The sequence below is a fragment of the Schistocerca cancellata genome, chromosome 7 (assembly GCF_023864275.1).
Source record: "Schistocerca cancellata isolate TAMUIC-IGC-003103 chromosome 7, iqSchCanc2.1, whole genome shotgun sequence".
Taxonomy (NCBI): Eukaryota; Metazoa; Arthropoda; class Insecta; order Orthoptera; family Acrididae; genus Schistocerca; species Schistocerca cancellata.
The window spans coordinates 356773464-357898463 of record NC_064632.1 but is presented as its reverse complement, the minus strand read 5'-3'; the positions used below and the strand labels follow the sequence as shown (position 1 = coordinate 357898463).

The 1125000-nt window shown below is 41.8% G+C and overlaps 5 protein-coding genes and 3 non-coding genes across 8 annotated transcripts in view; 3 read left to right on the top strand and 5 right to left on the bottom strand.

The window, feature by feature from the left end:
• Positions 1-220944, top strand: part of LOC126092273 (microtubule-actin cross-linking factor 1) — a 497641-nt gene extending 276697 nt beyond the window's left edge. Inside the window, exons 23-97 of the mRNA XM_049907790.1 lie at positions 8745-8895; positions 13587-13670; positions 15908-16150; positions 18460-18569; positions 19446-19717; positions 20956-24116; positions 25415-25693; positions 26588-26947; positions 27119-27309; positions 28143-28411; positions 28504-31355; positions 32991-33150; positions 34202-36417; positions 39282-39428; positions 41454-41677; positions 44283-44481; positions 48112-48477; positions 51900-52123; positions 52743-52943; positions 53479-53779; positions 56474-56680; positions 56850-57015; positions 60837-60974; positions 64471-64703; positions 66544-66713; positions 68317-68464; positions 69186-69506; positions 70588-70784; positions 71450-71582; positions 71961-72161; positions 73386-73671; positions 77413-77582; positions 77711-77929; positions 78017-78145; positions 78524-78757; positions 82796-83035; positions 83128-83298; positions 85577-85789; positions 86862-86975; positions 87707-88033; positions 90425-90607; positions 90764-90899; positions 98105-98277; positions 99005-99202; positions 100445-100711; positions 103224-103418; positions 103886-104126; positions 108118-108368; positions 108931-109131; positions 111910-112064; positions 112412-112423; positions 115604-115877; positions 122652-122981; positions 125286-125507; positions 125620-125942; positions 126486-126630; positions 135572-135790; positions 135885-135962; positions 136427-136624; positions 137406-137536; positions 139565-139727; positions 139999-140288; positions 143738-143800; positions 154991-155065; positions 157184-157355; positions 157461-157578; positions 160718-160950; positions 161219-161336; positions 186337-186491; positions 197800-197962; positions 201139-201252; positions 203839-204055; positions 206965-207042; positions 218727-218777; positions 219200-220944. Coding sequence (XP_049763747.1) covers positions 8745-8895; positions 13587-13670; positions 15908-16150; positions 18460-18569; positions 19446-19717; positions 20956-24116; positions 25415-25693; positions 26588-26947; positions 27119-27309; positions 28143-28411; positions 28504-31355; positions 32991-33150; positions 34202-36417; positions 39282-39428; positions 41454-41677; positions 44283-44481; positions 48112-48477; positions 51900-52123; positions 52743-52943; positions 53479-53779; positions 56474-56680; positions 56850-57015; positions 60837-60974; positions 64471-64703; positions 66544-66713; positions 68317-68464; positions 69186-69506; positions 70588-70784; positions 71450-71582; positions 71961-72161; positions 73386-73671; positions 77413-77582; positions 77711-77929; positions 78017-78145; positions 78524-78757; positions 82796-83035; positions 83128-83298; positions 85577-85789; positions 86862-86975; positions 87707-88033; positions 90425-90607; positions 90764-90899; positions 98105-98277; positions 99005-99202; positions 100445-100711; positions 103224-103418; positions 103886-104126; positions 108118-108368; positions 108931-109131; positions 111910-112064; positions 112412-112423; positions 115604-115877; positions 122652-122981; positions 125286-125507; positions 125620-125942; positions 126486-126630; positions 135572-135790; positions 135885-135962; positions 136427-136624; positions 137406-137536; positions 139565-139727; positions 139999-140288; positions 143738-143800; positions 154991-155065; positions 157184-157355; positions 157461-157578; positions 160718-160950; positions 161219-161336; positions 186337-186491; positions 197800-197962; positions 201139-201252; positions 203839-204055; positions 206965-207042; positions 218727-218777; positions 219200-219365 — 22135 coding nt within the window. The 3' untranslated portion in view covers positions 219366-220944. The remainder of the gene's footprint in view (positions 1-8744; positions 8896-13586; positions 13671-15907; positions 16151-18459; positions 18570-19445; positions 19718-20955; positions 24117-25414; positions 25694-26587; positions 26948-27118; positions 27310-28142; positions 28412-28503; positions 31356-32990; positions 33151-34201; positions 36418-39281; positions 39429-41453; positions 41678-44282; positions 44482-48111; positions 48478-51899; positions 52124-52742; positions 52944-53478; positions 53780-56473; positions 56681-56849; positions 57016-60836; positions 60975-64470; positions 64704-66543; positions 66714-68316; positions 68465-69185; positions 69507-70587; positions 70785-71449; positions 71583-71960; positions 72162-73385; positions 73672-77412; positions 77583-77710; positions 77930-78016; positions 78146-78523; positions 78758-82795; positions 83036-83127; positions 83299-85576; positions 85790-86861; positions 86976-87706; positions 88034-90424; positions 90608-90763; positions 90900-98104; positions 98278-99004; positions 99203-100444; positions 100712-103223; positions 103419-103885; positions 104127-108117; positions 108369-108930; positions 109132-111909; positions 112065-112411; positions 112424-115603; positions 115878-122651; positions 122982-125285; positions 125508-125619; positions 125943-126485; positions 126631-135571; positions 135791-135884; positions 135963-136426; positions 136625-137405; positions 137537-139564; positions 139728-139998; positions 140289-143737; positions 143801-154990; positions 155066-157183; positions 157356-157460; positions 157579-160717; positions 160951-161218; positions 161337-186336; positions 186492-197799; positions 197963-201138; positions 201253-203838; positions 204056-206964; positions 207043-218726; positions 218778-219199) is intronic.
• Trnaa-cgc (transfer RNA alanine (anticodon CGC)) lies at positions 885-959 on the bottom strand. The gene has a single exon. It is a non-coding gene; the product is annotated as a tRNA-Ala (tRNA).
• On the bottom strand, positions 1186-1260 carry Trnap-cgg (transfer RNA proline (anticodon CGG)). Its single transcript has one exon. It is a non-coding gene; the product is annotated as a tRNA-Pro (tRNA).
• A 19504-nt stretch (positions 220945-240448) lies between the features above and the next one.
• LOC126092276 (THO complex subunit 3) lies at positions 240449-295051 on the bottom strand. The gene is made up of 5 exons (XM_049907792.1): positions 294714-295051; positions 275142-275298; positions 274843-275047; positions 269240-269401; positions 240449-241176 (listed from the first exon to the last, which is right to left on the bottom strand). Exons 1-5 carry the CDS (start codon positions 294897-294899, stop codon positions 240918-240920), a joined length of 969 nt encoding a protein of 322 aa, XP_049763749.1. The 5' UTR covers positions 294900-295051; the 3' UTR covers positions 240449-240917.
• A 229-nt stretch (positions 295052-295280) lies between these two features.
• On the top strand, positions 295281-363580 carry LOC126092274 (intraflagellar transport protein 52 homolog). The gene is made up of 7 exons (XM_049907791.1): positions 295281-295326; positions 295454-295587; positions 295665-295882; positions 314700-314835; positions 338512-338776; positions 362761-363006; positions 363125-363580. Exons 1-7 carry the CDS (start codon positions 295312-295314, stop codon positions 363401-363403), a joined length of 1293 nt encoding a protein of 430 aa, XP_049763748.1. The 5' UTR covers positions 295281-295311; the 3' UTR covers positions 363404-363580.
• Positions 363581-414021: 50441 nt separating this feature from the next.
• On the top strand, positions 414022-509890 carry LOC126092774 (protein phosphatase 1 regulatory subunit 42-like). The gene is made up of 7 exons (XM_049908501.1): positions 414022-414153; positions 414244-414410; positions 428830-428968; positions 454247-454481; positions 478531-478683; positions 489961-490092; positions 509673-509890. The coding sequence occupies exons 1-7, from the start codon at positions 414022-414024 to the stop codon at positions 509789-509791; spliced, it is 1077 nt and encodes a 358-aa protein (XP_049764458.1). The 3' UTR covers positions 509792-509890.
• A 24174-nt stretch (positions 509891-534064) lies between these two features.
• On the bottom strand, positions 534065-1035596 carry LOC126092080 (protein FAM110B). The gene is made up of 10 exons (XM_049907501.1): positions 1035534-1035596; positions 572762-572920; positions 570244-570578; positions 555972-556150; positions 550823-550950; positions 547684-547747; positions 544855-544950; positions 543346-543525; positions 541957-542188; positions 534065-536679 (listed from the first exon to the last, which is right to left on the bottom strand). The coding sequence occupies exons 1-9, from the start codon at positions 1035571-1035573 to the stop codon at positions 541966-541968; spliced, it is 1404 nt and encodes a 467-aa protein (XP_049763458.1). The 5' UTR covers positions 1035574-1035596; the 3' UTR covers positions 534065-536679; positions 541957-541965.
• Positions 978981-979087, bottom strand: LOC126093528 (U6 spliceosomal RNA). The gene has a single exon (XR_007521670.1). It is a non-coding gene; the product is annotated as a U6 spliceosomal RNA (small nuclear RNA).
• Positions 1035597-1125000: the final 89404 nt, after the last annotated feature.

The window sequence follows — 1125000 nt, the reverse complement described above, 5'->3', positions numbered from 1 at the left end:
GAAATCAATTTGTTGACATCCTGAAAAAAGCTTCTTATCCCTGCAGATGCCCTGTGAAGACCGTGTGTTAGGAAGTTCATTTGCAGAATTTTTGGAAGTATCACTCTTGAAGTTGTCCCATTCCGTTTCACTGTAGGTGTAATGTCTGAAGTGAAAAGTAATCAATTGTCGTACTGAATTTCATGAAGTTGCAGTGCATTTTTGTGTTTGGTTGTACTGATATGTTGAGAAATGAAATATTACTTTTCTTAGTTCACTGACTGCTCACATATTTTGCACTGAAGTAATTAACCATCAGCAGAAAAAAACTTAAGAACTGAAAGTATTAATGTAACTTGGCAGTTTACTGCATAAAGGAACACTGAATTTCGACGTGTTACTAGATTGGAGAGCAGCTACGAAGGCGGGTGAGGGCTGTGTTCTGCACAGAGAGAGAGGGAAGATACGTTGCTATGCTGCCAATTCCCTTCAGTCAGTTTACGCACTGAGGCAGCTGACGGCGAGCTAGCATAAACGTAGTTCCGCAGTGAACTTTAAAAACTGCATTCTTAGTAATGAGAATTGTTACGCGCGCGCACACACAAGCTACCACATAAAATTAATTAATATTGAACTTAATCACAACATTCCCAATCGTATAAAATATTGAGATAAATAATTTCTGTACGTCAAGTTCTATATGGTTGAAGACGACAGACTCTGTAAGTAAAACAGCTGTAAAGAAAATCATTTAAAAGGAAAACCACTGCATGTGGTAACAAGGTATATATGCAAAATTTTATGCTGTTTTTCGATTTGTAACAACTTCCTTGAAAACTCTAATTTATATAAGTGTAAGTAATAATGAATATTTTTCATGAAACTTCCTGGCAGATTAAAACTGTGTGCCCGACCGAGACTCGAACTCGGGACCTTTGCCTTGCGCGGGCAAGTGCTCTACCAACTGAGCTACCGAAGCACGACTCACGCCCGGTACTCACAGCTTTACTTCTGCCAGTACCTCGTCTCCTACCTTCCAAACTTTACAGAAGCTCTCCTGCGAACCTTGCAGAACTAGCACTCCTGAAAGAAAGGATATAGCGGAGACATGGCTTAGCCACAGCCTGGGGAATGTTTCCAGAATGAGATTTGCACTCTGCAGCGGAGTGTGCGCTGATATGAAACTTCCTGGCAGATTAAAACTGTGTGCCCGACCGAGACTCGAACTCGGGACCTTTGCCTTCCGCGGGCAAGTGCTCTACCAACTGAGCTACCGAAGCACGACTCACGCCCGCTACTCACAGCTTTACTTCTGTCAGTACCTCGTCTCCTACCTTCCAAACTTTACAGAAGCTCTCCTGCGAACCTTGCAGAACTAGCACTCCTGAAAGAAAGGATACTGCGGAGACATGGCTTAGCCACAGCCTGGGGGATGTTTCCAGAATGAGATTTTCGCTCTGCAGCGGAGTGTGCGCTGATATGAAACTTCCTGGCAGATTAAAACTGTGTGTCCGACCGAGACTCGAACTCGGGACCTTTGCCTTCGAGTTAGAGTCTCGGTCGGGCACACAGTTTTAATATGCCAGGAAGTTTCATATCAGCGCACACTCTGCTGCAGAGTGAAAATCTCATTCTGGAATATTTTTCCTACTGTATAACAGAAAGCAAATGAAAGTCCAGCGATGATGCTGAAACCTCAATGAAACGTCTCAGGTTGATAGCGCAAAAAGAAACAATTGTTTTGCTCAAGGCAGATCCCTTTCAAAAGTACAGTTTATTTGTAAAGCAAACACAGATGGAAGAGATTCAATCTCCAGGCGATACTCACACCATTTTGTCAGCAATCATGATGTATCTTCATTCTTTCTTTAAATACTGTCAGTGTTTAATGTTACATCTTTTGAACAACAAGGATTTGTTTCATTAATCAAATGAATTTTTGCATTGCTTACATTAGGTACCCACAGTGATAGAATAAATTTAGAGCGTTTTCAAGTTTTAATAATTTGTGACCATAAGGATATCAGAAACAATCGTTTAATGTTTTACTAAAAGCTAATTTTCTTTCATTGTGCAACCTGCTATGGGATTACAATATGTGTTCTTAATCGAACAAAATATGTTTTATGAAGAAAACAAATTGAACGAAATATGTTTTATGAAAAAAACAGCATCGTTATGAGGTCAAAGATGAAACTTGAGCTGCTACTAATCTTTCTCAGGCAGTCACACAAAGCCATAAGTAGCAGTAATTGGTACTTACATACTTCACAGCAAGAAATCCACTCCATCGTCTTCGCTGTCTTATGTAGATGAGTCAGATTCAGCAAGATTTATGACTAATGGTTCCATAACCATGCCCCTGCCAATTTCTCTCATCATCTGCAATTTTGAATGTATTGTTCTTTTCTGCAATATATGCTTTCATCTTAGCCCATACCAGCTTGATTGGGTTGTAATGGCAATGGTATGGGGGTAATTTAACATTACGGTGTCAATACTGCTTTGCAATTTTGTTTGTCTCATAAACTCTGATGGAGACTTATGTTGATTGACAAGAACCAGCATTTCTGCTCTGGTTTGCGACAAGTTAAGAGGTATTCCGTTAGATGACAGTCATACAATAATGTCTGCATTTTTGGAGTTCGTATTTGGAGCTTTGTTCACTTGTACTGAGTGGCTGCTCGCATTGTCCATGACTATAACTGAAGACGCAGGAATATGTGGCAATAATTGTTGTGTAAACCACCTTTTGATGATGATATATGTCATTTCAGAGTGGTAATCTTTAGAATTCTTAGCTTTAGATGCCTTAAAAATAAGCTTATCCTGGGGAATAAAGCCAGTATCTGCTGATCCGATATGAGGCAGTATAATTCTGTTACCCTTACCAAGAGGAACTTTTAATCCACTGTACCCGTCGCTCATTTTCCAGCACATAGCCCTTGCATGGTTCTGAGTAACAAAAGGTTCATCTAAGTAATAAATTTGAGCTGTGCCAACTTCTCTGATCTCCTGCATTGTTCTCAAAACACAGTCCTTGCAGCTACAATATCGCTTTGTTCCATTAATAATTTCCTACCATCGTTTGTTTTCTGATACCTGAACCTCATGTCTTTCAGTATCATCAACATGGTCCATTTGCTTCTGTTAAAATTTTCAGCTTCTTTCATACGCGAAATTAGTTTCTCTGCTGTTGGATACTCGCCTTCAGCGAACATGCTGAACACTATGCACCGCAAAATGTTTTTCGCAAAATCGTCTAGCTCACCCACTTCTTTTTTGCGGTTGTGTTGCTTCCCTGGTGATTTGAAAACAACTGAGCCACAGGCTTAAATAGATGTCTTAGCTTCACTGGATATTCTCTGAACAGTCCTCAAACCAATACCACAGGCTTCAGCTGTCTGCTCTCGGCATTTGGCAACGGCGCGACCCACACCTGGTGCCGGCATTGATTCAGTGGAAGATTGTCTCTTAGAGTATTGGTACACACAGAACACTGTTCCTCTTGCCTATTTGTGTAACACTTGGTGTGATTGCTTACCATGACTCATAATGAACACTATGAAGACAGTCGGCACTCAGCATTGAACATAAGTGACTGAAATAAACAGTTAAAACTTCTGAACACAGCACGACCCGCACAGATCGAAGGCAAGAATGTCACTGACTACAATTGGCTGAGTGTAAAGTGGTACACTTCCATATGCTTCTGCACATCCTACCATCACCCACCTTCGTAGCTGCTCTAGTCACCTTACACAACAATGTTGCAATGAAAAACTGAGAGAGAGAGAGAGAGAGAGAGAGAGAGAGAGAGAGAGAGAGAGAGAGAAGAAAATTTAGAACAATAATGAAACCAGTCCAGCAGTCATTGTTTCTTTTGAAGGAGGTATGTTCCATTAGGAAGCCAAGTAAGCATTAGTGATTATCAAAACCCTTACATAAGCTTACCTTCTTTTTATGGTGATATGTTGTTTTTAATAATAAAAGAACAAATCACAATCAGAAAGGCAGAAAAAGCATTTATACTGGCAATTGGGTATTTATATGAAAAATGCAACAAAAAATTGTTGTATATTAGTCGCAAAGAAATCATGAATATGTAAATTGTACGTATTCACATTCAAATTGAAGATGGGTAATATATTTAAAAAGGCATTCTGCCAAAATTCCAGTCTCTGCTTATGAGTTTTTATTATAATAATAATAATCTCCTTTCTGTACTGAACAGAAAAGTAGAAAGGAATATAAAGGTGGCAGCTGCAATGAAGGTTACCCAAAGATTGTCAGAAAGAAAATATTGGGTGAGATAAATTGCATGTAAGTTGTTCTGTAGGTCTGTGTAGCCAGTAACTTTCCCAATATCATTTTCTTTTTTAACTTACAAAGATTAGAAGTGCATTGATGCAGTGCACAATGGCAATGTGAAGGGGTTGCATAGGGAACTAGTGCTCAGGTGAAGGATCCACATGGCAAGGATTCTGAAGCAGTCATTGAAATTGAGCAGCATGTTCTGCCGCAAGGTGAGCAGTTATTCTCTTAGTCACTATTTGGTAATGGCCATTCATTCTGGCAGACAGCTGGTTGATAACCATGCCTATATAAAATGTAGTACAGAAATTGCAACAGAGCTGGTATATGAGACACTTGCTTTCACAGGTGGCCCTGCCTCTGATGGGATAGGACAAGCCTGTGCTGAATGGCTGAATTGAGCAAGTCTTGCACCAGGGCCCTCATAGGTATACGACCACAGTGGCAATGAGCTGGGAGCGGAAGTGACATAAAGCTGGACCAGGATTTTTAGGTTGGGCGGGCAACGAAATACCGCTTTAGGAGGGGTAGGAAAGATCGTGGTTGGTATGTCCCGCATTTACAAGCACAGTGGTGGGGAGTCAAAGCTTGGGCGACGGACATTTTCAATTGCTCCAGTCCAGGATGATGTCGGGTGATGAGGCGGGTGCTCCTTTAGAGCAGTTTCGTTGGAGTGATGAGAGGATTAGGGGCAGGTGTGAGGGTATGGTGTGGGAAATCTGTTTACGGATTGGGTTTGGACAGTAGTGGCAGTCTGTGCGGCCTTCACCATACTTTAGATAAGGGAATTCTAGTCACAGCAGATAAACCACCCATGGTTGAGCAGGTTGTATGGAAGTAATTTTTTGATGTAGGAGGAATGGCAGTTATCCTCTGCACCTGCTGCCTCTTCTCCCTCCAACTTGCCTAGCTCACACACTTGCGGCCTCTCTCCCAGCCATCAGCTACCCTTCTTCAGCTTTCCCTCCCACTCTTTTTCCCCTCACCCACCCCACCTGACACAACACGTCACCACAGGCTACTTGCCAAACTGCATATATTCATCCAGTACAATGCAGCTTTACTGGTGTGTGTGCATGGGTGTGTGTGAGAGCAGGGGTGTGTGCTTGTGTGGGTGAATTACTTTTCTGAATAATGATTAGTAGCAATATAGCTGATCACCAAAATCTTTTATCAGAAATAATTTAACAAAAAAAATTGGGAGTTGCATTAAAAGAACAGAAGATTCAAATTATGGCATTTCAAGAAACAAGAGTGACAGACAATAACACCATAGATTTCAGCAGTTATCATTTTTTTTAAAGTAAAACTGATAAAAGAATACTTAACAAAACACCACATTTGGGAGTTGATTTTAAATTCAATAACAGAGATAAAGCCCATTAATAATAGATTAATAGCATTTTTTCTTAAGTGCTCAAATAAAGCATACATTTTAATTAATACCCATATGCGAGTCAGTGAGGATAACCATAAAAAAACCTGAAGAAGTTAATGAAGCTTGGGAAACATTAGAAAGCATCTTCTTGAAAATTCTCTCAAACCATGTTAAAATATTAATGGGTGATTTTTATGCTCAATTAGGTAAAGAGAAAAAATATAAGAAAATGGTGAGTGGATTTCCTGCATATAAACGGACAAACCAGAATGGCCAAAGACTTGTTGAAATGTGCAAAAATTTTAACCTTAAAATCATGTCAACACATTTTAAAAAGACCCCTTCTAGACAAAAACCTTCATGAGTATCCAGTACATTTATTGAAGAATTTCAAATTGATCGTGTAGCAGTTTCATACCCTAACTGCAAAGAAATTTTAAGTGTCCAAGTTAGGATACAATTATTTAATACAAATAAAAGTAAAACTTCAGCTTCAAAAACTCTTCAAAACAAAAACAAAAAAAATGTTATCCCAAAATTTGACACTGCTGAAACTCCAACTCTAAGAAGTGAACTTGACAAAAAACAATCTAACAGTTGGCAAAGCCTAAAAGAAAAGATCATGAAAACAGCACAGAATTTAATTCTGCTTCAAAAAGAATAAAAGCACCCTTGGTGCAACATGGATTGTAAAAAAAGTAGTTCAGTGTAGACATGAGGCATTCAAAAATTGAAATAGTAACAAAACTGAAAATGCATACATGATCTTTTTAACTGTATGAAAAGAAACATCAAATTAATCTGACAGATTAAAAGAAACTACAAAAATGCCCAACTTTTGGAAATCGAAAGAGACTTCCAAAAGAACAGTACAAGAAACTTTTATAATACATTCAAATCAGGACTAACCAGTCACTGACCTCAAAGTCTTTGCTTCAAAAATGAAAATGTCAGTTGGGCTCTCAACAACCATGAAAATTGTGAAATACTGTCTAATTATTTTGAAAAACTATTAAACTGTCCAGGGACTGGAGCAGACTGCAAGCAGGGGAAACGAAATTTCTCAGAGCAGTTAAGGGAAAGCAAGAATGGACAGAGTAAAGAATGTAGAGATTAGAAAGGACGTTAAACAAGAAAATATGAGAGAAGAAACTGAAAAAAAAAGAGATTAAGATGATATGGGCATGTTAAGAGGATGCATGGGCAGAGACTCCCCAAAATTATGGAAGAACTAAAGATGGGTGGCTAAAGACCTAGAGGGCGCCCAAGAACACAGTGGAAAATGGGAGTGAGAATATCTGTGGAAAGGAGAGGTGTGACCTGGCAACAAGTGGAGGAAGAAAAGTGGTGGGAGGACCGAGCCAAATGGAGAGGACTCGTCAGCACCCAGATCCGGCAGTAGTTGGAGTGGGATCCGGATATAGATAGATTAAACTGTTCAGAACCAGCAAATAAATTCCAATCACAGCAAGCTGCTAATACTAGCCCTAACTCTACAGAATCTGATGAAATTGAAATCACTAAACAAATTAAGAGACTGAAAAACAATATAGCATCCCGAGAAGATAGTATAATTGCAGGACTACTAAAAAATCAGCTGTTCTTAACACTATAGAAGAGACCATTTAACTAATAGGACATATCTTCCAAACTGAGAAAATACCTGAGGACTTGAAACTGCCCTAATTCATGTGTTGCATAAAAAAGGGAATACAGCTGATGTTGATAATTACCGACGAATCTCTCTTCTCCTAGTAATATACAATATTCTCTTGCTGTGTACTTGATCAAGCCCAAGAAATGTGTAGGTTTATTAGATTACAAAACACAAACCGTTTCACTGTTTCAAAACAGCGTATCGGAACATTACATTGTACTGTTCCATTTGTTTCGAAAACAGTTACGTGTCTCAGTTTGCCCATCTCTACTATCAGCAAATTGGACCTCAGGCCGTGCCTCCAGCCTCCCTGATGGGCGTCTCAAAATTGGTAAACACCAAGTAGGCTGCAGACCAAACAGATCCTGTCTGGAACAAATTCTTAATTTAAAACTAATCCTTAGGCAACAAAGGATTTCTTGTAACGATATTATATGTAGATGTGTGGATTTTTTAAAAATGTTTACCATTCAGTTGATCGTGAATCTGTTTTCCAAATTTTAAAGGAACAAGGGCTGGATAGTAAAACTCTTAACACTGATTAAGGAATGTTAACTGACACTAACATTAAAGTTAAATTCATGAGAGAAATTTCTGAACCATTTGATATAAAGAGTGGTGTTACACAGGGAGGTGGACTTTCCCCATTACTGTTTAACTTTGTTTTGGAAAAGATAATTACAGAATGGTAAAATCAAAAGTTGAGTCAAAATATAGATCAATCAGTTAGGTAGAAGTGATATTAGAGTAGGTTGCCTCATGGCTGCAGATGATCTGGCAACTTTAACTAGGGATATTACGACAGCTCAAAAACAAATTGAAGTTCTTTAAGATGGTGCAGAAAAAGTAGGACTACAAATACCATTTGAAAAAATGGACTATATGACCTGCAACAAACAAGCACCAATTTTTTGAACACGAAATACGGAAAACTGAGCCATTTAAATGGATCACTGCAGTTAAGGAGTATCTTAAAGTAGCTGGTATAACTCAGGCAGACGTTATGAATACAAAAACATTCAGATAAAAGATATTTAATCGGAAAATTTGGCAGAGGGAAATTAGAAAACGGACTGGAGCCACTGTAGTCTGATGAAACAAGAGACTTCGTTTTAAAAGGATGAGACAAAGTTGGACACAAAGGAAGGCCGACCATCAAAAGCAACATTCATGGATTGTACCTTCTGTGGTCCTATTGGGCCCATACATGAATAATAATTATAGTTAACAAAAACCAACACACAAGTTAGTTCCAGTCAGTTTATAATTTCATGTGAGTAAGTTTTTGTAAACTGTCTAAAGAGTTCATTCCCATCACATCAGTGTATTCTACTGAATGAAGAGTATTGTAGCATTAGACAAGGGACTTTATCAGCATAATGTTAATGCTTGTCTGTGTTTGCCTCGGTTTTTCAGATTGCGCAGCTGCGAAGCTGCTTATGGATTGCTGCAGACATACAGCAACTCGTATGAGAAAGAGGTTGCATGGGTGGATGAGAGCTATGGAAAACTAAGTGGTCTTGCTCCAATTGAAGACCGTGCGAAGGAGCAGTTGGAACCAACACGAGTAAGAACTTCATTTGTGTATTTATGAAACTGTTTCTCTGTAGAAATGTTTGTGTCTCTTTTGTAACTGATGTACATTGTTTTATCTCTGAACATTTCTATCTCCATCTAACATTGTGTTCAGTTCATGGCACAAATGCAGTGGCATAAACGGCAAATGAAAGTACTCAGTCTGAAATCCATATACACTCCTGGAAATTGAAATAAGAACACCGTGAATTCATTGTCCCAGGAAGGGGAAACTTTATTGACACATTCCTGGGGTCAGATACATCACATGATCACACTGACAGAACCACAGGCACATAGACACAGGCAACAGAGCATGCACAATGTCGGCACTAGTACAGTGTATATCCACCTTTCGCAGCAATGCAGGCTGCTATTCTCCCATGGAGACGATCGTAGAGATGCTGGATGTAGTCCTGTGGAACGGCTTGCCATGCCATTTCCACCTGGCGCCTCAGTTGGACCAGCGTTCGTGCTGGACGTGCAGACCGCGTGAGACGACGCTTCATCCAGTCCCAAACATGCTCAATGTGCTGGATGTAGTCCTGTGGAACGGCTTGCCATGCCATTTCCACCTGGCGCCTCAGTTGGACCAGCGTTCGTGCTGGACGTGCAGACCGCGTGAGACGACGCTTCATCCAGTCCCAAACATGCTCAATGTGGGACAGATCCGGAGATCTTGCTGGCCAGGGTAGTTGACTTACACCTTCTAGAGCACGTTGGGTGGCACGGGATACATGCGGACGTGCATTGTCCTGTTGGAACAGCAAGTTCCCTTGCCGGTCTAGGAATGGTAGAACGATGGGTTCGATGACGGTTTGGATGTACCGTGCACTATTCAGTGTCCCCTCGACGATCACCAGTGGTGTACGGCCAGTGTAGGAGATCGCTCCCCACACCATGATGCCGGGTGTTGGCCCTGTGTGCCTCGGTCGTATGCAGTCCTGATTGTGGCGCTCACCTGCACGGCGCCAAACACGCATACGTCCATCATTGGCACCAAGGCAGAAGCGACTCTCATCGCTGAAGACGACACGTCTCCATTCGTCCCTCCATTCACGCCTGTCGCGACACCACTGGAGGCGGGCTGCACGATGTTGGGGCGTGAGCGGAAGACGGCCTAACGGTGTGCGGGACCGTAGCCCAGCTTCATGGAGACGGTTGCGAATGGTCCTCGCCGATACCCCAGGAGCAACAGTGTCCCTAATTTGCTGAGAAGTGGCGGTGCGGTCCCCTACGGCACTGCGTAGGATCCTACGGTCTTGGCGTGCATCCGTGCGTCGCTGCGGTCCGGTCCCAGGTCGACGGGCACGTGCACCTTCCGCCGACCACTGGAGACAACATCGATGTACTGTGGAGACCTCACGCCCCACGTGTTGAGCAATTCGGCGGTACGTCCACCCGGCCTCCCGCATGCCCACTATACGCCCTCGCTCAAAGTCCGTCAACGGCACATACGGTTCACGTCCATGCTGTCGCGGAATGCTACCAGTGTTAAAGACTGCGATGGAGCTCCGTATGCCACGGCAAACTGGCTGACACTGATGGCGGCGGTGCACAAATGCTGCGCAGCTAGCGCCATTCGACGGCCAACACCGCGGTTCCTGGTGTGTCCGCTGTGCCGTGCGTGTGATCATTGTTTGTACAGCCCTCTCGCAGTGTCTGGAGCAAGTATGGTGGGTCTGACACACCGGTGTCAATGTGTTCTTTTTTTCATTTCCAGGAGTGTATATAAAGACACAGTTGTACAAAGAACAATACACAATGATACGTTGCCAATGTTGAAGACTTTCTCTCACACATCGCCCCTCCCTCCTCCTACCCTTTTCCCATCTCCCTTATGTGTTCATGTTTATAACAATGAAAACCATCATTTTTTGACAATATAATTTAACTGGATGGATAAAAATATCTACTCACCAAGCTTTGGTGGAATACACATATAAAAGGAGGTTATAATTAAGCAAGCTTTCAGACCAAGTGACTTTTTTTTCTGGCAGAAGGATTGAAGAGCAAGGAAGAGGTTTGAAAGAACAGAACTGGAGAGATCTAGGAAAAGGGGTAGATTTTGGAAAAGTCACCCCAAACCTTGGGTCAGGGGAGGCTTACTAGACAGGATGTGAAGGAAAGACTAATTATTGGGGACTGGATGAGATATGAAAACCTGAGAGCTTCAAGGTGGAAGAAAGGGTAATATGCAATACAGAGGTTACTGCTAAAACAACATGCATGAGTTAATAGGATTGAAAAGCAAAGTGCATTGTACATAACAGAGGTAGGAGGGGGACAGCGAAAAATACACTGGTAAGAAAATGAAAGATGTAGAAGTGAAGAAATGTTGAGATAGACGAAATTAACATAAATTAAGCCAGTTGGGTGGTGGGAACCAAGGACAGATTGTAGCGCTAGTTCCGCCCTGCAGAGTTCTGAGAAACTGGTGTCTGGGGGAAGGATACAGATGGCGCATGTGGTGAAGTGGCCTCTGAGGACATGACTGTCATGTTGTAGAACATGCTCTACAACAGGATATTGTGTGTTGCCAGAGTACACCCTCTGCCTAAGCCCATTCATCCTAACTGATAATCTGTTGGTAGTCATGTCAATGTAAAACGGCGAACAGTGTTTACATAACAGCTTGTATACGACGTGTCATTTCATAGGTGACTCTCCTTTTGATAGTGTATGTTTTGCCAGTTACGGCGCTGGCATAGGTGGTAGTAGGAGGACGCATAGTGCAAGTCTTGTAGTGGGGACGATCACAGGGGTAGGAGCCATAATGTAGGGAGACGGGTGCAGGAGCAGCGTAGGATCTGACAAAGATATTGCGAAGATTGAAAAGCTACTCTTGGTGTGAGAGCAAAATCTCAGAAAGAATGAATCTCATTTCAGGGCATGATTTTAAAAGGAAGTCACAGCCCTGTCGAAGTAGCTGATTAATAAATTTCAGACCAAGATAATACTGAGTGACAGGTGATGTGCTCCAAAGTTGTTTTTTTGGAGGGATCAGCAGTATGAGGACTGGATATGGTGGCCTTGGAAATCTGCTTTTGAACTAGGCTGGTGGGGTAATTATGCTCAGTATTGGCTGAGGTGTGGATGGTGGTGTATTCATGGAAGAGTTGGGATCCAAACAAATGTGTTTGCCTTGAATGCCAAGGCTTTATTCATGTTTATCATTTTTCTTTGTTGTTTGGAAGGGAAAAAGTGACAAGAGAGAACATACATTGAGAAGCAATTCACCACACATTGTCTTATTTGATGAGCAGCATGTTCAGCTACTTGGCATCTGCCACTCCGCCTGAATCTGGTGATAGGTCAGAAAAAAAAAAAAGAAAAAAAAGTACTAAGACTCCACTAATCAAGCCATTATCCTTTTCTTGAGCTCAAGTGCTGTGACTTGGAACAAAGGTTTTACAGCGAGTCCTTCTGCTTCCACATTCTATGGACAATATCCACAACTCGCCCTCAAAATGTACACACATGTGACAGTTGCTGACATAAAATTCTGATGCCATTTCAGCTAGCATGATTGTTTGATTGATTGGGGTGGATGTTTCTGATGCCATTTGTAAGTCACCCATAGATGTGATATCATTAAATACTATATATATAGTGTGTGTGTGTGTGTGTGTGTGTGTGTGTGTGTTTTGGAGGGGGGAGAGGGGGGGTTGTACTGGAAATTTATTTTTTTTTTATTATTTTTTTTATTTTTATTTATTTTTTTTTATTTTTTTTTTGCAGCATCCAAGTTAGTATGTGTCATCATTCTAGTTTGTAGCACTGTGCACTTTTTGAATTGAAAGATGAACATGAACTTTCTATAAGCAGCCCCATCTGTTTTCACTGAAACTCATAACAATATTCTGAAAAACATAGATTGGTACTCTCTGTATGGAGGAGACATTGAGTCACATCCAGGCATAACAAAAAGAACTGTCGAATTGTTTTTGTACATAGTGGTTCCACGCATTGTGACTATTTGATTATGCATTTTTTTGCCTCTAATATCACATAAAATTAACAAATCAGCTTATTTACATGCCTTTTTTCTCTTGCTGACAGGTATCTAGTTATTAAAAATTTCATTCCATTTAATTAATCTTACTATATTAATGAAGTATTAAATTCAGTTAGTAAGAGTGGTACTAAGTAAAGTTTGACTGTGTAAAGCTATGCTTGAGATGAAACATTTTGGTATCTAGTTCCAAAGAGCTGCAGCATAAAAAAACAGATTGTTTCCTCTTGAATAAGTCTAGAAACCAGTCTAAAAATGGAGACTACCCAGCTATGATCAGAGAGGCATATACCGGACCATTTGCGTTAAGGTTCCTTATCTTTATTTTCTTTGCTTGATTGACTGTTGAAAAAATAATGGATTGTGATTTTAGAAATATAGTGGTTAACACTCACTTGAGAGTTCCATTTATTTATGACATGAACATATTCATATCATTTGGTGAAACGATTTGTATCGGAATTATAAGGGATACTTGCTTTGGGAAATAAAGCAGTTTTTTTCTCCTAGTCAAAAATTTTTGAGAGGTATTTCTCATACTGTAAAGCTGCTATTAGCTCTTTCACTACTTCGAGTAAAATTATGAGATAAATAAAGAAATAATTTGTATAATTATCTACAGAAATTAAAATTTTTAATTTCATTAATTGTTTTTCTGTTTGTCACAGGTGCTGTACAACAATGTATTGGAGAAAGCACCAGCAATTGAGCAGGTTAATGTTGTTGGTGGGCGATTTATCCGGGAAGCGAAGGTGAGTTTTATGGCACAACACAGGTAATTGGCTAAGTTTTATATTAGGTTTTCAGATTACTAGCGATGTAGAAAATGCAACATGTGGCATCAAAACACCAGGCAGCTGTTAGAGACTGTAGTTATAATTCTACAAGGTTTTGAGTCCACCTTCATGTTTTGAATGTGTGTGGTGTGAGTGGATTTACTATTTGTAAATAGTAATTGTACATACTATAACCTATACAGATATCTAATGCCATATACCTACTGACTCTCTGTTACATGCCTTTAGAACTTAACTTCAAAAACATTTTGTGGGTAGCAGTAACATTCTGTTAATATTCTCAAACATAACCTCATTATTATGATCACTCTTAGGGAAACACAACACCTATGTTGTTGCTTTGCCTGTCAGTTAATTGATATATGGTGTAATAGTGGGTGAGCTAAAATAATGTTAGATGCGTATTTGAAGATAATGCTAATCTATCAGGCACAATATTTATCATCATGTTAACCTTTCTTTCTGGTACATCAGTTCAGTTCATGTGGAGTCTAAATGTTCAGTATTCTAAATCACCACTTTTTAAATTTATTTTTGATCATATTAGTCAGATATCATCTTCCAAATGATTTATAAAATTGGAAAGGCACAGAATGGCTGGCCTTTATGCACCCCCATGAGGTGAAATTCCAGTACTGCTGATAAAAACATTAAGCAAATTAAAAACAAAAAACTATGAAATATGTCTGCTGACAGTACTGGAATTTGGTTTCTCCAAGATAAGTAGTGGCAAGCCGATCTAGTTATTGATGATCTGTCTTTTTGCAATTTATAAAAATGGTATTTCACATTTTTAGACCAATGTATTATTCAGTTACATCAAAATGCTGACACTGTTCTGGAAACGCCACAGATTGTCATTAGCGTCATGCAGTACACTGATACTGTTGGCATGATCAGATTGTTTACAAGTGATTTGCATTTTTCCCCTTTCACTGTGTTTGCTCTTTGATTATATCTATAGGAGAGTGAAGTATAAGTGGTGACAGATGTTTCCACTATGTTGCACTCTTCTTGCTTGCTTGCTGCGAAGAAGGAACAAACACAACAGAAGGTCATAATTCATCCTCCTGTGTACACAAAATCTATTCATGATAACAACATAACTTTCCTGTCAGGAGGGGGGGGGGGGGGGGGGGGGGAGTTAAATAAACATAATTATTTTATGAATGGTGGCCTCTTGCACTGCAGAAATGAAATGTTTAAAAAATCAAATAACACACTATGGTCCATGAACTTTGAATTTTACATTTAATACCAGAGTCTTCCTTCATTCGAATCCTGTATTTTTTATTTTGTGCCTGAGATTTTCTTCACTTCATAATTTTAGCTTGTATACTCATTGTTTTGGCTTAGTATTTTCAAATTTTCGTACACTTCTGTTCTCATTCATGAAATTTTTAATGAACTTGTTCATTATATTCAATACTGTATAGTGTTGTTGATCATTTATGGATATTGTGGTATATTTCTTGTGTTTGGTGATGGTTTCTAGAATGTGTTTGGGATTTGCACCATCTTCCCACTCTGTCTTCTTGTTTTTCACAGTTTTTATGAGTATATAACACATACAAACTTCAAATTATGTGAAATTGTAATGATTTAAAATTCTTTTCAGTTCAGCACTTACATTGCTGTGTATCAAAGTCAAACTCACAAGTTCTACCTACTGCATCAAAATGCGTAGCTTAGAAAGCTGATAGTTAACAACTAGCCAAACATTTAACTACTGTTTTGTCATTAAGAAATGAGTTACACATTTTCATGCAGTTTTATTATTCCTGATGTAAAAACATTTAACAGATTATATAGATGCGCTCCTCATGTGACAAAATTGACATTCATAAAGAGTAGTTTCGTAATTTTGGTGGATATATTCAACAAATTCTTTTCAGTAATTGTTCGTTTGAGTTGCTTTACATTTAAATTCCTGATATATATATAAAAACTGCTGATAATGTACATTACAGTGCAGAACAGTCTAAGAATCAATGTAAAGAAAATAAAGAGAAAAGAATGAGAATTTTTGGATTTCACATGAGGATCACTGGTTCATTTTTTGATATATGTCATATTGGGGAAATACATTGGGTGGCACTCCATATTCATTCATGGGTTGGTGATGGCATGACTGACTGAGGTGAGGGGCCAACTAACCTGACTAACATGCGGCCGGCCCCGCACACCCGCAGATCTACGACCTGCGCCTGCAGCACTATGCGTCGTGGCTGGTTGATGAGGTTCACCCAAGCATGGACACAGTGATTGGGAGAGGCAGATCCAATGGAGACAATCGTGCTGACCGCATTCCTGGTGCAACTGCTGTTGCTGCGCAGCTGGATGCACTCAACCACCGCTACCGAGCACTGCTGTCTCTGCTGTACGATCGATTGAAACAGATTGCAACTTTGTGCCCCAATGAACCTTCAGTGCAGGTAATTTCTGTGTATGTAATTTTGTTTATATCCTATGTTGTAGTTTGAATAAACATGAAATGTAATGTGGAGGGTCAAGGAAAAGAGTTTTAAGATTTTTATTTGTTGCAAGATACAAAAGATAGAAACACATTTGCAATGTTTCTGGGCATAGAGTAGCTCGAAGTATTGAATCCTCTGTGTAGAAGTTCAGTATGAACCTGTAGTGGCATTATTGCTTGTCAGTAGGAAATTACAGACAATAGCACTGTATGCACATTATGAATAAATTTTTAACTGAAACTACATTCCAGTGTGTGCTCAACAGGCAGCTATTTCCTCACAATAAAGAAATTTAATAGTAACACCAAAAATTCATAGAAGATTATTGTAACTGCAAATGGAAAATTGTAGGTTTTCAATACCTTTTGGATACAAAATTATTTAACATATGTGAAATGTACATTGCAAGCAAGCAATTTACTTGAAGTTATTCAAGCAAGGGTTTTCATATGGAGCCATACAAGACACAGTTAGTGCAGTTGTGACATCCTGCTGACAACAACATGCAGTTCAAATTTGCAAGTTTCTAGAGGATGTGAAAGTCGAAAATTTTGTGGAAATATTTTGTTTTCTGGCTGACTCTATATTGGAACTTTATGGTAAAATTAGTCACCATAAAATCATAATTTCTGGTTTTGAACATGCTATTATAACTGTGAACATGAAAGTGAATCTACACTTCGTAAAAAATTAAACCTTTGAAGTATTATATTTTGAAATGCAATAGATTAACACTAATAGTTAATAATTAGAGCATACACACCAGTATATATTTCTAGAACTTCTTTGAGAGATTTATTGGTAAGTTTTTTCATGTATTTTCGCAAAATCGTTTATAAACGTTCGGTCCCCTTTTTCCTTGATTAGGGTTGTATAATTTGGCATCACTAAACTTTTAGTTAAATTTTTCAACAGTATTGTGGAAAGTATAGAGGAGACACTGCGTCACAGACAGGCACAACAAAAATGCTATACGCTTTAGCATTCGGCCTAAAGGCCCTTTTCTGTAGTAACATCTACCTACCTTTCCCTTTTAAGTTCACATTCACATTCACACTCACACTAAGTGCCAGAGTCTTCTTTTAATAGTATTTGCTATAGGAAGAGGCTATTTCACTGTGTCCTTGACACAATATAATATTAAGTTACAGCCTTGCAATTTCTTCAGCTGACCAATTTGTACACCACCCTCTCATAGCCAGTTATCATCGACAGAGAAAGAACAGTCAATCACTTTTTGAAAAGTTTTATTTTTTAGTAACTCAGCATTACACTAAGGGGGATGAACCTGTAAATCTGTATTCTTTTACCTAAGTTCTTTTATTTCTTTGTCCATAGTTTTTAATTATTGTCACAAGCCCGAATTATAGCATTTACTGCATTGTTTAATATTATGTTTTCTTCTGCTTGTGGTTTCTTCATTAGTTGTACTTTTTTTATGGTAGCTTCACTTCTGTGCTCGAATTTCTCATTACTGAGCCCATTACTACCGCCTAAATCAACTCTGTAGCTGAAACAGCTGAAACATGAGCCATAAGTTTGCACTTCCGAGGAAGATTCAACAGCTCACTTTTCAGCTCCCTTTCATAAACCGAATCAGCAAGATGTATTGAGTACACATAAGCATTAACAACTGAAAACAAACCATCTTGTTTAAAAGCATTTATCCATTTTGTTTTTTGCCTCTTTGTTGTTAGGAAATATATGAAACTTAATTCCAAACTTTTTTGTTCTCTGAAGTTCTTACTATACCTTGTGATAACACAGAATCCATTATTTTAAACCGGAAATAATTCAGAACATGTTCTCAGAAGCCCTCAATACACTAATAATGGTAGCACAACTTTACATTTAATTGACAGTCATTGATAAGAACTCACACTTACTTGTACTCACTCAAAAATGGAATGACATCACAATAAATTAATGGCAATGACGAGCTACTGAGTAGTGACTGGGTGGGTTACGCTGTCAGTAACACAGCCTGCTATAGCATACATACCCGTGATCCGCACCATGTATTCTAGTAACCATGATTTCAATCTCTCTTTTTTTTAAATACCTGTTGCCCACTGAATGAGTTAGCTATACAGAGAGTGGTTGCTTTTTCTCTCTACCTTATGAATATAGTTCCTTATTTGTCCTTCAGGCTTTTTCTTTCAACTCATCTTTTATGTCTATTCAACAAGAAAATGAAACGAGGCGTTCTTACTATAAAGTAAATTATGATTGCTAACTCATACGCTTATTACTTCCTCATCTTTCAGGTACTGGTGTCACAGATGGAACCAAGGGACCTCAAAACATTCCGAACAGAATTTAATATATATGAGTCTACGGAGGAATCTCAGTTCAACAGCAGACAGTATACTACAAAGTAAGAAATATGTTGTCAATATCGACACCTATATGTTGATTTTAATGATTGTACTTGTCCATTATTGTAAGTAAAGAAAAACACTATTGAAACCAGTCTATTGAGCGTCATAAATGATTTTCAGTTGATGTGGTAGAAGCCATTTTTTCCCCTACAGAAGTTGTGCTTATGCAGTAAAAAATGCAACAGAGATCCAAATCAAGGTCTACGACGTGGCACAAAAATGTCAGTTTAACCTGAATTCGATTATGAACTACTCTAAAACATGTGGCAGTCTTGCACAAATGGAAAACTCAGTTGCTTGTGGCACATTACTTTAAGTATTTCAAATTTGGTTACTAACGACAGGGTACCCATTGGCTTAGTGCAAAATCTCTCCTCTATTTTAGGTAACACTGAAATGAATAATCAGTTTATTTAATTTTTTTCTGTGTTGGTAGAGCTCCCCTTTTAATTCTAAAACATTTGTTTTCTTGTTTAGTGGTGGCGGTGGCTGGTCGAAAAACATTACTCCCTCCCCCCTTCCTCACCCTCTATGTAAATCACCCCCCCCCCCCCCCCCCCCCCCCCACCGCCACTCCTTTCCAAAACTTCTTCTGAATTGGACGTCTCTCAGCCATTTAGGTTGGGCTCATGACTGCAATCATTGGCTCAGTTGGTTTATCATTTATAAGAATTTTACATCGACAAAGGTTACTTCTCTCTCTCTCTCTCTCTCTCTCTCTCTCTCTCTCTCTCTCTCTGCCCCCCCCCCCCCCCCTCCTGATTTAAAATCATGATACAGAAGCAGGTACTTTTTTCTTTTGTTGCAAGCAGACATACACCTTTAGGGACTGCTTGTTTCATTTTAAGGAAAAACATAATAAATCATTTCAGGTACCAAGAGATGAGGGATGGCAGCAAAATTACGGTGACCACACGAGGATCTCGTGATGGATCACCTGCTCCAAAGAGACAGGCAACAGAAGTAGATGGAGGTCGTCCAGGTGTGGGAGGGACCGATGGTAGTCCTAGTCAGACTGTAGGAGTTCCTAGTAGCAGAGGAAGCAGCATGCATTTCTCAGAAATTCGATCTTTACGTAGGATTCGACAGGCTGATGAGGGAACAGATGTTTCTGATCTCCTTGGAATTACTGATCCTGCCACAGGTAAGACTCCTTTTCTGAGTTCGTTTTTCATATTTCGTATAAATAAATTGCATGTGTTTTGTTAATGGCTTGACTGCTATGTGAGTAAGTACCATGCTGCAAACACAATATCTAAGTTTTAACTCCCAGTTTGCTGTAGAAACTTTTCTATCAGAGTTTCATCTCAGTACATTGTGAATATGGAGCAGCATTAGTAAATCTGTTTAGGGGTTTTGATTCCAGTTTAAAAATCTTGTGATCCCCAAACTTGTGTGGGTGGACCAGTTATGAAGTTGATGGCAGGAAAAAATAAATCCCACCCAGTCGAGCACTGGTATTTAAATCAACCTTCAGTTTGATATTGGCTTCAAGATGGAAATCCTCTGTGTTTTGCTGGATTTATGTATTACTATTTACGTCAAGAGGACAACACTAAATTGTTTCGTAAAATATGAAGTATATAGAGACTATTATGAATACAAAGTGCACTGTAAACAGTATTTTCTTTTGCTCAGCAATATGTTCTGCCACTGGATAGTAAATAAATTTGCTGTGGCCCCAAATAAGATTTAGCTGTTGTCACTTTCCTGATTACCTCCCATGATGACTCGAGCAAGTTGGCATAGCAGTTAGCGTACTGGCCTCACATTTGGGAAGGTGATGGTTCAAATACTTGAATAGTAATTCAGATTTAGGTTTTCCATGTTTCGTCTATATCACTAAAGGTTGATTTCCTTCCCCTGCTCTCTCCCATTGAGATGATGTGCTCTGTCTCTAATGAACTCATTGTCAACAAGATATTTAATTCTCCTCTTTTCCATCCTTCATTTTTCTTCATTATTATTATTATTATTATTATTGTTATTTGAATAGTAGCAATATTCAGTGTATTTAACTATGGATCACTTAATGCAGTGTTCGTTTCATGGCTGTGTGACAGTATTACAATAATTATATCAAATAATTTTGCACATGCTTGGCATTTCAGTTCATACCCGTCAAGTTCACATTTTGTGTTTAAACTGGATTCTTGTGTGTATTTGGTGCTCAGTTGAGGAAAGGTTTTTGTGATTTTTTAAATGTATGTTTGTGATTTGCCTTCTTCCTGAGAAACAAATACAATAATTAAGGCAACTTTTGAACCAGTTATCTTTCAGTTACTAATCTGCAGTAAAGATCTCTAGTCTCTATAAATTAATGGATTACAACTTTTGGTTATGTGGTTCCCTATGTATAACTAGCCACTTATACTGTGGCAGGTCGTGTACTGACTGTGGGTGAAGCAATTGCACTACGTGTGCTGGATGTCCGGTCAGGCCAAGTGGCAGGGACTCCACTACAGGAAGCTGTAAAATGTGGTTTGGTGGAACCTGCTTTGGCCACGCGTCTCCTCGGCCCTTGTGGTGTTGGTCAGCTGTCACTGCTGGAAGCTATCCAGCGAGAACTAGCAGATGCTGAGAGAGGGGTGCCATCTACGGGACCAGAGGTAAGGTACACAAGGTCTTTGGGAACAGGGGCGAGCGGGGTTGTTGCCGGGCTGCCACTGTCACTGTCAGATGCACTAGCAAATAGACTGGTGGATGATAGTGATGGCCGTGTGCTGGATCGGTGCTCTGGTGAGTGGCTGACTCTGGCCGAGGCAGTCGCTCGTGGTGTACTGGACGGTGAGGTGCGTGAGGTGGTGGACGCTGCTGCAGACGTACGCCTCACATTATCTGCTGCCTTAGATCGTGGTCTTATTGATGCCGGTGGTCGCTATCACCACGGTCTATCAGGTGAGGTATTGCAATTAAGTGAAGCACGCCGCAGGCGACTCGTCTCGCGTGCTGCTACACTTAAGGATGCTGTCGATTTGGACCTACTGGATGAACGTGGCTGCATTTGGTCACCAGCTCATCGCAAGCGTCTTACACTGACGGAGGCTGTGCAGTGTGGCTCACTAGATGACAATTGGGCACGATCAGTAACAGACACACGGTCTGGAGAACTGGTGACACTTTCTCGAGCACTTCGCGATGGCATTGTATTACCAGATGGTGCTCGCTTTGTTAACACTGCTGAGGGTGCTGTGTATTCCGTGGCAGAGGCAGCCGATCGCGGTCTCCTTACTTCTGTTGCTGTAAAATCCATTTTTGACATTGACGGTTTCAAGGAACCTGATGGAAAAGACTTTGTTAGTTTTAATACAGCTGTGTCAAAAGATTTCTTGAAGATAAATCGCGGTAAAGTTTCTGTTGTTGTTAACAGCAAGACTGGGGAGGCAGTGTCAGTTCCTGAAGCAACAAAACGAGGACTAATCAGAGCTGAAGTTCTCGAAATGCTTAATCGACCTATTGGAATCTTTGATGGTAACAGAGAACTGAATGTGCTAGAGTCTGTTGCAAGGGGTAAAATTGACACCAGATTGGGATTGCCACTTGACACAAAAACTGGAAAACCAGTGGCATTTAATGAAGCCGTGAAATGTGGCCTAATCAATGCGGAAGGTGCAGCATTGTTGCTCAGCATGCTTACAATAACTGTAACAACACAAACAGTTACAAAGACTGTAAAGAAATATGTCACTATAACATCATCTGGGACAGCCACTACAGCAGAAGTGAGCTTGGCATATGGCCGATCTCCACGTATGACATTACAGGAAGCACTCATTCGTGGGCTTTATGATGAGAAAAATAGAACAGTTCGAGACCCAGAATCAGGTAGAATTCTGACACTAGAAGAGGCTGTCGATGCAGGATTGATTGCAGCTGAAAAAGTAGAAGTTTGTGTAGATGGAACATTACCAGATAAAATGGATTCACTTCGTAAACAAGAGTCAGTCCCCAAAGAAAATAGCAGCTCTCCTTTTACAGATCGTGTTCCCAGAACTGTGTCAACGAAAACAACAGTGGAGGAAGTAACAGTTGATAAAAGTTCAACGAAAGTGACAGTCATTGAGAAAGAAGATAAATCTTTAAGGAGAGGAGAGTTGGTTCGTGAAGATTCATCAACTTCTCCTCAGAAAGTAAAAACTTCCCCGATGGAGGTAGATGTCCATAGCACCTCTCCTAAACAAGCATACCCTGATGAGAAGATTACCGTCTCTCCTAAGAAGGCTAAAATCCATCCTTCGCCAACGAGACATATTCCAACAGAAAGTGATTTAACTACGTTTTTACAGAAAGAAGCATTACAGTCATCTTTAGAGAAATTCCCTCCTTCATTGCCAGCCAGATATGGTGATACATCACCTTCGCATCTAAAGAATGGCACAGAGCAGTCTCAGCAGCTTATAAAAGATGAAATGGGACAAGACATGGTTTTGGGACTATCACAGGTTCCCCGTGATCTGTCTGTTAGTAGACGAGACCAGGCAACAGTCCCTAGCACACATACAGCAACATTAGAATTGAAACCTACAGATGAACTGCACTTGGAGCAGCATACACAGGTGTTTGAGCTCCCACGGGATGGATGGCTACTGTCGGAAGCAATAGAGCGGCGACTGTTTGATCCTGTGACAGGGCTTTTTATTATTCCAGGTACTGATAGGCTTGCTTCCTTTGAGGAGTGTATAAAACTGCAAATAGTAAATCCAGAATCAGTCACTGTCATTGATCCCAACAACAAACGCCATCTGACTGTAACACGTGCTCTGGAAAAACATGTGCTCGATGCAACGGGCCATTATGTGTCACCAGACGGGAACAAGATCACTATGAAGGAGGCTGTTGATCATGGATTGGTTATCTTGGAAGGAGCTACCCCTGTTGTGTCTACTCAGTTAGACGGCAGTAGTGCGTCCTCACGGCGACTAATTCAAGTGACTAAAGTTAGTGGTCGCCCAGACAAAGTGGAAGTGTCAGAATCTGTAACAAGTTCCGGTCGTCCCCACACATTTAAAGAGGTGTGTGCAGATGTTCAGGATATAGAACCTCTACAGGTCGCACCTGGTATTGTGTACGATCCATCGTCAGCACTAGTGATTTTCACACAGACTGGGAAGACTGATAACCTTCTTGCCGCAGTAAAGGAGGGCAAGATTGAACCGAGAATGGTCAAAGTTAAGGATCCGTACACTGGAAAATCCCTCAATATCAATGAAGCTCTGAGAAAGGGCTTCATCGATAAGGACACAGGTGAATATAGAGATAAGGCTGGACGCCGAATTCCGCTTTCTGAGGCATCCAAATTTGGTGTAGTGGCAGTGATGGGAGAACCCCTCTCTGTTGCTCCTACTGCCGAACAGTTGACTGTTTCAGCTGAAGTGATTCCAGCAGATGGTGTTGTGAGGACCAGGACAGCAGTTGTTTCGACTTCCATTGTGGTGAGAGACCCTACAACAGGAGCTGAGCTGACTGCCGAGGAGGCCGTGCAGCGTGGCTTGCTATCGCCAGAGCAGGCTGAACAACTCGCAACCGATGCTGGCCGTTTGAAGGTATGCTGTCCATCAACAAAAGAATAATAAATTGCTATTTTGTTGCTGTTTTTATATTAACCAACTGTAAACCATAGATTTCAAACATACACTATTACAATTAATGCCTTTTTTTAGAAACAAAATTAAGACTTCATTAGAAAAAAACATTTACTAATTAATTATGAGACAGAATTTCTGGGCAGTACTTACAATTAGGCATTTAAATGTTAGTACTATTGACAGCCACATATAAAAATTATGCCACAGTTTTAGCTTTCAGAAGTATTTGTTCCTTTCTCAGGGAGAAGAGTGGGGCAGGTTAAAAAGGAAGGTCGAGTCACTCAGATCCCAGGACGTGTAGCTACTACAGTTGGGTCCCTGTCATCTTGGGGTTTGAGTGACCTATCCACCTTTCCTTCTCGAGTAAGGAACTGATAGTTCTGAAAGCTAAATTGTGTTATTTTACTGACAGTAGTCCACATTTTGCCTTCTGAAGGTAATTGGTGGAAACTCCAGATTGGAATAACAATAATATAGACTGCTACTCATCATAAAGATGACACCTTGGGTTTCAGACAGCCTCAACAGAAACACTGTCACATGTTGTCTTTTGACCAAAGCCCTCTTTAGAAAAGGAAAAGCACACACATTAACCCACACAAGCAAGCACACCTCAGTCGCACAAGACAGCCATCTCCGGCTTGGTCCAAGTTACTGGAGATGGTGGTCATGTGTGCATGATGTTTTCTTGCTTGTGTGAATGAATGAATGTGTGTGTGTGTGTGTGTGTGTGTGTGTGTGTGTGTGTGTGTGTGTGTGTTTCCTGAAGAAGGCTTTGACCGAAACCTAAATGTGTAGCAGTCTTCTTGTTGTGCCTCTCTGCAACTCGGCATGTCATCTTTACAATGAGTAGCAATAGCAATATTGCTAACTAGTATAGAGGCATTGACAGTGTAGTCATCATCAGCCCTACTACTCCTGCTGCTGCTGCTACTTTTACTTCTACTTCTACTTCTACTTCTACTGCTACTCCTTCCCCTCACCCCCTTCCAAAGAAAATGATGCTTACTATTACTAATTTTGTATCTGTTCTCAAAATCTAACTATGTAATGGTTGCATACGGTATTGTTGTTAAGTCTGTAAGATTAGCAGTGACCAGAGAAAAAGTACTAGGGAGGCCAGTGATCAAGAAAATTTTGAAAGGTACTAATATTTGCGTATCACATTACTTGCTGCTGTATGTTTACAGTAATTGCAGTTTAGCAGTTTCCAAAAACTGATACTAATTGCCACACTTTCCTTTGCAACATTGCAGATTCTGGGCTCAACAAGCATTTCATTGGACGAAGACGACGACGATCGACCCTCGGAGGGAGAACGAACACGTGGCCGTGTCACTACAGAACCCAAATACCGAGTAGCAATTGGGCGTGCCCGTTCTTTCTCTTGCTCTCCAGATCGTGAAGCTAGGCCTGTTGTTTTGCAAAAGATGCGCAAGAAAGTACTACGGCCTCGTGAGGCTGCTGCAGCTGGCATTATTGACCGGGAGACAGCCGATGTGCTCGATCGCCCGGAAACTTATGTTGGTGAACAGGTATGTTTACATGAATTTAGTCAGTCCTGCAGCAGAGACTGTATTTACTGTGAATGCATAAGTAAAGAATTATAAAATTTGAGTTATGTAAAATTTATTTCCATTATGATGAATCAAATTTGTAGCTTTAAAATGCTGCCCAGTGAAAGTGATTGAAGTGAGCAGCACATTTTGTAAAGCTTTATCACTTTATTAAATAAAATGTTTGATTTAAAGCAGCCTAATATGTAAGACAAATTGCATGTAGGAATCTGTTTTGAATATCTGTTCCTTACTCAAGCTTGTAGTGAAGAACAAATAAGATTCATATGGAGAGAAAGTACTTATTAGATGGCAGTGATTCCTGTAGTCAAAATTATTAGCTCCCTCAGAGTTTGCCACTTCCTGTGTACAATACTTTATGTTCACTCTGCATGTGTAAATGGGTGTAAACTGTTCTTTTTGTTCTACATCAGGGGGGTGTACAGAATTGTTAGTACCATGGGCCACAAACTTCTCACTGTCATTACAAGGCCCACAAGGAAAAATGCTCGCATCATTTGTTTCACAAATATTCATTGTATTTAACAAATATCATTACAAAAATGTATTTTTATAGAAACATTATGTACACAATTTAATTTGGAAAAGGAATCTCAATTGATTCAACAATTGCTCTGATGTCTTGGTCAATTTTTGTCAATTTACAAGAATGAGGAAGCCCACAGGCTGCAAGCTGTGCATCCCTATTCTGCAGAAAAGTATCCCTTTTAGCTTTTCACACCTCCTCTTCCTAGTTTTGTAGCTATTTTTTGAAATTCAGTAAGAAAATAATCATTATACTGTACCATTATGATACTTTTGTTTTCTGCTGGAAGTGGTTATTACATTAATTATTTTTTTCACTTTATGCAGGGAGAGTCTCTGTCATTATCTGAAGCTGTTGTGCTAGGACGTGTGAATGGAGATCATGGTGCAGTGGTGGACCCACAACGTGGAGATGTTTTGACAGTGCGTGAGGCACTTCACAGAGGAGTTTTAGACCCATCGAGCCCAGGGGGCCGCATACTCGTGCCAGTTGCTCGCAGTCTCTCATTACCTGAACTTGTGCATCAGGGTTTGGTTGATCCTAGGACAAACAAGGTTGTTCATCCAGAAACTGGAGCATACCTAACTTTGAAAGAAGCTATGTTGTGTGAAATAGTTGACCAGTTCTCTCCCATTGTTGTTCCACACACAAATAAGAAGATCACTCTTGAGGAGGCAGTTGCTGAGGTGTGTATAAAACATAATGTAGTTTTAATAGCATAGTAGTTAATTATCTTCAGTGAAGAATCACTCGTGAAGATTGATCAGAAATAGCTATTGAATATAAAGTGAAGATCTAATTGGTTGCTCATGTGACCAATACTTAATAACATTGCTGATGGTGTTTTTTTCCCTCAGGGAGTCATTGATGATGAAAAGTGTCTAGTACAGACATTTGATGGCCCAGTTAGTATTGTGACAGCTTCACAGGATGCGAAGCTTTTCCCGAGTCGAAAAGGTAAAACACCTCCACCAGGTGCCCAGCCACTTCCACCAGCAGGAATGACATTCCCTGTGGCTCTGAGGCGTGGACTTGTTGATGTTCAGAGGTATTCAGCTCACATTCCTTTTATTTGTTTGAAAAGAAATTGTTTCAGTTGGCATAGTGTATTGGTTGTTCTCTGCCAAATTTGTTTGGGCAAAAGTTTACTTGAAAGGAAATAAATATGTTGGACTGACTCAAATGATTATTGTGTGGCAAATAGAAATATGCAACAGTGAAGACTTGCTGTAGTGCTTTTATGAGTAGATCAGTGTAAATTTTGCAAAATTTTTAGTCTGGAATTAGAAAGAGCACACACTTTACGTGTTTCTGTTGACCTCTTGCAGTGTGATGACCTAGAAATCTAGTTACTTCCTCTTTTTTTTTCTCCATTTATAGATGTGCTTAAAGGAGAACCAACTTGTGAAGTTAAGAAGATAGTACCTAAGTTTCTTATGATTCCTTTGCTGTTGAACTTTGATATTGTTTGCCGGCCGGTGTGGCCGTGCGGTTCTAGGCGCTTCAGTCTGGTACCACGTGACCGCTATGGTCGCAGGTTCGAATCCTGCCTCTGGCATGGATGTGTTTGATGTCCTTAGGTTAGTTCGGTTTAAGTAGTTCTAAGTTCTAGGGGACTGATGACCACAGATGTTAAGTCCCATAGTGCTCAGAGCCATTTGAACCATTTTGATATCGTTTTGCCTTAAATCGTGCATGATATTTATTTTATTTTATTTATTTATTTATTTATTTATTTTTTTTTTTTTTGTGTCAGTCAGGAGCAAGCCAGGAAGGATTAAATGTTAATAATTTTACAAAATATCTGTTCGAAGATTTTGGTGTGTGCAACGTGTTACATTATGAGGAAAAAGGTTGATATGCATTTATTTTTATTTGTAGGAAGGAAATTCGTCACCCTGTAACAGGTGACAGACAACCTCTGGAACAGGCCATTAGTTCAGATTTCATTATGGCTCTTCCATACCCTGCTTCACCATTAAGTGTGGATGTGGGGGTGGCCCTCGAAAGGGGCCTAATTGATGCAGAGCGAGGTACCATGAAGCACCCACAGACTGGTGAGCAAGTCCCAATTACAGAGGCTGTTGAGAATGGCCTACTCATTGTTAAACCCGGTCAGCATGCACTGACATTTGAACCTTCAGCAACAGGTTATTTAACTGCTTTTCAATTGTGTTTTGAGATTTTAATTTTCATGTTTATATTTCATTACAATGATTTTTTTTTTTTTTTTCCTCTCCAGGTAGTTTAACTGCAGTTACAGAAACTGTAACTTCCTATCATACAATAACAACAAAGACAATTGAACTCCTCCAGGGGTATACACTACTTAGCCCATCAGAAGTAAAGAACTCCTTGACAGGTGAAGTTATGACACTAGAGGAAGCAAAACGCCGCGGCATAGTTCGTGATGAGTCCGAGGTGAAACAGCAATTCACAACACGTGAAATTAAGGTATCTTTTGGAGATGCCATCGCACGTGGACTCATTGATCTAAGTGCTGGCACATACACAGATCCAGAGTCAGGGCGTGTAATGCCCATAGCTGATGCAATTCGTGATGGATTGATTGAAGCTGTGCCTGACAGTGTCGATGGTGGTGATAAAAGAACTAAAAAGCTTAATGTATTGGAAGCTTCAGAGAAACTGTATGATGAAGCTGCAGGATGTTTCAGAGATCCAGATTCACCAACAAAAGCATACTCATTTGAGGAAGCTGTGAATGCTGGCCTTATTGATAAGGATTCAGTTGTGTATGATGTGGTTCGTTCAAAACCTATCACTGTAAAGGAAGCTCTAAGAGAAGGATTGCTAGACCCAAAGACGGGTCAGTTTGTAAAAGAACCAGAAACGGGCTCAAAGATTTCAGTGAAGCAAGCAGCTAAAATGGGACTTCTGGCAGTACTTGGTGCTCCTGTTTTAGCAGGAATGGCAGTGGTAGGAGCTGTCAAAGAGAAACTCGAGAAAACGACAGGTGATGAAAATGCAAGGAGTGCTGTTATGTCAGACGTGAAGAGTAATCGCATGAAAGTACAAGGAGGAGAGATCACCCCTGGGGAAAGCACAGTACAGTCTGGTGAGCAACAAAAAAGTCCTGTGAAATCTGAGAGGGGAAAGATATCATTGATTGGTGGTGATAAGCAATCACCATCTGCAGCAAAATTAACAGAGGAAGGGACAGAAGCACCTTCAGTTTCACCACTGGACAAGCAGAAACAATTAGACACACCAACCCAGCCGGAAAAACTAATAACACCAACTAGAGGTGTATTAACAGAGAGAAACAAACAGCCACCAGAAATTAAAATTGAAAGTAAAACAAAGTTGCCTGTGGTTTCCATCAGTAAAGCAGTGGCAGATGGCCTCATAGATCCCAACAAGTGTGTAGTGAATATTCTGGTGCCTAATGACAGTAGGTTATACACAGTGCATGAAGCACTATTGAATAATGTCATTTCACAGGATAGTAAAATTGAAGTGTTAAGCAAGACTCATGTTAATCTTGTAGATGAAAAGAAGCAATATAAGGTGACTGTTGTTCGCTATTTGACTCCCGAGAAACTACTAAATGTTGGTGCTTACAATGTGGCACTGGAGTCATTTGTAAGCCCTGCTACAGGAGAAGTAATTAGATTTGATGATCTGGTTTATCAGTGTGATGTGCTCAGTCCACATCTAGTCCTCGTCAGAGATTTATTGAGCAAGAAGCCAAATGCATATGTCACACTCCGTGAGGCACTCGAAGTTCCCGTCATTGACCGTCATACGGGTCACATGGTGGATCCTGGGACAGGAAGAAAAGTACCATTTTCTGAAGTTGTCAAATTAGGTTGGATTATTGAGAAGCCACACACATCTGAATCTCTTTCGAAGAAAATGAAACCAACTATAACACTTCAGGAAGCTGTGCAAGAGGGACATTATGATCCCCAGACAGGTGACATAGAGGATCCAAAAACAGGACAAAAATTTAGCTTTGTTGATGCTATAAAAATGGGAGTTTTGGATCCGGAGTCTGTGAATATTCGCAATCCAGAAACTGATGATATAATACCATTATCAGAAGCAATTGAAGTTGGCATTGTTGATCTTAATAGGGGAGTCATAGTAAACGTAGATACAAGAACCGAAATAGAATTCAAAGTGGCATTCCTTAAAGGATATGTTATAGCAGGCCACAGAAAACCAATTTCTCTAGAAGCTGTGATTCGTAAAGGTTATTACAATCCCACTACTGGCTTAATAAAAGAACCTCTTACAAACCAGAATATAGATGTTGAGGAAGCTGTGAAACGTGGAATGGTTGATGCTTTCATTACAGAGTGCAAGGACACTAGAGCTGACAGTTTAATCTCACTGGACGATGCTTTAACAACGAAGCTTCTGAATCCCAAGGTGGGTAAAATGCGTGACACATTTACAGGCAAATTACTGACTTTAGATGAAGCTCTAAGTAAAGGTCTGATTGTAACAAACAAAATCACGCTGTCACTGATTGACGCTATTTCTGAAGAGTACTATTCACCTCGCACTGGACTCATAGAAGATCCTGCTATTGGGGAAGATGTAACACTACAAGATGCAATAGACAGTGGTCTGATTGATGTGTCATCAGTAAGAGTGAAGGACAGTGTGTCAGATCGACTTGTGCCAGTAAGAGATGCAATGGTGATAGGACTGCTAGATGCTCGGCGTGGGATGCTGACACGGCCTGCTCCGGGTGTAACTCTGGATGTTGCACTTAGCAAAGGTCTGCTATTGAGCACAAGAAGGCCGTGGTCCCTTCCTGAAGCTCTGGCACAAGGCTGTTATGAACCACAATCTGGTCTCCTGTTATTAGATGGTGAACGTATAACTCTGGAAGAGGCATTGCGACGTGGGGATATAAGCAGTGATACTCTGGCTGTTAAGGACCCACGCTCAGGGGACATAATCAGTCTACGAGAAGCAGTTTGTGCTGGCATCGTAGATCCTAAAGCTGGCACAGCAACAGATCCAACCAGTGGAGCTGAAATGCATTTCTATGATGCTCTGGAGCGAGGGCTGATCATTCCCGCAAAGAGAAAATTTTCGTTGCCGGAGGCCGTGTTCAAGGTAACTACCTTCCCTGTCTCTCTGTTTCAAATCTGTATCTTTTAGATATCTTGTACTATTTTTCACTTTGAGATTAGGTTATCTGTCAACAGAAACGTTATAGAATCATAGAATCGCATTATTATCGAGTTTTCATTGGATTTGGTCACATGACATGTTGGCCTATGATACAGTGCATATTTGTATAATTATTGATAGTTGTAAAAATCAATAAAGACAGTTTTGATCATGTTTTCAGATTTGTTTTCATTAGCAACCGGTTTCAGCCTACTTCAGACCATTTTCAGGCTTTTCTCTGCCATTACGGCTGCTGGTGGCGGCAGATGGAGAAGTGAGAATGTCACTGAGGTCATCCTCACTTCCTTAGGTCTCACTCTGTCTGCTGTCACCAGCAGTCATAACGGTGGGGAAAGGCCTGAAGATGGTTTGAGGAAACGGCTGAAACCAGTTGCTAACTAATAAAAATCTGAAAATGCGATCGAGATTGTTTTTATTAATTTTTAGCCTTTTATACTGATTCCTACTTTGCTCCATTTACAAAATGCTTTCTAAAATTTTAAACGGACAATCATGGCAAGTTGGTGCTTCAGCAGTGTGATTTGTACCACCATTGAATATTCGCCTCGTCACCTTTGCCACCCCTGGCCATCATGATTTTAAAGTAGTCTGGGCAGTGACTCAGTTTACTGAGCAGGTTTGAATGTCTATGGTAACACCGCTGCATATCTTCTCTTTCAAGCAATATTTGTGACCTGCTCATCTGTCATACTGTTTCTAATAAACTCGTAATTATCAAATCTTAATCAGAATTACACAGAGTATTTGCTAACTCAATAAGAATATTCGTATATTAAAAATTCCAAACCTACCAAACGTAATACATCACAAGATGTATCAATTTATTTTTGTCCAATAATTTGAGATTTGACTGTTCTGTTGTTCTTGTTGGAAGTGACAAAATTTCCCTGAGTTGTAGAGTTATCTAACAGAATGTGCGAAAGTTTCTGTTATTGGCAAGAATACAGCCAGACATGGTTTAGCGTTAAGAAAAATCTATATGTAATTAAGTGAAGTAACAGGTGTAAACCTATTTGTGTGTTGGTGGCGGTAGTCATGGTGCTGTTGCTTCTGCTGCCATGCAGGATCTCAAAAATGTTCACAGATTATTCCAAATTTTATGCAGTTTATTCAGATATATAAATCTCATTCTTATGTAGCCAGATTGTGTTTACACTTATGGTAATTACATTCTTGATTATATTAGAGGTTTGTTATTCGTGTGTATATTTAACCTGCTACCAACAAGGCATGATGTGAGCTTTGCTGAAGATTAAGCACGATCACTGCATACGATTACTGAAAGTGAGAATGTAATGTATGACAGAATAGTAATTTTGAGTTTGTCTTAATTTGAGATGGGAGCTATGGTGTAAAGCAATACTGAAGTTTTAAATTAAATGTGCAGTTGGTATACTCTGTTGATTGTGAAAATTTGAGAAAATTTTAATGGTTTCGTGTAAGGAAGATAAATTGTTTTATTCATTTTTGTGTATACAATATGAGTATTTTAAATCCACTGCACATGCACATGCACATGCACATGAAATATGTTACTTAGTTTCTCTTTCTGTGCAGGGCTTTTATGATCCTAAATCTGGTCGATTTACAACTCCAGAGACCCATGAGAAGTTGCCCACTGATAGAGCTATTTACAAAGGTATTATAGACCCTGCTTCAACTCTTGTTCGAACAGATTCAGGAAAGGTAGTCACATTTGCAAGTGCTGTTGAAGAAGGTAAGAATGTGTTTGTGCTATGAAGTGCTGTGTGAATAGCTGCTGCTGCTGCTACCCCTCCTCCTCCTCCTCCTCCTCCTACTACTACTACTATTATTACTATTACTATTACTTGAATTTTATTTTAAATTTGCAAATGAATTGTGTCAAAATGAGTGACATTTTCTTTCTTATACACTAGCAGTTCTAACACAAATGCAAATTAAATGTTTTATACATATGGTGTTAATAGATTATCTTTGCTGACTCATCAATAAATTAATTGCAGTCTTTGACCAGGTTAACAACAGTATATTTCTAATAATCTTGGGAGTTTTGTACTATGACCACTGTAACAAAATGAGGCCGACTGCCAAATGCTTTGGGTAGAGGAAGGTGAAAAACTTAATTTTTCTGTCTCTCTGGTCCTGATTATATGAAATTGTTCTTTCATATTTACATCTTCTGAACCAAAGAAGTGTAGTAGAGAAAAGAATTTGCTTAACACCTGTCAAAAATACAAAATGAAATAATTTTTTTTCTGCTGAAATAAAAATCCAGTGATAACTTATCTGTTACAAGAACCTTGAACAGACAGCTCTCTTGCCAGAGAACAACATAATTTCCAATTTGATTTTTGTAATATTCAAATAATGGTAAATATTTTTTGACTGTTTTTACAATGGCAGAAACATAACATAGGTGAGTGGCCATTGTAGTCTTATTATAACTAGTGTTTTATGATTTTGATCCTTAGTTTCCATTATATTTATTTGCTTTACATTCGATGCATCTGTTTGTATTTGTAATGCTCGTATTACATCAAATAGCGATGCAGGTACATGTTAACTTCAAATTGATTGTTCTATGGAACTGCATTGGAATTAATAAGGAGAGCACAGCTTGCTGGTTGAATTTTTTTGTGTAAAATTGCTATAGTATAGATTTTTTATAACAAGAACATGGGCATTCACTTTTTACGTTTACAATTACAATGTAACTTTAAACTGTTAGGAAAGATGTACAAAAAAAAATCATACAAATTTCCTAATTTGTCTGCTTCAAATTTCAGGTGTTGTGGATGCAAAAGCTGGTGCTCTCAAAGGTAGAGATGGAAAGCTGGACTTCCAAGAAGCTTTTGAACAAGGTCTGCTGATAGAGGCTCACCCGCCTTTAACACTAAGTGAAGCTTTAGTCAAAGGAATCTTCGATGAGGAAACAGGGCTGTTTCTCGATCCTAGCACAGGAGAACGTGTCACATTGGTCTATGCTGTTGAGAACAACCTCATAGACTCGGATTCAGTTCATGTGAAGGATACAAGAAGTGGGTTTTGGAAGAAACTGTCTCTTGCAGAAGCTATAAAATCAGGATTTGTTGATGGACAGACAGCAAAAGTGAAAGACTTTACTCGAGGTGACATCAGTGTACCAATATCAGAGGCATTTGCTACTGGTCTGTTGGTGGATAGTAAAGCAGCTGTATCAGTACAGAGAGCTATTCATCAGGGCTTGTATGATGAGGCGAGTGGTAAGCTAACAGATCCAAATACGGGTCGTAAAGTGACATTGCACGAAGCTATACGGCGGTCAATTATCAATCCTCAGTTACCGTGCTATTGGGACCGTCGCTCTGAACGCCTATTGTCACTGGTAGAGACTTGCAGAGCTGGTATAATAGACAGAAGGGCTGGTGTTTTTCGTGAACCAGGATCTGACTGCACAATCCCACTTTCACAAGCTATGGAACTGGGTCTTATTGTGGACATTGAGAGTGCAGCATTTGGGTTGTATGAAGCAATTGCGATGGGTCTGTATGACTCGGCCACTGGTCGTTTTGTTCATCCATCTACTGGTAGGAAGCTGATTTTAAGTGATGCTTGCAAAGAAGAACTGATTAATCCAATTATCTCAATTGTGAAGCACTCTAAGACTGGTAAATATATGAAACTTGAAGAAGCTATTCTGAATGGGTTAATTGATGATGAAAAGGGTCTCTACAAGATCCCTGAATCAAAGAAGACTCTGTCATTGAAAGAAGCAAAAGAGAAAGGTCTTATTGTTACTTCTCGCAGGCCACTATCAATTGAAGAGGCTGTAAAGTATGGCCTTTACCGACCAGAGGCAGGTTGTTTCGTTGACCCACAAGTTAATGATAATTTGGACTTGTCACAGGCACTATTACATGGTCTTTTAGATCCAAACACTACAGCAATGAAGGATCCTGTTAGTAATAAGCTTAAGAGTGTCAACTCAGCTATTGAAGATGGTTCTATAGATGTTTTGAGAGGCCGTGTGGCAGATCCGAAAACAAAGCGGTCTTACACTATTGATGTTGCTTTTGAAAGGGGGCTGCTTGTGACTGTAGATCGTCCAATAACATTTCAGCAAGCTGTAAGGCGTGGATCAATTGACTTCCAGCGTGGTACATTTAAGGACCCCAGGACGTCACACGAATGCACCTTGGAAGAAGCAATACGCAATGAATTGATTGATCCTGAATCTGCTGTTATTAAAGACCCTCAGACTGGACGCTTCCGCACTCTAAAGAAGGCTATAACAGATGGGCTGATTGACATGAATCGGCGTGCAGCATTTGATCCACAGACAGGCAAAGTGAAATCGCTGTGCATTATATTTGAACAGGGAACTGTTGTGTTTTTAAGGGAACCACTGACTTTTGATGCAGCTGTAGAAGGGGGTCATTTGGACATATCAACAGGTCGTTTTACTGATCCACAATCACATGAAGTTCTAACACTAAAAGAGGCAGTTACATTGGGCTTAATAGATCCTGATTCAGCTCTTGTGAAAGACAAGTTGAAGAAAAGACTTGTTCGTTTGCCAGAAGCATTCCGCAAAGGGTTAATTGATTCAGAGAAGAGCAGTGTCCTCGACTCTGAAACATCTCGTCTTTACACCTTAGCTGCTGCTTTAGATACAGGGTTGTTGACAACACCAAGTCGTGCACTATGTCTGATTGAAGCTATAACTTTCTCATTGTACAATCCAACTACAGGAGGTTTCCGTGATCCATTCTGTGCTGCAGGTGGTGTAACAGAGCGGCGGCGCTTAACTCTTCGTGAATCTCTAGCATCTAATCTTATAGATCCCTCAACAACAGTGGTGAAAGATGCATCTACAGGGCGCATATTGACTTTGTCTGAGGCAGTTGGTCCAGAAGGTCTTGTTGATCAAGATGCTGGACGATTGCTTGAGACGACAACAGGAAAATCTATTGATTTCACAAAGGCCCTAGAGCGTGGGTACATCCTGCCTGCGCAGGCCAGAGTAAGTCTGCATTCAAGTTTTGTTTACTGTTTTATAACTGTAATGCTAAACTTTAATTTCAGTAGCATTTGCTTAAAATCATTTCTAACTTGACATGTTGCTGAAAGAAATATGTTTAATAACTGAGCAGCATTTTCAGTCATCTCCAGTGTTTTCATTTTTGAAGAATATTACACTTACATAATAATAATAATAATAATAATAATAATAATAATATAGTGAATTGCACCAAATCATATTCCAAACAACACAATGCATCTTTCTCTTGATTGTCACATATATAATGGAATGAAGCCGTAACAGGAAATATAAGGTTTTATATGTTGTTCTAAGGAAACAGACCTGTATTTTATTCACTGGAGGCATGCTGTTTTAAATGGCAACAGTAGATATTAATTGGAGCAACATTTTTGAAGCTATTGTTACACTCTTTCCGGATTGTGTGTAAAATACTGATAATAATCACTTACTGTTTACAAGAAAGAATGAAAAGAAAAAAACAAAACACCAGCATTAAATCTGATGATGTTTGACATTAGTTGACATTAGTTTTAATTTTTTATTCATTTTTTAATTGTGTTTTAAAGTAACCTGCTAAATTATGTATAAGATCAGGCACAGGTCTAAACATTTTTAACTGCAATTAGTTGTTGACAGTTAACATGCTGGAGTGCAATAAAAACTAAAAGTGCTTTGCATTCATTGCCCATCCAAACTAATGTGATAAATTATGTCATCTTAAGTAATATAGAGTCATTTACACAGCATGCACATGTCATAAAGAGCTAATATCTGTTTTCACTAGTCATCACAAATAAAAAGAATCCCACGCTATTTCTTTTTTAACAAATGGCACTGTATGTGTGCATGCTTATGCTTCAATGTGTGTGTGTTCAGGATAGCTAATGGAATGATTCAGCTTCGCAGTGTTGGGGCAGCTTTGCACTAATGCATGGCAAAGAGCGGAAAGTTTTGCAGGACCTCTACAAAATTTACCGTGTACTTCAGCACAAGTGGAACTTTCTGCCTATAAATTCACATAAGCATCTTTGAGAGTTGTGAGCAATAATTACTTTCGTCTGACTGTGTTTTTCATTGAATGGTCTTCCTAAATCTTTTTCGTCCCTTGACATGTTTCATCTCTTGTAAAACTTTCCTCATTTGCATTTGTGTGCTGCTTCATATTTTTCCTTCTCTGTATGAAATGTGTGTCTGGAAGTTGAATCTCATTAAATTTGATAGTTACTATGACTTAATTTTTCAGAAGTAATACCTACATTAGCAGTGCTAATTTTTTGTAATTCTCATCTTGTTGCAGATGTCTGAGAGCAGACGCTTTGGCTTATGTGATACTAATTTGTTTTTAATGCGTGGAATGAGCAGATGATTAAATTATAGCACATAATTGATGTGCAGCTATAAAGTGAAATTTCTGATGTGGTTGTTTGGGATGCTAATATTTTAATGATTCTGAAAATATCTGCTAGTGACTAACATCATTTAATGTATTTCTGTTCTTTTAATGCTAATTGCTATGCCCGGCAATGCTGTAACCCGCTCCTCCTAACATTACTAATAGCACTTAGGTTTTAGTATAGTACCTCTTTTTGTGAATGAAATGTTCAAATTAGAAATGATCTATTTTATATTTTTGTATCTTTTGTAGCTTAAAAATAATCATGTTAGTAGTCATTTAAGTTTTTGCCTTGAATGTTTTGCAGTTTTGATCTATTAACTTCTTTCATTAAAACTGAATTATTCAAATTTTGATGTTTTAAAGCTAAGTCTAGTGTTGAACTGATGATCATGACCACTAGTATTCCTTTCTGTTGTGTAATTATTTTTGTTTGTTTACAGGCTTTTACTATATGTACAAAGAATTTCAAATTACATTAAGTACTTAACGATAATACTAAATTATTATACTAACTGTAACAATCTGTGTGAGTGGGATTGAGTGGTTTGTTGCCGTGTTGTCAGAATCCTCTCATCTGTTGCCTCTGTCATTCTCTATACAAGTTATTTTCTTCTGGATGTGGGAGTTTCAGAAATTGGTTTGCAAACCTGCCTTCAGAAGTTCTCTGCTCTCTGGAGTATTTGCTTGTTTTGTCAAATCTGAGAAATTGTTTAATTGCTGTCTGGTTTTAAGGAACTGTAAAGAAATTTCTGTGGTTACTGATAGTATTGCTCTGATTCTTTGTGTTGCGTGCAGTGTTGTTTAGTGTGTAGATTCCTGCCAGTTTTTGAGCATGGGAGGAAATGCATTTCAAGTAAGCCTGCATGAGTGGTTATGCAAACTTTTTGCAGATGTCACATTCTCTGTTGGGGCTTTATGGTTAGTTATGTTCTGCATGAGTTATTCTTTTTTATGAATTAATAGAAAGATATTTATTTTGAGCAGCATTAACTGATTCATTACTTGATTGATTTCTTCTTTCTGACACTAGCACTCAGTCTTAAAAAAGAATCGTTGGTCATATACATAACAAATAAAAGTAAAAAAAATTTAAAAAGTAGATCTGAATTTAATGCTGTGTGTTACGGAGATTAATTGCTTATACGACATTCTTTGCTTTTATTAAATAAAATAGAAGATGAGTTCTTGATTGTAGTCAAATGTTCTTATCATCTGTAATTTCATTCAGTTATGTTGGTTTATGTGGGGATAGTCTTCAGTGCCAGTGGATTAACTTGTGAGAGTATAGATTTACTGATACATGGAAGAAGGGAAAAAGCAAATTATTAACCTTTGAATTTTTAAAAAGTCGAAAAGTGCGAAATGTGGATATAAAAATGTTTGAAAGACCAATTTAAAAAAAAAAAATATAAGGTTAAAATTTTGTTATTGTGTGTTATCTGCACAGCAAGCTGTGGAAGAAAAATATAAACATTGTGATGAGACACTGTCAAAGTTGCTGATGTGGCTCTCAAATACAGAGAATCACATTGCAAGTCAAGGAAATGTTGCAGAAAATACTGATGATCTACGGAACCAAATAAACACTCTCAAGGTCAGTATTGTTTTGTGATAATCACAACAGTTCCAAGTAAATAATAGATTTGTTGGTATGAAGATGAAAAAGTTGAAGCAGTATCTTTTTTTTATTGTCTGCTTTCAGCATGAACTGATGAATACTTGGGTGGCCAATAAAATAGTTATAAAGGAAATAATTCAGGGTATATCTAAATACCTCTGGGCTTTCAGAAGATGATTGTTTCATAAAACTACAATGATACAGAAAAATGACACAGAACAGTGGGTGAAGTGTCTCAGAGTTTCAATTCTTAACTGACGCTGTGGCATAGTTGCAGTCAGGGGCAGGCATTCAGAACATGTAAACAAATCGTCTGCTCGGTACTGTAGCATCCAATTAGTTGATGCTTGCAAATAGGCAACGTAATGAACAAGGCTTACAAAGCTGGCTGCTGTTGCACCTGCCAGGGCCCTTTAGTCGGTAACTTGAATGAATTGTATGCACATATTGACATTTTCACATCTTAAACAGTTCCTATAATTGAGAACCTGTAATGTAGGTTAAAACTTTTAGGGATGCTATATCCACTGATATGCTTTTTTCCAAATGTCTTGTAGTTTTTGCGCAGTTGTCTTCTGAAACCCCAGAGGTATTTATCAATAACCTTGTAGTATGATGACAGAAAGTTGTGCGTTGAATATAAGAAGGTATATTGCCATTTCCTTATAAAACATAACAAGGAAACTATCTATATATCTCTCTTGCTTGACCCTTCCCGAGCATAATCACTATTGAGATCAAGGCATTTGGGTCAACAAGAAGCTACGTTACATATACAGCACTTATAAGTTACTCATTCTGTAAAAATTAATTCTCTACAAGTCATTTCTTGAAATTAGGAAATTAAAAATGGCCAATTTATTAACAGGCACATTGTTCTGCCACAAGAGCTCTCTTCTTCTTCTTTTTCTTCTCCTTCTTATTCATTTTCTTAGACACCACTTACTCAGTGTGCTGTGGAAATGATCCATGGATGTTGCTTAATAAGAGCCACTTACTGTTCTAATGTTTTCAGATAGTCAGTATGTCAATCACATACAGTAGTTGTGTACAATTACATTGCATCATATTTGAAAGCCTGAAAAAAAAAAAAAAAGAAAAGAAAAGAAAAACTAAATTAAGAATCTTGGCTAAGAGTCCTACTGCTTAATATGCACTATTATAGAAAGATCGTTACATATGTTTTGAGTGCTCCATAATGAATGAAATGTATTCCTATTTATATGGATAGATGATGAATTTCTCCTCTTTTTAGCTCTTCCTTGAGTTTTGCACTCGCCTAATTTCATGTTAAAATGCTCAAAATTGCTTTGTAGGAACAGCATTGACCTTCACAATTAAATTTAAAGAAATCTGAAAGTTTCTAACACAAATCAAAGTATATTCAGCTTTGTTGCCATAAAATCTTTGATTTTGTAAATGAATATTAATAAACAAAACTCTAATCCTGCACTGACTTATTCTCATTGGTTGGAAGACAGGAAACGCCATTCATGTGACAATATTCTACTATGCATTACATGGAGAGGAAAATCAGTGACGACTGGTACAAATGAGGAAATAGTATCTTTGCTCAACTTACATAGTTGTATGCATTGTCCGTATTGTGGAAGCTTTTTGTACACTTGCAATAAGAAAATAAGTGTAGGAACTAGACTTCTACACAGATTTCCTCCTGGAGGCTTTTTGCATGCCACTGAGAATTTATAAAATATGTAAGAGATATATATTGCCACAATAATTTATGCTTCAGTTGTCTTAAGACTGCCAGACGAAACTTTAGTACATATTCATGTAAGATGTGAGGATGATTGCAGATATATCCTGATTGGAACAAATGATGACTAGTGTGAAATAACATTAAGCATAAATTGGAGGAAGAGGGAATTTGTCATATTTGTTGAAATGTAGACAAACCTTCCTGTTTCCAACAAAATTAATGATTGTGTCTTCCATATTCTGTGGTATTTACTAGCATTTATTTTATTTTATATGGTGCAGCAAGTGAAGGATGACCTGGAGGCCCACTCCCGACCGATTGCAACATGCTTGGACCAGGTACGACAGCTTGTTTCAACTGGAAGAGATGTACTGTCAGCTGATGAGGTGTCAACAGTTGAAAAGAATGGACGTTCCTTGAAGACACGCTATGACTGTGCCACAGAACGTACAGAACGCCTTCTTAGAAAACTTGGGACTGCGCGTGATGAGCTTTCAAAATTCAAGTAAGTTACAGTGTGCACTCCTTATTTAAAGAAAAAAAAATTGTGAGAGAGGCAGAATGAAAAAGGAATGTTAATAATAATAATAATAATAATAATAATAATAATAATGCTTCAACAGAAAAGTAACAAAGGCAGGCAGAAAACCTAAGAAAATGGAATTTAGTGTGCTCTGACACACATTCCTACAATCAAAGTTGAGAAGGTGTAGAGTTCCCCAGGGATCCTCTGTCCAAGCACCATGTTACATTCACATGACCCTTTCCTGTTTGTTTTTTACATATTAATTTCCTGTAGCCTACATAATTTGTTTTCTCTTTTCTTCTTTTGTTTCTGTTTATTTGGCTTTTCTTCGTTTCCTTTTGCCATACTTTCTTCTCCTAAAAATGGGAGAGGAGAAAACAAAAACAATTCTTTTACTTGTGATCATCAGCCCATGCATATCTGCTGCTTTTAATGTTTAGTTAATGGCACAAACAAACTTAAAAGATTGTCACTAAAGGTATATACGTATATATTTGTAAAGGTAATTTGCTGTGAAAATGCAAATTATAAGGAGTGCACCCCAGTTTGTAGATATGGCAAATAACAAGCCACTAGGATTTGAAATAGATTCCCATCCAATATCCAACTGTTGAGTCATCAGCAACATTCCTCCTTGCAGGGGGTCCCTGATATGTTGAGATAATGGCAAGGTGGGAACTTATCACAACTCTAATATGAAAAAAAATAGGGAGTAACAAATTTACTGGTATATTCTGAAATTAGAATTAGGAAACATACAATATTTAGTTGATGGCAGTCTTCACTGGCTTTATGCAGTGATAAAGTGTACAGAGAACACGAATTGAAACCATAGCTAAGTATGCAAAACTACTATCAAGTTGGAGAATATATTGAACCATAGGGAGCAGACCAAGTGACAAACAGAGATTTTGGTGAATCTTACCACATATCTGGCACTGCTGGTTTGCAGCCATAGCATGAGATACTTCTGTTTCTGGGTGAACGAAACAGAAAACATACATGAGCAACATTGCTGTGTTCTGTTCCAGCTGATAAAGAGCTAAACTCCAACTAACTGGAAGGCAGTAGAGTCCACACAGAATAATGTGGTACAATAGATGTGCAATTGGCAGGGCACGTATGGGGAGAGTGGTAGTGGTGGGGGTTGCGGGCAGGTGCTGTAAGGGAAATACAGAGCACTGGAGGGGAAGTGCCATTCTAAACTGAAGCCTATGCTCACAGTTTTTGTAAGTATTAGGTGGAATCCCTTCACACCCACACTGGCGTGATGAGCATTCAGAAAGATCTACTGTCACCTCTGCTTTTGTTAGTACCATTCATTGCAAACTATTTTGAATTTTGTGTTGTATCTTACGTAAATTGAAATATGACACTAAGTATGACCATTAATTAACAAAATGATGGGCAGATATTCGTGAGGCTGACATATAAAGCTATAAGAAATGCAAAACTGAATTTTTTGTACTGAATAGTTCCTGTAAAATTGTTTTAGAAAAATTGCAGGGCATGCGCTATGATTCTGTTATTGCAGCACGTTGCTGATTGGCTGAAAGTGGACAAACAAGGTCAGTCTCCCCTTCTGAACAAACAGTTGAGCTCGACCAGTGCTTTGGATGAAAAATGGCCACTGCGCATCAGCCATCGTATCCTGTGTGGACTCTGAATGACGGTAATGAGAGACACATGACAATGACAAAGTTGGGGCTGCTTATCAGACTCAAAGCTCAAACTGAATGTGCAGAACATGGCATTGGCTATACTTTTCATATCTTGGTCATTGCCACAGTCCTCTAAGCATCTGACTTCAAAAATATAACCTTGCCAATTACATAGGAGATCAGGGGCCAGTGCCTTCCTGCTGATATTTAGGAGCTGACAACATCGTTTTGCTGACAGGTTTCTTAGGCTGGCACAGTTCCAATCTGCAGAAATATCATTCTCACTGGATTCCTACGTCTCCTCAAGGAAGAAGAAGAATAATTGTGTAAAACTTGAGTAGTTTTTAGCAATTGCTGCCATTTTAAGTAAGTTATCAACTGCTACCAAAATGACAGCAGCTGAAATCTGTTTCCTTTCTTCCTTTCAGAAATTATGTTAATGGTTTTAATCACTATAGAATTTTCAAGGAACTTGAAGTAAAATCTGACCGCTCGCTCATTAATCCTTATCAACTCTTTTTTTCGTTTGCAGCTTTGTGTGGCCACCCATGTGGCTGTCCTGAGAAGTTCCACTGTATTACATTACTTTGAAACTTGATTTGTGAGATTCTAATGTCTGCAAAACACTGTTTCATTGTGTCAATTCTTACAAACTCTTTAGCTGTTGGCACTTGTCTTAGGATCTTTGGCTGACAGTCATGTAGCGGTTTTCTGACTTATCCCCAACCCGAGTTGCTGGAATTGTCTATCTTAGACATCAGAAAAACTGCTCAGCTATAGGTGTAAGACAAGTGACAACAAGAACCAAGTGAAGGAGTGGCCACCAAAGTTTCAACTGTTTTATTATACACCTACACTTGATAATTAACAGTTTCAGTCATATCATTTATACAGAACAGTCATATGTGTTTTTGCCATTACAGGTCTGAGTTGTTGACATTTAATTCGTGGCTGGACAAAGCATGCAGGCAACTTGAAGATAAGGAGCGATCTCTGTCCAATCTGAACAAATTACACAGCAGCACTGACAGCACTAAGGAGTTTGTTAGTGATGTGATTGCTCATCAGGCAGACTTGCGTTTCATTACTATGGCTGCTCAGAAATTTTCAGACGAGTCAAAGGTTTGTGATTAGTTTTCAACTATTAAAGCTCTGTTATGTGAATAAATTACTGGTTTGGCAGTTAACAAAGGTAACTTCGCTTATTTATGGTAATTTGAGTATTGAATCTTGAAGTGTTTGCTTCTGCAATTGAATTATTCTTTCTGAGAATTGTAAGCAATCTTTTCAGCGGTGGACATGACATTCACAATTGAGTGTAATGAAAATTTTAACTGGTCATATGATATGAGGGTGCATCAAATATAAATTATTTAAAGTCATTTATTGAAAAAATCAAGACAATTATAATTTATTTTTCCATATAGTCTTTCCTGCTTTCGAAATGCATTTGTCCTAGTGTATGGGCAGCTTTTTGATGCTTTCATCATAAAAAGAACTGGGTTGTGTCACCAGCCAGTTGCGCACGAAGTCATCCAAATCCTTGTCATCTTCAAATTGTCGCCCTCCTAGAGCTATTTTAGGCTGTCCGAATAAATGGAAATCACAGGGTGATAAGTTCGGGCTGTGAGGATGATGATCAAGTGCAGTCCAGTGCATTTCCTGTAGCTTGGAGACAGAGCTGCAGTATGGGGTCACGCATTGCCATGGAGGAGGATGACCTGTCGAATCGATTGCTCTCATCTTTTGCAGTGATATGCAGCTCTCGTCTTGTTCAACAGTTGACAGTAGTAAGCAGCATTGATTGTGTGTCACTCGTGCAAAAAATCAATCAGCAAAATGCCTCACTGATTGAAACACAGTTGAAAGAACTTCGCCAGTTGACAGTCTAGTCTTGGGTTTCACTGGTGCTGCCTCCCTTTTCCTCTGCCACTCCTTACTTGCTTCTTTGTATTCTGGAGTGTAGTGGTGAACCCATCCGACTAAAAAAATGCATCACCTTCTTTCGTAAATCTTTCTGTAAGCCTCTGACAGACCTCCAAATGTCTCAACTTCATATTTTCGGTCAAAAGTTCAGGGACCCATCTGGAACACTCTTTACAGAACTGTAGGTTATTTGTGATGATTGCTTGACTGCTCCCCTAACTGATTCTGACTTTTAGTGCAATTTCTGATACTCTCGCCTGTCGATCGTCGTCAGTAATGTCTTTAACCGCATGAACATTTTTGTCTGTAATGCTGGTCCGAGGATGGCAATCATGTTGCTGATTTTCCACATGTTCTTTTTATGCCAGGCAGTCACAAGCGTCCTTGATAATGTTTTATCACTGACCTGTGCGTTCAATCTTTGGCAAATTTCCACTGCTGTAACTCCTTCATGAGCAAGAAATTTGATAATTATGCATTGCACAATGGAGGGGTGCACCTGTTGCTCCGACATCATGATGAAATGGTGGAAAATATATAACAGCACGCCCTCCTCATTTCTAACAGTCTTGCCTAAGTATAGCAGAAGTGCGGGCCAGTCCTACCAACTGTTGATGTTCAGGAACAAAAATCCTGTTAATATTTGATCCCCCCTCATATGTATCAGAAAGAATGGTCAAATTTGTCAGCAAGTGAGATATCCATTGTAGCATGTGACACTATTTTGAACAGGCAAATTTGAGGGTTATATAATGCTATCAGTGTTTATGCTTCAGTACTATAAGACTATCAGACTAAACTTTGCTTGCATAGTTAATGTTTCATGAGACCCAGTGTAATGTGTAGTAGTGGTAATGTAAATTCTTTTAGACCCATGGCATTCGTGCGGAACAAGAAGAGCAAAAGAGCTTGTTGGAGTAGTTATGATATAATTTAACACTGCAACCACTACAGCTTAAATTTCATGTTCATATTATTATTAATTGAAGTGGTATGTGAAATGTATTTTGTTTAACAATTTAAAAATACATTTTTAAAACGTTGAGTGTTAACTGTAAAAAAAAGTGTTGATAAAGAATTTTGTTATCATATCAAAGATTCAGCACATTAAAAACCAAAAGAATAAGCTACGTTCATTAAGAGCATTTTCAGTGTTACAGTGTGTAAGTTGCCTGGTAAGGTTATAAAACTGAGCTAGAATGGGAGCCAGTTTGTGCAAGAATGAGGCAAGAGTTTGTGTAAAATTTATTCCAAACATAGTCATAGTGCTATAACAAAGTAGTAGTCTGAATCAGAAATAATTGCTGGAGATTGTTTGTCTCTTTTCATCTCTTAGACTTACCCATTCTCTATAGGCAGTAAATTAACTTGGTCCTGTAGAGTAGTACTGAAAGTGTTCACCAATGATTTCATTATCTTTTCTCACAGTCCACAAGCAACAAAAACATTCTAGATACTCTGCTAGCAGTGTTGTGGAGAAGATGGAAATTGTCAATCACAACATTATTATATTAATTAAGCATAATAGAATAGATGCCATGTTATTTGAAACAAAATTATGTTGTTACGCAACCATTAATGTTCATCCCAGGAAATGAAATTGGAACAGTGTCCCACTTAAGTTGGCATAACTTCTGTGTTATGATGAACAGGAATAAAGTGCTGTTATTGTTTTCTTGGCTGCCCACTGACAAACACTGGTAGACATCCACTGAAGAGTGAAGACTGTATATGGGGCACAGTAGTGGTTTTTGACAAATGTGCTATCCCATATGCATTCTTCATTCTTCGATGGATGTCTGCTGGTGTTTGTCCTTTAGTATCCAAGAAAAGAATAATAGCACTTTGGTTCTGTGTGGAAGCATTTGGTAATAATGTCGCCACAGATCACATTTGCACATGCGAGTCAGAACGACTGATTCCTTGCCTACACGTTGGTGCTTGTATACCAGCATCGAAGTTGCGCTAAGTTGCATATATGCTACAGCAATCCTCTCAAGTGGAAACTTTTTAATCGTCTCTTATAGCAAAGAAAAATAACACAGTCTGAATATTGTGAAAAGGATAGTTACTACTCACCATATAGCGCGCGCGCACACACACACACACACACACACACACACACACACACACACACACACACACAGCTGGAGTCAGAATCTGTCTCCAGCTGCCAGAGACACTGTGTGTGTGTGTGTGTGTGTGTGTGTGTGTGTGTGTGTGTGTTGGGGGGGGGGGTCTATTTTTGACAAAGGCCTTATTGGCTGAAAGCTAGCTTTTTATTGGTCCTTTCTGTGGCTCAGCATCTCTGCTATATGGTGAGTAATAACTATCCTTTTCATAATATTGTCCATCCTACATTTTCCATTTTTTGAAAAATAAGTCTGCTATTCAGTCCCCAGTCTTATAGCGACTGGGTTATGGGAGGGCTTCTGGTTTGACATGTCGCAAAATTTTCTGGTTTTAAATTTTTTGTAGTTTCCCCAAGTTATTGTATAAAAATGCCTGTACTAGTTGTTAATTATCCTAAGTTTTTTCCTGTTTACATATCTTTTCTACTGTAACTGTATTCGTATATCAATGTATTACAGTATATTATATAAATACTTGTTATTTTTCTCTTATTTTGTCGTTGTTCTTTTCAGTTCTTACTTATTAAATTATGAACAGTTTTTCTTTTAGTGCAGATATGGCAGGTCTGTAGTTATGCCACTGCCATTTCTTTCTTATACAATGGCTATTCATTCAGACAATTTGTTTGTTTTACCTTCATATAAACATTAAATAAAATTTTTTTTGATCCTGTTATGATATACTTTTATACAGGAATATCTGTCCATACTGAACGATTTCCGAGGAGGACTGCCAGAACGCCTTCCACATGTTGAGCATACTGCACAGTCATTAGTAAGCCACGAAGTTTCAGAGGCATCTGTGCGATATCGGGATCTGTTGTCACGTGCAGAGGGACTATCAGACCGGCTAAGTGGTGTTGGTGGTCGTCAGCGTGAACATCAGGATGCACTGGAAAAAGCAAGAACATGGATGCGCGAGGCAGAACCTCGTGCACACAAGACTTTAGCAGAACCAACAGGAGCAGACCCTCGTACACTAGAAGAACAGTTGATTCGGGCACGTTCACTCTCGTCAGAGTTTGTTGCTCAGGGAAGACTCATAGATGCAGCCAAGCTGGTGAGTTCTGAGGGAACGTAAATTTCTCCATGTCTCTCTCTCTCTCTATCTCTCTTTTTTTTTTTTTGGGGGGGGGGGGGGGTGTTAAACGGAGAAAAAGTTGCCAATCTTGATCCTATAGTCTTATGTAGACTATGTCAACATTTAATTATTAAGTGTGGTAACTACTAATTCTTGTTCCTCCTTGCCCATCTTTGTAGCCAAACGAGAGAGAGGTTGACAAGACACATCCTGTGGCTTCAAAAAATGGTTAATTTGCCATGGGAGTTTCAGTTTCTGCTTTAGAGAAATATGGAAGCCATGTGTTGACATCAGTTGACTATGATTAAGGAGAGAGACAATATTTGACCCCAGGAAATCCAGATTTTAGTCTAAAAATATAGACTTATGACCACAGCAGTTGAGTCCCATAGTGCTCAGAGCCATTTGAACCATTTGAAGTCTAAAAATATATATAATAATTTTATTAATATGAATATGGCATTTTAAATTCCCTTAAATGTATTACTATAAATTGACCATATTTACCCGATTGGAAGATGAGGTTTCTCCCAAACTTGTCATTTTAAAAATGCAAGGTCATCTTATATTTGCAGATTAAACTATTGCTGCCGAGGTTAACATTTTAACATCATTTAATAGAGTATATAGGAATAGTCTTACATTTACGGATCACGATATGGCTATGGAGATAATGTGCAGATTTATCTTGAAGAATTCAGAAGGATGGGCAAATGATACTTGCATTCCTGATACGCTTGTTACTGTATAGATGTTGCTTGAACAATCACGTCACATTTGATTCACAAAGTGCTAGTACAAGGATTACATGAGTAACTATGAACTAGCCACTGCAACAGTCTATTGCTCTGCTTAAAATTTGACAATTTTGTGAAACACAGGACAAAATAGCACTAAATTTGATGGTATTACGAACTGTTACTGTATTTGAATAGGTTTTGCAATAAAAGCTCTCATACAAGTATGGATATTGTGTACAAACATTAATGCTGCTTTTTAAATAAGGGTAACTTTCAAAAGCGTAAATGTTGTCATTAAGAAAACATTACTTGTTCTGAACTCAGATCAATATTTTATTTGATAATGAGGGACTGTAAATGATTTACTAAGTAGGTCACAAATGAGAAAATCGGTCGCTGTTCACAGACTAGAATAATGGGTAAAATGTTATTAGTGTTTAATCAGCTTTAGAACATGATGGTGACATTCAAATGAAACAAGAAGGAAAATTAATCCTGATTGAAATGTCTGACAAACAAAATAAATCATATTAAACTGACTGTAATTGTTGTCTTGAGAATAAATTACAGTGGCTAAGACCCATTGTGGAGATTGTACCAATAGATTCCAGTAGATCATTGCATGAGCAGAAGTTCAGGAATTGGAATGAATCATGATTTCCATCTTTTATATAGCTATCAGTTACTGTTATTACTCAACAGCAGTATTCATTTCTGCAAGAAACAGCAAAAGTCCAGATAGGGGCCATTGGTGTGCTTATGTATTTCGTGGTGCAGTGTTGTTGATGCTCACCATGGTGTTTTATCTGTGGGACAGTGTCACAGAGATACTGAAGGAACTGAACTGGAAGACTCTTCAAGGTAGACATGAACTACCCCCAAGAAAGCCTATTAACAAAGTTGCAAGAACCAGCTTTAAATGATGACTCTAGGGATATAGTACAATCCCCTATGTATCACTGATGTAGGGATGATGAGGTTAACTCGTATGTGAATGGAACAGCTAGAAACTCTAAGAACTGATACAATGGGTCGTACCCTCTGCTATGCACCTTATGATAGTTTGTAGAGTATAGATGTAGATGTATTACTGGAATGAAAGTGGTTATGTCAGTGGCTGGTTCTACGCAGCCAATGAGAGAGCAGCGAACAGATGATATATTTGGAAGCAAGAGACATTGTAACATGCTATAGCATGAAAATAATAAAAAATAAAGGCTCTTTACTCGGGTGTAGTTTGTTATAACGGTCACTATAGCATGAAAAATACTTTGTGAATATTGTCTTTGGTGTAAATGTGTTGTAGGTTAAAAATGCAAACAGTAATCTTAACAACTGGACTTTTAAATAAATCATAAGCAGAACGGCTTTCAATGTTGCTATTAAATGTCCTTGGAGAGCTGTGGAATTATTTTGTAACAAGCAATCCCTTTTTTTTTTTTTCTCCCACCAGGGGCTACAAATTCTTTGAAACATGACTTTATTAATAATCTCTGGTATCTGGTTCGATGTATATGTAGACAATACACATTTTATCTTATTGAGCTCATTGAACATTATGTATGTAACACAGTGTAAAATTTCCTCATTCTAGGTGCTGTCAGGTAATGTACTTGGTATATGCAATCCAGTATGAGTGAAAGTTTAAGCAAAATCTGAAAATTATTAAGACTGTTGTTCAATATTTCATGAGATATTAAGAATTTATCACTCATCTTCAGCAAAACTTGGCTCTCTGGGCTGTATTTAACAAAAAGACAGCCAATGGTGGGAATAGTCCACTAGTTTTAATGTCTTATTACCCAGGAAAGGCCATTACTTTTACACTAATGTTGGAGTATTCCTTTAAACTTAACAATAATAAATGTATTTTCAAACACAAACAAAGAAATTATTAATTGTTACAGACCTTGAGAGATATATGTTGAGCAAAATCTTGGTGCGGCCATTCAATTCAGCGAAACTAGCCAAAGGGGTGAAACATTTTATCAAACAAAAAAATTGCCATCTATTTTTTGCAGTGTCTTTGTTTTTTTCTGTGAGATCACCTACACATGGTACTCAACATTACATCTTTGGTTCAATTCATTAGACATGAGTATTTTTTTACGTACATTTAACATCTTCACTAAAGTCAGTTCCAGGAAATGGTATAATGCTCAGATCAGTATAGAAGCAAAATCCAGCTTGTATTTGAATAAAAACAGCTCTTTTCTCAGGTCCGACTGTAACCACAACCTCAGAAATGGCAACTTATTCAAAAGTAGTAGCCAAATATTTGTGACAGTGAAGATATAAATTTCACAACTCTATTAGGATGGTGGTGATGGCGATTAAAAATAATATTCTCAAAATGTAGAAAGTCTATAAATGGCATAATTTTAGAACAGATATAATGTTAACTTTTTAGGCAGATATGTTGTCAATAAAACAGTTTGTAATTTTGATTAGTGTGAATATGTTAAAAGTAAATTTTTCTCAAGAAGCCTCTTGAAGAAGTGGGGGTCATCTTATTATCAGTGTCTTCTTATACTCGGGTAAATATAGTATGATGACAATTTTTTACAAAATATTGATATAAAAAATACACTTGTTATTGTATACACTTAGTTTTTTAGGGTAATCTAATCAGCAGGTTACTAATATGTGATACATTTTCAGTCTCTTGGAGCACTCCTGCGGTCTCTTGAAGGTCAGCAGACGCAAGCAGAGGTGGTGTCATTGGAAGCACCTGTTCATGAATTAGAAGACAAATACAAGCAACTCTCAGAGGCTCTTTTGGAGAAGTGCCAGGAACTAGACACTGCTCTTGTCCAAAGTCAGAGTGTGCAGGACGCACTTGACAGCCTTACACAGTGGCTGAACAGCGCTGAGAATAATGCCAAGTAAGCATATGTGATCTACTAGAAGTATCAACATGTTAGTTTGAAATTGCTCAGACCTGTAAAATGTGCCAACAGATTTAATACTTAAAGCCTCACTAAGATGCGGGAAGAACCATTAGAGGAATTACAGTTAACAGCAAGAAGGTTAGTACAAATAATGGATGGAGTAAAGGGTAACCACTCAAGATATGGTAAAGATAGTTTACAGGCATACAAACTAGACTGAAATCATCACTGAACTTCAGGGCAATTTCTTTCCTTAGAGCTACTAAAGCACGATCATACACGTGCATGGTTACAGTGTCCCAGTGATGTAATTGGACTGCAGCACCAGGAAGAGTGTGTGTGTGTGTGTGTGTGTGTGTGTGTGTGTGTGTGTGTGTGTGGTGAGGGGGGGGGGGGGCATTATTTCTCTTCCATCCAGAACTTTCTTGTGCTGTAAGAACAATGGCATATAATGTTTACAGACCCTATTTGACCATTTGATAGCAGTTGTAATTCTAATGTATGTATCTGATGTATTATGGTCTTGCTTTTAGTCTGCTCAGCTTCATAATGATTGTCTTGTACACCGAATGATAATGCGGACACTACACTACACACATTTTGTCCATTCTAGGAGTCTTCAGCGGCCAGCAAGCCTCCACAAGGAAAGACTAGATGAACAACTTCGTGAACATAGGCTACTACAGGCAGATGTCGACCAGCACAGGCCTAGCATTGAAAGTGTCTCTCAGTCAGCTCAAGAATTAATAGCCACTGCATCTAATCCTAGGCTGGCTAAGAAAATAGATGTGAAGCTCAAGGATGTAACATCAAGGTTTGTGTGAGACAATAGTAATTGTTCATCACCAACACATTTTTGTCATTTGTGTTTGCTTCCACAAGATGTTGCCCAAATTATCATTGCATATATGCTAAGAGAAGTGTAATTGGGCAGCATGTTTCTTATAAAATGGTGTAGTTGTATTTCTCTCTCTCTCTCTCTCTCTCTCTCTCTCTCTCTCTCTCTCTCTCCCCTCATAAATGTCTCCTTCATTAGCTCCTCATCTGCCCTTTTGTCTGGTACGTCTTACCCCTTCCAATTGCCACACCCCTTTCTAATTTTGCTTGTTAATTTTCATCAGGGGTCTAAAGGGAACTTCTGCAAAGTATAGACAGCTATTACTTGCAGTTTGGCACTTTGTGTACACAGATGTGTAAAATTCTTTTTTACGCATAAAATAAGTCTTATGTCGCATATTTCTGACTCAGTCCTCTGTTTCCTTTCGAATAACTCTCATACAGTTCACTCTTAGTTTTTTTACTGTGAGCATCTCAGTGACATTTTATATTCAAAGTTTACAATTTTCCAGATTTGAGAAGCTCTCTGAGCGAACATTACGCCGTACAGAATTGTTAGAAGATACACTGGCAGCCTTGACGTCATTCTCGACACGTGCAGGCAAGTTGGAGACTTGGTGTTCACAGACCGTGGAAGCACTCGAAGCTTCTGCTGGTCGCTTGGATGCTGAAGAGTTGCAAGTTCGTGTAGATACACTAGCCACACAGAAGGAAGCACACAGACCAGAGTTTGAGGAGACTGTTCGAGCAGGCCGTAGTCTTGTGGGCAAGAAAGATGTCACCGACACTGTTCCTCTAAGAGACAGAATCAAGGCAAGTATTATCACAATCACTATCAGAATATGTTAGTGGAATTTACGTGTTTCCTTAGCCTAGATCAGAATACGCAAAGTGGGAGATGCGTGGATATGCCAGCTGGATTGTGTTCTGGTTCAGCTGATATTTAAGTTGCATTATGGACAGCAAATGTACTGAAATGTAGTAGTGTAGTAACCATGTAGTGGCAAATAATAGACTGAAATTAAAAAGAATAGAAAAAAGATGGACAATATGGGTGAGTGAGTGCTGATTAACTGGAAAAGTGGGTAATAAATAGCAAAAGGGGGTTGGAATGTGCAATATAGAAGGAAGTAATTGAGCCTGTGTGTCCACTATAGGTAATGCCTAAGCAGATGTAAAATTCTCACGAATAGCTTGAGAAATTCGTTTCTGGTAGACAGAGATACAGTGAGGTAAAATAAAAATCACCAACCGAACATTATAGATTATATGTCCCTTATTTTAGAATGGAAAATCCAGTGCAGATTTCCTCCCAAAATAGTGATGTTAAATGCTGCACTTTATGATGAATGGGGTACAGTTGCTAGAGAAGTAATTTACGAATTGTGTACATTCATTGCCCTGTGCACTCCTGAAATGATTGTGCCTAGCTGCCTGTCTGCTGTCATGTTGAAATTTTGATTATTAATTCAGATGATAGATTTGAATTGGATCTAGCTCGACACTTATTTGTGAGAGAGACTGCAAATTTCCTTTGCCTTACACAGAGATAGCACGATGGGGCTGAAAATATGATTTTTAGAAAGTTTGATTCTTCGGATGGGAAACTGTGAAGTTTAAGACTACATTTAGTTGTGTGCAACAGTCGTAACCAGTCAAGTGAACACTGTATTATATTGAATTATATATTGTGATCGAAAGGCTCAGCACCTACGAACATAAACATTTTTGAATTCAAACTGCCTCGAAGATCTTTCGTGTATCGTACACCGTAGGCTATATGCCGAAGGACGTCGTGTATTACCGGCAGATCCAGTTGTCGTAACATCTGGTGTGGAACATTAGTGACAAGCGAGCACTATCTCGGGCATTTGTTTGTGAGTGGGCAAAGCTCGTCTTGGCTGTATAAATAAATATAGTGCAGCTGTTGCTGATTTTCTTCCAAAATGATTTGACTTGTTTAATTGCTATTCTAGTGTTTCACTGAAGTTTTACACTAACAGATGAAATACATACAGGGTGTTTCTGTAAGAGTGTGCAAAAATGCAACAGGACATAGAGACTTCTCACTGAACGGTTTGAGGTGGGAACCTGGGGTCAGAGAAGCCAGCTTAAGGAAGTACGGAAGTAAACTTTTCTACTGCGTTGTCTAGCATTAATGTTTTCCAGCTTATTTACGACTAACTGTGTTCTAGTTTGCACATACTGTGCTGTTTACTGACGTGTACATTCTTTATTACCCGCAAGGAAACGAGGAGGATGAGCCTGATTACTAGGAAGTCGTGATGCGATAGGCCGTTTCAATAGCCACCGGTACTTGAGGGTTCTACCAGAGTTGATGGAGAACATACCCTTGGCTGTTCGTGAGAGGATGTGGATACAACATGACAGTGCACTGCCTCACTTCAGTGTGAATGTCCACAACCATCTCAATGCTGTATTTCCTGGTCGCCGGTTTGAAAGGGGAGGTCCTATTCCGTGGCTCGAGAGGACACGTGACCTGAATCTCCTCGATTATTACCTATGGGGATATCTAAAGTCACGTGGATATGAGAGACCAATGGATATGGAGCTGGAATTAGTTGCCAGAATTCTAGCTGCCTGTGAAGTGATTCAAAACACACCAGCAATATTTGTCAGGGTGTGTCAGAATCTTGTTTGTTGATGTCCTGCTTGTACTGAGCTTGTTGTCAGTCAGTTTCAGTACATTTTGTAAGACACAGTACAAGTGATACCCTGATTCTGTCAGTTACCTGTAACTAATGTAAACAGAAAAGTACACAGTGATATGTTTTTATTCCTATTATCTCCTCAAGATGGTTTCTCCGACCCCTAGTTCCCTACCTCAAATTCTTTAGTGGAACATCCACTATGTCCTTTTAAATTTTTGCACACTCTTACAGAAACACCTTGTATGTTGAAGATGAGGATGTCATTTGAAACAGTGAGGAACCGTGGTAAAAGTAGAACAAATGAAGGAAGGAGGGTGAGGAATATTGTATCTGCAAAATAAATAAATAAATAAATAAATAAATAAAGAGAATAAAATAAAATTCATAGCCTATGCTTTTAGGGATTTGCATGTTATTCAGGTTAAGTCACCCTATCCTGCAAAGAAGAAAGTTCTTCTCCATCATTTTAACAAATCCTCAGATTGTTGCTGCAAACTTTACGGTCTTCGCTCTTCAGTGTGTTTCCGTATCTGCCGTATTGATGAAATGTGACTCGTAGCAATTGCTTTGTTTCCGGACGTGAGGAAATTTGTGGATGGATGTCAAATGAGTAAGTTGGAGCTGAGACAGATGTGTAGTTCATACAATCAGATAGATCCTTATGTATTAAGGGGATTGAAAAGTTGGAAAGTCATTAAACTGCCACTTGTATCTTACCTTTTAGGTGAATATTATTGCAGAGTTTGGAAAAGTTAGTAATTATACAAATCTGACAGGACTTTACAAATTTGTGTAACATCTACTGTAGCCTTCAACTTCCTTTCCTTCATTTTAGTACCTGGAGGGTCAATGGAAAGAACTGGGACTTCAGCTCGAAGAGAAGCAGCGTCTAGGAAAAGCACGTGTTGACCAGCTGAATGCGTATGAGCGACTTCATGAACAAGTTATGGAGTGGCTGACAACAATGGAGAGTCGTGTACAGCGACTTGATCCTGTTGCTGTCGATACAGATGTTCTGCGTGCTCAAATTGAAGAACTTAAGGTTTGTTAGAGAACTAGTCTTTTTTTTTTAAATTCATACATGAGGAGTGTCCTTTGTAGGTAAAGAATTTATTTATGACCCTCACTAGCTTTCAGATGTGTTTGAAAACACTCGTGTGACATGAGAAGAACTGATTATGAATGATCAATTTGGTTTTATTCACTTGTAGCCTCTCCACAAGGAGTATCGAGAATATGTTGGAACAGTGGATCGTCTGAATGACTTGGGAAATGCTTATGACAACCTCCTTCGTGGCGATCGCCCTGAATCACCTCAGAGACGTCGATCATCTGCATATAGTCCCACAAAGAAGACTTCAGTTGCAGCTAGCCCACGTAAGTTCCTCATATGTGCCTACTTAGAAAGCTATTTTCTAGTTGAAAGTCCTGTAAACACGTGAATGCTTTCACAAGGTGTTCTATAAGGGAAAAAAATTACAAACAAAAAAATTGCAGGGTATCTAGTAGGGATGATTATAAATTTTTTAGTGAATAAGTGTAAAGAGGGAGTGATTACAAAATGATGATATTAGCCTCATACATGAGAAATACAAAATCTTTTAAGATCATTTCTTGTCTGTTATTGACGAACTAATCGTACGTTTGTTGCACAATACCTATTACCTAGTTTTTCTACAGAAAGATTTAATGAAGCAGCAGACTGAGCTATTTGAGTCAGATAGCAAAGAACTTCAGCCATTTGTTAATCAGTAAAGGGCGAAGATTCCTTCAATTACAACTATATACCAAATAGGGTAATAATAATGTGTGTACCTAACATTATCAGTCTAAGTAATTATGTAAACAATTTTTCATTCTAGCATTTTACCTGTGCAGACTTAAATTTCAGTGGGAATGTGTGTACAAAGGAAGTGGGAAAAATATGAAGTTGAAATCAATAGACAGTTTCCCTCATGGCCATTTTCTCAAAAATGAAAAAAGAAAGTGAAAGGGAGGGTGGGTGTGAGGGGGGGGGGGGGGGCAATGTAGAATGGTGATGTAATCAATTTGTATAAACAGAAGTTATCAACAGATTCTCAGTATGGTTTCAGGAATGGTTTATTAATTGATAAGTCACTTTATTCTGTCTTACACAGAGTAAAAGAAATTGATAAAAAATTATGTATCTTCTGTAACTTAAAAAAGGATTTTAGATACCAGTACTGTGTTATCGAGTTAATGGTAACTCGGGCGGCAGCGAAAACAGATTCAAGAGAACAAACAATACAAGTTGAAGGAATGTAAACTGAATTGTGTAGTTCATGTAGTGAGATGACACTGTTGGCAGCCATGTAGTAAATGAAGTACAGATGAAGTGGCTGCTCCATGTTGCGTTGCTGATTTTGTACTATGGCACAGAGTAGGCTGTGGTGTGTGCTCGTATCATCCTGTGCAGTGGGCATCCTTAGGATGTGAAGCTCAGTGTGCTCTGGGAGACTGTCTCAATTTATGTTGGTCCAAGACACCAGACAGATATTTATGAGATCATGCAAAACTTTGCACAGCTTTCTTTATGACTAAAATTAAAATATTTTACGAATGCTCAAAATGCAGGCAGACACAGCCATGTGCGATACTTATAAAAAACAAATTTTCTTACGCTGACATCTCGGTACACATACTTGCTCATGAAATGTATGCTTGACAGCATGGACCTTTGTTTAAAAAAGAATAGTGTTACCTATTTGGTTAACAGGACACAGAGGAATGTCCTTTATGTTGTGAGTACATTCACTGTTAAAACAAAAAAAACAAAAAAAATTGCAGTACTAGCATGATTTCTTAGTATGCTCTCACAAGAGCTGAAGAATCACTTCTTGAATGTTTTTTCTCTTGGAGGACTACTTTTCCCTGTAGGATTATGTTAAACCATTAATTGTAATTTACTAAATGGAATAGAAGAATGGGGAAATACTGTATACGAAACGTTATGTTCATTCGATTGTATTATTGTAATTGTGACACTCTGAAATTATAAAAACAATACTGGCATGTTTAGATGGTCCAGCCAACCTGATTCAAAATTGCTGGTTCAGATAAAAAAAAATTCCAGGTTTATGCTGGTATGCTTTCTATCAACAGGCCGTAGTCAGCACCATCTTTGTGCTTTCGTTCATTGTTTGTTGTTATTATTCTTGTTGTTATTGTTTTTGTTTTGAAAATTTATGGTTAAAAGTTATATTTCTCATTTCTTACATTAAAAACAATTGTGTAATATAATGAGCATTTACATAATGAATTTTTGCTCTGCAGCAGTATGTGTGTTGAAGTTGAGAAAGTAGGAGGTAGGTAGTACTGGAAGTGAAGATGTGAGAGTGTGTTGTTAGTTGTGCCTTGGTAGCTGAACTGGTAGAACATTTGTCTGTGAAACCCAAAGGTTCTGGGCTAGAGTCCTTGTCCGGCACACAGTTTCATGGAGAGACGTGTTTCCTGATCATACATCCTAGGGTAGAGGTTCATTGGAGTAAAAATAGGTAATATTGTGATTGAATAAAATAGAAAGAAACATTCCACATGGGAAAAATATATTAAAAACAAAGATTCCATGACTTACGAAACGGGAAAGCGCTGGTAGATAGGCACAATAAAACACACACACACACACACACACACACACACACACACACACACACACACATATACACATATACAGACACAAGGAGACATATGGCCTTTAAATATGTCTGCTTGTGTCTGTATATGTGTGGATGGATATGTATGTATGTGTGTGTGTGTGTGTGTGTGTGCGAGTGTATACCTGTCCTTTTTTCCCCCTAAGGTAAGTCTTTCCGCTCCCGGGATTGGAATGACTCCTTACCCTCTCCCTTAAAACCCACATCCTTTCATCTTTCCCTCTCCTTCCCTCTTTCCTGACGAAGCAACCGGGGGTTGCGAAAGCTCGAAATTTTGTGTGTGTGTTTGTTTTTTTATTGTGCCTATCTACCAGCACTTTCCCATTTGGTAAGTCATGGAATCTTTGTTTTTAATATTGTGATTGGTATTTCAAGTCCTGACAGAGGCTATTTCATTGTATTTGATAAGAAGTGACTGTTATCAGTGGTGGTGGTGGTTGGGGGGCGTATATGAAATAAAACTGTATTATGCTTCAGGAGAGAATATTTCAGGAGGAGAGAATATTTGGTTTGTAAAGACCTTCAGCTCTTCTCAAAAGGCATTATCCATCACTGCATATGTAGTGTGAATAGTTTTTGAAGGCTATAAAACATGGAGGTTGAGCGCGTTCCTTTAGAAAGTCCATGGATTGCTTCCTTTCCCACCTTCAAATATCTAAGCTTGCACTCATGCTCTCTAATGACAACAGTATCGGACTGAGATTGGGTGATATACCAACATTGCTTCATATATGGTGCTCTCGGAAATAGTAATGTGATATTGTGGTTGTAAAGGCTATACCACCTGTCATTTACTGATTACTTGATGTATCTAATTAAGCTGTAAATTTTTGTAATGATTGACTCACTACGTGACATTTGTTGCGAGATTTCCATTTCTAAATGTTTGTATACCCTTCATAGCCGAACACAGCAGGCAGCGATTGCTTACTAGTATATCACAAATTGGCCACATATATCAAAAACAGTCATTTTCAAAGTGATAAAATGAAATAAATCATATCAAAATGCATTACATTTGAGAGTGTTTTTTTCCATAGTGCAAAAACTTTTTACATTCTCCTAGTTGTCTATGTGGCTATTAAAGTTTATTCTCACAATACCATCATCTTTCAGTTCTCTGAATTCATGGCAAGTGCTTTGGCACATTACAGTTATTTATATCTGTCTTTGTGGGCATACTTTTGATGATGTGATTGAACCAACTGTTAACTCTGTAGTTTTGAGCATCATGGAGGAGAAAAATGTTTTCTAATTATCTTTTCAGTTGGTACTCGACATTCAGTTTTATCTCCTCTTCCTTTTTTTATTACTCTTTGTCTAACCTCTGTGTCAGAACAGTTTGACTCTCTGATAATTTGAATTGTAGATTGCAATTTTCTGTTATTTTAAAGGGCTACCATACTTGTCTGTTCTTTCTGCTATTGTTCTAATATCAAAACTTATGAACTACAGAACTCTTTCTACAAATGTAGTTTAGACGAAAGTTCACTTTGTCAGTCATTTGGGAAACATTTTATTCAGTTCGTCGATCTTCGCAAGAAGCTCGGTCACCATCTCCCACAAAATCTGTTGGCTTCAACGCTCAGAGCCCTGTTTCTCCTGGAGGTTCAAGTGGTTTCAGCAGCAGACGGTCATCACAGGATGGCTTCCACCTTGAAGGTGAGACACTTCTCCTTCAAAATATTAAGTTTGGCTCTGTGCTTCTATCAAAAATGTAGGTATGGTGCTGTGCATGGATCATTCATTTGCTGATTTGCTGCCAACATTATGTAGTATCTGAGTACACCTTTATGTAAATATCTCTCTCTCTCTCTCTCTCTCTCTCTCTCTCTCTCTCTCTCTCTAATTGTACACCATCTGTGAAGCACATCTTTGAAGATGAATGTTAATCATTCATGTTCAGTTATATGTTTCAATCCTGTAAGTTTTAATTTTTTTTGTTACCTAATTTGCATCTTTTTCTGGCAAATGTGTAGCTTTATTCGCTTTCTCTTTTATTTCTTTCCATTGTTTGTTTAGTTTGGTTTATGATAGCAAAATACTGATACAGGAAGGTACACATCTGCATTTTACATTCTAACAATTCGCTACAATATTGTCAGTAGCAAGCAAATACTACCATTGCTAAAATTTTCATCTAAAACAAATTTTCATTTCGTGAAGGCATACAGCTTTAATGTAAACCTTCTTCATTGAGTTATTCATCTTGTAGATCTGCAGCTCTTGTTTTTCTTTGTGTGTTTGCAGCTAAAGTACAGGATATAGGTTCTGCCTATTATGCAAGAGCACTGTTTTTTTTTTCTTTTTATCCAGACATGTTTCGGCACCTCTATGCCATCATCAGTGGGTTTTGTTTATTGAAAACTGTAAAAAGTGAACATATTTTTGGTTGTAGCTGATCTGACAAAGTGAGGCGTAAAGAAAGTTTTTAGGCCTAAAGAAAATTTTTGTTCATTTTTCTCCTTACCGTGATTTTACATTATAGGTTTTGCAGGGCCATTTGTATGGTGCCCTGCACTGATAGCCTGTCATCTGCAAACCAAACGATGTAAATATAAATGTCAGTGTCAATTTCATCGCCGAGTAACACATCCCTTTATTTTTAAAAAAGATGATTTTTGTTTGACAAAATGTTTTGCGTAGTACTCAACACATTTTGTGAAGTGGAAAGGCGTTTAGAAAAATGAAATTACATAAAGTACATTAATATGTGTGTGCAGTGCCGTCAAACGCAAAAGGAGGAGGATCATCCACAAAAAATTTGAGTAATAACAAATATATATACAGAACATTTTGCCACCAAAATCACCTTTTTGAAAAATTAAGGGATGTGTTAACTCGATGATGAAATTGTCATTAACATCATTTGGTTTGAAGATGACATGCTATCAGTGCGGGATGCCATATAATGTAAAATGATGGTAAGAAGAAAAACAAACAAAAACTTTCTTTTGGTTTCACTATGTTACATCAATTGTAACCTAAAATACCTTCACTTTTTACAGTTTTCAATAAACAAAACTCACTGGTGATTGCACAGAGGTGCCCCAACATGTTTTGGTAAAAAGAAAATAAAAACAGTAGAAAAATAGTCCTAAAGTTTGCCTGAAATGCTCTGTTGTCAAAATGTGACTTTTGCTTTCAACCATGGTTGCTTCTAAATCTCCCCTTTGTTAGTATCAATATATAATGTGCCTGCGAAAAGCTAGTTTGTTATTGTGAACATTGCCTTATTTATTGGAAGCTTCGGTAAAATTGAGGAAATGCTGGTGAGCGTTAGTTTTTGGTGGTAGCTACCATCAATTTCTGTGCCATGCAACTACAATTAATGGCATTAATATGTGGTCTTGTCATCCCACAGAGCATCTGGAGAGCCTGCCATACAGATAAACAAAGAAATCTCACTATTAGTGTGCAAGTAAAAAAATTGAAGTCAGTTTTGATTTCTTTGTAAAATGGAAATTGATGGTCTTTGTATGTTCCTATGTAAAACCTTATTAAGTATTAGCATTCTAAAATCTGTGGGAGTACATTTAATATGATCCTCAGAGGGGAAGCAAGTGGACATAAAGTAAAGGAGATAAGAAACGGCAAAATTGTATAGTCATCAAAGCATGTGAATGGGTTTTCTCTCTTGCCAACTGTAATCGGTTTTACAATAACATGTTGCGATAGAGTTATAATATTTCACAAAATTGGCTTGGATGGTGACCAAAGCTACTGTTAAGTTTTCACAGTTGAGAGACACTCTTAATTTGTACATTTAGAATAGATTCATTTTGTACTTAAATCTTATAATTTTCAGTTGTTTGGTTGTGTGATAATGTGTGTGCTTCTGTGTCTTCCTGATCAGTATTTCATCACAGCATGAAGTAAAATAAAATTAGTTTTCCGTTAAGAGCATTCTGCTGCTGTTACTACTACTACTACTACTACTACTACTAGGTGCTGCACTCTCTCCCCCTCTCGCTTTAGTTTTTCCATTACTAGTTACTGATTCATGAAGAATGAGTTGCACTGTGTACTAATCAGTTACCCATGCTTGTTAGTTTCAAAGCTAGGATCTTTATCCAAAACAATGGAAACCCAATGTGTTTTTCATAACAATTCCTTATTCCCAAATGTGATTTAAAAACTAGTAAATTCATAACAAGCCCCGTTAATTCAAAACAGAAAACATTGGCACGCATGCACATGCGCGCTCCCGTGTGGGTGTGGGTGTGGGTGTGGGTGTGGGTGTGGGTGTGGGTGTGGGTGTGGGTGTGGGTGTGGGTGTGGGTGTGGGTGTGGGTGTGGGTGTGGGTGTGGGTGTGGGTGTGGGCGGGTGGGCGCGCGCGCGCGCGGGAGAGAGAGAGAGAGAGAGAGAGAGAGAGAGAGAGAGAGAGAGAGAGAGTTACACCAGAAACTCAGGCATTGTGTGTCCTAAATTTGTTCAGATGGACACACGTTTTCATTAAGGATCACAAAAGATGCAGAAGGAATGTACGTAATCTGTAGTATAATTTTTTAAGATGCCTGGCTGTAGTATATGAGGGAGAATCGGTATGTTCCGTGCATTAAAAAAAAGAAATTAGGTGAAGTCAGCATTGACTGGTGGAATTTTTTAGTCGTGATATACTACTATCATAACAGGCTTCACACACAATTATATATTTTATATGTGTATTTTCTAATAGGGACAGTACTGTTGATTGTTTCTCATTTGTTCAAAAACTATTTGTTTTAAACGAAACCTAAAGATAATGTACTCCATCACTTTAGGTCACGATGCCAGAGTATATGCAACAAACCACCCAGGGTATTTTAGTCTCCTAATTATCTGTGGGCTTTAGTATTAACGTGTGTTGTGTAGAAAAGAGTAATGAATGTTCTATAAGCACAGGTGTTGTCTCTATGGGAAGACCAAGATGCATAGTTAATATTTACCATTGTCAAAATGAGTACAAAAAATTCAGCATTTACAAGTTCGACTATTCTGTGGGCAGCAACACATTTTGTAATTATAATTTTTATTTTTTGTATGGGACATTATGTCCCTATGGTGTTGCTATTCTTGAAGCATTCTGTAGCAAAAAATTTGTTGCTTTTTAACTTTATGTTCTTGACTTTTTATGTACTAGGAATACTTCATATGTTCAATACAAATCTCTTACAGAATTATCACCAGTTCAGCAGCAACTGACAGAGGTTAATAATCGTTATGGGTTGCTTGGTGTACGTCTATCGGATCGCCAATCAGAGTTGGACAGCACACGTGAGGAAGTACGTAGGCACATGGATAGTTTACGTACATTGTCAGCATTCCTGGACAAGGTACAACGATCTCTGCCAAAAGAAGTAGTACCACAGACAAAAGATGAAGCTAACAAATCTGCTAAGAGTATAAAGGTAAATATTTATCTCCACTTCTAATCTGAAATGTGCATAATTGATTTGCTTCAGAATTGTGAGAAATAAACTAGTTAATTTATTCTAAATTTGATGCAATCTATCTATAATATTGTTGGATTGGATTATGTAATCTGTAGTTAAATTCCAATTCAGAATATTAATAGGGTTTTGCATCTCACAAGCAGTAAGAGACATGTTGTTGTTGTTGTTGTTGTTGTTGTGGTCTTCAGTCCTGAGACTGGTTTGATGCAGCTCTCCATGGTACTCCATCCTGTGCAAGCTTCTTCATCTCCCAGTACCTACTGCAACCTACATCCTTCTGAATATGCTTAGTGTATTCATCTCTTGGTCTCCCTCTACGATTTTTACCCTCCACGCTGCCCTCCAATACTAAACTGGTGATCCCTTGATGCCTCAGAACATGTCCTACTAACCTGTCCCTTCTTTTTGTCAAGTTGTGCCACAAACTCCTCTTCTCCCCAATTCTATTCAATACCTCCTCAGTAGTTATGTGATCTACCCATCTAATCTTCAGCATTCTTCTGTAGCACCACATTTCGAAAGCTTCTATTCTCTTCTTGTCCAAACTATTTATCGTCCACGTCTCACTTCCATACATGGCTACACTCCATACAAATACTTTCAGAAACGACTTCCTGACACTTAAACCTATACTCGAGGTTAACAAATTTCTCTTTTTCAGAAATGCTTTCCTTGCCATTGCCAGTCTACATTTTATATCCTCTCTACTTCGACCATCATCAGTTATTTTGCTCCCCAAATAGCAAAACTCCTTTACTACTTTAAGTGTCTCATTTCCTAATCTAATTCCCTCAGCATCACCCGACTTAATTCGAATACATTCCATTATCCTCGTTTTGCTTTTGTTGATGTTTATCTTATATCCAACTTTTAAGACACTGTCCAGTAATGTCAAAAATACGGTATTCCAGATTGGGTTACCCTCTGAGAGAAAAAAAGAAATGACAACAGTTTCATTACCCATCTAGATTGAATTCATTTTTAAAATAGTGGCTGATTTCAGTTCCATATGAACCATCTTCAGATTGATTGTATTGGCTACATGAGTAACCTATCCAGTTCATCAGCAAAATTTACATGGTATGTTGGTTGTTTTTCTTATAACCAATCCAAAGATAGTTCATGAGAAACAGAAACAGGTTAAGATTTATAAAAATGGATGCGTTGTAAACTGACAATAAAACCTATTGTAAAGCAGTTTATTGTGGAAAAATGGATGCATTGTAGACTGACAATAAACCTATTGTAAAACAGTTTATTGTGGATTTTCACCAATGACAATTTGTAAATTTTTCTCAAATACGCTGGCTGAAGAATTGGTAGACCTGTAATATAAAGGAGAAAACAGTGGAAAGAAAGATAGACATATGAAATTGTCAGTTAGTAAGTCATTTAAAATTGTTACAAAGTGTTGCACCATAACTGTGTATTATCCTTTATTTAACAGCATATATCTTGTGTAAGACAAGCATTATATAATTTGAGTAAGTGGAATACGCCAGTATATTGTGCTATATAAACAGTAGTCAATGAGAGGTTTTCTTCGTTAACCAAATCATTAAGAAAGTGATGTTGACAGATTTTTTAAAAATTAGGATCTCCCATATTTTCTCAAAACAGCCATTATTAACATCACTTCCTATTCATATTTGTGAACAACTGTCACAAGGTTATTTCACAATTATTTTCATTTACTCATTTTTCTATAACTGTGTGCAATATTTTTAAAAAATGCAGAAAGGCCTTGGTTGTTGATCACTATTTATTTGTTGAACGAAAATTGGTATTTTTATAGGCTATCATGGAGGACATGTATGAGAAACAATCTCTTCTGGATAACACTCGAGGACAAGTTGCTGATCTTCTCAAGAGAAAACCCAGTGTACAAGGGTCTGATACACTGCATGATGAATTAACAGATGTTGTCACTCGGTGGAAGAGTATAAATGATAGATGCAAGGACAGGTTAGTTTTTTTTCTTTTTGTGTGTGTGTGTGTGTGTGTGTGTGTGTGTGTGTGTGTGTGTGTGTGTGTGTGTGTGAGAGAGAGAGAGAGAGAGAGAGAGAGAGAGAGAGAGAGAGAGGGGGGGGGGGTGTATATTACTATAAACTGGAGTCAAATGAAAACCTGAAAAATGTAATCAAAATCAAAAATCCACATTTCTCGGCAACAAAGTTGGCCGTACTGTTACAGAGATGTAGGGAATGCCCTACAGGTGGCAGCATACTAAAGACAACTGAAACATATCCACAACACTGTTTCATAGTGGCTGCCCAACTTTCAAAATGCACCATGTAAGTGCAGTGTTCTGTCATACATTTTCTGAACAGCCTATTGAGATCCATTGGCAAATGAAGGTCCAGTTTGATAATGACTGTCTGTTACTGCAGCAAGTGTATGAGTGGAGCAGAAAGTTTGAAAATGGTGTGACTTCTGTGACAGGTTGTCAGTGCCCAGGTCAGGCACACCACGTCGTGACACCAGCTGCAACATTGAAACCATTGTGACCGAAAGTCGCCATGTGTCGATGGTTGAGATAACTGCAAATCTGAACATTAATCTTGGTCCAACACCTGAAATCATTCATGAAATGATTAAGTTTTTCATAGTGTTTGCGAGATGAGTACCATGGCAGCCCACTCCTGAACCGAAAGAGCAATACATTGACGTCTGTGAAGAACTTTTGTGGCACTTTGAAGCAGAAGGTGATGACTTCTTCACAAGAATCATTACAGGAGGTGAAACCAGGGTAGACTACCACCAGCCCAAAACGGAGAGCAATCAAGGAAGTTCTGGGCACACACATATCTGCAGGGAAGGTTTTGCTGACTGTTTTGGAATGACTGAAGTACAGTCTGGGAACACTACATGATTGTGAGAAACACCATCAACAGTGTATCATGTTTGACTATGTTAATAAATTAGCTTTGGCCTGCAATAAGATCGAAGTGACATGGACTTCTGACTACAGATACTGTTTTGTAACATAACAGTGCTCAGCCTCATACTGCTGTGCAGTGCTTACAGTCATCAGTGACCTGCACTTTGATACTCTGCCATATCCTCCATAATCACCAGATCTCACACCAAACGATAACCACGTGTTTGGACCACGCAAAGAGGCGATGGGAGGAAAGAAATTTCATATTGGTGAAGAGGTGCAGCAGGCAATGCACAAGTGGCTGCCCACGTGATCAAAAGAATTTTATTTATTTATCGCCGCCGCCGCTCCCCCCCCCCCCCCCCCCCCCCCCAACCAAAATTATCCATGTACTTCCTATACACTGAAGGAAGTGTGTTGAATGATGAGGAAGCTTTGTCGAAAAATGATATAATTGTGTTCCACTTCTTGTTTAATAAAAAAAGAAAAATTAAGGTTTTCATTTGACTCCCCCCTCATGTAACAGATATTTTGTAAGAGACTGTGAGTTTACAGGTATTAATAATTTTAAGTAGATCATGAAGTCCCTTTATTATGAATTGTAGAACTTTAATAACGAGATTGTAAAGACCTGGGTGCCTATTTGAGACACTGAGATTATTACAATGCTTTATTTTCTTTTTGCAGAATAAAACTGATGGATGATATCAAAGAATTCTATGATACACATGACAACCTTTCAGCCTGGCTAGGAGCTAAAGATCGTATGATGACTGTTCTTGGTCCTATCTCTTCTGATTCACGAATGGTTCAGAGCCAAGTGCAGCAAGTACAGGTATGTTACTTAGCTTTCCTGTCTCTTTGAGTCTGTGGTTTAATGGATATATGCCACTGTCTGTTTTACAATTAAAGGTACTAAAAAGGTATGACAAGTGATAACCAGTAATAATTGCAGTTTAAGTTTACAAATAAAAGAAAAGGAGTGTTACAGGTACTCATTCATTATACAGTATTGTTGCAATTTTGAAACTTTGGCAGGCACCTAAACAAAACTGAAATGCTTCATAGCTAAAGCAAATGTATATCTCCCCCCCCCCCCCCCCCAATCACCAGCAAACCCCCCCTCCCACTCACACACACACAGAGGGAGAGGTGAAGAGGGGAGGGGTAGTGGCTGCATCATCACATAGGATACTGCAGTTGCCATAACACTAAGTAGCCATGTGACACACACATTGTGTGTGTGTGTGTGTGTGTGTGTGTGTGTGTGTGTGTGTGTGTGTGTGTGTGTGTGTGTGTGTGTGTGTGTTTTGTACTAGTTAGCTGTCAAGATTCTTACCCTTCATTTACCTTTACATTGATTTGATAATATATGTGATTTTATACAATCTCCATCAAACCTGCCATTCAAAACCAACTAACAACTGACGACTGTAATCAGCTGTAAAGGTTACTGATACTAAACATTGTCAGGCATAAAACTAGTGCAATACTAATTTCTTACTCCTCTCAGTTTGTCTCTGTGATTGCTAATGTTGTGCTTCTGTTTATCACAGGTTCTACGGGAAGAATTCCGCACTCAGCAGCCACAATTATCTCATTTGGAGGAAGTTGGCTCTGCCGTGCTGTCGAAGTTGGACATGTCAGCACCCGATGCTCAGCGCATATCAGTGAAGCTGACATCTCTGCAACAACGATGGGCGGAACTCCTTGCGAGGCTTCAAGAACGTGCTGACTCGTTGGGTGCTGCTGCTGATACTAGCCGTGAATTTGATGCTGGGTTGCTGCGCTTGAGAGATGCATTGCAAGCTCTTTCAGACCAGCTAGATGAGGTACCCCTTGACCGGGATCCAGAGGAGCAACTTCGTAAAGTTGAGGTTTGTGTAATGTTTCGTTACTAGACTGCTAGCAGTACACAGTTATTTTTACAGTATTGTTGTTTCACTCATTGAGCAGTAACTGTTCATATTTGTAAATATATTCAGATGATTTTCTGTTTTGTACATAGTTTATAAGAAATTTAGTAGTGTCGATGTAAGAAGATACCTGTTGGAGTGAGATGAGCACAAGCTTCACGTGCCTGCTTGAACCAAGCGTGTAATGTGACTTTGTACACATCTTTGTACCAATACATCAGTGTTGCCAGAGGTCTATAGGTGACTGCTGTTTTCACCTGCTTTGCAGCTGAAGTCTGGCAACAGTGCTGGTGGGATCATCGTATGCCGACTCAACTATATGATCTCATACTAATCGAGAATTGTTTCCACTTTTTGTGGCATTGCTACACTCTTGAACACATACTATAATCAGGATGCAAAATGGTGTGACTACAGAAAAATTTCATGTTGATTTTTACAAATAAAATATGGAGAAAATGTTTGCCACATGTTGAACACACAATCAGTATATAGAAACAGATGTATAATTTTAAGGAAAGTTCTGGCAGAATGTAAATACTTTAAGAGTGAAAGACCACTCGCTGAATAGCAGAAGTGAAGGGTCATCAATATACACTCACAAAAGAGAAAGGAGGATGTGCTCCAAAATCTAGCAAGTTGTCTTTTTATCTTGTGTGTGTGCTTGTCACTGACTCAATGCTACTGCTTTTCCACAAGTAGATATGGAATTAGTTTGTTCCGTTACATTGTACATCAGTGTGAATGTTGATATAATAGAAGGTTATGTAGTTCCACCACACATACAGCTGTGTTTATCTGTTTACTTAACATGCTCTTGTTCAGATTCATGTTGAATATTTTATCATTGCTCTGTCATTTGAATGTAAAGATAACTGACATTTATGTACTTCAGTATTCAAAAGTAAATGTTACTTACAGTTAAGTTGCAGACAGTAGAAATGAAAGATACAGAGACAGAAAGTAGAATTTTAATAATCATTTCTTAAGTTAACCAGTAATGAGTGTTAAAATACTTTTGTCGTACTTTTAAATTTTATAGAATCTCGAACGTCAGCTTGAGGGCCAGCGTCCACTATTGGCAGATGCAGAATCAACAGGGGCTCAGCTGTGCGATGTACTTAGTGACCCTGCTTCTAGAGCAGAGATACAGGGAAAACTTGGTGCTGTTGGTCGTCAATACAATACATTGCAGAAGAAAATGGATCACCGCAAAGCAGAAATTGAAGGCAACCTACGGTAATTAATTGATATTGTGGCTAGACGTCTTTTAAGTAATGAAGTCTTTGTTCATATACTCTACTGCAGACCTTGGAAAACTTGTAGTTCTGTATTCTAGCACTGCTGATGAATTTGAGAATGAAATAATCACTGCAATAAACAAGAACTGAATGGTTTTAACTTTATGTTCTCCATAATATTTTACTTTGTTCTCATTGTGTTAGTGGCATTGTTGGTATCGATACCCCAAAGCTTCATGGGTAGAGGGCACAGGGGCTACTAAGAGAGAAATTTGCGTGATTTTTATACATGTATGCAGTTTTTGAACATTCATAACTTTGTTGTAGTGTTAAACAAGCCTTAGGCCTTTGTCATACATGATGTAGTCATCCTTTTGTCTCTAACAGAGTCAGTGTAGATATGACACTGTAACAAATGTGTTATATTACTATTGTGTGATAGCGTTGTCTGTTATAATATTACAGAAGTCTTTCCATAGATAGAACCATTAGCAAAAATTTGTGATGCAGTTCAGACTCATTTTATTGATTCTTTTTATTGTTTTGAAAGAAGTTCGGATTTGTGCTCCAGATTTGCAAGAATATGTTTTACTTTATAGAAACTAATATCTTTCTGGCTGATGTTGCAATATGCATACTTTCAATTTGTTTGGTATATTTCAGAGATGGTAGACAGTTTGAGGCATCATGCGCACGCACTTTGGGATGGCTGTCTGATGAACTTGGAGCTATGTCTGAAAGGTTGTTAGTGTCTGCTGATAGAGAAGTATTACAGCAACAACTTGATCAGCACGAGGTGAGAATAGACTTACATCAGTTACATTTTAATCATGAGTTCATACATAGAAAAGTAAATATTGAAGGGGCTAACATTTTTGTGACAAGTTAAAATTGTGTGTCACACTGGATCTCGACTCTGGAACCCTTGCCTTCCATGAACAGGGCTGCACACCCTAATGCTATCTGTATTCACCTCTTGGACCAAATTAAAGTTTTAACTTGTTACATGTTTTCCTCTTTATCTTCCAAGCTTTTAGTAAAAAGTGTTAATCATTCAGTATATTGTTGAAGGAATAAAATTCGTGTGATGGACGACATACTTCTTTATAATATGTGCCACTTTTTAGACATATCAATAATGTTTTTTTGCTGATGTTGTGTTTTACATTTTCAGCCTGTTTATAAGGAGGTAATGAGCAAAGAACATGAAGTAATAATGCTGTTAAACAAGGGGCGGGACATGTTGGCAAGATCTTCACAGATGCAGCGCAGTGATTCACGCAATTTGCAGAGAGATGTTGATAAGATTCAATCTCAGTGGGACCGACTGCGCAAGGATATTATGGAGAGACATACAAGACTGCAGACGTGCATGGTGAGTGAGCAAGATAATATTTTTACAGGTTTTTACTCTAGTCAGCTATGTCATTCTGCCCGTGATTACTCTTGCTTTGCCATCCTTTATAGTGTAGTACTTTGTTTCTTTGTAACAAAGGAAAAATCAGTCTAGAAAACTAATAAATTAAGGAGAGACTTTCTGCCCTGGACTTGCCTTCAAAAGACAAAATGTGTAGTACTGCCATTAGACTTATATAATGGTAGAAGTGACAAGCTAGCTAGCTTTTGGTAGTAAAAATTCCTTCCTCAGAAGGGGGAGATGGATAGCTTAGGCACAGTTACAAAGGAAGGACTATAGGGACCCACCTATGAGGAGGACAAACATAAAGTAGCTTTTAGTAAACTGTTCTAACAAACGGTCTCAATTGGGCTGCAATTAACCAATCGTGTTTTTGCGGTAAATATCAGTAATTGCAAATTAGTACATGCTAACTATTAATATCAATTTCCTACACCTTTTGCAGCAAATTTCAATAGCTTTAACACCATTATGTTATGTAGAGGAAGGAGCATGACAGCAGTTTGACATCATTTTAGCTCATGAGAAAGTTCTTCAGCCACTCGTAACTAGATCATTCCAGGAAAAACTAAAGGCCATTGGGATTACTGTAGTTGGTGGAAGCGGTAAGGAAGAATCTCTTAACACTTTGAAATAGGAATGAGAAGAAACAAACCTTTCTTTTTTTTTTTTTTTTTTTTACACTGCTCTCTATTTTTCATAGAAACAAATTATACTGCAGTAATGTGAAAGTTTCCAGCACATATTGATAGGAGTTATATCTTTGTACCAAAGGTTCCTTCTTGTTATTCTTAAGGGGGAAGAGTTAACACATGAAGGCAAGAGCTGAACCACCTGTTCAGAACTTCTGATTTAGAATAGCAACCAGAAAGTTGAGTGCTCTAAAACAGAAGTCACATTAGCAGGAGAGGAGGGGGAGGTGGAGAGAAGACTTGAAATTCAGATGAGAAAGGGGGAGCAGGGAGGTGGATGAAGTGGGGTATGTGCTGTAGAGGAACTGCGTGTAATTGATTTGTGTTACCTCTTTGCCGTAACATTAATTAATCAAGAGTAATAAAGCAAGAATGACAACTAATATTGACAGCAAAAAGATGTTTCTTTCAGTTTCAAGTATCTGTAAAATGAAATTTATCTGTAGTTCTGTTTTAAAACAAGTAAATCATCTCTTCATCTCCCTTCCAGGAACATTGCCGCAAGTATTACAAAGCACAGGAAGCTTTCCTCCCTTGGTTGTCACAGGCAGAGACCAAGCTGGAGGCTTTGGCACCAGCCTCATTTAAGCGCAAAGACATAGAACGTCAACTTAAAGATCTTTCCGCCTTCCGTAATGAAGTATGGAAACGTTCTGGAGAATTTGAAAATAACCGTACCCTTGGTGACACTTTTGTAGCTGCGTGTGATATTGATAAAGATGTTGTTAAAGGGGAGCTAGCACAGATGAAGAAGAGATGGGATCGTCTGAATAATGGTGAGTGGACTTGGTATTCCTATCTACCAGCGCTTTCCCGTTTGGTAAGTCATGGAATCTTTGTTTTTAATATATTTTTCCCATGTGGAATGTTTCTTTCTATTTTGAAAATGTCTGCTTGTGTCTATGTATGTGCGGATGGATGTGTGTGTGTGTGTGTGTGTGTGTGTGTGTGTGTGTGTGTGTGTGTGTGTGCGCGCGCGAGTGTATACCTGTCCTTTTTTCTTCCTAAGGTAAGTCTTTCCGCTCCCAGGATTGGAATGACTCCTTACCCTCTCCTTTAAAACCCACATCCTTTCGTCTTTCCCTCTCCTTCCCTCTTCCTGATGAAGCAACTGTTTGTTGCGAAAGCTTGAATTTTGTGTGTATGTTTGTGTTTGTTTGTGTGTCTATCGACCTGCCAGCGCTTTTGTTTGGTAAGTCTCATCATCTTTGTTTTTATATCTATGAGGCTGATTACCAAGCCCCCACAGAACGCATCTCTGCCTACGTAGATCAACACCTTCAACCCATTACATGCAGCCTCCCATCCTTCATAAAAGACACTAACCACTTTCTCGAACGCCTGGAATCCCTACCCAGTCTGTTACCCCCGGAAACCATCCTTGTAACCATTGATGCCACTTCCTTATACACAAATATTCCGCATGTCCAGGGCCTTGCTGCGATGGAGCACTTCCTTTCACGCCGATCACCTGCCACCCTACCTAAAACCTCTTTCCTCATTACCTTAGCCAGCTTCATCCTGACCCACAACTTCTTCACTTTCGAAGGCCAGACATACCAACAATTAAAGGGAACAGCCATGGGTACCAGGATGGCCCCCTCATACGCCAACCTATTCATGGGTCGCTTAGAGGAAGCCTTCTTGGTTACCCAGCCTGCCAACCCAAAGTTTGGTACAGATTTATTGATGACATCTTCATGATCTGGACTCACAGTGAAGAAGAACTCCACAATTTCCTCTCCAACCTCAACTCCTTTGGTTCCATCAGATTCACCTGGTCCTACTCCAAATCCCATGCCACTTTCCTTGACGTTGACCTCCACCTGTCCAATGGCCAGCTTCACACGTCCGTCCACATCAAACCCACCAACAAGCAACAGTACCTCCATTATGACAGTTGCCACCCATTCCACATCAAACAGTCCCTTCCCTACAGCCTAGGTCTTCGTGGCAAACGAATCTGCTCCAGTCCGGAATCCTTGAACCATTACACCAACAACCTGAAAACAGCTTTTGCATCCCGTAACTACCCTCCCGACCTGGTACAGAAGCAAATAACCAGAGCCACTTCCTCATCTCCTCAAACCCGGAACCTCCCACAGAAGAACCCCAAAAGTGCCCCACTTGTGACAGGATACTTTCCGGGACTGGATCAGACTCTGAATGTGGCTCTCCAGCAGGTATACGACTTCCTCAAATTCTGCCCTGAAATGAGATCCATCCTTCATGAAATCCTCCCCACTCCACCAAGAGTGTCTTTCCGCTGTCCACCTAACCTTCGTAACCTCTTAGTTCATCCCTATGAAATCCCCAAACCACCTTCCCTACCCTCTGACTCCTACCCTTGTAACTGCCCCCGGTGTAAAACCTGTCCCATGCACCCTCCCACCACCATCTACTCCAGTCCTGTAACCCAGAAGGTGTACACGATCAAAGGCAGAGCCACGTGTGAAAGCACCCACGTGATTTACCAACTGACCTGCCTACATTGTGAATCCTTCTATGTGGGAATGACCAGCAACAAACTGTCCATTCACATGAATGGACACCGGCAGACAGTGCTTGTTGGTAATGAGGATCACCCTGTGGCTAAACATGCCTTGGTGCACGGCCAGCACATCTTGGCACAGTGTTACACCGTCCGGGTTATCTGGATACTTCCCACTAACACCAACCTGTCAGAACTCCGGAGATGGGAACTTGCCCTTCAGCATATCCTCTCTTCTCGCTATCCGCCTGGCCTCAATCTCCGCTAATTTCTAATTTCAATTTGCTGCTGCTCATACCTCACCTGTCTTTCAACAACATCTTTGCCTCTGTACTTCCGCCTCTACTGACATCTCTGCCCAAACTCTTTGCCTTTACAAATGTCTGCTTGTGTCTGTGTATGTGCGGATGGATATGTGTGTGTGTGCGCACGCGAGTGTATACCTGTCCTTTTTTCCCCCTAAGGTAAGTCTTTCCGCTCCCAGGATTGGAATGACTCCTTACCCTCTCCCTTAAAACCCACATCCTTTCGTCTTTCCCTCTCTTTCCCTCTTTCCTGACGAAGCAGCCGTTGGTTGCGAAAGCTAGAATTTTGTGTGTATGTTTGTGTTTGTTTGTGTGTCTATTGACCTGCCAGCACTTTGTTTGGTAAGTCTCATCATCTTTGTTTTTAGATATATTTTTCCCACACAACAAAATTCAAGCTTTCGCAACCAATGGTTGCTTCGTCAGGAAAGAGGGAAGGAGAGGGAAAGACGAAAGGATGTGGGTTTTAAGGGAGAGGGTAAGGAGTCATTGATCGCGAAAGCTTGAATTTTCTGTGTATGTTTGTGTTTACTTTACACAACCTAGTTGGACGCTCCTTCTCAGTGGCTGGAATTTTTTCTGCAAAGTGTTGTCCTAGTAGTCTGTTGCTGTGAGTTTCACTAGTTGTCTAGTGCCAAATTGGTACCTTTGTGAATTAGTCCTTCACCAATTTGTCGTAGAAAAGTGGAAAAATGGCAGCTCTTTCTTTAAGCAGGAGTCCTGGTTTCCCAGTATAAGACAAAATGCATTTGTTGCAGCCATTACAAGCATGTGGAAGAACAATTTCTTCCACCACTTCACCTGCTTCCTCCTAAATGCTTAGTAAGAAATCATTTGATCACTCCTACAACACCTGTTTTGTAAATATTGTAGTCAAGAATAGCATCTGGTTTTGATTTTACTTTGATACTTCCTTTGTATGACCAGACATGTCCGAGCTGGTCATTTTGTGCACAGTGGACAGGCATAGTAGCTTTCACTTCAAACAAAGCAGATGATTCCTCCTCATTGACACAGACTCCTACCTTTTCAGTTTTTGGAAACAATTTCATATGGTAGTTCTTTCTGGTTAGTCATGCTTGTACCTACTGCTTTTGTTTTATGTTGCCACAGAAAATCGAATACTGCTGGTGAACTATAAAGTCTTTCCAAGTAAACAGTGTGGCATTTTCCCAGGTAATCTGCTAGCAACCTCTCAAATAATGGTATTACGGAGTTGTCCTGTGTTCCTTTCCCGTCATATACCCCCAATCTAAGAACATTACCAGTTTTGAAATCCCACTCAATAAACCTTTTTTTCTCCATACTTGTCAGGTTTATTTTTTAGGTAAACCCGAAATACCACTCTTCCATGAAAACCACACATGCCTTCATCAATAGTGAGGTTTTCTAATGGGTAAAATGATTTTTGTGATTCTAATAAGAAATGATCCAGGACTGGCCTGATTTTATACGTGGAGTCATACTGAGGTTGACTTTTCGGAATGTAAGTTGCAATGTCATTCAAGTGTAGGTTTGATAATATTGCCTTGAATCTGTTTCTTGCCATAATGGAACCAGGGAAAGGGGTTGAAATAATATTGTTAGGTAGAGTTGACAGAATGTGAATTTTGATGTGACTTCTTCTTATCAGAACTTGAAAAACTGAAAAATTAAATTACTAAATATGACTTAAGTAATCATATTGAGGTAGCAATTAATAACATCTTATCTCTTTACAGAGTTACTTGAACGCACACAATCCCTCGAAGATACGTCTCGCCGACTAACAGATTTCTCTGAGAATCTAAGAGACCTGACACATTCGCTGCAACGCTGTGAAGATAGGCTAGCATCTCATGATGCACTTGGTGGTGCAGCAAAGGATCCAAAACTGCTTGATAGAATAAAGGTTGGGACTCTGAAGATTACTTTAGTGGTGTTGAAGTGAAGTTGCCTATCTACACTGTCATGTTTCTCGGAAGTGCCATCAGTGATTGGAGGTATTATTTTTATATTTCCTTTGTTTATCTCTTTCAGACCTTACGTGAGGAGACAACTGCATTACGCAAACCTCTGTCTGCTGTGCGACAACAAGCAGGTGATTTGTGTCATGAAGCAGGAGAGTTGGGAGTTGATGCATCTCATCTGCAAGATGAAGTGGATGGCATTGGGGATCGTCTTGATGATCTGCAAGCTAAACTTGATGATCGTTGCAGTGAACTTCAGTCAGCTGCAACTGCGGTCACTCAGTTTACCGTGAGTATTTCAGCAACGTGAGGGCTGAGATATTCTGATATTGCTTTTTACTTAAATTCCTCATGGGCTTCGTGTTTGTTAATCTAGGACCAAGTGAAAGGTTTGAGCCACGACTTGTCGAACCTTGAACAAGAACTAGAGAATATGAAGCCTCCTGGCCGAGATCTGAAAACAGTTCATACACAGCAAGATGAAATTGCCAAATTCATCAGAAAGGTATTAAATGCCACATACATAATTGTTCTTTCATTCTAAAGCAAATATCTCTGCTTTTACTGTGGGTTTTAAAATTAGTTTTCAGTATGTATCATGTTGATCTGCAGCTAGTGCTGAATTAAGTTTATGTATTTCAGTCTATGGACATATTATCACACAACTCTTTCTGGTACAAACTATGACATTATTACTTAAATATGGTCTTGCATTAACAATCATATAAAAATGATTGTGTACATCACACTAGAATTTATTATAAATTAGTGGCATTTTCTTCATACATTTCAGGAGTCAGAAGACTTATTCCACATTATTCATTTCTGCCTTAGTATTTTTGTTTATTCATAATCATAATTGTAAAAAATGAATTTTTAACAGCTGTCACGTGTGTCGGACAATGTGGGGGATACAGTGTCTGCCGGTGAACGCCTTGTAGATTCTGGATTTGCACCAGACACTGCAGCCACTCGGGAACAAGCTGATCTGTTACGTAGGCAATTGGCTCGGCTCGAGGAGAGAGGTCGTGCACGTGAAGAAGACTTAGCAACAACCCTTGACAGGCTTGAAACATTCTACCAGGCACATTCTGGTATCACAGAGGATATTCGACATGTAAGTGTGAAAGACAGTAAGCATTTCATGATTTTTGTATGTGAAGAGATTTCTTTTGACAAAGTAGAAGAAAGAAAGAAGGTATCAATAATGCAATTGAATAAGTGTAATTTCCCAGAACTGTTTGAATTTTCCAGCAATATATTAGTTAAGTGTGTAATATTTGTGAAATGTTGTATGAGAGTTCAGTAGGAAATAGATAAGTGGTGATAAAAGTATATAATTGGTTGTAATTTAGTGATGAAGGTTTCAAAGAGTTGCAGATTGTTCACTTAAGGTCCATAGTGATTGCTTATTGCAAATAGTTTGAAGGAAGGCCCCCAGGTCACTACAAGAAAAGCATCATACTTACATGCAAAGACACACTTAGAGTTTTTAAAGAATCCAATTTCGTTGAGTAGTTTAAAATCATTCATTCACCACTGAAGGACTCCTTTGAAAAATACAAATAAAATGATATTTACAGTCACACAGACCAGCATTGATAAGAAGTTTAAATTTTAAATTATTATCCCCAATTTTCACCTTAAATTCATCACCTTTTTTATCTTGTCTTAGTTTATTCTTTGTTCTCATTTTCACTTTATTTCTTCCAAGCCAAGCTCACATTTTTTAGTTACAAAAAGTCCTTTGTTATCAGTAATCACACCATCAGATCTCAATTTTATTTGTGTAATTTATTAATTTCATTTTTGTTCATTGGGGAAGAGGAACAAGAATAGCAAAACATGGAATTTTGAAATACCTGGATGATAAAGATGGGTTATTGTTTTTAAATCATTTTCTATATCCTGTGTTTCTCTGGAGTCAGAGATTAGAACAACTATCTTCATTTTACTTGTGTTAGGTTTGTTGCTCCTACTACTATTCCTATTGTGCGATGTGGTACATTGATTATAGACTAGGGACTCATTTACAGGAGTAGTAGGTTTTATTCTCTGACTAATCAACCCAAACTGGATTTCCAACAGGGTCTCAGAATCACTTCACTTGAGTGAGTGGACTGTTACTTCAATATGCCAGTACCTCTTCTGTCAGTGTGGTGTTAAATGTGGGTAACCTTCATGTTAAAGGTCATCCATAAATTTTAAATCATTCACTGTACTAATGCAGACATAGACAGTGACCACAAGCTGGTCCTAATGAAAAGTTCATTCAGATTCAAATGTCAGAAGAAAAAGACACAAAAAATGGAATTGGGAAGTACAAAATGTGAAAACTAAAGAACTGGCAAGGCATTATGCACAAGAAACAGACTATCTAGATAAAAATTTACAAAATGGCAGAGTAAAAGAAGACTGGGAGCAAATAAAATCTGGTATATATAAAGCAGCAGAAAAGAGGGTTGGCAGAATTAAACCCGAAATCAAGAGGAAATCGGTTGCGTTAGGTTATCGAAAACAGAAGACCATGAAAATGTAACTGATGAATTTCTTTAGGATGTGTGCAGAGATGCAGAAGAAAGTATGTGAAATGGAAGAACTGATAGTCCACAGGAAACCAGATACATTTTTTAAAAGATGTTATTTAATGCAGACATGGTTAAGAGAGGGAAAGAATACATAGTGGAACTGTATGACAGAACACCTTTAGTAGAGGATGTACCAGGAAAGGAAGAGAAAGCAAATGAAGATGACAAAGGAGACCACATTTTGCAATAAGAATTTGAGAAAGCCCTTAAAGATCTTTGGGAGAACAAAGCAATGGGTACTGATGACATTCGAGCAGAACTAATGAAGAATGTTGGTAACTGTGTGGAAATGATACTGATTAGGTCTGTCTGTAACACACGAGAAATATCAACTGACTTCAAAGAAATACTTTGTGATCTCTATTCTGGAGAAGGAGGCAACTATAAAGTGTGAACAGTACCGAACTTAATCGTAATATGACATGCACCAAGAAATCTCATAAAGATAACTCTGGGGAAGATTGAAGAGAAGTTGGAGGATATGCTGAATGAAGATTAGTTTGGATACAGGAGAGGATTAGGAACAAGGGAGGTGATTCTGGCACTGAGACTTCGTTTCGAAAAGCAAATACAGAGAAATAAACCAACTTCTATTCCTTCATAGACATAGAAAAGATATTTGAAAATGTTATCCGGTAAGAGATGTTCAGAATGCTAAAGATAGCAAGTGTAAAATACAAAAACATGGGCGTGATACTAAGTGCCTATAACAAGGAAGTGGCTGTGATTAGGCGTTTCATCAGAAACAAGGAGCAAAAATTAGAAAAGCTATGAGAGAAGGGTACACTCTTTCTTTTCTTATATTCAATGCTTGCATCTGGGAACTATAGTCTGCAAAATTACTGAAGTGAGGACAAAATTAATGGGCAGAAGATAGTCATGCTGCACGACACTGATGATATTGTTGAGAGCACAGAGACAAAAATATCTAGAGAAGGCCCTCAGCACAGTGAAAAGAATTTTTGAGGATCAATACAGTATGAGAATACACAAACAAAAGACTAAAGTGAAGATGTGTGGTACTGAAGGAGAAGATGAACCTTGAAGAATAAGAATTGGAAGGGAAGAGCTAGAAGTTATAAGAGGAATGTATTTGCTTGGGAAGCAGGGTCATAAGGGATGCTAGAAGGCAGAAAGAAGTTGTGAGTAGAATACAGCAGACTGAAATTGCATTTAATTTGAGTAAAAGAATGTACTCACCAAAAAGAATATTAGTCTGGAAATAAGGAAATGAACCACAAAAACATTTGTTTTTAATGTAATCCTACATGGGTGTGAAACTTGGACAGTTGGACACCAAGAGAGATGATGGCTAGAACCACTAGGGATTGGGTGGTTTACAAGGACGATGAAAATCATCTGGAGAGACACAGTTATGAATGAACTGGCGCAGAGAAGAGTACAGAAAACAAGGTATCTGTGGAGGCAAATCGAAACAAAAACAGCCGGTCTCGTAGGAGGTGAATGATATTGCTGCAAACCACAAACCAACCTGCCTCAGGTTTGAATACTAGAGATTGGAGAGGGGCAAGGGTGTGTGTGTGTGTGTGTGTGTGTGTGTGTGTGTGTGTGTGTGTGTGTGTGTGTGTGTGTGTGTGAACAAAGGGGGGGCTGACAGCTGGGTGGGGGAGGGATAGAAAAATCAAATGCCAGTTAAATACGTTTAAATGTTTCTTAACGCTTTTGTGAGCCCTGGGAAATATACTTACTAGTAAGTGTATTTCTTTACTTCGTTTATGGAAATATGTCTTACTGTGTCAGTATGCTCTAGTGGTGATCAATTGAACCACCTGTTGTTTGTTTGTTGTGAAATATAACTTTTAGGACCATGAGAAGTATACATCATACCAAATAATATTGATTTAAAGACCCTTTGGAAATATGCTCACAACCAAAATAATCTATCTCCGTGGTTTGGGTTATTTGTGGGTTTTGGGAAGCATACTAATTACCACCAACTTAGTGATTTTACAAAGGTTTTCGAAATTTGTCTTTCCACTTCTCGATGTTCCCACTACTATACCAGGCGTATAAAAACTGTTGCAACCATCAGTTTCTGTTCGTCATGAGATCTCTACTGTTGTCTCGTGCGAAGTCGGAACTTGGTGCTTTGTTTTTACGGGTATATTATTGTTGCTTGCATCTGTTTATTCATTTATGGTGTGGTCAACAAAGCTTTTGGGATTGTTTTCACATAGTGGTAAGTAAGCTAAAAGGAAAAAAAATAGCCTTTTTTATTTTTTTCGTGAGTAATAGCTCACAAGAGGTGAGTGGGAAATCCACTTGCCACCATACTTTAACAGCTCACAAAAGGGTCGGTGTGAGGTATATGTATCACCGTAGTTTTTATTCCTAGATCATAAAAGTAAAATTGTAAAAAACAGTATAGTCAGTTGACCATAATTCCAGTATGATACAAAAAGAAATAATTTCACTGTGTTGCTACAAAAATACACTCACATAAGAGTTAAAACTTTATTGAAACTAGGAAATTCTTCTTTAGTTTTGTTTGCAAGTTTACATTGTTATATGCAGTTTAATAAACCAGTACTGTTGCCTCTTTCTAGGTAAGTGATGAGCTTCACCATCTGAAGCCCGTTGGTTCTGAAGTTGATACCATTCGAGCTCAACAAGAAGAGTTCAGAATATTCAGAGACAAGGAAGTGGAACCATTAGCTTCCAGAATAGATGAATGCAATCGCCTGGGTCAGGGACTGATACAGTCGGCTTCTGGTGGTGTCAGTACTGTCAACTTGGAAAAGGATCTGGAAAAGATGAATGACAAATGGAATGATCTGAAAGAGAGAGTATGTCATAAAGATAAATGTACCTCCTAGTGACAAAATTTTCAGTCTCTTTTTACATAATGCTTCAAATAAAATGTGCTTGAAATTTTCAGTTGAATGAGCGTGACCGTAAACTGGATGTTGGTTTACTGCAGTCAGGGAAATTCCAGGAAGCTCTTGATGGTCTATCCAAGTGGTTAACAGATACCGAGGAAATGGTTGCAAATCAGAAACCACCATCTGCCGACTACAAAGTCGTTAAGGCACAGCTGCAAGAACAAAAGGTGCATCTTTTTATTACTTTTTTTATAGTTAATGTGCGTAATGTAATTGATATTAAACTGCTCTTTTGGAATGTTGTATTTCACATCATTATGAACTAAAAAAATCTTGTCTCCAGACGTGTTTGAGGTTTTGTGATGTACCAAGAAAGGTTTGGGTGCTGAAAATTTGAGATATTAATAAAAGATGTTAGAGAAATTAATGGTATCATCTGGAAAAAACAAATACATTTGGTTATTTGTGTAGAATTCCTGTTTCTCATCATGTGTCCTAGTACAAATAACTTGAACTTTTGGATGGAATTGTAGAATCATAGTAAATGGTGCAAAATTTGGGAACAGTGATGTGGAATTGACAAAGGTTGTGCCATTTGATAAACAGTTAGAAATTGAGGGGAATTATAATTTAGTAAACCACAAAAAAACAATATGAATCTTGTGACTCTTCAAGCTTTCCGGCAGATGTGTTGTAAATAGTTTTCACAGGTTTGCCCTTGGATCACATTGCGCAAATTCCACAACATTTCCTCAGAGCAACTGTCCAACATCTTCAGGTGGTTCAACCTTGCTGGTGGCTAGGTACAACTGACGATAGCCGCACATCGATGCCCTATTTCTAGATAACGCATGCAAAGAATGCGCAGGCGCGAAAATCGTGTGCGCTATGATCTGCAGATAGATGGTGCCTTATTCAAACTCCCTCTGTTGAAAATTGCAGAGCGGCTCTCCTGCGCGTACGCCGCATTTTCCAACAGTGTGGCCAGACGTTACTCATCAATGGCCGTACTAGACCAATGTTATGACAGGTCTCTTAGCAAAGATCTTGATTTTTCGCATTGTGATTTAATAGCAGCCAATGCAGGGTTCCAGGCTGTGCTCAGTTGGAATCCTGCATCCTTGTTGATGAGATTATCGGCTGTGTGGATATGTATTGCTCCCTTAATGATGCAATGCCAGAAAAATGATGCGGGGATAAAACTTCTGTCTTTTCATAAATCATGTGATGTCCTGTGTTCAGACAGTGTTTCGCAATTTCCGACTTTTCCGATTGACGAAGGTGTGTATGATGCTGACGTTCATCGCAGTGTTCTTGTACTGTGTGGCATGTCTGGCCTATATACACTGCCCCACATTGACAAGGAATCCTGTACACACCACATTTCTTCAGGCCAAGGTCATCCTTAACTGAACCCCAACAGGTTTCTCAGTTTTGCAGATGGTTGAAAACACATTTAATTCTGTATCTTCCAAGGACTTTTCCGATTCTTGACGACATGGCACCAAAATACAGCAAAAAGGCCAAAGTTTTGGGTGTCTTCGTATCTTAATTCTGCTCTATAGACTGAACTTGCCTGGGCCTGAATGCATTGCATATCTGTCTCTCAGAATAACAGTTTTGTTGGAACACTGTCTTCAAATGTTGCATTTCACTCGACAGGCTTTCAGGATCAGATACCACATGTGCTCTATGAAGTAACATACGTAATTCACAACACATTGTACAGGATGATGGCAGCTTGTGACCTGCAGATATATGTATCTGTAAGTGATCCGGAGGCAAACCTGTGAAAACTATTTACAACACATCTGCCGGGAAAGCTTGAAGAGTCAAAAGATTCATATCTGTATGTGTTGGCTTTCCTATGTACCAAAACATCAAGAAGAGGTAAAGTACCATCTTTTTCCACTTCCATTGTGAAGTTTATATTCAGATGGAGCAAATTCAGATGCTGAAGAAGTGTACATAGAGTATAAAGTCCATGTGGCCACACCACAAATGTATCATCCATATATCGCAGAAAACAAGAGGGTTTGGGAGTTGGCTGACTGTAGTGCTTTTTCTTCAAAGTCCTCCACAAAATAATTGCCCACCACAGGAGACAGAGGGCTTCCCACGGCGACATCACCCGTTTGTTCAAAATATTGGTCATGAAATAAGAAGTATGTGGAACTCAAACTTGTTGCTAATGATCTCCAAAGAGTCCTGTGAGGACACCTTTGTAAATAAAGACACAATAGCGAAACTTACTAACAGATCCAGTGATTGCAATCTAAGATTTTTCAGAGACCTATGAAACTCTGAAGATATTTTAACTAAATAAGATTGTTAAGTGATGAGTTTATTATTGATGAGATCTTGAATTCCAAATTATATATGCACAATGAATTTCTATTTGTTCTTCAGTTCTTGCATACATGAATTTAGTCATCCATACATGTTGTTTAAGTGGAGACAAATGCAGGTACAATTTCAATATGGAATTTATTTTTACTGTTACAGTTCCTCAAGAAAATGTTGTTGGACCGGCAAAACTCCATGTCTTCTCTGTTTGCAATGGGCAATGAAGTTGCGGCAGGTGCAGACCCAGCAGAACGGAAAGCGATAGAGGGGCAGCTACATGAGCTCATGCAGCGTTTTGATAATCTGACAGAAAATGCAACGCAGCGTATGAATGCCCTCGAACAAGCTATGGCTGTTGCAAAGGATTTCCAGGTTAGTTTGTAACTTCAACTGTGAATCGTGGTTACTGTGTAATTTTTCCTATCATATGAGAAGCATTTTTTTTTTAAATTATTTCGTGCAGAACACCTAAGCATCACTGTGGCAATGTGTTCTAATCAGAGTGTGTAACAAATGTGCTAGTTGCTGTTAAAACATCAGATTAAATAAGTTTGAATTTTGAGTCCAGCAACTTGTGTGTGGGACCAGTTTTCATGGGAAAATGCACTAAAAACAGTAGAGGAAGAGGAATTTGAAATATAATAGATTTAAGAATGGAATTGAAATATCATTAAGGAGATAATTATCTTTAATGAGAGTAAATGAATGCAACAAGCAAGTTTTAATGTGAAATCTCCCATGCAGGGAAACTAGAGTAATATCCAATAGGTGATTTGCTCTTGAGTATTGCTAGTTTGCCAGGCATTGTTATCAAACAGAGCTAAAGGAAACAATATAAGGAGATGGATAGGTTGCAATTTACCATAAAGATGACACATTAGGTTGCAGACAAGCACAATGAAAAGACTGATACACATTTAGCTTTTAAAGCTTTCTCCAGAAAAGAAAACAAACACACACACACACACACACACACACACACACACGACCATCATCTCCAGCATCTCGGACCGGTCTGGTGGAATTATTTGGCATTCTGGCCAGAGGTATCGGAGATGGTGGTCATGTGTGTGTGAAATGTGCTTGTTGTGTGTTTTCTTCTCTGAAGAAGGCTTTGGCCAAAAGCTAAGTGTGGAACAGTCTTTTTAGTGTGCTGCCTACAACTCAATGTGTCATCTGTATGGTGAGAAGCAATCTACCCTTTTCCTTATATTGCAGATCTTCTAACCTGGAGAGCGTGAACATCCCACCTGTAAGAATTTCAAACTGATAATGGAACCCTGTTATAGTGACTCAAGGAACTAGTGGAAATATTTTAAAGCTTGTATAATATAGCTTAAAAATAAAGATTTTATTCTGCCTGTTTTGTGAGTTAGTGTGTCACATGCCGAACATACATTTATTTTAAGTCCGACATTAAGATGTAATACATATTATTTTACAGGATAGGCTGGTTCCTATTGTGGAATGGTTGGACAAAACAGAAAAGAAGGTAAAAGACATGGAACTTGTGCCTACTGATGAGGAGAAAATTCAGCAGAGAATAAAGGAACATGATGTGAGTATACACATGTTTAAATCCTGTAAAACGTGTCGCGTGCCCCCCCTCCCCTCCTCCCCACCTAACACACACACACACACACACACACACACACACACACTTTGTTTTATAAATATTTGTTTTCTGTAACAAATGTAGCAACTGCTATGTATTATTATTGGAACATTATTTACATAATTTAATTTGAAATGGGAGAAAAGATTGATTTTGTTATGTTATTTACTGATAGTCATGAAGGAAACGCCTACACATTCACAGAAATACCCAAGGAAATTGCGATAAAAAGTTGAATTCACTATCAAGTAGGCTGATGGAATACCCTCTGATCACTAAATAATGTCATTACTTATGGACTCGCATGCCACTTTTGTTGCAATGACTGCTTTCTTGTGCAAGTGTAAAAATTACATGCTGTGACATGTGGAACACAATCTGTGAATCCCTGCTGTAGAGTATTTGACATTTCGTTATTTTCTTTTTGTGTCTTTCTCAGTTTTTAGTTTGAATTTTAACTGTAATTTTTGTAACATATGTTTAAAAATTAAAAAATGAGAGATTTTTCATGTCGAAACCATTGTTCATGTCTGTGAGGTTGTGCCATTGTGAAAATGCAGTGAAAAACTTAAATTGCTTTATGAATCAGCTGCAGGGAACTACAAAATAATGTGTGTCTGTCTCTTAATGGCTGTGGATGTAGCGATTTCTTATTTTGCTTTATTTAATTTCAGGCTCTTCACACTGAAATCCTTCGGCACAAGACTGATTTGTCAGAGTTGACAGATGTGGCTGGGGAACTAATGGGCTTGGTCGGGGAGGATGAAGCAGCTGGCCTTGCTGACCGGCTGCAGGCAGCAGCTGATCGTTACACTGCACTTGTTGATGCTTCTGAAGCAGTTGGTGCACTGCTGTCTCAGTCTCGCACTGGCCTAAGGCATCTTGTACTTGGTTATCAGGATCTACAGGCTTGGATGGATGGAGCAGATCAACGTCTTTCAAAGTTCCGCATTCTTGCTGTGCACACTGAGAAACTACTTGCACAGATGGAAGATCTTGCCGTAAGTATTGTGCCTAACAAGCTGATTCCTTGTGTTTAGCATATTATTTATTGAATTATAGAGATTTCCTTCTTCATATTGGTTCGTAGCTGAAAGCTGCTCAATTAAATGCAGTCGTATGAGTTGGATTGATGTGTTCGATGACCTTCAGTTGCATGTGTGCTACTGAAGACGTGTACAGCACCATAGGAGGTTTACTGTTGAAATTTCAAGAAGAGTTGGGTAATGCGTTATTTTCTTCTTCATACATCTTGTGAAGTAGCCCCAATAAGAAAATCAGAGTTATTTGAGCTTACACAGAAGTTTACAGACACTTAATTTTTGCATGTACCATTCACAATTGGGGGGTGGGTGGGGGGGAATGGCAGTGGTGCCAGAAGTACTCTCTGTCGCGTTCAGTAAAGTGGCTTTTGGAGTATAGGTGTGGATGTAGCAGCATTTTTTATACACGAGGAACACTGTGTGAGACGTGTGTTGTGCCATGTATGCTGATGAATTAAAACATTATGACCACCTGCTTAGCAGCTTATTTGTCTGTCTTTGGAATGAGATACATCACTGATTTGGTGTATCAGGAATTTGACACTTTGTTGGTAGTTTTGTGGAGATATGTGGCATTAGATGTCCATGAACAGGTAATGTAATTCATGTAAATAATGAACTGCTGATTTGAATACCCTGTGACGGCAGCCGATTGCAACCCAGATGGGTTCCACAGGATTTACATCAGGCAAACTTGATCACCGAGGCATCAACGTGAGTTCACTATAATGAACCTCAAACCACTGTGGCATGGTTCTGGTTCAGAGCAGACAGTTATACTGCTGAACATGTCATTGCCGTCAGGGAAGACATCGAGCATGAAGGGATGCAGGTGGTTTGCAGCTGTCAGCGTATCTTCGACTACTACCACAGGTCCCATGCAAGTGCAGGAGAATGTCTCCTATCGCATAATACTGCTCCCACCAGCCTGTGTCCGTGGCGCACTGAACGTTTTGAGCCGCCTTTCACCTCAACGACAGTAATTGTGGAGACGACCATCAACCTAGTGTAGCAAAAATATGATTCACCCGAAGAGCCAACATGTTTCCATTGATCAGCTGTCAAATCTCATGGCCTCATGCCCACAGTAATTATAATTCACCATTTCATTGGGTCAACATGTGAAGAGGTAGGGGCGGTCTGCTGATGATCTCAATGTTCAACAATGTATGATGAATGGTGTGCTCCGAAACACTTGAGCATGTACCAGCATTGTGCTCTTTCAACAGTGATGCCACAGATCACCATCTATCCTACTTTAGAGGGTGTCAAGCGTCCAAACCCCACATTCTGTGAAGAGTTGTGCATGTACAACCATTTAGCACCTAATGTGAGTTTACTGTCATTCTACCTCTTTATGTATGTGCTCATGACAGTAGCACTTGAATATTTGACTAGTTTTGCTGTTTTCGAGATAACGTTCACAGGCTCTGCATAATAATAATCTGCTCTTTGTCAAAGTCACTTATCTCAATGGATTACCCCATTTGCAGCTCATATCTTCACTAGGGTGATCCCCCATCCATGTCTGCTGTGCTTACATACTTTTAGTACTGCGTCATGTGCCCACAATGCCACCAGGCGGCATCCGACATCGTGGTGGGCAGCAGTCATAGTGTTAGACTTATTAGAGTGCACTTCTGTTTAAACTAAATAAAATGATGATAAAAAATATTGCAAAAATGTGATTTTTAACTAAATAAGACAACTTTGGCAATTTTTTTGAAATATCATGAAGGCAATTTCTCTGCAATATCATGGAATTTGTTATTTTCATTCATAAACAATGGTATAAATCTGAGGATGGCAATTTACCAATATTCATAATAGACACTTATTGAATTTTGAAATTTTGATTTGGCTTATTATTTTCTCAATGCTGAGGATGGTGTATAACTTTAAAATGCCAGTTCATTTCCTTCATAATTTTGTGACGCCAAAATAAACACTGAACCTGGCAAAAAAAAGCTCTGAAATTTGGAAGAAGAAAAAGAAAAGAAAAAAAAAGTCAAAATTGGAAAAATAACACCAAAGATGGAAATTTTTATACGAGCTACTCAGTATTATCTGCAAGTGAGGAATAACCTATCTTCATTTTTTTTATTGTTCCCAATCTGAAAGTTAAATTACCATTATATAAACTGTGACTAGCTATTTTTAAAAGGTAGTTAAGTGAACCTAAAAAAAACATTTTCAAATTTTTTAAAATATTTTTCCTCATTAATGCATGACAAGTGAATTTACATTGCAGTTATGTAATGCATTTAAACATTAAGGTACTGTTGCTCAAGGATCTAAAATTGATGTGGGAATGATACTGCATTTTCATGTGTACTTTTCTTTTTATAGGACCTAACTGAAGAAGTGGCAAATCATCAGAATCAAGTGGATGGTACTGTGGATACTGGCTTGGAACTCATGAAACACATTTCAAGTGATGAGGCTCTGGCGTTAAAAGATAAACTGGACTCACTACAGCGGAGATTTAATGATCTTACCAGCCGTGGTGCAGACATGTTGAAACATGCACAGGTGTGTTTCTACTGTACACAGATAATTCTTGAAACATGTGTAAATAACTTAGATACTGTGCTTAATTGATTTCCTTGTTCCTCAAATTCTGCTGTACATGTATAACCCATTATTTTTTAATTTCGCTGACAAGTGCAAATGTTAATCATGTTTCAGGAAGCATTGCCACTTGTGCAACAGTTTCACAATTGCCACAACCGTCTGGTTGACTGGATGATGGGAGCTGAAGCTCAGCTGCAGGCAGCTGAACCTCGCGAAGAAGACATACAGCGGCTAGAGCTTGATATACAAGGTAAGCCTTGTGTCTCCTCTTATTTATTCTGGGGCCAGTTGTAATACATGCAAGCCAGTGGCGATGAAAGATGAATAGCACTGAAATATCTTTTAGAAAAAGCTATAAAAAGTGTATCATTTATTAGATTGTCTGTGTAGTAAGGTAACTGAACATCTTGTCAAATGATTTGGATATTTCTAAAATATAGCTGAATGACATAGAAAGATTAACAGGATCTCGTTGCAAGTTTGTGGCACAAAAACTGATTACAGTCTTCAAGAAACATGAAAAATATTGTGTTGGTAGGAAAAGAAGAGTGCGGTAAGCAGTAAGATGGTGAGGTGAGGTAGTCTCACTTTGGTGCATAGCTGATGTTGCTATCAATCACTTTTTGTTTTAGTTATGCTGGTACACATTCTATAATGTATGTATAACTATCAACTATGTGTGCAGACTATTTATTTTACACTGAGGTGGCAAAAGTCATGGGATAGTGATATGCAGTTATACAGATGGCAGGAGTATTGTGTACACAAGGTATTAAAGGGCAGTGCATTGGTAGACCTGTCATTTGTACTTACATGATTCATGTGGAAGGGCTTCTGACATGATTATGGCCACATGACAGAAATTAAGACTTTGGATGCAGAATGGTAGTTGGAACTAGATGCTTGGGACATTCCATTTCTGAAATTTCTAGGGAATTCAATATTCTGAAATCGACAGTGTCAGGAGTGTGCCAAGAATACCAAATTTCAGGCATTGCCTCTCACTATGGACAATAGAGTGGCCATTGGCCTTCACTTAATGAGAGAGAGCAGTGGCATATGCATAGAGTTTTTTGTACTAAACTTGTGTGAAATAACCACAGAAATATATGTGGTTGTAGGACAAACGTATCCGTTAGGACAGTACAGCGAAATTTGGTGTTTAATGGGTTACGGCAGAAGATGACCGATGTGAGTGCCTTTGCTAACAGCATTGCTTGCAGCACCTCTTGTGGGCTTGCGACCACATCAGTTGGATCCAAGACAACTGGAAAACCATGGCTTGGTCAGATGACTCCTGATTTTGATTGTTAAGAGCTGATGGCAGAATTGGAGTGTTGCACGGACCCCACAATGTCGTGGACCCAAGTTGCGAACAAGACGCCGTGGAAACTGGTGCTGGTTCAATAATAGTATGGGCTGTGTTTACATGGAATGGAGGGGTTCTCTGGTCCAACTGAACTAATCATTGACTGGAAATGATTATTTTTGGCTACTTGGAGAGTATTTGCAGTCATTCGTGGACTTCTTGTTCCCAAACGGTGATAGAATTTTTTGCAATGTCAGTGTGCCGTGTCAGCGGTCCACAATTGTTTGGGATTAGTTTCAAGAAAATTTTAGGCAATTCAAGCGAATGATTGGGCCACCCAGATCACCCGACATGAATCCCATTGAACATTTGTGGGACATAAAGAGGTCCATCCATGCACAAAATCCTGCACTGGCAACCCTTTCCCATTATGGAGAGCTGTAGAGACAGCATGGCTCAATATTTCTGCAGGAGACTTCCAGCGACTTGTTGGGTCCATGCCACGTCGAGTTGTTGCCCTATACCGGGCAAAACGTGGTCTGACATGATATTTGGAGGTATGCCCTGACTTTTGTCACCTCAGCATATGGAGCTCTTTGAAGCAGTAATGTTGCAGGTTTTTCATTCTAATTGATAAGCTGGAATACTATGCCATCATAAAATTCCTTGTTTGTCATGCTCAGAAGGACCAGAGATTCATCTATAAAGCATTTGAAATTCTATAAAGCAAAACTTATTTGTTATTTACAGCTAAGAAATAGATTACTAAATTCGGATGTATTTACCCTGAAGGTGACCCATTAATAGGGTTTTTAATACTACAACCACAGATGAGAATACACAGAATATGCCCAATATGGTGTTGGTGTGGTTGATAATTAAGGTCTAGGATAGCTGACACATTAGGAATCCAGAAGAAAGGTTGTGAACTTCTTATATGAAGAATTAACTATGAGAAAACTTTGTGCATGATGGGTGCTGCGTTTATTAAACATTAGATGAAAGTAATGTGAAAGCGAATCTTTTTACCTCTTCAAAACAAATACAATTGATTTTATGATTAATATCAAAGCATTGGATGCAGCAAATGGCACTGCATCAAACACTATTAAGTGGGCTCCATCTATAACAAATGTTATGATCAGTGTTTTTCTTGGCTTAAAAATGGATTTTTGATATTATCTTACAAGTGATAAAATTATAACTAACAAGTACTATGCAAGTATTATGCAGAAATTGGAGAAATAAGTATCTGAGAAGAAATCTGGATTTCATAAAAAGGCATTACTTTCACTTCCAATTATCAGAAATAAATAAATAAATAAATAAATAAGCCTCAACAACTTTTTGTTGCAGGACTATGTATAAAAAAAAAAAAGAAAAAAAAACCATCTCTGATGTAAAAAAAGCACAGTTGTTTACTACCATGCTGAGAAACTTTGATCATACCCTGGTATATAAACAAGTTCAGAATTTTATCAGGTGGATCTGTGTGATTATTGTACGAGAGTATTTCAGTCAATGCAAAAATTAAGTTACCACCAGACAGTGTTTTTTCATGAAGTCTTTTATGCAACAGAAAGTCTGAACTGCATTGGAATTGGGTTACTTAGGAGGCTAGACCTTTTAAATGAAAGATTCTCATAAGAATATCGGGAACTCGGAGAGAAGGAAACAGTTGCTATAGAAGAAAAGTCTACAAAGGACTGTGAATGAGAGGATCTTGGACACTATCACTATATTACACTATCACTATATTGTTCCGACACATTCCTAGAAACAGCAAGGGGAGGCAACACTTCAGATAATGTAGTTTCTTGTGAACAGTAGAAGCATATTATATTGGCTCCAAGAGGGGAGGGATTAAACGATGTGGAAGAAATGGACGTACATAAAACAAAGATTTACAGCAACATGACTTTTCACATGTAAGTTCAAGCTGTCATATGTTTATACAGGGCAGTATTAGACCCAGGACAAAAACACCATGTACAGAAGAGCAAAGGAGTTTATAGAATATGAGAATGAAAAATAATGGATAAGGATAAAGGCCAGAAGAAACAAAGCTGATCCAAATTAATGTGGTCTTAGATGACTGTGCATGGCAAAATGACACTTTGCAAAACCGGCTCCAAGGCAATTGTAGTGCAACATGGGCCATAGATGGCAGGAGTGAACAATGATTGCAGAGATTTGTATAGGCGATTAGACAGGCAACTGTTGAGCAACTGACCATCCAGATGAACAAAGTGGCTGACAACTCTTCTCTCCTTAATAACTCTTCAGTGAACATTGCTGCGTATGGGCCTTTGCAGTAGGTGCCTTGTTCATGCACCCGTGCTGATTGCTGTTCATCAGTGACAAAAGCTGGAATTTGCACACTGATACCATAGCTAGATGCTCACTGAGTGGCAACAGGTGGCCTCTTCACGTGAATCATGTTGTATGCTCCATCAGACAGATGACCATTGGCATTTATGGCGTGAAATATCTGAAAGCAAACATACTGCATGTATTATGGTGTGAAGAGTGTTTTCATGGTATTCCCTGGATGATCACATCATTCTGGAAGGCACAATGGATCAAAACAAGTACACAGCTATGTTGGGGACTGTGTCTATCCGTACATGTAGTAGGTATCTACCAGCAGCATATCACACAGCTTGCAGTGTACACGCACAGTTTGAAGAGCACCAGGATAAATTTACCATAGTCCCCTGGCCACCAAACACATCAGATGAAAACCCAATCTGAAATCTGTGGAACTACCTCGGTTGAACTATTCACACAACAGGTCCACAACTTATATGCCTAGCACAGCTGACCATGGCTCTGGAGTTGACATGGCGCCCCATCTCTGTTAGTACCTTCCATATCCTCACTGATACTCTCCCAGCACATTTCCCAGCAGTCTACACTGCAGAAGGTGGATGTTCAAGCCTTTGACAGGTGGTGCCATTAATGTGACTGGACATTGTAGTTATGTGAGTGGGACGATTATGACAACTGGCTGATTTTACTTTACACGTCCAGTGCCTATTATGTGAAAGTGTGTATGCTGTTTGAGACTGCTTTAAAACAGAAGTCTTTATAGAATGAAAGGGAGGTAACAATAAAGAACACTATACGCCTCAATAACACTGCTGTTAAGAGTTGTTTGACCAAAGTCACTTCTTAACTGCATTGATTTGTGGTGGAGACAATTTAGATGATGATGATGATGATGATGATGATGATGATAAAATCTATACATTGTTAGTGGCTCAACTGGACTGAAAATTGTAGCCTAACAGAAGAATTCTAATATTACAGTGCAATAAAAATACTCAGCCTTAACATTACAGATATTGTGGAATGTTTATTTTAAGTGATTATTGTGATTATTGAGTGATTATTGAGTTGCTCAATGTAGGTGAAAATGTGATCAGTAATGTTTCAGATTTCGAGGTAGAATGGGATAGGAATGATGATGGAAATAGGATCACATTTGAGGAAGTGGAAAAAATGGTCAATAGATTGCAGTGATAATTGAAATGGCCTGGGAGTTGGGACAGGTTCCATCAGACTGGACAAAAGCAGTAATCACACCAATCTTTAAACATGGAAACAGAAAAGATTGTAACAACTACAGATGTATCTCTTTAATCAGCGTTGTGGGTAAAATATTCGCAGGTATTGTTGAAAGGAAAGTGCGAGTATTAGTTGAAGACCAATTGGATGAAAATCAGTGTGGGTTTAGGCCTCTTAGAGGTTGTCAGGACCAGATCTTTAGCTTACGGCAAATAATGGAGAAGTGTTGTGAGTGGAACAGGGAATTGTATCTATGCTTTATAGATCTAGAAAAGGCATATGACTGGGTTCCTAGGAGTAAGTTATTGTTGTTCTACAAGATTATGGAATAGGAGGCAAACTTTTGCAAGCAATTAAAGGTCTTAACATGGATAGTCAGGCAGCAGTTAGAGTTGACGGTAAGTTGAGTTCATGGTTCAGAGTAGTTTCAGGGGTAAGACAAGGCTGCAACCTGTCTCCACTGTTGTTCATATTATTTATGGATCATATGTTGAAAACAATAGACTGGCTGGGTGAGATTAAGATATGTGAACACAAAATAAGCAGTCTTGCATATGCGGATGACTTAGTTGTGATGGCAGATTCGATTGAAAGTTTGCAAAGTAATATTTCAGAGCTAGATCAGAAATGTAAGGACTATGGTATGAAGATTAGCATCTCCAAAACGAAAGTAATGTCAGTGGGAAAGAAATATAAACGGATTGAGTGCCAAATAGGAGGAACAAAGTTAGAACAGGTGGACGGTTTCAAGTACTTATGATGCATATTCTCACAGGATGGCAACATAGTGAAAGAACTGGAAGCGAGGTGTAGCAAAGCTAATGCAGTGAGCACTCAGCTACGATCTACTCTCTTCTGCAAGAAGGAAGTCAGTACCAAGACTAAGTTATCTGTGCACCATTCAATCTTTCGACCAACTTTGTTGTATGGGAGCTGGGTGGATTCAGGTTACCTTATCAACAAGGCTGAGGTTACGGATATGAAAGTAGCTAGGATGATTGCAGGTACTAGTAGATGGGAACAATGGCAGGAGGGTGTCCACAATGAGGAAATCAAAGAAAAACTGGGAATGAACTCTATAGATGTAGCAGTCAGGGCGAACAGGCTTAGATGGTGGGGTCATGTTACACGCATGGGAGAAGCAAGGTTACCCAGGAGACTCATGGATTCAGCAGTAGAGGGTAGGAGGAGTCGGGGCAGACCGAGGAAAAGGTACCTGGATTCGGTTAAGAATGATTTTGAAGTAATAGGTTTAACATCAGAAGAGGCACCAATGTTAGCACTGAATAGGGGATCCTGGAGGAACTGTATAAGGGGGGCTATTCTCCAGACTGAACGCTGAAAGGCATAATCAGTCTTAAATGATGATGATGATGATTATTGTCTTCCTTTCATTGTATAGTAATGGAAAGAATGGAAAATAAATAATATTTCGTGCATGAACATCTCTGCAGCAAAATATAAAAATACACAGGGGTTTGTTAAGTTTGATGCTTATAATAGATAGCAAATGCTAATTTGATAGTTAATTTTTTGTTATTGTGAATCGCTTTGAAACTTCCTGGCAGATTAAAACTGTGTGCCTGACCGAGACTTGAACTCGAGACCTTTGTCTTCCGCGGGCAAGTGCTCTACCATCTGAGCTACCGAAGCATGACTCACACACAGTTCTCACAGCTTTACTTTTGCCAGTATCTCTTCTCCTACCTTCCAAACTCACAGTAAAGCGTGAGTCGTGCTTCGGTAGCTCAGATGGTAGAGCACTTGCCCGTGGAAGGCAAAGGTCCCGAGTTCGAGTCTCGGTCGGGCACACTGTTTTAATCTGCCAGGAAGTTTCGTATCAGCGCACACTCCACTGCAGAATGAAAATCTCATTCATGAATCACTTTTATGAATAAAATAAAATTTTAAGGAAGTCTGTGAGGATTAAGAAAAACTACTTAAAAACCTGTACAAGATGATGATAAAGATATAATTTTTCTTATCTGTCACAAGAAATTGGGTTCCAGTAATAGTTCCGCACACCTATTCTCCATCCTACTCTCAGTACAAGATGACAGTTTGCTTTCAAGCTTTTGGTTCTCAGATATTGTTTCCAGAAAATATAGTTGAATGTGATGTGCATATCAAAGTAAAACATAGTCTCAAGAAATGGAAAGTCCAGGATGAAATGTAACAATATTATGAAAAGGGTAGTTGCTACTCACAAATAGCAGAGATGCTGAGTCACAGATAGGCACAACAAAAAGACTGCTAGAAAGTGAGCTTTTGGCCAACAAGGCCTTCATTGGAAGTAGACAACAGGCCTCAGCAGCCAGAGACTGTGGTCGTGTGTGTGTGTGTGTGTGTGTGTGTGTGTGTGTGTGTGTGTGTGTGTGTGTGTGTGTGTGTGTATTTTCGACAAAAGCCTTTTTGACCAAAAGCTCACTTTGTGACAGCCTTTTTGTTGTGCCTATCCGCAACTCGGCATCTCTGCTATTTGGTGAGTGGAGTAGCATCTATAACTTTCATAATACTAAAACATAGTCTCCATTTTTAACTGATTTTAAGCAATGTTTTGTATTATTATGTTTCAGAGTTCCGCCCAGTTTTGGAAATGATCAACTTAGTAGGTCCACAGTTGTATCAGATATCACCTGGAGAAGGTGCTTCCACCATTGAAGGCTTGGTGACACGTGACAACCGTAGATTTGATGCTATAGCAGAGCAAATACAGCGTAAGGGTGAACGTATTCAGTTATCAAAACAGGTAAATTTTCTTTCCTAAGATAAAGGTATTTTTAAATAGTTTTCATAATAGGATGTAAAGATATCTTCCAGTGTCCCAGTACAAGTCAAGAAACATATTACCTCTTCCAGCATAGATCTTATATAATTACCTCAGCAGTAAAATTTGAGATTTTAATTACACACGAGATTGCCAGTAAAATGGTTCTTGTACAGTACCATCTTTCAGTGGATTAGGAGGGGGGTTAATGATTCTGATACACTGTGAGATGTGTGCCACACACTGAGTGATAAGTTGCAAATTACAGAAGTTTATGTAGATAAACTATTGCAAAGTGCTTATACTTCAAAGTAATGTAGACAACAAAGCATCTTGTACACCAAATGTTTAAAGATGTGCAATTATGAAAAAAATACAATACTTGACATTCATTTTCTGAGAGGACAAGACTTCCCAGAAAGAAATACATCTCTTGCTTTCCTTGCGACCCAGTCATTTTATGTTCTTCACCCATCTGTAGTGCTTTTGACAGAGGACTGTCAGAATTTGTAAGTCCAAAATATGATTACCAATACTGTGAACACTGCATTGCTGAAAGTTTCATCTCGTAGTTTATAATGACTCCTCTTCTCTTATCTACAGTTTTGCAATGAAGACTGTCTTGTCTGATGACTTTGAATTCATTTGCAGCAACTTACATAACATCAACATTTTAGTACAATTTCTCAACAATGTCTGTCTTTTTCAGAGGTCACTTGAGGTCATAGGAGATATTGATGAACTTCTTGATTGGTTCCGTGAGGTTGAAGGACAAATTCGAGAAGCTGAACCTCCCAGTTCAGAACCTGATGTCATCCGCGTGCAATTGAAAGAGCATAAAGCTCTGAACGATGACATATCCAGCCAGAAGGGCCGTGTTAGAGATGTTCTTTCTACAGCGAAGAAGGTAATTTAACACTTTAATAAAAATGTGGAGTTTTACATTTTAAAATGATTTTTAAATGGATTTGGTTGAACAATTGTATTCATATGTCTTCTTATTCAGCTTTGTGCTGTCTAACCCTCAATGTCACAAGTTTTTGGAACACACATTGTCAGTGTACAACCCCTTCGCGACATGGCTCCCTACCTATGAACTGAAAGAAATTTGAAGACTTCGGAAAGAAAGTGTGTTTTCCAATCCTGATAGTGAAACTGCTCTGTAGTGCAGTAGCACCCACAATATCATGTTGAACACTGTGTTTTATTTATGATGCATTTCAAGAACTTCACATAAAAAGTGTGATGTGTCAGTTCCCAGTCAGTCACAGGTGCTACCAACATTTGCTCGCACAAGTATTTAACTTTGGTTTCATTTAAATGAAAATTACATCTGAATTTTCGGTGCATTTCAAAACTAGGAAGAACACAGTTCAGGTACCATTTCTGTTGGTGGCTAGCATTATGTAAGGGGGTTGCAACAGGCTGTTCACAGGTTTTTGAACTATGACTTACTTCCTCTGATCTTCACTTTACACCCTGTAAACTTTGATTACAAATTTATCTTGGCAGCAGAAAGTTAGTCATTCATTGTAGACGTGAAGTCTTGAGCTGTAATAAAGGAAATTTAGTTATGTGTTTCAACAGATTTTCTCTCTCACTCTGCCTTCTGTAAGGAGATATTTGAGGACTTCTACTATTGTCTGTCTTCCATGTTTATTTTTCATGCAAAGACATTCATGAAGATTCTCTGTATGGTGTGATGTATGGAATGTGGTGAATGAATGGTCAAAAATGGATGATGATGATGATGATGATGATGATGATGATGATTGTTCTCTTACCTTTGTCCCTGTGGCACATGAAATAATGTATCTGAACTCTCCTTTAGAGTAACGTATAAGGACAGAATTGTTTATGTTTGGTGCAATAATTTGGGCCATTACAGTAAAGATGATACGTTTGTGGGTGTGAATAGTACTAATGTAAGATTCCATTCTGTAAGGGCACATATTCCTTTGCATCTCAGGGAACTGAGATAGATTATATGGGACAATATGCAGATGTATTACATTTATTTCAGCATTGATTTAAATGGAGGTACCATAACTTAATACTTCATACTTATGCAAGGAGTGATAAGAACTTTACATTTGTAATGAAGATATTGTTATTGTTGGTAAATCTTAGACTACATTGTTTGTAACAGGTACTGCGGGAGTCAGCACAGCATGAGGACACATCAACAATTCGTGAGAAGATGGAAGATCTACGTGAAATGATGGACACTGTGTCAGGACTGAGTTCAGATCGACTAGGGGTGCTGGAGCAGGCCTTGGCTCTGGCTGAACACTTCAATGAAACTCATGATGGGTTGGCTAGTTGGCTGACTGACACTGAGCAGCAGTTAGCTGTTCTTGCCGCGATGCCAACTCTTCGGCCTGATTTAATTGCACAGCAGCAAGATAGAAATGAGGTTCTTATCACATTTGAAATATTTATATTGTTGATGTTCAGCTACAGGTTTCCTATTATCTTCTAATAAAGCATAGAAAAAACAGTGACTGTTGGTGCTGGCCATAAGATTTTTGTATGCAGAAAGCAATGACTAATGTACATAGCAAGGGTTTAATAGTGTTTGGATATTTCTTGCAAAATGCTTTAGTACTGTTGCAGATTACAGTGGGCACAGATTCAAGAGCAGGTCTCTATGGTTGTGCAAACAAAACATGAGCGCTTGTTGCGAACATGTGTCTCTTAAGTATTTGGGGAGCATAACTATCACTAGGGATTGACAACTAAATCTCATTAACCTAAAAGGTTTTCAGAGACACATGAACTGTACACAACCCCAATCAGAAGACAGTGATTGTTCCCTCTTTGTGTCCTAGCAGTGTCCGTCCTATTTTCTGTTACTTTTTTTTAGCGTCTGTGTTCAAAAATAGATTGAATCGAGTATAATGGAAAAATATTAGAGGAGCCTTGGAATCACAATGTACACATAATATCATTATTTCCACTATGGATTGACTTGAACTATTAATTAAAAGTAATAGATCAGTATGTTTCTGTCCCAGTCAGGTAATAGGTTCCAGAAATACATTAATTATTAAATAGATACCATGTAGCCTGTGAAGTATACTAAACCCAGCAAAATAGTTTGCGTTAGTGTAGCAATATTTCTTAACACAGAGAGGCTGATGAGGGTGAGATGGAAGTTTTAAAACCACTTACATTGTAGTGTTGGTTATGGACTCAGGTATCCCATCCTGCAGCCCTTCATATTGGAGCCCCCTCATTTGTGAGTAATTGACAGAACAATTTCAGAATTTCTTGTGATGCACTAGTAACTTAGAAATAACAGTAAGTTTCAGAATGGCGCCATAATTTAGTGGTTAAGCCAATTGATTAATATGCTGTAGTGTGGGTTCCAGTCACATTGTTTTTTATTTTATTTATTTTTTTATTATTATATGATCAGTATTTTTATCCAGTTAATTTTGTTTCTAATAGTGGAAACTCCAAGTTGACATTGAAATATCAACAATATTAGGAAAAGGGTAAATTGCTACTCACCCTAAAAATGACACTTTGAGTTGCAGACAGGAACAACAAAAAGACTTTTATACACTGAGCTTTAGGCCAAAGCCTTCTTCAGGAGGGAGGGGGGGGGGGGGGGGGGGGACAGTCACACAAGCAAGCACACGTCATGCACACATGACCCCTACCGCCAGCAGCTCTGGCTGGATTGCGATGTGAATAGCCATCTAGAATGGGGTGGTTAAGAGGGAGACATAGCTGGGTAAGAGTGTGGGCAGAGAAGATTGTTGTCTGGCAGGGCATGCTGGGACTAGATGGCAGCCTGACGAGACTGCCAGGTGCAGCATTGGGAGGTAGGATGTGGAGGAAAAGCAGGGAGTGTAAAAGGGGAGAAGCAGGGAAGAGTATAGGAGGGCGAGTGCTTTGGTTGATGGCGGCACACAATGAGGGGGAGGTGTGGGACGGGGGGGAGGAGGATGTGAGAAAGGGAGGAGCTGATACGACGGGGCGGAAACTGTTGGGTGGAGAGCAGGTTAATTTTGGGAGTGTAGAATGTCCTGTAAGGATAACTCACATCTGACTGCTGGTGGTGGATCCAGATGGCCCGGCTTGTGAAGCAGCCATTGCAGTCAAGCATGTTAAGTTCAGCTGCATGTTGCAGGGTGGTCTACTTTTCTGGTTAAGACAAACTTTATGGTAATAATTGATGTTATATACCAATAACAAAAGCTCCCATTATCACATTGATAAAGTACATTTAACATCAAAACATAATTGAGATTTTTTAACACCTATGTTCACTCTGTTACTTATATCTGCTTTCATTCCTCTTGCCTTTCCATTGATTTGTATTTGCAGATACTTCTCATTATATGTATCCCTTGTAAACTACCCCCCCCCCCCCCACCCCCTCTCTCTCTCTCTCTCTCTCTCTCTCTCTCTCTCTCTCTCTCTCTCTCTCTCTCTCTCTCTCTTTGCAGTTTGACACCACCACCATATCTAGCTCACTGTCTTCTCTCTGCTTCTGGATCCCCTACCCTCAACTTACCTACTCTTTCGTCCCTCACTCCCTCTCACCTACCCTTTCCTCCCTCCTTTCCTCTCACCTACCCTTTCCTCCCTCCCTACTTCCCTCTCACTCCCTCCCTCTCACGTACTCTTTTTTCCCCCCTGCCTTTCATCTACCCCCCCCTCCCTATTTCCTTTCTTTCCTCATCTTCTCCCCTCTTCTCTTTCTTCACATTTTGCCCCCTTTTTTTCACCTCTGTTATCTACATCTACTGTCCCTCTCACCCTTCATCACAACTTCTATTCTCAATTCCACTTTCCATGAGCTGTTGAAATCAAATTAAGAATTGTTGTGGGTTTTCTGTTGTTTTCAAGCAAGTAAAGAGTTTACATAGTATTGGAGTAGAGTGATACGGACTTAAGGAATTTTTTATTTACAGCTATTGATGCAATCAATAAATGAACATAAACCTCTTGTGGAAAAGCTCAACAAGACGGGAGAAGCTCTCATAAAACTTGTAAGTGATGATGAGGCAGCAAAAGTTCAAGAGATTGTAGAGAGTGACAATTCTCGCTATGCTGGACTACGTTCTGACTTGAGACAGCGGCAACAGGCTCTTGAGAAAGCTTTGCAGGTATGCATGCATCTGTAGCACAGTAACAACCCTAATTGTGTATTTCATCTGAGACATTACTGTGCATCTTTCAGTGTTGAAGAACAACTCTCATAATTAATTTTGTACTATTTTCTGTTGACAGTTCTTAAATAATATGGACTTTACCATTTTCTGAACCTTATTCAGCAGGTTTTGAGTACTCAGTTATTCCCTTATCAGAAAAATGTCTAAATTTCTTCATTTAAATGCTACATTGAATCACACACAAAGCAAAGATTGGATTATTTAGTCATTTTTCTTCTTAAAGATTATATAATGACATAAATTCTGCATATTTGTGAATTCCATAATATATTGTCCTAACTTGCCAACTCGGCAGTTAGACTTGTGCAACAAGACCACCCTGTATTTCCATTATGTAAATGATGTGTGTAGAGTTGTTGCTACCAGGCTCAATCGTATAATTTTTTTTCTTCAACTTACAGGAATCCAGTCAGTTTTCAGATAAACTTGAAGGAATGTTAAGAGCTCTTGGCTCAACTGCAGATCAGGTGCATGCTGCAGAACCAGTCTCAGCTCATCCGACACGCATTCGAGATCAAATGGAAGAGAACACAGCACTTGTAGAAGACCTTGATAAACGTCAAGAAGCTTATGCTGCTGTCAAGAGGGCTGCAGATGATGTGATCAGCAAGGCAGGAAATACATCAGATCCTGCTGTTAAAGGTGTGTACAGTTTTTGTTAATACTCCCTCCACCTTCAGTTTACATAATATGTATCACAGCTGCAGATTCTGCGTTGTTTCTGTTCTTTCGGGCACAAATTTCTTATAGAACTAAATGTTGTGCCTAAAATATTTCATTAACTAACAAAATATTTCTCAATAGTCATATATATTTTTAGAACTTGTTTTTCTTATGACAACAAAATTTTTATAGTAGTATTTCCTGAACCACAAAATTTTAAAGGAGGAGTATTGAAACGGGCTCTTCTTAGCAAACCAAAATTTAGAGTGTGAGTGGTGTTTCTAATCTTAAATGCTCAATATTACTTAATGGAAAATGTTTATCTGCACAGTATTAGTATAACTATCATTTGATTGTAAGTTATACTTCAAATAATGAAGGTTGGAAAAATAGTGCTTGTAAAATAACTTAGGAATTTCAGCTTACTACTGTGTAAATATGAGAAAAGAAAAACAGTATTTTGGTTAGTAATAAGAGAACAAATGGACCAGTTCCACTTTGCTATGTTTTAAACTACCAATACTGTGCTTGTAATACTATAGTATATTCAATCAAATATTATATCAATAAAGTAATCAAAACATCATTTTCTTTTGGTTGGGTACCACAGCCTTGATAAATTTGAGGAAAGGCATTATTATACCCTGTTGGATTTTGAACTTGTACTTTATTCAGCACTATTAGTTTAGGACATGGCCCATTTTTAAGTGCATCAAGAACAGATGTTGATACAAAACCCATGTATTATCATACAAAAATTATAAGCCATGCGTAATTGTGCAGTTAGTTGACAGCGCTGTGCACAGATGTGCAAGACGAAGATCGTGTATCGACATCTGTTCTAGGTGTGCTTGAATATTGTTCATGCCCAAAACTAGTAGTGCTGAGGAAAATAAAAACTGAAAATACAATGTTGTGGAATGAAAGCTTGTCACTTTTAAACCAGACATTATTGACCAAGATCAGATCATATCAGTATGCATTTATGGAACAGTTGCACACTAAATTAAGTAAATGAATTGTGGTAAGAACATGATGGAAACTACAGCCGTAATTTTTCCTGAGGGCATGCAGATTTACTGTATGGTTAAATGATGATGGTGTCCTCTTTGCTAAAATATTCCAGAGGTAAAATAGTCCCCATTTGGATCTCCTGGTGGGGACTACTCAGGAGGACATCGTTATCAGCAGAAACAAAACTGGCATTCTACAGATTTGAGTGTTGAATGTCTGATCCCTTTATTGGACAGGTAGGTTAGAAAATTTAAAAAGGGAAATGGATAGGTTTAAGTTAGATGTAATGGGAATTAGTGAAGTTCGGTAGCACGAGGAACAAGACTTCTGGTCTGGTGAATATAGGGTTATAAATACAAAATAGAATTATTGTAGCCAAGATAGACACGAAGCCCACACCTGCCACAGTAGTACTAGCTTATATGCCAACTAGCTCCATAGATGATCAGAAAGTTGAAGAAATGTATGATGTGATAAAAGAAATTATTCAGGTAGTTAAGGGAGGCGAAAATTTAATAGTCATGGGGGACTGAAATTCGACTGTAGGAAAAGGAAGAGAAGGGAAAGTAGTAGGTGAATATGGACTGGGGCCAAGGAATGAAAGAGGAAGCTACTTGGTAGAATTTCGCACAGAGCATATCTTAATCATAGCTAACACTTGGTATAAGGTTCATGAAAGAAGATTGTGTAGGTGGATGATGCCTGGAGTCACTGGAAGGTTCCAGATACATTATATAATGGTAAGACAGAGATTTAGGAACTAGGTTTTCAATTGTAAGATGTTTCCAGGTGCAGATGGGGACTCTGACCACAATTTATTGGTTATGAACTGTAGATTAAAACTGAAGAAACTGCAAAAAGGTAGGAATTTAAGGAGATGGAACTTGGATAAACTGAAAGAACCAGAGATTGTTGAGAGCTTCAGAGACAGCATTAGGGAACGGTTGGCAAGAACTTGGGGAAGAAATACAATAGAAGAAGAATGGATAGCTTTGAGGGATGAAATAGAGAAGGCAGCAGAGGATCAAGTAGGTAAAAAGACGAGGGCTAGTAGAAATCCTTGGGTAACAGAAGAGATATTGAATTTAATTGTTGAAAGGAGAAAATATAAGAATGCACTAAATGAAGCAGGTGAAAAGGAATACAAACGTCTCAAAAATGAGATTGACAGGAAGTGCAAAATGGCTAAGCAGGGATGGTTAGAGGACAAATGTAAGGATTTAGAAGCATATATCACTAGGAGTAAGACAGGTACTGCCTACAGGAAAATTAAAAAGGTGTTTGGGGAAAAGAGAACCTCTTTTATGAATATCAAGAGCTCCGATGGAAAACCAGTCCCAAGGAAAGAAGGGAAAGCAGAGGTTGTTGAAGTTGATAGAGGGTCTATACAAGGACAATGTACTTGAGGGCCATATTAAGGAAATGGAAGAGGACATAGATGAATATGAAATGGGAGATATGATATTGCGATAAGAATTTGACAAAGCACTGAAAGACCTAATTCAAAACAAGGCTCCGGGAGTAGACGATATTCCATTAGAACTACTGATAGCCTTGGGAGAGCCAGTCATGACAAAACTCTACCATCTGGTGAGCGAGATGTATGAGACAGGCGAAATACCTTCAGACTTCAAGAAGAATGTAATAATTCTAGTCCTAAAGAAAGCAGTTGGTGACAGGTGTGGAAATTACCGAACTATCAGTTTAATGAGTAATAGTTGCAAAATCCTAACACGAATTCTTTACAAGTAAATGGAAAAACTGTAGAAGCTGACCTCGGGGATGATCAGTTTGGATTCCATAGAAATGTAGGAACCTGTGAAGCAACACTGACACTACAACTTAACATAGAAAATAGGTTAAGGAAAGGCAAACCTATGTTTCTAGCATTTGTAAACTTAGGAAAAGCTTTTGACCATGTTGACTGGAATACTCTCTTTCAAATTCTAAATATGGCAGGTGTAAAATACAGGGAGCAAAAGGCTATGTACAATTTGTGCAGAAACCAGGTGGCAGTTGTAAGAGTCAAGGGGCACGAAAGGCAAGCAGTAATTGAGAAGGGAATGAGACAGGGTTGTAGCCTATCCCCTATGTTATTCAATCTGTATATTGAACAAGCAGTAAAGGAAACAGAAGAAAAATTTGGAGAAGGTATTAAAATCCATGGAGGAGAAATAAAAACTTTGAGGTTTTCTGATGACATAGTAATTCTGTCAGAGACAGCAAAGGACATGGAAGAGCAGCTGAATGGAATGGGCAGTGTCTTGAAATGAGGATATAAGATGAACGTGAACAAAAGCAAAACAATGATAACAGAATGTAGTTGAATTGAATTAGGTGACATAAAATGTATACTGGCTATGGCAAGGAAAGCATTTCTGAAGAAGAGAAACTTGTTAACATTGAGTATAGATTTAAATGCCAGGAAGTCTTATATGAAAGTATTTGTATGGAGTGTAGCAATATATGGAAGTGAAACATGGACGATAAACAGTGTAGAATAGAAGCTTTTGAAATGTGGTGCTTCAGAAGAATGCTGAAGATTAGATGGGTAGATCACATAACAAGTGAGGAGGTACTGAATAGAATTGGGGAGAAAAGGACTTTGTGGCACAAATTGACTAGGAGGAGGGATTGGTTGATAAGACACGTTTTGAGGCATCAAGGGATCACCAATTTAGTATTGGAGGGAAATGTGGAGAGTAAATATAATAGAGGGCGACCAGGAGATGAATACACTAAGCAGATTCAGAAGGATGTAAGTTGCAGTAGTTATTCGGAGATGAAGAAGCTTGCGCCATATAGAGTAGCATGGAAAGCTGCATCAAATCAGTCTTGGGACTGAAGACCACAACAACAACAACAACAACAACAAGAGTATAATTTCTAGCCATATGATATGCACTGTTCCTCTTTTTAATTTTCATATGTTGCATTATTTAACTATATATTGCAGACATCAAACGCAAGCTAGAACGTCTGAACAGCTTATGGAATGAAGTACAGCGGGCAACAGGAGAGCGCGGGCGCTCTCTGGAAGATACACTGTCTGTGGCCGAAAGGTTTTGGGATGAGCTGCACAATGTCATGGCTACACTGCGTGACCTGCAGGACAGCCTTAGTTCTCAGGAGCCAGCTGCCGTGCAGCCAGCCGCTATACAGCAGCAACAAGAAGCTCTGCAGGAGATACGCCACGAGATTGATCAGGTACTTACCCAATGTATGCTCATTTCATAGCTTTCTGGATAGTGGTAATAGGGTACTTTTATTTCACTACCTTTGGCCAGTGTTATAAATAGCCTATCTGTCTGTGCCGTAATCAATTGATAAATTAATATACAGACCTTTCAACCTAGTACTATGAATATTTTCATAATCTACAGAATCATTCCTGTGGAGTAAGATTATTTTCCTGATCTATCGTAAACATTCTTAGTGTGTTCCGTCTTTCACAACATGAAGAATGTGCAAGTTGAATTCTATTTGGTTCCAGAAATAAACTCGGATACATGGTATTGAATGTTGCTCATTGTTATATATTTTTGCTTTAATTAGGTTTTGCTTTTATTCTGGTCATTATAAAAAAGAAACTTTGAAAGTGCATATTAAAATAAAATGTAAAGGAAAAGATATATCATAAGTTTGAAATGAAAATATTTGTTGAGGCACTTTGTATATGGTCTTCTCTACATAACTGTTTTATACCCCTAAATTCATTTTGATGTCTTTTACTCTTTTTGTGTAAACATTTTTCTGTGTGTTTTGACAGACAAAACCAGAAGTTGACCAATGCCGTCAAACTGGTCAAGAGCTGATGAGCCTCTGTGGCGAACCTGATAAACCTGAAGTGAAGAAACACATTGAGGACCTAGACAATGCTTGGGATAACATTACAGCTCTGTACGCTAAACGAGAAGAGAACCTCATAGATGCAATGGAAAAAGCCATGGAATTCCATGAGACATTACAGGTTTGTATCTTGTTGGACTAGAAGATTCCCTTCTGCACATCTGTTGCATGAAATTTTTTGATGTCGTGGTTGATACGCATCTTCTAATAGGTCAGATCACCTCCCTTGATCCCTTGAAAACACCACAACCAAATTTCTGCTCCTTGCTCATCCAGTCAAGACTACTTTCTGTCTCTACCCCGTCATCAGTTACACAGTAAAATGTGAATGTCCTTGAGAATTTTTTATCACTGTAGCTCGTAAAAACAAAACTTCTAAATTTTTTAATCTTTCATACAAATATAAAATTTTCTGTTTCATAACTTCGATATCCCCACCAAACACAGGCATGTAAGACCAAGAGTTGTTTGTGGTTGAGAGTCAGAGTTATCCGTGACTGCTATGAGCAGCATGAGTGTTGCATACATGGGACAGTGCCTCTGGAATCATAACCTTTCTGGTATGGCTGTGCTGAGTCTGGAGTCACTCGCTTGCAACCTTCAGTGTGTGTTTTTGTTTATTCGGCTTAAGCGCATTGCTTTTTCGTATGTGAATGCTTGGAGCTGGCATGCTATCCTACTTTCGTGTTTGACCCTGGTGCTACAAGTGTTTGTTCACGGGTGCCACAGGCACAATACTGCCCAGATAGCAGGTCATTACACAAGAGGAGATAATGCCCCTAGTCTTTGCAACTTTTTGTGCCTGGTTTATGCTAGGACACACAGCAGTTGTTGAAACCATGGGTGAACTGTACCATGGAATAACTTTCCTTTGTTTGAATTAGTCCTCAAACACATCAGGAGACCTACAGCTTCACCATATAATGGTAGACTTGGTGATAGCCAAGTATTGCATAAGTATCAGTAGATACAGGGGTCTTGGCCTCTCTGATCAGTTTGGATACTTATATCTGGCTGGGGTGTCACTCCCCCTTACAATACTGTCAGTCATATCGTGTAGCTCAGCACCATATAGTATCGTGTAGCGGACAACGGATTGGCCTGTGGGGACAAATAATAGTCATGGCCAAATGCAAAAAACTGTGAAATGCCAGCTTACACTTCTGTTCGGGAATTGTTAATTGGCCAAAAGTATTTTCAAACTTGATACTTTATCTGTTTTTTAAATCTGAAATAGTCAATAAAGTTGTACTGGTCTCTCAGGTAGTGCCATTTCTGAGCATGGTGGCTCCTTATGGATCTGGGTAGAACCAAGACTTTGAGGCCCAGATTCCTAAGTTCTGCTGTGCCCAACCTATCCTCTTCGCTGTGCTAGATAAAGTGAAGATGAATCTCAATGGGCGGCAGAATCTTGGAGTGTGTTGCCAGTTTCATGAAGCCAGTGGACCATTCCCATTGTTATGAGACAGAAACTCAGTGACAATGTTAGACTTTGTGACTATTTCAAGTACACAGTCAAGGCACAATGTGAAATAGATATTTATCTCATGCTGTGAACAATGACCTGTTGTCCATGTACAGGGTTGTTCCAGCAGTCCAGCAGGGATGGCTGGAGCAATTTACAGTGGGATAAGACTCAGTACTCTGAGCCTATTTTGATGTTTGAAATATATCCAATGTTGCCAATAGTGTCTGACAGATAGCTATGGAAGATCAGAATTGCTGCATTGTTATTGCCCTGGCAGTGCATCAAGGCATTCTGCAGATGTTACAAGCATCTCATTGGGGGTTCTCCTGAATTAAAGCGCCGGTCCGATGTGCCTAATAGACAAGCAATTAATTGTCCCATTGAGCACATTGTGAGAGCCTGTTCAGCATCATCTTACAACCAGACCGTCCCACCCAAAAATTTTCTCAAAGGCCTGCGCCATAGCACCCTTGGGACTGGGTGCTGCATGTAGATTTCACCATTCCCTTGTCAGGGGACATGTGGCTGGTAGTGATAGAAGTTGTACTTCAAGGAAGGCAGATGAACTACCTTGGACAAGTGAACATATGTTTATTGCTTTCCAGCATTTCAAGAAACCAAGAGAAAATCTCTTTAAATAATAGAAACTGATAAACAAGTGTCCATTGTTCATGCTTAGTACTGAACAACCTACACACACAATTCCTTATCCGCCACTTCCAACAATAAATGCTACTAATATTCTCATCCAAACCACTTTGTAAATTACCTCTTCCACTCACTTGTCCCAATTTATTCCCTTTATTTCAATTAATATATTTTCAGTGCCTTGTTAAAAATATTTTACTTAGTGTTATTACTGTTATTTCATGTAACTGTTTATAAGTCTCATTTCTAATGTTGTACCCATTCATAATATTGGATCTTTAAGGACAAGTTTACCTTGTTCAGTCATCCCTTGGAATGTGTCACCAAATTGTCCTATAGTTTGATATTTAACGTGTCATATATTTTATCTAACCTAAATATTTTACATCACATTTTCATTGAAATAATCTCCTTTTAGTCAAGCATTAACAACTGTCATCTTCAGAACCAACTGAGATACTCTGTAGTTGCACTATTTAAAATGTATGATCTCACAAAAAAATCTCACAGCCACATTTGTTTATCTTAGTACTTGATGTTTGTGTGACAGCCGAAAACAGGTTTGTAAAATAATACACATTGCAGAATATTACACCAGTTCTTAAATATAAAATATTCCACCAAAAACCAACATAACAGCCAGTTAATGCAGTTATATATTAATGTAACAGTTTTGATAAAATGCTGGCTTAACTAACGTTGTTATATACTAATATAACTGTTTTTGATAAAATGCTGGCTTAAATGCTCTAAATTAAAAACACTTTTATTTGCATTCCCTAGAACTTGGTGGAATTTCTTGATAGTGCAGAAGAGCGCTTTTCATCAATGGGAGCACTTGGGTCTGACATTGATGCTGTCAAAAAACAAATTGAACAGCTGAAAGACTTCAAGGCTGAGGTTGACCCACACATGGTCAAGGTTGAAGCCCTGAACAGGTAAAGTAACTCAGTGCAATCTTCTTTATCAAACTGTGTAAAATATTTTGATGAAATTTGGGTGTAGTACTAGAATATCTTTGAATATGTTTAACTTCCTTAAGAAAATATTAATTTTACTGTTGAGAAGAATTACACAGTATTGCCTCTATGAATAAAAATCATGTAAAACTTTGTAAGAAAAACACAAAAGTAGCCACTGTGCAGAATGGATTTAGTAAGTTCTTTTTTTGTGTGTAAAATATAGTTGATTTTGTATTCTACATGTATTTGTTAAATAGTAGTATGAATAATCTAATAACGGACTTTTCTTTTCTTTCCACTTGATGACATAATCTGGCCTGCAGGGCTCTGAGAAGGCAAGTTACATTATTATTGATTTTGAAGCAGAAATGACTGCTTGCTGATTAGCATGTTTTGTTTTTGGAAAGTGCATGGCTGTTTTGCGTGAAATATATTTGCCACTGAAAGAATGAACTAGTGATTATTCATATGAGAACTTATTTCCCATGATGTGTTAACAAAAGGAGAAAAGTTCATAAATTCCCTGATGACAAGTGTACAGGTTATTTCTGCCAATTGTGTTACAACTGTTTGTGATTTTCTTGTGAGTGCTTGACTAGACTTTACACAACCATGTAAAATTGTGATGTATAGATTGTTATAAGCAGAAGTGGTTGAAAACTGGTTTCCTCTCTCTTCTGCTGATAAAACCATGATTTATCTTTGTCACTTTTATTTATTTAAAGAAAGAATCTGATGGAGCCAAAATCCTGATACATGACACAACAGTTTTAAATAATGTGCCACTTTTGAATTAACCTTTCTGAAAGCTTAAAACTGTGTGCTGGACTTGCACATGAGCATAGATCTTTGTATTTTGCTTGCCTTCTTTTTTGTGGGCATTTCATGGATAGAGAACTACTTTTCCAAACTGCGGGATTGGTGCTATTCTAAGATTAACAGGTGTGTGTCAGTTGAGTGTGACAAACAGTGGACTGAAGGTTCAAATTTGTCAATGAGGACTTGTCACATGGTTTTACTGTAGAACATTATTTTGTGTGCGAGAGAGCGAGCGAGCTCTTGATTTGAGTTGTGGTTCAACATCAGCAAGTAATTTGTCAGGAGAGTTCATTTTACTAAACTGTCCACTGAGGAGCCACATGTTTCATTTATTATTATGTGGTCATGTACAGTGTATAAAGTATGGTATGACAGTTTATTTGAAATGTAATGCTGCTATTGAGAGGCTGTAGAGTTTGGCCCATGTGTGATCTCAATACCATGGTTCAGGTTTCATGTTAAACCATAGACCCCACATAACTGGCTGGGTTAGCTGTTTCTCAGGTCATAAGGGAAAAGGGATGTGCCCTCATGCCTAGTAAGGTGCTGTGGTGTCCAGTTCAACGTTCAGGTTGATTTTTAAATGTTCCTTTATTTTCACATTAATGTCTGCTCTTCTTTATCAAAATATTCCTGTTTCTGTTAAATTCTGGAGAAGTGGTTTTTTGTTTTATCTAACTTAATACAACACTAGGAAGTTATAGGTGGGTAAAAATAGTGGGAACACTAAAGGTGCCTGCTCATTGTGTTATTAAGACATTGAGCAGTGTCTTCCCTTGGAGTTAACTGTCAAAAATACATGAAACACACATGGCAGCAATGGGTCCATGAAGCTGGCCAGCACAACATAGTGGTGATCATATATGTTTTTGTTACTGAATTCCGACAAAGATTAGCGACAGTTTCAATCTTATTCATATGCCTTGTTGGTCGCTCACTTTACCTGCCTTCAGGTCTCAGTAGTACTGAGTGAGGTGGTAAATATAAAGCCTTGGGGCTCATGTTTGGAAAGAGTGGGCTTGAATGTCCACGTAACCATTCTGATTTAAGATCACAACAGATGGATGCCAAATGGTCCCTTAAGTAAACTACAAGTAACTCTGTAAGGTTTCTTTTCCATCTGAGCAAGTGCTGCATCTTTTATTCGCCTTACTGTGAGTAAGACTATTCATCATTAACCTGCCAGTCTTATTTTCTTCAAAATTTCACGTTGTTTCCACTTTCATTTTGGAACATTTGGCCTGTGATTGCTTGTTTTAATAATAAATTCTGCTTGTAAACCTTGTATAGTTGCTTCACATTTATTGTACAGTAAATACAACATTAATAAAATAATGACAGTATTATGAAAAAGATACATTGCTACTCACCATATAGCAGAGATGGTGAGTAGCAGATATGTACAGCAAAAAGCCTATTGAGCAAGTAAGCTTTCGGCCAAAAAGGCGTTTTTGTGTGTGTGTGTGTGTGTGTGTTTTTTTTTGGGGGGGGGTCTAATTCAGATGAAGGCCTCTTTAGCTGATAGATTGCTTGTTTGACAATCTTTTTGTTTTGCATATCTGCGATTCAACATCTCCACTATATGGTGAGTAGCAATCTATCGTTTATATTGTCATTATTCCATCCTGGATTTTCCAGTGTTAATAAAATAGTGTTCCAAATAACTGAAATCCGTTTGTTTATGACTTTATTTCAGTTGTATCACATACTGCGTCCCTAGCTTCTGCTTTATGCTAAGTGAGTGCATAGACTTATACATGACATGGCTGTAAAATATTAAAGCTTTAATATTCAGTCGTTAAAATGCTCTGAAATATTTACATTCATCATTGAAGAATTTGTTAATGTTGCATGACAGATATTGTAAATTTTGCATGTCCAACAAAATAGTATATGACATGCGAAAGGCTGTGGTATTTATTAATTAGTTTTGCTGTGAAATTGTGAAGTCAGCCTATTATTAGTCTCCTACACCCCCCCCCCACCTCCCTTCCCCAATCTTTTGGAAATATTTATGGGACAATGTATTTAACAGAATAAATTCCCTGATTAGTACTTGTAGCATTTCTTTTTCTGTAAACGGAAGATGGAACAGGGAATAAAGGAGAGGTAAGGGAAGGAACTGTTGACGTCAGCTGCATGAGGATTTTAAGCAGAACCAGCAACAGTGAATCAAATTGTGTGCTGGACCGGGGTTCGAACCCAGAATCGCCTGCTTAGTTGGCAGTCGCGTTAACTAATGCGCCATCCAGACACAGTGTTTATCACAGTTGTGCGGAATATCTCAGCACACCTCCTGGCCAAGCCACGTTTCCATCTGGCACTGCCTATCCGCAGTCCCTGCCCATGTCCTCCATGCTGGCTACTTTGAGATTCCCACAGGAGGAAAAACACATTTGTACACCTGCACTGAAGGTAGTGGATTCACTGCCCGTCAAGGCCCATAAATTATATGATGCATGATGTTTGTTCTTTTGGACATGTCTAAAAGAACAGACACCATGTATTCACATATTATTTCATTTTCATTTCTAAGCAGTAGGGAACATACTTCTTTTACATGTAATGTATGCTATAAACATTTTTTGTGCCCTATTACAAAATAAAATTAATGAATTTGATAATTTCTCTTGGAGAAAAATAGGTTAAAAGAGTGAGTGATAATTAAGATTTCTAAATATTGATCTAATTTTTAGGCAAGCACAAGAACTAACAGAACGGACTAGTGCAGAGCAGGCAGCTGCAATAAAGGAGCCTCTGTCAGCTGTCAATGTCCGATGGGATGAATTACTGAGGGGTGTCGTGGAGCGCCAGCGCCAGTTGGAGAATGCTCTGTTGCGGCTGGGTCAATTCCAGCATGCACTGGCAGAGCTTCTGGTTTGGATTGATAAGACTGATAATACACTTACTGAATTGAAACCTCATGCTGGGGACCCTCAAGCACTAGAGGTTGAGCTTGCTAAGCTAAAGGTCAGTATAATGTTATCATCAATAGCTAATTTACAAATTATATTGTAACACAAAGAGTACATAAGTGTGGCATAAAAAATTGAATTTTCTGCTCACCACTCAGCTGTACAGCGTTATAGTTGTTTGCAGTCTAGAATCTCATTGTCGTTAGGGAATATCAATGATATATTCTGTTTTTCATTAATAAGGTCTTAGTTGCTGACAGTGACACAGGGATTAACCCTTTCACTGCTGCAGACATACTGCTGTTTGCGTCCCTTGCTGAGGCAGCTTTCATTATGGCTGTACTGCTCGTCAAATGCTGGTATCTGTGCTTAGAGATGGCATTCCAGCTGATGTCAAATACTTATCACATGACTGTTTGAAAACTGTTAGGTCAAATTTTTTATCTTTGCATGTCTTACAGTCTGATATATTCACTCGATAAAGAACTGAGGTTCTTTTTATTATGTAATACTTAGTGTATTGCATCAAATTAAGTAAAACATTGTACAAAATTTAAAAGTGTTCACAGCGGTAAAATCCCATTGCGTAAACTTCGTGTGTGGTTGATTTTACAAGGTGTGTAAAAAAAAAAAAAAATAAATAAAATAAAAAATAAAAAAAAATTCGCGATCTCCTGGTTAAAAACCACTTTTTCTCACGTGAAAATTCACTTCTTACAAGGTGAAAATACACTTTTTCCATGATGAGCAACAACGTACTTTCCTTCAGAGCCGTAAATCTATAAATCCTTTGAATGGTAAAGGTTTTATACACTAGCATTGAACTTCCCAGCACTTTATAAAACGAAACTCGGAAAGAGGGGGTGGAAGGGGGGTGCATTTTGCAAAGATTTTTGATATGTAACAGCATGTATGCTGCATATTATCATATTACCATACGCTGCATATTTCCATATTATGAAAATATAAATTCGAATTCCACCATACACAGCATGTTAGTTTCCGATGTATTGAAAGAGAGATTGCAATGCGCTTTTGGAAGCTAATCATAGCTTATTTCACTGATTTCACCAGTCAGTGACAGCAGATATTCAGAGCATAGGACATGTGATGTCATCAGCTAATAATAGCATCACTTTTAAGTAGCGTGAACACAGAAACAAGAAAAGTTAATGGTTTAAATGAATGTACATAGTATAGCACAAGAAAAGCTAAGCTGTGATTTAAGAAAATCATTACACATTCTGAAACGTAACATAATACATCTTGCATAAAAGGAAATTTCGTTTGAAAATAATGCTTTTCAAAGAATCATTTGCAATATTTTCCTGCGATCTCTTAGACATGGGTTCGTTTCAGTAGGTGCCAGAGTGCGCCAGAAAACAGGCGTTACTGTGCATGGGCAGCTAAGATGTCTTAAGAAGCCCGTATGTTTGTGCACATATAGCATTAAGAGATATTACATGACATCATAAAAGAAATAGGACATCAGAGGATACTCGAAGAGCATGGGAATTTCGTAAACCGTACTAAAATGCATAATTCAGCTTAAAGGACATGTTCATATGTCCAGATTCACAATGAAGTCAGCACCAACCAGATATTAAGCTTTTCAGTGTGCTTTTGAGAATGTAAATTTTCTTGGAGTACCAGTACTGTATTGTCTCATGTTTGGTTCTTTTTTGTGGCATAATACCATATATGCCAGAAGACGAAAATGTGCACTTGAAATTGAGTAAACCGTTGAAACTAGCCAATAATTTGGAATGAAATACTTCAGTTTCTTATAAATTGACTGCATCTGCGGAAAAGATTAATAAAAGCCACATTTATTTAGCAGACCGCCAAAAATAACTTCATTATTGTGCAAGGCAATTAATGCTTGACTACCAAAAACATGGAAAGAAAATTAGACAACTGAAACCAATAACATATTTTAGCTTTCTGTAATTATGTGAATGTTGAATGTATTTTAATTCAGTTGATAGTTTCCAATCACAGAAATCCATTTTGTTTTGAACTGTAAACAAAAAGGAAACAGTAAACACACTAAACATAAACACAGGTCACTATCACCCACCCCACCACAACCCAGACATTCTCTGTGCATGCGCGAATCTGGCAGCTTGGATGCGCCAAAAACATTTTCCTGGGTTGTGAGACTGCCTCTTGCTACTGCTGCAGCCACAAGCAGGAGAAAATACTGCTCATACACAGCTCAAGTGCGCATGCGCATGAGTCCCCTGGTGAACAAACTTAATGTAAACAGTTGTGATGCCACACTCATCAGATGTTATTAAGTATTCCATAGTCTTTGTCCTAAAGCATCTGACACATTTTGCTTTTGGCAGGCACTTGTGTGTGCACTGTGTTTTGTTGTTGTAAATGGCACATTTCCTTTGCAACTTAAGTTTTATTCTCTCATTTATGTTTTATTGCTGCAGTAGCAGAATACTGTAAAATTCTTTGTTAGACTATCAGTTCTTAAGTCAAATACAAAAATTTAACTAAAGACTAAAACAATGAAAAATTTCCAGAATTACAAAAAATTCCCGGTTTTCTCCTGGATAAAAATATTCCTGGGTTTTTCCCAAATTTCGTGTTTTGTCCTGGAACGTATCCACCCTGTTTTAACACATGCATTACAGTACATGAAATGTAGATAAGATATCTTAAAATGATTCAGGATATTGAAATGAGGCTATTTGCAAATGGTATCATCGAATGAGGCACATATCAAACAATCGGAAATTCAGAATGGAATTTAATAACATTGTGAAAAGGAAAGTTGCTACTCACACTTCGTGTGATCTCGGTTGGCTGAGACCGCAGTTTTGTGTGTGTTTCTTTTTTTAAATGACTTAAAACTTTTGTATTCACTGAAATATGAAAGCAACTCATTTGCAGCAGTGAGAGAGTGGCAGCTCACGATGCATTCAGATATCCATAGCACTGTGGGAAAACCCAAGCGGCGCACTTACACATGTCCACGATGCCTGGGGAATAGCATAGCAGGACATGTATACATGCCTACAGCAGCAAAAGGATTAAGACTCTTAGTTGCTTAGTAGTTTGTGAATCTACACATAATTGTACAATGATACTAGAAATGACAGCTTGACACAGCAATAAAATGTAATTAAAAGATAAGCAAACATACAGGTGCATAATTACTTACAGATATAGTTGATTTCAGAACTAAGTTTGCAATATTTATTCTATCACAACACACACACATACACTCACTCACTCACTCACACACACACACACACACACACACACACACACACACACACACACACCGTTTTGTTTGAGGTCAGGACCATGTTGATACCCAGCCTCTGAATAACATTCATTAGTATGTTCTTGAATCAACAATTCCCCTGGATTTATCTGAGTCGATGTAGTTCTGAGCAGGGGTATAGGTCCACAGCATCCTTTAGCAATCTGAGTGAAAACTGAGGTTTGAATTAACAAATCAAAACCTTATGGAATGTTTGTTTATTATGAGCATAAAAAAAATGCAAATCAATGCACTCGGATATGGTTGCCCTCACTATAAGGACAGATTTTCTTTATATTTACCGATCTTAACCTTTTTGATTATTTAGGTAATTGTATGCTGTACAGTGCATATTGTTTAAGAGAGATGCCTTAACTGCCTTTTAAACGTGTATGTATTAGTTACCTCATTTATTTACTTGGACAATTTATCATATAGTTTGGTTCCCTGACAGAAAATATTGTTCTGACATTTTAATTTGTCCAGTTTATGTAAGCTAAGATAATAGTGTGATGATTACTAATGTTTCTTGTGGACTATGTTGATATTAGAATTAGTGAAACAGATCCACTCTTAAACATAAGACAATAGCAGCATAATAAAAATGACTGAATCAACCAGCTTAGCCGCACGGGGTTAGCCGAGCGGTCTAAGGCGCTGCACTCATGGACTGTGTGGCTGATTCCGGCGGAGGTGTGAGTCCTCCCTCGTGTGTGTGTGTGTGTGTGTGTGTCCGTCCGTCCTTGGGATAATTTAGGTTAGGTAGTGTGTAAGCTTAGGAACTGATGCGCTTATCAGTTAAGTCCCATAAGATTTCACACACACACACAACCAGCTTGTCCTGATTGTGAGCCAGAAAGAAAAATAGTGAAAAACAGTGCTATGTTTCATCTTTGATTTAAGCAAGAATTCACCTGTCCAGTATTGTCATCTCAGGACTCCGTCTGTAAGACCAGTCATACAGATGCTGTACTCTATTTTTTTGCTTAATAAATTGATGTTGCCTTATATTTACTTCGTTTACTTTTTTTTATGTGAATGGAATTTTGATATTAATACTGTGTGGCAAGTCTGTACAAGTTGTCACACATTAATATTGCAATTTTCTGATAGCTCATCCGTGTTGGATGGCTACTGTGTCTGAGCAAGTTTAAGTTTGGCGTAGAAACTGCATGTTGCTCTTTCACTTATGATAATGAGCAATAATTTTCTGGTCCTTTACTGGTGCTGCACATCATTTCACTGTTTGAGACCTACTTTCGGAGCACAATATTAGAGACAGATTTCAAGTAGTCACTGAGAATTGAATGAATCCACAAAGTTGTCCTTGGATGTGAGTGAAGTGATTCATGAATTGTTTGTGGCATTGGTGTTAAAGATGGTTTGAGTGAGAAAAGATAGTTTGAAATGTGCATGTAGAAAGCATCTTAGCAATTTAAATTGTAAATCCAGCTGGAGAAAGTGTTGACATAAAGTTAAAAGAAAAGGCTACCTGAAAATTATTTAGCTTAATACCCTCTTCGTATTTTTCTACTCTTCACATTCTGTTCAGCTGGCCTCTGGTGAAATATTATTCCTACTCTCCCCCTATCAACCTGATAATCTTTTGTAGTTTTAACATGAATGTAGCGTTCTCATCCTCCAGAGAGATGCATTTTATGGATTTTTTTATTATAACTGGGCAAAAGATTTGTGGTAGTATCATGGGTTTGTAGTACAATAATTTGAAATTTTTCCAATGGGATTAGAAAATACCCGAAGTGTACAATATGTGATTTTCAATGTTATATGTCACCTTTATTACAAAAATAAAAACGTGGCAACAATGTACCTTCTCAGCCAACCAATTTGTACAAAATACATAGACGTGCATGGTTGGAACAAATTCACAGTTAGGAATTGTAATGTGTTGAAATAAGTCATGGTATTGTATATTATTTATACTGGTATATTATTTATACTGGTATATGCTTTGGAAGGGGCTGTGGGTTTGAGCAGGTTTTAGCAGATATATGTAAGAATGATAGTGATAACAGATCAATTCTTGGAAATGGAGATGGGAGTGATGCTGATGTAAATGTGACAGGACGATATACAGGTCAGAGATGAGGTGGGTGTTAATGAATGTGAAGTTGATGATAATGGTATTCAGAAAACTAGTGTGCCAACTCCTCTATCTAGAAGAGAACAGATATGTGACATAGTACCACCTGACATTTGCAAGCAACATGTGCAAGCAGACTTTGAGGATGCCGTCTATCACCAATCATGTGCAGAGTGTTAATAGTAATGCATACCAATAATCATACAGAAGACAGTAAAATTCTATACCGATATCTTGAATGCTGGATTGAACTTGACTCTACAGAACTACAGGCATTTTTTGGTCTACTAATAACTGGTTTACACAAGGCATGTGGGAAACCTTTAAGCGAATTTCGATGAGTACGGCTTACCCATTTCTCAATCCACGGTGAGCTTTTCAGGATTTCGTGGTATTCTGATGCCCTTCAGGCTCAGTGATATACTTGAAAGGTAACTGATAATGATAAACTTGCTGGACCTGTACGGGCTGTGTTTGAAATGTTAATTGATGCATGCATTTCATCTTAAGTCTCTGGGTGTCACATTACAGTTGCTGAGTACCTCTGAACTTTCAGGGGACAGTTTGCATTCAAGATGTACCTTCTTTCCAAACCTGAACAGTGCAGGATAAAAGTGTGTGTTGCTGTAGTGTGTGAGATGAATTATCTCATAAATGCACAACTGTATACAGGGAAATCTGCTGAATTAAGTGACATAAAGCATGAGAAACAAGTGGTACATGATTTAGTTGATCACCTGAGGGGGAGTGGTAGGGTCATTTCCACTGACAGTTTTTTTACAAGCTTGCAACTTAATTATAGCATGCAACTTAATTATAGCATGCAACAATGGAATTATAATTTCTACCATGTATATGGGTCTCACAATAATTCATTACTATTTTTGCGAAAATATTTTACTCTTTATTGCCATATTGTTGCTAGAGTCGCTTTGGGACAAAAAAAGACCCCATACATGTAATATGTTTTTCCAGAACTCATACCATGCGACAACTAGGTCAGGAACCAGACTTGCATTTCAGGGTGCCAGGGCTCAAATCACTGCCCCAAAATCTCTTCAGGCGAATGCCAGGATAGGTCCTTTTAAACAACCATGGCAAATTTCCTTCCCCTTCTTGCATTGATCAAAGCTTGTGCTCTTAATGGCTATTTAATCTTTGGTGTTCCTTTGACCCCTTTTTTTATTCTCTCCAGTTCAGTTCCACTCCAGTGGAAGCATTAACATCAGTCTGCACAACAAAAACTTCAACTTGCACCCAGCCCTACCTAACATATTTTCCAAAATTATAGAAAGTAGGTTTAGTGATCTATTCACTCATTCGTGCTAATGCCTCTTCATCTCTTTTTCCTTTACATATAAAAGCCAATATTTCTTAGTGTGTTTTTTTTTTTTCACTATAAGAAACAAAAAAGTTATGTTGTTTGTGGTTCATCTTTCTAGGTATTGGTGAATGATATCCAGGCACACCAGACGAGTGTTGACACCTTGAATGATGCAGGCCGACAACTGATTGAGCAAGGGCAAGGTTCAGCTGAAGCAGGTGCTACTCAGGAGAGGTTGTCACAGCTAAATCGCAAGTGGCGTGATCTGCTGGACCGAGCAGCTGAGAGACAACGTGAGTTAGAGGAGGCACTAAGAGAGGCTCAGCAGTTCAGCGCAGAACTGCAAGATCTGCTCTCGTGGCTAGGTGATGTTGACGCAGCCATTGCTGCATCTAAACCTGTCGGTGGTCTACCTGAAACTGCGTCAGAACAGCTTGAAAGGTTTATGGTAAGTATAAACTATACATAATTTTTATGTAGTGTTTCACATGGCTGCAAAAGACAGTTAAGCTGTAAATGAGATTAAAATGTCAGACATTTTTGATCAGTTTGGTTATTGTAAATATTTTTTACGGTGCAGAATGTGTCTGCATTATGTCAGTCGTTAAAACAAACTGTGGTATTGCTAGCCATATTAATGGCGAAAAAAAAAAACTTGCATGTTAGCAGCCATTCATGTTTTTCCAAGTCATTGTGAATGCGAGTCCATAGTTGCGTGTGAGTTTTGTTTAGCACTGTGGGTATTTGTGTGTATGAATAACCTTTCTCAACTTGTTCACACATTCAAAATTATGACTGGATGATACTGTTAGTTGTTGGTTACTGTGCTGCAGAGAAAAGATAAGAGATGTGTGCTTCATGCTGTGTTTATATAGAATATACAGTTTACACTCTTCTCTGTGTGCAATTTTATAATAATTTGCGGAACTCTATAGAAATTGCATTACAATATCATGTGCTAAAAGCTACAAACAATAATAAATAATAAATAATAAAGACTCTCCTGTCACTTTGCGAAATTTATGAAAATATTAGGAAAGTATTTCTTATAGAATACTTTCGTTATGTTCTACCAAGTACCAACAGAAAATTCAGTTAAACATACAAACTTTTATTTTTCATTTGCTAGTAATACTGTTGGTTATAGTATCATGAAGTGTGCATTATTAAAACACCTACTTTGAGACAACAGAATAATTTAGTGATGTTTTTTGAGAAGAAATTTTTAGACATTGACTTTAGTTCCTATTGGAACTTGTTTAATGTGCAAATACTGTATGTAAGATATTTGGAAGTATGTCACCTGGAAGCAAGTCTTGATAAGCTATGCCCGACACATATGCAGGATTTATTTATTGATCAAAAGTTTTGAACTGTGGGAATTCTGCTTTAAAAATAAAATCCGTGTTCCAATAAATGCGTGGTTAGCTGAAGTACACATCATACTGTTGTCATTTATTTTTGATGCGTACAGGTCATCTTAAGTTTAAATGGGTGGATCATCATTTGCAAGAGATATTTTGAAATCCATTATTCTCTCTGCTAAACCAGCAAATTCCTCTTCATTTGAACTAGATTTCATATTAGTGTAAAAATTGTACACGTTTGAGCTTCTTGCTTCATGATGACAAAATGTCTTTCAAACTTGGCAGCTGTAGCACTATCACCGCAGTTAGTAAGAGATGCTTCTTGGCATTGTTAATAAAAATAAGCCAGTGATATTGATCTTTGGATTTTCCTTTGTGTTGGTGACAGAGATGTACCAAAATCTTCTGCTCCATTGGAAAAATAGGGTAAAATAATGGCAGCTCAATTTGATTGACACAGGCATTTTTCATCATAGTTTTGTGTTGTAATTAGATTGTACTTAGTGCTAAAAGCATTAATACAGTTACCAAACACATAAAAATGTAATGGCCAACACATGGAGAAAAGACTTGATTGTAGAAATGAGGTAGATTTTCAGTTGTTAATAAACTCTTGAAACTGAGTGTTAGTGCATATTATGCTGGTTTCCATGTTGTTTATGTAAGAAGAAATCTCTCTCTCTCTCTCTCTCTCTCTCTCTCTCTCTGTCTGTGTGTGTGTGTGTGTGTGTGTGTGTGTGTGTGTGTGTGCGTGCGTGCGCTTTTCTTGTGCACCACATTTCAAAAGCTTCTTTTCTCTTCTTGTTTGAATTGCATCTCATCGATTTTTCATTTCAGCATAAGGCTACACTCCAAATATCTTCAAAAAAAGACTTCCCAATACTTACATCTTTATTGGAGGTTTCTCTGCTATGCGTAGTAAAATCTTGACAGCTTCATAAAAATCTTAATTTGAAATAAAGTCATCCTCTCATTGCTTTCTGTGTTCAATATGATACAGGTTGCTTGTAATTTGATTATAACATATGATGTGTGCAATGTGTAGTTAAAATTGAGTACAGAAATATTAATGCCAGATATAGAATGTGTAAACAAATGGGTATTAAGTAGAGTTATCGTTGATGATTGAGGTGCATGTATAAGAATTCTAAATTTAGTTGACTAGAAAGGTCCAGAGAAAATAGACAGATCAGCAAGAACGCACAGTTATATTTCCTGGTGTATATGCAAAGCTCTTGGAAACAGTTAACCAGTATATCTGATAATGTTAAAAAATAAAGTAAGTAAAACCATCATGTAACTGACTTCACAATGGTATCTTGAGATTTAACAGGCAAATATTCATTTTCCATAACTAATTCAATATTGTTTGAATTCACCCACAGGAAGTATTTAATGAATTGGAACAGAATAGACCAAAGGTTGAGACTGTACTACAACAAGGCAATGAGTACTTGAAGAAATCTGGTGCAAACACAGGACATCTTCAGCACAATCTGAAGACACTAAAGACACGCTGGGACAGTGTTACTGCTCGTGCCAATGATAAGAAGATAAAATTAGAAATTGCACTGAAGGAGGCAACTGAATTCCATGATGCATTACAGGTATGTTGTTTTACATAAAATTGATTGCAACAATGATAGGCTGATTTTGTCAGTTTTTCGTTGTGTGTTGTGAAATCCTTTCTGATGATGATCGTTTCTATCTCCATTACAGTCATTTGTGGACTGGCTGACAAATGCAGAAAAGACACTGGGTGGCTTAAAACCTGTGTCACGTGTTATGGAAACAATATTGGGGCAGATAGAAGAGCACAAAGCATTCCAGAAAGAAGTGGGAGTTCGCCGCGAAACTATGTTGAATCTGGACAAGAAAGGAACTCACCTGAAGTATTTCAGTCAGAAACAGGATGTGATCCTCATAAAAAATCTGCTAATTTCAGTTCAGCATCGATGGGAACGAGTTGTTTCTAAATCAGCTGAGCGCACAAGAGCTCTGGACCTTGGATATAAAGAGGCCCGTGAATTCCATGATGGCTGGTAAGAATCTCCATCCAGTAAGAAACTGAAGTAGTCCCCCCTTATTAAGTCTTTCTGTGCCTTCTCCATTGGTTGTTGGTGTTTGATGGTGATGGAACTTCCTGTCCAGAGGTTGATTACCTTTTTTTTTACCTCATATTTTGTCACTTTGACCATTAGATGCTCTTCCCCCCTCACAGCACCCCCCCCCCCCCTCTCTATCTCTCTGTGTGTGTGTGTGTGTGTGTGTGTGAGTGTGTGTGTGTGTGTGTGTGTGTGTGTGTGTGTGTGTGTTTTTTTTTTTTACAATGTAAAAGTCGATTAAGACACTATTTGAAACTCTCAATCCTCCTTTCCAATTGATACTTTCATTTTTCATAACTACGTGTACAGTGGTGACTAGGGTTTGTGTTTTAGTAACACATGCATTTATAAAAATTTATTTGGTTTTGTATAATGATTTTTACATCAAGAAAAGTGAAAATGTCTTTTTCAACAATATTAAGACACAATTTTTCTGCAGTTTTTAAAATTAGGTTACAGTGATGAATAATGTGGTTTTAGGTCTGCACTGATGACATGGCTGGAAGATACAGAAAGAAATTTAGATGAGCTTGCAGAGGATGTTGCTGCTGGCAATGATCCTGAAAAAATTAAGACCCGTCTTGCCAAACATAGAGAATTCCAGAGAGCATTGGCAGGAAAACAGGTACATTTTAAAAGCTGATAACAAATACTCCAAATGATTTATTATTCTAATAATAACTTTCCAGTATTTATAATCCACTCAGGACTTTTCATTATCAAATTCTTCTGAATTAACTGTATGATATTACTATATATAATGTTCTCAGTCTTCTTGCCGTGTCAATTTAGAGTAAAAATATGAGCTTCCAGTGAATACCACAATTGTTTTTGTCAACAACAACTGACTGTCATGGCTGCTACTGTAGTAATCTTTCGTAACCAATAAATTGCCTGTGGCAGTTGTTCTATGTCATTTTGATATGATATTGCCAAACACTGAGCTGTGTATGTAATTGAAGGACACCATACTCTGTTCATTGTAAGAATAAAACTGATGTAAACATTATGCCATGTGTTCTCCCATGTTTGATTGAATCTCACTGGATTTCGTTTCACGTGGAGCGGAAGCCAAGCTGTGTCCAGCACAGTCAAGTAAAATTATAAGGATACATTTTATGCTGTGTTACACGCACATAGACTGAGCGATAATGTAGGACAACAGCTGTACCAATGTATTAAACTTTGACAGCACTGGCCAGCCAGCTGGTCCAACTAACCTGCAATGATATGAACAGTTGCAGTCCATACATAAAAAGAGATGAGCAGAGAAACAATATTGCTTCAAATGTCATTTAATTTTTAAAGTGAATGAAATAATATTCGGTAAAACTCCAGCACCTAGGCTCAGTTTTTAGGCGACCAGATGGAGAGCATAAAATGCTCTTGTTCTCACCTAACATAGTATTCTAATTACAAACAAGAGTGATCAAAATTCCTAACTTAAACAAAGGGTAATTTTTCTGTGTGGCTATGTATGATGCTGAAGCATATTGTAGGGATTTCACCTTACTGTTGAATACTGAAGCCTCTGGAGGTGTTAATTACAGTCAGTTGTCTGATAATCTCTCAGCTCCTTTCTTATCTGAATCTGAGATATACATTTCAGTTCTGGAACTGTCATGTGTTATGTTGATAATGAGTTAATCAATAACAGAGTCCACAAAAACTTTCAGGTGCTGCATTTTTTTCTCTTTTTGTATAATGTGCCATTCTATATCTCGCCAGCGTTCAGAAGTGACATGAAAAAGCTGAATGTGTTAGTTCCAGTACGTTTGGCAGCTTCACAGTCTTGTTATTTCTTGTGACAAGTCCCTTAACTTGGCTCCAGATCAGTTTTGTTCGGTTCTTATTGTGAGACTACATCTATGATATAAAACAATGGACATAGTCCAAATAAAGAGAATTTGGTTTTTCATTTTTGCCCTAAAAAATTAAGCTGTTATGTTTTCGTAATTTAAGCAATCTTTATTAACAGTCTTTCATAAAATATCGATAATTAAGAATTTATATTTGAAATGAAAGCAGGAATTTTGAATGCAATATGTAATTAGAAACAAGATGTCTTGCATTATTCATAAAAAATGATGATGATTTTTACAATTATGAGATGCAGGTATTTCAGACGGGATTTTTTTTTTTTTGGGGGGGGGGGGGGGGGATGACTAAGTGGTGACTTGAACCAATGACCCATGAAGTGCACAGGTTATCAGTCTCATACATACCAATTCTGCTGCACATTCATTGCTTATTTGTATCCAGTACAGTTACTCAGAAATGGCAAAGCTGATTTTTTTCCCTGTAAATTTGTGAAAAACATTAAGAAGATGTTATAACCTTTAATTCACTAATAAATTGCGTGGATATACAAACATAGAAACAATAGTGGGTTTCATGCTACCAACTCCGTAGCTGTCACTCCACTGCCGTGCCGTGACATGCGGCTGGCGCCGTTCATAGCCAGGTGGCGCTCCCGCGCTCAGCTGAGCTGCGGAGCGCCTCTATCGCCGTGTTTGTGTACTGACGTAGCGGCACTTTTAAATCTCGTGGCACTGTCACAACACTTTTCCCCCCTTGAAAAAAAAACTCTCACTTTCTTGGAGACACGGACAATGCGGAGACATCCATGGCCTCTTGGGAGACCCCGAGAAGATCCCGCGGAGAAACATGAGAATATGGTCGAAAAATGTCCAGGACGGAAGCCTGTGCGTGGAACGTGCCTCCTGGACGAGATGATGGGTGAAAACTCCGGAGCAGCATCCATAGGTGTCGTGGACCTGGGGGTGTGCTCCAGCCAGATGGGTCCCGGAGAAGGCGGCGTCGCGACTGGGGCTGGTTCTGGCGTACTCGGAAGCGGCAGCGACGTTGGCTGCAGCGACACGCATGGGAGTTCGGCAGCAGCGACAGGACTGGCTTCTCGGGCTGGTGGAGGCGAAAGAAGGGGCGGTGGCACCGGCGTGGCCACCACTCGTGGGCGCATCTGGTCGTAATGACGAACAACCATGCCGTCGTCCGTACGTATTTCACAAAGCCGGTGCCCGCGAAGAGCCTTGACCACCCCTGGAATCCATTTAGGGCGAGATCCATACCCTCGTGCCCACACGTCGGCGCCCACAGATTATTTTCCCGCACGAGGGGACACAGTACTAGGCCTGACAGAGTGAAGCAGGTGCAGTAGTGTGCGCGGTTGGCGGCCATGCAAGAGTTCAGCAGGGCTGCGATCACCCAGAGGCGTGAAGCGATAAGAACTCAGAAATTGCAACAGAGTGTCATCGGTAGAAAAATCAGTAAGGAATTTTTTCATCTGGCTTTTGAAAGTGCGGACAAGGCGCTCGACCTCCCCATTCGATTGGGGATGGAAGGGCGGTGCTGTAACATGAAGAATCCCTTGTCCAGTACAAAAATCACGAAAGGCCTGCGAAGAGAACTGAGGGCCGTTGTCCGTGACAATCGTGGAGGGAAGACCTTCTAGCGCAATAATTTTGGACAAAGCCAGCGTCATCGCCGCAGTGGTGGGCGACGGACATCGAACCACAAACGGAAACTTCGAGAAAGCGTCAATCAACAGTAGCCAATAAGTGCCGAGGAAGGGGCCGGCAAAGTCAGCGTGCACCCGTTCCCATGGCTGCGCCGGATCAGGCCACGGAGAGGGCATTGTACGAGGTGCAGCCAGTTGTTGAGCAAACTGACCACACGCAGCAACCATGTGGGCAATGTCTGAATCAATACCGGGCCAATAAACATGCCTGCGGGCCAGGGAATTAGTCCGAGAAATCCCCCAATGGCCTTCATGCAACAGTTTGAGAACATCTTTGCGAAGAGAAGCTGGCACCACGACCCGTGGAGATGCGCCATCCGTGGCCAGAAGAACAACACCCTCACGAACAGACAGACGAAGGCGCAAGGCATGGTAGTTGCGAAGGGGATCCGATGCCCGGCCCTTGGTCCTGTCCGGCCAACCCCGTTGAACAAAACCGGTCACCTGACGCAGGACCGGGTCCCGCGCAGTCGCCGACGCGATCTGCGAACCTGTAAGCGGAAAACCCTCGACCGCACAACGTTCTTCCTCATCAATGTGGAAACAGAGTAGTTCATCTCGATCGAAAACTGGGTCGGGGCCCATCGGCAAACGCGACAACGCGTCAGCGTTGGCGTGCTGGGCCGTGGGGCGATAGTGAATCTCATAGTGAAAACGAGACAAGTATAAGGCCCAACGTTGCAGACGGTGAGCCGCCTTATCCGGAAGCGGCGCCGAAGGGCTGAACAGAGAGACCAGCGGCTTGTGGTCGATGATGAGGGGAAACTTAGAACCATACAAAAAAACGCTGAACTTTTTTAGAGCATAAATGATAGCGAGCGCCTCCTTTTCGATTTGAGAGTAACGCCATTGGGCATCGTTGAGGCTCTTTGAAGCATAGGCGATGGGTCGTTCCGACCCATCCTCATACCGATGGGCGAGAACAGCCCCTAGGCCATACTGTGATGCGTTAGTCGCCAGAACCAAGTGCTGACCCGGACGGAAGGTGGCAAGACAAGGCGCCGACTGCAAATGAGCCTTCAGGCGAACAAAAGCTTGCTCACACTCGTCGGACCAACAGAAAGGTACATTTTTGCGTAACAGCTGATGCAGAGGATGAGCCACCGCCGCCGCGGATGGAATGAATTTGTGATAATAAGCAATCTTGACTAGAAACGCCTGAAGTTCTTTGACCGTAGACGGCCGGGGGAGAGTGGTGATGGCCGCAACGTGCTGACGTAGAGGACATATACCTTCACGGGACAAGTGGAAACCAAGATACACAATGGAGGGTTGGAAGAGCTGTGACTTGTCCAGATTGCACTTCAACCCAGCCGAATGCAGAACCCGAAATAATGAACGCAAATTGCGAAGGTGCTCCTCAGTGGAGGCCCCCCTGACAACAATGTCATCCAGGTAGTTGATGCAGCCAGGAACGGAAGCCGTGAGCTGTTCCAAAAACCGCTGAAAAATGGCCGGCGCGCTAGCGACACCAAATGGTAACCGCTGTTACTGATACAACCCACAAGGAGTGTTGGTGACGAGAAATTCCTTGGAAGACGCATCCAACGGCAACTGATGGTACGCCTCCGATAAGTCAAGTTTGGAAAAGAACTGGCCCCCAGCAAGCTTGGTAAATAACTCCTCAGGACGGGGAAGAGGATAAGTGTCAATGAGACTCTGAGCGTTGACAGTGGCTTTAAAATCGCCACACAATCGCAGACTCCCGTTGGGTTTAGAAACCACCACGATTGGCGATGCCCATTCGCTGGAGGTAACAGGAAGGAGAATCCCTGAAGCTGTTAACCTGTCTATCTCAGCCTTGACAGGTGCCCGCAGTGCCATCGGAATAGGGCGTGCCCGGAAAAACTTAGGGTGAGCTGTAGGTTTAAGAGTAATGTGGGCTTCAAAATCCTTGGCACGTCCCAGACCAGCAGAGAACACGGACGAGAATTCAGAACACAATCCATCCAGCTGTTGATTCGGAATATCCTCAGATATGAGGTGCACATCATCATCAATGGAGAACCCAAACAACTGGAAAGCATCATAACCGAACAGATTTTCAGTGCCCGCACGATCCATCACGTAAAACGTGAGGGGCCGAACAACAGACTTGTAAGCAGTGGAAGCATCAAACTGGCCAACGATAGGAATTTTCTGTTTATTATAAGTTCTCAGATTTCGCGTAACTGGAGACAAGGGAGGGGAGCCCAACTCCAAATACGTGCGAGAATTAATGAGAGTTACTGCAGAGCCAGTGTCCACTTGCATGCGAATGTCTTTATCCAGAACACGAACAGTAACAAACAACTTATTTGTTTGAGAAAGCACACAGTTAACATCCATGTCCGATGCCTCGTCCTCGTCGACAGGAACGCAGCATAAGACTCATGATGAGTGTCCATGACAAACTGACATTTCGTACTCAGACCGTGTAGTTCCGCCGCCCAAGCCCGGTAAGATTGATGGGGCTGTTTACGACACCGGTAGAACGCCACGCAGGCAGCAACGACGTGGGTGTTTTTTCGGTAATAGTTAGACAATAAATCACACATTTCTTGGAAGGACAGAGAGGCAGGTTCCCGCAGACGTGCTAACTGAGATAGCAGCTGATAGATCCGTGGGGAAATCCAAGATAGAAATAACGACTTACACATCGGAGCGTTGACAATGCCGAAAGCCAAGAAGTGTTGCCGCAAACGCTTCTCATAATCCTCCCAGTCTTCAGCGGCCTTGTCGTAAGGAGGGAACGGAGGCGGAGAAGAGGACGACAGACGATGAGTAAGCGACGTCGACAACACCTGAAATGCAGCCGTCAGCTGTGTTTGTTGTTCAATGAGCGCTTGCATAAGCTGTTCCATGTCTGCCCAGACACGAACGCGCAATACTCCAACGCTGGAAAAAAAAAATATCCGACCTCGTCGCCAAAAAGTGTTATAACCTTTAATTCACTAATAAATTGCGTGGATATACAAACGTAGAAACAATAGTGGGTTTCATGCCACCAACTCCGTAGCTGTCACTCCACTGCCGTGCTGTGACATGCGGCCGGCGCCGTTCATAGCCAGGTGGCGCTCCCGCGCTCAGCCGAGCTGCGGAGCACCTCTATCGCCGTGTTTGTGTACTGATGTAGCGGCACTTTTAAATCTTGTGGCACTGTCACAACAGAAAACCTACTTCTCAGGCACTTTCTAATCGTGTTCCATATGTGTGTTTCTCTACAAAGCAGAAAGCAGCCTCAGCCACTTTCATGCTGCTTATTAACAGTGCGACAATCGGAGCACAACAGTACAGAGACTGTGACTGTACACTGTTTTTGAAGTAAAAACTACATAGCTAAAGCATGATTAAGAAAAATTTTGATGGCTGTTAATACATTAGAATATCTTAGTTTCTTTTAATGTAACTTAGTAGTTGGATATCTAATACATAAGTAGGACTTACTTCCAAGAGCATAACACCACCAGTGTATGAGTATTACGGCTTTGACCAAGCATCGTGTTTGTGTTTCTTTATGTTAGGTTTGGTCTTATGATGAACAGAGAGAGTATAGTAGCACCACCACTCCCTTTGTAATACAGACAACTTTGTAAATTTCACTTTAGTCTTTAGTCTCCAGTTTTGGAGAACCTGTTTCCATACACCATTAAGATTATAATTGTATATTGGAGTGGGAAATACTGAAAGTGCAGAATGTAAGAAAATGGAAAAAACTGTGACACAGTTACATTACAGGTCTTTTTATTTGAGCGAGTGTAAATTAAAATATTGCATAATTTTTAATGTCTGACAAAAAATTTTTGCAAAATTTTAGCACATTTAGAATTTTTAAAAAATGTGTATAAAAATGAAGGTTTAGATAAATACATAAGTACCATGCTTTATTTCCAAGGAATCACTAAATGTACACAGCATCACTTCACTTACATCTGAGCACAAACAAAGGATACAGTATTGACATTTCAGGCACAGTTAGAAATAAAATTGCTGTACTTTGGTAATGGATCCTTCATTTGTTCAACACTTCATTTGCTGGTCAATAGAGGCCGAAGAATATTTTCTAGTGTAGGAAGGTCGTACAGTTTGCACCTCAGGATAACATGCTACTTTTTTTTTTTTTTTTTTTTTTTACATAGCACAATACACAACTAAATTATCATTTTAGCTTACATCATGTTATGGTGGATGTTTGTGAGCATCAGCTGTACCTTTGTTACATATAGCTTTTGTTGAGTTCTTAGTTCAGGATTTTTCTTGATGTTTTTTATCTTGTCTTGCCTTTCCTTTCTGTCGTAATGCAGTGGACTCAAAAGATTCAAGTAAAAAATAACTGAAATGAAGTGAAATGTATTATTGATTGTTGCTTGCAAGTTAAAAAGAGGTTATAACATGTTTGCCACCATGGTCAGACACACGTAGCACATTCAGTGCCCCTCATGTCACAAACAAATAAATTTGCCCACTGCTGCACTTAATGGAGGTATTTTGAAGGACAAGGAGGCTTCTGCGGCTTGTTAGCCATGACACATTTAGCGATTTTCATAGAAAATAAAAATATCAAATTTTGGCACTTTCAGTATTTCTTATTTTCAGTCTTCAATTATTGACCCATTTAGAGTTGCTGTTGTACCATTCCGATCTGTGTCACAAGAATTACAATAAGTAGATAAGTATGTGAAGATTTTGATTTCATCAGACTTAATTTTATATTCCAAACAATGAAAAATCAAGGTACAGAACAGATAGTGCTACTCACCGTATAGACAAAAGTTGAACAGCAGAAACGCGCAACAAAAAAACTACTTTACATTTAAGCTTTTGGACGAAAGTTGTTAAAAGTAGAAAATGCACACACATTCACGCAAGCACAGATCATGCACACAATCACTGTGTCTGGCCACAGAGGCTAGACCGCAAGCAATGGATGCCTAATGGGAGTAACAATCCATGGGTGGTGGGGGCAGGTTAACTGAAGTTCTCTTTTACTTGTACTGGAGATTGTTCAAGTGACTCTATTGTGAAAAGGATAGATTGCTACTTAACAACCCCCCCCCCCCCCCCCCCCCCCCACACACACACACACCAACTTACACACAACTACTGCTCTGGCCTAGGCGGCCAGAGACAATAGTCGTGTGTGTGTGTGTGTGTGTGTGTGTGTGTGTGTGTGTGTTTAATTCACAGGAAGGCCTATTGGCCAAAATCTTACTTGTTAAGTCTTTTTGTTGCGCATATCTGCAACCCAGTGTTTCTACTATATAGTGAGTAGTGATCAATGCTTGTCATTATTGCATCCTGGATTTTTCATAATTTGTTCAGGTGGTCATTTATAAATTTTCCAACATAAGAAATATATTCATTAAAATGTTTACAATTTGTTACTGGCATTATGTGACATATACGTATTATGGTTAATTGTAGGGACAATATATAATTTTTTTCTTAAAATATCTAATGCTGGGAACCAGGAACAAAATAAGTTCATTTGAGTCCTCTGTCATGAGACTGTAAGTCACTTGTCTGGAAGCAAAATCCATGTTGCAACGAAATCTTTTTTTTTCCTCCTTTTTGTGTTATATCAGCAACAAAAAAATCTGGTTTTATCGTGGTAGCAGTGTGCCCAACACACTTTCTTGCAGAGATCAAACTTTGGCATGTGTTTCAGTCAGTGTTGTAGATATACAAATTGTACATAATGTTGTTAGGTGTTGTATCGTGTAGTGTGGAAACTGCACAGTATTTTAATGAGGTAGCTACTCATCATTTTCAGGTGCAATTGCAATATGTATATTGCTTGAGGTTCCATGTTGAGATCTCGTCTTTAAAACAATTTGTTGATGTTTGTATTAGATAGGAACAAACACTCTTTTCATCTGAGAATGTTCTGAAAGCACCTTTCAAAACACCTTTTTCTCAGGAACAGTTATCAAGTATTTTTCTTTTGGAAATGTTAGCCACTACATGCTGAAGAACCCTAAAAGCAATAAAGCAGTTTAATGTCTCTTTCTCTGTTATTTTTTGCTTTACACAAAACCTTACATTGCAGACGGCATATGACGCAACAATGAGAGCTGGAAAATCCTTGAAAGAACGTGCACCAAAGACTGATGAACCAGCTTTGAGACAGATGTTGACAGATTTGAAGGCACGCTGGACTTCTGTCTGTGCAAAGTCGGTGGACAGGCAGCGTCGCTTGGAGGAAGCGCTGCTGTTTTCGGGCCAGTTTAAGGATGCTGTACAAGCTTTGCTGGATTGGTTGCACAAGGTGAGCTGTAATCACTTAGAGAACTATATGACACTATTGCATAGCCAAAAATGCCATTCATTTTTGACAATTATTTTTTCTCTATATTTAACAGGTGGAATCAACCCTCGGTGCAGAAGGTCCAGTTCACGGAGACCTTGACACTGTTGTTGCATTAGTGGAACAGCATAAAGTGAGAAAACTTAAGTTTTCCTTATTTAGAAAATTAATTGTGGTCTTAACTGTGTCTCGTACCATAGTTCTGTAGCTCATACGTTTGAAGAATGTTGAATTGTTAAATCAGATAATTTATTGACTGTATAGAGTTCTAGTGAAACAATTAACATTTAATTCCTTTGGTTGCTTTTTTTTCTTTTTTTCTCAATTACATTTTTATTGAAATTATGTAAACTAGTTTGTAATTAGGAAGTCATTACATAATTTTTTTTATTGATGGAAATGAATATACAAATTATGAAACTGGCAAAATGTTGCCATCTGTAAATCTAGAAAACATCCATAAATATCACACACACATTATATATTATGCGCAAACACTGTTAAGAGTTGTGGACATCTTGAGGAACTTTCATGTGCTCAGTACGTATGAAACATTACACATTTGTATGTTTATCAGTCTATGTTCTTTCTCGGTAGACCTTCGAAGAGGATTTACGCAGCAGACAAGCACAAATGGAATCTGTGCAGAACACAGGTAGAGAACTCCAAGCAAAGGCAACAGCAGCGGATGCAGAAACTATTCAGGCACAACTTGTCGAACTCACAACTCTGTGGGAAACTGTCACAGTTCTCAGCCATAAGAAAACACAGAGGCTGGAAGAGGCCCTTAAAGAGGTGAGTGATTTTGTATAACAGAGTAAAATGGCTTAAAGGTGCCCATTTAGAAAAGAAGGATAACTGTCAGTGTTTTGTTGTAAACAGTCTGTGCTACTCAATTGCTTTATAATGTAGCAGGAAGAGGTGCAACATGCCAGACAAAATTTTTGGAGTAGAATCTTGGTATAATTCTCACCAAGACAGAATTTTTTTTCTTTGAATGTTCCAACTATATTTTTTCTTTTTTTTTCCCAGTAAAGAACACTGTGTAGTACACACCTTTTTTAATTTTGTGTACAAAAAGAGTATTCCTGATTTTAGTAACAGCAGTATGTTGGATGCTACTGTCTTAGTGACAAGTTTTAAAAGTTACTGCGGGGAAAGGGGGGGCAAATAAAATTGAGTTTGGGGTGTCAGTTCTTCGCTGGTTAGCCGTAAGTAAATTTTGGTACAAAGACTAACCAGGAAAGCTGATAAACGATTTCGTGCAGTTTTTCTGTCCACCGGCTGCCTAAAACTTGAATATCTAGTCCAACACCATTTTGATTTCAAAACGCTGTTTTGATTTTTGTATGTTAAAAAAAGCCAGTACGATTCTTAACATAATTATGTGTGGTTTTTATTGGAATGTAATTAGACGCAGAAATTGCTCATGTATAGACTGGAAATAAAGAATGATATACATTAATTCAGCTTAAACCTGTAGCATTATTAAATAAATGATCATGTATAACAGTTATCTGTTAACAAAGAAATAAAAGAATTACATGTCAGATACAAATATTGTTTTTGATTATAGGCAGAGAAATTGCACAAAGCTGTGAACATGCTCTTAGAGTGGCTGTCTGATGCTGAAATGCGACTCCGATTTACGGCTGCCCTGCCAGAAGATGAACAAGATACACGCAATCAACTTGCCGAACATGACAAGTAAGTTGATCAAGTCGTAAAAAAGCAAATTTTCTAGAACAGTTACTTTATATTTAAGGACCTGAGAAAGTAACATCTGCAATAAATATGGATATAGATGCAAATTCTGACTAAAAATATGAAAACTTGAAATTATATAATAAATGCTTTTTTGTAGAGAGAGTTTGAAATAGCGTTACTACTTGCATACAGATATCAAAAATGTAACCAGATTTTCTATTATCAATGTTACATGACATCTGCTGAAGCTTAATTTGGGAAGGTAATGTATGTAAGAAAATTTTGTAAAATAAAGTGCATGAATGCAATTGTGTATTAGTGTGCACGATGCTCTGACACAACACCAAGTGTGGATGGTAAAATTGTGTTTATAATATGCTGCATAGTGCAATATAGGACTTGGCCATGTGATCTGGCATCTTAAAAAAAAAAAAAAAAAAAAAAGAAATGTGTATTTTTGTCTGCTAACTAATAATGGGGACACTTTAACAAGGCAGTTTTAGGTGGCAGGTGTGTTGAAATGTGGTTGTGGCCAATACTGTTATAGGTTGGGCCTGAACTACTGCATATATGACAGTTCCCCTCTTTCCAAGCCAATGTGCAATAGCTGTTACTAAATGCTGTGTGTTATGCATTGTGCTTGTTTATTTCTTTTCTTGTTTTCTGGCCCATTACAGAGCTTGATCACCAGATAGGATCAGCGGTATGTATGACCTCATATCAGTTTTGCTTTAGAAGAAACACAGAATACCAGTGTACGCTGATTGCGCTGTGAGAGGTAGGCAGGGCTTGTTTCCCCACATGACTAACCTCTCCTCTGGTGGTCTTATTCTAATTTGTTTACACTTGTAGCTGACTGTCAGTACATGTTTTGGTGTTCTGTTGGGTTCACAGTCTGGACAATAGCAACTGGAAAACAAAACCCACCAACATATTTAAAGCCCACCAGAAGTCTTCCTCTAACGTGCAGATAAAGTTATTTTTGGTTTCCACTTGTACGCTACATACTTCGTCAGTCCTATCTTTAGCTTTGTCAAATATGGGTCGCATGGCTACGAGTGCCCACAAAAGGTCAAAATCAATATTCTGCAGATACTGCAATTATTTTTTTTTTGGGGGGGGGGGGGGGAGTCAGGGAACACCTTAAATTGGAGAAGCACGCTCTTCACCTGTGGGAGAATGCTGTTGCTTGTCAGCAGAAACAATTGTTTGTTGAAGGTTTGAATAGAGCAAAAAGAAGATAACAGTCAAAGAACATTTTGGGGAAAAACCGTTGAAGTTTTTGTAAAAGCTCCTCAGTCACCACTTTAACAGTTAATTTCAAAGCACTAAGGCTTTGTCTTGGGACAAGTAGCATGACAAACTTTTAAATGTGTATGTCTAGTCATTTACAAAGAAAAAACTTTAGATGCAAATTTCAACAAAAACAAATGTGAGTTTTACCAAAAATAGGTACTATATTTTTGGGTCCTATATTTACATAGCATTAACTAAACCCTCCCGCTCAAATAATGCTTACATTGCAGTGCAAATGCTTGTACTTGTTGCATAGGGTTGTCCCATATAATAATCATTGTGCATTTGATTTCCTTTTTTCACTGTAAGGTGATTTTACATGCCATGAACAGGCACTTAAAACATTTCTGGGTTACTAGAGAAAAGGCACTGTTTTATTGGTAGAGGTCATTGAGAGATCTGTTATCATCCATTGTGCAGGTTACTACTCACCTTGGTTTCAACCACAAAAAAATTTGATTTTGGTGCATTCAGTTAGAAATTGTCCCTCCCCCCTCTCTCATCTCCCCCCCCCCCTCCATACACCTTCCCTTTCTACCCTCCTCCATGTGTGATAATTTTATTTGGACTGGGGGTATGAAGGGAGTACTGAAAGTTTGCATTTACCCTACATTTTGGTTTGGGTATAACTGTGAGTGCTATAAATGTCAATGTGTTTGTTATAGCTTTGCCTGTCTATTTGAGCTTTGTCTGGCTTTCAAAATTAGTGCTTAACAATAATGTTTGTTTTAGATTTATGAAGGAGATGATGGACAAAGAGAGAGAGAAGAATGCTACAATTGCACTTGCACAAGAAATTTTGGCCAAGGCTCATCCAGATGGTGCTGCAGTAATAAAACACTGGATAACTATCATACAATCACGTTGGGAGGAAGTTTTTAGCTGGGCAACACAGGTGACTTTTAAGATACTTCTACATTTCCTGCACAAAATATGATCTTTTCATATCATGTTTTTCTCTTTGTGTTAATTTCTTTTTGATTCTGTACTGTCTATGACGGTAAAGTATTGTGAATGATAGAGAATGTCATACAAAGCCTGTAGTTGGATGACTACTTGAGAGAATGGGCAGAAAACTTCCAGACTTTTGCTGTTTTTTTCCTCATTCCGAAAAGTTTTGAGCCAGGAAGAGTATTTAATTATTATGTTAATTTTTCCCATTTTAGCGGGAACAGAGGTTGAAGGATCACCTGGCAGCATTGAGAGACTTGGAAGGGCTGTTAGAAGAACTGTTGGCATGGTTGGCTGGACTGGAAGGAACACTTGTTGACTTGGAACGAGAACCATTGCCAGATGACCTTCCCACATTAGAGGCACTTGTTGCTGATCACCGACAGTTCATGGAAAATACAAGTAAACGTCAAACAGAAGTTGACAGTGTCTGCAAATCACGGCAGGTGAAACCAGCAGAAGCACAACGTGACCGTAAACTGTCACGGCCCAAGACACCATCTAGGTGAGTAGCCTCCCTCTGTTTGTTTGTCATGAATCAAATGAAGATATCAAATTAAGGTTTTTTTTTGAAGGACACAGTGTACCAAGCACGTGTTTCATGTTAGTGCAGAAGAGGGAGAGGAAAGTTCTCAGAGGTAAAGGAATGCTCAGCAGATTGTCACTTCGTGTTCTGTCGTGAATGGAAACACACGTCTCTTTCTTCTGTTGCTTTTTTTTTTTCCACTATGTTGACTTGTTTTTCTTGCACAACATTTGTTACAGTGCGTGATTATTGTATGTGGCTTGATGTATGTTGTCAGTCAATAACACTCTCTCTCTCTCTCTCTCTCTCTCTCTCTCTCTCTTTCTGTGTGTGTGTGTGTGTGTGTGTGTGTGTGTGTTCTATTAGTGCAAATAAAGGTTAATACCAATCTCGCAATATGACAATCACACTTTCTGAAGATGAGACACATTTGCTGGCTTCAGAGATCTTATGCCCCTTCTCTACACGAACAGTGCAAAGATATAAAACAGTACATTGGCATTAATGTCACTTGTCACTGCTATTATACTGCTAAAGTGGGACAGGAAGTGTAGATGGAAACTGTAAATGACTACAGCAGTATTGGCATGGCACAACACAGTGTCAACTCAAATCAGTCACTCTTTCACATACACATATGTGTTTTGTTGAATCACATAATGAAGGAAAGCTTTCATGGGACTGGAATGAGTCAAGTTGAACAATTATAGGCAGAAGGGACCACTGCTAGCTACGTCTGTAAAGTATAGTTTGACTAGTGTTAATTACTCAGACTGATATTATGACAGTTAGTTCTAGATTACATTATTTTTCTATCAAACAATGGAAAATCAAGGGTTGAATGTAACAATATTATGAAAATAAAAGTTGTCACTCCCCATATATTGGAGATGCTGAGTTGCAGGTAGGCACAACAAAAAAAAAACTGTCACAAATAAAGCTTTCGGCCATTAAGACCTTCGTGAATGACACACACACACACACACACACACACACACACGACTGCAGTCTAAGGCAACTGAAACCAACTTATTTTCGTATGTTAGATGAAAAACAGCTTCTTTGAGAGAATCCATTACTCTTCCTCCTATACCACGCAGCTACTGTTTTTACCTTATACTTCAAACAAAGCATTTATGTGACTTTACAGTCAGTTACCAGCTTTCTGTGTACTAACAGTCGAGATCAATCTAATACAAGTGTAGTAATAGGAAAGCCGTTATGGAATAACATTAATATGGAAAGGACAAATTGCTACTCACCCCATAGAGAAGGCAGTAAGTCACAGGCACCATGAAAAGAATACAATAAATATTTAAGCTTTCACACTAAGTCCTTCCTTGAAGTAGACATCTCACACATTCACACAATAACAGGAGGAATGATAAGAAATTGGTGAAAGGGAAGGTCAGCCCATGGATTTCTGCAGAGCGTAAGAACACTGGTATGGAGGTAGGATGTACCACACAGAATCAGGCAAGTGTTATAATGAGCACATTATGATCTAGTACTCACATTTGCTTGAGAAACATGGGTAATGAAGAAAATCCGAGTGAGTAGGGTACAGGCTCAAGATAAGACATTTCAAAGAAGCAGAATAGGACTTACTGGAATGGATTGAGTAAGAAATGAGATGGTGAGAGAAATAGTGAAAGAGAAGACAATACTAGAGACCATAGAGAAGGCAAGAGTTAGATGATATGATCATGTTAAAAGAATGAGAGTTGGCAGGACACCAGGACAGGCTCCTGAAATGACAGTATGAGGCAAGAGATGTAGAGGAAGACAAAGAGACACATGAATCATTGGGATGAAGGAACATGTCAAGATGAGAGGAGAAGGCTGGACAATGTGGAGAGGGGAACATGGTGGACAGTAAAAGAAAGAGAGGCGTATGTTCCGAGCAGACCCAGCCAGCACCTGGAAACAGTAGGTGGTGGCGGCAGATGTGGCGGCAGCAGAAGTGGTGATGGTGGTGGTGGTGATGATGATGATGATGATGATGATGATGATGATGACTGCTGTTAGGACTACAGTTCTTTTTATAGCAGTAAAAGCATTTTAATATTGTTACTGACAGTAGGATGTGAAACTGAAGTGCCGTATTTTCCCATATTCAGCTTAAGTAATTACCTCTTCTGTAGTCAAAATCCTACTGAAGCCAACACACACATCACATGACAGTAAATATATACTCATTGATTTCAGAAATTAATGACTGTAAAATATATCTTTCAATTGTGGGACTTGCTTGACACCATATCTGAATTTATAGTATACCAATGTTGCTCTTGCATGTTTCACCTATTGCTCTTCTCCCTCTGTCGCTCCCTCCCTCCCTTTGTACTAATTATTTCATTCTGCTTTGAATGGTGAGGTGTCTGCCACACATCCAAAGATGTATTTTGAATGTAATACTGCACAGGAAGATGCAGAGTGCAGTTAAAAAAGTTACCATTTCATTCTTTGTTTGTGAACTGTGACTGAGACAACATCTTTTAAAGACATATTCTGATCTTCTACTTATTTCTGCATTTAGTGTAAATTGTCTGTATTTCAAGGAAGATGGACTGATGGTTACGGCATTTTCAGTATGCAGTAATGTGCAAGGACGCTAACAGAACTTTGGTATCCTTGACATAATTTTAATTGCAACATAAAAAATTTTACTTAGTTATTGAGCTTTGAGACTTCCAGTGAAGCTACAGGGAGCTCAAGGAGATAGCAGTGGTCAAAAAGGACTATTGCCCATATTTTGTAAAGAATGAGAATTGTTTCACTCCCATGGTTTCTCTTCCTGAAAATGTTCCTGAATGACAGCTCTTCCTCAGTAGTTGTTTGGTGTGTGGGTGGTTTTTTGCCCCCCTTCAAATGCTCGTTATTAGAATGTGATCTCATATTCAGTTTCATCAATTCAACTAGTGGACACAGTTTTTATTTTATGTCATTTGTTGTTGTTGTTGGTGTTGTTGTTGGTGTTGGTGGTGGTGGTGGTGGTGTGGATGAAATTTTTAAATATATTGATCCTTTAGCATAGATGTTTTCAGTTTGCTGAATTTTCTCAGAATAATATTTTGTAAGGGAATTCCATAGAATACCTGTGAGCGTGTTATAATAGAATTGTGTGTGTGTGTGTGTGTGTGTGTGTGTGTGTGTGTGTTTGTTGGAATTATTTTTTGTGCATGATAATAGTAGGCAATGAAACACTGATGTAATTGCTCACATTAATAGAATATTGTATAGAATTTCGCTCATATTGCAGGATTGTGGTGAAATTTGAGTCACTTGACAAAGTTTGTTTGTTTCTCCTTAAACTTTTGTCTGTCCATGTAACTGTTGTCTGCACTACCAACGAAATCATTATATGTGGTACTAAATGTTGCTTGCATGTTTGTGATCGCATGTGTGTGTTGGTGTGTTCTTCACAGCAGAGATGCAAGAGAAAATCGAGAGTCATCACCAGAGCATGATCCAGCCTCTCGTAAGTCAAGGTTAGTTCGCACCTGTCGTCTTTGTACTTCATTGTGTATTTAGTTTGGTAGCTTTTAATGTGCATAGATGACAAAATATGTCAGTATGTTTATTGCTGAAGTTCTCTTTTGTGTTGCATTGTGAGACTGAAGTTTAAGTTTTGACACTTCATAACACTGTTGGGCCCAATTTATTAATAACTGTGAGCCCTTTGCAATTTAACTGTGAGTCATAGTCTATCAACAGTTTTGAACACATGAAGTAAGTGATTGAATTTACTCTTTTTAATTTTGGATTTTCCCCACTAAGACATTATTTGGTGCATCAGAATGTAAGTATCTGATTAAAGTTAAACTGTCTCTATAGCTGTAGTGAACCCCTGCTACTGTATGTACCTGCTTTGTGAGTGCAGTTTGTCCTAGAATTTAGTGTTGTGGCATGTATGAACTAGTTATGTATGACTGATAATTTATTTGTTTTATTTTTTTCTCCATGGAAGAACATATTCATTCTAAGCATTCGCTGTCAACTTCAATGTGATTGTGTTGCTTGTCTGTTGGTAGTTCAGTCATTATGACAAAAGTGAAGAGGGTCATAGTACCATTGCTGGGTAGATTTGTTAGTTAAATTTAGTGTGGTCTTTACCTCTAGAAAAGCAGGTTGAACGTTAAAAAAAAAAATGGTTTTTGGTGAGTAGGCAACATGGTTCTCCGTGATAATTCCGTTCAGCTCTGGATTGGTTAGTTCATTAGTTTGTTTGTTTCATGTTACATGGATTATTTGCATGACAGGTCATAGTGGTGTGGAACATGTGATTATGCTGTCTAGTTCCAGAATGAAATTTTCACTCTGCAGCCAAGTGTGCACTGATACGAAAGTTCCTGGCAGATTAAAACTGTGTGCCAATGTGAGACTCAAACTCTGGACATTTTCCTTTAGTGGGCAAGTGCTCTACCACCGAAAAGTTGTTTGCCAGTCATTACAGTAATTAAAATGTATTCATTGTCTGGAAATTATAAGTACTATTGCATTGATATTACAGTTATACTTCTTATGCTGTTTTTCTGCAAGTGTAACAGATCATCATCATTATCATTGTCAATAGTTTCTAACGACAGGTTGAGTCTGTTTGGAACATAAGCTTTGCCATCTAGTCCTGTTTTCACACAATCTTTCTGTGATCACTCTGGTCCAGTCCTGGCCTCTTTTCTTCAATGCACTCCTCCACATCTTTCAGCCATCTGTCCCTTGTTTTTCCTCTTGGTCCTTTTCCTTTGCATCTCCATTTTGTGTATCCTCTTAGGAATCTACTTGTTTTCTGTTCTCTTCAAGTGCCCATACCATCTTAGCCTTGGTGTGTCTATCTGCCCTGCAAGGGTTTCTCTTTCATTATTTTCCTTACTCCCTCATTCCTCATCCTGCATCTCCTTGTTACTCCTATCCTACTTCTGAGAAGCTTCATTTAACCTGCCAGTAATCTGCTTACATTTATATTCTTCATTGCCTATATTTCAGATGCATAGGCCAATATTAGGATGTAGTACTTTCGATGTCTTACTTCTTTGCTTTTTTTGATGGACATCTTTGTTCTAAATGAGGCTTATATTACTTCACAGGAATGCTTCTGCCTGTCTGCCACATTCCCTGGTCTCTTTCTCACTCCTTCCATTTTCATCTATCACACTTTCCAAGTTCTTGGAACTTTCCACCATCTTCAGCTTTTCACCTCCAATCTGTGTTCTGCTAGTTGGTCTATCTTTCTTTCTAGTCATAATCAGGATCTCACATATATTTACATTAAATTTAATTCCATTAAATTTGATACTATACTGTTTCACAGTTTCTTCTCAAGCATCCAGCTGTTCCTGAACCTCCTCCTCACTGTTTCCCCAGATCATTAAGTCATCTGTGAGCACTATTGCTTTTTCCAGTTTTTTCTGCCAGCTTAGTCATTATCTCAGCCAAGACTGTGATGAAGAGGAGAGATGACAATTCTCTGTCCTGTTCCACATCATTTGTTTGCTGGAATCAATCCATCCTTTCATTTCTCACTTTCACACAGCTCTGGCTTCCACAGAACATCTCCTCCATTCTGCTTATTGTCTATTTTTTCCACACCCTTCTTTTCTAGTGCTTTCCAGATGCTATCAAATGCCTTTTTTGCATTGAGAAAGGCAATCACAAGGTCTTCCCCAAATTCATAGTGATGCTCCTGGAGTTGCCGCACAGCAAATATGAGGTCAATAGTTGACCCACCAGGTCTGAAGCCATACTGTTCCTCTCTGTTTGTTCCCGACCCTCATTCAGGGTCTGTCCTCCAGGGTTTTTTCATTTATCTTGGCACAGTGTGGTATCAGCATGACTTCCCTGTGTAGTTTCTACAATCCTTCATAATCCTTTTCTTCGATATAGGGACAGTTATTGCCTCTTCCAATATTTTGGAGTCTTCTCATTCCACACCACCCTCGTTATGCGGTACAGCCTCTTTCCGTCCTCCCCTTGCTGCCTTGACCATTTTGACACTTACTCCTTCCTTACCTGTTGACTTTCATCTTTCTGTCTTGTCCTGTAGCGTTACCATTTTTTTTCATGTCAGGTCCTTCTTCCCCCCTCCACCCAGAATTTACTTCTACCACCTTAAGTCTTTCGTCCTCACATCCAGATCTGTTCGGGTTTAGCATGTGCTCAGAGTTCTCCTTCCACACTATCTTCACAGTCTCTTTGTTATTAACTTCTTTCTCCTTTCTATCCATCATCGTTGCATCCTCTTTCCAACCTCTCCTCATGCTTTTGACCATTCCATACAATACTTTGTTACTTCCTTTGCTATCTTCTTCCATCATTGTCCATTCTTCCAACCACTTTCTTCACTCCTCAGTCACCACATTATTTGCTCCTTTCTTCGTTTTCTTATATTCCTATATTGCTAACCCAATTCTTTCTTGGAACCACAGTATGAAGGCCTTGTTCTTCCCTCCCACTACCTCCTTGACTCTCTCATTTCACCATGGTTTCTCCTTTCACCAGTTTCTGCCACTTATCCTTCTGCATGCAACTACTGTAGCTAATACCATAGCACTTTTAAATTGTCCCCATTCCTCTTCCCTCCCCCCCCCCCCCCCCCCCCCCAACCTGTGATAACCTTTTACTTGTAATCTCCTGGTATTCTTCTTTTGCTTCCTTTTCTGTCAGTTTCCATACTGTAATTCACCTTTCCTGGTTTGCTGTCTTCTTCCATTCCTTCATGATTCTCATGTTCACCAGTAGCCAGAGGTCACTATCCAATGCCTCAGATGTTAATACCTTTCCAATGCCTCAGATGGTAATACCTTTATATCTATCAAAGTGCTTGTCATTTTCAATTTGTTGATGAAAGATTTCTGTGGTAGATTCATGCTGTATCATATTACTTTGTGGTGCTCTTGCAGAATTCCAGCAATCTGTTTCCATCTTCCTTTCTAGTTTCCTCCTCCCAGTACATCTTCATACCCTTGTCTTTCAGTCCCTATATGTGTATTCAGTCTCCCATGACAATCATCCTTTGTCCATCCAACTGCTTTTTGTATTTCTTCCCCAATGTCTTCCTCCTCTTCATGTACAGCTCACTTGATGGGCTTAAACCTGAAACCCCTACATACTTCTTCCCTTTGTCGTTATTCTGATCTTCATTATCCTGTCACTTATTCTCTGTACTTCTTGTGTTGGACCATCTTTTATTTTTAACAGTAAACTTTTTAAATAGCATTCAGAAGCCCTTGAAAAGAAGAGTAAAGTGATATAATGGTTGACACTGAAACTTTTCACAAAAGTGTTAGAGAAATGAACTATAATTAAAAGGCAAGGCAGCAGGAATTTGCTCTCACAGTATAAACACTGCCAAGTGGTGCTCTCATGCCAGGTGACAAAAATAATGTTTATGTGCCTGTCTGTGACTGAGCACGTCCACTATTCATTGAGTCATTAAATTATATACATTAAAAGACCACTTGGAGGAGATTTATTACGAAATTGAGACAACAGTGCTGCACACTTTCACATAAATAAAGGCCATATTGTGGATAAATAACAGTTTGGGTCTTAAGGATTGCTGCAGTTGAGTTACATTGTGCTGTCTATTCCTGTGGGTCACAGTTTCAACACTATAATGGCAAAGGGATAAAAATGACTCATTGTACATTTTTCTTCAACGTATAATCCATTTTTTACTCTATTCATGAAATTGTATGACTTTCTATAAATTTTTCTCCTCTGAAATCATATGACATGTCTTAAATTTTTTTCCCTGTATGATTATATATTAGATTTAACAGAATATTCGTAAATAATTCAACAATGAAGCAGCAACAGTTGTAAATTAAGGAGAATTGCTGTTCATGGCTGCATACACCACTTTGCCACAACTTACGTGTCACTCAGATAAGTCCATGAAAGATGTTGTCGAACAAGTCTTGTTAGCATGAATTTTCTGATAAAGAAAATGTTACTTTGCTGAGAGTATTCCAACATTGAATTGGAAATTGACTTCACTGGTGAAGGTAAGGATTTTGTACCAGAGAAAAGTGGAGATGAATACATTGTGACTGGGGAGGGATTAGCAGAGGAGGATTCAGATGTTAATCTATATCAAATTCTCACCTCACCTTGTCCGTCACAGCAGGTTCAGTAATATGCATTCTCAAAGATGGTTGCTAGAGACAGAACTGAGTGGAAGTTGTCAGTTTCTTATCTTGTGGAAGTAGGTTGGCTGTGAACATTCTAAAGGAGATGGGAGCTCTCACTACTTACACTTGCCAACTAGTAGGCAAGACTCTATTAGTGATACAACTCATGTAGTGATACAACTCATGTAGAGATACATAGCATCAAACACCTGAGAAGTACTAAAAAACAATGATTGGTCTGTGTCACTCGAGAATCTGGAGAAATTGATGGTGGCCAATTATGCTTGGGGTATCATTTGTACAAAAGGTGTGCCTGCTGATCTTCAGTCACAATCTTGGGGATCTACTTTCATCAAGGATGTTACGTCAAGGGACAGATTTTGGGAACTTCTGAAATTTCTCCATTTTGTTAAAAAATCAACCTGAGCCAAACAACTGCTGGCCAATAAAGTTGCACTTGTTTCTGAAATTTGCAGAAAGTTCATGGGTAACAATATTCATTCGTACTGTCCTGGAAAAGATATAACCATAGATCAGCAACTATTACCAAGCAAACTAAGATACAGGTTCACTCAATTCTTGCCCAACTAGTCTGACAAAAATGTGGTCTCAAATTCTGGATTGTTGCAGGTATAGCAACAAAGTACATATGTAATGCTTTCCCATTCCTCAAAAAGAGGACATGGATAGAAAGAAACAACCAATTGGAGAGTATGTCATTCTGAGTCTCATGTAGCCATTTCTGAATCAAGGAAGAAATGTGATGACAGACAACTTCTTCACGGTGCTTCAACTTGCTAAGAAGTTCAAAGAAAATAAACCTTAATTAGATTTTCAGTGATTAAGATATGTTGTGAAATCCCTGATGAGATCAAGAAGCCAAATGCTGAAATACACTCACATCACCATCCTGTGCCAGACTGGCAACACAGACTGCACACTGTCACTGTATACCAAGGAAGGAAGAATAAAAAATGTATTTCTTCTGAGTTCACAACATGCTGAAGTGGCAATGAGCAAAGAAGGAAAGAAGAAATCTGAAACAGTAACATTCTACAGTGCAACAAAGTATGGGGTGGACGTGGTTGATCAAAAGGCCTTTAAATTTACTACAAAGATTGCATGTAGGAGATGGCCAATTCATGTCTTCAACATCATTTTGGACTTGGTGATAATAAATACATGAGTCATTTATAAAATAGTAATGACAAAAATGGAAAGAAAGTAGTTCATTCTGCAGCTGGTGACTCAATTCAAGGGAACGAAAGAGCTGGAAGATGAACCAACCAAAGAAGAGAATACAGGGCCAAAATTATCTAGAAAGTGGAACAAGTGCCAAATAAGCGTCTGGAAAGGCAACAAGACCAGAGACAACTGTGTAAAGCACCACAAAGCTGTGTGAGGAAAAAATGTGTGATCATAGAATTCAGCTGTGCGAAATGCACCTAGCAGATTTCAGCGACTTAAGTGAGTGAAGAGTACAGAAAAGCCATGTGTAAAATACTTGAGAGTATAATATGACACATTGATACTAAATGTGTCTTGAAGGATTTACAAGTAGTTGCTATATGGAAGTCTAAAGTTTTAGGAAACTTGTTGGCATGAACAATGAAAGATCGGTAAGATAATTTTGTTGTTGTTGTTGTTATTGAAATAAGTAAGTAGCATGTTAATTGTCATGATAAATAATTATTGTTATATCTCAGAGAATGGTAGAGGTTAACATATATCAAAATATATCCCTTGTTTAAGTCAAATGTGAAAATATTTTATCCGGGCTCAAAATGACACTAGTCTACCATTTTAGGTATCTCAGAAATTCTGCCATTCTGATGTTAAAGGTGATGATCAGTCCTGGCTGCTATTGTTGAAGTTGTCCCAAACTTCTTTGAATCTCTGTTGTAGCTTGGAAGTGATTACATTGTTATGAAATTTCACTTTGGAACACTGCTCAGGCATTGGCTACACTACATGGTGACGGGCCTATTTGTTCCTTACCAGTGGCTTGCCGTGTCATACATTTTGGTAAATCAAATTTCTGAGACATTGGACCACCATTACGCAAACTGTACTTGTTAATACCTCGAATCACAGATTTTTCCCTCATGGGGTTAGCAAGTCTCCTACAAGGATTAAAGAATTTTGTGTTCCATTTTTATGGTTATTTTATTGTCTTCTTTTGTTCAAAAGTTATGCTCTAGATCTTCTCCACTACCTCAGTGTTGTTATATCAAGTTGATAGTCATCAGGTCACATTAAACAGTTTGTTGGTCCTCTGCATGTAGTATGGCTCTTCAAATTTTTGCTTCTGTAATCTAATGATTGATAATATGTTAAACTGTAATAAAGTATTGTAATAATTAGGTTAATGATGGTGGTGGTTACTATTATTATGTATTTCAACATGACATAATCAATCTGTTTCTGAGGTATGTATGTCATTGTAATGTTTCATCTGCTATGTCTTTTTTATTTATATGATGATCTAATTTATTGGGTTTCATCCTGGTGCTACTGTTTTTTCACCTCCTTTCTAATAAGTATCTGGTGCATTAAGTTTCAGTTTTTTGCTCTTTTGCTGCCTGTTAACAAAACATTCTACATTATTTCTTTTTTAGCATGTAATTCTACCTACATAAATGTTGTGTAATTATTAAAATACTTATAGAATACTGTATTTTGTAGAAATATACAGCCATGTTAATAGTTTCCTTACCAGCTGTGATTTTTCTCAAGAGCAGCCTGGAAACCTGTGCACATGATGGTCTGCTAAAGAGTTTTTTGTGCAGTGTGTACTACTCTATAAGCAATGCACTATTTATTCTATAACAAGAACCCTGTATTTACACTCTTCATAGTTGTTTATACCCTGATGACATAAAAAAAAGCAAGGCTGTCACAAGTACTCTGAACTCATTTACCCACAACTCTTATCTGCAAGCACATTCTTGAAGAAAAAGAAATTCAAATGTATAGGTGTAGTGTAGTGACTGAACAGGACAAAAGTACTTAACATTAAATAGGTTGTAGTGCATGCCAGAAAGATAGATCAGAAGACAAACTAGGATGCAGCAAAAGATGTTAAAACATGGTAGTTATCTGGAAACAGAGATTACCAAAAGAAGCACCAGAGCAGATGACAAGTGACACTGCAAAGTATGCTGTGAATTTAATTCTTCGTTTTGAATGACATCTAGGCAGTTTGTTAGCTATTAATCTGTAAGGACAGGAAAAATAAAACATTGGCCTATAGCAAGCTGAGAATACCTTGGTGAGGTTCACTATGTATTTCTGGCTAGAAAAATGCATATACGTATTCTCATACTAAATGTATTGCGAAGTACTTCAGTGTATTCTGCAATCAAATATTTGTTTTACATTGTTAGCCATTTTGCTCTCTCTAGGATGGTTTTAAGAGTACAAATGCCATCTGTGTACAGCCTAGAAGTTTTTATTTGCTAAGCCACAGTCATGTTGGCATGAGTGACAGGCAATTTATTAGAACTGTTCAGAAATTTGCCATATATAACTAAACTTCGTGTGAAAGCACATATTGGTAAATAAACATATAAATACTTAATGAAATGCTGTACACATGCCCCATTACAAAGTGATACGTTTTTAACTGGCAATTCTAATAAAATGCAGACATTTTTTCCCTACCAAAATTTCACTCCTGCCTCTTCTGATCAGAATTTCCACCTGCTAAAGTTATTTGCAGTCTTTGTACAAACTTGTATCTATTGCTCATATCTTTTGTGTATCGATGTTTGTATCATTATTGGGCTGAGTGAAACCTACCCCACTTAGATTAGTTAACACATTAACTTATCTTTCATTTTCCTAATGCAGTTTCACTGCATGCAAAAAAGTTCTTAGTTCACAAAGCGAATTACACTTTTTTAATAATCAGTGTCATTGTTGCATAGATGTTCACACACTGTATCATTCATAGATTTTTTTTGATAGATCCCACTTTGAAGGGAACTTACAGAGATGCGAAATAAATCTGTATGCTGCCTGAACAATTAACTATTGGTACAGAATGTTTGGTTTTTTTGTAACTAAGTGAGGGAGTTTACTTTTTCAAACAATGGAAAAACCAGGATGGAATGTAACAATATATGAAAAGGAAAAGTTGCTACTCACCAAATAGCGGAGATGATGAGTCGCAGATAGGCACAACAAAAAGACTGTCACAAATAAACAAAGCTTTCAGCCATTAGGGCTTTTGTCAACAATAAACACCACACACACACACACACACACACACACACACACACACACACACAGTCTCAGGCAATTGAAACCACACTCAACACTCAATGTGGCTTCAGTTGCCTGAGACTGTGGTAGTGTGTAAGAGTTGTGTTTGAGTTGTGTCTGCAACTCAGAGTTTTCTTTCCTATACTTATTAATGATTGGGAAAGAATATTTTACTTGGTGAACAGTTTTACGAAAAATTCGCTTTTGTTTCACTGAGTATATCTATCTTTGTTGTAATGATCAATTTTTATATACTGCTGCTCTTGAAACTGGACTGAAAATTTTTGCAGTGAGATCTCAGTTACTGTGGACAGTATCCATTTAGGGAGAATAATAAAGTGGGAATGAAAGAATCATAATAAAAGAAAGGAAAAGGGAAAAATGAAATGTTTGGACCATGGTTTGGAATGTTAGAAAAGGACACAAAATAACAATTTTGTGAAAACTTGGATGTCGGAAGAAATATTGGGTAATTTGGAAAAGTCTAGTGTACTCGGCTACTTTCGTTGTGTAAGGTCACCATATGTAGTGAATCTGTGTGCTTTACTTATCATAGTATATCTCATTGAAGGAATATTACTCACTGAAATTTAAGACACTAGCCATACTGATGAAGTAATTGTGTTTTTCAAATTTTTTGAATTGGAAGAATATTTCATGCTGATATCAGATGATTCATATAATATTAATCAATACCATCCTTACTGCAACTGTAGATAAGACATAAACAGCATTAATGAAACAATCTTTCCAATCATCACTGGACGAAATATGTGACCAAAGTAACGGAAAGGTAAAGCACCATTTGTGAATAGTATGAATAATGTATGTACCTGTAATGATGAGTGAGAGGGTGCAGAATACAGTAGTTGAGAATTAATGTCAAAGAAGTTGAGAATTAATGTCAAAAGAAACAATATTATGTCCCTTATCTCAAAGTCCACCCTCTCCAACTTAGTTTTATATTCCTCTTTCTGCGATACTCTCATTAGCTTTCTATGCATAAGTTACTACACAGTACAGTGCACAAGGTTCCATGTCTGTCTCCAGCCACTGTTGTGATAATATTCATTCATTCATACATTTTCAAAGAAACTGATGATGATGAAGTCCCATACTCCTTGACAAAGCGTAGGGGACAATGCGGGATACCTGCACTGCCGTACTAGGCAAGGTCCTAGTGGAGGTGGTTTGCCGTTGCCTCCCTTCGACCATAATGGGGATGAATGATGATGATGAAGACAACACAACACCACCCAGTCATCTCGAGGCAGATGAAAATCCCTGACCCCACAGGGAATCAAACCTGGACCCCGCATTCGGAAAGCATGAATGCTACCATGAACTGCGGACTCAAAGAAATTACTCTTTTGCAATTTGTTGCCCTCTGTTATTGACTTGCCTCGAGCTTCTCCTCCTTAACCCTTCCCCCCTTTTATTATTCTTCTCCTTCTCCTTCTCCGGACGTAACCTCTTTGCAATGTCAATTTTACTCTTTAAAGTCTATACAGTTGACTTATACTTGTGCACCCCATTCAAATCTTGCTCCTGCCATCTTCTTTCTGGAAATAATGCTTTAGGTAGGATCTTGATGGTAACTTAGTGCTCATTCTCCTCCTCCCTTTTTACTGCCTGTGTTAATTATGGTTCCAAATGATGAGTACTCATCTACTCTCTCTGTCCAGTCTCTCAATTTTTAATGAGACATATTCATTTAATTTCCTTCATTGCTTGTGCGGTGACAATTGTTGTATCAGTATTGATTCTTTCTAGTTTGTTATACAGTGTTCCTTGTTGTAATAGTCAGATTGGTAGAAGTACACCCCATCTTACAACTCAACCTATGGGTCATTGCTGTTACAGTATGTATTGTGTGTAATGCATGTTGCTGTTGCATGTAATATAACGAAGTATGTGGCGCAGGCTGAAATAATTTGATGTATGCAACGTTTGTGGTGTTTGCTAAATCAATAGTAATTTTTTATGGTGTTACTGAGTTGGAGCAGTAGTTGGACTGAATAGAACAAAAACTCCTGTTAGTTTAGTTTTGTGGTTGACATAGCACTCGGAACAAATAAATGTGGTATGTATATATGTATGTCCGTCTACATGTCCGTCTGCCAGTACAAAGGTAACATGTTCAATCATTGTAGCAGCATGGACAAAAAAGTACTATTTGAGATAATGAAAGACAATAGTCAAACTGCTCAGGTTTCCAGACTGCCTAAATCACCAGCTGTAGTATTTATTATTCCCTTGCATGATGAGCTGTTTTTGTCTCAGTCGTGCGAGTCCTGGACGAGAGAAGGCTCCGGAACTACAACCTCACATTGGCCCGAGGTTTGCCGCCAAAGGAAGGTTAGCTATGTTATGTCTTCCAAAATGCATTTTTGTTAACTACTTGTTATAGTAGTATGAAAGATTAATAGCACTTCATTTAGTTTTTTATTGAAGTAAATCTTTTTAACAGACAAATATGAGGAGAGCCAAACAGGATGGCACAAGGTACAGTAAACGTAACAGAAAACAGATAAGAGTAATGATTTAACAAATATATTGATTTACACTCAGTATCCAAGGAAACAAAAATGGATAACTTTTTACATTCAAACTAGATGGAAGTTTCCTGTTTCAATTAGAATGTTTTGTAATTTAAAAAGTGAGAGTGTCCTCTCTCTCTCTCTCTCTCTCTGTGTGTGTGTGTGTGTGTGTGTGTGTGTGTGTGTGTGTGTGTGTGTGTGTGTGTGTACAAAACAAACAGAAGCCAGAATAAACACTGGTTTCATCTAATTTGAATTACTAAGGTTTATTAATTTGGAATTGGTTTTAGTTAACGTGAACATAATGTGTTCTGAAAGATCTAAGTGGAAGGTCCTTGGAGTAGATGATATTCCTTCAGATTTAGATCCTTCGGAGAACCAAGCATTACAAAGTTATTCCACCTAATGTGCAAGATGTATGAAACATGGGAAATACTCTGACCTAAAGAAGAATAAAGTATTCCAATTCCAAAGAAGGCAGGTGCTGACTGTTGTGAATACTTCCAAACCATCAGTTTAATAAGTCACAGTTGCAAAATACTGATACTAATTATTTACAGACTGGAAAGACTTATAGAAGCTGGCCTTGGGGAAAATCATTTAGGGTTCCGGAGGAATTTAGAAACGTGTGAGGCAATACTGATCTAGGTCTTACCTAAGAGATGAGTCGAAGAGAACCACACCTATGTTTGTAGATTTAGAGAAAGTGTAGACACTCTTTGAAATTTCAAAGGGATAAAATAAGGAGAGGAAAGCTTCTTGACAACTTGTTCAAAAATCAGCCTATAGTTAAATGAGTCAGAGGACATGAAAGTGAAGCAGTAATTGAGAAGGGATTGAGGCAGGGTTGTAGCATATCCCCTATGTTATTCAGCAAGTACATTGAGCTAGCTGTGAAGGGGACCAAGGAGAAATTTGCAGTGGGAATTAAAGTTCAGGAAGTAGAAATTAAAATTTTGTGGTTTGCCGATGACATAGTAATTCTGTCAGACAGCAAAGGACTTGGAAGAGCAGTGGAACGAATGGAAAGTGGTTTGAAAAAAGGATATAAGATCCACATTAATAAGTATAATGGAATGTAATCAAATTAAATCAGCTGGTTTTGGTGACACTGAATTAGAAAGTGTCTCACTAAATATGGCTGATGAATTTTGCTATTTGGGCAGCAAAATCACTAATATTGCTTAAGTAGAGAAGGTATCAATTGCAGACAGGCAATAGGAAGAAAAGCATTTCTAAAAAAAAGAGGAATTTGTTAACGTCAAACACAAATTTCAGTGTTAGGAAGTCTTTTCAGAAGATATTTGTCTGGGGGTGAGTGTTGTGCAAAAGTGAAATGTGAACAATGAGCTTTATGGCCAGGAAAAAAACCGAAGCTTTTGAAATGTCATGCTGTAGCTGAAGGCTGGAAATTGGATGAGTGGATTGAATAACTGTTGAGGAGAGACTAAATCAAATTGGAGAGAAAAGAGGAGACCAGTTGATAGGACACGTCGTGGGGCACAAAGGAACAAGCCGGCAAGTGTGTGTGTGTTTTTTGTTTTGATGGGGAGGGGGGGAGGGTTAAAATTGCAGAGTGAGACCAAGAGATGATTGCAGTCAGCAGATTCAAATGTATATGGGTTGCAGTAGCTATACAGAGACAAACAAGTTTGCATAGGATAGAATAGGGTGGAAAGGTGCTTCAAACCAGTCTTTGAACTGAAACCCCAGCAGTAACAAGAACAGTGAGTTCTAGGAACACAATATATCACAAGCATCTGATAAAGAATTAGATATACTGACTACACATGGTGCTTCATAACTACAGATAATTGCTATTTGAGCTTAAAATGTTGAGTAGGGTTGACATAATGTGCAGCCTTTCTTTATGAAAGTGTAGAGGACACTGGATTTCAGCATGAATTTAAGATAAGTTTTTCATTTTCCTTTATAGCAAAGGTGCTGAACCTCAGTTCCGCAATCCTCGTGTTAAACTTCTATGGGATCGCTGGAGGAATGTGTGGCTTCTAGCATGGGAACGGCAACGTAGACTGCAGGAAAGATTAGCGTATTTGCAAGAACTTGAGAAGGTCAAGAACTTCAGCTGGGACGATTGGCGCAAACGAGTAGGTTATCAGCTCTTATAATTGCAGTAAGCAATTTTTGGTGAAAATTGTCTCTTAATTGTTTCCGTTAAATGAGTACTTAACATTGCATGTTGGTTTTTTTAGTTCCTGAAATTCATGAACCACAAGAAATCGCGTCTCACTGACCTTTTCCGAAAAATGGACAAGAATAACGATGGCCTCATTCCTCGAGAAGACTTCATTGATGGAATTATGAAGACAAGTAAGCATAACTTTTTGCTTTCTCAGTTAATATCCAACATACAAGCTGCTAATAAAAGTATATATTTGTGTGCAGGCTTGTTGTTGCTATTTACATAAATAGTAATATAATACTTAAAGATAATATGTGGATAACCTATATCCAGGAAATAAATTGAAACAAGCAGAATTATATATGAATCTCAACGGATTTCAGAAACTATGATTTTATATTATATTGGTTACTTTATGTTTGTCGTCATTTTCAATGTAATGTCATAGGGGGGTTAGATCATAAGCTGTAATTGAGAACTGAATTCTTTTGTGTGCCACTTTAAAGTGTTACATAATCTTGCAGTACAGAATGTTTTCAGATGGGGCGAAAAATCAATTTACCACTCATTTTTGTATTGTTGTTGGTTGTTGTTCCCCTTACCATCTATTTGTTCCTGTTTGGCTTGTATGGCTTTCAAACAGTCATTCATCATTACAGCTTTATACTAAATTGCTAGTGAATCACTACTTCATTGAATTGTAATAGTGGACGAAAGACTGTTAGTTCAAGAAATGAGAAGCAAATGCCATTCAAATTTTTGACTGACCTTTATTTATTGTTTTCCTTTACTTTGGGTTCAAGGACATTCACTGTGCTTCTTGTTGCAATCCATCTGCATTCTTACGCTCGTGCACACTCTCTTGTTTCCAAACACTCTAAAAGAAAACGACTTCTCAGAATGATGTTAAATTTATAACTGCATATTATTAACATGGGGGAACTGTCGTGAATCAAAAATAAATGTAACAAAAATTTTACCAATAGATGGCGCTGTATGTGTCTTAATGTAATTGTGGTCAGCTACCCATGACAGATGAATTTCAATACAATGGCTATGGTTTGAGTTGCATCTTACACCATCTGTACTGTTCATTGTGCATGACTACACAAGCTCAGCAGTCAACAATTGTGGCACTGTTAGGTAGCCCATCCACTATGGCAAAGTCGTACCATATTGAATGGGAAAAATCGATTTTTAATTGTCCTGTGGCCAAAAACCATATAAAAAACAGAATGACACCTGTCTTTAATTGTCCTGGGGCCAAAAACCACATAAACAGCAAAATGACATCAGTTTTGATTGTCTCAAGACTGGTGCAAGACATCTTCAATAAGCTGTCCACCATTTTCTTCCACAAGTTGAAACCAAGAAGCAACATGTACCACTACAGGTCGGAGTGTCTTGAGGGACAAGTTCAAATGCTGGGCAAGAATGTAATTGGAGCACTGAACACAGCATCTTTCAGCTGACTCCACAGCCAGAAATCACACTGATCATCAGGTGATCTGGATGACCACGCTGTAGGAAAATGACAGCTGATAATTCTAACATTTCAGAAATGCCGCTGCTGCAGCCACTTTACTGGCTGTGCAGTGGGTGGAGGAGCGCCATCTCGCATAAAAATGGTACTACCTGCACATCCACCGTTTTGAAGGGTTGGAATGATGTTGGTGTGAAAAAGGCCCTTGTGGCCTTTACCAGTAACAGTACAGGTAACAGGACCTTCAGGACTCATCTTCTCCAAAAGATGTGAGCCTACGATAAATGATGATGTCAAATCATACCATACAATCACCTTTGCAGAATGAAGTGGTACCGGTTGCTGTGTGTACCCATATTCTGCAGTTCTGTATACTGACATGTCCTTGGAGATGGAACTGGGCTTTGTCTGTCCGCTGAATATTCCATGACCATTCATTGTCCACTTCCATGAATAAGAAATTAGATTGAACGTTTGGCTTGCTGACAGATCAGCAGGAAGCAACTCCTGAACATGTGTGATTGCTGTATGGATAGCAATGCAGGATGTTTTGTAGGATTTTATGCACCGTGCTTGCAGGCATGTCAAACATACAGGCAATTTGCCATGCACTGCATGTTGGAACACAACCGCTTCACCCCTCCTTATGATGCTGTCTCCACACATTTGACAGCTGTCAGATCAGCTGCTTTCCTCTCTCTGCCACATTGCTTGTCAAAAGATCCTGTCTTTTTTTTTAATTTTTTAAATAATTTTCTCCAGACGCTTAAGAGACATCAAACCAAAGCCTTTTTTCATACCCTTGTCAGGAGTATCTGCGGGGATACTGGTGCACAGTTATTGTTTTTTAAAAGCTTTGCCAGCAGCACATGATTCTTTATGAGGACAGTCATGTTGAGCTGTGTGTTTCGATGCTTACAGTACTTTCTATTGGTCAAATTTTTGTGGTGTTCCACCCACTCTTTCCTGCATCAACAATGTGCTTTTCAAATTTGATATCATTTTGAGCAGTGGTTCTCTTCTCACAGTATTTTGAAACTGGAATCTTAATTATGGACACCCTATATCAGGGGTGGGGGATGGTGAGTTGTTGATCTTACAATAAAGTTGTAGACTTCTTCTGTATAGAGAACTGATGCTGATGTCCAACCTGACAACTATTAGTAATTTCAGCATTCATCTTCTTCTTCTTCTTGTGGTCTTCAGTCCAAAGACTGTTTTGGCACTGCTTTCCACGCTAATCTGTTCTGTACAAGCCATTGCATAACTAATTTCTCATTATAGTGTGTCCTTTGCCCCCTCAACAGTTTCTTTGCCCAGACTTCCCTCAACAACTGCACTGACTATTAGTTTATGTATCATTGTGTTGCTTGTCAGTTGATCACTTCCTTTAGTTAAGTTGTATCATAATGTTTTTGCCCAATTTGGTTCAGTAACTCTGTATATTAATTGAAATTTATTGTAGCCTAAGTAGATATTTAACCAAATGATTGATTTCTTTGCTGAAACAGTTTTTGTTTCTTTTCTCTCTTCCTTTCTGCCACCCTAACTGCTTCTTTTTTGTATTGTGTTGGATTTGCATGTGTCGTCTTATGACTATTGTTTATTAAATTGTTCCTGTTCATACATCAGCTTAGTGTAAGGGACTGGTGACCTTAGCAGTTAAGTCCCATAGGATTTCACACACATTTGAACATTTTTCCTTTGGACTGACTATTTGCTTGAAGATATTCAGTTAAGTGGTTAATTGCTTTCAGTTTTAAAATATGTGTGTGTTTCATTTTTTGTAATGAACACCCGTACTTACTGAACTACCATGAGAACTAGAATCTTTGTTTTTACAGAATTTGATACGAGCCGGCTGGAGATGAATGCAGTCGCTGATCTTTTCGATCGTAATTCAGAAGGTTTCATTGACTGGAAGGAGTTCATAGCAGCATTAAGGCCTGATTGGGTTGAGCCAACAAAACCCGTTACAGATGCTGACAAGATTCATGATGAAGTTAAAAGACTTGTTATGCTGTGTACATGCAGGCAAAAATTCAGAGTCTTTCAGGTTGGAGAAGGAAAATACAGGGTGAGTTGAAACAATCATTTTGTTTTGAGTCTCTCTTTTTTGATATTCAGTGTGTGATCCTGAAACTGTTGTGTGATGTACTCGAATCTGTAAAGGTTGGCCATCAGACAGCGAGGTAAACAAGTTTTTTTTTTTACCCCCCACCCCCCTAGGGAAACAATATAAACCAGTTCATAGTCATTAACTACAGTACTAGGCAATATAAACCAGTGCGTAATCATTAACTACAGTTCTAGGTTTTCCACATCCCTCTTTATTTCTCTTCCAGTTTGGTGACAGCCAGAAGTTACGCCTGGTGCGTATTCTGCGATCAACTGTGATGGTGAGAGTTGGTGGTGGCTGGGTTGCACTGGATGAGTTCCTGCAAAAGAATGACCCTTGCCGTGGTATGTATAAGCAAAATTATGCTTTAATTTTTTCAAAAAGTCTTTCTGAGAATTTGCATGTGAAATATCTGATGAAATGGTGCACTGTTGAAGGCATTTTATCTTTTTTTTTTTTTTAGTTGTGTGTAAATATGTTGTATTTGTAAATTGACTATGATGGTAGCAATACCAAAAATGTAAGACAGGAATGTCAGTGTCCACGATTAAGTGGAGAGACTTCAGGCAGGAACTAAGAGAGGCTGCCCCATGACATGAGGCAGTTTTAATTATGAAGGAAAATAAAAATGATTCTTGGTTTCATCTTTTTAATGTTTTATTTTATTACAGCACTTCTTTTCTGTTAGGAATAATGTCCATTGCTGACTATACCTTAGGTGTGAAGTTACTCTTCGTACATCATTATACTTCTCCTAAAATTTTGTCAATTTATTGATTTTTTGTGGAATATTCAAGTGCTCTATCTACAGTTTTAGAATAGTGTTTGTCCAGAATTTATTAACCTTTCAGATCAGAATTTAACTGTCACAGTTTTTAAGCTGTTTGTGGTGCATAAGCAATTTATTGTTATGAGATGCAGAATCTTTTATCTAGATTGCTACAGAAAAACTAGTAAAGTCATTAGCAATGTTAACAAAAGATGTTATAAGCCTTAAGATATATAAGATTTCTTAACCATTATTGACTGTGTAGTATATTTTTTGGAGCAGCCTCCAGTGCAGAGCTAGACCCAACTGCTATTGCGTCAGTGTCGTGTACCTGTCCTTATTTCTCTGTCTTCTGGCAACATTCTGCTGAAGTATTTCTGCCAAGTAGTAAGCAGCTCATGCAAATGTTTTTAGTGCTGTTGGAATTGAGTTGAAGCCATGTTCTTTTTATGATTTTCTGCTAGTTTCCATAGAAATCTTAGAGGCTCCCTTTCCTATCTTTACTGTTAGTTACATTCCATTTTCATTTCTACTTGCCATTTTTTTTACAACTTTTTGTTGTTTTGTTCTTCAAATGATGCAGTCAACATGTCACTATATAAATGACTGCCATTATCACACTTACTGACACTGTATATTTGTTCAGAATGCTAATAATCTGGTAGGGGCATTTGTGTTGCTAGAGTAAAGGCATTTCTGTGTCTTGCTGTGAAAGTAGTCCAGATAGAAACAAGCAGATGATACAGTGAATCATATTTGTATGTAAGGCTATTTAACAGGTAGCATTTGAGATACATCATTTAAATATGTACTTGTTTTTCACCAGTGCACTTACAATTATGTAGCTTTGTCAGATATTTCACATACTGTATCATGTTCATGAATAAGTGAAGTGTGGTACTTGGAAATAAATTTTCATTATTTTTATGGGTAACAATAGAAGTTTTTGGATGGAGTAATACATACAGTAAGGGAAAGGCAACCACTCGCCTACAGTGGATCAGTCCATGGAGCACAGAAACACACAAGTCTTGCTGAGGCTGTGGGAATGTGTATTTGGGTTAGAGATGAAAAATGAGTTCCGTGTAATCGCTTTAAATTTGCCAGCAGGTTCCATGGCGTGATCTCGGAACCCTCTGTCGAAAGGAGCACAAGTACCAAAGCTCACAAGTGTGACCGTGGGCTAGCAGTGTTTCTGCTACATATACAACTATCTTGAAAGACATTTCCACCATTAAACTGTAAATTGGTATTTATTTATTTGATGTAATCATGATTTCGGCTTCACTGCCTTTCTCGGGTGCAAGTTGAAATGTCACAAAATGTCCGACCTGTCTACATGAGGGAAGCAAGTTATGTACCAGTATAACAAATGATTGGTTAGCAGCGAATATTGTTCTGTTTATACTTACATTTGCGTAGATGAAAAATTTTGAAGACTGCTGTAAATTTATTTTAATACCTATTCAGATAATGTCTAACGATTATTTTAACATGTACACAGTTTCAAGGCATTGTTGAGTCTGTAATAGCAGTACCAGAAAACGTGACATTTTGATGAAGTATATTCTCTCAGTGGTGGTTAATTATCAAAATAAATTACAGAAATGAATGATAAGCTACACAACTAGATGTTGTGCCCAGGTTTTGTTTGACGCAGCACATATATTTTCTCATGGTGAAGGTGGAATGGACAAGAATGCAATCATTTCATTTGCATTGAATGAAATTTGTACACATTTCAAAATTTTATTTTTGTCGGGGTCCATACCCTCAATGTTGCCTGGTAATGAAAACATTGTCCAAGTGGGCCGTGTATTCTTTTTATTATACCTGTCCACATGTATCAGTGATTAAGTGTGAAGCGTAAAATACTTGCTTGAAAGTGACCCACGATTGAAATTGGTCAATTGCGTGGATGATAAAAAGAATAAAACCTGCTTTGTCCACATTTTCTTTGTCAAAAAAGAAATATATGATTTTCATCTGAAGCTTGGACTGCAGAATGAAACTTATTCCAGGTATCACTCCTCCTCCTCTAATGGTAAACATTTACAATTGTGTACTTTGGATAAATTAAATTTCTTCTTGCATTCTCGAAGTCTGACAAGAGACAGCTTCGTTAAAGGCCATCCGATCCCAATAGTTGGTCATTTCGCCTTGTCACTGCTACTCTATAGCAGCGAGATTGTGTACGCATCTTCCTTACTAACAGTAAGTCATGATTAGCGTTATGCTCCTGCATGCTTTGGTAATACAGTTTAAAGCGACCACAACACCACAGTTCTCACATTTGTATTAGTTGCGGAACAATTGTGGGAACAAAGGAAGTCCATTACAACTGATGTAATAGCGGCATCTTGATTTGTGGATTATGCGACTTGAACATTAGACTTATACTTGCTATATTTCTGATCTCTAGTTTGGGTGTCTGTGTGTTTGTGTGTGTGAATGTGAGTGCTATTGCTAGAACAGGAATCAGTAGTTGAAAGCTAGAGTGAATGCTGTTTTCTGTTGTGTGTTCCTCTTCCCTGTGTATTGATCTGCTGTAGGTGAGTGAGTGACTTTCTCTTCTTTCACATATTGCTCCATTATTTTTATGGATTACAGAGATAACACAATGTTGTCAATGGTAATTAATTTTCTGGATGTCTTCTATTTTTCAAAATGTTAGGGTATTGGTGTAAAACAAATGTGCATCTTGATATTTTCCTTACAGGTTTTATATCCTTGAATTCACGTAACTTGAGATCTCTTGTTCAGCATGTCATAAATGGTTGATATCACAGTTAATGAGGCCCCCTGCAATCCTATTGACAGTAATATCTCACTACAGTGAGATTCTTCCTAGGATTGTTGGCAACTATGGCTAATCAGTGTAATACTGCCTGTGTTTTAACCTAATTCAGTGCAACAGAAAGTAGTCAGGCTTTTTCTTGCAAGTAGATAAGAACAATGTTGCTCAAATTCAATATCTGGTAAATGAATATTAGAAAAAAGACATCAAGAATGACACCAGACTTACAGAGTTACTTGTTGAGAGAAAAGTGATCAAATACTTGATTCTGAGAATTTTGTTGCCCTTTTGTTGTAAATCATTAGGGGAATTAAAGACAAATGAGAAAATCTATTTCACTTGGTTGTCTACCATTTGTTTTGTTGCCCATTTAATATTTTACATAGTTAGGATTCAGAGATGGAAAATATATGGTGTACTGTGTCATTTATGTTAGTTGAGGCAATATGTATTGTGGGAACTAAGCATTTGCTACAGAGCAAATCATTATATGTAAGTTTCTGAGGTACTAGTGTTGGGAGGAATAACCCCAACTGAAGGTCACAATCACATGAGAAGACACACTAACCTAACAATCTAGGCTACCCTTCAGTTCATAACTTCAAAGAACACACTACCTGTGGATTTTCATTTATTGATAATGGTATGGCCTATTGTCCAAAACCCATCAAATATTAAAGGTGCAAACAATTTCCTGCAATCTGTACATGTCTCACACTCGCCCCACATCCAAGCAGTCTCCTGTATTCCAAAGAAAACAACCAGCTCAACTTGACATCCTACTTGACCTTCCTGAACATCACATTACTTGGCTTGGTAGTTTCCAATAACTATTTCACCTTTGAGGGGTAGACTCACTGACAGATCAGTGATACAACTGTTGCAAGCCAGAATTGCTCCCTTTCACATTTTAATCTCTAAAGATTTGCTGAAAACCAAGAATCTTAAGATTTTTTGTGGCTCCAATTAGTCTTTAAAAATATTCATCATATGTGGATGCGCAGCAGGACTCACCTTTTGATATTCCTAAAATAATCTGAACTTGTTGTCTATTTATAAATCTCACATAAAGTCCATGGATGTTGACCTGTTACTGATGATCAACTCCATGTATTAGTTAAGGAGAGAAGCTCAGCTGTGTTTTTCAGTCTTGTGTGTATGTGCTTCTTAACTGTTCAATGCCCTAACTATATGGAGAATGGTTACCTTAACACCTATTATTTGTGTACTTCACAGGACTTTTCACTCATAGTTGAATAGTATTCCAGTTAACATGCACGCGCTGTCTGTCTGTTGACATTATGACCACAGAACAGAAATGAAATAGACATACATAGAAAGTATGTATTTTTTAATGCATGCTAAGCAGTCGCACCACAGTTACTGGAAACTTTGATCGGTGCTTGTTTTTATCAACTGACGTTATTTCTATGACATTGCTGAACAGGAATGTTGAGTTCCCATTTATCAGATATTTACAAGTGCCACACTGCTGACTTTTACAGTTTTCTTGTGAATTTTTATTATTTCTTATATTATGGACAATTTTTAGATCAAAGTGTGCTATTTTTAGAAATGTCTCATATATTTACCTGAGCTTTCATTTATAAAATTAGTTTAAGTGATAGTTAACCTGCAGTTATTTGAATTGACTTTTATCTTTTAGGAATTGCATATCATATTTGGGCAAGAGCAAGGATGTAATGAAAGAAATAAAGAACAGATATTTTCAGTTGTATGTTGTTAGTTAACCATAACTGTGCTGTTGCTTTAAGCAACTAGGAAAGTATTGTTTCTGAAGCTTATCTTAAATTAATTGTACTTTGTCCTGCTGTCTTTCATTATAACTTTTATTTCTTTTCATTTGCTCTCTTTTTATGCTAAATTCCCATTGTCAAGGTGGAACAACAAGTGACAGAAAAGGGAATTATTGCCACTGAATTAAGCTAACTTGCAGTTCTACTACTGAGTTCAGCTAACTTGCAATTTTACCCCTGAGTTAATCCAACTTCCAATTGTACAGTTTTATATCTCTGTTTCTCCCTTGAGTTACAAATAATTTAATAAAAGACAACAGTTTTATTTTGAGAAGGAAAAGAGTGTGTAAGATGGCAGATTAAGCAGTTTACTCTTTAATTGAATACTAAGGTTAATTTTTGGGTTGTGATGTTATTTTTAAGTGTGCACTTTGGTTGCGATGATGTTGTCAGTTGAGCGAAACTGTGCAGAAAACGTTATTTTGTATGTATATTCTTTACTAAAATTATTGGGAAGGGTCTTAACTGTTGTCGCCAACAAGCACCAAGCACCGGTGGGTGGTGTTCGTCTCATGAGGTAATTAAAAGTGTGTTTGATATGTTATGTTCTTGAGCTTGTGCCTTTGCTTTTGTAATTGTGAGTTGGGGAGATGTAAAATTGCTATCTGTTATGATATGAGAGCACAAACATTTTTCATTATTAAAGCATTCACCCTAGTTCATACAGTGAACACAAAGCTGTACCAAGTAAACAATAATTATTTTTAATGTTGATGATCAATCAGCTGTTGTTATTAATGGTGTAACAACAACATTGGTAAAGCTCTCATATTATGAAAGACATTTTTTGTGAAGAATTTTGTTAAACTCATACTAATGAAGACAAAAATGTAATTATTTTACCCGTGTTTTTCTCTCTCTCTTTCTCTTTGTCCTGTACCCGCTTTCCATTACTGTGCAACTGAACATTTATGCTTTGTTCCATCGCACATTTTTGTATTGTTTTTCATTGCAATGTATCTTTTATTTCTGATATTGTCGGCAAAATCATTTTTTCGACCTATCCCGGACACTTTGGTCCATTTTCTTTCTGTTCACTGGCATGTTACGCCTATTTTTATTTCTTCTATGCATTTGCATTGTTGTGGAACATATGCAGTTGTTCTGCTTCCGATACCTGACCCCAGTCGGCCTGAGGAGCATGAACCGTGGTGTCCTCTCAGTGTTGTAGCACTTTTCTGTAAGTTTGCTTCACCACCAGACCCTCGGAATGCAGTGTGTGCTAGCTGTGGGCTGAAGTATTTGACTGTCTATTTTTTCCCTTGCAGAATTTAATTTTCTAGAATTATAGTATAACAACAAATTTTGGATGTTTTGGGAGTCATAGTATTTCTGTTTGAAGCACAGCTACTTGCATTTGCCTGTTGTCATAGTAATAAAAAACTTAATTTTTAGAAAAAAAAAAGAAAGAGTAAGATAAAGTTCTGCAGTTCAAAAAGATTGTGAGAACTCACCAGAAGGGGAAACAATTTGTAGAAACGTTTTGTGTGTGTTTTTTACTTTCCATTGATTTGTGTTACAAATTAGTCTTGTGTTGTATAGTAGATGTATGACCATATGGCATATTGTTTGTCTTAAGCAAACTAACATGATTCAAGTAAGATATTTACTGGTTTTGTTTTGAAGAACAAGATAACATGCAATATGCATACTGACTGGATGAAATCCACGTGGACTTCTGAATTGCAGACCTTATTTTGTCTAAACTGTCTTGTCCACTGAAAGTGGGGTCAGTGTTTTATGGAACCAGGTATTCTGTTCATTACAGTTTGTTAAATGTGCAGAGCAATTTGTGGTGGGTCAGTAGTGAATTGTTTTCCCACCAAAGACTAACCATTCTACCATCCAGTTTTTTCTTTTCATTTTCCCTGTTGTTTGATTTTTACTGTTGTACTTGCAATAGTTCTGCAGTACATTTTGTTGCTTAATTAAGTTCCTAGAATAATATAGTCGAACAATTTATGTATCCAAGGAAGATGTAACTTGGCAAAACTACTACTACTTTGAAGTATACACTGCTTGATCTTGGTGATCTTCAATAGTTTTTCAAATGAATTTAGTTTCATCAGTGTAAGGAAATTACATACAAACTAACTGAAAGGCCAATGGAACATCATAAGTAGTGTACAGACTGTGTACATCCCTATTTGATAGGTGTCTGAATTAGACTAAGGGTGTGCTTGCAGCATATAAACAGGTTCTACACTTTCTATTATATTTATTACAGCAGGAGTGTCTAGAATCATTTTAAAAGAGTGACAGTCATGAAACACCAGTGCCATTAAAAGATGATCACTGATTAGCTACTTTCTGGCATCCAAGAAAAAAATGGCCATGATCACATTGTAACTTCTGCTGTGATGAATCTACACAAGTTTTTAGTTTGTGCAGAGCTTTGAAAAAGTTGGTACTACTTATTTTTAAATACTGCACTTTCCGTCATCAGTTCATAGTTTAAAGGATCCAATTTTTTGTTATGTTGTAGGTTTATGCTACCAATGAAACAATGAGATCAGATGGCTTGAGGTTGATACTGCATATTCTGAACAAGAATTGATGATAAAATGACATCAGTAACTTTCATAGCCTCTGGTTAATTCTTTGAAAGCTATAAATGGTTTCCAGCCCCTTCATGTTGAGCAGTAAATGATCATATTTATATCTCTGTCCAGCCATCTAACTGAAGTTTTAAGTAGTTCACCTATCTACATCAACCAAGTGGTGGAATGGTTCCTTCAAGAACCTCAAAACTATTCAAACTGAGCTGACATTCCATTTCCAGTAAAAAGATATAAACATTTGCTGCTCTGTTCAAAATTACTTTAGGATTGAGTTTTATGGAGGAGCATGTGGAGGCCCAAAGTCGTTGTACAACACGGAATTTGCTCTTAATATTGTATTGTGTTCAACTTGCTCAACCTCGTAATCTATTCATTATAATATCACAAATGGAGTACGAGATGAAACTGGTATTAATATTTTGTGGAATAGCTGTACTATGTTTTTATTTTAGTTTTATTTACTGCAGTAACTTTTCTCTACTGACCCTGTACAGCTATCTGTGGCCAACAGTATGTGACAAACTATTATTTCCCATTCACAATTTCTGATGAATATGCTTGTGACATTATTCATTATCACACATCATACCGCCAAATAGTAATAACAGTTAATAAATGCTCATAAGCACATGAAACCAGAGAAACGAATCCCATTGCATAACAAATGCTCTCACTGGACATTGAACTGCTTGGAATTGGAGTTAAATGTAAAATGTTGGTATTGCAGTTTGTCAATGCCTTTGCTACACCTCCCATGTGATTGGCTGAATGTGTGGCATGCCTCCCATGTGAGCCTCATCACCATACTTCTTCCATAGCTGCCAATCCTAAAGCCTTTTTTTTAAACAGTGCGAAACATAGCAATTGTATTAACAAACACAGAGAATATTAACATCTCTAAGTTTGTAGTACTGTCCTCAGTTGCATATAATGTTAAAGTATGTTGATGATTTTTACTTTTGAACTGTCTAATTACAAATTAATTAAAGACAATTTTCGTGCCATACACATTTCACCTTTATTATTTGCAAGTCATCTTCAGTGACCTGGTATATGTACATATATATACTATACTATTATTATACTATTTAGTTTGCATTGACTACATGTATATATAGGTGGTAAACAGAACGGCAGTTTGCTTTTCTATGATTTAGTAGTAATATAAAATTCTGCCTACAGGTTTTATGGATGTTGTTCTACATGTTGTGTTTTGTTCCATTTTTGATGCTGTTCTTTTTGTAATTCCATTTCAAATTTTGTTTTTGAGACTTCTCAGAACTAGGAACTGAACATTTGATTGATGTTATAATTTGGTTGGGGTTGCCAGCTGTTGAATGTTATTACCAAAGGTTGAATGTTATTATCAACTATTGAGTGGGTTTTTGTGATATCTGCAATCGGTTTGTGTGTGCGTCGTCGTCCCCCCCCCCCCCCCCCCCCCCCACACACACACACACACAGACGTACAAAATTTAAGGAAAGTGTATGTACAATCATCTCATCATACCAAAACAAATACTATTTTACATACACACATACACACACACACACACACACACACACACACACACACACACACACACAAGCAGATCACCAGATATTACAAAAATACACTCAATAGTTGGCAATAATATTCAATCTTTGGCGATAACATTTGGCAGTTGGCAACAGCAACAAAAAAATAACATCAAAACAAGTGTTCAGTTCCTAGAGCTGTGAAGTCTCCAAAACAAAATTTCAAATAGCAATTATAAGAAGAAAAACAGTGCTAAAAATGGGCAAATAGACAACATCCACAAAATCTTTAAGTAGAGCTTTCAATTATTATTACATTGTAGACAAGAAAACTGCCAGAACTGTTTAGAACCTATATGTACATTGTCCCAAAATGTAAACTAAATAGTATAGTGCGAGTATTAGTTGAGGACCAATTGGATGAAAATCAGTGTGGGTTTAGGCCTCTTAGAGGTTGTCAGGACCAGATCTTTAGCTTACGGCAAATAATGGAGAAGTGTTATGAGTGGAACAGGGAATTGTATCTATGCTTTATAGATCTACAAAAGGCATATGACCGGGTTCCTAGAAGGAAGTTATTGTCTGTTCTACAAGATTATGGAATAGGAGGCAAACTTTTGCAAGCAATTAAAGGTCTTTACATGGATAGTCAGGCAGCAGTTAGAGTTGACGGTAAATTGAGTTCATGGTTCAGAGTAGTTTCAGGGGTAAGACAAGGCTGCAACCTGTCTCCACTGTTGTTCATATTATTTATGGATCATATGTTGAAAACAATAGACTGGCTGGGTGAGATTAAGATATATGAACAGAAAATAAGCAGTCTTGCATATGCGGATGACTTAGTTGTGATGGCAGATTCGATTGAAAGTTTGCAAAGTAATATTTCAGAGCTAGATCAGAAATGTAAGGACTATGGTATGAAGAGTAGCATCTCCAAAACGAAAGTAATGTCAGTGGGAAAGAAATATAAACGGATTGAGTGCCAAATAGGAGGAACAAAGTTAGAACAGGTGGACGGTTTCAAGTACTTAGGATGCATATTCTCACAGGATGGCAACATAGTGAAAGAACTGGAAGCGAGGTGTAGCAAAGCTAATGCAGTGAGCGCTCAGCTACGATCTACTCTCTTCTGCAAGAAGGAAGTCAGTACCAAGACTAAGTTATCTGTGCACCATTCAATCTTTCGACCAGCTTTGTTGTATGGGAGCTGGGTGGATTTAGGTTACCTTATCAACAAGGCTGAGGTTATGGATATGAAAGTAGCTAGGATGATTGCAGGTACTAGTAGATGGGAACAATGGCAGGAGGGTGTCCACAATGAGGAAATCAAAGAAAAACTGGGAATGAACTCTATAGATGTAGCAGTCAGGGCGAACAGGCTTAGATGGTGGGGTCATGTTACACGCATGGGAGAAGCAAGGTTACCCAGGAGACTCATGGATTCAGCAGTAGAGGGTAGGAGGAGTCGGGGCAGACCGAGGAAAAGGTACCTGGATTTGGTTAAGAATGATTTTGAAGTAATAGGTTTAACATCAGAAGAGGCACCAATGTTAGCACTGAATAGGGGATAATGGAGGAACTGTATAAGGGGGGTTATGCTCCAGACTGAACGCTGAAAGGCATAATCAGTCTTAAATGATGATGATGATGATGATGATGATGATGATGATGATGGATAGTATAAACAAAAATATGTTCATATTCCAGGCCACTGAAGATGCCTAGCAAGCAATAAAGGCGAAATGTGTATGGTCCAAAAATTCTGTTTCATTCAGTTGTAATTAGACAGTCCAAAAGTAAAAATTATCAACATACTGTAACAGAGAATGTTAACATTCTTTTAGTAAATAAAATTTGTACTGCTCGCACATCTTACTGCCACTACTCTTTGTGAAATTAGAACGACATGACAACGACTTATCAGGCGCACTCAATTTCAACCTCACTAAATGTAATATTTTTGTAAATTACATCGAAAACAGTGTGTGCAAAACACATGAATTATTGTAAGCTTTGCCCTTCATGCCAGATCCCACAGCAAACTGTGTAATTTATGTCTTTGCTTGTTCTGCAAACAGCTAAAAGCCCGATCCGACATGATGCCATGGTTGGCAGCAGTTAGCATTCAAAGTCAAATCAACTGCACCACCTAACGACCTACACCAAATGGCCATGAATAATTACCTGCTGAAAGATGCATTTTTATGATATTAGTAATAAAGATAAATACAACAGTACTATGTCTTGAAACTGTACTACCTAATTACACCAATTACTGCTTTCTTAGTTTTCTAGGCCACTGATGTGGTTAGCATTCTGTGTTCAGGAACCTAAGCACTAGGGACATAATTTTTTAAATTTTTGTTTACACCATCGATAACTGATTTATTTCGGTGTTGTTTAGCTGCAGAGAAGTTCTTCCACTTCTTTCCCTCCATTTTTACAACACAAAATCTTCATTAATAAATACTGCAAATCAATGATATACAATATGTATCTGCAGTTGAAGCACGGTAATCGTTTTTATAGTTGATTTAGTATTGTTGTCGAATGTGTACCATGCTAATTTAGACCAAAGCTGAATCTCGTTTAGGTGATTCACGTTTTTACAACTTAGCAAATTCATGAACCAGGTTCATTTTTTGCACTAAGGTCAGAATTGACCTCCAGTCAACGATGGATGATACTGTCAGGGTAGACACTACTCAGGATCTCGTAATGCCTCATTGACGTTGCAGGGACCAGGGGTGTGTGCGATCGTGGTTTGAAGGTTGAATAATGATAGATGCTCAGCCTGCATGACTGTGACTTGTCAGATTATTAAATTGCAGTCTCTTTAGGTCATGATATCACTATGGTGATGGATAAGTCAATGAGAAATTGATTGAAAAAAGCAGGATGAGTCATCAACTTGAATTGTAATCACTACAGGGGGTGACACATTCACCTTATTCTTATGAAGAGGACAGGCCTTTGAACTTCATGCAGTCTGTTGGCAAAAAATGATGTTACTGCTGCAGCTGCACAATTCCTTGTTCTCAGCTAATTGATCTCTAATTGGACGATGAATTGGTCCACAGGTTTCTTTGTGAAGGATAGACTTGATGCCAAACCAAATTTACTTGTGGCTGCATTGATCTCATCTTTGTAGTCAGGGACATGCATGGTGTCAAAATACAGGGTGTACATAAAGTCCGGGAACAATTTCAATTATTAATTGCACAGGAACCAAACTGTCTACAGTTATCACACATATGTCATTGTGAAGAGAAACCCTGAAAAGTTTTTTTTTAAAGTATACCGCCACAGCGTAGTTCAATAATTTGCCGATAGTCAGCCCTAGTCGCAAACGTGGTGAGTTCCGGTGTGCAGCGAGCTTTCTCTGTATTGAAGTTTGACAAAAACAAGTGTGCTACAGCTGTTCAACAGATGTTTGGAACCAAGTACGTTAAGAAGCCACCAACAAGCAAGGCCATTTACCATTGGCACAACAAATTCGTTAAAACAGGTTGCTTGTGTCCGACAAAGAGAAGTGGACGTCCCGTGTGAGTGAAGTGAATATGGAGCGCGTATGAGAGACATTCATAAGGAGTCCATGGTTTGCTTCAGAGTTTCTCTCCAAAATGCAATATGTATGACATCTGTACAATGTTTAGTTCCTGTGCATTAAATAATTGAAAATGTTCCCGGACTTTCTGCACACCCTGTTCTATTTTCTTGCAGTTTAACTCCAGGTGTGGCCCAGTGACCAGGCTTGCATCTGACATTATACAGAATGTTCTACAGTTATAGAGTAGACCTAGATAAAATTTCGGTGTTGCATGTCAGAAAACGTATCAGTTTCCTAGTTGTACGGAAAAGAAAACTTGCTAATGTTTTTAGTTGAATGCTAATATTGATGCTTATTACAGACAGTATTGATGTTTCTTATATACAATATTGATGCTTCTTTTGTACTTAATGAAGAAAACTATTCAATATGATGGCCACCATGTAGCACAAATTGAGCCTGTACAGTAAATTCTGATACTCTTGGTTAAATATACACGGTGTACTTTGAATCATTTCTGCTGCATCCGTAAATGGGCTAGATTTTCCACTGACAGTACTAGAATGACTTAAAAATGGGTCCCCATATAGCCATACAGGAAGGGAAAAAAAAAAAAAACTGGGGAGCTTGGCACCCAAGTTTATAGTTAACCTCTACCTATCCACCTTTATCTACAAGTTTCATGTTGCCCTCAGACCAGAAATATTTTTTTTTCCTGACAAGCCATTGTTTTGAAACAGAGTCCACTGATCATATCAGTGTAGCCTGTCGTACAAGACTGCTAAGTAAAAAAAGAAATTGGCTGTATTATTGAATAAAAGTACAAAAGCCATTTAGTCTTTACTTCCACGTAACAAGGAAAAGACTGATCTGGACCTATGTTCCTATGCAAAACTTCAATTGTCATATCATCTTTACAACCATCAGAAATGTGTAATATTGATAGTAACTGTAATTATGTGGCACTCTGTTAAAGTTCATTAGGTTAGTCAAATGGCCTACATAAAAATCCTAGATACTTCCTCTTAAATAACACCATTCCATTGTTTACCTGTGCACTGAATAAATTACTATTTGAGAGAGCAGGAACTTATGATAAGTATCTAAGTAGCTCAAGAAATACTTTACTGATAGAATCCAGCATGATGTACAGGATGGTAAATGTTTGAAGCTAATAATATGAAAGTCATATAAAATAAATTAACATGTGATATTAATAGTATAGAAGGTGAATTAAAAATTTTCATTTGCTGGGAGGATTCTGTGAATATGTGGGTAATTTGTAATGGAATCTGCTTTATACATGTTAATACTACCTATTCCACAAAACTGAATTAGGCTCTAGGGTCTTAGTCAGGTAGGGGTGACAGCAGACATTGAAGGAATTCAGAGGTCATACAAAGTTAGAATAGCCTGTGTAAATTTTCTTGGAACTTGAATGTTAATCTTTGGAATAAGGATGCTGTAAATTCCACAAAATCCCCTTTACTAAAATACTGAATAATTATTCATGAAAGGCCATGCAACAACTATGTTTCTGCCATTCATTAACTTTTTTTAACTTCAACCTTAAAATCCATTCCTCAACGACACTTTAAAGACCTGTTCAATTTGATATAATAATATGTAGAGGCTGCCAAAATTGTAATTTTATATATCATATTTCCCCCTTGTTTTATTTCAGACAGTAGTGTTTTTTATACAGTTGAAATGAAACCTTTAATAAAATGGGAAGTCCAAGTTGGAATATCAATAATATTATGAAATGGATAGATTGGTGCAGATGATATGTTGAGTTGCAGACAGGCACAGCGGAAAGACTGTAACACGCTGAGCTGTTGAAGCTTTTTTCTGAAAAGGAAATGCACACACGCGTGTCCGCACGCGCGCAGACACACACACACACACACACACACACACACACACACACACACACACACACACATTGCGAGCAAATTTTGGCCCTCATTGAAGAACACCTCCAACCAGTCGCCCAAAATCTAGCCTCCCAGATCGAAGATACCGACCAATTCCTTCACAAACTCTCCACCCTACCCACCCTTTTACCTCCAGGATCTCTGCTCATCACTGTTGATACCACTTCCCTATAGACAGTCATCCATCATGCCCATGGTCTTGCTGCTATTGAGCACTACCTCTCCCGGCATCCTTCAGACGCCAAATTCATTACCTCATTCTCATATACTTTACTAACTTTATTCTCATACACAACTTCCTCTTTGAAGGGAAGATATACAAACAAATCTGCAGCACAGCTATGTGCACCTGCGTTGCACCCACCTGTGCCAACCTATTTATGGGCCATCTAGAGAAAACCTTCCTAGTTTCCCAAAACACCTAACCCATGGTCTGGTTCAGGTTCAATGATGATATCTTTTATGGTCTAGTTTCAGGGCCAAGATAACCTTATTCTCATTCTGTCACAACCTCAACACCCATCTCTTCCATCCCCTTCACCTGGTCCTCCTCATCCCAGCATTTCAAAATCCTGGACATCGACATCCTCCTATCTGTTGACTCTGTCCACATTAAACCCACCAACAATATCTGCACTTTGACAGCTGCCACCCCTTCCACACTAAAAAAATCCTCCCATGCAGCCTAGCCACCCAGGGATGGTGTATCTGCAAACTCCCATGCCGAATGTGTCTGAAGGTCTCACAAATGCCTTCACAGACCTAGTCCGCAAATACATTACCTATCCCATACACACACACAAACACACACACACACACACACACACACACACACACACACACACCCCTCGCCAACCCAACAACCAGCTTCAAAGTATGCCGTTTGTTACCCAACACCACTCTGGACTGGAAAAAATGAACCACAACCTTCATCAGGACTTTGATTATGTATTGTCATGCCCTGTAATGAGGAGCATCCTATCCACTCGTTCTGAAGTGGTGTCCCATCATCCCTACGCTACTCCCAGTTCTAACACCTTGCCACTTGGATTACACATGTGGAAGACTAAGGTGCAAGATCTGCCCAATCCACTAACCCAGCACTTACTATTCTTGTCCTGTCACAGCCTTACCTTACCCTATCAGAGACCGGGCTGTGTGTGAAACAGCTGTGTCATATACCAACTGTGCTGCATTCATTGCCCAGCTTCTTATATTGTTATGACAACAAACCAGCTGTCTACTAGGACGAATGCTCTGTACGGTCTTCTGTTCCGCAGTGAGGAACCGAGTGAGCACACACTTTTGAGTACCCCAACTGGGTGATGAGTATGTCAGCACTACCAGAGAAGTCCATTTGTGCAGCGAGGTGTTTGATTGTGATCTGTCAGTCGCCTCGAATGAGTGTGTCTGCACCATCCAGTATCGTAGAAGTGACTAATGCATTTGGCTAGCTGACATGTGGGAAATTCGGAGAGGTCTGCACGACCTTGCTGCAATGTCAGATGCCTCACCCAGACTTGCCACGTTTCTTTCTCACTGACAGGTCTCTGTAAACATTCTGCGAGCACCTGTGAATATCTGCAATGTTCTGGCTTTCCGCCAAATGAAACTCTATAACCTTTCTGCTCGGAATGCACCTCTGTTACAGATGCTATTTTAAAAGTTCTCGTAGTGCCGCGATCTCTCGGAACTTCGTGAAACTGTAGGTACTGAAATGGGAATGTTCCACAATGTCTCACAACAAATTCGGCATTTTTTTCAACTGAGACTGACTGAGGGGAAAAAGTGTTGCATTTTTTACTGAAATCCATTTTCATGTTATGTGTATGTTGAAGATCCGGTCTCTCAGCTCAGCTGATAGTATTTGTTTGGTACGCTTTTTATCCCACTTATACTTTTGTAATAATTGATGCACGTAGTGCTCTTAAGCTCATAAGTGAGTCACACTAACAAAAAAAAAAAAGGCACTATAAAGAAAAGATAGCTTGAATACTTCTGCTTTGATTTATCACTTCTGAACTCAGAGTTACGAACATAATATGCTGTCTGCTGAGCTTAATTTCTACAAATGCTTTACTTGAAGTATTTTTCTCTTCTGTCTTGGGCAACATGAAATAGGTGGACCGTGCCACCTTTACACCACCACTTTCCATCGAGAATAGCAGAAAAAGTTGCAAATGTGTTCTGTATAGGAAATTAGAAGCTTAAAATTGAAGATTCTATAATTTGAGGTTGCCAACACCAACATGGTTTATTTAGGTAAACCTTCTCTTTGTGATTAGAGATAATGTCAGGGGAAGACACACACACACACACACACACACACACACACACACACACACAAAATAATTTTTTTTTCATGCAAGCTCAACTCATACAAACATGACCACTGCCTATGGTGTCTGAGGCCTCAATTGTGATAGCGTGAATGTGTGTGTTTGGTTTGTCTGAAAATTGAATTTATAGCAGTTTTTTTGTTGTTCCTGTGTGCCACTCAACATATCTTCTATATTTTTGAGTAAATATTATTGCATGAATACCAACAGGACTTGTTAGAATGTGTCAGTGGTAAGGAATCAGAGTCCTACTGTCTGAGTTGTATGTTTTTTGGTTCTTTTATGTGATTAAGGCCATTTCATTAGGGAAAAGCAAAGTTTAAATGATGATAAAAATATAGCTTATTGTGTTTTCAAAAGTCACACTTAGTTCAGATATAAGAGAGAATATCTTTCGTGAAGCTGAGATTGAGGTCTCAGTGTGCGATACTAAACATAGACATATATTATCTCCAAATGAGGTGTCATAGATTAGTTGATGTGAATTCCATTTATTGATGAACTACTTGTATTTATTTTGTAACAGTTGCCAATTTCACTGTGAAGTGAAGGAAAAAAAAATGACTTGAAGAGTGCCAGTGCTTTTGTTAGAGATATATGGAATTAAACTTACTGAAATTGCTGGTATGAAAATCCTCTCGTGAAAGTTACCACATCAGTCGTGGCAGGGATGGTGATGATGATGATTGTATAGTAACTTTGGTGGGGAATACACGGCTCATGTCAGGACCTTCAGTTCTTTGTTTAGCACAACAGATGCTATGTTTTAGCAATTCAAAAATGGCTGACTCAACTCCTTTCCACTTCTCAGAGAGTTCAGTATCTGATGAGGCCCAATGCAGTGACGTGGTTCCTGTATAAAAGGTGTCTGAAGTCTCTGCTGAGAAACCACTAGTTCTGATTCAGTTAGTAGTATAAACTGAGGGGAGAAACTGGCAAGAGATGCAAATCCTCGGGCTATGTGCTGTAGGCTATTTCAGTGAGAGTCAATTTTCCTTTCAATGGCATAGATTCATCTACTTTTAATTTCTATTGGTCTGATAGTTATCTTTGTCAGTTGGCAGTGCCTTTAGTTTCTCTTGTTATTTTTCCCTCACATTTGTGAACTGCATGCCGTCTTTTCCTTGGCCTCTTGGTGTGTTTAATCGTAACTTGGCAGAAACGGGAAGGCTTTGGATGAACAGTGTGTTCAGTAATCTTTGTAACCAAAGAATATAGCAATGCAGTAGCAAACACAGCACTGTATTTAAACACTATTTCATGTGTTGTGATGATTTAAAGTATGTTTTGCTACTTCCAGTTGGTCACAAGTACAATCGACACTTCCAGCTATGAGAAACAATTTCGTGAAGCATTTGAAAGTTTGTTACCACTCTGTGGCAGGTGATCGATAGAAAGAACAAAACGCAACTTCCTTTTCTATTGTTAGCAACACTTCATGGATAATATGGAATTCACTACTTCAGGCTTACCATAACCCCTGTCTGCAGCTTATGGTCTAGTGGCTAGCATTGCTACCTCTGAATCACGGGGTCCTGGGTTTGATTTCCAGCCGGGTCAGGGATTATCTCCGCTCGGGGACTGGGTGTTTGTGTTTCCCCATCATTTCATCATCATTCATAAAATTGGCGAGTATAGACTGTGTAAAGATTGGAACTTCGTGTGGTGTATGGGCGCTGATACCCATGCTGCTGAGCTCCCCACAATCCAAATATGATCATCATCATTATTTATCACAACCTCTTTGTGTTACGTCTAGCTTCTGCTCCCAGTTTAAAGTGTTTTGTGATTCCCAACACTCTTCCATTTATCTCTCATATTAGGTCGTAATTTCAGACTCGCCAATGTCTTTTGCTGTTGTCTTTAGTCCAAAGACTGGCTTGATGCAGCTCTCCATGTTACTCTCTCCCAAGCAAGCCTCTTCACCTTGGAGTAATTACTGCAATATACAGCCCTCTGAATCTGCGTACTGTATTCATCTCTTAGTCTCTCTCTACAATTTTTACCCCCCTCCAGTATTAAATTAATGATCCCTTGATGCCTCAGAATGTGTTCTACCAACCGATCCTTTGTTCTAGTTAGGTTGTACCACAAATTTCTCATCCCCCTAATTCTATTCAGTACATCTTTATTAGTTACCTGGTCCACCCATGTAATCTTCAGCATTCTTCTGTAGCACCACATTATAAAAGCTTCTGTTCTCTTATTGTCTAAACTGTTTACTGTCCACATTTCACTTCCATACATGACTACACTCCATACAAATACTTTCAGAAAAGACTTCCTCACATGTAAATCTATACTCAATGTTAGAAAATTTCTCTTCTTCAGAAATGCTTTTCCTGCCATTGCCAGTCTACATTTTATATCCTCTCTACTTTGACCGCCATCAGTTAATTTGCTTTGTAAATAGCAAAACTCATTTACTACCTTAAGTGTCTCATTTCCTAATGTAATTCCCTCAGCATCACCTTATTTAATTTGACTACATTCCATTGTCCTCATCTTGCTTTCGTTGATGTTCATCTTGTATCCTCCTTTCAAGATACTGTACATTTTGTCCAACTGCTCCTCCAAGTCCTTTGCTGTCTCTTAACAGAATTACAGTGTCATCAGCAAACCTCAAATTTATTTATTTCTCCTCGCTGAACTTTAAAACTCCTGCTCCAAATTTTTCTGTTGTTTCTTTTACTGCTTGTTCAGTATACAGGTTGAATAACATTGGGGATAGACTGAGGCACGGTCTCACTCCCTTCTCAACCACTGCTTCCCTTTCGTGCCCCTAGACTCTTTATAACTGCCATCTGATTTCTGCACAAATTGTAAATAGCATTTTTCTCCCTCCCACCTTTAGAATTTCAAAGAGAGTATTCCAGTTAAAATTGTCAAAAAGTTTCTCAAGTCTACAAATGCTATAAATGTAGGTTTGCCTTTCCTTAACCAATCATCTGTGAGAAATTTTAGGGTCACTGTTGCCTCACGTGTTGCTACATTTCTCCGGAATCCAAACTGATCTTCCTCGAGATCAGCTTCTACAACTTTTTCCATTCTTCTGTAAAGGATTTGTGTTAGTATTTTGCAGTCGTGATGTATTAAACTGATAGTTCGGTCTGAGTGTATTTCGCTGTCTCATACATCTTGCTCACCCAATGGAAGAGTTTAGTCATGATTGGTTCTCCCAAGGCTATCAGTAGCTCTAAAGGAATGTTGTCTACTCCCAGGGCCTTGTTTCGACTTAGGCTCTGTCAAATTCTTCTCGCAGTATCATATCTCCCTTCTCATGTTCCTCTATGTCCTCTTCCCTTTCCGTAGTATTGCTCTCAAGTACATCTTCCTTGTATAGATCCTCTGTATACTCCTCCTACATTTCTGCTTTCGCTTCTTTTCTTAGAACTGGGTTTCCATCTGAGCTCTTGATATTCATACAATTGGTTCTCTTATCTCCAAAGGTCTCTTTAATTTTCCTGTAGGCAGTATCTATCTTACCCCCAATGATATATGCTTCTACATCCTTACATTCTTCCCCTAGCCTTTCTTGATTAGCCATTTTGCACTTCCTTTCGATTTCATTTTTGAGACCTTTGTATTCCCTTTTGCATGCTTGATTTATTGCATTTTTATATTTTATCCTTTCATCAATTTAATTCAATATCTCTGGTGTCACCCAAGGATTTCTACTAGGCCTTGTCTTTTACCTACTTGATCCTCTACTGCCTTCACTATTTCATCTCTCAAAGCTATCCATTCTTCTTCTACTATATTCATTTCTTCTGTTATTGTCAATCGTTCCCTAATGCTCCCTCTGAAACCCTCTACATCCTCTGGTTCTTTCAGTTTATCCATGTACCATATCCTTAAATTCCTGCCTTTTTGCAGTTTCTTCAGTTTTAATCTGCAGTTCATAACGAATAAATTGTGGTCAGAGTCCATATCTGCCCCTGGAAATGTCTTACAATTCAAGAGCTGATTCCTAAATCTCTGTCTAACCATTATATAAATAATCTGAAACCTTCCAGTGTCTCCAGGTCTCTTCCACGTACACAGCCTTCTCTCGTGATTCTTAAAGCAAGTGTTAACTATGATTAAGTTATGCTCTGTGCAAAATTCTGCAAAGTAGCTTCCTCTTTATTTCTTACCCCCAGTCCACATTCGTGTACTACTTTTCCTTCTCTTCCTTTTCCTACTATGGAACTCCAGACTCCCATACTATTAAATTTTCAGTTCCCTTGACTATCTGAATAATTTCTTTTATCTCATCATACATTTCTTCAGTCTCCTTCTCATCTGTGGAACTAGATGGGATATAAACTTGTACTACTGTGGTGGGCATGGGCTTTGTGTCTATCTTTGCTACTACTTGATTTTATTTTTTTACTCATTATTGAGCTTACTCGTGCAATATCCCTGTTTGATTTTGTATTTATAACCCTGTATTTGCTGGACCAGAGGTCCTGTTCTTTCTGCCTCCGAACTTCACTAATTCCCACTATATCCATTTCCTTTTTAAATTTTCTAACCTACCTGTCCGATTAAGGGATCTGACATTCCACAATCTGATCTGTAAAATGACAGTTTTTCTTCTCCTAATAACGACGTCCTCCTGAGTAGTCTCCACCTGGAGATCCAAATGGGAGACTATTTTACCTCTGGAATATTTTACCCAAGTGGAAGCCTTCATCATTAAACCAGACAGTAGAGCTGCATACCCTTGGGAAAAATTACAGCTTTAGTTTCCCCTTGCTTTCAGCCACTTGCAGTACCAGCACAGCAAGGCCATTTTGGTTTATGTAACAAAGCCAGTTCAGTCAACCATCTGGACTGTTGCCCTTGCACTACTGAAAAGGCTGCTGCCCCTCTTCAGGAACCACAAGTTTGTCTGGCCTGTCAACAGATACCCCTCCGTTATGGTTGCATCTGTATCCCAACAAAAGGGAAAACTTGCAATGGGGCATTCAAATCTTACCCTCGCTATTTCCTATGGAGTGAATTATTTTGTTTGATGAGTTCTTCAGTTACTGGACCATTCTGCACCTCTTCATTTCATAAATGTTTTCAAATAATATTGGTATTTCATGTCTTGGTGCATAGGGCACATTCATCATTCTGTTTTAAACATTGTGTACACCCCGATTTTCCTATTCTGAGAGGATTTTTTTCGAACAATTAAGAATGCTTCTTCTTGTAATTATTGATGATGTTGAAGCAGGTCTTATTAATTTTGACACCTGTTTCCAAATATTTCTCCACTTATTCACTTGAGTGCTGAGCCATATAAGTCTCTCATCTATTTTGAAATCGGAGTCACATGAATATTAACATTTTTCATAAAAAATATTCCATTGGTTATCTTAATGTCCAATAAAATTATGGTTAGAACTGTCATTCTTTGATTCCAAATCGTATTCCTCACGTTTCTGTTTTTCATTGCCATAGCTGGGGCACTCCCAGTTTTAAGAAATCAGTAGCAATACGAAAAGCAGGGGTCTGGGTCACATTTGACGCTGTTCACAAATTAATACTCTCTAGTGAAACTGCTACATGATTTGCGACTGCAAGTAAGCTTTACTTTTCAAATAACTTCTTTAAAACATTGACATTGGAAAAGCACAGATGGAACTAAGCTTCAGTTTAATTTTACTACATTTGCTGTTGTATTCAGACTACTGATACTCTCGATAAAATTGTCATTTACTTATAACAAAATATTCCCAGAGAATATCCGTGTATTCTAGGAAATTACTACTAGGTAAAACTATTTCCTTCACATTGATCACTGTATGTGCGTCTCCAAATGCTACAAAGTGTAGAATTGTTAATGGTGAAATGAATATACTTGATAGACATTTCATTTCACTTGTGAAGTGTTTTGAAAATTCACATCTTGCAATTGTTTCTAAATTGTAGTGTCTACCTCAGATCTGCCCCAAATTAATGACCCTGTGCAAAGATTGTGGCATGTTCTACCATAGTTAAATATATTTATGAAGAAGGCAGTGAAGAATATTCCAGAAGTCTTTTGTGCATGCAGATGTTTAAATGTTGCTAAGTAGTTAGCAATATTGGTTTTAATTTGAAAATGTTAGTACTTGTGTTGATGAACAAAGTCTTTCGTCTATGGAGAACATGTGTAGAATGTCAGAAAATTAATTTAGTCTTCTCAGGGAACCCCTCCTACAGACCAGTTCATAACAGGACCCCACCACGCACTCGGTCATTAGAGTTCAACTTGCATCCCCCAAGTCCAGAACCAGATATTGTCTCTGGATCAGATCCAGGACATGGATTCAGATCCTGATACTGCTACACAGGCTCAGGTGAGAACTATAATTCTTTCTGTGGCCCCTGTAGCAGATTTTTTTGAAATAATAGTTTTGTTCATCAGTTAAGTTGCCTTTCTTTTTTACATCCCTCGAATTATTGAGTGTAATTTTATTGCTTTGCTTTTGTATTTTCATCAAGATTATCATCACTGTTGTTTATTGTGTTTCTATAAATATTTTGCACAAAGAGAAGCTGCAAATGCTGTTATGACAGCGTCAGTAGTTGGAGCTTCATGTGAAGACTAAATAATTTATTCATTTTGTTGCTGAATGCATGTACTCTGGCATTACAACACATGCTGCACCTAACTTATTTACATGTTGGATGTATTGACAGAAGCCCAAAAAGTTCTTAAAACCTAGAAGAAAAGGTTTAATAGAATTTTACTAATACTCTGCACATAAATGCTGTGGTTCTCAAATGGAGTTAGTTTGTGTGTGTATAATAATGAAGGAAATGAAATGCTGTTGGAATGCTCATGCTTATGGGTTTTTGTTTTAAGAAGCAACATGTGAAAATATTGCAGTATTTGACCTATCATCGTAGTACATGTGCAACTATGCTGACCTTACTGTATGTGGTGGACTTCTTGTCTTGTCATGTTGTGCACACTCTACTGGTGAAGTAATTTTCTTAATACATTGTTCAGTTCAGTTTTACACTCCCCATCTCAGACTTGCACTATATCTCTTGCTTGGGATTGCTGGAGTAAATAATTTTCATGGTGCAGTGTTTTCTGTTAGTGTGTTGTGTCATCATCCACTGGCATGAAAAAGTAGTTAGGTTTTGTGTAAATATTTTGTGTGCTATTCAGTATCTTATACTTTTGAGTCAGATGCAACTGTTAAGTGCTGTTGTATCAGTTTCAGTATTATACATTTTCAGTTATTAAAATTGATGTCCCATAACTAGAAATTATTTTAAATTACATAAAATTTCATAGGTTATTTGACCTAATATATTTAGTATGTAGCTAATTAGTTATTTTAAGTGATATCAAAGGTCAAAACTTGATGATATTCTCTGTTTTTTGGGTCATTGATGTAACGAGTGAGAATTTTTTGGTAATAGTAGTCCATCATTTTTAGTGCACTTCAATTCTCATCATTATGACCAAGAGTTTCCAACTAATTGGGAAATCCAGCACTGTGCAGTTGCATTTTGGTCTGTAGTTGTACAGTACACACATGTGCACCTATTTTGGTTAGTCAAAACTTAGGATGCTTTTGTTTGCATTTACTTTGTCATTTATGTCTTTGCCTGCATTGATCTGTTATGAGACAGATTTTATGCAGTCCCCAGAATGTAAATTAGACACATGATATAATTTAATTGTGAGAGACTGAACAAGCACACCATTACCTTGCACTTGGGCTTGTCTGTCACAGAACATAGTTCTTGGTTGTTAGCAAAGAGATGCTGTTTGGCTTTGGTTCTTTTTCTAATGTTTTATTGTTTGCAGTATTTCTGCTGTTCACCTAGCATTTTTATTTAGTTTGTAGTGTATTTTGTTGTTTTGTTTATTTGCTTATTGTTTGTTTTCTGTCTACCTTTCTCTTCACATCGTCACCCTGCCTTCGCCTGGTCCCATGTGCACGTCTGCTTTGGATTTGACCTTCCCTTACCACTTCCGACCCGTGCACACGAAACACTGTTGCTGACACCGCTTGTGGGGGAACTGCACACCCCATCCTATGTCCCGTCCGATCGGAACACACCTCGTTCGGACATTAAGCAAAGGGACGTACGAACATCGAGCTGCGTGAGCAGTTCATCCTGGCTGAAGGCGTGTCCCAGAGCATGACAGCATTCAAGCCGAAGGCCAGCCCCGGATCAGGATCAGGATCAACTCCGCAGAGGTCGCAGTCTTTGGCTGGCCCCATCACCAAGGTTGGGCATCCCCTCCTAAGCACAGCCTGCAACAAAGCCCTTACTGCATGAATCTTTCTTTCACACATCTCTTTCCTTGAAAGTACTTGTGTGTGTGTGTGTGTGTGTGTGTGTGTGTGTGTGTGTGTGTGTGTGTTTTAGAGAGAGAGAGAGAGAGAGAGAGAGAGAGAGAGAGAGAGAGATAGAGAGAGAGAGAGAGAGAGAGAGAGTTGAGTATGTAAAAGGGAGTGAAAGGATTTTTCTTATTTTGTGGTAGTGCACTGTGCATTTTCTCTTCTTTTTACTAGTTAATCACAGTTATAGAGTTATTTGTATCACAGTACACTGACTGTTTATTTCTTAGGTTCTTCCCATGCTTTCATTAATGCTTTCTCTTTTGATATCATAAGCTTCCATATATTAAGTAGTTTAGAAAAATACCATACACTCAAACATAGATTCTTGCTATCTTGTGCCAGCTATTCATTTTATTCAGTTTGGCATTTACATTTATGACTTCCATACATTCACCAGTAAACATGTCTGAGTCCACATATAATAATAAATCTAAATTCCCTGTGCACATGAGGAGAAACAGCAACTAGCAGTCAAAATTCTTCAGGCTCTGTTAATGTTACCTCCACAAGCGGGTGCTTTACAAGGTGAGTGGGTTTCCTGTGTACAGCTTTTGCACAAGGATGTGGCAGCTTGTATCATCAGTTCATAAGGTAATGTAATACCATGCATGTCTATTTTCTGGATATTTTATACAGCTCACCATACCCGTGCCTGTTGTAAAAAGTGAAAAAAGAGGTTGCTCATGGTTTGGGCTTTGATAAGGACTTATCCCTTTAGATATTGACATAAACTTTGGGCCCTCGAAGAGAAGCAAGGTACATCACTGAACCTGTGTTATTACCATCATATGTATATGAGGAAAAAACAAAATTTCTAAATTGGATACTTTCTTTAATCTTGGGGTTCTCTGTAAACCACTGAAACTGATAAAAATGTCTTTTTTAAGAATTGGGTTGGGAAGGCACTATTTGACATTTGAGAAAGTGTTGGAATTGAGAAACTTACCTCATCTCAAGAAGGTAAATGAATGTAATGTGTGTTGCAGTGTTTGGTTATTTGTCAGTGACTGTAGAAGTCTGTTGCATTAATGAAACTCACGTGAACATTGGATAACATTTGAAATCAGTATTGCAATTGTTTGCAATGCAGTCGTTTATGTGGGGTCAGTATGCTTCCCCTTTTTGTTCTTATATTACTTGCTTCAATATTTGATTTTGGTGTTAGATAACAAGATATGAAAGTGGCAGCTTTTCCTATCGTCTTTCTTTGCATGGATGTTTAGTTTGTTTAATTGTAAAGAATTATTTTTTGTTGGTGGCGCTCCTGAGGGTGCAGAGAATAAGAAAATTTGTATGCTATCAACTGTAGAACTTTTTCGACATGCTTCTTACAGCCGAGGAATATATGAGTCAGCTGATGCCCATCTTTGAGAGCCTTCGCCAGAAAGAAGATCTGCCTTGTGCGTATCCCCTGGCTGTGGGCTCTTCTTCCGGCCCTCACTATCACTGGGTAAATAGAAAGGCGTGTGGCTGGCTGGCAGAGTTGGCGCTTTGTTTTGTAGTGTGGGCAGTTTGGCTTTTTGTTACACACTTGCACCACAGTGTGGTATGACTGGAACTGGAAAAACTGCAGTATATTACATATAGAAGTGTGACTTCTTAAAATAACCAGCAAAAAAAAAAAAAAAAAAAAGATAGCCATTCAGGAAAAATTACAGTGAAGCTCAAGTTTTTGCTTTCTGTTTATTTTTTAACTTAATTGTTTTTGTTCTGAATTGTTTCCAAATAAATTCCCCTTTAATATCATTTCATTAGCTGCATGGTGTAGTGCCAGTTGTATGGTTCATCATTACCTGGCCTATCTGTGACTATTAGTCTGTAGATTCAACATAGTGAGTGACCTTTATCTTGTAGGTTTTTTAATATAGTACAGGTCCATCTGCTTTATGGCAACCTTTACTACTTGCAGGAGAGAAATGCCCTGACCACATGCCTAAAGTGCTCTGGTTTCTTCAAAATGACATTACAACTTTAAAATGGATTTCTCGCTGTTGGTACTCAAACTGCAAAATGATATTTTTAACAAAGAAAGACAATACTATAAATTGATGTTAAATTTGATGATCTAGCAATCAGTCAGGAAATAACCTCAGTAGTTTCTCTATGTGTGAAATAAAGAAAAACATTGTTCTCTCAGTCACACTGCTGGACATTCAAATTGCAACATGCAGATGGCAAGCAACAAACATGAAATTAACATCATAGTATAACATACTTGGATATTCACAACCATCAAAAGCAGGTATGAATAAAAAAACGCCATTTATATTTTGTATACCAGACAAGAATACACATTGGGTTTCTCATATAGAAATCACATTTGAATGTAGGATGTGAGAATATTGTGTTATGCCTCATTCAAGAAGAAGAAACATCTGCCAGTGTATGCGAGAATTTGATAGTTGCAGGACTGTGTCCTAATGACATGGCAGTTTATTGTTCCACAACATTACAACTGTAGTGCAGATGTGAGTCATCGGTTTTGAATGGCAGTGTCTTGTGTCCTGAGAGGACAGACATGTTGCTCACTTGGCTGTATCTTGAACCAAAACATTATCTTGTTTGCAGCAGGACAAGTATTCACATGGACAGTATAGCAATATCTGGAGGACAACAGTCTGTTGCCATGGCAATTTTACAGATCTATCACCCATTGGAAACATCCGTACATGGGTGGCCAAGAGACTGGCATACCACCACTCACTGACGGCTACAATCGATGAATTCTGGCATACAGTTGAAGCTGCATGATTTAACGTACCCAAAATTTCATCCGAGCTCATTTGAATTCAATGCCCAGCCAGGTTGAAGCCATCACTGCTGCCAGTGGTGGTGGCTCTGCATACTAAATTTTGCACCCTGTTCACTCCCAAATCACCTGTACATTTAATAAAGTGTTCTTCCTAGTAATCTGTATAAGCACAATAATGTAAAATTTTGTTACTTGCCATTAGTCGAGCACAATATTATTACACCTGGGATTCAGGGCGTTTTGGTTGGATCATGTTTTTGTCTGCACACTCAAAGCTGATCAGAATGTGCTCTTCTGTTGTAATGACCAGACAGCTTGAGCAAGAAGCAATTCGAACTTCTGCAGTGTACCTGATGGTCGAAAAAATGGTTTTTGTTACCATAATGACACCATGCCTTTCTGATAATGGCCGTGGGAGGCCAAGGTGGAATAATATCACAGTTGGCTGGTATCCAACTTGGTGTTGTAGGTATAATGGCTAGCAGTATATTAACCTATCTCTACATGTTTTTAGGGTAAGAGGAAAGGAGATGGCTTAGCTGAGAAGACAACCAATCACCCACCAGATAAATGAAGCATTGAGTGGTAGATATGCACATAAATAAGATGGTGAATATCATATTTCATTTATTATTTCCAGTTGCAATGGAGTGCAAATATATATTGCACTTCCTTCTACCTGATTTTCAATTAAACCATTGGGTATAGGAAAAATTTACTGAAGTACAGTATCGAAATTTAGAATATTAGAGTCCCTGTCTGTGATTGCTCTAAATCGCTTAAAGTTAATGCCAGGGTGGTTCCTTTGAAAGTACCTGATTGGTTTCCTTCCCCATCTGAGCTTTTGCTTCATCTTTAATGAGCTTGCTATCAGCAAGCTGTTGAACCATTATTCTGCTTTCTACTTTTAAATAGGTGAAGGTATTATTTTAATGTAACTCCATTTGTCAGCCATTAGTAGGTGATACTCTCTCTTGACTGATAATATTTGTATGATTCAGTTTCTTTTCCATTTATGTCATTGCTGCTATACAGTAGGCAAACTGTTCCTGTCTTGTTACTCTCTTTAATTTCTATGTTCTAATTAAAATGACTTTGTGGTAGGAAGTTGGAGACATTGTCTGTAGTATCTGATATAGACACTTAAGCAGACAACTTGACAAATGTCGCAAGAATGCAGCTCTCAGCATTCGTAACATAATTCATTTGCTTGCATTCAGTATCTAACTCTTCATCATAAATGTACTGTTGTAGATCCCATCTTGCTGAACTGCAGTCAGCAATGTGAGTCCTGTATCAGTTTTAATGTTGGTTTATAACTGAAGATAAACATCCCTTGGTGAACTGGTGCTCTTATTTAGACTTGTGATTTTAATTGCTGGCATTATGGTCCCATTATTTGCAGCCCAATTTCACTTTACTACATGTTAAAATAATTATTTCAAATGAAAGCAAATATTTTTGTCTGTTTAAAGTATATAACGTAGAACCAGTAAGGCATTTGGTGTTGCTGCACCCTCAGCCTTGATATATTCTCAGTGAAATTTTCTCCAGTATCTAATGAGGACTGTAACACACTCCTAGTCTACTTCATATCTACAAACTATTCAAATAATAGTGGAAGTTAATTTAATTTTGATCTGCTGAAGACGTTAATTGTTCACAAGATATACCTGAGTGGAAAGTTGAAATGATCTTTTGAAAAAAGGATAGGAATACAAGAGAAATAGCTATAGAACATACAGTGCTCGTCACACTGTTGCAAACGAGCAGAAATAATCATAAATACATCTGGGAGTACAGTACAGCTGAATTACATGGGATGGGCTGGAACCCTGGATGGGTGTGGCACGGGAAATTGGCAAAAATTTGTGTGACAGTGAAAAGATGAGAACCAGATGTGAGAGTTGTAGAGAATGCAGACATGACCATGTTCAAAACGCAAGGAGGCGGGGGGGGACTGAGAATAGATAAAATATCAAGCTGAGAAACAGCGATAAATAAATGTAATGGAAGGACTTCGAATGCAAATGGGGTAATGACAGCAGAGGGTACTGAACTAGCTGAGATTGAATTTAAGTGAGGTAGTTTATAGCTGTAAAATTTCTGTATTGTGTATAATTTCATATATTCTTTTCCTTCTGAACCACCTATTTCCTTCTGTACTGTTTTTTGCCCCCTTCTTTCATTGAACTGTTTTGCTGTCCACCTCTACTTCATGTGGACTTCCCATTGTATTCATGCACCTGGATGCTATACGCTCTCTCTCTCTCTCTCTCTCTCTCTCTCTCTCTCTCTCTCTCTCTCTCTCTCTCTCTCCCCCTCTCCCATTCCTGTCACTCCAGGAAATTGTGTGCATATGCATGTGTGTGTTTTATAATTGTGAGGAAGAAACTGGGTTCAGTAGCTTATTTAATTCCATCCCCTTTTTCTGCATATCCATTGCTGAGCACTTAATCTTCAAGCCACATAATGGTCTGTCCCATAATAGTACATGCTTTGTGTATTTCTCATTTATATAGCACATTTCTGACATCCTTAATTACAGCAAAGGGTGTGGATAGAGTTCTTTCTGTTTCAGTTTACTTTTATGCCCTTATTCATAATGGACTGCTTATTTAAACTGCTGTGCTCAGAGTTACATTTATTATACTGCTGGTGCAAGTGTTTGCTTTGTGTTTCATGTGTCATAGTCTGTAGCTGAAACTGAGTGACTTGAAAAGCTTCTTGACAGTATTGTCACCTGAGCTGTTGTGATGTTATCCTGTTGGCAGTTTGTATTGCATACACAAAAGATCTCACTTCTTTCCTTGTGTCAGGGTTTTCCTCATTTTATTTCTGCTCATATAAAGATTCCCATGTGCACACAGATTTTATTCTTTGCTTAGGCTATACGTGGAAACTAGCCACATATACCACCAGGATATTTCAGTTAATTATTTATTTCCTTCTCTGAACCTGTATACTGATCATAGCACATGACAGTGGACATGATATTTTGGGTAGTTGGTTTATTAGTGGAAAAAGTGAATAAGGTATTGATTTTATATGAACGTCGTTTCCCTAATGTTAGACACATAAGAATAATTATCAAAAATGGAAAAATAACTTGTTCTTGGAGGAATTCTTTCCATAAATGTCATGTTCTCAAGGGCAGAAGCTTACTGTCAGCCTCCACCCAATCTGCATACTTGGAATGAAAATTACTATAATTCCTAGTTTTCCCATTGCTTGTTGCTGTAACTTGGTTAGATACTTGCTACTAATAAGTGGACATGCCAGTGTCACACAGGACAATTTCTTGTTATTAACCCAACTTATTTAAGTAAAAATAGTGTCCCGTTGTTCCACCATTAAAAGGTTTATTATTACTGAATTCCTTTTCTTTGGTTAGTTTTTCTTACTTTTTTTTAAAGTGTTGGTTTATTGCCCCAAAAATGTCTTGCTCATTAGTTTGCCTTGATTTATTTACTTCTTTTCATTCATTTCTTTTGTTTTAAAAGAAGAAAAGATGTGTTGCACTTTTCTTCTTATGGGATTGACAGGACACCCGTTTTCATTATAGATACACCATTAAATATGATCAATTATGTTTAGAGGAAGTTAGTTGCTCTTAGTTTTAAATTTAGAGTGGCAAATGGTAAGTACAGTTGTTTCATTACATGTCTTTCAAATCATAACTGTTTTCATATGGCAACAATTTCAATCATTTTTGCTCAGTTGTGGAATTCAACCGAGTGGATGCCCGGCAAATGTTATCACAAGTGGTGCTGGTGAGTTGCCTTGTAGAATATAACACTACATTTATGTGTGTTACATTTAATTAAGAAATGAATAAGTCAGTGTTACTGAATTTCAAGAAAATTGGATGAAATATTACTTCCTTAAATTATTGCATTGCTGTAGTTTTAATATTAATCACTTTAATAACAACACAAGGTGATTTACATATCATTTCTTATTTAACCATGTTACATAGAATGTCATTTTCTTAATAAGCTCCTCACATGTTTGTATTGTCATAATTGAGTACTGATTCGCTGAAACTGCATGGTACACTGTTCTGAAAATGAAGCTTATTGTTGTTAAACAAGAAGTAGTGTATTAAGAGAAAAACACCTTAAATAATATTGATTTGTATTCCTATGGAGAAAGATGAAATTGCAGAAATTCTCAAAACAAAGTAGTTGAGCATGACTTCATTTGTTACTGCTTGAAATTCCTTCTTTTTGGATAAAGGGAAAACTGAACTTGAAAAAGTGTGTTAAGTTAACAGTCATAGTAATAAAAATTTATAAAATGCAGTCCAGAATGAAAATAGTGACAAAACATTGGCAACTGATAACAAGAAAATGCAGTTGTGGCAGTATTTTGTACTACGAAGAGGAGACAAAGTAAGCTACTGGGAAGTGAGGTGAAAGGGAGTAAATAAATATTGAAATTGTTAATATAGGACTTTCACCTGATTTACATGGTGTGTGTTTACAGTTATATTATGTTTCTTCTTTTGCTCGGTTGCAAATAATTTATCCTTTGATTTCACTTTATTTTCTTTGTTTAACTTTGTCCTTGGATTAAGGGAGAAAAGGAGAAGAATTAGGAAGAGCATTTTAAGGATGACGAGAAAGGGAAAAGGAAGCTCAAGAGAATAACTATGACATTCAAGAATTTTTTGTCGAGATGTAATAATTTCACCTGCGAGACCCCTTGTTTCAGCTATGCATATTTACTTTGAAATTGTTTGTGGAAGTTTTGATGTGATGTTCTCAGACCCGTGACCATGTTCATACGTCGTATATCATATCATTCATAAACTATACCACTATCATCCATAATTACACATTCATTATGGGAGATTTTTGTATACATTTTCCAACACTTTTGTCAAAAATTGTTGTTTGTTTGGTGCTCTGGGCAATTGGCTAATTGGAAAGAAATGCAAAGGGGGGGGGGGGGGGAGAAATGATCAATACACTTAGGTGATAAGTCATGAGATAGTGTTATGCACATATACAGGTGGCAGTAGTGTATACAAGGTATAAAAGGACAGTGCATTGGTGGAGCTATCATTTGTACTCAAGTTATTCATGTGGAAAGGTTTCCGAGGCGATTATGGCCACACGATGGGGATTAACAGACTCTGAACATGGAATGGTAGTTGGAGCCAGATGCATGGGATACAATTTCAGATATTGTTAGGGAATTTAATATTTTGTGATCCATAATGGCAGGAGAGTGCCAAGAATACCACATTTCAAACATTACGTCTCACCACAGACAATGCAGTGGCTGATGGCCTTCACTTAATGATCGAGAGCAGCAGTATTTGCATAGAGTTGTCAGTGCTTACAGACAAGTAACACTACGTGAAATGACCACAGAAATCAATGTGGGTCATATGATGAACGTATCTGTTAGAAATGTGCGGTGAAATTTAGTTTAATGGGCTATGGCATCAGACGACTGACATGAATGTGCCTTTGCTAACAGCACGACATCGCCTGCAGTGATTCTCCTGGGCTCGTGACCATATCAGTTGACTAGATGACTGTAAAGCTGTGGCCTTGTCAGATAGGTCCCAATTTGAGTTGGTAAGAGCTGATGGTAGGATTCAGGCATGGTGTAAACCCCATAAGGCATGGACCCAAGTTGTCGACAAGACACAGAGCAAGCTGATGGTGGCTCCTTAATGGCGTGGGCTGTGTTTATGTGGAATGGACTGGGTCCGTTGGTCCAATTGTAACAATCATTGACCATTTGCAGGCATTCATGAACTTCATGTTCCCAAAAAAGACGAAATTTTCACGGATGCTGAGGCACAATGTGACCAGGCCACAGTTGTTTACGATTGGTTGGAAGAATATCCTGGGAAATTTGAGCGAATGATTTGGGCACCTATATCACCCAACATGAATCCCATCGAACATATAAGAGACACAATCAGCAGGTCAGTTTGCACACAAAATCCTGCACCAGCAACACTTTTGGAATTAACTATGGCCATAAGAGGCAGCATGGCTCGATATTGCTGCAGGGGACTTCCAACAACTTGTTGAGTCCGAGTTGCTTCTCTACGATTGGCAAAAGAAGGTCTGACACAGTACTAGGAGGTATCCCATGACTTAGCCAACTCAGTGTGTAGCACTGAAAAATATTAAGAGATAGCAGATGTTTTGCATCTTCAGGCCCTCACAACAATTATGTGAAAAATTAACAGTGCAGTATGTGTCTGAAATACTGGAAGAAGAACCTAAGATGTATAAGAAGTACAGTAACTTCAAATAAGAGAAACAATAATTGAAAAAGTAAGATGAATAACAAGAATAAGCAGAAAGTTGCACATATAATAATGAAACAAATGTCAGATTTGAATGTAATAAAATCATGACTGCACCTTTATGCTCTTTGTTGTATTTGTTTAAATCCTGTGGCAATTGGGGACCAAATTTTCAACACACCAGATGACGAAAATCTCTTCAGTCAAGTTGGGTGTTCACATCAGTGTTTTAAGAGGATGTAATGATCTTTAATTATGTAAAATAGTACAAAGCGTTCCTTGATTGGTAAAGGACAGTAAGATTTATTATGAACTGGCTGATGAGAGATTCATTCTTCAGGTTAGCATAATATATTTACAGGCTGATGCATTGTAAAATGTGCTTGAGTTCATACATAAAATTCCCTGTCTGCTGAGCCACAGCTCTCACCCCCATTCCCCACCTCCTCAACAATTCAGTCAAGAAAACTTGCAAAATTGTAATGAGAAAGAATGTGTGGCCAGTACTTACCTTCAGGAGGCAAAATTGCTATTAGTGTCTACAGGAATTCTTAAAGTAGCAAATAGTACACTGTCCTAGCTGACTACATAAATATAAATCCTACTTCTTGAGAGCAAATGTTTCTTCTACCTCCCAGAAATACTGATAGAACTGTGGCAACAGATTGCAAGGGAGTTCAGAAGTGCCTATTATACTAGGCGTTCCTTTGTCCTTTCTGAAGAGGGAAACTTTTAGTTCTAAAAAGCTTGATTATTACACTCTATTCTTGAATGTTTGCATGAGCTTTACTATGAATTTTGCCTCCTAAAGGATAATACTGCGCGATTGTTCTGTCTCATTGTAATTTTTACTGTGAAGTTGTAGCATTGGTTAAATCAGGAAAAGATTATCTATGAGTGACAAGTTTAATAAAAGAAAGTGTTATAGTTGATGTCATTCCTCACCGACCACCTCTCACCCTATTCCTTCTGCATTTTTTTTAAATAGCAAATTATATGGTAGTTTCCTTAGACAAACATATTATTCTCTCCCTACATGTGTCTGTTGCAATAACAAACATGTATTTTAATGTCATGAAAAAACTGTGTTTATATTACTGTTCCTTTTTTGTTATATGTTAAATATTTTTACATTAAAAGCACTGTTTTGAGGATGTGCAGTGGTGTTGATGTGGACAAGCATTTATAAAATCCCCCATATTTTACACTCATATGATATTTCATTTTTTGGGCTCAATGATTTTTATGTGGTTAGACCAAATGCACCTTAATATTATCCAAAGTTTTACTTCTGTTAAATCACAATCAGTTACTTGAGTGAGCATTTGTTAATGGTTGTATGTGTATGACTTCAGCCACTTCATGTCTTATGAGTGAAATATGTAGAACAGTTGAAGAAATAGAGGAAAAGATTATATTGTGATGTAACTCAAATAAAGAGACTTCAGCTTTGTGTCAGATTAAGCATGGTAGAAGTGTTTGCCATACCTTTTTGTAAGAGTTAGCTTTGGACAGAACATAGTTGTGAGGGGCTTGCTGGCAGTCGTAATGTATGCAGTCTATAAACACACATTGATAATGAGAACGTACTGTGTCACCATTCCACTCCAGTTACATCGTTTCTATAGCCTTTTTTAAAAATCGCTATTTTTGTTTGGAAAAATTGATGATTACCATTAACATAACTGAAAGAACAAGCATAGAAATGAAATTAGGCTTTAGGCCTGACTTCAAATGGCAGCTAATACAATTCCCAAAGCTGGAAGATGGAATGATGAACTACTGAAGTTCACGTTGACATGCATACCATTAAAAAGAGCATGGTGTTAGTAAGTTTCCACAGTAGCAATACACTATATTTGGTGCCAAAAGAGTCGTGGGCTAGATTCCTGTATTGCCAGCCTGATGAGTCAACCAGTCAGTCAGTCAGTCATTTAATTTCTTAGATCTTGTAAAATTTTGTTTCCACTTCTATTAATCTGGCAGTGAAAAGATAGTTAAAAGTATCAAAAATAACTAATCTAGTCCTAACACACCATTGCACATCTTGGGAGCCTCTCAATTTTATTTATTTATATATTTTATTTTGTGTATATGTGTTTATACTATCATGCATGAAGGTTAGTGCATAACTCAGTTATTTCTTTGATACTCAAAAATTAGGTGCGAGAGAGAAGTGCCCGCAGTGTACCTATGGGTCGACCATCAGGACGCTCGTCATTTTCTGGTGGTGCGCGGACACCTGACTCACTGAGTGACAATGAAAGCACTCTGCCAAGGCCTTTGCGGAAGGGGTCTGCTCCTCCTAGATCCAGCTTGACACCAGGTATCATAAAAACAGTCCTGTGAAGAATATTTACGTACGCCTGAAGTGCTAGAGTGTAGGAAGGTGAAATACTGAAGAAAAAAGTTGATGTTCGCAATGATTTTCCTTAAACTTGGTAGCAGTAATCTCAAAAGTTTATTGATGTGTACCTAGTTTTTATTGACTTTTGTTTTTTGTAATAAATATATATCATTAAATAAATAATAATTAAATATTGTTATGATCCTGAAAGTTTTGTTTAATGTTGAGGAAAATCTCAATACTTAGAGAAAGTTTTCCATTTCTACTCTTCAATTATTGATCTTTATTCCTAAGTGCCACATCTAACATTTGTCAGGAAAATGAAATAATGATGTATCTCTGTTTCTACATAACTAATTTGTATCTGAACAATTAAGATATTGCAATATCACATCATCACAAATAAGAATGAGACAAGCTAGAATATAAGTACTTTATTAAGAACATACCATGTGCCATGCCAGGAAACTTAACGGATCTAAGTGCCAGTAAGAAAGTTTTTTAAATTGTTTTTTGCAAGGACACAGTTACTAACACTATAGATTTACACAAATAGCCAGTTTATGTTACATTAGTTGTTGACCATTTTCTCCAACATCTAATGTAAATGACAACAATATAACATAAATGTGAATAGCCACCTGAAGATGAACCTGTTGGTTTGCAACTGGTGATGGTAACTGTAAATAAATAGCATTAATAACAGTGGCTGGTCGTTGTTTTCTTCTTTGCAAGAATCAACTTGTATTTCACAGACAGTGCCATTCTCAGAAATGTCAGTTTATGACAAAATAGCAGGAAGAACAATTTCTTCTTCTGCTTCTTCTTCTCGTTCTTCCAAGTTCTGTTAATGCTGGGGCTTTACATTTTATTTGTGGTATTGCATGTACAGAAATGCAGCATTAGGTTTTTAATGAGGGGAATTGTAGTCAACAAAAACCACTTCTCATACTTTTAAATCTTTGGAACCCCAGAGAGGTACTTGCAGCAGAGTACTGAAAACACAATAGCATTTGAAATGAGTTTTGTGAAAAAATGACACTAGGAACATTTTCCATTTCTACTCGTCAAATGTGGGCTTATGAAGCATTTATTGATAACAGTGCAAGTGAACCAAGTAAGGCGATAAAATTTGTTGTTGGCCTTGGTGAATATATAATTCTTTTCAGTTGAAAAGTTCTGGTAGACCTCAAAGGAGACCACTCACTGAATAGCAGAAGCATTGAGTCATCGACAGACAGTGCAAAACAGGAAGTTGGCTTGATAGCATTTAGAATGAATCCTTTGTTGATCTACAGGGTGCACGTGCGTGCGCTTGCACACACACACACACACACACACACACACACACACACACACACACACACACAAAATATCCCTACATTGTGTCACACAAACAGTGCTGGGATCGCATATTGGCAGATGGATTAGGGTGGGTTGGGGTTTGAGTCATGTTGGGTGGGTAGAGGACAGGAGAGGTAGGAGACAGGAAGGGGGTTGGAGATGGTTAGCTAGCAGCTCAGAGGGAGGTTGCAGGTTTGCTGGTAGGGAATACGGGAGGGAGGGCCGGCAATTGGATGGGCTAGGCATGTGACATGCAAGGCTCGAGTCGGTGGTGTGTGGCACACGAAGTGATGTGAATTGAAAGGGGGGGGGGGGGTGAACAGAACAGGGGAAACTGTTGGGTGAGGTGAGTGAGGACAATGGGTTAACTGTAATTGAGGCCAGGAGAGTTACAGGAATGAAGGATGTGTTGCAAGAATAAGTCCCATCTGCATAGTTCAGGAATGCTAATTGTTGAGGAAAGCATCCAGGTTGCCTGGTTTGTGAAGCAGCCTTTGAAACTGAGTGTAGTGTTTTCAGCACCAACATAAAAAAAACTGTGCACTGATTGCATCAGAGTTGGTATTTGACATGGCTGCTTTCACTGGTGCTCCAGCCTCTGTTGAAATAGAATAAACCTGTGATAGGACTGGAGTTGGAAGACTGTGGATTTGGGGTTTTGGGAGACAAGGAAGGTTTCCTCTAGGTGGCTAATGAAAGTGTTGGCATAGGAGGGTGCCATGTGAGTGCCATACAGCCTGGCCATTTGTGAATGGCATATCTACAATGACGAGACTTCCCTTGTCCTGCATGCTGGCAGTCTTTTGAGGGCGTTCAAAGACAATCCTGTAACCCAACTCGTCTCGATCTCCATTAGCCCGCTGCCCCCACTTCCACTACCCAACAGTCTCCCCTTCCTCTGTCCTGTAGCCCACTCCCAATCCATGTCTCTGCATTACCTGCATTGTGTTCCACATCCCACCAGCTCCACTACCTGTGCGTCACAGGCCTAGACTTTGCACCTGTCACCCCTCCCTCCTCGCATTCCTAGCCAACAAACTTGCTCCCTCCAACCGAGCCACTAGCACTGTGTATGTGTGTGCAGGCGCATGTATGTGTGTGCATGCATGCTTTGAACAAAGGCTTTATTCTGAAAGCTAGCGAATTTTTCGCATTTGTGTGCACTTAGTGACAACTCGAAACTTCTGCTATTCAGCAAGTTGTCTCCATTACTTCTAAATGTTTGTGATTGACATTCTGTGATAATGGATAAAAATTATGTTTAGCGTACTGTTATTAATTTTGTAGCATTGTAATGAATTATAAGGATAGTGCTGCAGAATTCTATCAATTTTGCAGATAGGCTGTTACATTTGATATATCTATTTTTGCCAGACTTTTCATATTTCCAGGATGGTGGTCAAGTTTGTTGTCAGAGTTTGATTTTATTACATGTCTTTTTGTCAGTACATGTGGTGTAATATGTGTACCTTCTGTTGACTAGTTAAAGATAGTAAGGAATGTGGGCAACCAAAAAATAATTAGGAGAGTGAAGTATCTGCCATGAACTGTTTTGGTATTCCACAGTTCTAAGCAATTAATACCAATGTTCTACTGATTCACTGTCATTTTGATGAAATTTTGTTTTTACTACTTGAATTTTACATTAAACCAAATTACTGTACTGTTTACTGGTTTAGGAATTTTTTATTACTTTTGTTTGTATTTAAGTGCTATTCCTGTGCTCTGAATGTATGTATGTGGTTAGCTTTCAGACAAAAATAGTTATGTCAGCAGATGAAAAGATCAACAAGAAGTATGTTATGTTCCAGGAGGAAGCCTGCCTGGCAGCAAGGCAGGAAGCAGAGCGGGTTCGAGACCAGGCAGTCGCCAGGGCAGTAAGCCTCCCAGTAGGCACGGATCCACTCTCTCTCTTGACAGCACAGGTAAAATACTTCTTGTTGAAAGTTTTCTGAAGAAAGTCTGCTTTGGTGTAGGCACTTGAAAGTAATCACTCTTGAGATATGTAAGTGACAACTTATTTAAAGAAAGAGATTTTGAAGTTGTGGGCATAAAAAAGATCAAATAACCTAACTACTAGTAATAATTTTAAGCAACGCCACTGGAAACATTAGAATGTATACCAATGTTGTGTACTAAATTCTAAACTTCACTGCTGAATTTTGTGAAGTGTGAGCTTATCGAATTACTCAAGGTGGTCTTGTTGTTTGGATGGAGCAATAATCTTGATAGAGTATTACGTTATTTGCTCACTTTGAATTTCAGTCTCCTAATAATAAAAATGATGAGACACCTACTCAAATCAATTACTTAAAAATGTGTCAGGTTACTATACTTACTTCAGCAAATGAAATTGGGTATCCTGCCAATGAACTGAGGTCTGCTACCTGCCTTACTTACAGTTCATACTATGCGATCACTCCGTATCGTAGCACTACAGAATGTTGATTGATTAATTCCAGTTGTAATTCATTCATGTTGTAGTCATAACGTGTTATTTTTCTGCATTTTGTCAAGTGTGTAGTTGTATATTTCTGAACATTTAAAACAAGTTTCCAGTATTTGCACCACTTTAGAATCTTTTCAAGATATGACTGGATGTGTATGTGCAGCATTTTTAAGGTAGTATTTCATTATAGGTAACTGCATCTTCGGCAAAAAGTCAGAAATTACTATTAGTATTGTTCATCAGGTCGTCTGTGTACAATACGAACAACAAAGGTCCCAAAACACGTGCCTGAGGCATGGCTGAAATTACTTCTACTTCTGTCAGGGACTAACTCTCCACCCAAGACAACATACTGCACTCATCATTTCAATCACAAATTTTGTTTGTTGTATAATGAGCCATCTGTTTGTTAAGACAGCAGCATGTTCATCCTCTGCATCCCTCCTGTACTGGGTGGTTTTAATTAAAGTACAGCCACTCACAGAGGTCCAGTATGGGCTGTAATTATCATGTGGAAGATATTCTAATGTGTCGATGCAGAACCAATATATGCTAAAAAGGTCAAATAAATGAGCAAGCCATAATGTTGATTTTATTATTAACTTCTGCTTACACAGTTTATTCAGTATGAGTATCAGAGATGTCAGCCAAGTACTGCATCTGCAAAATGATGTCACGAACAGTTGCTCGCAACATTTCTGGGGCAATCTGAGCAAGGTGTTCCTGCACACTGGCCTTCAGATCAGGTAGGGATGGAAAGTGTTCTAGGTAAACACATTCTTTTAGATGTACCCAGAGCCAAAAGTCACATGGGTTCAGATCAAGTGATCTTGCAAGTAATGCATTTGGAAAACCATTGGAGATAACATGTTTGTGGAAGTTTGCGTTAAGCAGATCTTTCATTAGTAGAGCGATGTGAGGTGTTGCCCCATCTTGCATGAAAACAGGGGTTTCTACACAGTTATCCTCTTCTGCAACAGGAATCACATGCTATGTAAGAAGGTCTTGATAACATTCAGACGTCATGGTACACTTGACAGTCCCTCTGGACATATCCTCTGCAAAGGTGAATGGACCAAGAATAACAATGCATGTGAATCCACACTACACAATCACATACAGTGAGTGCAATTGCTCTTAGTACGCAACACACTGTTTAACAGTGCCCCAAATTTGGCAATTATGCATATTCACTGCACCTGGTAGTGAAAAATGTGCCTCGTCACTTCACAGAATTTTGCCCGGCCACATGTCATCAACTTCAACCTGTGCCAGAAATCAAAGAGCAAATTCTGAATGTTGTGCTGCATCATGAGGTTTCAGTTAGTTCCAAGTCCGGATCTTGCATGGGTACTAATATATATATAGACTGCAAACTGTTCTGTACTGTTGACCATGGGATGGACATTCCTCATCGCACAAAATGAGCATTAGCATTACCAAGGTCATGCGGTTCATAGTCAGTTACATCTACAGAAACTTTGTCAGTAACTTCCACTGGGAAAGGGTACCTTGGTCTTCCAGGTGCCACACAAAGCTCACTCATGTTTTCCAATTTAATGACATTGGGCATCTCCTCAGATTGTTCAGTCATCAATACCATCTCAGTTCAGCACTCTCATTGCTGCAGTTCATATAAAACAGTTTCACTAATAGCACACAATCTCTCTTCTCAGTAACCAACTGTTCAGTCACATTATGGCTTCTCAAATGACAGTGCTGATGTCGGACTGCCATAAAAACAACGTAACATGCCAGATTTGTGTTTGGTGGCCGCAATTGTAGCTAATTTGTTTTCCAGTGTAAATGTGTTCCACATTTATGTATTAGTGTACTACAAAGCTGCACTGCCATATGACAGCCCACACCAGATCTCTGTGAGCAGCTGCACTTTAATTATAACCACCCAATAGTTCTGTTCTCATATGGAGTAAAGTTGTTACTATGTATCGATTGCCATGTTTCTGCCTTAAATTTTATTCTCGTGGGTAGTTAAACAGTTTGTGGGTACTAAGGATCAGAACATTATCAGTATTGTTATTGTGCATATTTTGTGTTTCAGACGAAGGTACACCGAGCCGTATTCCAGTACAGAGGCGAACAGTTGGTGCTGCAGCGACACCACCAGCCAGGGGTGGAACCTCTGGTAGCAGTTCGCGTAAACTCACAGCTCCTGTGAATGGCACACCTGGGGGCAGCCGGCCTCGAACGCCGACAGGGGGCAGCAGGCCACGAACGCCGACGGGGCTTCTCAGTCCTGCCAGTGGTTCTTCCTCGAGGTACAAACACACACATTTTACTTGATACTTTGAAAGTATTTAGTTGTACCTTGAATGACCAAAGATTCTTATTCTTAAATGTTACCAGAATACCACATTTGAAGAGAAGTAATGGCACCATTACGTGCCTTCATTTCTTAGTTGTCATGGTGTGTAAAGGATATGGAATAGAATAAAGGCCACAAGTGTTGGAGTATTTGATTTTGAAGGAAAGCAACACACTCGAGTCATTTAATTGTCGTGCATAGTATCTCATGTTTCTGGGACAGATTTTCCAATTTTCATTATCATGATGATCGTAGCATACCAGGAAATGAGAAATTCAGAGGTGAAAGACTAGTTGGTCATCTAAATTTTCGTGATAACATTGTACCGTTTGCCTCTATTGCCAAATAGAAGAACTTAATAGACAGAGTTTTCAAGCGGGGTTAAATGTCTTAAACTGTAATTATTACATAAAAAGAAGACAGAATAAATTAACAGCAGTGTTGTAGAATTACTATGAGTTTATGTAAGCTCATCAGACAAAATACTAATCATTGCCTTAAAAGAGCACATTGGTCAATTTGGAAATGGTGAAGCACCACATGACTGGCTATCAGCCAGTTGTGTGACACTCCACCTCTGACATAAGTCTCAGCAGTGATGTAGTGTATATGTGCTAGTAAATTGATTGGAATCGGTGCAGTAATATGAGTAAATATGCAGATGTGACAGTGGTAGAGAGGAGCTATTGTGCCAATGATGACTCAGTGAATGAAGTTGTGCAGTAGTAATATGACATAAGAATATGGTCATTAGAATATCCCAACTGACAATAACTCACAACAAGTGTAATACCACGTCAGGGACAGTTCGTCTCAAACTCGACAGGAATTGCTGTTGTCAGGGTATGCAGATCAGTTTCAACAAGTTTCTGAGTGAAGATTACAAAGGGAACTGCATGCAGTTGACACTGTGGGTCGAGTCCCTAACAAATGGCCATTGCTCACAGAGGCATAAAAAGCTACATGACTTCAGTGGGTCAGAGAAACTGGACACTACCTGACTGAAGGTGTGTTGTGTCATCTGACAAGACTTCTTGTGCACTGATGACCCATTGAGGTGTTTAACTCACATTGTGTGGAGGGTGCTACTCTTTCGTTGTCCATGTGATGCTTTTTCACTATGACTTGAGCTCACTCGTTCTGGTTATGGCGAATATGAAGTAAGTGTTTACTTCAGCATTCTTGGTGACTGAGTATTGCTCCTTCTTCTATATCTTCACAATCTGTATGCTGTAGACACATCCGTTGTTCTGAGGCAATAATAACGATATATTAATGTGAAACTTCCTGGCAGATTAAAACTGTGTGCCAGTCTGAGACTCGAACTCAGGACCTTTGCCTTTCGCGGATTTGACCATCTGAGCTACCCAAGCATGACTCACAACCCTATATATTAATGTGATGTCTCCTGAGTTGAATAATTTTTTGTCTGGTGTGCTTATGTAAGGCAGTTGAAGATAGTGAAACAATGGGCATCAAAAGACATAAATAGAAGAGTAAAAGTGTCCAGGAGTGCTTTTGTGAAACAAAACAGAGTTTTCAAAGTGAAGAATCCAATGTGCCTGAAGTGGAAAGTTCACGATCTGTTTTGATGTACAGTTAGGAAACATGAAATTACTATGTGAAAACCATTCAGCTTGGCAAGCAATGGGGAGTTATATTGGGCATTACTGGAAGAGGCAGAGAAGCAAACAAATGATAGAGGCAACATAATTGATAACTAATAAAATTGAATTAGAGGTGGCTGGGATATATAGCAGGAGATAGTATTGGATGGTCAGTGCTCCAAGGAATTACTTTGCTAGATCTCAAAAAATGAAGAGAAAGAAGAGAAAGTAATGATAGTGGAGAGGAGGACTATATTAGCCAGTATTGTAAACAATTGCATGTGGTGGAATCGGAAGACATCCCTCCTGCCCCCCCCCCCCAAAAAAAAAAAAGAGTATATGAATGGTAAGGGAGAATTGCCACTTTATCCATTATCTTCCCTCCATGATGTTCTTTTGTACTCACTTAGGATATATGAAGCAGTATGTACAAAGTTTCAAAAATCTCCCATCAATTTTGAATAAGACAGTGACTGTATAAAACTCTTTGTTATTCATCAGTTTGTAAGTTGAGTTGTGCGCTTAGGTCCATGGAAATAGGGAACTTAAATGTTGAACATTTACGCTTTGTACCAGATGTCTTTATGTTCATACATCAGATTCTTATATTGAAGTTAAGAAAATAAGATTTTTGTTTGTTTTTGATCATTGAATGTACAGATAATATTGTAATTCAGATAATAATTTTTAGGTTAGAAACAGTTCACACAGCATCACATGTATCATCGTCTACTGGCACACGAAATAGGTAAATAAAATTGGGTGATACATTGTGCAGAGGAATTAGATGGGTTATGACTGTGGTGTTGGAATTTGGGTTCTGTGGCTGTCCTCGTGTATTTGTTGTGCCAAACTGTTGTTGGTCTTAAAGTGAACACAGTTATCACAAAATTTGTTTTAATGTGATCGTTGATTTCCAACAACACAAACAACATATGTGACAACTGCTTATATTTTATGGGCACTTGAGTATACATATAATTCAGCACTTGCACACTCAAGTGGAAGGTCTTTGTGTTTTCTGTAAATGAAACTGGGCTTCTAAATTTAAAAAAAATCACTGCAATCATTGAATGAGTCTAATCAAACCAATTTTTGAAAACTCTAACTTTTCTGATTTGACATTAGATTTATTGAGAAAGTTTGAATATTTTCGCAAAATCTGCACACTCAATCACTGTTAAGAGAATATTAAATTTCTTGCAAACTTGAAATCTCACCTACAAATATCACAGATTTGATTTTGTTTTTGTAGCAAACACTCAAGGATTCCAGTTTATGTAGGTTCACCAGAAACAGATGTTACTTCACCTCCTTCCTATGCTTCTTCAGGGTAAAAGTTTATGACTTCTTTGTATATATGTGTGTATGTGACTTTTTCCTGCCTTTAATTGCTGTGAATTTTTTTCCTGCCTTTTATTGCTTCCATTTGTTTGCTATCCATTTTATTTCTGCGTATTTAATTTCATTGCACCCCCTTTTGTATTGTGTAACAAAGAAGAAACTCCTTGCGAAGAGTAATTTCTGTGCATTGGGTCCTGCAGCTCTTGTAAACTTAAAGAAAGACACCATTTTAAACAACAGTAGCAGCAACACATTTTATTAATCTTCCTGCAACTAGTTTTGAGTGCAAGTTATCATCAGGCAGTACCAGTATTATGAAATCAAGCTGTTTGGGAAGTATCTATATTACTTAAAACCACCCATTGTATTTCAGTAAGATGAAATGTTTCCAACATGGTTAAATTTTGCAGAGGTATGTGAATCAAATGCTATTCCCGTGAAACAGTGATGTCCTCATTGTTTTGTATCTAATGCATTAAGTTAGTTCTTAGTTTTTTTTCAATGTGGTCTGCTGCGAGAGTCATCAGAAATAAAGGTATAAGGCTGGTGGCAGCATATTATGTTCAAAGACATGGCAGATAAGCCGTAGAGATACATATGGTTAAACAGTTAATAGTTTACCTATCACTGGCAGCCAATTCATGTCAAAGTTGTCCTATCGTAACTGTGAATTAAATCTACTGATTTAAGATATTATCATTAACCCCCCCCCCCCCCCCCCTTTCTCCCATTCTTTACAGAACTGAACTCCCATGTATAAATTAGCTTCAGATGTCTTATCACCTTACAAATGACTGTTAAAAGTGAAAGATTCGTTTATCATTCCATTGACATCTAGGTCATTAGAAACAGAACACGAGTTCATTTTTGGGAGGGATTGGGAAAGAAATAAGTCATACACTTTCAAATGTTCCATCCTGACATTTGCCTCAAGCAGTTTAGGGAAATCGGGGAAAACATAAATCTGGATGGGTGTATGTGAATTTGAAGCATCATGTGTGTATGATGTCATATCTCCTGAATGTTGTGTCACACACTGACATATCCTGAATGATGTGTCACACAATGACATAATTTTGTAGGTATGACCTGTGGTGTATTGGATACTATCAGCGAAATTAGTAGTAAAGAAGTAAGTGCTTCATGCTGAACTTTTAATGTACGAAAATGTTTTTCCTTTCATTATTTCACTGGAAAAAGGGGGGGAGGGGGGGGGGGGGTTAGGCAAGGAAAAGTTTCAAAACGGTTTGAAAATATGTTTAAAATTTATTGAAACTCGTTAAGTGCTCTCATTCTCAAAACATACAGTGAAACCTCTATATAACGATTTTCAAGGGACCACAAATTCTGAACACTGTATAGAGGAAAACACTATAAAGAGGAAGGCTTCCAAATAATAATTATAGGGTGTTACTGAAGATTGGGATACCACTAACCAGCTTTGACAAATGGTGCCAGATGACATTTCAAATTTTCACAACACTGTAATATGATATTCATTGAAAATGATCAATGTATAAAATGATTAGTTTTTAGTAATTAAAACATGGGGCCCGGTAGGTGGATGGGTGAAAGTAAATGGATCAGTTTGTACTGTAAAAATTTATAACAGATTCTTAAGATATGACATCATCATCCAAAGCTGACAGGTGGTATCCCATTCTTCAGTTGACCCTCTTATAGAATATGAGCCAAATTTTGTTTATGATATACTGAACATACTACATAAAAACACAGTAAATGGTACAGTTTAAAAAAGAATTAGTTACAAAAAATTATTTTAATAATTAAATTATGAAACAGAACTTAAATTTGCATAAAACTCTAGGAACCCATGCAATCTGAAAATCGCATACCTAAGATTTTTTAAAATATTCAAACAAGCATGTTTGTTTTCTATTTCTTTTAGACTCTATGGCAATCATTTCTTGCTCCAGATGAGCAAGTTGAACTACTGTTCTGTCCTCAAGTCTGGGGCCCATCATGTATCGCCTGAATGTTTCAAAGGCTTCAGCTGCCTTAGTATATGAGGGCACAGGGTCATCTTCCTTGTCACTGTCACTTTCACTACCACAATAATTCTCCAAGCTTCTCTCTGCAGTCAGCTCCTCAATACTTCGTACTCCTGTGGTTGCCACATTGTCATCCACAGCCACAAAGTCCTCAAAAATGACAGAGTCACTGCCTATTAATTCCTGAAACTCACTTTGCAACATCTTCCACAGGAGCTGCCATCTCATTCTCACAGAATCCCACTTTTCTGAAACAGTTTTTAATAGTTTCAGCACTCACTTCCCTCCAAGAGTACTTAATTAAATTCATTACCTGTAAAATATTCAGCTTCAATTGTGAAGTCTGCTGGCTTCCTGGTTTTTTTTGGTCCATCAAATTAAAGGCCTTTTCTAATAACAGAAACCTTCTCTTCCACAGAGATGTTCCTCCACTTTTCACTCATGTCCACTGATTATTTTAAAAAAAATTATATCGAAGACACACTCTTACTAGACAAACAAACTGTTTGCTTCTCAGCTCACACAACACGCTACAAATACAAAGCATCAATTGAAATGGCGCCAAAAAGATCGCAAGCAGAATGTGTGTCATGTCACATGACCGGGTCGTGCCGCTGACATATGGGCTTTCTGAGCCGGTGCACACTGTGAATCCAGGGAATGGAAAATGATGCATCTACATCCAGTCACTTAAACATTATAAAGAGCTAAATAATTGACCAGGGTTCCAAACATATGAGCGTTACATGGAGGAAATTGTAATATAGAGGAAATGCAGAAAAGAGGAAAATTTAACATTGTTTATATGGGCTTTTAGTCGGGACCGAAAAAAAGGACGTAACATAGAGGAAAACATTATATGGGGGAATGTTATAAAGAGGTTTCACTGTATATTGTTTCTAACTTAAATACTTGGCTTAGTGTAAGGTTATACTGCTCAATGAATAGATTGTGACACATTTTAAATTTTTAACTTCAGTTATAATTACGTGGTCAATAGCCTTGTTGCAGTTGTGACACAAGTTCCCTTCAGATCACCGAAGTTAAGCACTGTTGGGCAGAGCTAGCACCTGGATGGGTGACCATCCAGTCTGCTGAGCACTGTTGGCAAGCAGGGTGCACTCCGCCCTTGTGAGACAAACTGAGGAGCTACTTGATTGAGAAGTAGTGACTCCGTTCTCATAAACTTACTTACGGCTGGGAGAGTGGTGTGCTGACCACATGCCCCTCCGTATCCGCATCCAGTGATCCAGTGACACCTGTGGGCTGAGGCAGCCGGTCTGTACTGTTGGGCCTTCCAAGGCCTGTTTGGATGGAGTTTAGTTTAGTAAAAAATATGTGAAATACTTGGATATTAAGTGAAAGCAGAGACGGAAGCTTGGTGCTTGTAGGGATGTGGGAGCATCAGTTTCAAATGTGCTGCTAGCTCTTCTTGCCGCTTGACGTCATTGGTCTTGTGGTTGTGTTCTACTTCTGATGATGACTGTGGAGACAAGTGTCAAAAAGCTAGACTCCTTTGCTCAGAGTGACACAGATTGTGAACAGAAGATTTTAGTTGCACATGTCTCTGTGAAAGGAGAGGCATATGAGGTACTAAAAACCAGAGTTTTATTGCCCATGGAAACCATTCCGTAAACAATCTGCAGTTGTGACCAGGTGACTGTGTGACCATTTTAGCCATTTACTAATGTATATGTGCCTGTTTAGTTAAATTCGTATATATATTCTTGATTTCTGATAAATAATTTAGGAGTAAAGGTAACAACTCACCCAATAGTGGATGCTACTAGTAATTGACAGACACACAAACAACACCGAAAACTGGCTAGCTTTCAGGTGAATCCTTTTTCAAGCTAGAGTACAAAGAGTACAAATATACATACGTGCATTGACACTTGTAGGGGCCACGTGTCCTCTAGTTCAAAAAACAATTCATCTGAAAGCTTATAAGTTTTCAGTGTTGTTTCTGTGCCCATTAACAACTCAATGTCACCACTATTCAGCAAGTTGTTACCTTTACTCCAAAATTATTCATGTTCTGCCACACCTTTCCATTATCATGTAGTTTTGTTTTAAAATATTCAGAAAGTTCCATCCTTCTCTTTTTATAGGCTTGTAAGATTTGTTTTTAGGTCTACACTGATATGTCATTCTCTCCCAGATTTGTACCAATTGCCATGCTGTCATGTTAGGTAACTTTTTCGTAAATAAAAAATTCTTGAATGACAATGTTCATTTAATCAGGAAAGTTATCAGTTAGGGATGTAATGTCAACATTGGTTTTATCTATTTTGGTGACAACAACAATATCAAAGTTCAAAACAAAACATGTAGTAAATAAGAACATTCATTTCTTAAAGTGAAAGTGATTAATAAAATCTCAATGCATAAATTTGATAAATTCTGTAAGCCAACAAAAGCCGATAGTCTTACACCCAACTGTTCACTTCATCCGCTAGTTGACAAAAAGGCCTATTTTCAGGCCCTGATAAAACATTTTAGCAAATTTTCCCTGTGCAAGAGAAGCTTAACATTTTATTGGTTACCTGAGTACAGAAGCTTCCAACAATGATCTTCATTCTGGTGTTACCCTTATAAAACATACAAAACAACGTTAAAAATGCCAATATTAATGAAGAAATTATATTAGAGAGAGAGAGAGTATACACTAAGGAATTGTTAGTTTATTATGTTATCGTATTTGGGGAGCATTTTGATAAAAACCAGGTAAGTGTTCTGTAAAAGAGATTATCTTTTATACTTCTGATATGCCTAAGATTAACCTGTAACACAGTATTCACAAGACTCTATAATACGCACAACCGACTATTACAAAAATAGCTGTGATAATTGTAATAAGTTCTATATGGGACAAACAGTGCATAACTTTATTACAGGATATGAGGCAGACCACCAACACTCCCCCCCCCCCCCCCCCCCCCCCCATCCACACCAGTATTTTCTTCATTTTACCAATTATAATGGCTGGTTTTAGGTGTTATGGGTTCTTCAAATTGCTCATTTACAATAAAGGTACTACCTGACTGTGATATTCTCTTTTAACTAGTTGCGGGAAATGAAAAAGATAAATTGAAATGATGACATATTAATTAGTAATTGAGAAGCTGATGTTCCATAAATTCAACCCTATATTCTGATATGCATGATTAGTTTGTTTCATATCTGTTTAATTGCACATAGGTTTGCATGTGGTGCGTGTGTTTTCACACATTAGTAATAAATAAATTGGGAGCTGACGCTTGCAGATGTTTGTGTGTGTTCCTACTGTTACTTAAAACTTAATGTGCTAACCTAGCACTATTGATATGAGTGGCATTCCCTCTACTTTTCATTATTTTATGGTCGGACTGGTGTTTAATATTAGTCTTATTGATCTGATGACTTAATGTGCTAACCTAGCACTATTGATATGAGTGGCATTCCCTCTACTTTTCATTATTTTATGGTCAGACTGGTGTTTAATATTAGTGTTATTGATCTGATGACAGAGGAATTTTCACTAAGTGGGAAGTATTTCCTTTTCATTGCAAAGAAATAAAACCGTTCATTTTAATATATAGTCCTTTTATTTGACCTGTTTTCTCAGGTATGGTAAATTTGTTTTCGCACCTAAGTGAAAGAAATTTTGGCCGGCCGAAGTGGCCGTGCGGTTAAAGGCGCTGCAGTCTGGAACCGCAAGACTGCCATGGTCGCAGGTTCGAATCCTGCCTCGGGCATGGATGTTTGTGATGTCCTTAGGTTAGTTAGGTTTAACTAGTTCCAAGTTCTAGGGGACTAATGACCTCGGCAGTTGAGTCCCATAGTGCTCAGAGCCATTTGAACCATTTTTTTGTTTGGGGTGGGGGGACTCTTCATAAATAAAAACACACAGTTGCAAAATATTTTTTCTTGGAATAATTCCTCTGTACCGCTATTTATTTTTGTCTTCTCATAAAAGAACTAACTCATTTCATGAGGTGGAATTATATATTACATTTGCAATACATTGTAATTTTTTTTCTTTTTCCATTGTACTAATAGAGCAGTAAAGACAGTACTGCATTGTCTGCATCTTGTAAAATGCACATGAAACAGGGAAAGAAACACATTTGTGTGATTATATAGAAATATTTACATTGATGTAAAATATTATGAATGTTTATCCATTGCCATTTGGGCAAGAAAGAACATATTGCTGTTGCCATTACTTGGAACACTGCATGTTTAAATGATGTTGGTTTCTGCATTGGGTTGAGCTGAATTCATGAAATTTTTGGAGAATTAAGTATTCACTCAGTTCAATTTAGGTGGGTTTAATTATTGATTAGGATCAATATAATATCCTGTATTGTTAATATGTTGTATGTACTTTCCAAGTAGCATTATTAATAATCTGAAGTCACCACATTTTTAATTATTATTTTGTTATTAACTCTTAATATTCATAAATTGATGACCGAGCGGGGTGGCGCAGTGGTTAGACACTGGACTCGCATTTGGGAGGACGACGGTTCAATCCCGCGTCTGGCCATCCTGATTTAGGTTTTCCGTGATTTCCCTAAATCACTCCAGGCAAATGCCGGGATGGTTCATCTGAAAGGGCACGGCCGACTTCCTTTCCCATCCTTCCCTAATCCGAGGAGACCAATGACCACGCTGTCTGGTCTCCTTCCCCAAACCAACCAACCAACCATCATAAATTGATCAATGATTTTCTTTACACTAGACTGTTATGTGCACTTCACAAACTTCTTTTTGTGTCAAATGTGTGTGTGTAACCCATGGGTGTACAGTTTTTTTTTTTTTTTTACATAATGACACAGTGGTACACTTATTTTTCAGCAATTTTCCTAATTTTTACAGCAATGTACTGTAAGGTATATTAGAGCAGTCTATTTATTGCATTTCTCTATTCTGCTGTGAAATATAATCATACATAGTTTGTCTGAGTGTGATAAAGCATAAACACTTATCCAGGTGTAGGCAAATCATGCACTCTTCACACTCAAAGCAGGATTCCCCACACTGTCCTCTGTTGTAACAGACCTTATATGTTCTAGACAGTGCTGCTTTTTTTTTTTTATAGTCGGAGGTTATTTTTGTGGGAAATTGTCCCCAGTACCTTTCCTGTAGTCTTAATGGACTTGTTCCTTGGCATGGGCATCTGTAACCTGTAATCAGGAAATCTAATGTTTTTCAGAATTTTTTTCTGCCAGGTTGAGACAAAAATCTGAGAGCCTCGTTCTTCTTTTACTGGAGTTCATCGTATAGTGTACTATACTTGCATTGAGAATTGCCTTGTCTAACATATAAAAATATACTTTTCTTATATCTTTTCTCATATCTTCTCATGAAAGACTTAAGTTGCTAAGCAGTGGTTGTGTGCATCAACTCTGTCCATCCTTTGTTGTAATCACTGATGCAATTAGGTTTCAGCTTAGTCTTCCCACTTCTTGCTGTCTTTCATAGTCATGAATGGTTGGCAGTATGCAATCCATTTCACAGCTAGAAATTTACTCACTGATGCAAAAGTCAGTTTGCTTTTTTTCAGCACTGAGTTCTTGAACTGTGTTGGCGCATTCTTGTTTGGTGTTTCAGTTCCAGCTGCATAAGTCTTCCTCTCCAATAGCCCTGGAAACAAGGTGGGAGAACTATACCAGTTCTCCTTTCATCCAGTAAAGTTTCTCACAAATCCAAAACAACTTTCTCTCTTATTGTGGTGCTGAATACTTTTTTTGCCTCAAGACCTGTATAAATTTTAACAGTATCTATTGTCAGATGAGAATACTTTCTGTACTTTTAAACCAGATCTTCCCCTCTTAGGAGGGTTGTATTGTACATATGACAATCTTCCATGAACTTCATCAGGCTGTCATCAATAAAAAAAACTTTTTCCAGGCTTGTACACCACCTGAAGTCTGTCAAGAAGAAGATTAATAGGTCTGACCTTCCTCAGTTTGTCATGCTTTTATATCTGCAAAGTCAGTAGCAAACTGAAGATACCTTGAGATAGCTTTAAATCTCCTAAAATGCATGGTTTTACCAAAAATAGGAATCTTCATTTTCTCTTCAACCAATTATCTTGTACAGAAGGTTTCTTGTTTTGGGACGTAAGTGTGCAGAGCACAAAGTGGGCCTTCATCTCATCTACTGTCACAGGAAACCAGCGTGCTTTGCCAACCATTGTTCTTTGTCCCACATTTACAGTTGTTTCTGCATGTGTTTTATGTGCAGATTAAATTTGTTTCCTTGACCAACTACTCCCAGAACTTTGGTGTTAAAAACAGATCAGTTACGTTTAATTCTGATGGGTTTTGGTATAGGGACCTGCGAAAAGTAACATCAATATCGCCATCAGTGCTGCTCTTGGTAATGTAAGGGTTATGACAAACATTATCACAGTTCCACTCATCAGTAATTATCGATATACTTTTGCTGGCTCTGCTACAGTGTCTCGATTGCTGAGGAAAAAAATGTTTTTTGTCGACACAATCGCTGTCCTCACACGCATCAGATTCTGTGCTTTTATTGTTTTTGGAATCAATTTCACCATCAGTATCACTCAAATCACTTTCTTCAAGAAATTGATGTATTCTTTTGGGTTGCATTTCTTATGGATCAGCCATGTTGCACTGCTGAATCTGTGTAAACATGACAACTTTGCATCACAATGTTTAGCTGCGTTTGAAACCAGACATCATTGGTCACTACTCATCAACCAACAAGAAATGATCTCAGGTACAATTAGATTTCTTGGATAGTTCTTGTGTGCTATGAACATGACAGTAGTGATTTTGTGTATTATATTGCAATTTACAAATTGTGGGTCACGATTTCTTCCCATAAATCATAACAGACTGGCAAAGAGCAGTAAAGGAATGGTGAATTTGGGCTAGGAATGATGGTAATGTTTTTAATGTTGCCTTCATGCCTCCAGAAAGAATAGTGAACTGGCCGGTATTGTTATTATTATGATTATTACTAACCAAAAGCAGCATATTGTAATATTAAGTAGCACTTTTGACCAAAGCATACTGTCATCTCTCATGAAACCCATGCTTTTAATCTTCTTTATATTTTCTTTAAAACTCTGAATTAGTTGTGTTTTTCAAGTGGCTATTAATGTGCACAGGTTCCATAATTTTCTTACCAAAGAGTTAAGAAATTCATGCTGCCACTATTAGTACTTTCAATGTTAGTGTTCTGTGGTAAACTGGTTCAGTGGCAAATTTAAAAAAATCTGGTAGATAACTGTAGTGCACTATCCTAATTTGCATATAAAGCCCAACTAATTGGGAAAATAGGTAGTGTCACAATTCGTTCTGGTACATGTTTTGGAACAGAGTTCAGACTAGAGCTATATATAAAATTGATAAACATCTTTGACATTTTCCATGGGGAAAAATTAAAAGGGAGTCAGTACAGTCTCTTGTAGCTACTGGATTAATATTAGATTTATTAATAAGAGAGATGAGAGGTGTCAGGCTTAAAATTGTGTGTGAAATAACAGATGGCCAAGTGTTTGCTGGCTACCTAAATTATGTTGTATATATTACACCATTCTGTTTCATTTTCCACAACCTTTGTCATGAAGTATCTGATATTAAAAGTTTAGACTCAGTTGGTTATTAGTAACAACAGGTTTAGCAATTTGCTGAGGTTAGAAAATTAGCTTTTTCCTGTGCTGACATTGTCTGTGCTTAAGAATGGAATTGAGTTAGTTTTCCACCCAAATTCCACAGGCATAAACTATTTGCATGCCAAGGCTGTTATATTAACACTTTGCTGTCCACACGTCTCGCATAAATTTATTCACTTGACACTGGCAGCGCTAATTCAGATTACTTGGTTTGTCGCCGGCCTTTTGTCACCTTTCGTTGATGACAAACTTCAAACACATTGACTTCTGCGCGTTTAATTTTTCCAGAAATCCTCTATTTTGCCGAATCGTTCCACAAACTCAAATTTTCTTTTCAAGTAACTTCTCTGCAAGTTCTACACTGGCATAATAATTATCCATGTAGAGGTGATGCCACTTTCCGTAAGAGGGTGTCAATAGTTTCATCACTGTTTTTGCTATAGGTTGTCCAGCACCGGAATGTATCTTTAATGGGAAAATGTATCCCGTACTCGAATCACACAGCATCCAAATGAGTATGCCGTGTTTCGTAATTTTCGACAGCCTGTAAACTTTAATATTTAACTGTCCATGCCACGGTATCATTCCTTCATCAGTTGAGATGTTTTGACTGGGATTAAACATTTCTTTAAACTTTTTGGAAAAATAATCAGTTATGAATTGCACTTTGAAAAGCTGCTCGGCATTATTCAGTTTATTGTTGTCATCGGAAAAAAGTAAAAACGATATTATTTGTCTGAATCGGTTGCGGGACATCATTTAGCGAAATATCAGTGTCTCCATCAACAGATTTGTTGACCATTAATCATCGATTGCTTTTTTTTTTTACAATTCCCATAAGGAAAACAAGCTCAAACCATTTTCTAAGTTCGGGTCCCATAATGTCGACAAATTTGGGATTTTTTAAGATCCAGTTTGCTAATATATTCAAATACATCATTCCCAATATATAATTCTGCGATATCCACAACCTTCTGTGTATCTTTGGGAAATATGTGTGGACCTGGAGAGCCTTCAAATTTATTATTGGTCCTCAGTAAATCATAGTCTGTCTTCTTCATCCAGTGCATCTGAATCAATTGGCAACTGTAGCGTTCGCCGAATTCTTCCGACGATTCTGCTTCACTTTCATTTTTTTTTATATCTAATGTCTTCTTCCCAATCGGCCAAGTCTTCCGGAATGTCAGACAAGGCATCCGCGCATGCGTTGTAAATAATCGTATTGTCTCTTTTGTTTGCCATAATGAAAGTGCACAAGTACTTATAAAAACAAAAAGACTTGTTGACGTGTGTAACTCATTGTTACCTAAACAAAACACCAACAGAATGAAAAAGATACTAAAGTGCTGTCACTGGCCACTGAGCGATGCTATGCACACGACACCACTGTGGTGTCACTGGCCGTTGATTGCTATTTCACGCACGACACCACTGTGGTGTCACCGGATGGCAAAGTGTTAACAAGCTGCTGTTTTCTATCCATTGTTGGTGTGTTTTAAATGAACCATGCAATAGGTAAAGTTAAAATTTTCAAGAGCGCTTAAATCAAGAAAAGTATTGCTAACGTATAGCATACAGTCTCAGGGAACAATGGTGTCATCGTTGAAACAAGTAGTGTAGTTTTGCTCCATATCAGTTGTGGCTGTCTACTTGTAGCTCTGACAATGATAGCTTTGTATTGTTTATTACTGCATGTTATTGTATTTGAATACTTAACGCTTTTCTCTTTTACTATAAGCAGCCTTAACAAATATTTGTAAATAGAGTGTTTTAATTGTTTCTCTTTGTTCTTGTATAAAGGTGCTTTCTTTTTGGATGTTGTGTCCTTAGTGTTTTTCTGGTGGTAAAGTAGTAATGACAAATATTTAAATTTAGTCCTAACAGTTTTTCATGAAATTTATTTCAAAAAACGATTTATTTGGAATTGTTAAAAAAAACTTGCATAAAACTTTGAAATTAAAAATTCATGAACACTTACATTGGAACTGCTTAACTAACGCTTAATAATTTCTTCCAATACAGCGGATCCTCCACGTCTTCTAACATCCCTGTTTTAATAAAGGGCTTCTATAGGTAATGCAAATTATGTTACTATATTTGTCAGTAGCTGTCACTGTCCTTTTCCCTCTTGTCGAAGAATGCCTTTGATACGGATGTATCAACGAGTGTAATTTTGAATACAAGAAAATGGAACAACATTTTATTTAAAATGCATTAATTTTGTGTCATCTCGTCAGTTTACTTCTAGTTGTAATTTAGTTGAAATTTACTGTGCTTATTCATATTTGTGATAGCTAAACTTTTTGCAGCAAAAGAGGAAACAAAAAATTTGTTCTTAAACATCAGTTATGAATAGTGTTAAACTATAATTGTAACACTTAAAATTGATTACCCCCAAGTCTCGTGACAAAACATTAAAGATTTTGCATACCTATTGCCCATTATTCATTTCAAATCCTAACTGTGTTACTAATAGCAACAACTTAATTTCACAGGGCACGAACTCCATCAGGTTCAAGCACTCCAGTTCCAGGTGTTCCTTCCAGTGGCACCAAAATAACACGGAGGTCATCAGGAGCATCAGACACAGGAACAGCAGCAGCGCGAAAGGGTTCCTCTGCTAGCACACCAACGGAAAAGCGAGCTCCTTTCAGACTCTAGAGGAGTGAACGAACCATTGTACCCCATAGTCTTCAATTTGTAACCTAATCAAATCCATAGAATATGGTAATTCATGTGAAATACAAACATATTCCTATGCTGAAATGAGCATAGGGAATTGAGTTTCCTGTTGCCCTGAAGAATTCTTTGAACTGCAGGCAGTGAATTGTAATCAAATTTACTGCTGTGTATATTTTGTGCTGTCTACATTCTAATGTTTCATATTGTTTTTCCACTGATTTCTTTCCTTTTTTATATAAGGGACCATACCACAAGCCATAATATTCTTTTGTGAAAAAGACTCAATCATATTTTTCATTGTAACAAACTGTAACCTATTCATTTGTGTGTGTGTGTGTGTCGTATGTGTTATTTATCTGAAGTTTGTTCATTGTACATGCTCATCAATGAATTTGTTTTGTAATTATTATTATTATAGCTTTAGGTAACATGTATTCCTTGCCAGGAAAGCCATTTTTTACGTCCATGTGTATAGTGTTTCTCACTACTACACAATCTATGTACAATTAACAAATTGACACTGTTGTGATTTATTTGCTCACTGGTGGAGCTCATTTAAAAGAAAATACAATATTTCTACCTTCATTAATTATGTTTAACAAATTAAACTATTCTAATCAAATTTACTGACTGAAAATGATAAACAGTATTTTGATTGTGCAAATCTTAGGGCAGTTCTCCCCCTCTTGCCTTGATTGTCTGTTTTACGGCAAGTTGTAGGAAACGAAGGTTTTGTCTATGGATATCTTGGAAGCATTGAAATGGGGGAAGAGTTCCACGATTCATCTTAACTAGCAGCTGTGCAGTTTTGTATGTCACGAAATAACTTCATTTCTCTTAAGGTGGCTGGAAGTACTGAAGAATCAAAGAAAATGTTTCGAAGATGACTGAGCTTGTGAAAACTATTTTACTAATCAAAATGTTTCCTATAACGTGTACAGTTTTTGAAATAATTTTGTTAAAATATAAATACAGGTCATAAAGAGAGCTAGCTTGTTTGCAAGAGAAAGGAAAAGTCTAAAAAAATTCCTTTTTTATTTTAAAGCAGTTGTATTTGCTGTACGAATTTTTATATTCATTTTTACTGATACATCAGTTACTGCAAAAATGTATTTGTTGCCATGAAAGCAGTTACTGAATTATGTTGTAAATATTTTGATCCTTTCTAGCAGCACAGCTTTAAGGAGTGTGCATTCTTTTGTACAAAGCTCTATATATTACTTTTGTAATAAAAAAAAGAAAAAAGAACTTTGTCGTCTACAGCGAATTGTGAATTAGCACAAAAACTGCTCCTTCATTTTATTTATTTTAAACATGTATTTTTTTATAAAGTGGTAAATTCTGTTACCAATTTAAGAAACATCATTCAATAATTTATGTATCTCTAATACATTTGTTGTCATGTTGACTGAAGGTGTTCTAATTTATAGAGACTGTACCAAACATTTCCTTTTTTTTAAAAAAAAGAAGACACACTGTGTCAGAGAAAAAGACAGTTTGGAACAGATATTGATGTATATTAATATATTTGCTTATTAAAAAACTCACTTCAGATCAACTTCTTATAATCAAACTCCTCAATTTGAATGAAAAGTGATTACCACCAATCCCTCTACTTCCACATGTCAGTATACCATTAATGCTAATACTGAAAGTACATGAAGAATCGTGTATGTTTACAAGAGAGAAATTGAAACTGTACTTTATTGAATTCTGCTGTAGCACGGAAAACTGCAAAACCTAGATTGCGTGTAATTTGTTTGCTGTGTGTGTGTGTGTGTGTGTGTGTGTGTGTGTGAGAGCGTGAGCATATTGCACAACTATTGATGTGAATACTGTTATATCGTGAGTTAGCTATCCTTAATTTTCAGCAGATTGTCAACAATCAGTGAGCAACAACCCTGTTATGTCTTTTGACATTATAATAGGTTTCATTGTGAATAGGTATACCGTCTCATGTGGTAGGAAATCCAGATTTTTTTCTTCTACACAGAGAAGGCATTCTGTTGTGTGACACAGACAACATTGGATTATTTGATTTCAAAAGAATTCTGCATCCTGGCTGTGTTTTGTAATAAATCAGTCAATTATATCACATGGATAATTTACTCAGGAAAATTAAAATAAAGTTGAGTGGCTGACTAGTACTGTACTTCTCTCGAGGAGACAAAATTCCACAAGTCTTTGCAGGATATTATGGCTGATGTGCAGTGACCAGTTTTTATCCAAAGCACTGGGCAAGTTCAATAGTTTGTTCAGAAGGAGAGGTCGACATAGTTTGTCCTCTTTCAGCCATTTGGCAAAGCACTGCAATGGCAGTATCGAGGGGTGCACACTTGGCAGTCTTTCTCAAACTATTTTACAGAAATTATTTGGTGATGTGCCCATAATTTTGTTAATGGTCGCAGTTTTTGTGATACTTGCATTTCAATAGGACACTGTGTGAAATTTGAAATAGTTTGCAATGAAAAATAGGGGTTGCTATGATTTTGCATTTGGTGCATGTTGCATAATATGTTGCTGCTTATGAAATTTATCTAAGATATCAATTTTGTGTTAGACTTGGATGGAGGTCTGTCATCAATTTCAGAAAATTGATCTGATGTAGCACACCCATTTGCTTTCGTGCACACTAGTGATAAAGCCGGAATGAAATATACACAACATTCCTCATATTTCATAAACAGTTTGCAATACCGATATGAGATTTTGATAAATGATAGCATTAAATGACAAGAGTACTTTGCCATCTGGTAGTTACGCCAAAATTCATTATTTGCCATTTTATTCCACTAACTACAGACTTTTTCAATGAAAGAATATAATTTTTAAGTGCCATCGATAGCTGTGAGTTTTGAAACAACATAAAGTGGACATTAATTGTTTATTTTTGTGCCGAGGATGTGATTTTTCATAAGCTATTGACTCACTTTTCCTCAGTTTCTCATTTAACCCATTGACTTACTCATATTTTACCCCATAGGCAGCCCTATATTTACCAATTAAATTTATGTCTTACTCACTTTTCTCAAAATTGTATAACTTTTTTGATAGGATCTCCCTGTAAATCTTTCCTTACTATTTACTGAAGTGGTGAGGAGTGAAGATAATATTGTTTTAGAAGTTTTTGTTGGTGTGGTACACCCAAAGAAAGGTATGTACAATAATACCATTATACTTTTCTCTCACTCCTACTGTGATCACTTTTCTTCTTCTTTGCTTTACACATTACACAATTCCTAGAGGGTGTTTTCTTGGAGGAATTTGGGAGATAAACCTAACAAAACCTGAAAATGATTGCTTAGAACTGACAAAATATCGAAAGGAATTGAGTATGTTATACATTGCTAAATATATAGATTTCTTGGCTTTCCAATGGTAAACAACACGCCGAGCCATCTATTAACAGAGAAGAAGAAACACTTACGTAGAAGCTATAGCCGCTGCCCGCCTCAGGGTCGGCATTGTAACAACGGACTTGAAACCTTCAACCAGTTGTTAGCAGGCTGTATAGGCCAATGATTTAATAAACCACTTTCAGAATTCTCTCACTATTTTGTCTACACAACATAGTAGTGGGGTGACATTGTGTAAACTCGGCTGTTGTTTAGCAAAAGAAGCAAAATTTTAACATGGAAGCAAGAGAAATGTTGGTTTCACTCAAAATTCACCACTTGTTAACAAGCCAGATGAAAATAAACTGCTGCTTTTGTTGCATTTTTGGTGGGAGTCTTTTTAGATACTAAACAAAGCAGAGGTCAACATACAAGTGTGGGCACAATAGGGCTCTCTTTAATATTTACAAAAAATATGAGCACAGGCTTCAGTTTAGACTGGCACTTCCCACCTAGCACTCGACATTTCCCCTACAGCGCCTGCCCACAACCCCGACCACTATTGCTGTCCCCGTGCGTGCCCTGCTGACTGCACGTCCACCGGCCACATTATTTTGTGTGCGCTCTACTCCCGATAAACCAAACTGTGTAGCCCACGGTTCTCAGTTGTATTTTATAATAATATGCATCTAGCAACCAGCATCCCAACCTGCAAATGTCAACTAACATTAACATTAACAGCTGCTCAGTAAATGAAAAAAAAAGACTTACACAGACAGTAATATTTTAAGATTTGCGTTATTTTTAATTGATGGTGAAATCGGTGTGAGCTAAGTAAAGTGGGCCGCTTACCTCCGGTGCAGAGTGGTAGGTAGTGTGGTGACTGATTAGAGGATGTGAGATAGCGAATTGGTATTTATGTGACAGCATGTGCTACCTAATATGTTCCAAAATGCCATGCACGAAAACTGGATTCTGGTGCTCATACCTTGGGTTCTGTTGGTGACAGAAAGGTAGGATCAAGTGTTCTGGATAGCCTTTGGGCTAGGGACCACTTGCATACCCAACAGAAAGGGATGGTCTTAGTCTACATCTACATCTACATGGTTACTCTGCAATTCATACTTACGTGGCTGGCAGAGGGTTCATCAGACCATTTTCATACTACTACTCTACCATTCCACTCTTGAATGGCACGTGGAAAAAAGGAACACCTAAATCTTTCCGTTTGAGCTCTGATTTCTCTTATGTTATGATGACCATTTCTCCGCATGTAAGTGGGTGTCAACAAAATATTTACGCATTTGGAAGAGAAAGTTGGTGATTGAAATTTCATAACTAGATCTTGCCGCAAAGAAAACTGCCTTTGTTTCAGTGACTGCCACACCAACTTGCGTATCGTATCAGTGACACCCTCACCCATATTGCACGATAACACGAAACGAGCTGCCCTTCTTTGCAGTTTTTTGATGTCCTCCGTCAATCCTACCTGGTAAGTGTCGCTACCCTACAGTGCAGGGTCAAAGTACGAATATTACACACTTCTTCCTAGTTGGAGAAAATAAGTTGGTTCCTTTTGCATTTGATGTGGTCAATGGTGGGCCTTAAGGAACTTTAGTTGATGGACGTTTCCATAGAAACCCCCCTCCAGAAAGAAAAAGGGTTTTTACCATTTTTCACACCAAAACTGAGCTGCAGATTCTGAGATAACTATGCACAGCAAATGGCTGAAATTTTTACAATATATTCTGAAGATTACTATCTCGGAACAGCAAAGGACTTGGAAGAGTAGTTGAATGGAATGGACAGTGTCTTGAAAGGAGGATATAAGATGAACATCAACAAAAGCAAAACGAGGATAATGGAAAGTAGTCGAATTAAGTCGGGTGATGCTGAGGGAATTGGATTAGGAAATGAGACACTTAAAGTAGTAAAGGAGTTTTGCTATTTGGGGAGCAAAATAACTGATGATGGTCGAAGTAGAGAAGATATAAAATGTAGACTGGCAATGGCAAGGAAAGCATTTCTGAAGAAGAGAAATTTGTTAACATCGAATATAGATTTAAGTGTCAGAAAGTCGTTTCTGAAAGTATTTGTATGGAGCCATGTATGGAAGTGAAACATGGATGATAAATAGTTTGGACAAGAAGAGAACAGAAGCTTTCGAAATGTGGTGTTACAGAAGAATGCTGAAGATTAGATGGGTAGATCACATAACTACTGAGGAGGTATTGAATAGAATTGGGGAGAAGAGGAGTTTGTGGCACAACTTGACAAAAAGAAGGGACAGGTTAGTAGGACATGTTCTGAGGCATCAAGGGATCACAAATTTAGCATTTGAGGGCAGCGTGGAGGGTAAAAATCGTAGAGGGAGACCAAGAGATGAATACACTAAGCAGATTCAGAAGGATGTAGGTTGCAGTAGGTACTGGGAGATGAAGAAGCTTGCACAGGATAGGGTAGCATGGAGAGCTGCATCAAACCAGTCTCAGGACTGAAGACCACAACAACAACAACAACAACAACAACAACAACTATCTCGGACAAGCATAAAAATTTTGGTGATATCTTTATCTAGTTCCAAGATACAGAGGTTCAAAGTTACCCTGCTTGTACATACAAAATCCAGTGTGAGGCGAAAATGTAGTTTATAAAGAGATATGACACCGAGAAGTATGCTGTAAAATGTCTCCGATATCATCAGAATTGTTCAGAGAAGCCCATGTCGTAGTAGTGAAGCACATGTAAAATCCGGTCTGAAGTGTGAAATTAGTTTTGTATTATTTCAATTTCACATAAGTAAACTATCAACATTTTACTGACCCATAAAGTTCTTTTCACATGAGTTCACATGAGCCAGTGCAAAAATTCTGCTATCAGAGCACAAAAAAGGCAAATATACTCCTGTTTTAAAGACTCTGACTGAGAGGTGGAGTACCAGTTGCCTCATTTGATGTTCCTCAGCATCCACAAAAAATTTAACAAATTTTGGCGTGCGAACACATTCATACTTTTTTAAGTTGGAAGAGAGGAGGAGACAGTGGCAGTGCGAAATAAATAGAAAAATAATAAATACTGGAGCATAGTAGGCAGTGGTTGTTGAATGCAGTGTTTGTTGTACAGAAAGAAAGAGAGAGAGAGAGAGTGAATGTTTGTTTGTGTATGATAGTTGACTGTGACAGAACAGTATTAGGAAAAAGAGTGAAGGAGGCAGTGCCAGAGGGAGAGGAATAAAGAGGAGGAGGAAGCAGAAGTGCATGAGGTCCAATAATAATGAGAGAGTGTCTATGGCTATGACAATGTGGAAGAGAGGTAATGACAGTGAGAAGAGACAGCAGCACTGGGAAGGAAGGAATGAGGTACTAACAGTATGGGAGAGCAAGAGGAAGACAGTGACAGTGATAGGAGAAAGTAGTACTAGGACAGAACGAAGGAGACAGTGGGTTTGAGATAGGAGGCAGTGACAGTAACAGATAGAGAGACATGAGGAGATAATGGAAATGAATTGGGTTAAATGTGTGAGTGAGAATGGGCAATAGGAGTGGATGTGTTATGAGTGACTTAGTGATGGACTAGTGGGTGTGAGGAAGTTACAGTTAGGGGAACTTGTGGGAGTGAGACAAGTTGCATGTTAACAGGAGTACAAATATGTCCACATTCCAAATATTTTGAGAAGATTTTTAAAAATGCTAAGAAAGGTAGAATGAGGCAGCCGGTACCCCACTTTTCACTGGTGTATTGTTTGTTTTCCAGTGATGACAACTCACGAGCGTTGCTACGGTATAAATTTCCATGGATTAATGAATGCATATTGTAGAGGCTGTCGTCATCAAATGCGGTACATATTTGAAGTAAATAATTAAAGCTCTTGTGATATAACGTGATGAGTAGAAGGAAAATGACATTCAAAACATTTAGTAATCATTTGTGATCATGCTTCACATTGAATAATGCAATTAAATATGAGTAAAATTGCTACTGTTAATCAGTTATCATCAGCACACACTGACAACACAACAACACATTGTCGGGCAATTAGTCACAACTTTGGGATCACTGAGGGGTGCAGCAGTCTGAAACAGCACAAGCAACATGAAGTGTTCCGAATGGAGCCAAATTGTAACAACCAGTATTTGGGAGCCGGCAGCAATCTCTTCGCGCCCTTACTATAACTAATGTATTGGAAGCTCATAACATACTAATTTATTTACTTAGCTATTAATAATAATATCTACACATATGCACCCCTATGTGCCGCCCCACAATGTCAGTATTGCCTCTTGAGCAAAAAAGTCTGATGACCACTGTGATACACTCATTAAAAGTTGAAAAAAATATTCATAGCTGTTGGTTGCTTTCTAACAACAGATGGGTTCATCTTGACCTGGTATATGGGTGATCTGCCTTTCCTTCTCAAACCTATCCCTCTTTCCTCACTGAGGAAGGAACTAACAGTTCAAAAACATAGGATCACATTAACTTTTTAAATATGTCCTTCCTGCACACGGTGAGATTATCTGTTGTTCCACACCACACATGTGTCCCATGGCTTTGAGGGCTGTTGTCTCAGTTGAGTTGCAGATGTGTCAATGATATAGTGAAATAGCAGTTTTATTTCAATTTACTTTATGAATGAACTATAATGGCCTCTCTCACTGCATAGTTACAGTCATGCATCATATTCACACTGCAGTCATCCCCTGTTTGAAGCTGTAAATTCTAATTAGCACAGACATATTGTACAGTTTCCTGCAAAAGCTCAAAGATAGCTCTTTGTGGAAGTTTCCTCATATCCACATGTATTATTATAGAATGGGTACCATCTTCTAGGTGACATTTTTCTCTATCTTACCTCAATGAGATAAGCTTTTGAAGACGGTGGAAAGCTTTGACAGTTACTTAAAGTAAATCACAACTAATGTACTGCCTGTTAAGCTTGACTCAGTAGATAAGACCAGTAGAGAATAAACTGAAATTGTCATTCTTTTGGATTTTAGTTTCCCACCACATATGTATTCTCTTTTATTTGCTTGTACATTGTGGTAAAAATGTGAATTGCAGTCAGTATTCCTTGGAGTAGGTGAAAGGTATGAACTAGCTTCTGCATAAAGGTTCTTGGTTCAATATTGCTTTTGTGAGCTGCAACAGGCTATAAAAGTAAATGGGGAAAACTTTCACAATTTATTGTTGAACTTAGTATTTTTTCTAGGTTTATTATATAATATTCGTACAACTTCCCTTCTAGCATTCACGCAGCCTTAGAGTAGACATGGCCATTTGAGCACGGGATGCTCAAACAAGCGTGAAGGAGGTTGAATGCAGTTGCTACCCATATCTTAAGCAATAACATGGATATCTGCTGCATTTTTGTAGACCTGCCACAGAGAAATAACCTCTTCGGTATTACTGTACAGGAAGTAGGTTTCTTCCCTGATGTGAATGAAAGCTTTAAGCAGCTGTACACTTCTGTGCCCTCAAATGTGGGATAACACTACACTGCATGTGACATTATCAATATTGTAAATATTGAATAATGTGTCCTGTAGTTTAAAAGTATCTGGCAATTATTGTATTCACCATAATAAAATAATTTCTGAAGAAAGTATATTTTCTTATGACATTAAGTACACAAACCCTTAATATTTTGCTTCACACATAAAATTTCATGTTTTATTATTGTTTCTTTATTTCACAGAAAGCAGGTAAGTTCCCACCAGCATTTTTGAGTGGTAGATGCTGCTGTGCAGCAGTGACAGTCGTGTGTGGTGATCTCTCAGATTTTCTTGGCATAAATGATTAATGGTCTGCTGGTAGAAAGCAGAAATGCTTTATCCTTTTTATGCACAGTATTGCTACAATGGACCCTGTCACATTCTTCAGATGCTGATTTGAATTTTCAGGTTGCATGTCCATGTAGTATCAGCTATGGGAGTAATCAAAGCGTCAATATAAGTAAAATTACTAAAACACCTTGGATACGTAATTTGTGACAAGTTGATGCCTGCTGGGTTTGGATTTTGGATAGAATAAGCATAATTATAGAGGAAGTAGATCAAGCAGAGGATGTGCAGAATAAAATATCAGTTCAGCCAACTGAACAGTTCAAGATCCTTACAGTTTAATTGTCCTTTTCCTCTGTAAATAATCAAAACACATACACTTATAACAAATTGCCTAACCTTTGTTATGTGCTGGAGTAATTTTACTTATATTGTCGCAGAGCGTATGAATTAAGGAGCTCTTTAGTGCGGTTTGCTGTGTGAGGTCAGGCATTGTTGTGCAAAAACAAAATTTTGGACGTCAGCTTTCCTGGGCGTTTGTTTTGAACTACTCTTCTAAGGCTGTGCAAAGTTTGACAGTTCTGGGCAGAAGTTATGGTTGCTCCCCGTTCGAGAAAATCAATAAGAAACACGCCTTGTGTATCCCAAAACACTGTCGCCATCAACTTCATTGCTGACAAGGTTTGCAAACATTTTCTTGGTGTTTGGAGGACCTTGTGTACCCCCACTCCACGGACTGTAATTTTGTCTTGCAATTGACGTGTTTCACCCGAGTATCGTCACCGGTTACTATTCGATGCAGTAGTGAATCACCAAGTTCGTGGTAGGCCTCCAGAAATATCAGCGTGCCCCCATTCACTGTTCTATGTGGTGCTCTGTAAGCATTTTGGGTACCCACCCTGAACAAAATTTGTGGTAGCCTAGCTTTTGAGTGACAATTTCAAACAACAAAATCTGTGAAACTTGTGGAAAAGAAAGCGAAAGCTAGTTATTGTGAAACGATGGTTTTCATGAATCATTTCATCAACTTCAGCGACATCTAAAAATGACAGGGAAGATTACCAGCAGTGACGCCCATTTAAAAACAAAAATTGGGAAGTTTTGTGGAAGTAAAAATACGAGGGCTATTCAGAAAGTAGGGAACGTTTTCGTCTGACGCCACTAGGCGCACACTGCTCACATATATTTTGGTAAGTGCGTGCTCGGCAGCTCAGTCGGCATCCATCTGTGACAGCGGGAACGTCTCTGCGTGTCTGGTTTTTTCGATATTCGAATTTGAAACGTGCACTGCAATCGAAAATCCTGCCAGTTGTGGGGTGCTGTCTGTGATACGGTTTTTGTTGGCGAAAAACCTAAAACCTACGGAAATTTATCGTGAACTGGGCAAAGAGTACAGAAACAACGTAATGAGTGAATGTTCTTTCTGGAAATGGTGCATTCGGTTTAAAAATGGCCGAACCAATGTTCATGATGAAGAGAAGAGTGGACGCCCGAGCATTGTGACTGACGATCTAGTCGCTGAAGTTGATAAAATGATTCGTGAAAACCGTCGTTTCACAATAACTAGCTTTCGCTTTCTTTTCCACAAGTTTCACAGACTTTGTTGTTTGAAATTGTCACTCAAAAGCTAGGCTACCACAAATTTTGTTCAGGGTGGGTACCCAAAATGCTTACAGAGCACCACATAGAACAGTGAATGGGGGCACACTGATATTTCTGGAGGCCTACCACGAACTTGGTGATTCACTACTGCATCGAATAGTAACCGGTGACGATACTTGGGTGAAACACGTCAATTGCAAGACAAAATTACAGTCCATGGAGTGGGGGCACACAAGGTCCCCCAAATACCAAGAAAATGTTTGCAAACCTTGTCAGCAATGAAGTTGATGGCGACAGTGTTTTGGGATACACAAGGTGTGCTTCTTATTGATTTTCTCGAACGGGGAGCAACCATAAATTCTGCCCAGAACTGTCAAACTTTGCACAGCCTTAGAAGAGTAGTTCAAAACAAACGCCCAGGAAAGCTGACGTCCAAAATTTTGTTTTTGCACGACAATGCCTGACCTCACACAGCAAACCGCACTAAAGAGCTCCTTAATTCATTCAAACGGGAAATTTTCCCTCATCCGTCCTACGGCCTCAATATTTTACCAAGCGACTTCCACTTGTTTCCCAAGATGAATAACTGGCTTGCAACGCAGAGCTTTGATGATGACGTGCAACTTCAGGCAGGCATAACTCACTGGCTGAAGTCTCAGGTGGCAGAATTTTACGCCGAAGGTATTTCAAATCTTGTCCACCTCTATGATAAGGGCCTCAATGTGTTTGGTGACTATGGGGAAAAGTAGTATGCCAGTCGCTCTTCCAGATGTGTATAATAAATTGTATTTCTTGTACTTGGTATTTTTTTAAATGCCAAAACGTTCCCTACTTTCTGAAAAGCCCTCATATAAAACACGACTATAGCTTTCACTGTCACATAAATTCTGTGTGTTGTTGATTGTGTTCCAAATGCTGCAAATACTTTATAATGTCACTATGCTGTCAAGTTCTACAGTATACTGCTGTGTAATACCCAGTGGCCAAAATAAAATTGCCCAGAAAAATATTTACAGTAAGACTAGTATGGGGTAGACCTTGTTAATGAACATCACATCATTGAAGATTCTGAAAGTGGCCATCCGTTTCACCCCATTTTGCTACTAAGTTTTGCATTCCAGACTTTGCTGGAGGATTTACTAAAACATTCATAGTCTTAGTCTTAAACTCTTCAGGAAACAGTAACATACACATTCCATCATCTCCTCAGCACATATCTGGGATATTATTAATTCTTGTTCAGATGTTTTGGTTCACAACCATTGTTAAAGTCAGTGGCTTGCAAGATTTTTGGATCACTTTATACAGTACGTGGACTAATCATGCATAAGTCAGAGATAAAATTGTTGGTAACAAGAGTGTCAGTCATGTATAAAACCTTACGTGTATCAGAGTAAATCAAAGCAAGTGCTGAGTCTGTGAATCCACACTGAATGTGGTTTCAGTTGCCTGATTACTGCAGTTGTGTGTGTGAGTTGTGCTTGCGTACACGTGTGTGTGTGTTTGTGCCATCTATTGTTGACAAAGGCCTTTATGGCTGAAAGCTTTGTTTGTGATAGTCTTTTTGTTGTGCCTATTTGTGAGTCATCATCTCTGCTATATGAAGGCTTAGAACAGTATTTCCTTTGAGAGCACAGACATGAAATGAGGGCATGAGCTGCAAACCATCATCTCAGTTAAGCAGACTGTATTGCCACAGTTTCCTTGACCACTGAATCCCAATGTTATGCTTTACATTGGGTAAAGTGATTTAAAAACCTTGCATGCAGTTCACCTACAGAATGGTTGAAAAGTTGTCAGCCAGAATATCTGAACAAGATTTAATAATACTGTGGATGCACACCCAAAAGATGATACAATATTCAGTCCACCAGGAAATCATAAAGAAACACAGCTCTGCTCTTATTTTCCACAGAAAAATCATTAGCACCATCTTGCGTTGCATTCAACTGCTCACTCAGGTTTGCTCTTCTCTCTCACTCAAACAGGACGACAGAATGAAATACTTGGGATGTTGGAGATGTTCATGTGTAGACATGTGATCACAAAAATTGGTGCAGTAAAATCACGATCAGCAGCATTTTGTGTGATGAGCTGTTCTCCTGTTCGTTAACAAGGATCAGTGACGCATCAGCCTTACAATTATTTTCCAGGCCAGTTTTATTGTGCCCCTCCACACGCGCACACTTTCAGAATTGTTTTATTAATGATGCACCCCATAACGGATATTGCAGTTACAAACACTATTTAGGTTTATTTTTGTGGAAACCTCCATCCATGCTGTTGGCCCCACAATGACCTGAATTTATACATTGTACTACTAAAATTTTCAGTATCCATTGCACATAAGGGCAGGTTCTAAGACTACTACTACTACAATCACAGCAGTATAAGATCTCACCTCAGATTGCAAGTACATGGCTGTAGTGATACTTAAGTGTGGAGCGTGGTTTTATATTGTGGAAGACTGCAACATTTGTCAGTTGGAACTAACACAGAACTCAGGCTATGCTACAAATCTGTCTGTCACCACAAGCAAGCAGGGGAGGGGGGCAGCAATATATGCTGGCCAAAAGTTTACATACTGTATCTTCTTTCTGTTTCATAATCATCTACTTATTAACACCAAAAACAAACTCCGTGATAAGATCTATAGGACACACACCTATGGCCCTGCATGTTGCTGGCTTGTAGTGTAACAGCACCATGTAGGGGCATATGTGTGTGTGTGAGGGGGGGGGGGGGGGGGGGAGGCACATGTATGTTTTACCCAGGCTCATCAAAGGACAACTACCAAAGCTAACATGTTTTCCTTCTTTTGTGTGTGACTATCAACTACCCAACACTTCTGCTTTTCAGTGGGTGGTCTCTTTTAATCCTAAAGTGTTTACATTCTTCAAGAACTCTAGGTACTATATTTATCTGCAGTTGTCACATTTCCTGAGACTTTATCACCATAAATCTTACTAAAAGACACATTTTGGAGAGATCTTTAATCCCATGTATGTTAGCTTTACTACATCCTTAATATTTTTCATGTTCACTTCTAAACTTGTGCTGTGTAATGCTTTGTGTATTTTCAATCTACGACATTTATGAATTCGCAGGACAAAACAGTAATATTTGTGTGACATCACAGGTCTTGTGCTGTGACTGTGATTTTTGAATGAATGAGTAAATAAATACTGAATGGTGAGCAAATCAAGCAGTGATGTACAAAGACAATCTTGTAATTCATTGGATCACATTCCATGGATTGTTAAAATAATTCTCACTCCGGAGAGAGAGAGAGAGAGAGAGAGAGAGAGAGAGAGAGAGAGAGTTCTAATATGTACATAACTTCTTATATTACAGCACATGCCTCTGTTAAATTAATGAGGATTCTCAGATTATTTTCGAAAGATTCAAGGTGAAGTTAAGAAATCTGGAAAAAGCAGGATCCACTGCATTGCTGCAAACTCAGCACTATGTCTCTTATGTAATACCCTGAAGGCATTAATTGGTTGTGTGTTATTAATTGACATTTATTTATACCAAATCATATCAAGAACGACACATTTATTTTATACATCTTCAATGCACACTTGCCTCAAAATGGCATACTTTCATAACATGCAAGTTATAATAGGAAAACAATGAAATACGAAAATTCTATATCCGCCAAAATGACATTTCCCATGATTTACTTACAACAAAATACTTGGTGTTTTGAAACAGCATATATTCATAGGCTGTAACTTAAAATACAAAACCCACCAAATATTGGCTTCATCTGAATAGGACAAAGTCCAATATGATCTCTCTCAAGTTCTGCTTGTGACACAAACGTGACGTGGGATCTCTAGCCTGAATAGACTGAGCTTTCAGGAGGCTCATCAGAGCTGTACTCTGTAGAAGTCATGCCCCCAAACTTCTGCTACAGAGAGCTAACTGACATTTCAAGGTTCAGCCTTACGACAGGCTACTACTCGGTTAAAAATCATCTCTCAATATCAACAGTTCCAAAAATGTTAACTGTCATTATGTAAATTTGTGTGACAAATACTCGAAATGTTTCTTGATAATTTAAATTCTGTAACCCATTATTGAGAAATGTATCTTAATAATTCTGTAATCCATTCATTATTGAGAAACGTATCTCAAAATATATTTTGCGTTGGCTCCACCTCAGATACATAATACGAAGTTAACAGTCCAAACAAAGATATCTGCTTTTTAGACAAACAGACAATGAATTGTCTTGCTCCTGTTGCAGTGACCCCGAGTCAGGGCAACAGAGCCCAAATCACTAGCTAACCAGTCCTTGGTATTGGCCTTACGGCTGTCATTTTTAAATAGATGCAGTAGATGCATGCACACACAGGCGTGCACGGTCATGTGCGCAGCCGCGCACGCCCACACCCGCACACACACACACACACACACACACACACACACACACACACACAGAGGCACTTAACACACTCTTCGCCAGAAGCTGGATCCATGTACCCCTCCATTTAACAGTGGCCGACACATATGCCAGTTCATGGATGTCAGAGTGCACCTCGTGGCAGCCTGGTGGGTAGCTGGTTGTTGGTACTTTGCTGCCTTCTCCGTATGACACCAGCTGAGCTGGACATAATCACCGATGATCTAGTTCTTGATTATCCTCATGCAGCTGAACTCAACCACCCAGATGTCTGCTTTGCAGACTCCTTCAAATGTTCAGAGGAGGAGCAACTCCACTGTGCGTTGAAGCCCTGCTGCACCAAGATGCATGAAATATACTTCACAACAGCATTGTGACATGAGGTCTTGCAAAGGTCCCATGATTCTGCGAACAAGCTTGGACGAAATGGTTGGCTGTCTCAATGACGCATCTGATGCAGCATCTGGTGTCTGCCTCCCTTGCATGACTTGCCCTGATGCTGCCCAGGTGTTACAACATGTGGAAAGTGCTACCCTGTTGGAGTTGACATACATGCGGGCTGCCCACACCTTGCTGAGCTGTTCAAAGGATTTGAGGAGACTGCCGTTCCACACGAGGTGCTGGCAGATCGAGCTTTCTCAGTGCCAGTAATCTGTTTTGCCGGATGGTTGGTCCTCTTCCAGCGGCGAATGGAACGCCCATGGCTGTCTGGCCTACAGAACAGTGGAAGTAGCTCAGAGAGGTGTCTGCCAGGTGGTGGAACCCTCTTCTTCTGGCAACTTGGGTGCAGATGTCCAGTCCTAGCACCAATGCATGTGTGACCCAAGTCCGGATCATTGTACAGGCCCACAAATAGGACATTGGTAAAGATGAAAATCATCATTGTGGCTTCAGTGCGAGCCCAGCTGATGACATCGAGCTGCTGCTTGAAGTGACACTTCTGATGAATCGTGTATCGTCCAGCTGAGAAGAACTGTGGCCCCATGTATCCTGCATGTGCAAGGCTGGCATGATGGTGTGGCCAGAACTGAAGGTGATTGTTTCGACCACCTTCATCTTTTCCTTGCGGTTGGAGGACACCAGTGCAAGAGAGCAACACTTCTCGGCTTTGAGGTGCAGTCTCATGTGGTATGGGGCTGCTGATGGTGGTACTGATTGGGGCTGCAGACCTCACCACGTCAGGGTGAGGGGCAAGACATCAGCAAAGGCTGCAGCACTAACTCTATGACCAAGGGTCCGCACTCTGAAGTGAGATGGAAGCTGATCTAGAACAGTGCCTATGGCCATGTTAAACTGCAGAGGGAGAAGCAATCACCCACACAACCCTTCGGAAGTATATACGGTCATGGACTCACAGGCACTTCCTTCTGCATCTGGCTTACTGCCCTTTGACGCATTCTGCGAACTCCTCAAGTAGGCCATATGCTCTAACCACTAGGTGAAAGACGTCACTGTCCAGTGAATTGATCGCTTTGATAATGTCCAGAGATGCCACAAAGGCAGACTAACACAAATGGACTGCATCAGAGCGTGCGTGTCTGAGATGAAGGTATTCTCCAGTATCCCAACCAAAAAGATCAAATGCCTGTTAATGATTGTCCACAGCATGTGCAATCGAGAATCATAATCTGAGTTGCCAGTGCCTTATGAAAGGTCCTGACATGCTCAGAGCAGACCGTGATAGAGTGAATATCACTGGGGAATGCTGGGGCAGCCTTCTTGGGGAACACAATGGTTTGGGCAGAGAGGAGGGAAGAGAGAAGTTTTCTCTCCAGGAGGAAGACATAGGTGTGTGGGTGTCTCCTTTACAGCCTGCAGCAGACCCTCTGGGTGGCAGGGAAGACACGACCCCTTCTGTGACTGACCTCCCGATGCTCTTGAAGTCAACCAGCTCCAAGTGCAGTACGAGGCGGTCACTAATAGAGCTAGTGGTGGAGATCAGCTTCTTGATGAAGAAGTCTGTTCAGAAGTCCACAAGGCCCAGGATTTCAGGTGGTGGCTGCAGCAGCAGCATGCCAACCAGAAGTTCGTGCCACAGTGTGCTCAGTTCCTGTATTCTGGGAAACTCCCATCAGTGGCCCATACACCTCTGCCGCATTGGTCCCCGAGACCTCTGAGATGGTAGCCACAGTATCATCTTCTTTGGCATCTGCTTCGAGCCTACTGCCTTTAGCACACACAGGAGCATGCTCAGGATGGTTGGGGGCAGAGTCCCCAGCCCCAAATTGACGATGATGTCCAGAGCTGAGAAATGCAGAGCAGAAGCAGGAAGGCCCCTATATGGTCCCAGATAATGGAGTCAGTAGACTACACTGGTTGTGTCATGCTGTCCCCTCCATTTGGGCCACATAAATGCACTATTTTCCTTGGTTACACTAATAATATACAAGGGGGGAGGGGGTGACTGGGAATCAGATGGTGGCTTAGGTCTAGGCCAGTCTGAGAACTGTAGTAGGCAATTAATAGGGGAAAAACCATGGAAATAAAAAAAGGAGTCACGAAGGTTCGAGTTTAAAGCGTCATTATGTCTAAGCCACTACTACGCAGCAATATCTTATACAAGGGTGTGGAAACAAGTAAATCAGGTTTGGTGCATGGTGATTTGAACTTTGGTTCTCCAACATATACATCCAATGTCTTTCTTAGTGACAATTCACTGGGTGGAAAGCCATCAGAAGAAACCCCTAACAAAAAGTATGAAATAATTTTTCTCCTGGTAAATGCAGTACACTATTTATGTCTCTAGCACAAGTTTTTATTATTTACAGTAACATCATGTCACTCAAACTGGATGCTCTCTGCTGGCACACTCTGAATGCTGTTGTTTGTAGCTCAGCTTGTGAAACAATGGAAAGAACCTCTCTCCAACTTATCAAATGTGAAATAATTTGTATTTATCTTAATTTACATTATTTTCACACTCTGCAGTCCAGTGTTTAGTGGAGGGCAGTCACATTCAGGCAAATACATGATTTGCACTAATAAAATATGGAACTGCATTCCAATATCAATACTTTTTTGAGAGGTGCATATGGGGCCTGTTGATGGCTTACTGAACTGCTGAAACTGGTAGCAATGATAAAATAAAATAACTTCTAAATCTGCATGGCTGTTTGGCAGATTTGTTTGTTAAATAAAATGAATTATAAAATGTTAGCAGCTGTCCTTTCTCAATTAAGTTCCTACTCAGTGTACTGTGATACCAACAAGAATGGGTATGGTAAGCTGAATTTTACATTTCAGTTTAAAACCGTGTAGCACCTATCTTAAACCCTTTAGTTTTAAAATTGCACAATCATTAATTGCAATATTTACTTCTCTATGTCAATTTGGGATATAAAATGTAGACTGGCAATGGAAAGGAAAACGTTAACATCGAGTATAGATTTAAATGTCAGGAAATCATTTCTGAAAGTATTTGTATAGAGTGTAGCCATGTATGGAAGTGAAACGTGGATGATAAATACACTCCTGGAAATGGAAAAAAGAACATATTGACACCGGTGTGTCAGACCTACCATACTTGCTCCGGACACTGCGAGAGGGCTGTACAAGCAATGATCACACGCACGGCACAGTGGACACACCCGGAACCGCGGTGTTGGCCGTCGAATGGCGCTAGCTGCGCAGCATTTGTGCACCGCCGCCGTCTGTGTCAGCCAGTTTGCCGTGGCATACGGAGCTCCATCGCAGTCTTTAACACTGGTAGCATGCCGCGACAGCGTGGACGTGAACCGTATGTGCAGTTGACGGACTTTGAGCGAGGGCGTATAGTGGGCATGCGGGAGGCCGGGTGGACGTACCGCCGAATTGCTCAACACGTGGGGCGTGAGGTCTCCACAGTACATCGATGTTGTCGCCAGTGGTCAGCGGAAGGTGCACGTGCCCGTCGACCTGGGACCGGACCGCAGCGACGCACGGATGCACGCCAAGACCGTAGGATCCTACGCAGTGCCGTAGGGGACCGCACCGCCACTTCCCAGCAAATTAGGGACACTGTTGCTCCTGGGGTATCGGCGAGGACCATTCGCAACCGTCTCCATGAAGCTGGGCTACGGTCCCGCACACCATTAGGCCATCTTCCGCTCACGCCCCAACATCGTGCAGCCCGCCTCCAGTGGTGTCGCGACAGGCGTGAATGGAGGGACGAATGGAGACGTGTCGTCTTCAGCGATGAGAGTCGCTTCTGCCTTGGTGCCAATGATGGTCGTATGCGTGTTTGGCGCCGTGCAGGTGAGCGCCACAATCAGGACTGCATACGACCGAGGCACACAGGGCCAACACCCGGCATCATGGTGTGGGGAGCGATCTCCTACACTGGCCGTACACCACTGGTGATCGTCGAGGGGACACTGAATAGTGCACGGTACATCCAAACCGTCATCGAACCCGTCGTTCCACCATTCCTAGACCGGCAAGGGAACTTGCTGTTCCAACAGAACAATGCACGTCCGCATGTATCCCGTGCCACCCAATGTGCTCTAGAAGGTGTAAGTCAACTACCCTGGCCAGCAAGATCTCTGGATCTGTCCCCCATTGAGCATGTTTGGGACTGGATGAAGCGTCGTCTCACGCGGTCTGCACGTCCAGCACGAACGCTGGTCCAACTGAGGCGCCAGGTGGAAATGGCATGGCAAGCCGTTCCACAGGACTACATCCAGCATCTCTACGATCGTCTCCATGGGAGAATAGCAGCCTGCATTGCTGCGAAAGGTGGATATACACTGTACTAGTGCCGACATTGTGCATGCTCTGTTGCCTGTGTCTATGTGCCTGTGGTTCTGTCAGTGTGATCATGTGATGTATCTGACCCCAGGAATGTGTCAATAAAGTTTCCCCATCCTGGGACAATGAATTCACGGTGTCCTTATTTCAATTTCCAGGAGTGTAGTTTAGACAAGAGGAGAATAGAAGCTTTCGAAATGTGGTGCTACAGAAGAATGCTGAAGATTAGATGGGTAGATCACATAACTAATGAGGAGGTATTGAACAGAATTGGGGAGAAGAGGAGCTTGTGGCACAACTTGACTAGAAGAAGGGATCGGTTGGTAGGACATGTTCTGAGACATTGAGGGATCACCAATTTAGTACTGGAGGGCAGCGTGGAGGGTAAAAATCGTAGAGGGAGACCAAGAGATGAATACACTAAGCAGATTCAGAAGGATGTAGGGTGCAGTAGGTACTGGGAGATGAAGCAGCTTGCACAGGATAGAGTAGCATGGAGAGCTGCATCAAACCAGTCTCAGGACTGAAGACCACAACAACAACATGTCAATTTGTATGAAATACTTGCATTACGATCCAGAAACTCTGAATGCTGATATAACATAGAGATACCACCTCAAATATTTCTAGGCACTCTGTTCTGTTCACCTACAGCTGCTAAAACACGATCATTATAACTCAAACTTCTACTTACTATATTACATGGAAAAGTGGCTGAGATAAAAAGTAGTCAAAACAAAATTAGGCTGTTACATAGTACTATAGATTCAGCCTGCCCGTGCTAATGTGCTGCTTCCTGAGCAGGAAGGTGTGCCGGTCACCAGCATGAATCTGCCTGGAGGATTAGTGCCGAGGTCCGGTGTGCCAGCCAGCCTACAGATGGTTTTTAGGGCAGTTTTCCATCTGCCTCGATGAATGCGGGTTGGTTCCCCTTATTCAGCCTCAGTTACACTATGTCGGTGAGTGCTGCGCAAACACTGTCTCCACGCACCCATACACCACTGAGCATACCACTGAGGACTACGGCGAGACAAAGCCTCTCCGTCGTTTCTAGGTCCCTGGTTCAAAACACACTCAATGTAAATTTACAAGCAGGCACTACAAATTATATGAAATATTGTAACATGTATGGGGTATGGGAGGGAAAAAGGGGAGGGAGAGGGAGAGAGGGGGAGGGGGAGAGAGAGAAAGACTAGTGACAATCTGTAACACATTGAATATTTTTTTAATTATACAAGTGTAATCAGTGTGGAAGAAAAGCATTAATCAACTGGCTGCAAAAGTCAAACAACTAGGCCTGAATTTTTTAAATATATAAAAAGCTTTTAGTTATAGCATGTACCTTCAAATTTCCATCTTACCTAATTATTAAAATACTACAAGATACAAACAGAACAATTACTCAGTTGAACTATACAGGCAACCAAACAACTGATAAAAGAAATATGACAATTATCTGCAATGGTACATGTACTATCCATTTTTCACCAATAATCAATTAAATCACATTAAGACAGAATATTATCAAAATATCTCTTTCTTCCAAAAGTTCTTCTGTATTTCACAACTGCATGTAAAATCAATTTGTTTCCAACATTTTTCTCTTTAAACTGCTTTTGTTACACACTGAGCTCAGTCTTCAATCATCACAGGTGAAAAGCCAGCACTTATCAGCTGCCTATTCAGATGGGAATCCAAAAACTTTTAATGTGCCAGCATCTCTTTTCCGGTCATAAGCTTCCTTATCATCACAAGCAAAGGCCAGCAAATACTGAGATGGGTGCCAGGCAACTGTAAATGTGGCTGCTTCAACTCCAATGTCCACCACTTTATTCCCTGAGCAAACTTCACCTATGTCAATCACCAAATCTTCTGATGCTGAAGCCAGGAGCTGGCCGTCATGACTAAAGCTGATTGTGCGCACTGGCCATTCTAATCTGGAATTCAGAGAAATTCCTAAAATGTAACTTCAATTAAATAACACCAACAGCAAATAGAAACAAACAAAACACAAAAGCTTTAATTTTTCACCAAGCAGCAGCAGCAGCAGAACACACACATAAAAGACGGTTGTAACTGGCAAGCTTTTGGAACCAGTGGCGCCTATTTCAGGTTGAAAATGGGGTGGGGGGGTGGAGGGGGTGCGGGATGGGGGGGGAGTTCTAGGAAAGGGGTAGATTTCGGGAAAGCCACACAGAACTGTGGGTCAGGGGAGAATTACGGTACGGGATGAGAAGGAAATAAATTTATCAAAATTTAAAAAAAGAATAATAATAATTATAATTTTGTCAATAATTGATTGGTTTTGTTGTTATAAAAGCTATATTTTGGAATAACTGTTTCCTCCAACAGACAAAACAAATGATAATTTCAGGATTATGTGGCAAAGTCACCCAGATTCCAGGGTCAAAAGTGTCTCATCTGACCTGAGGATTATGAGTTACATGAACTTAATCACTTACAGACCTATTTGTTTCAACTTTTTTCTCTTGCTTACTAGTTGGTGGAACCAATCATTTCAAAGACTATGTTTTATGTTACATATGACACATGTTACATTGGCATGCAAAGGTTTCTACAATTAAGACTCGTGTCAACACCAAGGTTAACAGGGTTAGAAGGACAGCTGAGGGGGGTCTCCCTCTACAATTCTGAGCCCCCCCCCCCCCCCCCCTGCTCCCACTTTCTTTTATTATCAAACTGACAATTCTTCGATGCCTCAGGATGTATCCTATCAACCAATCCCTTGTTTTAGTCAGGTTCTACCATAAATTTATTTTTCCCCCCAGTTCAATTCAGTACCTCTTCACTTGTTATTTGATGCCGATATGATCTTTCTTCTATTGTGCCACTTATGAAAACTTCTATTTTGCTGCTGTTGTCTGAATAATCAATTTCTATACTTCACTTCCACACACAGCTACAGACAATTACTTTCAGAAAGCACTTTCTAACATTTAAATTTAAATTAAATGTTAACAAAAGAAATACTTTTCTTGCTATTGCCATTCTGCGTTTTGTATCTTCCCTACATCATCATCAGTTATTCTCTTGCCCAAGTAACACAACTCATCTACTACTTTTAGTGTTTCATTTTCTAATCTAATTCCCTCAGCCTGATTGACTTCGACTACACTCTATCACACTTGTTTTAATTTTATTGATGTTCATTTTTAATCTCTTTTCAAGACTCTACCCATTATGTTCAACTGCTGTTTCAAACCCTTAGCTGCCTCTGATGGAATTACAATGTCATGAGCAATCAGCAAAGTTTTCATTTCTTCTCCCTGAACTTTAGTTCCCTTTCCATATTTTTCCTTGGTTTCCTTCACATCTTGTTTGAATAACATAGGGGACAGGCTACAATCCTGTCTCTCTCCCTTCTCAACTACCACTTTCCTTTCATGACCTCTGACTCCTATAACTATAGTCAGTGTGCCAATCACTACGCCACTTTGCTCGGTATTTCTACTAGGCTTTGTCCTTTTATCAATTTGAACATCTGCTGTTGTCACGATTTTATCTCTTGAAACTACCCATTCATCTTCTACCGCAACCCTTTCTCCAGTTGTAGTCAATCTTTGCCTATGCTCCCTCTGAAATTCTTAACAACTTTTGGTTCTTTCATTTTGCCCAGATCCCATCTCCATAATTTCTTACCTTTTTGCAAATTCTTCACTTTTTAGTCTGCAGTTCATAATGAAACAATTGTGCTCTGAGTCCACATATCTACCTGAATTGACTTAAAGTTTAAAATCTGGTTTTGAAATCTCCTGTCTTATTGTTATACAATCAATCTGAAACCCAGGAGTCTTACAAGTAAACAACCTTTCTTCATGATTCTTAAACAAAATGCTTCATCATCTATGCAGCTAGTTGCCATATAGACTTGTACTAATGTGGTGGGCATTGGCTTCAATAATTTCAATATGCTGTTCATAGTAGCTTGCCCATGTTCTTATTTGTTATTAGGCCTACTACTGCATTATCTCTTATCTGATTTTGTGTTGGTAACCCTGTACAGACCTAATAAAAGGTCCTGTTTTCTTGTCACCACACTTCAATTATATCTAACTTCAAATTATCAATTTAACTTTTTACATTTTCTCACCTATGTATCTGATTATGGGGTTTTAACATTCCACTTTCTGATTCACAGAATGCCAGTCTTGTCTTCTCTGATGACACACCCTCCTGAGTAGTCCCCTTGTCCGGAGTTCTAAATGGGGGATTATTTTACTGAAGAGGATGTCATCTTCATTACACCATATAGAAGAGCTGCAGGCCTACAGGGGCAGGGTGGGGGTGGGGTGGGGGGGGGGATGCTGTAGTTTCCCCTTGCTTTCAGCTGTTTGCAGTACCAGCACAATAAAACTCTGTTGGCCAGTGTTACAAGGCCACAAGGTGTGGTCGGTCAATCATTCAGACTGTTGCTCCCACAATTACTGAAAATGTTGCTGCCCCTCTTCCAAAACTAGAGGTTAGTTTTTTTTAAAAAAAGTAATCCTCAAGGCCTCGGCTATAACAAGGGAGAATTAAATTAGTGGATCTCTTGTTCCTTTGAATCTTTCTTTATATGTCAAGTTAATACAGATTTTCAAAACAAGACATTGTACAGTAAACATAATTTACAACAGTAACTTTTTTTTCTGAACACGGAACATATACACTCCTCTGAAAATTGGTTAAATTCTTCCAGTTGACATTTCAGAATGTTCAACACCAACAAGCATGTGAAGAGTGGACAAATATCATCTTGTCTTGATTACACAAATTTTACACTTCACTATTACCGATGTGGTTCATGGTGTGGGTTCCTGTAGTCATGTCCTAGTTCATGAACCACGGGCAATGTATGAGTGGCCAAGTAAGTGGTCCCGACAGTCGGGATACCAATTACTTTGGAATAAGGCTGGGCATCTCGGACATATTCTGAGTCGTGGTCACCTTTGTGCTCATACGGCAAAGACTACCAAATCCACCGATTAGTCCCTCAGCCGTTAGGGGTAAAACCCAATGGGACTCAGGGCAAGTAAAGGCTAGCAACCTGCTTCCCTGGTACTTTAAATATGATGCTGGCAACAATCAGAGCAAAATGCCTCGGACCTTTGGAGGTGACGGAGTCCCACCTCTAACTGACAAACCAGGGACTCCTAAGATACGACTCGGCAAACAAATGGTAATGAGATGGGGAGCTATTAATATCAATGGGGGCTACTCTGGGAAGAAGGTAGAGCTGGCAGAGGCTGCAAGTAAGATGGGGCTGGACGTTTTAGCTGTTAGTGACATTCGGGTAAGGGGTGAGAAAGAAGAGGAAGTGGGAGAATACAAGGTCTACCTGTCAGGAGTCAAAGCAGGAATAGCACAATGGGGTGTAGGGCTTTACATCAGGAAAGAAATGGAACCCAGCGTAGTTGCAATAAGGTATGTAAACAAACGACTGATGTGGATAGATTTGACAGTGTCTAGCAAGAAAATTAGGATTGTGTCAGTATATTCGCATTGTGAAGGGACAGATCAAGATAAGATGGATAGTTTTTATGAGGCACTCAGTGATGTAGTTGTTAGAGTAAAGGACAAGGACAGTGTTCTACTCATGGGTGATTTTAACGCCAGGATTGGAAATCGAACAGAAGGGTATGAAAAGGTTATGGGTAAATTTGGAGAGGATATGGAGGCCAACAGGAACAGGAAACAACTCTTGGATTTCTGTGCCAGTATGGGCTTAGTAATCACAAACTCCTTTTTTAAACATAAGAACATTCACCGGTATACTTGGGAAGGCAGGGGAACCAGATCTGTCATTGACTATATAATAACAGATCAGGAATTCAGGAAGGCTGTGAGGGACACACGTGTATTCAGGGGATTCTTTGATGACACTGATCATTATTTAATCTGCAGTGAAATTGGGATTGTGAGGCCGAAAGTGCAGGAGGTCAGGTCCATGTGTAGGAGGATAAGAGTGGAGAAACTTCAGGATAAGGAAATCAGGCACAAGTACATAACAGCGATCTCAGAAAGGTACCAGTTAGTTGAATGTAGCCAATTACAGTCATTGGAAAAGGAATGGACAAGGTACAGGGACACAGTACTAGAAGTGGCTAAAGAATGTCTTGGAACAGTAGTGTGTAAAAGTAGGAAGAAGCAAACAGCTTGGTGGAATGATACAGTCAAGGCAGCCTGTAAAAGGAAAAAGGAGGCGTATCAAAAATGGCTACATACCAGAACCCAGGTAGACAAAGAAAGTTATGTTGAAGAAAGAAACAAAGCCAAACAGATAACTGCAGCATCCAAGAAGAAATCGTGGGAAGACTTTGGGAACAGGTTGGAGACTATGGGTCAAGCTGCTGGAAAACCATTCTGGAGTGTAATTAGCAGTCTTCGAAAGGGAGGTAAGAAGGAAATGACAAGTATTTTGGGCAGGTCAGGAAAACTGCTGGTGAATCCTGTGGATGCCTTGGGAAGATGGAGGGAATATTTTGAAGAGTTGCTCATGTAGGTGAAAATGCGATCAGTAATGTTTCAGATTTCAAGGTAGAATGGGATAGGAATGATGATGGAAATAGGATCACATTTGAGGAAGTGGAAAAAATGGTCAATAGATTGCAGTGCAATAAAGCGGCTGGGGTGGATGAAATTAAGACGGAACTCATCAAATACAGTGGAATGTCAGGTCTTAAATGGCTACACAGGATAATTGAAATGGCCTGGGAGTCGAGACAGGTTCCATCAGACTGGACAAAAGCAGTAATCACACCAATCTTTAAACACGGAAACAGAAAAGATTGTAACAACTACAGAGGTATCTCTTTAATCAGCGTTGTGGGTAAAATCTCCTCAGGTATTGTTGAAAGGAAAGTGCGAGTATTAGTTGAGGACCAATTGGATGAAAATCAGTGTGGGTTTAGGCCTCTTAGAGGTTGTCAGGACCAGATCTTTAGCTTACGGCAAATAATGGAGAAGTGTTATGAGTGGAACAGGGAATTGTATCTATGCTTTATAGATCTAGAAAAGGCATATGACCGGGTTCCTAGAAGGAAGTTATTGTCTGTTCTACAAGATTATGGAAGAGGAGGCAAACTTTTGCAAGCAATTAAATGTCTTTACATGGATAGTCAGGCAGCAATTAGAGTTGACGGTAAATTGAGTTCATGGTTCAGAGTAGTTTCAGGGGTAAGACAAGGCTGCAACCTGTCTCCACTGTTGTTCATATTATTCATGGATCATATGTTGAAAACAATAGACTGGCTGCGTGAGATTAAGATATATGAACACAAAATAAGCAGTCTTGCATATGCGGATGACTTAGTTGTGATGGCAGATTCGATTGAAAGTTTGCAAAGTAATATTTCAGAGCTAGATCAGAAATGTAAGGACTATGGTATGAAGATTAGCATCTCCAAAACGAAAGTAATGTCAGTGGGAAAGATATATAAACGGATTGAGTGCCAAATAGGAGGAACAAAGTTAGAACAGGTGGATGGTTTCAAGTACTTAGGACGCATATTCTCACACGATGGCAACATTGTGAAAGAACTGGTAGCGAGGTGTAGCAAAGCTAATGTAGTGAGCGCTCAGCTACGATCTACTCTCTTCTGCAAGAAGGAAGTCAGTACCAAGACTAAGTTATCTGTGCACCGTTAAATCTTTCGACCAACTTTGTTGTATGGGAGCGAAAGCTGGGTGGATTCAGGTTACCTTATCAACAAGGTTGAGGTTACGGATATGAAAGTAGCTAGGATGATTGCAGGTACTAGTAGATGGGAACAATGGCAGGAGGGTGTCCACAATGAGGAAATCAAAGAAAAACTGAAAATGAACTCTATAGATGTAGCAGTCAGGGCGAACAGGCTTAGATGGTGGGGTCATGTTACACGCATGGAAGAAGCAAGGTTACCCAAGAGACTCATGGATTCAGCAGTAGAGGGTAGGAGGAGTCGGGGCAGACCGAGGAGAAGGTACCTGGATTCGGTTAAGAATGATTTTGAAGTAATAGGTTTAACATCAGAAGAGGCATCAATGTTAGCACTGAATAGGGGATCATGGAGGAACTGTATAAGGGGGGCTATGCTCCAGACTGAACGCTGAAAGGCATAATCAGTCTTAAATGATGATGATGACTATTACCGATCCCCCCTCCCCCATGACCATGGACCTTGCTGTTGGTGGGGAGACTTGTGTGCCTCGGCAATACAGATGGCCGTACCGTAAGTGCAACCATAACAGAGCGGTATCTGTTGAGAGGCCAGACAAACGTGTGGTTCCTGAAGAGGTGCAGCAGCCTTTTCAGTAGTTGCAGGAGCAACAGTCTGGATGATTGACTGATCTGGTCTTGTAACACTAACCAAAACAGCCTTGCTGTGCTGGAACTGCGAACGGCTGAAAGCAAGGGGAAACTACAGCTGTAATTTTTCCCGAGGGTATGCAACTTTACTGTATGGTTAAATGATGATGGCATCCTCTCGGGTAAACTATTCCGGAGGTAAAATAGTCCTCCCATTCGGATCTCCAAGCGGAGACTACTCAAGAGGACGTCATTATCAGGAGAAAGAAAACTGGCGTTCTACGGATCGGAGCGTAGAATGTCAGATCCCTTAATCGGGCAGGTAGGTTAGAAAATTTAAAAAGGGAAATGGATAGGTTAAAGTTAGATATAGTGGGAATTAGTGAAGTTTGGTGGCAGGAGGGACAAGACTTTTGATCAGGTGAATACAGGGTTATAAATACAAAATCAAATAGGGGTAATGCAGGAGTAGGTTTAATAATGAATAAAAAAATAGGAGTGCAGGTAAGCTACTACAAACAGCATAGTGAACGCATTATTGTGGCCAAGATAGACATGAAGCCCACGCCTACTACAGTAGTACAAGTTTATATGCCAACTAGCTCTGCAGATGACGAAGAAATTGATGAAATGTGTGATGAGATAAAAGAAATTATTCAGATAGTGAAGGGAGACGAAAATTTAATAGTCATGGGTGACTAGAATTCGAGAGTAGGAAAAGGGAGAGAAGGAAACATAGTAGGTGAGATAATTTACATTGGGGGTAAGAAATGAAAGAGGAAGCCGTCTGGTAGAATTTTGCACAGAGCATAACTTAATCATAGCTAACACTTGGTTCAAGATTCAAAAAAGAAGGTTGTATACATGGAAGAATCCTGGAGATACTAGAAGGTATCAGATAGATTATATAATGGTAGGGAGAGCATAAGGGAACTGGAATGGGGGGAAAGAAATACAGTAGAAGAAGAATGGGTATCTCTGAGGGATGAAGTAGTGAAGGCAGCAGAGGATCAGGTAGGTAAAAAGATGAGGGCTAGTAGAAATCCTTGGGTAACAGAAGAAATATTAACTTTAATTAATTAAAAGAGAAAATATAAAAATGCAGTAAAAGAAGCAGGCAAAAAGGAATACATCATCTCAAAAATGAGATCGACAGGAAGTGCAAAATGGCTAAGCAGGCATGGCTAGAGGACAAATGTAAGGATGTAGAGGCTTATCTCACTAGGGGTAAGATAGATACTGCCTACAGGAAAATTAAAGAGACCTTTGGAGAAAAGAGAGCCACTTGTATGAATATCAAGAGTTCAGATGGAAACCCAGTTCTAAGCAAAGAAGGGAAAGCAGGAAGGTGGAAGGAGTATATAGAGGGTCTATATAAAGGCGATGTACTTGAGGACAATATTATGGAAATGGAAGAGGATGTAGAAGAAGATGAAATGGGAGATACGATACTGCGTGACGAGTTTCACAGAGCACTGAAAGACCTGAGTTGAAACAAGGACCCGGGAATAGACAACATTTCATTGGAACTACTGATGGCCTTGGGAGAGCCAGTCCTGAGAAAACTCCACCATCTGGTGAGCAAGATGTATGATACAGGCGAAATATACTCAGACTTCAAAAAGAATACAATAATTCCAATCCCAAAGAAAGCAGGTGTTGACAGCTGTGAAAATTACTGAACTATCAGTTTAATAAGTCACAGCTGCCAAATACTAACGTGAATTCTTTACAGACGAATGGAAAAACTGGTAGAAGCCAACCTCGGGGAAGGTCAGTTTGGATTCCGTAGAAATGTCGGAACATGTGAGGCAATACTGACCCTACGACTTATCTTAGAAAATAGATTAAGTAAAGGCAAACCTAAGTTTCTAGCATTTGTAGACTTGGAGAAAGCTTTTGACAATGTTGACTGGAATACTCTCTTTCAAATTCTAAAGGTGGCATGTGTATAATACAGGGAGCGAAAGGCTATTTATAATTTGTACAGAAACCAGATGGCAGTTATAAGAGTCGAGGGGCATGAAAGGGAAGCAGTGGTTGGGAAGGGAGTGAGACAGGGTTGTAGCCTCTCCCCAATGTTATTCAGTCTCTATATTGAGCAAGCAGTAAAGGAAACAAAAGAAAAATTCGGAGTAGGTATTAAAATCCATGGAGAAGAAATAAAAATTTTGAGGTTCGCTGATGACATTGTAATTCTGTCAGAGACAGCAAAGGACTTGGAAGAGCAGCTGAACGGAATAGACAATGTCTTGAAAGGAGGATATAAGATGAACATCAACAAAAGCAAAACGAGGATAATGGAATGTAGTCGAATTAAGTCGGGTGATGCTGAGGGAATTAGATTAGGAAATTAATACACTCAAAGTAGTAAAAGAGTATTGCTGTTTGGGGAGCAAAATAACTGATGATGGTCGAAGTAGAGAGGATATAAAACGTAGACTGGCAATGGCAAGGAAACCATTTCTGAAGAAGAGAAATTTGTAAACATCGAGTATAGATTTCAGTGTCAGGAAGTCGTTTCTGAAAGTATTTGTACGGAGTGTAGGCATGTATGGAAGAGAAACATGGACGATAAATAGTTTGGACAAGAAGAGAATAGAAGCTTTCGAAATGTGGTGCTACAGAAGAATGCTGAAGATTAGATGAGTAGATCACATAATTAATGAGGAGGTATTGAATAGAATTAAGGGAGAAGAGGAGTTTGTGGCACAACGTGACAAGAAGAAGGGACCGGTTGGTAGGACATGTTCTGAGGCATCATGGGATCACAAATTTAGCATTGGAGGGCAGCGTGGAGGGTAAAATTTGTAGAGGGAGACCAAGAGATAAATACACTAAGCAGATTCAGAAGGATGTATGTTGCAGTAAGTACTGGGAGATGAAGATGCTTGCACAGGATAGAGTAGCATGGAGAGCTGCATCAAACCAGTCTCAGGACTGAAGACCACAACAACAACAACAACAACAACACTACCGATTTCGGCTATTGCCATATTCAGATCTGTTACAAGCAAAAACAGGATATAACCAACTAAGTTCAGTTTGCTGACGCTAAATCTATAAAAGGCCTGGTGCTAGATAAGAAAAGTAAAAAGTGTTTACGTGATTAACAGCCATGCATGCCACAAAATTTTCTGATGTAGTATCAACTTCAAAAAAAGCTTATAGGTACATTGTAAGTGTCGCTGATGAACAGAATGCATCTAGTAATTTACACAAAGACGCTGAGACCAGCATAGGGCACTATAGCAAGGGTACATGATTAATCAGTATCGCAAATGTAATGGTTAAAATGCAGTATGCATAGTCATAATCTAAAACTACTTCACATGGGAAAACGAGCATCTGACAATAAAACATGTACTGACATACCATACTAGGAATTACATCCGTACTCAAAACCCACATAAAAAGTGCAAATACTAATCATGTGAAGCTCCTAGCCTGGCAAAGTAAAACATACAATTGTGTAAAAGCCAGTATAAAAAGTATAGGATTAAAATCACATCCATGAAACTACATCTTCCAGTGTGACAAAACAATAACCGTAACCGTAATTGTAAGGTAATTAATGAAACAGTAACTATTAATTAAAAAAATGGATAGGTGATAATACATCCAGAATGGGATCTCAATCGCAACACGTCGTGACTTCTCTGTGTGACATTTTTGTTTTCCTATGGCGGAACTTGTGGAGAGAGGACCACTCTCCCCATCACCGGCAGCTGGTGCACATGACCACATGCTAAGCTGCTGGGGTGATCGATGCTGCTCAGACGCCAAAATAAGCATTTAGGTTAAACTCATTCTGTCCATTCAGCAGTAATTCTGGTTGTCATTATCTGTGTACATAAATCTCCATTTCCTCGAGTAGGTTCGGTAACTTCCCCTTTGGCACCATATGCAATTCTTTCATATTATCCTCTATGTTTCCTGTCAAATGTTTTTCTCTGTCCAAATGTGTACCAAAAGTGCTCTTATTTTTGTTATACGTATGCTCTCTAAAATGAGTCTTGAAATTCTTTCCTGTCTGACCCACATAAAACTTGTCATAGTCTTGGCATTTTATTTTATAGACACCAGATTCCAAATATTTGTTGTTGTTGTTAGCAGCTTTGTGGCATAGCCTACAACAATTTGTACTTTTCATTTGAAATCACAATTCTGTTGGAAAATGCACCGCTCCATGACACAGCAACAAACTTCTTGCTCTTTGGTTCTGCTGTCTCCTTCTTGTCACATATTTTTGTCTTTAGTTTATTATAAGAGTTTCATTACATCATGGTCCTGATTTGCGTTTGGCTCTGCTACTTGTCTGATCACCCTTAATTCTTCCACCTCGTTCTTAGGGGTGAGTGGCAGTTTTAGCATCCTGTAGATAATGGCTCTGAAGTAAGCCCATTTATGCTTCTCAGGGTGACACGATTCCACATTTATAATCGTGTCAGTAGCTGTCGACTTCCTAAATATGCTAATATTATGCTGTCCATCTCTTTTAGTTAACCTAAGATCCAAAAAACTTATTCTTACTTCTTCTTCCGGTTCCACTGTGGAAATTTTTTCATGCATCCCACCAATTCTTCCTGCTACCTCACGTATTTCAGTTTTATCATCTTTGTACAGTAGTATAATGTCTACATAAAGTCTGTAATAAACATTTTCTTGCAGATAGTGTTAACTAAATATATGTCACAATTAAATTTTATTACAATGAAACAATAAACCATTTAAATAGGCAACAGCCATAAGATCAGTTGTAGAGTAATGTGAATTATCTCATTTTCAAAACTTCATATCTTTTTTCACAGTCAGATATCAATGTTGAAATTTTTACAGTACATTGTTATCATATAGGTGTACAAACTGTGCAAAAATCATATTTTTATATTCAGTCCCACCTGAGATAACTAACTCCAAACTCTACAAAAAATGAAAATTTTCAAATTTCAAAAATTCATAAAAAAACTAAGGGAATATTTGTAAGTATTCTTGCTCTATATGAGGCTAGTAATGTATGATATCTAACTACAGGAAAAGAAGTAGACTCTCATAAATCACTCCTTGTTTCTTATTTTTTGGGCCTAAAAAGTGGATTTTTGAAAATTTGGATTTCAATCTTTGGTGGTCATTTTAACTGGTTATTTTTGAATTTAGGGTATTTTGTGTAATAGACAATGGTGTAAAGGACACTTTTCTAAAAACAATCATGGCAACTGCAATGTTGTAACTTAATCCAGTGCAGAGATATTCATATTTTTGCTAATGTCTCTAACCTGAAACATCGTCGTGTTCTTACAAACGAAAATGGCTGCCATTCAGTAAAAAAAAAAAAAAGTGGTAAAGCAACCAAATTAATTTTTACTGGACCACTTCATTTGGATTGATCCTAAAGGTATACACTATTTTTTCTACGATTTTCTACGATTTTCTATATAGCTACAAAATTTCACATCGTTTGAATGGTAAATAAAAAACTGCTACTTTATTTTCAATGTGTTGGCAATATTGCTTTGTTGAAAGTGATGCCAGAGATGAACAAGGGGGAGGAAAGGAAACTGGCATGTTCTTGTGATTTGTTCCTAGTAGTTTAATGCCTGTAACAAAAATACACGAGCGCAGGGATGCCACTAATTTTACTATTTTGTTATATGCAATAAAGCAAGAACGTATACTTTCGAAGTACAAGTACTTTTGTTAATCCCACACTACCTAGTTCAGTTCTTCATATTGGAGAGAGAGACAATTGTAAGGACACAGAGAATTAAATCAGTTACAATAACTTCTCAAAAAATTAGAATCATTGGTCTAGGATACAGGTAATGTGTGTCATTATTGAATTGAACATGTAACTATCTCATTTTGCAAAAGGGAAGGTAAATATTCAATGTAAGGTGCTGGCAATTAATGTAACTGTTCTGCCTCAGGTTCACCTGTGATTTGTTTTTATTTTCTTTATTGTAAATCTGATTCATAACACGTTTTCATGGAAGAGGTCATTGTCAAAGTGCTCACATCAGGGCTAGTGAGTGGCATGTGAATGCATCCATTCAAAATGAGACGAAGGAAGATAGATTTGGGATTAACATCTGATTGACAATGAGGTCATTAGAGGCAGAGCCCAAGTACAGACTGAGGAGCGATGCCGAAGGAAATAAAAATCAGTGAGTAGGATCCCACGAGGAATGATCAAGTGTATAGCCTCACTCTATCAGGAGAAGGGGGGTGAGGGGAAGAGTGAAGTGAAGCAGATAGACAGAAGCTATTGAATCACTATTAACTGTGCACAATGCCGATTTTGTGTGTGTGTGTGTGTGGGGGGGGGGGGGGGGGGCAGCAGGGGGTGGGGGTTGGGTGAAGAAGGGACCAAACTACGCGGTCATCAGTCCCTCCGACCTTCGATTAACTAAAACCGATTAAATCCCACTTTAGAAGAGGGAACCACAATGTTCATAAAATGATAAACTATTGACAGGGAAGGACGGAAAAGGGTGGAAGAAGAGGTGAGGGAAAGGAAGTGATCTAATGACAGGGGCATGAAGGAAGAAGCAAAGGAGACAAGAGAGATGCTCAAGACATAACAGACCCCATAAGGAAAGGACTGGGAAGGCAGAGGGCTGGGGTGAACCACAAAGCCCAGTTGAAGCCAATCCAGTCGGGACGAAGGGGGGAGCAAGAGGGCCTGCCATGCCCTCCACTCACCGATAAGGTGGACGGTCCCTCCCTTAAATAAAATGATAAAAACCCCTATCATGAATAAAATGTAAAATGAGATCCGCTGCTGAGGCATTGTCAGCCAACACCAGGGGTAGCGAGTCTGGAAAGCTAAAAGTCTGTGGCAGGACGGCTAAGTTGGGGCAGTCCAATAATATGTGAGCCACAGTCAGCATCGATCCACAATGACAGAGAGGGGGGTCCTCATGACGGAGGAGATAACCAGAGTCAGCAATCTATGGCTGATGCGGAGCCAGCATAGGATGACAGAGGCCTTATGAGAGGCCCGTAAGGAGGACCGCCACAGAGTTGTAGAATCCTTAGTAGCCCTGAGCCCAAAACCTGACGACCTAATGCTGAGTGAAGGTCTATTTCTGGAATGCCAATAGCAAGAGATGGCCTGGTAGTAGCTAATTTAGCCAGTTGATTGGCAAGTTCACTGCCAGCAACACCAAACTGACCTGAGGTCCAAATGAAAACCACCAAGCATCCACGATGAGCAAGGAGAGAAAGGGAGTCCTGAATAGCGATGACCAAAGGGTGGCGAGGGAAGCACTGGCCGATAGCGTACAAAACGCTCAATGAGTCACTACAGATAGTGAAGGATAGTCCTGAGCAGGAGCAGATATGGTCCAGTGCGTGCAAGATGGCTACCAATTCTGCAGTAAAAACACTACAGCTATCTACCTATACGTCGCGCATAGGTGTAAGCAAAACCAGTGCGGCCAGCAACCATGGAGCCATCAGTATAGATCATTCTGAACCCTGAAAAGAACTGAGGAGACAGTATAACTGGTCGTGAAGAGCCATTGGAGGAAAAGAATCCTTTGAATCGATTGAGAGATCGAGACAGAGCTGTGGCCGAGAGATGCACCACGGAGGGGTACATGCGTGAGTGGAGAAAAGAGGCAGTAAAGGGAATTGCTGGAGCTCAGAAAAGAGTGACTGAATAAGGACAGCCATGGTAAGCCCATGTCGTGGCTGCCGCTGCGGCAGGGTGGTCTCTGTGTCTGGATAAAGGAGACCACAATTAGGGTGCTTTGGGGTGCAGTGAATGCAGAGCACGTAAGATATCAGCTGTCGTTGGTGCAAAACTCGCAGTGGTGGAATCCCCGCCTCTACGAGAAAGCTAAGTATGGGGTTAGTCCGGAAGGCACCAGTCGCAATTCGGACCCCACAATGGTGGATGGGGTCTAGTATCTGCAACGTCGAAGGCAACGCCCATAGACAGGACTTCCGTAGTCTAAACGAGACTGGACCAATGCTTGATACAATCGCAGGAGAACAGAGCAGTCTGCACCCCAGGAGGTATTGCACAGACACTTAAGAACATTGAGAAGGGACTAGCACGTCCTCTTCAGCTGGCGAAGATGAGGGAGCCATGTCAACTGGGCATCGAAGACCAGACCCATGAAGTGATGGCTGTCCACCACCTAGAGGGGCTGGCCACTGAGGAACAGTGCCGAATGGGGATGGACTGTACGGTGATGGCAGAAATGCATGACACACGTCTTGGCCGCAGAGAACTGAAAGCCACGGGAGAGAGCCCACGAGTGTGCCCGGCAGATTGCCCTCTGCAGACGGCGTTCTGCAACGCCCATTACAGAGGAAGCGATGCAAATACAAAAACCATCAGCATACAAAGAGGGGGGACACTTTCGGCCCAACAGCTGTCACCAGACCATTAATGGCTATGAGAGAGAGAGGGACGCTCAGCACGGAACCCCATTTTCTTGTCGATGGGGAGTGCTGTAGGAGGAGCCAACTTGGACCCAAAAAGAGCGACAACAAAGAAAGTTACAGATAAAAATGTGCAGAGCGCTACGAAGGCCCGATTCATGAAGAGTGGTGAGGATGTGGTGGCGCCAGGCAGTGCCATAGGCTTTATGCAGATCAAAGAACATTGCAAGGAGGTGTTGCTGATGGGCAAAAGCCAACCGTATAGCAGACTCCAGGTGGACCAAGTTATCCACTGTAGAGCGGCCACAGCGAAAACCACTTTGAGTCGAGGACAAATGGTCGCAGGGTTCAAGGATCCAAAACAGCCACCGACTCATGATGCGTTCAATGAGCTTACAGAGGGCTAATTGGATGGTAGCTATCCCACTGAAGAGGTGGCTTCCCTGGCTTCAACACCGGAACAACAATGCTTTCCTGCCACTGGGTAGGAAAGACTTCCTCATCCACAGACAGTTGAAGAGGGTCAGTATACGATGGTGGCCAGCCACCGGTAAGTGCTGGAGCATTTGGTTATGTATCTGATCTGGTCCAGGAGCCGTGTGGGGGCAAAGGGTGAGGGTGCTGGCGAATTCCAACTTGCTGAATGGGGCATTATATGGCTCTGAGTAGTGAGAAACAAAAGATGAAGGCAGTCATCCTGAGCGCTCTTTCAGGAGAAGGAACATGGGTGGATACTGAGCCGATGCCGAAGCTTGAGCAAAGTGTTGAGCAAAATTTTCTGCTACAAAGTCCGGATTGGTAAGAATAACACCATGCACAGAAATTCTTGCAACACCAGTGGGAGGATGGTGGCCAAAAATCTGCCTGAGTTTCGTCCAGACTTGTGAAGAGGGGGTGTGTGGTCCTATGGCAGCTACATATCATTCCCAGCAAATCCGTTTCTGAAATTTGATTAGATAGTGCGCCGGGTGCGGAGTCATTTAAAGACCAGAAGAAGAGCAGTAGAAGGGTGCCACTTGAAGTGTTGAAGAGCAAGGTGGTGGTCTTTTATGGCTGCAGCACTTTCCGGAGTCCACCAAGGGACCATCTTCCGGCGGGGGGAATCTGAGGAAGAAGGGATTGCTGAAACTGCCGCTGAAAGGATGGTGGCAGTCAAAGCCTGTGTAGATTCATCAACACTGCTGTGTGGCAATACAGTGGGGGGGGGGGGGGGGGATGGGAGCAGAGGAGAAGGCACCCCAATCAGCCTTAGATATGGCCCACCTGGGAGGGTGACGGAGCGAGAGACACTGAAGGAAGGTCAAAACAATCGGGTAATGGTCACTGTCACATAAGTCATCGTGGACACCACACTGAATGGAGGGAAGAAGGCCGGGACTGCAGATGGAGAGGTCAATGGTAGAGAAAGCGCCGTGTGCCACACTAAAGTGTGTGGGAGTGCCTGTGTTTAGTAAACAGAGGTCAAGCCCTGCCAGAAGAGATTCAACTGCCCTGCACAGCGCAGTAGTCATATGACTACCCCAGAAAGGGTTGTGGGCGTTAAAGTCCCCTAGTAGCAGGAAGGGAGGAGGGAGTTGTTGAAGAAGGGTGGTTAGGGCAAGGGATGTGGGCAGTCTGTCAGGTGGAAGGTAGAGATTACAGATTGTGATTGGAGTGGCCAGATGGACCCTGACAGCAATGGCTTTCAGAGTGGTATGGAGGGGAACCCATTTACTAATAATGTCCTTTCGGACCAAGGTGCAACACCACCAGAAGCCCGCAAGAGGCCAATTCGGTTCGGACAGAAAGCGTGGAGCCCATGAAGGGCAGGTGAGTAAGAATTGACAAAATGGGTCTCCTGGAGCGCAATACAAGTGGCAGAGTAGAAGGAAAGAAGGAGCTGCAAATCTGGAAGGTGATGCAAATATCCATTACAAATATACTGGAGGATTCTCAAGCTGGAGTCCAAATGGGAAGCGAATGGACCAGAGTTGGTCACACTGCTGAGTTGCCATCCATCACCGATACAGATGGGGTAATATCCATATAGGTGAGGTCAGACTCTATTGGTTCATTAACTGGAGGAGGGGAAGGCTCCACCTGAGGGGGTATCAGAGGGACCTTGCCCTTGTTCTTGCGTCTCTGCTTCTTCTCTTGGGAAGGAAGAGAAGGGCAGACTTCAGCGAAGGCGGGCACGGAATTACACTGGGCAATCTTGGCACCCACCTGCCGCGGATCATGCTGCCGATTTGGAGCAGCAGATCGCCTTTCAGGGGGTTGCCGGTAAGAGGAATCCCAGGAGGGAGCTCCAGTACCGGCGGACGGCGAAGGAGGGGAGCACTTCTCCTGCGGGGGTGGGGGAGCAGCACCCGAAGGGGTGGGTATGGGTACTGATGGGGAGGGGGAGTTGAAGAGGGAGGAGGAGGCAGAAGGCATGGGGCAAATGGGGTGGGGCTGGGAAGAGGGGCGGGTAGGAGGGGGAATGGACGCAACTGAAGCAAAAGTAGAAGTCATAGACACAGGATGGAGCTGGTCATACTTTTGACGAGCCTCAGTGTAGGTGAGCCAATCTAAGGTTTTGTACTCTTGAATTCTCCTTTCTTTCACAAACACCGGGCATGCAGGCGAGCATGGAGAATGCTGTCCATGACAATTTACACACACTGGTGGGGGAGCACAGGCATTCCCCTCATGGAGAGGGTGCCCACAGTCAGGACAAGAGCATAGGGAAGCAGATGCAGGAATCCCACATTGTTGTTCTACACAAAGTCCTATGGGAGGAGATTTGCCATTGTCTTTCTCCAACCTTTTATGAAGTGTCAAGTGTGTATCTCTGCCCTGTGATGAGTGCTTGTACAGCGTAGTTTTGAGTTTATGTTGTTATGGATGAAGGGAAGGGACAGGGTGAAACCTGATGCCGGCACACAGCCTAATCCTCTCATATGGCACCAAGGCAGCCACAGAGCTGAAAGTGCTCATCCAACGGACAAATCGCCATCAACAGAGTCACATGCCCTCGCTTTATGTGACACTGTAGAGAAGTCTGGAATTTAATCCGTCACTGGCACAATGACTTCCTCTCCTCCACTTGCCTGCCAAATACAAGCAGCGAAAATTTTCTACCACCAGGATTCAAACCACAGGGTGTATACGTGGACAACGAAAAAAAAAATTCCCGGATTTTTCCCGGTTAAAAGTACACTTCCTCCTGGGTGAAAATACACTTTTTCCGTGTTAAGTGAAAGTATACTTTTCCTGGGAACTGTAAAAGTTATCAGTCTTTTGAATGGTTATGGTTTTATTCACAGGCGTAGAATTTCCCAGCACTTTAGTAAAAGAATCTCAGGGAACAAAACACATTTTGAGAAGATATCTGACATGCAGTAACATGTACACGGTATTTTCGTATTATGAAAGTATAAATTCGAATTCCACCAAACATCATATGTTACTTTCCAAAGCATTTAAATCGAGATTGCGATGTGCTTTTGTTAGCCAGTCATAGCTCACGTCACGCGATCTTGCCAGCCGACAACAGCGGATATTCAGAACATAGGACACGTGGTGTAGTCAGCCAATAGCAACATCACTGTTAAGCAGTGCGAACACACAAATAGGAAAAGTTAATGGTGTAAATTAATATACGTAGTGTTGTTACAAGAAAAGAAAAGCTTTCACATAAATTTGTTGCTGCTTTTTGCACGTGTTACACTTTAAGATATATCACACAAATGTGCCAGTAAAATTTTTAAGAACAACATAAATGTCAGATCTTCAAGACTCGAAATTATTCTAAATAATCGTATTCAAAGAGCTGATTTTTAAATGAGAGTCAAACGCCCTTGTGATTTAAGAAATTCATCGTCCATTCTCACACACAGTTCATCTTGCGTAAAAGGAAATTTACTTTGAAAGTAACACTTTTCAGACCACCATTCGCAATATTTTCTTGCGGCCTGTTAGAAATAGGTTCGTTTCAGCAGTTACCAGAGAGCGCCAGATAACAAGCGTCACTGTGCTTGCGCAGTTACGATGATGCAGGAAGCCTGTATGTTCGCATGTGTACAGCATTAAAAGATCTTACATTATGTCATAAAGGAAACAAGACATTAGAGGATACTGCAAGAGCATGGGAATTTTGTGAACCATACTAAAAGGCATAATTCAGCTTGAAGTGCACATTCGTATGTAAATTTTCTTGGATTACCAGTACTGTATTATCTCATTGGTTCTTTATTATGGTACAATGCCATGCGTGCTAGAAGATGAAAACGTGCACTTGAAATGCAGCAAACAGTTGAAACTAGCCAATAGTGTGCAATTAAATGCTCCGTTTCAAATAAATTGGCTGGCTCAGCGGAAAAGTTATTAAAGCCAAATTTCTTTAGCAAATCAATAAAAGTAACTTCATTGTTCTCCAAGGCGATTAATGCTTGACTGTCAGAAAGGGGACATAAAATCTGAAACTAATAATGTATTATAGCCTTCTGTAATTATGCAAATGTATTTTAATGGACTTCAAAGCTCCTGGCCACAGAAATCCGTTTTGTTTTCATTTGACGTGAGAGCAATAAACGAACAGGAAACAGCAAAATCACTAAACGTGAATATGGCTCAAGTGGAGACCACCCCACTACGGCGCACACTGCTCTGTTTATCAGTCCTGGATCTACGATATTTCCGAACTGGGGCAATACTAGATAGTGGCCGCCCCTCCCTCCAGTGTTTGAGATACGACGGCAAAAATTAAATCGACTTTCCAAAAAACATTCATTTTGTAGCGCACATCTTTCTGAAGAGTCTGATACATAAAACCTATGTATGAGAGGAAATGAAGACATGTTATTTGGTCTCAAGTGTGCCAAAGTGCAGTGCCACGCATATTCACACAGCATTCTTCTATTGCACATCACTGTACTTCACTCTATCGAATTCAAATGTGTATACTTTGTAATGGATGTATCAAACTATATTCAGGACAGTAGACATTAAAATGTCCTGTGGTGCCTCTCCTGCTCCAAGTCGGCCGTTTTGACATCTTGTCCCTCTTAAAAAAAGAAACATGCAATTAATACTGGATGGGATTACTTGTAACCAGGAGATCAAGAATGCTTCAGAAAATCTGCACTCTTTATTGCCTATTAGCTAATAAGTTGCTGTTTTGTGTGACAAAATTTAACATAGGATACATAAAACCAGTAAACATGAGAGACAAGCAAGATGGTACACATTTCTCAATCCTTAAGTCCTAGCAAATTTTTCTCCCTATTCTTGCTTCGGGTTTACATAGTGTGCTTTCCTTCCTGCGAAAGAATCTATTACGTCATGAAAGTTAGTCAAATGTTTTGCTACACGGAAAAACGAAATGTTGTCTAATACAGAAAAAGCTGTTAATACAAATAGTACCCAAGAATGGTGTGGTTTCTCGATCTGATTACGTGTATTTTGTCACTGTGTACTAGATAAAATGAAATAGGGATGTGTAATATTACAGAAGTTTTAATACACACCAAATAAACAAGACTGTTTTGGAACAAATGGTCATTTTATGGGACAACAGAATATGATTTACGAAGAACGAATATCAAATGCCAAATAGGCTTACCACAAGCATAAAGCTTTATGTTAGGGAAAAGTTTACATTTCATTCATACGCTCCAACTTCTGAAGCATGAGATCGAAAAGTAGTAGTACGAAATTTTTATATAAATTTGGAATCGTCATATTCTTCTATAATTTGTGTGATGTCCCCGTTTCTTCTCCTTCCTCGTTCTAATGAAGAACTTTGTCATCACTAATTCTAAAAACTATTCCTGCCAGTGTCCAAACTTATTCTCTGATTAACTTCACTAACCCTGCCACGATCACCGGTTTAGTTATCCAGCATTTATTCTCTGGTTAGGCGTTATTACGTGTTCGTACAACGCGTTTTGCGCGCTCCTCCCAGAATAGAACTTATGCGCCTGCTAGCTGGGGACTGTACAACTAGCCCTTACTAGTGCAGAGGTCTGGCTAAAAACTTTGTCTAAATTTCATTTTTTTGGATACACCGAGAAGATACCACGTAATCTTTCTTACCTGTTAGTAATTTATTTCCACTCTGGTAGTTTGAATCTATGCTTTCACTAGTAATCATAACAATGTTAATCATTCACAGATCCAGTCAACCACATAAACAGTGATTGGCATTGACCCGTTCGGCTTTATTCCGCTCAGCTCGTATAGCCCTGCCGCCTTTTGTCTGCAGGAAAGTTTATTCCTACATGCAGGGATTCCCGTGGCAGAGCCATCACGTACTCTGTGCAAGCATTCAAAAATCAACTTATGATTTATTCAAAAGTCAACTTAGAATGTGTTCAAAAAGGTTCAAAAACTAACAGGGATGCGTTCTGGGGCAGATACTCTGGTTTACCTCCGTCCCTTAGAACCAAGCCTGTTGCACATGCGTGATGCTGATAGATTAGGCACACCAGTAAAATTTTTCCGGGTAGCACCTGGCCGCTTGCTGCTTTGCTTATACAGTTAACAGCCACATTTCTGTAGCCAGAAACCGGAGAAGGTACTACACACAATGCTACTCAACTGCTCAAATGAATCTAATGTAAACAGTTGTGACGTCACGCTCACTGGAGGCAATTTGTTGTTCTGAAGCATTGCATAGTCTTCCTAAAGCCTTTGACACATTTTGCTGTTGGCAGACGCTTGTGTGAGCACTGTGTTTTGTTGCTGTGTATGGCGCATTTCCTTGCCAAATTAGTTTAATTTTTGTTTTTCTCTCTTTCATGTTTTATTGCTGCAGTATTACTCTGCTGTAGCGAGATACAGTGATATCCTTCGTTACATTATTGATTCTTAACAGTCAATGTTACAAAAATTTAACTGAAAACTAAAACAATGAAAAATTCCCGGAGTTCTGAAAAATTCCTGGGTTTTTTCCGGATGAAAAAATTCCCGGGTTTTTCCCGGATCTCCCGGCTGTCTTGGGTCGTATAAACCCTGAACCAGCTTATGTCCAAGTTGAAAATCACCACACAGGTGTGCGTTAGTGACCTCAGCTACGGAGGTTGGTAACATCATCTACAACAGTGAGTGATTACTGTCTGGTGGGTAAAGTGAAATTGTCTGAAGAGTAAAAACAAAAAAATTCAAGTACGGCTGACCCAATACAAATTATTTACAAAACATTAAATCTAGTTGATTATCTAAATTTTAAAAAAGGAAATTAGTCATATCTGATGCGAGGGAAGCCACAGATTATGAAACTGATATAGGAATCATGTTTATTGAAATTAGTCCACACTCAGTGGTAACGAAAACTTAACATTACGAGCCACAAGCTTGGTGTGGCATGTCCAGTTGTTCAAACTGAGTTATCAATTTGTACATCATTCAACATTCTGCTGTAAGTTTTTCACTCACTGACAGTCAAACGGTACACAATATGAAAGGCATGTATAGTTGTTGTCCCCAATTTCACTACTGTCTCAATATAATTTGGCCAGTTCTCACACTTTCCTGTTCCAGTGCCAAGTACTGGGCAATAAATCGGTAATTTTAAGCAGTGCTTTCATTCACAATGGGTCACAAATAGCTGAATTGGTAAACATTTTTTTGTATGACCATCTGATAGAAAATGAGCTAAGAACAGGAGGCTCTTCAGAGAGAGTTTGGTTTGCTTCTAAGAAGCATGGAAAAGGTGACAGATTTACTTGCCAAAGTAAGTGGATTTCTTCAAAGATACAAATACCCTTGAACCCTCTTGGCAGATAAATGTGATGAATATCTTACCACTGTAAGACACAGCTGTCTTGCTTTGAAGAAAACTGGAGCTTAGCAGACAGGACAAAGGTTAAAACATTTAGATATTCCCCCAGAACTGACATAAACAATGGAAAATGCTTATTCACAGCAAATTGTATTGCTGCTATTTTCGTACTGGTTTCTAAGATCACTTTCACTGAATGTCTAAATTTTTCACATAATGAACTTGACATTTGAGTACAATTTCTAGGACTCTGTAATAGCAACATACTGAAAACAGATTTTGATTAAACAGAATTAGAAATATGTAGGTGGAAAACTGCTGGTGAGCCTCCACCATCATAGGAAAAAGCATTAAGTAAACTAATACCATTCGCCCAACTCAGAGGTTTAAAAATAAATTAACGAATATGGTATCAACGGCAACATAGTCAATGAGCAGAAAAAACTGGTACATGAATTAATAAGAGCACTGCACTTGGCCAAATCTAACATAAAAAAAACTGTTAAACATAGCAGTGTCAATCTTCTTATTGATTCATTATGTCTCATTTTCATAAAACATTTACAAATAAAAGTGAATTTTATTTGTTCAAACATTAACTATGTATTGTTTATTTTGTCACTGTAGAAATAAGAGTGTAGTTTTTATCAATCTAAAGACGGTTAGATGCCAAAGAAGTTTTGGTCTTAACGGATCAAAGCCATCTGTCCAGACATTCTGTGACAACACAGAGAAGGCCAAAATACTAAATTTCTTTTTCCATTACTGTTTAAAAGAGGAAGATCACACTGTAGTTCCTCCTCTAAATTGCCGCACGAATGTCAAAAATAATAGATATTGAAACAAGTGAGCATGTGATAGAAAAGGAACTGAAATTGCTCGCTAGAAGAAAGGCCACTGAATCTAACAGGATACCAATATGATTCTACATGGAGTATGTCAAAGAACTTGCTCCCCTTCTAGCAGCCATGTACTGCAGGTCTTTGGTGAAGCGAGATGTTCATACTGATTTGGAAAAAGTGCATGTCGTTTTCATTTTCAAGGAGGACCACTGAACAGTTGCACAAAACTATAAGCTTATATCTCTGATGTTGGTCTGTTGTAGAATTTTGGAACATGTTTTACGTTCGCATATTATGACATTTCCAGAGACTGAAAATTTTGCCAGCAGAAATCAACATGGGTTCTAAAAACAACAAGGATGTGAAACACAATTCACCCTGTTCACCCCAGAAAGTAGTAGATACTGGCATCCAAGTTGACATTATTCAATACACACACACAAAAAAAAGTTTTCCATCACTCCGTTTCCCAGAACTCCTGAAGATAGATGTTGACTGTGGATATTGTATCACAGACAAAGTCCCTTTGACTATTCAGAGATGTCACTAAACCTGCCCAAAGATGTAAACAACCATGCATGTGCAGTGCCTAATAGACGGAGGGGGTCGGACAACCGATCAGTTCCAGTCATCCCACCGGGAAGGAGGTACACAACTCGTGTTGTCTGCAGTTCAACCATACCTAGACGGTCAATACCGCGGTTCGATCGCATCCGCATTGTTACTTTGTGTCAGGAAGGGCTCTCAAACAAGGGAAGTGTCCAGGGGTCTCAGAGTGAACCAAAGCAACGTTGTTCAGACATTGAGGAGATACAGAGAGACAGAAACTGGCGATGACATGCCACCCAAGGTCTATGACTGCAATGGATGACTGATACCTACGGATTATGGCTCGGAGGAACCCTGACAGCAACGCCACCATGTTGAATAATGCTTTTTGTGCAGCCACAGGACATCATGTTATGACTCAAACTGTGCACAACAGGCTGTACTCCCAACATCCATGGCGAGGTCCATCTTTGCAACCACAACACCAGGCAGTGCGGTACAGATGGGTCCAACAACATGCCAAATGTACCGCTGAGTATTGGCATCTCGTTCTCTTCACTGATGAGTGTCGCATATGCCTTAAACCAGACAATCATCAGAGACGTGTTTGGAGGCAACCCGGTCAGGCTGAATGCCTTAGACACACTGTCTAGCGAGTGCAGCAAGGTGAAGGTTCCCTGCAGTTTTGGGGTGGCATTATGTGGGGCTGACATACACTGCTGGTGGTCATGGGAGGCGCCGTAACAGCTGTATGATACGTGGATGCCATCCTCCAACCGATACTGCAACCATATCGGCAGCATACTCTCAAGGCACTAGTCTTCATGGACGACAATTTGCTCCCCCATCGTGCACATCTTGTGAATGACTCCCCAATAAAAAGGGTGGAAATGATGTTTATGTTGATCTCTATTCCAATTTTCAGTACAGGTCCCGAAACTCTTGGACTCAATGTGATGGAAAATTATTTTTGATGTGTGTAGTTGTACAGTGCTGCTTAATGAATAAAATATGAGCGTACTGAATATCACATCAGCAGTGTGACTGAACTGAAGAGTTTCTAGCAAACAGAACATGGCATGTCATGGATAGAAATCTTCATATAAAAGCAACATCGGGCATACTCCAAGAGAGTTTTACAAAGACCATTATTTTTCAAAATATATGTTGCCATAGTGGACAATGGTAATGACATGTAGGAAGACCTGCAGACGGTCAATACTTGGTGCAGGGAGTAAAATTGACTCACAACATAAGCAAATGTAAAATACTGCCAATAAAGAAGCAGAGAGACTCATTACTGTATAATTAAATGATTACAGAACATTCTATGGAAGCAGTTATATCCATAAAATATCTAGGAATACGTGTACAGAGTGATTTAAAGTGGAACAGCCCTATGAAACAAATCGATAGAGAAAAAGAGAAGATCCAAAGAAGAGCAGAGCATTTCATTACAGGTTCACTTAGTAAAGGCAAAGACATCATGGATATGCTCAGCCAAATCCAATGGCAGATGCTGAAAGAGAGGTATTCTGCATCACACTGTGGTTTACTGTTAAAGTTCTGAGAGCATATGTTCCTCGAAGAGTCAACCAATATATTGCTTTCTTCCTGCACATACCGTGCGAAAAGATCATGAAGGTAAAATCAGAGACATTCAAGCTCACGTGGAGGGTTACCAACAACTGATCTCCCTGCAGACCATTTGTGATGGAACAGGGAAAGGGGGAAGAGATGGTAATATACAAAGTACCCTCCACCACATGCCATAAGGTGACTTGCGGAGTATAGATGTAATTATAGAAGAGTATGAACACCATATAACACCCACTACACACCATATGGTTTGTGGAGTACAGATGCACATTTAGGAGGTAACTCTTCTAATTAGTGACAAAATACATAATCAACCTCATTTACACAGTTGGTCAATGGGCATAATCCATTTGTATATGTGCTTCCTTTTTAATCCCTTTTTTCAACAATACATTTACTGCTCCTGTAAAAATGGGTTACTTCAGCAGCTTCAATTACTTTTCATTGCACAAGATCACACATCAACTTCATTTCATTCATAATATCATGAAGTGCATAACATCACTATCTTTACAATTCTTTTGCACTGGATATTCATCATCATTTTAATTCGTGTTTGCCTCTTACAATTCTACTCCATTTTAATATTCAGGATTCTCCCCTTTATTTCTCCATAATTCTAATATTGTCTTTATTTTGTCTCTAAATCTTTAAATTTACATTTCCAATTTTCCCACAACAGCTTTTTGTTCATTTCTTACCAGCGACAATTACTTCCTTGTGCAGAATGCTAAGCTACATTGTGTTTTCATTTTTGGTAAAGTTTTTGCTACAACAATAAACCAAACTTGTTGCTTGCAGAGGTATCTGACAGCATTATTACAAAAGAAAAAGAAGGCTCTACATAGGCTGTCTTCAAGGGTGTTCTGCTTTTCCACTTGCAATTAAGACTACACAAGAATATGTCTTTACCTTCATGTCTAGTGATGAAAAATGCCTGGGCATCTATAAGTTGAGGCAAATGCCCTGTATAAGTGCCTGTGCAAATGCTCAAAATTCATAAATGCCTGGACATTTATGCAACACTTATAAAAAAAATTTAAACTGATATTCTGTATTGGAACAAGCTTTTTGCAACATATCTAAACATTTTTAATGAGGTCAATTCTTGGGGTAATACACAAGAAAAAAGAAAACAAAACTCAAGTTTAAAAGTAATTTCTGAAATAAAGTATAGTTTATATTAAGTAGATAGGCTGCAGGTAGTATTTTTACTTATAGCCTACTACACTACTGCAGAAAAAAGTTTATACATGATTTTAATTAGGAATAAGTCATGTGCCGATTCAGATTCTGTGACTCCAAGAATCGCTGGTTCTCTAGGAATTGACTAGTATCGGAATTGAACAATTCCAGTGTCTTCGGCATCAATTCTTTGTTATTAAATCTTTTTTATGTTAGTGTTCTCATTTTATCTTCCAGCAGTGCAGTCATACGAAAGTAGATAAAGACAGAAACAGAACAGAAAACTATAGTCTGTATCAAATGTCACTAAATGTCACAATAAAGCTTCCCCCCTCCCCTCTGAAAACAGTTTAACATTTAAGGATACATTTATTATCAAGAAACACATGCCAGCCGTTTAATATGTTCAGTAATAATTTTGCTATCAATAATCATTCTTCAGTAATATTCAGACATGGATTATAAAGTGTGTTGCATTACAAAGTGATGACGTCACAGCAATGCATTTTTACACCAGCTTATCATAACAAATCTGTTCAATGTAGTGAGTGTGTATGTGTGTGTCAAAGAGAGAGAGAGAGAGAGAGAGAGAGAGAGAGAGAGAGAGAGAGAGTAGAACTAGTAAAAATAAAAAGGACACTGTAAATGATAAGCTGCTGGAACACTCGTCCTTCCTTGGTACAGCAAGTTATAATGCTAGTAAAAATATATATACCTTCTCCCTTCTTTCCTCTTGTTCTTAGTAATAAATGTAATGAATGATATAAGTATGTGCTAATTTAAACATCTACTAACTTCTAATATTAGGAATATTGTCCCAACCCTTATTTTAATTGGTAACTTATACATTCTAGCAATACAAACTTTAAAAAGTGCTTTTTTTAAATAAATGTCCATATTTTGGACATTTAAAGCTGCTTTGGGCAATTTCCCGAGCAAATTCTCATTTATAAATGTCCATTTGCCTGGCCCACATCACTATTCATGTCCAAGCATTACTTATTTATTTGAATAGCAGAATATAGAACCTTGGGAGCTGTGAACAATTTAAATCAAGCCTACTACATAGGAGAAAAAAGCACTATGAATGTAACAGCACAGCTGAATGACAATGCACTACTGTTTCCTGAGGCAGCAGTTTTAAATAAAGACTACAAATCAATTATGAGTTTGTTGCACAGTATGACTGTCGTTATACATTCACCCTGGTGCTTAATGTACAGGAGTTTCACATGAATATAAGTGATGAATGTTTTACACATTAAGAGCTGTTTATTTTATACAATACTGAAAGCTGATTGGATTGTTACATAATGCTTAGAAAATATTGAAATTCTGAATCCTTTCAAAACAAAGTAAAATGAACTTGTTTAAAAATGGAGCGCATCTGCTAAACTTACCTTGAAAAAGTCCGCAAACATGCAAGTTCTTCCAAATCCCACAGTGAAACAAGAGCATCAGCCGATCCTGTAGCAAAATATTTGCCTGTAGGATCTAGTTCAATGCAAATACAAGTTCCAGGATGTGCTTTCAACACATGTTGTAGTTCTAGGTCTGGATAACTGTCAAACAGAATTTTTAGCTATAGGTTAGTATAAACTCATGACTACAAAGATGTCAACTACAGCTTATTCACTTGCTTTTTTGATGTACAGTGTGTATCAGATGTCCTTCAACAAACTTTAGGGATGGATTCCTCACACCAAAGCAATAAAAAACGGCATATAAATATAAACAAGTGAGGTTTGTAACCAACAATTAAAATCTTTTCTGATAGATAATCAAGTTATATCATCAGTACAAGTCGTCTGCTGACACCACATTGTCTCAGTAATACTGTCTTAACAATGTAAGAAAACACAGATTGCTACTTACCATAAAGAAAACATGTTAAGTTGGAGACAGGCACAATTAAAACACACTTACATGAAGCTTTCAGCCACAGCCTTCCCCAATAAAAGTGAGACAAAACCATTCATACACACAAGGGTGTGTCTCTCTTTTACTGATGAAGCTGTAGCCGAAAGCTTTATATAAGTGTCTTTTAACTGTGCCTGTCTGCAATTTAATGTGTTCTTTATGGTAAGTAGCAATCTGACTTTTCCTACATTGTTGATATTCCTACCTGGAGTTTCCATTGTTTGATACTGTGCTGTTATGGAGACACGATCACCTCTGACATCTGAAATTAGTCTGTCTTGCATATTTCGTGTGGGGCCGTAGTGGTGGTGGTGGTGGTTGTTGTTTGCTGACAGTGCTGTACTAACTGCCAATCAGGTTTCTGCACTTTCAGTCATATTTAAGCAAATTTTCACCAACATTCATGGACAGATCAAAATTCTCATGATACCATTAAGACTAAGTACCATCAGCAGTGTAAGATTAATGTGTGTCTTGCAATTGCAGGTGACCGTCTGGTAAGTTACATATTCTCTCAGAATGTTTTATGGGTGCTGTCTACAAGCACTTTATTTAGAACACTTCCAGACTTGCAACAGGGCGAGCCCCTGCATGTAAGAGGAAGCATGTGTTTTATGCTCAATGGAGTTCCAATACACTGCAGTCACAATAATCAAGATGCACTGTCCTGATTCGTATATGTACTTAGTATTCGTACTGAGTAAGAGGACTAACAGCTTACTTAACTGGCCTAGTACACACCAACCAAAACCCCCAGCAGCGCTCAAATTTCTGAATTCACGGCCTGAAATTTGATCCACCTTACACACCCAAAAGGGAGGATTTGAGCCGCATGGAATGAGTGAAAACGAGAACTGACATATTTATAGCATTCTTTTTCATTATACTTGCCTGCGACTCAACACATCCTCTATCAATCTACTCTTTCCATATTTCTGTTATGCCATCCTTAACTTTCCATTATTTGATTTTACTCAGCATTCTTATGATATGAGGCACATTTCGGTACCTTCCCTATGTAACACTTGGAACCTCATGTCCCTCCAGTTCAACTTTGTATTTGGGCATGACATTTACCTATTTTCTTTTCTAATTTTTGTGGGTGCTTTTCCTCTTTTGCATAGGTGTGCTTTATAACTGCTTCCAAGTATTACTTATAATTTTCAGATCCCAACAACACACTAGGTTATAGACATCACATTTTTACTTTCCCTGTTGATTTACAGTGTTCCTCCTTCCCAACCCACAAGGCTTGAGGAGGTCCTTGTGACTCATTCTTAATTCCCGATAATTCTCATGACAGCAGCTAAGCTGACCGTGTTAATGAATAAAGACAGACAGAGAAATCTTTACTGTTAGTAAATGGTCCCTAGTCACAAAATACTTTCCTCAATTAGTTGGAAGAAGAAACTCTGCTTGCGACAGCTAGGAAAATAGTAAGAGTCCAGTTTTTTTTAACATCAATGATCAGGGAACACACTTTAAATCTTTAATGACACATACTTTCAGAAATTATTTCACTGTTATGTACTTTTTTAACAGTCTGGCACTAATATGATAATGAAACGGTGTGTATTGCACAAATGAGCCAAAGGAAACATCCAAGTTTGCCAGTAAAATTGTACATGTAATCTGTGTTCCAGTGTAACATCAAGTTACGTCGGCCCAAAATGCTGCAGCAGAGAAGGCTATGAGATGACATAAGCCAATAGGACGCTGACTGGGACCACACCACGACCGGAGCGGCCCCTATATGAAGAGAATATAAGGGCTGTTCTGCCAAGCCTTGGCCGCACTAGAAAACGAGCCATGACTTGTGATCTATATTAGTTGCTTGCATGGAAATTGTATCTATTGAAGGACATTGATTATTTGCATATCGCTATTTGCTTGCGACACCTACTGCAAAAAGGCAAAGTTAAGTATTGTCAATTAAATTTACTGTAATGAACTCCATTAATGAGATTTGTTTGAACGTTGTCTAGTTACCTGAGAAAACAGTTTCTAAGACACCCTATGTTAGACACGCGGGTAGGATCTCACAATCTGAATCACTGAATGTAAAAAGGGGTCCCTGAGATAAACCCAATGGACTATTTGCTAAATAACAACATTTACAATAATGCTCCTTTCATTAAAATTAAAATTGAGCACTACTCATAGATGTAAGTACATCTAGGGGAAAGGTCTCTTTTGGGATTCTTACATCCCCGAAACCCTAAGTATGCAAAGTCAAAAACTGCAGTTTTCAGAAAATGTGGTGCTTTCTGAGTAAAATCACATTAATATCGTAAAAGGTAAAAAATACACAATTTGTAAATTAGGTTGTTTGAGCAGTTTAAATACATTGGAAAGAGAAGCTGGCTGTCACTCACCTAACAGACAGTGTGATGCAGGGGGCAACTGTAAATGAAGAGAAACAACATAATTAGCTTGCACTTTTCTCTTTTGCTTAGCAAAGAAGCAATGTACGAAAAAAGCTGAATCTAATGGAGAGGAGAGTCTGTTTATAGTGAGAATAAATCACTTGCTTGTTATTTATTAGACTGGCTTACTGGAAGTCTGAATCAGTACATATTAAGAACTGGGAATTTGACGAGTAGTTTGCCCATTCAAAGATTACAGAATGAACAGCTGCATTTTGGTTTGAGCACATCAGTAATTAATTGCAGTGAGGAGAATGAGGTTCTGAATAGTTTGGTAACTTGGACAGACAGTCCAAGACGGGAAAATGATCACTAGGGAATTCCTGAATGTGGGTTTCAATGTGGTACAAAATTCCAAGAGGGAACACTGAATAGAAAGCACCTAAGATGTATGATTAAAATTTTGAAGGTGCTAGTTTGCAGTTTGACTTAGGAAGCTTTTGTGGTACCTCCTTTACAATACACCATGTCCTCTGTGTGTAAGTGGGACCACAGGTCTACTACATTTCAGATGCACTCTGTTATGCTAGTAGGAGTGGTCACAACACGTAATAGCTGGAGCAGGTACAATGGCAGCTAATCTGTGATAACCCCACAAGGCTTCGCCTGGGGGCTCCAGCATGTTTCCACATGAAACTCTCACCAAATGTGATCGAGTTGGAATTTCCACCAAATCATACTTACAAACATTTAATGCACACACCAGTGCATGCAAACCTAGAGTACCTGATTTTCTAAGCTTCAATATTAGTCCTTAATGTTAAAAATGTGCAGATTATTTATGTGTTTGGCCACAAACAAAATAACCAAGCTAATGTAATAATTTGTGAGTAGATATTCATTTTAATATTTAGTGTTTGATGTAATTTTGATAAGCATTTAAGTGTCATCTATATAAAACTCTTTTAATTAATATTGGCCAATTGGTCCACAAGTTGTATAAAATTGGAATGTAATTACATCACTAGGACAGAGTGGCATAGTAAGGAAGAGACAATACCAACAGCCAATAGCAAGGAAGTTAAAAGAATTAGTAGGGCAAGACACGATAAGATGGGCTCGCTTTTCGAGATGTAGGGGGAACTTTGTGTTTAGAGGTTAAAGGGTGGGGAGCTCTATCTTTAGGATATGATTTGGTAACATTTATGTGACTGATTCTGGGTGGTAAGCAGCTGCGTAGTGCAAGTATCGGGACTTTGATTATTTCACAATTCCATCGCGACTTGGAATTTTTTGCAAATGAGACCACAGATGCACTTAACAGTTTTCCTAGGGAGGTACACTGAGAAGATATCAAGGAACTAACAGTGCGATCAGTTATTTGTGATTCACAAGTGGCATTTTGAATCTGTTTCTTGTGAATTTGGCTGCTAGTCCGAGTTTTTACTGGGATACCTAGTGGCACTACAAAAGTTATGATTTCTTGAATTAACTAGTGAATTTCAAATGTACACCTTGTGTACAATAACATCAAATACAGCTCTACTCATTTATTTATACCGCAGTTGACAGGTCTGCAAAGAACTTATTAACTTGCAATTTTTTTTAAAAATCGGAACTGTTTTGCAGCGGTTTGTGATCAGTCTCTAGACTACAAGTGGGCCAAAATCAATACACGTAAATCTGATAGTGTATTAATGTCCCCTCCCAAAGATATGTTTATCTAAACATAGTGGTAGCTAGCATGGTGACGTGTAAAGATATAAGAGCCCTCCACAAGAAAGGTGCTGTGAGCTACAGAATGTTTTACTGGGCACAATTTGTGTTACAGTTTGTAGGCACTTACGGCCTTCCAGCCTGAGAATCATCTAACCTTAATAGTTATGAAGCTTGAGGATTAATGGAATGATTTTTTACATGTGGTAAGGTATTTGCAAAGGCGAAACTTAAGGAAATCTTCCTGAATTCCTCATTTTAGTCTGTGTGTGTGTGTGTGTGGGGGGGGGGGGGGGTCTGGGGAGGGGGGGGGGAAGGGGGTCTAGAGACACACACAGAGAGAGAAAATAAGTGACTTCAATGGAGCGAAGGTGGGAGTGGTGTGGGAGTAGTGCTACATATAAATGCCATCATTCAGAAACAGTCAAATGTGTGATTGGGAGTGTTTTAGAAACATTATAAATTACCATTTATCTTCTAGGTAAATTTCAACTCTATGAAACATGTTTTGGATCTGTGTGTTTTTGACACTTTATATTTCCTTTGCTCAACAGTTACAGCTCTAGATAACTGTGTTCTGCGCATTTAACTATAGCATGCTTTCAATATACACCTCAAATTATTTAAGAAAACCACATAAAAAAGTTAGGAGAGAATACTGGTATTTCCAAACAAGTCATTCTCAACAAGGCTTAAACCCATTAACTAGAATACTTCATTGCCAGTAGAGACCACAAGCACGAAATATAATTATTATTGACATATTGCTTTTGTACTGACCATTCTCTCCATTAGACTTTTGTGTTCCTATTATGCATCTTTACCTGTCAAACAAATCCAAATGATGATTTCATGGGGCTTTTGCTTTGTTTTATTATTATTTTTTAACTAACTGCGTCTCTCTTGCCATAAGCCTCAGCTGCTGTTGGAGTGGTGACTTGACTCACTTCTCTTTCTCAGAGTATTATGTGTAGGGAGACAGCCATATAATACTGATGTACCTTAATATATGTATGCAACCTTGGCCATTTGTTAGAAAAAACAGATTACTTTCTTTATTCCATGCAATTTCATTTACTTCAAAATGAAACTGTTCTTCCGCCTTTATCTTGTGAGTACGGGTATCTATGAATGTTACCAAGTCCTCTTTATTCCCAACAGCGATAGTATTGCCATCTGGTGCCCAAGCAATGTTGATGTTTTCACCTAGAACATTTACAAAATGAAACAAAATGTCACATGTGAACGCATTATGCACAAAACATTTACAACTGTTTTTGTTTTAAGATTTTTTGTGTACCCTTTGTCAAGATTGTAGCGGCACATTTCTGGGTTCTGGTGTCCCATATTCTAACACTTTTATCACCACTTGCTGTACTTAAGAGATCAGTATTAGAGGCATGCCAACACAGCTGGTCTACGCTACCACCATGCCCTCGGAAGGTGAACTCCTTATTCTGTAAAAGAAAAAGTACATTTATAACTTTTGGTAAAATATCAGTCCTGCAGTGAAAGATAAGTGATGGTAGAATCAAACACTGGAAAATCCAGGATGGCATGTAACACTATTGTGGAAAGGATATTTGCTACTCACCATATAACGGAGATGCTGAGTCACAGATAGGGACAACAAAAAGACTGTCACAGAATAAGCTTTCGGACAACAAGGCCTTTGTCTCGCATCTAGGTCTATACCTACACAATATACTCGTCCATTCCCACACAACTCCTGCTCCCAACCCCTTATCTCATGGCTTACATCCCTGCAATAGACCTAGATGCAAGACATGTCCCATACATCCTCCCACAACCACCTACTCCAGTCTGGTCACAAACATCACCTAGCCCATCAAAGGCAGCGCGACCTGTGAAACCAGTCATATGATCTACAAGTTAAGCTGCAACCACTGTGCTACATTCTATGTGGGCATGACAACCAACAAGCTGTCCGCATGAATGGCCACCGACAAACTCTGGCCAAGAAACAACTGGACCACCCCGTTGCTTAACACACTGCCAAACATGACTTTCTTCATTTCAATGACTGCTTCACGGCCTTTGTCATATGGATCCTTCCCACCAACACCAGGTTTTCTGAACTGCACAGGTGGAAACTCTCCCTGCAATATATCATATGTTCCCGTAACCTTCCCAGCCTCAACCATCGTTAGTCATTGTCCCCACCCATATAGCCCCTTCCCTGTTCCCATTCCAGCACTACACAGCCCCCTATTCCACCAATGCAGCCAGTCTTCTTACTTCTCTCATTTCCCATTAACCCCCCCCTCCACCTCTCCCTCGCCCTCTGTCTAACCTCCCAACTGGACCTAGCTGCCTTACCCTCTCTCCACCTTGTCCCTGCATGACCCCCACCCCTACCCTGCTATCCCTCTCTCCCTCCCCATCCTAGCCTCCTCCTTACCCACACCTAGTTGCCTCTCTCATCATGCACTGCTGCTGCTCATAGTGTGGTTTCTGCTGTCAGAGGCTGTGGTCATTGTGTGTGTGTGTGTGTGTGTGTGTGTGAAAAATTTTTTTAATCTGCAACTCAGCATCTCCGCTACATGGTGAGTAGCAACTATCCTTTTCAAAATATTACAAGTGATGGTAGATTGGTTGGGGTACCACTGATACTGGAATGTGTTGCCATAGTGCATCACTGGAACGAAAATACATTTTTGCAATGCAACAAGGACTGACAGTTTTCTTCCTTCAATGTTAATCGATCATTTCTGCTATACGCCTCCAACAGCCTTAGTTTTTTTTCTCTGTATTTACCCTAATTGGGGAACCCTAAAAATATCTTCCTTGTTCCACTAACTTACTACCCATAACAAATTGGAGAGACATAACAAAGAAATGCAAAGCAGCCATGATGTAAGAGGTGACTTGAGAACCTCATTGCTGTTCATTTTAGTTACAGAAACATATCTGGGTGTAAAAAAGAAGCACTGCAACTCCGAAAATTCCAGTTAGTGGTAATGTCACACTGGATTATAGATAGGCATCACAAAAAGATTTTTCGGTCAAAGCGGTGTTCAGAAAGGAAAACACATATACATTCACATAAGCAAGCACACCTCCCACAGACTTGATCCTCATCTCCAGAAGCTCGGATTGGAATGCAACTGTCACATTTAATAAAAGCAACAATCTGGAGGGGGCAGGGATAGTAGGGTTCAGGTGGGAGGAGAGAACTGTGCTGTCTTGGGGAGCGCGCATGGCCTAGATGAAGACATGACAAGACTGTCCCCCAGGCGCAGTGTCGCGAGGCTGTGTAGCAGGGAGGTGGGGAGGGGAAAGATGGGCAGGTGTGTTGGCAAAGGTCAGCACACAATGAGGGTGAGGGGACGTAAATAGGGAGGTGGTAGGACAGAGGGGCGGAAACTACTGGGTGCATGCATTGGGGCAGTAGGTTACTGTACGTTAAGGCTGGGATAATTTCAGGAGCAGAGAATGTGTTGTAAAGCTAACTTCCATCTGCACAGTTCAGAAATGCTGGTGGTGGAAGGAAGGATCCAGATGGTCTGGGTTGTGAAGCAGCCACTGAAATCAAGCATATTATGTTCAGATGCACATTTTGCCACAGGGTGGTCTCCTAAGCTCTTGGGTACAGTTTGGTGGTGGTTGCTCATGCTGGTGACAAGCTGATTGGTAGTCATACCAATACAATAGCTGTGCACTGATTGCAGCAGAGCTGGTATATGATATGGCTGCTTTTACATGTGGCCCAGTCTTTGAGGGGGTAGGTTAAATCTGTGACAGCACTGAAATAGGAAGTGCTGGGGGGGGGGGGGAATTGGGTTGGTCTTGTACCTGGGTCTTCCACATGGATATGAAACCTGCAGTAAGGGGTTGGGATTGGGAGTGGCATTGGGATGGACTAGGATGTTGTGGAGGTAAGTTGGATGACAGAAAATCACTTTAGGAAGGTTGGGAAGGATGTTGGATAGGATTTCCCTTATTTCAGAGCTTGACGATATGTAATCAAAGCACTGACGAAGGATGTGGTTCAGATGTTCCAGTCGTGGGTGGTACTGGGTGATGAATGTGGTGCTGGATGGTACTGCATGATGAATAGGCACTCATTTGCAGCTGGTTCTTTGGGGTGGTGGGGGGATTGGAGGTGTGTGGGAAAATGACAAAGGAGAAATGCTTGCAGACCACGTCTCGGGGTTAGAGTTTGTCTGTGAATGCCTTGGTGAGCCCAGCATACTGGGCAAGAGAGTTCTTGTCACATGGAAGGGATGACAGCTGTCAAAACATAGGTACTGTTTGTAGTCGGTAGGTTTAATGTGGACAGAGGTGTGGATGGAGCCATCAGAGAGGAGGTCAATGTCCAGGAAGGTGGGGCATTGGGTTATGGAGGACCAAGTGAAGTGGCTGGGAGAGAAGTGTTGAGGTTGTGAAGGAGTGATGATAGAATGTCATTGCTCTGAATCCAGATCATGAAGACATCATCAATGAAACTGTACGAGACTAAGGGTTTGAGGAAGGTCTCCACTTAGATGGCCCATAACAGGTCGGCATAGGAAGGTTCCAACCACGTGCCCATGGCTGTGCTGCAGATTTATTTGTAAACCTTCCCTTCATAGGAGAAGTAGTTATGAGTGAGAACAGAGTTGGCAAAGCTTAAGAGGAATGAGGTAGTGGATTTGGATTCTGAAGGATTTGGGATAGGTAGTATTCAATAATGGCAAGGCCATGGGCATAAGGGATGTTAATGTATAGGTAAGTAGTGTGAACAGTGACAAGAAGGGATTCAGAATGTAACAAGGTGGGAATTGTGGAGAGTCAGCGAAGGAAGTGGTTGGTATCATTGATGTGGGAAGCTAGATAACGGACTATTGGTTGGAGGTGTTGGTCAGTGAGGTCCAAAATTATTTCAGTGGGGGCACAATAACCATCTGTCGCCTCCTCTCCACCACCAGCTTTTCTGAACTGTGCAGTTATCATTACAACACATTCTCTGCTCCTATAATTATAATGGCCTCAACCTACAGCGAACTACTGTCCCTACAGCCTCCACCCAACAGTTTCTGCCCCCTCTGTCCTATCACCTCCTTCCTATTTTCATCCCCTCATCCTCATTGTGTGCTGTCCTTTTCCACCGCACCCACCCATCTCTCTCCTTCCGCGCTCCTCACATTTTCCACTTGTTGTTGTTCCCTGACCCTCTTCCTTGCCGCACTGCCTCCCAAAGCTGCACCAGTTGGCAGTCTTGTCATGTCTTCATCTAGTACCTGCAGAGGACTCCTCTCTCCCTCACCCTCCAACATGTGTACCCCCTATCTGTTCCCCTTCCTCACCCTCTCCAGACCACTGCTTTCGTTGAACATGACAGTTGCATTCCTGTCCGAGTTGTCAGAGATGGTGGTCACATGTGAGGTGTGCTTGCCCGTTTGAATGAATGTGTGTGTGTTTACTTTTTCTAAGAAGACTTTGACTGAAAGCTAAATGTGTAACAGTCTTTTCATTGCGCCAGCCTGCAATTCAATGTGTTCAATGTGTAAGTTGCAATCCATCCTTTTCTTACACTGTTGACGTTCCAACCTGTAGTTTCCACTGTTAGAGAGGAATGTGAACTAGACAGAATAAACAATAAAAAAGACAAAAGAAAGGACAGGAGGAAAGTACTGAATAAAATACTATGAATTTGTTGAGCTCCTGCAGAATAAGAAAAAGTTCACAGCTCACAACAATAAAGTCATCTCATTTACAAACTGCACAGCTCCGCCTTCAGTAGTTACTCTGCACAAAACGCTTGTCGATAAAAAATTAGAGAGCTCATGCCACGTCAAGTGGGTCACATTTAGGAATAATCCCAACCAGACCATCTACAATTCAAATGACATTTTGTAAATGTTCCAAATAAAATAAAGCTAGCTTTGCAAACTTTGATGTCCAGATACAGAAAATTGAGTGTTATAGGAGGTCTTCGGTATAGGATTACAAAATGTGTGACCTCAACGACAGGTTTGGCCAAATTTATGTTGTCTCAAAATGGAAAATAATATTAGTTAGCAAAATAGCTTAAAGAGATGCACAGTTATACCAAACTGCAGTAGTTATTTGTGTGTATTCAAAGTGCTATTAAGAATTTTTTCCTTCTTCTTGCCAGTTTAAGCTTACTAGCTTTTACTGAGAATTCTGACCAAAACTGTAAATTCAGAAGCCTCTGCAACATCAAACCAATTTTTTTAAAGCAAGTGTTAACATCTGCAAATTTCAATATTTGAAGAAACTCACTCTGTAGGTTACCATTATTACCACACTACTGGCATTGCTGATTATTAGAATTTTGCTGTACATATGTATCTGACTTAAACCTACCTACACTACAATCTGCTGAAAAATTTTACATTGTACTTGACAAATCTTGCACTTTACGTAACCTTATGACTCTTATTTTGAGACTTTCTTAGATTTTAGAAGAGAACGGCCAAACTTGACACATATGAGTTGACGCTTTATACAGTTTCCATTATTTCATCAGCATTTGAATCCTTTGAAGAGGATAACAGAGCAGCAAGTTTCTTATGAACTGCATTCTGGCAAACTGAGCATAACTGCAGGTGAATTTTTTAAATTCAGGTGCTCTTGCTTTATCAAGAGCACATCATCTATTTTAATGACAATATTTGTTTTTGAAAAAGGATTGCAGCAGTGCTTTTTGCAAAAATTCAAATTGCGTGAGAAGCAATGTTCCACTATAAAAGTGGATCAATAAACTGTTGGTACGTAAACAGGCCTGATGAAAGTAGGCTAACTTCAGAATTTGGCCCAGAGGGCAACACAATACCAATTGGCCACTGTTTCATCCTCTGCCACATGGCATCAGTTGGATGCAGTATGGAGTTTCATCTCATTGCTTTCTGAGTCGTCGTCAGCTACCGAGACCATTGGGCTGCTGCTTCTCAACTGGTCTCTGCTTGGCTCTTCCGCATGCCTGTCAGGTATGTTGGTCACGCATCTACGGAGGCAATACAAATAAAGGATGATCACACTCTCAATTAGCCAAACAACCAAATGTGAAGTCAGGGCAAACATCTGGATCTACTAGTCTACCACTGAATAATTTTACTTAGACAACCCTGTGCTATAACACACTGATGCTGCCTAGTAGACACAACATTCTATTTTTATTGCAGGCCAGACAAGTTAATTGACAACAAACTACTCAGTGCGTTCTTCAACTCGAAAGAGACTAATTTCTTGGTAACAATGGTTCTGCTAGATACACATAAAAAGTAAAAATACTAGTATGTATCAAAAATTACAGCACGTTAAATGTTAAGTTGATACATTTAGGAAGAGGGAGCAGAGGAAGCCTGGCGCCCACACAAGACTGCCACAGGATGGGGAGATGTGCAGGGGGAACAAGCCATGCCTGGCCGCTGCAGTGCTCAGATCACAAACTGCACTTCGTGCTCCCATGAAAGAAGTAAAAAAATTCACTTACATCTTGTTCATAAATAAAACTAAAATCGCCTTACATACTGACATGAATAATAAAGATCCAGCAATTATGTACACTTACTGCAAGGAAAGATCCTTCTGAATCTGCTTAGTTTATTCATCTCTTGGTCTCCCTCTATTATTTTTACCCTCCATGCCTCCCTCGAATACTAATTTGGTGATCCCTTGATGCCTCCGAATGTGTCCTACCAACTGATCCCTTCTTTTAGTCAGGTTGTGCCACAAATTCCTCTTCTCCCCAATTCTATTCAGTACCTCCTCATTACTTATGTGATCTACCCATCTCATCTTCAGCATTCTTCTGTAGCACTGCATTTCAAAAACTTTCATTCTCTTCTTGTCTAAACTATTTATTGTCCATGTTTCACTTCCATACATGGCTACATTCCATTCAAGTACTTTCACAAAAGACTCCCTGACACTTACATCTATATTCAATGTTAACAAATTTCTCTTCTTCAGAAATGATTTTTTTGCCATTGCCAGTCTACATTTTATATCCTCTCTCCTTCGGCCATTGTCAGTTATTTTGCTGCCCAAAAAGCAAAACACATTTACTACTTTAGCTGTCTCATTTCCTAACCTAATTCCCTTAGCATCACCCGAATTTTATTTGACTAAATTCCATTGTCCTTGTTTTGCTTTTGTTGATGTTCATCTTATATCCTCCTTTCAAGACACTGTCCATTCTGTTAAACTGCTCTTCCAAGCCCTTTGCTGCATCTGACAGAATTGCAATGTCATGGGCAAATCTCAAAGTTTTTATTTCTTTCAAAGAACTTTAATTCCTACTCTTTTTTTTGTTGTTTCCTTTACTGCTTTTTCAATATACAGACAGAACAACACCAGGGATAGGCTACAGTCCTGTCTCACTCCCTTCCTCCCTTTCATACTCCCTGACTCTTATAACCGCTGTCTAATTTCTGTATGACTTGCAAATACCCTTTCGCTTACTGTATTTTACCCCTGCTACCTTCACAATTTCCAAGAGAGTATTCCAGTCAACATTGTCAAAAGATTTCTTTAAGTCTAAAAATACTATAAATGTAGGTTTGTCTTTCCTTAATCCATCTTCTAAGACAAGTTGTAAGGTCAGTATTGCCTCGCATGTTCCCACATTTTTCAGGAATCCAAATTGATCTTCCCTGAGATTGACTTCTACCAGTTTTCCAGTCATCTGTAAAGATTTTGTGTTAGTATTTTGCAATCATAACTTATTAAACTGATAGTTCGATAATTTCACACCTCTCAGCAACTGCTTGCTTTGGAATCGGAATTACTACATTCTTCTTGAAGTCTGAGGCTATTTTGCCTGTCTCACACATCTTGCATACCAGATGGAAAAGTTTTGTCATGGCTGGCTATCAGTAGAGCCGACAGAATATCATCTACCCCTGGGGCCTTGTTTCGGCTTAGATCTTTCAGAGCTCTGTGAAATTCTCCTTGCAGTATTATATCTCCTCTCCCATCTTCATCTACGTCCACTTTCCTTTCTGTAATATTGCCTTCAAGTTCATCTTCCTTGTGTAGGTACTCAATATATTCTTTCCACCTTTCAGCTTTACCTTTTTTGCTTAGGACTCATCTTCCATCTGAGCTCTTGTTATTCATACAGCCGCTTCTCTTTTTCCTGAAGGCCTTTTTAATTTTCCTGTATGTGGTATATATCTTTCCCCAAGTGAAATATGCTTCTAAATCTTTACATTTGTCCTCTAGCCATTCCTGCTTAAGCCATTTTGCACTTCCTTTCAGTCTCATTTTTTCAGTGCTTGTACTCCCTTCTGCCTGTTTCATTTGCTGCATTTTAAAATTTTCTCCTTTCCTGAATTAAATCGAATATCTCTTGTGTTATCCAAGGATATCTACTAGGCCTATTCTTTTTACTTATTGATCCTCTAGTGCCTTCACTATTTCATTTCTTAAAGCTACCCATTCATCTTCTACTATATTCCTTTCCCCTGTTCTAGTCAACTGTTGTCTAATGCTCCCTATGAAATTCTCAACAACCTCTGGTTCTTTCAACTTATCAAGTCCCATCTCCTTAATCTTCTACCTTTTTGCAATTTCTTAAGTTTTAATCTACAGTTCATAACCAATAAATTGGTGTCAGAGACCACATTTGTCCCTGTAAATGTCTTACAATTCAAGATCTGGTTCCTCAATCTCTGTCTAATCATTACATAATCAATCTGAAAACTTCCCATGTCTCCAGATCTCTTCCACATATACATCTTTCTTTTATTATTATAAAACCAAGTGTCAGCGATGATTATGTTATACTCTGTGTAAAATTCTACCAGGTGGATTCCTCTTTCATCACTTTCCACCAGTCCTATTCAGCTACTATTTTTCCTTCTCTTCACTTTCCTATTATCGAATTCCAGTCCCTCATCACAATTAACTTTTCGTCTGCTGTAACTATCTGAATAATTTCTTCTGTCTCATCATACATTTCTTCAGTCTCATGACCATCTGTGGAGCTAGTTGGCATACAGTCTTGTACTAACTGTGGTAGGTGGTGGCTTCATGTCTATCTTGACTATGATAATGTGATCACTATGCTGTTCATAGTAGCTTACCTGTATTCCCCTGTTTTTTATTCATGATTAAACTCACTTCTGTATTACCCCTATCTGATAATATATTTATAACCGTGTATTCACCTGACCAGAAGTTCTGTTCCTCCTGCCACCACACTTCACTAATTCTAAGAGATCTTAAGGTTTGCATTTCAAAGCCCTTTTTACCAGACAATCTTTTCTTGTTATGATCTGTGCCACCTCCTCCCACAATATGGAAAGCAAAGAGTTTGCAGTAGAAGATATTTGCTTCACAGTGACAAACATGAAGAAGCAACGAAGCACTCATAGCTCACTAAGGTATGCCCAGCGTTACTACACATTTTTAGTTGAAATCATTCCTGTCATAACCCTAAGTATTGAACATTCCTCCTGGAAGACCCTGTAGTATAAATCTAAAACATCTATCAAACATGAAATACAATTATACTTTGGAAATACTTGACAGTATTACCCTCCAACTATTTTCTTAAAAATTTATCCTGAGAGAATGCAAAAACAAACAAAATATTTTCTGGTACAAAATCATCTACTCTTTATAATTAAACAAAAATAAAAATACAATGTGATAGCATATAGTTATACAACATAAAAGTATACACACAACTGATAATTTTTTTTGATAGTTTGATTATTAGTTAATAACTTCTAAAATAATAATAAATAACTGCTGTCCTTTGGCAGAGATGATAACAAGCATCTCTACAACTACATCTACATCATACTCTGCAAGCCACCTAATGGTGTGTGGTGGAGGGTACTTTCAGTACCACTATCTGATCCCTCCAACCCTGTTCCACTCGCGAATATTGCGTGGGAAAATGATTGTCAGTAAGCATCTGTATTGGCTCTAATTTCTCGGATATTCTCCTTGTGGTCAATACGCGAGATGTATGTGGGGAGAAGTAATATATTGTCCGACTCCTCATGAAAAATGCTGTTCCGAAATTTCAATAGTAAATCTCTCCATGATGCACAACACCTCTCTTGTAACGTCTGCCAGTGGAGTTTGTTTAGCATCTCTGTAATGCTCTCTTGCCAGCTAAAAGATCCCGCGACAAAACAGGCCACTATTTGTTGGACCTTTTCTATCTCCTCTATCAGACCTACCTGATAGGGATCCCATATAGATGAACAATACCCAAGAATTGGGTGAACAAGCGCCTTACAAGCCACTTCTTTTGTGGATGACTTAAATTTCCTTAAGATTCTTCTTTTTTCATTAAATGGCAATGCAGGATGGTGTCAAATGCCTTACTGAAATCAAGGAACATGGCATCAACCTGAGCACCGTTGTCCACTGTGCTGTGGATCTCATGGAGGAACAGACCAAGCTGAGTTTCACAGAATCTCTGTTTGTGAAATAAATGTTGATTTTTATAGAGCTGTTCATTTTCCAGAAACGTCATAATTATTGAGCACACCTAGCTGCAGAACTACTAAAGAGCACTCTGTATACTTTAAGTTTGTTCAAAATAAGGGCAGCCACAAAACAGTTGAAAAATTGTTGTATTAATTTTTCCCCTACATTGACCTCATGTTGCATCAAAATGGTGAATGACACTGACTTAAAATTTCAGCAGTGTGTTGAATACAAAATGCCATAGGGCTCAAACAAAATTCTGCTCTGTTAACCGACGCCCAAATTGTCACCTGCCAATTTGACCAAGATCTTGGGCTATGCTACACATTGGTCTGACAAAACACTCAAGATTTCTGGCCAGGGTATCCCTATAGATCCTAGTCCACTTTGCAGCCACCTATCGAACACCTGATACAATGTGAAAATTTTCATATGCTGAGATCAAATTTTGTACACCTTATTGTATTCTATGCCCCCCCCCCCCCCCCTCAGTGATACAGATAGCAGTACCATAGGTACAACCACAACGGAGCGGTATCTGTTGAGAGGCCAGGCAAACGTGTGGTTCCTGAAGAGGGGCAGCAGCTTTTCAGTAGTGCGGGGGCAACAGTCTGGATCACTGACCGATCTGGCCTTGTAACACTAACCAAAACGGCCTTGCTGTGCTGGTTCTGCGAATGGCTGAAAGCAAGGGGAAACTACAGCCGTAATTTTTCCCGAGTGCTTGCAGCTTTACTGTATGGTTAAATGATGATGGCATCCTCTTGGGTAAAATATTCTAGAGGTAAAATAGTCCTCCATTTGGATTTCCGGGCAGGGACTACTCAAGAGGACGTTGTTATCAGGAGAAAGAAAACTGGAATTCTATGGATCGGAGTGTGGAATGTCAGATCCCTTAATCGGGTAGGCAGGTTAGAAACTTTAAAAAGCGAAATGGATAGGTTAAAGTTAGATATAGTGGGAATTAGTGAAGTTTGGTGGCAGGAGGAGCAAAACTTTTGCCCAAGTGAATACAGGGTAATAAATACAAAATCAGATACGGGTTTAATAATGAATAAAAAACTAGGAGTGCGGGTAAGCTACTACAAACAGCATAGTGAACACATTATTGTGGCCAAGATAGACATGAAGCCCACGCCTACTACAGTAGTACAAGTTTATATGCCAACTAACTCTGCAGATGACGAAGAAATGTATGATGAGATAAAAGAAATTATTCAGATAGTGAAGGGAGACGAAAATTTGATAGTCATGGGTGACTGGAATTCGATAGTAGGAAAAGGAAGAGAAGGAAACGTAGTAGGTGCATATGGATTGGGGGTAAGAAATGAAAGAGGAAGCCACCTGGTAGAATTTTGCACAGAGCATAACTTCATCATAGCTAACACTTGGTTCAAGAATCATAAAAGGAGGTTGTATATATGGAAGAAGACTGGAGATACTAGAAGGTATCAGATAGATTATATAATGGTAAGACAGAGATTTAGGAAGCAGGTTTTAAATTGTAAGACATTTCCAGGGGCAGATGTGGACTCTGACCACAATCTATTGCTTATGAACTGTAGTTTAAAACAGAAGAAACTACAAAAAGGTGGGAATTTAAGGAGATGGAACCTGGATAAACTGAAAGAACCAGAGGTTCTACAGAGTTTCAGGGAGAGCATAAGGGAAAAATTGACAGGAATAGGGAAAAGAAATACAGTAGAAGAAGAATGGTTGGTAACAGAAGAGATACTGAATTTAATCGATGGAAGGAGAAAATACAAAAATGCAGCAAGTGAAGCAGGAAAAAAGGAATACAAACGTCTCAAAAATGAGATCGACAGGAAGTGCAAAATAGCCAAGCAGGGATGGCTAGAGGACAAACGTAAGGATGTAGAGGCTTATCTCACTAGGGGTGAGATAGATACTGCCTACAGGAAAATTAAAGAGACCTTTGGAGAGAAGAGAACCAATTGTATGAATATCAAGAGCTCAGATGGAAACCCAGTTCTAAGCAAAGAAGGGAAAGCAGAAAGGTGGAAGGAGTATATAGAGGGTCTGTATAAGGGCAATATACTTGAGGACCATATTATGGGAATGGAAGAGGATGTAGATGATGATGAAATGGGAGATATGATAGTGCGTGAAGAGTTTGACAGAGCACTGGAAGACCCGAGTCGAAACAAGGCCCCAGGAGTAGACAACATTCCATTAGAACTACTGACAGCCTTGGGAGAGCCAGTCCTGACAAAACTCTACCATCTGGTGAGCAAGATGTATGAGACAGGTGAAACAGGCCTACCATCAGACATGAAGAAGAATATAATAATTCCAATCCCAAAGAAATCAGGTGTTGACAGATATGAAAATTACCGAACTATCAGTTTAATAAGTCACGGCTGGAAAATACTAACGCGAAATTTTTACACACGAATGGAAAACTGGCAGAAGCCGACCTTGGGGAAGATCAGTTTGGGTTAAGTAGAAATATTGGAACACATGAGGCAATACTGACCCGACGACTTATCTTAGTAAATAGATTAAGGAAAGGCAAACACACGTTTCTAGCATTCGTAGACTTAGAGAAAGCTTTTGACAATGTTGACTGGAATACTCTCTTTCAATTTTGACGGTGGCAGGGGTAAACTACAGGGAGCGAAAGGCTATTTACAATTTGTACAGAAAGCAGATGGCAGTTATAAGAGTTGAGGGACATGAAAGGCAAGCAGTGGTTGGTAAGGGAGTGAGACAGGGATGTGGCCTCTCCCAAATGTTATTCAATCTGTATATTGAGCAAGCAGTAAAGGAAACAAAAGAAAAATTTGGAGTAGGTATTAAAATCCATGGAGAAGAAATAAAAACTTTAGAGGTTCGTCGATGACATTGTAATTCTGTCAAAGACAGCAAAGGACTTGGAAGAGCAGTTGAACGGAATAGACAGTTTTTTGAAAGGAGGATATAAGATGAACATCAACAAAAGCAAAACGAGGATAATGGAACGTAGTCGAATTAAGTCGAGTGATGCTGAGGGAATTAGATTAGGAAATGAGTCACTTATAGTAGTAAAGGAGTTTTGCTATTTGGGGAGCAAAATAACTGATGATGCTCAAAGTAGTGAGGAAATAAAATGTAGACTGGCAATGGCAAGGAAAGCATTTCTGAAAAAGAGAAATGTGATAACATCGGGTATAGATTTAAGTGTCAGGAAGTCGTTTCTGAAAGTATTTGTATGAAGTGTAGCCATGTATGGAAGTGAAACATGGACGATAAATAGTTTGGACAAAAAGAGAATAGAAGCTTTCAAAATGTGGTGTTACAGAAGTATGCTGAAGATTAGATGGGTAGATCACATAACTAACGAGGAGGTACTGAATAGAATTGGGGAGAAGAGGAGTTTGTGGCACAACTTGACTAGAAGAAGGGATCAGTTGGTAGGACATGTTCTGTCGCATCAAGGGATCACCAATTTAGTACTGGAGGGCAGTGTGGAGAGTAAAAATCATACAGGGAGACCAAGAGATGAATACACTAAGCAGATTCAGAAGGATGTAGGTTGTAGTAGGTATTGGGAGATAAAGAAGCTTGCACAGGATAGAGTAGCATGGAGAGCTGCATCAAACCAGTCTCAGGACTGAAGACCACCAAAACAAGAACAACGACAACAACAACAAAAACAACATTGTATTCTATATGGAACATCTGTAGAATAAAGAGAAATATTCAAAATGAGTCACTGCCTGTGACAAAGGGAGTGCATAACCTGTGACAAACACCAAAAGCATGGCAACGATAATGTTATATCAGTGGCAAGTTTTTCAGATAGGCTAAGCGGGTCAATGGAAGAGTCCGATTCCACCTGTCTGCTTTGACCCTCTGACGTAAGGGTGTTGCGGTGTGTGACGTCATTACAGCGCGGAGCTGGAGTTGGTTGTGTTTGTAGATGCTATCTTGTTGAGTTTCATGGCATCCTCTATCTGTGTGTGTGTGTGTGTGTGTATGTGTGTGTAAGGTGGCCGGTTGAAATTTGTTGGTAGTAAGTAACTGTTTTTTTGGGTCTATTTTTCTCAAGTTGTAATGTTTTGTGAATTTGTTGTGTATTGAATGTGTTTTAATTTACATAAGGATGTTTCAGTTTTTAATTTTTGAGGTGCTGTGGTTTTGGTTTTGTTTTTAGTAGCTGTAGCTGTTGGTTTTTTTGTATAAGTAGGCTAGTTATAGTATAGGCCTGTATAGGTCAAGGGAAATGACCGATTCCAATTTTCGTTTTTTTATATGTAGGTATAGGTGTTTCAGTACTGTCAGCTGTGGTCAAGGGAAATGTCTGATTCCAATTTCTGTAGTTTTTACTGAAGGCGCTGGTGTTTTGGTATCGTCAACTGCCGTTGACCTATATAGGTCAAGGGAAGAGTCCGATTCCTGTAGATTTTGACCTTTTTTTTTTTTGTTCGTCATCTTGTGTGTTTTGGGATCGTGGTGTATTTTTTACTGTTATATTTAGCTTGTCCACTCCCTAAAACCACCAATTTCCCGCAGTTGTCCCGTTAGTTTGATTGTATTTTTGGAGGGAGAGGTTATTACCTTATTTATATGTATTTTTGTGTTTGTTGCTGTGTGTATGTAGTGATATCATATGCACCATATTGGAGACGCTTAGAATAGCCATTTCCACCATATTGATGACGCCATGGGTCAAAGCAAACAGGTGGAATCAGTCACTTCTGTACTCCCAGGCTAAGCTACAATTCAGCATGTTAACACAACCAGGTTCTTTTAGTTTCACGTTCTTTGGATTCACCAACTCACAATCAAACTGTCACCTTCCAACATACCCCGACCTCAGGCTAAGCTATAGATCAGAGCAGTCACATTTATTGGCCTCGCTGACAAGCAACAAAACTGTGAATATACATAGAAAAAGATGTCACAACAGTCATTAACTTTACATCACCAGTCAAACTTTGGCTCAGAAGGGGGTAAATTATGCTGCCACAAAAGTCTTTGGTCACTTACTTAATAGCATCAAAACTCTGACAGATAGCCATATAGCATTCAAAAGGAAATTAAAATAATTTCTGAATGGCAACTCCTTCTACTCATTAGATGAATTTTTGGATATAGTAAGTGGATAATTTCCCCCATCCCCTACCCAAAAAAAAGAAAAATTATTGTCATGTAATATTTTGTGTAATGTAACACAAGGTCCATGAACCATGGACCTTGCCGTTGGTGGGGAGGCTTGCGTGCCTCAGCGATACAGATGGCCGTACCGTAGGTACAACCACAACGGAGGGGTATCTGTTGAGAGGCCAGACAAACGTGTGGTTCCTGAAGAGGGGCAGCAGCCTTTTCAGTAGTTGCAAGGGCAACAGTCTAGATGATTGACTGATCTGGCCTTGTAACATTAACCAAAACGGCATTGCTGTGCTGGTACTGCGAACGGCTGAAAGCAAGGGGAAACTACGGCCGTAATTTTTCCCGAGGGCATGCAGCTTTACTGTATGATTAAATGATGATGGCGTCCTCTTGGGTAAAATATTCCGGAGGTAAAATAGTCCCCCATTCGGATCTCCGGGCGGGGACTACTCAAGAGGATGTCGTTATCAGGAGAAAGAAAACTGGCGTCCTACGGATCGGAGCGTGGAATGTCAGATCCCTTAATCGGGCAGGTAGGTTAGAAAATTTAAAAAGGGAAATGGATAGGTTAAAATTAGATATAGTGGGAATTAGTGAAGTTCGGTGGCAGGAGGAACAAGACTTCTGGTCAGGTGACTACAGGGTTATAAACACAAAGTCAAATAGGGGTAATGCAGGAGTAGGTTTAATAATGAATAGGAAAATAGAAATGCGGGTAAGCTACTACAAGCAGCATAGTGAACGCATTATTGTGGCCAAGATAGACACGAAGCCCACACCTACTACAGTAGTACAAGTTTATATGCCAACTAGCTCTGCAGATGACGAAGAAATTGAAGAAATGTATGATGAAATAAAAGAAATTATTCAGATAGTGAAGGGAGACGAAAATTTAATAGTCATGGGTGACTGGAATTCGAGTGTAGGAAAAGGGAGAGAAGGAGACGTAGTAGGTGAATATGGATTGGGGCTAAGAAATGAAAGAGGAAGCCGCCTGGTAGAATTTTGCACAGAGCACAACTTAATTATAGCTAACACTTGGTTTAAGAATCATGATAGAAGGTTGTATACATGGAAGAACCCTGGAGATACTAAAAGGTATCAGATAGATTATATAATGGTAAGACAGAGATTTAGGAAGCAGGTTTTAAATTGTAAGACATTTCCAGGGGCAGATGTGGACTCTGACCACAATCTATTGGTTATGACCTGTAGATTAAAACTGAAGAAACTGCAAAAAGGTGGGAATTTAAGGAGATGGGACCTGGATAAACTGAAAGAACCAGAGGTTGTACAGAGTTTCAGGGAGAGCATAAGGGAACAATTGACAGGAATGGGGGAAAGAAATACAGTAGAAGAAGAATGGGTAGCTTTGAGGGATGAAGTAGTGAAGGCAGCAGAGGATCAAGTAAGTAAAAAGACGAGGGCTAGTAGAAATCCCTGGGTAACAGAAGAAATATTGAATTTAATTGATGAAAGGAGAAAATATAAAAATGCAGTAAATGAAACAGGCAAAAAGGAATACAAACGTCTCAAAACTGAGATCGACAGGAAGTGCAAAATGGCTAAGCAGGGACGGTTAGAGGACAAATGTAAGGATGTAGAGGCTTATCTCACAAGGGGTAAGATAGATACTGCCTACAGGAAAATTAAAGAGACCTTTGGAGATAAGAGAACCACTTCTATGAACATCAAGAGCTCAGATGGAAACCCAGTTCTAAGCAGGGAAGGGAAAGCAGAAAGGTGGAAGGAGTATATAGAGGGTCTATACAAGGGAGATGTACTTGAGGACAATATTATGGAAATGGAAGAGGATGTAGATGAAGATGAAATGGGAGATACGATACTGCGTGAAGAGTTTGACAGAGCACTGAAAGACCTGAGTCGAAACAAGGCCCCCGGAGTAGACAACATTCCATTGGAACTACTGACGGCCTTGGGACAGCCAGTCCTGACAAAACTCTACCATCTGGTGAGCAAGATGTATGAAACAGGCGAAATACCCTCAGACTTCAAGAAGAATATAATAATTCCAATCCCAAAGAAAGCAGGTGTTGACAGATGTGAAATTACCGAACAATCAGTTTAATAAGCCACAGCTGCAAAATACTAACACGAATTCTTTACAGACGAATGGAAAAACTAGTAGAAGCCGACCTCGGGGAAGATCAGTTTGGATTCCGTAGAAATACTGGAACACGTGAGGCAATACTGACCTTACGACTTATCTTAAAAGAAAGATTAAGGAAAGGCAAACCTACGTTTCTAGCATTTGTAGACTTAAAGAAAGCTTTTGACAATGTTGACTGGAATACTCTCTTTCAAATTCTAAAGGTGGCAGGGGTAAAATACAGGGAGCGAAAGGCTATTTACAATTTGTACAGAAAGCAGATGGCAGTTATAAGAGTCGAGGGACATGAAAGGGAAGCAGTGGTTGGGAAGGGAGTAAGACAGGGTTGTAGCCTCTCCCCGATGTTATTCAATCTGTATATTGAGCAAGCAGTAAAGGAAACAAAAGAAAAATTCGGAGTAGGTATTAAAATCCATGGAGAAGAAATAAAAACCTTGAGGTTTGCCGATGACATTGTAATTCTGTCAGAGACAGCAAAGGACCTGGAAGAGCAGTTGAACGGAATGGACAGTGTCTTGAAAGGAGGATATAAGATGAACATCAACAAAAGCAAAACGAGGATAATGGAATGTAGTCGAATTAAGTCGGGTGATGCTGAGGGAATTAGATTAGGAAATGAGACACTTAAAGTAGTAAAGGAGTTTTGCTATTTGGGGAGCAAAATAACTGATGACGGTCGAAGTAGAGAGGATATAAAATGTAGACTGGCAATGGCAAGGAAAGCGTTTCTCAAGAAGAGAAATTTGTTAACATTGAGTATAGATTTAAGTGTCAGGAAGTCATTTCTGAAAGTATTTGTATGGAGTGTAGCCATGTATGGAAGTGAAACATGGACGGTAAATAGTTTGGACAAGAAGAGAATAGAAGCTTTCGAAATGTGGTGCTACAGAAGAATGCTGAAGATTAGATGGGTAGATCACATAACTAATGAGGAAGTATTGAATAGGATTGGGGAGAAGAGAAGTTTGTGGCACAACTTGACCAGAAGAAGGGATCGGTTGGTAGGACATGTTCTGAGGCATCAAGGGATTACCAATTTAGTATTGGAGGGCAGCGTGGAGGGTAAAAATCGTAGGGGGAGACCAAGAGATGAATACACTAAGCAGATTCAGAAGGATGTAGGTTGCAGTAGGTACTGGGAGATGAAGAAGCTTGCACAGGATAGAGTAGCATGGAGAGCTGCATCAAACCAGTCTCAGGACTGAAGACCACAACAACAACATGTAATATCTTGGATAGACACCTTTTATTAACCTGACACGTTCCACATCATTACGTAGTGTCAAATTCATGATCTATGGAACAAGTACTAACCTAATCTAATCTTATCTATCGATTACTCTCCTGATTGTACCTGTTCAAAATTTCATTCAGGTTGGAGATGGTCACCTGGGGACCACTAATTCACTTGATGTAGAATAACTCAGAAACAAATTAAGTGTATATAGTGCACATGAGAAACTGCAGACAAAGTGTTCTTATAAAACTGAACGTCTACCTTATGACAATTTATTAATTGGAGTGGGGGGGGGGGGCTGTATTACAACAAAGACTATTATTAAAGAGCAGTTGCATAGAAAGCTGCAATGAACACGTCAAAAGCTATTAGCATTAAAAAATACGGCTGGCATTAATAGGAATAATTACAGAATATATAATAAATGGGTCGGTTCGGTAACTAACATGTCTACATCACTATATACAAGGCAACGATCGGTCTCGAAAAACACTGGATGTTTGTACCCATGCACGTTAAGGTGCTTCATATACAATGAGTAACGAACTATTAAGCAGTGACCAGTACCTATTTGACAATTATACTTCAATTTAACTTTAACTGAAACTGATAAAATTTTGTACTATGAACCGCATCATAGTCGAACTGCAGCAGACTGAGCGGAGGGGCGCAGTGGTTAGCACACTGAACTCGCATTCCGGAGGACGACAGTTCAAACCCGTCTCCGGCCACCCTGATTTAAGTATTCCTTGATTTCCCTAAATAGTTTCAGGCAAATGTCAGGATGGTTCCTTTGAAAGGGCACAGCCGATTTCCTTCCCAATTCTTCCATAATGCGAGCTTGTGCTCCGACTCTAATGACCTCATTGTCGACGGGACGTAAAACACTAATCTCCTCCTCTAACTACAGCACATCAAACAGACACCTTAGATCTACTATAATCAAACAATCATTAGTTTGAACTTACTAGTCTGTCTCTATCCAAGGTAAATATTGACACACATTTATCAAAAGAGCCAGATGCTAATCGTCTTCCATCGCAACTCCAACCAACAGAATGCACTTTAGAAGAATGTGCCTGATATTCTCGTGTTTTATTGTGTGTTTTGAAGTAATTCTGCAATTCTTCAATATTGCTATAGAAATCTACCATCGTTACAACGTATACTGACAGAAAATTACAAGTACTGCTTTCAAACACTGTAACTTTCCGCGGCGTCGCTATCAAAATCAACACAAACACAAACGCATGCTTGTTGACGTTGGGTTGTCGTTGTTGGCTTACAGTATCAGAGATGGTGACAAATCTGCAGAAGACGAATCAACCAGTGGATTTTTTTGTATCAAAGCATATATGCAGTAGCATGAAAGCTATGTTCTTCAGGTAATTCACACCGTTAATCAACACAAACGTATAATATTTGCTCATATATAAGAAAGTAGAAACCACAGTCTAAAGTAGAAACTACGGCCCAGATCGAATCATATCGATATGCTTTAAAGCTAAAACTGAACGAAGCCACTGGCATGTGAACATGTGAAGATCGGAAAGTGTAAACCAAAGTATGGCGCCCTCAGAGGTAAACAAACGCATGATAAAATGTCAAACTGAACATTCTTAACACTACCATTCAGTAACGGAAGTTGTAATTCATATAAAAGGCAGGTCAAACTTTTCAATTATTAATGTCTTTCTTTCCTTCTAAGGATCTCTCAACTGGCGTGAAAGATAGGAGCAACAACACCATCCTTTTCAATTCTTGTAAGAATGAATTGTTTAAGTTAACAGACAATTATAGGACGCTGCATCGTAAGCTGAAGGGGACATGGAAGGTTATGCTGTAAGTAAATTCGGAATATTTAGATCGTACCTGAAGTAAGTTTTAATAGTTTCGTATTGCTGTATTTTGACATTCAGGAATAAGGAAGAAATAACCGACGTTGCACTATCGGATACTTCTGTATTCGTTTTGTCTGGACCCCGAGAAAAGTTCTCAGAAGCAGAATTCAACTGCATGAAGAAATTTTTGGATTCCGGAGGATATATGTTAGTAATGCTTGGCGAAGGTGGTGAAAAGGCATTCCATACAAATATCAATTTTCTTCTTGAAGAATATGGTATTATGGTTAACAACGGTAAGTTGATTGATATATAATAACAATGACTAAAATTTATACAGTAGCCCCTGTATGTTGAATTATCTTATGCCTGTGAAATTCATTGTTACTAAATCAGAGTAAGTGCTATTTAAGTATTTGTGTTTTTGAATGTTGGGCGAAATGATGAAAAGCTTGTGTTTTCATTTGTACTGAAAGATCTTCCTTCAATTTATGCTTATAATCTGTAGTGGTATTCTGTCTCAACACTGGTTTGATGCAGCTCCCCACACTAATGTATCCTGTGCAGGCCTCATAATCTCCGGATAACTACTGGAACCTAAATCCGTTTTAACTTCCAATCTTCCACTCCCCCTCCCCTAATTACCAAATTGACGATTCTTTGATATTCCAAGTGGTGTTTCATCAACCAATCCGTTTTTTTTTTACCCATGTTATGCCACAAATTTCTTTTTTTGCAGCTTGATTCAATCTTTCTTCATTAATTATTTGATCTCCATACCTAACCTGTAGGTTAATGAATTAATTAAATTAATAAATAATTAATGAAGATAGATTGAATCAAGCTTCTGTACCATCACACTTTTTGAAGCTCCTATTCTCTTCCTATCTGAATTACTTGACATCTATGTGGTGCAATGTTTTTGAGTTGATTCGTGTTTGTATATGTTGTGTTGTAGTATTTGGTGGTGCACACTCGTGGTGAATGTTTAGGTTTGGTAGTTGGCCATTTGATCCAGGGTAATCATTGCATGAACTTTGTCCTGGAAGAGTATGTTTTGTCACCAGAGAATTACTTCGATTTATTAGTTCTGTGTTTTGTGTGTTTGAGTTTTTTGCTAGGTGTGATAGGTGTTGTGTTGTTTTTTGTTAGTGATGGGTGTGATTGATATATTCAACAATTACTCTGTCGTGAAGACACGATGACTGAGATTAAATTCTTACAGCTGTTTGTATTGATTGCTGAATATGTCAGACGTCACGTTTGTGGTGAGAATATGAAGTTGACCAGAGTCCTGGACTTTCATATCTGGGATTTAAACACGTGGAGGTGCCGCCTTGATAATATTTGGAAATCGATTTTGGCATGGAACCTGGTTTGAGAGATTTAGATTTGCCGTGATGGAGATTGTTTTGCTGACTTATTATTTTTTGTCAGCCCTCTTTAAATTTTTGTGCGTGTGGGAGTGGAGTGAGTGAGAATTGTGCTTGATTGGTTTTCTTTTTGTGGGGAAGTATGTTCAGTGTATGTTAAGCTTAGGGGGAAGTTGGGGGGGGGGGGTGAAGGTCTGGGTTTGTGATGTAAATTGATAGTCTCAGTTTAGAAAGAGGAAGTATGGGAGTGGCAGTTCACAGGTTTGTGGGAGTTGGGGAGGTCTAACTATTTTTTTGGGGTGAGGGGAGGAGGGGCTATGCAGACTGTGGTTTATGGGTGTTTGATAATCGTACCTAGAGGAGCTTGGATGAGAGGTTCAGGTACGTCATTCCACACTGTGTCAACTCAATGCCAGAGTTCATCAATCATAGTGATAGATGATTGGTGGTGTGCCAATCTCTCTTGACAAGCCACAACATGATGTTTTCCATTGGAGAGAAATCTGGAGAATGTACTGGCCAAGGCGTCAGTCAAACATCCTCATTGTTGAAGCCTTTCAGGGCAACACAGGCAGCATGCAAACTACAGTTATTTTGTGAGGGACATCTTGGAGACCTTGAAAATAGGCCACAGCTATCAGCCTTAATACATCAGAAGCATAACGACTGCTGTCCAAACTACTGGCTATGCAAACCAGACGTGTTTGTGTTCTGTATCCAATGATGTTCCCTATCATCACATTAGGTAATGAGCTCCTATGACAAATGGAATGTGCAATTTGTTCTTGTCGGTGGCTCCACGTGATTATAAATCAGTTACGATGCTACTCTGATGAACTGGAACTCGTCACAAAAGACTACATGGTATCACAGTAGTCTCCAGTATTATCAGTAAGCACATCACTCTTTGTGTGCATATCTCTGCAGCTGTGTCAAGGAAAGATGCAACAATGGTTGCCTTTCTGACAGTCTGTGATGCTCCTGAAATTGTTGCCCTATCTAGTGGATAATTGCTTTGCTTCAGACAACCTCACATCCTGATCTGAGGAACATGATGTGGTTGTGTGATCTGAGTACCTAAGCAGATCCTGGTTGAGTGGGGCTATTGAGATCCTGTATGGTGTTGAATGTGCCCCACCTCAACTCATCAGTTCCATATTTGCACGGCAGCACAGGTGTTCGTTGGGGGTGGGTTGGGGGAGAGGGGTGGAGGAGCAGTAGTAGGACTCTTAAATTGTTGTTTCTTATGTAAACAGTTTTGTCAGTTTTGAGATGTGTCATACCACAAGAACTAAATTTTGTACATAGTGCTACAGGTGGCTAAATGGCAGATTTAACGGAATTCCAGATATTATTTATAGAAGGGTTTGAGACCTCTATAAAGAATAAAAATTTTCAGATACCTATGCATTACATTTGTTAAATCTTTACCAATCCCATCCGCTATATAATGATGAACTGCACTGTTGATAGGCCATGATCCTGTCAGCGTCTGATTTGGACAGATACTGACAGATGTTTCTCCTTCTTACACAAGGTATAGAGCTCTTGAAAACAACTAAAATTCAAATGTGCTTCTGAATGAGAAATCAGCTGCTTAATCTTTCCTTGTATAAAGAATGTAGCTACCATTTATCTACTTATTTCATGCAGTTACATTGAAATTCAAATTGTTTGCATATCCCAGCATATAGTAAAAGTTATATAAAACTAATGTATGTTGCATGTTGCTTTCATGGTGTTGCAGTTTTTATGGCTAGCAGTGTAGTTGTGAGTTTCAACAAGAATTTTTTCATAAAAAGCAGATGTACTCATAATGGCCATTGAACTTTCTTACACAACAACAACAACAACAATGTAATTCAAAGGATGTTGTAGTTACATTTGTGTATTTCATAAAGGCTTTTGATTCAATTAACAGAGAGGCTATAGATAAAATAATTCGAGTATTTGGCATAACGTCTAAACTGACAAACCTAATTTGTGGAACACTTAAAGGTACAGTCTGTAAAGTAAAATTTATGGGAGAAATTTCATAGCCTTTTAAAATAGAATCAGCTGTATGACAAGGTGATGACCTGTCCCTAATTCTTTTTAATAGTGTGTTAGAGAAAACAGTGAGAATTTGGAATGAAAAACTTATTGAACTCAACACCGCAACTATAAGGTTAGGAAGTGGAAGCAAAAGGATCAAAATCATCTGTCTCGCATTTGCAGATGATTTTGCTATACTTTCCAAAAATGTGGCATCTGCTATAACGCAAATAAATCTCCTGGAAGAAATAGCCAGCTGAATGTCTTAAAAATTTCTGCAGGGAGCAAAAAAAAAAAAAAAAAATTGTAACAAATTTTAAGGATGCTCAAAAATTCCTGAAATCAGATATTGGCCAAATGGAGAGGGTAAAAAATTTCAAATATCTAGAGGAGATAATCCAAGAAAATGCTTTGGAAAAATCAGTGATAGAGGAAAGGTTGCATAAAATGGGGAGAGCATAGGGTATCATCAAAGACCTCTACAATAAAAAGTACCTATCCAAAAATGCAAAAATAAGGCATTAAAACACAGTAGTGAAGCCAGAAAGCCTATATGCAAGCAAATGCCTGGCATTAAATTATAATTTAGATAAATTAGAAGTACTGGTAAGGCCAATTAGAAGGAAAATATTAGGAACATGAAACACAGCAGAAGGTTTGAAATTACAAAGGAATGCTGAAATATACCAAAATGTAGAAAATATATCAAACATAATGAGAAAACTAAGGTTCACATCTTTTGGACATTTTTTCAGATGCAAGACAGTAGATTAACTAATAAGATTTTCAAATATTTGTGGGGTAAGATGTCCACAACAAGCTGGGTCAACAAAAGCAGAATTTGGTCAGATCGAAAGACAACAAAAAACACTCATGGAGACCAAATCCAAAGTAAAATTTATGGGAGAATTGAGCACAGAATTTGAAATAGACACAGGAGTACGACAAGGGGATGGACTGTCCCCAGTAATCTTCAATTGTGCTCTTGAAAAAGTTGTTTGAGAATGGAGAAAAGCAGGTGCACCAGCACACAGACTGGGACCAAAATCTAAGGGCATAGAATTAGACTATTTAGCATTTGCTGACGACATGGCACCTTCTGATCTCAAAAGTGATAGTAAGTACATCTCTTGAGTAAAAGAATTTAAATATTTAGGTGAATGGACTGCAGAAATTTGTAATGAAAAGAAATCTCTCAGATCAAGAGCCCAGGAAATGGAGAAGGCGTTTCAGTTAACAAAAAACGTTTACAACAAAAAGAGTCTCTCATGGAACTGCAAAATACAACACTACACAACAGTAATTAAACCCGAAGCTCTCTATGCATCTGAGACACTAGATCTTCAACACAGAACACTAAAATGGGAAATAGAAGTGAAAGGACATAAAATAATGAGGGAAAGGACCAAGAACTAAAGATGGTGTGCAATATCCAAAACCCAATGCAGAAATATATAAAAATATCTCCAAAATAACAGACACAATGTGCATGAGAAGAAGCCAATTCATGGGACATATAGAAAGAATGGGCTCAAACAGATTAAAGCACACAATCCATACATTTTTAAAGAACAAAACTACAATAGCGAACTGGTACAAACAGATAGAAAAAGACCTGAAAGAATTAGGGTCTCCAAATCTACATGACAGAAATGAAATCAGAAAAATACACACGTGGTTTTGAGGAAGAAGAGAGAGAAACTAGCCGACATACGTGGTCTACGCAATGAAAGCTAGCCCTTTTTTTGCTTATGAAGGAATACTGGGTGATAAGGAAGGCCAACAAATGTCGATTACGGTGGTCGTAAGTGATCCATCCGCGAAGAAGAAGAAGAGGAAGAAGAAGAATATAAAAGCAGAAGATATAACCAACAAAGAATCCTTTTGGGAAAAAGTATTGAAAATGGAAGAATTCCAAGGCAGGGTAGCTAAAAAGACTGGTTCAAAATTGTCTGGAGACAGAAAGAAGAAACAGTGAACAGATGAAAGCATACTGGGAGAAAAGAAAAGAACAAAGAATGAAGAATTGAAATTGAAATGTGGTCCTCAGATGGCGTATTCGCACTAAAATAGTAATAATAATAGTAGTAGTAGTAGTAGTAGTAGTAGTAGTATAATACGGACACTAAATCGTGGTCATTTTAGGCGCGGACTGTTTTGAACAAAAGTCGCGTAAAATACTGGTGGAGGTCGGCCCTGAACTACCACTGCCAATTGCAGCAAACAGTTGTGTTGCAGTAACTACCAAATGCCTTGTGTACTCCAATTTGTTTTGTCTTGTGAACTGCTTAAAAAGTGGGGGAAGAGAGAGAGAGAGAGACAGAGAGAGAGAGTGGAGAGGCTAATCCTCATGCTCAAACGGATTCAAATGCGTTTCTCACCACAACAAAAGGACTTGGCAATCCCCATGGCCATTATGTCAGTTCTGTTTTCATGGAAGCACATAACACAGACATAAGATAGCAGCCATTCAGGAGAGAGGCAAGGATTATTCTTCTCCTCTAGGGTGCCCTAGGTTCTCATTTCTTTACGATTGCAGCCGACTGCCATAATATACTGAATGAATGAATGAAATTTTATTGTCGTTTAGCTATTACAGCAATTGACAAAGTCAGGTTACATATATACAAGTTATACAGCATATATACAAGGGTTAAAGATCAATATGTGACATAGGTTTTACATAAAATACAATATTTAAAATGAAATGATATGAAAACATTGCATCATAACTGATTCAGTTAAAGAAATTATGCTGCACTCTCCAAATCGGAACCACTATGATATTTTACAGTCGTAAAATTCCTGAAGTGAGTAGTATGGATTTGCAGCTAACCAACTGAACATTTTGTCTTTAAATAAATCAAATGGAGCTTCTACCCATTCTAGTGGCAAATTATTAAACATCTTCATACCCACCACTTCGTAGCTGTTCAATGACTTGGATAATCTGTAGTAAGGTATGTCAGGATTGCTACTATTTCTAGTTCCATGAGAATGTACATCTCTTCTACGCTGGTATTCTGATAAGTTGCTCTTTATATGCAGTTGGGCAGTGTAAATATACATTTTCATAACAGTTAATATTTTTAAGTTGATAAACAGTTGTTTGCAGTGGGCCAGTTTATCACTGTTTGTGATAATTCGAATTACTTTCTTCTGAAGTACCAAAATGTCCTAGAGGTGTGAGCTATTGCCCCATATTAAATGCCAATAAGATATAATACTTTGAAAAAAAGCAAAGTAGGCTGATCTTACATAGGCCGCAGGTACATGGTTTATTAAATTCTTTAACAAATACACCACTCTGGACAGCCTTGCACTAATGTATTTAATATGTGGCTCCCAAGTCAATTTACTATCTATAACAATACCTAAGAACTTAACACTATTCTTGAAGTCTTCTACTGGCGGATCTCTCAAACTAAATACAATCTTTTGAGTTTTACTCTCATTAAGCAGGAACCCATTAGCTCGGAACCAGACTGATGCCTGTGATATTGTGTCGTTTGCCACAGTTTGGAGCATATCAATGTCTGAGCTGATATTGAAAAAAGTGGTATCATCTGCATAGAGAATGGAGTGAGTATTTATGTAGGATGGTAGATCGTTTGTCATTAGGATAAATAGCAGAGGTCCTAATACTGAGCCTTGTGGCACACCGCACTTAACTTCAGCTAGCTGTGATCTCTGTTTACCAATACAAACAATTTGTCTACGGTTGCTGAGGAAAGATTAAAAAATGTTGTCAACTTCACTGTTTGTGATTCCGTAATAAACTAGTTTGTTGAGGAGTGAAATATGCTACACAGAATCGAAGGCTTTGCTAAGATCACAAAAGGTAGCCTAGCAAATTTTTTTCCTTCATAAGCATTAAGCACTTTTTTAATCAGGGAGTCAATGGCATGGACTGTGGATTTGCCCTTCCTAAAGCCAAATTGTACCGCAGTAATAATGTTAGTACGTGTCAGATAATCACACAACTGGGAGTTGATGATGGATTCCAAAACTTTAGATAAAATAGGTGTTAGGGATATTGGGCGATAGCTAGATGGGCAATTTTTGTCTCCTTTCTTGTAAATGGGCACTACCCTAGATAATTTTAATACTTCTGTAGCATATTAATAGCAAGTGCTGCATCAGGTGGCTTTGTGGAGTCACTGTAATATCCTAGCACTGGCCTATGAAGTGGTTGTTGCAAATTATTCAGAATGTAGCTAAACCAATGAATGCGAAAACAAAATATTAGTTATTAATATGTGGATCTGTAGCACATCTCGAGGTCTAGGTTGGATTGGAAGGTGACTGATTGTGAGTTGCAAAGCCTATGAATGTGATGACATATGAATTAACTTATCTCTGTATACGTTGATTTGTGGTGTTTTATGTTTTCCATTTTGATATTGGGGTTCAAGGCAGGTTTCTTAACTTGATCATTTCATCAATTCGACTGTTAAGGCTTAAAGGAGAAATGTAACTAGCCCATTTCCTTTAAGGTTAAATGATATTTCAATCACATTCATAAAGAAATCAAATGTATTCTATTTCTACAGATTTATTAAGTAATATAATACTCGTTAATTTGTGAAATTGATGGCCAGGTTTAAATATAAAACATCAGTGTATCTTCTTTAAGATTTGTCACAGTATAAATTATCTTCACTTTTGCTAGTAATTTGGCACTTTCAGTAACAATTTTCCTTCAACAGTATACAAGGTCATACAAGTCTTAATTATGCTACATTTTGTTAAAGTACTTAACAGCCATACTGCTTCATTGATATGCAGGAATCATTTTTTAACCAAATTCAGAAATCCAACACATAGACAAAATTATCTATATTTTATTCATAGCTCTTATTTTTCAGAAACTGTAGTATATATTTCAGAATAAAATTCAGTCATCAGTTGCACATATATTTTTATTTTGTTTTACTGGTTTTGACAAACTGATTTGTCATTTTCAGAAGCATACAAAATTAGGGATATTATAAATCTTTGGATCTTCGCTATACGTTTATTTAAATTGTGTGTTACAGAAACTTACTTAGTGTTGGTTTAGTATATGTCTGTATCTTCCTCATAGAACCATAATGCCATGATATGTCTGAAAATGGCATATTGTATATGATCATTGTAAACACAGATCAACAGATTGTTAGTTTACAGTAACTAATTCACATCCTTGTACACATCAGGCTGCTGTTCCAGCAGCAAGGAACATATATAAAAGCATGTTGTTGTTGTTGTTGTTGTTGTTGTTGTGATGATCTTCAGTCCTGAGACTGGTTTGATGCAGCTCTCCATGCTACTCTATCCTGTGCAAGTTTCTTCATCTCCCAGTACCTACTGCAGCCTACATCATTCTCAGTCTGCTTAGTGTATACATCTCTTGGTCTCCCTCTATGATTTTTACCACGCTGTCCTCCAGTACTAAATTGGTGATCCCTTGATGCCTCAGAACATGTCCTACCAACTGATCCCTTCTTCTGGTCAAGTTGTGCCACAAACTACTCTTCTCCCCAATTCTATTCAATACCTCCTCATTAGTTATGTGATCTACCCATCTAATCTTCAGCATTCTTCTGTAGCACCACATTTCGAAAGCTTCTATTCTCTTCTTGTCTAAACTATTTATTGTCCATGTTTCACTTCCATACATGGCTACAATCCATACAAATACTTTCAGAAACGACTTCCTGACGCTTAAATCTATACTCGATGTTATCAAATTTCTCTTCTTCAGAAATGCTTTCCTTGCCATTGCCAGTCTACATTTTATATCCTCTCTACTTTGACCATCATCAGTTGTTTTGCTCCCCAAATAGCAAAACTCCTTTACTACTTTAAGTGTCTCATTTCCTAATCTAATTCCCTCAGCATCACTTGACTTAATTCGACTACATTCCATTATCCTCGTTTTGCTTTTGTTGATGTTCATCTTATATCATCCTTTCAAGACACTGTCCATTCCGTTCAACTGCTCTTCCAAGTCCTTTGCTATCTCTGACAGAATTACAATGTCATCGACGAACCTCTAAAGTTTTTATTTCTTCTCCATGGACTTTAATGCCTACTCCGAACTTTTCTTTTGTTTCTGTTACTGCTTGCTCAATATACAGATTGAATAACATCGGGGAGAGGCTACAACCCTGTCTCACTCCCTTCCCAACCACTGCTTCCCTTTCGTGTCCCTCGACTCTTATAGCTGCCATCTGCTTTCTGTACAAATTGTAAATAGCCTTTCGATCCCTGTATTTTACCCCTGCCACCTTCAGAATTTGAAAGAGAGTATTCCAGTCAACATTGTCAAAAGCTTTCTCTAAGTCTACAAATGTTACAAACCTAGGTTTACCTTTCCTTAATCTATTTTCTAAGATAAGTCGTAGGGTCAGTATTGCCTCACGTGTTCCAATATTTCTACGGAATCCAAACTGATCTTCTCTGAGGTCAGCTTCTACCAGTTTTCCATTCGTCTGTAAAGAATTAGCGTTAGTATTTGGCAGCTGTGACTTATTAAACTGATAGTTCGGTAATTTTCACAGCTGTCAACACCTGCTTTCTTTGGGATTGGAATTATTATATTCTTCTTCAGGTCTGAGGGAATTTCGCCTGTCTCGTACATCTTGCTCACCAGATGGTAGAGTTTTGCCAGGACTGGCTCTCCCAAGGCTGTCAGTAGTTCTAATGGATTGTTGTCTACTCCCGGGACCTTGTTTCGACTTAGGTCTTTCAGTGCTCTGTCAAACTCTTCACCAGTATCATATCTCCCATTTCATCTACATCTACATCCTCTTCCATTTCCATAATATTGTCCTCAAGAACATCGCCCCTGTATAGACCCTCTATATACTCCTTCCACATTTCTGCTTTCCCTTCTTTGCTTAGAACTGGGTTTCCATCTGAGCTCCTGATATTCATGCAAGTGGTTCTCTTTTCTCCAAAGGTCACTTTAATTTTCCTGTAGGCAGTATGTATCTTACCCCTCATGAGGTAACCCTATACATCCTTACATTTGTCCTCTAGCCATCCCTGCTTAGCCATTTTTCACTTCCTGTCGATCTCATTTTTGAGACGTTTGTATTCCTGTTTGCCTGCTTCACTTACTGCATTTTTATACTTTCTCCTTTCATCAATTAAATTCAGTATCCCTTCTGTTACCCAAGGATTTCTACTAGTCCTCGTCTTTTTACCTACTTGATCCTCTGCTGCCTTCACTACTTCATCCCTCAAAGCCACCAGTTCTTCTTCTACAGTATTTCTTTCCCCCATTCCTGTCAATTGTTCCCTTATGCTCTCCCTGAAACTCTGTACAACCTCTGGCTCTTTCAGTTGATCCAAGTCCCATCTCCTTAAATTCCTAATATAAAAAGTATAACTAAGGTATATTAAGAGGAAAGTTGCTGCTCACCATATAGCGGAGATGCTGAGTCGCCGATTGGCACAACAAAAAGACTCTCACAAACAAAGCTTTCGATCATTAAGGCCTTCGTCAACAATAGCGCACACACACACACACACACACACACACACACACACACACACACACACACTCCGACTGATGCATGCAAACGCAACTCTCACACACGACTGCAACAGGCAACTGGAACCAAACCGCAAGCAGCAGCACCAGTGCGTGATGGGATTGGTGACTGGGTGAGGGTAAGGAGGAGGCCGGGTCAGTGATGGGGAGGGATGTATGGTGGGGTGGTGGACAATGAAGTGCTGCAGGTTAGATGGAGAGGAGGAGGGGGGGAAGTAGGATAAAAATAGAGAAATAAAAAGATGGGGTGTGGTGGTGGAATGATGGCTATGTAGTGTTGGAATGGGAACAGGGATGGGGCTGGGTGGGTGACTACAGTGACTAATGAAGGTTGAGACCAGGAGGGTTGCAGGTATGTATTGCAGGGAAAGTTCCCACCTGCGGAGTTCAGAAAAGCTGGTGGTTTTGGGAAGGATACATATGACACAGGCTGTGAAGCAGTCATTGAAAGGAAGGATATCATGTTGGGCAGTGTGTTCAGCAACAGGATGGTCCACTTTTATATTGTCCACAGTTTGTCGGTGGCCATTCATGCGGATAGACAGCTTGTTGGTTGTCATGCCTACAGAGAATGCAGCACAGTAGTTGCATCTTACGAGGGTAATCTCAAAAGTAAGGTCTCTTATTTTTTTATAAGTACATAGACCTGTTTATTTCTACAATGGTTTACATCAGTTTACAGCTTGAACATTTAGCTATTTTTTGACATAATCACTATTGCTGTCGATGCATTTTTGTAGACGCTGTGGCAGTTTTTGTATGCCCATATATCATCTCGCCGCCAGCTCCGCAGCTTTGGCAAAGAAGGATACTGCCACTGGCGTGATTGTTGCTTGGTCTCAGATGTAAAGTGGTATGCCCAGGTTTCGTCACCCGTGACAGTTGAGTCCAGAAAGTTGTCCTGTTCGGCTGCAAGGCGGTGAAGAAATGCGCTGGAAGCATCAACTTGTTGCTGCATGTGGTCCTCAGTCAGCAAGTGTGGCACCCATCTTGAGCACACCTGGTAGTTCAATGTTTCCATTAAAATTCTGTGAGCGGTGTTTTGGGAAACCTCAGGAACCAACGTGCTGAGATTATCCAGGGTGATCTGCCGATCTTCATGCATGCTTTGCTCAACCTTCAACACTATCTCTTCACAAATTGATGGTCTCCTGCTCCTCTTTTCGTCGTGAACTTCAGTCCGACCAGCTGCAAACTCTTTACACCCATTATGAACAATTTTGACATCCATGCATGACTCACCATACACTTCTGTCAATTGGCGATGGATTTCAATTGGTGCAGTGCCCTTTGTGTTCAAAAACCGAATAACTGCGTGCAATTCGCACTTTACAGTAACATTCTACGGGAGCTCCATTCTCAAAGGCTCAAGCCAAGACAGCACCTCAGCGCGGTGTGCGCGTGTTTACACAGAGCGCGTGAAGCACTCTTCATAACAGTGTGGCCAACTGCCACACAAACAGAGTTCTGTACTTATAAAAAAAATAGGAGACCTTACTTTTGGGATTACCCTCGTAGCTTGTAGACCACATGACTGGTCTCACAGGTAGCCCTGCCTTTGATGGGATAGGTGATATTAGTGACCGGACTGGAGTAGGTGGTGGTGGGAGGATGTATGCGATATGTCTTGCATCTAACTCTGTTACAGGGTTATGAGCCATGAGGAAAGGGATTGGGAGCAGGGGTTATGTAAGGATGGACGAGTATATTGTGTAGGTTCGGTGGATGGCGGAATACCACTGTGGAAGCGGTGGGAGGATAGTGGGCAGGACATTTGTCATTTCAGGGCACGACGAGATATAATCGAAACCCTGACGGAAAATGTAATTCAATTGCTTCAGTCATGGGTGGTACTGAGTTATGAGGGGAATGCTTCTCTGTGGCTGGACGGTGGGACTTTGGGATGTGGTGGGAGACTGGAAAGATAAGCCACAGGAGAATTTTTTTGTACAAGGTTGGTAGGATAATTACTGTGAGTGAAGGCTTCAATTAGACCCTTGGTATATTTTTTAAGGAACTGCCCGTCACTGTAGTTGTGACGACCATGGGTGGCTAGGCTGTACAGAAGGGCTTCTTGGTATGGAACGGGTGGTAGCAATTGAAGTGGAGATATTGCTGGTGGTTAGTAGGTTTGATATGGATGGAGATCCTGATGTACCCATCTTTGAGGAGGAGGTCTACATCTAGGAAGGTGGCTTGTTGGATTGAGTAGGACCAGGTGAAACAAATGGGGGAGAAGTTGTTGAGGTTCTTGAGGAATGTGGATAGGGTGTCCTCACCTTTGATCCAGATAGCAATGATGTCATCAGTGAATCTGAACCAGGTGAGGGATTTAGTATCTTGGGTGTTTAGGTAGGATTCCTCCAGATGGCCCATGAATAGGTTAGCATGGGATGGTGCCAAGCGGGTGCCCATAGCCGTACCCCAGATTTGTTTGTAGGTAGCGCCTTCAAAGGAGAAGTAATTGTGGGTGATGATACAGTTGGTCATGGCAACTAGGAAGGAGGTTGTTGGTTTGGAATCTGTTGGATATTGGGAAAGGTAGTGTTCAGTAGTGGTGATGCCATGGGCATTAGGAGTGTTAGTGTAGAGAGAGGTGGGATTAATAGTAATGAGCAGGGCACTGTGTGGTAAAGGTACAGGAACTGTGGATAGTCAGTGGAAGAAATGGTTGTTATCTTTTGTATAGGTGGGTAGGTTCCGAGTAATAGGATCAAGGTGTTGGTCACGAGAGCAGAGATTCTCTCAGTGGGGCCACAGTAATAGACCACAATGGGGCATCCAGGTTAGTAAGGTACGTGGACTTACGGAAGCATATAGAAGGTAGGAGTGCAGGTTGTGGTAGGGCTGAGTAGAGAGATTGACTCGTGGGAGAGGTTCTGGGATGGGCCTAAGGATATGAGTAGTGACAGGAGATCCCGCTGGATTACTGGAATGGGAACACTGTGGCAAGGTTTGTAGGTGGAAGTATCTGACAGCTGGTGGACTCCTTCTGCCAGGTAATCCATGCGGTTCAAAAGAAGAGTGGTGGAGCCTGTGTCTGCTAGTAGGATTATAAGTTTTGGATCTGTTTTTAGATGGTGGACTGTGGTTCTTTCTGCAGATGTAAGGTTAGTTTGCATGTTGAGGGATTTGGGGAATGATGGTGAGGCATGGTTCGAGGTTAAGAAATTTTGGAAAGTTAACAGGGGGTGGTTTGGGGGCAGTGTGGTGCATCTTGGTTGGATGGAGGAGTGAACTGAGTTAGGCAAGGTTCTATATTGGTCTTTGTTTGAGTCTGATTGGTAGCGTTGGTGGCGAAAAAGTGTTTCCACTGTAGGGACCGGGAAAAGGAGAGAAAGTCTTAACAAGTCCTTCATGACTGAATTTGGGAGTGGGGCAAAAGGTGAGGCCTTTGGAAAGGACTGATATTTCTGTGGGGCTAAGGCTTCAAGGTTCATGACTGTGTTGTGGGTCTGTTTACATTGTGGATTCTGTGTGGTGGAGGGAGGGAGTTTGGAGAGTGGGGTAAGTGACCTACTGCCACTGTCGTTTTGAACTGCAGGGATCACCTGGTTGAAGGACTCTGCCAGCTGTCAGATACTTCCAGCTACAAACCTTGCCACAGTGACCCCTTTCCAGAAATGCAGTAGGATCTCCAGTCACTAATCAAATCCTTACGCTCATCCCAGAACCTCTCCCCAGAGTCCACCTCTCTACTCACTCCTACCACTGCATGCATTCCTACCTTCTATATGCTTCCTAAAGTGAATAAACCTAACCATCAAGGCACCCCACTGTGTCCAGTTATTGTGCCCCCACTGAGAGAATCTCTGCTGTCGTAGACCAACACCTTGAACCTATTACCTGGAACCTACCCTCCTGTATAAAAGATACCAACCCTTTCCTCCACCGACTATTCACAGTTCCTGTCCCTTTATCACATGATGCCTTGCTCATCACTAATGATGCCACCTACCTTTACACTAACATCCCTAGGGCCCAAGGCTTTACTGCTATTGAACACTATCTTTCCCAAGACCCGGCAGATTCTAAATCAACAACCTCCTTCCTAGTCACCATGACCAACTATATCCTCACCAACAATTACCTCTCCTTTGAAGGCACTAGCTACAAACTAATCTGGAGTATGGCTATGGGCACCCGCATGGCACCATCCCATGCCAACCTATTCATAGGCCATATAGAGGAATCCTTCCTAAAAACCCAGAATTCTAAGCCCCTCACCTGGTTAAGATTTATTGATGACATCTTTGCTGTCAGGATCGAAGGTGAGAGGACATCCTATCCACATTCCTCCAGAACCTCAACGACGTCTCCCCCATTTGCTGCACCTTTTCCTACTCAACCCAACAAGCCACCTTCCTACATGTTGACCTCCACCTCAAAGGTGGGTACATCAATACCTCCATCCGTAACAAACCTACTAACCACCAGCAATATCTCCGCTTCAACAGATGTCTTCCGTTCCATACCAAGAAGTTCCCTTCTGTACATCCTAGCCACCCATGGTCGTTGCATCTGCACGAAATGTACTGAGGGTCTCACTGAAGCCTACCAACCTTGTACAAAAAAAATCTCCTGTGCCGTATTGTTCCAGTCTCCCATCACCTCCCAAAATCCCACCATCCAGCCACGGAGAACCATTCCCCTCGTAATTCAGTAGCAACCAGGACTGGAGAAACTGAATTACATTCTCCGCCAGTGTTTCGATTACATCTCGTCATGCCCTGAAATGGTAAATGTCCTGCCCACTATCCTTTCCACCCCTCCTACAGTGATATTCCACCATCCACCAAACCTACACAATATGCTCGTCCATCGTTACACAATCCCTGCTCCCAATCCCTTTCCTAAAGGCTCATACCCCTGTAATAGACCTAGCTGGAAGACCTGTCCCATACATCATCCCACCGCCACCTACTACAGTCCAGTCACTAACATCACCTATCCCATCAAATGTAGGGCTACCTGTGAAAATAGTAATGTGGTCTACAAGATAAGCTGCAACCACTGTGCTGCATTCTATGTAGGCATGACAACCAACAAGCCGTTTGTCCACATGAATGGCCACCAACAAACTGTGGCCAAGAAACAAGTGGACCACCCTGTTGCTGAACACACTGCCAAACATGATATTCTTCATTTCAGTGACTGTTTCACAGCCTATGCCATATGTATGCCTTCCTGTCGACACCAACTTTTCTGAATTGCGCAGGTGGGAACTGTCCCTGCAATACATCCTACGTTCCTGCAACCTTCCTGGCCTCAACCTTCATTAGTCACCCAGCCCTGTCCCTGTTCCCATTCCAGCACTAGACAGCCGTCATTTCACCGTCACACCCAGTCTTTTAATTTCTTTTTATTTCTCTCCTTTCCGCTACTGCCCCCCCCCCCTTCCTCACCTTCTCTCCTGCCCTTCATCTTAACTGCAGCACTTCTGTCTGCCACCCCCACCATACTATGCCTCCCCCTTCCTGCACCATCTCCTCATTACACCCAATCAGTCGCCACTCCCATCATGCACTGGTGCTGCTGCTTTCAGTTGCCTGAGACTGCAGTCATGTGGTGTGGTGTGTGTGTGTGGGGGGGGGGGGGGGGGGGTGCGCACCGCATATGTGTGTCTCTTGTTGACGAAGGCCTTAATGGCCGAAAGCTTTAATTGTGAGAGTCTTTTTGTTGTGCTACCTGCGACTCAGCATCTCCGCTGTATGGTGAGTACCAACTTTCCTTCTTGTATATTGTTACATTCCATCCTGGGTTTTCCATTTTTTGATTGAGGTATATTAAGAAATCATGTACTGGGTGGATCACCTAAAACTTGCATCGCAAATATTGCACAAATGGAAAGTCATGCATGGACAAAGAGGTTTACCAATGCAGAAAAAGCTGACTTGGTCATGGTTTATGAAGAGTGAAGGGAGAATGCAATTCATTCTTGTATGGTGTATATGGCGAATTATCCCAGTAGACGTCAACTTTCTCAACAGTTATTTATCAGCCTTTCCAACTGCTATATGAAAGTGGTAGTTTTAACACCTAGACAATGTTACAGAAGGAAACAGTTGATGACAGAAAGGAGGGGAAATTAATGTTCTTGCTGCTGTTGCAGTTCATCCACATGTTAGCTCTTGCACAATTGTACGAGGATGTAGCATGAGTCAGACAAGTGTCTTACACATTGTCCATTCACATAGGTTCCATCCCTATCACATCTCTCCATCAAGAGCTGCATGGAAACTGTTATGAGAATCGTTTTAACTTCAATACATGGACATTAAGACAGCATACTCCAGTGGTATCACATATCTTGTTTAGTGAAGAAGCCACATTAACGAATCATGACCAGGTAAACTGCCAAAACGTGCACTGTTGGTAAGTTGACAATCACCGCTGGCTTTCTCAGGGGATATGTCAGCATCCATGAAGTGTAATCATGTGTGGGATAGTGAACCATCAGCTCATGTTCTTATGTCTCTTAGGTGGAACACTGAATGCACGCAAGAATCGTAACCTCCTAAGAGACTGTCTTCTAAAGATGCTAGAAGACATTCCTCTGCAGACTAGGATTAACCTGTGGTACCAATATGATGGCCGTCCAGTCCATAGTGCAAATCATTGGATTAGGGCTCAGGGGGCCTTTACCTTGCCTGGCCCGTTCCCCATATTTGATGCCTTTAGCTGTTTTTCTGTGGAGAAAACTGAACGATGCTGTCTACAAGGAAATACCAACTACACCCAATGATAGGCAATGACGTATTACAGCAGCCTGCTTGGCCATCTCCACTGAAATGCTGGCATGTGTGCAGCAGTTGTTCCATGCCAGACTGAATGTTTGTAGTGCCCCTACCAGTGGACAATTATAACACGACCTGTGATAGTCAGTTGTCTTGTTAGTGGTCAGAATCCACATAACTAATGTATGCACTTGTGTTGTTCTTTAGTGTGTACTACCACAGGTATTCTACAAGTGTTGGTGTGGGAACTTTTCAAAATATGACATGTTGTAAACAAGTCTCACTAAAATCCTGCAACAGACACCACTACATTCTAATTTACCTTATTTTTAGTTTGTTAATGTCTGTAGGCACTGTTTATTTAAAAAAGTGTATGTTTGCAAAAAAACTCTTTCTAAGTATTATTACAATCTACTGATTGGCTAACAATACAAGCCCATAACTACCAATCCATTCTGTGAAAACCACACATTCTTAGCACTTTCCATTTCCACAATTTCTGTTGTGTATGTTTTAGGTGATTCACCCTGAATGATACATTTGAAGAAAAAAAAAAAGAAGCAAGTTGATCATTCAACAAGTCTTTTGAATTGAAGGGGGAATGTTCATATATTTCAAATTCTTCTAAAAGGTTAATTTTGTTGTCCTTGTCAATTGTACGCAAAATTTCCATGTTCAGCAATGGTTGAAGTAGGAAGAATGTGTTTCTTACTTTTGAGATTTTCTGCAAAAGTCAACTCATTTGAATTCCCACTGTTCTTGTTGAGCAAGTGCTCATGAATGAAGGTCTTAAATGCCCTCCCGATCTGTTCTGTATAAAAATTCAGACATATATTACACTGTTTTTTATAGACTCTAGATCTGAGAAATTTTTCAGTCTGATGTTTCTCTTTGTGTATAAAGAGCAACTTGGTGATATTGTTGGTGATAAAGGACACTGTGTGTTTTTTTACAAATTAGCTGTACGATATAAAATGTCACCTAAAAATTCAGTGTAGAGTAATTTATGTTTTTGTTGGTTTTATGAGTATAAAGTTTTTGTACAATGCTTGCTTGATATATATTTTTGACAGCTAAGTATTTTAAGTTATTAAGTTAAGTAACAAAAGCAGAAGGATTTAGGAGCACCTCAATAATGTGGTCAATCATAGCGTGAAAAAGTCCCAATTTGTGCTTGAAGGCGGGGGGGGGGGGGCAAGAGGAGGCATGGATGGTGTTATCGATTATGGTGAGTTTCCTGTAAAAGTCAAAGTTATGTCGACATTACCTGCTTGAGGTAGTTTGTTGTGGTGCATAACAGCATTTTTGTTAAAAAAACTGAAACTATATTTTCGGAAAGCAAAAAATATGTGAAAAAGATTATTAGTTTTTGATAATTATTTTTTTATGTAATATGTTTCTTTAATTGCAAATAAATTATTTTCAGATTGTGTTATTCGGACAACATACTACAAATACTTCCATCCTAAGGAATGCTTAATTACAAATGGAGTTATAAACCGATCTATTGCTCAAGCTTCAGGGAAATACTCAGCATATCAAGATGACTATTATAGTTCCCAGTAAGTGTAAATATGCATTGTGAGAATAATAATGTGTGCTAAATTAAGCTTGTTTCTTTAGCATGAAATTAGATTTACAACAACTAACATCTGCATGCATTTTTTTATGCATCTTGCTTCTTTTCTTCGTTCCTGGCTTAACAGTACCATAGTCATTTAGTAGCCAAAGCACCATTGGTGTATGTGTATTTTAATTTGTGTTTTTGTGAGTCCTTGTATCTACATTGGTGCAGTATATAATATGGTGTATATTTGTCAATTTATAATGAACACAGTTTCAACTGCGACTACATTAAATTCCACATTGAAGTTCAAAATATAAGGAATGTTTGTTCTTGTTCTATTATTATTATTAGCATAGCAAGGAATTTACAGCCTGTTCTCCAGTTGACAGCTACAAATGGTTTGCTTAATAGTGTGCTTCTGGGTGTTCTACGGAATTGTTGTTTTAGTTCGTAAAATCGAAACAACAATTTGGCAAAATGCCTGGAAGCACACTGTTAATCAATCACACTGAGAAAACATGAGACATCACCTCACTCTATGGGGAGATGATATTTCACAGTGTACACTAGTTGGATAAGCTCCACCAAGGACAGGTCATCTTCTCTGTGTGTTGAGATGGACAAGTTGCACCCAAGTTCACTGAAATGAAATATCATATTAACACATCAGCGGCAAATTGGATTGTGCACCATGCAAGCAAGCCAGACTGTAGTGTGAAAGAGAATTTGTGATGCTCTACAAATGCTAGACGTCATTTCAAAAGAGCACAGTGAAGATCATTGTCAAAGGGTTATATTTCGTGCCCACTCCAAAATTGCTACCAGCAGCAGAGTAAATAAGCGCTGTGGAGCATATAGTGTATCTTGTACTGGAAGTAGCAGGAGAGATTTGCCATGACACCTGTGGAGCACTTACAAGGTGTCAAGGCTAAGATCAAACATCTTTAAAGGAGAACTAGCATTAAGAAATCTGCCAGATGACAAGAAAGCTGTAGTTCTGCCAGCACATTCCTAATGTCACATGTGAGCTACAGTAAGAAGATTTTCGATCTATTGAATGACATTGCAGACCGCCGGACAAATGTTGATCCAACAAATAAAATTGAGAGGAACATGATGGTGATTTCTCAGTGAGTCTGGCTTGCCACATAATGTCACTAAGGGTATTAAAACATAAGTGGCAATGCCACCTCTACTGAGTAACCTTCCTAAGGTACATAAGGAAGTCTGTAAGAGTCTTAGTAGTATTGGTGTACCTATGTACCTATCGGCAAAATACCTGAAACACATTCTCAGTGTAATGTGGGAGGTGTGAAGACCACATCTGCATCTCCACTGACTTCGTACAATGCCTCATTCAATTGCGGTTCCAGGATACAGCTATAATGGTCAATATCAGTGTGGTCTCTCTCTTTACGAGGTTCCATTTTCTGATTCCTTTGGCATTTGTTCCCCAGAACTTTTTAGACACATACTGACATCTATTTATCTCCTACCGGACGGAAAATATGATAAACAAACTGATGTGTGACAAATGATAGTCCATTATCAAATGTTGTGGCGAACCTACACATGGAACACTCTAAAGCAAAGGCACTACAGTATGCCAACCTGAAACCAATGTGTTTCTGTCAGTAGATGGAGAACACATTTGTGGTGTGACCATATGGAGCAAAGAAAGCTTCAAGGGTTCCTGGAATATTTAACCCCTGTCCATCATAATATCAACTTGAAAAATATTGCTAGCCACCTTCCCTCGGCGTGTTAGTGAAGAGAAGAATGGATGGATCCCTGGTTCACAGTATATGTAATAAAACCTACACACACTGACCTGTATCTCCACACCTCAAGCCAATACCGTCAGTCACAAGGAAATTCGGTGTTAAAGACTCCGTTATTTAGAGCTTGAACACTTCTGGACAAGGAGAGCCTCACCAAAGGATTACAAAACCTGCAAAAAGTGTTCTGAAGGCATTTGTTCTCAGGTTATCAAACTGAACAGGTGGTGCAGTCAAAATCAAGAATGCCTCAGAAAGAGGATGAGACTGAGACTGAGGAAGAATGGAGAAATATTGGTATGCTCCTTTGGAAATATGCATCAGTCCCTTAACTAAGATAAAAAGTATTCTTTTTAATGTTAGAGAAGATCTAGGTCTCTGAGAGACAGATGTGTGTCACATTCCATGTGAATGTGGCATGTCTTACATTGGGTCGATTATCAGAACAGTCGAGGAGAGAGCAGGCAGTATCAACGACATACTTAACTAAAACACCCAACAGATCGGTTGTCGCTGAACACTGCCTTGTATATAATCATGAAGTGAAATGAAATTTGATGAGACAAGTATCATGGTGCAGGTGCCATGTTTCTGGGGCAGCATAATTAACCCGTCTATCAAAATAAAGATGTAAGAAAACCTAATGAACAGGGACAATGGTTTCAAGTTAAATAATGCTTGGTGCCTGACACACTATTACAATATCTCCATTCATCACAACCACCCTTGTTGGAAAATACTAAAAGAACTTACTTTTCAGAGTATATTAGTGCTAGTTCTGGAATAAAAGAGCATCGAAGAGTGTAGTCTGCTTCGGGAATCGAACATGTAACAATATTATGAAAAGGATAGTTGCTACTCACCATATGGCAGAAATGCTGAGTCGCAGATAGGCACAACCCAAAGACAGCCAGAAAATGAGCTTTCGGCTGACAAGGCCTCCTTCAGAGACAAAACACACACAAGACATGCATGCAAACGCAACTCACACACGCAACCACAGTCTCTGACTGCTTAGGCCTCAGCAGCCAGAGACTGTGGTCGTGTGGAGTGTGTGTGTGTTTTGCCTCCGACAAAGGCCTTCTTGGCTGAAGGCTCATTTTCTGACCGTCTTTTTGTTGTGCGTATCTGCAACTCAGCATCTCTGCTACATGGTGAATAGCAACTATCCTTTTCATAACATGGTTATATTCCATCCTGGATTTTCCATTGGGGAATCAAACGTAGCTATAAATAGACCAACAAGGGTTCAGCTTGGTTGGAGTTTAGGCGGTGAGTACCATAACAACAAAACTCACAGCGCCTGAAGAGGGACTTGGGTCAGCATTTAAATATGATGTGTAAAATGCAAACAACAACTCGACAGAATGCCCAGAAGCACACTATCGATCGGTCATGCCAGAAAACCTTGTAAGTCTAAAAAATGAGCTGTATTACATCTACTCCACTGTCGACTCTTGGTGGTTAAAGTATCAAAGAGAAAGAGCAAGAATTAAAATGTAATATTTATTTGAAGTTTGGTAACATGTTAAGAATGGTGTAAGTTTTGCCTTGTAGTTGTTAAAAGTGGTTCATGTTTGTCTCACTTACTGTGCTTGTTCTGATATGTCGTGCGTTGTTGAGGAATGTGGTATTTCAAAAGTTCTAGACTTTCATTTTTGCACACACTTTTATTCTGATGATGCCTATATGTGAAAGCTAAATGTATATGTTATGTTATTACTCGTCTCACTCAAAGGCCCCCCCCAGGGGGTCCACAACTCTTTTGTGGATATGTGCGTAGCGAGCACGGGACCCCGAGCTAATGTGGCCTTCCTTCCTTTCCGGGCTGCATACCTTCCCTTTCCGCATCCTTCCCCATCCCTATCTTCGCCCCTCCTCCCCTCACCTCTGGCTCTTTCCTTCCCTTTCTCCCCATCTGGGAGTATGGTTTGTGCCTACGTCCGGAGACGGACACTCGTAAATGTACTGCATTCTTCGCCTTCCTTGTTTTTATGTCTTCTTCCTTCCTTTGTCCTTCTCTTTTCCTTACCTCTTCTCTTTCCCTTTTCTCCGCTGCGGCGTTTGAGACCTCTCTTCTTTCCTTTCCCTTTCTCTTTCTTCCTCCCTGTGCGTGTCTGAAGGCCGACCCACGCCTTTTGTGCGTAGCCGGTGACGGGGTAACGCGTAATTCCCCGCCCCGGGTAGACAGGTAGGACACGTACGTACCCCCTGGTAACGGCCAGGCCCAGGGAGGGGTGATTACCCGAGCTGATACCTTCCGAAAGTGCCGATTGGTCCCTCCGTCCGTTTGTCGGGGGGTGTGACCTGAGGTGTGAACAATCACCTAAGGCGGGAGTGCCCTCAGAGAGGGCCCCCACAAGGGAGGAGCGCGCCATCGGAGACGCCGGTAATCATGGGGGATTCTTCCGCAATGGTTTCCTCACCTTCCACTATGTCTGCTCACAAACGTAAGTATACTGAGCCCCCTGGTAACGGCCAGGCCCAGGGAGGGGTGATTACCCGAGCTGATACCTTCCGAAAGTGCCGATTGGTCCCTCCGTCCGTTTGTCGGGAGGTGTGACCTGAGGTGTGAACAATCACCTAAGGCGGGAGTGCCCTCAGAGAGGGCCTCCACAAGGGAGGAGCGCGCCATCGGAGACGCCGGTAATCATGGGGGATTCTTCCGCAATGGTTTCCTCACCTTCCACTATGTCTGCTCACAAACGTAAGTATACTGAGTCTCAGCCACAGACGATTCTTCCATCGTTGCCACAGTTCCTTGTTGTTTCTCAGTCTGATGAAGGTCACGACTTCTCCACGGTCAACCCTTTCATTATTCAGAAAGGTGTCAACGCAATTGCAGGTCCTGTAAAGTCTTGTTCCAGATTACGGAATGGCACCCTGTTGTTAGAAACACATAGTGCCCTCCAGGCACAAAAATTGCTGCGTACTTCTCTGCTCCACACCTTCCCTGTCCGGGTGGAACCGCACCGTACCTTAAATTCCTCGCGTGGAGTCGTTTATACACGCTCCCTCGATGGATTGTCTGACGAAGAAATTCAGCACTATCTGTCTGACCAGGGCGTAACGGCAGTTCATAGTTATGAAACGGGTTGACACGAACATCATTCCAACCTGCACTGTCTTCTTGACATTTGACAAAGTTCAACTCCCATCGAAAATCAAAGCAGGCTATGAGATAATTTCCGTTCGCCCTTACGTCCCAAACCCTACGCGTTGCTATCGATGTCAGCGGTTCAATCACACCAGCCAGTCCTGTTCCAATCCGGCCAAATGTGTTACGTGTGGCAAGGATGCCCATGAGGGTGCTTGTCCACCTCCATCCCCTCGCTGCATCAGCTGTATGGGTGACCACCCTGCTTCCTCTCGAGATTGCCCCGTTTTTAAGGACGAAAAGCTCATCCAGGAAATAAGAGTGAAGGAAAAGGTGTCGACCTTTGCTGCTCGAAAATTATTCGCCAGTCGCAAGCCCACCGTGCCTCAGACAGGAAAATACAGCACTGTCCTTGCTTCTCCTCGGCCAACAAAGGAGGCGGCCACGCAGACTTGCGACCTCACCTTTAGTGCCACGGTCGTCAGATCGGCCAGCGCAAAGATCGCTCGTTCAACCTCAACACTTTCGCCTGCCCACTCTATGGCTCACCCTTTGTCGGGTTCTGCTAAATCTCGAGCCCAAAAGTCAGACGCCAAGTCTTCAAAAAAAGAGCATACTCGTGAAGAGTTTTTGCGCACCGCAACTTCACAACCATCGGTTCCTCCTTCATCTAAACATCATTCTTCCAAGAAGGCTACAAAGAAACCCAGTTCCTCTCCTTCTCCGCCAAGGTGTGTCCCATCTACAGCACCACCTGGCGGAAATCGCCCTCGGCCGTCTTCTGTGTCGCCGAGGCGCACTGCTGGTGGCCGGTCAACCGGCCGATCGCTGGTGGCAGGGGCTGCTCCTGACCAACCTATGGATCAGGATCTTCTGCCTTCGGCTGAATGCCATTCCATGCTGTCGGTCGCTAGCTCTGAGCAGTCGTTGAGTTGACAGCACCCTTGGTCACATTCCTCCATTTTCTGTTCACCCTATGTCCATTATCCACTGGAATATCCGCGGCATTCGAGCCAATCGGGATGAATTGTCGGTCCTCTTACGATCCTACTCGCCGGTCATCTTCTGTCTTCAGGAAACAAAGCTGCGTCCCCATGACCGCTTTGTTCTCCCTCATTTTCAGTCCGTCCGATATGACCTCCCCTCTGTTGAAGGCACTCCAGCCCATGGAGGACTCATGATTCTTCTCCCCCTAAACAGTTCCTTCCAAGCTGTCGCCGTCCGTCTTTCCCTTTCTGGATACACGTTCTCTCTTTCTACTGTATACATTCCATCATCCACACCAATGGCACGAGCTGATCTCCTTCATCTTCTTGGTCAGCTTCCACCCCCCTATTTGCTGGTTGGGGACTTCAATGCCCACCACCCGCTTTGGGGATCTCCACATCCTTGTCCACGTGGCTCTCTATTGCTAGACGTCTTCCACCAAGCGGATCTAGTTTGCCTCAACACTGGGGTCCCCACATTTTTGTCTGCCTCCACGACGAATTTATCTCATTTGGACCTTGCGGTCGGTACTGTTCCGCTAGCTCGGCGCTTCGAATGGTTCGCCCTTGATGATACACACTCGAGTGACCACTTTCCATGTGTCCTTAGACTGCAGCCTCCACTGCCATATATGCGCTCGCGATGCTGGAAATTTGCCCAAGCCGATTGGACACTTTTTTTCGTCTCTAGCGACATTCGATGACTGTCGCTTTCCCAGCGTCGACGATGAGGTCACACATATTACCGACGTTATTCTTACAGCTGCGGAACGTTCAATACCATGCACCTCCGAATTGCCCCGGCGCCCCCCAGTTCCTTGGTGGAACGAGGCATGCCGTGACGCAATACGTGAGCGGTGGCGTGCTCTTCGCATTTTCCGTCACCATCCTACTTTGGCCAACTGTATCTGCTACAAGCAGCTCCGTGCGCGATGCCGTCGTGTCATCCGCGATAGGAAGAAGGCAAGCTGGAAATTCTTTATTAGCTCATTTAACACCTTCACTCCCTCCTCGGACGTTTGGAGTCGGCTTCGACGGTTCTCAGGCGCGCCAAGTTTCTCCCCGGTCTCTGGGCTCACTGTCGCGCATGATACCTTAGTGGACCCCGTCGCAATTTCTAACTCGTTGGGTCAGCACTATGCTGAGATTTCGAGCTCTTCAAATTACCCGCCAGCGTTTCTCCCGAAGAAACGTGCAGCGGAAGTGCAACATCTTGCTTTCTCTCTCAAAATCACGAAAGCTACAATACTGTTTTCTCCATGCGGGAACTCCAACATGCCCTCTCTTCTTCTCGCTCCTCCGCCCCAGGACCGGATGGTATCCACGTCCAAATGTTGCTGCATTTATCAACCCATAGTCTGCGTTACCTCTTTCGCCTTTATAATCGAATTTGGACCGACAGTACCTTTCCCAGACGGTGGCGAGAAGCTGTTGTCGTTCCCGTTCCGAAACCTGGGAAGGACAAACATCTCCCCTCTAGCTATCGCCCCATTTCTCTCACGAGTAGTGTCTGTAAGGTTTTGGAGCGTATGGTGAATTACCGTTTAGCTTGGTGGCTGGAATCCCGCAGTCTTTTAACACCAGCCCAATGTGGATTTTGGAAGCATCGTTCTGCAGTTGACCATCTTGTTGCTCTCTCCACTTATATCATGAACAATTTTCTCCGGAAACGCCAAACGGTAGCAATATTTTTTGATCTGGAGAGAGCATACGATACCTGTTGGAGGACAGGCATCCTCCGCACACTGTTCTCTTGGGGCTTTCGCGGCCGGCTGCCCCTTTTTCTTCGCGAATTTATGGCAGAGCGCACTTTTAGGGTGCGGGTGAACACTACTCTCTCCCGTACTTTCTCCCAAGAAAACGGGGTACCCCAGGGATCCGTGCTGAGTGTTGTACTGTTTGCCATCGCCATCAATCCAATAATGGATTGTCACCTTCCTGATGTCTCTGGCTCCCTCTTTGTGGACGATTTTGCAATCTACTACAGCTCTCAACGGACCAGCCTTCTTGAACGGCGTCTTCAAGGATGTCTCGATCGCCTCCACTCGTGGAGCATCGAAACCGGCTTCCGTTTCTCACCCAGTAAGACCGTTTGTGTTAATTTTTGGCGACGTAAGGAGTTTCTTCCACCCTCCTTACATCTAGGTCCTGTCAGCCTTCCGTTTTCAGACGTCGCTAAATTCTTAGTTCTTATGTTTGACAGAAAACTGTGCTGGTCCTCCCACGTTTCCTATCTTTCGGCTCGCTGTCTGCGATCGCTTAACACCCTCCGTGTCCTGAATGGTACCTCCTGGGGAGCGGACCAAGTGGTCCTTCTCCGCCTCTATCGCGCCTTAGTGCGCTCGAAATTGGATTACGGAAGCATAGTCTACTCCTCTGCTCGGCCGTCTATTCTTCGGCGTCTCGACTCTATCCACCACCGTGGATTACGTTTAGTGTCTGGAGCTTTTTACACTAGCCCTGTGGAAAGCCTTTATGCTGAGACTGCTGAACCTCCGCTGTCCAATCGGCGAGCAGTCCTCCTGAGTCGTTATGCTAGCCATCTGTCTTCCATGCCTGCTAATCCAGCCCATGACATATTTTTCGACGCCTCCTTTGATGTAGGGTATGCAGGCCGCTCCTCCTCCCTACTACCCCCGGGAGTCCGCTTCCGTCAACTGCTCCATTCTCTTTCCTTCCGCTTTCCTAAAACTTTTTTGACAACTTGGGGTACAGCACCGCCTTGGCTCCGTCCCCGGATCTGCCTGCTCCGTGACCTTTGTCAATTTCCCAAGGATGGTACCCCTACACTTGTTTATCGTCGGGCATTTGCTGCTCTATGTGCACAAATGACGGACGCCACATTTATTTACACCGACGGCTCAAAAACATCGTTAGGTGTAGGGAGTGCCTATATTGTTGGCGACACCCCAAATCGCTTTCGGCTTCCCGACCAGTGTTCGGTTTATACTGCGGAGCTTTACGCTGTTCTCCAGGCTGTCCACTACATCCGCCGCCATCAGCGGATACAGTACGTTATCTGCTCAGATTCTCTCAGCTCTCTCCTCAGTCTCCAAGCTCTTTACCCTGTGCACCCTCTGGTCCACCGGATTCAGGACTGTCTGCGCTTGCTCCACCTGGGGGGCGTCTCGGTGGCATTCCTCTGGCTCCCGGGACACGCTGGTATCTGTGGGAATGAGGCGGCCGATATAGCGGCCAAGGCTGCAGTCTCTTTTCCTCGGCCAGTTATTCAGTCGCTTCCCTTCACCGATCTACGGAGCGGTTTATGTCGCAAAGTTGCTCATTTATGGCATGCGCATTGGTCGGCACTTCCCCGTAATAAATTGCAGGAAGTGAAAGCCCTTCCTTGCGCTTGGACCTCTTCCTCCCGAACGCGTCGTCGGGAGGAGGTAATTTTAGCTAGACTCCGGATAGGGCACTGTCTTTTTAGCCATCGACATCTTTTAAGCGGCGATCCTCCCCCACTCTGTCCCCACTGCTCTCAGCTGTGGACGGTTAGACACCTTTTAATTGAGTGCCCCTATTTTAATCCGTTACGCTCCCGTCTACAGCTCTCGCCTGATCTATCGTCGATTTTAGCAGATGACACGCGCTCAGCCGACCGCGTTCTCCAGTTTATTAGTGACAGTGAAATGACGTCAGTCATTTGAAGCTTTTTGGTGACAACCACCCCCTTTCTGTAGTGGATTTTTAAGCATTCCTTTTATTTTTAGTTTCTCCAATTTTATGACTTTGTTCCCATTGCTGCTGGTTTTCAATTTCGGTTTTTTACTGTCTTAAGTCATGGGCTGGGCGCTAATGACCATAGAAGTTTTGCGCCCTAAAACCACAAAAAAAAAAAAAAAAAAAAAAAAAAAAAAAAAAAAAAAAAAAAAAAAAAAATCACAATCACTCAAAGGCCATACATACCCCTCTATATTGCAGTTGAAACTGCTAATGAATGGAATGGAATGGAATATTGTAACCAGCACTTAGAGAGACCACCATGCTTTTTGCCAGCATGTGCTCATGAGAAAACATTGTTAATTAATAAATAAATGAGGTACCAATCAGGGCAATTTCATCAGTGAATGCTTCATGAATTATCACAATTATAGTGTAAGCAGAGTGACCACAAGGGTATAATCATCACTGTCCTCACTGGATTTTGATCTGGAGCTGCTGTTGACAGGAAGGCCATATCTTTGATCTTTTCTTTCACAGGTACATCACGATTCCATGTCTTGTGGACTTCCTTTTTGATCAGGCTGATAACTCGAGTCTAATCATGCAGGGTAATGTTTACAGTAACTTCTTTCATCAGCGTGTCAACTACACTGAAAGTTTTTATTTTTCCTAGCGAAGTCGCTTTTCACCTGGGTCCCAGGCAGATTGAAATGAACACTGACTACACAGTTCTCTTCCATTGCAGTCAATTAATCAACCTGTTTGGGTATGGTTTCTAATTTGTACAGCAAATAAAGTCCTAGTAACACTATTCTATTTGTGTGTGGCTTGGGATTGTTCAATGAAACACAAAAATTTGAAGACCAATCCATGAAGATTTTTGGCATTAAAATCCTCATGATAGTCGCCCGGCTTTCTATTCTAGAACAAAAAACCAATGAGCAACTTGGATTAAAGTCACAAGCTGAGCTTGTGTGAAAGATGATTACGCGTTATGCTTGCCTGCTGGCAAGTTTGTTGTTCCTTAGGCTGTGTAGTCCTTGCAGCTTTTATTAAGGTGTGTCTTGCTGTAACTACAGCCTCTTCTAGACACGCAATATGTTTGAGCAAATGTTCCTCTTGGCATGCAGATACTGGCATGTCAGTCTGATATGTCGCTCACCTCTCTCAATGAATATCGGGACAAACCAAGTTCACGGTCAGTTTCAAAGAGACTGCTTAGGCCCATTAATAACTTTGAACAATGGCAACTCCAGGTAAGAATGTCAACAGTGTAGGAAAAGTTAGATTTCTACTTACCATAAAGATGACAAGTTGCAAACAGGCACAATTAAAAGACATTTACACATAAGCTTTCAGTGACAGCCTTCATCAGAAAAAGACACACACACACACACCATTCATTCACACAAGCAAGCACACCTCACGCGCACATGGCCGCTAATTCCAGCAGCAGCTCAAGCCATAATGCCAGGCGTTCATTTGCTTCCTTTTGTCATGAACTTCATATCCACAACTATTCGTGATGCATTTTGGAACTTAGAAAAAGAGTGTGTGTCACAACTGAAGTATCATTCATCCTAACTACTCCAGTTAGCCTAACTACCCTCCCGAACTATGAGACATACCATCAAATAGGGTGTACCAGCAAGTTCAAAGTTACTACATGTGTTGCTGTACAGCCTCAAGTCTCAAACATCTATCATGTATATGTGGAGACTGAAGCAATGAATGAAAATTTGTACTGAGGCTGGGATTCTGGGATTCAAACCTGGGTCCCATGCTCACTCGGTAGATGTGCATACCACTGTATCTCTCCCAAGGGGCTCGCCGCTCTTTGGTGGGTTCATGTTTGGCTACCTCGGTGCCCTAGCCCTTGCAGTGTTTTTTCTCTTCCAAGCTGCATGTCTGTCCTCTTGCTATTCTTCTTCCCCTACCTTGGGGAACATATCTGGGATGTTTTTGGGAATGTATTCTGCATTTTCAGTAGCCGACATCAGAACAGTCTCTCCACTGTTTTTTATTCCCCTTCTCCTGTGCTTCCTTTACATCACTAATTGAGGTTCCTCTTTTTCTTCTTCCTCCCTGTGCACTCCTGAAGGCCGGTCCGCACATCTGATACATGACAGGTAGTTGGGTAACTTGTAATTCCTAGCCCCGGGTCGACAGGTAGGGTTCACATGTACCTCCTGGTACAGGCCAGGCCCAAGGAGGGGTAATGCCTGAGCTGCTACCTTCCAAATTGTCAATTGGTCCCTCCATCAGGTGTTAGGGAGGTGTGATCTGAGGTGTGAACAATTACTTAAGGCAGGTGCACCCCCCTCTGAGGAGGTTCCCAGTTGGAAGGAGCCATTGGAGATGTTGGCAGTCGTGGGGGATTTTCTTGCAATGAGCCAGTCATCTTCTATACAGTCAACGTCTACTAAACGTAAACAGAATGAAGCTCACAGTTCAAAAGACCCTCCCAGCTGCACTACAGTTCCTCATACTGAAGATGGTCAGTCCTTTGCTACAGTAAATCTGTTTATTATTCAGAAAGGTGTTGCTGCAGTTGCCACCCCTGTGAAATCCTGCTCTCGATTATTCAATGGCACTTTGGTTTTGGAGATTACTTCTGATTCTGAAGCACAACAACTGCTTGCATCTTTGTCCCTCCACAGTTATCCTGCTCATGTTGAGGCCCATCGGACTCTGAATTCTTCCCATGGTGTTATTTACTCTATGTTGCTCGAAGGTCTGACTGAGGCAGGAATCCAAACCTGTCTCTCTCTGATCAGAGTGATCAGAGTGTCGTTGCAGTCTATCGGGTGATAAAAAAGGTAGATGTATCATTAGTGCCCGCACCCACTCTTTTTCTCACTTTTGATAGAGTGGTGCTTCCAACAAAGATCAAAGCAGGCTATGATGTTATCACAGTGTGACCATACATTCTGAACCCCCTCCTCCCGAGTTTGTCCCCTGTATCTTGATGAGTGGGTGGTCCAGGAGATCTGGATGAAGGAAAAAGTGCCTTACCCAGTCGCTCATAAGTTGTTGGCTACTCGTAAACCCTGCATTCTACCATCCGTCACTTACAGTACTGTTCTTGCTACATCTCGCTCCATGAAGGACATGGCCAGTGCAGACATGCGACCTCAAATTCAGCGCTACGGTTGTAAAATCTGTCAGTATCACGTTAGCATCCCCATCTCCTCCTCCACATGTGCAACAAGCCACCAAACTTTTGCCTCATCGGGCGAAGTCACCTGCTTCACATCTGGCAGCCTGGAAAGGACAGAAGGAATGCCCCCCCGAAGGCTTCTTATGTCCCTCGAGCCAACATATATCTGAGTCTTGCTCTGCCAACTGGAAAAGCTCCAAGAAATCAAACAAAGGCAAATGGTCTCCTCCTTTGCCGATTCGGAGATCCTCTTCGATGGTGTTGCCACGTGATACCCCAACCCGGGTCACCTCTGTGTTGCTGGTGCGCAGTGACAACCATTTTCTTGCCCTGGACACCACAGACCAACAGAGGGAGAATGCCGAAGCCTCTGTAGATCTCATGGAGCAGGATCCTCCAGCCTCTGTGCCCCGTAACGGTGAGTCTTTGAAGACTGGCACTCATCCCCTCTCCTCATCACGACTCTCCTCCAATGGAACATTCGCAGCCTCAGATCCATCAAAGAGACCTTTTGGCTGCTCTTGGAATCACGCGGTCTGCTTGTTCTCTGCCTCCAGAAACAAAATTGTGTTCTCACAACTGCTTTGAGCTCTCGCATTTCTTTCTGGGCTGCATTGACCTTCCTCCCAGAGGACTGCATTCCTTCTCGTGGGGGAGTCATGCTGCTCATGTGGAGTGATGTTCATAGTCAAACCATCTCCTTGACTACCCGGCTTCGAGCTGTTGCAGTCCGCATTTCCCTTCCTCACTTCACATTTTCCCTTTGTGTCGTTTACATCCCTCTGTCATTCAATGTCAGCAGGGTAGACTGCCTCCAGCTTATTGGGCAACTCCCTCTCCCCCTTCTGCTGCTCAGTGACTTCAGTGCTCACCAACCCCACTGGGGCTCTCCCACAACCCATCAGAGAGGTGCCCACTTGGCTGACCTTCTCAGTCAATGTAACCTCATCTGCCTTAACACGGGAGCACCCATGTTCCTTTCAGACTCATACACAGCTGTTCCCATTTGGACCTCTCCTTCTGCACTGCCCATTGTGTCGAATGATTCATTCACTCTGACACATAATCAAGTGACCATTTCCCGTGTGCCATCTATTTGTTGACTCCCACTCCATCTACGTGCGCACCCAAATGGCGGCTTTTTAAGGCCGACTGGGGCCTATACAACTCCCTGGCGACCTTGACCAGTTGTGACGACCAAGTAGAATGTCTTGCAAAGGTTATGCTTACCACCGCAGAACATTCCATTCCATACATTTCCTCTTTACCGCACCATGTTCTGATCCCTTGGTGGACTGAGGCGTGGCACGATGCAATTTGCGCACAGAAATGTGCTCTCACGTTTTTAACTGTCATCCTATGTTTGCATTCATTATAAACAGTTGCGTCCACAGTGTTGTTGTGCTCTTTGGGATAGCAGAAAAGCTAGCTGGATTTGATTTGCCAATTCTTTCAACAGTTCCACTTCCTCTTCCATTGTGTGGGCCAACCTCCGACAGCTGTCTGGGGCCAGGCTCCATCCCCCAATTTTTGGCCTGATCTTAGCAGATGTTGTCATAGTGGACCCCATTGCTATCTCCAACACAATGGGATGCTGTTTAGCAGAAATTTCAAGCTCCATCCGCAATCATCCTGCCTTTCTCCATCAGAACAAGTGGAGGAGGCTTGGGCAGTAATGTTCTGTTCTCAGAATGTTAGTGCTACAATGCTGTCTTTACTATGAGGGAGCTAGGTCATGCTCTCACTTCATCACGATCCTCTGCCCGAGCCGGATGATGTTCGCATTCAGATGTTGCAGAACATTTCTCTGGCGGGCAAACACTTTCTCCTTCATACGTACAATCTCATCTGGGCAGAGGCATGTTTACCAGATGCTTGTGTGAAGCAACTATGACACCTATATCTAACCCCGATAAGGATAAACACCTTCCTTCTAGTTATCGCCCCATTTCTCTTACCAGCTGTGTTTGCAGGGTGACAGAACTTACGATTCAGTCTGGATTTTGAGCACACCATTCTGCATATGACTATCTCCTCACTTTTTCACCCACATCACGAGCGGTTTTCGTGGAAGTACCAGATTGTGCTCGTGTTTTACGATTTGGAGTAAGTCTACAACACCTGCTGGAGGACTGGTAATCTCCATACTCTTTACATGGGGGGCTTCTGGGGCTGCATGCACCATTTGCTTCAGGAAATTTTAAAAGATTGAGTTTTCAAGGTATGTCTGAGTTTTGCCTTGTTGGACACCTTAATCCAGGAAAACGGTGTGTCTGAGGGTTCTGTCCTGAGCGTCATCCTCTTTGCTATTGCTGTTAACACTGTTGTGGCCTGTCTCCTGCCGGACATCTCCGGCTCCATTTTCGTTGACAATTTTGCCATCCATTTCACTTCTCCACAGACATGTCTCCTTTAGCAATGTCTTCAGCATTGTATCGATAGTCTTTACTCGTCAAGCATCGACAATGGCTTTTGCTTCTCCATTGACAAAACCATTTGTATGAATTTCTGGCAGCGCTGTTGGCTTCTTCCACTGTCTTTACATCTTGGGCTTGTTGCTCTTCCATTCATTGAAACTACGAAATTCCTGGGGCTCATACTCAATAGAAAACTTTCTTTTTTCGTCTCACATGTCTTATGTCTTACCCGGCCGCCTGCCGTACGTGGTCCCTCAGTGATCTGTGTGTCCTCAGCAGTACTTCCAGGGGAGTGGTTCGAACGAACCCCCTCCTTTTGTGCCGGTCCCTTGTCCATTCAAAACTAGACTATGGGTATTTTGTTCGTGCATCTGCACGTCAGTTTCTCTTACACTGTGTCAATACTGTCTAGCATTGCGGCATCCATTTGGCCACTGGCACCTTCTACACTAGCCAGGTTGAGAGTCTGCATACAGAATCTGTCGAACTACTGCTCTCGTACCGCCGTGATTTTCTCCTCTTCAGATATGCATACCATTTGTCTGTCATGCCAGGCCATTCGTCTTATGCCTTCTCCTTCAATAACTCCTTTGATTGCCAGTATGGGGCGCATCACTCTTCTCTGTTACCTCCTGGAGTTCACTTTCGGCTATTGGTCCGGCAGCTTAACTTCACACTACTGGCTACTTTACCTTAATTCGCTTCCTAAGTTTACTACTCCAGTCTCGCTCTATGGCCATAAGTTTCTCATCCTTCGCAATAATACCTTTGTGCACACTGATGGCTGTCAGACTGACCGTGGTGTCGGGTGTGCCTTTGGCATTGGCTCCGACATTTTTCGGTATCAACTTCCAGAACACAGCTCAGTATTTACAGTGGAGTTCTTCACTGTGTATCAGGCCACACAGTACATCCGACAACACATGCTTTTCAATTGTGTCATCTGCCTCGACTCTCTCAATGCTCTTCAGAACTTCTGTATGCTGTATACTGTTGATCCCTTAGTGCAGTGGGTCCAGAAAAGCTGCCATTTGCTCACACTTGAGGAAACCACTGTGATGTTTATGTGGGTTCCTGGTCACTTCAGTCTGATAGGAAACAAGGCCGCTGACACTGCTGCCGAGGCTACAGTCCTCGTATCTCAGCCTGCTAGTTTTTACATCCCCTCCAGTGATCTCTTGTGTTGCTGTCTGTTAGCAGGTGGTGTCACTTTGGCAACACCACTGGTCTTCCCTTCATGGGAACAAGCTGCGGGTTCTTAAGCCTCTCCCAGTGGCGTGAACGACCTCCTCTCAGCCTTCTCGCCATGAGGATATCATTTTAACTAGGTTGCATATCAGGCACTGTCTTATTAGCCATGGCCATTTGTTAAGTGGTCCTCCCCCACCAATTTGTGCTCTTTGCGCTCAACCTTTGACAGTCTGCCATTTCCTGATGGAATGCCCATTTTTTAACCATTTACGTTCTAGTGTCTGTCTGCCATCTGAGTTATTGGCACAATGTGTGGGCTGTCGACTGCATTTTCCTTTTTATCCATTGTAGCAATATGGCATTTAATTTTTAGTTCAGGACCTCCATTTCTCTATGGCATATTTTATAGACAATTCTCCACATCATTGTTTTTAGCTGCCTTTTCTTGCATCGATTGTGATTATTGTGTAGCCATTTGTAACTCCTCTCCTTGTCTTCACGTTCTACAGTTCTGACATGGGCGCGCATGACCCTAGCTGTTTTTGTGCCCTAGAACAAAACAATACAATACAATACATTGTCCATCCCCTAGTGCAACAAGTCCAGGAAAGCTGTCACTTGCTCACTCCTGAGGGAGCCACGTGATATTTATGTGAGTCCCTGGTCTCATCAGTCTGATGAGAAACAAGGCCACTGATGCTGCTGCCAAGGCTGCGATTCTTGTACCTCGACCCGTTAGTTCTTCTATTCCCACTGTGTTGCCATCTGTCGACAGGTGGCGTCACTTTGGCATCACTGGTCCTCACTTCTTACTGCAAGGAGATTATTTTAACTAGGTTGCATATTGGGCACTGTCTTTTTAGCCATAGCCATTTGTTATATGGTGCTCCCCAACGTCTTTGTGCTCACTGCCTGCAACCTTTGGTGGTTCACCATTTCTTGATGGAATGTCCTTTTTTTAATCACTTAAGTTCTCATTTATGTTTGCTGTCTCTGTGTTATCGGTTGCTTTAGCAAATCATGTGTGTGCTGTTGGGCACGTTTTACTTTTTATCCATCGTAGCAATATGGCAAAGGACATTTAATCTTTAGTTCAGGACCTCCATTTCTCTATGGCATCTTCATGTTCTGTAGTTCTGACATGGGCACATATGACCCTAATTGTTTTTGCACCCTAAAACGCAACAAACAACAATGACCACTGTTCCATTGTTACACAATGGCTTTGCGCAACTGTGTGGACTACCTCAGCGTGCCTCCATCCAAATTCCCACTCACGCCCTCCACCTGTAGACCCGGGGATTAGAGTCAGCCCGAGGTATTCTGCCTGTTGTAAGGGGCAACTAAAAGGAATCTCACACCTTTCGGCCTTTATGTGATGGTCCCCTGTAGGGTTTTACCTCCATTTCCCAAAATTTTCCTGAAGAGAGAGTCAGTTGGGGAAGGGCGCCTTACATGGTGCCTCGTGTCCATTGTGCATTGAGACCTTCAGCCCACTTTCTCCTCGAGGCTTTGCAATCCCATTCTTCCTCCATCTCTTGGGCGAGGACACCTTCCTGGGTGCGTTTTCCTCCACCCACTATGCAGTCTCGTTTGCTGCGCCAACGGTGACCGTGGAATTCTTTGCACCTCATATCCAGCACGGTAGACAGTCCGTTGTGGTGGGGCCACTATGTACCCTGTTGCATGTAGCCCCCTGACTACGCAGGGATTGCTCTGCTGATGCCTGTGCCGTTAACTCCCCACATGCCAAGGAGTAGATGCCTGTCACCCTGTGGCATCTGGACTCCTGGCAATGGCCATCCTGCCAGGTGGCCTTTGCTGTGGCTGGGTGGTGCCCGTGGGGAGGATCCCTGGTCAGTGTGGGTGGCATCAGGGCAGATGACACTTGATGAAGCGTACCATGTCATCACTTGCTGGTGACCAAATTCCAGCAGTCTCTAAGCGTTCCAAGTCTCAGTACAATGTAAGGAAGTATGATACTAAATCATTCCCCTCCCTGACCACACCATGGGAGGAATGCCAGGCTAAGGGTGGCAGCAAACCTTATTCGCCCCGGTACGTCATATGTACGAGGGCTGATGGGGACTCCTTTGTCTCGGTGAAGCCTCAGTTTCTTGTAGAGCATTTAGAGGACAAGTTTGGGAAGATGGAGTGCTTGTCCAAAATGCGATCAGGGTCAGTCTTGATAAAAACAGCATCCTCTGCCTAGTCACGGGAATTACTCGCTTGTGACAAGCAGGGGGATGTTTCAGTTACCATAATGCCTCATAAGAGCTTGAATATGGCACAGGGTATTATATTCCATAGGGACCTTCTTTTGCAGTCCGATGAAGAGCTGCACGCCAACATAGAGTGACGAGGAGTTCCTTTCGTCCTGCACATCCATGGGGGGTCCGCGGTATAATCAGGTTACCACCGGTGCCTTCATCTTGGCCTTCAAGGGTGACACATTGCCCTAGAAGGTCAAGGTGATGGTCTACTGCTGTGTTATCAAGCCATATATCCCTTCCCCAATGCGGTGCTTTAATTGCTGGAAGTTCGGTCATATGTCTTCCCACTGTACTTCCAGCGTCACATGTCTAAATTGTGGATGTCCATCCCATCCCAATACTCCATGTGCCCCGCCTCCCATCTGTGTCAACATCGGAGAGCATCATTCCCCATGTTAACCAGACTGCAAGGTTTTACAGCGAGAAAGGAAAATCGTGGATTACAAGACCCTGGACCGACTGACCTACACTGAGGTGAAGAGGAAATTTGAGCGCCTAGATCCTCTTATGCCACCGCTACAAGAACAGTTGTAGCCCCAACAGTTCCATGCGTTCCAGTCGGCTCTCAGAGCTGGAAGAGTACACCTGCACCTTTGATGGTTGGGGGGCACTTCCCTCCCTGTTACTCCCGCACCACCTACCTCGGGAGCACTACCACCCCCCTCCCCCCACCCAACCAACGGTCAGGGACACCAGTCTCCACTTCTCAGCCGAAGAAGCATAAGTCTTCTTCGGCTCCTCCCGGTAGGAAGGGGTCCCTTGGGTCACTCCCTTCCCAGGTTTCCTCTAGTAGGAAAGATGATACCAGTGGCTGAAGTGCCCAAAAGCAGCTGGTCATAGGGCTTCACGATCATCCTCTGTTCCAGAGACAGAATCAGTGACACCCTCCCAGCCAGAGAAATTCAGAAAAAAGACCCCCAAAATCAAGGGAATTGTGGTGGCACCCACACCACCGCTGCCTACAAGCTCTGCGTCTGAGGATGAGGTGAAGATTCTGGTGTCTGCTGATGACCTAGATCTCACCAGACCCTCAGACACAATGGATATATCCTGTTCTGGAAATGAGTCGGTGGCAGCAGGTGACCCTGAGGTGTAGACTGCCTCATTGAGTGTTTCATGCCTTCCCAGTCTCATAATCATGTCATCCTCCATTGGAATTGGGGCGGTTTTTTCCACCACGCAGCTGAGCTATGGCAACTGTTAAGCCTTACACCTGCTTTCTGCATTGCCCTCTAGGAAACCCGGTTCCCGGCAATGCGAACCCCTGCCCTTCATGGCTACAGGGGATATTACAAGAACCGTAGCGAATATAATAGTGTGTCAGGTGGAGTTTGCATCTACGTCCTGAACTCAGTATGTACTTAACCTGTGCCCTTTCAAACTCCTCTTGAAGCTGTGGCTGTCAGGATACGGATGACACAGGAAATAACTGTTTGCAACGTATATCTTCCTCCAGATGGTGCAGTACCCCTGAACGTATTGGCTGCACTGATTGATCAATTCCCTAAACCTTTCCTACTTTTGGGAGGTTTTAACACCCGTAACCCCTCGTGAGGTAACACTGTGCTTACTGGCCGAGGCAGAGATGTCAAAAATTTGCTGTCACAACCTGACCTCTGCCTCTTAAATACAGGTGCCCCACATGTTTCAATGTGGCACATGGCACATATTCGGCCATTGATTTCTCGATTTGCAGTCCTGGCCTTCTCCGATCTATCCACTGGAGAGCACATGATGACCTGTGTGGTAGTGACCACTTCCCCATCTTCCTGTCACGGCCCTGGTGTCAGGCCCACAGACACCTACCCAGATGGACTTTAAACAAGGCAGACTGGGACACTTTCACCTCTGCTGTCACTGATGAATCGCCCCCACATAGTAACATCAATGTGATGGTTGAACAGGTAACTACAACAATTGTTTCTGTGGCGGAAAAGATGATCCCTCGTTCTTTAGGGTGCCCCCAGCGAAACACAGTCCCTTGGTGTTTGCCGGAAGTCGCTGAGGCAATTAAGAAGCGTTGGCGAGCTCTACAGTGGCACAAGTGGCACCCTTCCCTGGAGCACCTCATTGCCTTTAAACAGGTGTGTGCCCGCATTTGCCTGCTTATCAAAAGGCAGAAACAGGAGTGTTGGGAGAGGTACGTGTTGACCATTGGGTGCCATACGTCACCTTCCCAAGTCTGGGCAAAGATCAGACAAGTTTTGGGGTGCCACACCCCGACAGGTGTTAATGTAAATGGTGTGTTATCTATTGACGCAAACGTGACTGCTGAGCACTTTGCTGAGCACTATGCTCGCGCTTCTGTGTCGGAGAATTACCCCCCAGCCTTTCGCACTCTCAAGCGGCTGATGGAAGGAAAGTCCTCTCGCTCACTACATGCCACAGTGAACACTGTAATGTCCATTCACAGAGTGAGAGCTCCTCAGTGCCCTTGCACATTGCCCTGACACAGCTCCTGGGCCAGATCGGATCCACAGTCAGATGATTAAACATCTCTCGTCTGACTACAAGTGACATCTCCTCGTGATCTTCAACCGGATCTGGTGCGATGGTGTCTTCCCATTACACTGGCACCATTCTACCAGTGCTCAAACCTGGCAAAAACCCGCTTGATGCGGCTAGCTATCGGCCCATCAGCCTCGCCGACATTCTGTGTAAGCTGCTGGAACGTATGGTGTGTGGGCAGTTGGGTTGGGTCCTGGAGTCACGTGGCCTACCGGCTCCATGCCAGGGCAGTTTCCACCTGAGTCGCTCTACCACTGATCGTCTTGTGTCCCTTGAGACTGCCATCTGAACAGCCTTTTCCACACCCCAACACCATGTCTTTTTTGATTTATGAAAAGTGTATGACACCACCTGGCGACATCATATCCTTGCCACATTATACAAGTGGGGTCTCCGAGGCTTGCTCCCGATTTTTATCCAGAATTTCCTGTCACTTCATACTGTCCGTGTCCAAGTTGGTTCCTCTCATAGTCCTCCCCTCCCCCATATCCAGGAGAATAGGGTCCTGCAGGGCTCTGTATTGAGTGTATCTCTATTTTTAGTGGCCATTAACAGCCTAGATGCAGCTGTAGGGCCATCCGTCTCTGACTCCTTGAACAGCCTACAAGCTATTGACCCTCGTCATCCTTTGGTAGCAAACATCCAGGAGTCCATCTATGCCCTATAATGGTCCGGTCATTCAGTTGTGTTTGTGTGGGCCACAGGACACTTTGGAATCCCAGGCACCGAACTGGATGAGAGGCTGATCAGACAGGCTACACGGAAACCACTTCTTGAGATGGGCATCTCTGAAACTGATCTGCAATCGTTTTTACTCTGCCAGGTTTTTTGGCTTTGGAAGACGGGATAGCATAGTCTCAGTACGCACAACAAACTGTGTGCCATTAAGGAGACTACAAATGTGTGGCAGTCTCCATGCAGGCCTCTCGCAGGGTCTCTGTGGTTTTCTACCAGCTCTGCATTGGCCATGCATGGGCAACCCAAGGCTACCTCCTGTGCCGTGAAGACCCACCTCAGTGTCAATGCGGCACTCAGTTGACAGCGGCCCATATTCTGTTGGACTGTCCCACTTCGACTGCCCTGCAACGAAATTTTCAGTTACCGGACTCGTTGCTGCTAATTTTATCTGACAATGCCTCATCGCCTGATTTAGTTTTACGTTTTATTCGTGAGGGTGGGTTTTATCATTTGATCTAAGTTTTAGCACATGTCTTTTGTCCTGCTGTGTCCTCCACCCTAGTGCTTTTAGGGTGGAGGTTTTAATGTGTAGCAGAGTGGCTGGCTTCTCCTTTTTATTCTCATGGTCAGCCAGCCATGGTAAGCTGTTTTGTCGTTTTAATCTCTTCTACCTGTTTTTTGCGTTTCTGTGTTTTTGTTCTCCACTTTTGTCCATTTAAGTGTTTGTTGCCCTTCAGTCATTCTTGTGGTTTTTTCTTTCTCTCCATTTTGTGTTGTCAGTCTCGCTTGTTTTATCCTCACCCTTGTGGCATTGTTTTATTCGGAAGAAGGGTGTTGTGGCGTAGCAAGACAGCCATGTCACTTGGAAGTAGCCGAAATGCACGCGTTACACACGCCGGCTGGCGTGAGGTCTGAAACAGGATACGTGATGAATGCTATAAAGAAAAGTACGTAGCTTCTGGAATACTTAACTTTAATTCATCATTTGTATACAGCATTCTTGATTATACAAGTGAGACTCTCTCTAGAAATGGTTAATGGCGCCTTGCTAGGTCGTAGCTATGTACTTAGCTGAAGGCTATTCTAACTGTCTCTCGGCAAATGAGAGAAGGGCTTCGTCAGTGTAGTCGCTAGCAAAGTCGTCGTACAGCTGGGGCGAGTGCTAGTACGTCTCTCTAGACCTGCCGTGTGGTGGTGCTCGGTCTGCAATTACTGACAGTGGCGACACGCGGGTCCGACTTGTACTAATGGACCGCGGCCGATTTAAAGCTACCACCTAGCAAGTGTGGTGTCTGGCGGTGACACCACAAAGGGACCGATGACCTAGCAGTTTGGTCCCTTCCCCCCTCCCCCCTCTTTTAAACCAACCAACCAACCAACCAACCAACCAACCCACTCATGCCTCAGCCCACTTGGTATTTCACCTAAACCTGAAGAGCATTGCAGTGGCTCTCCAACTCTACTGGAATAGCACCAAGCTGAACAAGTGATTGTGCCTGAAACCTAGGCATAGGTGCTTTAATCAAATGAAACTATGTGGTTACAGAGACATTTTCAGGTCTCAGATATGTGTGATTGTATTCTCCCTGTCATCAGAGAATATACACAGAATGTAAGTAAAATGGTCTGTCATAACCATATCGTTAACATTTATATCAAGCAATTATTGTTGTATTAACAATGTTTTGACACTCAGCTCAAGGATGAAGTTTATAAGAAAACTTAACTCAGAAGTGGGAGCCGTTACTAGAATTAGCTTGTGCACTCATTATTTTATGTTTCTCATCACAAAGTGGCATCTTCTTTGTTGAGTTTGCTATTTCTTAAACTGCACAATGCATTTCAGCAATGACACGTAACAGCACTAGTAACTTAAAGGACAGTACAAGTGGCACACCTGATAACAGATATCTGCAGGGCGCTGAGCTTCATATATCCATATGGTGCAACACTGAAGCTTGCTCGGCCAGCTGTGGCACTCCTTTCCACTGGGAGTGTTGCATATCCTCACCAGCGACCGGTCTGTGCAGTTTCTGGACGGCTTGTGGTTCTGGGATCAGGACACATGCTAGCCGATCACTATATTGATCGTGAGGATAATGATCGCATTCGGGAGGTACTACTGCGACTTTTGTCTCCTCCACCATTTGACCTCAATGATGTGGACGCAGAAGATCCTGAAGTGAGTCTGCAGTTTTATATTTTACTTCTGTTCTTTTTCTGTGTTGTGTTTTTCATTATCTCATTTCTTTCTTTCTTCTACTATTGCTGCTGCTGTTACTATTTTTTTAAGGAAATTGAAGTCTGTTGCAATGATTCTAATGTGTCTCGCCTACTGTACGTCAACTGTGTTCGGAGCTTACCTTCCAAAACTTTGTAGTCACATGCTTCCATAGCTAGTACTCACTATAATGAAGCTACCGGTAAACTGTTTCACACACTTACGGCTTGCAGCTGATAGAATCGTGGATGGTAGTACAGTGAGAAGAGATAATGTTCCTCTACTCTATAGTTTTCCATAAGCAACTGGGGGACATTGTTCTTATTATCAAGAAATTAGTAATGTGTCTGGGCCTCATCTTGATGAGAAATTCATCTTGTTGTGGCAGCTGAAGCATCTCTGGGTAAGAATGCTAAAGACTTTAAACATCATAAAGCGCTTTAATGGCAGATATTGTGGGAGTGGGGCAGGGTGGGAGGTTGCAGACAGGTTCTCCCTGTTTTTATTTTACAGAGCAGTTTTTTGGTCATCGCTGGACTGTTGCTATACAGTATGTAGTTTTGCACGGCTGTCTTATCCAAACACCTTGGATTCCACTCATCATGAGGGCATTACAATGGCAACAGGAACTTCTGGACACACTGTGTACACAACCTCTGTGCTGAGTCTGGGAACTACCTTTAACCATCCTGTTGACATTCCTCATGGTGTAGGAAGCATATAGGATTCAGTCATTCCCACAATCTCCTTTTGTTTGTTCACCAGTAGAACATGCATGTATAAATCACAAAAGTGCCACAAGACTAGTTTAGATTAAACTGAAGGTGTAACTTATAGAGCTCACTGCCAGACATTATTGGAACCGGTATCCTCCCTAGTTAGTATTAATGTGCAGTCTGTTTTCAAATCTGAGATTAGTGAAATAAATCCTTTTCACCAGATCTTATTTTTAAACAATCCAAGCTGTGGACCAAATTTAACAGCTATTTACACTGATGGATCTGAAGAGGGCAATGCTGTCAGCTGATCTGTAGTTTCCTCTCAGTTTATCCTTAGGATTCAATTTCCAGGTGAATTTACAGCCTGCCTCAGACTTCAAGAAGAATATAATAATTCCAATCCCAAAGAAAGCAGGCGTTGACAATGTGAAAATTACCGAACTATCAGTTTAATAAGTCACGGCTGCAAAATACTAACACGAATTCTTTACAGACGAGTGGAAAAACTGATAGAAGCCGACCTCGGGGAAGATCAGTTTGGATTCCATAGAAATATGGAAACACTTGAGGCAATACTGACCTTACGACTTATTTTAGAAGTTAGATTAAGAAAAGGCAAACGTACGTTTCTAGCATTTGTAGACTTAGAGGAAGCTTTTGACAATGTTGACTGGAATACTCTCTTTCAAATTCTGAAGGTGGTAGGGTTAAAATACAAGGAGCGAAAGGCTATTTACAATTTGTACAGAAACCAGATGGCAGTTATAAGAGTCGAGGGACATTAAAGGGAAGCAGTGGTTGGGAAGGGAGTGAGACAGGGTTGTAGCCTCTCCCCGATGTTGTTCAATCTGTATATTGAGCAAGCAGTAAAGGAAACAAAAGAAAAATTTGGAGTAGGTATTAAAATCCATGGAGAAGATATAAAAACTTTGAGGTTCGCCAATGACATTGTAATTCTGTCAGAGACAGCAAAGGACTTGGAAGAGCAGTTGAATGGAATGGACAGTGTCTTGAAAGGAGGATATAAGATGAACATCAACAAAAGCAAAACGAGGATAATGGAATGTAGTCGAATTAAGTCGGGTGATGCTGAGGGCATTAGATTAGGAAATGAGACACTTAAAGTAGTAAAGGAGTTTTTCTATTTGGGGAGCAAAATAACTGATGATGGTCGATGTATAGAAGATACAAAATGTCAACTGGCAATGGCAAGGAAAGCATTTCTGAAGAAGAGAAATTTATTAACATCGAGTATAGATTTAAGCGTCATGAAGTTATTTCTGAAAGTATTTGTATGGAGTGTAGACATGTATGGAAGTGAAACATGGACGATAAATAGTTTGGCCAAGAAGAGAATAGAAACTTTCGAAATGTGGTGCTACAGAAGAATGCTGAAGATTAGATGGGTAAATCACATAACTAATGATGAAGTATTGAATAGAATTGGGGACAAGAGGAGTTTGTGGCACAACTTGACTAGAAGGAGGGATCGGTTGGTAGGACACGTTCTGAGGCATCAAGGGATCACGAATTTAGTATTGGAGGGCAGTGTGGAGGGTAAAAATCGTAGAGAGAGACCAAGAGATGAATACACTAAGCAGATTCAGAAGGACGTAGGCTGCAGTACGTACTGGGAGATGAAGAAGCTTGCACAGGATAGAGTAGCATGGAGAGCTGCATCAAACTAGTCTCAGGACTGAAGACCACAACAACAACAACAACAACAACAACAACATGGTAAAGGCACTAGAGCAGATAAAGTGTAGTCAACAGGATAACTGTTTTATCACTCTGATTTCTTAAGTATATTACTGACCATCCAGCAAATGTACCCAGCAAAAAAATGGTACAAAACATAAGTCACTGCATCTACAACGGCAAGGAAAGGAAGTATCATTCTTCTGGGTACAATGCCCTTTTGGAATCCAGGGAAATAAGCAAGCTTGCATTGTAGCAGACAACACGTGCAAGGAAAATGATGGACTTCCCTGTGCTGTCCCTTTGGGTGCTCTTATCTCGTTGATGAGGAGCAGAGTTTAATGCTTAAAACCACTTGGGCTTGGCATAATTAACTAGTGCTTACTTCATTTAATTTCAAACAAAAGAATTTAACTCACCAAAAATGTTTATTAATTAATAAGAAAAGGAGCCCAGAATTGTGTATAATGATCAGTTCAATCACCAGGAGTACCTTGTGCATTACCATTACTTTAATCAACAGTTGAGCCAAATAGGTATATCAGTTACAAACAACACGTCAGCAATATTCAGTAGCTGGCACAACATTGAGGTGACCAAAAGGAGTCTTCTACATTTTGGTCTTAAGTATTGTGGCCCCATTTTAGGCTTTGACCCCCACATTCTCCAAGCTTTTCAGAAGTGAGGGCCATTTGGGGAAGGATGCCTTACATGGTGCATCGTATATCCATCGTGCATTGTGACCTTCTGCACCTATTATTGTCAGGGCTCTGCAACACCATCAATAATCGAGCCATTTGGGTGAGGACACCTAACAGGGCGCACAATCTACATCTGTTGTCTGCTGTCCTCTTTCACCCCCATGACAATACTGGATGTCTTTGAACCCAATATCCAGCATGATTGCCAGTGTCCGTCAAAATGGAGGGGGCATCATGTACCCTCTTGGTTATAGCCCCCTGACAACATAAGAGATCGCACTGCTGATATCTGAGCTGCAAATTCTCCATGTACGCCAAGGAGTAGATGCCCATTCCTGCTTGTCATAAGAGAAAACTACAAGGAATCTCCATCCTTTCTGATTATGGTCCCCTTTCAGGATCTCACCTCCACCATTCCAAATTCTGCAGAAGTGCGAGCCACTTGGGGAAGGACACTTTATGTGGTGCACTATACAGGGTGATTCATGAAGATATGCAAATATTTTAATATGTTATTCTACAAGTAAAACTAAAGAAAAAAGTTCATATAAGCATAGGTCTGCAAATGTTTAGTTACTGAGTTACGGCTAATTAAAGATTTTGCCTGAAATTTAACAACTTCGCTAATATGAAGCCATCGCAAAACTGTACGAGGTTAAAGTAAAGCATGATTTTCATTTATTTTGTTATTTATCTGGTGAATCTGGTAAAACATGTCCCAGATGTGTATCTGCAGTAGTTTTCCAGTACATCCAGAGAAGCAAAGAAGTATTTTTGTAAAATTTTTAATTTTTTAACTATGTGGCCCACTTTGTTTTTTAAATTCCAGACAATTGGACAGAATTTTCAACGGAAGTTGTAGAGAATGTAATTTTGGAAAAATAGTGATAATAATGTTAACTGCAACTGTATTCCCTGTTTCATAAATAATCTACAAACTACAACAGTTACTATTGGTTTCACTTGAATACACTATTCTTGCTATGTTCTTTCACTGAACAATACAGAAAACTTAACTCGTTTCAAGGCTAGGAAATGAGTGAAACAACTCACTAACGGTTGCCAACAGTGATATGAACGTTTCTACATTCTTAATGGAAAGCAAACAAATTTACTTGTATAATAATATTTGCTTGTCTGGATGTTCTGGAAAACTTCTGCAGATACACATCTGGAACGTGTTTTATTAGATTCACCAGACTAATAACAACAAAATGAATGGAAATGGTGCTCTACTTTAACCTTGTACAGTTTTGTGATGGCTTCGTATTAGCGAAGTTGCTAAATTTCAGGCAAAATCTTTCAACAGCTGTAACTATGTAACTAAACATCTGCAGACCTATGTTTATATGAACTTTTTTCTTTAGTTTTACTTGTAGAATAACATATTAAAATATTTGCCTATCTTCGTGAATCACACTGTATATTCCTCATGCATTACGATCTTCTGCAGTTAATATTATGATGGCATTACAACCCCACCCATATTCCACCTGTTTGGGCAAGGACACCTTATGGGGTGTGTAATGTCCATCGATTGTCCACTGACCTGTTTTTGCCCCCATGACAATTGACTACACGGGATTTCGATACACCTAGCATCCAGCATGATAGCCAGTCCGTTAAGGTGGGGCTGTAATGTACCGTCATGGTCTTAGCCCCCGACAACATGGATATCACTGCTGATGCCTGAGCAGCAAACTTCCTATGTTTTCCAATGAATAGATGCCTGTCTTCTTGGGACATCAGGACTCTGGCAATGGCCATCGCGCCTGGTGACCTTTTCTGTGGCTGGGTGGTGCCCGCGGGGAGAGCCCCTGATTGGAGTGGGTGGCATAAGGGTGGATGACCCCGCAATGAAGCGGGCCAAGTCATCTTTTGATAGGGACCGAATGGTTCAAGCAGTCTCTAAGAAAGGGAAAGTTGAATTTAATCCTGAGAAATATGACCCCAAATAGTTTCCCTCCCTAGCTACAACATGGGAGGAATGTAGGACTATGGAAATGAGAGAGCCTTATTCGCCAAGGTATTTAGTCTGCTACGGAGCAGATGGGGACTGTATTTTTTGTTGAACATCTGGAGGATAAGTTTGTGGAAATGACAGCGCTGTTCAAAATGAGAAATGGGTTGGTCTTGATTCGGACAGCATCCCTAGCCCAGTCCCATGTGTTGCTCACCTCTGACAAGCTGGGTGATATTTCCATTTCAAAAAGCCTAAACATGGTACACAGGATTATTTTTCATCATGCCCTCCTGTTGCAGTCCGAAGACAAGCTACATGCCAGTTCAGAACCATGGGGTATTCACTTTGTCCAGTGTGTCTGTAGGGGACCAAAAGATAATAGGGTTGCTATCCATGCCTCCATCTTGGCCCTCCTTGAGGATGGAGGGTGGTTCGTTACCTGAAAAGGTCAAGATGATAGTATACTGATGTAACATAGAATCATCCCCCCTCCCTCCCCCCCCCCCCAAACGCGGTGCTTTAAGTATTTTCCTGCATCCAAATACTCCATGTGCCCCTTCTCCTACCTGTCAGCTGTGGAGAGCACCACTCCCCCTGCTCGCTGGTCTGCACTGTTCTTTGCAAGGAGAGGAAGATTATGGAGTATAAGACCCTGGATCGGATGACTTACCACCCTTCGTGGCTATTGGGGGTATTACAAAAATTGTAATGACTGTAACAGGATGTCAGGTGGAGTTTGTATATATGTCCTCACGTCTGTATATATAGCAAACCTGTGTTCCTTCAAAAACCTTTAGAAGCTGTGGCTGTCAGTGTGAGGATGACACGGCAATTTCCATCACCAGCATCTACCATCTTCTAGATAGTGACATGCTGCACCATGTATTGACTGCACTAGTTTCCCAGCTGTCCCCACCTTTTCTACTTCTGGGTGATTTACACACCCATAACCCTTTGTGATCAATGACCAATGTGATAATGATCAATGAATGGACACCTGAGGGAAGTATATCAGTTTGAAGTACACAACTCCAAAGAGTCACAGAATATATCTGTCTGGGTCAACTGATAAACATGAAAGGAGATTTAAAATCAGAAATATTATGGTGAATTAAATTGGGCTGGCAAGCTTACGGGAGGCACTCTTCAATTTTGAAATCTAAGATGTCGGTTGAGCTGAAGAAATCTATTTTTGACCAATGTATATAGTCAGTAATAACGTATGGCTGTGAAGCATGGACATTAAATGAGTCCATTGTTAGGAAGCTAACCGTAGCCCAAAGAGGAATTGAAAGATCAATTTTGGGTTAGACGAAAAAAAGACAGGAAGAGAGCAGTTGAAATAAGATGAACAACAAAGGTCACCGACATAATGTAAAGAGTGAATACATTGAAATGGCAGTGGGCTGGTCATGTTGCTTGAACAAAAGATGGTAGATGGTCTAAACAAGTCCTAGACTGGAGCCCAATTTACCAAAAAAAGACCTAGAGAAAGACCACCAGACAGTTGGGCCAGAGATATAAGGAAGGCAATGGGATTCAATTGACAACAGGAAGCTCAGGCTTGGAAGAAATGGGAGATCTTACTGAGTTGCTTTGTTACACTCTGGCAGTTTCCACCGACTAGAAGAAGCAGTGTGGTACCGGTGTGCAAGACTCACACGTCCCCTTCATCATTGGACTTACTTGGAGGTGCTTTGCTGATCTTCTTCTCATGATAGCCAGCTGCGACGATCTGCCCAACTTCTTCTCGGAAGATATGATACTGTTTGGAGGAATTTTCTCCACTCTTAAAATGATTGTGTACACTCAGGATACTTTTAAATCAACCCTACTATATTTCACTTCCACAAACAGAACACCACATAACAGTTTCATATGAATGAATCATATTTCGTAAATCGAATGACTCCTGGTCCGTCAGAAGCTATTGATTACTTTTACAATAAATACAGTTCCAAAAAACTCAAGGTTCTCACAAGTCCACCTTCCGCAACTGTAGAGTGTCAGTAAGTAAGAAAGTAAAAGTAAGTGCCGATCAGCCGTTCACCTTGTGGCATTCTCTTGACACATGTCCACCCTGCGCACACAGAAAACTGGCACGAGGTAGACACACTCCCATTTCTCACGCTCGTACATAAAATATCGGGTGTTCAAGACGGTGGAAAACGGAGGGTCTCTAGAATTTGCGACAATTCTTAAGGCACTACAACTCACTGACTCAAAGATACAACATCATTAAGTGATAGAACTGGCTGATGGTGATGGTGATGATGATGATGATGATCCCTTTGTGGGGTGGAACCGAGATTATTGGGCGTGGTATTTGTCTCCTAAATACAAGTGCTCTCACTCATTTTAGTGTGGCGCATACTAAGCCAGTGATCTCTCAGTTTGCAGTCGTGCCCTTCTACCATCTGTCTGCTGGAGAGCTCATGATTACTTGTGCTATAGTGACAACTATCCATCCACTCTTCCTGTCCCTCCGACATCACTCATCTGGACACTTGCCCTGATGGGCTCTTACCAAGGCTGGCGGGGATGCTTTCACGTGTGCTACTACCATTGGATTTCCGTTGCATGCCGACATCGATGAGGTGATCCAGAACATTACTACGACCATTGTTTCTGCAGGTGAATCAGCAGTCCCTTGTTCCTCAGGTTGCCCCCGGTGGAAGACAGTGCCTCGGTGGTTGCTGGAAATTGCTGTGGTCATTAGAGATCATAGGTGGAACCTCCAACATCATAAGCGGCACCCGTCCCTGGAGCACATTTTTGCCTTCAAATGGCTCCGTGCCTGAGTTCGACAACTCATCAAACGACAGAATCAGGAGTTTTGTTGGGAATGATACATTTCCACCATTGGATCATGAACCTCCCTTTCCCAGATTTGGACCAAGATAAGACACCTTAACAGCTATCAGACCCCTGCAGGTATACCTGGGATTTCCACACACGTAGCTGTATATACCGACCCGGATGCAATCGCAGAGCATCTTGCTGAGCATTATGCTTGCACCTCTGCCTCTGCAAATTACTGCTGCTCGCCTTCCATCTCCTACAACAGCAGGTGGAAAGACAACACCTATCTTTTGCTTCACGCCACTCTGAGGCACGTAATGCTCCATTCAGTGAGTGGGAATTTCTCAGTGCCCTTGCAGCACATTGTCCTGACACTACCCCTATTCTTGACCATATCCATCACCAAATGATTAAACTTCTATCACTGGATTACCAGTGCCACCTCCTTTCCATCTTCAACCACGTCTGGAGTGATGACGAATTCCCGCCGCAATGGCGAGACAGTATCATAGTGAAAGTGCTAAAACCTGGTAAGACCCCACTAGATAGGGTAGCTATCGTCCTGTGCAAGCTGTTCGAACATATTGTGAATAGACGGTTGTGTTGGCTTCTTGAGTCTCGGGGCCTTCTGGTTCTGTCCCAGGGCAGTTTTCACCAAGGTCACTCCACCACTGACAACATGACATACATGGAGTCTGCCATCTGAACAGCCTTTTCCTGCAGTCAACACCTTATTGCCATCTTTTTTGACCTGACGATAGCCTATGACACCACCTGGTGACACCACATCCTTGCTACATTACACGAGTGGGTTCTCCGGGATCCGCTCCCGATTTTTATACAGAACTTTTTGACTCTCCGCACCTTCAAAGATCGAGTCAGTACTTCGCACAGTTTCTCCCATATCCGAGAGAATGGGGTCCTGCAGGGCTCTGTGCTGAGTGTGCCTCTCATTTTAGTGTTCATTTATGGTCTTGCAGTAACTGTGGGGTCCTCAGTATCACCCTTCTTATGTGCAGATGACTTTTACCTTCCCTTTTGCTCATCTTCTCCAAGACTTGCATCATGTGCTTCTGTCACTGTTGTACAGTTCAGCCGCACCCATAGCTGTGTCTTGATGACCATCTCCTTAATGTAGTGGACTCTGTTGTTTTTTGGGACTGGTTTTTGGCACCCACTTAACTTGGCTTCTCCATCTTTGTCAGCTTAAGTGAAAGTGTTGGCAGCATCTCAACATTCTTCGTTGCCTGAGTCACACCGATGGGGTGCAGATTGCCTTACACTGTTACTGCTGTGCAATGCCCTGGTACAGCCCCATCTTGACTATCGGAGCCTGGCGAGTGGTTCAATATCACCCTTAGCATTACAGATGCTGGACCCCATACACCACTGTGAAGTTAAATGGTGATGGGAGCTTTCTGGATGAGCCCTATGAACAGGCTACTCATGGAAGTTGGTATTTCTCCATTGTGCACCCTGCAGCAACAACTGCTTGCCAGTTATAGTGCACACATTTGCAGCTCACTGTCTCCTTTTCCATAACATGGCAATACATCGCCCACAACAGCAATCCGCAATGGGGATCCCAATTGCAGTCTGTGTCTGGCCACTGCTCACTGAAGTCGAGTCTTTCTCTGTACCACCTCTCCTCCTGGTCCCGTCACATACACCTCCATGGTTTGTACCTCGACCACTGATTCATTGGGACATATAAATAAGTCCCAAAAGACTCGGTTCATCCTACGGCCCTTCTTTACCTTTTCCTCTCTATTCTTCGTTTCAGGGGTCAGAGATAGTTAACACGGTTGGCTCAATAGTTGATGGTCTATTGGCCTATGTCCTTTTTCCACATTAGTCACCAGTAACATTCTGTCATTCTCTAGTCTATTTCTGTACATCCGCCATGCCCAGATAACACATTGTGAGGGCAAAGGTGTCATTTTCGAAAGATAGATGAGTATTTGAGTACCATTTGCACTCTCTATGGTCTTGTATGATTGAGCAAGCATGGATATTTCAAAGTAGGTTCAGCAAAGTATAATTAGTGTTCATTAGTTAGAATAAGTGTGTGATGCTTTTTTCGTCTGGTGGTAATTTTATGCTTGAGATACTTCTGGTGCATTGTGCGGTATCAGGGATTTGGTGTAAAAGGTTTAGTTAGTTCAGATTTGATCCTCACTCAACCTGGAAAATATATCCAAATTATCAAACGAATATTCTGATGTTTTATTATTTAATACATAATTATTAAACCAAGTCATTAACCAGTACACAGACTTTCCATTAGAAGCTTGGAAACCATCACAAGAAGATTTTTTGAGAGTTTGCAAGGTTTTTGTCTGACTAGCACTGGGGCCTAACTGCAAGAAGGTGCTCTTTGTTGGCATAAACCCTCGCAACGTTATCGTGCACTTTCTACAATACCTCCTCCTTTAGCTCAGCAGGTACCACTGAATGTGGCCCCATCTTAGTTGACCTACATAACAGCCTACTGTTCACAATAAACCACAGTTGTGTTGTGCTAATATGTTGCAGTCCGCATCAGCAGCTTGTGCCTTCTGCCACTCTGCAAGTCTGTTACCTAGTGCCCGCACTATCCCAACCGTTCTGTTAAGCCTGTCTGTATTCCCATACTTCTTGTCATTTTTATGATTCAAGTCAAACTCACACACTCTGTGCCCTTTGCATGAGTCTCCTGGAAGGATCCTTTAACTTTGACAGCCACTTTAGTGCTTTGTGATCAGTTATCACCTTGTACAGTTAACATCTGAAATAAATGACACTATATCTCAATTCCAACATCTCTTTCCGTAATTTCTTTAAGCTTTATTTAACTGCCACCAAGTGTGTGCTACTGGGTGCTCCTTACCCTGTACTTCCTGGCTCAAAAGACACCCTACTGCCTAGTTGGAAACATCACAACAGGATAAAACCCGTCTTGTAAGATCAATACAGAGCTTGTTGTTAATGCCTCTTTTAACTTTTTTGAAAGAGGCTTGACATTCTGCCTACCACTGGAATTCCATATCCTTTAAAGTGATAATGCAATATCTGCAAACCCCTTCATAAGTTTTCTGTAATAATTCACTAATCCCATAAATGACTGCAACTTCTTACTCGTCTGCAGTGTTAGAAAATCCCTCACTCCCGTATCAAACTAGACTCTGTCTTCACCCCTTCCTAACTAATAACATGTTCCAAGTAATTTACTTTCTGCAATACAAAATGACACTTCTCAAGAGACATGCGGATCATAATCTACTAAATACTTTCCTTAACTATTGCTTATGCTCCTCCATCTCCTTTGAAAACATGATCTCACAAAGGTACATCATGCATTGCCATGGCTTTAAACACCTTAGCATTCTCTCCAGCAGCTTCTGAAATGTGTTTGGTGTACTTTTGAAACAAAATGGCATTAGCTGAGACTAGTAATGGCTGCGAAATGACTGAAAATGCATATTTTCATTAGTCCTGTGGCACCACTTCCAATAGATGGTAACCAATCCTTAGATCTAATGTAGAAAAGTACTGCCACGGCACTAAGTTACCCAGAGTTTCTGTAATTTTGGTTTTGGATTATCCATCTGCTGATTTTGCGCTGTTTAAATCCTGATAGCCCCTGCAGAATCTAAAATTTCTTGTAGCATCTGATGATTTTGTAGGTGCAGCAACAGGGGCTGCCTAGAACTAGTACTTTGCGCAATTGCTCTTTGATGAATTTCTCCATAATTGATTGTAATTGATGGGCAATTGTATACAGTTTTTGGCCAACAGGTGCTTCTTCCCCAGTTGGATTCCTGTACAGTTGTTGCCAGCAGTGGGCCATGAGGATCAAAATGGTCTTTGAATTCTAACTACTACTCCTTCACAGGTACCCTCTCTGTTTTCTTCACACACTCCAATTTTGCATGCTATGCAGTTGTACAGATCGCTCACTTACGGCTATCGTCCACACTTGATCTGTATACATCATCTTCATCTAGAACATCTAAATTGGCTACTAACAACTTATTGGCCAGATTTACTTCATTAGTGCCAAAGTTATCTACACGGCAACCACTCTTTCACTATCCGTTTCCGGTATGCGTACATCAGTTTTATGTGCAAAACAACATGCTGCATCCAACACCTCATTCTCTTCTAGTAGCTCAACCACACTCAACATGTTAACAAGTAGTTCCATTTCTGTGCTCATCCAAAGCAATTTCCCAGTGTGTTGCACCACTTTACCTCAAGAATTGACTCGGTGATTTCGTGTGTAGTCTAATTGGTTTGTCCTTCGTGATAGATAAACCTTGTGGCTATTTATTGCTAGCAAATTAGGATTGTGCAGTACCCTTCAGCCATAAGACCCACAACTTCCACATTCACCCAGAATCTTCCCACCTCGACCTGAACACACGGCCATGCTGGCTCCAATGACTTTATATCACTATTGCCTACCCCATGTAATTTATAATGTGGAAAGTTCAACTGCCCCTTACCCAAGAGGTCCAGACTTGCCATTGACATATGAACCTGTGTGTCCAATAAAAATTATGCTCCCTACAATTCACAATGCCCACTAAGCCACAATCAACTCTGCATATGTTTTTCAGCATTTAAATTTACTGGGACACCATTTAGCAGATTAGGAGTTCCCATTGGTGTTCAAAGGGTGACTATTCTGCCCCTGTCCATTTCACCTCGTGTTCCTATAATCTTGATGGTGCAGAAACATGCCACAGCTTCCACGTTGTAGTTAGTGACACTGCCTCTGGATATGCCCCAAATGTCCTCGTCTATAACATCTTGTGTGTCATACTCTTGTTGCAACATCTATCTCCTTTAACTTTGTAGCTGCCCTAATGGTGATAGCCAAATTCTTTGGGGGCACTCCCATACCCACCTTGACACATCAGCTGGCAGCCTCCTTAGGAGAGCATCCAATGCCGTATGCCCCACCTCGTGGAGAATAATTTTGTTTGATTTGTTGCCATCCATTACCTTATAAGTATTTGCATTGGCTTTCCTGATTCTGCCTCATTCGGCCTCTGTGGCACTCCACTCAGATGTTCTGAAAGAATCCTGTGCTATTTTGTTTCCTTTAGTGCTGCTTGAGACCTACCCTTTGCTGCTCAAAAGTAAGTGCACTTCTCAGGCTTCTGTGGTACCTAAAAAATGCTATTGCTTCCCCTGTCAGGTGCAACTGGGTCATTTGTTGTAAGGTTAGTCTGTCCAGAACCCCAGTCTTGCAGCTGCTACTAAGTGAGCTATAAATGTCAATACATCCTCCATTGGTTTTGTTTTCAACACACTCCTTCTGTTATCAGAGATTTAATTGCCTTCCATTTGGAAACACCCTGTGTGTGTAACTCTTTATAGTGTGGAACCCCTGTCGATCAAATCACACGAGATAGAAACAGAACACAATAACGTGACAATGAAACGCACGTAGAGAATAGAATACGACAGAAGAGCCAGAAATGTTTATTCTAGACACTATGCCTAATCGTAAGCCACCTTGATTTTGTTTACTTAGCAAAATAATCACAGTGATGGCACCTGCGGTCCTGAACTGGTGCTGACTCAGTACATGGTCTTCTATGGCCCAACAGGTTGCACTGCATGCACTTCACTAGTTGCAAATAGTGTTCTCCAGGGTTCCTCCAGAGTTGCGACAAGTCAGCCAGTTCCTCCAGCTTTACAAATCCACTTTTAAGTTCCCGTGACATTCCCATTTCATATCCATCTCTCTTGCACACAACTGAGGAGGAGAAAACAATTAGTTTGTTCACAACATTGTGCTTACTGCTGCCTTCAAGTGCGACTGGAGATTTGTTCCAGGGCACAACTGCAGACATCCATATTGATGGTGCTTGAAGCTAGAGCACTCACTTCTGTTAACACTGGTAATCGTTGAGAGGTGAATACCCACTACATTGGTTGGTGGAACTAGTTTTAGTGTCAGGAGCCCATAATTCACCACCCCAGGCAGGGTAGCAGTGGGTGGATAGCTGGCGGCCATCAGCCATATGAACATGAAAACATCATTGATTAGACAAACATTTTGTTAGTGAACACACAAAAACTATCACAAAGAAGCTCTACAATTGCAGGGCTCTCCAGGGCATCTACTGAAGACATGAGATGAAGTTGGTTGGGCAGTTGCATCGCCCTAGTATCGAACAGTGGCTGTCTAGTGTAGGAGGCTTGCAGTGGCTGGAAGTAGGGCCAGAAGTGCCCCACCAGATGGAGAGTGTTGAATCCATAACTTAGGACTTACAACCAGCAGTAGCCGTGCAGTTAGTGGAGGCAAAGTCCCTTGTAGATTTATGTCTACTTGTAGACTGTGATGATCCTCTCCCCAGATTGTGTTATCACCAGACTGCAAGCGTCTATCTAAAAATTGGGGTATTTATACTGACTGTCTGTACTTGTTTTGTCAAGGTATTGATTCCCCATCATGTGGCCCCAACAGAGTTCACAGTTCAGTGTGAAGTAATCGGGTCCCTGCAGAGGTCCTGTCTTTCCACTGCATTGTTATTACGTTGCTGGTCCCCCTCCTGGCTCCCGATCTGTTAGCTGCCTGGTGTAATAATGCAAGTAGCAGGCACTCCCTGACATATAACTGTATATTGTCGGGTCTAGTTTGGCCTGGCCCGTTTCCATTGCCTCTCAAATTAAATGTGGCAACTACATTGTTTAATTCAGCAGCACCAAAAAACAGTAAGAAGACTAAGGTAGACAGTGAGAGGGGAATGGCAGATATAAAGAGAGGGGTGATGGTAGGCGGGGGATGACGAGATGGACAGAAAGAGAGAGGGGTGTAGCAGGAGGTTGAGAGAGGACGGGAAGGAGGAGATGGACATAGAGACATTGGCTGGAGTTGGCCAGAGAGATAGATTTGCAGAGAAGTTGGGCAGAGGGAAGGAGGTTGGTGGAGGAGATACAGAAAGAGAAAGGATGGTGGAAGAAATGGACAGAGAGGGGACAGGGAAAAGAGAAAAAGAGGGACATAGTGGGTGGGAGGAGAAGGTGGACATAAGGAGGGGGATTAGGGAATGTCAGGAAATGAGGAGGAGGATACGGACACAGAGAGGCAGAACAAGAGATGGACAGAATCCGAAGGAGGAGCTAGGCAGAGAGGCAGGGTCAGGAGGAGGAACCGGGCAGGGAGGGATAGTCCGGAGGAGGAGCTGGACAGGGAGGGAGAGTTCGGAGGAGATAGAGATGGTTCTTACATGAAATGTATTGGCGGCAGCACAATCATTCTGGAGTTAGATTCAAGTGCCAGTTTTCTAAAGTTTATCTTAACAATATCTTGTGAAAGGAACATTGTCTTCCCTTCAGGGATTCCCACTGAAGTTCACAAAAAAATCTTCATAATGTTTGCATCTTGGTCAAACCTACCAATGAAATCAATGGATCCTGCTACGGTCACTCAATGACACCTTCCCGTGCCCCACAGCATCATCAGCAAACAGTTGCAGATTGCTACTCACCCTGTCCATCACATTATTTTTGTATACAGAGAAGTACTTTCCTGGTGCACTTGACAATACTCTTGTCTTTCATGAACACTCATACTTGAGGACCATGTTCTGATTTCTATTACTGAAGAAAGCCTCGTGCCACCCACGTACCTGGGAACCTGTTCTCTATGCTCGTACCTTTGCTAAGAGTCTGCCGTTTGGCACTGCGTCAAATGTTTTCCAGAAATCTAAGAATATGGAATATGTCAATATGGAATCTGCCTGTTGCCCTTCATCCATAGTTCATATCACGAGAAAAAGGCAAGCTGAGTTTTGCATGAGTGATGCTCTCAAAATCTGAGCTGATTTGTGGACAGAAGCCCTTCCATTTCTAGGAGAATTGGGGTGGGGATGCTGGAGAGAGAGAAGGGGAAGGAGAGGGCTGTGTGGGAGGCAGATGGATGATGGAGAGAGTTAGTGGCAAATGAAAAAGGAATAGGGCGTTAAGGAGGCAGTTGGAATGGGGAGAGGGAGTGAGCTGGAAGTGTAGAGGGTATGAGAAGACAAGTGGAGGTAGGAAGCAGACATAGGGGGACTACGTTGTGAGAAGGCAGGTGGAAGAGGTACAGGGTGTGATGAAGCAGGTGGGGTAGGGATAGGGTGTGATGGAGCAGGTGAAACAGAGGAGAGAGAAATAGAAGCGCGAAAATAGATAGGGGTGCGTTTTATATTTCTTCCAATTGTTTTGATGAAACTATGTGATGAAACTGTGTGGGCAAATCTCTCTCTCTCTCTCTCTCTCTCTCTTTCTCTCTTTCTCGTTGGTAGGGTGGGATGGACGTGTGTGTGTGTGTGTGTGTGTGTGTGTGTGTGTGTGTGTGCGCACCTTTTTTTAATGTAGTTATTATATAAACAGGTCACAGTCAGTAGCAGTACATTATATAAAATTTTCTTCTACCAAATTAGCCTTACAAAAGATTTTTTAAGACTTGAATTAAAAATTTTTATATTATTGTAAAAATTTGTTTTCTGCTCTTGACTGGATACGATGTCACACTGTATTACTAAATTTTATTTGTTTTTTATGGCTTTATTATTATTTTAAAATGGGACACACTCCTGACACATATACCCCTCTTAAAATAATTTTTGTATTAGGGATTAGGATCTGTAAAAAGAAGAGAGTTAATACAGTTATTAAGTCAAACAAATTTATTTACTCGCAGCTTAACATTTTATAAAATTTGTATTACCTACATATGAAATTAGTCCTTATCTCTTGCCTTCGTGTGCTGCATTGTCTGTATAATCATCTTTTGTTCCTTACTGGAAAATGTTTTCCAGCTGTATATAAGGGCACATCATCATCCACACACATGGGTGTGTATCTGCAGTAAAATGGTAAGATAATAAGCTAGTTACTGTTTTGTGAATGGCTCACAATCCGAGAGATATAACATATATCACAAGAAAAAACAGAGATGGTACAATGTCAGCTATATCCTACTCTGCAGAGTACACAGTTCTAATGGGAGCTGCAGAGCGGTTCGACCAGTGTAGAGGAAGATGATGCTTCTGAAAATAAGTCACTTAAATGGTGGCATTGTCTTTTTAATTTATCTTTTTGGTGTTACACTAGTAAAAAGTTTCATCATATGGAATGTAATAATGGAGTAAAATGTGACTGCTTTTCTTTTCCCCTCCCTCTTCTAAGGCAGCTTTCAACTGTGAGAAATATGAAAAGTGGGGGAAGGCAAGTGTTTATCACAAAAAACAAACCAGGAGTTTGTGTAATTTCCCATTTCATATCAAATCAAGGGAAATAAAATAAGATTGTGACACCAAATTAAATATGTAAGTGTAGTGATTTAGACATAAATATGAAGAAAAGGCACAAATGGAGCCTCTCTCCTCACACTGGCTATAAGGCAAAACCATTAAACAAATTTAAAAGTGTTTTATCAAAAAATAAGTGAACAAAAATGTATATTCCTAACAAACAGTGTATTGCAGACAGGGAAAACATATAGAAAACTGTGTAAACACAATGCACATAACGGACAACTGAAGCAGTTAAGTGATATCTCATGCATTAGGTGCCAAACAGTGATCTTGTTGGCTCCAAACAGTCAGTACATTCAACCCTAGATCACAGTACACACAGATTGGGACTTTCATATCCATGTGAACTCGGGGAAATATATTTGTATGTTGGATATGTATGTCCCCACTGGTCATGACAATGAGTCTCACTGTGGCTGCGAGTGTGTGCATTTGTTCATCTGTGTATGCAGACAGACGTCAAGTGGTTGCAGAATTGACGTCATCCCGCTTGGAATTACTGCCAAGTCCATTTTGCTTTCCTCTGATTCTCGTTTTACTGCAGGCGTTATAGGCCTGCGTACGCATCTAATACCAACAGACTGCGTAAACCAAGCGTTGCACCAGGACGGCGATTCCACACATGCCTAATCCATTCCAGCACCATGTCCTGCGAAAACCACTAGTTTCATTTGCTCGTACAATTACAGTTTTTGGAAACACTTCAGATTTCGGTGAAGTCTTTCGCTTGAAACTATGAATGGGGGATATTTATGTCCATCTGCTATGCAAGCAAGCATGACGGACATCCGCTGTTTTTCATCCCCTGATGTAAGAGTGCTTATGTCTTTCTTTCCTTTGGCGGCAACCGTATAATTTGACAGCATGTCAAAATATGCGAGAGTTTGGTCAGCATTTCCTATCTGACCAAGAAGGTATTGATTTTCTGTGCGCTGCCTAATTATGAAGCGTTGAAATTCCACACAAGTTTTTCTTCATAATTTTTCAGCAGCTTCTGTGCAACTGAAGTTCGCCTCCAAACTGAAAAACCCCAGCACTTCATAAACAGATCAGTCTAGCTGCGATTTGCCTTAAAATTTTCGATTTTTTGCACTCAAGCAATTTCATGTGCCTTGACTTTTAAAATTTTGGCGTTCACAGGCAGGAATTTCTGACGCTGTTCCTTAACAAATTCATTTAAAATCACTTCTAGTGCACAATATCGGCCACACTTCGGCCCACTAAATGCTTTCCTGCTACTTAACATTCAAATAATTTGTCTCTCTGCAGTCGCCATCGCCTGACGTTGCTCTCATCAAACCAGTGTCGCAGACCTGCAGCACGATTACAGCTTTGTCCCACGAAAGAAATAAGTCTTCCCTTGAATTTGGCACTATAGTGAAAAGTGCTTCATTATGGTTCAGTAACACCACCAGGCACTTCACAAAATTCCATGAAGCAATAGGTGCCGCTAAGTGAAATCTTAATGAGCCCCAGCGTATCAACTCGTGCAACAGTCGTAAAGCCTTGTGTTTTGTTGATATTTTTCTGTGAAGAAATTTATTTTTGTTGCTACGAATATTTGAAAGGCTGCTACATTCGAAGATGAACAATACGGAATTTCTATTTACTTCGTTGGATAATGTGTGGAAATGCAGTGGTCGAAACTCGGGGTGGAGAAAAAAAGCTAGTCTTCTACCCTTTTTTTTTTTAATTTATTTACTGGCGCAGAGGTTTTGGCACCAGTATTTATCTTTGTGCCTGCAAAGCATGCCTGTGTAGCGCTACATATATTCGATGGCAGAAATTAGTTGTGGCGGCACCTACCAACATTTTTCAGAACTTCCACTTACTTTGCACTCGATTCTAAGCTGCAGGTGGTTTTTTGGATTACAAAACCGGAAAAAAGTGTGCCTTAGATTCGAGTAAATACTGTAATCTTCTCACAAACGACCGACATTCAAATGCAAGTTCTAAATTAGAAACCTGCTGTGTAATCTCTCTTTATACAGGCTAGAGGCAGTAGTAATCCTACCTACATTGTGTGATTGCTTTGAAATGTTAATCTTTTACAAACTTGAGCATGTTGTATACTTCATGTTGATTTGACATTTGATGATTGCTTTCTTGGTGGCATTGCAGTTTTAATGGCTCCCAGCATATAACTTCTCATGACAACCCATGTCAATCTCCTGTATAGTAAAAGTCCATATCACTGCATCTGTTCTATTTTTGTGATTCATATACACTGAATGATCTTTGTGACTGTCTATGTAGTAAATCAGTCCAGTTCTAGGCACTATAATCACTGTTAAGAGTGCTGTCATGTATTAGACATTTACTATCACTGCTTTGTCAGTTTGCCATGCAATGTCATTAGTGATTACTGTCTGCTTCTTCTAGACCTTTTTGCTTTTCCTGAAGCATCTGATTTGTGTTTTTGTACATTCGTGATTAATTTTTCTTTTTATCTTTTCTCAGGTTTGATTACTACTTCTTTCTGATTTTCTGTGCAGCCATTCTAAACCAGTGTCATATCATTCCATAACTGTTTCAAAGGTTCTGTAAATTGCTCTACATCTTACAGGATGTAATATTCTTATTATTATAGTGTCATATCAGAAGGCGGCTCAGTTTTGAACAGTTCTCTGCATTTCCTCTCTGTGAACCCCTGACACCCAATGAGTTTTAACCTGCCTTTGGATGTCTTGCTGCAACACTGGATGACGATCCCTGCTCTCTTGCAGACTGTGGCATATCCATTCTTCAGTGGCTTCACTGCCTCTATCTGTACAGAAGTGCCTGTCATCATGATGTGTATTATAACTCAATAATCACATGAACTGCACTTTCCATAATTTCTCACAGACACTTCTTTCAAAGAAACTCGGTTGGTTATACATGAAATAAACTGTGACACACTGGACTTAATTTTTTTGTATCCACACAAAGAGCCTAGTACTATAATTGGTTTTAATATCACCCATCATGATATTGTTTTGATGAGAAATATCACGAAGCCGCTGTCGTTGGTCGTTGGGTACATGTGCAGCATAGCACATAACACTGAACACTGCTGCCATAGGTACCTGCTAACATGGAACAATTTTCCTGCGATTGAAATGAACAGCTTCTATTATAGACACCCACAAAACATGGATCCTGCAAACTGTAGCCTTCGACCACTTTCTGCAAACCATTCTGCAATTGTCCTCTCTACAGAACTGAAATCTCATTTTAGGAGTTACCTAAAACTTAACTAGTATATGGTTGCAACTGCAGCTGCCCGTGCTAAAATGTCCAAAAAATCAAAGGAAGTAGAAAAAAGCAGAATTTTCTGCTGTCCTTGTCATGTAAAAGATTAAAATTATAATTTGTTGCAGAAAATTTGTGTGACTAGTGGACTGGTGGTCCATTGGTAGCCTCCTCCTATTTCTTGTAACTGCTTTAGAAAATGCTTTACTATCTCATTAAGAAGAAGGGTGTTCATAGAGACACGTGGACTGCAACAGGATAGCGCTTAATTATTGACCGCGTAATTGTTAATAAAATATTGGCATCGGATGTCGTAGACGCCAGAATGAATAGAGGAAGTGAGTTACACACAAATCATTGTCTGATCATCATATAAATTAGACTTCTTACTAAATGAAGGGAAAGGGGGAGTTACAATAAAATACGTTTGCTCAAGATTAAGGAACGAAACATTCATAATCAATTCGTTGCAGCAAAATTTAGTTGAGATTTCAGCAAGTAATGATATTAATGAGGACTGGGGAAATATAACTTCAGTAATGAAGAAAGCAGTAGACATTATTGGGAAGAAAAGGAAATTCTTCTGATAATAGGTTGAACTATAAACAAATAATGGAGATATTTCAGGATTTGTTTGAGGAACAGAGAGGGGGGAATAGAAACCGCATCGTTAATCTTATTACTTTTTCTATTTATTCGTCATTGTTTTTGATGAACAGGAATATGTCAAAATCTGTTTTAGATCTGCAAAAATAAGTAACTAAATTTATCTGGTTAAAAAAACTTTTATTCCATGCAAAAACAAATAATGTATGAATTGTGATTTTCTGTTCTGTTCTCCAGAGAAAAAATATTTACATCTGCAAATAATTTATTGTAACATTAAACTGGTGTACTGGGTTTGTTCGACAATACAGTAAGTAAGAGTATTGATTTAAGTGGTAGGAAGTCATTTCTGAAAGTATTTTTATGGAGTGTAGCCATGCATGGAAGTGAAACGTGGACGATAAATAGTTTATACAAGAAGAGAATAGAAGCTTTCGAAATGTGGTGCTACAGAAGAATGCTGAAGATTAGATGGGTAGATCACATAACTCATGAGGAGGTATTGAATAGAATTGGGGAGGAGTTTGTGGCACAACTTGACTAGAAGAGTGGATCGGTTGGTAGGACATGTTCCGAGGCATCAAGGGATCACCAATTTGGTACTGGAGGGTAGCATGGAGGGTAAAAATCGTAGAGGGAGATCAAGAGATGAATACACTAAGCAGATTCAGAAGGATGTAGGCTGCAGTAGGTACTGGGAGATGAAGAAGCTTGCACAGGATGGAGTAACATGGAGAGCTGCATCAAACCAGTCTCCGGACTGAAGACCACAACAACGAATCTCATTGACCAAGGAAAATAGAAAAAAATCTCGTAACATATAATATTGATACAAAAGACACAAAATCCTTTTGATAAGTGTGTGTGTATGCTGTCTTTGTAAGTCTGCTTTAGATAATGACTGTTTGAACTTCTTTGTCTTAAAAAGACATCAGATATGTTTCTAGCATGTTGAAATCACTCTTACTATTCACCTGATTATGCACCAGTTTCATTCCACCAACCCCCCCTCGCCTTATTTATTTAGCCTCAGTGTGACCTTTGAACATATCTGGACCTGATGAAGATCAGAAATATTAAATTTTAAAATCTCAGTCCCATGTTTCTGAAGTCTCATAAGTATCCAGTTAATGAACGTAGAAATGGAGAAGCCGCACAATACCTCAGAAGTGTATTGGAGGAGAGGGGGGGGGGGGTTGTCTTACAATTTCTTTCTGGTCCATAATTAATGATTACTAAGAAATGTTTTGGTTGCACCAGTATCTTTTCTTATATGGCCTCATCAGCAGTAGCACTTTATCAGCAATTCATAAAACTATTCTTTGTCACTCACACTGTTGTCATTTCCTACTTTTTATTTTATAAATTATCAGCATTAAAAAATGAAATTATTTTGTCTTCTCAAACTTTTGTCTCTCATCAGAAAATTGTAGAATGAATTTTCAATTTGCAGCAGTGTGCACACTGATTTGAAACTTCCTGTGAGGTTAAAACTGTGTTCCAGACTAGGACACAAACCTGAGTCTTTTCCTTCTGCAGGCAAGTAGTTTACTGGCTGAGTTATCCAGACAGTGTCACAACCTGTCCTTATAGTGCACACTCTGCTTCAGAGTGAAAATTCATTCTGGAAACAGTCCCCTGCGGCCATAGCATTTCTCTTCCATATCCTTTATTCCAGGAGTGCTAGTCCACAAGATATGCAGGAAAAATTTGGTGAAGTATGGAAGCCAGAAGAAGAAATAGTTGTGGAAGTAAAGCTGTGAGGACTGTTCGTGAGTCATGTTTGGGTAGCTCAGTTGGTAGAGCACTTGGCTGCAAAAGGCAAAGATGCCAGGTTCAAGTCCTGGACTGGCACACAGTATTTATCTGGCAGGATGTTTCACATCAGAAAATTGCTTTTTCTATTTGCTAATTTTGCATATGGTTTTGCCTTAATAAACTGTGAATAGTTTTCTGTACTTTAAGTAGCTGGCAGATTTTTTAATTTGTGGTTATTAAGTCCTCACAGCATCCAATATTGCATGAATTCCACAGTTACCGCCCAACCACTGTTGCATACAAATTGCAGATACACAAGCCTCGTACTATATCTATACTCTAATAAACCTAACTTACACACTGTATATCACCTGCATAGAGAGGAATTAAAAAGAATATAAACTTCCAAAGTACTGAATTTAATTTCCTTACAATCAGTCAAGGCATTAACTAATTATGGCAAATAAATACTAGGGAATGGCATGTCATAAGATGCTAAGACTTGAAAGGTGTTTATTCCACCGAACTGAATGAAGAATGGAAGGCTAAGTGTGTGACACACATGTTAAATATTGTGAAAAGAGTTGATAGTGGACTGCAGAAAACTAGATTTGGAGTTTAGCTCCAACAAGAATTTTCTTCCAGAGTATATCAAAGTAAGCTTAACAATCCTCAGCATGCAGTCCTAGGTTTCCAGATTGTTCCAATTGCTGTAAACAAGAAGGTATTCAGTGCATGTATACGCTTTGCTATTTACAATTTGGAAAATGATTTGCTGCTTTGTAATAAAAAAAACTCATTAATAAAATGAAGTAAATTACAATAATATGAATTGTAAAAAAAGTAGGTTTTAAAAGCTATAGTTCAGTTTTTCCCTTGTTGGTATATTCTGTTCAGTTATTGTATTGTTTACTCTGTTACCCACTAACAAAATATGACATTTTGTCATAACTGTAGGTTAACAAGTTGAAAATACATTAAGAAAATTATGTAGGACAATTTAAAGTACTAACCCTCAGAACATATTATACAACACTATTGCTTTTTTTCAATGGATGTTACATCATAAAGAGCTAATATTAGATATCTGGAACACATACCCGTTACTCATAGTGTCTCTTACTGCGATATGTGAAAATCTCAAAAAGTTTCTCATTCTTTGCAGATAGCAGACTACAACATGATACCAGACACAGCAAAGTTGGCAGAAAGGCCACGTGTATGCTTACAGGAATCGACAGATGAGATACCAATGGATTACACGAAGCTGTTTGATCAGCGTTTATTCTCCATACATACAGGCATTGTGGCAGATGCGATTGAAGCTTACAATCAATTGAATGTGAAACATGAACCCCTCAGACTTATAACACCTCAGTTTGAAACACCACTTCCATTTCTTCAAGCAGCTGTGAGTTTGAACTAATGTTGTGCACCTTTGAGCTTATAAAATGTAATTTTTCCATATAATGTGTTAATTGATTTCCTTCTTAGTCTATGCTGTATTACATTTTATTATATTTCAATAGGTATTTCCACCATCATTCAGAGAGCTCCCTCCTCCTTCTTTGGAGCTTTTTGACCTGGATGAAGCATTTAGTTCAGAGCAGGCAAGACTTGCCCAGCTTGCAAATAAGTGTCAGCTGACAGCTGGAGAAACAGAATCAGAAGCTGATGTGGAATACTTTATTCGTGAATGTGGATATGCCTTGGGTGTAGATGCACCCTCTCCTGACGCTAGATCAATTCTGCATGCAGTTGGGTTGCAGATTGCAGAATTCCGCAAACTGGGTCAACCAGGAGAATAAATAAACTGTTATCTGAAGTAATTGTTCAGAATTGTTGTGTTAGATATTGATGGTGTGCATTTTCTACTTTATTCAGTATTGCTTTAAACAATAAATCTCAATATTTTAAATAGTTGTTATGTTTTGCATTAGTCCTTCCACATTTCCACCTGTTGGAATGTTTTCATTGTATACAATTCAATCTTCAAGGAGGAAAATAAAAACTATCCATGTTTGTTAATTTTTTTGTTGTTGTAAAATGAGGTTAGTGCAAATGAAACAATGGGAAGACACATCTTGTCAGTAGGAATAGGACATCAGGTAGTGAGGGACAGAAATAGTGTGATATTAAAAGTGTATGTACTGTAATTGAAAAAGAAAGAAAGAAAGAAAGAAAGAAACGGCCAATAACTTGACACTGTAGACTTTCTGTGTGGAGTAAATACAAGCTAACATTATGCAGCATGACAAAAATGTTGCTGTACACTTATCAGCAGTAAAAATGGCTGCGTAAATTGAAGCCTTAAATAATAGTATGAAGCATAGCAGTCTCACAGTTTACAAAAGAGATGCTTTGAAAAAATAATATTATTTGAATATTACACTGAAACCATTGTCAGTATTCTGAATAGACTGTAGACCAGCAAATAAACTCTACAGTCATTAGCTATGCAGGGTATCTCAGAAGAAACTACACAGCTTCAGCCTTGTGGCCCCAGAAAAAATTAACAGGTACAAGCAGTTTTGGCGTATAAGATTCATAAAGCCAGATTTAGTCTAGTCTATTTGAGCACATGTGCCTTGACATGGCATGAATGAGGTGAGAAATCGGTTCACCAGCTACGAGGTGGGGATGAATACCTGAAACTCTGATGACGAATTTTTGATACTATAATCATGTATTAAGTATTTTTTACTTGGGATATTAATAATGGTGTCTATTAAACAAGATGAGTAAGTAAAATACTATGTTTAAGACATAAAACTTTTTTTTGGGGGGGGGGGGGGGGGGAGGTGAAATAATGAAGTGTGTATACTTTCTCAGAAAAAGTACGCATTTCAGAAGTTTAACATTTTTTCATACAAAATTCGAACAAAATTACAGTTTCTTTGATTAATTAACATAATGATATTATCTTATAATTAGAAAACAGAAAAAGAAAATAAAAGGTCTTATATGAGATCAATTAGCTCAGCACCAACATTACACATACAAATCAGCACATTTTCCGCACATAAAAATCGTGTGCTCCATACATATTGGCTTCTCACACTTCGAACAACGAAGTTTTGTTTTCCTGTCCTTTTTCCCCCAGTACAGTCACCACGCTTGACGTATCTACCAGTCATTTTTTTGGAACTGGCGATGAGTTTCTCCTAGTTGATTAGCAATCCTCTTTCGAATTTCCCTTGGAAGACATATTGAGTATACAATAAAAAAATGTCATAGGCTAACCTTTACTGTTGCGGGCAATATCATAAGTGACACTCAGTTCACACCTGTCGATTGGTCTATGTTTTTATCATTGTGTAAAGTTGACATAACGAGCACAACTTTATTTCTTTTTTTACATACATAGGACACCAAATCGAGAACTATATACTTCTGTTCCTTTTTAGAAAATCTCAGGTACACTTGTATTGTTTCTATGAACTGTGCCAACAGAAGTTAATGAATGTTCTTGCAAGAGATGGATCATAAGAGGGTAACTAGTAAACCAATTATCGAATGTTAAATTCATATTTGTTTTCGTTATTGGCTCCACTAAACAGTTTTAAATATCATATGCTTTATTACCAAGCTGGTAATGTCCTGGTGGCTGTTTTCCCAAGTATACTTCCAGTTGGAGTATATAGAATGTGTCTGCATCTACAAGAGCATATATTTTTAGGTCATATTTGGTTGGCTTGTTTGGAATGCATACAAAAAAAGGAAATCTCTCTCAGAAAGATAACAGCATCTCATCAATTGTAATGTTCTCAGAAGGCATATAGTGTTGTTAAATATTTTCAACAAAATTATCAAAAATATCTCCTATAGCATCTAGATTGTCAGTCTTTTTCCTTTCATCCTGAGTGATCTTATCATTGAATCTCAAACAATTTTGGAGTAAGTAAAACCCCTGCAGTGACATTGTAGTCCGAAAGATTGCAACTCCAGTACCATCTGTACGCCACCAATTGAGCCGTTTAGGTCCGCTATATACAAAACTCCCATAAATGCCTTCAAATGCTCCAAAGTTGCATCGTTCATGTGGTACTGCTCTTTATTTTCTGGATATTTTCCCTTGATATTCTTTATTTGATTGATTGTATGTGTAGTATAGTATTCAACATACTGTTTGTTATAAAAAGACTCCAACATTCAGTCTCTGTTTTGCAGCACCTTTTACACCTGGAGAATTGGTAATAATATTCTCTGAACGAATATGAACACTTTGCCTAGGACAATCCCTCATCTATTTTGTACCATTTTTGGATGTATGAAAAATTCCACATAACTCAGGTGACTGACTAGGAACCGCTAACGCAGATTTTGGGTCTTCCGAATCATCCAAAATACCCTCTTTCACCAAATCACTTTCTTCACTTCTTTGAGAAACTTAGTCAATCTTTTCTTCACTCTCGGAGTCACAGGAACTAGCATTTGAACAGTTTTCTAAAACTTTCTCTAGTAGTTCTTGCAGCAGGTGTTCATTTTCTTCATGAGACATCTTGAGAAATATAAAATCTAAAAGTAAATCAAAGAATACTATAAATAACTGTATATATCATAAAGTTGCTGATAGCTTTAAAATGTAACACTGACTAAGAGGTCGGGCATGGCGCACCCTAGCCACCTCTGCACACATGTATGTCCCTCTGACACTGGCACAATAATAAACTCAACACTGCATCTTGCCTCCCTCTCCCTTACCTCCAGCTATTGTGACAGCAAGATTTGTGTGGCAACAATGACATTAAATAATAAGCACTTCAAAACACCTCGGGTATGACATACCCAACCTCACACACACCAGGTTAACAAACATTGACAACATCCAACCTGCATTCCAGCTCCATCCACTCTTGGCACAACATGTCTGCATTGATCATATCAGTGTTATCTTCATTTACTTCTATACTCCGCAAACCCCTATGAAGGGCTTGGCAGTGTGTATATCCCACTGTAACAGTTGTAAGGGTTTCTTCTTGCTCCATTTACTGCATATTGTAATTATTCTGATCTTGTCCCCACTATGTGAGTGATACGTATGGGGTTGTAGCATACCTCTGGAGTCATGTAAAGCTTGTTCTCAAAAATTAGTTAATAGACTTTCTTGAGGTAGTTCGTGTCTTATCATCAAGAGTCTGCGAGTTCAGTTACTTCAGCATCTTTGTGACACTCTCTCATGGATCAAACAGATCTGTAACCATTTGTGAGGCCCTCCTCTGTATACGTTGAATACCCCATTAGTCCTATTTGGTAGGGGTCCCAAATACTTGAGCAATATTCTAGAATGGTCACGTGAGTGATTTGTGAGCAGTCTCCTTTGCACAGTGATTTCACTTCTCCAGTATTCCACCAATAAACTGAAATCTACCACTTGCTTTACCCACAATTGAGCCTGTGTGATCATTCCACTTGACATGCCTACAAAGTGTTACACGCAGGTATTTGTATGAGTTAGTGAATGCCAACAGTGACTCACTGATATTATAGTCAGAGGTTACTAAGCTTTTTGTTTTTTTTTTTTTCTCATTTTTTCATTTTGTGAAGTGCACAGTTTTACATTCCTGAACATTTAAAAGTAAGTTGCCAATCTTTGCATCACTTTGAAATCTAATAAGTATCTGAATATTTACGCAGCTTCTTTCAGACAGTGCTTTATTATAGATAACTGCATCATCTGTAAAAAGTCTGAGGTTACTATTAAAATTGTTCACAAACTCATTAATGTGCTACATAAACAGCAAGGGTTCCAACACACTTCCCTGGGGCACACCCAAAATTACTTGACAATAAGCGTAGATGTGGGACTGAGTCAAATGCTTTTCGAAAATTGAGAAATATGCCTCTACCTGATTGCCTTGATCCAAAGTTTTCACTATGTCATGTGAGAAAAGTGAGAGTTGGTTTTCATATCATTGATATTTTCGGACTCCATGCTGGTTAGCATGGAGGATATCATTCTGTTTGACATATCTCATTACGTTTGACTTCAGAATATGTTCCAAGATTCTGTAACAAATTGATGTCAAGGATACTGGACGGTAGCTTTGTAGATCACTTCTACTACCCTTCTTGTAGCTGGGTGTTAACTGTGCTTTTTTCTAACCACTGGGCACGATGGATAGATTATAGTTAGAAGAGGGGCTAACTCGGCCACAAACACAAAATAGAATCTGTTGTAGATTGCATCAGGCCCTGGAGCCTTGTCGAAGTAGCCAATTAATAAGGCCATGACTTCCTAAGATCATGCCCTGAAATGAGGTCCATTCTGTCCAACTAAAATAGTTTTTTGTCGCTCTCCAATATCTTTGTCAGACCCATTTCCTTACCCTATGGCTCCTACCCATGATCGTCCCTGCTGCAAGACCAGTCCTCTGCACCCCCCAACCACCACCTATATCAACCCTGTAACTGACAAAACATTTACTATCAGAGGGAGAGAGACCTGTGAAACGACACACCATATATCAGCTGTTATGTAAACACTGTTCGGCCTTTTATGTCGGCACGACTACCACCAAGTTATCAGTTAGGATGAATGGGCATCAGCAGAGGGTGTATATTGCCAACACACAATATGCTATTGCACTACAACATGACAGTCATGATCTTGGTGCCTGTGTCACCACATGTGCAATCTGGATTCTTGGAACTGGTGCTACAACATGTCCTTGGTTCTCACCACACAACTGGCATTAATTTACACTAATTTTTTGGCTTTCAGCATTAATTCACAGTAACTATTCCTTTCTTCACTCCATTTTAGTGTTCTACACCTTTCGTTTTCTGACCGATCTGTTTTTCACTGTCCCTTTCCCATCTCTAATGACATAAAGTGCACTTCTTATTAACTCGTGCACAATATTTTATCAGTTATATCTGTCTTGCATATTACCCTTTCTTTCACCTTTAAGCTCTCAGGTTTTCAAATCTTGCCCAGTGTAGTCCCAACAATCAGTCTCCCATTCTCATCTTGCCCAGTAAGTCTTCTGTGACCCAGGGTTCTAGGTGACTTCTCTGAACTCAACCTCTTTTTCCTAAACCTCACCAGTCTTTCTCCTTCACTCCTCCGCCTTGCCCTTCAACCCTTCTGCCAGGAGGAGGAGCCCTGGCTCTGAAGGCTTGTATACATAGTATCTTTTATATGCTTTTTTCTGTCACTGCTTGGTGAGTAGAGTTTTTACCTATAAATTACTAAAATAGTTTATATGGAAGAGTCAAATTCATTTAGTATCTCACAATAGTTAACACTTTCTTACAGCACCACACTGCCAAGAAACAAAGCCCATAAGTAGTAGTTTATACACAGCTGCGGGATGGGTTAGCCAGACCACAAGAAGAGCAATATATGCAAGATTTATTAAAAGTACCATTCATTGAGAGACTGACAGAGTCAATGTGACTGTGACATATCACACTTACCTATATAAGGTAGATTATATCATAATTGGCAGTTGTATTTTAACAGATGTTATTGTGTTTCACTCTTGATATTCTATGGAAAATGTGCATCATGTGGTAGTTAAGAATTATGGTGCTGGGTCGAGAGGTGTGCAATAATATTTAATCAGCATCTTCATAAGCTAGATGGAAACTGACAATTCAAAATCAAGAGGCTGACCTCCAGTAAATAATTACAACATATTATACCAAATCATAGTGATGATCAAAGTGTGGCCATTAAAAAAAATACAGAACAGAATGCCTTCAACAGAAATTTATCAGATTTCACACTAGCCAACTGACAATACCATAATTGAAAGAAATACCCAAAATATCTCCCACCATTGGTCGCATTTAAAACAATTACAACACACTAATTATGATTTCAAATCCCGATTGCTCTATCCCAAAAATCAATTCCAAACAGTAGTCACCAGAGGTTTAAAAAACACACAACAGTCCAAAAAGGACCGTTCCAAAACAAGCAATAGCCAAAACATGAGCAATAAGCAAGGCTACAAATTATCTGAAATGCTCTTGGCAAAAACAACAAGCACTGGCATTCAATCAGCAAAGATAACTAACATTGAGACTATGACTACTACTCAGTAATGAATAAAAAACATATACTGATTTCTTAACCCAGTCAATAGCACCTGTATAGGCACGCATCACAGTCCAGATGACGATACAACTCACTTCATCCATCTTTTAACCCAGTTAACAAAGTGTCCATACCCAAATTACATGTCTACACAATAGTTTGTAGGTTCCTAGGATCCCTCATTCTATGTAATGAATCTTCCCATCACACAAGCCAAAATGAGGCAATAAGGACCCAAAGTAATATTCTGATGGCAAATTTAGTTGATGAATCCAATTTCTCATCTGGTTGAGGCACATGGCACACTAACTCCCTACACCGACAATGTGACAGCAGGTTATATTTCTTCATCGATGGCTCAATGGGGAAGGCCACACTTGGATCACCAAAATGCGAAAGCCAGGTCTGCAATGCCTCAAGCAGTTGTGGCGAGCATGTATATTTCTCCGGTGGCACAGTGAGGATACGCCAGGGCTGTTTGACAAATGTTCACTATGGCATGGTGACATGATGTAATTGAACCACCACTTCTCCCCACCCCCGCCCGCCCAACTCTAAAGCCCAGGAAGGGAGAGACACCAAGATTCGCACATGCACACATTAGTAATATGGTTGTGGAATCGTGACACCATTTTACAGTATATACACAAAGTTGAAATTGATTGATTATTCCATGTGGGAATCTCATTATATGCCAATAGAGCAGCCAGAGGTTGCTTTCATGTTGTGTTCAGTGATAAACACAGAGTCCTAATTGTCAGTTATTAAGCATATGATTACAATCTACACATATACTCATCAAGGATTACTTGCCCCTCTAGTTTCCAACAATAGGACCACATTTACTGGTCATTTTACAGGTTCAAGCTCACAGGGAAGCATCGCCCTCGTGAGACGGTGTAGTCTGGGAAACATGATCCCTAAAAATCCACCTGGTTTGAATTTCTTTCAAACAGGGTGATCACCGTCATGAAGTGGAGGACGTGGACTGGACCTCCAAACCTGGGCAAAAGCTTCCTCATTCCATTGTATGAAGCCAAATCCCCTCCACCTGCCCCCCCTCCCCCCCCCCCCCCCCCCCACTTTGTCTTGCTACCTCAAAATTCCCTACCCAAATCTTGTCACCCAGTGTTAATGAGATTGGCCACCTCCCAGCATTATATTGGCACTCCAGTTTCACATTGGTGAACTTCAGGATATTTTTTATCTGTTTTCAGTTAGCACAAATGTGTGTAGCATCAGATTTCTCCAGAAAAAAAGCATTGAAAGACCCCAAGTTGGACAAGGCGGATTTCGGTCTGAAAGTTAACATAAGGATGGTAGGAGTTTGCATGTGAGCCTGATTCAGCCCTATTGAAGGTACATCCCAACCACAGAAGGGAACTGTTGAGGGGGGGGGGGGGGGGGGGTTGTCCGTATGATGGAGTACAATTGGGACACCGTGTAAATTGTGGTTGATGTGGTTTCCTTATTCTGTAAATGACAGATATTAAGGTAATATGGTAATGTGTTATTGACAGTAGCAGCTTCAAAGCAGAAATTGTGGAAGGATGCTGAGGTGAAGGAAGTTGCATTATTTGTAACTCATCATCTATAGTGTAAGGTCTTGCGTAGGAAGCATCCACCTTCCCAAGATGACTTATGATGCCAGTAATCCCTGACAGGTGTTTAATGCTGGCTTGCAAGTGCCATATGTCTCACACCCAGATATCAGGCTCTGATCCACTTTTCCATAGTTTTCCATCTGAAGTGTTGCCTAATTTTCATTGTCATCTTAAAGACCCCCAAATGATTACCCATGAATGCGGCTTTCCCGAGGGAGCACAGAATATTCCCCTTCATAAAATACTGCCTATCAGTTTCTCCTTTCTTAATTCTCTTCTTCAATTTGCCCAGCTACAGGTCAGTATCCTGCTGTTCCCCAATGTCTAAATAGTAAGGCATCTGGAACTGGAAGACAGAATTACTCACTGGCCACATCACTATACAGCCTGTAGATCATGGTCTAGCCAACACCCAGCTTAGGATCTGGTTATCTGTTTGTAACAGGAGTGGATGATGTTCAAGATAGATTTTGAACTTCTTAACTACAGACAAAATTTCCAGAGTCTCTATTAGCTCGTAAATAGAATATTTAGTGTCAATCAAAGAAAGGACATATGAAGTGTATGCAATCAGTCATGTCCCACTAGCATCATCTTCTTGAAGGACTGCCATCTGTGTGTTGGCCTGAACAATGACTTTCCTATTAAAGTCAGCCATTGCTAACAGGGGGCCACTTACCAAGACTACTTACAGGACTTTGAATTTTGTTTGCTTAGAAGAGCCCAGTTCAAATTCCCTCCCCTTTCTACTGAAGTCAGTAAGGAGTGTCATAGTCTAAATAAGGCTGGAGAAAAATTTCCAGAAAAAGTTGATTGTGGCATTAAATCGAGTTACTTTCTCCATATTCTTTGAAGGTGAGCGTGATTGGATGGCATCCGTGCAGCTCTGGTGTACCCTTGACAACCTGCGTGGAGACTTGGTGACGTAAGAAGGAAATCTGGGGTTGTGCAATGCTCACCTTTGATGGCTTAACAGTGAATCAGGCATTGTGGGTGTTTATCAAAATTTGTATTAAAAACTACCATATCACCAAACTTCAGATCTTAAAAAAGCTTTATCCCCATAGACAGCTGAAATGGGACTCAGTTGTACTCGTAAAGATTCCAGTCTGTGGCAAAAGCCTCAACAAGATTTGATTCTTTGGCTAGTAGGATCGAGGTTAGTGAAAATTTTCACTTTTTGAAGCCAGCCAAAACACATATACAGGTCAGGCAGTGGCACTGACTAAAGAACAACCGTTTTATCTAAAGCTCTATAATCCACAATGGGGTGCACTTGTCTACCCCTCAGGTACTACAAAGAGGGTGAGAAAAATAGTGATTTAAATGGCCTAATAACTTCTTCTTTCAACATCTTGTCTGTAGTAGTCTTCAGCTGGTTAATGTGAGGTGGAGACAGTCAATATGCTGATGCGTTACAGTGATATTGTATGTAAGCTTTATTTTATATTGGTACCGAGCGAGGTGACACAGTGGTTAGCACACTAGACTTGCATTTGAGAGGACGACAGTTCAAACTCGTGTCCAGCCATTTAGATTTAGGTTTTTTGTGATGTCCCTACATTGCTCCTGGCAAATGCTGGGATGGGTCCTTTGAAAGGGCAAGGCCGATTTCCTTCTCCGTGCTTGATACAATCCAAACTTGTGCTCCATCTCTACTGACGATGTCTTTCTTGGTTTTATTTTATATTTGTCCGCTTTCGCTCCACCCAGGCTTTCAGACAAGGTATTTCTTAACTGAGTGCGGCAGTGGCCCTGTACAGGAGGTAAGTGACTAACATTGGAATTCTCTCTCTTAACAGCATCTGCTGTGAGCCTCCTTGTTTGATTGCTGTCCCCCTCTTCCTAACAAGTGTTTAAGAAAGCATAGACATGCACTCTATCAAATCCAAAAGAAAATTTGCCTCGCTTCCAATCTAGAATTAGACCCACATGTTGCATAAAATCCATTATTATGATTTTAAATGAGTATCAGTACTGTAATGTGGTATACAATGGTGGGTCCAAAGAGGGGGATGATGTCAGTTGTTCTGTCATTTTTCCTGCCTCTGTCTTTAGGTTCCATCTGCCTTGTGCATTTACTACCTTCGGCAGCAAACTTCATGCGATTTTTAGAGCTGTGGATCACATGAAACATAAATGTGGATCCAAATTACTCATATGCTCCGACTCGCTCAGTGTGCTGCAGACAAGTATCCAGTGGATAGAACTGTTCAGAACATCCACGGCATCATCCTGCACTTGCACAGACAAAGAAAGGTCTCATTCTACTGGGTATCAGGACACTTGGGTATGCATGGGAATGAGTTGGCTGATACCGTGGCCAAGGAGGCATGTACCCTTCCCAACGTAACTGACTGCCCTATCCCTCTGTGCACTGTGCTGTCCTTGCTGCGAAGGTCTGTCATGAGTCTTTGGGAGGAAGAGTGGCTGGGCATGATGGAAAATAACTTGCAGTCAATAAAAGAGACCGTGAGGCCGTGGATCACCTCCTTCCGCCCAGTTAGAATTGATGAAGTCTGTTTAATGAGACTTCGAATAGGACACAGCCCCCTGACACTTGCCTCCCATCTCAGACATGAAGAACCACCTGGGCTGATTATGGTTAGCCACATTTTAACCAATTGTGTTTTATATAATGACGAGAGGATTCAAGCCGGTTTAGTGACAGACTGGCCCTCAATTCTAGGTGATAATGAAATGAATTAGGCATGTGTTTTAAGATTTTGTATTTTGTCTTCCCTTCTACCTGAGCTCTTAGGTAGATACTTTTAGTATGTTAGAGAACGACTGACTCATCTAATGACTATTTTTATGGTCCGCCAATCTTCTTTTCTGGACTTGCCTCTTAGTGGCTGTCCAGATCAGGTATCATTGTTTGTAATGGTCTGCCTTAACTCGCTTGCTCCATTGTACTGCTCAGACGAGTTGTTTGTGTTCATGTAGAAAGAGAGTACAAGGGAGCATATGTGGTCTTATGCTGTATTTTAGGATATCCTCATTTTGTATGCTATAGCCCCATTTGCCTCACACACTCAGCATAACGGATGCTGATGACTGCGATGTTGAGCGCTCTCCAGATGCAGCAACAACAACCACCACCCTAAAATAGTGGGAACCAACAAATCCTAAGCCACCTCGGCTTTAACCATTTGCGTATAATTTTGAGTCTGAACCTTAATAGGAACATCTCCAACAGTTGCATTTCCCCAGAATTTCCTAACCCGCTGGACTCTATACCACCAGCAAGAGTAAGAAACTTGCGTACCGTACACCACGCAGGGCACCAATCTTCACTCGTTAAGCCCAGAAAACTTCCAGAATCCACAGTGCACTTACAGATTCTTCTTTCACACATGAATAGGACCCTCGAATTGGGCACCGCTGAGTCTGTTTACAAATGGGATTCAAGGCTAAACACTCTTCACATCTTGTCATTTACTAGAATTGTTCTTCGGCTGTTGGCATACCTCCCCAGGTGACCCTTAACCTGACACTTATAACAATTGTCATCGAAAAAGCATGCTGTATTACTTGACACTGCAGTATCATTTGGCCACTAACCCGCCAGGTTTGCCGAGCGCGCTAATGCGCTGCTTCCTGGACTCGGGTAGACGCACCGGCCCCGGATCAAATCCACCCGGTGGATTAACGATGAGGGCCGGTGTGCCGGCCAGCCTGGATGTGGTTTTTAGGCGGTTTTCCATATCCCCTAGGTGAATACCGGGCTGATCTCCACGTCCTGCACCTCAGTTACACGGCTCGCAGACATCTGAACACATTCGCACTATTCCATGGATTACACTAGTCGCGGACAGTTGGGTACACTAATTCCTTCCTGGGGGGCTACGGGGTGGCGGCAGGAAGGGCATCCGGCCACCCCTTCAACTAACATTGCCACATCCAATTAACCATGCCGACCCTGCATATCTGTGGATAAAACAGTACAAGCAAAAGAAAGAAAGTCTCAATTGGCCACTAACTAACTCACCCTTCCAAGAGTGCCAGTGAGTGGCGTACAGCCTCCATCTCTGACGTAAATTTTTCCAATTAATGGAAGCTCCTAGGTTGCTCACTAAAAGTGACTCTATACTGGTCGCTGGAATGCATTCTCTCCAAAATATTACAAATAATCTCACGCTCCTGATATTCTAATCACATAGTCCAAACAGTGTCCTTCACTCTCTTTACATATTTTTCCAATAGCTCATGTGTTTTGTCAGGACTGGCTCTCCCAAGGCCGTCAGTAGTTCTAATGGAATGTTGTCTACTCCCGGGACCATGTTTCGACTTAGGTCTTTCAGTGCTCTGTGTACCGAAGGAAGTAAATCTTTTCTCTCAATTGATTTCTTACCCACGGCAATAAATAGTCCCTACATGTTGACTGCCTAAATTCCAGAAGAGAGAGCTTATTCTGTATCGCCTCCTTCAAAGATTGCACTAAACACCCATTAACCATGGAACACACAAGTCAGTAAAACAGTTTGTCACTCAGATGGGACCTGGATAAACTGACTAAACCAGAGGTTGTACAGAGTTTCAGGGAGAGCATAAGGGAACAATTGACAGGAATGGGGGAAGGAAGTACAGTAGAAGAAGAATGGGTAGCTCTGAGGGATGAAGTAGTGAAGGCAGCAGAGGATCAAGTAGGTAAAAAGACGAGGGCTAGTAGAAATCCTTGGGTAACAGAAGAAACACTGAATTTAATTGATGAAAGGAGAAAATATAAAAATGCAGTAAATGAAGCAGGCAAAACGTCTCAAAAATGAGATCGACAGGAAGTGCAAAATGGCTAAGCAGGCATGGCTAGAGTACAAATGTAAGGATGTAGAGGCTTATCTCACTAGGGGTAAGATAGATACTGCCTACAGGAAAATTAAAGAGACCTTTGGAGAAAAGAGAGCCACTTGTATGAATATCAAGAGCGTTGATGGAAACCCAGTTCTAAGCAAAGAAGGGAAAGCAGAAAGGTGGAATGAGTATATAGAGGGTCTATACAAGGGCGATGGACTTGAGGACAATATTATGGAAATGGAAGATTATGTAGATGAAGATGAAATGGGAGATACGATACTGCATGAAGAGTTTGACAGAGCACTGAAAGACCTAAGTCGAAACAAGGCCCTGGGAGTAGACAGCATTCCATTAGAACTACTGATGGCCTTGGGAGAGCCAGTCCTGAGAAAACTCTACCATCTGGTGAGCAAGATGTATGAGACAGGTGAAATACTCTCAGGCTTCAAGAAGAATATAATAATTCCAATCCCAAAGAAAGCAGGTGTTGACAGATGTGAAAATTACCGAACTATCAGTTTAATAAGTCACAGCTGCAAAATACTAACACGAATTCTTTACAGACGAATGGAAAAACTGGTAGAAGCCGACCTCGGGGAAGATCAGTTTGGATTCCGTAGAAATATTGGAACACGTGAGGCAATACTGACCTTACGACTTATCTTAGAAGAAAGATTAAGAAAAGGCAACCCTATGTTTCTAGCATTTGTAGACTTGGAGAAAGCTTTTGACAATGTTGACTGGAATACTCTCTTTAAAATTCTAAAGGTGGCAGGGGTAAAATACAGGGAGCGAAAGGCTATTTACAATTTGTACAGAAACCAGATGGCAGTTTAAGAGGGGCATGAAAGGGAAGCAGTGGTTGGGAAGGAAGTGAGACAGGGTTGTAGCCTCTCTCCGATGTTATTCAAACTGTATATTGAGCGAGCAGTAAAGGAAACAAAAGAAAAATTCAGAGTAAGTATTAAAATCCATGGAGAAGAAATAAAAACTTTGAGGTTCGCCGATGACAGTGTAATTCTGTCAGAGACAGCAAAGGACTTGGAAGAGTAGTTGAATGGAATGGACAGTGTCTTGAAAGGATGATATAAGATGAACATCAACAAATGCATAACGAGGATAATGGAATGTAGTCGAATTAAGTCGGGCAATGCTGAGGGTATTAGATTAGGAAATGAGACACTTAAAGTAGTAAAGGAGTTTTTCTGTTTGGGGAGCAAAATAACTGATGATGGTCAATGTATAGAAGATATAAAATGTAGACTGGCAATGGCAAGGAAAGCATTTCTGAAGAAGAGAAATTTATTAACATCGAGTATAGATTTAAGTGTCATGAAGTTATTTCTGAAAGTATTTGTATGGAGTGTAGACATGTATGGAAGTGAAACATGGACGGTAAATAGTTTGGCCAAGAAACGAATAGAAGCTTTTGAAATGTGGTGCTACAGAAGAATGCTGAAGATTAGATGAGTAGATCACATAACTGATGATGAAGTATTGAATAGAATTGGGGGACAAGAGGAGCTTGTGGCACATCTTGATAAAAAGATGGGACCAGTTAGTAGGACATGTTCTGAGGCATCATGGGATCACATATTTAGCATTGGAGGGCAAAAATCATAGAGGGAGACCAAGAGATGAATACACTAAGCAGATTCAGAAGGATGTAGGTTGCAGTAAGTATTGGGAGACGAAGAAGCTTGCACAGGATAGGGTAGCATGGAGAGATGTATCAAACCAGTCTCAGGACTGAAGACCACAACAACAACAACAACACTCAGATTGAAGACTTCATGATCCTGCAAATCCGAAATGACAGTAAAGTGACTGTTCAGCCTCCTCAGAGCACATCACAGATACTATTTCCGCTTCTTACAGCAATACCGCTAGAGGCTTAGGCAGTTTGGCAAAATGCACAGAAAAACCAGCACAAAATTCATGGCTAGTTCGCCCACTGTGCACTACTTCCTTAGACAAAGCTACTTTGTCCCCCATGAAATCGGTGGTGCAACTAACCTAACTCTGCATCCTACAATGTACTCCTGTATTATTACACATATGATCAAAACTTTGTCATTTAAAAAAAATACAGAACAGCATGACTTCAATAGAAATCTGTCAGATTTTACACTAGCCAATTGACAATACCACAATTGAAAGAAATACTCTAAATATCGCTCACTGTTGGCAACATTTAAATAAATTATAACACACTAATTATGATTTGAAATCCAGGTTGCTCTTTCCCAAAATCAACACCAAACATTAATCACCAGATGTTTAAAATGTACACTACTATCTAAATGGGACCATCACAAAACAAGCAACAGCCAAAACATGAGCAATAAGAAAGGCTACAAATTACCACAAATGCCCTTGGGAAAAACAAGAAGCACTGGCATTCAATCAGTAATGTTAACTAAAATTGAGGCTATGACTATTAGTCAATAATGAATAAAAAATATGTACAGATTAAGGTAAACACAAATACACTTAATCCAATCAATAGCACCTGCACAGGCATGCATCACAGTTCAGATGATAATACAAGTCACTTCATGCCCCTTTTAACACAGTTTACAAAATGTTCAGACCCGAATTCTACTGCAACACAATAGTTTAGGTTAATAGGGCCCTGGAATAGATGTGTTCATCCTGTATACTGAATCTCCTCTTCATATATGCCAAACTGAGCCAATAATGACCCAAGGTAATGTGCTGGTGGCAAATCCAATTGATGAATCCAATTTCTCATCTGGTTGAGGCACACGGCACACTAACCCCATCCACCACCTGTATGATGGCAGATTACGTTTTCTTCCTGATTGCTGGAGAGGAAAGGCCATGTTCAGACCACCACATCACCAATGTTAAGCCTGCAATGCCCTCCACAGTTGTAGCGAGTGTTTGTATTTCTCTGGCAGTGCACACTGGAAGTGCCAGAGCCGTCAGGCTGGTGTTCAAAATGGCACAGTGACATGACGGAATTGAACTGTCACACTCACAAAACGTTTTTAAGTCTGTGAGTCACATTGCACCAAAGACTATTCTTGTATGGTACACATGCTAATCCTTGCTTAATTTAGGAATATGTGAACAACACATAACTCTCACAACATTATGGATATTTATTGACAAACTAAGATTAAATGAACTTGAGTTGAGAGTAAGTTGCTGATATCTCTCACCCAATGACCAACAAAATTTTCTGGTTTTTCATGGCGTCTGTGATCAAGCAGTTGTATGCTACTAGTCACTGTGTGTGGGCAGTCAATAGCTGAGCTTCCCCCCCCCCCCCCCTCCCCCCCTTCTACCCCTTAACCCTCAACAGTAGTTTCCTGGCGTGAGGGAACAGTGAATCTGGAAATCGTAGAGTGATGTCAGTACAAGAAGATAGATGGTCGTGTGGTGTGCATTAGCAAAAGGCAGTGTACCATGTGACACAAGAGCCAGTAACACTGGTCTGCCATGCTTGTCCGCAGTGTGCACTTCAGGATGCACACTGAAAAAATTTGTGTTGATTTTCTTGTTAACACTTGTATAGTAATGGCTATAGTGGATCTTCAGTACAATTCTGTAGAGGTGAAGGTGTCTTGTTGTGGATGTACACTATGTGATCAAAAGTTTCCGAACACCTGGCTGAAAATGACTTAAAAATTCATGGCACCCTCCATCAGTAATGTTGGAATTCAATATGGTGTTGGCCCACCCTTATCCTTCATGACAGCTTCCACTCTTGCAGGCATACATTCAATCAGGTGTGGACAGTTTCTTGGGGAATGGCAGCCCATTCTTCACAGCGTGCTGCATTGAGGAGAGGTATTGATGCTAGTCAGTGAGGCCTGGCACGAAGTCGGCGTTCCAAAATATCCCAAAGGTGTTCTATAGGATTCAGGTCAGGGCTCTGTGCAGGCCAGTCCATTACAGGGGTGTTATTGTCATGTAACCTCTCCGCCACAGGCTGTGCATTATGAACAGGTACTCGATCATGTTGAAAGATGCATTTGCCATCCCTGAATTGTTCTTCAACAGTGGGAAGCGAGAAGGTGCTTCATAACATCAGTGTAGGCCTGTGCTGTGATAGTGCCATGCAAAACAACAAGGGGCGCAAGCCCTCTCCTTGAAAAACATAACCACACCATAATACCACTGCCTCCGAATTTTACTGTTGGCACTACACATGTTGGCAGATGACGTTCACTGGCCATTCGCCTTACCCACGCCCTGATATTGGATCGCCACATTGTGTACCTTCATTCGTAGCTCCGAACAACGTTTTTGCACTGTTCAATCGTCCAATGTTTACGCTCCTTACACCGAGTGAGGTGTCGTTTGGCATTTACCAGTGTGATGTGTGGCTTATGAGCGGCCGCTCGACCTTGAAATCAAAGTTTTCTCACCTCCCGCCTGTTACAGTACCTGCAGTGGATCCTGATGCAGCTTGGAATTCCTGTGTGACGTTCTGGATATATTTTTGTCTATTACACATTATGACCCTTTTCAACTGTCTGTGGTCTCTGTCAGTCAACAGACGAGGTTGGCCTGTGTGCTTTTCTGCTGTACATGTCCCTTCACATTTCTACTTCACTGTCACATCAGAAACAATGGACCTAGAGGTGTTTAGGAGTCTGGAAATCTCATGTACAGACATATGATACAAGTGACCCCCAATCACATGACCGTGTTCAAAGTCCATGAGTTCTGCGGAGCACTCCATGCTGCTCTCTCACGATGTCTAATGACTACTCAGATCGCTGATATGGAGTACCTGGCAGTAGGTGGCAGCACAACGTACCTAAAATGAAAAACTTAGTGTAGGTGGACACAATATGTCATGGGCACCTCAAAGACAGTTGAATTCTGTGTTTATTCCCCAATAGTTAATTACATTCGACTTGTGCCCACATCAGGTGTTCCCAGGTGGCGGGTGGCAAAGCCGACGTGTAGTTGCTAAAACGCCCGCAGGGGCTACAGTAAGCACATCTTAAGAGCAGAATGACGTTGTGGAGCATGCTTTGAAGGACAACTTCAGTACTATGTCAGATGCTGGTGCAGCAGTCTAGCCCGATTACGCTGGTAGTAGTGTGATTGTAGGACCTGCCCACCTGTGCTGAATGATGGAAGTATGCACATCTGGTTGTGAACACTAGCCTTGACATCTAGCTGGCAGCCTCTGATGTCAACAGACTCCCAGTGGCTGAGTGGCTGGAAGGGCCTTAGTTCAATCCTCAGCCCATTAGTGCTCCAACTGGGCCCCCAGACAGGTGATCTCATCAGGATGATTTTTGCACAGTGTCATCCTCACAATGGAAGCCCACACCAAGCAGATGTCAACTCGGTGACTTGCCAATATGGTGTCAGCCTATCCAGGTGGGCATGTTGAGTGGTGGCACAGGTGTCATGCTTGCCACTTGTTGCATCACTGCTGAATTGTCTCAGGTTGCAGTAACTTTGTTGGTCATTGAGTGTACATGCTGCAGCTCCAAGATGGGCAGTGTGAATTGCTGCACCAAGAGGTTACAGCAAGTAGTAGGATTATGGCAATGAGCTTTTGCTTTGGGTACACCATTACACTCTTCCTCTTTTAGAAGAAGAATTTTTTGCTTAAATCTATACTCGATGTTAATAAATTTCTCTTCTTCAGAAATGCTTTCCTTGCCATTGCCAGTCTACATTTCATATCTTCTATACATTGACCATCATCAGTTATTTTGCTCCCCAAACAGAAAAACTCCTTTACTACTTTAAGTGTCTCATTTCCTAATCTAATACTCTCAGCATTGCCCGACTTAATTCGACTACATTCCATTATCCTCGTTTTGCTTTTGTTGATGTTCATCTTATATCATCCTTTCAAGACACTGTCCATTCCATTCAACTGCTCTTCCAAGTCCTTTGCTGTCTCTGACAGAATTACAATGTCATCGGCGAACCTCAAAGTTTTTATTTCTTCTCCATGGATTTTAATACTTACTCTGAATTTTTCTTTTGTTTCCTTTACTGCTTACTCAATATACAGTTTGAATAACATCGGGGAGAGGCTACAACCATGTCTCACTTCCTTCCCAACCACTGCTTCCCTTTCATGCCCCTCTTATAACTGCCATCTGGTTTCTGTACAAATTGTAAATAGCCTTTCGCTCCCTGTATTTTACCCCTGCCACCTTTAGAATTTTAAAGAGAGTATTCCAGTCAACATTGTCAAAAGCTTTCTCCAAGTCTACAAATGCTAGAAACGTAGGTTTGCCTTTCCTTAATCTTTCTTCTAAGATAAGTCGTAAGGTCAGTATTGCCTCACGTGTTCCAATATTTCTACGGAACCCAAACTGATCTTCCCCGAGGTCGGCTTCTACCAGTTTTTCCATTCGTCTGTAAAGAATTCGTGTTAGTATTTTGCAGCTGTGACTTATTAAACTGATAGTTCGGTAATTTTCACATCTGTCAACACCTGCTTTCTTTGGGATTGGAATTATTATATTCTTCTTGAAGCCTGAGAGTATTTCACCTGTCTCATACATCTTGCTCACCAGATGGTAGAGTTTTCTCAGGACTGGCTCTCCCAAGGCCATCAGTAGTTCTAATGGAATGCAGTCTACTCCCAGGGCCTTGTTTCGACTTAGGTCTTTCAGTGCTCTGTCAAACTCTTCACGCAGTATCGTATCTCCCATTTCATCTTCATCTACATCCTCTTCCATTTCCATAATATTGTCCTCAAGTCCATCGCCCTTGTATAGACCCTCTATATACTCATTCCACCTTTCTGCTTTCCCTTCTTTGCTTAGAACTGGGTTTCCATCAACGCTCTTGATATTCATACAAGTGGCTCTCTTTTCTCCAAAGGTCTCTTTAATTTTCCTGTAGGCAGTATCTATCTTGCCCCTAGTGAGATAAGCCTCTACATCCTTACATTTGTCCTCTAGCCATGCCTGCTTAGCCATTTTGCACTTCCTGTCGATCTCATTTTTGAGACGTTTTGCCTGCTTCATTTACTGCATTTTTATATTTTCTCCTTTCATCAATTAAATTCAGTGTTTCTTCTGTTACCCAAGGATTTCTACTAGCCCTCGTCTTTTTACCTACTTGATCCTCTACTGCCTTCACTACTTCATCCCTCAGAGCTACCCATTCTTCTTCTACTGTACTTCTTTCCCCCATTCCTGTCAATTGTTCCCTTATGCTCTCCCTGAAACTCTGTACAACCTCTGGTTTAGTCAGTTTATCCAGGTCCCATCTGAGTGACAAACTGTTTTACTGACTTGTGTGTTCCATGGTTAATGGGTGTTTAGTGCAATCTTTGAAGGAGGCGATACAGAATAAGCTCTCTCTTCTGGAATTTAGGCAGTCAACATGTAGGGACTATTTATTGCCGTGGGTAAGAAATCAATTGAGAGAAAAGATTTACTTCGGTACACAGAGCACTGAAAGACCTAAGTCGAAACATGGCCCCGTGAGTAGACAACATTCCATTAGAACTACTGACGGCCTTGGGAGAGCCAGTCCTGACAAAACACATGAGCTATTGGAAAAATATGTAAAGAGAGTGAAGGACACTGTTTGGACTATGTGATTAGAATATCAGGAGCGTGAGATTATTTGTAATATTTTGGAGAGAATGCATTCCAGCGACCAGTATAGAGTCACTTTTAGTGAGCAACCTAGGAGCTTCCATTAATTGGAAAAATTTACGTCAGAGATGGAGGCTGTACGCCACCCACTGGCACTCTTGGAAGGGTGAGTTAGTTAGTGGCCAATTGAGACTTTCTTTCTTTTGCTTGTACTGTTTTATCCACAGATATGCAGGGTCGACATGGTTAATTGGATGTGGCAATGTTAGTTGAAGGGGTGGCCGGATGCCCTTCCTGCCGCCACCCCGTAGCCCCCCAGGAAGGAATTAGTGTACCCCAACTGTCCGCGACTAGTGTAATCCATGGAATAGTGCGAATGTGTTCAGATGTCTGCGAGCCGTGTAACTGAGGTGCAGGACGTGGGGACCAGCCCGGTATTCACCTAGGGGATATGGAAAACCGCCTAAAAACCACATCCAGGCTGGCCGGCACACCGGCCCTCATCGTTAATCCACCGGGTGGATTTGATCCGGGGCCGGTGCGTCTACCCGAGTCCAGGAAGCAGCGCATTAGCGCGCTCGGCAAACCTGGCGGGTTAGTGGCCAAATGATACTGCAGTGTCAAGTAATACAGCATGCTTTTTCGATGACAATTGTTATAAGTGTCAGGTTAAGGGTCACCTGGGGAGGTATGCCCACAGCCGAAGAACAATTCTAGTAAATGACAAGATGTGAAGAGTGTTTAGCCTTGAATCCCATTTGTAAACAGACTCAGCGGTGCCCAATTCGAGGGTCCTATTCATGTGTGAAAGAAGAATCTGTAAGTGCACTGTGGATTCTGGAAGTTTTCTGGGCTTAACGAGTGAAGATTGGTGCCCTGCGTGGAGTACGGTACGCAAGTTTCTTACTCTTGCTAGTGGTATAGAGTCCAGCAGGTTAGCAAATTCTGGGGAAATGCAACTGTTGGAGATGTTCCTATTAAGGTTCAGACTCAAAATTATACGCAAATGGTTAAAGCCGAGGTGGCTTAGGATTTGTTGGTTCCCACTATTTTAGGGTGGTGGTTGTTGTTGCTGCATCTGGAGAGCGCTCAACATCGCAGTCATCAGCATCCGTTATGCTGAGTGTGTGAGGCAAATGGGGCTATAGCATACAAAATGAGGATATCCTAAAATACAGCATAAGACCACATATGCTCCCTTGTACTCTCTTTCTACATGAACACAAACAACTCGTCTGAGCAGTACAATGGAGCAAGCGAGTTAAGGCAGACCATTACAAACAATGATACCTGATCTGGACAGCCACTAAGAGGCAAGTCCAGAAAAGAAGATTGGCGGACCATAAAAATAGTCATTAGATGAGTCAGTCGTTCTCTAACATACTAAAAGTATCTACCTAAGAGCTCAGGTAGAAGGGAAGACAAAATACAAAATCTTAAAACACATGCCTAATTCATTTCATTATCACCTAGAATTGAGGGCCAGTCTGTCACTAAACCGGCTTGAATCCTCTCGTCATTATATAAAACACAATTGGTTAAAATGTGGCTAACCATAATCAGCCCAGGTGGTTCTTCATGTCTGAGATGGGAGGCAAGTGTCAGGGGGCTGTGTCCTATTCGAAGTCTCATTAAACAGACTTCATCAATTCTAACTGGGCGGAAGGAGGTGATCCACGGCCTCACGGTCTCTTTTATTGACTGCAAGTTATTTTCCATCATGCCCAGCCACTCTTCCTCCCAAAGACTCATGACAGACCTTCGCAGCAAGGACAGCACAGTGCACAGAGGGATAGGGCAGTCAGTTACGTTGGGAAGGGTACATGCCTCCTTGGCCACGGTATCGGCCAACTCATTCCCATGCATACCCAAGTGTCCTGATACCCAGTAGAATGAAACCTTTCTTTGTCTGTGCAAGTGCAGGATGATGCTGTGGATGTTCTGAACAGTTCTATCCACTGGATACTTGTCTGCAGCACACTGAGCGAGTCAGAGCATATGAGGAATTTGGATCCACATTTATGTTTCATGTGATCCACAGCTCTAAAAATCGCATGAAGTTTGCTGCCGAAGGTAGTAAATGCACAAGGCAGATGGAACCTAAAGACAGAGGCAGGAAAAATGACAGAACAACTGACATCATCCCCCTCTTTGGACCCACCATTGTATACCACATTACAGTACTGATACTCATTTAAAATCATAATAATGGATTTTATGCAACATGTGGGTCTAATTCTAGATTGGAAGCGAGGCAAATTTTCTTTTGGATTTGATAGAGTGCATGTCTATGCTTTCTTAAACACTTGTTAGGAAGAGGGGGACAGCAATCAAACAAGGAGGCTCACAGCAGATGCTGTTAAGAGAGAGAATTCCAATGTTAGTCACTTACCTCCTGTACAGGGCCACTGCCGCACTCAGTTAAGCAATACCTTGTCTGAAAGCCTGGGTGGAGCGAAAGGGGACAAATATAAAATAAAACCAAGAAAGACATCGTCAGTAAAGATGGAGCTCAAGTTCGGATTGTATCAAGCACGGAGAAGGAAATCGGCCCTGCCCTTTCAAAGGACCCATCCCAGCATTTGTCAGGAGCAATGTAGGGACATCACAAAAAACCTAAATCTAAATGGCTGGACACGAGTTTGAACTGTCGTCCTCTCAAATGCAAGTCTAGTGTGCTAACCACTGTGTCAGCTCGCTCGGTACCAATATAAAATAAAGCTTACATACAATATCACTGTAACGCATCAGCATATTGACTGTCTCCACCTCACATTAACCAGCTGAAGACTACTACAGACAAGATGTTGAAAGAAGAAGTTATTAGGCCATTTAAATCACTATTTTTCTCACCCTCTTTGTAGTACCTGAGGGGTAGACAAGTGCACCCCATTGTGGATTATAGAGCTTTAGATAAAACGGTTGTTCTTTAGTCAGTGCCACTGCCTGACCTGTATATGTGTTTTGGCTGGCTTCAAAAAGTGAAAATTTTCACTAACCTCGATCCTACTAGCCAAAGAATCAAATCTTGTTGAGGCTTTTGCCACAGACTGGAATCTTTACGAGTACAACTGAGTCCCATTTCAGCTGTCTATGGGGATAAAGCTTTTTAAGATCTGAAGTTTGGTGATATGGTAGTTTTAATACAAATTTTGATAAATACCCACAATGCCTGATTCACTGTTAAGCCATCAAAGGTGAGCATTGCACAACCCCAGATTTCCTTCTTACGTCACCAAGTCTCCATGCAGGTTGTCAAGGGTACACCAGAGCTGCACGGATGCCATCCAATCACGCTCACCTTCAAAGAATATGGAGAAAGTAACTCGATTTAATGCCACAATCAACTTTTTCTGGAAATTTTTCTCCAGCCTTATTTAGACTATGGCACTCCTTACTGACTTCAGTAGAAAGGGGAGGAAATTTGAACTGGGCTCTTCTAAGTAAACAAAATTCAAAGTCCTGTAAGTAGTCTTGGTAAGTGGCCCCCTGTTAGCAATGGCTGACTTTAATAGGAAAGTCATTGTTCAGGCCAACACACAGATGGCAGTCCTTCAAGAAGATGATGCTAGTGGGACATGACTGATTGCATACACTTCATATGTCCTTTCTTTGATTGACACTAAATATTCTATTTACGAGCTAATAGAGACTCTGGAAATTTTGTCTGTAGTTAAGAAGTTCAAAATCTATCTTGAACATCATCCACTCCTGTTACAAACAGATAACCAGATCCTAAGCTGGGTGTTGGCTAGACCATGATCTACAGGCTGTATAGTGATGTGGCCAGTGAGTAATTCTGTCTTCCAGTTCCAGATGCCTTACTATTTAGACATTGGGGAACAGCAGGATACTGACCTGTAGCTGGGCAAATTGAAGAAGAGAATTAAGAAAGGAGAAACTGATAGGCAGTATTTTATGAAGGGGAATATTCTGTGCTCCCTCGGGAAAGCCGCATTCATGGGTAATCATTTGGGGGTCTTTAAGATGACAATGAAAATTAGGCAACACTTCAGATGGAAAACTATGGAAAAGTAGATCAGAGCCTGATATCTGGGTGTGAGACATATGGCACTTGCAAGCCAGCATTAAACACCTGTCAGGGATTACTGGCATCATAAGTCATCTTGGGAAGGTGGATGCTTCCTACGCAAGACCTTACACTATAGATGATGAGTTACAAATAATGCAACTTCCTTCACCTCAGCATCCTTCCACAATTTCTGCTTTGAAGCTGCTACTGTCAATAACACATTACCATATTACCTTAATATCTGTCATTTGCAGAACAAGGAAACCACATCAACCACAATTTACACGGTGCCCCAATTGTACTCCATCATACGGACAACCCCCCCCCCCCCCCCCCCCCCCCAACAGTTCCCTTCTGTGGTTGGGATGTACCTTCAATATGGCTGAAGCAGGCTCACATGCAAACTCCTACCATCCTTATGTTAACTTTCAGACCGAAATCCCCCTTGTCCAACTTGGGGTCTTTCAATGCTTTTTTTCTGGAGAAAGCTGATGCTACACACATTTGTGCTAACTGAAAACAGATAAAAAATATCCTGAAGTTCACCAATGTGAAACTGGAGTGCCAATATAATGCTGGGAGGTGGCCAATCTCATTAACACTGGGTGACAAGATTTGGGTAGGGAATTTTGAGGTAGCAAGACAAAGTGGGGGGGCCTTGTGTTACACTTTCCACCTTCTAGTACCATGTCACCCTCACAACACCTCCACAACGACCCCATTAAGTTTTATTAACATTCCCTCCGCAAACATGCCTTCACCCTAGAAAAGTGTCTGTGTATATGCGGATGGATATGTTTGTGTGTGCGAATGTATACCTGTCCTTTTTTCCCCCTAAGGTAAGTCTTTCCGCTCCCGGGATTGGAATGACTCCTTACCCTCTCCCGTATAACCCAAATCCTTTTGTCTTTCCCTCTCCTTCCCTCTTTCCTGACGAGGCAACCGTTGGTTGAAAAAGCTAGAATTTTGTGTGTGTGTGTCTATATATACACACACTCCTGGAAATGGAAAAAAGAACACATTGACACCGGTGTGTCAGACCCACCATACTTGCTCCGGACACTGCGAGAGGGCTGTACAAGCAATGATCACACGCACGGCACAGCGGACACACCAGGAACCGCTGTGTTGGCCGTCGAATGGCGCTAGCTGCGCAGCATTTGTGCACCGCCGCCGTCAGTGTCAGCCAGTTTGCCGTGGCATACGGAGCTCCATCGCAGTCTTTAACACTGATAGCATGCCGCGACAGCGTGGACGTGAACCGTATGTGCAGTTGACGGACTTTGAGCGAGGGCGTATAGTGGGCATGCGGGAGGCCGGATGGACGTACCGCCGAATTGCTCAATACGTGGGGTGTGAGGTCTCCACAGTACATCGATGTTGTCGCCAGTGGTCGGCGGAAGGTGCACGTGCCCGTCGACCTGGGACCGGACCGCAGCGACGCACGGATGCACGCCAAGACCGTAGGATCCTACGCAGTGCCGTAGGGGACCGCACCGCCACTTCCCAGCAAATTAGGGACACTGTTGCTCCTGGGGTATCGGCGAGGACCATTCGCAACCGTCTCCATGAAGCTGGGCTACGGTCCCGCACACCGTTAGGCCGTCTTCCGCTCACGCCCCAACATCGTGCAGTCCGCCTCCAGTGGTGTCACGACAGGCGTGAATGGAGGGACGAATGGAGTCGTGTCGTCTTCAGCGATGAGAGTCCCTTCTGCCTTGGTGCCAATGATGGTCGTATGCGTGTTTGGCGCCGTGCAGGTGAGCGCCACAATCAGGACTGCATACGACCGAGGCACACAGGGCCAACACCCGGCATCATGGTGTGGGGAGCGATCTCCTACACTGGCCGTACACCACTGGTGATCGTCGAGGGGACACTGAATAGTGCACGGTACATCCAAACCGTCATCGAACCCATCGTTCTACCATTCCTAGACCGGCAAGGGAACTTGCTGTTCCAACAGCACAATGCACGTCCGCATGTATCCCGTGCCACCCAACGTGCTCTAGAAGGTGTAAGTCAACTACCATGGCCAGCAAGATCTCCGGATCTGTCCTCCATTGAGCATGTTTGGGACTGGATGAAGCGTCATCTCACGCGGTCGGCACGTCCAGCACGAACGCTGGTCCAACTGAGGCGCCAGGTGGAAATGGCATGGCAAGCCGTTCCACAGGACTACATCCAGCATCTCTACGATCGTCTCCATGGGAGAATAGCAGCCTGCATTGCTGCGAAAGGTGGATATACACTGTACAAGTGCCGACATTGTGCATGCTCTGTTGCCTGTGTCTATGTGCCTGTGGTTCTGTCAGTGTGATCATGTGATGTATCTGACCCCAGGAATGTGTCAATAAAGTTTCCCCTTCCTGGGACAATGAATTCACGGTGTTCTTATTTCAATTTCCAGGAGTGTATATATATATAATAGAGGGAAACATTCTACGTGGGAAAAATATATCTAAAAAGAAAAATGATGAGACTTACCAAACAAAAGCGCTGGCAGGTCAATAGACACACAAGCAAACACAAACATACACACAAAATTCAAGCTTTCGCAACCAACGGTTGGCTCATCGGGAAAGAGGGAAGGAGAGGGAAAGACGAAAGGATTTGGGTTTTAAGGGAGAGGGTAAGGAGTCATTCCAATCCCGGGAGCGGAAAGACTTACCTTAGGGGGAAAAAAGGACAGGTATACATATATATATACATACTAGAGGGAAACATTCCATGTGGGAATATATATATATATATATATATATATATATATATATATATATATATATATATATATACACCTAAAAACAAAGATGATGTGACTTACCAAATGAAAGTGCTGGCAGGTCGACAGACACACAAACGAACACAAACATACACACAAAATTCAAGCTTTCGCAACAGACTGTTGCCTCATCAGGAAAGAGGGAAGGAGAGGGAAAGACGAAAGGATGTGGGTTTTAAGGGAGAGGGTAAGGAGTCATTCCAGTCCCGGGAGCGGAAAGACTTACCTTAGGGGGAAAAAGGGACGGGTATACACTTGCGCACACACACACATATCCATCCACACATATACAGACACAAGCAGACATATTTAAAGACAAAGAGTTTGGGCAGAGATGTCAGTCGAGGCAGAAGTGCAGAGGCAAAGATGTTGTTGAATGACAGGTGAGGTATGAGTGGCGGCAACTTGAAATTAGCGGAGATTGAGGCCTGGTGGATAACGGGAAGAGAGGATATGAAGAGCAAGTTCCCATCTCCGGAGTTCGGATAGGTTGGTGTTGGTGGGAAGTATCCAGATAACCCGGACGGTGTAACACTGCGCCAAGATGTGCTGGCCGTGCACCAAAGCATGTTTAGCCACAGGGTGATCCTCATTACCAACAAACACTGTCTGCCTGTGTCCATTCATGCGAATGGACAGTTTGTTGCTGGTCATTCCCACATAGAATGCATCACAGTGTAGGCAGGTCAGTTGGTAGATCACGTGGGTGCTTTCACACATGGTTCTGCCTTTGATTGTGTACACCTTCCGGGTTACAGGACTGGAGTAGGTGGTGGTGGGAGGGTGCATGGGACAGGTTTTACACCGGGGGCGGTTACAAGGGTAGGAGCCAGAGGGTAGGGAAGGTGGTTTGGGGATTTCATAGGGATGAACTAAGAGGTTACGAAGGTTAGGTGGACGGCAGAAAGACACTCTTGGTGGAGTGGTGAAGATTTCATGAAGGATGGATCTCATTTCAGGGCAGGATTTGAGGAAGTCATATCCCTGCTGGAGAGCCACATTCAGAATCTGATCCAGTCCCGGAAAGTATCCTGTCACAAGTGGGGCACTTTTGTGGTTCTTCTGTGGGAGGTTCTGGGTTTGAGAGGATGAGGAAGTGGCTCTGGTTATTTGCTTCTGTACCAGATTGGGAGGGTAGTTGCGGGATGCGAAAGCTGTTGTCAGGTTGTTGGTGTAGTGCTTCAGGGATTCCGGACTGGAGCAGATTCGTTTGCCACGAAGACCTAGGCTGTAGGGAAGGGACCGTTTTATGTGGAATGGGTGGCAGCTGTCGTAATGGAGGTACTGTTGCTTGTTGGTGGGTTTGATGTGGACGGACGTGTGAAGCTGGCCATTGGACAGGTGAAGGTCAACATCAAGGAAAGTGGCATGGGATTTGGAGTAGGACCAGGTGAATCTGATGGAACCAAAGGAGTTGAGGTTGGAGAGGAAATTCTGGAGTTGTTCTTCACTGTGAGTCCAGATCATGAAGATGTCATCAATAAATCTGTACCAAACTTTGGGTTGGCAGGCTGGGTAACCAAGAAGGCTTCCTCTAAGCGACCCATGAATAGGTTGGCGTACGAAGGGGCCATCCTGGTACCCATGGCTGTTCCCTTTAATTGTTGGTATGTCTGGTCTTCAAAAGTGAAGAAGTTGTGGGTCAGGATGAAGCTGGCTAAGGTAATGAGGAAAGAGGTTTTAGGTAGGGTGGCAGGTGATCGGCGTGAAAGGAAGTGCTCCATCGCAGCGAGGCCCTGACGTGTGGGATATTTGTGTATAAGGAAGTGGCATCAATGGTTACAAGGATGGTCTCTGGGGGTAACGGATTGGTTAAGGCTTCCAGGCGTTTGAGAAAGTGGTTGGTGCCTTTGATGAAGGATGGGACACTGCATGTAATGGGTTGAAGGTGTTGATCTACGTAGGCAGAGATACGTTCTGTGGGGGCTTGGTAACCAGCTACAATGGGGCAGCCGGGATGATTGGGTTTGTGAATTTTAGGAAGTAGGTAGAAGGTAGGGGTGTGGGGTGTCGGTGGGGTCAGGAGGTTGATGGAGTCAGGTGAAAGGTTTTGTAGGGGGCCTAAGGTTCTGAGGATTCCTTGAAGCTCTGCCTGGACGTCAGGAATGGGATTGCCTTGCCTACGTAGACCAAGTCCCCACAGAACGTATCTCTGCCTACGTAGATCAACACCTTCAACCCATTACATGCAGTCTCCCATCCTTCATCAAAGACACCAACCACTTTCTCAAACGCCTGGAAGCCTTAACCAATCCGTTACCCCCAGAGACCATCCTTGTAACCATTGATGCCACCTCCTTATACACAAATATCCCGTACGTCCTGGGCCTCGCTGCGATGGAGCACTTCCTTTCACGCCGATCACCTGCCACCCTACCTAAAACCTCTTTCCTCATTACCTTAGCCAGCTTCATCCTGACCCACAACTTCTTCACTTTTGAAGACCAGACATACCAACAATTAAAGGGAACAGCCATGGGTACCAGGATGGCCCCTTCGTACGCCAACCTATTCATGGGTCGCTTAGAGGAAGCCTTCTTGGTTACCCAGCCTGCCAACCCAAAGTTTGGTACAGATTTATTGATGACATCTTCATGATCTGGACTCACAGTGAAGAACAACTCCAGAATTTCCTCTCCAACCTCAACTCCTTTGGTTCCATCAGATTCACCTGGTCCTACTCCAAATCCCATGCCACTTTCCTTGATGTTGACCTTCACCTGTCCAATGGCCAGCTTCACACGTCCGTCCACATCAAACCCACCAACAAGCAACAGTACCTCCATTACGACAGCTGCCACCCATTCCACATAAAACGGTCCCTTCCCTACAGCCTAGGTCTTCGTGGCAAACGAATCTGCTCCAGTCCGGAATCCCTGAAGCACTACACCAACAACCTGACAACAGCTTTCGCATCCCGCAACTACCCTCCCAATCTGGTACAGAAGCAAATAACCAGAGCCACTTCCTCATCCTCTCAAACCCAGAACCTCCCACAGAAGAACCCCAAAAGTGCCCCACTTGTGACAGGATACTTTCCGGGACTGGATCAGATTCTGAATGTGGCTCTCCAGCAGGGATATGACTTCCTCAAATCCTGCCCTGAAATGAGATCCATCCTTCATGAAATCCTCACCACTCCACCAAGAGTGTCTTTCTGCCGTCCACCTAACCTTCGTAACCTCTTAGTTCATCCCTATGAAATCCCCAAACCACCTTCCCTACCCTCTGGCTCCTACCCTTGTAACCGCCCCCGGTGTAAAACCTGTCCCATGCACCCTCCCACCACCACCTACTCCAGTCCTGTAACCCGGAAGGTGTACACAATCAAAGGCAGAACCATGTGTGAAAGCACCCACGTGATCTACCAACTGACCTGCCTACACTGTGATGCATTCTATGTGGGAATGACCAGCAACAAACTGTCCATTCGCATGAATGGACACAGGCAGACAGTGTTTGTTGGTAATGAGGATCACCCTGTGGCTAAACATGCTTTGGTGCACGGCCAGCACATCTTGGCGCAGTGTTACACCGTCCGGGTTATCTGGATACTTCCCACCAACACCAACCTATCCGAACTCCGGAGATGGGAACTTGCTCTTCATATCCTCTCTTCCCGTTATCCACCAGGCCTCAATCTCCGCTAATTTCAAGTTGCCGCCACTCATACCTCACCTGTCATTCAACAACATCTTTGCCTCTGCACTTCTGCCTCGACTGACATCTCTGCCCAAACTCTTTGTCTTTAAATATGTCTGCTTGTGTCTGTATATGTGTCGATGGATATGTGTGTGTGCGCAAGTGTATACCCGTCCCTTTTTCCCCCTAAGGTAAGTCTTTCCGCTCCCGGGACTGGAATGACTCCTTACCCTCTCCCTTAAAACCCACATCCTTTCGTCTTTCCCTCTCCTTCCCTCTTTCCTGATGAGGCAACAGTCTGTTGCGAAAGCTTGAATTTTGTGTGTATGTTTGTGTTCGTTTGTGTGTCTGTCGACCTGCCAGCACTTTCATTTGGTAAGTCACATCATCTTTGTTTTTAGGTATATTTTTCCTACGTGGAATGTTTCCTTCTATTATAACTATATATATACCTAAAAACAAAGATAATGTGAATTACCAAATGAAAGTGCTGGCAGGTCGACAGACACACAAACGAACACAAACATACACACAAAATTCAAGCTTTCGCAACAAACTGTTGCCTCATCAGGAAAGAGGGAAGGAGAGGGAAAGACGGAAGGATGTGGGTTTTAAGGGAGAGGGTAAGGAGTCATTCCAATCCCGGGAGCGGAAAGACTTACCTTAGGGGGAAGGAAGGACGGGTATACACTCGCACAAACACACATATCCATCCACACATATACAGACACAAGCAGACATATTTAAAGACATATATATATATATATATATATATATATATATATATATATATATATATATATATATATATATACACACTCCTGGAAATGGAAAAAAGAACACATTGACACCGGTGTGTCAGACCCACCATACTTGCTCCGGACACTGCGAGAGGGCTGTACAAGCAATGATCACACGCACGGCACAGCGGACACACCAGGAACCGCGGTGTTGGCCGTCGAATGGCGCTAGCTGCGCAGCATTTGTGCACCACCGCCGTCAGTGTCAGCCAGTTTGCCGTGGCATACGGAGCTCCATCGCAGTCTTTAACACTAGTAGCATGCTGCGACAGCGTGGACGTGAACCGTATGTGCAGTTGACGGACTTTGAGCGAGGGCGTATAGTGGGCATGCGGGAGGCCGGGTGGACGTACCGCCGAATTGCTCAACACGTGGGGCGTGAGGTCTCCACAGTACATCGATGTTGTCGCCAGTGGTCGGCGGAAGGTGCACGTGCCCGTCGACCTGAGACCGTACCGCAGCGACGCACAGATGCACGCCAAGACCGTAGGATCCTACGCAGTGCCGTAGGGGACCGCACCGCCACTTCCCAGCAAATTTGGGACACTGTTGCTCCTGGGGTATCGGCGAGGACCATTCGCAACCGTCTCCACGAAGCTGGGCTACGGTCCCGCACACCGTTAGGCCGTCTTCCGCTCACGCCCCAACATCGTGCAGCCCGCCTCCAGTGGTGTCGCGACAGGCGTGAATGGAGGGACGAATGGAGACGTGTCGTCTTCAGCGATGAGAGTCGCTTCTGCCTTGGTGCCAATGATGGTCGTATGCGTGTTTGGCGCCGTGCAGGTGAGCGCCACAATCAGGACTGCATACGACCGAGGCACACAGGGCCAACACCCGGCATCATGGTGTGGGGAGCGATCTCCTACACTGCCCGTACACCACTGGTGATCGTCGAGGGACACTGAATAGTGCACGGTACATCCAAACCGTCATCGAACCCATCGTTCTACCATTCCTAGACCGGCAAGGGAACTTGCTGTTCCAACAGGACAATGCACGTCCGCATGTATCCCGTGCCACCCAACGTGCTCTAGAAGGTGTAAGTCAACTACCATGGCCAGCAAGATCTCCGGATCTGTCCCCCATTGAGCATGTTTGGGACTGGATGAAGCGTCGTCTCACGCGGTCGGCACGTCCAGCACGAACGCTGGTCCAACTGAGGCGCCAGGTGGAAATGGCATGGCAAGCCGTTCCACAGGACTACATCCAGCATCTCTACGATCGTCTCCATGGGAGAATAGCAGCCTGCATTGCTGCGAAAGATGGATATACACTGTACAAGTGCCGACATTGTGCATGCTCTGTTGCCTGTGTCTATGTGCCTGTGGTTCTGTCAGTGTGATCATGTGATGTATCTGACCCCAGGAATGTGTCAATAAAGTTTCCCCTTCCTGGGACAAAGAATTCACGGTGTTCTTATTTCAATTTCCAGGAGTGTATATATATACTCTCTCTCATGTAAATGCAACTTGTGCAAGTTGTGTTTCTGTTGGTTTGTGTGTGTGTGTGTGTGTGTGTGTGTGTGTGTGTACTGCTGACAAAGGCCTTAATGGCCGAAAGCTATAATTGCATGAATCTTTTTGTTGTGCCTATTGTGACTCAGCATCTCCGCTATATGGTGAGTATCAGCTTCCTTTCTCTGGTACTGTTACATTCCATCCTGGATTTTCCATTGTTTGCTTTTTGCCTGACAGCTTGGGGACTGTAGTATACAACTACTGAATGGATGATGTGTTTTACCCTGTACAAAACTGTTTAAATGTTTTAAACTGTAACAAACAGTAATTACAATGTACTTCTCTATACTATCTGCCAATCACAACCAGGCAGCATCAGCTAACAAATACGCTACAGAACTGTTGCTGCTTGGTTTTTAACAACATCCTTCTGTATGTCTACTGAGTTACTGGGAATACAAGCAAGTTGACTGCTGTCTTAGATGGTTTTCTATAAAAGAGAACCATCTGCCTCTAAATTGACATGGATCTGCATTAAAGGATGATAGAAAGTAGATGGAGTAATCGGTTTGGAGTCGTCATAACAAGGTATGATTTAATGGTAGACTGATGATGAATTCTAGAGAGCAAGAGATGTTGTTGTAGGTCATTTATTGGACATTAACCATTTTTTTCCTACTGTTCTCTCGGATGGAATCAGCTGTGTGGTATAATGTGCATTCGACTCATATATAATTGCATTTTCTGTGTGTGACTTGGAGTCTACATGCAATCGTTAACAGCAAACCTCCCCATACCACAGTCAGCAAAGGGCTTCCAATGCATGTGTGATGAATCATGTCCACCAAACCAAAGGTAACCTATTTGTGCACCCTCCTTTAGACAAGTGAAAATGTACACGAAGTACTCCATTTCCTTGCCAAATCTTGGACATAAATCTAGTCTTCAGTTTCATAACTGCAGTGATTCTAAGTCAGCGATGGAGGTTTGTGAGGTTCTGCAACCCCTGTGTATACATTTGCTTGACAGATGTTGTGTGGGGAAGAGACTGTGTTCTGTTCCATAGTTAGGGTGGCATGGCATGTGATTGCACACGTCAAACACGGCTGCTGTGCATCTGTCTATTTCCTCATCAGACATCCGTTTCATGAATTTTCTGTTGCTGACAATCATTTTATAGGACTGCTGCTAGAATGTTATATAGTGCATGTATCAAAAAGAAACTGTTTTTCTCCACCTTTGGTGTAAAGGTAGTAGTTTTCTAGACAGAAAACTTGCAGGGTGACGTATGTCAGGCGTTGGAAATATATTTCCTGCATTGGAGTATTAACACCATTTCATTCCATGTGACTAATATAGCAGAAATCATACTGCTTTAACATTTTATCATGCTTAAATGAAGAACCATTCCACCTTAGGAGTGTGTTTTTATGTTCCACAATCATTTCTCTCTTTCCATTACCTTCTTGGTATGGAATCCAATCACTACAACAATACTACAGAATTGGTAGCACAAGTGGATTGCCGGCCGGAGTGGCCGTGCGGGTCTAGGCGCTACAGTCTGGAGCCGAGCGACCGTTATGGTCGCAGGTTCGAATCCTGCCTCGGGCATGGATGTGTGTGATGTCCTTAGGTTAGTTAGGTTTAATTAGTTCTAAGTTCTAGGCGACTGATGACCTAAGAAGTTAAGTCGCATAGTGCTCAGAGCCATTTGAACAAGTGGATTATGTAAAATGTTTCAAGCCCTTCTGTTTGGAGCTCCATCATGCATAAACCATACATTGCTTCTTCTTCTTCTTCTTAATTGTCTGTTGTATCATCTCAACAGTCTCAAATGCATCAGGCTCTTATCTACTATTCACCTATAAGGAATGCAAACCTACTCAGTATGCATGCAGCTAAAGAGATTGTATGTAAGTGGACAGGTCATGTGAGTAAGACTGGTACAGAACAGTCTCTGCAGAATGGCAGGTACAGTACTGGAATGAGAATACTGGTCTATATCACTGTCATTGGTCAGTTGTACAAGTCTGGAACACATGTGATACTCTGTCTGAAAGCAAAATATCAGAATGTATTGATTACGTAGAACTCTACTTGTTCTGTTTCTCCGTGAGATGTCGAATGTAGTGGGTATAGTGCCCTCCCACTTTTTGTCAGTTTCAAATTAAATCAGAGACAATGATGCAGGGAGGGTTTCTTAAGGACAGGAACAATTACAAGATGCATAGAGAGATCATCTAGAGTTTTGTTCAGGATCCTTAGCCAATATGTTTAACAAAGGAGCAGCTCGCTTGAAATAGAGGACAGGCTGCTAATATAAACTGTGTTGACGAGATCTGCCAATCTCTGACTTCATCCTATGAATGCGCGTGAATACTTTGTGCCATCCATCCACATTGGGGGAGGGGGGGGGGGGGGGGAGGGGGATGGCAAATCGTAATAAAATCTTTCTGAAGAATTTATGTTTTGGTTAAGGAATGTTGCTTCTGCACCTATGGCTATTTCATACACTGAGAAACAGTATTTGTGTCATATGATATATGCAGTGCTGCATGGTCTGAGATTTTCAACATGTATATGACACTTGCAAAGTAATGGAGGGGGTGGTTTACCAATATGCAGAAATTGAGAACTTCACTGCAGTGTCCTTGGCTGATAGCATCATGAGATTGACGCGATGAGATGTTTTGTTGCCATGACAATTCGTTGAGTGTGGTGCACCACCAATATGAGTAGTCAGTGCTCTTGGTCTCTTCATCAACAGAACATGTAAACATCTGCTATCCTGCTACTGTGGAAGATGAGATTTAATATAGAGGTCTGTATCTTCGGACAGCTGTTTGGAAATGCTCAACAATACCAAAAACTCTTCCAGTTTCCATATGTTGCAATGTCTTCAACATTTTTGTCATTGTGAAACACTACCTGTCTCTTATTTCAACCATCCTGTGTGTTGTGGGAGCAGCTTACCTTACATCATGGGATGTCCAGCTTTCTGTGAAAGACAGCGAATCGAAACATGTTAATGTCAGTTTATCACCTTACACAGACCTTCAAGTCAGGGTAGAAAAATAAAACGTATGGCTGTGCACACAGCTGTAGTCGTACACTGTTTTCATGTGTTACAGCAAAAACAATGTATCAAACTGCTTATGAAACAACAAGACAAGAACCCTCTATTGAGACTTATAGTCTATGGCCTCTCTGCAGCACAGGTGACAAAACTTTACATAGTTCCACGGAAGTGACTTTGATCACTGGCCATCTGCTCTAATGGACTAATACAAAGATTTCAAGGGTTCACCACATTTTGTTAATGTCAAAACAAATACCGTATTTCTTTTTGACATATCAGAAGACAGCAATGTGGTAAAATGTTATTGAGTTATCTACCATGTGACATTAGCAAAGTTTTTAAAATTTGTGGGTTTACTCCCTCTGCTGGATATTTGGGTGTTGGGGGGGGGGGGGGGGGGGAAACACACACACATTTGGGGGGGGGGGGGAGAGAGAGAGAGAGAGGGAGAGAGAGAGAGAGAGAGAGAGAGACAGACAGAGAGAGAGAGAGAGAGAGAGAGAGAGAGAGAGAGAGAGAAAGAGAAAGTGTGCTGTGGTTGCGAGCCCGCTGGAGGACAGTGCTTGGTGTGGCCTGGCAGACGGTGGATGCAAACTCTTCTGCTTGCAATCACAATCGGTAAGCTTTTCTTGGCAGATACGTTTAGTGGAAACGTTGTGGTGGAGGAGATTGCTTATGTTCTCAAATGGCGTTGTATACAATATTTCATATAAATTTAACACTACACTCTATATGTGCTGTAAATTTCATTACTTGACTTGTATAACGTTTCCATGTGATACTCAAACACTGAAAATATGTTTTATTATGAAGAAGGATCATCATAAGGTGGTGGTTAGTGTTTATGTGATCTGGTTCACTCCTGTAAATCGTTAAACAATTTATTTTACAAGATATTGCAAATTTTCTATTTCCCACCATTTTTTTTTTTTAATATCGCAATTGCACGAACTCTCCCTTTGTCCCCAGCATTAGCCAATAGCAACACAAGATTCTGAGGAGGGATGAAAACCTCCATCTACATGTCTGGAGACACTAGTTCATGCACCGATGAGAAGTAGCCACTTGAGAGTGAGCAGTGGTGGTTCAGTAGGAATTCCCCAGGTAACAAATATCAAAGGGATTCCACCATCTGATGCCTTGTTCGGGTGCACTGATGCCTTGTTCGGGTGGACAAGATCAAAGGAGGCCTACATCTGGTCTGTGGTCTGTGGTATTTAGTGTCGTAGTCTCTAATGAGGACATTGGGTGGTTTTTGACTTCCGTGGCAGTGCCCAGACGATAGACACGTGTGCAGACGACTTAAAATGGTGGCTACCATACCACACTTCATTCCATTCCTCGGTGCATCCAGTTATTACATCATGAGAAGTGGGGAAAAGAGGAAGTACAAACGTGACCTGGACTGACGCAGGGGGAGCCCTGTCTCCCACAAATTGATTAAATAAAGAATATGCATCAATATATTATTGACATTGTTTTGAATTTCCTGTCGTGAAATCCTTCCTCGCCAGCACAGATTGAGTCTTATTCCCGCCAATTTTCTGGTGGAGGAGGGGTTAGGGGAAGTGGGGGAGGGGAGGACAGGGGATTTTCAAGAGGGGAGGGTTATTTATCGATTTAAGTAATTAGTCAATTTGATACCAAAAGTGTGCTTGTATCGACAAGGGGGGGAGGGGGGGAGGACTTGGTGATTTCCCAGAGAGGTGGGTGGTGAGAAGGGGGTTGAGGATGGTGAGGGCTTGAGATGTCACACAGTATGCAATAATAATAAGAAAACTGATTGTTTAATGATGTTTTAAGCTATTTGTTATGAAAGGCCATCCAAAATATTAATACCACTGTCATCTCAATGGAATTTTTTGTTTCAATGTTAATATTTTAATAACATCATCATTCAAGTGAATTAAATTATTTAATTTATTAAAATACAGCAATAGGAGAAATCCACCAGATTTTCAGCTGTTGGCTGAGAAGAACATTTTCTGGCTTCAAGGAATATGAATCTGTGAGAATAGCTCAAATATCAGCTGAGTTGATTTGCAGACCCATGTTTATTAGAGCTTTTTAGCCACTTTTCGTCTGTACTTCCCAGGTCACTTCTGAAACACCCTCTATACTACAAAAGTACCCTCAGCGATACACCAGCAGGTTGCTTGCAGAGTACTGATGTAGATGTAAATGTAGATGTTCACTGGAAATTATGATGATCTTACACGTATGGAAGGAGGGCAGGCGCAAGAGGGGGCACTTAATCCCCCTACCCCCGGAATCTGGAGTATAGAGTTTTCATTCATTACAGAATTCTCATACAATATTATGAAAAGGAAAGTTGCTACTCACCATATAGCGGAGATGCTGAGTTGCAGATAGGGACAACAAAAAGACTCTCACAGTTATAGTTTTCAGCCATTAGAACCTTTGTCACCAATAGACAATAACCAAAGGCAATAATTTTAGCTTGTTACATCAGCATGTTGGTTAAGAATTTTCAACAATCAGCAGAAATTTTAACTCTGCCCAGTTTTAACTCAGTCAATGTGAAATGTCAGCTATCTTTATTGCATCAAAATATTTGGCAACTGAGAAATAAAATTAATGAATTAATTATTTGCATAGATGAAACAGTGTCCTCAAGCCCAGCTGACATAATCTGCCTCTCTGAACACCATGCGACCACTGATATAGAACTTTTAAGTGTTGCAGGATTTAGGTTAGCATCTCACTTTTGTAGAGCAGAAATGGGGAAAGGAGGAGTCGCCAGATTCATCAGAAACTGTCGTAAATTTAAGAACATAGACATTCATAAATTTAGCCTAGAACAGCATATGGAAGTGTGTGCAACAGAAGTAGAATTTCATAAAAACTCCTTCATAATATTAAGTGTATATCGAGCACCTGCAGGTAACTTTAATCTGTTCATAAACCACCTTGAAACTGTACTGCCCCATTTAACAACCAAAAACAAAGAAATAGTGGTTGCTGGTGACATCAATGTAGATTTCCTTAAAGGCTCTCCCAATAAGAACTTATTTGAGTTAGTAACACTATCATTCAACTTAATTCCCACTGTAAAGTTCCCCGCAAGGGTAGCCAATTGCTCACAAACAGCCATTGTGTTGTGACTCGCCGATCTTTCAAAGTGCCGCCGCGAAGTTACGTGCGTCCTCTGCATGCGGCGCTGTCTGCCAGCCATGCAGCAGCCGCGCCACCTGAGCGGCCAGCTAGCCAGCGGCCGGTAGACTTGGACTCAGTGCTGATTTGAATGTTACCGTGTTCACATGTCTTACTTTGTCTACTTGCTCTGTGACTTACATGTGTTGTGTCGTTTTTGAAATATGTGTGTTCAGCTTGACATTATAACAATTAGTGACGAGGTAGTGGATTTTTCCTTTTCATCGTTGACCCACAGGTTTCCATGGCTACTTTAGAGCAACTATTGCAAGGTCTCATTGAACAGCAAACGCTTCTCACATCAGCGATTCGCGATTTCATAGCGGCATCAAATGCAGGGAGTTTCTCGTCGTTGTCTATATCTCCTTTTCCTCCTTACGATGAGGCGGCGGAAGACTGGTCTGATTACGAAAAACATCTTCGACAGCACTTCTTGGCATTTCATGTCACGGACGAACAAACGTGAAGGTCTCTGTTCATTTCATGGATTTCACCTCAAATGTATCGGTTGTTGTCGCAATTGGCTCCTTTGAAAGATCCTGCGTCTTTGTCCTTTGCTGAAATGTGCTCACTTCTGTCTGTCTATTTTCAAAAGCAAATGCATGTGATAGCCTCTTGTGTTGCCTTTTATCGCTGTCAAAAACAACCGAATCAATCCTATCGCACTTGGGCTGCTGAACTTCACGGCCTCAGTAGAAAGTGTCAATTTGTTACTGAAGTTCACAAAGAATCCTATGCCGATTCCATGGTACGGGATGCTATTATCCGATCGGCGCCCGACAAAGAAGTTAGGCAACATGCTCTTCAGTTGGCACATCCGACTATAGATGAAATCCTATCCATCGTGCAGTCGTTTGAAATTTCTCGTGCCGCTGGAGCACAAATAGAGGCATGCGGTGACGTCGGGGAAATACAACCTATGTGTGCTGTTGACGACGCGTGCGGCGTGTCCCCGCCAGCCGACGTGGCCGCAGTACGCTCTCAAGTGCAGCCTCAGCCTAACCGTAAACAAACCTCTAAGAAACTGCAGCAAAACCCCTGGCAACTTCCTTCATGTCTGTGGTGTTTTACGAAACATTCACGGAAGGATTGTCCCCAACGTTGGGCCGTGTGTCACAATTGCAAAAAGAAGGGTCATGTGTCATCCGTTTGCAAATCTGACTGCATACCTGATGTTCATGACCGTGACGCTGATTCTACTTCTGTGTTGTGTGTCAATGGTACTTCTTCCCTTTCAGGGAAGTTATTCCTCACTGTCCAAATCCGTGGTCGGGATGTTCGCATGCAGGTGGATACTGGTTCTGCTGCCACTATCATCAATTCTCAGACATATCTTCAGTTGGGTTCTCCAATCCTATCACCTGTCACTCGGCAATTACGGACGTACAATAAACAGAAGATTTCTCTCTTGGGCCAATTTAATGCTGAGGTATCTTACAAATCCGTCATTCACACTGTTACATATTTGTGGTCGACCATAGTAACGCGGAAAATCTTTTTGGTTTCGATGCCTTTCGCGTTTTTGGGTTCTCCATAGATGACTCTGTCAGTATTGTTTCTGATGCTATTCCTTATGCACAATTGGATTCCTTGTCGATGACATTTTTGTCCCTTTTTTCTCCTGGGTTAGGCCATGCAAATGACTTCGAAGCTCATATCATGCTCAAACCCACTGCTCGGCCTAAGTTTTTTCGGGCTCAGCCCATTCCTGTGGCCCTTCGTGATCAGGTCAAACGGGAGCTGGATCGTCTCACTGCTTCAGGGGTCTTGCTTCCTTTCACTTCAAGTGAGTGGTCCTCTCCTGTTGTTGTCGTTGCTAAGCCCAATGGTGATATTCGTCTCTGTGTCGATTTCAAAGCCACTGTAAATGCTCAATGCCAAATTGACACTTACCCTATGCCCCGACCTGAAGAATTGTTTACTAAACTTGCTGGAGGCCAGTATTTTTCTAAAATTGACCTGTCAGAAACTTATCATCAACTTCTTCTCGATGCTGTTTCCGAACAGTTTCTGGTCCTTAACACGCCTTTCGGCCTCTATCAATACCAATGATTGCCATTCGGGGTTGCCAGCGCCCCTGCTCTCTTTCAGCAATTCTTGGAACAATTATTGCTCCCTGTCCCTGGGTGTGTCAATTACATGGACGACATTGTTGTCACTGGCTCCACCATTGAAGAACATCTTCAAAATCTCCGCACACTTTTTCATGTCTTACAGACTGCCGGTCTTAAGTGTAATCTTCAGAAATCACAATTTTTTCAGGCATCTATCACGTACTTGGGGTTTCAACTCTCTCGGGATGGTATTCGTCCGCTTCAGCAAACTGTCGCTGCGATCGATGCCCTTCCTCGCCCTACATCTGTTAAGGAACTGCAGGCCTTCTTGGGGAAAATAGCATACTATCACAAGTTTTTACCATCTGCTGCTTCGGTGGCTCAGCCGTTGCATCGCCTGTTGCATAAAAACGTGTCTTTTTCACTGGTCCACGTCATGCAATGCGGCTTTCCAGAAATTGAAGACTATGCTGAAACAGGCCCCGTGCCTGGCTACTTATCGACCTGGCCAACATCTTGTTCTTGCCACATATGCCTCTCAATACGGGGTCGGTCCAGTCCTTGCGCACCGTTTTTCTGACGGTTCTGAACAATCCATTGCTTATGCTTCCAAAATGCTCATGGATGCCCAACGAAAATATTCTCAAATTGAAAAAGAAGCTTTGGCCATTATTTATGCTCTTCATAAGTTTGGTGTTTTTCTTTATGGATCCAAATTTCATCTTGTTTCTTTCGTGTCCCAGCATGCCGCCCATGTTTCTTGTGATCAGTATATCTAGAAAGGGTAAGCTTCTGTTCTCTTCTTTCTGCATGGTAAATTTGATATTTCCATGTATACCACTGAGGTGTTGATGGAACTCTAGTAGTTTGTCCCTGCCATGTGGACAAACTACAAAAGTATTGTCAATGTACCTGTAGAAGGCTTTTGGCTTGTTTTTAGCAGTGTCCAGTGCTAAATTTTCGAAATGCTCCATGTATAGGTCGGCTATGCCTGTGCTAGGGGGGAGCCCATATTTACATCATCTATCTGTCTGTAGAACTTCCCACCACATTTGAAATAGGTGGTGGTTAGTACATGGCAAAAGAGCTTTATGATATCCTCCTCAAAGTGTTCTTCGAGTTAAGCCAGGGAGTCTTCTATTGGTACTCATGTGAATAAGGATGTCGCATCGAAGCTGACTAGTAGGTCTTCATTTTCCAGCCACATGCCCTGTAGTACCTTCACAAACTCAGCCGAGTTTTTCACATGATATGGACCATAACCCACCAAAGGTTTTAGCATCTGTGATAAATGCTTAGCAATACCATATGTCAGCGAGCTAATAGTGTTTAAAATAGGTTGTAATGAGACCCCTTCATCGTGGACATTTGGGAGGCCATAGAGACGTGGTGATGCCGGTGCCCTCAGGTACAGCTTCCTGATGATATTCTTCTCTAGTCCCGAGTTGTTGAGCATCTCAACAGTCTTGCGAGTCACTGTTGTGCTGGGGTCCTTCCCTAGCCATTTGTAGGCAGGATCCTGCAGAAGGGTGTCTATTTTTTGCCAATAGTCTTCTGATTTAAGCAGCACTGTCACGTTCCCTTTGTCCACTGCCAAGACCACAGTATCCTGGTCCTTCCTGAGTGCCCGTAGTGCCTCGTGTTCTGCCGCCGAAATGTTATTCTTAGGCATCTTTGCTTTGTCTAGTACTTTTCAGACGTCTCTTCTTACTTCTTCTGCAGCCTCTTCAGGTAGTCTCCTTATGGCTTGCTCTACCCCACTTACGATGTCCCGTTTCGGCAGGGTCCTTGGAACCGGTGCGAAGATTAGGCCCTTGGACAGCTCCTCTTGTGTTGGCCCATCCAATTCCTTGTTTGTTAGATTAATGACCACATTATTCGAAGATGGTTTTTCTTTCTGTTGTCGCAGTTCTGGAAGTCGAAGGAATTTCTTGCACTGCCTTTCGGTGGCTTTCTTCTTGGACCATTCGCCATTGGCAAAGGTATTGCCTTCTATCCAGGTCCAGGTGTGTTCTGGGAGACAAGAAGCCAACAGAGGTGTAGAGAAAGCAGTCTTCTAGCGTTCTTGTCAAGTTCCTGTCTTGTGACCCTGATGTGTTCTCGTACTAGGGCCGCGCTCGCCCGTCGTAAGATGTGTCTCGTCCTGTCGGTATTGATAGGATGCCGCAAGTTGGCAAACTTAGACATCACTTCATTATCCTGACATCAGAGTAAGAAGGCCAACCTGCTGAGCAGCTTCCCCTTCTTGCTCCGTAGCTTCTGCAGCATCTTGTAACTGCGATGTGTATCCTCCCCGTAGAGGTATGTTATATGTGAGTGCAGGCTTTCTCGGCGAATTTCATATATGAAGTCTTCACGGGTTGTCAGCCGAGTAGCGTCGTCATCCCGTAGCAACGTTTCGATGGAATGCCTCTCCGTCATCTCCAGCCGAAGGTAGGGATATCGTCAGTCGTGGGCTGGTAACTCTACTGGACTGCTCTCCGCTTCCTGCTGTTGGCCAATCATGTGCCCGCAGAATTGACCAATGTGCCTGGAATGACCGGTGGTGGGGACGACGCGTGTGTGGGGTTCGTGCCCAGGTGTACGTCTCAGTCTGCTCCATCCGTGGCCCTTGGTGGAACGGAACATTCTTCTCTGATTTTCCTGATTGCAGGCTCCCAGGCTGTGCTGAGATGGTAGCCAGTGTCGCAGTTGATTAGTTTGTCGTGTAACCGTATTTCTAAGGACTCTTTGGTTAGTGAGTCCCAAAATCTGTTTGTATTGCGTATTTTCTTTGTGTCCTCTAAATCGAAAGTGTGCTTCTCGTCAATACTATGTTCCACCACAGCAGATTTGTTGGTCTGACCCAAGTGTACATGCCTGATGTGTTTGTTGCGGCACTGTGAGATGCTGCTAAACAGAAGCCAAAATCCGTCTGCAGATACACTGAGGATACTTTTGTAGTTTGACCACATGGCAGGGACAAACTGCTAGAGGTCCATCAGCACCTCAATGGTCTACATGGAAATATCAAATTTACCATGGAGATAGATGAGAACAGCAGCTTATCCTTTCTGGATATCCTGATAACAAGAAACATGGACGGCACACTGGGACATACAGTGTACAGAAAGTAAACACACACGGACCTCTTGATGCCAACAGCTGCCACCACCCTGCACAATGCAGTTCTGTACTCAACACCTTAGTGTACAGGGCCATGTCCATCTGTGATAAGGCAAGTTTGCCAGGAGAGTTACAACACCTCAAGGACACCTTCAAGAAAAATGGATACAGTGAGACACAAATAAGGAGAGCTATGAAGACCGACCACAGGAAGACAGGAGAGAGACCGGATGAAGGAGAAGTAATGGGCTGTGCGTTCTTGCCATACGCGAGTCCTCCAACGGCCAAGATTGCGAGAATTCTAAAGAAACATAAAGTGAAGACCATTTTCCGCGCAGCGGGAAAAATCAAAGACCTCGGTTCCACCAAGAATCCACTAGGTCTGACAGCACCTGGCGTGTACAAGATCAGATGCGAATGTGGGAGGCAATATATAGGACAGACGCAGTGTTGCATTTCACAGTGCCGCAATGAACACATCAGGTATGTACACTTGGGTCATACCAACAAATCTGCTGTGGTGGAACATAGTACTGACAAGAAGCACACCTTCGATTTCGAGGTCACAAAGAAAATATGCAGTACAAACGGATTTTGGGACTCAGTAATCAAAGAGTCCCTAGAAATACGGTTACACAACAACCTAATCAACTGCGACAGTGGGTACCATCTCAGTACAGCCTGGGATCCTGCTATCAGGGAAGACTGTTCCGTTCCACCAAGGGCCACAGACGGAGAAGACAGAGTCGGACGCCGGGACATGAACCCCTTGCACAGGGCGCCCCCCCTCCCCCTCCCCCCACCACTGACTGCTCCAGTCACATCGGGTGGTTCCGTGGGCGCGAGATTGACCGGCGACGGGAAGTGGAAAGCGGTCCAGCAGAGATATCAGCCCGCGACCGACGATATGCCGACACTTTGGCTGAAGATTATGGAGACGCATTCCATCGAAACATTGCACGATATGCAAATAAGGGCCTGGCCATCCGTAGCCTACAAAGAGTTTTAGATGACACATATACTTGGGCACGTCACTGGCGCATTACCGTCAATTCTGAAAAGATGCAGGCAATGCTGATCGCCTGGAGGCTCGGAAGGCGCGGATCTCCTCAACGCTCCCCTCCACCTTCACTGAAACGGAACCCAACTCCCCTGGTGCAGAACCGCCAAGTACCTTGGTGTAACCTTGGAGTGTCGTCTTATGTGCGTGGAAACCCCACATAGTCGAGGTCCACAGGAAGGTCTGTGCCAGATTGACCATCCTATACCCAATCCTCAACTCAACCAGTTCCCTTCCCTTCTCAGTGGGAGTGAACGTGTATCAGGCCCTGCTACGGCCAGTAATGGAGTATGCATGCCCTGTCTGGGGATTTGCAGCGAAGCAGCACCTGGACAAACTCCAGCGGTTGCAGAACCGCACCCTCAGGAGGGCTCTGTGCCTACCCCTCAGATTCCCTATTGACGATCTGCAAGCCACTGCTGAAATCCCACTCCTAAAACAGCGCTTCCAAGATCTGGCAAGGGCCTTCTATGAAAGCTCTTCCAGGTCAGCAAACGTCCTCATCCATTCCCTAGGTCGGTATGACATGTCCCGTGACGAGGGCAAACGCCCAATGACGATCTTCGACGACTAAGTCGAAGAGAAAATCACTATACCCAATTCCCGATCCTCTTCCCTCCCACATAATATCAACCCCCTCGCCAAGCCCAGGCAACTACCAAACACATACAGAACAATCATCACGTCACACAGACAACCAAAATCACATAAATAAATGCACACACAAGTACAAAGTCGAGTAAAAGCCGCAAGGCTACAAACTCCCCAAAACACTTCCCAAAAGGGGGGAAGTATCAGATGAGAGTGAGTGCGATATCCCGACACTTCAGCTGAAGATGTTGGAGACGCATTCCATCGAAACGTTGCTACGAGACGACGATACTACTCAGCTGACAACCCGTGAATACTTCATATATGAAATTCGCCGAGAAAGCCTGCACTCGCATACAGTTAAGATGTGCTGGCAATAGCAAATCGCCAAAACGAGCTTGTTGTCTAAATTGTATCATTAATAGTAAATAAATAAATAGTGCAACGAGAAACTTGTACTTAAAGTAAAATAAAATTATGCTCGGCAAGAAATTACCGAAGTGCTGGCAGTGTCAACAGAACAATTTACGTTGTTTCATGTAATTTCTGCAAGTAAATGATTGTCATCAAAATGGATAATGTAGATTAATGAAAAAAAAGATGCACGAATGAATTGTGGGTTACATTCAAGGTGTCTGTCTTAATGTCACAGTTTAGCTACTATTTTGAATAGTGTAAAATCATTTCCTTCCCTAAATACATGGCTGGTCTTTCGTATATCTGTGGCTTCGTTCTAAAAGGGCCAATGTCAAGAATCTTAGTTTTAAGTTATAAGCTTCCAAATATTTTCTGACAACTATTAACAATATATTTGGTGCTATTTGTTACTGTCATTATTGTAAATCAGCTTAACTAAAGCTTATTTTAAACAATAAATTTCTAGAATTTTCAACTTCAAAATTAAAAGACTTAAGAGGACATTGGCCCTTTTTAACATCATGAACTCTCTTAAATTATTTGACATTGGCCCTTTGGACATTATGGACAGGTACACCGAATAACCAGAAACAGGTAATTTTAAGATAAATATTTATTTGTACTCATTAATTAAATCACTGTACTCATTCCTCAAGAATTTAATAACTGATAGCAACTGTTTCATGTTCCAAAAATCACTTTTTTTTATCACCATAGATAATGAAAACACTGTTTGCTCTCGTAATCGGGGGGGTGGCATGAGAAATAGGTGCAATTTTTGGCATAGACAAGCGTCGAGTTTTCTTTCTGTTCAGATCTATCATCTTGAATGGTTCTTCTTAGGAGTAACTGTGTTTGTAGGAGACAATTACTGGCATACCTGAGTGACACTTTCTCCGTTTTATCTTGTTCCAAACAATATAACTCCCTTCTGTGTTAATTTTCTTGTGCAGATAATGACTTTTCATCAAGTCTGTCAAGTTGCAGAAGTATTTTTGTTCCAGCTCTATTGCAGGTATGGGTGGCTTTTGGGGAACCATGCATATTAATTTGGCCCAGTCTCTTGGCAGTTCTACTTCAGCAGTTGTTTTCTTTGTCTTCTCAGTGGCTTTTGAATTGAGTCAGCTTCCAAGTGAGTATGTCCAACTTCAAGAAACCTGTGGTTGATTTCCAAACGTCTTCCCTGAATCGTGAATTCTTCCTCTACTCACAGAAACATGATGGCAATAAAAATATATGTTTTGTCCTGTACACGAATCGCTGTACAGGTATACCTCAACAATTTCGTCGGTGAGTTTCATCAAACAATCATAGACAAGAAGCTATTTCTTGACCACCTCTTCCTGACACTCTTTCATTGCAAACGTTACATACTGGAGAACATTCTTTATGTCTCTTTACGTAGATGGTCAAGTTGAAGATCCGAAGTTGTGTTTTGTAAAATGCCACATGACAGTGTAGACATTTCTGCAAATCAAAGGCCATGGTTGCTACATTGGAATTTTGCTTAGCTTTCTATTTATCGCTGTCTTTCTGATCGTAAGCAAATCCAAATGTTGCTGTCATTCCACTTCTACCTTACAACGTTCAGCATCCTCAGTAGAATTCTTGAGTAACATGACATATTTGTCACATTTTGCACAAGTGTCAGCCTTCGGTTTGTGGAAGCTAAGATTGAAACAGGTCACAAAAACTCTTTGATAACACGCTTTACTTCTTGGCTTCATACCTTTGGTTTGGCAAAATTCTTGGTAGAGCCGGTACATTGCTGAAACACGCAAGTCTGGCGATAAATATTTTTTAGAAGGATGAGATCGAGAATAATGGCTTACATAGGAAGAAAACATGTTAATGTGTTCCTTTATTAAATCAATGTCATCAGATGGAACTTTCGATGATCAGAATGTGTACCACGTCCATCTTCAGAACACACTCATCCTTCAGAGCTCCGTCTTTTCTCCACAATTGTTCTTACGTTTTTTTGTGTTAAATAAAATGTACTAAGGAAGATATTCTGACATACTTCTATCTTAGTCTGTAAAGAAAGTACTTCCTGGAATATTTTTGCCTGCTTTCATTTCCTTCAGTTTTGTTCCTTAAACGCTCTGCATGTTTCTTTTCCTCAGACACATGATTAGCTATGAAGTAATGTTGAGCCTTTGGGGACAATTTGTAATATTCTATGTACATTTTCTCTCTCTTATCGTCATTTTCTTTTCCTCCGCAATTTTTCCTGGACGTGTACGATGATTTCAGAACTTTATCAGGTATAACTTTTCCGTTCGACGTCACGTAGTCCTTTCCTGCAGTTTTCAATTCTTTCCTTCGATTTTTCTTTCATAATTTTTCGTTTCGCTTTCTTTTTCTGGAGGAATCTTGTGAATCACATTTCTTCCTTCCCCTTCCACTGAAGTTTGTAGTTTCATTGCCAGACTGCTGTTGAATTAGATCGATTTCTTCAATCCATGAAGATCTTTTAACTGTCTTTCGTACAGCTATATTCCCTCTGTCATTGCTTTCATCACTACTTTAGCTACCACTTGGATATTCATCAGAATCTTCAAATACATCTTCATCAGAACTTGAAATCACGTCTGCCAATAATGACGAACATGCATTTCCTTCTGTACTGGTACTGGGATGATATTAAAGAAAATAAAAATTAGATAAATTTAATAGGCGGTTGGTAATATTTTAGACTGGCATTAAGTAGAGATACCAGTCAATTTATGGTCTTGTTTTGGAAAAATGCTCATGATACCAGTTTATTTTAATAAACTTACCTTCAAGGCAAAGTGACGACTTCAGCGGTGATATTTCAGGTGCAGTTTGTTCCTCAAGCTCTTCCTTATCGCCTCTGTGAAACATTATGTTTGTGCCCACCAAGACTGTCAATACTCCTCACTAACAATGCGCCAAACGATTAGGGTAATTGTTAAAGCAACAACTCTTATTATTGTGTATTCCCGCCAGATTTAAGTCCAATGTCACAGCTCTGTTTCAATTGTTGAAACCATCTGTCAGCAAAGAAGGCCAATGTCGACATTGGCCCTTCTTTCAACAAATGTAAAATAAGAGGGACGGCCACTGTCAGGATTGGCCCATTAATGCTGATTGGAAACTTTATAAAACACTTTGGGGCTTACATCTTAAAACTCCTTTATCTCTCATCCTATGTGGCTTAGACGTTGGCCATTTTAACACTATGAACAGCACGTGAAACAATATGGTGTACACCAATAAAACCAGTTTTGACAAGTATTGACATTGGCCCTTTTAGAACCAAGCCACAGATATTTTTACATTACCTTACTCATTTTTAATGACTGTATCTCCCTCGCATTTACGTTTAAAATCTCCGAGCATTTCGAATATCGCATTACATACTTCAGGAATTATTTGGGAAACAGGTGCGGTTGATATGCGAAATAGATTTTTGAGGCTAGCGTAACGGACGGCCTCTGGTGGCCTTTGTCGGTGGCCACTGTAAAAGCAGCCTGTCGTCTGTTGCTAAGAAGCGCAGCGTTAGTGCTAGCCTATCTTGCTGATATGGATCATATCATTTGCGTCTTACTTTGAAATCTTTTGTAAGTGGCGACTAGAAGAAGGCGAAAATTGTCCATCGACATGCAGGTGAAATTTTGGAATAAAACAAGCTATGGCTGCAGCCGCAAATCATTAATCAGAGCGTTTGCGCAAAAATTCAGAAGCCGTTTTCCTTTCATGACCAACAGCGGGCACGCTATACAAAATAAATGTAATTGTGTTTCTTTTCTCAACCACGCTGTACTGAATGCAGGTTAATTGACGGTATAACGCCAAAATAGATCGTATACTATCTCTTCCGTTCGCTCTAGTGTACTAAATATTTATTGGCAGGTACAAGTCAATGATGGCGCGCGCAAGTGAACTTCCTGCGCATTGCTTGCTAATGCGCATTCGCTTATGTTTTCATCGGTGTAAAGGGAGCTTTAGAATAAGCGTTTGCAATCCGCTTTACGCATTGCAGCGAATATTGCAAACATGATCCATGGAATATGAAAATTAGTAACTTGTTGCGCTTTTCAATCGTTCAAAATTCGTCCCGCGATCGTTGCTATGGCAACATCCTCGGGCGTGTACGTGTCGCACTATGTAGCAGATGTTCGTAGGAATGAGGAAGTTTATAACTCTTGAGCACTACTAACATCCATCCTTACAAAAATAAGAAATGAGAAGGGAAATGGTGAAATTAACAGGGTCGTCATTTATCAAATCGGAAAAAGATGATTCCAAAAGTTACGGAATTTCCAAGTCGGAGCAGCAAAAGAAAAATACCCATCTTTACCTGCATGACAAATTTCTGAAGTTCATTGTAAGTACAGTATTTTGTAAGAAAATTGTTAAACAGTCCTTAGCGATTTGTAGACAAGGAAGCGCCGTAAAACACTGTTTTTTTGTGCAGGGTAATATATCCAAATACAGAAAACTGACCGTTCTCTATTTGCATAACAATGACATTACTAAAATTGAAAATCTGGAAACGGCTACAAATCTAACTCATCTCTACCTCCAGAGGAACAAAATATCCAAGATAGAAAACCTTGGAAACCTTAATAAATTAAGGAAACTGTGAGTACTGGAAACAACGGTTTCGTGAAATACAGTTTGAAGCTTGTATTATTAGTAGTGGCTTTATGCCTCTCTGTATTTTAAAACTGCCTAGATATCATGTTAAGAAAGTCTTCAGAAAATAATACAGCACTGTAGTGCTCCTTTACAATCGGAGAGAGATCAAAGAGACCCTAAATTTGATAACTGACTTGTACCATCGATTGCGAGGTGTTATGTCCACTTATTCAAATAAAAAGTTTTACAAAACCAGGTTTATGAAGATACAGATTCATGAAAAATGCAGTTCGTAAGTGGTAATTTAAGGGCAGCTTCGCATTCTGTAAATGGTACAGTATAAACTTTGTCTTTGATATTAGTGTATATGGTTTTTTAATTTCATTCAATTCTTTACACAGTTTGTTCTAGGTATCTCTTTATTAGACACTGTCTTTTTGCATGGGTAGCGGTCCACAATCTGTCGAGATAACATTCAAATTCTGACTGTAAGGAATTCATCTACTTGTCTCAGCACAATAAAATCAGTGAGTTTGCAAGATTGCATAACATGTGTCATCAGTGCAACAGGTAACTGTAGAGTGTATGTAGATTGTTAAGTGTCAGTTTGGATTACTGATAATGACAAGAGATGTCGAAGCGATTGACACACAGCCTATTATTGAATGGCAGCAATGTAAACGCGCCTATAACGCCCCAATCCCGTAAAGGACTATCCACATAACATGAAAAAAGAGAAATGCAACTCCCGTGTTAAAAGTGGTGGGAAACACAGACCGACAGCAGTGCCCCGAGTGGCATGGAGATTAACTAAAATATTCAAACATTGCGGGTTGCATCCCCCCCCCCCCCCCCCCCCCAGTTTACTTACGTTGTAGGTTTTTATTTTTCTTTTAATTCTATTACCTTATTTTTCTGGGCGTGCTATGTAATTATTTTGGCTGGCATCATAATAAAATAATTGAAACACAGCTATAGCACACTGTACTACAGCAGAGAGAAACCTATTCTGAGAGTCGCCGCTCGTATAATGTTTTCTTGTCTGTCGGACGCAAACGTCAAAAATAGACTTTTAAATTGACATGCTTATATTGTTATCTATCAACATGTAAAAGCTCCAGCATGTTTTATGGCTCATAAGAAGTAGATACAACACTTGAAACTGAAAGTAAGTCGAAACAAGCTTGTTGTGTAAATAATTGAAGCAAAAGAAAAATAACATTGTAGCAGCTAAACTGGACTACAAATATTCCTGAATAATGCCACAATTCTTACGTAATACAAGCTGCTGGATCAATGGAGAAGAAAAGCCTCTTAGTAAGAGAATAAGCAGCAGTTAAAGAGGTTCAATTAAGAAATGTCACAGTGTTAATTAAAGAAGAATTCTAAAATTTGTTACAACTATGTTTCAGGACTATAAGTTCTGAGTAACTGCCCAACAAACTTGCACTACTGACCATTAATTTCTTAAAAAGGTTCCTACATCTTACTACTGTAATTGCTTTAACACAAAAAAGAAAACATCAATACGGAGTACCAAAAGCAGGAAAGGTGGATAAAAATAGTGAAATGAAAACAAAACTTACTTTTTATTTCTCAAGCACACAAGACAAATTTTCTTTTAACTGTTATAAAGCTTTAAACTGTTTACTGAATTTGTCTTTAACAATATCAAGTCTTTTATTACTGATGGTGTGTTTCCAATCTTTCACATACTTGTAAATCAATAGAGGTACACATTGTCTTAAAATATACTGTTCAGAAAAATGGGCCTTGCAAAACGTTATTTCCTCTGGAAACTTAAACAGTGAATAGAATGTATTCTCCAATTGTTCCTGGTGTCCACATTTATCTAAGAATGTATACAACTGACTATGAACATTTGCTACAGAGGACATTAAGCTGTCACTAGCATACAATAATTTTGGGTTTGAAGCAACATATTCTTTGAAACTTGTAAATAAATTATGCTCTGTGGGTGTTGGTGAGAACAGAGTTGTTTTACAGTCACTACAGTTAGTGTAGTTACACCCATCTTTCATAGAATGTAACCAGCTACATGTGCCAGTGCTTGTCTGTCATTTCTTATCAGCCCCCCACTACCAGCAGCAGCTTCATTATCAGCAAGGGCAGAATATAAAGCACTTTGAGCCATAATGGAATGATCTGTTGTGGAGTCAAGAAAGTTGTCATCACTAGCTCCCAAAAATTGCCTTAAATTTCTTAATGGCATGCATCTATCATCCTCACAATTTGTAGGTAAGGACATGTTATTGACTATAACTGTTTTCAATGCTGCTTTGAACTGAAAGCAAGTTGGGTTGGTGTTTGCAACACCATGCTGCCTCACACAACAAAATACATTCTCCACTGGGTCTTGATTGAAAGCCCTCATGCTTAAAAAATTAAAGCCATTTTTTTAATCTGTTCCAAATGAACATCAGTGATCTTATTGTAGTTTGCCACCCACTTATGAAATTGAACATATTTGTCTTATCTCTCCCTGAGCCTAGCTCCAACACTTTCCAATTTTCCATTTCCTTTAACAGACTGTACCACATTTCAATATGTGGGCACTCTGCACAGAGGGCACACTTATAGGACCTGCCATCTTGTGGATAACAATAGGAACTGTTCAGTGAATCAAATAAACAATCCATCTTTTCAACAAATTCTGCAGCGTATATTGCCTCAGCAGGTAAGATATTAAATGCCATGCAAGTTTCAATAACTGCAGCAACTGTATGACTATGCTGGGCTGCAGCTACCTTGACTTTCATTTTAGTAAAAGAATCCTTTAATTCAAAATGATTCCTATGTAGTTTTGGCAATGTCTTAAACATCTTCTGCTGATCCAGAAGAAAAGCCCTGTGAATATATTCAAAACTGGCCTCTTTTTTTAAACCCAAACTGTATTTTATTTCCTAGCAGAGCATTTCTAGTATTTTTTAATAGATGTGAGACATCATAAATGACTGCAATAGGTTCATCTCTGACTACAAAATGAAATGGACTGGACTCAGTAGATTTCTCACAGCAGAGTTGCTTCAGTGCTCTCTGGTTGGTTGCACACTGGTCACAAACTGTACAAACTACCTTTAGCCCTATTTCTTGCAATTGCCTTATGACATAGGTAATAGGGTCGACAGAAGCATCTGATCCCATGTGTCGGCTTTGACCTGTGACATAAGGGTGTTGTCGTGTGTGACGTCATGACGGCACGGAGTTTGGTTTGTGAGTGTGGCGTGTTTGTAGATGTCATCCTGTTGTGGTTTGTTGTGCTCTCTGGTGGTATGTTCAGGGTTTTCGTTTGTGTGGTGTAATGGGCTCAGTTTGCTTTTGCTCATTATCCAGAATTGTTCGAGTGTCGACTGTGTTTGTAGTGGAATTTGTTTTAGTAAGTTAACGATTAATCGGTTGTTGTTTTTGTTCAGGAATGGATAAAATTAGCAGTGCCCAGGTCAAGGGAAGTGTTTGATCCCAATGTGTGGCTGTGTATGTTGGTATTGGTATCGGGAGATGTTTTTGAGCTGTATAGGCCAAGGGAAGTGTTTGATCCTAATTTATGGGATCGGGAGGTGCTGTTGAGCCATATAGGTCAAGGGAAGTGTCCGATTCCAGATGATATTGTGTTTAGTGGTATTTGGGGAGTTTTGTGATGTCGGTTTTTTTCGCCGTTTTGTGTGGTTTTGTATGGGGTGGGTGTCTAAATTTGTTTATATTTTGTTTGCCCCCACCCAAAAACACCCCTTTTCCCGCGCTTGTCCCGTTAGTGTCATTAGGCTTTTTGTGGAAAGTGTGTGTGTTTGTTTTTTGATGTATTTTCATCCTCATAATGAGTACGTAATGACTTTATATGTGCCATATTGGAATTGTGGTTTATGGTCGTTTCCGCCATATTTGTGACGTCATGGGTCAAAGCAGATGGGCGGGATCGGACGCTTCCGTATTTCCTAGGTAATAAGACTTTTTAAAGTGATACTTGAAACTGAGTTGTGAGTGAAATTCCAGCTTCCAGCTTATGCCTCTAACCATGAAAACTAATGGATGATTTGCATGAACATTTGACCTCCCTAAATGCCCTAAATCTTGAAACCCTGAAATTTCTTGTTTGCTTGCATTATAATACAACCCTCTTTCTAAAGACATTTCATCAAACAACAAAGCACAATATTTGTCACTGTTGTTCACTACTTCAACTTGTGCTTTCATTACATTCATGACCGAAGTATTCAACCCTGGTTCAAAACGTATAGAAGACAACAGACATTTCAGATACCTCACAGAAGGAAGATATAAATGAACTGACAAATATTTGTATAGGGGGGGGGGACTTCATTTGTATAAGGATAAAGCAAATACTTTGTCCTCGGGTGTCCATCGCCTTGCATTTGTTGATCGATGAGCATTTCGTAATTGGCTGTTTATGAAATCTTTGGCAACAGAGTTTAAATTAGATTCTATGACAGAGAAAGTATTGCTGTCATATAAATCTTTAAGTGCTTTCAGTTCTGATTTTTCATGATGTAGCTTTGCTTTCAGTTTTGATAGCCTTGTTAGAGTATTCCTATGAATCTTGTACATTTTTGATTTTGTTGGAGTTAAGTCTGCTTTTGAAACCCCTGTACCTAAAACCCCACTTTACTCATTACAAAATGTTCCAGGTAAGAATGTGTACTCACTATCTGCAGATTCATTTTGAGGGAAGATAAAAAATTTAAGAGGTGCATCACTCAATGAATTACTCTGCTCAGCACAACTAGTGCTAGGTAATTCTCTAACACCAGTTTCCCCTCTGGTATTGGCACCTGTATAATAAAGATTTTCCATGGTACCACTAGTGCTTGGTAAATCTAATTCACTATTAACACCAGTTTCACGTGATCCACTTCTGGTACAAACACCTACATGAGAACTGCTTGCCACAGCAACTAAGGCTTTGTAGTTCATTAACACCAGTTTGACTTCTGGTATTAGCAGCTGTAAAATGAACAGTTGCCATAGCACCACTAGTGCTTGGTAGGCCCAATTCACTATTGACAACAGTGTCACCTCATTCACTACCGATTTTGGCAATTTCACATGGAACACCTGTCACATGCTTTGGAAACACACCCTGTTTAGCCTATGCCTACTTTTATTCATAAAATCTTCTTCGAAAAAATGATCTTCAAAAACAAAATAAGAAGCACAGTTCACATCTGATGACAGTTTAGAAACACTCTTCCACTTTAGAAGCACCTCTTGAGGTTCTTTTGGAAGCCTGTAGAAATGCTTGTTGCAAATTTCCTCCATTGAACCCACGTAATAGCCAGATGAACAACCGGGGAACTTGCAGGAGTATTTTAACGTCAATCTGTTGTGTTGAATATTCTGAAAAAAACATAAACGTCTTCATTAAGTAAAACTACTACAGACAAATCAAAGTTATTTAAATAAACAAATGGAAACCACACTGCTTAATTCACGATAGATGAGGATACATTTCATTTATAAGCTACAAGATTATTTAATGAAAAATTAAATGTCTTACCTTACAATTAATTGTGGACATTTTTCAGCAGGAAATTTCTTCAATTCCACAGTGAGCTTTATTAATTTAAAGTAAAAAAATCTGCTTATAATGAAGATGAGTAGTATGTAAATATGAAACAAATACAAAGACGATTGTAACTGTGGACCACAGACTTCAGTGCAGAGCAAGACGATAGAATATTTCAAAACAACTACCATTGGAGTTTAGACAGCTCTCATTGGTCAATTCCAGCTTCGTTTGACCCCTAGCGCCTCTAGTGGTCCGAAATGGAACTACTTGGCTTGTTGCCTCTTTGCCCATATAGCTTTCACCCCTGTGGGATTATCATCAACAATATTTAGTGCTCTTGCGACTACAGAGATGGCTGAAATTTGCCCTAGGAAACTGGTTCCAGAGGTGGTGATCAGGAACATTGTACGTACTGTCGCATTTCTTCCTCCTTACTGGCCGACTCATGATACTGAAAATTTCTTCTGCAGTTCAAATCTGAACTGGCTGCCTCTGAGTCGAGTGTTATCACACATTTGCATTAATGTCATTGGCTGCAGAAGCAGATCGTATTTTCATGAAAGGCGTTAGTTCTCATAGTTTCTTGCAATAATTTTGAACAGCATGAATATGTCACTATGAATTATTTTACACATGTTACACCTGGAAGCCACATTTTTTAACCATATTATTGGCCGAAGAGGAGTGTCTTCTTCTCAACTGCTGAAGTAGCAACGTGAAAGACATACAGATTTAAAAATATGTTAATTTTCAACATTTCAGAATCTCATCAGAATACAGATAATTAAGAGGGAAAGAAAACTGGAATACTGCTCCAGATTTTGGGATCAAGAGATAATTTGAATCCCATCTGGAAATTTGTTGTGTACATACTGAGTTCGCCCATACTTCATGATTTTTGCACTGTGATCGGCAAACACGTGGTCAACCACACTTTGTAGTTCCAGCAATTTAGGTTTATGGTAGTTATATCAAGATAGATATCTCCTCATGTTGGTAGTTAATTTGTCACATATTGCCCATAGCTGCTTACTAAGTTTATAAAAACACTCTCTTCATTACTAGCTCCCCCCCCCCCCCCTATGATGTTGAGATCTCCACATAAGGCAGTTTTTGATCCTAGGTGCACTGGATGTCACATACAACTTTCCAATTGGTGGATGAAGTTTTCAAAATAGTTGTCTGGGGAATAGTACACAGAAACAACAATTCAATTAGCATCTGGCAGTCTCAAAGCAACCAATTTTAGGTCTAGGTCCAGATGTATACAGAAGTCAATTTTATTGATGCTGAAGGTACTCTGTGCATATGCACACACACCACCATGGCTAGTAGTTTCTCTACATCACACATTCAATACTTCCAGATGTTCAATATGTCTGTAGTATTCTGTTTCTGGTTGGGCTAACCAGGGTTCACATATAGCTAATACATTGGGTCTCACTTCCTCAGAAACCACTGATAATGTAACTTCCAGGCAGATGAAAACTGTGTGATGGGCCAAGACTATACTCGAGACCTTTGCCTTTCGCGAGCAAGTGCTCTACCATCTGAGCTACTCACAACCCATCCTCACAGCTTCAATTCTGCCAGTACCTCGTCCCTACATTCCAAACTTTACAAAACTCTTCTGTGAACCTACAGTTTTAGTTGTGGTGCTACCTCTTACTTTTATAATGTGGAACCAGACTGTTTTCGTCTTTCGTGGTCATTACCTACATGGTTCACTCACATTTTTGTGACCACCGCAAGCTTTCAACATCAACATGCAATAACCTCTCACAGACAGTAGGTGGCAGTGCTGACAGTGGAGGATATATAAAGTGTGTTGAGGTGACATGGAAAACAGTACAGTTATTATTGTAATGCAGAAATGGACTGATTTATATGACATCCAGAAGGGCATGATCACTGGCCTTTGGGCCAAGGGTGGAAGCATTTCTGAAATAGCTAAGTATGTAACTATTTGCTTGCTGCCCTGGTTAAAGTATATTGGGCATGGCAAAATGTCACTATCCAAAACGGGTGCCGAGGCAACTGTGGTACATCATGGGCTGTAGATGAAAGAGGTGAACGATGGCTGTGGAGATGTGTATAGACAAATAGATGTGCAACGGTTGAGCGACTGACTGCCCAGATGATCCAAGACTGCCCAGATGAACCAAGGGCTCCCAACAGTGTCTCCTCAACAACTGTTGAGTGGAAGTTGCTGCTTATGAGCCTCTGCAGCAGGCACCTGGTTCATGCACCCATGCTGATGGCTGTTCATCACTGATGAAGGCTAGAGGTTGCATGCCAGTACAGCAACTGGATTTCCTGTGAGTGATGACAGATGGCCTTTTCAAATGAATCACATACTATGCTTCACCACACGGATGGCTGTTGGTGTGTACGGCATGAATTGAGTGAAAGCAAACAACCAGTAATAATCGTTGGAAAAGTTGAGGCTGGAGGAGGGAGTGTTACGGTCTGAGGGTATGTTTTCATGGCGTTTCCTGGGTGATGTCATCACTCTGGAAGGCCAAATGAATCAACACAAATATACATCCATCCTTGAGGACCACGCCCAACCCTACATTCAGTTTGGTCTTCCTCTGCATGATGACATCTACCAGTTGGACAATTCAATGTGTCACACAGCTCGCAGTGTACATGCCTGGTTTGAAGAGCACCAGGATGAGTATACTGTGCTCCCCTGTCCACCAAACACTCCATAATTGAACCCAATCGACAAGGCCTTTCACGAAAACACACACACACACACACACACACACACACACACACGACTGCAACCTCAGCCTCTGGCAGTTGAAGCCACCCTGTGAGCAACAGCAGTAGTGCATGATAGGAGTGGCAGCTGGGTGGGGATAAGGAGGAGGCTGGGCAGGGACCGGGAGGGATAACAGGGTAGGGGCAGGGGACAGTGAAGTGCCATTGGGGAGTGGACAAGGACAAGGTGGAAAGAGGGTAGGGCAGCTAAGTGCAGTCAGGAGGTTAGACGGAGGCCGGAGGCCAGGGGAGTGGTTGGGGAGGGAGGTCGGGGGGCTAGCAGAAAAGGAGAGAAGTAAAAAGACTGGGTGCATTGGTAGGATGAGGGCTGTGTAGTGCTGAAGTGGAAACAGGGAAGGGGCTGGATGGGTGAGAAAAATGACTAATGAAAGTAGAGGCCAGGAGGGTTATGGGACTGTAGGATATATTGCAGGGAGGTTTCCCAACTGCGCATTTCAGAAAAGCTGGTGTTGGTGGGAAGGATCTGTATGGCACAGGCTGTGAAGCATAATTGAAATGAAGGATGTCATGTTGGGCAGTGTGCACAGTAACAGGATGGTCCACTTGTTTCTTAGCCATAGTTTGTCAGTGACCATTCAGGTGGGCAAAGAGTTTGTTGTTTGTCATGCCTACATAGAATGCAGCACAATGCTTGTAGCCCTGCCTTTGATGGGATAGATGATGTCTGTGACTGGACTGGAGTAGGTGGTGTAGTGGGAGGATGTACGGGACAGGTCTCGCATCTAGGTCTATTACAGGGATATGAGTCATGAGGTAAGAGGTTGGGAGCAGGGGTTGTGTAGGTTTGGTGAACAGTGGACTACCACTGTGGGAGGTGTGGAAAGGATAGTGGACAGGACATTTCCTATTTCGTTGCATGATGAGAGGTAGTCAAAACCATGGTGGAGAATGTAATTCATTTGCTCCAGTCCTGGGTGGTACTGAGTTACGAGGGGAATACTCCTGGTGGTCAGATGGTGAGACTTTGGGAGGTTGTGGGAGATTGGAAAGATAAGGCACAGGAGATTTGTTTCTGTGCTAGGTTGGGAGGATAATTATAGTCTGTGAAGACCTCAGTGAGACCCTCGGTATATTTCTAGAAGAACCAGTAATCACGGCAGATGCAACAACCATGGGTGGCTAGGCTGTATGAAAGGGACTTCTTGGTATAGAATGGGTGGCAGCTGTTGAAGTAGAGGTATTGTGTGTGGTTAGTAGGTTTGATATGGACGGAGATACTGATGTAGCCATCTTTGAGGTGGAGATCAACATCTAGGAAGGTGATTTTTTGGATGGAATAAGACCAGGTGAAGCACATGGGAGAGAAGCTGTTGAGGTTCTGGAGGAAAGTGGATAGGGTGTCCCCACCCTTGATCCAGATTGCAAAGATTTCCTCAGTGAATCTGAACCAGGTGAGGGGTTTAGGATTCTGTGTGTTTAGGAAGAATTCCTCTAGATGGCCCACGAATAGGTTGGTATAGAATGGTGCCATATGGATGCCCATAGCCTTACCTACAAACAAATCTGCGGTACCTCTCCAGTCACACAGTTTTTGTTTTTTTGGTATTTGTTTATTTACTAGTCTTATTCTGACAGAACATGTAAGATTATAATAATTAAACAAATATAAAAACTCGTCCTATTTAGTATTTGCATCATTGTTTGCAATCACTGCTTCCCATTTTTCTGCCATTAACATCCTTTTTAGTTGGATTAAGTTTTGTATGTTTATCTTCCACTTTTGCTCCTGTATCTTCTGCTCACTTCCAGTACTGCTTATGTTAGTATCTATCGTGATGGTAAATGGTATGCTAATATGGAGTTTATTACCTGGATCTCACACTAGCATGAAGGAATATACTGTATGTTATTACGAGAACAATAGTAGTGTCACTATGGGTAGTTACTCTGGTGGGTTTATTTTTAGGTTGAAAGTATGCAGTAAGTCCATTAGTGTCATAGGTTTTTCTGTGGTATCTGTGTTCAACTCCCCAATAATTATTTAGTTAAAGTTCTCGAATTGTACCACAGACTCTTTCAAGAATGTTTTTGTTTCACCATTTGGTGATCAGTACAGGCCTAACATGCAGCATGACTTCCCTGCAGTTTTTATTTCCAATACAGTAGTTCCAAAGCTCATTTCTCTAGCATATTTTGTGCTGTTTTGGATAACTTTAGTTGATGTGTAGCTAAAGAAAATGCCAGCTCCACCACCTTTATGCAATGTTCTGCAAAAACTGGCTACATTTGAGTAATTTTTCAGGTTGTAGACCTCCATTAGATTTTCTTTTAGTCCATGTTCAGAGGCTACTAGAATGTTTGACTTATATTCTTGCAATATTACATCTGTTTCATTGTTTACATACTGTGCATTCAGGTGAAGTATTTACAATATAATTATACTAGATCTTCATTTCGTCATAGGTTTTGTGTTTGCAAACAGTAGTGGTATTGTCTGCATATCAGACTATTTTATAGCTAAAATATCATTACCATATATAAGAGAGTGTGGTGGCCCCATTACAACCTTGTGGTGTGTCCTTTTTAATGATAGTTGTTTCAGATGTACGATATGGGCAGTGTAATTTTGCAGATTATGTCGTGGGTGCTAGGAGTGAGTCTAAGGTATTCCATCTATTCCACCACTTCCAGAAGCTCCTGCAGAAAGGGACAAGTTACATGGTGCATGTAATATATACATAATTTGTGATTATAAGAACTGTGAACTATTTCCTTTTAGATAGATAATATTTTATAAAGTCCAAGTCAATAACTTATATCAGTTTTCCATAATTTATGTAATAATTTTGTAAAATTGATAAACACACTCTTTTTCAAGATCTAGGTGTCTGCTTCTTACATATTCTGTTTTTTATAAGCTACTTATTACCTCCACAACTACTATAATAGTGGATTTGTTTCTTAAGAAGCCATTTTGGTTTTCAAAAATTAAATTTTTTTTGTAGAAAATTATGATCATTTATTTTGTTACCCTGAAGGAGATTTGCCTGAAATGTTTCATTCTTAAAGCTGAGGATACCAAATCCATTTTTAGTCTTGCTTGAAAGACACCTGTTTCAGTTACACTGTTAAATGCTGCAGAAATACTTTTTGCATTCGCCTTATAAAATGTTAATGTTTGTTTAAGTCTGTCATATCTTACAGAGATGGAACTTATTAATGGACCAATGTTTATTTCCCTATGGTCACTGGGAAGAATATATTTATTGTGAACAGATGTGTTCTCCATGAAACTTTAATAAATATGTTGAAAACATTGGAAGCATGTTTTTTAATGTGTAACTGTGCTTACTTTGGACGTCCAGAGATATATAAAAAAGCAGAACACAGCGCTGTGGTCAGCAACATCTATATAAGACAACAAGTGTCTGGTGCAGTTGTTAAATTGGTTACTGCTGATACAATGGTAGTTTATCAAGATTTAAGTGAGTTTGAATATTGTGTTATAGTTGGCACATGAGTGACAGGACACACCATCTCTGAGGTAGCGATGAAGTGGGGATTTTCCCATACGACCGTTTCATGAGTGTTGTGTGAATATCAGGAATCCAGTAAAAAATCAAATCTACAACATTGCTGCAGCTGGTAAAGGATCCTGCAAGAACAGTACCAATGACAATTCAAGAGAATTGTTCAATGTTACAGAAGTGCAACCCTTTGCACATTGCTGGAGATTTCAATGCTGAGCCATCAACAAGTTTTAGCATGTGAACCATTCAACAAAACATCATCAATATGGGCTTGTGAACCCTTGATAACTGCACAACACAAATCTTTATGTCTTGCCTGGGCCAGTCAACACCGACATTGGACTGTTGATGACTGGAAACATGTCTGGTCGGATGAGTCTCATTTCAAATTGTATCGAGCAGATGGACGTGTATGTGTATGGAGACAACCTCATGAATCCAAGGACCCTGCAGCAGGGGACTAATCAAGCTGGTGGAGGCTCTGTAATGGTGTGGGGTCTGTGCTGTTGGAGTGATATGGGACCCCTGAAATGTCTAGATACGACTCTGACAGGCGACAAATGCGTACGCATCCTGTGTGACCACCTGCATCCATTTGTAGCCACTGTGCATTCCAAAGTACTTTGGCAGTTCCAGCAGGACAATGCCACACCACACCATACGTCCAGAATTGCTACAGAGTGGCTCCAGGAACACTCTTCTTTGAGTTTAAACACTTCCACTGGCCACCCAACTCCCCAGACATGAACATTATTGAGCATATCTCGGATGTCTTGCAACATGCTGTTCAGAAGAGATTTCCATCCCATTCCATCTTACAGATTTATGGAGAGCCCTGCAGGATTCATTGGGTCAATTCCCTCCAGCACTACTTCCCATATTAGTTGAGTCCATGCCACATTGTGTTGTGGCACTTCTGCATGCTCACAGGGACCCTACATGATATTAGGCAGGTGTACCAGTTTCTTTGGCTCTTCAGAGAAGGAGAGAGAGAGAGAGAGAGAGAGAGAGAGAGAGAGAGAGAGAGAGAGAGCGAGGGAGGAAGGGAGGAAGAGAGCATGTGTGTCTGGGATGAACTGTTTAGTTTTCGCTTAACACACTTAACTTCTTATATCAGTGTTTGTAAACATTTCTCTTATTAATTTTGAATAACATTGTCTGATGATGAATCATTATTAAATTACGGTACAATAGCACAAGGAAAAAAAATGAAACCAGTACTACTGTATCAGTACAAAGTATTCAATACAAATAAAGAAAAAAGAGCTTTCCAAACAGATAAACAGCATGATCACTAGCCAGGAGACAAATTCAGATATATCAACAAGCAGTACATACTGAGCTATCATCTACTCCATCACCTGGAAGTGTAGGCAAGCAACAAAATAAAGGAATAAAAAAAGGAGAAGCAGAGATAATTAATTGAATGATGGTGGATTGCTCATACAAAAGGCTAGGCCCAGAGAAATCCCTTTCCACTTCCCCATGCAGTTTTAAAAATAAGTTGCTCTCTCCTTTCCTCCCCCCCCCCCCCCCCCCCCTTTCCCACGCACACACATGGCTACATTGTCATGGCAAACTACACTGTGCTGGCACTGCAGCACAACTGGGAGAGAGGAAGTGTCTATGGGGAAAGATACATTGCATTTTATGTGAGCATGACCACAAACTAACTCTCCACCTGAATGAATTGTCACTGCCATACTGTATTCGAGAGCAGAGTTGCCCACCCAGTGCTGAGCACAAAATGCTCAATTTGAATGGCTGCCTCACAAACTGTTCCATCTAGACCATTGTCCCCAAAACCAAATTCTATGAATTTTGTGGATTGGAGTAGTCTTTACATTACTTCCTTCAATTTTGTAATCCTCCTTGCCTCAATCTACAATAGACCAAGCCGCACAGCCTTCTTGATCTCTGCTCCAAGATGCTCACTTCACTCTTCCTGCACTCATACCCTCAATGTGCAGTCTCCGTCTGCATTTGTTCTATTTATCCCTACCAAACAATTCCTCCCATGTGCACAGCTTCCATTGCTTACAGCCAGAATGAGTTCACTGATGCAACATCTGCTGTTTCTCCCTGCCAGGTGTCAGCCAGTCTGCCATATCCATTCTTCCCACTCCCTGTGGCTTTTCTTCCATCACCCAGTCCATCTGACACAACTCATACCTCAAATGAGCTGCAGTGCCAGCACAGTGTAATTAACCAGGACAGTGTTTCTTTACAGATGTGTGTGTGTGTGTGTGTGTGTGTGTGTGTGTGTGTGTGTGTGTGTGTGCGTGTGCGCGTGCGTGCGTGCGTGCGTGAGACAGAGAGAGAGAGAGAGAGAGAGAGAGAGAGAGAGAGAGAGAGAGAGAGAGAAAGTGTTCGGTGAGTTGTTGCTTCTACTCCTTAAGTTATTTACTATTTCTCTTTTGATAAGTTAGGATTTGAAGATGTAAAGCCAAAGAGTTAATATTTTTTCCTGAGCTGAATGCAGTGGCAAACTATGCTTTTTTGATCTCTTTGATGAGTATAGATTTTTTTTGTCTGTCTAAATGTTAAATAAAACACAGATTTTTAAGGCTGTACAACAAATCTCCACCGAGGAAATAATTTTTTTTTTTGACCGAAGGTACCTGGGGAATAATTGTATATCAGTAGTTGAAGGCCTCGAGTCTCTCTCAAGTCTTGAGGAGCTGCATGTCGAAAGACAGCATTTGCCAGAAGGAGAAACGCTTTACTTCCATCCGCAGTCAGTTGAAGCACTCTCAGTAAGTGATTGTATCCTTAATATGAGCTGTATTATGTATTAATAAAAAAATAAATTCGAGATGGAATGTAACAGTATTATGAAAAGGAAAGTTGCTACTCACCATATAGCGGAGATGCTGAGTCGCAGATAGGCACAACAAAAAGACCATCACAAATCAGTTTTTGGCCAACAAAGCCTTTGTCAAAAAATAGATGACAGACACACACTCATGCAAATGCAACTCGCACACATGTGACTGCAGTCTCTTGTGGCTTCAGCTGCCAGAGACTGTAGTTGTGTGTGTGAGTTGCATTTGTGTGTGTGTGTGTGTGTGTGTGTGTGTGTGTGTGTGGTCTATTTTTTGACAAAAGCCTTGTTGCCCAAAAGCTTATTTGTGACAGTCTTTTTGTTGTGCCTATCTGCGACGCAGCATCTCCACTATATGAGGAGCAGCAACATTGCTTTTCATAACTGTGTTATGTATTGTTTTGCATCTATCTTTGGAGACTTATTTATTATGTTATCATCCTCAACAATCATAATTTTTGTCTTTATGTTTAAAAGAGTAGCTTAATATGAAGTTAGACCACTGTCATTAATTACAAGGAGAATGTTAAGTCCAGGTATGCATACAGCATAAGGAATTCAGTTTGGGTTTGAAAAAAATCAGAAATGACAGTATCAAAGTACAAAAATAATTTATTAAGATTGAGATACTAGCCTACCTTGGAGCAACACCTGGATGAGAAATCTATGTATAAAATTATAACATTGGGTCTGTTAATATATTTTACACAAATTCCTCCTTTTGGCATCAATTCGACTGTTCACATGAGTACATGATTTCCTAAACTATTGAACTAAAATATCCAAAGTCCTTAACAATGTGAAATAGTGAAGTAATGCACCACTAGTTCATAAAATTGGGCAACTACAGCAGATTGATGGTTGCCAAACATATATTTGGGGCTAGCCATCCCCTGAAAGACATAGAAGAGGATTAGATGTGATACATGTAAATAAGAAAGAAAAGAAACTGAACTTACTTGAAGAACTTGAAATAGCAATCCATGGGGTTAAGTATGATAATGCACTTAATTTATTAACTAATAAGGATGGTAATGCCTTCTCCTACAATATTTGTAGATCCTTTTTGAGATTAGTGGGATAAATGTAAAAGATTTTGTGTGGATAACCATTGATAGGATGTCTCTCCATGTTCTTTGTAACATATTTGGAATGCTGTGGAATGGCTGAAGGCTTAGTGCAGTCTGTCAGAGCCATACACATTTATGAACTAGCGGTGCATGGAGAGGGAGCTGATATGGCCAGATCTTACCACTTTATGGAAGGAATGCTTTGGTAGGTGAGTGGTAGTGTGGGTAAGTGGAGGAGAGAATCTGATGTTACCATTTTTATAGAAAGATGAGGACTTCATGTCCAAATAACTTTATTTGTTTTTGTATTTTGACCACGTGTGCTTTTGAAATACATGTTTCTGTGTGACTACCTTAGACAGCCATACGGGGAATGCATAGCTGAGGATTACACTCCTAATATTAATGGTTGTATTTTAAAATATTTATGTTTCTCTTAATTGCTTAAGACAAATGCTGGGATGGTTTCCTGGGAAAGCACACCAATTATTTCCTTCCTTACCATTCTTCAGCCTGAGCTTGTGTTTTGTCTCTTAATGATGCTTTTGTCAGTCAATTAAAAAAACTAATCTTCCTTCCTTCCATTGAAAACAATTATGCTTTACGAGGACTCACAAACTCATGATATGGGCATAATATATACTTATCTCAAAATATGAAAAAATTTCCACTGCCACTTATGAAGACATTTTTAGTTGCATATGGCAAGTTAAGCATGGTGCAAACTGACATTTTTTTGTCCACAAGAACTTTTGCCATTTCCAGCAAATGGCTTTGCTATGTAACCCTGTATATAAAGTGTAGAATAGATCTAAGTATGTTGTTCTTTAAACATTATAATGTTATATTGCACCAAGAAAACACTTGAAAACCATTAAGCATAGCCTGTAGTAAATCATGTGTGTATTGTGGCTTGTGGTTTTGTTAGTTTATATAACCTGCTTGAAGAGGTTTATTGAAGACTTTGTGGCCCCAGAAGAGGTGCAATTACTTCCATCATGCAATTTAATGCTGCTCCATCAAATAGCTTGAAATGACATCTAAAAATCAATGTATTTTGCTCATACTGTGTTTTTTTTGCTCATCTTGTAAAATATTTCTGGGAGAGCTAAGGTATGATTTCCTGGAGATGATGGCATGTATAAGCTGTCTCACTATGAAACAACAGCTATGATAGTAAATATTTGGGAATTTTTGTCATATTTATGTTTACAATACAAGGAGATCTTAGATTATGCGTATGTTTCTAAATACAAGGAGATATTAGAGCATATTATGACTCACCAACTAACACTGTTTCTTGAAGCAAAGAAGTCTATTAGTTGCATCCATTGTGGCTTAGGAGATATCATACTACTATTGATAAACCATGAGAGAGCAAACAATATAACCAGCAGGTAATGTCCTTGGATACCTACATGAATAGAGCTTTTGAGGATGATTAATATCTGTTTACAGTTCTTCCTTCATAAAAATTTCCATAGCTATTAGATTGCTCACATCATAACTGACTAATTGAGCAAGAGCACAAAGCCTCTTGAATGTCTATTTCAGATGAAATAATGTTTTCAATAGCAATTAATAATGTTTCACCAATAGTGCAAAGCCCTGTTGAGTAAAATGTTTAATATTTACACTTTTCAGATAGTTTTGTCATCTTATAATAGATCTCAATCCTAATAACCACAGCTCATGAACTGATGATTCACATTGGAGGAATGGGCCAAGCAGTGTGCTTTCAAGTTCTCATCAGAGAAAAATGCAAACCATTCTATGGAATTTTCAGTACATCTGAACTGTGGATGAAGATTGCTACTCTCATTGTCTAAAATACAGTGAGGTATTTGACCATATTTTTTGATGAAAGCTCAACATCATTACAACACACGAGGCATCTCGGAGCTAAAGACCACAGTGCACTCAACTTCTTGATTAGTCTCAGCTACAAACCATGGATAGCAACTGGGTGTATGTGATAATATTCTTCAAAAGTTAAGCTTATTCATTATGGATATTTTAGAACCTGTGACTGTTAATTGAATGTAGATACATAAAACTGTAACCAGTCCCTTTTTTTAATAGTTATTTGTTATTCCATGAACCGGTTTCTGAACCTTTTCAGATTCATCTTCAGATGGTTTTCTGGAAGTTACATAACCATTACTGCAGAATTCTAGGTTCTGGCTCTGTGACAAAAAGATGGAACATGCTTTAATGTATCACCATGAGGATTGTTTATTTGTCAATATGGATGCAAAATTTTGGTTTTATACTTACTGCGACAGTATGGGTGGCTTTTTCCTGTTAGTGTATATCTGTCTGCTTCCATTTTGATGGCCAGTCGGTACATCACTTCACCTAGATGGAAAACAGTAAGGAAAATAAGTGAGGAAGCTATTCAAATGTTCAGATCATGTCTTCAGCATACTGACTGGGCACCTGTTTATCTAGCAGAAACTGCTAATTCAAAATACAATTTATTCACAAATGAGATAGCAGGTACCTTTGAAAGTGTATTTCCAAAAAATTCATACAGAGTCCAACCTGCTAGGTCTGCAAAAAAACCATGGCTCACTAAGGGCATCATAGCTTCCTGTCAGAGAAAAAGACAACTCTACATAGCATCAAAGACTTCTAACAACCCTGCTCAGCTAAAACATTATAAACTCTACTGTAAAATTCTTGCCAAAGTAATTAAAAACTCTAAAAGTATGTGTATAGCATCTGAAATTACTAATTCTGAAAATAAAATTAAAACAATCTGTAATGTGATAAAGAGAGAAACAGGGACTGTAAACTACACCAAAGACAAAAATATTATTTTAACTGTTGATAACTCAGAGATAACTAATAGTGAGGAAATTGCTGAAATCTTTAACCAACATTTTTTAACTGTCCCAACACAGATAGGTTGCCATGGTTCTGTAGATAAAGCTGCCTGTATAATGAAAAATAATTTTCCAGAACCTTTCAGTCAAATAAGTGTGCCTCCCATTACTGCCAATGAAATAAAAAAAATCATACAGTCTTTGAAAAATAAACATTCTGCTGGTATCGACAATATTTCAAGCAAGCTGTTGAAGGCTTGCTGTAGTGAAGTGATTGAAGTTTTGGCTCACATCTGCAACACATCCATGCAACAAGGAGTGTTTCCAGACAGAATGAAATACGCTGTTGTCAGGCCCCTGTACAAAGCAGGGGATGCTACAAATGTGTCAAACTATCGCCCTATCTCTCTATTAACAACATTTGCAAAAGTCCTAGAAAAAGCTCTGTACAACAGGATTGTGGCACACCTTGGTGACCTGAACATCATTAACAGTCAGCAGTTTGGTTTTCAAAAGGGAGTTTCAATAGATAACGCAATTTTCTCATTCATAAATGATGTTCTAGAGTCTATAAACAGAAAGAGGCTGCCAATTGGTGTCCTATGCGACCTATCAAAGGCGTTCGACTGTGTAGATCACCAGATACTCCTCAAGAAGGCCTGTCATTATGGAATTACAGGACCTGTAGGAAACTGGTTAAAATTGTACCTCAAAAATAGGAAGCAGAAGATTATTCTAGATGTTTCAGATAGTGTATCACAATATATAGTGGACTCTGAGTGGGGAATTGTGCAGCAGGGAGTGCCACAGGGATCAGTGCTTGGGCCCTTGCTGTTCCTCATGTATGTTAATGACCTGCCTTTATCCATCATTAAGCAGTGTAAATTTACAATGTTCGCTGATGATACGAGCATTGTGGTGGATAATGTGTCAACTACTGACTTAGAATCCGAGGTCAATGATATCCTTAAAGAAGTTCTGGGTTGGTTTAGTATTAACTACCTTTCAATAAACCTGAAAAAAAACCAATTTTATCCAGTTCCAGACAACCCACACAGAATGATCAGATGGTAAAGCAAGTGTACTTATCAAAATTCCTAGGCGTATACGTGGACAGTAGGCTGAACTGGGAACATCACGTTCTACAAACACTAAAACGGCTGACGTCGGCAACATTTGCTTTACGAATTTTGTCACGCTTCAATGACATTACCATCTCAAAGTCAGCTTACTTTGGCTATTTTCATTCAGTCATGTGTTATGGCATCATCTTCTGGGGCAATACACCTGCCGCAAAGAAAATCCTCACAGCACTAAAAAGAGCAATAAGAATCATTTGTGGTGTATCCCCACGAACCTCATGTCGAAATCTTTTTAAATGACTTGAAATACTGACAGCAACATCTCAGTACATATATTCACTGATGTTCTTCATAATAAATAACCCCACTCTGTATGAAACGAATTGCCTACATCATGAACATAACACCAGAAGAAAAGAGGATTTCCATTGTGAGTTAAAGAACTTGACACTTATTCAGAAAGGGGTAAAGTACGCTGGAACGAAAATTTTCAATTCCCTACCCAACAGCATCAAAAGTATAAGGAGTAGTACATCAGTATTTAAACGTAGCTTGAAAAATTATTTACTTGAGACCTCACTTTATTCACTAGAGGAATTCTTTCAGAGAAATAAGTAAAACCCAGATTGGAAAGATGATTTTAAATTTTTTGACACTGTTTACTGTTAAACTAATGTAATAATGCCTTAATGTAAAAATTCCTGTTTTTCTCATTTCCATTTTTGGGTCACTTTTAAACCCAAAGTGGGAAGTTTTGATTACTGTTCAAGGTTAAAATAGATGAAATAATGCCCTATATATGAAACTGCTATCTTCACATTTATGTTGACTAGTTTTTAAGCTAATAAGTATGACTTTTGTGCACTGTTATTAATACTATAACAATGTCTTTATTCTATGTATTTTATTATGTACATTGACACGTTCCACATCTGAGTGACTTGCTCACATGTACAGATCTATGGAACAAGTATATAAATAAATAAAACTTTTTCACGATCTGTACACATTTACTCTTCAATAGCGAAACTTTATCAGCATCCAGCATGTGCTATACAACTGTTGTTTGTTACAAAGATTTTGACATATGGATATGACATAGGCCTACTTTACTCAGAGACGTGTTAGTTTTTGTTTGTGTGTATTTAAGTCAATATATGGGCAAGTAATTTAATTAGACTTGCATTAACAAAATAAAATAAATAAATGAATGAATCAATACAAGAACAAACTTCAAGTAATCTGATGTCATATTTCTTTTTGTATTTTAATGTATAATGCATTCAATTTATGAGCAAATACTTTAATGAAGATTGGCATTAATATGAATGCCCAGGAATAAAACAATACAGAGTTATAGTATTTCAAATGAGATCTAGCTGTTTGTATGACCATGAACTTTATATTTAAATTTAAAACAATATCATAACTTCAAATGAACTGCTGACTTATTTCTGTTCTTACATTAACATTATCTGAAATATTAGTAAGGGTAGATTCTATTTATTTTAGCTAAAGATAATATGTATAAAAGTTATACTATTTTCATGAACTGCGGCTGTTTATATGACCATGATCTTTAAATTTAAAACAAGAACAAAATTTCAAATGAACTGCTGACTTATTTCTGTTCCTGCATTAATATAATCTGGAATACTAGTAAAGGTAGATTCTGTTTATTTCAGCTACAGGTAATATGTATACAAGTGCTGATGTATGTAAACAGTGGAGGGCTTCACCATTTAGAAATATAATACAGGTTTTATTCTGTGGTAGGATATTTACATTGACACCAGTGTAGTTAGGATGTAAAGAGAGTGGGTAGGGTGGTTGGGGGGGGTGGGGGGGGGGGGGGAGGAAGGAGGGCTTAGGGGATGGGGTTTTGAGGCAGTATAGGGATGGTTGGTTGATCACTTGTTTTGAAATAGTAAGTCTTTGAAGTTCTGAAGGAAAAATTTTTTTCTTAGTTCAGTTTGGTCACTGAGTAATTTGTCAGCTGCTATACGTGTATTGATAAAGATTTCAGTTTCTTCGAGAAGGTCAAGTATCATGCCTTTGTTGGAAAAATGGAGTATTTGGAGGCTTTGTTCTATGTTGTTTGCAAAATGATTGTGTTGGGCAAGATATTGAGGCAAAGCTGGAGGTGTTCAGGTTGTAAAGACAGAGTGCTTCAATGGGTACTTTAAATCTTGTTGTGAAGCTTCTACCAGTTTGTCCATGGACATGAGCTGCCAATGAGTTTGTATACATATGACTTTTGATACTGTTGTATAGTGGTTTTGATGCTGTGCATGATTTTATTTTGTATTTTGTTGTTGGTGAAGAAGCTTATTTTTATTTTGTATGTCTTGAGGAGGTTGGCAGTTTGGTGAGAAATCTTCCCCACGAGAGGCAGGCTTATAAATGTGTCTTATTGTTTGTGGGTGGTTGTTGAGCAGTTGGTTGATTTAATTTTATTGTATGGATTAGTTTATCTATTACAGCAAGATTGTACTCATTGCTGGAGGCAATTGATTTTATAATTTCCATTTCTTTTTGTCTTCCACTTGTGTCCATTGGGATTTTAAGCCTGTGATTAACCATTGTTCTGAAGAATGCTTCTTTATGTTGATCTGGATGGCAAGATGAATTATTTATGGTAATATTGGTGGTTGTTGGCTTCCTGTAAATTTGAAATTTATGCTTTTGATTTTTGTTTGAGATAGTTAAATTAAGGTAGTTAATGCCTTATGGTGGTTCATGTTCTACAGTGAATTGAATTTTGTGGTGTAATTTATTAAGTTCTTGGGCTAGATTTTCTATTTCTTTTGTTGTTCCTTTGAACAAAATGAGAGTGTCATCAACATAGCATTTGTAATAAAGGAGTTTATCTTTCATTTGGGTTTGGGATCTAAAAAAGTTGTTTTTAAGATTGTTAATATATATGTCAGCTAACGAGCCTACTAGACTGCTACTCATTGCCAATCTATCTTCCTGAATGTAAAACTTATTGAACAGGAAGTAGTTGTGTGATAATTTAAGCTCTGGGATTTCTATAAGTTCTTAGATTTCAGCTGTACCCATTGTTCCATGTTTGAGTAAGTGATTTCCTACTATGCTGATTGTTTCCTGACAGGTATGTTTGTATATAAGTTGACTATGTCAAGAGATGCAAATCTAGCTGTAGCTGGGATGGAGATTTCTATTACGCTACTGATGGGCTAATAACTGTTTCTAATGGATAAGTTATTATCAAATACATATGACTTGTGGGTAATGTCATTAAGTTTCCTGGTGATTTTATAGCTAACTATTGATGGAGTTCACAATGGAATGTATCGGACATTCTGGTTTATGGATCTTAGGTGCTGAAGGGTTTGTCACTGTACAATGCTTTGCGTCTGTTGGTGTCAAGAAGGGCAGTTTTTAAGTAACTTTCTAATTTTATCTTGGAATTTGGGAGTAGGGTCATATAATATTTCTTTCATGTTATTATTTCTGAAGAATTCATAAGTTTTGTTAATATAATCTAATTCATATATGACAACAGCTATCCCACATTTGTCTGCTCTGACAATGAGGGCATTCTCAGTTTGAAGGTAAGTCATCAGATCACTTGAAGTTTGTTCTTGAATTAATTAATTGATTTTATTTTAAGCTCTCATGTTACGCCAATCTAATTAAAGTATTTGTCCATATATCGATTGTAATACATGCAAACGAAAACAAACACATCTCTGAGCAAAGTAGGCCATGTCAAATCTATATTTCAAGATCTTTATAACACGCAACAGCTGTATAGCATATGCTGGATGCTGGCAAAATTTCGCTATCACACTGTAACTGCATACAGATTGTGAAAAAGAGTGTGAAGTGATGTACCAACTGGCCATCACGATCAAAGCAGACAGATGGATACTAATAGGAAAAAGCTGCCCATACTGTCGCAGTAACTACAAAACTAAAATTTTGCATCCATATCGACAGATAAACAATACTTATGGTGATACATTAAAGCATGTTCCATCTTTTTGTCACAGAGTCAGCACCCAGCATTATGCTAGTAGTAGTGATGTAACTTCCAAAAAACCATCTGAAGATGAAACTGAAAATGTTCGAAAACTGGTCATGGAATAATAAATAACTATTAAAAAAAGTGACTGGTTGCAGTTTTATATGTCTACATTGTTCAAAGCTTTGTGTAACCCCAGCTGGATTATGGATTCTCTGCAAATGATTCAGATCGGCAATTGTATCTATACATTATTAACACTATTTACCATGAGGGAATCAGGCCAGCAGGCAGAGTTTTAGAACTAATCCTCCTAACTTTTGTGCTGCCATCAAGCTGATCTTATTATGCTATGTCAAGCATAAAACATCCTTTCATTTCTCCTGTCACCGATCTTCCATAAAGTGCTTACCCTTCCATGAAGTGACCTTTTGTGAGTCACATTCTATCTGATTAAAAGTATCCAGGCACCTGTTGTAATGTGGAATTGACCACTAGATGCTGTGAGAGGGAGACCCATATATATAAAAAGGAGGCAGGGAGTATTGTATCTTAAGTAGAGAAAAGTAAAGGCAAAGTGGATTGGTCAGGAGAGCTCAGTGATTTTGAATGTGGATTAGTCATAACACATAACCTGAATAACAAGTCAAACAGGGACATTTCAACCTTTCTAAAAGTGCCTAAGTCAACAGTCAGTGATGTGATGGTGAACAAACAAAGCTAAATCAATACCAACCAGACATCCCTAATGATGGACAAGAAGAGTGGTTGTAAAACATAGCATGAAATAAACAGAAATACTCATTTATGAGTTCTGAAGTACTACCATTAGTTCAGCTAGTGTAATGACTGTACATAAGGAGTTAGAAAAAGTGGATGCAATGATCAAGAAGCTCCTCATAAGCGACACATTTCTGTTGTCGAGCAAGTGGTAATGACACTTGAAGTGGTGTATAGAGCGATGACACTAGACAGTGGATGACTGGCAACGAGTAATTTGGAATGACAAGTGATGCTGCAATCTCTGACAATCCGATGGAGGGGTTGGGTCTTGGCAAATGCCTGGAGACAGCTACGTGGTGTTAAGTGTAGTGCCAACAGTGAAGTATGGAGGAGATGGTGTTATGGTATGGGGGTGTTTCTCATGGATAGGGTATGATCCTTTTATTCTACTTGAAAAAGGAGGAAGGACAATTAGTGTTTAATGTCCCATCGACTGCCCAAATTCTGACCCGAGCCCAATTGAGAAGCTTTGGGATGAGTTAAAACATCGACTTCTCCCCAGATCCCAGTGTCCAACGTCACTGCCTTTCTTGGTTTCAGCTCTTGAGAAAGAATAGACTGCCATTCCTCCACAGAAATTCAGACTCCCCATTCAAAGTGTCCCTAGACCCAAACCATTGTAAAGGTGAAGGATGGACACACCCCATTTAGTGTACATTAATAGGGATCCAGATACTTTTCATCAGATAGTGTGTAGGAGCAATGAGGCCATCAGTGCTCTGTGTGACCAGTCACCTAGTGGCATCAGTTGCAGATGAAATTCATACTCATAAGTGAAAATGGGACTTAAGACCACCTTGGTTGTTGAGGAGCCAAGAATTGTTTCATATGTACTAGAGCGCAGGAATAAAAATTTTCCGAAATAAATTTTTAGGTCTTTTTTCATCCAGATTTTAAGTTTTGACTGCAGTTATGTCAGTGTACACATACCAAGTGAAGTGACACATTGATTAAGATAGTGGACTGAACTTCAGGAATACGATCGTTCAAACTTCATCCAGCCATCCAGATTCAGGTTTTACATAAATTTCTGTAAATTGCTTATGATAAATGTTGGGACGGTTCCTATGAAAATGTAACATGGATTATTTTCGTCTCCATTCTTTCCTAATCGGAGTATGTGCTCCATCTCTAATGATTGTGTCACTAGTGGAATGTTAAACCTTAAATGTCTGTTTCTTTTTTCATATACACTTAAGTTTAAATTGGGGCTAGCCAGCTGTATTGAGTGACTCTACCCACAAGAATCAGCAAGCAAATTAATTTGTGGAATATGCTGTTGAGCTGTCTGATCTTGAGGGCACCAAAACAGGTGGTGCAGAAGCATTCCAAGAAATACTTCACGTGTTCCTATTCCCTGACTGCTCTTCAGGCTAGTCAACACTTTTACCCCATACAACAGGAAATCCATAACAGTCAAGAGTGCTGTATTTGTTTACAAAAACCGGGGATGGATGTATCATTCTGCATATTGCAAAGAGACATGGGAATTCAGGGAAATGAAATAAAACATGGCAAAGCATTTTGCATTCGTTGTGCAAACTATTACCAAACTGCTAGTGCACAGTGTGAGGAACAAACACTAGAAATGAGGGATAATATGTTCTGGGCATTGTAATCAACCATATTGCCATGACATAACTTTTTCCAGCCATTGAGATGATACAAAGTGCATCATGATTGAGTGCTGTCCCTTGATGCATGCGTTCTTTCTCCAGAAGGAAGACAACCTGTGAATGGTGCTTATAGAGTATGAATATCATTACACATTTTTTATAAGAATTCCCTTCTACTTTGGGTTAGACCACTTGAAACATGCGAGAAATATTATAGTAACTCTCTAATCTGTGACTGTGAGGTGGCGCAGTGGTTAGCACACTGGACTCACATTCAGGAGGACAATGGTTCAAACCCAAATTGTTTCAGGCAAATGCCGGGATGGTTCCTTTGAAAGGGCACAGCCGATTTCCTTCCCCATCCTTCCCTAGTCCGAGCTCCTGCTCCATCTCTAATGACTTTGTTGTTGACGGGACGTTAAACACTAATCCCCTCCTCCTCTAGTCAGTGGGTAATCTGGCCAGTGCTACCTTGGCTTCTGCATCAGTACAAAAGCAGATTTCAGGAGCCACATCAAACTCAGAGTCTTATCCCACTGGGAGATGTAATGAGATGTTTACATTGAAATGTTGTGCTGTGGGCCGATAATGGATGTCATACCCCTAGAGGAACAGGCACAAGGCAGACCTAGTTGGAATATTAGCATGTGTGCTGATCAGTGCTAAAAGAGGCTTATGATCTGTTAACAGGATAAATTGCTGTCCATGTAATGGTGAAATTTGTTCAATGCATTAATTATAACTCATGGTCACATTTGTTTTTCTGCAGGGTACAGTAACCATTGCCTGCTACATTACACAGGCTGTTATCCCCAAGCTACTGCCATTTCTTTGACAGGAAGGTGATGTTCTTTTTTAGCAGGACAGTGCACATCCACATATGGCTCCGTAACACAGTAGAATGACTGTCCTGACCTGTAAAATCACCAGATCTCTTACCAGTTAGAAACATATGAGACACAGTGAAGAAGGAACTTCATTGTGTTCACGAGATGACAAAAGATTAAGTAGGAACTTAACTCCTTTTGTAGAAATGGGAAGAGCCATTGCTGAATTGCAGCAAAAGACACAAGATGCTTGGGACAGTCTGGATGCCATTTGACACCTTTTTGAGTGGTTGCATGTGAGAATACAAGTCTCCGTTGCCACAAGAAGGGGTGCACTGTGTATCAGTGTGATTGTTTGGACAACCTTTACTGGGCCATGTGCTTCATTTGGCCTGAATTTGTCATCATATAATCCTACAGTGATCAATTCAATAAAGTGCCCTTGAGGGTGATTTTTTCCGTTGGTATGTAAACTGTGGACCATAAATATTGGCAGTTGGCAGTGCTATGTCACTGGAGTATGCTTGTAACCACTTTTGTGCTTGTTAATGAGGAAGTTCTGCTGGTTGTGTGGACTGTATGATGTGGTTGATGTCTGTAGCAATCAATATCTTGTATTCCTGGTATGGTATGGGTACTTGAGGTATAATCTGGACAGTGAAAGACAAGTCCTGACAGTTAAAATGGGTTTGGTACAGCTACCTAGCATGTCTGTCACAACCAATCACAAAACATTATTTTGTGTACGCTTCTGTGGGAGTCTCTCAATGGAGCTGCAGCTCTATAAATGACTTTGATACCACCAGCAGTCTTTTTTTGGTACACACTTGAAAACTGGCCACACCATTCTCAGTTGTCATGACTCTTCTTTTGCCATAAGAAATGTAGTGGTTTCTCAATCTATTAGTGTTAATGATACTCTTTTTTCCCTTAAACTCCATTGTCAAACTACTGTCCATCTCCTATAAATCACTAATGGGAATTCATTTGGTGATGGTGATTAAAGATGTTTCCTCAGTAACAGTGCTACTTCTTCTAGTCACAAAGTGATACCAACATGGTTATTTGCCTATTTCGGTGTTGTTGAAATCTTGGGCTTCTTAAATATTGACCAATCTAAAACATAGTAAAATACATTTCTCATCCAGCACTCATATGCTGTAAAGTTTACTATGTCAAATTGCTGTGGCTAATTTCTGTTATGACACAGGTCTCATAATTCAGAACTGTCTCCTCATTGCTTCTGACATTCCATGTCATCACACCTATCAGTATGTTACCTGGAATGTGGCACATGAATAAAATATTAATCTTCAAAAACTTTTTCTCTTTCTGACTGTCAGTACAGACAACATCCACTTGAGGTTGCCCTACAAATTTCACTTACATAGTCTCCTGTTGTTTACAGAAAATGGTTTACACATCTTTGCTCTTCACCCACAATAGCACCAGAGATATTTCCTAATTGTCCATAAATCATCTGAAAAAATAATGGATGCTCAAACATGTGACATGCCTTATCTACATGTGGGGATAATTAGCTGTCAGTTTTTAAAGTTCCTGTCACCATAGCTAGTTATTTTCCTGCCCTCTGTCAAGATATAAATTATTTCAAAATTTTCTTCAACAGCTGGTTGAGGAGTTTTGCTAATAATAAGAATTTTAGAGCATGAAATGAAACTTTTATTGTGTATATTTATCTTGAAGAATGAGCTGTTTGTTTGCAGCTGATGGTCTAGGTTTGTTACTTTCTGGATTGCGCTGCATTCTTTAGCAAATATGCTATGTTTACTTTTGAAATGAAAATCAAACATACATAGCCCAATCATTTTCTTCATTTATTCATACCAGACGAGCCCCAACTTCTTACAACTCAACAACATTTCCCAAACAACTAATTATTATTTTCTACTAACAACAACCAACTGCTTTGGCTTGACACAGGATCAGTGTAATAAAGCAACTATCCATGATGATAAAATTCTTTATTAGTTTTAACACTTTCATACAGTTATGATGAAAAATTACTTCTTCACACAAAAACTGAAGTGTGCTGTAAGTTTTACAGTATTGAAGATAATATCTGACACTGTTTGTCTTCTTGTACAGTTTATTTTTTATACAAAATTTCATAAAGTATTGATATTGAATAGTTGTTTTTGATGTATGCAAATTGCTACTGACATACTTAATTATTTTGATTACTACCTTTTACAGAGGCTTTCAATGCTAAAGTTACATTATTTGGTTTAACTAACTACCTTATAAACCACCTTAAAGATTATGATCCACTTAACTATTTACAATCTCAGTAACTGGTCATGACATTATGTATTATTTTTCCTGAACTTTCTGTTTGATAATTTTGCTTATTTTGTATAACGGTTGTATTACATGGGTGAATTATCTTCCTGGGTTCGAAATTATGGCTTTAACAGAATGTAATTACATTTAAGTGTAAGTCCAAATCATCATAATTTTGCAAATGGAACTGTATAATTGACATCTTATTTACAGGTAATTCAGTAATTACAGATATTATTAGATAATGAACAATAAATAAGTAAGAATAAACACAAAGGTAAATATATGCTAACACAATGTATTGAGTAATTCAGTAAAGTTTGAGTTTTTTCTACTCCTGTCTGAAATCTTAGACCATTACATCATGACAAGCTTCTTGTCAGGGCACTGTTTTAGTGTAGCTGTCACACCTGTTTACAAGAAGGGTAGCAGAAGTGATCCACAAAACTTCTGTCCAATATCACTTTACATCCATCTGTTGTAAAATGTTAGAATATATTCTTAGCACAAATGTGATGTGTTGCACAGCCTCATGCTAACTTACTTCTATCCCAAAAACTGAGAGATGTGAAACCCAACTTACGCTTTTCTCACTTGGCATCCTGAAAGCCATGGATCAAGGCAGTCAGATAGATACAGTATTTCTAGACCTCCAAAAAGCATTTTACCCACAAGCAGAGATTCCCAGTGGTGGGATCGCCTTTTGGAACCCGTTTATACGGTGATGTAGGTTAAGGTCCCAAGTATCACACCATGCAGCCATTCAAACTGATGGGCTCTCATTCGTTAGTAATTGGCAAAAAAATTTCAGAATTTCGTATGATGCTCTTCAGCTTTAGCAAAGGACTTTTTCTCAAACTAGTTGTGCAGTGTAATGGTTAAGGTAGAGTCTTCACATAGAAAGAGTTGTAGGTTCCAGTCGTATCAGGTGCTGTGAAATTTTTTATTCTTAAATTTTTATCAAAATGACTTTGATCTTTATTTTTATTTGATTAATTGCTCTAAATGTAATTGTTTTTATGTATTAACTTCAATTTAATTTCTGTCATTTTATTATCCTACATTTTTGTCTGTGTTAATGCATTCTTTATTTCTATTCCTTATTTTGCTTGAATTTCATTTTACTTACACTCCCTCCATTCATTTAAATCTTCATCTGCATTGTATTGTCCATAATGCAATAAGAATTTATGTTTTAAATGTTTGTGTGATGATTACCATCCAAAAAATGTCCATCTTGTAACAAAAAATACATTTTGGATGCCATTCCACAGTCAATATAAATATAATATACCATCTTTCGTTCTTTAACTACTAAATTGGCATTTTCAGATATTTAAATATTATGACAGATAAATAAACAAAAAAAAATTCACACCTACAAAGATTCTAAGAGGTAAAAGAAGGATACAAAGAAAATATGAGAGCAGTTGAAAAAGTTAATACAGTAGTTAAAATGATGTGACAGAGGAATAGAAATAAAAGAAGTGTATATAAAAAACAATTAACTGATAAAAAGAAACATCAAGTTGTTTAATTAAAAAGATAAAAGAAAAAATTTCAAAGCACCTGCCAAGACTCAAACCCATAACCTTCCAAATTGAGGACTGTACCTTAACCATAAACCTATGCAACCACTTTGTAAAACAGTCCTTTGTTAATTAATGCTGTAGAACATTATACAAAATTTTGGTGTGATACCTGGGACATAAACCAACATCTGTGAGTAGATGGTTTCAAAAAGTTGATCCCATCAGTGGGGACTTTTCCTTGCCAGAATCACACATTTGGGCTAGTGTTACACTATCATATTTCTTTGACAAAGATTTGATCAAAGAAATGATGAAATATTGGTCAAATATGTTTGACAATGATATTTGATATGGCACTAAAAAGGGGTATTACACTGTCATCATATTTTTTGTCAAAGTTCAACATTGCTGACAACAACTTGTTATTATGCACAGCAGTTGCATGCACCACAATTGCACTGTGTGTGCATTTGGAGGAAAAGTGGGAGAGAAAAAAAGAAATCTACCTGGGTGAAACCGTGGTTTTTATGACAATACGATAAAAGCATTCAACAAAATTCGGTACATGAGCTTCTAGTGAAGGACATCAAGTTTTACATAAATTACTTAAGAATGGATGAGCATACATTTTAGTATTTGCTCAGTGAAGTGTCTTGCCATATCACAAAGCACAATATTCACTTAAGAACTGCTATATTTGCAGAAGACAGGCTCACAGTAACACTCTGATTTCTTGCTACTGGAGAGAGTTACCCTAGCTTACAGTACAGCACTTGAATAGCACAGGGCACATTAACTAAAATAATACCTGCAATGTGTGAAAGCAATTTATAAAGCACTAAAGGACCAATATCTGAAAGTAAATAAATGTTCCATACACTTTATGTGCATTAAGAACTATTTTCATTGTAGATCAAAGTAATAATTACATTTTCTGTCCCACAACTTTAAAATTAATAGAAACGTAGGAAGCTGATGAGGTGCTTCACAATGTGAGACATCCTGAGTACAAAAAATAATGACCTCCGCAATTGTTTTTTGTAGCTTTCCAGTCTTCTTAATCCATTTTTGTACTCAGGGTGCCTCACATTTAAAGCACCTCATCAGTTTCATACCTTTCTATTAATATTGTAGTTGACGGCACACGTGAATTAAACATTGCAGCCATGTTTACAAACACACTACTGGTGACAGAATGCTGCAGTGATGCTAGTGGTAACATTTCACATTGCAGTGGACAGAAGACAGGCGACTTTTATGATCAAATCTACAGCGAGGCTCTAGATTTGATCATATTTATTTGATGACAGGCAAGATTTGACAAAGCTCACTATTACACCATCAAATTGCTTTGATGTAGTTGTTTGACATCAACTTTGACAAAGAAACGTGATAGTATATATATATACATATACATATATATATATATATATATATATATATATATATATATATATATATATATATATATATGAATATAATAGAGGGAAACATTCCACGTGGGAAAAATATATCTAAAAAGAAAGATGATGAGACTTACCAAACAAAAGCGCTGGCAGGTCGATAGACACACAAACAAACACAAACATACACACAAAATTCTAGCTTTCGCAACCAACGGTTGCCTCGTCAGGAAAGAAGGAAGGAGAGGGAAAGACAAAAGGATTTGGGTTTTAAGGGAGAGGGTAAGGAGTCATTCCAATCCCGGGAGCGGAAAGACTTACCTTAGGGGGAAAAAGGGACAGGTATTACCTCGCACACACACACATATCCATCCGCATATACACAGACACAAGCAGACATTTGTGAAGGCATATATATATATATATGAATATAATAGAGGGAAACATTCCACGTGGGAAAAATATATTTAAAAAGAAAGATGATGAGACTTACCAAACAAAAGCGCTGGCAGGTTGATAGACACACAAACAAACACAAACATATACACAAAATTCTAGCTTTCGCAACCAACGGTTGCCTCGTTAGGAAAGAGGGAAGGTGAAGGAAAGACAAAAGGATATGGGTTTTAAGGGAGAGGGTAAGGAGTCATTCCAATCCCGGGAGCGGAAAGACTTACCTTAGGGGGAAAAAAGGACAGGTATACACTCGCACACACACACATATATATCCATCCGCATATACACAGACACAAGCAGACATTTGTAAAGGCAAAGAGTTTGGTATGCGGATGGATATGTGTGTGTGTGCGAGTGTATACCTGTCCTTTTTTTCCCCCTAAGGTAAGTCTTTCCGCTCCCGGGATTGGAATGACTCCTTACCCTCTCCCTTAAAACCCATATCCTTTTGTCTTTCCTTCACCTTCCCTCTTTCCTGACGAGGCAACTGTTGGTTGCGAAAGCTAGAATTTTGTGTATATATATATATATAGGGAAACATTTCACGTGGGAAAAATATATTTAAAAAGAAAGATGATGAGACTTACCAAACAAAAGCGCTGGCAGGTCGATAGACACACAAACAAACACAAACATACACACAAAAATCTAGCTTTCGCAACCAACGGTTGCCTCGTCAGGAAAGAGGGAAGAAGAAGGAAAGACAAAAGGATATGGGTTTTAAGGGAGAGGGTAAGGAGTCATTCCAATCCCGGGAGCGGAAAGACTTACCTTAGGGGGAAAAAAGGACAGGTATACACTCGCACACACACACATATCCATCCGCATATACACAGACACAAGCAGACATTTGTAAAGGCAAAGAGTTTGGGCAGAGATGTAAGTCGGGGCGGAAGTACAGAGGCAAAGATGATGTTGAAAGACAGGTGAGATATGAGCGGCGGCAGATTGAAATTAGAAATTAGCGGAGATTGAGGCCTGGCGGATAGCGAGAAGAGAGGATATGCTGAAGGGCAAGTTCCCATCTCCGGAGTTCAGACAGGTTGGTGTTAGTGGGAAGTATCCAGATAACCCGGACGGTGTAACTCTGTGCCAAGATGTGCTGGCCGTGCACCAAGGCATGTTTAGCCACAGGGTGATCCTCATTACCAACAAACACTGTCTGCCTGTGTCCATTCATGCGAATGGACAGTTTGTTGCTGGTCATTCCCACATAGAACGCTTCACAGTGTAGGCAGGTCAGTTGGTAAATCACGTGGGTGCTTTCACACGTGGCTCTGCCTTTGATCGTGTACACCTTCCGGGTTACAGGACTGGAATAGGTGGTGGTGGGAGGGTGCATGGGACAGGTTTTACAGGGGTAGGAGCCAGAGGGTAGGGAAGGTGGTTTGGGGATTTCATGGGGATGAACTAAGAGGTTACGAAAGTTAGGTGGACGGCGGAAAGACACTCTTGGTGGAGTGGGGAGGATTTCATGAAGGATGGATCTCATTTCAGGGCAGGATTTGAGGAAGTTGTATCCCTGCTGGAGAGTCACATTCAGAATCTGATCCAGTCCCGGAAAGTATCCTGTCACAAGTGGGGCACTTTTGGGGTTCTTCTGTGGAAGGTTCCGGGTTTGAGGAGATGAGGAAGTGGCTCTGGTTATTTGCTTCTGTACCAGGTCGGGAGGGTAGTTACGGGATGCAAAAGCTGTTTTCAGGTTGTTGGTGTAATGATTCAAGGATTCCGGACTGGAGCAGATTCGATTGCCACGAAGACCTAGGCTGTAGGGAAGGGACCGTTTGATGTGGAATGGGTGGCAGCTGTCATAATGGAGGTACTGTTGCTTGTTGGTGGGTTTGATGTGGACGGACGTGTGAAGCTGGCCATTGGACAGGTGGAGGTCAACGTCAAGGAAAGTGGCATGGGATTTAGAGTAGGACCAGGTGAATCTGATGGAACCAAAGGAGTTGAGGTTGGAGAGGAAATTCTGGAGTTTTTCTTCACTGTGAGTCCAGATCATGAAAATGTCATCAATAAATCTGTACCAAACTTTGGGTTGGCAGGCCTGGGTAACCAAGAAGGCTTCCTCTAAGCGACCCATGAATAGGTTGGCGTACGAGGGGGCCATCCTGGTACCCATGGCTGTTCCCTTTAATTGTTGGTATGTCTGGCCTTCAAAAGTGAAGAAGTTGTGGGTCAGGATGAGGCTGGCTAAGGTAATGAGGAAAGAGGTTTTAGGTAGGGCGGCAGGTGATCGGCGTGAAAGGAAGTGCTCCATCGCAGCGAGGCCCTGGACATGCGGAATATTTGTGTATAAGGAAGTGGCATCAATGGTTACAAGGATGGTTTCCGGGGGTAACAGACTGGGTAGGGATTCCAGGCGTTCGAGAAAGTGGTTGGTGTCTTTGATGAAGGATGGGAGACTGCATGTAATGGGTTGAAGGTGTTGATCTACGTAGGCAGAGATGCGTTCTGTGGGGGCTTGGTAACCAGCTACAATGGGACGGCCGGGATGATTGGGTTTGTGAATTTTGGGAAGAAGGTAGAAGGTAGGGGTGCGGGGTGTTGGTGGGGTCAGGAGGTTGATGGAGTCAGGTGAAAGGTTTTGGAGGGGGCCTAAGGTTCTGAGGATTCCTTGAAGCTCCGCCTGGACATCAAACACCCCGCACCCCTACCTTCTACCTTCTTCCCAAAATTCACAAACCCAATCATCCCGGCCGTCCCATTGTAGCTGGTTACCAAGCCCCCACAGAACGCATCTCTGCCTACGTAGATCAACACCTTCAACCCATTACATGCAGTCTCCCATCCTTCATCAAAGACACCAACCACTTTCTCGAACGCCTGGAATCCCTACCCAGTCTGTTACCCCCGGAAACCATCCTTGTAACCATTGATGCCACTTCCTTATACACAAATATTCCGCATGTCCAGGGCCTCGCTGCGATGGAGCACTTCCTTTCACGCCGATCACCTGCCGCCCTACCTAAAACCTCTTTCCTCATTACCTTAGCCAGCCTCATCCTGACCCACAACTTCTTCACTTTTGAAGGCCAGACATACCAACAATTAAAGGGAACAGCCATGGGTACCAGGATGGCCCCCTTGTACGCCAACCTATTCATGGGTCGCTTAGAGGAAGCCTTCTTGGTTACCCAGGCCTGCCAACCCAAAGTTTGGTACAGATTTATTGATGACATTTTCATGATCTGGACTCACAGTGAAGAAAAACTCCAGAATTTCCTCTCCAACCTCAACTCCTTTGGTTCCATCAGATTCACCTGGTCCTACTCTAAATCCCATGCCACTTTCCTTGACGTTGACCTCCACCTGTCCAATGGCCAGCTTCACACGTCCGTCCACATCAAACCCACCAACAAGCAACAGTACCTCCATTATGACAGCTGCCACCCATTCCACATCAAACGGTCCCTTCCCTACAGCCTAGGTCTTCGTGGCAATCGAATCTGCTCCAGTCCGGAATCCTTGAATCATTACACCAACAACCTGAAAACAGCTTTTGCATCCCGTAACTACCCTCCCGACCTGGTACAGAAGCAAATAACCAGAGCCACTTCCTCATCTCCTCAAACCCGGAACCTTCCACAGAAGAACCCCAAAAGTGCCCCACTTGTGACAGGATACTTTCCGGGACTGGATCAGATTCTGAATGTGACTCTCCAGCAGGGATACAACTTCCTCAAATCCTGCCCTGAAATGAGATCCATCCTTCATGAAATCCTCCCCACTCCACCAAGAGTGTCTTTCCGCCGTCCACCTAACTTTCGTAACCTCTTAGTTCATCCCCATGAAATCCCCAAACCACCTTCCCTACCCTCTGGCTCCTACCCCTGTAACCGCCCCCGGTGTAAAACCTGTCCCATGCACCCTCCCACCACCACCTATTCCAGTCCTGTAACCCGGAAGGTGTACACGATCAAAGGCAGAGCCACGTGTGAAAGCACCCACGTGATTTACCAACTGACCTGCCTACACTGTGAAGCGTTCTATGTGGGAATGACCAGCAACAAACTGTCCATTCGCATGAATGGACACAGGCAGACAGTGTTTGTTGGTAATGAGGATCACCCTGTGGCTAAACATGCCTTGGTGCACGGCCAGCACATCTTGGCACAGAGTTACACCGTCCGGGTTATCTGGATACTTCCCACTAACACCAACCTGTCTGAACTCCGGAGATGGGAACTTGCCCTTCAGCATATCCTCTCTTCTCGCTATCCGCCAGGCCTCAATCTCCGCTAATTTCTAATTTCAATCTGCCGCCGCTCATATCTCACCTGTCTTTCAACATCATCTTTGCCTCTGTACTTCCGCCCCGACTTACATCTCTGCCCAAACTCTTTGCCTTTACAAATGTCTGCTTGTGTCTGTGTATATGCGGATGGATATGTGTGTGTGTGCGAGTGTATACCTGTCCTTTTTTCCCCCTAAGGTAAGTCTTTCCGCTCCCGGGATTGGAATGACTCCTTACCCTCTCCCTTAAAACCCATATCCTTTTGTCTTTCCTTCTTCTTCCCTCTTTCCTGACGAGGCAACCGTTGGTTGCGAAAGCTAGATTTTTGTGTGTATGTTTGTGTTTGTTTGTGTGTCTATCGACCTGCCAGCGCTTTTGTTTGGTAAGTATATATATATATACCTAAAAACAAAGATGAAAGTGCTGGCAGGTCGACAGACACACAAACGAACACAAACATACACACAAAATCCAAGCTTTCGCAACAAACTGTTGCCTCATCAGGAAAGAGGGAAGGAGAGGGAAAGACGAAAGGATGTGGGTTTTAAGGGAGAGGGTAAGGAGTCATTCCAGTCCCGGGAGCGGAAAGACTTACCTTAGGGGGAAAAAAGGAGGAAAAAAGGACGGGTATACACTCGCGCACACACACACATATCCATCCACACATATACAGACACAAGACACATATGGTGACAGGCTTCAGAATTTCTAAGGACATACACTCCCATGGAAACCACAAAAACAAATTAGACTATTTACAGTGTACACAGAGGCATTTAGACAATCATTCTTCCTTCATTCTATTAGCGAATGGAATGGGCAGAAACCATAATATGTTGCAAAATGGGGATGTATCCATTACCATGCACTTCACAGTGATTTGCAGAATATGAAAGTAGATGTTGATATACTTGTAACAATGCGGTCTCTGTTCAGAAGGATCCCTGGGAAACAAAAGCATCATTTATCAGCAAGCGGAAAATATGTTGTTTTTTCTTTGCAGTCACTTTTGGCAGAATAATAATTGAATGAATTCTGGGATTATAGCACCTAAAACTCCAGGTAATAGAAAAATAAGTTTGAAAAAGTGAAATCAGTATCAAAATTGAGATGAAGAAGGAGATATTTCAGAAGTGTAAATTTCACTAGCATGTAAGAAATGCTGCCAACATTGATGCACAAAAAAAGATTCTTTAGATAAACTGATTGAGATATTCAGAACCTTTTCATGTTATACAACACTGAAGATCCAATCCAAAGATAAAGTAACTAATAAGAAGGCAGGTTGTTTATAGCATGTCTTTTAAAGTAAGGTACAAAAAAATTATAGAAGGTGCCACAAGAGACAAATATGGATCAGGGTGAGTTTCACATGCTGTAATATAGAATTCATACTATAAAAATCACCAGATAGGAAGAGTTGCCTTTGTCAGTTACCGTATTTACTCGAATCTAAGCCACTCTTTTTTTCCGGTTTTTGTAATCCAAAAAACCGCCTGCGGCTTAGAATCGAGTGCAAAGCAAGCGGAAGTTCTGAAAAAATGTTGGTGGGTGCCGCCACAACTTACTTCCGCCGTCGAATACATGTAGCGCTACACAGGCATGCTTTGTAGGCACAAAGATAAATACTGGTGCCAAAGCCTCTGCGTCAGGAAATAAATTAAAAAAAAAAAGGTGGAAGACGAGTTTTTTGCATGCAGTATTCTTGTCACCGTAAGAATAATACGAATATAAACATTTTGCCATGTATTGTTTCATGTTGGCTGCTATCTCATTTAAGTCCTGTCTCCCTAATAAACTACGAAACTAGATTGAGACAACAGCAAACGCGGAGGAATATACATATCATGTCATGTTTATATTCATATTATTTTTACGCTTAATAGTGATACAGTCAGAAATGAAGCATGGCAATTGACTAGATTTTTAAATCTACGATGACTCTAATTTCTGTGTAGAATGTAATGTACTAAAGAGGTGCATGCAAAGATTTTCAAACGGAGAAAAATTTTCGCTAAAATCTCGTTCAGAACATCTTCTATCATACGCAGTCTATTATTTGGTTCTTGTTGATCATTATCAAAGAAAGCAGCAGTGTAAGTAACAACAAATAGCAGTTTCTTGCCATCGTTTCGCTAATGAGACGATTCCGCTCTCTCTTTTTTTTTTATTGTAAGCGGCAGTAGCTCGCACAAAAGCAAGCCCTGCCGCGAGCGGCGACAGGCCGTAAACACGCACTATCAGAAAATGGTTCAAATGGCTCTGAGCATTATGGCACTCAACTGCTGTGGTCATTAGTCCCCTAGAACTTAGAACTACTTAAACCTAACTAACCTAAGGACATCACACACACCCATGCCTGAGGCAGGATTCGAACCTGCAACCGTAGCAGCAGCGCGGCTCCGGACTGGAGCGCCTAGAACCGCACGGCCGCCGCGGCCGACCACGCACTATCAGAATGCGACAAACAATGCATGACACAGTACAGTAATGCATTTTCAGCTTAGAGTGATGCAAACACCTATAACAAAGAAAACTGCGCTTATCAGATCAAAGAAAAAATAAGCAATCAATTCAAACAAGACGAGGCACATGGAAAAGGAAGGGTACCCGTATAAATACGGATGGAGCGCTTGACGCATAGCAATGGCTACCTGGTAAAGCTTAACTGCTAAGCTTACGACTCGAACCAAACTACTGTAGCTGTATCGTCATTCACTCGCCCTAAATTGTGTCTCATATTACAATGGACCAACTTTGTTTCGATTTGGAGATGCGGCCTATAACTTCTCTCTCCCCTTGAATTTCGAGTCTCAAATTTCAGGTGTGGCTTAGATTCGAGAAAATTTATTTCCTTGATTTTGAGTCTCATTTTTCAGGTGCGGCTTAGATTCGAGTGCGGCTTAGATTCGAGTAAATATGGTATTAACATTCTTTGGGTAGATGGAACGACAGAAAGAGGAACTGCTGTGAGTAGAAACTTTTTTTTTTTTTTTTTTTGTAGTTGTTTGGTTTCCATCAGTTACTGTTCATTTAGAAATATGATGATTTCAATTTAATGTTCTTTTTGTTTTCTAGTCAACTCTGAAAGTGCTGAATGTCTCTGGCAATGGTTTACATTCCTTACTGGACTTGGCTCCTCTTCGTAAGTTGACATTTCTTTCAGCAAAGGATAACAGGTTGTTGGATGTGGGTGACATCACAAATGTTGTAAGTGGGTGGTATATTCTTTCTTCACTTGAGCTACAGGGTAACCCTGTTTGCAAATGCCACCACTATCGTGAGAATATAATTGCAGCTGCCAATAGGATTGGTAAGTGTTGCATTGACGTAGCTTTTTCATGTGTGTGTGTGTGTGTGTGTGTGTGTGTGTGTGTGTGTGTGTGTGTGTGTGTGTGTGTGTGTGTGCGCGCGTTCATACTGCTAAATGATGTTTCTGTTTTGCCTAAGAATATTGGATGATAATAATCAGTCTGTGATGTGTAAATAACAAAATCTTTCATACTGATGAAATTATTTTCCGCAATTCATGCTGTCATATGATCAAATAGACATGATTAACTGCTAAGGACTGACACTTTTGTTTCATCAGTAGCAAAATAAAAACTTTTCCTTGTTACATGAAAGTTACAGTGTCACTTGGAGAACTGATTTATTTGAATATATTTTTATTAAGATTGTATTGAATAAGTTAAACATAATGACAAAGCAGACTGCTTTTGTTTGCTAAAAAACCAGCAGAACTCTAAAAAATGCAGTAGATAAAAAAGATTAAATATGAAATTGAAAAGTCCTTAAATATGAAAAAAAACATACACTGTAACATATCAGAGCCATGATGTGTACATCTCAGTCGTGTAATGTGAATGGCTATTTCTAATTCCGTACCGTTTATTGAGCAATGGTGTGTGGCTGGTTTGCGTGTTGTGTACAGTATGGCTTCCCTGCTATTGCCTGTTTTTTGGTGGGTACTGCATCTGGGGTTGCCAGTAGTAGCTGTGTTGTAGGGGCTCACCAGTACTGTTGTGTTAGCATGCTATGGACCATAGATGTTTAGTTCCTTGCGAATAGTGTCTTTGGTCTATTATGTTTCCATCTATGGTTGTGGTCGTAGTTCCCCAGAGAAAGAATAAATGTGTTACGCGAGTGTGTCGTGTTTCTGTACAGTCGTGTGGAGAGTTTTTGGAATACTTGCAAGAGGGTATCTAGCCAATATTCCCGGTGAAGATCCACAGTTCATGTGTAATGCGGTGGATTGCTTATGATTCTGAGTACTTTGTTCTGTATGAGCTGCAGACGGCGCAGGCATGTGGGCGCAGCATATCCCCAGACGGGAGCAGCGTATGTCATCAGAATTCTAATAAGTGTGGTGTACATGGTCCTCAATACCCTGTTTGAGCCTCATGTTTGCTTTGTTGGTCATGTGTTGAATGTGGTCCCCCCAGAGTAGTTTCCAGTCCAGCCAGACACCGAGGTATTTGACCTCCTCACGGAAACGTATTGGGTGTGCATGTAGTGTTGTTTGGTTGCAGTGTTGATGTTTACGCAGTAGTTTCAGTCTTTTAGTGAACAGAACAGCTTCACACTTGTCAACGTTTACTCTAACATGCCATTTCACCAACCAAGGTGCTGCCGCTCTGAATGCAGTCTGCAGTCAAGAGTTAATGTTCGACGGTTTCCAATCTTGCACGAGGATGGCAATGTCATCCTTGTAGATTGCCACCACCATGTTGCGTGTAGCTGGAAGGTCATTAATGTAGAGGTTAAACAATATGGGCCCTAGGATGCTTCCCTGGGGTACTCCAGCCTGGATACCATGTCGTATTGATTGTTTGCCCTGCACATCAATGTTGAAACTCCTGTCGGTGAGATATGAGTGTATGAGACGTATGAGCCCATCGGGGGAACCCTGCATCGCTGAGTTTGCGTATGAGGCCGTTGTGCCACAGATGGTCGAAGGCCTTTTTGATGTCCAGGAACACTGCCCCAGTTCCTTTGTTTGTGTTGTATCTGTGTATTATGTATTCAACGATGCGGAGGAGTTGTTGTGTTGTCGAGTGGTGATTCCTGAAGCCGAACTGCTCCAGCCTCAGGGTGTCATTTGTAATGCAGTGCCTAGTGAGTCATTTTAGTATTACCTTCTCAATGATCTTGCTGAGCATGCTCAGCAGACTGATGTGTTGGTAATTTTGTGGGAGGGAGTGGTCTTTCCCCGTCTTCCTGAACATCAGGACCTCGGCCAATTTCCAAAAGGCGGGGAAGTGTTGGTGTTTAAGTATGGCATTCCTGATGTGTGTGAGGTATTCTACTGCTTTATCCGTGAACTCCTGGAGGACATGGTTTTGAATGCCATCGTGACCAGGGGCCTTCCTAGCTATGATATGCATGATGGCCCATTTGACTTCAGCTGTGCTAGCCTGTCGGATGTTGATGCGCGATGGTTGGGCCAAGATAAGTGTAACTATCTGTTCAGTCGCAAGTGTGAATGCTGGGTCTGAGGAATTCAGGTTTGGTGTGAATGATGCTGCAAGTGTGAGGGCCATCAGTTCTGATTTTTCTTCCACAGAATATGCTGGTCCATCTGGCCCTTGTAGCAGGGGTGTGTACAGTTTCTCCCTGGTGAAGTGTCGGGCCAACTGTCACACACCACGTTGCATGGTGTCCAGCCCTTCGAGTTTCTGGTTCCACTGTTGTATTTAAATGTTTGGATTTTGTCCAGGATTATTCTCTGGAGCCTGTTCATGTGCTGTTTGAAGTGCTGGCACCTGGTACGCTGCCAATGTCTCCTGAGGTGGTTCCTCATTGAGATTAGGCCCAGGATCTGTGTGTTCATATAGTTTCTTTCCATTGGAGTTTCGCCTGTGTGAGTTCCAGTAAGGGTGTTTTGTGTTAAGATCTCCAGCGACAATTACTCACGGTGATATGTTGAGTATAGTGCTGATGTCACGTGTGTAGATGTTCTTAGGGCTGTTGTATACTGACACCAGTGTAGTGTAGGCTCTGTTGAACGTGACCCTGACAGCAGTTGCCTCTAGTTTTTCAAGTTTAGGAAGCACTTTGTTTGTGTGTTCACTGTCTTCGTGTATGATGATAGCTGTTCCACCGAAACCGGGGCCATCCGGTCGGTCGGTATTATAGACGCAGTAGCCAGTGAAGTTTATGTGGTTGTGGGGTTTGAGCTTAGTTTCGCTCAGTAGTGCAATAAGGATACCCTTATGCTCCATGAGCATGGCAAGTTCCGCCCTTTTCTTGTTGATCCTGTCTGCGTTCCAGAACAGGATCTGTAACAACTGCACCAGACACTTATTGTCTTTACCGAGCGAGGTGGCACAGTGGTTAGACACTGGACTCGCATTCGGAAGGACGACGGTTCAATCCTGCATCTGGCCATCCTGATTTAGGTTTTCTGTGATTTCCCTAAATCACTCCAGGCAAATGCCGGGATGGTTCCTCTGAAAGGACACGTCCGACTTCCTTCCCCATCCTTCCCTAATCCGATGAGACCGATGACCACGCTGTCTGGTCTCCTTCCCCAAACCACCCAACCAACCAACTTATTGTCTTATATAGGCGTTGCTGGCCACAGTGCCATATTCTGCCTGTTTACATATCCCTGTATTTTAAAATGCATGCCTATACCAGTTTCTTTGGCACTTCAGTGTATCTCAGTCTCATAATATGAACTGCTTCTGTGATTTCTGTTGATTCATAGTGTGTATGTCTAGTAACGTAATACAAACTGCAGATCCTGCTTCTGCACCTTCTGTTAACAGAGTTATACTCATTCCTACAAGCATGACATGAAAGGAGAAATGGCTGCTTGTATTACATGACAGTGGCACAGTTACTTGTAACAGGTCACATGGATGCATTATTTTTCATGTTTGTGCACTTTTCAGTGTTATATTTAATAGTAGTTATTATATTTTTGTATATTTTTTTAAGGAGTTATGATAATAACTGTGAAGGAGTGGAAACTGATCAACTCTGTCTTCACATTTAGCATGATCAAGACAAACTTAATAAAAACATCTTTCTCAGTTAATCATATTAATAATGCTCTTTAATTATTTAAAAGAAAAAAAAACATAAACTAGCTGTTTCAGTGCATAGTTAACTGATGGTAAATGGCTTGTAGACATATCTGCAGACTTTCTTCGGCCGTAATGGCGACAAAACAAAGGATGACACAGATATGGCCAACATATTAAACTTCTTTTTCCAAAACTGTTTCACAGAGGAAGTTGGCACTGTGGTTACTCCTTTAAATCACTGCACAAATATCAGAATGACACATATAAAAATAAGTGACCATTGGATAGAAAGACAACTAAAATTGCTCCACTGGGCCTGAGACGATATCAATATGATTCTACATAGACTATGCAGAAGATCTTCCTCCTCTTCTAGCACTAGCATGTTGTAGGCTACTGGAGGAGAAAAGTGTTCCTAATGATTGGAAAAAAGTGCGGGTCATTCCCATTTCCAAGAAAGGCCATAGATCAGATGTGCAAAACTGTAGACTGTATCCGATGTCAGTCTGTTGTAGAATTTTGGAACTTATTTTATGCTCACATATTATGACAATTCGGAGACCAAAAATCTCTCTTGTAGAAATAAACGAGTTCCATAAACAACACTTGTGTGAAACCCAGTTTGCTCTGTTCATGCATGAGACCCAGAAAGTAGTAGATACTAGCTCTCAGGTTGATGCTGTGTTTTTCGATGTCTCTTAGGAAGGCATTTGATACAGTTATGCATTGCCACAATTTTCACTCTATGGCAGAGTGAGCACTAATTTCTTGACTGGTTGAAACCGTGTGTCAAATTGACTCGAATGTAGGACCTATGCCTTTCATGGGCAAATGCTCCAGTGACTGAACTAATCAAGTATGAGTCAAGACCCACCCTCACAGCTTTACTTCTGTTAGTACCTCATCTTCTACCTTCCAAACTTCAGAGAAATTCTCCTCCATACGTTACAGGGCTGGCACTTCTGGAATAAAGGATATTGTGGAGAACTGAATCAACCATTGCTTAAGGGATTATTTCCAACATGAATTTTCACTCTGCCATGGAATTTGCGCTAATGAAACTTCTTGGCTTATTAAAACTGTATTTTGGAATGTGACTTGAACCTGGGATCTTAAGCTCTTTAGGCAAGTGCACAACTGATTGAGCTATCCAAGCATGACTCATGACCAGCCCCTATTTCCTCAAGTAACTCTATGTTATCTTCCAAAATTTATGGAAGTTCTCCTGCATATTTTGCAGAACTAGCATTCCTGGAAGAAATTATGTTGCAGAGAATTTACTTAGTTACAGCCTAGGGGATTGTTTCCAGAATGAATTTTTGCTTTGCAGCTGCCTTTAAACTGAGCTGAAATGTTCTCGCAGATTAAAACTGTGAGCTTGACTGCAGCTTGCACATGGGACTTGAGTTAGGAAGTATCAAGTGAGAATTGTCAGTGAAAGAAATTTCTAATCCTCAGTTTAGTAAGGATTAGACTGATCACATATTATATTGTATTTTGGAATGCACCACTTTCTGGAAACAAGTAGTTTCCCTTGCACCACTAGAAAGAACTGTCTACTATATAAAGTACTTTGTCTTGTTGGTTTTAAGCCCCCATCTTTTACTTTAATCAAACTTGCAGTACTTTGAAATACACTTTCTTGCGATGACACTTTCCTTTGTTGACCCCTTCAATTACTATCTGGTCAGTGTGCCATCTACATCTACATCTACATCTACATTTATACTCCGCAAGCCACCCAACGGTGTGTGGCGGAGGGCACTTTACGTGCCACTGTCATTATCTCCCTTTCCTGTTCCAGTCGCGTATGGTTCGCGGGAAGAACGACTGTCTGAAAGCCTCTGTGCGCGCTCTAATCTCTCTAATTTTACATTCGTGATCTCCTCGGGAGGTATAAGTAGGGGGAAGCAATATATTCGATACCTCATCCAGAAACGCACCCTCTCGAAACCTGGCGAGCAAGCTACACCGCGATGCAGAGCGCCTCTCTTGCAGAGTCTGCCACTTGAGTTTGTTAAACATCTCCGTAACGCTATCACGGTTACCAAATAACCCTGTGACGAAATGCGCCGCTCTTCTTTGGATCTTCTCTATCTCCTCCGTCAACCCGATCTGGTACGGATCCCACACTGATGAGCAATACTCAAGTATAGGTCGAACGAGTGTTTTGTAAGCCACCTCCTTTGTTGATGGACTATATTTTCTAAGGACTCTCCCAATGAATCTCAACCTGGTACCCGCCTTACCAACAATTAATTTTATATGATCATTCCACTTCAAATCGTTCCGCACGCATACTCCCAGATATTTTACAGAAGTAACTGCTACCAGTGTTTGTTCCGCTATCATATAATCATACAATAAAGGATCCTTCTTTCTATGTATTCGCAATACATTACATTTGTCTATGTTAAGGGTCAGTTGCCACTCCCTGCACCAAGTGCCTATCCGCTGCAGATCTTCCTGCATTTCGCTACAATTTTCTAATGCTGCAACTTCTCTGTATACTACAGCATCATCCGCGAAAAGCCGCATGGAACTTCCGACACTATCTACTAGGTCATTTATATATATTGTGAAAAGCAATGGTCCCATAACACTCCCCTGTGGCACGCCAGAGGTTACTTTAATGTCTGTAGACGTCTCTCCGTTGATAACAACATGCTGTGTTCTGTTTGCTAAAAACTCTTCAATCCAGCCACACAGCTGGTCTGATATTCCGTAGGCTCTTACTTTGTTTATCAGGCGACAGTGCGGAACTGTATCGAACGCCTTCCGGAAGTCAAGGAAAATGGCATCTACCTGGGAGCCTGTATCTAATATTTTCTGGGTTTCATGAACAAATAATGCGAGTTGGGTTTCACACGATCGCTGTTTCCGGAATCCATGTTGATTCCTACATAGTAGATTCTGAGTTTCCAAAAACGACATGATACTCGAGCAAAAGACATGTTCTAAAATTCTACAACAGATCGACGTCAGAGAGATAGGTCTATAGTTTTGCGCATCTGCTCGACGACCCTTCTTGAAGACTGGGACTACCTGTGCTCTTTTCCAATCATTTGGAACCTTCTGTTCCTCTAGAGACTTGCGGTACACAGCTGTTAGAAGGGGGGCAAGTTCTTTCGCGTACTCTGTGTAGAATCGAATTGGTATCCCGTCAGGTCCAGTGGACTTTCCTCTGTTGAGTGATTCCAGTTGCTTTTCTATTCCTTGGACACTTATTTCAATGTCAGCCATTTTTTCGTTGGTGCGAGGATTTAGAGAAGGAACTGCAGTGCGGTCTTCCTCTGTGAAACAGCTTTGGAAAAAGGTGTTTAGTATTTCAGCTTTACGCTTGTCATCCTCTGTTTCAATGCCATCATCATCCCGGAGTGTCTGGACATGATGTTTCGAGCCACTTACTGATTTAACGTAAGACCAGAACTTCCTAGGATTTTCTGTCAAGTCGGTACCTAGTATTTTACTTTCGAATTCACTGAACGCTTCACGCATAGCCCTCCTTACGCTAACTTTGACATCGTTTAGCTTCTGTTTGTCTGAGAGGTTTTGGCTGCGTTTAAACTTGGAGTGAAGCTCTCTTTGCTTTCGCAGTAGTTTCCTAACTTTGTTGTTGTACCACGGTGGGTTTTTCCCGTCCCTCACAGTTTTGCTCGGCACGTACCTGTCTAAAACGCATTTTACGATTGCCTTGAACTTTTTCCATAAACACTCAACATTGTCAGTATCTGAACAGAAATTTTCGTTTTGATCTGTTAGGTAGTCTGAAATCTGCCTTCTATTACTCTTGCTAAACAGATAAACCTTCCTCCCTTTTTTTATATTCCTATTAACTTCCATATTCAGGGATGCTGCAACGGCCTTATGATCACTGATTCCCTGTTCTGCACTTACAGAGTCGAAAAGTTCGGGTCTGTTTGTTATCAGTAGGTCCAAGATGTTATCTCCACGAGTCGGTTCTCTGTTTAATTGCTCGAGGTAATTTTCGGATAGTGCACTCAGTATAATGTCACTCGATGCTCTGTCCCTACCACCCGTCCTAAACATCTGAGTGTCCCAGTCTATATCTGGTAAATTGAAATCTCCACCTAAGACCATAACATGCTGAGAAAATTTATGTGAAATGTATTCCAAATTTTCTCTCAGTTGTTCTGCCACTAATGCTGCTGAGTCGGGGGGTCGGTAAAAGGAGCCAATTATTAACCTTGCTCGGTTGTTGAGTGTAACCTCCACCCATAATAATTCACAGGAACTATCCACTTCTACTTCACTACAGGATAAACTACTACTAACAGCGACGAACACTCCGCCACCGGTTGCGTGCAATCTATCCTTTCTAAACACTGTCTGTGCCTTTGTAAAAATTTCGGCAGAAATACTACATAGCTGTAGTTAATTAAATTTGATAGATTATAGTATTTGCAATTTTAAAAACGTTAGTGCAAGCCTCACATTAATGTGAGTGATATCAGATGTAAGGAAAATGAATGTTGCAGAATACAAAGGAGTAAAAGAAAAATGCAAGTAGAAGTAATGTAAGAATCTTCAAAGGCCAATTGTTATTGTAGAGCTCCCAGTTGGGGAATGTACAGTTCTATAGAAGAGAGAACAAACCATTTGCTGGTTACAATGAACACATGCTATATGCTAGGGGGACAGGAAAGAAAATTAATAATATTTGTGTGGTGTACGCTTTACCATGCTCTGTACAATGGCTTGCAGAGTATATATGTTGATGTAAATGTAGAATGTTGTTTGTGCTTCAGAAAGTTATAGTTGCTATACTTAAGAACATTTTAATTTGATTGGCAGTATCAAAAGATCTCCGGTTATACAGTATGGGAGCTAACTGAAAAGTAATGCCTCATTAAGCATTATGTAGTTAAAAAAGTGAAATGCAGAGATTGCTGCCATCAACAAAGTGCTGTCACTTTAGAAGATACAATCATGAAATAACTGAATGTAGTTCTGTGATAGGCATGTAAAACTGTGTGGTGTAGCTCATCCACTGTGCTGCATGAAGTGATTGATCTAACCTTGAAACAACACATTCAGTTTGTCTCTTCAAATTCTTCTAAATGAGTTTCCAAAGATTTGAATATTTCAGTGTTAACTACATTACTCTCTGTATCCTGTTCCAGAAAATTTAAAAGTATAATGTCATTTGCATTTCAGAACAATTATGCCATAATTTTCTGTGATGATGGCAGTGTGTTTGTTTTGTTCCATCCCCTGTGGGTAGTAGTTCGACAATTATTTCATGGATTGACATTTTCTTGTGTGTTTATGTTGTGCTCTCCAAGTTCCTTCTGTAGTGACAATACTCTTTCCTTCTACATTTTTGAGCTTACTTTACAAATTTTGGGGGTGCAACATAATTGTTTGGTTGGACAAACTGAAAGAGTTCAAAGTAAAACTGCTAAATTTGAGTTCCTTGCCCTTGAGAAGTAGTATTCACCTACTCATCATGTTCCTTACATCCCATCAAAAAAGATTACCTTAAGGGATGTGTGATGAGCTAAGGTATACATTAACAGAAGACAAGCACATTATAAACTTAATCTGTACACTGTATTAACAGTAAACTGTCACTCTACTGTTTAATACTAAATGTGCTTATTCCAACCAAATGAAATTAGAAAGGAATATAGCGACTTTGAACAAAACTTCTGCTGTCTCACTAATATCAAATAGCGATAATGAATTATAATCATTGTTGTGTTGGCAATGTAGGTGAGAACAGAGGCTGAAATAATTCTTAATTATTTTTCCAATTTGAGACTTTCGAACTAGTTTTCTTCTTCTCAAGCAGCTGTCAGGTGCATACCTTGAAGTGATTGATTGTGCCACAAGGAAGCTCGAGCCAGTGCAACTCAGATTTGTGGGGCAGCAATTTAAAAGTGAGCCGTTATGGCTAGTGGCATGTCTGGGGAAGGGATGCTTTTATGCCCACATCATTACATCTTTCATTGACTATATCGGGAGGAAAGCTCTATTTCTGAAACAGTTTCCTGGACTATAAATTTCATTAATGAATCACATCAAGAATCTGTGGGCTTATGAGTACCAGTGGCAACATCTGGAACTGTTTTAGTAGTGGTAAACAAAGAAGATGTGCTGCTCAAAAAGAATCAACAGATCTATGATAATGTTGGAAAGTGAATGTCTCAGGGAAAATTTAATTATAAAATCTGTAGAATCAACAAAAACGAAACACACAGTCATCTGAGGAAGACAGAAATACCAGGCGGTTATAATTAAACTGGTTGTGTTTCGAGTGCGGCCAAGCAGCTAGAATCACCAGCACAATGCAATATCATTACAGATTTAATCATGAATTCATTTGCAGCATTCACCAGCACTAATGATAAGATTCATTAATGGTATTATACAGTGGAATGCCTACATCTACATCTACATCTACATACATACTTCGCAATCCACCATACAGTGCATGGGGGAGGGTACCTCGTACCACAACTAGCATCTTCTATCCCTGTTCCACTCCCAAACAGAACGAGGGAAAAATGACTGCCTATATGCCTCTGTACGAACCCTAATCTTTCTTTTCTTATCTTTGTGGTCTTTCCGCGAAATGTAAGTTGACGGCAGTAAAATTGTACTGCAGTCAGCCTCAAATGCTTGTTCTTTAAATTTCCTCAGTAGCGATTCACAAAAAGAATGCCTCCTTTCCTCTAGAGACTCCCACCCGAGTTTCTGAAGCATTTCCGTAACACTTGTGTGATGGTCAAACCTACCAGTAACAAATCTAGCAGCCCGCCTCTGAATTGCTTCTATGTCCTCCCTCAATCTGACCTGATAGGGATCCCAAACGATCGAGCAGTACTCAATTTACTAACAACATCCAGGAAATAAAATTATTAGTATTATGACAAGTCAATCCAGCCAAGCAGTTAGAATCACCAGCACAATGCAATATTGTTACAGAAATATTATTCATTAAGGTCAAAGGCAGTATACTTAAAACTATTATAACGTTAAATATACAGTATCTGTTTGTGTCAGTTCAAAATTGTGGATACAGCCAGGTGAACGAATGTATCACATTTCCAGGATATAGAATTATAAGAAAAGGTCAGTGTTATGACTACAGTGGCACTGCAATCCTTATAAAAAAGGTATAGAATTTTTACCTTTACAATGAAATCCTCAATGAAGTTTGATGATGCGTGATAGTATGAGAGAGTTTCTTTTCTTTTCCATAAATAAGGATAAACAGACCATGAGATTACTAACTGTTGCATAATTTCATTGTACCACTTCATAACTTGTTATATTTACCGTGTATCTTTACTAGGATATCTGAGGAAGCCGGGACAAACAAGAAGAAAGAAGAGGCACCGGCAACCATTACCCTGTGTTAGCCCAAAGCACACAAATAAGAAAATCAGAAATTTTAAACAAGAATATATAAAAATGTTCGTCAATAAAATCAACCTCATCTGATGCCCATTTACTGCTAAGTCCTCAGTAAATGAAAATTTCACTAACTTTCTGGAGGCCTTCTTGATGGTGTTCGATGAATGCTTTCCTTTTATAACTATAAAAACTGACACACCTAAGAAGGGTTCATGGATAACAAGGGGTATTCAGATTTCAAGCATGAGGGAAAGAGAACATCATATGGAGGTGAAAGTCAATTGAGACCCAGAATTCTTAAATTATGTAAGGAAATATAAGAAAATCTTTTATAAAGTTGTCAGACAAGCTAAAAAAATTGGCAAATAATAATTACATTTCAAATGCTAAAAATAACTCTAAAGCAATATGGACCATTGTAAAGAATGAAATAGGTGACTGTTCAGGACCCTACACAAATCTGTGAAGCATTTAACAGCCACTTCATAAATCCATATAAAACTGATGAACTTTCACCACCAAACATGGACCCTGTTTCCAGTTTATGTAACCCCACTAAATTTAAATTCACCCATATACCCTATTCTGAAGTAGCTGATATCATAAAGTCCTTGAGGAATTTAAATTCTGTAGGCTGGGATGAAATTCCTACAAAAATAATAAAAGCAGTCACCCATAGTATTGCACATTCTCTGTCCCTATAATGAATCAATCTTTCGAGGAAGGATGCTTTCCCGCTAGACTGAAGTATGCTGAAATGCAACCCATTTACAAAAAAGGCACACGATGAAGTGAGTAATTATCGACCATACTCATTGTTATCAATATTTTCCAAAATATGTGAAAGAGCTGCATGTAACCAGATAGTTAACTATAATAATCTGCATAATATTATCCAGAACAATCAGCATGGCTTCCAAAGAGGACACTGCACTATGCAAGCCATTAATGAACTTGTTACAAAAATTAGTAGTAGTCTAGATAAAAATATGAATGTATCAGGCATCCCTTGTGACCTAAGTAAAGCCTTTGACACAATAGATCACAAGCTACTACTGCACAAGTTTGCTGTGATGGATGTCATCTTACCTTTTAAACAGGAAACAAAGAATAGTACTAGAAGAAACTGGTAATAGATACTTCTCAAGTTGGGAAAAGACAGAACAAAAGATCTATCCTTGGGCCAATATTGTTCTTGTATTATATAAATGACCTGCTGACTAACATAAATTCAGACACTATTCTTTATGTGGATGACTCTATAGCAATAGTCTGTTGCAAGAAAAGTGAAAATTTAATTAGTCATCTTCAGCAGTCACTGGCAGAAATTGAGGCCTGGGTGAGAAATAATGGTCTGAAATTAAAATCATTCACTTTACCACAAAACAAGCTGTACAGGATATACTAGAAATACCATATGACGACAATCACCTTGCCACCACAAACCATACCAAATTTCTAGGTGTAATGCTCAACAAGAATTTCTCATGGACAGACCATGTAGATGCCATGTGTCACCGTCTAAATAGTCTGATATTTGCAATGAATGTTATAAGCAGTATAATAAAAACACCAGTCAAAAAAGTTTCATGTTTTGTATCTGTGATTAGATATGGTATAATTTTTGGGGGATCAGAGAAAACAAACTTACAGAGAGTTTTTAGGCTACAGAAAAAAAATTATTAGAGCCATGGCAGGTGCAGAAAAAAGACAATCATGCAGACCTCTGTTCAAGGCCCTTGATCTTATGACTGTTCCTGGCCTCTATATCTATGAGACAATTAAGTCTGCCAAACAAAACCCACCACTTTTTGAGGATAAACTGTTTAAGCATGATTATAAAACAAGAAACAAATATCAGTATAAGGTATCAACTTACAGGCTAAAACTGCTGGAGAAGACACCTTGCTATATGGTATGAGGCTGGGAAATAAAGTCTGTGAAAAATTTAAAAGTTATGAACAAGAAGAATTTGCTCATCATTTAAAAAAAAAAATACTTTGCAATAAATATTATTGCAGTGTAGAAAAATTTATGGCTGACTGTCACAAATAACTGTTCCTGATGTTACGTTTTATTCTGTCATACTAAAAAAGTATTTTAAGTAAAGACTTTTTTTTAATTTTACTTTATTTTCAACATAATTATTTTAAATCATTTTGTGATACTTAAAATTACAAAATACCTGTAATTATTCTGTATACTTACAATTAGAAGTAGCTTTAAACTGACAAGCCACCTATGTCCCAATCATCTGATTGTATACGACATGTTATGTGACAATAAAGTTTCTATTCTATTCTGGTTTTCAGTACCTAAGTAGAAACAAAGCAACTCATCCTGATTGAATGCTGTATCTGGCCCGATTGGAAGGCGAGACAGGGTATCGGCTTTGATGTATTACGCCTTCGGCCAGTAATGGATCTGATAATGATAATGGGAGAGGAAGGGCGCCCACTGTTGCAAACGATGTGCTGCCTTGTCCTGCCACAGAAGCTAAAGAGTTAAAAAGAGCAATCAACAGTTTGTGATCCATGATTAAATGCAACTTAGAACCATATAAGAAGATATGAAATTTCTTGAGGGTGAGCACAATCACTAAAGCCTCCTTTTCAATCTGAAAATACCACTGCTGAGCAATAGTTAAAGTCTTAGATGCATAAGCAGTAGGTTGTTCAGACCCGTCCGCGTATTTGTGCACCAACACCACACTAAGACCATGCTGAGAGGCATTGGTAGCCAACACGAGATGCTGACCCAGCTGAAAAGTGGTCAGACACAGGGCAGATTGAAGCTTAGATTTAAGCAAAGCAAACACTCGGTAATAAGCTGGGGACTAGGAAGAAGACACATTTTGGTGCAAAAGGAAGTGCAGTGGCTGAGTAATAATGGATGTGCCTGGTAAAAGTTATGATAGTATGCAACTTTCCCTAGAAATATCAGCAGTTTGTTAACAGAGGTCAGCTGTGGCAAAGCTGCACTAGCATCAATGAGGTAATGCAGTGGCTTGATCCCTGTGTGATAAACCTTAAAACCTAGATACTCAATTGATGGCTGAAAAAATTCAGATTTGGCAAGATTGCACTTGAGACCCAAAGACTGCAAAACAGAAAACAATGATTAGAGATTGCTAAGATGGTCTTTGGTGGAAGAAAGCGAAACAACAATATCGTCGGGTAGTTGATGCAGCCAGATACAGGGGCTGTCAGCTGTTCTAGAAAATGCTGCAAACCTGTGGCACACTAGTGACGACAAAAGACAAACGTTGATATTGGTGTAGGCCAAAAGGTGTATGAACTTTGTCCTTAAAATTTTTCTAGGCTTACCTTTTACTTATCATGCATGGTCTCCTTTGAAATATTCTCCTCCACAATTGATACACCACTTCCAGAAGCAGTCTTAGTATGCCTCTTGCTGCATTGCTTGAAGTGGCTTCTGTGAATTTTCTTTTATCTTGTCTATTGTTGCAAATCTTCGTCCTTTTAATGGGATTTTCAACTTCAGAAATAAAAAAAAAGTCCACAGAGGCCAGGTGTGGAGAGTATGGAAGATGAGAAAGCACAGTGATTTTGTTTTTTGTACAACAGTTACGCACCAACAGGGATGAATGTGCAGGTGTGTTATCGTGGTGCAAGAACCAATAATTGTCTTGCCATATTTCAGGCTGTTTCCTTCCCACATTTTCTCACAGGCATTGCAACATGTCCCGATAGTAACATTGATTAACAATTTGTCCCTGTGACACGATTTCAAGATTAACCAATACTTCAAAGCATCGCTTTGATATTTGACCTAACCTGAAAAGCTTTTCTTGGTCTTGGAGAAGCTTTTCTGACGTGAAAATTGAACCTTGGTCTCAACATCATAACCATAGACCAACATCTTGTCACCAGTTATGAGTCTATTAAGGAACAGCTTGTTCTCATTTGCGCAATCCGATAGTTCTTCACAGATTGTGAGACGAAGGTCTTTCTGGTCTTGACTCATGAGCCATGAGACGAACTTGGGGCCAACATGATGCGTTACAAGACACTGTGTCATGATTTCATGACATGATCCAACTGAAATGTTACATTCTTCAGCAATCTCTTGGACAGTTAGTCTTCAATTGGCACGTACAGTTTCATTGACATTCCTGAACAAGGGTCATCTTTAACTTCTGTTTGGCCATTTTTAAACCATGTGAAGCATTCCTAATACCAAGTACTGCTTAAACACTCCACTATAGGCTTACAGTGTCATTTAGTGTGTCTCTGTAAAGGTTTTGTTGAGTTTCATTCAAAATTTAATGCAGACACATTTCTCCTCTAATTCTGCCATCTCGAAATTCACAAACTGTGCAACATAACATTTTTCTCAGTACAGCACTGAACAATAACTAACAGGTATACAGCAATGAAATTTCCATCAGTTACACGTTAAACACAGGTGTGTAAAGGAATGCCAACTGCATTTCGCTCCAACACACCATTGGTGTGAAATTATGAATGTTCAGGAATTTTTTTAACAGACCTCATATTGACAATGAGAAGGTGCCTGGTGGCCTCATCCGAGGGGAGCTGAATGTACACTTCTGACAAATCAATCTTGGAAAAGTAGTGGTTTCCTGACAATTTTGTGAACAACTCGTCACTGTAGTGCAAAGGGTATGTATCTATTATGGACTGTGTGTTAGTCGTGACATTGATGTCACCACAGAGACAAAGTTTACCCATTGGCTTCCTAACAGTGACCAGAGGTGTATCCAATTAATTGGAATAAATAGGCCGAATGACATCAAGTGAAGTTAAATGCTCTGATTTGGCCTTGATAGAGTCACACAATGCACCATGCACCTGTGGCACCCAGAAAAAATGAAGGCGGGTGGACTCTTCCATGGTAATGTGGGCTGAAAAAGCAGTTGCACAACCTAGCCCAGGAGAAGACAGAGACGAAAACTCAGAGCAAAAGACCTTAGGCAGACTCTTTCATGGGAATGTGGGACTCAAAACCAGTAGCACAACCTAGCCCAGGGGAAAGCAGGGATGAAAATTCAGAGCAGATGGACTCCCAATTGCTGATACAGAACTTGATCTGACACTAAATTTACTTCATCGGCAATGGAGAAACCAAAAGCATTAAACACGTCTAACCCAAACAGGTCTGCAGTATATGAATGATCCACAACAAGGAAGGCAGGAGGGCAAACAACAGACTTGTAAGATACAGGAGAAGAGAACTGACTTAGGATCAGAATTTGCTATTTATTATAGCTAACCAACTTCTGTGCATTTACTAAAGCCACTGCCGCTCCTCTGTCCACTTGCATTTTTAGTGGTTTATGAAACACACACAAGTCAATGAACAATTTGTTTGGGGAGATACAGGTTATGTCCGTTGGTACTAATGTGTCTACCATATTTGAAGAGGAGTTACACACTGATGAAATGTGGCCTTTCTTTCAGAACTTATCTGACACTAAATATACTTCATCGGCAATGGAGAAACCAAAATCATTAAACACGTCTAACCCAAACAGGTCTGCAGACCATCCAGCCACAGCATGTGTGTGTTCAGTGAAGCAGTATGAGAAAGATATAAGAGGAGTGTGTGGCCACTGCTGTGACATGGCCTGTTGCTGCTGCAGCCATAACTGACACTGCCCCACGTGATGCTGATTTGAAGATTGTGCTTCTGCAATAGCTTCCCGGTCATCCTGAATACTTGCAGCATGCCTTATAGGGGTTGACTGAGCAACTTCTGATAGCTCTCCCCCATGCAGCAATCTGATCACCTGCAGACCATTACACTTCAAACCTTCAAAGAACTGTACTATATTGAGCACATCTGTAAATGTCGGATTCCCACACTGAAGTGCTTCTTTGTGGACTTCCCTTCCAGGGCCAGACAATAATATTATCACACACCATGTCATCCATGTATTATTTGTGATGGGTACTAGTGACAAATTTATGGCAACGGCTCAATCAGTGCAATTCTGCATCACAGGCTTTGTACAATTGGTGCGAGCATTTCTAACAATGGTAAAATTCTACATGTGGTGCAATGAGATGCATTTTGTCACAGTAATAGATGGATAGAAGATTGCATATTTCATCAAATGATAAATTGGCCAGATCTTGCAAAGGCACCAGTTGGCACAACAATTGATACATGTGTGGCAAATGCCAGGAAAGAAAGAAAACCTTCGTTTGCATTGCCCACCCGAAAATCCTGGAAATGTTGGCGTAACCGTGTCTCATAGGAGCCCCAATCTTCAGCTGATTCATCATATGCCCAAAAGGGCAACCATTGCACTGATGGGAAAGTAACCTGCTGTGAACACACAGATGCTATTTGATTGAGAGTGATGGCAAGAGTCTGCTGCTGTTCCACAAAAGCTTGCTGCTGGGCAATGAGGTGTTGGAGTATTTCTTCCATCGAAATGTTTGTCAGGTGACTGAGCACTGACACTAACACATGGAGAAAATGTAACCCTCACTTGTCACCAAGTTTGTTAGAGCAAAAACAAACATAATTTATGGAACACAGTACTTTATAAAGCAACACGTAAGATATAGGTTGTGTGCAACACTGAAGACATTGATTGGACAACAGTAATACAGTGTAAAGAATAGGCCAAACACTCATTTGTAATCACTTAAATAATACTGTTTCTTTGGCAGCTCTCCAGAGTGTGCTGGTGAGCTGACCAAGGTGGCCCCTATAAGTGGGCGTGTGAACTGTATGGACGTGTGTTCTCTGAAGTTGTGCATATCATGAGTGAAGGTACATCGATCAGGAAGAAATTATCTACATTGGATGGAAACTGATAGATGTGATGTAAATGCAAACACAAAAAATGATTACAATTGCAGAAAAAATGGATGTGGGTGATTTATTCAAAAGAAAGAACTTTACAAACTGAGCTAGTTAATAATGCGTTGGTCCACCTATGGCCCTTATCAAAGCAGTTATTTAGCTTGGCATTGATTGATAGTGTTGTTGGCTGTCCTCCTGGGGGATATCTTGCTTAATTATACCCAATTGGTGCATCAAATTGTCAAAATCCTGAGCTGGTTGGAGGACCCTGTCCATAGTGCTCCAAACATTCTCAGTTGGGAGAGGTCAGCCAACCTTGCTGGAAGGTAGGGTTTGGCAAACATGAAGACAAGCAGTAGAAACTCTTGCTGTGTGCTGGCAGGAATTATGTTCCTTAAATGTAAGCCCAGGATGGCTTGCCATGAAGGGCAACAAAATTGGGCATAGGATATCATCGACATATCACTGTGCTGTAAGAGTGCTATTGGTGACAAACAAAAGGCTTCTGCATGTCCATGCTGCAGTCATTGCAGGGCTGCAGCTATCCATGCCACTGCCTACCATTGCTGCAATTTCTTTGTTGGGGGGCTGCGTCCATACCAACCCACCTGTCCTCATCAACACCTGTCCATGTCACTGCCTATTGTGCCACAGCCATTGCAGGGCCATTACATCCATGTCAGTGCCTGTCTGTGCTGCAGTTGTTTCACATGTCCACACCATTGCTTGTTCACATATTTTTGTATTGCTAAGTGAGAAGTCAAATACCATTATTCAGATGTAGCTTTAAAAATGCTTTAATAGTTCTTTAATTATGATTTATTGGCAAAAAAGTTCACTCACTATTTTACCCTCTTGAAGGTTTAATTTTCAAAAATGTTGAATCATATATTTTTTTAAATTTCTGACTGGGAAACCAAATACCAGTTTTCATAGTTGTAGCTTCAAAATTGCCCTAATAGTGACATATTTTCAAAAATCCTTTCATCTCCTATTTCACTCCATTAGGAGTGAAATTACGAGCAATTCATTCTTAAAACATGCATCCAGTATTAGGTCCACACCATCTCCAAAATTTAGGTTTCTGTACTTAGTGGGCTGGGCGATGATGAGTCAGTAAGTCAGTCTGACCCTATTTCACCCCCTTAGGGGTTGAATTCCTAAAAACAGTGATACACTTATTTTTTCATTTCTAATCAAGAAGTGAAATACCAAGTTCTAATAAATATAGCTTTAAATTTTGTAAATGTTACAAAATATTTTTGTAGAAGTCTTCATTCTGTATTTCATACCCTTAGGGGTTGAGTGCCAAAAAACAGTGAAACATATATTTTTTTATTTTTAACAGGGAATCCAAATACAAAATTTCATAGACTTAGCTTTGAAAATGCTTTCATAATGAAATAATTTCATAAAACCTTTCATCCCCTATTTAATTCCCTTAGGGAGTTGAACTTCCACAAACACTGAAACACCCAAGTTTTTATTTCGAACCAAGAAGCTGAATACCAGTTTTCATAGCTGTAGCTTTAAAAATACTTTAGTAGTTCTTTAATAATGATTTATTTTCAAAATAACATTCATCCACTATTTTACCCCCTTAATGGTTATATTTCCAAAAATGCTGAAACACGCATTTCTTTATTTCTGATTGATAAACCAAATACCAATTTTCATGTTTCTAGCTTCAAGAAAGAGAGACGTTTTCAAAAAACCTGTCATTCCCTATTTCACCCTCTTAAGGGCTGAATTTTGAAAAAACCCATCTTAAACAATGCCTACAGTATATGATCAAGTTTCTATCTTTAGAGGTTTGGGCTGGAGATTATGAGTCAGTGAGTGACTCAATCAGTTGGGACATTGCCTTTAATATACTGTGCATTTCAGATTTTAATTTACACAAACTTAATTCCACATTCTTTAACTTCCACATTCCTTACTCTGAAAATAACCCATCAAAATGGGAGCACGGCAGAGCAAGCTACATTCTGTTCAGCCGACTGGTTGCTTTTGAACACCAGGGCAGCATCCATGACTGGGTAGATCATTTTACGAGATGAAACACACATCTCAAAGTTCTGAAAGCATCTTACATGGTGGCCTGTCCTGTGTGGAATGATGAATGATAATTAACAGTTAGATAATCAGTAGTTAGAAGATGCAGGCACATGGCTCTGCACTGGTTCAAATAGTGACTGTCTCCATAGGATCTCACTAACTTTTGGCTCCAGAGGACAAAAACATGAAGAACAAACTGAGAAAACAATGAGAAGTTTTTCTGGATTTGCTAAATTGTTCCACTAGCTCCAAGAAACTATCAAATACCAACAAAATAATTTCTGTCAGATGCACACAGGCAGTGATATCTACAAACAATGCTCAAAAGATTGCCCAGACTATGACAGAATATTTTATTTCAGTTTCTTCCATAAAAGCACAGGTTCAGCTTTCTGCTGACATTAGCATAGAGGAATACAGTTTTTTTATCATTGTCTGGTATTTGTAAATTGTCTCCTGTAATCGACTTAATGTACTGCAGCATTCTGCATCATTTAAGGAATGAACTGAAAGAAATCCTTAAAGTTTTATAACTTCTGACTGATTGAAGACACTACTGATTTGCAATGTTCATTGCTTGTAGATCACTTTGCTATCTTCTGTTCTTCCTCTGGCCTTATAATGACTAATTCTCGCCTGCATCTGATAATAGAGTTTTGAGCAATGGGCAGAGAGCAGTGGCCTTAGAGAAGTCAGTGTGTGTGCCTTTTAATTGTTTAAACATTTTTAAATCCAACTAGTGTGGTTGCCCAGTGGGTAAATGCCAGACCACAAATACAAAGATTCAGTGTTTTATTCCTAGTTGATTTCTTCCGACACTTATCAGTTATTTTATCTCCAGCAGTGATCTGTTAATGTCAGAAATGCCAAGTTGTACCATGGTTCAACAGAGTTCACTTAAATGGCAACGTAAGTTGTATAGAGACCAGATGAAGGCAAGGACATAGCACCTACATTAGGATCATTCGTAATGAAGCATTCTGGTGTTCAGCTGAACCTTTGGGTCAAGGATTACATTATGTATTTTTTAATGAGGGACACAGTTAGTTCCTAGGAAGCTGTGATGCTACTAGGCCTCAATTATGATGGAAAACCGACATAGTTTCCACTTCAGAAGGCTATACACATCCAAACTCAGATGACAGTAAATAGCCAGAAGAGCCATAGTCACCATCTTGGTGAGTGAATAGAATACATCTGCACAAATTTTATGAATTTCTCAAGCGATTACAACTGAATTATGGATTGGCAAGTCCACAGACCAAAGATAGTTGATACCTTACAGCATGAGGTGATTAGGCTGTTCAGAGACGCTTATTGTAGCAGCCCCATACTCAAGTCTCTGCACTTGAGATTGGTGAGCTGCCTCTATTCATTCTGGAATAACTCGTGATGTGTGAGGTATACAGGTTCTTCTCAGACCCACGATCAATTGTATTCCATCTGGTTAAATACCCATCCATGGAAATGGCATTCTTCAATAACCTTTCTATGAAAAAGCCATTCCAATGATTGCACAAAGTACAGTGACACTTAGTGGCAACCTAAAGCCATTTCATACTCTTTAAGTTGAAGCCAACAGCCCCTAAAATAGTTAATTATGAAGTTCAGAATTGTTTTCAAACAAAAAGAACACAATTTTTGTGCCTGGGTGGTGGGTGGGGTGGGGGGGGGGGAGGGGGGGGGGGGGAAGGGTTAATAAGAGACTGATGACCTTTTAGATGTGTAATATCTTTATACCCATAATACTCATCATTCATATGCTCTTGTTTATTGTGTGGACTCCCAAGCTATCCACAGCATATATCCAACAGAGAAACTATTCTAGTTTTTCACGGACATGCTTCCTTATTTACAGAAAGGGATATTCTGTTGGATACAAAGATGTGTAGGAATCTGGAGAAATGATTTAGCAGGTATTCGATCCCAGAAGGTGTTTACGATACCTACAGTAACACAGTGTGCTCATTGTGTAGACACAGTTACAAGCATCACTGGGAGAATGAGTGGCTGGAAGTGAGAGATAAAAATTTCAGTTAATTAAATCTGGCAATAAGCCATAACACTGGATTCTTCCAGCCACAGAGGTGACATGAAGTGATCTTAACTTGTCTCCATATTGGGCACTGACTTCTGACATACAGTTTGCTCATCCTACATGAGAACTCACCTGCAGACATGGGCGTACCCAGTGAGGGGCAGGGGGGGGGGGAGGTGGCAGCTGCCCCCCCCCTCCAGAAGATATTTGCAGTTTTTCACTAGTTTACTGTTTTATTTAATAAGAAATGCTGCATGTTTTCTCGGATTGTACAAGTGCATTCTTGTATTTAAAATGTTTATTAAAAGCAGTTTTTCAATGGTATACTGTTTTATTTAATAAGAAGTGCTGTATGTTGTCTCAAGTCCTTGTTTCCTGAGACTAGTATGACCTGCCACCCCCCCCCCCCCCACCCGTCCCCCGTCCCCCGTCCCCCGTCCCCCGTCCCCCGTCCCCCGTCCCCCGGTCCCCCGTCCCCCGTCCCCCGTCCCCCGTCCCCCGTCCCCCGTCCCCCGTCCCCCGTCCCCTAGTTCAGATCCTGGGTACGCCCTTGCCTGCAGATGCTGTCTGTTGTGTATGTAATGGTCTAGAGTGAATAGCTGGTGGTCAGGAATCAGGAAGGCCTACAGTTCACTACCATAGGCAGGGTTCCAGTACTGTGGTGGGAAGTACCAGGTGATTGCTCGACATTGTCCTTGATGCACTTGTCTGTGGCAGGAACTCTTCTGTCACCTCTTGTAGAGGTCAGGATGATGTCTCCTGCATGGGGTTCGTTGTGGAAGAACTTACACCCAGGTAGACAACAAGAAATATTGGTTATTAATAACAACATAAATTTACTGTTGTCCATTCTGGAGCATTAATTAACAAGAACACAAATAGTTTGAACTGTAAGGTGAGATGACAGTCTCTGAACACAGTCACAGTAGAAAGTCAAGACTCCATAGTCTGGGATGGCTGAGCATCAAGATGCCAAGACTCAGCATAGCAAGTATGAAGACTGCTCGTGGCTCCAAGTAGCTCCAGTAGTTTGACCGTAGCTCAGTGATTAAGCATGAGCTCTGATGGGTGATGCACTGAGTGTGGCCAGTGGCACTTGTAGTGCTCAAGTGCCAGTGTGAGAGCAATGGATATGTCGTTTATGCATTGTCTGAGTGCCACTCTTTGGTGTGGGGAGAGGTGCAAGGTTCATTTGACAGTTTTGTGCTCCATGATCCGTGAATCGTTAGTGGCACTGAGTTGGAGCACTGCCTAGTGCTGAATGTGGAAGTAATTTTCTTCGGTATTGTGCTGATGTCTGAAACTGTTTCCACCAGTAAGTAGTTGGGCGTGTTGTGATCACAGATTTACAGAACTTACAGTGTGTCCCCCTGGAGACGGGGGGTGGCGAGATGCATATTTGACATGCATGTGATGGCTGTTGGTGACTTACTGATTCAGTGCTAGCCAGTGAACCTGTGCACCCATGTGTGGACTACAATGCTGTTAAATTATATAATAAATTACCCCAAAAAATAAAAGATATTGACACAATCGGACAGTTCAAAACAAAACTAAAATTTTTTTTATTAAATAAAAGTTATTACGCTGTAATGGACTATCTGAATGAAAACATGTAGTGTAATTAAAGTAGCCTGCATTGTAATACACAAGGAAATAATTATAATATGAAATCAAAATTGTACAGTACTATAAGAAAATTACAAATTACACAAGGATATAAAACTAATTTAAGATACCTCAAAAATGTGTGTAAATACAAATTTTATATGTAGGTGTATTGTATATGATTTTGCTGACGAAATCCACACAATGTAAATTGTTACATGGATTAATAAAGAAATCAATCAATCAATCAAAACCTGTCTTCAAGTTGATGTCACCAACAAACTCTTCTCTTTTGGTTGTACCACTTCTGTTTTTATGACATTTTTACTAATCTGTTATTTTTATTGTTATGTTTGATTAATTTTACACATGTTAAACTCGAACCATAACTATTTGATGAGTGAAACAGAAATTTAAACAATAATTTTTGTGTGCTTCAGCTCTGCTGGATGGTAAATTTGTTCCTGAAACAACACGGGTCTTTGTAAAACATCTTATGAAAAACACTGCATATTACCAGAGACTGGAACGTGAAGGTGCCGTACAAAAATCCGGAGATGTGGAAGCCTTGACTGCAGCTGCCAATATAGCTCGTAAGTGTAAAGTTTACTTAAAGTTATAATTCAAGTTTGCTTACTTTGATATGAGATAATTGCACAGTATTGTGAAAATCCTGGGCTGATAGTTCGAGCACAGTGCCATAAGAATATGATTTTCTTACTTTCTCCCATGTTATAATGATATTTTATCTATTATAGTGATCTAGTTAGTGCTATGATTTGGATTTAGTATAGAAATTAAATACCTGTATGGAGAGAGAGAGAGAGAGAGAGAGAGAGAGAGAGAGAGAGAGAGAGAAAAGAAGTGGTATGACACAAAGAATGGCTGTGGGAGAGTGTAAAGGAATCAGAATTCAGAAGACTGGAATTAATCATAAGGTATTAAAAACAGACTTGCAGGATGGCAGACAGAAAATATTAGTTGGTTATGTTCATCTGTTAGGAGGCCAGTATCAGAAAGCAACAGTCATCATTACAGCAGATTCAAAGTGTAAGAATTATATTGATGTACTTTGTTATATTAATAACATGGATTCATTTTGGATTCATTTGTTTACATGCCACTTTCTTGAAGCTTATTGCAAAGAAGAGCCTTCAGGGGTATGGAATAAACAACATTATACACTCCTGGAAATGGAAAAAAGAACACATTGACACCGGTGTGTCAGACCCACCATACTTGCTCCGGACACTGCGAGAGGGCTGTACAAGCAATGATCACACGCACGGCACAGCGGACACACCAGGAACCGCGGTGTTGGCCGTCGAATGGCGCTAGCTGCGCAGCATTTGTGCACCGCCGCCGTCAGTGTCAGCCAGTTTGCTGTGGCGTACGGAGCTCCATCGCAGTCTTTAACACTGGTAGCATGCCGTGACAGCGTGGACGTGAACCGTATGTGCAGTTGACGGACTTTGAGCGAGGGCATATAGTGGGCATGCGGGAGGCCGGGCGGACGTACCGCCGAATTGCTCAACACGTGGGGCGTGAGGTCTCCACAGTACATCGCTGTTGTCGCCAGTGGTTGGTGGAAGGTGCACATGCCCATCGACCTGGGACCGGACCGCAGCGACGCACGGATGCACGCCAAGACCGTAGGATCCTATGCAGTGCCGTACCGGACCGCAGCGACGCACGGATGCACGCCAAGACCGTAGGATCCTATGCAGTGCCGTAGGGGACCGCACCGCCACTTCCCAGCAAATTAGGGACACTGTTGCTCCTGGGGTATCGGCGAGGACCATTCGCAACCGTCTCCATGAAGCTGGGCTATGGTCCTGCACACCGTTAGGCCGTCTTCCGCTCACGCCCCAACATCGTGCAGCCCGCCTCCAGTGGTGTCGCGACAGGCGTGAATGGAGGGACGAATGGAGACGTGTCGTCTTCAGCGATGAGAGTCGCTTCTGCCTTGGTGCCAATGATGGTCGTATGTGTGTTTGGTGCCGTGCAGGTGAGCGCCACAATCAGGACTGCATACGACCGAGGCACACAGGGCCAACACCCGGCATCATGGTGTGGGGAGCGATCTCCTACACTGGCCGTACACCACTGGTGATCGTCGAGGGGACACTGAATAGTGCACGGTACATCCAAACCGTCATCGAACCCATCGTTCTACCATTCCTAGACCGGCAAGGGAACTTGCTGTTCCAACAGGACAATGCACGTCCGCATGTATCCCGTGCCACCCAACGTGCTCTAGAAGGTGTAAGTCAACTACTGGCCAGCAAGATCTCCGGATCTGTCCCCCATTGAGCATGTTTGGGACTGGATGAAGCGTCGTCTCATGCGGTCTGCACGTCCAGCACGAACGCTGGTCCAACTGAGGCGCCAGGTGGAAATGGCATGGCAAGCCGTTCCACAGGACTACATCCAGCATCTCTACGATCGTCTCCATGGGAGAATAGCAGCCTGCATTGCTGCGAAAGGTGGATATACACTGTACTAGTGCCGACATTGTGCATGCTCTGTTGCCTGTGTCTATGTGCCTGTGGTTCTGTCAGTGTGATCATGTGATGTATCTGACCCCAGGAATGTGTCAATAAAGTTTCCCCTTCCTGGGACAATGAATTCACGGTGTTCTTATTTCAATTTCCAGGAGTGTATGTTAATAGACTGAAGCAGCCACTGAAGGCAATTTCTGGCAGCAAAAGTCTGCCTTACTCATTCCCCTCAACAGCCACTTTGTTGTGTGGACATTACAGTTTTGTTGTAATGGAAGTGTTTGTGTTGGATACCGTTCTCAGTGCTGTTTTAGGATCTTTACAAGAAATCCCTCTTGTCGTCCATCAGTGTACAAACTGACATTTGCAGTCAAAGTAATTGCCTAGCATCTGGCATTATCACTGTATAATTTTTGAAAACATTATTGGACAAAGCAGCAATATGATTAGATTATTTAAAATAGCAATCAGTCTTGATCACAGATTTTTGTTAGAAGTTAAAGCTCATATATATATAGAGGGAAACATTCCACGTGGAAAAAATATATATAAAAACAAAGATGCTGTAACTTACCAAACGAAAGTGTTGGTATGTTGATAGAGACAATAAAAAACACACACACAAATTTCAAGCTTTCGCAACCCAAGGTTTCTTCATCAGGAAAGAGGGAAGGAGAGGGAAAGATGAAAGGATGTCGGTTTTAAGGGAGAGGGTAGGGAGTCATTCCAATCCCGGGAGTGGAAAGACTTATCTTAGGGGGAAAAAAGGACAGGTATACACTCGCACACACACACACACATATCCATCTGCACATATATAGACACAGACAGACATATGTAAAGGCAAAGAGGTTGGGCAGAGATGTCAGTCGAGGCGGAAGTACAGAGGCAAAGATGTTGTTGACATATGTCTGCCTGTGTCTGTATATGTGCGGATGAATATGTGTGTGTGTGTGTGTGTGTGTGTGTGTGTGTGTGTGTGCGAGTGTATACTTATCCTTCTCCCCCCCCCACCCCCACCCCCACCCCCCAAGGTAAGTCTTTCTGCTCCCGGGAGTGGAATGACTCCTTACCCTCTCCCTTAAAACCCACATCCTTTCGTCTTTCTCTCTCCTTCCCTCTTTCCTGATGAAGCAACCTTGGGTTGCGAAAGCTTGTAATTTGTGTGTGTGTTTGTGTGTTTTTTATTGTCTCTATCAACAAAGGAAAACATACTAATATTTTACACTTTATGTGTATGATAAAATGTGGATACATGATAATAATAAAACAGAAAGGTATTTATATCTTTAGGCAATGAGCAGAAACAATAGAGTACTGACAAGTTGAACAGGGACAATGAGCAGAGTACTGACATGTGTTGGAAGACACCTGTGGCAACTGCTAAATAACATCAAAGTGCTACATGTTATAAAGGAGAAGCTCCACCCCTTGCCTGCTGTGTGACCTAATTAGGAGGCTTTAGGGCTTAACATACAATGATGACATACATGAACTCTCAAAATATCATTCTAGATACAAATAACATACAATATGAAACATTACATAAACGTAAGTTGGCCTTAGTAGTAATTACTTTACATTTGCAACACATACTTACAAATATGCATCAATAACCAATAGAATTAGTTGTAAGAACTGTAACTGCCATCTACAAGCATTGCATAAAAATTCAAACTGAGGTGTGGAAGCAAAGATAAATGTAGAGGTGCTAGCCATAGTTGTGGAGATAGCACCATGGAACCTGTTGATGAATTGTGTCAGTGGCGAGGAATCTGACATGCCAGAGGTGTAACAGCAGATGGATGCCATAGGTCACCACAGAGATGGGGATCAATGAATTGCAATCTGTATCATACCTTTGGAAGTATAAAACCTAAAACTTGTTGGTAAAATTATTTAAGTAGTGAAGAAATGTCTCAATACATGTCAAACTGGTCACACTTTATAGCTTGTGAAGTTAGTACACCGACAGTCAAAGAAAGGACAGACCATATGTACTGTTACAGGCATGTGAGAATTTCATGATAGGTGCAATGACATTATACCATCTTTACAAGCTAAAATCTTTCATACAAAAATTGAGCTAAAAAGAAATATGTATTTTATAATAAGAGGGAGAGGACAGAAAAATGAAGATAATTGAAAAACAATTTTTGTGATAAAAAGGAAAGCTCAAGAGCAGACATGTATTACAGAAAATCAACAAAAATATTTAAGAAATATCGAATCAAATTGCTTGTTTATTAGGGTAGATGGCTGGCTTTTTTCCTGCATTAATAGTTGTAGTTTTCTGTCTATTCCAAAGCATTTAATAAGTGCACCTTGGGGCCATTATGTAGAATTCTTAAATTCTCATGAATACGCCCTCCTGAATATTTATTATGTATTAAATACTGACCAACCAATGGTGTAGTGCAGGCTACACCAGTTGTATGCTCATTGAAGCAAGTAAGAAAATTATTACATGTTTGTCCTATATACTGACTATTACACCTTCTCCAAAACAAGAAACATATAAGTGGTAGTTGTGATAATAAATATTTGGACTCAGCAGTTTACAAGATTTTTTTGTAGTGATAGCAATAGTCAGTATATAGGACAAACAGGTTGTAATTTTCTTACTCACTTACTGATAACATACTGACAACCTGTCGTAGATTTTGGACACATAGTCTATATGAAAACTATTTTTACTTGTAATATAGTGATTGTAAATATGGCAGTGCATCCAAAAATTCAGTCTTGTCATCAACCACAAATGCCATTAGGGAAAAATTGTATTGATACGTAAGTTTGAGAATCCCAAGATAAATAAAGCTGTCCATCGTTTAGGAGAACCTTTGAGGATGTGGAGGGAGTAAAGGTAAACATTGACAAAATTCAAGCAGCTGTTAGAAACCAAAGCTAAACAAGTTATTAACAATGACTCATCACTACACTACACTCCTACACATTATATGTACTTAGAAAACACACACACACATTCACACAAGCACAACTCACACACACAGGGCCATTCTCTCTGGGTGCTGGAGCCTGCCTATGAGTACACCTGACATTAATAGTAACCTGCTGGGGTGAATGATGGGGGCAATATTCTGAAGGTGTTGGTCCATCAAAGCAGGGATCCTCTATGGGGCCCAGTAACTGGGCACAGTGGGGTGTCCTGGGTGGTTGGGTTTATGGACTTCAGAAAGCATGGAGTGGTTGGGTTTATGGACTTCAGAAAGCATGGAGAAGATAGGAGAGTAGTGGTGAGGGGGGTGGGGGGGGGGTGGGGGGGGGAGACAGAGAGAGAGGTTCTAGGATGGACCACCAAAGGTTTGAGGAAGGTTTGGAGATTCTGCTCAATTTCTGGAATGGTGTCACTGTGGCAGGGTTTGTGTGTGGACATTTCTGAGAACTGGCAGAGTCCCTCTGCCAGGTAATCCCTGCTGTCCCTAACCACAGTGAGGAGCCTTTGTTGGTAGGTAGAATTATAAGGTTGGGATCAGATTTTAGGTGGCAGATTGTGGTTCTTTCTGCAAATGTGAAGTTGGTGTCCATGTTGAGGTATTTAGGGAATGATGGTGAGGCAAAGTTCAAGGTTAGGAACTTCTGAAAAGTTAATCAGATGATTTTGAGGCAGTGGGGATGGATCAGGTTGGATGGAGGAGTGAAATGAACCTGGCAGGGTTCAATATTGGTTTTGTATTAGGTCTAATTGGTAGGGTTGGTGGTGAAAAAGTGTTTCCACTGTAGAGGTCGGTAGAATGATAGGAGGTCTTAAATAAGTCCAACATGACTGAATTTTGAGTGGGGCAATTGGTAAGGCCTTTGGAAGGGACTGCTACTTCTGTGGATCTAGACTTTTGGGGGCATATTTTCATGACTGTGTTTTGGGTCTGTTTAGGTTGTGGATTTTGCATAGTGGTTGGAGGACATTTATGAGGGTGTGTTAAATGTAGAAGGTCTGCGAGCAGGATTTGGCTGCTATGATGGGATGTGAGGGATGTTCGATGGAAGCACTTGTAGAGACAGTAGATAGTGGTAGTCCAAGGTGGGAGTAGGAGGTGAACAGATTACATTCCATTCCACCTGGAACCCTGCTCATTACTGTCAATGCCACCTCCATTTACACTGACAACTCCGTGGCCTTGGCACTCCTGAAAACTATCTGACTGACTCCAAACTGACAAATTCCTTCCTGGTCACTATGACCAACTGTATTGTCACCCACAATTACTTGTCCTTTGAAGGTATCACCTACAAACAAATCCATGGTACAGAAATGGGCTCCCACATGGCACCATCTAATCATCCAGAATCCCAAACCCCTCAACTGACTCAGATTTGCTGATGACATCTTTTTGGCCTGGACCAAGGGTGAGGACGCCCTATCCACATTCCTCCAGAACATCAACACCTTCTACCTCATTTGCTTCACCTGGTTCTCCTCCACCTAACAAGCCACATTTCTCAATGTTGACCTCCACCTCATGGCTACAACAGTGTGTCTGTCTAGAACATGTCCACCAACCACGAACAATACCTCCACTTTGACAGGTGCTGCCCTTTCCATACCAAGAAGTCTGTTCCATATAGCCTAGTCACCTGTGGTCATTGCATCAGTAGTGACAAGCAGTCCCTCTTCAGATTTGCCGAAAGTCTCACTGAGCCCTTCTTGGACCAAAATTATCATCCCAACCTTGTCCAAAAGCAGATTTCGCATACGTTGTCTCTCCAGTCACCTCCCACTTACACATTGTCCTACTACAAAGAGCACTCCTCTCGTGACTCAGTACCACCTAGGACCGGTGCAATTGAATATCACATTCTCTGCCAGTGTTTTGACTACGTCTTGTCATGTACTGAAATGAGTAAAATCCTGCTTGCTATCCTCCCCACCCCTCCCACAGCGACCAAGCGAGGTGGCGCAGTGGTTAGCACACTGGACTCGCATTTGGGAGGACGACAGTTCAATCCCGCTTCAGCCATCCTGATTTAGGTTTTCTGTAATTTCCCTAAATCGCTCCAGGCAAATGCTGGGATGGTTCCTTTGAAAGGGCACGGCCGACTGACTTCCTTCCCTGTTCTTCCCTAATCCGATGAGACCGATGACCTTGCTGTTTGGTCTCTTCCCACGAACAACCCAACCCAACCCTCCCACAGTGATATTCTGCCACCCACCGAACCTGTACAATATCCTTGTCTATCCCTACTCCAGCCCTACTCCCAACCCCTGCTTCATGGCTCACATCCCTGCAATAGACTAGCTGCAAAACTACCCCATACAACCTGACACCTACTCCAGCCCTATCACAGACATTTTTGTACCATATGACAAAGGGCAATATGTGAAAGTAGCCATGTAATCTAAAAAATAAGTTGCAACCACTGAGCCACTTTCTATGTGGGCATGCCAACTAAAAAACTGTTTGTATGAATGGCCACCACCAGACTATGATCAAGAAAGACTGGATCACCCACTTGCTGAACATGCTGCCCAACATGATGTGTTCTCCTCCCCCCCCCCTCCATTTGCACCCCTCATCCCCCCCCCCCCCCCCCCAAAGCACATCATCTTGACATTGCGCTAGCACCTCTACCTGTCCCCACCATGTCCCTGCATACTCCCACGGGCAGAGCTGCATCTTCACCCATCTCCATCCTGATACCCCTACACCCCATGCCTACTCCTTACCCCCACCACTCATCCCAGCAGATTGCTACTCACATCGGATGCTGTCACAATCAGTCTCCAGTGCCTGTAGATGTTGGCCATATGTGTTTGTAAGTTGTGCTTGTGTGGATGTGTGGATGTTTTCTATTTCAAAATGAGCAATCTTTTCCAGTGTGCCTGCCTACAACTCAGCACCTTCTTTATATGGTAAATAGCAAGCTATCATTTCCATACTGTTATTATACCATCCACTGTTTCATTATATGTGTGTCCACAGACTAAATTTAAATTGAACCCATTCAAATTGGCAGAAACACTGTTACTTTGAAGAAACAGTACTACTTTTTTCAGTTAATGGAACTGTTAGCTTATTTTTGCCCTTTGTATTTACATTTTATAAGGGCTTTAGGCCAATAGCCATGTTTCCACTTTTTACAGTGTGTGTAAATATGTGAATGTGTGACTGAATATCAATGAAAAATAGGAAAAAGTGAGTGGTTTTTGACTAATCCTCTTTCAACTGTTTTTTTTTTAATTTTATGTATTTTAAACACATTTGCCTCAAGCTGTTTTCACCACTGAACACCCTGAAACTCCCCCCATTACACACATACATAGTTAGACTTGTATATAACTGGTTGAGTAAATCAGTTTACGGGTTAGAGGAAGACAATAATATACCATTAAAAACAGGTCTGTGTCTAATAAAGCTCTTTCACTGTCCTTTGGGATCAGAATAGTTTTATTTTTGTTATTTTATATATTTTTAGTCAGAGTTCAAGTTTATTGATTCTCCCACAATACCCACAGTTTAATGGATATCTTCCTGTAACAATACTCTTAGAGGAGTCAGAAACAGTCCATTTAACATTCACAGTAGTGAAAACAGCTTATGGCAAATGTGATTAAGATCTTTAAAATTAAAAAAGGATAAAAATAGACTTACTTGTAAACATACTTACTTTCTCGCATTTTCACTAATATTCACTCACACATTCATATAATTACAAATACTGTAAAATGTGGAAATATTAACGTCAGTTGTCTGGAAAAACCATTTTCTTGGACGGATGGATGTTTAATCATGCATTGTAGGTTATCTAAGAGAGAGCATCAGCATTTATCACACATTTAAAACTTTCATTGAAATTTGAGTTCATCCATAGGAAATTAATCTTGTGTGTGAGATTTTTTCATTAATGCCTCAAATCAGTCAAAAATAAATTTGTATATTGCAGCCATTTTCTCGTAAATATTCAGCAAGGCTTTGACAACAACATCAGCAAGTACTTTGAAGTGACTACTACCATTGTCAGTTTCTGACTGACATCATCTAAAAGTTGCATTGTAGCTTGATGATAACACACTGTACAATGTATGTCTTACTTTCTTGTACAATCACTGACAAGAAATGTAAGTATTACATGAACTTGTGAGGCCATTGGACAGTAACAGCAGGTATTGTTACTCCTTTGGAGCCAAAGTGTGTTCAGTATTGGAAGTGAAAGACAAAAATTGTCATCATGTTGCCCCCCCCCCCCTCCCTGCTGGCCTCCATCCAGTAACACATGGTACCATGGTTTTGGCTGTGCAGTAGGGTTATGAGTCCCAACTGCATAGCAATTCTCACCAAAAATAATGAGTTACTGCGCTCCATACAGAATATTCTAAAAGTAGAGAACATTTAATTGAAATGCTTCCATAGCTTTAGTATAATTGGTACTTTGTATTTTGAGGCATAGTTTGTTTGGTGCATTAAAGGACTGTCTAGACCTGGGGCCACATGTGTCCCACTAAGGGTTTTTGTGCAGCCTGCCACAAGAGTCAGAAAAATCATCTTGAACTGAGGTTTTTGTGCCATGCATGACTGATTTCTTGTAGGATGGGCATGTCATCAGGCATGTGCAGTGTAGATACTATTTGCACAAACCAAGTTGACATTTGGTGCAGTGGCTGATGGGAGCAACTGAGAAGACATTTACCATTTACAAAGCCATTTATGGTGTCTCCCCATTAGCCACTGCACCAAATTTTGACTTGGTTTGCATGTGTAGTACAATACACACTGTTTTTCTGGTTGATTTGGTATATACTTTGTATGTGAAACAGTAAATATATAAATTTACAACTTTACTGAAATTATGAACCTTCTGTAAAATCATGAAATCGGTGCTGAATTTCATCTGTTTAATGAAGAACATACACACACTTATTTCTGTGTTACTACTGGGAACAAAGGAGTGTGTCTGTTGTGTCATGCAATGGTGTATACAAGAAGTACATTATGAAGAGACATCATGAAACAAACACAGCGAATTTGGCAGAAAACTTTCCAAGGCAGAACACAAAATATTAAAATATGGACTTTATGAAAAGGCTGAAGAAGCAACAGTCATTTAAAAAGTAGCCTATAACCTTGCTAAACACGAGAAGCCTTTTTTCAGAAGGCCTAATTAATAAGCAGTGTAAGATACTGCACAAACTTAAATGTCCTGATCTTAGAAGCAAAATTGAGAGCATGTTATTGCCAGAAAGGACTGTAGCGAGGTGCTTTGACTCAGTTAGTGACAAAACAGCTAAAGATTGTGCACAAAAACTTTTGTTGGTTTTCTTTGGCAATAGACAAGGGAGCAGATAATGAAGATACTGCATAATTACTCATCTTTATCCACAAAGTTAATGAAAATTTTGTCATAACAGAGGAGTTGCTTGTTCTAGGATCAGTGAAAGATAGACTCAGTGATTGGGAATTGCTTGAGTGTGCTGTGAATGGCATGGAAGAAAATGGCCTTCTTGGAACAAAATGTCAAGCATTACAACAGAGGAGGCCATAGCATTCTGTGGAAAAATTATATGCGTTTACAGCTGTAGATTATATCAAATTAGTACAATAAATGTCCGTCCCCGGTAGCTGAGTGGTCAGCATGACAGATTGTCAATCCTAAGGGCCCGGGTTCGATTTCCTGGCTGGGTCGGAGATTTTCTCTGCTCAGGGACTGGGTGTTGTGTTGTCCTAATCATCATTTCATCCCCATCGACGTGCAAGTTGCCAAAATGGCGTCAAATCGAAAGACTTGCACCTGGCGAACGGTCTATCTGATGGGAGGCCCTAGTCACATGACATTTATTTAGTACAATAAATAAATAGGGACAACTCCCACTATTTCATTTAATAATTGATATTGGTATTTAACTGATATTTAATAATTAATAATATTATATGTATATGTAAGATTTATTGACTTTTGTGGTACAATTTACACCTTTTCCAAATTACAACATTGTTAGTTAATGAATATAATCATTTTAAAAGGTGGGGCTCTCTGTTAAGCTCCCCTTTCACAAAACAGCCCCTGAGCCAAAATAATTGGCCTCCCCTGGTCTAGGCAATAGTGCCTATATCAGCAAGGGACCATCAAGTTGTATTTTGAAAGACATTTACATCCTTTACCTGAAGTGGTAAGTTAGTAAATGAATATAACAGTTTTTGAGACAGAAATGAAAATGAACTGACAGATTGTTGCATTGGCAAAGGATTTATAACATTCAAAAACCAGTATGCAAATAAATCAGTAATTTTGGGAGCTGCTTTGTGAGAAAAAAGTCACATATACAATTAAAAAATAATTTATCTCTGTGTGAGTCATCTGAAACTTGTAATTTTTTACCTAAACAGTTCCACTAAATACCAATTTATTTTTCAGATTTGACCAATGCTGTGTCCCCATATGTTATGAAATCAGTCTCTCGTTCTATTTTGCGTGATGTTATGCCTGGTGGTGACAGCCTGTCAGGTCACTCTGGGTTGGACACATTCTTTCCACCGTGGCCAAGTGGTAAGTCAGTTGGCTCAGTAGTGTTCTTCAGTTAGTGCATAAGTATTAATAATTTGTAGGTATGAATCTATACTGTGTGAAGTGTCAGTCTTTTATATCATTTCTTTATCATTTTTTTATTTTTTTTATCTGCTGCTAAAAAATCTGAAACTCAGATGGGTTTGCCTGTTACACAACACACACAATAGACCTCAAGTTTGTTATGAAAAATAGTCAGGCTAAAAAAGACAAATGCATAATCACTTCTGTCAGAAGCTTCAGATAGCAACACTGCAGAACAGAAAAGATTAAATTATTATATTCTTTTCCATTCATATCAAAATTTTATATTTAACTCACACTTTACAACACTTAAATAACTGAACTTGAAAATCCAATGAGTCACGCATTAATAATGCCAGGACTCACAAGGAGAGACCCCAAGGGGTGGGACCAAATTTTGGAAACCTTCTATACAGTGACATGATTTGCCCACTGTAGAGACATCCACTCTTCTTCAAACGAACTGCCTCCTGTGATATTCCTTATCACAGTGTCCACATCCTTAACAAACTTCAAATGTGTCACATCATTCCTCAGTATTTCAGTACCCCGGTTCCTTCCACACTGATTCTTCTCCATGATTCTCTTAAATGTCAGTCTGATTGTCGTCATTACTAAATTATGGTCTGAATCTGTATGTGTTGCTGGGTATGCCTTGTAATCCAATATCTGATTTTGGAATCTCTTTCTGATCATGATGCAACTCAACTGGAATATTCCAGTGTCTCTGCATCTTTTCCAAGTGCTTCTCCTCTTATGATTCTTGAACAGAGCATTCACTATTACCATCTGAAATTTATTGCAGAGCTCCTCTCTCATTCCTACTGTGATATTCTCCTGTAAACCTTACTTCTTCCCCTACAACTGCATTCCAGTCCTCCATGATTATTAGATAATCATCTCCTCTTTCATATTGAATTACCTGTCCAGTATCCTTGTATACTTTCTCTACCTCTTCATCTTCTGCTTGTGTCATCGTCATGTATACCTGAACTATTGTTGTCAGCGTTGGTTTGCTTTCGAATCTGATGAGAGCAACCCTGTCACTGAACTATTTACAGTAGCTGACACCCTGCCCTACTTTTCTCTTCATATTGAATCTACTCCCTTTGTACCATTCTTTGCTGCTGTTGGTATTCCCCTATATTCATCTGACCAGAAATCCTTATCTTCTTTCCATTTCACTTCACTGACACTGCTGTACCTTGATTGAACCTTTAATTTTCCTTTTTCAGGTTTTCTAGCTTTCCTAAATGTTCAAACTTTTGCTGCCCAAGCTCCTACCTGTAGGAAGTTATCCCTTTGTTGATTATTCCTTCTTTTTCTCATGCTTACCTCCCACTTGGCAGTCCCCTCTTCAAGATCAGAATGGGGAACTAACCTGGAATATTTTGCTGATAGACAGATCATCATGACACTTTCTCAGTTACATGTTATGTAGACACACTTTATGTGCCTTTGCTGCAGTGATTTCCATTGCCTTCTACATTCTCATGTCATTGGTAGTTGCTGATTCTACCATATTTTTGGGGTAGTTTCCCACACCATGGGCAAGAGAGTGCACTGAACCTCTGTCCCCTTCTCTGCCCTTTTTTACAAGGCTGTTGGCAGAACAAGAGTGACTTCTTATGCCAGAAGTCTTTAGCTGCCATTTCTGATGATTTTTATTCTAAATTTAAGCAGTGACTGGGTTAAGACCTGTGACCCATGATGTTCTGATTACTAGTCAAAGTTGCTAGCCATAGACCACAGACTGGAAGAAATGCTTCAACTGATCAACGAAAGAAGAAAGTACAAAAATGTTCAAGAAAAGACGGGAATATGGCAATGTAATTCACTTAGGAGTGAAACGAATAGGAAGTGCAGGGCAGCCAAGCTGAAATGCCTGTGGGAAAAATTTGGAAAAACTGAAAAAGTTATTGTCAGAAAGACTGACTCAGCATATAGAAAAGTCAAAACAGTCTTCGGTGAAATTAAACCTAAGGTGTTAATATCAAGAGTGAAACAGGAATTTCAGTGTTAAATGCAGGGAAAGAGCATATACATGGAAAGAGTTCACTGAAGGCATCTATGCAAGGGAGGGTTTGTCTGATGACATGATAGAAGAAGAAATTGGAGTTGATAAGGAAGATGTTGGGGGGTCTAGTATTAGAGTCAGAATTTAGAAGAGCTCTGGAAGACTTGAGATCAAATAAAGCAGAAGAAATAGATTACATTCCATTGGAAGTTTTAAAATTATTGGAGGAAATTGCAAACAAAGGACCATTCAAGTTGATGTGAAGAATCTACAATTCTGAATATAGTAAAGGTAAATAGGTATGAAAACTATCACACAATCAGTTTAATGCCTCATGCTTCCAAGCTGCTGCTGCTGCTAATAATAATAATAATAATAATAATAATAATACAGAAGAAGGGAAAAGGAACTTAACTACCTGCTTCTCACAAAGCAAAATTTGCTATGTGGAAAACATAGAAAATGATAAACACTTAACTTGCAGCTCTGTAGACATACTCATATCATAGCTGAGAGCTGGAGCAGGGTTTATCTCAACCCTGATTAATACAACCTTCTATTTTCGGTCATGGGAGTAAGACTCCATCCAAGCAAACAGGGAGGGTCATACCATTAGTATCATAACTCTTCTAGGTATATAACAGCAGTAGTGTATTGTCACAACATTCAATGTGCAACTACCAAAAATAGTGTAGGGATATCCATTAGTTGTACTCTGTTAGGTATTCAGTCCCTGTCAGATGGAGAGTTGTAATATGAGCAGTTAGTTTGGTAATTAAATCAATGACCAGCAAATCATATTTATGATAAATGTTACAATATCAGTTGAACTAAAGAGTGCATAAAAGTTTTAAAATTATTTATATAGCTACTCACTGGTCTATTAATATTTGTAACTGACTGTTTATTTCTATCCAAGAATAGAAGTTGTTAAGGTGAATCAATTTAAACCCGCATTTGAAAACAATTCTGTACAGCCTAGCCACCTGTGGTAATCACATCTGCAGTGACGAGCAGTCCCTCTCAAAATATACCGAGGGTCTCACTGAAGCCTTCACTGACCATAATTATCCTCACATCCTTGTACAAAAACAAATCTCCTGTGCCTTATCTTTCCAGTCTCCCACCACCTCCCAAAGTCCCACAGACCAGCCACAGAGGAGCATTCCCCTCGTAGCTCAGTACCATCTGGGACTGGAGCAACTGAATTACATTCTCTGCCAGGGTTTCGATTACCTCTCGTCATGCCTTGAAATGAGAAATGTCCTATCCACTATCCTTCCCACCTCTCCTATGTGGTATTCTGCCATCCACCAAACCTACACAATATACTTGTCCATCCTCACACAACTCTTGCTCCCAATCCCTTACCTCACAGCTCATACCCCTGTGATAGACGTAGATGCAAGACCTGTCCCATACATCCTCCTACCACCACCTGCTCCAATCCGGTCACTAACATCACCTATCCCATCAAAGGCAGGGCTACCTGTGAAACCATCATGTGATTCACAAGCTAAGCTGCAACCACTGTGCTGCATTCTATGTAGGCATGACAACAAATATGCTGTCTGTCCACATGAACGACCACCGACAAAGTGTGGCCAAACCACAAGTGGACCTTCGTTAGTCACTGTCCTCACCCATCCAGCCCCCTCCCTGTTCCTATTCCAGCACTACACAGCCCTCATTTCACTACCACACCCAGCCTTTTAATTTCTTTTTATTTCTCTCCTTTCTGTTACTTAACCCCTCTGCACCTTCTCTCCTGCCCTCTGTCTAAACTGCAACATTTCTCTGTCTGCCACTCCTACCATACTATCCCTCCCTCTCCCCTCCCTGCCCCAGCTTCCTCCTTACCCCCACCCAGTTGCCACTCCCATCATGCACTGGTGCTGCTGCTTGCAGTGTAGTTTCAGTTCTCTGAGACAGCAGGCGTGTGTGCAAGTTGCATTTGCGTGAGTGTGTGTGTGCATGTGTGTATTTATGTCTACTGCTGACAAAGGCCTTAATCGTCAAAAGCTACAATTGTGTGAATCTTTTTGTTGTGCCTATCGCGACTCAGCATCTCTGCTTATGGTGAGTAGCAACTGTCCTTCTCTGGTATTGTTACAATTCTGTATTCTGTCAGACATTTTATTTCCATAGGCAGAGTGTGAAAGAGTTTAATACTTATGTATTTAACTACTTTTATGGCAAAGTTAGATTAGAGGGGAGTGCAGATCATTTTCCTTCTAGTCTGTTTTTGAATATCTCAAACTGTAATAGATTGTTGACAACAAATTTCATCACTGAATAAATACACCATCAGGCTGTGGTTAATATCCCCAACTGTTTGAGCAGATGCCTATAGACAATTCTACGTTAAATATTCCATTCATTTCTAAGTATTAATTGGAGTACATTTATCCTCTATATCTTATAATAATACACCAATGAATGCCATTTCAGAATGAAGGTGCTTTTAAATCAGTTAATTGCGTGGAGTCCCATTTGTAATGTATAGCAGCTTTCCACGTACACACATGAAGCCAAAACACCCACTGACAGCACAAAAAAGAGAAATTCATGAAATAATGTTCCACAATGTTCATTATATATATGAGCGATGTTTCTACGGCTGCCACTGCCTCTTACATCCCAATCTCCATCATTCATGGTCATTCCAGTCTCCTTCATTAAGACCTCTCACTGCCATTGCTTCATTGACATCATCTTTTCAGCATCTCACAGGTCTACCGCACTTTCTTCTTTGATGTGGAGTCCATTGCCATACACCTTTTGGCCATCTTGTATCTGGCATATGCTGTAAGTGACAATACCAGAGTAGGCACTTCCTTTCCGTGTAGTCTGGGATTGTGCTATCGACATTCATAACCTCTCTGATCCTGTCAGTTCTAATATGGTCAAGCCTGGAATATCCACAACTCTGTCTCCAGAAATCCATTTCGACAGCCAGCAGGTGATCTTTCTGCCTCTGAGTTAGTTCCCACAACTCTGCACCAGATGCTGTGATACTTTCAATAATTGTGTGGTAGAAATAAAATAGAGTAAGTTCTGAATTGCTATATATTGTGAATGAACTGGAAAGATCCATAGTTTTTAAGTAAATAATTATAAAATTGTGACTGTATACTGCAGAAAGATAAACAAGGATGGTGATATAAGCATTTGTGGTGATGTACGCATTTGTGTTAGAAGTCACATTCAGTGTGGAGAACAATGATTGCATTGATGAACTTGCAGTGGACATGGCCTTTGAATCGGCAGCAGTAAAAACAAAATGAGGCAGAAACAGCTTAATAACGCTTGGTCTATGTAGATCACTAAACAGTGAATATAATAGAGGGAAACATTCCACGTGGGAAAAATATATTTAAAAAGAAAGATGATGAGACTTACCAAACTTTTACGGTAAAAAAGGAGAAGGTGAATAGAAAGTAAAACTGCTGGCAAAAACAGAAGGAGGAAATAAGATGACAGAAAATTACGGTAAAAAAGGAGAAGGTGAATAGAAAGTAAAACTGCTGGCAAAAACAGAAGGAGGAAATAAGATGACAGAAATTGTTATTGTTATTGTTATTGTCACTGTTACATTTCGTAGTCTTTTCTGTCATCTTATTTCCTCCTTCTGTTTTTGCCAGCAGTTTTACTTTCTATTCACCTTCTCCTTTTTTACCGTAAAAGTTTGGTAAGTCTCATCATCTTTCTCACTAAACAGTGATGTAGATGAATTCTTGTATCATTTAGAAGAGTTACTGGACAAACTCTCGACATACAAAAACAGGTTATAATAGTGGGAGATGTGAACATAGACTCTTTAAGGTATAACGTAAATTATCTTAGGCCTTCTGACTTGTTATAGTGCTATAACTATATCCATATAAATTTGCCACCAACCACAATAGCACCTGATTCATAGACTTACTTTGACAATGTCATTATTAAAGTAAATAGGGAATAATTGGTGATGAAAACTATTGAAAACTCTCTTTCAGACCATAGAGCTTTTGGTAAAAACAGTAAGAAAATCAGACTATACATAAAATCTTAAAAGTCCTTCAAAATTTCACAAATTAAAAGAAAATATGAAAGACATATAAGTGCTGTTCAGGGAGACCAATTTACAATATTTCCGAAAAGAATACAAAAGTGACAGAAAAACATTCAGGCAGTCCTTGAAGACACTGAAAGCACATTATTATTCTAACCAGAGAAGCAAATCCAGTAATGTTAATAAACAACGTGGAATATACTAAACAATGAATTTAAAAAGAGAGAGTATCCAGGGTTTCAGAAATATAGCACTAGGAGAAAACAGCATGTTGGTGAGTGAGCCAAAGACTCTACATAAGGCCTTCATAGAACATTTATTCTGTAAATACAACACAGCAGTAGCAGCTTTTTTCCTTGAACTGCTAAACAGACTGTATCAAGGTAACAAAGTCATTGAAACATTTGTAGATTTATGTAAGGCCTTTAATTCTGTGAATCATTCAGTGCATTTATCCAAATTAGAAAGTTAAGTGTATACTCATGAAGGAATGGCTAGTGTGCAAAACTATGTTGTAAGAATAAAGGGAAGACCCTAACAGTAATATTAACATGCAAGACTCTCAGCCATGTAGTCCCACAAGGAAGTATTCTTGGACCATTTTTATTATATGTGTATGCCAGTGGCATAACATGGCCACAAACTTGAAGTTAGTGAATTATGCTGACAATACATCATTTATTAGCCAGGGCTGCACTGAACAATGCACTGAACAACTAGCACTGCAAAACAATAGAGAGATCTTTAGTTGGATCACATATAACTTATCAACACTACACAGCCATCATTCCAACATCACACCCTGTCTTTTTATTTCTCTCCTTCTCCACTACTCCCCCCCCCCCCCTCCTCCCCACCTCTCCCCTGCCCACTGTATAACCTGCGGTACTTCACTGTCCACCACCCTCACCATACTATCCGTCCCCCTACTCCCCCCAGCCTCCTCCTTACCCCCACCTCCACCCAGCTACCATGCATATCTTGCACGTTGTGGTTTCAGTTGCCTGAGACTGCAATCGTGTGTGTGTGTGTGTGTGTGTGTGTGTGTGTGTGTGTGTGTGTGTATTGTTGACAAAGGCCTTAATAACCAAAAGCTTTAATTGTTGGAGTCTTTTTGTTGTGCCATCTGCAACTCAGCATCTCCGCTATATGGTGAGTAGCGACTTTCCTTTTCATACTGTCTAGTGCTGAAACATCTGATACACACAAATTTGTAGGTATTATGATGGATGAACATATATGTGGTAAGAGCACATCAGCTATATCTGTAAAAAGATTATCTCTTATACATACTGATTCAAACATCTTGCAGATGCATTTGTAACAACTTTTTCTGTCCTCTGTTGAGCATTTTTTAATATACATGTGAAAGCTTTCTCAAACATTTTATTTAATTATTCAGTACATTCATAACCACAAGTATACACCACAGAACACATAGTAACCACAGAGTAATTATAACACAATGGAGTAAACAAAAAATCTGTCGATATCAATTTACATATCTTAAAATGTCCCCTTAAACTGACATCGACACACAGTATGACGCCTAAATGTACAGTCACTCCTTCAGGTATTTCACAAAGCCACAGTTTCTTACACATGTTTCATGTCTGGCATTGCTAAGTGGTTTTGTGAAAGCATCGGCTAACATTTCTTCAGAAGGCAGATGTTCAACATTAATAACACCTGACTCAACATGCCTTCTTATAAAATGATATTTTATATTTATATGCTTTGATTTAGAGTTTGTCATTAGATACTTTATTATCACAGTACACTGTAAATAGCTTTATGACACTGCTTGGATCTACTTCAAACATAATTTATCTTAACCACAGTAAATCTTGAACAGTTGATGCCAAGGGCATATACTCAGCTTCACAAATAGAAAGTGCAACAGTTTTCTGTTTTCTACTAGACCTTGAAATTAAAGAGTTTTGCAATTTTATGCATGAACCAGTTACAGAATGTCTGTCATTGATTTTATTGCCCCACTCTGCATCACTGAAGGCCATTATTTCACTGTTACCATCTCTAGACAGTTCTAGTGTGTAATCCGCCACGTGGGTAGCCACGCGGTCTGGGGCGTCTTGTTGCAGTCCGCGCCGCTTCCCCCATCAGAGGTTCGAGTCCTCCCTCGGGCCTATGTTTGTGTGTGTGTGTGTGTGTGTGTGTGTGTGTGTGTGTGTGTGTGTGTGTGTGTGTGTGTTGTCCTTATCATATGTTAGTTTAAGTTTGATTAAGTAGTGTGTAAGCTTAGGGACCGATGACCTCAGCAGTTTGGTCCCAAAAGACCTTACCACAAATTTCCAAATTTTTTAGCGTATAATCCGTGGTTCTCTTTAAATATCTAATCAATCTTTTTACTGACAACCGATGTATCTTTTTAAAACAATGATTATAGCTCCTCAGGAGACTTTCAGCGATACGCATATCAGATCTGGAGATTTGGGATAAATATAGAAGACTTCCTAATGCTTCTTGATATAGTACCTTGATATCACCTGAGTCAACTGCTTCAAAGTCCAAACCACATTCAAGTGGTGTTGACAACAGCTTGGCTTCACTCATTACAAATTTCTCCAGAACTTTTTTTGCATAGGATCACTGGGAGATCCAAATTTTTCCTTTATCACAATCCTGTGTAATTTACATGCCTAGGTAATGGCTTATCTGTCCTAAATCTTTTATCTCAAAAAATATCTTCAAAGAACTTTTGAATTGATCCAAAACACTTCTTCTGTCATTTGAGAGTAATAGCATATCATCAACATAGAAAGCCATTATGATTAGTTTGGTGCCATCTCTGTGAAAATAGAGACATGGATCAGTGTTTGATCTGTTCAATTTCAGTTTTCTTGACATGTCATCAATTTTTTGACTCCAGTTCCTACCAGCCTGTTTGAGTCCATAAACAGCTTTCTTCAGCTTCCATTCTTTTGCAGGAGTTGCAAAATTTTCTGGTGGAATGACTTAAATTTCTTTATTTAAGTATCCATAGAGATAAGCAGCAGTGACGTCAACATGGTCAATCTCCAGTTCCTCTTGAGCTGCCACAGAAAAGAGATATCTAATTGATGCATGCTTGACCATTGGTGCAAAGGTTTCCTGATAATCAACATCTTGAACTTCAGCACATCCTTTTTACCACTAATTGTGCCTTAAATGTTTCTGGTATACTGCTAGTCTTAGGCTTTATTTTTAATACACACTTGTCTTGAGTGGTTTATGTCCTCTGGGTAGCTCTGCTTCTTCAAATGTGTTGTTATGAACTAGGGATGAGAATTCTTTCTTCATTGCTTTTTTCCATTCTTCATTATTTGCCCCTTCCAAAACTTCTTTGACATCAATATTTTCACTTGGAAGTCCTTCTTTCAAATAGTAAGTAACATGATCAGGCTACCTCTTGGGTTTAGCTTCTCTGTTTGACCTTCGAGGTATGTTTTTATTTTCATGACCCTCATCTTGAGCTTCAGTTTATATTGAATCACTGTCAAAGCCATAAAAGTGTTCATTATCACTGTCTTCTGATTTAACTACTTCTTCAGTTTGTGAAGTATTGATGTCCTGGAGAACTGCTTCATGTTTCAATCCATCACATTTGTGCTCTTAGGTTCCTTTGTCTTTGAACTTGAAAAATTCCCATATTCCAGGAATTTGACATCCTTGCTGACAATCATCTGGCCAGTCTCCCTGTTGATGAATCAAAAGCCTTTGGTTGCCTGACAGAAGACTACAAATGACAACTTCTGTGACTTCTTATCCCACTCCTTGCAATGGGGTTTTGGAGTGTGAACCATTGCACTGCAGCCAAAAATTCTCATATGTGATAAACAAGACTTTCTCCTACGCCGAAGTGCATATGGAGTCTTATCTCCAAGTGTGGTGTTGGTGAACGATTTGACAGGTACACAGCTGTAGACACAGCTTCAGCCCAATACTCCTTTAGTAGGTTAGCATTGAGCTTTTTCAACCAACATTTTATTAGCTCTCTCAGCAACACCATTTTGCAGTGGACTGTAACATACTGTAAGCTGGTGGATGATACACTCAGAAGCCAGAAATCCTTTTAGTTCATTGTTGACACACTCCTTTCCATTGTCAAACCATAACTACTTTATATTTCTGCCTGTCTGCTTTTCCACCATAGCTTGACATTATGAAGCTTGTTTCCATCATTAGTAATGTGAGGCAAAGCACATATCCTTTTGGAGAGACTGTTTATCATCGACAGCAAGAAAAGCTTTCTTTTGTTGTGTCTGTTTCCTAAATACATATCCATCATTTTTTTATGAGCTTTCTGTTCTTTTGTCCTTGCTAGAACAATATTTACAAATATGATTTGATTTACTGCACTTGTGGCATTTAATAATATGTTTTGTTGGCCTCTTCTTATTTGTATATAGAGCAGATTCTTCATTTACACTTGCATCTTCAGCAGTTTCAGTTTGATAGAAACTCCCATGATATATGTGCCACTGTTTTCAAGTGCCTTGATCATAGGCTGATAATGATCAGGTAATCCAGCCAGGAACAAAGTTCCTATCCACACTTCACTCATGACAAACTTCATTTCATTTAACTTACACATGGTCGTTATTGTACGATTACTGTAGTCCTCTACCGACTTGTGTTATCTAATTTGGTAGTGATTAATGATCTAAGCAAGTCCACTCTACATGTGAATCCTGAGTCTTCAAATGCCTTTTCCAAGGCCATACAAGCTTCTACTGCCATCTTTGTGCCTCTTATATGGGAATGATTCATCTTGTCAGTGAAAAGTATAATCCAGGAATGTGCCTTTTTGTCTCTCTTTTTTCAAGAATTGTCCCATTTTGTTGGATCCAAAGGAGTGTTTTCAGCAACACCCCACAGTCCACCATGGACCAAATCCTCCTTATGGCAAATTTCCTCATTGAGTAATTTTCACGCCCGATCAACTTTCCATCCACTGGAAGCCATACTGATGCTGTACTGTTAATTTTTAGCTTTGAGTCTGTATGCAAGAATGATCAATCAGCAAAATATGAATGGTCAGCATACACATAACTTCCAAACCTGCTCTGGATTTCTGTGTACAGCTTCGATTTTAACATTTATAAAACCTTGCTTTCACACCTGTGCCTGGGCCCGTAACCATTTGTTGGGCATTTTTTTAATATACATGTGAAAGATTTCCAAAACAATGTTTTGTTTAATTAATCAGTATGTGCATAACAACTACTACACACCCCAGAACACATAATAACCACCGAGTAATTATAACACAGTGGAGTAAACAAAAAACTGTCGATATCAATTTACATATCTTAACATCTTTAAACAACTATACTATAGGTTAATCCACAGACATCTGAAAATTTGGAGTGGGGCATCCACAGTCTACATGGATAGGGTGTTCAGGCTTCAGAAGAGAGGAGTTACAATAATTTCTAATATAATCAAATGTCATTCCTGTAGAAACTATTTCATCAAATATAATTTACTGACTGTGTATTCTTTACGTGTCCTCAAGACAATTATATTTGTAAATGAGAATGAAGGAATAAGCAGAATGAATAGAGACTTTCACCTTACAATACATGAATCTGGTGTGATTCTTGCAGTTCATAGTATTTGACAGGAAGACATCAAGCAGAACAGAAGTGATATCTGGCATTCCCCAAGGTCCTCTGCTGTTTCTAATCTACATAAACGATTTGGGAGTCAGTGTAAACAGCCCTCTTAAATTGTTTGCAGATAGTGCTGTGATATACAGTGTAGTAAAATCATCAAAAATTACAAAATAAGTCAGACAAAATATCTGTAAGGTATAAACAGTGGCAATTGACACTGAACAATAAAAAGTGTGAGGTCCTCCACATGAGTACTAAAAACAGTTACATGATGAACAAGACAAATTTAAAGGTTGTCAGTTCAGCTAAATACCCACATATTACAACTATGAACAACTTTAATTGGAACCAGTAGACTGAAAATGCGGGGAAGACAAACTGTCAAGTAATCAGTTAAAATGAATAGGCATAGGCAGAGGGTGTATACTGGCAACATCCAATATCTTGTTGCAGAGCAAGCCGTACAACATTACAGTCATGATCTTGGCGCCTGTTTCATCACATGTGCCATCTGGATTCTTCCTCCAGACACCAGTTTCTTAGAGCTCTACAGGTGGGAACTGATGCTACAGCATGTCCTTGGTTCTCGCCACCAACCTGGCCTTAATTTACATTAATTTCTTTAGTCTTGCCATTTCTTCACAGTAACTATTTCTTTCTTCACTTCCGTTTAGTTTCCTACACTTTTCATTTTTTTTGCCACCCCCACCCCACCTCTATCACATACAATGTACTTAACTTTTCTCTCTTATTAACTCATATGTGATATTTTGGAAGTGATCTCTGTGTTGCATATTTCCCTATCTTCCACCTTTAAGCTCTCAGATTTTCAAATCTCAACTGATGCAGTCTCCAGCAATCAGTCTTTTTTTCTCATCCTGTCCAGTAATTCTCCCCTGTCCTGGGGTTCTGGACAACTTTCCCAAACTCTACCACATTTCCTAAAGCTCACCAGTCCTTTTCCTTCACCCGTTCACCCGTCTTTCTTCCCGTTCAATGCTTCTGCCAGAAGAATAATGATGTAGTTGTAGATGTAGGTCATGGGATACTGAGGTACTGATCACAGCTCACTTGCTGCTGAAATACAGTTCTGTAACAGGTTTTCAAGTAATGTAAAAGAATTCCATGGAAATCTTTGTAAGGGCAATTTGAAACAGCTGTCATTTAAAAACGTTTACACACACTAAAAATATTTGTGAGTTCAATTACTTACAGAAATAATTTTGTGTATTGCAGTATGTTACTAGTGGTAAATGTCTTTCTGTGCTATTCATTGCATATATTCATTGTATTTATGGGATCATATCATTGTTATAAATCTTCAAAAAATGTTGTACAAGACTGTAAATTTATTATGGTCAACTAAATATATTATTACTATTATTACTGTTATTATCATACACTTATAGGCTGGTGAGGACCATGCACCGAACATGCATGATGTGAGATTTTCTGTCTATTACGCCAGCATCGTAACAGTCTTTTCTGACTTTGGTGATCCATTTCATGTTCATAATGCTTTTTGTGTACTCCAAGATCTGTCTAATTTGTCAGGTGACTGGAATTCACTTGATGAGCCCCTAAAATTTCAGGCAATGTTTCGTCATGTCATGTGCTATATTAGACACCTGTGGAGGCTCTTATCTACCCCACAATCTGCAGCTTTCTTTTATTTTACTGGGCCCTAGGATTTTCCTAATGATGCTTCTCTCTAGTTTCTTGATATTTTCTTGTGCACTTTTCCAGTCTATGACCAGTGTTTCTGTTATAACCTTTAATCACCAATAATTGCGTGGATATTCAAACACACTCACTTAGAAACAATAGCTGGTTACATGATAACAACTCAGTATCTCTTATTCGACTGCCGTGCCGTCATATGCGGCCAGCGCTGTTCGTAGCTAGGTGGCGCTCCCGCGCTCAGCCGAGTTGCGGACCGCCTCTATCGCCGTTTGTGCGTACTGTCGTGGCAGCACTGTTAAATGTCGTGGCACTGTCACAACACTTTTCCCCCCTTGAAAAAAAAAAAAAAAAAACACTCACTTCTATGGAGACATGAACAGTGCGGAGACATCCATGGCCTCTTGTGAGGCCCCGAGAAGATCCCGTGGAGAGACACGAGAGTATGGTCGAAAACGTCCAGGACGGAAGCTCGTGCGTGGAACGTGCCTCCTGGATGAGATGATGGGTGAAAACTCTGGAGCAGCATCCATAGGTGTCGTGGAGCTGGGGGTGTGCTCCAGCGAGATGGATCCCGGAGAAGGCAGCGTCGCGACTGGGGCCGGTTCCGGTGTACTCGGAAGCGGTAGCGACGTCGGCTGCATCAACACGTACTGTAGATTGGCAGCAGCGACAGGACAGACTGCTCAGGCTGGTGGGGGCGAAGGAAGGGGCGGTGGCACCGGCGTGGCCACCACTCGTGGGTGCATTTGGTCGTAATGGCGAACAACCATGCTGTCGTCCGTACGTATTTCACAAAGCCGGCGGCTGCGAAGAGCCTTGACCACCCCTGGAATCCATTTAGGGTGAGATCCATACCCTTGTGCCCACATGTCAGTGCCCACCGAGTATTTTCCCGCACTTGGCGGCCATGCAAGAGTTCAGCAGGGCTGCGATCACCCAGAGGCGTGAAGTGATAAGAACTCAGAAACTGCAGCAGAGCGTCATTTGTGGAAAAATCACTAAGGAATTTTTTCATCTGGCTTTTGAAAGTGCAGACAAGGCGCTCTACCTCCCCATTCAATTGCGGATGGAAGGGCGGTGCTGTAACATGATGAATCCCTTGTCCAGTACAAAATCACAGAAGGCCTGCAAAGAGAACTGAGGGCCATTGTCCGTGACGATCATGGATGGAAGACCTTCTAGCACAAAGATTTTGGACAAATCCAGCGTCGTCACCGCAGTGGTGGGCGACGGACATCGAACAACAAATGGAAACTTTGAGAAGGTGTCAATCAGCAGTAGCCAATAAGTACCGAGGAAGGGGCCGGCAAAGTCAGCATGCACCTGTTCCCATGGCTGCGCCGGATCAGGCCACGGAGAGGGCATTGTACGAGGTGCAGCCAGTTGTTGAGCAAACTGACCACACGCAGCAACCATGTGGGCAATGTCTGAATCAATACCGGGCCAATAAACATGCCTGCGGGCCAGGGACTTAGTCCGAGAAATACCCCAATGGCCTTCATGCAACAGTTTGAGAACATCTTTGCGAAGAGAGGCTGGCACCACGACCCATGGAGATGCACCATCCGTGGCCAGAAGAACAACACCATGATGAACAGACAGACGAAGGCGCAAGGCATGGTAGTTGCGAAGGGGATCCGATGTCCGGCCCTTGGTCCTGTCCGGCCAACCCTGTTGAACAAAACCGATCACCTGATGCAGGACTGGGTCCCGCATAGTAGCCGACGCGACCTGTGAACCTGTAAGTGGAAAACCCTCGACCGCACGATGTTCTTCCTCATCAATGTGGAAACAGAGTAGTTCATCACGATCGAAAACCGGGTCGGGGCCCATCAGCAGCTGCGACAATGCGTCGGCGTTGGCGTGCTGGGCCGTGGGGCGATAGTGAATCTCATAGTGAAAACGAGACAAGTATAAGGCCCAACGTTGCGGGTGGTGAGCTGCCTTATTCGGAAGCAACGCCGATGGGCTGAACAGAGAGACCAGCGGCTTGTGGTTGGTGATGAGGTGAAACTTAGAACCATACAAAAAAACGCTGAACGTTTTTAGAGCATAAATGATAGCAAGTGCCTCCTTTTCAATTTGAGAGTAACGCCGTTGCGCATCATTGAGGGTCTTGGAAGCATACGCGATGGGTCGTTCCGACCCATCCTCATACCGATGGGTGAGAACAGCCCCTAGGCCATACTGTGACGTGTCAGTCGCCAGTGCTGACCCGGACGGAATGTGGCAAGACAAGGCGCCGACTGCAAATGAGCCTTCAGGTGGACAAAAGCCTGCTCACACTCATCGGACCAACAGAAAGGGACGTTTTTGCGTAACAGCTGATGCAGAGGATGAGCTACCGCCGCCACAGATGGAATGAATTTGTGATAATAAGCAATCTTGCCTAGAAACACCTGAAGTTCTTTGACCGTAGATGGCCGGGGTAGAGCGTTAATGGTCGCAACGTGCTGACGTAGAGCACGTATACCCTCACGGGACAAGTGGAAACCAAGATACACAATGGAGGGTTGGAAGAACTGTGACTTGTCCAGGTTGCACCTCAACCCAGCCGAATGCAAAACCCAAAACAATGAACGCAAATTGCGAAGGTGCTCCTCAGTGGAGGCCCCCATGACAACAATGTCATCCAGATAGTTTATGCAGCCAGGAACGGAAGCCGTGAGCTGTTCCAAAAACTGCTGAAAAATCGCCGGCATGCTAGCGACGCCAAATGGTAACCGCTGGTAGTGATACAACCCACAAGGAGTGTTGATGACGAGAAATTCCTTGGAAGAAGCATCCAATGGCAACTGATGGTACGCCTCCAAAAAGTCAAGTTTGGAAAAGAACTGGCCCCCAGCGAGGTTGGTAAATAACTCCTCAGTACGGGGAAGAGGATAAGTGTCAATGAGGCTCTGAGCGTTGACAGTGGCTTTAAAATCACCACACAATCGCAGACTCCCATTTGGTATAGAAACCACCACGATTGGTGATGCCCATTCGCTGGAGGTAACAGGAAGGAGAATCCCTGAAGCTGTTAACCTGTCTATCTCAGCCTTGACAGGTGCACGCAACGCCACCGGAACAGGGCATGCCCGGAAAAACTTAGGGCGAGCTGTAGGTTTAAGAGTAATGTGGGCTTCAAAATCCTTGGCACGACCCGTACCAGCAGAGAACACAGACGAAAATTCAGAACACAATCCATCCAGCTATTGATACGGAATATCCTCAGATATGAGGTGCACATCATCATCAATGGAGAACCTGAACAACTGGAAAGCATCATAACCGAACAGGTTTTCAGTGCCCGCATGATCCACCACATAAAACGTGAGGGGCCTAACAACAGACTTGTAGGCAGTGGAAGCATCAAACTGGTCAATGATAGGAATTTTCTGTTTATTATAAGTTCTCAGATTTCGCGTAACTGGAGACACACCAATAATTGCATGGATATTGAAACACACTCACTTAGAAACAATAGCTGGTTACATGATAACAACTCAGTATCTCTTATTCGACTGCTGTGCCATGACATGCGGCCGGCGCCGTTCGTAGCTAGGTGGCGGTCCCGCGCTCAGCCGAGTTGCGGAGCACCTCTATCGACGTTTGCGCGTACTGTCGTAGCGGCACTGTTAAATGTCGTGGCACTGTCACAACAGTTTCCTATGCATATAAGGTTTTTTACAGTGTTGTAATGACTCACTTTTACATCACATGGTAGACATGATTTATTTTAGATGTTTCCAGTCATCCAGAATGCTCTAGTCATCTTTTGATATCTCAGTTCATGAGCTTATTTCTCTATTCCATTTGCTGGTATCATCTCCACAAGATACTTGAGTTTGTAAACTCTCTTTGTCTCACCAAATTCTGTTGTGATCTTTTTTGGTGCATCTTTTTGGTTTGACATGTATTATCTTTCTGGAAGGAGATATGTAATCCAACCTTTTCAGCCTTCTTTTCCAGGACCTCAATTTGCTTTACTGTGACTTCTGTATTATCTGTATTGCCAAATCATCAGTGAATGCCAGACAGATTTCTAATCCTTTGGTTTTCCCTGCCCAATATGATTCTAAGGAACTCATTCTAGTTTTAGTATCAAACTTTAGATCATCAGGCTGTGCACTGAGAAGAACATCTACTGGCCAACATTGGACTGTGAGAATGTCAGAAAACGCAGCACATGTGAGTGTGTCCTCCGTGAAATGTTTGGCACTTAAACATGCAGCTGCCCTTGGAATGTCTGATAGTATTGTAAGAAAAATCCTTCACAGAGATCTTCACATACACCCATACAAAATGGTGGTTGCCAATGAGTTAAGAGAGATTTTGAAACTTGCAGAGCTGTATGTGAGAAAATTCTTCAGAACATTTCCCTTGGCACTGTTTTGATTTCTTCAGTGAGGCCCACTTCCACTTGGGAGGAACTGTAAAGAAACAAAATTTCCACTACTGGGTAGCAGAAACCCATAGGAACTTTACCAACAACCATTTCACAGCTGTCATGTGACAGTTCGTTGGGGACCATGTAGAGGGAGAAGTCTTATTCTAAAAAGACGGAGCCACAGTTCACATTTCTCAGTGTTCTCTAGATATTTTGAGAGAAATTCTTCACAGTGTCAGGGAAAGGCTTTGTCAATGCGTCAACATTGGGAGACGTCATTCACCAGACATAATTTTTAAAACCAACCAATGTAAAATAGCACAGTACTGTTGTTCACAGATAAAAATATTATCTCTGTATCTTTTGTTTCTTTGTAACTACTTTTTGAAATACTGGAGGTCTTTTTGCCAGACCTTGTAAAAGTCTCTCATGTTACAGTTTCAGAAATCCTCTTCTATTCCTTTTAACTGCTTTCTCACCTCTTTGTACATTATCAGACTGACATCTGTTTTGTCACTGTTTCATTTGTTGTATGCTATTTTCCTGTTGCCAGTTGTTTTAACACATGTGTCATTTCACTACAAATGTCTCTTCTCTTGGACTAGATGAATTTTCTTTTTTGCCTGACTGATGATCTTATTTTTGTCAGATCATGTCTGTCTTTACTCCCATTTCTCTTTGTTCTCTTTGTTCCTTGATTATATAAATTTTGTCATATTTAACTTTTTTATCACTGTGATCTTCTTATTCATTTCATTTGGTGTCAGCCTAATTTTGATTCTGGTGAGATAATGATGGTAGTCTGTGTTAGCTCCTCTTCTAACATGTATGGTCTTGAATTCTTTATAGTTCTTGTGTGCCGGCCGCAGTGGCTGAGCGGTTCTAGGCGCTTCAGTCCAGCACCACACGACTACTACGATCGCAGGTTCAAATCCTGCCACGGGCATGGATGTGTGTGATGCCCTTAGGTTAGTTAGGTTAAAGTAGTTCTAAGTTTTAGGGGACTGATGACCTCAGATGTTAAGTCCCATAGTGCTCAGAGCCATTTGAACCATTTGAGTTCTTGTGTGTAAAGCTACATGGTTGATTTGCTATTCTTGTAAGGATTTGACTGGCAGTCTTCATATCTTGGTTTTCTACATGCCTTTCTTGACGTGAGTTGACTATATTATCCTCATATTGTGTTGGTAACATTGCATGATCAGTCTCTGGTCATTCTTGTTAGCAAGTCTGTGACCTGGATGTTGTTCTGTCAGTCCTCAGAATCTCTTTTTCTCTGCCTAATTGTGTGTTTAAATCACCTAATAAAATTTTAACATCTCCATTAGGGATTTTTTTTGTGGTTTTCTCTAGTTCATCCCAGTTGTTATTGACTCCTCCTTTTCTCTCTTGTTAATCTTGGTTTACTAGTACATGTGTGTCAATTATACAAAATTATCATATAAGACTTAGCCTATTTGAGCCTCATTGTCATGTCTTATTTATTGGTTTCATTTCTGTTACTGATTGGAGGATCTTCTTGTTGACTGTAAAAGCCATTCCCAAGAATAGGGCTCCTTTTCCCATTTTCCTGTCTGCTTTGCTGTTGAACAGTCTGTACTCACCACAGATTAATAGTTTTGTCATATGTTATGCTGTTCTCTTTGCCAATTTCAGGATCTTTTATTTGTCTACCATCTTTCCTAATTCCTAATATTATTTCTAATAATAATGATAATAATAATAATAATAATAATAATAATAATTATTATTATTATTATTAAGTACTATGATAATATTTCAATTTTGTTTCAGGAAACGTTCGAAGGGGAAATACATTATCAAGATCTTCCTTGTATCAAACAAAACTCCAATCTGAAGACAAATCAGGTGGGAAGGAGCTCCCAGAAGACATTAATTTTTCAAAGCTATAAAAATGTGTCTCATTTATTTAGTAGTGTTCGTTCTCTAAATCAGCAGCAATAAATTTCTAATCAGGTTTATTTTTATTCCCCTACAAAAATATTTTCATATTGTTAATGGATTCCTCGTATTAAATTATCTTTCTGCAAATAATATGGCAAACTACAAATGTAATGGTGCATTTTTATTTGAAATGTTAATGCCACTTAACGCTCCAAGCAGCTAAATAACTTGTACATTTAAGATAACGCCATTAAAGTGAGCAAAATACATTATTGAAATGTCTCCCAATTAGAGGCTGAAAGGAGCAGTCTGTATTTGCTTTGAAGAAGCTATTAATAGCCAAGATTGCATTTGGTTTCAGCAGTTGCCTGTCAACCTATGGTCTTCAAAAAATTTGTTGTTACACATCCTGTTCCACAGTGACTGTATCACACATGCCATGTCAACATTATAGTGCATGGTATGTAGCACATTTCACACTCATTTATTAAAAAGCAGATTTGTCAGAAATAAAAACATTACAGTTAAAAAGTTGAAGTGCACAGTTGAACTGTGAACAGTTGAACTCATCAGTAAACATAAACGTGAGTACAAATATGAACTGTTACGCATTTCAGCATCTAGCTAGCATCAGTGGAATGTTGTGTGTGTGTGGACAACCCTAATTACTACACAAAGTGCTTTGTAACTGTATCATTTTTATCAAACAGTGGGAAATCCAGGATGGAATGTAACAATACCAGAAAAGGAAAGTTGCTACTCACCGTCACAATAGGCACAACAAAAAGATTCACACAACTATAGCTTTCTGCCATTAAGGCCTTTGTCAGCAGTAGACACACATATACACATGCACACACACACTCAAGCAAATGCAACTTGCACACACATCTGCAGTCCCAGAGAATTGAAACCACACTGCAAGCAGCAGCACCAGTGCATGATCTGAGTGGCGACTGGGTGGGGCTGAGGAGGAGGCTGGGACGGGGAGGGGAGGGGGAGGGATAGTATGGTGGGAGTGGCGGACAGTGAATTGTTGCAGTTTAGACAGAGGGCAGGTGAGAAGGTGCAGAGGGGATAAGTAGCGGAAAGGAGAGAAATAAAAAGAAATTAAAAGGCTGGGTGTGGTGGTGAAATGATGGCTGTGTAGTGCTGGCATGGGAAGAGAGAGGGGGTTGGATGGATGAGGACAGTGACTAATGAAGGTTGAGGCCAGGAGGGTTACAGGAATGTAGGATGTATTGCAGGGAAAGTTCCCACGTACACAACACAGAAAATCTGGTGTTGGTGAGAAGGATCCATATGGCACAGGCTGTGAAGCAGTCATTAAGATGAGGGATATCATGTTTGGCAGCTTGTTCAGCAACAGGGTGGTCCGCTTGTTTATTGGCCACAGATTGTCGGTGGCCTTTCATGCGGACAGACAGCTTGTTTGTTGTCATGCCTATATAGAATGCAGCACAGTAGTTGCTGCTTAGCTTGTAAATCGCATGACTGTTTTCACAGGTAGCCCTGCCTTTGATGGGATAGGTGATGTTAGTGACCAGATTGGAGTAGGTGGTGGTAGGAGGATGTATAGTACAGGTCCTGCATCTTGGTCTGCTACAGAGGTATGAACCATGAGATAAGGGATTGGGAGCAGGGGTTGTGTGAGGATGGATGAGTATATTGTGTAGGTTCAGTGGATGGCGGAATACCACGGTAGGAGGGGTGGGAAGGATAGTGGGCAGGATATTTCTCATTTCAAGGCACAACAAGAGGTAATCGAAACCCTGGTGGAGAATATAATTCAGTTGCTCCAGTCCTGGATGGTACTGAGCTTCGAGGGGAATGCTCCTCTGTGGCCGGACTGTGGAACTTTGGGAGGCGATGGGAGACTGGAAAGATAAGGCACAAGAGATTTGTTTTTGTACAAGGATGGAAGGATGATTGTCATCATTGAAGGCTTCAGCGTGACCGAGGGTCTCCACCAACACCTGCTTTTCTGAATTGCACAGGTGGGAACTTTCCCTGCAATACATCCTACATTCCCGTAACCCTCCTGGCCTCAACCTTCGTTAGTCACTGTCCTCCCTGTTCCCATTCCAGGACTACGAAGCCCTCATTACACCACCACACCCAGTCTTTTAATTTCTTTTTATTTCTCTCCTTTCCGCTACTTACCCCCTCCGCACCTTCTCTCCTGCCTTCCGTCTAAACTGCAACACTTCTCTGTCCACCACTCCCACCATACTATCCCTCCCTCTCCCCACCCCAGCCTCCTCCTTACCCCCACCCAGTTGCCACTCCCAACATGCACTGGTGCTGCTGCTCACAGTGTGGTTTCAGTTCTCTGAGATTGCAGATGTGAGTGCAAGTTGCGTTTGCATGAGTGTGTGTGTGTGTGTGTATGTGTCTCTACTGCTGACAAAGGCCTTAATGGCCAAAAGCTATAATTGTGTGAATCTTTTTGTTGTGTCTATCATGACTCAGAATCTCTGCTATATGGTGAGTAGTAACTTCCCTTTTCTGGTATTGTTGTATTGTTTTTATTTGTGACAAACCTGTTTTTCTAAGGACGTATGCGATAGTGTAGATCATGCTGTCATATCTCACCAGGACATGAATATGACAGCACAATAAAACCATAACCAGATCTCATCCTAGTCACCTGCAGATTTTCAGCCTAAATATTCAGTGCCTTAGAAATTAATTACTAGAACTTGAAGTAGCAATGAATGGTGCAAACATTGACTGTACATGCATCATGGAGCATTGATGCAGAAGTTTTGAACTAAATAGCGTTTATATTCATCCATATAAGTTGGCAAGTCAGTATTGTAGAAAAAAATGCCAAAAACGGAGGTGTATGTATCTTTACCAAATCAAGTATCAGGTACAAAAGAAGGAGTGAAGCTGAATCATTGAGTGTAGAGAAACATAAAGCAGCAGCTATACATTTGTACGAAATACAGGGAAAAGTCATAGTCATAGCAATATACATACCACCTACTGGGGATACAGACATATTCATTAATCAATTAGAAACACTGCTTAACATTCTTTTTACTGAAAGAGCCACTGTAGTTGTCTGTGGGGATTTCAACATAAATCTTATGTATGAAAGTAGGCTAAAAAAATCATTTCCTAAATCTAATATGTATTTTCAATCTGTTTCCACATACACACGTACCCACAAGAATAATATATAATACAAACTGTCTTAGAGATAATATATTTTCAAATTATGATCCACAGAAGTAGAAGTAACAAATACTGATTTGGGATTATCAGACCACAATCCTCTTGAAACTTCCTGACAGATTAAAACTCTGTGCTGGACCAAGACTCGAACTCGGGACGTTTGCGTTCCGCGGACAAGTGCTCTACCATGAGCTACCCAAGCACAACTCACGACTCGTCCTCACAGCTTCAATTCTGCCAGTACCTCATCTCCTACCTTACAAACTTCACAGAAGCTCCTCTTGTCCTCAAAATTCGTTCAATGCCACTGCAAGGAAAAAAAGTATACTTCATGTATAAAAGAAAATTTTCCACTGAAAACTGTGTAGAATTTACAAATATCCTAACTAGTGAGTCCTGGGCTGAAATGCTGTCTGTAAAAATACGAATGATGTATGTAACACTTTTTCTTCAATCTTCATGGAATATTTGGAAATGTGCTTTCCAAAGAAGCTGTCAGGAATCACATCACATCACAATACAAAGCCAAGTTCTTGGTTCACAGCTGGCATCAAAACTTCTTGTGGAACTCTAAACAGACTAAATTCAAAATTGCAGCCATCTACAGATCCGCAGTTCATAGAATATGTTAAGAATTATAAGAGGGTATATTGAAAAGTAATTGCCAAGCCAAAATTTATGAGTAATGACAACTTAATAAGACAGTTTGATAACAAATCAAAAGCCACATGGGGTATTCTGAAGACTAAAACAGGAAAGAGATGCGAAGACCACATAAACACATAAACACATAAAATGTCAATATTAAGAAACAAGATTTGCCAAATTACATCAACAATTATTTCTTAAATGCAACAATTTCATTAAGCTCAAAATTTACAAACCAAGAAAAACCATAATTTCCTAAAGCTACATGTTGCATCCAACAGATGAACATGAAGTGTTCAGAGTAATAAAAAGCTTGAAACCTTAAATGTCAGCAGGTGTAGATGAGGTGCCTGTTTATATCATAACAATGACAGCTGCACAAATCGCAAGACCCTTGGCATACATAGCTAACTTATCATTTATTGAAGGAGTGTTTGTGAAAAGGATCAAAATGTCAAAAGTGAAGCCATTATTCAAAAATGGTGACAAGCATAAGGTAGAAAACTATCAGCCAATATTCATCCTCCTGGCATTTTCCAAAATAATTGAAAAATTAATGAAGCACAGAATCAACAAATATCTAAATGACCATAAGTTACTAAATCTCAATCAGCATGGCTACCAGGCAGGTAAAAATACAGAAACAGCACTAATGTACTACCCTGAATAAATAATCAAAAATCTAGAAAAAGTGTAGTAGGGATAAATCTAGATCTTTCCAAAGCACTTGACACTGTCAATCATGGCATTCTTTTAGAAAAACTGGAAGCTTTAGGTATTCGTGGTACAGAGAAAAAGTGGTTTGAATCATACCTATAAAACAGAACACAGATTGTAGGACTGATGTCAGATAACTCCACCCACCAAATAAATTTAGTATCAGATGCAAACAAAGTGGATATAGAAGTGCCACAAGGCAGTATTCTAGGTCCCTTATTGTTCAATTGTCTACATAAGTGACATTCACACCTCAGATTGTGCAGCAAAGGTCATACTATTTGCAGATGACCTTAGTGTGATAATAGGTGCACCAAAGCATATGCTGTAAACAGTTACTGATCAAGTAATAAAGAATGTCCACTCTTGATTCAATTCAAACTGGTTGACATTAAATGCAAATAAAACAAATTGTATGCAGTTTGAGAATATATGTCAAAATGTAAATCTTGATCTGTTGTTGGGTAACAAGACCATAGACAGAATGGCATCAGCAAAATTGCAGAGGATTCGTGTAGAGAAAATCTTAATTTTAATGACCATTTAATGAAACTTGTGCAGAAACTTAAATCAGCCTGTTTTGCTCTTAGAATTACTGCAAATTTTTGTACTGCAAAGTGCACCAGGATGGCATATTTTGACTATTTTCAGTCTCTTGCAACACACGGAATAATATTTTGGAGTTCCACCACTTGCCATCTAAAACAAATCTTTCTGTTACAGAGGAGGGCTGACTGAATAATAACACACAGTCATCCACAGACCCAATGCAAACCCTTATTCGACAAGCTTAAAGTTCTAACAATACCTTCCTTAATTATATACAAATGTGTTTTATATGTTAGGGCCCATCTTGCAGAATTTCAGACATATGTACTGGCATAACTACAATACTTGAAAGAGCACAGCATTCCATACTCAGCAATCAAAAAGAACACACACACAATGGCACATGAGCCATATTGGTACAAAACTCTACAACCTACTCTCAGCTAGCATTATAAAGTTAGAAGATGAAAACAAATTTAAAGTAGAATTTAAGGAATTTCTACTTGAACAATGTTTTTACTCGATAAATGACTATTTAGGCCAATAAATCATTCTGATGATGTTTTTATTAAGGCAAAACTGAAAACACTGTCTTTCATCCCCTAGAGTTTCCGTTAATTTTGTATATCTGATGGACATCTGTTGAGTGTCATAAAATCTTTATTGATTTATTATAGTGAATATAAGAGCTTCCTGTTTAGGGAAGACAAAAGTAAAGCCTTAGGGCAAACAGAAGATGCAGTTACAATACTTTTAGTATACTTGTATAAAAAGTTATATGACTGTGTCTTGTATGACCAAGTATTATTCTTTGTATATTTTTTGTACAATTTTGTATGAACAAGTGCCGACTACAAGGGGCCTGAGCCCCCTCAAAAATTAATATGGAGGGGGGGGGGGGGGGGGAGAGCAGAACCCACCCTAATAATTTAAGAAAATTATTAGTTACATTATGCTTTGCTGTGGGCACACTTAGAATTTGTCCCGGTGCGCAAACCTTCAGGTAAAGTCTGGTGCCGGCGGGCCAGCACTGTGGCCGTGGTGACATCAAAAGGACTGGCTGCCTCACATCATCTTGACGCTTCGAGACATTACGATGCTGCAGCTATATAAAGCCCACCCTACTGTCACAGTCATTCAGTGTGGATAGTTTCGTTCAGTGCATGCTGCAGAAGTGTTTAGTGTTCCAAGTTTAGTGTCTAGTGGACTATTTTAAATGACTATATTTTATTTGTTTACTTTAGGCTCTTAGTGTATTGTGAATTAAGTTTGCAATCAATAAATTTGTTACCAAAAAGGCATGCTTGGAAGTTGATGATACTGCAAGTCAACCTCCAACAATTGCTTCGTCGTCTTCAGGCGAGAACCATTCACAGCCAAAACCTGGAAAATCTGGGAAGGGGGGATCATTTCAGAAGTCTTGGTTGATCAAGTATACATGGCTATAATATGAAACATCTACCAAAAAAGCTTTTTGCAAAACCTGCAAAGGGGCAGATGCTAAAAATCTATTACAATTTTCTTTAACAAAAGAAGATGCATTTACTTCCGTAAGGTTTTCCAACTGGAAAAAGGCTTTGGAAAAATTCTGCCTTCATGAAAATATGTTTACACAGGCCGTTTAACTCCTGAGACAATTTTTACTACCATGCAATTTCTATGCTGACAAGGGCAAGCAATTAGAGGGCACAAATATGTAAACTCAAATTTTTTTCAATTGTTGGAACTCTGAAAGAACGACATACCTGAGTTTAAAGATTGGTTTGGGCATTCAGGGTATAAGTAGATGTCCCACGATATTGAAAATGAGATCATGGATCTACGGTACTACAAAAGTCTGTGTTGAGAAAGGAATTGGCTTCAATCAAGAAGACTGAACATTTTTCTGTTATGGTTGACAAAACAAGTGATTCTTCAATTCACGAACAAGTGTCATTTTATATTCGAACTGTTGATGAATCCTTAATCATCAACGAACACTTTATGGCTTATACAAGACCCCCAGCACCCCTCTGTTTAGTATTTTAAAAGATGTTTTTGCTCATCTTGATTTGTCAATGGATAACTTAAGAGGACAGTGCCTCGAATATGAGAGGTGAGTTCACAGGACTAAAAAAAGTTAGTTTTGGATATACAACCAAAAGCACATTATGTGCACTGCACTGCTCACAGTTCAGACTTGGCAGTTGTAGACAGTCTCTGCCATCTTATGTCTATGAGGGATATTATGGCTTAGCCAAGGACTTAATAAACACCGTAAGGGACTTTTCAGAAGCATACACTTTGAGAGGACCAACAACCAAGCTGGTCTACGACCCCTTCGGCTGACTCGATGGACTATGCAAGCTTCTAGTATCTTGAGAATACTGAAAAACTTTGAAGAACTTCTAGAGTTTTTTGAAACATTTTCTGCTGAGGGAAAAACAGAGGCAGGTTACAAATGTACAGGCTACCTTGAGTCAATGTTACAGTTCAAGATTTATTTCTTTTTATGTCTTTATTACCATGCAGTGAACCCAGTAGAGGATGTCAATGAAAAAAAAAATCAATGCCCTTATCTAAGTGTTGCTGACCTGGAAAAATATGTAGAGCTTGATTTGTATATTGAACGGAAGGCATGATAATTTTGAACACTTCTGGGAGCTGGGTTTAAAAGAAAAACCTTCACAAATTAATGATTCTTCACTTCCTCGGAATCGAAGTATTCCAAAGAAGTATGAAAACAATGAAGCCAGCTCACCGCATACTTTCAAAACCCCAAAGGAATATTACAAAGCTATTTACATTGAAATTTGTGAAACAGTGCAATCTTGCATCACCGAGCGGTTCGCTTCAACTGGACTCACACAGGTCATTGCAGTTGAACAAGAGTGCTTGCTTTTAGTAAACAGTGGTGAAACACATTTGGAAAAATCTACAGAGTTTTTGAAAAATGACCTAGACATTGAGAGACTGCATTTACAGTTGAATATGTTAGATGATATCACTAATAAAAACCAGCTAGTCTTAAAAAACATGCATGATGTAAGAAAGTACATTACACAAGAGCCTGCAGTTGGAGACATGTTATGTGAAGTAGTGAAGTGCATTAAGCTTCTCCGAGTAGTCCAATCACAACAGCAACAGCAGAATGGTCATTTAGTGTCCTTAAATGTCTGAAGTCATATCCCCGATCAACCATGTGACAGAAGCAATTGAACAACTTGGCTGTTCTTCATGCCCACCGAGATGTTTTGGATGAATTGGATATCCGACCAGTCATCAATGACTTCATATTCAGTAATCCAGTCAGACGATCGACATTTGCACCTTTCTAAACACACTCTAGCCCTAATAATGGCATTTAGAGCAATATTAAAAATCTTTATAAAATATAGAATTAAATACATAGATAATGTTAAATTTTCAGTTTCAAAATATTAATACTAGTTTAGTACTGTATTACTATATTACTATAGTACTGTAGTAGCTATTTTCAAATACTTAAATTTTTAGGGTGTAAAATCCAATTAAAACCCCCTGTTCACATACTTTTGACTGTAAGTGTTAGGCATACTGTATTAACTTTATTAACTGTATTAAAGCATTAACTTTGAGATATTGTTTTTACTTAATGAACCCTGAGCCTTATTCAAAGTAAGCTTAAATTAGCTATTTCACTTATTAATCAAAATGCTATTACTGTGCGACAGCAATATTTTATGTTTTATTCTTTTAATGATAGTTTAGGATTTATTTAAATATAATTCAGAGCTATATATTCACAGCACTGTAATAGTCTATAAGCATGATTATTACTGTAAATTAAATTAGCTTTTTATGAAAATGTGAGTGTTTTTGTTTTGTTTCTTTTTTTAAAGCCAAAAAATGTGTCAGGATTGTCGAATTTCCCAGAGTGTCAAATTATCAAGAGTCCAGTTTTCAGAGTTCTAATGTTGATCATATGACTCTAAAATGCTTAAAAAAACTTTAAAACTCACTATTTCTCATCTAACATTTAGAAAATTTCCGGGTGCAAGTCCCCCAGTATGGGCCCCCTCCCACAATATTTTTTATAAGTCGGCACCCGTGTTTGTATGTATTATTCTTTGTACTACTTAATGTAAAATTTTGTATGTTCCTTTTCCATAAATTGTTGCCCATAAATTTACATCTACTTTTGGACAACATCCATACAATATTTATTGTCTATGGATGGATAAATAAATAATTGCATATTGGTTGATAAAAAAGGGCTGGAATAGCATATCACTAATCCTAAATACTAGTGTTTTCTCACAGACTTGTACACACCTGAATGAAGTTAGGAGAACATACGATGTTACTACTCTCGATTGCATGACTCATGGGACTAATTAATGAGTTATAACTGATGTAATATGTCCACGTCATACATCAAGTTCCATGGCTAGAACAACTGATAAATGTTCTCCATGTGTTAACTCATAACTGGCGGGACACAGATCTTGCTACAGTGTGCTGCATTGATAGTTGGTGAAGCCTCAGTTTGATTACCGAAAGTGCATCAATTAAGCACTCACAAAATTAGACAAAATATAGTACCTTTACATTAGAATCTGCATTGGAGCAGTGCCTTCAACATTGGCCAGTGCTCTGCTATTAGAAGTAGAGGATACAGCTCTCGATATTTGGCACAACTACATGGCAGATAAGCTTATGTTGTAGAGATTGCAAACTTTAGAGCCACCAATTATTTAGAACTTCTGTTTATAACTTAAACATCTTTTTCTCACTTTTCAGCAACAGACCTGCGATAGCACCTTTGTACAATTTGCCATGCCTCTATTGAAACAAAAAGCACACTGCTAAATTGCAATTGCAGCTTAATGCTTTCTAAGTAGTCATTTCACCAGATGAACTAGCTCTTCAGAATTCCTTAACATGGCTACTCCATACATCATCTACCTATGCCTCAAATGTGTACCATCAAACATTAACAACTTGTTCAACACAATTGAGAAAATACAGTGACGAGTTGGAAATAAATAGTTACTAATGCTTCAAAAATAACTTATCAAGTAATTACGGCTAGGAATTTGTTTTGTATTGATCTCCAAGCAGATTAGTCATAACCTTTGCATCATGTGAGGATCCTGTATCCTCTTACTCTTTATGACCTTTTTGTCAGTTCATTGATTACTTTCATCCCAGATTAGGCATTCTGTTATTGCAGCTATCACTGGTTAGCCAGTGTCCTGCATTTTAGAGTAACAGTTGCCTGTTGACAATGCATTCTGATATAGTGGTCATTGTTGCTTTGGATACATGCTTGGCATTCAGTTCATTACAGACTGTGTGCATGAACCAGCGGTGGTGAGACACACTTGCTAAATGTCCTCATTTGAGGTGTGCATTTTTAGAAATAAAAGATCCAGTATAATTATTCATACCATATTCTGATTGTTGTGACAGTGCCACGAGATTTAAAAGTGCCGCTACGTCAGTACGCAAACACGGCGATAGAGGCGCTCCGCAGCTCGGCTGAGCGCGGGAGCGTCACCTGGCTATGAACGGCACCGGCCGCATGTCACGGCATGGGAGTTGAGTGACAGATACGGAGTTGGTAGCATGAAACCCACTATTGTATCTACGTTTGTAATCCACGCAATTGATTAGTGAATTAAAGGTTATAACACTTTTTGGCGACGAGGTCGGATATTTTTTTTCCAGCATTGGAGTATTGTGCGTTTGTGTCTGGGCAGACATGGAACAGCTTATGCAAACGCTCATTCAACAACAAACACAGCTGACGGCTGCTATTCAGGCGTTGTCGGCGTCGCTTACTCATCGTCTGTTGTCCTCTTCTTCGCCTCCGTTCCCTCCTTACGATGAGGCCGCTGAAGACTGGGAGGATTATGAGAAGCGTTTGCGGCAACACTTCTTGGCTTTCGGCGTTGTCGACGCTCCGAAGTGTAAGTCGTTATTTCTATCTTGGATTTCCCCACGGATCTATCAGCTGCTATCTCAGTTAGCCCCTCTGCGGGAACCTGCCTCTCTGTCCTTCCAAGAAATGTGTGACTTATTGTCTAACTATTACCAAAAAAACACTCACGTCGTTGCCGCCCGTGTAGCGTTCTACCGGTGTCGTAAACAGCCCCATCAATCTTACCGGGCTTGGGCGGCGGAACTACACAGTCTGAGTCGGAAATGTCAGTTTGTCATGGACACTCATCATGAGTCTTATGCTGATTCAATGGTTAGGGATGCTATTCTATGGCTTGCTCCTGATAAAGAAGTTCGGCAACGTGCCCTACAACTGCCAAACCTGTCGTTGTCGGAAGTTCTAAGCATCGCTCAATCCTTTGAAGTGTCTCACGCTGCTGGCGCGCAAATAGACGCGTGGTGTGATGTAGGTGCTGTACAGTCGACTTTTGACACGGACAATTTGCCTGTTTCCCAGGAGAACGATGATGTGGCGGCGGTTCACTCACGTAAACAACGTCGCGTTGGGCCGCAACGCTCGCAGCGAAAACAGCAACCACAGAAACAGGTTCGTTCCGCCCTTCCTTCTTGTCCACGTTGTTTCGTACAGCATGACAGGGCCACGTATCCAAAACGTTGGGCCACATGTAATTCATGTAGGAAAAAAGGCCACATTGCTTCTGTGTGTCAGTCCCCTCATGTTGCTGTCGACGAGGACGAGGCATCGGACATGGATGTTAACTGTGTGCTTTCTCAAACAAATAAGTTGTTTGTTACTGTTCGTGTTCTGGACAAAGACATTCGCATGCAAGTGGACACTGGCTCTGCAGTAACTCTCATTAATTCTCGCACGTATTTGGAGTTGGGCTCCCCTCCCGTGTCTCCAGTTACGCGAAATCTGAGAACTTATAATAAACAGAAAATTCCTATCGTTGGCCAGTTTGATGCTTCCACTGCTTACAAGTCTGTTGTTCAGCCCCTCACATTTTATGTGGTGGATCATGCGGGCATCGAAAATCTGTTCGGTTATGATGCTTTCCAGTTGTTTGGGTTCTCCATTGATGATGATGTGCACCTCATATCTGAGGATATTCCATATCAACAGCTGGATGGATTGTGTTCTGAATTCTAGTCCGTGTTCTCTGCTGGTCTGGGTCGTGCCAAGGATTTTGAAGCCCACATTACTCTTAAACCTACAGCTCGCCCTAAGTTTTTCCGGGCACGCCCTATTCCGATGGCGTTGCGTGCACCTGTCAAGGCTGAGATCGACAGGTTAACAGCTTCAGGGATTCTCCTTCCTGTTACCTCCAGCGAATGGGCATCGCCAATCGTGGTGGTTTCTAAACCCAACGGGAGTCTGCGATTGTGTGGCGATTTTAAAGCCACTGTCAACGCTCAGAGCCTCATTGACACTTATCCTCTTCCCCGTACTGAGGAGTTATTTACCAAGCTCGCTGGGGGCCAGTTCTTTTCCAAGCTTGACTTATCGGAGGCGTACCATCAGTTGCCGTTGGATGCATCTTCCAAGGAATTTCTCGTCATCAACACTCCTTGTGGGTTGTATCAGAACCAGCGGTTACCATTTGGTGTCGCTAGCGCGCCGGCCATTTTTCAGCAGTTTTTGGAACAGCTCACGGCTTCCGTTCCTGGCTGCATCAACTACCTGGATGACATTGTTGTCATGGGGGCCTCCACTGAGGAGCACCTTCGCAATTTGCATTCTTTATTTCGGGTTCTGCATTTGGCTGGGTTGAAGTGCAATCTGGACAAGTCACAGTTTTTCCACTGATGTTCTTAAGCTTTCAATGTAAAGTGATTCGTGTCGTGTGGTGGCATGTTGCTACAACTGAGTGTGGTTAAATCATTTGAAATGAGTAATAATTTTGGTGACAAACCATATAGTCCCTTAATTGTTCTGAATCGAACCCATCATTGCCTGCTTTCTGAAATGTATTGTTAGAACACTGAATATGAAAGGAGAGAGGTAGCATCTGTTAATATGACACACCAGTTGGTCGTGTTATGTAATGACTTTCAACAAGGACATCATGTCCTGAAATCTTCAGATCTGGAGCCCAATTGCCAACAGAAATGTATGGTGAGTAAGTTTGAGTTTGTCAACAGTGCCTCAAATTTTCAAGCATCATTAACAGGAAAAACGATATAGACAGTGGTTATTAATTGCATGTGCAGTTTTGAATAACATTGTTGAGCCCATCTGAGAATGATGATATAATTAGTGTGAGAATAGTGTAGATATGGATGTCCCTAATGAATCAAGAATAATTAATAGAATTCATATTGTAGAGGCAACTGTAACTGAAAGTTCAAATTTAACATAACTGTTGAACCATAATTAGCAGTGTTAGATAGTAATCAAAGTTAAAATGTGGGAAAGGTGGATATGTTAATGCAGTTTCTCCAAAAATGGGATGAAAAACTAAATGATCATGAGAAAAATTTGAACAAAAAACTAGATAATCATGAACAAAATATGAGAGAAGATACGCTTTTGTCATGTCTCGGATTTTCAGCTTAAACAAAAAACCAGGGAAGATACGCTTTTGTCATGTCTTGGATTTTCAGCTTACAATATAGAAAATACTTTAATAGAATTTTCTTCAAGGTTTATTGTTCATCTAGCAAATGTATTAATTTATTACTAGTTTTAAACACAAATGGAATAGTGGACTGTGTATGCGTTAATTAGTATTGATGAATGGAACTTCCACGATTCATGGCAAATTCTAATACAAATTTGCATATTGTGATATTAAATGTTACAAATACTCATCATGTTATGGTTGACACTCAAAGCCCCTATACTTTATGGAACAATTTATTTAAAAGGTGTCTCTTTTTCCCTTTTGACCTATATGTCATATATAAAGTTACTTGTATTAGTTTTTCATTTAAATTTACATGTAATGTAAATCCTATTAATACATAAGATTGGTTACATTGTTGCAATGCTATATAAGTGATGGCAGCTGTGACCACTCTCTCTCATTTGAGTGCAGTAGCAAGATGTAAAAGTAACAATTTGTGGTTGAGATTTTTCTCAGTTTGACTCAGTTGAGAAACTTCAGACTGAGCTTGCATCTGGGTCTTTCACAAAGATGTGACCCATGGGGCAAGGATTGGAAGTAGATGTGACACAAGAAAAGACTGTGATATATTGTAGATTGGCTGGACTACAGAATAAGACTCAATGTCATGGGCAGTTTTGCAAGATTAAAACTGTGCACAGCACCAAGACTCGAGCTTTGGACCTTTGCCTTTTAATCTGCCAGGAAGTTTCAAATCAGTGCACACTCCGCTGAGGAGGGAAAATTTCCTTCTGGGAACATCTCCGAGATTTGCCCGTGTAAGGCAAAGGTCCGTAGTTCAAGTCTCAGTTTGGCACACAATTTTAATCTACTAGCTTATATGGAGATAAACACTGATGAAATGCAAGATGTGAACCTAGGAACTGGAGTTGGGAAGAAATTAAATATGAGAGACAGTAACACAGTATTTATTCTTTTTCATAGTAAAGAGAAAGAATAATTCCGTATTCTGCATTCAGTGTGAAACATTTATGTGATGGTTGCACATGAGAAAACATGGGATCTTTGGCAATATCTAAGAAGACAATAGATTGTATTGTTTTTGTGAGCAGGTGCCTGGGGTGATGTTCCGTGTGTGGGATAGTAAGGGTTCCTCCTGGAAGGTGAGGTGTACAAAGTTATTATTGTAGAGGAAGCAGACATACATTAGATATTCCCGTGTCTTGAAATCTGTTAGTGTGGGACTAGGTTTGTGAGGATTAGGGGCTGGCAGAATATGAAGGCTGTGGAGGTCTTCATTGGTCTTTCTCGGAGGAGTGGTGACACACAGAGCAGGAAATCGTTAAAGAGGTGTGAAAGGAAACAGAATGCAGGATTAGGTTTTGGTTAGGAATATCACACTTTCCTGAACTGATGTGGATAGGTGAGTAAGATTTCCATGATCAGGTTAAGAATGGAAAATTATTTGTAATATGAGAAAGAGAATATAAATAATCTCAGGAAATGGACAGTGGAGATAAACACTGATGAAATGCAAGATGTGAACTTAGGAACTGGAGTTGGGAAGTAAATAAATGTGAGAGATTGTTACACAGTATTTATTCTTTTTCATAGTAAAGAGAAAGAATAATTCTGTATTCTGCATTCAGTGTGAAACATTTATGTGACAGTTGCACATGAGAAAAACATGGGATCTTTGGCAATATCTCTATGGGAAAATTACATTGTATATTTATGGGAACAATATGTGGAAGTGGAAATGGGGAAGTAAGAAGTTTAAATGAACTGATATTAAACAGAAGTACAGCAGATGTCAGAATAGGCAGAAGACAGTTATGCCTGAAATATGACTGAATTGTGTCTCAGAAGATTAGCACGATAGTGTCATTAATGAGCAAGTGAGCCACAGGGCTTTCACTATCTTAAATTGTGGCCTAAAATAAGGAACACCCTCCACAAAATCTTTCCTGTCTCTCCTAAGTTGTTTTCTGTCATGAACTTGATCAAGAAAGTCCAGCTACTATCAGAATGTAACCCCGCCACCACCACACTAGACATAAGGACCAGGGCAAGGAGGACCACTGTGTGTGCTTCCAGTTTGCTCCAGGACACCATGAATCTTCCTCCTCACAATGAAAAATTAATTTTATTTGTGCATATAAATATTAGGTGTCCGAAATATGAAGCCAGTGAGTTTGGTGTTATACTGAATGGAAACAAAAGAATAATGTTGTGTGTTAATGAACGCTGTTTAAGAGAAAAAGAGATAGAACTGCGTGTAGCACTGTATTTTAATTGCAAACTTTTGCAGACCCAATTGAGGTTATGGGGGTTCCTTAGTGTATATGAGGAATGATACATGATTTAAGTTATACTATGTCTAATGTGTTGAAGGTATTCTTGAAGCAGCTGTCATGCTACTACCAACATTAAAACTCACAGTTATTTCAATACATCCCTCTTCCGATAGTGCTGTCAAACAGTCTGTAGAGTGCTTAGGTAAACTTGCTATCCATATAGAAAAATATGCCAAACACAAGACATTAATTTTTGGAGATTCAAATTTTTGTGTAGGAGAAACAGACACCCAGATATGCTAATTTTCTTAACATACTAAGATCTCATAATCTCTTGTGTGCAAATTAAAGTCCCACAAGACAACTCTTTGTCTTGATAATTTTATTACAAATGTAAATAAATATGATTTTGAACTAGGGGGCTACTTACTGTTGACCACCTGACAGATCACAAAAGTATATGGTCAAAACTAGTAATTAATGACTCAATGGTGATCATGAATCAACTCAGTGTGTCAGGCTCTCAGTTGAGAAGCTGAAGGTACTGAACTAGGATAATGTAATATATGCTTCCAGCATTGTTTAGGAGGCTTATCACAGGTTTATTAGTACTTGAAATTTTCAGTACATCCTGTTCAATGGTTACCAAATGAAACAAAACTAAAACAAGCAAACAAGCATAGCTAAACAACTCTACATAAGTGATTCATGCCATATTTAAAGAAGCTAAGATTGAGTTTTTTTTCATGATAAGGTAAAAAGTGGTAGTGATGATAAAGCAGCATACATTAGCCTCAAGAGACATTAAAGATCGCAAATCAGATTAGCCAATATAGAGTAAATGTGAACTTCATTGGAAACTCCAGTAATAAATGTAAGGCTGTGTGGAGGATCATTTAAAGTAGAATCTTTCACTCCAAATGAATTTACCCTTGTTTTTTATCAGTGCTACAAGCCCTGATTCCTCGCCTCCTCATAAGGAGAATTTGAAACCTGCACTGAAACCTAATTCACAAGCTGCTTATATAAAACAGTTTTTACAAAACTTTGCTGATACTGAACAAACTTGTAACTCAAGAAAAGTGGAAGTATGTGATGTAATTAAATCAGTAGCATTATTAAGTGGCTCTACATCAGAAGATATTTGTGGCCTCTCAAATTTTGTAATTAAAGAAATAATTTGACTTAATATCATTCCGTCTCTGCACCCTTATAAATTTGAGATTTTTCTCTGATACCTATTTTCTTAAAAATAATTGAATATAGTATACAAAAGCAAAAATGCATGAATTTGTTACAGTTATCACCAGTTAAAATGAAAATCTCGTTTCTGTTGTGCAGTTCTCTTTTGAATCCAAACTGTCTGCTGAAGCCACAATAATGGACTTGAGCAAGGCATTTGATTCTGTAAACCACAGAATATTACTGGAGAAACTATGGTGTTACAGCATCAGGGACTTTGAACTCTCCTTCACAAAGTCAGCAAAAACAACTTGTAAGCTCAAATGGTCAAAAGTCACTGTTTATGAATGTTATTAGAGGTGTTCCCCAAGTATCAGTGCTTAATTTATATTATTTATAAGTGACCTGCCTAGCAATGTTCCATGCAAATCTGTGCTTTATGCAGATGATACAACTTTCACCAATACTGGGAAAGACATAAATAAACTGAAGGAGCAAAGTAAAAATTTCCTCTGATTATCCAGTATGTGGTTTGAAGCCAATGAGTTAGCTATTAACTGTGAAAAGACTGCAGATATTTCTTTCAGCTTATCCAGTCTTATTGTTGAATCCACTTCTACCAATCTTCTTGGAATATACATTATGTGATCAAAAGTATCCTGACACCCCAAAAAACATATGTTTTTCATATTAGATGCATTGTGCTGCCACCTACTGCCAGGTACTCCATATCAGCGACCTCAGTAGTCATTAGACATTGTGAGAGAGCAGAATTGGGCACTCCGCAGAACTCACTCACTTCGAACGTGGTCAGGTGACTGGGTGTCACTTGTGCCATATGTCTGTACACGAGATTTACTCACTTTTAAACATCCCTAGGTCCACTCTTTCCGATGTGATAGTAAAGTGGAAACATGAAGGGACAAGTACTGCACAAATGCCTTCAGGCTGACCTTGTCTGTTGACTGACAGGGACCGCCGACAGTTGAAGAGGGTCCTAACAGGTAATAGGCAGACATCTATCCAGACCATCACACAGGAATTCCAAACTGCATCAGGATCCACTGCAAGTACTATGACAGTTACGTGAAAGGTGAGAAAACTTGGATTTCATGGTCAAGTGGCTGCTCATAAGCCACTTATCGCGCCGCTAAATGCCAAACAACACCTTGCTTGGTGTAAGGAGTGTAAACATTGGATGATTGTACAGTGGAAAAACATTGTGCAGAGTGTCAAATCATGTTACACAATGTGGCAATTGGATTGCAGAGTGTAGGTATAGCGAATGCCCGGTGAACGTCATCTGTCAGCGTGTATAGTGCCAACAGTAAAATTTAGAGGGTGTGGTGTTATGGTGTGGTCATGTTTTTCAAGGATGGGGCTTGCACCCCTTGTTGTTTTGCATGGCACTATCACGGCACAGGCCTACATCAACTATCACAGCACAGGCCTACATTGATGTTGTAAGCACCTTCTTGCTTCCCACTGTTGAAGAGCAATTCGGTGATGGCGATTGTATCTTTCAACATGATAATGTTCATAATGCACGGCCAGTGGTGGAGAGGTTACACGACAATAACATCCCTGTAATGGACTGGCTTGCACATAGTCCTGACTTGAATCCTATAGAACACCTTTGGGATGTTTTGGAATGCCAACTTCGTGCCAGGCCTCACCGACCGATATCGATACCTCTCCTCAGTGTAGCACTCCATGAAGAATGGGCAGCCATTCCTCAAGAAACCTTCTAGCACCTGATTGAATGTACGTCTGTGAGAGTGGAAGCTGTAATCTAGGCTAAGCGTGGGCCAACATCATACTGAATTCCAGCATTACCGATGGAGGGCGATACAAACTTGTAAGTCATTTTCAGCCAGGTGTCCAGATGCTTTTGATCACATAGTGTATCTCGATAGAAAATTAACTTGGGAACAGCACATCTCGAAACCTTTCACAAGTTATCTATCTACTGAAACAATTACACACCTCTGTTTCTGAAAAACTGCTGATTAACTCCCATTATGCCTCCTGTAATTGCCATCTAGGCTATGACATTCTTCTTTGGGGTAATTCTTAAGGGACCAGGAAAATTTATTTGGCAGAAGAAAGCTATCAGGAGCTTCTCTGGAATTACCAAAAATAACACATGTAGGCTTTACTTCAGGGAATTGCAGATAATTACAGCCCCATCTTTTTTATATTCAGCTGCCTTTTGTACATGAAAGAAAACCTTAATGGTTACAACCTTAGGCAGTCGATTTATAATCATAACACTTGTCAGGGATTAGAGATTGACATATCTACAAAGGCAGTTACGAATATTTAGGAATAAACATCCTCAACGCACTACCTGTACAGGCACATGATGACTCTCTTAATATCTCTAAAAATAAGATCCAAAAATGGCTGAAAGACAAAGCTTTTCACACTCTGAAGGGATTTGAAAACTCATTAAAAGTAGACATGATTTAGTAAGTAACTCATAATGCAGTTTTGTTTGTACCTTCTTCGTATGCTTTTTTGCCCTCTTTGGTATCTTGTGTTATGTATATAATGAATGTGCAAATGCACTGAACTTTTGCTGATTCAGCCCTCAGTGACCCTGCATCTCAGTAATTCAGCCCCCATCTAGCTCCTAGTCACTCAAGCAGAAATGACATGCACAACAATGAATTATTGTGTGTAATGATGCTGCGGCTCGCGTTGGTCCCTTTGGTAGGTTGGCATCATTAATAGGGGTAGTGGTGTCTTGTTTTATTCTTGTGTTTACTGGTGCTACTATGTTTGCTAGCATTGTCCGTCTGTGAGTGGCAGCAGCAGTGATTATCAATATTTAGTACCCTTTGGAAGGGCGTCAAGTGTTTTCTGGGCCGGAGTGTGTCGGGTAGTTCGGTTGGGGCGGAGCAGCAGTGAGGTCCGGCAGTGCGAGGACATCTCAGGACCGCTGGTGGCACGCAGGCACTGCCTTATCGAGGGGCTGTAGTTTCGAGGGCCACAACCCCATTGTCCACCGGACCCAGGATGTTTCAGTTGAGTGAACATTAACCCAGTAGTGAAAGCTCCACTATTTTGAGATCATTCCCTTTGTTCACACAGTGCTGCTCACAGGGTTGCTGAGATGAAGAACAACGAGTGGAGTGTTTGGAGTTGGCAAAATTAATTAGCCATCCTCCACTTCTTATTATTAATCATTGAATTCCTTGTGCTTATTGATGAAGTTCAACCAGCGGTATTTTTCTGTCTGGTGGCCGCTAACGCCCCAGTTACCTGCCCTGGAGGTTAGCGTATTTTTGTGGCAGTGTACCTTTCCTTGCCTTGCCTTGCCACTGCTGTCAGTTCTCTTTGACTACCTTGGTTGTAGTGGTTCCTTCTGCTTCTGGATGTTCTAAACACCGGATTCTGAAGATGCAATGCTGTCTGCCGGTTCCGCCTTGCCTGCGTTATTCCATCATTGTGTTGGTTACCAGATGTTAGGTAGATTTTGCAAGAGTGTTGGTCTGTGTTTAAACTGTCACTAGTTTGAGTTGCCATGCAGTTAAGCTAATACAACTCTTGGCTACCTGTCTCATCAGTTATGAAGTTGAGCGACTTTCCCAGGCTGATCCTTCGAGCACTGTCTGTCTCTTGAGTTTGATCAGATTGTGATGATTGTTCTTTTTTTGTTATATATTGAGTTATTACTATTGGGGCCTTCAACTGACAAGTAAATTGAATTTCTTGTCAATAGGCCTTCAGCCATGAACGCAACTTGTCTTAAGAATGTTCAATTAGATATTGTCTCTTAATAGTAAATAGTGATATTTTGATGATTGTTTTTTCTTAAAAAAATATTTTACCATCTCTTGTAGAAGTTTAACTGTTTTTAAGAATTTGCTGTCCAGGCCTTCAGCCATTAAATTGTTTTTTGAGTTATTACTATTGGGGCCTTCAGCCCACAAATAATTTGAATTTCCGGTCAATAAGGCCTTCAGCAGTGCATGCAATTTGCCTTAAGAATTTTTAATTAGATATTGTCTCTTAATAATGAAATTTTGATGATTGTTTTTTCTTAAAAAATATATATTAGTATCTCTTGGAGAAGTTGAACTGTTCTTAAGAATTGCTATCCAGGCATTCAGCCATCAAATTCTTTTTGAGTTATTACTATTTGGGCCTTCAGCCAACAAATAATTTGAATTTCTGGTCAATAAGGCCTTCAGCCATGAGTGCAACTTGGTTAAGGATTTTTTATTAGACATTGTGTCTTAATAGTCAAATTTGATAATTGTTCTCCTTATTGTCAACTTCATTTGCAATTGGTTCCAAATAAAGTGTACGTGATTTTTTTTTTTTTAAAAAGAAAGAAAGAAAGAAAACTGAGCAACCAACGGTAACTGAGCAAGGCCCAGTCCATACTGAGTCCTGCCTTTCCCTAAGTCCCACGTCTCATATAACATTTGTAAGGGATTAGAGATTGACATATCTACAACTCGACTTAAAAAACAAAAGGTAGTTATGAATATGTAGGAATAAACCTTCTCAACACACTACCTGTACAGGCACATGCTGCCTCTCTTAATATCTCTAAAAATAAGATCCAAAAATGGCTGAAAGACAAAGCTTTTTACACTCTTAAGGGATTTGAAAACTCATCAAAAGTAGACTTGATTTGGTAAGTAGTTCATAATACAGTTTTGTTTGTACCTTCTTCCTATGCTTTTATGCCCTCTCTGGTATCTTGTGTTATGTATATAATGAATATGCAAATGCACTGAACTTTTGCTGAGGAAAGTTCAGTGACCCTGCCTCTCAGTAATCCAGACGCTATCTAGCCCCTAGTCACTCAAGCAGAAATGACATGCACAACAATGAATTATTGTGTGCAATAATGTTGCTAGTTAATTACCATGTTAAACAATGCTATACATGTTTGAAATTGTGGCTTTATTTGCAGTTCAGTATCACTGTTTCTAAAAGAAAATATGTTAGGTCTCAAGCAAAACTTGAGAATTTAAATCAGTTGAACCTAGGTTCTTTACAGAAAGTAATTGCTGCTATGTATAATGTTAGACAAGAAACTATAACATTAAAAAAATAAGATGTTGTTCAACAGTATGCAACCCAAATGGAGAGTGAGCTGAGAAAATGGAAGGTTATGTGAAAGAATGAATACTGGACTTAGCTGTTTGAAGGTGTTCATACAACAATGCTGTGAAAGAATTCCAATCAGTGGCCCAATACTAAAGGAAAAAGCAGCTGCATTTAACAAAGAGCTCCGTGGAAGTAACTTAGCTGCAGCCAGTGATGGTTGCCTACCACACTGAAACAAATGTCATGGTATGTGGCAGCTGGTAGTCTACTGGAAAAGTCGCACAGCTATCAGAAAAGATACAGAAGGGTTTGTAAAGAAGATACAGAAGATAACAGAGAAAGAATATTTAACTGCTGATGCCTTGTATGATGCTGATGAAATGGCCCTCTTCTACAAGACACTTCCTTCAAAAAAACTAGCTGCCAAAACACAACTGGAATAATAAATTACCACTCATTATGATTAGGAGACCCCAACATCCACATTATCTTCATCACAATGCAAAATTGAGCTCAGAAGAAAGTGTGTATTCTTGGTGGTTCCACAAAACATTTGTACCAGCTGCGGAGGATAGCTGAAGAAGAAAACGTTTCTGCTGAAAGCAATCCTTATAATTGGCAGTGCTCCCAATGATCATTCTGATGTGACTCCAATATCCGATGGTATACAAACACTCTTTCTTCTGCCCTGTGTGCAGTCTTGATTCAGCCCCTGGACTTTTGGAATCAATGAAATTTCATTGTCAACATGCATCTCTTGCAGAGTGTAAATAACTTTACCAAGGCCAGTCAAAGGTGAGGACAGCAGTGAGCTTACATAATGTTGTTTCACAAACATCAGAAACATGGGATAAAGTGGAGAACCCTACCATAATGAAACTCGAGAAAAGTGTAGCCACCCACAGATGCAGAGCTGGGACCAGCACTGACTGATAGTGATGAACCGTTTAATTTGGAACCATCAACTGCTGACACTTTGTACACTGACATGTTCTGCAAGTTTCTAGGAGGAGGAGGAATTGATGATGATGATGATGATGATGATGATGATGATGCCGTTAAGTGAGTGAATGTGGAAAACTGTGTGAGAGACCAAACATTAACAGCTGAATAAATAATAAAAAGCAAGCAGGGAATGTAATGATGAAAGTGATAGAAAAGGACATAGAGAGCATGAAGATTTCTCACACTGCTGTTGCTGAAGCTGCAGACATTTTCCTGGAGACATTATGCAACAACCACATACATGAGGTATTGATGTAATGCTTTTAAAGCTGCTGTGCAATAAAGCATACCATCGTCATGTATCATCATTGTGAGAACTAAACATTCCTGACATGTTTCCCAGTGAATGATACTACTGTACACACACGCACTCAAGAACAAAGTTTTCTAGGCAAATGAATGTAGCTTTCGATTTAATAAGGCATGTGTTTAAACTAAATTTGAGACAGTCTCAATACTCTGGCACTTCTGCTAATCTGGCACTCATACATGCAAAGAACAGCAAGATTATCAAGAGTCTAGTGTAACTAAATAATGTTGAGCTCATATTTTACTGTTAGCCATAATGGGAAATTTTTGTGTATGCCCTCTAGTCTTGTATTATGTGGAACTTGGTAAGTAACTTAATAATGTTTAGTTCCATATTTAACTGTTAACCATTTGAAGAAATCTTGTATCACTTATGTTGTTTTATCATGTTTATCCTTTTATTATGTTTACTTTAATTATGTGTGGTACTGTAAAGAGAGAGAGAGAGAGAGAGAGAGAGAGAGAGAGAGAGAATATGTGTGTGTGTGTGTGTGTGTGTGTGTGTGTGTGTGTGTGCCAAAATTTCATGAAGCATTTTTGTCTGCTGCTTGGGATAGCTTATACTGATCTGCATTATGATAGGACATAAGTTATCAACACTTTTAAGGCTGGTTACTTCGAACTGTCACTTATACTTGGAATCTGAATCAATATTTGTGTGTTTTCTCCTCTTCCTCTATCAGTATGAAAAATACTTGAGAGTCAGTTTCTGTATTTGCTTTTCTCCAAATATAAATTTCCAAAGCTTCAAACGAATATCATACCTCTAGCCATCATGGTTAACTTATAAGTGTGGGGGTGAAGTTAAGGAAGAAAAATAACACACATATATATTCACACTTTTATTTGCTCTCAGTTGCAGAAATATAACAGTAACTTTTGTATACAGTTATGCACCTCATTACAGCTTAACAGAACAATAATCATATTGATATATATGAAATAACAGGAATAATGCAATAAAGCTAAGAAAAAAATCATAATTTTTTTTCCCTTGCTTACATTACTTTAACACTTGAATCACCTACAGGAGATGATGATCACATAAAATGATAAATCATTTAATATTAGTTGCATTTCAACAATTAAAAAATCTTTACATGAAACAGCTTTATAGACGTTGGTCTGCAATGTATGTTTGTTTTAACTATCATTCACTCAACATGGAGTCTTTGCATGAAACAGTTTTATAGACGTTGGTCTGAAATGTATGTTTGTTTAATCTTTCACTCAGCACCGTGATTTTTGCACTTTTAGAGGCCACTAAGGAGAAAAAATTACGTACCATTCATTACTTTATTTGTTATGAGAATTATCAAACAGTCATACCTCACTGTTCTATTAAATTAAGGATGTTACCAAAGTAATGTACATAATTCTCACTAAAAACAACTGAGATCTGATCTATGCATTGTGAAAAAATCTAGTTTCTTAATATCACTGTTATATGTGGTACTGTTAGTCTGTCAAGTTTTAATAGTGCTGAAGTCATGTTTATGTTCTGCCTCATTTATATATCAATGCACTTAAGCTTTTCACATTTACATGCATTCATAGAACCAACAGCAGTTAGTTTTGATTGTAGATGTTCTTAAAGTTGATGTTCTGTATAGAAGAAGCAGTCAAGCTGAACAATACGAAGTACATTTAAATTGATAATGACTCTAATGAATAATTGGTATTTGAAAATCATATGAGTGAATTCAGATCAGTCCATGATCTAAATTGCAATCACACATGATATTTTGACACTGAAACAAGTGATGCTGCCTTGAGAAAGTGATGTAAAAGTTGAAGTACCAGAAAGCACAGGAAACTGTCCTGCCTGTTTGCTTTATATGAAATTACTCTCAACAAATCTGCACATACTTATTAACACTTATTAGTAATCTTTTTTCAGTTTTCCTTACAATGGATTGGTGATGTTATATAATGCTGGTTTTGTAATAAGTTAGAATATAAACACTCTTAAGACAGAGTTATGGATTTACTTTGCATTTTAACACATTATGAAATGTGTTTTTAACTTGTTTACATCATTGGGAAACAATAAATTGCACTATCAGTACAATGTCATGACAGTGAGCAGCATCATTTTGAAGTCATGTAATTCTGAAAAGGTTCCTGCCATAGCACTGTTAATCTCCGAGTTATACTGTAATGCCATTTGTGTTAGTTTGCCATTTCATTCGACTCTATTAAGTCTGTGTTAGATTTATAGAGTGCACAAACATAGTTTTGACTGGTAGTACATTAATAATATTGAATAACTACACACAGTAACAGCAAAAGATAGAGAAAATGGTCTAATCTCCAATAGTGAGAGTGCTTTCCAGTCCATTAATTTTAATTTTAACATTTTTGTGATTATAGAATCTATACCTCATAGTCACAGCATAAAAATTCTATCATAGAGTTACCTTAGAAATAGGTAATTACAACACCTACAATGAAAGTCACAGCATACACTGAAACTACACCTGGAGCTCATTTAGACAGCTCAGGAAATTTAATTAATTTCTCATAGCCACAGTTTATTTACATATTGTATTCTTTGGTATATATTTTTTTAAATATTCTGAACAAATAATGAAGTGTGTTGTATAGAGTCCTATATCACACCACACTTGTCAACCATTCAATATGTCATCCTCTAAACTACAATCACTTATTTACCAGAACTAGTCTGTTAAAATTCTCTAAAATGAAATTTCTTTTACTTAAAATTTGAGTAAAATAGCTTTAGCCGCAGCCTACATATAAAAAAAGTTACAGCATACATAAAAATAATGTAAAATTTGTTGTTCGTATTACTGTCCATCCAGCTCTTAATTTTCAGTCAAAAATTATAATTTATTATTAAAATTACAATTGTTGCAAATTTGTGATATTGTCATTTTATGAGTACAATAAAGTGTAATAAAAATTACAATAAAACTGCCAGAGTATTTCACAATGCAAATTATTTCAGCAAAAGTTCATTCTAAACATTTCCATTCCTAATTTTTTAAAGCTGCTCTTTCAGTTTTTTATACTTCCAGTGATGTAAGCGAATCCTCGACAAACAAAGGAACCAGTGCTATAAACTTCATTAAATAATTTTTTAAGATTCATTATTTTTCAAGCTGTAACAGAACTTCATTAACTTGGCAGGTCTCTCTCACCTCACATTGTATTCGCAGTCACAAGTATCTAATTTTTGACCCAAGAGAGCTTTTACTTGACATTTCATATTCTTCTAAATGACAAGTAACGATATATTCTAAAGCACCATCACTGCTTTTACTGTGAAAGAGATTCCAGTCATTTCATGTAAGTTACAGGAGAGAAACAAAATAATGCTTCGCTAAATATTGTCAGAGGTCCATCCCACTGTGCAGGATCCAATGCAGTATTGTCACTTGTGGCATAAGCCAGGTTTGCTCAAAGCCATCCAAGCTTCACCTGAAACAATTGATAAAATATAATTAAAATATTTGTGCATTCAGTTGAAATTAAAATTTCTTTCAAATTAAGTATTGCTTTGATCAATGTCAAAAATAGTTTGCAACAGGTCAGACAGCTACATATGTTCCCCCAAACACTTGTCTCCCATCTTGCCCAAAAGATGTACAATCTTTTGTGTGTGTGGGAGGGGGAGATAGATAGATAGATAGATAAATAGAGAGGGAGAGAGAGAGAGAGAGAGAGAGAGAGAGAGAGAGAGAGCACACCCTGAAGTTGTGCTCATGAAAGTAGACAGCTGTATGTTGCGACTTATGCCCCATTCCTGTCTGCCCCTGGCCTTGCAGTGTTGCTGTGTCACATTTTGCTTCTTCCATGTGGCAAGTTTTTTTTGTTCTATGACATTTAGAAAACAAACTAAATATGTAATGTCCTAAAGTTTTTAACAGATTTGCTCCTGACAATGCTGGATGGAACATTACTTTGCCCAAACATAAAAACTGATGGCAGAAGGACCTGCATTGTGTTAGTGATATTGTATCTTCGTCAGAGGTTGTAGGTGTGATTACTGTCTTCCATTTGCCATGAAAGAGAGGTAGAAACAGGAAAGTAGATTTACATAAATGGATGATTTAATAAAGAATTTGTCTGCAGGACTATTTTTATTAATATAATGGAAGATAGTATCCTACATCCACTAAAGTCCATACAATACAAAATTGAGCATGAGGGTTCAGAAATGTTCTTTCTTCCTCTTCAGATTATATTGGTTTAAGTCCAGAAAATGTGACAGTGAATGCAAATTTCTTATGGAATGAAGAAATATTGCCATCTAGAGTGCTACGTTTTTGCAGACTGTGCATTTATTGCATATGGAGGCCAATAGACCTGGATGTATTGGAACAAAACTTGGGTTTCACAAAATCATACAGGCAGCACTTGAGAATTAATTTCAGTCACTTCTTTTAATTATTTCTATTATTGTCATTTGTCTTTGTGCATAGAACATGTATTTAATTTTATTGATAACAGACAGGAATATTTTACGGTACTTATGGTAATAGCATATTCACTATCTGGGTACTTAGCAAGATTGTTCTAATCCATGAGTTACTGTCACACTTAGTACTAGTTTCTGAGTTTGTAGGTAAAAGCAAGATTAACAATATATCTAGAGTTAATCATATCAAATATGTTGCATACTTCCACATTTACCTTACTAAGCCACTCAGACTTTTTCATCATGGCATCCCACAACTATTGGTCTGCATCGCCCACCTACTGAAAGTGTGTTTACTGTTGAATATTTCTATATTCAACCCTTTGCTGTTCTTGATTAATCTGCAAAAACAGCTTATCTGACATCCATCTCCCACTCCAAATTCTGCCTCTCTTGAGATCAACATTTCCCATGTACACATTCTGTGTGCTACTCCACAATGCCCACGTGTTTCCTCCTTGATTCTTACATTAATACACTGCATACTCGGCAGTAGCTACTTCACAATTGAGAAGCAGACGTACAAATAGATCAGTGGCAAGAAATATTGCCATCTAGAGTGCTACGTTTTTGCAGACTGTGCATTTATTGCATACGGAGGCCAGTAGACCTGGATGTATTGGAACAAAACTTGGGTTTCACAAAATCATACAGGCAGCACTTGAGAATTAATTTCAGTCACTTCTTTTAATTATTTCTATTATTGTCATTTGTCTTTGTGCATCGTACATGTATTTAATTTTATTGATAAAAAACAGGAATATTTTACAGTACTTATGGTAATAAGTCTTTTAAGTTTCTACCAATTTAGTACAAGGGGCCAAGTGTTTGAGAAAAAATTTATTCTCTACATCTAGTTTTCTCTACACTTTCTTCCATTAGTTACCACCATTAATAGTTCATGCTTTTGTATGGCTCTTTTCATTTCTTCCACTTTCCTTTGCATTAAATTAGTTTTTTGCTTTTCAAGACATTGTTTCTTCTTGAGATTTCTCCATTTCTGCCATCAGTGTGTAATGTGATATTCCAGTTTCAGTTCTTCTCTGTTCTATCATATCTCCCTTGCCTCGGGATCCTTTGTGACCTTTCTACTGTGAAACCTCATTTCCTAAACCATTGTTATCAATTATGCTAGATAAGAGAAGCTCAACTTTGACTGTTAGCGTATGACTGCTTTTGTCAGGAGCTTGCCTGCTGCTTCCTGACAAGCAAAAGCTTTTTGTTATGTTTATTTCTTGTAGTTTAATTGCCAATACCTCTTTCCTCAAAGGTAATTCACACATATTTTACCACATCTAAATTTATTTCCACTTGTTTTCATTTCTTTGCTTTATAAAGAATTTGCATACACAGTTTCTGCCTAACTGCAGTTCAGTTTCTTGTCATTTAGTGATTATTCAGAAATCAAGACATTTAATAGGACAAAAATTGGCACCATCCCTTGATTGCACAGTAACTCAATAACTGCTTCTATTATTGTGTACAAATAAAATTTTCTTTGTTCTATAAGGCATACTGCATCATGAGAACAAACTTATTTCGAAGATCGTCGGCCAGCCCTAATTCCACTAGAAATGCATTTTTTTGGTTCTCCTTGTCCTTCATGGATGTGCACTAATAACATAGTTTCTCATTTGCTGGTGCTATTAAATTTCCCCACACTGCATATGTAAGTAACAGATAATTGTCTAAGGAGACCTGCACCAAACTTTCATATTGTGTCTGGTATCTGTTGCTGTGCAATTTCTAGTTGCTTGTCAATCTATCTCACCCCCACTAGATGTTCTATATTTCCTCATATAGTGTTTCTCTCCTCTCAATACCAGGGTTATTTTCCTTATCACCTTCATAAATTATGTAATGAAAGAATATCAACAATGTTACGAAAAGGATAGATTGCTACTTATCACCATAAAGACGATATGTTGAACTGGAGACAGGCACAGCGAAATTACTGTTACACATAAGCTTTCAGCACAAGCCTTCTTCAAAAAAGGAAACACACATGCACGACCACACAAGCAGGCACACCTCACACACACATGACCACTATCTCCAGCGGCTACAGCCAGGATGCAGCTAAACGTGTAATCTTTTCAGTGAGTAGCAATTAGTCCTTTTCATATTATAGTTGATATTCCAATGTGGACTTTCCATTGTTTTAATGAAAGAAATAGTTCACATGGAAATCAAATTATGTTTTTCTTCCCTCTGTTGTATATGACCACTATTGTAGTAGCACAAAATACCTTTATAACTCAGGGTACATTAATATTGGATGCCTTAAGGAAGTGTGCTTGGCTCAATACTCTTCTTGATCTATATCAGTGATTTTCCTCAAAGTGTAAAACGTGATGCAACATACTGTTTTCTGCCGACAGTCACATTCTAATCGGTGATGAGTCACCAAGTGTACTAAACAAAAAAGCTAAAGAAGCACTCATGAAGGTCAATAGAAAGCAACAAATGAATCCTACATGTAAAAAAAATCATAGCCGTATTAGTTTCCACATAAGCAGAAAAGCCAATGGTAATCCTCTTAAAGTAGTAGATGAGTTAATAGGATGTGCGTCATGAACAGAATTTCTGGGATGCATGGCAACTTGCTGTTAAAGTGAACTGAGTATATTACTGCCCTTGGGAAGTGAATAGCTTCAGCTCAGTATGTACTAAAAATAATAAATTCAGCTGTAGCAGCTCGTGCACTAGGGTAACTTATTTTGCATGTTTTCATTCCATAATTAGTTGTGATGTTACCTTCCGTGGAACAAATGAGCAGAATGTACAAACCATCTTTAAGCTGCAAATAAGGGCTGTACAAATTGTCACAAAAAGTAGCAAGAGAACTCACTACACTGAGTTGCTTAAATTGATGAGTTTCTTGACTGTTCCATGTGAATACATTTTGCAAATAGTGATCTACATAAAAAAAAAAGACATTGACCAGTACCAAATTAACAGGTATCCTGCTACTAGTGTAGGTCAGTGTGAGTGTTCTGAGTGTAGCTTCGCCATGCTAGTGTACTTATATCAGTTGCAAACTGTATCAGCAAGCAGCCACTAAAGGCCACCTACAGGAAGTGTGCACATGGCACAGTATTTGCCATGCCATCTACCTGTGACTTGCACCTATACATTCACACAGAGCAGTACTGACTCACTCTCATTATGTTCTTTTAGTTATACTGCTTACATCAGTTGTTTTGTGTATTGCTTACATTACACCTTCTGTATGATTCTTTTGTCTTGTTACGTATGGAGCCATGAGAGGGTTCATTCTGTTATTGTTCAGAGTTTTTGAATAAAGCCATATTTGTGTTACTTGACTCAGTTTCATGTATTACTTGACTCAGTTTCATGTATTACTTGGTTACTACATGTGGAACCATATCCAACCAGCAGTTACATCTCAGTAGGAAAGACAAAACAAAAAGCCAGAATAGTGAGCTGTATGGATTGGTAAAGTACTGCGTTCTGGACTCGTTGGACCAATCAAGTGCTAATGAGTGCCGTGTCATCCTTTGCCAATGGCATTATTAGGTGCAGTACTAGTCAAGTAGGGCAGTTGGCTTCACAAGGTCAAGTGCTCTCTTTACCAGTCCTCCCACTAAAGGAAAATCCCTGGCAGTAGCAGGAATCGAACCTCGGTCACCCACATGGCAGTCTGCTGTGCTGTTCACTCAACTATGGAGGTGGACAGTCTTCCATATTATGAAACTAAATTACACAAAAAACTTCCACAAGCGATCAAAGCTGAAAGTGAAATAGATGCTTTCAGAAATAACAAAAAATTATCTGCTAGCAAAGTGTTTTTATAACCTCAAGGATCACCAGAAATGAGATGTAAGTAATGTTGAGAACTGTGCTAATTATTAGAGTCATTTTACAATACATCCAACAGAATAATGAAATATGATGTAAAAACATGTAATATAGTAAAGCAAATAATGTATTAATCTATTTATTACATATAGTTATATAATCTAATGTGTTAACAACATCCATAAAATTCACAATGTTCTAGGGACGGATAAACTAATAAATAAATAAATAGATTGGTTTGACTGCTTCAGATTTTCATCATTCTGGTTTATCGATATTCCAGAAACTGATTCTAATTGGCAGACTTTATCATTACACTGAATTGAACGCATGTTGTGAGTAACATATTTGGAGGGTGCAGCTCTAAAGTGGTGGCTAGTAAAAAAAGGTACACAACTAATCAAGATTTTTTTAATGAAATGTAATAAACAGGTAAAGTTATTTCTGTGCCTTACACAAGACAGTCAGCTGGAAGTCCGCACTGCGAGCTGAGCTTTACGACAGTTGCACAGCCATTTGATAATTCTCGCATTTCGTTCAACGATGGAAGGCTGCTCTGCCTGACGTGGTGTGTTTCCACTAGTGCTTCCACTTCCCCATGGACCCCATGCAACAGCAGAGTCTACAGAGCTGACACTTTCAAAGTAGACTGGTGATGACGAACCAGACATAGGTGTTGACATTGATCTGTTGACAAGACAGAACAATACATGTAACATAATTTGTGTTTGCTTTACCTGTTAGACTTAAAGGAAACCTCAGATGATGAAATCTGAAAAAAATGTGGTGGTGAAATGTGTCTTTATAAGCAATATCAGTAATATTATTGATCAAAATGATACTAGTATTGTACATAATGCATTGAGTATTCAGACATAAGTGTTTGTGGTAAAAATAAGTAATGTTGAGTAATTATGACACTCATAATACAAAGTCACATTTCACTGCAGCAGTTCTTTCCTGCCATATAACTTTTGTATAGAAGTTTTCTTTTTCCTTCAGTTTGTCCTTCTTACACCAAAAACTATAAGAAATTTATGCATAAAGATCAATTAGTTGGTCATCTCGATTTTTATTACAAAGGAAGATAGAAAACTAATCTTCAACATTATCTTTGTTTATAGTAGTGCAAATGCTTTTCAGAGTGAGACTTCAGAAAGTTTTTAATGATGTCTCTTTTTGGTTAACAGTAATTCTATCTCTGTCATGAAGACTGGTTTGAAAACCAGTGTATCACTAGGCACTGGAAGTAGCATGCCTTGAGTTCATCTGATCTGTCAAATGTCATACTTCACCAGTAATAATTGCTGACAATATTTCTCACTGTTCAGGTTAGACAGCCCTAGCACGTTTGGGTGTGTACCAGTGCTGTGAAGTGGGTGACATGTAAAAGCATAGAAAATGAGCTAAAATACTGTTGAATGTATAGTTTTCAAGGTTGCTGGGCTGGTTGGTTATGGTGTTGGTGACATTTAACTGGAAGGGGTGGGCCAGTAAGAAGGGGTGACATATAAACTATAACCAAAATGTAATCATAATTGCTTAGAGCAATTTCCACCAAACTTGGTACAAGTGTGACTTATTACATACAAAAAGGAGATCATTTATATGCATATAGATAATTTGGAGATGAGTAAGTATTCAGGTAATGCTGGGTAATCAATTAGTTCAAAATAAAACAGGCAGGAGTGCTGCAATTTCAGTTACAGCCAGCATACTTTGACTCTGCTGACTGTTAAAGCTGTAGACCAAATGTTGAACATTTGGTTTAATTGGATTATGATTTTTAGTTGTCTTAATGTAACTACCTGCAAACACAGTGTGAAGTGTTTGCAGCTATTTACCTGTAATCTCTTGTGTCAAGTCCCAGTTGCTCAAAAAATTTCTCAAGCTGCTCAATGGTTTTTGGCTCAGGCCTTGGAACAAGTGGAGGTGGCCCACGGGAGTATCGATGACTGATGTCAGACTTCGATCGGAGAATTGGCCTGTGATGACGTTCTGCTCGCCATTCATCATCATCAAACCTGATACCAGTAATGTATTCATTAGCATGTTAATGATGACAGTTGATTAACATATTGCAAACTCATTAGCTAGTTCTCAGCAAGAGTACGGAACATTTAGTGTGTAATTCAAAACATGTGAAAGCTTTGGCAGAGTGAGTGTGGAAATTGAAATTTTTATTGAATTAAATTTATTAATAAGTAAATAAATAAACAATTTATATGTATCATCTTGTTAAAAAATGAGGAAAAACCTCCTGCCAAATACTTCCCAACTCTCTCAAAGATGTGTTTTACTGCTCATACAACCCAGTAAACACCCTAATGCCACCCATCTTCAGCCCCTTGCTTCCTGCATGAACAGCCACCACCAAACCATGGAAAGGTGTGTAACACCATGTGGTTATTCAGTGGCTGCTTTGCAACTCTTACTGCCTAAAGCCCCCCCTCCCTCCAGAATTGGATAGGTGGGAAATGTTCCTTCAGCCAGTTCTTCAGTTGCCCTGTCTTGGGTGAAATAGATGATTTTGATCCCTTGAATAATTTTATGTCGCACTTAAACTTCATAGGCTCACAATCTGACAGATAATATTTTGCTTTTGAATGTGTTAAAGGCTTCTCATATATCAGCCCTTTTGCATACCTAGACTTCATCCAGCTTTTATTTATTCAATAAGTTTGCGATTTTGTTTGAATGTGTCATGAAGCTTTCTGTTTGCTTTTATAATAACTTTCTAGCATTGTTATTGGTTTATATCTTTTGTCATCGCATGTTTATAGATTGTTGTTCGTCCCAGAGAGTTTAAGTTGTTTTCCCCATGAGTGGCATGTCTAACTTATGGGAGAATCAAAATTACATATTTTCAATTGATTTGTCTCTTTCGATGAAAAGTAAAGGGGTGTTTAATGTATGATTGTAACATACATACAGTATTTTTTTCTCTCTCTCTGTGTGTGTGTGTGTGTGTGTGTGTGTGTGTGTGTGTTACTTGACGTAAGCTTTGAAGAGAGTTATCATGAGTAGAGTATCCAGGCATTAGACTGAAGAGTAACTCTATTTGTTCTTATTCTTGTGTACTGTTACATATCAAACAAATAGAAATACACAACATAAATTCATCTAAGGCCAAATTTGGCACAAGCGCATAATTCAGAACATTGCAATAAACTTAACTGAACTTCAGTTGAGGCCACAACATAAACTGATAGATGAGCTACTCAGTGTACAAAACATTTTTTGAAAGCGTCCATAGCTATCATAGCTTCTATCAGAATTGAACTGGACAATCTGATGTGCAATAGAAAGTAGTACACACAGAGAGACTTTTAAGATAGATTGTAATAATGTACCTGTGATGACTCGTGGGAGAAAGTGGTTCCTCTGGACCGCTATCACTCCAGCTGCTAGCACTTGGAGGTCCCTCTACAGGTCTCCGTGTTGCTACTCTGTGATAAAAATACAAGACAGAAAAATGAGGAAAGGCAACTTTTGTTTCCAAACAAACATAAATGTCTAGTCCGAGGTCATAACACTACTGTTAGTTTAATTCTTATATTTAAAATCATGAAAACCACATGCAATACAGAGCTGCAACTTATCAAAGATCTTTGAAAAATACTGACTGACTGGTATCCAAATATTGGTCACCTACATTAGAATACAAATCTCTCAATCACAGCTGCAAACATACTTATGACTTGCTCAGTTGTTCTAATAAATCTAACACTAACCTTATTAAAATGTTGTAAACTGCATAGTTTATATACAGTATATACATGAATTTGACATGAAACGGATGGAAATAAACCCATGTTCATTTACCTATTTGTTGGGATACTTCATTTCAGATTATAAATTTAAGCATGCAGGATCATTAAAATAACAGATACTTATTATAATTGAGAATACAGCCTATGTAATCCCAAGCAGAATATGGTATTTTTATGACAGATATTGCATTGAGGCCCTTGCTTTTCACACTGTATATTATTGACTTGGCAGTATCAGTAGTAACCTCATATGTTTTTTGCAAATGATGCTGTTATCTACTCTAAAGTATACCTGAAAAAAAGCTGCACAAATCTTCAGTCATATCTTGATGAGATTTCAAAGAAGACAAAGACTTTAAATGGCTAGGAGTGTAATCTTGAGCTCTTCTTAAAATGAAAAAAAAATTTAGTATTCTATGACTACAATCTCAGCGAATCACAATTGAAGCCAGCCAACTCATACAAATACCCAAATGTAGTTATTTGTGGGGATATAAAATGGAATGTAATTGGACTAAAAGGGGGTCCTCGCACATCACTTGTCATTCAACAACATCTTTGCCTCTGTACTTCCGCCTCGACTGACATCTCTTCCCAACCTCTTTGCCTTTACATAAGTCTGCCTGTGTCTGTATATGTGCGGATGGATATGTGTGTGTGTGCGAGTGTATACCTGTCCTTTTTTCCCCCTAAGGTAAGTCTTTCCACTTCCGGGATTGGAATGACTCCTTACCCTCTCCCTTAAAACCCACATCCTTTCGTCTTTCCCTCTCCTGATGAAGCAATCCTGGGTTGCAAAAGCTTTAAATTTGGTTCATCCCTATGAAATCCCCAAACCACCTTCCCTACCGTCTGGCTCCTACCCTTGTAACTGCCCCCAGTGTAAAACGTGTCCCATGCACCCTCCCACCACCACCTGCTCCAGTCCTGTAACCCAGAAGGTGTACACGATCAAAGGCAGAGCCATGTGTGATAGAACCCACGTGATTTACCAACTGACCTGCCTACACTGTGAAGCTTTCTATGTGGGAATGACCAACAACAAACTGTCCATTTGCATGAACGGACACAGGCAGACAGTGTTTGTTGGTAATGAGGATCACCCTGTGGCTAAACATGCCTTGGTGCACAGCCAGCACATCTTGGCACAGTGTTACACTGTCCGGGTTATCTGGATACTTCCCACTAACACCAACCTATCAGAACTCCGGGGATGGGAACTTGCCCTTCAATTTCCGCTAATTTCAGCAACATCTTTGCCTCTGTACTTCCGCCTCGACTGACATCTCTGCCCAAACTCTTTGCCTGTACATATGTCTGCTTGTGTCTGTATATGTGCGGATGGATATGTGTGTGTGCGCGAGTGTATACCTGTCCTTTTTTCCCCCCTAAGGTATGTCTTTCCGCTCCCGGGATTGGAATGACTCCTTACCCTCTCCCTTAAAACCCACATCCTTTTGTCTTTCCCTCTCCTCCCCTCTTTCCTGATGAAGCAACCGTGGGTTGTGAAAGCTTGAAATTTGTGTGTGTGTTTGTGTTTGTTATTGTTTCTATCAACATACCAACACTTTCGTTTGGTAAGTTACAGAATGTTTGTTTTTAGATATATACACACATATTGCTCTCCGTTGTTTTAAGAGTCATTTACCAAATAAGTATTTTTCAAAGGACAGTACCATTTACAAAAATTAAGATAAAATGAAAATACTTTATTTCTTACACTTACGTATAGAGGTCTAATATATATTTTTCGCAGAGGAATTCATGACCATGAGTTGACATGACCTGTATGTCTTGAGATGAAATCACCCACCTGTCCATTATGTTTTACTTCAGACAAGCAATATTACTTTTTATTCAGACTTTGTTTGAGTACTCAGCTTGTAGTTTCACATGCAATCATGGCGAGGGGTCAGCTTTGGAATTAAGAAAGGGACTATCTAATGGAATCATGAACATACTCTTACATACAACCAGTCAAGAAACCTTTAGGATCAGTAGAAATGGTAGTCATGAAAATGCTTGGAAATGAATACCAATCAGTGATGTGTTGATTAACAGTCCACATAATGATATTTTACTAAGATTGTCACATCTGAAAATGACTAATGTAGAATACTGGTCCGTAATAAGGATGGGCTCCATTCTCAAGCTGATCTATAAGAGGCAGCTGGTTCTTGAGCTTTCTGTGGCCCTAAACAATCTGCATCTTTTATAGTCCTCTAGTTAGAATACTAAATTGATATGTTTACACAGTTAATGACTTGTTTTTGACTGAGATCTTGTCAAACCTTCATGAGCAGCTATGTTTTCACATTTCTGAAAAGTTACAATTATTGTTTCAATAAAATTAAGTGTGTGGACAGTGATGTAAGTTCTTGCCATGCTATGTGACTTTGAAATACTGACCTTTCCTTGCAGTTTGGCGTTGGTGCGTGCCTTACATCATCATCAGCAGATTCTTCCTCATATGCTAAAAGTAATAGATGAGGATTAGCACACCACATAACCACTAATGAAATTGAATAATATTTCATTTCTATACAGACGAAAGTATGATTGTGCAAACATTAACTTCTTTAGCTAGGAATCCATAGCTTTTTAATAATTTTGCATTTTACTTCTTTTTTTACAGATGTTTCTACCAATCAGAAAAAAGAACATTATATATCATATTGAAAGTATATTTGGCATTCCAGTTAGTAAGTATGATTGATTTAGTACAAATGTATTCTCATTCTCTCTCTCTCTCTCTCTCACACACACACACACATGCTCTCTGTCCTTGTCATGTACCTCTTCCAGTCTCTGTTTTTCAGTGCAGTTCTTCCCTTTCCAGTCTTAATGATACATGTTTTATATGGCAACACAGCACACACACATAATGAACCCCCATTGGCACCATCCTTCATAAAATGTATGAAACTCTACTTACACCAAGCAAGCTCCAGATGGAATTAGGTACACAGATGCACTTCCTTATGGCACTCAGTTTATTTAAATATATGAGCATGGTCCTTGTACAAGATTTTTTCATTTACTCTGAGAAGATTAAATCTCAGAATTTCAAAATTAATCTTTCATATGATGTGTGACACTCTTTCTGTATTTTCACTTATTGAATTTCTGAATTTTCTGTATAGAATTTTGCTGATAGCACAAACTCACTTCAAATCATGCTGAACTACTCCAGCAGCTTTGATCTGTTATGTACTCTGCAGAGAACATTTTCTTTTGGTTCATCAGTTGTCTGACAGGTTTGATGTGACATCTCAGAGTAGCACCTACTCATTCATTCATTCATTCATTCATTCATTCACTGCATTTCATAGATCCTATCGAGCAGGAGAACCTCCAGAGATGTGGAATACATCAAGGTATACGTTTAACATAAGACAAGAACATTATAGAAACTTAATCTGTACACAGTATTAACAGTAATCCATCATTATACTGCTTAATGTTATTCACACTTAATTTACTTTAATTCAGTAAATTGTTAAGAAAGCTGCTACTTTGAGAACAGCTGCTACCTCCTCAGAAACTCCCCATTTGTTTGTTGTATTTGTTCCAGTCTCTGTATGATTATCTGATAGCTTAACACATGTCCTATCATCCTATCCCTACTTTTGGTTAGTGTTTTATTATATTCCTTTTGTTATCAGTTCTACAGATGAGCTCCGGTTATATTACTATTCCATGTAATTTTAAACAACCTTCTTTACCACATCTCAAATGTTTTTATTATTGTTTTTTATTATTTTCCCACACTCCGTGATTTACTTTCATACCACACTGTGCTCCAGATACATAATCTCAGAAATTTCTTTCTCTAACTGAGGTCTACATGTGATACTGACAGACCTTTTTTTTGAGAAGGAATGCTTGATAACCAAACATTTTGCAGAAACTCCTTTTGGCTCCAGGGATTTTTACACTCCAATTCTAATACATAAAAACCCTAAAATTGTTGTCAATAACAAGAGTGAATTTAGTATGAACTCAGAAATTCACAACCGCAATACTAGAAACAGATGCAATTTCCCTATAGACTATGCATCCCACAACAGAGTTCAGAATACAGTTTTATACTGTGGTGTGAAAGTCTAACAGGTCAGTGGTGGACATTAGGAGGGAAACTGAAACTCACCAAATATACAATATATCTGAAATTTGGACCCAGAAAAGTAAATTCTTCCTAACACTAATATTTGTATCAGACAGATACTGATTTTGTTAGTTAAAATGCTTTGTTTGAAGTAGTAGATAATAATGGCAACCAAGTGGATAGAAGGATGAACTTTTTTTTTGTCAAATTAGTTGTTCTTCTAACGTAGCAAGATATCAGTTTCAAGTGAGTGTCACTAGTCATAAACTGCTGTTACTTTTTTTTTTTTTTTTTTTTTTTTTTTTTTTTTTTTTTTTTTTTTTTTTTTTTTTTTTTTTTTTAACTGAAGTAGCCAGCAATGGTTCCTTCTGCCTGTTAATGTATAACTTGACTCGCTCCACATTCTTGAAGGCCTTCCTTCATTATAGGATTTACGGAGCATGATATGTCAATGACTGAATGAATGGATGCATCTCTTTGTATGTTTTAGTCTGCCTTTTGTTTCCTTTTCTCTTTGTTTATCCTGTAGTTTTTGCTCCCAAAATTTCATTATGTTTACTGTATAGTCATCAGATTTTATGTCAGGTTTGCTGCTAATCTCATTTCTGCTGCTCCTCAATACTTTAAGCTTTCTTTGATTTACATTCCATCCAAATTCTGTGCTCAGTGAGTAATCAAAGCCATTCAGGAGGTCCTGCAGTTCTTCTTCACTTTCACAAAAGATTGCAATATCTGCAAATCCTACTGGTATTCTTTCACCCCATGTTTTAATCCAATTTCTAATTGTTTCTTTAATTTTTTCATTGTTTTATCTTCTTATTTGAAAATAGAAGAATACAGGAGAAAGACTGCATAGCTGCTTTACACTGTTTTTAATCTATTGGTCTTCCTTCTTATTGTTCCCTCTTGTCCCCATTTATCTAAGGATTTCAAACTTATGGCACCACTTTAGAATGTTGACTACTTTCTCTGAGTTGTTGAATTGCTTGTAAGTATCTTGATTTTGACTAAGCCTTATTACATTTATCAATCATTATGTCAGAACTGCCTTTCTAGTGCCTTTATCTTCCCTGAAGCAAAACTAATTAACATTTGGCAGATGCTAAATTTTTGGGCTATTTTGTTAATTACTTCTATGGAACCTTACACATCTCTATTCTATCCTCACCTTTTGTAGGTGAAGAGTATTAATCTTAGAGATGCCTCTGAAGTTTGAGGGTCACTTTTTGTGATGTGCTTTAATACACATTATTTCTTACACCACTAAAATCAAATTTATTGCAGGTCTGCAGTGTCTTTAATATAAAAATCTACAAAACAGAAATTTTATTCAACCAAAACCTAGTACCATGAAGATTATTGATTTGTAATTATTTAACACATTTGTTGGCACTAAAAGTGTTAAGAAATAATGGTGCAGTAAAATCTGATACAACTCACAGTTATTTTTTTTAATGCTGTTCCTGGAAGGTGAACTGTGTCTTGAGCTGTTCCTTTGACCTTGATTTCGACCACCAGATGAAGTAGTACTCATAGCAGAACCCATAGACTGAGTTCTTGTGCAGCATCTGTATAACATTGTGTTTATTTTTATTAATATGATTAGTAATTATTGTGCCCACAAATACAGAAAATTATTTTTATGACTGATACCACTACAACTGCTATCAAACTTGTTTCAGACTGTAACAATGGCTGAAACAGTACCCATATGAAATGGCAGAGGAGAGTAGCACGTAAGAGGCCTAGTTGTTGGTATATGAAAAAAAGATCTGAGTAGCTGAAAAAGTTCTCTGTAAGAGGATTAGGATGCCTGCAAACACAGAATACTGATGTCTAAAATGTTAAATTCTCATTCTTAATACATAGGGAGTTGGAAACTGTCTTTGATGATTATGTAATTTGTAAGTGACAATGTCAAAGCTGTTGTCCTAGTTATTGGAAAAATGGCAAAAGTGCTGTTACTGTAATTACAGGATGAGCACTGATTTAAACTAAGATGGAGTGAGTATTTTTGTCATAACATCCTGCAGGCAATACTTCTTGACTCAATGGTTCAAGAAGTTAAAGTCTTACATTGCTTTAAATCCATTCAAACTGTCATACTGAACATGTTCTCTTCAAAAATTACACCACATATATTTCAAAATTTCAACTTTTAAAAAAAAAAATGTATGTAGCAGTCCATGGTATAAGGCATTGCAATAATTAGTGGAAAAATAAAATATTATTGTAAGTATTTTAAGGCCTTTAAAAGTAATTAAATATGTTATGTAAAGTAATGTAATTATGCAAAATTAATATTTGTAATCTTAAATGTAAAGGAAAATTCCTATGCATCTTCTTTTAAAATAACTTCATTTTAATGAGTTAATGAAGTATGAAATTAACTAAAGAGTGTATGTTCAACCTAATTTGTGAAATTATAATAATGAGAAATTTGTGTTTTAATCATAAAGGGAGGTAATAAACTTCCGTATGGTGCTGTTTGTGATATGTGGGATGCCCAAGATATGGCTGCTTTTTTTAAAAAATTTATTGTACACATCTAGTTCTGTAGAACCAAATCGAGAGGCAAATCTTCACGGCCATGGAACATCTCTGTGCATGAAATTACAACAAAAAATAGTAAAAGATAAAATAAAATGTTTATGAATCCTAAAAAGATGACAATCCATGAGTTTATATAAACACCATCAACAATATAACACAGGATTGAGCTTAATTTTTCAAGGAATTCCTCAACAGAATAGAAAGAATGATCCAAGAGGAAACTATCCAGTTTACATTTGAAAGTGCATGGATTACTGCTAAGATTTTTAGATTCCTGTGGTAGCTTTTTGAATATGGATGCAGCAGAATAGTGCATGCCTTTCTGCACAAGAGTCAAGGAGGTGATTACCTATCTTTTCCAGGTCATCACCTACATAATACTCCCTGTTCCCATCAAGACCATTTCCAGCTCCACTCACAATCATTATCTGATCCTCTTTCATAAAATTCCTGCATAATTCCCCTAAGTTTACAGTCTCCTGAACCAACCCTGCACTAGGCTTCAACAATGTTGGTGACTTGGTATTCACTCCCGAACACTTCTTGCAATTCCTGGCCTACACCTCTGTCTGTATAGAAGTCAGAAATATGTACAAGGAAAACACAAGCTGCTAAATGCATTTAATAACAAGGATAACAAATTATATGGATATATGAAACAGCATATAAAAATAAAACTCAGAAATAAAACTCAAATTAGGAATGAGCCACTCAAATAAAATAAAAATAGCCTACTTCTCAAAACATAAGCATCGAGGATAGATAAAAGTGAAAAATATACATAAAATATTTGATAATAAACTCTTAAAAGAAGGTGCAGTGTGGTCTCAATCTCTCTGAGACTGCAGATGTGTTTATGTGTGTGTGTGTGTGTGTGTGTGTGTGTGTGTGTGTGTGTGTGTGTGTGTGTGTGCGTGCGTGCATGCGTGTGTGCTTGTGTGTATGTGTGTCTACTGCTGACAAAGGCTTTAATGGCCGCGAAAGCTTTAATTGTGTGAATCTTTTTATTGTGCCTATCGTGACTCAGCATCTCCGCTATATGGTGAGTAGCAACTTTCCTTCTCTGGTATTGTTACATTCCATCCTGGATTTTCCATTGTTTGATTACGTCTTCAGAGTATGGTTTATTAGCTGAATTTCATAATTTTTTTCCACAGGAGTGGGAAATGATTGAGACTATGCCAGAAAGCAAGATTTTGTGTGGGACTGGAAATGTAACAGTCTATTAATTAACTTCCCAAGTGTACTCAAATAATTAATTACTACTTTAGCTTGCTACTAACTGGAGTTTCTCACTTACAGCTAGTTAGAAATTAATGGAATTTTGAACTACTTACTACCCACAATTCCTCACAGCTCAACCAAGTTCACGGCGCAGTGAATCAGCTACAGTAAACAGTCTTATGCCGTGGCAACTTAATCATGAAAATAGTTAATAAGATAGTGAGAGGATGTGTGAGACATTTCAATGTCTTTTTAATGTCAAATTATTATCAGCTGTTAAGTGAGCACAAAAAATGCAATTTATTAAGAGTAGATGTATGAACACTTCAGTCTGTTCTTGCTGTACATTATATTAGTTATGGGATACCCCAGAAGTAACAAAATAATCAGTACAAATATCGTTTTATGGAGACAATTACTACTAACTGAATACAGTGAAATTGAATTTAATTGTTTCATTTGGTTAACTTTTTTCCCTAAATGGAAATCATGATGGTAATGAAAGAAAGTAAATTAACAGCACATCTAATTACATATCAGTTTGTTACCATTTGTTTCTGGGAGAAATAAATGAGAGGAACAGATAATCTACTATTGCACAAATAATAATGATGCTCAATGAAAAAAAAAGACAGTGCGCTGTATTTTGAAACTAATGTCTTTTAGTTAATTCATAATAAATGTTAATACTACCAGAAAAATGTAATTATGCATGAATTTAAGAACAACCAAAGTGATAGCCACTTATCCTGATCTCCCATTCTTGAAGTAAATATTTTTGTCAATTTTTCTAAACTGGTGTAACCATTCTCATTTTTTACGTAATTTTATTTCTTATGTGTGCAGGTCTTGGAATTAATCTCAATGCATATATACTTTCAAGGATGAAGCTCTGTAACATGGTTCTTCAGTAAAAAAAACTACAACCCACTATGAAGATTTAACAATTACAGTATACCAGTGAACCCCAGACACTTTAAATAATCAAACTTCCTTTTATAAAACAGCTTCAAATGTCACATAACTTTACAAATGGGCTACTGTGTTATATATTTGAAATAAGTACATAAGCAAGGAAAAAATCTGGAAAAGGTTTGAAATTATGCTTAAACTGTTTTGGAACTCGAAAAGTGTTTTCATTATGAAACACTGTATGTATATAGTCTGGGTTGCTTGCACTCCACTTTAAGCAAAAGCTAGTTTTTCATACACCTCAAAGTTTAAGAAGATGTATCTCCTGAAATATGTGTTATACAATGATATAATTTTGCAGGTACTTTCGAAGAATATGTGGATACTGTCTGCAAACTACATTACAAAAAGAGTTTGCAATAAAGAAGTAATAAATTAAAATGTCATGTCTGATGCTCAAGTTTTACTTCATGAACAGTGCTAAATGTAGTAGCCGAGAAACTTTTTCCTTTCATCATTTGGGAGTGGGAGATGTGGTTGTCAGTGACAAAAAATTTCGTAAAGGTTTGAAATTATGTGCATAGTTTGCTGCGAATTGCTAAGTGCTCTCATTCTCAAATACTGGATGATAAATAAAATAAAAAAATAAAGTCTGGGTATTTGCACACAGTCAGTTTCACTGCCTTAGGATAGACACATAGTATCTAATCATAATATCTGTCATACTGTGTTAAAATTTTGACATAAGATTATATCTCTTAATGAGTAGATTATAACAGCATTTAAAAATTTTAAATTCAGTTAATAACAAAGCAAAATATTGAAAATAACATTTTTGATGCTCTGGAAGCCGTTAGATAGGCAACCTGAAACTGGTACATGGTTCTGGGATAGTTGCTTAGTAATACAGATAATGGCCCTTTCATTAGTATTAATATTATTGGAGCTCTGTTGTTTTCCATTGTTTGAATTTTGCTTCAGTTTCAAAAAGATTGCTTTTGCACATTTGTGTTCGTTTGGTGCCTCTGCAATGCTGTTTGAGTTTATGAGGAATACCAAGTGGACTGAGGCGTGAATGGGAATTTGGATTGAGCAGGGAGGTGTGCTAGGGTAGTCCGTGCAGTTGTGCACAACCCATGTGCCAGGGTGATGTAGTGGTTACCACACCTGCGTAGTCCGCAGGAGGCCTGGGTTTGGTGTAAATTTTTATTCATCGTTTCAGTCTGCATGTGTGTATTTGTGTTTTGTAATTATTGATTGTTTCATTGCTTTCTTTGTTTCTTAACTCTATGTATTTCTACTTTATAGTGATTTACAAATTATAGGTGTAGATATAAGACATTTGTCTGCATAATGTATTCTGGAATAGTTTTTGCTTTCTTTCTCTGATGTCACTGGGCCATGGATTTCTCTGATGTAATTGGGCCATGAATTTCCTCTTGATGTTGGCTTAAGAGCTACATTTCTTTACATTTTCACATACGCTTGCCCATATAGATAATTACACACGTGCAGCAGTACCATACTGCAGCCATATGAAACAGCATCGATTGGTACCTACCACATTGAGCAGCAGACATGCACATTGAGAGAGGATAGTTAGGTGTTATCAACTATTATACAGAATCCTTCTTCAGATGTAGACAAACATACACACACAACTTACACACAAATGGCCACTGTCTTGTTTTCTTCTACATCTGAAAGAGGACTCTTTTCTGATAGCTTACAGTACCTAACAGTCTTCTTTCAGTGTACCTGTCTACTACTCATCTGTGTGTGATGAGTAGCAATCTATTCTATTTTGTGTTGCTGTTATTCTGTCCTAGATTTTCCGATGTTTGTCATTACATTTTGTGACAGATTAGAATTGCAAGCATTACTATATAAAATGCATCACCTTGTTGAGTGTCTGCTGCTAGATCCAGAGCTGGTGGCATGTGGCTGAGGATGTACTGGAGTCTGTGAATGTTGTGTGCCACCAGTAGTATTTGCAGCCTGATGCAAATCTGGGAGGGACTTATGATGTCTGCTGCAGCCAGATGTTCTGCAAGACAGAGAGTGCTCGTCCCCAGCAACCTGTAGTCAGTACATATAAAAAATTAATACCCAAGATGCAAAGAAATAAAGAGATTTGATACCAGTATGTATTAATTTGTATGTGGATATACATATTAAAACATCTAAATTTTAAATAATTTGTTGGGTATGGGAGGACTGAGATTCAAATGACTGTCAGTCTCACCAGAATAATATTTTCTGTTGTTTACTGAATTAAAGTATAGTCACTTTGAAAAATACATGACTATTTTCCTTCCTCATCTTTGTCTTATCCAAGTTTACATTGTGCCTCTAATGACCTTTTTGGTATTTGACTATTATACCCTAAATCTTCCTTCTTGCTGAAGAAAATGCACCAAACTCATTCGTTCATGCACCACCTTCCATAAATTATATATTAACTGCCAGAAGTAACCACTTCAGGTTCTTCTGTAAAGCAGCCAAATATGATTAGTGTTAATCCATTAACTTTACTCACTTTGATAACTACAGGAATTTGTGTGTGTGTGTGTGTGTGTGTGTGTGTGTGTGTGTGTGTGTGTGTGTGTGCAGGCACATATACATAGATAGATAGAGGATGTTTCAGCACTGATTTGATTTGATTTGATTTGATTTATTATTGGTCCTGTAGATCATACAATTTGTACAGCAAAGCACATCATGATTTAGGACAAGTCAATTTGAAAATTATGTTAAGATGGTATGTGATGAGAGATGATAGTAGTGGTACATAACTCACATAGCAGAATACATACAGGATATATAGACAAAATATAAAAAAGGTGGTGTGTGATGAGAGATGACAGTGGTGCGTACTGCACATAGCAGAATACATATAAGAGATACAGACAGAATAGGAGTAACAAACAATAATTAAATTATCTTACGGTCAGAAAGTCACACATGGAAAGTACAGGCCAAAAGTAGCTAAAAATCCCCAATAAACATGGGTCCACAGATCAACCATTATCAAGATACAACACATTTTCTGTTGCATTTCATCAGTGTCTAGGAACATATGGGATCTCTAAATGTTAAAGTAGGTGTTCAAAATGTTGTGCATGCATCAGAATACAACACTGAACTTGTCTCTGAAATGAGTTGTGTGAATCCTCTCAGGCAGTCCTGGAGAATTCTGTAAATGCTGGAAGGCTGCTTCAATCCGCAAGCATAATTCCTCAAGAGAGTTAACCTTGGTAGTTTAAACCAGGCTTTTGATGCGATACCACACACAGAAATCCATGGGATTTGAATCCAGAGACATTGGAGGCCATGGCACAGGCCGTCCTCTACCTATACAATGTTGATCAGACATCTGAGTTAGAAGCCAGTCCACTCCCGTGTGCTGGAGCACCATCATGCATGAACCACATGTTCAGGCACTGGTTCAGTGTGACATCATTATGTAGGCCTACATCTGGAAGTATAGTCTGCAGAAACTGCATATACTGCTGTCCTGCTAGTCTCTGTGGTAGGAAGTGTGGTCCAATTAAGCAGCCTCTGAGAAGTCCTGCCCAGATGTTCGATGAATAATGCTACTGATCTTGTGATACATGTGTTGCATTTGGACTGACATTGGCCCAAATGTAACGGTTATAGTAGTTAAAAGTACTGTCACAGGTAAATCCAGCCATCTGTGAACAGAATACTGCTTACAAACAGGGGATTCGGGATACTTTGTTTTTGCACCGATTGGCAGAAATTCTCTCTAGGAGGGAAGCCTGCATTGTTGAGGGCTTTCAGTCATGGAAATGATGTAGACAGAGTACTTGCTGATACAAAATCTGTTATACACTACTATGACTCAGGACATGCTCATGGGTACCAATCCTCCTTGTCGAAGCACTCAGATGTTCGTGTACAATGCGTAACACTCTTGCCTCAACATTGTGTGTTATGGATCTGGGTTTACCTTCTCGTATACGGTGTACGAAACTCCCGATTTCTCTAAAGCACTGATGTAACCGGCAAACTGTATGCCTGTCGTGCTGCTCCAGAGAGGAGAAGCTCCTTCATACACTCGTGCAGCCTCAAGGGCACTGCCATTCACTTTGCCATACATGAAGTGCATGTCGGCGTATTCATTGGTGTAACCCCTGTCCATGGTGCCTTCAAGTTCGTAACTGATTGTGAGTCTGGTATGGCACAGTCCATGGAGGGGTAAAGGGAAGTAGCTGTGCATGCATAAACAAACAGATAGTCAACCCTAATCTTGAGATCAAGGGATCTCTCTCTCTCTCTCTCTCTATCTCTCTCTCTCTCTCTCTCTCTCTTTTTACCCAGTTGGTTCCCAACTCGAATTAATGTGATACCTTGGCAACAGTTGTTTTATGGGCCCTTGTATATTGGAGCTTTATGAGCTTTATAGCTACTTTTGGTCTCTACTTTCCGTGTGTGAAATATTGACCATCACTTCTAAAACACTCTATATCAATTATGCATTGTTATAGAGTCTCCAGTCTAATATGCACAGTACCATGCAGCCACATTTACAGTATGCATTGAAAATGGTTTCCATTTGCCTCAACACATGCATGTACGCATCGTTAAATGTTCTGTCTCACACGTTCACGTCGGCCATGCTTCATCTGAACAGTGTCAAAGACAGCATGAATATGCTGCTCCAGTGTCTCCACATCTGTACGGGCTCTGCATGCACAGTACTTTGGACATGGCCCCATAATCAGAAATCGCATGGGTTGAGATGTGGCGAACAAGCAGGCCATGCAACTCAACCCCCTTACCTGATCCATCGACCAGGAAAGACACAACTGAGACGCGTCCGGCTGTTACCAGTGAAGGGGGCTGGAGCACAATCATGTAACAGCCACATATCCCTATGAATCAGCAATGGCACTTCTTCAAGCAGGGGAGGCAAAGTACTTGCAAGAAACACCGATATTTGCGACCTGTTAGTTAATGTTGAAGGAGGACTGATTCTAAAATACAGTCACCAATTATGGCGGCCCACAAATTCTGGCTGCACCGATGCTGATGATTCACTGTCATCATACCATAGGGGTTCTGCATACTATCCTACAGACTGACTGTTAGGAAAGTTGAAGATATCACTCCATGTAAAGAAGGCCTCATCTGTGAATAAGATGGATGACACAAATCCCAGAATTGTGGTTTCCTGGTGAAGAAACCAGTGACAAAACTGCTCCCAATGTGGAAAGTCTGTCACTAGTAAGCCCTGCATACACTAAGTGATAAGGGTAGTAACAATTGTCATGAAGAATGTTCCATATGGTCATCTGACTTACACTGTACTGGTGGGCCAACTGCCGGGTACTGACACGGAGGTAGCCTTCCGCAGTGTTTATCACATTTTCCTCCAAGTCTGTTGTCCGAACATTTGGGATACATCCTTCCTGAAATGACCCTGTCTCAGACAAATGGCAAAACACTGTTGCAAATGTTGATTGCTGTGGTTGTTGTTAGTGAGGATAGGTCTCCTGTTACAACCTTGCTGCCTGCTGCACAATTCCATTTGCCTTTTCGTAAGTAAACACCATGTCGGGAAGTTCTTGATTTGAATATGAGACCATTGTGAACAATGCTGCATCACATCCACTACAAGGTGAGTCAACAAGAGAAGGGAATTGGATACAACATTACCAATTACCACGAGGAGAGGGCATTAGGGCATAATGTATGAGGAACAGTACTACCCTCTAGAAGGAAACTGTGCATACTGTAACTATGGCTGCACGATACAGCGCCTGTTGATTGTAATTTATATCCCTGATATAGAAGCAATGGCTAATAAGGTTGTTTGTTACTTAAGTTGAGAATATTGGAAGATTTCTTATTTCCTGCCTGGTGTCTGCTGGCAACTCTGTTACCGACTTTTACTTCAGAATAAAAAGCTCATTCTGAATACTAGTCAGATATACATATTCTATACAGAAATTCCTTTTACTTTTAGTATTGAGATTGCAATTTGCACAAAACATCCTAAATTCACTCTTATTGATAACCAAAAATACCGTTTGGTTGTAAAAGTGTTGGCACATAAGTATAAAAATCCAAAGTCCTGAAGAGGCTTCTGTAGGAGTTTAATTTTCAACTTTATTTAATATTCTTACTGCACACTTCTGTAAAATAACTACTTTTTTACTTACCTGGATTTACTGAGAAGGATAGTCTTGAATGAAACTTTGCAAATAATGCTAGCAATCCCTTTTGTAGGTCAACACAGCAATTTAGAAATGCAAACCAGACAGAAAGGAGTTTTTTTGATAACTTATCCATTTGCTGTGATGAAGTCAGTTTATTATCCATCATGATTCCTAATAACTTCACACAATGAGCTTAATCTAGTGTGCACTCGTTGATCTCTACTTCCGGTTACTGTTATTTTTTTATATTTGTTTCGAACTGCATAGCATAAGTCTTTGAAAGATTAAAGGTAAAGCCATTTGCTGCAAATCAGTTCTCAACCTGTTCCCATTTTCTCCTGGCTATGGCTAGTATGGATACATTTGGTCCCTTTATCAGTATACTTGTGTCCAATGTCACAGTTCCTTAAGAGTTCTGCAAAGTGTCAGGTAAATCATTTATGTAGGTCAAAAATACGAAACGGCGAAGCACTAACTTCATTGGATATCACTTTTAATCTTTCAGTATGAGAGAAGGAAAGTTGCTACTCACCATGTAGCAGAGATGCTGAGCCGCAATAGGCACACAGGAGATGTGTGTGCAAGGTGCGCTTGGGTGAGCGTGAGTGTGTGTGTGTGTGTGTGTGTGTGTGTGTGTGTGTGTGTGTGTGTGTGTGCTGACAAAGGCCTTAATGGCTGAAAGCTATGATTGTGTGAATCTTTTTACTGTGCCTATCGCGGCTAAATGGTGAGTAGCAACTGTCCTTCTCTCATATCGTTACATTCCATCCTGGATTTTCCATTGTTGGACTTTTAATCTTTCCCCACTTTGAATGTTTTTATTTATTCCAGTGGTTTCATTTGTTAGTTTGATCCTTGGGTATTGTAGTGAATTCCTTCTATGTACTGTTTACATAAAAGCTGAACTACTTTCCAATGTTGAACATGATATACTATACAATACACAACATTTGTATGATGGTTTGACTAACAAGATACTGACGGTGCATTCATTGAAAGCTATGAATTTGTAAACTGAAACCGTATTGGAAGATATCTTATATGTGTAAAAGGTAAGGATGTTTTTGCACATTATTATACTACAGTTTGAAAAAAGAATAATCAAGTAGCTGAGGTGCCTTGCCTGGAGATGACTGGCTGTGTGTGTGTGTGTGTATGTGTGTGTGCATCTTCCTTGTTATTCCATATTGTACTTTCCATTCTTTATTTGTCAATTAGTCTTAAAAATGAGAAATGTGCAGGGAAAAATAATGCACACACACACACACACACACACACGGACACACACACACACAGAGAGAGAGAGAGAGAGAGAGAGAGAGAAAATTGAACCTCGTCTTCCACAACCTCTTTTGGTAAGGACATCATGACATAGGAAATCATCAAGTGTTGCCAGTGAATCGAGGAAACGCAACAGAAAAAGAAAGAGTAATGACTGCTGAATGTGGTCCCTAAGACAGTTGTGGAAGACCACCATGACTTCCTCTCTTTCATACGCCACACAGTAAGAGGAGAGATGCGGCAGAATGTATGGCAGTCATAAATGTTGTACTGAGTACACAAGAGATTACATGCTTGAATGTCAATCTGATACATCAAGAGGTAATAGAGAATGCTGAAGAACAAGTGTATCAGTCCTAAGCACCAATCTTCACCACCAGCTGAATGCACCAGAAACAATGGATTCAGAGTTGTGCCACAGCTGTCAAACGACAACCAGTACCTGACCAATACAAGTAAAAACACGTCCTGTGCCAACTGGAATGACCTGCAGGAGAACAGACATCTGGAGGACGCAGGACAACATGCTTGTGTGTTTCCACTGCAGATGCCTTGGACATGTATGCTACTTCAGAGAAAGTAGGCGAGTTTGATGACTACTGTGTCACATCAACATCGACCATCACAATAGTTCTATTCAAGCCAGTCAGCCAGTCAGCCAGTCAGCAACCTGCGGGATGAAGCTCATCGTCATACCCTGGATGAGATCACTCCCCACCACACCATAGCCATTCCCCAGCACTGTACAGGGGTACCAGCAGCTCGCCCAGCCTCCAAATTCAGGAATACTAAGTGAGGTGACCATTAATGGAGGTGAGGCCAGTACAGATGGAAATATTCTTCAGACAACAGCCACCAAAATCTTGTGTCATCACTGACAGCCAACAAATCCACCCAATATTTGACTCTAGGTCTTTGTTTTCTGTAATATCGAATGCATATCATTATCAGTTAAAGAAGGCTGTGTTCTATGATACAAAAGCAACTATGCTAAAGGTTGCAAATGTGAAATATGTCTAGAAACAAGTATTGCAAGAATAACTATCAATGATAGAGCACAGCTCTCTGAATGTATCATTTTAACAGAATGTAGCTATGATATTATTATTGAATGGGACTTCTTGCAGGCATCACAATCATAGGCTTTGGAACATAAGAGCTCCAAATTGACAAAGCTATTCCAACAAGCACACATAACAAAGTTTTCTCTGGGTGGTTATTTATTGTTGAAGACATTATTATCCTGCTGTCATCAATGAGATGAGTTCCAGCTGTCAATTCGATACTGAGGCTTACAATAGGAATCAAAATGCCAATAACAATCATAAGCATTGTATGTGATCAAGGAGCTAATCAGCATGAGCAGCCACAACACATCCCTAAAAGTATGTGTTTAGAAACAGCCAAACTGAAGAATCACACTCCACTACCACTGCAGACTTCACAAGGGAGGCAGCTGCTATGGAAATGCCAATAGGATCTGACATGGTCTAGGTACAATATCAGTGATTAATAGCCATTTAGGATGCTTTCAAATCAAGAGTGGATAAAAGACGGACCAAACAGCTCATGATAAAACACCGTATCAAGATTGGGTACTATCCACCAGTTAGCCAGCACTCGTACACGGTGTCACCCGCTGAATGCGGATAATGCCAGAGAAAGTGGAGAAGCTTCTCCAGAATAGGGCAGACAAGCATGGTGTAAGCAGTCTCTTTAGTAGACCTGTTGCACATTCTAAGTGTTCTGCCAATGAATCGCTGTCTCTGGTTTGCTCTACCCACAACATTATCTGTGTGGTTATTCCAATTTAGGTTATTTGTAATTTCAATCTCTAAGGATTTAGTTGAATTTACAGCCTTAAGATTTGTGTGACTTATTGTGTAATCAAAATTTAGTGGACTTCTTTTAGTGCTCATGTGAATGACTTCACACTTTTCTTTATTTAGGGTCAATTGGCACTTTTCGCATGATACAGATATCTTATCTAAATCATTTTGCAATTCGTTTCGGTCATCTCATGACTTTACAAGATGGTAAATGACAACATCATCTACAATCTAAGGCGGCTACTCAGATTGTCTCGTATGTAGTTAATATAGATCAGGAACAATACAGGGCCTATAACACTTCCTTGGGGAACGCCGGATATTGCTTCTGTTTTAGTTGATGACTTTCCGTCTGTTACTACTAACTGTGACCTTTCTGACAGAAAATCATGAGGCGGTATTCCAGAGGCACGCAGTTTGGTTAGAAGATGCTTGTGAGGAATGGTGTCAAAAGCCTTCTGGAAATCTAAAAATATGGACTCAATTTGACATCCCCTGTCAATAGCACTCATTACTTCATGAGTATAAAGAGCTAGTTGTGTTTTGCAAGAACAATATTTTCAGAATCCATGCTGACTATTCTGAAGATGACTGCCAAGCAATGGTTTTGTTATCTGAGGGAAGAGGGAGAAGTCATTGGATGGCAAAATTTGATAGGAGCATGTGTGACTGTGTCATGTGCAAAATGATTTAGGGCATTACTGTGAAGCAAAAACTTTTCCTGAGAGCAGCATTCCACAATGCTTCATTATGATAGACTCCTGTAACCTGTCAGGATGTTTTTAAGTAATGTGCTTCTGTGACAGTTGCCATATGCTTCACCAACTATGCATGGATTTTTAATGTGTTATTCTCCTTCAAAAGCAGAAAACCAATTATCACTTGATACATTGCTTTATGAAGGAGGGCAGTTTTGTTTCGGCTGTAAGGTAAAGGCAGGACAGATGCTGAACATATTTTCAAATTAATTTTTATTGTATAATTTTTATCAATATAACCCTTAAATTAGTTATAATTTTTATCAATATAACACTTAAATTGCAATAAATTTAAGCAAGATTGGTGGTCTGAAAATTGTACATTGTCACAGAAATTATCGTATTACAAAAGACTTTATGACAAAGGAACATTCTTATCCAATGGCTTGTAAATTTCAAGAAAATATTGAATGCTGCGTAAGATGTCAGAAAAGGGGGTAACAGATGGCCACATTGAAAAGACACTGAAAATGACATTCACTTTTATCTTTGATTTTCAAGTTTATTTTTAAACTGTCCACACTAACTACACATGTTCTCATATAGACTGCATGATTCATGACATCATCTAGAACATCCTAAACATTGAATCCAATCAGAGATAGACGATACTGCTTGATAAAGTTCAAGGCACCCTACACATTCATTTTCTTCAAAATTTAATCCATCAGGGGAACTATTGTGTAGGGAAATGTCATCATCATCATCATCTTTAATTGTATTTTCAAACAGAATCTTCTTTGACAGTTTTTTTCCTCTGGTTTTGGGGATTTGATTTCTTTCAGCTGCTACATCTTTTTGTGCACAGACTTTTCCTTTTTTCTTTCCTTCAGTGATTTTCTTTCTTTTCATTGCTATAAACTCACTGCATGTTACAGTCATTGCTGACTGTTTTCTTTTGGATTCACTTCTCTGAAGTAGTGCAGGAACAGGTGAAATCTGTTCCAGCAGTTTTGATGGAGTTTCTCCATGAGGAGCCACTGAGTTGTCATTTACACTGCAACTGACGTGTGCAGTTGGTTGAACAGTAGTCAAATCTGTGCAATGTTTGCAAGTAGAAGGGTGTTCTGTAAACAAATTCATTTTAGGTATTGGTGTTGATGGCTGATCTGGAGTCAAGTCTTTAGAGACATCTTCTATAGTTGGGAGTTCAGTCTCAGTATTGTTAATGTCTGACACAGAGGCATGGTTAGGAATTTCTGCTCTATCAAGTGAGATAATTGCAATAGCTCTAAATACAGATACACCAATCTGGACAATTGCAGCATGAGTCCATGCGTTGAGTAACTCTCCAAACTGCTGCCTTGTAATTCTTCTGTCTTTGCTTGCATTAGCTACAAATCATGAATGACAAGGCTCTTTAAAGTAACATTTTAGCGACTTGAAAACTGATGGCCTAGTGGCTGGAAAAAGTGTGTCATATGACTAGGCAAACAAACTATTGATACTTCATTTTCAGCAGCTTCATCCAAAAGGGTGACAGAATTCATATGAAAGGCATCACCATCTACCAGATGCAGAGCAGGGCCAGGTGCCTTTCTAGAAAGGAATTTGTTTTTGAACCAATCCATCAAAATATCAGAGTTGACATTAGCGGAATGTTTTTTCATAACAACTGATCCTGGAGGCTTGTTATGTTCAATGTCTTGTTATTTTATTTAGTCTTTGCAAATACAGTAAGGTGGTAAGAAATCTCCCTGCAGCAGGCAATAACAGTTATTGTCTGTCTCTCCTTTTTCAACGGAAGTAATAACATAACATCTCTGCTTCTTGTGGCTGACACAACCTTCCCATGCTTGTTGTTTAACTGGAGACCAGTTTCGTCTAAGTTGTAGATACTATCTAGTTTATCCGAAAGCCAATTTTCTGTCAACATTTTTTGTCAGCAAATCAAAGTAAGAGTTCACTTCGTCTCTGTCCATTCCAATTGCTCTGTGCAATATAAATCCTTTGCTGTTTTCTGATGCTTAAGTCTGTATTACACTCTAAAAATCAGAGAAGCCAATCTTTCCCTGCATGTTTCTTTCTTGACTGAAGTTATATTTCAGTTCCATTTGATCAGCTAAACTGAAAGCTATTTGCCTGAAGCATGACAGTTTGGGAGCAAAGCCACATACTTGCAATTTCTTTACATGGTGAACTAATTTCCTTCCTGCAGCTTCACCCAAGTATGATGATGGTCCACATCCATCTTTTCTTGGAACTGCATGAAGCAAGTCCACTCCTTAATGTTCATTCTGGTATATTTTCTATTTGAGCTGCTTTCCTTTTAGTCTTACTTTTCTCTTCAACTAGTCTCACGGCCTCTGTTGAATCTTCTGCAGTTCATTTTACCCTGTCAGTTGTCCTAATGAGTTTTCTCAGAATTTTTCAGTAAAATAAAATTGGATGGATTCTTGTTAGTGTTGCCAGCATCGCAACATTAGGAATTTCATGAAAGCGCGTGGCGTCAGTCCCTCTTGATCACCTAACTTCAGCGCTTTTATATAACCAAAGCAATTACTTTTGATGCAAGTGCAGTTTACAAGCACAGACATAAAAATATACAGACTCTGTCCGAACAGGCCTAGGAAGGCCCAACGGTACCAACCGGCCGCCGTGTCATCCTCAGCCCACAGGCGTCACTGGATGGGGCATGTGGTCAGCACACCGCTCTCCCAGCCATATGTCAGATTACGAGACCCGAGTCGCTACTTCTCAATCAAGTAGCTCCTCAGTTTGCCTCACAAGGACTGAGTGCACCCCTCTATCCAACAGCACTCGGCAGACCGGATGGTCACCCATTCTAGATCTACATCTACATCCATACTCCGCAAGCCACCTAATGGTGTGTGGCGGAGGGTACTTTGAGTACCTCTATCAGTTCTCCCTTTTATTCCAGTCTCGTATTGTTCGTGGGAAGAGAGATTGTCGGTATGCCCCTGTGTGGGCTCTAATCTCTCTGATTTTATCCTCATCGTCTCTTTGCGAGATGTATGTAGGAGGGAGCAATATACTGCTTGACTCCTTGGTGAAGGTATGTTCTCGAAACTTCAACAAAAACCTGTACTGAGCTACTGAGCGTCTCTCATGCAGAGTCTTCCACTGGAGTTTATCTATCACCTCCATAACGCTTTCGCGATTACTAAATGATCCTGTAATGAAGCGCGCTGCTCTCCGTTGGATCTTCTCTATCGCCTCTATCAACCCCACCTGATACGGATCGCACACTGGTGAGCAATATTCAAGCAGTGGGCAAACAAGTGTACTGTAACCTACTTCCTTTGTTTTCGGATTGCATTTCCTTAGGATTCTTCCAATGAATCTCAGTGTGGCATCTGCTGTACCGACGATCAACTTTATATGATCATTTCGTTTTAAATCACTCCTAATGCCTACCCCCAGATAATTTATGGAATTAACTGCTTCCAGTTGCTGACCTGCTATATTGTAGCTAAATGATAAAGGATCTTTCTTTCTATGTATTCGCAGCACATTACACTTGTCTACATTGAGATTCAATTGCCATTTCCTGCGCCATGCGTCAATTCATTGCAGATCCTCCTGCATTTCAGTACAATTTTCCATTGTTACAACCTCTCGATATACTACAGCATCATCTGCAAAAAGCCTCAGTGAACTTCCGATGTTATCCACAAGGTCATATATGTATATTGTGAATAGCAACGGTCCTACAACACTCCCCTGCGGCACACCTGAAATTACTCTTACTTCGGAAGACTTCAAGTGCTAACCCAGCCCAACAGTGCTTAATGTCGATGATCTGGCGGGAACCGGTGTTACCACTGCGGCCAGGCCATTGGCTAAAAATATACAGGGTGTTTCAAAATGAATATGCAGGTTTTATCGCTTTGTCGCATTTATTATATTCAATTTACAACTATAAATTGTACATCAAATGAAAGAGCGACTCAAACAGTTTTGTTTGTATATCTTTGTGCAAAGGGAAGAGTATGGGATAACCAAGAATAACTGAAGAACGCGCTGAACCAGTGAGAGTCTTTCACGCGGAGACCCAAGAAACCCCTTCTGAAGGCTAGTCGAGAATTAGCAATTCCAGTGAGTCTGTGTAGAAACTTTTAACAAGACGCTTAAGCTATGTCCTAATCATTTTCAGTTCTTGCAAGTTCTAAAGCCTACAGACTATAATTTACATCCCAGCTTTGCAAATGAAATATTGTTGCATGATGACGAAGATGATCTTGGATTGTGTCGTCTTTAGTGACGAATCAACACTTTGTCTGAGTGGAGTTGGGGAAACATACACAATGTGCTCATTTGGTGGGGGGGGGGGGGGGTCACCCAGTTCACTGCTTCCAGTTTTTAGGTGAATCTGGTAAGACACTGATCACATACATGAAGAGAGCGATTGTTATGAGGTAACGCCCAATAGGTAAGCAACACACCCAATGTACAGGTAATGCGGATACAAACTTAACAGACCAAAGCTAGTAGAAAAACTACTGTAGCCTAGAAATCGAAGCAGGGTGATTTCAATATATACTAGGACTGCAGACATGTATCTGCAAACTAACAAAAAAATTAATTACATAACTTATTTTTTGAGGTATTAATTAAAACTTTGTGAGTGTTCCACGCAATCCCTTCTACATACAAGGCCTACGCACAGCGACTATATTGGCACATGACGTCACAAACTGTTGGCCATCTTATCTGTAGTCGGCAGTCCTATTGGCGTGTATGTTGTGTTGAAAGTGTGTGCCATGTGAAAGTGATATATATTTCATACAATATTCACGTACAGTTCTTCGAAGTATGGGATACAAGTGTTGCGTTCCCTTTTGCCAGGGAAATTATAAATCCCAAAAAGGCATGAAAGTGGACATGTTTCGATTTCCCAAATGTGTGAAGTTGAGAAATTGCTGGATTGCAGCTATTCCCAGACAGGAATTTGTGTCTACGCATCATTCAAGAGTAAGTAAAGGACAAAAAATTTATAGCATGTTATTTGTTTCAATTGCACCACAATTGCCAATTGTTTTTAAAAACAGTTATGTATCATGTACCAGTATAATTTGTTTCTTAATTCTGGACCATTGCTGCGAAGGTAATATGAAGCAACTATTGTCACACAGAGAAGTTACATTAATTAGTGTGGCTCGAAAATGTTTAGTATTCCTTATCATTCCTACCAGATTATTGAGTTTCGAGTACTTTTATTTGGAAGAGCTACAGAATTATTTTGTTCAGTTTTACACATACAGCTATTCGAAAATAATTTCAATTTGAGTAAACTACCTTAGAAAATTGCTTTAATGAATTCAGTGTTCGACAGATTAAGCAGTATAGAAAGCAGGATTTTGATGTAAGTGCATTGTGAGTAAATTAACAGCACTCTTTGACACGAATTTACGTCAAGGGTATAGGAGAAACAATCTTTTCGTGTTTAAGGTTCTAAAGTTCTGGAGAAACAGGGAAATAAAATATTTTTTCGGGTTTTTGATTTGTTAAACATTGTCAGGAGGTGCTCCATTTCGTCGAATGATTTGAGTTTCGTGTGAGGTCAGCAAATATTGAACTGGAGAGGAAAATTTACGAAAATAACCAGGGAAACAAATTCTTAAATTCTGTAGGAGCTCCAGCTGCTTTATTTAAAACCGAAAACGTATGTTCGTTATTTCATATTGCCATTTTTTACTGCAAGAACACGTAGCTCATAAGGTGAAAGACAAAATTTAAAATTACGGTTTGTATTAAAGCCTAGAAACGCGTATTTAATGCAGATCGTCAAAATAATTTTACATCTTGAAATAACATAGGACAGTTTTGTTCAGTTACTTTACGCAGTGATATAAATTTCCATACTTTCATTACAAGGACACACATAAGAGGAAAGCACAAGAATCCCTATGCGGTCTCAGCACTAAAACTCGTGAAGTTCGTATAGCTGCAGAGTGCTTAACAGGAGCGTTCCGGTACAGACCTGGCCATCAGTATGTGACGTCACAAGCGTGCGCCCGGGCCTGTAGTCTAGGTGGTGTTGCTCCATGTGGGATGAACTCCATTCCTTCTGTGTCGAGCGTTGATTCTTTTCAGTAGAATGCAGTCCAGTTACAAGATTTTCTCTTAAAAGGTCTAAATACGTGCAAATGGCTTACTGTTTTGACTTCGGAATCGTCCCACGGAGGCGAGAGCGGTGGCGGCGGCGTGGGTGCAGTCGGAGGCGAAGTAGAGGGTGGCACGAAGACGTTCTCCTTGGAGTCCGCATTGAGGAGGCGGCGCAGCTTGGTCTGTAGTTGGTCGCCCCCGGTGGCGTGTGGCCCACTGCGGCGCTGTGCGGGGGCGGCGGCACGGGGGCTGCGAGGTGGCACGGGAGGCGGGGCTGGCCGGGGGCCCTGGCCCGGGCTCCCGAGTACCTGCGTGGTCGCCGCCTGCTGTTGCTGGTGGTGGTGGTGGTGCTGCTGCTGGTACTGGTGGTGGTGCTGGTGGATATCTGCAACATACAGACGCACTCGTGGGGGAAAGGCGTTCATTTTACAATAATATATCTGTATCTACATCAGAAAGGTGGGAATTTAAGGAGATGGGACATGGATAAACTGAAAGCACTAGAGGTTGTACAGAGTTTCAGGGAGAGCATAAGGGAACAATTGACAGGAATGGGGGAAAGAAATACAGTAGAAGAAGAATGGATAGCTCTGAGGGACGACATAGCGAAGTTAGCAGAGGATCAAATAGGTAAAAAGAAAAGGGCTAGTAGAAATCCTTGGGTAACAGAAGAGATACTGAATTCAACTGATGAAAGGAGAAAATACAAAAATGCAGTAAGTGAAGCAGGAAAAAAGGAATACAAACGTCTCAAAAATAAGATCGACAGGAAGTGCAAAATGGCTAAGCAGGGATGGCTAGAGGACAAATGTAGGGATGTAGAGGGTTATCTCATGACGGGTAAGATAGATACTGCCTACAGGAAAATTAAAGAGACCTTTGGAGAAAAGAGAACCACTTGCATAAATATCAAGAGCTCAAATGGAAACCCAATTCTAAGCAAAGAAGGGAAAGCAGAAAGGCGGAAGGAGTACATAGAGGGACTATACAAGGGCGATGTACTTGAGGACAATATTATGGAAATGGAAGAGGATGTAGATGAAGATGGAATGGGAGATACGATACTGCGTGAAGAGTTTGACAGAGCACTTAAAGACCTGAGTCGAAACAAGGCCCCGGGAGTAGACAACATTCCATTAGAACTACTGACAGCCTTGGGAGAGCCAGTCCTGACAAAACTCTACCATCTGGTGAGCAAAATGTATGAGACAGGCGAAATACCCTCAGACTTCAAGAAGAATATAATAATTCCAATCCCAAAGAAAGCAGGTGCTGACAGATGTGAAAATTACCGAACAATCAGTTTAATAAGCCACAGCTGCAAAATACTAACGCGAATTCTTTACAGACGAATGGAAAAAGTGGTAGAAGCCGACCTCGGGGAAGATCAGTTTGGATTCCGTAGAAATGTTGAAACACGTGAGGCAATACTGACCTTAAGCCTTATCTTAGAAGAAAGATTAAGGAAAGGCAAACCTACGTTTCTAGCATTTGTAGACTTAGAGAAAGCTTTTGACAATGTTGACTGGAATACTCTGTTTCAAATTCTAAAGGTGGCAGGGATAAAATACAGGGAGCGAAAGGCTATTTACAATTTGTAAAGAAACCAGATGGCAGTTATAAGAGTCGAGGGGCATGAAAGGGAAGCAGTGGTTGGGAAGGGAGTGAGAGAGGGTTGTAGCCTATCCCAGATGCTATTCAATCTCTATATTGAGCAAGCAGTAAAGGAAACAAAAGAAAAGTTCAGAGTAGGTATTAAAATCCATGGAGAAGAAATAAAAACTTTAAGGTTCGCCGGTGACATTGTAATTCTGTCAGAGAAAGCAAACGACTTGGAAGAGCAGTTGAAAGGAATGGACAGTGTCATGAAAGGTGGGTATAAGATGAACATCAACAAAAGCAAAACGAGGATAATGGAATGCAATCGAATTAAGTCTGGTGATGGTGAGGGAATTACATTAGGAAATGTATTTTGGGGAGCAAAATAACTGATGATGGTCGAAGTAGAGAGGATATAAAATGTAGACTGGCAATGGCAAGGAAAGCGTTTCTGAAGAAGAGAAATTTGTTAACATCGAGTATTGATTTAAGTGTCAGGAAGTCGTTTCTGAAAGTATTTGTATGGAGTGTAGCCATGTATGGAAGTGAGACGTGGACGATAAATAGTTTAGACAAGAAGAGAATAGAAGCTTTCGAAATGTGGTGCTACAGAAGAATGCTGAAGATTAGATGGGTAGATCACATAACTAATGAGGAGGTATTGAATAGAATTGTGGAGGACTTTGTGGCACAACTTGACTAGAAGAAGGGATCGGTTGGTAGGACATGTTCTGAGGCATCAAGGGATCACCAATTTAGTATTGGAGGGCAGCGTGGAGGGTAAAAATGGTACAGGGAGACCAAGAGATGAATACACTAACCAGATTCAGAAGGATGTAGGTTGTAGTAAGTACTGAGAGATGAAGAAGCTTGCACAGTATAGAGTAGCATGGAGAGCTGCATCAAAGCAGTCTCTGGACTGAGACCACAACAACAACAAGAACAACAACAACAACAACAAGTACTTACACCTGGGAGCCCTGAGGAGCCGCGGATCGACGCCCGGAGAGGCGGTTACTTGCAGGTGGCCAGAGTGCTTGAGCTGCTGCTGACGGTCCAACACCGTCTCAGACTTCACGTAGAACGCCTTGCTTTCCTGAAGCAGTTCCACCGCGCTCTTCCTCTTGGCTGCAACAGAAACGGCGAGGTCGCACGGTCACAACAGCGTGTTGAGCGGAAAAATATAATAGCATAATTGTTGTAATCTGTGATAGTTATCAGGGTACGGGGCACAACTGCTATACAGTTTGTTAACTCTAAGTTGGCCGTTTGTCAGAAGAGGGTGTTACATAATGCAGGTGCTCTAAATTCTGTTCCTCGCTTACAAAACGATGTGCTGCCTGTTTTAATGTACTCTACGACAATAAAAAAACAGACGAACCACGACGGAATTATCCGAATCGGACGGAAGTAGGTAGATGTAATGCATGTGTACACACAAACAAGTGATTACAGTTTTAGAAAAATTGGATGATTATTTCAAAAGAAAGAGCTTCACAGAGTGTGCAAGCCAGGAACTTGTTGGCCAATCCCTGGCCGTTATCCAAGAAATTATTAAGCTTGGCACTGATGGAAAGAGTTGTTGGATGTCCTCCTAAGGGATATCGTGCCAAACTCTTTAATGGCACTTAAGATAGTCAAAATCCCGATCTGGTCGGAGGCCCTGCGGCCCTGCCCATATTTCTCCAAACGTGCTCAGATGGGGAGAAATCCAGTGACCTTGATGGTCGAGATAAGGTCTCACAAGCACGAAGACAAGCCGTTGAAACTCTCGCCGAGTGCTGTGGGCATTATCCTGTTGAAATGTAAGCCCAGAATGGCTTGCCATGAAGGGCAACAAAACGGGGGCGTAGAATATCGTCGGCTAACCACTGTGAATAGAATTGGGGAGGAGTTTGTGGCACAACTTGACTAGAAGAAGGGATCGGTTGGTAGGACATGTTCTGAGGCATCAAGGGATCACCAATTTAGTGTTGGAGGGCAGCGTGGAGGGTAAAAATCGTAGAGGGAGACCAAGAGATGAATACACTAAGCAGAGTCAGAAGGATGTAGGTTGCAGTAGGTACTGGGAGATGAAGAAGCTTGCGCAGGATAGAGTAGCATGGAGAGCTGCATCAAACCAGTCTCACGACTGAAGACCACAACAACAACAACAACAACCACTGTGCTGTAAAGGTGCCGCGGATGACAATCAAAGAGGTGCTGCTATGAAATTAAATGACACCTCAAGACTATCATTTCTGGTTGTCGTGCTGTGTGGCGGGCGACAATGAGGTTGATATGCCACCGCTGTCCGGAGCGGCCCCAGACACGTCATCGCCGCTCATCGGGGCTCAGTTCGAAGAGGGACTCATCACTGAAGACAGTTCTACTCCAGTCAATGAGATTCCAGCCCGAAGACGAGTCTGAAGACGCCCGAGACACCGGTGTGATACCAAAATGGCTGTTTGATTTCTGCATTTATTACAGGAAATAAAAGGATAAAAAACCGAAAATCGGTTATTACAGAAACCGGTTATTTGGAGTGATTTTAACAAATTAAACCGGAGTAGAATAAAAAAACGATATAACCGAAAACCGGTTGTCTGAGCGACAACCGCCATCCCTAGGGGTGTAAGCTGGGTTCCAAGCCACGCAGCGGGGAACACGGTTCCGCTTTTTCAAAAAGTAACTTTAATTTTGTATTACGTTTTTGGGTTTTGTACTTGTTGTACTGGTCATTGCCCGACGTTATTTGTTGTTGTAGTGATCTTCAGTCCAAAGACTGGTTTGATGCAGCTCTCCAAGCTAATCCATCTCGTGTAAACGCCGGCCGCTGTGACCGAGCGGTTCAAGGCGCCTCAGTCCGGAACTGCGCTACTGCTACGGTCGTAGGTTTGAATCCTGCCTCATGCATGGATGTGTGTGATGTCCTTAGGTTAGTTAGGTTGAAGTAGTTCTAAGTCTAGCGGACTAATGACCTCAGATGTTAAGTTCCATTGTGCTTAGAGCCATTTGAACCATTTGAACCCGTGTAAACATCTTCATTTATGCTAACTACTGCAAACTACATTCATTTAAATCTGCATAATGTAGTCAAACTTTAGGCTCCCTCTACAATTTTCTGCTCCACACTTCCCTCATTTGCCATTTTAACGATTCCTTCGTGCCTCGCAATGTGTGCCGTATCCAGCAAGATGGTGCAAGATGCCACGCGTATCCTTGGGACGAGTTCATAATATCTTCACTGAGGAATGAACTATCGGCAAAAATTTATGGCCATCATGTTCGGCAGCTCTAACATGTGATTTTTTTCCTGTGCGGGCACTTGAAGAGTAAGTTCTACGAATCAAATGCACAGAGAATACAGGAACTGAATGACATCAGCCGTGAAACTGTTGCCACCGATATCTGGCGTACGCCGGGTGTACCTGAATATGCTTAAACGTGCACACCTTTGTAGTGATGTTGCAGCAGTGGATCACTTTCAACATCTTCCATAAATGTATTTTTCACAGTATTTTTCGTTGCAAATGAATGGTAAGTACATTTTAGTTTTTCGTTTCTATAATTACTGCATTTCCTTTATATTTACATCGGCTAATTTTATGTGCGCTACCATGTGTGTATAGAGGAAACATCTCGAAAATATCTTGGCCGATTTATTTCAAATTTTTACACGATATTTTAATAAACACTTGGACGGACATACTTGATACTTTTTTTTTAAACAACGCTGTTCAGCTTTTGTGTTCAGCGCTGTGCTCTGAAAATGTACACTTTCTTTTTCTTTCTCGCTGTCAGTTTTATTGACGATAGCAGGGCATTTAAACCATTAGACCAATGATTCTCCCGCACATATTCTTCCTCCTTATACATAATTTTAAACAAAAATTGTATACACAACTATATGCTGTTTCGCAGTCGGTTTGCACAGAAAACACGAAAGTTGTTTGTGTGGCTTAACGTCTTTAACTACTAGAACTTAGTAGTTCCACCCTTTCGCAGTTTACAACTACGTGAAATACTGTCACTGCAGCTACTATCCTCACAGATCCGGCAGCACGAGAAATCTCTCACATCCCTTATACCAATGATCCCAACCGATATACCTATTTATTTTAAGCGATTTCAATTCCCAATCAAGTTTTCGTTGGTATAACAATAAAGGAGGCTCTAGGTCAGCAAGGGGGGGGGGAGGGAGGAGAGGAGATGGACAGAGTGGGGGGCAGGCAACTGACGTAGAGGAAAGGAGGAGATAGACAAAGACAGGGAGGAGAAACAGGTATCCAGTAACAGATATCCAGCTCCTATGCATATTCAGCTATTGGGGAGCGTTTCTGGATTTGCTTGTACCCTTATAATTGCAGTCAGGTATCCGTACAAGTTATTGATAAACTTGTGCTCCCTGCATCTTATCCTTGCTACCTTTAATAACGAAGAGAATATTTCAGCCAACATCGTCAAAATCTTTCTCTAAATATAAAAGTGCTATAAATGCAGCTTTGCCTTCCTTCCACTCATGTTCTAAGATATGTCTTAAGGTCAGTATAAAAAGTCAGTATAGTCTCCTACATTTCTACGGAATCCGAACTGATCTTCACTGAGGTTGGTTCCTACGAATTTTTCCATTCTTTGATATAGAATTAAAAAATAAAAGACTGATGGCTAGATATTATCCAGAGTATAATTAATTCACATCTCAGTTTAGCTGATTTTGCAGCAAAAAGTTCAAAGAAGATGGTTCATTAACCTGACTGCAACTTACAGAATAAGTGGGCAAATGCATGTGTCTGATACCTCAGGTAGTATGAACAGAAACTAAAACAAAAATTCCGTAAGCTGCGTGTCGCATGTTTCTGGTGGAGTTGACACAGACCGAGGGAATCCGAGAAGCCCGATAGAGAAACGGTGGAGTTTTCACAGCGCCATCGTTCTCCGTGGAAATCATTTGACGTCTCTGCAAAGCCCTTCACTGGCGGATGCCAGAGTAGAGGGGTGGGGACTGCATTCGCTGAGTCTGTTCCGCTAAAAGCTTTCTGAAAGGTTGACAGAAGCCATGTGCCTCCGGGTATATACACCTGCGCTTCCTCCCTGACGTCAAGCGCGTGTGCTGCTGCATCTCGTCAAATATCGTGAAGAATGCTATGAATTTCAGACCACACACATTTTCTTTTTTCCATCTCAAATTCTTATAGTTACCTGCAAATGAGAAGTACTGGTGAATTCTTAACACAGAAAGTGTTAACGTAGCTTCTAGGCAATGTAGGTACGTATTTTCTTTGAAAAATATCTCTTCAATCATGTGAATATTAAGCTACTATAAGAGACAATCGGCAGCTCTGTAGTGCAACTGTAGAGGAAGCAACTTTTTACTTGAAAATGTTCATTCGCTCGTCGGTTCAACTGTCCTGTGTGACGAAATACTGGCACGTTTGATTCGCTAATAACTAGGAGCCTAATAATGCGTAAATAATGGCTGAGCCTACAACGGATATATCATGTCTGAACGTGTTTGTCGCGCAATATTTGCTTTGCCTGTGACGTCATCGTACCACCGTAGGCGCATACGCGTGTTACGAATTAGCTTTGTGTAAAGCAGATGTTTCCAAGCCGCGGGGCGCGTGTGGCCCAAAGCAAGTATCATTATGGCCCAGGAAGTGAGCATTTATCACACAACCGGGCAAAAAAGATTCTATTTATGTAAATGATGAGAAACTGAATATTTTTAATCTGCATCTCCCACCACACGATGCTGTTCTCTCACTAGTCCACCACGATTTTTTCAGGTGTTGTTAGTAGTGTTAAGTATATAATGTGCGGCCAGAAACTTGTCTTCTTCCAGTGTATTGTATTGTATGGAACTGGGGACCTAGAAACGACGGAGAGGCTTCGTCCCCGCCGTAGCCCGCAGTGGTACACAACCCCACAACAGGCTACAGCAGTCCACTCATCCCATCGCCGCCTCACACCGAACCCAGGGTTATTGTGCGGTTCGGCCCCCAGTAGACCACGACCACACGTTGCTGCAGGAGCACGTGCGTTCTTGGTGTCAGAGGATGTTAGATTTTTGCCCTGGCCAGCCACTTCACCAGGCTTGTTGCCAATCGAATATGTGCGGAATATGGTGAAATGACAGGTGCAATGCTATGACCCAATGCCAACCTCCACAGATGAACTTTGGAACCAAGTGAATGCAGGATGGATGGCTACACCAAAGGACGCCATTCGCGCTTTATACGCGTCTATGCCATCACGAATGGAACAAGTTTTCATGGCCCATGGTAGACCCTGTGCGTACTAGGCAAAAGGACACATGCTGCACCGAACTGACTGAAATGTTAATTATTTCTGCAGAACATACTAATGTACCTGTCCTGTGAATATGAACGTCCTATCTCTAGTTGTTCAAGGTGTTCTATTTTTTTCTGAACACTAGTCTGGTCTGTATGTGACTGACGTCCCTGACCTCCCCACAGTCACAGTCTGGTGATAATACGACGTGCATTCCACGGAGGTGTTATTGGTGGCAGCAGTGGTTGAATTTCAACCTGACAATGATCTTTACGAGATGCGGTCTTCCACGCCTTACTCCATTCAGTTTTGGCCATGTCTCTGACTACAGCAATTACGCCAATCGCTGGAATATTTCGCTCTTGTATTCCATTCTTCTTTGCGTAGTTTGCCAATTCGTGAGCTTTCTCATTCCCCACAATGCTGGCGAGCCCACTGATGCATACAAATGCAAGTCCTGAACAGAAGTTATAAGATGAACAATAACATGAAATCCAGTCTAACTAAATCAGTCGATGCTGATAAAATTAGATTGGGAAATGATACACTAAAAGTAATCGATCAGTTTTTATATTTGGTCACCAAAATAAGTTACTATGGCCGAAGTAGAGAGATATAAAATGCAGTGAGGCAGTAGCGAAAAAAGCGTTTCTAAAAAAGAGAAATTTGCTAACACCGAATTTTAATTTGTGTTAGGAAGTCTGCTCTGAAGCTATTTGTACGGAGTGTAGTCTTGTACAGAATCGAAACGTGCACGATAATCAGTCCAGAGAAGACGGGAATAATAGCTTTTGGAATGTGGTGGTACAGAACAATGTTGAAAATTGCATGGGTAGATCGATTAACTAATGAGAAGTACTGAATCTAATTTGGAAAAAAAGAGATGTTTGAGTAAAAGAAGGAATTGCTTAAAAGGACACAACAAGGAATCGTCAATTTCATACTGGAAGGAAGTGTATGTGCGTTTCGGAGGGGAGTAAACGTTTTTTTTTCTAATTTATCAGTTTTCGGTACACGCCTATACAGCGTTCTCAACATTTGGATGTGTATTATGACGAGACGAATGTAAAGACAACACAGCACCCAGTCCCCGAGCGGAGAAATCGAACCCAAGCCACTTCGGTGAGCAACCAGGAATGCGTTAAGCGGGTTCAAATGCATATACGTTGCTGTAGTTTTTCAGGCATAAAGAGGCTTTCACAGAATAGACTAATATGGAGAGCTGTATGAAACCAGTCTTCAGAGTGAAGACCTCAGCAGGAACAAAGTGAAAAAAAAGAAAAAAGAAACAGTATTGTCATCGCGCTCCGCAATGCTGAATCTCCGGTTCAGTGAGTTCGCAGACGATCGTTGTTAGAAATACAGGAGTGTTTGGTAATAAATACGAAGTCTATACCTGCAGGTACCCGGAGGGAGCGCGTGCCTGTGCACGAGAACAAAGAATTTGAACGATCGTCGTAAACACTGCTAATTGTGGACTGAAAGAGGAGACACTGAAATTGAAGTAATGTCGAGGGGCTGACCAGCCAGTAGATGCCTTAGACGTAGCTAACATTTTAGGATTGTTGGAGACACTAAGATACATCAGCACGGAACTTGTGGGAACGATCAAAAGCCTGACTCGGCCTTTTAAAACTCTACATGAGACGCGGAACAGAGTTTGCATAGATCCAAGTACTGAGAGCCGGCGTGGCTGTGGTCGGGACGAGAGGCAGTGCGTGCTTGCGTGGCGGGGCGGAGAGGGTGAGACCTGACACCAAGGACTTGGCCCGGTGTCACGTTACGGCAACGCCAAATCGGAGGGGCGCTGCGTCGATCCCCAGCGATCGAATATCAGCCACCTCCGCCACCGACCTGCTGCCACCGTGGAACGAAACAAAAGCTTTCGGCTCAGTGTTACACTTGAAGGATAAGGGCAAAGAAAGAGCTAAGTCAATTTTTCTTCATAATAAAGTCAAGCAAAAAATATTTTTAAACATCAAAAGTTTATGTGGTACGGAACGTAAAACTTCTACGATGCGTAAGGTGTGGCAAGGGGCGAGCCAACAGAACAAGCGATCTCGCCAAGGAAACAACTGCACTGCTCACAACAGCACCCAGTGAATTACAGATGCTGTCAATATATGAAACATGGAAACACGAGGATGTTTTCCGTGACATTTCTGGCTTCACTCAGTAACTGAGAAAGTAAATATTAGTTCCATTATGAGGGAAGAGGTGGGGTGATGTACAGACATAGCTCTCATTTATTAACACTTCTTTAAAATATATATTCAGACTTGACTGGCAGTTTTCACAGTGATCCTCAGTACTAAGAAGCCATACACTTTCTTCACATCATCTTCATCACCTGTATCCTGTGATCATGTAATGCAGACGCACTTAGTGCATCTTCGACTTGCCAAAAATGCGCACCGAGCAAAGTGTTCTGGCCTGGCTGTAGTAGTCGAGTGCACCCATTTGGAGCGGCTGCACGATATGGCGTAGGCGGTAAGCCGCACATTCTACGTGTTAGTTGCGCGCCGCATATGCAATTACTTTTATATAGCGTGTCTCGGTAAGCAATGCAGGCTGGTGTGTGTAAATAGAAAGTTTATTTTGTTATGTTATTTATGCACAGTATTTTATGAATAAGGATTGTCATTGTTACTTACTGGAACTATGCAACGCATTACACTATAGTCGGACTTCTATTACATCACTTGTTACCAATTTGTGGCGTTGCCTGTTACATCATTTTGTTTATTACAAGAGTCACTAGCTTCACTATTTGTTTTTTCAATTAGTAGCGTTAAAAGTCTTGGTCCACTCGCCAGCAAGTTTCTGCCACACATCAAGAGATACGAAACAATGATGTAGGAGGTGCTTCTGAGCAGAGAGATCTGTAGAAGACACCAGGTGGCTGGACAGTTAGAATCTTCATGTTCTGCCTTGATGCGGCAGAGTACAGCTAGGGACCCTCCCATGCTCTGCTCACATATTATATATGAGGACAAGCAATGTTGTCCAAAGTAATACTGAGGAGGAGATATGCAGGACTCTATCTACACTCCTGGAAATTGAAATAAGAACACCGTGAATTCATCGTCACAGGAAGGGGAAACTTTATTGACACATTCCTGGGGTCAGATAAATCACATGATCACACTGACAGAACCACAGGCACATAGACACAGGCAACAGAGCATGCACAATGTCGGCACTAGTACAGTGTATATCCACCTTTCGCAGCAATGCAGGCTGCTATTCTCCCATGGAGACGATAGTAGAGATGCTGGATGTAGTCCTGTGGAACGGCTTGCCATGCCATTTCCACCTGGCGCCTCAGTTGGACCAGCGTTCGTGCTGGACGTGCAGACCGCGTGAGACGACGCTTCATCCAGTCCCAAACATGCTCAATGGGGGACAGATCCGGAGATCCTGCTGGCCAGGGTAGTTGACTTACACCTTCTAGAGCACGTTGGGTGGCACGGGATACATGCGGACGTGCATTGTCCTGTTGGAACAGCAAGTTCCCTTGCCGGTCTAGGAATGGTAGAACGATGGGTTCGATGACGGTTTGGATGTACCGTGCACTATTCAGTGTCCCCTCGACGATCACCAGTGGTGTACGGCCAGTGTAGGAGATCGCTCCCCACACCATGATGCCGGGTGTTGGCCCTGTGTGCCTCGGTCGTATGCAGTCCTGATTGTGGCGCTCACCTGCACGGCGCCAAACACGCATACGACCATCATTGGCACCAAGGCAGAAGGGACTCTCATCGCTGAAGACGACACGTCTCCATTCGTCCCTCCATTCACGCCTGTCGCGACACCACTGGAGGCGGGCTGCACGATGTTGGGGCGTGAGCGGAAGACGGCCTAACGGTGTGCGGGACCGTAGCCCAGCTTCATGGAGACGGTTGCGAATGGTCCTCGCCGATACCCCAGGAGCAACAGTGTCCCTAATTTGCTGGGAAGTGGCGGTGCGGTCCCCTACGGCACTGCGTAGGATCCTACGGTCTTGGCGTGCATCCGTGCGTCGCTGCGGTCCGGTCCCAGGTCGACGGGCACGTGCACCTTCCGCCGACCCCTGGCGACAACATCGATGTACTGTGGAGACCTCACGCCCCACGTGTTGAGCAATTCGGCGGTACGTCCACCCGGCCTCCCGCATGCCCACTATACGCCCTCGCTCAAAGTCCGTCAACTGCACATACGGTTCACGTCCACGCTGTCGCGGCATGCTACCAGTGTTAAAGACTGCGATGGAGCTCCGTATGCCACGGCTAACTGGCTGACACTGACGGCGGCGGTGCACAAATGCTGCGCAGCTAGCGCCATTCGACGGCCAACACCGCGGTTCCTGGTGTGTCCGCTGTGCCGTGCGTGTGATCATTGCTTGTACAGCCCTCTCGCAGTGTCCGGAGCAAGTATGGTGGGTCTGACACACCGGTGTCAATGTGTTCTTTTTTCCATTTCCAGGAGTGTAGTTGCACTGAACATGGACCCTTGTTTTCTATCGATTGCAAATGTTAGTCAGTGTCAAACAGTCATTGTGCTCCCTGTCGTATTGCTCTGTAGCATTGGTCCTCCGCCTCTGGAAGGAGAGAAACAGTTCCAAAACAAGTTCATTTCACCGCGCACCAGTGGCAACCAGCGGACGACATGCTGAAGAAACAGCTCATGGAATGACGCGCTGCAAGTGTGAAGTCTGACATATTAGCCTCAGATGTAGTCAGAAGCTACAGGGCAGCAGAAAAAAGACGACAAAAGCAGAAACTACATCCTCTCACGCAATGCCGAGAACCGTAGAGCAGCCAGACACTCCTAGCATGAAGAAGAAGACACGTCCGGAATTGTCTGATATCTGAGACTTTATGAAGCAAGTACCATTTATACTCGTACAAGCCTCGTATATTGGACAGTATATCATGGCAGTCAGCCGCAACCGTAAACAAACGAGAACTTAAACTGAGACTGTCCGAGGGGAGAGGAGCGTCCGGGAGAATAGTCCCTACCTCCCTCTCGAAGGGCTGCCATCCTACGTCCGCGTTCTGTGCTTCCATGAAAGCAGATTTTTTTTTCTTTATTGGAATTCGATTCCCCCCCCCCCCTCCCCCAGAGGTGGGGGCGGGTGGGAGCAGCACAATACGCCGCACTGCAGCCTACAGAAAAGTTAAAAAACAGAGTTAGGAGATATGAGAACAATAAAAGCAGGCGATAAAAAGGGGACTGTTAAAAACTGAAACATGGAGAAACAGATGCGAAGAAAATATAAAAACAAACGGTCGGTGATGTTGATTAAAACACATAGTAAATAGACAGGAACAATTAAAAAACATGACGACAGTCTGGTTTCTGTTCACACAAGATAAAAAACCACAACTAGCGACTGTATGGTGGCTGTTTGCAACACTGATAGGGGCACACAACACTGAACACTCACTTAAAACAGCACTATAGAGGCGACACGGCGGCAGGTGGGGGGGGGGGGGGGAGCACCTGGACCGAAGAGGGGAAAAAGGGGGGAGGATCAGCGGAAAAGAAAAAAGGGGGGAGCCGATGGAGGGAGGAGACGTAGAAAAAGGAGGAGTTGGGCGGATGTGAGGAGTGGGAAAGGCAGAGTAGGGGAGAGAAAAAGGACACGGGGGGAGAGAAGGGAGTCAGAGAGAGAATAGGCAGGGAAAAAACAGGATGGAAGGTGGGGGAGAGGGAGCCTGGGAAAAGGACAGAGGCAGGGAGGGAGAGGTGAGGATCAGAGTCGATAGGAGGGATAAATGGAGGGAGAGAGGGCATCATCTGGGAGGAGGAGTTGATGGAAGCCACCTTCGGAAAGGAGAGAAGGGTATAGAGGTGGAGGGTAGGGGGGTCACAACGGTGAAGTTGTGGCAGAGGGCAGGGGTTGGAGAGGAGAGGAGCAACCAGGGGGTGAGGGGGATCAAGTCGGGAGGAGGTGTAGAGGACGCAGGTATGTTGGAGGAAAAGGAGCAGATAGGGGAAAGGAATCATGTTGTAGAGGATCCACATGGGAGACGGGAGGTGTATACGGAAGGCGAGGCAGAGTGCATGGCGACGAGGATCTGGAGGGACTTATAAAAGTTGAGGTGGGGGGCGGATATCCAGGTGGGACTGGCATAACAGAGGATGGGACGGATTAAGGATTTGTAGGTGTGGATGATGATAGAGGGGTTCAACCCCCATGTCCTGTCAGAGGAAAGCAGAACTGACATTACAGTCAAAGGGATCGCTGATTCCTTTCATTGTGGTGAGAGTCGCATCAGAATCACTTTATGCACCAGGATTACCCTCTTCACTCATTTCAAAATAAGAAAAAAAAGCAATCTACAACACAAAGCAAACTGGAGTACACAAAGCATTTGATAATGGCCATGGCGCAATTGATTGCTGAGGTTGGCAGTGGTACTTTAGGCTCGACATCTACCGGTATCTTACACAACCATAGTTCAAAACACTCCCCACCTAAAACTTCCACGATATAGTGTCCGTATTATAACCACAGCTCTTGGCATCCTGACAGTTGACACAAGACGTGAGTATTGATATATGCCTTGTAAAGAAAACACACTAAGTCTGCACTGATAGTCACCGACATGACCGACTGACGGCCGGGTTCGGGCTCGCCTTCCGCCGCTATGCAGTGTGAAAACCGGCACTACGAACGGTCGACTTCCCAAGGTCTCGTGACGTTCAAAACTGCCTACCGCTCACCACAATTAAAACTTGACCCTAACGACGCAAGGGACGCTGGGAGTTGTTCATAGCAGGCAACTTCATCGCGAAACATGTTGCATGGAAGTCCCACACGAGCACCTCCGAGCCGCAGAACAAGCAAACGGCCAAGTTAGCGGACCTGAGGAGGCAACCATCTACCCCCACAGTAGGGAAACACTGGACTGCCTGGACATCACCATAACCAGTACTTTGTCGAGGCGGGTGTTGTGCACGCCTTGACATCACACCACCGACCTGTTGTCTTCAAAATAGGCCCTGAGCCAATGCACCTTATACACGAAGACCAACTGTGAATCACTCTCACAGCATCTTACGCATCATCTACAAGAACAGCAACTAGATGACAATGTTGACGCGAACAGTGCAGACTTGAACCTAAGCGACGCCACTGGGGATGCTTTGCAGCTTCCGGCGCCACAGCAGAGAAGAACAGGTCACCTAGCCCTGTCACTACCGTCTGAAATTTTGAATTTCATCAGGGAAAGAAAGAGTCTCAAGAAAGACTGGCGACTCGCCCTTGATCAGAACATTACACGTGAATCAGTCTATTACGGCGACAGATGAAGGCACTACAAGAACACCAAAACAGACAACGGCTGGACAAGGTGGCCATTCTGCGACTAGTCACTGTCATTGTGTGCTATGATACGTCAACGAGTATGTGATTGAACCTTACATATTTCACGATAAACGTTCTTTCAAAATGTCCTCCCAACAGTTCCCAGAATATCTACGCTGAGAATTCGACGGCTTGTGTAGTTTCACCGTGACGGGGCGCTTAAACACTAACCACTCAATGCTATGAACCAAACTGATGAACAGTTTGGACAACAATGGATTGGTCACGGTGGTCCTCTTCCAAGGCCAGCTGTGGGGCCTAGTTTGTGAGAATCCGATCAATACTCACACGGAATTGGTTGTTAGGATTGTCGCAGTCGCAGAAGTAGTACGCCAAACTCTTGGGATTCCTGAGCGTATATGACGATCTATGGTGAGTCTCTGTACACTTTGTCGTGATGATGCTGACCGACATTTCGAGCAACACTTGTAAGGGAACAGTTCTGCATTTATCCGTGCTGTACTGTACGCTGACAGAACGGACTGAACACAGTGTGATGAAAATGTATATGTCTCGTCTGAGAGTCATTGCATTAATCTGTTTTTTGTGATGTACATCTTGATGATTGAAACTTCCTGGCAGATTAAAACTGTGTGCCCGACCGAGACTCGAACTCGGGACCTTTGCCTTTCGCGGGCAAGTGCTCTACCATCTGAGCTACCGAAGCACGACTCACGCCCGGTACTCACAGCTTTACTTCTGCCAGTACCTCGTCTCCTACCTTCCAAACTTTACAGAAGCTCTCCTGCGAACCAGTTCGAGTCTCGGTCGGGCACACAGTTTTAATCTGCCAGGAAGTTTCATATCAGCGCACACTCCGCTGCAGAGTGAAAATCTCATTCTGGAAACATCCCCCAGGCTGTGGCTAAGCCATGTCTCCGCAATATCCTTTCTTTCAGGAGTGCTAGTTCTGCAAGGTTCGCAGGAGAGCTTCTGTAAAGTTTGGAAGGTAGGAGACGAGGTACTGGCAGAAGTAAAGCTGTGAGTACCGGGCGTGAGTCGTGCTTCGGTAGCTCAGATGGTAGAGCACTTGCCCGCGAAAGGCAAAGGTCCCGAGTTCGAGTCTCGGTCGGGCACACAGTTTTAATCTGCCAGGAAGTTTCATATCAGCGCACACTCCGCTGCAGAGTGAAAATCTCATTCTGGATCTTGATGATTGCATGTTATAGGGTTTTTTCACTGTTGTGAACGTATCTTGACATAAACAAAGGTAATTGAGGTAATAAACCGAATAAATCAGGATTACTTTACTACTCTGTAACGAGCCAAGGAAGAATATAGGTCAATTACACCAAAATACTCAGGAAATATTAATGAAAAAGAAAAAAAAAAACGAAATTATGTCTGTGGGGTTCGGGAACGCAGTGTGTAACATATTTGTGGCCAATTATTCTCGGCAACATCAGTAAAGAGGGAGATCATACAGCAAACTACTCGAATATGAAACTTTTCTTTAGTTTGTAACGACGGAAAAGGTTCCCCTCGGTAATGTCGCCCGTTTGTTTCTGTTCCCGCAGCCAGAGAGATTATTCCGCTGTCGCGTAGCAGAAACAAGCGCGCCATTGTTCCATCTGCAGAGGTCTTTAGCCTCGGAGTACCGGGGCCTTTTCTTCCGCGCCGTCTGCTTTTGCTCTTGCGAACGAAAGCGCTGCCAGGCTCGGCGCCATGTTTCACGGAAGACAACTGACAACCGACAGCCGTGTGCACCGAGCTTAACACACATCTCCGTGAAATTCGCAGCAGTCGATCCGTGGTAACACGAGAGCGGATTTTGCGACGTATTTGTGGACACCGGATTTTTCTTTTTTACTTTTAGCGTCGTCAGCGGGACAATAACAGCACAAGAAGGAAACAAAGCCTACTCAGTGGAGCCCAAAGAGGAGTCGCATGAGATTTCTGTACATGTTAAATCGAAGGTATTGTGAAGAAACTTTGATTTGATTTGTTAACGTATTTTCGAGGCTGTCGAACTCGAGTTTTGTAGCTTTACTAAGAAGGCACGCTTCATTACAAAATAATTCTGACCTCGTGCACGTATCACTTATGGAGACTAGAAATCTACTCTGTAGGAATCAGCATGGATTTCGAAAAAGACGGTCCTGTGAAACCCAGCTCGCGCTATTCGTCCACGAGACTCAGAGGGCCATAGACACGGGTTCACAGGTAGATGCCGTGTTTCTTGACTTCCGCAAGGCGTTCGATACAGTTCCCCACAGTCGTTTAATGAACAAAGTAAGAGCATATGGACTATCAGACCAATTGTGTGATTGGATTGAAGAGTTCCTAGATAACAGAACGCAGCATGTCATTCTCAATGGAGAGAAGTCTTCCGAAGTAAGAGTGATTTCAGGTGTGCCGCAGGGGGGTGTCGTAGGACCGTTGCTATTCACAATATACATAAATGACCTTGTGGATGACATCGGAAGATCACTGAGGCTTTTTGCAGATCATGCTGTGGTGTATCGAGAGGTTGTAACAATGGAAAATTGTACTGAAATGCAGGAGGATCTGCAGCGAATTGACGCTTGGTGCAGGGAATGGCAATTGAATCTCAATGTAGACAAGTGTAATGTGCTGCGAATACATAGAAAGATAGATCCCTTATCACTTAGCTACAAAATAGCAGGTCAGCAACTGGAAGCAGTTAATTCCATAAATTATCTGGGAGTACACATTAGGAGTGATTTAAAATGGAATGATCATATGAAGTTGATCGTCGGTAAAGCAGATGCCAGACTGAGATTCATTGGAAGAATCCTAAGGAAATGCAATCCGAAAACAAAGGAAGTAGGTTACAGTACGCTTGTTCGCCCACTACTTGAATACTGCTCAGCAGTGTGGGATCCGTACCAGATAGGGTTGATAGAAGAGATAGAGAAGATCCAACGGAGAGCAGCGCGCTTCGTTACAGGATCATTTAGTAATCGCGAAAGCGTTACGGAGATGATAGATAAACTCCAGTGGAAGACTCTGCAGGAGAGACGCTCAGTAGCTCGGTACGGGCTTTCGTCAAAGTTTCGAGAACATACCTTCACCGAAGAGTCAAGCAGTACATTGCTCCCTCCTACGTATACCTCGCGAAGAGACCATGAGGATAAAATCAGAGAGATTAGAGCCCACACAGAAGCATACCGACAATCCTTCTTTCCACGAACAATACGAGACTGGAATAGAAGGGGGAACCGATAGAGGTGGTCAGGGTACCCTCCACCACACACCGTCAGGTGGCTTGCGGAGTATGGATGTAGATGTAGATATGGAGCGAGGTGGCATAAGTCATGGGATGGATTTGGACGTATACAGATGGCGCTAGTACAGCGTACACATGGCATAAAAATGCATTGCATTCGCGGAACTGTCATTTGAACCCGAGTGATTCACGTGAAAAGGTTTCCGACATGATTATGGCCGCATGACGGGAATTAACAGAGTCTGAACGCGGAATGGCAGCTGGAGCTAGACGCATGGAACACTCCTTTTCGAAAATCGTTGGGGAATTCATTATTCCGTGATCCACTGTGTCAAGAGTGTGCCGAGAATACCAAATTTCAGGCATTACCGCTCACCACTTAACAACCGAGAGTATCGACGTTTACTTAGAGTTGTCAGTGCTAAGAGACGAACAACACTGCGCGAATTAACCGCAGAAATCAACGGGGGACGTGCGACGAAAGTATCTGTTAGGACAGTGCGGTGAAATTTGGCGTCAGTTGGGTATGGCAGTAGGCGACCAACGCGAGTGCCTTTGCTAACAGCACGATAGCCTCTCCTGAGTTCGTGACCATGTCGGTTGAAACCTAGACGGCTGGAAAACCGTGGCCTGATCAGATGAGTCTCGATTTCTGTTGGTAAGAGCTGATGGTAAGGTTCGAGTGCTGCGTAAACCCCACGACGCGATGGACCCAAGTTGTCAACAAGGTAGTGTGCAAGCTGGTATTGGCTCCACAATAGTGTGGGCTGTGTTTACATGGAATGGATTGGGTCCTCTGGTCCAACTGAATCGATTAGTTTCTGGAAATAATTATGTTTGGCTATTTGGAGACAATTTGCAGCCATTCATGTACTTCATGTACCCAAATAATGTCGAAATTTTTATGAATGACAATGCGATATGTCACTGAGCCACCATTGTTCGCGATTGGTTTGAAGAACATTCTTGGACAGTTCGAGCGTATGATTTGGCCACACAGGTCGCCCGACATGAATGCCATCGAACACTTACAGGGTATAATCGAGAGGTCAGTTCGTGCACAAATTCCTGTACCGGCAACACTTCCGCAATTATGGCTCCACATTTCTTCAGGGGTCTTCCAACGACTGGTTGAGTTCGTGCTCCGTCGAGTTTTTGCGCTCCGGGCAAAAGGGAGTGCGGCACAATATTACGAGGTACCTCATCACTTTTGTCACTTCTAATTTGCAAGTGTCAGAGTACTTTTCTTATGGGACGGAAAATGTCTGTCTGATATAAAAACCGTACAAATAAGTCTCACTCCGTTTTATTATGGATCTGGCGAATAACACTCTCCCTGACGGTATCTACGTGCATCCGCTCTTGTATTGACAGTTAACTTCGTTTCACATTCATACTGAAGTAATTATTGCTACGTTGCGTTTCCACATTCGTCAACCAATTAATCATTGCTCTCGGTAGCGTTTTTTCAATCTGTCTAAACAGCAATATATTCCTATAGCAAAGTTACCGATCAACATCCACAGTCCTGTTTCTTTTTACATTATTTCATAAATAATACTGCGGGCTTTTCCGCGAATAAATCGAATCACAAATCACTTTTATTCGGCTACGCGACGTAACACATTCGGTTCTTCATTAAACTCTTCAGAAAATGTTTTATACCAATTATGCGCGAAACGACTCCGCATGACCATTCGGTACATAATCCAAACGACGACTCTTCGCCCACTCACTCTTATACAGGGTGAGTCACCTAAAGTTACCGCTAGATATATTTCGTAAACCACATCAAATACTGACGACCCGATTCCACAGACCGAACGTGAGGAGAGGGGCTAGTGTAATTGTTTAATACAAGCCATAAAAAAATGCACGGAAGTATGTTTTTTAACACAAACCTACGTTTTTTTAAATCGAACCCCGTTAGTTTTGTTAGCACATCAGAACATATAAACAAATACGTAATTAGTGCCGTTTGTTGCATTGTAAAATGTTAATTACATCCGGAGATATTGTAACCTAAAGTTGACGCTTGAGTACCACTCCCCCGCTGTTCGATCGTGTGTATCGGAGAGCACCGAATTACGTGGGGATCCAAAGGGAACGGTGATGGACCTTAGGTACAGAAGACACTGGAACAGCACATTACTTCCACATGCTAACACCTTTTTATTGGTCTTTTTCACTGGCGCACATGTACATTACCATGAGGGGTGAGGTAAACGTACACACGTGGTTTCCGTTTTCAATTACGGAGTGGAATAGAGTGTGTCGCGACATGTCAGGCCAATAGATGTTCAATGTGGTGGCCATCATGTACCGTGTGTACCGTGATGTGCCTACAACCCCAGAGGATATGAAACAACGTCTTCTGGCAGCCTGCTGCGGCATTACACCAGATTTACTGCGGCGTGTACGACATTCATTACGCCAGAGATTGCAATTGTGTGCAGCAAATGATGGCCACCACATTGAACATCTATTGGCCTGACATGTCGGAACATACTCTATTCCACTCCGTAATTGAAAACGGAAACCACGTGTGTACGTGTACCTCACCCCTCATGGTAATGTACATGTGCGTCAGTGAAAAAGACCAATAAAAAGGTGTTAACATGCGGACGTAATGTAGTGTTCCAGTCTCTTCTGTACCTAATGTCCATCACCGTTCCCTTTGGATCCCTACGTAATTCGGTGCTCTCCGATACACACGATCGAACAGCGGAGAAGTGGTGCTCAGGCGTCAGCTTTAGGCTACAATATCTCCGGATGTAATTAACATTTTACAATGCAACAAACGGCACTGATTACGTATTTGTTTATATGTTCTGATGTGCTAACAAAACTAACGGGGTTCCATTTAAAAAAAAACATAGGTTTGTGTTAAAAAACATACTTCCGTGCATTTTTTTATGATTTGTTAACCAATTACACTAGCCCCTCTCCTCACGTTCGGTCTGTGGAATCGATTCGTCAGTATTTGATGTGGTTTACGAAATATATCCAGCGGTAATGTTAGGTGGCTCACCCTGTATAAGAAAAGACAACACAATTTTCCCCGCAGAGAAAAGGCGCGCTCAGCTTGGAAAATTCCAAAAGCCACCGATAACTGTGTGTGAATTGCTAAGGGACCAAACTGCTAAGGTCATCGGCCCCTAGTCTTACACACTACTTAAACTAACTTAGACTAACTTACGCTAAGGACAACACAACATCCATGCTCGAGGGAGGACTCGAACCTCCGACGGGGGTAGCCGCACAAACCGTGGCAAGACGCCCCAGACCGCGCGGCTATACCGCTCGGCCACCGGTAACTAAGAAGTACAATACCATTATGTCATAGCATCAAAGACAGCAGTACTCCTTAAAGCGCTAAAGAGTTTTTGTGACCCAGTTCACATATGAATCGTCCTGGTGCGCTACGCATGTCATCATTGTTGTTGCAACAACAAGCTATTTCATCGGTATTGATTATATCGATACTTCGCCGTCTGCTGTTATTCTAGATTCAATGCAGCCAATTAAAAAAAAGGGGACTTACCTGCTAAAGGCAGAGCTCCCGGGTTCGTGTCCCGGTCTGGCACACAGTTCTAATCGGCCAGGAAATTTCATATCAGAGCAAATTCCATTGTGCAGAGAAAAATTAATTATTGAATAACAAAATGTTAGTTTATTATTATGTTTGGAGGGAACTGTCTAAATGCAGCATCTAACTTAAGGTTAATGGTGCCGGTAACGGCTGTTCTGTCGTGTTGTTGCTTCCATTTTATCCAAAATATTTCGACAACCTACGAAACAACATCTCAGCAGGAGAACTGGAAGCACACCATTAATTAATCATGCCGAAAAATTCTGAGAGATATTACTAATTGAGGGTAATGTTTGGAGGACTGGAATGGCAATTGAGCGATCCACCCCTGAGGGGAAAAGAAAGCCGCTCCATTTGCTAGTAATTTTTTATTTTTTATTTTTACGATGGGTTTCTGTCCGTAATCAGGCCATTTTAAAGTGAATATGAAACTACCATTGTTACTGCACAATATTTTACATAAAAGGAGATAAAAAAAACAAAGCTTAGACATGTAAAGTAAAAGTACAGGAAAAATATGTAACTTACATTGAGCGGTAGAGAAGCAATGTTAAATGATAAAAAAAATAAAAGTTAGATGTATCTAAAAAGTTCCCTGTGGTTTATCATTTACACGCTAGACAACATAACTTAACACTCGACTAGGAAATTCCGTCCAATGCAAGTATTTTACACTCTTATTAAATATAAAAAAGGCTATAATATTTCTTGGAGCTAAAGGCGTGTCAAAACTTTTAATGTATCGAATTGTACAGTTTTGACAATCACACCACGTTCACTTTTCTCGTAATGTCGTTGGGTACATAACTTTTTTTTAAATCCACTCGACTTACTTTTTTTATAATTTCAATTTGCCTCTCCACAGCAATATGTAAGTTATATATTGGTCCTGTACTTTTGGTTTATGTATCTGACACTTTTTATCTCCTATTAAGTAAAATATTTATGTATCCATCATATTACGCATTAGCAATGGCAATGCCAAATTCAACTGAAAATTGCTTGATGTAAAGGCCGAAACCTGTTGTGACTTAATGAAATTCTTACTTTGAATTGGAACGGATTTTCATTAATTCACTAACAGAAGGTTACTTCGATGTGTGTACATTTTCCTTCTAGTAATTTGGGGATTTGTACAAGCGGGCGTTTCTCTGTCTCTTTGATATTTTCGTGTACGAGACGCTTGCCTTTACCAGCTCATCTCTTTCCCCCATCTCCTTGTCCGCACTGAGTATCTTCGTATACGGGGTTAACGAGTACAAGTGCAGATATTTTTTATTGGTTACTGACTACGGTGTAGCGAACAACATTACATCAGTATTTACGTCATCTGCAGACTAATAATTATAGCTATTACAAGTAGGATGTTTTTAGGTTAGTTACAACCTCCAAGCACATGTGGCAAGAGCAAGCCTTTAATGCTTATTTTTCCTTTGGATAGCAGGTCAAGTGTTGAAGTGGGGACGAGTCGACGCAAAGTGATTAGTCTATACTGACAGGTGTAGTCCACTTAATGATGCAATTAACGATCGTGCAGAGAAAAATCACGTAGTAAATTAAGTGACTTATTTGCGGGAAGACTGTTAGATGCAGAGAAAGCGCAACCAACACACTGATATGTGTACATATTAAGGTACCACATACTATAATATCAGCACCTACACTATTACACCCAGTCTACTACAGTTTCCGCAAACTCGACTCGAAACGCGCCATTGTTGTCCCCTGCTCGTAAATCAGTATATCATACCAACGCTACACTTACCCACTTCTCTTATCCTCTCCTAGCGAAATATAATAGAGGACCACTACCTAACAACCAAGTCCGTCCTCACAGCCGGCCGGAGTGGCCGATCGGTTGTAGGTGCTACAGTCTGGAACCGCGCGACTGCTACGGTCGTAGGTTCGAATCCTGCCTCGGGCATGGATGTGTGTGATGTCCTTAGGTTAGTTAAGTTTAGGTAGTTCTAAGTCTAGGGGACTGATGACCTCAGATCTTAAGTCCCATAGTGCTCAGAGCCATTTTTGAACCGCCCTCACATCTGTCTCTCCTTTAAGATTTAACCCGCTCCTGCCTATCCCTTTTCAATTTAAGACCTCCTCTTCCTTCTCATCCCTCTCTTTCCTTTCCTCCTCTTAAATTTAGCCTGGTCCGCATCCCATGATCTACCAGCCATCCTCCCACGTTATCCTACACCCACCTGTAACCAGTACCTTCATGAACACTTTAACTACTCCAAACGACCAATGTACCTTCCCCCTCGACACTGTTTCTCCAAAACGCAGCCATCCCATCAAGAGGTAGCGAAGTGTAGGATTAATACAGTACAATGTTTGTTTTAATTTTCATTTTAAATGTCATCAATGAAAAGCGTCCTTTGATGTATTTCAAAACACTCTTACATAGTTAATTCTTTTCAAATTTTGTATCTGAAACCGAGTTATATGTAAAATCCTTTTGGCTGAAGAGTGTTGTTCCGCTTCCAGTCTACTCTCGCCCTTTTGGGACGAGGTAATGAAATAACAATAAAGAAAAAAAACTCGCTCTGAAGGAAACAACAGGATTCTTTCCTGAAGTAATCTATTTTATTGGTTCAAATAGCTCTGAGCACTATGGGACTTAACATCTGAGGTCATCAGTCCCTTAGAACTTAGAATTACTTAAACCTAACTAACCTGAGGACATCACACACATCCATGCCCGAGGCAGGATTCGAACCTGCGACCGTAGCTGTCGCGCGGTTCCAGACTGTAGCGCCTAGAACCGCTCGAGCACACCGGCCGGCATCTATTTTATTATAAATTCTCACAGATATTTACGTTACACTCTTGCTGTAGTTACGCTCTTTAAAAAACATTCTGGTTTCTGTACTAGCTGTAGATAACCTTCCCCTCACTGTATTTTATCCCTGTTACCTACAGAATTTGAAAGCCTATATTCCTATCAACACTGCCAAAAGCTTTTTATGATTATACGGTAGTATTCAAGGGGATTCAGCTGCCCCTACCCACGGGTTTTATGCAACGCACAACTCCTTCGAATACCACACCAAAAATTTTCATATTCTCTCACACGTTGTGCGCAAACTGTGAATCCTACAGAAGTTATAAACAGAATTCTTTTGTAGGAAATTTGATGGAATTAAATTTTGTACTGGGAAAGGTTTTCGCTACAGGCAGCAGTTTTCGAATTATTCAAGAGAAACATACTGTAACGTCTCCTTAGAAAAATTTATAAATTACTGTGCTGGAAAACCTCTTACGTTATTTGATTTTCAAACAGCTAACACTTGGTTCAAGAATCATAAAGAAGGTTGTATACATGGAAGAAGCCTGGAGATACTGACAGGTTTCAGATAGATTATATAATGGTAAGACAGAGATTTAGGAGCCAGGTTTTAAATTATAAGACATTTCCAGGGCCAGATGTGGATTCTGACCACAATCTATTGGTTATGACCTATACATTAAAATTGAAGAAACTGCAAAAAAGTGGGAATTTAAGGAGATGGGATCTGGATAAACCGACTAAACCAGAGGTTGTACAGAGTTTCAGGGAGAGCATAAGGGAAAAATTGACAGGAATGGGGGAAAGAAATACAGTAGAAGAAGAATGGGTGGCTTTGAGGAATGAAATAGTGAAGGCAGCAGAGGATCAAGTAGGTAAAAAGACGAGGGCTAGTAGAAATCCTTGGGTGACAGAAGAAATACTGAATTAATTGGTGAAAGGAGAAAATATAAAAATTCAGTAAATGAAGCAGGCTAAAAGGAATACAAACGTCTCAAAAATGAGATCGACAGGAAGCGCAAAATGGCTAAGCAGGCATGGCTAGAGGACAAATGTAAGGATGTAGAGGCTTATCTCACTAGGGGTAAGATAGATACAGCCTACAGGAAAATTAAAGAGACCTTTGGAGAAAAGAGAACCACTTGTATGAATATTAAAAGCTCAGATGGAAACCCAGTTCTAAGCAAAGAAGGGAAAGCAGAAAGGTGGAAGGAGTATATAGAGGGTCTATACAAGGGCGATGTACTTGAGGACAATATTATGGAAATGGAAGAGGATGTAGATGAAGATGAAATGGGAGATACAATACTGCGTGAAGAGTTTGACAGAGCACTGAAAGACCTGAGTCGAAACAAGGCCCCCGGAGTAGACAACATTCCATTGGAACTACTGACGGCCTTGAGAGAGCCAGTCCTGACAAAACTCTACTATTTGGTGAGCAAGATGTATGAAACAGGCGAAATACCCTCAGACTTCAAGAAGAATATAATAATTCCAATCCCAAAGAAAGCAGGTGTTGACAGATGTGAAAATTACCGAACAATCAGTTTAATAAGTCACAGCTGCAAAATACTAACACAAATTCTTTACAGACGAATGGAAAAACTAGTAGAAGCCGACCTCGGGGAAGATCAGTTTGGATTCCGTAGAAATATTGGAACACGTGAGGCAATACTAACCTTACGACTTATCTTATAAGGAAGATTAAGGAAAGGCAAACCTACGTTCCTAGCATTTGTAGACTTAGAGAAAACTTTTGACAGTGTTGACTGGAATACTTTCTTTCTAATTCTAAAGGTGGCAGGGGTAAAATACAGGGAGCGAAAGGCTATTTACAATTTGTACAGAAACCAGGTGGCAGTTATAAGAGTCGAGGGACCTCAAAGGGGAGCAGTGATTGGGAAGGGAATGAGACAAGGTTGTAGCCTCTCCCCGATGTTATTCAATCTGTATATTGAGCAAGCAGTAAAGGAAACAAAAGAAAAATTTGGAGTAGGTATTAAAATCCATGGAGAAGAAACAAAAACTTTGAGGTTCGCCGATGACATTGTAATTCTGTCAGAGACAGCAAAGGACTTGGAAGAGCAGTTGAACGGAATGGACAGTGTCTTGAAACGAGGATATAAGATGAACATCAACAAAAGCAAAACGAAAATAATGGAATGTAGTCGAATTAAGTCGGGTGATGCTGAGGGAATTAGATTAGGAAATGAGACACTTAAAGTAGTAAAGGAATTTTGCTATTTGGGGAGCAAAATAACTGATGATGGTCGAAGTAGAGAGGATATAAAATGTAGACTGGCAATGGCAAGGAAAGCGTTTCTGAAGAAGAGAAATTTGTTAACATCAAGTATTGATTTAAGTATCAGGAAGTCGTTTCTGAAAGTATTTGTATGGAGTGTAGCCATGTATGGAAGTGAAACATGGACGATAAATAGTTTGGACAAGAAGAGAATATAAGCTTTCGAAATGTGGCGCTACAGAAGAATGCTGAAGATTAGATGGGTAGATCACATAACTAATGAGGAAGTATTGAATAGGATTGGGGAGAAGAGAAGTTTGTGGCACAACTTGACTAGAAGAAGGGATCGGTTGGTAGGACATGTGTTGAGGCATCAAGGATCACCAATTTAGTATTGGAGGGCAGTGTGGAGGGTAAAAATCGTAGAGGGAGATGAATACACTAATCAAATTCAGAAGGATGTAGGTTGCAGTAGGTACTGGGAGATGAAGAAGCTTGCACAGGATAGAGTAGCATGGAGAGCTGCATCAAACCAGTCTCAGGACTGAAGACCACAACAACAACAACAACAACAAGCAAAACTGAACGTACTAAGACGTTTCTCTCTTTATTTATTCTGATCAACACTAAACCGACACACAATATTGTTCTTGGCGCAATGCAGTGCAACTTTCAATAATCCCTACAAAAGAATGGCCCTGACTAACAATAACCTATACCTTACATGAATCACCACACAAAAATCTTCGTTACTCGAACTACCGCAATACAGCGAGCGCCCATACTGCCAGCTAAATAAAAGATTCCAACTACTGAAGGCAGAAACTACTGATAGGCATAGTTAGCAAATGAAAGATTTTGATAGAGAACAAACAATGTATTTACCTTAATAGAGTTCAAAAGTCATTATATATATATATATATATATATATATATATATATATATATATATATATATATATATATATATCAATTCATGTCATCCAGTCCCACAAATTTCCTTTTTCTGACGGACACACGTCCAGATCGTCTGCTCTCAAAATTCTGCCATCTCTCTCCCCACATCAACCACTGCTGGCGGCTCACCTCCAACTGCACAACGCTACGCGCTGTTCACATCCAACTGCCGAACGCTGCAATAGCGAATATCCAACAATGCCAACCAGCCACAGACTGCACACAGCACAGCCAGTGATTTTCATAGAGAGCACTACGTGACGTTACCAACATAAAAACCTAAATAGCCTACTTACAATACAAATGTGACCATCAAATGCGTTTCTCTTGAGTAACTTTAAAAACATGCCAGTAAAAAATTTAACAAGATTAAATTTCGTACATAAATGTCCCACTCATTTTACCTATAGTGCTAATAGTTAGGGTGTAATGACGGAGAAAATATGGAAATCTTGCGCGTGGTTTTTGAAGGCATTGTGGGTTGTATAAAACCTATCGGTAGGGGCAGCTGAGTGACCCTGTATACGCTGTAAATCAAATATGGTTAAATGTGCGAGACAAAACCCGTACATACCAGTTCATTCGACAGCGATATCCTCGGTCACGTGACGCGTGGCTAACGAGTGGGAAGGGCAGTCGGCTTTTTGCGGCGTGGCGCGGCGCGTCAGCTGGACTGGCTCGCAGCCGAGCCGGCTGCATCAGCTAATTGGCTCGCGAGGCGGCCGCGGCGTGCTCCCTCATTTAGTTTGCAAATGCAATAAACGAACGCGGCTGCAGTTTTCTAGGTTGGCAGGGGCGCGGCGAGGTCCTCAAGCCGGCCCACCCAGTGCGCCCGATTTAATGCGCGCTAGCAATTAGCCAAATTTCCTTTCGCGCTGTAAACATTGCTAATTGTCTTCGCCAAGTCAAATCTGCAGCAGCCACGGCTCCGTGCGTCGTACTGAAGCTTTTCGTCACGTGTTCGCTGCAGTTTTCACTACTGGCCATTAAAATTGCTACACCACGAAGATGATGTGCTACAGACGCGAATTTTAACCGCCTGGAAGAAGATGCTGTGATATGCAAATGACTAGCTTTTCAGAGCATTCACACAAGGTTGGCGCCGGTTGCGACACCTACAACGTGCTGACATGAGGAAAGTTTCCAACCGATTTCTCATACACAAACAGCAGTTGACCGACGTTGCCCGGTGAAATGTTGTTGTGATGCCTCGTGTGAGGAGGAGAAATGCGTACCACCACGCCGGCCGCGGTGGTCTCGCGGTTCTAGGCGCGCAGTCCGGAACCGCACGACTGCTACGGTCGCAGGTTCGAATCCTGCCTCGGGCATGGATGTGTGTGATGTCCTTAGGTTAGTTAGGTTTAAGTAGTTCTAAGTTCTAAGGGACTGATGACCACAGCTGTTAAGTCCCATAGTGCTCAGAGCCATCTGAACCTTTTTTTTCGTACCACCACGTTTCCGACTTTGATAAAGGTCGGATTGTAGCCTATTGCGATTGCGGTTTATCGTATCGCGACATTGCTGCTCGCGTTGGTCGAGATCCAATGACTGTTAGCAGAATATGGAATCGGTGGGTTCAGGAGGGTAATACGGAACGCCGTGCTGGATCCCAACGGCCTCGTATCTCTAGCAGTCGAGATGACAGGCATCTTATGCCCACGGTTGCAACGGATCGTGCAGCCACGACTCAATCCCTGAGTCAACAGATGGGGACGTTTGCAGGACAACAACCACCTGCACGAACAGTTGGACGACGTTTGCAGCAGCATGGACTATCAACTCGGAGACCACGGTTGCGGTTATTCTTGACGCTGCATCACAGACAGGAGCGCTTGTGGTGGTGTACTGAACGACGAACCTGGGTGCACGAAAGGCAAAACGTCATTTTTTCGGATGAATCCAGGTTCTGTTTACATCACCATGATAGTTACATCCGTGTTTGGCGACATCGCGATGAACGCACATTGGAACCGTGTATTCGTCATCGCCATACTGGCGTATCACGTCTCGGTCACAACTTTGAACAGTGGACGTTACATTTCAGACTGTTACGACCTGTGGCTCTACCCTTCATACAATCCCTGCGAAACCTTACATTTCAGCAGGATAATGCACGACCGCATGTTGCAGGTCCTACACGGGCCTTTCTGGATACAGAAAATGTTCGACTGCTGCCCTGGCCAGCACATTCTCCAGATCTCTCACCAATGAAAACGTCTGGTCAATGGTGGCCGAGCAACTGGCTCGTCGCAATACGCCAGTCACTACGCTTGATGAACTGTGGTATCGTGTTGAAGCTGCATGGGCAGCTGTACCTGTACACGCCATCCAAGCTCTGTTTGACTCAATGCCCAGGATGTGGTTGTTCTGGGTACTGATTTCTCAGGATCTATGCACCCAAATTGCGTGAAACTGTAATCAAATGGTTCAAATGGCTCTGACTACTATGGGACTTAACTTCTAAGGTCATCAGTCCCCTAGAACTTAGAAGTACTTAAACCTAACTAACCTAAAGACATCACACACATCCATGCCCGAAGCAGGATTCGAACCTGCGACCGTAGCGGTCGCGCGGTTCCAGACCGTAGTGCCTAGAACCGCTCGGCCACACCGGATGGCCGAAAATGTAATCACATTTCAGTTTTAGTATAATATATTTGCCCAATCAATACCCGTTTATCATCTGCATTTCTTCTTGGTATAGCAATTTTAATGGCCAGTAATGTATTTCCAGGTCGTCGCTTATGATTTCGCTTTGAAGTCTTAGCGCGAAAAACAGAAAACAGCTGACCAGCTGAATTTGCATGCTGGGACACTTTTTTTGCATAGTTTAAAGTCATCTTCCTGAGTAGTTTAAAACTGGCCGCAGAATTGCGCGGACTGCCTTCACTCACTGTTCGCACCTTGCAGGGAACCAAAAGCAAGTCTATACAGGTTGTCCCAGATATGTTGCGATAAACTGCGAGGGGTTTTAGAGGGTGTCTTCGGCAAGAAATCGAGGGTAGGAACCCGTGTGCGGAAACGTCATCCAACGACTCCGGAGAGCGTCGAATTTCAGGCGCAGCGCTTGCCAGTAGCCCACCCCTTCGGCAGCGAACGTGACTTTGTACGCTGACGGACCATAGGCGGAACGTCTCGGAGTGTTGCTTGTTATTCAGTGATCGCGACTGATTGCAACGATAGCCATTGGAGAAGATGGCAGCTGCTGCGTAGGAGGGCCTTCTCTCCTATGAATGCGATGCCCTGTTGCCTCAGTGGATGGCACAGTCTGTGTCGCCTGGCCAACAAGAGCTCTTGCAGGATGATTTGATTCACGGATCCAGTTATATGGCTCCTTCCATGTATAGAGATTTTACGACTATGACGAGTGGGGCCTGAAGATGGCATCAGTCTAATGCCGAAACTGGTAGAACATAGAAGTTCATAAAATAAAAAAAAATTCTACAATACATACGGCTGTTGGTAAATTATTGCATCAAGAAGTTCATGCCAGCCGTCGTTCCATGATCCATAGTGGATGAACGAAGAGAACATACGTGGGAGCAGCCAGGACGTTGACTCCGTCCTACTGTCAGTATCCGCAATATCAGGGAACAGTTGCAGGACAGCTTCCCTCGGGAGAGGATACAACGGTTTTACAACATGCGGTCCAACCGAATCAGTGGAAGCCTCCATGCCAGATGGGGGTAAAATGTTATACTGATGAGAGGGCTCATACGGCCAGGTTCTTTGTAAATTTGACTCGATTGTGTGATTACTGAAATAACATCACATACTCTCTCAAGCTGTGACGTTTCATTTCCTTTGGCCCTCCCCTTTGCATTTTTCGCTTTTTCTGCAAGACGGCGTAGATGATGATGAAATAATAATAATAATAATAATAGGAATAGATAATACAAATATTAAAGAAGAACTAAAAGAAAAATATAGACAAAGACTAACAAAAATACTGAAAACAGAATTGACAGCAACAAACAAGACAAAAGCTATAAATACTTATGCTATACCAATATTGACTTAGAAACTTCCTGGCAGATTAAAACTGTGTGTCGGACCGAGACTCGAACTCGGGACCTTTGCCTTTCGCGGGCAAGTGCTCTGTTCGCAGGAGAGCTTCTGCAAAGTTTGGAAGGTAGGAGGCGAGGTACTGGCAGAAGTAAAGCTGTGAGGACGGGGCGTGAGTCGTGCTTGGGTAGCTCAGTTGGTAGAGCACTTGCCCGCGAAAGGCAAAGGTCCCGAGTTCGAGTCTCGGTCCGGCACACAGTTTTAATCTGCCAGGAAGTTTCATATCAGCGCACACTCCGCTGCAGAGTGATAATCTCATTCTGGGAATATTGACCTACACATTTGGAGTAGTGAAATGGGGTAACTACATACCTAGAAGCACTCAATACACTTACACGATCACAATGCCACAAATATAGAATACATCACATACATTCAGCATCAGAAAGATTCACATTAAGCAGAAAGGAAGAGGATTTATCGACATAAAAAACCGACATTATGGACAGGTAGACAATTTAAGAAAATTCTTTATAGAACGAGCGGAAACTAGCAAAATACACAAAGCAATCGCTCATATAAATACATCGGCTACACCATTGCAATTTCATAACCACTTCTACAACCGTTTAGATCACATAACATCAACAGATACGAAGAAAGTAAATTGGAAAAAGAAACCACTACGTGCCAAGCACCCGTATCATCTAACACAGCCACACATCGATCAAGACGCATCCAACACACGGCTAAGAATAGGCAATATATACAGTGAGACAGAAGGATTCATGATTGCAATACAGGATCAAACAATAAACACCAGATATTTCAGCAAGCATATTATTAAAAAATCCAATACCACAACAGATAAATGCAGACTTTGCGAACAACAAATAGAAACAGTAGATCACATCACAAGCGGATGTACAATACTAGCAAATACAGAATACACCAGAGGACATGACAATGTAGTAAAAATAATACATCAACAACTTGCCATACAACATAAACTAATAAAACAACACGTTCCCACACACAACTTTGCACCACAAAATGTACTGGAGAATGATGAATACAAATTATACTGGAACAGAACCATTATAACACATAAAACAACACCACATACCAAACCTGACATCATACTCGCCAATAAAAAGAAGAAATTAACACAACTAATCGAAATATCCATACCCAATACAACTAATATACAGAAGAAAACAGGAGAAAAAATGGAAAAATACATCCAACTGGCTGAGGAAGTCAAGGACATGCGGCATCAGGATAAAGTTGACATTATACCAATTATACTATCAACTACAGGAGTATACCACGCAATATCCACCAGTACATCAACGCAATACAGCTACATCCAAACGTATATATACAACTAGAGAAATCTGTAATTATTGATACATGTTCAATTACCCGAAAGTTCCTAAATGCAATGTAACGTATACCGTACAGTTAAAAGAAAGTCACGCTTGATCAAGGTCCGCGTCACTTTCCATTTTTAACCAGACCTAAGGTCTGAGAAAGGAAAGAAGATAATAATAATAAATTTTTTATAACTGACACTCGGTTCACATACTTTTACTAGTATCGTTGAATGTGCAATAGTATGTAGTGATAGAGATGCAAGTTTGTCGTCTTACGTTGATTACTAAGTTTGCCGTGTTTCTTGTTTCCATTTCGTTACGTGCGCGTCAGCTGACGTCCGGCCAGATTATACTGGAGGTGGCTTTGGCTCTGAGCACTATGGGACTCAACTGCTGTGGTCATAAGTCCCCTAGAACTTAGAACTACTTAAATCTAACTAACCTAAGGACATCACACACATCCACGCCCGAGGCAGGATTCGAACCTGCGACCGTAGCGGTCGTGCGGTTCCAGACTGTAGCGCCTTTAACCGCTCGGCCACTCCGGCTGGCATACTGGAGGTCCCGCCTAGTGGGACGAGAAAGGCGCGCCGTGTTTATGGGTGTGCGGCAGAGTCTGCCGTGCCGCAGCCGTGCGACACGCCGCGGCGCCGCCGCTACGGCAGGCAGCGTCTGCGACCTCAATCTACTCGTGCGCCACTACCCAAACGGCACATTCGCCAGCGCCAGAGTCCATCTTCCAATATTTTACGACGCCGCGTCTCGCCTCCGCTCTGGGTAATGGCCTCGACGTGAGTTACTTTTGAAAAAATAACGCCAGTGTGCGCCAGACCCGCACAAAATATGACCGAAAGAATCCGCGAGGGAAGAAAAGAGCTCTGTAAACAGGTATAGTGTTAAATTAATCATACAGAGTTCCGTTGACTGAATACTTGTAGCTCAGCCCTGGTGGGAATTTCCTCGAATAGGGAATTGAGTTGTTTTCAATTTTTCGCGCTTATGAATTGAGCCCTGCTCTGCAGTGTAAAGGTAGACACCGTATACACGTTTCTCTGTACCATCTCAGGAATGATTGTAGACGCGAGGTAGTGAAAAGAACGACACGATCGCTCAGCTCTATAGAGTGACACACACTTACCAGGATTGGAACTTAAATAGTCGCAACTATTTATTTACAGCTCGTACAAAATAGGTACGTGTTTCGAAGTTTTACTGACCTTCAGAGGAGTTACCAGCATTGTGTTAACCCGTTGAGAGCGATATGGCGGCTGGTCCTTAGGATAATTTAGGTTAAGTAGTGTGTAAGCTTAGAGACTGATGACCTTAGCAGTTAAGTCCCATAAGATTTCACACACATCTGAACATCATCTGAACAGCGATATGGAAGTCGTAGGATACTCTTAGCAGTGCCAGTTGTGTTGACAGTTCGAGCGGCGCGGTCTATTGCCTGACGAATTTGTAGCAGTTCTGAATCGAATGCCGTGAAGTGTTTCCTTCAGTTTAGAAATCGAGTTGAAAACGCACGAGGGCTCAAGTCAGGGGAGTGCAGTAGGTGGTATAGCACTTAGCAGCCTCATCAGTCAAACAAATCAGCAACAGCTTGCACTGTACATGCTTGAGCATTGTCCTGCAAAATGATGGTCAGGTCCTGCAGAAAGTGGCATCATTTCTGTCTCTATGCTGTACATTTTTGGAACACAACCTACGACCAGCTTAGAGACGGAAGTGATGACACTTTCTGCAGGACCTGACCATCATTTTGCAGGACAATGCCGGTCGCTGTTGCTGAGCGGTCCTAGGCGTTTCAGTCCGGAACCGCGCTGCTGCTACGGTCGCAGGTTCGAATCCTGCCCCGGTCATGGATGTGTGTGATGTCCTTAGGTTAGTTAGGTTTAAGTAGTTCTAAGTCTAGGGGATTGATGACCTCAGATGTTAAGTCCCATAGTGCTTGGAGCCTTTTGATTTTTTTTGCAGGACAATGCTCAACCACGTACAGTGCAAGCTGTTACCGATTTGTTTGACTGATGGGGCTGCTAAGTGCTATACCACCTATAGCACTCCCCTGACGTAAGACCTCATGAGTTTAAGTCGATTTCTAAACTGAAGGAAACACTTCACGGTATTCGGTTCAGAACTGCCGCAAATTCGTCGGGCAATAGACCGCGCCGCTCGAACCGCCAACACAATTGGTACTGCTAAGAGTGTCCTACGACTTCCACATCGCTGGCAACGAGTTATACACAATGCTGGTGAATACTTTGAACGTCAGAAAAACTTTGAAACACGTATCTATTTTGTACGAACTGTAAATAAATAGTTGCCACTATTGCTACTATTGCGTCACTCGTATGGCTTTGGCGTCAGTAACACGTAGATGCAATGGAAACGTCCGTCAAAACAATTGAAAGAAGCTCTATAGCCACTGTGAATTAAATGAGAATAAAAAAATAAAGGATAAATGGAGTGTACGATCCCATCGACGACGTAGTCACTCTAGACCATTCAAAAAATAGTATCGATGAAAACGGGGCAGGAAATCTGTTGTAGTGTGTTTGAAGAAACCGTCATGTCATAAGCTGGGATACGTAAATTAGGGTGGCTAGATGAGAATCTGAAACCCACTCCTTGAGGCAAGTGTAGCGTAGACAAGATGGTATCGTGAACTGACTCCGCGAGTTCAGTTTCACGCTCTACAGTACCGTATGAAGTGAAACACTTCTTTCGTCCGTGCCTTTCACACTCACGGCCATGCCCGGAATCCACGAAACCCAGAGCGCGAGGCGAGACAAATTACGCGGCTTACTGCTCCGTGGATTTAATTGGAAACGTTTATTGCCAGACCCGGATTAATTATCTGCTTCACTACTCTATCACATCAGTCTAAATAAGGGACCCAGCCTCGCTTTGATCCGCGATACAATATGCGACACAACACGTTCCAGTAATGATCTCACGACACTCGTGTTCCAACTGAAGAGGTAAGAGAAGCGATAAGACAGCACAATTCACGTTTCTGCTTCAGTGCATCGTAAACTCTTCTGAAGAGGATGTTATTAGGGCTTAAAATTATTTAAAGCTCAGCAAGCTGAAAAAGACAAGGAAATACTGGGTGCACCCGTACAGTGCTATAAATATCGAACGTATTGGCGGATAGGAAATTCAAGAGTATATTGTTTATTTACAAAAAAATTCAGTTTGTGGTTTTCCATATCAAAGGCAGTACAATAGTTTAAGGAAATGGGTATGATTGGAAAACCACTTAACAGAACAATAGGTTAAGTGCCGACAAAGGCCCAAACATTATGTCAAGTCACCCAGAGTACAGTGTCGAACATTAGGTTATGCAACATGTTTGCCCCATGTAACTGCTTCTTGCAAGACCTACATGTTTACAAACAGCAGAGAATGATGAGCAAGAGAAATCCAACCCCCACAAACCGAATTTTTTGTAAATAAACAATATACCCTTGAATTTCCTGTAATGAGATCCTTCCTCTCCACCAATCTGCATATATTCCATACACTGCTTGAATCCCCTAAAACAATATTCGATACACTACAATCGATTTCTCTCCAAATGACCGGTCAACTGAGTCTTTTTCCCACCAATTTTTGGGAGGGAGAGTGGGAAGGGAGGGGGTTCATCACAGGGGGAGAAGTTAATTAATTGATCAGTTTAATTAAGTAGTTAATCAAATTAATGAAGTGTGAGAGGGGGCTATTTCAATAACTCAGACCTGAAAGTGTAGCTGTAACAGCGAGGGGGGAGGGGGGGTTGGGGAAGGGGGAGGGGGTGGTGGTGGTGGTGGGGGGACAATAGGTTAAGTGCCTGTCAATCAAAAGGAAGGATTCTTTTAGCAGAACGATAGGTTAAGTACCTGTAAATCAAAGGAGAACAATAGGTTAAGCACCTGTCAATCAAAGGAAAACAATAGGTTTGCCCTGAGTGCATACCTGCCCCTGATGTAGCCGACTTGCACTAACAAAATGTGCCACAATGAAGTTTGTCCCACTACTAACTGCTCCGTATGAAATTAAAGTTCTTGACTCGCTCATAAAATATCTTTCTCCGCTTAGACACACGTATTATTAAGGATTTCGTGTTGAAAATTATTTTGTCAGTTTACTGGGTAGGCAGCATGCAGACCATCCTGCTAGTTCGGTGAAATCTCGTGACCCGAGGCTGGCGAATATTAAAGGACACTTTGCATCGCTGGGAAGCGCCAGCGAACATTTGGTTTCGAACAAAGCTTGTTCTTCATGTCGTGATTTATCAACCTTACATATATGATGCAAATATTTTGAAACACCCTGGGTATAGCTTGGACCGAAGGTGACCAGATTCTCTCTCCTCTTGAAAACTAGCTGGGAAGTAACGACCGTGAATCTTGGTAATGGGTCTCGCTAAGTGCTTCACAATAAACACCGGGGTTTAATTGAGAGGCACTGAAATTGAGAGCCGAAAGCTGGGTGGTTGATAGCCCGACGCCTCCTCGGCTGCTACGACGCAGCCACAGCGGCCAGCGGCGTGTGACGGGTGGCGCTTCCACGCTCTGGCGAGCACACCGCACTCACAAAGAGCGGACCGCCTCTGGACGCACAGTGGCTCCGACAAAGACCGCTCGAAATGGCAAATCAGGCACTGCTTTCACCAAGAGCGGTGGTAACACGCCCTTTCTTTTATTCTGAACAGCAAGAGTACATCGTGGCTATGTTTCTGAGGTAGACTACGAAGCTCAAATAAAAACAAAAAGCTATTCTGAACGAAGGAGATCAAAACATCTAACAACACAGTCAAGTAGCGTCGTCAGACAAGCCTATGTAGCTGACGTCAATCTGTTGTGGAGTTATGGAGCACGTTTTGTGGCCACACTTCAACATCTAGATGTACTTACAAGGTGACAATTATTGAACTATATGAAATAAAATCGTAATAACTTCTGAACGGTTTGCGTTAGGACGTTCAAACTGCACGGTTGGCCGCGGGACATGATGGGAATTAGTATGCCCTGTACGGGTTTGTTTAGCGGCGAAGCTCACTTTCACTCGGATGGGTTCGTCAACAAGCAAAATTGGTGCGTTTGGGGGACTGAGACACCGCGTTTCCCGATCCAGAAGTCTCATCACCCTCAATGGGTGAGTGTGTGGTGTGCCATGTCCAGTCACGGAATAATCGGTGCGATATTCCTAGTTGGCGCGGTAACTACCGAACGGTACGTGAAGGTTTTGGAAGATGATTTCGTTCCCATTGCCCAAACTGACCCTGATTTCGACAAGATGTGGTTTATGCAAGAAGGAGCTCGACCTCATCAAAGCAGGAGAGTACTGTCCTACAGGAGCGCTTTGGGGTCTGTATTCTGACTCTGGGGTACCCAGAGGCCACTGTCATGGGCCTCGATTGGCAGCCGTATTCCCCGGATCTGAAAACATGCGACTCCTTTTTGTGGAGCTATATTAAAGACAAGGTATTCAGCAATAACCCCAAAACCATTGTGGAGATGAAAACAGCCATTCAGAAGGTCATCGACAGATTCGATGTTCCGACACTTCAGCGGGTCATGTAGAAGTTCGCTATTCGTCTGCGCCACATCGTAGCCTATGATGGCAGGCATTTCGAACAAGTCATAACCTAAATCCGAGTATCTGTAGTGACGTTTACATGTTGGTTAAAGTCTGTGCATGCAGTAGTTTGTAACTAATTTACGCTTTTTTTCATACAGTTCAGTAAGTGCCACCCTATACATAGTCCGCCAGCCGCCTTACAGTGCTTGGCGGAGGATACTCCGTACCACTTCTAGTCAGTTTCTTTCCTGCTCCTCTCACAAACAGAGCGAGGGAAAAGTTACTGTCTTTATGCCTTCGTACGAGCCCTAATTTCTCGTGTCTTGTCTTCGTAGTCTTATGCGAAATGCTTTCAACCACAACTACGGTTCGACAGTTTCCGTACATTATATAAATGACGTAGCACTGGCAGGGAAAGAAACATAAAAGAACGTCTGTGAGAGAAACTAGGAGCCGATGACTTTGGTTTTATTTTTGGTTGTATGTTTGTTTTACACGTAATCAGAACCGAACATAATTCAGGGTCAGTCCATTGTGAATTTTATGTCCTTACAAAATATAAATTGCATTTTATAAGAAATAAAATTTATGTGATCGCGTAACTTCTGCGCTTTTCTGTAAACAAAGCAATTACTTTTGATGCAAGTACAGTGTACATGCGCAAACATAAAAAAATCTGTATTATTACTGTTCCTTTGTTCTCAATACAGCGTTCTTCGTGATCAAAGGCAACAGATTGCTGTTATTATTGCTAAGTGTGAAAGTTGTTTATGAATAACGGAAAAAATTTTATACAAGCTCGATGAAGTATTGATGCGAAGCTTGGTGTGTTTTCGTTCTGCGTTTTTTTCTTTTAATTTTACGTTATTTTTCAGGAAATTGAGTTTTCCAGCATTATATGATAAATTTATATTGATTTTTTTATTTTTATTACAACATCCCTCTGTTTCACGTTATAAATTAACATTTTTCGCGTAAAACCGGAATCAGACACTGACAATTTCAATTTTGCTATAAACACTGTTTATTCGTAAGTGACAGCAGGAGAAGAACTTCGTAGAACGGAGATGTTTTGTAGCTTATGTGGCCCTTTATATTTCCGATCTCTAGGGGAATCTAGTAAGACACTGTTCATACACGCAAGCAAAGCGATCGAAATGAGGTAACGCCCGATACGCACGCAACACACCTAACATACAGGTAACACGCTTACGGTGTTAACTGACAAAGGCTACTTGGAAAACTGCCGTAGCTACACTTACTTACATAACAGCCTACGGTAGTTTTACAACTGTGGTACGTTGCCGGCTCTAGAACCATTCTGGAGTCAGCTTCAAATGCCGGTTGTCTAAATTTTCTCAACAGTGTTACTCGAAAACAAGGTTGTCTTCCGTCCAGGGATTGCCGTTTGAGTTACCGAAGCATCTCCGTAATACCTGCGTGTTCTTCGAACCTACTGGTAACAAATATAGTAGTCCGCCTGTGAATTGCTTCGATGCCTTCAATCTGACCTGGTGCGAATCCTAAACATTCGAGCGGTACTCAAGAATGGGAGCACTAGTGTCCTGTATGCGGTCTCCTTTACAGATCAATCACACTCCCTAAAATTCTCGCAATGAACCGTAGTCGGCGATTCGCCTTTCCTATTACTATCATTAGATGCTCGTTTCATTTCATATACACTCCTGGAAATGGAAAAAAGAACACATTGACACCGGTGTGTCAGACCCACCATACTTGCTCCGGACACTGCGAGAGGGCTGTACAAGCAATGATCACACGCACGGCACAGCGGACACACCAGGAACCGCGGTGTTGGCCGTCGAATGGCGCTAGCTGCGCAGCATTTGTGCACCGCCGCCGTCAGTGTCAGCCAGTTTGCCGTGGCATACGGAGCTCCATCGCAGTCTTTAACACTGGTAGCATGCCGCGACAGCGTGGACGTGAACCGTATGTGCAGTTGACGGACTTTGAGCGAGGGCGTATAGTGGGCATGCGGGAGGCCGGGTGGACGTACCGCCGAATTGCTCAACACGTGGGGCGTGAGGTCTCCACAGTACATCGATGTTGTCGCCAGTGGTCGGCGGAAGGTGCACGTGCCCGTCGACCTGGGACCGGACCGCAGCGACGCACGGATGCACGCCAAGACCGTAGGATCCTACGCAGTGCCGTAGGGGACCGCACCGCCACTTCCCAGCAAATTAGGGACACTGTTGCTCCTGGGGTATCGGCGAGGACCATTCGCAACCGTCTCCATGAAGCTGGGCTACGGTCCCGCACACCGTTAGGCCGTCTTCCACTCACGCCCCAACATCGTGCAGCCCGCCTCCAGTGGTGTCGCGACAGGCGTGAATGGAGGGACGAATGGAGACGTGTCGTCTTCAGCGATGAGAGTCGCTTCTGCCTTGGTGCCAATGATGGTCGTATGCGTGTTTGGCGCCGTGCAGGTGAGCGCCACAATCAGGACTGCATACGACCGAGGCACACAGGGCCAACACCCGGCATCATGGTGTGGGGAGCGATCTCCTACACTGGCCGTACACCACTGGTGATCGTCGAGGGGACACTGAATAATGCACGGTACATCCAAACCGTCATCGAACCCATCGTTCTACCATTCCTAGACCGGCAAGGGAACTTGCTGTTCCAACAGGACAATGCACGTCCGCATGTATCCAGTGCCACCCAACGTGCTCTAGAAGGTGTAAGTCAACTACCCTGGCCAGCAAGATCTCTGGATCTGTCCCCCATTGAGCATGTTTGGGACTGGATGAAGCGTCGTCTCACGCGGTCTGCACGTCCAGCACGAACGCTGGTCCAACTGAGGCGCCAGGTGGAAATGGCCTGGCAAGCCGTTCCACAGGACTACATCCAGCATCTCTACGATCGTCTCCATGGGAGAATAGCAGCCTGCATTGCTGCGAAAGGTGGATATACACTGTACTAGTGCCGACATTGTGCATGCTCTGTTGCCTGTGTCTATGTGCCTGTGGTTCTGTCAGTGTGATCATGTGATGACCGGCTGACCCCAGGAATGTGTCAATAAAGTTTCCCCTTCCTGGGACAATGAATTCACGGTGTTCTTATTTCAATTTCCAGGAGTGTAGCTTTGCAGTGTTATGCCTGGATAGCTATCTACGTGACTGTGTCACGCAGCGCACTACTTATGCTATATTCGAATTTTAAGGGTTTGTTTCTCATACTCATCTCCATTAACGTAAATTACAGGTAGCTGCCATTTATAACACTAACTGGAAATTTCGTCTACATCATCTTGTATCCTCCTACAGTCACTCAACGGCGACACCTGCCCGTACACCACGGCATCATCAGCAAACGACCGCAGACTGCTGCTCACTCTGTACGCCAGATCATTTATGTACATAGAAAATAACAGCGGTCCTATCACAGTTCCCTGGGGCACTCGTGACGATACCGTTGTCGCTGATGAACACTCGCCGTCGAGAACAACGTACTGGGTTCTGTTACTTAAGAAATCTTCGAGCCACTCTGGGAACCTATTCCGTATGCTCGAACCTTCGTTAGCATTCTGCAGTAGGGCACCATGTCAAATGCTCTGGGGATGTGTGGGCATCCGCAGAAATTTATCCCGATAAAGGGGGGCAACAACACTTTTTTAATATAAAAGAGTTGGTCAGTTTCGAGACATGTCAAATGGTTCAAATGGCTCTGAGCACCATGGGACGTAACATCTGAGGTCATCAGTCCCCCAGAACTTAGAACTACTTAAACCTAACTAACCTAAGGACATCACACACATCCTTGCCCGAGGCAGGATTCGAACCTGCGACCGTAGCGGTCCCGCGGTTCCAGACTGAAGCGCCTAGAAGCGCTCGGCCACAACGGCTGTCTGAGACGTGTCACACCACAAGAACTAAATATTGTAGGTGACAGGGAAACTTGTTATATCCCAAAGATCTGAATTATATGAGAAGCGTAAAAGAATTCTGTAACGAATTCAGGGAGGAGGACAAGATCCTCCTCTTGCCCTTTGCGGACGCCTATGATCAAGAACTACGACGTTATTGGAGGTCGAAAATCTCCTATGTAAAAATCAACAAGGATTCCGCAAAAAGGAATTTTGCGAAAATCAGCTAGCTCTTTTCATCCTTGACATCCAGAATGCTATACACAAAGACGCCTAGGTTGATGCCGTGTTCCTTAGCTCCCGGATGACATACGATACGGTTCGGCACAGCCGTTTGGTGAAAAACATTTCGTGCTTACCGACCGTAGAAGAAGATTTAGGATTGGATTTACTACTTCCTTGCAGACAGAACTCAATATTTCGTTCTCAATGGAACAAAATCGACATATGTAAAGGGAATTTCAGGAGTACCTCAAGAAAATGTGATATGGCCTCTATTTACAGCATGCAAGATGATTCTAAATAAATTGATCAAAAAGAAAGTATTCCTCTGAGCACAGTAATCACTTTATTTCAGAAATACACATATAGTATGAAAGGTGAAGCCTCACAGTTCCTACAGATGTCCACATACACTATGTGATCAAAAGTATCCGGACACCCCTGAAAACACACGTTTTTCACATTAAGTGATTGTACTGCCACCTACTGCCAGGTACTCAATATCAGCGACCTCAGTAGTCATTAGACATACTGAGAAAGCAGAATGGGGCGCTCCTCGGAACTCACGGTCTTGGGTGTCACTTGTGTCATACGTGTGTACACGAGATTTCCACACTGCTAAACATCCCTACGTCCACTGTTTCCGATGCGATAGTGAAGTGGAAACGCGAAGGGACACGTACAGCACAAAAGCGTACAGGCCGACCCCGTCTGTTGACTGGCAGAGACCGCCGACAGTTGACGAGGGTCAAGTGTGTAATAGGCAGACACATAACCAGACCATCACACAGGAATTCCAAACTGCATCAAGATCCACTGCAAGTACTATTACAGTTAGGCGAGAGGTGAGAAAACTTGGATTTCATGGTCGAGCGGCTGCTCATAACCTACACGTCACTCCGGTAGATGCCAAACGATGCCTCGCTTGGTGTAAGGAGCGTAAACATTGGACGATTGAACAGTGGAAAAACGTTGTATGGAGTGACGAATCACGGTACACAATGTGGGGATCCGATGGCAGGGCGTGGGTATGGCGAATGCCCGGTGAACGCCATCTGTCAGCAGGTGTAGTGCCAGCAATAAAATTCGGAGGCGGTGGTGTTATGGTGTGATCGTGTTTTTCATGGAGGGGGCTTGCACCCCTTGTTGTTTTGCGTGGCAATATCACAGCACAGGCCTACATTGATGTTTTAAGCACCTTGTTGCTTCTCACCGTTGAAGAGCAATTCGGGGATGGCGATTGTATCTTTCAAACGATCGAGCACCTGTTCATAATGCTCGGACTATGGGGGACTGGTTTCAGGACAATAACATTCCTGTAATGGACTGACCATTCCGGGAAGAATGGGCTGCCGTTCCCCAAGAAACCTTCCAGCACCTGACTGAACGTATGCCTGCGAGAGTGGAAGCTGTCATCAAGTCTAAGGGTCGACCAACACCAAAATGAATTCCAGCATTAACGACGGAGGGCGCCAAGAACTTGTAAGTCATTTTGAGCCAGGTGTCCAGATACATTTGATCGCATGGTTTATGTTCGATGTTGGCTTCATTTCTGACACGGCAGATGTCTGTCGGGTACTGCATTTCCCGCCAGACCCGTTCCATCGTAGCTCAATCAACGACTTAACCGTGACAACTATCCGGTGACTTACTGCTGTAACTCCTGCGGATATGGACGTACGTAAACCACATCCTTCACACATCCCCCAAAAGAAAAAAATCCACTGGCGTAAGATCAAGTGACCTGGGTGCCACAACAGGAACGACACACGCCCAATCCAGTTCTGTAAACGATTTTCGTTGACGCGACTAGGTACGAGGTTACGTCAACGTGACGCTGCTATATCCTGTTTCAAAATGAAGTATAGTACTTCTTATGTCAACTGAGGCAGTGACCAGAGACGACGGATGTCGAGATAGTGTATGCTTGTAATGGTAGATTCTGCGAAGAAGAAAGGAGACTCTGCGGCTCCTTATGGTGCAGAAAACTTTGATTTCCTGAGAGTCACCTCATGCTCCAGAGAGGCATGCGGATTTTCTATACCCTATATTCTCAAAATTATGCTTCTTCACTTCGCTTATTACGCGAAATTTGGTGTTTTCAGAGGACACAAGTCCGTCTGCGAAACCATCCAGCTCCATTCGTGCTTAGGGATCAATGCATAATTGTCTCCGTTTTGGTTTTTCGGCTCGTTTTAGCGTCTGCATCATTTGTATTCTGTAATACAACACACGCCACACTGTTGACTGCAACACATTCACTTCTCTAGTGGCAGGACGTGTGGATTTTCTGGGGCTACTTTTGTAGACCACGCGAATCTCGAAGGATGGTCATCCTGTGGTTTTATTATTGGATATACATCCGGACTCCTCGAATCACTTTGCCCATCTAGTGTGTTGCGATGGTGTGATGCCATTTTACCAAACTAGGTCCTAAAACGTCTTTGAACAACGATTATTGGTGATGTTTTTGGATATTTTCTGCCACATCATGCCTTGTCTATCGGGTATGCGAGCATTTTGAATTCCTTCGCCAGCGATGAATAACAACAGCTACTTTCCATTGTTTTATAGGGGTCCAATGAGGAGAGAGACTCTGTTCACTCTCCAGAGCGTCAAGAAAATATTTATTAATCAGAAATACATGATTGTCTTCCCCAGGTGCTGGCAGCTCAGTCAGGACAGCGGTATGTAGAGTGTGGTCCCACTGAGCAGCAGTGAGCGTGCGTCAGCCGGCAGTAGCGCAATGTCTGCAGAAGGCTCTAATGACAGCCGCTACGTCACGGGCAGTCGCATCTGGCGTGCTCTCGATGGACGAAGGCAGACATGAGCCTCTGCAGGTTGACCGAAGCACTATCACTGACGTCATGTGTCCAGGAGATTCGCCCTCCACCCCGGGCTGTAGTACTCGTTGTTGTGTAGAGTTTGAACTGTTCCTCCAGTTAGCAGACTGAGGCCGGCAGCGTTAGTGTCGGCTGCAGGAATGGAGAGAGCATCAACATTGGTTTCCCCTCACAATGGCAGCTAGTGTACAGCTTTTGGTCCTATCGGTCAAACCTCCTGTAGAAGAATAGAATGATGGCAGTCTCTACATCCCATCAGCCATAACGCGGAAGTGGGAGCTGCAGCTCACAGTGGCAGTCTCTCTTCAGCGAGACGACTCCATGGATTATATTGTCGCAAAGCCACCGAGTAGCACCGTGGTGTAGTGGTTATGATATAAACTGTTGCATAGAGGGTCATGAGTTCAAAACTCACCTAAACTGCAATATTTTAAATTCTATATTGAGTTCGAGCACATTTAGAAGCATCCACAAACGTAAAGAATCATTGTACTGGAATGTTCTGTAGCTGTATATATACTGTGTGTGTTGTGGCCGGATGCAGTTCGCTACGCGCTCTTGTACGTGCAAGTGCTGAATAAACTTTCGTTAAGTGAAGCTAGTGTTCGTCATTCATCAAATTACACCTTTTTCTACATGACAATATGATTAGGCGTGCAGAGGGTCGACTGATGTAGCGTACCAGGGGACAACTGCAACTGGGAGTGAGATAAAGAAAGGTGTAGTATTTACGCAGGCGCTTTCCGTGCACTGTGCTTTGGCGGAGGTAACTTTGACATCATTTATACAAGATTTCTCCTGTGGTCAGCCCTCTTAGTGCGTTCAGACTTTAGTAACTTCGTCTTTCAGAGCCTCTTTTCTGTTGCATCAGTGGCTGAGTAGTTACTGTTGCGTTATAACTGGGATTTATTGTGACACTCTACTCTGTCACTAGTACGACGATATCCATCTGTTGCCATTATGTCACTGTGCTTAGTTTGCGGACTGGGGCTCTCGGCGAGTCCCCCTTGAAGCAACTTCTTCAGTATTCACCTCAGCATTTCCTCCTAGCTGGCAGTTTGAAGTCACTGACTTAGGCGGATTAACTCCTGGCGTCGCCAGTGAGAACTTAAATTTTTTTTAGCGTTAACCTGCGATACTATTCCTGGGTGCAACAGTTTTATTGCTGCCAAATTGAAGTGTGAGAGCTAACCTTTCAGTCTATATGTGTATTTCTGAAATAAAGTCATTACTTTCTTTTTGTCTCATTCATTTTGAGTTACCCTGTATATACGAGGGTTGGAACATAAATAGTGGCAACTATTTATTCACAACCGATACAAAAGAGTTACATATTTGCACCTGTTACTGTCCTTCAAAATAGTCACCAGCGTTAAGTACCACCCGTTGCCAGCGATGTGAAAGGCATAGCATACGGTTAGCAGAGCCTGTTCTGTTGATGGTGCGAATGGAGCGGTCTAAAGTTATGGTGATTCTCGCGTAAGACTGTGATGGTGTTAGGCTAACGCATTACGTTCCTCCACGGCAGACCGTCAATGCACAATATTACAGTTCTTTTTTGGAGCATCACCTTCGATCAGTTTTGCTAAAGAAGCGGTGACACTTTCTACGCAACCCACCCATCATTTTGCACGACAATGCGCGGGTGTATACAGCGAAAACTGTGGCTGCTCTGTTCTGTCGATGGCACTGCGGGGTACTGTACCATCCACCATACTCCCCGGACTTAAGTCCTTGTGACTTTGATTTGGTTCCGAAGCCGGCCGGAGTGGCCAAGCGGCTCTAGGCGCTACAGTCTGGAATCGCACGACCGCTACGGTCGCAGGTTCGAATCCTACCTCGGCCATGGATGTGTGTGATGTCCTTATGTTAGTTAGGTTTAAGTAGTTCTAAGTTCTAGGGGACTGATGACCTCACAAGTTGAGTCCCATAGTGCTCAGAGCCATTTGAACTATTTGGTTCCGAAGATGAAGGAACCACTTCATGGCATTCGCTTCAGACAGGCAGTAGACCGCTCCATTCGCACCATCAACAGAACAGGCTCTGCTAACGGTATACCACGCCTTCCACATCGCTGGCAACGGGTTCTACATAACGCTGGTGACTACTTTGAAGGTCAGTAACAGGGACAAACATGTAACTCTTTTGTATCGGTTGTGAATTAATAGTTGCCACTATTTAGGTCCCAATCCTCGTAAATAATGTAGTCGATAACGTTGGAGGGTTCGCGAGGCGTTCACGGACAATGTTGTTGCCTATAGAAAGGCTGCGATGTTAGATGACACTAGCGAAATGCTGGTAGATCTGAAGAGGATCGACGATTGATTCAGGGTTTGGTAGTTGATCTTTCACGGAAATAAACTGAACGTATTGAGCATAAATAGGCGAACAGGTCCACTATTGTTCGACTACAGCATGAGCCACAGATCACTAGAAACAAGAAAACCTTTGCAGTTCAGCACAACGAAATGATGGAAGGCCTCTCCTGTAAGCCCCCCCCCCCTCTCATGACCTGAGATGGCGCGTCAGGTGACAGCGGCGCGACTAACGACCGCCCGCAGGGAGGATTGCGTTACGCATCATGGCGGCCCAACACCGCCTCGGCGGTAATTAATTCGCTCAGTGCTGTGGAAAGGCGAGCTGTCCGCTCTGTTGGAGGAGGACGTCGTTAGGGAGATCCTGCAAGTTCGTCATCGCGTGACTCGGTTTCTTTCAATTTGAAAATCGAGGTCGCAGTTTTTATACCGTTAAGCAGACCGAGCGCTAGTCCGGTTGGCGTGGGTCGTGGGAAAGAATCGGATACGTGGGTCACCTTTTAATTTAATACAAACTAGCGCTTGGTGGCACGACTCAGATGTCTCACAACCACGGAAACAAAAACCTGTCATTTTTAATAAAAAAAACAAGCAGTTCAGAACCTGTAAGAGCTTAAAGAAACAATTTTTGTGATAATTGGAAATAATAATAATAATTATTATTTTAAAAATAAATAAATGAATAAAAAATAGCAAAAAAAATGAAATAAATAATTTTTATTTTATTAAAAAAATAAGAAATCTCTTTCCCTCTCTAATACACACACACACACACACATTCACAAAACAGTTGAATGCAGAAAACTGAGAATGTTGGTAACACTTACAAGGGAACCTCCCCATCGCACCCCCCTCAGATTTAGTTATAAGTTGGCACAGTGGATAGGCCTTGAAAAACTGAACACAGATCAATCGAGAAAACAGGAAGAAGTTGTGTGGAACTATGAAAAAATAAGCAAAATATACAAACTGAGTAGTCTATGCCCAAGATAAGCAACATCAAGGAGAGTGTGAGGTCAATAGCGCCGTGGTCCCGTGGTTAGCGTGAGCAGCTGCGGAATGAGAGGTCCTTGGTTCAAGTCTGCCGTCGAGTTAAAAGTTTAATTTCTTATTTTCGCGAAGTTATGATCTGTCCGTTCGTTCATTAACGTCTCTCTTCACTGTTATAAGTTTAGTGTCTGTGTTTTGCGACCGCACCGCAAAACCGTGCGATTAGTAGATGAAAGGACGTGCCTCTCCAATGGGAAACGAAAACATTTGATCGCGAGGTCATAGGTCAACCGATTCCTCCACAGGAAAACACGTCTGCTATATTCTGTACGACACTGGTGACGGCATGTGCGTCACATGACAGGAATATGTTGTCGACCCACCTAACTTGTACACTTGGCGAATGGGTAAAAAGATTCTTCTACCTTGCCCGATTTAGGTTTTCTTGTGGATGTGGTAATTACTCCCAAAAAAGTGATGGAAACATAAGAGTTTGTCCCATAAACTGAAAATAAAAAAATAAACTTTTCAGTGGAGGGAAGACTTGAACCAATCATCTCTAGTTCCGCAGCCGCTCACGCTAACCACGGGACCACGGCGCTCCTGAGATCGCAGTATCCTTGATGTTGCATATCTTGCGTATGGACTACTCAATTTGTATATTTTACTTATTTTTCATAGTGCCACACAACTTCTTCCTGTTTTCTCGATTGATCTGTGTTCAGTTTTTCAAGGCCTATCCACTGTGCCAACTTATAACTAAATCTGAGGGGGGTGCGATGGGGAGGTTCCCTTGTTAGAAAAACAAATGAAACACTGTATTAAAAAGATGGCAGTTACAGTGAAGTGTAACGTAAACAGTGAACTGAAAGGGAACTGTGAGATGTCCACCTGGATGCCAGATGAGAAAAAGCAGTTTGCTTAGATGCAATGAATTAGAAGTTACCTGTAAGTACCTTTCTATTTCATAAAAAAAACCGGTAAGGAACTGTTTTTAAATCTATAACCTAGATATGAAACTATAACCTATGCGTAAAAATGGACAAATCATGTAATTTTTCATGATACCCACTGAAGATGCCTTGCAAAAAAGGAGAAACGCTTCTGGGTGGATAAATAAAAATAAAAATTTCCATGTGCAGCATGCAAAACAGGCATTTTCTTTGAAACAACTGCAATTTAAATGGAAATTTCACGAAGCTGAAGTATTTTTTTGCTATTTTCGTAAGATCATAATTCAACAACAACTCTTTGATGGGCTTCGTTGGACGTTTGGTAATCAGTCACCATCAGAAAAGGTTGGTCATAGGGTTGAACGAATACATGCCTTGTTTGATGAACAGTGAGGGACCTTTATTGCCTCGCTAAATCTCGGACTTTTTCGAACAGTAGTTGAATCGAAATAGTCAGCATACCCGTGATTTGGAAACACTTTAGGATCTTATCATCAAAGAGTGGCTACAACTGTTTATGACATATCTGAAGATACTTGTGGACTGCTGCACCAGGCGAATTGAAGATTAGCGAGAGTGTTGAACGGTATTAGAGTGGTGTCTCCTGTGTGTCAGAGAGAAGTTGCAAAGAGGAAATAAGCCGGGATGCTGTGGCGGTATAATATGGAGAGCGAGGACAGGAGAGAGACCTTTATCACAATGAGAAGAGAGAGAGAGAGAGAGAGAGAGAGAGAGAGAGAGAGAGAGAGAGCAAGATTTCTACGAACAGAGAAAAGGAAATATCTAACTGTAGTCTTGGAATCTATAGAAGTGGAAAGCAGGAATACAGACTCAAAGAAGCTGTTTCAGTATACAGAGAACGGTAAGAGAGGTTGTAAAAGTGAAAAGCTATTCATAAAAGATAAAAATCAAAACATGCTAACACACCTGGAAGATATTCTAGCGAGCTGGAAAGGGTATTGCTCAGAAATGTCAAGTTGCACTGTGTGGTGTCACCGCCAGACACCACACTTGCTAGGTGGTAGCCTTTAAATCGGCTGCGGTCCGCTAGTATACGTCGGACCCGCGTGTCGCCACTGTCAGTGATTGCAGACCGAGCGCCGCCACACGGCAGGTCTAGTGAGACGTCCTAGCACTCGCCCCAGTTGTACAGCCGACTTTGCTAGCGATGCTACACTGACAACTACGCTCTCATTTGCCGAGACGATAGTTAGCATAGCCTTCAGCTACGTCATTTGCTACGACCTAGCAAGGCGCCATTACCAGTTAATATTGAGATTGTGAAACCTGTACAGTCAAGAGAGATGTACACCAATTATGGATTAAAGTTAAGTATTCCAGCAGCAACGTACCTTATTGGCTATATTAATTACATTGACCTGTTCCAGACCTCACGCCAGCCTGCGTGAGCTTAAAAGCGTGCATTTCGGCCTCCTCTAGCAACACGGTGTTGGCTCTTCTGCCAACACAATACACTGACCCTCACATAACCTTTAAATAAGCAATCATCGAGAGTAACAGCAGTAATATTAACGAATACAACATTACAGAACAGGAAATGACAGACACCATTCAAAAGCTGAAAAACAACAAGGCTGCAAGCGAGGACAAGATATCAACAGAGATGTTAAAAGAGGATGAAATCAAACTACAAACAGAAATTTATAACCTTATCACAATGATCTGTAAAACTGCAACACTATATGAAGACTGGAAAACTGCAATAGTTTGGCCCATACACAGGAAACACAATGGAATGTGGAAATTACAGAAGAATCAGTTTTCTGAACATAACGTACAAAGATCTGTCAATGATCATTCTCGACACAATCAAGCCTTACACAGAAAACATTATTCAAGAGTGTCAGGCTAGATTTCGAGTAAACTGTTCAAAAAATTAGAATCTGTTTAGTCTACGGCAGATCTTTGAGAAATACTGGGAACTTAACAAAAACATTCACTGTCTGTTCATTGATTTCCAGCGAGCCTATCATAGCAGCCTCTACAACACAATAAGAGAATTTAGGATACGCAGTAAAATAATTAGGACGATACAACTGTGCTTGGATTGCTTACAGGTATCACTGAAGTTCAGAGGATCCACAACCACCAACTTCTCAATAGAAACAGGCTTACGACAAGAAGATGCTCTTTCATGTGTTCTCTTCAAGCTTGTACTGGAGAAATTGGTTCGAAAGAGTAATTTACAGCTATGCAATGGTCTCCGATTCCAAGTAAAACTCCTGACATACGAAGATGATGTAGTCTTACACAGTGAAACAGATGAAGAGCAGGGGGACATTTACAGATCTCTCAGGCACAGAGTCAGCAAACTGGGACTTCTGATAAAGCAAGAGAAAACAGAATATATGGAAACAGGTCGAGTCATAATACCAAATCCACTCTTTTAAATTGGCAACCATTGTATATTCAGGAAAGTTCATCAGTTTAAATACCTTTGATCGCGCTTCAGCAGTAAAAAATCAGAACACTGGATATAAATGAGCGAACAGCCCCAGGATCAAGATGTTTGTACGGTGTAAGCAGCCCACCAAAAGTAAAGCTTTGTCAATCATCACAAAGATGAAGTTATATAACACCATCATTGCCAAGTAGTACTGCATGGTTCGGAACGCTGGACGCCTACCAAGAAAAAAAAAAAGTGAATGTTTTCGAAAGAAAAGTGATGAGAAAAATGTGGGGACCTGTGTTGTGGAATGACACCCGGAGATTTCGAAAGAACACTGAAATTTATCAGTTAATGAAGCACAGAAATTAAAAAGTAAGAGACTTCAGTGGGATGGGCATGTGGCTAGAATGGAAACCAACAGAATTCCTACGAAGGCAGGGCACTCTCCAAGCAATAAGACCACTGGTTCGACCTCTCGCACGGTGGAAAGATGACGCAGAGAAGGACGTCGTGGCATTAGGAATCTCCGCCGGGTGGAAAGAGACAGCGAGAGATAGAAGAAGATGGAAGCAGATCATTGATGGAGCGCGGGATCTACATGGCCTGTGAGCGCTGAAAATTCCTATAAATCCTCCTGTGGGTGGGTGCTTGTTAGCTTAGACACTTATTCTTTTCTTAGTACTGCCTCACAGTGAAATTGAGGACATAGCTGACAAGAGACAGAAATGGAGAACTGCACCAAACTAAGATTGGGGTTTGTAATGTATCGGGAAGAGTAGACACTCAGCCATCCAGCCAGGTACAGTAGCCACCTGCGAGTGAAGGCAGTACAGGGGTCCGTGTTCTCTAGTCAGTAAGTGACGCAGTTCCATTCGCATTCAGCTTGGAGACAGTTGATTCATTTATTTATTTACAACAGGTTACTACAGAAGTGTCCACGGCTGACGGACAAGGGATGAACGTCGAATTGACGGTCCTTGGTGTTCGCTAATTAATTGTAAGACACAACGTCCAGCGTGGCCCAGTAGTGTGGAGACCTTGCGAGGCAAGTATTCCAGGGCGGCGGTGCGGGGCTCTGCCACGACCTGGTGTGATTGTCTGGCTCGCCTAAGCTGCTAGGAAGGTGGGCTGCAAATCTGCTGTGACATGTGTCAGAAGCGGAAACATCTGGGAACAAACCCTGGCCACGTGACTGGCTGGTGGCATGTGGAATCAGTGGACGCCCAATGGATTGGTGGCTGTGAGAGCCTCAATTCGATCCTCCATCCTAGGTGCTGAGACTGAACCCCCTAGTAGTCAGTCCCTTAGGCTGGCATACAGGTGTAGTTGCTCCAGTGGATGCCAGTAGCCCGTTCTGCAGCGACTGCTGAATCAATGCCATTTGCTGGGAGGGCAGTCAGTATTTATACGCGCCAGGGTGGGCTTCACTATCCGCTGATCCTGATATCGTTTTTAAGTACAGTCACTATGCAGTCCGAGCGGTCTAAGTCGCTGCAGTCATGGACTGTGCGGCTGATCCCGGTGGAGGTTCGAATTCTCCCTCGGGCATGGGTGTGTGTGTTTGTCCTTAGGATAATTTAGGTTAAGTAGTGTGTAAGCTTAGGGACTGATGACCTTAGCAGTTAAGTCCCATAAGATTTCACACACATTTGAACACATTTGAGCACTGTGCAGTATTTGATACACCAGTAGCAAAAGTAGCAACAATCGACGACGCCAAAAGTTGAATTGAATTTTACCCGACCGCCATACACGTGCGCCTATCAGGTTAACACTGAGTTGCACCGTATTGCTTTGCCCCTTTTATTGAAAGAGGATAAAGAAGAAATTTTTTAAAAGTAGTTGCTGAATTTGGAAGTTTAATGAAGTCCGATTAGAAGAATTAACCGAAAATAAACTGACGATTTTTGTTTAAAATTATGACTTCTGATGATGAAATTATCTCCGTTTTATCATCTCTATACAATGATGATACTGATGATGGATCGTCTGATATTAATTACGTAGCTGACCTAATTTCCTAGTAACCACATTTCAGTGTTATTTTTGTGGCGAGATAAAATTTGGCATCAGGGCTAAGGAGGGTGTCTGTCGAATGATTATTTCCGGAGCTCTTTGTCAGTAGTGCATTCATGCTCCATCTCCAGTTGCTTAAATGACCACAGCAAGTGAATCGATGAAGAAAGTAATCAAATACTCCACATAAGGGGAATTTATACATGTCATTGAGCTATGTATTGTATTGTATTGTATGTTAACCGGGGACCTAGAAACGAAGAAGAGGCTACGTCCTCGCCGCAGCCGCAGTGGTCCACAACCCTACGACGACTACCCCAGTCCACTTCACCCCTCCGCCGCCCCACACCGAACGCAGGGTTATTGTACGGTTCGGCCCCCAGTGGACCCCCCCCGCCCCCCAGGGAACGTCTCACACCAGACGAGAGTAAACTCTATGTTTGCGTGGTAGAGTAATGGTGGTGTACGCGTTCGTGGAGAACTCGTTTGCGCAGCAATCGCCGACATAGTGTAACTGAGGCGGAATAAGGGGAACCAGCCCGCATTCGCCGAAGCAGATGGAAAACCGTCTATAAACCATCCATAGACTGGCCGGTTCACCGGACCTCGACACAAATCCGCCGGGCGGATTCGTGCTGGGGACCAGGCGCTCCTTGCCGCCCGGAAAGCAGTGCGTTGGACCGCACGGCCAACCGGCGGGCCATGTATGTATGTTAACTGTTACGTTTGTCCACACTACCTTCCAGTTGGTGGCTGGATATCTCTTTTCTAGATTTTTGGTTTATTCCGTCTTTTGCTGTTCACGATAAAAATCTCGTGTTATCAGATGACCTTTCTTAAGACGCTATCGTCTATGTAATTGACTCGGAAAAAATTATGTGTTTTAATTTGCAGTTAATTTTGCGCACGTAGATTGGGGTATGCATTATTGCTGCATCTAGCAGACGTCACTCTTACAGTTTCAATAAAAGAAAAGTCCCAGAATACTGAGTCAGAGACTGACGCTTGGTAGTCTACTTGGCGAAATTTTAAAGTTCGCTACCTACGCCATGACACAGCTTTTACATTAGTCCTTAGGACGGCTAGAATGATCAAGGCCCTATCTCGCACCCGCGTGGACGGGGGACATTAGCCGCCGGGCTAAAACGCAGATACCAGCGAGAAGTTCCAAAATGCAGGATGCGAAGAAGGGGCGGACATCAAAGCGGCGCTCTGGCGCCAGCCCGCAGCCGGGCCTGGCTTTGATTTGGCGCAGAGCGGCCGGACGCTGGCGATCTATCGATTCCCAAAGCGAAGAGCGACGTCCAGCGCGGAGACTCCAGCGCGAAACGCGGTAGCCACGGCCAGCCGCAGCACGTGCTGGATGAGAGACCGAGGAGGGTGCAAGGTAACCGGTCACACACAGTACAGGGCACGCGACACACACAGATACTTGCCTTGTTGCTATATGCGAAGTATGCTAAGGGCCCGTACCGTGTCGTCCCACATCAGGTTTCAATGTTGATACGCTAGATGGCTCTGAGTACTATGGGACTTAACTTCTGAGGTCATCAGTCCCCTAGAACTTAGAACTACTTAAACCTAACTAACCTAAGGGCATCACACACATCCATGCCCGAGGCAGGATTCGAACCTGCGACCATAGCGGTCGCGAGGATCCAGACTGTAGCGCCTAGAACCGCTCGGCCACTCCGGCCGGCGATACGCTAGATACTCAAAGTTTCTTAACTACTGGCCATTAAAATTGTTACACCAAGAAGAAATTATTGGGCAAATATATTATACTAGAACAGACATGTGATTGCATTTTCACGCAATTTGGGTACATAGATCCTGAGAAATCAGTACCCAGAGCAACCACCTCTGGCCGTAATAACGGCCTTGATACGCCTGGGCATTGAGTCAAACAAAGCTTGGATGGCGTGTACAGGTACAGCTGCCCATGTAGCTTCAACACGACACCACAGTTTATCAAGAGTAGTGACTGGCGTATTGTGACGAGCCAGTTGCTTGGCCAACACTGATCAGACGTTTTCAATTGGTGAGAGATCTGGAGAATGTGCTGGCCAGGGCAGCAGTCGAACATTTTCTGTATCCAGTAAGGCCCGTACAAGACCTGCAACATGCGGTCGTGCATTTTTCTGCTGCAGTGTAGGTTTTCGCAAGGATCGAATGAAGGGTAGAGCCACGGGTCGTAACACATCTGAAATGTAACGTCCGCTATTCAAAGTGCCGTCAATGCGAACAAAAAATGACCAAGACGTGTAACCAATGGCACCCCATACCATCACGCCGGGTGATACGCCAGTATGGCGATGACGAATACGCGCTTCCAATGTGCGTTCCTCGCGATGTCGCCAAACACGGATGTAACTATGTAAACATAACCTGGATTCATCCGAAAAAATGACGTTTTGCCTTTCGTGCACCCAGGTTCGTCGTTGAATACACCATCAAATGGTTCAAATGGCTCTGAGCACTATGGGACTTAACTGCTGTGGTCATCAGTCTCCTAGAACTTAGAACTACTTAAACCTAAGTAACCTAAGGATATCATACACATCCATGCCCGAGGCAGGATTCGAACCTGCGACCGTAGCGGTCACGCGGTTCCAGACTGTAGCGCCTAGAAACGCACGGATACTCCGGCCGGCTGAATACACCATCGCAGGCGCTTCTGTCTGTGATGCAGCGTCAAGGGTAACCGCACCCATGGTCTCCGAGCTGATAGTCCATACTGCTGCAAACGTCGTCGAACTGTTCGTGCAGATGGTTGTTTCGCTGTTGACTCAGGGATCGAGACGTGGCTGCACGATCCGTTACAGCCATGCGGATAAGATGCCTGTCATCTCGACTGCTAGTGATAAGAGGCCGTTGGGATCCAGCACGGCGTTCCGTATTACCCTCCTGAACCCACAGATTCCATATTCTGTTACAGTCATTGGATCTCGACCAACGCGAGCAGCAATGTTGCTATACGATAAACCGCAATCGCGATAGGCTACAATCCGACCCTTATCAAAGTCGGAAACGTGATGGTACGCATTTCTCCTCCTTACACGAGGCATCACAACAACATTTCACGAGGCAACGCCGGTCAACTGCTGTTTGTGTATGAGAAATCAGTTGGAAACTTTCCTCATGTCAGCACGTTGTAGGTGTCGCAACCGGCGCCAACCTTGTGTGAATGGTCTGAAAAGCTGATCATTTGCATATCACAGCATCTTCTACCTGTCGGTTAAATTTCGCGTCTGTAGGACATCATCTTCGTGGTGTAGAAATTTTAATGGCCAGTGGTGTAAATCCTTCCATCGGACTACCACAGGGTGCAGCGTAATTCATCACTTCAGATCACTTTTTACCATTTATCCTCCGACCAATGGCGTTACTTTGCATAGTATCTCAAGCATCTCTTAGGATTGACTACCGAAATCAGTGGCTTATGAGGAGCTGCTCGACCGCTGTACCACATGCTCTTAAAAATATCATCAGCATTTAGCGGTGGCCAAAGTGCTAATTTCTGAAGATTTCTGATGACCGGGTCCATTATTATGAGGAAGAGAATGGGAGAGAAAAGTTGTAAACGGCGTAACAGGTGATCGTTGTTTTGAGAAACAACTACTTGCCCGGAGGGATGTGCGTTATCGCAGAGATGCGGTTGTGGTCGTGGCGAGATTTTAATTAAGGTGCGTTGCGGCGACACGGCGTGTATGACACGTGCATGCCCGCGTCCCTCAGGCAGCCGATCGATGGTGGTGGCGAGCGAGGGACCTGCTCCGCTCTCGCTACACACGTGGCCCACCCCCGCACCGCCAACAGATATGCGACGCCGTTAAGTCAGTCACACTTGCCGGTGGAGGCGGTGGTACCGACCATACTGTATTTTTGCTGTCGTTCCGGTCATTACCTCTAGCGTGAGTGGAGTTTGGGTTGAAATTTTTTAACTATGACCTAATTTGACTTGCATTTTGCAGCATTAGCATAGTAAATAAGTGGGCTGGGAGCGATAGCCGCAAGAATGTAATTAGATTGTCACAAGACTTTATTTTGACAAAAAGTGTTACCGAATACTTTACAAATCATGAACACTTGAGAAATAAAATAAAAGTGTGCTCATTTTTTTCAATTACTTAAGACCACGTGAAATAGCTTATGCCTTCTTCCTTTCTTTTTTCTTTCCAGTAGTTTTTCATTCTTTTCCAATATTGTTCTTTTCTTCCATATGTCCATATTGAGCCTATCTTTTTCTTTGTCTTCTCTTAGAAGCCCTTGAAACTTTTTAGTTTTGTTCTCAACTTTTGTTGTTCTCCTATTTCTTCCTCCTTTATTTTCATTTCCCTCAGATATGCTTTAACCACCTCATTGATGTTTTAGGGTTTCTGCTAAAAAAGTTAAAAAATTCTTTTTCTAATTGTTTTTATCTTAGCCTCTTTAGGTATCCACAGAATACAATTCGTCTCTTCTTCATTGTCTCTAACATTCGTTCTCTTTTTTAATAAACTACTTTATTACTTCTTCACTCTATTTTCCATTGTCATACACCGAGGAGACAAAAGTCATCTGCAGTCATGGACTGTGCGGCTGGTCCCATCGGAGGTTCGAGTCCTCCCTCGGGCATGGGTGTGTGGGTTTGTCCTTAGGATAATTTAGGTTAAGTAGTGTGTAAGCTTAGGGTCTGATGACCTTAGCAGTTAATTCCCATAAGATTTCACACACATTTGAACATTGAACCTACCTATTATAGACTGGGATGTCTATGGATTCATTACAGGTGTTATAGACAAGCCGTCGTGTGAATTACTTTTGAACACATTATCCGAAAACTGTCTTGAGCAGCTAAATCGACAGCCAACGCGTAATGGAACTGTTTTAGATCTGGTAGTCACGAACAGACCAGACCTCTTCGACGGCGTCAGTGTTGAGACAGGGGTTAGTGATCATGATGTTGTCATTACGACTATGGTTACGAAAGTTAAAAAGTCGGTCAAGAAGGCTAGGAGAGTATTCTTACTAGAAAGAGCAGATAAGCAGTTGTTAGTATCCCACTTAGTAAATGAATCGACTTCATTTACTTCCGGTGCGATGGACGTGGAAGAATTATGGGCAAATTTGAAACACGTTGTAAATCACGCATTGGACAAGTATGTGCCGAAAAAGTGGGTTACGGACGGAAAAGACCCACCGTGGTTTAACAGCGCAATTCGGAGAATGCTCAGGAAGCAAAGACAGTTGCACTTGCGGTAGAAGAAAGATTGGGAGAATGAGGACAGGCAAAAGTTAGCAGAGATTCGTGCTGCTGTAAAAAGAGTGATGCGCGAAGCATTCAACCACTACCACCGTCATACCTTAGCAAAAGATCTTGCTGAAAACCCAAGGAAATTCTGGTCTTACGTAAAATTGGTAAGCGGGTCGAAGGCTTCCATCCAGTCATTCACTGATCAGTCTGGCCAGCCAATGGAAGACAGCAAAACGGAAGTTGAAATTTTAAATTTAGCATTTGAGAAATCTTTCCCGCAGGAGGATCGTACAAACATACCGCCCTTTGAGTCTCGTACAGATTCCCGTAAGGAGGACATAGTGATAGACATCCCTGCGGTTGTGAAGTAGCTGAATGGGTTGAAAATAAATAAATCGTCAGGTCCTGATGGGATTCCAGTTCGGTTTTACAGAGAGTACTCAATTGCATTGGCTCCTTACTTAGCTTGCATTTATCGCAAATCTCTTGCGCAACGTAAAGTCCCGAGCGACTGGAAGAAAGCGCACGTGACGCCTGTATGTAAGAAGGGTAGAAGGACGGATCCTCAAAATTACAGACCAATATCCTTAACATCGGTTTGTCGCAGTATTCTCGAACATATTCTCAGTTCGAATATAATGAATTTCCTTGAGACAGAGAAGTTGCTGTCCATGCATCAGCACGGCTTTAGAAAGCATCGCTCCTGCGAAACGCAACTCGCCGTTTTTTACATGATATCTTGCGAACCATGGATGAAGGGTATCAGACGGATGCCATATTCCTTGACTTCCGGAAAGCGTTTGACTCGGTACCCCACTACAGACTCCTAAGTAAGGTACGAGCATATGGGATAGGTTCCCAAATATGTGAGTGGCTCGAAGACTTCTTAAGTAATAGAGCCCAGTACGTTGCCTTCGATGGTGAGTGTTCATCGGAGGTGACGGTATCATCTGGAGTGCCCCAGGGAAGTGTGGTAGGTCCGCTATTGTTTTCTATCTACATAAATGATCTTTTGCATAGGATGGATAGCAATGTGCGGCTGTTTGCTGATGATGCTGTGGTGTACGGGAAGGTGTCGTCGTTGAGTGACTGTAGGAGGATACAAGATGACTTGGACAGGATTTGTGATTAGTGTAAAGAATGGCAGCTAACTCTAAATATAGAAAAATGTAAATTAATGCAGGAAAAAGAATCCCGTAATGTTTGAATACTCCATTAGTAGTGTAGGGCTTGACACAGCCACGCCGATTAAATATTTGGGCGTGACACTGCAGAGCGATATGAAGTGAGACAAGCATGTAATGGCATTTGTGGGGAAGGCGGATAGTCGTCTTCGATTCATTGGTAGAATTTTGGGAAGATGTGGTTCATCAGTAAAGGAGACCGCTTAGAAAACACTAATACGACCTATTCTTGAGCACTGCTCGAGAGTTTGGGATCCCTATCAGATCGGATTGAGGGAGGACATAGAAGCAATTCGGAGGCAGGCTGCTAGATTTGTTACTGGTAGGTTTGATCATCACGCGAGTGTTACGGAAATGCTTCAGGAAATCGGGTGGGAGTCTCTAGAGGAAAGGAGGCGTTCTTTTCGAGAATCGCTACTGAGGAAATTTAGAGAAACAGCATTTGAGGCTGATTGCAGTACAATTTTACTTCCGCCAACTTACATTTCGCGGAAAGACCACAAAGATAAGATAAGATAAGATAAGAGAGATTATGGCTCGTACAGAGGCCTATAAGCAGTAATTTTTCCCTCGTTCTGCTTGGGAGCGGAACAGGGAGAGGAGATGCTAGTTGTGGTACGAGGTACCCTCCGCCACGCAACGTATGGTGGATTGCGGAGTATGTATGTAGATGTAGATGTAGATTTGAACAAAAGTCATGGGATTGCGGATATGCACAAACACAAATGGCGGTAGTGTCGCGCACACAGGGTATAAAAGGGCAGTGCATTGGTGGAGCTGTCATTTGTATTCAGCTTACTGACATGAAAAGGTTTCCGACGTGTGTTGTTGGGGAATTCAGTATTCCGAGTCCCACAGTGTCAAGAATGGGCCGAGAACACACAATTTCAGGCATTACCTCTCATCGCTGACAACGCAGTGGGCTACCGTCTCTACTTAATGACCAACAGCAGCGGCTTTTATGTAGAGTTGTTAGTGCTAACATACACTGCATCAAATAACCTAAGAAATCCATGTAGCGCGAACGACGAACGTACAGTGTGGCGAAATTTGGCGTTAATGGGTTATGACAGCAGACGTACGACGCTAGTGCCTTTGCTGGCAGCACGAAATGGCCTGCACCGCCTCTCCTGGGCTCGTAACCATACCGGTTGGACACCAGACGACTGGAAAACCGTGACCTGGTCAGATGAGTGCCGATTTTAGTAGGTAAGAGCTGATGGTAGGGTTCGAGTGTAGCGCAGACCCCACGAAGACATGGACCAAAGCAAGGCAAGGCGCTGTGCAGGCATGAGGTGGCTCTATAATGGTGTGGGCTGCGTTTCCATGGAATGGTACTGGGTCATAGGCTGGAAATGATTATTTTGACAAACAGAAGTGTTAGCGACCATTTGCAGCCATTCATGGACTTCATGTTCCCAAACAACGATGGAATTTTTATGGATGACAGTGCGCCATATCACCGGGGCACAGCTGTCGCGATTGGTTTGAACATTCTGGACGAATCCATCGAATGATTTGGCCACCCAGATTGCCCGACATGAATTTCGTCGAATATTTATGTGACGAGATCGAGAGATCAGTTCGTGCGCAAAATCCTGCACCGGCAACAGTTTCGCAATTACGGACGGCTGTGGAGGCAGTATGGCTCAATTTTCCTGTAGAGACCTTCCAATGACTTGTTCGAGCCCATGACACGTCGAGTTGTTGCAGTACGCCGGGCAAAAGGAGGTCCGGCATGACGTCAGCAGGTGTCCCGTGCCTTTTGTCACCTCAGAGTATGTTTGGCGTGTGTGCTCATTATTAATTAATAAAACTGTCGGGTCATTAGCGCGTTTTCAATCGTGGTAGCTAAGAGAAAGACGAACAGGCAGACAGACTTTGATGGGAATGCCGCAGTACTATTCATTAACCGGGCTATGGACGGGCTGCCGGCGAGGTGGCTGCATGTGAGCTCTGGAATCGACTGGCAGCATCTTGTGGCGGCTGGATGCGGCGAGCGGTGTGTGTCTCTGGCATTGGCCAGAGCTGGGTGTCTGGCGTTAGTGGCAGTGATAATCACAAGCCATCTCTCATCAAGGGCATCATCGGTCTCCTTGCTCTGGCGTCTCCATGTGAAGTCTCTATGCTATTGGGTCTCCAGGGAGGTGTCTCCTCTGCAGCGTCGAAGTCATGTCCCCTACATCAAGACAATCTCTTTCCTAGGGTTCTGTAGAGTTCTCTTTTTCTGGGCGTTGGCATGAACCCGATTGGCCTCCTCATGTTCTACTTCAGGCCAATCAAATCACACTGATGAACCAAAACATTATGACCACTTGCTTAATAGCTTGTTTGTCCGTCTTTGGACTGCATCACTGATTCTGCATGATGAACGGTCCGCTCCGAAACACTGGTGTGTGCACCAGCAATGTGCTCTTTCGGTAGCCGACCGTTGTGGCCGCTTCAGTCTGGAACCGCTTGACCGCTACGGTCGCAGGTTCGAATCCTGCCTCGGGCATGGATGTGTGTGATGTCCTTAGGTTAGTTAGGTTTAAGTAGTTCTAAGTTCTAGGGGACTGATGACCACAGATGTTAAGTCCCATAGTTCTCAGAGCCATTTGAACTATTGTGCTCTTTCGGCAGAGATGCCACAGATTACCGTCTATCTTATTTTACACAGCAGGTTTGTGGAAATATGTGGCATCAGATGTCTACTCACAGGTCACGAAATTCTTGTAAATAACAGGCCGCTGATTTGCGTAGACGGTGATAGCGCCCGATAGCGACCCAGATGGGTTCTATGAGATTTATATCAGGCGAATTCGATCGCCGAGACATCATCGTGAGTTCATTGTAATACTCCTCAAACCAATGAGACACGGTTCTGGGTCCGAGTCACGGGCAATTTTACTGCTGAAAGATGACATCGCCGTCGGGGAAGATATCAAGTATGAGGGGATGCACGTGTTTCACAGTTGTCATCGTGTCTTCGATTACTACACAACAGGTCCCATGCAAGCGCAGGAGAATGTGTCCCATAGCATGATACTGGTCCAACTAGCCAGCGCCGGCCGCGGTAGCCGAGCGGTTCTAGGCGCTTCAGTTCGGAGCCGCGCGACTGCAACGGTCGCAGGTTCGGATCCTGTCTCGGGCATGGATGTGTGTGCTGTCCTTACGTTAGTTAGGTTTAAGTAGTTCTAAGTTTTAGGGCACTGATGACCTCAGATGTTAAGTCCCATAGTGCTCAGAGCTATTTGAACCATTTGAACCACTAGCCAGCGTCCGTGGCGCGCTTCACGTTACGAGCCGCTATTCACCTCGATGACGGCGATTGTTGAGACACCAGCGGCCAAATATGTTTCACCCGCATAGCCGGCACGTTTGCACTGATCGACGGTCGAATCCCGATGGTCCCGTGCCTACTGCAATCGTAATTGACCATGTCATTGGGTCAAACATGAGAACACGTTGGGGTGGTTTGCTGCGGACCTCCGCGTTCAGCAATGTACGATTACCGGTGTGCTCTGAAACACTTGTGCGCGCACCAGCACTGTGCTCTTTCGGCAGAGATGCCACAGATCACCATCTATCTTACTTTACACAGCAGACGAGTCGCCGAACGCCACCTTCTGTGAAGAGTCTGTCTCGTGGTAGTTTCACTATCCTTCTACCTCTTTCCGTAATTGCTCACGACTGCAGCACGTCAAAGTTCGACCAACTTCGCCGTTTTCGAGAAACCTGTTCACAGGTCCTGCGTAACTACAATTTACCCTTTGTCAAAATGATTTATCTGAATGGATCTCCCCATGTGCAACCCCCCGTCCATGCCTGCTCCGTTTAGATACTTTTGTTACCGCGTCACGTGCCCGCAAAGCCACCATGGCCATTCAAGGTCGCGGTGGGTAGTGGTCATAATGTTTTGGCTTAGCAGTGTATTTTGCAACGTCTTTCTTAACTACTGTATGCCGATCACAATTATCACCGCAGAAAGACCACACACTACCACCAAGAAAGTTATTCCTACAAGAAATTCTCTCGCTTGGCAATTTGTTTGTCATCTGTTAAATGTTGATATCCAAGTCGTGTCAACGTGTCCATTTGTCATCTCTGCTTTGAAAAGCGCCTTTATATTTGCAAATGTCTGCTGTGACTTCATCCTGAAAATGTGTCTTTGGATACGCGACCGGTGCAACACCTGTTCGATCGCGCAATAGAGGCTGGGTGAACGCCTCATGGAGTCCCGCGGCCTGCGATTACAAAGAGCACAGGTGTTTGCCGGTGTAGCGGCGGGGTTCTGTAAATGTGCTCGTGATGGTAATTACGCTGCTTGGCGCCACCACGTCCATCCAGGCCCCAACGGCATGACCATTTGGTCAATGACTAACGGTATTACCGAGAGCCAGGACTCATTGGCGAGAAGTTCCTCTCTGTCTGTAATACCGCTGGAGTAGTTGGCGAAACTCCATTCTGTAGATGAGGACACAGACAGAGAACAGAAGGATACTACAGTACACTTGGGATGGAAAAAACCGACCGTTTAAAACCGATACCTGTATTTTACACTACTGGCCATTAAAATTGCTACACCACGAAGCTGTGCTACAGACGCGAAATTTAACCGATAGGAAGACGATGCTGTGATATGCAAATGATTACCTTTTCAGAGCATTCACACAAGGCTGGTGCCGGTGGCGACACCTACAACGTGCTGACACGAGGAAAGTTTCCAGCCGAATTCTCATACACAAACAGCAATTGACCAGCATTGCCTGGTGAAACGTTGTTGTGATGCCTTGTGTAAGGAGGAGAAATGCGTACCATCACGTTTCCGACTTTGATAAAGGTCGGATTGTAGCCTATCGTGATTGCGGCTTATCGTATCACGACATTGCGGCTAGCGTTAGTCGAGATCCAATGACTGTTAGCAGAATATGGAATCGGTGGATTGAGGAGGGTAATACGGAACGCCGTGCTGGATCCCAATGGCCTCGTATCACTAGCAGCCGAGATGAGAGGCATCTTATCCGCAAGGCTGTAACGGATCGTGCAGCCACATCTCGATCCCTGAGTCAACAGTTGGGGACGTTTGCAAGACAACAACCATCTGCACGAACAGTTCGACGACGTTTGCAGCAGTATGGACTATCAGCTCGGAGGCAATGGCCGCAGTTACGTTGACGCTGCATCACAGACAGGAGCGCCTGCGATGGTGTACTCAACGAAGAACCTGGGTGCACGAATAGCAAAACGTCATTTTTTCGGATGAATCCAGGTTCTGTTTACAGCATCACGATGGTCGCATCCGTGTTTGGCGACATCGCGGTGAACGCACATTGGAAGCGTGTATTCGTCATCGCCATACTGGCGTATCACCCGGCGTGATGGCATGGGGTGCCATTGCTTACACGTCTCGGTCACCTCTTGTTCACATTGACGGCACTTTGAACAGTGGACGTTACATTTCAGATGTGTTACGACCCGTGGCTCTACCCTTCATTCGATCCCTGCAAAACCCTACATTTCAGCAGGATAATGCACGACCGCATGTTGCAGGCCCTGTACGGGCCTTTCTGGATACAGAAATTGTTCGACTGGTGCCTTGGCCAGCACATTTTCCAGATCTCTCACCAATTGAAAACGTCTGGTCAATGGTGGCCGAGAAACTGGCTCGTCACAATACGCGAGTCACTACTCCTGATGAACTGTGGTATCGTGTTGAAGCTGCATGGGCAGCTGTTTCCTGTACACGTCATCCAAGCTCTGTTTGACTCAATGCCCAGGCGTATGAAGGCCGTTGTTACGGCGAGAGGAGGTTGTTCTGGGTACTGATTTCTTAGAATCTATGCACCCAAGTTGCGTGAAAATGTAATTTCATGTCAGTTCCAGTATAATATATTTGTCCAATGAATAGCCATTTATTATCTGTATTTCTTCGTGGTGTAGCAATTTTAATGGCCAGTAGTGTAGTTCTGAAAGATCGGTATTTTTCGGTATTTCCTCGATCTCGGTTATAACAGATGTTTTCTGTTCTTTTTAATAATAGCCGGGTAAAAAAACGAAATATCAATTAGCCACAGCGGCAGCGATAAATTTTCATTTTTAAATAAACCTTTATTCGTAAAATTTGCATTGCTTTGAAATATTTTTTTGTTTTCATAGAAAATTGGAAAAGGGATCAGTGCCGTTTGAATAACAATGCCATCAGAAACGAGCAGCTAACATGTGGCGTAAGAATTGGTACAGCATTCCCGAGACAACAATGTAACTGTTGCCATGTGGTGTGGCCTATTAGATGAAACGTGCGTACATGCGGTGTGTAAGACTTGCTCCCTTCTGATCATGGTAGTTTCTCACTATCGTCGCCGTACATTCGTTGTATATCAGAATGGCACTAACTCTACTCTGAAAATATCTACGAAGTGACGTAGCAATGAAGTACAGCGCTTAATTTACTTTAAGAGATTTGATACGTCGCACGGCTGATGCCAGAACCTCTTTCTTGTAGTGTCATCTTTGCCATCGATTTCGCTTTGGCCGGCCGCTAGTCAGTTGTTCGGCTATTTAAGGTATGATTCGCACGGTGGGCAACGTCACGTCAACGTCAGTTTGCCTGCCGGCCGGTATACTTCGAAAGAATGGTTTGACGTTGACGTTGACGGTGGGGGTGACATGGTTGGCGAACTGCTTACGATTGGCTGTTACTTTTCTGTCTGTTCTGCGGCTGCTCGCATGGCACGAGTTTGATTCTGCTAGCGGTGTTCTCCACATCGAAAATATCTACTGAGTTTTTAGTTATAAAATGTTTTTATATAAACATGGACGACGAGAAGTTAATCTAACTTGTTGCCAAAATGTGGAGTTGTATGACATGAGCTGCAAAAAATACAGCGACACTTTGTTTAAAGAAGAAATATGGAAGAAAATTGGATTGGTTATCGGTCGCCCAGGTAAATAACTGTATGAATATTGTAGGCCTACTGCAGATTATATTTACTTTGTATGTAATGTATTTAGATGTATAACACCGCACCTGCATCTATTTATGTATGTATGTACTGACGATTAGGAGGTGAAAACGCTTAGCAGAGGTTAGCGCCTTCCTGCTTTCCAATTTCACAATTATTCGCGAGTCGTGAAAGTTTATTTCGACCATGTTTATATGTAATACTTATCATTCCGAAGCAAATATGAATATTCTACGCCACATAGTCATTTTGGCTAGTAGTTTACTTATGTATAATATTTATTTACATACTTTCTGGCACTGAGTCTCACTCAACATTTCCTATGGATACAGCTTACTTAAATACAACTGCAGTAAAAAGTTCGATGTTCCAGATTGTTATACAGTGTGCAGTTGGTTCTCTGCAGTGCCAAAGTTTATGCAGGACGAACTGTAACAGATTTAGATCTTCATAACAAGGGGCCATAAATTGTGAATGTTTAGCCTATAGATCAATTTGTTGATAGTGTGCAGTATTACAATAAATATTCTGTTCAATAAAATACGTAAAGGTACAGAACAGGAACCATCAAAGAATTGGTAAAGCTGAAGCATCAGACACACCTCAAACAAACCATTAGTTTTTCTCGTGGAGAAATTGCACGGCGCATGTTTGTGTCTGCTTTCTTGATGCTGCTGCTTATCAAAGACACCAAATTTAAAAATTGCTGTCTTGACATTCGTAAATATTTATAAAAAGACGTCTCCTCTTCTTCCAGCTCTCTATAAAATGTGTGATATTCGCCTTCACACATTCTCTTCAAAATCATTTTCTTCACTCACGTTCGTTTTGATTGCCTTGCCAATTTCCGCTCTCTTTCCTCATCATCTAAAGCAATTGCAGTCGTAGCAAGTTCATCAAGACTAAATATAATGTCCGCCATCCTCTCTCGTGAACACTCCTGCGAGTTTCCAATAACGCGCCAAAACGTGCTTGGAGTTTTACCGTCACTTGACGTTCCGTCCAGTGCGAATGCAAGTGGATTTTTGACGGTGTGTGACGTCACTGACGTTGACGTGACGTTGCCCACCGTGTGAATCAAGCCTAAGTCTGCAGCGTTGAGGGGGCAGGCCTGACTGTGTGGTCTGTCGGTTGCTGTTAGAACTTTGTCGGGAGGTTGGCCCTTACGAGGTGCATTCAAGTTCTAAGGCCTCCGATTTTTTTTCTAATTAACTACTCACCCGAAATCGATGCAACTGGCGTTACTTCTCGACGTAATCGCCCTGCAGACGTACACATTTTTCACAACGCTGACGCCATGATTCCATGGCAGCGGCGAAGGCTTCTTTAGGAGTCTGTTTTGACCACTGGAAAACCACTGAGGCAATAGCAGCACGGCTGGTGAATGTGCGGCCACGGAGAGTGTCTTTCATTGTTGGAAAAAGCCAAAAGTCACTCGGAGCCAGGTCAGGTGAGTAGGGAGAATGAGGAATCACTTCAAAGTTGTTATCACGAAGAAACTGTTGCGTAACGTTAGCTCGATGTGCGGGTGCGTTGTCTTGGTGAAACAGCACACGCGCAGCCCTTCCCGGACGTTTTTGTTGCAGTGCAGGAAGGAATTTGTTCTTCAAAACATTTTCGTAGGATGCACCTGTTACCGTAGTGCCCTTTGGAACGCAATGGATAAGGATTACGCCCTCGCTGTCCCAGAACATGGACACCATCATTTTTTCAGCACTGGCGGTTAGCCGAAATTTTTTTGGTGGCGGTGAATCTGTGTGCTTCCATTGAGCTGACTTGCGCTTTGTTTCTAGATTGAAAAATGGCATCCACGTCTCATCTATTGTCACAACCGACGAAAAGAAAGTCCCATTCATGCTGTCGTTGCGCGTCAACATTGCTTGGCAACATGCCACACGGGCAGCCGTGTGGTCGTCCGTCAGCATTCGTGGCACCCACCTGGATGACACTTTTCGCATTTTCAGGTCGTCATGCAGGATTGTGTGCACAGAACCCACAGAAATGCCAACTCTGGAGGCGATCTGTTCAACAGTCATTCGGCGATCCCCCAAAACAATTCTCTCCACTTTCTCGATCGTGTCGTCAGACCGGCTTGTGCGAGCCCGAGGTTGTTTCGGTTTGTTGTCACATGATGTTCTGCCGTCATTAAACTGTCGCACCCACGAACGCACTTTCGACACACCCATAACTCCATCACCACATGTCTCCTTCAACTGTCGATGAATTGCAATTGGTTTCACACCACGCAAACTCAGAAAACGTATGATTGCACGCTGTTCAAGTAAGGAAAACTTCGCCATTTTAATTATTTAAAACAGTTCTCATTCTCGCCGCTGGCGGTAAAATTCCATCTGCCGTACGGTGCTGCCATCTCTGGGACGTATTGACAATCAATGCGGCCTCATTTTAAAACAATGCGCATGTTTCTATCTCTTTCCAGTCCGGAGAAAAAAAAATCGGAGGCCTTAGAACTTGAATGCACCTCGTACTTTGTGTGCATGCTCATTGCGCGTGGTACTACTGGAGCGCTGCGGATGAAGACGGCGGAAAGGTTTGAGTTCCCGAACGAGGCATGGTGTTTGGCTTTTCTCGTCACGCAATGCATGGTCAGAAGATCTGCTTGTCGGAGCATCGCCTGGCATTAACCGTTCACATGGGCATATGGCGTGTGTTTGATTTAAACAGGTGCAATTGCGTGCTTGTCCATATTTGTTAATGTTGTCTTCAGTGTGAATATTGGTGACGAATCTGAGATGACAAAGTTATGTCACACGTGGCATGATAACAGCGCTCCAGCTCTCCAGCTTAGTTTCCTACCACTGATGAAGGATCTGCGGCTATAAGTAAGGAAGCCCGGTGAGCTGCTCATTATTGAGTGATCGTATATCGAAAGTTGTTGTAACCTTGGTGATTAAGTACCAAAATTTGCACCTTAGTTTACGAGTAACTAAATACTGTGCTGTCTCGTGAAACTACATCAGATTCCACGAAAGTGTAGTTCTGGTGGGCTCTTGCCGGTTTAAAATAATACTCAGTTGTTACTATCACGTTTCAAGGAACAATCTTATCTACGCGTTTACTGTAGTGTTTAAATGAAGTCGAAAGTGTTGGGTTTAAAAAATTTTAATATTACGTTTTATTCTTTCATGTAATATGAATGTGCAATTGCAAGTGCACTGTTGTAGTTGATTTACGTTTCAATTGTGCGGAGCGCAGTGTATTTCGTCCGGTACGATGGGCTTAACGACTTGGCCGTTGCCAGTGGAACTGTGATTCGTTAGACTGGGCTCCATGTTGCTGGCCTTCTGTCTCGATCTCGTCCTTAAACTATCGTCTTTTCTTTTCCCCTGGATCTGTCAGGTCGTTAAGCTTTGTAGCTCGTTCCTCCGCTCTTTGGCGAATGCATCTTTCGATCGAAATATGAATTTAAATCTGTAAAACTAGGTTTCACTATGTAATTCGCGCCCGATCAGATTGATGGAGGCTCCACCTTATTAATTCTGTATTCCCTTATCGGCCATTTGTTTATTACATTTATACCTTGTGTGCTGGTTGTGGTTTAGTTTGTATAAAGAAGGGTTTCCTGTGCGTATGTTCTCAGCGAATGTTTAGACACTGATGCGCTGTTTTCTATTAACTGTTATTTTAATTAGTGCCTCCCTGTACTGGGATCAACTGGATTATTGCTTAGTCAGTAGTTAGTGTGGTCGGTGTCTTCATTGCCGAGCGTTAAAGTTTTAGAACTTGCTTTAATTATTACTTGTGTGCCTTATTTTATGCCTTAATGTTATACATTGGTATGAATTTACATTGCAAAAAAATTATACAGGGTTCATAGTTTTGATTTTATTAAGTATTTACACCAACAGAAGTTTTGTTAATGTTTCATGCATTTGTTATGCAGATTTTAATAGGGATTTAAGAAAAAACTTTATTGCACTCCTGTGAGGTTGTTAAATTTATTTTTTATTGTATTAAATTGCGGAAGGTAATAAACATTGTTTAACACAAGCGGTGTAGGTTTGATAATTATGGCCCTGCGGCTTCCTGTCTTATTATTGGACGCAAATACCACGTTCCAGATTAAACATTTGCCTGTCATTTCCATAAAATAATAAATGAGGAAGGAAATTATGGTAACATTAAAAACTTAATAACAATTCATTCATAGTTAAAAAAAAAAACAAAGTATATGATCTGCTACCTCTGTCTACATAACGTGCCTTTATCTGCATGTAGCCATAGAAAACGGATAAGTTGTAATGAAAAGTAGATTTCTTTAACCTCAGTTTTCACCTAACGGCATAGACTGTTCCTAATGCTCAAAAAGTTTTATGACCCCCGTTTACAACATGATTTTTGAGCAGAATTACAAATAATTAGTGTCAGTAGGAAAAAGGCTGGTGATATTTAGTAATGTTCAATCACATTTCGCTTTTCGAGAAAAGCAGCGAAACGTGGACGGACTAAGTTTTCTTTTATTTGCTTTTTCAATTTAATATTCTGATTCTATTTCTCTTGAAACCGTGAAATCAAAAATTTTTCTTTGCCCGATTTCTACTTTTATAACAGGAATAAAAACCGGAAATCGGTTGTTTCAGAAACCGATTATTTTGACCGTTTTTAATAGTGGGGTTAAATTGGCGTGGAAAAACTGATATAACCGAAACTATTAGTTTCAGCGATAGCCGCTTTCCCCAAAGTACATCACTAGGGGAGCGCTGGACTCTGTTTCTTCCAAAAAACAGACCAAATCATAACTGATTTCAGTATAGGGTAGAAATTAAATGGCTTGACAAAAAACTAGACGCGCTCGCATGATTAAGGGTTTATTTGTCGTGGCGTACGTGACTGTTTTTCGACCTTGCAACATCGGGTTTCATCCCCGTCGATCAATCCTATCACAGTGGACGATATGTTTGCGACCTACATGTCCTTACACCACAGCGGAAAAAAATACCATGTACGAGGAGTGACACAGACAACCCCCTCCTCCCACGGCATCGAATAGTGTAACTTGACCGCTTGTCTGCTTCTCTCCACCTGAGTGAATCTTCCTGTCTACCAAAACTTCTCAAAAATGATTACCAAACAAAGTAACTCTTAACTTAAACTCGTGCACTGTACAAAACTCTGACTATCCTGAATTATGCAAAGACTTAATATGATTTTCTGAACGCTGTCTACAAATTGAATCTAATTGTTTCTATAAAAATGCAGTGCTACCCTGAATGTAACCTTACTTCTGAGATAAATGTGCTACTGAACTCTCAATGAAATTTCTGATCTTAAACTGTATCTTCATTTACTTCGTGTCTTGACAAACATTTTTACAGATCTCTCAAAAGCAGCGCAAAGCATACAGCAGCAAAGCAACATTAAAAAACTTCGATTGAGAATTCCGTACCACAACGTGCACTGTGCAGACGTACATAATAAACTGAAAGGAGGGTGGGAATTTGACTTCTGAAAAAATTCTAATGAAGCTCTATATCCGAAAGTAATGTTTTGAAAGTCAACTGAATGTTCACAATAGTGTTTAAATAACATAAATTTAAGAAATAACTTTAAACAAGTGTTTCTCCTCTTTCTATTAGAGAAATCCATATGACAATCCTACTGTCTGAGGTTCGTTACTAAAATCTCAGTAACACAAAACAATGGTATGCATTTGCGTGCTTGCCTCAATCTCTCATCATTTCAGAAAAACTCACAAATAATATCGTTAGCTCCCTCTCCATAATTACATCAAAAATATTCATACTCCAGGACCATCAATATCATACCACACTTATGAAGAAAATCTCCTGACTGCTCTTCAAAATACATATGCTATTCAACACTGCTCAACTTCTAGTACGTGTAACTTTGCTAGCGCCCTCAGGCAGAGGCGGTGTAGCAACACAAAGATATTGTTGCAATAGTCAGCCTGCCGGTGTGGCCGTGCGATTCTAGGCGCTTCAGTCAGGAACCGCGTGACCGCTACGGTCGCAGGTTCGAATCCTTCCTGAGGCATGGATGTGTGTGATGTCCTTAGGTTAGTTAGGTTTACGTAGTTCTAAGTTCTAGGGGACTAATGACCTCAGATGTTAAGTCCCATAGTGCTCAGAGCCATTTGAACCATTTTTTGCAATAGTCAAAGATCACTCAGTTACATGGTTTTGCTCCTTGTGAGCTATGGATATCGATATTTACGTAGCAAACAAAATATGCAGAGTTACCAAAAAACATGCATATCTCAGTCTCACTTTATTAACCATTGCACCGTCGCTAGCACTTAGAAGGGAAACTCCCCATCGCATCCCCCTCAGATTTAGTGGTAAGATGGCCCAGTGAATAGCCCGTCAGAAACTGAACACAGATCAAGGGTGAAAACGGGAAGAAGGTGTAATGACTGTGAAATAAAAAGCAAAACAGAAACAGTGACCAGTCCAAGCAGAAGATGTACAACATCGAGCAATAATCACACTGTTGCGGTTGTGTGGTCACGATGTTGAACTGCAAAAGGGGAGCTCTGTAATCTGTGTTGAAATCTCATCGTGCCGCTTTTTTCTTTTCTTTTTCTTTTCATGAAATTCTGAACTTTCCGTCCGGTAAACGACGTGTCAATAAATTTTGTGAAGCATTACAATTTCGCATTCATTCATCAATGGACCAGGCAGAAGAAACTTAAGTAACATTCATATGAATCGTTACAACGGACAGTTCATAACTTTGTGGACGAAAAAAAAATTGGACGTGAGAGAGATTTGAACCCGGATCTCTCTCTTTGCAGTTCAACACCGTGACCACATAACCACGTCATCAAGCATTTTTCTTTCATACGCTTCTTGAGTTTAAACCGTTCACTGTTTCGATTTTGCTTCTTTTTGCATAGTTCAGTAGACCTTCCTGTTGTCATTCTTGATCTCTGTTCAGTTTTTGGCAGGCTAGCCCTTGGACTATCATACGGGGGTGCGATGAGGAGATTCCCTTGTTAGCAAAACGTTACGGTCGTCCGTCAGGTTGGCACATGGGACGAATTTTCATTTCTGTGGCAATTTTGAAATACATCTGTATCAACCTTAGTAGTTCACCCAAAAAAGACTAAAATAGGGGTGTCTCTTTCGTATTAACGAAAAGAATTTTTTATGAGATTTTAAGTACGAAGCAAAGAGAGTGTACTCAGACGGCCGCTCTCGGCGTCAGAGACGCGAATGCGCCGCAGCTGACGCCAAGTAGTTTATTCCACAAAGACTGCTCTGGCCGCAGTGACCTTGTGAGCGGCGAAGTGCGGCCTTTAAAAAGTCCGCGCCTCATTAAGACGGCATTTACACCCCGGCCCGAGAGACCCTCGGGGGCAACGGGTGTCTGGCAGGAGGACGCACCGAGGGGCAGGAAAGGGGTGGAGAGGTAGGGATGGGCGAGCGTGCGGGCCCTGCAGAAATGTCGCACAGCAGGCAGGTAGGGGTGAGCTTGTAAAGTTGGCGGCCGTGTCGCCGCCTCTACCTCCTGCAGCACTCTTCCTCCGCTCCGCACCAAACTGTTTACTCTTGGACGGCCCGGTTACTCCAACCCTCCCCCCGCACCTCCCACTCGAATACTTTTCCTCCTACCCGTTTCTCCCCGCCCGCTCCCACCCACGACGCCCATCTCTCTCACTTTCAGGAGTTGTTGCCAACACACGCTTCCACGGCTAGCGACTTGTGAGTTGAGGCGAACTTGCTGCGCTGTCAGTAGCAACGATAGAGAGAACTACACTCGTTCTCTACTCACAGGCTGGCCCACTGCGCACAGAAATTTGTGTGTGCTTTAGAAATAACTATTATTGTTCGACGAAAATTTCCAAACTCTACTTACAAATGGGGCATAATATTTTCTAAAGTTTCCATCGAGCGAGTTAGTATAGTGGTTAGCACAAGGGACTCGCATTCGGGAGGACGACAGTCAAATACCTGTCCGGCCATCCTGATTTAGGTTTTTCGTGACTTTCCTAAACTGCTTAAGAGGGATAGGACGTCAAACGGGCCGACTTGGAGCAGGAGAGGCACAACAGGACATTTTATTTTCTACTGTCTATATTTTTACAAACAAATTCATAAAACTTTGTCAGCATGACCAGGAAGGATTCAGGATTCACACTCATAGCAGTGGAAGTGCAAAAACATAACAAAATAATTTTTTTTTAGATATGAAATTTCATCATTTTTTCACTTACTGTTGGCTGCATTTGTTGCTATAGGTACATTTTTCTTCACAAGTAAGAGAGATTCTTTGATGAATTTTGCACAGCATACAAACCATACTTACAGGAATTTTCCAAATCTATTAAAAACTGTGGTAAAAATTGAGATAATTAACTACAAAATTTGATTTTTTCTAAACATAAAGTTTAAAACTTAACAGCTCTTTCATTTTTTCATAAATTAAATAGGTTATAGAGTTTCAGATACCTGTAAGTATGGTTTGTATGCTGCGCAAAATTAATCGAACAGTCTCTCTTACTTATGAAGAAAAGTGTACCTATAGCAACAAATGCAGCCAATAGTAAGTGAAAAAATGATGAAATTTCAGACGTAAAATAATTATTTTGTTATGTTTTTGAACTTCCGCTGCTACGAGTGTGAATCCTGAATCCTTCCTGATCATTCTGACAAAGTTTTATGAATTTACTTGTAAAAGTATAATCAGTGGAAATTAAAATGTCCTGTGGTGGCTCTCCTGCTCCAAGTCGGCCCGTTGGTCGTCCTACCCCCCTTAAGACAAATGCCAGGATGGTTTCTTTGAAAGAGCAGAGCCAATCTCCTTCCTTAACCCGAATTCGTGCTCGGTCTGTAATGATCTAGTTGCCGACGTGACGTCAAACACAAAGTTTTCTATCTTCCTATCACAGTAGGGTAAAGGAATTAGCAGTTATGGTGATTACTTTTGAAGTAATAACCGGTTAGCTTACTTTTTCCCAAGTGCCTTGTCATCATTTGACTGTCGCTTACCAGGTGTAGAAGTATGAAACCGGAATTTACCTATAGATGCCGGCCGGGGTGACCGAACGGTTCTAGGCGCTACAGACTTGAACCGCGCGACCGCTACGGTCGAAGGTTCGAATGCTGCCTCGGGCAAGGTTGTGTGTGATGTCCTTAGGTTGGTTAGGTTTAAGTAGTTCTAAGTTCTAGGGGACTGATGACCTTAGAAGTTAAGTCCCATACTGCTCAGAGCCATTTGAACCATTTTACCTATAGATGGTGCTAGCCGTCAGTATAGGGTGAGACCGCGTCTGCAGCGCCATGTGCTTCCTGTAATGGCTGACGACAAATGTAAACACACAGTAACCCAAGTTTCATACATCGGTATCTGTTTCAAGCCGTAAACATGGCGAGTTTTGTGCCTAAGAATTGCGACTCGGCGGAAAGCATTGGTTTTCTATTATCATTTGAAGAAAACTGCTGCAGAATCGCATCGAATGCTTGTCGAAGCTTTAGGTGAAGATGCTCTTGCGAAAACACAGTGTTTCGAGTGATTAAAAAAATTCAAAAGTGGTAATTTTGACGTGAGAAACGACGAGCGCGAGAAACCACCGAAAATGTTCGAAGACGACGAATTGCAGACCTTATTGGATGACGATGATACTCGAACTAAACAGGAACTCGCGGAACAATTGAATGTGACGCAGAAAGCCGTTTCTCTTTGGTTGAAAGCTATGGGAAAGGTGCAGAAAGTCGTAAAATGGGTTCCGCATGAACTGAATGAAAGATCACTTGTGAAATGCTGCTCGCCAGATACAAAAAAAAGTCGTTTCTCCATCGAACAGTGACAGCTGATGAAAAATGGATATATTTTGAGAATCCTAAGCGTCGTAAACCATGGCTGAATCCAAGCAAACCACCGACATCCACTGCAAGACCAAATCGCTTTGGAAAAAAGAGAATGCTCTGTGTTTTGTGGGATCAGAAGGGTGTCTTGTGTTATGAGCTGCTAAAACATGATGAAACCGTTGACACCGATCGCTACCAGCAGCAAATGATCGATTTAAATCGAGCATTAGGTGAAAAACGGCAGGAATATGGAAAAAAGGCACCCCATCACACACAGAAAAACGGGTCAGGGAAGTGATCGAGGCCTTCAGTTGGAAAATACTAGGGCATGCGTCTTATTATCCTGACTTGGCTCCGTCCGTTTATCATCTATTTGCATCGCTGGGACACGCTCTCGCCGAACAACGCTTCTTTTCGTATGAAAACGTACGGAAATGACTCGCTGACTGGTTTGCTTCAAAGGAAGACCTGTTTTTTTTCGGCATGGCATTCATAGCCTGCCGGAGAGGTGGGAGAAATGTATGAACAGCAATGGAGATTATTTTGAATAAAATATTGTTTATAAGTTTCAAACAACAGAGTGTAATTAGGCCTATTGCAACCAAATTCCGGCTTCATACTTGTACACCTGGTACATACACCCATGCACATTTCGCCTTTTCAACAAGGCATCCTCAGCAAGTGGCATATAGTATTACACGATCTTTTTTTTCTCACCTATTGGTTTTTGGATTTAACACAGTCCACGTAAATATAGCAAAGTAGCTTTCAATACAGACAATTCTGACCACGACTAAAACAAAAAATAACAAAAGACATGCATATCTACGAGAAAGCAGGAATATGCAACATAATTCATGCGAAGTCTGTACGACAAACTGGCAAAACACTCGATACCCGACACAAAGAAGATACCGGAGCCTAGAAGTGTGGGAGAAGCCACTCAACTTTTGGGGGAGGCTTAAAAGAAAGGAATCATTGGCCAAAAACAAAAGAAAAAGACACGAAAATGGAATAAATATTGAAACACTTCTGATACCTTCAGAAGAAAACTGTCACCTATACCAAACAAAGGCATAAAGGAAATTACTATTAAATGACCGGCCCGCATCTCCTGGTCGTGCGGTAGCGTTCTCGCTTCCCACGCCCGGGTTCCCGGGTTCGATTCCCGGCGGGGTCGGGGATTTTCTCTGCCTCGTGATGGCTGGGTGTTGTGTGCTGTCCTTAGGTTAGTTAGGTTTAAGTAGTTCTAAGTTCTAGGGGACTGATGACCATAGATGTTAAGTCCCATAGTGCTCAGAGCCATTTGAACCATTTTTTTATTAAATGACCAAGTGAAATGAAATGCGCGCGCGGCTAGGACCTCCCATCGGACAGACCGGTCGCCTGGTGCAAGTCTATCTAGTTGACGCAACTCCGTAATTTGCTTGTCGATGAGGATGAAGAAAACATAACTCTGAGTGCCCGAGCGGAAAAAACTCTCCGGCCCGCCGGGAATCGAACCTGCGCCCCTCGCATGGTATTCTACCGTGCTGACCACTCAGCTATCGGGGCGGACTAAATGACGAAGTGAGTACGATAAGCAACTCACTGTTCACACTGATTACATAGTAGAGAAATAGCCCAGCAGTCATTCGCAAATCCAAATTCACTCATAATTTTATGGACTAAGAAAACCTCTATTATACTTGTACACACGAAAGAGAGAGAGAGAGAGAGAGAGAGAGAGAGAGAGAGAGAGAAAATATATTTTAAAAAATATGAAAATTGGCATCACTTACAAAAACAAATGATACACTAGATTCTGAAAATGGTAGCAAAAAATGTTACGTTAGCAAATTGTAGTAGCTCTATACAAGCGCAACTTTCAACCGGTTCTCGCCACGGGGAGAAAATGCATGCTCCTCACGTAATGGATCAGATGTTTTACTGTAAGTACCTTTCCAGTTTGCTACAAAATATTTACGTAAACAGTTTAAATCTAATATACAATATGCGAAAACGAAAAATCACGAAATATTCCAGGATACCTACTTAGGATATGTTGTTAAAAAGGCAATCCGCGTCTGGAAGTGTATATGTGCAGCAAGCACAAAGGTGTTTTCTAGCTAACTTCTACAAAATATTCTCTGTAAATTGTTCTGGCCAGCTTATGTGTATTTGAAGAATTGCATCACGGAATGGCTAAAAACTGTTGTAGTGTATATTTATTCAGAGACAACCAGTTTCGCTCAAAGCGACTATATTCAAGCCACGAATTAACACTAGGAAGCTTCCTTCGCGTCAAATTACATAACTTATTTTACTTGTAGCATTTGTTACATACACATTTTTCATCAGTTAGTAAGTGAAGAAATCGACAGTCTGTTTCAGTGTTCCGTTTATTGCCTGACCAAAGTCGTATCAAAAATGACTGAATTAGATGACAGGAAAACAAAAATAATTTGATACAATTGTCGGTTTTTGATATGATTTTGGATAGGCAATAAAAGGAACACTGCAATGGACTGTCGAGGTTTACATTTAGTAACTTATGACAAATATATATGGTCAGATAACGGAGGCACGTATATGTGACGGATGCTGCAACTAGAAAGAATTATGTTTCTAACGCCCATGAAGCTTCCTTTAATTTGTAGTATTAATCCGTGCCTTGAATATGGTCACTTACAGAAAAACTTGTTACTCGTAAATATAGATGCACTACAACAGCTGCTAGTGGAGCCATGATGTCTGAAGATAACTCGTCCATATTGATTGTGTAAGTAGGCTGTTTATGTTTTCTTTAATGTAAGTAGGCTGTTTATGTTTTCTTTAATGTAAGTAGCCTGTTTATGTTTTCTTTATGTAAGTAGGCTGTTTATATTTTCTTATTGGCAACGTTACGTAGCGCTCTGTATGAAAATCACTGGCTGTGCTGTGTGCAGTCTGTGGCTAGTTTGCATTGTTGTCTGCCATTGTAGTCTTGGGCAGCGGCAGCTGGATGTGAACAGCGCGTAGCGTTGCGCAGTTCCTCAAATATACTTTGCATTAATAATATGTTATTTTCTTTGTAAAGATGTTTAGACATTATGTATTCTGTTATGTTTTAATGCTCATGTGTAAAGTTGATGTTTCAAGTTATTCTGATCTTTTATGTATTTACTTATGTCATAATTCCTGTAACACTGATGTATATGTTAGTTCGATTCTTTTGTAAAGCCTGTACCACAAATGTTATCTGTATTGTTCTGTTCTTTAATGATGTATTTTGTACCTTTGTTATTGTATTCTTATATTATAAAATTGTAATTGACACCAGTTCATCAAATTAAGTAACTTGTAAGTTACATTTCACTGCACACGTTTCTGTTGGTCACAGTATATGGACAATATGTGACAAGTAGGGACTGTTAGTGTTTGCACGTGTGTTAATAATTCAGCAAGAGACTGGATAACAGCATTGCTGGTTCTAAGGACAATTCCAAAAACTTTGTGAGTGCACAAGTGGTGGTTTATGGACTTGCTATATTCTCCGCAAGACTCTTCGATGGTGAATGTGCACCTGCACAGTCGCAACAGATGGCTGCTGGCCGTCTCTACAAGGACTACAGTGGGTCTACACCTTTGCTGACTCACCAGTAACATTATTTCTACAAGGACTGCAGTGGGTCTGCACCTCTGGTGGCCCACCAATACCATACTCTCTACCAGGACTACAGTGGGTCTGCTCTGTGATGACCTACCTACCAATCATCTTCAAAACGTCGAATGACTCTGCTGTGGGTTTTCTCTGTTGTGGCCCATTACCTGTCAGCATGTCAAGAGTCAGCACTGTCTTTCTGTTGGAAGGAGAACACCACTTCTTCAAGACTGCACGGAAATCCACTACTTCTGTGTGCAATTTCTTTTACTAATGAGACTTTGTAAAAAAAAAAAAAAAAAAAAAAAAAACCTGTAATTACTATTATGATGAATGATCAGGACTTTCTTTATGGACTGTGAGAAAATTTTAGCATTTGACCAACATTGTATTAATAAGTGTGTGCATTGGATATCTTTGTGGTAATGTTATAATATTTATATTTTCCAAAACTTTGTACACTTCCAAAGATGACCGATTAATCTGTCGAAACAGGTTAAATACAATAAAATATTCCAATTGTGCAGCTTACGATTGAATTTTATTTTGGAAAAAATATATATCATCGTTGTTGAAAAAATAACAGCTATGAACAAAATCCCAATAACGCTAAGTTTTTTGTGATGAAGCTTTAAAGACTGAGAGCTATATTTGTGTTGTCTGTATCTTTTGATTCGCAATGTAAGCTGGTATTGTTCTTTGTTTTACAAAACTCTTCATTTATATACCTGCACGATCTATTTTTGGTTTGTTTTTATGTGCGTTATTCTGTGAAGCTCAGGGTCGCAAGGTCAACTTAAGGTTCTTTAATTCTGCTCTCAAGTGAAAGGAGGAGCCACTGTTATAGGTAAAGAGTAGGCTACAAGGCTACCAACAGAACGAAGCACTTGATCAAGTCAAAACCTACTCTGATCTCAGATTGTTGTGCAAATGAAAACGGATATTTTGAAATTTAGTGGAATTTGTAAGGTGCAACGAAATTGTTAATTACGTCTCACTCCGGTTAGTTTCAGGTTATGTGAACAACAAAGTTTGCAGATATACTGCAATTAATTAGGGTTTATTAAAGAAAAGTTTACATTTTTGTGGCCACGGTGTCCGTAGTCGCTGTATAATTAATTAAGGAATTCAAGGCTATGTTACAAACAGAAATGAATATTTACGATAAGCATTTTGTTTCATTGTCTGTGCGTGTAACATTGAGATTTTTCCATAATAGAAGCAAAAACAGCAGCATTGCTTACTACTAGTATTAACTGAAGGCGAATTTTCTGCAATTTTCAGTTTGGAGTTTATTTTATTTTACAATGCCGAATGCGTGGAGAAGCAGTATGTATACTGGTTCCCATATATATAAAGGGAAAGGGGATATCCAAAACTGTGGCAATTATTGAGGGATAAAACTGATGTCCCGCACATTGAAGATTTGGAAAAGGATAATTGAGATGTTGCGTCTAGAAACTGAAGTATGTGAAGAACAGTTTGGATTTATGCCGGGAAGAGGAACAACTGACGCAATATTTGCACTAAGGCAACTGATGGAGAGGCACAGAGAAGTATAAGCCGAACTGCATATGGCCTTTATCAAGTTTGAGAAGGCATATTATAGAGTGCCGAGGCAACAGACATGGAGATATCTGAGAAGTAAATGCCTGCCAGAAAAATGTATCAGGGTGGTAGAAGACATGTATGAAGGTGCAATGAGACAAGTCATGAGCAGTGCAGGTGCCACAATGACATTTCCAGTGAGAGTAGGACTGCATCAGGGATCTGCTCTCAGCCCATATCTCTTTGACCTCGTCATGGATTTACTTGCCAAAGACGTGAAAAAAGAGGCACCTTGGAGCATGATGTTTGCCCATGATGATGTAATCTGTTAACCCACCCAAGAGGCAATCCAAGACAAGCTTGAACAGTGGAGAAAACCTCTAGAGGAAAGGGGAATGAGAATTAGGAGGGCGAAAACAGAGTATATGTGTTCAAAGGATGCCAAAGACCTATATATTAACCTGCAAGGAGAACAACTGACGCTGGTCAAGAACTTTAAATACGTAGGCTCTTACATGAAAAGTGATGGAGGACTGGATGCCGAATTACAGCACAGGATAAATAGTGGATGGATGAACGGGAGGAAACTGAGCGGAGTACTGTGTGATAAGATGATTAGCTGCAGAATGAAAGGAAAGCTTTACAAGTCTTTGGTGAGGCCTGTGATGCTGTACAATGCAGAAATTTGGCTTTTGTAGCCCAAGAGAAAAGGATGGAAGTGGCAGAAATGAGAATGTTAAGGTGGATGAGTGGGGTGACACGAAAGGATAGACTAAGGAATGAGTACATCAGGGGAACAGTGAACGTGGGGCCCATGGGGAAGAAGATCCAAGAAAGTAGGCTACGATGGTATGGACATGTGCAGAGAACAGGGGAGTACTATGTGGGGATAAGAGTTGAAGACCTAGAAATCGAAGGACCAAGGGGAAGAGGAACACCGAACCTGAGATGGAAAGACAAGGTAGCAGGGGACCTACATGAGAAAGGATGCCTCAGAGAAGAAGCACTGGATAGGCATTTATGGAAGAGAACGATCCAGCAAAGCAACGCCAACCTCACATAACGTGGGAAAAGGATGAGATGATGATGATGATGATGATGATGATGAATGTAATGATTCGATTTCACGACTCGTCTAATATTCTAAGAAACTTCTCTGAGTAATTCCGTTACTTTCGAACTGTTTTTGAGCTTCACATTTATGTAGTTTGGTATAAGATCATTATTTTTACGGACTTCCAGATCAATTTTGTGTATGGATTGAAAAGATCCTAGCAAATGATCCACAACAGGTCATTTTTAACGACGGGAGTTCTTCAGGAGTATCTTCGAAGGTATCTTGAAGGAGTATTATAAATTCATTTCTATTCACAACATACATAAATGAACCACTGAATAACGCCGCCATGAACCTGTTTGCGGATGGTATATGGAGAGGTCGCAACGTGAGGAAATTGTAGCGAATTCAGGATTACATACAGGGGATCGGCTGGTGTTGCAAGAAGTGGCAGCTGAGATTGAACGTAAACAAATGTAACACGATGTACATAAAAAGGCAGAAGGACCAGTTATTTATTTGATTACACGATTTCCGCACAATTATGGATGACAGTAAGCTCTATTAAATACTCGTATCTTGAAGTATGTGTTCAGAAGGTATATAACAGGCAGAGAGATAGGAGGTAACTTAGAAAGTGTTGTTCAACCGATACTTGGTTCTTGGCTCTCATTCTGGAGTCATTGCCTGGTAGTAGAAATAAGGAAAATCCAAAGAAGAGCAGTGTGTTTCGTGTCTGATTCTTTTAATGAGGGCAAAATGCGAAAGTGCTCATCGAACTATAGTGGCAGAAGCCACGAGAAAGACATGGTGTGTTACGGTGAGGTGTACAGTTGAAATTCCAGGATCGAATGTTTCTAGAAGTGACAACCAACATACTGCTACCTCCGACATTTGTCTTGTGAAAATAATAAGACCGTAAACATAGAGGGATGGGACGCTTAACAACAGCCGTTCATCCACCACTCACCGTAAGCTGGCTTATGAAGTACTGCTGTATATGTAGACGCAGATGTAAGGGACTGATGGGTGGCTGTGCGCATCAGGTAATCATACGCATTCAATATTTGAAGTTCACGATTAACGAGCCGACCTTACACTATTGCTGCCTTCTTTATGGTATTATAAGGAACATGAGCTGTAGAGTGCCTGAGTGTGAGACTGTAACAGGCCAGTTTCTTGTTATTTTCAGCAGACAGAAAATAAGAAGGTGAGCTTATAATTAATACTGACATACTGTCACGTAAATATGTAATTAAAACCTGTAATTGACTGTACCGTTACAATTTATTTGCTTTTAAAATATAACAGTTTAACGCACACAATCTGATCTTAGTTTGTAGTGGCAGACTGGGATAATGGTGCGCTGGAAGGTAACAGGTGCGAATGATTTCCAGAATTTAAATCTATGGTGATGATGATTGCGATAACCCGTTTATTGGTGCATTGAAATCACCGCTTACACGTAGTAAATAACCTAATGAGTTATTCTGTATCTGTGGAGGCGTACATGCAGACAAAGAATTTTGGTAAAGTATATTGGGTGCTCCGTTTGGAGTCGTTTGCATGTACTGGAGAAGGTGCCCCAAGGCAATGTTTATAATGAATGCTTATCCAAGGAATTAAGATTATAAAAATTGTTGAAACTGAAAATAAAAGTGATTACACATCCAGTGTCACTGTTTAAGTACATTTCAGTACTGTAAACGCTTAAAAATAATTGACAAATAATTTGAGTGACTTATTTTCACTCATGTACGCTATATTTAATATAAATTTCCCTTCTCATGTGCACAGTTCCCCAACCTCTGCGAATAACCACTTAGTGGGATGATGAATTGCGCCCACTGCTTGAATATTGCTCAGCAGTGTGGGATCCGTACCAGATGGGGTTGATAGAAGAGATAGAGAAGATCCAACGGAGAGCAGCGCGCTTCGTAACAGGATCATGTAGTAATCGCGAAAGCGTTACGGAGATGATAGATAAAGTCCAGTGGAAGACTCTGCAGGAGTAGCTCGGTACGGGCTTTTGTTGAAGTTTCGAGAACATACCTTCACCGAGGAGTCAAGCAGCATATTGCTCCCTCCTACGTATATCTCGCGAAGAGACCATGAGGATAAAATCAGAGAGATTAGAGCCCACACAGAGGCATATCGACAATCTTTCTTTCCACGAACTATACGAGACTGGAATAGAAGGGAGAACCGATAGAGGTACTCAAAGTACCCTCCACCACACCGTCAGGTGGCTTGCGGAATATGGATGTAGATGTAGATTGGTATCTTCATGATAGTTCCAGGTAAAATTCACTGTACTACAATGTTCTTTTCTTATGTTTAAATGCATTTAGTAACAGTAGAAGAACTATACAATCTTACGTAAAGTTGCTTCTAAGTTACCTGTTATGAATGTGTCAAAATGTGCACTATTTTCTCACTTTTCCTTGCGCTTTTAAGAATGCACTAGATTACCTCTGTCCACATTGGAATGCAGTGGTCCAGTTTAGTGTGGGTACAAACCTTGTCATCTTGCTATTCAAGTAAAACTTGCAATGCACTTTCTTTTTAGTCTAGCATCGCTGTATTTTTTGTACGCCTATCATAAGTACCGCTCGCTAGTTAGTTTTCGTAGGGAGGAAATGGAGAAGCACATCAGGGGGAAAAAACCTGCCTCACTGCCTTTACGCACGGCGCGGGCGGCGAAAGGGGTCCGTGGACGGCGTACGTCTCGCACTTGAATGCAGGCCGCTCTGTCTCTCCACAGCAAAACCTACTCGACGACTTCTTTGCATCTCCGCTCGTTAGAGCTCTGCGGCCTATCTGTATTTTCCCCGTGAGTCGGCGAGGGCGGTATTGATTGCTGTAGGCAGACGCACAAATTCTCTTCTGTTACCTCCGTTCCCTTCTTTCCGTATAAGCAAGCAAAAAGAAAAAAAAAAGTAGTACTGTGCAGTTTCTACACCGCAAAAGAGAAATGAGCAACAGATAGTTATTTTCTGAATCTATCGTGGGGCGCTTTCAAAAGCATTCTGCGCTGCGGATTTCTGTCACGCACATAACCGTTCTATATTTGGATTTAATTTCCCCTTCATTCAGAGCGACAAAGTGTGCGCGCTTTTACGAGCGAGCAGGTGTGTGCGTCAAAATCAGAATCCCCCGCCCCACCACTTTCCCACGGCGAGTTCTCGTTTGTCCCACGTAATTGCTGAGGCACGGCCAACAGCTGTCAGTTTTTTAAAAGCTCCACCTGACAAAAAATACAACCGTGAAATGTTATTTTTAATGACGGCATTTGTTTAGTAGAGTAGCTGACCGAGCGGCAGCAGGAAGCGACGTGTTGGCTCTCTCGAAACCCATTACTGCGAAGGCTTTATCTGCTGTGTTCCCTCGACCCACACGACCACACGCTGGATTTCCTCGTTATTGGGGCGCATTTCTACACGCCACCTAACACCATGTGCTTTCTCTTTTTCACACACGGATTTGCTTAGTACCTCACACGTACTGCCACTAAATATTTTTCCGCTCCAAACCGAATTTAACGCGTTTTACGTTTGACGTCCATCTACGGCGTGTTACATCTGAGTGACGGAAAGGACAGGACAGCAAATAAATTCCACTTCAACCTGCAAAATTTCAGCGCTCGCTGTCCTTAGTTTCAGTCTAACTACGCTGACTGCGAATGATCACAGATTAGCTAATATGTTTTAGCTCTTACTGGGCACCGTATTTATTTATTACGTATCTTGCCACCGATTTTTCCGTTCATCACGCAAGTATTCACGGTCATATAACAATCATGGGATCCTACCCTAGAGTTTGACAGAGCTGTGGAAGTCTTACGAGCAAAGAAGGCAGAAGGAATAGGTAACGATTTCGGAGACAATCTGAGCAGCCGTCTTCGGTTGTTCGCAGATGACGCTGTCGTTTATCGACTAATAAAGTCATCAGAAGATCAAAACAAACTGCAAAACGATTTAGAAGAAAATGGTGCGAAAAGTGGCAGTTGACCTTAAATAACGAAAAATGTGAGGTCATCCACATGAGTGCTAAAAGGAACGGGTTAAACTTCGGTTACACGATAAATAAGTCTAATCTAAAAGCCGTAAATTCAACTCAATACACAGGTATTACAATTACGAACAATTTAAACTGGAAGGAACACACAGAAAATGTTGTGGGGAAATCTAATCAAAGACTGCGTTTTATTGGCAGGACGCTTAGAAAATGTAACAGACCTACTACGCTTGTCAGTCCACTTTTAGAATACTGTTGCACGGTGTGGGATCCTTACCAGATAGGACTGACTGAGTACATCGAAAAAGTTCAAAGAAAGGCAGCACGTTTTGTATTATCACGAAATATGGGAGAGAGTGTCACAGAAATAATACAGGATTTGGGATGGACATCATTAAAAGAAAGGCGTTTTTCGTTGCGACGGAATCTTCTAACGAAATTCCAATCACCAACTTTCTCCACCGAATGCGAAAATATTTTGTTGACACCGACGTACATAGGGAGGAACGATCACAAAGGTAATTCTTCCCGTGCGCTATACGAGATTGGAATAACAGAGAATTGTGAAGGTGGTTCGATGAACCCTCTGCCAGGCACTTAAATGAGATTTGCATAGTATCCATGTAGATGTAGATGTAACATTAATTCGGAATTTATAAATTCATTGGGAAGAAGAATCTGTGAGACTGGAGACATTACACTGGGTTTCTGGAAGAATATCATGCACACAACCGAAGATAGCACAGGCAAATGATTGCTAGAACTACTCGTATCACATAATCAAAATAACAGCTCATGCATCCACGTTGTTGACGGGATTAATACATAGTAGAACGGAGAAAGAAATTTATGCTCTCTTACTGAGCAGTTAGACTGGCTTTAGGGAAGGTAAAGAGGTAGTTCTGACGTTGAAATTGACAATGAAAGCAACACATACGAAATATCAAGACACATTCGTACCGTTTGTCGACCTAGAGAAAGCGTTTGACAACGAAAAATTATGGATGATTTTTTAAATTCTTAGAAAAATGGCTTTGAGATATAGAGTAATAAGGGCAATATGCAGGATGTTAGGAGTATAGGTACAGATATTGTGATCATTCATAACCTAATATGTACCTCCTGTAGTGTGTCAGTTGTTTTTTCTCCATGTCTAACAGTTGTCCCACGAACACATAATGTAATTTACTACCTTATGTTTGCTACACATTCATAACTACGCCTGTCGGTGTAGACTATCCGTTTTGCCCCCACACATCCACACTTCAATACCTGACCTGCTGCCATGGGCAAAATAAACATTGGCAGCTTGCTTGTGCCATGTGTACTTGGAGGTAGTAACCAACCTAAAAACATACTACCAGTAATAGCTATAATTATGTCTGAAAAGCAAGTAAATACAAGGGTTATTTGGAAAGTAAGTCCGATCGGTCGCGAAATGGAAACCACTGTGAAAATCGGATGAAGCTTGCACATATGTGTTGGACACTGTCTCTAATATGCCTATCAATTGTGTCACGTCACTCTTTTCGGTCTTGAGTGCACAGTAAGCACACAAAAAGATACCTAGGAAATATTGTCTCACGCCAACTGGTGTGAGATTTCGCCTGATATCATGCAGCCCACATAACACAGCCGTCATGCATTTCCTTCTTCATGACAATTCCCCGCCGCACTCTGAAGGGGCAATGAAGGTGCTCCGCAGCGTTTTCGATACGAAGTGTTTGATCACCCACAACAGAGCCCGTAACTGGCTGTCCCTGCGTTTCATCTCTGCTCACATGAACCGCTGGCTATATAGACAACTTTTTGGCACAGTCACGAGCTAGCAGGAATGTGCAGCTAAGTGTTCCAAAAAAACATTTCTGATTTTCACAGTGGTTTCCATTTCGTGACCAATCTGACTTTCTGAATAGCCCTTGTACCAATGTAATGTTGTTCAGTTCACCATTCTCAGTCATCGGTTAACACCCTCTACAGCAAGTACAAGAACCAAGAGGTAATACACAGAGTGCAAAACTGAGAGTAGTGCTCAGGTTACAGATGGCTGTAAGTCGTGGATACATTCTTTCTTCCCTTCCGTTCAAGGATCAGAGTAGACAAAACAAAGAGGGCATTGCTCGCCAAAATATGTCTAGTAGTATCAAACAAAGGACTTAATCTGGTGAAAACATTTCTGAGGATGTACGTTTGGACGTAACACTATATGGAAGTGTCATGGACGGTGGTAAAACCAGAAGGGAAGACATTCGAAACTTTTCAGAAGTGGTGCTGTACAAGAGTGCTGAAAATTAAGTATACTGATAAAGTAAGAAACTAAGTTTTCCACAGAATAAGCAAGCTAAGGAATATGAGGAGGAATCCGACCAGATGAGGGTGTAGGATGATATGACATTGGACCTTTGATTTATAGCATGTTGGTCCTCCTTTGGAACGCAATACAGCAACGATAGTGCGTGCCGTATTTGGTAGGTATATTTAACGTACATGGAAACAGATGTCTAAGCACAGGTCACACAACTCCCGTAAATCAGCGGTGGTGGGTGCGAGGATGGTGCCTGGTAGAGTCCCAGATGTGTTCATTTGGTTTCAGATCTGGAAAATCTGGTGACCAAAACATCAAAACGAGTTCACTATCATTCTCGATGAAACCTCCGTAGCACAAATCTGACCTTGTAATATAGACAGTTATCCTGTTGGAAAATGTCGCTTGCCGCCAGAGAGAAGATGAGTCGTGAAGATACTGTCCACATTGCCTCTACGACATAGAAATTGAGCAACAGTGACGGTATGATGGAATATTGTTTTAAACCATTCTTAAAGCGAAATTGTTATGTATCGTGTCATCTCCGAAATAACTCGTATTTTGTCACATATCGGCACTTGAAGAAATATTATTTTTATTATTATTTTATCCTTGATCGCACAGCGTTTAGTTGCTCCACATCATAGTTCCGGCAATAGGCCTATATTGATAAACAAGCATTGTCAGTAAAGGCAAAAATATTTCATAGAATTTAATACCATATATCGAAAACAATATTCTCGAGCTACTGCCGGAGGATGTGTGCCTTTTCCCGATTATTCTGGGTGAGTTACTGCTGGATATTCGAAAGGGGAAGTTCCCAGTCTAGAAATTGAAGCGTCAGAAAGACAACGATCGCAGTGTAACGGGAGGCAAATATCTACGAGCGGTTGAACTTCTTAGGAACAGCCAACCCCTTCTTTTGTGTTCTGTTTCTCCGCTGGGAACATTTCTCGTGAATTCTAACTTGAAACGCGCGGCTGCCATTTACAGATGTCGCCTTGCTTCTTGACTTTGTTTTTCATTTCCCTTTCAGAGAAGATAAAGACTGTCCCCCATAGACCGACAGCGTCCAACGTTTTATTGCAAATTTTAGCTTTTAGCGAGGGACAATGTCTGCCTTCACCCTGTCCTACAAGTACATAACAGATTTTCCTATCCTTTAGTTTTCATTTCAAATGTCTACTTTATGGCTTTCATTAGGAGGTTCGATACTGATTTACAAATTACCTTCACGTCTCATGCTGCTTTGCCTTCTACGTGACATTTCTTCATATGTAATCTATCGGTATAATTCTGAGTCGCTATCGATATGTGTATACATTGATCATAATTTTCTTACCCTCACTTCTGAGACAGCGACTACTGGTCTCAGAAAGAAACATTTTTTCATTTAAAAATTTATACAAATTTCCAGAAAATGACTCGTAAAAAAAATCATGAAAAATATAAACATCACTCCCTGAAGTTGAATCGCATGTAATAAAATTTAGGCGAAGTAAAAAATGCTTGTCACAACATTTATTAGGCACGGAAACACAGTTTTAGAGAAATAATTTATTTGTCACCGTAGAAATTACAATGTGACAACAACGTAAGTTTAAGTCGCAGGCCGAGAGAAAAGCTTCTCGTATGCAGAAGATAAGACCACTAGACGTCGGAGAAATATCATACATCTCCCGCTTAATTCTTAAACCGTTGTATTTCTTTTCTTGGGTAAGTTTTTCCGCGTTCTTGCTGTCTGTACCCTTGGCGGGGGTCTATCTCGCCACCCCTTCGGTACGGCATTGGTGGAAGGATGTGATTTACAGTATGTGGATTGGTTACTGTCGGAGTTTCGTGCGTGTTCTTTAAATCTAACTAGCCAAAAAAACCCGGCGTTGCTCCAGCATTCATTTTGCCAAAAAACAAAAACAGAACTGTGTGTAGTGAAGCATGGAAATAGTTTCATTTCCATTTATTCCTGATAATCTCTTTGAAATTATGAAACGATCGTACAAGGAAATACGTATAACGTGCAAGTATAGTATCCAAATCAAGGAAGATGATCCCAGCAGTTTCTGTACGCTGGACGCAGCTGCTTTGCATTTCTACGCCCCGATTTTGTAAACGTCTCTATGGTAACGCCTCTTCATGGCTCTATAGACGGCTATAGTTTTCACCTACGACCATTTGCGCTTCGCAGTTGACAGCTGTCGAAACCGCTGCTAGGTGTCAAGGATTTCCTTCATTTGACTCGGCTGTGTGAGTGCTTAATAGTAAAAAATAAATGTATTAAAACTTTAAGCATTACGCGACATTTTTTCACATATCTCAATGTTCATGATGTCATATCTGTTGAACTGTGTGTCACACAATGGTATGTTTGCTCAAGAACATTCAGTGGCGCATGCGGATACTGTCAACGTAATTTGTTGCAAATAGAGTCAATAGCAAAGAGGTAATACATTTAAACGTCATGCATAGTGCGGCAGTTCTTCGCGTAGCTCGGTATTTATGACACGTCACACCCCTAACTATGATAGGCAGGTTGTTTATGACGTCATACTCCTAACTATGAATGATAGGCAGGTGGTTCTTGTCTCCACAGCAATTGTTGCCTGACAGTAAGGGGTGTGTGTACCAAATTTGCCTGAAATCAGTTCAGTGGTTTAGTAGCAGATGTGGGAAACACACACACACACACACACACACACACATATATATATATATATATATATATATATACTCCTGGAAATGGAAAAAAGAACACATTGACACCAGTGTGTCAGACCCACCATACTTGCTCCGGACACTGCGAGAGGACTGTACAAGCAATGATCACACGCACGGCACAGCGGACACACCAGGAACCGCGGTGTTGGCCGTCGAATGGCGCTAGCTGCGCAGCATTTGTGCACCGCCGCCGTCAGTGTTAGCCAGTTTGCCGTGGCATACGGAGCTCCATCGCAGTCTTTAACACTGGTAGCATGCCGCGACAGCGTGGACGTGAACCGTATGTGCAGTTGACGGACTTTGAGCGAGGGCGTATAGTGGGCATGCGGGAGGCCGGGTGGACGTACCGCCGAATTGCTCAACACGTGGGGCGTGAGGTCTCCACAGTACATCGATGTTGTCGCCAGTGGTCGGCGGAAGGTGCACATGCCCGTCGACCTGGGACCGGACCGCAGCGACGCACGGATGCACGCCAAGACCGTAGGATCCTACGCAGTGCCGTAGGGGACCGCACCGCCACTTCCCAGCAAATTAGGGACACTGTTGCTCCTGGGGTATCGGCGAGGACCATTCGCAACCGTCTCCATGAAGCTGGGCTACGGTCCCGCACACCGTTAGGCCGTCTTCCGCTCACGCCCCAACATCGTGCAGCCCGCCTCCAGTGGTGTCGCGACAGGCGTGAATGGAGGGACGAATGGAGACGTGTCGTCTTCAGCGATGAGAGTCGCTTCTGCCTTGGTGCCAATGATGGTCGTATGCGTGTTTGGCGCTGTGCAGGTGAGCGCCACAATCAGGACTGCATACGACCGAGGCACACAGGGCCAACACCCGGCATCATGGTGTGGGGAGCGATCTCCTACACTGGCCGTACACCACTGGTGATCGTCGAGGGGACACTGAATAGTGCACGGTACATCCAAATCGTCATCGAACCCATCGTTCTACCATTCCTAGACCGGCAAGGGAACTTGCTGTTCCAACAGGACAATGCACGTCCGCATGTATCCCGTGCCACCCAACGTGCTCTTGAAGGTGTAAGTCAACTACCCTGGCCAGCAAGATCTCCGGATCTGTCCCCCATTGAGCATGTTTGGGACTGGATGAAGCGTCGTCTCACGCGGTCTGCACGTCCAGCACGAACGCTGGTCCAACTGAGGCGCCAGGTGGAAATGGCATGGCAAGCCGTTCCACAGGACTACATCCAGCATCTCTACGATCGTCTCCATGGGAGAATAGCAGCCTGCATTGCTGCGAAAGGTGGATATACACTGTACTAGTGCCGACATTGTGCATGCTCTGTTGCCTGTGTCTATGTGCCTGTGGTTCTGTCAGTGTGATGATGTGATGTATCTGACCCCAGGAATGTGTCAATAAAGTTTCCCCTTCCTGGGACAATGAATTCACGGTGTTCTTATTTCAATTTCCAGGAGTGTATATAGGGTGTCCCAGCTATCTTGTCCACCCAAAATATCTCTGGAACAATAACAGCTATTGGAAAACGACTTTCACCGGTATCAATGTAGGGCTTGGGCCCATGAATGTACATATTTGGAAACATTCTAAAACGAAAGCATATGTGTTTTTTAACACAAACTTATGGTTTTTTTAAATGGACCTCCTATATTTTTTCTTCAGTAATCCATAGCATGAAAAAGCACATACACAGTGGCGTTAATTGCATCGCAATATTCCCATTACATCCCGAGATATTAAGACGCGAAGTTGACGCTTGAAACACCCGACATGCGCTGCTACCGCACGTCCTGAGGCTCAGGCGTGAACCCCATGCTGCCCGTAATCGCGATGTGATTGACATGCGTAATCACACTTCCATACTTATCAAGAGGTCCGAAACGAATAATACGGTCTGCTGCCATCCTGCATTAACGTCGTACATTCCAGCAGGTATTTATCCCATAGGCTAGGGGTGATGCGGTTCTGTAACATATCTGTGTACCGAGCCGTTAGTCACAAAGTTAACTTCGCTTATCGTTAATCGGTTACTAAAATGGTAATGCCGTTCAACGTTAAAACTTTACTTTACTGTAGATCTAGTGCAAGTGACAGTTAATCATTCACTCGTAATAGTAAAATTCTTGTTGATGGTTTAGTGAAACGAGCAAGTGGACTAAAAGTTTTACCGTTGTTTAGGTAAAAATGTTTTGATTTGGGAAGTTCAGGTAGGACATAGAAGATGAACGTAAATATGTTTAACCAATTAGTTTTATTATCACATAATTATCAATGTTATGTTTATCTAATGCGTTAAATGGCAAATTGTTGCAAACAAATGTTTCTTAACATCACTGGGTAAAATGGCCCTTTGTAGAAACTTCCACTGTGATACCAGCACTACATACTAAACATAGCGTTCACATCTCATCCTCAAAGTGATGCCCATTGGCTTGCATACATAGGATCACTCTGCGGATGAAGGATGCCCTATTTCGCGCTACTGTTTCCTCTTTGATGGCTGTACAAGCATCAATAATGCGTTGCTTCATGTCCTCTGGTGTTGTTGGTTCATGTTGGTAAACAGCATCCTTCACTGCTCCCCAAAGAAAATAATCCAGCGGTGTAAGGTCCGGAGATCGGGCAGGCCACCTAACTGGGCCACCTCGTCCAATCCACCTACCAGGGAACTTACGGTTCAGAAGTCGTCGTGCTCGCAAGGCGTTATGTGCAGGGCATCCGTCATGCTGATACCACATGAACATTCTCCGGTTCAGAGGTACGGTGTCCAAGAGAACAGGAAGATTGTGTCGTATAAATCTGGAGTATTGTCTGCCATTTTGGATGCCATTTATAAAGAAAGGTCCGATAATGGTATCTCCAATAATCCCACACCAAACATTAACTTTCCACGGACGTTGATGCTCTACCTGACGGAGCCATTTTGGATTGTCTGCGGACCAATAATGCATATTCCACATATTGACAATTCCTTTGTTGGAGAATGATGCCTCGTCGGTAAAGAGAACATCTGCAAAAAAATTTGGATTAGTCAGAAGTTTTTGCTGAGCCCACCGACAAAATGTTACCCTATTGCGGAAGGAAGATCCTGGTGTAAATGAACATGGTAAGGATGAAATTTATGACGTTTAAGAATACGCTGTGCACTTGATTTCGACACACCAACTGGTGCTGATTTGAGGCTTCACAGCTATGGTAGCGAGCACAGCAACTTCAGCACGTTCATCTGTGCGTGTTCTAGGACAATGTCGAGGTCTTGGATTTAAGCTTCGTTTCACGTAGGCGATATGTGAGAAGACTAAACATCCGGCGCGAAGTCGTTCTGCCTGAACAGCATTTCGTCCACCTACAACAGGGTACAGTACAGGTATGTAGAGTAGGGTAGAAAACAGACACATTAACTTAATAATCATAATGTTCGCTAACAATACTATCAACAAACAAGCAATCTCATAACGTATTTCCCGTCAACGTACATTCTCAATAGATCAGCAGCATTTCTACCGTATCTTCATGTGTGTGCATTATACCGTACAGTATAAGTTCCACAACACAACGTTTATTCACAATGTGTACTACCTCCGTGCCGTCACTAGATTACTCTGATGCACGACTACACTGGCAAGCGGTGTACTGCACGCCAAAGCAATAACAAATGGGATGCTCGGAGGGTGGTGGAGTACAGGAGTTTGCATGGGTCGCAAATCATAAACAAGGCGAAGTGGTAACTGTGGCAGTAGTGGGAACTACGTTGGATACTTGACTAGGTAGAGCCAGGCCCTGCGCGACAGGCACAATGGGTCATATAACGCATTAGATAAACCTTATTTTGGTTGTGCAGGATAAATAAGACAACCTGACGGGTGTACACCGATCGGTACTGGTTCATATTGTGTACGTAGATACGTAAAACGTGCAAAAGGGAAACCATTACGTGCTTATGAGAGTTGATGGCAGCAGACCGTATTATTCGTTTCGGACCTCTTGATAAGTATGGAGGTGTGATTACACATGTCAATCACATCGCGATTACGGGCAGCATGGGGTTCACGCCTGAGCCTCAGGACGTGCGCTAGCAGCGCATGTCGGGTGTTTCAAGCGTCATCTTCGCGTCTTAATATCTCGGGATGTAATGGGAATATTGCGATGCAATTAACGCCACTGTGTATGTGCTTTATCATGCTATGGATTGCTGAAGAAAAAATATAGGAGGTCCATTTAAAAAAACATAAGTTTGTGTTAAAAACACATATGCTTTCGTTTTAGAATGTTTCCAAATATGTACATTCATGGGCCCCAGCCCTACATTGATACCGGTGAAAGTCGTTTTCCAATAGCTGTTATTGTTCCAGAGATATTTTGGGTGGACAAGATAGCTGGGACACCCTGTATATATATATATATATATATATATATATATATATATATATATATATATATATATGTGTGTGTGTGTGTGTGTGTGTGTGTGTAAGTAGATGAATGACGAACACTAACTTCTCTTAACGAAGGTTTATTCAGCACTTGAATGTACAAGAGCGCGGAGCGAACTGCCTCCGGCCAGAATACATGCAGCATATATACAGCTACAGAACATTCCAGTACAATGATTCTTGCCATTTACGGATACTTCTAGAATGTAATCGAACTGAATATAGAAATTAGAAATTAAAATATTTCAGTATAGGTGAGTCTTGAACTGACGACCCTCCATGCAACAATCTAGTATCATAACCACTACAGTACGGCAACTGCACTACTCGGATTCTTCTGCGACAATATGTATGGATTGCGAAACTCATACCTAGTGGTTAAAACAGTGACCCAACTTCACTTTCAGTTTGTCTGTATAACGCATTCCATGGGCAACAAAAATTTGAGTGTCAGGAAGTGCCTATAATTAGAGAGAATTTAAAACTTTAAGACGCTGTCATGATCGTCTCGAGAAAGAATAACTCAAAGCGCGCAAATTACTCAGATTCTCACTTTCAGCATGATACACTATACGCAGACAGATCGGATATTGATATTCGGTCCCATGGGGAGTGGTAGGGCCAGGTATTTTACTTATTTATTTATTTATTTAACCTGGCAAGATTAGGGCCATCAGGCCCTCTCTTACATCTAACCAGGCATTCTACTTATTTTACATTCATATGTTTTAGTAGGCATGTTAAACTACATCTAGTACAAAAAATGAAATAAACGATTACAAAGGCACATCTGGAAAAATACATACTTATAGAGTTTATATTCGTAGATCATAAGTACCGTTATAATTACTCAGACTATATTCAAGCATTACTTTGAGAATGAGTGCATACAGTGACTTCCAACATATTTTACACATAATTTCAAACTATTTTAGAAGTTTCTTCGCTGACACCACCCAAAAAAGTATTGAAAGGAAATAAGTTTATTATTTACTGCATGTTCGCTGTTCATATAGTAGCACTTCAGTGTCAGGCAAGACATTTTAATTTATTACTTGTTTACTACTATCTCTATTCGGAACACAGTTTCAGACGGTATCCACATATCCTAGAGCATGTATCCGTAAAGTTATATCAATCTACAACACACAATTCGGGAGATGTCGCATCATGAACGTTGATATACGTGAAAAACTAGCTTTCAATCAAATTACCAATGCTATACTAATCTAGTATTTCATAATGACAGCAGCACGTGACTTCTAACGAACTTTAAACATAGTTAGACTCTTGATGCTGTTTTATACATCAGAGTTCGATTCTTTAATGAATCAGTGGTGGAGCGGTTCTTGGAATGCTACCCGACACTTCTTGAAACGCACAGAGCTGCAACAATGAACTTCTCCATGACTGTCTGGTCGAGAAACAGCTCTAGAGCTGTTAAAGTCTTCAGCCCAGCTAGAGGTGAACTGCTATGATATCTTTAAGATCCAAGGGCAGTCGACGTTACAAAAAATAATTTGTATGATCACCATCAACAGTGAAGTGGTTTGCGGAAAGAGGTGTCATGAAAGAACGCATTCGTCGAATCCAGCCTAACATCGGAGTATTTTGTGAAATTGGTGCTCTCAGTTCGTACGAAATAAAGAGAACGTCATAGTTTAGCTGCCATAAGCTGCTAATAAATAATTCTTTATTTACAACAAGTTTCAGTCTTCAGATCATCATCAGGTATCTTTACTTTTCATTACCATTAGGACATATGTTTCTATTCCGGAGAAGAGTCTCGAAGCTCTAAGATGTGGTGCTACAGGCGAAAGTTGAAAATTACAGGCTGATAGGGCATTTTTTAAGACATCAGGGAATAACTTCCATGGGACTAGAGGAAGCTGTAGAGGGTTAAAACTGTACAGGAAGACAGAGACTGCAATAAATCTAGCAAATAGGTTGCAATTGCTACTCTGAGATGAAAAGACTGGCACAGGAAAGGAATTCGTGGTGGATCGCATCAAACCATAAAAAAAGACACGTGTCCCACGAAAGGCTATAATAGAAACAATGGGTACTTGTTGCGTGTTATTCTCTATGTATCAGCGTCTCACTTGCGAAGATAAGGCCGGAAATGGTTTGCAGATATCTGTTTACAGCTTGCACCTGTCGATTGCTATTGCGCACTTCCGGATAGTTCGAGTCACTGGATTGCGCACACGCATTGACGTCACAACTGTGCCACACTGAGCATCTCTTAAGAACTTTGAGAGGTGCTGTATCACTGATGTATGTCTATTTTCTGTGCGTGTTGTACTTTTTGCATAGCCGTCGTCCGTCTTATTCTACACAGAGTACCCAAAAGAACTTGCCCCCTTCTAACAGCCGCGTACCGCAGGTCTCTAGAGGAACGGAAGGTTCCAAATGATTGGAAAAGAGCACAGGTAGTCCCAGTCTTCAAGAAGGGTCGTAGAGCAGATGCGCAAAACTATAGACCTATATCTCTGACGTCGATCTGTTGTAGAATTTTAGAACATGTTTTTTGCTCGCGTATCATGTCATTTCTGGAAACCCAGAATCTACTCTGTAGGAATCAACATGGATTTCGGAAACAGCGATCGTGTGAGACCCAACTCGCTTTATTTGTTCATGAGACCCAGTAAATATTAGATACAGGCTCCCACGTAGATGTCATTTTCCTTGACTTCCGGAAGGCGTTCGATACAGTTCCGCACCGTCGCCCGATAAACAAAGTAAGAGCCTACGGAATATCGGACCAGCTGTGTGGCTGGATTGATTGAAGAGTTTTTAGCAAACAGAACACAGCATGTTGCTCTCAATGGAGAGACGTCTCCAAACGTTACAGTAACCTCTGGCGTGCCACAGAGGAGTGTTATGGGACCATTGCTTTTCACAATATATATAAATGACCTAGTAGATAGTGTCGGAAGTTCCATGCGGCCTTTCGCGGATGATGCTGTAGTATACACAGAAGTCGCAGCATTAGAAAATTGCAGCGAAATGCAGGAAGATCTGCAGCGGATAGGCACTTGGTGCAGGGAGTGGCAACTGACCCTTAACATAGACAAATGTAATGTATTGCGAATACATAGAAAGGAGGATCCTTTATTGTATGATTATATGATAGCGGAACAAACACTGGTAGCAGTTACTTCTGTAAAATATGTGGGAGTATGCGTACGGAACGATTTGAAGTGGAATGACCATATAAAATTAATTGTTGGTAAGGCGGGTGCCAGGTTGAGATTCATTGGGAGAGTCCTTAGAAAATGTAGTCCATCAACAAAGGAAGTGGCTTACAAAACACTCGTTCGACCTATACTTGAGTATTGCTCATCAGTGTGGGATCGGTACCAGATCGCGTTGACGGAGGAGATAGAGAAGATCCAAAGAAGAGCGGCGCGTTTCGTCACAGGGGTATTTGGTAAGCGTGATAGCGTTACGGAGATGTTTAGCAAACTCAAGTGGCAGACTCTGCAAGAGAGGCGCTCTGCATCGCGGTGTAGCTAGATGTCCAGGTTTCGAGAGGGTGCGTTTCTGGATGAGGTATCGAATATATTGCTTCCCCCTACTTATACCTCCCGAGGAGATCACGAATGTAAAATTAGAGAGATTCGAGCGCGCACGGAGGCTTTCCGGCGCGACTGGAACAGGAAAGGGAGGTAATAACAGTGGCACGTTAAGTGCCCTCCGCCACACACCGTTGGGTGGCTTGCGGAGTATAAACGTAGATGTAGATGTAGAACCCCTAGCCGGCCGCTGTGGCCGAGCGGTTCTAGGAGCTTCAGTCCGGAAACGCGCTGCTGCTGCGGTCGCAGGTTCGAATCCTGCCTCGGGCATGGATGTGTGTGATGTCCTAAGGTTAGTTAGATTTAAGTAGTTCTAAGTCTAGGGGACTGATGACGTCAGATGTTAAGTCCCATAGTGCTTAGAGCCATTTGAACCGAAACCCCAGAAATACTTACGAATCACTCTCTATGTTCCAACTTTCTCCGCTTTGGAAACCAAACTGACGGGAAATACTTTGTTTTATATTGTTACTTCTCACTAATACATTAATTACAATACCCATACAGTAGCATCTTTCACTCTGAAAAAAAAAAAATGGTTAATGAAATGGTTAAAGGTATTATGAATGAGTTTAAGATACCTGATGAGGGTATGAAGACAAACTGGCTGTAAATAAAAAAAATACCACGTGGTTATAATTAAAGTTCAGTTACTCACGCAAGTCCAGCGTCGGTTGTAACTATCTATGGCAGTGAAAATTGGTAGATATTGTGCAGATGCAAATCAGGAGAGATATACTGTTCTTGTGACGATGTGACATCCACACTGTAATTTTACAAGCCATAAAGTGAGTGAACAGTATGGCTATGTACAGTTCGGCTTTAGAAGTCTTTTAACAACTGAAAATGCAATATTCTCTTTTCTCTGTGAGGTACTGGATGGGTTAAACAAAAGGTTTCGAACGATTGGCATATTTTTTTGTTTAACTAAGGCATATGATTGTGTTGATCACAAAATATTGCTCCAGAAGTTGGACCATTACGGAGTAGCTCACAATTCGTTCACCTCTTACTGTAGCAGCAGACATCAGAAGGTCATTATTATTCACAATGTTGAGAATAGCTGTGATGTGGGGTCTGAGTGGGGTACGGTTAAGTGGGAGGTGTCCCAGAGACCAGTGTTGGGGCCACTCCTGTTCCTTATTTATATAAATGATATGCCCTCTAGTGTTACGGGTGACTCTACAATATTTCTGTTTGCTGATGACACTAGCTTGGTATTAAAGAATGTTGTGTGCAATATTGGCTCGATTCTAAATAACCTAACTTTATGGCTTGTAGAAAATAAACTAACGCTAAATCACAGTAAGACTAAGTTTTTACAGTTTCTAACACACAATTCAACAAAATATTTCGGTAGATAGTAAGCTGTCGTGGAAAGCCCACGTTCAGGATCTTGTTCAAATACTTAATACTGCCATTTTTACTATTCGAACGGCATCTGAAGTGAGTGATCATTCGACACAAAAATTAGCCTACTTTGCTTATTTTTATTCGCTTATGTCGTATGGTATTATATTTTGGGGTAACTCTTCCCATTCTAAAAGGATATTTTTGACTCAGAAACTGGCGGTTCGGGTAGTAAGTGGTGTAAGTTCACGAACGTCTTGTCGACCCCTGTTCACGCGTATGAGTATTTTGACATTGGCCTCTCAATATATATATCCCTAGCCGAGCCTCAGGTACAGGGCGGGTCGCAGGTGGCGGATAGCGAACGATCCATCAGATATGGTGGACAGCTGCGAATAAGGGGAAACCCAAAACCCAAATAAGCAGTCCCGGACCGAGGCGGCAGCATCACGAGGGTGTGGGAGGGTGACTTTTGGCAAGGGTCACACTCATTCAAAAACCACAGAACCCGAAGACGTTGCTGTGTCATGGCGAGTAAGTGCCGCCATTACAATAAGCACTGTCAACACCCAAATCCAGGACGCGTCTGAAGTGGGAACCATCGGCATCCTGGTCAGCGTCTGTTCACACAATGTGCGGCTGGTCATAATGCGCCAGGAACTAACAATCCCTGGTTCTAAACACCCAGTGGAAACACTGGACCAACTTGATTACAAGCAAGTATGACTCGTGCAAGTAATAACAACATTACCCCAGGTGGTAACCAATCCACCCATCAACAGATGGCAACCAGGAATTCGGATTCTGGGGAACCTGGACTTACACGATTACATCAGAGAAAGTCGGAGCTCTCTGGCAAATTTCCACTTAAAACACCTACATACATTGGAACCTTTAACATAAATACATTAATCCAACCAGGAAAACTTCTAAACCTTACAACAGAACTTGAAAAGCAAAAGATAGTAATACTAGCTTTACAGGAGACACGTTTTACAGATGAAGAAACATCAGATTATGGCAACTATCGCATCTTTAAGAGCAAGACGGATAAACGAATCGGAAGAGGATGATGATGATGATGTTTGGTTTGCGGGGCGCTCAACTGCGTGGTTCAAGGAAGTTACTCCCGTAAATAATAGGATAATGACGATGCGCTTACAATGTGCCAACAAAACATACACAATGGTTAATGTTCATGCTCCCACAAACGGAGACAACAAGAAAAACCCCATAGAAACAGAAAAGTTCTGGGAAAATTTGGAGAATATAATGGCCAAGATTCCAAAAGATGATACAAAAGTTCTACTCGGCGATTTTAATGCCCAAATTGGTAGAGAGAAAATCCACCAAAAAACCGTAGGCAAATATCCTGCACATAAATTTACCAATAAAAATGGTACAAGGCTCGTCGAACTATGTAAGCAGAATAACCTGAAGATAATGTCAACATCTCTAAGAAAATGTCCAAGAAAACAAAAGACATGGAGATCTCCTATACAACAAATTGGCGAGTTTCAAATAGATCATGTGGCGATTTCATACCCAGTACAAAAATAAATTTACGACATCCAAGTACGCAGAGAAGCAAACATTGATTCAGACCATTACCTAACTAGAATTAAAATCAAGTTTACAGCACGAAGAAGTCATCAGAAGAAAACAGAAATACAGAAATATGACACCAAGAAGATTAAAGAATCTAAAGTAAAAGAAGAATGGGAGAAGGAAAAGGCAAACACATGGGAAGAATTTCATTCTAAAATCACGCGAATAGCTAAGGAAACTATTCCCTTGAAAAAGATATTCAAACACCCTTGGAGGGATTCAGACTGTGAAAATGCATTGGAAAGGAGAAAAAAGGCATTTCAAGAATATAACAGTAAAAAATCACAAGAAAGTCTACATTTATTTAACGAGGTTAGAAAACAGGTTTCAAAATCTATTAGGCAAGCAAAAAGGAAGTACACAAAGGCACAACTGGATGCCATAGAAGAAAATTTCCAAAACTATAATACAACAGACTTCTACAGAACTTTCGCAGATAAAATACGAGGATATATCCCTCAAAATTTATGTTTCAGAAAACCAGATGGTAAATTAGCCCTAACAAACCAGGAAAACTGTCAAGTATTGGCTCAATATTTTTCTAACCTAATAAATTGCCCAGAACCTAGTTAAGGTTTCCCAAAGAAATCAGTGCCAACGCTCAACCGGATTCATTACCACCAACACAGGAAGAAATCAAATGTCACATTAAAAACTTAAAAAATAATAGAACATCTGGCGAAGATGGCATTGTTGCAGAGCTATTAAAAAACCTAGGACCAAAGACGTTGCAAGAGCTCACAAAAATAATAACAAAAATATGGGAACCGGAAAAATTACCAGAGGATTGGAAATGTGCCCTTATTCACCCGTTACATAAAAAAGGAGACAGAACAAATGTCAATAACTACAGGGGAATCTCACTTTTACAAGTCACCTACAAAATTCTCTCAACATGCCTGCTGAAAAGAACACAAGAGCAGCTGGAACGCCAAATTGGTGATTATCAAGCAGGCTTCCGCCCCGGTCGCTCATGCATAGAACAAATATTTAATTTCAAGACAATATTAAAACACAAAGCAATTAGAAATGCCCCCATAATTTGTACATTTGTAGATTTTAAGAAAGCCTATGACTCAATTGACCGGCAATCTTTGTTTAACATTTTAGAGGAACTTGGACTTGACTCCAAAACACTAAGGCTTATCAAAGAATCACTGACAGACACTGTATCTAAAGTTAAATTCAGGGGAGAAATCTCTGAACCTTTTCTCATAAAAACTGGAGTACGTCAAGGTGACGGGCTATCTCCATTTCTGTTTAATATAGTCCTGGATAAAGTCATTAAGGAATGGGAAAAAGAATTAAAAAATCAATCCTACTGGAAATCAATCCATCTTGGTAGAACCAAAGACAACGTGGAGGTATCTTGTTTAGCAATCGCGGACGACTTGGCCATACTTGCAGATGATGAAGAAATCGCCACCAAACAAATAGAGATCCTTAAGGAATGCGCGGATAAAGTAGGTTTACAAATTTCGTTTCAAAAGACAGAATTTTTCTGTACGAAATTCCATATACACAGTTTGAACACAAAATATGGAAAAATAAATAGAGTAAAACATTTTAAATACCTAGGTGAAATTTTGGAGCCAACCGGAGGAGAGAAAGTTGCACAGAAGATCAGACAACAGAAAATGAAGAGAGCATATGGTATGACACATGAAATATACAATAAAAAATGCATCTCCTAGAACACAAAAATCAGACACTACTGCGCAGTAATTAAGCCAGCAGCACTATATGCTAGTGAAACGCTCACACTCCACACAAAATGTGACTTAGAAAAAATACTAAAAGAAGAACGCAAAATTATGAGAAAGATTTTAGGTCCAAAATTAACAGAAGAAGGATACCGGATACAATCAAGAAGAACCACAGAAACTATATCAAACCTGGCAGCAGACATAAGAAGGCGAAGATTAAAATTTTATGGACATGTCACTAGACTTCCTCCCACACGACTCACCAACAGAATTCTCACTTACATAGAAAAAGTCAAATCAACAACACCATGGATTAGCCAAGTAAAATTAGATTTACAAAAAGCAAATATTGAACTTAAAGATGTCAAAGATAGAAAAACTTTTAGAAATAAGGTGGAAAAGTGGATTGTATTGTCGGAGAAGGAAGCACTAAAGAGACCAGGAACAAAATGGACAGAAGAAAGAAAAAGAAAACATGGAGAACGAATGAAAGTATGGAAGAAACGACATCAGAAAGCTTTGCGTGATCCTTCTGGGTCCATTCGCGATAAGTATATATATATATATATATATATATATATATATATATATTCCTTACTGTCATTTCTTGTTAACAATATTAGCTTATTCCCAAGAAGAAGCAGCTTTCACTCAGTTAATACTCGGCAGAAATCAACCCTGCATTTGGATCGGACGTCCTTAACTCTTGTGCAGAAAGGTGTGCAGTATACTGCTGCATCCATTTTCAGTAAGCTACCACTCGAATTCAAAAATCTTAGCAGTAATCCACGCCCTTTCAAATCGAAACTGAAGAGTTTCCCCAGGGGTCACTCCTTCTATTCTGTTCGCGGAGTTCCTTGAAAAATTAAGCTGATTCCTGTTGCATTGTTGATTGCGTTTACCTAAACTTATGGACTGACTTTTTTCGGGTTCATAAACATTTATTTTTATCTGTTATTACTTTTATGTTTTAATTTCATGTACTGACTCGTTCCATGACCTTGGAGATTTGCTCCTCAATTTGGTCCAACGGAAGTTGACGTGTCAATAAATAAACAGAAGAGGGACTGTGCACTGCTAGTGAACAGTGCGGCTATCGAGAAGAGAGACTGTTCTCTATTAATGACGCTTTTGTGTGAACAAGAGCAATTACAGTGTTTCATTGAGAGAGTATCGCCGACTGAAAGGTCTGAGGAGAAGCCCAACATCATTAAATGGCTTAAAAAAAATGATTTGTGTTCTGCCTTACGTGCAGTTCTTGTCATGGGGGAAGCCGCGTCAGAGAGGTGCACCGTATGAGCGTCTAGGGAAATGATTCCTGTGGTGGTTTCCCGTTGGCTTCTACTGATGATGATGAAATGATAATGAGGACAACACAACACCCAGTCCCTGAGCGGAGAAAATCCGCGACCCAGCCCGGAATCGAACGCGGGCCCCTTGGCGTGACAGACCGCCGCGCTTACAACTCAGCTATCGGGGCAGACAAATGACTTAAAGGAGATGATAATGAAATTCAAAAACACTGGCGAGTTTGGTGTGGCACCTGGAAGAGGAAGGCGTTCTATTCTGGTGGAAAATATTGACGAGGTTGCTGTTGCTGCAATTGACTAAACAGCACTTGCCCCTGGTAGCGCTATTGCTCGTGCAGCGTCACGGGAATTGTCCATCCCAGGGTCAGCAGTACATAACGTTTAGCGGCCAATTTCACACTGGTATCCGAACAAGATTCAGATGAAAACTCACAATCCGCAGCGGCGTTCTGAATTTGCTTTTCGATCTGGCACAGATCGAAGTTCATGACATGTGGCCGGACATTATTCTTCGGAGCGACGAAGCACATTTTACACTACAGGCTGCAGTGAACACTCAGAAGTGCCGACTCCACTGTAGCTTGAATGGATTTTTATGTTTGTTTTATACGCCCGAATTCTAATTTTACCACACAAGTCTCCACGGTTGAGCAGTTATTGGCCGATGACGACACGCAATACAGTTTGTTAAAGCGGAGTTCGCCGTTATTAATTATGTTTTTAGATTCAATTTTATTACTCGTACAGAGACTCAACGTTCCTTTGTTTAACAGCGCGTCGTCAAAATAAGTATGAAATGCTAATGTCTTTGCAATACATACTGTCGACTATTGAGTTAAAGTTCGTACCTATTTTGCCATTTTACAGAAGAGAAACCTTAAGCGCATCTGCTTCTATAGTCTCAGTATCAAATGTTCACTAATTTCAATTTACTTCCTATCTCAGTTCAGTATTTAACACAAATTATATATCAATGTCATTACAGAGATATTACGTCGGTTCCACACTAACGGAATAACACGTAATTGTGATTTAACATCTATCTTGCATTCACAGCGCCTTGGTTAGAGAGAGAGGGTGTGTGTGTGTGTGTGTGTGTGTGTGTGTGTGTGTGTGTGTGTGTGTGTGTGCTTTTAGTGACAATCCACCGCTACGACCTGAGGTGACGAAATGTCCTTAAGCGCTCCACTGCTCTACGGCGGCAGTCCAGCGTACGGGCGCCGTGGCTGGAGCGTAGTGCGGTGTATTGTATTAGGGCGGGCCTGAGTGCACACACCACCTCCCTCCTCTCTCTGGACGGCATCCGGCAAAAGAAAGCGACGCAACTCCAGGCCTGCCGCGAGCTGCGAGCCATGCGGCATGGCCTCCGTGTCTTCAAGGGCGGACTATGGCTCCGGCATATCCCTCTCTGAACTCATTTCCTACAGTTCGTTTATTTCGTTCTGAGTTACTCTGTGTAACATCTTTTTCTTTAAAATTTTTGTTTTTTGGCGGGGAGGGGAGGGCGATGACATTTACATATGTATCGGATCAAGTGCAATGACTGCAATAAATGGTACGAAGGGGAAACAGAGAGCAACTTCGAAAAGCGATTCAGGGAGCACATACTGTCATACTGAGCGTTTGAGGCACTATGACAACTTCAAAGCTCTCTACGACAAACATTTATCAGAATGTAGACATCCTACACAGAGCTCAAAAGGCTTCTTTGATGTCATAATGTACAGATTATTAGAAAAATAATCCGTGCAATACAATCAACAGAACGCTGAAAATCAGAAGTAATGAGCAGATCTACGAACGTATAAAGAACATATCAGAAGTGATGGCAAAACGAAGATTCATCGTCTTTGAACATATCTGCAGAATGAATGGGAACTGGCTAAGGAAATAAATGTCACAGAATTTCTGGAAAAAGAAATCGATAATGAAAAGGATTGCAGAAGTAAGAAATGAACTAAAAAGAAACAACTTCAAAGAGTTGCAAATAACAGAAATAAACCGTTTTAAGAATAAAATACTAAATTTAGATGGCTTTCAAGGCAGGAGATATAAGTAAACGGGAACAGCATCGGCAGAAGAGTGGAAAGACAGTATGGGAAAATACAGAGTACCGGAAAAATAGGAAACAAAGAAGAATTTACACAATGCACAACGGAATGGAAGACATCAGCTGGCAGTGGGTATTGATTTATATTAATTGGGAAAATTGAAAATTTGTGTCGCACCGGGATGAGAACCTGGGTCTCCTGCTCAGTAGGCAGATGCACTGAGCACTAGGCGTTTAGGACCGCGCGGGCTACACGAGTACGGCTCCCGTCAGACCCAAATTCTCAGTTTACGCCACACACTGCTGATGTACTGCCCCTGCTCACTAGCCTCATTATTCGCGGCGTCTCACCGATTCTCTTGAGAACGAGCTTGGTGCGCATGTGCATTGAAGGGGTCACTGGCCGTCATCGCCTTAATCGCAGACACTACATACATAGAAGAACTGAAGTTGTTAAGTGACGCTAGTTCGTCGATGAGAAAATTTAAAAAAAAATGTTTGACTTCAACAATTACTACATTCTTTTGGGATAACTACAAATAAATTGCTGTTCAGAGAAATACAACATTTTAAAAGGAACCATTCGAAAATTTGAGAACTAAATTTGCCATGCACGCGATTTAAGAACTATGACAGCAAGAAACTCCTACAATTTTGACATCATCAGGTTGGGGTCATTTCCGCCTACGTTCGAGAAGTCAGTCTCTATGTTATTAATTTCTCAGCAAAGTGGCTCTTTCCCGTCCAGCCTTGGCACAATCAAGTTCCGTGGTTCACCCCGCGTGGACTCCAGTATCGTGGCGGGTTTGTTGTCTGTTGTCAGCACAAAGTACGATCATTTCGTCCATAGGCACCTTTGCCTGCCTGGAATATCCTCCAGACGCAAGGGCATTCATGACGGCAACGAAGTACGAAGCATCCTATGTTACATGTAGCTTTAATTTCTAGAATTCCTTCGAATTTTTATATCACTTTATTATCCGAAAGTTGCCCGAGAATTTCGGATGTTCACTTTTGTAAAAACACATAGACATTTACTTTTTGGAGGGCTCGGGGAGTGTTCGGTCAGGACAACGCCTTCCCTTTCTCTGCTTCCGCGCCTGATTACTATGTGTGGTTTCTTTTACTGGGGAAACATAACGTTAGTATTTTCCTGTAGTCTTTGATGAGCGCGCTGATTTTCCAAGCAAAACGGTTGTTCAGAGTACCCACACACGAGCAACCGAACAGCGATCCATCTCCAGGTCGTGCGATCTGTCCGCAGACGGCATGTGTGTATGAAAATCGCAGATCGCAGCTATCTATCACTGATCGCTTAGAATTCCCATCCAATTTGACGAAAACCATGGGACTTATGACAATATGGCTGCGAATCTGGGCTTCTTATTAAAATATTTGTGTAATTCTATTTTGTTTCATTTTGCTTCGCTTTGTCCGCGTAGAGTTAAAATTTTGTGCTACAATTTATAGTTCTGTGGGAGCGCAAACCACTCTGAGAAGTGAAAAAAATGGCTCTGAGCACTGTGGGACTTAACTTCTGAGATCATCAATCCCCTAAAACTTAGAACTACTTAAACCTAACTAACGTAAGGACATCACACACATCCATGCCCGAGGCAGGATTCGAACCTGCGACCGTAGCGGTCGCGCGGTTCCAGACTGTAGGGCCTAGAACCGCTCGGCCACTCCGGCCGGCTCTGAGAAGTGAAGCTGAGGCCGAAGTTGTTATTTATATTAAAGAGTAACACAAATAAATAAATTGTTATTTTGTCAGAGACCGCAAGAGACTTGAAAGAACAGTTGAACGGAATGGACAGCGTCTTGGAAGGAGGATAAAAGACGAGCATCAACAAAAGCAAAACAAGAGTTATGGAAAGTAGTCGAATTACATCATATGATCCTGAGGGAATGATATTAGGAGACGAAACTAGCAGATGAGTTTGGTATTTGGGCAGTAAAATAACAGATTATGGCTGAAGTGGAGCGGGTATAAAAAGTAAACTGATAATGGCAAGAAAAGCGTTTCTGAGGAAGAGAAATTTATTAACATCGAATATAGATTTAAGAGTTAGGAGTCTTTTCTAAAGGTATTTGTATGGACTGTAGACATGTATGGAATTGAAACATAGACGGTAAACAGTTTAGACAAAAAGAGAATAGAAGCTTTTGAAGTGTGGTTCTACAGAAGAATGTTGAAGGTTAGATGGGTAGATCACGTAACTATTGAGGAGGTACTGAGCAGAATTGGGGAGTTTAGAAATTTCTGACACAACTCGACTAAAGAAAGAGATCAGTTGATAGGACACATTCTGAGACATCAAAGGATCATCAATTCAGTACTGGGGGCTTAAAATTGTAGAGGGAGACAGAGAAGTGAATACAGCGAACAGATTCAGAAGGATGTTGAGTTGCAGTGGTTATTCGGAGATGAGGAAGCTTGCACATGATGTAGCATGGAGAGCTGCATCGGACCAGTCTTCGGACAGAAGACAACAACAACAACAAATATGAACACATTAGCACCCTCAGATTTTGCTATGATTAGCATTATGGAGCTTGCGCTGTAGAAGTAGAACTCAGTCACGATCTACTAGGATCTGAGTTATTCACGGAAGAACTACAGGAATTATTAAAGCGTTTAACCCCTAAATAGAATGACGTACTGTAGCGTTAAACTGATATTGTAATTCAAATGTGTGAGGAATAATCCATTCTACAGCTGTACTCAAGTCCATTGTCATTTCATATACTTTAACTATTTCTCACACAATTTATAACAAAAGTTATGAAAGCCACGAGTGTCGCTGTTGACAATATTTTTATAAAAATTTCGAGAATGCAAAATCGTTCTGTAAGTACTTGCAGTTAAACTACAAGGATCATGAAAGAAAAAGGAACTGATGGCTAATAAATGAGAAACGAATTTATTATCACTCTGGAAAAATATACACAACGCGCTTGGCGTGTGTTCTGTAAAGTAATCTAAAATTCCTAAGGAAAGCGTTTAAAACAAGGATAATAAATTTCAATTCCTACTTTTTATTTATTTCTTTTTTAGTATAGGAAATTAGCTTCCGGTGTGAGTCGGCGACAACTGTGAATATTTTGTGAATACAACCGTATAGACCGTTATCATTTTTTTTATTTATTACGCCGCTTCGGCTACATCATCAGAGATAAGAAAAAGCTTAGAAGTCGCAGAACGAGAGTCGGGTATAGGTTTTAATAATGACATTAAACCTTGTTCTTCAAGATCTAAGCTTTTTGATCTCTGATAGTGGAAGTAGCCGAAGCGGCTTAATAAATAAAAAAAAATAATAGCGATCTAGGCTTTTTTTTTTTCAACTATTCCTGGAGATTAGGAGATGAACTGCAACTTCTGCTAAACATGCCAGTTCATTGATCGTACCATAACTTCCCAACACGGTGGCGTTCGTAATAATGGCGATATCGCCTACGACCCTTCGCTCGTATGCGTGGCGCTTTAGCATTATTCGGCGCCGACCACTGTGGCCGAGCGGTTGTAGGCGCTACAGTCCGGAACCGCGCTGCTGCTACGGTCTCAGGTTCGAATCCTGCCTCGGGCATGGATGTGTGTGATGTTCTTAGGTTACATAGCTTTGAGTAGTTCTAAGTCTAGGGGACTGACGACCTCAGATATTAATCCCCATAGTGCTCAGAGCCATTTGGACCATTTACTATTCGGCGTTATGGCGCGTACTGTCCGCCGCCTTGTGCGGCGCTGCTTGCGAGGTAGTAACGCGCGCCGCCGTCTCAGGCACGTTCCATGGGTTTGCGGTGTGCCGCAAGGCAGCTGCCTGGCGCTTAGCCTTAGCTACGCAGCCTTATTTGGCCCACTGTGAACACCGAGACGGGCACTCGCAGTGGAGCTAACCAGCTCCTGTTCTGGCATGATTTCTGCTCTTGTTGTTTCACTTCTTTATACTAATTTTATACAGACACTATGAACCACATTACCATATTCTCTTATTGTTGATTGCTAGCAAATAGTGCGATAGGAATAACCTTCTGAAGAAGAGCACAAAGTGCCCGGAACCTGTAAAAAAAATTAAATTTCTTTAACCCTTTAACGCCGAAGATAGACGCACGGCGTGGCCTTGCGTGGTACGGAGTTGTCCACGCGGGCGAGCTGCACTGTACGCGGAAACTCACGGAACGGACGCGCGAAATGTGAGTAGACAGGAAGAAACAAATGTTTCCCACCCTCCTTTTGGCTCGGGTTTTGGACCGGCACATTAGAAATACACATTATTGTTCATACCCTGTTCCATTGTTTAATTGTAAATTATTACGTATCACGGTTTAGGTGACATGTTGTTGTGTTGTTGTGGTCTTCAGTCCTGAGACTGGTTTGATGCAGCTCTCCATGTTACCCTATCCTGTGCAAGCTTCTTCATCTCCCAGTACCTACTGCAACCTACATCCTTCTGAATCTGCTTAGTGTATTCATCTCTTGGTCTCCCCCTACGATTTTTACCCTCCACGCTGCCCTCCAATACTAAACTGGTGATCCCTTGATGCCTCAGAACTTGTCCTACCAACCGATCCCTTCTTCTAATCAAGTTGTGCCACAAACGTCTCTTCTCCCCAATCCTATTCAATACCTCCTCATTAGTTATGTGATCTACCCATCTAATCTTCAGCATTCTTCTGTGGCACCACATTTCGAAAGCTTCTATTCTCTTCGTGTCCAAACTATTTATCGTCCATGTTTCACTTCCATACATGGCTACACTCCGTACAAATACTTTCAGAAACGACTTTCTGACACTTAAACCTATACTCGATGTTAACAAATTTCTCTTCTTCAGAAACGCTTTCCTTGCCATTGCCAGTCCACATTTTATATCCTCTCTACTTCGACCATCATCAGTTATTTTGCTCCCCAAATAGCAAAACTCCTTTACTACTTTAAGTGTCTCATTTCCTTATCTAATTCCCTCAGCATCACCCGATTTAATTCGACTACATTCCATTATCGTTGTTTTGCTTTTGTTGATGTTCATTTTATATCCTCCTTTCAAGACACTATCCATTCCGTTCAATTGCTCTTCCAAGTCCTTTGCTGTCTCTGACAGAATTACAATGTCATCGGCGAACCTTAAAGTTTTTATTTCTTCTCCATGGGTTTTAATACCTACTCCGAATTTTTCTTTTGTTTCCGTTTACTGCTTGCTCAATATACAGATTGAACAACATCGGGGAGAGGCTACATCCCTGTCTCACTCCCTTCCCAATCACTGCTTCCCTTTGATGTCCCTCGACTCTTAAAACTGCCACCTGGTTTCTGTACAAATTGTAAATAGCTTTTCGCTCCCTGTATTTTACCCCTACCACCTTCAGAATTTGAAAGAGAGTATTCCAGTCAACATTGTCAAAAGCTTTCTCTAAGTCTACAAATGCTAGGAACGTAGGTTTGCCTTTCCTTAATCTAGCTTCTTAGATACGTCGTAGCGTCAGTATTGCCTCACGTGTTCCAATATTTCTACTGAATCCAAACTGATCTTCCCCGAGGTTGGCTTCTACTAGTTTTTCCATTCGTCCGTAAATAATTCGTGTTAGTATTTTGTAGCCGTGACTTATTAAACTGATAGTTCGGTAATTTTCACATCTGTCAACACCTGCTTTCTTTGGGATTGGAATTATTATATTCTTCTTGAAGTCTGACGGTATTTCGCCTGTCTCATACATCTGGCTCACTAGATGGTAGAGTTTTGTGAGGACTGGCTCTCCCAAGGCTGTCAGTAGTTCTAATGGAATGTTGTCTACTCCCGGAGCTTTGTTACGACTCAGGTCTTTCAGTGCTCTGTCAAACTCTTCACGTAGTATCATATCTCCCATTTCATCTTCATCTACATCCTCTTCCATTTCCATAATATTGTCCTCAAGAACACCGCCCTTGTATAGACCCTCTATATACTCTTTCCACCTTTATGCTTTCCCTTCTTTGCTTAGAACTGGGTTCCCATCTGAGCTCTTGATATTTACACAAGTGGCTCTCTTTTCTCCAAAGGTCTCTTTAATTTTCCTGTAGGCAGTATCTATCTTACCCCTAGTGAGATAAGCCTCTACATCCTTACATTTGTCCTCTAGCCATCCCTGCTTAGCCATGTTGCACTTCCTGTCGATCTCATTTTTGAGACGTTTGTATTCCTTTTTGTCTGCTTCATTTCCTGCATTTTTATATTAATAATTTTTGAAAACGAACATCCAGCTATGCTCATCAATAAAAATACTTTTTATCTGACTAAATGCTTTATCTTTTTCCATAGTATGTGATGGGTGGTTCAGATACTATATTTTTATGCGTGGTCGAACATCGGAAATGTAGTTGTTTAGCATTTGCAACGACACAGCCCAATACCAAAAATTATTTCATACAAAATCTTTTGCATTTGCTATTCCCTGTCAGACGTACTAGGTCGGTGCATAAGTTCGTAGAGTTTTCCCATAAGTTTAATAAACATAACGGATACACCTAACAGAGACTTTTGTCATCAGTAATATATTCTCCTTCACTATTTACAACTGTCTGTCAACGCTGAGGTACCTTTTTGATTCCGCGGCGGTATAAACCACAAGGCTTTGAGGTGAAGAACTCGTCGAGCCATGTTCGGAGCGGATTTTCATCCAGAAAGGAAGTACCTTGAACGTTGTTCGCCAGAGAGAGGAAAAAGTTAAAATCTTAGGGGGCATGATCAGGTAAATAAGTGGGTGCTGAATGACTTCCCTACCCAACTCCCGTATAGGGTTTTTTTTCCCTTCCAGTCTAGTAGAATGTGGCCGGGCTTTATTGTTACACCTCAGGAAACCAATTCGTAGTACGCCACACCGTCGATGTTCCACCAGATGCATAACATTATCTTTTGTGGATGCGTGCAGGTCTTTGTATGAAGAGTTGCTGCTGTGTTTGTTCTGAACCATTCATTAATTTTCCTTGCGTTAGCGAAAAGACACCATTTCCCGTCACCAGTAACGACACAAGACAGAAACGGTCCGTATTGTTCACGAGCCAGTTGATTGTGAGTAAGCAGATATATAACTATGGCTACTGCTGAGTTTTGTGATTTTGGCTTAGGGCATGCGGAACCCATATGGCCGATTTCTGAACCTTCACCATTGCATATAAATGTCACACGATGGTGGAATGATCACAGTTCGTCACATCTGCCAGTTCTCGAGAACAGTGGTGTGGGTCACTGTGGATTAATGCGTTTAAACAATCTTTACCAAACGTTGAGGGTCTTGCTGAACGTGGAGAGTCACTGATGTCAAAATGGTCCTCCTTAAAACGAGAAAACCATACTCTTGCTGTGCTCTGTTCAGTGACAATATCCCTTACACAGTACAGATGTTTCTCGCTGTCTTTGCTGCTGTCATCCTTATGCTGATCTCAACCAAAAGAGTATGTCGGAAATTTTCCGATTTCTCCATTTTTCACTCCATTTTCTGGCGTCCACAGCTCCACTAACTATCTCCAAATGACAACATGACAAGTAAACTAAAATGGCAACAATAAAAAATGACAGTTGATAAATGAATCCATATCAACCGAAATACCAACTTGCAAAACAAAAATGCTACGAACTTATGCACCGACCTAATAATAGAGGGGCTCAGGGCCCTAATCTGGTAAGGCTAAATAAACAATAAATAAATTGGAGAACTCAGGGCTTCAAGAACAGAGTCAGTTTTTACCATAAGAGTTTGATACTTATTTGATAGCCAAATAGCCTCATTCTTGACCTATAATTTCATTCGAAATGTTCGAATGTGCCGCCAGAAGAAGCGCAAAAGAATGGTTTAAATGGCTCTGAGCACTATGGGACTTAACATCTGAGGTCATGAGTCCCCTAGAACTTAGAATTACTTAAACCTACCTAACCTAAGGGTAGCACACATCCATGCCCGAGGCAGGATTCGAACCTGCGACCGTAGCGGTCGCGCGGTTCCAGACTGAAGCGCCTAGAACCGCTCGGCCTCACCAGCCGGCGAAGGAGCGCAGCGGCAGAGACTGTGCACTGGAATCCAGGCAGCTGAGCTTTACAGGCTGTAATGTCTCAGAACTCGCCGAACAAACAGGTGGGTACGCGTCACAGCGTGATTGTGCATGCCTGTAACTGGGCTAGCCGCCGCTGCTGAGTGTTCTTTTTCATAGAGACGTTGTATTTTGTACTTTTCATCTAACTGGCACAAGCCGTTGCAGAGTTAGAGAAAGGTGAGGAAGTAATACAATACTGAGGAAATCAGAGAGGACTGTCACTGTGAAGATGACAACGACAAAGTGTTATGAATTTTATTGTAGATTTCACGACAGTCACTGATATACAAATTTTGTGGCATCTACAAAAAATTTCAGAAGCGTGGAAGTTGCCACGAATTGGCAGTCCGCAATTACACATAAGAACACTCTACTATTAGCATAAACTAATTTCCACATCTTATTTTTTATATGACGCACATGTTAGGCCCTCAAGTTCGAGTTTTTGTTACGAGCACTGGTCGCATTTTGACAAATGTAAGGCACAAATTTTATTTGTCAATTATCAAAAGCCGGCCGGTGTGGCAGAGCGGTTCTAGGCGCTTCAGTCTGGAACCGCGCGATCGCTACGGTCGCAGGTTCGAATCCTGCCTCGGGCATGGATGTGTGTGATGTCCTTAAGTTAGTTAGGTTTAAGTAGTTCTAAGTTCTAGGGGACTGATGACCTCAGATGTTGAGTCCCATAGTGCTCAGAGTCATTTGAACCATTTGAATTATCAAAATATTTGTACTTAAACGAATTTGTGAGTTCGATGTTTCAATACATCAATTATACTTCTTTTAATTTCCAACGGATAATTGTTTCCATCCACTGCTTTGTATCATAAATAATGTTTTCAGGGGGGAAGTGCATTCATCAGCGGCTCTGAAACTGATGACCTTTTTCTCAAGGTTGTATCAGGACGTCAGCCAGGAATCATTCAAAAATTTATAACGAAAGAAATGATTGTGTAGGAGGAAAAGTTTAGATGAGGTAATTAAAAGCGGGTTATGGGCGCAGATTAGACTAGAACGGAGAAAGAAAGCAAGTGTGGCTTTCCTGAACCCACCATCCCTACAGTAGGCTAAAGTGCAAAACTGATGGCCATTTGTTGCCCGATCTCTTAGAATACGAAATCCGGATTTTAAAAACTGCTTCACCTTTGCCACGGCAGCAACAGCTTTTTATATCCCGTAAAAACTTTCAAATTCCTTTTCTGCAGATACGAAGCGATTACCTTTAATTCGTAAAAAACTATGCAGGCTGCTACCGTGGGTTACGTCACTGGGCATTACAACATTTATTTTAGGAACTACGTACAATAGTTATGTTCACTCGTTCTTAAATATGGCAGCGAATTCCGTCACCGATTGACTGTACACAGTTTTCTAATATCCATTGTGTTTGCAAGTATTTCCTGGGAGTTCAGACATTTATGTCAATACAACGATGTAATCTGCTGAATTCCTCTCTGAGAAGGATTAAAATATTTTCCGTAGCCAAAGCTGAATACAGTTTTGCAAAAAAGATTAGAGACCATATTTCTGGTGTACACAAAGCAAGACAAACATTTATATTGCGACGGTGCGATCTGAATGGGAACCGCATAACCAGGTGCACGTGTTGTCGTGGTGTTGTTATTGCCATTGACTTCCTGCGGCAATCGCTGTCGATTGGAGTGACGCAGGTGCCGTGACGTCAGCGGAAACACATAGCCCGCTACGGCTTCGGGCTCCCAGGGCAGCTGACCGCTGGAATGACTTTCCCCGCAGTAGCCAGATGAGAGCTATATTTAGCTGTCGGTGCACGAGGTTCAAACTACGGCCGAAACGTGAGCTTTGATTATGTCCTGTTTCACGATAATCAGACTCCCTGAATGCATCTTACCTGCATCAGGATCAGTTTTCTTCAGGTCAAATACTTCTCGGTCTTATTCAACAGCTTCTTCTTCTTCTTCTTCTTCTTCTGCTGCTTGACCTTTATCCTGTATCTTCACTGGGTCGTCTTTTAAATTTGGATGTAACTACGTTAGTGTTATAGGGTGGCCGGATGCCCTTTCTGCCGCCAACACTTTCCACATCCACGTAGGTAAATATCGGGCTGGTAACCAGTGTCCCGACTCAGGTACAAGTTATGCGAACATTTAGAAAACATTCTCACTTTCAGCATGAGATTACACTATACGCAGACAGATCGGATATTGATATTCGGTCCCAAGGGGAGTGGTGGGGCCAGGTATTTTATTTATTTATTTAACCTGGCAAGATTAGGGCCATCAGGCCCTCTCTTACATCTAACCAGGCAGTCTACTTATTTTACATTCATATGTTTAAGTAGGCATGTTAAACTACATCTAGTACAAAAAGTGAAATAAACGATTACAAAGGCACATCTGGAAAAATACATACATATAGAGTTTATATTCGTAGATCATAAGTACTGTTATAATTAGACATTATTGAAGAGACAGATTTTAGATAGGAGTGCTAGCAGCAGGGAGTAAGAGGGCGACTGATCGTGAAGGGAGGAGAAGAATAGAGACATGATGAAACATAATTAAGGAAATATAAAGGAAAAGAAGATTGCGTGGCTAATAGAGATAGATGAAGAGGAAGGCATCTCAGGAGCAAGATAGGAGACGCTAGCTTGACAGATGAGAGGATTGGCCTTGTACATTAATTTTGTGGAGAACGTTATGAGGATGATAGTAGGAAATGCTTCAACTTCTTCTTAAAAGCAGCAGGAGATTGAATTTTGCGCAAGGTAAGGGACAGTTTGTTCCAGAGGCGGACAGCGGAACTGAGAAGGAGTTTGCAAAAGTTTTTGTTTTGTGAGTGGGCACAGTTAGGATACCAAATAAGAGTGACCTCGTGTTTCGATTATGATGGCAGGACAGGTTTTTAATCTCTGAAACAAGGTACTGGGGTGCTTGCGCGACGAGGAGTCGGTGAAGTAGACATAGTGTGGTAGTCACGCAATTTGTCCGGCCGCAGCCACCCTAGCTCGGAGTATAAAGCACTAACATGATCATATCGGCGAATGTTGCAGGTGTAACGCACACAGGCATTCATGGTTAGTTCTAGCCGTCTTTTGTTTACACTACTCATGCCTTGTTGAATTACATCAATCGACCAAATGTCTCTAACAAGGACGACCCAGTAGAGAAAGCCGGAAAGGGCAAAGAAGAAGAAGAAGAAGTTGTTTACATAACTAAATTTCCGTTTCTAACCTTTTTACTTTCTTCCATTTGTCTCCCCTATCACCATAGTCCTCCACTTTACAGGCGTGACGCCGTCATCATCATCGCACGCTTCCCAGTCTTACTCCTACTTCTCTTCTAGTCAATTTTACAGTTTTATTTATTAACCTGTCTGATCAATTACTTTTCAGAATCTGTTATTATTTGGCCATTCCCACTTCAATCTGAAGATGGTCAAGTTCGATCTAGACTAGTAATACCGTAGAAAAATTGTGCAATCGAGACGGTAAGATAAATGACGCGTAAACATTAGTTTTTGGGGTAAGCTAACCGACTTTATTTGCAAATGAAATTTTTGATAATATTTTTGGTACGTCAATATGAAAACAGGCTGTGACTCACTTCCAACACGGCACACCACTAGAATTCGCTCAGAATAAGGATCGCGATTCGTTTCTGTAATTTCCACTAATTAATGTTTTACGAGATTTTTGTACGTTACGAATTCTCATTTATTTCGTTATTTCACTGCCACACACGCCTTTGAGGTTCTAAAGAGATTATGCGAAAGAACTTGCTTCTCTTTTGAAAGCAGTTTAACATAGGTAGGTGAAGCAGCTGGTAATTCACGTTTTCAAGAAGGGCCGCCGGATTCACAGCATTAGAGGCCTATATCGCTGACATGAGAAGGTCTTAGAATAGTGGAATATGTTTTATGACCATACAGGAGATCCAGGGAACCATAGAGAAAGGTGCCCAGGATGATGACGTATTCCTTGACTTCCGGAGGAAATTCGATACTATTATGCAGTGTCAAGTTTAGCGAACAAAATAGTTTACACAGTATCGAATCACATTTGTGATTAGACTGAGGACTTCCTTGCAAGTAGGTTACGACACTTCGTTCTTAACGGAACAAAATCGATAGATAGGATGGCAGTTATAGGAGTACCCCAAGGGCCGTTGTAGGGCCGTTACTGTTTGCAATGCGTATTAGTTATCTAGCTGATAACGTTGGCGGGACCATGACGCTACTCAAATGGTTCAAATGGCTCTGAGCACTATGGGACTTAACTTCTTTGGTCATCAGTCCCCTAGAACTTAGAACTACTTAAACCTAACTAACCTAAGAACATCACACACATCCATGCCCGAGGCAGGATTCGAATCTGCGACCGTAGCGGTCGCGCGGTTCCAGACTGTAGCGCCTAGAACCGCATGGCCACTGCGGCCGGCGACGCTACTCAGGGGCGATGCTGTTGTCTGTAGGAAAGTTGGAACGTCAGACTGTAAGGAGCTGCAGGAAGACCTGCAGAGGACCATCGATTGGTGTACGGACTGCCAACTGATACGGAACGTAAATAAATTAAGCGTATCGCGCATGAATACGCGTAGAGCTCTACTACTGCATGATTAAACTACCGGCGACATATCACTGAAAATGGTACCAACCGTAAAACACCTGAGAGCAACCATCCGGAGCGAGGCAAAGTGGAGTCACCACATAAAAAAGATAATAGTAAAAACAGATGCCTGGCTTAGATTCATTGGCAGAATCTCAGGGAAATGTAATTCTTCCACGAAAGAGGTGGCTTAAAAACACTCGTTCGACAGACTGTTGAGAATTTTAAAAATGGACTCATGCAGTCTCGACAGCAAATTTCTTTTCTTTTTTGCGATAATCCAGTTTTTGACCATCCTCAGACCCTCGCACCTTGATGGTAAGAGCTTTACATGTGGAGTCCGCCTATCCAAATTTCCTTAAATCGTTCCAGGAAAATGTCGGGATGGTGCGTTCGGAAAGGGCATGGTCGGTTTCCTTCTCCAGCGTTTCGTAAACCGAGCTTGTGACCCGTCTCTAGTGACGGCGCTGTCGACAGTAGGTTAAATTCTAACCATCCTTTTTTCCAGTAGTGGACGCTGCAAGAGAAGCGTTGTGGATCAGGGAAAGGTTTTCTGTTGAAATGTCGAAGAATTGGACAAACACAAACAAATTGGTCAACGCATTACTTTCTCCCACAGACGTATTGCGAAATGATCACGACGAGAAAATCAAAGAAATTAGGACTCATGCAGATGGTAACTCAAGCGTGGATATCCGTGACACCCCATTTATCAATTTTCAGATTTTGTGGCTAATTTATGAAGGGTAAAATAGCATGAAACGGAATCTCGAAAATCGCCAAGAATTCTGGAACTAACCGAGCGAGGTGGCGCAGTGGTTAGCACACTGGACTCGCATTCGGGAGGACGACGGTTCAATCCCGTCTCCGGCCATCCTGATTTAGGTTTTCCGTGATTTCCCTAAATCGCTACAGGCAAATGCCGGGATGGTTCCTTTGAAAGGGCACGGCCGATTTCCTTCCCCATCCTTCCCTACCCCGAGCTTGCGCTCCGTCTCTAATGACCTCGTTGTCGACGGGACGTTAAACACTAATCTCCTCCTCCTCCAATTCTGGAACTTACATGGTCCGTTCAAGACAGGGTACTTTTCATTTGCTTGCTTGAGAGCCTACTCTCAAGTGTATCGGCTTGAGGCCTGACCAGTAAGTTTCTAGCCTGGTAAAGGCGCTCTTTCAAAGGCTGACCGTACCTGCTGTCAACAAAACCTGACATGGTTCGTCGATCCACAGGTAGAGCCGGCAAACGCAGAATGATGAATGAGGGAAGTCAGAAAGGCATAGCCTCATTTACACGCTCCACATAATACCCTTAGTTTGCAGGCTAGTATTTGCAATCGGAGGGCTTGATGGCATACTGATGTAGATGGATATTTAGATTTTATATTGTGCAAATTATTACGTTAGGAAAATGTTGTATGAATATATTGCTGTATTGTGTGACACAAGTACTTCCAAAATTTTCGGATGTATGCTTTTCAAAGGTTACATTTTTCTGAACTGTGACTTCTTGAACGTTATTCACTGATGTAAACAACTTATTTACGTATTTTATCGTAATTAAACAATTCATTATTACTGTATTAAAAGATTACACATATTATACAACACCTGCGGCATATTAAAAGTTCGGGGTGACGGCAAGATTTTTGTGGACGGGTGAGAGGCAGAGACAGTAACAAACCATGACCCTCAGCCCCAAAATCTACCCTGGATCCGCACCTTATTTATTCACAGTCGTTGTTCCCACGTACCATTAGTGATTGTAACTTGGAAGGGAGCAAATGGTTGTGGGACACCAAGTAACCTCCGCCACAGAAGGTAAGGTGGCCTTTAGCGTGTAGATGTACAGTATCTGTTCACAAACAACCAGACACCAATTATTGGACACTGATATAAGATCTGTCCATCCTTCGCCTTTACGACGACTTGAACTGGGTTGGGAACACTTTCAGTGACGTGTTTGAATGACTGTGGAGGAATGGCAACCTGTTTTTCTTCTCAACATCCGAAAAACCAAAGAAGGTAGTGATATTGGACACTTCGGACTGGAGCAAAGTCTGAAATGCTGTAAAATTTATTCATATCCTCCCGCATTTAGCGTGTTGTTAAGCTCAGTCAGGGGACCTCTCATTAACCACGAAAAACATCCCAATCTCGAAACACCACCTCTTCTGTACTTCACTATTGGCACTACAAATGACGGCAGGTAATATTTCCCAGGCATTCGCCAAACCCAAACGATTCCATCTTATTGCCACAGGGTATAACGTTGACTATGAAAATGTGTGGCATATGAGTAGCTGCTTGTCTATTGTAGCCATTCTTTTTACGTCCCTATATAGAGCCATTGTGTTAGCTTAACTGCTAGTAGCTCACGAGGGATTCCTTCAGCTGATCTCACGCGATTTTTTCCAGCCAACTTCCTCAACTCTCGAAGGTCGCTGTCCGTCACTGTACGAGAACTGCCTGGTCTTGCTTTACCTGAGGTTGTTCCTCGCATTTCCACTTCACAATAACATCACCAACAGTCCACTTGGGCAGCTTTAGAAGGGTTGAAATGTCCCTGATGGATCAGTTACTCGAGTAACATCAATGACTAGTCCACGTTCAAAGTTTAGGTTAGATTAGATTTACTTTCATTCCAATTGATCCGTAGTGAGGAGGTCCTCCAGGATGTAGACCATGTCAGAAAAACAACAATACATGATAAATATTTACAACTCAAACAAATAAGCTAATGTACCATTCCACAGGTCCTACGTGGAATGATCGTCATTTTTTAATGAACACTATATGAAAGAATCATTTTACAAATACCAATGCACTGAATTTAAAATAAAAAAGTTTTTTCTATTTATTTATACGGTAATAAACGTGTAATACAACTACTATAATACTTATTCACAATGAACACATTACTGAACTGAAACTGTGCAGAAGTTATATATATATATATATATATATATTACACACAAATCAGTTGGTTCTACTGAGGAATTCATCAATGGAGTAGAAGGAGTTGGGCACCAATAAATCCTTTAGGCTTCTCTTAAACTGAATTTCATTCGTTGTTAAGCTTTTCATAGCTGCTGGCAAGTTATTGAAAATGTGTGTTCCTGAATGACACACACCTTTTTGTACAAGACTAAGTGACTTTAAGTCCTTGTGAAGATTATTCTTATCTCTAGTATTGATTCCATGAATTGAGCTTTTGGTTTGAAAAAGTGATATATTTTTAACGACAAATTTCATTAAAGAATAAATATATTGGGAAAGAGTAGTTAGTACCCCTAGTTCCCTAAACAGGCTTCTGCAGGATGTTCTTGAGTTCACACCACATATAACTCTTACTGCACGTTTTTGTGCCCGGGAAACTTTAGCTTGGCCTGATGAATTACCCCAAAAAATAATCCCATATGACATTATGGAATGAAAGTAAGCATAGTATGCCAGCTTTTTCATTTTTTCCCCTATGTCTGTCACAATTCGCATTGCAAATAGAGATTTGTTAAGACGCTTCAGCATTTCTGTGGTGTGCTCCTCCCAGTTCAATTTATTATCAAGCTGTAATCCCAAGAATTTAATAGTGTCCACTTCTTCTATCTGCTTGTCATTGTATGTTAAGCATATACTCGTGGGACACCCCTTACAAGTTCTGAACTACATGTAGTGTGTTTTTTCAAAGTTTAGTGACAAGGAATTGGCTAGGAACCAGTGATTAATGGCTCTGAGCACTATGGGACTTAACTACCGAGGTCATCAGTCCCCTAGAACTTAGAACTACTTAAACCTAACTAACCTAAGGACATCACACACATCCATGCCCAAGGCAGGATTCGAACCTGCGACCGTAGCGGTCACGCGGTTTCAAACTGACGCGCTTAGAACCGCACGGCCCAGTGATTAATGGCCACAAATATTTTATTAGCTGATCTTTCTAAGACTACACTTGATTTGCTATTTATTGCAATGTTTGTATCATCGGCAAACAAAACGAACTTGGCATCTGGTAATGTTACTGATGAAAGGTCATTGATATACACAAGGAAAAGTAAGGGCCCTAAAATGGAACCTTGTGGGACCCCACATGTAATTTGTTCCCAGTTGGATGATGCCTGACAGCTTGATACATGACTCTTTCCTAATAACACCCTTTGTTTCCTGCCAGAGATATAAGATTTGAACCATTTTGCAGCATTTCCTGTTACACTATAATATTCTAATTTACTTAAAAGGATATTGTGATTTACACACGCCGGTCGGTGTGGCCGTGCGGTTAAAGGCGCTTCAGTCTGGAACCGCGTGACCGCTCCGGTCGCAGGTTCGAATCCTGCCTCGGGCATGGATGTGTGTGATGTCCTTAGGTTAGTTAGGGTTAATTAGTTATAAGTTCAAGGCGACTGATGACCTCAGAAGTTAAGTCGCATAGTGCTCAGAGCCATTTGAACCATTTGATTTACACAGTCAAAGCCTTTGACAGATCACAAAATATACCAGTTGCCTCCAATTTTTTATCTAATGAATTAAGAACAGTTTCACTGTAATTGTAGATAGCTTTCTCAATGTCAGAACCCTTTAGAAATCCGAAGTGTGACTTTGAGAGTATGTTATTTGAGATAAGAGGGTCAAAGCCGATTGTACATTACTTTTTCTAAAATTTTTGAGAATGCTGGCAAAAGTGAAATTGGACGGAAATTTGCTGCTATTTCTTTATCTCCCTTCTTAAACAGTGGCTTAACTTCAGCATATTTTAACCATTCAGGAAATATTCCACTGATAAACGACTGGTTACACAGATAGATTAATATGTAACTTAACTCATACTCACATTCTTTAATTAGCTTTGTTGAAGTCACTGAGCTCTTCGAATCCATCCAATCTGTTGTTTGTTTCTGCTTCTCAACTGACAAAACAACACTTTCTGTTTATTTTTATACTGGCGGGTCCACCTTTCGGGAATCAAATGGTGAAATTCGCATTAGATACGGGAGTCCGGATATCTCTGATCAGACATTGTAGACGCAGATGTGACAAGTACTTTTGGGAAGTTACAATATCCTGGATCGACGGCCTGGGAGGTGCCGTGATACCGACACAGATATCACATCTAAATCTCGCTCGTGCCCGTTCCACGTGCCAAAGCGACATCTAACATGCGGCCGCAGTGGCGCCTGGAAGTGGCGCGACGGCGCCCTCCGGAGATGAGGAGCAGAGTCCCAGCTCTTCATTTCCGTGCCGCCCGCCTCCTGGCTGCTCAAGGCGGTGGCTCCACTCTGCTCTGCGGGTAGCATACGGCCGACACGTTTCCTCAGAGGCACTGCGCGACTCGCAGTTGTACGACGGCAGAAGGCTCCACGCTAAATTTAATCCCGCATAAAATTTATATATCTACATCTACACCTACATGACTACTCTGCAATCCTCACTTACTTGCTTGACACAAGGTTCATCGAACCACATTCACTCTATTTTTCTACCGTTCCACTCTGGAATAGCGCGCGGGAAGAACGAACACTTACAGCACTCCTCCAGGGTTTGTTTTTTCTGGGGTGGAGGAGGGGGGGGGAAGGAGGAAGTCGCGATTTGTTACTATCTCCCCCGCCCACACCCCAAACAAAAAGAAAATGAAATTTGCCGACACAGCCCCTTCCCTCACCTTTACCACACCACAGATTTGGTCGGCTCTGAGCACTATGGGACTTAACATCTGAGGACATCAGTCCCCTAGAACTTAGAACTACTTAAACCTAACTAACCTAAGGACATCACACACATCCATGCCCGAGGCAGGATTCGAACCTGCGACCGTAGCAGTCGCGCGGTTCCGGACTGCAGCGCCTAGAACCGCATGGCCACCACGGCCGACACCACAGATTTGTGGGATTATACACACTGAAGAGCCATTGAAACTGGTACCCTGCCTTATATCACATAGGGCCCACGCAAGCACGCAGATGTGCCGCAACACATGGCATGGAGTCGACTAATGTCAGACGTAGTGCTGGAGCGGATTGACACCATGAATCCCGCAGGGCTGTCCGTAAATCCGTAAAAGTGCGAGGGTTGGAGATCTCTTCTGAACAGCACGTTGCAAGACATCCCAAATACGCTCAATATAATGTTCAGTCTGGGTAGTTTATTGTCCAGCGGAAGTGTTGGACGAGTGTTCCTACAGCCACTCTGTAGCAAATCTGGACGTGTGGGAGTGTCGCATTGTCCTGCTGGAATTGCCCAAGTCCGTCGGAATGCACAATGGACATGAATGTATGCAAGTGATCAGATAGGATACTTACGTACGTGTCACCTGTCAGAACCGTATCTAGACGTATCAGGGGTCCCATATCACTCCAACTGCACGAACCTCAACAGCTTGAACAGTCCCCTGCTGACTTGCAGGGTCCATGGATTCATCAAGTTACCTCCACATGCCTCCACACTCGTCCGACGAGGCAACACGTTTCCAGTCATCAACAGTCCAATGTCGGTGTGATGGGACCAGGCGAGGCGTAAAGCTTTGTGTCGTGCAGTCATCAAGGCTACACGAGTGGCACTTCGGCTCCCAAAGCCCATGTCGACGATGTTTCGTTGAATGGTTCGCACGCTGACGCTGGCTGATGGACCAGCATTGAAATCTGCAGCAATGGTTGCACTTCTGTCACACTGAACGATTCTTTTCAGCCGTCGTTGGTCCCGTTCTTGCAGGTTCTTTTTCCGGGCACAGCGATGTCGGAGATTTGATGTTTTGACGGATCCCTGATATTCACGGCACACTCGTGAAATGGTCGTACGGGAAAGTCCCAATTTCCTCGCTACACCAGAGATGCTGTGTCCCCTCGCTCGTGCACCGATTATAGTACCACGTTCAAACTCACTTAAGTCTTGATAACTGTCATTGTAGCAGCAGTAACCGATCTAACAACTGCGCCAGACACTCGTCTCATATAGGCGTTACCGACAGCAGCGCCGTATTCTGCCTGTTTACATATTTCTGAATTTGAATACGCATGCCTATACGTGTTTCTTTGGCACTCCAGTGTAAATGGAATCGGTCGCCGCCAGCGTGGAGGAATCGTCGCAAACGACATTTCACGCTCTTGTATAGTACAAATGAAAGATGATCGCGACAGAATAATATTAAGTAGGGAGTAAGCCGCGGAACATATACTGTGCGCGCTTGTTTGGTTTCGGATTCGTGCCGGAGACCAGGCGCTCCTTCCCAATCTGGAAAGCCGTGCGTTAGACCCACTTTTGTTTTACTCGCTGACTTTCCGTCAATTCCTACGAACTGCGACCATTCTTACAAGAAGTGACGGAACAGTTGCACAGCTGAGACAGTACTCCATGGGCACGCAGTTCTATTAGAAGCCGCTTGGAAGGAACCGTATCAACAGCCTTCTGGAAATCTAGAAATATGGAATCAATCTGAGATCCCCTGCCGATAATATTCAACGAATAAAGAGCTAGCTGTGTTTCACAAGAAAGATGTTTTCTGAATCCGTGCTGACTGTGTCCATAGATGGTTTACTTCGACGTAGTTCATAATATTCCAACAGAGTGCTTGTAATGTTTCGAAATTCTGCTTCAGATCGACGCCGGTGACTTGGTCTATAATTCAGAGGATTACTCATATTTCCTTTCCCGAATACTGGGGTGACCTGTGCAACTTTCCAGTCTTTAGGTGCGAGTCTTCCGTCAAGCGAGTGGTTGTATACGATTGCTCAGTATGGACATGTTATATCAGCATACTCTGAAAAGAACCTTATTGATAGACAATCTGGTTAGGAAGACTTGCCTTTATTAAGTGATTTGAGTTGCTTCGTTACACCGAGGATATCTACTTCTGTTAGTCATGTCGGCAACAGTTCTTGATTCGAGTTTTGTAAAATTTAGTTCGTCTTCTTTGGTAAAGCAATTTCGGAAAACCGTATTTAGTAACTCTGCTTTAGTGGTCCTGTCATCGGCAACATTACCATCGCTACTGCGCAGTGAAGACGTTGATTGTGTTCTGCCGCTGGTGTACTTTTCATGTTATGTTACAAGTCAATAGAAAAAAAGACCATTAGGCTTCGACTGCCCATGCGGTGGCCTCCGTGTAGTCAAATTTCACAGCGCACAATTTTTTTCTGTTTGCTGTGCTAATTTCGCTCTTTCTGTATCGCCAACAAAATGAACGTTGGGTGAAACTGTCTATTCGCAGACAGCATGTAACCGCTGCAGGCACAGATGAGCCAACGGAGTGTTGCAGTACAAATTACGGATCATCGCCCGGATACGCCGAATAAAGCGGATTATCAGTTAATGAGGACAGCACGTCGGGACAGCGGTGCAGCACCAGATCGATACGAATTACTCATTTTGCGCTAGTAAGCCGAATCCGCACGTCAGCGTCAATTAGGCCGAATCCTATGTCGCAAACAGCTCGATAGGACTTCAGTGCGATGATGGTTGTTTTCGTCCGCATAGGGATTCTCGTAATTAGGTACGTCGCGGTTCAATCTCTGTCACGATAGCAACCAACGATTCCGTTTAAGAAGTATCGGATCTGTTTCTGTTCCACATGCTTGGACAACCGTAAAAATTAAGCGGACCAGACCAGCAAGAATAAATACAATTTCTGTCAGCTACTATTCTAACAAAATCGCTGCGCATCCCACTAAGTTTGACTAAAAGGAATGAGTCTGAAAATCCGACTGCAGAGAGTTACGATGAACCATTCTCGTTAATCCCGATGATGGTGATTACTGCCGTTTCAAATACTCATTAATGTTGGCTTAGTGTTCTGGTATAATCTTTTCATTACATCCGATACTTAGGTCAGATTATGTTGATGTTAATATATGTATTCCGATACCTAAGAAACAGTGATGCTCCACCGGGGACAACTAAGCATTTATTCGCAGTTTTCTCACTGATACAATGTCGAAAGCAGTAGAAGATCCCGTAAAACTAATTATTTATGTAATTATAAAATTTGCGACATCATCTCTTAAACCAAAGAACCATTTCAATCAAGCTTGGTACTCGTGTCACTTACTAACTGGAAAGAAGCACTGCCTTCCAATAGCTTGCGGACGGGGGTGAAGAGAGGGTGACACAGCAGCGTAACTACATGGTTACTCTGCAATTCACACTTAAGTGCCTGGTAGAGGGTTCATCGAACCATTTTCATACTACTTCTCTACCATTCCACTCTCGAATGGCGCGTGGGAAAAAAAAACCACATAAATCTTTCCGTTCGAGCTCTAATTTCTCTTACTTTATTATAATGATTATTTCTCCCTACGCAGGTGGGTGTCAACGAAATATTTTTGCATTCGGAAAAGAAAGTTGGTGATTGAAATTTCGTAAATAGGGCTCGCCTCAAAGAAAACCGCCTTTGGTTTAGTGACTGCCACCCCAACTCGCGTATCATATCAGTGACACCCTCACCCCTATTACGCGTAACAAGAAGTGGGCGGCCCTTCTTTACACTTTTTCGATGTCCTCCGTCAATCCTACCTGGTAAGGATCCCACACCGTGCAGCAATATTCCAGCAGAGGACGGACAAGTATAATGTAGGCTGTCTCTTTAGTGGGTTTTTCGCATCTTCTAAGTGTTCTGCCAACGAAGCACAGTCTTTGTTTCGCCTTCCCCACAATATTATCTATGTGGTCTTTCCAATTTAAGTATCTCGTAATTGTAATTCCTAGGTATTTAGTCGAATTGATAGCCCTTACATTTGTGCGATTTATTGTATACCCAAAATTTATCAGATTTCTTTTAGTACCCATGTGGGTTACCTCGCAATTTTCTTTGTCTAGTGCCAATTGCCACTGTTCACACCACACAGAAATTCTCTCTAGATCATTTTGTAATTGGAATTGATTGTCTGATGATTTTACTAGACGGTAAATTACAGCATCATCTGCAAACAATCTAAGGTGGCTGCTTAGATTATCATGTAAATCATTTATGTAAATCAGGAACAGCAGAGGGCCTATGGCACTACCCTGCGGAACGCCAGATATTACTTCTGTTCTACTCGATGATTTACCGTCTAACTTTTGTGTATCCGTACTAAGTATTTTTATTATTTCAGTGTATCCCTAGTATCCCTATGACTGAGGGAGGATGTGAAAAAGTGTGAAAAAAGGATAACTCTGGGAACCCGGGAGGAATGTCAACCAAATTACACAGTATTTTTTATACAATTAATGCAAGTCATAAACTGATTATACCAGAACGCTAAGCCAACATTAATGACCATTTGAAATTGCAGAAATCACAAGCATCGGCATTAGTGAAAATGCTTCATCGTAATTTTCTGCAATCAGATTTTTAGACTCATAAATTTTAGTCAAAGAATGTGGGAAGCACAACGATGTTGTTGGATTAGTAGTTGACAGAAATTGGATTCAATATTTAGCGCGTGGTTATCTAAGTTTATCACCCTAGAAAAGGTGGAGGGGATGAGAAGCCGTGACATGAAAAAAATAATCGTCAACGACCGATAGTAATATCAAAACCTTAAGTTTTCGGTGTGACGGTCCCGGTGACCGCTCACCTTGAAAAGGGGGAGGGGGGGGGGCAGGTGCAAAGACGTATCAGCATCTCTCTGTAACGTTTGAAGCAATTTGTATCATACTAGGCACACGTATCACAAGCTAAGTGAAAAAATTACTTCTATCACCGATGGTGGGTGTGAAAAAGAGTGACAAAACCATAACTCTGAAACGCCTGTAGCAATGTCAACCAAATACAGTACATACATGATTAATTATTGGTATAGAAATACTGTGGGAGTAAGAAACACATACTACCCTTGGGGGTGGGGTTGAGGTAAGAAGAAGGTAAAGTATAAAAACTGTTGGAAAACGACCTTTTTGTACTTGACACACGCAACGAACTCTTTTGGATTATTCTTTTGTAAGCTGAAATAAATATTGCTTTCAAAACTCAACTTTTCATTTAAATCTAGACTTTTGCGATTGGCTTTTTTTTTCAGTAACTCAGGAGTCCCTTACATCAAAATACCCTTAAGGAATCTCTGCACAATCGTAGAAAGTTTGTCGGTGGAGTTCTGGTTCACGTTGTACATATTTCTCATATATGCAGGGTGATCCAAACAACACAGACAAGCTTTAGGGACGGGTTCCTTACACCAAAACAAGAAAGAAATGTCCAGTAAAAATGGGCTCTAAAATGCATACCTTAAGAGCAATTAGCACTATTTCATCTTCTGTGAAACACGTCTTTTCTATTGAGCAAGTGCTCATAGCCCTTAAGCTATGCATTTTAGAACCATTGTTTACTGGATTTTTATTTTCGTTTTGACCCAGACTAACTCCTCCCGAGGCATGGAAAGCAAAGAGCTTGAAGTCGAAGGGATGTAATTCGTAGTATCGAAGATGAACAAGGGCTGGTAGCTCTTTAAGGTATGCATTTTAGAGACCGTTTACTTGAGTTTTTTTCTTGTTTTGGTCCAGACTACCTCCTCCCAAAATATGGAGAGCAAAGAGCGTGAGGCAGGAGAGGTAAATAAATGTCGCGTGACTAGGACCCCCCCGTCGGGTAGACCGTTCGCCGGGTGCAAGTCATTCGATTTGACGCCACTTCGGCGACTTACGCATTGATGGGGGTGAAATGATGATGATTAGGACAACACAACACCCAGTCCCTGAGAGGAGAAAATCTCCGACCTAGCCGGGAATCGAACCCGGGCCCTTAGGATTGACATTCTGCCGCGCTGACCACTCATCTACCGAGTGCAGAGAGCAGGAGAGGTGTAATTCATAGTATCGAAGATGAGCAAGTGCTCGTAGGTCTTTAAGGTATACGTTTTAGAGCGCCTGTTCAGTAGACCTTTTAGCCTTTCTTTGGTGTAAGGAACCAGTCCCTAAACCTTGTCGGTGTCTTCTGGGAGCCCCCTCTATATGTATGTGAAATATGTACAAGGTGAACCACAACTCCACCGACAAACTTTCAGAGGTTGTTCAGAGATTTGAGTGTGTTTTGATGTAAGGGACCCGTTAGTGCATTTTGTTTGGTTTCGTACCCCAAATACCTATGTATCCGTGTTGTACTGAAAATAGAGCACAAAAGTGTAAATGTCGGAGGTATGCGCTGCGTGTCTTGTTTCCATTCTCTCACGGTACCTGCTGTTGACAATAGTAATGCTTCAAATGGCTCTAAGCAGTATGGGACTTAACATCTGAGGTCATCAGTCCCTTAGACTTAGAACTACTTAAACCTAACGACATCACACACGTCCATGCCCGAGGCAGTATTCGAACCTGCGACCGTAGCAGCAGCGCGGTTCCGGACTGAAGCGCCTAAAACCGCTCGGCCACAGCAGCCGGCTGACAATAGTAATGCCCTCCTTTCCTCGTTGCCCGCAAGTTTGCATTGAGTACTGCTCGGTTATGTCCAGGGTTTTGTTTTCCCGCAGTGTTAGTTGTCCGTTGACAACAATACACAGCAGTACTATGGTAAGGTTTACTACAGAAGAGTTGCCCGATATGCAGCTCGTGTATGGGTTCACGGAATGTATGGAAGGGCGGCACGACGACGCTGCTTCCTCAGCGACGACGACTACATCACAGTCCTTTTGCAGACGAATGTTGTTGCATTACTCGTGTTTTATGTTGCACGTTATTACAGGATTTTTGTCTGTTCTGAAGTTATTTGCGTAGGGTGATTGCGATAGCAAAACGAATAAATCTTAATTACATTATTACTCCGTAACGAGCCCCCGGAGACCGTTGGTCCCCTACAGCAAAATACTCAAGAGTATCCCAGAAAAAGCTCTGAAAGTGTGATGGTGGAGTTCTGGTTCATGCTGTTTACGTGACATATGTGCACGCGGGCGAAGTTGTGCGAAAAAGCTATTAACTAATACTCTGTCAAGTCACATTAATGCGACCACATGGCCTCGTCAGTGAATAGTATTAACGCAAGCAAATGACCATTCTCATGTAACCAGCGACAAAATTCAAGTCAGCTGTCATTGTCGCCAATGCGAAAACTGTGATCACGCTGTAGGTGAAGTGGGTGCAAGGTTTCTGCATGTACTGCTCGCCGTAGAAGAGTTCGTTGGACGTTGATATGTGCAGAAAGACGCCTTGTGCTGACAGTATGACCACGCTGCACCGTTTCAACAACGTGTTGCCGTTCCTGCACCTGTTGTTGGACTACACGTTCAGAATTTAAAAAAAAATGGGACTTAAAAGAATAAGTGTTTCACGCAGTGTGCTGAGAACTCTGTCAAACACGCTGTGATCAGGAATTTGACGTGTCGTAAAGCGCCGACGATATTCTGCGACAGCAGCAGATGCACTACCGTCGCAGAAGCCATAAATACACACCATATCTGCATATTCTTCATTTATGTAGATATGTGGCGTTTTAGGTATTGCGTTGTACAAACTCAGTACACCGATGCCTGTCTCTGATACAGTCTCAGTCCCCCACACTACTTCCCTCACATCACAACGTGGACAACAGCGCGTTCAACGGGCGGAAAACAACGAGGTAGGCTGGGCTAGAATAAAATGTCAGAGAGGTTGGGTGGGTAAGACACATACGTGCGTGCCACTAGCCTAAACACAAAAGTGTATTAAATGTGTTCTGCCTCGGGAATCATTCGGAATAGGAAACATAAAATTTTTTGCTTGAAATGAGCTTTTCTGTCATATTGCTGAATACTGACCACTCCTCTGGGATATCCTGTATAGTGCCAGTCAGATGGTGGCGTTGCAGCACAGGAAGCGCAGCTGGCGGGATCAAACCAGACAGAAGACTCATGATGGAAAAAAAATATATTGTACACCAAAAGGCAAAAATTTATTCTTTGACTGTTAAATTTCGAAGTGTTTACAACCCTTCGCATGGAGGAAGTTGGTCATCTCATAACCACTGCTCTCACTTAATTGCGTCTTCTTTCACTTCTACAGCTTTTTCATTTCATTAGCTTGAAATCCATTCCGGAAGATATTTTTATGTCGACAGGCGTTATGCATCACGCATAGGTTTAATGCTGAAGTTTCGAGAGCTTATGTCTCGGGAAGAATCGGGTAATATGCTGTATCCAGTACAAGAAAATCAGAGGAATTACGCTCATACGAAGATTTATCGAACAGCCTGCGGAGAATAGATTTACATGTCGAATGTGGTACAGAATACGAATTAACTGAAACGTTCGATACCACTTCACCGACTGAACCACACTGTCACCTTTCAGTTTAACCTAGACAACGGACTACGCTACTAATCGGTAGGTCTCCAAATCTAAGGTTTGATATGAAACCGGCTGGCATTGTCAACTCACAACGAAATTGTCACCTTTCGACCTAATCCAAAACTTGGACTACGCTACAGATCAGTCTGTTATTACATCCTATGGCCCCCTAAAACAATCTAGGTACAAAAGAGTTATAGTCTACGTTCCGTTTTTGTGTCATCATTACGTTACAGGGTGCAGCCATCATCCGGTCTTGGCAGATTCAGTTGAACCCAGAGTCCAAACTATGCCGAGACCATACCACAAGTTTGTTAATGATAGGTTGCTGTACGGTAAAATCACCTAAATAAGGCAGCAGGGGTATTTTAAATGGAAGAACCAGCAACACAGTGAGAAAAACAGTGCAATTTCCTCTGCCAAAGGAAGCAGTGTAGGACAGAAGCACCTTTACGTATTTTGGAAGAGGACACGTCTTCCGATAACAAGGGGAGAAAAAACCACCCGAAACAGCTACTGCGAGGAGAGCTTCAGAGGTTTACCGGTAGAGTGCAGCAGGGTGCCTGACCTAATGCGTTTTCTCCCAGCCGAGGCGTCCGTAACTCAGACTCTCGGGGCTCATCAGCATCCCAAATTCCCCCCTACAGTGGGGAGAGGGAGAGGGGGTGAGAGAGAGAGAGAGAGAGAGAGAGAGAGAGAGAGGACGTGCCACAGACGAGGAAAGTCTCAAGCGGGTAGCCGATTGCCAAATCTGGTGAACGCAGCAGAAAGAAAAAAATAGAAGCGCGCATCGATAGGCGCGAAAAAAACCTTCAAACATAGCAAAAGATGCTTTTCCCAACTGTATTTATTACGACACAGACGCTGGCAAGCCAGTTCGTTTGTTTTCGTCTTGGCGATAGAAAAGTCTACTGCAGTTTATGAGAGTAGAAGTGTTTGAGAAAAGGATGAGACAAATTTGCATTCTATCTCAATGTACTCAGTTTTCACACTGAGCAAGCAGTAAAAGAAACAAAAAAAAAAATATGAAAAGAGAATTGAAGTCTAGAGACAACTAAAAGCTGTAAAGTTAGCCGACGATATTATAATTCAAATGTCCATCCTTGTAGTGGATGGTTACAAGAACTTAGGCTGCTCAATATGAAATTAAAATTATAACACCTGCAGCCGTCACTTCTGCATTAATTTGTTTACGCAACCAGTTTCAGTGTTCCATTACAGCTTCGGTGTTCCATTACACCATCTTCAGGACCCTTGGTCAACGTAAATAGGGAGGAATCCAGTCTCGTGTGCAATCGTAACAGGGGTCAGTGATAAATAACCAGTGGTTTACACGACATAATCCCTCCGTTAACCAACCGACTGTCAGGACAACATTCAACTGAGAGTTGTCGATTGATGAATTAAGGGATAGTCTCGTGTATACTAGAGATCTACGGACTTCGCTTATTTACTACTGGCTCCTGTTATGACTGCACATAAGACTGGATTCCTTACAATTTACGTGAGCCAAGGAGCCTGAAGGGGGCGTAATGGAACACCGAAACTGGTTGCGTAAATAAATTAAATGCACATGACGGTAGCCGTGTTTTGATTTTCATTTCGCACTGTAATTTCCAGGTTGGAAAGTATGGTGAGGAAATTACATTAGGAAAGAAAACATTAAAAGCAGAAAACCGAGATTTGATATCTGGGCAGAAAAATAACTGGCCGTGATAGAACTGAAGAAGGTATAAAATACAGATTGACAATGGCAAGAAACTCCTGCTTGGAATACAGAAATTTGTTAACATCTGGATCTATACATAATATGAATTAAGAAAGACTAATCTCAGGAACGACTGTAAGGATTTTGATACGGTTTCCAGGTAGACTGTTTGACGAAGAAGGATTGTGTATTTAATTTATAATTACAGTAACGATGACTATTTATCTGATTCACACTTAATTGGCATTTGGAGTGACATCTCGTGGCAATGATCGGAGCTAGTAAGCTACAGAAGGGGCAGTATATGGCGGGAGACGCAGTAAACAGCTGCCGCAATTTCAGAGAGCAGTGAAGGTTCATGTTGCAAATTAAAGTCCTCCTCCGCGTTATTCTATCAGTATGTGAAGGCTAACCTCAGGAGCTAATGTGAGCGTTTCCATACGGTCTTCAGTAACAGACCGATTCACGAGGACAATTTTTGTACGTCAAGTTAATATCGCTGTTATCGTTGATGGCGCGACACGTGTCAAAACGGGGCTCTTAGCTAGTCTACTATAAATTTAAATGTTAAGAAGTAAGTTCTGAAAGTATTTCTTTGGAATGCAGCTTTATATGAAAGCGAAATGTGGAGGATAAAGAATGCAGGCCAGATGGGAATGTTACTTTTTGAAGTATGGATTTACAAAAGATTTTATGAGTAATGCAACTTTTTTTTCTCGACCAATTTCGGTTGAAAAATGCGCAGTTTGTTGTGTGACATTGTGGAATGTTCCCGCTTCAGTCCCTTTAGTTTCATGAACTATGACAGGTGGCTGCGCTATACTTAGTCTTCAAAATGGCATCCCTAACGGAGGAGCCTTCGAAGCAGAGAGCTCTCACTGAACACTGCAAATATTCATAGTCGTTTGCAGAATGTCTACGGAGACCTGGGAGGAAACAAAAGCACGGTGAGTCGTTGGGCGAGGCTTCTGTCATCATCGCAGCAAGGTCGCGCAAACTTGTCCGATCTCTCGCGTGCCGGCCGACCGCACACAACTGTGACTCCTACAGTATTGGAACGTGCGGACACACTCATTCGAGTTGATCGGGGGATGTCAAATTGATTCGATATTTTTAGATTTCCAGAAGGCTTTCGACACCGTTCCTTACAAGCGTCTTCTAACCAAACTGCGTGCCTACGGAGTATCGCCTCAGTTGTGCGACTGGATTCGTGATTTCCTGTCAGAAAGGTCACAGTTCGTAATAATAGTCGGAAAGTCATCGAGTAAAACAGAAGTAATATCCGGCGTTCCCCAAGTAAGTGTTATAGGCCCTCTACTGTTCCTGATCCATATTAACGACATGCGAGACAATCTGAGTAGCTGTCTTAGATTGTGAGTAGCTGTCTTAGATTGTTTGCAGATGATGCTGTTATTTACCGTCTTGTAAAGTCATCAGATGATCAAAACGACTTGCAAAATGATTTAGGTAAGATATCTGTATGGTGCGATAAGTGGCAATTGACCCTGAATAAGGAAAAGTGTGAAGTTATTTACATGAGTACCAAAAGAAATCAGCTAATCGATTACACGATAAGTCACACAAATCTGAAGGCTGTAAATTCAACTAAATACTTAGGGATCACAATTACAAATAACCTAAATTGGAACGCTCACATAGATAATATTGTGGGTAGAGCAAACCAAAGACTGCGATTCATTGGCAGAACACTTAGAAGGTGCAACAGATATACTAAAGAGACTGCTTACACCACGCTTGTCCGCCCTATTCTGAAGTATTGCTGTGCGGTGTGGGATCTGCATGAGGTGGGACTGACGGATGACGTCGAAAAAGTACAAAGAAGGGCAGCTCGTTTTGTATTATCGCGAAATAGGGGAGATAGTGTCACACACATGATACGTGCATTGGAGTGGCAATCATTAAAACAATGACGTTTTTCGTTGCGACGGGATCTTCTCATGAAATTTTAATCACCAGTTTTCTCCACCGATTGCGAAAACATTCTGTTGGCAACCACCTACATAGGGAGAAATGATCATCACGATGAAATAAGAGAAATCAGGGCTCGCACAGAAAAAATTAAGTGCTCGTTTTTCCCGCGCGTCGTTCGAGAGTGGAACGGTAGAGAGACAGCTTGAAGGTGGTTCATTGAACCCTCTGCCAGGCACTTTATTGTGAATAGCGAGTCATCACGTAGATGTAGTAGATGTAGATCGACGGATCACAATCATCTCGCTGCTCAACTGGACGTCTCGTTGGTAGTGCTGACATACTTGTCCACCTGTTTGGGTACTCAAAGGTGTGTGCTCGCGGGGTTCCTAGCCGCCTAGTACAAACCATAAAGAGTAACGAAGGACCATCTGTGCGGAATTGCTTCCGCGTTAAGAAGCTGATCGTGACTATTTTTGTCGAACACCGTCACACGCGATGAAGCATTCGTTCGTCACTTCGAACAGGAACGAAATCGGGAACCACAGAGTAGCAGCATCAAAACCGCACGCTCAGCCGGGGCGACGCTCTTCTGGGACTCTGAATGGGGCATTCCATTTGAAGTCCTCCCTCATGGTACAACGATCAACTCTGAAGTGAACTGTGCTACCCTCAGGAAACTGAAGAAACGACTTCAGGGTGTTCGTCGCCATAAACATGCAAACGGACTTCTCCATGAAAAGGCAAGGCCTCACACGAGTTTGCAAACTGAAAGTAGCTCACAGTACTTCATTGGACTGTTCTTCCTCGTCCACCGTACGGCCCGGATCTCGCACCTTCCGATTTCCATCTGTTTGGCCCAATGAAGGATGCAGTCCGCGGAAAGCAGCACGTGGATGATGTGGAGGTTACTGATGCAGCAATAAGCGGGCTCCGCCGTCGACCGCTCAGTGCTACCATGCGGGCACAGCATCCCTGCCAGTAAGGTGGCGTAAGGCCGTCACGTTGAACGATGGTTGTGTTGAAAAACAGGCTTTTGTAGACAAAGGAGTGGAGAATAATATAGCGTATTGGAATCCCGAATAAAACCATCCTACTTTCAGGAAAAAATGTGTTACATTACTTATCGAACGTCTCTCGTAAACGTGTGGCGCAACTTCTGACAACGAAGGGATAGTTTAATAGGAAACGTCCCGAGGCATCAAGCAAACGTTAATTTGGCAATTGAGGGAAGTAAGGGGGATAAAAATTTTAAAATGAAATAAAGGCTTTATTACAGAATGCAGGTTCAAACGGCCTTATGTTCCAGCTCTTAGGTATGTATAGATGTACGTGGGTTGCACTAGGGTGGAGAGCTGTATTCCAGTCCGTGTCAGGACTGAAGACTACAACAAAAAATGGTTAAAACGGTTCTAAGCACTATGGGACTTAACATACGACGTCATCAGTCCCTTAGACTTAGAACTACTTAAACCTAACTAACGTAAGGACATCACACACATCCATGCCCTAGGCAGGATTCGAACCTGCGACCGCAGCAGCAGCGCGGTTCCGGATTGAAGCGCCTAGAACCGCTCGGCCACAGTGGCCGGCAGATGACAACAGAAACGTGTGAAATTCGTTACAGAAAACCAACAAATCAGCAATTAATTGAACTCATCGCCAGTCAAACTCCTTTCCGGTGGATGTATGGCGTACTTACTGCGACTAATGGTTAGTTTTTTATTTATGATAAGAAATGAACTACATGAGCGACTCAGAACTGTTTCCAAATTTGAAATAAATAAAAAAATATTGCAGGAGATTTTGCTTGGTTTGGTGACTCCTTCGCTGATAATTGGTCTAGAATTCTTAATGTTTGGTGTCCGATACGAATATTTTTTTATATCTGTTATTGTACTGGCCTTGAAGAGAGGACCGAATTAAAAAGTATAGGGTGCAATCTAAAAAAGACGTACTGTCGGCCGTATCTTCGTAACGAGAACTAAGTGACAAGAAAGGAAATCACAGTGGTTACGTCCCTCAGGCAGTATACAGAGCCGGCCGTTGTCGCCGAGCGGTTCTAGGCGCTTCAGTCTGGAAGCGCGCGACCGCAACGGTCGCAGGTTCGAATCCTGCCTCGGACATGAATGTGTGTGATATCCTTAGGTTAGTTAGGTTTAAGTAGTTCTAAGTTCTAGGGGACTGATGACCTCAGATGTTAAGTCCCATAGTGATCAGAGACATTTGAACCAGTATACAGGCTGGTCAGAAGCGGTCTGAACAGCTAGTAAGGGTGTTCCAGGGCAGGCTATGCTGAGAAATAATGTGGAACAAAAATGGAAAAAAAATTCAGAAACATCGTCCAGTACGCCTTAGATAAGTTCGTACCGACTAAGGTCCAAAGCGAGGGGAAAGATCCACCGTGGTATAACAATCATGTACGAAAGGTACTACGGAAACAAAGAAAGCTTCATCATAGGTTTAAGAGTAGTCGAATCATAGCTGATAAGGAAAAGCTGAACGAAGCGAAAAAGAGCGTAAAGAGAGCAATGAGAGAAGCATTCAACGAATTCGAACATAAAACATTGGCAAACAATCTAAACAAGAACCCTAAAAAGTTTTGGTCATATGTAAAATCGGTAAGCGGATCTAAATCCCCTATTCAGTCACTCGTTGACCACGATGGCACCGAAACAGAGGACGACCGAAGAAAGGCAGAAATACTGAATTCAGTGTTCCGAAACTGTTTCACTGCGGAAAATCGTAACACGGTCCCTGACTTCAGCCGTCGCACGGACGCCAAAATGGAAAATATTGAAATAAACGATATCGGAATTGAAAAACAACTGCTATCACTTAGTAGCGGAAAAGCATCCGGACCAGACGAGATACCCTTAAGATTCTACAGTGATTATGCTAAAGAACTTGCCCCCTTTCTATCAGCAATTTATCGTAGATCGCTGGAAGAACGTAAAGTACCTAGCGACTGGAAGAAAGCGCAGGTCGTTCCCATTTTCAAGAAGGGTCATAAATCAGATGCGAATAATTATAGGCCTATTTCGCTTACGTCAATCTGTTGTAGAATAATGGAACATGTTTTGTGTTCTCGTATTATGACGTTCTTAGATAATACAAATCTCCTTCATCATAACCAACATGGATTCCGCAAACAGAGATCATGTGAAACTCAGCTCGCCCTATTTGCCCAAGAAATTCACAGTGCCGTAGACACTGGCGAGCAGATTGATGCCGTATTCCTGGACTTCAGGAAGGCATTTGATACGGTTCCGCACTTACGTTTAGTGAAAAAAATACGAGCTTACGGAATATCGGACCAGGTTTGTGATTGGATTCAGGATTTCCTAGAAGAAAGAACACAACATGTCATTCTTAACGGTTCAAAATCTGCAGATGTAGAGGTAATTTCGGGAGTACCGCAAGGAAGCGTGATAGGACCTTTATTGTTTACAATATACATAAATGACTTAGTTGATAACATCGGTAGCTCCGTGAGGCTATTTGCAGATGACACGGTTGTCTACAAGAAAGTAGCAACATCAGAAGACTCGTACGTACTCCAGGAAGACCTGCAGAGGATTAATGCATGGTGCGACAGCTGGCAGCTTTCCCTAAACGTAGATAAATGTAATATAATGCGCATACATAGGGGCAGAAATCCATTCCAGTACGATTATGCCATAGGTGGTAAATCATTGGAAGCGGTAACGACCGTAAAATACTTAGGAGTTACTATCCGGAGCGATCTGAAGTGGAATGATCACATAAAACAAATAGTGGGAAAAGCAGGCGCCAGGTTGAGATTCATAGGAAGAATTCTAAGAAAATGTGACTCATCGACGAAAGAAGTAGCTTACAAAACGCTTGTTCGTCCGATTCTTGAGTATTGCTCATCAGTATGGGACCCTTACCAGGTTGGATTAATAGAAGAGATAGACATGATCCAGCGAAAAGCAGCGCGATTCGTCATGGGGACATTTAGTCAGCGCGAGAGCGTTACGGAGATGCTGAACAAGCTCCAGTGGCGGACACTTCAAGAAAGGCGTTACGCAATACGGAGAGGTTTATTATCGAAATTACGAGAGAGCACATTCCGGGAAGAGATGGGCAACATATTACTACCGCCCACATATATCTCGCGTAATGATCACAACGAAAAGATCCGAGAAATTAGAGCAAATACGGAGACTTACAAGCAGTCGTTCTTCCCACGCACAATTCGTGAATGGAACAGGGAAGGGGGGATCAGATAGTGGTACAATAAGTACCCTCCGCCACACACCGTAAGGTGGCTCGCGGAGTATAGATGTAGATGTAGATGTTAAGGAGAAAAATTCGGTACTTTGCACCGTTTCCAAGTTAATTAGCACTGAAGTTGCCAAGCAGGCTGTTGCGCGCGAAAACTCAAGCGGCCCGCCAGAGACGGTGTCGCCAAACGCATACTTCGTTTGGATTCCTAAAATCGAACAAGAGAGCGAAACAAAAATTGGACATGTGACGATAGTAAGAATCAAACCCGAGCCAAAGGCTTAGCATCCTCGTGCGCTATCATCTACGCCAGAGGTGGGCAGCCGGGCGCCCGTATGCCCTAGCTCGGTGCAGCAGGGCAGACGTGACGTAACTTCGGGCAGCTCACCAGCTGGCATACGTCACAGGGTCACATTGTAGCGACTCGGAAGCGGTAGAGCGGCCGGCAGCCATCGCCGCGCGGGGCTGCTGCGGCTGGAGGAGGTTTGAGTCCTCTCTCGGACGTGTGTGTGTGTGTGTGTGTGTGTGTGTGTGTGTGTGTGTGTGTGCGCGCCGTTCTAGCTCACACCAGGTTAGGTACATTGTGGACAGCAAATACAGACCTGCGGTGATAAAAGTTCATTGGCAGAAGGTTAAATGTTCCGTAATACTATTTTATTACTTGCAATAAAGTGAGTCGCTAACTATTGCCACCAAGAATAACTCCGAAAGTATGATAGGAGCTGAAATGTTTGTGGGACTAAAGGTGCATGGGACAACGTGGGCCATAATATGACGTTGGTTTTTTGCTGCTAGGTGGGGTCGCTTCAGAGTTATGAAGGTCAACTTTGTTTTTTTAAATTGGATGCTATAGTTTGGTACTTATTTTATGATAGCGGTTATCGAGACGAATCCAACGATGTTAACAATAAGGTCTTTGAAGGTCAACAAAGGTGGCATGAACGTCCATTTACAGAAGGTGTTCGAAGCGATGACCATTGGTATCGATGCAGTGCTGCAATCTTATCATGGATTGAGTGGCATTCCTTAACACATAGGCACTGATCGAAGCACATCTTCTGACAATTCTCACTCGCATATATTCAGGTGTGCTTGGAACGTCTTTATAAACAATGTCATTTACAAATCCTCACAAGAAAAATCCAGAGGCGTCAAGTGTGGCGAAAGAGCCGGCCACGAAACATCTCCTCCGCGTCCAATCCAACGATCTGCGAATTGTCTCTGCAGTTCTTTTCTAGCCGTCAGCGAAAAATGTGCCGGACACCAATCTTATTGATACCACATTCTGTTCCGTGTTCCAAAAGGTATTTTTTCCAATAACAGCTTTACTTCCGCCAGTACCTCGTCTCCTACCTCCTACCTGTGAAGACAGGGCGTGCGTCGTGCTTGGGTAGCTCAATTCGTAGAGCACTTGCCCGCGAAAGGTAAAGGTCCCGAGTTAGAGTCTCGGTCCGACACACACAGTTTTAATCTGCTAGGAAGTTTCATACCAGCGCACTCTCCGCTGCAGAGTGAAAATCTCATTCTGGAAGATTTCCTTAGATGAAACAGGGGCCTATAATTCTGTCCTCCATAATCCCACACCATACATTCACCGGCCACAGTTTTTGGTGAGCAACTTGCCGCAACCAAGATGTATTTTCAGTTGCCTAATAATGCATGTTATGCAAATTAACATTCCCATGGTTCGTGAATGTAGCCTCGTCAGAAAATCAAATCAAATTAATAAATGTCATCCCTCTGAATCTGAAGTTGAGCCCATCGGCAGCATTCAATGCGACGCATACAATCCGTTCCAGTTAATTCTTGGTGGAGACTGATATGGTAAGGATGATAGTTATGGCTATGCAGAACAACGCTATTCTGGATCATGCCAGATTCCCTTGCGATTTCACGCAAACTAACTCAAGGATCTCGAACCACAGTGGCTAGATTACCAATTTCCGTTTCCCATTAGTAACTGTTCTTTCTGGATATGTTTCCGATGCGTTAAAGGTCCAGTTGTTCTCAATTTATCATACACATATTTAAATGTACCACATGTAGGGTGAGTTCGTTAAGGATATCTGTCAGCGTATAAGTCTCTAGCTCTCATTCAATTTCGTTGGCATTCTCCATAAATGAGAAGCACATCGACTTTTTCTTCGAAGGAATACATCATTCACATTCGCTTGATTCGATGATACTAGTCTTAGCGTTCCTATTAGAGCTGTATTGTGAAATCATCGAATGGTGTTTACATGTCAATCGTACGCTAGATGGATACGTTGTATTCGGCGAATATTTACTATTGCACTATATACGAGAGAGAATTGTCAGAGAAAGTACTTCGATAAGTGCCGAAGTGATAACGAATACCACTCAATCCATGATAAGAAGATGACAGCACTGTATTCATACCAATGGTCATCACTTCGAACACCTTCTGTAAATGGACGTTCTTGAAACCTTTTTGACCTTCGTTGACCTTCATAAGACCTTACTGTTTCACATAATTGGATTCATCTCGATAGCCGTTATCAGAAAATAAGTACCAAACTACAACATGCCATTTAAAAAAACAAAGGTGACCTTCATATCTCTGACACGATCCCACCTAGCAACAAAAATCCAACGTCATATTATGGCCCCCGTTGTCAATGCTCCTTTTGTCCCACAAAATTTTCAGCTCCTATCACACTTTCTGAGTTATTCTTGATGACAATAATTAGTGACTCACCCTGTACAATCACATAACATACAAAAATGCGGAAATTGTTATATTACATTTATATATATTATGATCCATATTTTCCAAGATTTGCTGTAAGCCAAGGAATGTCTGGCCAAATAGTCTACTACCCGTGGTGTGCAATCTGTCATTTGTGATCTATGTTTCATTTTGCAAAGCTCTAAGGCTGAGCAAAGTTGTTCACATTAATAAGCATAACTAAACATGCACATTATAGCTACTGCTTTCGCACGTATTTGAGGAAATCTGTCTTGTGGAAGGAAAGAACAGAACTGAATGACGTCATTTGCCGTTCCAAACTTCTCCTTAATGAAGCGGTCACACTGTCGATCTATCAGTTCTAACTGCACCTCTGCGGACGCGGTTCTGATGTCCAGCGAGCATAGTAACATGAAGATATCAAAATCTGGCTCAAGTGAAATCAAATCCTCGAATCGTTTTGCGAATGCTGATCCAACGTATCGAGAGACTGGGCAAATGACGCAACAAGGTCATCATTAATGTTAGCTGCGAATCGCGTCACATTCGGAAAACGCGTGAAATACGACCCAAAAACTGACCTCTCCATATCTCCAATTTCATTTGCGTTGCGCGAATTTTAGAAAATAGGAGAATCAATTAACTGACCTTTTCCCTGCAACGAAATTTGAGGCTATCCCTCCAATGGCTACGTTAACTATCCACTGCGGCTCAGAAAGCCCAGGAACCGACTTCCTGTCATATCCATAAAATGATTTAGCTGTTCAAGCAAAAGGAGGAAAGGTTCAAGGGTTCTACTCTACTCAACCATCGGACCTAACAAAAATAGTGTATATTATTGAAGTCAGGTTCCAGTGAGTGTGTTAACTCTCTAAACTGTCTGTGATTCAATCCTGCAGACCGTTTGAAATTTTCAGTCTTAACACGACATACGTGACCCTGTCAAATTGCACAGTCTCGCACAAAGTGCCTCTTGATGAATTGAACAATGCACTGAACGGAATTGCTGTCGTGGGCTCTGCTTAGCTTTTACACGTCCCATAAATCCTACGTTACAGCCAGCCATATTTGGGGCGCCATCAGTAGCGTCGGAAACGAGCTAACTGCAGGACAAATTCAATTTCGTAACTGCGTGTTGAACAGCACTACACATATCTTCGCCGGTACATATGTCTCTCGTGGGGACTAAATCAAGTGGCTCTTCTGTGATACTTAAATCCTTATCCACTCCTCGGACGAATGAAACCAACTGTGCTGTGTCAGTAACGTCGATACATTCATCAAGGCACAGCGAATATGCAAAGAATTGTTGCACTCTTACTATTAGCTGTCGATCTACATCTTCACTAAGGTCTTCTATATGGTGCGCAGTTGTGTGTCGAGACAAATCCACTAGCAATGTCAAGGTATTCTTTCACACACAGTCCAGTGCTGAATGGTCGAAATTTTCTAGCTATTAAATGAACAATTTTAAATCTCGTCCTCAATGCACATTCACTTGTAGCTTCAAATTCCCATTTGTAATTTAACTTGAATGATATTAACGGTTGATGTAACATTGAGATAACTGAGCTTGCCTCATTGCCGAAGGACTCTTTTAATTTTGCCATTAATTGCAGACGCTCGTCTCCCTGAACTCTGTTATACACGCCACAATGCTTGGAATTGTTATGTCGCTCAACGTTGTATTTGTTTTGGTATAACCAAATGTTGACATACTGCAATGCGCTTTGGGATTCTTGTTGCACGCAATTTGCACTGAACCTTGGTCGCTTCTCAGCTGAATCGATATTCACAGCACCAACTGTCACCGCAGCAAAGACTGAGAACAACATGCGACTGCCCTGCCAGCTTGCCGCCCGTGTACTAAGCGGGCGCCCACTAGTCGGAATGGCCGGTAAATGTAAATGTCGTGTGACCGTCGGTTAGACCGTTCGCCGGGTCGATTTGACGCCACTTCGGCGACTTGCGCGTCGACGGGGATGAAATGATGATTATTAGGACAACACAACACCCAGTCCCTGAGCGGAGAAAATCTCCGACCCAGCCGGGAATCGAACCCGGGCCCTTAGGATTGACATTCGGTCGCGCTGACCACTCAGATACCGGGGGCGGACGGAATTCCCGGTGTGAGCAAGCCTGATCTACGCTCTTACGACAACAGACATTAATTGTACCTGGAGGGCAGTTTACATTTGCGCGCCCAACGGAACAATTATTTCTCAATTCAACCTATCCTGTAACACCCTTACAAGCTTTTCGGACTGTTTCGGGCCATCCAGTATACTGGTTGGTAGCTTGATACATTTTTTTTATTTTGTTTCTGAACGATAAGTTATTTGAGGAATCTAGATAAATGGATCACCCTGTGCATCGCAAAGAGATCGTAGGAGATACCAGGGTGCGTACAGAGACACATCCCACTTTTTAGCCGCTCAATACGCGAATGATATAGGACGCATAATCGTTAATATCGGACGAAGTACTCTCCACCATCCATTATGCACTGGCTTACGGAGTATATAGGTAGACTTACTGTCGACATATTCCTCTTCAGAGAATTCAGGAACTACACTCATGCTCATAAATTAAGGATAGTTGCAGAATGTGGTGTCACACAACGTGGCACAACACAAAACTGGAACTAATAGCATAGGTACATAGGGAACGCACACGACACAGATCTGTAAGTTCACGGTATTGGTGATAAGTTGAGAAAACCGTTCCGACACACATGTGCTACAAAACGCCACTGTTTCCTGTGCATGTACCCCGACATCAGTATGGGATATGATCACCATGCACACGTACACAGGCCGCACAACGGGTTGGCATACTCTGGATCAGGTGGTCGAGCAGCTGCTAGAGTATAGCCTCCCACTCTTGCACCACTGCCTATCGGAGCTCCTGAAGTGTTGTAGGGGTTTGAAGACGTGCAGTGATACGTTGACCGAGAGCTTCCCAGACGTGCTCGATGGGGTTTAGGTCTGGAGAACAGGCAGGCCACTCCATTCGCCTGATATCTTCTGTTTCAAGGTACTCCTCCACGATGGCATCTCGGTGGGGCCGTGCGTTATCATCCATCAGGAGGAAGGTGGGACCCACTGCACCCCTGAAAAGGCGGACATACTGGTGCAAAATGACGTCCCGATACACCTGACCTATTACAGTTCCTCTGTCAAAGACATGCAGGGGTGTACGTGCACCAATCATAATCCCACCCCACACCATCAAACCATATCCTCCTTTCAAGGACATTGAGGGGTTGGTATCTGGTTCCTGGTTTACGCCAGAAGAAAAACCGGCGAGAATCACTGTTCAGACTATACCTGGACTCGTGCGTGAACATAACCTGGGACCACTGTTACAACGGCCATGTACTATGTTCTTGACACCAGGCTTTACGGGCTCTCCTGTGACCAGGGGTCAGTGGAATGCACCTTGCAGGTCTCCGGGCGAATAAACCATGTCTGTTCGGTCGTCTGTAGACTGTGTGTCTGGAGACAACTGTTCCAGTGGCTACGGTAAGGTCCCGAGCAAGGCTTTCTGTGGTACCCCGTGGCCGTCTGCAGGCGCTTATGGTGAGATATCGGTATTCTTGTGGTTTTGTACACTGTCGATGTCCCGTACTGTAGCGCCTGGACACGTTTCCTGTCTGCAGGAATCGTTGCCATAATCTTGAAATCACACTTTGTGGTACACGGAGGGCCCGTGCTACCACCTGCTGTGTTTCACCAGCCTCCAGCCGCTCTTGTATTCTACCCCTCATAACGTCAGCAACATTTGTTCTTTGAGCCATTTTCAACACACAGTTACCATTAGCACGTCTGAAAACGTCTGCACACTTACTCGCTGCACCGTACTCTGACATGCACCAACACACCTCTGCGAATGTGGACTGATGCCAGCGCCACCGTGCGACGACCGCATGTCAAATGCACCGCCTGGTCATACTCCGAGGTCATTTAAATCCGCAAACCGCCCACCAGAACGTTATTTCACGATGTACCAGCATTATCCTTAATTTATGAGCATGTGTATATATACGAGTAGATATTTAAATTAATTCTCATTTATTATTCCGTCTCAGTTGCACACTTATATTACATGTTTCGATCACTCTGGATCATCTTCAGGTCTAAGTAAACTGCATGTAGATTTGAAGATGATTCAGAGTGATCGAAACATGCAATTGAATTAAACAAACGCATAACTGAGATGGAACAATAAAATGACAATTATCTGAAATATCTAGATGTATACAAGTTTCTTACCCACCCGGCAAGCGTCTGGTGAGAGATGAAACCTTGTTCTCGACTAAGAGACAGAAGACACATCGTCATTGCAGTTTACTGCTGTTTGGCCGCATTGTTGCACAGAGTGAGGAGGAACGTTTCTCACTCTCTCACAGAACAGTAGCGACCTAAGCAGTGTTGATTAAACTGAAATGCTGACGTTTGACAAATCGCTTCCTAAGCTCTGGCGTCCACACCTATATTAAGTTTCCGTCATGACAGCCTGTACAGAAGACAGCGACCGTAAGCGATCTGCAATGTAAAAAGCAATACGAATATTGGTAGCAAGGGGGGGGGGGGGGGCTGTCAGCCTCAGCTCGAGGCTATTATTGCTGCATCGGCGAAAGAAAGAAGAGAAATGAAGGTGGCTGTCTCGCCGTTATTAGCATTCCATCTTTTAAGGAAGTGAAGTTAAAAAAGAGGAGGTGTCACGAACTGCTTCATAAAATTTCAGAGAGTGAAGTGATATTGTCCAACCTCTTTCGCCTCATACCCGACGGTTCACCTGTCGAACTAAGCTTCGTCAAAGGTACTGCAAAACTGAATGAATCTTTCACTCCGCTGGGGAGTGTGCGTTATAATGAAACTCCCTGACATATTGAAATACTGAGACTAGAAAACTGGCATCGCCCTTCGTAGCCATAATATTTCCTTGCTTCGACTTGAGCATTTGGGCCCTTACATTATACCTACATGGCAATGTTCTTCAGACCCTACTCCAGCACTTGTGCTGTTCAAAACTGAATGTTTGCAGAAATGCTTGATAGTATAGTTGCGTAATGTCTTTCTTTATGTTGGCCGCTTATTTCTCTACAGGGTTCTGATCTGCCACAACTCACCTTGGAGAATGTGCAAGGCACATCACCTTATGCCTCTTATCAGGAGTGTCGACAGTTTCACATTGCCCCTGTTAGCATGGTGTCTAAGTACTCATAGCATGGTGATTTTCTTGTTACGGTGTTGTAGTTCTGCAATCCTGTCTATAATACACCACGCCAGATAATTTTTGTTATTACTGAAAACGTGTTTCCGTATGAACAACATCGCCAATCAAGAGTATGTCGAAATAATGATTGTTGTATTATTATTGGGGTTTAGATACTTTCCATATGAGATATTTGTCATAAAAGAAAAGGACAGCCAACGAGCTGTAGTTCGTAAAAATGTTAAGCATCACAGCGCGAGCGTAAAGAGAGGAAATATTTTTTATAATGTGCGCCTATACCAAGGCGCGCGTCCAGCGTTTAAATACTCTAAATAAACACTATGACCCGCTGGGCGCAGATATTTAAAATCATTGCCGCACCGCTTGATAGTAAGGAACTGCAAAACAGAAGAAAGAACAATCTATCTTTTGTTAAGAAATATTCTAGAGACTTCATTATCCTTTGTACTTTTGCTCGCCGACATGTTAAGACGTACTACATAGCATTGCTGCATGTTGTATTTTTATTTTGTGTAAAAACTATGTGAAACGACGAACAAACATTTCGGTAACTCGGGTGAGGATACAATGTACTTACGCACACGAAAGGACATTTAATTTTTAAGAAGGAACGGACTGACAAAGCAGCGATTATTGGACTGCACCATGTACAAAAGAAATATCAGATGTAATTCATGTATTTATTGTGTATTTGTGAATGTCTAAAAGTTTAAAGCCAGTTTGTTCAAAATATATTAATATTTTACGATGCAATAATTTTCTTCTAATTTTCTTTTCTTTCACTAACCAAAAATGGTGATCAAACCGTATATGAGCTTTGTTACAGGTTCGCTCTTTATCGCGGTGTCACGATTGTATTTGGGAGAGCCGGCCGCGGTGGTCTAGCGGTTCTAGGCGCTCAGTCCGGAACCGCGCGACTGCTACGGTCGCAGGTTCGAATCCTGCCTCGGGCATGGATGTGTGTGATGTCCTTAGGTTAGTTAGGTTTAAGTAGTTCTAAGTTCCAGGGGACTGATGACCACAGATGTTAAGTCCCATAGTGCTCAGAGCCATTCGAACCATTTATTTGAGAGACCGCTAATGTGTTCAACTTCCGATCTGTTAATCTTTCTCTTACGAAATTCCACTAATTTGCTTTCATTTCCATTTTTATATTCAAATAGGGCGCTTAGGTATTTTCACAGAAGATTCTGATTGCGTGAAGGTAATCCAAATCCAGGTCAAAAGGTCAATTAAGAATACCGCTTCGTGTAATTAATCCGTACGTTTCCTGAGCACAATCGAGAATCGACGCATCGGTTATCAATTAATAATTGATCTTTTTAAGTCGTACTAAAACACGGCCACTCAGGATAGCCGTAAGTACGCAATCTAGCGTTAGGTTGCATTTTGTCAGTAAATATTACCAACTAACAGTTACAGCATCACTATTATTACTTACTACTATTTCTCATACAGAATAAGCAAGTTCCTAACGCCAGATTGTACACTGGGGAGACAAAAGTGATGGGATAGCGATATGCACATATACAGATGGCTGTATTATCTCGTACACAGGATAAAAAGGGCAATACAGCGGCCGAGCTGTCATTTCAACTCGTACCTGAAGTTAGACACATGGGGCATTCCATTTCGGAAATCGTTAGCGAATTCAATATTCCGAGATTCACAGTCTCGTTAGTGCGCCAAGAATACCAAATTTCAGGCATTATCTCTTAATAAGGACACCGCAAATGCCGACGCCATTCACTTAACAACCGAGAGCAGGGGCGTCTGCGTAGAGCTGTCGTTGTTAGCAGACACGCAACACTGCGTGAAACACCGCATAAATCAAAGTGGGACGTACAATGAACATATCCGTTACGACAGGGCTGCGAAAGTTGCCGTTCATGGGCTGTGGCAGCAGACGACCGACGCGAGTGCCTTTGCTAATACACTCCTGGAAATGGAAAAAAGAACACATTGACACCGGTGTGTCAGACCCACCATACTTGCTCCGGACACTGCGAGAGGGCTGTACAAGCAATGATCACACGCACGACACAGCGGACACACCAGGAACCGCGGTGTTGGCCGTCCAATGGCGCTAGCTGCGCAGCATTTGTGCACCGCCGCCGTCAGTGTCAACCAGTTTGCCGTGGCATACGGAGCTCCATCGCAGTCTTTAACACTGGTAGCATGCCGCGACAGCGTGGACGTGAACCGTATGTGCAGTTGACGGACTTTGAGCGAGGGCGTATAGTAGGCATGCGGGAGGCCGGGTGGACGTACCGCCGAATTGCTCAACACGTGGGGCGTGAGGTCTCCACAGTACATCGATGTTGTCGCCAGTGGTCGGCGGAAGGTGCACGTGCCCGTCGACCTGGGACCGGACCGCAGCGACGCACGGATGCACGCCAAGACCGTAGGATCCTACGCAGTGCCGTAGGGGACCGCACCGCCACTTCCCAGCAAATTAGGGACACTGTTGCTCCTGGGGTATCGGCGAGGACCATTCGCAACCGTCTCCATGAAGCTGGGCTACGGTCCCGCACACCGTTAGGCCGTCTTCCGCTCACGCCCCAACATCGTGCAGCCCGCCTCCAGTGGTGTCGCGACAGGCGTGAATGGAGGGACGAATGGAAACGTGTCGTCTTCAGCGATGAGAGTCGCTTCTGCCTTGGTGCCAATGATGGTCGTATGCGTGTTTGGCGCCATGCAGGTGAGCGCCACAATCAGGACTGCATACGACCGAGGCACACAGGGCCAACACCCGGCATCATGGTGTGGGGAACGATCTCCTACACTGGCCGTACACCACAGGTGATCGTCGAGGGGACACTGAATAGTGCACGGTACATCCAAACCGTCATCGAACCCATCGTTCTACCATTCCTAGACCGGCAAGGGAACTTGCTGTTCCAACAGGACAATGCACGTCCGCATGTATCCCGTGCCACCCAACGTGCTCTAGAAGGTGTAAGTCAATTACCCTGGCCAGCAAGATCTCCGGATCTGTCCCCCATTGAGCATGTTTGGGACTGGATGAAGCGTCGTCACGCGGTCTGCACGTCCAGCACGAACGCTGGTCCAACTGAGGCACCAGGTGGAAATGGCATGGCAAGCCGTTCCACAGGACTACATCCAGCATCTCTACGATCGTCTCCATGGGAGAATAGCAGCCTGCATTGCTGCGAAAGGTGGATATACACTGTACTAGTGCCGACATTGTGCATGCTCTGTTGCCTGTGTCTATGTGCCTGTGGTTCTGTCAGTGTGATCATGTGATGTATCTGACCCCAGGAATGTGTCAATAAAGTTCCCCCTTCCTGGGACAATGAATTCACGGTGTTCTTATTTCAATTTCCAGGAGTGTAGCACCAGATCGCCTGTAGTGCCTATACAGGGCTCGTGACCGTATCAATTCGGCCCTAGACGACTGGAAAACCGTGGCCTCGTGAAACGAGTCCTGATGTAAGAGAGTAAGAGCTGGTGGTAGGTTTCGAGTGTGGCGCTGACCCCACGAAGTGATAGACCTAAGTTGTCAAAAAGGCACTGTGTGAGCTGGTGGTAGCTCCATACCTGTGTTTACATGGAATGGACTGGGTTCCCTGGCCCAACTGTACCGACAGGAAATGGTTATGTTTGGCTATTTGGAGAACATTTGCAGCCGTTTACGGATTTCATATTCCCAAAAAACGATTGAATTTCTATGGACAATTCGCCTGTCACCAGTCCGCAAATGTTCGCGATTGGTTTGTAGAACATTGTGGACAGTTCGAGCGCTCTGGCTGCCCACATCGTCCGACATGAATCCCATCGAACATTTATGGGACATAATGGAGAGGTCAGTTCGTGCACAAAATCCTGCACCGGCAACACTTCCACAATTATGGTCGGCTACATAGGAAGTATGGCTCGATATTTCTGCAAGGGACTCTCGACGAGTTGTTGAGTCCATACCACGTCGAGTTGTTGCACTAAGCCGGGCGAAAGGAGGTCGGACACGATATTAGAAGATATCCCACGATCTCAGGATATATCTAAGCCACAAGTACACTTGAGTCCCTCTAGTACTGCAACGAGCTCCTGTGTAAGTAGCGAGTATTCCGGAGGGAGCTGGAATTGGCCACTATGTAAGGTGGCTATAATTTCGCACCTTACAAGCACTCATCTACATACTCTGCGGTGATTTACAACCGGAATTAGATATCATTTGATAGGTTCTACATAGCGTATCCGAATATTTAAAAAAGACTGACATTGTCACGTACACCTTGTAAATAGCTATTAATGCTTATTGTATGAAAGGTGATGGATTGTCTTTATTATCAAAACGGTGTAATGAATGATTGCCAACGGTGTGATGAATGATTGCCTATATTAGCAGAGGTTGGAACTACCAGTGGAAATGAAACGGCAGGCATAACTCAGGCCCTGGGTGGAAAAACTTGCACAGGTGTGTTGGTCCTGCTTAACACAGGAAGTAGCCAAGACGGACGGTCGGGGCACCTGAGCGCTGGAGCACAATACAACGGTGGCCGGCCAGTGTTGTAACAGAGCCAGAAGGATAACCGGATAATACTTCGGAAACTCTGAAAATCTTGGACGTAGCAAAGAGGAACGAGAAACCGTTATCTCGAAAATCACGCAGGCTGGGTTATTTTCGAGGATTTTTACTCTGAGATACGTACCATTGTATGCATTCCTAATTAACGAGGACATGTATTTCCCCGCAAACTTTCCGCGCTGGACGACAAAAGACTAAAATATGGTTGGTCGGCGTTCGGAAGAATCTGTAGAGAGGGAGAATATTCCGTGGTTTCGAGAATACGATTCGCCGTCTGCAGTTATGAGGGAGCCGAGCTTTGCTGGGAAGCCAGAAGCCAGCAGTAGCGAGAAAGAGGTCTTCCGTTTTGAGGACCCGTGTTTGATGGTCGCTCGGTATCAGCTTTTTTAGGTAAAGTCGAACTTGCTATCTTTGCTCTCAGGAGATTTTATAGTTAGAACGGTTAGGCACTGTACTGTTGCGAATTTATACGATTCTGTACTTCACCTCCGGGTAGGGAGTCGTCGTTGAGTACGCAGCGTTCGGTGATTGAGAGCACTTCTTCTGCCTATACTCACGTTGAGACGTTATCTGAACTCTGTCCTTGTGGCTGGGAGTTTGCGTTTCTCGTCTGTAGAACACAGAGAGGAGAAGACAGTATTAGATTATCCTAGTCAGAGGATCGTCTTCTGCCGTCCTAGTGTTTGAATGAGTTTTTTTTTAAATATTTTTTGGCTGGAGTTCTTCCATCGTCGCGTATACGAGAACCACCACTCCGAAGCACCAGACGCAGTACATACGGTGATACTGCTAATTGCTTTGGCTTATTAGGGCTATATAACTAAACAGCTGTGATCACGTATAAATTTTATTTTCACTGAGGTTGCACACTACTGTAGATCATCTTTGAAAATAGTGTCTTCTAGTGTTTGGTACGTAGATGATGTCAGTCATCTCGCGTTATTTGTATTAGATCGCGTAGCCATAAAAAAGGGCAGATTGGGCAATTGATCAATCATGTTAGTTAGGAAATTCATTTGTATTTCTTTATGTCCTTGTGGCATTGATATATAAACAATTGTAATATATAAAGGGGTTTTAATCTACAATAAACGTATAAGAAGGAATAGCATTTATCATTTTGTAGTTACTAGCTCCCTTAATCATTCATTTATGTTTATGTTGTAATTTATATGTTAAAGAGCAAGAAGGAGGAGATAATATCACCATTAAGAGATCCTAATAACTGCTTCTGGGGTTAGTAAGACAGGGAAAAATCTTCATTTTCGCGTTCAGTATTTTCCGTTGCGCACATTCATATTATACCCACCTGGAGTAGCATCTTGGAACTAACACGTTTCTGTTCGTGATAACACGCTGTGTAGCCACAATCTTAAGTGCATGACGCGTAGAAACGGTCAGCTTGTTATAGATACTGTTAGATATGCAGTTTAGTACAGTCGCAAATACTCATTGGTGAGAGCTCCGGGCGTAGCCAATAAAAAAAAAGTCTATCCCCCAACTCCAGGACGGAATAAGTGATTCGTCTTGCGTCACATCCTTCTTACGGGCAATGTACTGAATGACATCACAAGGAAACCATCCAGTACACAAATATGAACGACCGACTCGGGATTCGCTCCAAAATTACAACAGCTTCCAACCACTGCATCAGAAAGAGCGTTAAGAATGTTTTCGCGCTTCCGGCATACGTGCAAACTATCCGCTTTGCACAAAAGAGAAGCCCGTGTTAATTCTGAAGAACAATGGCTGCGAATTAGTGAAAAATAAAATCTCAAATAGCTGCAATGGAGGAAAAAGGAGCGAATTCGTGTTAGAAACATCTTTAATTTAAAGCTCTGTAATTTTGAAATGAATTACGGTAGACGGGCTGCAAATGAAAAGTAATTATACTACAATCTGCGTTCAGTCAACAACTTCCTTCTTTGTTCCTGGCCCCTCTTAATTCCTGCGAAATTGCTGTTAAATTCACAAATGGATTTTTTTCTGTCTCAGGTCATTAGGAACATAATTAAACAATTTATACCTGAAACGGTAGGCATTATATTCGGCAATGGAACGATTCATATTAAAAAGTTTAGTGAGAAAGAAAGCTGTAGGTAAATGCATAGTAGTTTTTTCCTCTCTTTCGACACACCCAGAAATGCAGCAGGTTTTACAATCACGGCTACTTGGTTTCTCCCCGTTGTGTGTTAATTTAAAGAAACAACGATTTATATATAATATTTTCAGTCTTTTTCATCGATCTTGACATTTCATCCATCTTGACACGTGCCATTTATGTGCATGATAGAGATGGTGAACAACATGTAACAATTTTAAATCACTATATTGCCATTAAACATGTCTAAAGATCGGCAATGAGTGAAATATTACAATGGTCATTAGGAAACAATCCAGGTTCTCAATAGACAGCCATGCGCCCTACACTTGAAATACATATATGCAGCTGCATTGAAGGCGGATTAGAAATACTGAAAATGCACTTCCGTAATGAGTAATAACTGAGCATTTCCGCATACGTGGTTCAGTTTACTAAGGCGACCAAAAATACAATTCCTTCCTGGAGTAAAACGCCGGATCAGTGGTCTAAGGTGTCTGGCTGCAAATATTGTGGAATGCATTAGCGCCACACTGCTGGCGAGGATACAAGAATGAGAGGGAGGGAGGAATTACGGAAGTCATGACCCCACCCCACTAAAGCGAAATTTTTGTTGAAACTTTTATATTTTCGCGTATGTCAGCTTCGGAATTTCTGAACAAGCTTCGTTTTCTGTGGGAGGAAGTCAAGTTGTTCATTGCAACTTTTATATGTACTGACTGTGTGGAGAGAAGTTTCATAATAGTGCAGCAATCCATGAAGACAGTAGGAAACAAGCTGAAGACATGTAAATGAGGTGAAATGGAAACCACATATGGACCCACATATCGCATAGCTGGCAATGACTCTGAAACGTCCCCTTAGAACAATTATACACGACTGTGCTTAAACTGACACACAATATTTTTAGCGCAACGCAATCTGACTTTCAAAAATCCCTACAAAAGAATGGCCCTGACTAACATTAACCTATACCTTTCACAAATCACTTACCTCACCAAAAATCTTGGTTACTCGAACTACTGCAATACAGCGAGCGCCACTACTGCCAGCTAAATAAAAGATTCAAACTACTGAAGGCACTAACTACTGATAGGCATAGTTAGCAAATGAAAGATTTTAATAGAGAACAAACAATGTATTTACCTTAATAGTCATAATGTATACAGCAGTTCATGAGATCCATTTTTACAAATATCAAACCTCCGCCATTTCTCTCCCCACATCCACCACTGCTGGCGGCTCACCTCCAACTGCGCAACGCTACGCGCTGTTAACATCCAGCTGCCCAACACTACAATGGCAGACAACAATGCAAACTAACCACAGACTGCGCACAGCACAGCCAGTGATTTTCATACAGAGCGCTACGTGGCGGCGGCGTTACCAATAAGAAAACATAAACAGCCTACTTACATAGGCAGCCTACTTACAACTCTACAGGGTCACGATAGCCACTGAATGACGTAGACTGATGTAGTTATTGTGACAAACATTACGAATATGATTATTGTTACATTTATTTAAATTCTATTGTACTTGTCCTTTATATTGGTGTTTTGACTTTTAAAGATTATACCTTTCTTCCACTTTCTTTTTACGCTCTACGTTTCCTGCAGATAATAATAAAAGTTTGAATTTTTCATTCTTTACTACATGTGTTCTCGCTTAGGACTTAATTATTATTCTACATACAGCTTCTTCATTATTCAGATTTTTTAAATATGTTTTTGGATATTTACAATATTAATGCTGATCGCTTTCAAACATACAATTTTACATAAATATGTCTAGTATTAGCAATGATATGGTCTTAAAAATGTAATCTCTGCAAACTTTTATTAAAACTGTTAAAATATATTTCATTTCAAGGTAGCAAGTGGGCACTGAGTTCAAAAAGGTTGAGAACCACTGCCCTACACATAACTAAATGTAATTTATCTTAATTCAGAGTTGGTATATATCGGGTGTTCCAAAAATACTTTTAAAAACTATGGAAATAGTTTCCTTACATCAAATGAAGAGAAAAGTTCATAGCAAAACATGTCCGAAAACCCTTCGTTTTTGAGGTATTAATGAAGGTTTACAATTTAGGTGATTGGAGCTCATCAACACATAAACTCATAATAAATACTCCTCCTCTTGCTTTCAACAAGCATGCGTTCGTCGAATCATGGACTGTCACACCCTTTCAATACTTCCTAACGGAATTGAAAGGTTTCACAGGCTGCCATGACATGGCGATTAAAAGTTTGTGCATCCGGGTGGTCTGCTGCATAGGGCAATTATGTAATGTGCCTCCAGAGATAACAGTCCAAAAGACTGAGGTTATCGGAACCTGCAGGCCATGGTACTGATCACCTCCTCTGCCTATCTACCTGCCAGGAAGGAGTTACCTGAATGGGACGGAAATCGGTAGATCGGTAGGTGTATACATGTACACACAAACAAATGATTGCAATTTGAGAAAAATTGCATGATTTTTTCAAGAGAAAGAGCTTCACAAATTGAGCAAGTTAGGAACGCGTTGGTCCACCTCTGGCCCTTACGCAAGCTGTTATTCGGCTTGGCATTGGTTGACGGGGTTGTTGGTTGTTCTCCTGAGGTATATCGTGTCAAATTCTGTCCAATTTGCGTGTTAGTTTGTCAAAACCCCGACATGGTTGGAATGCCCAGCCCAGATTTTCGGACACTTATGTACCTTCTTTTACAATGCGAGGGTAAAGTAACGCTAAACAAGTTATTAAACGCTTCACATCCGCAGAAAGTTGATGTACTCATCAGGTTCTGAGTGAAACATTTACAGTAACAGGTTTTCAACTGTATATTTCTCATTTTAAACCATTCCCTGGACCAGCTTCTTCTTTTCTTCTTCTTTAAACACAGTGCCAGGGGCAATGTTAGAAATGCCTTATCGGCATTTGTAAGCATTCCCATCGGTGCTAAAATGCAGAATAAACGAAAAGTGTCTGCTTGAAAAGTAAGGTTAAACTGACCAGCTTTCTTAGTACGCGTACGGGCTTGTTTGTCTCATCCTCTGGCTCTTATGCAAGCAGTTACTCGGCTTTTCATTCATTGACGGAGTTGTTGTATGTCATCCTGAGGGATATCGTGCCAAATTCAGTCCAAATTGTGCGTTAGATCGTCGAACTCCCGAGCTGGTTGGAAGGCCCTGCCCATAATGCTCCAAACGTTGCCAACTGGGGAGAAAAAGCCAAGGCTGGGTTTGGCAAGCACGAAGACAAGCACCAGAAACTCTCCCCGTGTATCGACCTGCATTATTTTGTTGAAATGTAAGCCCAAGATGGCTTGCCATTAAGGGCAACAGAACGGGGCATAGAATATCGTCGACGTACCGCTGTGCTGTAAGGATACAACCAAAGGGATCCTTCTGTGAAAAGAAATGGCACTCCAGACCATCACTCCTGGCCGGCAACAATCAGGTTGGTATCCGAGGCGTCTCCAGACACGTCTTCAGCCTGGAAACTTATTGACTGGAGTAAAACTGTCTTCAGTGATGAGTCCCCATTCGAACAGAATCCCGATGACCAGCGGAAGGGTGTTTGGAGACGCCCTGGACAGCGGTGAGTTACCAAGGACTGTCACTCGCCATATGGCTCGACAGCCAGGAGTGATGCAATGGGGCACCATTTCTTTTCATAGCAGGACGCCTTTGGTTGTCATCTGCGGCACCCTTACAGCACAGAGGTACGCCAACGGTGCTCTACGCCGTATTTTGTTGCCCTTAATGGCAAGCCATCCAGGGCTTACATTTCAGCAAGATAATGCCTACCCGCACACGGCGAGTGTTTCTATTGCTTGTCTGCTTGCTTACCAAATCCTACTTTGGTTAGCATGGTCGCCAGATCTTTGCCCAATTGAGAACTTTTGGAGCATTATGGACAGGGCCTTCAAAGCTCGGGAGTTCGACGATCTAACGCACAATTTGGACAGCATTTGGCTCGCTATCCCTCAGGATGACATCCAACAACTTCGTCAATGAATGAAAAGGCGAGTAGCTGCTTGCATAAGGGCCAGAGGATGTGTCAAGCAAGCCTGTACATGAACTAAGATAGCTTGTCAATTTAACCTTACTTTTCAAGCAGACATTTTTTGCGTTCAAAGAAGAAGAAAACAACAAGCTGGTCCAGGGAATGGTTTGAAATGAGCAATATACAGCTGAAAACCTGTTAATGGAAATGTTTCACTCAGAACCTGATGATTACATCAATTTTCTGCGGATGGACAATGAAGTGTTTAATAACTTCTTTAGCGTTACTTCACCCTCGCATTGTAAAAGAAGACAGAAAAGTATGCGAAAATCTATTCTTTTCTGCTTGGTCCTGTAATGACAGGTCATTAACATACCACAACGTGGGAACATACAGCACGCATCGTTCGTGGGAAAACCGGAGAACATCGATTTATTTTATTTTATTCCACTCCGTTTTTATGTCAATGTATACGTAAAATATTGATTTTGTTCATAACCTCTTCACGCGATCGTAGTTTTCATAGTACTGGAAACCCACCATACAGTGAGATAAATCGTAATAAAACAATTTTTCACTATGCGGCGACACGTCGACACAAATAACATCCGCCATCTCGTCAAACTTTGTGTCAATCGAAATTTCTCGCAAACACGTCAAACATGATCTATGCTTGGCAAACACGTCAGACTGCACTGTACACGGTCAGATATGTCATTTTGGATCGTTTGCAGGGGCGTTACGGGTAAGAACCACGTACCTGCAATAAGGGAAGAGGTGGGGTGAAAACGGGCGGACAGAGAAGCAGAACTTATAGCACCGCCTGCCCAATTGGAGTTCCTGCACGACAACTGTGTTTGGCAGATTGCGTCACAGCCCCTACAGGCGCAACGTGCGTGAATTCCCTTCTGCAGATTCTGCAGCAACTCATTGATTTATGGGTGCATCTCTGTAACACATGAAGTAATTCCCATCAAACTGGGCACCACTACCATTCGCAACCTGGAAAATAATTACTGTGACAATACGATTCCCTAACAACACTACGGCTGAGGGTGAGGGTGAAAAGCAGTGATATAAAAGTGTAACCTAGGGACGCCCGGAGCAACTTCATTAAAATTTGGAGTGTACATAACTCCATTTTACGAAGCTTTTGTTAACTTGCGCTCTTGTCTGTCTGTTTATCCGTTCGGTACAAATTTTCTAACCGGTTTTAAACTAACTTCTAAATGAGCTAGGGACTTGAAACTTTCAACATAGCTCAGAACTGGATAACAGTGTAATACTGACAGTCTTTCTTGTGTGGTGTGTGGCAGAGGGTACTTTGCGCACCACTGCTACTTCACACTTTTCCCATTCCGTTAGTCAAAGGTTCAGGCGAAGACACGTGGCTGATAAACCTCCGTGTAAGCTCAAAATTTTCTGATTTTTTTCACCATCTTTTAGCTAGATATACTTAGCAGGAGGCACTCACTCAGGTGAAGAAAAACTTAAATAAACCTGAAATTAACCATATGTCTTTGTTGTAATCTCATCAAGATGTTTGAAACGAGTCGAAAATTTCAGACACACAAGACTAAAAAGCAGAAAATAATTATTTAAATAAAAATAAATGTTTAATATAACATGTTTTTATATTGGAATAAAATGTAAAAAATAATTTCTCTTAAGCCCTCACAGATTCCTAAACCTACAATTTCGTTCTGAAAATTTCTGATTGTGAATTTTTGATGGCTATGAAAATACTTGTAAGATCTATAACGAAAAACATGGGGGTCATGCAATACAATTCACAAACAAAAAAATTAAAGAATGAATAAACACGAAAACCAATTGTAACAGAGTACAAGAAAAAATAACAGATTACAGAGAACAGTTCTGCGAGGAACTCCTGTACACATTAGAAAGAAAGTGCTGCAAGAAAAACTTTCAGCAAACGTCACTCCATCTTGCAGTTATGGAGTTCGGGACTGCAGTTGGTCGATGAACTGTAAAAATAATATCCCAACAGCCGTTATTTTTATAGCTTCTTATTTAGGCTACCTGTGTCAACTCCTCAACAGTCATCTTCAGGTCCTTTAACATGAACAACATACAGTATCTAGTTGTACATGTATATAACAGGGAAACCATATTTGCGTCTGGTTTCCGTAAAAGTTTATAGTGTATAGTAAGCCACAAAATCTGCGGAATTACGTAAAGATAAAGACTAGCCTACTTTGGAGACTCAGTGTAAAACAGAAAATAAACTATTTCAAGGTGCAAATCCATTTTACATAGTCATTGTCGGATCAGGCCTAAAGCCTAAAGAAGATTCGAAAAATCAAAATGAAGAACCTATAATTTATGTATAAAAAGCAGTGTTTTTAGTATATGTGACATTCTGTTAGAGAAAAGGCCTACGCGTTACCGTTAGGCCGGGCCTATTCTTTACGTTAACTGTAAGCGGCGTACCTTCGACAATACGCTTTAATATTACCGAATACGGCTTCCACCTTCCCTCCTACGGAACTCAGGCGCAAATATAAGTTCCCTGTTCGACAGGTTGCTTTTTGTCGTTCATGCTACAGCCCTGAAAAGATGGCTTTTGGGGAGTCGAAACTGGTGGTCAAAAACAAAAGGTGTAAAAATAACGGCTATTTCAGTTTAAAGGAAACCTTTCCGTCTGAACTGGAATAGTAAATGTTTATCACTCAATTTTTTTTTCAGTTCTACCTGAAGCCTCTTGAAAATGAAACCTGCTGCATAGTGCACGTCTATCAGTACAAAACTACGTGAATTATTACCCAAGTTTACATCGGTTTTAGGTCTACAGCTCACTGTAGGAATGCTGCAGTTTTTTCTGAATGAATGAATGTATATTATCAACCAGAAATCCCATGATGGAAAGTGTGTACAGAGATGGCGGAGTTAGGATTCCGAGACACCTGAACACTGTCCTACATGAAGTTCGTGCGCTGACACCCCACACTGTCTGAATTTCGTTTTCTGGACTAAGAATATTCTTAGAGAGCACACAGAGATACCTCAAAATATAACACAGTACAAGGTAATACATTGAAATTAGGGAAAGTAACAAACCTTCGCAATGTAGATTATTCATGAATGAAGTAGCATTCATTTTCGGCGCGAAATCTTGAATGTGTGCTTGTAAGAAAACGTCCCATCTACCCACAATCCTAAGAAAATAAAGCGGTTGACTTCATTTTTGACCGTCTTGGGACAGTAACATTTCGCTTTTTGAGATTTCCTTGTCAGCAAATATATGCGCGTTTCGGTACAGTTAATCATTAATCTTTTCTCTGAAAGCCATGTGCTGATCTTACCGACTACCTTTTTAGCTACATCATCTACATTACGACCCACGTCTTTCACAACAACACTTGTGTCATCTGCAAAGCGAAATATTTTGAGTCATCTGTTATGTTTAGCGACAGATCATTGATGTGTATCAAGAAATGCAACGGGCGCAGAAAGGAACCCCGTGGCACTTCCACTTTACACGAGCCAAAAATGCTCAAATGTGTGTGAAATCTTATGACCTTAACAGCTAAGCCCCATCAGTCCCTAAGCGTACGCCGGCCGTTGTGGCCGAGCGGTTCTAGGCGCTTCAATCTGGAACCGCGCGACCGCTACGGTAGCAGGTTCGAATTCTGCCTCGGGCATGGATGTGTGTGATGTCCTTAGGTTAGTTAGGGTTAAGTACTTCTAAGTTCTAGGGGACTGATGATCTCAGATGTTGAGTCCCATAGTGCTCAGAGCCATTTGAACCAGTTTGATCCTAAGCGTACACACTTCTTAACCTAAATTATCCTAAGGACAAACACACACACCTTACACGAGCCGAATGGGGTTCAAACCTCTTCGCTGTTTGTTGACACTGAAGGACAACCTTCTGCTGAACCTTTGTTGAACTTCTTCTATAAAGTCGTAATGCTCTAACGTACGCAAAAGTATTGCACGGCCCACATAATAAGTGTGTTTGTTAAATATCTATTGTCCTCAACTTACTGTTTATCCGTGGTTATGCCTCATACACAAAAGAATAAATTGCATAAGAAATATTTCACACACACAATCATTCATGTTTATATGAAATGAAAGAAAATTACCTCGTAATCATACAGCTAAAATATTTTAAGTACTGCGGTATCTGGTATTGTTACACAAACTTAATATTATTTCTTCTTGCATCTATTTATTCTCATATGTTAGTGTTTTGTTAGCGGTTACAAATGACAAAGAGAATGGACAGACCAATCTCTAACGTACTTCATCTTTTGTGAAGACCACTGTAAACTTACACGTCGTGCGCCTCGCAGTAGAAATCCAACCTTGGTTACGTAACCACAGTTTCGTTATGGCGACACTGGTCTTGAAATGTATTTCAGTGAAGGATTTGAACCGTTTAAGTTTTGAGATCTGTTCTTTAATGAACGTTGCTAATTATTGTAGAGTACGAACGATTTTTGCACAATACATAATTATTGAATAACGAGCGAAGATACTCGTCTTATGACGGCTTTTACATTTTAGGTTTTGTGAAATAGAGGCATCCGTTCATATTGAACGTATCCCAAACAACAAATTCGACCGTGGTAAAATTATAGATATATTCGTGCAGCAACTGATAACAGATACATTCATGATGTCCGTCCGTTTCTACGTGCTTTTGTGGCAAAATTGTCTTTTGCGTTCCTGCTGAAGTACAAGAATGCGTCACCTTCTGTGACGTTAAGAAATAAAAGTACACTGAATGAATTACTGTCAGAATATTACACAGGTTAATTGTAAACATTGTAATCTTCAAATTGTGGCTACGAACGTTAGTCATAGTTTTCTCTATCTGGTACATAATATTCTAAAGGGTTTTACTGCGTCTTTATTATTAATCATGCGCATAGTATCATTATGCCAAACAGAAATACAACAAAAGAAAAAATTTGATTTTGTTTTTTCGTAAGTGTGGTGGTCTTACTATTTACAGCATCTGGGTCTCCTGCAGAAGCCGCAGAGTTCCTTACCTGAAAACAAGGGAAAACAATAAAATTAGGCTTCTTGGCAGTAATTATACACACTGATAAGACCTACAAATTCTCTATGCAAGTTTTAAAGTAGTTACTGTGTTGTTTGTACATATTTGCATTTGCTTTGCTGTTCTCTTGTTGCTCTAAGCTTCTAGCGCTTACCATCTGTGTGTCACTTTGTTGTTACTTCTACGAAACTACTGAAAATGTACGTACTCCTCGTCCAAGCAGAAGTGCTAGCATTTACATTTTGTCAAACACTGAACATAGTATTCAGTGTTTTCAGTACAAGGTTATTATTTTAAAACAATTATTCTATTGCAACGTTCTTGAATGGTAGCGTGTGTGACAATTTATAACATTCTACAAAATTTTGATGTTAACTATATTTTATCCCAGTCACGGTTTTAAGCAGATTTCAAATTACAGACGAATTATATGAATATGTTTCTTTGCAATCCGAGTGGAAGACAATGGACGAAAAGAAAAGAACTATTCACTCAACATGTGAACAGATGTACAACTTTGCGCTTGTAACTGTCATCAATCATTATGCCACGACTCTTGTTCTCAAAAGAAATTCTAAGAAGCGTTTCAGCAGCTAATACACACTCGAGTGAGTCACGAAAGAAGCTGAAGCTGTAGACTGTTCACAAAGTGCGTACTTTCCTACGAAAGACAGCCCTTGCGAAGTGGTGTCAACGTATTCAGATGACCTGTAGTTATATAAAAGGAAACGAGTGAGAAAAATATCAAATAGAATACAATTCCTGATTTTACACACTGGCTCCTACTCATAAAAATGCACTTGCCAGTTTCTAGCCTTGGAAAAGAAATAATTTCGGTCATGAGGGTCATCGATGATTTTTTGTGGGTGGTCGAGTGGCGAGGGATGACAGAGCGTGGAAACCAAACATCTTTTTGCGCAGGAATGGCGAATTTTGAAACAACAGAGAAGCGCGTGGGAAAAAAAGTTGGGTAGAAATGGCAAGTTACGTTTATATAAGTAATATCCTTGGCGAGCGACATGTAAATGAAATGAACCAACCACAATCAGTCTCAGCAGATACCAAATTTATTACACACTTATAGAAGGATCAAAAGTTGAAAAAGGAAACGGTCACATGTTTTGTGATATTATTTGTCTAAAAGTATGAAATAAAATATTAGGGAAACATTTGACGCGCCTTTGAACTATCCCCGAAATCATATACTGCAGCTGAGATGTTCATACGTCAGCGACGTAAGAAGACCACTGAGCGAAATTCCACCAGACAAATATCCATTATTACTCTTTAAGATTCTATGTTAAACACTGAATTTACAATTATCAGTCGGTACCTCGTACGCTATACGCGATTTCGAGAATCATTCAGAGCTGCGTTACATGTTTCTCTAATCTACTTTATTATTTCTCTAACCTACACAAAGTCATTCCAAAAAACATTTGTCCAACTTTTCTCTTTTTTTTAATTTTCAAGTTTTGTTCAGAAAGCATGAAATAGAATACATTTAAACATCGATCGGTATTCTATTACTATTAAGAGTATATTGATCTTAAGAAAGCAGAAAATTTTTAGTTTATGCTGTGATTTGATATTTTTTGATAATTTATTTAGCAGCAGCCGTTTGTGAAATATTTCAATTTTCCCTCAGGCAACTAATTAAGTTTTTCTTAACTACTCCGATTAATTTCAAGTAATTAAATCTTTCTTTGCAAAACTAGACCTGACGCTGGTCAATTTGATATCCCATTTGTCTACTTCCCACTCTTCGTCTGGCTATGAAAATTCAGACAAAAATCCATTCTCCAATTTCTAGGGTGTCTTGTTTTCGCTCTCCTCAAACATTTTACCAGAAAATCAATGTGAACTGAGCAGTGCATAATGAAAGGAGGGAGCTTGTCTGATAGGGGGGGGGGGGGAGGAGAGGAGGGAATTTCACCAACGCTATTGAGCTAAACTTTAAAGATGAGCGGTTACAGCTAGGCGGACGTAAGATCGTGTGGTGGTCTCGTTGTGGGTGTACTTCTAGAGGTAGGTACCTTCAAGGAAACAGGACGGATCTTGCTCGGTTAGGTTCTGGCTGACGTATCGGTTGTGCTTAAAGCACAGAAGGATCAGTACCAGAACTTCATAAGCGGATGATATACTGTGCGGAGGCTCACAAAAGCGATAGGATATATAGGCAAAGTAATTGTTACTGTTTTAATTATGTTTTACAAAAGTTAGGTGATTTAAGTTTAACTTGCATTTATAACTCTATGTATCAGCCATTGTGCTGTGAGTTTAATCCTGTTCGCATGCGTATGTTTAAAATAAATTATTGTAGTTATTTAACTTGCATCGTGAGTTTCTATGTGTCTCCAGCCACGAATTACAAGCAGTTACCTTTTGGCCTGATAAGCGCTGGCAGTGGATTTGATAATAATATTGCAGAGCGGAGTAAAACTGAGACTCCTGCCACGGCTAATGAAAGATACCGTAGAAGCAGGTGGCACCGTAGCCGCCCTGTTACATTTGGGACTACCTGCTGATACAAGAAAATCACCACACCTCCGCGTAAGCCGAGGGAGCATAGTCGTAAGACCAGTGACACAGCAGGAAGGCAGAGTCACTGCAGCGTCAGTGGCCTGCTGCTTCTCATTCCACCATGGTTTCGTTGTTGTTTACATGATAGAAACTGACACTGTAGCAAAACAAGGATGGGTCCAGTCGATGTAAATACTCGTCATTTTTAGGCAAAGGTACTGCAGTCTGCGAGTCGCTGGGGGGAAAGGGGGGAGGCAACGACCATCGAAAAGAATACATGGATCAGCCAAACACCACCTCCCGTCTCTGCCACTAATAGCTGCGGCCCTGGTGCTTTTTTCATGTTCAGTGCCGTGAACCCTCCAACCGGCGGGCCACCTGGAGACCTACTTCAGCTGCTGCGTTCTCCTACCCTGGACGTCTACAGTTGGAGCACGGGGCCATGCAGGCGTTTGGTCGCCAACGACTGTGTAGGCAAACTGCTCTCTGCCTGTCTCTGCTCGTGTGGGCGGTAGAGATGGGCAAAACTGTTCTTTTCAGAGATTGGATCAGAACTGTTCACTCCCTGAAATGAATTAGCTCTTTTTCATGACTCACCACTCATTTACAATAGAAAATAAATGGAAGGCACATTGCCCTTTAAACTTGGTTTATTCCAGTACTATACCTGTATTTTGATCTTATTTGATCCTATTTTGAAGTAACACAGATAATGAGTAAGAATTTTGTATTGTTTATTGAAATTTCCACGATATGACAAAGTTTTGGATTATTGATTTATTTTGCACTATCGTGGTTTTTTGGGTGATCAGAAAATGTTGTAACTTGAGATTTACATTAACAATATATTTGGCTATAATGTATTAAAATTTCATTAACCTCATACAAATACATCGCAAGCCATATATTTTTAAAGTGAACGTTTCCTTCCGAAGACGCCTAAAATCGCAAAATCCGTACCAGAATAAGAAAAAAAAATATAAATTTGACTGTAAAACGAAAGTGCTGCATATAGCCTTACGCAGAATAAAACAAGGAAAATATTGGTGTATCACATTTTGCGATACGTTTATCGGTTCGCTCGTAATTAAAGCGTAAATTCGAGTGTCCATAATAAAAATCCTATAGTAAGAGGAGTCGTCAGGAACCTAATCTAATCAGTTTAAACAAAGAAAAATAAAATAAAAACAATTGATGTATACATAACATAATAATGTAATATACATAGCGGTATTACTACGAAGAACAATATCCAGTAGAGACGAACTCCGATGCAGAGGCGGTGAGTCGAGCAGGTCGAGCCGCGAGCTGTATTACTGCGTGAGCTGAGACCGCAGAGACCAGAGTGACACCTGAGTCGCTTTTCTCAACGCTCTGGCTAGAGTCGAGACGGCGGGGCGAGCATTGAGCGGGCGAGTTCCTAGGGTGGGGGGGGAGCGGTGAACTCACCCGCTCCGAGACAAATCGTCCGTTCCCTTGCGAGCAGGTTGTTGCAAGTAGTTCCTATGTTATCCGCTAGGTGGCTCTCTGTCCCGTTGCTCGCATCAACTGCCCAGAGGGCAGGACGTGCGACTGAAACGATCGCCGACAGAGTGCGATGCGAAGTTACGCTGCGCCAGACACTGCAGGCGGCAGACGACGCACAGAGACGGCACGGCGTATGTGAAACACAAAATCCAATGGGGCACTGCACAATGCAGGCAGCCAAGGTAGAAGCAGGGCAGAGGCCGGCGCTGGCTGTGTTGTGTGGCGTGCACTGTGCTCTGACCAGCAGAGGCGCTGCTGATACGCTCCGTCTCTCTCTCTCTCTCTCTCTCTCTCTCTCTGCCGTGGGAAACGTTTGGAGCTACCGTTCTTTTTTTCTGAATCACTGATTGTTCACTCCTTTGAAAGATGCAACTCTATGCATTAGTTCAAGAGCGGATCCCCCATCTCTAGTGGGCGGGCACCACTCCCTCTGCGAGCCATCTTATCCACCCTGGGTCCACGGCGTGATTCTGCACGCCCCGTCCTGGGTTCCCGGACAGTCTCTAAAGTGTGGATTGCGAGCTGCCGCCCGCTGCTGCAGTCAGTGTCTCTGCAGACTCACTGTCGTCATCATCCACCTGCTGCCCAATGCTGCAAGTTGTTAGGCCGTCCGCTGACGGCCGCACCCCGTGGCAGCCCGCACACAGGTTATGTCCTGGGGCATTGACTTCTCCCAGTATTCTCACGTCTGTTATAGGTGATGAACAATAAAAGAATGTTTTAACAATGACGTTCCTATGACACCATGTCGGTCTACTACTAGGCGTACTGTCACTGCTCCACTGCTACCCCCAAACGGAGGGGGACTGCTTCAAAATGGTTCAAATGGTTCTGAGCACTATGGGACTTAACATCTGAGGTCATCCGTCCCCTAGACTTAGAACTACTTAAACCTAACTAACCTAACATCACACATCCATGCTGTAACGTTGCTCTTGGGAGGCGAAAATAAAAAGAATTTTTTTTTTTTTTTTTAATATCGAAAAAGTGAGTATTTTGGTGGGCCACTTGGCAACAGAATCAGGGATTGATTACACTATTATAATAACATACGTTGAGCATTAAATACCTGAATAAGAGCAGCAGATTGATATATTGATCGTTCGGAAGAAACATTATCATTTCTATGCATTTTTATAGTCGCGATGTAGTCATACCCGGCACAACACTAAGGGACCAGAAGATTTGTAGACTTTAAAAGAAATGCAACACTACACAATTAAAAAAAAGAGTTGATTCAGAAATAATAGGAAAACGATAATGTTCCTTCTGCCTCAGGCTGCGTTCGGCCCATTAGCGTGATCGTAATTTCTGGTGATGAAGTAACACAAAATAATTATCATTCAGGTAAATAAGGAGATGGAAATCATCAACGTTAATTTAGTAAAATAAGCACACTTATCTTTAACACACGTTTTTTTAATGCTACGTACCTTTTCATATTAAATTACAATAGATGATCATTGTGGTTAAATACTTTACACATAACAGTCAAAATGTCCTCTTGATGCTGTCTGTTCGTAATCAGTTACAAAAAACTACATGTTTTCTGATTGGAACGCCTTTCATAGAATACAAACAGTAAAAGGTGAGGCGCCAAATGCCTCATTTGTCTTGAAACAACAGAATTCTTTTTTATACCATTAATCGATACATGTACATAGAGATTTACAGGCACCGCGCAATAACGGCAAAGATAAAGAATAATAGACTCTGTCACTGCTATGCGATGGTTCATTTCTTTTACTTTCCAATTGTTCGATAACTTTAGGCCGTCAGGCGTTTACTATTGAGCGTATATTAATGTTTGTGAGGCGAAAATTACTAATATTACAAAGCCCGAGGCAGGATTCGAACCTGCGACCGCAGCAGCTGCGTGGTTCCGTACTGAAGCGCCAGGAGGGCTACTGGGCTCCTGATCTCTGCCAACCAGCTTCCATGACCCACAATGGAGTCCTGATGCCCCGGTCTCCATAGTATTCATTCGATTATAAGTGTTGCATTAATACGCTCAGGGCATTTAGGTGCACCATTAGGCCTACTTTTTAGGTTTTCATGCCTAGTGGCGTCCCTTTTGATAAGGGGATTAATGCTGATGTAGTACATTCCAGACTCAATTCATGGCCATGTAACAGGCATCCCCGATCTTCTCCCAATAAACAGTTCTAAATAGATGTGGTACATAAAAACCTGGTTAAGTGTGAATAGGACTCGCACATTGAGAGTTCTGTACAAACTTAATTATGCATCCATACCACGACTCGAGAATTTCGACGATTCTTTCCTGTTATCGATACTGGCTGTATATCAAAATATGTGGCAGAAGTGGCCGTATCTTTTGACTGCACTGCTGTAAGAGCTTACATTATTTATACCACCAAGGTACCATAGTCTTTATTATGGGCCATAACATGGTACGACTACCCATTCTTGAGAAAATGGGGTCTTATAGACAGACAGACAGGCGACATAATGTACAAATTAACAATTTTCGGATTTTTTTTCTCTTACTTGTTCTATGAAACCTTGCTTCTTCTCTAATTTCACGATTCGAGGTCAATGGGAAGTACCGTGCAGATTCTGATGAGAGAGTATGCGAGTATCAAAACATATGACGTCAATGGCCATACCCTTTGATTACATTGACTTGCGAGCTAGCTTAAATTTGTTATACCTCCAAGGGACCATAGACTTAAGTGTGTGGTATAAATTTCAACTTGATACGTTAATCCGTTCCTCAGAAAAAGGAGATCCTTAACAATCGGACAGACAAACAAACAGACACATAGCCAGCCGGACTACAAAGTGTTCCTATACGTGTTCCGTTTCTACCGATGAGGTACGGAACACTAAAAAGGGTTCACCAGCAACCCAAGAGCAATACCAGTACTCCCAAAAAGAACAAGTTCCGTCTTTTTCATTAATGTTCATGAGTCGAAATGTCCTAGTTAAATATAGGAGTGAAATACACTACTGGTCATTAAAATTGTTACACCAAGAAGGACATGATAAACGGGTATTCATTGGACAAATCTATTATACTAGAACTGACATGTGATTACATTTTTACGCAGTTTGGGTGCATAGATCCTGAGAAATCAGTACCCAGAACTACCACCTCTGGCCGTAATAATGACCTTGATACGCCTGGGCATTGAGTCAAACAGAGCTCGGATGGAGTTTACACGCACAGCTGCCCATGCAGCTTCAGCACGATGCCAGAGTTCATCAAGAGTAGTGACTGGCGTATTGTGACGAGCCAGTTGCTTGGCCAACACTGATCAGACGTTTTCAATTGGTGAGAGATCTGGAGAATGTGCTGGCCAGGGCAGCAGTCGAACATTTTCTGTATCCAGAAAGGCCCGTACAAGACCTGCAACATGCGGTCGTGCATTTTTCTGCTGAAGTGTAGGTTTTCGCAAGGATCGAATGAAGGGTAGAGCCACGGGTCGTAACACATCTGAAATGTAACGTCCGCTATTCAAAGTGCCGTCAATGCGAACAAGAAATGACCAAGACGTGTAACCAATGGCACCCCATACCATCACGCCGGGTGATACGCCAGTATGGCGATGGCGAATACGCGCTTCCAATGTGCGTTCCTCGCGATGTCGCCAAACACGGATGTAACTATCATGGTGATGTAAACAGAACCTGGATTCATCCGAAAAAATGACGTTTTGCCATTCGTGCACCCAGGTTCGCCGTTGAATACACCATCGCAGGCGCTTCTGTCTGTGATGCAGCGTCAAGGGTAACCGCAGCCATGGTCTCCGAGCTGATAGTCCATGCTGCTGCAAACGTCGTTCGTGCAGATGCTTGTTGTCTTATAAACGTCCCCATCTGTTGACTCAGGGATCAAGACGTGGCTGATCGATCCGTTACAATCATGCTGTCATCTCGACTGCTAGTGATACGAGGCCGGTGGGATGCGGCACGGCGTTCCGTATTACCCTCCTGAACCCGCGATAGTCTACAATCCGACCTTTATCAAAGTCGGAAACGTGATGGTACGCATTTCTCCTCCTTACACGAGGCATCACAGCAACGTTTGACCAGGCAACGCCGGTCAACTGCTGTTTGTGTACGAGAAATCGGTTGGAAACTTTCCTCATGTCAGCACGTTGTAGGTGTCGCCACCGGCGCCAAACTTGTGTGAATGCTCTGAAAAGCTAATCATTTGCATATCACAGGATCTTCTTCCTGTCGGTTAAATTTCGCGTCTGTAGCAATTCATTTTCGTGGTGCAGCAATTTTAATGGCCAGTAGTGTATGTTCACACGGAAGGGAATGCTGCTGAATCAGTGCCTGCCAGGGCCACGTCGCAATCCGGGAGCAGCTCATTTTCTTGCAGAAGTGAGGGACGCCTCCCATTAGGAGGGCAACTTCAGCCGCGGTTCCAAAAAGGCTTCATTATGACCAGCGGAGGAAGCGGGACGACACGGCAGGAACCTCTCTCAGAGAAGGAAAATGGCTGCTCGCAGACTGCGACACTCCAGGACGCGAGCACAAGAAGCTGCTTGTTAGGCTGTAGAGCAGCTGGGGTCCTCGTCTGGTGGCGCGCCGAAAGAGGTGGGCCTTCCCGTGACACTTACCGGCCCTGGTGAGGGGAATTATCTGACACGAGGGGAGCTGGCTAGGGGTGAGTGCGGCCGTGAGATTGCGGCCTGATTGTGGCGAGGGAGGAGGGTCGCTGCCGGACAGTGCAATTTAGCTGGTAATTCTTCTCTGCCCCCTCCTCGGCGAGGCGGCGACTCCGCATCACGCATCCCTATCCATTGTTCAGTAACACAGACTATACTGTATCACCTGATACCAGCAGTAAATTTGTGCATGCTCTATACTGGAGAAAATCTGAATCTACAACCAAAAAATTTGCTCCTTATGCTTGTGCAAAAGTCCGGTACATTTTAGTTCATCGGAATCAAATTCAGACGCAGATTATGGAATGATTTTTTTTTTGGGAGGGGGGGGGGGGGGCGTTGGTTGCATATGGGTCGTATCCCGACCCCCAGCCTGCCGGAGTGGCCGAGCGGTTCTAGGCGCTACAGTCTGGATCCGCGTGACTACTGCGGTCGCAGGTTCGAATCCTGCCTCGGGCATGGGTGTTTATGATGTCCTTAGGTTAGTTAGGTTTAAGTAGTTCTAAGTTCTAGGGGACTGATGAGCGCAGCAGTTAAGTCCCATAGTGCTCAGAGCCATTTGAACCATTTGAACCGATCCCCAGCCTAAGATCCCGAGACACTCATTTCTGTCGAAGCGTTTGAATTTTTACCCATATCAGTTTCTAAGTTTCACAGCTGACTTTCGGAGGATAAACTAGCATCGCCGCGCGGTATTAGCCGAGCGGTGTAGGGCGCTGCAGTCATGGACTGTGCGGCTGGTCCCGGCGGAGGTTCGAGTCCTCCCTCTGGCATGGGTGTTTGTGTTTGTCCATAGGATAATTTAGGTCAAGTAGTGTGTAAGCTTAGGGACTGATGACCTTCGCTGTTAAGTCCCATAAGATTTCACACACATGTGAACAAACTAGCATCAAAGCTAATGGTCTCATAAATGACAAGCGATGAGGAGACTTCAAAAAGTAAGTTACACTTGTCTTCCAGTGCTACGACCATTGGGCAAAAGGAGTGGCACATTCTTCCTATGTATGGTTCAAGACAAACAAATATTCATTTCTAAACATTAGATATCACATTGTCAAAGCCGTGAGAGATTTTTTCTGTCGCAGTTCTTAAATGAGTGAATTTTAAATGAATGCTGGTCAAATTCTCCATTTCTTTCAATTGCGTTTTCTTGGATGTACTGTTAGTGGGATGCACTATTTAGTGATGTTAACAAATTCTTGTTATTATATTAAAACGATTTATAGCATTTATAACACTTAAAATCGTAAGAAACAGCGGGACGTTAAGATTGTGTGGAAAACGCCACCTTGGCGAAGATTAGTATCCTCCTGGTTATACGGAATAACAACCCGCTCTTTGGCGTCTTTAGGACATTGCCCTAAACACACATTAACAAGTTCAAATTTGGGTGTTATGAGGTTCTGTTAGATGATGATCACGTTGGATTTAGGAAAGGTAAAGCCACCGGAAAGGCAATTGTGATGTTGCACTTGGTAATCGAAGCAAGATTTAAGAAAAAATCAAGATAGAAGAAGCGTTAGATAGTACAAAGTGCTGCAAGGTGTATGAAATTATCAGGAAAATAGATGTAAGCTATAGGGAAAGACGCCTAAGCTACAATATGTACTAGAACGAAGACGGAACAAAAAGAATGGAAGACCATGAATGAAGTGGTCAAATTAAAAACCGTGTAAGACAGGGATGTAGTCTTTCGACGTTACTGTTCAATCTATACATGGAAGATGCAATGATGGAAATGCAACAAGGGTTCAATGATTAAAATTCAGGTTTTAGGACATCAACGATAAGATTCGCAGATGAAATTGCTATCTTCTATGATAGCGAAGAAGAATTGCAGGATCTATTGAACGGGATGGACAGTTTAATGTGTACAGAATACCCATTGAGAGTAAATCAGAAAACGGCAGAAGTAATGAGAAATAGCAGAAATGAGAATATTGAGAAACTTAACATCAAAATTGGTGGTCTCGAGGTGGAAGAAGGTAAGGAATTCTGTTACATAGGATGACGGACGGAATAACGAGGACGTAAAAAGCAGTCTAGCAGTAAGAAAGAAGACACTGCCGGGCAACGTAACTCCAGTAGTCTTAAACGTAGGCCTTAATTTGAGGAGGACATTTCTGAGAATGTACATCTCGAGCACAGAATTGTATAGGAGTGAATCATGGACAGTGTGAAACCCGGAGAGGAAGAGAGTAGCAGCGTTTGCGCTTTGGTGTTATACACTGAAAAGCAAAGCAACTGGTACACCTCCCTAATATCGTGTAGGGCTCGCGTGAGCGTACAGAAGTACCGCAACATGACGTGGCATGGACTCGAGTACTGTCTGAAATAGTGCTGGAAGGAACTGACACCATGAATTCTGCAGGGCTGCCCATAAATCCGGAAGAATATGAGGGCGTGGAGATCCCTTCTGAACAGCACGTTGCAAGGCATCTCAGATATGATCGATAATGTTCATGTCTGGGGAGTTTGGTGGCCAGTGGAAGTGTTTAAACTCAGAAGAGTGGTTCTGGAGCCACTCTGTGGCAATTCTGGCCGTGTGCGGTGTCGCATTGTCCTGCTGGAATTTCCAATCAGTTGGAATGCGCAATGGACATGAATGGATGCAGAGACAGGATGCTTACGTACGTGTCACCTGTGTCACATCATCTAGACGTATCAGGATCCCATATCAGTCCAACTGCACACGCCCCACACCATTACAGAGCCTCCACCAGCTTGAACAGCCTCTGCTGACATGCAGGGTCCATGGATTCACTAGCTTGTCTCCATACGGGTACACGTCCATCCGCTCGACGGAATTTGAAACGAGACTCGTCCGACCAGGCAACCTGTTTCCAGTGATTAACAGTCCAATGTCCGTGTTGACGGGCCCACATGAGGTGTAAAGCTTTGTGTCGAGCAACCATCAAGGGTACACGAGTGGGCCTTCGGCTCCGAAAGCCCATATCGGTGATGTTTCGTTGAACAGTTCGCACGCTGACGGCCCAGCATTGATATCTGCAGCAATTTGCGGTAGGGTTGCACATCACATCTGGCACGTTGAACGATTCCTTCAGTCGTCGTTGGTCCCGTTCTTGCAGGATCTTTTTCCAGCCGCAGCGATGTTGGAAATTTGATGTTTTATCGGATTCCTGATATTCACGGTACACTCGTGCAATGGTCGCACGGGAAAATCCCCACTTCATCGCTTCTTCGGAAATGCTGTGTCCCAACGCTCCCGTGCCGATTGTAGCACCACATTCAAACTCACTTAAATCTTGATAACCTGCCATTGCAGCAGCAGCAAGCGATCTAACAACTGCGCCAGTCACTTGTCGCCTTATATAGGCGTTGTTGCCGACCGCAGCGCCGTATTCTGCCTGTTTACATATCTCTGTATTTGAGGCCGGCCGCGGTGGCCGAGCGGTTCTAGGCGCAACAGTCTGGAACCGCGCGACCGCTACGGTTGCAGGTTCGAATCCTGCCTCGGGCATGGATGTGTTTGATGTCCTTAGATTAGTTAGGTTTAAGTAGTTCTAAGTTTAGGGGACTGATGACCTCAGATGTTAAGTTCAAAAATGGTTCAAATGGCTCTGAGCACTATGGGACTCAACTGCTGTGGTCATCAGTCCCCTAGAACTTAGAACTACCTAAACCTAACTAACCTAAGGACATCACACACATCCATGCCCGAGGCAGGATTCGAACCTGCGACCGTAGCAGCAGCGCGGCTCCGGACTGGAGCGCCTAGAACCGCACCGCCACCGCGGCCGGCAGATGTTAAGTCCCATAGTGCTTAGAGCCATTTTCTGTATTTGAATGCGCATGCCTATACCAGTTTCTTTGGCGTTTCTCTGCAGAAAACTGTTGAAAATTAATAAGGTAAGGAATGGGGAGGCTCTGGGCGAAATCGGTGAAAGGAGAAATATTTGCAAAACGGTGACAAGAGGAAGAAGACATTTCATAAGGTGTAAGGGATTAACTTCAATGGCACTAGAGGGAGCTGCAGAGGGTAAATGCTCAGTGGAAGACAAGGGTGGGAATACATCCAACAAATAACTGAGGACATGGCGGGCAATTGCTGTTCTGAAGTGGAGCTTTTGGCGCAGGAGAATAAATAGTGGTGAGTCGCATCATTGCAGTCAGAAGACTGACGAAAAAACGTCATTTCTGGCTAATGAGACAGCAAAGGACCTGGAAGAGCAGCTGAACGAAATGGACAGTGTCTTGAAAGGAGGATATAAGATGAGCATCAACAGAAGCAAAACGAGGATAATTGAATGTAGTCGGATTAAATCGGGTGACGCTGCGGGAATTAGATTAGGAAATGAGAGGCTTAAAGTAGTAAATGAGTTTTGCTATTTGGGGAGCAAAGTAACTGACGATGGTCGCAGTAGAGAGGATATAAAATGTAGACTGGCAATGGCAAGGAAAGCGTTTCTGAAGAAGAGAAATGTGTTAACATAGAGTATAAAAATTGGTTCAAATGGCTCTGTGCACTATGCGACTCAACTTCTGAGGTCATCAGTCGCCTAGAACTTAGAACTACTTAAACCTAACTAACCTAAGGACATCACACACATCCATGCCCGAGGCAGGATTCGAACCTGCGACCCTAGCGGTCACGCGGTTCCAGACTGAAGCGCCTTTAACCGCACGGCCACACCGGCCGGCCACATCGAGTATAGATTTAAGTGTCAGGAAGTCTTTTCTGAAAGTATTTGTATAGAGTGTAGCCATGTATGGAAGTGAAACGTGGACGGTAAATAGTTTGGACAAGAAGAGAATAGAAGCTATCGAAATCTGGTGCTACAGAAGAATGCTGAAGATTAGATGGGTAGATCACATAACTAATGAGGAAGTATTGAATAGAACTTGAGAGAAGAGAAATTTGTGGCACAATTTGACTAGAAGAAGGAATCGGTTGGTAGGGCATATTCTGAGGCATATTCTGAGGCATCAAGGGATCACCAATTTAGTATTGGAGGGTAAAAATTGTAGAGGGAGACCAAGAGATGAATACACTAAGCAGATACAGAAGGATGGAGGCAGCAGTAGGTACTGGCAGATGAAGAAGCTTGCACAGGATAGAGTAGCATGGAGAGCTGCATCAAACCAGTCTCTCGACTTAAGACCACAACAACAACAACAACAACAACATTTTTCCTGGTTCAAAATGGTTCAAATGGCTCTGAGCACTATGGGACTTAACAGCTGAGGTCATCAGTCCCCTAGAACTTAGAACTACTTAAACCTAACTAAGGATATGACACACATCCATGCCCGAGGCAGGATTCGAACCTGCGAACGTAGCAGTCGCGCCGCTCCGGGCTGAAGCGCCTAGAATCGCTCAGCCACCGCGGTCGGCTTTTTCCCGGTTGCCGATGCTTTATTTCCCTATTCATCATTTATTGACGAAATTTCCTAGAGAGTGCGGCATCACAACTTCTGCTACTAAGAGAAAAATCTACGTTTTTCTGAAATAGATAGGGCCTTAGCCCGATAGTAGACACCAAAAAGGTGAACGAGGAGCACTGGCAATAACGTGTGGCGCGGCGAGTGTTTGCGGCATTGCGGCGCGGCTGTGTGCTGTGTGCTGTGTTGCGCTCGCCCTCGGGGGTGCCAGGGGTCGATGCCAGTCCCCGGTCAGTGGTCGCCAGTCGCTGCTAGTGGAGTGGAGTGGAGTGCCGTTGGCCGCACTTGGCGGTTACTGCCCCGCCGGGGGTGATTAACCCTCGCTTCCACGTCCGCCCGGCGCCCGGACAGTCGCCGGCGCCCGCTATGACAAAGCCGCGTCACACTGCACTGCGCACGCTGCACGCCTGGGCTGGCTGCGGCGCCGCCTCCCGGCCGGTTCACAATAGACGTCAACGGAACGGAACGGCAGGCGACATCACCGTCAAACGGTGACGTGTTCACATCAAAGCAACGTCACTGCACTTAGCGCAGTATCAAAAGCAGGAAATGAGGTGACACAAAAAGTCGGAATATCCATATTACTATACGGCTGAATGTGTCACCAATTCCCAGTTGCAAGTTGCCTACCGAACGGCTTCCAGGGGCAACAACAGTTTGACTATTACACACAATTATTGACAGTATATAAAAACACTGTTATAATCGCAAAATCTTGTACATGGCTGCACGTCAGAGACCGTGAATAGTTACAATTGAAAGAAAATCAGCCCTCGGTCACTATTTTTAACAAATTAACCTGGTTTCGTCACTGCTAGGAGTGTCTTCCTCAGAATTAAAAACAAAAAATGATCTATATTCTATAACATGGTCACAGAATTATGACTAAAAATGTATGATAGAGTGTACGTACGGAATCGTCGTGAAAGACAGGCAGTACTTATATGTCATTTATAAAATAATAAATATGCCAAAATGGCATTAGTCACAAAGATATTTAAGACAAAGAAAACTGTGATGGCGAGCCACTAAGTCCGTTTTGAACCTGGCTCAGATGGTTCAAATGGCTCTGAGCACTATGGTACTCAACAGCTGAGGTCATCAGTCCCCCAGAACTTAGAACTACTTAAACCTAACTAACCTAAGGACATCACACACATCCATTCCCGAGGCAGGATTCGAACCTGCGACCGTAGCGGTCGCGCGGTTCCAGACTGAAGAGCGTAGAACCGCTCGGCCTTTTGTAACCTGCACCACGCAAGTAACGAGTAGCCCTTAGTGGCTCGCCATCACACTTTTCTTTGTGTTAAATATCATTGTGACTAATGCCCTTTTGGCATATTTATTATTTTATAAATGGCATATAAGTACCACCAGTCTTTCACGACGATTCCGTACATATACTCTATCATACATTTTTAGTCATGATTCTGTGACCACGTTACAGAATATAGACCATTCTTTGTTTTAAATTCTGAGGAAGACACTCCTAGTGTCGAAACCAGGTTAATTTGTTAAAAATAATGACCGAGGGCTGATTTTCTTTCAATTGTAACTGTTATAATCATTACCAGACATTTTCAGCTGCAGTGAAGGCTATCTCAGAATCTAAACATGCTTGTCGTTCATATTATATCAGTACATTCGCCCGTATCGCACAAAAATACACTCTGATGACTAGTTTCAGCAAAATTAAATCGCCATCTTCAAATCATTTGTATAGAAAAAATTTTTACCGTGCCAGTCCATTACGTCGACTGTTCAATTATACACAAATTTATAGAGACGATATTCGGTAGTACCGTCTCTCCTCATACAATAAGAGAGACAGTACTATGGAACATCGACTCTATAAACTGTGCCCAATTAATCTGAACAGTGTATGCAAACGATCTGAAGATAGCGATTTAATTTTTCTGAGGCTAGTAATCACAGTCTATTTTTATTCGATCTGGGCTAATAAACATCTGTAATAAGAACAACACCGTGTTAAAAACACTGTCACGATCTACTCATTAACAGGTACAGTCTTGCGTTAAATATCTGGCACAGTAAATGAAATGCTAAATTTAGAAACTCTGTAAACGTCTAGGGCGCGCAAATTACCCAAACTATATTCATCCAGTGTTTGAGAATGAAAGCGCTTACAGACTTCCTACTAACTTAATAGATAATTTCGAACCTTTACGAAACTTTATCTCCCCGACACCGCCACAGAATAATGAAAGGAAAACAGTTTATCTCTCACTAAATGTTCGTTGTTCGTGTGGCAAAACTTTCGCATCACTAATTATTTCTTTATTACTAACTCTATTTGCTGCTTATTTTGAAGACAGTGTTCTTCTGAAGCTACTTTATGCACGGGTGCCGATTTTTTTAAAGGACCGGGGGTGGGTAGGGGAGCGGATTCGGTTCACTGGTAGTAACAGAATTTAGGATGTATTAATTTTAAAGTTTTGTTAATCGCCAAAGCAAACTTCAAAAAGGATATTCTTGGTAAAGTCTGTACGGTAAACTGGTGACAAGTGGAACAATAGGAAACGGTGTCGGCGAAACGATCGATATTTGTTTGCCAGCGAAAATATGAAAAAAAACTACATACACAAAATTTTAAAGTGTTTCGAGTAGATGAAAAAAATTTTTGTGATAAAATGTCACATTTACACCGTTTCCACGCTAGAGGTCTGCGATAGTTTTGACGCTAGTGACACTCACAGTTGGTGTAAGTCAATGCACGACCGACATACGCGCGCTAATGAAACATGCTCAAAACAACCGGGTGTTTCATGAATAACCGCTGCAGCTTCAGTCCAAGGGACAACTAGCTATTCTGCAGTGTCTTTCGGTGTCTCGTACACCAGACGATTCATCTCCTCACACAAAAAGAATTCCATAGGAAGTCAGCAACATCTCTAAAACAGTATTCTCATATGGCTGATTGAACACCGTCTCTGAACAGAACTAGGTCAAAACATTCATTCGCGCCTTGCACGGAAACGGTGAAAATAAAATATTTTTGTCACACAAAAAAGTGTTTCTTTTTAAAAGTTAACTCTTCTAAAGGCTGAAATTGGAGGTAAGTATTTTTTTTTACACCCTGTATACAAACAAACACACGCAATACATATCGCTTTTTCGCATTTTCTATTGTGATTTTTTCTTGCTAAAGACCAAACAACGCAAAAGGCAATTGTGCTTGTCTCATGTGAGCTGACGTTTTCACTGTCAAAAAGGTTATTAAATGAAAATTGCTTCATCAGTTTATGTTAGTATTTATGTATGATGTAGGCTTTTTCTCTGTTATTGTTGCAAAACCTAAATCATTTTCGCATTAAGACATATGGCCTTTCTAGTGGAAGTACACTCAATGGAAAATGTATGTATTTCGTCATTTGGAATCTACACTATCTCGCAGAAAAATAAAAGGCAAAGAAGACGCAAAAGCACGAAGTACACTACTATTTAACCTTGAGCTCTGCGGGTACAAGTTAACATCACCGTCAGTGTCACAACTTTCTCCCTAAGAAATCTTGCCCCTGACGCCCCGTTCCGTTCCATTCCATTCCCTCCCGTCCCGTTCCGTTCCGTTAACGCCCTGTGAAACTTTAACGAAAAGAACACGGTGCCACAAATATTGGGTACGATAATTTATTTCTCGTAGAAATTATATGTGGGCATCAAATTCGCCAACAAAAGTGTTGTTGGAAGAGGACGAAGTGTCATTCGAAAAGTAAATAAATGAGTAAAGCTATCTTTTAAATTTCTTTTGAGTTATAAGAACTAGACGTGTAATATGGCAGCTCAAATTAACAAGTAACTTTGAGATACACGACAACTGTAGACCTCTTTATTATCACTATAGCATGTTTATTGCATTCCTAAAAGAACAATTTCTACAGGGTGGCGCACGAAATGTGTTACCATTTTGTTTTTGAATATAAACTTTATTGTCAATACAATCTGAAAGGAACATATACTACAATGAAGAGCCGTCTATGGAGATTTGTTCTAACTCAGCACATGCTCAATATGTCCACCATTCCGTTTCCTAATTTCCTTGAAACGAACACTGAAGTTAGTGATTACCCTACGGCACATGTCTTCCGTAATTTCACTGCAATCTTGAAGAATAAGTCTTCTGAGCTCCATTAAATCACGTGGACGTTTCGGGAAAATTTTTTCCTTTAGGTACACCCAAAGAAAAAAGTCACATGGATTGAGGTCTGGACTATTGGAGGACCAATTTTGTCCGTCATTGAAGCGACCTGGAAACCTGAGTGAAATGATCCGCATGTCGAAGTGCTCGTGTAAAAACTCCAACGCAGGGTTTGCAGTATGAGGCCTTGCTCCATCTTGTATGAACCAATGCGTGTTGAACGGCAAGTCAGTAGCAAGAAGCTGTGGAATGAAGCTATTGCGAAGAATGCTCAAATAACGCTCGCTATTCACAGTTTCTTCTTAGAAAAAGGGTCCAATAAGTCCGTGACACGAAATTGCTGCCCACGCTGTAATCCTCGGAGCATAATGTTGTCGTTCATGAAGCACTTGTGGGTTTTCAGTGGCCCAAAAGCGTACATTTCGTTTGTTAACCACACCGTCTAAATGAAAATGCGCCTCGTCTGAAAACCAAACGTTGTTGAGAGTTTCTTTCCTATCCTCCGCCCACTGAGCAAACAGTAGTCACTGCTGCTTGTGTTCTTCAGTGAGCTTCTGTGCACAAGTCATCTTGTATGGGTACATATGGAGGTCACTTTTAAGAATGCGTTGAACGGCGCCTCTGGATATTCCCAGCTGCACTGCTGCCTTTCTACACGATTTCCCGGGACTTCTCTGTACAGCAACTCGTACCGCTTCAATATTCTCCGGCGAACAAACAGGCTTAGGCCGAGGTCGCTTCGCTTCCAATACTGATCCTTCCTGTACAAATTTATCGTACAACCTGTGGATAGTCTTCTTGCAAGGGACCCATCGTGTGTTAAACATTTGTCGAAAACGCCTCTGAGTCACAACAAGGCATTTCGTTTCATGAAAAAGTAACACAATTGCCGATCGTTGCTGTGTCGTCAGTCTTCCATAGTCAGCCATTGCTGCTTACTAGTCTCCTAGCGGCAGTATCGTGAATTACACGTCATTTCGTAACTCATTTGTTTCTCCAGGCTCTGCTGGTACTGCTGTAGAGATCCCAGCGGGATATCTAATGTGCGTCGTAAATTGTGAAAGAAACAATTGGTAACTGGTCAGAACTTTCGTATTTCAGTGGTTGCGCCAATAAGAACACTACTGTATTTACACGGGGTTTCAATAATGTCAAAAGGAGCTTTAAATCTCTGAAGATACATATAGATTCTACTACACTCCTGGAAATTGAAATAAGAACACCGTGAATTCATTGTCCCAGGAAGGGGAAACTTTATTGACACATTCCTGGGGTCAGATACATCACATGATCACACTGACAGAACCACAGGCACATAGACACAGGCAAAAGAGCATGCACAATGTCGGCACTAGTACAGTGTATATCCACCTTTCGCAGCAATGCAGGCTGCTATTCTCCCATGGAGACGATCGTAGAGATGCTGGATGTAGTCCTGTGGAACGGCTTGCCATGTCATTTCCACCTGGCGCCTCAGTTGGACCAGCGTTCGTGCTAGACGTGCAGACCGCGTGAGACGACGCTTCATCCAGTCCCAAACATGCTCAATGGAGGACAGATCCGGAGATCTTGCTGGCCAGGGTAGTTGACTTACACCTTCTAGAGCACGTTGGGTGGCACGGGATACATGCGGAAGTGCATTGTCCTGTTGGAACAGCAAGTTCCCTTGCCGGTCTAGGAATGGTAGAACGATGGGTTCGATGACGGTTTGGATGTACCGTGCACTATTCAGTGTCCCCTCGACGATCACCAGTGGTGTACGGCCAGTGTAGGAGATCGCTCCCCACACCATGATGCCGGGTGTTGGCCCTGTGTGCCTCGGTCGTATGCAGTCCTGATTGTGGCGCTCACCTGCACGGCACCAAACACGCATACGACCATCATTGGCACCAAGGCAAAAGCGACTCTCATCGCTGAAGACGACACGTCTCCATTCGTCCCTCCATTCACGCCTGTCGCGACACCACTGGAGGCGGGCTGCACGATGTTGGGGCGTGAGCGGAAGACGGCCTAACGGTGTGCGGGACCGTAGCCCAGCTTCATGGAGACGGTTGCGAATGGTCCTCGCCGATACCCCAGGAGCAACAGTGTCCCTAATTTGCTGGGCAGTGGCGGTGCGGTCCCCTACGGCACTGCGTAGGATCCTACGGTCTTGGCGTGCATCCGTGCGTCGCTGCGGTCCGGTCCCAGGTCGACGGGCACGTGCACCTTCCGCCGACCACTGGCGACAACATCGATGTACTGTGGAGACCTCACGCCCCACGTGTTGAGCAATTCGGCGGTACGTCCACCCGGCCTCCCGCATGCCCACTATACGCCCTCGCTCAAAGTCCGTCAACTGCACATACGGTTCACGTCCACGCTGTCGCAGCATGCTACCAGTGTTAAAGACTGCGATGGAGCTCCGTATGCCACGGCAAACTGGCTGACACTGACGGCGGCGGTGCACAAATGCTGCGCAGCTAGCGGCATTCGACGGCCAACACCGCGGTTCCTGGTGTGTCCGCTGTGCCGTGCGTGTGATCATTGCTTGTACAGCCCTCCCGCAGTGTCCGGAGCAAGTATGGTGGGTCTGACACACCGGTGTCAATGTGTTCCTTTTTCCATTTCCAGGAGTGTATTTCCACTTCATCATGATATTTGCACTCAATGACTAAACCAAAAATGTTCATATTCTTTCTTTCTTGTGATTCTCCATCGTCGGTATGGTGTCGACGTGCTTGTTAACGGATTTGGCATTGTTAGTTAAATGGCTGCCCGGTTGCCCCTCCTTTCGTTACCCTGTTTCCCCCAGGAAGGAATGTGTGTACCCCAACTGTCTCCGTGTATAGTGTTATTCATGTGAAAGTGAACTGAAGTTTTCTAAATGTTTGGTAATCTTGTAACTGAGGCGGGACTTCGCCACCAGCCCAGTATTCACCTAGTGGGATGTGGGAAACCGCCTAAAAACCACAACCAGGCTGGCTGGTACAGTGTCCTCGTTAATACGATCCGAGACCGGCGCATCTCCCCGCCCTGGAAGCAGGGATATCTAGGCGAGTAAAGTAAAATCACTGTATTGAAATCAAAATACCTTTGCAGTATTGACTGTTCTGCAGCAATTGGGCCTCAGCAAGTCTATGTAACAGTACTGGAACACGATGCGTCTCTTGATGCTGTGTAACTTTTGTTACAACCAAGTCATTATAAGGAAGTTCTGAAGGCTTAAGAAAAAATGGCTGTGAGCGCTATGGGACTTAACATTTGAGGTCATCAGTCCCCTAGAACTTAGAACTACTTAAACCTAACTAACATAAGGACATCACACACATCCATGCCCGAGGCAGGATTCGAACCTGCTACCGTAGCGGTCGTGCTGTTCCAGACTGAAGCGCCTAGAACCGAAGCTTAAGACTTTTGCTGTTTTACAAACGTTTTAGTTACTAAGTTGAAGACGAAGTCCTTTTTTCTCAAAGAGGCTATTTATTCTGGAACACAAATAAACGATTGAAGGCCTGTTCCGTCGAACAAAAGAAAAAAATAATGAGAACAGCTCCACTAGTGGCAGTAGATAGAGCTCTTATTCGGTGGTGGTGGCGGGAGCATGGGACCACTTGAACGGTTTTTAAGTGCTCTGACTGTCAAGCGAGCTGGGATCAAAGTGAGCCAGAGCAGCTGATTGGCCATTGCAGTGGTGAGGAGATGCAGTGTAAGTTTTCAGAAACGGAGCTTTATTCGCTGGAAAAGTGCAGAAAATCTCTGTGAAATAATCTGAATCTCTTCCCGAAACAATGTTGCACTACGCGTGGTTTAAATGAAACCCAACGATCAAACACAAATGGTTTGAGTGAGTTAAGAAGTATCAGATGTAAGACAATTCAGTGAACTCCACACGCATTTTCTCTTATACCACATGGAAAGTCCTTGCCACGAGAAGTAACAGGTGAAACACAACAAATGTTGAGTGAGATGAATTTTTGCGATACAAAGATAGGTTATCTGGAGATTAATTAGCGTATGCAAAAGGTCGTAAACCTGATTAAATAACATCGATTAATTACAATTGTTTCAAACTAAAAAGCCATTCTCTTTTTAGATCCGTTAGTGGAGCTAACGACTCACGAAATGGGACCTTCCGATATTTAATCTTTTTCACGAGCTCATTATCTCTCTCTGTCTCTGATTAATATTCTTGTCCACCTTATCCACAAACAAGGAATTACAGGACAAGACAGTATTTCTTGTTCAAATTTTCTGAGGAAATTACTACATGGCCTGATTGTACCATCAGGTGGAAACGGGAGTTACATGACAAGGCAACACAATGCGGGAAAATTTTTTGGGAAGTTCACGACTTTTTTAAACCACCTTGTGTTTCTACATACTCAAGACAAAGGAGGCTTTATCTGAGAATGAAGAAAATACGTTTTGTATCAGCTTGTAAGTAATGTAAAATTCAGATGCTTGATTGTATAATGCTTCTTATCTTCTAAATTTCCTACGACTCGGGCTTGAACTACCACTCAAATACGTATCGATTGTTCACTAACGGCCCTCCGAGCATACTGAAATCAGCTGGAAGAAATACGTTCCGCGGTCGGCTGCAAGGTGTCGCAATAAATTTAGGAGTTAGAACGCTCGCAATAGAAACATAAAGGATGACGTCCGATATGGGACACTTTTCAATACGCCAATACAAGCGGATTCAGTGCGCATGAACCGGATTTAATCCTGTCGCGGTGGTGGCGATAGTTATCGCCTTCCACGTGCTATCGATATACGTGTATGGTCAACGCCGTTACGTCTCCATATTTCATAACTGTCGTTAATACCTGACTTTAGCCCCTTTTAAAGCATAATATTTTACCTGACTTTTCAGATGACTCCTCCTAATCCGTATGGTTTCAACCAAGAAGAAAATTATGGACGTGTGGAACATATTACTAAAGCTGCCTATATTTTTAATTTACTGTTATATAATGATAATCAACTGAGAGTCTACTTCGGAAAGATGTACATACAGGGTGTTTCAAAAATGACCGGTATATTTGAAACGGCAATAAAAACTAAACGAGCAGCGATAGAAATACACCGTTTGTTGCAATATGCTTGGGACAACAGTACATTTTCAGGCAGACAAAGTTTCGAAATTACAGTAGTTACAATTTTCAACAACAGATGGCGCTGCGGTCTGGGAAACTCTATAGTACGATATTTTTCACATATCCACCATGCGTAGCAATAATATGGCGTAGTCTCTGAATGAAATTACCCGAAACCTTTGACAACGTGTCTGGCGGAATGGCTTCACATGCAGATGAGATGTACTGCTTCAGCTGTTCAATTGTTTCTGGATTCTGGCGGTACACCTGGTCTTTCACGTGTCCCCACAGAAAGAAGTCACAGGGGTTCATGTCTGGCGAATAGGGAGGCCAATTCACGCCGCCTCCTGTATGTTTCGGATAGCCCAAAGCAATCACACGAGCATCGAAATATTCATTCAGGAAATTAAAGACGTCGGCCGTGCGATGTGGCCGGGCACCATCTTGCATAAACCACGAGGTGTTCGCAGTGTCGTCTAAGGCAGTTTGTACCGCCACAAATTCACGAAGAATGTCCAGATAGCGTGATGCAGTAATCGTTTCGGATCTGAAAAATGGGCCAATGATTCCTTTGGAAGAAATGGCGGCCCAGACCAGTACTTTTTGAGGATGCAGGGACGATGGGACTGCAACATGGGGCTTTTCGGTTCCCCATATGCGCCAGTTCTATTTATTGAGGAAGCCGTCCAGGTAAAAATAAGCTTCGTCAGTAAACCAAATGCTGCCCACATGCATATCGCCGTCATCAATCCTGTGCACTATATCGTTAGCGAATGTATCTCGTGCAGCAATGGTAGCGGCGCTGAGGGGTTGCCGCATTTGAATTTTGTATGGATAGAGGTGTAAACTCTGGCGCATGAGACGATACGTGGACGTTGGCGTCATTTGGACCGCAGCTGTAACACGGCGAACGGAAACCCGAGGCCGCTGTTGGATCACCTGCTGCACTAGCTGCGCGTTGCCCTCTGTGGTTGCCGTACGCAGTTGCCCTACCTTTCCAGCACGTTCATCCGTCACGTTCCCAGCCCGTTGAAATTTTTCAAACAGATCCTTTATTGTATCGCTTTTCGGTCCTTTGGTTACATTAAACCTCCGTTGAAAACTTCGTCTTGTTGCAACAACACTGTGTTCTAGGCGGTGGAATTCCAACACCAGAAAAATCCTCTGTTCTAAGGAATAAACCATGTTGTCTACAGCACACTTGCACGTTGTGAACAGCACACGCTTACAGCAGAAAGACGACGTACAGAATGGCGCACCCACAGACTGCGTTGTCTTCTATATCTTTCACATCACTTGCAGCGCCATCTGTTGTTGAAAATTGTAACTACTGTAATTTCGAAAGTTTGTCCGCCTGAAAATGTACTGTTGTCCCAAGCATATTGCAACAAACGGTGTATTTCTATCGCTGCTCGTTTAGTTTTTATTGCCGTTTCAAATATACCGGTCATTTTTGAAACACCCTGTAGAAACTTCAAGTTGTTTATCATAATCTCTGTCACAAACAAATTTTTTGTCATATTCGGTGAAGAACGAAGGTGTATGTAAGTGTTCTAACTAACGTTAAAGAATAAAAACCGAAAAAAAATATTCTCTGAATACAGTGTAATTTTGAACAGTGAAGAGAAACTATGGGAGACGGTCCTTGAGTGGATAATGAATAAATATATGCATAAAAGTGGCTTCACGGGAAAGTTTCGTTTTTTTCAGTCTATGCAGCACCCAGTGCAGATCATTTCACTGATGCCGAGCGTAAGTGCAGGAGTTTATCAGTAACTGACTGGGTGTTCCTATCGCTTCGAGTTCGTGTTAGACCATTTCACTGACAGGATTTCTTTAGTATGAAATAATGACTCCACTCTGACTGCTGTTTAATGCTCCTTTCAAATTACGTCAAACGTAACATATTTCGGGTGTGAAATGAACTTCTACTCGTAAGGAAAAATTAATTAATTAATGAACTTGCTCTTTGATTTTTGTCTAGTCCGCAGCTCGTGGTCGTGCGGTAGCATTCTCGCTTCCCGCGCCCGGGTTCCCGGGTTCGATTCCCGGCGGGGTCAGGGATTTTCTCTGCCTCGTGATGGCTGGGTGTTGTGTGATGTCCTTAGGTTAGTTAGGTTTAAGTAGTTCTAAGTTCTAGGGGACCGATGACCATAGATGTTAAGTCCCATAGTGCTCAGAGCCATTTTTGATTTTTGTCTTCGACAAAGATAAGACAGATACCGCATTACAAAAACTTTTTCGAATTTTATTTTTTTGCCTAGATGCATACACTATAAAAATTTTACCTGTCTAATACAAACATCTGTGAAAAAATCTGACTATAGATGAATGTGTTTTCTCCGTGGCTTCTGTAAAGAAAGAACGGGTTAGGTACAGGATGAGTTGGCGGTCGGAGGTTCCTGCTTCTCCGGTTCTCAGAGAACGCCTGGCAAAGTCGGAGAAAACTGCTACAACTCCCTATGAAGACGCCGTCTCCCTTAGCAGCTACAATATTCCCAGTCGCCGTAAGATTTTCTTTTCTGGAAACACTTTCAGAATGATAAGATTGAACAACAGTGGCAGTGTGATATCTTCTGATTAACAAACTGGTCGCTTAGGGAACGTCTTGACCATACAAGCTGACGGCAAAATATTGCGCGTCGTTCGGACCGTGATAGAAGCAGATTCGCCCAGTATTGTTAATTCTCGGAGAAATCACTACGCACTGTGCTGCTAAACACACTAATAGTTTTTATGAAGGACCGACGATCCAACATCGAATAAAGGTTCGTAAAGATATTTACCTTCCTTCTTTCCACAAATTCAATTTTTATTCTTGATAATCGCGATTACGTATTGACCTCTGCACTTCAAATTACTTCTATATGCAAACTTATCTGACCTCAATACGGCACAAAGTCCAATCGGCATTTCTTATCTCCAACTATTAGAAGAAAACACGGATGCTCATCTTCTTTTTTTTTTTCAGCAAGGAGCGTTGTCGTATCAAAGTAGGTTACGGTAGCGCATCATCGCTGGTACTCGCAGCCGGAATATTACGTAGGGACATTACAGGTGCCATACCCATTTTCTTAGCACATTTGCTGTAGCAGTTATTATTGCATCTATGAATTTTTTACGATAGCATAACATAATGAAGTATGATAGTCATCTCGATACGGTATATAAACATAATGCTCTTCCTTTATTGGGTTCCTCAAATTAAATAGCAAAAACTTACCAATTAAATACACTGGTGTGAAAAAGTAAGGTCGAAAGCAACTTTTGCATGATATTGTGACCTCCCCTTCTCTCTCTGCTCCGTTTCTTTTGCTGATCTTTCCTCTTCTTTCTTCCTTCTTCGTACCGCGGCTATATCTCAGGGTTTTCAATGCAGAAATGTAGTGAAAAGGTGGCACATGTGTGTGGAGGTTCACTATATCGTAATGCTGTGAGGGAGCGTCACTCGTGCGTCTGATTTGAGAAGACTGATGACTAAAGTACGAACATCTCCCAAAACAAAAAAAGGTATGTGCTCTCTTTTCTTTTAAAACTATAAATAGTAGCGTAGCTAGTACTATCTATCGTTATACTAAACTGAATGAGCGCGACACCACTGATGAAGTTTCAACCTCGAAAGAAGTTTATCAACACCAATTAGCTGAAATAAAAAAAGAGACTCATCCAATCCAGAAGTCACTCACAGTTAGAGTAATTAGTTCCTTATGTGTGTGTAGTGGTCACTGATACTTAAAAGTTCGTTTCAGTAATTCTATCACTGTCCGTTTATGATTTGCTAAGCAACGTATCAACAACCTGACTATGCAATGATTAATATTTGTCGTATCCCGTCAGTAAATCGCTTCTCGCTTGCTTTAAGCATCAAGACGATTTCTATGCCACTCATATAAGTCTTTGATAGTTATTATCAGGCTAATGTCCGTAAATTGCGGTTAATGTTACTGAATCATACACGCGACGATAACGCCCGATATCCAGCCGCGTATCTTAAACTCCGTGTCGATATTTGAGAATTCGAGCGCGATTTGCTTGCACCAAAGTCGGGCCTTGGTTCCCCAGAATAATTTTTAAAACAACTCCGGGTTGTAAATTAACAATTCTACGCCCATTCACGAAAGTTACCGCAGATCCGCACTCGAGGACTACTTGATCGCGCACTCGAGCAACACGAAAGTTTTTTGTTCATACAAAGAGAAAACATATCATGCATAATGCAAGGTCATTTGCTATGTCAAAACATTTATATCTATCTCATTAAAACTCAATACCTATTAAATGTTGTTCATAATTAAATTCTTTACTCTGTAAATAATCAATAAAATTTAGAAATGAATTACATGTATAAAAAATCTCAAGTTGATATGACGTCGTTGGTCACAACTTGTTTCGACTCCCCTACATTCACGTGACGCAAAGTAGATCCCACTATATTGGACATACTCGTGTAATGTTACAATGGCCGGCCGGAGTGGCCGAGCGGTTAAAGGCGCTACAGTCTGGAACCGCACGACCGCTACGGTCGCAGGTTAGTTAGGTTTAAGTAGTTCTAAGTTCTAGGGGACTTATGACCACAGCAGTTGAGTCCCATAGTGCTCAGAGCCATTTGAACCAATGTTACAATGTGCCGTTTCCAAGTAACATAAGTCGATGAAGTCGTGTCACACACAGGATGAACAACTACTGTATAATACGTAAGGTAATACGCAATGAGACGAAGAAAAATGATACTTTCCGTTCAAAGATAATAACTGTACTGAAGTCAGCCTAATTCATGACGGTCGCCTAGACATTACAAAAGGCCGGACATGGTTCTTAGTGTGCTGTGTGCTCCTCAAGGAAGCAATGCGTGCTTGCGACGTGATCGCATGCTGGCCACAAAGTTGGGAAGGAAGACTTGTGGTAGTGCGTTCCATTCCACCACCAGATCAGTAGACAACTCGTGGATGGTCGCTGGTGCACGTGGACGTGCTACAGTAAGTCTCCCCAAAACACAAAATAATTTGGACTGTATGCAGAAAAGCATTCTTGTTCTCAGCGAGTCGACCGCTTTGTCCGGAAGGTGTTGCAACCATAGTTTGCTGCCGCCTCAAGAGCTGATACACCGTCTGTTAGAAGCGGCCGTCCTACTTCTTTATGCACTGATATTTTTACTTGGTGCTCTACTCAGAGCATACCGACTTGGCGAATTATTGATCGTACCGGCATTGCCTGTTAATAAGATCGTCTCCAGACTCACTATCTGCAGTTTAGAAGTTCTTCTTGTGCGTTGGCTTCAGCTGTTGAACTGCACCTTCCCTACCGCGCACTGGCCGCACACAAATGAACCCCCCACCACTATCATTGTCCCTTCCACCAGCCCCGGATCTACGACATGCCCCCCCCCCCCCCCCCTTCCCCGGCCACTCGAGCGTGTGAGACAGGACATCAAAAATTAAATATGCTCATTTTGTAGCACGCATTTCTGAAGTTTTTGATACATAAGGTATATATGTTCGAGGAAATGTAAGACATGTTATATGGGCTTAAGTGTGCCAAAGTGCACTGCCACGCCTCTTCGCACATCATTCTTCTATCACAAGTCACTGTATTTCGCTTTGTGGAATTCAAGAGTGTATACTTTCTAATGGAAGCCATCAAACCTATATTCAGGAGACTGGAAATTAAAAACTACCTCTCCTACACCCAGTCGACCGGATTGACATCCTATTCCTCCTTAAAAAAACTCTCAATTAATACTGGGTAAGATTATTTGGGACCGGGAGAATAAGAACTCTTCAGAAAATTTGCTCTCTTTATTGCCTGTTGGCTAATAACTTTCTCTTTTAGGAAATATAAAACCAGTGAGGACAAGAGACGAGCAAGACAGTACGCATTTCTTCAATCCTCAGTTACCAGCATTTTTTTCTGTCTTACCTCGTTACAGCTTTACAGGCATGCTTTCCTTTCTGCTAAAGAATCTATTACCTCATCAAAGTTCGTCAAAGGTTTTCCTACACGACAAATCAAAATGTCATTGTCTAATACTGAGAAAGCTGTTGATACGAATAGTACCCAAGACTGGTGTGGTTTCTCGATTTGATTACGTCTATTTTGTCACTGTCTGCTAGATAAAACGAAATAAGCCTTTCTAATATTGCAGCAATTGTAGCACACGTCAAATAAGCGAGGCTATTTTGGCACAAATGGTCATTTTTATCTACATCATTTACATAAATAACAAGACAAAATATAATTCACGCAGTACCAATATCAAATGCCTATTAGGCCTATTACGAGCAAAAAGTTTTATTTAAAGAAATAGTTTCACATTTCATTAATATGCTCCAGTTCCCTAGCAAGAGGTCGAAAAGCAGTAGTCGCAGTATGAAATTTTTATATGAATTTGAAATCGTCATAGTCTTTCACGTAATTTGTGTGCTTTGCCCGTTTCGTCTGCTTCCTCATTGTAGCAAACTGTTCCTGCCATTGTCAAAATTTATTCTCCGGTTAACTTCACTAACCGTGACAGAATCACCGGTTTAGTCCTACCGCATTTGTTCTCCACTTAGACGTTATTACGCGTTGGTACAACGCGTTTCCCGTCCTATTCCGAGAACAGAACTTAAGCGGCTGCTAACCGTAGACTGTGCAATGGCCCTTAGTAGTGTAGAGATCTGGAAAAAAATTTGTTTCATAATTTCATTTTGTTGGATACACCGAGAAGATGATATGTAATCTTTCTGACCTGTTGTTCCTGTTAGTCGTTTATTTCCATTCTGGTACTCTGAATCTATGGATTTCGATAACAATTGTAACAACAGTTATCATTCGCAAGCCCAGTCAACCACATAAGCAAACAGCGATTGGTATTCACCTGTTCAGCTCAGCTCGTATAGCTCCGTTCCTTTTGTTTGCGGGAAAGTTTTTTATTTCTTGATACGACGAAGATACCCCTGGCAGAGACATCACGTACACTACGCTCACATTCAAAACTCAGCTTGTGATTTGTCCAGAAATCAACTTAGATAGTGTTCATAAATGTTCAAAAACCAACAGGAATGCGTTTCAAAATCATATGAATAATCGATAGAGCAACGTGTACTGAATGCTAGGCGCTTTGTGAAACAAGGTTTATGTTTTTCAAGAATTTGAATTTGGCGCCCTCTGAAATTACCGCGCGGAGCAGTTACACCGGTTTGGCCACCCCTCCCCCCCCCCCCCCCCAATCCCGCACCCCTAGATCTGGGCCTGCCATCAACTTCCACGCCATCTGCACAGCCACGGGCCACATTATATAAAGGACTATGGAACGTGAAAAGTAATGTGTACAAAGATCGCAATTTGAAAACAGAACCTGTTGGCGATGAGCTCAGAATCATAACTGATGGACCATAAAAAATTACCTATGTCTTCGAACCTGTGCTAAATGCGAGGTAAAAAGGTTGCATAGGAAATTATGGAAACACAAGTGACTTTTCATATACATGCTTTGCATTTGATGCAGTAAGTTTCGTACTATATCGAGATGAACCCGAAATAGGAACTGACTGTGTAAGTAATGGTGTGTGCAGCCCGTCCGGTTAGCCGTGCGATCTAAAAATGGTTCAAATGGCTCTGAGCACTATGGGACTTGACAGCTGAGGTCATCAGTCCCCTAGAACTTAGAACTACTTAAACCTAACTAACCGGAGGACATCACACACATCCATGCCCGAGGCAGGATTCCAGACTGAAGCGCCTAGAACCGCTCGGCCAAACTGGCCGGCTACACTTCACAAAATGGACATCGTCGACTGAATGAAAAATGACGCGTCACAGTGATTACACAAATTCGCAAAATCAAGATCCAAGACGAGCTCGTTGGGAGTTATGTGTTCAAATGTGTGAAATCTTATGGGACTTAACTGCTAAGGTCATCAGTCCATACGCTTACACACTACTTAACCTAAATTATCCTAAGGACAAACACACACACCCATGCCCGAGGGAGGACTCGAACCTCCGCCAGGACCAGCCGCACAGTCCATGACTGCAGCGCCACAGACCGCTCGGCTAATGCCGCGCGGCTGGGAGTTATAAACCGTGCAGGACGTTCAGTTAGGTATCTATTCTTAATGAACGCACGTAGAATCACATGGGTTTCACGGGGTGATGAGAACTCATGCAATTTGATGACATGCAACCGAAAGTGAAACAGTCTCTCATGGAACTTACCGTGAAACTGCCTACCCTTTAAAGCGTAGCTGCCGATAGTGCGATATGTTTTATAGGCACGCAAAAAAAAAAAAAATAAATAAATAAATAAATCCAGAGGCTGAATTTGTCCAGTGGTTCCAGATAGTATGAATTGCAGTGTCACATACTAGGGATAGTTTGCTCTAAAGGAGTATGATTATTATACGTAGACCAGTAATCAAGCAAAAGCAAGTTATTTTGACCAGATATTGGCCAAAAACATTGCTCATACTATAATTGTAGTTCTCTTGCAGCCATTTTCCCACTCTTGCATGCTGAGACGTAAATTTGCCCTACTGCCCTTGCAAGATCACGCACACGAGAAACAATTGTAGGGGCCAGAGCACCTCTAACTTCTCGCAGCACAATGAATAATTTTCTAGCCACTTTACGATCCAGATTAACATTCGGCATAATTGTATACGCATGCGTTAAGACATTGATGTTAGTTGATCTTAACACAACTCTCCTGGCACCTATAATTTCCAGGGTTCCCTTCAAATGCATTTCATCTTCAAATCCTGATTGGTCGGAGTTAAAACAAATTCTTTATTGAACGATGGGATAAGTTTGTGTATGTCTTCAGAAAATTTTCGGACTGATTCCGCAAATTGCTGTGCCTTACCAAGTAGATGCTTTGTTTGAAATTTTGTTATCTTACTTCCTCCGATTCTGTAGCATCGTTTGAAGTTATGCCATATGCACTACATCCCTTGAAATCACTGTAATCTATGTCTCGCGCAATTTGATGTGCCTAACGTAGTAGGTCGCTATGGTGCACATTTTGTAAGTTGTATGGAGCATTCTTGAAACGCGCAACACCAGTTTTTGTAACAAGTACGTCTTATCCTCCCCTGAATATCCGTAATTACTCTTATGCACTACATAGTCATATTGCTGCGGACTTATTCGATATCTGTTCATAATTGTTTTTTTACTATGCTGCGGATGATCTTCCATGTACATAATTGTCTTTAGTACCCGCTCCTTAGACAACGATTGTCCTTTACTACGTTTCACTGGAGACGGGATTTGTGGCTCCTTGTTCGACAAAGATGATGAAATACACTACTGGCCATTAAAATTGCTACACCACGAAGATGACGTGCTACAGACGCGAAACTTAACCGAAAGGAAGAAGATACCATCACGTATCCGACTTTGATAAAGGTCGGATTGTAGCCTATCGCGATTGCGCTTTATCATCTCGCAACATTGGTGCTCGCGTTGGTCGAGATCCAATGACTGTTAGCAGAATATGGAATCGGTGGATTCAGGTGGGTGATACGGAACGCCGTGCTGGATCCCAACGGCCTCGTATCACTAGCAGTCGAGATGACAGGCATCTTATCCGCATGGCTGTACCGGATCGTGCAGCCACGTCTCGATCCCTGAGTCAACATATGGGGACGTTTGCAAGACAACAACCTTCTGCACGAACAGTTCGACGACGTTTGCAGCAGCACGGACTATCAGCTCGGAGACCGTGGCTGCGATTACCCTTGACGCTGCATCACAGACAGGAGCGCCTGCGATGGTGTACTCAACGACGAACCTGGGTGCACCAATGGCAAAACGTCATTTTTTCGGATGAATCCAGGTTCTGTTTACAGCATCATGATGGTCACATCCGTGTTTGGCGACATCGTGGTGAACGCACATTGGAAGCGTGTATTCGTCGTCGCCATACTGGCGTATCGCCCGGCGTGATGGTATGGGATGCCATTGGTTACACGTCTCGGTCACCTCTTGTTCGCATTGACGGCACTTTGAACAGTGGACGTTACATTTCAGATGTGTTACGACCCGTGCCTCTACCCTTCATTCGATCCCTGCGAAACCCTACATTTCAGCAGGAGAATGCACGACTGCATGTTGCAAGTCCTGTACGGACCTTTCTGGATACAGAAAATGTTCGGCTGCTGCCCTGTCCAGCACATTCTCCAGATCTCTCACCAATTGACAACGTCTGGTCAATGGTGGCCGAGCAACTGGCTCGTCACACTACGCCAGTCACTATTCTTGATGAACTATGGTATCGTGTTGAAGCTTCATGGGCAGCTGTACCTGTACACGCCATCCAAGCTCTGTTTGACTCAATGCCCAGGCGTACCAAGGCCATTATTACGGCCAGAGGTGGTTGTTATGGGTACTAATTTCTCAGGATCTATGCACCCAAATTGCGTGAAAATGTAATTACAAGTCAGTTCTAGTATAATATATTTGTGCAATGAATATCCGTTTATCATCTGCATTTCTTCTTGGTGTAGCAATTTTAATGCCCAGTAGTGTAATCGTGTTTAGTACCAGCTCCTTAGGCAACGATTGTCCTTTTCTGCTTTTTGCTGGAGACCGGATTTGTGGCTCCGTGTACGAGAAGGATGATGGACTACATGGCTCGACACCTGTTAAGAGTACCACTTTCACTTGTTAAGCATCTTTGGGCATCATTGTACTCCTGAAACACTCCTGATACGCGCAGTCGAGCGTTTACGACACCACACATTCCACTGACTCGTCTTGCAGAATCGCTAATATTTCATCTACAATTCCTATCTCACTCTGCGAAATTCCTTGGATTCCCTCCTGATGAAACGTCAACTTCGGCAAGTCTTGTTGCAGATACAATGCAATGTTTACTTTGTTCATCGTTGCCATTGCTGCTTTGTATCAACACCATTAGCGCTGCGGCACTGTTGTGCCTTATTCTCCGACAAAGCAGTTCAACTACGCTCGGTAGCCTCATGCTGCGCTCACCATTGGATACCTCCAGTCCCGCCCCCTGTTGCTATTAGCAGCCAATATTGTGGTCGTGTAGAATGCAGTAAACATTAATAGCCTTTTGCGACTTCTTATTCGAGGGGTTTCGTGTAGGCAGTGTGTAACTTGCCACCTGAGACCGCGGTTACCTGACTCGAAAATACAGAGAAAAAATCCCTGAATAATTTCCGAAAATTGCTCGGTGGCGTTCGGCTGCGTCCTGTAGAACCTCCCGGTGATTTATCGTTGTTTCCGGAGTATCTCGCGCCACGTGGGGAGCGCTGATTGGCCGGCATCGGCAGGCGATGTCCGGGTATCCGGGACGGGACGTGATGCGCGATCGGCTGCGTGGGCTAAGCGCCGCCGGCTGCCGCTCACATCGATCGCGGCCGTCGCTTTTGTCACAGCGCCACGTGGACGTGGACAGCCGTGGAAATGATTTATACCGCGACGCCCGGGCGCCGTAATGAAAAGCGGAGGCGCCGCTGGCCCGGCGTTGAAATAAGAGCGCTGCTGACAGGTCGACGGGCCAGCGGAATAATTCTCGGGTGCCGTGTTGCAGCTGCACTCTGCCAGCGACGATGAGTGACAAAGCTATTGTCAGATGCGATCCACTGGTTTCATACTTACTCCGCCTTTCCCGTCCTATATTCTTCCCCCCCCCCTCCCCCATCCAACCTTTCTCTCTCACTCTTCTGTGTCTCTCCTTCTAGTGGGCATCAGTGCATCAAGAGCTAGTGGCCAGTGACAGTTTTGTCACCACAGACTTGTTCGCGAGTCGGCAGAGAAAAGTCCGGCAGTGTCATGACGTAGCATGTACGACCGAAGTCGCAGGCTGCCTGACAGTCAACTTTAAGGGGCAACAAAAATGTAATTTTCAATAAATCCTAAAAATATTGACAGTATTTATACTTTTAAAAACTTGTCATAATCTACACTACTGGCCATTGAAATTGCTACACCAAGGAGAAATGCAGATGGTAAACGGGTATTCATTGGACAACTATATTATACTAGAACTGACATGTGATTACATTTTCACGCAGTTTGGGTGCATAGATCCTGAGAAATCAGTACCCAGAACAAGCACCCCTGGCCGTAATAATGACCTTGATACGCCTGGGCTATGAGTCAAACAGAGCTCGGATGGCGTTTACACGTACAGCTGCCCATGCAGCTTGAACACGATACCACAGTTCATCAAGAGTAGTGACTGGCGTATTGTGACGAGCCAGTTGCTCGGCCACCATTGACCAGACGTTGTCAATTGGTGAGAGATCTGGAGAATGTGCTGGACAGGGCAGCAGTCGAACGTTTTCTGTATCCAGAAAGGCCCGTACAGGACCTGCAACATGCGGTCGTGCATTATCCTGCTGAAATGTAGGGTTTCGCAGGGATCGAATGAAGGGTAGAGGCACGAGTCGTAACACATCTGAAATGTAACGTCCACTGTTCAAAGTGCCGTCAATGCGAACAAGAGGTGACCGAGACGCGTAACCAATGGCACCCCATACAATCACGCCGGGTGATACGCCAGTATGGCGATGACGAATACACGCTTCATCCGAAAAAATGACGTTTTGCCATTCGTTCGTCGTTGAGTACACCATCGCAGGCGCTCCTGTCTGTGATGCAGCGTCAAGGGTAACCGCAGCCATGGTCTCCGAGCTGATAGTCTATGCTGCTGCAAACGTCGTCGAACTGTTCGTGTAGATGGTTAGATGGTTGTTGTCTTGCAAACGTCCCCATATGTTGCCTCAGGGATCGAGACGCGGCTGCACGATCCGTTACAGCCATGCGGAAAAGATGCCTGTCATCTCGACTGCTAGTGATACGAGGCCGTTTGGATCAAGCACGGCGTTCCGTATCACCCACCTGAATCCACAGATTCCATGTTCTGCAAACAGTCGTTGGATCTCGAACAACGCGAGCAGCAATGTCATGATACGATAAAACGCAATCGCGATAGGCTACAATCCGACCTTTATCAAAGTCGGTAATGTGATGGTACGCATTTCTCCTACTTACACGAGGCATCACAACAACGTTTCACCAGGCAACGCAGGTCAACTGCTGTTTGTGTTTGAGAAATCGGTTGGAAAATTTCCTCATGTCAGCAAGTTGTAGGTGTCGCCACCGGCGCCAACCTTGTGTGAATGCTCTGAAAAGCTAATCATTTGCATATCACAGCATTTTCTTCCTGTCGGTTAAATTTCGCGTATGTAGCACGTCATCTTGGTGGTGTAGCAATTTTAATGGCCAGTAGAGTACTTCATAACATATACACACATCAAAAAAAGTTTTGCATCATCCAGTGAGCCATGCGTGGTTCGTGTTCCCGCCATCATGTATTTTACACCCTGTTTTTAATGTACTTCCACCTCACTACGTTAATTTAAATTACTACTGTTGGTCACAGAGTTGCTGCTTTGCCTAACCGTGCGCGGCATTAGCAGCGCGTATCGATATATCCCCTCTCGTAGTATCTTTGCTCGACTGCTATTATTTCCCAGTCGTTGTCTGTCGTAAGGGAGTTCGGGTCTGCCCGTCAGTTGGAACGCGTCTGGAGCGCTCTCCGGACCTGCCAGTCGGGAAGTTGCAATGCGGCACTAGTGCAGTCGAGTTGGAGCAGCAATGAGGTCTGCGTCGACATGGCTCGCCCGACCACTGCCGGGCCACGGTCTTTGTGGATCGTCGGTCGGTCGTCCCACCGGACGACGCGTTTTGGCTCGCCGATCGTTCATGAGTCGGCTGTGTGTGTGTGTGTGTGTGTGTGTATGTGTGTGTGCATCGACTCCCGATTTGTCTTCGTGCGTGCTTAGTTACTGTTGGGTACCGTTCAGGTCTTCATGCAAGTGTTTGTAAGGTTGTGTGTGAAGTTGGCGTTATTCCACTGACGACTATTTTAGATGTCGGCATTCTGAGGGGAGTCGTATCGGTTGGTGCGGACCAGGGAGGATATCTCCGCACGTTGCAGTCGGCTGGGTCCGCTGGCGGTCCCTGAGTAGTGTCGGAGCGTGTGTGGAGCTGTCCGGTCGCTACGAGCTTCGTGGCTCACCGATCCCGGACGCCAAGGTTGAGTGGTGTTTTAAGTACCCAAGCCACGTCCATTCATGTGGTGTGGTTCGTTTCGGTGGTTCCCTGTTGGGGAGGTTTTCCTGTGAGCAACACCGACTGTTTGTACTGCTGAAATTTATCCGCCATGCGGTGGAATTAACTATATTGGTTAACTACAATTCAAGTGCACCACCGGAATTGGCCGTTAGTGTTTGAATTACCTGTCCTGGCCACAACTGTAATTTCAGGCAGTCTCCTTTCCTCACCTGTTGTCGCTGTCCAACACGGTGCATAGTTTTGACAGTTTAATACATATACATATCTGATTGAGGATGACCACGCCCGTAACATTTTGTGTTTGAATTCTCATGTACCGATTGGTGGCAAGCAAGTCGTTTGTTGGTCGGTCCGTGGCTGTCCCTTGGTTCGGTTCCGACGGATCACGTGTAGTTTGTCTATCCACCCTTGCCTTGATGCTTTCAGCCTAGCTGTTCTATATATATATATATATATATATATATATATATATATATATATATATATATATATATATATAAATTACATTGTTTGTTATTGTAACTGCCTGTTTTCAGTCACTTGAATTTTACCTTGTTGATTTTTAAGATTTTTGTTTGGAGGCCTTTAGCAGTGAAAGATTTGGAGCTTGATACTCGTAGTTGTAAAAGTTCGGCTATGTGTCGATTTGGTTGTAAATGTGTTATTAAAATACAATAAATTACAATTTTAAGGTGAAACTGACTCCAACCTTATTTGGCCCTTTCCACAATTCTAATCACCTGTTCTGATCAGCGGGTTTAGCGGGCGTATCACCCCTGTTCCCAGAACTCCTGTAGACAGACGTTGAATGTGGATATTGTATCACAGACACAGTCCCATTGACTGTTCACAGATGTCACTAAATTCGCCCAAAGATGTAACTAACCATGCATGAGCAGCGCCCTTTAGACGGAGACGGTCCGACAGCCGATCAGTTCCACTCATTCCACCAGGAAGGAGGTACACGGCTCGTGTTGTCTGTAGTTCAACCACACCTAGACGGTCAACTCCGCGATTCGATCGCGTCCGCATTGTCACTTTGTTCAAAAATGGCTCTGAGCACTATGGGACTCAACATCTGAGGTCATCAGTCCCCTAGAACTTAGAACTACTTAAACCTAACTGACCTAAGGACATCACACACATCCATGCCCGAGGCAGGATTCGAACCTGCGACCGTAGCAGTCACGCGGTTCCGGACTGAAGTGCCTAGAACCGCACGGCCACCGCGGCCGGCTGTTACTTTGTGCCAGGAAAGGCTCTCAACAAGTGAAGTGTACAGGCGTCTCGGAGTGACAAAAGCGATGTTGTTCGGACGTGGAGGAGATACAAAGAGACAGGAACTCTCAATGACATGCCTCACTCAGGCCGCCAAAGGGCTACTACTGCAGTGGACGAGTGCTACCTACGGATTATAGCTCGGAGGAACGCTGACGGCAACGCCACCATATCGAACAATGCTTTTCGTGCAGCCAGAAGACGACGTTTTAGACTCAAACTGTGCGTAGTAGGCTGCATGATGCGCAACTTCACTCCCGATGACCACGGCGAAGTCCATCTTTGCAATCACCATACCATGCACAGAGGTACAGATGGGCCCAACAACATGTCGAATGGGCCGCTCACGATTGGCATCACGTTCTCTTCACCGATGAGTGTCGCATATACCTTCAACCAGGCGATCGTCAGAGACGTTTTTGGAGGCAACTCGGTTAGGCTGAAGGCCTTAGACACATTGTTCAGCGAGTGCAGCAAGGTGGAGATTCCCTTCTGTTTTAGGGTGGCATTATGTGGGGCCGACGTACGCCGCTGGCGGTCATGGAAGGCGCCGTGACGGCTGTACGATACGTTAATGCCATCCCCCGACCGATAGTGCAACCATATCGGCAGCATATTGGCGAGGCATTCTTCGTCATTTTGCGCCCCCATTGTGCACATCTTGTGGATTACTTCCTCCAGGATAACGACATCGCTCGACTAGAGTGGCCAGCATGTTCTCCAGACATGAACCCCATCGAACAACCTGAGATAGATTGAAAAGGGCTTTTTATGGACAAAGCGACCAACCAACCAATCTGAGGGATCTACGCAGAATCGCTGTTGAGGAGTGGGACAATCTGGACCAATAGTGCCTTGATGAACTTGTGGATAGTATGCCACGACGAATACAGGCATGCATCAATGCAAGAGGACGTGCTACTGGGTGTTAGAGGTATCGGGGTGTATAGCAATCTGGACCACCTCCTCTGAAGGTCTCGTTTTATGATGGTAAAAAAAGCAATGTGTGGTTTTAATGAGCAATAAAAAGGTCGTAAATGATGTTTATGTTGATCTATATTCCAATTTTTTGTACAGTTTCCGAAAACTCTCGGAACCGAGGTGATGCAAAAGTTTTTTTGATGTGTGTATAATCTTAGGTTAAATTTTTAACATGGCAAGGCAAGTATTACATTTAGAAACTGTGCATGTGTCATGAAGCAGCATGACTTACGGAACACAAATTATCCAAACTTTATTATATTCATACATTATTTGAGAACGAGAGCACTTAGTAACCGACTTCCAACAAACGTTACAGATAATTTCAAACTTTGTCGGAACTTTTTCTCACTGACACCTCCAAAAAAATAATGAATGGAAAGAAGTTAATCACTTCCTTCATTTTCGTCGTTCATACAGTAAGCCTCCAGCATCGGTCATGATGTTTTAATTTATTACTTCTTTACTACTAACTCTATTCGCAATATATGTTGCAGACGTGTCCACATATCCCACTGAATGTATCGGTAAAATTATAGCAATCTACGACACACAGTTCTGGAGACGTCGCATCATGAACATTGACATACGTGAAAAACTATCTTTTATTAAAACAGAGTGCAAATTACCAATATTATACTCATCCAGTGTTTCATAGTGACAGCAGTAGGTGACTTCCAACGAACTTTAAACACAGAAACTTTATCCAAACTTTTTCTCGCGTATATATTCTGTACGTGGAAAACTATAGGATTTTTCGACACATATTTCCGGAGATATGAGTTGTATACACGTGTTCAATTCTTTAAAGAATCCTAATAGGCGGCCACTATTACGAAGGCAATGCTGACGCCCAAACATCGGATCTTAAGGCGTTGGTGGCAGCCCGCAACACCCGGGAAGCGTGCCGGCAACGGTAACCGCTTCATACAGGGGTTCGCTTCGTGTCGTGCCTTCGTGTCAACGTTAATAAAGTCGGTGATAATAATGATTGATAATTGCACCGAGTAGGTAGGCCTGTGCCTAGAGCTGCGAGAAAATTCGATAGGTACTTGTATTTTCGGTGCACAATCAGCTTAACAGTTCATGCGTCCAAGGCGCTGACAAGAATTATATACAAAAGAATGGAAAAGGAAATTGAGGATGTGTGAGAGGACAATCAGTTTGGCTTCAGGAAAGGTAAAGGCACCTGAGAGGCAACGGTGATGTTGTGGTTGATAATGGAAACAAGACTAAGGAAAAATCAAGACACGTTCACAGGATTTGCCGACCTGGAAAAGGCGTTCGACAGTGTAAAATGGTGCAAGATGTTCGAAATTCTGAGAAAAATAAGTTATAGGGAGAGACGGGTAATATACAATATGTACAAGAGCTAAGAGGGAATTATAGCAGTACACGACCAAGAACGAAGTGTTTGGATTAAAAAGGGTAAAAGACAGGGATGCAGTCTTTCGCCCCAACTGTTCAATCTGTACATCGAAGAAGCAATGATGGAAAGAAAGAAAGGTTCAGGAGTGCGATTAAAATTCAAGGTGAAAGGATATCAAAGATACGATTCGCTGATCACATTGCTATCCTGAGTGAAAGTGAAGCAGAGTTACATGATTTGCTAAATGGAATGAATGGCCTAATGAGTACAGAATATGAACTGAGAGTAAATCGAAGACAGACGAAAGTAATGAAAAGTAGCAGAAAGGAGATGAGCGAGAAATTTAACATCAGGATTGATAATCAATTATTCAAAATGACAATCACAATCGCATTATTTATTTTGTCGCCAATCGGTTTCAACCAGCGATGGGATCATCTTCAGGGCAATTTACACCATTTGGTCGCTCGCTGGAGTCGTCACCCTGCCCGTGCACGGTTGGTAACTATGCAATAACCAGAGCAAAAACCAGAGACGAACGAAGCAAGTGGGACATTAAAAGCAGATTAGCAGTGGAAAAAAGGGCATTCGTAGCCAAGAGAAATCAACTAGCATCAAACACAGGTCTTAATTTTTGGAAGAAATTTCTGAGAATCGTTTGGAGCACAACGTTGTATGATAGTGAAACATGGACTGAGGGAAAACTGGAACAGAAGAGAATCGAAGCATTTGAGATCTGGTGATGAGGAGGTTCTGGGCAAAATCGGAGAGGAAAGGAATATGTGGAAAACACTGACAACGAGAAGGGAATGGAAGATAGGACATCGGTTAAGGTGTGAGGGAATGACTTCGATGGTACTAGAGGGAACTTTAGAGGCCAAAAACTGTAGAGAAAGACAGAGATTGGAATAAATCCGACAAATAATTGAAGACGTAGGTTTAAGTGCTACTCGGAGATGAAGAGGTTGGCACAGGAGAGGAATTCGTGCCAGTCAGAAGACTGATGACTCGGAAAAAAAAATCTCTCCCCTCCCCCTCTCTCTCTCTGACTGACACACACATACACACACACACACACACACACACACACACACATCCGCACGCGCGCTCACACACGCGCTCATGCACATGACTTATCTCAACAGCTGTATATTAATGATTCGTATAGATTCGTGTACAAGTTGACATCATTTTGTTTGTCAGTTATCACCAAAGCAAGCAGCTGTTAATCTGTTTAAAAACTTAGTCTATGAACACCATGAGCGACTAGAAAAAGCTAAGTGCTATACAAAATAGGAAAAGAACTACTTAACGAAAAAGGAAGGTGACAAATCTGGTGAATGTTCTTCTAGGCATGAAAATGCAGATATGAAATTTCCATTCGCTAGTAGCAACATTAACGGTCAAGGTTAAAGTTTAAACTCATTTAATAAAAACCGATGATACCAGTGAAATGTGTGGCGACAGGTGGTAAAGCTATGAGTTGAAGCGACGTTGTTATCGACGTTCATGCTGAAGAGGCACTAAAGGCGGAAAGGTTTCTAGGTGTAATGCAAACTTTGTAGGTTCTGCTCTGTATTCGTGATTTCAAATTAAAATAAAATTTACTTTTTTCTTCAGCGTTTTGTTTCGTTGTTCTAGTAAGGTGAAACCAGCTACTGCGTTTTCCTTCTATGTACAACATTCCCATCCAAAAAAGGACACAGCCTACACTGACGGGCCAAAACATTAAAACCTATATCGATAAATGCGAATGCTAAGATTGATTCTCTGAGCAGGACACGGCCGATTTTCTCCCCAATAATGTTCCGATTCGAGCTTGTGCTTAAATCCCAAACTTCCTGTACATACATACTTCTCATCGTTACAGCACCCTGTAGTTTATCTGGACCGAGAGGCAACGCGCCATCGCCCTTGCGTTGTATGAAAGGGATTTGTGAAGGAAAATATTTTCGTCTGTGTCTTAATTATTTGGTTAACACTCCACGGATGTGAAGTGAATGAATACTACACTCCTTGGAAATTGAAATAAGAACACCGTGAATTCATTGTCCCAGGAAGGGGAAACTTTATTGACACATTCCTGGGGTCAGATACATCACATGATCACACTGACAGAACCACAGGCACATAGACACAGGCAACAGAGCATGCACAATGTCGGCACTAGTACAGTGTATATCCACCTTTCGCAGCAATGCAGGCTGCTATTCTCCCATGGAGACGATCGTAGAGATGCTGGATGTAGTCCTGTGGAACGGCTTGCCATGCCATTTCCACCTGGCGCCTCAGTTGGACCAGCGTTCGTGCTGGACGTGCAGACCGCGTGAGACGACGCTTCATCCAGTCCCAAACATGCTCAATGGGGGACAGATCCGGAGATCTTGCTGGCCAGGGTAGTTGACTTACACCTTCTAGAGCACGTTGGGTGGCACGGGATACATGCGGACGTGCATTGTCCTGTTGGAACAGCAAGTTCCCTTGCCGGTCTAGGAATGGTAGAACGATGGGTTCGATGACGGTTTGGATGTACCGTGCACTATTCAGTGGTGTACGGCCAGTGTAGGAGATCGCTCCCCACACCATGATGCCGGGTGTTGGCCCTGTGTGCCTCGGTCGTATGCAGTCCTGATTGTGGCGCTCACCTGCACGGCGCCAAACACGCATACGACCATCATTGGCACCAAGGCAGAAGCGACTCTCATCGCTGAAGACGACACGTCTCCATTCGTCCCTCCATTCACGCCTGTCGCGACACCACTGGAGGCGGGCTGCACGATGTTGGGGCGTGAGCGGAAGACGGCCTAACGGTGTGCGGGACCGTAGCCCAGCTTCATGGAGACGGTTGCGAATGGTCCTCGCCGATACCCCAGGAGCAACAGTGTCCCTAATTTGCTGGGAAGTGGCGGTGCGGTCCCCTACCGCACTGCGTAGGATCCTACGGTCTTGGCGTGCATCCGTGCGTCGCTGCGGTCCGGTCCCAGGTCGACGGGCACGTGCACCTTCCGCCAACCACTGGCGACAACATCGATGCACTGTGGAGACCTCACGCCCCACGTGTTGAGCAATTCGGCGGTACGTCCACCCGGCCTCCCGCATGCCCACTATACGCCCTCGCTCAAAGTCCGTCAACTGCACATACGGTTCACGTCCACGCTGTCGCGGCATGCTACCAGTGTTAAAGACTGCGATGGAGCTCCGTATGCCACGGCAAACTGGCTGACACTGACGGCGGCGGTGCACAAATGCTGCGCAGCTAGCGCCATTCGACGGCCAACACCGCGGTTCCTGGTGTGTCCGCTGTGCCGTGCGTGTGATCATTGCTTGTACAGCCCTCTCGCAGTGTCCGGAGCAAGTATGGTGGGTCTGACACACCGGTGTCAATGTGTTCTTTTTTCCATTTCCAGGAGTGTATATATGTACAGTGTCCAGTCAATGTGACCACTTGTTCAGAAGTCTGAATAGCCAACCACCTGTTGAAGAGCGGTCCGCTCTGAGACGTGCAGGAAGAGAGTCAATGAGGTTCTGGAAGGTACTCACAGGGTTGCGGAGATATGCCGACTCCAATACCGTGGCCAGGTGCTCTAGGTTTCACGGTTGAGGTTAGAGATGGGTCGTTCGCGAACTAACGAGTCCAAAGGAACGGTTCACCAAATGAACGGAACAAGCGAGGAACGAATTCTAAGGAACGGTCTGTCATAGTTCACTTCGGTCGCGGCTTTCTACTTACAGTTCCCGGGGACGGGAAACGGTCGGTCTCGTTCGGCACGTCGGCCGGCCTCGTTCCAGCCTCGGTCCCGTTCCTCTCGGTCTCGCTCTCGCTCAGTCCTCCTTCGCGTGGCCACTCGTCGCAGTTCCACTGCCGACTGATCAAACTTCAATATCGAGTTCTTGTTCGTTTCGTTCTCTTCGCACGCCCATTCTAGATCTGTTTCAAACCTTTTTTGAACTCTGAACTTCTGGTATTCTTTTCAGCGTCCACGACTAGTAATTAAAATGTATTTAATAACTACATAAACTACATAAAAATTACAAAACAGCGATTCAGCTTACTTCACTATTTCGATAAACAAAAAAAAAAATACTTGCAAAAAGGCAAGATTTTTTCTTATTACACATGTAAAGGACGTCGCCACGGCACACACGAGTGTCCATTTTCTGTCTTTTTTTTTTGATCCAAGGTAAAAGAGCATGTTCATTGTTATGGAAGGCAGACCGACTTACAACCGAATGAAGCCCGCGCTTCGTAATCGAGTGTATGGTGTCACATTTTGTAAAGAGAATATTATAATTCCTACAATGTTATTTCAGTGGTACAGGGTGGCGCACGAAAAGTCGGCCCCGAGTGCTAGACTGCACATTGTCGCTTACCAATGGTCATCTATTGTTTGGAAGTTGTTTGCATTAGCTTATTTGCTATTTCTTCACTGCCTAATTATTACATGTTTATCTATTCTGCTCGTAGCGATCAACAAATCGCGCGTAATTGGCGAGCAGTCTGTACTCGGGGCCGGTTTTTCGTGCGCCACCTTATATTATTTCACTGCGATCAGCCACATAACGCTACAGTTGGCCAAACGAGATGTTTTGCAGAATCACGAAAATTACGAGTGTGTGAGAATTCTGTTATGAATACAAAGTCTGTACTCCAGGGGGGAGGCAAGTCTCCCTCTTGGCGCCTTCCATCTTCAGCCACCTATGCTACTAATTTTCAGTTTTTCATAAGAACCATGTACCAAGCACAATGAACGGTGAACGAGTAAAAATGAAGTGTTACCAAAAAAGAGCGATCACCAGTGAACTAGTTCCCAAGGATGAACCACTTTTCCCATCTATAGTTGAGATCCATGGTGCGAACATCCCAATCGAAGTGACCCACACATTCTCTGAGTTTAAATCCGGCAAGTTTGGAGGCGAGGGGAGTACGATACACTCTCGGTGCTCTTCGAACCACATACGTATATTGTGAGCTGTGTGACACGTTGCATTGTTCTGCTGGTAGATGCCAACTGGTTGAACGAGGACCCCAAGGATAGATGCATACTTGATCCATTGTGCCTTCCAGAAAGACGAGACACCCAGGGAATGCCACGAAAACATTCCCCAGACTATAAAACTCCATCATCCTTCCTGGACTCTTCCGACGAGTACTGGAGGGTGTTTGCTTTCAGACGTTTCGCGTCATATACGCCAACGGCCGTCAGTCATCTGGAAAAGCCGCCTGTCGCCACTCAGTGGACGTCCGGTTTGGCGTGCAGATTCCAGTCTTCTTCTCCGATGAAAAGCAGTCAGCAAGGGTGCAAGAACCAGGCGCCTGCTGTGGAGGGTCACACGCAGCAACGTTCGCTGAAAGGTCGATGAGTAGAGACTATTGGTAGCACCTTTGTTCATCCGGGCAGTCAGTTTCTCAACATTTGCATGTGTATTCGGCCGTACACATCTCCGCAGCCGTCGTTCACTCCTGTCATCAACGGCTCGTTGTGCAACCAAGTTGTCACGGTGATGGTTTTGGATACCGCCATTTTGCCACGCACGATACGCTTTAAACTATACCAGTATGCGAACAGATTACAAAGCTAGTCGTTTCGGAAATGAGTCCACATGGCCTGAAAGCCAGTGATCATGCCCCTTTGGACGCCAGATAAAACGCTCCATTTCCACATTAGCACAACGACTGCACTGTTTCCCGTGTCTCCGCAGCATGCTTTATATACCCTCCACTGCCAGTGCTGCCACCTCACGTCTGTGAGTGGTTATTACAAGTTGACTTCGAACATATGCAGTTATTTTATTTCTTTATTCGTAAGGCTCATATGCAGTGTAAAAATACAGGTATATAACATTAGTATACGTATTTAACAAGAATACAGAGGTACAAAACTACATATAAAACTAATTAAATATCAAAATCTAAGTTCTTAATCCATATAAGTGCTACATCGTCAGTTTTCATAACTCCCCTGATAGGAACGCAAGGGGCATTCGTCTCGAATGTGCTTGATTGTCTGGTTCCGAGCCCCACAGTGACAAACCAGAGACTCTGTGCTACCCCAGTTGTAAAGTGAGTCTACCCATCGGCCACGCCCAGTGCGAGCTCTGCTCAGTTTGACACACAGTTTCCTGTCGAGTTCTGTACCAGCACTATAAACAGTCATAATTTTGGAACAATTCACGCTCTTCAGAATTTTCAATAACCTGACAGTTCTGATCCCACAGGTCTCTCACCTCGATATTACTGGCATCTATCTGTTCTGCTTGCCGTAACGGCGGGTGTCTTGAACGGAGTCAATGTAGTCTTAGATCTGGTATGTCTTCCTGTATGGTTAATTCCAGGTCCTTCTGTAGCTTGCGGTATCCCCTGACCAAAAACTCGCTTCTACGTATTGTGGGCGGATAGATGTTGTTCAGCAAGGAAGACAATAAATGTGTGTTGATCGGACTGTCCCAGTTATTAACCGCATAGTGTGATTCAACTGGATGTCGATCAAGTTGGTGTTGCAGCCGTTTGGCCGCACCGCGGCACAATACTCGGCTGTTGAGAAGACCAGCGCAATGAATAATGTCCGCAAGGTATCTGCTGAAGTTCCCCATGTGATTCCACACAATTTTTGAATAATATTGTTACGAGTTTTCATCTTAGCACCGGTATTTTCAAGATTGTTTTATATGAAAGAGTGCGCTCAAGGGTGACACCAAGATAGTTGGGGCACTTGTTACGACAGAGTGTGTTTCCGTTAGGTTCCACTATGAGCTCTGTGTTAGCTTGTTTGTTCAAAAAAATGTTCAAATGTCTGTGAAATTTTATGGGACTTAACTGCTAACGTCATCAGTCCCTAAGCTTACACACTACTTAACCTAAATTATCCTAAGGACAAACACACACACCCATGCCCGAGGGAGGGCTCGAACCTCCGCCGGGACCACTTATTTGTTGTTCAGATGGAATGTAGATACTTCAGTTTTACTTGTACTGGGTTTAAGTCGCCACTTACTAAAACAGGAGCTCATAACGGCTAGATCTTTCGCTTGTCCACGATCTTTGGTTTTTTACAGGCAAAAGCGATATAGTCCGCGTAGCAGAATTTTGTTGACCGGTTTGGGGAGATCGGAGATATATAGGTTGAATAATAGAGGGGGTAAGACGTAGCCCTGTGGTAGACCATTACTTAATTTCCTCTTGCTCACATTTTCTCCCAAGTAAACGCGGAAATACGTATTGCTTATCGTCGTGTTGAGGAGACTCACAGTTTTTCGGCATCGGCTTGTTTTTAGTAATTTGTGTACCATCCCTTCTCTCCAGACGGTGTCATATGCCGCGGTTAGGTCTACGAACGCGACAGATGTCTTCGCGTTTTCTTGGAAACCAGCCTCTATGAAAGTTGTTAGGGCCAGGAATCTGGTCGCAGCAACTTCTCTGTGGCCTGAAACCTGCTTGCTCAGCTGGGATATGTTCTAGAATGAAGCCGCTAATTTTCTTACAAGTGAGCCTCTCCAAGAGTGCAGCTCAAAAGGAAAATCGGTCAGAATCTTTGAGGATGGTCAGATGGCTTAATTTATTTGAAAATTGCCACTATTTGTGTTCTCTTTAGCACGTTGGGCAGTGATTAATTATCTAGGATATTGGAGTTGACCAGCCACTCTTTTTTCCACCATTACCTACGTTTATCAGAAATTCCGGGTGTATATTATCCAGATTAGATGCCTTACCATGTTTAGTTTGTTTGAAGGCCTCGTCCAATTCAGTCGTGTAAATGGTGAAGAGAAACTGGATTCGTCTGGGCACAGAGCTTTTAGAGAGGTGAGTTTTCGTTTCATTTTGGAAGTGCAGTAATCACATTAATGTGACTCGGACGTATATATTGCTGTCACTTTATGACCACCTGATTAGTAGTGTGTTGGTCCACATTTATAAAACAATACAGCAGCTATTCTGCTTAGCATGGATTCGACAAGTCCTTGGTGCTTTTCCGGACGAATGTGGCACCAAATGGCACCGCACAGGTCGGGCAATTCCCATAAATTACAGCCGGTGGTTTGTGAACGAAGGTTTGGGGCTCCGATTGCATCACAGATGTGTTCCGACGCTTCAGATCAGTCTCTGGAGGCTAAGACATCAATTTCAGTTCAGTTCACTATCATGCTCCTAAAACCAAAGTAGTGATACGGATAATTATCCTGCTGGAAGATGCCATCGCCGTAGGTAGATACATCGGTTATGAAGGGATACATGTCGTCTGCAACAAAGTTCTGCACGTAGTCTATTGCTACGACGGTGTCTTCAGTTACCATCAAAGTTCCCATAGAAGCCCGGGTGAAAGTCCCCATAGCACAATCCTGCCCCCAGCGGCCTGCGTCCATGGCGCGTGTTTCGAGCAGCCGTCCACTTGGATCACGGCATATTCGGACACGCGTATCGACCTGCTGTAAGAAGAAACGTGATTCATCCAACCAGACGACAGGTTTGCGTTGATTTACAGACCAATCTGGCTGAACCAGCGCTCACTGCAATCGTAATTGACGACATCGTTCGTTCGACATTGGAACAAATAGCGTGCTGCGGAGCCCCATGTTCACCGATTAATGAACGATGTTCTTCAAAGCACTTGCGCCTGCACCATCATAGTATTTTGTCATCAAATCTGACACAGATTGCAGTCCATAATGCTTTACAGAGAGGGAAAACCCGTGATCTTCACGTTCTGTGCTCAGATGTACGTCCAGTACCTTGTCTTCTACTTGTGGTTTGACCCTCCTTCAACCATTTCCCATACACGATCAGGACAGCCGCATGCAAACAGACGACCGGTTTCGAAATATTCGAGATGCTTGTTCCAAGGCGCCGGAGCATAATAACTTTTCCTCTGTCAAATTCTGCCATATCAGTGCATTTCCCCATTTGCTGCCCATATCACTAGAATGTTTTCCCATTCGTCTTTGATCCTCACATTCCTTACCGCGTCACGTGCCCGCATAGCCACCAAGGGACATTCAGTGGTCATAATGTCCGCAGCTCGTGGTTTTGCGGTAGCGTTCTTGCTTCCCGCGCACGGGGTCCCGGGTTCGATTCCCGGCGGGATCAGGGATTTTCTCAGCCTCGTGATGACTGGGTGTTGTGTATCTTTCATCATCACTTCTTTATCATTCACTCGCAATTCGCCGAAGTGGCGTCAACTAAAGAGGACTTGCAATACGGCGGCCGAACTTCCCCACATGGGGCCTCCCGGCCAACAATGCCATACGATCATTTCATTTCAGTGGTCATAATGTCTTGGCTCTTCAATGTAAGCCGATCTTGTTCCTTCCCTCGTTTAGTTATGATTTTCCTTCTCACAAACGAGTGATAGTAATGTGTGTGTGTGTGTGTGTGTGTGTGTGTGTGTGTGTGTGCACGTGTGCGTGCGTGGGGGTCTGAAGGGGAGGGACAGGGCGTCTGTAAATCTGTCCCTGCGTATAATCATACGTCACAGCACATGAGCCACTTCATATCAAAAGAGCGCCGTAGATAGATGTTCACATGACTTTGAATGTAGCTGTTCAAATTGTCGACAACTTTACAGTAAGTACCAATCTATCTTTTCCTTACGCTAAGTTAAGTTGCAGACAGTCACAATTAAAAGACACTTACACATTAGCTTTCGACCACACCCTTCCTCAGCTGGAGAAAAAGAAACACACACACACACACACACACACACACACACACACACACACACATATTCACTGACACATGGATTCTGGTCCTCACTGCCGCTGGCGGTGTTCATATGTGCGTGAGATGTGCTTGCTTGTGTGATGAATGCGTGCGTGCGTGTGTGTGTGTGTGTGTGTGTGTGTGTGTGCGTGTGTGTGTGTGTGTTTTTCTGACGAAGGCTGTGGCCGAAAACTAATGTGCAAGTGCATTTTACTTTTGCTTGTCTGCAACTTAATGGGTCATCTTTACAGAAAGTAGCAATATATCTTTTCCTTACATTATTTTGATTCCATCAAGGAGTTTCCATTGGTTGATTTAGTTCAAATGGTCATTTATTCAACCTTACTTCAAGCATGCGAGGTTCTTTCTCGCGTGATTATTATTGTTTAAATTACATTTACAGGTATTAAAATAGAAATAGTGTAGGTCTGCTACTGTCCTCCTAAATTTACAAAACTTCACACGTTTTCTGCTTCACTTACTTCTTATTTCAAACACCAGTGTGACATGTCGCATGTGGTATCTACTTCTTTCAGAAACCATTTCTATTTGGTATGCTAGCTCGCACACCGAGCACAAATACCTCGCAGTTTCACAGTTGTTTTTATGTAATTGTAGTTTGCGTATATGTATAGTTACAATCACCATTTTCATCCTGCGAACAGAATGGTACCAATAATCTCGGCATAGCAATACGATAATGGTTATTCACATTACGGACGAAGTGTTTTCTCCAATGTTAAAATAAAACTGTTAATAAGTGGGAGCAGTATAGGTCTGCCAAATCAACTGCTTTTCAGGGGCAAGGAACAGTTTTCCAGGCCCTGACAAGTAGGCTGCACCGCATGACAGGTGTGTGGTGTTGGGGTACAATCGGCCTGCTTTATCGACCTGCTTCACATATCAGCCTGTACATTAGGGGTAATATGCCCCTGAGCTGTAGCCTGTCCCACACAATATGCATGTTGTGGGACTGTCATCGGCCTGATTTATTGAACTGTACTGCAGGGACTACACATGCCGATGAACACTAAAGGAGACAGGTTGAAAATGATAGAGTAGGGGATGGAGAGAGTGAGGGGAGAAGGAAATGGACAGAGAGAGGGGAGGAGGGAGAGATGCATGAGGCAGGTGGGAATTGTAGAAGGATGATGGGCAGACAGGAAAGGAAGAGGCGGAGCTGGAGATGAAAAGAGAGAGGGGGAGGAGGATATGCTCACAGGGATGGGGGGAGGAAGGTATGGTCATGGTCAGGGAGAAAATGGGCAACGAGCGGGGAGGAGTAGATGATGAGGCAGAGAGTGTGCGGAGGAGGAGTTAGAAGTGCGAGAATGAGGTGGACAGAGGCAGGAACAGGTGGACATAGAGAAGGGGAGGGGGCGAGGAGGAGGTGCGTTGAATATACAGGGTGGTCCGTTGATAGAGACTGGGCCAAATATCTCACGAAATAAGCATCAAACGAAAAAACTACCCAGAACGAAACTCGTCTAACTTGAAGGGGGAAACCAGATGGCGCCATGGTTGGCCCGCTAGATGACGCTGCCATAGGTCAAACGGATATCAACAGCGTTTTCTTAAATAGGAACTCCCATTTTTATTACATATTCGTGTAATAAATAAAGAAATATCAATTTTTTAGTTGGGCCACTTTTTCGCTATGTGATACATGGCGCTGTAATAGTCACAAACGTATAAGTTCGTGGTATCACGTAATATTCCGCCAGTGCGGACGGTATTTGCTTCGTGATACATAACCCGTGTTAAAATGGACCGTTTACCAATTGCGGAAAAGGTCGATATCGTGTTGATGTATGGCTATTGTGATCAGAATGCCCAACGGGCGTGTGCTATGTATGCTGCTCGGTATCCTGGACGACATCATCTAAGTGTCCGGACCGTTCGCCGGCTAGTTACGTTATTTAAAGGAACAGGAAGTGTTCAGCCACATGTGCAACGTCAACCACGACCTGCAACAAATGATGATGCCCAAGTAGGTGTTTTAGCTGCTGTCGGGGCTAATCCACACATCAGTAGCAGACAAATTGCGCGAGAATCGGGAATCTCAAAAATGTCAGTGTTGAGAATGCTACATCAACATCGATTTCACCCGTAACATTTTTCTATGCACCAGGAATTGCATGGTGACCACTTTGAACGTCGTGTAGAGTTCTGCCACTGGGCACAAGAGAAATTACGGGACGATGACAAGATTTTTTGCACGCATTCTATTTAGCGACGAAGCGTCATACACCAACAGCGGTAACGGAAACCGGCATTTTCCGTTGCGCTATTGGGCAACGGAAAATCCACGATGGCTGCGACTAGTGGAACATCAGCGACCTTCGCGGGTTAATGTATGGTGCGGCATTATGGGAGGAAGGATCATTGGCCCCCATTTTATCGATGGCAATCTAAATGGTGCAATGTATGCTGATTTCCGACGTAATGGTTTACCGAAGTTTCACTGCATGACAGAATGCGATGTACTTCCAACATGATGGATGTCCGGCACATAGCTCGCGTGCGGTTGAAGCATCATGACAGGTGGATTGGTCGTCGAAGCACCATACCATGGCCCGCACGTTCACCGGATCTGACGTCCCCGGATTTCTTTCTGTGGGGAAAGTTGAAGGATATATGCTATTGTGATCCACCGACAACGCCCGACAACATGCGTCAGCGCATTGTCAATGCATGTGCGAACATTACGGAAGGCGAACTACTCGCTGTTGAGAGGAATGTCGTTACACGTACTGCCAAATGCATTGAGGTTGACGGACATCATTTTGAGCATTTATTGCAATAATGTGGTATTTACACGTAATCACGCTGTAACAGCACGCGTTCCCAGAAATGGTAAGTTCACAAAGGTACATGTATCACATTGGAACAGCCGAAATAAAATTTTCAAACGTACCTACGTTCTGCATTTTAATTTAAAAAGCTACCTGTTACCAACTGTTCGTCTAAAATTATGAGCCATATGTTTGTGGTTATTACAGCGCCATCTATCACAAAGCGAAAAAAGTGGTGCAACTAAAACATTCATATTTCTTTACGTACTATACGAATATGTAATAAAATGGGGGTTCATATTTAAAAAACGCAGTTGATATCCGTTTTATCTATGGCAGCGCCATCTAGCGGGCCAACCATGGCGCCATCTGGTTTCCCCCTTCAAGCTAGACAAGTTTCGCTCTCTGTAGTTTCTTCATTTGACGCTTATTTCGTGAGATATTTGGCCCGGTCACGATCAATGGACCACCCTGTATGTGTCGAATCCATACGCGGGCGTAACCGTGGCGAAAATTTAGTATTAAATAAAGAGCTCACGATGATGATGATGATGAGCGTTTGGCGTCATTGGCCGGGAGGCCCCTCGCGGGGCAGGTCCGGCCGCCTTGGCGCAGGTCTTATTACATTCGGCGCCACATTGGGCGACCTGCACGCCGGATGGGGATGAAATGATGATGAACACAACACAACACCCAGTCCCTGAGCGGAGAAAATCTCCGACCCAGCCGGGAATCGAACCCGGGCCCGGAGGACGGCAATCCGTCACGCTGACCACTCAGCTACTGGGGCGGACAGAGCTCACGATGAAACGATGAGACTTGTGACTCAGTCTAGAAACAATTTGTCATCATGTATGGTGTGTGTTATTGTGCGTGGGTTTGAGCTCACTTGACACCCTACCAACACTGTATTATGTGTGTATAGATCAAAAGTGACAAGGTTCTGTTACTCTCTGTTCGCTGCACACTGCAGCTTTCTTGAAGTCTTCCGAGTATCGCGTGGCGTGCCCGTCTGCCCCCTGCTGTTCTTGGCCGACAGCCGCGCCTTCCAGGAAAATTTACCTGCAGCGGCCGCAGGGCAATTGCACAGCTCTCATTCCTGGAAGTGGCCGCCGCCGCTGCATTTGTATATGTATGCGCAAGCGTCGATAAATTGCGCCGATAGCTGTCGTGCGTCGCGGTGCAATGTACTACCGCCGTGGGACGCCATGGTAGACTGCAAGAGGGAGATAGATAGATAGATAGATAGAGAGAGGGGGAGGGGATATCTAGACAAAAGTAATTTTATAACTTCTGCAATCAATGTCCATTTAAACCTGTTTACCATCTTGGCGAACTGCATCGAATCAGATTCGAACTGAAAACCAAAACAATAACTCGTAACGTCAAAAATGGTTCAAATGGCTCTGAGGACTATGGGACTTAACTTCTGAGGTCATCAGTCCCCTAGAACTTAGAACTACTTAAACCTAACTAACCTAAGGACATCACACACATCCATGCCCGAGGCAGGATTCGAACCTGCGACCGTAGCGGTCGCTCGGCTCCAGACTGTAGCGCCTACAACCGCTCGGCCACTCCGGCCGGCCACGTAACGTCATCAAGAGTTTCACTAAGAGCCGACTGGGGCGCACTCTGAACATTGTTGAACAATCAGTTGGTTTTTAGGATTGTCGCGTAAACAGCATAACAGCTCACGCATCGAAAATGCTGAAGAGAATAATACAAAGAAGAATTGAAAAGAAAACTGAGGAAGTCTTAGGTGGCGATTAGTTTGGCTTTAGGAAAGTTAAAGCTACCAGAGAAGTAGTTCTAACCATGAGCTTGATAACTGAAGCAGGATCTAAGAAAAAGCACGACTCATTCACAGGATTTTTCGATCTAGAAAACGCTTTCAACAGTGTAATCTTCGAAATTGTTAGGAAAGTAAGAGTAACCTAACTAAGACAACTAATATACAATATTTATAAGACCCAACACACAACAATAACAATGGAAGACCAAGAACGATGCGCACGAATTAAAAAGTGTCTATGACATTTTTTCTCCATTACTGTTGAATCCGATCATCGAAGAAGCAGTGATGGAAATAAAAGTCAGATTCAGGAGTGGGATTAACATTCAGTGTGAATGAATACCAATGATTAGTCTCCCCGCTGAAAGAGAGGAAAAATTACAGGATCTGTTGAATGGAATTATTAGTGTAACGAGTAAAAAATACGGACTAAGAGTAAATCGAAGAAAGACGAAAGTAATGAGGAATATGAGGTATAAATTAGCGATAAACAGCATCAAACTTGGCGTCGAAGAAGTGAAGGAATGCTGCAGCCTTAAAAGCAAAGTAACATATGGCACACTAAGGATGAAAGTCATAAAACACAGTCTAATACATACAAAGAGGCAATTCCCGCCCAAAAGAATTGTGCCAGTATCAAACAAAGGCCTTAAATCGAGAAAGAAAACATTCAAAAGGTATGTTTAGAACACAGCATTGTACTGTAGTGAATCATGGACTGTGGCAAAACAGGAACAGAAGAGAATCGAAGCTTTTCAGATATAGTACTACAGAAGGATGCTCAAAATTAAATGGACTTACAAGATCAAAAAATTAGTTGGTTCATCGCAGAACTGGTAAAGAAATACACTATGTGATCGAAAGTATCCGGACACCTGGCTGAAAATGAGTTACAAGTTCGTGGCGCCCTCCATCGGTAATGCTGGAATTCAATATGGTGTTGGCCCACCCTTAGCCTTGATGACAGATTTCACTCTCGCAGGCATACGTTCATTCAGGTACAGGAGTGTTTCTTTGGGAATGGCAGCACATTCTTCACGGAGTGCTGTACTGAGGAGAGGTATCCACGTCGGTCGGTGAGGCCTGGCACGATGTCGGATTTCCAGAACATCCCAAAGGTGTTCTATAGGATTCTGGTCAGGACACTGTGCAGGCCAGTCCATTACAGGGATGTTATTGTCGTGTAACCACTCCGCCACAGACCGGATTATGAACAGGTGCTCGATCGTGTTGAAAGATGCAATCGCCATCCCCGAATTGCACTTGAACAGAGGGAAGCAAAAATATGCTTAAAACTACAATGTAGGCCTGTGGTGTGATAGTGCCACACAAAACAACAAGGAGTGCAAGTCCGCTCCATGAAAAATACGACCACACCATAACACCACTGCCTCCGAATTTTACTGTTGGCGCTACACAGGCTGGCAGATGACGTTCACCGGGCATTCACTATACCCACACTCTGCAATCGGATTGCCACATTGTGTACCGTGATTCGTCACGCCACATAATGTTTTTCCCCTGTACAATCATCCAATGTTTACGCTCCTTACACCAGGCGAGGCGTTGTTTGGCATTTACCGGCGCGATGTGTGGATTATGAGTAGCCATTTGATCATGAAATCCAAGTTTCGGTCTCTGTCAGTCAACAGACGAGGTCGGCATGTTCGCTTTTGTGCTGTGCGTGTCTCTTCAAGTTTCCACTTCACTATCACATCGGAAACAGTGGACTTTGGGATGTCTAGGAGTGTGGAAATCTCGCGTGCAGACGTATGACACAAGTGACACCCAGTCAGCTGACCACGTTCGAAGTGAGTGAGTTCCGCGGAGCGCCCCATTCTGCTCTCTCACGATGTCTAATGACTAGTAAGGTCGCTGATATGGAGTACCTGGCAGTAGGTGGCAGCACAATGCACCAAATATGAAAAACGTATGTTGATCACATAGTGTATGTAGAGAACACTTACAAGAAAGGACAGAATGATAGGACATATTTTAAGACATCAGGGAATAACTTCCCTACACTAGACGGTACTGTACAGGGTAAAAACTGTAGGGAATGGATCTGTTCTCAGACTTCGCTTTTCGTCTACAATTTTTTACTCCTCACAACGACGCTTCCTTAATGCCTCAAGACGTGTCGTATCAATCCCTTTCCTTAGTCAAGTTAATGAGGCTGTAATAAAACAATAGTCTTTTCTATGTTTGGATCACAAGGATTTAATATTTTCGTCGAACAGGAGACTAACGTATGAGATTTTCCGATATTAGGTCATAGGACAGAAATGATACGGTGCGGTTCTAGGCGCTACAGTCTGGAGCCGAGCGACCGCTACGGTCGCAGGTTCGAATCCTGCCTCGGGTATGGATGTGTGTGATGTCCTTAGGTTAGTTAGGTTTAATTAGTTCTAAGTTCTATACGACTGATGACCTCAGAAGTTAAGTCGCGTAGTGCTCAGAGCCTTTTGAACCAGAAATGATACGACGTTAGCCGGCCGCGGTGGTCTAGCGGTTCTAGGCGCTCAGTCCGGAACCGCGCGACTGCTACGGTCGCAGGTTCGAACCCTGCCTCGGGCATGGATGTGTGTGATGTCCTTAGGTTAGTTAGGTTTAAGTAGTTCTAAGTTCTAGGGGACTGATGACCACAGATGTTAAGTCCCATAGTTCTCAGAGCCATTTGAACCATTTTTGATACGCCGTTAAATGTTGATCTTTTCACACCGCTGAAGGAATCATGATGTGCTTATAAGTAGAAGCATGTAATATAATAATTGTCCGATGTTCCTTGGTAATACCGAAGAACTTGATATTAGGTAATTGTCAAATAAACTGAATGTAATAAATGGATGGAACGTTAGGTCCTACCGTCCGATCGACTAAGATGTTATTACAGGCGGAGGACTACCTCGGGAATTTGAAGGATGGGGGAGGAAATCGGCCGTAAATTTCTCTTAAGCGGTTTAGAGAATCACGGGAAACCTAAATCTGCGTAGAGAGACGCGGATTTGAAACGGCATCCCCACGAATATGGGTCTCTAACCAATGCGCCACTGCATACGGTGCAATAAAATTTATTGGCAATCGATGCAGACATGATATGGGACCATTCGCTTTTTGGGTTTGATGCGGCTTATTGTAGCGTTAACTAGTTTACGAGCTACTGTAGGCTCATCTTCAAATGGAGATGTACCAGGAATATTATCTTCTGCACCATCTGCAGCTAGACGCTAGTGGTGATATCGGAAACAACGGAAATTTAGGCTTGTTGTTGTTGTTGTTGTAGATGTGGACTACAGTAAAAAGTCTGGTTTGATGCGGATCTCCATGCTTGTCTATCCTGTGCAGACTTCTTCATCTGCGAATAACTACTACAATCTACGTCCATTTGCATCTGCTTATCCCTTTTACCCCATACACTTCCGTCCATTAAACTATTTCTTGATACCTCAGTATATATCCTTATCAACCTATCACTTCTTTTAGTCAAAGTGCGCCATAATTTTTTTTTGCATTTCGATTCAGTACCTTCACACTACTTACGTCTCCACCCATCTAACCTTCAACACTGGTCTGTGCACCACGTAACAGAAGTGTCTATTCTCTCCTCGTCAGAACTGCTTATCTAAACGTTTTACTTTCATACAAAGATACACTCCAGACAAATACCTTCAGGAAATAGTTCTTAATACTTAAATTTATATTAAGTGGTAACAAATTTGCGTTTTTCAGAATCACTTTTCTCACTACAGCCAATTTGCATTTAATGTCTTCTCTACTTCGGCCTTCATTAGATACTGTGCTGCCCACGTAACAAAACTCATCTACTACTTTTAGCATCTCGTTTCCTAATCTAATTTCCTCAGCATCGCCTCATTTCATTCGGCCACATTCCATTACCCTTGATTTACTTCTGTTAATGTTCATCTTATAGCCTCTTTTCGATGCACTGTTTTGTTCAACTGCCCTTCCAAGACCATTGTTATCTCTGAAAGAATTACAACGTCATCAGCAAACCTCACAGTCTTGATTTCTTCTCATTGACTTTAAATTCCATCTTCAAATATCTCATTGGTTTCCTTTAATGCTTGCTCAATGCACAGGGTGAATAACAACGAGAATTCTCTCTCAGCTACTGAAGTCCGCCCCTGGTAGCTAAGTGGTGCCGGCATGATAGCTCAGCGTGTTCGATCAGAGGATTAGCTGCCCTCTGTAATAAAAAAAACTGAGTTAATAGATCAACAACGAACTTAAACGGATGTCTTACGACTTCCGCCCCGAGCAGATGCAACGATCAAAAGCGAACAAAATGAGATTAAAAAAAAAAAGTGGTCAGTGCGACAGACTGTCAATCCTAAGGGCCCGGATTCGATTCCCGGCTGGGTCGGAGATTTTCTGCATTGAGGGACTGGGTGTTGTGCTGTCCTAATCATCATCATTTCATCCCCATCGACGCGCAAGTCGCCGTAGTGGCGTCAAATTGAAAGACTAGGACCAGGCGAACGGTCTACCCGACGGGAGGCCCACGTCACATGCCATTATTATTCAGCTACTGCTTCGATTTCATCTCCATCGACTCTTATAATTGCAGTCTGATGTTTTCGCTCTCTGTATTTTATCCTCGCTACTTTCAGAATTTCAAAGAGTGTGTTCCAGGCAACATGAGTCAACAACTCTGAATCTGCAAGTGTTGTAAATGAAGGTTTGCCTTTCTGTAACCTATCTTGTAAGGTAGGGTCGGCCACGGCATGCCAAACAGCACGCGAGCATGATGCGCGTACCACGTGTTGGCTTGAGGCCCGGTCGGTTGCAACTTCACTCCGTACATTTCGGAAGTACTCGGCACAGCACGTCATTTCGTTTAGCACTGAGGTGCGGCATTTTTCGGTCGGCACGATTATCTTTAAAAAAAAAAAAAAATGGTTCAAATGGCTCTGAGCACTATGGGACTTAACATCTGAGGTCATCAGTCCCCTAGAGCTTAGAACTACTTAAACCTAACTAACCTAAGGACATCACACACATCCATGCCCGAGGCAGGATTCGAGCCTGCGACCGTAGCTGTCACGCGGTTCCAGACTGAAGCGCCTAGAACCGCTCGGCCATCACGGCCGGCTAGTGATCTATCGTCACAAGCCTTTGAAATGAATGGGAATGACAGGAGAAAAGGATAAGAGTTCTCAGTGCCCATTATGCGATATACTGTTGCACAACCGACAGGTACCGCAAATTTGCTGTGGAAGGACATGACAACATCATGCAGAAGAATTTAAAACTTCAGTTGGTGATTAAAGAGCACAAAATTACAACAGTCAACTGACGGGATTTATTATCCTATGCATCAAGAAACACTTGGTGCTAAATTTACTAGCATAGAGGACGTACGAACAGTAAATTTTCTGAAGTCGCACACGTTATTCCACTGTTAGTTGGCCGCGCGGTTTGAGGCGCCATGTCACAGACTGGCCCCTACCGCCGGAGGTTTGGGTCCTACTTCGGGCACGGGTGTGTGTATTGTTCTTAGCATAAATTTTAGACGTATAGTTGACTAACTTGTGATGGGTGATTGTCTAATTTCTTAAGGGTAATTGATTAATAATGTGTGATAGGTGACTGACTAATGAAAGATGGGTAACCGACTAATTTGTAATATGTGTTTGTATAGTGAAATTATCATAGTGCCAGGAAGACACTATCTGGAGTTGTTTGGCTGCCTTGTGTAAGTCTTTTACTTAGCGACTTGCGCCTACATGTGATTTAGATGAGATCAAATGATTAGGAAAACACAAACACCCAGTCCTGAACGAAGAAAATCTGCGGCCTGGTCAGGAATTAACTTGGGATCCAGCAGTCTACACGCAGCGACGCTAAGCCTATTTTCCCCTTCATTTTGTGCGTAATTGTTCTCTGAATTTGGTCTGGGCGGACTTCACAAGACACCTCTTCAAGTTCATCTTTGAATATTTCACTCAGTTTTTTAATTACAGACGGTAGGCAGCCCTCTGACCGAATACGTTGAGCTATAGTGCCGGATGCCATTAGACCACGAATGGCGGACCCTTGGAATAATTTGTGATGGGTGCTTGAATAACGTGATGAGTAGTTGATTAATTTACACTCCTGGAAATTGAAATAAGAACACCGTGAATTCATTGTCCCAGGAAGGGGAAACTTTATTGACACATTCCTGGGGTCAGATACATCACATGATCACACTGACAGAACCACAGGCACATAGACACAGGCAACAGAGCATGCACAATGTCGGCACTAGTACAGTGTATATCCACCTTTCGCAGCAATGCAGGCTGCTATTCTCCCATGGAGACGATCGTAGAGATGCTGGATGTAGTCCTGTGGAACGGCTTGCCATGCCATTTCCACCTGGCGCCTCAGTTGGACCAGCGTTCGTGCTGGACGCGCAGACCGCGTGAGACGACGCTTCATCCAGTCCCAAACATGCTCAATGGGGGACAGATCCGGAGATCTTGCTGGCCAGGGTAGTTGACTTACACCTTCTAGAGCACGTTGGGCGGCACGGGATACATGCGGACGTGCATTGTCCTGTTGGAACAGCAAGTTCCCTTGCCGGTCTAGGAATGGTAGAACGATGGGTTCGATGACGGTTTGGATGTACTGTGCACTATTCAGTGTCCCCTCGACGATCACCAGTGGTGTACGGCCAGTGTAGGAGATCGCTCCCCACACCATGATGCCGGGTGTTGGCCCTGTGTGCCTCGGTCGTATGCAGTCCTGATTGTGGCGCTCACCTGCACGGCGCCAAACACGCATACGACCATCATTGGCACCAAGGCAGAAGCGACTCTCATCGCTGAAGACGACACGTCTCCATTCGTCCCTCCATTCACGCCTGTCGCGACACCACTGGAGGCGGGCTGCACGATGTTGGGGCGTGAGCGGAAGACGGCCTAACGGTGTGCGGGACCGTAGCCCAGCTTCATGGAGACGGTTGCGAATGGTCCTCGCCGATACCCCAGGAGCAACAGTGTCCCTAATTTGCTGGGAAGTGGCGGTGCGGTCCCCTACGGCACTGCTTAGGATCCTACGGTCTTGGCGTGCATCCGTGCGTCGCTGCGGTCCGGTCCCAGGTCGACGGGCACGTGCACCTTCCGCCGACCACTGGCGACAACATCGATGTACTGTGGAGACCTCACGCCCCACGTGTTGAGCAATTCGGCGGTACGTCCACCCGGCCTCCCGCATGCCCACTATACGCCCTCGCTCAAAGTCCGTCAACTGCACATACGGTTCACGTCCACGCTGTCGCGGCATGCTACCAGTGTTAAAGACTGCGATGGAGCTCCGTATGCCACGGCAAACTGGCTGACACTGACGGCGGCGGTGCACAAATGCTGCGCAGCTAGCGCCATTCGACGGCCAACACCGCGGTTCCTGGTGTGTCCGCTGTGCCGTGCGTGTGATCATTGCTTGTACAGCCCTCTCGCAGTGTCCGGAGCAAGTATGGTGGGTCTGACACACCGGTGTCAATGTGTTCTTTTTTCTATTTCCAGTAGTGTATTATGTGTGTTTGAATAATCTGATGAGTATATGAATACTTTATGATGGATACTTAAATAATTTGCGATAGATAATAAATAATTTGTGGCGCATATCTGAATAATTCGTGAAGGGGATGTGCATAATTTGTGATGTGTATATGCATAATTTTTATATCTTGAATATTTTGCGATGGATAGCAATTTAGATTTATTTTCAATCTGTGATAGTCAGCCGAGAAGGGGACTTTTTCCAATTCATGGTGTGATGATGCAGCAACCAGTGACAAATATTTTGAAGACACAAGCAGTCTTGGATACAAAACGGGCGTTATTATATTACACTTGGCCAATAACGCGTTTCGCGTTGTTTAACGCACCTTCAGATCGGCTGGCACTACAGGCGTTAAAAACATAATTTATATTATTTTATATTATCTGCGAGGCCAGAACATGTACAACAGCATTTCTAGCATGTTTACATTTTTGATGGATTTCTTTCTTTTTTTTTATTTTACACGTCTAGTTTCGTGCGACCAAGTTGAGGAACGAATCTCAAAGGCCATGGAACATGTAAGTACATGAAATTACAATATAAAAGTAATAACATATAAAATAAATTGCTTATGAACCCTAAAAAGACAAGCCATAAGCTTATTTAAACGCAATCAACAATATAACACAGATATCAGCTTAATTTTTCAAGGAACTCCTCGACAGAGTGCAAGGAGTGACCCAAGGGGAAAAACTGCAATTTCGATTTGACGATCGTGGATTAATGCTAAGATTTTTGTGTTCTTGTGGTAGTTTGTTGAAAATGGACGCAGCAGTATACTCCACACATTCCGCACAAGAGTTAAGGAAGTGTGATCCAAATGCAGATTGGATTTCTGCCGAGTATTAACTGAATGAAAGCTGCTAATTTTTGGGTATAAGCTGATATTGTTAACAAGAAACGACAGAAAAGGATATATATATTGAGAGGTCAATGTGAGAATACCCAGACTAGTGAACAGGGGTCGACAAGAGGTTCGCGAACTTACACCATTTATTACCCGAACCGTGCGTTTCTGAGTCGAAAGTACTCTTTGAGAATGGGAAGAGTTACCTCAAAATATAACACCATATGTCATACGGGAATGAAAATAAGCAAAGTAGACTAATTATCACATACAACTATTACTCACTTCAGATACCGTTCGAATAGTAAAAATGGCAACTTTCAGTCTCTGAACAAGATCCTCAACATGGGCTTTCCAAGACAGTTTACTATCTATCTGATCACCTAGAAATTTGAACTGTTCCGTTTCACTGATCATATGCCAATACTGTGAAATTTAAACGTCAAATTTTGTTGAATTGTGTATTACAAACTGTAAAAACTGAGTCTTATTGTGATGTAGCGTTAGTTTATTTTCTACAAGCCATGAACTTATTTCATGAACTGAGCTATTTAAAACAGTGGCAACGTTGCACACAACATCCTTTACTACCAAACTAGTATCATCAGCAAACACAAATATTTTAGAATCACCTGTAATACTAGAGGGGACGTCATGTATGTAAAAATAGAAGTGGCCCCAGCACTGATCCCTGGGGTACCCTCCATGTGACCGTTCCCCACTAGCACTGACACGGGTCTGATCCCATTTCTGTTGTCTCTTGGACTGTGCTACATACTACGTAAAATCTGCCGATCTCGGGCAAGATCAATTTGCGTTTCGCAGAAATGTAGGACCATGCAAGGCAGTGCTGACCCTATGACTTAGCTTAGTAATAGAATTACAACGAAATGAATACCTCTAGCTGCATACAGGCGTTGATATAAGTCAACGGGGACTGTTGAAAATGTGAGCCCCGACCGGGACTAGAACCCGGGATCTCTTAAAACTCACAAAGGCAGCTACCTACTGGGGTCTTTTATGTATTGTAAACGTGACTTCCCGTGTACTCAACACTATTTCACATTAGGACAGCACGCAGTTTTCTTAAAATATTGACAACGGTGTTTGTCTGCTGTGGCATTTGCATGAATGACAGCCTACGTATTTAACACCTGTTGTGCCAGGCAATCTGAAAATGCCTTAAACATGGCGAAATGCATTATTGGCAAAGTATAATATAATAAGAGTGAAGAGTTTGACAGAGCACTGACAAACCTGAGTCGAAACAAGGCCCCGGGAGTAGACAACATTCCATTAGAACTACTGACGGCCTTGGGAGAGCCAGTCCTGACAAAACTCTACCATCTGGTGAGCAAGATGTATGAGACAGGCGAAATACCCTCAGACTTCAAGAAGAATATAATAATTCCAATCCCAAAGAAAACTTGGTGTTGACAGATGTGAAAATTATCGAACAATCAGTTTAATAAGCCACAGCTGCAAAATACTAACACGAATTCTTTACAGACGAATGGAAAAACTGGTAGGAGCCGATCTCGGGGAAGATCAGTTTGGATTCCGTAGAAATGTTGGAACACGTGAGGCAATACTGACCTTACGATTTATCTTAGAAGAAAGATTAAGGAAAGGCAAACCTACGTTTCCAGCATTTGTAGACTTAGAGAAAGCTTTTGACAATGTTGACTGGAATACTCTCTTTCAAATTCTGAAGGTGGCAGGGGTAAAATTCAGGGAGCGAAAGGGTATTTACAATTTGTACAGAAACCAGATGGCAATTTTAAGAGTCGAGGGACATGAACGGGAAGTGGTGGTTGGGAAGGGAGTGAGACAGGGTTGTAACCTCTCCCCGATGTTATTCAATCTGTATATTGAGCAAGCAGTAACGGAAACAACAGAAAAATTCGGAGTAGGTATTAAAATCCATGGAGAAGAAATAAAAACTTTGAGGTTCGCCGATGACATTGTAATTCTGTCAGAGACAGCAAAGGACTTGGAAGAGCAGTTGAAAGGAGTGGACAGTGTCATGAAAGGAGGGTATAAGATGAACATCAACAAAAGCAAAACGAGGATAATGGAATGTAGTCGAATTAAGTCGGGTGAAGCTGAGGGAATTAGATTAGGAAATGAGACACTTAAAGTAGTAAAGGAATTTTGCTATTTGGGGAGCAAAATAACTGATGATGGTCGAAGTAGAGAGGATATAAAATGTAGACTGGCAATGGCAAGGAGAGCGTTTCTGAAGAAGAGAAATTTGTTAACATCGAGTATAGATTTAAGTGTCAGGAAGTCGTTTCTGAAAGTATTTGTATGGAGCATAGCCATGAATGGAAGAGAAACAAGGACAATAACTAGTTTGGACAAGAAAGGAATATAAGCTTTCAAAATGTGGTGCTACAGCAGAATGCTGAAGATTAGATGGGTAGATCATATAACTAATGAGGAGGTATTGAATAGGATTGCGGAGAAGAGAAGTTTGTGGCACAACTTGACTAGAAGAAAGGATCGGTTGGTAGGACATGTTCTGAGGCATCAAGGGATCACCAATTTAGTATTGGAGGGCAGCGTGGAGGGTAAAAAAGTCGTAGAGGGAGACCAAGAGATGAATACACTAAACAGATTCAGAAGGATGTAGGTTGCAGTAGGTACTGGGAGATGAAGAAGCTTGCACAGGATAGAGTAGCATGGAGAGCTGCATCAGACCAGTCTCAGGACTGAAGACCACAACAACAACAACAATATAATAAAACCCGTTTTCAGCCAAGACTGCTTATCTCTTCAAAGCAATCTGAATGACGTCTGCGAAAGACAGATATCCTAATACCCAGTGATTACTGTAGAGCATCACTTCCTACACGAAAACTCTCAGCTACACTACTGGCCACTAAAATTGCTACACCACGACGATGACGTGCTACAGACGCGAAATTTAACCGACAGGAGGAAGATGCTGTGATATGCAAATGATTAGCTTTTCAGAGCATTCACACAAGGTTGCGCCGGTGGCGACACCTACGACGTGGTGACATGAGGAAAGTTTCCAGCCGATTTCTCATACACAAAAAGCAGTTGACCGGCGTTGCCTGGTGAAACGTTGTCGTGATGCCTCGTGTAAGGAGGAGAAATGCGTACCATCACGTTTCCGACTTTTATAAAGGTCGGATTGTACCGTATCGCGATTGCAGTTTATCATATCGCGACATTGCGGCTCGCGCTGGTCGAGATCCAATGACTGTTAGCAGAATATGGAATCGGTGGGTTCAGAAGGGTAATACGGAACTTCGTGCTGGATCCTAACGGCCTCGTATCACTAGCAGTCGAGATGACAGGCATCTTATCCTAATAGCTGTAACGAATCGTACAGCCACGTCTCGATGCCTGAGTCAACAGATGGGGACATTTGCAAGACAACAACCATCTGCACGAGCAGTTCAACGACGTTTGCAGCAGCATGGACTATCTACTCGGGGACCTTGGCTGCGGTTACCCTTGACGCTGCATCACAGACAGGAGCGCCTGCGATGGTGTACTCGACGACGAACATGGGTGCACGAATGGGAAAACGTCATTTTTTGAGATGAATCCAGGTTCTGTTTACAGCATCATGATGGTCGCATCCGTGTTTGGCGACATCGCGGTGAACGCACATTGGAAGCGTGTATTCGTCATCGCCATACTGGCGTATCACCCGGCGTGATGGTATGGGGTGCCATTGGTTACACTTCTCGGTCACGTCTTGTTCGCATTGACGGCATTTCAGATGTGTTACGACCCGTGGCTCTACCCTTCATACGATCCCTGCGATACCCTACATTTCAGCAGGATAATGCACGACCGCATGTTGCAGGTCCTGTACGGGCCTTTCAGGATACAGAAAATGTTCGACTGCTGCCCTGGCCAGCACATTCTCCAGATCTCTCTCTAACTGAAAACGTCTGATCAATGGTGGCCGAGCAACCGGATCGTACCGAGCGAGGTGGCGCAGTGGTTAGGTACTGGACTCGCATTCGGGAGGACGACGGTTCAATCCCGGGTCCGGCCATCCTGATTTAGGTTTTCCGTGATTTCCCTAAATGACTCCAGGCAAATGCCGGGATGGTTCCTCTGAAAGGGCACGGCCGACTTCCTTCCCCATCGTTCCCTAATCCGATGAGACCGATGACCACGCTGTCTGGTCTCCTTCCCCAAACAACCAACCAAGCAACCGGATCGTCACAATACGCCAGTCACTACTCTCGATGAACTGTGGTATCGTGTTGAAGCTGCATGGGCAGCTGTACCTGTACACCCCATCCGAGCTTTGTTTGACTCAATGCCCAGGCGTACCAAGGCCATTATTACAGCCAGAGGTGGTTGTTGTGGGTACTGATTTCTCAGGATCTATGCACCCAAATTGCGTGAAAATGTAATCACATGTCAGTTCTATTATAATATATTTGTCCAATGAATACCAGTTTATCGTCTGCATTTCTTCGTGGTGTAGCAATTTTAATGGCCAGTAGTGTACTTATTCTGCAGAAACTATGTCAACTGTGGCTTGACTTCACTTCTGTCGTGTAAGTAAAAATCACCCCCTTTTCTATGACGAGCCTTTGACTACGTCTCATATTATTAGCCTACGACAGATTTCGTTTTCTTGGTACCTAAACGAATACAGACTTTTCAATGTGTAGCGTCCTATTGCAGCACGATACTTACGTTTTTTTTTTTCTCCGGTGTTCCTGCGACTTGTGCTTTAGATCGACGAGGATGGTTTTACAGAAGTGGGCGGGCGGGAAGAGGGGCGCAGTGGTAGGTGGCGAGCCCCGGCGCGTCCGTGTCGCGGCAGCAGGCGCGCTCGCTAATGCCGCGGCCGCGGCCGCCCCCGCCGCACCACGCCACGGCACAGCGCGCTGCGTATCGACCGCCCCCGCGCCTTGCCCGGCTCACGCACGCACGCACTCGATCACGCAGCGGCCGTAGCACCGCGCCGGCACCGAACCCGCCGGCTGCGCGTCGAGTGCGGGCGTTGCGCGAGAGCGCGCCAGCCGGGGAACGGAAGGTAAGGCAGGGCGAGGACAGGGAAGCGACACGAGCAAGAGGGCGACCCCCCTGTGGTGCGTGTACCCGCAGTCTGCCCAAAGTCGCTCGAGTGCCGCCGTCTGTTGCAGTTGCCTGGCAACCGATCCACTGCGTCCTGCCTCTACTGTAGAAGTTATCAAGGAAGGTGCGGCGTAGCGGTGTGTACTGCAGTATTAAAGGTAGTTTTGAGTGTCCGCAAATGCCACGTGGAGCGTTACCCAGATGATTGATTTCCACGTTATACAAGGCGTTACAAAAAGGTACGGCCAAACCTTCAGGATACATTCCTCACACACAATTAAAGAAAAGATGTTATGTTGACATGTGTCCGGAAACGCTTAATTTCCATGTTAGAGCTCCTCTTAGTTTCGCTGAGTGGAGCACGTTATCATGATTTCGTACGGGATACTCTACCTGTGCTGCTAGAACATGTGCCTTTACAAGTACGACACAACATGTGGTTCATGCACGATGGAGCTCCTGCACATTTCAGTCGAAGTGTTCGAACGCTTCTCAACAACAGATTCGGTGACCGATGGATTGGCAGAGGCGGACCAATTCCATGGCCTCCACGCTCTCCTGACCTCAACCCTCTTGACTTTCATTTATGGGGGCATTTGAAAGCTCTTGTCTACGCAACCCCGGTACCAAATGTAGAGACTCTTCGTGCTCGTATTGTGGACGGCTGTGATACAATGCGCCATTCTCCAGGGCTGCATCAGCGCATCAGGGATTCCATGCGACGGAGGGTGGATGCATGTATCCTCGCTAACAGAGGACATTTTGAACATTTCCTGTAACAAAGTGTTTGAAGTCACGCCGGTACGTTCTGTTCCTGTGTCTTTCCATTCCATGATAAATGTGATTTGAAGAGAAGTAATAAAATGAGCTCTAACATGGAAAGTAAGCATTTCCGGACACATGTCCACATAACGTATTTTCTTTCTATGTGTGTAATGTTTCCTGAAAGTTTGGCCGTACCTTTTTGTAACACCCTGTATAGAGCGTCGCCTGGGGTGTTTTAGGGACGGACTAAACGGTTACTTTTTGATATCTATTATGGCGGTTAATCTGCTTTTCAGTTACAGCTAAGTACAACGCTTATAAATAACTGTAAAAAAATTTGATATCCTACCAACTGCGCTCGGTATTAGTTACTCTGGCTGCAGTTATTTATTAGTGTAGCAGTCACAGATCACGGACGAGTTACTGCAGTACTGATATCAGTATCTGTGCCATAGTGTGAAACTGAGCTGACTATATGCACGAGGGTTGGAACTTTAATAGTGGCAACTATTTATTTACAGCTCGTACTAAATAGATAAATAGTTTGGACAAGAAGAGAATAGAAGCTTTCGAAATGTGGTGTTACAGAAGAATGCTGAGGTTTAGATGGGTAGATCACATAACTAATGAGGAGGTATTGAATAGGATTGGGGAGAAAAGAAGTTTGTGGCACAACTTGACTAGAAGAAGGGATCGGTTGGTAGGACAAGTTCTGAGGCATCAAGGTTCAAAAAATGGCTCTGAGCACTATGGGACTTAACATCTGAGGTCATTAGTCCCCTACAAGCTAGAACTACTTAAACCTGGCTGACCTAAGGACATGATAAACATCCATGCCCGAGGCAGGATTCGAACCTGCGACAGTAGCGGTCGCGCGGTTCCAGACTGAAGCGCCTAAAACCGCTCGACCATAGCGGCCGGCTATCAAATTTTTTCACGCCAATTTAACCTCACTGTTAGAACCGGTCAATATAATCAGTTTCTGAAACAACCGATTTTCGGTTTTTATTCCTGTTGTTTCCTGTAATAAAAGTAGAAATGGGGCGAAGGAAAATTTTTGAAAAGCAAATAAAATAAAATTTAGTCCGTCCACCCTTCGCTGCTTAAAAAAAAAAAAAAGGTTGAAATGGCTCTGAGCATTATGGGACTTAACATCTGAGGTCATCAGTCCCCTAGAGCTTAGAGCTACTTAAACCTAACTAACCTAAGGACATCACACACATACATGCCCGAGGTAGGATTCGAACCTGCGACCGTAGCAGCCGCGCAGTTCCGGACTAAAGCGCCTAGAACCGCTCGGCCACCGCGGGCGGCCGCGCTGCTTTTCTCTAGAAGCGAAATGTGATTGAATATTACCAAATATCACCAGCATTCTCCTATTAACCCTAATTATTTGTAACTCTGCTCAAAAATCTTGTCGTAAACGGGGATCATAAAACTATGAGCATTAGGAACAGTCTATGCCGATAAGTGAAAACTGAGGTTGAAGAAATCTACTTTTCATTACAATTTGTCCGTTTCCTATGGCTACATACAGATAATGGCACGTTATGTAGACAGAGACAGCAGATCAGATACTTTCTGTATGAATTGTTATTAAGTTTTTAATTTATTACTGTTACCACAATTTTCTTCCTCATTTATCATAGGCTGTGTTCCAAAAATGAACAGCATAGAGGAAGAAGTGATGACACTTTCTGCAAGACCTGACCATCATTTTGCAGGACAATGCTCAAGCACGACAGTGCAAGCTGTTACTGATTTGTTTGACTGATGGGGCTGCTAAGTGCTATACCACCTACTACTCTCCCCTGACTTAAGTCCTCGTGTGTTCAATTCGATTTCTAAACTGAAGGAAACACTTCACGGCATTCTCTTCATGCCTGCTACAAATTCGTCTGGCAATAGACCGCGCCGCTCGAACTGTCAACACAACTGGCACTGCTAAGAGTATCCTTCGACCTCCACATCTCTGGCAACGGGTTGTACACAATGCTGGTGACTACTCTGAAGGTCAATAAAACTTTGAAACATGTATCTATTTTGTACGAGCTGTAAATAAATAGTTGCCACTATTAAAGTTCCAAACCTCGTATGTAGCAATCTTGAGCTGATTATATACGCCGTCCAAGATGTTTGATCAGTGAATCGAACATTCACGCTAACGTAAACAAATATGTTAGTGTACATTTTACTGTATACTGTGTTTTTCTAAGGCTTAACAAGCGTCTGTTGGCGTTACATTTATGGACATAGGACATAGCTATCTGCACAAGGTGCTTTTTGACTGTAAACGTTTTATTTCCCTCAAACCTTCGCATGTGCATTTTATACACTAATATTACATCTTGGCATGAGGACATAACTCACAACGAACATGTTTTTTAACTATCATTTTGAAGACCAAAGGATGATAGTAAAGCCTGTCGAAAATAAATATGTATTTATGCGATCTTGGCTACAGAAAGCTTTTTACAGAATAAAAGAGATCGCTCCTTCTCATTTCTCAACGCGAGAAATTCTAATTATATTGTACGAAATGTCACAAAAGAACTAAGATCAGGAAACATACGCGGTTGAATAGATGTACACTGACGATACAGCAGAGTATGACTAGGGTCTTGAAGTGTAAAAGAGTAAACATTAGAAGTCACTGCTTCAGAAACTGGATTATCGACACGAATTCTCTGCGATTATTATAGTTTTTACCGTGAGGTGTATTATGTGGCTGTGACGAACTGTACATATTTCAGTACCTGTGTTTTAACAATTTGCGGTTGAGTGGCAGATAGCTTCCTTGCGAGACTGTCGCAGTTTTCCTGAGATATACAGCTAGATTGTACCCCGGATAGAGCAAAAAAGGATTGCTACTGGTTGTGTACACAACATGCGGAATTGTCGATGGAGAAGATCTGGATGACAGGTACGGTATAAATTACTGTCATCTTTTGTCGTCGTTACTGTCAATGGTGTAAACAAAAGACTGCAGTTGCGTTCCTCTATTTAAAAAGACATAGCGGAAATATATGAGGGGATTTCAAAAAATAAGCTATACATTATTATGGCAGGCGAAGTAACTTTTATTGAGCGCAGCACCGCAGTTCAAAGTGACACAGATGTTGACAACGTAGTCACCAAGTTTCAGTAAACCACATTTAGACTATCTACCGTTCGTTGAATTTCACGACGGTAAAAATTCGCTCCTTGGTCACGGCTTGCTCTTTGAGAAAAGCAATAAGAACTTTTATTAATAAAGGAAAGGAATTCCCCATATGAATACCTGATCATTATGAATATTTTGTGAGTTAAACCACATATATTACTTATTAAAATTTCTTTGTTCATTACGACGTTTCGGCTACTACCATCATCAGACATCAAAAGCTTAGAACTTATAAAAGAAGGCTTTGGGTCAGGACATCCTTTTATCAGTTCTAAGCTCTTTGATATCTGATAACGGCAGTGGCCGAAACGTCGTAATGAATGAAACTATGTAGATCGGTTATTAAAATTTCTTTAGTTATTATGACATTTTAATAACGGTTTTATTCACAAAATATTCATAACGATCGCGGACACATACAGGAAATTCATTTCCTTTTTTAATAAGTTCTTTCTGCTTTCCGAAAAGATAGAAATCGCATGTTGTAATTTCCCGATCAGCATCCCGCAAGTATCTGCGGCCTTTATGAAACTGGACGCGACATTGTATTTGATGCATATGCGGGCAGTATTTCACAGTGAATACGTGTGGAATTTACACGTTTCGCTCACGAGAATCGTATAGTCCCGCGTTTCTAGTCGCCGCACCACTTCAGTCGCACACTGTGGTGCACCTTTTACCAGTACCACAGCAGAACTGTGTCTTTCAGGAAATCTGGAACACTTAATCTCTTGTTACGCAATGACCTTAGCGCGGCACAACAACTTACCTTGTGAAGCTCCTACCTACAAATTAATAGGATGTAGCAAACTTGAGAAATGGAGGTGGGGTAGAAGGAATCCGTCCATGGGGAGCAATTAATTAAAAATGACCATTACTTAGAGTACAAACTTTAATCAGCCAATTAAACACAATTCAGTCATCTTACTAAACCTTCTCCCATTTTTACATGCATCCCGTTAAGTGCGACACCGCTGGCACACTTTTATTGTCAACCGTTAAGTTGGAAATACGCGCAATAAAAGTTGCTTCGAAACTCACGCTGCAATAAAAAAGGCGCCAGTTGTGGCCGTTAGGTGTAAGGGTGCTAACTTTCCGGACGGCCCGGCGCCAAGAGAGCGCATAAAGCGTGTGCGCTGCAGTATGGGCCGCATCTTGACAAGCGTGGTGGGTGAGACTACGTAGACTTTCTCGCCGCGTTAACTGATGATGCTCTTGTCGGGTCTGCAGCTGGAGCACACTATAATGTAGACACAACATTTCAGCGATCCACCACGACGTCATCTTGACGTGAAAACGCAGACTGCTAATCTGGTCGGAATTGAATCATATCGCGAATGGCGGCCCTTTTATCCTTCGCGGAAGATAGACAACGCGTTCGTCTACAAGACTGTGAGAAAACAACTTACTGCTCGCTTTGGTGCAATCACTTCTTCCTTCCTAAGTGACCCACGTTCTGCACTACATCAGTTGCTGGTATAAGTCTATTTGTTGGAAAGAACCTGTAATGTACCTCTTCAATGCTGCAAAATCAATTACTTGTCTTGAAACAATTATTTCGGAGTGAGCTGCATCGAAGGACACATCCACATATGAAAAGATGTAATTTTACGTAGCTGATTATCTTGACGAAGAGTTCGTTGTCTTCTTCAGAGGCATGGTAATGTCTGCAGCTCCTCTTCCAGTATGGAGAAATTTAACTGACGAAAGGATTGTGAAAATCGGATAATTCCCGATAAACTGAAGTAAAGATTTAAATTTTTAAACGTTAGTATTCGGTAAAATTTCACATATTGTGACGCACAATTTGTTCCGATACAACCAATAACACATTTTCTTCTATAGCCTCACAAACGTCTAGACTTCCATTTACAATCATCTCCCGCCACGTCCGCCAAGAACGAAGAACGAGACCCTACACAAAGCAAAAATTTACATCTTCAGAGACAAGCGGTATTAGATATGTAACAAAATTGACAGAAACGAATTTACAAAATTTTATGTAAAGTGCTTCACCATTGCTTTAAATGCGTAGATGTACGTATTTAAGGATGAAAGAATTAATTTTTATGAACATGGATATATTTGAATTTATTTTTATGCAAACGCAGATACCGACACCCGCTGGCATCGTAGGGTTCCTAATGTGTCATTGGCTCGATTACATTACATATGATGAATAAAATCTTTCGCATTGATTGTTAAATACTTTTATTAAAGGGTCACTACCCGTTCCGCAAGAGAAGAGGTGCATCTCCAGGTGATAAAGTTTTAAAAAATCATTGCATGGCAAAGTGGTTTCTTACAGCCAAGTCTCATAGTTCATCGTCTAGATAAAACCGGTAGCACACTAAAAGAGCGATACCAGTCATTTTAATCATAGACAACCGCTTTTAGTGTTCCATCGGTTCAAAAGCTCTAAGCACTATGTGACTTAACATCTGAGGTCATCAGTCCCCTAGACTTAGAACTACTTAAACCTAACTAACCTACGGACATCACACACATCCACGCCCGAGGCAGGATTCGAACCTGCGACCGTAGCAGCCGCATGGTTCCGGACTGAAGCGCCTAGAACCGCTCGACCACAGCGGTCGGTTCCCACCGGTTTTACCTGGATGATCAAATATGGGACATGGCTGTAAGCAACCACTTTTCTGCGCCATCTTTTTTAATTTATCACCTGAAGATGTATCTCTACTTATTCAAAACCATTACAGTGTTTTTACTAAAAATATTTTAACAGCTAGTGCAGAAGATTTTGTTCACCATGTGGAGTTTTGGCTACAGTTGTCCGACTTTAAAATGATGTAGATTACATTATAAACTGAATCTTTATTTTTTTCCCCAAAATTATTAGGGCAGTTCATCTACATCTATGTGATTACTCTGCTATTCACAATAAAGTGCCTGGCAGAAGGTTCAATGAACTACCTTCAAGCTGCCTTTCTACCGTTCCACTCTCCAACGGCACGCGGGAAAAACGAGCACTTAATTTTTTCCGTGCGAGCCCTAATTTCTCTTATCTTATCGTGATGATCATTTGTGCCTATGTAGGTGGGTGCCAACAGAATGGTTTCGCAATCGGAGGAGAAAACTGGTGATTGAAATTTCATGAGAAGATCCCGTCGCAACGAAAAACGCCTTTGTTTTAATGATTGCCACTCCAATTCACGTATCATGTATGTGACACTATCTCCCCTATTTCGCGATAGTACAAAACGAGCTGCCCCTCTTTGTACTTTTCCGATGTCGTCCGTCAGTCCCACCTGATGCGGGTCCCACACCGCACAGCAATAAGTTACTCCACAATAGGGCGGACAAGCGTGGTGTACGAGTCTCTTTGGTAGACCTGTTGCACCTTCTAAGTGTTCTGCCAATGAATCGCAGTCTTTGGTTTGCTCTACCCACAATATTATCTATGTGATCGTTCCAATTTAGGTTATTTGTAATTGTAATCCCTAAGTATTTAGTTGAATCTACAGCCCTCAGATTTATGTGACTTATCGCGTAATCGAAATTTAGCTGATTTCTTTTAGTACTCATGTGAATAACTTCGCACTTTTCTTTATTCGAGGTCAACTGCCACTTTTCGCACCATACAGATATCTTATCTAAATCATTTTGCAAGCCGTTTTCAGAGAATAATTCTTTGAAAAACATCATTAACAATTTCCTCTGTTGGATTTATTTTAATATTGGTGATGATGATGATGTTTGGTTTGTGGGGCGCTCAACTGCGTGGTTATCAGCGCCCGTACAATTTCCCAACCTTTGCTCAGTCCAATTTCGCCACTTTCCTGGATGATGATGAAATGATGAGTACAACACAAACACCCAGTCATCTCGAGGCAGGTGAAAATCCCTGACCCCGCCGGGAATCGAACCCGGGACCCCGTGCTCGGGAAGCGAGAACGCTACCGCGAGACCACGAGCGGCGGACTTTAATATTGGTATCGTCCTTCTAAAATGTTTTGCAACCAGGGAAGAAGAATTCCGGACCACCGTCGGGAAAGGAGCACGCCATCAGTCGGGCATTCTCTTATCTCCGCCAACTGCTTCCGGAGGCGGCGCAGCGGCGTGCGTTTGAGGCTGGTGCTAGCGCCCCGTGTTTTACTGTTTGGCCGTCGGCTTGCCGTGACTGGCGTTCATTAACTAAAAGAACGCGGCGCGGCTGGCGGTCTGGTCTGAGGTGGGGTGGCGTGGCTTGGCTTGGCGTGCAGCGATGTCTGCGCCGCCGTCTTATCTGGGGCCCGCAGTTTCGTTGCTCGGGGCAATAAATTGCCGGCATACCACCCGCGGACGCGTTAATTCCCCTCAACTGCAGCCGTAAATAAGGCACAGACGAGGCAGCGCGGCGCGGTGCGGTGTGGTGCGGTCGCGAAAGTTAACGGCAGGTAATCGCGCCCTTTCGATAATGCGCTAGAACAATGTTTGCACCGTAGGCGCGATAGGGGGTTGTTTGTTGACTTCCGGGATGGAGATTGGGTCTCATGTTCTGGGTTGTTGTACGAGAATCAATAGTTACTGAACGATTGTGCCGCCACTAAAACGGAGAATAGCACAGAGACGGCCAGAATACTGAATATGGTCTTCCGAAATTGTTCCACTGAAAAAAACTTATAAAACGGTTACTTGGTTTGGTTGCTTGGTTGTTTGGGGAATGAGACCAGACAGCGTGGTCATCGGTCTCATCAGATTAGGGAAGGATGGGGAAGGAAGTCGGCCGTGCCCTTTCAGAGGAACCATCCCGCCATTTGCCTAGAGTGATTTAGGGAAATCACGGAAAACCTAAATCAGGATGGCCGGACGCGGGATTGAACCGTCGTCCTCCCGAATGCGAGTCCAGTCTATAACCACTGCGCCACCTCGCTCGGTAAAAACGGTTACTCCTCCGTTCAATCATTGCACGAAATCACAAGCTACCGCGAAGTAGAAAATCGACTAAAATAGATTAAAAGAGGAAGACAAGTGGATCTAACGGGATACCCGTATGATTATACGAGGGTTGGGTGAGCTGTGATGCATCCACCTTCGTCACTTGGGTCGTAGGACGGACGCGCGGAAGTGTAGTCCCAATTCTGGAGGACTTTCTTTGCTCAGAAATTCATCCTTAGTAGAGCAGCGCAAACAGTACATCATACTCTTCAAAATCTTAAATGGTTCAAATGGCTCTATGCACTATGGGACTTAACATCAGAGGTCATCAGTCCACTAGACTTAGAACTAATTAAACCTAACTAACCTAAGGACATCACACACATCCATGCTCGAGGCAGGATTTGAATCTGCGACCGTAGCAGTAGCGCGGTTCCGGACTGAAGCGCCTAGAGCCGCTCCGCCACAGCGGCCGGCTTCAAAATCTTAAATGCTTCATTATGGACAACTTGTACGTCGATAACATTCGAAGGAGGGTGGCACCTCTACTAGTTCAAAGTTTCAGAGAGCAGAGATATGTGCTAACCTCGTCCTAGCAGACTCTCTGCTTCCTGCATTTAACTTGGAATACGAAGTCCTGAACTACTGACACACAGTTTTGTATCAGTCCAGAGGGTCGGATCCAACTTCCAGTACTTCTACTGGCGTTGCCCATCTGATTGAATGAACGTCGCCCTCATCGGTCAAAATATTCACTGACGGTTCCAGAACAAGGGAGTGCATGGGCTCTCCTTACCTCTGAGGGGTCACTATCTTGGGCTATGTTTAAGCTTCCAACGAGAGCCAGCACCTTCACTGCCGAAGTCCTTAAAATTAAGGAGACCCTTCGATATGCGGCAAATCAGTGCGACGACATCCTTATTATGACGGACTCGAGAATTGCACTGGAAAACCTGGAAAAGCAGCAAGGGGGCTCCAACACTAACCGCCATGTGCTCGATGTAATGAAGCTAATTTGTCAGTTGAAAATTAACAGAAACGTGTCCAGTTATTACAGATCAAGGGACACTCTGGTATCTCATGTAAAGAGATGTCGGACCACCTGGTGAAACAATGTGTGACTGATGGCTGAACTGTCTACACGTGCCTCCCACATACAGATTTTGTTGCTGGCGTAAGCAAAAAGATTTATCAAGAACGGTCACAAACGTGGTGACCCCATAACAATCGAAGAGAAGATGTTAAGCCGCAATACAGCCGAATATTCAACGAAAAACCTGGTTCTCCCAAATCAGGCTAGCTAGACGTCATACCACTACTATAACGCAGCTCCGGCTGGGTCACAGCTGTTATCCTTCACACATTTATAAGATTTAAGTTGAGCCATCTCCGTTCTGCAAAGACCATCCAACTGAGATTTGATACCTCAACAGTGTGATATAGGGTGCCAACGCTATGACAAACAACGCCGCAAGTTTCTTAAGGCCTTGACCAGAGCAGGAATTCCGCAACCTCAACCTGTTATAGACCTGTTTGGACAGCTGTACACGGTTGAATAAATCAGTATTGCCCGGCTCCATTTATAAATCAGACACAAAAGATGCGGCGTGTGAAGTTGTGATATATGGATTGTGTTGAGTGTGTGATTATAGAAAGTGTAGCATGAAGTTAACCTGGAATTAATGTAATTTCTAATATCTGTGCTGTATATGATATTGGATGATAAGTCTGTAGTTACTCATTTCTCTGGCTAAATGGTTAACGCCAGAGGCAAATAAAAAAAAAGTACCACATCGTTGCCGTCCATTTGTGGTAAAAATATTGGACACGTTTTATGCGTTACCGGAAATCTCCCAGACAGGAATAAAAATGGATTCCGTAGGGAAAGATATTGTGAGACAGCTCATAAATAAATGTGAACTGAACATAAATAAGCGGAAAGAGCCATTATTGTTCGATTACGCAATTGGCTATCATTCAAGGGACAGAGTAAAAACAATGAACGATTTGAGAATATGCTTTAGAAGCGGCATAAACAGAAACGACCACATAAAACTAGTCAGAAGAACAATATGCGGAAGAATGGAAAAGAAAATTGAGGATCTGTTAGGTGGTGAACAGTTTGGCTTTCTGAAAGATAAGGGCAACGACTGAAATGGACGCAAGGCATGAGAAAAATTAAGACACGTTCATTGGATTTGTCGAGAAAAAAAGCGTTCGAGAATGTAAAATGGCCGAAGATGTTTGGAAATATTGAGCCAAACAGGGGTAAGCAATAGGCAAAGACGGATAATACACGATAAGAATGGAAGACGAATAACAACAACGTGCTCGGATTAAAAAGAATGTAAGGTAGGAAAGTAGACTTTTGCCCCTACTATTCTACCTATACATCGAGAAGCAATGACGGAAATAAAAGAAAAATTCAAGAGTGAGATTAAATTCCGGGTGTAAGGATATCAGCGGCAAGATTCTCTGATTATACTGTTACCCTCAGAGAACCTGAAAAAGAATAAAACGGCGCGCTGAATGGAGTAAAAAGGCTACTGCGAATAGAATACGGACTGAAATAAACCGAAGAAAGAGGCAAATAATGAGGATAGCAGAAATGAGATTAGCCACGAACTGAACATCTAAACTGGGGATCTCGAAATGGACGAAATTAAGGAATGCTGCTACCGTATAAACAAAATATCACATTATAAACGAAGGACATAAAAAGCGGATCAGCACGTGGAAAGAGGGCATTCCTGGTCAAGAGAATTCGGCTAGTATCAAACGTCGGCCTTAATCTGAGGAAGAAGTTTCTGACATGTACATTTAGAGCACAGCATTCTATGGTAGTGAACAAAGAGTGTGAGAAAACAGGAAAAGAAGAGAAGAGAAGCGTTACGAATGTGATGCTGTAGAAAGATGTTGAATTTAGGTGGACTGATAAGAAACGAGATTCTTCGCAGAATCGGCGACGAACGATGTATGTGGAACACACCGTCAGCATCGAGGGATAATGTCCATGGCACTTGAGGAAGCTGTGTACAGTAATAACTGTAGTGGAAGACTGAGACTGGAATACATCCAAGAAATAACCGAAGACGTAGGGTGCAAGTGTTACTCTGAATGAAGACATTAGCTCAAGAAAGGAATTCGTAGCTGGAAGCATCGAAGCGGTCGGGAAACTGACGACATTTCCATTGAAGGGATGCTAAGGAAATGACGTTCAACCAACAAAGACGTAGCTTACAAAACCTTCGTTGGCCTGATTATTACGTACCGTTCATTATTCTCAACACTACGTAATACTGAAACTAGTGCGACACGTGTTCCCACGGTTTCGTTCAATGAGTACAAGAGCGCCACGGAAATGCTCATCAAACTCTGTCACTGAAGCTACAAGAGAAGCGGTCTCCATTAATGAGGTTCTTAGTGTTAAAATTCCTACAGCGCACGCTCTGAGAAGAATTAGGAACAAATCACTTCCTTCAACATACGTCTCGCGAAATGACAACGACATTTATAGCTCATACGGAAGCGTTCTTCCCAGTCACTATTGGCAACTGAAATGAATGTCCTACGTGCCCTCCGCCGTACACCGTAAGATGGATTGCAGAGTAGATATGTAGCTGTAGCGAAAGCATCGGTAAGCGGTACGGGCTTGGCCTTGTATCGATTTCGCCCCTCGTTGGCGATCTTTGTCTGGATAACTTAGGGGGTACGCCGGTGGTGCCATTGGTGGGGACAAAAGCCGCGAAGCAGGAAGGATTTGGGGCTGAGTCTGTGGCGTGCGGAGGGAGTCGGCCAGGGGCGCTACAGATTTGGAGTTCTGGATATACATCTACATCTACATCTACATTTATACTGCGTAAGCCGCCCAACGGTGTGTAGCGGAGGGCACTTTACGTGCCACTGTCATTACCTCCCTTTCCTGTTCCAGTCGCGTATGGTTCGCGGGAAGAACGACGGCCGGAAAGCCTCCGTGCGCGCTCGAATCTCTCTAATTTTACATTCGTGATCTCCTCGGAAGGTGTAAGTAGGGGGAAGCAATATATTCGATACCTCGTCCAGAAACGCACCCTCTCGAAATCTGGACAGCAAGCTACACCGCGATGCAGAGCGCCTCTCTTGCAGAGTCTGCCACTTGAGCTTGCTAAACATCTCCGTAACGCTATCACGGTTTCCAAATAACCCTGTGACGAAACGCGCAGCTCTTCTTTGGATCTTCTCTATGTCCTCCGTCAACCCTACCCGGTACGGATCTCACACTGATGAGCAATACTCAAGTATATGTCGAACGATTGTTTTGTAAGCCACCTCCTTTGTTGAAGGACTACATTTGCTAAGGACTCTCCCAATGAATCTCAACCTGGTACCCGCCTTACCAACAATTAATTTTATATGGTCATTCCACTTCAAATCGTTCCGTACGCATACTCCCAGATATTTTACAGAAGTAACTGCTACCAGTGTTTGTTCCGCTATCATATAATCATACAATAAAGGATCCTCCTTTCTATGTATTAGCAATACATTACATTTGTCTATGTTAAGGGTCACTTGCCACTCCCTGCACCAAGTGCCTATCCGCTGCAGATCTTCCTGCAATTTTCTAATGCTGCAACTTCTGTGTATACTATAGCATCATCCGCGAAAGGCCGCATGGAACTTCCGACACTATCTGCTAGGTCATTTATATATATTGTGAAAAGCAATGGTCCCATAACACTCCCCTGTGGCACGCCAGAGGTTACTGTAACGTTTGGAGACGTCTCTCCATTGAGAGCAACATGCTGTGTTCTGTTTGCTAAAAACTCTTCAATCCAGCCACACAGCTGGTCCGATATTCCGTAGGCTCTTACTTTGTTTATCAGGCGACAGTGCGGAACTGTATCGAACGCCTTCCGGGAGTCAAGGAAAATAGCATCTACCGGGGAGCCGTATCTAATATTTTCTGGATCTCATGAACAAATAAAGCGAGTTGGGTCTCACAGGATCGCTGTTTCCGGAATCCATGTTGATTCCTACTGAGTAGATTCTGGGTTTCCAGAACTGACATGATACGCGACCAGAAAACATGTTCCAAAATTCTGCAACAGATCGATGTCAGAGGTATATGCCTATGGTTTTGCGCATCTGCTCGACGACCCTTCTTGAAGACTGGGACTACCTGTGCTCTTTTCCGATCATTTGGAATCTTCCTTTCCTCTAGAGACATGCGGTACACGGCTGTTAGAAGGGGGGCAAGTTCTTTCGCGTACTCTGTGTAGAATCGAATTGGTACACGAGGGAAAGAATCGGCTCCTGTGAAGGTGCCGAGCTTGGTTTTGATTGTCGGTTATCACCTGTCCTGCAAAGTCATTTCCGTGAGTGGGGATGATATTTTCGAAAACACACCAGCGACTGGGAGGTTATTTGGCAAGTGAAGGCCGCCCAGTCTCTTGCAAGCTTAAGGAGTGGAAGGACGGAGGCCATCCTGTCCAAGGTAAGTTACTTCCGTGTATGTCATTACCTCTCGCACTTCCACCCGCTTCCTCCCTCCCGACCTCTCCCTGTGGGGTTCATGCAAACACCACTCATAACTGGTATCAGCTGTTTAATTGTCATTTGGTTAAAGTCTGATCAGTGAATTTTGGCTAACTGTAGCTGCCTATTCAGTGGTTGTTAATTATTTTACAATTTTGTACTTCGTTTGTGTAGTGAATGGCAATGGGTTCGTAATTAATAGCAGCTGTTTACATGTCATTTGCTTAAAATCTAATCAGCTGTATTTTGCTTCCTACTGAATGACAGTGGGTTCATAATTCATGTAGTATGGTATTCTGCCTTACGGCAGGTCTTGTCAGGGGTTAAGCCTCTTCCACTTTTGTCTGTCCACAGTCAGTCTTCTCATTTCTGAATATTTGCCTCCTTTGTGTCCAGCATTTGATATCTTCTTTTTCCTCTTCCCCTTTTCCCCTTCACCATTCCTTCTATTCCTTCCTTCAATAAACAGTTCCTACTCAAACAATGTCCAATCCAGTTCCGTTTTGTCTTTCTGATGACTCTCAGAATATTTCTTTCTTCTCCAACTCTTCTTAATACTTCTTCATTCCTTACTCGGTCTTCCCATTTCACTTTTTCCATTCTTCTCCATATACACATCTCTAGTGCCTCCAATCTTCTTTCGTCTTCCTTCCTCAATGTCCAGGTCTCCGCACCAGATAGTACAACGCTCCAGATGTAACAATTGGCAAGTCTTTTCCTCAGATCTTTGTTTAGTGGTCTCCAAAGTAATTTCTGTTTCCCCTTGAATCCTTCTTTCGCCATTGCAATTCTTTTCCCAATTTCTGTTGAGCAATACATATCATCCATTATTACACTTCCCAAGTAACTGAAGTTATTCACTTGCTCTATTTCCTCTCCCCCTATTTTCATACGGCATTTTAGCCCCTTTCCTCCAATTAACATGCTTTTCGTTTTCTTCTTGTTAATCTTCATTTCATATTCTTCTAATTTTGTGTTTAGATCATCTAACATTTGTTCCATGTCTGTTGCACTCTCTGCCATCACAACTATGTCGTCTGCAAATCTTATACACTCCACTCTCCGACCCCCTACACAAACTCCTCTCCTTCCATCAAAACTTTTACTAATAATTTCCTCCAGATATATGTTGAAGTGTCGGTGATAAACAACAACCTTGTCTTACACCTCTTCCCAGTTTAATTTCTTCACTCATCACCCTCCTACTCTTACTCTTGCTCTTTGGTTCAAATATAAATTTCTAATTGGCCGTCTATCCCTCCAGTCAACTCTATGTTTCCTTAGGATTTCCATCAGTTTTTCCCATCTGACATAGTCAAAAGCCTTCTCAAGATCAATGAACACAACATACACCTTCCTTTTCTTCTCCATGTACCTCTCCCCTATCACTCTCAGTAGCCCAATGGCTCATAATTCATAGCAGCTGTTTAAAGATCATTTGCTTAAAATCTGATCAGTGATCAGAAACAGTTAATGTTGGTTGTGGATGCCGCTGCAGTGTCGCTCGATGATGTCCCATATGTGCTCGACTGGAGACAGATCTGGTGATCGAGCAGGCCAAGGCAACATGTCGACACTCTGCAGAACAAATTGGATTTCAACAGCGGAAAACTTTTGGAAAACTCCCCCTGGAATGCCGTTCATGAGTGGCATCACAGCTGGTCGAATCACCAGACTGACATACACTCTTTCAGTCAGGATGCGTGGCATAACTACGTGAGTGCTCCTGCTGTCATAGGATATCACACCCCAGATCATAACTCAAGATGTAAGTCACGCAGGCAGGTTGGTTGCTGGCTATCAACTGGACTCCTCCTAACCAACACACGGCCACCACTGGCACCGAGACCGTATCAGCTTTCATCAGAAAACACAACAGACCTCCACCCTGCCCCATCATTGAAGTCGCAAATGGCGGTGGTCTGGGGTCAGTGGAATGCACGTTACAGTGCGTCTGCCTCGAAGTTGTACTGGAAGTAATCGATTTGTAGCAGTTTGTTGTGTCACTGTGGTGTTCCCTGCTGCTCAAATTAATGCTGAAGATGCAGTACGATGCGAGAGAGCCCCACGCCGAAGACGATGGTCTTCGCTCTCGACAGTGCCACATGACCGTCCGGAGCCCGGCGTTCTTGCGACCATATATCTCGTGACCACAGCTGCCAGCAGTCACGTGCAGTGGCTACATTCCTGCCAAGACTTTCTTTTGTAACCGCGACCAGAACGGTCACAGGCTTGTCGAAAACGAAGCGGCGGGACCAAAAGGGAGCGGCCCGCGAACAAGCAAACGAACAGGAAAAAACAGACACGAACAACGACGGACGCCCGAGCAAAACCTTACGAACAACAACACGCAGGAAGCAACGGTGTCACAAGCGACAACCTTACTAATCCACAACGTCCACTCGTAGACGGAAACAAAGTAAACACGCTGTCTGTAGGCGAGATGTCGATAGACTCACGCGAATATCAGACCGCCTCGCTGAGTGGTTTTTTTTTTCTTTTCTTTATTGTGATTTTAAACACCTTACACAAAGGCGGGCTGTCAGCAGCACAATACGCCGCTCTTCAGCCTTGAGTTTGACAACAAGTAGTACATAAAGGTGGCACAGATAAGACAGTCAAAACGGTGGGCAAAAAATGGAGACACTAAAAATCGAAAGAACATGGAGCCGTTCACGCTGGACGAGAAACATCACGAACACTAGGTGACACGGTGCACATAACACGGATGATGGCGACGGCACGTGAACGGTGGTGGCGTGACGGCGAACAACACTACACACAAACGAAGGAACACACACGAAACACTGATGGCGATGATCGCCGGCGCGCGAATGTTCACTGAGCGTGTGCGAGTCCGGGGACCTGCCAAGAGAGGAGGAGGAGGAAGGGGAAAGGGAGAGGGAGAGGGGAGAGCAGAGATGCCATGGGCAGAGGAGAGAGGGGGAGGGAGGAAGGGGGAGGGGAAGCCCGGGGGAAGAGGGAAGGAGGAAGGGGACGGGGTGAAAAGGAAAGAGAAGGGAAGGTAAGAGAAGGGAGGGAGGGTGCCTAAAGGAAAGGACACAGGAAGTGGGGGGGGAGGATCAAAGTTGAAAGGAGGGGTAGATGGAGGGGAGGAGGACATCATCAGGGAGGGGGAGCTGGCGGAAGCCACCTTGGGAGAGGGTAAGGAGGGTGGAGAGATGGAGACCAGGTGGGACGTGGGAATACAGGCGCGGCAGCGGGCGGGGGTGGGAGAGGATTGGTGAGACAAGCGGATGAGGAGGATCGAGTTTGCGGGAGGTGTACAGGATCCGTATCCTTTCAAGGAAGAGGAGGAGGTGGGGGAAGCGGATGAGATCATACAGGATCCGCGTGGGGTAGGGGAGACGGATGCGATAGGCGAGGCGGAGAGCATGGCGTTCAAGGATTTGGAGGGATTTATAAAAGGAAGGGGGGGCGGAGATCCAGGCCGGATGGGCGTAACTCGCTGAGCGAGAGACAGGTGCTTAAATACATGATAGGGTACGTCGCTATTGGCCGCTGGCATCACGTGCTCCACCGTGGCGCCCACACGTCATACGCGGCTGCAGAGACCTCTAGTGCTAATCGAGGTCCATGCCGTCTGGCGCGGATTCTAAAGCCGCGGCGCTCAATACCAGACTTTCTGCAGTATCGCAGAAGGAACATCCAGCTTCACATAGGCCTATTACATGACCTCATTCAAATTCAGTGGGATGTTGATAACAGCTTTTCTTTTACTAATATAAACTCACCACGTCCAATCTCAAAGGTGACTAACGCTCACGACGGCTGGAGCATGTATTATAGCAAACCTGATTTGCATCCTCGTAGTGACGCTTCTAGCGTCACTCCCATCTTTCAAATGTAGAAAGACGCCTAACAACTTTCGTTTATGTAGCAAAAGTCTTTCTTGGTGCTATCAGTTTTTCCTGTCTTTGCATTTCCGCTGTTACAGACACTATACAAAGACCAATTATCGTCACTCTTTGAATATTTTAATGTTTCTGACTTCAGTGATAGCGAAGAAAAATGGGAGAAACTGGCCGCGCGGGATTAGCTGTGCGGTCTATGGCGCTGCAGTCGTGGACTGTGCGACTGATCCCGGCGGAGGTTCGAGTCCTCCCTCGGGCATGGGTGTGTGTGTGTGTGTGTGTTCGTCCTTAGAGTAATTTAGGTTAAGTAGTGTGTAAGCTTAGGGACTGATGACCTTAGCAGTTAAGTCTCATACGATTGACACACATTTGAACATTTTTTTGGGAGAAACTGGCATCGAATACCTTTCTCAAGATAACACTAATTTGCAATTTTGTCATATGATGACACACATAAAATCAGCACCCTAGACTATATTCTTAATGAACAAACCGAGTTAGCTAACACCCCTTTCCTGAAAAATTTCCAAAAATTATTTTCCACCCTACACCTATCTGGAGATCAAGTAGCAAATTTAGATGTTACTACAATTCTCATGATGCTAAATGTAAAGAAATATTGTACTGTCTTACCTGTATAGTACTCACAAAAAATTATCTTTGACATGGAACATCTTTATAATCAATGTAACAGTATTCGCTCTAAAACTTACAAAATCAGTGTCTCTTTGTACTAGTGTAAAAGGCGTTTCAGTTGCATAAGTGAATATATGATCTTTTTCCAAAGATGTGGTGCATGTTAGAAATCTATTCTGTGACAAATCTAAAGTGTTCAGTGAGTAAAATTTACGTGTGCAGTGGGAATGTATTCACGTCTGTTGGGCGAAAACTTTGAAAACAAACACTCCAAACCGACATTTCAAGTACGTCACATCCATTGCAAATCTGTAACGCAACCATCTGTGTGGCGTGCTTATAATTATGTATTATTTATATTTTAGGACAATTAATCAGTAAAAAAACGCACCACATATTCTAATGAAAGCATGAAAACCGTCTGAAGATGAATCGTAATGATTCGAAACCGGTAACGGTACCTTTAAAATAAAGGAACTGAAATAAATTTGGGGCTGGTTGCTGCCTCTACACCATGAACATTTGTCTTAATACTGATTTATTTTTCGCCCGGCATAAAATAATGTACAGTTTTGTTACGACAGTGCTGTGCACTTGGTTATACACGTAATTGTTGTATTAGAAGACGTATTCAGTTGTGTGCGGTTTTTCACTTGGTCACAGTGTCTGCGAGCAGTTTGTGAGTTACTAAGAAAAGTAGACAATTATTTTGCCTACATCAGTTCAATATGAAAATACCCAGCATAGCATGCTGCCATGTTGGGGTCTTCGTGCTTACAGTCGACTTCTGCAAATTGACCCCAATGTTAAATAATGGCGACAAAGTCTGTAGAAATAATGCTTTTTCGGTCGTAGGGAACATGATAACTAGAATGGTGAGAAATGATAAATGAAAGATGCTACATAAAATAATAAAATAGTCTGTGGTACAAAGTCAGACACTAGACGTCAATAAAGTAAAATTACTACTGACTCTTGAGCAGATAACTTACTTCTTTCTTGATTTCTAGACGTTCAGTACTGCAGCACACTGTCGATAACCAATCAACATATTTTCTGGGGTATCTTCTCAAAGGTGCACATGGCTTGAACAACGTGTGACTGATAGGACCCAGCTAACAAAACCGAATGGGAGAATCGTTCAATAGCTACGTAAGAATCATGGGATGCGGCATGGCCTGAATACACAGACACGATTTACAGACATGATCTGTCCGATTGTTCGCTAAAGTATATTCGCTGGATGATTGTGTGGGCTCTTTTCCCCTCCTCAGACTAAATTTCTTGCGTTTTACTGCCTGGCTAACTGTCTAGTCGTGAATTTTCTCCCTTACAATGTTTCTGTTTCTTACTTCACATTGTGTTATTCCCTCCTGTCTTATTTTACTACAATAATTCATTTCATTGTTTCAGATTTTAGCTTTACTGCGAGCCCACAATCTGTCTAGTTAATCTGAGTGGTTCATTCTACTAACATGCCCATAAATTTTAGTCTGTGTTTTACATGTACAAATAAATTTTGTTATACTTTCCAGTTTCTTTATTTACTCTTAGATCTGTATGTTACTTCTTTACCGTGTGATTCAGCCCTATAAGTACACTCTGGTTTGATGTCAGTGTATTAATGTATCGGTTTTGTGTATTTTGAGATGCATTATTGTTATACATTCTTTTTTTGATCCTGAAACCTGTTTTAATTTTGTGAAAACGAATTTTCTGACCAATTTTTTTTGTAGGTCAGTTTCCTAAATGGTTTCGCTTAAGTATTTGAACTAGGAAACACTCTCGGTTGTCCAGCATTTAGTTTTTAGAATTCTGGATGCCATGTTATTGGTGGACATGTATTATCGTTTTTCAAAAGATATTCGACGTACTACTATTTCTGCTGTTTCTTTAAAAATTTCCATTTGTTTTTGGGCTATTTCCGTGTCTTGACGTAGAATCGGCAGATCGTCTGCAAAAATTAAGGAGTCATTCCCAATACTAATGCTTCATAATTTCATTGGTTCGCCTTATGTATATTATGCCACATCTGGATTACATTTTCTAAGACATTGTCTGTATTAAACCGGGGACCTAGAAACGACGGAGAGGCTTCGTCCCGCCGTAGCCCTCAGTGGTTCACAACCCAATAGCAGACCACAGCAGTCCACCCACCCCACCGCCGCTCCACACCGAACCCAGGGTTATTGTGCGGTGCGGTTCGGTCCCCAGTGGACCTCCCCCGCCCCCCCCCCCCCCCTTCCCCCCATGAACGTCTCATACCAGACGAGTGTAACCTCAAATGTTTGCGTGGTAGAGTAATTATGGTGTACGCGTACGTGGAGACATGTTTGCGCAGCAATCGCCGACATGTGTAACCGACGCGGAACAAGAAGAACCAGCCTGCATTCGCCGAGGTAGATGGAAAACTTTCTAAGACATAATTGAAAAGTAATGGAGAGAGTCCATCACCTTGTCTCACTCCTATTTTAATTTCAATGGGTCAGAAATTTCTCAACCGAATTTTATCTTAGATTTTGGACCATTTACTACTTCGCTAGCAACTGCTATATTTTTGAGGAGCAGATTTAGTTCTTTCACAATCTGTTCTTTTAATCTGAGAATGTGTGAACTACTTTATTATAAATCTTTTGATGTCTGTAGAGTTTGTTTCAGAATTAAACTCTGTTCTGGGCGAGACCTTTTTGGGCGGAAATTTTTTTGTCAAATTTCCATCTTGAATTTTTTAATATTCTATAGCTTTTTATGTCTAATAATAATTTTACATTTTTGATTCACCTGAATTTTTAGGTCTGATTACGGTTATTAAGGGACGAAATCAGTAACACAACATAATGCCACCAAACACGAAAAGACAATCCTGTCAACAGAAGCATTTTTCGAAATAGATCCCATGCTGAAATTTGAGTGTATCAAATTTCATTAATTAATTTGGTACACTTACGCCCTGTATATGTGTGTACTGAAGTCATACACCGAGAGTTTTTATAACAATGCCACTCCCACCACCTATGCAGTATACGTCGCCTTACTGGAGCAGGTATTCGAACAGAAAGTAAACAGGTTGGACGGTTTCACGGCGATTGTCTCAGAACACCTGCTGGGGGAGACCGAGTGGACAGAGGTCTCGTCATGTTCACAGCGGGACAACGCTGTTACAGGTGGCGACAGCGACCGCTGTCCGTTGTGTTCTGCTAACGCGTAACGTGTGACTGCATTTTCCTGTTACAGTCGCCCCATCGTAACTGGAACTACGACTGTAATCCGGAGTCGCATTCGCTTGAACAAGCTTATTAACCTCACTGCAATAGCCAGTCTGTGGATTATGGTGTAATAAAGGAAATTAGGATACTTGGTAATAAAATACTATTACTAGTTGGGATTAGCAGAAGCCACAGAGGAAAGGCTAAGAAGTTTCGTCAGGGGATCGTTTAGTAGGGGCCAGACCGATATGGAGACGACTACCAAATCTCGGTAGCAGACGCTACAAGAGACACATTCCACTTCACGGAGAGGTTTAAACCTGAAATGAATCACGGGTGTGTGAGACAGAAAAAATTCCGTTGATGAAGTAGTCGATAGTCACTTTCACTTTCCGAAATGAGTTTGTTTGCGTATTACGCGAGTTTATGGGTCAAATAGAAGTAATTATTTGAATTATTATGGATCAGAATTAACAGAAGCATTGCACTCGTTTTTTTTCATGTACAGTTCGTACCTATTACACAGTAAAGAAGGTTCATCGGCCCATTATCTCTCTAGGAATATGAATAGAAACTGAGAAAAGAAGTGGGAGACATGCAATCAACACCAGATTTTTCTTTTATACAGTGTTATACATAACGAGGAATATTTAAATTTCAGAAACTATCGAACTTCTTTTTGCAATATTTCAGATTTATCTTTATTATTCGGTACTTAGTTACCAATCTCCTGAGTCTAACTACATAATTAAGTTTCTTGCAGACAGTTTACTTAAAGAAATATAATCAAAACTGAGATTTAAACAAAGCTACATAACGGAAAATTATATCTTAATTAAGATTATCGTCCTTTATTTGAAAGCTCTTAATATATTCTTTTAATCAAACGTGTTATTTTGTCTGGAATTTTATTAGTTCAAAAGTAAATCGTTTATTAAAAGACTGTTTTTGTGTTGCATAATTTCAACAGGAAATTTTAAGAAATATTTTGCAAGAAAATAAACTAGAAAAGGACATATGCATTTCAATCATAATGGATGCTGATAATCAACGAGACAATGTGAAAATTATTGGTCATAATTATTACTTCCTACAGATAATCAGACAGTGCAAAGTAGGTTGTTAAATGCGCTAGAAATGCACGTACCATGATCCACGTAGGCGGTTTTTCTCAAAATTATTTAGCTGTATAATAATAACTGGAGACCTTGTAGAACGAAATATTATAAATTCGAGTAACCTAAATATGGGAGTAATATTACAAAGTCCGAGGGCATAGATTCCTATAAGGGTCAGGTACCGTATTGCTTCCTGCCTTATACTCCTTGCAACGGGATATTGAAGCTCTTATGAAAGCTTTTAGACAGTCGTCGTTACCACACTCCAATCACTAATGTAACAGGGAAGTGGGTACTGATAATAATAGACTTCTCATTTAGGGCCGCCCCCCCCCCCTCCTCTCCCATCCCATCCCCCGTCCCGGCGCGTCCTATTCCTCCGACATTAATTGCTTTTCCTTACACTTTTACTCTGTTTTACTTGCATTATAAACACACAAAATACATTCCCTCCGTAACTGAATGATAACATTCACTCTTTGCACGCGGTGGACGTGGGTGGCTGAGCCAGCACCAATGTAACGCTTTCCTATTTCTTTTCTGGAGTGAAAGACATTATTGTATGGTTTTTAATTAACGTCGAAATCAGAGGCAACAGCACGAAAAAATATTTTCCGCCATTTCGTTTTCCAATGTTGGTAGTGTTGGAATGTAGAGGGTCATTGGTAAGTACTTCTCGGGTTTCAGAAGACTGGTGTGCAAAAAGTAAAAGGTATACATCAGTGGATAGCGCACCTCCCCTGAGTTTTTAACTCACATTACTCGATGATTAAAGTCATCACCATGTAATTGCTGATGTAGCGACACATGAAACGGGTGAAAGCGGTGACGATGCAGTATGCGCATGACACTACTTTGACTCAGTCCACCGGCTCTCGCAATATCTCGTGTACTCATGTGTGGGTTCATGGCAACAGCAGCTAACATACCAACTGCACCCGCTTCTCCTGTGACGGGCCTGTTACGGACCCGTTTGCGTGCTATGACCATACCTGTTGCATACAGTTGGCGGTAGATGTTTTGCAATGTGCGGCACGTTGGATGCTCTCTGTCCGGGTACCGTTCTACATACACCCTGCAGGCTTCAGCTGCATTTCGTCGACACTCGCCATAGATGAGTATCATCTCCGACTTTGTAGAGTTCGACTACACCATGGTCACAGGTCCTACAACACTACACTATCACAGACGTCTGGTAACACGGTGTACTACAGTTGGTCTGCGTGCGGAGACGAATGCAGAATAACAATAGCAGCAAGGGCTACATGTCTTTTTCCTGTGCCTTTGTTCCGCGTCGACGAAGGATCGGCATGGATAGTAACGGATATAGTGTCCCTTTTGAAATATTCAGGCCGATATATTTGAAGTGAATGGTTCAAAAATGGCTCTCAGCACTATGGAACTTAACATCTGATGTCATCAGTCCCCTAGAACTTAGAACTACTTAAACCTAACTAACCTAAGGGCATCACACACATCCATGCCCGAGGCAGGATTCGAACCTATGACCGTAGCGGTCGCGCGGTTTCAGACTGAAGCGCCTAGAACCGCTCGGGCACTCTGGCCGGCTGAAGTAAATAATAAAAGGGCTCTGATAATATTATATGGACACAAACGACAAACTAATTATGAAAATGTATTAAATTAGCTTCAAAAAAATACTATATCGATTGCAATATAATAAAAAGACATTATTTATATTAGATGAGATTGTAGTGCATAACGTTCTCGAAACTAACATTATTATCTTTGTCATTATATATAAAATAAAAAAGATATTTAAGAGTTTGACTTACATAATCTCTTCTTCTGTATGTAAGGTACGCTTGCGGTAGCTTTTGTTCTATTTGTTCTCGTACGTAGCGAATAATTCAAGTGTGTCTTCTGTGCTTAGTGGAAATATATTTACAAAAAGTGAGAGCATTGTGTTACTTAAAGAACCTATGCAAAAGAATTCTTCCCGAATTAATAACTGTAAGAAGTTTTTTAGCATTTTTTCAGTCCCTGCGAAGCGAGCAGCGGTGATCTTTGACTGGCAACAATTGGCCGCCATTACGCGGCGTATTTAAATTTATTTTTTTGTGTAACATATCACCACAGCTGGAGTAGAAAGAATCATTTCAAGTTATTCAATTAACTAAAGAGGAAAGCTTCACTAATCTTATTTCGTCAAAAAATGTATACTTTCAAAGATACGATTTATTCTAGGTCAGTGAACTTAGCCTACACTAGAATTTGAAATAAGTTGTAGGGAGCCTGGTGCTCATTTGAAACATAATTTAATATTTACCTTTGGCCACCTAGAAATCAATATATATATATATACAGGGTGAGTCACCTAACGTTACCGCTGGATATATTTCGTAAACCACATCAAATACTGACGAACCGATTCCACAGACCGAACGTGAGGAGAGGGGCTAGTGTAATTGTACACGCCGAAGTACATGTGGTGTAATGTCGCCGCAGGCTGCCACAATACGTTGTTTCATATCCTCTGGGGTTGTAGGCACATCACGGTACGCATTCTCCTTTAACGTACCCCACAGAAAGAAGTCCAGAGGTGTAAGATCAGGAGAACGGGCTGGCCAATTTATGCGTCCTCCACGTCCTATGAAACGCCCGTCGAACATCCTGTCAAGGGTCAGCCTAGTGTTAATTGCGGAATGTGCAGGTGCACCATCATGCTGATACCACATACGACGACGCGCTTCCCGTGGGACATTTTCGAGCAACGTTGGCAGATCATTCTGTAGAAACGCGATGTATGTTGCAGCTGTTTGGGCCACTGCAATGAAGTGAGGACCAATGAGGTAGTCGCTAATGATTCCGCACCATACATTTACAGTCCACGGTCGCTGTCGCTCTACCTGTCTGAGCCAGCGAGGATTGTCCACGGACCAGTAATGCATGTTCCGTAGATTCACTGCCCCGTGGTTTGTGAAACCCGCTTCATCGGTAAACAGGTAGAACTGCAACGCATTCTCTGTTAATGCCCATTGACAGAATTGCACCATACAAAAATGCACGGAATTATGTTTTTTAACACAAACCTACGTTTTTTTAAATGGAAGCACGTTAGTTTTGTTAGCACATCTGAACATATAAACAAATACGTAATCAGTGCCGTTTGTTCCATTGTAAAATGTTAATTACATCCTAAGATATTGTAACCTAAAGTTGACGCTTGAAACCTCCGACGTTCAGTTGGGTGTTGTAACAAACACGGGCCACGATCGGCGAGCAGCATCTGCAGGGACATGTTTACGATGACGACCGTGTTTACGAGTGTGGCTGCAGTGCACTGTTGTGGTTTGGTCTAGCTGTCGCAGTGTCCGCATGTAGCCCTTGCTGCTATTGTTATTCTGCATTCGTCTCCGCACGCAGACCAACTGTAGTACACCGTGTTACCAGACGTCTGTGATAGTGTAGTGTTGTAGGACCTGTGACCATGGTGTAGTCGAACTCTACAAAGTCGGAGATGATACTCATCTATGGCGAGTGTCGACGAAATGCAGCTGAAGCCTGCAGGGTGTATGTAGAACGGTACCCGGACAGAGAGCATCCAACGTGCCGCACATTGCAAAACATCTACCGCCAACTGTATGCAACAGGTATGGTCATAGCACGCAAACGGGTCCGTAACAGGCCCGTCACAGGAGAAGCGGGTGCAGTTGGTATGTTAGCTGCTGTTGCCATGAACCCACACATGAGTACACGAGATATTGCGAGAGCCGGTGGACTGAGTCAAAGTAGTGTCATGCGCATACTGCATCGTCACCGCTTTCACCCGTTTCATGTGTCGCTACATCAGCAATTACATGGTGATGACTTTAATCATCGAGTGCAATTCTGTCAATGGGCATTAACAGAGAATGCGTTGCAGTTCTACCTGTTTACCGATGAAGCGGGTTTCACAAACCACGGGGCAGTGAATCTACGGAACATGCATTACTGGTCCGTGGACAATCCTCGCTGGCTCAGACAGGTAGAGCGACAGCGACCGTGGACTGTAAATGTATGGTGCGGAATCATTAGCGACTACCTCATTGGTCCTCACTTCATTGCAGTGGCCCAAACAGCTGCAACATACATCGCGTTTCTACAGAATGATCTGCCAACGTTGCTCGAAAATGTCCCACGGGAAGCGCGTCGTCGTATGTGGTATCAGCATGATGGTGCACCTGCACATTCCGCAATTAACACTAGGCTGACCCTTGACAGGATGTTCGACGGGCGTTTCATAGGACGTGGAGGACGCATAAATTGGCCAGCCCGTTCTCCTGATCTTACACCTCTGGACTTCTTTCTGTGGGGTACGTTAAAGGAGAATGCGTACCGTGATGTGCCTACAACCCCAGAGGATATGAAACAACGTATTGTGGCAGCCTGCGGCGACATTACACCACATGTACTTCGGCGTGTACAATTACACTAGCCCCTCTCCTCACGTTCGGTCTGTGGAATCGGTTCGTCAGTATTTGATGTGGTTTACGAAATATATCCAGCGGTAACGTTAGGTGACTCACCCTGTATATATATATATATTGATTTCTAGGTGGCCAAAGGTAAATATTAAATTATGTTTCAAATGAGCACCAGGCTCCCTACAACTTATTTCAAATTCTAGTGTAGGCTAAGTTCACTGACCTAGAATAAATCGTATCTTTGAAAGTATACATTTTTTGACGAAATAAGATTAGTGAAGCTTTCCTCTTTAGTTAATTGAATAACTTGAAATGATTCTTTCTACTCCAGCTGTGGTGATATGTTACACAAAAAAATAAATTTAAATACGCCGCGTAATGGCGGCCAATTGTTGCCAGTCAAAGATCACCGCTGCTCGCTTCGCAGGGACTGAAAAAATGCTAAAAAACTTCTTACAGTTATTAATTCGGGAAGAATTCTTTTGCATAGGTTCTTTAAGTAACACAATGCTCTCACTTTTTGTAAATATATTTCCACTAAGCACAGAAGACACACTTGAATTATTCGCTACGTACGAGAACAAATAGAACAAAAGCTACCGCAAGCGTACCTTACATACAGAAGAAGAGATTATGTAAGTCAAACTCTTAAATATCTTTTTTATTTTATATATAATGACAAAGATAATAATGTTAGTTTCGAGAACGTTATGCACTACAATCTCATCTAATATAAATAATGTCTTTTTATTATATTGCAATCGATATAGTATTTTTTTGAAGCTAATTTAATACATTTTCATAATTAGTTTGTCGTTTGTGTCCATATAATATTATCAGAGTCCTTTTATTATTTACTTCAGCCGGCCAGAGTGCCCGAGCGGTTCTAGGCGCTTCAGTCTGAAACCGCGCGACCGCTACGGTCATAGGTTCGAATCCTGCCTCGGGCATGGATGTGTGTGATGCCCTTAGGTTAGTTAGGTTTAAGTAGTTCTAAGTTCTAGGGGACTGATGACATCAGATGTTAAGTTCCATAGTGCTGAGAGCCATTTTTGAACCATTCACTTCAAATATATCGGCCTGAATATTTCAAAAGGGACACTATATCCGTTACTATCCATGCCGATCCTTCGTCGACGCGGAACAAAGGCACAGGAAAAAGAAGAAATATGTGGGGTGAATCACAATTAATAAAGAGAGCTGCCACAAGTAAAAGTATATGTTAAAAGCGGTGGCGCTCCAATAAACGTAGGTCTGCAGGAGAGTCGTCCGCAAGGTAACTGCGAATTTTTGGTTACGAGGCGCCATTGATTTTACTTTGTAAGGTGGTACAAATGTATTTGAACTGTAATGTTGTCGGTTAAGTGCCATCTAATTTAAGTAGGGGTAACGGACAGGCCAGTTTATTCGCCGAATATCCTCTCGTTTGAACATCTCCTCCACCTACGCTGTTCCGTGCGGTCGTGCATTGTAATACATAAACATGAAGTCGGGGCCGAGTGCGTCCTGAAAAGACGCACATGGTGAACAAATTCAGTGTCATAATAACGTTGACCGGTTAGCCAGTGCTAAACTACGCCTCCCCATACCGTACCACCTGGACCACTAAAACGGTCATGTTCGCAAGGTGGACGTGCTCTCATGCCATGAGAGGTGGGCACCCAGGAACACTGTCGAACGTAATAGTTTTGGCGCTCCAGGTGTTATGGTGCTGGAAAAAGGCATAATGTTGCGTGGTCGTACTGACTTCAAAATCTTTGAACACGGTATATTCACTGGTCACCGTTATTGTGGCTCTACACTCCTTCCCCAAGCGCCTCTTTTCAGGGAAGCAATCGTCCCTGACTTCATTTTTATGTATGAAAGAGAGGATATTCGGCGAATAAACTGGCCTGTCGTTTCCCTCGAATAGGTGCGGGATGCGTTGGCGAGACGTACTGAAGAACGTCCACGTGCACCAACGACTATCCACCAGATGCCAACTGCGCTGGTGAGGAAATTGAATGCCCTGCGACACGAACTCCTTACCAATGCTACGGGCAGCATGGGAGCATGCATTGTCATCCGTAGTGACCACACATCCTATAGAGATCCATGTCGCGCTTTTTATAATGTCCACAGCAACATCAGGAATCTTGGTGAGTTCAGGTAATTACTGTCTTTCAGTAAAAGTGACATTTCTCTTTGTCTCGTTGCGTACTTCTTTCAGTTAGCTATTGTCTTCGTATATTGTAGCAGTTATTTAGAGGTATGGTCCAAATTTCATCGAACTGTGTTACCTAGTTGTGGCATGTCATGTGAATGTTGCTTTCGTCCTTAAGTTTTGCACGCCAGTGTACTTTTATACCAACTAAGATGATATTTGGTACATTCAATGGTGTCTGGTAACCACACTTTTGCAATTATCTGGAAAACGCCTCGCTTGCGGGCTATTGTTAATTGGAACATTTTCTTTATCTTACCGTATACATTCACCCGCGTCAGTTGTCGCTACTGATTACGATTCAAATTTTGCACCTCGACTTTCTCCAGCGCCCCTCTCAGTTTGGCGCCTATATTGGGACACACTACTCTCACTTACCTTTTTTATATAGAAATGCCCGGTACCAGAAATACGAGGTTTGGAACTTTAATAATGGTAACTATTTATTTACAGCTCTTACAAAATAGATACGTGTTTCAAAGTTTTACGGACCATAAAAGTAGTCACCAGCATTGTGCATAACCCGTTGCTAGAGATGTGGAAGTCGTATTGTGTTCACAGTTCGAGCGGCGCGGTCTTTCGCCCGACGAATTTGTAGCAGTTCTGAAGCGAATGCTGTGAAGTGTTTCCTTCAGTTTAGAAATCGAGTTGACCTTACGAGGGCTTAAGTCAGGAGAGTGTAGTAGGTGGTATAGCACTCAGCAGCCCCAACTGTCAAGCAAATCAATAACAGCTTGCACTGTACGTGCTTGAGCATTGTCCTGCAAAATAATGTTCAGGTCGTGCAGAAAGTGTCATCACTTCTGTCTCTATGCTGTTCATTTCTGGAACACAACCTACGACCAGCTTAGAGACAGAAGTGATTACACTTTCTGCACGACCTGACCATCATTTTGCACGACAATGCCCGACCACGCACAGTGCAAGCTGTAACTGATTTGTTTGACTGATGGGGCTGATAAGAGCTATACCACCTTCTGCACTCTCTTGACTTAAGCCCTCGTAAGTGCAACTCGATTTCTAAACTGAAGGAAATACTTCATGGGATTCGCTTCAGAACTGCTACAAATTCGTCGGGCAATAGACCGCGGCCCGCATCTCGTGGTCGTGCAGTAGAGTTCTCGCTTCCCACGCCCGGGTTCCCGGGTTCGATTCCCGGCGGGGTCAGGGATTTTCTCTGCCTCGTGATGGCTGGGTGTTGTGTGCTGTCCTTAGGTTAGTTAGGTTTAAGTAGTTCTAAGTTCTAGGGGACTTATGACCACAGCAGTTGAGTCCCATAGTGCTCAGAGCCATTTGAACCATTTTGAACCAATAGACCGCGTCGCTCGAACTGTCAACATAACTGGCACTGCTGAGAGTATCCTACGACTTCCACATCGCTGGCAACGGGTTATACACAATGCTAGTGACTACTTTGAAGGTCAGTAAAACTTTGAAACACGTATCTATTTTGTACGAGCTGTAAATATATAGTTGCCACTATTTAAGTTCCAACCCTCGTATTTTCGAATCTTCTATAGGTGAACACTATCTCAGCTGTTTAACTAAATGAATTTCATTTGATCTTGTATATATATAAAAAGAAATAAATTTATTACAATCGATATGTAATAACAGGATGTACACTTAAAATCAATCTTCTTTTAGAAACATTTGAAAGTATGAAATCTCTGGCATACTTGTAATTCATATTATTAATTGTTCAATCTAATGGTAATTATTAAATTCATTTACGAAATAATGATATAATTTAGTGAAGATTCTGCATTTGCCAAGAAAGTTTTTGTAAACTCTTTGGAATATTGTTAGTGTCACAGAATGAGTTAGGAACAGTGGGCGTACCTTTGATGGAAACGGATGTGTTTTTAATTTTAGCAATAATAACGTAATTTTTGGTTTTAAGAAAATGGAGATTGTGAAGTCAGTGTGATATGGAAGAATGAGATAACATATAAAAAGCATAGAAACAGAAAGTACTTCAGCAATTATTATGTCAACTGAAATCCAAAAAGTCAAAATTGCTGCCTCAAGAACCTACCCCTAGACGTACTGCAGCCAACAACGAGAAAATGAAGATAAGTAAAAAAAGTTTTTGTGTATCTTACGCCTCTCGAAGCTTTTGAAACTAATGAAGAGACTGAAAATTTACTGGTAATGTGTGGGGAAGGTACGATTACACGCCCCAAGTGGCCGCTTGAGTCGCTTGGGGTATAAACCAGCCCCGGCCCTACAGCGACGTAGCTCGAACAGTAGTGGATGTAGGTTGATGTAATGGGACGAAGCAACAAAGGCACTTTAGAGCGCTGAAAGATGTCATAAGGGTCCTTCTTGCCTCCCCCATTAGCCTATGAACTTAGTACCTTATGTCCCCCATTTCCTTAGACCTTTGTGTTGCTCACGTTTCTGATAGCTAGCGACAGAAGCTGTGCAAGACGATACTTCCACAGGCGGACCGGGCCCGTCGCACTGCAGAAACCGCCGAGATGGTCCGGGAGATTGCGGAACTTCCGGCACGCCGGAAGCGCGTGATTAATGGACGATAGAGAGAGAGGGAGCGGGGGGTGCAGGGAGAATCCCCAGTGCAAGGGGCCGCCCTGCGACCTACTGGCTCCACGCCAGCACCCCTAAACCAGCTGCGGCCCCCGTTTACCGTAGCACTGTTCCTCACGCGTTTGGCTGCAAGCGCGTTGCGATACGTCACGGCATTCCACGTGCTAAAGCACTGGACAGAAGGGAGGATGGATTAGAATAGCGATCTCGATCCAGTACTCTGCTGCATCAGATAGAATACATTACATTCGTACTTGTTCCATAGATAATAAATACGACATTTGGTAATGATGTGGAGCTCATTACTTGATACAATTAATTTTTTTACAGTTACTACTTCATCTACTGAGTAGAAGGAGTTGTCACTCAGAAATTCATCCCTTTCTGTGACAAAGTCAGATTTAACCAAAAATTGTGAGGATCATCCTTTCTTATAGTGAGGATCATCCTTTCTTCTAGTGTGTAGTTATGCACTTAGCCATTATTTTTGGATTGGGATGGGTTATTAATAACAAATTTCATTTGTGAATATACGTACTGTGAAGGTACTGTGAACTCCCCTAATTCCTTAAATAAATGTCTACAAGGTGATCCTGGGTGGCCTCCAGCTATTATTCTGATTACATGCTTTTGTGCAATGAATACATTTTCTCTTAATAATCAATGACCGAAAAATATGATGCAATATGAAAGCAGTGAATGAAAATAAGCTAAGTAGGCTAATTTATTGATATGTTTATCACTAAAATTTGCAATAACCGTAACAGCAAAAGTAGCTGAACTCAAACGTTTCAGGAGATCATCCATTTTTTTTTCATCAATACACACACCCAGAAATTTTGGCTATCCTGCCTTAGCAACACACTTCTGTTCAAAGTCTTTCTTAATCAATGGCGTTATGCCATTTGCTGTATATACTGTGTATGCTGCGTTTACTCAAAATTTAGTGAGAGTCCATTTGCAGAGAACAACTTAATACCTTTCTGAAAGACATTATTCACAATTTTCTCAACTAATTCTTGTTTGTTGGGTGAGATTACAGTACATGTACTATCAGCAAAAAGAACTAGCTTTGCATCTTCATGAAGATGGCAATATATAAAGAACAATAAGGGACCCAAGACTGAATCCTGGGGCGTACCATTCTTATACCTCCCCAATTAGAGGACTCTGCTGATTTTTTCAGACTGTTTGTACTGTTAATTTCATCTTTCGGTATTTTGCAGTTAAATATGAATAACCATTTGTGCACTGTCCCTATACTACAACATTTTAGCTTATCTACAAGAATTTCATAATTCACACACAAAAAATTCCAAGAGGTCAGGCAGAGCATTTAATATTGGACCAGAGAAAGCATATAAAGCATTTGCTGTTGAAAAGCCTTTCTGAAAACCAAACTGACAATTTGCTAGTACTGTACTTCATTTTACAAATAGCCTGTGTGAAGCTACTCTTGAACACATTGCTTTTTCAACAATTTCGGATAAAGCTGTCAGAAGTGAGATTGGGCGGTAGTTTTTAGCTTCAGATCTATTACCATTTTTATGCAATGTTTTAACGTAGCATATTTCAGTCCATCCTGAAAAATGTTCCATTTCAGTTAATACATATGTGGCTGAGGACCCTACTTATCTGTTGTTGGGAATAAGCTTTTAGTACTCTGCTGGAAACGCCATCAACTGCATGCAGTCTTTTACTTTTAACTGAATTTATTATTTTCCTAATTTCAGTAAGACTGGCAGAGTTGAGAAGGTACGAGGGCTATTGGGAGAATAATGTGTGATGGGTCGGAAAATAGAAAAGACAGTGAAAATCCAACAAAGCTTTGCACACGTTTGTTGGGCAGTGTCTCTAGTATGCCAGTCGATCGCGCCACATCGCTCTTTTCAGTTCTGAGGACACAGTGGGCACGTAAAGATGCCAAAACAATAGTGTCTCCTGCCAGGTATGGTGCACAATTGCACAATGCGAAGTTTTGTCTGATTTTATGCAACCCCACATAACATACCTGTCAAGCATTTCCTTCTTCGTGACAAATTCTTGGCTGAATACTTCAGGGGCAATGAGGATACCACTGCAGCGTTTTCGATGGGAAGTATTTGATCACCCGGTTCGAGGCGCCATGTCACGGATTGCGCGGCCACTTCCACCGGAGGTTCGAGTGCTCCCTCGGGCAAGTGCATGTGTGCTGTTCTTTAGTTTAAGAAATTTAAATAGTGTGTACGTCTAGGGACCGATGATCTCAGCCGTTTGGTCCCTTAGGAAATCACATACATTTGAACATTTTTTTTTTTTTTTTTGAATGTTGATACAACCCTACGACACATGTAAGTCAGAGCGGTGATATCGTAGAGAAGCAGTTGGAAGGAGTAGCAAACGGTTCCAAATAAAACACTTTTGATTTTCACTGTGATTTCCATTTCGCGACCGATCGGACCTTGCTTTCCGTATAGTCCTCGTAAATAACAGTCCTCGTACTTCATAGCACCAACGGCCTTCACCACTATTATCATGAGATCTTTGAGGACATTACGCCACTTTTTAAATAATGATTTAACGCAAGCAAACCGTGTGAATGGTGTATTGGATTTGTGTCAATTTCTGCGTAATAAAGGTCCCACCAACTTATGACTAAAAAGACTACTGCAGGGAAATAGAGAGAAAACAACACACAGGCACCATTTTCAGTACCTACGCAACCACCCAGTGTCTACAATTTCACGTTATTAATTATTTACAGGGCTAATCCGAAGTCCGCAAAATTTCGTAGGTTGTGTTTAAAGTATTTTTGAATGAGGCACTCATGGTATGCAGCCACTCTTTTCCTGATTTAAGTAACAATATAATAACAGAATTAAAATCCCTACCCGATATTTTCTGCAAGGGCAGTGGCCTACCTTGAACGCTCAGAATCACACGAAAATGTGTTATGAGCCATTCGCATGAAAAAGTGCGCTTTTACCGCGAGAGACATTAGAATGACCACTCGGAGTCTAAGAGAGGAATTTTCGTAACGCGAAGAAACAGAATATAGACATAACAGGACCAAAAAAAAAAGCATATTTCAATGTCGTGACGTATTGTTATATATTGTTATTGCTATATTTCGCAGAATACCGATCTAATAGGACCAAAAACAGACATAGTTCTAGATCGTGACTTCTTGCTTTATTTTGCTCTTCTTAAAATAATTACGTCGGGTCAATAACAGACGTTTTCTTCTGACCTGATAATGTTACATAGCTATTCAGTCTTCAAAGAGAAAGTGTGTGATCTGAACTCATTAGTCACAGAAAAGTGGAACAGAACAATATGCACATCTGACTAAAGCCACTGTTTGACATTCGGTATCACTTTTCCATTCAAGCAACCCAGTATTAAACGCCAAATTGATTACATTTTCAAATGATGATATTGGTATCTCATCTACATATATACTCCGCAAGCCACCTTATGCTGTGTGGCTTGCGGTACTTTTGTAAGCAGGCTGTTTAGGTTTTCTTATTGGTAACGCCTCGTAGCGCTCTGTATGAAAATCACTGGCTGTGCTGTGTGCAGTCTGTGGCTAGTTTGCATTGTTGTCTACCATTGTAGTGTCGGGCAGCTGGATGTTAACAGCGCGTAGCGTTGCGCAGTTTGAGGTGAGCCGCGAGCAGTGGTGGGGAGAGAAATGGCGGAATTTTGAGAGTGGATGATCTGGACGTGTGTCTATCAGAAACAGTACATTTGTAAGAATGGATGTCATGAACTGCTATATATATTATGACTTTTGAACACTATTAAGGTAAATACATTGTTTGTTCTCTATCAAAATCTTTCATTTGCTAACTATGCCTATCAGTAGTTAGTGCCTTCAGTAGTTTGAATCTTTTATTTAGCTGGTGGTAGTGGCGCTCGCTGTATTGCAGTAGTTCGAGTAACGAAGATTTTTGTGAGGTAAGTGATTTGTGAAAGCTATAGGTTAATGTTAGTCAGGGCCATTCTTTTGCAGGGATTATTGAAAGTCAGATTGCGTTGCGCTAAAAAATATTGTGTGTCAATTTAAGCAATTTTTCTAAGGGGACGCTACATATTACCGCATTTGCTGCTGCTGTTTGCCAGGCATAGTTCTACTGAATTTTACATTGTATTACGCTAGTTTTACTACTGATTTATTTTTCTTGTTGCTGCTCATTGCCTCATATTAGTTGTATTTTCTTTGCTAATTTCTATAATGCTGCTTGCTTTGCCAATTTGCATTTTTTTGTCATTGCTGTTTGTGTTAATTGTTTTGTACTGCTGCATTGCCTCGTCCCTTAGTATATATATCTGAGCTCAGTAGATTTAAGTTAGCTTAAGAGGGGGTAGACTATATAAGAAACTGACTATGGAGAATAGGGAAAGAATGCATTGACAAGTTATATGAAAAAGATTTGGGCCAAAATGAGTATTGTACAATGAGAAATAATTATTTTGAAAGAAATATGAATAGAATACAGAAAGGAGGTATGGATAGGACTTTTTGGGAATAATGATGAATGAAGGGAGATCTCCAAGAAGTAAAGAAAGTTTTGTTTGCAAAATACTGCAGTAAAACAAACCCTGTCGTTTCCTTTTGTCTTATTCTGCTATGTGTTTGTGTACCCTTGTTTATTTGTGTTTTTACTATCTTTATGTGTTTAGCTGATGAGAGTTACGTTGTAGAATTTTTCTAATACTATGTTATTTACTTTGTAAAGATGTTTAGACATTATTTATCTGTTCTGTTTTGTTGCTCATGTGTGAAGTTGATGTATCAAAAGTTCTTCTGATCTTTTATGTACGTACTTACGTCATAATTCCTGTAACACTGACGTATATGTTATTTCGATTCTTTTGTAAAGCCCGTATTACTACAAATGTTATCTGTATTGTTATGTTCTTTAATGATGTATTTTGTACCTTTGTTATTGTATTCTCATGTTATAAAACTGTAATTGACACCAGTTCATCAAATGAAGTAACTTGTAAGCATTCATTTCACTGCACATATTTCTGTTGGTCATAGTATATGCACAATATGTGTGAAAAAAGAGGACTGTTAGTGTTTGGACGTGTGTTAATAATTCAGCAAGGGACTGGTTAACAGCATTGCTGGTTCTAAGGACAATTCCAAAAACTTTGTGAGTGGTTTGTGAGTGGTTTATGGACTTGCTATATTCTCTGCAAGACTCTTCGATGGTGATTGTGCACCTGCACAGTCGCAACACATGACTGCTGGCTGTCTCTACAAGGACTACAGTGGGTGTGCATCTTTGATGGCCCACCAATACCATTATTTCTACAATGACTGCACTGGGTCTGCACCTCTGGTGGCCCACCAATACCGTAATCTCTACCAGGACTACAGTGGGTCTACTCTGTGATGACCTACCTACCAATATTCTTCAAAACTTCGACTGACTCTGCGGTGGGTTTGCTCTGTTGTGGCCCATTCCTGTCTGCATGTCAAGAGTCAACACTCTTTCCGTTGGAAGGACAACACTACTTCTTCAAGACTGCATGGAAATCCACTACTTCCGTGTGCATTCTCTTTTACTGCTCAGATTTTGAGAAAAAAAAAACACTGCAATTTTACTGTGATGAATGACCAGGACTGTCTTTATGGACTGTGAGAAAATTTTAGCTTTTGACCACCATTGTATCAATAAGTGTGTGCATTTGATTTCTTTGTTTTTGTAATTGTGTAAATTTTTTAACAAATATGTATTGGCCAGTGCCCAAAACAATTTGTAAAATTTTTTGTGGGGAGCATGGGGGCAATGTAAGTAGGCTGTTTAGGTTTTCTTATTGGTAACGCCATGTAGCGCTCTGTATGAAAATCACTGGCTGTGCTGTGTGCAGTCTGTGGCTAGTTTGCATTGTTGTCTGCCATTGTGGTGTTGGGCAGCTGGATGTTAACAGTGCGTAGCGTTGCGCAGTTGGAGGCGAGCCGCCAGCAGTGGTGGATGTGGGGAGAGAAATGGCGGAATTTTGAGAGCGGATGATCTGGAAGTGTGTCTATCAGAAACAGTACATTTGTAAGAATGGATGTCATGAACTGCTATATATATATTATGACTTTTGAACACTGTTAAGATAAATACATTGTCTGTTCTCTACCAAAATCTTTCATTTGCTAACTATGCCTATCAGTAGTTAGTGCCTTCAGTAGTTTGAATCTTTTATTTAGCTGGCGGTAGTGGCACTCGCTGTATTGCAGTAGTTCGAATAACGAAGATTTTTGTGAAGTAAGTGATTTGTGAAAGGTATAGGTTAATGTTAGTCAGGGCCATTCCTTTGCAGGGATTATTGAAAGTCAGATTGTGTTGCGCTAAAAAATATTGTGTGTCAATTTAAGCACGGTCATGTATAATTTTTCTAAGGGGACGTTTCACTTTTATGTACTACTGTCAGTTACTCGTTCTACTGTACCAGCCGCGTAGGACTGGCAGGACGAACGATTGTTGGTAAGCCTCCATGTGGCCGCCCGGTTAGCCGTGCGGTCTAACGCACTGCTTTCTGGGCGGAAAGGCGTGCAGGTCCCCGGTACGAATCCGCCCGGCGGATTAGTGTCGAGGTCCAGTGTGCCGACAAGTCTGTGGATGGTTTTTAAGGTGGTTTTCCATATGCCTCGGCGAATGCGGGCTGGTTACCTTCGTTCCACCTCAGTTACACTATGTCGGCGATTGCTGCGCAAACACTCCTCCACGTGCGCGTACACCATAATTACTCTACCACGCAAACATTGGGGTTACACTCATCTGGTGTGAGACGTTCCCATGGAGTCCACTGGGGCCAAACCGTATAATAACGCTGGGTTCGGTGTGGGGCGGCGGTGGGGTGAGTGGACTGCCGTAGCCTGTCGTGGGGTTGTGAAACACTGAGGGCCACGGCGGGGACGAAGCCTCTCCTTCGTTTATAGGTCCCTAGTTCCATACAATACAGTACAAGCCTCCGTGTGGTCACGAATCCTTCTAATTTTATCTTCAGTCTTTTTGGGAATAGTATATTGGCTGACTCTTCTAGGAACGTATACTCTCGGAATTTTAACAGTAGATTATAACGTGACGCAGAACGCCTTTTTGCAGCGTACGCCATTGGAGTTGACTGTGTATCTCCACATACTTTGCCCTTACTAAATGAATCAGTAACGAAAGATGCTGCTCTTCTTTGGATCGGCCGGCCGCGGTGGTCTAGCGGTTCTGGCGCTGCAGTCCGGAACCGCGGGACTGCTACGGTCGCAGGTTCGAATCCTGCCTCGGGCATGGGTGTGTGTGATGTCCTTAGGTTAGTTAGGTTTAAGTAGTTCTAAGTTCTAGGGGACTTATGACCTAAGATGTTGAGTCCCATAGTTCTCAGAGCCATTTGAACCATTTGAACCTTCTTTGGATCCTCTCCTATTTTCTCTGTTAGTCCTATCTGGCGCGGATCCCAACAATATTCAAGCATTAATCGAACTTGTGAGTGGATTACACGTCCTGGCAATTGGTTTCAATTCGTTTAATGAATGGTATCTGCATTACCAGCTATTAGTTTTATGTTGTTGTTTCACTTCAGATCGTTCCATACGCGTAATCCTAGATATCTTAGGGTTGTAACTGCTTCCAGGTATAGTTCTACAATCGTTTATTCATACTACAAAGAGTCTTTCTATCTATGTATTCGTAATCTTTTACATTTGTTGATGTTGAGGGTCTATTGTCACTCCCTGCGTCGATCCTCAGCATATCTTCCTGCATTTCGCTACGATTTCCTAGCATTGCGACTTTTCTGTATACAGCAGCATCATCCGCGAATAGCCTGTGGAACTTCTGATGCTGTCCACTAAGTCATTTATACATAGTGAGAAAAGTTGATTGATTGGTTGATTTTGTAGAGGGGACCAAACAGCGAGGGTATCGGTCCCATCGAGTTTGGGAAGGATGGGGAAGGAAGTCGGCTGTGCCTTTTCAAAGAAACCATGCCGGCATTTGCCTGAAGCGATTTAGGGAAATTACGGAAAACCTGAATCACGATGGTGTTTGAACCGTTGTTCTCCCGAATGCGCGTCCAGTGTGATAACCATTACACCATCTGTGAAAAGTAACGGACCTATAACACTTGGTTGGGATACACTGAAGTTACTTTTCCGTGTGAAGCCGCTCCGCTGAGGACGGTATGCTGTGTTCTCTTTCGCTAGAAAGAAACTCTTCAATCCAATCAACGAGTTGCTTCGATGTTCCGTATGCTCGTATATTGTTCATTATGGAGCAGTGCGGAACGATGTCATAACCTACATTTTGCCAAGCATATTACGTAATAAGATTGTATTTCGGTGTAGAAAACTGATTCTATAGAACACAGTGAAGTCCGTTGATGAAATAATGATCGTTAAGTTCCCTTGTAGTTTTTCACATAGTCTTGCAAAATCAGCCATCCTCCTGATGGAGAGTTCATATTGCCTAAAGAGGTTCACATCACGAGGTTGGAAGTATTTATTGTCTTGGGCGTAACATCCTTGTTCGGGAAACTGTCATCCAGCAGAGTACGGGCTTTATGGCCTGACCAGGAATCATACACCACCGTCGGACGGCGCTATCAGCCAACAGGTGCGTTTTGCATGCGAATAGCTCATGCCACTGTTTTTGGGATCAGCGATTTATATTCGATGCATGTTTTCGTGCGGTTCTCAATGCTCGAGATCACGCACTTCCCCTGTGAGTATTTTTGTATAAGAAACCAGCGGCATCCGGTCATTCTAATTAATTTCCTAAGTTAATTATCAAAGTACTCACAAAATTAAAATCCCTACTATTCACTTAAGTTAAAATATAGAGTACTTTGCGATTTTTCTTGAGAGTAAACATAAGGAAAATCAGAAATCATTTGTTTAAATTAAGACGAATCTATATTTCCTCCGCGCTGCGCCACGTTTACTCCTGTGCCACGCATCTCGGTACAATACCGACTGTATTGCAAATAATAATTAAATACATATGTGGTTAAAGTCCTGCGTCAAGATAGCAAATTTTCTTTATTGATTACCGGTTTCGGCTCACAGACGACCAATCTTCAGATCTAAAATACAGAAAATTGCATATCAAACTGAGCAATACAAAATACATTCAATATTTGAATTTCTATTACGCAATACATACCAGTCTAAAATGTTGTTCAGTTTGTGACAATCATTTACATATCGACGTATTCTTACAGCTAAGTTGCCCTAATGAAATACAAAAAAATTATGTAGGCATAACGGGAAAAATATTAAGACGTGACTCAATAAAAACATCCAAAAATATATGGTGAGTGATGCGAAATACCTGACCTAAAATGAAAAATCGTAGATGCTTACGTAAATTTTTTTAAATGTCAATTTACATAACCAACTACGATTTTCCATTTTGGGTAAGGAATTTCACATAACTAATCATATATTTTTGCATGTTTTTATCGTCATGTTTTGATATTTTTCCCGTTGTGCCTGTATGACTATTTTTTTTATTTAACTTAGGCGACTCAACTCTAAGAAAACGACGATGTGTGCCGATTGTTCAAAAATGGTTCAAATGGCTCTGAGCACTATGGGACTTAAGGGGGGACGTACACGAAACTGCAGTAATTTTAAAAGTATTTTATAAAACTCTAATTTTTTAAGATAATCAATCCAAATTTGGTACAGTTATTAAGAAATGTTATGCGCATATGAACCTAAATTTTCATTTTTATTGACCTTTTACATCTTTAATTATTAACAATTAATTTTTTTCAACAATGTAATTACAAATGTTCCTTTTTTGAGAAAACTGTGAGAGCAATGTTAATGAATTTTTGTACACACTTTCATACCAAATAATTACAAAACTCTGTGGAGCAGAATTTTTATATCTTCTTTTGTTCAGTTTTTACGGGTCTCCCAATTTCCCTGAAAAATAATATATCAAATTTAAGGAATATTTTCTACCATAAATACCTTACTATTTTATTAAATGAAAATTCCTTCCACAGAATTTTTCACTATAGTACTGACTAGTCATATACCAAATTTCACTTCTCTACCTTTTGTGGTTTTTGAGAAAAAGGTACATAAAGTTATAAAAATGTAAGTTACGGGAAAACTGAATCAATGATTTGATAGTGTTTGTATTAGGTCTTACCGTCTCTGTGTGAACTAGTGCAAGCCATATGCATACTCCTCTTCATCTGCAAGCAGTCTCTTCTTTGCTTGTCTTCTTTGGTTAACCTGCTGTTCAATTTTATTGGCTGTAATATCAGCCGCAGCAACTCTTTTGTCATCGATGTCCTTCAATATTGAATAGGTGAAAGCTCCTGGATGAAATCCTAGCCTCTGTAGAGTTTTTATTCTTCCAAGATTACCATTGTTAAAAACTAAACAAGCATCATATGCAGCAATTTCAACAATAATTGTTGAAACAAATGTTGTTTTTGGGCAACGTTTCCAAATCAGTGAGTTGTAACTTTCATTAGGGTTTTGTGTCTTTCCATGCACACACTTTCGTAGGAGGTCTGGCTCTGCTAAACACCTAAATGTTGGTTTTATAGCACTTAAAACAGCCACAGGTAAACTGTGCTTGTGTGAATAGTTCATGCCATCACGCTCAGCCTGCTTGAATTTGCACCACGATATGTCACACAAATTATGTACAGGTTTGTCATCTGTGGATAGTTTATGAAAATAAATAGACCACACAGCCTTCTGCATGTTATTCAAATTTCCACTGTTGTCCCTTATTGCCTTGCCATAGTACACTTGTAAAGAATGAATTTCTTTGTCTGTGAGTCTGTTGGGACCACCTAAAAGTTTTCCATCCTCAAGTTTCCTGCCCTTCAATTCACGTTTCAATTTTAAAAGTCTGCCTCCCATTCGTTTTTGCACATGTCCAACACATTCCAACTTTTCTATAGCACAATGGGGACCATAAGGTTCACTTTCCAAAACAGTTTTGAAGGAGCTGGAGTCACCATCACCAAGGTATTTTGTGTATCTAACACCGTACTTTTCCACACTTCGATGGAACATAAGTTTCATAGCTGCAGGTTCCATTCCACCACTAGAACCAGAATAATTTCTACAGCACACTTTCTTGTGTTCAACCTGCCACTTATTTTCTTCCACTTCACCAGCTCTCTTTCCGAGTACACAGCTATAGCAATATTTGCTCATTACCTGAACGTCAAGAATTTTTCCAGTATCAACACTAATGACAGATGATACTCCATACAGTGATGTATGTCCACGCTTCATCCACGTTCCATCACATGACACACACAAATCGGTGTCTGGCGTGTTATCTGCTTCTGTCTTTAGTTCACTATTCATCTTCACAGCTTCCTTTGCAGAGGACTTCAAGTTTTCTTCCACTTCCTCTTGAAGAGCACTTAGCAGTGTTTTATTTCCAGTGGTGTACCTAGCACTTGGTTGTGGCATGTTCATGATCCCACAAAACAGTCTGGTACCTTCCCTGCCTATGCCCAAACATCTCATGCCATATATTAAACGCATATTTGCTTCATATATCCGGTTACTTGATGCCGAAGTTCTAAAAGCAGTGTCTGAATGACAGCTTTCACAAGTAAGATGCAACATACACACTATTCCAATTCTGTTTTCTTCGTCATATAATCTCAAACTTTTTGCACCACAGTCAGCACATACACAAGCAGATGATATAATATCAGATAGTATTTTCAAATCAATAAGCCTAAAACCACTAGTAGCTTGAGTGTCTGAGCCACAATCATCAAGTGATTGACAGCTGTCAATTTTCCTTCTCGAAGCACTCGCTTTCTTGGTTGAAGTATCGTTTCCATTTGTTATTATGGGGCTGGTTTTCAAGTTGTCTTTACTACATCGAGAAGCTTGACACTTTCTAACCTTTTTAAACACCTTACTAGAACGCGGCATGCTGCAAAATATAATAACAAGTCTACTTACAACTTTCGTAAAAATGTATTCCAAACAAACACTCGTAAACAAACGCTATAAATCAAAGAATATAAAACCAGCGGCAGAGATATTATTCCACAGCCTTCTTGATGTAGTACACAAACGTTCCCTGCATTGTGACTGCACAAAACTGGAAAAAAACGCAGTATAAATAGATATACGAGAGGATGAAGACCAAGATGGGGGGGCGTCGCCCTGTGCAAGCTATTACAAATTATTATTTTTTTCCCCCTTAGAAGCGGAATTGGAACGTAATATTTGGTAATTGAAATTTCAATACCATGTAGTAAATGAAGAGCCAATAAAATTTTTTTCACAAATTTGGTCATTTTCATGTACGTCCCCCCTTAACATCTACGGTCATCAGTCCCCTAGAACTTAGAACTACTTAAACCTAACTAATCTAAGGACACCACACACATCCATGCCCGAGGCAGGATTCGAACCTGCGACCGAAGCGGTCACGCGGTACCTGACTGAAGCGCCTAGAACCGTACGGCCACAACGGCCGGCCGTGCCGATTGTCACACACTGAACAATATTTTACATTGCTATGTACTGCATAATGGAAATTCAAATATTGAATCTATTTTGTGTTGTTTACTTTTTATATGCAATTTTCCGTATTTTAGATCTGAAGATGGATCGTCAGTGAGACGAAATCGGTAATCAGTAAAGAAAATTTGCGATCTTGACGTAGAATTTTTATGCACACATGCTTTAAATCAACAGATCGAGTATCTCCCCAGCGAAAATGTCAAAGGATAACGATAATTAAATAAGCAGACGGTCGAGCGAAACGCTGGATCTGACGTGGAAATTTGCGCTTGCGTCTGTCGGGTTTACTTTACACTGAGCGCGATTCCCAGCTAATGCGTGACTAGCACAATTACTTCGGCGATTGCGCTTAGAAACAGAGCGAACGAGCTTCAACCCAGAGTTAACGTTGCGCGTCCGGCGTGGCGAACACCCGCACGTGGCATCCGGAGAGGAAGCTGCCGTTGAGCGGCGGGCAGCAGGTGTAGCGGCGTGGGTCCGACACATACACGACGCGGTGCGAGCAAATATTTGACCCGCTGAGCAAACGGGGCACGAAGCGCCTGCGTGACGAGTTCAGATGGCTGATACAGTTCACACGGTAGAATAAATATGTTTTAACTACAAAAAAAATGTACTACCTTCCTGTGCAAGCAAAAATAAATTACCAGTTCGCTAGCGGCCGAGATGAGGGTAAACTCGAAGAGCACAGCAGGAAACATTCTGCACCACACGGTATTTCTGCTTTTTTTTTGCTTTAATAAACAGATGAACACAAAAATCGATTCACCAACCAAAACATTTAATTAAAATAACGAAAAGAAATATGCAACAACCTCAAGGCTAGTGTAATTGACAAGTGAGGTGAGAGGTACTTCATCATTGTACAAGTGTATGATAAATTCAGATCAATAAACACACATTTCACAGCGAATGGTGGCCAAACAGTCGCATCAATACACCGTTTATCCCCTCTGGCGCCAACATAGGTGTGTATTTTCGCATGCAAACGATCATAAAGGTACTTGAAATGTACTCGCAGTTGCGAATACGAACAATCGTCACCTGTATGGGGGAACGACGACAATGAAAATTTGTGTCGAAACGGGACTCGAAATCCGATTTCACGCTTTACGCAAGCGGCCGCCTAAACCGCTCTGGTTATCCGAGCACGTCTCACAGCCATATCCAAACTTCCATATGTCGTCGTTCCTGTGCCACAACCGTATTCGTACCCACATCGTGTAATTCCCGTACAAAAGAAGACTTTTTAATTGAAAGTCGCTGCCTAGTATCGGTGGGTAAATACAGTGTTGCACTACCTGTGTTGTTAAAAAGAACTATGAAATTATGATCATAAAAGTGCCGACTGTAGCAAGCATCTTGCCATTTTTGTTGCATTTCGGCATTGGTTCTTGAAGGGCCCGGAGAACGGGTAAGTTCCCGTTCTCATCACGTCTCATATGTGTCCAATGGGCGAGAGATCTCGTTATCTTGTTGGGCAGTGCAGCTGGTGTACACCATGAAGAACACGTCGAATCACAGCAGCCGTAAGTGGACGCGCAACGTCCTGCTGAAAGAGCACTTCATCTTTCCGCCGAAGAAATGGCAGCGCCACAAGTATAACAGTCTGTGCAATGTAGTGGGCAGTGTTTACCTTCCCCCGCAGAAACACCAAACGCGACCGCGGGGTGTAGAGTCCACGCAGAATACGGTAGCCAATGCGCAGTCACCAATTTTGGTCAAAGCCGCTGGGCGAGTTCATTTGTTTGTTCGGAAGGGTAGGGCGACAGTGTCTGCCACCTTTCGGCCGGTCGGCGATGACAAAATCGAGGTGCACGCCCTGCAATCTTTCTCACGGAGCAGCCCCGAATCTTCCCGAAACCAGGTAGGTAAGCAGGTAACAGGACCGAATACTCCCAAATCGACACATTGTATGTTACATTATAGACAATAATATAATTATCTCTACCTTGTTCCTTATCTCCTTCCCCCTACTCCTCCCATGTTTTAAACAAAAAAATATTGATTCACTTATGCACGCTTTGCGCGTGACCATGAGCGGGACTTAGTCGCTGGTGCTGTGCCGGCTGGACTTTATCTCGATAAGACGAAAGATAAAACGTTTAAACATACAATACACGCGAAAATTTTTTACATCTTCTACAGTAACTTCATACGCTTTCCTTTGCCAGCTTGGAGTATTCATAACGTTTAGTACTGCTACCTGCTTCAAACAGGAGGATTCGGTTCCATCGTTTTTCAGACCCTTGCGGGCTTGGGAGGATTTGGTACCATTTTCCTGACCGCGGGAGGATTCAGAGCTGCGCCCCTTTCTCAAACGATTTCACAGAAACTATTCGGTAAAAAAATTGACCCGCCAGGTTAGCCGAGAGCGCTAATGCGCTGCCTCCTGGACTCGGGTAGGCACGCCGGCCCCGGATCGAATCCGCCCGCTGGATTAACGACGAGGGCCGGTGTGTCGGTCAGCCTGGATGTGGTTTTTAGGCGGTTTTCCACATCCCTCTAGGTTTTTGTTTGGTTTGTGGGGCGCTCAACTGCGTGGTTATCAGCGCATCCCCCTAGGTGAATACCGGGCTGGTCCCCATGTCCCTCCTCAGTTACACGATTCACAGAGATTCGAATCACATCAGCATTTTTCGATGATTTACACTAGACGCAGACAGATGGGGTACTCTGATTCTGTCCCAGGGGGTACGGGGTGGTGGCAGGAAGGGCATCCGGCCACCCCTTCCAGTTAAGATGCCAAATCCGGTTTAACCACGCCGACCCTGCGCAAAATGCGGGACAAAGGTGCAAGCGATAGATGGCGATAGAAATCGGTAAAAAAATTCTTTTTTGCGTTACGTACAGCTTTATATGTCGCATTCATGATGATGGGTCCATCATTTCGTTAATGGTCATAGTTATAGTGATATTTACATGGAATTAAGACACCGCGCGAAATACAAAAAAAAGTTTGCAGTGAAAAATAGGGGTCGCTATAGTTTTTTGTTTGGCGCATACTACATAATATGTTGCTGCGTATGAAATTTAGCTAATATGTTGAATTTTTCTTTAGACTTGGGCGCATTTCTCTGTCACCAATATCAAGAAAATTGATCTGATGTAGCTCACTCATATCCGATCGCACCGTGCCAATGACAAAGCCAGAAAGAAACATCCACAACATTCCTCTTATTTCATAAACGGTTCGAGATATCAAAAGGAGATTTTGTCAAACGATAGCACGCAAAGAGGAGAGTATTTTTCCATGTGGTTATTAAGCAAAACTTCATTATCTACCATGTTGTTCCACTAACTACAGACTTTTTCGCTGAAGGAATGTAATTTTGAAGGGCCATCGATAGCTGATGAAATCAGAAATGCTGTAGGTTTCGGAACAATATAAGTGAAGACACTATACGTTTATTTTGTATCGAGGCCATGCTTTTTCATAAGCTACTGACCTTAATTCTCTTCAGCTCATGACTCAATAAACCACTGTTTCAGAATTCTTTCAAAGTTGAGCCTGCACAACATGTTCAGCAGGAGACACTGTGTAAACACCACTGTGTTTTGTCAAAAGAGGCAAATTTTAACATGGCGAGAAGAGAAATGTGTGCTTTGCTCAAATTTTGCAACTCATGACGCTCTTCTGAGAGTTATAAATGTTTAACAACCCAGGAATAAATAAATCGTTGCATTTTCAGCGAAATTATTTTTAGATACTAACCAAAGCAGGGGAGACAGATCTCTTTCAATGGTCAGCGTGGAGGGGCTTCACTTATTATTTACAAGAAATGTGATGATGATGATGTTTGGTTTGTGGGTCGCTCAACTGCGCAGTTACCAGCACCCGTGCAAATTCCCGAACTTTGCTCAGTCCAATCTCGGCACGTACATCAATGATGATGAAATGAAGAGGACAACACAAACATCCAGTCATCTCGAGGCAGGTGAAAGTCCCTGACCCCACCGGGAATCGCACCCGTGTTCGGGAAGCGAGAACGTGGCCGCGAGACCACGAACTCGGATTACAAGAAATGTGAGCTTAGGCTTCTGTTTAGAACGGCACTTCCACTCCAGTGCTCAGCATTTCTCCTACAGCACAGGCCACAGTTCGTAGTGATAGACGGTAAATCATCGAGTAGAACAGAAGTGATATCTGGCGTTCCGCAAGATAGTGTCATAGGACCTCTGCTGTTCCTGATAAATGGTCTAGGTGATAATTTGAGCAGCTCCCTTAGATTGTTTGCAGATGACGCTGTAATTTACCGTCTAGTAAAATCATCAGACGATCAATCCAAATTACAAAATGATCTAATGAGTATTTCTGTATGGTGCGAAAAGTGGCAATTGGCACTAAACAAAGAAAAGTGTGAGGTCATCCACATGGATACTAAAAGAAATCCGCTAAATTTTGGGTATACGATAAATCGCATAAATCCAAGGACTGCTGTCAATTCGACTAAATACCTAGGAATTACAATTACGTGCAACTTACATTGGAAAGACCACATAGATAATATTCTGGGGAAGGCGAAACAAAGATTGCGCTTTGTTGGCAGAATACTTAGAAGATGCGACGAACCCACTAAAGAGACAGCCTTGTTCGTCCTCTGCTGGAATGTTGCTGCGTGCTGTGGGTCCTTACCAGGTAGGATTGACGGAGGACATCGGGAAAGTGCAAAGAAGGGCAGCTCGTTTCGTGTTATCACGCAATAGTCGTGAGAGTGTCACTGATATGATACGCGAGTTGGGTTTGCATTCACTGAAACAAAGGCGGTTTTCTTTGCGGCGAGATCTATTTATGAAATTTCAATCACCAACTTTCTCTTCCGAATGCGAAAATATTTTGTTGGCACCCTCCTACGTATGGAGAAATGATCCTCATAATAAAATAAGAGAAATCAGAGCCCAAACGGAAAGATTTAGGTGTTCCTTTTTCCAACGCGCCATTCGAGAGTGGAATGGTAGAGAAGTAGTATGAAAATGGTTCGATGAACCCTCTGTCAGACAATTAAGTGTGAATTGGAGAGTAACCTTGTAGATGTAGTTGTAGGTGCCCATAACCCACACCACTAACGCTCTCCCAACGCATTCCCTGTCAACTGTGCATCTAGTGGCCACGTTCTCCATGGACTCTACATGATGCCACCTCTCACCTCACCCCCTCCCCCTCACACATACCGTCTGGCGTGGATGGGACCTGTGTGTCGTGAGTGAAACCACTCTGGAATAGGCAGTTCACCAGGTCTACGATATCCACGTGCATGCCCATAAGCTGCACGCAGACAGAACCTTCTCTCATCACCGAAGACAACAGAGCGCCATTCCACTCTCCAGACGACACCAGAGTAGCCACGCTAGGTGGTGTGGTGTCAGTGGTAGCCTGGGCAGAGGCACATGTGACCTTATCAGGCAGTTCCCAGTGGTCCCTGATGCTCCGATTTCGTTCTTGGATGGTGTTCGGTCGGTCACCGTTGCTCGCATAATGCTTCGTTCTTAACGTGTGTCTGTACTACGCAGCGTTCAGAACCTGATCTACAGGTGTGGGAATGTTCCACTGGCCACTGATATACCAACAATGATATATACGTCCATCCAGCTTCCTGCAGGCCCTGACTGGGAACACATTCAAATGGCTGAAGCTGCTTAACAGGAGTATGTACTCGTGTGGTTATACTCTAGAATGAGTTTTGCAAACACTGTTCACCTCTAAACTCAGCGTAGTTACTGCCTGCTGGGTCAGAACATAGGCTGCACAGACAGCCTCCTAAGCGCCATCTGTTTGCTGACGACCAGTGAAAACGAACCACTAATATTACAACCCGTCAGTATGCACATACTACACTCTGGTGCCACTGAACACAATGCTGGAAGATGTTTCATTTCTGTCCAACGGTGTATTTACTGGGTATGTTCTAATCTCTGCCACTCCCTACAGTTTTTCTCCACTAGAGTCCCCTCTAGTTCCACGGAAGTAATTCCCTGACATCTTCATACTTGTCCTGTAATTCTGATCCTCCCCCTTGTCAGCGTTTCCGACATTCCTTTTCTCGCCGATCCTGCAGTGCACCTCCTTATTTATTATCCTATCAGTTCACCAAATTTGCAAAATTCTTTCATAGCACTACATCTTAAGCGCTTCGAGTCTCTTCTTTTCCTATATCCACATAGTCCATCAATCACTTCCTTACAATACTTTGTTCCAGACGTACACTCTGAGGAATTCATTCCTCAAATTAAGGCCGATGTTTGATACTAATAAACCTCTTTTGGCAAGAAATACTATCTTTGCCTGTGCCAGTCTGATTCTTCCTTCGGCCATCGTGCATTATTTTGCTTCCAAGGCAGCAGATTTCCTTTACTTCGTCTACTAAGTGGTCCCGGGTTTTGATGTTTACCTTATCGTTAAACTCATTTCTGCTACTCCTCACTACTGTAGTCTTACTTTTGTTTATTCTCGATCCATAGATCGGATTCGTTAGACTGTTCATTCCACGCAACAGGTCCTGTTTTCACTTTCATTGAGGATAGCAACATAATCACCGAATTTTATTATTGATTATCTTTCACCCTGAACTCCCAAACTTTTCTTTTATTTCCATCACAATTCTGCGATGTACAGATTGAATGGTAGGGCAGAATACCTGCATCTATGTCTTACATCCTTTTTAATCCGAGATTAGTTCTGATTGGGTTTATGAGTCGGCTTCATGGCCCTGATATTTCCACGTGAAATACATTCTAAGAAAAGAAAAGACGCGTCACGAAGGCACAACACGAATGGGACGGAAAAAATGGTTCAAATGGCTCTGAGCACTATGGGACTTAACTTCTAAGGTCATCAGTCCCCTAGAACTTAGAACTACTTAAACCTAACTAACCTAAGGACATCACACACATCCATGCCCGAGGCAGGATTCGAACCTGCGACCGTAGCGGTCACGCGGTTCCAGACTGAAGCGCCTAGAACCGCACGGCCACATCGGCCGGCAATGGGACGGAAATCGGTGAGATAGAGCAGGTCAGTAACACGTTGATCGACCTCTGGCCCTTATGCAACCAGTTGTTAGGCTTAAAAGTGATTGAGGGAGTTGGCAACTTCTGTTCAACTGGACAGTTAGGTCGTCAAAATTTCGAGCTAGGTGGAGGGCCATGCCCGTAATGCTCCAAACGTTCTCTATTGGAGGGAGATCCGGCAAACTTACTGCCCAAGCTATGGGATGGCGAGCAAGAAGACAAGCAGTAGAAATCTGGCGGGCGGGCATCACTTGCGGAAATGTAATGCTGGTTGTCGGGCCTTAATGTCGGCGATGGTCAGGTTAGTATCCCACCGCTGTCCAGGGAGTCTCCAGACGCGTCTTTGCTCGTTGTCGTGGCTCAGTGTGAAGCGGGCCTCATCACTGAAGAAAATTCTACTCCAGTCAATGAGATTTCAGGCCGGAGACGCGTCTGGAGACTGTCTGGACAGGGCTCGGATACCAAGCTTACCGTCGCCCGCCATAAGGCCCGACAACCAGGAGTCATTGTCTGGAGTGCCATTTCTTTTCATAGCAGGACCTCTTTGGTTGTCATTTGCGTCACCTTTGTAACACAGACGTACGTTGACGATATTCTACGCCCCGTTTTGTTACCCTTTTCGGCAGGCCATCCTGGGCTTAGATTTCATGATGCCCACTCGCACACGGCGAGAGTTTCTGCTGCTTATCTTCGTTTTTGCCGAACACTACCTTGGCCAGACACGTCACCAGATCTCTTCCCCTTCCGGCCGCTGTGGCCGAGCGGTTCTAGGCGCTTAAGTCCGGAACCGCGCTGCTGCTACGGTCGCCAGGTTCGAATCCTGCCTCGGGCATGGATGTGTGTGATGTCTTTAGGTTACCAGAATGAGATTTTCACTCTGCAGCGGAGTGTGCGCTGATATGAAACTTCCTGGCAGATTAAAACTGTGTGCCCGACCGAGACTCGAACTCGGGACCTTTGCCTTTCGCGGGCAAGTGCTCTACCATCTGAGCTACCGACGCACGACTCACGCCCGGTACTCACAGCTGGCAGAAATAAAGCTGTGAGTACCGGGCGTGAGTCGTGCTTCGGTAGTTCAGATGGTAGAGCACTTGCCCGCGAAAGGCAAAGGTGCCGAGTTCGAGTCTCGGTCGGGCACACAGTTTTAATCTGCCAGGAAGTTTCATATCAGCGTCTTTAGGTTAGTTAGGTTTAAGTAGTTCTAAGTTCTAGGGGACTGATGACCTCAGATGTTAAGTCCCATAGTGCTTTGAGCCATTTCTCTTCCCCATTTGAAAACATCTGGAGCATTATGCGCAAGACCTTCCTACCAGATCGAGAACATGACGATCTTAAGCGCCAATTGGACCAGGAAGATATGAAAAAATGTGTGTGTGAAATCTTATGGGACTTTACTGCTAAGGTCATCAGTCCCTAAGCTTACACACTACTTAACCTAAATTATCCTAAGGACAAACACACACACACCCATGCCCGATGGAGGACTCGAACCTCCGCCGGGATCAGCCGCACAGTCCATGACTGCAGCGCCTCTGACCGCTCGGCTAATCCCGCGCGGCAGGAAGATATCCAACAACTCAATTAGTCAATGTCAAGCCGAATAACGGCTTGCGTAAGGGCCAGATATGGACCAACGCTCAATTTGTGAAGCTCTTTCTCTTGTATAAATAAGCTGATTTTTCTGAAACTGAAATCATTTGTTTGTCTGTACAGGTACATCACATATGCCGATTTCCGTCTCATTCGGATAATTCCTTCGTGGTGCGTCGTTTTTTGTCTTAAGAGTGATATTGCATAAGCAAGTTAATCAGTTAATCAAGTACGAAAAGAACTAAGTAACAACAGAAATAGGGGAGGAATAAGTTTCACTATCAGTAAAAATATATATTGGCGGCAGTAGAACAGTTCTGCCGACTGTCGCAGATAGCGGTTATCTAAATTTTCGCAATAGTGATCCGCGAAAAAAACGTCGTTTTCCCCTCCCATTTGAGTTCCCGAAGCATCTCCGTTTCACTTGCGTGTTAATCGAAACTACCGGTAACGAATCTGTCAGCATGCTTCTGAACAGCTTCGTTGCCTTCCGTTAATTCGACCTGGTGGGGAACCCAAACACTCAGGAACGGGTTGCATTAATGTTCTATACGTAGTATCGTTTACAGATGAACGACACTTTCGGTCAATAAACCGAAGTCGACCATTTTCCTTTTCAACAGTTCATACACAAAGGCATTCACATACTTACAGATCTAGTCTGACAAGCGAAGTCTTGGTTACGAAGCCAGTCTGTTATAAACAGCGTAACCTCACTCATTACCTGCAATACAAGCCAAAATGGCTATGGATGAAGTATCTTGCAAGAATGTCCTTAGAAAAGGAGAAGAATCTAAAAAGGAACAGCAACAAGGTTAATGGGTTTCACTGTACAGGCGATCGTGGTTGTGATGATTTTGTTGCATAAGAAATGTTACCATTAATGTTGGAAATACCTGTCCATCAATAGCTCATCCACAGGATCACAGCAACACTGATGTTTAAAACTACCGTAAGATGTGAGTTCTCAGAAGCGCTGTTTGCGAAGGAAGAGTATGCATAAGCATGCGCTGAGCTAGAGCAGCAATAAGCTAACTCACCCGAGGAGAATGCTGAAAAAAAAAAGAGAAAATGTCTGCGCATTCCCGTTGCCAGTAATGCAGGCACTGCGGCGTTTTCGCGCTCCAGTTTCTGGAGAAAACAAACAATTTACGATTCTGCTTTTGCGTGTTACAAACAAAATCTTAGAACTTTCATGGGAACCGTACGACGTCTTGCAGAGAGTTGCCGAAAGGAAGGCAACACTGAGAACAAGGCAAGCGTCGGCTAAGGGCAGTAGCAGGAAAAGTTTAACTAGCAGCAAATAACTCCCAGCCGAAAGAGGGAACGAGGAATTAGCTGGCTGCTCCGACACACACACACACACACACACACACACACACACACAAGGGGAGAGAGAGAATAGGTAGACGAAATGGAACACTGAGATTGTTACAACGTGAAACTGGCAAAACAGCACAGGGACATGTACTGGAGGGGGGTAACAATGTGAAATTAAGAAAGAGGAGAAAAAAAGTTTCTCCGTGTCATTGGATGTAGGAAGGTAATTATAGTGTAAGATTATTTTCAGTAGAGGTCACTTCTTTTTCTGTTGTTCCATACCTTAATCGATAAAAACGGAACCCTTATAAGACCAGTTTGTTGTCCATTTCTATGGTTTGGGTAGACGTATCAAGTTGAAATTCATGTCACATATTAAAGTCCATGCTCCCTCGGGGGCGTAAGAAACTGAGGCTTCTAAGTCAGTGCGATAAAAAATACGGCCATTTATGTAACTTGTTTTGATACCGCAAAATGGCTCAAATGGCTCTGAGCGCTATGGGACTTAACATCTGAGGTCATTAGTCCCCTAGAACTTACTACTTAAACCTAACTAACCTAAGGACATCACATACATCCATGCCCGAGGCAGGGTTCAAACCTGAGACCGTAGCGGTCGCGCGGTTCCAGACTGACGCGCCTAGAACCGCTCGGTCACACCGGCCGACTTTGATACCGCAAACTCACTCATCAAAACTTCCCGTTCACCTTAGAATAATGAAATTTGACGAAGATAGGTTTCACAATACAACTGAAGGAAAAAGTGCGAAAACTATTAATTTGTATTTATATAAAAGAAAATAATTTTTTTGTAATTTATTGTCCGACTGTCTGTCCATCGGTTAACACATGTTTTTCACGGGAATGGTTACACGTACGAGGTTCAAATTTATGTCACAAACTAAGGCATAGGGTCAAACTAGGATCACGAACAACTTCGATTCCTCTTATTTTCTTGATTTGTTTTTCAGACACTCCTTAAGATTATCTACACGTTGTTTTTTAAATTTCTTCAGACCATGTTGCTCTCGCTTTGTTATTTCTTCTCCTTGAAAGTTTTATAAATGTAACAGTGTATTCTTAACAATGTATTTGTTATTTCCTATTATTTGCAGTTCTTTCCTTTTCTTGGATCTGTAATCAACGCTAGTGTTGATTTCTTTCTTCAAAAAATAAAGGAATATTTGTTTTGTTAGCCTGTTCTCATTCACTTGGTGAAAGTGTCCAATAACTGTATCAAAAGGCACAGAGATGTCGAATACATCAGATAGAGCACAACCAATGCTATCAGATGTGCGTATAGAGCACGTCCGCTTTACTTCAGTGGTTGTGGCTTTTATTTTAGTGTACTTAGTGTGGCATGGGAGTGTCTTTTCCGTGAATTTACCTCCATGTTTTCAATGGGAAAATGGCAATATGCTGCACGTGGGGCCTTTATGGTTCAGTATCCCATGATCTGAAGATGGGAATATAAATTTGCTGAAACTAATAACTAGGATATCCGTCAAATGTGATCTCGGCAATACAGCTATCTTGGAAGCTGTTTTACACTGATACAGAGATGCTCTCCTTTTAACAATGTCAGGTAATTACACTGGCCTGCAATTTAGACTCTTGTCCTTGACAACTACCGACACCTTGCATGTTCTAGTGTGTTCCCGACCTAAAAGTGTAACGTTAAATCCTCTGGTCGACTTTCCATGTAATTTGACGTTGTACGTTTACCAAGTTAAACAAATTTTCCCTGCGGTGAAAAGAGATTTGTAAGCCATACTGCCAACGCATTTCACACAAAAATTAAACCGAAAGGAACTACTCTTGTTAGAAATACATCAAAGACGTTTACATTAAAAAATTCAGGAAGTAATTTAAACAAACATAAGAAAACACATGGCCTAGTTTCTAGAGTAACTTTTTCCAACAGAAAAGCATAAAATTTACAAACATACCATAGTGAATCATACAGGTCGTGTATTAAATCTTTGGAAATCTGTTATCTTATCAATAGCAGTAGTAATTTCAAAGTCATCTCAGTAGAAGTAATTCCAAAGTATGTAGATGTGTGTAATATCTATTTGTATCCTTACATGTTAGGGTGAACTTAACGGCTTATCAAGTGAACACAATAACATAAACGATAGTAACGTGTGTCTGATGCTTCTCGGCTTGAAAGTATAGTAAAAGCGTAATTGAGATATATAAAGAGAACAAATTCGTACGTATTCGTGAACAATCTGGATTAACGTTGGATCAGATCCCATCTTCAGCAGCGTGTGCTACGGAAAACACAAACGTTTATTAGAGAATCTAATCACCAGCCTTGTGATGCGGCCAGCCTTTTCATCTCAGAGTAGCACTTGCATCCTACCTCCTCAATTATTTGCCGGATGTATTCCAATCTCTATCTTCCTTTACAGGTTTTTCCCTCTAGTACCCGAAGCTATTTCCGGACGTCTTAACAGATGTCCTAGCATCCTGTACCTTTTTCATATATTCCTTTCCTCGCCGATACTGCAGAGAACCTTCGCATACCCGAACTATCGTTGTCGGTGTAAGGTTGCTAATGAGAACAACCCTATCACTGAACTGTTCACAGTAACTCACTATTTGCATTAGCTTCCTATTGATAAAGAATCTTACTCTCATACCATTTTCTGGTGTTCCTGATATTACCCTACACTCTTCTGACCAAAAATCCTTGTCTTCTTTCCATTTTACTTCACTTATCCCCACTATGTATAGATTGAGCTTTAGCTGTTCCCTTTTAAGATTTTCTAGCTTCCCTAGCACGGTTAAACTTCTGACTTTCGTACTGCAGTTTACATACCAATGCGCAAACAGGCTACCATACAGATAGGTAGTATCAGACGTTCTCCAGGATTCAAATTTAGCTCGTGGTCTATTTTCATGGCACGTTAATGACCTGTCGTACCATACGTATGCTGAAGACATCCAGTTATAGCTTAGTGCAAAACCAGTCTGGACTGAGGATATATCTACAATGTGTAAAAATGTACTCAGATCCTCTTCACACACTAAAAAAATATAAAATCTCTTCCCTTTTGACCTGAAAGAAAGCTGTACAAAAGTTTGTACTTCTGATCGTTGGCTACACCAATGTTACCCTACAAGGTCTTTCTCATTAAAGATCAGGATGCCTGGAACGAGCGATGGACGCCTGCGCGTATTATTTTCGATCAGATTTCACCATTTTATGCACAGCTATCGTGGCAACGTGCAGACAAGTGCAGAGATTGCCACACTTTCTGACTTTTTACCGTCTTATCAAAGTTTGCAGTCTCTCATATCTCTCCTAGATCTTGTTGCTCTTGTCTGAACAACATAGCAGAAACACTCATTTTCATTACAACAGAATCTCCTCCGTCCCACACCGTCACTCAACCGCTTTATCATAGCGTTCATTCAGTAGCAGAAACCAGTCACTGAAATGATCTGCCTCACTGTATCACAGAACTGAATCACACTTCCGACATTTGTTCTTGTTGTTGTTGTGGTCTTCAGTCCAGAGACTGGTTTGATGAAACTCTCCATGTTACTCTATTCTGTGCAAGCTTCTTCATCTCCAAGTAACTGTAGCACCCTACATCCTCCTGAATCGATTTAATGTATTCATCTCTTGGTCTCCCTCTACGATTTTTACCCTCCACGCTGCCCTCGAATACTAAACTTGTGATCTCTTGATGCCTCAGAACATGTCCTACCAACCGATCCCTTCTTCTAGTCAAGTTGTGCCACAAATTCCTCTTCTCCCCAATTCTGTTCAATACCTCCTCACTAGTTATATGATGTACCCATCTAATCTTCAGCATTCTTCTGTAGCACCACATTTCGAAAGCTTCTATTCTTGTCTAAACTATTTATCATCCACGTTTTACTTTCACACATGCCTACACTCCATACAAATACTTTTCGAAAAGACTTCCTGCCTCTTAAATCTATATGTTAACAAATTTCTCTTCTTCAGAAACGCTGCCGGCCGAAGTGGCCGAGCGGTTCTAGGCGCTTCAGTCTGGAACCGCGCGACCGCTATGGTCGCAGGTTCGAATCCTGCCTCGGGTATGGATGTGTGTGATGTCCTTAGGTTAGTTATGTTTACGTAGTTCTAAGTTCTATGGGACTGATGACCTCACATGTTAAGTGCCATAGTGCTCAGAGCCATTTGAACCATTAGAAACGCTTTTCTTGCCATTGCCGTCTACATTTTATATCCTCTCTACTTGAACCATCATCAGTTATTTTGCTCCCCAAACAGCAAAACCCATCTACTACTTCAAGTGTATCATTTCCTAGTCTAGTTCCCTCAGCATCACCTGATTTAATTAGACTACATACCGACTTTATGAGACAAAAATGACATATGTACTGAAACAGCGCAATGCTTTCGTACGGTACGCACCCTTTACCCCAAGCGCAGATAAGTTCATCAAACCAACCTCCAGAGCGAAGACAAGAAAGAGAAATGTCGAAACAAAACTGAAAGCCACCAGAGGGTTACGGCTATCGACCTCCGCCGCTCGCTTTCCACGTTAGAGGTAGAGGCAAAGTGGTCACGCAGCTGGGTCTGGCAGTGGCTGTCTCCAGGGACGCGGCCATCCAGGTCGCACGTGCTTCAGGGAGCAGCCCCCCCCCCCCCCCCGTCTTCCGCGCCATCCTCTGCTGGTCCATCCGACCTCCACCTCTCTTCCGCCTTCACTCTGCACCCTCCTACCACACCATCTCGTGTTTCTTCCACAGGGAGCATCCGGCTGCACAATTGGAATTTCTGACAGTCGTGCGCAGATGAAATGTGAACCTAATCTAGACTTGGGCTAAGCTTCGGATCAGTCTGTCACTACAGCCAGGTTTTTCTTATTTCGCATTCGTTGGCTTCGCCAACTCACAAATATATTATCACCTTTCAACTTATCATAGACCTCGGACTCAATTACAGATAAGTGTCTCAAAACAACCAAGTTCTTTGTTCTCACATTCGTTGCCTTCTCCAAATCAAAACCAATCCGTCACTTTCCATCCCAACATAGACCCCGTTCTGAAGATGGGCAAACCACCCTAAAACCAGAAAAGGCAAAATATGTTGTTGTTATTGTTGTGTTGTTGTGATCTTCAGTCCTGAGACTGGTTTGATGCAGCTCTTCATGTTACTCTATCCTGTGCAAGCTGCTTCATCTCCCAGTACGTACTGCAGCCTACATTCTTTTGAATCTGATCAGTGTATTCATCTCTTGGTCTCCCTCTACGGTTTTTACCTTCCACGCTGCCCTCCAGTACTAAATTGGTGATCCCTTGATGCCTCAATACATGTCCTACCAACCGAGCTCTTCTTCTACTCAAGTTGTGCCACAAACTACTGTTCTCTCCAATTCTATTCAATACCTCCTCATTAGTTATGTGATCTACCCATCTAATCTTCAGCATTCTTCTGTAGCACCACATTTCGAAAGCTTCTATTCTCTTCTTGTCCAAACTATTTATCGTCCATGTTTCACTTCCATGCATGGCTACATTCCATACAAATAATTTCAGAAACGACTTCCTGACACTTAAATCTATACTCGATGTTAACAAATTTCTCTTCTTCAGAAACGCTTTCGTTGCCATTGCCAGACTACCTTTTATATCCTCTCTACTTCGACCATCGTCAGTTATTTTGCTCCCCAAATAGCAAAACTCCTTTACTACTTTAAATGTCTCATTTCCTAATCTAATTCCCTCAGCATCACCCGACTTAATTCGACTACATTCCATCATCCTCGTTTTGCTTTTGTTGATGTTCATCTTATATCCTACTTTCAAGACACTGTCCAATCCATGCAACTGCTCTTTCAAGTCCTTTGCTGTCTCTGACAGAATTACAGTGTCATTGGCGAACCTTAAAGTTTTTATTTTTTCTCCATGGATTTTAATTCCTAATCCGAATTTTTCTTTTGTTTGCTTTACTGCTTGCTCAATATACAAAATGAATAACATCGGGGAGAGGCTACAACCCTGTCTCACTCCCTTCCTAACCACTGCTTCCAAAATAAATTAACATAAAAAACTGACTGGTCGCAGTTACTTTATTCTTTCAACGGACAGAATGAGCCGAAACTCCGCCGACAAACTTTCATAGAGTGTTCATGGATACCTTCTGCGTACACTGACGGAGAAAAATCGCAACACTAGAAATGATTAATAGAGAGTAATAAAATTTCGGAAATACATTTGTCTGGGTAACATATATATGCAAGAACGCAGGTTAATGTAAGCGCGAGGTAGGCCAGTGCTAATGTGAGATGCTGCTACCTCGATAAACAATGTAAACGACAGAATATTGAATTCAAGCACGAAAACGAGTATGGGTTGCGTTGTACAGGTGCGTGATGTCAATTTGTAGGACGGAGTTCGAAGCCTGTTGCACGTGATCGGTCTATACATGGACGGTTAACGCAGTTTGTGGATGGCGCTGGAGTTGTCATCCGATGATGTCCTGTATGTGCTAGATTGGAGACAGATCTGGTAATCGAGCAGGCCAAGGCAATATATGGACCCGCTGCAGAGCATGTTGGTTTACAACAGCGATATGTGGACGAGCGTTATCGTGTTGGAAAGATCCCTGGAGTGCTGTTCATGAATGTCAGCACAGTAGGTCGAATCACCAGACTGACGGACAATTTTGCAATCTGGATGCATGGGATAACCACGGGAAGGCGCCCGCTGTCATACGAAATCCATAGACCATTGCTCGAGGCGTCAGTCCAGAAAAACCGGAAAACAAAACCCTAGAGAGATCAGTACTGAATACAAACTTGTGGGCAACGGGTTAATGACCGTATTAGCACTACTGTTATCAACAGCTGGAACTGCGACCAAACAAGACACTCTTCGTATACTGTCTACTGCACTACTGCGCACAATTTTCAGTGCAATACAGATATAAAGCTAACTGGAGCAAGGAACAAAACTAAATGTAATAACTCTATAACAAACCGCTGGAAACAGCGTGTCCCTTATTCCAAAATAATCAGAAGGCATCCCTAAAGAACCTCTGAATTTGTTTTTAAAGAAATTTACGCCGTTTGACTGTAAATTACTATCCATTTATTTCACACAATCATGATTTCGGATTTCTAGCCATTCTCAAGTGCAAGTTGAAATGTAACATAATGTCCGACATGCCTAAGTGACATGTTACCGTCGAAATACATATCAAAGATACATAATAAAGCTAAGATTGTGCTTATGTATGTAGCCATATTCTGTAATAAGACGGCTGGTTTATAAAACCAGATATATTGCGTTGGCCCACAAATGAAAATTTTGGACGAAAAATGTTTTGGCAGAACGTTTTATGTTATTCAATAGAGAATTATGTGCCCATAAAAATAGTGTGTTTAGTTTATTATGGTGCTATACTCTGTTCTTTCAGGTCGTTAAAATTGAGTGTCAAGTCGACACAAAGCAGCAATTTCGACACCTTCTTTTAGTGCCAAAGTCACACAAACTGCTCGAAAGATTTGTGAAGTGTACGACGGCGAAGAAGTGACGACTCTTAGGAAGGTTCAGAATGGCTTTAAGCAATTAAAAGTAGGCAATTTAGTCCACGAAGACAACAATGCTCGACTATGAACTGCTTGAACGGAAGCAAACTGCGAACGCTGAACTTGACGTCGAACAAATGCATCAACTCAGCAACGCTATCCACCAAAAACGACCTTATCGAAGACGTGGCGATCTTCTGCAACATGACACCTCCTCCTCCTCCCCCACCCCCCCCTCCCTCCCACCATGGCCAAGGAAGCCATTCAACCATTCAAATGCTTGGCTGGGGCCTGTTGCCACATCCTCCGTGTTTTCTCGACGTGGCGCCTTAGGTTTTCCACCTCTCTCGATTCATCTCGTAAGCACTCCGTGGCGATTCGCTCAACTTCCTGGAGTGGAAATTAAGTCATTTCTACTGTTGAGGCATTGAAAAGTTCTTTGAATGTTGGAAAGTTGTAAACAACAATGGAGAATACATTATTAATCCATTTGTTATTCATTTCATATTTATTTTTGTGGAAACCTAAAAAAAAAAAATTAAAAAACCCGCCAGTGCTTACAAGCCAAACGAGTACGTTTTGTCGACAATGACACTTCATTAAGCCATGTCGAACATTTTGTGACGCTTACGTTTATACATAAGGACGGCTATAAAGCCGAAGTCAAGATCGGTGAAATTAATGAATAGTAATTTACAGTCAAATGTCGCAAATTTCCTTCAGAAAGTTCAGCGTGACTGTGTTCCCCCAGGAGGTAGAAATCATCTCTGCAAGGTTATCTATGCGGTATTGGTTCATTCTGCATATGAAAACTAATTCCTAGTATTGTATCGTAGACTACATCTCGATATTTTAAAGTCCTAAACAGAAACCAGATTCTCAGTTTGCCTGTATGCTACTTACTAAAAGGCGTTTATCCCAGCTGGAGATCCAGGCTCCGCAGAGACGTCTCTCAGCAGAAGCGTCACTCCGAACAATTGTTCCAATCCAGGTTACTACGACTTGTCCTGTAGCCCGCTGTTCTATTGCAACAAGTTGCGGGAAAACGTCGAAATGTTCGGCGAGGGATTACACTGAGCTGACAAAAATCGTGGGATAACTCCTAATATTGTGTCGGATCTCCTTTTGCCCGGCATAGTGCATCAACTCGATGTGGCATGGACCCAACAAGTCGTTGGAAGTCCCCTGAAGAAATAATGAGCCATACCGCCTCTACAGCCGACCATAATTGGGAAAGTTTTGACGGTGCAGGGTTTTGTGCACGAAATACACTCCTGGAAATTGAAATAAGAACACCGTGAATTCATTGTCCCAGGAAGGGGAAACTTTATTGACACATTCCTGGGGTCAGATACATCACATGATCACACTGACAGAACCACAGGCACATAGACACAGGCAACAGAGCATGCACAATGTCGGCACTAGTACAGTGTATATCCACCTTTCGCAGCAATGCAGGCTGCTATTCTCCCATGGAGACGATCGTAGAGATGCTGGATGTAGTCCTGTGGAACGGCTTGCCATGCCATTTCCACCTGGCGCCTCAGTTGGACCAGCGTTCGTGCTGGACGTGCAGACACCGTGAGACGACGCTTCATCCAGTCCCAAACATGCTCAATGGGGGACAGATCCGGAGATCTTGCTGGCCAGGGTAGTTGACTTACACCTTCTAGAGCACGTTGGGTGGCACGGGATACATGCGGACGTGCATTGTCCTGTTGGAACAGCAAGTTCCCTTGCCGGTCTAGGAATGGTAGAACGATGGGTTCGATGACGGTTTGGATGTACCGTGCACTATTCAGTGTCCCCTCGACGATCACCAGTGGTGTACGGCCAGTGTAGGAGATCGCTCCCCACACCATGATGCCGGGTGTTGGCCCTGTGTGCCTCGGTCGTATGCAGTCCTGATTGTGGCGCTCACCTGCACGGCGCCAAACACGCATACGACCATCATTGGCACCAAGGCAGAAGCGAGTCTCATCGCTGAAGACGACACGTCTCCATTCGTCCCTCCATTCACGCCTGTCGCGACACCACTGGAGGCGGGCTGCACGATGTTGGGGCGTGAGCGGAAGACGGCCTAACGGTGTGCGGGACCGTAGCCCAGCTTCATGGAGACGGTTGCGAATGGTCCTCGCCGATACCCCAGGAGCAACGGTGTCCCTAATTTGCTGGGAAGTGGCGGTGCGGTCGCCTACGGCACTGCGTAGGATCCTACGGTCTTGGCGTGCATCCGTGCGTCGCTGCGGTCCGGTCCCAGGTCGACGGGCACGTGCACCTTCCGCCGACCACTGGCGACAACATCGATGTACTGTGGAGACCTCACGCCCCACGTGTTGAGCAATTCGGCGGTACGTCCACCCGGCCTCCCGCATGCCCACTATACGCCCTCGCTCAAAGTCCGTCAACTGCACATACGGTTCACGTCCACGCTGTCGCGGCATGCTACCAGTGTTAAAGACTGCGATGGAGCTCCGTATGCCACGGCAAACTGGCTGACACTGACGGCGGCGGTGCACAAATGCTGCGCAGCTAGCGCCATTCGACGGCCAACACCGCGGTTCCTGGTGTGTCCGCTGTGCCGTGCGCGTGATCATTGCCTGTACAGCCCTCTCGCAGTATCCGGAGCAAGTATGGTGGGTCTGACACACCGGTGTCAATGTGTTCTTTTTTCCATTTCCAGGAGTGTAGCTTCTCCATTATATTCGATAAATGTTCCACGGGTGGCCAAATAATTTGCTCATATTGTCCAGAACGTTCATCAAACCAAACGCAAACAGTTGCAGCCCTTTGAGGTGTCACATTGTCATCCATGAAAATTCCATCGGTGTTTGTGAACATCAAGTCCATGAACGACTCCAAATGGTTTCCGAGTAGCCGAACATATCCATTTCGAGTCAATGATCGGTTCAGTTGGACCAGAGGACCCAGTTCATTCCTTGTAAACTCAAACCACACCATTATGGAGGCACCAAAAGCTTACACAGTGCCTTCATGACAACGTAGGTCCACGGCTTCGCAGGATCTGCGCCACACTCGAACCCTACATCAGCTCTTACCAACTGAAATCTGGACTCACCTGACCAGGTCACGTTTTTCCTGTCGTCTATGGTCCAGCCGATTATGGTCACGAGCCCAGGAGAAGCGCTGCAGGCGATGTCGTACTGTTTCCAATTGCACTCGTGTCCTAACGGATACATTTGTCGTGGTCCCACCCTGACTTCGGCGGTTATTTCACGCAGTGTTGATTGTTTGTTAGCACTGAAAACTCTATGCAAGTGCTGCTGCTCTCGGTCGTTAAGTGACGGCCCTCGGCCACTGTGTTGTCCTCTGCGAGAGGTAACGCCTGTAATTTGGTATTCTCGGCACACTATTTGACACTGTGGATCTCGGAATATTGAATTCCATAACGATTTCCGAAATGAAATTTCCCATGCGTCTAGCTCCAACTACCATTCCGCGTCATGTCGGAACACTTTTCACATGAATCACCTGAGTACAAATGACAACTTCGTCTGTGCACTGACCTCTTATGCCTAATTTACGCGATACTAGCGCCATCTTTGTATGCGCATATCGCTATCCCATAACTTTGTCATGTCAGTGTAATATCAACCAACTATGAAATTGGAATTAAATTTTCACTCTGCAGTGGAGTGTGCGCTGATATTAAACTTCCTTACAGATTAAAACAGTGTGCCGGACCGAGACTCGAACTCGGGACCTTTGCCTTTCGCGGGCATGTGTTTTACCAACTGAGCTTCCCAAGAAAGACTCACGACACGTCCTCACAGCTCTAATTCCGCCAGTACCTCGTCTCCTACCTTCCAAACTTCGCAGTTCTTCCAGGAGTGCTAGATCTTCAGGTATGTAGGAGAGCTCCTGCGAAGTTTGGAAGGTAGGAGACGAGGTACTGGCGGAATTAGAACTGTGAGGACGGGTCGTGAGTCGTGTTTGGGAAGCTCGTTGGTAGAACGCTTGCAAAGGTCCCGAGTTCGAGTCTCGGTCCGGCACACTGTTTTAATCTGCCAGGATGTTTCAACTATGAAACTTATTAATGAAGCGTGCATTCACCATTATTAGCAGTTCAGTAAGCCGTAAGACTGTAAACGCAGATGTACAGACAACGGTTATGCAAGCTTAAATGAGGGGAATGTTTTCTCTTTCAGCGGTTTTCGCCTACGTTCGGGAAGTCAGTTTTTTTTTCCTTATTGGAGTATCTTTCCCTTCCTGTCTACCTTTACTCAACTTTCTGTCAGTCGTTAGTTCTAGCTGTGGACTCACAAACCGTGTCGGATTTATTGTTAACAACACGTTCGGTCAGTCTGTTAACCGGCGCCTTTACGTGGTGTAGGTCTTTCAACTGAAGGCCACTCAGGCGAGGATTAACACCGACCGAAAGCCGGCCGCTGTGGCCGAGCGGTTCTAGGCGCTTCGTCCGGAAAAGCGCAGCTGCTACGGTCGCAGGTTCGAATCCTGCTTCGGGCATGGATGTATGTGATGTCCTTAGGTTACTTAGGTTTAAGTAGTTCTAAGTCTTGGGGACTGATGACCTCAGATATTAAGCTCCACAGTGCTTAGAACCATTTGAACCGACCGAAAACTTGTGAGTGAGTCGCTATATTTGGTGTCCGCAATTCCGACGATTGAAAACGTTGAGTAGTCACAGATAAATCAATAGAAAGATTAAAAATATTGCTAATATCTGCAGCTATTCTTCCTCAGGTGCTAGGTCAATGACATTTATTATGAGATGAGAATAAATGTAATCCCTCTTTTGCAACCGAATTATTGTAATAGTTTTTCACCAAACAAGCTTCGCGTAATCGTAGTAGGTACCTTCAGTTTTCTAAGAAAACAAAAACAAATAATTAACTATAAACGCTTTGTTGTCAGATATGTAGTGTTTCCATCCCATACATTTAAGTTATCTTGCTACTTACACTATTTACAGTTGCACTATTGTAACTACTTTCATATCTTACAAAAAGAGAGGGAGACTTGAAGAATAGGACAGACTGGTCATCAGTCACAAAGCTAGATACTATATTTGTCGATTACTTGAAACAGAACAACGTACCTGAAAACAACTTACCATAATAGTTAAATTTTCCTTTCAAGCAATTATCCCAAAAATACCTTTGATTCTCACGACTTTCAGCAGCTCCGCGAATCTGACCACTGTGGATTATGTTCAGTTCCGTACGCGAATAGATTCATGAGCTTACCTGCAAGACAAAGGAAAAATGTATTAGCCTGGCGTAATATCTCTTACTTCTAGTAAAACTGTTTCGTTATGGAAAAATTAGCACAAGTATAACGTTATACAAAACAAGGTTCCAATAGAGTGCAATGCCTTGGCCATGGTAAGAAAAGGAATATACGGGTGCGTAAAAAGTCATAAAGAGGTTGCCGGCCGCTGTGGCCGAGCGGTTCTAGGCGCTTCAGTCCGGAACCGCGCTGCTGCTACGGTCGCATGTTCGAATCCTGCCTCGGGCATGGATGTGTGTGATGTCCTTAGGTTAGTTAGGTTTACGTAGTTCTAAGTCTAGGGGGACTGATGACCTCAGTTGTTAAGTCTCACAGTTCTTAGAGCCATTTGAACCAATTTTTTTTTAACAAAGCCTTTACAACTGTGAATAACTTTTTTATTTATCATTAGTTTCCATTGGTATTTTAGAGACTTAAAGACCAAGGATAAGGGACTACTTACGCTTATATGTGCAAAATAATCTCAGACATGTGGCCGCATAAATAAATAAAACAGCTACTCACAGTTATAACCAACTCGTCACTTCGGCTCACCCTGTACGAGTGCTTAAAGCTTAATTTCCTCAAGCAGCCTTACGCACCAGCTATTCTGATCTCATTATATTCTTGATATTAAAATAAAATAACATTCCGGTATTTTCAAAGATTTATTTGCGTAGCAAGTAGGAATTCTGAATTGTTTTTATAGCATCCTAATATTAACGTCAAAAATTTGGGGAAAGGCGTCGTAAATCTGAAATGTTTTTGCAACGAAGTAGTCCGTTCATCTGTGAGCTCCTCCTTTAGTAATCCGTTTATCTATGCACTAATGAACGACCTGCCAGTAATTACTCATTCAGTGAAATCACAAGCGACGTAAGCAAGTAATGCGGGTGACAGCGAAAGGGAAACAGAGCAGTGCTGCGCATAATTCATCACGCCCCATAACTCCGATGACGCTCTTCGTGTGTTCGCAGCAGCTTTGCATAAAACCATTTCCATACCCTGGCGTTTCGTAAATTCCATCCACCGTGCCCACCGAATTTGTTGAAAATACAAATGGAAAAACGCCTGCAGTAGAAATGACTTACGCTATTTCGTTATCGCACCCACATATTCGGCTCCGAACCGGAGGATTAACATACTGCAACTCGCGCCACTGGCGGACTACTTCGTTCGGAGTTTTCGATGAAAATTCATGGCAACGCTAACAGTTCAGCGCTTGCACAAACGAGTCACATTCATCAAATTCCTTTTAACAGTGGAAAATTGCCGATACTCTTTTTCGGCTCTTTGCTCCTGTTTCCTGACAGACTGTTGCAATGATAATTAAAGACTAAAGTGGAAGCAGATGCGATGAGCGGAATACTGAACAAACAAATTATTCGATGTAAAGTCGCAAGAAACTTCAGTGCTGATTACGTTAATGTTTTCGACGACGATTAAAATCTAATGGTATGGCAAAATTAATGTGTTTCGTTAATTCCGATGTAGCTGGATCCATAACTGCAATACAACATTTGAAGGGAAGAGCCAATTTGTGCCCTCAGGCTGTTTCAATTTTTTAAAGGCCGTTTGTCCTATTAAAATTGTTATTTCTAAGGGAACTGTAAAAAAGGTACTGTATTTGTGAAACCTTGGTATAATGTAAGAGACGGCTTGATGGCCTAATAATATCAGGTTAAATAATTAAATAAAATATTTCAATGTTTCCACGTCCACTTGTTCACTGTTTGCTGATTTCAGCACGTGGCGAATATCGTGTGCTTCCTCAAGTATCCAACAAACCGAGAAATAATATTGATACAACACTGGCAGAGAAAAGTAGCACAAATTTCGAAATATTGCATCGTCAAACAAGGATTTTATCCTTACACATACATAGGCTTCCGCTGCTGGTGTAAATGTCATTAAAACTCTTTTTACTGCCATATCTATAAGTATATCTACATGGCTGTTCTGCAATTCACACTCACGTGTTTGGCAGAGAATTCATAGAACCACATTCACACTATTTGTAGTACTTTCCACTCTCGAATCGCCGTGAGAACTCCGATTTCTCTTACTTTATGAAGATGATCACTTCTCCCCTTGTAGGTGGGGTGAAAAAATATTTTCGCATTGGGAAGAGAAAGTTAGTGATTGAAATTTTGTGAAAAGATCTCGCCGTAACGAAATTCTATTTTGTTTTAGTTATTGTCACCCCAACTTGTTTATCACATCCATGCCTCTCTCTCCTCTATTTCACGATAATATAAAAGAGCTGCACTTCTTTGAACCCCGTCAATGCTGTCTGGTAAGGATCCCATACAGCGGAACAATAGAGGAAGTTAGGGTATAATCGGGTATGGGGATGAAACTTTGAAGCCTCATATTTCTCTTCACGAATTAGTAACACTGTGTTTTGGCCATTAGCCCATGGCGACATCGGCAACTTCAATACCACCATGGTAGTGTCAGACGCGTTATTGTTGAGCAAAATAATTTGTTAGATTTTTATGGTTCTGTATCTTACTTTTTGATATTTCGTGCTCAATTAGGAACTTATACCGTCATATTAGAAGCTGAAACTAGTCATACAACGAATAATACTTTTAACAGGCTTTATAAATATATGCCATGTTAAACGATTCTTCACCTTCTTTCTCATGCAGAACTAATTTTACAGATATGGTACAGTTGGGGTAAAACCAGGTAAAAACAATGGGACAAAACCGGAACTGTCTAATATTTCTCCATGAGTTCACAACCTATAACTCATATGTGTAACGTAAGAATGCTTTAAAACCGTGCGCTACTTGCGTGTTCACGTTTTAATAGCTACAATGTAATAATTCCATATAGAATTTTCAATTATTTTGCGCCAATTTTCTGATTTTTTGTCACTAATAACTTGATTAGTTATCCCTTATTGAAGAGGTATTTGTTCATGTGATATGGGACCATTAAGCGCTTTATACAGTAAGGAAATTAAGACAAGCCTTAGGAGCCATCCGGGAAGAGTGGCAGCCCAGTACCAAATAGCTCAGTTGTTCAGATTTCCATATGCTAGAACAGCAAGAGTGCAAAATGACCTACCTGGGTTTAAAAAGACGTATATTTTTGCGCTTGGCGAAGAGGAATTTGCACCCTTAGCAACAGAAGGAATAGTGCCAGATTCCCAGAATACAACATAGTCAGTTATCACTTTTTCTCCACATCCTGTTCCGTCGACTGAGGTGTAAACGCAGTATTCATGCACTGTATCACCGGCGGAGGTTCGAGTGCTCCCTCAGGCATGGGTGTGTGTGTGTTTGTCCTTAGGATAATTTAGGTTAAGCAGTGTGTAAGCTTAGGGACTGATGACCTTAGCAGTTAAATCCCATAAGATTTCACACACATTTGAACATTTTTGTAAAGCCAGTTCCTCATTACGAGAGATCACCATCAACCATGTTAAGAGGAAAATGAGCCGTGATAACAGAGGCATCCTACAAAAATGAACTCAATGCAACAAAAGCACCTTCCTGCAGGTTAAAAAAACTGTCGAAAGACTGCAGGTATAGACCATAAAAAGGAGTCAGAAGACTCAGAAGACGTATGAGGCAAACAGCTATTCTGAAGTTGAGCCGGCCGAAGTGGCCGAGCGGTTCTAGGCGCTTCAGTCTGGTACCGCGCTACCGCTACGGTCGCAGGTTCGAACCCTGCCTCGGGCATGGATGTGTGTGATGTCCTCAGGTTAGTTAGGTTTAAGTAGTTCTAAGTTCTAGGGGAATGATGACCTCAGATGTTAAGTCCCATAGTGCTCAGAGCCAGTTGAAGTTAAGGATGAGATGAACCGCCGAGTCTGCTTTGCAAGTCTTAACAAGAAAATCAGATGACTGGTTAAAGTATTTAAAGTGTGAGGAGGGGACCCTTGAGGATTGCACAGGGTGGACTGAAGGTGACTTGCATCAGTGTCGGTGTGTCCAATCCCTCAGGCGGAAAATGTGACATTTCCCGTTCGTGCCCCACAGAGTACATTCTTTTACCTCAAGGCATGGGGTATAACCGTATGTTGCACAATGGTGAGTACATTAAATATAAATTAAACCATCATAAACAAAGTCCTCATAATTCATATATGTTGCTCGTGCCTTGTTTATCTTTCACTGAAATAAATTTGAAGTTCCACCAATGAAAATTGTGACTGGGTTGTTGTTGTGGTCTTCAGTTCAGAGGCTGGTTTGATGCAGCTCTCCATGCTATTCTATCCTGTGCAAGGCTTCATCTTTCTAAATCTGCTTATTGTATTCATCTCTTGGTCTCCCTCTACGATTTGTACCCTCCGCACTTCCCTCCAGTACAAAACTGATGATTCGTTGATGTCTCAGAATATGTCCTATAAAGCGATCCCTTCTTTTAGTCAAGTTGTGCCAAAATTTCTCTTTCCTCCCCGGTTCTATTCAGTATCTCCTCATTAGTTACTTGATCTACCCATCTAATTTTCAGCATTCTTCCGTAGCACGACATTTCAAAAACTTCTACTCTCATCTTGTATAAACTGTTTATCGTCCATGTTTCACTTCCATACATGGATACACTCCGGGCAAATAACTTCAGAAAAGACTTCCTAGCACTTAAGTCTGTATTCGACGAATTTCTCGTCTTCAGAAACGCCTTTCTCGCCACTGCCAGCCTACATTTTATATCCTCTCTACTTCTGCCATCATCAGTTATTTTGCTTTCCAAATAGCAGAACTCATCTACTATTTTAAGTGCCTCGTTTCCTAATCTAATCTCCTCAGCATCAACGGATTTAATTCGACTACACTCCATTATCCTTGTCTTGCGTTTCTTGATGCGCAGCTTATATCTCCCTGCTCTTCCAAGTCGTTTGATGTCTCTGACAGAATTATAGTTGTTCCGGCGTAACATCAAGCGCCGGAACATCGGCATGGAACGTAACCGCAGAGAAGACTGTAAGACGACGTCAGCCAATAGTACGCCGACTAGGACCACACCAAGACAGCAGCGACCTCTATCCGAAGAAAATATAAGCGCCTCTCCTGCCAGCCTCGGCGGCACTAGAAGAGCCGCTCCAGGAGACGAGCAGTGATATTAACGACAGCAGTGACTTATGAACTTGTGTGATTAGCTCACATGGAAACTGTATCTATCGAAGGACACTGATTATTTGGATGTTGCCAATTGCTTGCGACCCACATTCTACATACGCAGGTATTGTCAATTGAATTACTGTAATAAACTCCATTAATATGATTTGCTTGTATGTTGTCTAGCTATCCGAGAAAGCAGCTTCCTAGGCACCCCATATCACACGAGTGGGCAGGATCACACAATAGTGTCACTGGCAAACCTCAAAGATTTTATTTCTTCTCCTTGGACTTCAATTCCTAATCCAAATTTTTCTTTGGTTTCCTTTACTGCTTGCTCAGTGTACAGATTGAATAATATCGGGAATAGGGTACAACCCTGTCGCACTCCCTTGTCAACAACTGCTTCCCTTTCATTTTCTCCAGTTTTATAACTGCCGTCTGGTTGCTGCACAAGTTGTAAATAGCCATTCACTACCTGTACTTTACACCTGCTGTTTTAGAATTTCAAAAAGAATATTCCAACACTTCTCGTCAGTTAAACGTCCAGAAGGGGACGGGCAAGCGTAGTGTAAGCGGTTTCTTTAGTAGGTTTGTTACATCTTCTAAGTGTTCTGACAGTAAAACACACTCTTTGGTTCGCCTTGACGCAAACACAATAAAATTCACATGGCTCTAAACAAAGCAATTTGTATAGCACTCAAAGGACCACTACAAAGTAATCCAACCATAAAACTACGCGACATTAGCATACTCAGACAACGGAAAACACGATATCTTGGTGTGCAAGTCGATGAACGTCTGTCCTTTGACCATCACATCGAAACAAAGACTGACAGGGCTGCCAATATCTTGAAGAAGCTGGCCTGACTCAGCAGAACACACTTCAGGGAACCATTACACACACACTGAGAACTTACCATTATGCGCTCTTTGAGTCTGTGGTTTGTTTTGGAGCCAATTCATGGGCTCGCCGAGTAAGTTTGGTGACGAATAGGAGCATCGTACGGCAACGACAGAGAAGTGCTCTGGTAAGCATTTCAGGAGCTTTCAACACCACGTCGCTCTGCGTGGTGTTTGGAACCTTCCCTGTCGACATAACCATTCGGCGCCGGGCTGAGCAGGAGGAGACAGGAAAAGGTCTTCGAGATTACCGGACAGGACATCACAGAGAAGCGCCAACTCGTTAAAACTGCGGGTGACTGCTTGGCAAAGGACCGTAGGGTATATCAGTTCTTTCCAGACACCACGGAACGTCCGAGACTGAGCCATATCAATTGCAGCCGGGATATGGTTCCTTTAACATTCTTTACACTCACACACCACTGCGCTTTCCGCGATATACGTAATAGTTATAGTGTTTTTGTAAATAGTGTTTAGAAATATTAATCCGTAAATTAAACTGTAGCGAACCGGGACTGCAAGGATCGAAGCAGTTCCGAGGCTTTTAGATCAGGCTGGCTCAGATAGGATAACATTTCTCTCTATCCTTCTATCTAAGTCTTTCCTATCATCTATCATCATATCTTCTTAAAATCTGAATATTTTTTTGCTTATTTTAAAGTTTCTAATGTATTTTTAATTTATTAATACCTCCACTGTAATTGCTGAAAATAATAGTTGCTGTTTGTAATATGGAATACGTTTTGTAATCTATATCGAAAGCTTTAAAATGAACCACCTGTTATAAAATGTAAGGTTCAAATGGCTCTCAGCACTATGGGACTTAACTTCTGAGGTCATCAGTCCCCTAGAACTCAGAACTACTTAAACCTAACTAACCTAAGGACATCACACACATCCATGCCCAAGGCAGGATTCGAACCTGCGACCGTAGCTGTCGCGCGGTTCCAGACTGTAGCGCCTAGAACCGCTCGGCCAACCCGGCCGGCCATAACCCATCTTGTATAATCAGAACCACTTATCAGATGTGATTCTGAGTAGACAACACGGACTGCTGACACAACTGCTTGGATCTGAAAATGATCCAGAATGATCGAAGCATGTAACCTAATTAAAAATATGCGACTGACACACAGCAATAAATGAGAATGATCTCAAATGAAATCTGATTTTCACGTAACCGCCTGGTACCAGTTTTGCACCATCTCCAGCGCATCAAAGAAGACGATGTAGTCTTTTAAATGGGTGACTAATACTGAATACTTTGTTTCGTATTATCTAGGTTCACACAGATAAGGAGAAGGAGGAAGGCATCAAACTAATCGAAAAACGCGAGACGTCGTGCGCCAGGACAATGTGTAACGACGTACGCGTCATGTGGGTCAGATCGAAGCGTCGGGCGGCTGATGGACGACGCGCCTTGGCACTTGGTTGGCGCAGCCTCCGCTGTTAGGACCACCGCCGGTCAAACTCCGTGCAAACTTGGCAGAGTTTTGGTGCTTCCCGAGGACAGCCGTCAGCGGCGAGGGACCCGCCCTCCAAAGTCTGCCGGCGCCGAAAAATGAGCTGACCCGAAACTTGCAGCACCCTCAAGCACGGAGCCGGCGGCAACCGCTGATTCACAGGCTTCTGCGAATGTGTTCGCGCCGTGTCCAGCAAGGAGGTTCCCACGACAGAACATTTCGTATTATCGTGCAGAAGGTGTAAGTGTCACGGCAGACACTTGTTTCTTGCTTATACAGCAATTCTGGCTCAACTCGACACCCTTTACTGACGCAAATGGGCACGGAATGCGCTGATTTCGTCTTCAGGATTAGCCAATTAGCGTGTTAGAGTCTTTTCACCAACTGTGACATGGTCGCGAATACAGAGATCCAATACTGTCAAATGTTTTTTATTCCAGTCTTTGATCACAATATCAATTCTTTAGACGATGACCGGTTTCAGTCCGTAATGACCATCCTCAGATCTTTTTTACACAAAGTCTTAAAGCGATAAGGCCATAATGGCACGGTCAAAACATATAAATATAATCAGCACAGCATCGTAACATAGACCTAAAATAAATTGTACAATAGGCCACATCGTCCACACAGTCATTATTGCAATAATGACTGTGTGGACGATGTGGCCTGTTCTACACTTATTCATCATGGTTCAATTCTACAGCTGTGGATACCCGCAATACAATATTTCATGATATTTTCTTTAAACAAGGATCCACAGTAGTTAGATATTTTTGATGACTCCTTATGGCCTGCACCTGTAAACTCTTCTATTATTTTTCGTACTATCGTACAAATTCGGCCTCATATCATTTTCAGGTATCTAAAGGCAATTACTACGAGGGTTGGAACTTAAATAGAGGCAACTATTTTTTCACAACCGATACAAAAGAGTTACATGTTTGCACCTGTTACAGTACTTCAAAGTAATCACCAGTGTTGTGTTGAACTCGTTGCCAGCGATGTGGAAGGCGTAGTATACCGTTAGCAGAGCCTGTTTTGTTGATGGTGAGAATGGAGCAAACCTCTAGGACAGTTCTGAAGCGAATGCCACGAAGTAGTTCCTTCATCTTCGGAATCAAATCAAAGTCACAAGGATTTAAGTCCGGGGAGTATGGTGGATGGTACAGTACTTCCCAGACCCATCGACCGAACAGAGCAGCCACAGCTCGCGCTGTGTGCTCCCGCGCATTGTCGTGCAAAGTGATGGGTGGGTTGTGTAGAAAGTGTCGCCGCTTCTTTCGCAAAGCCTGTCGCAGGTGATGCTCCAAAAACGAACAGTAACACTGTGCACTGACGGTCTGGCGTCAAGGAACGTAATGCGTTAGGATAACACCATCACAGTCGTACAAGAGAATCACCATAACTTTAGACCGCTCCATTCGTACCATCAACAGAACAGGCTCTGCTAACGGTATACTACGCCTTCCACATAGGTGGCAACGGATTGTACACGACGCTGGTGACTACTTTGAAGGACAGTAACAGGTGCAAAGATGTAACTCTTTTGTATCGGTTGTGAATAAATAGTTGCCACTATTTAAGTTCCAACCCTCGTATCTGCAAGATCATAAACCTACGTATACTATGAAAGAAGGTTTGCCTCTGTTCGACCTATCCTCAAAGACAAGTTACAGTGTCAGTACTATCTCGAGTGTCCCTACATTTCTACATCAACATCTACAGACATACGGTGCAACAACCGTATGGCGCTCAAAATGGCTCAAATGGCTCTGAGCACTATGGGACTTAACATCTGAGGTCATCAGTCCCATAGGACTTAGAACTACTTAAACCTAACTAACCTAAGGACATCACACACATCCATATCCGAGGCAGGATTCGAATCTGCGACCGTAGGGGTCGCGCGGTTCCAGACTGAAGCGCCTAGAACCGCTCGGCCACACGGGCCGGCCCGTATGGTGCATGGCGGACGATGCCTTTTACCACTTTTAATCAATCCTTCGCTGCTCCACTCATACAGAGAGCGAGAGAAAGACAATTCTCTATATGGCCCCGCACGAGCCATAATTTCTCTATCTTGGTTTCGCGGCCTTTACACGAAATGTACATTGGCATCAGTACAGTCGTTCTGCAGTAAACTTCAAATGCCAATTCTCTACATTTTCTCAATTGTGTATCGCGAAAATAACGCCATATTCCCTCCAGGCATTCACATGTGTGCTCACCAAGCATTTCCGTAATACTCACTTTTCGCTCGAGCTTACTGGTATCAAATCTAGCACCCGCCCCTGAACTGCTTCGATGTCTCCCTTTAATCCGACCTACTGGGGATCCCAGACGCTCGATCAGTACTCTATACGTCACCTCCTTTACAGGTGAACCACACTTTCCCAAAATTCTTCCAATAAAACGAAGTCGGCCATTCACCTTCCCTACCACAACATCACATGTTCGTTCCATTTCATATCGCTTTGCAACATTACGCCTAGATATTTACTAGATCTGACTGCGTCAAGCAGCGCACCACTAATGCTGTATTCGAACACTGTGGGATTGTTTTTCCTACTCAGCTTTCACTGTGCTGTATATAGTAGTTCACTTTCATTCCTATTTTATTATTTGTTATTAGACCTACTCCTGCATTACAATAATTTCTTCTTCTAGTTCTTCTCCTATTTCTTCATTCATCATGGTCTAGGATCTATGCCTTAGACTTGTTACGTCTTCTAAGCGTCCAGTGCTATTTTTCTTGGTCTTCCTACGGATCTTATATCCAAAGGTCTGGAATTTATGGTTGTTTTGATAGTCTTGAATCTGGCATTTTTTTGTAGATTTCATAGCCAGTTTTGTCGATTAAAGTTGATCTTCTCATTTGCAGCAGATATACCAAGCTCTGCTCTTATGTCTTTGTTTCTTAATCTATTTAATCTTGTGCAGCCTTTCACTCCTCTTAGAAATTTCACTTCTGCCGCTTGGTTTCTACTTTCTTGCTTTTTAGCAGTTGTAATGTTTCTCTTCCAACTAGCAATGTGGACCATGCCAGTGCCTCATAAAACTTGATTTTTCTGTCTCTTCTCACTTTATTTCTCAATGTTATATTGATTGTTCCACCTATCGCTTTATATTTCTGCTGTTTGTTGTCAATGTCGAGTTCATTCTGGTAGCTTATAATATTTACCAGGTAACTAAAGTGACTGTCAATCTTGTCCTCAGCTGTTTTGTCATATACAAAGTCGTCACTTTGGTTTTAGGAATGGATAGTTTCATATTATATTCTTTACGAATTTGGTTAATTTTATAGATGGATCTTAGTAGCGAAGTTTAGCTATCCTGTACAACTGCAAGGTCGTCTGCAAAAAAACACTGTATTACGAAATAAGTCATATGACAATATCAAGTCCGGATCTGTTGTTGTTTCCATGTTTTAATAATATCGTCAATGTATATATTTATAGGTGTGGGTGATAAGCTACACCCTTCTCGGACCCCTTGGTTTGTAGATTCCCCTAATTTTATTTTAAATTTATAGCCTTGTACTTGCCTAACCACGTGTCCTGCCATCGCATTCCCATAGATACAAATTAAATTATCTTCGTATGTTTTTCATTTACAGTTCAGTATTTTGATTTTATTACTTCGAAATTCAATATCGATGCTGGTAATAATAATAATAATAATAATAATAATAATAAACCCCGTGGAGGCCCGGGAAAAGAATAGGCCTTCGGTATGTTCTGCCAGTCGTAAAAGGCGACGAAAAGAACAAACCACTAATAGGGATAACCCCCCTTTTAGTGTGATTAGTTGGTTCAGGACAGAACTAAAGAAGCCTCGGACAAGCGCCGTTATGGTCGGGGACGACGCTTGAACCCTATGCCCGCCCACAATGGTAACGACACTGCTAGCCAACTGGAAAATGATTTAAATCCAAATAGAGATGTTTTGCAGGATATGCTTCCTGCAACCACCCTAGAAGGAAAACAAAGACAGAGGATGAGATGGTCAGATGAAGTTAATGGACACCTCATGTTCTGTTATTACCAAGCAACAAACCTAGGAATCAACACAACTGAATACAGATCACAAGTATACACAACATTTATTACCAGATACCCAGAATTAAAATTTTTAACAGAACAACGTTTAGCTGATCAGATCCGTATAATAATCTAAAATAACAGGATACCCCAGTCAGATTTACAAAACATCAAACAACAAGTACAACAAGTACTGGAACAAAATAATGTGCAATCAGAAGAAGAAGAAAATACAGTAATGGACTCAAACATCCCAGAGCAAACAAACAAAGAACAACACTCATCAATTAAACAATCAGAGGAAAAGCGAAATCTTAAGACAGCCACCAGAACAAGCACAAATAGAACACGAAGTGACACACATGTTAGATATAGAAGACTTCAGCTGACATATATAGAATACAAAGATACAAATACAGACATTAGACCATTCTTGCATAGACCGCCAAATAACCCACAAGTCGAAACAACAATAAAAACTATCAACACAATCATACACAACAAAATAAATGAAAACACAACTATGGAAGAGTTACAACTACTGGTTTATATAGGAGCACCCACTACACTAAATATACACACTAGGCAGAGATCAGAACCAACCAACACACCGAAGAAACCCACAAAACCAGCATGGCAACACAGGCTACAGATCAGAATAGAAAAACTGAGAAAAGACATCGGACAGCTAACACAATTCATAGGAAATGAAATGTCAGAAAAAAACGAAAAAGGTTAGGTAAAATCTCACAACAAGAAGCGATAGAGCAATTAGATGAAATGAGGCAGAAATTACAAGCATTGGCCAAACGACGTAGAAGATACAAAAAAAAGTGAAAATAGATGGAAACAAAACCAAACATTCAACACAAACCAAAAGAAATTTTACCAGACAATAGATAACACACACATTAAAATAGACAATCCACCAAACATAACAGACATGGAACACTTCTGGAGCAACATATGGTCAAACTCGGTACAACGTAACAGGCCTGCACGGTGGATACAAGCAGAAACAGATACATACAAGATGATACCACAAATGCCTGAAGTGATAATTTTGCAACATGAAGTCACCCAAGCAATTAATTCTACTCACAATTGGAAGCCCCTGGAAAAGATAAAATAGCAAATTTCTGGCTAAAGAAGTTCACCTCAACACATTCACATCTAACTAAATTATTTAACAGTTACATTGCAGACCCATACACATTCCCTGATACACTTACATATGGAATAACGTATCTGAAACCTAAAGATCAAGCAGACACAGTAAACCCAGCTAAATATCGCCCCATAACATGCCTACCAACAATATATAAAATATTAATTTCAGTCATTACACAGAAATTAATGACACAAACAACACAGAACAAAATTATAGATGAAGAACAAAAAGGCTGTTGCAAAGGAGCACGAGGATGTAAAAAGCAACTGATAATAGATGCAGAGGTGACATATCAAGCTAAAACTAAACAAAGGTCGCTACACTACGCATACATTGATTACCAAAAAGCTTTTGATAGTGTACCCCACTCATGGTTACTACAAATATTGGAAATATACAAAGTAGACCCTAAATTGATACAGTTCCTAAACATAGTAATGAAAAATTGGAAAACCACACTTAATATCCAAACAAATTCAAATAATATCACATCACGGTCAATACAGATTAAGCGTGGAATATACCAAGGAGACTCATTAAGTCATTTCTGGTTCTGCCTTGCTCTGAACCCACTATCCAACATACTAAATAATACAAATTATGGATACAATATTACTGGAACATACCCACACAAAATCACACATTTGCTATACATGGACGATCTAAAACTACTGGCAGCAACAAATCAACAACTCAATCAATTACTAAAGATAACAGAAGTATTCAGCAATGATATAAATATGGCTTTTGGAACAGACAAATGTAAGAAAAATAGCATAGTCAAGGGAAAACACACTAAACAAGAAGATTACATATTGGATAACCACAGCAACTGAATAGAAGCGATGGAAAAAACAGATGCCTATAAATATCTAGGATACAGGCAAAAAATAGGAATAGGTAATACAAATATTAAAGAAGAACTAAAAGAAAAATATAGACAAACACTAACAAAAATACTGAAAACAGAATTGACAGCAAGAAACAAGACAAAAGCTATAAATACTTATGCTATACCAATATTGACCTACTCATTTGGAGTAGTGAAATGGAGTAACACAGACCTAGATGCACTCAATACACTTACACGATCTCAATGCCACAAATATAGAATACATCACATACATTCAGCAACAGAAAGATTCACATTAAGCAGAAAGGAAGAAGGAAGGGGATTTATCGACATAAAAAACCTACATTATGGACAGGTAGACAATTTAAGAAAATTCTTTCTAGAACGAGCAGAAACTAGCAAAATACACAAAGCAATCACTCATATAAATACATCGGCTACACCACTGCAATTTCATAACCACTTCTACAACCCTCTAGATCACATAACATCAACAGATACGAAGAAAGTAAATTGGAAAAAGAAAACATTACATGCCAAGTACCCATATCATCTAACACAGCCACACATCGATCAAGACGCATCCAACACATGGCAAAGAAAAGGCAATATATATAGTGAGACGGAAGGATTCATGGTTGCAATACAGGATCAAACAATAAACACCAGATATTACAGCAAGCATATTATTAAAGATCCCAATACCACAACAGATAAATGCAGACTTTGCAAACAACAAATAGAAACAGTAGATCACATCACAAGCGGATGTACAATACTAGCAAATACAGAATACCCCAGAAGACATGACAATGTAGCAAAAATAATACAACAACAACTTGCCATACAACATAAACTAATAAAACAACACGTTCCCACATACAAGTATGCACCACAAAATGTACTGGAGAATGATGAATACAAATTATACTGGAACAGAACCATTATAACAGATAGAACAACACCACATAACAAACCTGACATCATACTCACCAATAAAAAGAAGAAATTAACACAACTAATCGAAATATCCATACCCAATACAACAAATATACAAAAGAAAACAGGAGAAAAAATTGAAAAATACATCCAACTGGCTGAGGAAGTCAAGTACATGTGGCATCAGGATAAAGTTGCCATTATACCAATTATACTATCAACTACAGGAGTCATACCACACAGTATCCACCAGTACATCAGTGCAATACAGCTACATCCAAACTTATATATACAACCACAGAAATCCGTAATTATTGATACATGTTCAATTACCCGAAAGTTCCTAAATGCAATATAACATATACCGTACAGTTAAAAGGAAGTCACGCTTGATCAAGGTCCGCGTCACTTTCCATTTTTGACCAGACATAACGTCTGAGAAAAGAAAGAAATAATAATAATTATTATTATTATTATTTCTGTGACTAGTTGTTCAAAAACACACAGTATTTTTGCCAAAGTTTTAGTATTACAGTGTTTCGTCAATAATAATTTAGATCTATATATTTTTAACATTCGCAGATAAACAAATGGCACTTACGCACCCGTTTGGATGTAAATAAAAATGTTACTATATCGATAATTGTTTTATAGTATGTATCGTATTGTGTACTGTAAAATAAAAGTGTGTCACTGGCCAGTTCCATTATACAGTCGAACATAATTTTTGAAGCTTATTTCCTGAACCGTTAGGAATGCTACGTTAGCGAGCGAATCGAGAGAATTTACGTACCCTTGAACAAAATTTACGACCGGCGCGCACGCTACGGTGCTGCAGAGCCCGTCCCTTTTATTTTGCGTCTCCTTTCTGGCGTCGCTAAATATAAAGCGCCGCCTTCCTGATTCGCGGGACCCCATCGGGTCGGCGGCGTCTCGGGAGCGGCGTGGGCGCGGGCAGACACGGCGGCAATCGTGCTTTCGCTACACGTCGCGCGCCCTATTGATCTCACCGCCTCGCCTTCTCAGATCCGCAATTTGCGCCCTGCAAATATAATTCCGAGTAGGTGCGCCTCTGTCAGACCCCGGCATTCCCCCTCCCCCCACCTCCTCCACACTCCCCAACCCTACAGCTCCCTGTCCACCCCGGCAACTCCCCAACACGCAGACTTAAGTAGTTTATCGCCTCAGCAGCTCTGCTACAAATACGGAGGAACGTTTTGTTCTTCATTCCTCTTGCTCTGATCAGCACAAATATACGTATACAAACACCGCGTTCCCCATTCAACTGCAGGCGTACCTCAAGGCTCCTTCTTATGACAGTTTCTTTATCTGCTATACACAGGCGAAGACCTGAAAACATCCCCTCCTGTGTATCTTGCGATGGTCTGCCTACATTGGCCGTCCAGCGGGTTTTTTGTTTTTCTTCTTGTTGTTCTGGTTCTTGTTCTTCTTCCTCTTCTTCGGCGTTTCCCAAAAGGAATTAACAGTTTTTGATTTCTTCAGGCCTGTTTGTTTCTAGTCATCCGGTTCTAGATCTATGTCTTCCATTCCTTCCTGTATGTCTTTTCTCCATCACAGCACTGACGTTCCTCTCCTCCTTCTTCCAGGCGGCTCCCAGTTGGAAATCTTTCTTGGCCACCTACGGACAGACATTCTCTGTACGCCGGTTGTTGTGGTCTTCAGTCCTGAGACTGGTTTGATGCAGCTTCCCATGCTACTCTATCCTGTGCAAGCTTCTTCATCTCCCAGTACCTACTGCAGCCTACATCCTTCTGAATCTGCTTAGTGTATTCATCTCTTGGTCTCCCTCTACGATTTTTACCCTCCACGCTGCCCTCCAATACTAAATTGATGATCCCTTGATGCCTCAGAACATGTCCTACCAAACGATCCCTTCTTCTAGTCAAGTTGTGCCACAAGCTCCTCTTCTCCCCAATTCTATTCAATACCTCCTCATTAGTTATGTGATGTACCCATCTAATCTTCAGCATTCTTCTGTAGCACCACATTTCGAAAGCTTCTATTCTCTTCTTGTCTAAACTATTTGTCGTCCTCGTTTCACTTCCATACATGGCTACACTCCATACAAATACTTTCCGACATTTAAATCTATCTCAATGTTAACAAATTTTTCTTCTTCAGAAACGCATTCCTTGCCATTTCCAGTCTACGCCTAAGTAGCCCTAAATAGGGCAAAAACGACCGGCTAAACCGATACCGGTATTTCAGTTCTGAATAATCGCAGTTTCTTGGTATTTTTTTAGTCTCGGTTATAACAAATTCTTTTTAGTTTTTATTAATAAGCGAGTAAGAAACCGAAATACCAATTAGTCACAGCAACAGTGCTAAATTTTTTCATTTTTAAATAAACCTTTTTTTTTAAAAAAAGGAGTAATTTTACTCGTAAATTTTGCAATGGTTTGAAATATTACGTTATTACAAAAAATGGTAAAAGCGGTCAGTACTATTTTAACTACAATGCCGACAGAAACGAGCAACATATGGCATAAGAATTGCTACACCACTGCTATGATAATAACGTCCTTGTTTCCCACCGGCCGTTGTGGCCGAGCGGTTCTAGACGCTTCAGTCCGGAACCACGCTGCTGCTACGGTCGCAGGTTCGAATCCTGCCTCGGGCATGGATGTGTGTGATGTCCTTAGGTTAGTTAGGTTTAAGTAGTTCTATGTCTAGGGGCTGATGACGTCAGATGTTAACTCCCATAGTGCCCAGAGCCATTTGAACCATTTGAACCTTTTTCCGCCTGTCATGTCTTAAGGTACGCGTGTGTGTGCAGTCTGCAAGGCTTGCCCCACTCGGTCTATACACCAGTTTCTTGCTCTCGTTGCCGGATATCTGTTACATTGCAGAATGGCAACATCCGTAGTCTGGGAATACTGTGATGAAGTGACGTAGCATTGAATTACAATCCTTCATTTGCTTTAGAAGCTTAGAAGTTTGTATGCCACTTCTATGAAGTAATGAAAGAGGAAGGAAATTATGGCAACAGTAGTAAGTTAAAAAATTAACAACAATTCATTCATAGTATACAATAAAAACAGAAAGTAGTTCATCTGCTGCCTGTGTCTACACAATATGCCTTTATTTGCTCGTAGCCCCTGAAAACGGACAACTTAACAAAAAACAGAGCTTCTACCCACAGTTTTCACCCTTTAGCACTAACTATTCGTAATGCGCAAATAGTGGTATGACATTTTTAACAGCGTTTCAAGAAATTAGAACCAGCAGAGAGCACAGCCGATTTTTTGTAGTATCCAGTCACTTATCACTTTTCGAATAAAGCATCGAATGGTGGACGGACTAAGTTTTCTTTTATGTAACTGCTTAACTTAGCATTTTGTTTCCCCGTATCTTGAAAGTGAAAGAGCCAAAATTTTTGACTCTGTTTAATTTCTATCTAAATTTACTACAGGAATAATAGAAATCAAAAACCGAAAATCGCTTATTTTAGAAACCGGTTACTTTCAGCAATTTTAACAGTCATGTTAAACTGGCGTTAAAAAAAAAGCGGTGTAATCGAAAATCGGCTGTTTCGGCGAAACCCCATCCCTACTCCTGAAAGACCCCGTTCTCCATTTCTTTCATTTTTTTTATGAAGCACGTTGTCTCTATTCGCCTCCATACTTTCTCATTTCGTATCATATCTCGCCTTGTTAATGGCAGACATCTTCACACATAGTCCATTTCCACTGTTCTGATTTTCTCCCTAACTTTCCTTGTTTGGTGCTATACATCAGCTCCATAGACAATTATGTACACCATCACATTGCGAAATGTTCTTTTCTTTGTGTCCCGCCAAATGTTAATATACCATATTATCCCATGCAAAGCTTCAGTAGCTCTCTTTCACATTGATATTGGGGAACTAATGTCCTTGTCACATGTACTGGAGTTATCTTTATTTTCCCCAAATATTTGTACGCTTCTGCAGGATTTTATTTCTCCTTCTTCTGTGTCAATTTTCACCAAATCCTGTTCCACACACATACAATCTGCTCTGTCCAGATATATTCCCTCCTGCTTAATAAGATGGCTGAGGCAGTGAGGACAAATGTGTCTGGGCGATAGAATTAAGTTGCAAGCGGAGGATAAATTTTGTATTAATTTGTGTGAAAAATATTTTAGTAAGAGTAATTCGCCGCCACACGGTATTTAGACCGGCTGGGAAACACAGCACCTGGTCATAGTAGCGTGTGGGATGACAGCAACACGGCATGGAGTCCAAGGACAAGGAGACCAACACCACCTACTGAACATTTGAATTAAAGTCTGTGAAGCACCAGTGGTAGCTTCGTATGGTTACTGGACTGAGTAACGATACTGGTTGTGCCAGGCCAGCTTGTATGAATGAACTTCTCGTTAATATCGATGGAATTATTTAATCCCATTTGACTGACGAATTCATCCATGTTTGAGGTACGCGACCATTCAGATTTGGGATGTAATAAATTCTTGGCGGCGTCTTAGTCACAGACAAATTTATTTATTGTGACGCGATGCTATATATCATCTTCAGAAAACTGTGGCAATAAAAAGCAGTACAAAAGTCATGAATGTAACATGCTTTGATATCTGACAAAGAAAAAGCAACTAGCAGCAAGAACGAAACTCATTCTGAGAAGTAAATTGTGGACTTTTAGTACGTATACTTTATGGTGCAATAAAAAAGTCTTCATGATACAGTTTTTTATTAGTTTTCGCCAGGATACTGTCTGTCAGCATACATTTCACAATACATTCCATTGAACATTTCTGTTTCATTGCTTTTAGCATCTTTGTACGTTTATGGTGTCTGTTATCCGTAATGAAATTTTGTTTGTTTTATTCGCGACGAAGCCCATTTGTACATACAATCGGTTGATACTTGCTGATTTTAATGAAATACTAACAATTTCCTTGCAATATGGTTTCCTCTAGCATGCTGACCTTCAGTATGTGTTACGATATTTCGTTGGAGTACTTCGATGTCGTGCTTACAGCATTTTTACACGGTACGTTGCCTGAATGCCATAATAAGCTTTATTCATGATGTGCGTTGTGATGCTTGTAAAAAAAATGATGTACCTCATTGTTTACAAGACACGGTGTCTGCATGCCATATCAAGTTTTTATTTGTAAAAAATGATATAGCATTTAAAAGGATTTTTATGATTATATTTCACAACTGTAACTTCATTGTACCGATATTTCATCTTTTCTGCCTTTGATACGAACGCCAGCTGGCGTCTTCTTGAGTTTACCACGTTCACGAGGTTGCTACCAACGGCAGTCTGGCATGTGACGTCCCATGGTTGACAGCTTCTGAAACTGCACTTAGAGTTTCTATATTTTATTCTGTACGAAAGTCTATATTTTACTTGTACTGCTTGTAGTGTCAGTATGTTTGACCAATTTGTAAGTATTTACTTACCAACATGAGATTCGTTGTTGCTGCTACTTCAGTTTTCTTTGTCACATATCCTTCATTGTTCTATTTACGTCTTTTACTGCCACAGTGTTCTGAAGATTGTGTATCGAAAAGCGCCAGAATAAATAAATTTATCTACGACCAACACATCTCCAAGAACTCATTACATGCTAGGAATTATCTAAAGAATAGCTATGGAATTACGAGGCACATTGCGTGCACATAAATGGTTTAGGAACATATTTTACAGGTTTGCTTCAAGAAAAGACTTATGTAGTGAGTATATTTGAGTGATAAGGTTGAAGTGTCATGATCTGCTAATTTACAGTGTCATGCAATGTTTCATTAATGCGAAGAATATTACGTGAAAAGGACATTTATTCCTTGAAATTAATTATATCATTTAAACTTGTACGTATGGAAGAGCTCTTTTTTTAACACGCAGCGGGATGCTTATTTACGGTTATTTAGGGCCATTAATAATTTAGTTAAACATATTCGGGGATTTTGAGTATCAGTCCGTTGTGTGATGGACTTTTCACCTGAGCAACAACTTTATTATTATTCACGTGCTCAGGAACCGGAGTCTGAAACAGGAAGCAGTTGCTCGAATGTTTCCAGCTAACGCCACTAAATAAAAGAAACAGCACAACCTCTGAATATGCTGACGACACCGCATTCATGTAGCCCTTCCGATATCACGTCCATCCCATCGAAACCTCCCCGACTCCATCGCACCAACTTCACTTGCTCGTTTAACCAGAGGTTCCTTCAATCCTGCAAAAATCCAGGCGATAATAATAGGAAAACCACCAGAGCATTCCACATCAGAGATCTTTACCTGACATTTAACACATGTCGAATGGTCTGTCTAAAACACTAAATCGCATTGGACTAATACTAAAATGCTTTGGAATACATCAGAAACAAATCTGGATCCACACCTACCAAACATTCATAAGAAAATCCACAATATATCGGGATAAAGACAAACAAGCACAAATACACACACACACACACACACACACACACACATACAAATTGACTTGGAACACAGACATCACTAAATACATTTCACAGTTGGCAACACTACGTAACACTAAATACGTTATCATGGTGGAAGAGTGTGTGTGCTTTTTTGTGTCCTCAATTGTAAATTGTGTTTAGTGCTATTTCAGCACAATAGTTTTAGCAGCTGTACAGCAGAACCATATGCGGAGCAATATGAAACCCAAATTAACTAATAAATCATATATTGAGCAAAAGGTGCCTCTGTCAGAACCATTTGTAATTAACATATCCAACAACAGAATATGTAAGCTGAAATTGCTACATGCTGCATACTATCCTAAAGTAAAACATATTTATATAATACAGTATAAACCCTAGAGCACCAAAGAGCTGGGGGCGGATGGTGGGAAACGTTTCGTTACCACTAAACCATGGTAAATTTTACTACTCCAAATTTTTTTCAAAGAAATTCATAATTTCCAGTGTATTTTACACACAGAATAATTACCTAATGCTCTGTTTTATGTCCAATAATGACAATTTCACAGCCCAAAATGTTAGGGGGAAAGAAGTCATAATTTATGATAAACACTAGTTACAAATTATTATAATTATCATGACTACAAGAGTATTTTACACACAAAACGGGAAGAGAGTCTTCTGCTCCCTTCGACGGCCACCAAGGGATTCTTCATCCGATTCCTCATTTGCTGCTTCAACGTCTGCGTCTACATCACTACCACCTGTACACGTAAGATTATCTTCTTCAATACAGTCTTCCTCTTCGTTAAATTCTCGATTGTCTGTGTCTTTATCAGCTTCTTGAAGCAAAGCATCCAGTATTTTTGGTTCAAAATCAAACTCAGCATCATCCATATTGTGCTAATTTTAGTAGCAAAATACGAGATAAGCAATGAAAAGGGCCAATGTGATATAAGCTAACGCTCTTCTAAATGTGACTGCTTAATATCTCACATACGATGCCACATTGAGATGAATTCTAAGCGATGCCGAGTATTAGAAAACAGGCACACCATCACTAAACATTCGTATTATTTACGACAAGGACACCAGTGCCAGAAAACCGCTGGAGTCAGGCAATAAACAATTCAGCCATTGTTAACAACAACTTTTTGTGTGAAATTACTCAAGAGCACGTGTCGCTAATGTGTCGAGATTGTCGGGAACCATGAAGGGATACCAAATGCAATCGTAAATTTTACGAGGGTTTAGTAATATATTAATTATTACTTGCTGACTCCAGTGTTATTTGAAAGGAGCAGGGTGTGTACTGCTTTCTTCCATTCGACAATCTACAAATACCACACTACACAAGCATTCATCACAGTTATCCATACGTCATCTACTGCCCGTTTTAGATTCGTATCACTTTCTATCACGAAATGTGGATCAGTATCACTGACGTCCAAAACTTCATTAATTAATTCCTGCAAATGCATTTCGAAGTTTGGTTCACTGACTCTCAGAACTCATGGGGAATAATTATCTGTTCAAGCTGTTTTGAATAGTGAGCTGGACCTGGTAGAGGCTCCATATTGTGAAAATTAATTACGAGGTACTTTCAGTAATAATCATAATATGTAACACCAGAATAACCACCATAAACACGAAAACAAGTCTGACAAATTATAATCTCATAACTGGTATCATATGTCTGCGAGACGTCACGGTGACTTCACTGTGGATTAACTGACACTCATGTAGCGCGATCGACAGCCCATCTTCACAGAGGGAAGCCGGCATTACAATTGAAAGATATACGGAGAGAAAAGTTGGAACATCCCCGTAAGAGAAGGGTGCGATCACCAGAAATTCCGACAGCCGTCCCACAGTCGTGTGATACCAGTTAAGGATGATGATGAAAACGAAGTTCTCCTTGCAGATGTCACTGTAAGTGTGGGGGCATCATGCTACTTTCGGGGCGAGAGTCACTCTGGTTACGATGTATCTGGCCGTTCGTCGGCCACTCCTTCTTCCGGCACAACGCCTGCGATAAGCGGGTAGTCTGCTGCAGGTCTGCAGGCGCTCCTCTTTCGGAGACTGTTTAGGCGCCTCGCCAGTGCGTTGCTTGTTGTGGACACAAAATTGATTGCAATTTGTTGACATGCTAAACCCTAGCAGGCGGCACCAGGAGCATCGGAATCGCTCTTCGGCAGCGCGTGCAGCAACAATGGCGGCGGTGCAATCGAGGGAACTAGCTTGCACACGCAGGTCATGTGTCCGTCAAGCGCACGTGGATATTTCTCCGTCTGTTCAACTCTTCCCTAAGCTCTGTGGCCCGTCCGTCGGAGCGTCTCCTGAGTTCAACACGGGTCTCACATCTACACAACACTATACATATGGCATCGCTCCAAATGCCCCTACAGGCTTGGAATTGCTACAGTGAAACTTTGACTGTATACTTGCGTTAGTAGGACCATTGCACCGACATCCCTACGGACTGCTTCTGTTAACGCAGATCTCATCAAAGACGATCATCTCGACTGTTATTCGTTTTATGTATTTTGTGAGTCTTCAATAAAAGTGTACTTAAAGGCTACCTGAGAATCATCACTCAGTCATCAATCATGAGCGTGTAGTCTACAGCAAAGGCTGCAGGAGTCACCTCGGTTACAGAGTTGCCTACCCGAATTAACTGATTGGCCACACGAAGGCTTGTCCCATATGGCGATGTGTCTTGTATGGCAGCCGATTATTGCGACTGGACATTGCCTATGACGCAAGTCTAGACGCGACACCTGAGCAATTTGTTCAAAATGAATTACTTTTGAATGCATTACGGGAACAGCAGTGATCAATGTCTTGTAAATAATTACTATTAAAAACAGTCTTGATCACGATTTATTTAACAAGGTGACCGGTTTCGACCACTACTGTGGTCATCTTCAGACCATTGAGTAGGAACCCCTTTCTGCTGGAGAATCACAACTCTCCAACAGAAAGGGGTTCCTACTCAATGGTCTGAAGATGACCACAGTAGTGGTCGAAACCGGTCACCTTGTTAAATAAATCGTGATCAAGACTGTTTTTAATAGTAATTGTTCAAAATGGTTCAAATGGCTCTGAGCAGTATGGGACTTAACTTCTGTGGTCATCAGTCCCCTAGAACTTAGAACTACTTAAACCTAACTAACCTAAAGACATCACACACATCCATGCCCGAGGCAGGATTCGAACCTGCGACCCTAGCGGTCACGCGGTTCCAGACTGAAGCGCCTAGAAGCGCTCGGCCACACCGGCCGGCAGCAATTTGTTACAGACAGGTGTGCAGAGGACGTGACAGCTCATCGTCAGCCAATCGTCCTATGATAATCGGTGCAAGATGCTTAGGTCATCCCATATCAGAGATAATAATTCGGGTTTACGAGGGCAGCAGTACATAGGGTGGCTCTCCAAAGTCACAGACATCGTGTTTCCATACGCGCAAACGTCTGACTGTTGCCTCCGCATGACAGTACGGGGCGTTCGGCGGTCTTGCATGAGTCAGCTGAACGCTTTCTACAGGAGAAGAATGTACCACCTAGGATACAGCAACCGACGAGCGACATGACACTCAGTGCCACCCCATGAGTTTTGGCTACTCGGCTACTCAGTCTACAACGTATCTATGCAGGCTACACCATCTGATCACAAGTATCCGGTGAGAGCTAACATCCCATACATGTTCGGGCTCACATGCGGTTCCTCTTCGTCGAAATGTCTTGGCTCAAACTCGTCTAGGAGTTGAACCGCACCTGTCGCATTACACGCCCTAAATTAGACACTTGTGACCCTTTGGTTACACTGTCTGGCTGATGGCAAGTTTGCGAAATACACAGTTAATATAACATATAATAACCGTAATAATAATATCGGGAACTAAATTAACGACCCATAAATACGTAGGCCACACAGTTGCGATTTGGTTAGAATAATGACAAACTGCCTATTGGCTTCTGTCTCGGGTTCTTCGGCCGACGTTCATCTAATGATTTTTCTGACGTTTCGCCAGCACGAGTGGCTGGCATTGTGAAAGCTTCACCCTCCATTGCCGGTGGTGAACTGGAGCCGAGCTCGCGGCCGCAGACCTGGCCCGCCAACGTCCGAGAGCTTCTCCGCGGTCATTTCCGGTGCGGTTCTCCTCTTGCTACCTTGCTACCTGACGTCCCCGGATTTCTTTCTGTGGAGAAAGTTGAAGGATATTTGCCATCGTGATCCACCGACAACGCCTGACAACATGAGTCAGCGCACCGTCAATGCATGTACGAACATTACGGAAGGCGAACTACTCGCTGTTGAGAGGAATGTCGTTACACGTATTGCCAAATGCACTGAGGTTGACGGACATCATTTTGAGCATTTATTGCATTAATGTGGTATTTACAGGTAATCACGCTGTAACAGCATGCGTTCTCAGAAATGATAATTTCACATATGTACATGTATCACATTGGAACAACCGAAATAAATAGTTCAAACGTACCTACGTTCTGTATTTTAATTTAAAAACCTACCTGTTACCAACTGTTCGTCTAAAATTGTGAGCCGTATGTTTGTGACTATTACAGCGCTATCTATCACAAAGCGAAAAATGTGGTCCCACTAAAACATTCATATTTCTTTACGTACTACACGAATATGTAATAAAAAATAGGGGTTCGTATTTGAAAAAAACGCAGTTGATATACGTTGACCTATGGCAGCGCCATCTAGCGGGCCAACCACAGCGCCACCTGGTTTCCCCCTTCAAACTAAACAAGTTTCGTTTTTAGTTTTTTTTCGTTTGATGCTTATTTCGTGAGATATTTGGCCCGGTCACGATCAATGGACTGATGGCTGATAATTGTTCGTATTCGCAACTGTGTATAAATATCATGTTAGAAAATGTAGATTTTTCACAAACCCTTTTCTTACCGTTGCCAGTCTTCATTTTACATGGTCTACTTTTTTTTCCAAGCTCCTATCGGTCACGAAATGGAAACCACAGAGTAAATCAAAAATGTTTTACTTTTAGCATTAGTTACACGTTCCAGCTACTTCCCTAGACAGTCGCTGGTTCGACTTACACATGTGTCGTAGGGTGGTACCCAGCTTATCAGTACCCTCGTCACAGAAGGCAGCCGCCTGTGATATCCGCCTATTCCATATGCTGGTCTGCAGCTCGTTGTCTGTGCCAAAATGCGGTCCTCATGGCCAGCGGTTCACGTGAGCAGAGATGAAAGTCAGAGGGAGCCAATTTCGGGCTGTATGGTGGGTGACCAAACACTTCCCACCGAAAGCGCAGCAGGGTCGTCTTCTTTGCACCTGCAGCGTGCGACCGAAAATTGTCATGAAGAACGAAAAGCATAACAACTAACTCTGTGTGGGCGGAAGGAAGTCAGACGGAACGCCTGAGCAGGCACCTCACAATTGGCGGGAGACTCAAGTGTTTTAGGCATCTTTACGTTCTCACTGCGCGTTCAGAGCCGAAAAGTTTGACGTGACGCGATCGATGGGCGTACTAGAGACATTGTGCAACAGATCTGTGCACAGCGTCATTGGGTGTTCACGGTGGTTTTAACTTCGCGACCGATCGGAGCTTCTCAAAAAATATCCCTCGTATATTCCCTCCGGTTGGCCATCGTCAGTTACTTTGCTGCCCAAATAGCAGAGCTCACTGACTACTTTTAATGCGTTCATAAAATTTCTTCTTTTGTTCCTTCAAAGCTTGTTCAATGTACAGATTAAATAACGCCGGGGAGAGGTTACAATCCTGTGCCACTCATCCTCTACTGATGTTTCCCTTTCGTGCCTTTCGATTTTCATAACTTCAATCTTGTTTCTGTACATGTTGTGGATAACGTTTCGCTCCCCGTATTTTACCCTACTACCGTCAGAATCTGAAAGAGTGTATTCCAGTTAGCGTTGTCAAAAACTTTCTGTAAGTCTACGAGGGTAATCCCAAAAGTAAGGTCTCCAATTTTTTATTGTGTACATAGACCTGTTTATTTCTACAATGGTTTACATCTTGAACATTTAGCTATTTTTCGACATAATCACCATTTCTGTCAGTGCATATTTGTAGATGCTGCGGCAGTTTTTGTACGTACATGTCATAGCAGCTCGCCGCCATGCTGTTCAGAAAGTTATGAAGCTCTTCTTTCACCTTGTCGGAACTGAATCGCTGGGACCACAATTAACGCTGAAAGGTACTGTGAGACTCTGAAAAAACTCAAACGGGCAATTCAGAACCACAGAAGCGGAATGTTGAGCAAGGGCGTACACATTCTCCATGACAATGCTCGCCCACAGATCGCTCGGCAAACCGTTGCTCTCCTGTAACAGTTTCAGGGGAATATAATCACCCACCCACCCTATGGTCCTGACTTGGCACCCAGTGACTATCACCTGCTCCCTAGGTTAAAAGAACATTTGGCCGGAAAGCGATTCAGCTCCGACGACGAGGTGAAAGAAGAGGTTCATAACTTTCTGAACAGCATGGCGGTGAGTTGGTATGACATGGGCATACAAAAACTGCCACAGTGTATACAAAACTGCATCGACAGAATTGCTGATTATGTCGAAAAATAGCTAAATGTTCAAGCTGTAAACAGATGTAAAAAAAGTGGTTCAAATGGCTCTGAGCACTATGGGACTTAACTTCTGAGGTCATCAGACCCCTAGAACTTAGAACTACTTAAACCTAACTAACCTAAGGACATCACACACATCCATGCCCGAGGCAGGATTCGAACCTGCGACCGTAGTGGTCGCGCGGTTCCAGACTGAAGCGCCTAGAACCGCTCGGCCACTCCGGACGGCAAACTGATGTAAACCATTGTAGAAATAAACAGGTCTATGTACTTATAAAAAATAGACCTTACTTTTGGGATTACCTTCGTACAAATGCTATAACGTAGGTTTAACCTTTGACGTCGGCTTCTAGCAGTTTCCCAGTTGTTCTGTAAATAATTCGTGTCAGTATTTTTGTTTTGACTTATTAAATGATCACATAAAATAAAAAAGTGTAAGGGTGACGTCGCTGCGTGGAAATTTGTTGGATCATCAACTCTGCCAGTAACAACTTCATACAGCAGAAGTTAAACCAGGACAAAAAGTTTTTGTAACTATTGATATTAATTATTAAAGCATGGAGACCTCCCAGTATAGTTTTTCAGTTTTTGCAGACAGTTGACATGCTTCTCAGCGAATAATTGGACCTCGTATCACTGTTATTTTCGCGACGCAGCGATTTCCATTGCCTTAGATTAATAACTGTAGCAACCAACAGCAAATCGTGGAACGGAGGTAGTGTTCTGAACGTAGTGTGTGCCTAATCCCAGAGCGAAAATTAGTTACCCGTGGCGCAGTTAGCGTTAAGCTCTCTGTGGATCTTCCGTTTTTCGTCTATAAAACACGCCTTAATCCTGGGAGCCTAGAGGTGCGAAATATGTTTCAGACTACGAAATAAGCAACGCGAAGACAAATGGTGAGAGTAACCATGTCGTAATAACCATGACACTCCTCTGGGGCCCATTTGTCTCTCGGCCCGCTAGAGAATATGATAAACGTGTAGGGTTACATATGAGAACAAATGAAGAACGGGGTAACGAATAAAACAACGCTGCTCAAGAGAGAATGAAAATGGCGTTGCTCTTTGCCCATCACACAGAACTTCACCACTGCTGCTGTATGACTAAAGTAACTAGCAGTGTGCACATGTTTCGTGCTTTACTCAATAAGACAGAAACAAGCTATTAAACGTCAAACGATGCATCTGTACGCACATGTTTTTTACTTTAAAACTGCACGATGCTTATCAGAGTGTGTAGCATCATCAGGAAGGTTCAATCATTGATAGCGAATCTGTACCGACGATTCTGTTGACCTCTGCATCGACATCGAAAAGTGAAATGCGAAAGAAAAACAATCATAAGAGTGTTTCAATACAAAAGTCTCAAGCGGTTCGGGTGACTACATAGTGCACAGTTAAACAGCACTACAATTACTGCAAAACACATGTAGGCTACATATGAAGCGCAATGTGGTGCAATTTTTATTCCAACCAGAGACTATAAGCTCTCTTATAACAATAAACAATAATGCTCCAGTAGAAAAGAGTACCATATGATTCCTTTTCTTTGGAAATATTTCTGACAGAATAGGCAAATGCCTAGTTTCAAACAACATAGCTCCGGCTTATTCAGAACAATGGCCAAAAATTCAGACACAAGGAAAGTATGTCTCAGGATAGGTTCAAGTTATCACGTGCAACATCAGCGAACATCATGTCATCTGCAACTGTGTGAGCGGCTGTTAGTAAACAAAATACTAAAAGGTGAACTTGGTATATCAGCAATATACACTTGGGGTTCTGGTAGGGTTGTGGAATCCAGTTTTTGGTGTGTCCTGGGCTGTTACTTATTTACTCGTGTACTCACATTCGTTGGACGGCATGTAGCTGATTCAATACACAGATAAACAAAACTTTCGCACTTTGTTTATGGCCAAGAACATTACGCCATCTTGCTGCTCGCGCGTGTCGCGAGAGGTGTATCGCATGTTGTGAGAAAGCTGTGAAAACTGTAGCTGGAATTACGACGATTTCTGTTCCTTATTTATGTCTCTGTGTGTGATAGGGAAGTCTATACCGACAACTAACAATATAATAAAATTATTACATACAAAAGGCTATAGTGGAAGGGAAAAATGTGATAAAGGAAACCACAACGCTTTGCAACAACCCACTCTTTACCGCTGTGAGAGAACTGACCAAGGATACACAATATAAAGCACACACGCAAAAGAACCACTGCCCCGTCACACGCAGAGACGTAAATAAGGAACAAAAGTCGTCAAAAACCCCCGCTACAGTTTTCATAGCTTTCTCGCAACATGCAATACACCTCTCGCGACACACGCGAACAGCAAGATGGCGTAATGTTCTTGGCCATAAACAAAGTGCGAAAGTTTTGTTTTTCTGTGTATAGAATCAGGTACATGCCGTCCAACGAATGTGAGTACACGAATAAATAAATAACAGCCCAGGACACACCAAAAACTGGATTCCACAACGCTACCGCAACCCCAAGAGTATGTTGCTGACATACTAAGTTCACCTTTTAGTATTTTGTTTACTAACAGCCGCTCACACAGCTGCAGATGACATGACGTTCGATGAAAAAAAACGGCAACAGAAAAAAAACAAAAAAAAAAGTGTCGCAAACAGCGACAATAATTCTCAAAAACATGCCATAACATACAATAAATAAGGTAGTAGGGGAGTATCTAGAGAAAAATATATTTCAAAAAACGAACAGTAATAATGTGTTATTGTGTTTGTATAACTATGCTTTTTCTGTATGTTTTAGTTAAAAAAAACAGTGATGATGGTGATATTTGTCGCCTAAACTAGTTTGGGGAATAAGCACGTAAACAAATAACAAGGTGAAACTTTCCTGGCAGATTAAAACTGTGTGCCGGACCGAGCACTTGCACGCGAAAGGCACAGGTCCTGAGTTCGAGTATCGGTCCGGCACACAGTTTTAATCCGCCAGGAAAGTTTCGCATCAGCGCACACTCCGCTGCAGAGTGAAAATCTCATTCTGGAAATAATAAGGTGTTTTGCATCAAGGCGGACACAATTTCTGATATTGTTGGTTTTCGAATACGTAACGTCGAAAAGCTACATGGAATGGAATGAACACGTGAGGTCGGTTGTAGGAAAGACCAACGGCCGGCTTCAGTTTATTGGGGAAATTCTAGGAAAGTGTAGCTATAGAGGAGACTGAGTAAGGAATACTCTTGTGGTCCATTGTTGAGTATATGGGATCCCTACCACGTCGGATTAAAGGAAGACATTGAAGCAGTTCAGAGACGTGTTGCTGCAGTAGTTACCGACAGGTTCGATCAACACACGAGTATGACGGAAGTCAAATGGGAATCCTGGAAAGTAGAAAAGGTTTTTTTTGTTTGTTTGTTACGCGAATCACTGTTGAGAATAGAGAACCGGCATTTGCGAAAGAGTGCTGAAAGATGCTGTTGTTAACAAAGTCTATCACGCGTAAGGACCCCGAAGAGGAGAGAAATCAGGGCTTATACGGAAACTTGTATACAGTCGTTTTTCCCTCGCTTCACTATCAAGTGGAACAGAAAAGCGAATTACTAGCAGTGGTACAAGATCTAATACTGTATGGTGGCTTGCCAAGTGTGTATGCATATGCAGATGTTATTCCGTTTTCAACCTCTCTCCGTTGGGTTTGTGCATGTGTTTCCTGCCACATTCATAACATTCATTTCGTGTACCTCACAAAGCAGAGCCAGTTATTTACTGCAACGAATGGGTCGTATATTATTGACTTGTCAGCAGCGTGATAGAACCGGAATAGTTGAGCGCCATCGTGTATTATACACGAGAGCAACTTCCCCGCGTATGAACACGCTAGTTGCGGTTCTCCAGTGTCGCACTACTCAGCTGTCAAGCGGGCGTCGTGAAACATTCAGAATGATTGCCTCGCATACCTGCGCAGCCTGTGGCTTTACAACGCCACGGGGACACGGCGACACGAATTATTCACGCTCACTGCAGATGACCACGCTGCCGATCGCCCATAAAAGGCCAGTAAACTGCAGGCAAGAGACTCCGCGCCAAGCCTGCAATCAACAAGTCCGGCCCAATAGACTCACTTTCTATTAATGTTCCGTCGGCGGCGATGCCGTAGCGTTCATTTTGTGCGCCAAACATCAGGTGACGGGTAACAGTGCTTATTAGTTCGGTTCCGAATTCTGTGGGCCTTTAAAAAAAAAACCATACGCAAGACATTTTCCGAATGGGAAGTAAATCGGTACACGCGATGTACATGTACAGACAAACAAATGATTACAATTTCAGAAAAATTAGATGATTTATTCAAGAGAACTTCACTAATTAAGCAAGTCAATAACGCGTTGGTTCAGCTCTGGCGCTTATGCAAGCAGTTATTCGGCTTAGCATTGATTGACGAAGTTGCTGGTTGTCCTCCTGAAGGACATCGTGCCAAATTCTGCCCAATAGGCACGTTAGCTGGCTGGAGTGCCTTTGTATAATGCTGCAAACGTTCTCAATTGCAGAGAGAAATTTGAAAATTTGTGGTAAGGTCTTATGGGACCAAACAGCTGAGATCATCGGTCCCTTAGCCTACACACTACTTACTCTAACTTTAACTTACGTTATGGACAGCACACACACAGACACACACACACCCATGCCCGAGGGAGGACTCAAACAACCGAGGGGCGGGGAGCCGCAGGGACCGTGGCATGGCGCCTCAGACCTCGCTGCTACCAAGATAGAGTTTAGCTAGAACGAAGACAAGCAATAGGAACTCATTTTCATTTACTTTTTGGAACCTGGCTCCACAGGTAACCGGGACCGTTACTGTTTGTCACTGGACAAACTGCGACGTGCCATCAAGTCCCACAGACCACAGCTTCAGGATCAGCTCATTAGACTACACCATGACAATGCCAAACCCCATACAGCCCTTATGACGCAGGAGAAAAATCAGGAAAATGGGTTGGAAAATTGTTCCTCATCCTCCCTACAGTCCGGACTCGGCTCCGTCTGATTTTTACCTCTTTGGTCGTCTGAAGACCCACCTGCCCGGTAAAACACTGATAGTGAGAAAGACCTTATTTCCAGCGTCAATCCCCAGAATTTTACCAAAGTACATTTACATCATGGAGAGAACGTTGGACCAGATGCGTCACAGCTGATGGAGGCTACATTGAGTAGGCTCAGTGTATAGCTAAATGTTCCAAGAATGTTCACAAAAAAATTCATTCTGCTCCTGCAAAAAATAAAAAAAAATATAGACGACTGTACAAAACTTTTCGAACGCCCTTTGTACAACCAACCTCTGCAATTCCTTACGGTCTGTGTCTTGCTTTAGTTGTGGCCGTTTGTTTGCCATTACGCTTCACAATCATAAATCATCAACAGTCTCTTTTTCCTGTTTTAGAAGCTTTTCTTAGTTCGGTGACATCCAATGGCCAGTGTCACTGAGATCACACAATACTCACCATCACCTTTTACACTTGAAATGTATTCTTAATTGGGAATACGAACAACCATCAGCTGTATAACGGAATGGCGACAGTGAAAATTTGTGGTGGACCGGTACTCGAACACAGATTTCCCGCTGCACGCATCTCCGAAGGAACATCCAATCGTTCTTCTCAACAACACAGGCACTGCAATATCGTGCTTATCCGCCGGTAGCAGGCAGCGACTTTCAGTTAAGATGCCCTCCCTTGAACGGGAAATTACATAATGTGTGTAGAAGTTGTGACGCAGGAACGATGAAATGTGGAAATTTGGGTGTGTCTGTGAGTCGCGGTCAAGGCCGCAGTGCCTGTTCCTCCAGACAGACATGCATGTCCTAAGGAACAGTACATCGTTCTTGTGAACAACACAAGAAGTGTTCCTTACTGGCGAGTCGAGCTCTGGTAACGTTTAGTGGTGAATTCCGCATCCTGGTTTCACATCGTCATGTGGTGAATTCCGCACTGCATAGCGGTACAAAGAGTTGTTCTTTTCGAGCAGCAGCCAATTCTATGTCAGCTTTGTCCAAGCTTTTTATTGACAAAAAGCGTTATCTGCAGGTGGTTAGCGATGGTTTGGTTGTCTTACATACTGCAGAGAAAGTTCATACACTTAACGTGCTGCAAGAATTGAAATTTTAAGAAGTATACATTCTTATTCTCTAGATACTATCAATGAAAGCAAGAGACCAGTATCATAAAATATTTTCGTTAATTATCACATAATCCAGGCCACCTATCTTTTCTCTGTATCTGATTGTACAAATATGTTCGTTACACAATATTGTTCTTTGTTGCTTTGATGTACACGTTCACTACCCTTCTTACGTTGTGACTTTTCTCCTAGTGTCACTCTAGTTTATACTATGTCTGCGTCACGACGGCGTGTGCCCTCGCTGTCCACATCGAACTATTAACCATTCACAGTTTTCCTGTTGGCGGGGCTTATTACTTAGAAGTGTCCAGATACTTTCGATCTGGTTATATATATTCCCACCGCTGTCTGTCCATATCCTCCTCCCCTCTCTCTGCCTACACTCTTTTTCCCCCTGTCTCCCTGTCTTTTGACCCATTCCAGTTACGAGAGGGAAGGGTACAAGAGATGCAATTAGACGGTTGAGAAATATAGGTGAGGGATACATTGAAAGATGTAGAGAAGTTTGGAGAATGCATTTTACACAGTAAAGTGGAACAAATTAATACATATTCTAAGAAAGAATGGAGTCATCTGGAGGGATAGAACACTGATTAAGAATCTATACAAAAACAGAAAATATAAGTACACATTGGGAATGAGATGACGGAGGAAAGCGAAATTGGAAGGGGAGTGAGGCAAGGCTGCCGTCTCTCCCCAGTACTATTTAACAAATACTCATATTCAGAAAAACGGGAACACCTTGAACGACTAGAGACGGCAAATTTAATGATGTACTTTTCATACTAAAGCTAGCAACAGAAATAATATGTCACTTCTTTGAAATTCCATATTTGTCCCCCATTGCGACTCAGAAGTTTGATATATGGCTCAAATGTACATCGCACTATCTTCTACTGGACGTAGAGTGTGTGTATAGAGTTATTTTCGAAGTGCCAAACAGAGGTGCGCAAGTGACACTGACATTGTTGCCGAACGGGGGAGTCTTAGCGGGGGGGGGGGGGGGGTGTTTGAAACGTTTTCCTTCGCCATCCATAATAAACCGGCATGATTTCAACTGTTAGGGCTCACGGTTATGACCACCACCGCAATGGCGTCCATCGAAGGGGTTAAATGTCGGTAAGAGAAGATGCGACAACCTGCACATTGTGTGACACGTCCACGGTGGCTTTGGGCAGAATTTTGGTGAAATTTGGTGCCAGTGTGACATCATTAACTCACCTTACAAATCATATGAACTTCCAAACTCTGGCCTTTTATTCGCATGTGTCGATACTTTGCTGCTTGAAGTATCCCCGAGCTCGAGGATGACGTCGCAGGGCGTCACGTTTTTACACAATTAAAGAGGAAGCTTGTAGCCCCCTTTGAGCCAACTTTCAAAATACTGCGCAGCAAAGGGAGAAATTAGGAGTTTCAAAAAGTTTCCCTTTAATTGTGTTGCACAGCGTACGAGGACTTGCTGAAAAGTAATGCCTCCGAAATTTTTGCATGAAAACTGTTGAAGCTTTTTAAATGAAACAACCTTTACTAACATTATGCATATTTATTGTTCAAGTCTACATATTTTTTCTCAATATCATCACCCTCGCGACGAGAGGTGTTTGAAAAATCCAGCTCGTATCGAGGACGTGTTTAGTTAGTAGCATCTTTGGAAAGAACGCACGCCAGGTTTCAGCCATATTGGTCAATTCATTTGTATTTGGCATTCGTGTGAATCAAGGAAGTCGAGTGACTGTCAAAAAACGGACGAAGAAGAATGTTATGTGGTGATTAAACATTACTTTAGGAAAGGCAAAACGCCTCAGGAGACTAAAGAGAAACTTGATAAACATTACGGTGACTCTGCACCTTCGATTAGAATAGTTTATAAGTGGTTTCAAAATTTTCGGAGTGGCCATATGGGTACAAGTGATTCTGGACGTTCTGGACGCTCTGTGGAGGTTACAACTCCAGAAATCATTGATAAAATCCATGATATGGTGATGAATGACGGAAGAATTAAGGTGCGTGAGATTGCTAGTGTTGTGGGCATCTCTAAAGAACGGATACGTAATATTTTGCATAAAAATTTGGACATAAGAAAGCTATCCGCAAGATGGGTTCCACGATTGCTCACGCTTGACCAGAAACGGAATCGTGTGAAGTGTTGCAAGGATGGTTTGCAGCTGTTCAGGAAGAATCCGCAGAGCTTGTAAGCGTCGTTTCGTCACTGTGGATGAAACATGGATACATTACTATACTCCTGAGACCAAACAACAATGTAAACAATGGGTTAACAAGGGAGAATCTGCACCAAAATAGGCGAAGACCAGTCCTTCGGCGAAAGGTTATGGCAACTGTCTTTTGGGATTCGTAAGGGATAATCCTCATCGACTATCTGGAAAAGGATTAAACTATTACAGGTGCGTATTATTCATCGACTGGACCGCAAAAAGTACTTTTCCATCACGACAATGCACCAGCATACACCTCAGCAGTTGTGCTCGCAAAATTAATGGAAATAGGATTCAACTCGTTTCACATCCGCCCTATTCTCCAGACTTGGCTCCCTCGGACTACTATTTGTTCCCCAATTTGAAGAAATGGCTGGCGGGACGAAGATTGCAGCAACTAATAGCTCTTTTGCAGACTTGGACGATTCTTATTATTCGGAAGGGGTCAAAAAATTAGAACAGCGTTGGACGAAGTGTATAAATTTAAAAGGAGACTGTCGAAAAACACGTTAGCAGTTTTTATTTTTGCACCGACTTTTCAAACGCGCCTCGTATTTCTGCCAACGAGAGACCAGTTTGATGATAGCGTCACTGTAAAATGTGTGACATTGTTGACGGAGCCACGGCCTCACCTCTGCTTGCAGCGCTGTTTCGCTATCAAAGTGAAGTCCTCGAACTTGTTCGTTAAGTTTTAGAAACAGATGAAAAGCGGATGAGGCCAAGTCTGGACTGTGTGGAAGATGATCGCTGACAACGAACCGAAGGTGTCGGATCGTTGCAAATGTCGCATCGCTCTTGTGTGGCCTGGCATTGTCTTGATGAAAGAAGAAATGGATTGCAATTGAAGCCACGTTTTCCTCGATTAGAAACTCGATAACAGCACGCTGTTTCTCACGCACAGACATCATTGTGTTGCACACCGCCATGTTACACGCTTTAATTCGGAGTTATCTAGCGACAGAGGGTTGCAACTTGCGTCAGAGAATCGGGAAAGTCGACCTCAAGCGATATTCAGAATAGAATTAAAAAAAAAAATCGGCGGTATTACTTTTCAACAAGCCCTCACATATCGTAAACTCACAATCAGTAAAAATTCGATATCTGCTATCATTCCTGGGGTTGAAGTTTTAAACGCTAGCATGTATTACGTTACAGATACCGGTTATGGAGGCAAAAGGAAAGCAAAGAAGCACAATGTTTTCGTCAGCAAACATATAGAAAAGAACTGCCAGCTAAGAAGTCTGAAAGAGGAAGGTTCACCAGCACCTTTATTGCCCTTCTTGCTAACTGACGAAATTTCACCGAGCCGGATGCGTGACATATACGACAGTAAAGCTCTGGGAACAGCAATCTCGGTGGGTGGATAACATCACGTGACTGAAAGCGGCGCCATTATGGGTTTACGACCGGAATTCGAGAGTCGCGCCAGGAGAGGCTAATGCGAATCGAAGCACTTAATACAGCTATAAACGAACATTGTTATGCCCCGAGCTCCTAGCAGGCCACGCTGCCAGTTATCACAGCAGGCCGTAAAACAAAACGGGCTTTTATAGCCCCGTACATGTGCTTGACAGTTGTCTGTCGTCGGTGTTTACCCTTTCGCCCACAGTAACTGCGTGAGCGAGCCACTGTTGAGGCATTAGTGCAATGATCATGATGGCACTCGTTTGATAATACCTTACTGATACTCGGAAACGCATGTAAACGTAAAACAAGATGCCCAGGTCGTTCTCGTAACAGGTGCTACTTTCGCTCGAACAAATCGACAATGTTGTTGTTGTTGTTGTTGTGGTCTTCAGTCCTGAGACTGGTTTGATGCAGCTCTCCATGCTACTCTATCCTGTGCAAGCTTCTTCATCTCCCAGTACCTACTGCAACCTACATCCTTCTGAATCTGCTTAGTGTATTCATCTCTTGGTCTCCCTCTACGATTTTTACCCACCACGCTGCCCTCCAATGCTAAATTTGTGATCCCTTGATGTCTCAGAACATGTCCTGCCAACCGATCCCTCATTAGTTATGTGATCTACCCATCTAATCTTCAGCATTCTTCTGTAACACCACATTTCGAAAGCTTCTATTCTTTTCTTGTCCAAACTATTTATCGTCCATGTTTCACTTCCATACATGGCTACATTCCATACAAATACTTTCAGAAACGACTTCCTGACACTTAAATACTATAGTCGATGTTAACAAATCTCTCTTCTTCAGAAACGCTTTCCTTGCCATTGCCAGTCAACATTTTATATCCTCTCTACTTCGACCATCATCAGTAATTTTGCTCCGCAAATAGTAAAACTCCTTCACTACTTTGTCTCATTTCCTAATCTAATTCCCTCAGCATCACCCAACTTAATTAGACTACATTCCATTATCCTCGTTTTGCTTTTGTTGACGTTCATCTTATATCCTCCTTTCAAGACACTGTCGATTCCGTTCACCTGTTCTTCTAAGTCCTTTGCTGTCTCTGACAGAATTACAATGTCATCGGCTAACCTCAAAGTTATTATTTCTTCTCCATGCATTTTGATACCTACTCCGAATTTTTCTTTTGTTTCCTTTACTGCTTGCTCAACATACAGATTGAATAACATCGGGGAGAGGCTACAACCCTGTCTCACTCCCTTCCCAACCACTGATTCCGTTTCATGCCCCTCAACTCTTGTAACTGCCATCTGGTTTCTGTACAAATTGAAAAAAGCCTTTCGCTCCATGCATTTTACCCGTGCCACCTTTAGGATCTGAAAGAGAGTATTCCAGTCAACATTGTCAAAAGCTTTCTCTAAGTCTACAAGTGCTAGAAACGTAGGTTTGCCTTCCCTTAACCTACTTTCTAAGATAATACAGCTCAGTATTGCCTCACGTGTTCCAACATTTCTACGGAATCCAAACTGATCTTCCCCGAGGTCGGCTTCTACGAGTTTTTCCATTCGTCTGTAAAGAATTCGCGTTAGTATTTTGCAGTTGTGACTTACTGAACTGATAGTTCGGTAATTTTCATATATGTCAACACCTGCTTTCTTTGGGATTGGAATTATTATATTCTTCTTGAAGTCTGAGGGCATTTCGCCTGTCTCATACATCTTGCTCACCAGATGGTAGAGTTTTGCCAGGACTGGCTCTCCCAAGGCCGTCAGTAGTTCCAATGGAATGTTGTCTACTCCCGGGCCAACAGCTGATTTAATATTCCAAGTCGGCGAGAGAGAGAGAGAGAGAGAGAGGGAGACAGAGTGCAAGAGAGCGACAGCTAGGGTTGTGAAATGATAAATCAAGACACTACGCTGCCGACAGGCGTTGATATACATTAACGGGGACAGTTGAAAATGTGTACCCCATCCGGGACTCGAACCCGGGATCTCCTGCTTACATGGCAGACGCTCTATCCATCTGAGCAACCGATGGCACAGAGGATAGTGCGACTGCAGGGACTTATACCTTGCACGTTCCCCGTGAGACCCACATTCCCAACTTAATGTCCACACACTACATTCGTAGTGCCCCTGCCCATTACACTCATTACTCGCGGCAGGGAATGCCGAGTGCCGTAAGAGTTCGGGCAATACGTGTGTATCTTCACAGAAGAAGAAGAAGATCAATTGCCGGTTAGCCTTAACTATATGAAGATAGTATCTGTTCTTTCGAACAACGAAAGACGACAACTCTCCGTCCACAGGTCTTGGTGGAGCGTCATTGTTACCGACCGACCATCGTGTCATCCTCCGCTAATGTCGTCATTGAATGTGATTTGAGGGGTGGGAGATCAGTTTCGTGACCTGGAGCCGCTATTACTCGTCAAGTGGCTCCTCAACTGGCGTCACGTGGCTGAGCGCATCCCGTACCAGACATCCCAGCAAGGAAAAATCCCCAGCAGTTCCGGGAATCGAACCCGGGTCCGCCGCGTGGCAGTCAGCCGCGGTGCCCTCTCAGCTACGGAGGCTGACAGATGCGGTGAGAATACTGAGAAAATTTTATGCAATCATGATGTCGCGAGAAATTTCCTTTCCAAACGTGGTCGAGTGTCGTACGCATTTCGGAAAGATGAGCGACGGAATTAAAGTGTTTGTCTGACAAGCGGGCCACTTCGTAATCGGAATATGGTATTTATTTATATTTATGACAGTACTTTAACATTATTCCACTAAAACACTCAGATGCTGCTCTCAAAAATTCTCGAGGAAATTGACTTTCAAATTTTCTAGCGGTCTTTTATAGCTAAAGGAAGGTCAATTTTTGTCGACAGATCTTGTGGCTGTGTGGTAGAATACTCGCCTGCCACATGTGTGGCACAGATTAATTTCCCAGCCCTGTCAAAGCTTTTAACAAACGTGCATGTTTCATTAACATTTCCATGAAGAGTAAAATACATAAGGATGAAAAAGAATTTAGTTTGTAATTTTTTAGTTTAAACAGTCCTTTACAAAAGAGCTGTTATAAACAATGTATGTTTTCAATTAAAGTTGGATTTTTGTTTTCGATATGTAATTGGAAGTAAGAAGACGTGTACTTTTCATAAAAACAGCAATTAAATATCTGTCAGCATATATTTGATGAAATTTGTATTTAAGAGAGGTAAGTATAAGAACTGAGCGAAAAAAACGAAAAAATAATGAACGAAGTAAGACTTGAACTAACTATTACTAGTCTCGAACGCTACTGATTTTTTCCCACCTTTGTGTATTTTACACTTCACAAAATTGCAAGCAGGGCAGGCACCACAGTTTAAAATTTTGTATCATCCAGGGATCTAACATAAAAGAGGGCCTTTCGAGAAAAATCGACCTTGCTTTAACACATTAAAGACTGCCGGAAAACTACAAAATTGATTTTGTCGAGAATTTGTGAGAGTTTGTAATGAATCTTGCCTCCTCAGGACTTTCGTACTACAATTGAAATAAATTTTGGCCTGACTTAATTTTTATACTTAAATTATATATTTGACATTTAAAGATGATTTTACATACATTTGATCACTAAAACACTATTTTTCTGATAATATAGTTTTATTTTACACATCGATCCATTTAGCAACATCGATATTGAATGACGAAAATTAGTAATCACAACTGTTAACTTCAATGAGTCAAAGACACTTTACAGTGTAACTAATATTATTATGCTTTAGTTTTCACGTAAACAAAATTTCTGTTTTCATTTATCTTTTTCCTAATTTTCTTATCGCTAATTCATCGACAATTATACAAAGACACGAAGCTGATAGTATTTATAGTCAAAATTTGGAACCTACATTGTTAATTATTAGGTGCATAAATCTTTAGATAAGTAATTATTTCCAGAAGACATTATGTAAACTACACCTGAAAAATAATTTCAGTAATAAAAGTAATTTGAATTACATTCTGTTCTAGAAAGATCTGTGCGTAATACTTTAGAAATTTTTGGCGCCAAACGCTCCAAAGTAGTCGGTGTTAACTATCAAGATCTTTTCGTTCTGTAGAAATGTTGCACAATGCTTTTACTTAACAAGTAGTGTTGTAGAAAGTATCAAGAATTTATGAATAAATACTGATGATGTAAAAAAAGCAACAATATTCCATCCACTTTTACTGAAACAAAATTCCTCGGACCCCTTTAATGGAAAGCATAAACAGAACCAACACCCCAGATAACAAGACAGCCATAGCAAGATACGCAACATTTATCTCCTAGTATAATGTTTCTAGAATAGTTAGTTCAACGTAGGCTGTTTACTTTCTGTACGTCTACGAACTTTTTGATAGTAAGGGATACGTAACATTATAAGCTGCATTGAAAAATTTTGAGGGATTTGTAATCGAGTTCTGAACTTCACGTACCATAAATATGAAAGATTACAGCAATCCTAATACCACGTCGTCCTCTCGTGAGTCCTTTATTCGGAGAATGTGATTTGTGGAAGGATATATATTATACAGAAGCGATATTTCCTAAACACATGCTTTACTAGGGAATATTTTGTTACAGTTAATTTTGAACTCGCTCTGTGATGTTTTGACATCAGAATTTTCTTTTTTTGATAAAATTAGTAGTCAACTTTTCTCTGCTTCTTCCTGCAATATTTCAAGTTGGTTTTGCGTATCAGTGACGTCTTTGGCTGATAATTTGGTGAAACTGGAACAGGCAGCCACTTTGTTAGGCCTTACTTATTACATACTTCATCCTAAAAAGAAGCAGTTCTGATAACGCTCAAAACGTTAACCTTCACTAAACTGGACTTGTCATCATCTCTTTAGTTTCATTTAAAATTATTTCGATGGATAGTGAACAGAAAACTAAATTTCATAGAAATACGAGTGAATCGTATTTATCGCGGCTCAATAGGTTATCCGTTCATATTGGAGGACAGAGAGATAAATATTTCGAAAGAGATTTTCTGCGAATATTTCGCAATACAAGATATATTCTCTCTTCCCTCGAAATTTTCGTCGAGTTTTGCTCTGTGTACATAGCTGGTCTCGGCTGTGTAATCCGATTTTAATTGGACGAAGAGGTTAAAAGAAGATAAAAACTGAGAGAATAGAGGAGCGTTTCTGTGAGGAGATCTCAAGCTCCCGTGTAACGAACAAGGATGTGGATTTTTAATTGGCTCTTCGACGCTGTTCTTTCAGCAGAGACTAATTGATTATTAACGTTGTAGTCTTTTATTTACGGCGAACTCTCGCCAGAGCCAGTACCGGTCAAAGTACGTGCAAGCTGAAAAATAAAGAACGCACTCGATACCGAATTTGTTTCATAATTGCGAATTTACCTCTTCTTTCCGTCAGTGCAAGGGGAACAATGTTCGGCGACGCAATTAGCAACGGATGTGATATGGTTCTTTTTGTGTACCTCCAGCTTTCCGAGATTCTTACACGAATAGCGACTGTAATGAATTTAAAACGTTACATTTTCTAGAAAACTCGAACGTGCAAAACACACACACACACACACACACACACACACACACACAGGTACGCGCGTCGCGCACATAAAAATCATGAGACGTGTCTGCTTCTCAAACGTAACAAGGAGTATGCGAGGTTGCAAAGAGAGATAAAAATATTAGATACTACATCTCATACAATTAACTGATTATTAGATGTATGGTAGCGGCAACTACTTTGTAATGCAGCTTCAGGGTGAAAGAAACATTCGCATGATGTATCACAGCCAAAAAATGCAACTTAAAGTATGTACATACGAGGGTAAGTCAATTATTATCCGCAATTTAGTTATAGTTTTGTTCATTTTGGTAGTACTGTCGTTTTATGTTGATGACGCATGCTTTGATTATTTGCTTTACAATTTTCAAGCTGCTAGGTTAGTTTTGTTATCGCTGCCGCACCAAAGAAGACCAACGTTCAGTGATCCGTTTTTTGTGGTTGGAAGGTGTATCAGGGGCCGAAATTCATCGAAGACTTTCGGTACAGTACGGGAACAGTGTTTTGCCACAACGGAGTGTCTACGAATGGATTGAAAAAATCCGAAACTGTCGCACAAGTGTTACGCACGATGAAGGAGCCGGACGACCGTTTCCCGCCACAAATGAAGAAACCATTGAGCGTTCACGGGAAATTATTCTCTTAGACAGATGATTAGCTATTGACGACCTGGCAGGCACATCGTCTGCAAATTAGTCACGGTTCTGCCTACGAAATCATCTACAACAGACTTGTGTTTCATAGAGTTTATGCAAGATAGGTCCCAAAACAACTCACACAGTTGCATAAACAAATGCGTTTGGATATCTGCAAAAAACCATTTGGATCGCTATGGTAACGAAGGGGACAACTTCTTAGACAGGATCATTACTGGTGACGAAATACGGATCCATCATTACGAGGCGGGAGAGTAAACGGTAGAGTATGGAATGGAAACATCCAAATTCGCCGTGCACGAAAAAGTTCAAGACCCGACCGTCCGCAGGAAAACTGATGCTTACGGTTTTTTGGGACGCACAAGGTCCAGTACTGGAACATTATGGGGAAAGGGGCACAACAATAAACAGTGTACGTTACAGTGAGATGCTTACTGCCAAACTAAAGCCTGCAATTCGAAGCGAACGCCGGGGATTGCTGTCAGCAAGTGTTGTGTTGTGTAGCTTGAGGCTCTCCCGACGGACATGTTGTGTATATGGTTCTCGGGCGAGAAACTCCACAATATTTCATCAGCGCAACTGGCCGACATCTTCAGGTGCGACGAACACACTGCTAAGGCAAGTTTTATTTTCCTTTATTGTATTTCAATTCCTCATCGGGGCGGGCTGGCAGCAGCATTTGCGCTGCTCTTCAGCCGAAAGACATAGAACAAACAATAGAAGACATTTAAAAATATACAAAGGAGAAAATAAGGTGAATATCGATATAAAAAAGGGGGAACATCGTGGAAGGCAATAGACAAAAAAAGGGGCGACGGTAAAATGGAGATAAAAACCGTAAAAAAGTACCGCACACAAAAAACCACACACTGGCATAATTAAAAGAACACAAGGCACAGTATGACCGGAGCATAAAAGTATCGACGGATGGCATACCGCATAACAAACACTGACAGTGACACTAAGTACAAGGCCAGCACACAATTAAAAACACACATTTTGACACACAGGAGAAACAGCACTAAACACAACACTGACGTCGCACACTGATGATGATCAAAACGGAGGATCTGTCAGGCACAAGGAGATGAGGGAGAACGGAGGGAGGGGAAGAGAGGGGGGAAGATGGGCGGGGGGCGCGCTGAAGAGGGCCAGCTAGGGAGGGATGTGGGAAGGAAAATTGCAAGGATGGGGTGCAGGGTCTTGGGGGGGGGAGGGGGGGAAGGAGGAAATGCCAAGGCAAGTTTTTTTTTTCTTTATTTTTAAACCCGTACAACAGGAAGGCTGTCAGCAGCATGTTATGCTGCTCTTCAGCCATAGAATAGACAAAGAAACAACAGAAAGAATACATATAAGTTACATAACGGTGGGTAATAAAACAGTAGACACACAAAGACAAACACGGAGCCGTTCACACTCGACGAAAATCCATACTACAAACTGTTGACACGATGCACAAACACTGAAGATGTCGATGGCACAGGTGAACGATGGAGTGCGACGGTGAACACTGAACACTAAACACGATGGCACACACGAGACACTGATGGTGATGATCTCCAGTGCGCGAATGTCCAATTGGCGTATGCGAGTCCGGGGACCTGCCAAGACGGGAAGAAGGGTGAGGGGGGGGAGAACAAAGATGCCAATAGCTGAGGAGATGGGAGGAGGAGTAGAGGGACAGGGGAGGGGAAGCCCGGGGGAGGAGTGGGGAGAAATGTAGGAGGGAGGGAAGGGGAGAGATGGGAGGGAGGGTGCCCAAAGGAGCAAACACAGGAAGAGGGAGGGAGGATCAAAGTTGGTAAGAGGGGTAGATGGAGGGGAGGAGGGCATCATCAGGGAGGGGGAGCTGGCGGAAGCCACCTTGGGAGAGGGTAAGGAGGGTGGAGAGATGGAGAGCAGGTGGGACGTGGGAATACAGGCGTGGCGGCGGGCGGGGATGGGAGAGGATGGGGGAGACAAGCGGGTGAGGAGGATCGAGTTTACGGGAGGTGTAGAGGATCCGTATCCTTTCAAGGAAAAGGAGGAGGTGGGGGAATGGAATGAAGTCGTACAGGATCCGCGTGGGGGAGGGGAGACGGATGCGATAGGCGAGGCGGAGAGCATGGCGTTCAGGGATCTGAAGGGACCTGTAAAAGGTAGGATAGGCGTAACAGAGGATAGGGCGGATGAGGGATTTATAGGTGTGGAGGATGGTGGAGGGGTCCAGAATCCACGTACGGCCGGAAAGGAGCTTGAGGAGACGGAGTCGGGAGCGTGCGCTAAGGCAAGTTTTTTTTTTTACTTTATTGTTATTTTAACACCTGAACAAAACAGGTAGGCTGGCAGCGGCATGCTACGCCGCTCTTCAGCCAGAGAGTTGACAATCACAGTACAAAAAATGGAGAATGAAATGAACATAGTGACGGGCAAAAAACAGTGGTCACAGTCACACAAAGAACACGGAGGCGTTCACACTCGACGAGAAAGACACTGAAAACACGTTGACACGGCGCACAGAACACTGACGAATCCGATGGCACAAGTGAACGGAGAAGCGTGACGGCGGACACTAAAAACACGAAACGACGTCACACATACGAGACACAGATGGCGATGATCTCCGGCGCGCGAAAGTCCACGTAGCGCGTGCGAGTCCAGGGACCTGCCAAGAGGGGAAGCAGGGTGAGGGTGCGTGGAGAGGGTAGAACAGAGATGCCAATGGCTGAGGAGAGGGGAGGAGGAGTAGAAGGTCAGGGGAGGGGAGGCCCAGGGGAGAAGTGGGGAGGAGGGTGGGGGAGGGATGGAGGGTGCCCAAAGGAACAGATACAGGAAGAGGGAGGGAGGATCAAATTTGGTAGGAGGGGTAGATGGAGGGGAGGAGGACATCATCAGGGAGGGGGAGCTGGCGGAAGCCACATCGGGAGAGGGTAAGGAGGGTGGAGAGATGGAGACCGGTTGGGACGTGGGAATACAGGCGCGGCAGCGGGAGGGGGTGGGAGAGGAGCGGGGAGACGAGCGGGTGAGGAGGATCGAGTTTGCGGGAGGTGTACAGGATCCGTATCCTTTCAAGGAAGAGGAGAAGGTGGGGGAAGGGGATGAGATCGTAGAGGATCCGCGTGGGGGAGGGGAGATGGATGCGATAGGCGAGGCGGAGAGCATGGCGTTCAAGGATTTGGAGGGATTTGTAAAAGGTAGGGGGGGCGGAGATCCAAGCCGGATGGGCATAACAAAGGATAGGGCGGATGAGGGATTTATAGGTGTGGAGGATGGTGGAGGGGTCCAGACCCCACGTACGGCCGGAGAGGAGCTTGAGGAGACTGAGGCGGGAGCGTGCCTTGGCTTGGATTGTCCGGAGATGGGGAGTCCAGGAGAGGCGACGGTCGAGGGTGACGCCAAGGTACTTAAGGGTGGGAGTGAGGGCGATAGGACGGCCATAGATGGTGAGATAGAAATCAAGGAGGCGGAAGGAAGGGGTGGTTTTGCCTACAATGATCGCCTGGGTTTTAGAGGGATTGACCTTGAGCAACCACTGGTTGCACCAAGCGGTGAACCGGTCAAGATGGGATTGGAGAAGGTGTTGGGAGCGCTGCAGGGTGGGGGCATGGGCAAGGAAGGCGGTGTCATCGGCAAACTGGAGAAGGTGGACGGGGGGTGACGGCTGCGGCATGTCCACCGTGTACAAAAGGTACAGAAGGGGGGAGAGGACGGAGCCCTGGGGCACACCGGCAGAGGGGAAAAAGGTGTAGGAATCTGTGTTATGGACGGTGACATAGGAAGGACGGCGGGAGAGAAAGGAGCTGATCAGACGGACGTAGTTAATGGGAAGGGCGAAGGTTTGGAGCTTGAAGAGGAGGCCGGAATGCCATACGCGGTAATAGGCACGTTCGAGGTCCAGGGAGAGGAAGATTGCGGAGCGACGGGAATTAAGCTGTTCGGAAAGGAGATGAGTGAGGTGAAGGAGAAGGTCGTCGGAAGAGAAGGACGGCCGAAAGCCACACTGGGTAACGGGAAGGAGGCGGTGCTGGCGGAGATGCTGGTGGATGCGTCGGGTCAGGATAGATTCCAGGACCTTGCTGAAGACCGAGGTAAGGCTGATGGGACGGTAGGAGGAGACGGCGGACGGCGGTTTGCCAGGTTTAAGGAACATGAGGATACGGGAGGTTTTCCACAGGTCGGGGTAGTAAACGGTGGACAGGACTAAGGCAAGACTAGAGCCCCCTACTTATGCCAGTCTTAGGCACGAAGTGCGCATGCGTGGAGGCGCCAAATTCGATGGCCAATAGCGACGATATCAACTGATAGCTGGAAAGACAGCAACGCCACCTGCAAGATGAAGAACCAAAGACTTCGGCGCACCCGTGGAGGCTGCCGCTGCTGCTCTGCGCTGCCATCGGCCGCCCCAGCGACCTCTGTCGGAAGCCGCAAGCAAAGATGCGCGTCCGCGTAGGCGCGTGACTATCCTCCCGTTGTCAACAGAATATTTATGTTGCTGGCGAATCGTCATGCGTCGTATGACTAATAGTACTCCTCTCGGCTCGATGCGACTTCAATATGGCCACTGCTGGATCCCAAGATGTACTGAGCTTAAAGCCCGTGTCTCTGTTTACAAGATTCGCCTAGCTACGTATTTCCACTGGAAATATGTAGCTGTTTGCAGCGTTGTCGCGGCCGAGGGAGATGTCACAGGGAGTCATGGTTCTCGCACGATTGGAGGGTAAGGTTGTAGGCATCTATGAGCCAAATTACAAACTTTCGCGTCATAATGAGAGACAATTACCGTGTTTCAAAAAAGTGACCCTTTAATTGTGTTGCGCAGAGTAGATAGACACTTTTTAGCCCATTAATACCGTAAACACAAGATTAAACCCCATCAGTCGTTTCTTTTTATGTTTATTAACAGATGTGAAGATGAGCGATGCTACTCGATACTTGTGATTTTGAGGTAATAAAACAGCAATCCTTTACAGACGAATGGAAAAATTGGTAAAAACCGACCTCGGGGAAGATCAGTTTGGATTCCGTGGAAATGTTAGAACATGTGAGGCAATACTGACCCTACTACTTATCTTAGAAGATGTCCGCCCCCGGTAGCTGAGTGGTCAGCGCGACAAACTGTCAATCCTAAGGGCCCTGGTTCGATTCCCGGCTGGGTCGGAGAGTTTCTGGGTGTTGTGTTGTCCTAATCATCATCATTTCATCCCCATCGAGGCGCAAGTCGCCGAAGTGGCGTCAAATCGAAAGACTTGCACCAGACGAGCGGTCTACACGACGGGAGGCCCTAGTCACACGCCATTATTATATCTTAGAAGATAGATTACGGAAAGGCAAACCTACGTTTCTAGCATTTGTAGACTAAGAGAAAGCTTTTGATAATGCTGACTGAAATACTCTCCTCCAAATTCTGAAGGTGTCAGGGGTAAAATACAGGGAGCGAAAGGCTATTTACAATTTCTACAGAAACCAGGTGGCAGTTATAAGAGTCGAGGGACATGAAAGGGAAGCAGTGTTTGGGAAGGGAGTGAGACAGTGCTGTAGCCTATCCCCGATGTTGTTCAATCTGTATATTGAGCAAGCAGTAAAGGAAACAAAAGAAAATTCGGAGTAGGAATAAAAATCCATGGAGCAGAATATAAAATTTAAGGTTCGCCGATGACATTTTAATTCTGTCAGAGACAGCAAATAACCTGGAAGAGCAGTTGAACTGAATGGACAGTGTCTTGAAAGGAGGATATAAGATGAACATCCACAAAAGCAAATCGAGGATACTGGAAAGTAGTCGAATTAAGTCGGGTGATGCTGAGAGAATTAGATTAGGAACTGAGGCACTTAAAGTAGTATGGTTTAAATGGCTCTGAGCACTATGGGACTTAACATCTGAGGTCATCAGTCCCCCAGGACCTAGAACTACTTAAACCTAACTAACCTAAGGACATCACACACATCCATACCCGAGGCAGGATTCGAACCTGCGACCGTAGCAATCACGCGGTTCCGGACTGGAGCGCCTAGAACCGCTCGGCCGCGGCGGTCGGCTCTTAAAGTAGTGGATGAGTTTTCTATTTGGGGAGCAAAATAGCTGATGACGGTTGAAGTAGAGAGGATTGAAAATGTAGACTGGCAGTAGCAAGGAAAGCGTTCCTGAAGAAGAGAAATCTTAACACCGAGTATAGATTTATATGTCAGGTAGTCGTTTCTGAAAGAATTTGTATGAAGTGTAGCCATGTATGGAAGTGAAGCATGGACGATAAATAGTTTGGACAAGAAGAGAATAGAAGCTTTCGAAATGTGTTGCTACAGAAGAATGCTGAAGATTAGATTGGTAGATCACATAACTAATGAGGAGGTATTGAGTAGAATTGGGGAGAAGAGGAGTTTGTGGCACAACTCGACTAGAAGAAGGGATCGGTTGGTAGGACATGTTCTGAGACATCAAGAGATCATCAATTTAGTATTGGAGGGCAGCGTGGAGGGTAAAAATCGTAGAGGGAGGCTAAGAGATGAGGAGATTCAGAAGGCTGTAGGTTGCAGTAGGTACTGGGAGGTGAAGAATCTCGCACAGGATAGAGTAGCATGGAGAGCTGCATCAAAACGGTCTCTGGTCTGAAGACCACAACAACTACAACAAAACAGCAATGGACAGACTGAAAATGTTCGAAAAATAAAGATCTTCGATCACTTCCTACTTTCAGATATGTCCAGTTTTGATTAACAAAGAAAAAAAAAAGATTCTGCTAGACCTTCAAAAATCATTTATACTGCCAAACAAAGTGAAATCCAAGCAGCAAGTAGATATAATAGTTAACAGACTGGCAAACAATTAGTCACATTAAAGGTAAACATTCTGAGACGCTATTACAAAAAAGTGTGTGAGAAATCTTATTGGACTTAACTGCTAAGGTCATCAGTCCCTAAGCTTACACTCTACTTAACCTAAATTATCCTAAGGACGAACATACACAAACCCATGGCCGAGGGAGGACTCGAACCTCCGCCGGGACCATCCGCACAGTCCATGACTGCAGCGCCTGAGACCGCTCGGCTAATCCCGCGCGGCACGCTGTTACAGCTACTATTAATTTCTCCCAGCAATAAAGTGTTCTCACTTGCTTATTAACGCTGAAAACCGTTCATGGAGTACCTTAGTGTGAGCTGTGTCAGGAAGGAAAGGCTAAAGACATGCACGGAAGGAGGCAGCTCCCAAATGAATGTCGCACTTGACACGCGCAGCTGCTGCAGCAGACAGGTTTCGGTCTGTGTAAGTCTGGCTGCCATGCACGTCCCCGCAAATGCCGTTCGGCAGTGTTGGCAAACATCAAACGGGGAGCACAAAGCGATGCTGCTCTTGCCGCGTACATGCGTCAATTCGCAGCGGAGGGACCGCAAAAACATACAGCAGCGCGAGGCACTTTGGCAGCCAAATAGCACCGAGCAATTACACGAATTACTCGCGGCAGACTACGCCATTACGTTTACAGCGTAGACGAATATCTATGGATGCAATATCCACTTGCATTCGAGAGCAGTTTTACGACAGCTGCACGACTGCAGCAAATTAGTTTGGGTATAAAAATGTCGAAGGTTGGAAGTTTAATAGTGGCAACTATTTATTTACAGTTCATACAAAATTTTTATATGTGTCAAAGTTTTACTGACCTACTGTATAACACGTTGCCAGCAATGTGGAAGTCGTAGGATACCCTTAGCAATGCCAGTTGTGTTGACAGTTCGAGCGGCGTGGTCTACTGCCCGACGAATTTGTAGCACTTCTGAAGCGAATGCCGTGTACTGTTTCCTTCAGTTTAGAAACTGAATTGAACTCACGAGGGCTTAAGTGCCGGCCGGGGTGGCTGAGCGGATCTAGGTGCTACAGTCTGCAACCGCGTGACTGCTACGGTCGCAGGTTCGAATCCTGCCTCGGGCATGGATGTGTGTGACCACAGATGTTAAGTCCCATAGTGCTCAGAGCCATTTGAACCATTTTTGAGGGCTTACGTCAGGGGAGTGCAGTAGGTGGTATAGCACTTAGCAGCCTCATCAGTCAAACAAATCAGTAACAGGTGCACTGTACGTGCTTGAGCATTGTCCTGCAAAATGACGGTCAGGTCCTGAGAAAGTGTCATCACTTCTGTCTCTGTGCTGTTCATTTCTGGAACACAACCTACGACCAGCTTAGAGACAGAAGTGATGACACTTTCTGCAGGACTGACCATCATTTTGCAGGACAATGCTCAAGCACGTACAGTGCAAGCTGTTACTGATTTATTTGACTGATGGGGCTGCTAAATGCTATACCACCTACTACAGTCCTCTGATTTTAGCCCTCGTGAGTTCAACTCGATTTCCAAACTGAAGGAAACACTTCAGGGTATTCGCTTCAGAACTGCTACTAATTCGTCGGGCAATAGACTGCGCCGCTCCAACTGTCAACATCACTGGCACTGCTAAGAGTATCCTACGACTGCCACATCGCTAACAACGGGTTATACACAATGCTGGTGACTACTTTTGTACGAGCTGTAAATACGTAGTTGCCACTATGAAAGTTCCAACCCTCGTATTAAGGCCCCTTTGTTCCTCTGCAGACGATTCGTTAACGCTCGTAATTGTTCTCGTATACCAAAGAGAAACAAGACTTGGAAAATAACCTAAAACTTAAATGGCTAGAAAACAGGTTGTCACTTGTGATTAGACCTACAGTAAAAAGGTCGCATCTTCACAGTTTTAGAACACAGAGGTCAATGATAAGAAATATGTGTGTCACAAAACGTTGGACCAGTGATTGGAGGGTAGTCCGCTTTGTTTCCTTCTAACACATTTAAGCAGCACTGACAAAGAAGCTGTAAATGCCTGACATGACTTTTTTTCTTCATGTTATGTTGTTTTTCATGACGACTTCAGATCTGAAAATCGTTTTACTCTTACCGTGTTTTTGGTTATTCTTCATGCAACACAGTCAATTACACCCGTAACCTGACTAGAACTCCAATGAAACAGATCGTTGCACATGATTACTGCAGATGCCGCAGGTCCTTCGGATTGAGTAGCACAGTTTGTTACAGCACCTGAAATACATTATTAAAAATCAAATCAAAACAGTCTATCTCACGTTTTCAAATTTTTATTCGTTAGCAACCGGTTTCGGCTCTTTATCAGACCATCTTCAGCAGTGACAGCCTTACTTGTACGGACCTCGCGCCCTCTGCCGCCACCAGCAGCCATAATGGCGGGGAAAGCCTGAAGATGGTCTCAGGAAAGGGCCGAAATCGGCTGTTAACGAATGAAGATCTGAAAACGCCGTCGAGGCTGTTTTTATTTGATTTTTAGCGTTTTTTAACGATCGTTGCTTTGCTCCAATTGCAGAATGCTTCCTAAAATTCTGAAATACATTACCCGACAAAAGCAGTGAAGCACTCAAAAGGGGAGAAGAAAACGAAATGAACTGCACAGTTTCAGCTGTATGTGACATTATCATAGTGATGACAAAATCCAGTAAGTTTAACACAGAATTAGCGCACTGGACTCACATTCGGGAAGACGGCGGTCCAGACCCTCCTCCGGCCATATAGGTTTAGGTTTTCCGTAAATCACTCCAGGCAAATGCTGGGACGGTTCCTTTGAAAGGGCACGGCCGGTTTCCTCTCCCATCCTTGACATAATCTGTGCTTGTGTTCCGTCTCTAATGACCTTTATGTCGACGAGACGTTAAACCCACTCTTCCTTCCTTCCTTTCCTTTTGACACAGAAGTCGGCAGTATGAGCCCACCTATCAGTATGACGTCGCATCCTGTCTGGACTAGATACGTATACTGATTCGGCTGGGAAGGGTGCCATAACGCCGTTGTATCTTCTCCCGAGGCTAGGTGGCCCTCTATATACATAAATGATTTGGCTGACAGGTTGTTCAACAATCTGCGGTTGTTTACACATGATGCTGTGGTATACGGTAAGGTGTCGAAGCTGAGTGACTGCAGGAAGATACAAGACAACTCAGACAAAATTTCACGCCGGTGTGATGAATGCCGGCTAGCTCTAAACGAGGAAAAATATAAGTCAACGCGGATGAGTAGGAAGAACAATCCTGTAATGTTCGGATACAGTATTACTGGTATCCTGCTTGACGCAATCAAGTCGTTTAAATACCTGGGCGTAACGATGCAAAGCGATATGAAATGGAACGAGCATGTGAGAACTGTGGTAGGGAACGGGAATGGTCGACTTCGGTTTATTGGGAGAGTTTTAAGAAAGAGTGGTTGACCTGTGAACGAGACTGCATATAGTACGCTGGTGCGACCTGTTCTTGAGTACTGCTCGATTGTTTACGATCCGTACCGCGTCGGACTGAAGGAAGACATCGAACCAATTCAGAGGCGGACTGCTAGATTTGTTACCGGTAGGGTCGAACAACACGTAAGTGTTACGGAGATGCATCGGGAACTGAAATGGGAAGCTCTGGATGAAACGCGACGTTCTTTTCTAGAAACGCTATTGATAAAACTTAGGAAACCGGAATCTAAAGCTAACTGCCGAGCCAAGCGGAATTAGCAGAGCGGTCTTGGGCGCTGCAGTCATGGACTGTGCGGCTGGTACCGGCGGAGGTTCGAGCCCTCTCTCGGGCATGGGTGTGTATGTTTGTCCTTTGGATAATTTAGGTTAAGTAGTGTGTAAGCTTAGGGACTGATGACCTTAGCAGTTAAGTCGCATAAGATTTCACACACATTTGAACTAACTGCCGAACGATTTTACTGCCGCCATCATACCGAAGCGCCAAAGAAACTGGTATAGGCATGCGTATTCAAATATACAGGTAGAGATACGTAAAAAGGCCGAATACGGCGGTGCGGTCGGCAACGCCTATATAAATTGGAAATTTGTGGTAAGATCTTATGGGACCAAACTGCTCAGCTTACGCACTATGTAATCTAAGTTAAACTAACTTACGCTAAGGACAACAATCAAACCCACGCCCGAGGGAGGACCCCAACCTCCGACGGAGAGAGCCGCGCGGACAACGCCTATATAAGACAAGTGTCTGACGCAGTTGTTAGATCGGTTATTGCTGATACTATGGCAGGTTATCAAGATTTAATTGAGTTTGAACATGGTGTTACAGTCGGCGCACGAGTGATGGGACACAGCATCTCCGAGGTAGGGATGAAGTGGGGATTTTCCCATACGACCATTTCAAAAGTGTGCCGTGAATATCAGGAATCCGGTAAAACATCAAATCTCCGACATCGCTGCGGCCGGAAAGAGATCGTCCATGAACGGGACCAACGATGACTGAAGAGAATTGCTGCAGATTTCAATGCTGGGTCATCAAAAAGTGTCAGTGTGCGAACCGTTCAACGAAACGTCATCGATAGGGAGTTTCGGAGCCAGACACTTGTCTATATAGATTTTGCGACCGCAACGCCGTATTCTGCCTGTTTACGTATTTCTGTATTTGAATACAGGCGTAAAGATTTGTGTCGTGCAGTCAGCAAGGGTAAACGAGTGGGCCTGGGACCGTCAGCACATACATTGGACTGTTGATGACTGGAGACATGTAGACGAGTCTCGTTTCAAATTGTACCGAGCGGACGGATGTGTACGGGTATGGAGACAACCTCATGAATCCGTGGACCCTGCATGTCAGTAATGGACAGTTCAAGCTCGTGGAGGCTCCGTAATGTTATAGGGCGTTTGTAGTTGCAGTGACATGGGACACCTGATACGTCTAGATACGACTCTGACAGGTGACACTTACGTAAGCAGCCTGTCTGATCACCTGCATCCATTCGTGTCCACTGTGCATTTCGACACATTTGGGTAATTCCAGCAGGACAATGCGACACCCCACACGTCCAGAGTTGCTACAGAGTGGCTCCAGGAACGCTCTTCTCAGTTTAAACACTTTCACTGCCCACCAAACTCCCAGACATGAACATTATTGAGCATATTTTGGATGCCTTGTAACGTGCTTTTCAGAAGAGATCTCCACCACCTCATACTCTTACGGATTTATGGGCAGCCCTGCAGGATTCATGGTGTCAGTTTTCTCAAGCATTACTTCAGACGTTAGTCGAGTCCTTGCCACGTCGTGTTGCGGTAGTTCTGCGTGCTGGCGGGGACCCCATACGATATTAGACAGGTGTACCAATTTCTTTGTCTCTTCAGTGTACATTATGCGTACATACCGCGAAGATCAGATACGAGAAATTAGGGCTCATATGGAGGCATATAGATAGCCATTTTTCCCTTGCTCTATTTGCGAGTGGAATAGGAAAATAAATGACTAGTAACGGTACAGGGTACACCCCCCCCCCCCCCCCCCTGAAACGGTTTATCCGAATACGAGACGGAAATGTTTGTTATTCGCGGTTGAATAAAAAAATGCACCTGCCTGAAATCGGCCTTTTTCACGCACCAGTTTTTTTTCTTTCGGAGGACAAGTTATTGCACCTGTGCTTGGGAGGAAACACACAAAATTCAAATGAAGGTTTGAACGCGTGTGTTTGGAAGTTAGCCCCCAAGAATTTGCATTCTGGTGCGAAGACTGTGGATATTGCGACTTCAGCGGCGATGAGCAGCTTCAACGAAGGGTATTCAGCAATTCTGAAGACGATGACAACGATGGGCGTCACACTGGGACTCTATTCGAGGCAGTTCGCCAAGCATTCGGACGACCACTGGATTCAAGCGGCTAAAAACCGCTTGTGAGCGGCCGTACGAGCGGCTCTGGAGCAGCGCAGGATGGCCCAGATCGAGCAGAACGCCCTCTATGAGGAAGAGGAAGGACTAGTTTATGGAGCCGGAATAGCACATTGAACGTACGTTGCATAATATTGCATTTATATGTAGTCAAAACTTCAAACGCGTATTTCTCGAAATGACGTTTTATTTATGGCGCGGTATGGTAACTTCAAATCTGCTGAACTGATTGGCATGATTCTTTGTTTCCGACGAAGCTAATTAACTTGTCTAGGAGTTGTACCACTTTTATTCCGATCCATCAACTATAAATATTTTTATTTGGCCGACGAATTCGAAAAATCGATGAAAAAAACCCTTTTTTTCAAATGGCCGCCATTTTGTTTCCTGCGGTCCAAATAACTTAAGCGAGGTACAACTCCTAAAGAATCTTATATACTTCACTAACGTCAACTCAATTTTGATTTCAGACGAGCCGGCTCACCTGTGACATACCGCGTGTGGAGGTCTACAACGAAATTTCCGATGACACTTCCGCCTTTGCTCTTCGACATTTACGGTCGAAAAAATTCCAGTTTGTAGAGGAAATATCAATTAAAATTTTGACCAAATTTGACATTGATATCTATAACACAACCCGAGAAAAAAATTCTCAAAGATTATGCTTTTTTCGGGCCAAAGATAATAAACCTTCCCTTAAATTCCAGCCGATAGCATGTAAGTGTACAAAGTTACATTGACATTCGATCACGTTCTTTGGGTGCTTCAATTTTTTTTGTCAGGCGGTGTAGATTGATATGAAGTATGTTGTCGGCACAAATCATGAGTGAAAAGTGACAGGTTGGTATCAGTATGAACTTATGATTTGTACCTACAACACTTACGAGGTATGTGAGAAAAAGTGCCACCACAGCTGTATCTTGAGAATGTCTTTTTTCTATTACACGACTAGTTTCGGCGGCACATTAGCGCCATCCTGCACCACAGCCAAAAGAGCATTTGATTTGCTTGGCGCATTTACTGTGGGACCCTTGTTACCAGCACACGTGTGCATCCATTAGGATTCTATACTCGACACCGTGTTCTCTTCAACACGGAGCATGATTGGAGGCAACACGGTGTTCATCTTGATGGAAGCCCATGTGTGCTAGTAACAAGGACCTCCCCCCCCCCTCATCCCCGTAAATGAGCCAAATCAAATACTCTTTTGGTAGTGGTGGGGTCTGAGGACGCCAGTACATTCTCAAGATATAGTTATTGTGGCACTTTTTCTCATATATATCATGAGCTGAAGTACCTATTCCACACATTAAGGTGGACTTCCATAAACTGACAAGATATGTTGTGTCAATCTATTTCAGCAGTTGAAGATAGCCAGTGGCCAGAAGAGACCAAGCAATTAATAAAATATTTGTGAAGCTACTATTTGTAATCCTGCCGGAATTTGAATACTTCTGTGACGTTCGGAAGGTAGGAGACGATGTACTGGCGGAATTTAAGCTGTGAGGACGGGTCCTGAGTCGTGCTTGGGTAACTCAGATGGTAGAGCACTTGCCCGCGAAAGGCAAAGTCCCGAGTTGGAGTATCGGTCCGGCACACAGTTTTAATCTGCCAGGAAATTTCATATCAGCGCACACTCCACTGCAGAGTGAAAATCTCATTCTGGAAACATCCCCCAGGCTGTGGCTAAGCCATGTCTCCGCAATATCCTTTCTTCCGGGAGTGCTAGTTCTGCAAGGTTCGCAGGAGAACTACTGTGAAGTTTGGAAGGTAGGAGACGAGATACTGGCGGAATTAAAGCTGTGAGGATGGGTCGTGAGTCGTGCTTGGGTAGCTTAGTTGGTAGAGCACTTGCCCGCGAAAGGCAAAAAAATGGTTCAAATGGCTCTGAGCACCATGGGACTTAACTGCTGAGGTCATCAGTCCCCTAGAACTTAGAACTACTTAAACCTAACTAACCTAAGGACATCACACACATCCATGGCCGATGCAGGATTCGAACCTGCGACCGTAGCGGTCGCGCGGTTCCGGACTGTAGCGCCTAGAACCGCTCGGCCACTACGGCCGGCGAAAGGCAAAGGTTCCGCGAGGTCGAGTCTCGGTCCGGCACACAGTTTTAATCTGCGAGGAAGATTCATATCAGCGCACAATCCGCTGCAGAGTGAAAATCTCATTCTGGAATATCCTTTTATTTGCGTTGACTAGTTTCGGACACGATGTCCGTTATCAAACAAGCTCCTTCATCGTAAGTTCTGGAACGTAACACACAACCAGTAAATCCACAAATAGGCACAATCGGCAATGATGAGTAGCATGCACAAAATCATCTACAGCATATGTTAACTGCTTCTCACCACACAGAACCAGTTTTGGAAACAGGTGAATATCGGATGGAGCTATCTCGGGACCGTATGTATGATCGGTAACAATGAACCCAAGGCGTTGGATTGTTGCAGACGTCGCAGCGCTCGTGTGTGGTCTGGCATTGTCATACTGAATGACAGGGTACTCCATGTGTGGACCGACTCTCCGAATTCGAAACTCGGTTGCAGCACGCTGCTTCTCACGCACTGACAGTTACATTACATAACGCTATGTTACACGCTACAATTCGGAGCCCTCTAGCGGCAGAGGGTTGCAAAATGTAATGAAGAATAAGATTGTAAAATGTTAATAACGTTTGTTTTATTTTAAAAACTTTAAGAGTTTTTACGTAACACCTTTCACCACGGAATCTTATGTATTGTACGACGCATAGTTAACGTCACAAATATTGAACTGCATGAAAACGAAATTGCAGGGCGAAATTCGTTAGAGAGGCAGATGAACTATGTGTGAAATATGTTAAATATATGTGACTTGTGCATATGCGGGCAAAACCACGTTTAAAGATCTCCTCCTAAACCCCTGGATCGATTTCAACCGAATTTGGTACACATACTACTTACTATGTGGAAAGAAATGCTGTGGGGGTAAGAACCAGCAATCTACTATTGGGGTAGGGGTGGTAAAGTGGAGAGAGAAGTAGATAGGACATGGACAGAGAGAGGGGAGAGGGAATAGAAGAGAAAGGGAAGGTTTGGATCTTATGGGCGCCCAGCAGCGAGGCCATCAGCGGAGAATGGGAAGAGGAGGCGACGGACAAAGAAAGGAGGAGATGGACAGAGATGGGGGAAAGGAGAAGATGGACTAATAGGAGATTAGAATAAATACATATCCAGGCAACGCCGTCAGCTAGTAATAAAATACTATCGAGAAGGGATAGTTCCAGCAAAAGCACTACGGCTTCGAAACTCGACACGTACCACTACCGGGAGAGATATATTTGTTCATAAAGCTTTCATGCCAGGCAGCGTCCGGAGTGAGGGCCACCAAAGGTCGACAACGGCTACTCTCAGACAGGTGAGGTTCCAGAATAGAGACAAAGGGCGAAGGTATAGATAGTCGCTCTTCCTCACCGCCACTCCACCACCCCTTTGAGAGCACACCGTGTCGTCGGATGTGAAATGCTACCGCGCATTTTATGGGCGAACTCAATATAGCGTTGATTAAATTCTTGTCTGGCGGAAACAGGTCAAGCGCGCTTTAGCTAATTCCGCGGAGGAATTGAATTTAGCGGAAAACGCCGCCGGCGCCAGTGTCGCATTATCTCGTCGCTTGGCGGCGCAGCGCCACGCCGGCGGCCTTATGAACTACTTTCACTGTCGGCCGTACGCCCGGCTGGCACGGACCCTTGTGTACCAAAAAACAAAAGACACGGCCATCGCAAGCGTGGCAGCGCGGTTGGACGCGGCGCGACGCCCGGAATCCAGTTACCGAGTCTGGTGGGCTGAGAGCGTTCTGCGAGATAACGCGCACTGGACGCTGGCTCTCCTGAAAGTTTGCTGGCGGTTTCTTTCCCCCCTCATTTCACAGTTGTATCAAATTACATCGAGCAGCCGACTTTTTCACGAACAAAATTTTTCACAGAATTTTATCGCCAACGGAAAAATGAATTTACCGAGAGAAATATATCGGGTGACAACAAACTTCACATACCTTTCTCTCTCTCTCTCTCTCTCTCTCTCTCTCTGCCTCTCTCTCTCTCTCTCTCTCTCTCTCTCTGCCTCTCTCTCTCTCGGTACGAGGTGTGTCCAAAAATCATCGGAATTTGTAATTTCACGGGTTGTATTGGGCCGATTCGCGCGATTTTTTGTCGTTGTATTAGTAAACGTATCTGAAACGTATCTGCACACTGGTAGCCATATTGGATCTTGTCTGTTGTCAGTTGTGTAGAACGTTACATGTGTTTACTTTCTTGCCCAGAAATGAGTTCAGTATTCAGCAAAGTATATTTTCAATAAGTTACCAGCTACCATTAAGAGTTTAGTTTCAGACGCGGCACAATTTAAACATAATTTAAAAGAATTTTTGGTGGCCAACTCCTTCTATTCCATCCATGAGTTTCTCAACAAGTGCAGTAGACCATTTTAATGAAAATTTATTATACTTTAATTTTTGACAGTACTTGGTTGTAACAGCCAAGTAACTACCTACTGTGTGAATGATGGATGTATGGAAAGCAGATGTAAGTCTTTAAGTCTGTAAATAGTGGAAGTTTAATTTTAAACCTTGTACATAACCTGACTGTTCTTAACTGAAGATCACTGAAAAGAACATTTTGCTTTAATGAAACATTCTGGCAGATTAAAACTGTGTGCCGGACTGAGACTCGAACTCGGGACCTTTGCCTTTCGCGGGCAAGTGCTCTACCAACTGAGCTACCCAAGCACGACTCACGCCCCGTCCTCACAGCTTTACTTCTGCCAGTACCTCGTCTCCTACCTTCCAAACTTAACAGAAGCTCTCCTGCGAACCTTGCAGCACTAGCACTCCTGAAAGAAAGGATATTGCGGAGAAATCGCTTAGCCACAGCCTGGGGGATGTTTCCAGAATGAGATTTTCACTCTGCAGCGGAGTGTGCGCTGATATGAAACTTCCTGGCAGATTAAAACTGTATGCCGGACCGAGACTCGAACTCGGGACCTTTGCCTTTCGCGGGTAGAGCACTTTTAATCTGCCAGGAAGTTTCATATCAGCGCACATTCCGCTGCAGAGTGAAAATCTCATTCTAATTTACTTTAATTTTTGACAATACTTTGTTGTAATAGCCAAGAAACAAGCAAATGTCTGAATGATGGATTTAATGAAAGCAGATGTATTAAACCTGTAAATATTAGAAGTTTAAATTTGATTCATGTACATAATTTTACTGTTTATTGACTAAGGATCATTAAAATTAATGAAACTCAAGTTTTTCTAATTACATTTTTGTATTGTGTTTATCTGACATGTTCCACACCCAGGAGGATTCCCTCTTCTCTGGGTCTATGGAATGAATAATTAATCTAATCTAATCTAAACGAATGGCGATTATTGATTAATTTTAAATGTGGATCAGAAAATTTCCATTAAATTTGTCTATAAAAATGGAGTAAAATGTAAATAAGTTTTGGAAATGTTGAATACTACTTTTGATGAGTCTGCTATGAGAACGACAAGGATATACGGGTGCGGAAGATGACGAACGTTCTGGACGCCCCAACACATCACGACCCGATGAAAACGTGTTAAAAGTGACAGAAGTGACTATGAACTATCGCCAAATCACAACCACAGTAGTTGCTGATGAACTGGCATAATAATTGGCTCGTGCAATGAAAAATTTTCGGATTTTTGGGTATGAAACGTCTGACAGTAAAATGTGTGCCGCAGGTGAATTTAGAGCAAAAACAGCGGTGAATTGAAGTTGCTCAGGAGGTTGAAATCTTTTCGGGTGTTTTGGGTACGAAATATGTGACAGCAAAATGTGTGCCGAAAGTGAATTCAGAGCAAAAGAAGCGGCGATTGGAAAATGTTCAGGAGTCGCTAAATGAAGTCAAAAACGATGCAGAACTATTGAAACGTGTCCTAACACTTGACGCACATAGGTATACGGGTGTGATGTCGAAAGCAACGCTCAGTCGTCCCAGTGGAGGCATTCTGGATCGCATAGACCGAAAAAAGCTGGGCAAATGCGGTCCGATGTGAAGGTTATGCTCATTGTTTTTCTTCGATTTTAAGGACACAGTGTATCATGAGTTTTTGACAAAAGTCAAACGATCAATGGGGAGGACTTCACACAGGTTCAATTCCATTGGCGGGAATCACCCTGAAAAAGACGCCGGGATTTGTGGCGAAACAATTCATGGCTTTTTCACCACGTTAACGCACTCACTCATGCTTCATGCGAGGGTTATTCGGAAAGTAAGTTCCGATCGGTCGCGAAATGGAAACCACTGTGAAAATCCGATGAATTTTTGCACAGATGTGTTGGTAGCGTGTCTCACATGCCTGTCGATCGCAGCAAATTGCTCTTCCCAATACCGAGCGCACAATGAGCAAGCGCGTAAAATAGTGTCTCCCTCCAAGTATGAGGGCTTGGTGAGAGACTTCGCCTGATGTCGTGCAGCCCATATAACGTAACTGTCATGCGTTTCGCTCTTCCTCATTAGGGAGGACAGCGGTTCAATCCCGCGGCCGGCCATCCTGATTTAGGTTTTCCGTGATTTTTCTAAATCTCTTCAGGCAAATGCCGGGATGGTTCCTTTGAAAAGGGCACGGCCGACTTCCTTACTCATCCTTCCCTAATCCGATGAGACCGATGACCTCGCAGTTTTGTCTCCATGCCTATCGATCGCAGCAAATTGCTCTTCCCAATACCGAGCGCACAATGAGCAAGCACGTAAAATAGTGTCTCCCTCCAAGTATGAGGGCTTGGTGAGAGATTTCGCCTGATGTCGTGCAGCCCATATAACGTAACTGTCATGCGTTTCGCTCTTCCTCATTCGGGAGGACAGCGGTTCAATCCCGCGGCCGGCCATCCTGATTTAGGTTTTCCGTGATTTTCCTAAATCTCTTCAGGCAAATGCCGGGATGGTTCCTTTGAAAAGGGCACGGCCGACTTCCTTACTCATCCTTCCCTAATCCGATGAGACCGATGACCTCGCAGTTTTGTCTCCTCCCCCAAAACAACTCAATCGCCCTTCTGGACAGTTCTCGGCCGCACTCTGCAGGGGCAACGAAGATGCTCCTGCAGACTTTCCAACGAAAAGTGTTTGATCACCCATAATACAGCCCTTAATTGACTCGTCTTGAGTTTCATCTTTGCACACATGAACTGCTGGCCATGAAGACAACGTTTTGGCACTGACAACGAGATGTAGACGAGTGTAGAAACTTGCGGAAAGCACGGGCGGCTTCCTTCTATGACGAGGGTATTGGAAAATTGGCACAACGTTACGAAAAACGCCTTAGTCGGAGCGGCGACTATGTAGAGAAGCAGCTGTAAGGTACGCCGCGGTGTACCACTAAAAGTGCCGCGCGGGATTAGCCAAGCCGTCTAAGGCGCTGCCGGCCGAAGTGGCCGTGCGGTTAAAGGCGCTGCAGTCTGGAACCGCAAGACCGCTACGGTCGCAGGTTAGAATCCTGCCTCGGGCATGGATGTTTGTGATGTACTTAGGTTAGTTAGGTTTAACTAGTTCTAAGTTCTAGGGGACTAATGACCTCAGCAGTTGAGTCCCATAGTGCTCGGAGCCTTTTTTTTTTGTCTAAGGCGCTGCAGTCACGGACTGTACGGCTGATCCCGGCGGAGGTTCGAGTCCTCCCTCGGGTATGGGTTGTGTGTTTGTCTTTAGGATAATTTAGGTTAAGTAGTGTGTAAGCTTAGGGACTGATGACCTTAGCAGTTAAGTCCCATCAGCTTTCACACTCATTTGAGCATTTTGAGCTGTAAGGTACAGCTAACTATTAATTTTCAGGGCGGTTTTCATTTCACGACCGATCGGAGCTTACTTTCCGAATAGCCCAAGTAGTTTGTTCGTGTATTTTTGGCGAGAAACTATATTGTAATGACGCCCCAGCTTCCATATTCGCCAGATTTGGCTCTGTGTGACTTTTTTCCGTTTCCTAAAGTAAAGGTAAACTTAATGGGCCGTCGTTTTACAAGTTCAGGCTGGATTACAAGGGCATCGCTGAAAAAGCTACGTGCAATCCCGAAGATCGAGCTGCAGAAGTGTCTTGGGTACTGGAATAAGCGCTGTGTATAATGTCTGATGTAGACTACTTTGAAGGCGATAGCATTAATGAAGAAGAGTGCCGGCAGGGTGGCCGAGCGGTTCTAGGCGCTAAGTCTTGAACCGCATGACCGCTACGGTCGCAAATTCGAATCCTCCCTCGGGCATGGATATGTGTGATGTCCTTAGTAGTTCTAAGTCTAGGGGACTGATGACCTCAGATGTTAAGTCCCATAGTGCTTAGAGCCATTTTTTGAGGTGTCACGGAAAGCGGACCTGGTAGAACCAAAGGAGACGAATGGTACTGTGTTGTCATTAGAGGAGGAAAAAAATAAATAAAAAACTTCGCCCGAACAGGACCTGAGGTCCAACGGTTCCGACCGGCCGCCGTGTCATCCTCAGGCCACAGGCATCACTGGACGTGAATATGGAGGGGCATGTGGTCAGCATTCCGCTCTCCCGACCGTAGGTCAGTTTACGAGACCGTCAATAAAGAAGCAGTAACTGCTCATTGGGTCGGTTAGGAGAGCTAGTGACTTAGAAATGTTCGAATGTGTGTGAATTTCTAAGGGACCAAACTGCTGAGGTCATCGGTCCTTCGACTTACACAGTATTTAAACTAACATTTGCTAAGAACAACACACACATGCCCACGTCCGAGGGAGGACTCGAACCTCCGGCGGGAGGGGCTGCGCAATCCGTGACGTGGCGCATACTAACGCGCGGCCACTCCGCGCGGCAGTGACTTAGAACGTGAATGTCATCCAACAAATTGATCAGCGACATTTCAACCCTTCTAAAGCTACACCAGTCGACTGCTGGCGATGTCACTGTGAAGTAGAAACGCGAAGGAACAACCACAGCTAAGCAAAGAGCAGCCAGACCTCGTGAACTGGCGGACAGAGACCGCCGATCATTGCGGAGAGTGGCTGTAGAAAAATACTTAAAATCAGCGGAAAGAGCGAGTTCGTGAGTTCCAAAGTGATACCACCAGTCCAGCTAGCATGACTGTGGGTAGGGAGTTTAAATGAATGCAACGGTCGAGCAGCTCCTCAAAGCCACACATTTATACAGCCAGTGGTAAGCTACATTTGAGTTGACGTGATGGGCGACGCCCCTTGACATTGGCTGACAGGAAAAGATTGATTTGGACTGACGAATTACGCTGCAACCTGTGGCAATTCGACGGAGAACGTTCCATGCCATCATGTGTAGCCGCAGCAGTGAACTTTAAGGAGATGGTGTACGGTAGAGAGAAGTTTCTCGTGACTAGGGTTGGTCCGCTTATTGAGCTTAAGAAAACGCTAAAAGCGAATGGTTAGGTTGACATTTTACATCATTGTGTCCCGCTTACGGTAAACGAAGAGTTTGGACCTGACCTGATGATTGTATGGGCATGGAAATGCACTCTGCTTTAAAGCTGGATCTTTGAGGCAATGGTTTGTGGACTACAATACTCCGTGAACGGACTGTCTCCCCGGCGTCCCGATTGAAACCAATGGAACGACTTCGCTCCAGACCCCAGCGTCTAGAATGACTACCTTCTCTGGTTTCGCCTCTTGATGAAGAGTGTGCTGCCATTCCCTCACAGACATAATAGACAAGTCACTGAAATTTTCCCCAGCAGCTTTCAAGCCGTCATAAGAACGAAGGGTGGACACATTCCACATTAATATTCACTAATAGGTGTCCCGATACTTTCGCTCAGATAGTCTCTCTCTCTCTCTCTCTCTCTCTCTCTCTCTCTCTCTCTCTCTCTCTGTGTGTGTGTGTGTGTGTGTGTGTGTGTGTATGTGAGCGCGCGCGCGCGCGAGCACGCGCTATTGTGTATGATATGGAAATGGTTACATGCTCGTTATGTATAAAAGGTTACGTTTCAGACATTTCTAAGTAAGGAAACGAATTTTACAACTGTGGCAGGGGTGAAACTTCCTGGCAGATTAAAACTGTGTGCCGGACCGAGACTCGAACTCGGGACCTGTGCCTTTAGCGGGCAAGTGCTCTACCATCTGAGCTACCCAAGCACGACTCACGACCCGTCCTCACAGCTTCAATTCTGCCAGTACTTCGTCTCCTACCTTTCAAACTTCACAGAAGCTCTTCTGCGAACCTTTAATCTGCCAGGAAGTTTCATATCAGCTCACACTCCGCTGCAAAGTGAAAATCTCATTCTGGAAACATCCCCCGGGCTGTGGCTAAGTATGTCTCCGCAATATCCTTTCTTCCAGGATTGCTAGTTCTGCAAGGTTCGCAGAAGAGTTTCTGAGAAGTTTGGAAGTGTGACAAATCTCATTGTAGCAGGGCTGTCAGCCTTCAGTAACGTCAGAAATAAATTCTGTAACAGGGATGGGTAACTAAATATGTATGTTTCAGGGTGACAAAACGATCAAATTGCTACAATTTTTCAATAAAAAACCACGTATACTTCCAATATATCTCGTCGACTGCCAGACCTCAGTAAGAACGCGCATTTAAAAGCGAACAATCAATGCAAAATGTGAGGATTTTACCCTCACTAGTTCAGTTAACGACTTTAACGTACTGGTAAATATGCGGAAGTATTTCAACACGGACGAGGCACTCAGATTTCAACTTTACGGAGTGTAACCCACATGGAAACATGACTGCTGAAAAGATTAACAGTTTAATTACGACTCCAATGGTATCTATTACGATTCTGCATATGAAAATTTGACAGAAAACTTGAAACAACAGCAACTCTTTCGAGGTATTCCTCATTTGATTATAGCTTAAGAAACAATGGATGAAATACAATCGTTTCAGTTTAATTTTCTATTACTTCCACTGTAATCCTAGTTTAACAAAGTAGCTGTTCGAATTAACTGGTGACCCGCCGTTGATGGCAAAAATGGCAACAGCTTTGACATGGGGTCAGTCAGCTGTTACAGCGACGGTGCTGCTCCTCTTGCCAGACGGGGCTTCGTGTACTCGCGAAGCACTAAAACTTCCTTTCCGTTGACTTATCGAGACCGGTTGACCCTTTTTAACCTAGATAGTGATATTTAAATAATTTTCCAAAACATCACGTTATTAAATGCTTCCCACACAGCGAAAAAATAAGTAAATAAAATACTGTTGAAATTACAATACGTTGTTACAGGAAACTTCATTACACGATCAGGTTTATTGCACATTGATATCTCAGAGACTTTTGTAACTCGGACGAACAACGCACATTTTTCCTTTTCGTGCTTTCGCGAAGTAACATTATAGCTGCATCTGTGATACACGAAATGTAACTCGGGTTGCAAGGGTAAACAGAACTATTTTAAGAAATTTTTTTATAAGAAATTTTAAAATGCAGCATTATTTAGTAATTTATCGTTAACTATTACGTAAGCACCGTATAATTATGTCTACAGTATCATACGAGTTTGAAGTCAATAGGGAAAGAAGGAAGATTAGGGTCCCGTCGACATCGATATAATCGGAGACGGAGCATAGGCTCAGAATGTTTAAGGACGGAGTAGAAAAACGGCCGTGCCCTTTCAAATGAACCGTCCCGACATTTGTCTTGAGCGATTTACGGAAGGACAGAACGAAGAGGCAGAGACAACACTTATCGGAAACTGTAGTTAGTGCCTTCTCCAGTGAAACACGGATCTCAAGACCCAAAATATGTTGAAGTGTTTCTAGCAGACAGAGCACATTATGTCACTTTTAACGGAAAGAAATCTTTTGACGTAACAGCAACTTGAGGTATACCAAAGGAGAGTTATATGATCAACATTTCGCGGCCCTGTCAGCAACTGTATAAATATTTATTTCAATTTTAATAATCAACAGCCTCAGTTGCACCGTTTACCTAGAATTTACCTAGGTTTCAGTCGGGATAACCCAACCTTCTTCAGAATAATAGTAACTACCGTTTGTCCATAGTGGACATCGTCAAGCTAAAACTACAGATCCATAAAATACCGTTAGACTGTAAAACTTCTCTGGAACTGCCTCGGCCCCACTTCGCGACCGCGATGCGGCAGCCACGAGTGCTGTACTGGAACTCCATGGCATGGAGAGAAGCCGCATCAGGGAAGGCCGCAGCCTGTCCTGGCTGTGCTCGTAGCGCCGGAGGAGATTTTGGTTTTAATCGAGAGGTTTCGTAATTTGGCCTTTTGCTGCCTGCTTGCTAGTTGTTGCTTGCTTGCGCACTGGGGCGATTTTGTCAGATTTGTGTACGCATACATCGAAGGTAATATTCATATCTTTGTCGTGACCAGATACGTGATTATTGATTACAGACGTTGTGCAAGAATTAAAGTTTTTGCTAATCAAAATGCCCAAGATGAGAGTAAAGTTCGTCAGCGCATGAATCTCAGTTTTCAGAATATAGTAAATTAAAAGTTGTTGTCGATTTCTTTCATTTTTTACGCTGCTTACAGCTTGTTGGCTAAACCCCTCCTGATCATTTAATTTCTACAAAAATAAAACAAAGGAGTAATTGCATCAGTAGTTGTGATCATGCATTGCACTCTGCATGGATCGCACCACTGCTTTTGAATTAGCCGCGCGGGATTAGCAGAGCGGTCTGGGGCGCTGCAGTCATGGACTGTGCGGCTGGCCCCGGCGGAGGTTCGAGTCCACCCTCGGGCATGAGTGTGTGTGTGTTTGTCCTTAGGATAATTTAGGTTAAGTAGTGTGTAAGCTTAGTGACTGATAATCTTGGCAGTTAAGTCCCATAAGATTTCACACACATTTGAACATTTTTGAATTGTTTTAGCACGTTGCTGGCTACAATATATTTATGCAGTTGCATCGGCAAGACGAGGTAAGTTGTCATTGTGTGGAAGAGTACTGCCGTATAGTTGTTTGGAGACGTTAATGAATATTTCTTTTTAAAAAAGCTGCACTCATACGCAACAGCACTGATTTTTCATGATTTATAGAAAGAGTAACTAATTTCTGTTTTTGTTCTGTATCAGCTCGATAGTAGGAGGTTCCAAAAAATGTTTGAATACTGACATGTCGGAATAGGGGTTTTCATAACACAAGTTGTACGGCTACATATCAGATTGTATGATAACGATGAAAAAAATGGAAATGAGCGTTTGGAGTCATTGGCCGGGAGGCCCCTTGCGGGGCAGGTCCGGCCGCCATGGTGCAGGTCTTATTACATTCGACGCCACATTGGGCGACCTGCGCTCCGGACTGAGATGAAATGATGATGAAGACAGCACAACACCCAGTCCCTGAACGGAGAAAATCCCCGACCCAGCCGGTAAAAGAACCCGGGCCCGTAGGAAGGCAAACCGTCACGCTGACCACTCAGCTATCGGGTCGGACTATGATAAAGATAATAAAGTTTCACTAGACTGCCTTGCAATTTTTTTAGAGAAAAAGTGGAGGTAACAATAATATTGTGAGAGTTACTTTACATATTTCTGTACGTCTTTCACCAGGTTAATAATAAATAAACAATCTTTGATAAAAAAAAACCTTTCAATGTGTAGTCACGGGTGCTATGCGATCGTCGTATTGGGTAGTTCATGTTACCAAACAAACTCTACGGACGCAATTACTTCCGGTTTTTGCAGCAGCATCTTGTAGGATTGCTTGAGGATGTTCCCTTAGAACAGGGCTTCACAACATACGTGCTCGCGGAGCAAGCTGTGAGCAGCAAGGCGCGAGCACGGAGCAGCGCGAGCACGCTACCCCCACTACCGGACCAGAGCGGAGAGTGGGGAAAGTCACGTGGGGCACACAACAGCTGCCGCCAGTCAATGTAAATCCGCGGCCACCTGCACGGATATCACTCACAAATTATTACTGCGACAGATGAAACAAATAAAGGAGAATGTACACATGCCACATAATTTTATTAGCTTAGTGTATGCCTCTACATTCGCATTAATTTGTGAACTGTTACACAATAAAAGGTGTCACTCACTGAAGTGTGGGATTCTCGGTTATCTTGTACTTTTTGCCCTTTACAATTGCGTCTATGTTCGGAGTACTTGTTCTTGTGCATTTTAGGCGCAGCGTGCAGTTTAAATTTCGATCAGACAATGCGTTTCTCAGGCGCGTCTTGTTACATTTCATTGCAGAGAACAGTTGTTCACAAACATACGTGGAACCGAACATTGATATTATTGTAGCCGCCAGTTTGTGCAAACGAGGAAATCTATCCTGAGGGAAGTGTCTGTAGAATTCCAAAATGTTTTTCTTGTTCTGAAATTTGTCTCTGTATTCTCTGTCACACTGCAGGTCAATAATTTCTTGCTGCAGCTCAGGACGAATCTCTTTAATATTCGCTGAATATGGAGAGAACAGATCAAAATCACTGTCTAGTGCTGTCAGATCTTGAAAGCGCTGATCAACTAAACTATGTGAATAACGTTCACAGTCTTTGTGAACATCTTGTATGGATGATAATTTAGGAAAATGAGCTAGGTTTCCTGTTCCCAGCTGACTCACCCAAAGTGTCAATTTCATTTTAAAAGCTCGTATTCGATCTATGAAATGAGTAATTAGCAGATCTTTACCTTGTAGTAAAATGTTCAAAGCATTCAGATGGCTAGTTAAATCTGCTAAGAACGCGAGATCACATTCAAACATGCGAGCGCATTTCCCCTCCCTCCCTACTCCGCGTCCTTGCACATGCTCGCGAGCACGTGCCTGAGCAGACGCGAGTACTCGCGCTCAAAACCGGCCAGTTGTTAAGCCCTGCCTTAGAGCAATGCCACAGGATGTGGTATATGCACGATGGAGCATCGGCAAATTTTGCTGTTATCGTGAGACGACATCGACTGCGCCAATATCGCCAAAACGGACTGGGTGAGAAGGATCTGTACCGTGGCCTCCGAAATCACCTGATCTGAACCCCGTGGATTTCTGTGTTTGCGGCCGCCTTAAAGGTAGAGTGTGCACCGCTCCGATTAACGCGATTGAAATACAGTATTGGAGCACAGGCTTGTCAATACTTGTCAACACTTTAGAAATGTTCCAGGCGTGTCTGAAAGGATTCGAAACACACTGCGGCGACGGGTACAGCCCTACATGAAGGCTTTGAACACCACCTTTAAATACGAGTAGAGTCATATCATTCAAAACACCTGCACTACTGCCAAATTAACTCTAATAGCTTTTCTTAATTTTGTACAGTATTGTTGCCTTTTCCTAAATGAAATCAGTCAGTGGTGGCTGGTAGACACAAAGTGGCCCGGTTCATTTGCTGACCTACGTTTACTGAGAATTTTTTCTTCTAGTGAAGTGTATTGTAAACTGTACGCAGGGCTGGTGGTCTAGCGGAAAATGGTGCTTGATTACTGGTGGTACCTGCAAAACGCTCACAACGATCTCGTACTCTCACCGAGGTACAGTATGCTGGTTGAAAATTATTTACGCAGTGTTTTCGTAAACCCCTCCGCTAGTTGGGGAGTGACAGGCTCAGTGTGACGTTCCGCGAGGCACCGTATCGAAGACAGAATGACCGAATTGCAGGCAGGAAGAAGGAAAGGGACTGGCTGATCCATGAACGTTGCTTTCACTGAGGCGTTAGAAATGCAGCAAGAGTCTGCTGTAGATATTTTAGACGGCATTGTTGGAGAGAGAAAACGCCAGTGGAGTGGACCATGAAACTCCAGTTGCACCATCCCTTGAAGAAAGATTCTTTTATCTGCAGTAGCGCAAGCAATATACAAAGTTATTTAAGTTTATGCTTTGAATCATATTTTCCGTATCTTCTGTTTTATAGAATTTTTAACAGTACACATTTACTAATTATAATCCCTATTAAAAATAAATAAATACAATAGAACCTTGGATCCTATTGCATTGAAAGAATTTTGGGGAAAAGTTAGGGGCAACGCCTGAAGAGGGATAGTTCATTTCTTTTATGGCAACATAAATGTGGCAGCGCCAAGTAGGGGTAGAACTGAATTTCGTTTATGCGAAAAAAAACACAAAAGAAACGATAAAGCGTGTGTCTAGGAACAGAGAGGTCGCGGGAGCGAGTCTCGGTCGGACCAGGAGTTTTTCAGTTTTCGTCTTAACCTAGTCTTCACCTATCAAGGATGTGAAGAGCTGCCAGAAACAACAAGGCGTTCGCATTCCATCTTAAACTGTAAGTCCTCATTCCCAGGATGGATAAATGGGCTAGGTTGGAGACAAGCAAGTCGCCGAAGTCACATTCAATAGAAAGACTTGCACCGGTCCATTGAGTTACACGAAATTACTGTTATTATAACTGTATGCTTTTATACCATTAATCGTTATGCACTCTGTCTATACCGGAACTAGTACCGAACCAAAAGTAAGCGGTCTTGACAGTCAATAAAATTATTGTATCTTTTCTGTTTCATTTTTAGCAACGGGAAGAGACAAAAAAAAAGCATGTTCAAAATAAAGTGCAAGATAGATGTTCCAGCGTAACAATATTATTCTTAGCAAGGTAATGTTTAATTAACAATTACTGGACTGCCGGCCACTGTGGCCGAGCGGTTCTAGGCGCTTCAGTCCGGAACCGCGCTGGTGCTACGGTTCGAATCCTGCCTCGGACATGGATGTGTGTGACGTCCTTAGGTTAGTTAGGTTTAGGTACTTCTAAGTCTAGGGGACAGATGACCCCAGATGTTAAGTCCCATAGTGCTTAGAGCCATTTGAACCATTTAAATTACTGGACTATATTACCATTAAAATGCAGTAAGGCGGTAATTTTTGCTGTCGATTTTAATGGAGATAACCCCTACGACTGTGGAAGATGGCTACGTGAATATTCTTAGTAATTACGGGGCGCTCTCACCATACGAATACGGTAAATGCTTTAGTCAGATGAACTGGTAGCATTAAATGTGTTCGACTAGCTCCTAAGGTGGCTGGAAGGTTTACAGTCGAAATATTAATATGAGACAAAATAGGATTACGGCTGAATTTTCGTAATTTTGTGGATCAATTAATAAGTCGTTAGCACCTCTGTTAGCGTGATTTGATAGCGACTGTTTGTTACTTGCCGCGATTAAATCAGAGAAACAAAGATAGCTTTGCAGAGCAATCAGTCTTGTTGCACGGTTGAATGAAAGCGCGATCCAGTACGACCGTAACGAGGACAGAGCGTGGGTGGCATTTGTCTGGCAGAGTGCCTACACCCGGACGCAGCGGGCTGGCTCCAGTGCTCTGTACGGGGGCAGCGATTGCTGGAAACACTCGCAACCTGCTACCGTTCCCCTCCCTTTCCCTCCTCTCCCCGCCTGCACCCACTCTTCGCCTTCTGTCTTCTCTCCCAAATTGATGAGCGCGCCACGCCGACCTAATTTCCAGTGAAACAAAAACAAAAGCCGCCGGCCAGCATTTGTCAGCGTCAGTTAGACTACCCTACACTAGTTCCAATGGACACTCGGTTGCTTCCTGTGTTTGCGGGTGGCTGAAAGAGGGGGTCTGAGAGAGCGACAGAGGAGAGAGAGAGAGAGAGAGTGGGGGGTGGAGGGAGGGAGACAAGGGGCGCTGCATAGACGGAGTGTTAAGAGAATAATTACACGAGGAGAATGCAAACATTTACAAACTCAAATGAAACGACGCATCTGCTATTCCTACCAGGAGGTAATCCTGAAATATAATTTGCTTCTTACTCAAATACTCTTACAACGGTACCGTGCGCACTTCCTCGCACCGATCCGTTTCATGTTGACGGAGTGTGTAGGGCACAACTACGACTTCAACACGTGTGAACAGGAAGGCGCAACTCTTGACCGTTTTCGGGGAAAATCGAGTTTGAAAACTTTTGGCGTGCTTATATACTTTGTATGGTCGGCAGTAGGTAACGTGTTCCCAGCCGAGAGAGTAAGTGCTTAGTTCCATAAGTGCGAGGTCTCTTGATCGAATCTCGCTGCTGGTACTACTTTTTGTGAGTTATCTGCACTAATAAACGGTGCTACGCTTCGTTATGCGTCGTACCGAGAACCGTTTATGAATGTAAACGAAATTTGTTTTGCAATAAACACACTGGAAAAAACCATGGACATCCCAAAGGTCGGAGTTCCTTACGTCTGCTGTGGGGTGGGAGGGGCACGTTGCAGCAAAAAGCAGTTTTTAATTTTTATTACCTTTTTACGTTAAACGGGTGAAATTTGAAAATGACATTGAGAAATTACACATAGCAATCACTAACAAAATGTCCGTTTCAACCATCAGAGTAGCTACAATAAAATATATAAGCGAGGTAAGCACGTGTTTCAATTTACCCCAATAACGGGGCACGTTGTAACATACCAAAATTTCACTGAAAATAGTCTACTCATTTCGAAATGTCTACCATGTCAGAAGTGTCTTCATTGTGTCCCTTTCTACACACACGTAGCATGGATCATAATTTGCAGATGACCAGTGAGAAAATAATTTGCATGTAGTACATTCTCACCATAGATCAAACAATTATTTTCTTCTTCTTCTTCGGAACATGGATGGAACTGCAATTTTCCTTTACTGCTAGTTGTTGCTTCCTTATTCCTTTTTTTCCGTTCCATTCTTTGGTGCCTTCTTATCATTTCTCTCCTCTCTTTCTTTTTCTGGTATCTATTAAGTCAAATTTCTCAGCTAGTAGAACCTGCATCTTTATTATCAACAGTCTATGATATAAAACTAAAAGTAACAGCATTTACTATGTTGGCCACTCTAAGGAACAAGCAACTTAGACATTCTGCAATACGTCACTGCCACAGAGATGGTTAAAAAAGACCTCAACGAGAAAATAGCGTGAACAAATAGCACTAGCTATTCCTCATCCTAACGCTCATATTTTCAGTTCTTTGCTGCCACAACAATGGATACATCATCTGTCTACAAGACCTGTAAAGTGCTCTAAAGTTGGTGGTGATATCTATGAACAGTTGAAAAAAGAAAAACACCACCAGCTTTTCAGACCGTTTTCATTCTGAATGCATTTAAAATGCGTATTTTAACAATTATCTTAGTAAAGGGGAAAGACATTACTTTTTAACCTCAGCTCCAATGCAAGCTACCACGCATCCTGCCAAAAAAGTTAAGGACGAGATCCTACAGGATGCTGAGTACTTCACTTAACATGGGTAGTCTACTTCAAATAAAAAAACCGATGTTGAAATTTAGTTTCGTCTAAAATCTCGCAGCATTGCGTGTAGTCACCATCAAAGATCTTTTCAACAACTGCAACATTGCACAACAGAGATCCATTTCAGCTGTACTAATACTTATTCAAACCACGACTGGTTTTGGGATTTTAAAATCCCATCTTCAGGTGTATGTAATTATTGTATTGGCAACACATAACATGCAGTCGGGTCAGTCAGTGCAAGAGCTGCAATCACTGCAGAAACTGTCCGCCCGCGGGAGCCGTTTGGTAGGAAAGACAACCACTGCTGCACTCACTGGCCTGACTGCGTGATGTAATTTAGTAAATACAATAATTTCATACACCTGAAGATGGGATTTTAAAATCCCAAAACCAGACGTGGTTTGAATAAATATTAGTACAGCTGAAATGGATCTCTGTTGTGCAATGTTGTAGTTGTTGAAAACATCTTTGATGGTAAGTGGAAACTCTGCGTGACTGCGGATTCGAATTGTTACGTCATCCGCCATATTTTTCAAATTTGACTCTATCAGTTCTTTCTTTTCCAAAACCTAAAACAAGACCTCAAATAACGACGATTTGACAATGATGATAAACTGATTGATGCTGCGAATGCTTGGTTGGACTCGAAATGGAAGGCCTTTTATTTGAATGGTTGGTATTATATTGAAAGGTAGATTGGTACTACGAAATTTCTGTCATTCTTTATTTGTTGTGCTAGAAACTATTCGATCACCCCGCCGTGTCTGTTTTGAAACGAATGTGAATCACTTGTGTTGAAGCTACACTACTGGCCATTAAAATTGCTGCACCACGAAGATGACGTGCTACTCACGTGAAATTTAACCGACAGGAAGAAGATGCCCTGATATGCAAAAGATTAGCTTTTCAGAGCATTCACACAAGGTTGGCGCCGGTGGCGACACCTGCAACGTGAGAAAAGTTTCCAACCGATTTCTCATACGCAAACAGCAGTTGACCGGGGTTGCCTGGTGAAACGTTGTTGTGATGCCTCGTGTAATGAGGAGAAATGCGTACCATCACATTTCCGACTTTCATAAAGGTCGGATTGTAGCCTATCGCGATTGCGGTTTATCGTATCACGACATTGCTGCTCGCGTTGGTCAAGAACCAATGACTGTTAGCAGAATATGGAATCGGTGGGTTCAGGAGGGTAATACGGGATGCCGTGCTGGATCCCAACGGCATAGTATCACTAGCAGTCGAGATGACAGGCATCTTATCCGCATGGCTGTAACGGATCGTGCAGCCACGTCTCGATCCCTGAGTCAACAGATGGGGACGTTTGCAAGACAACAACTACCTGCACGAACAGTTCGACGACGGTTGCAGTAGCATGGACTATCAGCTCGGAGACTATGGCTGCGGTTACCCTTGACGCTGCATCACAGACAGGAGCGCCTGCGAGGTTGTACTCAACGACGAACGTGGGTGCACGAATGGCAAAACGTCATTTTTTCGGATGAATCCAGGTTCTGTTTACAGCATCATGATGGTCGCATTCGTGTTTGGCGACATCACGGTGAACGCACATTGGAAGCGTGTATTCGTCATCGCCATACTGGCGTATCACCCGGGATGATAGTATGGGTTACACGTCTCGGTCACCTCTTGTTCGCATTGACGGCAATTTGAACAGTGGACGTTACATTTCAGATGTGTTTCGACCCATGGCTCTACCCTTAATTTTATAACTGAGGAACCCTATATTTCAGCAGGATAATGCACGACCGCATTTTGCAGGTCCTGTACGGGCCTTTCTGGATACAGAAAATGTTCGACTGCTGCCCTGGCCAGCACATTCTCCAGATCTCTCACCAATTGAAAACGTCCGGTCAATGGTGGCCGAGCAACTGGCTCGTCATGAACTGTGGTGTCGTGCTGAAGCTGCATGGGCACCTGTACCTGTACACGCCATCCAAGCGTATTCCCAGGCGTATCAAGGCCGTTATTACGGCCAGAGGTGGTTGTTCTGGGTACTGATTTCTCAGGATCTATGTACCCAAATAGCGTGAAAATGTAATCACATGTCAGTTCTAGTATAATATATTTGTCCAATGAATACCCGTTTATCATCTGCATTTCTTCTTGGTGTAGCAATTTTAATGGCCAGTAGTGTACTATTCTCAAACATCAACTACGTTGGGTAAGGCTTGTGTCGAGTCTTTAAGCGCCACCTGCTATGTATACGAATGTGTTTCGTTCGTAAGATTCCCTCGCGCCCGCATCTCGTGGTCGTGCGGTAGCGTTCTCGCTTCCCACGCCCGGGTTCCCGGGTTCGATTCCCGGCGGGGTCAGGGATTTTCTCTGCCTCGTGATGGCTGGGTGTTGTGTCCTGTCCTTAGGTTAGTTAGGTTTAAGTAGTTCTAAGTTCTAGGGGACTTATGACCACAGCAGTTGAGTCCCATAGTGCTCAGAGCCATTTGAACCATTTTTTTTGATTCCCTCGCCTCAAACAGCCACCACTGCCCATTCCTCGCCCGCACGGCCCTGACGTAAACAGAAGATATTCTCCATAATGGCGGGAGCACAGCGGGCTGAGGTAAGCAATTGTGCCGCTAGGGGGCCGCGCATTCGCGCCGGGTAGCGGCGAATATCGCAGCCGACGTATAATCCGGCCAGCGGCTGTGAAATTCGGTGCGCGCGGCTGCTAAATGTCTGGCAGGAATAATCCTAGCGAGGCGAGGGCTAACGTAGCGGAGGCGGCGAAGAGCAGCCAGCCAGGCAGGCGGTGGCGGCGGTGTGGGCGGCTTTGCCTCGCATTGTCTCGGAATAACGGCGGTGCGGTCGCCGGCAAAATGCTGCGCGGCTTAGCGCGCAACCGACGCCAATAGCGGAACATCCTGCCTGCTGAGAAGCGCAGCGGGTGCGCATTTCTCACCGATCCACAATAATGCTACTCAACTGTCCCCCTCCCCATACCTCGGCGAACACAAAGAGAAGGAAATTACGTCACTGGCAATAAGTAACTGTTTACGAAGGACTTTACTTTCTGCAGTGAAATGCCGAGGTAATTATTCGTTTCATAAACTGAAACGCCTTTCTAACGTGTGTGTATTAGGCCGCTTTCATTTTCTGTGTTTCTGCTGGGTACAAACGTAGCAACTGACTTTAAATAAACTTCCTGATGAGGTAGAGATTTGAAATTTTATACATAGCTTAGGACGGGATGATAATGCAATGTTTACTCACTGTATTGTCGGTCTGTTTGCTGGGGGCAGGTAAGGCTGAAAAGCGGTGGTAACGCCTGACATCTCGGCTGTCTTGCGGGTTCAGTGTGTTGTGTTGATAGTATCAGAAGGCAGAGAGAGGAAACGGCAGGATATGTGGAGTTCACAGTATGTGATCAAAAGTATCCGGACACCCCCAAAAACATACGTTTTTCATATCAGGTGCATTGTGCTGCCACCTACTGCCAGTTACTCCATATCAGCGACCTCTATTGTTCAAAAACGTGCGTGAAATCTTATGGGACTTAACTGCTAAGGTCTTCAGTCCCTAAGCTTACACACTACTTAACTTAAATTATCCTAAGGACAAACACACACACCCACCACGCCCGAGGGAGGACTCGAACCTCCGCCGGGACCAGCTGCACAGTCCGTGAGTGCAGCGCCCAAGACCGCTCGGCTAATCCCGCGCGGCGACATCGTGAGACAGCAGAATGGGACTTCGAACGCTGCCAGGTGATGGGTGTCACTTGTGTCATACGTCTGCACGCGAGACTTCCACACTCCTAAACATCCCTATGTCCATTGTTTCCGATGTGAAGTGAAAAATGGTTCTGAGCACTATGGGACTTAACTTCTGAGGTCATCAGTCCCCTAGAACTTAGAACTACTTAAACCTAACTAACCTAAGGACATCACACACATCCATGCCGGAGGCAGGATTCGAACCAGCGACCGTAGCGGTCGCGCGGTTCCTGACTGTAGCGCCTAGAACCGCTCGGCCTCTCCGGCCGGCTGGGAAGTGGAAACGTGAAGGTACATGTATAGCACAAAAGCGTACAGGTCGACCTCGTCTGTTGACTGACAGAGACTGCCGACAGTTGAAGAGGGTCGTAATGTGTAATAGGCAGACATCTATCCAGACCATCACACAGGAATTCCAAACTGGATCGGGATCCACTGCAAGTATTACGACAGGTGGGAGGTGAGAAAACTTGGATTTCATGGTCGAGCGGCTGCTCATAAGCAAACACATCACGCCGGTAAATGCCAAACGACGACTCGCTTGGTGTAAGGAGCGTAAACATTGGACGACTGAACAGTGGGAAAACGTTGTGTGGAGTGACGAATCACGGTACACAATGTGGCGATCCAATGACAGGGTGTGGGTATGGCGAACGCCCTGTGAACGTCATCTGCCAGGGTGTGTAGTGCCAACAGTAAAATTTGAAGGCAGTAGTGTTATGGTGTGGTCGTGTTTTTCATGGAGTGGGCTTGCACCCATTGTTGTTTTGCGTGGCATTATCACAACACAGGCCTACATTGATGTATTATGCACCTTCTTGCTTCGTACTGTTGAGTTGCAGTTCGGGGATGGCGACTGCATCTTTCAACACGATCGAGCACCTGTTCATGATGCACGGCCTGTGGCGGAGTAGTTACACGACAATAACATCCCTGTAATGGACTGGCCTGCACAGAGTCCTGACTTGAATCCTGTAGAACACCTTTGGCATGTTTTGGAACGCCGACTTCGCGCCAGGCCTCATCGACCGACATCGATACCTCTCCTCAGTACAGCACCCCGCGAAGAATGATCTGCCATTCCCCAAGAAACCTTCCAGCACCTGATTGAAATGCCTGCGAGAGTGGAAGCAGTCATCAAGGCTAAGGGTGGGTCAACACCATAATGAATTCCGGCATTACTGATGGAGGGCGCCACGAACTTGTAAGTCATTTTCAGCCAGGTGTGCGGATACTTTTGATCGCATAGTGTATGTGACATACGCATACATGGACGAAGCTGCTGAACAAAAGCTACTACATATGTACAAGGTGTTTCTCAATTCATGTCACACCCTTATCGAGTTTGCAGAGGGGACTTAGTCGATCACCGTCTTTTGGTACGAAATAACAAATCTTATTTTTTAAATACGTATACGTCCGTTCTTTGTCGGAAGTGTGCGGTCGACACCTAGTTTCCTAACCAGATGCATAATATTTTGTTCAAGTCTACTCACTCAGTACTTTAAGATATCTCAAATAACTTCATTATCCCATTACCAAAATACTAATTTATATTTTCTGTGCAGATACAAACAAAAGATGCAACTTCGGATAGGGGCCTCAAGATAGATTTAATTTTTTCTCGTTTACTAAACCAGACACTGATAACCTGCCCATGAGCTGAGTCACTTACGCTAGGCCTACAGAAACTTAGAAATACAATAAATACATCGACGAGAAGCAGGAGACCATGTTTGCGTTTCTACTGTTCTTTGGCTCTTTGTAGGGGGAGATGAGCTGTCTTCTAAAGAGTCTTGTCTAGTCTGGGTCAGGCAAAGACATAACATAACGAACCAGCATTACACTAAAGTAGGATGCGGAACAACCATGTCGAGTACCCCGCGTGTAACACCGCCACGGAAATACCCTGTTGTATATTTTTCACTTTTGAAACAGGTTCCGGGTACGGACTTAAGTCTTTGTCAGAAACTTGTCTTCCATGTTATATTTATTCTTCATCATGTACGGTACTCTTTGAGTACGTTCCGTGGCATTGTACACAGAACTTCTGAGCTTTAATTATTTTCGTGATTTCTCCTTGATTTAAGGAAACGTTTGGCGCAGTGGTAGTAGTTCTTCGGACTTGTCGGTCATTTGTCTTTATATTGTCTGGCGCAGCGTTGTTTCTCTGGAAGCTTCGCCGTTACGGCCTGCAGAAGGAAGGCGGAGCTGGTCTGCAGCCTCACTTCTCCAGGCTTTATTATTACGCCCACGCGCTGTGAGGTCTTCCGCCTGCCGCCATAACCTTCCACTACATTACCTCCGCCGCAGCCCAGATAACAGGAAGTTCCCGACGTGCGCTTTGTTGCGGGCATTACGATGGACAGATGACCACAAAAGGTGGCTTTACTTTTCTGTGCCCATCTTAGTAGCAGCGGTGCGTTTGAGCGCGACTCGACCTGGTCGAACAATTCACGTCGAAAGTCGAGAAATCTCGACTTTTGCTCGAGACTTCCATCGCCCCGCGATTTAGTAACTTCTATGCCTTACGCCTGTCTGAGACCTGTATTATACTATCAAATTTCTTTGACAAAGTTGCTTTGTCAAATATATTTGGCGTAGTGTACTAAAGAATGAATGTAAATGATGTATTTCGTCAATTTTATTTCGACAACTCCAGTGCCTTGCCTTGGCTTTGGTCAAAGAAAGCGATCGTCCTCTGTTACTGCAAGCGACTGGCTTGTATAAATACACTGCTAAATGATGATGTGCTGTCTTCCGACTGAATTTTAACCAGCTCCCACTCCCCAACATCAAAATCTATCCCGAGATATACCTTTCTCTAAACCCTATCACAATGCTCGACCTCATACTGTTGTTGTGGTCTTCAATCCAGAAACTGGTTTGATGCAACTGTATCCTATGCAAGCCTCTTCATCCCCAAGTAACCACTGCACCCTACATCCTTCTGAATCTGCTTTGTGTATTCATCTCTTGGTCTCCCTCTACGATTTTTACCCTCCACGCTGCCCTTCAATACTAAATTGATGATTCTTGATGCCTCAAAACATGCCCCACCAACCGATCCCTTCTTCTAGTCAAGTTGTGCCACAAATTCCTCTTCTCCCCAATTCTATTCAGTACCTCCTCATTAGTTACGTGATCTACCCATCTAAACTTCAGCATTCTTCTGTAGCACCATATTTCGAAAGCTTCTATTCTCTTCTTGCCTAAACTATTTATCGTTCATGTTTCACATCCATACATCGCTACACTCCACACAAATACTTATCCTTTCATTTTCTCCTCGTCCTGTTATCCACCTTACTGATCTCAATCAGTAATTATCTAACTTGTTTTAAAAACCATCAACATTTTCCGTGTTTTACAAAAACCTTATTTACTGTATTTTTTTTTTTAAAATCGTAAATATCGTCTACCAATGCGTTTTTTTTACAAAATCATCTGTTATTGTCATATTTAAATAGAATTTACGTAAACTTTGGCTGAAGAGCGGTTAATATCCGCTGCCCTTTGTGAGGAACTGAAATACCAATAAAGGAAAAAAAATGTGTATTGTGTATATGGAGCGCAGAAGCACATTCAGAATGCAAAGCAGGTCGGAGTTTAGAGCTTATTGTGGCGCTATAAATTTGGAAAGGCAATTTAAAATCTGGGATGAAATAAAATGTTTTTCCTTTTTTAGGCAGGGAGATGGAAACTCACTCTTTCTTCAAAGCGAATTCAAATATTCCGCACTGACAGAAAAGATGTAAAGCAAGTTCATTTTCGCGGTTGATGTTTATTTTGTTCATTGAAAAGGGAATTAAAGAACTATTGTTATTTGTCAAGGACAGAATATTAGCACAAAAAGACTCATTGATGATACAGCAGTGGTAACTGACAGAGAGTAGAAACTGAGTTTTGTGCTAAATGTAATGGAACATAGGCTAGCTGTAGGTTAAGATATATATGTAAACAAGATGGACATGTTAGGGGATTAAATGCTGCAGTCGGAAAAGTGAAACTCGATACGTACACGCAAGGCTTAGACACAAGGACTATGCCAAAATGTCTTTTGTGACGATAAATAATGTCGGAGACGTAAAGATAACGTCTAATTTTGTAAGTATTAGAATGAGTTCGTAAAGAAATTAACGAAACTAATTACGCACCAAGCATCACAAAGTAGTTGACAAGCAAGCGAATATACTCATTATTAGTTTCTTCTGAACCAAAGAGACATCAGGTCATAACTCATTTCACATGTTTAAGGATTTTTTATGGTACTCACTAGCTGTGAACTGCATTATACTACACTGAGATTTTATTATTATATGTCAGCATTAGCAGGAGGAGGGATATTATTTTAATTACAATACGTTTTGGTAAAAATCACTGCCCAGTTTACTGTCTGGGAACTATGAAACTAAGAGCACTAAAAAAAGCAATTTCTCAGTTGATATCATGCGGTTTTTATGTTACTACACGCCAGCCATTCTAAAGGAACTACGACGAAATATTTGATGGAAGTGTAATATCCCTTTTTGTGCTACCTCAAAGGACTTTGTCAAAGATATATGATGAATATTTGATCAAATTCCTTTATTTTGTCAAATATATACGTACTATAAGAAACACGGACTGCCATATATTCTAGCATGCAAGTATTACATAAAAACAGCATCTAATAAATAAATAAATGAAAGATCACTATCATGCTTCAGTCCAATTCTCAGGTATGCGCTCGTCCCACGGTCTAGAGACACCTGTTGGAACCGTGTTGGTTATTGCGGCTATAATTTCTTCTCGCGTTCGCAACTACATTTATTTCATATAACAGGCATTTATTTCTTAATTCATCTGCAGTTACCATCTTGTGCTTAAGCTGTTTATAGCTGGTAACTTTTTATCTGTTATTATAATATGAAAATAGGGATCGAAATGATCATTTGGAATCCACAGGGTAAAAGGTCTCTAATAACCAAATACAATGTTTAACTGGATCAGAGTTAGCTAAACAAACACTTGATTCAATTAAAAGGATCAGTCATATATATATATATATATATATATATATATATATATATATATATATATATATATATTGTTGTGGTCTTCAGTCCTGAGACTGGTTTGATGCAGCTATCCATGCTACTCTATCCTGTGCAAGCCTCTTCATCTCCCAGTACCTACTGCAACCTACATCCTTCTGAATCTGCTTAGTGTATTCATCTCTTGGTCTCCCTCTACGGTTTTCACCCTCCACGCTGCCCTCCAATACTGAATTGGTCATCCCTTGATGCCTCAGAACATATACTACCAACAAATCCCTTCTTCTAGTCAAGTTGTGTCACAAACCCCTCTTCTCCCCAATCCTATTCAATACCTCCTCATTAGTTATGTGATCTGCCCATGTAATCTTCAGCAGTCTTCAGCACCATATTTCGAAAGCTTCTATTCTCTTCTTGTCCAAGCTATTTATCGTCCATGTTTCACTTCCATACATGGCTACACTCCATACAAATACTTTTAGAAACGATTTCCTGACACTTAAATCTATACTCGATGTTAACAATTTCTCTTCTTCAGAAACGCTTCCCTTGCCATTGCCAGTTTACATTTTATATCTCCACTACTTCGACCATCATCAGTTTTTTTGCTCTCCAAATAGCAAAACTCCTTTACTACTTTAAGTGTCTCATTTCCTAATCTAATTCCGTCAGCATCACCCGACTTAATTCGACTAAATTCCATTATCCTCGTTTTGCTTTTATTGATGTTCATCTTATATCCTTCTTTCAAGAGAATGTCCATTCCGTTCAACTGCTCTTCCAAGTCCTTTGCTGTCTCTGAAAATTACAATGTCATCGGCGAACCTCAAAGTTTTTATTTCTTCTCCATGGATTTTAATACCTACTCCGAATCCCCTGTTCCTTCGGTGTTCCGCGCATCCCTCATGGACTGTACGTGTCGTCTGCACGATGCATGAAAGGCCACACTTCAGTGAATCATGTTAACTCCTGCCTTGTGGAGCACTCAACCGTCCTTCACGGAACACAAGTGTTGCTGTGTTCGGCTGAAGGCGACAGGTCACTTTAACTGTGTAATTGGCGGGCATTCGACATATTTTTGAAAGCTTCCCATACATGGCAGGTAATCCATGTATTTAAATCTCTCTACTTCGTTTTTCCCATCGCTTAAGCCCACATTAGGTCATATCTACATCGCCTTACTTCTGCATGTTAGCTCACTCGGAAAATTACCGGAAGTTGTACGTCGGAAATATCAGTTGAAGGCATAGTTTCTGTGGCTCCAACGGATGAAAACACTAAATCGAAATTATATGTGGGTTATGGCAGAATAATCTAGAAAGAAGAGTAGGTATGTGATATTCTCGAAGAGTAATGGAACAAGGGCTGAAAATTAGCCTACCTCCATTCACGTTGTAGACCTATACTGTAAACAGTGAAAGGCAATTGTCGGAATGAAGTCAATGTGAACATATTTAGGAGAATGGCAAGCAATCTAAAGGGAAATATGATTAGGGTGCTAACTCAACTGTTGCAGATGCACAAAGTGTTAGGCCGGCCGTGGCCTGTTAGAGTGCTGCAGTTCCGGTAGCAGCACGGTTCGTTCTGCAGACTATAGGAGGGAAATACCAACTGTCTGCCCACGTATTATTTGTATTTAGCGACCTGGCGCATAGTAACGAATATGAAAGCGCAAAATAATAGCGGAGCACGCTTCAAGCGATGTACAACACTGTTTGTTATTCATCAAGTTATGGCCTACGGAATTTACATTCATGCACAATGCTCCGTTGCGAATATGAGTGTAAACGCCCTCCGTGTTGTTGCAAGTATGTCATGCAAATACATATCTTTGGACAAAAGTTTCACAATGCCATGACACAGTCTCGTTAGATTGTATGTGGCAAGTTAACAGGCAGTACGTAGTTGTTTGTTCGGTCACTTAAATACATGCGGGATAGAAAACGACCATGTAATAAATTTACCTGAAAGACAATAATAGGAATGGAAGGCTTCGGCTCACGGAGTGTTTGACTACAAATCACAAGTCTATCGTAAAGTAATCATTAAAACGATTCAAATGTGGAAACACTTTGAGTCCAAAACAGCATTTCGCACCGTGATTCGCAATCCATGCCAAGGGGGACCGGAAAGTAATGTCGTTTGTGCATATGTCGATATTCGTTTGTCATTCATCAACTCATTTTCGTACATCAAAGAAAGTCGTGCCAAAGAGATTTGAAGGTTATAGTGACCTGTTTACTTGTAAATAATTCATTCTTATTTCTTTATGGTGAAATGGCCAGCCGACTACCAGGGGAAGTACATATGGCATTATATGCTTTTTGGGTTTTGAAAATGTAGTAATGCATCAGTTGCTACCAAAAATACTTGCGAAACTGATCCTAGTGCGTTAGACGTTTGTAAATGCCAATGGTGGATTTAAGTTCAAATCCAGTAATTTTGACCTTTGCAACTCATATTGATCAAGAAGACCACCGACTTTTGACAAAGACATGATTACGGCGGAAGCAGAAACAAATCCGTGTCCAAATACTCTCAACCGAATTTAGTCAACCACCCAAGAACATTGGCAGTAGGTTGGTAAAGACAAACGAAGCTAATCAATCTACGACATGCTACTTATGAAAAATGGGTCCTTTATGATAATCCAAAACGCAGAAGGCACTCTCTCCGAAGCAATCGCTACGAAGTACAGCTTGTGGGAGGTATTGTGTCACCCACCATATCCGCCAGATATTGCGCCGACGGATTTCCATTTATTCCGAACGCTACAGCATTTTCTAAAAGGTAAAAAACGTGAAAATGTGGATGACGTCCAAAATACCATCGCCAGATATTTTGCTCGAAAACCTGTTGATTTTTGTCGATTCGGTATTGAAAATTTGTACCTTAGATGGCAAAAAGTTGTTGATAACGAAGGTGATTACATCATTGATTAAAAATAAAAAGTTTTTAATAACATCTGTTTGAATGTAGTGTAAAACTACACCATAACTTTCCCGTCCCCCTGATATTTGGTTTCGCTCAATGACGTGGAATACTTAGGAAATTTATATCACAGTTTTTAGCACACTGAGGAACCACTTGGGCAATTAAAGGGACCAAATTTGTGACTGGATTCAGATCATCTCTGCAGATAGAACTGGACACTTTGTTTTAAAAAAAAATTAAAAAATTAAAAAAAAAACAAGAGGTATAAAGGTGATTTCAGGAGCACCCCAAGGGGGCATTATAGTGTCGTTACCTTTGCAATATGTACTAACGACCTAATGGACAACGTTGGAGGCAACATGATACTATTCGTGGACGACACTGTTGTCTGTGGGAAGGCTGCAACGCCACACTAACGACGTGCAGGAAGACTTGCAGACTATCGATGATTGATGCAGGGACTGGTTGTTGACGTAAATAAATGTATCGTATTGCTCATAAATACGCCAAAATTGACCGGTGGAACGTGGCCTTGCTCGGATGCAGGCTTGAATCCTTCGTGACAAACCGTTAATGATATCATCAATTCACCACCTTTGGTGATAACTATCCCGTTCATGAATGGAGATTCAGCGTATATCGCGTAGGGTACACGATCGTTGTCGACGTTCAAATACAGCTCGATTCAATCGATTATCCCCCACCCCTCCCCCATTTGGGTTCATGGCTGGAGAACAGGCAGGCCATTCCATTCTGCTCATCCTAGCACGCTGAAGGAAAGTGTTCACTAGAACAGTGCGACGATCAGATGAGTTATCATCCATCAGGATGAAATACTCCCCAAAATCTTGGCGATATTATCTCACTGTTCGTTGCAGAACCTAGTCTCTGTAGAGAAGAGCAGTGGAAGTGCCCTCAATAACCACGAGATGTATACGGTGGCTCCACGTAATGCTACCGCAGAACATCGCGCCACCACCTCCTTCTTGCACATACGAAGCACAATGTTCAAGGCGACAGATATCACCGGCGTGTCCCCAAATACACTACTGGCCATTAAAATTGCTACACCAAGAAGAAATGCAGATGATAAACGGGTATTCAATGGACAAATATATTATACTAGAAGTGACATGTGATTACATTTTCACGCAATTTGGGTGCATAGATCCTGAGAAATCAGTACCCAGAACAACCACCTCTGCCCGTAATAACGGCCTTGATACGCCTGGGCATTGAGTCAAACACAGCTTGGATGGCGTGTACAGGTACAGCTGCCCATGCAGCTTCAACACGATACCGCAATTCATCAATAGTAGTGACTGGCGCATTGTGACGAGCCAGTTGCTCGGCCACCATTGACCAGACGTTTTCAATTGGTGAGAGATCTAGAGAATGTGCTGACAAGGGCAGCAGTCGAACAATTTCTGTATCCAGAAAGACCCGTACAGGACCTGCAACATGTGGTCGTGCATTATCCTGCTGAAATGTAGGGTTTCGCAGGAATCGAATGAAGGTTAGAGCCACGGGTCGTATCACATCTGAAATGTAACGTCAACTGTTCAAGGGGCCGTCAATGCGAACACGAGGTGACCGAGACGTGTAACCAAAAGCACGCCATACCATCACGCCGGGTGATACGCCAGTATGGCGATGACGAATACACGCTTCCAACGTGCGTTCACCGCGATGTCGCCAAACACGGATGCGACCATCATCACGCTGTAAACAGAACCTGGATTCATCCAAAAAAATGACGTTTTGCCATTCGTGCACCCAGGTTCGTCGTTGAGTACACCATCGCAGGCGCTCCTGTCTGTGATGCAGCGTCAAGGGTAACCGCAGCTATGGTCTCCGAGCTGATAGTCCATTCTGCTGCAAACGTCGTCGAACTGTTCGTGCAGGTGGTTGTTGTCTTGCAAACGTCCCCATCTGTTGACTCAGGGATCGAGACGTGGCTGCACGATCCGTTACAGCCATGCGGATAAGATGCCTGTCATCTCGACTGCTAGTGATACGAGGCCGTTGGGATCCAGCACGGCGTTCCCTATTACCCTCCTGAACCCACCGATTCCATATTCTGCTAATAGTCATTGGATCTCGACCAACGCGAGCAGCAATGTCGCGATACGATACACCGTAATCGCGATAGGCTACAATCCGACCTTTATCAAAGTCGGAAACGTGATGGTACGCATTTCTCCTCCTTACACGAGGCGTCACAACAACGTTTCACCAGGCAACGCCGGTCAACTGCTGTTTGTGTATGAGAAATCGGTTCGAAACTTTCCTCATGTCAGCACGTTGTAGGTGTCGCCACCGGCGCCAATCTTGTGTGAATGTTCTGAAAAGCTAATCATTTGCATATCACAGCATCTTCTTCCTATCGGTTAAATTTCGCGTCTGTAGCATGTCATCTTCGTGGTGTAGTAGTTTTAATGGCCAGCAGTGTACATTGTCTGTGATTACCAGGGTACAAACAGATCCGAGTATCATCCGCAAACAACACACGATGTCAATCCTGCGGCGTCAATTCTGCGTGATTTCTTGTCCATCTGTAGCGGGGGCCGTGGTGTTTTGGTGTACGGCGTGGTGCTCGCCATGGTAGTGGGGAGTTAATATTCGCACCACGCAGTCGTCTACTGACAGTTTGATGTGATACATGTCGTCCTGTAGCCGAATTCCTGAGCGCTCTCTACGTTTCCTGTGACTGAAAGTCGCAGATATCGATCGTCTTGTGCATCTGTCGAACGTGGGGGCCTTTGTCACGACTCTCCTTCGTGGCACGAGGGATGTTCACGCTACTCTTCCACAGACGTCCTACTGACGTTTTACTTTCAACTCAAATGCTCCTATCTATTTGAGTGCGAAATTCTACCCGAAGGCAGCGCTCGTGGCAACTGTGTGAATATTTACAAACACCGTCAGTTGTTCCTTTCGGTACAGGAACAGTCACAATAGCAACACAAATGTACGATATATCGGGGTGATGCAAAACTTCTGATGACGAGTGTGTAAGTAAGTCATCTTTACGTAATGATTTCATCATTTATTGCTCTTGTACACGTTAGATTAAGCCGCATGACAAGGCATGTGCCGCTGAATTACGGGGCTTCTAGTGCCGCAAAAATTATGTCACTTTTAATCTTCTCCATCTATAATGTTAGCCTACATTTTGATTTTTAGATTTATTTGTATTGTTTTCGTGTTTATAGATTCGAGGATGGCTATAAATCACACACAATATAGGCAATCGTAAAAGTAAACCAGTGGTTATCGTCCGGTAAGTAAAAGAAAAAATGTTTTGTTCTTATTTGTAAATGATAAGTCCTGCCGGCCGCTGTGGCCGTGCGGTTCTAGGCACTTCAGTGCGGAACTGCGTGACTGCTACGGTCGCAGGTTAGAATCCTGCCTCGGGCATGGATGTGTGTGATGTCCTTAGGTTAGTTAGGTTTAAGTAGTTCTAAGTTCTGGGGGACTGATGACGTCAGATGTTGAGTCCCATAGTGCTCAGAGCCATTTGAACCATTTCTTTGAAAAGTCCTATTACACTGACGGCAAAATAAAAGAAAAAGAAATCTCAAGACCAAGAAGGAGTTGTGCGACATAAACGAAACTTGGTAAGCGTGTTTCTAAATCTGGAAGATGACGTCTTTTCAAATATCACGCCAGTCGCGTAAGAGTGGAGCCAGAAGCACCAGTATGTGGACGCAAATCACGTTTACTTTAATCACAAGCTGTACGGTCGTGACCGTTACTTACCTTTGTAGCTCAACTTCATGTGTTGATGTTAGTCAAGAAATCCTTTAAGGCGACAAAGTCGCCGTTATCAACACCTGATTGAGTCTGAACGAGGTCGTGTAATAGGGCTACGGGAAGTGGCTCTTCATTCTGCGGTACTGCAGAAGGACCTAGCTGTAATGTAGCCACTGTACATGACGGCTGGCAGCGGTGGTCAGGAGAATGTACGGTCGCAAGAAGACCGGGTTCCGACCGGCCACATGACACCACCGGGAGGAAAGACCATCGTGTTCGGCGTATGGCTGTGGCGCATCGCACTGCATCTACAGCAGCAGTTGTCACCACAGTGGCACAACGAACTGCAACAAATCGGTTACTTCACGGACAGCTCCGAGACAGACGCCCTGTAGCGTGCATTCCAGTGAAAGACATTTGGGACTTCAGTGGTGTCAAGCGAGAGCTCATTGGAAAGCAAGGCAGAGGGCTGTTGTGTTTCCTCATGAAAACTGTTTCTGCCTCGACGCTAGCGGGGGCCGTGTGTTGGTTTGGAGGAGGTCAGCTGAGAGCATGCAACAAACCTGCCTGTGTTCTAGACACACTGGACTTACACCTGGAACTCTGGCCTGGGGTCGACTTTGCATAACGGGAGAAGCGCTCTTACGGATATCCCTCGTACCCTGACTGCAGTTTTGTACAACAGTCAGGTGAATCGACCTGTCGTGCACTCATTTATAAGCAGCATTCCAGCGGATGTTTTCCAACAGGATATCGCTCGCCCACATAGCGCTGTTGTAACCCAACATGCTCTACAGAGCGCCGACATGTTGCCTTGGCCTTCTCGATCTCCAGATCAAATTCAGATGGTTCAAATGGCTCTGAGCACTATGGAACTCAACTGCTGAGGTCATCAGTCCCCTAGAACTTAGGACTACTTAAACCTAACTAACATAAGGACATCACACACATCCATGCCCGAGGCAGGATTCGAACCTGCGACAGTAGCGGTCGCGCGGCTCCAGACTGTAGCGCCTAGATCCGCTCGGACACGATCTCCTAATCCATCTCCAATCTAGCACATATAGGACGTCATCGGGGGACAACTGCAGCGTCATCCACCGACCAATTGCAACAAGCATGGAACTCCATCCCACAAACCGACATCCGGCACGTGTACAGCACAATAAATGCACGTTTGCAATGTCGCATTCAACATTATGGTGGTTACACAGGTTATTAATGTACCATCATTTGACATTTCCAAAGACTTACCTCGCGCTTACATTAACCTGTGATTTTGCTATGTTAATCACCTAAGTGTTTAACCTTGAGAAATGTATTCGGAAATTTCATTACTCTACATTAATTACTTTTTGATGTTGGCTTTCTTCTCTGTTTGTGTATTTGATAAATTTCACCTCGTTTCATAGTTCATAGCTATGATAGTTGCCTCTACACTTACTGAGAAAGAGGGCTGTGCACTGAAAACCACTGTAAAGAAGTCCAATCTGCAAATCAGAGTTTTTAAATTATAGCAAAGAAAGGAATCGTTGTACAAAATAGAGACAGACATACGAACGCCGAAAATGACCTCCGCTCTGCATTGAAAAAGAAATACAAACTACCGTTTCTTGTGTGTCTTTGAAGGACGACACACTTTTATACACTTGCTGTTCTTAGTAGCCTGCGGAACAGCAGCAGCGTATTAAAGGTTTCGGTCGTATCTGCGGAATAATTTATAGGACTCATTAAGGTCCTGCAGCAGAAAGTAAGCGGTTAATATTTTTGCTAATAACTGCAGTCGGAATGGCCAGTGTAGCGCGCAGGGCTAATTAATGCGAGACCAAGATGGCGGCTGCGCTGGTCGATAAGGTCGATACAGATGCGAGAGCTGGGTTGACGAGCCGGGATCAGGCCTCACGTCGACGGCGCTTCCTGGCGCAGCTGACGTGCCTCCCTGGCCGAGCGTTCACAAAGTACGGAACCCCCACTTTGCTTCTCTCCAGTACAAAAAATTCTCAACGTAACTGCAATGATAATGAGTGTCGCTAAGCCGGGTGCACCATCTGCGGGGAGCCCGGCAGCCTGATAAAGCCTTTTTAGTTGACGCCATTTCGGCGACTTGTGTGTCGACGAGGATGAAATAATTACGAAAACAACGCAGCACCAAATCCTCGCACAAACGAAAAAATGGCTGACATCGAAATAAGGGTCCAAGGAATAGAAAAGCAACTGGAATCACTCAACAGAGGAAAGTCCACAGGACCTGACGGGATACCAATTCGATTCTACACAGAGTACGCGAAAGAACTTGCCCCCCTTCTAACAGCCGTGTACCGCAAGTCTTTAGAGGAACGGAAGGTTCCAAATGATTGGAAAAGAGCACAGGTAGCCCCAGTCTTCAAGAAGGGTCGTCGAGCAGATGCGCAAAACTATAGACCTATATCTCTGACGTCGATCTGTTGTAGAATTTTAGAACATGTTTTTTGGTCGAGTATCATGTCGTTTTTGGAAACCCAGAATCTACTATGTAGGAATCAACATGGATTCCGGAAACAGCGATCGTGTGACACCAAACTCGCTTTATTTGTTCATGAGACCCAGAAAATATTAGATACAAGCTCCCAGGTAGATGCTATTTTTCTTGACTTCCGGTAGGCGTTCGATACAGTTCCGCACTGTCGCCTGATAAACAAAGTAAGAGCCTACGGAATATCAGACCAGCTGTGTGGCTGGATTGAAGAGTTTTTAGCAACCATAACACAGCATGTTGTTATCAATGGAGAGACGTCTACAGACGTTAAAGTAACCTCTGGCGTGCCACAGGCGAGTATTATGGGACCATTGCTTTTCACAATATATATAAATGACCTAGTAGATAGTGTCGGAAGTTCCATGCAGCTTTTCGCGGATGATGCTGTAGTATACAGAGAAGTTGCAGCATTAGAAAATTGTAGCGAAATGCAGGAAGATCTGCAGCGGATGGGCACTTGGTGCAGGGAGCGGCAACTGACCCTTAACATAGACAAATGTAATGTATTGCGAATACATAGAAAGAAGGATCCTTTATTGTATGATTATATGATAGCGGAACAAACACTGGTAGCAGTTACTTCTGTAAAATATCTGGGAGTATGCGTGCGGAACGATTTGAAGTGGAATGATCATATACAATTAATTGTTGGTAACGCGTGTACCAGGTCGAGATTCATTGAGAGAGTCCTTAGAAAATGTGGTCCATCAACAAAGGAGGTGGCTTACAAAACACTCGTTCGACCTATACTTGAGTATTGCTCATCAGTGTGGGATCCGTACCAGATCGGGTTGACGGAGGAGATAGAGAAGATCAAAACAAGAGCGGCGCGTTTCGTCACAGGGTTATTTGGTGATAGCGTGATAGCGTTATGGAGATGTTTAACAAACTCAAGTGGCAGACTCTGCAAGAGAGGCGCTCTGCATCGCGGTGTAGCTTGCTCGCCAGGTTTCGAGAGGGTGCGTTTCTGGATGAGGTATCGAATATATTGCTTCCCCCTACTTATATCTCCCGAGGAGATCACGAATGTAGAATTAGAGAGATTCGAGCGCGCACGGAGGCTTTCCGGCAGTCGTTCTTCCCGCGAACCATGCGTGACTGGAACAGGAAAGGGAGGTAATGACAGTGGCACGTAAAGTGCCCTCCGCCACACACCGTTGGGTGGCTTGCGGAGTATAAATGTAGATGTAGACATTGCTACAGCCTACAACATATTGAATGTCAGTTGTAACTAAAGATACTGCAAAAATGTAATATCAGTTAACTTGCAAACAAGGTACAAAACGCTGCAGTTACCGTCGTGCAGCTAAAAACCCGTCAGCAGTAGATACCTTGTTGCCACTGCGATGCGCACTGTCGTTTTGATTCAAAATCGCGTGAGGATGTTTTTCTACACAGTTCACATCTGAGTGGTGCTTTACGTGCTTCCACCTGTGCTTGAGTTTTAGAAACAGCTCTTGGCCGATACAATCCGCTGTCCCATGCTACCCGACCTTCCTTCCACTACTGCAACTATTGTTTCTGTCGCCTTTCAAAACTAAATCCCACAGCATAATTTTCCCATTTTTTTAACCGTTCCAGCCTTGAATTCCATTTCTATTCGACAGAGGTTGCGAAGTTTTCGCAAAGCTGTCTTTTCTATGTACTGCCTAAAATAACGAAGAAATTAGTGGATAATATCACATTTATCCATACAGCCACTAGGTGTTTACTGTCTGAACTTCGCCTCTTGTTCTCGAGACAGATATCTGACTCCCACAGCCTTTAATCTCCTGCCCTTAGTGTCGTAGTTTGCACACAACCGCCTTACTGAACTTTAAAGTTTTGCTCGCACGTCCCCTCAGATTTTCCTTCAGCACTGACACTCCTTTCTCCGTCTCACCGCCATTAAATTTATGACCTTAACGACAAATCGTCGCGCCTGCCCATCATGGCCATTTCTGTGACCAATCTCCACATTTTGTTCTAACCTCACAGATATTCTATGGGTCCACAAACTCTACAAAGATATGCTGATTTTTCTTTCACCCTTCCTTCTTTAACTAAACGCAATTCAGAATTGTTTCACTGGTGTCGTTCCCCTTATCGAAACCTCACATGCTTCCCTTATTGAAACCTCACATGCTAGTTCCATATCACTTTGAAAAGATACACCCAGTTATTTAAACGGCGTGACTGTGTCAAACACAACTCTACTGACGCTGTATCCGAACACTATAGGTTTGTTTTTCCTACTCATCAGCAATAACTTCCATTTTTCCACATTTAGTGCGAGCTACCACTCATAACATCAACTAGAAATTTGGCTAAGTTATCTTGTATCCTCCTACAGCCATTCAAACCCGACACCTTAGCCTACATCAAAGCATCATTAGCAAACAAAGGCAGATTGCTTTCCACCCTGTGCACCAAATCATTTACGTATATAGATAACAACAGTAGTCCTACTTCTCCTTATGATACCCTTATGTCTGATGAACAATCACCGTCGATGACAACATACTGTGTTCTGTAACTTAAAATGTCTTCGAGGCACTCACATACCTGTGAACCTGTTCTATATGCTCGTACCTTTTTTAACCGCCTGCAATGGGGCACCTTGTCGCACACCTATCGAAAATCTAAAAATAGGGAATCTGTCTGTTGCCCTTCATCGATAGTTCGCAGTATATCATGCGACAAAAGGGTAAGCTGAGTTTAAAACGAGCGATGCTTTCTAAAACCATGCCGATTCGTGGACACAAGTTTCTCAGTCTGAAGAAGATTTATTATATTCGAACTGAGAATATGTTCAAGGATTATTCAGCAAACCGAAGTTAGGGATATTGCTCCACCAGAAATTTTATGTTGTCGAACTTCGAATACAATGCAATTCTCCTACATAGTGGACAGCAGAGCAATAAATTTATCAAATGAAGGCGCTATTTTTACACTTGGTCTGTATTCATTCAGATATATTTCTCGTTTCAAACCTATTTGATAGGTTGTGTAGTTAGAACAAGATGCCACACGTATGGAAATGGCAACACAACACCAGGAAGCCCTTCCATTAGCTTTTGTACACAAATTGTACTGAAAGCCACCAAGAATAACACGATTTATAAATCAGATCTAATGGAAACAAATAATATGAAAACTCTGTCATTTTCATAGTTGTGGCACCTTAGATAAACACTCGACAATGCATTAAAAAGCCGCAAACAGTTATGAAACGAGAAAGTCCAAATAAATACAGCCTAAGTAGAAAAAAATGGCTCTGAGTACTATGGGACTTAACTTCTGAGGTCATCAGCCTCCTAGAACTTAGAACCACTTAAACCTAACTAACCTAAGGACATCACACACATCCATGACCGAGGCAGGATTCGAACCTGCGACCGTAGCGGTCGCGCGGTTCCAGACTGTAGCGCCTAGAAACGCTCGGCCACTCCGGCCGGCGCCTAAGTAGAAAAATAAGGTTATTAAACCAAAATTCTTCTCCACGAAACGTTCTAATTTCTGTTTCCCTCACGTTTTTTGTGTCTAGTAATCAGTCTTCCGATATGTTTAATGCAACACGCCATGAATTCCTCTCCTGCACCAACCTCTTCATCTTAGAATATTTCTCAGTTATTTACTCGATATACTCCAGTCTCTACCTTCCCACTAAGCTCCCCCAGGTACCAAGACAGTTATTTGCTGTATGTCGTATCATCCTGCTTTTTCTTATTGTGTTTTCCACATTTTCGTGTCTGTCGAAAACTTCCTAATTTATCTCATTAGTCTATGTGATTTTTAAGATCCTTCTATTGCGCCACGCCTCAAACACTTCAATTCTCTTTGTTGTGTCCTCACCAAAGGGTGCACCCAGAGCTAGCGCGCTGAGACAGTTTGTCACTGGCGCCTACAACCATAACCATGGATCGATTAGCAACCTCCGTGCCGCCACCAATGAGGTGGACTTCCGCATTGTGATAATCTGCGGTCACAGGTAGCAACGGACAGGTTATTTCGGCGTTGGCGTACGACAGTTCCAGTACGGAGTTCCAGTGTTGCTGCTCGTATTTACAGTTCGCAGTGGCGATCAGTCTACAACTGATAGTGGGTGGAGCAGGGAACAGTCTCGATAGGGACGGGGAATATGATGTCAGTGGTGACTTGGTTAAGATAGCTACTCAAACTGGTGGCACTAATGTGCATTTCGTGCCACTGTTTCAGCGTCACGATCTGCCTCACCTTAATGCGGCTGTTAGGCGCGTTAATGTGGGGCTGGGGAGGGCACTGATGGCGGAGGGCATGGATCACATCTCAGTGGTGCCAGTTGGGGCTATCAGTAGATGGGGTTTCACTAGGCATGGCCTGCACCTCAACAGGTATGGGCTAAGCTTATAGGTGACAGTGTAGTGGGTGGTGGTGGTGGTAGTGGTATCACTCATGGAAAAATTCCTGTAGTAGTTGGTGTTAGAGCTGCACATTTTTTAGGCTGAAGTCATCTAATAGGTATACCTGCTTAAAGGAAGTGCCTCCAACTAAGGGCTCACCTCCAGAGGATGTAATGTTTCCAAGTAGAGAAGGAATTAGCATATTTCATCAAAATATAGGATGTATTAGAGATAAAGTTAATGAACTGCTAATAGATGTTAACTCTGAAATTATTGGTATATCAGAGCACCACTTAAATAATTTGATAATTCAGAGGCTTCCTTTACCAGGCTACAGATATTTGGCTGTTTCTCAAGGAGTTCCTTGCGGGGTGGGGGAGTGGCTCTGTAAGTAAAAAACAGTATTTCATTTGAGTACATAGACGTAACACGACACTGCACTGAACAGATATTTGAAAGTCGGCAGCATTAGTTGAATTTAGTGAAACTAAACTTCTAATTGCTGTTGTTTATAGGTCCCCTAACTCCGACTTCAGAGCATTTTTGCTTAAGCTACAGAGGGTTCTTGATTCACTTTGTAGGAAGTATCAGAAAGTAGTTATATGCGGTGACTTCAATATTAATTTTGTACATGATTGTGCAAGAAAAAGGATGTTGGTAGATCTCCTAAATTCATATGATCTGATGCAAACTGTGTTTTTTCCAACTAGGGTACAGGGGAACAGTAGCACAATCATAGACAATATTTTTATTCATTCTTCATTACTAGATGGACATTGTGTTAGTAAAAGGGTGAATGGCCTTTCAGACCATGATGCACAAATTTTATGTACTCAAACCAATGTCGTATTTAATTACAAACTACGTAGGAAAGTTAATCCAACAGCAATAGACAGTTTTTCAAAACTTGTCAAGGAACAAGAGTGGCAAGATGTTTATAGTGCCGATAATAAAGATGATAAATACAATGCTTTCCATAACACATTTCTCATGCTCTTTGAGAGTTGCTTTCCATTAGAGCATTCTAAACGGGGTACTAGCAGTAATGGGCAGCCCGGTTGGCTGACTAGTGGGATAAGGATATCATGTAGAACAAAGCGGGAATTATATCAACATGTTAGAAGTAGTCACAATCAAGCAACAGTAGCCCATTACAAACAGTATTGTAAGGTGCTTAAAAATGTTATTAGCAAGGCAAAAAGTATTTGGTATGCAAATAGAATAGCTAATTCACAGGATAAAATTAAAGCCATGTGGTCAGTTGTGAAGGAAGTGTCTGTTCAGCAGCACAAGGTTGATGATATAAAGTCAGTTTACAGGAATAATATTTCTGTTACTGATAAATCAGATAAATGTACAGTGTTTAACAACCATTTTCTGAGCATTGCTGGTGAATTAAATAAAAATTTAGTTTCTACAGGAAATCATATAAATTTCTTAGCAAATGCCTTTCCGAGATTGACGTCTGAAATACTCCTCTGTGGTACAGACAAGAGGGAGATTGAGTCAATAATTAAATCAGTGAAGACTAAGGACTCTCATGGTTATGATGGAGTGTCTAGTAGAATATTAAAGTACTGTGCTGCACATGTTAGCCCTGTATTTAGCCATATTTGTAATTTTTCCTTTAGGAATGGTCAGTTTCCCGAGCGATTAAAGTACTCAGTAGTAAAGCCGCTTTATAAAAAGGGAGAAAGGGATAATGTTGATAATTTTAGACCTATTTCTATGACATCAGTGTTTGCAAAAGTTATCGAAAAGGCTGTGTATGTAAGGTTAATTGATCATTTTATATCACACGATTTGCTATCAAATGTACAGTTCGGCTTTAGAAGTCGTTTGACAACTGAAAATGCTATATTCTCTTTTCTCTGTGAGGTACTGGATGGGCTAAACAAAAAGTTTCGAACGCTTGGCGTATTTTTTGATTTACCAAAGGCATTTGACTGTGTTGATCTCACAATATTGCTCCAGAAGTTGGACCATTACGGAATAAGGGGAGTAGCTCAAAATTGGTTCACCTCTTACTTTAGCAACAGGCAGAAAAAGGTCATTATTCACAATGTTGATAACGGCTGTGATGTGGGATCTGAGTGGGGTACTGTCAAGTGGGGGGGGGGGGGGGGATCAGTGTTGGGGCTGCTCCTGTTCCTTATTTATGTAAATGATATGCCCTCTAGTATTATGGGTAACTCTAAACTATTTCTGTTTGCTGATGACACTAGCTTGGTAGTAAAGGCTGTTGTGTGCAACATTGACTCGGTTTCAAGTAGTGCAGTACATGACCTCAGTTCATGGCTTGTAGAAAATAAACTAACGTTAAATCACAGTAAGACTCAGTTTTTACAGTTCCTAACACACAATTCAACAAAACCCGACGTTTTAATCTCACAGAACGGTCATATGATTAGTGAAACTGAACAGTTCAAATTCCTAGGTGTTCAGATAGATAGTAAGCTGTCGTGGAAAGCCCATGTTCAGGATCTTGTTCAAAGACTTAATGCTGCCATTTTCACTATTCGGACGGTATTGAAAGTGAGTGATATTTCGACACGTAAATTAGTCTACTTTGCTCATTTTCATTCACTTATGTCGTATGGTATTATGTTTTGGGGTAACTCTTCCCATTCTAGAAGGATATTTTTGGCTCAGAAACGGGCGGTTCGGGCAATAAGTGGTGTGAGTTCACGAACCTCTTGTCGACCTCTGTTCACGAGTCTGGGTATTTTGACATTGGCCTCTCAATATGTATATTCCTTATTGTCGTTTCTTGTTACCAATGTTAGTTTATTTCCAACAATACGCAGCTTTCACTCGGTTAATACTCGGCAGAAATCAAACCTCCATTTGGATCAGACTTCCTTAACTCTTGTTTAAAAAGGTGTGCAGTATACTGCTGCGTCCATTTTCAATAAGCTACCACAAGAATTCAAAAATCTTAGCAGTAATCCACGCGCTTTCAAATCGAAACTGAAGAGTTTCCTCATGGGTCACTCCTTCTATTCCGTCGAGGAGTTCCTTGAAAAATTAAGATGATTCTCATTGTATTGCTGATAGCGTTTGCTTAAACTTATGGACTGATTTTCTTTCAGGTTCATGAACATTTATTTTTATCTGTTATTACTTTTATGTTGTAAGTTCATGTACTGACACGTTCCATGACCTTGGAGATTTGCTCCTCAATTTGGTCCTACGGAACTTGACATGTAAATAAATAAATAAACTGGAACCTTCTACAGCCTTCGCATAGGAACAAGTGATTACTACAGTGATTGACAGTGTTGCGCCCAGGACAGACATACTCTTGTCGACATTGTATTCAGTAACGCACGCCTTGAAAGGCCACTGTTTACTTGTATCTGTCCGCAAGTACATCCAACGAGTTGTTGTACAACTTTAGTTAAATACTGCAGCGCAGTAAAGTCTATATTCGTGTGTCACTAATTTGTTTGCATTTCCCCAGTTCCTCCGTCCACGTCGGAACATCTAAACCTAATACGACGCGTGCGAGCTGTTCCACCCAGACGATCCATACACATCACTCTTCTTTCTCGATTTCTCTACAATCCACGATTCACTACTACGTAATGCTGTGCTCCAAATTTTGTATCCCGCCTGGCAGGCGGCGCGTCGGTCTGCTGCTGTAAACTGGAGGGTAGGCCGAATGTAGGAAGTGAGTAGGAGCAGGAAAAGGTGAAAATCTCTCAGTACTGCCCTTAGACATGGTTTTGCTATATCACAATATTAGCTGAATACATAATAACGTAAAAGAACTCCGTATTCAGGCCACGAGTGGCCTACCGCTACCATCCGACTGCCGTGTCATCCTCAGTGGAGGATGCGGATAGGAGGGGCGCGGGGTTAGCACACCGCTCTCCCGGTCGTTATGATGGTATTCTTGACCGGAGTAGCTCCTCAATTGACATCACGAGGCTGAGTGCAGCCCGAAAAATGCAACAGTGCCTGGCGGCTGGATGGTCACCCATCCAAGTGCCGGCCACGCCCAACAGCCCTTAACTTCAGTCATCTCCCGGGAACCAGTGTATCCACTGCGACAAGGCCGTTGCCTACATAATAACGTGAATACCTAAATTTGCACTGAGGAGCACGTAGGTGCGAAGTCTTACACCCGTCGTAAGTAGTGCAAATTCTCTATATGAAGCGAAGCTGAAGCGAGGTGTCCCGGCCGCCTGCTCTTGATCAAATGGGCAGAATCTGGAGCGACGCTCGTAGAGCTCTACAGCGCCGGTTAGAGGGCGCTGTCGTCGGTGTCGGTGTCGTAGTGTCAACCTAACAACTTGCACCTACGCCGTGGCATCGTAGCCATCGATACCATACCAAAAGTACCTTCTCAAAATTTTCTTCATCGAACAGACGCCAGTGCATGATACTGGTAAACTCTTTCGGCCAGGAATGCCGTCTTTGCGTGTACTAGTCTGCCTCTTACATCATCCTGGCTTCATCCATCACGAGTTCTTTTCCTTCCCAGATAGTAAAATTTCTTCACTTCGTCTAATTCTCGGCCCCCAATTTTCTTGTTAAAGTTATCGCTGACGCCGTTTCTGCGGCTACTCCTCACTATTTTCGTGTTTTTTGTTTACTTTAAATTCTTAGTGTGTGATAGACTGTTGATTCCATTAAACAAGTCCTGCAATTCGTGGTCACTTTCACTTGGGATACAACGAAACGAGGAGGACTGGTTGCGAACAGCACCGAGACCATTGCGTAGGAGAACCGACCGTCTGCTACCTCAGTGTAATTTAGACTAACGGCAGCCGTAAGCAAACATTCAATCCCTCAGTGTAAGAGAACCGCTGTCACTCCGGCGTGCAGAACACGCAATATCTGCTGCAGCCTCCCCACGCCGTCTAATTACTTCGTCACTAGTCTTATCAGCCCGCTTGTCACAGCAGCCCGCCGAAATATATTGCGTTTCACATAGCAGTCACCTCCAGAGCTGTCACGCATAGCCTCCCAAATGAGCAACGAAAGCTAGCGCAGTGAAAAAGACACAAATCTCCCTACACATATCTCATTGTTCCACAATCAGACAAGTATATTTTTAATCAACTGTGAGTACGACAATAAACTAGCTAGGCATCGCAGTTTGTGCTAGTTTGAAACTTCCTGATAGATTAAAACTGTGCACTGGATCGGGACTCGAACCCGGAACTTCTGCCTTAAGAGGCCAGAGCTCTACCTATATTTTTTCCTTCTATGAAACCAAAAGTTCTTCCTATCTTAAAACAATGATACAATTTCTACTCGTAAAAATTTATTTCGTATGAACAAACAAATCCTGGCTTTTCTGTCGTTCTATATCTGTTCTTCAGCAAGGAAAACAGCAAAGTGAGGATTTTGTCGTCCTTAAAAAAATGCAGTATGCTATTGGGAAATAGTTTCTTTGGAAACCAAAAGTTTCTGCTTGAGGGAGGAAAGGAAGTGTTCACTTTCAAAGAAGCTGACTCCCCCCCCCCCCTTATTTTCTAACCAAAAGCTCTGTTAAATAGTGCAACGGCATTACCGCGGTGGATACACCGCTTCCCGTCAGATCTCCGAAGTTAAGAGCTGTCGGGCGTGGCCAGCACTTGGATGGGTGACCATCCCGGCCGGCCTGCGCTGTTGCCATTTCCGCCCTGCGCTGTTGCCATTTTTCGGGGTGCACTCACAAGGGAACCGCCCCCCCCCCCCATCGCACCCCCCCCTCAGATTTAGTTATAAGTTGGCACAGTGGATATGCCTTGAAAAGCTGAACACAGATCAATCGAGAAAACAGGAAGAAGTTGTGTGGAACTATGAAAGAAATAAGCAAAATATACAAACTGAGTAGTCCATGCGCAAGATTGGCAACATCAAGGATAGTGTGAGCACAGGAGCGCCGTGGTTAGCGTGAGCAGCTGCGGAGCGAGAGGTCCTTGGTTCAAGTCTTCCCTCGAGTGAAAAGTTTACTTTCTTTATTTTCGCAAAGTTATGATCTGTCCGTTCGTTCATTAACGTCTCTGTTCACTGTAATAAGTTTAGTGTCTGAGTTTTGCGACCGCACCGCAAAACCGTGCGATTAGTAGACGAAAGGACGTGCCTCTCCATTGGGAACCGGAAACATTTGATCGCAAGGTCATAGGTCAACCGATTCCTCCACAGGAAAACACGTCTGATATATTCTACACGACACTGGTGACGGCATGTGCGTCACATGACAGGAATATGTTGTCAACCCACCTAACTTGTACACTTGGTGAATGGGTAAAAAGGTTCTTCTACCTTGCCCGATTTAGGTTTTCTTGTGGATGTGATAATCACTCCCAAAAAAGATGAAAACATAAGAGTTTGTCACATAAACTGCAACAAATGAATGCAACACTTTCACAGTCGCACAGTTTTCCCTGTGCTCTGTCAAAACATACGTTTTTAACGTTTTCCAATTTTTCCGTGTGTAGACCGTCAAATCCTGCATATGTCCAAGCAAATCTGAACATGTCCTGGAATTATGGAGAGCGAAGTTGATTATGTGTCCCCATACTACGGCGCAGTTACCTCGCATCGGACGGACTGACGGACAGATAATAATTGTCTGAAAATAAAAAATTAAACTTTTCACTCGAGGGAATACTTTTTTTTCACTTTTTTTTTTTAATCTCATTTTGTTCGTCTCCGTTCTTTGTATCTGCTCGGGGCGGACATCGCATGACACCCGTTTCAGTTCGTCGTTGATCCATTAAAGCAGTTTTTTTGTTACAGAGGGCAGCTAACCCTCTGACCGAACACGCTTAGTTACCACGCCGGCTGACTTGAACCAAGGACCTCTCGTTCCGCAGCTGCTCACGCTAACCACGGGACCACGGCGCTCCTGAGCTCACACTATCCTTGATGTTGCCAATCTTGCGCATGGACTACTTAGTTTGTATATTTTGCTTATTTTTTTCATAGTTCCACACAACTTCTTCCTGTTTTCAAGATTGATCTGTGTTCAGTTTTTCAAGGCCTATCCACTGTGCCAACGTATAACTAAATCTGAGGGGGGTGCGACGAGGAGGTTCCCTTGTCAGCCTTGTGATGCCACTTGAGGAGCTACTCGACCAGGAGAGCGGTGTGCTGACCACACGCCCCTCCTATCCGCATCCTCAGCTAAGGATGGCACGGCGATCGGATGGTCCCTATGGGCCACTTATGGCCTGAAGACGGAGTGCTTCTCTGTTGAATAGCATGTACCAGTATCACAGTACAGCAATGAACAATCTGCCGAAGTTATCTTTGAGCTTCATGCAATGCAGCAGTTCTTTGTGCTCCACTGTCAAGTAATACAGTAATCTTCAAGACGTATTTCGATTTTCTTGTTAATTGAGTAGTAGTTATAACTGGCTACCAACCAGAGAAATGCGTTGTTTTTCATTCTCGCATAAAAGAACTCACCTGGGAACAGAAAGCATTTTGAACCGTGTGTGGGTTATGAAGTACACGTTGTGATTGCTACTTTTTGTTCATCCATTGTCGAAAACGTGGAACACTTCACGATTTTGCACGTGATTCTTGCTCAGGGGACATACTAGTCTTCTCTGTATCATTCGAATTTTACTGTATATAACGCCGAAGCGAGTACACCGACTGAGGTATCCAATCACGACTTAAGACCCGTCTCCACAGCTGCACGTCGCCCAATTGGCGTCCAGTTGCACCAGGTCATCGTACCACACATTTTGTTTTCAGCTTTAGTTCGGTCAGGACCTCATTTCGTACCTTACAAAGTTCATTCTGGAAAGCATCCCCTCAGGCAGTGGCTAAGGCATGTCTCCACAATCTCTTTCCTCCAGGAGTGCTTTTCCTACAAGGCATGCAGCAGAACTTCTACGAAATTTGTAAAGTAGGAAAGAGATAATGACGGAAGTAAAGTTATGAGAGCGGGATGTGAGTCGTGCTTGAATTGCTCAGTCGGTAGAGCACTTGCCTGCGAAAGGCAGAGATCCTGAGTTCGAGACGCGGACCGGCAGACAGTTTTAATCTTACAGTAAGTTCAAACTACGAATACGTTTAATCCCGGAATAAATTATTAAAGGATGGGACCTACTGTAGACCTTCATCGGTACTACTTTGCTGGCCATTTTTAAAATTTATTTCGTATGAGCAAACAAATCCTGGCTTTTCTGTCGACCTATACCTGTTCTTGAGCAAGGCAAACAGCAAAGTGAAGATATTGTAGTCCTTAAAAAATGCAGTATGCAGTTCCCATTGTCCACTATGGCAGCGTACATAGAGTGAACGAAGGGCTAATGTAGTGATATGAAAGGGCGTTTAGTCTCTTGGACCCGTGTTGGAGCTCTCTGATGAAGGAATATAAACCAGAGAGAGAGAGAAGAGAGAGAGGAATGAACCAACAAACAAACCAAAAAGAAAGGAATTTACTGTGATATCTGATGATCATTTGACGGAAACACAGAAAATGTGATCTTTTAACTTACTCAATACAAAAATTTACTTAAGTGTACATTACAAAAACAAAACATTTGTAATGACAATAAGGAACCCCTGACGGGCTCTTACCGTATGAATGTGATATCACCCCAGTTCGTAGCCATTTTTGCATAGCGCAGCACTCACCTGAAACAAGAAAAAACAAAGGTTTTACTTCTTATGCTATAATGAGATTATGTATACATATATCGCGATATTTACAATTATTTGTGAAAGTATCCGCCCTTATTTGTATGCTCTTCTTTTGTGTAAGTGCATAAAGAAACACGATACGCCGCGCGCTGTAGCCGCGAGGTCTTGGGCGTCTTGTCAAGGTTCGTGCGGCATCCCCCGTCGGAGGTTCGAGTCCTCCCTCGGGCAAGGGTGTGTGTGTTGCCCTTAGCGTAAGTTAATATAAGTTAGATTAAGTAGTGTATAAGCCTAGGGACCGATGAGCTTAGCAGTTTGGTCCCATAGGAACTTACCACAAATTTCGAAACACAATACATGTTTTTGAGGAACTCTCGTCGCAATTTACACTTTTGCGTCTTACAGGACATAGTGTTAATGTCGCTGGTATATCTTCAGCCCCTGTTGATGTTCACATCTTTCCATATCAATCTGGGGCTAAACGAACATCGTTTACTCATTCTCCACGCGCGCGGGTGCGTGCGTGCGTGCGTGCGTGCGTGTGTGTGTGTGTGTTTATTTTTTTTTTTTAATACCTCCTTTAATCTGTCAAATAGTGTGCTACTGCATAATGTCGTTTTCCATCTGTTAATACCTTCTACGCGTGGAAGTTTTTTATATTGTTGTTCTTATAGCGTATGGCTGTATTTTAGTACTTTTAAATCTGTGTCTATTTTAGTTCGGCGTTTTTTGTGGGCTATTAAGCGGTCAGCAAATGTGCTACGGTAGGTTTTATTTTTTGGAGTTCTCAATATTTTCTCTTAACTTTCTGTACGTTCGCCCTACGTTTACTGACCGTCAACATCTGAACAGCTGCATATAACTGGGTAGATGCCTGATATGTTGAATCTGCATGTGGTAATTTCCTGTGTTCTGAATTTTATCTAGGTTATGTTGTGTGTTCTGTGTTCTATCCGATTCCACTGTTTCTTTAAAATGTTGTGCATTCTCTGAACTATTTTGATATTGTAGCTGAGTATGTGCGATTTTGTTGTGTGTGTTGAGTCTTGCTCTGTTTTGTTCTGTGTGTGGTTATTATTTTTGTGTTATGTTTCTCTGTGTAGTTGTACAAGGTCTTTTATTCATACGGCATGTTCACTCCATCTCTGTCTGCATATTTTATGGTTTACTTTACTGTCTGTTAATGAGGAAGCATAAATCTACTGCTTGCTAGTTTGTGTGTCAATGTGTGGTTAGATTGACTGTAAACATAGTGGATTATGATTGTGGGTTTGCTGTATACTGCAAAATTATGTGTGTTGTTGGTTCTTTGTATGGTGAGGTATAGAAAATTTCGCACTTTCTTTGTTCCTGTTTCTGATATTAAATGAATTTTAGGGTGTTAGTCGTTTATTTCGACATATAGCTATTTCAGGAGGCTATGTGGTTTGTCAATCAGGCACATTGTCTCATCGATAAAATGATTCCAATATATAACTTTGTATTTTTTGTTATACGTCGAAGTACCTTGTTTTCTAAGACTCTTATGAAAGTATTAGCTATGAGACCACTACTTGGTGTGACCATTTGCAGTGTTTTGAACACAAAGTAGTTTTGTGCAGTTACATATTGCTGCATACAGGTGCTGTTTCTTCAGAGTTGTGTGCCTCGTGTGTTGTCTTGCTGTTTTAGTCTTCTTGCGATGAAGCTGATTGTTTCATCAATTGTAATGAAGTATAAATTGATGTGATATCAAACGATAAGTGATTGCCATGTCTGGAATCTCTGTGGTCTTGATCGAACTTAATGACTGGTCTTCTAGGAATATTTTGTTGTTGTACTTTTGATAAGGAATTAAGAGTATGTCTTTGGAATTTTCTGTCATTCTTATCCAGCCTTTGGCAAATATGTTTTAATGTTTTAAGTGTTTGTTGAATGTTTCTCTAGTATCCTACAACTGAGTCACTTGTCATCTTGGTGATGACGATACCCTCCAAAAACACTAATGTTTCGTAGATGTGGTCTTTTAATTCATGATCATAATTACGTTGACTTTGTCCACTTTGTCAATTTGGCTTTGAGCTGTTTTATTTTTTGCCTTAGCTTCTTAGATGTAATATCTTTGCATGTTATGCTCTCCGAGATTAATGGTGGTTTTGTGGGTTTTGGTTATTTGTGTTGTTTCTACAGCTAATAATTCTCTTGTAGGGTTTACATTTTTTTTTTAGATTTTGTTGTAAGGGCTTCTATTGTTTATGTTACTTTTGTGTCCATGTTGTGTTTTGGTCCTCTATCAAGAAATCACCTCTCTGGTTTCGTTAGATTTATGTCAGCTTGATGATTTTGTTGGGGAAAATATCTTTGAATTTGGTGTTGTTTACATATCCGAGGGTTTTTGCTTTTGTTTCTCCTGTTTTATTATATTACCTCTTATCTGTGTTCATCTTTACTCTTTCTATTATTTGCCCAAAATAAGCTATAATTTTGACTTTATCGGCTAATTCCGGATGTGTTTTTGTAAAGTTCAATGTTAAGAAACTGTTTTTTAGCATATATTTCCTAAATTTCTTGTTTTTACCTCAATATATCGACTTTCCTTTTTACTTTTCAGTGGATGGGATGCTATTCGGAGCTACATTATGGTACAGACAACTTTCATTTTGTTGAGGATTGCCTTCTGATGTTTCGATAGGGTTTTCCGTATTTATTACTGAGATTTTTCCGGAATGCCTGGCTATGCGATTAAGCGATGAAATAACCATTGTTCGGTTTTGTAGCCCTAACAGTAGCCGTGTTCGTGTATTAAATTATGAAGATTAAGGTCTCACTTATTATACAAGCAACTGTTAATAAACGTTTATAAACAATAGTTATTAGCCTAATGGGCAGACCTGAATTTCCATAATTTAGTCAGCAAACACAAATACTGCTGGAGCTTAAAACCAACTCAAATGAATTTGGAAAAATGACATTCAAAAAGAATGATGCAACTGCTTCTGTGTATCCCAATGGAATTTTTAGGGTGGCGCAAAGTCCATTGCGTGTAATACGATGACATCACTTTGACACTGGGTCATATAAAAGAAGTTGCGCGGCAGATAGGTATTTCCAGGAATAGAATGCATCTCCGTATACCTTCGCTTAAATCTGCATCCGGTTCTGGCGCTGCAGTCCGGAACCGCGGGACTGCTACGGTCACAGGTTCGAATCCTGCCTCGGGCATGGGTGTGTGTGATGTCCTTAGGTTAGTTAGGTTTAAGTAGTTCTAAGTTCTAGGGGACTTATGACCTGAGATGTTGAGTCCCATAGTGCTCAGAGCCATTTGAACCAGTTTTGAAATCTGCATCTTTCGCTTCGCACTTAAGTCGACTGCGCGAGCTGTTGTTGAGCTTTTGGTTCGTCTCAAGTAAACTCCAATGAGCCTTGGAGTGGAGGTAAGTGAAATATTTGGGAGTAAATTACCAATTCAGGCATTTACCTGGCAATAAAATTTCCTGAAAACCTTAGTTAGCGTGGTTTTGCCATAGGGGCACGTTCTTGCATTCTACTTATTTTTATTAACGCGTAATCGTCTTAGAAAATTAAGTATTATTTGAAGTTAAAAGGTAGATTTCGCACACGTTATTCATCGGAGACAAAGAGATTGTCAGGAATACCCCAAGGAAGTGTGATACGACCCCTCTTGTTCTTTATATACATAAACAATGTGATGCACTGGTTGAGCAGCAATCTGCGACTGTTTGATGAATACACTGTAGTGGACGAGACAGTGTCGTCTTTGAGTGATGTAAAACGATACACATTAACTTCGATAGAATTTCTCTGTTGTCTGAAAAATGGCTGCTTGGTCTTAATGTGGGAAACGTAAGTTAATGCAGGTGAGTAGTAAAAACAATCATGTAATGTTCGAATACAGTATTAGTGTTTTGCCGTTTGACACAGTCACGCTGATTCAATATCCACGCGTGACGTAAGCTCATTTGTAGGGAATAAGAATGCTCAGCTATAGTTTATTGGGAGAATTGTCGGAAAGTGTAGCTCGTCTGTAAAGGAGTGCACGTACAGAATACCTGTACGACAGATTCTTGTGTACTGCTCGAATGTGTGGGATCCACGACAGATAGGATTAAAAGTAAACATCGAAGCAAATTCAGAGGCGTTTTGCTACACTACTGGCCATTAAAACTGCTAGACCAAGAAGAAATGCAGATGATGAACTGGTATTCATTGGAAAAATATACTAGAACTGACATGTGATTACATTTTCACGCAATTTGGATGCATAGATGCTGAGAAATCAGTACCCAGAACAACCACCTCTGGCCGTAATAACGACCTTCATACGCCTGGGCATTGAGTCAAACAGAGCTTGGATGGCGTGTACAGGTACAGCTGCCCATGCAGCTTCAGCACGATAGCACAGTTCATCAAGAGTAGTGACTGGCGTATTGTGACGAGGCAGTTGCTCGGCCACCATTGACCAGACGTTTTCAATCGGTGAGAGATCTTGAGAATGTGCTGCCCAGGGCAGCAGTCGAACATTTTCTGTATCCAGAAAGGCTCGTACAGGACCTGCAACATGCGGTCGTTCATTTTCCTGCTGAAATGTAGGGTCTCGTAGGGATCGAATGAAGGGTAGAGCCACGGGTCGTAACACATCTGAAATGTAACGTCCACTGTTCAAAGTGCCGTCAATGTGAACAAGAGGTGACCGAGAGGTGTAACCAACGGCACCCCATACCATCACGCCGGGTGATACTCCAGTATGGCGATGACGAATACACGCTTCCAATGTGCGATGTCGCCAAACACGGATGCGACCATCATGATGCTCTAAACAGAACCTGGAGTCATACGAAAAAATGACGTTTTGCCATTCGTGCACCCAGGTTCGTCGTTGAGTACACCCTCGCAGGCGCTCCTGTCTGTGATGCAGTGTCAAGGGTAACCGCACCCATGGTCTTCGAGCTAATAGTCCATGCTGCTGCAAACGTCGTCGAACTGTTCGTGCAGATGGTTGTTGTCTTGCAAACGTCCCCCTTCTGTTGACTCAGGGATCGAGACGTGGCTGCACGTTCCGTTACAGCCACGCGGATAAGACGCCTGTCATCTCGACTGCTAGTGATACGAGGCCGTTGGGATCCAGCATGGTGTTCCGTATTACCCTCCTGAACCCACCGATTCCATATTCTGCTAACAGTCATTGGATCTCGACCAACGCGAGCAGCAATGTCGCAATACGATAAACCGCAATTGCGATAGGCTACAATCCGACCTTTATCAAAGTCGGAAACGTGATGGTAAGCCTTTCTCCTCCTTACACGAGGCATCACATTAACGCCGGTCAACTGTTGTTTGTGTATGAGAAATCGGTTAGAAACTTTCCTCATGTCAGCACGTTGTAGGTATCGCCACCGGCGGCAACCTTGTGTGAATGCTCTGAAAATCTAATCATTTGCATATCACAGCATATTCTTCCTGTCGGTTAAATATCGCGTCTCGACCACGTCATCTTCGCGATGTAGCGATTGTAATGGCCAGCAGTGTAGATTTGTTACTGAAAGCTTCCATCTACATGCGAGTATCACAGAAACTCAAATGTGAATCCCCAGAAGGAAGAAGAGGTTCTTTTCGCGAAACAGTACGCAGAAAGTTTAGAAAACTGGCTTTTGCGACAGTCTGCAAAACGAATTCTACTGCCGCCAACATCCATATCGCGCAAGGACAGCGAAGACAAGATAAGAGAATGGGGGCTCGTTTTCAACCATGTAGGCAGTCGTTTCTCCCTCGCTCCATTTGCGTGTGTAACAGATAACGGAATAATTAGCGGTGGAACAGCGGACCTTTTTCCGTGCACCGTACGGCTATTCGTGAAGTATGTATGTAGATGCAGATGCAGTAGCAAGACGCTGTGTGGAATGGAACGTAAACGAAGGCACAAGGAGTTTGCATAAGCCTCGGCTACACACCGGGAGGGGAGATGGAAGCTCACGGTCGACATGAGAGCCCCCGGTCAGACGACACATCACTCCGTCATCGACAACCCAAACCCTCACCTCCCCTCTAGTCGGCCGAGGGTAAGATACACTTGGATTGCGTCGCAGATGCTGACTAACTGGCTGTCGGGTATTCCTTACAGATAATTCTTTCCATAATAGCTTCAGAGCCGAGTTGTATTGCGAAGCTGCACATGTCATACAAAACAAAAGAAAGAAAATAAGAACAATCCTCTGAATTATAGATCCATATCACCGACATCGATGTGGAGGAGGAGGATATTAGTGTTTGACGTCCCGTCCACAACGAGGTCATTAGAGACGGACCACAAGCTCGGCTTAGGGAACGATAGGGAAAGATATCGGTCGTGTCCTTTCAAAGGAGCCATCCCGTCATTTGCCCGGAGCGATTTAGGGAAATCACTGAAAACCTAAATGAGAATGGTCGGACGCGGGTTTGAACAATGTGAGGCAACGGGCGAGTTGTGGCGCCCTGAAAATATTCCAAGTTCATAGTTGGCGGCCTCTGCTCGGGTTGCTCGGCAAGGCGCGGCTCGTTACCAAGCACGTTAGCTAAGCAAAAGGGGTCCAGCGACTGCATGGCTGGGAATTCAATGTTGACGCTGTGACGAGGACTGTGCTTTGTGTCTTCGAAGGAGATCTGTATGCCGAGAGTGCCAAAGATGGCGGACTTTGTGAAACCAGCATGCAGACATTTCACAGTTCGTATAGAAATTAATAGTAACCAGAGGAATTATGACACCTTAAAATGAAACGTGTACATTACCATTATTTGCACGACGATTCTGATGGTGTAATCAGATTTTCAATATCTTTATTATTTTAAAGTTTAGTATCTGGCAGTAAATTATACAAGTAACACCCAGTAACGAATTTCCAAAATCGAAACGGCTCACCCGATTTCGTCGATCGGTGTGTCTTTAGAAAGCTATTAGTGTAAACCTAAATTTCTATGAATGACAGGCATGTAACTTATATAGTTCATGAGTCATTGGCTGTCAAAGTGGCCGATTACTATCGAACGCGTCAGGCCATAAGTACTCCACAGCTACACGAAAAAACGGTAGCAGCATGCTTATAAATATATTGATTCATCTATGTCTTTGTTTATATGCGATATACACTATTCATGAAGAAATTGGTCAGTTATTTACTGTTTTTAGAAAACGCAGAGACGTTAGGCTACTAGCCTACTTTTGTTTGCTATTCCTTTGACATATGTCCATTTAATTTGTTTATGTATTTAATAAAGTGTGTTAGAGCGTGTTTATCGTCCAGCCGTAGGAATATTTATTTAATTTCAAGTTGTTTAAATATAAATCCACCATTTCGTATGTGTTTCAATATGTTTGTGAGTGTACATTGGCTTGGAGACATGGAGGGAGCGCTCTAGCCAATCACAGCGCTCCTTACTAAGAGAGACGTATAGAGGTTGTGGAGGAGCGTCGTTTCCGGAGAGGATACGGGGAGTTCTGAACAGGACGGCGTGACGGAGGGACAGTCGGCTGAAAGACTTGGACAGTGGAGCACTTTGCGCGTGATCGCGGAGGATAGAAATACAGGGTTATTACAAATGATTGAAGCGATTTCACAGCTCTACAATAACTTTATTATTTGAGATATTTTCACAATGCTTTGCACACACATACAAAAACTCAAAAAGTTTTTTTAGGCATTCACAAATGTTCGATATGTGCCCCTGTAGTGATTCGGCAGACATCAAGCCGATAATCAAGTTCCTCCCACTCTCGGCGCAGCATGTCCCCATCAATGAGTTCGAAAGCATCGTTGATGCGAGCTCGCAGTTCTGGCACGTTTCTTGGTAGAGGAGGTTTAAACACTGAATCTTTCACATAACCCCACAGAAAGAAATCGCATGGGGTTAAGTCGGGAGAGCGTGGAGGCCATGACATGAATTGCTGATCATGATCTCCACCACGACTGATCCATCGGTTTTCCAATCTCCTGTTTAAGAAATGCCGAACATCATGATGGAAGTGCGGTGGAGCACCATCCTGTTTAGCGTCGGCTGTGGTATGTTTAGCTCCCTGCTTGCTTTATTTCTCGACTTCCGCGGGCTACGCGTGAAACTTGCCCGCACGCGTTAAACCGTTTCTTCGCTCACTGCGGGCCGATCCGTTGATTTCCCCTTACAGAGGCATCCAGAAGCTTTAAACTGCGCATACCATCGCCGAATGGAGTTAGCAGTTGGTAGATCTTTGTTGAACTTCGTCCTGAAGTGTCGTTGCACTGTTATGACTGACTGATGTGAGTGCATTTCAAGCACGACATACACTTTCTCGGCTCCTGTCGCCATTTTGCTTCACTGCGCTCTCGAGCGCTCTGGCGGCAGAAACCTGAAGTGCGGCTTCAGCCGAACAAAACTTCATGAGTTTTTCTACGTATCTCTAGTGTGTCGTGACCATATGTCAATGAATGGAGTTACAGTGAATTTATGAAATCGCTTCAATAATTTGTAATAGCCCTGTATTTCGGAGTGCCGACCTGTACTCTTTTGTGATTTCCGTGGCTTATGCAGTGAAGATGTAGTATGCGATCAGAAGGGAATATCTCGCGAGCTCTGTTGTGGTTCACAACTAATTACGTGAAGTAGGAATCTATTGTTTCCCTGTCATTCAACTTATATTTTATTTAATTGCTGGACCATCGACACCAATAAGTGTTTTGCAGAAATATACCGCACTTTCAAAAGTACTTCTACTATCGTACTCATCATTTAAAGCCGTTAAGATAGTACCTGCAGATTTTATTTAATTGCAATCTTTCATTTGTAAATTTATATGTTACATTCATAATTCGCAATTGCCGAGCGATGGAAACCTTCGACCATTCGATTCATGTGTGTATTCTTATCGTATACTGTAGGCTCAGCAGTATTTGACCTGTAATGCGGCAACTACGTACCCCAGCCCCTAGACAACGAAACCAGCCAAAACTTTTAATATTCAACTTTGAGTCAGAGCGTACGTAGTTGAGAGCCACCACTTCATTTCACATTATTCTATTGGAAAGCCCGCAACAGTCGCAGGTTTCAGGTTTCCAATGTTATGAAATACCTTGAAGAGAACGATCTATTGACACGTAACCAACATGGATTCACAAAATATTATCCTTGTGAAACTGTAGAGATATCTGACATTCCCCAAGGAAGTGTGACACCGCTTGATCTGTACAGAGTGTTAAAAAGTTTTCCATTTTGAGACATAGTGGTGTGGACTTGAACAAAGAAAAAAAGTTCAGTAATCATGGCCTCGATCACACACGTCTTAATAATTACGAGCAATTGTTCATTCTCACAAATGTGAAACATCTCTTCTACTGCAAGCTGTTCCTCCTCCCCAGAAGGGGACGAGAGAAGGAAACGTAGCTTCACGGGTCGAAAGGGTATGCGATTACAAAATCGAGTCAAATTTACAAATAACTTGTCAGTATGAGCCCACTTTTCAGTAAGACATTGAACCCCCTATAGTCTGGATGAACGCACGGATTCGTTTGGGCAGGATGTCATACGGCCGTTATATCCTTTACTAAGTCAATATGGCCTAACACTGTTTTAAATGGTGCTTGATATCCTGAATACGTCTCTGGGACGTAACTGATGTCCAAGGTGGTCTCAAATCCGTTCTATTGGAGACACATCAGGGGATTTTGCTGACCATAGGAGTACCTCACCATCACGCAGACAGTACTATGTGGGCACGAGCATTCCTACTGGAAAATAGCACCACGACACTGTTGCGCAGAAGTAATACATAAGGACGATGGATGTCCATAACGTAACTTCGTGTCATCAGAATTCCCACAGTCACTTCCAACAGGGATCTGAAGTTATACTCTGTAATTCCGCACGTTACGACGCCAGGAGCAACACCGCTGTACCGGCTCTCCTAAACATTGGAAGAATGGGACCTCTGCCCAGGTCGCCGCCATACTTGCACACGATGGTCATCTGCGATAGTGCAGATTCATCAATGAACACAATGCGAATCCATTCATCAGCAGTCCATGTTTTCCGGACATGGCACCACTCCAAATGCCACCGTTTGTGTTGTGGAGCCTACGCATGGGACGGTAGTTCCCTGTTCCTACTCTCACACCAATGGTCGGCGAAGCCACAGGGAGTCCATAACCTGTTCTCGGACAGCAGGTGCACATGTGGAGGGGTTGCGATGTGTTTGTTGCACTGTATGGTGATCCTCCCTTTGAACTACTGGACCTCACGTTCCTGTACAGTCCAAAACGTAGTCACAGTCACATACGAATGCCCCACAAATATGGATATTACAGGATTGATATGCCGGCCAAATGTAACCACAATCAAGTCCCTTTCAAATTCTGTCAGCTGCTGATAACGCTGTCAAACACGAGTACGTGGCAATTCTTTCACATCTGACACCGCTCGAGTTTCTTATATAGCCTACCAGGCCTGGTAACAACACTAAACACGAACAACACTAATACGCTCTCATGGCCGTTTTACCTGTAACTCATCATTTATATCCTCGCCGATGGTGTGCACGTGTACGAATTTACATTGATATTATACCATGTCTTCTGGGTGCTTCCCTTCTTTTTATGGCAGTGTAACTGTAGTGACAGTGTCATCGTGATAGCGTGCTCTCAATGTGACATTACGTCGATCTTTCAAAATAAATAAATAAATATAGTGGTTGCTGGCTGCGTACCCAAGCATAAAAAAACAACTTCGATACTGATGGTCTTATTTATTTACTAGCTTAGTGCCCGCTGCTCCACTCGCGTATACTGTACGGCCCCCAGAGATTTTTTTGTTTCTATTTAATCGAATTTTTGTGTTATTCACAAATTGCAACACTTTCTAAGCTTTTCACGCTAAGTGAGGCCATATAAGCATCATCTTTTTCCGAATGTGCTTCTGATCAAAAAGGGATTCTGCTAGCTGGAGTCCAAAGCTTTTGTTAATCATGTCTTCCGCGTTCTCGTGGAGGAATTTTCACAGTAACTTTCATCCCCTAACAAATATTTCTTTTTATTTAACCGAGAAGTGAAATACCAATTTTAATAAATAAAGATTAAAATTTTTTTAATTTAATGAAATATTTTCTTAAAAATTTTCAGCCCCTACTGCACTCCCTTCAGGGTTGAATTTCCAGAAACACTCATATATGTATCTTTTTTAATTTCTAGCCCAGAAGTCAAGTACCAATTGACATAGTTGTAGCGGTAAGAATCCGTTAGTAGTTCTTTGTAATCATTTTGAAAAAAAACTTTTACCCACTATTTTACTCTCTTAGTGGTTAAATTTCCATAAATACTGAACACACACATTTTTTATTTTCTGACAGAGAAACCAAATTCCAGTTTTCATAGTTCTAGCTTCAAAATTCCCTTAATAGCGAATTAATTTCAAAATTCCTTTCATCCCCTCTTTTACCCCTTTAGGAGTGGAATTTAATCTATGCGTACAGCATAAGATCCACAACCACTCCAAACTTAAAGTTTCTGCCCTTAGCGGTTCTGTCTGGCGATGATGAGTCAGTGATGCCGCTTGACCCTATTTTACCCCATTAGGAATGGAATTTCCAAAAACAGTGACATGGGTATGTTTTATAGCAGAGAAATGAAATACAAATTTTCATAGATTTAGTTTCAAAAATGCTTGCAAAATGAAATATTTCCATAAAAACTATCAACCCCGTTTCACCCCCAATAAGGGTTTAATTTCCAAAAACAATGAAACGTATTTTTTTATTTACAACTGAGAAGCCAAATTTAGTTCTTCACAGATTTAGCTTTAAAAATGCTTTGATAATAAAATATTTTCATAAAAAATCTCATCCCCTATTGCACCCCCTTACGGGTTCAGTTTACAAAAACGCTGAAACATATTTTTTATCTGTATCCTAGAAGTCAAATACCACTGTTCATGGATATAACTTTAAAAATACTTTAGTAAATCTTTAATAACGATAAACAGGGTGTTACAAAAAGGTACGGCTAAACTTTCAGGAAACATTCCTCACACACAAAGAAAGAAAATATGTTATGTGGACATGTGTCCGGAAACGCTTACTTTCCATGTTAGAGTTCATTTTATTACTTCTCTTCAAATCACATTAATCATGGAATGGAAACACACAGCAACAGAACGTACCAGCGTGACTTCAAACACTTTGTTACAGTAAATGTTCAAAATGTTCTCAGTTAGCGAGGATACATGCATCCACCCTCCGTCGCATGGAATCCCTGATGCGCTGATGCAGCCCTGGAGAATGGCGTATTGTATCACAGCCGTCCACAATACGAGCACGAAGAGTCTCTACATTTGGTACCGGGGTTGCGTAGACAAGAGCTTTCAAATGCCCCCATAAATGAAAGTCAAGAGGGTTGAGGTCAGAAGCGTGGAGGTCATGGAATTGATCCGCCTCTACCAATCCATCGGTCACCGAATCTGTTGTTGAGAAGCGTACGAACACTTCGACTGAAATGTGCAGGAGCTCCATTCTGCATGTACCACATGTTGTGTCGTACTTGTAAAGGCACATGTTCTAGCAGCACAGGTAGAGTATCCCGTATGAAATCATAATGACGTGCTCCATTGAGCGTAGGTGGAAGAACATGGGGCCGAATCAAGACATCACCAACAATGCCTGCCCAAACGTTCACAGAAAATCTGTGTTGATGACGTGATTGCACAATTGCGTGCGGATTCTCGTCAGCCCACACATGTTGATTGTGAAAATTTACAATTTGATCACGTTGGAATGAAGCCTCATCCGTAAAGAGAACATTTGCACTAAAATGAGGATTGACACATAGTTGGATGAACCATTCGCAGAAGTGTACCCGTGGAGGCCAATCAGCTGCTGATAGTACCTGCACACGCTGTACATGGTACGGAAACAACTGGTTCTCCCGTAGCACTCACCATACAGTGACGTGGTCAACGTTACCTTGTACAGCAGCAACTTTTCTGACGCTGACATTACGGTTATCGTCAACTGCACGAAGAATTGCCTCGTCCATTGCAGGTGTCCTATTCGTTCTAGGTCTTCCCCAGTCGCGAGTCATAGGCTGGAATGTTCCGTGCTCCCTAAGACGCCGATCAATTGCTTCGTACGTCTTTCTGTCGGGACACCTTCGTTCTGGAAGCCTCATCCGTAAAGAGAACATTTGCACTGAAATGAGGATTGACACATTGTTGGATGAACCATTCGCAGAAGTGTACCCGTGGAGGCCAATCAGCTGCTGATAGTACCTGCACACGCTGTACATGGTACGGAAACAACTGGTTCTCCCGTAGCACTCACCATACAGTGACGTGGTCAACGTTACCTTGTACAGCAGCAACTTTTCTGACGCTGACATTAGGGTTATCGTCAACTGCACGAAGAATTGCCTCGTCCATTGCAGGTGTCCTCTTCGTTCTAGGTCTTCCCCAGTCGCGAGTCATAGGCTGGAATGTTCCGTGCTCCCTAAGACGCCGATCAATTGCTTCGTACGTCATTCTGTCGGGACACCTTCGTTCTCGAAATGTCTCGATACAAACGTACCGCGCCACGGCTATTGCCCCGTGCTAATCCATACATCAAATGGGCATCTGACAACTCCGCATTTGTAAACATTGCGCTGACTGCAGAACCGCGTTCGTGATGAACACTAACCTGTTGATGCTACGTACTGATGTGCTTGATGCTAGTACTGTAGAGCAATGAGTCGCATGTCAACACAAGCACCGAAGTCAACATTACCTTCCTTCAATTGGGCCAACTGGCGGTGAATCGAGGAAGTACAGTACATACTGACGAAACTAAAATGAGCTCTAACATGGAAATTAAGCGTTTCCGGACACATGTCCACATAACATCTTTTATTTATTTGTGTGTGAGGAATGTTTCCTGGGAGTTTGGTCGTACCTTTTTGTAACACCCTGTATTTTCAAAAAGCTTTCACCCACTAACACCCCACAGGGTTGAATTTCCAAAAATGCGGAAACATGTATTTCTTTATTTCTGGCCGATAAACCAAGTACCAATTTTAATAGGTCTACCTTCAAAATTGTCTTAATACAGACAGGGAAAAAAACTTCAGCATCTATTTCACACACTTAGCGTTGAAATTTCGAACAATACCTTCTTAGCCGACGCCTACAGTATACGATCCACACCTTCTCCAAATCTCAAGTTTCTATCCTTAGCGGTCTGGATTGAGAGATGGTGAGTCGTTAAGTGAGGACACTGCCTTTTGTATATAGACATGTCAGTATTTCCTTACTTATGGGAACTGAAATTAAATCCACGTTGACCACGGTGTAGATTTAACCCTCCGAGAGTTCGACCAGTTATAAAAACGTTTTCACTCCACGCTTACATTTGTTTTTTAGATGCCATTACACTACATACAGTTTTGCCGCTCGGTGACGATGTTCGACTTCCGTCAGATCTATATGGCGTGCCCTGTAGGCAAGTATGCAGAGAACAAGAACGAAAGAAAGAAAGAACGGGGAAAGCACTTCTGGAAGAGTACACGTCGGAAGCACCGGAGGCTAAAATTTGCGCCGCTGCTCTGCCGGAAGAGAATAGTTTCCAGAGCGCCAAATAGAGCAGAATAACGAGCACCGCTGCGACTTAACTCGGCCCCGGGGCTCAGTTCTGAAATCCGCCATAAAAAAAAAGAAGCTGTGCGGGGGCGCCTCCTTTGACGGCAAGCGCCAAGCGAGGAGCTTCCGCGGAAAAATGAACGTGAAAAGCGGACGACTTTTGAAACGTAGTTCCATAGAAGGCCAAGAATAAGCGGAACTGGCAGGTGTTACATGGAAAAAGAGGGACGACGTTCCTTCGAAAAGCGTCAAAGGTCTTTGTAACAGGTAGGCTTCAGTCCCTGCGCTACAGTATTATGTTGTCAATGGAACCCTGCCCGAATAGCTGCAAGCCACGTGGGTACTTATTCAGTTGCTTCTGCTAGAAGTTGATAAAAAATAATATACCTCGTAAGGCTTATCCTTCATCAGTTTGTAAAGTGAGCACATCCTCGGGTAGCTCTGATATCACCTCACATATTTATTGTCACAGAATGTTTTTTTTTTTTTTTTTAACAGGTAAATTAATGTCTGAGTTAACCAATCAAAGCGGTGTCCCATTGATCTCATTATTTGGTTACAAAAGTACCGTGAAAAAATGAAGCGGTTAGAAAAGACTATCACGTGAGAAATTATTTTTTTTTCTGTGAACCCTGGAGTTGTGTTGATGTTACCAGAGCATGCTACAGGGTCGCCAGTAGAGTATTCGGAAGGTCACAGAGGGAAGACAGGCAAGGCTGAAGTGGCAGCAGCGGATGGCGTGTGATTGCGGTCGGAAGTGTGTGCGCAGAACTGACAAAAATTAACTCTCATAAAAATCATGTTGAGGGACCAAGAAAGGCGAGAGTATCACGAATCAGTAAGAGGCAAAGTACTGTGTTCATCTGGGTGCTCAGCGAACTCTATAACGTGATTGACAAACATGCTTGAATCGCTTCTAGCGGGTGCCGAGAATCTAACAGTAATAATGATAACACTTAACTCAAAACAAATAAAATTGTGGGCTTCTTATTTAACGTAATTATTTCCCCAGGAACATCACTTCAAAAATTTACAGTGACATAACCATAATGGGAGTGACGCACTCAACCAGCGTTCGCCGCCATGATAAAGGTAACATAGCACATTATTGGCATTTTCCGGTAACATCACTTGGAGAACAGGTCAACTCACACGTTCAACATGAGAACAAAGGTATTCAGTATTCCAGAACAGACATTGCATGTCGCAGATTCTTTTACCAATATTACACTATCAAACTGAAATACGATCCCTCCTTTTAGTCTAGTTGTATCATATAAATTTCTTCTATCCCAAATTCGATTCAATGCCTACTCATTAGTAGATGATCTACCCATGTAATCTTCAGCATTCTTCTGTAGCACCACATTTCAGAAACTTCTATTCTCTTCTTGTCTGTACTGCTTACCATCCGCGTTTCATTTCCATACAAGCCCACTTTCTTTTTCTTCTTTCGCTTACGCCATAGTCCCCCAGCGATCGCAGGGTCGGCGTGGTTACAACGGATTTGGCAGTGTTAGTGTTAGGGATGGCCGGATGCCCTTCCTGCCGCCACCCCCGTACCCCCCGGGACGGAATCAGCATACCCCAACTGTCTGCGTCTAGTGTAAATCGTGCGGACGTGTTTCAAAGGTCTGCGACGCGTGGAACTGAGGCGGAACGTGGGGACCAGCCCGGCATTCACCTAGCGGGATGTGGAAAACCGCCTAAAAACCACATCCAGGGTGGCTGGCACACCGGCCCTCGTCGTTAATCCGCCTGGCGGATTCAATCTGGGACCGGCGCGCCTACCCGAGCCCAAGATCAGCGCGTCAGCGCGCTCGGCTACCCTGACGGGTCTTCCATACAAGCCCACTACCCAGACAAATACCTTCAGGAAATAGTACCTAAAATCTAGATTTATGTTACATGTTAGAAAATTCCTCTTTATCTATTTTATTATTTCTTTATTTTTACACAAGGTGCCTTAGAAATATTGCGGCAGGCTTCTAGGGGAAGCGGGGTACGTCGTAAGCATTAAGGATTGCATAGTAAATCATGGACGCCGGCTGGTGTGGCCGTGCGGTTCTAGGCACTTCAGTCTGGAACCGCATGACCGCTACGGTCGCAGGTTCGAATCCTGCCTCGGGCATGGGTGTGTGTGGTGTCCTTAGGTTAGTTAGGTTTAAGTAGTTCTCAGTTCTAGGGGACTGATGACCATAGATGTTAAGTCCCATAGTGCTCAGAGCCATTTGAACCATTTTTGAAATCATGGACACAAACAGCACGAGTAAATGGCAGCAGAGGTCGAAGATCGAAAATGAATCAAGAGAGTGATTCATCTGAAATATTTATTGGACATAATGAGTGCACATGATGTACGACATAAACACAGCTCTAATGTTGCAACAGATGACAGAAGTTTGCACCACCAGATGCCACACATGTCTGACACTGACAGGGCGCCGACTGCCGGACATGCTCGAACGCACCCCGAGTTTCTTCGGTTGTAGCAGCTGCGCAAACAATTATTGCGACAAGATCCATTTAAGGCCACGTATGTCTTACACTGACAGTTCACAGATTGCTGGACATGCTCGGATACATCGGGTATTTCTTTGATTATAGCAGCTGCGCACACGATTCTTGTGACGAGATCCATTTCAGACCTTGCATGCCTGACACCGACGAAGCGTCGACTCCTGGGCACACTCAAACATACTAGGAGTTCCTTTGACTGTAATAGTTGTTCAGATGAGTCCTGCGAAGAGACCTATTTTAGATCACGCATGCCTGACACTGATAGAGCATTGACTGCCAGACATGCTCGAATACATCAGGAGTTTCTTTGATTGTACCAGCTGCACAAACGATTCTTGCATCGATACCCATTTCAGACCACCATATGCCTCACACCGGCCGAGCACGAACTGCAGGACATGCTCAAACACAGTGGGAGTTTCTTTGATCGTAGCAGGTGCACAGATGATTCTTGCGACGAGATTCGTTTCAGACTCCACTGGATCGCAATGCATAAGAGGTTTGTCCATTTTGGACTGGCTGTTCATGGGTATTTGAACAAGTCATTCCTACACCGCTTGCCTGGCCATCACGCACAATGGATTTATCGATCCTTGATTTCCCTCTGAGGGGAGCCATGAAATCTCTCATGTATCGCGATCCTGTGGGATCTCTTATTCCAAGAATCGTCTGCGCCGCTGCTGCAATCAAAGAAACTCCTGGTATGTCCGAGCATGTCCAGCAGTCAGTCCTCTGTTCATGCCACGCATGCGTGGCTTTTGACTGTTTCAAATTCGAGCATCTGTTGTAACATTAGAGCTGCATGTCGTACATCTACATCCATACACCGCAAGCCACCTGACGGGATGTGGCGGATGATACCTTGAGTACCTCTATCGGTTCTCCATTCTATTCCAGTCTCGTATTGTTCGTGGAAAGAAAGATTGTCGGTATGCCTCTGTGTGGGCTCTAATCTCTCTGATTTTATCCTCATGGTCTCTTCGCGAGAGAGAGCAATACACTGCTTGACTCCTCGGTGAAGGTATGTTCTCGATACTTCAACAAAAGCCCGTAGCGAGCTACTGAGCGTCTCTCTTGCAGAGTCTTCCACTGGAGTTTATCTATTATCTCCGTAACGTTTTCGCGATTACTAAATCATCCTGCAACGAAGCGCGCTGCTCTCCGTTGGAACCTCTCTATCTCTTCTACGAGGGTAATCTCAAAAGTAAGGTCTCTTATTTTTTTATAAGTACATAGACCTGTTTATTTCTACAATGGTTTACATCAGTTTACAGCTTGAATATTTAGCTATTTTTCGACATAATCACCATTTCTGTCGGTGCATTGTTGTAGACGCTGTGGCAGCTCGCCGCTATGCTGTTCAGAAAGTTATGAAGCTCTTCTTTCACCTCGTCGTCGGAGTTGAATCGCTTTCCGGCCAAATGTTCTTTTAACCTAGGGAACAGGTGATAGTTACTGGGCGCCAACTCAGGACTATAGAGTGGGTGGGTGATTATGTTCCACTGAAACTGTTGCAGGAGAGCAACGGTTTGCCGAGCGTTGTCATGGAGAATGTGTTCACCATTGCTCAACATTCCTCTTCTCCGGTTCTGAATTGCTCGTTTGAGTTTTTTCAATGTCTCACAGTACCTGTCAACGTTAATTGTGGTCCCAGCAATTCAGCTTCGACGACGAGGTGAAAGAAGAGGTTCATAACTTTATGAACAGCATGGCGGCGAGCTGGTATGACATGGGCATACAAAAACAGCCACAGCGTCGACAGAAATAGTGATTATGTCAAAAAATAACTAAATGTTCAAGCTGTAAACTGATGTAAACCGTTGTAGAAATAAACAGCTCTATGTACTTATAAAAAATAGGAGACCTTACTTTTGGGATTACCCTCGTGTCAACCCTATCTGATACGGATCCCACACTGGTGAGCAGTATTCAAGCAGTGGGCGAGCAAGTATACTATAACCTACTTCCTTTGTTTTCGGACTGCATTTCCTTAGGATTCTTCCAATGAATACATTATGTGTACCCATTGCGACCATAAATATTTCAAATGAATCACTGTCTTGTATCCTTCCGATCTTCGACTTCTGCTACCAGTTACCCCTGGCGTTCGCTGCCAATCCTTATAAGTGCCACATCTCCGCTAGATGTTTGTCGCAAGATTTCCGTGACATCCTGTACTTTTTCAGTGCTAACTTCATGTTCCGTAACTGCAGCGGAACTGCAACCTCTAAAGTAATAGTAGCTTCAAGGTAAATGATAACAGCCAAACAGTTGCAGCATAAAGATTTATTAAAATCCTTGACCACGGTTTCGGTATATCTAAATATACCTTCATCAGAAGCAAAAATACACTAAAATCAAATCCTGCAGTGGAGATACATAAAAGTACAGGCGAAGTACTGATGTTATGCCGTGTTCGCATCGACCTTCTCTTCATAATTATGTTGTATAAATGGAGCTTATTTTTAACTATTGACGACGCCTTTGGCACGACTGTTTTATCTATCTCCACTGCAGGATGTGATTTTAGTGTATTTTTGCTTCTGATGAAGGTATTGTGGTGTCGCCAGACACCACACTTGCTAGGTGGTAGCCTTTAAATCGGCCGCGGTCCGTTAGTATACGTCGGACCCGCGTGTCGCCACTATCAGTGATTGCAGACCGAGAGCCGCCACACGGCAGGTCTAGTCTAGAGAGACTCCCTAACACTCCCCCCAGTTGTACGGCCGACTTTGTTAGCGATGGTTAACTGTCTACATACGCTCTCATTTGCAGAGACGACAGCTACGTCATTTGCTACGACCTAGCAAGGCGCCAGATTCAGTTACTACAATCTGAACAGATAACATTGTGAATCATGTACCGTCAAGAGAGACGTTCATCACTAATGGATTAAAGTTAAGTATCAAACTAATTACGTCCGTTTTCTGAATTCTAATTCCTTGTCATGTTCCAGACCTCACGTCAGTATAGTTCTTCCCTCCTCACGCCAGCCTGCGTGAGCTAAAACGCGTGGCTCTTCTGCCAACACAACAGGTATATTTAGATATAACGAAACCGTGGTCAAGGATTTCAATAAATCTTTGTCCTGCAACTGTTTGGCTGTTATTATTTACCGTGAAGATTTTCAACAGTTGCTGTTTAAGCCATGTTTACAATCTTGTAATAGTGGCTGTTTCCAGAGTATAACAGAAAGTGCAAAATCCTTGGCTTGCCAGTAGTTTCGCTATGACATCATCTACAATAAAAGTACTGTTAGACGCTTTACTTTGAACATACACTTACTTCCGTTAATTAGAGATGTTATGTTAAACTAGCAGTTTTAGGAAAGACTTTATTGCTAGTGAGCAAATAGTTGGAAGCTATTGAGTAACAAGCAAATAGAGCACAACGAGGCGAAAGCGAGCTACGAAATACAGGACGTGAAAGGGGAGGTGGCGTGATAAACGCGGAATCCCGTTAATTATTCGGGGAGAGGGCGTTTACGACACACACTTTGCAGATGGCAGTGACGGAGAAACTTAGCGCTCATGAGCGCCGCTTTGACAGGCGGCAGAGTAATTAACAGTACAACGCGGCGGGTAATTGAAAGTGAAGGCGCACCTCAGACGGGCGAGACACAACGCCGCGGCTCAAGCTTTGTTGGCGGCGAATGCGCCGCTCTCAGACCGTCAGCGGGCACTGGCTGCGGCAGTAGGGCGTGTGAGACGCCGTTAGGGTAGCGCCTTTAAGTATGGAAAAAGAGTGTGAGGAGCAACAAGGAGAATCAGCACACTTTCAGGCCGTTTTCTTAACGTATAATAATAAATACTCTCATACTCAAGGAATGAGCGTAGAGAAAACATATGCTGGAATCCTGCAGCGCCGCTCATGACAAGGACCCAGTACGTTGTCCTCGATGGTGAGTGTTCATCGGAGGTGAGGGTATCACCTGGAGCGCCCCAGGGAAGTGTGGTAGGTCCGGTGTTGTTTTCTAACTACATAAATGAGCTTTTGGATAGGGTGGATAACAATGTACGGCTGTTTGCTGATGATGCTGTGGTGTACGGGAAGGTGTCGTCGTTGAGTGACTGTAGGAGGATACAAGATGACTTGGACAGGATTTGTGTTTGGTGTAAAGAATGGCAGCTAACTCTAAATACAGATAAATGTAAATTAATGCAGATGAATAGGAAAAGGAATCCTGTAATGTCTGAATACTCCATTAGTAGTGTAGCGCTTGGCACAGTCACGTCGATTAAATATTTGGGCGTAACATTGCAGAGCGATATGAAGTGGGACAAGCATGTAATGGCAGTTATGGGGAAGGCGGATAGTCGTCTTCGGTTCATTGGTAAAATTTTGGGAAGATGCGGTTCATCTGTAAAGGAGACCGCTTATCAAACACTAATACGACCTATTCTTGAGTACTGCTCGAGCGTTTGGTATCCCTATCAGGTCGGATTGAGGGAGGACAGAAGCAATTCAGAGGCGGGCTGCTAGATTTGTTACTGGTAGGTTTGATCATCACGCGAGTGCTACGGAAATGCTTCAGGAACTCGGGTGGGAGTCTCTAGAGGAAAGGAGGCGTTCTTTTCGTGAATCACTACTGAAGAAATTTAGAGAATCTGCATTTGAGGCTTTCTGCAGTACAATTTTACTGCCGCCAACTTACATTTCGTGGAAAGACCACAAAGGTAAGAGAGATTAGGGCTCGTACAGAGGCATAAAGGCAGTAATTTTTCCCTCGTTCTGTTTGGGAGTGGAACAGGGAGAGAAGATGCTAGTTGTGATACGAGGTACCCTCCGCGACGCACCGTATGGTGGATTGCGGAGTATGTATGTAGATGCAGAAGGTCTTAATTGAGGTGGTTTCCCATTTTCGACTTTACCTAATGGGTATTCTGCTGAACAGGAGGTTTTCTAAACAGCATCCCATATAAGCAAACCAACAGAGACTTTACCTGCGGCCACTCGTACTTCATTGGGCTATGAACGGTTCTGTTTGAAAAACAAAATAGCTCTATAATGTCGTGGATGCAGCCACACACGTCTGCTTCCATGTCCAGCAGCTAACTCGCTGAAAATAGTAATCTGTACCTGTGATCCTGCAGTCATATAGTCTATGCACTGGCTAGAATTGCGAATGAATGAAATAAACAGCCGTATTGAACAAAATATATTGATTAATAAAAAGGGTTCTGTCCTAATATCTGTAATTGATATAGACGACAGAGAATCATGTTTATTCAAGAAAGTATATCTCAAATAAACAGAAAGTCGTCCTATATTGTAAAATTGCGATAGGAGCATTACGAGAATGATAACAGAATCACCGAGTCATCCAGGAAGCATGAAAAAATATGTGAAGTTCATGATCATAATATATGAAATACTCGCCATCTCAAAATAATTCAGACTTGATTATGACGATTTGCACAATAACACAAGAGATGTAACGAACAAAAGCTCATGATTTGCCTATTCTCAATTCCTTAAAGTAAGTGGAAAAAAGTTAGAGTTCTATATGAGCACATTCAGACCTCTCGAAATATAGTTCCATTGCGTTACCATAGGTAAGTCTGCATTCTTACAGAAATCACATGAAAGTGATCTGAATCGCTCCCCTGAGCACACCACTAGAAAAGTATCAACTCTCCACTTGACTCCAGCAGTGTTCCGCCACTGTCTGCTTCTCCATTGGCTGAAAGCCGTTCCCACCGAAAAATACATTCTTCTTATGTTCTAGAGACGTGACGCGACTCGACCACTTTCCTCACTAAGCTAATACATTACAAGAATACAGGGTGTTCCCCTCAAACCTCCCTGATTTCAAGGACCCAGGAGAGACAAACCACAGTAGATACGACAGAGAAAAATGCACCACAGAGAAAAGCAAGACACGTTCATAGGATTTGTCGACCTCGAAAAAGCGTTCGACAATGTAAAATGGTACAAAATGTTTGAAATTCTGATAAAAATAGGGATGAACTATAGGGAGAGAGGGGTCATATACAATATTTACAAGAGCCAATAGGGAATAATTAAAGTGGACGAGCAAGAACGAAGTGCTCGGATTAAAAAGGATGTAAAACATGTATGCAGTCTTTCACCCCTACAGTACATCGAAGAAGCAATGATGGAAATAAAATAAAGGTTCAAGAGTGGAATTAAAATTCAGTGTGAAAGGCTATCAATGATACGATTCGCTGATGACATTGCTATCCTGAGTGAAAGTGAAGAAGAGTTACAAGATCTCCTAAATGGAATGAACAGCCTAATGAGTGCAGAATATGGATTGAGGGTAAATCGAAGAAGGATGAAAGTAATGAGAAGTAGCAGAAATGAGACAGTGAGAAATTTAACATTAGGATTGATGGTCACGAAATAGATGAAGTTACGGAATTCTACTGCCTAGGCAGCAAAGTAACCGATGACGGACGGAGCAAGGAGGACATTAAAGGCAGACTAGCATTGGCAAAAAGGGCATTCCTGTTGAAGAGAAGTCTATTAGCATCACACATTGGCCTTCATTTAAGAAAGAAACTCCTGAGAATGTACGTTTGGAGCACAGCATCGTATGGTAGTGAAACGTGGACTGTGGGAAACCGGAACAGAAGAGAATCGAATCATTTGAGATGGGGTGCTACAGACGAATGTTGACAATTAGGTGGACTGATAAGTTAGGGAATGAGCAGGTTCTGTGCAGGATCGTAGAGGAAGGAACAAAAGGAGAAGGGACAGAATGATAGAACATCCTCAGGGAATGACTTCCATGGTACTAGAGGGAGCTGTAGAGGTCAAAAACTGTAGAGGAAGACGGAGATTGGAATATATCCAGTAAATAATTGAGCACGTAGGTTGAAAGTGCTACTCTGAGATGAAGAGGTCAGCAGAAGAGAGGAATTCGTGGCGGGCCGCATCAAACTATTCAGAAGAGTGATGACAAAAAATAAGGAAAAAAAAACGCTTTTTGTGGTGATTCCATATACACATAGCACTTATAGCACGAGATTGATTACCGCTTATATTTTGACCGTTGACGAAGGGGACTCATTTATAACACCAGTGAAGTATGTATATGAAAAAAAAGCTTTCTGTTGTATTTTCTGTATATCTTAGCGATGTATCGCTATTATTTTAGTAGCTACAAGAGTTCGTAATTCTATATTCATTTTGAATTGCTCCGTTTTAACCAGTTAAGCGTGACGAGAGTATCCAAAGCGAAACAGAAAGATATTAGCAGGTGCTGCTACCTCTTGAACATAGTAACTGGAAATAAGTTTGGCTCAGTCAGTCCGAGTTACCAGGCACAGAAGAATCAGTCTCTGAAGAACTCTGGGGTTAGTGCGAGCGAGCGACACGGTTGTCATAAGGATTTCGTCTGCTGCTTGTGAGCACGGGCAATTAGACGTGCGTTAGTTGTACCGCTAAGAGCTCCTACCCGTTGAATGGCAGTGGAAGACCAGTCAGCCATTTCTATCCACAGGGCCTCCGATTTGACCATCAGCTAAAGAAGGCAGCCACCTAGAGTTTCCACAGCGAATAATAGCAAAAACCTCATAGTGAAAAGCAAAAGATGAGGTGGCGCACGGAAAATATACTTGACCGAGACGTCTGAATAGTAGGATTCAAATCCTGATTAGCTTAACTCCATACTTCAAAATCTTCCTTAAGTTATGCTGTAAAGCTATGATAGGGAGACTTTTTTTACACAAGAGCAAAAAGCTGCTATAAAACTTCAGTTTGATGACAGAAGTCTAGACTGTTCCGTTCTTTGTGGCCAGATGAGGCCCTCTTTCTCTCCATGCCATGACATCCAGAGACTCTGATTGCAACGCGGCTGATTGCCATGCGTGGGCCCTCGGTTAGATTCCCGGTCGGATAGGAGATTTTATCCGCTCGGGGACTGGATGTTTTACTATCATTATCTTCATTGTGATACACGTGCAAGTCGCCAAAGTGGCGTCAAATAAAAAGACTGCACTAGGCGACCGAACAACTCCAGATGGGGTCTCCCGGCCAAAAATGCCACAATTTCATTTTCTCACTGTATTGAATTCTCACGGTCACAGTGTGCGTACAGTTCCGTAATTCCTATTTGTGTATTGCCATGTATCCTTGATGTTGCAATTTTCGCGAACAATAGTGTAAATTCAGTAACGTATATGAACAACCTGGACAATAATATTAGCAGAACGTCTGTTCTTAATGGTGTGTAAACTAACTGCTTACATTCCTTTGCATGAGGACCATGTACTGAAGGTACCCTCCGCCACACACCGTCAGGTGGCTTGCGGAGTATGGATGTAGATGTAGATACTCCACGTAGGGTTCTTGGCACAGAAAGACATGTACGAAAATCGTGTTTCTAGAGCGACTGACATGTGCACCGTAGTACAAGCAACCAGGGACCTATTTCACCATTTTCTAGATCAGTGGTTCCCATCTTTTACCTCCGAGTACAATCACACCACATATTCGTTCCTCCCCCCCCCCCCCCTCTCCCCACCCTTAACCCTAACTAAACAATGGGAGAGAATTTTCTTTGAACTTTTTTTTTAAATCAAGAAAAATAAATGGTATGTATTGTATTGTATGTTAGCCGGGGACCTAGGAACGAGGAAGAGGCTCCGTCCCCGCCGCAGCCGCAGTGGTCTACAACCCCACGACGACTAACGCAGTCGACTTCACCCCTCCGCTGCCCCACACCGAACCACTCTCTCAGGGTTATTGTACGGTTCGGCCCCCGGTGCACCCCCCAGGGAACGTCTCACACCAGACGAATGTAACCCCTATGTTTGCGTGGTAGAGTAATGGTGGTGTACGCGTACGTGGAGAACTTGTTTGCTCAGCAATCGCCGACGTAGTGTAGCTGAGGTGGAATAAGGGGAACCAGTCCGCATTCGTCGAGGCAGATGGAAAACCGCCTAAAAACCATCCACAGACTGGCCGGCTCACCGGACCTCAACACAGGTACGCCGGGCGGATTCGTGCCGGGAACCAGGCGCTCCTTCCCAATGCGGAAAGCCGTGCGTTAGACCGCACGGCTAACGGGGCAGAAAAATCATATGTAGTAGCTTATGTAGACATTTTATTAAACCAAGAACTAATGAGGCGAATTGACAATTGACACAGCTTATTTTTAACAATCTTTTTTTTTATAGAATGACACATCGCTAGTGGTACTGCAGCTCCTTCTCAAAAAAGAAACCTAACTATCCAAACTGAGGTATCGAAACTGTTTGTTACAAACATGCTTCCGTCGCACCACATCCGTTCCTAGCAACATTTGCTTCACACATACCCTACACTCCCATTTAAAATGAACCAAATTGGAATGTGTGCCCAATACGTAGCCTTAAATTTCATAAGATACATTCCGCGTGAATCACTAGTAATGTTACTTTGTTCTCCTATGAACTACTGTATTACATCTGCTTTTACGTCTTTAACGTGACCCTCGTCCAAACTGTGTATCCAAACTCAACGGACTCCAAAGAATGCCTATGTTGCGCTCTAGCTGTGCTGCAGCTCAAGAGAACCGACGGCAGAAGAATGGGTACACCGCGCATGTGAAGGTTAGCGGTGTGCTTACATGCAAGTTAGTCCACTGCAGATGCTCTCTTACTGGACTATAGACACGTGGTACGAATAATGGCGTTGTCTGCGAACCGTGTTAGGCTGTGCAGGTCGGGAAATGGCAACCGCTACACCAGCAGAAATTCAGTTGTTGTCGAGCTCTCGTTCGTGAGAGCACTCACGTGAATTATCTGTCGGCAATGGCCGGCGTTACAAGCGAGCCGCCTCTGCTGGAGCATTTCGCGTTAACTGGAAATCGTGCGCCAGGCTGCATACGACTGGAGCACAAACACCAACCCAGCTGGCAAAGCCGCTGGGTCTTTGTCCTGGTTACGAGCTTCCAATTGCGCACGCCGCAAGCCGTCTGCAATCTGACCGCGACGCCAACGCAAGCACTCCAACCGAAAGCTCTTTGGTAACTCGCAGCTAAAGCCCTGCTGACCCTACTGCAGTTAAGTGCGCACTCGCACAACAATTACTTCGCATCACCTGCGATCCCTAGCGAAGTGGATGTTATCCGACAAAGCGAACTCATCACCTGCCCAGCTTGAAGGTATAGGGGTGTTCACCACAGTGAAGCAAGGAGGCGAGGTAGCCACTGCGTACACTCCAATATTCTTACGTCTGCAGAGCGAAAATTATTTAAACCGGCAGACTCTGGGAGGTTCCAAGGGACATCAAACCGAACATTTTTCTCGAATTATGTTAATTAAAGGTGGAGGGTCTAACAACCCTACCACAACAAAGGTCAAAATTTAATAATGATTGTGGTGTTGCTCACCCTGCTAAATACTGCATTTTCGAGCAACAACAAAGTTATTATGTGGCAGGTGTCATTAGAGCACAGTTAATAAAGTCATTTCATGTAATAATGAATAAACTAGGCACTCATCTTTTCGTGTTTCCCACGCTGGTCTCGTTGTAAAATCATGGCTGAATCGTCGAAAATCTAGGTGGTGACGATTCCAAGCTCGGATGCAAAGAGGCCTAGGTTTTATTCTGCTATGTTCAAAAGTTTTATAGACGTGTTTCACAAACCATTCTTGAAGATTAAACCTTAGAAAGTTAGTACAATAGTGATGTAAAAAAATAATCAGCACTCCGAATTTAAGTTACACTTCTTTTTTATTGCTTTTGTTGCAATATCACGTAACACACAAAACATCACTTCACAATACAAAACATACTTGAAAACATCTTCCGCACTGTTAAAGTTCACATTTTTATAAGCTGACTACAATATGCGTCTCTCCAACATGACGTCCAAGACTTGACTTTTTCAAGGTCCGACTCTCTAACAACTACTAATCTCTTAAGCGCCCAAAAATCAGAGTTACAAGTACGTCAAAAATCATAGTGACAAAAGAAAGAATACACATAAGAATAATATCATTGCAATATAAACATATCGATGTATCGAAGTGGCTCTACATTGATGAAATCAAATCTGAATGTTGTCTCAGAAATATGTCAATTACTTTAAGAAACACATTAGAATATTGCTGGTATCGAGAGGTTCAGTTGAGGTGCCGTAATGGTTACGTAATTCAAGTACCATTACAAGGGGGAGAAAGGAAAGGAAAGGAACTATTGGTCAAATGCATCGGGACTTTACGCGGAACCAGCGACGACGAGTGAAAATGTGCGCTTGACCAGTATTTGAATCCGGGATCTCCAGATGACTAGGCAATTGCGTTAACTACTGCGCTGTCTGGAGACAGTGTTTAATGAAGTTGTGCGGACTGTCCTGGACGACCCACATTCCCACCTGCGCCACTTCCCTGCAGTCTCTGTCCTACATGCCCGCTGCTTTCCCGCAGGAGGTCCAACGTAATTGTGCATCCGCACTGAAGTAGGTGGATCCATTGCCCATCGAGGTGAATCGGTTATATGAACATGTCCGAAACAACTGCCACCATACATTCTTACCGGGTGATCAAAAAGTCAGTATAAATTTGAAAACTGAATAAATCACGGAATAATGTAGATAGAGAGGTAAAAATTGACACACATGCTTGGAATGACATGGGGTTTTATTAGAACCAATAAAAGTTCAAAAAATGTCCGACAGATGGCACTTCATCTGATGAGAATAGCAATAATCAGCATAACAAAGTAAGACAAAGCAAAGATGATGTTCTTTACAGGAAATGCTCAATATGTCCACCATCATTCCTCAACAATAGATATAGTCGAGGAAGAATGTTGTGAACAGCACTGTAAAGCATGTCCGGAGTTATGGTGAGGCATTGGCGTCGGATGTTGTCTTTCAGCATCCCTAGAGATGTCGGTCGATCACGATACACTTGCGACTTCAGGTAACCCCAAAGCCAATAATCGCACGGACTGAGGTCTGGGGACCTGGGAGGCCAAGCATGACGAAAGTGGCGGCTGAGCACACGACCATCACCAAACGACGCGCGCAAGAGATCTTTCACGCGTCTAGCAATATGGGGTGGAGCGCCATCCTGCATAAACATCGCAGGTGTTTATCAGCCAGGCTGGGGATGATGCGATTCTGTAACATATCGGCGTACCTCTCACCCGTGACGGTAGCAGTTACAAAACCAGAATCACGCATTTCCTCGAAGAAAAAAGGCCCAATAACTTTGTTTTTTTTGTTCTAATAAAACCCCATGTCATTCCAAGCATGTGTGTCAATTTTTACCTCTCTATCTACATTATTCCGTGGTTTATTAAGTTTTCCAATTTATACTGACTTTTTGATCACCCGGTATATTTGATTGACCTCGATGAGCACTGAATCCACCAACCACCAACTTCAGTTCGGATGCACAATTACAATTACATCTACATGGATACTCTGCAAATCACATTTCAGTGCCTGACAGAGCGCTCATCGAACCACATTCACTCTAGTTCTCTATTATTCCCATCTCGTAAAGCGTGCGGCAGAAACGGGCACTTCCCGTGCGAGCTCTGATTTCCCTTATTTTCTTATGATGATCGTGTCTCCCTATGTAGATCGGCGTCAACAAAATATTTTCGCATTCGGAGGAGAAAGGTGGTGATTGGAATTTCGTGAGAAGATTCCGCCTCAACCAGAAACGCCTTTGTTTTAATGATGTCCACCCCAATCCTGTATCATTTCAGTGACACTCTCTCCCCAATTTCCCGATAATACAAAACGTGCTGACTTTTTTGAACTTTTTCGTTGCACTCCGTCAATCCTATCTGGTAAGGATCGCACACCGCGCAGCAGTATTCTAAAATAGGACGGACAAGCGTAGTTTTGGCAGTCTCCTTAGTTCCATTTTCTAAGTTTCCTGCCAATAAAACGGAGTCTTTGGTTAACCTTCCCCACAACATTTTCTATGTGTTCCTTCCTCTTTACGTTGTTGGTAATTGTAGTTACTAGATATTTAGTTGAATTTACGGCTTTTAAATTAGACTCATTTATCGTGTAACCGAAGTTTATCGGATTCCTTTTAGCAAAAATGGTTCAAATGACTCTGAGCACTATGCGACTTAACTTCTGAGGTCATCAGTCGCCTAGAACTTAGAACTAATTAAACCTAACTAACCTAAGGACATCACACACATCCATGCCCGAGGCAGGAGCCGGCCGCGGTGGTCTAGCGGTTCTGGCGCTGCAGTCCGGAACCGCGGGACTGCTACGGTCGCAGGTTCGAATCCTGCCTCGGGCATGGGTGTGTGTGATGTCCTTAGGTTAGTTAGGTTTAAGTAGTTCTAAGTTCTAGGGGACTTATGACCTAAGATGTTGAGTCCCATAGTGCTCAGAGCCATTTGAACCATTTTGAACCCGAGGCAGGATTCAAACCTGCGACCGTAGCGGTCACGCGGTTCCAGACTGAAGCGCCTTTAACCGCACGGCCACACTGGCCGGCTCCTTTTAGCACTCTTGGGGGTGACCTCTCACACTTTTCGTTATTTAGGTTGTACTGCCAATTTTTGCATCAAACAGATATCTTTTCTAAATCGTTTTGCAGTTTGTTTTGATCTTCTGATGATTTTACTATCAATAAACCTCAAAATCATCTACAAACAACATAAGACGACTGCTCAGATTGTCTGCTGAATCGTTTATATAGATAAAAACCAGCAGAGGGCCTATAACACTACCTTGGGGAACGGCACACGTCACTTCTGTTTTACTGAAGACTTCCCGTCAATTGTTACGAACTGTGACCTCTCTGACAGAAAATCACGAATCCAGTCACGTAACTAAGACGATATTCTATTAGAACGCAATTTCACTAGAAGCTGCTTGTGTGGCACAGTGTCAAAAGCCTTCTGGAAATCTAGAAATACGAAATCAATTTGAAATCCCTTGTCAATAGCACTCAGCACTTCGTATGAGTAAAGAGCTAGTTCTGTTTCACATGAACGATGTTTTCTAAATCCATGTTGACCGTGTGTCAATAGCCCATTCTCTTCGAAGTGATACATATATATTCCAAAATCCTGCTGCATATCGACGTTAATGATATGGGCCTGTAATTTAGTGTATTACTGCCACTACTTTTCGTGAATATTGGTGTGACCTGTGCAACTTACCAGTCTTTGGGTATGGACTTTTCGTCGAACGCGACCGCTGCGGTCGCAGGTTCGAATTCTGCCTCAGGCATGGATGTGTGTGATGTCCTTAGGTTAGTTAGGTTTAAGTAGATCTAAGTTATAGGGGCTGATGACCTCAGCAGTTAAGTCCCACAGTGCTCAGAGCCATTTGAACCATTTTTTTCTTCGAACGAGCGGTTGTATATGACTGTTAAGTATGGACCTATTGTATCAGCATAGTCTGAAAGGAATCCATACAGTCCGGACCGGAAGACTTGCTTTTGTTATGTGATTTAAGTTGCGTCACTACTCCGAGAATATCTATTTCTAAGTTACTCATTTTTGCAACTGTTCTTGATTCGAATTCTGAAATATTTACTCCGTCTTCTTTGGTGAGGGAATTTCGGAAGGCTAACTCTGCTTTAGCAGCTAGAATCGTCGATAGTATTTCCACTGCTATTGCGCTAGCGGTCTCCTGCGGGAATCTCAAAGTAGCGAGCATGGAGAGCATGGATAGCGACTGCAGATAAGTGCGCCAGGTGGGAATGTGGACTGATCGGGAGGCATACCGAGATAGTCCGCCCAGTTGTGATAAACACAATGTCCGGATGGCGGAATGGTTAACGCAGTTGGCTATTAAGCAGGGGGTCATGGGTTCGATTCCCGGTCCATCACACATTTTCACTCGTCGCCGCTGATTCCGCATAAAGTCCCCAGGCTGCTGACATCAATAGTTCCTTTCCGTTCCTTTCTCCGCCCTCCACCTTTAATTTACGTAATATGCATCACAGGTGCCGATTCCGAAGGATGTGCGTCCTCTCGGACACGTCCGAAAGAATAGACACCACGCATTCATATAACTATATGTGAGCATTATTTAATCCGGTAGAGTGCATAATCGCCCTCACTACTAGTGCAATTGTGCATAACACGGGGGCGAATCAGACGCTTACAAAAAACGTCCTTTACGAACATTTATTAATACAATTGATTTATAGCGGCTGCACAACCTGGAGCCAGATTATTATCCACTCAGAGCACAGTTTTCGCGGTGGTACTTGGCGCCGTGTCAAATTCATCTTATATTCGCGTCTTCTGTGCTGTTTGCAGATGAAGCAACGTTCGGACGTGATGCGGTCTTCAACATCCACAATTCGCATGTTCTGAGTGAGGGTAATCCAAATGACACATTTACTCGCGCTCGTCTTTTGCGGTTCTACCCCGCGCGGGATTAGCCGAGCGGTCTAAGGCGCTGCAGCCATGGCCTGTGCGGCTGGTCCCGGCGGAGGTTCGAGTCCTCCCTCTTGCATGGGTGTGTGTGTTTGTCCTTACGATAATTTAGGTTAAGTAGTGTGTAAGCTTAGGGACTGATGACCTTAGTCATCTTTAGATTTCCCACACATCTGAACATCTGAGGTTCTACGTGAATGTGTGGGCTGGGCCGGTCGCGGTGGCCGAGCGGTTCTAGGCGCTTCAGTCCGGAACCGCGCTGCTGCTACGGTCGCAGGTTCAAATCCTGCCTCGGGCATGGATGTGTGTGACGTCCTTAGATGTTAAGTCCCATAGTGCTTAGAGCCATTTGTGTGGGCTGGTGCTGGTGACATTTTAACTGGCCATATCTCCTACCTAGGCCACTGAGTTTCGTGCCGTCTTGTTTACTAAACCTCTGTTCTCCCTGAAGAAGATCTTGTTGGCTGGATAATAGCAGCAGCGGTACGAATTACGGGCAGTCCTTCAGTCTTTGACCACGATAGACAAAACATGACCCGCCAGTTCAATCTCTGTTTACATGCCAATGGAGGCATCTTTTGAACCTCTACGGTAATTAAAGTAACTGTTTTGTATTAATGTTGTTGCCTCTTGGTAAGAAAGAAATGAAACCTCTTTGTGTTACTTTTCGTCCTCACAGAGAAACAAATTAGAAGATGTGTTCACTATCCCATGCAACCTCGCAGAGTCTGTTAGTTTAATTAATTTCCATCCAGAGAAAACTCCCTCTACCAGTTTAAAAAATCCGCACAGGAAAATATGACGTTACAGAAAAATATGTATTTCGGTGTCCCGTGGAACCACCCAGAGGTTGTCGGGTTAAATAATTTTCACCCTGTGTTATGTCTATAGGGTACACGGCTATACGCCAGTGTGCTGCTTAGCACAGCACTCTAACAACAGCTGACACTTTCATTTGACATAAATCCTCGCACACTACCACTGTGACAACGTTTATTCACAGAGTAGCATGTATTAATCCAAGTTTGTTTGAATAAAAGAATGGTCATTTCATCTCTGCTCTAATTGCTTCCATATTTAGTAAAAAATTAAAGTGGCGTGTTTTTTTTTTTTTTTTTTTGAAACTACACTGCCTGACAAAAAAAGTCAAGCAGCCAGAGGATATGATCGGATGTAAAATTAACTTCGTCAAGCACAAACCACTGACGGGCATGTAAATGACTGAAGTTGCTATTCTCTAGCCGGCCGGAATGGCCGTGCGGTTCTAGGCGCTACAGTCTGGAACCGAGCGACCGCTACGGTCGCAGGTTCGAATCCTGCCTCGGGCATGGATGTGTGTGATGTCCTTAGGTTAGTTAGGTTTAATTAGTTCTAAGTTCTAGGCGACTGATGACCTCAGAAGTTAAGTCGCATAGTGCTCAGAGCCATTTTTTTTTTTTTTTTTTGCTATTCTCTGTGAGAGGTAGAACGGGCAACCAACTGCATCAGTGTTATTCCGTTTAGTGGTGTTACCAGGACTCTTACGGTACATAAGCGGCGTGAAAAGCGTCAGATGTTGTGTGATCACTTTGAAGGACGCGGAGATGCCGCATATTCGTGCCAGCTGTCCGAATCGTGAGTTACACCGGGTATGTCAAAAAGAATCATCCGATTTGACACATGTATATATCTGAAACTAATTTTGTTTTTTGATGAACGGGAAACTTAAAGTCCTTTTCTTTTATACTTTTCACAGCTGTTCAATATGCTCCCTTTGAGATTGCAAGGCATATGTCAATTCGGTATTCAGATTGTCCCCACACTGCAGCGTGCATTTCTTGAGTTACAGCTTCCACAGCTGCTGTTACGCGATGTCTCAGTTCATTCACTGTTGTTGGAAGGGAGGCACATAAACAGAGTCTTTTATAAACCCCCACAAGAAATAGTCAGATACAGTCAGGTCGGGTGACCCTGGTCGCCAGTAATGTAAGACTGAGCCATCTGGTCCAGAGCGACCGATCCATGATTCAGTAACACTTTGATTTAAAAATTCCCGCACTTCCGGACGCCAGTGTGGCGGTGCCACATCCTGTTGGTAAATGAAGTCGTTCGAATCAGTCTCCAACTTGGGAAAAGATAGTAGTCAAGCATATCGAGATATTTGCTTCCTGTAACAGAGTTCTCGGCACAGGAAAGTGGACCACACACTTTTCCCGTGAAATTGCACAAAACACATTAAATTTTGGAGAGTCCCTCTCATGTTGTACAACCTCATGTGGTTATTCGTACACAATATCCCACATTATTACGGTTCACATTTCCATTTAAATGGAATGTTGCCTAGTCACTAAACACTAAGCGTTGAAGAAAACTGTCATCCTGAATCTTGCGAAGAACGAAACTACACAACTCCATACGTTGTTGTTTGTCACCTTCACGAAGAGCGTGCAGTAGCTGAATTTTGTAAGGTTTCCAGTGTAAACGTCGTCGTTACACACGCCAGACGGTCATCGGGGGCATGTTGAGCTATCGAGCTGCACCGCGAACGGATTTCTGCTATGGTCTAGTGCTCTGTGCTGTAGGAGGATCCACGCCATACCTAGTACGGAAGTCCCAGTTGGCACTACATCTGCTCCATTTAGCTGAAAAGTCCCTTGCTCTACTTCATTACTCGGTGTAACGTCCCCAGGTAGCAAAACATTTTGTGTGGTAGTAAGCGAAGACATGCGTGGACAACCCTTCAACTGCGAGATTAATAATTTTCAACGAAGTGTAAAAATTTCTGGCTTAGTTTTTTTTAACAAATGAAGATTCACTCACTCACATTCTGCTTTTGGTAGTAGCGTTTTCTATCGCTGCATGTTCTAGCGCTGGACGACACATTATTATTGTGAAGAAGCGCTTATTATCCACCAATTAAACTAGCGACTGTATAAATATTTAATTTATTAATCACAAATACCACAGGTCACAATCTGTTGTCAGTTTTATTGACTGAGCTAGTAAACAGAATTTATGACACAGGAATCTGGCCTCAAGTACTACGGAAGACCATCTTACATTATCTAAAAGGTGTAACCCAAAATAATGCAAAGACTATAGGAGAATTAATTTTGTCAGTCATGTAAAAGGCTGTAACGAGTGTCATGCTAAGGAGAACTGGAAAGAAAATCGAGGAAGATATTGGGGAAGAACAGTTTGGGTTCAGAAAGGGTAAAGGAACAAGAGATGATATAGAACGTATGATGGTGACTGGATAATGAATGACAGCAATAAACATGGCAGTATACTGCTAAGAATGTTGGTACAGAAAGATGTTGGTAAAGACTGGAAAGATAAAAGGTTAATAATAAAGGGGATGTTTATAAGGCAAAAGTTGACAGAGTAGGGAATGAGGAGACGGAAGAGATGAGCACTGGAAGAAGTGTAACACAAGGATGCATAATGTCAGCGAAACTATTCAGCTATGGAAGAGAACTGATAGGATGCAAGGATTGGAAGAGAAAGGATAAAAACTATAAAAAAAGCCGATGATGAAGCAGTACTGGCGGAATCAGAACAGGAAGAAGGCGCAAAGAATGTGGAATGAAGATAAATAGAGGAAAGACAAAAGTGATGAGAATAAGGAAGATAGAAGCTTCAGTTAACATAATTCTAGACGGAAAAAATAGTACAAGTATGAACGTTACCATTATTCTTGAAGAATCAAGATCGCTAGTAATTCCTTTTATTACTATTAGCGGTTTCGACAGATCTACTCTATCATCATCGGATCGCGCAACATTATTCGGTGTACATTCTTTTTACAACACTGAAAGTCACACAGAGATGTTGCGTCAAATTGTAATAAAAAGTTTCAACATCACTATGCAACTTTCAGTGCTGTAAATAGCAAGCACATCTAATAATGGTACAAGTGCCGATGATGACAGCATACATATGATGAAATATGTAATAGTAATAAAAAGAATGCCAGCGATCTTGGCAAACTCGATTCTTCAAGAATAATATACTTTCAGATTGCCCCCAATGATTGACCCGATGTCAGACACGTATAAAATCCTTTCTGTACCGGGAAGTTTAATGACATGGAAAAGAAGGTGCACAGAAGAAATAAGGAAGAATAATTTCTACGGGAAAGAGAGCATCTGGAAAGGTGAAGCAGTTACTAATAAATGGAAGAATACCATTAAGAACTGAGGAAAATATTTGCTATATCTTTGTCTCGAGGGTAGTGTTATATAGCAGTGAATCATGGACAGTTAAAAACAAAAAAGAAAGATATGTAGAACGTTTTGAAATGTGGCTTTGGAGAAGATCCTACTGCGAAGTTAGCCAACAAACTTAAGAATGGGGAAGTAATGAAGATAATAGGGAAAAAACGAAGATTATTGGAAGTGACCAGAAAGAGTAAAATATCTTGGCTGGGACACATACTACGTAGGAAGATGCTGCAGGAAACAATTATTGAAGAAAAAGTGGAAGTAATGAGAGGAAAAGGTAAGAAAATAGTTGGAATATTGGACGACATTAGAAAAGGATGTTCTTACAGACAGATCAAGGAAGCTGCTCAGAACAGGGCACGATGGAGAACCTCCAGTTGAAACCTGTCATAAGACATACACTAAAGAAAGATGTTCTAATATCAGCAAAGAGGAAAGCCTGACCGCAAGTTTCCTACCATGAAGCAAGCGACGACAACGAAAAAAGAGCTAAACCTGTAATTAATTTCCAAAGAAGTCCGATTGCCTTCATTTAGAATAGAAATCCAGAGCCCCTAGGAGGAGAAACACGCAATCGTACAGCCAGTCCTACCTAGAGATATTAATAAAAGCAATGGCTGTACGCATTTCATTTTCGGAGTTTCACGTCATTTTTGTGTTGATTTTTTATCGATACTCCATCATAGCGGGAGGCCGTAATGTGGGTGTCCGCTGCCTTCATTCGATGTGAAAAGCATTTTCAATTTCTCTCTCTGAATTCGGGAAAAAATTTCATTTTTTCCGTGCCATTGTTTCCATTATCCCAGAAAGAAACATAGTTTCAATCGTCCGGTTCCTTCCAAGAATTTCGAGGTGTTTCGCTTGGTTATCAAACTAATACTCTAACCGGAAATGCCCCTCCTAGATTTCCCACCTGGCAATACGTTTGTCCCACTCTCAGCTTTCTGGGATTTTCGGCTAAAAAGAATGGTTATCTATAACAAATTGTCATAATTTTATGAAAGACGTAAAAATAAGAGTGTGACTGACGTTTCAGCGAACCGAGAAGTGGAGGCGCCATATCCCGTACTGGCTGTACACCGGCAACAGTGACTCCCGCTACTCCGAACAATCAGTCGCAAAGTTAAATCACTATGAAAAATGCTCCTACTGTAGCTCAAAAACGGCGAATATGTCCTGGGCAGATTTAGAGATGCATAAGAAGGGAACTAACTTTTCGACCTATATGGCAGTTTCAAAGCCATTTAAATCGAAACATCTTGACAAATTCGCGCTTTTTTACTTGTTAGTAGCAGCACCAATGTCATGTAATATAATGAATCGTGTCAAGTAAAGTAGCATGACACATGGTGTCACGTCGTATGACATGACACACACAGTCATGGCATACAACATCAACATGGAATTTGTCATGTCGTGCAATATGACAAGGTATCATTAAAGTTTAAGATGCATGTATCCCCATTCTGAGGTACTTCCCATTACAGATGCACCTCCCACTCTTATTGTAGATGCGTCACACTCTCTAGAAGAGCACAAATTTATACGTATTTGTTCTCACGTCCCTCACCATACACGTAACAGGGTGTAGGTTTGAGGGAAGAAGGTCCTCTCGGAAAAAAAAAATCAACCGCCCCGCTGCCCCTAGTAAGAAAACCACCCGTAGAAATTTTATCTCCCTATAAAAACGTTTTTAGCTGTCAAAAATGGTTCAAATGGCTCTAAGCACTATGGGACTTAACATATGAGGTCGTCAGTCCCCTAGACTTAGAACTACTTAAACCTAACTAAGGACATCACACATATCCATGCCCGAGGCAGGATTCGAACCTGCGACCGTAGCAGCTGCGCCGTTCCGGACTGAAGCGCCTAGAAGCGCTCGGCCACAGCGGCCGGTTTTTACCTGTTATATGTATGCTCCTCAGCCATATGTTATTGTTAACTATGGCTAGCGAATCTTCTGGATTTTAGCAAATAATCAGGGACCTTGGCCTACAAATTGCAAGGTACAGGTGTGCAAACACCTTGCAGCTGTGAGAGCTCACTGCGTTGGGGAAGTAGGGTTAACTCGTAAAAGCGCGCATACGTCAAAATATTTCGATTTAAATGCCTTTGAATCTGCCAGGTAAGTCGATTCCCTTCTATTACATGCCGATCAGTCTCCAGGACACATTCGCCTTTTTTGTGCTATGATAGGAGCATTTTTCATTATGGTTTCCAACTGTTACTGTAGCATAACTTTGACATTAGACACCACAGCTTGACAACCGATGGAGATCTCTCCCGATGACTGATCCGGTATAGGTTTTTTTATTGTCTTTCGAATCATGGTGCTTATATCGCGGCAACGCATAAAGCTTTCACAAAACAACAGGACGACCACTAATTACATATATATGTACAGGGCTATTACAAATGATTGAAGCGATTTCATAAATTCACTGTAGCTCCATTAATTGACATATGGTCACGACACACGTACAGATACGTAGAAAAACTCATAAAGTTTTGTTCGGCTGAAGCCGCATTTCAGGTTTCTGCCATCAGAGCGCTCGAGAGCACAGTGAGACAAAATGGCGACAGGAGCCGAGAAAGCGTATGTCGTGCTTGAAATGCACTCACATCAGTCATTCATAACAGTGCAACGACACTTCAGGACGAAGTTCAACAAAGATCCACCAACTGCTAACTCCATTTGGCGATGGTATGCGCAGTTTAAAGCTTCTGGATGCCTCCGTAAGGGGAAATCAACGGGTCGGCCTGCAGTGAGCGAAGAAACGGTTGAACGCGTGCGGGCAAGTTTCACGCGTAGCCCGCGGAAAATTGGCTCATGCCACAACTGGAGACCGACAGCGCCGACTTCATCTTTCAACAGGATGGTGCTCCACCGCACTTCCATCATGATGTTCGGCATTTCTTAAACAGGAGATTGCAAAACCGATGGATCGGTCGTGGTGGAGATCATGATCAGCAATTCATGTCGTGGCCTCCACGCTCTCCCGACTTAACTCCATGCGATTTCTTTCTGTGGGGTTATGTGAAAGATTCAATGTTTAAACCTCCTCTACCAAGAAACGTGCCAGAACTGCGAGCTCGCATCAACGATGCTTTCGAACTCATTGATGGCGACATGCTGCGCCGAGTGTGGGAGGAACTTGATTATCGGCTTGATGTCTGCCGAATCACTAAAGGGGCACATATCGAATATTTGTGAATGCCTAAAAAAACTTTTTGAGGTTTTGTATGTGTGTGCAAAGCATTTTGAAAATATCTCAAATAATAAAGTTATTGTAGAGCTGTGAAATCGCTTCAATCATTTGTAATAACCCTGTATAACTCCTTCCAAAAGTTGATCCGATTAGCACGTGTTTGATGCTTGCCGTGCGTAAAAACTCACAAAAATGTTTTTTGCACTAAAATCCGAATGAAGCTAGATTTATTAACGCGAGTTTTAAATTTTATCGTAAGAACGCATTTTTTATTTATTTGCGCATTCAATTCATGTAAGAACATATTATATGTGCTACATTTAGCTCAACTTTAAGCCATCGTATCTCGACAACGGATAAAGATTATTCGGATGAAAAAAATTCGTTTCGTTACTATCTGCTTATCTACCACCGTGCAAAGTTTGAACCGATTCGTACGAGTTTAAATAATAGAACTGGCGCGCCTCATAAAACCTCCCAGAAAAACGTGTTTTTGCATGTTTTTGCAAATCAGAACGATGCATATACAAACGGTGCCATTACTTGAGCATTAATTTCATCCCAATTACAATCTTTTTCCAAAAGGAATTAATCGATTCGCACAATCTGCCTGAGCGCCAGCCCCAGTTGGTCGTTCAAACATTACTTAATATACTATAACATTGCTTCAGTAAGAGAGATGTTTGAATGGCCACACAAATGATCCCAGGTCCACGTTAAATTAACCACTTTTATGTTTATAGACTTACGCGCCGAGTGAAAATTTGTACCAAGGCCGGGAATCGAACCCGGATGCCCTGCTTACTAGGCAGGTTCGCGAGCCACTAAGCCACTCTGTCACGGCGGTTCGCACAACTGCACGGATTACCCTGGCACGCTTCCGTCCCCGATCCAAATTCTCACTGCCGCCCCTGTCTACTTTAAACTCTTCCTTAAAGACGAACAGAACTGACGATACTCTCCATGTTCTGGAATAGCACCACAGTATCGAAGGTAGAATCGGGGAACCCAGGTGCAGGTATTTAAACAAATAAAATGACACAGTTTCAGAAGTTTTTATGTATGTAGACTAAAACGGCGAGTGAAAACTTGTAGTAAGGCCAGGAATCGAACCAAGATTTCCTGATTATATGTATGAGACCATTAAAGTCTCTGAAATTGTGTTATTTCATTTAAACACTTTTTACCCCACGTTCGTAGCTCAAATAGGACCAGGCACCAAGATCCCCAAACCCCTATTTTGCGCACAGTCTTTTTACGCATATTTGTTATAGCGCTTACCCGATCTAACTATTTTATTCAAATTATGGCACAGACAACCCTGATGACTGTCTCTGTCCCTGTTTTTGTTGGTGTCTACTTTAGTTCGCCATTGCTTTTAGCAAGTTGCAATTCACTCACAACGCTTCAGGATGGTAACTGAAATATCATCGACGCAAGTAACAGTAATGATTATCCATGAAGTTAACAGTTGGCTATAGAGGGCACTATTTTCGCAAGCACAAATTCAGTTGTAAGGTCGAGAACACCTCTCGTAAAAAAGGAGAGAAATGTAAATACAAATTTATTTACTTCCCCACTCTCACTGGATTCCATGACTGCTCACGCGTTCAAAAAATCTGTCGACCCTAGGCACCGGCGGAAATGATGCAGCTGCATCAGGCTAATCCTGATGACTTCCTTAGCCACATGATCACCGTCGACGAGAGCTGGGTGTATCACCACGACTGCAACAAAAGAAGCAAAACGAACTGCCGGAAAAGGTGAAGACACAACCATCATCTGGCTAGGTGATGCTGAGCGGTTTTTGCCACTACCATGGAATGGTGCCAACAGATTACGATAGTAAGGGTAAGTCCTCCACAGGAGAAAACAATCGAAATCGCCCGACGAGTTTACGTAGAGCCCTAAATTCGAAGCGCCGCGCGAAACTGGTGAAGCGGATGTATTTGCCCCACGACAACGCCTTAACTCATTCTCCACGGATCACAGTCCCACACACTGTTCTTTAGACTATTAACTTTTACTTCACTCCAGTTTTCACCGGACATAGCACCCACTGACATCTTCCACGGATGAAGAAACCATTGCTGAGAAGGCCTTTCTCTGATGACGAGCAGTCGACCATACACACTGTCTACACAACGCCTGTTCATCCTCTGCTAGCGATTTCTGTACGGCACGGGATCTTTACTAGATAAGATTGACGCAAGGCATGTGTAATCTCCCCACGGAAATTTACCCTCTACCACGCAATAATTAATAATGGTCAACCAAATCATCCACATTTATTCACTTTTGGAAAGTATCTGATCGGATTTCTAGTAATATATGCGCCGACAGCTCGTCGACGCCAAGGTATTTTTCTAGTAAGATTATTCTTTGGAATAACAGAGATACATAGATGTATTCTCCATGGTTATTATAGAGAGAGAAGGAGTACAGCTTCGGAAGTATCTGTTGGAAGATTGTCTGGTTGCTAAAAGAGACATATTTGCTCTTCTTCTCGCTAAAGCGAGCTATTAAAGTTTGTGCCACTAGCGGGTTATTGGTGGATAGAGAAAAACGGTAAACGAAAATTAAGTAAGACTTGGAATCAACAGAAAACGGAACATGTAATGGAGATGGATTGAATATACTATTTTCCTCAGAAATAAGGTTTGTGACCCTTTTATTCTAGAGTGAATGACGAATGAGTTCTCTGTCTGAATCATTGATGATTGCCTTGGCCCTGTAATTAGTGGGGAAGTTTCAGCTGTGACGAAGAGAGCCTGCAGTCACCGAGTTTTGATAAAATCGTCCAAAAAGGCTTCGTCCACATCTGAAATTCTAAATCTGTCGTAAAAATGAACGAATTGTTCAAACGATCGATTTTTCCCAACTGAATGCAGCGCTTAACAATAATAACAAATGTAAAGATCTTTTCCAGCAAACCAGCCGCTGAATATTAAGACGAAGGGCTCCACCAGAGATTCTATTGGGCTGATTCCACGTAAATGAAATAATATATTTAAAACTGTACACAGATAAAGGACAGAGAGAGAGAGAGAGAGAGAGAGAGAGAGAGAGAGAGTGAATGAAATTCGAGAAAATACTCAGAATCCTCCATTAGCATAATTGTTTGCCTGTCTTATCACGGATCAGCCTCAAGATAAAACAGGAGGCCCTAACTGTATTGTACCGATTTGTGTGTGAGAGTGAAGGGGTAATAAAGGCGACAGATACACCTCTGTACAGACAAAACATTACACCAAGTTAGAGGCAAGCTGCATTCACATACTTTCATCAATTACAGTAGAATTCATTATACATGGAAAAAATCGAAAGAAGGGCAGCGAGTTTTGCATTAAGTCGTAATAGAGGAGAAAGTGTCACGGATATGATTAGCGAGTCGGGATGGCAATCACTACGACAGGGGGGCGTTTTTCGTTCCGACGAGATCTCCACCAACTTTGTCCTAATGTGAAAATATTTTGTATGCAGATGAGGAGGTGACGGGTACTGATTCCTTCAGCCAGATGCACACCAAGCTCGAACTCATGCGGGAATCGGCGAAACGCTGATGAGCAAGCGCTCTACATCAGTAGTGTGTGGTGTAAGCTGAGAACTTGAATTTGACGAGAGGCGTGCTAGGGTAGTCCGATCGACTCTGGTGACCAGTGTGTCTGGAGGGCGTAGTGGTCTGCGCAACAGTCTGATAAACGTGAGGCCTCGGTTCGAATCCCGCTCTGGCACAAATTTTCAACTTACCACGTTGGTATAAATCAATGCCCACTGGCAGCTAATGTCTTTAATTCCTTTGTGTCTTGAAAATATTTTCTTGCCTCCAACCTACATACGGAGAAATGATCAGTGTAATAAACTAAGAGCAGTCAGAACTCATAGAGAGAGACTTAAGTGCTGCTAGAGAGTGGAACGGTAGCCAAATATTCTGAGGGTGGCTCGAAGAAGCCTCTGCCAGGCACTTGAATGTGAACTGCAGAGTACTGGTGCACGCTTATGAGCCAAAACATTATGACCACCTGCTTAATAGCTTGTTTGTCTGTCTATAGAATAAAACACATCACTGATTCTGCGTATCAGGGACCCGACAGTTTGTAAGTTTTTGGAGGTATGTGGCCTTATATACCTACGCACAGGTCATGTAATTCGTGTAAACAAAGTGCCATTGATTTGCGTGCTCGGTGATGGCGCCCGACAGCGACCCAGATCGGTTCCGTAGGATTTACATCAGGCGAATGTGGTCTTCGAGACATCAACGTGAGATCACTATAGCGCTCCTCCAACCTCTGTAGTACCGTTCTGGGTCCGAATTACGGACAATTATACCGCTCAAATCTGATATCGCTGTCGAGAAAGAGGTCAAGCATGAATGGATGCAGATGGTTCACAGTCGTCAGCTTGTCTTCGGTTATTACCACAGGTCCCACGCAAGCGCAGGAGAATGTCTCCCACAGAATAACAGTGTCCACCAGCCCGCGTCCGTGGCGTGCTACACTTTTCCGTCGCCGTTCATCTCGATGATAAAGTTTGTGGCGACAAAAAAATGTGATGCACCCTAAGAGCCGAAAAGTTTCCACTGTTAGACGGTGGAATCCTGATGGTCCCAGTGCAATCGTAATTGACGATGCCATTGGGTCAAAATATAAACACGTATGAGTTATCTGCTTCGGAGCTGCGTGTTCCACAATGTACACTACTGGCCATTAAAACTGCTACACGAAGAAGAAATGCAGATGATAAACGGGTATTCACTGGACAAATATATTATACTAGATCTGACATGTGATTACATTTCCACGCACTTAGGGTGCATAGATCCTGAGAAATCAGTTCCCAGAATAACCACCTCTGGCTGTAATAACGGCCTTGATACGCTTGAGCATTGAGTCAAACAGAGCTTGGATGACGTGTACAGGTACAGCTGCCCATGCAGTTTCAACACGATACCACAGTTCATCAAGAATAGTGACTGGCGTATTGTGACGAGCCAGTTGCTCGGCCACCATTGACCAGACATTTTCAATTAGCGAGAGATCTGGAGAATGTGCTGGCCAGGGCAGTCGAACATTTTCTGTGTCCATAAAGGCCCGTACAAGACCTGCAACATGCGGTCATGCATTATCCTGTTGGAATGTAGGGTTTTACAGGGATCGAATGAAGGGTAGAGCCACGGGTCGTAACACATCTGAAATGTAACGTTCACTGTTCAAAGAGCCGTCAATGCGAACAAGAGGTGACCGAGACGTGTAACCAGTGGCACCCCATACTATCACACCGGGTGATACGCCAATATGGCGGTGATGAATACACGCTTCCAATGTGCGTTCACCGCGATGTCGCCAAACACGGATGCGACCATCATGATGCTGTAAACAGAATCTGGATTCATCCGAAAAAATGACGTTTTGCCATTCGTGCACCTAGGTTCGTCGTTGAGTACCCCATCGCAGGCGCTCCTGTCTGTGATGCAGCGTCAAGGGTAACCTCAACCAGGGTCTCCGAGCTGATAGTCCATGCTGCTGCAAACGTCGTCGAACTGTTCGTGCAGATGGTTGTTGTCTTTCAAACGTCCCCATCTGTTGACTCAGGGATCGAGACGTGGCTGCACGATCCGTTACAGCCATGGGGATAAGATGCCTGTCATCTCGACTGCTAGTGATACGAGGCCGCTGGGATCCAGCACGGTGTTCCGTATTACCCTCCTGAACCCATCGATTCCATATTCTGCTAACAGTCATTGGATCTCGACCAACGCGAGCAGTAACGTCGCGACACGATAAACCGCAATTGGGATAGGCTACAACCCGACCTTTATCAAAGTCGGAAACGTGATGGTACGCGTTTCTCCTCCTTACACGAGGCATCACAACAACGTTTCACCAGGCAACGCCGGTCAACTGCTGTTTGTGTCTGAGAAATCGGTTGGAAACTTTCCTCATGTCAGCACGTTGTAGGTGTCGCCACTGGCGCCAACCTTGTGTGAATGCCCTGAAAAGCTAATCATTTGCATATCACAGCAGCTTCTTCCTGTCGGTTAAATTTCGCGTCTGTAGCACGTCATCTTCGTAGAGTAGCAATTTCAATGGTCAGTAGTATCAATGAACGGTGCACTCCGAAACACTTGTGCGTGCACCAGCACTGTGCTCTATCGAATGGCTCTGAGCACTATGGGACTCAACATCTTAGGTCATAAGTCCCCTAGAACTTAGAACTAATTAAACCTAACTAACCTAAGGACATCACACACATCCATGCCCGAGGCAGGATTCGAACCTGCGACCGTAGCAGTCCCGCGGTTCCGGACTGCAGCGCCAGAACCGCTAGACCACCGCTGCCGGCTACTGTGCTCTTTCGGCGGAGATGCCACAGATCACCATCTGTCTTACTTTACAGAGTAGACAAACGTCCGAACCCCACGTACTGTGAAGAGTCGTGGAAACCAAGCATTTAGCGCCTATTGGTAGTTTCGCTGTCCTTCTGTTTCCGTAGATGCTCTCGACAATAGCGCGTGAACATTCGACCAGCTTCGCCGTTCTCGTGATACCCGTTCACAGGCATCGCTTAATATTAATCTGTCTTTTGTCAGATTCGCTTATCTTAATGGATTTCACCATTTGCAGCCCATATCTTCGCTAGGGTGATAACCCGTCCGTGTCTGCTCCGATTACACACTTTTGTTACCGAGGAACGTGCCCGCAACGCCACCAGGCAGCATCCAACGTCGCCGTGGGCAGTGGCCATAACGTTTGGGCTGACCAGTAGTGTAGGTGAGGCGATTTTCGAGACTGAGTGTTTTCTGGACAGCAAAAATGCATACTTCCACAACAAGGTCTCCGCCACCAGTGGTTGGGAAAACGTGTCACAGCGAAGGAGACCATGTGGAGAATTGACCAGTCACCTGCTTTCACTGTCGCAACTTGATTTTTTGGATTTGATATTTTATGTACATACTTCGTAAAATGGGCTCGAAGCACTGATTTTTTGTAAAGTATTTCCTCGGAATTTCACAGGTTCATGAAAACAGCCACTTAAGAACCGTTACCGAACGGATATTATTACAGGCTACAGAGTAAATAAACTAAGTACGGAGTAAAATAAGATGCAGGAAACAGTGTAGAGTACATATAATTTAATCTTTGATAACACGGGTCTTTGACGACATATTCGAAATAACTAACTATACTCACGCTTTCCATATATTTTAGCTAGGCTTTAAATTTTAGATCTGCTAGAACTGAATCAAAAAATTACTGTTCGACAACGCAAAAATTCTAAATCAGCCACACACATCAATTGTGTATTCAGAGCCAGACGTGAACAACGAACGGAGGTCATTCTTTATTTATAGTCAGATGCAAGAACTAATCACTGCGAAGTTTGTCGGAACTTTGATTGTGTTGTATAACAGGCCGCAACTCTGCTTGATACCCACACTGTTTGTATACAAACCTGCGTCAGTGCTTCTTTGTTTTTCTTAAATACTTAACTTAATTTGCTTTCGCCGGCTGCTACAGTTGCAGGTCGGTGCGTGGTGTACAAGTTGCAGTTAGAGACAAGGAACGTTCGTTAGTGTAATGATGACAGTGAGATAATGAATGCTACAATTCCTTTATGTTTGTACACACACTTGTAGCAGGTTTAATATAATGTCAACTTACTACGTAGATGTAGATAGCTGAAGACATTTTACACTAGTTTGCATGTAATGTATCCACAGTGTACGTGTAACATTGTAGAAAAAAAGTGTCTTCGACTCTGCTAATAGACTGGGAGAAACGGTTCTTTCTGCTTCACTTCGATCCCTCGCAAAAACTAACGTTTGCCTATCGGCTGCAAATTATATTTGGAGTTGCCAGTTCACTATGCCCGGTGTATTCCAATCTAAAGTGCTGAAAAATAGTTTAACGAGTCTGGGCTGTTTATCTGTGGTAAAGCGCGTACCTGGAAACCGAAAGGCCGCGAGATCGAATCCCGGCTGCACAATGAAATATTTCAGCCTTCTTTTAACCTAGCCTCACCTCTCCGTTTAGCCAGAAGCAAAACGTGGTTCCGGTTGCACACTGGACTGTAGGTGACCTTCTGCTGGCAGGATTTCTGGGGCAGTTTAGGAACACGCAAGTGACGAGCTGGCAGCTGCCGGTCGGTCCCGGAAGAACTGACAGAGTGGTCAGACATGGCGACGGCCACACGTTTGAAGGACTGCCACCTTCTGCTATGCCATTACGACTTCAAGAAATAGTGCCAGTGCCATCCTCCATGGCGGGCAAGCGGTTCTTTATAGTCATCAGTCGTCTAAATGCTTTGATGCGGGCCGTCACGAATTCCTCTTCTGTGCCAACCTTTTCATCTCAGATTAGCACTTGCAAACTACGTACTCAATTATTTGTTGGATATATCCCAATCTCTGTGTTCCTCTACCGTGTTTATCGTAAACATTTCCCTCTAGTTCAAATGGTTCAAATGGCTCTGAGTACTATGGGACTTAACATCCATGGTCATCAGTCCCCTAGAACTTAGAACTACTTAAACCTAACTAACCTAAGGACAACACAGAACACCCAGTCATCACGAGTCAGAGAAAATCCCTCTAGTACCAAGGAAGTTATTCCCTCATGTCTTAACAAACGTCCTGTCATCCAGTCCCTTCTTCCTCTCATCAAAGGTGGAGGTGACCACGAGAAACAGAAAAACGTAATCAAAGGTAAAGAAGAAGCAGCGCTTCAGAAACTGAGATGGTATCAGCAGGGTACAGGAGAAGTTTAAAGTACGAAGTGTCCCAAAAGCCCGTTAACATTTGACAATTCAATACTTCCCAGAATAATGTAGGTAGGGAGGTGCACACTGACACACGTGTTTGAAACGATGTCGGGTTTTATTGAAACCGATAAAAAGTGCACAAAACGACCTACAGATGGCGCTTCATATGATACAAAAGCAATAATAAACATAACAACTGATTTTTAACAACGACGATGTTCTTTATAACAAATGCTCAATATTTTAGCATCATTCATCAACAACGTATGTAGACGAAGGTCAATGTTGTTAACAACATTGTACAGCGTTATCAGCAGATATGGTGAGAAATTGCGATCGGATGTTTTCTTTTAGCACTGTAATGAGGTGGAACGAACGCGGTAGACTTGCGACTTCAGGTATCCCCATAACCAATAATCACATGGATTGAAATCTGGGTACCTGGAAGGCCAATCATGACCGAAGTGGTGGCTCCGCAGGCGATCCTCACCAAAAGATATGCACACGAGATCTTTCATATGTGTAGCAATTGGAACGAAGCGCCATCTGCATAAAAGTCGTACCTTCCAGCAATTATTTACTCGCCACGTTAGGGACGATGCGTTTCTATAATATATCGGGTACCTCGCACCCGTCACCTGATAGTTTGAAAAGCAGCACCCCGCAGTCCATCGAAGAAAAACGGTACTATCACGACTGATATGGTAAATCAGCACCACACCGTCACTTCCTCGTCATGAAATAGGGATTCCACGAGAGTTCTAGGATTTTTGGTAGCACAAATTCTGCTATTGTTGGTGTTGACAGGTCCTGGTGTGTGAAATGGGCTTCATCTGTCCACAACACGTTAGACACCAATCGTCATCTTCCCTTTATTCTGAAATTCCCAAACTACAAATGCTCTGCGCTCACAATTCGGTGGCTAACGGTTCTTGTTGACGCTGGATTTTTACGGATAGCATTGGATGAGGGAGGGAGAGGGTCGGTGTGTGTGTTACGCCTCAGTGCCCTCCAAACAGCAGTGCGTGGAATGCTGGTGCGACGTGCGACTTCACGAGCGCTGAATTAGCCCTGTGGAGACGAACCCGCTTAAGTCCCAATTTCTTTCTGGACTATCCGAGCAGCAGTAGCCCTTGTGTCTGATCGGCCGCTGCAGGCTTCGTACTTCGTGATTAGTTTTTTCACTTATCACAGGACCTTTATTAGATCTAACACTCTTAGGATCGTAAAGTTGCAGCAGCAGACTCACCATTCTGAAAGGAACTTTATTAACAGTGTATTTTCTGGTGAAGATAGCATGCCGCGATTGCTCGCGCATCTGACTTCCTTTCTCACTACAGCTCATTTTACACACGATTGTCATGCGGCAGTCCTGGACTGTGCGGCTGGTCCTGGCGGATGTTCGAGTCCTCCCTCGGGCATGGCTGTGTGTGTTTGTCCTTAGGATAATTTAGGTTAGGTAGTGTGTAAGCTTAGGGACTGATGACCTTAGCAGTTAAGTCCCATAAGATTTCACACACATTTGAACATCATGCGACATCACTGACGTGTTGCCGCTCAGCGCCATCTCTTGGCCATTTTTTGCACTCTTTTGTGGTTTCAATAAGACTAAAAACTAAAAAAAATTCTAAACTCCGCCCGAACAGGCCATGAAGGCCCAACAGTACCGACCAGCCGCCGTGTCATCCTCAGACCAGAGGCGTCACTGAATGCGGATATGGAGGGACATGTGGTCAGTACGCCGCACTCCCGTCTGTATGTCAGTTTACCGAGACCGGAGGCGCTACTTCTCACAGGGAGACGGAACGACCGTGGGGATGGGGATTTGTCCGCAATTTTGTGTGATGAAAGAGGACCCCTAACACCTCGTGTGGTTAAAATATTAGGACGCACTATTCGGAAAATCCCGAGAAAAATCGATCCAAAGTTTCTTAGGTGCCGTACGAGTATAAAATGTTAGTCCATTGCCGAGTCGCCGTTTGGCCTACATGGTTAACGTTTGGACCATTATGACAGAGGTCTCGGGATCGAGTCCTCCTCCAGCACACTTTTTCTTCTGTTGCTTGAAAAATTGCAGTGCATTGTTACAGGAGAATCGTGAAATTAATTCCCGGGAAGATTGTATAAAAATTTCATTCTATAATTCACCATAAAATTATTGTCACCAATACTCCGAGACATGATTCAATATTCCTGGTTTGCTTCAAAATTATCAGGAACTCTTAAACATTTTCGTAAATGTTAATGGGGCATGTTTTTGTACAGATTTATTTCAAACGTCCTGTGACCGTAAAAAACCCGTTTTCATATGTTGGGCAAGATGTCGCAAAAGCTATTGCTTTGTTTGTTTTTACCATTATTACCACTGCGGTTCTTGTTTATAATTGTTATATGTATAAAAATTGAATGTTTCCGAATCGACATTGTTATTCTGATTAAAAACCCAATGTTTCTCCTCATATACTTTACAATGAAAAATGGAAAACCCACTGCCATGAATTGTGTTGTTGGACAAAAAGAAAATAATTTTTATTCAATAATGTAACAAATTTGTTAAAGATAATATAGGTTTGGGAAACTTGCTGAATAATTGGTGGAATAACAAAAGATAATGAAATAGAAGGAAAAAAAGTGCCGGAGGAGGAATCGAACACGAGTCCTTTGGCGTAAGAGTCCGAGCCCTAAACATCTAGGCCAGACGGCGCCTCGGCAATGCACTAACATTTTATACTCATACGGCACCTAAGAAACTTTGGATCGATTTTTCCCGGGATTTTCCGGGTAGTGCGTCCTAGTATTTTAACCACGTGAGGTGTTAGGGGTCCTCTTTCACCACAGAAAATTTCGGACAAATCCACGACCCCACGGTCGTGCCGTCTCCTTGTCAGTCAAGTAGCTCCTCAGTTTGCCTCACAAGGGCTGAGTGCACCCCGCTTGCCAACAGCGCTCGGCAGACCGGCTGGTCACCCATTCAAGTGGTAGCCCAGCCCGACAGCGCTTTACTTCGGTCATCTGACGGGGACCCGTGTTGCCACTAAGGCAAGCCTGTTGGCGGTTTCAATAAGAGTCCACGCAATTTTAGACATGCGTGTCAATTATCACCTATCTACCTACATTATTCACTGAATTACTGCATTTTCGAATGTTAACAGACTTTTAGGTCACCCTGTATATTTCTTTGACACATTTACCACCTAAATGTCCAATATTGGCAAATAATTTTAACCATAAGCACGAGGTGACGGCTAAAAAAATATTCTTTCTCCATCAGAAATGCATATTAACTGCATACGTTACCATACTGAAAACGTTCTTTATGTTATTTCTATACAAAATAATGAAAGCGATGTTCTGTAACGCAACAAAAACTTTGATGGAAGTAGATTTGGACTGATATCTAGAAATATCTGAATGGAACACAATGCTTGCATAAATTAAACGAAAGACAGGAGAGTTACAACCTGTAGGACCACTGCGTTATTTAAAGAGCGAAAATCAGTATCTAATTTATCTCTAACAGGTGACGTCTAGACGTGAACCACTAATTAACAAAGACCACTAGTCGCACTAACACGATATGCAATCGAAACTACAGTCAATTTGTTCCTGCAGATGTTTGAAGTACCACAAAGAACAACAATTGCCGTTTTCCACGAACAGTGCTATAAAATTCATTGATATATCTGGACTGTCTGGTCAACACAAGTGATGCTTCCGTCTGTGCCATTTCAGCAAGGAAAACGAGACCAATTAAATTTTCTAAATTTTGTAAGGAGATGTTTGTTATAAGCTGAAAAATGATTTTTTACGTTATCTCCGTGCTATAGCTTACTTCATTCTAAAGCAGAACGGATATATAGAATATGTAGTATTTAAGGAGCTAATATAACAGCATCAGAAATTCTTCTGTGTTTTGTTATAAGTACACATAGAAATACAAGTGAACTGACTTATCAGAAGTTAAAAAATCTTACGGCTCTAAAGGAAAATAAATATACAAGAAAATGTAACCAGTCATATTTGTTTTACCGAGCGAGGTGGCGCAGTGACTAGCACACTGGACTCGCATTCGGGAGGACGACGGTTCAATCCCGTCTCCGGCCATCCTGATTTAGGTTTTCCGTGATTTCCCTAAATCGCTTCAGGCAAATGCCGGGATGGTTCCTTTGAAAGGGCACGGCCGACTTCCTTCCCTCACCCGAGCTTGCGCTCCGTCTCTAATGACCTCGTTGTCGACGGGACGTTAAACACTAATCTCCTCCTCCTCCTCCTCATATTTGTTTTTTAATTTCACGATATATTTCGAAGTACAATACTTGCACCTTCACGTAGATTCAGCTAATATTAGTGTACCGTAAATGCTGCTTTTGTGCATTATAGTGTTGGCAACCTGTGGTACTGTCACCAAGAAGAAAGCAATAAAATAATAAATACATTACGCGAAACAGAAATTTGCGGCAGTTCGGTCGGCAGCACTAGGTAGTCAAATAGCAGTATAAATATATTGCAGTGATTACGCGTCTGTTTTCAACATCGTTAACGCTAGATGCTTCACTTTTCAGCAATCGATATTGTAGGGATAGTGGACTGCAAGACGAGATGCTCAGAAGTAGCTGGTGTGTCTGAATCGGTAATTGTGTTTTTTCTTACACTATTTCTGTTAATGACGAAGTCACCTACGTCAGGTGCTTTTACCGAAGCTCTTTTATTTGCTTATTGTCTAGACTTCAAGCTATTACACGAAATTATATTCGTTCGTAGCACATGACTAACTCGTCGTGGAAACACTGAGCACAGAAACTGAATCATCAAAGTTTCTGGATATCCATGAAATCAGCTCCCCCTCACCGCCCAATGCACTATTCGTGAAGTTTCTAAATGCTGCTAAAGATACGAAGACAAATGTTGTCAGATAAATTTCTCTATAGTTCCGAATGTGGCGGGCTAACACAAGCATGTCACAGGAGAAAGCATGAGCCGAACTCCAGCGCTGGTGAGAAGTACAGGGAAACGTAAGTAGTTCTGTGCAGGAAGATGGTTGCAGTACGTTCGCTCCAAGGATACATGCTAGCTACTTTCTCTGGAAGCATAAATACTGCGCATAAACAGGCAAAGAATCCGCTTCTGTTGGATACGCCACTGGAGAGAAATTACTGGTAAAGGCAACTACCGTAAAGCACCTAGCACTAACCACTCGGAGCCACGTAAAGTAGAATAACCACAAAGACAAGTTGTGAGATAAGCAGATGCCTGATTGTGATTCATTGTGAGAATGTTAAGCAAACTTATTTCAGCAACAAAGGAAACGGCTTGCAAAACACTCGTTTGAGCCATTTTTGAGAATTATTCATTCAACACGATCACCATTTCGGCCTGTTGTGTCATTCTCAAGTCATAGCTCACTGTGATGTGTGCGAATGCATATCGTTCCATTTTAAGACACTGTTCTTGTGTGAACTTTGTTTTCGTATTCCCTTTTATAGTAAGATAGGAGTAATAACTACCTCAAGAACGCCCGCCTTCTTGTTTAATTAATTATTTATTGTTATTTATTTTGTTTATTGTCCGAACCAGTTGTGGTATCCACGACGGGGTTTTGCTTTTGTTGTTTCTGAAATAATAAAAGAAAGAAAAGAAAAACACTTCAGTGAAATAAAAGGAACGTTGTTTTGTTGCAAGAAGGCGAAACCTCTTTAATTCATTATTATTCTCTGTAAGCACGGAAGCAGGGCTTAAAAATTCCATTACGATAAAGACATGAGTCTTCGTCATTTCTATAAAAGAACGTAGTACGTCACGTAATAATTATTATGGAATCCATTCATCTGCGCACATAGTTTCCACTGTGCGTCTATGAGCTATGACATTTGACATGTGTTCTATAGTAATTATAACAAGAATGTTACGCTGTTTTACACCAGGGTGTTTCAGAGTTCTTACCACAGGCTACTATGAATTACAGAGGGGACAAAATTGTGATCAGCAACCCGTATCCGGAAATGTCCGTTTGGATACAAAGTAAGTGTGAGCATCGGATCACTTTGAAATCTCCCGCTTCGCGGTACGGACACAAACTGAGGAGCAGGTGCTGTCGTCAGCCGCTGTTATAATTATGACGTTTAATAACTAACACCTTCGTACGATTACAACGACTACTGCGAGAAATCGGTACGTGCACAACAAAGAGGTTTGACCGTGGTGCTTCACAGATGCGCCGCACTCCCGACTTGACGTTCTTTGTCACACAGAATAAGAGTCCGACGACGAGCGTCCGAAATATGATCCGCGCCGTGGACTTCTGCAGAGCACGCAGGTCTGAGGTCATTGTTTCTGCTGTGTGCGTACAGTGAACCTAGAGATTTGAACGTGATCCGACCTTCATACATCGAAACGGTACATTTCCAGGTATGGGTTCTTCATCAAAACTGTATCTACCAAGTCCTCTCTAAAACGCTTCGAAGCCTGTAGCGGGAATCTAAAAACGCCCCGTATAATCAAGACTCCCGTGCCATTGCATACACGGAATACGTAAACATTGTTGTCACGAAGGCATGAAACGGAATGTACTGAGGCACTTCATAGATAACTACCACTTGAGAATGGCATAATAGACCAGACACAGGTAATAATAGTCCAGGCGAAATATATTGTGCTTTCTAAAACGGTGCAGCTCTGTGGATGGTTTCTACGTTCCTAACCACACGAACGACGTAGTGCGACGCGTTCACAGTGGTGCGTATAACGCGCTAAGAGCTGAGAAGGCCACGTCCAGTAACCAGCTCGGAGCAGCGACGTTCCGGAGTCTGGCAGGAGGCGTGTGCGCCGCACGTACCTGAGGAGGCGAAGAACATGGCGGGGCGGAGAGCGCGCATGGCTGCGGCAGTCACGGCATGGCGTCGCGGCGCCCACTGCGCGGCGCTGCCCAGGCGTCGCTCGCCGCCGGCGTCGCCTGGCGCCCCCCACCCCTTCCGCCCCCGGCACCCTTTCGCTGCGCAGACGCCGCCGCCGCCGCCGCTGCTACCTGCCTCACGGGGCGCCGGCGTGGGCGGTGGACGCACCGACGCGGCGGACCCAGCGGAGGACGCAAACGCGGCAAACTCGGCCCTTCCTCTCTCCCAGCCCAGATAACGCCCGGCCACTCCGCTTTCCAACTGCGACCGCGGGGAACGAGATTCTTTATGGAAACTGAGCGGGTAAGCGTTTGAGATGAGAAACGGAGCGAGTACATTTTCAGGGCTGCAATGGGCGTGCTTGTGAAGCCAGTACCTATTTCTAAGAACGAATATTTCAAAAAATAAATAATTTATCATACTTCCAGAATGAGATTTTCACTCTGCAGCGGAGTGTGCGCTGATATGAAACTTCCTGGCAGATTAAAACTGTGTGCCGCTCTCGCGAGAGCTTCTGTAAAGTTTCGAAGGTAGGAGGCGGGGTCCTGGCAGAAGTAGAGCTGTGAGGACGGTGCGTGAGTCGTGCTTGGGTAGCTCAGTTGGTAGAGCACTAGCCCGCGAAAGGCAAAGGTCCCGAGTTCGAGACTCGGTCCGGCATACAGTTTTAATCTGCTAGGAAGTTTCAATTTATCATACTTTTATTCCCATTGAATACATTATTAGGGTGTACCATTTGGTTATTAAGTTACATTTCAACGTGTGCACTTGCATTTTCCGCACAGACCTTGAATCTTTTAGGAACACAGTCCACGGCTGTTCTTAGCATTTCAACTGGAGGTTGGGTTGTTTGGGGAAGGAGACCACACAGCGAGGTCATCGGTCTCATCGGATTAGGGATGGATCGGAAAGGAAGTCGGCCGTGCCCTTTGAAAGGAACCATCCCGGCATTTGCCTGGAGCGATTTACGGAAATCACGGAAAACCTAAATCAGGATGGCCGGACGCAGGATTGAACCGTCGTCCTCCCGAATGCGAGTCCAGTGTCCAACCACTGCGCCACCTCGCTCGGTTTCAGCTGGGACATTTACAAAACAGTAATATCAGAAATTGAGTCCGCTTTGATGCAAAACACCTTGTTATTCGTTTATTTCTTTATTATCCCAAACTAGTTTGGGCGACAAATATCACCATCATCAGTGGTTTTTTTTTTTTAATCTAAAACATACAGAAAATGGTATGGTTGTACAAACCCAGTAAAACATTATTACATTTTTACAAATCGTCTTTTGAAATATAGTTTTATATTGATTCTTTTATACTACAGCATGTTTTTAACAATTTTTGGCGCTGTTTGTGACGTATATTCAGTGCTCTTTTTTATCTGTTGCCGCCTTTTTACTACTACATAATGTCATCTGCAACCATGTGAGCGGCTGTTAGTAAACAATTACTAAAAGGTGAACTTCGTATGTCAGCAGTAATACTTGGGGTTGTGGTAGTGTTGTGGAAACCAGTTATTTTGGTGTGTATTGAGCTGCTGCTTAGCTATTCGTCCACTCACGTTCGTTGGATGGTATGTGGCTGCTTTTTTACACAGAAAAACAAAACTTTTGCACTTTGTTTCTGCTCCAGAATGTTACGCCATCTTGCTGTTCGCGTGTGTCGCGACAGGCGTATCGCATGTGCCGAGAAAGGTTATGAAAAACTGTAGCGCGAATTACGACGACTTCTGTTCATTATATATGTCTCTGTGTGTGATGAGGAAGTGGTTCTTTTGCGTGGGTGTGCTTTCTGTACTGTGTCCTTGGTCAGTTCTCTCAGAGCGGTAAAGAGTGTGTTGTTGCAGAGTGTTGTGTTTTCATTTACTACATTTTTCCCTTCGACTATAGCCTTTTGTATGTGGTAATTTTCTTCTATTGTTAGTTGTCGGTATAGACTGTTGCTGTTTCTCAGAATGCGTAGATCGTTTTCGATATTACTGGGGTTATGGTTTTTGTTCATTAGATGTTCTGCGAAAGTTGAATGTGTGCTGTCACTTCATAGACCTCTCATGTGCTCTGTGTACCTCGTTCAGAAATTTCTGCTTGTTTGTCCTATGTAGTGGGCCTGACAAGAGTTGCAAGTGAGCTGATATATTCCAGCGTTGCTGAATTTGTCTGAGGTTTTTATGACTGGTCTTAGTCTTTTCTGAACTGTAGTGTTCGTTCTGAATGTTTTTGGGATCCCTTGCTTTTTTAAGATGTTTCCTATTCTATGTGATATTTTGTTATTGTATGTTAGTGTGTACCATCTCTCCCTTTTTTCTGAACATTTGGAAACAAGTCACAGGTGATTTGTTTAAGACTATTAATATCCTTTGGTTTAAAATTATACACTTGTTCTTTAGCCTAATCCCAAAAGATGAATTCGCATGGGGTTATAGAAGGGCTGCGTGCAGGCCATTCTGGTGGCCCCCGGCCAGGTAAACTGTCATCCAGGCACTTCCTCACTGGTACTGCGTAGTGGGGAGGAGCTCTATCTTTCCTAAACAGCAGTTCTCTTCCATTTTCCCGTTCTTGAATCACAGGTCATGCGTACGTTCAAATCATTTCCAAGTATGCAGCAGCATTCAAGTTGTCGGCGCGCGGTCTCAGGCGTATTCTCACTTGAGATGGGCAAACTTGTTCATCCTTGGGAACTAGTTCACTAGAGTTACTGAAAACTAGTAGTGTAGGTGACTGAAGGATGGAGGGCACCAAGAGGGGGCACTTGCCTCCCCCCTGGAGTATAGAGTTTTAATTCATTACAGAATTCTTACACACTTTTAGAAGTAAATTCTGCGATTATGTAGAACCTCTCGTTTAGCCAACTGTAGCGTTGTGTGGCTGATCGCAGGGAAATAATATAGTATGGCACACGGAAAACCGGCCCCGAGCACAGACTGCTCGCCAATTACAGTCGATGTGTTGCCCGTTACGAGCAATACAACAAACAGACAAACATATAATAATTAGGCAGTGAAGAAATAACAAGCTAATGCAAGCAACAATTGCGAAACAATCGATGACGATGTGTAGAGAGCCGGAGAAGAGAACATGAAAATCTCACGCGACGCACATGGGCTATAGCTCATGTAGTCTTGTAAACCTGTTGGTGGCTGTTTCCCAACTTAATAGACCACAAGTGTCTTGTATAAAATTCTTCGTTTCGACTTCCACTACATAGCTATGCTACGTTGTAAACAATAATCGTTTACACCCTATATATACTTCACGTTGTCTCTGAGTTCGCAGGCGAAGTAGAGACTCTATGGAAGCATAAAATAAAATGTGGTTTTCTCATACTTGCTTCGCGTCACACGCTTAGTAAAAATGAGAGTTTTATGTTGCATTATTAAAGTTAATGCAGCAATAATAATAATAATAATTAAGTTCGTAGTAATAAAGTTCTTGGTTTGAAAGCTCCTTCTGAACAAATGTTTTTGAGATAATGAGTAAATACGATTTTATGGCAATATATGTCTTTTCAAATGGAGAGGCACCGCTTTTCTTACTGAGCCAAAATGACCCACAACCCATTTTTTTTTTTTTTCAGAGAAACGAAACTAGCAGGTAATGCAATTGGAAACAACCAAACTTAAAAATAATTAGTGCCTTCCTAAATGTAATGTTTTTTATAAAAATTAAGCAAATTATTGAAAGTTAGCTTCTAAATCAAGTCGATGAAACCAAAAAATATATGAATAACAAAAAAAACATGCCTTGTTATAAGTATGTCTTCTGCTGTTCATCGACGTAATTAAGTGAGCTGATATGCCCTCTTGTTGCATGAAAAGACGTACCTATTACATACAACGTAATTTTTATGTAATTTACGTAACTATAAAATACTTTTTGATTACCGGTCGTGGAGCTGAATAGCCAGAACCAAGTGCAAGAAGAGTTTGGAACACACGTAAAATAGGCGAGCGCAGTGAACGAAACGAACAACTGGATAATGAACTAACTAGGAGCAGTCGGCTGTGGAACTGAGACAGGTGGTCATGCGAAGAACGACGAGTGCGGCCGAGGGAGACCGAGACTGAGACGAGCACGCGACCAAGGCTGGAACGAGAACTGCCGAAGCGACCGCCGCGACCGAAGTGAACTATGAACGGATCGTTCCTTGGAATTCGTTCCTCGGTCCTTTCGTTCAACTTGGTGAACCGTTCCGTTGCACCCGTTCGTTCGCGAACTACCCATCTCTAATTCTCACGGTTCGCTCGGCTCTCCCCGTCGGAGGTTCGAGTCCTCCCTCGGGGATGTGTGTGTGAGTTTTCCATGGCGTAAATTAGTTTAAGTTAGATTAAGTAGTGTGTAAGCTTAGGGGCCGTTGACCTCAGCAGTTAGGTCCCATAGGCACTTATCACAAATTCCCAGTTCATGTTGCCACGTAGCACTTCAAGCAGGGTAGTAGTAGTAATCCACTAAATTACAGACCCATATCATTAACGTCGATATGCATCGGGATCTTGGAACGTAATGTGAAACTTCCCCTTTGTATGTAAAAAGTGACAGTGCTGGAAAAACACGTTATTTGATTTTCAAACAGCTGAGTGAAACTCAACGTGCTCAGACAGTTTTCTGACTAAGAATAACTTATACCTTTCATGAATCAGTTACCTCACAAAAATCTTCGTTACTCGAACTACTACAATGCAGCGAGCGGCAATACTGCCAGCTAAATAAAAGATTGTAACTACTGATAGGCATAGTTAGCAAATGAAAGATTTTGATAGATAACAAACGATGTGTTTAACTTAATAGTGTTCAAAAGTCATAATATACATCCAGTTAAACAAATTTCCTTTTTCTGACGGATAAACGTCCAGATCATCCATTCATAGTAACCTCTCAACACTCTAGCATCTCTCTCCCCCACATCCACGACTGCTGGCGGCTCACCTCCAATTGCCCAACGCTACGCGCTGTTCACATCCATCAGCTCGCTCAGCTCAGCAAACTGAATGCCTTTCTAAACCTGTTATCTCTCGACTAAGTGGTTACATACCAATGAGAATTACATCTTCTACTGAAATCTGCTTTTACAGAGCCTTACTGATTACTAGTAAGAAAATAGAATACACAACTCGACAGTATGCTTTGAGATGTATGCTCGACAGGAATGGTATAACAGCTTGTTTACAGCATTTAGTCTCTTCTGCTTAACAGTCCTCATTTCTACAAGATGTGTTGACTCATGCAACCGATGGTCATAATGCTACAATTTTAATTTCGTTGTACCGCAGTACAGCCGTGTCACACTACTGACCATTAAAATTGCTATACCACGAAGATGACGTGCTAGAGACGCGAAATTTAAGAGACAGGAAGAAGATGCTGTGATATGCAAATGATTAGCTGTTCAGAGCATTCACGCAAGGTTGGTGCCGGTGGCGACACCTACAACGTGCTGACATGAGGAAAGTTTCCAACCGATTTCTCACACAAAAACAGCAGTTGACCGGCATTGCCTGGTGAAACGTTGTTATGATGCCTCGTGTAAGGAGGAGAAATGCGTACCATCACGATTCCGACTTTGATAAAGGTCAGATTGTAACCTATCGCGATTGCGGTTTATAGTATCGCGACATTGCTGCTCGCGTTGGTCGAGATCCAATGACTGTTAACAGAATATGGAATCGGTGGGTTCAGGAGAGTAATACGGAACGCCTTGCTGGATCCTAACGGCCTCGTATCACTAGCAGTCGAGATGACAGGCATCTTATCCGCATGGCTGTAACGCTTCGTGCAACCACGTCTCGATCCCTGAGTCAACAGATGGGGACGTTCGCAAGACAACAACTATCTGCACGAACAGTTCGACGACGTTTGCAGCAGCATGGACTATCAGCTCGGAGACCGTGGCTGCTGTTACCCTTGACGCTGCATCACAGACAGGAGCGCCTGCGATGGTCTACTCAACGACGAAGCTGGGTGCACAAATGGCAAAATGTCATTTTTTCGGATGAATAAAGGTTCTGTTTACAGCATCTTGATGGTAGCATCCATGTTTGGCGACATCACGGTGAACGCACATTGGAAGCGTATATTCGTCATCGCCATACTGGCGTATCACCCGGCGTGATAGTGCCATTAGTTACACGTCTCCGACACCTCTTGTGAGGCCTATGGATTTCCGATCGTTGGAGGTCTAATAAACAGTAAGACTCCATAATAGCGGATTCCAGTAGAAGATGCAATTATCGTTTGTACGCAAACAGATAGTTACGAGTTAAGAGGTGTAGAAACGCTGAGCTGAGCGACGGAGAGAGCTCAAGGCCTACCTTGGTGAGGTACGCGCCGCAGCCTGTCTTTCTCGTGGGCCTCGGTTTCGCGGCGGGCCGCTGCTGCCAGAAACTGCCCAACTCACCTTCCGCGCACGCCTCGTTTCAGCCCTCTCTGATTGGTACCAGCAGCCGTAATCGTGGATATATAAGCGAAAAATCATGCCAGCCCCACAGTCAATAGTTTTACTCCTGACGACGACGGTGGAGATAGCCATCGAACGCTCGAGAATTTTATTCGAATTGACGCGGCCTGAAAACCGACAAGATTTTACTCGCTCTGGAGGGTGTCAGGCGAAAATTAAGCTGTACTGCTTAATTTCACTGTAATGGTATCATTTCTGTGATTCAAATTTAGGTTTGCCATTAATCTAACTCGAAAAGCTCTGTGGGTGAAGACAGTGAGAACGAAAGACTGAAAACCGATCAAACGTAGCAAAACAACTTCTTAGCATTTTTGGGAAGAGGGCATAGACAGTCATTCTGTATAAAGGAAAATGCTGGATAACCAAAAGAGACTTTTTATATCATACACCTCTCTGCCAGGTTATTCGAAACGTATAACAAATACTAAGTTACGTTAAGGAGACAAAATTCGTCTATCACTGGATCAAATATGCATTTAAGACCAGAAAAACGTCTACAAATACCTTCCTAACGTTGTGTTACTCACGTAAGCACTGTAACATTTTCTTCTTGGAACAACTGTTCCGTGCACAGGATAGAAATTAAAAACAAGAAGAACCGTAATGTTTTCGGGCATGTAACATGGCGGCGTTGGCTTCAAAGCAACGTATAGCGCCAGTCTGTAGCGTCATCTCTCCTCGTTATACACGGGGTGAGTCAGCAGTCCCTACAAGTAAGCTTTACGCAACCTGCAACGCCTTCAAAAAACACGTGCAAGATTTTCATATTTTCTCGCTCGCTGCGCACAAACTATTAGTTCTACAGAAAAAAAGGACAGGACCGTTTGTAGGAAATTTAATGAATTAAAATTTTCAATTGGGATACGTTTCGCTGGAGGTAATTTTTTTCAAATTACTCGAGAAAAACGCGGCTGAGGGTCACTTTTGTACGTTTTTCTTGAAAAATTGGAAAACTATAGCCTCCAGTACAGAATTTAACTTCATTAAATTTGCTACAAAAATGTCCTCTTCGTAATTTCTGTAGGACTAATAGTTTGCGTGTAGTGTGCGAGAGAGATGAAAATCTTGCATGTAGTATTTCAAGGCGTTGCGGGTAGTAGCATAACAACCATGGGTAGGGCAAATGAATCACCCTGTGTAGCTCCACGATTGTTATGGACAGACACCACAGAAGACGCACAAAACATGGACTACGTTATGATACCACCATACGCCACTCAATAATTCCCAAGTGGACGTCAATCCGACAGACGTAGATGTAAGTGGACGCACAACTCTACTCAAAATTCGCCAGTATCAATACCACGCTTCAAGACGGCGTCAGGACTATATACGGTCGCCGCCGAGAAGGGCCCAACTGGACATTCTACAAGTTATATTAGTCATCATTCACTGTACGCACGACTAGATCACTGTTCAAGGTCAGAACAGTGTAAGTGAAGAAACTTCCTGGCAGATTAAAACTGTGTGCCGGACCGAGACTCGAACTCGGGACCTTTGCCTTTCGCGGGCAAGTGCTCTCCCAACTGAGGCTACCCAAGCACGACTCACGCCCCGTCCTCACAGCTTTACTTCTACCAGTACCTCGTCTCCTACCTTCCAAACTTAACAGAAGCTCTCCTGCGAACCTTGCAGAACTAGCACTCCTGAAAGAAAGGTCCCGAGTTCGAGTCTCGGTCCGGCACTCAGTTTTAATCTGCCAGGAAGTTTCGTATCAGCACACACTCCGCTGCAGAGTGAAAATCTCATTCTGGAGTGTAAGTGAACTTTAGCAATATTTCCACACTTCATCACTCTCCTGATACATTATGCGCATTTTCTCCTGATACATTACTGTAAACGGCGGCTAATATGTTGCTTTCAGTTTTGCTGCAGTTTTCCTAAACCGACTCGGCGCTGTGACGAGGCTCTGTAGCTACTGCGTGGAAGGAAGCCACTTCAATAACTGCAACTACTAATGGCGGAAGTTAGAGTTCTCTTCCTGCCACATTTATGTTTGACGCCAAAGATACTTGGCGAATAAAATCTGAGCAAGGCAAGACAGAAAGGGAAAGACCGTACAGTCAGAAGAAAATAACAAGACCAACTTTCTAGAATACGAATAAAGAGTTTCATGGCAGCAACGTGTGTCAAATAGATACTAGCATCTGAACATCTACTCAGGTAAACGAACGTAAGGACTGCGCGCCAGAGAATGGACTGATGGGTTTGGTACTGAAAGAATTAGTCATTAGACAAAATAAAAATTGCGACTCGATGCCAAAGCAATTAAATTTGTCGTGATTGTTTTGCTTGCTGTTCCAATCGATAATATGTCGGGTATATGCAACTAGGTTCTACCAAAAATGGTATCTTTCCTAATACACTATGTGATCGGAAGGATCCGGGACACCTGACTGAAAATGACTTACAAGTTCGTGGCGCCGGTATTGCTGAAATTCAATATGATGTTGGCCCACCCTTACGCTTGATGACAGCTTCCACTCTCGCAGGCATACGTTCAATCAGGTGCGGAAGGTTTCTTGGGGAATGGCAGGCCATTCCTCACGGATTGCTGCACTGAGGAGAGCTATCGATGTCGGTCGGTGAGGCCTGGCACGAAGTCGGCGTTCGACAACATCCCAAAGGTGTGCTATAGGATTCAGGTCAGGACTCTGTGCAGGCCAGTCCATTATAGGAATGTTATTGTCGTGTAACCACTCCGCCACAAGCCGTGCGTTATGAGCAGTTGCTCGATCGTGTTGAAAGATGCAATCGCTATCCCCGAAGTGCTCTTCAGCAGTAGGAAGCAAGAAGGTGCTTAAAACATCAATTTTATCCTGTACTGTGATAGTACCACGCAAAACAACAAGGGATGCAAGCACCCTCTATGAAAAACACTACCACACCATAACCCCACCGCCTCCGATTTTTACTGTTGGCACTACACATGCTGCCGGATGACTTTCACCGGGCATTCGTCGTACCCACACCCTGCCATCGGATCGCCACATTGTGCACCGTGATTCGTCACACCACACTACGTTTTTACACACTTCAATCGTCCAATGTTTACGCTCCTTACACCAAGCGAGGCTACGTTTGGCATTTACCAGCGTTATGTGTGGCTTATGATCAGCCGCTCGTCTATGAAATCCAAGTTTTCTCACCTCCCGTCCAACTGTCATAGTACTTGCAGTGGATCCTGACGCAGTTTGGAATTCCTGTGTGATGATTGGATGGATGTCTGCCTATTACACGTTACGAAACCTCTTCGGCTGTCGGCGGTCTCTGTAAGTCAACAGCCGGCCGGAGTGGCCAATCGGTTCTAGGCGCTGCAGTCTGGAACCGCGCGACCGCTACGGTCGCAGGTTCTAATCCTGCCTCGGGCATGGATGTGTGTGAGGTCCTTAGGTTAGTTAGGTTTAAGTAGCTCTAAGTTCTATGGGACTGATGACCACAGCAGTTAAGTCCCGTAGTGCTCAGAGCTATTTGAACCATTTTTTGTAAGTCAACAGACGAGGTCGGCTTGTACGCATTTGTTCTGTACGTCTCCCTTCACGTCTCCACTTCACTATCACATCGGAAACAATGGACCTAGAGATGTTTAGGAGTGTGGAAATCTCGCGTACAGACGTAAGACACAGGTGACACACAATCACCTGACCACATTCGAAGTCCGTGAGTTCCGCGGAGCGCCCCATTCTGCTCTCTCACGATGTCTAATGACTGCTGAGGTCGCTGATATGGAGTACCTGGCAATAAGTGGCAGCACAATGCACCTGAAATGAAAAGCGTATGTTTTTGGGGGTGTCCGGATACTTTTGATCATATAGTGTAGCTTCCTGCTCTGTCCGTGACGCACGTCTCAGATTTTATTTCCTACTAACCGGCTGTAATGAAGGCAACACTTTCTGCTCGGTCACAGTTGACTTGTATTATGCCTCTTAGGAGCACACAGGACATGAGAGGAGATTATAACAATACCCAGAGATGTCGTACTCAAATGCGAATAAAATAGCTTTTGAGCTTCAGAGTGCATACAGATAAAGCACACCGGCTGATTTAATGGCAGCGAAATGACAGGCACGGAGTGCCTACTTCACAGAACTTGATTCCGAGAATATATCCAGCCGATTTTGTCCTAATTGTTGGATATAATGGAAATCACAGCTAAATAAAAGCCTTAAATGAGGACACACACACACAAACACGAGAGAGAGAGAGAGAGAGAGAGAGAGAGAGAGAGAGACAGCTCATGTAACGATACAACGGCAGCAGAGCATTCGGCGTTATAGAAACGGCAATGGGGATAGTCTCGTGGTTCGGTAACGGTCTTACATTGGTATTATGATACTACTATCGTTTAATTAGCCAACTAGTTATCACAAAGAGTAATAACACGATTAAAATCACTGCTCGTTCAAACGGTAATTTTTCAGAAAGCTTTCCACGCATCAGCACTCAAGTAGACTGCTACTAACACGACGCCTAAATTGTTGATCTGTGTGTTCTTGTGAGTGACTAAGCCGACCGCGGAAAGACGTGTTGCTCCTTCGAAGTGGCAGACAAAAGTTGAGGACTTCTGTACTCGTCGGTCCGGTTTAAAAGTCCCTGCCCAGAGAAAAACCAGGGGCTGACCCAAGAGGCGTTGCTTTCTATGATCACTTTAACCGGTTTTCTTGAAAGATCACTCTGGGATGTTGCGCTGCCAAACTCCGGCTACAAACTTGCTGCCAATTCTGCGTTGCAGGTGTATCGCTACCCGTTTTACCAACAGAGACTCTTTTTCAAGGGAAACTGTCATACTGACGAAATTGGTAAATTGTTAATGCAGTAATCATTTAGTCATAAAAATGGGAGAAAATACCTCTATACCTCAGATCATCATTACGTTATCGTCAAATTTATATTCAATTTTTGGTACTTCATATATTACAAAGTCTTATTACTAATTTTCGATTTTAATTAGTTCTTCTACCAAATTCTGTGTAGGTCTTGATTTTACACTCGGTGTCGCCAACTCCAGGATATGGCATCACAGTGTGTTCCTCATTAGCTAGCCGGCAGCTGTGGTCGAGCTGTTCTAGGCGCTTCAGTCCGGAACCGCGCTGCTGCTACAGTCGCAGGTTCGAGTCCTGCCTCGGGCATGTGTATGTGTCATGTACTTTGGCTAGTTAGGTTTAAGTAGTTCTACGTCTAGGGGACTGATGATCTCTGATGTTGTCCCATAGTGCTTAGAGCCTTTTGAACCACTTGAACCTCATTAGCTGCAATGCCTTGGGGATGTGAAGAATAGAATGAACAGCAGCATGAGCACAGAATATGTGCTGAAGGTAAACCAAAGAAAGACGAAAGTGTTGAGCAGTAGCAGACACGAGATCAGCGATAAACTCAACACTAAAATTGGGGGGCACGTTCTGAAAGATAATTCCTTTTTCTAGCGTGGCTGTATTGCGATAACAGTCATTTATTTCACACGAGCAGCTGATAGGCAATATGTAATTTTCATGTGATTACTCGTAAAATTTAGTTCCGTCATTTAAACATATAATTGTTGTCGTTAAAGACTGGAACGAGAACAGCGTTCCATTCTCGTCACGTAGTAGACGATATGCTGCTATCTACAAACGAAAAGTAACGCATGACGGATGAAGTAAAAGTAATATAACATGCATGGGCATTCCTCGTAACTAAATTAAGTATATCAAACACAGGCATTAATTAGAGGAACAGATTTCAGAGAATGGACCTGTGACGATCAGCACTGTATGGAAAATAATTATGCACTGTGAAAAGTCCGGAGAAGAAGAGTAAGTGTCTGAGATGTGGTGCTAAAGAAAAACGTCTAAAATAAGTTGGACTGATAAGAAGAAGGGACAGGTTGATATGACGTGTGTTAAGACACGTGTTAATACACCAAGGAATAACTTCCACGGTACTAGACGGAGATGTAGAGGGTAAAGACTGGAGTCAATGACTGGAATATATCCGACAAATAACTGAGGGAATTGGGTGCAATGGTAATCCTGAAGTGGACACAGGAGAGGAATTCGTGGTTCGCCACATCAGACAAGTCAGAATACTGATGGTCATCCCACTGCCGCCCCCCTCCCCCCACCACCCAAATAAAAAAATAAAGCTACGAGAAGATTGAAAACGTGTAACTGAAATCTTAAAAGACAACCACAAAGCAGCATGACTTTGAATATTCCGGCTGAAGAAAGGAACTGTTATCCTACATCTGTCTTCCCATTTGTAACCATATGTCGAGCAAAGCAAGGATTAAAAAAAAAAAAAAAGTTTATCCGGATCGAACACGTGGACACTAGCGTACATAGGCTATGGATAAAGTCCATGAAAGAAACCGCTAAATATGAAACAGTGCAAGTGGGCTACTGCTTTCAGAAGTAAACTGCATAGCCAGTAGCATCCTTAGACCCTGATTTTCTGAAACTATGTCTTAAAGTCAATAAACTCGTAACCAAATAGACAATTTTGTAACGCAGTCTGACTTAGAGGACAGAAACAAGAATAGCCACAGTAGCACGTACTCACCATAAATCGGGCAACTAGGAATTTTGGCTGGCGCAGTTCGTATAACTGAATATCAAATATTATGAAAAACGCTCCTACGATCCTATCAAAGTTAAAGAGCGTACAAATTTTCAGCTTGTAACTGAACGGAGTGCAATAGTATACTAGCCCTTTATTGTAATAACAATGCTTTAACATGAAAATAGGTAACAGTCGATAACACCTCTTCATATCATTTGAGTAATGACGTGATTCGTAAGATTAAATTTGTATGAGCTACTACGAAAGACTTAAAGGATCAGTACCATGCTCTGTGCACGTTATTTCGTGGGGAAATGAATACACACACACTGTAGGAAAAGTCTGCCATTGCAACGATGCATTCAGGAAACAGTGTCAGAACTTACCTTTACAGCCAAAGTTTGTACATTCAGTGAACGTGGTATTTATTACTATTAATGTGGGAACGCTGTATGCGAAATGAAGCATTTCCTTATTTGCACTATTTGTAGCCATCCAATCGACAAGAGGAGAATGGTTGCAAAGGTGTGCAGACGGTAATGTCAGACAAGGAAGTCACCGTAAATACGTGTAAATCTGCAGTAAATCCTGTGGAAAAAGCAGAAATAAGTAACAGAAAAGTCAGATGAATTATCTATATTGCCTTCAAACAGCAGTGGACTCAAGCCACGTGCGATTGACAATGTATGTGCGACAGAATATTCACGTTTTGTATGCGATGTTTCCACCAAAGTATAGAAAAACCTAAGCGCGGACACAATGACCAAATCGAATGCACAATAATTCGGATTGAATGACTATAACATGATTCAGTAACCAGTTTCTAACTTACAAAAAGCACAAGAACCCTTAAACTCTGTAATATTTAGCGCCTAAATATTGGTTCAACGTCATTCATCATTCATCACAAGTTTATCAAGGGAAATGAAAGCAAAACAAACCGTGCGACACGAATATCACACGAATGAATTGACACAAAACCTTTGCTACGGTCGCAGGTTAGAATCCTGCCTCGGGCATGGATGTGTGTGATGTCCTTAGGTTAGTTAGGTTTAAGTAGTTCTAAGTTCTAGGGGACTGATGACCACAGATGTTAAGTCCCATAGTGCTCAGAGCCATTTGAACCATTTGAACCACAAAACCTTGATTTACAGCAATCACTGCAAATCTGCGATCTGCCACCGGAAGATATGAACTGATACCACTCCTCGTTCAACAACCCGAAAGAAAATGCGTTTTTCAGTTACTCAAAAGCATGACCCACGCTAACGGCGTACGCAAAGACCACATTAAAAAATGGTTCAAATGGCTCTGATCGCTATGGGACTTAACAGCTGAGGTCATCAGTCCCCTAGAACTTAGAACTACTTAAACCTAACTAACCTAAGGACATCACACACATCCATGCCCGAGGCAGGATTCGAACCTGCGACCGTAGCGGTCGCGCGGTTCCAGACTGAAGTGCCTAGAACCGCTCGACCACCCCGAACCACATTACGAATGACAAAAAAAAATAAAATGTAGCAATAATTGAAAGTTCTGATTAACGCGCAATTTTCAACGTGATATTGGAGGTTTGCATTGAACAGCTGTCTTAAATACTCTGACGGAAAAAATGCAACATCAAAAACTCGTTAATATAGAGTAATGAATTTCTGGAAAAACATTTGTCACACTAACAATACACGATCACAGGTTGATGTAAGCGCGAGGTAAGCCATCGCAAATGTGAAATGCTGGTGCATTAATAACGGGTGTAATCGTCAGACTGTTGAATGCAGCACGGCTGCCCCACGCGGTCTCGGGCGTCTCGTTACGGTTCGCGCGGCTCCCCCCCCCCCCCTCCTACCCCCCGTCGGAGGTTCGAGTCCTCCCTCGGGCATGGGTTTGTGTGTTGTCTTAAGCGTAAGTTAGTTGTTTAAGTTAGATTAAGTAGTGTGTAAGCCTAGGGACCGATGAGCTCAGCAGTTTGGTCCCATTGTCCTTACCACAAATGCAAGCATTCAAATGCTCATGCAGAGTGTCGTACAGGTACCCGATGAGAGTCTGTGGGATGGAGTTCCACTGTTGCACTTGGTCGGTCAATACGGGAACGGTTAAAGCTGTTCGCGGACGATACTGGAGCTGTCGCCCGGTGATGTCCCATACGCGTTCAATTGGAGACAAATCGAGTAGGTCAAGGCATCGTGTCGATACTCTGTAGAGCATTTTGGGTTACAACAGCGGTATATGGACGAGCATTATCCTGTTGAAAAACACCCCCTGGAATGCTGTTTATGAATGGTAGCACATCAGGTCCAATCACCAGATTCATGTACAATTTTGCAGTCAGGGTGCGTGGGATAACCACGAGAGTGCTCATACGAAATCGCACTCCAGACCACAACTCCAGGTGCAGGTCCGGTGCGTCTAAGATGCAGACAAGTTGGTTGCAAGACATCATCTCACCTCCTTTAACCAACACAAGGCCATCATTGGCACAGTGGTGGAACTGGCTTCATCAGGAAGCACTGAAAACCTACAGACTTCCACCCGGCCCTGCAATGAGCTCTCACCTCGCCTCACTAGTCGGAAATGGCGGTGATTTGGGGTCAGTGGAATGCACGCTACAGGGGGTCTGTTTTGGAGCTAACCTTGAAGTAAACGCTTTGTAACAGTTCGTTGTGTCACTGCGGTGTCAACTATAGCTCAAATTGCAGCTGCAGATGCACTATGATGCGCCAGAGCGAACACGATGGTCTTCCCTCTTGGTTATGCCGCCTGGCCGTCCAGTGCTGGTCTTCTTGGGGCTGTATATTCTCGTGACTAAAGCTGTCAGCAATCATGTACAGTGGTTACATTCGATCTACGTTTTTCTGCATATCGCGGAAGAAACATACAGCTTCTCGTAGACCTGTTACACGACCTCGTTCAAACTCAGTCTTTGTCGTCTTAAGGGGAGATTTACTATCTTTGGCCCGAAAAAAGCATGTTCCTTGAGATTTTTTCTCGGGATGTGTTATATATATCAATGTCAAATTCGGTCAAAATGTTTATTGATATTTCCTCTACAAACTGGAATTTTGTCGACCGGAAATGTCGAAGAGCAAAGACGAAAGTGCCGTCGGAAAGAAACAAAATTTCGATGTAGACCTCCACGCGCGGTATGTCACAGGTCAGCCGGCTCGTCTGAAATCAAAATTGAGTTGATGTTAGCGAAGTATATAAGATTCTTTAGGAATTGTACCTCGTTTAAGTTATTTGGACCATAGGAAACAAAATGGCGGCCATTGGAAAAAATAGGGTTTTTTCATCGATTTTCCGACTTCGTCGGTCAAGTAAAAATATTTATAGTTGATGGCTCGGAATGAAAGTGGTAAACTCCTAGACAATTTAGTTAGCTTCGTCGGAAACAAAGAACCATGGCAATCGGTTTATTACGTTTGTAGTTACCTTACCGCGCGATACAAAAAACGTCATTTCGAGAAAACCCCTTTGAAGTTTTGACTACATATAAATGCAATATTATGCAACGTACGTTCAATCTGCTATTCCGGGTCCATAAACCAGTCCTTCCTCTTCCTCATAGAGGGCGTTATGCTCGATCTGGGCCATCCTATGCTGCTCCAGAGCCGCCCGTACGGCCGGTGACAAACGGTTTTCGGCCGCCTGAGTCCGGTGGTCGTTCGAATGCTTGGCGAACTGCGGCGAATAGAGTCCCAGGGTGACGTCCATCGTTGTCATGGTCTTCAGAATTGCTGAATACCCTTCGTTGAAGCTGCTCACTGCAAGTGGCAATCTCCACTCTTCGCACCAGAATGAAAATGCTTGGGGGGCTAACTTCCAGACACATGCGTTCAAACTTTCAATTGCATTTTGTGCTTCCTCCCAAGCACCGGTACAATAACTTGTCCTCCGAAAGAAAAAAACTGGTGCGTGAAAAAGGCCGATTTCAGTCAGATGCATTTTTTTTTGTTCAACCGCGAATAACAAACATTTCCGTTCCGTATTCGGAAAAACCGATTCAGGGGTGGATTCTAAACACTTATATGGATCCAAAACTGCAATTAAAAAAATCGATTTTTTGAACCAAAAGATAGTAAATCTACCCTTAAAGGCATTATTGACTATCATCAACTCACCACGTCCAGTTCCAAAAGTAACTAACCCTCGCGACCGTTACAGCGTGTATTTAAAGGCGATTTGCACCCTCATAGTGGCACTACCAACCCACTATTATACGACTGGTGCGAAATTTGAATAGATATGATCAGATGTAGAAACACGTCTACCAAATTTCGTTTACGCCGCACAACTCCTCCTCGGCGTCGTGATTCTTTTTCTGTCAGTGTACATTACTTTCGGCTCTCACATCGGTCGCATCTACTGCGAAGCCACCGACAGATCAACATGGAAACTGTATCAGACAATAATTTACGCAGTATCTGAAGTCAGAAAATCTGAAAATAAAACTGCCTTTCCCCACGGTTAACTGGTGTGTGTTTGGTGGTGAAACGTAAAAATTGCTACGCGTTTCACTTTGGCCGGGCAGAGATTGGACGCTTTATATCCGGCGTGCCGTCCTCGCTAATCTTGGCAGCCAGGAGTGAAATCGTTAGCACCCAGGCTGGCGCGGCGAGGCGACGTTAATCAGGCGTGCGCTTGGATTGCAGGTAGCACGTTACACGTGCTTAAATAAACCTCCCCAGCCCGGAGCACCAGACTCCGATGCACACGGAGAGCCAGCCAGCTCCATGCATACTAACTAGCAGCTAGCAACCGCCACAGAGGGAGCATTGGCTGAGCGTGGGGTGGGGTGGACTGGGGTGGAGTGCCACGCATAGGCCGCTCTACTGAGGGCACCAGATCCTTGTATACATCGGCGCTCATTCTCAGGCCTTACACATACAATGTGTGTAGATCAAAATGTGTTTAAAATTTTAGAAAGCTTTCGTTCAGTGGAGAGTGAATAGCGAATAATTTAAATATTAAATTTTATTAAAACAATCTTGATTGCAACAGTTATTTATTTTGGTGAGTAATCCGTTTCGGTCTATAATTTAGCCCATCTTCAGGTCGTAGTTAGCGCGATGTCGGCCGATGGCGATGGACGGAGCAAGATCACGGACGTCAATTGTAGATTGTTTAGCTGGATTTCAGAATGTGTATATCATCTCTTACGACGTTACTGCTATAGTCACAAACTGTAAAAAGCTAATCCTTTACTTAAATCTGTTAAATAATTTATTTGAAGTGGCTATATTGTGTTGTTGTTGTGGTCTTTAGTCCAAAGACTGGTTTGATGCAGCTCTCCATTCTACTCTATCCTGTGCAAGCCTCTCCATCTCTGAGTAACTACTGCAATCCATATCCCTCTGAATCTGCTTACTGTATTCATCTCTTGGTCTCTATCTACGATTTTCACCCTCCACGCTTCCCTCTAGTACTAAATTGGTGATCCCTTGATGTCTGTCGGCCGCTGTGACCAAACGGTTCTAGGCACCTCAGTCTGTAACCGCGCTGCTGCTACGGTCGCAGTTTCGAATCCTGCCTCGGGCATGGATGTGTGTGATGTCCTTAGGTTACTTAGGTTTAAGTAGTTCTAAGTCTAGGGGACTGATGACCTCAGATGTTAAGTCCCATAGTGCTTAGAGCCATTTGAACCCTGATGTCTCCGAATGTGTGCTACCAACCGATCCCTTCTTGTCAGGTAGTGCCCCAAATTTCATTTCTCCCCAATTCTATTTAGTACCTGCTCATTAGTTACGTGATCTACACATCTAATTTTCCGCATTCCTCTGTAGCGCCACATTTCAAAAGTTTATATTCTCTTCTTGTCTAAATAGTTTATCGTCCATGTTTCACTTGCATGCATGGCTACACTCCATAGAAGTACTTTCACAAAAGACTTCCTGACATTTCAATCTATACTCGGTGTTAAAAAATTTCTCTTCTTTAGAAACGCTTTTCTAGCCATTGCCAGTTTTTATTTTATATCCCCTCTACTTCGATCATCATCAGTTACTTTGCTGCCCAAATAGCAAAACTTATCTACTGCTTTAAGTGATTCATTCCCTAATCTAATTCCCTTATCATCACCTGATTTAATACGACTACATTCTGTTATCCTTGTTTTCCTCGTGCCAAGATTAAGACCAGCAAAACCTTTCTTACACCAAATCAGAGCCGGCCGGAGTGGCCGTGCGGTTCTAGGCGCTACAGTCTGGAACCGCGGGACCACTACGGTCGCAGGTTCGAATCCTGCCTCGGGCATGGATGTGTGTGATGTCCTTAGGTTAGTTAGGTTTAAGTAGTTCTAAGTTCTAGGGGACTGATGACCTCAGTAGTTAAGTCCCATAGTGCTCAGAGCCATTTGAACCATTTTTTGAACCAAATCAGATACTCTTCATATACTGCCTGACAAAAAAGTGAAGCACCCAGAAGGTGAACAGGAAATTATATCAGTGATTACAAAATCGAGACAAATTCGCGAAATCTTTGCAGTATGAGCCCACTTATAAGTATGACGTTGCAACCTCTTTGGCCGGGACCATACTTTGATTCGGTTAGGAAGGGTGTCGCTGAGTCGTATTCTCTTCTGAGACAAACTGGTCCGCAGATTTTTGTGATTTATCTTTAACATCCTGGATAATGGGACTGGGACGATGCTGACTTACGAGCTGATCCCGTACATGATATATCGCGAACATATCTGGTAAAAGTGATGGCGATGGGGTACCGCAACATCACACGCAGACTCTGCAGAAGACTTTGTAGTCGGGACAGCCACAGCCTGGATATGTCGTTTTGGAGATAAGACCGCTTCAGCCGTAAGTACTTCATTTACAAGCACGACCGGTTTCGCAACATTTTAGCTGCACCATAAGGTGTAATAAGATCAAGTCATGTTCTGAGCAAGAAAAGAGAACAGGATGACCCATCGTTCATAGTCAGCAACTTTTCGCTAAGTAGCGGACGTCAAATTTAAAATAGCATAAAACACTGTGGGAGCAGGTTTGCTTTGGTGTGTTAGCGAGTGTTTTGACATCGATAAGGTTGGCTTCAGAGCTATGTGTTCTGTGATATCACAAGAGACAAAAGAAGATTGTATTGTTTTCGAGAGTTATAAAATGTATCGCTTCCTAAGCAACACACCGATTCACGTCTTATAAAATGTTATAATAAAGAAGTTTTAAGTTCTTATTTGTGTGTGTGTTTACCTGTGTTAGACGGAGACCCCGACGTGATCGGTGAGACAACAAAAGAAACCCTGCAAACATAAGGATCGGCGAATTGTCCAACGCGGAATCTGCTGGAAATCGGCGCAGATGGTGTTCAATAAAATACTCAAAATGCAATCAGGAAGTTGACTTGAAGGGGACAATCGTGTGAGTACTCCGGAAATTAATGAAGTAAGGGTAAAGCTTCCTCCCTTTTGGGTAGAAAAGCCCGATATTTGATTTTGCCAAGCCGAGGCTCAGTTTACAATCGCTGCCATATCAACGGAAGCAACTAAGTTCAATTACCTGCTGGCCCAGCTTGAACCGATATACGTCGAAAACATCTGGTATCTGGTAACCAGTGATGAAAATAATTAATATTCGCTGGCAAAAGAACGACTCTTAACAATTTTCAAGAAAAGTGAGGAGCGTAATACAAAAAAAATGTTGAGTGGGTTGGAACTTGGTGATATGAAACCTAGCCAGTTATTACGAAAAATGCGAAACTATGCTGGCACCAACTTGTCGGAGAATGCTTTAAAAACATTGTGGCTCGATAAACTTCCCAGTAATAGTCGAAGTATATTAGTGATATCGGAAGAAACGACGGCAAGATCACGCAGATGGCCGATCGTATAGTGGAGATGCAATATGCTGAGGAGCTTCAAATTACCTCAGCGCAATCAGTTCCTTCCACATCCTTATCAGTCCAAGATTTTCTTGTAAAAATTAAAGACTAAGAAAATGAAGTTAAGACGCTCCGAGAATCAAATAGATCCAGGTCGTGCAGCAGAAGTAGAAACAGAACACAGTTTAAAAAAAAAGTTAATATTATCACTTCAAATTTGGCTCACGGTGTAAACCTGAAAAGTGTGTTCAACCTTAACAATAGAAAAATAAGGAAAACAAGGAAGGGTAGAGTCAAAAGCGGTAGAGTGTTCTACCCTAGCTCCTACAGTAAGCCGCCAACATTGGTTATTTGTTAAAGACAGAACTTATGGACGATCTTATCTGGTAGATAGCGGTGCAGATTTGTCTGTTATACCATTGGCAAAAACTAAGAAGCTTGAATTCTCTGACTTTAGTCTCTATGCCGCAAATGGTTCTGAAATAAAAACTTAAGGGTCAAAGCTGTTAACCATTGATTTAGGTCTTAAACCTTAGTTTGAATGGCCATTTATAATTGCAGATGTATCAAAAGGATTATTGGGAGCTGATTTTCTTCATCATTTTGGTATACTCGTAGATCTGAAAAATAAAAATCTTATAGATAACATTACTAAGATAAAAATTTCCGCAGAGGTAACCGCTGTGGATGCTAACGATTCAGTAAGCTCACTCTATGCAAAATGTCAGTATTCAAAGCTGTTAAGAGATCTTTCCTGAGATAACAAAACCATCTATAATACCAAAGGTGTTAAAGCATAAAGTACAGCATTATATCACTACTTTTAGTGGTTGAAAAATGTTGATATGTGTGTGAAATGTTATGGGACGTAACTGCTAATGTCATCAGTCCCTAAGCTTACACACTACTTAACCTAAATTATCCTAAGGACAAACACACACACCCATGCCCGGGGGAGGACTCGAACCTCCGCCGGGATCAGCCGCACAGTCCATGACTACAGCTCCCTTGACAGCTCGGCTAATCCCGAGCGGCACTTTTAGTGGTACACCGGTGTATAGTGAAGCTCGTAGGTTGGACCCACATAAATTGCAAATAGCTAAGAAACTTTCTGCTGAACATTGGTATTACACGTCCATCACGATCACAAAGGGCTAGTCCACTGTACCTTGTTATGAAGTCAAATGGTCAGTGGCGAGTGTGGAGATTATTGTCGTCTTAGTGACAGGACTCTCCCAGACCGGTATGTAGTCCTTCGAGTAGATGAAGTAAATTTGATGACACAGAATAAGAAAATATTCTCCAAGATTGACCTACTAAAAGCGTATTATCAAATTCCTTTGGCCGAAGAAGGCAAAGCAAAGTCAGCGGTTATTACTCCTTTTGGTCTGTATGAATTTAATTATATGCCCTTCGGACATCGAAATGCACCTAGCGCATTTCAGAGGTTTATACACGAAGTTGTGAGAGAGCTGGATTTCTGCCTTCCCTATCTGGATGATATTTTAATAGCATCAGAATCTCCCGAACAACATACTGAGCATCCAAATTTACTCTTTAAACAGTTGAATCAGTATGGTATGGTAATAAATGTTGCAAACTCCGTATTTGGAGTGCAAGAACTCACATTCTTGGGACAATTAATCGCACCCTCAGGAACTAAGCCGGATCCAGAAAAAGCGTCTACGCTAATGAACTACAAGCGACCTGAAACTGTTCGCGAACTTCGAAAATTTTTAGGAATGATCAATTTTTGTCGTAGATATTTAGAAAATGCTGCACAAAACAAAGCCTCGTTGAATCATTACCTAAAAGTAACAACTAAAAATGACAGAAGACATATTGACTGGACAGAAGAGTCAACTGCTCAGTTCCAAAAATGTAAAGAAGATCTCGCAAATGCAACACCTTTAACATTTCCGGGTTTGCACAGCCAACTCGCATTATTTGCGGATGCATCCAATTCTGCAGCTGCAGTTCGTGCTGTGTTGCAACAATGGCAAGATGAACAATGGAAACCTATTGGTTTCTTTTCAAAAAAGTTCACGAATCTACAGAAGAAGTATTCCACATATGACAGAAAACTACTTAGTATATAATGGCTGTCAAGTATTTCAAATATCTGTTAGAAGGTAAAGACTTTGTTATTTATACTGATCATGCCCGTCTAACATGCATTCAAGCAAAAAAATGAGAAAGCAACGTCAATCCAATCTGTCACATGTGAATGATCCACGAATCTGGTCATTGTACAATTCGACAGCCGGTCAAACGGAGGCCTACAAGAAGGCTCCTTCCAAACTCTGTCAGGTGCTCATAACGCTGTCTCAGTTCAGTACCTCTCCGCCCCCGGTAGCTGAGTGGTCCGCGCGACAGAATGTCAATTCTAAGGGGCCGGGTTCGATTCCCGGCTGGGTCGGAGATTTTCTCCGATCAGGGACCGCGTGTTGTGTTGTTCTAATCATCATCATTTCATCCCCATCGACCCGCAAGTCGCCAAAGTGGCGTCAAATCGACTGACTTGCACCAGGCGAACGGACTACCCGACGGGAGGTCCTAGTCACACGACATTTTCGTTTTTATTTAGTTGACTACGTGGCATCTCCATGTTCTTCATAGCGATCACTCAACATGTGACGCAGTTCACGCCCCTTATCTACGCTACGAGTCCTGGTAATAACAATAACATGAATCCACTGCAGTAGCCGTTCTACCTGTCACAGTTAATTGCAATTCTAATCAATTATTATTGGTTTCTCCGGCTTAGGTTTTTTACACCAGACGCGTTTCGTGTTTATTTTCGAAACATCTTCTGTGGACATTCAGGATATATATATATATATATATATATATATATATATATATATATATATATATATATATATAGTTTCGTTGTTGAAGATTAAAAAAAAAGTATTTCTCTATGAAGTTGGCTTGCAATTTACTTCCCGTCGTTCTGCCTATTATTCACATCATTTGCATAGGTGCCAACTGCGTGTACGTGTACGAAGTTACGCTATCCGACCATATCTTATGCGTGCTTCACGTTTCTTGTCAGGCAGCATATTTTATGTTATATATATCACCACAAGGGTGATATAAGTTACACCTAATATAGGATACAACAATGAGAAATTGCTTCAGTGCAGAAGAAAGACGCAGTTCAATTTCTTTCGTGATAAATACACACATCAAAAAAAGTTTTGCATCACCGCTCTTCCCAGAAATCTGGAAGATAGACGTTGACTGGGATATAGTATCACAGACACAATTTCTTTGACTGTTCAGAGATGTCACTAAACCCACCCAAAGATGTAAACAATCATGCATGAGCAGCGCCTATTAGACGGAGGGCGTCCGACAGCCGACCAGTTCCAGTCATTCCACCAGGAAGGAGGTACACGGCTCGTGTTGTCTGTAGTTGAACCATGCTGATACGATCGATACCGTGGTTCGATCACGTCTGCATTGTTACTTTGTGCCAGGAAGGGCTCTCAACAAGGGACGGGTCAACGCGTCTTGGAGTGAACCAAAGCGATTTTGTTTGGACATGGAGGAGATACAGAGAGACAGGAGCCGTCGAACATGCCTCGCTCGGGCCGCCCAAGGGCTACTACTACAGTGGATGACCGCTACTTACGGATTATGGCTCGGAGGAACGCTCACAGCAACGCCACCATGTTGAATAATGCTTTTCGTGCAGCCACAGAACGTCGTGGTACAACTCAAACTGCGCGCAGTAGTCTGCATGATGCGCAACTTCACACCTGACGTCCATGGCGAGGTCCATCTTTGCAATCACGACACGGTAAAGGTGGGACCAACAACATGCTGAATGGACCGCTCAGGATTGGCGTCACGTTCTCCTCACCAATGAGTGTCGCATACGCCTTCAACCAGACGATCGTCAGAGACGAGTTTGGAAGCAACCCGGTCAGCCTGAAGGCCTTAGACACACTGTCCAGCGAGTGCAGCAATGTGGAGCTTCCCTTCTGTTTTGGGGTGGCATTATGTGGAGCCGACGTATGCCGCTGGTAGCCATGAAAGGCGCCGTAACGGCTGTACGATACGTGAATGCCATCCTCCGACCGATAGTGCAACCAAATCGGCAGCATATTGGCGAGGCATTCGTCTTCATGGACGACAGTTCGCGCCCCCATCGTGCACATCTTGTGAATGACTTCCTTCACGATAACGACATCGGTCGACTAGAGTGGCCAGCATGTTCTCCAGACATGAAAGCTATCGAATATGCCTGGGATAGATTGAAAAAGTCTGTTTATGGATGACGTGACCCACCAACTACTCTGAGGGATCTACTGCGAATCGCCGCTGAGTAGTGGGACAATCCGGACCAACAGTGCCTTGATGAACTTGTGGACAGAATGCAACGACAAATACAGGCACTCATCAGTGCAAGAGGACGTGCTACTGGATATTAGAGGCAACGGTTTGTACAGCAATCTGGACCACTCCTCTGAAGGTCTCGCTGTATGGTGTACAACATGCAGTGTGTGGTTTTCATGAGCAATAAAAAGGGCGGAAATGAATTTTATGTTGATCTCTATTCCAGTTTTCTGTACAGGTTCCGGAACTCTCGGAACCGAGGTGACACAAATCTTTTTTTGATGTGTGCACAACAATAAATATAGATTAGTTGAAGAAAGTTTTCAACTATCAGCGCTAGCAGTAATGGACGTGGGAGAGAGAGGAGCGGAAAAAAGGAGAGGAAGTGGAATATTATGGAAGATAAGGTAAAAGAAAGTAGCGTGATTTATAGAGAAAGGAACAGAGAAAGAAGCGTAACTGGCCTTACTGTTTGATAGAGGGCCAAATTAGGCATGTAGGTTACTGTTTTTGGGAAATGTTACGAGAGTGACAGAAGGAGGTGCTGCAGCTTCTACTTAAAACCAGCAGGACATTTAACTGTGTGCAGGGTGCATGGTAGTTTGTTCCTGAGGCGGGCGGCAGCAACAGAGAAGTTAATGAGTGATTTATGGACAGGTACAGGTAAGTGAGATCTTACGTTTAGATTAAGATAAGATGACAGGTACTTAATCTCGGCTGCGAGGTACTGGATATCATGCGTACTGGGAAACCGATCAAACAGGCACAGCGTGTGAGAGCCATGTAATTTGTCTGGCCGCAGCCAACCTAACGGGCAGTTGAAGCCTGGGCATGGTCGTACAGGATGTCCCACGAGGAATGTTAAGTGTTCAGGAGTATGACACGAACGATCATTTGAAGCAACAAAGCCTACTAATTGGGGACTCCGAAATGCGTGTCTCAAGAGCGCTAACCACTTCTTCATCTTCGATACTGCAAAACAAATCTTTTCTGATGCAAGTTCTTTGCTCTCCATTTTTTGGGAGTGGATAGTACGGACTAAAACAGGAATAAACATCCATTGAACACGGGCACTAAAATGTAAACCTTAAAAGCTATGAGCTCTTGTTCAGTACAATGACATGCGTTTCAGAAGAAGAGCAATTAATCATAATCTCTTAATGCACTTCAGAGCCCACATTTACTGGACAATTATTTCTTGATCTGGTGCTCGCAAAATATGCCAATCAAAAAGCTTGCGGTAGAAAAGATTTGTTTCACAATATCAGTAGTGGTCATAGCTCTTAAGGTACACATTTTAGAGTACATGTTCACTAGAATTTCGTTTCGAATGATCGTTTCTGTAATATCCCAGAATATTGGCTATTTCTTCTGGGACACGCTGTACATGAAGTAGTGCATACAAGCTTTCATGGCTATTTCCAACCGTCTAAAGTTCTTTAAAAATTTGGCATATTGCAAAAATGGAAGTATGCGATATTTTAAAAATTCATATAATAAATTATTATAATTTTTTTTTTTTTACAGGTAAGAATTCACACCCGTCTGGCGTTCATTTAAGCGCTACTTGTAAGGTTTCGTGAGAATTTTGCGATCGGTATGTTCAAAGACTGATGTCACTCTATTCTTAAAAATGTCACTTTCTATATCACGCACTGCCCATTTATTGTAGGACACTGCTGTGTAGAATACACAGATTTTGTTTGTCATTCATTAGCAACGGGTTCCTGACGGGAGCGTTACGACGCAACTTGTTTGCCCGTCGTCATGGGAGTGTTTCTCTCTTCTGCTTGCCTCGCAGTTTGATCGAACTGCAATCCGGTTATGCGACAAGCAGTCTGCAGGAGAGGGGTTCGCATAGCAGTGGGTCAGGGGAGCAGCAAACGGGCTGGTTCTGCAAGCTATGCGTGTCTTCTCCTGTGCGATTAACAATTCATCTACTGAGGGCAGCGACTTAGCCATACAGGCATGTAGTATGAGATTCTGCTAGTAACTTTCGTCTGAACCACAAACATATGTATTTTTTTTTGTTTTGGCACTCAATTATTCCTCAGAATTCCGTTCCTCGTGGATGCAACTTTGACGCGAACGATTCCTTTATTGATATGCTGCAAGAGAAAAGCACACGTCATCTAGGGGTAGCGTCTTTGATTAGTAATCAAAATGCTCTCTGTCCCGGGTTCGAGTCCTGCCACCGCTTAAAATAGGAGTAAAAATCATCAGCAATGGCAGCCGAAGAATTACAGCAAAAGAAGTCACCCTCATTCTGCCAACGGCCTTGTCAAAGAGTGCGGAGGAGCGGATATAGATTCAGCGCACTCTCTTCTACTTGGTGTGGGAAACTGCCCCTAAAGCAAAAGAATCAGCAATGATCAACGGCATGAGGATGCAGAAGGCAATGAAAACCACTACATTATCTACACATAATGTGTATCCACAGGACAGGAGGCTGTAACTGAAGAAGCATTATGATGATCTCTCCATTGGCACAAGATTACGAACTAGTCCCCCATTCCGATCTCCGGGAGGGGACGGACAAGGGGAGGTGAAAATGAGAAAAAGATTGAATATCCACCGAGAGAATAACTGTCTACAAGCCGGGGCGTGGAATGTCATAAGTCTGAACGTGCTAGGCTAGCTAGAAAATCTGAAAAGGGAAATGCTAAGGCTCAATCTAGATATAGTGGGGGTCAGTGAAGTGAAGTGAACTTGAAAGAAGACAAAAGTTTCTTATCAGAGGAGTATATGGTAATATCAACAGCAGAAGGAAATGGTGTAACGATAGTAGTATTCGTTACGAATAGGAAGGTAGGGCAGACATTGAGTGACTGTTGTTCTCTATATACATAAATGATATGGCGGACAGAATGGGCAGCAATCTTGCGGGTGTTTGGTGTTAATGCCGCGGTGTACGGTAAGGTGTCGAAGTTGAGGGGCTGTAGGAAGACATAAGACCACTTAGACAAAATTTCCAGTTCGTGTGATGAATGGCAGCTAGCCCTAAATGTGGAAAAATTCAAGTTAATGCGGATGAGTAGAAAGAGCAAACCTGTAGTGTTCGAATACAGTATTCCTAGTGTCTTGCTTGACACAGTCAAATCGCTTAAATATTTGAGCGTAATGTTGCAAAGCTATATGAGGTGGAACGAGCATGTGAGAACTATGGTGGAGAAGGCGAATGGTCGACTTCGTTTCACTGGGAGAATTTTAGGAAAGAGTGGTTCACCTGTAAAGGAGACCGCATACAGTACGTTGGTGTGACCTATTCTTGAGTACTGCTCGATGTTTGGGATCAGTACCAGGTCGGACTGAAGAAAGACATAAAAGTAATTCAGAGGTGGACTGCTAGATTTGTTACCTGTAGGTTTGAAAAACACGTGTGCTTTACGGAGATGCTTCAGGAATTCAAATGGGAATCCATGGAGGAAAGGCGACGTCCTTTCCGGAAAACTGTACTGAGAAAATTTAGAGATCTAGCATTTGAAGCTGACTACAGAACGATTCTACTACCACCAACATACATTGCGCGTAAAGACCACGGAGATAAGATACGAAAAATTAGGGCTCATACGAAGGTATACTGACAGTCGTTTTTCCCTCGCTCTATTTGTGAATGGAACAGGCACGGAAATGACTAATAACTGGTACAGTGTACCCTCTTCCACACACCGTGCGGTGGCTTGCGATGTAGTTCTAGATGTAGATGTGAAGAGATCAGTGATAGGATTCTTCTCATCGGAATCAACAGCAAACGAACACCGACAACGATAATTCGCGTATATATGCCGACGTCACAAGCCGAAGATGAAGACATCGAGAAAGTATATGAGGACATTGAATGGGTAGTTCAGTACGTAAAGGAAGATGGCAATCTAGGAATCAATGGGGACTGGAATGCGTTTGTAGGGGAATAAATAGAAAAACGAGTTACGGGAAAATATTGGCTTGGTACCAGGAAAGAGAGAGGAGAAAGGCTAATTGAGTTCTGCAGTAAATTTTAGTTAGTAATAGCGAATACTCTGTTCAAGAATCAGGAGAAGGTACAGTTGAAAAAGGCAGGAAGATACGGGAAGATGCCAGTTATATTACGTCAAGGTCCGTAATAAAATACTGGATTATAAGGCGTACCTTGGAGCAGATATAAACTCGGATCACAATTTGTCAGTCTTGGTGAGTTGGCTAAAGTTCAAGAGACTAGACAGGAAGAATCAATGCTCAAAGAAGTGGGATACGGAAGTACTAAGGAATGAAGAGATACGCTTGAAGTTCTGAGAGGCTGTAGATACTGCAATAAAGAACAGCTCAGTATGCAGTTCGGTTGAAGAGAAATGGATATCTCTAAAAGGGCAATCACAGAAGTTGGAAAGATAAACATACGTACAAAGAAGGTAACAGCGAAGAATCCATGGGTAACAGAAGAAATACTTCAGTTGATCGACGAAACAAGGAGGTACAAAAATGTTCAGGCAAATTCAGGAAAACAGAAATATAAGTCACTTACGAATGAAATAAATAGGATATGCAGGGAAGCTAAGACGAAATAGGTGCATGAAAAATGTGAAGAAACCGTAAAAGAAGCGATTGTAGGAAGGACTGACGCAGCACACAGATAAGTCAAAACAACTCTCAGTGAAATTAAAAGCAAGGGTGGTAACATTAAGAGTGCAAAGGGAACTATACTGTTAAATGCAGAGGAGAGAGCGCTGACACATAGAAAACGTACACTGAAGACCTCTATGAGGGTCAAGACTTGTCTAATGACTTGATAGAAGAGGAAACAGGAGTCGATGTAGAAGATATAGGGTATCCAGTATTAGAATCAGAATTGAGAAGAGCTTTGGAAGACTTCAGATCGAATAAGGCAGTAGGGACAGGTAAAATTCCATCAGTTTTTTTTTTAAATCACTGGGTAAGATGGCAACAAGAAGACTACTCACATTGGTGTGTAGAATTTATAAGTCTGGTGATATACCATCTGACTTTGGAGAAACATCATCCGCACAATTCCGAAGATTGGATGAGTCGACAAGTGCGAGAATTATCGCACCATCAGCTTAACAGCTCATTCGTCCAAGTTGCTGACAAGGATAATATACAGAAGAGTGCAAAGAGAAATTGAGGATGTGTTAGATGACGATCAATTTGGTTTTAGAAAAGGGAAAGATACAAGAGAAGCAATTCTGACATTGCGGTTGATAATGGAAGCAACGCTAAAGAAAAATCAAGATACGTTCATAGTACTTATCGACCTGGAAAAAGTGTTCGACAATGTAGAATGGTGCAAGACGATAGACATTCTTAGAAAAATTGAAATAGATTATTGGGAAAGGCGGGGTATACGCATTATGTACAAGAACCATGGGGAACAATAAGAACGGAAGTGCTCGAATTAAAAAGTGTGTAAGCTTTCCGCCTTACTGTTCAATCTATACATCTAAGAACCAACGACGAAAATAAAAGAAAGATTCAGGAGTTGAATTAAAATTAAAGGTGAAAGGATATCAATGATAAGATTCGCTGATGACATTGCTAACCTCTGTGACAGTGAAGAAGAATTACAGGATCTGTTGAACTGAATGAAGATGGGCACAGAATATGGACTGAGAGTGAATCTAAGAAACAAAACTAATGAGAAGTAGCAGAAATGAGAACAGCGAGAAATTTAACATCAGGAGTGTCGATCACAAAGTAGATGAAGTTAAGGTATTCTGCTATCTAGGCAGCAAAATAACCCATGACGAACGGAGCAGTGAGGACATAAAAAAACAGACTAACATAGGCAAAAAAGGACATTCCTGGCCAAGAGAAGTTTATCAGTATCAAACACAGTACTTAACTTGAGAGAGAAATTTCTGAGAATGTTAAGTTTGTAGCACAGGTAGTGAAACATGCGCTGTGGGAAAACAGAAACAGAAAAGAATCGAAGGTGCTACAGAAGAATGTTGAAAATGAAGTGGACTGTCAAGGTAAAGAATGTGGTGGTTCTCCGGAGAATTGGCGAAGAAATAAGTATGTGGAAAACACTGACTTGGAGAAGGGACTGGATGGTAGGACATCTGTTAAGACATGGGGGAATAACGTCTATGGTACTGGAGAGAGCTGTAGAGGGCAAAAACTGTAGAGGAAGACAGGAACTGGAATACATCCACTACATAATTGAGGAAGTAGTCTTCTACTCTGCGATGAAGAATCTGGTATTGGATAGAATTTCTTGTGCGGGCCGCATCAAGCCACCAGGAGAAGACGTGACTAACAAAAAAATAGTATCAATAATCGTTAATACGTTTATCCCACTGTGAGACAAGATGATCAATACTTTCACGGAAAAATGTTTGCAGTTTCCTATGGGACCATAGTTGTACCCAGATGTCCACCTCTTCGTCTGAAGCAAATCGACGGCCGAGATACGTCAACATACGACTGTGACAGGTGACACGTACGTTAGCATCCTGTGATCACCTGTATCCATTCATCTCCATTGTGTATTCCGACGGACATGGGCAATTCCAGCACGACAATGCGACACTACATACGTCCACAATTCCAGAATTGGTACATAAATTCAAATGGCTCTGAGCACTATGGGACTCAACATCTGAGGTCATCAGCCCCCTAGAACTTAGAACTACTTAAACCTAACTAACCTAAGGACATCACACACATCCATGCCCGAGGCAGGATTCGAACCTGCGACCGTAGAGGTCACGCGGTTCCAGACTGAAGCGCCTAAAACCGCTCGGCCACCCCGGCTGGCCCGAATGTCTTTCGTCAGGGCTGTAAAAATATGGAATCGCGTTAGGAGAGATCGGGAATGTATGGAGTGTGTGCAAGAACGGGTCCACATGTTAGCACGGTCGTTTTGACTACACAGCAGAAGTTTCGCTGAAAGTATTACACACCCACCATACACTCCCGATCTCTCCTCATACGATTGCCTTAAAGAAAGATTTTCGTGGCAGTCGATTTGCCTCAGACGAAGAGTTGGACGGCTGGGTACAATCTTTGTTCCATGGGCAACCGCAAACATTTTCCCATGAAGGCATTTACAATCTTGTCCCACAATAGGATAACGGTTATGGAGACTGTTGTTGATATAATAAACAGTTTACTTTTTTTTTCATCTGTTTCGTCTTCATATGACTTCCACTTACTGAATAGCGCCGAGCTGTCTAAGACTCAGGCACAACCTAGTGAAGGTTAGACTCTTAGAGAGTGAGCGCACGATATGGACTATGTTATGCATCCGCCTTACGTCACACAAATAGTTCCCAAGTCGTTAACTACGTAGCACCTCGCGACGTATCAGCCAGTGTCTCAGATCCCTACTACAGTGCCGCCCCTCCCCCCCCCCCTCCGAAGAATAGTCAAACGCATTATTCACGTGATTCTAAGTTATTAAAGCTAGACTAAACCAGAATTTAAGACAAATCCGGGCATGTGAATACTGATCGATATGGCGACACACTGTCTCCATTCTGAAGTTAGGTACTGTAAAACGTTTATTAATATAACATTGTAAATTACTGTTGATCTGAAAATTTCTTCTACGACTGCCAAAATTGTGTTACTGTTACAGAGAATTCTTGCCTCACTAGGATATGAGTTTAGAATTTCTCACTACTCTGTGTAGTCTGCTGAAAACTGGCACTGATAAATGTATTTTTAAATGCAGTAACACAGGTTAAATCAATGTCTTGCATTTTAAAGGTATTTGGTACAGTTTTTGATGAAACTGAATTAATTACGTTGTCAAAATCTATAAGACCTGTGCATCGCTTATAGCTCCATTGTACAATATCGCACACAGTCTCACATGGTTCCTTTTCAGAAAGCATGAACTAACCCAAGGGCACCGGCTGCTCTCCAACAATCCTAAACGCTGAGTGAGCCTGCTACTTGATCCTGAGTGACTTTCCTGTTTGCCGGCCATAGTGGCCGAGCGGTTCTAGGCGCTACAGTCTGGAACCGCGCGACCGCTACGGTCGCAGGTTCGAATCCTGCCTCGGGCATGGATGTGTGTGCTGTCCTTAGGTTAGTTAGGTTTAAGTAGTTCTAAGTTCTAGGGGACTGATGACCTCAGAAGTTAAGTCCCATAGTGCTCAGAGCTATTTTGAACTTTCCTGTTTCTGTGGGTTTCCACCTGGGATCTTTTCTTCCCCTACTCCCCTTTTCTCTTCATCATACTAACGAGCACGATCATCACAGATCATCAGAAACCAGCATCTTGGACACTTTGCTGATGACGTTCTACTGGCTGCTGTAAAAAATAAATAAATAAATAAATAAAAATAAAAAAATAAAAAAAGATCTTCATTAATGAAAGCACCGCCGTGAAAAATCCGGACTGTGTCTCAGTATAAAGAAAACCGAATTCCTGTCAACAGACGCGACGGTATAGATTTGCCGAAGACAAATATCATCACTTACCTCGGCATAAATCGCTGCCGATGGCTCAGTCGTTCCGGAGATGACAAATCGCTTTAGCAATGCATGGTCTTAATGGCGGGCAATGACCGGTGTGTTTTGTGACAGGAAGATCCAAGACCGAATCAGGTCGAAAAATTACCAACCTGCAATCCACCCATTTGCCTCATGCGTCGCAAAATGTTGGTCCACAACGAAAGAGGGAGAGCAACGACTTGCTGTTACGGAAACCAAAATACTTCGGTAGACATCTGGCCTGACACGTCATGTTCATGTGATCAATGACGAAATTCGCAGGCGCTACGGGATGCCACCTATCCTTGAGAAGATGAGGGAAAGCAGTCTACAGTAGTGCGGACACGTACTTCGAGCAGATCCAGAAACAATACCAAAACGCTAGTTTTCGCTGAAAGTCGGTGGTAAACTAGCTATTGGGAAACCGAAGCAACCGTGGCTAGACGCTCTCCGTATAGACCTGAAGATAGCGAGACTCCAACCCGACCAAGTGCAAGATCGTGTCAAGTGGACGCACAGCCAAAAGGGCGGATCCCGCTACACTGCAGGAAAAACGTTGAGCAAGAAGAAGGAAAGAAATTTTTCACAATTTGCGAGTAGTTTATTGTGATGTGCCTAACTCTAAAATCAACTTGTTCCTTTGCGCTATTAAGATCCTAAGTCTTTTTCCTAATCTACTGATGTCAAAATTAATGAATATAACATACTAACGAGCTGAGAGGTTTATTTTTATGTTTAATGTGTTTCGTTTTTAGTAATGTGGGACAGTTACAGCTTATTCCAGTTTTATGAAACTTTCTTCGGAAATATTCTGCAAGCAAAAAATGCTAGCTTTCTCGGCGAATCTCGATGATAAAATCTTCTCGGGCTGACAGCCGAGTCAATGCGTCGTTCTCCGGCGAAGTTTCAGCAAGTTTGTTGCTTGCCATCTTCGCCTGAACTTGCTAAAACACTGTCGGAGAACGACCGTTGACTCGGCTGTCAGTCTGAGAAGATTTTATCATTCCGTAAGCATATTTAAAAATTCTTTTTAATCATTTTCATACGCATCACCTATTATTATTTTCAGCATCTTACTGAACCATGTATCTCAGTATAAACTTGGTATGTCTTTGGAACACAACTTTCCACTCGTCAATACTGATGGCTGTACACTCTGCAGGGCCCATTGAGTTCCGATGTTGGGCGAGTGTGTCCGCTCGTCCTCTGATCCATGTCATGATCCAGTCAGCCAATAAAAACGTAGGATCCTAGTACATAAAAATGCATACAGACTTACATGGAACCGTTACATCAAAATTAGTATCTCCAAATTCATACATATTACGGTTGTGGTGTCACCGCCAGACACCACACTTGCTAGGTGGTAGCCTTTAAATCGGCCGCGGTCCGTTAGTATACGTCGGACCCGTGTGTCGCCACTATCAGTGATTGCAGACCGAGCGCCGCCACACGGCAGGTCTAGAGAGACTTCCTAGCACTCGCCCCAGTTCTACAGCCGACTTTGCTAGCGATGGTTCACTGACAAATTACGCTCTCATTTGCCGAGACGATAGTTAGCATAGCCTTCAGCTACGTCATTTGCTACGACCTAGCAAGGCGCCATTACCAGTTACTATTGATGCTGTAAAACATGTACCGTCAAGATCGATGTTCACCAATTATGGATTAAAGTTAAGTATTCCAGCAGCTCCGTACGTTTTTTGCTAGTCTCAATTCCTTGATTTGTTCCAGACCTCACGCCAGCCTGCGTGAGCTAAAACGCGTGCCTTTCGGCTTCCTCATAGTGGGTTGGCTGTCTTGCCAATCCACAACACGGTAGTCTTATCAGAGGTCTTGTACGTCTTTGAAACCAAAGCAATCGAGGGAAGAACGAAAATCAAGGAGTAGAACAAGAGAGGGAAATACTAAGTTAAGTCTAGAGACCGACAAAGGAATTGTGCGAACAGACAGAAATGATTATCGACAGAGTGAGAGAAGAGGGGAACAGTGAGAAGGGGGGGGGGGGTGAGACGGAGAGAAGAGAGGGTGCTATATATGTGACATACGTGTAAGCGGATGAAGCTGCGGGAAAAAACTCGTAATAAATATATAGCAGTAACCAGACGCCACGCTCTGATGAAGACTGCTTGTAACAGCGACCGAAACGTTGACGGTTTTATGACATGACGCGGGCACACAAGCAGAAGAATTTTACTAGAATGGTCTCCGGCAACGAATGCCTATGCTCTCATACTTCGTGTTCGCTTCTTACACCTGGTTGTTGTCTGACAGTCTTTCACCTCATCTAGGATTTCAGCTGTAAGTGTAGAGCATACAACAGATGCACGCAATATTCTCATGCAAGCGAAAGAGAACCGGCTCGTTCTTGTCAACTGCAAACGCTGGAAAGCGTTCTTTTATTTCTCTCTATACTGCGAGCGTATTTCCAGTGAAACAAAAATGAAACATGTCGCAGTTATCCATTCATAACACTAATAACTGAATTTCATTACGCTCTACTTAACAAGCATTGTTTCTAGGGTTCCTAGCCTCTATGCGGGGTTTAACGATGTTCGATAAAGCTCAACGCGTGCTTTTTGTTCTATTACCGATACGTTTAGTAAAATACGGCATCCTAACCACAATACAAACGCCATTACGTGTTACTGTTCAAGTGGAGTGTTGTTTAAAAGGATTAAATTCTTTGTCTGTATAACCTTACGAATACCGATATCTTATGCTGTAGCCTTCGTTTTAAAATTAATCATATTGATAATTTCCATGACAAGTCCTCAAAAGCATATGAATGTCATTTCATTAATGTCCCTTTCATTATGGAACAGTTTGAAGGTTGTGACCATGGTAATAGGTTTGCCAAATCTTGAGCGGAAAGCTACAGGAAACACGGAGGGTAGATTTAACGAAACTTGGTTATCAGAGTTACTAAGTTATATCATCTCTCCATCAGACTATAGTAAAGCAGTAATTACAAAGTTATAAAAATTGTAACAAAGATAACAAAGCTGTCGTAACAGGTTGCGTAGTGTTTATCCTTTTGAATTTGGGAACGTCTGGATGAGTGTATGAAAGCAAAACTTTGTCATTCATTTGCTTAGAAAATCGGAGATAGGGTTTTTGTGCTAGCCCGGACTAGGTTCATGAAAAAAAGAAAAAAAAAAAACACATTAGTTTTAGCTACTTTCTTTGCAATGTCTTTGCTTTCTATAGTGTCAAAGTTCTGTTTTGATAAATATCGTAGTACAGTAACAGATGAAGTCTTAAATCCCAAAACAGGTACTCCGACAAGGACATAACGATACACTGTAAATAGTCGCTCAATATAGAAGAGTTCCGAAGATGCGTAGTGATCTTATGTGGAAATAACTGGACGGAAAATCATACTTTTTTTCGTTTAACGCTGTTGGGAAAATTGAAGGAAGCATTGTTCTTGGAAGATTTTAAAACAGCTCTCCTGCCGGCACAGTATACCTCGGCAAATAAACAGAAGAAAAGGATCAATGAGATTACGACGTGTACGAAGAGACGTAGAGTTATATTTTCCCTCGCGCGTTTCGTGAACTCTGCAGGAAAGAAAGTTAAAAATGCAGTGTGCAGTATACGAGTACGTAAGCTTTCAGACTTCTTATGCAGATGTGGTTATCTGTGATATTCAGCTGCAGCCGACAATAAAGAAAGATCGTGAGTAGTGGGACCTGAGCAGATATCTGCAATAATATTGTCTTCGCAGATTAACTGAAGCCTTAGATATCGCTTCACAGACTCACAACAAAACTAAATGTGACTCAGTCTAACTTAGACTTTCGGCAACGCTACAGGGCAGTATTACCACAAGTAAAATATCTAAATTATGTTTTTCGCCTTCGACAATGCACGACCAAACTGTGACTTTCCACCCCAATAGAAATCAATCTGTCACCACAAACTACCTTCAAAAAATAATAAAGATGCAAGAAAAAATGTGATTGAAAGTTAAAAGACAGAGTCAGTATTATTTTTCGTTTTTTTATGTATTGCACGAGGTCGGTAATAATAACAGTAATAATGAAAACAATAACATATGATATTAAATAATAATAATAATAATAATAATAATAACAATAATTTTTAAGTTATTATTATTACCCATTCCGGACAGAATCCCGTAATATTCGTTTGAAGGAAACAAAAGAAAAATTTGGAGTAGGAATTAAAATCCGCGGAGAAGAAATAAAAATTTTGAGGTTTGCCGATGACATTGTAATTCTGTCAGAGACGGCAAAGGACCTGGAAGAGCAGTTGAACAAAATGGACAGTGTCCTGAAAGGAGGATATAAGTTGAACATCAACAAAAAGAGTATAATGGGATGTAGCCGAATTAAATCAGGTGATGCTGAGGGAATTAGATTAGGAAATGAGACACTTAAAGTAGTAGATGAGTTTTACTATTTGGGCAGCAAAATAACTGATGATGGTCGAAGTAGAGAGGATATAAAATGTAGATTGGCTATGGCAAGCGTTTCTGAGGAAGAGGGATTTGTTAACATCGAGTACACATTTAAGTGTCAGAAAGCCCTTTCTGGGAGTATTTGTATGGAGTGTAGCTATGTACGGAAGTGAAACATGGACGATAAATAGTTTAGACAAGAAGAGAATAGTAGCTTTCGAAATATGTTGCTACAGAAGAAGGCTGAAGATTAGATGGGTAGAGCACGTAACTATTGGGGAGGTACTGAATAGAAGTGGGGAGAAGAGGAATTTGTGGCACAACTTGAGTAGGAGAAGGAATCGGTTGCTAGGACACGTACTGAGACATCAAGAGCTCACCAATTTAGTATTGGAGGGACGCGTGGAGCATAAAAATCGTAGGAGACCAAGAGACGAATACACTAAGCAGATTCAGAAGGATGTAAGTTGTAGTAGTTACTCGGAGATGAAGAAGCTTGCACAGGATAGAGTAGCATGGCGAGCTGCATCAGACCAATCCCTGGACTGAAGACCACAACAACATCAACAACAATAACTATAGGTGCGGTATCCTGGAGATGGGGGGTGCGTTATTGACAGGTGCGAAGACTAAATATGGCGACGTGGCATCTAAGCGATTTTCTGTTCAGTTACACTTAAACACTGCTTGCTTTATACCAGTAGCTGACTCACGTCTTAGTAATTCTTAATTCATTTGTATTAACAAATGTAATTAAAAAACAATGTGCCAAGCTCGTAACGTGGTACGAATGCTATTCCACGACAATCCCTTAGAATCTTCTCTTCATGGCCTGATTCCCATGTATGTTCCACATATGTCTCAATAACATACGGTACAAATTCGGTGATGCTGTCAACGCAACTCTTGAAAATATTTGCAAGTGTACAATGCAATCATGTCACATTGATATGTGAAGTACTTTTAAAGGACTTAACGTCATCGCGGATTAACGTACATTTGATAAACGAACCTATATGGCTAAAATTAAACATTACGTAAGATGTGACGACTTATAACATGACTTCATTTGACTTACCAATGTTGAAGTATTCTGCAGAGACTGCAGTAAACTGGCTTCAGTAATTACGTCAGAAAGTCGTTAAGGGACGTATGAAGAATATAACAGTCTACTCTGTATTAAAATGTGGTCATGTTAAGCCTACATGAAGTCCAGTTTCAGCAGACGAAAATATAGCGCAGAGGCAATCCTATAACTTCATAGCTCCAGCGTACCGAGTGCGTTAAATTATTTTACAATATCTTAATATCCGAAGTTGATGATTAAAGACTTGCGGATATGGCTAAGGGACTTGTGAATGCAGTGCGGGTATGGATGTCATTGCTGGTATCCGTGCTAACCTCTACGCATGAGTAACCGGTTGATTCAACCAGTTCTAAGGGGACATACAATGTATTTTTCCGGAGATAATCATCCAGTCAACATGCCCTAAGACGATCTTAGTATCAACTGAGGATAGAATTTTGGATTGGTATTTTATTCCAGCATTTATCTGCAGTAGTTAATGTGTATATAATAATGATTACTACTGTTAAAATGAAGATTACAGTAACTGATTTTTGTTGAAATATTTCACTTTACGCAAAATCTTGTAATATAGATAAATAGAGCAAATATACAACCAAGAAATGCTAGAAATGATACACATGATAATCAAAATCTTTCTATTATTGTTTCTGTTCTTAAACCAACAAGAAATGTTTGTAAAATAATAAAGAAAACGGTTACTGACACTGAATATCTTAATGTAACAGAATTAATATTTATAACATCTGATAATGCCATAATTAGTATTTTAATTATTTCAGAGGTTTACTTATTAAAATATCAGCTTTGGGCACAGAGGATAGGAACTATTTTCCATCTGTAGTTGTTTTAAATGTGGGAGATAGTTTATTTATGTTTTACAATTCTGGCTTTTTTTTGGAACTATTAAAATTAATATTTACTGTTTCTGTTTTTATTTCCTTATTGGTTTGTTTTGGTGGTATTCACGTTTTTTCTTCAAAACAGTAAAGATAATAATATTTTTGTTGAGACTGGAATATATTGTGCTTTGTCTATTTATATTCACTGTTGTTTTTCTTACTGACTTTGACCCAATGTTTATATAGTTTTTCCTGTCTGTTAAGGTGCTTTAAGTCTTTCAGTTTTGGTTTCTATATTTTGTCCTCATGGTAATGATTTCTTTAATTCTTTTGATTTATCTTTATTACGTAGCTATTTCGTTGATCCCTCTCTGTTTGCTATATAATTATTGAAGATTGGTTCATACATTGATGTTTCTAGAACTTTTCGTAGGTTACTCCCTAAAGTTGTTACATTATTTGAAAGAAGGATATTTGTGCCATCAGTAAACATACAGCTGTACACCTAATGGCACGAATGATCTTTTTTCAAAGTTAATGTCTATGTATAGCTTCTTTAAATGATTTGTGTTTATTGTTATGCTGCTTCAAATATAAATAAACATTTCTTTGGTATCGATTCTTTATTTAGGTTTGTTCTTTAATGATTACTGTTAGAGATTTACTTTATTTATCTTCTTATCATTCTAATTTTTTTTTATCGTTTAAGCACATGACAACCCTACTTGGGAAGTGAGCACGACAACTGTCCTCCTTGGTTAGTCATAACCATCGCCTACTGGCAATCAATCATCAGATAGACGAAATAAAATTTGCAACAATGAAGCAAATGCAATGCACGGTACGTCGGAATATGTTTGTGGCTTTAATTTTAACGGTTATGTTGTACTGTTCATTTGCTATATAGCGTTTCACTCTGTGATTGCAGTGGTAAATGCTATGAATGTGAGACTACAGGCAATTGAATCAGACGTGGGGAACTAGTGATTCATGGTTAGGAGACGTGAGGCGCAGGCGGCGCGGCGTACGAGGCGTGAAAGTGTGTCAGCGTGCACACAGCGCGGCGGGCTTAACGACGTGCTGATAAGGCGCTAACGCCGACACATACGGCCGTCGGCCCACAATTCGGCCGGCAGGCACGTCAGGGAGACGGACGCGCTAAATCGCTTGTTCTGATTCACGGCGCCAAGCGGTGCGTGCCAGATACGTGGTCGCCAATAAAGCTCACACCACACTTCCTGCCGATACACTGCTTTGCCTTACTTGCTCAAAGCACTGTGAGGGGGTGCTGAACACGAAAAACACAGCCTATTCGTGTCAGTATTGTTTCATTTCCCTCGCTCCATGCAGGCGCATGGTGAGCGCAGTCAGCGAGAAAATAACTCGCTTTTCAGCCAAAGGGTTTATGCATACACAAAAACGAAAAATAATAACAGAAATGGTGAAATATGTACAAATGTTTTAAAAATTTGTAAATCAATGAATTATACGAAGGCTTCTATATAAGAAGAAAAAGTCTCATTGTACTTCCACAAAAAGTTGAACGACAACACTGTTTTTTTTTTTTTTTTTTTTTTTTTTTTTTAAAGGGGGAAAAGTGTTAGGTGAGCTGTAGTGTAGCAGGGTACGTAAAAGTCCTCCCTCGGACATGGCTGTGTTAGCATAAGTTAGACTAAGCTACTTTAAGTAGTGTGTAAGTCTAGGGGCCGATGGCCTCAGCAGCTTGATCACTTAGGAAATCACACACATTTGAACATTTGATGTTTAGAAGACGGGAAGGCAATAGTATTTAAGGTGTGGGTATTTAAGTAATCAGTCTTCTGACTGGTTTGACAAATTCCTCTCCTGTGGTAACATCCTCATTTCGGAGTAGCACTTTCATCCTATGTCCTCTGTTTTTTGGATGTATTTCAATGTTGCCTTCCCCTACTACTGGTTTTGCCCTACACAGCTCGCCCTAATGCCATGCAAATTATTCCATGTTGCCTTAATACATGTCCTATTATCCTATCCCTTCTTTTACTCAGTGTTTCCAATAGGCCGGCCGCGGTGGTCTAGCGGTTCTTGGCACTCAGTCCGGAACCGCGCGACTGCTACGGTCGCAGGTTCGAACCCTGCCTCGGGCATGGATGTGTGTGATGTCCTTAGGTTAGTTAGGTTTAAGTAGTTCTAAGTTCTAGGGGACTGATGGCCACAGATGTTAAGTCCCATAGTGCTCAGAGCCATTTGAACCATTTTGTTTCCAATATGTTCCTTTTTTTGCCGATTTTTGGGTAACCTCCTCATTAATTATCTTATTAGTCAACCTAATTTTCAAAATCCTTCTATAGGACTACATTTCAAACTCTTCCGTCCTCTTCCCGTGTTTCCACAATCTATGATTCACTAAGATACAGTGCCGTGCTCCAAACGTATACTCACAGAAATTTCTTCCTCAGGTTAATGTTCGATGTTAGGAGACTTTTGTTGGCCAGGAATGCCCTCTTTGCTATGCTAATTTGCTTTTTATGCCCGCCTTGCTTCCGAGGTAGATGTTAGCCTTAACTTCTTCTACTTCGTGGTTTCCAATGTTCATGTTAAGTTTATCGCTAAGCTCTTTTGCTACTCCTCACTACTTTCGTCTTTCTTCGGTTCACTCTCAGTCTATATTCTTTCTCTATGCTGTTCATTTTTGGAACGCAACCTACGATCAGCTTAGAGACAGAAGTGATGACACTTTCTGCAGGACCTGACCATCATTTTGCGGGACAATGCTCAAGCACGTACAGTGCAAGCTGTTACTGATTTATTTGACTGATGGGGCTGCCAAGTGCTATACCACCTATTGCACTCCCCTGACTTAATCCCTAGTGAGTTCAACTCGATTTCTAAACTGAAGGAAACACTTCACAGCATTCGCTTCAGAACTGCTACAAATTCGTGGGGCAAAAGACCGCGCGGCTCGAACTGTCAACACAACTGGCACTGCTAAGAGTACCCTTCGACTTACACATCGCTGGCAGTGGGTTGTACACAATGCTGGTGACTACTTTGAAACATGTCTCTATTTTGTACGAGCTGTAAATAAATAGTTGCCACTGTTAAAGTTTCAAACTTCGTATTCTGTAACCAGTGTATAGTATGACAACTGCCAAGGTTACAGAAGGAGAACAGGCAGATCAATGAGAAGACTTAAAGTTCACAGTTTTGTGAAAACAAAAAAAGGGCACGAGGGAGTTTTGGACAAGGATCTCTCGCTTTACACCGTGGCCACAAAACCACGACGCCGCGGTTCTTCCGTCTCGCACGATGTTGCACTTGTTGAGTTTGGACCGTTCACTGTTTCTATTTTGCTTGCTTTTTCACAGTTCGATGCACCTTCTGTCTGTTTTCACGCTTGATCTGTGTTCAGTTTTTGACGGATTATCCGCTGGGCCATCTTACTATTAAATCTGAGCGGGGTGCGAAGGGGTTCTCCCTCGTTAGTGCTTCCCGTGCGAAGACGGAGCGGATCCGTAGGATACATCTACATTCATAGTAGGCAAAATTATGAAGTTAATGGCAGTGTTGCGAGATAAGCTGCGTTGTAACAACAGGCGTGGGATTGTTTCCGCGTTTAATGTTTTTATTGTAGAATAAAATCTTGATTAAGGATACTTCTAAGGTTATTTAGGCTTCACAGTGCGTTTTTCTGAAACTAGGGATCCATTATTAAAATTGTAGGCAGTATTTTTCCGAACGAGTGCACCGTTAGAGCACGTAATCAATCTTGCAACGACAGTCCGATAGGTGCTTTTTAATTTACGATTACGCCCACCGGGGGGTAAAATTAAAGATTCTGCACGTCTCTGCACGAGGTGTTGTAGATAACATAGATAGGTGGTGTGCTTTCAGTGGGCTTAGGAGGGTGATTTTTATTTCGAATCGAACTGCCGAGTTACAGTGCGTTCCAATTATAACGCATAGCTAGCGCACGGGAGAGGGGGTGGGGCAGGGAACGAGAGCGAGAGAGAGAGAGAGGGGGGGGGGAGGGGGTAGGGAGGGAACGCACAGTGTATGCTACGTTCGCCGGATCGTCCGGTTCAAAGCGGTTTGATATATCTGCAGTTCTTAGAGCGGAATAGCGATGCGGACACGATGCTTCGATATAGTAGTCGATAAATTCAGGGCGAGTTAGGAGCTCACAGTGAAAACAATCACAGACGATGTATCATTTTCGTCCTCTGTTGGTCCCATAAATAGCTGCGCGCTCTGTAAATCAAAAGCAGAGATCGCCGGTGCAAACTGTCGCCGTTCGCTTTCCTCCTCACACATCGCCTCTACACTGCCACGCCCTTCCCCCTTCCCCTGTCCCCCCCCCCCTTTCGGTATCCCATTCCGCTTGACGTTACAGGGTCGTTTCTGTTTGTTCCGATTCCAGATAACTGTTGGCCGCCGGAACCATTACTTCCTTTTTTTTTTGTGCGACAATCCGGAGCTGACATTTGAAACGGGAAGTTCCAGGAATGAGAAGCAAAATCATTTCCAGAGAAATATATTCGGTAAATCAATGCGTACAGTCACATTTTACTCCTATTTTAAAACCAATGCAAACAGGGGTTATATTAAAAAGCACAAAAATTAAAGAATATCCATAAAGCTATTATCAATTATTGTTTCGTTTCCGTTGTTATGGTTTATACAAGCCAGTAACATTTAAATCATCTACGATGTAAGTATACGCAGAATTGATTAACACAACCAAACATTTCATGAAAGGAAATGATCGTATGGCATTACTTGACCAGGAGGCCTCGACAGCGTTTGTTCGGCCGTCTGGTGTAAGTCTTTCTATGAGACGCAAATGATACAGACAACATAAAAAAACAGTCCATCAGCGAAGGATTCTCCGACCCGGCTGGAAATCGAACTCAGAATCTCGTAACCTAGAAAGAGCGACGCTAATCATTAGACTACGAGATGTGGACGGAAGACGACATAACCTCAATTAATGCAAGTCAGTGCTAGATCCATATACAACTTGAAACACAGCAAAGCAGTCTTACAGACGTAGTACACCCATGCTATGTGTGGGTAGCAGTTCACGGTTCTTGCCAGAAAACTAAAATGCAGAGAATCTACTTCAGCTTTTTGCACTAGGAATACTGTTGCCTACCGTCTGATCAACAGTAAAGATAAAATGGTTCAAATGGCTCTGAGCACTATGGGACTTAGCCGGCCGAAGTGGCCGAGCGGTTCTAGGCGCTGCAGTCTGGAACCGCGCGACCGCTACGGTCGCAGGTTCGAATCCTGCCTTGGGCATGGATGTGTGTCATGTCCTTCGGTTAGTTAGGTTTAAGTAGTTCTAAGTTCTAGGGGACTGATGACCTCAGAAGTTAAGTCCCATAGTGCTCAGAGCCATTTTTACTCAACGACGAACCTGGGTGCACGAATGGCAAAATGTCATTTTTTCGGATGAATCTAGGTTTTGTTTACAGCATCATGATGCTCGCATCCGTGTTTGGCGACAGCGAGCTGAACGCACAATTGGAGTGTGTACACTGGCGTATCACCAGGCGTGATGGTATGGGGTGCCATTGGTTACACGTCTCGTTCACCTCTTGTTCGCATTGACGGCACTTTGAACAGTGGACGTTACATTTCAGATGTGGTACGACCCGTGGCTCTACCCTTCATCAGATCCTTGTGAAACCCTACATTTCAGCAGGATAATGCACGACCGCATGTTGCAGGTCCTGTACGGGCCTTTCTGGATACAGAAAATGTTCGACTGCTGCCCTGGCCAGCACATTCTCCAGATCTCTCACCAATTGAAAACGTCTGGTCAGTGGTGGCCGAGCAACTGGCTCGTCACAATACGCCAGTCACTACTCTTGATGAACTGTGGTATCGTGTTGAAGCTGCATGGGCAGCTGTACCTGTACACGCCATCCAAGCTCTGTTTGACTCAATGCTCAGGCGTATCAAGGCCATTATTACGGCCAGTGTTGGTTGTTCTGGGTACTGATTTCTCAGGATCTATGCACCCAAATTACGTGAAAATGTAATCACACGTCATTTCTAGTATAATATATTTGTCGAATGAATACCCGTTTATCATCTGCATTTCTTCTTCGTATAGCAATTGTAATGGGCAGTAGTGTATATATTGTACCTAAATTGTGTTACAGGTTTCTTCATATGCTGCATACATATAATTACAAACAAATATCTAGAGAGTCATTAGTTATGCCATACTTGACTAAGCGCCTCGTTGGTTGCTTCCTATCAGCTGAAGGCTATGCTGCATTCCTAGTTGACGTCCCGAGCAAGAGTGGACGACAGCTCGCCAAATAGTTGTCACAAGCCGCGGAGCGGCGCTGGCGGCGTTAGTCGCGACTCGCGGGTCCAGCGATATCTACACTCCTGGAAATTGAAATAAGAACACCGTGAATTCATTGTCCCAGGCAGGGGAAACTTTATTGACACATTCCTGGGGTCAGATACATCACATGATCACACTGACAGAACCACAGGCACATAGACACAGGCAACAGACCATGCACAATGTCGGCACTAGTACAGTGTATATCCACCTTTCGCAGCAATGCAGGCTGCTATTCTCCCATGGAGACGATCGTAGAGATGCTGGATGTAGTCCTGTGGAACGGCTTGCCATGCCATTTCCACCTGGCGCCTCAGTTGGACCAGCGTGCGTGCTGGACGTGCAGGCCGCGTGAGACGACGCTTCATCCAGTCCCAAACATGCTCAATGGGGGACAGATCCGGAGATCTTGCTGGCCAGGGTAGTTGACTTACACCTTCTAGAGCACGTTGGGTGGCACGGGATACATGCGGACGTGCATTGTCCTGTTGGAACAGCAAGTTCCCTTGCCGGTCTAGGAATGGTAGAACGATGGGTTCGATGACGGTTTGGATGTACCGTGCACTATTCAGTGTCCCGTCGACAATCACCAGTGGTGTACGGCCAGTGTAGGAGATCGCTCCCCACACCATGATGCCGGGTGTTGGCCCTGTGTGCCTCGGTCGTATGCAGTCCTGATTGTGGCGCTCACCTGCACGGCGCCAAACACGCATACGAACATCATTGGCACCAAGGCAGAAGCGACTCTCATCGCTGAAGACGACACGTCTCCATTCGTCCCTCCATTCACGCCTGTCGCGACACCACTGGAGGCGGGCTGCACGATGTTGGGGCGTGAGCGGAAGACGGCCTAACGGTGTGCGGGACCGTAGCCCAGCTTCATGGAGACGGTTGCGAATGGTCCTCGCCGATACCCCAGGAGCAACAGTGTCCCTAATTTGCTGGGAAGTGGCGGTGCGGTCCCCTACGGCACTGCGTAGGATCCTACGGTCTTGGCGTGCATCCGTGCGTCGCTGCGGTCCGGTCCCAGGTCGACGGGCACGTGCACCTTCCGCCGACCACTGGCGACAACATCGATGTACTGTGGAGACCTCACGCCCCACGTGTTGAGCAATTCGGCGGTACGTCCACCCGGCCTCCCGCATGCCCACTGTACGCCCTCGCTCAAAGTCCGTCAACTGCACATACGGTTCACGTCCACGCTGTCGCGGCATGCTACCAGTGTTAAAGACTGCGATGGAGCTCCGTATGCCACGGCAAACTGGCTGACACTGACGGCGGCGGTGCACAAATGCTGCGCAGCTAGCGCCATTCGACGGCCAACACCGCGGTTCCTGGTGTGTCCGCTGTGCCGTGCGTGTGATCATTGCTTGTACAGCCCTCTCGCAGTGTCCGGAGCAAGTATGGTGGGTCTGACACACCGGTGTCAATGTGTTCTTTTTTCCATTTCCAGGAGTGTATTACGGACCGCGGTCGGTATCTGCAACCCCTAACAAGTGTGGTATCGAACGCTGATACAATTCCACTTTTGGTGAGCATGCTCTGAACGAATGTCATTCATATGATGTGAAATGTGATATTCTCCACAGAGGAAGTACAGGCAGAAGACTAACATTACTCAAAATTCTGGCCATTAATAAACACCAATCAAAGAATTCTGACCTGGTCCTTAATAACCAAACACAATTCCATTACTCGCCCTTACTAAAGTAGCAGCAGCCAGTTATTATTTCTCTCACCATTAGATAATAAGCTTGTTATAACTGTTCCACACCCATATCTCATAGACTTCTTTCTCTCTCCCCTTCCCCCTTTCTTTCGGCTTGTTCATCACATCGAGGGGTTTGAGCACATGACGTAGTACCTGTGCCATTACTCACTAGTGCAACTTATTTGGCTGATACCGCTTCGTATAGTTTTAATATTTGAATATACTGTAATATAAGATACACTTGTTCAGAGCATCTTTAGGTGTTACATTATGCTTGTGTTTCATGTCGATGTTGTTATAAAATGTAACATATCTTTGTACAACACTCTTGGTACAGCTATGAATTCTTGCTGAAGATGTGTGAACTGTCTTTTTAGTTTTATGTTGTTTAACGATGGCCTAAGAAGCCAAAAGCCGGCTCATAAAGAACTAATGACTAAATATTGTTGCGGAACATTAATACTAAGTATTCAAGCTATTAATAGTAGCTCCTTTCCAACACTTTTTCTGTAGTGGGTTGTTAATAGGAAATCTGAACTTCAGAGAGAAGACCTTAATTCGTAAACTTTTCATGATTTTAATGTAACTAGCGTTCGATCACTCTATTTGAGAAAAATCACTCTAAAAACAATGTGGCATCTGCCATTCGAAATTCGCGAAATCAAAAAACTACAAGTGGTTCCATTGCAACAACTGCGAAAGTACATCAGCGAGAAACAAAATTTCGAATGGTAAATGTACAAATAAGAATAGTTTCAGAATTATACTCATTTTTGGGAAGTGTAATTCGCTTACAGCCTGATTACATGGCAATTGCAATGATTAAGGCAACACATTTTAAAATTACTCTTCGTTCATTGTTTCTACTTTCACCAGACAAAGGAATACGTTATGATACGTTTCGAAACATCTAACACATTACCGACCCAATGAAGGCTAAAATCTGACTAAATTGGCGGTTGCTGCCTCCGTAGTATAGATAACAGTCACCACATAATTCGGTATTGTTTAGATAAGTGAGTAAACTGAGCTACAGTTAAAAGTTTTAAATCTCAGCTTATTCGCATACACAAGTTGTTATTACAAAAAATGATTACAAAATGTGTGTAAGCAGGCTTTCGACAACAATATATTTTTAGATTAAAAATTAATGAAATACATTTCGTAAACAGTTAACACGAAAAAGTTGATTTACATTTCAATTACTCAGTTGTTTTACCTGCCAACATTCTCTCTGGCTCTTTGACGCAATATTAAAAAAAATTATAGGGACAAAAGTTCTCCAGAAATTTCGTAAGTATTTTTAAGTTAATCTCAAGTTACTACGAGATGTGGAAGTAGTTTTACCTAGAACATAATAATCTGAAGTTCAATTATACGGCATTCAGAATGATTACAATTTCAGACAGGCGATATCGAAATTAGAGAATGACTGCAGTTTACAGTAAGTGCAAAAGTTCACATAATACCGGTCTATGTATCGGTTTCCATACTAAAATTAGGGGATAAAAAAATGGCTCTGAGCAATATGGGACTTAACATCTATGGTTATCAGTCTCCTAGAACTTAGAACTACTTAAACCTAACTAACCTAAGGACATCACACAACACCCAGTCATCACGAGGCAGAGAAAATCCCTGACCCCGCCGGGAATCGAACCCGGGAACCCGGGCGCGGGAAGCGCAAACGCTACCGCGCGACCACGAGCTGCGGACAATTAGGGCATCAGATAGAATACTAGTTTGTACCATTATGACAATAGCAGCCATAAAATATCTGGGAATAACCACGCGGACTGACGAAATATGGAAAGATAGTACGAAAACAAGATGTCTGATTATTTATTTCCAGAAACTGAAGGAAATTTAACCCACTCACCAGACTCGTTTGAATCATTCTTGATTGTTGTTCACCAGCCTGGGAGCCTTATCAGGTCAGTTTAATTGGAGAGAAAGGCAAGATCAACGAAAAGCGGCACGCATCGTCACGGGTTCGTTTAATCAGACCAGGAGGGCCTTTCGAGTTTTTCAAGGATCTCTTGACAGGCGCTACAAGAAAGCACCAAGCGTTGCGGTGATCTTTAACACTGAAATTTAGAGAGCGAACGTTACAAGTTGAGGGAGGCAACTTCTACCCAAAACACATCTCGTGAAACGACCAGTACGACAAAATCTGAGAAATCAGAGCGCAGATGAAGGTTTATCGACAGTAACAGGGAAAGATGGAAGGAGGTGGGGATAGTGGTAGCAGAATACCCTCCACTACGTACCGTAAGGTGGCTAGTGGAGTATAGGCGTAGAGGTGGAAATAAGTGGATGTAGCGTAACTACCAAACATTTTTATGCTCTTCGATAGAAAGAACAGAAATAAATTCATGTGGAGCATCCAAGAAGGGGTTATCGTGTTACTACAATTTATAAATAACTCTGTATTCGCTTCGCGACAATGTAAACGTGCTCCTTAAAACGTTGTTCACATTTCGAGCAATCTCATGATCAAGTACTGCTTAAATTACTATAAATAAAACAAATAAAACGTCGCTCCACTCAGAACATTTCACTTTTATCCAATATATGCAGGATTTTTTTTAGATGATTTCTCCTTTAAAGCACCAGTAATTGTGTGGTCAAACGAAGTGAAATATTAAAATAAAATAAAATATTCAGAGGAATGAGAAAGAAACGAAAAAAACAAACAGAAATAACAGACTCAAAACGGAAAATGAAACTTCATGTGAGCAGTAGGTGTTAGCGAAAATGTCAATGTTTTGAAAAATAACTCGAGGCTACCATTGCAAAGTGTGCTGGCGTGAGCTGTCGCCAACACACCGGTCGGCAAAGATCTACATCTACATCTACATGACTACTCTGCAATTCACATTTAAGTGCTTGGCAGAGGGTTCGTCGAACCACAATCATACTATCTCTCTACCATTCCACTCCCGAACAGCGCGCGGGAAAAACGAACACCTAAACCTTTCTGTTCGAGCTCTGATTTCTCTTATTTTATTTCGATGATCATTCCTACCTATGTAGGTTGGGCTCAACAAAATATTTTCGCATTCGGAAGAGAAAGTTGGTGACTGAAATTTCGTAAATAGATCTCGCCGCGACGAAAAACGTCTTTGCTGTAATGACTTCCATCCCAATTCGCGTATCATATCTGCCACACTCTCTTCCCTACTACGTGATAATACAAAACGAGCTGCCCTTTTTTGCACCCTTTCGATGTCCTCCGTCAATCCAACCTGGTAAGGATCCCACACCGCGCAGCAATATTCTAACAGAGGACGAACGATTGTAGTGTAAGCTGTCTCTTTAGTGGACTTGTTGCATCTTCTAAGTGTCCTGCCAATGAAACGCAACCTTTGGCTCGCCTTCCCCACAATATTATCTATGTGGTCTTTCCAACTAAAGTTGTTCGTAATTTTAACACCCAGGTACTTAGTTGAATTGACAGCCTTGAGAATTGTACTATTTATCGAGTAATCGAATTCCAACGGATTTCTTTTGGAACTCATATGGATCACCTCACACTTTTCATTATTTAGCGTCATCTGCCACCTGCCACAGCAATCTTTTCTAAATCGCTTTGCAACTGATACTGGTCTTCGGATGACCTTACTGGACGGTAAATTACAGCATCATCTGCGAACAACCTAAGAGAACTGCTCAGATTGTCACCCAGGTCATTTATATAGATCAGAAACAGCAGAGCTCCCAGGACGCTTCCCTGGGGAACACCTGATATCACTTCAGTTTTACTCGATGATTTGCCGTCTATTACTAAGAACTGCGACCTTCCTGACAGGAAATCACGAATCCAGTCGCACAACTGAGACGATACCCCATAGGCCCGCAGCTTGATTGGAAGTCGCTTTTAGGAACGGTGTCAAAAGCTTTCCGGAAATCTAGAAATACGGAATCAACTTGAGATCCCCTGTCGATAGCTGCCATTACTTCGTGCGAATAAAGAGCTAGCTGCGTTGCACAAGAACGATGTTTTCTGAAACCATGCTGACTACATATGAATAGATGAAGTGCAAAGATCGTTTAGTAGCCGCTGGATCAAGCACGGCTGTCACGAGAGAGGTCAGAGACACACCCACAAGCAACACGCCGCTAACGCCCTCTCGGCAGCATGTATTTAGGCCGCCGCCGCTGACCAAAGGACCTCACTCACTCATCTAGTCTGGCATCAGTCAGTTTACCCGCATAGCGGGTTTTGTTCATCACAGGCTACGACCGAACATAGCGACCAGATTAGTGACTATAGTGGAACTATTACTGTTGAGCTTGTACCACAAACACTGACTCTGTTCAAGTTAAGTAAATATTCCAGTTTATGTAAATAAAGAACAGCACTAATTCACGTGTGCATTTGTGTTGTAGAAAGAGGATGTCAGTCATCTATAACAACATCCTCTCCCTTGCTTCCTTGTGGTACAAGACTGTACACGAAGTCTATCGCCCATTGGTGATATAAGTTAGTGCGGCGAAGTTCTATCACGCTCGTGTTCTAAATCTGCGCGCTGTTGTTCTGGAAGCACGTAAAGCACTGACCAAACAAGGTGCAGAGAAATGACACTGCGCAACATCTTGCGAGGTCTGTCTGTGCGGCATCTTTGTAGTACGGTGTCACGTGTTGGCAGAAAGGCGAGACGCGAAAGCATTCACAAGTTTTCGCCTCTTTAGAAGTTGGAGGTGTTATTAAGGAAACGAAACGGAGAAGAATGCATACACCATCGGTCCGAATAGTTCCGACGCTGTGCTATAAGGCCTCTCTCAGGAAAATTCGCGACGTCTGGAACTGGTCATGAATGCCTGAGTCAGGTATATCTGTGACGTTCGGCTTTTTGATCACATTTCACCAGCATACGCAAAATTGTCCTGGCTGCGTGCAGACAAACGCAGATTTCCATACACTCTGTCTCATCATCTGCCTTATAAATGTACACTGCTGTCCCTCATATCTCTCCTCGTCCTTAACGCTTATGTGAGAACAACATGACAGAAACACACGTTCCCATCTGTTCCACTGCATCGCTCAGTCACCTTCACCAAGTCCTTTACAGTAGCGGGAAGCCGACTCTGGAATAACCTCCGTTGCTATGTTAGAGAACTTAAAACATGTCCGGCTTCAAAAAACAGTTAATGACGTATCTACTTAAGCAACAGTAATGCCTTCCTCTGTACATGAATGCGCTTCACCTCATTACTTCCCTCTTTCCCCCTCCTTAAATCTCCCTTCCCCAAAACTCGCTATACTAGTAAACATCTACTTTACACACCAAGATATTAATGTACATCTGCACAAATCTTCATCACTATTGCCAATTTTTCTCATGTTTATCATTATTATTTGATTTTTTTACTGTTATTATTATTGCTTTTATCATAATTTGTATGTATAGCACCTGATGTAAAAATACTGCGAGCATTTACTTTATTAGGTCTTAGTCATTACTCTTTATTCATATTGTCACTAGAGTAATCTAATTTTCTTTTTTAAACTATTATCATAATGTAACTCTGATGTGTGAAATGCTGCAAGTGTGGAACACTGGTCCGATGTAAGAGAGGGCCTGATGGCCCTAATCTGATCAGGTTAAATAAATAAATAAATATAACTGATGTCAGCGCAGTAAGTACGGTGGCAGCTGTAAACTACAAATGTGCATTTGACTATGCAGTTGTGAACCGGCACTGTCACGTAGTGGGTGTGCGACTGTAAGGCGTCAACGTTGTGTCACAAATCGCAATGGAGCAATATCTGTAAATCGTGTGTTCAGCGCGTTCTCCAGAATGTTTTGGCGAAAAGTGTCTGCTAAGTTTGTCCCTTATACCTTGATTCCCGAACAAAAAACTACGAGGCGTTCACGCGTGAAGCGACTTAGCTGAAATGCAGAACTCAGGCAACATAGAAAAAATCATCGTGGGAGACAAGACTTGGTACTATCAACAAAAACCTATCACAAAACGGCAAAGTGCAGAAATTCACATGAAGGGTCAACGCATTGAGTATGTGAGCGACCTTCAAGCCAGTGTGACGCGATGAGGGACACATCCCAAAGACGAACTTTTCTGGCAGTTACTCTCTCTCTTTCTCTCCTTTTTTTTAAAAAACTACTAATCCAGTCTCGATGCGTTTTGCAGATGCGGAAAACATGTTTTTTAGCTCTAAAATTGAATTTTATCTTACGTGAGCCGGGGAATGGAGCTGTAAAACGGGATGGATTGTAGGATTGTGTGTTGTTGGTTCTATTACTTAAGAACTGTCCTATATTTGAGACATTACACTACAAGACAAAAAAAAAGGGCGTGCCACGAAGGAATTATCCGAATGGGACGGAAATCTGTAGCTGATACGCATACGTACACAAAAAAATCATCACAATTTCTGAGTAATTGGATGACTATTCAAGACAAACAGCTTCAGAATTTGAGCAAGTCAGTAACTCGTTTGTCCACTTCTGGTCGTTATGCAAGCAGTTATTCGGCTTGGCACTGATTGACAGAGTTGTTGGATGATCTTCTGAGGGATATCACGCCACATTCTGTCCAATTGGCGTCAAAATCCCGAGCTCGTTGGACGGATTTGCTCATAATACTCCAAACGTTCTCAACTGCAGAGAGATACGGTGAGCTTGTTGGCCAGAGTAGAAACTGGAAAGCATTATCTTGCTGAAACGTAAGACTACGGCGGTTTGCCATGAAGGTCAACAAAAGAGGCGCAGAATTTCTTTAACCTACCGCTGGGCTGTAAGGGGGAAACCAGAAGGGTCCTGCTATGAAAAGAAATGGCAACTGAGTCCTAGTTCTCAGAATGTGTTTCACTCCCCAGAGTAGTGTGCGCTAATATGAAACTTCCTGACGCATTAAAACTGTGTGTCGGACCGAGACTCGAACTCAGTCGTGCTTGGGTAGCTCAGATGGTAGAGCACTTGCCCGCGGAAGGCAAAGGCCCCGAGCTCGGGTCTCGGTCCTGCACACAGTTTTAATCTGTCAGGAAGTTTCATCAGTCCCGGTTGTCGGACCGTGTGGCTGGCGACGGGTTGGTACCCCACTGCTGTCCTAGGCGTCTCCAGACGCGCCTTCGCTGATTATCGGGGCTCAGTTAGAGGCGGGAAACATCACTGAAGAAAATTCCATTCCAGTCAGTGAGACTCCGGACCTGACCTGACTGTTGCCCGTCAACCAGGTTTGATGGTCTGGGGTGCCGTTTCTTTCCATAGCAGGACCCACTTAGCTGTCATCACATTAGACTGCAGCACAAGGGTAAGTCGACGATATTCTACGCCCCATTTTGTTGCCCTTCATTGCAATCCATCCTGGACTTACGTTTCAACAAGATAACGCCCACCCGCACACGGTGAGAGCTTCTGCTGCTTGTCTTCGTGTTTCCCAAACACTAACTTGACCAGCTATGTCGGCAGACCTCTCACAAATTGAGAACGTTTGGAGCAGTACGGTAAGGACCCTTTAACCAGCTCGGGATTCTGTCATTCCAAGGCGCCAATTGGACACAATTTGGCACGATATCTGTCAGGAGGACGCCCAGCAATTCTGTCAATCAATGGTGTGCCGAATAACTGCTTGCATAAGGGTCAGAGGTGAATAGCGCATTACTGAATTGCTGCTCTGTCTGTGAAGCTCTCTCTCTTGAATAAATCATCCACTTTTCTCTGAAATTATAACAATTTGTTTTTCTATACTACAACATGTCTACCGATTTCCGTCTCATTTGGGAAACCTTTTATTTTTTTAATTGGACCTCAGTTAACAGTCGGAAGTGGGGTACTGTGTCAAACGCTTTCCGGTAATCTAGGAATGTGGAATCGAACTGTCGTTCTCCATGCATGGATCGCAGATCGTCATGTGAGAAAAGGGCAAGATCATTTTCCACGAGCGATGCTGAATTGTGGAAAGAAGTGGGAAACCAGTGAATTTATAATACGAACTTAGTAACGCAAACGTTTTATAGACTAGTGGCTGATAAGTAAAGGGGGCAGGGCTCCAACCTCAGATCTTCCTGTGAGCGGCAGCCGCCAAAGTGCGGCCACACGGAAACAAAGGCCGCCGGCCGGCCGGCCCGGCTCGGCCCCGGCGGCGCCTCGCAAGACGGATCGACCAGCCGCGCCGCCCCCATCGCCGGTCGTTCCACTTCAGTCGAAAACACGTCGCTCCAATTGGCCCATCAGTCTGACGAGGAGGCGCTGCACGGTCGACTCGAGAGATCCCTGGGATTTAAGGCGCTTCGTCCCTGACAGATGTTACTGTGTACTGTTAGTTTCCGTGCCGCTCCTAAGGTAGAGACACGGCATCGAACGGAAAGTGTCGTACTATCGAAAGTATCGAAATAAAAATATCGACACACTGAAGTGACTTGTTATTATCTTGTTAAGTAAATAATTCTACCTTGCTGTTGTGATGTTTTTTTAATTAAATACTATCTCGTTGGAAGTACACTACTGTCCATTAAAATTTCTATACCAAGAAGAAATGCAGATGATAAACGGGTATTCATTGGAGAAATACATTATACTAGAACTGACATGTGATTACATTTTCACACAATTTGGGTGCGTAGATCCTGAGAAATCAGTACCCAGAACAACCACCTCTGGCCGCAACAACGGTCTTGATACGCCTGGGCATTGAGTCAAACAGAGCTTGGATGGCGCGTACAGCTTCAACACGATACCACAGTTCATCAAGAGTAGTGACTGGCGTATTGTGACGAGCCTGTTGTTCGGCCACCATTGACCAGACGTTTTCGATTGGTGAGAGATCTGGATAATGTGCAGGCCAGGGCAGCAGTCGAACATTTTCTGTATCCAGAACGACCCGTACAGGACCCGCAACATGCGGTCGCGCATTATCCTGCTGAAATGTAGGGTTTCGCAGCGATCGAATGAAGGGTAGAGCCACGGGTCGTAATACATCTAAAATGTAACGTCCACTGTTCAAAGTGCCGTCAATGCGAACAAGAAGTGACCGAGACGTATAACCAATGGCACACCGTACCATCTCGCCGGGTGATACGCCAGTATGGCGATGACGAATACACGCTTCCAATGTGCGTTCACCACGATGTCGCCTAACACGGATGCGACCATCATGATGCTCTAAACAGAACCTGGATCCATCCGAAAAAATGACGTTTTGCCATTCTTGCACCCAGATTCGTCGTTGAGTACACCATCGCAGGCGCTTCTGTCTGCGATGCGGCGTCAAGGGTAACCGCAGCCATAGTCTCCGAGCTGATTGTCCATGCTGCTGCAAACGTCGTCGAACTGTTCGTGCAGATGGTTGTTGTCTTGCAAACGTCTCCATCTGTTGACTCAGGGATCGAGACGTAGCTGCACGATCTGTTGCAGCCATGCGGATAAGATGCCTGTCATCTCGACTGTTAGAGATACGAGGCCGTTGGGATCCAGCACGGCGTTCCGTATTACCTTCCTGAACCTACCGATTCCATATTCTGCTAACAGTCATTGGATCCCGACTAACGCGAGCAGCAATGTCGCGATACGATAAACCGTAATCGCGATAGGCTACAATCCGACCTTTATCAAAGTCGGAAACGTGATGGTATGCATTTCTCCTCCTTACACGAGGCATCACAACCACGTTTCACCAGGCAACGCCGGTCAACTGCTGTTTGTGTATGAGAATTCCGTTGGAAACTTTCTTCTTGTCAGACTGCTCTAGGTGTCGCCACCGGCTCTGAAAAGCTAATCATTTGCGTATCACATCATCTTCTTCCTGCCGGTTAAATTTCGCGTCTGTAGCACGTCATCTTCGTCGTGTAGCAATTTTAACGGCCAGTAGTGTATTTCCCAAGGACTAAAAACTTTCTAAACAGATTTTTCACGTCATTTTATTATTATCGAGTTAATCGAAATACTGCAAAGTTTCAGTTTTGGTAGGCGCCATTCTGTCTGTTGATTTAGTAGTTATTGCACTCACACTGCTTTCAACAATAATACCAAAACAAGGAAAAGGGTACTCTTAATTACGCAATGATGTTCACCGTCTGAGATCAGTGCTAATGGTTTGTGTAATATACTGAAGAAGACTACACACCAAAAAATACTGACACCCGTTCAATGTATTGCGCAATACATTGTGCTATATACGCGTGGTATTGCGCGATCACACGCTAGTTCCTTCCAAGACCGAGAAAAATTCAGTTTGCACCGAGAGAATTTCCTGCAGAGAACTAAAAGATGTAAAAGGAAAAAGATTATGAAGTGGGAGGAAGATGCACATGAAAGCACTGTGTGGCACCTCGAAGACATGAAGTTCCTGATTAATAAGGAAACGCCACATACCTCAGACACGAGGCATTTGACACCGTTCCTCATGCGTGCCTACGGAGTATTGCTGCAACTGTGTGACTGATTTCGAGATTTTCTGTTAAGAACGTCACAGTTCGTAATAACTGACGGAAAGTCACAGAGTTCCCCAAGGAAGTTTTATAGACCCTCTGTTGTTCCTGATCTACATAATCGATTTAGGAGACAATCTGAGCAGCCCTCTTATATTGTTTGCAAATGGTGGTGTCATTTTCCGTCATGTAAAGTCAACATATGGTCAAAACGAATTGCATTTAAACAAGGTGTCTGTATGGTGCAAAAAGTGGCAATTGACTCTAAATCATGAAAAGTGTGAAGTCATCACACGCGCACTAAAACGAATCCGCTAAATTTCAGTTGCACGACAAATCACAAAGATCTAAAGGCTGTAAACTCAACTAAATACTTAGGGATTACGATTACAAATAACTTACGTTGGAAAGATTACTTACGAGATGCATTCAAGTTCTAAAGCCTCCGATTTTTTTTCTCCAGACTGGAAAGAGATAGAAACATGCGCATTGTTTTAAAATGAGGCCACGTTCATTGTCAATACGTCCCAGAGATGGCAGCGCCGTACGGCAGATAGAATTTTACCGCCAGCGGCGAGAATGAGAACTGTTTTAAATACTTAAAATGGCGACGTTTTCCTTACTTGAACAGCGTGCAATCATTCGTTTTCTGAATTTGCGTGGTGTGAAACCAATTGAAATTCATCGACAGTTGAAGGAGACATGTGGTGATGGACTTATGGATGTGTCGAAAGTGCATTCGTGGGTGCGACAGTTTAGTGAAGGCAGAACATCGTGTGACAACAAACCGAAACAACCTCGGGCTCGCACAAGCCGGTCTGACGACATGACCGAGAAAGTGGAGACAATTGTTTTGGGGGATCGCCGAATGACTGTTGAACAGATCGCCTCCAGAGTTGGAATTTCTGTGGGTTCTGCGCACACAGTCCTGCATGACGACCTGAAAATGCGAAAAGTGTCATCCAGGTGGGTGCCACCAATGCTGACGGACGACCACGTGGCTGCCCGTGTGGCATGTTGCCAAGCAATGTTGACGCGCAACGACAGCATGAATGGGACTTTCTTTTCGTCGGTTGTGACAATGGATGAGAGTTGGATGCCATTTTTCAATCCAGAAACAAAGCGCCAGTCTGCTCAATGGAATCACACAGATTCACCGCCACCAAAAATAATTTCGGGTAATCGCCAGTGCTGAAAATATGATGGTGTCCATGTTCTGGAACCGCGAGGGCGTAATCCTTACCCATTGCGTTCCAAAGGGCACTACGGTAACAGGTGCATCTCACGAAAATGTTTTGAAGGACAAATTCCTTCATGCACTGCAACAAAACCGTCCGGGAAGGGCTGCGCGTGTGCTGTTTCACCAAGACAACGCACCCGCACATCGAGCTAACGTTACGCAACAGTTTCTTCGTGATAACAACTTTGAAGTGATTCCTCATGCTCCCTGCTCACCTGACCTGGCTCCTAGTGACTTTTGGCTTTTTCCAACAATGAAAGACGCTCTCCGTGGCCGCACATTCACCAGCCGCGCTGCTATTGCCTCAGCGATTTTCCAGTGGTCAAAACAGACTCCTAAAGGAGCCTTCGCCGCTGCCATGGAATCATGGCGTCAGCGTTGTGAAAAATGTGTACGTCTGCAGGGCGATTACGTCGAGAAGTAACGCCAGTTTCATCGATTTCGGGTGAGTAGTTAATTAGAAAAAAAATCGGAGGCCTTAGAACTTGAATGCACCTCGTAGATAATGTTGTGGGGAAAGCAAATCAAAGACTATGATTTATTGGCAGAACACTTAGAAATTGTAACAGATCTACTAAAGAGACTGCTTCACTACGCGTGTCCGCCCTCTTCTGGAGTACTACTACGCGGTGTGGGATCCGAATCAGATGGGGCTGATGGAGAACATCGAAAAAGTTCAAAGAAAGGCAGCTCGATTTGTATTCTCGCGAAATAAGGGAGAAAATGCCACGGATATGATACACGAATTGAGGTGGCCGTCACTAAAACAAAGGCGTTTTTCGTGCGGCAAAACCTTCTCATGAAATTTAGATCACTAACTTTCATCTCAGAGTGTGAATATATTTTGTTAGCGCCCAGCTACGTAGGGAGAAATGATCATCATAGGAAAGTAAGAGAAATCAGCGCTCGCATGGAAAGATTTAAGTGTTCGGTTTTCCCACGCGTCGCTCGAGAGCGGAACGTTACAGAAGTAGCCTGAAGGTAGTTCCATGAACTGCAGAACAATCACGCCGATGTAGACGTGGGGAGAGCTGCTACAAAAAGTGCTGCTATGGATTTGAAAAAAAAATTTTGTTAAACGTATTCCCCCTTACCTCAGCACATTTATGGCATTTTTGTTCTAGCTTCTTTAACCCATCTATCAAAAAGGATTTCGATTGTGTTGGAAACCACTTATCCGAAGCCTTTCTGGGTTCCTCTGTGTTCAGAAATCGCCTTTCTTTGAGATATTTCTTGGGGTATGGGAGCAGATAATAGTGTGAGGGAGCCAACTCAGGTGAATGGGGTAGATGTATGAGGATTTCAAAATGAAGATCTGCCAATTTTTGTTGCGTGATGGCCGCCTATGAAGAGGGAGATTGTCTTGCTGAAACAAGATTCACTTTTTTCACCTTTCCTAGACGTTGGGAGCCCAATTATTGCTTCAGTTGTACAACATAGCACTTTGCCGTGATGGCTTTACCATGTCGTAAGCAGTCAATAAGTAGGATTCCATCTTTATCTGAAAAGACAGATGTGAGCAACTTGTCTTCTGATATTTGTGTTTTGAGGGTCTTTGGATGAGTGTCTCCGTTCTTTGGATCTAGATCACAAGTGTATATCCATGTTTTATGCACGAGACGTTGCAAAAACCACACAGGATCCTGGTGAAATTGGACCAAAATGGACTAGGAAGCGCCCACTCGTCCACGCTTTTGGTCTGCATTGAGACGTTTAGGGACTCATTTGGTTGAGAGCTTTCACTTGTCCAAAATCTCATGATCAGTATAATCCACACGGTCTCGGGATACGCCCAGGGTCTCTGCTATCTTTTAGCAGATATCCTCCGACCATCCAAGATCATGTAATGAACAGTATCCAGGGTTTCCAGAGCCGGTGACTTGAGTTAAACTCCCAGGACGCTCTTCTTTTTCAGTGCTGAAATGCACTGTTTAAAGTGCAGTAACCTTATTTTTGACAGTGGAGTAGGAAGGGCACTTAGTACCCAACGTACAAGACACATCATCATAAATTTATTCGACCGTGTTACCTTTTTCACTTTGAATTCTCTATTTTCTTGCGTTGTAGTCACTTCAAACCAGTACGTAAAATAGGAACCAATCTTACCGCTACGGAGTTACTACACATATAATGTAAAGTACAGGGTTTAATGCTAAAACATCGGAATTAATCTACAAACATTTTAACTTTTAAAAGTGAAGGAGGTATCAGTACCCCTCGTAGCAGAGGATACTGAAGATCGTGGTGTCATTAGAGTTAAGAGAATAATTTATTTTACTTACGTAGCGCATCTTACCAATGTCACATAAGATGCCGTCAGCTGTCCAGTGAGCATTAATGTGTATTTTTCTTGCAACAGCACCATAAAACAGTAGGTGCAGTACATAAGAATCCACTGAGATGAAGAATTTTACAGTTGTTTAATTAGTACTTCTGGTCGTTTACGAATCAATGGTGCTATGAATGGTCGACTGAAATCTTAATGGAAGTTTTTAAGGAATGTTTTGCCTGTTCTCCATACTTTCTGCCAGTCTTCTACAAGTGTAGTAACTGAGTTACTAAACAGTCGCAATACTCAAGTACATAGTCGACCGAAGAAATGTTCACTGTGAAGGCGAAGTTCTAACTGACGCGTCACGGACACAAATATTGCGCAGTGATATCGAATATGTGACCTTTAGTCAATTCAAATAGTAAAAACACCGGATTGCAAGTGAACGAACTGCGAACGAAAAGTTGCAAAGGTTGGCGACGCACCGCAAATGTTTTCGCACACTTATTATGTTGTTCATGTATACACTGCACGTTCTATTGTTGGCCTGTTAGTGCTCGCACGTTCAGTTGTTGAAATTGTGAGTCATGCAGACAAAATTTTAGGTAAATAATAAAAATCTAATAAACCCTCACTAAGATCATTCGATAGAAAGAAGTATCGATACTTTTTACCGTGCCCCAATCCGGAGGACTGTATCTCTGTGCTCGCAGCTACTTTATCTCTATGCTCTCACACAATCAAACATGCTTGTATACGAAACGTAACAATATACCTAACACGCACAATTACATGGCCTACCTTGCGCAACGTGGCAGCACTTGTTGCAAATATTCCGAAAGCACATTATAAGGGCAGGATTATCGATACTCTGCGGTATCACGAATGTGCTAGGGGATTCTGAACGTTACAGCTTCGTACCAACAGTCCGGCAATCAAAGAAAACTGCACACAGTTTCGTGACGTTGGACTCAATCTGTAGCTAGTGGTCAATGGAGGCGGTCGGGCTATAGCTCAGAGACAAGTGCAGAAAGTTAAATTTGAATAATATATAGTCGCGATAGTGAAAGAATATTTACAGGAAATAATATTGAGATATAATTGTGAAGAATATGAAGAATAAAAAGTTGTGAGCAGTCAGGAGGTCCCAGAGTGATACGTCTATGGCATCCATTAATAGCACATTGCATTTTTTTTAAGAGTTGGATATCGGAAAAAGTCTTTAGCAATTTCGAGGGAAGTATTTAAACAACTAAAATATTTTTAACACGAACTAGATGAAATGAATTGGTTTTTATGGTTAAGCAGATGAGTGATTTTGTAGAGACAAAATGTAACTTACCAGTGTAATTTGGTGATGAACATTGGAAGGAAGTACAAAATATAAAAATTTTCAGATGAGTACATTCGCTTAAAACTATAATTTTTGCTAAGCTAAGAAAATAACGAGCTCCATACGGGCGCTTACCATACGAGTGTGAAACGGCCATTGCTCGGAGTTATTCCACCATAATGTAACACTCACCTGAAAGAAGAGAGAACAAGAGTTTTAATTCGTACAACACCGTAAAATTACCAGACTGCTAAAGTTCTACAGCAATGTTACTACATTTCGGAGACACTGAAGCATAATTTACTCCATGGTCGTTCGCGGAAATTTATCCAAGAGGGGGCAATACTGTAAAACTGCTACTTTTTATATAACTGGTTTAGTTGGATTGACAGCGTAAATTGCCGCAAGAACTAAATTCGACAGTAATAAGGTAAACCTTACAAAATTTTAACGGTTAATAGATATCCATCCAATGGTTTTTAGTGAGAATAAATGTAAATGTCGTGTGACTAGGGCCTCCCGTCGGGTAGACCGTTCGCCGGGTGCAAGTCTTTCGCCGGGTGCAAGTTATGAACCTCTTCTTTCACCTCGTCGCCGGAGCTGAATCGCTGCGACCACAGTCAACGCTGACAGGTACTGTGAGACTCTGAAAAAACTCAAACGGGCAATTCAGAACCGGAGAAGAGGAATGTTGAGCAAGGGCGTACACATTCTCCTTGACAACGCTCGCCCACACATCGCTCAGCAAACCGCTGCTCTCCTGCAACACGTTCAGTGGAACATAATCACCCACCCACCCTATAGTCTTGACTTTGCACCCAGTTCCCTAGGTTAAAAGAACACTTGGCCGGAAAACGATTCAACTCCGACGATGAGGTGAAAGAAGAGGTTCATAACTTTCTGAACAGCATGGCAGCGAGCTGGTATGACATGGACATACAAAAACTGCCACAGCATCTACAAAAATGCATCGACAGAAATGGTGATTATGTCTAAAAATAGCTAAATGTTCAAGCTGTACACTGATGTAAACTACTGTAGAAGTAAACAGTCTATGTACTTATAAGAAAAAGCTAAGTATGTATCTCGGTATTATTAATGTGAATATGAAAGGCAAAGTTTCATTTAACGATCTGAAATTACATCATTTTTATATTTCATCCCCGAGTGTTTAAAGAGTGGTCTCCCAGAAATATTTTCAGTAATACACGGATAATGTTGGGTTGTCACTGCAAACTGAGAATCTGACACAGAAAAAAATAGAACGTTGGAGGAAATCCCGTTGAAACGCAATAAATTTAATAAAGATAAAAATGCCAAATTAATATTTCTTAGATTGGAGAACTGTAAGTAAATTTTTTAAAAGAAAAACCAAACTATTTTCTATTAAAGCATTGCTAAAAGACTATTCAGTAGGTTCGCAGACCATTATTGCTTCATTGCTAAAACTGCACGATAATATTGCAATTAATACCAAGCGCGTTGAATAAGTAATGCAACACATTTTTTAAAAGTAGGTTGGTTTTATTTAGGATTCCAATACACCATAGATTCAAAATCATATTATTCAATATAATCTCCGTTCAGTGCTACGGCCTTGCGCCACCTTACAGGGAGGTCCTGTATGCCCGCTTGTGCAACTCTGCTGGTCGACATCGGAGCCAACGTCTTGCTGCATCAGTAAGCTCCCCATCATCATCCACATACTGCCTCCCGCGAAGTGCATCCGTCATTAGGCCAAGCAGATGGAAGTCGGAAGGTTCGAGATCCGGTTTTTGGGTTGGTGGAGGAAGAACGGACTAATGAAGCTTTGTGATCTCTGTTCGGGTGCACAGATTTGGGTGAGTCCTTGCGTAGTCGTGGAAAAAGAGAAATACGTTTGCATTTTTGTCGCGATGAACACGCTGAAGATGTTTCTTCAATTTTCTGCAGACCGGCCCGCACGCGGGTGGTCGAACATGTTTGCCTGACCTTGTTGCGATGATGACAGACGCCTCGCCCAACGACTCATCGTGCTTTTGTTCGCTGCTAGGTCTCCGTAGACATTCTGCAAGCGCTCATGAGTATCTGCGATGCTCTGGTTTTCTGCCAAAAGAAACTCAATAACAGTTCTCTAGTTGATTCGCACCTCGGTTACTGACGCCATTTTGGAGGCTACGTACATTGCTGCCGCCTACTGTTAATGTGTTAAGGGGCTGAAGCGGAAATATTCCACGATGTGGAGAAAGGAATGATCCGCGCACGCGCGCGCGCGCGCGTGTGTGTGTGTGTGTGTGTGTGTGTGTGTGTGTGTGTGTGTGTGTGTTTCAATGAAATTCTAAGTCTGGTACCAAGTCCTTTGCGTCTTACACGATGATGTACAAAAGAAGCAGTTGATGGCTACTGTCTTTGTGGAATGTGTCTCAGTATAGATAGTCAAGTCGACAGTGCAACCTGCTGTAGAGCTTTCGGTTCTTCTCATCTACATAATTCCATCGAGATTGGAGTGGGGGAACACGGGAATATTTTGGGGTGCTTTACCCAGTCAGGTTTTTGCCTGTGTGGGAAATTTCGCGAAAACATTGGTTGGAGCCGAGGGGATGGGAGCTGTTTCAAATTTTTTGTTAGGTGTAGTATATGTATTTGATGGCGACAGGAAGGGCATCCGGCCACCCCTTAAAATTACGCGCCAAATCCGGTTAACCACAAAATCACACCCCCGCCAGTCGCTATTAATGCTTGGAAAGAGAGAGAGAGAGAGTATTTGTATTTTCGCCTTTGTTTGTCAACTGTGGAAATTTTCTTTGACGAAGAGCTTTTTGTAAATGGAGAAGGAAGTGTTAAAATATTGCTAGTGTACAGTTCTTACTCCACGGTATGTCATTAATAAAACTCTCAAGTCATGGTTAACGCAAAGTGGCCTGCATCAACTAGATGCAGTTTTTTTTCCGATAACACGTGCATACCTTAACAGATATAACAAAATTTGATGAGTCTGGACAGAAGTCTAAAATGTGGCAAGAAGCTACAGAGCCATGTGACACATTACACCTATTATGAGTGAACGCCTCAAAACAGAACTGCTATAACTTATATTATTGTCCTTCGATTCGCAGCCGCGCTGGATTAGCCGCGCGGGTCTGCGGTGCTGCAGTTATGGACTGTGCGGCTGGTCCCGGCGGAGGTTCGAGTCCTCCCTCGGTCATGGGTGTGTGTGTTTCTCCTTAGGATAATTTGGGTTAAGTAGTGTGTAAGCTTAGGGACTGATGACCTTAGCAGTTAAGTCTCGTAAGATTTCACACACATTTGAACATTTTGATTCGCAGCTGAACAGGTACGAATAGCGATGATATGTTGCTTACGGTCCGCCCCCGGTAGCTGAGTGCGACAGGACGTCAATCCTAAGGGTCAGGGTTTGATTCCCGGCTGGGTCGGAGGTTTTCTCCGCCCAGGGACTGGGTGTTGTGTTGTCCTAATCATCATCATTTCATCCCCATCGACGCGCAAGTCGCCGAAGTGGCGTCAAATCGAATGACTTGCACCGGGCGAACGGTCTACCCGACGGGAGGCCTTAGACACACGAAGCATCTTGGTTACAGTGTGTGTACACTGCTCCGTTATTCTTGTCACTTATTATAGCACTATTGAGACTAATGTTGTGCTGACTACTATTATTTATTACTCTTATACTTCCAGGTACTTGAAAAAGGTTTTGGTTACTAATTTATTAGTTATACCTGGTGATCAAAAAGTCTGTATAAATTTGGAAACTTAATAAATCACGGAATAATGTAGATAGAGAGGTACAAATTGACAAACATGCTTGGAATGGCATGGGGTTTTTATTAGAACCAAAAAAATACAAAAGATCAAAAAATGTCCGACAGATGGCGCTTCATTTGATCAGAGTAGCAATAATTAGCATAACAAAGTAAGACAAAGCAAAGATGATGTTCTTTACAGGAAATGCTCAATATGTCCACCATCATTCCTCAACAATAGCTATAGTCGAGGAATAATGTTGTGAACAGCACTGTAAAGCATGTCCGGAGTTATGGTGAAGCATTGGCGTCGGATGTTGTCTTTCAACATCCCTAGAGATGTCGGTCGATCACGATACGCGTGCGACTTCAGGTAACCCCAAAGCCAATAATCGCACGGACTGAGGTCTGGGGACCTTGGAGACCATGACGAAAGTGGCGGCTGAGCACACGATCATCACCAAACGACTCGCGCAAGTGATCTGTCGGATTTTTTGTGAACTTTGTTTATGTTTTTTTTGTTCTAATAAAACCCCATATCGTTACAAGCATGTGTGTCAATTTTTACCCCTCTATCTACATTATTCCGTGGTTTATTAAGTTTTCAAATTTATACTGTCTTTTTGATCACCCGGTATATTCAAACTGTTTCTATTTCTGGCTTCTTTCTTGCTTTATAGATGATTCTCGCCGCTTTTTTGCTAGTCTTTGTGCAGTTAATGCAATAGTGTGATCTCTGCTAACGTGTTGTAAGCTATGCATTACAGCAAAGCCTGAATTTTACTTCTATCTTGAGGTGGAAGAATGCGATTTCACACAGAATAATAAGACGTTAATTGTATTTTTGGCAACAGGCATCCTAACGACTACAAAACAGAACAATACATCAGATGCTGTGTCGATCCTTACTATGTTTAAAAATTGTCTTTCTCTGCCAGGTAAGGTGCAGTTAGCTCATGTCATTTCGTTCACGAGTTTTTGCTCTGTTTACGTTAACTTACGATCATTCATGCCCGTTGATATTTTACTAGCGCTTCGTGCGCAAAAACGTAACTTCAAACATTATGAAGATAAAGTATCCAAAACAAACAATAGTGTCGTTGGCGCATAGGAGATTAAGAGATGACAGCCTTTCTCGCAGCTTGGTGCGCTAGTGTTGCTGCAGCCGTCGAACGGAACGAACTTCCACAGCAGTGTTCAGCCTAGTTTACACGACGACATTGGGTTGCGCCACTCGCTGCGTGGAATGAGTTGCGTGCAAATGGTTTCATATTTGGCTTTAGACACGGCGAAACCAGTACACACTTCAGTTTCGTCATTTTGTGGGTTCCTGAGTTGTGTCTGAAATGGAAGTTTTGAGGTGCACGTCGCACGAGTTGTGATGGGGTTACAGCTTGTGTGGAATCACTGCATCAGAAAAAAGTAAGAAACGTTTTTCGATTCGTGATTGGACGGAGAAAAGACGTCAGCTCAGTTGTTCAGCATCCTTGCTGGAATAATTTGTAATGGAAGACCCAAGAAGTTCTTTTAATTATCTTAGAATGTCACCAGAACTGTTAACGTTTCTGCTAAATAGAGTTAATTATGCGATAAGTAATAAAGATATTGTAATGCATGAAGCACTGTCGCCACAACTGAAATTACATATCACATTGCAAGCACTCGGCATGCTATAAGATGCGGTTTTAGTTGGTGACGACGCTTTTTCAATAACACCAATGTCCGCCCCTGGTAGCTGAGTGGTCAGCGCGAGGGAATGTCATACCTAACGGCCCGGCTGGGTCGGAGATTTTCTCCGCTCAGGGACTGGGTGTTGTGTTGTTCTTATCATCATAAATTCATCCCCATCGACACGCAAGTCACCGAAGTGGAGTCAACTCGAAAGACTTGCACCAAGCGAACGGTCTACCCGACGGGAGGTCCTAGCCACACGGCATTTCCATTAACACTAATAATTATTAACATTAACAGCAGTACTTATTCGAAGCAGGCCGCATTAAGCAGAGAAATGTTTGCAAACTACTCTCTTGAAGATAGATCTGTACAGTGGCAATATTACAAAATTCAATCATTTGTGAATGGGGAGCATGGGTGCGACGTTTTAAATAGATGAATGTTGAATACAGAATGTAGCTTCTTGATCTGCGTAGCCTTCCCTCCAGTCAACAATATTAATAAAAAAAAAAAAAAAGAGTGGGCCAACTCGAACGATGAGATTTTAGTCTTGTAGACAAGAGCATTTCTACAGCTGTAATTACATTTGCTTGTATTTTTCTTAATTCAGTTGTATATGTGCTCCTAATTCAATAAATTTTGCTCTACAGCTCAGATACTGTCAAACTATCTATGTTCTGGTCGCACATGACGATCTCAGGAGCTGCAATATGCTGCTTATTTTTCTAACCAGCATCACTGAAATCCCACAAACACCTATCCAAAGCATTGATATCCAAAAAGCGAACATGGTTCACCGTTCCCCATTTCGTATTTCAGTTTGTCTACACTCTACGAACACACACAACCTCAAAACTCGTGCAACTAGTGTCGTCAAAGTTGGAACACGCCGAAACTGTTAAGTTTCACCGACGAGTTGCGCAAACGCGCGGCGCGCATGGGCAGTGGCCAGTAGCGCAGTTGCCTGCAACCTAGAGTCGTCGTGTAAACTAGCCTTTAAGCCTAGTTTACACGACGACATTGGCTTGCGCCACTCGTTCCGTGGAATGAATTGCACGCAAGTCGTTTCATATATGACTGCAGACATGGCGACACCAGTATACACTTCAGTTTCGTCGTTTTGTGGGTCCCTGAGTCGCATCTGAAATGAAAGTTTTGGCAGCTGCACGTTGCACGAGTTGTGATGGACTTAAAGCTTGTTGCGTGGAATCGCTGAATAAGAAAAAAATAAGGAACGTATTTCGATTCGTGACTGGATGAAGAAAAGACGTCAGCTTGGATGTTCAGCATCCTTACTGAAATACACTCCTGGAAGTTGAAATAAGAACACCGTGAATTCATTGTCCCAGGAAGGGGAAACTTTATTGACACATTCCTGGGGTCAGATACATCACATAAACACACTGACAGAACCACAGGCACATAGACACAGGCAACAGAGCATGCACAATGTCGGCACTAGTACAGTGTATATCCACCTTTCGCAGCAATGCAGGCTGCTGTTCTCCCATGGAGACGATCGTAGAGAAGCTGGATGTAGTCCTGTGGAACGGCTTGCCATGCCATTTCCACCTGGCGCCTCAGTTGGACCAGCGTTCGTGCTGGACGTGCAGACCGCGTGAGACGACGCTTCATCCAGTCCCAAACATGCTCAATGGGGGACAGATCCGGAGATCTTGCTGGCCAGGGTAGTTGACTTACACCTTCTAGAGCACGTTGGGTGGCACGGGATACATGCGGACGTGCATTGTCCTGTTGGAACAGCAAGTTCCCTTGCCGGTCTAGGAATGGTAGAACGATGGGTTCGATGACGGTTTGGATGTACCGTGCACTATTCAGTGTCCCCTCGACGATCACCAGTGGTGTACGGCCAGTGTAGGAGATCGCTCCCCACACCATGATGCCGGGTGTTGGCCCTGTGTGCCTCGGTCGTATGCAGTCCTGATTGTGGCGCTCACCTGCACGGCGCCAAACACGCATACGACCATCATTGGCACCAAGGCAGAAGCGACTCTCATCGCTGAAGACGACACGTCTCCATTCGTCCCTCCATTCACGCCTGTCGCGACACCACTGGAGGCGGGCTGCACGATGTTGGGGCGTGAGCGCAAGACGGCCTAACGGTGTGCGGGACCGTAGCCCAGCTTCATGGAGACGGTTGCGAATGGTCCTCGCCGATACCCCAGGAGCAACAGTGTCCCTAATTTGCTGGGAAGTGGCGGTGCGGTTCCCTATGGCACTGCGTAGGATCCTACGGTCTTGGCGTGCATCCGTGCGTCGCTGCGGTCCGGTCCCAGGTCGACGGGCACGTGCACCTTCCGCCGACCACTGGCGACAACATCGATGTACTGTGGAGACCTCACGCCCCACGTGTTGAGCAATTCGGCGGTACGTCCACCCGGCCTCCCGCATGCCCACTATACGCCCTCGCTCAAAGTCCGTCAACTGCACATACGGTTCACGTCCACGCTGTCGCGGCATGCTACCAGTGTTAAAGACTGCGATGGAGCTCCGTATGCCACGGCAAACTGGCTGACACTGACGGCGGCGGTGCACAAATGCTGCGCAGCTAGCGCCATTCGACGGCCAAGACCGCGGTTCCTGGTGTGTCCGCTGTGCCGTGCGTGTGATCATTGCTTGTACAGCCCTCTCGCAGTGTCCGGAGCAAGTATGGTGGGTCTGACACACCGGTGTCAATGTGTTCTTTTTTCCATTTCCAGGAGTGTCATTTATAACTGAAGATCCAAGAAGTTCTTTTAATTATCTTAGAATGACACCAGAACTGTACACGTTTCTTCTAAATAGAGTAAATTGTGCGATAAGGAATAAAGGTACTGTAATGCATGAAGCACTGTCGCCAGAGCTGAAATTACATATCACATTGCATGCACTACAATCGAGAACACTCGGCATGCTATAAGATGCGGTTTAAGTTGGTGATGATGCTTTTTCATTAACACCAATTATTATTAACATTACAGCAATAATTATTAACAATAACACCAATAATTACTCGAAGCAGGCCGCATTAAGAAGAGAATGGTTTGTAAATGACTCTCTTGAAGATAGATCTGAGCAGTGGCAATATTTCAAGCTTCTAACATATGTGAATATGGGACACTGCAGCGACGTTTTAAATAGATGAGTATTGAATAAAGAATGCAGCTTCTTGAATTTGTATAGCCTTCCCTCCTGTCAACAATATTGATGACAAAGAGTTGGGCAAATCGAACGATGGAATTTCAGTCTTGTAGATGAGAGCATTGCCACAGCTAGAATTATATTTGCTTGTACTTTTCTTAAATCAGTTGTATATGTGCTCCTAATTCAATAAATTTTGCCCTGCAGCTCAGATATTGTCAAACTATCTATGTTCTGCTCGCACATGATGGTCTCAGGAGCAGCAATATGTTGCTTATTTTTGTAACCAGAATCACTGAAATCCCACAAACACCTATGCAAAGCATAGTTACCCAAAAAGCCATAATGGTTCTCAGTTCCCTACTCCGTATTTCCGATTGTCTACACTCTACGAACACGCACAACTTCAAAACTCATGCAACTACTGTCGCCAAAGTTGGAACACGCCGAAACTGTTTAGTTTCACCGACGAGTTGCGCAAACGCGCGGCGCGCATGCGCATTGGCCGGTAGCGCAGTTGCTTGCAACCTAGTGTCGTCGTGTAAACTAGGCTTTAGTCGCGACTGTGGTAGGAGCCCCCGTGTGCGTCACTGGTAGCCTACCCGCAGGGGCGCGGGTCTCGGTCGCGCTGTAGCGCAGCGCCAGTGCCCGCGCTTAATAATGCAGCCAGCAGTTCTTCCCAGGTCCCCACTTCTTTACGGCCCTCGCCGGCAGTAAACCGACAGCCACGCGAGGCAGCCCGTCCAGGTACAGGTGGCGTCTGCGCGGCTCGCGGCCCGGCCGCTAATGGAGCGCCCGCGACACGATTATTCACTTAGCGCCCCCGGCGTTCGTCTCGCTCCTGCGGTTACGCCCCGCACCTAGAGCGCCCCATATTTTATACAGTGTTTGCCTAACTCACTCTGTGGGTATTCCTCCTTCAGGAGTAAGCGAGGACCAGGTCAGCGTAGAGGAAATCCTGAACATTCTTGTCAGCTTAAGAAAACGCATTGTAGAATGAAGGCTTTCACGACCGGTTGACATGGCTGTTGATATACACTCCTGGAAATTGAAATAAGAACACCGTGAATTCATTGTCCCAGGAAGGGGAAACTTTATTGACACATTCCTGGGGTCAGATACATCACATGATCACACTGACAGAACCACAGGCACATAGACACAGGCAACAGAGCATGCACAATGTCGGCACTAGTACAGTGTATATCCACCTTTCGCAGCAATGCAGGCTGCTATTCTCCCATGGAGACGATCGTAGAGATGCTGGATGTAGTCCTGTGGAACGGCTTGCCATGCCATTTCCACCTGGCGCCTCAGTTGGACCAGCGTTCGTGCTGGACGTGCAGACCGCGTGAGACGACGCTTCATCCAGTCCCAAACATGCTCAATGGGGGACAGATCCGGAGATCTTGCTGGCCAGGGTAGTTGACTTACACCTTCTAGAGCACGTTGGGTGGCACAGGATACATGCGGACGTGCATTGTCCTGTTGGAACAGCAAGTTCCCTTGCCGGTCTAGGAATGGTAGAACGATGGGTTCGATGCCGGTTTGGATGTACTGTGCACTATTCAGTGTCCCCTCGACGATCACCAGTGGTGTACGGCCAGTGTAGGAGATCGCTCCCCACACCATGATGCCGGGTGTTGGCCCTGTGTGCCTCGGTCGTATGCAGTCCTGATTGTGGCGCTCACCTGCACGGCGCCAAACACGCATACGACCATCATTGGCACCAAGGCAGAAGCGACTCTCATCGCTGAAGACGACACGTCTCCATTCGTCCCTCCATTCACGCCTGTCGCGACACCACTGGAGGCGGGCTGCACGATGTTGGGGCGTGAGCGCAAGACGGCCTAACGGTGTGCGGGACCGTAGCCCAGCTTCATGGAGACGGTTGCGAATGGTCCTCGCCGATACCCCAGGAGCAACAGTGTCCCTAATTTGCTGGGAAGTGGCGGTGCGGTCCCCTACGGCACTGCGTAGGATCCTACGGTCTTGGCGTGCATCCGTGCGTCGCTGCGGTCCGGTCCCAGGTCGACGGGCACGTGCACCTTCCGCCGACCACTGGCGACAACATCGATGTACTGTGGAGACCTCACGACCCACGTGTTGAGCAATTCGACGGTACGTCCACCCAGCCTCCCGCATGCCCACTACACGCCCTCGCTCAAAGTCCGTCAACTGCACATACGGTTCACGTCCACGCTGTCGCGGCATGCTACCAGTGTTAAAGACTGCGATGGAGCTCCGTATGCCACGGCAAACTGGCTGACACTGACGGCGGCGGTGCACAAATGCTGCGCAGCTAGCGCCATTCGACGGCCAACATCGCGGTTCCTGGTGTGTCCGCTGTGCCGTGCGTGTGATCATTGCTTGTACAGCCCTCTCGCAGTGTCCGGAGCAAGTATGGTGGGTCTGACACACCGGTGTCAATGTGTTCTTTTTTCCATATCCAGGAGTGTACTTTCCGGGATGTGAGGACGTGGTCCAAATGCCCTTTTCTGCTCCTTATGTTTCGTCCAGGACTGCGCTGGACTTCCTCAGAGGCGCTGCTCCGCTGAGTCTTGCCGACTCTTGCAAGACTCAGCGGAGCAGCGCCTCTGAGGAAGTCCAGCGCAGTCCTGGACGAAACGTAAGGAGCAGCAAAGGTATTTGGACCACGACCTCACATCCCGGAAAGTATATCAACAGCCAAAACGCATTGTGTCAGACAAATTACTCTAAGCGCTGTAATTGCTCTAGTGGGAGAGTCATTCAAGCAGCGTTTGCGAACACACTGTGGTGTCAAGCCTGCCACTACGAAATATTTGCGCTGCGATGGAATTTTTTTTCTTTGCAGCTACCTGTAAAATGTAATGGAGTCAGCCACGTTAGGTAACGTCGGTACTGTTAGAGCGGCAGAGCAGGCTTCTAGAATGAATTTTCACTCTGTAACAGACTGTGCAACCATCGACCTTGCCGCAGTGGTAACACCGGTTCCCCTCAGATCACCGAAGTTAAGCGCTGTCGGGCTGGTCTAGCACTTGGATGGCTGACCATCCCGCCTTGGAAATTTGTGGTAAGGTCTTATGGGACCAAACTGCCGAGGTCATCGGTCCCTGAGCTTACACACTGCTTAAACTAACTTACGGTAAGGACAACACACACACCCATGCCCGAGGGAGGACTCGAACCTCCGACGGGGGCAGCCGCGCGGACCGTGAAAAGACGCCTCAGACAGCGCGGCTACCCCGCGGCCATCCGGTCTTCCGAGCGCTTATGGCAAGCCGGGTTTACTTAGCCCTTGTGAGGCAAACTGAGGAGCTACTTGCCTGAGTAGCGGTTCCTGTCTCGTAAACTGACGTACGGCCGGGAGAGCGGTGCGCTGACCATATGCCCCTCCATATCCGCATCCAGTGACGCCTGTGGGCTGAGGATGACACGGTGGCCGGTCGGTACCGTTGGCCCTTCACGGCCTGTTCGGGCGGAATGTGCGCTGATTTGGAAGTTCCTGGCATATTAAATTTGTGTGTCGTACCGGATTCGAAGCTGGGACGTTTCCCTTTCGGGTGCAACTGCTCTGACGACTGAGCTGTCCAAGCACGACTCAGGATCCGACCTCACAGCTTTATCGCGTGAGACGAGAAAACATACCCGCACCTCGTCAGAACTAATTGTGAGGGCCTGTTGCGAGTAGTGCCTGCATAGTTTAGTTGGTAGAGCGTTTGGCTGCCAAAGGCAAAGATTTCAGGTTCGTTTCCCAGTCAGGAACCCACTTTTGTATAGTGTATAGAGTTCAAAAAATTATAGCAGAACTGGATGAATGCCTGATCACAACAAGTAAACGGAGGCACACATTAAAAACTCCACTGTAAAAGCTAAGTCTGGAGATTATTTAATGCACAGAAGGGTAAATACGTGTATTACCATTGTCGTCAGTTGAAATGGTGGACAGGTCCGGAGTTAAACTCACTGTTGCCTTCTCGTCAAATTATAAAGTGCACTCTCTTCAAAGACCTGACATCGTCGGGTGAAGGAGATACGGCGATCTGTGTTATTTGTTAAAAATTTTAATAGTCTTGATCGCTACAAAAAATATATAATTACAACTCTTGATGACTGGTTCCGGTGTACTGATAAGCATCCTCAGATCATGCTTACTATAAAATCAGTACCTAAGTACAATGTTGGCGACGTCATCGTTACGATGTGGACGTGCCAATAGTAAAAAGTTGGTCAAAGTAAGACTGTACAGTCACGCTTTGGCCAGTTTTTTACTACTGATGATTACACTCTGTAAACGATGTAACCAACATTTTACTAAGGCACTAATTCTGTAGTACGCATGGTCACAGAATGGTTGTCAATCAACCGGAAATGGTAATCAGCAAACACTAATTTGTAATCAGCAAACTGTAATTTTGTATTTTTTGTTACGATCAAAACTATTACATTTTTAAACAAAATACACTCACTGAAATGTACGAGTTCTGAAATTCGTACGCAGTAGACACTACTTAAAGGGTGAATCCTTCGGTTGTAGCAAACAGAGATGGATGGGTAAGACTTCAACCTATCTTTGTGATCGGGCGAAGGGATGCTATCAAAGGACTGCTGATTCCCTCAGCTGCAGGTAATTGTTCCTCGCTTCCAGCCAATCTTTCTCCTGCTGGAACAATTCCATCACTGAACACAGTCTCCTTGTCTGCTATATTTGATCAATGGTTTTCCCTATTCCCCTAGGCGCCTGTCACCAGCCAAGTGGAACAGACTTCCCCTGCAGTCCCCTGGATCTTTTTCTTTTCTCGGTGCTTCCCTCACGGACCTAAAGAGCGCTAAGCGAACAGGGGTAAGAAACTTCTTACCTTTGTTTTCATCAGGCGAAACGTAACAGTCGTTAAATCAGGTGTTTCATTTAATCTATGTACCATGTACCGGTTTCGATCACAGACGATAATGACGGATGTCTGTCGAGATCTAATTTCAAAAAATTTGAAAAAATGAAATGCAAACGAAAATGATATAACTCACCAAAATATGAGTGGAAAATTACAAATGTACACTTAGAAGGTAAAACAGATCAATTAAGAACATATTTGAATGTCCTTTCAACCTAATACAACGTCAAGGCTGTCACAGTGAATCACCCAAACAACTATCGCAACCCGCACTTGAAATACTAACGAAAATACAATGATACGCCAAAACATTTTTGCCACCTGCTTAACAGATTGTTTCTTCGTCTTTGAACGAAATACATCACCAAGGATCGGACAGTTTGTTGATAAGTTTGTGGAGGTATGTTGCATTTGATGTCTGCGCACAGGTCATGTAATTCGCGTAAATAATGGGCCACTGTTTCACGTGCGCGGACATGGCGCCTGATAGCGACTCAGACGGATTCCTTAGGAATCCATGGTCGCCGAGACATCAACGTGAGCTCACTACAACGCTCCTCAAACCATTGTAGCAAGGTTCTGTCTCCGAGCCACGGACAATTATACTGTTGGAAGATAACGTCGCCGTCGGGGAAGATATCAAGCATGAAGGGATGGAGGAGGTTATAGCTGTCAGCGTGTCATTGATTGCTACCACAGGTCCTATGCAAGCGCAGGAGAATGTCTCCATAGCATAATACTGTTCCCACCAGCCTGCATCAGAGACGCGCTACACGTTTTGAGCCACCGTTCATTTCGATGACGGCGTTTGTGGGCACGCTAGCAACGTAATGTAGCAAAAGTGTGACGTACCCCGAGACCCGACACGTTTCGACAGTCGAATCTCGATGGTGCCGTGCCGACTGAAATCGTAATTGACGATGTCGTTGGGTCAACATGTGAACACGTACGAGTGGTATACTGCGGAGTTCTGTGTTCGACGATGTACGCTGAACGCTGTGCTCTGAAACACTTATGCGTTGTGGTCTTTCGGCAGAGATATCACAGATCGCCATAAATCCTACTTTATAGAGCAGACAAGCCTCCAAACCCTGCGTTCTGTGAAGAGTCGTGGACAACGAACTATTTAGTGCCTAGTAGTAGTTTCACTGTCCTATCTCTTTCTGTACATGCTCACGACAGTAGCACGTGAACATTCGACGTGCTTCGCCGTTCTCGAGATACTCCTTCACAGGCCCTGCGTAATAATAATCCGCCCTCTGTCAAAGTCGCGTATCTCAATGGATTTCCCCATTTGCAGCCCATATCTCCGCTAGAGTGCTCCCCCGTCCTAGTCTGCTCCGCTTACATACTGTTGTTACCGCGTCACGTGCCCGCATCCAACGTCGCGATGGGCAGTGGTCATAATGTTTTCGCTTATCGGTGTTTATGTTATCTCTCAATGTTTCAAGTCAAACAAACGATGTACGCTTTGAATATGGTTTATGTGTTTTTGTTATTTTTAAAGTATCTGGTTCCGCTGTTACGTGGATACACTTTTATTTTATTACTTTGCACACTATAATTCAGCGTCACTGTTCTCCACGCTTTCTGTCTATCAAAAGACATTCGGTAAAAATATACCATCCTTTGCTTTGCTAATGTTGTAAAAGTTCCTGTATGTTGGCTATGTACTGCAAATGTACTACCATCTATGTCACTCTGCAAATGTGGAGTTTTGCCTCGGTTATGTTCGTTTCGTTCTTCTAGGATGCACAGTCTGTCAGACTTGATGCAGTGTGACATATGTTCGTTAGTATTTCAAGGACAGATTCACTGTGACACCCTTGACTTTGTACCAGCTTAAAAGGTTTGGTGAGTTACGTCATTTTAAGCCCGCCCGGTTGGCCGTGCGGTCTAACGCACGGCTTTCCGGGCGGGAAGAAGCGCCTGGTCCCCGGCACGAATCCGCCCGGCGGATTTGCGTCGAGGTCCCGTGAACCGGCCAGTCTGTGGATGGTTTTTAGGCGGTTTTCCATCTGCCTCGGCGAATGCAGGCTGGTTCGCCTTATTCCGCCTCAGTTACACTACGTCGGCAATTGATGCGCAAACAAGTTCTCCACGTACGCGTACACCACCATTAGCACGCAAACATAGGGGCTACACTCGTCTGGTGTGAAACGTTCCCTGGGGGGTCACCGGGGGCCGAACCGCACAATAACCCTGGGTTCGGTGTGGGGCGGTGGAGGGGTGAAGTGGACTGCGGTAGTCGTCGTGGGGTTGTGGGCCACTGCGGCTGAGGCGGGGGCGGAGCCTCTCCGTCGTTTGTAGGTCCCCGGTTAAAATACAATACAAATACAATACGTCATTTTCGTGTAAATTGTAGATATTCTCTTGACGCAGATTCCGTCATGATGGTCTATGGACGAAACCCGGTAGATGACATACAGGTTAAATTAAACGGCATATAGTTAAAATAAATTTCCTAAAGATCTCATCTCCTTTAGTCTTTAGGACTACGTACTACTCGGTATTGAACACTGAAAGTATCTGGTAGGCGAACCTTTGTCGTAGTGAGTTGCACAGTATCACAGAGAATTTTGTCGCCTGCATGATGAGCGATATAGTATGTATTTAATCTAATGAATTTATCATCAAACTATTTTTGTTTAATGTAAAATACAGTGTTTTGTTTGTTTTTATTTGTTATACTCGTATGTACGTCGTGGAGGTCGTCTACGCGCTGACGGGTACACCTTGCATGGCACGACCTTATCACGGCGTCGGGCAGAAAAAAATGGTTCAAATGGCTCAGAGCACTATGCGACTTAACATCTGGGGTCATCAGTCCTCTAGACTTAGAACTACTTAAAGCTAACTAAACTAAGGACATCACACACATCCATGCCCGAGGCAGGATTCGAACCTGCGACCGTAGCGGTCACGCGGTTCCAAACTGAAGCGCCTAGAACCGCTCGGCCACAGCGGCCGGCGTGTCGGGCAGAATACAGTCGCAACTTTCAGATTATCTCGCTTAGATTTTTCCAGTTATTTCCGCATCCTCTCCGTTTCACTAGCGCTACATTGTCCGCAAGCGCTAGGCAGTCCAACCGGGCTCCATGGTCCTTGTGCCCTCCCCCCCCCCCCTCCCCTCCCCTCTTGCCTGCGTCTATGGTATTCCCATTTGCTCGTTCATTTTTCGCTCCGTTATTTAGAACATCCCTTTTCCTTCTCAGGTCTATACTGCTGTTCTAGAAGATAGTATTTCCGCCCAAAGCTTATCTCCAACTTTTGCTTAATCCCTTCGCAGGTCAGATTTGCACAGAATCTTTTTTTTTTTTTTTTTTTTATTCGGTACTGCTGCATTCATAAGTGTATCGTTTATCCGAACATAAAGTGAGTGGAGCGTAGCAAAAAGTTGTTGATTTCGCTGTACACCCTGATTCATATTCCAGCTTGATTAACGGTGAAAAACGTGGTTCGTTTTTAAAACGAAATTTCCATGCTTCAACCATGTTTACTCGCATCTACCTATCTCAGTCAACATATCGAGAGCAAATTAATAGTTCGGCCAATAACTTTCACCGGAAATTACACATTTTATCGACAGCGCTGGATGAGTACAAATATCTCTTTTAGAGGTATATTCCAATATTCAGTTCTGTTTACATTTTTTCCGATAGACACGTATTTTGAAAGCGTAGTGATGCTTTTTACATGTCATGTGTACAGTTATGCCCACGAACAATACTAATATGACTGCGAAGTGAGAACAATCCAGTCACTGCTACAGACGGGCTTACCCTCTCTTGTATATGCAGGAGAAAGGGGATCGCGGCTTCTTTGAATGTCTGGTTCACGCCCTGGCTCCCTACTAGTTCAGGTAGGAAGCCAGGACGTGAATCGGACATTAAAAATAGCTACGATCCCCCTTGAAAATGTCCTACGCAGATGGGGACGAAACGTTGGCTTTAAGGTGAAATCCATTCGACAACGGCATAATAGCCCGGAACATTTGATTAATTGTAATCGATAAGTAAACCCATAGCAACCGGAATAACAACATGCAAAACAAGACACTGAAAACTTTTGCGCCAATCTAATACTTGTTCTGCATTTTGTGACGTGCAACATTCTAAGTTTCTGTACCTTACAGGCAAGTTACCATCCTTCGCACCACGATGAAGTACTTTGAATATCAGGCTGGACATTAGTTCAGATTATTTCAGATAGTACTTCATTTAGAAAACTGTATCATAGTTACTATACAGGGTGAGTCACTAACTATTGCCACCAAGAATAATTCCGAAAGTATGATAGGAGTTGGAAAGTTTGTGGGACAAAAGTTACATGGGACAACAGGGGCCGTAATATGACATAGGTTTTTTTGTTGCTAGGTGGGGTCGCTTCAGAGGTATGAAGGTCAACGTTGTTTTTTCTTTTTTTTAATGGGTAGCTATAGTTTGGTATTTATTTTCTGATAGCGGCTATCGAGACGAATACAATGATGTTTAACCGTGAGGTCTTTGAAGGTCAACGAAAGTCACAAGGGTGGCACGAGCGTCAATTGACAGAAGGTGTTCGAAGTGATGACCATTCGTATCAATGCAATGCTGCAGTCTTCTTGTCATGAATTGAGTGGTATTCCTTATCACATCAGCACTTATCGAAGCACATGCTCCGACAAATCTCTCTCTCGTATCTTCAGGTGTAATTGGAACGTCTTTATAAACACTCCTCCGCGTGCAATCCAACGGTTTGGGAACTGTCTCTGCAACTCATTTCTAGCCATCAGCGAAAAATGTGCCGGATGCCTATCGTTTTGATACCACATTCTGTTCCTTGTTCCTAAAGGTATTTCTTCCAATAACAGACCTAATGTTTCCTGCAGGAATGTGGTGTACGTCCTACGATTAAAATTTCCTTCGATGAAACAGGGGCCTATAATTCTGTCGTCCAGAATCCCACACCACACCATTTGTGTGCAACTTGCCGCAGCCAACATGGATTTTCAGTTGCCCGATAATGCATGTTATGCAAATTAACATTTCATGGTTCGTGAATGTAGCTTCGTCAGTAAATAATATCAAATTATTAAATGTGCCATCTCTCTGAATCTGAAGTCGAGCCCATAGGCAGAATTCAATGCGACGCATACAATCCGTACCAGTTAATTCTTGGTGGAGACTGATATGGTAAGGATGATATTTATGGCGATGCAGAACACGAAAAACACTACTCTGGCTCATGCCAGATTCCCTTGAGATTTGACGCGAACTAAGACAAGAGTACCAATTTCCGTTTCCTCGTTAGTAACTTTCCTTTGTCGTAACTGTTTCCGATGCGTTAAACATCCAGTTGTTCTCAATTTATCATACACATATTTAAATGTACGACGTGTAGGGTGTGTACGTTGAGAATAACTTTCAGCGTGTAAGTCTCTAGCTCTCACTGAATTTCGTTGGCATTCGCCGTAAATGAGAAGCATATCGACTTGTTCTTCGAAGGAATACATCATTCACATTCGCTTCATTCGACGATACTTACCGTTCCTATTAGTGTTGTATTGCGAAACCGTCGAATGGTGCTTACATGTCAATGGCAGGGCGACTATTTACTATTCTCACGATACACGAGAGATAATTGTCAGAGAATGGGCTTCGATAGGTGCCGAAATGATAAGGAATACAACTCAGTCCATGATAAGAATATTGCAGCACTGCATTGATACCAATGGTCATCACTTCGAACACCTTCTGTAAATCGACGTTAATGCCACCTTTGTGACCTTAAAAGACCTTACTGTTACACATCATCTGTTTCGTTTTGATAGCCGCTATCAGAAAATAAGTACCAAACTATAGCATCCCATTTAAAAAAAAACAAAAAAACAAAGTTGACGTTCATATCTCTGACGCGACCAGACCTAGCAACAAAAAGCCAACATCATATTATGGCCCACGTTGTCCCATGCAACTTTTGTCCCACAAACTTTTGAGCTTCTATCAATACTTTCGGAGTTATTCTAAGTGCCAATAGTGAGTGACTCCCCCTGAATATCACAGTTGCTATGAATGTTGTCTGCGGGTAAAAACGAATGGTCCTAGTACACTTCCTTGAGGTACGCAAGAAGTTATTTCTAGTTCTGTCTATGGTTCAGCATCCAAGATAATATACTGCGTTCTCCCTGTCAAGCAATCCTCAGACCAGTCACAAAATTTCTTTCATACCCCATATGACTGGAATTTTGTTCGTAAATTTAAATGAGCACTTTTTAAAATAATGCTTATGCATTCTTGCACTTAAAAGGCATATTCAACCATATTAGCTAGAAAATACGCAGTTTTGATCAACAGTGTGTTGAGTTAGAGAGAGATAACAAATAATGATCATATAGAAAAATACAATCGTTGTAACTATACTCGTAGTAGAAGTATTAATTCTGCTTTAATAAAAGTAGCAGCAGTAGTAACAGTAATAGTTGCAATTATTTTTAAATTATTCAAGTTGCAGTAGTAGTGGTGTTAGTAGTAGTAGCAATAATAGTAGATTACAACTGGCATGGGACAAAACAGGAAGCCATAGTTGTGTCGTACTACTGTGTCACAATATCTGTACGGAGATTATGATGCACCAGTGGTCCAACTGCGGGATTTCTTTAACTTAAAAACACAACTTTTCGAGAAGGCATATTTTCATTATCACATTCTTAAAAGTATTATGGTTGTTTATTATTCTTGACTGCGCCTAATGGCGTAATACTTTTAACAATTTGATAAAGGTATCAGATTTTATTCGACACATCACTTTTAATCTACCTGACTTTTATTTTGGCAATCATTAGCCTTTGCTTCACCACAGCACAATATATGTCCTTTTCCGTACTTATAGTGTACTTAGGTAAACTTGAAGTTTTTCTCATATCGTAACTGCTACATTCTTGTTACGCACAATATCTACATGTTCATTATATCGCTATGTACAACTAATGATTGTATCTGTTCATTAGAAAACTGCTTCAGTACCAAATACATTGAGCAAAGTAAAAAACTTATTAACAAACTGAGCTGTTATTCTTCAACACAGTTCACAGTTGCAGCGCTCTCCAAACATATTGAAATTAATACCTCTGTAATTACTTTGTGTAATGAAACATTACGAAAAAGAATTCACAGTCTCCTAAGATTTGAGATGATGTTGAAATTATAATCTCTGCGCAATATTTTCGCTACGTTTTCTTTAAAACAATTTATAGGTCTGGCTCAGTTCTTCTTGTATCACTTACTTCTTAGAATCTTTTCTGTCTCACGAAAAGAAAAACGTGATGCTGTTATACAGTTTAGAATAACTACATACGATTAAAAGCTGTATTATCTTTGTTTAATATTACTAATATTTTCTGTCCTAACATCATGTTAACCCCTTAACCTAAAATTTAAGTTCCAACAGCTTAGGCCCAAAATGTAAACACGACCTCCCTCTCTTCGAGCTATTCCACGGTTCGGCAAATCGGTCCGACGTCGAAACAATCGCGCACGACTTACGGAATGTAAGTACACGTGTAAAATACAACTGGTTTAATTTTGTGAAATGTCTGATAAGTAATTACAATCTTCTGTACCTCTTGTGTTAGAAATACAACGAAAGATTTATCATCAGTCTGTAGAATGTAACATAAATCAGTACCGTTCCAGAATAAATTATCAATTCACATAATCAGTACTCTTACAAAAAGCAATAAAACAAAGCAGTGACCTACAAGGGGGCAATATCGTTCGAAATGCGCGGTACATGTAATGGAGTTTTGCAACACTTGCATTGCCACGTTCTTTCGTTACGTTATTTATTTTTCGTGCGAACTTTACAGAGTCTTGATGGCTTTGATTTTGATGCTGTTGGGTCAATGTGCTTAGTAAAATGGGGCCATTGTTCGGTGTCAGTCTCTCTGGTAAATCTAAGTACGATATACGTCCTCGTCCTTCGTAATCTGCGTCTGTTCTCTTCTTCAGTAATTATTCTGCTATTTAACTCATATAATCAACGTAACTTTGTTTTCTTTTCGTTATTTATTTTGTTGCACAAAACGTACGAAAGGAAAACACCAATATCTAACAGATAAAATTCAAAATTTTTTCTATATTCTTTCACATATTTTCTCATATTTGCGACGGATGCCAGTATTTGGTCTTTTGCCTATCAGTTCCAATCCTTCCCTTTTTTTAATCAATAAGACAAGTCGATTTATAAGTACGATTGAACCTTGTGTAATAATTACTACTGTTTCGTATTTTGTCGTCATAGTATCGACACTTCACTTACATTTCCATTTTACAGAGGGTTTCATCTCCTTATTCTGAATTCCCTCCCCTTTAATTTTATTTAAACCTTTTTGCATATGCTTTCTATTGCACGTACTGTACCAATTCCATTTGTTTTATAATTTTGCGATAGTGTCATAAATTATTTTGGTGTAGGGTATCAGTTACCTAGGTGAAAAGTGTAACATCGACAGTTATAGCACTTTCACAACACTTTTGGAGGCGTTATCATTCAATTTATCTTATCATGGATTGCATATATTTTAAAGTCATGAACCTCACTCTGACTCACATGATTTGTAAAAATAAATAGCGAATCGTGCCAGACCCGTGAAGTTTAAATTTCGCCTGACCGATGTACCGCGGGCCAGGCCCGAATACCGGACACGAGTCTCATATGATTCAAATGGCTCTGAGCACTATGGGACTTAACTTTTGAGGTCATCAGTCCCCTATAACTTAGAACTACTTAAACCTAACTAACCTAAGGACATTATACACATCCATGCCCGAGGCAGGATTCGAACCTGCGACCGTAGCGGACACGCGGTTCCAGACTGTAGCACCGAGAACCGCTCGGCCACAACGGCCGGACACGAGTCTCACATGTAGTTGTCGATTAAGTGGTTAAATGTTTACACAGCCTTTCAACGGCGAGCGCCTAACGAAGGTGGGTGTTACTATTACAGCGAAGTAATCATAGCTGCAGCATTAAATGCATACTGCATGAACACCAAAAGAACGTGCGTTTATTTAAAATACGTTTCACGAAGTCCGATCCTTTCAAAATAAATACTGCTATGCAACGCAAACACTAGCCTTGTGATACCTGTATTTAGTTCACGCTCACGAATCACTCTGATAGTAACGGACAAACAATTGCTGACTGTGCCCACTTTACCGCCGCTACCGTCATTCCACTTAAGGCGTAACAAGTGCTTTATGTAAGAGGTACAGAGGCTAGCGTGTGTCCCAGGGATTACCCCAGTTGGCTAGTACCAGCGCCATGTCACCATAGAGCTCCTGTGCTAGACATAAAAAGATGGCGCTGAATAATAAAACCAGAAAGCTAAAAACTCCAGAATAAGCAGAGTGTGCGCTGATATGAAACTTCCTGGCAGATTAAAACTGTGTGCCGGACCGAAAATCGAACTCGGGAGCTTTGCCTTTAGCGGGCAAGTGCTCTACCAACTGAGCTACCCAAGCGCGACTCAAGACCCGTCCTCACAGCTTCAGTTCTGCCAATACCACGTCTCCTACCTTCCAAACCCCACAGAATCTCTTCTGCGAACCTTGCTGAATTAGCACTTCTGGAGGAAAGGATATTGCGGAGACATGGCTTAGCCACAGCCTGGGGGATGTTTCCAGTAAGAGATTTTCACTCTGCAGCGGAGTGTGCGCTGATATGATACTTCCTGGCAGGTTAAAACTGTGTGCCGGACTTGGAACCTTTGCCCGCTTGAAGCTGAAAACTGGCCAGAACATGCAAATATACGTCTCAGTTAAAAGTTACAAGACTCAACTTGATCAGAGCAGTATTTTGGTTAAAATTGGCCTTTCCACGAAAAATTGAAGCTGCTAAATATTAGACTCAGAAAGGTGAAAATTCGATTGTAGCCTCAATTTTTGTAAAAATATTAATTATGTGACACCAAAAAAGCTACCTCTATTAGTTTTCAAGCTATTTACTAAAAATCAAATTTGGAACGTAAACGTCCTTATTCATGGTGGATTAAGTATCATTTGTATTTGTAATAAGAAGTTCTAATTACAGCACTCAGTTACATTCATGGAATAATACAGCTGTACTATGTTTCAAGACTGTACTGTAAATAACAATGATTACAAGACGTCTTAAAGAGAGAGTTCAGAGTTTATGTTCTGCTGTCGGTTCAGTTCTAAAAATTCTAGCCGGCAAAGTTTAAATGCCGTAGAGATGAAGCATTTTCAGTAACTAAAGCAAACTTGATTCTATTTATGCAAAAATTAAAAAGATTGTAAATTAACAATCGAGACAGTGATATTAATTAATACGAGACACTTTACACTGAGATATCAATCTGTTCGCGTCAGTCAAATGTCTACTTGTGTTGGGGCTTGGATGACCTCAGAACTGAACAGATTTGAAGGCGTTTTCGGTAAAAGTAGGAGGTGACCTCTCGAGGGCTGTACACCGTCCAGGGTCGCTTAGATTCCACGGAAGTAACTGTCTGTGTGCCGTTCGTAGTGTTGACAAAACCGCGTGGCTAGTGGTGAGATTATTTTCCACTGTTGTGGCGAGCAGTTAACTCGGATGATTAGAAGTAAGGTCGATAGACCATTTTAGTTGAAACGGACCGCAGAGGTCGCCTCTGAACTGCCAACAGTGTTGTTTCTGATAGGGGTATTAGCTGCAATACAAAGACTTATATTTTGTGTGTGTTGAAACGTACCACAGAGGTCGCCTCTGAACTGCTAGTAATGTTGTTTCTGGAGGGGATATTAGTTGCAATACAAAGACTTATATTTTTTGTGTGTGATCTTTCACAGAATACATCAATCAGTTAAAGCCCAAAACTTTCATTTATAGTCATAGCTCCTGATCCTGTTGGGTAACTAGCAATTAGGAACATCGTCTTTCAGTAAGCACAACGAGTAATGTGGACTTTGAGACTGGAAAGTATGGTCAATATATTCTCCATCACTTTACTGCTGACCGCAAAAATAGTTTTCAGGCTCTCGCAGACGGCAAAGGTAGGTGGAAGGCACGCACAGACAATTAAAGAGTCTTTTCACAAGGAAATAAACGAAGTAACGACTATTTGATGACTACTCGTCGCCACCGCACGCTTGCTCCTCTAGCTAATCACATAAAACAAATACAACTTTGCTCCCGCCGAGTTTTCCCCAACATTTGAGGCTTTAATGAAACAAATTGCTTACACATGTATCATTCAAAATATTTTCCATCACTGGCCACTACTTCTCCCATCTTTCGGGCAGTGTACGAATCCCGCGTCGAAAAAATTGTTCATTTTTTGAAGCGATCCACGAATCGATCCAGTTTGTGACTTCTTCATGAGATCGGAAGTGTTGGTCAGCCAGGCCATGCGCCATTGATCTAAACAGGTGATAGCCAGAGGGAACAATGTCTGGAGAATACGGTGGCTGCGGTAGGACTTCCCATTTTAAGGTTTCCAAGTACGTTTTGACGTCTATCGCAACGTGGGGTCGAGCGTTGTCGTGCTGCAAAACTATTAACGTGCCTCTCACTGTATTGCGGGCGTTTGTTTTTTAATGCTCTGCTCAAACGCATTACTTGCGTTAGATAACGAGCACCTGTGATTGTTTGACTTGGTTTTAACACCTCATAGTACACGACGCCGAGCTGGTCCTACCGAATGCAGAACATTATCTTGGAGCCGTGAATATTCAGATTGGCCGTCGACGTGGAAGCATGGCCGGGACATCCACATGATTTTTTGCGTTTAGGGTTATCGTAATGAACCCTTTTTCGTCCCCGGTCACAATGCGATGCAAAAATCCCTCCCGTTTTTGGCTATGAAACAACTGTTCACAAACACACAAACGCCGTTCAACGTCTCCTGATTTCAGCTCACAGGTGACCCAAGTTCCTTCTTTCTGAATCATTCCCATAGCCTGAAATGGCTTTCTGTGTCCCACTAATCGTGCCAATTGTTCTTGAGTGTGACGCAAGTGTTCACTCAGCAATGTCTTCAATTCTGCATCCTCGAAAACATTCTCTCTTCCACCACTATGCCGGTCTACGACGTTAAAATCACCGTTCTTGAAACGTTGAAACCACTCACGACACGTTCTTTCACTAATAGCGTCCTTACCACACGTACTTGAGAGCATTCCATGAAACTCATCCGCTGTTTTCTTCGTATTGAAACAAAACATTTTCAATCAAGAACAAATTTATGATGCAGACACAAATCGACTAATGTTTGAAGGAAGTTATGTTGACCGAGGTCCAAGCTAACTGCCTGTCGTCTGCGATCTGTTTCTTTCGACACGCTACTTACCGTTGTCGCCACCTATCGGCAAACGGTGGAATCAAAGTTGTACACCTTTTAGCATTTAACCTTTCACCCAAGAGGAGGAGGAATTATGTGTATCTGTCAAACCTGTGCTGTTATACTTTTTCCTCATTTGAGATGGTAAGAGAAAATGTACTGAGGTCAGTGTGTTTGGGAAATGTGGTACAGACTCCAAACAACGTGTATGGGTAGAGCAGCACCGCCGTAAGCAGTCAGTCGTTATCTCGCTGCTCCATGCGCCACCAGCGTCGTGCCGTAGGCGTCGGCCGCGACCTGTTTGTGGAGCTGTGGGAGGCAATTAAGCGGCGCCCGTAATCTCACCAGCCTCGAGCCGCCTACCTCCACCGACTCATACCTCCAGCGAGGGATTAGCACGGCTAGGAAGCAAGCCAGG

Coding starts and splice junctions, on each gene's coding strand:
- LOC126092774 (XM_049908501.1), top strand. CDS start 414,022: ATGGTGAAATTAACAGGGTCGTCATTTATCAAATCGGAAAAAGATGAT. Junction 454,482..478,530: donor TGCAGCTGCCAATAGGATTG/GTAAGTGTTGCA, acceptor TGTGTGCTTCAG/CTCTGCTGGATGGTAAATTT. Junction 478,684..489,960: donor TGCAGCTGCCAATATAGCTC/GTAAGTGTAAAG, acceptor TTTATTTTTCAG/ATTTGACCAATGCTGTGTCC.
- LOC126092276 (XM_049907792.1), bottom strand. CDS start 294,899: ATGGTAGATTTCTATAGCAATATTGAAGAATTGCAGAATTACTTCAAA. Junction 275,048..275,141: donor CGCTACAATCTTGACAAAGG/GTACACAAAAAA, acceptor TAAATGTTCTAG/GTGAAAACATCAACATTGCT. Junction 241,177..269,239: donor TGTTTGCGGACTTTTTCAAG/GTAAGTTTAGCA, acceptor TCTGAATTCCAG/ATTAGAATGGCCAGTGCGCA.
- LOC126092274 (XM_049907791.1), top strand. Junction 295,588..295,664: donor GGGACATGGAAGGTTATGCT/GTAAGTAAATTC, acceptor TTTGACATTCAG/GAATAAGGAAGAAATAACCG. Junction 338,777..362,760: donor TGGACGCAGAAGATCCTGAA/GTGAGTCTGCAG, acceptor CATTCTTTGCAG/ATAGCAGACTACAACATGAT.
- LOC126092080 (XM_049907501.1), bottom strand. CDS start 1,035,573: ATGCGCGCTCTCCGCCCCGCCATGTTCTTCGCCTCCTCAG. Junction 572,921..1,035,533: donor CATGTTCTTCGCCTCCTCAG/GTACGTGCGGCG, acceptor TTTCTGTTGCAG/CCAAGAGGAAGAGCGCGGTG. Junction 547,748..550,822: donor CAGCATTAAAAAAAATAACT/GTGAGTTGTATC, acceptor TATTACTTTTAG/CATATGAGGAAGAATCTGCT.